The sequence below is a fragment of the Ambystoma mexicanum genome, chromosome 2p (genome assembly GCF_040938575.1).
Source record: "Ambystoma mexicanum isolate Mex_15411 chromosome 2p, UKY_AmexF1_1, whole genome shotgun sequence".
NCBI classification, from domain to species: Eukaryota; Metazoa; Chordata; class Amphibia; order Caudata; family Ambystomatidae; genus Ambystoma; species Ambystoma mexicanum.
Genome location: NC_090923.1, coordinates 1,016,465,075 through 1,017,618,507, shown reverse-complemented (window position 1 = coordinate 1,017,618,507; position 1,153,433 = coordinate 1,016,465,075). Strand labels below are relative to the sequence as shown.

At 47.1% G+C, this 1,153,433-nt stretch overlaps 1 protein-coding gene and 1 long non-coding RNA gene across 2 annotated transcripts; one reads left to right on the top strand and one right to left on the bottom strand.

The window, feature by feature from the left end:
- Positions 1 to 208,584: 208,584 nt before the first annotated feature.
- PLCB3 (phospholipase C beta 3) lies at positions 208,585 to 1,077,691 on the bottom strand. Its single transcript, XM_069644864.1, has 33 exons — positions 1,077,443 to 1,077,691; positions 769,951 to 770,028; positions 665,798 to 665,866; positions 556,347 to 556,487; positions 548,239 to 548,318; positions 546,753 to 546,806; positions 546,338 to 546,413; positions 545,307 to 545,407; positions 525,483 to 525,649; positions 524,513 to 524,659; positions 487,016 to 487,173; positions 446,028 to 446,110; positions 445,422 to 445,506; positions 405,285 to 405,480; positions 385,659 to 385,760; positions 385,304 to 385,380; positions 375,796 to 375,892; positions 338,730 to 338,814; positions 327,190 to 327,314; positions 326,878 to 327,032; positions 310,704 to 310,865; positions 310,024 to 310,123; positions 292,939 to 293,043; positions 292,763 to 292,845; positions 274,537 to 274,678; positions 274,283 to 274,318; positions 241,260 to 241,476; positions 232,139 to 232,304; positions 223,244 to 223,320; positions 222,188 to 222,277; positions 222,035 to 222,092; positions 212,100 to 212,186; positions 208,585 to 209,928 (listed from the first exon to the last, which is right to left on the bottom strand). The coding sequence occupies exons 1-33, from the start codon at positions 1,077,539 to 1,077,541 to the stop codon at positions 209,608 to 209,610; spliced, it is 3,819 nt and encodes a 1,272-aa protein (XP_069500965.1). The 5' UTR covers positions 1,077,542 to 1,077,691; the 3' UTR covers positions 208,585 to 209,607.
- LOC138567040 (uncharacterized) lies at positions 751,259 to 787,351 on the top strand. The gene is made up of 3 exons (XR_011302089.1): positions 751,259 to 751,357; positions 771,501 to 771,623; positions 787,057 to 787,351. It is a non-coding gene; the product is annotated as an uncharacterized lncRNA (long non-coding RNA).
- Positions 1,077,692 to 1,153,433: the final 75,742 nt, after the last annotated feature.

Genomic DNA, 1,153,433 nt, shown 5'->3' with positions numbered 1-1,153,433 from the left:
GAAGCAAGAAAGGGATTCTAATACTCGAATCTTCCCTTCGTCATATCGTAACACAACTGGATTCAAGTAACTTCTATTTACACATTACTTCTGTTGTGGAATGGATCCATATTTTAAAAATTCTCATTTCTCTATTCCTTCAGGATTCTGTGCAGTGTACATTTTTTGTCGTTGTTTTCCAGGTAAACATATAATTTTGATTAATTATTTATTCTTGGAATGCAACTTTTTAAATATAAAAACAAAGATGGTACTCGGATGCTTCTCGACTCAGGACAATATATAAGTCGAAAAAGCAGGATTGTGATTCACGTGTATTCTGTAAACCGAAATAAATCAAAATGATATGTTTACCTGGAAAACAACGACAAAAAATGTACACCGCCTTGCAGCTCCCAGACTGGTTATCAAGTCCCATGCAAGAGATTTATTATTATGCTGCCTCTGCCCTGGAGGACGGTATTGTTATGCTCACCTGGCTCCCACAGAGGCATCGTTCTGAACTGGGCAGCTGCAGCCTCCACCAATGTGACGCGTAGGGCCGAGATGACGGACTGGACTGGCCCACCTAGCTTCATTTGCTTGGCCCGTAGGAATATTCTTCTGCAAATGGAGAAAGGGAATTAACCACCCGTGAAGTTGAGCGTAAATCCCCTCACCCCCGCTGTTCTCCCCACTGATCACCTTTGATGTCTCCTCTTACAGTCTCACCTGATGGTTTGAAAAGATGAGCTCTCCATCCTGCATTGAGCGCAGGGGCGCGTAGATAACCAGTTGCTTCGCTGGCTCAAAGGAATTGGTGAGTTCCAGAACAATATTGACTCTGAGATTCCCGGCAAGACGCCGTAAAAATGTAGTTCGTAAGAGTTCAAATGCCTGACTTTCACTCTTGTCCGATTCCTTGCAGGTTGCAGCTTGACCCTAGTGAAGAGTTCCTCGTGGCAACCGGTAATATTCTGGTAAGGGTTTGTATTATCCAACACAGTTCGATTAAATATTGTCAATATGTAACCTGTTGCTTTCTCCATTATTCAGGCGCTGAGAGAAAGTATGAAGTCTCGGGGAATAATGCCTCCGGCAGTTAAATCAGTTAAGTCTATTATGGTGAGGAGGGTTCCCCTTGTTAGTCCCTTTGTTCCACCTCGCTGTCCTTTTGTTTCCCCTTAGGGGCCGGGGCTCGGCGAAGATACAGTGGAAGCTGCGCCGACCGGTGAAGAGGAATAGTACCCCCGGTGGTAAAATCAGGTAAGTCTATGGGGGGGTAACTAATATTACTCTGTGTATTCCCTTAGCTCACCTTGCTGTTCTTGTCTTCTCCTTAGGTGCCGGAGTGCGGCGGAAACATGCAGGAGGATACGGTGGAATGTGAAGATGCTGCGAAGGCCGGTGAGTTCAGCGCGGCGCTGCAGCAGGCGAGGTGATGCGCATAAAATAGCTTCTTTCTTCCAGCTTGGAGGCGCGATGGATCGGGAATTCAGGTAAGGATCAAAGGTATTGCTCTTGATATAACCTTTTCTCCTTCTTTCTCCATTTTTCTAGGAGCTCCAAACTCGAGGCGGGCGTGGCAGAAGACTGGATGCAGACTTGCAGGCACGGTGAGCGTTACGCTGCTGGATGCAGAATAACGCGAAGCATGTGCTGCTCTTGGGGCGTGGTTTAAATAGCCTCCAAAGTAGTCCCAGGTAAGTATTTCTCCTCAGCCCCACCCGAGTAAAGAAATAGTCCATAAGTAAAGTAGTCCCTTCCAAGCCTCTTTTGGCTTGGAGCTCTTGCAGCATGGTCTGCGTCAGGTAAGTTTGCAGCATGGTCTGCATCAGGTAAGTTTTAATCTATGAGCCTGGTGCCTATGGCGCCAGGACTGACTCTCCATATGAGCTTGGCGCCATAGGTGCCAGGACTGCATCCAAATAGCCCCTAGCAGGGGTCCTTGGGCTTGCTTGGGATAACTTGATGCCTGCTTCCGGGGTTGCTGGACTTGGTCTGGGTCCCCGGGGGTAGGCATCATGACAGCACTGCCCCCCAAGGCCCCTTCTAAAGTCATTCTTCCCTGTGGTTTCGGTTTGTCTGGGAAATTTCGGTGGAATGTTTTCACCAATCGGGGTGCATGAACATGGTCACTAGGTTCCCATGACCTTTCCTGTGGTCCGTAACCTTTCCAGTCGATTAAATAAAAAAGTTTTGACTTTATCAGCTTGGAGTCCAGGATGTTCTTAACTTCAAATTCGAGTTCTCCGCCTACAAGGATGGGGTCTGGTGGCTTGGTTAGTCTTGACCCTGGTTGCACTGGCTTCAAAAGTGACACATGAAAGACGGGGTGAATTCGCATATTAGCAGGTAAGTCAAACTTGACAGCCACCGGGTTGATAATGGCCTTAATAGAGTAAGGTCCCAAATATCTGAGGTTAAAGGTCCGTGTTCCCTTTAGAGGTATATGTTTTGTGGCTAACCATACTTGGTCCCCTATCTGGTATGGTGGAGTATCACTTCTATGTCGATCAGCATCTTTCTTGTATTTTTCTTTCTCCTGTTTTAAATGTGTAGTTGCTTCCTTAAAGGCTTGTGTAATCGTAGCGTGCAGATGGTCCAGGCGGGCATTTCTAAGTGTTGGGGTGATTCAAGGTCTGAGGTTCGAGATGGTGCCCATATAAGGAATAAAAGGGGCTTTGTCCAGTTCCAGAGTGTACTGAATTATTGTATGCATATTCGGCGATCCAAAGAATGTCTTTCCAATTACTCTCAGTCTGATGTAACATACAACGCAGGTATTGTTCGAGAGTCTGGTTGGTCCTCTCCGTTTGACCATCGGTCTGGGGGTGGTGACTGGTCGATAGCCTCACATCGATTTGCGCCAATTGACAGCATTTTTTCCAAAAATGTGAAATGAATTGACTCCCCCGGTCAGAGACCAATACGGACGGAAATCCGTGTATGTGAACAATGGTTTCAAGGAACTCCTTGGCCAGGATTGAAGCTGAAGGTAAACCCTTTAAAGGAATGAAGTGGGCCATCTTGGAAAAAAGATCCACAATAACTAGAATGGTGTTAAATCCATTGCATGGGGGTAGATCAGTAATAAAGTCTAACGATAAGGTGTGCCATGGTGTAGGCGGAATGTCTAAAGGTTGAAAGAGTCCAGCTGGTTTTTTCTTTTGACTTTTGTTTTGGGTGCAAATGCCACAAGACATCACAAATGATTTAATATCCTTTCGCCAGGTGTGAACCAGAATTGCCTTTTAATTTTAGCTTCAGTTTTTGCAATACCTGGGTGCCCCTCCATTAGGGTATCATGATAACGGGAAATGACTAGCTCTTGTAGTTCCTTGTGTGGCAGAAATAGTCGCCGTTGGTAATAAGGCAGATCATTGGTGACAGAGTAGTCCGGGCCTTTCTTTACCCAGTCCTGCAGGGCTGTAGGATCAAAGAGTTGCTGGATCTTTACCTGAATGTCCTCTAGTGTCTGTAGAGTAGTCATGCCAAGAATCCTTTGTTCGGAAAATTATAGGTACTGGTTCTGGGTTCACTTGTGCCTCTCCCATCCCTATGCGGGATAAGGCGTCTGCCTTACCATTCTTACAACCTGGTCAATAGGTTATCACGAAATCGAACTCGACAAAGAACAATGCCCATCGGAGTTGACGTGACAATTGGGCCTTGGCTGTCTTTAAATACTGTACGTTCTGGTGATCGGTGATCACAGTAATGGTATGCCTCGCACCGAGAAGATAGTGCCGCCAAGCCTTGAAGGCAGATTTAATGGCTAATAACTTCTTGTCGGTAACCGCATAGTTTAACTCGGGTGCCGAGAACTTTCTGGACCAAAATACTACTGGGTGAAGCTGGACAGTTTCAGGGTCCTTTTGAGACAGGACAGCTCGCATGGCTAGACTGGATGCATCAGTTTCCACTATGTATGGAAGTTTAGGGCACGGGTGCTTTAATACAGGTGCAGACGTGAATTTCGCTTTCAGCTCTTGAAAGGCATTTTCAGCTTCTTCAGTCCACATAAAGCGTTTATTTTTTCGCAAGAGTGTTGTGATGGGATGTACAACATGTGAAAAATCCGGGATGAATCTGCGGTAGAAATTGGCAAAGCCGAGCATGCTTTGTACTCCTTTAACTGAACTTGGTGATGGCCACTTAAGGATTGCGTCCACCTTTCATGAGTCCATTCGGACTCCCTTTGGGGTCAGGATAAACCCAAGGAATTCAACTTCTGTGGCATGAAAAATGCATTTTTCCAGCTTTGCATATAGTTTGTGTTGGCGCAATTTCTCATGGACTGCTCGGACGTGCTTCACATGGTCAGATTCTGAAGAGGAGTACACTAGAATATTATCGATATATACGACAACACAAACGTCAATGAGTTCATGAAGGACATCGTTCATGAAGTATTGGAAGGCTGCTGGTGCATTGCACAACCCGAAAGGCATCACCTGGTATTCGAATAACCCATACTTAGTGCTGAAAGCAGTCTTCCATTGGTCGCCCTCTTTTACACATACCAGATGGTATGCCGCCCAGAGATCTAATTTAGTGTATATGCAAGCGTCCTTCACTTGGTCTAGTAGTTCAAGGATCAGAGGCTATGGGTATCGGTTCTTAAAAGTTATCTGGTTCAATGCGCGGTAGTCTATGCACGTACTGAGGTCACCTTCCTTTTTGGGCACGAAGAACAAAGCTGAAGATGCAGGGGACTTGGATGGGTGAATAAAGCCATTGGCAAGGTACTGGTGTAAGTATTGTCATAGGTGAAGGTTCTCTGGTTCCGTAAGGGCATAGATCCTGCTACAAGGGGGTTGTGCACCGGGTATGAGATCGATTTGACAATCGTACCATCTGTGAGGAGATAAGGAGTTTGCCTGTTCTGTTTGGAAGACATCCTGGAATTCTTGGTATTCAGGAGGTAGTTGCATGACTGCTGTGGTTACTGTGGCCAGGCCTGCATTCAGATTTTTCTTTGGGTAACAGGTTTGTGCACAATCCGGGAAGGTTATTCTCTTCTCTCTCCAATCAATACAAGGATTATGTGTTTCCAACCAAGGTATCCCCAGTATTATTTGGAACTGTGGGGCTTTCATTAGATCATACACAATAGTCTCTCGATGCCCATCCTGACCCAATAGTGTCATCTCTGCGGTGGAATGAGTTACAGGCCCAGAGGCAATTTCAGTTCCATCGGCTGTGGTGATGACATCTGAGGTGGTTTTTCGGCAGAGAGGTAGATTCATCCTGGAAGCCAATTCGTAGTCCACATAGTTTCCTATGGCCCCACTATCAATGTATGCCCTCACTGCATGCATACGCGATGGCTGCCCTGGATCTACGAGGACCATTGGTATGATGAAATGCAAGGTCTGAGTATCCTTCTTCAAGCTCGGCAAGCGGACCTCTATGCTTGTCGGGCGTTGTCGTTTCCCGAGTCTGACTCCATATGGCTTTTATCAGCAGCTCCTACCACCTTCTTGGGTGGCTTTACAGGGCAATCCCGTAGAAAATGCCCAGAAGTTCCACAATATAGACACAATTGCATTTTCCGTCTCCTTTCTCTTTCCTTCTGGGTTAAGGGTCCTTTAACCCCTCCAATTTGCATTGCTTCTGAAGCATCTGCTCCTTTGGGGTTAGTGTGGGTTTTGACCAACACCCGATTCTCAAACTTGGCTCGATCAGCCTTTCTGTTCTGAAGTCTGTGATCTAACTGGACTGCTAAGTCTATATATTCGGCGCAGTCTTGAGGTGGGTTCACGACTTGAGCCAAGACATCCTTGAGTTCTCCTCGAAGCCCTCGATGAAATAACGTGATTCGTTTTACCTCAGGCCATCCAGTTTCCACTATCAACCTATTGAAGGTCGCGATGTAGGATAGAAGGTCCTGGTTACCCTGTCGTAGGGACAAAAGTTCGTTATCCAGGGCCTGTCCTTGGGAGTGCCGGGCAAATAGTCTTTCCATGCTCGTTTGAAAGCCCTGAAAATCCTGAAGAATTAGGTCATCCTGAGTAACAAGTGGAATTGACCAATCAGCTGCACTGCCTCTGAAATATGACAATACAAAGGCTACGAAGGCTCCAGGTCTGCATAAAAAGTGCAAACGGCATTGGATCATAAACATGGCGAACCTTTTGGGATCTCCGGCAAAGCGTTCGGGTGGAGCTAATGGAATATTTCCTGGTAGGTTTATTTGCACAGGGTTACTTGATAACACAGGAGCTGGATTTCCCCCAGAACCAGGTAGGGGTGCTTGTCCAGCCTGGCTTTGCAATAATTGCCTAGCAAGGTCATCAGTTCGCTCCTTTGACAAAATCAGTTCTCTCCTAAGAGCATTGGTTTCTTGGCAGGCGGAATGCACTTCAGCCCTCAGTTCCCCTAGTAATTGGGCCAATTGGTCAGTTTCTGAGGTTAGTCTGGCATAAAACCTTTCTTCAGTAGAGAAATCTAAATTTGCTGTAGTTGATTTGCAGTTGTAGTAATAAACCATATTTGGGTTCCTCCACACAAACTCAAGGGGAGATTTCTCGAGTCCCCTGTTTCAGAAGGTGCTGCCGTTGACCCAGTGCCTAACATCAAAAGGGGGCCTCACAAAATGTTTTGCCCCGGGCCTCACCACATCTTGTGACAGCTCTGTCTACAAGACCTGTGGTCCAGTCTCCCTCTTCCTCTCGGAGTCTTCTAACCTCACCTCTTCTCTTCTTGCCTCAACCTCCAAGCTTTGCCTCCTAAGAGACTTCAATATTCACCTTGGCTCTCCTGAATCAGCCACTGGACTTTTCCACAGCCTCTGTGACTTTATTTCCCTGACCGTTCATCCCTCTGGTACGACGCACTCAGCCAGACATACCTTGGATGCTCTCATCTCAGCAGACATGCCCATCTCCATCCCTCTCACTACACCTCTCTCCGGTTCTGACCATGATCTCCTATCCTCTCACCTGGATCTCTTGGGTCCCCCGGCAAAGCCTCTGCCTGCACTGCCAGTCTCCATCTCCGTCGTTTGACTGATGAAGCGAGTGTCAGTTGCTGCTTTTACTGCTGCCTTCATTCTCCCTCCCACTCCTGCCACAGACTCCCACACTGACTCTGCCCTTACTAATCATCTCCTCTCTATCACCAACACCCTGGATATCCTTGCCCCTGTCATGAGGATCTGTATGTAGCCTGCCTCCAAGTGCAACACCTGGTATAACTCTGACCTAACCTCTGTGAATTGCAAGTGCAGTGTGGCTGAACAAAGTGGCAGGCACCAGGCACATCCTATGACAGACTGGCCAGCCTCCTGCTCCAAAGGCAATACAGACTCTCATAGAATAGGGTCCATATCCAAGCCTGCCTCTCTGGAGCCCCTAAGAACACCGGCAAACTGTTTAAAATCTGCAAGGAACTCAACAATCCTACTGAGGTCTCCACTTCTCCCCTGCCTCTCTGTACTTCACTGGTCTCCCATTTCTTAACCAAAACTCAGGACATCCTCTCCTCACTCTCCTCTACTCCCCTCCTTCCTCCCTCCCCAGATCTCAGGCCTCCCTTGATCCCTACTACCCTTTCCTCCTACTCTCCTCTTTCTCGCCCATAGCACCGGATGAGGTCTCTAGACAAGTCCTCTCTATGAAAGTCTCCTCCAAACAGGTGCTCCCCTGCAGCTCCAGAACTATCATGGACAACGTTGCCTCCCTTGTGCCAGCCCTAGCTGATTCCTGTAATCACTCCTTTGCCACTGACTCCTTCCCGCTACCCTCAAGCACCCCCTTGTGCATCCTCTCCTCAAAAATCCCTCTGCCGACCCCTCCTGCCTGGCAAACTATTGCTCTCCATTACCCCCTTCCCAGGCAAATTCCTGGAGAAACTGGTCATCTCCCAATGTATCCAACACAATGAATCTGTTGATTGTTGTTGAGATTGTCTGTTGATTGAGGAATCCCTCAGCATCAGGGAAACACCAGATCAGCGTGGGCACAACTGTGACTACCTCCCACTTAAAATCAACCTCTCCCACAACTGCACCATAACCATGCATATTGTATAGACTCCCTGGTCCTGGTACCGACTTCCAAGACTCTCTCCTCCTCTCCTTGTTGCATAATATCAAAAAGACTTCCCAAATCATCATCTCGGGTGATGTAAACCTAGGATTGAACGACCCCAAGGATCACCATGCCAAAGCCCTCAACAAAGCTCTAACCACCCTAGGTTTCGCACCTACCTTCTCCGAACCCACCCACATTAGATTGGATCAACCAGCATAACTGCTCCATTCTAATCACCGCCAACACCCCCATACCGTGGTTCGACCACCACTACATCCAATTCAATCTAACCGCCAAGAAAAGGCAATCGCTCCCCACCACCCCGTGTCCAGCAGCACTAGCTAGGAGCTCACGCAAACTTACAGTGTAAACTCTAGCACCATTTATAATGGTGCCTGTGCTTCAGGCGCCTTCCTCCAACAACCCAGATACTCTAGCCAGCACCTACAAACACATCATCACCAAAGCAGTCAATGCCATCACCCCTCTGACGCTAAAGAAAGCCAAAAAAATCAAACACTCAAACTCTTGGCTCTCTAATGAGCTGCTTAAGCAATGCTCAGAGAAAAGGTCCGCCCTCTCTACTTGGAAAGCAAACCCATGAGAGTCAAATAGGGAGGCCTTCAAGGTCATCTCAAAGTCTTATAAAAATAATGTCATCAAAGCCAAAGCCTTTAACTCTAGGATAAATGACGCCAAATCAAGCTCCAAAGAAATTTTCTCCATCTTCAGAGAGCTGGAAAATCCTTCCACCACCCCACCCACGCTCCTCAAGGATGAAAGCTGGTGTAACAGCATTCAGGCTGCAATGTTAGACAAGCTCAATACCCTGCAGACCAAAATCATTGGCCATCAACAAGCTCTTGAAAAACGAATTGCCAGTCAGCATAGCCTAGTGCCCACCTCACCTGAACCTAAACCCTCTCCCCCATTCGACTTTAAAGATATTACAGAATCGGAGGTCATCACCCTGCTCAAATCCATCAAACCCTCCAACTGCAAGGGTGATGCCTGCCCAGCCCAACTCATCAAAGACTCCACCTCCACCCTTGCACCTTTCCTTACTGCCTTCATTAACTCATCCTTCTGGTCAGGTCTTGTTCCCATAGATCTTAAAGAAGCCTGGGTACGCCCACTCTTAAGAAAGCATTCACTTGGCCCCACCGTCCCGGGGAATTATAGGCCCATCACAAAGGTCCCATTCTTGTTAAAAATCTTGGACAAGGCCGCCTACTCACAAGTACAAAAATACCTGGAAGAGAACCGTCTCCTAGGCCTACGGCAATCTGGCTTCCGCCCGCGACATGGCACTGAAACGGCCCTCCTTGACCTAAAGAACCAAATAGATGACCTCAGAGACATAGGCAAGCCGGCACTATTCCTGCTCCTTGACTTATCTGAGGCCTTCGATTTGATTGATCACAACACCCTCTGCCGCCATCTCGCATCTGCCGCCAACTTCTCCCCCAAAGCATGTGAATGGATTACCTCCTTTCTCCAAGAAAGGGCCATGAAAGTCTTCTCTGACTCAGCCTCTGCCACCCCTAGCCTCATCAAATGTGGAGTCCCACAAGGGTTATGTATAGCGCCAACATTATACAACCTCTTCACTAGACCTCTGTTTAGCATCCTGGACTCTTTGGGCATCTCATACACCAATTACGCAGACACACAGGTGCTACTTCCACTCACAGGTGACTACAAAACAGACATGTCTAAACTCACTGCCATCTACTCGACCGTCCAATCCTGGATGGCGGACAACTGGCTGTGTCTTAATAGCAAAAAACGGAAGTCCTACTTATTGGCTCACCCTACTACCCTGGGTAACCTCAGTCAGGGCTACGCTTCCTTCATTATTGACAACACACCCATTAATGTATCCAACAATGTTAAAACACTTGGTGTATACCTATACTCGGACATCACCATGGACAGACAAGTGAATTCTATTTTCTCCTCATCAGCCTACTATGCCAAAATCATTAATGTAGCCAGACCACTCCTAACACGACACAACTGCCTCACCATTAGAAGGGCCATTATTGCCTCCAGACTTGACTATTGCAACGCCCTCCTATCTGGGACCTCCTGCAAACACCTGGCCAAACTACAACTGTCTCAAAACAATGCGCTTAGGGCAGCCACCGGGACCTCAAGGAAAGAACACATCTCCGAAATCAGAAAGCAGGTCCATTGGCTCCCTGTCAAACAGAGAATCATCTTCAAAACCCTCTCCTTGGCACACAAATGCCTCCATGAAGTTGCTCCTCCATATCTTGTTCAGAGAATTGTCAAGCACACCGCTACAAGACCTCTTAGAAAGGGGTACTCTAACCTTATGCTCGTGCCTAAGACCAACAAGGCCCATGCAGGCCCGTGCAGGGGGGATCTAGCTTTCCCACGATAGCCGCCACATAATGGAACGGCCTTCCTCCTCACCTAAGAATGATTGAATCTCACCAAGTCTTCCGCAAAGCAATCAAAACCAAACTCTTCATCTGAACACTAACCCTTTGCTTCCTTCTGCTCTGCAATCCTTTTGTATGTTTGAATTATTATGTACTTGCAACTAAGAGACCTCAAGGTCACATGTAAACATCTTGTAGCACAATGTTACTACACCTTCTTGTAACAGCTCCACAATGCCTCTGGGCTGCATGTGCGCTTTATAAATGCAAATACATAAATAAATTGTCTCCACGACCACCAGTCTGGTTTCAGAGCAGCCAGAGGCAGGGAAACTCTTCTACTGAACAGCCATGAGGACTTGCTCTCATCTCGATTCCAACTTCCTAGCCGTTCTTATCCTTCTGGATCTTTCCTCTGCCTTTGACACAGTCATTGATGCCACCCTCACAAATTGGCTGTGTGACACCCTTGGCATCAAGAGCCTGGCACTGGACTGGATGACCTAATTCCTCTCGGACTGTCCTTCGCAGGTTCAACTTGGCCATTTTCTTTCCCCTATCAGACTCTCTGCCTGCGGCGTCCCTCAAGGCTTTATCTTCTCGTCGTAGTACTTCAACATCTACCTTGCCCCTCTGGCCCAACTGATCTCCTCCTTCTTGCCTCACTTCCAGTGTTATGCAGATGACATGCAGCTCTCCTTCAAACTTCCCTCTACTGCCTCCTCTTCCTCCTCTCTCATCCCTGAATGTCTCACTGCTATTCAGTCATGGTGCACTGCCAATGATCTCTGCCTTAATGCCAGTAAGACTGAGATCATTCTCATTGGGACGCCAGCTCCCTCCTTCCCTCCTACCCTCTGGCCACCCTCGGAGGGTCCTCTCCCCTCACCGTATTGTGAGGCAAAAAACCTTGGTGTCATCTTTGACTCCTCTCTCTCCTTCTCTCTTCACATTGTGGACCTTGCCAAGAAGGCCCTCTATCAGCTGCATCCCCTCAGAGGCATGCTTCTTTTTCTCACCTTCCCCCAGAAACTCAATGTCTCCAGAGCTCTGGTCCTCTCCAGGCTGGACTACTGCAACAGCCTCTTCCTCATTCTTCCTTTATCCTCCCTTCGCCACCTTCAACTAATCCAGAATAGGACTGCAAGACTTATCCTTGGCCTCAAGCCCAGGGATCGCATCACTTCAGCCCTAAATTCTCTCCACTGGCTCCCGGTTGCCGCGAGGATCAAGTTCAAGACTCTCTACATCGTCCACAAGGCTTTCTGGGGCCTGTGAGCCACTACGTCCAACTCTCTCTCCCTAAATACCTCCCTGCTAGAGCCCTTCGATCTTCAAGCTTCAACTCTCTGCAGATCAGACGCTTCGCTAAGCAGAGAGTGGGGGGTAGATCTATTTCCCCCACAGGAGCCTCCCTCTGGAATGGCCTCCCTGCTCCTCTCATGCTTGAACCAGACCTCCTTATGTTCCGGTAGCTCATCAAGATCCTCCTTTTCTCTTCTTCCTTCCTTCTCCCCCTCGCCTGCTAACACCCCCGTCTGCCACAGTGACTGTCTGCCTGGTTCCCTCTGAGTTCTACTGAGCACCAGCCCTCCCCCACCCAGGCCACCCCCCTCCTCACACATAGCATGTTGACCCTCAACCCCTGCACCCCATGCAATCACTTGCACTTGCCCTCCTGTCTGTCCCTTACCACGCGCCCAGCCCATGTGACCCTGTCCCTCTCCCACACCCCCACTTTTCCCTTGCAGTCTCTCCTCTTTACCCTGCACTTCAAATAGGGAGACTTCATTTTTCATGCTGACTGGCACTCCCCCCCCTTGCACTTCTTGTCATTGCACTTGCACAATCCGAATGTCACAAGGCCTAGTCGACTGTTATTGTTATCTTTCTCCCTTGTCCCCCCCCCTTTCTTTTGTCTTGTGGCGCCTTAAAACACCATTTGTTCTATAGGCACCTTACAAATAACCAATAAAATACAATAAAATCACCCATGGTTATCATCCGGTGTATTTACCTACCAATAGTGCATACGTTTCCCCGGTACCTGCTGTTCAAGACAAGATCACGATCCTCCACGAGGGTGTTCAACGAGCACAACAACACCTAAACCAAGCCCAAATCATGGCTAAGAAATACGCTGACAGGAAGAGACTCCCCAGTCCACTATATCAAATAGGTGACTCGGTTTGGCTCTCCACAAAGTACCTACACATATGTCATTGTTCTCATAAACTGAAACATAGATATATAAGACCATTTGCTATAGAGAAGATTATCAGCCCAGTAGCAATTAAACTCACCCTCCCTATAACATATAAAATATGTCCTGTCTTTTATGTCTCTCACCGAAAACCTGTCACTCATTCACATAAATACCCAGATCGTCTAAAGTCCATTCCTTCCAGAGTGGGGCCTGAAGAAGAGTACGAAATCACCCGATTGTTAGACTCTAGACGTTATAAGAACAGGATAGAATGCCTAGTTGAATGGAAGGGTTATGGGCCAGAAGATCAATCCTGGGTTCCCGCCAGAGACATACATGCCCCCAGATTACTGCGTCAATTCCACACACAACACCCAGGGAAACCCGGGGAGTCCGTATGTCCGAAGGGCAGACCTAGAGGGGGACGTGCTGTTCAGGCATGCAATTAGACCAAAGGTTTGGGTGGGGAGTGCTAATGATGGAACAGGGGCTACCTTCCGAGACTTTATATAGCTGTGGCAAACTTCCTTGATGGTTGGGTGTTCCCATTCTCCCCAAAGAATGTTTCTGGGAACTTGCATCATGTTAACAGCAAGTGGTGCAGTTTAAAGCGCCTCATTCCACTCACACTGACCGTAAACATGATAGGAATTATGTCCAGCCACATTTAGACTTTATTCCATTTAAGCTGTATTGCTGCTAGTTGTCTAACATGACATAACAAAAAAGAATGAAGGAATCTGTAATTTTGCACCAATTTTCAGATGTTTATTATAATTACTTCAAGGTATACGGCCTCATTACGAGTCCGGCGGTAACCGCGGTGGTAAAACCGCCTGGTTACCGCCGGACTCGTATTACCATTCCGCCTCCGTGATTCCCGGAATTACCGGGGCATTACAACCCCGGTTTTCCGGGAATCACGGAGGCGGAATGGTGTTAATCCCCATTCCCATCGAGTCCTATGGGACTCGATGGGAATGGGGATCATGGAAACACCGGCAGCATCTCGTAATGCTGCTGGTGTTTCCTCGTCCGCCTGCAGGCGGGCGGTGTTAAACCCGCCAGGTCAGACCTGGCGGGAACATCACCTCCTGCCTGCAGGAGTCCGGTTCAGGCGGTCCGGAAACAACGGTGGCGGCGGGTTTACCACCACCGTTATTTCCAGACCGCCTGAGTTATAATGAGGCCCAATATATTTCCTTTTGTTACATTCTCTTGTGCATTAGTAATTCCTTAACACGCGTTTGCCCACCTTACAGGCCGATTCATGGAAATACAGTCAAAAGTATCGCACGCGGCTGGCGCAGAGTGTTCCCGTGCGAATGTCTGCGCCAGCCGCGTGCGATAAAATCCATTCCAGCGCACATCGTATTCATGGATTAATCCAACAAAACAAGCCGTGGCGCAGAGTATCGCAGCGACCCTGCAGCAGCGCCAGTTACGCCCCCAAGAACGCCCTCGCGCAAGGAAAAGCCATCAAGATCGCAAAACCATTGCAAAGGGCTGCGCCAACCCTGTACCAGTGCGAGAAGTAACACACGCGACCTGGGGGAGCGTGTGCGTGTAATTCAGGGGTGCGCGAGAAGTTCCACACGCGATTGGCCTGGGCGCGTGTATATCAGAGGTGCGCGAGAAGTTCCACACGCGATTGGCCTGGGCGCGTGTAATTCAGGGGCTCGCGGGTGCTTCCACACGCGATCGGGCCTGGGGGAGCATGTATGTGTAATTCAGGGGTGCGCGAGAAGTTCCACACGCGATTGGCCTGGGTGCGTGTATATCAGAGGTGCGCGAGAAGTTCCACACGCGATTGGCCTGGGCGCGTGTATGTCAGGGGCTCGCGGGTGGTTTCACACGCGATTGGGCTGCGTGCGTGTATTTCAGGGGTGCGCGAGAAGTTCCACACGCGTTGGCCTGGGCGCGTGTATTTCAGGGGCTCGCGGGTGGTTTCACACGCGATTGGGCTGCGTGTGTGTATAACTGGGTGCGCAGGAAGATCCACACGCGATTGGGCTGCGTGCGTGTATTTCAGAGGTGCGCGAGAAGTTCCACACGCGATTGGGCTGCGTGCGTGTATTTCAGGGGTGCGCGAGAAGATCCACACGCGATTGGCCTGGGCGCGTGTATTTCAGGGGCTCGCGGGTGGTTTCACACGCGATTGGGCTGCGTGCGTGTATTTCAGGGGTGCGCGAGAAGTTCCACACGCGTTGGCCTGGGCGCGTGTATTTCAGGGGCTCGCGGGTGGTTTCACACGCGATTGGGCTGCGTGCGTGTATTTCAGGGGTGCGCGGGAAGATCCACACGCGATTGGCCTGGGCGCGTGTATTTCAGGGGCTCGCGGGTGGTTTCACACGCGATTGGGCTGCGTGCGTGTATTTCAGGGGTGCGCGAGAAGTTCCACACGCGTTGGCCTGGGCGCGTGTATTTCAGGGGCTCGCGGGTGGTTTCACACGCGATTGGGCTGCGTGCGTGTATAACTGGGGTGCGCGGGAAGATCCACACGCGATTGGGCTGCGTGCGTGTATTTCAGAGGTGCGCGAGAAGTTCCACACGCGATTGGGCTGCGTGCGTGTATTTCAGGGGTGCGCGAGAAGTTCCACACGCGATTGGCCTGGGCGCGTGTATATCAGGGGCTCGCGGGTGGTTTCACACGCGATTGGGCTGCGTGCGTGTATTTCAGGGGCTCGCGGGTGGTTTCACACGCGATTGGGCTGCGTGCGTGTATTTCAGGGGTGCGCGGGAAGATCCACACGCGATTGGGCTGCGTGCGTGTATTTCAAGGGTGCGCGGGAAGTCCCACACGCTCGCCTACAACACGCATTCATGGAATCGAACGTGGCCAATCCGGAAGCACGTACGCCAGCAGGAAGCAGGCGTACGTTGACCCGCACAGCATAAAAGTGCGCGCAAACAACAAACAAGCTCAGACGCCAGGATGAATATACCGTTCCTAGCAGCAGTGGCCGTGGGATATCGCAGGAGGAGGAGGATAGTCCGTGCCAGAATTTTCACACCCAGAACCAGCCTTTTTGGGATGCCTGATGACCAGGTGTATGGGAGGTACAGGTTCCCACCTCACATTATACTCGACCTGGTCAGTGAGTGGGAGGATGACCTCACATCACCCACCCTTTGCTCCCAAGCCCTCAGCCCCCTGGAGAAGGTCCTCAATGTACTGCACTTCTTGGCCACTGGATCATTTCAGCGGACAAGTGCCATAGTGGGGGGGGTGTCACAGGCCACCCAGTCACGCTGCCTACACCAGGTCTTGGCCATCATCACTGCACGCCCATCAGTCCGCAGGCACATATACCTGCCCAGAACACCTGCAGAAAGGCAGGCTGTCGCACAGGAATACTACAGGGTGGCACAATTCCCCAAAGTGCCAGGCGCCATTGATTGCACCCATGTGGCTCTACGTCCCCCCAGGGCAACTGAGCACATCTATAGAAACCGCAAGCACTGGCATTCCATCAACGTCCAGGTAGTATGTGATGCCAAGGGAATCATCACCTCAGTATATGCAAACTATCCAGGCTCAACCCACGACAGCTTCATCTACAGAATGTCTACCCTAAACCGGGACATAGAGGCTGGGCGGCATGGCGATACATGGCTGCTCGGTGAGTATAAATGTCACTGCGCGTGCATGCATGTCAGATACTGAGTAATGTCACAACCCCACTAATGATACCCATCACCACCTCCCCAGGGGACAGTGCCTACCCTCTCAGCACCCACATGATGACGCCAATTCGGAACCCCACCACGCCACCCCAGGTAAGATACAACACAGCCCACATTGCAACCCGGGGCATAGTGGAGCGCACATTCGGAGTGCTCAAGTCACGCTTTCGCTCCCTTGACCGTTCTGGCGGGCAGCTGTTATACGCTCCCCCAGTAGTGTGCAGGATCATAGTGGCAGCATGTGTCCTGCACAACGTTGCAACACGCCGGGGCCTGGCCGTGGACATGGTGGTGCCCCCACATCCCCAACCACATGCACGCCCGCTGCGCATGGGAGGGGAAAGGGCATGGGGGGAGGCAGCCCGCACGCAGCTGGTGGCTGATTACTTCACATAAAATCACACCCCTGTGGAGTGGGCACAGCCCTGGCACATACCAGCTGACAATCAATGATGACTCATTCTGACAAAGATGATGCCTCAATGGAGAGTCACCTGTCACAACCATACCAGCCTGAGACTGTACAACTGGAAGTGTACCATTGTGTGCCACCCTACCCACACAAACACCACCAATGCTGTGTCATCAAAAGACACACTTCAATGATGCCAATATCACTACCACCATCAAAGATAGTAAATGACAACAGTGCCATGTCACCCAACACCTCCCCCCAGACCCCCATCCATGTCCCCCTGCACCCCCACCCCCCAGCAGTGAGGGGCACCTGCCAACAGGCCCACACTCATCTCCACCATGGCATGTCATGCAATGTGAGAGCAAACAAATTCATACCCCAAACATTACACAAGTGCCACAGAGTACAGTGTCCCAAATGGTAACTGCCCACACACAGTATGCCCACATACATGTATAAATGACAACAAACATGACCAAATACCAAAGGATACGTTGACCTACAACCTGATGATGCCAGCACATCGACCACCTCTTACTGTACAGTGTTGGTGCCAGCCACATCTGCAAGTGCACTGCTAACAACATGAACTCCATCTCCAAAGTAGACGGCCTTGTGAAGACATGAGGACTGACCCTGCAAATTAGGAGGGAGACATGGAAGCACAAGCACACATCAATACACCATGCAGTGTACAATACTACTACAATATGCACTAGGAATGTATACACAGTATTGACTACAGACTGGCCACATAGCTCATGGGAGTCCAACGTCACTGTGTAATTCACTGTCACTTGGGCACACCCTTTGCAAGCCCATGGAAACGGGAAGCAGGAGGGGTGTGTGTCTCACAAACCCAAGCATCTAACCCAAACTCAGGACAAGCCTGCATGTGCCCAACGGAACACAGTGGAAGCCCACGGGAGCCACACAAGGCAACACACTGCACCTCAAAAATCAAAAAGCAAAAATCAAAAATGGCCATGTGGGGGCCAGGGGGCGTGGGGGAGGCCACCCAGGAGGTCCGAGGACAGGATGCTCACCAACAGCCACCTGGGTGAATGTTGCGAAAATAAAACACCTCCATGGGCTCATGGCCTGCACGGCTACTAATTTGTGGGAGAATCACTGCTGGATTCGCTCTCCTCGACCTCTGCTGCTGCCACAGGAGGTGGTGGTGCTATGGGAGGCAGCCCACGCAAAGCCCTGGTGTGGTCCTCCATTGCAGCAAGCATGCGGGTGTTGAAGGCCTTGTTCTGGAGGGATATGGTGCGGAGATCCCCATGCAACACCCGACGTGTTGCCCGGACCTCCGCACGAGTTGCCTGCATCTCTGCCGAGAGCGTACGGTGACGCGCTCCAGCAGCTGTTCTGTCCTGGTGACAGTGGAAGCCTCAAGGTCCAGTAGAGTCTGCCTGAGGTGCTGGACCTCCCCCCTCAGGGCTTCCCTCTGTCCCTGGGCATCTAGAGAAATTGATTCCCTCAGATTGTCCAGGGCCGCCTGTCTGTCCCTGTTGGACGCCAACATGTCCTCCCTTACTGATTGGCAAATGGAGGCTGTTGCCTGCTCTAGTAGCTCCCTCTGCCTTTCTGGGGGGACAATGGAAGTGGCCACCCTGTCCATGGCTTGAGCAATCATTTCTGATGATGCTGCCTGTTGGTTGGCCATACCATATATGGATTGCTCCCATACGGTATTGCCAGGTGGCGGACGGCCACCGCGTTGGCGGGCACCACACCTGTCTGGGGCAAGGCGAACTGCGCCTCGCTGTGTCGGCACTGCCTGAGGCTGCAGGACTGCATTTCCCCTCTGATCTGCTGGCCCAGGAACAGGATCAGATGTTGCGGAGTGTGGCCCTGCATCCGTAACCACCACAGGCGCACCTACCAACACTGACATCCCCATTGTGGGCTCTACCCCTGGTGCAGGTGGGTCAGACAGAACAGTATCCCTTCCATGAACACATACCTGCGAATCCACATGGGTCTCATCCGAATCAACACCTGAAAAGGGTTCTGGGGAGGTGCACCCATATACAGCCCTGGAGAGAATGCCCTGCAGCAAGAGTGGGTTCTCACCCACCAACACACCACGTCCCCCACTCGTGCTCGGACGTGTCAGAGATCCCTCCTGGGTGAGCACCATCTCCTCACCCTCAACAGCATCAAGTGCGTCATCCTCTGAAAAAACATGAAAGACAGAAAATGGAAACAGGCATTAGCACCATGGCACACAAATAGGCCAGACAAGCTACAGGAGATGTACTTGATAGACACATGTCCCACATGACTATGTCCCTCACATGCATGCACTGTCACTGAGTTGGAAGGGGAGGTAAATGTCAGACACTGATGACACCAAGATGGAAGGGCAACACATCAGATGCATGCTGGCTAGCAGTGCCATCCCACAGTTGGCATGTACCATAGGCATGTCATATTTGTGAGAATAGGGCAGAGTGATGTGCAATAGAACTGGGGGTATTCCTACAATCAGCCAGAACGTGCACAGCGAAATACGGAACAATGTTGTTGCATGTTGCCACTTCAAGGTCAACTGGCGCAATATAGTGGCAAATGCCTGCTGTGGCCAGAAGGGACACTGCAATACCCAAATCCCGGGGGGCAAAATGCATTGGATGAAGCACATGGGTGACCCAAACCACTCAGGCACACACACCCTGACCTGGCACCCACCCTGGACCCCTCCCACATGCAACGTACACATGGATCACACACACATGCATGTGCACTCACCGGACAATGCCTCGTAATCTGGAAGTTCTCCCACACCTTGGATCTGCTCCTCTGTGACATAGGTCCCAGCGACATTCTCATGTGGAGTGAGCTCAATGTCCTATACTGGAGACCCACCTCCAGTCACCAGAGTTGCGGCATGACTTGAGGCCAGCTTACTCTTTGCCCTGCGCTTCAGGTCATTCCATCGCTTGTAGCACTCGGTAGCTGTGCGCCTCATAAACCCAAGGGAACTTATGCTGTCCGCGACGGCCTGCCAGTGTGCCTGACGGCGAGCAGGTGTGATCCTAGACCCTGGAGTGCTCAACATTTCGGCGTCATGATCGGACACGTACTGCACAAGTTGATTCAGTTCGGCATCATTGAAGCTAGGCTTCCTCGGCGTGCCGGACTGTGTAGCCGTGTCTGGGGCATCAGCCTGTAGTGCACGTGCACTCTTCCTCTTCCTCTTGTAAGGTGGTGGGGACTGTGAGTGGCATATGCCGCTCTGGCCACTCGGGGCAGGAGCACCGGTGGACTGTGTCGTAGTGTGCAATGGCACACTGACCATCTGACTTCCTGCAGGCATTAGCTCGAGTGTGATAGTGGCAGGGGGAACCTCAGACTGACGGACTGGGACCAACACTGTCCTGGCTGGGAGAGTCAGAGCTGGGGTGGACGGAGCTGCAGCTGCCCCTGCAGCCTTCCCACCCCGCATACTTGGGGCAGCAGATGACATGGCTGCCCCTGATACACGTGGCTTGGTGACACTGACTGGCACGGCCACCCGTGGCCTAGACTTGTGGACCTGGAAATCAGTCTCGGAGTCAGCCTGTGCCAGGTCAGGTGCCACAATGGACGGGTCCAACAAGGGCTGAGCATCGATGGTGTCAGCCACGTTTTCCTCAACCATGGGGGGGGGGGGCATGGGTCTCCCTGACTGGTCCTCCACACGTGGGGTGCTAGGGGTAGCCTGCAAATCCCGGCCACGTCCCCTACCGCGCCCACCACGCCCACCTCTTGAGGGTCGGCCACCTTTGCCACCCTTACCTCTTGCTCGCCTCCCAGACATGGCACTGATGTAGCTGTGCGTATGGGAGTAGCAGGGAAGTATTGTCCTGGGCAATTGGGGGTCAAAGGGGTAGGGTACTAGATGGTATTCGTACCCTAGTGCACTTGCAAGGCTGAATGGAACCCCTGGGGAAAGATGACGGGTCACGCAATGCACAGGCACCCCAATAACAGAAAATGACGTGCAAGCGACCCCTCGTAGACCACGTGCGTGTAAACAAAAACACGCACTACGCTGTGGCACCCAGAAACACAATAATGAACGTATGCGTGTCACACGCAGCCTACAATGACCTCTGAAGGGGTACGCGACACACGGGGCAAGCACTGTTGGAAAATAGGTGCGCAACTCACCGTCTGCCTGTAAAAAGTGCGTGAAGTACACGCGCGTGCGCGCGCACGCGTTGGCAACACCCCCGCCAAAAGAAGAATTGTACGCTGTCTGAGGAGACAGGACTACAGGAGAAGTGAACGCTGTCTGAGGGAACAGGTCCAGAGAAGAAGAGAACATAAAAATCGGACAGAGGTAACAGGGAGTACGAACTCGAAACGCTGTGAAGTAATTCGCGTGTGAACCGACAAGAAGTACAGATTTCACCCACTCGCTCTCCACGAAAAGCACGTACAAGGAAATGACGTCCTACACGTACCTTTTAAACCGGACCACACGTCCAACGTCACTTCCGCGTATACGTGCTAAGGACCTATTACAAGTGCTGATACTAGGACGTGCAGTTCACGTCACAGACGCGCCTGCGCTGTAAGGGCCTTTGGTCCAATGGATTTGCGTACCCAGCCAATACGCGTGTGAAAATTCTCGCGCACCCCTGGAATACACGCGGCCAGGACAATCGTGTGTGAAAACACCCGCGAGCCCCTGAAATACACGCACACGCTCCCCCAGGCCCCATTGCGTGTGAAACCACCCGCAGGCCCCTGAAATACACGCACCCCGCTCCCCCACAGGCCCGATCGCGTGTAGAAACACCCGCGAGCCCCTGGAATACACGTACCCCGCTCCCCCAGGCCCCATCGCGTGTGAAACCACCCGCAGGCCCCTGAAATACACGCACCCCGCTCCCCCAGGCCCCATCGCGTGTGAAACCACCCGCAGGCCCCTGGAATACACACACCCCGCTCCCCCAGGCCCCATCGCGTGTGAAACCACACGCAAGCCCCTGGAATACACGTACCCCGCTCCCCCAGGCCCCATCGCGTGTGAAACCACCCGCAGGCCCCTGAAATACACGCACCCCGCTCCCCCAGGCCCCATCGCGTGTGAAACCACACGCGAGCCCCTGAAATACACGCACCCGCTCCCCCAGGCCCCATCACGTGTGATACCACCCGCAGGCCCCTGGAATACACGCACCCAGCCAAAACGCGTGTGAAACTTCTTGCGCACCCCTGATGTACACGCACCCAGCCAATACGCGTGTGAAACTTCTCGCGCACCCCTGATATACACGCACCCAGCCAAAACGCGTGTGAAACTTCTCGCGCACCCCTGATATACACGCACCCAGCCAAAACGCGTGTGACATTCTTGCGCACCCAGCCAAAACGCATGTGAAACTTCTTGCGCACCCCTGGAATACACGCACCCAGCCAAAACGCGTGTAAAACTTCGCGCGCACCCCTGGAATACACGCACCCAGCCAAAACGCATGTAGAACTTCGCGCGCACCCCTGAAATACACGCGCCGAGGACAATCGCGTGTGAAAACACCCGCAAGCCCCTTAAATACACGCACACGCTCCCCCAGGCCCCATCGCGTGTGAATCTTCTCGCGCACCCCTGAAATACACGCGCCCAGGACAATCGCGTGTGAGAACACCCGCGAGCCCCTGGAATACACGCACACGCTCCCCCAGGCCCGATCGCGTGTGAATCTTCTCGCGCACCCCTGAAATACACGCGCCCAGGACAATCGCGTGTGAGAACACCCACGAGCCCCTGAAATACACGCACACGCTCCCCCAGGCCCGATCGCGTGTGAATCTTCTTGCGCACCCCTGAAATACACACGCCCAGGACAATCGCGTGTGAATACACCCGCGAGCCCCTGAGATACACGCACACGCTCCCCCAGGCCCGATCGCGTGTGGGCCTTCTCGCGCGTGTAGGACTTTGGCGCACATTTTCTTCCTGCGCAGGGACGCTACCGCCTGCTTTCGTGTGGCGGACATGTATGGGCCTGTGCGCGTCTTTGGCCGTGCGCTGTTTTTCCCTATTCGATTCCATGAATACGTGTTGTAGGCGAGCGTGTGGGCGTTCTGCGCACTTGCCTCCTGTACTTCCCCCGTAACGCCCACATTTTCACGAGTTGTTCCCCATTCTGCGTGTGACGCCCCGTGTTACGCCTACTTTTGTTCTGTGCGCCGCGCTATGTGCGAATTCGCTGTGGCCTTATCGCACGGCGTTCGATGACCTGTGCGCCAGCGTGCGCCGCGCACTTTCTCAGCGCACATCCCACATTTCGCGCGTGCCCGTGCTTCCATGAATGGATGTGCGCTGTTTTCTGTGCGATTTTCTGCGATTTTTTCTGTGCCACTGCGAATCGCACGTTTTCGCACGCGTGCGCCGGTTTTTCCGCGCACATTATTTCCATCGGCGGTTCATCAGGAGGGTAAGATAGTTTTTTCTAAATTAAAAGCAGAAAATATAATTCCATTAATCAAAACTTTTATGTTCAATTAACTAAGGTTCTTTTGAGATAGACAGATTTTAAATACAATTCTAATTCGATTGCTCTACTCACTTGCGAGTATTGTTGCAATGAATATTTATGGAGTCCAAATTAAGTGGACAAACGATGACAATTAGAAGGAAGTCTTTATACTTCTGTCCTTACTCAGTAATATGGATGGTACGTAACTATGAATCAAATGTTCACGATTCTATGAAAAATATTTGGAACATATTTTAGTGTCATGAGGTAATTCTTTAACTAGCCTTGAATCAAAGTTAGCCAAAAGTTTCCTTACCGAATTGAATTTTCGCGGGTTTCCCCTTTGTTTGTTGTCCTCACGGCTTATTGACCGCATTAGGACAAAGATGTCCGCTATTTAAAGCGAAGTGATGACGCGATCGCTTTAGCTATGCGCGATTGCGTCATCACATCAGGTGCCATCTTGCTTGGGGCTATTATTCTTATATTCCTGTTTATCTTTTTGTGGGGACAAACTTTATGCTATCAAATTTACAGCATATGTGTAACAAAGCATTGAATGTGCAGGTTTTATTTTTAGCATGGATATGAACCAATAAATGTGACCAAATGTGTTGTTTTCAAAGAGAGAATTATTGTCCCCAATTGCTATTGGGTGGTCTGCTGGGCAAGGTATAGTAACAACCACCACCGTGCCCTTCTTATTCGGCTCCCATGCTAGCCTCCTGCTCCCTCCTGATGGTCCTGAAGAGCCATGAAACCATCGAAAGGGCAGAAGTTGTGCTATACAAAACTCAATAGCATAGCATTGCATGGAGTAGCAAATAGTATCTCCTTCTCCTGTGGCTCCTGTGAGTGGCAGCATATGTGGAGGAGATGAATGTTTGTTCCACTGAAGTCAGTGCACTAAACTAGGACCTCTGGTCCACTGACTGGGTGGTGAGAATATATATCCCCCTGTCATAACAACTGATATGGGACTGAGGGAGGAACATGTACAAAAACAATTTTAGGCGATGCCCTGAGAGGCCACCAACAACAGAGCATGTTCGTCCCTATAGTCATAAAATCTGGATTTTTTTTTGAAAAGTGCAAAATGTATTATTTCTAAGGACTCCACTTTTTGCATTTCATGCACAGTGAGATTACATTAATTGCCCAGCATCACACGCTATGGTTAAGCAGTGAACTCGGGATTTAACCCATTTTGCAATTTAGACACTTGGCCATACACCTTCTGAGCTCCAGTTGCTACAAATATTTCCGTTTGGGATTTCCAGAACAATAATAACAGTCTCATAGAGTTTACTTGCAAAGTACACAAATCACCTAGTAAAGCAATCTGACCATACATACATCTATATTGAAACATGTTAAGCAAAACGTGTATCGCTGGAGAATTATATTACACATCATGCATGGAAGACTACAAGTCCCAGAATGAAAAATGCTTGTTTTGCATGTCAAAATAGTAGACATTCTGGATATAAACTAAGCTTGAAAAAGTAGCATTATTTTGAGACTCACTTTCTTTTGGCATTCTTGAGCAAATGCATTTTTAAGGTATAAAATATCTATACGCACATTGCAGTGAGACTTAGCTTCAAAATTACTATCACTCTTCCCTTCTTATAAGATTACAGAAACTTAATGACTGCTGTGAAGATGAGTTGTCACCTGCCCCATCCTGCACTCTCAATCTTACGTCTTCCCTAGTAACAATATTTTCTGGCCCTGGTCACTAAATTCCTCCCTCTTGGTATCCTGCCATACATTGCTGACATTGGATTTCTTAACCAAGATATAACTTCTTGTTAGCGTTCATATATTTTACGATTTCATTTGTTTCATTCTGAAGTCTGTGTTTGTTAAAAATGAACTACCTATGATCCCCTTATTGTCTTGAAAGCCAGAACAGAATGTGTAGGTAATTGCAGCTGTGTAGGAGCTTTCAGATGGATATATTCCGTCACAGTTTCAATTGCTTGAATATTCATGCATAATAAAAAGCTCTGCTGATAACAACGAAAGGTGTTACTGAAGTAAGTGGCAGGTCCTTGTTAAGGTGGTGGCCGGGCAGCCCCGCACACTGGGTATCATCTGCGTCCTATTCTGAAGGTGACGACAAAAAAAGCAATGGATGAGGCACCCCGATAACCCGGGCAGGGTCCGCCTCCTCCCTCCTCCCTGGGTAAGGGGGAGGGATAGCATGAAGTGTGCCAAAGTGCTTAGAAAGTCCGCAAAGGGCAACAAAGGAAAGGGGCAGGCCAAGCCACATATAAGTGGTGGGCGTCCTGCTGCAGGAAGCATCCAGCCCTCAGCAGAAGGATGCCCACCGCATCAAAAGAGGATTTTTGTTTTCTTCTCTTCGTTTACTTTGTTAGGTGCTGCCCGAGCTTGGAGCGAGCTGTGCTGGAGGTGATCCAGGTGCCGTCAGAGTGTGAGGCCAGCTTGGAGCTGTACGTAAGAGGATCGAGCTGCGGTGCTGGTGCCCGGGGCCGCTGCGTGCAATACAGGAAGAGGAGTGGCCATTGCGGAGTACGGCGCAGGATCCGGGACTTGAAGCAGGTGCAGCAGGGGCAAGGACTCGCCAAGGACAGCGAGTGATCTGGAGGCGAGCGATCGGACAACAGAGAAGGAGGAAGCAAACCATCGGAGCGGGGTGGAAAGAGCAGAGCCACTGCGGGACGCGGCCCGTACAAGTCTAGGCAGCGGCGTGCAAGACAAAGGTCAGCGGGCCACGGACTGCGGTGCGGGAGCTGGGGGAGGCAGAAGGCACCATTGTGTGGAGATTTAGAGGCATCCCGGCTGCCTGGGGGTGAAAATAATCAAAGGAACTGCAGAAGTGGTCTGTACTGGGGCACAGGCACAGACCTGGGCCGCGGCTGGTGAAAGAGTGGGGCTTGAATGTGCAGCAAGAAAATTTGAATTAACTATATGATTTAAACAAACATCCGGGCCGCAAGGGGTGAAAACATCAAAGGTTTGAATCAATTGGGCTGAAAGAAGGATTGTGGAATGAGGAGGATTATTGGGGCGATTTGGGAAGGACTGCAATTTCACAGACACAGCTTTAAAGCACTAAACAAATACTGAAAGAAGCAAGCAAGATGGCCACACATGGTCAGGGGGATGCAGGGTTTGCCTGCCCTAAGAAGGACCTGGAGGCCTTCCTATCCATGGTGCGGTTGGCAGCGACCAAGCATGTGCCTAGCTAGTTCAATTTGGTGGCCTCACATTTGGGGACTGAGGTAGCTGGCCCCAGTCAAAGGATCAATTCACCTCTGCTATTTCAGAGCGTTTCTAATGAGGAAGCCTGGCAGGAGAGTCAGGCCTTAGAAGAAGGAGAGGAGGAGGAAGACGGACAGAGCGAGGAAGAGGAGCCAGTGGCTAAGAGGAAGAGGATCATGACCGAAAAAGCCAAGGCCCGCAAACAGCAAGCGGAAGCAGCCAAGAAGCACAGATCGGCTGGTGCAAAAGGAAGGGGGAGGGCGCAAGAGCTTGTAGCCTCGACGGCGCCCGTACCTGCTGAGGCTCCAAGGAATCGTGGCAGTGCACCCAGCTCTCCTGTAGCCAACTCAGCGGTAGCAGCTGAGGGACCCACATCCTGTGAGGTGGTAAAAGGTATGTTCATGCATTGTATGCAAGCATGGGGGAATGGGGGCAATGGTCAAATGTTATGTGGCAATGTGAATGCATTAAATCAGTTGGGGAGGAATGCTGAGGCTGTTCACCATCAAGGGGTAAACATGGGGTCGAGGGGCTTGGGTTCGGGGGTAGGTCAAGCCATGGCTTTGCCCAGCGCAAGCCTGGTAGTAGGGGTTGAGCATTTGTCACAGGTTGGTTCATCACCAGCAGGCTCTCAGGGTCAAGGGCCGGCATGGTGGGGGCAAGGAGCGGCAGTTCCCGGGGTCCCATCTTTGGGTGGGGACAGCCTAAGGGCTCAGCCGGTGCCGGCTCCGAATGTCAACCAGGTGCAGGGTGGAATATTGGTCAATGTCACTGTAAAGAAAGATTTCATAATTGTATGTAATTTTCCCTCCATGTGTCAACCCCAAACTTTTTGCTGCTGTTTAGACACCATTGTCTGACTTTGCCAGAGAAGCATAGCCTTCAGCTGCACTCCTCTGGGCTTTCGTTCACTTTTTATGGGGAAACTGACATGCCCTTAAGACAGTCAGTACTGGGAGACCTTGTTTCCCTTAGTCCTTTCCTCATGTTGCAGCTTTTGTGCAACATGTAACAAGTTTGCAATGTATTTTACAATACAGCACACTTGGGTCTCTAGTCATTTCCAAATGCCCTAGAAACTCTTGCTGGACGTTTTATGAACTGTGCAGATGTGTCATGGACAGGACTGGTGGCAGCTATCTTTTCACATTATTTTTAACCCTTTCCTGCCATGTAAACCACGTTAAACGCGTTTGGCATGAATAGGTGGCCTGGCTCCAAAATGGTTATTTGCAATATATATGGGGTGTGAGCCCTCTTTTTTGATAAGGGGGGCCTATGTCATGAGGGAATGTAACAGTTTAGAAACACAGGGACACAGGCTACCCCACCTGTGTATCACTTGCCGGTAGTAGATACAGCACACGTTTAACAAATCACAGCGTATGATCTGTACATAAGAGAGCACCCAATTTGCATGTAACACATTAACACATTTTATTTTCCATGTGATTTAAAAATGGCCTAACAGGGCCATTGTCACAACCTTTTTCATGCCCATTGTCGCCGGGAGTATACACTGCTAAGGCATATTCCAAAAACTCATACAATTACTATTTGCATTTAGTTTCAGCACAGTGTGGGTTAGTACAATTAGTGACTTAGAATGTGGTTTTGATAACCAAACATCTGTCTAGTCGACAATAAATGGTGTTTCTGGCACGTAGTGAGTTGTTGGTATTCTAGTGCCGTCTTCAGGACTGTTGAAGTGGACTGAGTAGTGTCACTGATGTATCCCAAGAATGAAACATCTAAAGGTAAAAAAGTTAAAATCAGAACTTGGGTATCTCTCTACAGGAACAATGGTGCCTGAAGTGTATGCTGTAAACAATCCTACCTGAGCCATTGCTTTCCAGTGTCACATGTGTGGAGAAGATCTCTCGGGTACTTCACCTAAGGGGCCTTCTGTGCACCTTGAATTATTAGATCCTGTATGACTAGGGTCTGGTCTTCAGCTAAATAGCTGTAGAGAAAGATAATGATTATCTAGTTATGGTGTAAATAATTTCTATACACATCAATTAGACTTGTTTATTCGTGAAACGCCATTTCTGGCGGTGGTTGTGAGAGTTTATTTTTACATGTGATGTAACTCACTTATATGTACATCAAATAGACTTTTTTCCCCGTGAAAACGCCATTTCTGGCAGTGGCGGTGAAAGTTACTTTGGATCAGTGACTGGGATCAGGTTAACACCGTGCTTGTGCAGTGCTAGATAGCTACTTAACTATATTGTTGTGACGTCCTCGGTTCACATTGTGATCCCTATTGTAACGTCGTGTGGCCTATGTCATGCACAGGGGGGAACCACCCTGCTGTGGCGCTGTAGGCTTAACTGCGTCCGCTCGCTGCTGCTAATGGCCGTGTCTCTGATGGTGACTGGAGCTACGCGCATGCGTGTAGACTGCTTATGGACGCGTTGTTCGTATCTACATGACTGTAGATGTTTCATGCATACGCGAGAGATTAGTGTTGCTATCTTATACTAACCAGGTGTGGTAGTGTCTCTATCTACGCTAATCTTATGTGTTAGGATGTGTGCGTGAAGCGTATCTCATCTTCTCATGTTGAGGGGGCTGGGTGTACTGACATAAACTGACTCGTTACTTAATGCAGTTTTATGTACATGTGTTCGGCACCAGTGCATTGGTTGCAAAGGGTGCGAAAGCATGTATTTACAATCAATTTGGTAATCACATCCAATGATAATGCATGCATGACTGGCAGTTAACATTCTTTAGCCATTGTATTCATTGCTACATTATATTTGACAGATTATAGACACATCTTTCTTTGATTTTTATCACATTAGGGTCTTATTTCAGAAACACAGATAGAACTCAATTTTGATAATTATCACATTGGGCCCTTATTTCAGAAAAACAGATTCCACTCAATGGCAACATTTAAACCGTTTTTTACCGTATCTAAACGGTGTATCCATTTTTGCTCTAATTTTCTCAATTCTAAATCTCTGTCTCCCCCTCTGGCTTTAGCATTAATGGTTTGGATAACACACCATCTCAGTTCTGTGTGTTTGTGTTTCTTTTGGAGGAAGTGAGCCACCATTGGTTTATCCTCTGTTGTGTTTTTGCGGCAGGATCTGTGCTCGCAGATTCTTTGCCTAACTTCATGCTTACGTTTACCTATGTATAGTAGGTTGCACAGTCACTTAATCATGTAAATGCTCCACTTTGTCAGGCAATTTGAGAATGTTCTGTACTTCTCAATGGTGCCGTTGAGGGATACTTCTTTCTGATCTTGTGTGAGGTGGCATACTGAACACTTTCCACAGCGGTAATGTCCAACTACGGGTGGGAGATGCCAGAGTGTGGGTTGGAGTGTTGTTTTGGGTTTCTCTGTTGGGTATGTATGTACCAGACGGTCTTTCAGATTTCTACTTGTTTTGAACGTGAACCGTGGCGTTTCTGGTGAGAAGGTGTCTGTTTGTAACAAATGCCAGTTCTTCAGGATAGTCTTTCTGATCGCGTTACTGACAGGTGAGAAAATGGTGACGCGTGTCATCTTTTCTTTGTGTTCTATTCTAGCCCGTTTAGTTAGGCAGTCTGTTGTGTTTGTGTTTCTTGCCGCTTTTCGTCCTTTTCTGATGATTGCTGCTGGGTATCCTCTAGTTTTCAAGCGGTTTTCAAGGTCTTTCCCATTCCGGTCGTACTCCGGTAAAGTAGTGCAGTTCCTTCTTATTCTGAGGAACTGCCCGAATGGTACATTTTCCTTCAGAGCTTGGCCATGCCATGAGGTTATTTGTCCTGTCCTTAGGCTATCTTGCCCCTTCAGCTTCCCCAGGTCGAGTCGACCTGGGTCAGTACTTATTTGGTCATGTACTTTCACGAGAATCCCAATGCTTTTGCGGTCTTCTGCATACCTTGTGTGTCTGCCTAAAGGATGTGGGCTGGGATGTCTGATCCCAATACACATCCTGGGTGCCAGAGAGTCTGGGATGCCCTGAATGCGTGGGACCACCATGGTCCACCTATGGAGTGTGTGTTTGTGAGCAGATCCCCCATTGGGTCCTCTTCATTTTGGCGCGAAGGGAACTTTGTATAAGAGGAGGCTGAAAACACCACTACCATGTCGATCTCCTGAGTTCACACCGAACAAAAGATAGGAGCCAAGTATCCTGCAACAAGAAGCTGAGTCGGGGAACAGCTGGTGACCCGCTGGAAGGTTTGGCACCCTGAGCCCGCCGTCGTCCCATGGGACCCCTCTGCATCTCATCGTCCTGGAAGGTCTGCGAAGACGCTTCAACCCATTAGAATAGTGGGACCAACTATTCTCGGAACCTTCATCAAACCCTGCAAGTAAGCCTCTTCGGAAGTGTCCGTGGGCCAACCAGTGGGCTGACGGGCTGACCAGCTTAAGCAGGACCTTTACTCTGTCTCCGCCATCATTTTGAGGAGGCCCTCGCAACTTGGTATACTGCTAACTCTGGGTCCACGGCACCCTCACACCGAATTTGGTACACTTGGCATTCCCAGGTATAAAGTGAGACGAGTGCGCCAGGACCGGAGTAAATGCACTTACCGTGTTGCCCTGCCGTGGCAACGACCTGTGCATGTTCACTGCAATTGTGACCCTCTTGCCCCTGAAGCCTGCTGCAGTGAAACTGGGCCGATTCCTCCACCCGGATTGGAGAAATCGCCACTCTCCTGTTTGGGAATCATCGCTGTATCTGGGGAACTACAAGGTGCTGAGACATCCTTTTTGCCACATTCGAACATGCCAGCGAAGTGGACTGTACTGGCGAAGTTTGGGTCTGCCTGCGTCAGGGACCGGTGAGTAGTCCTTACCCCAACTGGTGGCCCCTAGCGCAGGAGCCCATTTTTACTCACAAGTGGCCCCTGAGGGCCCCTTTCCTTCCCACAGCAATTGCGAAATAGCGACTCCATCCTGCACTCTCAAACTGCCTCTGCCCCCAAGTGGAGGTCCTCAGTGAATAGTGGGAACTTCTTCTGCATCGTCTCATCCACCTTCCTGAGCTGCTAAAGACCCTTGAAGAGACCCTATTCTGCCCATTGGCACAAGCGCGTGCATGTACTATTGAGCACAAGGCTCCTCTCTTCGTAGGGCTTTGACTGCCTCTTAGTTAGGTGTATTATTGATGTGGAACTGGGTCTAAAGATTACCTGCACTGCCTGTTTTCCTCCCCTCTAGGTTACCAACATATTGCGTTTAACCCTTTGGACCCCATTGGTCTTGTATATATATTGTATTGAGTGAGATGTATTGGTTTACTTAGTGGTACTGTGATTCTTTGCTATGGTCTATGTTACAAAGGCCTTGTAATAAATGTGTCTATATTTTTAATATAACAGCTGTCTGGAGTAATTTGTAAGTGTCCTTGCTTTGTCTGCTCATTGAGGTCTTTCAGTCACCCTCACCCCTCCTGAGACTTAGTCTTGATCGCCTTCCATAGCTACCCTGATTGGTCTGGCTTGTCCAGAGGTTACCCTGTTCCAAGAAACTAGGCTTGCCTTCTGAACCTCTGCTCCTCCAGAACAGAGTTCAGAAATCCTTCTTAAGTAATTAGTGTACAGCGGTGCGATAGGACTGAAAGTATCCAGTGTTGCATACTAGTGTAGGCATTTCGAGTTATTCCTACCAGGACACATAGTGAATTGTTGTAGTATAACTGAAAAAGGCCATGGTCCTATCTATCAATATGGTAACAAGTACCTTGTTAACTTTAAATGCTTCTAAATCTGAAACATTCAGAAAGATGTGTGCTGAGAGAGGTGTCTCTGCGCAAGGCACACAAATGGAAATGATCCAAAGAATCATGGACTGGCAAGAAGCTCAGCTTAGTGCCATAGCTTCTGATGACAGTGCAGAAGGAGTTGGGGCTGCTCCCACTGGCAGAACTAGTAGTTCTGTCTCTGCACTGGTCTCCAGGGACCATGAGGATTTGGAAGATGTAATGTTCAATGTTTCCTCTGCCAGTGCTGAAGGTGAGGCCATGCTTGAATTCAAGAAGCAAGAGCTGCTGTTTAGGCAGAAGGAGCTTGAATTTAACATGGCCAAACTGAAGAAAGAGCAGGCAGAAAAACAGAACGACAGAGATCACCAGTTGGAACTGGCCAAGCTTCAAGTTGCCAATAGATCCAAGGATCCTGGACATGGGTCTGGGGCCTCCTCTCATCCAAGGTTTCCTAAGGATCTGCTCAGTGTGCATGAGGAAAACAATGACATTATGGACTGGCTGAATACATTTGAGTATGCATGTGAAGTTCAACAAGATGACAATGCTGATAAAATTGCCTGGTTACTTAGCAGACTGCCCCATTCTGGCTGCAGTGCCATTCTGGAAATGTCAAAAGCTGAGAGAGCAGATTTTGCAATGTTGAAGCAAACTCTCATCTTAAAGTTTGGAAAGACTCCTGCCCAATACTTTAAAAGATTCAGAGAGTACAAAAAGAAAGAAGGTGGTACTTGGGTATCTTATGTAACTAAATCCTTAAAGAACTTGACTGGCTCGGTTCAAGGTTATAAGGTCTCAACCTTCGCAGGTATGATATGTCTTATTTTGCTGGAACTTATTTTTGCATCTTCTTCCCCTGAGCTTAAGCAGCATTTGGCAGATTCAAAGGAGATAGATCCTAAGAAGCTTGCCATAGCAGCAGATTTGGGGGTGTCACATAGAGTGTCCCACAAGGACAAGACTCAGCCTGGTAAGCAGGAGGAAGGGAAAAAGTCCAAAGATAAGGAGGGTGGGAATCGGATAAATCTTCCTCCCATAAGGGCCACAAAAAGAAAAATAAGGGTAAAACACAAGAGAACTTACAGGGTAGTGGAGGTCAGCCTCCAAAACAGAACTCTGGTTATAGTAAGCCTCCCTATGTAAACAGACCCAGTGGATCTTGATTTGCTTGTGGAGCAACTGACCATGTGAAGGGGGATCCCAGATGTAAGGTCAAAACCTTGGGGGTCCACTCTGCTAATCTGGCCTTCTCCTCCTATGAGGAAGAAGAGATTAAAGGGACATCCTTCTCCTCAGACTCCTTCCCCAGTGGAATAGAAGCTGAGGTCGTTTTAGTTTCCCTAGGTTCCCGGGAGCTTAAAGTCTCAGAGGCTTATGCTAGGATTCCAGATAATACCAAGCACTACTTTAACCCTTTAAGTGCCATGGGTATTTCCCCACAGTGCCAAGGCCTTTTTTGGTAATTTCAGTACGTGGCCATTCATTGGCTTGTAACTTTTTTTGTTACATGAGATATCTCAGCCAAATTCGGCTCCTTTTGTTCCTACATGTAGGCGGTCGTAACGCTGCCCAGGAATCCTAGGTTGCTGTAGGGGAGTGAGAGAAAATAAGCAAAAAGGGTGTAACTTTTGTGTTTTTTCAAAAAATGGCAATAAAATTATGTACAAAGAAGCCTGTTGTATTTTCCTTGTTAGAGCTAGGAACAAATGGTTTGCTGTGCTGAATTCCCCAATTTCCTGGGTTTCAAGAACAGGTTGAGTGGAAACAAAAATACATTATTTTGATGTGGTTATCAACTGTTTTGTGAGAGGTAGGCGATTTTGGCAATTTTTTCCAATTGGACCTGCTGGAGGACAGAAAGGCATATATTTCTGAAAAGTAGACAAAATTCCAAGTTTAGGAAGGGGTGATTTGCGTAGGTCGGGCAACAACTAGGTTGGGGAAAATGCCATAAATTGGGGGAAAAGCGGGAAAATGGCCGAAAAAAAGGTATGATATGATATGATATGATATGGCATTTGTAACGTGCCTATACACAAGTGTTTCAAGGCGCGGACATGGTTGGCTTGGTACAGCAATGGCTTCTATGAACTTTGAGAAAATCAATGCTCCGCTACATGCCGCCGACTCTTGCAGTTAGGAAAGCATATGGTACACAGGAGTTTTATGCTTACGGCCTGAACAGACGCACTTAGCATGTGTAAATCAGGAAAACCAGTGTGGTGCGGAACGGCAAGCATACTTTTTATGAAAGAGCACAGACAGACGTTTTCAAGGGTAGGTGACTTGTGCAGGTTACAAAAGTGTATGGTGCCTAAAGCAGCGACTAAATGTAGGGCACATTTGGGAAATGAAAGGGTTGTGTGACAAAGGGTACCAGCAAATGAGTCAAAACGTTATGAAAACCACACAAACACAATGACTGTTATACCTTGCCACGTTCCCACAAGTGTCCCGATGAAAACGGTACCTCACATGTGTGGGTGCACCTAGCTGGGCGCCAAGGGAAAAGCCTAAAACACAGGTAACCCCAAGTCTGTTTTGACACTTTCTCCAGATCGGCACACCATACAGATATGGGCCTCGGGTGTCCAAGCCACCAAGGAAAACAGGGAACCCCATGCATTTCCAAAAAGAGGACACCCGTGGGAATCCGCAGAGGTATGATTTGCACAAAGCGGCCCAAATTTATTACCCAGACAACCCCGCAAAGTCTGAAATGTGGGGACAAAAACGCATTTTCCGCACATTTCACTCGGCTCACCCATCGAAACACGCCCCCAACAACACATGGCCTACCGTCCCGCGTTCCCACAGGAATCCCGATGAAAACCGTACCTCACATGTGTGGGTGCACCTACCTGGGCGCCAAGGGGAAAGCCTAAAACACAGGTAACCCCAAGTCTGTTTTGACACCTGAATTTCACACTTTCTCCAGACGGGCACACCATACAGATATGGGCCTCGGGTGTCCAAGCCACCAAGAAAAACAGGGAACCCCATGCATTTCTGAAAAGAAGACACCCGTGGGAATCCGCAGAGTTTTTGTGCAAATCGGCCCAGAATGTATTACCCAGAAACCCCCGCAATGTCCGAAATGTGGGGAAAAAACGCATTTTCTGCACATTTCACTCGGCTCACCCATCGAAACACGCGTCCAACAACACATGGCCTACTGTCCCGCATACCCACAGGTGTCCCGATAAAAACGGTACCTCACATGTGTGGGTGCACCTACCTGGGCGCCAAGGGGAAAGCCTAAAACACAGGTAACCCCAAGTCTGTTTTGACACCTGAATTTCACACTTTCTCCAGACGGGCACACCATACAAATATGGGCTTCGGGTGTCGAAGCCACAAAGGAAAACAGGGAACACCATGTATTTCCAAAAAGAGGACACCCGTGGGAATACGCAGAGGTATGATTTGCGCAAATCGGCCCAGAATGTATTACCCAGAACCCCCGGCAAAGACCCACTTGGGAGAAGGGTGCCCAAGGCTAGGGATATTACCGCTGACCTTGCTGGAGCCCTGGCTGCCCTGCGTTACAGCTTCTCCCCACCAAGGAGTCTCTGCAGTGTGCCAATCCCTCACCTAAGGGAAAAGCTGTAATGCAGCCCAGCCGCAACTCCAGGACGGTTGGAGGTGATGTCCCTGGCCTTGGATATCCATGTACCATGTGGGTTTACCGTCCCCTAAGCACAGCAGCAGATCCAGGGAGCCCCAGCAGGATCCCTATTCCTCCCCGGAGGTGACATTTGTAACGTAGCACAGCCAGAGGTGGAGCCTGGGCTTGCAGACGGACAACCCACATGGTAGGGATCCGGTCCCAGGGAAACACCAATGTTCTGGTGGCATGGGGGGCAATTTGTGACCTACCCCTGCAATTGTATCCCAGCCCACCAACATATCTGCCCAGAAGGGCCATTCCCACCCACACCACCAACAATCCAGCCCCACTCTCACCCACCCCACTGACAGTGGGCCCTAACCATAGAATAATAAAAAACAGTACTCACATAACGTTGCAGCTGCTCGCGTAGAAAAATCTGTAAACAAAGCAAAAAACATGTGTTAACTACGGTCACACCAGAAAAATGTATTCCTGCTGGGGGCAGATAAGGGGGGGGGGGCTGTCCTGCACTCCTCCCTGGGCTCAGTCGCCCCTTCCTAGGAGCAGATATCTGGTCCCAGGGAGGGCTGCATGACATGGCACCCACTCATTTGCGGATGGAGGTGGGGGGTCAATGCCCCATCCCATTATAAAATTCCCTGTCCCTTTGGGGTGCCCCACAGCCCCCCCTAAAATGCGTTCCACCATTTTCACTTTTTTCCTTTGGTAACCCAACTCCCCTTGGTGCAGATGGGCACATTGATGTGCCAATCTGGCCCTGGGATGCCCAAACCTTACTGCCCCACCCACTGGGGGACCTGTCCCACAATTTCTGGGGGCCCTCTCTCCCCTCACCCTAAATGGGTGGCGGGGCACCTCATGCAGGCCTCCCTGGGCCTCCTGCAAACGGCTGTGCGAGGTACACCCCCCTCCATTTGGGGTGGGGGGGGAGAGGGCCACCAAAAATTGTGGGACAGGCCCCCCAGTGGGTGGGGCAGTAAGGTTTGGGCACCCCGGGGCCAGAATGGCACACTAATGTGCCCCTCTGCGCCAAGGCAAGTTTACTAAACAAAGAAAATAATTCAAAATGGCAGGCTGCCCTTTAGTGGGGGCTGAGGAGTCCCCTACACCGCTGGGCAATTTTCTAATGTGAAGGGGGGTGCACCTCTCCACCCCCACCCCAATTGGAGGGGCAGTGCATCTCATGCAGCCCTCCCCGGGGGCAGATAGGGTGGGCTGTCCTGCACTCCTCCCTGGGCTCACGCATCCCTTCCTAGGAGCAGATATCTGGTCCCAGGGAGGGCTGCATGACCTGGCACCCACTCCATTGCGGGTAGGAGTTCGGGGGGGGGTCAATGCCCCATCCCATTAGAAAATTCCCCGTCCCTTGGGGGTGCCCCACAGCCCCCCCTAAAATGCGTTCCACCATTTTCACTTTTTTCCTTTGGTAACCCAACTCCCCTTGGTGCAGAGGGGCACATTGATGTGCCAATCTGGCCCCGGGGTACCCAAACCTTACTGCCCCACCCACTGAGGGACCTGTCCCACAATTTCTGGGGGCCCTCTCTCCCCTCACCCTAAATGGGTGGCGGGGGCACCTCATGCAGGCCTCCTACAAACGGCTGTGTGAGGTACACCCTCCCTCCATTTGGGGTGGGGGGGAGAGGGCCACCAAAAATTGTGGGACAGGCCCCCCAGTGGGTGGGGCAGTAAGTAGTGGAGGTCAGCCTCCAAAACAGAACTCTGGTTATAGTAAGCCTCCCTATGTAAACAGACCCAGTGGATCTTGATTTGCTTGTGGAGCAACTGACCATGTGAAGGGGGATCCCAGATGTAAGGTCAAAACCTTGGGGGTCCACTCTGCTAATCTGGCCTTCTCCTCCTATGAGGAAGAAGAGATTAAAGGGACATCCTTCTCCTCAGACTCCTTCCCCAGTGGAATAGAAGCTGAGGTCGTTTTAGTTTCCCTAGGTTCCCGGGAGCTTAAAGTCTCAGAGGCTTATGCTAGGATTCCAGATAATACCAAGCACTACTTTAACCCTTTAAGTGCCATGGGTATTTCCCCACAGTGCCAAGGCCTTTTTTGGTAATTTCAGTACGTGGCCATTCATTGGCTTGTAACTTTTTTTGTTACATGAGATATCTCAGCCAAATTCGGCTCCTTTTGTTCCTACATGTAGGCGGTCGTAACGCTGCCCAGGAATCCTAGGTTGCTGTAGGGGAGTGAGAGAAAATAAGAAAAAGGGTGTAACTTTTGTGTTTTTTCAAAAAATGGCAATAAAATTATGTACAAAGAAGCCTGTTGTATTTTCCTTGTTAGAGCTAGGAACAAATGGTTTGCTGTGCTGAAATTCCCCAATTTCCTGGGTTTCAAGAACAGGTTGAGTGGAAACAAAAATACATTATTTTGATGTGGTTATCAACTGTTTTGTGAGAGGTAGGCGATTTTGGCAATTTTTTCCAATTGGACCTGCTGGAGGACAGAAAGGCATATATTTCTGAAAAGTAGACAAAATTCCAAGTTTAGGAAGGGGTGATTTGCGTTGGTCGGGCAACAACTAGGTTGGGGAAAATGCCATAAATTGGGGGAAAAGCGGGAAAATGGCCGAAAAAAAGGTATGATATGATATGATATGGCATTTGTAACGTGCCTATACACAAGTGTTTCAAGGCGCGGACATGGTTGGCTTGGTACAGCAATGGCTTCTATGAATTTTGAGAAAAGCAATGCTCCGCTACATTCCGCCGACTCTTGCAGTTAGGAAAGCACACATTTGTTGTAGTGTTTTACAAAACAAGCAATACCACAAGCCAAACACTGAGCCATGGTACACAGGAGTTTTATGCTTACGGCCTGAACAGACGCACTTAGCATGTGTAAATCAGGAAAACCAGTGTGGTGCAGAACGGCAAGCATACTTTTTTATGAAAGAGCACAGACAGACGTTTTCAAGGGTAGGTGACTTGTGCAGGTTACAAAAGTGTATGGTGCCTAAATCAGCGACTAAATGTAGGGCACATTTGGGAAATGAAAGGGTTGTGTGACAAAGGGTACCAGCAAATGAGTCAAAACGTTATGAAAACCACACAAACACAATGAATGTTATACCTTGCCACGTTCCCACAAGTGTCCCGATGAAAACGGTACCTCACATGTGTGGGTGCACCTAGCTGGGCGCCAAGGGGAAAGCCTAAAACACAGGTAACCCCAAGTCTGTTTTGACACTTTCTCCAGATCGGCACACCATACAGATATGGGCCTCGGGTGTCCAAGCCACCAAGGAAAACAGGGAACCCCATGCATTTCCAAAAAGAGGACACCCGTGGGAATCCGCAGAGGTATGATTTGCACAAAGCGGCCCAAATTTATTACCCAGACACCCCGCAAAGTCTGAAATGTGGGGACAAAAACGCATTTTCCGCACATTTCACTCGGCTCACCCATCGAAACACGCCCCCAACAACACATGGCCTACCGTCCCGCGTTCCCACAGGAATCCCGATGAAAACCGTACCTCACATGTGTGGGTGCACCTACCTGGGCGCCAAGGGGAAAGCCTAAAACACAGGTAACCCCAAGTCTGTTTTGACACCTGAATTTCACACTTTCTCCAGACGGGCACACCATACAGATATGGGCCTCGGGTGTCCAAGCCACCAAGAAAAACAGGGAACCCCATGCATTTCTGAAAAGAAGACACCCGTGGGAATCCGCAGAGTTTTTGCGCAAATCGGCCCAGAATGTATTACCCAGAAACCCCCGCAATGTCCGAAATGTGGGGAAAAAACGCATTTTCTGCACATTTCACTCGGCTCACCCATCGAAACACGCGTCCAACAACACATGGCCTACCGTCCCGCATACCCACAGGTGTCCCGATAAAAATGGTACCTCACATGTGTGGGTGCACCTACCTGGGCGCCAAGGGGAAAGCCTAAAACACAGGTAACCCCAAGTCTGTTTTGACACCTGAATTTCACACTTTCTCCAGACGGGCACACCATACAAATATGGGCTTCGGGTGTCGAAGCCACAAAGGAAAACAGGGAACACCATGTATTTCCAAAAAGAGGACACCCGTGGGAATACGCAGAGGTATGATTTGCGCAAATCGGCCCAGAATGTATTACCCAGAACCCCCGGCAAAGACCCACTTGGGAGAAGGGTGCCCAAGGCTAGGGATATTACCGCCGACCTTGCTGGAGCCCTGGCTGCCCTGCGTTACAGCTTCTCCCCACCAAGGAGTCTCTGCAGTGTGCCAATCCCTCCCCTAAGGGAAAAGCTGTAATGCAGCCCAGCCGCAACTCCAGGACGGTTGGAGGTGATGTCCCTGGCCTTGGATATCCATGTACCATGTGGGTTTACCGTCCCCTAAGCACAACAGCAGATCCAGGGAGCCCCAGCAGGATCCCTATTCCTCCCCGGAGGTGACATCTGTAACGTAGCACAGCCAGAGGTGGAGCCTGGGCTTGCAGACGGACAACCCACATGGTAGGGATCCGGTCCCAGGGAAACACCAATGTTCTGTTGGCATGGGGGGTAATTTGTGGCCTACCCCTGCAATTGTATCCCAGCCCACCAACATATCTGCCCAGAAGGGCCATTCCCACCCACACCACCAACAATCCAGCCCCACTCTCACCCACCCCACTGACAGTGGGCCCTAACCATAGAATAATAAAAAACAGTACTCACATAACGTTGCAGCTGCTCGCGTAGAAAAATCTGTAAACAAAGCAAAAAACATGTGTTAACTACGGTCACACCAGAAAAATGTATTCCTGCTGGGGGCAGATAAGGGGGGGGGGCTGTCCTGCACTCCTCCCTGGGCTCAGTCGCCCCTTCCTAGGAGCAGATATCTGGTCCCAGGGAGGGCTGCATGACATGGCACCCACTCATTTGCGGATGGAGGTGGGGGGTCAATGCCCCATCCCATTAGAAAATTCCCTGTCCCTTTGGGGTGCCCCACAGCCCCCCCTAAAATGCGTTCCACCATTTTCACTTTTTTCCTTTGGTAACCCAACTCCCCTTGGTGCAGATGGGCACATTGATGTGCCAATCTGGCCCTGGGATGCCCAAACCTTACTGCCCCACCCACTGGGGGACCTGTCCCACAATTTCTGGGCGCCCTCTCTCCCCTCACCCTAAATGGGTGGCGGGGCACCTCATGCAGGCCTCCCTGGGCCTCCTGCAAACGGCTGTGTGAGGTACACCCCCCTCCATTTGGGGTGGGGGGGGGGAGAGGGCCACCAAAAATTGTGGGACAGGCCCCCCAGTGGGTGGGGCAGTAAGGTTTGGGCACCCCGGGGCCAGAATGGCACACTAATGTGCCCCTCTGCGCCAAGGCAAGTTTAGTAAACAAAGAAAATAATTCAAAATGGCAGGCTGCCCTTTAGTGGGGGCTGAGGAGCCCCCTACACTGCTGGGCAATTTTCTAATGTGAAGGGGGGTGCACCTCTCCACCCCCACCCCAATTGGAGGGGCAGTGCATCTCATGCAGCCCTCCCCGGGGGCAGATAGGGTGGGCTGTCCTGCACTCCTCCCTGGGCTCACGCATCCCTTCCTAGGAGCAGATATCTGGTCCCAGGGAGGGCTGCATGACCTGGCACCCACTCCATTGCGGGTAGGGGTTCGGGGGGGGGGGGGTCAATGCCCCATCCCATTAGAAAATTCCCAGTCCCTTGGGGGTGCCCCACAGCCCCCCCTAAAATGCGTTCCACCATTTTCACTTTTTTCCTTTGGTAACCCAGCTCCCCTTGGTGCAGAGGGGCACATTGATGTGCCAATCTGGCCCCGGGGTACCCAAACCTTACTGCCCCACCCACTGAGGGACCTGTCCCACAATTTCTGGGGGCCCTCTCTCCCCTCACCCTAAATGGGTAGCGGGGGCACCTCATGCAGGCCTCCCTGGGCCTCCTACAAACGGCTATGTGAGGTACACCCCCCCTCCATTTGAGGTGAGGGGGAGAGGGCCACCAAAAATTGTGGGACAGGCCCCCCAGTGGGTGGGGCAGTAAGGTTTGGGCACCCCGGGGCCAGAATGGCACACCAATGTGCCCCTCTGCGCCAAGGCAAGTTTAGTAAACAAAGAAAATAATTCAACATGGCAGCCTGCCCTTTAGGGGGGGCTGAGGGGCCCCCTACACCGCTGGGGAATTTTCTAATGTGAAGGGGGTGCACCTCTCCACCCCCACCCCAATTGGAGGGGCAGCGCATCTCATGTAGCCCTCCCCGGGGGCAGATAATGGGGGGGCTGTCCTGCACTCCTCCCTGGGCTCAGGGATCCCTTCCTAGGAGCAGATATCTGGTCCCAGGGAGGGCTGCATGACATGGCACCCACTCCATTGCGGATGGGGTATGGGGGGGTTCAACGCCCCATCCCATTAGAAAATTTCCCGTCCCTTTGGGGTTCCCCACAGCCCCCCCTAAAATGCATTCCACCATTTTCCATTTGTTTCTTTGTTTACAAAACTTGCCTTGGCACAGAGGGGCACATTGGTGTGCCAATCTGGCCCCAGGGTGCCGAACCCTTACTGCCCCACCCACTGGGGGGCCTGTCCCACAATTTTTGATGGCCCTCTCTCCCCTCACCCCAAATGGGTGGCGGGGGCACCTCATGCAGGCCTCCCTGGGCCTCCTACAAATGGCTGCGTGAGGTACACACCCCCTCCAAACAAAGAAGAAAATGGAAAATGGTACACTACACTTTAGGGCGGGCTGAGGGGCACCCTGAACCACCAGGTAATTTTCTAATGTAATGGGGGGTGACCCTCTACCCCCCACACCAAATGCAGGGGGGCATCTCATTCAGCCCTCGCTGGGGGCAGATAAGAGTGGGGCATCTCATGCAGCCCTCCCTGGGGTCAGATGCCCCTTCCTTGGAGCAGATATCTTCCCCCAGGGAGGGCTACAAGGGGTGCCCCCATTTCCCCTTGGGGTGAGGGGGAGAGGGCTACCCCCCTTTCCGTAAAATAAATCCCTGTTGGCTAGTGCCCCCCACCACTCCCATCCAAAACTCCCCTTTGTTTTGTTTTTTCTTTTGCCCCCTTTCCTGGGGGCAGAAGATCAGCCATCTGCCCACAGGGGGGGCCTAACCTGCAGGCCCCATTATTCCTGGTGCCCCCCCTCAAAATGGATGGGGGGGCCACCTCATGTACAATGCTGTCACAGGGTGTCGTTGGAAAGGGGAGAATCTTCCACTGACACCTCCCTCGATCTCCGGCTTGAAATACAGCCGGAGATTGAGGGGGAGAAAGGTGAAGACTCACCTTCTATTTTCACCGCAGCAGCCCGAAATGGCTGCTACGGTTAAAATTACTTTCACTTTCACGTTGGCGTGCTTTATGCACGCCAACGTGAAACTGAAGGTAATCCAGCCCCCTGACAGTGAGGGGGGACCTCCCCCTCACATAGCCCGGGGGTTGGATTACAGTTTTGAGCGATCCCTGCAAAACAAGGTGCCAAAAAGGACGAGCTATCTCATCCTTGGCACTACGGAGGTAATGTCAAGGACGAGATACCTCGTCCTTGGCACTTAAGGGGTTAAAGACAGTGTGTTGATCAATGGAGTAGATACTCCAGCTCTTAGGGATAGTGGGTGTAGTCGAACTGTAGTGGATTCTACCTTGGTAGACCCAGAGGAAGTTGCCAGAGCTCCTCTGCTGCCCACTAAGTTGGCTGGTGGCCCACCTCTCATGTTCCCAGTAATACCTGTTACTATCAATGGTACAGCAGTCAGAATTCCAGTGAGCATACAGAGGAGTGTCCCAGGAAAAGTCTTGTTGGAAAATGATCTCAGAGCTCTAGGGCTTGTGCGAGATACAGCTGACAGACCCTGCACAAGGTCTCAAACAAGGGCAACACTGGCCAAGACCACTGCAGTGCCCCAGCCAAAGGGGAAACCCAAGGCTAAAGGAGTAAGAAAATCTAAAAGAGGGAAAGAAAAAATTCCCCCTAACTCACCTACCACTGAGGTGGAGGTAGTTGGTCAATCACCAGGACCTGACGAGGAGGTAGTGATGCCCAAAGTATTTGACCCCAATGACCATCCTGAACTAAAAGATTTGTTAGTAGAAGATGGTCCTGACAGGGAAGAATTTAGTAAGGGCCAACATGAGTGCCCATCTCTGGAAGGCCTAAGGAGACAGGTCTGCTCCCAGCTTGAGGGTGAACCTCCTGGGAAGCACAGGATTTATTGGGAAGGTGGGCTCCTGTATAATGAGCCTACAGAGTCTACAGAAGGAGACCATAGGAGGTTGGTGGTTCCCCTTGCTGTAAGACCCTCCCTCCTGCAGCTGGCGCATGAAGTGCCCCTTGCTGGTCACCTTGGAATCAAGAGAAGCAAGCAGAGGTTATCCCTGTACTTCTACTGGCCCAAGATGGGGGTGCAAGTAGAAAGTCACTGCAGGAGTTGTGCTTCCTGCCAGTTATCTGGTAAGAGTGGCTCAACTATCCAAGCTCCATTGGTACCACTCCCAGTTGTGGGGGTAATATTTGAGAGGGTAGGGATCGACATAGTTGGTCCCCTTGACCCCCAAACATCCTCAGGCAATAGGTTTGTCCTGGTGCTGGTCGACCATGCCACCACGTATCCTGAGGCCATGCCATTGAAAATGGTGACTGCCAAGTCAGTTGCAAAAGCTTTGCTTGGCATATTTACTAGGGTTGGCTTCCCTAAAGAAGTTGTGTCTGACAGAGGCAGCAACTTTATGTTGAAGTATATGCAGGCCATGTGGAAGGAATGTGGTGTCACCTATACGTTTTCATCTGCATACCACCCACAGACCAATGGTCTGGTTGAGAAGTTTAACAGGACCTTGAAAAGCATGATTGGGGCTCTGGAAGAACCTCAAAGAAGAAAATGGGATCTTCTGCTACCATGCTTACTGTTTGCCTACAGAGAAGTATCACACGAGGGTGTTGGCTTCAGCCCCTATGAACTTCTGTTTGGTCACCCTGTAAGGGGACCCATAGCCATAGTCAAGGAGGGATGGGAAATGCCCACTTCCCCCATTACTACCAACGTAGTGGACTATGTGCTAGTGACAGAAAAAGGATGGTACTCCTGATGGGTCTGGCTAGTGAAGTTGAAGGCAGGGCAAGCTCTGGTGAAACATTGGTATGACCAGAAAGCTTCCCTCATCAATTTCACACCTGACCAGCAAGTCCTGATCATTAATCTTATAAGGCCTAGGGCTTTACAGGACAAATGGCCAGGTCCTTACACAGTGGTGTAGCCACTGGGTGAGGTCAACTATTTGGTGGACCTTGGAAGGCCTGGACAGGCTCCAAAAGTGGTCTATGTAAATAGGCTGAGGCTTACATCCCAAGAGTTGAAATCGCTGCACTGCTGCTGGCTTCAGATGTTGAGGAGGAGTCGGAACCTCTTCCTGACCTGTTCCAAAGCAGTCCTTCAGACAGCTCCATTGAGGATGTCCGAGTGGCCCCTCACCTGACTTCTGATCAACAGGCTGAGGTGAAAGGTTGGCTTAGGAAATGTTCCCCCTTGTTTTCACAGTCCCCTGGTTTGACACCTTGGTGCAAACATAACATACACAGGAGGCAGTGGACCTACCAAAAGTAGGGGATACAGAATGTCAGACAAACTAAGGTCTTACATTAAGACAGAGGTCAACAAAATGTTGGATCTTGGGGTAATTGAACCCTCTAGTAGTGCTTGGTCCAGCCCTTTGGTTTTGGTTCCAAAGGCGGGTACTTCTGAGTTGAGGTTCTGTGTGGATTACAGGGCTCTGAATGCTGTCACCAAGACAGATGCACATCCCTTGTCTAGAACAGATGAGCTGGTGGATACGTTGGGTGCCTCCAAGCTCCTCAGCACATTTGACCTCACTCCAGGCTATTGGCAAATAGCCCTTGCAGACCATGAAGAGGAGAAGACAGCTTTCTCAACTCCAGAGGGTCTTTACTAGTTCAGGGTAATGCCTGTTGGGTTAAAGAATGCACCTACCACTTTCCAGAGGCTTGTGAATCATGTGTTGAATGGGTTGGATGAATTCTGTCTTGCATATCTGGATGATATAGCAGTCTCCAGTGCCACCTGGAAAGACCATGTGAAACACCTTGGGATTGTGGTGCAGGCTCTTCAGAAGGCCCACTTGACCATAAAGGCCAGTAAGTGCCAGATTGGACAAGGATCAGTGGTCTACCTTGGACATGAAGTAGGTTGAGGGAGGATACAGCCTCTACCCAGTAAATTACAAGAGGAACAAGACTATCCTACCCCCATTACACAGACCCAAGTGAGAGCCGTTTTAGGACTCACTGGGTACTACAGAAATTTCATGGCAGACTATGGTCCCATAGCTGCCCCTCTGACTGCTCTCACTACTCCAAAGAAACCCAAGAAGGTAACTTGGACGGGGGAGTGTGAGAAGGCCTTCAATGGCTTAAAAGACTCCTTGTACTCGAACCTCAAACCTTTACCGCCGAAACGTGACAAATACAGGAATCAACAACACACCTGTTTTAAACCAAGTTGAAACCAACTTTTGCTACCAACCAACTTGGGATCACGTTGGCTAACGACCAGATATTTAACAGGAAAAGACCCTTGAAATTTGTAATTTCTCCCGCCTAGAAATACTAGATTTGAAATATTCTATACTTACCTGAATGTACATATTTTCAATTGTCTTAATGTTTAGTACATAGCTATACTTATTTGAATGTATATATTTCAATTGCCTTAATGTTTTGTACATAGGGATTGTTCTAAAACTGTATTCCCAAACTTGTCTATTGTCTTTGGATAACGATCAAATAACTATCCAGAATAGTTATATGTTACTGTGTTTTCTCTGCATTTACTTCCTCTTGATATGTACTTTACAAAACAGTGAAATACCTCTAATGTATCGTTTGTATCTTCAATTTTGTGTTTTAGAGATTGTAATAATCCATACCCACATGCAGATTTATTCTGTGATTGCCAAAGATTAGGCAACACATTCTCTGCCTTCACAACTTAAATCAAGAAGACAGGCCCAACCTTTTGTCTGGCCTGTTTCTTTCCAAATATCTAGTGGTTACTAGAACACAGTAAAGGTACACATCTTGTTTCATAGTCTTAAAAGACTCCTTGTGCCAGGCCCCTGTTCTCAGGGCCCCTGATTACCAAAGACCTTTTATTGTGCAGACAGATGCCACTGACACTGGGATAGGAGCTGTACTATCACAAGTAGATGAGAAGGGTAAAGAACACCCTATTGGCTTCATTAGTCGCCAGTTTAAGGACAGAGAGCTCAGATGGTCCACAGTAGAGAAAGACTGTTTCTCTGTTGTGTGGGCCCCAAGGAAGCTGAGGCCCTACCTCTATGGGACCCACTTCACTGTGCAAAGTGACCATAAGCCCTTAAAGTGGCTAATGAACAAGAAGGGAGAGAATCCAAAGTTGCTTCGGTGGTCCATAATTCTACAAGGCTTTGACTTCACTATTGAGCATAGGCCAGGTGTTCAACATAGCAATGCTGATGGGTTATCCAGAATGTTTAACCGACCTGAACAAGAAACTCATCCAGTGGTGGATTAGTTCTCCCTGTCCTTAGTCTGGGAGGGGTGAGTGTTAGGAAATATTTCATAATTGTATGTAATTTTCCTTACATGTGTCGACCCCCAAACCTTTTGCTGCTGTTTAGAACCATTGACTGACATTGCCAGAGAAGCACAGCCTTCAGCTGCACTCCTCTGGGCTTTCTCTCACTTTTTATGGGGAAACTGACATGCCTTTAAGACAGTCAGTACTGGTAGACCTTGTTTCCCTTAGTCCTTTCCTCATGTTGCAGCTTTTGTGCAACATGTAACAAGTGTGCAATGTATCTTACAATACAGCACACTTGGGTCTCTAGTCATTTCCAAAGGCCCTAGAAACTCTCGCTGGACTTTCTATGAACTGTGCAGATGTGTCATGGACAGGACTGGTGGCAGCTATCTTTTCGCATTATTTTGAACCCTTTACTACCATGTAAACCGTGTTAAACACGTTTGGCAGGAATAGGTGGCCTGGCTCCAAAATGACCATGCCACGAGTTTATTTGTCTTGTCCTTTGGCCATCTTGCCCCTTCACCTTCCCCAGGTCAAGTCGACCCGGGTCAGTCCTTAATTGGTCATGCACTTTCCCACGAATCCCAATGCTTTTGCGGGCTTCTGCATGCCTTGTGTGTGTGCCTCCAGGATGTGGGCTGGGATGTCTGATCCAATACACATCCTGGGTGCCAGAGAGTCTGGGATGCCCTGAATGCCTGGGACCACCGTGGTCCGTGATTGGTCCACATATGGAGTGTGTGTTTGTGAGCAGATCCCCCATTGGGTCCTCTTCATTTTGGCGCGAAGGGAACTTTGGATAAGAGGAGGGTGAAAACACCACTACCATGTCGATCTCCTGAGTTCACACCGAACAAAGGATAAGAGCCAAGGATCCTGCAACAAGAAGCTGAGTCGAGGAACCGCTGGTGACCCGCTGGACGTTTTGGCACCCTGAGCCCGCTGTCGTCCCGTAGGACCCCTCTGCATCTGATCGTCCTAGAAGGTCTGCGAAGATGCGTTGACCCATTAGAATAGTGGGACCAACTATTCTCGGCACCTTCATCAAACCCTGCAAGTAAGCCTCTTCGGAAGTGTCCCTGGGCCAACCGACGGGCTGACCAGTTTACGCAGGACCTTTGCCATGTCTCCGCCGTCGTTTTCAGGAGGCCCTCGACATTTGGTATACTGCTAACTCTGTGTCCACGGCAACCTCACACTGAATTTCGTACACTTAGCATTCACAGGTCTGAAGTGAGGCTAGTGCGCCAGGACCGAAGTAAACGCAGTTACCGTGTTGCCCTGCCGTGGCAACGACCTGTCCAAGTTCACTGCAATTGTGACCCTCTTGCCCCTGAAGCCTGCTGCAGTGAAACTGGGCCAATTCCTCCACCCGAGCAGAGAAATCGCCACTGTCCCATTTGGGAATCATCGCTGTATCTGGGGAACTACAAGGTGCCGAGATGTCCTTTTTGCCGCATTCGCACCTGCCAGCGAAGTGGACTGTACTGGCGAAGTTTGGGTCTGCCTGCGTCGGGGACCGGTGAGTAGTCCTTACCCCAACTGGTGGCCCCTAGTGCAGGAGCCTATTTTTATGCACGAGTGGCCCGTGAGGGCCCCTTTCCTTTCCACAGCTATTGCGAAATAGCAACTTCATCCCGCACTCTCAAACTGCCTCTGGCCTCAAGTGGAGGTCCTTATTGAATAGTGAAAACCTGTTCTGCATCATCTCATCCACCTTCCTGAGTTGCTAGAGACCCTTGAAGAGACACTATCCTGCCCATTGGCACAAGCGCGTGCATGTACTATTGAGCACAAGGCTCCTCTCTTCGTAGGGCTTGGGCTGCCTCTTAGTTAGGTGTATTATTGATGTGGAACTGGGTCTAAAGATTATCTGCACTGCCTGTTTTCTTCCCCTGTAGGTTGCCGACCTATTTTGTGCGTTTAACCCTTTGGACCCCATTGGTCTTGTATATATATTGTATTGAGTGTGATGTATTGGTTTACTTAGTGGTACTGTGATTCTTTGCTATGGTCTATGTTACAAAGGCCTTGTAATAAATGTGTCTATATTTTTAATATAACACCTGTCTGGAGTAATTTGTAAGTGTCCTTGCTTTGTATGCTCATTGAGGTCTTTCAGTCACCCTCGCCCCTCCTGAGACTTAGTCTTGTCCGCCTGCCATAGCTACCCTGATTGGTCTGGTTGTCCAGAGGTTACCCTGTTCCAAGAAACTAGGCTGCCCTTCTGAACCTCTGCCCCTCCAGAACAGAGTTCAGAAATCCTTCTTAACAGTCGCACAGTATGGGAGGCTGATGCCAGGCTTTGCTCCGGCAAGGGTTGCAGGAAATGTCTTGGTTTGGCACATACCAAGGGCCTATAAGGAGAGGGTATGGCAAAAATCATTTTTGGAAATACTGCATTTGGTGGAAATGGAACCTGAGGGTGAAGGGCTAAGGGAGTTATCTGAAAAAGACAGGGAAAGGAAGGACAGGGAGAGACCTAAGGTGGAGGCTACGATTCACAATTGGCTGAGGGCCTTTAGGATGTATACGTCCATCATGATTGAGAGATTCCCGCAGAACGAGTGGCAATGATTGCATATGAGCAGTACATTCATAATCTGTATTTAAATTATGGCAGCGACGCCTGGCTAAATTATGACAGTGGCTTCAGGCTTAAGATACAGGTCTGGCCCACAATGTCCTGGGACCAGGTGGATGTCAGGGGCTACATAGATAAGATGGTACCTGCCAGGGATTCGGGGGACAAGGCACAAGGGGAGAAGCCACAATACTGGAAAAGCAGAGGGTCTTACTCACACCGGGTAGGGGGTCCTTTTGCGGGCACTCCTCCTGGAACAATTGTTCCAGCTACCAGGGGGAGCAAGCGGATTGCTGGAAATTTGCAGATGGGCACTGTCCCTTCGGCAAGGTTTGTAGATCCAAGCACCCAAAGGGCAAAAGCTCAGGGGATGCAGCTCCACCTCAGGTGAAGGGAAGCAGAGAAGCAGGGCCAAACCCAAGGACAAAGCGAAGCGGGATTAAAACACATTTACCCACACCAGTTCATCTGCAGGCATTGATTCATTTTCTAAATGTGTACCACAACAGTATGGATGCAAAACTGCTCTGGGAGGGATTCAGGTGGGGGTTCAGGATTCCCTTGACGGGGAGCAAGGTGGGCAGGGAAGCGAACAATTTGAAGTCTGCATTGGGGATGCCGGGAGTGGTCACACGAAAAGTAGAAAAGGAAATAAAGCTGGGGAGGGTGGCGGGCCCTTTCACCTCCCCACCATTGGAGAATCTTGAAGTATTACCATTGGGGTTGGTCCCAAAGAAGGAGGGGGGCCAGTTCTGCTTAATTCAGCACCTCTCTTTCCCTGAGGGGGAATCCGTAAATTATGGCATAGCGGAAGAGCTGTGCAGGGTGCATTTTTCATCATTTGATGATGCAGTAGAATTGGTGTGGACCGCAAGGAAAGGCGCTCTCATGGGGAAGGCCGACAGAGTCAGCCTTCAGGTTATTACCAATCCACAAGGAGAGTTACCGTTTGCTGGGCTTCAAGGTGAAAGATGAGTACTTTTATGACAAATGTTTGCCAATGGGCTGTGCTATTTCTTGTGCATACTTTGAAAAATTCAGCACTTTTTTGGAATTTGCATTGAGTCAAAAGGTTCAGGGGGGCGGGGTCCTGCACTACCTCGATGATTTATTGTTTATCGGGAAGGAAGGGACAGGGGAGTGCCGGTCGCTCATGAGCTCATTTCAGGGATTGATGGATGAAATGGGGGTCCCACTAGCAAGGGGTAAGACAGTGGGTCCTGTCACAACACTGATATTTCTGGGGATTGAAATTGACTAAGTCATGGGGCAGTGCAGGCTGCCCAGTGATAAAGTGGTGAAATTGAAGGAAACAATCAAGGTTTTGAGGGGTAGGAGCAATGCTACCTTGAGGGAGCTTCAATCATTGGCGGGTAACCTCAATTTTGCTGGAAAGGTCAGCCCGGCTGGTAAGGTGTTCACTCTGAGTATTGAGCTAAAAACTGTGGGTTTACAGCATGCGGCACAACATGTCAGTCTAGGGTCTGAAGTAAAGGATGACCTCAGGATGTGGGACAGATTTTTGGATAACTTTAATGGTGTATTGCTATGAAGGGAGGAGTGGGCCAGCAGCAATAGGCTCAAGCTATTCACTGCGTCCTCAGGTTCCCACGGTGTCAGGGCCATCTTGGGGAGCAATTGGTGTGGTCAGGCTTGGCCAGCAGCATGGCATCATGAGGGTATTACTATTCCCCATCGTGGTGGCATTTAAATTGTGGGGAAAGCAATTGAAGAACATAAAGGTGTTGCTCTGGTCAGACAACTTGGCAGTGGTCCAGATCATTAACCAGGAGACATCTAGCAACTCGAGGGTTTTGAAGCTGCTTAGAGAGCTCACAAAGAGCTTGCTGACATTGAACACCGAAGTTAGGGCACAGCATATTCCAGGGATGAAAAACGTGGCTGCTGACTCTCTCTCTCCTTTACAGTGCGAGAGGATTCGGGGGAACTGTCCAGAAGCAAGCAAGATGATGTCCCCATTCAAGTCCTAGAGGTGGGGCATGATTGGGGGGATCTGAGTTCGTTAATCCATACCGCTCTAGCACCTGGCACAGCGAGAAGATACAAGGCATGCTGGGATCGGTTCTTGGCCTTCCAGAACAAGGTTTTAGCAGAAGGGCAGACGGATTTGCCAGTATGGGCCTTTGTCGGATGGTGTTGGCGGTATAGGAGAACCAGATGTTTGATGGCCTATCACTTGGCATCAATATCCCATTATTGCAAACTGGGGGGCAAAGTAGACCCCCCCCAAAGGAGCATTGCATTATGATGGCAATAAGAGGTTGGGCCAAGCAGGCTGAGAGGAAGCCAGATGCAAGGCGGCCCATTGATGATGTTAAATTACCCAGTCTGATTGAATGTTTGAGGGTGGTATGCCATAGCGAGTTTGAGAGGGTTTTGTCATGGCAGCCTTCAAATTAGCTTTCTATGGGGCATTCAGAGAGAGTGAACTGGTACCTGAGAATAGAGATGGCAGGGGCTCTGGGTTTTTAAGGCTGGGAGACGTTCACCTAACAGAGGGTCGGTTAAGCATTTTTCTGAGAAGATCCAAGACCGATTAGAAGGGGAAAGGGAGGACAGTTACACACCTTGGCACGCAAGGGAGCATGGAGTTCCCGGTAGCGACCTCGGCTGCTTATCTCCGGTAGAGACTGACTACGGGTGAGGGGTCCTTTACTTTTATTTTAAAAAGAAACCATTCTGGAATGGTTTCGTTTTAAAATAAAAGTGTAGGAAGAAGTTGAAGCTTGCATTTCAATGCACTGCACATTCCCATAAATAGTAGGTGTGTTTGTTTGGGGGTTTGGATTGTGTGTGGGAGGGGGCACACCAATGGGGTTTGTGAGGAGCGGAGCAGACCAGCAGGGAACATAGTGCCACTACTTCTTTTCGTACACTTCGACCACTGGGGGTCCCCCTTCTCTTGCACGGTGATGGGTCGGCCTTGAGCCGTTTCCAATTCAGGAGGGTCATGGACATGGCACTAGAGAAGATGGGGGCGACAGAGGGGGTGTTTGGGACTCATTCCTTTAGGATGGGGCAGCCACATCAGCGGCAGAAATGGGCCTGGGTTCAGAGGCAATCAAGCAGATAGGGGGATGGAAGTCTGGGTGTTTTAGGAGATACATCAGGCCTGAACAAATTTAGAGTTAACACCTTATCATCTCCTTCCTACTGAGATGGGCACAGCTGCATGGGCACATTCGCAAATTACTGGGTAGGCAGCAAAAGCCGGATGTCTTGAGCATACACCTTGGGGGCAATGATTTGAAAAGCTTGGGGAGGGGGGCCCTGATGAGGGAAATGATGTTTTCTTTACAGGAGTTGTCATCGCAGCTGGGGGAGACTGAGATTTTGTGGTCAGAAATCATTCCGAGGAAGGAATGGAGGGGCGCTGAGGGTCATTCAGTGGTGGAGAAGTCAAGAAGGAAATGTAATTGCACAATGGCAAAATTCTGCAGGGGCAGAGGTTTTCTCAAGATCAGGCATGGCTTGTCCAATTTGAAATCCCCGGAGTATTACTTGAAGGATGGAGTGCACTTGTCTGCATCTGGGATGGATCTGTTTTATTGGAATATTTGCACAAAGCTCCTGGAACTATGAAGTAGGAATGGGGGGAGCCCAGTGGGTGGTAACCCACCTTCGGCGTGGCAGTGTTTTGGCGACCAGTGACAAGAGACAGACTCCGAATGAGCCATGGGAAAGCCGGAAGGGTCTTCGCTCTTCTCGGACCAGCGCCTCTTGGGAGTTTAAGTCTGGTGGTAGCAATGAGGGCTCAGCTCCCCCCGAATAAACGGTGCTCTCCCAGACCAGGAACACCTGCAGGGGCAGGCGGGTCTCAGACACGAAGGGTTGGGGGAGTTGTGCCTACTGTGGACTTTGTTGGGAAAAGGGGGAAGCAGGTTTTGAACACGGAGCAGTCGCTGCACCTTCGGAACTATTTCCACAATTGTTTGCAGTGTTTTTTATTAAGTGTGAAAATAAATCTGCAGCCTTTTTATGCCAAAAAGAAGACATGTCTCATTCAGCACCTTACTGGTTGGGGTAAGAAAGGGGCCAAGAGGAATGAGCAAGGGTGATGTATGTTGGCATAGTAATGGACAAATGCCTAGGTTATGAAGGTGACGACAAAAAAAGCAAATGGAGGAGGCACCCTGATAACCTGGGCAGGGTCCTCCTCCTCCCTCCTCCCTGGGTAAGGGGAAGGGGTAGCACGAAGCGCGCCAAAGCGCTTGTAAATCCCACGAAGGACAACAAAGGAAAGGGGCGGGCCAAGCCCCATATAAGCGGTGGGCGTCCCGCTGCAGGAAGCATCCAGCCCTCAGCAGAAGGCAGCCCGCCGCAACAGAAGAGGATTTTCGTTTTCCACCCACCCACCTTACATAAGAGACAGCTACGGCTAGGCCTGGCCGTTGACATCGCGGGACGGCGAGGCAATGTTTTGGCGACCAGTGACAGGAGACAGACTCCGAATGAGCCATGGGAAAGTCAGAAGAGTCTTTGCTCTTCTCAGACCAGCGTCTCTAAAGAGCCTAAGTGGCGGGGGCATCTGGTGGTATCAATGAGGGCTCAGCTTCCGCCGAATAAAGGGTGCTCTCCCAGACCAGGACACCTGCAGGGGCAGGCGGGTCTCAGACACGAAGGGTTGGGGGAGTTGTGCCTACTGTGGACTTTGTTGGGAAAAGGGGGAAGCAGGTTTTGGACACAGAGCAGTCGCTGCACCTTCGGAACTATTTTCACAATTGTTTGCAGCGTTTTTTATTAAGTGTGAAAATAAATCTGCAGCCTTTTTATGCCAAAAAGAAGACATGTCTCACTCCGCACCTTACTGGTTGGGGAAAGAAAGGGGCCAAGAGGAATGAGCAAGGGTGATGTATGTTGGCATAGTAATGGACAAATGCCCAGGTTATGCTTGTGACAGGTCTGTCAGTGAGAAATGCAACCGCCCACAATTTTGGGATGGTGGGGCTAAAGCCCATATATCCTGATAGTGTTGCGCACCTGTCCTGCTTCTCCCGCACAAACATGGTGGCTGGGCTGTTTCTGATCCTATCCGTAGCATGCGTGTGTCACTGTATGTTCCAGTCATGTATGAAGGGTGGCACCTCCGTAAGGTGTGACAAGGTCAAATACTTGATCTTGTCAGGGGGAGTGGGAAAGGCTTCTCCCTGTGCAGGGGGTGATGAAGTAGAACTAGAACCAACAATGTTGTCATAAAGAATGTTAGTAAAGCAGACCCCAGTCTTTCCTTGTGCCCATATGTTAGTGCGCAGGACCAGGCCTCCAACCATACCTTGCAAATCTGATGCTGGACAGACTTTCGCTTTTTGCTGCCGATCCGCCACAAGGCCAGAGAAACAGACTGACCAAGAAGCCGCACCTGCAGCCACACCCCGAGAGAAGCTGGAGTTGTGACAAGCGACTCGCACGCTGACCCAAAACAGCACAAATCCACAAAGAGAGCAAAACCACGAAAAGCAGTCACGAGCGTGCATGGCAATCACAGAAGGGGACTGCCCTCCCGGGCGTTCTCACTCTGCTTCATTACCTCTTCCCACGTGGCCCGTGTCACGTGCATAACACACATGGCAATCACAGAGGGAGTGCAGTCCAGGTTGGGCGCACTGGCGCGGGCTCCCGCATAACTTCGCTAAAACACCAGGGACAAGACAAAGACCTGCTAACAGCATTGGGGACATGACCCCTTGCCCCGACAAAATGTTACAAGAGACTTGATACGCCGCCTTTGGACAGTGAAGGTCTGTGGAGCCAGTGGATGGGTGTAAGCCCCTTTAGAAAGATTTCACCTGCACATGTCCGGGGGGAGCGCGAATGAGATTTGTTAGGGGAAGGGAACCAATCCCAAGTGGGGTTCGTGGGGCTACTGAAGGGGAGAAAGAAAACAGGAAGTTGTGGGTGCATCAGATGATCTCAGCAGTGAAGGCGGAGGAAGGCCAAGAGACCATAAGGAGGAAGGAGGGAGCAGCGGATCATGAAAGAGATTGTTGGAAAAGCTGTGCTACTGGTTCACGAGTGTTAGTGCTTCTGGTGTGTGTGTGTGTAAGATATTTGAGTACTGGTGGGGGAGAGTAGTACTGGTTGAAGTGGAGTAGTAGTGGTTGGAGGGGATTAGTAGTGGTTGGAGGGGAGTAGTAGTAGGCGACAGTGTTAGTAGTACAGGAGGAGTGGTAGTGACAAGACGAAGGGGGGAGAGAGATAACATCAAAGGGTAAAAGCAGGAGACAGGAGGAGCAAAACATCTGAGGGAGAGGAGACCAGTGAAGAAGCAGGTAGCGTAGAAGGGAAAGGTGAGAGTGAGTACAGGTGGAACAGAGGAATCCTACAGGGAAGCTGCAAGGCTTGTATCCACTTGCATTAGAAAACGAACCCATGACGAGACTAGTGAATGTCAGGAAGTCCCTGAGGGAGTTAGTGAGCCCGCATGCTTGCACAAGGCCATGAATTTAGACTGTATGGGTTACCGTTTGATAGCACAGATCCAGAGTTCTGGACATCTGAGTTAAGTCAGGAATCCCAGCAAAGAAGAGTGAGAGCAAGATGCCCATCAGCCCCACAAATAAATCAATAAAAACCCTTTAACTGTCCTTGAGACTCGAGTGGTTTATGTGCTTTATGACAAAGACTGAATGAGCAGTTGCACATGACCTCACGCACAAACACTAATTAAATATCTAATAGTCTAGATTGAGGGTTGTTTTTGGAATGTCAACTTGAGACGGTCTTGGTCTACCTGCTCAGCTAACAGTCCATCAGCTTTTAGATGCCCAATAGTGTCGGCGCAGGTTGTTCCCATGTTCCTCACTGATGGCTTTTTGAGCAGCAGCAGAATTTAGTGACTGCGTAAAAATGTTGTCACAGCCCTGGGTGCAGCTGAGAAATCACTGGGGTCTTGGTCATCTGTCATCAGGCCTTCATCATTAAGGGGGGCCCCCAATCTCTTTTCATCCCACAATATTCCTTCCAACATTAAAAATGGGTGGTATTTCATGTGACTGGCCTGTCCAGCGCTGTCATCATGATACATTACCTTTGGACTACTTTGAGGGGTGTCACTTCAAAGGGCAAACCCCCTTATTCTATTATGCCAGTTTTTAATAAGTACAGTTCAATATTAGTCTCTCTTACTTGCCTTTTGGCACTATGTGATCTATGCGTTCACTAAGTCAGGTTTCTGATTGGTCCTTGTCAGCGTCCTTGGGTAATCATGAAAAGTTAACAGAACAAGTGGGCAGGAATGTTCACTGTAACAAGACAGCCTATTAGAAGTAAGGGAGGAGAGAAGCAAGTTGAAGTGCGGGTGTTATGATGAGCCAGGAATGAGACGAAGAACACAGAGGACTCATGGCTTTGGCTAGAAACGTTTCTTTGAAATAATAAAGGGGTTGAAAAATGCATTACTATTCCTAATCTACGAGGTAATTCCCTGCTTCAAACAAAACAAATGGGTCTGTCCGTCGTCAAGATGCCCAAAGAAAAAATATATCCTGTGTCCGAAATCCTATTCTGGCTCTTACACTCTAAAACTAACTCTAAGGTACAAATGAGATTGTTTCTGGATCTCAAGGTGCACAAATCTTTAAATTCAAAACAAATATGTAAATCCAACCAAAATGTTCCAATTGGACAAATGTTCACAGTTTCAGGGAATGGCTCCCTTACCCAGATTCCACAACAACAAAAGTTTCAGCAAAGAATAATCAAGCTCCTTCCCAGTTCTGGGGAATTACTCCCTATCCCAGGTTTCTCTTCATGTTTCAGCTAGTGTACAATTCTAAGGGCATGTGACTTCCTAGGGATTCTCTTCTTTACTGTATTACAATCTGGGTGCGGATCCCAGACTCACAGGTTGCCTGGTATACTCTCCTGCCAGACTATTTTTCACTCTTATAGCACTTAACAATCTCAAAGGCATGTGTTGACGAGGAGAGGTAATTACTGACGGGCCCATTGGTCAGCACTCGCCCTCGAAAAAACTAGTAATACAAGATAGCTGCACCGTGTGAGGCCAGGGTGCAGGACTTACATACTCCAGCACAAATCAATACTAGGGACTCAGTAAGTTGGCAAAGGGAAGTTCGTTTAATGATACATACATCAGTTTATGGAAATCAGCAGCATCGCGAACACCTATCTCGCCCGACTTCCTTGAACTTCAGTACAACAGCCTCTTTTATGGGCAAACTTCGTCATCAGTGACGTACACTTCTATAAAAAATCATCATGCAATATAATTGGTTGGGAAAGGTAACTTAAGTATAGGTGTTATATCTGTATATGAAAAATAAGGCATACAGATTGGATAACTCTTATCGGGTGGGCATCTATGCCCATCCCTCTGCACCACACATGATTGACGTCACTACAAGTACGACGTCTCATTGGTTACAATGTCTATAGGACCCTAGATTACATGGTCCCTTGTGATTGGGCGAGTTACACCCCTAAACATAAATCTCCACTTTTAATTAGCAGCATGCAGAATAGACACCCTGGTGCCTGGTGTCCCAAGATTCACCCTGCCTCCCTTCCACCAAACAGTGGTTTAGGGCTATGTGTCAATTAGTTGGCTGGGTATGGCCTCGGATCTGTAGTCTCTTATCAGGAAAAGTTATGGCACCCTCTGGTTCTGGATGACATCAGGCGGTGGTACATCATCGCGCCTGTCTGGCCACGTGTTGGTTCACCTTGAATCTGCTTCAGTTTCCAACCTTTTGTGCATTTAATTCTCTATGCGCTTGGCCACCTGCATGGGCCTCTCTTATCTTGACCTTCACAGGCGGTCTGGCATGCTCTGAAGTTGGAGCCTCGTGAGCTCATGCTCACCTCCCATTCTCTGGTTGACCTCGATTTCCCCGGCATGAACCATCCTTTGTTTGGGCCTGCTCTTTTCCTCTGCTTGGGCCTGGATATGAAACTTGGCCAGTCAGACCTTGGCCGCCTGGGAGTACTTCTGTTTATACAAAATGGAGTCGCACGTGTACATTGTGCTGTATTGAGGTAGATGTATACAGTCGGTGCTTGCCGCTCTAACTTCTACTAAGCATTGCAAGCAGACTCGATTACTTAGCATCTTGCGTTTCAAGCTTATTTACACACGTTCAATAAGGCGGCTGATTCCATCTTGTCTCATGGCACCATTCTCATACGTTTTTCACAGTGTCTTTCCCCTTCGTCCATTACAATTATCCTCGCAGTTGCCGGTACTGGCATGCATAGCTTTCAGTAGCCACTTCTGGTTGTTATTGGGGCTGGCCAGGCCCTTAGTCTATTTCCATTGGCCTTCCATTAAGGCCTTCGGGGTTTCCTCATGGACAGTCTGTAAATACTCGTTGTTGCGTACCAATGGCAGGTACGGTTGTCTGATTGGGTACCGTGCTGCCAGGGTTGCCTGGTTATGGGCATTTCAACAGGTATTGATCCTCTAATGTACACAGGGCGGAGGCCCATTGCAGCCCTTTGTTGGTTCAGCTGCTCCTCGTACGTCCCATACCTTGGGGAGTACCTTACTGGCAACTCGCAATTGGGGGCAGGGGTGCAGCGCGTATCTGGGACCTCCTCTACACATGTGACTTCTTTGAGATTCTCTTTCCTTCTGTACACACTTTACACACACTTGACTCTGCCTGGTATACTCTCCTGCCAGGACTTTCACAAAGTTACTAGTTAACACTTCTCCTCACCTGGTGCACTCTCCAGCAAGAAATTTCACACAGTTACTTTTCTCTTCGATCCATGAAACGATATTAGCCCAACGTTGTTGTATTGTTTCTTGCTTAACAATGTTTTTTTCAATAATAGTTCTCTTTTTCATACAATGGGCTTTTGCCCCTTTTCCAAGTCCGTTCACATTTATTTGACTTTCTTTCTCAATTCTGTCTCTTTCGGGATATGGGATCAGTGACCCATTCATGGCACAGTTTACAGGTGTGTAAACCTCTTCACGTTGTTCCCTTGTTGCTTCTATAAAGCGGTGTGCAGTTTTAAGCAACCCAGTAACCCTTCTGCCTTCCTTGCTTACAGTGTGCTTGTGGTGTCCCTCGCTCTTCTGCGCTTTGTTTTCCTCCATGTTGATGGCTCAACATGCACCCCATCAGCCGCTGCGCCATTGCTGTGTCCTTCACTGCTATATATGGTTCCCGCTGCCTTGTGTTCTCGGGCGGCGAGCCGACTGCATTCCAGTTTTCTCTTCTGCTGTTTGGATCAGCCTCAACACCGTTTCCCGCGCTGCCTCTTCCCCAGTGTACTGGCCAGTATCCATGCAAGTCGCTGTGCAGCCCAGTGCCTGCAGCTCTCCCTTCCTGCTGTCAGCTGCGCTGATTTTAAACTTCCCGGCATGACTGGATAATCTCCAAAGACTAGACCGCTGTGTGGGTTTACCAGTCTTAGTGATCTTCATTATTCTGTCCCGCTTCCCCGTCTCAGTGGTTACCATATAGTTTTTCATCTGATGTTCAGGAAGCTGGTGTGAGATCTTATTGGGAGTGATCATTACTGCTCCCTGCCTATTCCTCATATCAGTGATTGATATATTGGCTTTTGAGTCAGGTTGGGGAATACTAAGAGTGGTTCTGGTAAGTGATTGAGGGAGAGTGTTACAGTATGCCATTAAGACGTGAGGAATGGAGGGAACCTCTGCACAAGGGAACGTGGGGCATATGATTTCCTCCATTGATGTCATTTTATTCCCATGAAGGTTGCCTCACCCAGGTGCTCCTCCCTCATATAGCCCCAAGGGTCAAGATCAGGTGGAGTCTTCCGTCCCCTGGCCACATAGGGAGAGGCTACTTCGGAGAAATGAGTGATGACATCATCAGATTCTTCATAGTGTGCACAGGGTAGTTGTTTGATAGCTTTGCATGAACAACAGATATCCATTTTATGTTTGACATACCATTCCGTGGCTATGTGAATCACCTTGTTGAGGATGTCCATGATGTGTTCTGTGTCACAGTTTGCTTGGGGCCAACATGGCATTATTCTCACATGCCAAATTCAGCGGCACTGTGTAAGTCATGGAGGTCTCTGGCTTGAAAGGGCAGCCTATTATTAGTTTTCAAGGAATTCCAATGGTGGCAATGATCTTTTCCAGCTTTGGCATTATGGTGTCTGCGGATGTGAAGAGTCTGAACTTGATCACTGGTATCTTGAGAAGTCATCAATCAGTATCTCGCGTTAGGCAGAGAAATTAAATATGCACTCACCTTGTCCTAGAGCTTGCTGTCTTTGTCTTGAGAGCATATGGGCGGATGGCAGGTCATTAGCACCTGTCACTGGCAACATGAGCAAGTGGCAAAGGCTGTTGCTACTCAATTTTCAATGATGGGGAGCCACATTTTCTCCCTGAGCCTTGCTTTTCCTTTTACTATTGTTGCCCTTCATGGGATACCGGGATCACTCTTGCTGATAAGGTGCCAGGGACTGTGATTTTGGTGGCTCTTAGAAGTCCTCCCACAGATTTCAATAGCTCTTTGCAAGTAATTCAGGAAACAATGTGGCAAAATAGTTGTCGATTTAAATGGTATTTCATAATCAAGACCTACCAACCTTTTCCTCTCAGCTGGCCAGTAGATGGTGTGCGTCCTGGTGCATGGTTCTAGTGTTAAGTGTATGTCTCAGGAAGGTATATCACTAACCCAAATGCAGATTTTGTTGGTGCTAAATAAGTTTGTCCCATACAAGAAAAAAACATTATCTAACTCCTCCCAACATATCCTATCACATACTACTACTATCTGGCCTGGTTTCATTCTTCTGATGCTTTGCTATAATAAGGTTATATGGGTCATAGCTGTCCAGAAGTTCCATTACGTAAACAGAAATCCAGCGTTATCTCTGGGATGCTGAATGCAAATATGCTGGGCTTTCAGCCCAAAAGTCTTGATCTGCCACACATTTTAATATTATTTTTATCACCCCTACCTGCAGAGCCTTCCCTCCATCCCCAGGGGAATGTCCAAGACCTCCCCAGCAGGGGCTATGGTAAGGGTAGGGGGCAGGGAAAAGCATACACCCATCAGCATGCATCAGAAAAGAGAGAAGGCAACAACCCCTGCAGTAGGTGGCTACTCTCTTTCATCTGCCCAGGAGAGGTTTACCAATGTCACATATATTGTATTGATAGTCCACTGCTCACACCATCCAGTAACCCTTCATATGTGTATTAGAAGACATGTACCATATATAACATATCATTACACAATATATTTAAATAGATGCCCCATATTTAATGTTCTTGTTCAAATACTTCTAACAAACTTCAGTGTTGAACACTCAATGAATGCTTCTTAGACGCTCATATATAAAGTAAATAGTTGAATTATGGGAAATAAGTAATGAAGAAACATTGCTACCATTATTAGTCACTAAACATAACACACTTAATATACAAAAGGTCATAAATGAAGAGGCAGTGTGAAGGCATCATGAAGCAAGATACAGACAACAGACTTAAAGTTCAGAGTAAAATACTTTATTAAATCAAATGTCAGGATGGTAGAAGGCCTAACCTGTCCTATACTAGGTTGGGATTTCCCTACCTGAACTAAACTAAGGAAGGTCTGAGTCACAGAGTTCATCTTAAAAGAATGTCTGTGTTCAAAACCTATGCTTACCCTCACAACTAAAGCTAATCAATGTGTAGGGATATCAAAACCAACAGAAATAGTGTTCACCAACACAAAGTTCCAAGCCTCTTACAGCTCACAGCTTTCTCTCAGTTCCCCTTCCCCAAGTATAACAAAGTTCCACAAAAAGTCTCAAGATTACCTTTCTCCAGTTCCCGGAAATAAAGTTAAAAATAATTCAAAACCAATCCTCGGGGTTCCCTTCCCCAAGTTTCCAGTACCATTGTTCACAGAAAACAAAAAAGAGTGTGAGTCTTTGTTCCCAAGATCACGCTATGTAGTTTCTCAAGTCTTAGGGTTCCCTTCCCCAAGACTTTATCTCCGTTATTACAATGTCTCTGAGTTTTCAATGTGTGGGGCTCACTGGTCTAGGCGCAGTTGTCAGACTAAACGGCCCACCCATCACAGGTCATGCAACCAGGATGCCCAGGTCTCTGCCTTTTGTCTTTGTTGTGATTACTTTCAATTTTCTGGCTTGTCCTTATCAGCCTCTTGGCTCTGCCATCACTTGTTACACATCCTTTCAGACATTTAGGCCTTGCCATGCTACATTTATTCATAAAAGTTCAGTTGAGGGTGGTTTACTCACATCCACCTTCTTACGTCTCTTTGTCACCCCTGTTCCCTCTGCTGTCACTGCTTTTCTCTTGGGCATTTGTGTGATTTACTATAATTGCTTGGGTTTATTCCATTCCATTTAGTGTTCGAAAAGTTTTCATGCCGTTTAATTATTGAGTTCTCTTTTGCACGGCTTGCAATATGCAATGGTTAACTGTACTCCACAAGCATTACTTTCATTTTGGTTTTAAAGGTCAATTTAGTTCAGTATTCAATAAGCTGTGCTTTGCTTAATTTTCAAAGTTCTATTTAGTCTGAATTCAAGGAGCCATGTTTCATGTAATTCTGAAAGTTTCCATTTAGTTTGGTATTCAATAGACATGATTTTGTGTAACTTCTGAAGCTCAGTTTAGTTCAGCATTCAATAACTTTGGGGGAGTGCCCCGAATTTATGAGTCTTCTGCTGACACTCACCACTTTGTGGCTGCTCCTTCTCTCGCGCTCTGCTTGCCTGCCGTGTGTCTTTCTCTGCACGCCGGCTCCCGCAGTGGCACTTTCTGGATGCAGACAGCATCCCTCCTTCTTGGGGCTTGCCCACAGCTCATGCCGCAGAGCACTGTTCGCGGAAGCACCCAGGCTGCACACACTTACATGGCCCCCTGGGTTTGGGCTGTGCAAGCCTCCAAGGAAGGATGCCGGCGTCCTGGCATTTCTTCCAGTCCCACCACAGCTGCCTCCGCTGCAGCAGGGTCCACTGCTGATTTCTCCCACACAGGTCTCCCAGCTGCTCTCACGGGTCTCTTCATACAGCTGCAGCCCCTGACAGGCTGCAGATGTGACTTCCCAATGAGACTTGCCCGACTACAATTAAAAGGGCATGTCTGACCCCTGTAACTCTCTATAGGCATCTTCCTCCTCTAGTACTGCAGTGGTGAAAGTGTGCAGTGTTCATTATTCTCAGTCTCTTATTCTTCATCTCAGTACTGTCACATGTGGGGAAAGAGGGGAACTGGCTTATAATAGCCCATAAAGGTTGGGGGAGGGTTAAGTTGTTTGTCAATAGGGAAGGGGATATGATATGGCATTTATAATGTGCCTATACACAGGTGTTTCAAGGTGCGACGAGGCAAGGGATGGGGAACATAGGGAAGACAGACAACGATCTTACTAGGCCAGGTGTCATTCAGATTGTGCAAGTGCAAGGGAGGGGGAAAGGAAAAGTGTGGGGGGAAAGGAGGAGAGGAAAGTGCAGTACATGGGATAATAAACAAGATAAATAAAAGAATGGAAAGTCCGGAACATGGGATAATAAATAAACAAGATAAATAAAAGAGCGGCAGCAGGTGGCAAGTGCAGGGTGAGTGCTGAAGTAAGTGCTGGTGGGGGGACTGTAGGGATACAGAAAACAGTCCCCAGGTGCAGGGGGTGCCATGGAGGCAGTGCAAGCGTGCAACTGGCAGGGCTTGTACTCGAGATCAGAAGGGTCCAGGTAACCAGTGCAGTCTCAGTATCAGCCAGGAATTCAGCAGGGCAGAGGGGGAGAGAAAGCAGAAGCAAAGAGGAAGGTTTTAAGGTACTTCCGGAACTGAAGGTGGTTCTCTTCAAGTTTCAGGGAGGCAGGGAGGCTGTTCCAGAGGAAGGCTCCAGCTGAAGAGAGAGATATACCACCAACTCGTTGCTTGGAGAAGCGACTGACCCTGAGGGAGTTAGAGGTGGATGAGCAAAGAGCTCGAGAAGAAAGATAGAGTTGAAGGTATTGAGGCCCCAGGCACCAGAAGGCCTTGTGGACGATGCAGTGTTTCTTTTAACTTAATCCTCGCAGCCAATGGGAGCCAGCGCAGACACTTCAGTCCTGGAGAGATACGATCCTTGAGCTTGAGGCCAAGGACAAGTCTCGCAGTCCTGTTCTGGATGAGTTGCAGAGGGGGGAGAGTAGAAGCAGGCAGATTTAGAAAGAGGCTCTTGCAATAGTCCAGTCTAGAGAGAACCAGAGCTCTGGAGACAGTGAGCTTCTGGGGTAAGGAGAGGAAAGGAAGAATACCTCTGAGGAGGTGCAGCTGGTAGTGTGACTTAGAGACATCAGAGATGTGAGGGGAGAAAGATGGTGTGGAGTCGAAGATTACCCCAAGGCTTTTGGCCTTGCAGGTGGGAGCAAGAAGAGGGCCAAGAGAGGCTGGCCAGAGAGTTACAGGAAAGGAGGGAGTGGGTGTGCCGATAAGGAGAATCTCACTCTTACTGGCATTAAGGCAGAGGTCATTGGCGGCACACCACTCCTGGATAGCAGACAGTCAGAGATGAGGGACGGAAAAGAGGTGGCCGAAGGAAGCCTGAAAGTTTTCTGAGTGTCGTCCGCATAGCACTGAAAGTTGGGGCAGAGAGTGGCAATGCGGTGAGCAAGGAGAGCCAGGTATTGGTTGAAGAGCCACGGAGAGAGGTTAGACCCCTGGGGAACACCACAGATAGACATCCTGTCCACCCTCTCGTCCTCTCCTCCTCTTCCCCCTCCAACTTTCAGTGCCATGCAGATGGCACTCAGCTCATTTTCAGGCGTCCCACTACCACCTCTTCTCCTTCTCTCATCACTGTCTGTCTGCTATCCAGGAGTTGTGGGCCGCCAATGATCCTAGCCTTAATGCCAGTAAGACAGAGGTTCTCCTTATTGGCACACATGCACCCTCCTTTCCTGTCACACTCTGGCCGGCCTCCCTTGGCCCTCTTCCTGCTCCCACATCTGAGGCTAAAAACCTCAGGGTCATCTTCGACTCCACACTCTCCTTTTTTCCTCACATCGCTGACGTCTCTAAGAAGTCTAACTACCAACTGCACCTCCTCAGAGGTATTCTTCCTTTCCTCTCCTTCCCCCAGCAGTTCACTGTTTCTAGAGCTCTGGTTCTTTCTAGGCTGGACTACTGCAACAGCCTCGTTCTAAATCTGCCTGCTTCTACATTCTGCCCTCTGCAACTCATCCAGAACAGGACTGCAAGACTTGTCCTAGCCTCAAGCCCTGGGATCGTATCTCTCCAGACCTGAAATCTCTTCATTGGCTCCCAGTGGCTGCAAGGATTACATTTTTTGCATTGTCCATAAGGCTTTTTGTGGGGCCTGAGTCCACAATACCTTCAACTCTCCCTCCGTAAATACCTTCCTACTCGAGCGCTTTGCTCCTCTACCTCCATCTCTCTCAGGGTCAATCGCTTCTCCAAGCAACAAGTTGGGGTAGATCTCTTTCCTCAGCTGGGGCCTCCCTCTGGAACAGCCTCCCTGCCTCTGAAACTTGAGGAGAACCATCTTCAGTTCCAGAAGCACTTCAAGACCTTCCTCTTTGCTTCTGCCTTTGATCAACTCTCCCCTGCTGATCTGTTTGCTTCGGCACCGGGCATCTGGATACCCTCTGATTTTCTGGCCCAGGTCCCTGCCCACTCTACCCATACACCTGCACTGCCTCCTGGCAACCCTTGCCCTTGGGTCTGTATCTGTAACGCTACAGTCCCCTTACCTGCACTTACCAGACACCCTGTGACTGCACTTTAACCATGCACTTGCAAACTTGCTGGCTGCACTACCAGCTGTTGTTTTTTATCCCTTGCTCAGCACTTCCCACTACTGCCCACTCCCTTGCACTTTCCCCCTTCCCTACCCTCTGCACTTGCGCATTCTCAATGCAACTGGGCCTAGTAAGATCGTTGTTTTGTCCTCCCTTGTTCCCCTCCCTTGCCTCGTTGCGCTCTGAAACACTTGTGTATGAGCGCAATACAAATAAAATATCATATCATAAAGCGCCCGGTGAGCAAGCTTCGCCACTCAGGAAGAAGCCAGTGACAGGAGCAGAGCTGCTAAGCCCGGGTAAGTGTCTGGGATACTGGAATAACCAGGGCACTCCAAAGAACCGTAAATGATGTAACGGTTTGCGGAAACAGGCAATGTTGCCTTATTTTGAATACCGAACAGAAAGAAAAACGTAACATTAGCTTAATCGAATGTTGAACAGAATGAGAACATGTGACGTTACCTTTATTGAATACCGAACTGAAGGGAAAACATAACGTTGACTTTATTGAATACCAAACTGAATGAAATAGGGCAAGCTGCCTTTATTTGAATATCAAACTGAATGAAATGACACAAAGTTGCTTTTCTTGAACAACAGCATTGAATGAAGGAAACAAAGTTACATCTCTTGATTAACAAATTGAATGAGTCAAGCAAAGCAGCATTTACGGAAAAATACCAAATCGAATTAGGAAAACCTAATTACATTTATGGAATACTGAATTGAATGAAACATACAAGGCTGAACTTTTGGAGTATGGAAATTAGTGAAACAAGCAAAACCTGCATGTTGTCAATGAACTGAAGTTAATTATGCAAACCAAGTTGAATCAAAGACTCTAAGACCAAAGTGGGTGCCCAAGTTGCAAAATCACTTATATGTTAAAGTTGTGGAGCTACATTATAGAAACTACTTGCTTGGCTGAAGATTGAACTGCACAAGGAAACCTGGAAGTTCCTGGTTGCGTGACCTGTGATGGTTGGAGCGTGTGGTCTAAAACTGCACCAAGACCAGAGAACTACTATTTGTGGAATGAAAAACGGTTGAAGAGCAAATCCAAAGTTCCTGGTTGCAAGATCGGTAATGGGTGAACTGTGTGGTCTAAAACTGCACCCAGACCAGAGAACTCTTATATGATAACAAGGAAGTTTACTTTGGCAGATGAAGGAAACCAAGTAAAGGTGGGTATCAGACTTGGGGAAGGGAACCCTAAGTTGTAAAGAATTGTTGAAACATGAGACCAAAGTTCTAAGAGACTTCTTTCGTGTCATCATTAATATTGAAATTGGGGAAGGGTTTTCTGACCTTTATAAAAGTGTGGAACTTTATCACTTATTGAACATTGGGGAAGAGCATCCTGACCATTAGAAAAGTGTGGAACTTTTCTGCTTCAAGTCTGAATGAGGCAAACTGAACGTTATAAACATTGACAATTGGGGAAAAGAAGCTGAAGAATAAGATTGAGCTAGAAATAGCGCTGAACCTTTACTTTTGTTACACTGTTTAGATTATAGTCGACATCCCAACACATTGTATTGTCATAGTTGCGAGGGCAAGTATAGGATTTGGACACAGACAGACTTTTCAGTTGGACCTATTGACTGAGACTTTCCTTAGTTTCTTTAGATAGGGAAATCCCACCTTAGTATAGGGCAAGTTAGGCCTTACTCCGTCCTGACACTTTCATTAATAAAAGCTTTTGCGATACTCTGAATCTGTTGTCTGTGTCTCCTTCCATGATGTCAATCTCACACCTATCATTGTCTACCAATGAGCATTAAGCAGAAGAAGGCTGATATATTAATCTGTCATTGTCTGCCAATCACAGCATTGAAAAGCAATAAGCTGCTGTGGTCACCTGTCATTGTCATTAGAGCACTTTCACCTGGTCAGTGAATCATAGGCAGTGCAGGATTTCTGGTACTGTGTTTACTATATCGAGACATCCGGTATTCATTTCAGAAAGTCTGTAGTACATCATAGAGACATTGCTCTGACAGTCAGAGGGTTTGTTAATATTTAATCAGCCACAGTGTGCTTCACCTGGGACACTTGGTGCTCTTCCTGGAAAGTCCTAGAGAGCAGTGGATGGCTGTGTTTATGGAAAAAAGACTATAGTGTTCTGGCCTCAAGGACAATGGCGCTCGTCCCATTTACTCGCACAGAAGACTGCTTTGATATAATTTTACCTTTGCTAAGGCAGATCTGACATTCACTAAATATGAAAGCATGTGCATCGAGGCTAGATCTATGGCTCAACAATATGTCACTTAAAGCATGGCTGATATGGTTAGACACGAAATTACAAGTCAATCTCAGTAGATGATCCAGTCCTACAGGCACCCTCTTACCCAAAGTCCAGGCAGTATTTGGCTACTAGCTGCCCAGCTCCTTCAATCAGTTCATAAGCTTGAAAGGAACACTGAGAACGCTGGCCATTCTAGAACAAGGTTGTCCAACTCCAGGCCTCCAGGGCCAGAATCCTGACAGGTTTTCAGGATATCCCTCATTAGTACCCAGCGAGAGTCAACCAGAATGAAATACACATTCTGATTGGCTCTCGCCGGGTCGTTATCCAGCCGGGAATCCCTCGGCCGCAATTCCACAGTGATTGTTCCTGGCGGGGGGGTGTGGCTCAAAGTCTGAGCCTCCACACTGCTGAGAAGCTGCCATCACCCCCTGCCGGGGACTCAGGTATGTATATATTTTAAATTTTTAAACATTTTTTTTTCTAATTTCCTCCCTCCCAACCCGATTTACCTTCTGATTTCTCCTTTTTCAGGAGCGAACACGCTGGGAACACTTCTGTTTCCAGCACATCCGCTCCCGAAGGCTGCCATGGAATGGGAAAACAGACTAAATTTTCCCTTTCCCGGCAGCCATTATCTTTATCATTTTTTTTCTGTCCCAAAACGCCCCGGGCCCTTCGTGAAGGCCCACGCGTATGGGGCCAGTGCATTACCTGACTTGGTAATGCCCCCACCGCTCGGGGCATATTGCTTAATTAATATTCATGAGAATAGATTAATATATATTTAAAATCCTTGAAGGCTAATTTATCACATGAATATCAATGGGGGTATGATATGATATGATCATTTATTTATATAGCGCCTATACACAATGTGTTTCAAAGCGCTTCAAAGCAAGGGAGGGAACAAGGGAAAAAACAATGACATTCTTACAGGCCATGAACAGTAAGGATGTGAAATTAACTATCGTACTCAGCCTGACGACATTTCAGATAGTGCAAGAGCTAAGACATAGATAAGGAAGGGAGGGGGAGAGTGGGAAGGAAATGGAAACAGACAGGCGACTACCGTACTAGGCCTGACGACATTTCTGGTAGAGCCGGAGAAAATCAAAAGGTGAGGGAGAGGGGTGAGGAAAGGGAGGGGAGGAACAAATCAAGCGACTATCATACTAGGCATGACGACATTTCAGATAGTGCTGGAGGGGGAGAGGGGAGGAAAAAAACAGAAATGGGAGGGTAGAGGAAACAGATGAGGTTGCTATCATGAGAAACCACCAAGATTCTGGGCCTCGAGGCTTGGAGATGGACTACCCCATTCTAGAACAAACAGCCTTGCCACAGTTCAGAAGAAATCCAAGAGTTTTCTGTGAGCTCTGTGGGCCAGACCTAGATTTATACATCATCGCTAACCCTCCGTAACTGTTTCTTGATGAAATCTTTAACTTCCGAGCAGACAATATCACATTGCATTTGCCTGCTGTTGTGACATTCCACATCTGCATTGATAGTACTCAGTACAGAAATGACAAGGAGCTCACCAACTTTGGCATCAATGTTTGCCAGCTGTGCCCCAGCTTTGAAGCCAGTTGCCTTCTTGTAACAGCTTAACCTGTCGCTGAGTGATTGGCCCTTGTACGCATTCCAAGCTGCAATCTGAGACCTTGTTCTATTCCACATGTGATTTCCCATATCCCACTTGCTTCATGAGTTGTACAATGCCTTCTGCTGTGCTAAATATGTGGCTGCACCCTTGGGACAGTTTGGGAACTGTGAAGGCGTCATGAAGCAAGACAGAAACAACAGATTCAAAGTTCAAATAAAATGGTTTATTAACTTCAATGTCAGGATGGTTGAAGGCCTAACTTGCCCAATGCTAAGGTGGGATTTCCCTACCTAAAGAAACTAGGGATAGTCTGAGTCAGGAAGTTCAACTTAAAGGTCTGTCTGTGTCCAAAACCTATACTTCACAACTAAAGCTAAACAATGTGTAGGGACAAAAAGAATAATGTTCCAAATAAAAATAAAGTTCAGAGCTTCTTCCAGCTCTGAGCGTACTTTCCAGCTCCCCTTCCCGAAGTTCACAACAGTTCCACAAACGTCTCAAAAAGGAATCTCGGGGGGTCCCTTTCACAAGAAAACAACACATTTCCAAGAAGACAACACAGTTCCAATTCACAAATTTGAGTTGCAGGATTCTCCTCTCCGAAGACACCAGCTTGCTCAGCTTGCCAACTTGCACTAAGTCTCTCAATATTCAAAACCAGTTTCAGGTCAACTTTATACTTCTTGACAGTTCATGCAGATTACTTTCTTCTGCCTTATTTTAGCAATCTCTCTCAGGCACTTGCAATTACTTTTTTGTATATTTCTTTGGCTTTCACGGATAGGGTACACCCGGTCTAGGCGCAACGTGTTTTACTCTGCCAATCTCTGGACTTTGCCACCATGAGTTCAATTATGCAGTTCACTTTGTGGTGTTCTTTTCCCTTCCTCGTCTCAGTACTAGAATGGAGACAGGACCTCTTGGTGCGCATTACTCCTAGTCGCCTCTTCTTCGTCCCAGTTCTATAGTGACATGAATGAGAGGAATTAGGGGCAGTAGGTTTAAAATAGCCTATAAAGGCAGGGGAGGATGATGTTTGTTCTCAATTGGAAAAAGGGGGGTGTACATATGGACCAGCTGGAATGTGTGGAAATTGTGACGATTGATAATACTGATTACATGTGATTTTAACTAAATAAAAAATGAAGAATGCATTTTTGACAAATCCACCCCCTACTCCACCCCCACATATCTATTTTTTTGATTCGTTAAAATGTATTTCTTTGTTTTCAATTAATTAAAATCACTACATACTGATACCCTACAGAAATAGAGGGAGAGCGGAAGGTATTCTGAAAACCTCACAAATTTTACAAGGGGTTTTGAATGTGGGAAAATTATGTAATGAGGGATTCTTGTTGGGCTTCTCGTGTTAGTTCCTTTATACTGGGGTTTGATTTGAAAAGAAAAACTGGAAGGGGTTTGACAGTATCCTATAAATACTTCAGAGGCTGGGGGTTCCTTATGGAATGGAAATGGGGAGAACCATGTTTCACCTGATGACATTCTCCTTCTACTCCGCCAGGACCCACCATCCAGGTGATCCTTCCGCACATATCCACCCCCAGGGTTGGGATCCGAAAGTGATGGCCCTTCCCTGGCCACCAGAGAGGAAGACCCAAGGGCAGAGATGGGAGAACGCCCTCTGGTTCCTCACAGAACCGGGAAATTACATAGACGAAAACAGAGGCAATGAGAATTTGATAGTTCGTAAAGTTACATTTAAAAGTGGCCATCTGCACCCTGGTATATCTAGACTGGCTGGTACTTTGTAACTCAACCACTGACTCGCTACAGTGGTAAGATTGTGGAATTCTGTCACGTTCATAGAATTAGAGAAGGAATATTGGATAATGGTACAGGATACATAACATGCTAAATACATCTGTGTACAAAATAAACAGTGTCTGCCTGAGCATACCCTTCTCATAGTGCGATCAATCTTTTCTGATTAATGTGTCCCCGGCAACAAATAGAGACCCCTTTTCTTGAAATAATGCACACAAACTAGGGTTGCCTCCATGTCTACTGCTTTTGTGAAAGGGACTTCATGACGTCTTCTCCATAAACAGCATGATGTGGTAATTGCCTATTAGTTCCCTGAATTTTACCAAATGCCATTTTATCAGTCTTTAACACAATACCAAGCAAGATCACACATATGCGATGGCCTGGCCCACATATTTTCATCTGATTTTGTTCAATCCATTAATGTTGTGACAATAACAGAAACTGAGGGGGCAATATATGGGGTGGTCAGTGTTTAATGGTAGAAGCAGGGTTTGCCTTTTGATAGAGTTAAATCCAGTTAGGAAGGGAAATACATGGAGGGGGAACCTGCTGCACTTTACACTCAGCTACAGATGGCATAACATCAGCTACATAGTTTACACCACAATACAATGACCCTAGATATCCACATTTCCCTTCCTGTCAGGCCATTTTGTATCCTTTTGTCCACCATGGCCAACTCCTCTCTTCTGCCGTGATAATAACGTTACTCAAATTGAAAGCTCAAGATCATCTTTTCAGATCATTTTTCTGTTCCAATCCAATTTGTTTGCGGGCCCCAAGTCATTGTTCTCAATTGCTAAAAGGAGAAAGAGCACTAAAATAATTGATAGCAGTTGGTCCTTCATCTATTGGAGCTTCCCCATTTTTACAGTGGGTAGAATGTATCCAGATAGATAACTAATTTTCATTAATGTCAGTACTAGTGGTTGCAATGACATGGAAGAGTGCCGGCTGGTGAGCTTTCACTTACACGTAGTCTCTGTGCTCCACTGAGTGGATCCTTCTCCGGTTCCTTTGGTAATGTTTCTTTGATCTGTTAGTGGTTAGAGCTAACTCATTTGATGAGCTTCTTGCAATATTCCAGCATCATATGTTCAGTTAGATGAACATTCGTAAAGGATGCAGCCAATGCGGTGTTGAGCGAGGATGGATGGGATGACTCATTAAATCTTCATTTGAGCAGGTCTCATGTTTATTGTAACTCAAATGCTGACAAATACCAGTGGTAGGGTACCTGGCCATTTACGACCTTTCTCATCACAAAGCCTGGTCAGCCTGTTTTTGTTGGTCCCATTCTGTCTCTCTATTGCCCCTGCTGAGTGAAGTGATGTGAGCAGTGCAGTCTCTGCTGTAAAGTGAATGACTGTGCACGGTTGCTTTGCACCTGTGCCCCCTCGTTATTCATACTCACAGGTACTCCAAACTGAAGCACAAAATCCCTTATAAATAATTTCACTATTGTTCTGGTATCGGCCTTGAGACAATGGTAAGCATCAACCCATCCTGGAAAAACTATCCACGGAATATAACACATAATTCTACTTGCAGCACCCTTGTAGTTGTATGACGTCCGTTTGGACATTAGTGAACACACCCCCTCCAGGCTCAAGAGGGTACAACTGGGATTGCTTTTATCATTTTACCTAAATTTTGCTATTAGCATATAATTCCATGCCTACAGTATATTTGAGGTATTGAGGAAAAGAGTGGCGTGAACCATTCCTTGTTGAGAGAAGCAATCATACCCCACTTTGCCTACATGGGTGGGTCCATGATAAATGTGGCCAAGTAGGATATGTGTAACTTTGGCGGGACTAGGCAACCATTTTGATCCCACCAAAGATTATCAATGCAAATTTAGCCTGAGAGTCAGAAACGGCTGCCTCTTTAAGCAGCAGCATCTGCTGAAGCATTTTCTTTTGATATCTTGTCCCAAAGGGGTTGGTGGGTTGCACACTTAATATAGGAATTTGTTTTGTTAACATGATGGCATCTAACGAGGAAGAAATACATGTATTGTTTTTGATTGGAGGACCTGATGATGTGAGAAAATATTTTTGCTTCCAAACTTGACCAAAATAATTGGCCACCCAAAAAGCATATTGGGCATGAGATAGAGCTGAAGAAACTCGAGAGCTATTGCCAAGAAGGCCCACTATCAGCTGCCCCAGAAGCTCACTGTCTCCATAGCCATGGTTCTCTCTAAGCTGGACTACTGCAACAGCCTCTTTCTCAATCTGCCTCCCTCTACTCTCCGCCCTCTGCAACTAATCCTAAACCAGACTGCAAGACTTATCCTTGGCCTCAAGCCCTGGGACCATATATCTCTCCAACCCTGAAATCTTTTCACTGGCTCCTGGTGGCTTCAAGGATCAAGTTCAAGACCCTCTGCATCGTCCACAACGCTTTCAGGGGCCGGGGGGGTGCACTACAAACTCTCTTCCAAAATACCTTCCTTCTCGTTCCCTTCGTTCAGCTACCTCCAACTCTGAGGGTCAAAAGCTTCTCCGGGCAGAGAGTGGGGACTAGATTTCTCTCCTCTGCAGGTGCCTCCCCCTGGAATGGGCTTCCTGCCCCTCTCAAACTTAAGCCAGAACACCTGAAGTTCCAGAAGAAGCCCAATACCTTCCTTTTCTGCTCTGCTTTCTCTCTCTCTACCTCCCCTGCTGACCTTCCTGTCTGCTGCATCGACTGGTTGCTTGGCCACCCTCAGAGTCTCACTGGTTACCATGCTTCTCCATGATCAGTCTCCCCTGCACTGCCTACGGGCCTACCATGCACTTGGGGTGGTAACTGTAACCTCTACAGTCCCCTCCCCCCTTGCACTTACCCAGAGCCGCACTGCCCTGGCTGAATTCACTCAGAGCATTGCTGCCCTTATTGCACTTCTCCCTCCCCTTTCCCCTGCACTTTGCGCTGTTGCACTTGCACGATCTGAATGGCTCAAGGTCTAGTAAGATTATTTGTCTTGTCCTCCCTCTGTCTTCCCTCCCTTGTCTTGTCACGCCTAGAAACACTTGTGTACAGGTGCGTTATAAATGACGTATCATATCATATAATTGCTTAAAAGCATCTACCTGTAGAATGTCTTTCGGACGATTTAGCCTATGCTCAATTAACTCCCAAATCTTACTTCATAATTTGAAGTGTTTCTGGAACCTGGTAAACTCCAGTAATAATACTATCATGAAATTCAGGAAAGATGAGGCTTTAAGAAAGTATGGGGGGTTAGAAGCAAAGAATTAGCTCCAGGATCATGCTGGAAGGGACTAAATGGTGTAGACGGCTACAGGTCGAACCTTTAAAGACTCCAATTAAAACATTCCTGAGGATACTCAAAAAGGGCTATAGAAGATTTAGATTGGGAACACTATCATGTTAACTTGGCAGCCAAGTCCTTAAGTAGGAATTACGTCTCTCATATACCTACTCCACCTAAAGCACTGAAGTATTTATATGAATATGTTAGTAATGTTATACATAGAGAGTATATGAGAATCAAATTTAATGTAGTAGAAACCTTGGATTATTTGGGTGTAAGGGCATTGCTTAAGAGAGAGTTGAAACTCTGCAGATTGTGTGGAGCCTCAACTGTGGAAACTATTAAACATCTGTTGTTCTTGTGTGAAGACGTGGATCTACAGCGCAGAACATTTCTGACAGCTGTGGGTTATTGGGGTGGGTCTAGCCACCTGGAGAATCCTTGTGGATGGGGTACATGGAGAGAAAAGATTTTGTTTGAATTCATCATTTTACAAAAGTTAGGATCTCGGTTAGGGTCTTTTTAACTTGATTTATTTATGGTTTCTCACATGATTGTTTGTTTTGTTAGATGGTGTTTATAAGTGATATATATGTACTCAATGATGATATTTATTGCTGTATTTTTAGTATAAAAAGTAATTGTTGAGAGCCCACCTGATCTCCACTTTCTTCCCGCATTTCCATTGTTACGCAGACAACAGCCAGCTCTCTTTCAAGCTGCAATTCCTCTACCTCCTCCTCCTCCGTAATACCCGACTGCCTGACTGCTATTCAGGTATGGTGCTCTGCCAATGATCTCTGCCTTAATGCTGGAGAGACAGAAAACATTCCCATTGGGATACCTGCTCCTTGTTTCTCCCCCACTCTCTGGCCAGACTCCCTGGGTCCTATCCCCTTACCCACTTGTGAGGCAAAAAACATTGGGATCATCTTTGACTCCTTTCTCTCTTTCTCTCCACACATCATGGAACTTGCCAAAAAGTCAAATGTTCAGTTGCATCTCCTCAGGGACATTCTATCTTTCCTCACCTTCACCCAGAAGCTCAATGTCTACAGAGCCCTGTTCCCTCTAGGCTAGACTACTGCAACAGCCTCCTCCCCAACCTGCTTCTTACCTCCTTTCGCCCCTTCAACTAATCCAGAATAGGACTGCAAGACTTATCCTTGTTCTCAAGCCCAAGGACTGCATCTCTCTAGCCCTAAAATCTCTCCACTGGCTCCCGGTGACCGAAAGGATCAAATTCAAGACCCTCTGCATCATCCACAAGGCTATCTGGGGCCTGGGACCTCTTTACATTCAGTTTCCCCTCCCTAAATACCTCCGGGCCTGAGTCCTTCGGTCTTCTAGCTCCAGCTCTCTGCTGCTCAAACATTTCTCCAAGCAGAGAGTGGGAGATAGAGCGCTTTCCTCAGCTGGCTCCTCACTCTGGAATGGCCTACCCCCGCCGCCTCAGACTTGAGCCGGATCTTCTCAAGTTCCGGAAACTTCTCAAGACTTTCCTTTTCTCTCCCCTCCCGTGCTAATCTCTCCATCTGCAGCTGCGAGTGGGGCATGGTCACTTCAGAGCCATACAGGGGACAGACCACCCCCACCAGTCCCACCAGCATTCTTTGCCAGCACTTGCCCTCGGGCTCCCTTTCCTGGTCTAGCCCAACTTGGTCCTCCCTGTCCACCACACTCATCCTCCCTCCCCTGCCCTCTTCCGCTGGCACTTGCCACCTTGGCCCTCCCAGCACTTGGCCTCCCCCATCCTTGGGCATACCCCACTCATGTACTTCACCTTATACCCCTTCCCCCTCCCCCTCCCCCTTGCACTTCCCACCTTGTCATGCATTTGCATGGTAGAATCGTCACAACGACAATATAAGCGTTTTTGTTGTTCAACTTTTGAGATTCCCAGGACCCCCTCCCATCTTGTCTTGTGGCGCCTGGAAATACCTGTGTATAGGCACTATACAAATACCTAATAAAATAAAAATTGTTGACTGTGTTATGCAATGAACAAAATGAAAAGACAAAATATATTGTGAGTTTGTGTATATTGTAATACTTTGTTTATCAGCTAATATCCATGCTCTGTTCAGACAGGGCCATTTTAAGCATTTTTTGGGCCCTGGGCATGGACATCTTTGGGGCCCCCCTCCACCAAACCAAAGGAATTAAGTGATCAAGAATATCTGGTGGCACTCCCTTCCCCCCCATCGTGAGCATTGTCCATAGGTTGATGTGCCGCCTCGCAGCATTCAAAATAAGCATGTTTACTCCCTTTAAGTCCCCTTACCCTCTTTATTCTTGCTCTAATCAGAATGATAAACAAGTAGCATTTGAAGGACAACATTAGCAATCTACGAAGAGGTTACTTCTCTTCTAGTATAAAAACGGGATACTTTTTTATCAATAGCATCCAGGGAAGGTATGCAGCCTGTAGTATTAAAGCAGGATTGTATGTAAAAGGTACATGTAACCCAGAATAGGCAGGGAATTCACATTAGCTGCCTCAGAGAATGAAAAAGTGTTCAAGCATGGATGGAGCAGACCAATTGTAATGAAGGAGAAAGCTACACATAGCATAGCATGGATAGTGAATGCAGATTAGAAGCTACCAGGAAGGTTTCTCTATCCAGACAGATTGAGATTAGAAGTGGGACATGGTTTTCAAATAGTGTTGCCTTTGGAGATCAAAGGAACAAGTGTCTGTGGTGTGCAGTATATCAATGCTCACTATTATAGTGGAAGCAACCCTGTAGCCAGTGAAACAGAAGGAAATCACTCTGAAGGTCTGACAATTTTGAAAGGTTTAGGGACTGGCAATTCTGGGAGGTTAGGCAATATAATATTAAATGAGATGCCCAGGATCACACATTGCTTAAGGGGTGAAGCTGGGATGTGTGCCAACTCTGCAATTTCTGCATTTGAACACTTTCTTTTCCAGCTATTACCATGTACTAAAACAATCTCATTTTATAAAACTGACTAGCAAAGTACACAAATCACATTTCCAAGCCTGACAATTTTTAAACCAGAATATTACAGTAGGGTGTTACGCAAAATGGGAATGATTCTAGCTTTATTATCTCCATCATCAAGGGAAGTATATAAGTACTAGCATACCAATCGATGAGATTTTAAGAGATTTAATCTAAGTATGTCCTTTGTACTTTTAAGCTTTAAATGCTTCCAAAACAATGGCTTGTGAAATTGTCATTCATAAACGTGCAGAAAAACCTTTGACTTTTATACAAAAAGCAAAACGTTTTTTGTGTCAAACAAGCAGACCTTAAAATATGCTTGCCCAAGGCCTACAACATCTGGTCTGCTCTCTCCTGTCTACCACTCAAATGGCCTACATAAGAAGAAAGATCAAGTAATGAGTTAAACGATGCCACCAGCCTATAAGAAGGCAAACCTCACAGAAGACAGCACAGTAATGCAAGAGATATTATATGTTTTGACCAGGATCACTGTTTCGTCTGTTAGCAAAGCCAGGATACAAGCCTGAACACTTTGGTTACACAGTCTTTTATTCACCTCTTGGGCTAATAGTTTATGCTCATCTTTGGAGGGGATTACCTAGGTTTTAGAACGCCCCATCTGAACAAACTAATTTCTAGACCTTCACCATACGTATGACATTTTAGTTTTTATAGCAACCCCTATCTGGTGCATGAACATTACTGATAATAGCACCTCTTATGCTGCAAAACCAAGTACATATGCAGGTTGGTTTATAAACTTCAGACAGGAAAGGTTCAGCCAGCCTTGCTGGAATGTGCTCTTGTAATATTTCATATGAACACATATCTCTGCAAATTGTGCTTAACACACTGAGCTAACTTCGGAACCATTGTGGCACTCAATTTATCCATATGGATTTCAACTTTTGCTATTGCACATGATCAACTTAATTCCCACAGGAAGGAAAGAACGCTAGCACAGAACACACAAACTATGTATTTCACAGTCAACACAGAAAGCATTACATGATGAACTGATCAAGGCAGAATGTACTTGTCAAAAGAGGCAGGCAATAGGTTTAGCGCCTCAGCAGCATGCCATACACTCTCCTGGGGTGTCCTATTTAAGTCTGGTGAACAATGGAATCTTAGTTTAGATCAGGCAGCCTCCAAGGCGGTGTTCAGAGCTACTAACTCGGCAACCTGGGCAGAATACACAATGGTTATTCAGGTACTTTCAGCCACAGTCTAGAAGGAACAGACTACAAACCCAGCAACTAATTTCTATCCACCGCAGGAACATGACCCATCAATAAAATGAATCAATTGAGCATTGTTTAAAGGTACATCAAGAAGTTCTTTACTTGGTTGTTCAAGTTCAGCGATAATGGCCACACAGGGGTGTGGCTCACTGTCTGTTGGGCTAGATAGTAAAGATTAAGGATATAAAACAGTGCACTGTGTCAGAGTGATAGGAGGTGAATTCAACAATATCAGTTCATACATTGTAAGGCAGCAAAGTGAAATGTGATGTGTTTTTCTTTTTATTAGCAGTGCAGTCATAGGATGTGGTACTGCAACCTCAAGGGGAGAGCCCAATACAATACATTCACATTGCTGTACCACCAGTGCAGCTGCTGCAACAGAACTGAGATACGGTGGGATACCAGCACCCACTGGGTCTGTTGCAATGCTGTAACATGGAAGTGGATGGTGCTTTTCACTGTGTGTTTGTGTGAGCACTGCTAGTGTGAGCCCATTTCACTCGTGACAATACCAAATTAATTTCTTGTTGGAATCGGGAAACTCTGAAGCCGGCAGGTTCGAGATTGTGGGCCTCATCACGAGTTGGGCGGTAGCCCCGGCGCTATTACCATCAGCTGATTTCCCACCGGCGGTAATAGTGCCGAAAATTGGCAAATCCCCAAGCCCATGATCTGGCAGACCCTTAAATGCAGCGGTAATAGTGCGAATGCCGCATTTAAGGGTTACCGCTAGACTCCTGGTGAGGCCCTGTGTGTTTTACTGAAGTGAATGCCTGTCCTGCGTCTGTCTACCATGTCAGTGACTCTGGTGTGTTGGATTTTGTTGGTTCCTGAAAGGGTCTGACCAGTGCTGCAAAACTCAGTATCCAGTGGGGACAATATCCTGCCATATCCCAGAATGTTTGCATTTGTGTAATGGTAGTGGGTCAAGGAAACTTTAATATTGCTTCAGTATTATTGTTCAAGTCAAAAGATTTATTTTATTGCTGGGGCTTAGGGCTGGCCCAGCTCTCTCATCTTGCCCCAACCCTCATCCCGAACTCAGGGGTCCGTAACCCCTGGTTAATGCTAACAAATGTTGACCTCTACTGTCTGAGGTCTGCGTTTTCCTAACAATGGGCATCATTACAACCCTGGCGGCCGCGGTATGAACGGTGCTGGTAAGGTACCGGCACTGTTCATACCAGGCCGCCACATTACGAGTTTGCTCGTGGGTGGCGGTATGCACGCCTGGTCAGACGTGCATACCACCACCCGTGAGCAGACCAGGAGGCTAACAATGGACCCGTCATTAAAGGGTCCGTTGTTAGCATCCTCCCCATTCCCATTGAGCCCTGTGGCTCAAATGGGAAAGGGGACGTCCCGGGTCAGGGTCCCAAAAATGGGAATTACCAGGCCCGCAAAACGTCGGAATGGCCCAGTAATTCCCTTTTTTCGGGACCCGGACAGGAGTTTGGAGGTAGCCATGCCGGTAATGACGGCATTGCTACCTCCAAACTCGTAATCAGGCCCAATGCCTCTCTAAATGCAGGCTATCTAAACTCCCTCAGGGACTTCCTAACTCTCCCTACTCTGACCAAGGGGTAGTGTTCTAGTGGTAATTTGGAGTGTGCCTTGCACTTACTGCGTTAGATTTAGGCTTGTTCAATTATGCCTAAACTCACCGATCTTCTTTTACTCTTAATATCGCACCCCTCTGGCTATCTCCTACCACCAATCCTCTGTCCCTCTGATGTTGCACTCCTCCTGGTTCTCGCCTCCACCCTTTGATGTTACGTCTCCTCCCACCATACCTCACTACTCCCCCTGTCCTCTGCTATCCCCTGCTTCACCCTACTAGCTATCCCCTTCCGCTACTACTTTCCAACACTGCTACTACTCCCTTCCTTCCCCTAGTACTTTCTTCCTCCCACTGCTACTCTCTCTCCTCCCACAACTATTCTCCTCCTACCACTAGTACTCTCCCTATTATTGTTCTCCTCCCACTACTACTCTCCTTCCTCCCACCAACTACTCAAAAAACCCTTATTTCTCACTGTATCATTTATCACATTCACTCCTTACACTAACCTTTCTACTCGCCACACAAGCACTCACACTGCAGAACCACTGTCACTCCTAAACCAATACCTCACCAGCTCCACAAATCTCCTCCACAATCTACCAATCCCTCGTTCCTCCTGCTAGTCACTTGGTCATTGCCCTCCTGTGCCTTTGACCTCACCCAAAAAACCCACACTTCCTGCTTCCCATCCGCTGCTTAACTCCGTCTCTTGACTTAGATTGGGTAACACTCCCTGGCCAATATGGCCCTGTCTTCCCCACCCAGGGTTGTATGTGTGAGGGAGTCATTAAAAGGGAGCTAAGCCCCACAAACCTTCTCTGCATGGGTATGCCGAGTAGTGAATACGGAGGCATTGGAAGTGAAATGTCCAAGTTTCCATTTTCGCACACGTTCTTGTGTGGTTTGTACGTTTGGGGGAGGATAGTCCCTTTCTCCCTCTTCATCCATGGTGGTCTAAGGGATCTCTGGTTGATTGTGTTCTCTGCACCTCTTATTTCCAAGTTGGAGCATGAAGCGCTGATGTTGGCTCTTTCGTTTGGGCTTCCCTGTGGTCTTTCTGTCTCGATCTGTGTACCCTGCAAGTGAAAATAGAGACAGGCCCGTATCCAAACCAAGAGGCATGGCTGGAGATCAGGCATGTGGCACAAGACAAGCAGGGGCGATAGCTTGTCGGGTTCTATCCGCTGCCAGCATGGTTGGAACTGGCTCTGGGCTTCTCTTTACTCTTCCAACCTTTAGCTGAAAGGGACCATCGCCCCTTCTGGACAAAGCCAGGATATTGGCCTTGTCACAGTCATCTAAATACTTTTCCAATAATTGCAAAAACAGGAAGGCGTTCCCATAATCCACGGTACGAAAAAGTAAATAAATATTGGCTGTCTGGGTGCACTGGATTAGACAAGAAAGTGGGACAGAGATCGACATTGAAACGGGTAGCTGAGGGTGGAATACATGACAGTAAGTAGCCAAATTAGAGACCATAGGCAAAGATGGTAAGACAATTGAGGTAACTGCTTGGAATGACCTATCTTAAACAATAAGTGCTCTTCTGGAACTTCTTCACAGGACAGATAGAGGTGTTACAATAGCTACTCGCTGAGGCTATTATTCCTTACTATGAGAGTTACTGAATCACTGGGGCAATTCCTTCGGGAGAGGTCCTCTCGTATTTGGACGTGTTCTGCATTGTGAAAATGCCCTACTCCATTATAGTATCTGGACCGTACACAGTCGGGGACATTGGGTTGGAATTTATAAAGTTCTTCAGATAAGAGGACTTCTTTGGGTTTCTGATGGACCCTCCTGTAGAGTCGCTAATTCAGCTTTGGTGTTGTTATTGGGAAATTCAAGGAATACTCCAGTCAGGTGTGCAATATATGGCACAAACCAGTTTACACAAGAGATCCCATTCTAGCAAATTAACTGGGAATGAAGGACTGAGCACAAATGTATGCTTATCTGTGATAGGACCTGGGGATATAGATACAGGTTTAGTCAGAGGGTATGGTACGGGTGTATAGGAAATACCAGCATATTCAGGGAGCGAGGAGACCTCAAAACAACAGGGCCCACTACTGGGAGAACAAGTAACAATTCCCTGCCAAAGGACGGTTCCCTAGAGTCCGCAGAAGCAGAGGCACACGAAGAGGTCAAGGCCCCCTTACAGGTGGGAACCTTTATGTACCCACCCGTAGGGGGGAGGACACTACATTTTTGGCAGAACTGGCGCGCGCTTTCCAGTGATGCTTGGATACTGCAGACAGTTGGAGGGTTGCATTTAGATTTTGTGCAAGAGCTGAAACAAGAGCACATCCCACGTGTAATACATATGGTGCATGCAGAGAAGGAGAGCCTGCACTACGAGCGAAGGCAACTCAAATGGAAAGGAGCCTTTGAGCGATGCGTAGCAGCTTTAAGATTCATAAGCAATATGTTCCTGGTTCACAGGAATGAAAAAGTGAGGCCAGTCATAAACTTGAAAGAGTTGAACAGCTGGGTGGTTGACCACCACTTCAAGATTGAAGGTATACACCAGCTGGGAGACACAGTAAGAGAAGGAGACTGGTTGACCAGCATCACCCTAAAAGACGCGTCTCTCACTGTACTTCTCCAGACAGAGTTCCGACCCTTTCTAGCGTTCATGTGGGAAGGGCAGTTCTGGCAGTTCAAGACAATGCCCTTCGGACTAGCATCAGTACCATGGGCTTCCACCAACCTCATGAGACAAGTAGCAGCAGTGATCAGGGAGAAGGGGATCCGCATGATCATATACCTAGATGACATGCTGTTACTAGCAGACAACAGAGAAACACTGACATATCAGACGACTTGGGTGCAAGAACTCCTCACATCATTAGGATTCCTAGTGAATCAGCAGAAATCAGACATGAATCCGTCAAAAAGGCTAGACTTCCTAGGCTTTGTGCTAGACACCAAGGCAGCCACTCTAGAATTACCAGCCAGAAAGATCTGAGACATCAAGAAAGTGATCAAAGTATGACTCAGCAAGCAAGTGATTTCTTTGAGGCCCCTGGCAAGAATAGTAGGGTTATTAGCGTCATCTGTTCAAGCCATATTCCCAGGACCTTTACATTATGGGGCCCTGCAAAGACTGAAAATCAGACACCTGCAGCACCAGCTGAAACATCATCAGACAGTTCCCCTAGACCTCAAGTCCATCACCGAACTAGAGTGGTGGTCGAAGAATATGGACGCTTGGAATCGGCGAGCCATCTTCGGAGACCGCCCGACCTAGTGATAGAGTCGGACGCCAGCAGTGTGGGCTGGCGAGCACGGTGCGGCTTGTTAGAAATAGGGGGCAATTGGAGTGCAGAAGAATTGCAGCTCCACATAAATTGCTTAGAGCTACTAGTTGGATCTTTTGCGATCAAAGTATTTATGAAAGGGAACGTGAATTCAAGCATTCTGTGGAAAATGGACAACATTTCAGAAGTCAAGTACATCAACCACCTAGATGGAACGAAGTCCAGGCTCCTGGCACATCTGGCGAAGGAATTTTGGCATTACTGCCTTCAATTAGGATCCTCAGTCACGGCAGAATACCTGCTTTGCACACTCAATGTAGTGGCAGATTGGTATTCTCGGTACCTGATGGATTCCAACGACTGGAAACTGAACAAAGAGATATTTCAGCAGCTGAAACAGCAATGGGGTCAGTACACACAGATTTGTTCATGTCCCAGCAGAATGCACAGAAGAGCAGCTATTTCAACTGGAGACTAGACCCAACAACCAGAGGAGCAGGTGCATTTCTGAATGATTGGAGCAGGGAACTGCACTATTCGTTCCCGCACTTTCATGATGCTGAGCAGAGTACTAGCAAAGACCCGCTGAGAAGAGGCAACTCTGATTCTGGTGATCCCAGTGTGGAAGTCACAAATATGGTTTCTGACCCTGATGGAATTAACCACAGATTTTGCGCTGATTCTTCCATCAGGAGAACACCTGCTCACAGACCCTGCTGGGTCAGTTCATCCTCTTTCTTTGTCTGGTCTCTTGTAAACTGTAGCATCCCAACCGGTTGACGCTGTAAAGTGGTCCCTTAGCCTGACATCACGTTTCTGTTGATTTATTATCCGCCATAGAACCTGAAACACAAACCATATTTTAGACTTCTGTTCCAAGGGTGGGTAATGGACATGAGTAGAAAAAACCATTCCATTTTCGTTTTGACGACATATCATTTAAACATTATTATCATCACAGAAGACATCTCATTAACATTTCACAGACATTGATTACTGGGTGGGATAATCCTTCCCCTCTGTGTCTTTAATAGACTTATGGCTTTCTGTAACATATGTATGGAAAATCTGAATTCTATGTCAAGACACAGAGGGTCGAATTATGCTTGTTCAAAGCGTACTTACCATCAACGTTGCCACTTTTTCCCCTAGCTTAAAAAAAAATATTTTAAACGTCGATTTTTTCGACCAGTGTGCTGCCTTCATGATGTCTTCTGGTCTGGCCCCTGCTGAAATGCCTTAGAAGCGATTGCTCTTCCCACTGACTGTGCTCCATAGACATCTGTGTATACTCCCGCTTGGGCCATAGCCCATCTACTCCATCTAGCTATCGTAGCTGATGCTACTGCCCCAAAAGGTTTTCTTATGGCTATACAAAAAATGATTCACCCCCGGGGGACTCATTTCCCTGGTCATGGACTGATAGGTTGTAATGCATCTCCCTGGACATAATTTGGGTTAATCTAGGAATGATTGATACAACATTGATCTCAACCAGGTTTTGGTCCTTTTCACAATATCAAACGTTATTCCCTGTGGGGATAGGGTCTTCCTATTGATCTCTTGTTCTCTGACGTCTGATACCCTCTTGCACAACAATAAACATAAGAGCATAGCTAACTTGGCTGATAACGCCTTCTTTGTCAGCTCGTCATTATCTGCCCATGATATAAACATTCTCAGTACTTTTTGTACGTCCCATACCTGATCATATTTGTGTCTTGGTGATCTGATTATTATTCAATAGTCTGCAAACCAGAGGGTGTTCTCCCACTGTTATCCCCTATATTCTCAGATGTCCCATGGAAATAGCTGAGCGGGTTCTGTTGATCATCCTGTATGCTTTGCCCTGAGCTGCTAGCTGTGCCAGATAGTTGGCTATGTGAACTACACCTGTTCCTGTGGAATGTATGTTCCTTTCCACACACCAATTGACCCCTCCAAATTGGCGTAATCAATACCATGGAAACTCGCTGTCTCCTCACCTGTGCCAGAGTCCTCGCGATCAACGCGAATGGAGGAAAGGCATATTCTTTGCTCAGACCCCATTGGTGCAGGAATGCGTCTATCGCTTCTGATTCGGGGTCTGGTATCCAACTGAAGAAACAAGCAATCTGCCTGTTCAACCTCGATGCAAAGAGGTCTGTCCTGCACAAGCTCCATCTCTCCATCAGTGTCTGAAAGACCATTTCATCCAGCTTCCAATCGCTGGCGTCTCTGAGGAATCTGGAGTTCCAGTCTGCTGCCTCATTCTGACTGCCTGTTAAATATTCTGCCGTCACTGATATCCCTCTCTCCAGGCAAAAGAGCCAAAATTATTTCGCTAGCACTGCTAACATTCTTGACTTCGTGCCTCCTAGTCTGTTTATGAGTTGGACTGCTGACACATTGTCCATCTTGAGGAGCACACAGCATCTTGCTCTCTCTTGTGTCCAACATTTCACCGCAAAGGATCCTGCTAGGAGTTCTAGGCAGTTTATGTCAACATTCAATTCTTCTTCCAACCATGTGCCCCCTGTCAACAGATCCCAACATCTTGCTCCCCATCCCCTCCCGCTGGCATCTGATTTCATCACCAGGTCTGAGGATGAGCCAAATATTGCCGTTCCATTCCGTGCATCCATGTGGTGTAACCACCATTCCAGCTCCACCTTTGCTTCTATAGGTAGGGGTAATCTTTTATTCATAGGATGCGCCCTTCCTGAGATGTTGTATTTTTATTCTTTGAAGGGCCCTGTAATGAACTGGACCTGGGAAAATCTCCTGAATTGATGATGCAAGGTGTCCCAATAGTCTCTCAGAGATATTGTCTCTGATGCTATTCTGTTCCTTATCTCTTTCTTGATATTGTTCACTTTGCTCAGAGGGAGATTTAATGTTCCCTGTACTGTGTATAACCTGAAGCCCAGGAATTCCATGTTCTGTTCCGCTTGTAGGCTTGATTTTTCCCAGTTTATTATAAACCCTAATTGTTGAAGGAGGTCTAAAGTGACTTCCATCTGTTCTTTGATCGGTACTTTGTCCTGGCACATTATACAAATGTCGCCCAGGTAAATGATCCTTCTGATTCTCTTTTCCCGAGAAATGTCACTACCAGCTTCATCACTTTCGTGAAATGCCATGGGGCCGATGCTAGCCCGAACAGAAGGCAAGTGAACTCCCAAATCTGTCCTTGCCACCGAAATCTCAGACATTTTCGTTGTTCTACTGCCATAAGTATAGTCAGGTAAGCATCTTTAAGATCTATCCTTGCTAGCCAATGCCCTTGTTGTAATAGGTCTCTCTGAAAGTGAATGCCCTTCATCTTGAAATGTCTGTATATTATAAAGGCATTTAGTTCTCTCAGATTTATTATCAGTCTCGTTTTGTGAGGGAATCTCACTAGGAACATGTTGCTTATAAAACTGTCCCTCATATCTGAAGCTTGCCTTATAGCGTCTTTGCGTGCTAGTTCTCCTATTTCTGTGTCTAGTAACTCTCTGTCTGCTGTGCTGAACACTAATGGCTTTGGCCATTTCTCTTGTCATGGCAAACTTTGCCAATCTATTTGAAAACCCTGTATGGTGTCTAACACCCAAGCATCTGCAGAAATCATTCGCCATTTTTCTACAAATTTTGCTACTCTCCCCCTACAGTGGGAGTCTGATTCTGTGTTATCTGCACTTGCACACACATTCTCACCTGTGTTAGGTTGATGTTGGTTATCTGCGTGTCTCCAACCTCGCCCTCTTACTCTTGAAGGGAAGAACAGGTAAATTGCGTTATAAACATATCTCTTAAGAGTTTCCCTTTCGCGGACGCTGCCGCCTCTGATGTGACCAGCTCGCTGATCTTAGGATCGATCTTCACCAAGATTGATCTCCTCTTTTATGCCATGATGGCACTATTGGCATTTCCAGTAAACAGATTGCTCTCTGAGCCCAGTCAGATAGTATAGTTGGGTCTATCGCCTCATTCTTTTCTTTTGCATCATCTCCCATCTCCATTATCTTTGTAATAGGCCCAATCACGTCTAGCATTTTGTCCTGGCATGAACGCCAGGACCCAGCTAGATATTTTTTAATATCTTTGACATACCTCCCCATGAATGTGACCATGTGGTCATCAATTTCTGGGGTCTCCGCAATGCCTTCCGGCAGGTGTGGTCTTGGGCACTCTGCCTTCAGTTTATTTCTGGCTTCCTTTGCCAGTGGGGTTCTAAGCCTTTTATTTATGTATGCTGCTATCTTATCCGGCGGTCCCCACTCAGAGGAACGTGGATGAATCAAGGCATCTTCCTCATCTACTGTTTTCTTGTTCTTGGAAGCTCTATTAGCTTCCTCATCTTCCGAGGATATAATCTCGACTTCTTACTCTGATGACTGAGTGCCCCAATCATCCTCATCATAACCCTCTGAGCGATCAGAGGTTTCGTCTCGCCATTTTCTCTCTTTGGCTTTTCAGCTTGCTGCCTTTCTCTTGTCCTTTGGTTTCAGTTGCGAGCCCAGGTGGGGTCTTGGCTTCGCAGGGTCTCTTTTTCCTGCTTTCTCTATTCCTTGAGCACCTGTTCTTCTAAGCTCCTTTGACAAACTTTATCCAGTCTTCCATGATCAGCAGCTTCTGTGAGCTGTACCCCATACTGTCACCCAGGGCCTGATGTAGTATTTCCCCCATGCCCTGCTGTATTCTTTTCTGGCTCACTTGAGCTCTTCCCTCTTCACTTGAGCTGGACATTATTGTAAATTGAGAGGAGACAGGTGTGCCACTGTTATAAAACCAAGTATCTTGTGCCTGTACCCGTCTTTTGTATATTTTTAGGGCAGAAATAATTAATTTAGTGCTCTGGAGGCTTGTTTGCACCATAAAACCTCTTTTTTGGCTGCTTTGCCTTTTTTGGCTACCAGGTGGTGTTGTTCTCTGTTCAGCGTTAACTACGCTGTTCTATCCCTCACATGCTTTGTTTTGTGTTGTTAGGGAAACCTTGCATGCTCTGTGCGTTCGCTCTTAAGAACGTTGATCCCCTCAGTGATCGGATCGAAGGGGAGGTATGCTAATCCTTTATCTGACTCTGATGTCGGACGCTTCGTGTTGCGGGCAACTGAATAACATCACAGAAGTTGTAAACGGAGAGCACCGGAACTGTAATAAGTCACTGTTGTGCTCATCGCACTTCCGTGACTTTAGTGCCCCCTCTGTCCTGTCTAATGCGGTCGCCGGAACTGTTAGTCCCGTCACGCTCGCCCGGATAAAATTATAACGCCATATGATCCTTAAGCTTCTGCGGATATGCTCTGCCACAGTTACTGAACGCTATGCGTTATCGCTCGGCGCGCGTTAACGCTCGCTTTTGCCATTCACATAAAATATATACATTCTGACATTAAGCCATGAAAGTAATGCTAGGTACTTAACTGGCTGCCCGAGCAGCAAAGACAGAGGAGACATCATCACGGTGGATTGGATTTCTAGGGATGGACTGTGGACTATGATGATAGGTAGTTAATGTCACATGTTGAGAGTCCATAACAGATGAACTACAAAAAGACTTTAAACTGTTGGGACTTGTAGTTTTCGCTTTCAGTTATTGTTATAATAATGCTGCTCGAACCGTAAAGTTTTGAGAAAAGCATAATACGAGCCTCCGTGTCTTGACATAGAATTGTCTTGCTTCATGGAACAAACTCCTACTTCTCCATCTTTAGTGTCACTTACACCTGCCTCTTCACCTGGTTACATGATGTAGTACTTCTGAAAGCGTCCCTATTCTGAGGTAACCTTGAGGGCTACGTTACGCCTCCACCTGCGCATGGCATCCTGCCTTTTTCCATCTACAAATGCTAGTTTCACCTTTACTATGTTTATTGTTGACAATGTCAGGACTGCACTGCTCATCGGTGCCAATACCCTCCTAGTAAAGTCAGAAACTAATGGTGCTAGCCGCGCGGCGGTGGCCTCATAATAGAGTTTCGAGCAAGTGATAGCTTGCATGTCTATTGCTCATTGTCAATGGTTAGATGCAAAACAAGGAATATGGTTGCATATCCCCGCAATATCCCGATTACACGACCATATCCCAAGCATGAATGCCCATTAAGCTGTCAGTGAACAATGGGGGTATCTGTATGAACGTTCAGAATGCCTTGTGTTGAAGTTACATTACACAATTCGTCGTCTGGGCAAGCAATCCGTACTGCGTTTTTGTTCTGGTTTATTTTTTCCAGTGGCAAAAATGCATGCTGTGGCATTCCCGCTGAGGCCCCCTCAACCCCATACTGGGGAGTATAGCGAATGGGGGGTTATTAGAAAGACACCGAACGTGATAGCATGCCTTTTCTGCTGCCAGTACATTCACTCTGAACCAACAATTCCCCAGGCAGGCGGCAGAACACTTTTTTAACACGGGCAGGAGTGCCATTTACACCCTTAGTCCTGCCAACGTCTCTTTTCTGCCTCAGCCCAGGGCGATAAACCTGCCCCATACAGGGTGTGGGCAGAGTATGGCAGCAGAGAGGCCGACATTTTAACAGGTTAGGCGGGAACCCCCAAGGCGTCTTCTTTTCGGTCCACCTATTCCAATAATGGAAGCATCCAAAACATCTGCACCGAGGAGGGTCAGCCGTGATCAACGACTGGACATGGGATGTCAGGCCTTTACTGGAAATGGGCACACCCTGCACTTGGGTGCAAGCGTCAATGCTCGCATATGCACTGGGCAAAGAACACTGCACTCAAAGCAAAAGCATCCTGTAACGATTCTGCTACAGACTTAAATACTAGGCATTAGCTAAAAGCAGCTTATATCATGAAGGACGAAGCAGCAGGCAGCGAGATCAGCAGAATGCAGTTGATAGGGAGGGGAAAAGGCAGCTAGAAAGCCCAGCACCAAGCAGCTTATACCAAGAAAGAAAAAAGAACCAGCAGCAGATAGCATTCTCTGGAAGCAGGCTCAGAAACGGGCATCGAAAATGGCAGCAAACACACCCACAAGTCCAGTTGCAAAGCAAATCATGTTTGAAACCACCCTCCAAACATGGTGCTCAAGTCCTACCCTCCAGTCACTCCCAGTGGAGTAACTTTGCTGAAAATGTTGGGCAGGACATGCCAGCTAAAGGAAAGTGGCCCCTGCCAAATGAGGGGGACAAAATGGTGTGACACGAAAGTATGGGAGGGGGACAAACACCCTTGCCTCCCCCTAAAATTACGCCCATGGTTCACTCCGGCAAACATACACAGAGAAGCGCCACTGCCGATCCCGCAGCAAGATGAGAGCATGCTCAGAAAGGACTTGAGTGATTCAGCAACCTTGTTTTAGCCCTCTGCACGAAAAGCATTGAGGAGATTTATTTTCGAGTTTGTTACTAAAGACGTCATAAATTTGAAGAATAATTTAAAACACACATCAGATAACTTGACTGCGGAAGAAAGAATAGCTCTCTAAAATACAATGACCATTTAGTTATCAAACCTGCAGATTAGGGGGGCAATATAGTAGTCATGAACACTGCTGACTATATTGCTGCTGCCGAACAACACCTGTCAACACCAAATTGGTATTCCAAAATGGAGGACGACCCCACTCTTACAGTGAGAATGAATTTGCTCAGATTGATTGACAAGTGGTATAAACAAGGTATCTTACAGAAAGACGAGAAATAATGTCTCTTGCATACTCCGGGTCCGATCATGTCATGTATAAGCTAACCAATTATACTTGTTAGTCGCGCTCGCCCACAAATTAGCAATTCAACAGTAAATATGTATCTTGTACAAATATGATTGGATTCATTGTGGTGTGATCCTTTTTAGCAAACAGCCAATGCATGTCTCGTCAGAAGGGGCCTCATTACGGCCCAGGCGGAGGACCATGGTGCTATTAGTACCATGGTCCATGCTGGTAACTTATTGACTCCACCATGGAGAAAGGGGGAATTACCACCCCATTACAAGGTTGGCGGGGCGGTAATTTCCCCTTCCTCCATGGCCCTTCCCCATTCCCATTTTTGCCCCATAGGGCATAATGGGAATGGGGAAGGCAGTAATTACGGTACCACAAATTGCGGTACCGTAATTACCACCAAGGTCCCTCTGCGGGTCCATTCCTTAACGGCTGGTAAAACCAGCCGTTAAGGTGGGAATCCGCAAAGGGACCTCGTAATCAGGCACTAAGGGATTACCGGTACGGGTACCCTTACCGGTAATCCCTTAGCGCCAGGGTCGTAATGAGGCCCAAGGTCTTTCTCAAGGCTGTTGTGAAAACATAGTAAGAACAAGGTAGAGAAGGAGCCAAGTACCCCCACCTCAAGCATCACTCCCATGCTGCCTATATGTTGGCAACCAGACTGTGAAATACGTACAGTGCCAGTGAAAATACCAATACCAAGGAGAATCCTGGAAGCAAGGTTCCCATTGAGAAAGCCATACCTGCATTCACGATAGTATGATGGTCATTTGAATGAAATGCCAGAAGAAGTGTGAAAAATTAGCAAAAGAGCAGATTGGTGACATCACACGTAGCAAGACTGACACACCCAGGAGAGATGCAGAAACAAGAGAAAGTAGATATTCTATAAGCATCAAAGATAAGTAACATTTCGGACTCGAGATGAAAATGCTTATGCTACAGAAACGATGAAGATATCAAGTTATTTTATATGTGTACAGATGCCAAGAAATGCAAGTAGACAAAGTATTCTTGATGCTAGCTATGTAGTGAATAGATTGAGGCATGCGCCAACATATATATATATATATGTATATATATATATATAGGAGTAAGTGAACTATAGGCGATTCCACTACACATTATAGCAGAGCTCTCACCCTCCTTAAGCCTTCTGTGTGACCCTGACCCCTCCCCTCTCTACCTATATTTGAGCCTTCTCTGCCTCCTGGGCTAAGTAAGAGCAGGTCACTTGGCCTCAGCTGCTGGCTGACTTCTTTCCAGGTGTTTTCCAATTGGCTGCCACCACCTGCCTCAACCCCATCCTTCCCACTTTTTTAGTTTTCTTTCCGAACTCGCCATCTCTTTGTACACCTCCATCTCTTTCCTTTCTCGTTTTGTCTCTGTTTTCTTAGCCCCCTGTGCACCTCCACCCCCTTCAATTCCCCCACTTGTTTGCTTTTTTTGTCTCTGTCTTCTGGCCCCACCAGCCACTTGTGCACTTCCACCCCTCTCCCTTCCTGCTTTTCTTGCTTCTGTTTCATAGATACAACTTGCCACAATGAGCTCAAGCGTTATTTGTACGTTAACCCTCCTATCTCAAAATGTGTATATTTTTTAAATGCACATAGCTCCTGCACCCACCACTCTAAAAGGGCATATTGTGACATCATCTCAGATGTACATTTGACACATAGGAAATTTGTTTCCCTCGCCCACATCACTGAATCAGGAAAATTGCATAAATTAACCACAAGCACAATGCAATTTGATGTATCATTTTAGTTGGAGCAACCGCCACTTAAGCCAAAACTATTACATTAGAGTACAGCTAGGGAGAAATGGCATATGAGGACAAATGCACAGTTTATAGGCATTGTTTGGTTATTTGCCCACCCATTGACTGCCTTTGGCCACGCTAATCCCTGTGACCATTCCCACCCATTCCTGCCCCTCCCCACCTGAAACACCTCCTCATGGGAACTCTTTGAGTTAATGTCTTAACCAGGTCAGCCTTCAGCCACTTTTATAAGCACCATGTGTGTGCTTCACTGAAGTCCTGTTTAAAACAAACCGTTTTGGCCTGTGTATAAGTATTAGGCTTTTGCCAGGCACTGCTACTAGAGTCCCAGGTACTCTCACCATTTCACAACTGCTACCATCAATGGGCAGTTACAACCACTATAGCAACTGACAAGTGCCTTTCCCATGCCTACACAAAAGCCCAAACTGTTGACATTGCCAATGCTTGTTTTGACTTGCCACAAGTTTGATATACTGAGCAAGTTACTGTTTCTCATAAAAATCTGCCAATGTAACATATTAAAAGACATTTAAAGACATGGTGTTGGAGGCTTGTAGTTCCAGGGTAGGCCTTCTGATTTATGACCAAAGGTCATAGGAGATCAGATACTACCAGCAGAGGGTGGGATCCGCCTGGCGGGAGTCTTTTTGTAATGAATTTTGGAAGGAGGAGGTGGCAGGCCTGAGGGCACATTATAAATCCAGGTCTTGGCTCCAGCAGCATCACAGCATACAAAGAAAAGGTGCAGATGCTAAACAGCCTTTTCGTGTGGACTGGAGAAGTAACGTGATGCTATTAATGGCCAGTTTGCCTTGCAAGCATGATTTGTGAGACCTTCACGGCTTTGTGCAATTTACTGAAATTTGCGGATTGCATACCTGAATCGGGGGTCAGTTTGCAGCACTGCTGTTTTTGGCCTGCCCACTTCCAGTCCTATGTGTGATTGAACCCACCACATCTTTATGTGGGTCTGCGCTCCCTCCTTGGCTCATTAGCAACAGGTCACTTGACCTCTTCTACTGGGCCACTTCGCATATATTTCTGTGTTCTACCATCACCTTCTTCCAGCCCATTTTGCATCTCCATTTATCTCCCTCCTTGTATTTTTTAGTTTTCCTCTCTCTTTTCTGCTCGCAGCCACTCCAGTCCTCTGTGCATCTCCACCTGTGTAGGGTGTGCCAACCCCCCCCCCTCAAATGAGTATAGATAACATGATAGGCAGATCAAATGGTTCTATTATTGCAGAAATCAGGATTATAGTGCCTTTATTTAAGGTGAAAATTGCATATAGCACTGTGCATATTTATATTAGGATGACCCAGAAAATGAAGGCTGCTTTAAATATCACGCACATACCATAAGTGTAAACAATATATTATGAATAAGGGATACACAGTGAGAGATGTTTAAATAAATAATAGCTCCCTGAAGAATTAATACAGTATCAGACAAATGGTCTCCACTTCTAAGCCAGGTGTGAAAAACAATGACTCATGCCAAGAGTTTTCAGACAAGCAACAGAGGCTGATACATTAGAGGTAGTCTTTGGTAGCATCTCACAGTGAGATAATTGGGTTTGTTAGGTTATAAAGGGAACTTGGCAGGAAAAACAGAAAAGATGAATGATGAAGCCAGATAAAGCAAGGGAAACTTGGATACATTTATCTATGTTCTTAATGAGAAGGGCACAATGTGCTTCATGCAGACGATTTTGAGAGACCAGCTGTATTATTTGGCACCATATGAAATAGTTTATCTATTTCTCCTCAGTACAAGGCCCTAACTACCTTGGCAGGACCTCAAAAATCAGATAAAGTGTAGACATTGAGGTGATGAAGGTGTTTTTGGCAGAAGTTGAGAACTGTCATAACTGTGTCCAGCCAAGTATAAAATAAGCTTATCAGTTTTGTGCATCAGAGAAAATTGTGGATGCCAACTATGCTAATGTGGGCTTGATGTACACTAGATAAGCCATCCAATGATACTGAACAGATGTTTTTTTCTCTGACTAAGCAGAAGCATACTCTGACCAAGGTAGTCATGCATAAAGATGTTTCATCATGCAAACAGCCTATATAAGCAGGATGAAGGCAAAATGTTTTTGAGTGTGTCCACAGCGTGCATTGTAACTACAAGCTAATAAAGACTGCTGAGAAACTCCCAGGTGCCCGATTTTCTCTCGTGTCTCTCTCTCTCTGAGGAATGCTCATGGATGCCTGTTGTTTGATGGATGATGGGGACCAGAGCCCTCAGTTTACACCCCTCTCCCTTCTCCTCTCAACCATTCCTTCTTAGGGCATCTCTTGCCGGGCCTGGTTATCGAATCCAAAGAGCAGAAAAAGACATGATGACTCCTGTTTGGAACTCTGCAGCAAACACCTCTGGTAAGCAACACGCCATCTGTCTCACCGGGCCTTCTTCACAGGTCATCCCAACTGTCATAAGGCAATACAAAAGACGCTGTCAGAATCATGGACTTCACATCACAGTAACATCATCCATTTTCCCCTCAAGCCGATACACGCACCCCTTCCAGCTAACACACAGAAAGAATCTGATGCTCATCAACACCCGCCCAGCAGTCACACGTGCAACTAACATGTCAGGCACCATTAGCACCCATGACTTGACACACTCTTCATCACTGAAATCTGGCTCTCCGATTTCTTGACCCATATCCTAGAAATCTTCACCCTGGATGACTACAGCATTCAATTCAGGGGCATGCCAAACAAGGCTGGTAGAAGACTCACCATCATCCACAAATCCTCCTGGCCCTGCACCAGACTAGAAGTAGCCACTATCAGCTCCTTTGAAACACTCACCTTCCACTTCCCTCTTACATCCACTGAAACAATGAAATTCAACCTCATCTACTGGCCACACAATCCTAGTACCTCCTTCATGGATGACTCTTCTGACCTGGTCACCACCATGTCCCTCACATGCTCCAATATGATCTTCCTCTGTGATGTTAGCCTTTCAGGCAGCATGGCCACCCAGACTATGATGGAAGCACTGATCAGCCTGTGAGACACACTGAGCCTCACCCAGCAGACAATTTATCCTACCACCATCCTAGAACTCACCCTCACTATCATACTGAACCTTTATTACAATGCCTCCATACCCCTTGACCGATTACTTTGTCATTCCCTTCACTGTCAACTGCATCAGCGTAACCAACCACACACAACCTAAACCTATCAAGCAGACATTCTTCTCCTTCAAAGACTTCCCAACAGAACCACTTAATGACCTCACTAACCTCAACTCCTCTCCGTCAGGAGGGCCCCTGTACAAAGACTGGAATTAGAAGCTCTCAACCACACCTTTGAAGACCAACATCAACATGTACGCGCAAGGTAAACAATGTACCATCCGATATTAACCATCAGCTCCTTGTACACATCAGAACTCAATAGCAGCAAAAGAAGCATACGAAAACAAGAGGAAATCGCTCACAAGTCCAAGGCCTCATTTGACCTAACTGGACTAAAAGAATTCCAGACTATCCTCAGACAACTGAAATCCATTGCGAAAGCCACCTACTAGCAGAATACCATAGCTGAATCCAACAATTAAAGCAAAGTTCTCTTCCAGGCAGTACAAACAAAGCATCAGCCCTCTCCCCGACCCTTCAATCACACATTCTAAAGAGAAATTCACATCCATCAACAACATTTTCATTCACAAGATCAGCAAGATCAACCAAAACATCAAAGCTACTCAAATGACACACTGGCCCACCCACTCCAATGCATACAAACAAACGACAATTGGTACCTTCAAAACCCTATCCTTGGAGGACCTAATACCCTAGTATCCCACAAAGTGACCTCCTACTCTGATGTCATCCTGCCAGCCTCCATCCTCAAGACACTCCCCACACAAGAACTCAAGCAATTCATGGCTATTGTCAATGGATCCCCCAACCAAGGAACATTTCCCACTACACTCAACACCAGACAAAAATGCACACTCTGAGGGAGGGGGGGGGGAAATAAACTGGACCCGAATGACTTCAGCAGCTATCATCCCATCACACACCTTCCTTTCGTTGGCAAGATCCTCTAAAGAGTCATAGCCACTCAGCGTCAACCACCCACTGACACCAACATCCGCCTACAGATCTACCAATCTGGCTTGAGACCAAGATGCAACACAGAGTCTACTACAATCAAGTGGCCATCCTCAATGATGGTTACCTCTGCCTCCCGCTACTCCTTGATCTCTATGCAGGCTTCATCACAGTGGATGATCATCAGCCCTCATTAACAAACTACATAACCACATGGGAATCAGTTGCACTGTCCTTCTGTGGTTCACCGCCTACCTCGAAGAGCATTAACAGATTTTCCAGAAGGATACCTCCAGATCACAACCTTTACCTGTCACCTATGTAGTTTCGAAATAACCTGTCCTCTTAACCATGTTATTCAGTCTCGACATGGAGCTCCTGGGATCCCTCGTTTTTTGCCACAACAGCCGCATCCACCCATACATCGATGACACTCAAATTTGCTTCAATCAAAGACATCCACCTGCTCAGGGGCTGCCTCATTCTGTTAAACACATGGATGTTCAAAATCCAATCCAAACAAGAATTCCCCCTCTTCGTCAATACCACCGAACACACCTGCATCCAGACTCGGCTGTGCACCAGGAACCTAGAGGGCTTGACCCCCATCTGGGCACCATGAGCCAAAACCCTAGGATTCCATATTGGCAGACATCTCTCTTACAAAACACACATACCTAAGAAGACATCAGACAGCTTGGTTCCAACTTTCACTCAAGCCTTTCCTTCTACATTCTGATCCACAGCACAGTCGGATGGTGCCAAGACCCTACCCACTGACCTGCACAGCCCCAACCCTGCACAAGTGAGAAGCGCCCTCCATGCCACAGTCTAGCTCAAACGCCTCTACAAGTTTGTCCACATTACCCCCACACTCATCAAACTACATCCGGATTGCCTCCTACAAGCAAGCACCACCTTCAAGACCATCTGTATCATTTACAAATCCGTTACTTTGCATAATTGCATTGGCCAAGCCCATAAGGTCACCATCTCTGGCAGCCAACGCTCCTCAAGAACCCAGGACCTAGTCAGATTAGAACTGCAAAAATGATAACAGGGGTTAAGCCTTTTCGAGCTTTGCCCCAGCTGTGGAACCTCTTACCTGTCACCCTTAGACTCGCACCCACCCTGATGCAAGTCAGAAGGGAGCTCAAGCCCCTCCTCTTCAAGGAGCATCTTCATGCACCGTAGACTTTCCCACCCACTAGCCAACCCCAACAGATCCTTAATTACTACTCCTGTTGCTTAATTGTACGTTACTACTGCCCTGCTGCAACTTGCAAACCCATACCAGTGTTCCTAGTAACCCATTGTTGCAAATCGCTTTGCTGCTTCTTGAAACTAGGTCAGTGCTCAACAAATAATCAAAATGATTTTTTTTTAATACATAGCATTGAGTAATTTGTATTTCTTCGTACGCAGTATACTCTCAGAGTGTAAGCTTTGAGCTCTGTTCATGTGAGCTGGGTGCACTTCTCTTACCAGAACATTGTGGACGTTTTACAATTGCAAACCTGACGATTGATGGCTGGAAGGTTTTGAATTAATCATAGCCAGAAGCAAAGCTCTGGGCAATATTCCAGATCATGCATTTTCAGCCGCATGTTTCACCCTTCACCCTTTTGGGCATTGTCAGCGAGGTGTAGCTTGGGTCTATAAGCACAACAGGCCGGGGGCCCGCATCTGGCCTCTTCATTTCACTCTCGACATTAGCACCTTTCAACGGCTCAGAGCAGGGGCCATTTGCAGATGCACTAACATCCTACCCGCCATCTTTGTTTGGGACCCTTGTCCTTGGCGCCTGTATTCCTCTGGGCCTTTTTGGTCGCACCATATACAAATGAATTAAAGTAAAAGTAAAGTAAAGGGGTTCAGGGAAGTCGTGGGTCAGTTGCCCCCACAGGGTGAAGGCCTTTACAGTTTACCTGTGATGCTCAATTCTCAAACTCAAGTTGACCTTTAAGGGAAGTGAAACATGGTGACAGCACCAGCAGCACTTGAATGCTCGGATCTCCTTGTGGGAGTGCAGGGATCCCATCTTAGTGTACAGAGGGTAAAGAGAGGAAACGGGAGGTGGAAGAGAGACTTGCCAGCCAGCCACCCTTCCATCCTACATTGCAGCCATTCCCATAAAGCTAAGAACAGCTAGGACATGGGAGTCCACTCTAGGGGCACGGTTCGAGCAGCGTGAACAACCAGGCCCCAGGTCCCATATGAAAACAGCAAGCCAACCACATGGGTTGGCCCACCAGCCGATCCCTACAACAGATGTCTGAAAAAAGACACACCCGAGTTTTCTTAACCCAGTGAGAAAAAAGGGCCAGGGTGCGACAGGCAGGGAGAGGATCAATCCCAAGTTCTATATCTAGGCTGTAAGCCATCCCAAGGGTCAGAGACTGTCAGCCAACCCGATCCCAGCTAAAATCCCTGAATACTATTTCCGCAGGGAGAGACTGAAGTCTGGCGCACAGCACTATACAAGCACACAGTCTCGGTCTGTCAGTGTGCATGTTTGGAGTAGGAGCTGGAAACCAGCGTTTGGTGACAGAAGCATATTTGGAGAAGGCTGAAAGAGAGAGAGAGAGAAGTCTGTAGACAGGTCCACATGACTGCAAAGGTGGTCCAAGAGTTTGGACCAAAATGGAACTGGGGGCCGCCCGGAGAGACCCAGAGAATGAGACCAAGGAGCAAAGAGAGATGGTAAGGTGACAAAGGGTGAGTGAATGGTGGCCGAAGAGTGTGAGAATACTATGGAAGAGAGAGATAGAGACAGAGGGGTGAAGATCATGACCAGAGGGGCAAAGATACAGAGAGTAAAAGAGCAACGGAGGACGGTGATCCTCAGAGGAGCCAAGAAAGTAAGAACAATGACACAGATTGAAAATAGGGTAAAGAGAACGAGAGGGAGGGGGAAGAGTTGGAGAGCAAATAAGCAAAGAAGTTGAGTATAGTGACAGCAGTGTCAAAGAAGGTGAAAATGGCAAGCACAGTGACAGAAGCGCCCAAAGGGGTGAAGATGAGGACAGCGACAACAGTTTCAAAGAGGGTGCCGAAGGTGTGAATAGTGACAGCAGTGCCCAGAAGTAGGTAACAAGGTGAATTGGCACTGAGAATACTGGGAACACCAAGAAAAGAGGTGGGTTTATAAGGAGGAAGAAAGGAATGCATGTTTGATGAATTTTTGATTAATTTTATGATGATTTTTCTGATTAATTTATTGATGTAATTTTTGGATGAAATCTTGATCGAGTTTGACTTTTTCAATTTGAGTGCTGTACCATTGTTGCTCTTTTTACTTTTCCACTTTTTAAAAACTTTTTTTAGAAGAGTTGAAGACCTTTTGGTTGTACATGTATGATATTTGGTGACTACCATGAAACTGTTATTTATTAATATCGTTATGTGTTTTTTGATGTTATGATCAACCTTTTAAAATCTGTTCATCAAGTTAGTAGCTAGATCCGTCTACTAGATCAGAAGTTCTTAAGCAGGCCTCCATGCACTTGCACTTTGGATGAAACATTGACTCGCTATTGTTCACTGCTATTACAACTTGTACATATATAGAACTACACTGGTAGGGTACGTTATGTACAGTTTACAGTAAAGGTTCTGTGTTATCGATTAATAGTACCAAACTATAAGAGTATTAACGAAAAAGCACATTGTAACAAGGGAATGTTATTGTCATCATTTTCTGGTCACCATGATCGTTTATCCATTCCCAGTCCATAGCACCACTATAGTTGCGGACATTTCACCATATCATATATGGGATCCATATTAGTCCTCTACAACCATGATTGTACATTAGTGGCCAATTAGATATGGCATTTAGGTCAATTGCACTTCTGCCTTATCATTACGCACTAGCACTTCAGGTGTCTTTTTCTAATCTTTGCTATGCCGCCATGATGTTTGTCCTCGTGCTTACTACAGCAACTTTGAGGTATAGGGTTATGGAACAGACGTATTGTTTATCCAGTAACTTATTGCACACCTAAATATTGTACATTGAGGCACTTGCCCGATATTTGCACAATTGAAACATTTTTATTGGACATTGACTTTGCGTTCATTACTGTCGTTTAAGACTGCTTGAACAACATTTCCCACATCAGTTGGATGACTTGATCATTTACCATTTGGCTTAATGTGTAGTCCTATAGGCATCGACACTAGTCTAAAATGACTGACCTTAAAGACCATTGTTACTTCATTAATACACCAGTATCACATGACCTCCAAATGAACAGGAAGTCAAAATGTCCACAACTTTATTTAATTAAGCAAATAAAAACAAACACTGTATGACAGCCTGAGGAAGCTTGAGTCACGGGTGGAACGCGTGGCGATCCTTCTTGCTACCTTTGGGTACTTTGGGCACTTGCCATGATTCAAAATAACAGTCCTACCATTCTGGGACTGCCGATTTTAATGCTTGTATAAATGTTCAGCAACGTTTTGTAACCACACCTCACGTGTGCACGGGTAATTTTTTGAACTGTTCATCTGAGTTAAAACAGCCTGGGTCACCTCCTTGTGTGTATATATATATATATATATATATATATATATATATATATATATATATATATTTATATATTCAATTAAAAAAGTTAAGGGGACGTTATGGTTAAGTTGCATTAATAAAAACCTATGAAATTCAATGGAAAAACATTGCTACAGAGACGTTATGGTTATAGGCAAAACCGAAAAACCTCAGAAATTCACCAGTTATGGTAAGCTAAGCAACCATAACTCGCGCCACCACCGTGCACTGCTAAGACTTACACCCAGGACATCAAAGATGACATCACAAATGTGTCAACAGCCTCCCTTCTCTCCAACCTTTACTGGACCTTCATCCTGATAAATTAGTGGTGTTATTCTTGAGGGGCATTCTGGGCATAGGGCCTACCTTGTTTCATACCCATGTGGGCAACTTGAGGTACTCATTGTTTTCTCTCTGCACCATCGCCACTAGAACCGTCAGGAGCGCTGGTGCTTTGCATCCCTGCACCCCTTCGACCCATTCTTCTCCTGTAAACACCTATACATAGACTGGCAGTTTGTTTCTCTTCCAGCCTTTTGGCATTCCCCCTACTCCTCGTCTTCCGATCTTCAGGCATTGCAACTCCCTTTTTTGTTACTTTTCTCGCCTCTCCTTTGTTTGGGCCTTCCAGTGTATATTGTATCACGTCATCTGTGCTTCAGCAATCCTCTTTCATTGTCTGTGTTTTCATGTTACTGTCCTCATGTGGGAATATCTTCTGTGGCATTCATCGTAGTGTAGCCGCTTCCTCTAGAACCGCGACAGAAGTCCTGGAAGTGCTTATGGCATCAGAAGTGAGAGAGCGTACATGGCAGTCCTCACCTGCAGCCTCCTTCCACACACAGGTCAGGTGCTGGTACTGTACATTGTTAGTGATGTGGGCCGAATTGGTCATACAAGCACTCACGTGTTTAAAATTGTTAATGACGCTCCGTTGGAGATGCTTCATCTCTTTCAGAGTACTACCAAGGGGTCAGGTCACTACTTCAATATCTACGGGAACATATGCCATATAACATATATTTGTTCAAGTGCATAATACATTGTTGCTTCTCGTAATACTCGGACTATAAAGAAATAGAGACGGCAGAATGCAAACACAACCATAACTGCAATTGTTTCAGCAGGGTAATCCATATGTTGCAAGTGTGCATGCTCATTACCTTGCTGGTAAGTTATAACTTGATACCTTGCAATACCTACAACACTTTGTACCATCAACATAATTTCCTATGTATTTATTTATTCCCTCATAAATAGACAATGGGCGACCCCTGCCGCCACGAGCTTCGGGGTAGTCACTTAAGTGACACTCAAATGCCTTTTTTGGGGACCCAACAGCCCATTGGTAGTTATTTTTCACATGCCACCATCTTTCTCTTTTTTGGGAAAGTTGTCACCCCAAAAGCATCTTTTTTCCAAGCCCAAAGGCCCTTCTCTTGTCCCTGTCCCCTTTGTCATCTGCCTGGACACCATGCATATTTTTGAAGACATTCCTAATGTAACTTTGTGAAGACCTCTGTGTCTAAACACCTGAGGGCTGCTCCAAGTTCAGGAACCTTTCATTAGTCAAACGCTCCTTCAATGAGTCCAGAGACCTGCTTGTTTGTACAAGGGCCCTACTTGGGGGAGCTAAATGCTGGGTATTAGTATAATCAGTTCAAGGGGACAATACGATCATGGGGGACACAAGGGTGGGGGAGTACACAATCACTGGGCTTTTTCTCGTGCCCCACCTCTGTGACATCTGGTCATTAGGCCGGGTCCCACCGGCCCTCTTGGCTATAGGGCCCCCTGTCCCTGCTCGTGGGCTTCAGTGTGGGGGTCATTCGATGTGCATTCCTCCCTCTTGTATTTGTTTAAAAGTCCCCTTGTTCTTGAAACACAAAGAAAATTAGGTGAATTTCTCAAAGTGTATATACATTTATTATTATCACTCCCTATTATTGCCTTGATACTTCTTCCTTTTATTCACCTAATCCTTCCTTCTAATTCATATTAGACATGTTCACTATCCAATCTGCCTCGGCTTTCAATATCATTCTTGATTGCACTGGAGGATTAGCTGTCCCACTTTGACCACATGAAAGAGAAAGAAAGAATAACAGAAACGATAGTAACAAAATCCACTCCCTGACTTTGCCACTTCTGCTCCTTCTTTCCGGGTATGTTCATATCCTGAATTTATTTATATCCTGTAGAGATCAAATTAGGACAAAAAGTAATGATAAAATAACGGGTAGAATGTTACTCCCCTTTTCATGAGCTTGCTTTTTCCCCTTCTGCGCGTGGGGCTTTGGCCTTGCCGTTGTGCGACCCCCATGTGACGGGCTGGCAATTTCTGCGCTCTGGGCCAATGTGATGTTGATGGCTTTCATGCGAAGTCCAAGATGGTGTCTCTTTTCCTTGCAACAACACTGAAAACTTCCTTTTTATGCTAATGGGTTGGCAGGCCTGCATGAGCTGCCTTGGTGGTGTCATTCTCCTCCTGTCCAGCTTCTTTATGCTGCGTTGGGTCGCAACCCTCGCCGTTTCTTGCTGTGTGTTCCTGCAAAACATTAACTGTTGCTTTTTGTTACCTCCCTAACCTTTCCCTATGCTAGCACACCTACCCCTGATGCTGAAAGAAGCACATGTGATGTGCATGCAGGTGTGACATATGCATACACATGTTTGCCTACCATCTCTAACATATACATTTCTGTCCCTTCTCCGAAAACACTAACAATATATTTCTCATAGAATATACATTTCTTCTTGAACATAACACAAATATTGCATAACATTTCAATATGTTTACATTTCCTACATCTGATAGAGAGAATTCCTTTGTTGTCTTTAATGGCCATGTTCCAAGTACCATACTTTACATGTGCCTCTTGCACTATTCAGGAAATACTGAAACTTCAAACCCCCTCTACTCATTTTTTACTTTCTACCTGTTACTCACCTGCCCAGCTTCTCTTTCTCTTTCCATGGAGACCAATAGAAGAACTCTCACACTCCTTTCGCTTCCACCAGTACCTATCTTTCATCCCTAGTCACATTCCCTTCACATCCACAAGCACCTATCTCGTCATGTGTTGCTCCTTCCAGTTACATTAATATGCTATGCCAGTGAGGCCACGTGAAAGAATGACATCTCTTAACCTTATAATACACCCAGTGTCCATAATCATATTCATAATAGTGTGTTACTTACTCTTGTATGTTACTTCTTTGTGCTTGCAGATATGTCCCCATTCTGTGCATTGTGCTTCTCCTTACAGCCCCTCATTCCCTGCCCTTGTTTTACATTTAGTCATCATCTTTTTCCACTGTTCAATCTATTATTATACTTATGTTACAGAAATATTGTCTGGTGTTGTAGGGGGAAATCTTATATACCATGGGTGATGCCCACCTGCCCTCCACCGCCTGTGGCCAAACAAAGGAAAGAAAAACGGACAAAACCCCAATGGGATACCCCTCTGTTTCCACATATTTTGTGCACTATGCCCTCTCTTTCCACCACCTCCCACTTTATCTACTTTGACTCTGCGTTTTCTTCTCCTCCCCTTATCCCCCAGTTGTTCCATCCGCCAGTATGCCTTTTTATACTGTTCCTAACTGCCCTCGCTCACTTCAATGTGTGACCGTTGTGCATGCTACAAGCTCACAATGTGCTTAGTACTGATACCAATTCCTTCTTGTCTCCATTTTCAATTTTTAGTTTGTACACAAAACATATATTAATACCCATTCATTTGGTATGCACTTGCTTCCATGTATAAAATGAGCCAGCCTGCCTCTCATCAAGAGCTGTTCCCATTCCCCAGTTCATTCCCTCATTATTATCCCTCTGTGAAGTCACTCTGTCCTCCCTCACTATTGCAGCCTTTTATCTTACTTGTAACCACTTGTCTGTCTTTCTCCTCTATGGGTGCCTTTCATCTGAATAGAAACCCTGTTAATAATCGGGATGGTCTGCTCTTTGTAGAGAAGGAGCCAAGTACCCCCACGTCAATCGACCCGCCCCTTTTACCTGTATGCTGTAAACCAGAGTATGTGACATATACAGAACAGCTGAATCAACAAAGAGCAGAATATGGACTCAGTCCAGTGCCAGTGAAAGGGCCAGTACCTAAGAGAATCTGGGAGCCAAGGTACCCATTGAGACAACCTTTTCTGCATACAAAGAAATATGATGGCCATCTGAACGAGATCCCCGAAGAAGCAGAACCAATAATCGACAAGGGCGAATGGTAGTATTACTAGCCATTGCCAAGTATATGTTATATGGAGCTGAAGATGAAGTACATAAAAAGATGCAGTGATCAGAGAATGCGGATATTCTATAAGGCATCAAGAAAGCAATAAGGATAAGTGACATCTTGGGCTCCAGGTGAAGAATCTTATCCTACAGAAACAGATGAAGATATTAAATTATTTTACACATGTACAGAGGCAGAAGAAACGCAAGCAGCAAATTAATGCGTCAAGCGCCAATGTATACATACATAGGAATGAGAGAATTATGGATGTTTCCACTAAACGTATTAAAGCAGGTTGGACATTAGCAAAAAGGCCTCAGTTCAGTGTGTAACAGTTAAAAAAACAGACATTGAATTACAGAAGCGGAGCTCAGAAAGGCGAGGTTGGATGAGCCCCAAGAAGCAATGGTCTTATCAAACTGGAGTAAACTGACTTTGGATACAAAATCGTGTGAAAGAACAATCCTCCTGTCCAGAAGGATTGAACATAACAAGGAAGATGTCAGAGGTCTATTGGAATAAAATATTAGATACACGAAAAGGCTTGATTTTATGGCATCTAGTAACAAGGAAGCATGAGGTTGGACGAACAAAATGGTCACACCTACACATGAAGGCCGACTGTGCTGCTCACTCCCTAATTTTCTCAGAGCGAAGAACACTCTCAAGGACGAAGTTCAAAGGCCTAATTGACAGTAAACCACTGAGGTGATGATGGATTGATATGCTAATTGGTGGGAAGCTAAATTTAAGGCAACCTCACCAGCATCTAGACGGCCAGCCTGCAGGCTGCTAACGTAGGTGGAAAAGTACTTAAGATGGATAGAGTGCCAACCAATTGTAGAGGACATCCATATACAGGGGTCCTATAGTGTGTAAACCAATGGGACGTTGTGTATTTAGTGACGTTCATAGTGGTGATTTTTAGAGGAGGGCTTAGTTGCCCACCTGATGTTAAGTAACCAATCACATAGCCACACTTTTCTAGAATACTGTGGATCATATACTTAGATGTTCACTCAGAGCCAATCACCCATGCTTATAAGTTTTTGTAGTTTGCCACGTAGGATGACGTTGGTAGTGACGTAGGTCAATGTCATTGATGACACATTTTGTTTATAAAAGTGCCGTTTTTTCTTAAATGCATTGAGTTTGAAGATCAAGCGTTTGCGCTGATGTTCGTTATGCTCCCTGTTTTAGATAATGGATGTTAAAACAGTCTTCCTTTTTTGTCAACTTCCTGAGTTGGCTCTATTATTTGATGTACGAGTAAGATCGGCATTCCTATTCATCTTAAGGGTAATTGCTGCTCATCAAAGGGTCTGGACTACAAGTTCACATTCATGCTGACCATATGTGTGTTTCATGAGGGACTACTTCCAAGCCTAATGGGGCACGCTCCTTTGTCGCCTCTAACCATTGACCGCTGACATGAATGGTGTAAAAACGTCCTGATCTCCTAAAAGGGTTCCCCCCACTACTGCCAACCCCCCTATCATGTGTGTGTGTGTGTGCGTGTCCACATTTTCATTGGTGCTTGCTGCATTTGCCTGTGATGCAGGTTTAACTTGTGGTGCATGTGTCTGACACTGTGTGATCTTGGGCCTAATATTCATGCACAGTATTGTGAAACGTGTGCCATCCCCCCTCTTGGAGCCTGACAACTTTGTTATGCCCTGCTCTTACATGCTTGGGAAAGGTTTCCTTTAATTTATTTATATATTTTCTCTCTCCCCCTCACACTCACTATCTCTCTCTCTCTTTCTCTCTCTCTGTACCCCACCCTTGTCTTTCCCGTGTTGATTTATTGCACAACTAAACTATGTGCATCTACATCAGGGGCTTCTTACTCCTCATAATTATGTCTGTATGTGGCAGTGTGGCCCTGTCTTGTTACCTAATGTGTTGGCACATCCAGGGACACTTGAAGACATGCACCTGAACTCCAAAAGTGGTTTCCCTTCATTAATCAAAACATCTCTCCCTCCCTTGCTGTGTGACTGCCCTATGCACACTGTAGTGTGCCCTTCAAAGTGTCCCGCTCATTGCTGATGAAGGTACTCGCAATGGTGAAATGATATAAAGAAAATCGGGGGGCGGCGAGCTCTAATGTGTCCTAATGCAGTACTTTAAAATAAATGCTTGAAAAATGTCTAGCACAATCCAATAGCAGATCTATCGTGGGCTTTGAAAACCGAAAAGCAACTTTTGTGATTGAATGGGTTGTTGGGGCGGGGGTGTGTGTGCGCGTGCGCGTGTGTGTTTGTGTGCGCACAATGAAAGGGGATGAACCCTAGTTTGAGAAAATGCGTTAGCAATATCATAAATGTGTACATACAATTTGAACCCACATAAACATATCCAAATGTTAACTAGAAGGGGCCTGTAACCCCATAGAATCTGAAACACAAATCCATTATTCTCACATACCAATTAAAGACACCCTAATGACACCACCTTAATACACTACATAACAAAATCAACTAATATACTATCGTATCATTGTGCTTCCTTGATTGAAAAACACTCAATCTCAAATTCCTTTTACTGAGGTTGTCAATCCAACCGTCCCCAAAAGTGACCTCCATTGTCAAAAAAGACATTATCATTCATATAGTTCAAAAGGACTTTAATGAGAAAAGTCAGTTCCGTAAGTCCTGGCCCAAGGGAATTATTTAGATACTGTTGGGGCTGGGCCCCGGCCCACTTAAAGCCCTACATTAATAATACATTTTTCAAAACATTTCATCACAACCATCCTAATACTCTCACCACTAGAAATGTGAGTAAAAAAACACTTTGCTTACAAAAAAGAATATTTTGCTTCATCCTGATGAAGATAAAATTTACAAATCCTAAAAAACATGTCTGATTCAACAATCTGCACTAGTCATATACATACACACATATATACCATCTCTAGACTTACTCATTCCTATAGATTCTAGTCCAAATCTCGTGCTTTCCCGATCTATTTTTTCTGCCCGCTGACTTTTAGTTCCTCAGACAATGCCACTTAAAAGGGATTCATCCTCTTTAATTAACCTACTTCATTGCCCTCTTCCCTTCTGGTCCCAAACATCATATCTTATAAGCATGCTACACTTTATGCCTATCATGTCTAAGGTCCAAAAATACCACCTTTTCTAAGAACCCCCTTATCCCCCTGTCTGTGCCATTGGCATTTATATTTTCTTTCTTCCCCAAACCACCTTTTCCAAACTTACCATCTTACCTTCACATGTAAGTTAAGAACCAATAACTGCCAGCAAAATGCATCTTCTTTACCTTGAATTCCAACCTTAGTCAATACAGTGCCTTGGTCCCATGCGCTTTCCCTAAATACTTGCATTGCTGTCATTGTCATGTGATCAAAATCACACATTCTCAAGAAAAACTCTACTCTTCCTATATCTCTGTGTGTTTCTTCTCGAATACCTTTGCTACTCCAAAATGTGGCTCCTCAGTGGGGGTGTGGGGGGTAGAAGCGGTTGAGGGATTTGGGGGGGGCCCATATATCATACTTCAATTACCCACCAAAATGCTCAATACCTTGTCCTTATGCTACTTAATTTTGTCTTATGTTACTCCAAGACACATACTGAAAAATCAAACCGCATGTACAATACCCACTGAGCTGGGCCCAGACAGCTTGCACTAATGCCCCCCCTTCTTCCCCCTGTAGCTGCAGCAAACACAGCATTCCTTCTCTAGAAAAGCGGCCTCCTGCCAGCCATTTGCAAAAGGTTGCTTCTCCCACATGGGGGTGTCTCTACGGCAACTGAACATTTCGCTTTGAGGCACAAAGAGGACATAAATTAGACAAAATGCAAAGCCGAAGCGTGGACAATACACTGAAAAAAAGCACATACACTTAACTTAAACATTATCCGCGCATCACATTTAACGGCATATCGTCCCCACTCGCATACAAACTCCATAATCTAACCAAAGTGCACACCCACACTACACGCTCTTTGCATACCTCAGTACACTCTGTATATCTGGGTGCACCCCAAACACAACACAAAAACACCACATTAAAACCTTGCAAAGGACGCATAGCACAAGCCACCCCAACTCTGACCTCTGCCCTTAGAGGCCACTCCAGACCTCCATGTGCCACAGCCTTTTTGTTTTCCAACTTTTGCCTGGATACAAAACAAAGCCTTTTCCATTTTTCTTAACTAACAACTCTGTGCATCACTACGAGCCAACCTTACACCAATACGTTATGTCCTATTCAGAACCTCTTTGTGACATCACCAACAACTATGCATGTAAAGCAATTTGATTGCACTCTTAAACCCCACAATACATGTACTCCACAAATATGGCAGTCATCCTGCTTTTTTCTTCAAAGGGGAATCCATCCCTTAACAGTGTCCACTCAAGGGCATGGCCCTTCTTCCATATCATAGCACAGGAATACCATTTCATCTTTGTTTTTTTTCAAATAATTTTTATTTTTTCTATGAAATGCAACAAGGTACCGCCTTCTGTAAACCAAGATAACGCCTAGAACAGGGATACATCTCTTCATCCATAAACTAGGTTAGCTCCTAGAAAACAGGGATACTTCATGCGTAAACTAAGCTAGCACCTAGAAAACAGGGATTCATCTCTTCATCCGTAACCTAGCTAACGCCTGGAAACAGGGATTCTCTCAAAAATAACACAAAATGACAAACAACAAGACATAACATTCTCCCAATTCCCTCCCACCTGTATTTGCCATATTGCTGGATTCATACAATGGATCCGCCAAAGCCCTCTGACACCGTCACTTTCACAATCTGCCGCTCCACCTTCTGGTCTGCTGGCTTCTCACGGGGAACAGGCAAGAATGCAGGGAAGACGGTTTGTTGCCAGGGGCGTTGACGAACCATCCTCTCTGCTGCCACTTGGAGTTGGGGAGGGAGCTGGGAGAGCCCCCATCACAAAAGCAAGAGGTCTGGCTCAGGGGCAATCCCCAATACCAAGTAATGGGGGAGTCATTAAATGTGAAAACGGTATCCCGTCATTCCATCAAACGACAATGCATCTAACAGCAAACCATCAAATCTTTTTCAGCGAAATACCATTCCATAGATTGGCCATTTTTGTTGAATAAAATTGGATGGATCCATCGAAATGTAAAGTTTTGATTAGGGGTTAGATTAGGGTTAGGGTTGTGTTAGGGTTGGGGCTAGTGTTAGATTAGGTGTTACATTAGGGTAAGGGTTGGGGGATAGGGTTGGGGCTAGGGTTAGCTTAGGGTTACATTAGGCTTAGGGTTAGGAATTGGGGTTAGGGTTAGATTAAGGGTTACATTAGGGGTGGGGTTGGGGCTAGGGTTAGTTTAGGGTTACATTAGGGTTAGGTTTAGGAATTGGGACTAGGATTAGATTAAGGATTACATTAGGGTTAGGGTTGGGGCTAGGGTTAGCTTAAGGGTTACATTTGGGTAACGGGATAGGGTTGGGGCTAGGGTTAGCTTAGGGCTATATTAGGGTTAGGGTTGGGGCTAGGGTTAGCTTAGAGTTACATTAGGGTTAGGGTTGGGGCTAGGGTTAGATTAAGGGTTACATTAGGGTTAAGGTTGGGGCTAGGGTTAGAGTAAGGGTTACATTAGGCTACGGTTAGGTTTAGGGTTGAGGGGTGGGGGTTAATTAAAAATGTTACAAGGAACTGGCCAGTGCTGAAATTTCAGCACTGGACAGCGCCATGTAACATTTTAAAGTCACAAAAAAAAGCATGGAAATGCTACTTTTTTACATGTAAAAGTGCATTTCTATTGAAACCAGTCCATGTATATTGTCGATGAACTGGTTTGGGGGTGCCTGCTAGTGTGGACACCAGTTGCCTCCATTCAATCAAGGGTCCCACTTCTTCCTCCCCACCACTGCTGATTGTTTCATACCACACCGTCGTTTCAGCATCCGCCATTTTAGGAGGTCCATCGACACACGCCCCTATTCTGGGGCGCTGGGCGGCCTTCCAGCACATTGCAATTCTATGTTTGGCCATTATGTAGGCCAGGTCCTTCATTTTGCTAACATGCTTCAGGTTACGCGGTCTGGCGAACACCCCCAGCAAACATGCCCATGCTGATTCCACCTCCAATGTGATCCCTTTCTCCGCCAGGTGCAATTTGATCTCTGTCCAGAATCTACCCACCTCCGGGCAAGCCCAGAACATATGTACTAGCCCCGCTTCCGCCTCTCCACATCGTGGACACTTTTGCGCCACTGGGTTCCCAAACTGGGAAATCCTACCGGGGGTCATATATGCCCTATGGGTGACAGAGCTGTATCTGCTGAAACCTTGCGCTGCAAGACACCTTCTTGTGGTACCTCTCAACTCTGTCCCATTGCCCATCTAGTAGGGGTTCTCCCACCTCCTCCTCCCAATCCCCTCTCAATTTCAACACCTCCTTACCCACCCTGGACATCAGTAATTTGTATATGCGGGACGCTTCATGCCCACCCTCCGAGATATCATACATTGTCTCGATGGCCATATCTGGTTTCTCTGCTAACTCTTCCACAGACTATCTGTCCAACACCAGTTTAATAATTCTAGTATGGGTAATGTGTTGGCCTGCATGCACTCCGGTGTCTTCCATCAGCCTACTGAAATCTAGTGCCTCGCCCTCTTGCCATACATCCCCGAGGGTCACAAGTCCCGTTGATTCCCGGTATTTACGGACCGCCATTATCAATTGCGGGTCCTCTCCGCATACCGCTACCAGTGGCACCTGCGGGGAGCACGGAATCGGGATCCCCACCAGCTGCCACGTTTTGTTCCAGAATTCCCAGCCCAGTGTTAGGAGCCCTGCCCTTCCCTGCACCTTAGCTTTGGACAACCACACCACCTCCCTCAAAAAATAAGGGGCCGAGTCCTTATACAGCAGCCTGGTCTCAGCAGACACTTCCTCGGACAGCCACCTGGTCACGTACTGAAGTTGTCCTGCCAGATAATACAGCTCAAAGTTCGGTAAATTTATGCCCCCTTTGTCGCACAGGTTTTGCAACTTCCATAAAGCCACCCTCTTTCTGGTATTGTGCCAGATGAAAACTGTAGAGTTTTCGAAAAAAACGTCTGGGGAGCATACATGGAATATTCACAAAGAAGTGCCGCCCTACCCATCATAGACAAGGGGAGCCTAGACCAGAATCCCATTCTGTTCTTAATACCTGCCATAATGTTCCATCACCTCCAGGACAATTTGCAAGTTTTCCTCTGGGAAGCGCAGGCATAACAGGATGTCATCTGCATACAGCGAGGTGAGGTGCGTCCCTCCCTTTGTGGGGATGCCGATCTCCCATACGGTTGTCTGAGGCAGATTGCCAGCGCTTCAAGAGCAAGGATATACAACATGGGCGACCATGGACAACCCTGTCTCGTGCCCCTGCTGAGCTGCCATTTGTCCGAGATCATGGCGCCAGTTTTAACCTGGTGGTTGGGGAGCTATACATTATTTTGGCCCACCTCAAATACCCTGGCCCCATACCATACTCCCTCAGCGCCGCCAGCAGCCACGGCCACCTCACCGAATCAAAGGCCTTAATTGCATCCAACGAGGCTATCACCATTTCGCCCGGGTCTTTCTCAGTTTGCTCGATTATGTGGTGGAGTCTCCTATGATTGTCCGTTATATTCCTTCCTGGTACGTACCCTGTTTGGTCGGTATGGACCAGTTTTCCTATGACACGTTTAAGCCTGTTTGCCAACACGGCAGTAAGGATCTTACTATCCTGGTTAAGCATGGACAAGGGTCGGTAAGATCCGCAGTCCAAGCCTGGTTTGCCTGGTTTCAGGAGTGGGATTATTATCGCCTCCCTCAGGGACATCGGCAACTACCCTTGTTCATATGCCTCATTTAACATGGCGAGCAGCGGGGGGAGCACCTCCTGCTTGTATGTTTTATAAAATTTACTCGGGAGCCCATCTGACCCTGGGGCCTTACACGTGGGTAGGTGCTGTACCATCATCTCTAGTTCTTCAAGAGTGATTGGGGCTTCTAGGTCCTCCCACTCCTTATCACTAAGCTTGGGCAGCCCTATATCCTCCAGGGTTTCCTGGGTCTCTCTTCCCATCTCCTCCCCCATGTCCTAGTATAAACGCCTGTAGAATCAGAAAAATCCCTCATTGACTCCTTCTTGGGTATCCCAGGTCTGGCCATCTTTGTCCTTTATCTCCCTAATCACTGGGTGCGGGGTTTCGTTCTTGTAAAGCCACACTAGCAACCTGCCCAGTTTATCTCCTCCCGCATGTTGCCTCTCAATGTACTTTTTGTAATTTAACTTACAGAGCCTGTCCCAGTGCCCACTGCTAGCCTACTGAAGTAGGGCCACCCTCGCCGTGTCTTCCTGTGAGGTGCATCCCATCTGTATTATCTCTTCAAGCTCCCTCTCTGTCTCCTGTAGCTCCCGCTCTATGCCCCCTTGGAGTCCTCTAGACTTAGATATGGCCACGCCCTGCACTTCTACTTTAAACACCTCCCATAAAGGTGCCCTCCGTCTGCACACTGCCGGTGTTAATATTGAAATATTCAGTTATGGCCTCCCTTAGGTCCTCTCGAAATCCCGAATCCTGCAAGGCCTCAGCTCTGAGTTTCCACGTCGGGATTCTCGCCCTGGGGGGCCGATGCCTCCACTCCACCACTAGGGGGGAGTGGTCCGAGAGCACTCTGGCCTTGTATTCCGAACCTGACATTTCCCCGGCTATTCCTGAGGACACAAACATGTAGTCCAATCTGGTGTACAAGTCATGGGGGCCGAATAATGCGAGTACTGCCTGTCCCCCGGGTGCAGAAACCTCCAAATATCATCTAGATCAAAATCCTGCAGTAGGGCCGTTAGTGCCTTCGCCGCAGGGGTTGGTCTCTCAAATTTCTTATCGGACCTGTCCATTGTGGGGTCTATTGTACAGTTAAAGTCGCCTCCCCAGATTGTAGCGCTGCCCATTAGGGGGCTAATTTTGTCATATAGGGCCCTGTAATAGGCCGCTGTGTCCTGATTGGGGGCATATGTGTTCACGATGTTGACCTCCCTATTCTCCAACATCCCTGCACCACTAGTATTCTCCTATCCGGATCTGGCGTGGATTGGAGCAGTTGGAAAGGTACATGAGGTGCTACCCACTGGACCACCCCTCTTGCATATGCCGAGTGTGTAGCTCCTGAGGTGGTACCCCTCCTCTTTCTCTTGACCACCTCTAATTTGTCCCTAGTAAGATGGGTCTCCTGCAGTAATGCTATATCGACTTTCAGACTTCTCAGATACATCATTACTTTGTTCCTTTTCAGGTAGCTGTTGAGACCTCTTACATTCCAGGTTACAATCCAGAGGCTATCCATAGCCATGTGAAAAATGTACCACCTCCCCCTCCCCCCTGAGTCACCGTTCCAGTCCCAGCCAGCATGAAATTGGGCTTGTTCCCCACCCTCCCCCAACTTGGGCTCTCCAACTAGCCCGCTCCCCACCCCGCACTCAGCTATTCCCCACTGCACACTTCCCATTCCCTCCCGCCCCCCAACCCCACCCAAAATAATGCCCAGCTCCATCCCTGGATCTCAGGCTCCCCCGCTTTTGGTCCCACCTCGAAATGCTGAGGTCGGGAACCCGGGAGGGTGTCACCTATATTAGGTGACCTAACTAATATACTAACTATTGGGGTCAAGAGTGCTTCCCACTCGTCTCCTGACGATTACTGTGGTACATTGTGCTTCCCTCATAACGCAATAAAGTACTTCGCCCCTGAGAGTCAACAAATCGCTACACTATATTATAATCAAGTCACAGAGTCACAATATGTACAGCACCTCGGTCCTATGATCGAACCTCACTCGTCCGTGTCGTCCTTCTTGCGGCCGTCCGCGCACTATGGCCAATTCTGACCATCCAACCATTCCAACGCATCCTCAGGACTCTCGAAAAACAAAGCTTTGGTTTTGTGGAATACTTTCAGTTTAGCTGGGTACATCAACATGTATCGCAACCCAACGGCCCGTAATCTCCTTTTCACCGTCCCATAGTTCAGCCTCTGCCTCTGTACTTGAGGTGTATAGTCAGGATATGCCAAGATGGTCGCGGAGGCCCTTTGTATGGTGCCCCCCCTTCCTGAAATACTCCAGTATCTTCTCCCTGTCCCGATAGTTTAGAATCTTGGCGATGATCAGCCTCGGTGGGGTACCCAGAGGGGGCTTCCTCATAAGCGCTCTGTGTGCACGCTCCACCGCGAAGCCTTGCATGAAGATCTCAGCCCCTATCTCCTGAAGTAGCATGTTCTCAACATAGTCCATTGGGTTAGGGCCCTCTTCCCCCTCCGGAAGGCCCACTATGCGCACATTGTTCCTTCGAGCACGTCCTTCGGCCTCCTCTGCTCTATTCTCCAGGTTGGTCACCTGCTGCCTCAGGATATGGATCTCCGAGGCATGCGAGGTCCAGGTTTTCGTGTTTATTGTCACTTCTTTCTCTAGTTCATCTGTGCGTTCCACCATTTTCTGCACGTCCATCCTGAGCAAGTTGACCTCCTCGTGTACTGCGCCGATTTTGAGCTCCAGCACTGCCTTCAGCTCGGCAGTAGCTGCCTCTAGCTTGCTTTCCCACGATGCCTTAAGGTCTGAAATTGCCTCCAGGATCTGCCGGTCGACGCGTGTAGGAGTGATGTCCAGTGGTAGATTCTTGTCTTTAGGTCCCGCCCCCTCCACCTGTTGCGGGGTCTTGGTGAAATCTTCCATTGAAGGCTGCTTCGTCTTGGATTTGAGCAGTTTGGACGCCGTCCTGCCATCTGGCATTCCCCTGGTCACAAGCGAGGCCCACTGGCCCCCTGTCACGGTGCCATAGAACGAGTAGGCCCGCAGTCTCGGCGGCCGGCCAGCCGTATATTGGGGGCCTGATATTGGCGCCTACCTCACTCCAGTCCCGGGTGGATGCCACCAATGTATGTGAAACTGCTCTCAGGGCCCCTCAGGAGTATCCTATGTCGACTGCTTCAGGTCTACAGGGCGCTTATGCGTCGCCAGTTCTATGGAGCGCGCGTGCACTCCCGTTTCCAATGACCACCTGTATAGGCTGCGCAGCTTGTGCTCTTCACGATTATTCTCTAAGCCATCATCTCGGCCGACCAGGGACGCTGTCCCTCAGGATGCCCAGTGAGCCCTCCTCCTCAGTCCTTCTGTCTCTTTGTTCGGAGAGCCCGTACGGCCGCCATCTTTGATTCCGGGCACTGTCCTCCACCGCCAGCACAATTTTCTGCGGTAGCCACACTAATGCTTGATGAATTTTGAGCGGAGTGCCGTCTTTCGAAGCAGCTAGCGTTCCCACTGACTCTGGTCTGTCTTTGGTAGCGAATGTTCAGGATTACGGTGCTGATGCACCCAAGGATCATTCCGGATCAGCAGGAGACGGTCTGAAGCGCGTCTTACGCCATGGCCGCCTAGCCACGCGATATGATTGGTTAGTGAGGCAGGCTACATATATAAATTATATGGGGTTAGTGCCTCCAGTGGCTACAAGCTATCTGTTAGCTCCAACTGTGACCACCTCCTAAATTATGAAAATGCAGGCATGTCATGCTAGCACATTGGTATTGTTTTTTGCAACAAAGTGTGAATTAGCGTGGAAGATGGCGCATCACATTTAATGGCACATCGTCCCCACTCGCACACAAACTCCATAATCTAACCAAAGTGCACACCCACACTACACGCTCTTTGCATACCTCAGTACACTCTGCATACCTGGGTGCACCCAAATACACCACCAAAACACCACATTAAAACCTTGCAATGGACGCATAGCACAAGCCACCCAAACTCTGACCTCTGCCGTGAGAGGCCACTCCAGACCTCCATGTGCCACAATCTTTTTGTTTTCCAAACTTCAAAATATTTTGCCTTGCTACAAAACAAAGCCTTTTCCATTTTTCTTAACTAACAACTCTGTGCATCACTACGGGCCAACCTTCCACCAATACGCTATGTCCTATTCAGAACCTCCTTGTGACATCGCCAACCACTATGCATGTAAAGCAATTTGAGTGCACTCTTAAACCCCACAATACACAAACATACCACAATACATATACTCCACAAATACGGCCGTCATCCTGCTTTTTCATTCAAAGGGGAATCCATCTCTTAAAAGTGTCCACTCAAGGGCATGACCCTTCTTCCATATCATAGCACAGGAATACCATTTCATCTTTGTTTTTTTTTCAAATTATTTTTATTTTTTCCATGAAATGCAACAAGGTACCACCTTCCGTAAACCAAACTAATGCCTAGAAACAGCGAAACCTATCTTCATCCGTAAACTAAGCTAGTTCCTAGAAAACACGGACACTTCATCCGTAAACTAAACTAGCGCCTAGAAAACAGGGATTAATCTCTTTATCCGTAACCTAGCTAACGCCTGGAAACAGGGATTCTCTCATAAATAACACAAAATGACAAACAACAAGACATAACATTCCCCCAATTCCCTCCCACCTGTATTTGCCATATTGCTGGATTCATACAATGGATCCGCCAAAGCCCTCTGACACCGTCACTTTCACAATCTGCCGCTCCACCTTCTGGTCTGCTGACTTCTCACGGGGAACAGGCAGGAATGCAGAGAAGACGGTTTGCTGCCAGGGGTGTTGACAAACCATCCTCTCTGCTACCACTTGAAGTTGGGGAGGGAGCTGGGAGAGCCCCCATCACAAAAGCAAGAGGTCTGGCTCAGGGGAAATCCCCATGACCAAGTAATGGGGGAGTCATTAAATATGAAAACGGTATACCGTCATTCCATCAAATGACAATGCATCTAACAGCAAACCATCACATTTATTTCAGCGAAATACCATTCCATAGATTGGCCATTTTCGTTGAATAAAATTTGATGGATTTATAGAAATGTAAAGTTATGATTAGGGATTAGATTAGGGTTAGGGTTGTGTTAGGGTTGGGGCTAGGGTTAGATTAGGGGTTACATTAGGGTAAGGGTTAGGGTTGGGGCTAGGGTTAGGGTTAGCTTAGGGTTACATTTGGGTTAAGGTTGGGGGATAGGGTTGGGGCTAGGGTTAGCTTAGGGTTAGGAATTGGGGCTACGGTTCGATTAAGGGTTACATTAGGGTTAGGTTTGGGGCTAGGGTTAGCTTAGGGTTACATTAGGGTTAGGAATTGGAAATAGGGTTAGATTAGGGGTTACATTAAGGTTAAGGTTAGGGCTAGGGTTAGTTTAAAGGTTACATTAGGGTTATGGGATAGGGTTGGGGCTAGTGTTAGCTTTGGGTTACATTAGGGTTAGGTTTGGGGCTAGGGTTAGTTTAGGGTTACATAAGGGTTAGGGCTGGGGCTAGGGTTAGGCTAAGGGTTACATTAGAGTTAGGGTTAGGGCTAGGGTAGGCAGTGGGGGTTAATTAAACACTTTAAAAAGAACTGGGCAGTGCTAACATTTCAGCACTGGACAGTGCAATGTAACGTGTTAAAGTTACAAAAAAAGCATGGAAATGCTACTTTTTTACATGTAAAAGTGCATTTCCATTGAGACCAGTCCATGTATATTGTTGATGAACTGGTTTAGATGGAATTGCACTTTTACATGTAAAATATAGGTTGTCGATGCTTTGGCATACGATGGTTTGTTTTAGATGCTTTAGTATGTCAACGCTTTATTTTCGATGCTATCGCTATAAACCGTGAAAACTACTGCTTTAATAGTACAATTTCAGAAAAGCAGGGATGCACACGGACCTTCAGATTTCCAATGCTCTCAACTGGTTACTGGCTTGTCAGCTGTGACATCATAAACAAATGATACAGTTCACAAACCTAAGGTGGGGTTGGATTGGTTAGTGAGGCAGGCTACATATATAAACTGTATGGGGTTAGTGCCTCCTTTGGCTACAAGCTATCTGTTAGCTCCACCTGCGACCACCTCCTAAATGTTGAAAATACAGGCATGTCAGGCTAGCACATTGGTATTGTTTTTTGCAACAAAGTGTGAATTAGCATGGAAGGTGGGTAGGGATTGGCCAGTGTGGGCTTTCTCAGCCTGGGAAAGTTACCAGCACATGAACACACTGCAGGGTGGGGAGAAGGACCTCAGAGTGCCATCTTGTCCTAATTAGGTTATCACTCTGATTCCCTTGGCCGCAAGCAAGGACATTATAACTTTCAACTTCATACTGCATTGTATCTTTTGTCCCACTGAAATGGATTCTCAGCATATAATGCCACTGCAAGTCAAATGTGTAGGGACTGCATTTCGGATGATCCTGCTCAGTGATTTGTGGGGATTCTAGCTGGTGGGGGCTTGTTCAGGCTGTCTCCCCTTCTCTGTCTCCGGTGTACACTGATGAAACCTGACATTTCCGCAACATTTTTTTGTTTGTTTATTCAGATAGAGTTATGTCTCTTGCCTGGAATTTGCTTACTGTCTGTACTTTTCCAATGCTGGCTCAAACCTTCCTTTTCATAATGACCTTGGCACTGTGCACTTGGTGTGAGCAGTGGCTTTTTTTGCTGGCTCCGCAAGACTGGATCTTTCTCCCCGCAGATGGCTCCCATTCATCTACCATGGCCGCGTCTTCCGTCTTGCTTTACATGGCCGCTCAGGTAAGTTGTGTTCTGCATCAAGCACGCCATTATATGTATTCTTGTGCGATTGGCACTTCCGCATTAGAGAGATAGGGTGCATGTTATCTCTATCTTAGACATTGTAAGCATGTTTTTCGCGTCTAAGAGCCGTTTGGCCCAAGTGTCTGTTCAGCTTTGTGTAGGGATGCATGTGCTTCATGTCAAACGCATCCATGTGTGTTCAGCCATGTCGCCTCTTCATGATTACTTTGGTGATGTCATCCTGTTCTGGTCTGTAGAGCTGCTTCAGTGAGTTGGGTCTGTCACCTTGGTGATATATGGGGTTTCGGGAGGGAGGAAAATCACAGACTACAGCAAATAGCTTTTTCAAAGCAATTGGAGCCATGCCTGCCAGGTGTGCCCAATATCCTTACAAAAAGTACATAAAGGATGGCTACCACAGAAAATAGTAAAGGGAGTAAGTCCTGCACTATTTCCATGGCAGCCTTGAGTGGTGAGCAAGATAGTTGGTGAGGAAGCAGTGCTGGGCCTGCATAAAGATAACCGGGGCAGAGCGGGGCATTGAGTTAATCAGGGGCAGGGGTGTGGGGGCACAGGGGGACCAGTGCAGCAAAGCAAAAAAATCTCAGACCTGGGGGAGAGGCACCAGAGGCCAGTGAGAATGTGGATGGTCACTGGTACACTCCACCGATGTTTCAGGCCTCCCGATTGGTTAGGGTCTCTCCCCAGAGGGCTAATGATAGTTAATACCTGGCTGATGGATACATGGTTCGGGGGGATAGGAGGGGGCCTCCCTATTTTTCTACTGAAACAAACTTACTCAAACTCTGTGCTCCGGAGCCTTTGTATCTCCAGATGTTTTGAACTACAACTCTTGTCAGTCCTAGCCAGCATAGTGAATAGTAGTGGATCATGGGAGCCGTAGTCCAAAGCTCATGGAAGGCTGCAGATCACAAACCCCTGTTCTAACTTTACTGGAACCGAAGAATGAACCACACGGATGTGCTTTATACAAATAGCTGCTAAGTGCTTCTTCTTCAATAGGATCACTTCAGTATACAATAGGGTCTCCTCTTAGTAAAGCCCTGTTTAGCTGCCCCAGAGTTCCTAGCGAGGCATCTACCCAGGCAAGGGTAGCGTCTCCCACGTCCAAGGGATTTGCCAGCCATGTGGCCGGAGGGTGCGGTGGGCTGAAGCCCTCTGAATACGCTGAGAGGGTTGCAAGCAGGAGGTAGCACTCTGCAGCAAGCTGATCTGTGTTTATGGCTAGCAGAGAACCTGAATGGGAGACTCTTTCTGCAGTGTGGGTGTGGGGATAGGTAAAGCGCTAATTACCAATGCCACAGAAAAGGCAATTGTTAACAGCAGGGTGGAGGGCCATTTACACATCCATGTAAAATGACAACATGCTGATCACATTGTTCTGAGTGGGGCTGCTTGTAAGTGATTCAAAGTAATTATCATTGAAATATTCTATTTTTCCTTTGCTAACTCTGTATTTAGACCTCAGTTATAAAGTAAACAAGGTTCTTTAACTGAAAAGCGCCAGATGATTTCTGTACTTTTTGTAAGTTTTGGTTTTGTTCTGGGAATGCACCTGTGGGTACATCATATGAAGAATTGTATATGAAAAGACGAGTGGGAGGAGATGATATCATACATGCATAACCCGGAAGGGATATTAAAGACATTTCGAGCTGGCCCACGTCGAGGGTAAAATGCTCAACCAGTCCTGGCATGCAGGCTCCCATCACATTCCATTCTGATATTTGGGGACCTGTGTTTGCAGTGAGTACTGAACAGGAATACAGAATGCCGTGAGCTGAAAGACCAAACCTGGACAACATCCCAACCATTAAGCAGCGTACCTTGAACACTTCGGAGCTCATTTTGCGCCTAAGTGTAATTTGACGACGGGGAGCTGTTATGTTAGCGCTGCAACGTAAATGCCTTCCCGACACAAAATGGCTGCCATTTGCACAGCGGAGTGTAAATGTGCAGGGCAAAAGGTGGCGTACAGCCATGTCGGGTTATGACATCATGGTCTCTGGGAAGCCACAATTGTATTGGCCAAAAACATTTGGTGTAATTTTATTGTTAGCTTCGTTGCAAATGTCAGGGCCACCGGTGCATTCACTGTTCGGGACTGAATTTCAAACAAAACAGCCCATGTGGGTGCAGGCCAGGAAAAGCATTGATCTTTCCTGGGAAATGCTTTCACCTATAAGGAAGACGGAAACGACCCCAGGGGGGCGGGAGAGGGCCAGTGCTTCATGATAGGCTCTGCCAGGCCAAAGAAAATCACACCAGAATGGTCATTAACAGAGACTCTGATGTAGGCAGACAGTAGTAGGGGGCAGAGTAGAGAAGCTGAGCAAAGGACTTTACAGCAGGACAGGGGTTGCTAGGGTTCCCAAACGTGCTGTCCCTCCTCCCACTTCCTGCAATTAAAGCAATGGGGTTGGGGGAGGCGTTCAATGAGCAAAGAAGGTGAAACTCCTGGCCTCCCTGAAGGTCGGTACCTGTGGGGAGAACGTGCCCTGCCGACCAAAGGAAAACTGACATTGCGGAGTGGCTGCAGCTCAGAGAAGGACGCAGAGAGAAGGGGGAACCCCACGGCAGCCTGTAAGCATCCAGGGGGACCCAAGACCACCGGCAACCACGGGATAAAGTATGCGCATGGACGGGGAGGCACAGGGGCCCCTAGCGAGTGATGGAGCTAATTGTGAAGAAGCAAGTTATGGGGAGAAGCGATGGTATTGGGTCTGCGACCCTAAATTAAGGCAAGAGACATTAGTTTAGTGGAAATCCAGGAAAGACTTGGCAGGGTAGTAAACCAAATCTAGCAGTGCCAGTCTGGTACCTGCACCCATAAGTGAATAAGCATCATCCTTGTTCTTCATAGTTGCAGTAGCCGGAGGACCGGGGAACCAAGGGGACTGTGATTTTGGTGAAAACAAGAGAAAGACCCGGGGAAGGAAGCCATTCCCCCTGGTGTCGTGATCTGCCCAGGAAGTCTGGGAAGAACTGGATTGCAAGAAAGCCTGAGAAAGGCTAGGCGGAGGAGGGGAGTCATCCCCCAATTTTGAGAACTATGAGATATACGTTGTATGAAGCCAAGAGAAGGGGAGACGTCCTCTTGGTGCTTGTGAAAGAAAAGGACAAAGCCAGGGGGCCAAAAGACAGCCCCGCTGGCAGTGAGAACTTTTATATGGTAACAAGCCAAGGGAAAGAAATCATCCCACCTGGTACAACGGGAATATTGAGACCAAGAGACTTTGACTTTGTTGCACATCAGTGAAACCCCGGAGTAGGAGCAAAACCCCCAGAGACTTTTGATTTTTCCCTTTTAGAGCAGGACATTTTTGTTTCATCACTTAAGGAAGCCTGATGAACCATCTAGAAGAAGTGGGTTATTCCTCTGGACCAGGAAGATCACTATCCTACTTTAGGATAGTTTATAGTGTAAGGGCTGGAAATGGGTTTTAACCCAAGATGGGCGATGGACTCTTTATTGAAGATGGACATTCTGACAGGCCATTAGTGCTCAGTTGAGGCAGGTAAAGCCCTCTTAGACATAGTGATAGGTAGGGTTTTCTTCTTTGTGTTTACTTTAAATAAAGCTAAGTGTTTGAACTTGCCCCCACTGTATCAGCCTCCTGCTTCTGACTCCTTACACCCCTTATAAAGGCTAGAAGAGAACCAATCCACTATAAAAGATTGCCTATTTAAGCAGTCGCAGCACCTTTCTTCTTGAATCATCTTGGGACCTCTGAAAGAATAAGTCACTTACCTCTAACTCCTGTCCTCCAACATTCGTATCTTTCATAGATTCACATGCTATGAATATGAATGCTATGAAATGCAAGACTGAGATTGTTCCTATTGGGACTCCTGTTCCCTCTTTTCTCGCTTTGCTCTGGGCACCCTCAATGGGCTCTCCCCCCCTTTCCTTCCTCTGAGACCAGAAACCTGGAAGTTATCTTCAACTGGTCGCTCTCTTTCATTCCTCACATCTTGGACTTTGCCAAGAAGGACCATTTCCAACTCTACCTCCTTACAGGCTTCCTCCATTTCCTCACCTTCCCCCAGAGGCAAAAACGTCACCAGAGCTCTGGTACTCTCCAGGCTGGACTACTGCAACAGTCTCTTCCTTAATCTACTTTCTTCTATCCTCATCCTTCAGCTAATCCAGAATAGAGCTGCAAGACTTATTCTTGGCCTGAAGACCGCGGACCATATCTCTTCAGCCCTAAAATCTCTCCACTTGCTTCTGGTTGCTGCAAGGATCAAATTTAAATCCCTATGCATCATCCATAAGGCTGCCTGGGGCCAGGGCCCATGTTATCTGCAACTAGCTCTCACCAAATACTCTCCTTCCAGATCCCTCTGATCCTCTGGCTCCAACTATCTGCTTGTCAAGTGCTTCTCTAAGCAAGGAGCGGGTGACCGACCCTCTCCTCAGCTGGCTCCTGCCTCTTGAACAGCCTCAACCTTTCTCCATCTGGAGCTGAATCACCTAAAGTTCCGCAAACACCTCAAGACTTTCCTCTTTCCCTCCTCCTTCCCTCTCTCCCGCCCTCTCGTGCTAAACCCCACAGTAGCTGTTGATTAGTGACCTGGGCCCTTATGTGTCCTCCTGGGTCCTAGAATTCTGTCCGATCATCCGCAGCATACCTTCCCTGCACTTGCCTTTGCGCACCACTTGGCCTATTGCCTCACAGGTCTGCACTTGTTGATCGGCTGGTGACCCCCCTCTTCCATCTTGTGGTCCCTACCTGGCACTTACTTGTTGCCTTCGTAACTAACTCTTGCACTTATCTGTTGCCTTGCAACTATCCCCCTGACACTTCATCCCTCTGTGGATCGTCTAGCACTTATCCCCTAACCCTGTCCCTTCTCTCTCCCCGCAGCTGCACAATACAAATGTTCACAAGGCCTAGTAGAACCGCTTTCTGTATTTTGCATTTTTCCACTGTATTGCGGTTTCCCCTTTTCCCTTCCCTTTGCCCTATGGGTGCTTTGAAATACAATATTCTTGATGTATAAGCGCCTTACAAATGCCCAATAAATGAAATAAATAAACATTCCCTGTTGTGAGGCTGGGAATCATCTTTAACATAGAGCAGTATATTTTTTAAACTGAAACTTCAGTCCATTTAGTACTCTATTACAGTCATTTTTTGGTCATACTGCCCTTATCTAATAGGAGAGGCTCCCTTAGCCCCCTACCCCCACGCCCCACTGGCATAGTGCACGTAAAATGGCAGTATGCGCCAAGAAGAACCATAGGAGTAGTCAGGAGGGTCGCATTTGAATCAATGAAAGATTCCAACGCTGGGGAACAGGAGTTACAGGTAAGTAACATATTCCTTCTCCAGCATTGGATCTTTCATAGATTCACATGCTGTGAATAGATTACAAAGTAGTACCATATAAACAAACAGGGCGGAGGCAAGCTCCTTGTAGCAACACTCACCACAGGAGACACTGACGCTATGCAAACAGGTTACGTAGAACCGCATGGCAGACTCTGGATTTTTCCACAGAATTCTTGTCGACGCAGTAAAAACTGGTAAAAGTGAGGATGGAAATCCTGGTCGCAGCCCTGCAGATGTGCAGCAGGGGAACCCCTGAGAGGAATGCCGTTGTGGCGGCTACCCTGGGATGCGCCCTGGCTGTAGCTGGGAGACGCCTGCCAGCCTGTTGACAGAAAGAAATGCAGGATGAAATCCACCTGGCAATTGAACACTTGTAAAGTGCCTTCCCTACCCCAAAGGGTCCGAATGTCACAGAGTTGTGAGGTCTTTCAGGAAAGACTTTGTGTGAGTGACATAGTACTTCAAAGCATGTACGACATCCAAATAATGCAAAGATTGCTCTGCTGGAGATGCTGGGGATCCGAAGAAGACAGGTAACACCACAGGTTCATTGAGGTGGAATGCCAACGGGACCTTGGGTACAAAGGAAGGATTAGTACATAGGACCACCTTGGATATGTGGAAGGTAAGGTAGGGCGTCTTAGAAGAGAAAGCTTGGATTTCAACAACTCTTGAGCTGAAGTGATGCCGACCAGGAAGGAAGACTTCCAAGAGAGAAACTTGAGTGAATGTTAATGTTAAGGAATTTCTATAGCACGCTATCCTTCAAGGGTATCTCCTGGCACTCAAAGGAGAAAACCTTCAAATGGGTACGGATAGCCTGAAACCGATCATATAGGAAATAAGAAGGTTTTAACAATTTCCTAAAATGAGAGAAATCCTCGGTTAACCTAAGAAAAAAAGGGAGGGCATTCCGAAGACGAGGGTCAGCTACAGAAAAGGCCCGGCCACACACGGTGACCCTCCTAAATCCGGGAACCACCAATAGATCAAGTTCCGCAGAGCAATGAGCCCTAGCTGGGATATAGGCAGAGATGTTCTCCTGAAGAAAGACTGCCCCTTGCCTGCGGAATGCACGGTGTGTCAGGCACAGAGCCTTAAACTTAATTCTGCACTCAACAGGTAACCAGTGGAGCTGAGCCAGACTAGGCGAAGCATGAGAACATTTGGGAAAGCCCACAACGAGATGTGCAACTGAGTTCTCCAAGATCTGGAGCCTGCAAATGTGATGTTTGGGCTGGGCAAGGCAAATGGCATTCCAGTATTCGAGGACTCCTGAGATTGCCATAGCAATCACGAGACCCCGCAGGTGCACAGGTAGGAAGGAGGTCACCTACTTTTTTAGCTTTAAAAAAAGGATTTGCAGATGACTCTAGTCTGTAACTCAAGAGATCGATTGGAACTAATTGGAACGCCAAGGTTTTTAAAAAAGTCTATGGGCACTGGCATGTTCCCTAGGGTTGGAGGACAGAAGCTTGAGGTCCATGCCTGACTCTCAGCCAGGGGGGCAATGATTATGACCTCAGACTTCTCGTCATTAAGCTTGAGCCAGTTTGCGCTCATCCAGCTGCCAATTGATGCAAGGCACGATCTCAGGCACCTGGCAGAATCAGATGCATCCTGGTACACTCTCAAAATAAGTTGGGCGTCATCCGCATAAGAATATAAATGGCACCCATGACAGCGGATCAGTTCTGCCAGGGGCCTTACGTAATAGGAGAGGTGAGACTGCGGAGCCTGGGGGGACACCGCAAGTCAGGGGTTGGTGTGGACATATATGGGGGAAGTGAGAGAGCCAGTGAGCGATGGACGAGAAAGGAGATGAACCACTGGAAGATGGTTCCTCTAATGCCGAAATCCTTGAAGTGTCAACACAGGGCCTGTGCCTCTGTCAATGGATAGAGGGACTTGGTGCCTCCCTGCTTGTGCAAATAAAACATTGTGGTGATGTTGTCCGTAAAGATCCGAACCACCCAACCTCTGATCTGCAGGAGGAATGACTTGAGCGCCCAAAGGACAGTGCAGATCGCTAGAAGGTTGATATGGAGTGTTTTCTCTTCCTCCGTCCACAAGCCCCTGGCATGAAGGTTCCTGTATGCACGTCCCAGCCTTCCCGGGAGGCATCTGTTGAGACAGTGACTTGGTGAGGGGGCAGACGAAATGGAGTGCCCTGATCCAGGTGAGATTGGACTGACCCCCACTGCAGTGTCTTCTTGAAATGCTGTGTCAGTGAAATCTTGTCCTCCTAGGAACCTGACACTTGCCGCCAGCATGCATCAAGGAACTCCTGCAGCGGTTGCATGCAGAGCCTGCAGTCTTGCATTATAGGGATGCAGAGGACATCATTTACAGTGGGGACTTCAGGAGTCAGACATATGCGGTTGGTAAGCAGGAGAGCTGTTGTACCCTGTTGAGAAGGGCTTAAACCCTCCCTTCAGACGGGGTTGCCCTGCAAAAGTGTGTGTCTTGGCGTGCACCCAAGTAGAAAAGGGAGCCTGCTGAGATGGGGCCAGACAGGATTTTTGATAGTTCACAGAGAACCCAAGAGACTGCAGTCATTGAATGGTCTAAGCTGTTTGCTGGGCCGCCATCTCGAACACCGACGCCTGCATCAGTCAGTTATCCAGGTATGGACATGTGCACCTGCTCGCTGCAGGAGGACCGTTTCAACGATTTCTGTAAGGACGATCCAGATGGAGGCGTTGCATGAGCCTTGTTCATGATTCTTGATACCTTTTCATGTGACCTCGACCTCTTACTAGAGATGGTACGCTGTGCTGGTCTGCCCTGCCTGAGTGAAGCATGACTATGGGACAAAGCTGAGTCAGAGGCCCTGCCCAGTGCCATCGAGCCACACTACCAACCGTTGGTGGTGGTCTCAGAGACTTTCGTTTGAAAACGAAGATGTTGCACCCTCTGCATGATGTGTCTCGGATGCAGGCAGTAAACGCAGTTGTCATGGAAATCCTCCATGAACACATTCTTCAGTCTGCACAGAGCACTGGCCTTATATAGAATTTTCCTCTTGGATTTAGCCATGGTGTAGGCTTCAGTGCTGGAGAAGAGTTGACGATGAGAATCTGTTCACGGAGGAGACGGAGACCAACCAGAGAGAAAACCCCAGGTGTCGCTGGAGCAGAGGATCCTAGAACTGTTGCCGAAACTGTACATTTTTGTAGAAAAGTAACAAAGAACGTCAAATTATTGTGGAGGTGTTTTTTAGGGCTCCCAACAGGAAACGTGCAGTAAGAAATATGAAGATGGCTACCAAGGGTGGAGCTAAGTGAGCCTTTCCTATTGGATAAGGGCAGTATGACCCAATAATGACTGTAATAGATCACTAAAGTGACTGAAGTTTCAGTATAACAAACTGCTTTGTGTTACCGAGAATCCCAAGCCTGATGACGGGGAATAGTCACAGCATGTGAATCTATGAACGATCCAATGCTCAAGAAGAAAAGGGATTACACTCCAACATCCTTTTTCATAGAGGTCAAGACAAAGACTTCCAAGAAAAGGGCAAGCCTTTTTCCTCCACCATCTCAGGGGAACATATGGGGTCATCTTCAGGCTTGATAAGGCCTCCTGGAAGTGAAGAACAGTGGCAGCCAGTAACCTGCTCACTGGATGTGACAAACTCAGCATATTCTCCTTAGACATCTTCCTGGCTAGGAAGTACAGAACAAAGGACTTGCATTGTCCCTGGAAACCGTGGATGGGTCCCAGACCAATCAGAAGTCAAGAAACAGCTCTTATTCCGGTTTTCAAGTTTGATCCATTTTCAAAATGGCTCAACCCTCTTAAGATTCCTTTCAAGCCATTTCAGGCACCGGAGCTCCCTTTGACACTTGCCACTTTGGATCCATAACCACCTCTTTGAGCACATCAGAGAATATTGCGATTGGATCTGCACTGGGCTGGAGGATAGCCTCTGGTGGGGTTGTTAACGATCCTGCTCTCTCTGGGTGATCCCAAGAGCTGGTGGTAGAGGGCGGGATTGTCATGGTAATGCAGCCAACGTGAACAGCTGAGATGACAAAGCTGTAGTAATACACTTGATTGAGCCAGTCAACAGTGATTTTGAGGACGACGGGGTCATACCCTTTGTCATGGGCTTTGACGGGATTGATTTTGAGGATGACGGTGTTGTAGCGCTCAACGGTGTCATGGTCGAAAACTTTGTGTGTGTCAACGGGCCTTTATCTCTTGAAAGTGAGGGTGACGATCTGTCTGGCTACCAAGCGCGGCCTCAAGGGCACCTTTCCAATTTGAGACGACGATTTGACCCATTGCCTAACTGTTCATCACACAAAACATGCCAATCAAAGCTACAAGACAGCTACAGTTAAAAACATCTTCCATGAATTTGACGTTGCAGCTGAAATTATTGCCTGTGCACCCCTGTTTTAGGGCCCTTTCATTACAAAGTCTTCATATTCTGTTTCTTCTCTCAGAAGGGTGGATTATAGTTCTTTTGATTAGTGTGTTTGCATTTTGTGTTGCAACAAAGTATCCTTTTTCTTTATAAAACCTTGGTTGGACATGCTTTTATATTGGTACCACAGTACTATTGTTATTCTGGCTGATTTTGTGCTGTCTGTGAAGGCATCAGGAAGTAGACACAGACAACTGAGGAACTTTTTGGCTACAAACCTTTATTGAAAACACAATGAGGTTGGGATAAGGCATATCTTGCCCTATGCTAAGGTGGGATTTCCCTACCTAACTTAAACTAATGATGGTCTGGGTCAGGAGATCCAAAGTAAATGGCAGTCTGTGCCCAAAACCTATACTTGCCCTCACATCTATATGGTCAGACTTTATAGCGGTGTCAGCATCAAATGAAACAAGTGTTCAAACAAATGTTCAGAGCTTTTTCCCACTCTTGGACGGAAAAGGGTTTCTCCCATCCCCAAGATTCCAAATAGTTCACTTTCAATCACACAGGGTTCCCTTCCCCAAGCTTATTGGCTACCTTAAAAACAGCCCAAATACAGCATTGGCAGAGAAACTGTTTGAGAGGGACTGTGCAAACCTCTCTCATAAATGAGTACATGTATAGAAAAGGCAGGACCGTGCAAGCTTCCTTCACACACTGATACAGGGAACAGCATATGCAAGACCACTTCACATTTTCCTTCTGAAAGCCAGTGCAAGCTCCCCCCACAGTCACAAACGACACAGCATGGACAGTGCCAGTGTAAGCTTCATTTGCACGGAACACACACAGCGTGAGCGCTGACTGCCTACATGCAGCCTGCAAGCTCTAATGCATACAAAAAACTCTGCTTTCACATGACCGTCTCCCCAATCAGCAGCTCTTATGAGTGGCCGTGCATTGGCTGAGGAGTGTGGTGGCAGTAGGGAGTGCACTGCATAAACTTGCATGCATTCTGCACTCTGTAATTGGTCCTTTGTAATTTGCACTTATAATGCGCCACTGAGAATTAGCTGCATCAAAGCATGAAATGCTGCATGCCATTGTTACTCAAGCCCCTAAATTAGCTGAAGACTTGATAGCATTGCAAAATTGACAAAAATGATCTATCACACAGAAGTTTTGACCAAGGGAATTCCATGATCTTGAGTCTGGTATGGAGGACCTGCGGTCACCTTGGCACCTCTGTACATAAATATCTCACCGCTGGTCTGACTTCTGGCGTGGGAGTGGAAGGGCCAGGTGATGAAGATGGAGTGGTATGCACAGCCCTTGTGGGCCTACACACTCTCTCTCTTACTAGCATTAGTCTGCCCCAAAGGCACTCGTTCTTGCCACTGCAGGTCGTTTCTATACTGGGGGTTTAATTCACTAATTCTTAATTTCCCTATTCTTACAAGTTCAAAATCAAAACACATTCCCCAAACAAACATATCATTTTTTAATCATCAATATAAAAACATATGCATACGCACAATTTTAAAACTCTGTGTAATTCAATCTTTTCCAACTGCAACATATCTATCGAAATACTTCTTCACGTCTTCTAATTCCCTTCAAGAATGTTTACACCAGGCAGCAGTACACAATATATCTTTGCATTCAGCTGCACTGGTGTCTATGTGTGTTTGTTTATTGATTTGTAAGGTGCACCAAACCCATAGGTAACTGGGCACACAGTATAACAAGAATACTTAAAGCTTAGTTACAGATATAGAAGGGTACAGAGAATATAATATAAATCATTCCAAAATATTTGTCACAATATAATTGTAAATTAAACCTGGCATATAAATATGTCATATTGTAGTCAACATGTTTCTGTTAATTTACGTTTTGATTACTGAACATTCATGGGAAGAATTTTACAACGTCACCAATTGTGTTACACCAAAACAACCAAAGGGGTTCTCAGGCATGCAGAGGAAAGTGCGACTTCCCCACATCCATCTATTACCCAATGGGCATCATTATGACTCCGGCGGTAGCCTAAAAAAATTTTAGGCTGCTGCCGGAGTCGTCTTTTTCCGGCACTTGGCTTTAGGGAATCACTGGTATATTACAGCCTCGGCTGTCGCTGAAGCCAGTTGCTGGAAAATGTTACTCGCCATGCCCGTTCGAGTCCCATATGGCTCAATGAGATTGGGGAGGACAGAAGCACACGCACCGTGTGCAACAGCGCCTGTGCACCCGTCAAAGTCCATGAGCGGGTGCCGGTCTGCCAGCAAGGTCAGACCTGGCGGGTGGGATGGCAGCCGCTCACAGAACTCGGAGTTTGCTGGTCTGGTAAGATACGCTTACCAGCACCATTGTTACCGGACCGACACCCTCGTAATGAGGCCCAATGTCTAATTTATTCTTATTTTCTTTTTCAGAACAGTGTAGCACCCAGATCTTCAGAAGGGACCCGCAGACGGATATCATGGGAAAAAGATTAACATGTCAACCAATTAGAGTCACCACACCATATTATATGGTTGGGATTAAGGTTTTAAATATCTTATTTTTAAAATTCATTTAAAGTCGTCTCTGCTAAAGGATGTCATGGCCATTGCCGAACATGAAAAGGCACTATTCCCAGTATTGTTCACTAGCCAATATCAGGCTGTCCTAGAGGGGTGGTAAAAGACAGCATCTAGCAGCGGTGTTGCTAGGTCTGGAAAAGATCCTGGGCTACGCTAATGTGGGACTGTTGGGACTCAGAGCTAGCTAGTCTTTTGGTTGTAGCCCCCGAGCTTCTATCCGGGGCTACAACCAAAAGACCCAGGCTATAGCCCCCTCAGCCCCCCTCCTAGCAAAGCCTCTGTCTAGAACACTACTTTTCTCAGGAGATGGGGCTGGCTGGGTATTAGTTAGGTTGGAGAATTCCTGTTTGCCCAATGCACAAAAGGGCTTGTGTTTGCCCTGCCTTCCCCAAAGTTCATCGCAGCCATGGTTGTCCATGTTTCACACCTCCAGCTGCTGAGTCAGTCACTTTAACAAGGGTAAAGGGCGGCCAGGGGTGGACTGGGAACTAGAAGAGGCCCTGGAAATAATGTTCAAAGTGGCCCCATATGACACATTTTCACCAAGCCCAAAATTTGGAAATGCCCCACAAAAAAGGCCCAAAAAAGGCCCAGGGTGCAGAGGCCCATCGGGAAATCTCCAGAGTTCCCTATAGGCCAGTCCACCCCTGAGGGTGGCTACACAAGGACAAGAGGAACCTTATTCAGCTCCCTAGCCTGCGACACCGGTACATTTCTGCTGCTTTGCAGGTCGTGTAATCACTACACTTTGCCTCAAGAAGGTGCCCTGCAAGTGATTACGCAATAGTAACCAGTTATCTTCTGGTTTGTGCCTCAGTTTTTCTCAGGTGAGGCGGGAGCAGAGAGACAGCTGATACATACGAGTGCCACCCAGGCCAGAGCTGCCTAACTGATGCCAACCTGGACTTTTCTGAGCTAGGACACACATGTCAGTGGGGATGTGGGCAATCGGGTATTTGGTGATCACTCACGACCCCACACATGGCCCTCTTTTTTAAAACGAGCCTTCAGCTCCCCATCAGCCCCACAATAAATGCGAAGCTGGCTCCACCCCTGCTCACCAACGAGCCCCATCTCCGTGTTCAGAGTCACTAGGCGCTCCTTGTGTGGGCCTGCAGTCGGGGGCATTGCCACTTTGACTCTGTGCCCAATCTCGCCGCCAGTTAGATTAGTCACGTGGTAGTGACTGCGGCAGAAGAACTTTCTTTTGACACTAATTGTTCTGGAAACTTCTTCTGCAGTGCGGCACTGCTGGATTCGGCTACATGGCAGGAAGAGCCGAGCACACTTTAATGTGTCGTCATCGCTTCTCTGGCCCTCGACTGGTGCCCACTTCGCGCAGCACCCTCGAGCAGGGGTGGACTGGCCTATAGGGAACTCTGTAGATTTCCGGTAGGCCTCTGCACCCTGGGCCTCTTTTGTGTTGTAATCCATTTCATTTCCAAATGTTTTCATAGGAAAGGCGTTGGGCTTACTGAAAATGTGTAATAAGGGGTCACTTTGAACATTATTCCCAGGGCATCTTTTCGTTCCCAGTCCACCTCTGCCCTCCAGTGCAGCGCCCCTCTCGCCTCCAAAAGTGACTCCACACGCCCTACCCTCACAGGCCTAATCCGAGTGTCAGGACCATGCATTGAACTTGTGGTGCTATGCAGTGTACGAAAAGAAGTAGTGGAACTATGTTCCCTGCTGCCCTGCCCTCGCTCCCCACAAACCCATCGCCATGCCCTTTCTCAGGCGCAACCCAAACCCCCACCCAAACACACCTGCTGCGTAAGGGAATGTTCAGTGCAGTGCACTGAAGTTCAAGTTTCAAATTCTTCCTACACTTTTATTTTAAAACAAACACATTCCGGAACGGTTTCTTTTTCAAATAAGTATAGGAACAGTATATTTTTTTTTTAATAGAAGCACAGCTCCCAACTGCTCAACTGCTCCCACCCACTTCGACGACTGCAGGCCAGAGGAAGCACCCTGGTCCATATGGAGCCAAAGAGTTTGAGGAAGGGCTTTTGCGATAGAATGCCTAGTCAGCTGCATTCAGCATTGAACCCCAAGAAATCTTGTAGTGAACAAAGCCCTTAATTAGGAGTATGGCGGTGTGGTAAAAATGGCGGTAAATTTGTAGTAATTCCGTACTGCCACTTTACTGCGCTGCTGTACTTCGAGTTTAAGCGACAAGGTGAAGGAGGCATCTCCAGCAAGAATCTGGGGGAAAATTATCCTGCAACGGAATTACCGCTCACGTTTATTCTGAAAAGGCTTGGCTGCACTTTACAAATAAATAAATACAAATTGAGTAATACAGATAATAAAAATTGAGAGTGTAACAACCATGCCACCGCTTGTAATCCTGTGGTAAATTCATGGGACCAAGTGACTAGTGGTAAACGAGTTTGGCAGCAATTCCATAGATTTACAATCAATTTATCGCAAGACTCGTAACTAGGCCCATCGTTTTCAATTCTCAGGTATAATGTGGGAACTGTGCACAAAAGCCCTCTTCTGAATCATAGTGCTGAGTCCAAGGTGCTTTCAAATGGAATGGGGAGTTCAACCACACTCCAGGAAGCCAAAAAAGTCTGTAAAGCTCTCGTGGAGTGATGAAGGGTTGTGGTCATGGGCAGGAAAGATATGGTATGATATGGCATCTGTAACGCACCTATACACAAGTGTTTCAAGGCGTGACAAGGCAAGGAAGGGGGAACAGAGGGAGGACAGAGACAACGATCTTACTAGGCCAGGTGGCATTGAGATTGAGCAAGTGCAGGGACAGAGATAGCTCTATGAGTTAAGCACTTGCTGCAGAGATTTGTTTTCAATGTAATGAGCTTTTGGGAATGAACACAGCAAGTATGTACATGAAGGTCCGACAGCTCTGCAAATTAAGCACCGACGTTTGTGTTCAATAAAGAACTTTGGGACAGAAGGGAGTACATTTCCATGAAGGTCAGATAGCTCTGAGAGTTGAGAACTTGCGGCATAGATTTGTTTTCACCCTGCAAATCCCAGGTTCAAGTGCCAGCATGGGCAACTCAATGTTACATGCCTTTGAGGGTGCAGAATTAAGCTCCATCATATTCCCATACAACAATGTCTCTGCCCACCTCAACACAAACACATACTGGATGCCCTGCCTCCTTACTGAAATAATACAAATCCTATACCCGCTGTACCGATTTTGGAAGATATAGCATAGTCAGTTTGATTGATTTGTTCAGAGTCACACAATGTCTAGGAGTGGATTTGATCCTGGTCTGCACTTTAGACACGCGCCCAGTCTGCCCTTTCGACACGCTCTAGCTGACAAGTTGGTTAACGCACAGTTTTAAGGACCTACAACGATGCTCTGTTCTATAAGGATGACTTACAAGTACACAAATCACAATATAAACCAACCTGACAAATACATAAAATCTTATGCTATGCAAAAAGAGTGAATATAGCTTTATTTTCACCATCCTGAATGGAAATCTGCTGTACTAAAATGTAAAAGTAATGTGAGCATAAACAATTGTCTGGGTTTTTGCAACAGTTCTTTCAAGGCTTAGACATACAAAAACAAAACCGCGTGAAAGGGTTGGTTACTTGTACTTATTGTTCACAAAGACATGGAGCTAGTTATTGTGCACAACTTCCATCTCGCCTAAACATTAGGAGTGTTATCCTCAGTCCTTCAGCAGGCACAAGTGAAAGCAAAAGGGCGGCGCACACGCGTCCTGAACGGTGGGAGATTGAGGGCAGAAATTAAAGGGCTGTCTGACATGTGGAAAGCCTCGTGTCTAGGACAGCATCCCATTTGCCAAAGGTCAAGTTGACCTCCCAATGCCTCATTCACACGTTGGGTAGTACATGGAAACCCTCCCCTCCACCCCCGGCCCCTGCCTATATCCCAATGGGAAAGGAAAATAAATTGCCAGGGCAGGCCCTTTATACAGTAAAGGAAAATTCCCCAGACAAACCTGTTTGCCCACTAGTGTAATGTGTCATCGATTTAACTACTACGCTAGAAGAGAAACTAGACACATTCGTGGCAGAGCAATGCGCAAGGTATACTTCTGCCTGTGGTGTTTTGCGCCCATTATAAATAATAAATACTTTTATCACCTTAGGCACAGACACTGTCCCTTTATCCACTATATCAAAGTGTGGCTTTTTGTGTGGTGCACACTTAACAAAATCTCTTCTATGCAATCCCAATTGTGCCAGGCAAAGGAAATAGAACCCATTCAAGGAGTGATTCGCCATGGATTGCACACATTGGTCAGGCTTGAATCCAGGTATCTTGGTTGCAATTTTGCATGTTTCAACCCACACATGCTCCCATTGCATCTTTAGTTTTGGGCCAACATTCAATTCCTGGCTAAACATCAACTAAGTATCCTATGCAAGCACATGATTGCACACAGTTCATTAAACTGTCACTGGGTGACAGTGTCACTGCAATGTGCTCTGGCAATGTAGCAGAGGAAGAGACGATGCTTGGTTCAGCCCCAGCTGGGCTCTTTCTTCACAAAGGCATTTAAACCGAGCCAGAGCTAGGCATTTGGCTCTAACCAGGCTGGATCTGGCTCTGGATCCCCACTTTTAATTCTAAAGCACACTACACAGGATAAGGGCAGGAAGGAAAGGAGTATAATCAACAGAACGTACCCACTTGGCCACGTGTGGTGGCTGTACAACCAAAAGGGGTCTATCCTGCCCTCAAGTTCATTTAACCACTGGAAACCAAGAGGAAGGAGTCGATGTGCACCCTCCCCGACAGGCTCGGACTGGCTTATAGAGCAACAGGGTAATGGGTGAACCAAAAATGAAAAATGCTATTGTGGGCCAGTTTCTTTTGGTCAAAGTGGGCAACTCTTTTGGCCCACGTAGGCCAGTTTGATAAGTTACTTCACCATGTGGCTAGTGCTTTTGACCAGTGTTATTGAATTCATATTCTTTAAAATGCACAATTTGCATCACATTTGATCAAATCCCCCCTCCCCCTGGGTACTACTCAGTCTGTCCCAAAAGGAATGAATTGCCATTTGCAACTGTGGCCCCCTTTTACATTGATGCCCGAGACAATTTGATGCCCCAGTCCGACACTGCTCCCGGGAGCTGTGGAATCCCCCCCACTTTTTAATCCTGTTGTAGAACGCACAGTTGTGCCTGGCATAGATCTCCATAGATCTCACTTTCCCTTTATGAGTATAAGGATAAGATCAGGGTGGCACAAACTCCACCAGGGTATGAGCTAAAAAACGACAAGCTGGAAGATATCGCCAAAGTGTCACCATGGAAGGGCCACTTAAATCATCCAGGAAAGGGCCTATTGTAAAAGGACCTTGTGTCCTGGGTGCAATGTCCATCCCCAAGTCTACTTCACAAGCTGCTGGGAGTCCACATCCAGGAGAGCATTGCTCAGATCGCTCCCATCTCAGGGAAGAGGTTATTGCCCCGGCACATTGTTTTTATTTGGCTTTGGCAGCTTATCCTACATTGAATATTTCTTCGGGACGCTGTAGCCTTCATGGACTCCTACTGAGGGAAGGTTCTGGTGTCCCTCTTGCCTTGGGCATCTCTTGCTTCTGCAAAGGCAAGACCTGTATATTACTGTTTTGCAATATGGTTCTCTGATGCTTTAACAAGGCAAGATCTGTAGTTTCCCCTCTTACTCTAGAGGTTCTTCTTGGAATGATTTCCAAGAAGAACCCTACTCAAACTTGGTATTTGTCATGCTGCAGTAATTATAACCCACCATCAAAGGGTGTCACCAAGGAGGCCAACCTCAATAAATGGTCCTAGTGGCTTTTCAGCTACTACCAGTAGCAGGGCTAGAATCCCCAGTAGGCTACTCTTCTTCAGCTTTTCCTTCTCAAGGCCCGTCTCCAGCCATCCTCAGACCAAGGCTACTAGGAGGCTCTCTACTCTAGCCTTTCCTCAAAGCATCCCAGTCTTATAGTTGGCTCACTTGGCATACCTGCTTCTTTTTCTGCATCTCCTTCAGATGTTTCCTATTGGGCCTGGCCACCAGAGGTTCTTTATCGTCTTCTCCACCTCCTCTTGGCGCTACACCAATGACACTCTGACACACCGTCCTAACACCCTCAAAGCCCGGAGACTTCTGCAACTTTTTATAGTTAGGCTTTAGCATTATGTCTTTTAATGATTGTCCTGGTAGGTGGGTCTGTTCCCCCATTGGTGTATATAACCGTGATTGCTACTTGCCTAATTGTTCCGCCCCTTCCCCAGGTGCCTGCCCCTTAGTTTCACTTAGCAATAGGTGTAACGCATGGTCTGAAGATGGAATTCAGCCCTTGCCCCACAAGAAGCAAGGTGTCAAGTGGCCTGTCTTACATCTGGGGATCAGCCACTGGTGTCATGGAGGCAGAGCAACCCAGCATTCCAGTTGGCAGCACTCCAAGGGGGTGTTTCTTTACTCTCTGCAGCTGGACACTGAGTCTGTGCCATTTTCTCCCATACCATAGGTTTTTCATCAGGCTTTGCTCTATGGTTCAAACTGGGCTTTGTGCAAGTACGACACGCTTGGCACATCACCTTGCTGCTTGTTTGGATCTGTGGTCAGGGCCTAGAAACTGCTGTATTTTCCTATGAGTTGTGAATGCAATAATCATTTCCTGTGGCTGCTATTCTTGCCATTTTGCCCCTATTCTATTATTTCTGAAATGCAGCCACAGTAATGGGCACTCTTCCTTACTACCCATTGGACATGTTTCGCAGTTTTACAATATAGATGTTTTGCAACTTGGTTGACTGCGGGGCATGTGGCAGTACAATCAAGGGAGCCCTGAAGGTTCCCCCATACACCACGTACAGGGGTTGCATCACAAGTCTGGTGGCTTCAGCAGGTCCATAATGATTCCTCACTAGGAAAACAGCACACTCTGTGCGCAACCAGCTTCCGAAACAAAGGTTGAAATTGTCCATGTTATCGCCATTTTTCAGCGACATTAGATAAATTGGCCACATCCAGAGAGACAGGCCAGGCAGCAGTTTGTATTCGGACAGGGTGCGTCCCCACTGCTCACCTGGGATATGGGGTCTGGGCATAAAGGCCTGTGCCAATAGAAAGGATGTGGTTTTCCTTTGAACTTTTTTCCATTTTGCATGAGTAAAAAGGGTGCTTGCTTTGCTGCATTTAGACTGGCTGTGAGGTTAGCTTTGAGAGCAGGAAATAGGTGCATTTAAAATTGTCTGCCTTTAACCTAGAAGGCCTTATGCTGTTTTCATGCAAATGGAGTATATCTTATCTAATCTTTCTGCTGTCAGGGCTGACGGTTCCTTGATGGGCGTTGTAGCGGGTTGCATGATACATGAACATGCTTTGAGTAGATAATGATTACATTATATATTCAAATGTCATTTATTTATTTAACAATTCAGAACGGTCACCTGAACAAAGTGGGCTCGAGTTCACGATCATTTCCTGGCATTGGTGTTGAGTTATGCTGGAGCACATTAGGCCGTGGACAAACATGCAAAGCAGAGGCGATGACTTGCTTTAGTTATGAACAAGGACTGATGATCAAGCCATCAATCACAGCCCTAGTTCTTGCTTTTTCCTATCCAAAACTAGGATTCCTATAATGCCAAAGGGGGTTGTATATGGGTTCGTACGTATATATTGGCAGTCATTACATAAACGCCCCTCCTATAATTATGGTTGGCTGAGAGGGAAATACATAGCACTTTCTCAGACAGCCTTAACAGCTGATGAACTGGGCATTTCTTAGGGCTTGCTGAGCAGAGTGGGGAAGCAGACATTCTGTTACTGTGGGCACAAAGGCACGTGCCCATAGGTTCCCATGTATGGGAGAGCATAGAATTCACCCAGCCACACATCAAAGCCTGCATAGCCGCTGTCCCTGCAGCCACAGGGAGGCACTGTCCTGCCCCAGCAATAGTAAACCTTTGGGGTGCCACACACTCCCAGTTTGGGCTTGTGAGGTCTGTCTGCCTATGGTTGCCGATGATTCATGAGGGGCAAGATTCAGGGAGAGATGTGCACGGCAGATCTTTGCCTTATTCTTGTTTCCTCATGCCACAGCAGTGAGGTACTGCCTTGTGGTGAGGGTCTGGGATGAGGCTTGCATTTAAAAATAAATGTGTGTGTTGGTGTGTCATTGAGTTTGAGAGAGCAGGTGTTTATGAATGAGGCAGACTTCATGTTGGCACAAGAGGCTGAGGCAGCAGACATGGCATGATATAGTTCACTGAGCCCTAGGATAAATATGGGGCAATGGGGGCAACATGCTGCAGTTCCTGGGGCAGCGAGCCATGGCATTGTGCAATGGTTGAGGGGTAAAGAAAGTGACATGGGGTGATGGGATGTGGCAAGGGCAATGAGAGTGACACACGGTTGAGATGTCACATGAGGCAGTTCTTGGGGCAATGAGTGTGAGGTGGGGCATGTCTATGGGCTATGGGACGTGATATGGGAGGAGGTGGAGTGCTCCTCTTGTGTGCTTTGCATTGGCACATCAATGGAGGGGATGAACACCTGTGACCCAATGACATCTGGGGAGGGCAGGACAGTCAGATTTCTTTGGTCTTTTTAAATACAATATGCTGGTACTTAGGTTTCTGAATGTCATCTCTGCGAATCAGACTCAACTTTCATAATGTTCCATGTCAAGAAGCATTGGACACCCATGTATCTTTGTTGTCACGGTCTACTGACATCCCCAGTAGCGTCCTTGCAGGAGCAACAGGTTAGAGTCTAATGTCACATGTGCATTCCTAAACCCAGCTACAGTATCCCAAAGTTCCAGCAGACAAGAGGTGGCTGTTTACCTGTACACATCTACGGTTCACAATATCATAATCGTGCATCCCAGCAGTCTGATGGCAGTTGATGAAAACTAAATATAAGCCCTTTATGGTTTTGACATGGTGGCTACTGGGATTACACAATTATACAGCCACAAGCAATTGCTATTTTATTGTGAGCTTGCGGGGGACAGTGACAGGGATGTATTAAGCTGTCTGGGTTGGCTCTCCCACAACCACAGTCACGCCCATGAAGCCTCCTGTTTGATCCCCCTAGACCCCCCGACAAAGCATGTCACTTGTTCCAGGGAAAAGGAACATTCACTGGGGTTCAGCTAGGATCTGCTACTTTAAAGGAAATCCTGAAATTACAATGGCAACCTCTCACCAGCTGCTGATTACCAGAGTCCTTTTGACAAAGGCAAGCAGGAAAAGGGGTGGAGGTAGAGAAGCCCAGTAATGAGCTGTGGTCCACAAATGGGTCTCACCATCTTGGATTTTGCTAGCGCTACCAAACTTTCTGCCACTCCCCACTTTCTGCAGACAATATAGGCACTCTCTGGGTATGATATAAGAAGGCAAGTGATACTTGTGACAGCAGCCAGGATTGAATACTTAACAGGTTTCTTGTGAACCATCCCGCTGCAGCATTTTCCTTATATAGGGGGGACCGTCCCTTTGGTCGATTGATCTTTGAACTATTCTTGAAGAAGAATTAATTGGAACCAGATTGGGAGTAAAGTCGTCTTCAACGTCCTCCTGCAGAGAAGTGAAGAATAGGAGCACCAATGACAAGGAAAGCTCTTGTCCTTAACCATTCCAATTGCCTATTTGGGATGACCAGCTGGCTGAACAAAGCCAAGTGGAACTGAGACACTGGTATCCATGACCATATCACTTCGGGTGACAGAACCCTGCAAGTGCTCTCTACAAAACCTCCTGATTGGGACTGCAAGAATGGACTCACTTTTTCAGTGAGGCCCTGGAACGGGTCATCCTAAGACTGCAAAGCTCAGAAGCAGCCCAAAGCCTTTCTACTGCCTTGAGAAACTATTCAAGCCAGCTCGACCATGTTTGACTCACTTCGAGCCACTGCAGGAGCTGCAGTGCTACCTTTGATACTCCAGGTACTTCTCATATCTTCTCATCTGCCTTTCAAGCTGTCTCAATGCCAATTAGACCCTTTGAAGCACATCATCCAGACTCAACCCCCCCGCTTGACTGCGTGGAAGCAGTCGACTTGCTGCATCTCGACTGCCTCGACACAGACTAGTCTACACAAAAGCACATAGAAACCTGGCTCAATGCTGTGGAACCCCAAAAGACAAGAAAAGGTATTTCAAGTGGCCCTATTCACATGTTCTACTTTATAGGATGCTAGTGACTTGTAAGCCCCTGTGTCTACCTTTTGAAATACATAGACAATAACGTTGATTGATTGAAAGATATTTATTAAGCGCAGCGTTCGCCCGAAGGCATCTTGGCACTACTGGCAGAGCAGGAAGCAAAAGGACCAGGAAAGTGTTAGAAGGCAAATGTTTTCAAGGCTTTACCGAAAGCTAGGTGGTCAACTGTAGAACTTAAGGAGCGTGGAAGAGCGTTCTACAAGCCAGCAGCCACCACCAAAAAATAACACCCTCCAATGCTGCAATATTTCACTGCCGGAACAGAGAGAAGACGGGCAGCGGCAGAGCCCAGGGCCCGTCCGGGAACATAAGGCCGGAACTTAGCCTGAAAATATTCTGCTCCTTGCCAATAAAAAGTGTGATGGACCCAACACAAAGCTTTGAAACGGATGCGTGTGGCTACAGGGAGCCAATGCAGCCTCCGAAGAACAGGGGAAATATGCAAACAGCAAGGAGTGCAAGTAGCAAGTCGTGCAGCAGAATTCTGAAGAACCTGAAGACGCTGTTTCACATACGCAGGCTGAGCAAGAAAGAGGGATTTTTAGTAATCAATAGATGACACTCTTGACACTCTTCGTGCCAGGGCCAGGGTGGAAGCCAGACTGAGAAGGATCAAAGAAGTGATATATTTCCGAGAACTGACTACAAAGCGGGGAGATTAAGGACTCAGGCAGTTTCATAAAAAGGAAAGTAAGGGAATGGGGTTAAAATGAGACAACAGAGGGATCTAGTGAATTTTTCTTTAGAAAAGGAATTACCAAAGTGTGCTTAAGATCTAAAGGAATAATCCCAGTTTGGCAAGAATGATTCAATGCCTGAGCTACCCATGGCGCAATGCAGGGCATAACGTCTTTGCAGATACACAGTGGTATGGAAATGGACGGGGAAGCAGAGTTCAATCTGCCTGTAGCCAGCGTTACATCTTCTGGGGAGAAGACAGGAAAAGACAACCAGAAACTAGCCGATACTGATAAGATAGGAATAAGGGCGGGCTGATCACTTTTCAATCAGACAGAGAAATTAAATCACAAATGGACAAGATCTTAGTGTCAAAAAAGATAGAGAGTAACACAGCTCTTGGGAAGGAATAATCCGGGCCCGTTCAACGGAAGGAGAGGAAAGAGCACAAATGACCTTGAATAATTCTTTAGGCTGATTTAAAGCCAATTCATCTTTGTCGGAATAAAGGTTCTTTTTTGCTGCACTAATATATAGCACTACAGGGTTTACTGCTTAATGAGTATGACCCATTTTACAGACCCCCACCCCTCACTCATATTTTTAAAGAATGGAGAGAATGCCTATTTATTTTCTATGGTCGGGAGCTAAGCCTAAAATAAACCTCAACTCTGTATACAAAGATAAAAAGACAGAGGCCTTTGTCTACCAAAAATGAGACCCTATTATTAAGCTTCCAGGTTAGCACAACTGATCAGGGCCTTGAGTCAAAGGATGGACCAGCAACAGGATATTCTTCCTCCCTTTTCCACCATATATAGATTTTAGGATAAGGGATATTCATTGTGAGACCACAATTCCATTCTCCGGCACCCCTGGAAGATATGACTACATACACATAAAAGAGAAGGCCTGATAGCAGGCTTTGTCCTCTGAGCTCCTTTAATGCCCAATCGTGCTTTGCAGATAGGAGAGATTTCTTGTTGTGGTCTCCATGGTACAACAAACTGATCACGTCAATGGCCCAATGCTACAACCAAGATACTTTTACATTCTTTTTAGAGTTGCCCAGTGATTTTGTAATTAAATAGGTGCGAGTTCTGGAGGTATCTGCAGCTGAGACATTTCATTGATGAAAAATCAAAAGACAATTATGGTTGCCATCCCGCGGTGCTCTTCTTTTGGGATTTTTTGCGATCGGCTTGCCCCCTGCTCTTAAGACCACACAGTAAGAGGAGCTAAATAGGACATTCTCAGATGAAATATGGAGTGAAGCATTGGGGGAATGGTTCTGCAGCCCAAGGGATGCAAATACCAAATACATTTCTTATAGAATACTCTATAGCTCATAATGGTTCCCACAACGAATTCATAAATACACACATGTGCTACACAGCTGAGATGTTGGAGCAGTTGTAGGGCTGTAGGAATGTCAATACACATGATTTGTAGTTGTCCCTTGGTACAGAGGTTTTGGTCGAGGGTCTTCAAGATTATCGACAGAGCGATGAACCAGACATTGGATAAACTCCACAATGCTAGCTCATTTGGAACCACATCTCTACAACCAACAAGACACAAGGAGGGCTTTGCCTTAAGCTATGGTGAGACGAGTAAATATGATGCATTGGAAACTACATTGGGGGGCTTGTGTAAAGAATGGGCTGAAAATATCTCAGATATTGGGCTATGAACAAATTACTTTCAGAGGAACTACCCATGGCCAAAGGGAGGCCTCCATATGGAAAGCCTTTATTTCATTGTTCACTGTAAGGGATGCATGGTATCACAAGTATGACACTGACACAAGAGTTACAAGTTTCAAAACCTTTATTAAATTCATGGGGTTTGGAAAACTCCTACTTTGCCCTATAGCTATGATGGGAGTAGTCGCTACCATCAGATTTTAAAGAAAACACAGTCCTAGTCAGTCTATGCCAAATCAAAATGGCATATACTAACGAGAACTAATGCCTGCCCTATCTCTTATACAAAAAGGGTGTAAAGGGGAATATGTATGCAAAGGAAAGTCAGTGTTATAACAAAGGATCAACATGGCTGGGTCAGCTCTCCTCCCCTTGCTGGACAGCACGGAGTAAGGTGGCCCCCGTAGACAGAATGACATATTCTGGCTCAGGTTATTAAAAAAAAGCAGTTCAAAACATGGGTCGAGGCCCTCTTGGCCTTCCACGTTAAAGTCACTTGAGTTCACCATAACGTTCTTACAACAGGCCCTGCAGGTACTGCAAGCGCAACTAGAGGAGGCAGCGACTGCCAGACGGCAGGCCCAGGTACCAGCCATGGTATTACAGAAGTATATAATGGGAGAGGATCCAGCGCATTTCTTTTTGAACTTTGAGAGGGTGACCAGGAATGCGCAATGGCTGGAAGAACGATCGAGTCACTATGTGGCCCCCTTGATGACGGGAGAAATGCAGAGCACCTGCAGGCGCACAATCCCAGTGGAAATACAGCCTACATCGATATGAAGGTCATCCTGGAGAGGTTAGGCCACGACGAAGAAACCTACTGGGTGAAGTTCCGGGACACAAAGTTGTTACCACAGGAGACGCCACAACAGCAATACTATAGAGTAAAGGAGTTGGCGGGTAAATTGCTCCACCAGCCACTAATACTACCATGAAATGGTTGAGTGAATCATCCTAGAACAGTTTGTGGAAGCCTTATCTCCTCCGCTACAAGGGTGGGTGAAACAACATCACTGTCCGAGCCCGACAGAGGCCGTTAATATAGCCTCAGCAAACCAGAACTTGCAAGTCAAGGCTGTGGAGCGACCTGTGCTCCTGGAAACTCTAGTGAGGGGGGTCGGATGTGGCACAAATGCCTAAACTCATACAGAGCATCAAAGAAAATTTGGTGGCTAGCGCTCCCTTTCAGGGGAAATAAATCATGCCTCCAGTCGGACGCAAACAGAAGAGTAGGACAGGAAATGGACCCTGCAGAAAAAATGTCAGGAACAGGTTATGATGCCCATCGCTGTCAATTGGAAGATAGACTAGCAAGGCGACAGTTACCGGTTGGTGCAAGAGGTGGACCCCACGTTAAGAAATGCCGAGTCGCAGCAAGGGAAGGGAACATAGGTCAAAGGCCGCACGTTATACCAGAGAAGGGTCTATACTATCAGGTGGTAGAGCAACCCAGGGAAGAACCCCTTAAACAGCTATTGGTCTCTAGCAAGTTCTGGTCTACGGTACTGGAAGCTGCTCATGTGCCAGTGGGAGAGGGCCCCTTGGGAGTGGGGAAAAAGTTACAGAAAATCTTTGCACGGTTTGTGTGGCCCAGAGTATATGGGCAGACTCAGAGGTTCTGTCAGCAATGTGATGAGTGTCGGAAAAAGAACCGAGCTAACATCCTGAAAGCTCCAGTACAGACAATGCCCCTAATTACTGTACCCTTTCAACGGATAGAAATGGACATTGTAGGGCCACTGATCCCCCCAGTAGAGGGCATAAATATTTATTGGTAATTGTGGACTAAGCTACCAGATACCTGGAAGCATTTCCCCTATGGAGCGTTACAACACAACATTTCTGGGATGTCCGAATGCCATTTATTGCCTGGGTGGGGATCCTCAAGGTGATCATCACGGACCGAACCAGGGAACTAACTTCATGTCAGCCATACTGAAGCAGATATGTCAAACCCTCCACATAGAGCATTTAGAAACCTCTGTTACCATCCACAAACTGATGGTGTGGTAGAACGGTAGAACCAGACGAGCAAGCAAATGTTGAGGAAACCAATGACGCCCACTGATGGGGACTGGGATCGAATGGTAAGGTGGATCCTCATGACCATTTGAAATACACCACAGTCATCCATGGGGTTTTCCCCCTTTAAGCTATTGATTGTCCAACAAGTGAGGTCCCTCTTGGATATCCTGAAGGAGGAACAGCCTCAGCAAGAGGTATCCTTGACAGAATATGCAGCCAAGTTGACGGAAAGGGTATCAAAGCTGCAAGCAGTCGCCAACACACATTTGCAACAAGCAGGAGACCCAGTATAAACGAGGAGCCAGGATGCAAAGTTTTCAGATGGGCGAAAAGGCATTGGTGTAGATTCCATCCTTGGAGAACAAAATATTGGTGGCTTGGAGGGGCCCATATACAATAGAGCAAGTACTGGGCCAGTTACATACAAGGTCCAGCAAGAAGACTGGCAATCCCCGGTGCAAACCTATCATGTCAACTTACTGATGAAATGGGTGGAGCAAGTCCTGACGATCGCTCTAATCAGTACAGAACCTCAAACTAATACCGAGACGCAATTCGGATGGGAACGAATTGGGATTAGAAGCATTGCAGATTAGTCCGGACTTGAGAAAACCAGAAAGGGAACAACTTGACCAGCTCCCCCAGGAGTTCCAGGAGATGTTCTCATCCTTACTCTGAAGAACTATGAAGGCCTATCATGAGATAAATACCACCACAGGGACCACCGTCCGGTTACGACCCTATAGGATTCCGGAATCCAGGACTCAAGCTGTGAACAAGGAAATACAGTACATGTTGGCCATTGGAGTCATTGAACCCTCGCTTAGCCAATGGATTTCCCCCATAGTTTTGGTGCTTAAAGTAGATGGGAGCATATGGTTCTGTATGGATTTCCATAAACTAAACGTGGTCTCCACGTTTGATGCCTACCCGATGCCCAGGATTGACTACCTACTGGAAAGGCTCAGAAAAGCAGTGTATCTCACCACCATCGATTTATCAAAACGGTATTGGCAAATCCCGCTACAGCCAGGAGACAGAGAAAAGACATCTTTGCTACCCCCTCAGGGTTGTACCAGTTTATGGTGCTGCCGTTTGGCCTCCATGGGGCCCGCAACTTCCCTTCCTGGAGCTGCCATATGCGGGCCGTGTTTCAGGCTTTGTATGCCGCCGGTCTAATACCAAGACGACTTCGGTAGCCTTCGCCCATATTAAGTATCTAGGATACTACATTGGTCAGGGCACCAATCAGCCACAACAGGACAAGTTAGAGGCTATTGATCAGCTTCCATTGCCAGCCAATGCCAGACAAATCTGGGCTTTCTTGGGTTTCGTAGGCTACTACAGAAGGTTCATACCACACTTTTCATCAACATTGGCAGCCCTGCTGACAGATCGCCTACAGTTGACCCGGACCGCCAAGGCCAGGGATAATCAACAAGAGGCCGCACAAACAATTAGAGATCTGAAGAAGGCCTTGGCTGAGCATGCCATGTTGCATTGTCCAGATTATTCAGCGCCTTTCTTCTTGCATACGGATGCATCTGGAGAAGGAATTGTGGCGTTGCTCTTTCAGAACCAGGGTGAAGGAGAATGTCTGATTCGGTTTATCAGCAGGAAACTGTTGTCCCATGAGAGGGCCTATGCCACTATAGAGAAGGAGTGTCTGGCGGTTAAGTGGGCTTTTTAGTCGCTGAGGTATTACTTCCTGGGGCGCAAATTTACCCTGGTAACAGATCATGCGCTGTTGTTCTGGATGTCCAGGAATAAGGACTCTAACCCCAGGATCCTGAGGTGGTTCCTGGCACTGCAGCCTTTCACGTTTATGACTCTCCACTGGCTGGGTAAACTGCTGACGCAAGCGGATTTCTTGTGAAAAGCGCATATCCTGCCTGAACACAAGGGCTGTGTGGGGAGGGTATGTGTTGAGTTGATGGTGAAATCCGAGGGAACACAGTCTGCAGCACGCAGGACAGAAAGGGGGTAAATCAGGGTTTGCATGACGGTTACATGAGTGAAGGATTGTCAGGTGTGAGCAAGGGTGTGGATGCGGAGAAAGGCAGAGTGGGGTTAATGAACTGGCTCTGTCTTTTTCTTTAAAAGGAGGAAGAGGCCCACCAGGAGGGGGAGGTTGTGCCGCGAGGGATGGAGTTGACTGCAGATCACAGTGCGGAAGAGGCCTCCGTCTGGTCTTACTGAGCAGCCCAGGAAGACGGTACCAGAGGGCCGACATGAACGGATGCAGGAGCGGAGCAGAGTGCATTGCGGGCCAGGTAACGAAGCCCAGACTCACGAATAACAGCCGGAAGGGGCAACAGCAGAAGACCAGGATCTACCACACAGAACGCCACAAACTAGGGAGCAGTTGAGTCTGCCGAAGATTACAGGGGACTTTGGGGAGCCAGGGGCCAGTTCCCCGCAAGAACGTCGCCAATGAGGAAGCAGGTCACCCTGCCGAAGAGAAAAGAGGGTTGTGGACAGAGGAAAGCGGTGAACTCTTAAGCCGAACGCTGCCACCATGGGATTTGTTCATAACTCGGACAGTCTGGGACGGAACTTTCCATTATTAGACTATCCTAGGAGAACTGGGACTGGGCAGGGGGCCGAGGTAACCACTGCTTTGCTACCAGAATGTTGGACTACTTATAAGTAACCGTTAAGAAATAAGAACTGTGTACAACTTACCTTGAGTCTCAGAGTACTTTGTAACAGAACCCAAGTTGCAACAGTCTGCAGATGATATTACACCTCCAGTGCTGCATTTGAAGTTACAATGCAATTTTCATGACGACCCTCCTTACCTTAAATGGACAGGGGTCATAATGCATAAAGTAATGCCATACTGTAAAGGGGACGTCGGGGTGCAGGCAGCAGTCTTGGACGCCAGATGCAACTCGGTGCACAGTAGAACCGGGCACTTTCCATTTGTGAAGCTGGTCACTTTGAATTGAATTCTGTTTATTTATTTAATTGAATGTGTAAAGTGCACAATAACAAGTATTCCAGCTTCAAAGAACATGCATACACTAAACAAAAAATAATACAAGATCCTTTCATATATCTGGTATCTCTTTCTACATGTACCCCTTTTTGGCTTGGATGCCCTAAGTGGAGATGATGTTTTGATATTAGTTCAAGAAAAGTGTGTTTTTTAAGTTTGGATTTACTCAGTAAAAGAACAATTTGGCTTTGGGCTAATACCTGAAACACTGTCATATTCAGCTGAATATTAAAATACACAGTTCGGATCACCCCATGACAATGTCACCTTGGAGGAGTAAAAGTTGTAGGTACAGAAGTGGCGGTGGAACACCTAACCTGGAAATGCTGGCAGGTGAGCAGAGCCTCTTATAGTGCGACTCCAAGAGCCTTATATTGCTTCCTGTACAGACCAAGCAACATCAGAGGCACTACAGCTCTCTAGACAAGCACTGCCATCACAGGGTCACATGGCTATTGAGGCAGGACCATCTGATTCCAAGAAGGCCGACTGCCCCCCCCCCCTTTAGTATTTGGCCCATGGAGGTGCAGGCCACTCGAGTAGATATAACTTTATTCATAGTACACGGGGAAGCAGGACACACAACCACAAAACAATCACATGGTCTAGTTAATCACCAGGCTTGGGTACACCACTTGAACACTAAGGGCCTCATTACAAGTTTGGCGGTATTCCAAGGGTAAATCTGTCAGAATACTGCCAAAGGGAATTACCGTTCCCGCCAACTGGTCAGCAGAATTACCACCGGATTACAAGTGGTGGTTGGTGTTAGTCCCCATTACGGAATGGGATTCCATGGGGATTTCGGTGGAATTACCACCAGCGGCAATTCTACTGAGCCGATTATTGCTGTAAGGTGGCTGAATCACCTCTAGCATTTTGCTGGAGGCTTTTCTTCCACCTCACCACCAAAGTTGTAGTACGGTGGTGCGGTAATGCAGTGGTAACAGTTACCACTGCATTAACACAGTTTTGCCCCACAGAGCTGTACTTGTAATGTGGCCTCAAGTCCTACAATCAGATCGAGGGGAAGGACATGAAAGTGATCCCGATCAGGCCAGAAGTGTGGAAGGAGGTATGGACTGAAAGAGAAGGAAGACAGAGGTGGGAGAGGGCAGAGTGTTGCGATGGAGAGAATAGAGAGTAGGAATATCAAGCAAGAAAGAGGAGTGGAGGGAAAGGTCAGAGAGAAAGACCGAGCAAGAAGACCACCAAAAGGGAGGACGGGGGTTCTCTGGAGCTCGTGGATCAGGTGGCATTGAAAGGAACAGAAGCAAGTGATGTACAGAGAGTGGTGACATGTCTTTCCATCGCTGCATTTAATTCTGAATGCATTTCCATCGCTGCATTTACTTCTGCACGTCTTTCCATCACTGCATGTCTTCCATCACTGCATTTACTTCTGCACATCTTTCCGTCACTGCATTTACTTCTGCATGCACTTCCATCACTGCATTTACTTCTGCACGTCTTTCCGTCACTGCATTTACTTCTGCACGTCTTTCCGTCACTGCATTTACTTCTGAATGTCTTTCCACTGCTGCATTTACCTCTGCATGTCTTCCATCACTGAATTTACTTCTGCATGCACTTCCATCACTGCATTTACTTCTGCACGTCTTTCCGTCACTGCATTTACTTCTGCATGCACTTCCATCACTGCACTTACTTCTCATGTCTTTCCATTGCTGCATTTACTTCTGAATGTCTTTCCACTGCTGCATTTACCTCTGCATGCCTTCCATCGCTGCATTGCTCGACTACTATGGTCAGATTGGAGACAAGTTTTGCATTTGTTTTGGTCTACACTGATGCATTTCTGTTTGTCTTCTGTATAACACAATTGATTTGTTGGTTGGGGGCAACCTATTCATCCCACAGGAAACATTGATTGACTTGCCCTGTGTGGGATGGTGCCCGTCATATACATATATATGATTTTTTTGTTTATTTGCCTTTACTTATTTTCCATTTTTATATTTCTACCTTTTCGCTCTCTCCTCTTTGCCTTATTTTGGTTATGTAATTTTGTTTTTTGAATATAGATTGGGCATTGATTAGAGATTCAAGCCGTCCTCTGATGCAATATGTTTTTGAATCATCTTATGCACAGCGTGTCCATTTTACACTTTAGGACGCCTACTAAACTTATATGCACTTTAATTGGATATGTGTTTTTATGCTGTTTTTATCGTGATTTTTGTACTATGTGTAATAGAATTGAATATGTGTTTATTAAAGATTAATTGATCAATAAATGTATTTGTCTTGACCTGGTCTATTTACCCATCCAACGCCCACTTAATGAGTGTCTCGTTCGGTTGATTGATTCAATGGTTTGATTCATGTGAACCCCCTTCCCGTTCTTGTGCTTATTGTTCAGTGCTTCCCCAGGGTTCACGCTGTCGGGGACGCCTATCCTGGATTATATGCATTTACTCCTGCATGCCTTTCCATCGCTGCATTTACTTCTGCATGTCTTCCATCGCTGCATTTACTCCTTCATGCCTTTCCATCGCTGCATTTATTTCTGCATGTCTTCCATCGCTGCATTTACTTCTGCATGTCTTCCATCGCTACATTTACTTCTGCATGTCTTCCATCACTGCATTTACTCCTGCATGCCTTTCCATCGCTGCATTTACTTCTGCATGTCTTCCATCGCTGCATTTACTCCTTCATGCCTTTCCATCGCTGCATTTATTTCTGCATGTCTTCCATCGCTGCATTTACTTCTGCATGTCTTCCATCGCTACATTTACTTCTGCATGTCTTCCATCACTGCATTTACTTCTGCATGTCTTTCCATCGCTGCATTTACCTCTAAATGCCTTGCGACTGCTGCATTTACCTCAACATGCCTTTCCACCGCTGCATTTACCTCTGCATGCCTTCCATCGCTGCATTTATTTCTGCATGCCTTTCCATCGCTGCATTTACTTCTGCATGCATTTCCATCGCTGCATTTACCTCAACATGCCTTTCCACCGCTGCATTTACCTCTGCATGCCTTCCATCGCTGCATTTATTTCTGCATGCCTTTCCATCGCTGCATTTACTTCTGCATGTCTTCCATCGCTGCATTTACTTCTGCGTGCATTTCCATCACTGCATTTACTTCTGCATGGATGCCTTTCCATCGCTGCATTTACTTATGCGTGTCTTCGGTGTCTAGTCAAATGGTCGACAGACAAATGGTCGACACAATTTGGTCGACAGGACAAATGATCGAATATTTTTTTTGTTATATATATTTTTTTAGGTTTTTGTTTAGGGAAAAAAAGGGGGTTTTAGCAAAAAAAAGAGGGTTGGGGGAGACCCCCCCCCAAAAAAAAAAAAAAGTGAAAAAACAACAAAAAAAAATTCGATCATTTGCCCTGTCGACCTTTTGGTGTCGACCATTTGTCCCGTCGACCATTTAGATTCGACCATTTGACGTACAACCCGTGTCTTCCATTGCTGCATTTACTTCTGCGTGCATTTCTATCACTGCATTTACTTCTGCATGTATGCCTTTCCATCGCTGCTTTTACTTCGGCATGTCTTTCCGTCGCTGCATTTACCTCTAAATGCCTTGCGACCGCTGCATTTACCTCAACATGCCTTTCCACCTCTGCATTTACCTCTGCATGCCTTTCCATCGCTGCATTTACTTCTGCATGCCTTTCCATCGCTGCATTTACTTCTGCATTCATTTCCATCGCTGCATTTACTTCTGCATGCCTTTCCATCGCTGCATTTACTTCTGCATGTCTTCCATCGCTGCATTTACTTCTGCGTGCATTTCCATCGCTGCATTTACTTCTGCATGGATGCCTTTCCATCGCTGCATTTACTTATGCGTGTCTTCGGTGTCTAGTCAAATGGTCGACAGACAAATGGTCGACACAATTTGGTCGACAGGACAAATGATCGAATTTTTTTTTGTTATATATATTTTTTAGGTTTTTGTTTCGGGAAGAAAGGGGGGTTTTAGCAAAAAAAAAGAGGGTTGGGGGAGACCCCCCCCAAAAAAAAAAAAAAAGTGAAAAAACAACAAAAAACAAAAAAAAATTCGATCATTTGCCCTGTCGACCTTTTGGTGTCGACCATTTGTCCTGTCGACCATTTAGATTCGACCATTTGACGTACAACCCGTACAACCCGTGTCTTCCATTGCTGTATTTACTTCTGCGTGCATTTCTATCACTGCATTTACTTCTGCATGCATGCCTTTCCATCGCTGCTTTTACTTCTGCATGTCTTTCCGTCGCTGCATTTACCTCTAAATGCCTTGCGACCGCTGCATTTACCTCAACATGCCTTTCCACCTCTGCATTTACCTCTGCATGCCTTTCCATCGCTGCATTTACTTCTGCATGCCTTTCCATCGCTGCATTTACTTCTGCATTCATTTCCATCACCGCATTTACTTCTGCATGTCTTTCCATCGCTGCATTTACCTCAACATGCCTTGCGACCGCTGCATTTACCTCAACATGCCTTTCCACCGCTGCATTTACCTCTGCATGCCTTCCATCGCTGCGTTTATTTCTGCATGCCTTTCCATCGCTGCATTTACTTCTGCATGTCTTCCATCGCTGCATTTACTTCTGCGTGCATTTCCATCACTGCATGGATGCCTTTCCATCGCTGCATTTACTTATGCGTGTCTTCGGTGTCTAGTCAAATGGTCGACAAATGGTCGACACAATTTGGTCGACAGGACAAATGATCAAATTTTTGTTTTGTTATATATATTTTTTTAGGTTTTTGTTTAGGGAAAAAAGGGGGTTTTAGCAAAAAAAAGAGAGTTGGGGGGAGACCCCCCCAAAAAAAAAAAAAAGTGAAAAAACAACAAAAAAAATTCGATCATTTGCCCTGTCGACCTTTTGGTGTCGACCATTTGTCCTGTCGACCATTTAGATTCAACCATTTGACGTACAACCCGTACAACCCGTGTCTTCCATTGCTGCATTTACTTCTGCGTGCATTTCCATTGCTGCATTTACTTCTGCGTGCATTTCTATCACTGCATTTACTTCTGCATGCATGCCTTTCCATCGCTGCTTTTACTTCTGCATGTCTTTCCGTCGCTGCATTTACCACTAAATGCCTTGCGACCACTGCATTTACCTCAACATGCCTTTCCACCTCTGCATTTACCTCTGCATGCCTTTCCATCGCTGCATTTACTTCTGCATGCCTTTCCATCGCTGCATTTACTTCTGCATTCATTTCCATCACCGCATTTACTTCTGCATGTCTTTCCATCGCTGCATTTACCTCAACATGCCTTGCGACCGCTGCATTTACCTCAACATGCCTTTCCACCGCTGCATTTACCTCTGCATGCCTTCCATCGCTGCGTTTATTTCTGCATGCCTTTCCATCGCTGCATTTACTTCTGCATGTCTTCCATCGCTGCATTTACTTCTGCGTGCATTTCCATCACTGCATGGATGCCTTTCCATCGCTGCATTTACTTATGCGTGTCTTCGGTGTCTAGTCAAATGGTCGACAAATGGTCGACACAATTTGGTCGACAGGACAAATGATCAAATTTTTGTTTTGTTATATATATTTTTTTAGGTTTTTGTTTAGGGAAAAAAGGGGGTTTTAGCAAAAAAAAGAGAGTTGGGGGGAGACCCCCCCAAAAAAAAAAAAAAGTGAAAAAACAACAAAAAAAATTCGATCATTTGCCCTGTCGACCTTTTGGTGTCGACCATTTGTCCTGTCGACCATTTAGATTCAACCATTTGACGTACAACCCGTACAACCCGTGTCTTCCATTGCTGCATTTACTTCTGCGTGCATTTCTATCACTGCATTTACTTCTGCATGCATGCCTTTCCATCGCTGCTTTTACTTCTGCATGTCTTTCCGTCGCTGCATTTACCACTAAATGCCTTGCGACCACTGCATTTACCTCAACATGCCTTTCCACCTCTGCATTTACCTCTGCATGCCTTTCCATCGCTGCATTTACTTCTGCATGCCTTTCCATCGCTGCATTTACTTCTGCATGCCTTTCCATCGCTGCATTTACTTCTGCATTCATTTCCATTGCTGCATTTACTTCTGCATTCATTTCCATCGCTGCATTTACTTCTGCATTCATTTCCATCGCTGCATTTACTTCTGCATGCATGCCTTTCCATTGCTGCATTTACTTCTGCATGCCTTTCCATCGCTGCATTTACTTCTGCATGCCTTTCCATCGCTGCATTTACTTCTGCATGCATGCCTTTCCATCGCTGTATTTACTTCTGTATGCATGCCTTTCCATCGCTGCATTTACTTCTGCATGCATGCCTTTCCATCGCTGCATTTACTTCTGCATTTGCTTCTTTTTTAGGGAGCAAACGGTGTATGGGTGATAAAGGGCAACGGGGCATAGAATAAAACAGGTGGATGGGGCGGTATGGCCCTCTTATTGTAAAGAAAAAGAAAGAAGCAACGCCATTGATGTGAGCACGCTGAAAGAAGGATCTGTGTTGCGCCTTTTGTCCGGGAGCAAGCAGTATAGGAGAACAAGGGGACGCAGACAGATTTTAAAACAAAAAGGAGAGGCCGCATAGGATTTTGCCGCCATTTACAAAAACAAATTACCGAGTGCAGCGACACAAAGAGGTATAGCGGAAAATGCAGAGATGCAAAGGCATGGAAGCAAAAAAAGCAGTGGAGGGGAACGCTAAGAACGTCTAGTAGGACCAACACAACATCCTGACTAACCCCATGTCAACCAAGGAGGAACCTGGCCCAGAAAGACGTGCGAGGAACCAGGCCCAGAAAGAAGTGTGAGGAACCAGGCCCAGAAAGAAGTGTGAGGAACCAGGCCCAGAAAGAAGTGCGTAGGGGCCCATGCAATCCCAGAGATGGCGGAACTGATCTAAGAAAGGTGGGGCACTGCGCTGGGCTACAGTTCTGAAGTGAGACAAGTAGCCGTCCGTGAGCACAAGAATAAAGAAACTACAATACCCGTGTACTTGGTTTCCTGTCGTCCTTTGACCACCCGGGTCATCAGGACCCCCAATCTCGACACTTACCTGTAACTAAGCTGCGTGGAAAAAGCATAAAAAAGACGCTCTCTTTGCACCTCAGAGCCGAGTGCTGCATCTTCCATTCACAAGGAATACTCGTGGAACCGGACACCAAGATCCCGGTCTGAGACTGCCATCTAGTGGATGGATCTGGAAACAGGGGAATGGATTTATGCTTCTGTAATCATTGTCTTTCAATTTAAAACAAACAGTTTAGACGTTGCCCGCCTCCTGGCACTTTTTTTTTTTCCATTTCACATTCAGCCTGGAATGCACCTCAAGAAATATTTAAAAACAGAGTGAGCTTTCATATTATTCCTAGGCCTTACATAAGTAGTTCATGAGTTCAGTGCTTGCCTCAGGTATGGGGACAGCATGCACTATTAAAGTCAGGCCCCCATCCTTCCGAGGTGGATGAATGTATTGCCAATACATTGGCTAAAACGAGCAACCATTAATACAGCGCTTGGAAGCCGCCACGAAGACCCGCCTGAGGCTGCATGAGAAGGTCTACTTTATGAATAATGTCATGGTCCCATGCAGAGAAGAACAAGGTTTGGACATTCCATTTTTCACAGAATCAGTATCGTGTACAAAATTCCGAAAACCTCAAAATTCCCAAACGACATCGTTCGGGGCTCACGGGGAAGAGGGCATTGTTTTTTTTTTATGGCGGGTTTTCAACTCATGATCACTTCACTGGGGGCGCATGGTGGAGGGGTGGAGCGTTGCTGGGGGCGTGGCCCTGCAAAGAGGCAACAGAACGGCACACCGGGGGCTTCATCACAGTCTGAGCCTGTCCCTATAAGGGACGCAGAAAGCAATGGCGGAGGTATTTTGTGGAATTGCTTTTTTTCTGGGTAAATGAGCGAATTACGACTGGGGTAGATTGTTCACCCGGGGATGGTTAAGGTGTGCTTTTTGGATAAAGTCTTGCTTTAGCATTCCCTGTTTTTTAATTAATTGTATAGAGTCGCCGGTACATTTGCCCCCACCACCAAATCAGAGGGCGCAATCGGCCACTGCGTTCCACTCTACCACGTGGATGCACTTTAATCGCTGCGCGCCCCTCCTTTGTACTACACCAGCTCCTAGCATTCTTTAAAGTAAAAAAGAAAAAAAACGAAGTGTCTAATCGCACGGCTCGTAGTAGGTCCCCACCTTGGGTCCTGTTGGGATTACAGCTGTTCTTCTTCTATGAGGAGAGTGTTGCTTGTAGGGCATTTTTTTATTTGCTAGAGATCCTTTTGGGAAGAACTTTGCTTTTTGATTGCAAAATGGATCTTGGAGCGTGGCGCAAGCGGCGTACGTGTATTCTGAGGGGTTCAAAGGGAGTTTTACACGTGATTGGGCTGGCATGAGCGGTGTTCGCGTATTCCGAGGGGTGCGCGGGGAGTTTTACATGCGATTGGGCTGGCACGAGCGGTGTACGTGTATTCCGAGGGGTGCACAGGGAGTTTTACACGCGATTGAGCTGGCGCGAGCATGGTACAGTAGTTTACATATGATTGGGCTGGCACAAGCAGGGTACGTGTATTCCAAGGGGTGCACGTGGAGTTTTACACATGATTGGACTTGCGCGAGAGGGGTATGTGTATTCCAAAGGGTGCGCGGGGAGTTTTACACGTGATTGGCCTGGCGTGAGCTGGGTACGCGGGGAGTTTTACATGCGATTGGGCTGGCGCGAGCAGGGTACGCGTATTCGTAGGGGTGCGCAAGGAGTTTTACACATGATTGGGTTGTCGTGTGAGGACAGAGTGGCATTTTTAGTGCGATTTCGTTGTTGGGGGGCTGTATGCTGGTCCACTGGCCTTTGCGCCATATAGGGGATTTGTGCGGATGTTTTTGGCGTACGGGGTGGGGTTGGGGATGTTTAATGGCGCTGCTGCAGGGTCACTGCTCCACGACTGGTTATGGATGTTTAAATCCATGAATACGCGGTGCGTCAAAATGGGTTTTGGCGCACACGGCTGGCGCAAGCTGGAGCATGCTCGTTCTGTGCGCCAGCCGCATGCGCCACTTCGGCGCTTGATTCCAAATACCCTGCACATGCTTAATGCAAAATCAAAATGTGTCGAATGTGATTTATAATGGCCTGTTTGTTGCATGCACGACATTTCAAGTATATACCCATATTATGTTTATTCATTTGAAAATGTACTCCATTTACTGTAAGGGGTGCATTCACGAACAGGCTGCTGACATGTTCACAAAGTAAATAATTATTGAGCAACGCTTTTTATATAACATAAGGTGTTTGCAGATCAAAAGAATTCAACTGTGTCCTGATGGCCTTCAATTGTAATCGATTGATAAAATCATTGTTTATATCCCCTAAAGAATTCATGTCATTAAATAATTAAGAGAATGCATTTTAAATGCATTAGATTTCTTCATTACTTCATTCTGCAGGGTAAGTTGGTTGTTCAGACACTTTGCAAGGTCACCTGCACATAAAGACACACACTAGAACAACACTTGAACATTTGATGGTTGTCCCTTTTGCAATAACCTGCCCACGCTTTCATTTCAAAGAAAACAAAATGATCCGCTATTGAGAAACCGGCAACCGCCGGGGTGAGTTTTGTAGTGGGCGGGTTCTGCTTTGTTGTGGGAAGGGATGCAGATTCCGGGTACTGACATTATTAATATCATTATTATTAGGATATTTATTGAGCACAGACATAGGTTTGGGAAGCAAGAAAATGCTTTACAAGTCACAGGGATGAAGTACGTGGCATGCAGATTGCAAGGGATCAATACACGGGAGCAGGGAGCTAATAAGGGGGGAGGGCAGGCAATTAGGATCTACAAGCAGCCAGGGGAAGAAATGGGTGAGCAAATTGCCCAGTCTCAGGTCAGGTGGAGAATGGTGTTGAGGAGGAGCATTCCTTGAAGAGGAGGGTCTTGAGCTCCTTTCTGGAACGTAGACATGAAGGGACGATTCTGTTGTTGACGGGCATAGACAAAGAAATTGTCGGTCTTCTGGTTCTTCCCTTCCTGCACTGGAGGAGTTGAAACCTGCCCATTTCCTCGCTTCTGCTGGATCGCACACCACCAGAAATGCTTAGCTTCTCAGTGAAGTAGCGTGGGCACTTGAGGGCAATGGCCTTTCAGATGATGTATTATCCTGTCAATCAATTGCAGTCTCTTAATCCAGAAAAGATTGTTCAGCTATGGCTAGAAAATGCATGCGGCTGGCTAAAAAGGTCAGAATTAGGATTCCCCAAGCAACACTGGATTGGTTGGCAGAAAATGGGTGGGATTTAGATGAACCTGAATTCAACATTTAAAGCATGCCTCAAAGGTCATGGCTGCACACAGTTTCCTGAATTTACTGGTGACCAGATTCCATGTGGGGCAGAGTTTGCATGCAAAGCGGACTCACAAAGCTGGGTAGGACGTCTAAAAGGCTTGGGTTAACAGAAGCAGCGACTAGTCCAAAAAATTTAACAGAGCAGAATAAATGTGCTTTCTGGTGCTAAACATTGGGAACTTTGCCTATTTTTTTCAAATTCTAATGTTATGCTTGCTTCTCTATTTTGGGTGCCGAGTCCAACCTTTCAGATCTATTTTACATATAATATTCTTTTCCATGACCTTTAGAGATCAAGAGTGACCATGATGATCTATTTTTGTTAGGCTAGTTACCATATTCTGGTGTGTGGGTGGGTGAGGACCCAGCAAACCATGGTGTGTATCAAGTCTGGGCAAGGTGCATTTAAAAAACTCTGCTCACTATTGCTTGGCAGATCCATTAGACAGGGCAAGTGGGCCCACATATGCACTGGCGGATGGAAGGGAGAATACCAGCAGGTGGATTTAAATAGTTTTACCTATATTTTTAATCCATTACTAAGGTATTTATTGAGCGCAGGCCTAATTTAAGGAAGCAACGGAGCGCTTAACAATAAAAGGGGGAATAATAAGGTTAGGGAGAATACCAGCAGGTGGATTTAAATAGGAAACTACGTGCCGTAAATGTTGCATTAAGAAATCTTTAAGCATTAAGTCCTGATGGCATTTGACTTCCAGTTACTGAGCAGTGGACTATACATGGGATGCATTACGCACTGAGGAACCTCTAGAACTCAGGACAAACTCAACGAATGCCTTCACAGAAGAAGCTGACGACCATAATGATTTCTTACATACCATAGTGATAAATTGCATTCATTATTCACGCTTTCGAAGAGATTTGTATTACTCACGAGGCCACACAGGGCTGCATAATTCGACACAAGCAACGTCATAGATCCACACTACTCACAGTGTGTTCTCCTACGATCAGTTTCGGTATCAGGCCCAGCCTTGAAAAGGACCGAAGTCAGTCGAAACACGTGTCGGCTTGAATTGGGCCCGTTTTCATTTTTTTTAAACATTTATTTTATTAAGAGAGCAGGTTAGCATTTAGACCGTCCACTAAAGAAAGAATTTGACAAGGTATTGAGGCATGTACAGTATTGGCACATATATACAGAGTAGCAAGAAAAACACATCAAACATCCCACATCATGGCGAAGGGAGAGGCGTAGCATCCTCGTCCGGTATCTGGGAACACAAATAAATACGCAACAGCGACCAAATGTCTTTGGGCCGACACTGTGTCGGGACCGATAAAACAAAAAGTTCTTCATCGTCGTTTACCAAACATAAGTCTTTTAAGAAATTGGCTCTGGATGGTGCAGTTGTAGACTTCCATGATTTAAGGATACAGCGCTTGGCGACAACACATGAAATATTAAATAAACGCCTTGTAGTTTCTTTCACCTTACCAATGTCACCAAGCAAGTACTTTAAGGGGGACAGGGTCGCTGGAATCGACGTTATGTCTTCGAGGAGTTCTGCCACTTCCCGCCAGAATTCCATAATCAAAGGGTATGACCAGTACATGTGGTAGGGGCTACTGTTTGGTGCATTGCACTTGGGGCAGGCTCCCGTGCAACTCTCAACAAATTTGGCCAGTCTGGCGGGGGCATAGTGGAGCTGATTCAGAACTTTAAACTGGATCAGCCATAGCCCCGCGTTCATAGAGACGGATCTGGTGAGTTGACAGAAGCGTGACCACCGTATTTCATCAATCTGAGTGCCCGTATCCCGCTCCCAGGTCTCTCATCGTATTATGTGACGGGGAGTGGGTTTGTACTAGTGAGTATACCAACGAGACCCCTTTATTTTGACTATTAGGGGATACTATTGCCCTAATACATTCATGTACCTGGGGTTCCAACGGGAAAGATGGCCATCTAGCCGGAAAAGCAGTTTTCATACGATGATATTGAAAGTGTTTAAGTGGGCCTCCTCCCACCATCCCGATGAAGTCAGTGAGTTCACAGAATGTGCCATTTGGGAACATGTCCCTTAGTGTGAATAACTTGTTAGGATCCCAGGATTGTTGAATGGCTTTATCAAATGTTGGGGATATACTCGAGAAGTTCCACAGGGGGACCTCCGGGTCATAGGGGGTCTCAAGGCCTAATCTGTTATATATCTTGGCCCAGGCGCGTATGGTTGTATATACCGGGTCAAACGGGCATGTGTCTCCATAGACAGGGTTAAGAAGAAGTGATCTGATGTCATTCGGGCGATCAGCATGTTTCTCCATGGGGATGTGGGGAGATGTGTCATCAGGGTCAAACCAGTGTTTAACAAATTGAGCCTGTGCAGCCAGATAATATAGTTCAAAATCTGGCTCAGCAATGCCACCCCGTGAGAATGGTTCCACCATCTTATCCCACCCCAATCTGGCCGTCTTCCCATTCCAAACGAAATTAGAGGCGAGCGACTTGAGTTTCATGAAAAAGGACTTGCCGGGCCATATCGGAATGTTGTTAAAATAATATAAGAGTTTGGGTAAGACTACCATTTTGAGAATAGCCACTCTACCATACAAGGACAAGGGAAGGCTAGCCCACGTTTGGAACTTGGTCGTCAAACTCAGTAACAGTTCACCATGGTTCTGTGTATATAACAATTGTTTGTCCCTGGCCACCATAATACCCAAGTAACGTACTTGAGTCGGGGTGGGCCTAAGCCCAGCAATTGCAGCGATGTTACCCGTACAATCCGTAAGGGGAAATATTTCGGACTTGGGAACTTTGATTCTGTACCCTGAATATTCCGAGAACTCATGTATGTCCGACATTATGTGCTGTACATTCTCTACTGGGTCGCGGACATATAGCAGGGTATCGTCAGCATATAGTGAAACGATCTGGGGGGGCCGGTCATCCTAAGCCCTCTATGTGAGTGGTTCTGGCGTATATGTTCCGCCATCGGCTCGATAGTAAGTCCGAAAAGTATAGGTGAAAAGGGACAGCCCTGCCTGGTACCTCTGTAGAGCCTAAACGAGGTGGACAAAGTGGCGTTGGTCAGAACCTTAGCAGTCGGGTGAGTATATAGTAGCTGTACGCATTTGATGAAGTATCGGCCAAAGCCAAATCGTTCAAGCACCAGGAAGAGATAAGACCAGGACACGGAATCGAAGGCCTTCTCGGCATCAAGGGCCACCACGGCAGCCTTTGTTGTGGGATCAATGATCAATGTGTGCCATAACATTAAACAAGCACCTCAGGTTGAGAGCTGTAGATCTAGTTGGTATAAAGCCCGCCTGGTCTGGGTGAACAAGGATCGACATGTACGGCAGGAGCCTGGTGGCTAACACCTTGGCGAAAATTTTCGCATCGGTATTAATCAAGGAGAGCGTCTATATGAACCCATGTCATGTGCAGGTCTACGGGGTTTCAGGACAGTAGTAATAGCTGTGCGCATCGATTCTGGAAGGTTCCCTTGATCAATCGCCTCCTCCCACACCTTTAACAGTAGGGGGGCTAGTTCAGTCCTAAATTCCTTATATAGTTCCGCGCTAAGTCCATCCGAGCCGGGGGTGCGGCTCCCTGACAGAGATTTAATGGCCTCTACGATTTCTTCAATAGTGATGGGCTGATCCAGTATGTTACGGGTCTCAGTGGTCAGTGTAGGGAGGTCTAGGCTATCCAAATACCGGAACGTGTCTTCTTTACTTTTGATGTCATGATTGGAATAAAGGGAGGAAAGAAACTCAGCGAAGGTGGAATTAATGTCCTGCTCCTTATTAACCAAAGCCCCAGTGGGTGTCAAAATACCAGGGATTGGGTTCCGATGTCTATCTGTTTTAAGCATGGTGGCTAAGAAATTCCCGGCCTTATTACTCTCCCCATATCTACGGGCCTTGGCAGGCGCAGCCATTTATAAGACTTCCCTGCTGGCTAACGCGTTGAATTCCTTCAACGCGACATGCATTTGCGATAGTGTTGCCTTGTCCTGTGTGGCGCTATATTCAGTTTGTAACAGGCCTATTTTAGTTTCGACTGCGCCCAGTTCCCGTCTTACAGCTTTAAGCATACCCGTGGACTGCCCAGGATAGTACCCCGGATCCAGAGCTTGAATGCCTCCCAGAGAGTAGCATAAGTGGTTACCGATCCCTCATTTATTTCAATAAATTCCGTGATCTCAGTATGGAGGGCTTTGCAAATATTAGTGTCCCCGAGTATGGCGGGGGCATTCTCCACTGTCTAACTGGAGGAGGGGCATCACCCAGCTGAATGCCAAGTGTTACTGGTGAGTGGTCAGAGAGGGTGCGGGGGTGTATTTCACAACTGGTGGCCATTCTGGCCAGGGGTGAGCTAATGAACCAGTAATCGATATGTGAATGGGAATCATGGACAGAAGAGTAAAAGGTGAATTTCCTCTCAGTACGGTGTAGTGTGCGCCAAGCGTCTACCGCATCCATCTGTTCCATCAACTGCCGCACAACCAATGCGGCTCCGGAGGGGGCCCTAGGGGCAGTAGAGGACCGATCAAAGGACTGGTCCAAAATAGTATTGAGATCGCCGCCCCAGATTATCAGTGCCTCCCCTGACGTAGTTAGCATATCAAGTATCGTACAATAGAAATGTAGATCGTCCACATTTGGCCCATATGTATTAACAAGTATTAATTGGTATCCCGCCAACTCCCCCCAGACTAGTGCATTTCTGCCAAGCGGATCTATTTTACTGGAGTGGTATTTAAAGCACAGCTTGGGGTGTATGAGGGTTAACACTCCTCTAGACTGTGTTGAGTATTCCGTGTAGTATCTCTGGGGGCCCCATCTTGGCAGGAATGCAGAATTGACATTACCCAGTGCGTGCGTCTCTTGAATGAAAAGAATATGAGGATCGTGGCGTGTAACATATGCTGCCACCCTCCTCGCCTTCACCGGGTTGTTAAGCCTGCGAATATTCCAGGAGAGTAGCTTGACTTCTAAGCCCCTATCAGCCTGTGCCATACCCGCATGTTGTAAAAATCATCTGTCCGTAGCCTGCCCCTGTCGCATGTGATGCGGCCATTCTGCCATGCAACCGCTCTCTGATTTTAACAATCAAACTCCTTTAAACAGAAACTCCCAAAACCATCCCGATCTGACACCAGGAACCCACAACATCTGCCCCAACTTTGTCCTACCCACCGCCCACATCAACTGCGGAATATTGACCCACTCAATAACCGTGGTCGAGCTTGTTTTGGCATTGACCAAACTTCCGGCCGAAGCCAACCTTGTATTCGAATGAAACCCCTTCAGGTGGTCCAAATTTCTACACCAAGAACACCCATTTCCAACACCTCTTACCTCCCCCCACCCTCATCATCATCACCCCCAACTTGACGATGTACCCAAAAACAATCGTGGAACATTCCCGGGGTAGCCATGTTGCCTCACATGACCGTCTGATTGGCTCCAATCTCAAATAGTCACATGGAATGGAGAAGCCCTGCTTGTAGGACCCATAAGGCTGCAGTGGATACTACATAAGGATACAGACCAATCCGGTCGCCGGAGATCCCTAGTCCTCGGGTCTTGGTCTATTGTTCTGTGCCGGCCTGCCCCCCCTCGGGGGGAGAGGTATGGAAGTCTCTATATACTGTGTAGCCTCAGTCGGGGATTCAAAAAAATGCGTCCTACCCGCATGTTGGATCCTCATCTTTGCCGGGAACATCAGAGCATATGGAATCTGGCAGTCTCTAAGGAGTCTCTTGACTGGTTCATATGATCGCCTGCTCACCTGGACCCCGGCAGAAAAGTCTGGATATATATGTATTCGGCATTCCTCGTGTTGAAGCGTACCAGCCTCCCTGGCCAGCCGCAGGATTGTGTCCCTATCTCTATAGTTAAGCAGCCGTGCAATTATTGTGCGAGGGGGAGCACCTGGTTTGGGGGCCGGGGCAAGAGTACGGTGGGCTCTCTCCACCAAGAAAAGTTCAGAGAATGACTCAGGACCGAATAGTGTTTTAAGCAGTTGTTCAAGTTGTTTCTACATTTGGCCTTTCCCAAATGACTCTGCCACGCCGACCACACTGATGTTATTACGTCTTGATCTAGATTCAAGATCCTCGCATTTATGTTGCATTTTAGTCATGGCTTCCTTAAGCTGAGCGATGTCACGACCATGTTGTGAGATAGTGTCTTCGTTACTACTAATTCTATTTTCTGCATCAGTGACACGTATGCTCTCTTTTTCAACTCTTGCCTTCAGGGAGCCAATGGTAGACACTTTATCGTTCAGTTTCATGTTCACTGCTCGGAATCCATTTTCCACAAGCATGGTCAGCTTGTCCTCCCGTCCTTCAATGTCTGCAGGTGGGGTTTCATTAGCGTCAGCGTGCACCTCAGTTATGGCGTCCGGCGCCTGGCTGCCGGTAAATGCATCCATAGGACCCTTCCTCTTGTTACTGGGCGTCTTGCCTCCCTTCCCAGCCCTGTGCGGCTCGCCCATGGTGCCAGCCCCGGCCCGTTGTTTGTGGATATTCAGCGAAGCCACCTGGATCAGGACGAAAGAGTTTGCAGCTGGGGCAACAGGGGTCCTCCGCCTCAACGCCCTTGCGCCCAAGACGTCTGTAGATTTTCCGGCAGGGACCCCAGTACCAGGGCACCAAGGCCCAATGTTAGGCACCAGCGATGGATATTTTCTCCCACGTAGTTAGGCGTCAAAACTCAGGGCGCGCCACAGTTTACGCCAAAGAGGGCGTATATAGATGACTGGGTGTCCACCAGCACGTGGGATCGGCCAGGCCACCAGCACAGGGCTTCATGCGCTAGGGCGACCATGCCTGAAGTCGCCAAAGTTAGTGAAATCTCCTGCGTATGTGCACCCACGACAAAAAGATAGTTCTGGATGGGGACCGGGAGGCAAGGACTCTGCAGCAGACTACACGGATGTAGGGCGTACAATGTAATATCAGGAGCAATGTTCCCTGCTAGTAGGGTGTTTCCGTCAGTCCCCCCTCATTGGCACAGGGGCCCCTCACCTCCCGCTGCTTCACGAAGCCGTGGGCTTTGGCCTCTGTAAATTTATGTAATATCTTAGCGGGCGTGGGCCCGCACGTAACACAGAGACCGGCTTCCCGTCCACTGGGAGTGTCGGATCACTCGTGGCCAATTCCTCCGCGCCCCACGTGGTGGCTCCCTGCCACAGGCAGCCGCGTAACAGGATGTCACCGCCGTGTCTAGTGGCGTCTCTGCCGCAAATTCCAGGGTGTGGGGCCACAGAAGAGTAGCGGGTATCGTACCTGAGGGGGCATGTCTCCTCGTCTTCACGGCCGAACAGCTCTCAGTCCGCAGCTGCTCAGCGTGGGCGCGAGTCAGGCGCGGGCTGCTGACAATAGCCCCGCCCTCACTCGGCCTCCTCCTCGCCAGAGTCCACGGTTCCGCGTTGCCTCTGCCTGGAACTCCGAGCCAGGTCGCGCTCCCAACACCAGTCGGGCCAAATTCAGAGCGGCGTAACTTCGGCGCCAGAGACCGATTTCCACCAGGATTTGGAGACGTTGAGGACCAGACCTCGGCTCGTCTACACAGCCATTTGTGGGTGCTTAGGTGGCTCCAAAACTGATGTTTTCTGGACGGATCTTGTACTGGAGCAGGAGCTCAGGATTCAGACGGCCATCTTCGTCATGCGCAACAGCGCCCCCCGAGTTGGGCCCGTTTTCTGATAAACAGTCTATTCATTGTGTCCAAGGATGTGTTAAATCACATGTTAATCATATTTATTCACACTTTGACATATTTGTTGAATTTCACTTATTTGAACAGTAGGACAGCGCACATCGGGAGATACCATTTCTGTTTTACTCTTATATCGTAGGTTTGGGTAGACCCACTATCTCACAGGATTGCAGCAGTCCCCAGTTACTCTGAACTTGCCTTACTTTCGCAAGACTTTGAGTGCTCCATCACCCGGTAACTCCACCTTGTGTTCTCATGGTGTGCATCACGTCTGGGCAAAGTGCATTTAAAAAAACTCTGCTCACTATTGCTTGGCAGATCCATTAGACAGGGCAAGTGGACCCACATATGCACTGGTGGATGGAAGGGAGAATACCAGCAGGTGGATTAAAATAGTTTAACCTATATTTTTAATCCATTACTAGGGTATTTATTGAGCGCAGGCCTATCTTAAGGAAGCAATGAAGCGCTTGACAATAATAGGGGGAATAATAAAGTTAGGGAGCATAAAAACAAGGGAGTTGGGAATCTAACAGCTTACAGTGGGAGCCAGTGCAGTCCGATGGCAGGTGGGGTGATGTGGTCAAATTGCGGATTTATTCAAAGAGCCGTCCGGCAGCATGCAGAACAGTTCTCACTGGAGCCAGAGTAGTTGCCGGAAGGCCTTCCAAAAGGGCATTGCCACCATCCAGGTGGGGGAGGACGAAGGCTTTGACAGCAGATGCGAAGTTGTTTTCTGAGATGAAGGGCTTGATTTTTTGCAGGAGAGAAAGTTGTTACCAGGCCGTTTCTGTCTTCTTTGCTATGAGCTGTTTGAAGGAGAGTTCTCCGTTGATGTCAAAACTAAGGGTCTTGGCACATGTGGCCAGCTCGGGTGTGAAGCCCTCGAGGTGCATAGCAGAGAGCCAGGTCTGGATGTCACGATCTTATGTGTTGTTGGTCAGCAGCAGGAATTCAGTCTTGGAGGGGTTGATCTTCAGGTAGACACTGAACATTGTTGTATGTCAAAAGGAGGGGGACAGGCCAGTTTTTGTCATTTCAGGTTTCTTTATTCAAATAATAAAGGCCCTAGTATACGGGATTTCCTACTTAACCAAACTAACTAAGGTGCTCGTCGTCTGCTGCGAAGTCCAAAATTAAACAGTCTGTCCTCCAGAAAACAACAAAAGACCATGACTGCCTTATCCTGGATAGGCTTCTTCAGCTTTAATATGCACTCTTGAGATATTGCTTGGCTATCTCGTGACATAATTGGTTTAGTTTTCCCAGTCCTGGTTTCCCAAACTTGTTCCCTTGGCACGTCAGCTTCATTCGCTTTGGAAATCCTGGAAAAAGGTCTCTCTTCAGTGTCTCTAAAAGTCTTCTCTTCCTGGTTCCACTAGTAGTTGCTGTAGTTCTTCAGGTCTTTGTGCATAAAACAGTTGATATCATCAGTGGTATAACACAAAATGTGGGGGCCCCCCTGCAAGCCCTGCTGAGGGATTCCCCACTGCCACGGGGCCCACCACTGGGCATGGGCACCGCCGGTTTGCCATTACACCACTGTATCCTATTCCCACTCTTCTGATTTACTGTCTTTACCCTTGCTATTCTTATTGTAGACCTAATATTAATTCTCTTGTCCACTTCTTGTATCACTGAGATTAGTGGGATGGGTTCCAGAATGTTTTCTCTCTTCTAACTACTCACTGGGCCGAGTAGGCTGAGTCCCAGAGGGTTTCTTACTTTTCTTAACCTCACACCACTTACTGGGAGGAGTAGGCTGATTCCCAGAGGGTTTGTCACATTTCTTAACTGCGGGCCAATCACTGGGACGAGTAGGCAGACAGTATTCCTTATTGCCAGTTGTTGGGAAAGATTTCTCTTTACTGCACCTTACCTTCCATTTTTAATGGACATCCAAAGGTTTTGCTTTTTATTTTTTAATCTGACCTATTGTTGTGCAGTAGCTTCACTACAGTGACTTTTGCTCATCTGTCATGGGGAAACTGACATGTCTTTCAGGCTTCAGTAGTGGGAAACTGTTTCCCTTAGCCTTGATGCTCGTTACTACTTTGGCAACTTTTGTAACTTTTATCATTGCACCATGTATCTTACAATGCAGTACAATGGGGTACACTTTTCGTTTTGCCATAGACTAACACTCAGAGGATTTTTGGTTACTGTAGGTGTGCATAATTGACAAGCTGGTGGCAGCAATGACTTTTTACCATTTTTTGGTGCTTTTTGTTTTAGCCTTAACGTGTTTACCGTGTTTGGCTACTAACTGTGGCTAATGTCCAAACATGGCCATGCCATGAGGTTTTGCACTTGTTCTTTGGCCATCTTGGCTTTTAGCCTTCTTCCTGGCCTGTGAGGCCAGGAAAATCCTTACATGGACTTACAGTCCCTGGGAAAGCAGAGGCTTTTGGCGGGCTACTGGAGGGCTATGTGTGTTTGCTGGCAGTATGTGGGCTGGGACTGTCTGGTCCCAATCCACAAACTGGTTTCAGTGTGTCTGGGTGATATGCGTGAGTGTGCCTACCAGTGGTCCTGATTGGACCAGTACTTTGGTGTGTGGGGGCTAGTTCTAAAATTGGCTAGTGGGAATTTCTGCTCTTGCCTGGCGTTTGGGATAAGAAGAGGACCCCTGCACCCACTCTAGAGAGATCTTGGAGAAATATGAAGGAGCCAAGACTTCTGTCTAGCTGTGAGACACGTGAGGAGACCAGTGATCCATCTGAAGGAGGCCTGGCAACCAACTTCTGCTGCTGTCCTTAAAGAGCCCTGTCTTGCCCTGTCTTGCTCCAGCAGTCCTGCAAGGGAGCTGCGACCCTTTGAGTGGAGGGAATATGCATTCCTTTTGTCTGCTCGTACCCTGCAGAGAAGAGCCTTTGAAGTGCCCTGGGGCCGCCCTGTTGCTGACCAGCTCAGAGTTTTGGCAACCGTGCTCCCGACGCTCTGAGTTGAGGCATGGAGCTTGGGGGATCCTCGGCTTGGCCTACAAGACTCACCTCAGTGAAACTTTGGAGTCCTAGCGTCAAGGGGACCCAAGATAGGAGGGAAAGTCCGACCTCGACAAGTGAGTCCCTTTGCGTCGCAGTGCTGCAGTAACCGCTGTCCGAAACAGCTCACCTGAGTCGAGTCCAGTCCTGAGAGGGGTCCTTCATAGTTTTCCGCTGCATTCTTCCACTAAGAGTCCTTGCACCACCTGCAAATCAAGGGCTGAGGCTGATGGTGGGAAACGCGACCTCGGACCATTTTCCCTTGACCTGGCAAGTCCTGTGAAGAATCTGAGTACAGGGGTTGAGTTACAGTGGTTCTTGCCGGCCCTCTAAACTCCCTTTAGAAGTTTTACAAACTTTAATAACAGTTTGGCTTTGATAGCAATATTGTCTTGGGACAACCATCATAACATTTAGGAACCATTTCTTGTTACCCTTTTCTAAATGACTAACCGTAGATGTCATCAATAACTTTCCCAAACCGTTTTATCACTATCACTTGCAATATCATGCAATTTTATAACCTAGAAGAAGAAACACATCTGTGCGGCTCAGTAAGAGTCTACACTGAATAAGGGTATTCGTATCTATAAACAAATCTCGTCTTATTCTAAATTGGAGAAACCTTTAATACCACCTCCTACTGTAAACAGCTGCTAATCAGAAGGCAACTAAAATTTAGTAAGTAACTGCTATGGTCTTCAGCTTTACCCTATTACAGTATGGGTATTTGCATATGGATTGTGCGACTAACCGTATCCACCAGCACTTAGCATGTCAGCTTATTCCACCTGAATAGCACATGGGGGTAGCAAGCCTACTCGAAGGGTATAGTGGAAAGAACACAGTGGCACGGCACACGCATACAAGAATTTCTGCTTCACGTCTGTTTTGCCATTTTCTTCGCATTACAGTAAAGTGCTGCGATCCCCTTTATGGAAACACTTTCATTCATTGGTTTTCTGAAGAAATAATGGTCTCTGCTTCAAGCAGGTATCACTTACAATGTTGGGTGGAAGGGGCCAGGGGAGCTATGTGTGCACCAAGAGCCAAGTAAAGAAACTGATCAAACTAACTTGGCTTCGGGGTGGATTTCATCCATCATGGAGTGATGAAGGATGACGTCGAAGGCTACTGAGATTCTGAGAAGTACCATGGTGAGCGCATGGGGTTGGTTAGCTCTGACGTTGCCCTATAAAATTAAACGGGCAGCTTCAGTTCTAGGTCTATGGTGAAAACTGGAGTGATGCAGATCACAAATGGCTTTTTGAAGCTAGCATTTAGTTTGATTTGGCCACCATAGTCTTTTCCCGTGAGTTCGGGGTGTTAACAGAGGCCCGCAGGTTGGTGGGGCCAACATTAGCTTGTAGTAATCTTGCAGCGAAGACGGAGTGTGTTTCAACGAGCTTCGCGGGGTAGGAGGTCCTTGATGAATCATGTGTAGTAGATGCCAGACGGTGTGAATCTGAACTTGGGGTCCAAAAGCCATGTGGAAGTCAGTAGAGCATACTGCTTATGTTGGGTGACCTGGGCTTGGGAACGTGAGGATAGTCTTCCGGGCGAGGACAAGGATTTTGCTTTACCGCAACGTGGCACATTGAAGTGCTCTCTAGTAAACCGCAGATAAGAGTTTTGATCCAAATTGCCTCTGGCTGCCCACTTAATTGTGTTTGGGGGGGCTGGGCTAGAATTAGTTGGGGTTAGATGTTCAGGGGCTCAAAAGTGGAGCGGGCAACAGGATGGTTTGCTTTGCTAAAGCCTTACCTTAGGTGATGAGAGGTGTTGAGCTGGTGGGCCGTGGCTTTGGAGGCACCTGGGCATAGTTTGGTTGCTGATGAGCAGCAAGAGCGCAGGGTCCTTATATGGCTTTCATCCGCTGCCAGGGAGTGCTAGTGGACAACAGAATGAGCAAATGGTCAAGGTTTGTAGAGTGCTATGCAGTACAAGGCAGGTGTGCCCCGAAGAGTTTTAGGCTTAGGCAAGGTCTGTTGTAGCAGGAGCAGTGAAAAGGATGGGAAGGTTGTGTCCAACAAATACATATTAACAGAATTGAGAGTGGCTAGGAGTTTATCAGAGTTGAGGCCCCAGCCAGGTAGTGGTCAATTTGATGGCTCTCTCTAAGCCAGATGGAACCCCAGACAATTGAAAAGCACATTTTCTTTTTATTTTGTATCAACAAAACGGGTATTTGGGTTCGACTGAGACAATGGTTTGGTTGTAGGGTTAGGCTTTCTTTAAGACTGCGGTCCTCGGTCCTTTCCTCTCTCCCTAATCCAGCTCTTCCTTCTTGGTAGCAACTGTCACTCACAGTTTCTGGGATTTGAAGTGTCCCCCACCTTCCTTGTTAGTTGCTGGGTCTCTCGTGGATGTTGCTGAAGTTTGTCAGGATCATGCTTTGGTCCACCAGGACTCTCTTATTAGGCATCCCCCACCTGGAACCCTTAGGTCTGCAGCGGGGATCGGGCATCGGCGAATGAACCAATGATAAGACCCCAGGAGTTATCCTGGTGGCAATGCGAGCCTCGCAGACCGTTGATTATAATCTGCGGCCTCTCCACAACTGCTACATTTTTTTGGTTTAAAGAGTGAGCTGATGGGTTGTTTCTTACTCCCTGTCCTTTTCTTTGTTTTCTCACACCTCTTCTGTGCTCACTTCCCTGCTTCTCCCCTCCTCGTCTCCTCTATTCGGTCTCTCCCCTCTTGCTTTCACATTTTCTCTCTTCCTCCTTTCCTCTGCTCTCTTTACCTCCTCTTCTATATTCTCTATTTCTCTTGTTCCCCCTCATCTGTTTTTCTTTCACCGTCTCCAGTTTTGTCTTCCACCTCTCTGCCTCCTTGCCACTTCACCACTCTTCGTACCTCTTTCCTCCTCACATGTTCCTTCTCTTCACTACCTCACCACTCTACCACACTCGCCACCTCTCTCTCCTCTTGCCCGTTCACCAAGATCTTCTCGGCGCTTTCCATCACACCAACCGCTCCGTGCCCAAACTCCTAGTACCCACTTTACACTGAGTTGACATCTACTTAAGTATCTCCCTGGGGCGTGACTGGCCCTATCCAAAATACAAATTCCTCATGTGGTTTGTGCTGCAGACCGCCCTGAAACTCTCCCTCTTGAAGTCAAAAGATGTGTGTCTGTTGTCTTGGAAATAGTCTGACAGCGGCCCTGGCAACTCCCCACCCCCTAATCCCCCCACAAAGGCAGACAAACCGTCACTTTGAAAACTCAGCAGGTTAGACGTCCTGACTTCCTCCTGATGTCCACGTGGCATGACGAACAGTTAAGAGCGAGACACGTGGTCTTGCTGAGGGCATAATCCAGCTCATGGACTTCTGCACTAGTGGGTATGAGTGGATCGCTCCTCATTCAGAACATCTGCAGTTGCAACCTTTCATTTATGATTTCCAGGAAATAAAACAGCTCTCATGGCATGAGACTTCCTATACACACAAGGCAAAAGGTGGGATTGGGGGCTTGGAGGATCCCCCATGAACCGTCTCCCTGAGTCTGCATCACAAAATCGAGTGATGTACCCAGGGCCATCTTAAGCACTTTTGGGGCCCTGGGCACGGACATCTTTGGGGCCCCCCTCCACCAAACCAAAGGAATAAAGGGATCAAGAATACCGGTTGCGCTCCTCAACCTCACCACTCACGCTCACAACCTATAGGTTGATATGCTGTCTCGCAGCATAATAAGCACTTTCTTGCCCTCTTCATTCTTGCTCTAATCAGAATGATAAACAAGTAGCATTTGAAGACCAACATTAGCAGTCAACAAAGGGGTTACTGTTGTAGTACATACAAGATACTTTTTATCAATGACATCCAGGAGGGTAGATGTAGTATTAATGCAGGACCGTATGTAAAAGGTACATGTAACCCATAATAGACAGAGAACTCACATTAGCTGCCTCACAGAATGCAAAAGTGCTCATGCATGGATAGAGACCACCATTTGGAAGGAAGGAGAACGCTAAACATACTGTAGCATGGATAGTGGAGGCAGATCAGAAGCTACCAGGAAGGTGTCTTTATCCAGACAGACTGAGATTAGAAGTGGGATATGGTTTTCAAATAGTTTTGCCATTAGATATCAAAGGAACAAATACCTGTGGTGTGCAATAAAAATATGCTCACTATTAACACAGTGAAACCATGAATAAGGCTTTTATGAAGATCATACCATAAGAAGGAAATCACTCGTAAGGGCTGACAATTTTGAAAGTTTTAGGTACTGGCAGTGTAGAGAGGTTAGGCAATAAAAGATTAAATGAGATGCCCAGGATCACACATTGGTTAAGAGGAGAAGCTGGGATTTGTGCCAACTTTGCAATTTCTGCATTTGAAAACTTTCTTTTACAATTCTTACCATGAACTTAAACAATCTCACTTTATAAAAACGGACTTATAAAGTACACAAATCACATTACCAAGCATGATCATTTTTAAACAAAATATTACAGAAGGGTCATACTTTCTATCATACAGGGGAGTATATAAGAACCAGCATACATATCGATGTGATTTAACACATTTAATCTGGGTTTGTCTTTTGTGTTTTAAAGCTTTAAATACTTCTAAACAATGGCTTGTGACATTTTCATTTATAAACGTGCATAAAAACCTTTGGCTTTTACCAAAAAGCAAACCGTATTTTGTGTCAAACAAGCAGACCTTAAAATATGCTTGCCTGAGGCCTGCAACATATGGTCCGCTCTCTTCCGTCGTCTACCAACCCTTCCACCCAAATGGCCTACATAAGAAGAAAGATCAAGTAATGGGCTAAACGATATGAGCAGCACGCTAGAAGGCCAACCTCTCAGAAGACAGAAAAGTAATGTAAGGTATATTAGCTAATTTGACCAGGATCATTGTATCATCTGCTGGCAAATCCAGGATACAAACATGAACGCTGTAGTTCCATAGTCTTGAATTTGGATATTTATTCACCTCTTGGACTAACAGTTTATGCCATCGTTGGAGGTGATTGCCTAGGTTTTACAACACCCCATCTGAACAAACCAATTTCTAGACCTTCACCATACGAATGATATGTTAGTTTTTATAGCAACCCCTATCTGGTACAGGTGCATTGCTGATAATAGCAGATGTTGTACTGCAAAACCAAGTACATACAGGCAGGTTTATAAACTTCAGACATAGGAAAGGCTCAACCAGCCTTGCTGGAATGTGATATTCTAATTTTGCATATGAACACATCTCTGCAATATGTGCTTCGCACACTCAGCTGGCTTCTGAACCATTGCAGCACTCAATTTATCAATATGCATTTCACCATTGCCTATTGCACATGATCAACATAATTCCCAAAGGAAGGAAAAAATGCTCCAGAGTTCTGCCATAAGAAACACACAAACTATGTATACCACAGTGAACACAGAAAACAATACATGATGAATTGATAAAGTCAGAATGCACTTGCCAAAACAGAAAGGCAATGGGTTTAGAGCCTCAGCAGCCCCCGTATAAAATATCCTGACGTGTGCTATTTAAGACTGGTGAACAATGGAATCTTACTTCCTCAGATCAGCTAGCCTTGTGGGGCCCCCTCCAAGGTGGGGGCCCTGGGCAAGTGCCCCTTTTGCCTTCCCATAAAGACGTCTCTGGATGTACCACCCAGGCTCTCCAAAACACCCATCTCCTAGGTTCCCACATGTGATGGTCACATACCTTCGTCAATTTCCGTAAAGCCCCCTCACCCCCTTAGGCCTGGCCGCCTGGAAGTAACTTTGGCTGGATTTCTTTACCTGTGTTTGGGGTATGCAACAGATGCTTCACAGGGCCTGGTCTACAAAAACCTGTGTCCAATCCCAGGTATTGTGACAGGGTTCTGGATTGGACCCTGTCAGAGAAGGGGGCCCGTCCCTAAAACCCCCTCATGTGCCTTGAATGTTGATGAGGGTGCTCCTTAGCTTGCTATTTTCTGTGTGCCTCTTCCTTGTGCTTTTTCCACCCTACCTGCTTTTATTTCATTAAGCACATACCTACCTCCAAAACTGTGAATTATTCTCTGTGGCCCCCAATCTATTGCTCCTCTCCTAACTCTCGCAATTTCTCAAACCTACGCTATCACCCCGTTACTCTTAACGTTGACCCTTCTATCTAGAGCCCTTTGGAATGCACGTTCCTTACGCAATAAAGCGAATCTACAATTCCTCTGTTTAACTGAAGCCTGACTTTCTCCCTCTAATACTGCCTCTGTTGCTGCTCTGCCCACCCCTCTTTCTATATTCTCCCACTCCATTCGTCCGACTGGCCGTGGTGGTGGTACTGGAATTCTTGAACACTCTTTCTGGTTGACATTTCCTCCTGTCCCCGATTTACCATCCATTGTGTAGCTGTGAATATCACTTTAATTCCTTTAAGTTTCCTTTTTCCATGAATCGTCTTGTCATTTATCACCCCCCCCCCCAAACCCCCCTGCACCCCCCCTGGACCCATTGCATCCTTTTGTGATGACCTGGATACACTTCTTTCCTGTTTACTCCCAGCTACTACCCCCTCCATCATACTTGTCGATTTCAAACTTAATCTTACTACTACTCATAATTCATGTCTTTTCATTCCAATCATCGAATCTTACCACATACTCCAATTCCCTACTCCCCCATTTTATCAATCTGGCACCTCTTTGGACCTTATTTTTTCTTCTATTCGCACTTACTCTATTCCCACCATTCCTCTCCGTTCTTCCGACCATTTTCTTATCTTTGGCTCATTTCCCAAATCTCGACCTGCTTCTCCCTGCCCCTTCATCTTCTCTAGTCGCGATCTTTGAAATGTTAACCCATCTATGTTTGTTTCCTCCCTTAGTTCTGTTCTTCCTCTTCCATCTTCACACACTCAATGATGACCCAAAATTCTCTGATAAGCAAGACTATTACTCTAATCTTCTTACTAATCTTTCGTCCCACATGCGCGGGCTGTTTAATGAACTCAATCGCCTTCTCCCCAGCCTCTGATCTCCCCTTATCCACTTCTCTTTCTCCTGACTTCGCCTCCTACTTAACTACTAAAGTAGTCACTCTTCGATCATCCTGTTCACCGGTCCCAGAAACCCTATGCTCGTATATACTTCTCTTCCCTGGCCCCCTCCACTTCACTTTTATTCTTATTCTGCCTTCTTCCCCCCCTCCCCCAACTAATAATGATTCTTCTCTCTTGCTGCTCGTGCTAATCCAACTTCCGCTCCTAAAGACTCAATCCCATCTTCTTATTCATCAAGTTTTTCCTCTTTTTACCTCGTTATTTTTGAGTTCCCTCTACTGCCACTTTTCCTACTTCCTTTAAACACAGCAGTGTCATTCCTATGGTAAAAACACCTTCTCTTGATTCTTCGACTCCCTCTTATTTTTGCCTGATTTCTCGGTTACATTTTCTATCTAAAATTCTTGAAATAATTGTTTACTCTCAAGTCTCTTCTTTTCTAAACCAACCCTCCTTATCCCCTCCTCTGCAATCTGGCTTTCGACCTTTCCACTCAAATGAAATGGCGTTACTTTGTGTAATGGATTCTCTTTGCCCAGTATACTAAGCACTCTTCTCTTCTTGTATTACTAGATTTCTGCGCACATGTTGTCACTGTCGATCACCATATTCTTTCCACTAAGCTTCTATCACTCAGTATTTCTGGTCCTGCTCAGAACTGGTTAGGTTTCTACTTATCTTATTGCAACTACTCGGTTTCCTGGGTTGGGCAGTCATCTCTCTCTTCCTCTTTGCTTTGGGGCCCCTCGGGGGTCGGTTCTTGGCCCCTTTTCTCTCTCTACACCATTCCTCTCCGCTATTATATATTCTTATAACTTCTCCTATCATTTATATGCAGATGACAACCACAGTTTCTTCTCTTTTTCTTCTTTTCAGAGCCCATCCATACAAAACGCTCTGCTGGTCTTTCCTCTATCCAGTCTTGGATGGCTTCCCACTTGCTACATCTTAACTCATCCAAAACAGACATTCTATTAGTTCCTGTTTTCCCCAAATCCTCCTCCTAATCCCCCCTATTCACTTCCCTCCACCTCAGCTAATGGTATCCATCCCGGCTCGTAATCTTGGTATCACTTTTGATTCCTCCTTGTCTTAGGGCAAATAAACTCCTAGTCTCTAGGATTATCCCGTCATGTCTCGATTACTTTTCTGCTGTTTCTTGGTATCCCCACCTCTTCTCTAGCCCTACTTCAGTCTATCTATCACTCACCTGCATGTCTCATATGCTCCCTCAATCAGTGTAGCTCTATTTCCTATGCTCTCAACTCCCTTTACTGGCTATCCTATGAACATCTCCGCCAATACCAAGTTCTTTCTATTGTCTTGAAGTGCCTATATGGCATGGCACCTCCAAATCCTTCCTCCCTGGTACCCATCATCACACCTCTCCATTCCCAATCTTTTTTCTAATTTCATTCCCTCGTCCTCCCTGTGCCCAATCATGCTTTCACTCCTTTTTCTTATTAGCACCTAAGCTCTGGAACACTCTCCTTCCATATATTCACTCTCTTGATTCAACTCCCTTATTTTTCTCTCCGTTGAAATCCCATTGTCTTTCTTCTACTTAAAAAGGAGAACTTGCTTACCAGTAATTTTCTTTCTATGGATTCTTCTCCCGCAGATTACTCATCAGATCATCAGTGTCAACTGCTCGGAAAACATTTCAACAAGGGGCATAGTGCACCTCGACTCGGCTGTTGATCCATCTTGACTCGATGCAGTGGTCGACTCCGGACATGATGTTGGTTGTCATACATATACTACGCCACTACGCCCCGTACCTCAGTTTCCCACCCTTTTTCCCCCTAGCTACACCGGAAGAATGTGGAATTGACTGAAAATATCCACAACAATCAAAAACAAAAATGTATCTTTTTTAAAGGATGAGGAACAGAAGAGGACACACAATAGGCCTAGGAGCCCAAGAGATAGCTCATCTCTTCTTCCAAGAGAAGGTCAGTCATCATTGAATGCTGGCACTTTAATAGCGGGGCTGGATGGGAGGGTGATGAGAAATCTGTGGGAGAAGAATCCATAGAAAGAACATTAACAGTAAGTGATTTCTCCTTCAATGGATTACTTTCTCCAACAGATTCGTCATCAGATAGAATCCCAAAGCAGTATGTAGTCTGGTGGCAGGATGAAAGTCCCTAAACCAGAAAGCTCTCTAGCACCAAGCAACACGTCCAAACAGTAGTATTTGATGAGGGTTTTGTCACCGCCCAGCAGTTCTCTTTAACTGGCATACCCCTCTGGAGTGCTGAAGAAGCAGCCACACCCCTAGCGATGTGAGCTTTGATGCCCAGCGGGAGCCCTTTCCCTGCGTGTTGGTAACACTCCGCTATACAGAGAGTATTATCGTAAAGCGCTTTGGATTAAAGCGCTATATAAACTTAATAAACAAACATAATCCACCTTGATATGGTCTGCTTAGAAATAGCCATACCCTTTGTGGACAGGGAAAAAACAACAACCAGCTGGTCAGTCCTCCTGAACTCCGCAGTCCTTGCGACATAGAATCAAGGGTCCCTCTTAGGGTCAAACCTGTGCAACCTCTCCTCTTCGTTGGAAGGATGGGAGGAGGGTAGAACACAGGCAAGACCTCCTGGGGGATGTGGAACTCTGAAAAGACCCTGGGGAAGAACCCGGGCTGAACGTTGAGTGATACTTTCTCCTTAAACTAGAGAAATGGAGACTTGTGGGATGAAGCCTGCAACTCACTGACTCTTCTGGCAAAGGTGATTGCCAGTAGAAAGGCAGTCTTCAAAGTGAGCAACCAAACTGTGCTATGCATCGGCTCAAACCGAGCCACCATGAGGAAAGTGAGAAACAGGTTAAGGTCCCCGAGTAGGACACCAAAAGGAACAGGCGGAAACGCATTCACAAGGCCTTCCAGGAATTGGGCCATAACCGTGATCATAAAGAAAGACCATTGATATGGAGACATTTGAAAACAGACAAAGCTGCCAAGTATTCTTTGACTATTGCAACCTGAAGGCCTGACGAGGCCAGTGACAGAAGGAACTCCATCACTGCAGTGGTAGGGCAAGAGATGGGGTAAATCTCACATCCCCTGCACCAGGCCTCCATCTGCATGCATACAGCGATCTTGTTAATGGTCTGCGTGCAGTCAGTAGCACCTCAAGCACCTCGTCTGAGAGGTCCCAGTCATCAAATCTCATCCTCTCAATAGCCATGCATGTAGATTGAGGGACTCTGGGTTTGGGTGCAACACCCAACCCTCTGACTGGGATCGGAGGTATGGCCGATGAGGCAGCCGGAGAGTTGGACAGATGGCCAAGTCCAGGAATTCAGAGTACCACTTTCTCCATGCCCAATCTAGGGTGATCAAGATCATGGTCACCTGGAACCTCCTCAAACTCCCGAGAACCCACAGGATGACAGGATTCGGTGGGAAGGCATAGTGGAGGTTGAAGTCTCACTCCACTAGGAAGCATCCCCCAGTGCGCTTCTTGCCGGGAAGTCCCTCGAACAGAACTGTCTGCACTTCCTGTTGGATTATGTGGAAAATCGATCCACTGTTGGGGTACTCCACTGAGCAAATATCTCCTCGAGCACTTCCTGGCACGCATCCCACTCGTTTAAGGTCATGCTCAGGGCATCCACCAGCAGGTTCCCCATACCTAACAGATGGACTGTCGTTACGGAGATCTGGTTCTCTAACATCCAGAACCACAGCGGCATTGTCTCCCTACAAAGACCGTCCACCTGTTTGCTTGTTCAGGGAGTGCATGGCAACTGTATTGTCTGTCATAATCAGGGCTTGTTTCCCTGTGAGAGAGGGCGCAAAGGCTTTCAGGGCTAGCCTGATCGCTCTGTTCAGGAGGAGAGGAATTCACTGACGGGCCCATAGGTCAGCGGTCACCCTCTACAACTTGTAAGACAAGATAGCTGCACCATGTGAGGACAGGGGGTGCAGGATTCACTTACACGACTCAATAATGAGGACTCAGTAAGTTGGCAAAGGGAAGTCTGTTTAATGACAAGTACATCAAACAGAGAAACAAATGGAAATCAGCAGCATTGCGATCACCTGTCTCGCTCCAACTTCCTCGAACTTCAGTCGAACAGTCATTGTTATAGGCAAAACTCATCATCACGGATGTCTAATTCTATAAAAAATCATCATGCAATATAATTGGTTAGGAAAGGTAGCTTAAGTATAGGTGTTATATCTGTATATGATAATAGGGCATGCGTATTGGGTAACTCTTATCGGGTGGGCGTCTACGCCCATTCCTCTACATCATGCGTGATTGACATCACTACAACGTCCTATTGGTTCTACTATCTATCTATAGGACTCCAGATAACTTGGTCCATTGTGATTGGGCAGGTTACACCCCTAGACATAAATCCCGGTTTTAATTAGCAGCATGCAGAATGGACACCCATGTGCCTGGTGTCCCAAGTTTCACCCTTCCTTCCATCAATCAGTGTTTTAGGGCGATGTGTCAATTAGTTGGCTAAGGATGGCCTCGAAACTGTAGTCTCTTATCGGGAAAAGGTACGGCATCCTCGGTTCCTGGATGACATCAGGCGGTGGTACCTTTCCAGCTTTTAGTGCATTTAATTCTGTTTCAGCCTCGCTACCTGCACAGGCCCATCTTATCTTGACCTTATCTTGACCTTCATGAGGCAGGCTGGTATGCTCTGATGTTTGAGTCTTCTTAGCTGACTCTCTCCTCCCTTTCTCTGGTTGAATTCGATTTCCTAGGTATGAGCCGCTCTGTTGAGTTTCGATTCCGCTCCTTCTCTTGCCTTTGGCTGGGTTACGAAACTTGGCCCGTCAGGCCTGTGGACGCCTGGGTACATTTCTGCTTTTACAAAATGGAGTCATACTTGTACAATGTGCCTTATTGAGGTAGATATATGGTTGGCGCTTGCCGCTCTATTTTCTACTAAGCATTGCAAGAGTATCGATTTCTTAGCATCTTGCGTTTCAAGCCTATTTACACACGTTTAACAGGTCGGTTGCTTCCATCTTGTCTCGTAGCACCGTTTCCTTACGTTTTAACATTGTATCTTCTCTGTGTCCATTATATTTATTTTCGTAGTTACTCGCACTGGTGTGCTTGTCTTCGATAGCCACTTTTGTTCATTCACGAGTCTGTTCAGGCCCTCGTGTCATTTCCACTAGTCTGCCATTAAGGCTTTTGGGGTCTCTTCATGGACTGTATGTAGGTACTCCTCATTTCGTATCAGCGGCGGGTATGGTTGTCTGATAGGGTACCGTGCTGCCTAGGGTTGTCTGGTTATGGGTGCTTCAACAGGTATGCATCTTCTGATGTATACTGGGCAGAGTCCCAGTGAAGCTCTTTGTAGGTTCATTTGCTCTTCATATGTCACATACCTTGGCGAGTACGCTCCTGATACCTCGAAATGAGGTGACAGAGTGCAGGCTATGTCTGGGACCTCCTCTACACTGGTCGGTTCATCGACTACTTCTGCAACCTCCTTTGCATTTATTTCTTTTGATTCTTCAGAGTCATGTTCATGGTCCTCAGGGTTTGTACATGATGGTGTGAATGTGAGAGCCTTTGGAGTCCATATTTTTATCACTCCATTCAAACTCCCTGCTGTTTTCACATGTTCGTCTTTGTTCCATGTCATTAGTTGACATTGTCCATTTGGGCTGCAGTAGTTCCATTTTCCTTCATACCTTCTTCGTTTTTTAGGGTATGTGAACCTTGTTCCTTCTGGCGCAAATTTGCTGGTTTTCACAAAGTCTCTTATTTCTTCATCAGTCAGGTCTCTGGGCTTCCACCCTGGCTCGACATCAACCATTATTTTCATCCCTATTGCTTTCTTCGCAGTTTTCTGGCACTGTGTAATGATTATCTTGATAACACAGAATCCTAGCAGTACCATTGCTAGTAGAGCTTCCAGAAACTTGAATATATCTGCCATCCATTGTGGGACCCACGAGAATAGGTCTCCAAACTAGCTGTCTTCGTCTACTTCATCACTTTCATCGATCATCTGGTTTTTCAGGTTTGTCAACATGCTTATGGCCTCTGTTAGGGTTCCGTTTTCTTCATCGTGCAATGGTACAAATGTGCAACATGATTCTCCGATTTTTGCACAAACACCTCCATCCATTGCAGTGATCATGTCAAGCACATATCTGTTTTGGAGGGTCATTAGTCTGATTGCTGTCAGCTCTTCTTTGATCGCGTTGAATCCTTTTATAGTGGTATTGATGGTCTGCAATAACTCATCCGGTTATCTGCAACCATTTAGCATTCACTCCAACTTGGATGTGGAGCAGGAGTAGTGTTGTGAATACTGTTGCGGTGAGGCTGAACAGCCTTTGTTCGTACGGGATTGCATGGAATGCCTCTTGATTTGGGAGAAAAGTAATTTTCCCTCTTCAACCTGGATACCAGTTCCACAGATCTCCTTCTTAGATGAGCATCTGCTTTTGGGAAACTGTCCAACTTCAGGTCATTCTTAGGGATCACTAGCGCGGGAACGTGGACGTTCACTAGGGTGCATATGCCTCCCCAGTTTTTCGGCAGCCTTATGTATGCCTTGGATCCACACACCGAGTAATGGTCCATGATAACTGCGGTACCTTGTGTCATTCCTGGGGCTTCAAAGATTCTTCTGCAGTTTACATTCTCTCCCATCTTTCTTGTGCCATTACTTCTGAAGCATAGTTTCGGACTTTGCAGTGGTACTATTTGCAGGGGTCCTCCTCTATCTTCGACCCATGTTAGCAGTTTTACCAACCATGTCGACAGAGGTTTGCATAACCTCTGCAAATTCTCTATTGTTTCTTTGCAGGCTCCAACGACCATCCACGCTCGGCAGATTACTACTCGGTCCTCCCATCCATCTGGGTAGACCACTGACCCCCAGGTCTGCATTTGGCCTCTGTTCTTCCAGATTTGATCCTCTTCTGCTGTCTTTCCTTGAACGTTCAGTCTCGGGTTAACTTCCCATCTTATCCCTGATCCTTTGATGACAGGGTTCTCATACCTGATCACGTGATTCCTGGTGTTGGCCCGGTTTGTTTTAATGTCCTGGACGTAGCCATCTTCATTCGGTAATCCTTTTCGTTGGCCCATATCAACGAGGCGTCTTTTCCCATAAATTGTCCTCTGGTGTTGCACATTGCTAATTGTGACATATAGTGTGCTGTAGGAACATCAATTTCTACAGCCACGAAGATTGTGGATTTTTCCATGCTGTATGGTAGTAGAGCACAGACAAAGCATTCTCCTTCTGACTGTCTTCGTCCTACTTCCTTCATGTGCTGGTACCATATGTTGTTTCCGAGATGGGCTGTGCTGTCCAGGTAATGGTTAAGTTCATTGTTATCTTTGTGTGGGCTTCTCTTGATTCTCAGCATTCTTCTGTAGTTTGCTATGACTATGTCTCTAAATGCGTCTGTGCTGCTTTTCTTCTCTGGGTGCCTCAGTAGAGCAGGCTGCCTCGACTGCATCGCTGTGGTAGGAGAAGGTTTTGTGGTTCCTTTCCTTCCCTTTTGTATTTTGTCATAGACTTCCTCTAACCGCCATTGGTTCCCCAACCTCCCAATGCGTGGTCATGTTGTAGGCCTGCGGCTTGTTCCTTGCGTTGGAGCAGGTGTGCTTGCTGTTATAGTCTCTATAGTCCTGTCTTTCAGCTCCTCGTGCAGTTTCTTTGCTCTGACTATGAAAGGGAAAAAATAGTCCATCAGCATTTGTGCTTTCTCTGTGAATTCTTTCGTGGCCACTTCTGTTCTTTTGAGGGATTTTGTTATGCCCTCTCTCTCTAGTGTTTCACTTGGCTCCTCTTGGGTACTTCCACTGTTTTCTGGAACTGATTGTTCGGCAGGCAGTCTCCCCTTCTCTGCTGCCTTCGTTGGAGGCCCTGTAGCCACTGACACTTGCCCTTGTCTGTGTGCATCCTGTGTGTGGGCGCATGCATGCAGTGGTCAGTGCAGCATTTTCATTCATTCCATGCTGACCCTGTCTCCAGCTTTTCTCTTCATTTGTTACCTCAAATATGTCTAAATCATTGCTCATTACATTTAAATTTAGTTTGTTACTTTTATCATCAGGTTTTCTTGGGACTGGAATGATTATATAGGGTCTGGGTGCTTTCGTAGGCCCCAGATGTTCATTATCTGGTGGGTGCACTGAGATTGGGACACTTCGTGCACCAATAAACAAAGCAGTTCTGATTGTTAATGACAGAAAAACAATAATAACTATACAGATACACATAATCGTTCGGAACAACAATTTGCAGCATTTACTTCCAGGGAAGTGGGGGCGCCCTTCTGTTGGGGGTAAAACCAAGTTACTGTTCTGGGCCCCCATTTCGAATGAGTTCATAGTCAGTTATTTATTCCTTCTCTTGCTCTGGTCTCGTAGTACGAGAGTTCATTTCTATTAAAGTGACGAGTGCTTCTCCAAATGTCCCCCCTCATGTGAGTGACAAAGGTAGTCTCTGGGTACTCAGTACAGTTCCTGTGCTAGACTATGGAAAAGGGTTAGGCTAGCAACTTTGGTACATCACATTCATTATGCATATCTATACTAGTTGAGGTCCCAGTGCTCTCCTCGAATTTGCTTTGGTCCTGAGGGCATGCTAGAACTTGCTCAATGCGAAAGAATGAAAAGATGGAACTGCTAAAAATCACGCAAAAATAAAATGTTGTAAAAATAAAACAAAAATAAAAGTGAACATATGAAAAAATAGGAAAAAATGAGAAAAATAAAAAAAAAAAAAATAAGGCGGTGAAGTTCGTGTCCGCTCCTTTCGCTCGGTCTCTCGGCGACAAGTTGAAGAACAGTGTCTCTCTCCTCGATCTGCTCCATGGCAGAAGGATGACGAAAAGGATAACAAGAAAAAATAAAAATAAACTAGGAACAAGATGTCGTAATCCTCGTTTCTGCTCTTCTCGATCTGTCCTCAGCGGAAGAATGAAGAACTGTGTCTTTGTCTCCTTGATTTGTCCCAGGCGGAAAGACTCACTGGAATCTCCTTAGGAATTCTCGCTGGAAGTTGGACAGCTCCACTTGGAGCATTATACCATGGAGAAGTGTGCCCATGTGTGGGGCGTTGGCCGGATCTCGAAGGAAGGTGATGTCAACATCTGCAGGCCTTCCTACCATTTCTGGATAGTCTTTGACTAATATAAACAGGACATTCTGTGCCAGCTGGGTGACCTCGGGTGATAGGGACATTTGCCCCGCTTGGCTGTGTCCTGATCACAAGCTTTTCTTTTGATTCGCACAGTCTTTGCACCTTCCCGTTGCGTGGATTACCACCAAATGATTTAATTTAGTCCACAGCTGACTCAGTTGAGCTAGGTTTCTTGGATCTCTGATATAAGTGCGTGTATCAGTTGTTCTCCTGACAAGCCCTGGGCATTTCTCGACTATTTGGAAGAACAAATTAAACGTGAGTTCATCAATGTCTATTGGCGGTGGAAGCATTTGTGTCCTTCTCACTATACCCTGGTAACTCAGCGAAGACCTCTGCGATGACAGTCAGCAGCCGCCTGATTACTTTTTTGTTAGCTGGATCTTGAATAAAGTCTGTGACACTGGCTCCTCTCCCTATGAGTGATGGGTATGATAACACCACAAGTTGGAAATAGGTTAGCACATCCCACTTGAGACTTCTGCTGGAATGTACCATAAATTCTGTGAACAAAGTCTCAATACAGATTGCTTCAGGATACTGTGTTACACTCTCAGGCAATGTCTTATTTGCAGTCATGACATGCTTTCACAAGTTCATTTTATCAATGTTGTTGTGGCTTTGGATGTGCTTCTCTTTACCCTGCAACTGGGATGTACAAAGTGTTCGTTATGTCCTTATCCCCCTTTGCTTGGAGAGCCTGTCCAGTTTTATGCCACAACTTGCATCCGGGTTCTTTGTCTTGGTTTTCTGCTCATGCGTCCTTCCTCGCCATGGATCTTGCCTGCACATGCTGAGGTTCTTCCCCCGTTGTCTGTGGTTTCTTCACAGTTGGATGCAGCTGGAGGGCTCTCCCCTATATACGGTTTAATGTCATTTATGAAGATCCATGCTCTTCTGCCCTGGAGCTTGATGGCAGAGGGGGTGCAATCCTCTATGATGAAAGGGCCATAAAATCTTGGCTCGTCCCACCTCTTCCTGGTAAAGTTCTTCACAATCACGCTGTCACCAGGGAAGACGAGGGGCGCATGTACACCTTGCTCGGTGTCTGCTTCAGCACTTCCTGCTGTGTTTCGTGCTGTGCCGTCCCCTTTTCACGGTCGCTGCAGCTGGCCTGTAATGGCAGAGGCACTGGATGTCATACAGCTTAGGTAGTCCTGCATCTCTGTTCCCAGAACCTCCCTAGTCGGCTGGGCATCACATCTAGCTCTATCTCGGGGGGTAAGAGGAGTCCTCATCCTTCTGCCTGTAACTATCTCGTGCAGCATGAGATGATGGTCGGAGCCGGGTTGGTTCCAAAGTGCATACAATGCAAAGGGTAGACAGTGCAGCCATCCCTTCTTTAATGTGAGCTTCAACTTGGCTATCCTCTCCTTAAGCAAGCCGTTGATCCGTTCACATATCCCATTCCCGTCAGGATGATACGCCGACGAGAACTTGTGCATTATACCAAGCAACAAGCTAATCTGTTCGAAAACTGAATTTACAAAGTGAGCCCCGTTATCAGATCTCATTACTTTGCACACCCCCCATCTAGAAAAAACTTCCCTCACTAGGAACTTGGCAGCACAGGTAGCGTCTGGGTGGGTAAAGGGACCTGCTTCTATCCATCTAGAGAATGGACACACCACCACAATTAAATACCTGTACCCGTTGCACACTTGAATCATGTCGACGTAGTAGATATGCAAGTGCTGGAATGGCCCATTCGGTCTGGGGATGATCCCTCTCACTACTTTTAATGTGTGCCCAGCGGTCAATTGCTGCCAGATTATGCAGTTCACCATAAAAAATGCAACACGCTCCGCTAAATTCGGTGTGAACCAGTCTTCTGCGAGTGTTGCAGCCAGGTTTTCTTTTGACATGTGAATAGGGTAGTGCAGTTGCTCTAACACTACTGTATAGGTTCTCCTTCTGCGACTGGCTCAGCTATGAATGTAGCAGGGTTCACAGTTTTACATCAAACTATTTTGATCAATGGGTTAGAGATAATCACCTCATAAGCGGATGCTCTGTGAGATGTCAGTGTGCCCTTTGGCTTTTCTAGTATGGCGAACAGCGAATGTTCAACATACAATGTCATGGAGCACCCCATCACGATGGATGACACCTTTTCGATAGCGAATGCGGCAGCAGCTAGATTTTGTTCGCACAGGAAGTGGCCCTTCCTGACCGTGTCCAGACTCCCGGTGTAATATGCTAGGGGCTTGTACCCCAGCGAGGTTCGCTGCGCGAGCACTGCCGTGTCATAGAATTGCCATTGGTATGTGAGAACAGGTAGAATTCCTCTGCATAATTAGGAATCCCGAGAACTGGGGCCTTACAAATTGCCCCCTTGAGTTATGCAAACCCTTTCTCCATTGCCTCAGTCCATTTAATTTCTCCTTTTGTTGCCTGGGATTTCTTCAAAGCCTGAAGCAAGGCCTTGGTATAGGAGCTGTAGTCAAAGACCCATGCTCTGACATAATTGCACAGGCCTAAGCAGCTATGGATTTGCTTTATCATGCACGCCTTGGTCGTGTTCAAGATAGCATCAGCCCTTTCTGGGGTTACCTTTTTTCCCTCATGAGAGATTAGTTGCCCTATGTACAACACCTCCTGTTGACAGTACTGCAACTTTTCCTCATCAACCTTGTATCCCTTTTCAGCCAGTATAGTCAATAGCTGGACAGAGTCGCGCCTGCATTGCTCTTCAGTGGTACTGCAGATCAGAATGTCATCTACGTACTGCAAAACAACACTGTCCACCGCAACATTGCTTAGCTCCGTTTGCAGGACTCGGTTGAAAATAGACAGGGACTCGCAATACCCCTGTGGCAACCTCATGCTTTTCAGACGCATCTGTCTGAAAGTGAATGACGTCAGGTCCTGAGAGTCACGGTGCAGTGGAATTGAGAAAATATTTTGCCTCAGTGGGTATGTTACATAGTATTGTGGATGGATTAGGGACTAGAGGGAACTTGGCTTCAACTATATTGTTTAATGTTTGTAAATCTTGTATTAAACGCCAAGACCCCGCCTTTGATTTCTTGATAGGGTAAATAACCGTGTTGCAAGGTGATTCTGATGTCACTAAGATGCCCTGCTCCATCATGGCGGAGATTGTCTTCGCGATCCCTTCCTCCGCTTCTCTGGACATGGGATATTGTTGCGCTCGTGGTAAAATTGCTCCTGGTTTCAGTTTAATTTTTACTTCACCTGCCCCATTCAGGAGACCTAAGTCATAGGGCCCTGTAGTCCATACTGCAGCAGGCACTTGGGCCATGTCGTCATCAAAGCAGCATGAGCACCACACACCGTGGGTAATAATAAGCAGCGCTCAGATACCTGAGGGTTCGTAGCGCTATATAAATGCCAAATTATTATTATTATCAAAGTATTCTGGACGTCCCAGCGCCAACATCATTCTCTGTGGCACCGCTCGTTTGATCATTTTGACCCAAAATGTGAGACTTACTTCCACTCTGGTCTCCTCTAGGTCAGGGTGCTCTTCGAACAGATCATCATCAGTGACGTCAGTCACTCGATACCCTTCTTCGATGGCGATAATCGGACAAAATTGTCTGCCTTCGTCATCATATCCTTCTACCAATACCACTTTCCCTTGCACTGCGGCAGATTGTATCATTAGGGAAATACTTGTCCCTCCTCTTCGTGCATAGGTATTCTGGGTCTGAATAAAAACTCATCAGGTGTCCTCAGTCTTATCCGCGAGGCCTGGCGATCCCGCCATGAGCACCCGCACCCCATACACGAAGACTTCTGGCTCTAATGGTATAGCTCTCATGGCTATACGTCCGGAATATGCTCTGATCATTTTGCACACGTTTGAATAATGCATTCCTGGAGTGGAGCTACTATACAATTCTCGGTAAACAAGATGGTCATGTTTAATTTAGTCATCAGGTCTCGGCCCAGAATATTTACTGGGGTCTGACGTGAATATAATAGGGGTACATTCATTTTGCGCTCTCCCACTGAGACTGGGAGTGCGTCTTCAAAGGGAACTCTACTATGAGCTCCAGTGAAACTCTGCATATCCATAGCCCCGCCGGACAGGGAGAATTTGCCCTCTCGTATGCACGAGCGGGTTGCACCGTGTCAACTAAGAAGGAATATTCTTTACCCCCTATGGCGACATTCACCCTAGGTTCCCTGTTAGGGTCTGGTGTCACCGATAGGATAGAGCACATCCGAGTCCCCCGTGAGCTGTCCTATTTTATATACAGGTTCGGTCCACTGTATACGTGTGGGTTTCCCCCATTTCCAGGGCTAATTACCCCTCCAGAATTAGTGCCCTGAGCCGTTTGTGGTGGTGCCTGCTGGGATTGTCCCTGTGGCAAGTTCCCCATGTTCGGTGGTTGAACCACTTGTTGTGCACCTTGCTGCACGCCTGATGCCTGCTGCTGCACGGTGTAATTTTGTGCACTGCCCTATTGCAGGACGGCAGGCTGATTCACCATGCCTGCCCCCATCCCTCGGCTATTTTGCCACATCCCTTGGCTTCTGCACAAGCGCGCCACGTGTCCAGTCATTCCACACAGCCAACACACTGGTGGTGGTCGGACCATCTGTCCATCCGGCATAGCTGGACTACCCATCTGCGCATTTTGAAAGCCACCTCGAATATTCTGAAAACCTCTGTGGTTACCTCAAAACCCTCCTTGACTACTCTGCCATCCTCTTCCTCCAAAACCCCTTCCTCTTGGGTAAAATCCTGTGTTACCCCGATTATTCTGCGATGGGTTGGTTGCTTGTTGTGCGCTTGGTTCGGCTGGGCTGGTGAGTATGGCTACCTCGAGAGCATACTTCGAGAGCTTCTTTTACACCAGCGTTGCCTCCTCGCCCTTACAAGTTGCCTCCTTTTTCCAGTTCTTTTCTTGCAACAATCTACAGTAGTGTGCAATTGTCAACTGTATTTCGGCCCATGGTTTTGCTTCTAATCCTACCAATTTTTTGAGTTGCTTCTGCACCGGGTCAGGCAACCCCTGGCATAATATGTGGTAGAATACAGGGATAGATTTCGTCCAAGACTCATGCGTTTCGAACACCCACGCGTCTTGAAAATTCTGGATATAATTCAACAGATCCTCTGACTCTTTCATTGTTCCAGTCATTATAGCTCCCATATCAGACATGTCTGGATATAGCGTTCGTAGCGCTTTCCACACTGCTGCTCTGCAATTATTAAATGGCGCTCCGTCATGGGAGGTATCGGTTAAGGTTACCCTAGGGTAGCCTGCCCGCTTCCATACATCATCTGCTCTTTTACCAAGTATATAAATTAGGAGGCCCTTAATGTCCCCTATGGCTAAGGTGACTCCCCCCGTCATTTTCTCTAACTCGTGTATCCACTTCCCAGCTCCCAATGTCAGCATTGGAAGCTTATTTTTAAGGTTCTCTCGGTCATGTGTGGCCATGGAATATATTGTGGTCTTACTCCCCCTTTCTCTAGCAGTGGGAATTGGAATGCACAGTCCGCCTTCTCTTTCCCCATAGCTCTCCGGTCTATCGCCGGGGTGGCATTCCAGCCTTGCCTTCTACCTGGCAATGCCCTTTGTCTGCATAGGCTGGTGCTGACACCCCCTTCTGATCGTGGGGTGTTTCTTTATGTCGGCTGGACTGTCCAGCAGACTTTGGTGTCCTTGTTACGGACCCACTAGCGTCTGACCATCGTACCCCTCAGTCCCCTGGGAGCCGTTTTCCGCACCGTCTCCCTTCTTCATGTGCCACATCCTCCGTTTCCCCACCAGAGTCAGATCCTGCATACTCCCAGTTTACACAACTCCTTGCACCTTCTTCGTTCTGCCCAATCTCCAGCCTGTCGAGGCACAGTCCCCTGCTCCAAATACTTTGTGTGATATCCTCAGTTTCATATAATCAATAATTAATGGCCAAAACCATCCTCTGCTACCAAGTGTTCAGGAGGAGAGGAATTCACTGACGGGCCCATAGGTCAGCGCTCACCCTCTAGAACTTGTAAGACAAGATAGCTGCACCATGTGAGGACAGGGGGTGCAGGATTCACTTACTCCAACACGACTCAATAATGAGGACTCAGTAAGTTGGCAAAGGGAAGTCTGTCTAATGAAAAGTACATCAAACAAAGAATCAAATGGAAATCAGCAGCATTGCGATCACCTGTCTCGCTCAGACTTCCTCAAACTTCAGTCGAACAGTCATTGTTATATGCAAAATTCATCACTGACGTCTAATTCTATAAAAAATCATCATGCAATATAATTGGTTAGGAAAGGTAACTTAAGTATAGGTGTTATATCTGCATATGATAATAGGGCATGAGGATTGGGTAACTTATCGGGTGGGAGTCTACGCCCATCCCTCTACATCATGCGTGATAGACGTCACTACAACTACGACATCCTATTGGTTCTACTATCTATAGGACTCCAGATAACTTGGTCCATTGTGATTGGGCAGGTTACACCCCTAGACATAAATCCCCATTTTAATTAGCAGCATGCAGAATGGACACCCATGTGCCTGGTGTCCCAAGTTTCACCCTGCCTCCCTTCCATCAATCAGTGTTTTTGGTTGATGTGTCAATTACTTCGCTAAGGATGGCCTCAAAACTGTAGTCTCTTATCGGGAAAAGTCAAGGCATCCTCAGGTTCTGGATGACATCAGGCGGTGGTACTTCTTCGCGCCTGGCTGGTCACGTGTTAGTTCACCATGAATCTGCTTCAGTTTCCAGCTTTTAGTGCATTTAATTCTGTTTCAGCCTCACCACCTGCACAGGCCCCCCTTATCTTGACCTTCATGAGGCTGGCTGGTATACTCTGAAGTTTGAGTCTTGTTAGCTGACTCCTCCCTTTCTCTGGTTGACCTCGATTTCCTAGGCATGAGCCGCTCTTTGTTGAGTTTCGATTCCGCTCCTTCTCTTGCCTTTGGCTGGGTTACGAATCTTGGCCTGTCAGGCCTCTGGACGGCTGGGTACATTTCTGCTTTTACAAAATGGAGTTGCACTTGTATAATGTGCCTTATTGAGGTAGATATATGGTTGGCGCTTGCCGCTCTATTTTCTACTAAGCATTGCAAGCAGTATCGATTTCTTAGCATCTTGCGTTTCAAGCCTATTTACACACGTTTAAAAGGTCGGTTGCTTCCATCTTGTCTCGTAGCACTGTTTCCTTACGTTTTAACATTGTCTCTTTTCTGTGTCCATTACATTTATTTTTGTGGTTACTCGCACTGGCGTGCTTGTCTTCGATAGCCGCTTTTGTTCATTCACGAGCCTGTTCAGGCTCTCATGTCATTTCCACTTGCCTGCCATTAAGGCTTTTGGGGTCTCTTTGTGGACTGTATGTAGGTACTCCTCATTTCGTATCAGCGGCGGGTATGGCCGTCTGATAGGGTACCGTGCTGCCCAGGGTTGTTTGGTTATGGGTGCTTCAACAGGTATGGATCTTTTGATGTATACTCGGCAGAGTCCCAGTGCAGCTCTTTGTAGGTTAATTTGCTCTTAATACGTCACATACCTTGGCGAGTACGCTCCTGATACCTCAAAATGAGGGGACGGGGTGCAGGCGATATCTGGGCCCTCCTCTACAGCTCGCAGAGCTGCAGCCTGTTGATATGATGCCAGCCTCCATTGTGGGCCAAAGGCCGCTCACCTGCAGATAGAAGCAGTGAGCTTCCCAATCTTTTCAGGGACATGGCGTTGACTACCCTGATCTGAGGCCAGAAAGGCCAGAAAGGTTCCCCTGCTTTCATGTTGTCTCTGCTGGCCCACCAAGTGAGATTTTCTGACATCCCTTCTCTGCTCATACAAGGCGCACTTCAAGGTGTACCACCTGACTTTGTAACTGTATAACTCACACAGTGGTACCCGCGTTTAACTATACTGCCCATGTACACATTGTACATGTTGCAAAATGCCTAATCTATGTTCGTAGCCTTGCACCTTCAGTCTGTTACAGACCTGTAAAACTCAATTGCGAATGAACACCTCCTTGCATGTGTACCGCTGCAGCTTTCAGATTGTATATTACCATATCACTGCATCCCTCTGCACACCACAATGACTCTGTTGTGTATATAACTGTGATGAAACAGTCACGCTTTGTTTGATATGTGCTTTCTAGGCAACCCACTTAGGGTATTCTAATCATCCTACTTCGCTGCTGCAACTAGGCTCTTTAGCGTTCAGTTTGTGCCTATTGCATCTAATCTTGAACTACGTTGCCATATTCTTGATATGATATACCTATGTACTACTATGGCAATTGAACCTTCCTACTCTGATAACGTACTTAGCCCTTGCATACATTGAACTAGCCTACTTCCTCTGACACAACTAGGTCTTACAACCCCCCAGCGTGTCTGCACTTTTGCCAATTCTTAAAATATTTGCATATACTAACTAATCTAACTGCTTGACTTGAAGTGCCCATCTGCGCGTTATGTTGACCAAACGATCTAGCCCATTTGTGATATGTTTGACCTGAAGTGACCCTCTGCATGATATGTTGTTCCCAAACAATAGCCTACTATTTGAGGTGCTGATCAAACTGTAGGTAGCTCTCAAACTATATATGCAAAGTGGCCTTAGCCTATGCCTATTAAGCCATTCTTGCCTATATCTACATAGAAATTTCACCCCACTACTATGCGAATGAATACCAACTTAACCGCTATGCAAGCGTGCTCAACATACTGTTGGAAGTGCTAGTAGCCTACCACATTAGCCTATCGCGCTACCACTAGAGACTAACTGCCCGTGCCCCCATTATATTCTACCTCAGGATACCTCGGCCTAGCCTGGTCCACGAACATGAGTATAACCTTGAGACTGCAGACAACCTTACTCCCAATCGGCCTCCTTGCCATAATGTCATTTGCTCTGCTGGCAACATGCCCTCCTAAAGACTGAAATATAAGACTTAGATCTAGACTATCCTGTCTCTATGAACCTAATTTAAACTGTATTAAAAGACTGCCCACACACAACATTGCCCAAAACTCAGAGATACCTACAAGACATGCACAGCTAAACAGGTCCAACAACCTAACCTCTGCACAGGTCTCCATTAGCCAGAGTAAGTTACCCATAACTAAACCACCCCCACTACTAAAACTATAGGTACCCTAACAGTAACAGGATCTCTTACTAATGCCAGATCTCTGGTGGCCCATGCCACTGGTCTTGAAGATACCCTAACCAACGAGAATCTGTACCTTCTTGCTATAACTGAGACCTGGCTTCATGATGCAGCAGGACCTGCCCTTATGGTAGCCGTACCTGATAGGTCTATCAGCTCTGAGTATCTGGTAGCTAACACCAGAGGCGGTGGCCTAGCCATTATTTCCAAATCTAACTTATCCATTAGACTTGCCAGGTCTCCATCCTACCAATCATGCGAGACACTCACAGCTAAACCTCTCCTATCCAATAACTGTACTCACCATCCACCTGGTGTATAGACCGCCAGGCCCAATAGGAACTTTAGAGGAAGACCTTACCTGCCTCCTAACCAACAATACTAAAGACCATGCCCAAATACTGCTGCTGGGCGACTTCAATCTTGGCTTTAATGACAGCGAGGATAAACATACTCAATCTGTAGCAGCCCTTCTAAAGGACCATGGACTAACACAAAAATTTGTCACCCCTACCCACACCAAAGAAAGGACCCTTGACTGGGTTGCCGACCTGAACTGTAATATTACCATTACTAAGTGTCCCACAACCATGGACTGATCACTACCTTATCTCCTTTTCCGCCACACTAGACCTCCTCCACCCTAAAAATATTGTTATGGCACCCCCACCAGAAGCAAAAAGGATATAACAGCAGAAAAGCTACTCCCACACCTCCTCCCCACTATTAACAACATATCCAGTAATACAGACCCCACCCTACTAGTGGAAGTCTTCAACAGCGCGATGACCAAGGCACTAGATTCCATTGCACCTGTCAAACTTCGCAAAGAAAGACAGAAATCTCATCTCAATACTTGGTACAAGCCCCAACTTAAAGAATTTAGACTCCAAAGAAGAAAGCTCCAATCTACCTGGCGACACTCCCCCACTGACGAGAACAGAGCTAAATTAACAAACCTCTCCAAACTCTACAAAAAGGAAATAATCAGTACTAAAAAGAACAGACACCAGGGAACTATTCTCCATCCTCCGGGGAAATGGAATCAGCAATACCACAGGTTGACAATATTCCTAAGGATAAGCCCTGGTGTACTGACATACATAATGCCCTGACTAACAAAATTGCTTCCCTCCAACTTAAAATAGCTAATAAGAAAGCCTCCCGACTCCTCCCTGAGCAGCAACCCCCACTAGGCACACTGCCGGACAGTACCACCTCACTGTTTAGTTTCAAGAAAATTTCTATCTCTGAGACAGAAAATGTCATTCTCTCTCTTAAACCTTCAAATTGCAAAGGCGACCATTGCCCAGCACAAATTATAAAGGATGCAGATGGAGACCTAGCCCCCTTCATCTCGAAGCTTATTGATGCCTCCTTCAGTGTCCAATAATCTCAAAGAATCATGGGTGCTCCCACTGCTAAAAAAACAAACGTTAGATCCTGCCATCCCGACCAACTATAGACCCATCACCACAGTCCCCTTCTTACTTAGAATTATTGATAGAGTGGCATATCTTCAAATACAGGACTACCTGGAAGTTAACCACCTATTAGGATCACGCAAATCTGGCTTCTGCGCCCTCCACGGCACAGAAACAGCCTTAACAGACCCAAATTGACAAGTTGAAGGACAATGGGAAATCAGCTATGCTGCTACTCCTTGATTTGTCTGCAGCCTTCGACTTGGTGGATCACGCAGTGTTATGCAACCACCTCAAATCAGCTGCTCACTTCTCAAGTGATGCTATAACCTGGGTTCGGTCTTTCCTAGCTAACCGTACAATGAGTGTGTTCTCCCCCTCAGCTTCGGCTGATCCCATACAAATATCCTGCGGCGTACCACAGGGATCATGTGTCTCTCCCACCATGTATAACATCTTTACTGAGTCTCTGTTCGACAAGTTGGATAGACTGGGTGTCATTTACACTAACTATGCAGATGACACCCAGATCCTCATTCCCCTTTTGGGCAACTTCCTGGAAGACTCAGCTTTAGTAAACAGGCTATACCTCATCGTTCAGGCATGGATGGCATCCCACGGCCTCTTTCTGAACGACAACAAAACGGAGCTTCTGATGCTAGGCTCAGGGTAGCCCTTAAAAAACTCAACCCCAGCTATGCCTCATTTAATATTGACAAGAACGTCATCAAGGTGATGCCCGCAGTCAAAGCTTTGGGATTCTACCTCAACTCTGCACTTACCCTTAAGAAGCAAGTCAACTCACTTGCATCCTCTACAACCTACGCCGGCAAATTGAGCCGGGCCTTCAGACCTCATCTTTCGGAAAGCAACTGCATCACCCTGGCCAAAGCACTTATAATATCCAAATTGGACTATTTTAATGCATTATACGCGGGAGCTAATAAATACATCTCTAACAAATTACAAAGACTCCAAAATAATGCCCCTAGAGCAGCCTTGAATATCTCCCCCAGAGAACAGATCTCCTCATTCAGAAGAGATGTCCACTGGCTGAAGATTAATGATAGGATCACCCTCAAAACACTCTCTCTGACATCCAAATGTCTGAACAACATAGCGCCATCTTACCTTGCTGAAAGAATAAACAAGAGATTCACTTCCCACCCTATGAGATCCGCTAATACCTACACCCTCGAGATTCCTAGATATAAACGTACTACAGCTGGCGGTTCTAGCTTCCCAGTCATAGCTGCGCAATCCTGGAATGCACTCCCCCTAGACCTGAGAATGGATCAATCCTATTCTAGATTTAGAAGGAAAATCCTCACCTGGATATGAACAAATGACTCCTAAGTAGCCTAACCTGTATTATGGCCACACCTGTGACTGTTTCCTTGGCCACGACCTACCTTTCTTTATGTACCTGTTGCCACTGCTTCACATAACTCTATTCATGTTTTACCTAGAGTCGCTAGTCACTATGTATCCCAACGTGACAGTAATTCTGGATATCAACTGTATCTATGTAACTAAGCTCTAAGTTTACTTGTCTTTTTGTATTTATGTAACCAAGCTCTAAACCTACTTGTCTCTTGCGCCCAGCTACCTGAGGGTTTGGTGCGCACTATCAAATAAACAAACATCGACCATGACACCCTGAGAACATCCTTCAGGGTGCTGAAATACTGGGCCACCGACTCCTCAGTAGCCACTACAGAGATTGCATGCACAACCTGGCCTCTGGCACTAGAAAAATGCAGGAAGCCATGAGGTCTAAGAGGCGGAGGAAGGAGGCCGTTGGCAAGCTGGTGTGGCTCTGGAAGAGTTTGACCATCTGTCGCACACTGGTGACTCTCTCCTCAGGGGTAGGGTGGAAGCCTTCCCCTCCCGAGTGTCCAGGACTGCTCCAATGAACTGCAGCCTTTGGGCTGGGGTTGTCGTGTGCGGCTTCTGAAGGTTTAGGGAGAAGCCCAGCCGTGCAGCAGAGAAAAGGTGTCTTCAAGGTGAGATGAAACCTGCTCTGGTGACTTCCCCTGGATCAACCAGTCATCCAGGTATGGAAACACATGAACGCCGGATCTCTCTAGATGAGCTGCCACTACTGCCATAAGCTTGGTGAAAACCTGCGGATTGGAGGTCAACCCAAAGGGGAGCACCTTGAAATGGTAGTGCATGTCCCTTATGACGAATCAAAGGAATCGTCTGACTCTGATGGAAGGGCACGTGGAAATATGCATGCTGCAGATCTAATGACACCAGTCAGTCCTGCGACTGCAGAGCCTTGAGAATTCTCGTAGTGTCACCACCTTGAACTTGTTCAAGGCCCTGAGGTCCAAAATGGGACATAGGCTTCCCCCTTTCTTGGGAACCAGGAACTACTGGAAATACCAGCCTGACCCTCTCTGTTCAGGAGGCATCTCTTCCACAGTACTTTTCAACAACAGGGCCTGCAGTTCTTCCTGAAGCTCCAGTTCTGGTTGTATGGGAGCGGGGGTGGTCTGGGGGTCTTCGCAGGAAGGGTAGCCAGACAGTACCCGCATTGGATGAGCTTCAATGGCTAAGCGTCCGTGGTTATCTCCCACCATTGTCGCACTTGCTCCCCAATCCTCCCTCCAACCGGGGAAACGGGGGGGGAGGGACTCAAAGCGCCTTTGCGGCCGGTGCCATGCCAGCCCCGCCGATGCTGTCATCTGCTGGCCCCTAGAAGTCCCCTGCCCCTTCGGGAGTGCGGGCAACACCTCTGCCCTTGCCTGGGTTGTGGGGTCTGTGCCTTTCTCCCAAATGGGACAAACCGCCGAAAGCCTCTTCCCCAAGAGGAGAAACTAAAGCATGGCTTTGTCGGCTGTTGGATAGCCAGACTCAGCGACTTTGCAGCCAATTTAGAGTCCCTTAATTTTTCTAAAGACTCATCGGCCCTAGGACCGAATAGATGCTTGCTATCAAAGGCAATGGCGAGCAACCTGGATTGTGCATTGGGGGGAAACCCCAGAATTGTGCATATAGGCCTGGCTGCACAACGCAGTAGCTGACCCCATAGACCTGGCCAGACAATCTGCAAAGTCCAGGCCCGATTGCAAGCTTTGGCAGGCTACCTCCTTTCCGTCTTTCACTAAATGCTGAAAACCTTCCTGCATTTCCCCTTCCGGGATGTGTTCTGCTGCTTCCTGAATCGTCCTCCAAAGGCCGGGAGTATATTTGGCAAAGGTGCATGAACCATTCACTGCCTTGAGACCTATGTTAACAGAAGAAAATAACTTCTTGACCAAGGCATCGTATTTTTTTTACTCTGTCAGTTGGTAAGTTTGAGGTCAATGTGGATGGCCGATTATTCACTGTGGCTGCCTGAACCACTAAACCCTCAGGCGTAGGGGTGAGTCGGCAAGTATATGTATTCGCGGGTTTGTATTTTTTCATCAACTCAGTCCACCGGAGGTGTGGAACAGGGTCGCTACCAAAAGGAGGCACTGGGGTCTGAAATGTGCACATTGAAAGGCATTGCTCGCCCAGTGGGTGGATCACTTTCTAGAATATCCGTGAACTCGCAAGCGGACAGTGGTTTTGCAGAGGCACACAAGCCCAAGGCATCGACCACACTCTCCACCATCTTTTGATACTGGGCATTTGCATGGCCATAAGGTTGCGCTTGTTACGTGTCCAGCGCGGGGGAGGTGTCCAGGCCAATGGCGCCTGTGTAGGCCTTCCGCCAAGTCAATGAGGATGGCATGATCAGTGAAAAATTGCTGGCTGATCCTCTTGGCGCCAGTTGAAAAACGAGAGCCGGGTCCACATCATCTCTGAAAATGGAGGCCATTGTGTCAGGGACATGCGACTTCTGGCACCGGGGCCACCACAGACAATGGCATGGCTGACTTGACAGAAGTTGATGGTGGGGCAGGGGGCAGCAAACTCGACTTGGTCTCCTTGGTGCTGTTGCAACCGGGCGCAACTGAGACCTCCCTAGCTTTCTGCTTCGAGGGATTCCCCATACCCGCAGTAGCCTCCATCATCTGGAGCATTTGCTCCTTAAACTCTTCCCATTTGGCTCTGGACGTACCCAAGCCAGATTGGGACTTACCCAGCGACTCGGATGAGTCAGAGTAATGCCTGCGTCAATGTTGATGCTTCTTCTTGTGAGAAGACGACGAATGGCTTCTGGAGTGTGACCTTTCAACCTTCTTGCGCCGCCGGTCCTATTTCTCTGGATTTGGGTTCTCCGTCTCGTGTTCAGATGACCGAGTAGTTGACCGCGCTGGCAACTTCAACAGAGGACGCCCCACTTTTAGTTTTGCCACCTGTTCCCTCAATGACGTTTTGTTCATCTGCTGACAACCCACAATAATCGGTGTGTGATATTTGCCGAGTCACCACATGCAGATCCTGTGCGGGTCAGTCAGAGACATCTTAGAGTTGCAGTCGGTGCACCTCTTGACACCTGATGGTTTGGGAGTGGACATTTTGTCACAAAACGTTGAATTGGTAACAATTGGAGAAAAAAAAACATGGAGAATTCTTTCACGAGAGCCGTTCCTCGAGCAGCATGTTGAGCATGTGGAAAAAAGGAACTGGGGTACCAGGGGCATAGTGACGTAGTATATGTATGACGACCGACGTTGCATCCAAGACGACCGCCACACCGAGTTAAGATGGACCCGTGGCCGATTCGAGGTGCACTACACCTGTGTCTATACGTTTTCCGAGCAGCTGACGCTGTAAGGGATATCTGATGAGGAAACTGTGGGAGAAAGCAATCCATTGAAATGTAATTTCTTTTCTCATGATTTGACTATTGCTTGTTGTCTTATCATTGTTTCGCACTTTGTCGTAAAGCACAAATAAATCAAAATCAAGTACATGTTGTGGCCAGTGTTCTCTTTCTTGTGTTTCAGAATCGCAACTCCCAAAAGTCACCTGCGGGGTACTAAGAAAACCCAGACTGATACCAGGAGAAAGGAATCAAAAACGAGATTGGAATGGACTGGGATTCTACCTGCCAAACAGAGATGAGACACATGACCTACCAAGCCCAGACAGACCACTGGGGAATGGTGTAATGGTGGGGCAACAAAATCAGGAAGAGACCCGTCTATGTGAATGAGACAGCGTGGGTTCTTTGGGTGAGATCACATGGAGAGGAGACGGACCAAGAGGCCAGTGAGAAGGATGTAGCTGGTGTAGAAGGCGGTGGAAGAGGCTGTTGGGGCTCAGAGAGAGACTGAAGGGGAGATATTAGTTTTAAGATGGGTACCAGTTGTATGGAGTGTAATGTGAGGTGTGTGTGTGTGTGAGAAAAAGCGAGATAAGTGTAGGGGGGTTAGAAAGAGTGAAAATATGAGAGAGAGAGAGAGAGAGAGAGAGAGAGAGAGAGAGAGAGAGAGAGAGAGAGAGAGCGAGTGTGTGTGATGGGACGGTGTAGAGAGAGTGCAGGGTGGGATTAGAGTTGTCAGTGAAGGGAAGCATAAAGAGGGCTGAAGGTAGTGACAAGCAGAGAGTGTGGTAAGGCATAGATCGAGAAGAGAGGTGTAGTGAGGTGAGAAGAGGGTTCTAGTGGAAGGTGAGGAGAGGGTTCTAGTGGAAGGTGAGGAGAGCGGAGTAGTGAGAGGTGAGGTGAAGGGTGTAGTGAGTTTAGGAGAGGGGTGTAGTAAGAGATGAGGAGAGTGGTTCAGTGAACAGTTCGGCAAGGGGGAGGAGAAAGGTGAGGGGAGAACAAAGATTGTTCGTTAAGACCAGAGGTCAGAGGAGGAAGAAAGGGGAGGAGGGAGCGAGTGAGGGATGAGTAAGGAGCAGGGTTTCTGAGACTGGCACAATTTTAACAAAATCATTTGATATCTGGGAAAGGTGTAGGGTACCCTTCGTAAAGTCCCACAGGGAGAAAGAGAGAAGTCTCCGACCTTTAGACCCCCATCCATATACATCCTGGTTTAGATAGTATGGGCTACCGATCGCTGGTGACCATCATGGGGATTAGGGAAGCCTGGGCTAGGGTGCAGGGAGCCCACAGGAGGCAAGCGCGAGAGGGGACATTAGTTTAATTAGAAAACCCTTGAACTGTCCCTGAGACTGTGTTTCATTGAGGCCATCTGTCACAGTGTCTTACCTCCCTTCCCCATGACCTGTCAGTTGACACTTTCTTCTGTCCTGATCGAGATTTATGGTATCCAGCATATCACATGGTGAGTGATATGGACCATCTTTCCACTCCATCAGTTTCTCCATTCCCCCTAGCACAAGTCATTGACCATGCTAATCGAGACCAGCACAGGAACGTGGAGATACTTCCCTTGTGCTGTTAGTGGTCACCCTAATTCCAGAGACTTGAGGGGCTCATGGCCTGTGCAGTGTTTGACTACTTTCCTACCTGGGGTCCATGCTGGTTTCTTCAGTGGTGTTTCGAGCAAGACAGGGTAGGATTTTTACACAGATTGGTGTCTGGCAGCCATTTGAACGACTAGTTCCTACGTAGGCTGCTGCGAGTGTTCAGAGTATGGTGGTAGAGAGATGTGCAACTATTCCAGGGTAAAGGTGTCCTTTAGTTGATCCAGTATCGTGCCCTTGACCCACATATTCAAAGCTCTCTGTGCCCCATAGATCAGCTGCCATTGTGTTTCCATTGGTTGCAGCCGCCGGTCCTGTATTTGTTGGCGGCGAGACACACAATTGTGGCCTAGACTCTCCAGGATGCCATATTTTAGATCATCATACCTGGGGTTCCTGTCTGGGTTCAAGAACCAGCTACATCGCTTGCTGGCTGACTCCCAAGGAAGAAGCAATGAAGTGAGACCATTGTTCTTTCCCCACTGCAGTCTTATCTTTTTGTAAATGGTTTGTAAAAATAAACACACCCAAACATCTCCTTTGCAGATCTACTACAGAGCTGCTGGCAGAAGGTGTGGTGGCCAGTGGGACTTAGCTTATGCTGTATTTAATTGGCCATCAATGAGTTCTTTGAGGGGGCTTTCAAGGACCATCTTTGAATTGTGGGTGGATTAGGTTTCAACCTCATACTGGTCCGCCCTGTGGTGGTTGTGACTCAGTGACAATTCAGGTTGGGTCCTATGAAGCTTCAATTTCCTAAGGCAGGGCCTCTTGGCTAGGTCCTACAAGAACGGAAAGGAGACTGGACGTTCCTCTTGAAGGTAACCATGTCCTGATTCCTGTGAGATGCCTGGCACCCAAACAAGCATGTGGATTTCTGGCCCTCCTTCCCAAGTGGTTCTTTGGCCTCAAGGGACAAACTCCTTGTTATCTAGTCCTTATTTGATGGTTAGTGCAAAATCTTCCCACCTCCTATGGGGAAGTGGGGAGCATGACTAAGTCAGGGGGAGATGGGCAACCTGGTCTAGCTCAAGAGGGCCCTGGGTTGATAACTTCCTATTTCTGCATGAGCTCCTCCTTTAGCTCTTAGCAGAGAAACACAAACGAGGGGGCCAGGATTCCATGGGAAGGGTGAGTGGAGGCTTGGGCTAGACCTTATGTGGTCAAGTTCTGTGATCCCACTTCCGATACCACGTGTCGATTGGCAGATGGCCCAACATCATAAATACGTTCACTGCTTCATTTAGGGATCAGGTTTTGAGCGAGACCACAGGTTGGGTTTACACTTATAGAAACCAGCCGGGCTTTCTCCCATAGTGCAGGTCTGCCTTCTTGATGGCATACAGTCACGTACAGTCTCTGTGATTTATATTGTTTTGCACTTCCATCTTGGCTTTTGTAGTGTCTTTTTTTTAGACGCTGCTGAAGTTTGTCAGGATCATACGTTGGTCAACTGGGACTCTCCTGACAGGCATTCCCACCCCAGTCTTCAACGAGGGTTGAGGTCAGCAAATAGTAACCTTGCCTTGTGATCTTCCAGTACATGTGGTTATAATCGGAGGACACTCCACCACTGGCAGAACTTTCATAAGCAGAGGTTTAGGGATTGTCTCTCGATCCCCGTCCTTTATTCCTTCCCTTCCTCTTTCTTCACTCCCAATTCTGTCCTCCTCTGCGTTCTCTCAATTGCTTCTCTTCTCCTGGTCTCCTCCGTTCTCCCTCAGTCGTGCCCTCCCCCTCCTTCCTGCCTCCCCTTCAGTTCCTCTGCTCTCCCTCGTCTGCCTCTTTTCCTCCACTTCTCGTTCCTCATCTTCATCATTGCCTCTTACTCCCCTGCATCTGTCTCTCTTCCTGCTTACCCCGCGTCTCCCCTTCATTGCTCCGCCATGTGCTCTCTCTCCCTCCACTCTCCTTTTCCAACCTTTCTCCCTCCTCTCCATCTAGTCATTCCTCTGCCATCCTCTACTCTGCTTTTTCCCCACCACACACACTACGCCATACTCTGACTCCAAACACCCATATTACAACTCTGCTGACTTAGGCGTAAATAGCTGTGTAACTGCGTTCAGATGTGTGAGCTGTGAGTGTAACAGGGGAGTGGTTCAGACCAAAGTGAACTATTAGTTCCTCATATGGTTTGCATTATGGAGAGGACTGCTTCCTGGAGTTGCACAATGTGTATCCACCCTCTGGGAAACTGTGTGATATGAGCCCTGACTCGGACAACCCTCCCCGAAGAGCACCGGGCCTTCCCATTGAAGCTTCTGTGGGGCACAAGTCCTGACTTTCTAGAGATGAATGCAGAAGCCTGTGAATGGGTATTGGCCCGGTGCATATTCCGCGAGCATCAGTGCTTGAAAACTCCTCCCCCCTTGGAGAGCGTGGACTTGCTACGTGCATAGAGAACAGGCTAAGTGCCTATGCAAGTGGGTTGTGATTATTAACATCTGCAGTTTCAACCTGGCATTTGTGTTTTCTAGGCAATATGGTTTTCAAGGCGGGGGACAATCCAAATACACATGGCTAGGGATGGGGCATAGGGGAACCCCCGTAAGCCTGCTCTGGTGCATGCATGTTGAAGCGGGTAGCAGTCCTTAGCTCACCACACTCCCATCCTCTAAGCTCCTGCATGTGGCTTTGGAACGGCCCCCACCCCGCTCTTTCCATTGTAGATATGCACAGAGAACCTCGAGCCTCTTCACAGGACCGGTGGATTTAGACCAGTTCCCATTCTGGTCGCTCATTTCTGGATTCTCTTTCATTGCAACTCTATTCCTTATTTAGATGTGGCCTACCAGAAAAAACTCAGCACTAGAGAGTAGTATTCCAAAGTAGTACACACTATTTGAAATGTGGTCACCATATTAAAGTGTAGTTGACTGGATTATGTTGACTTTGGGAAGGTGCTGGATAAGACAAAGCAGAGAAACAAAAGAAACCTCACTGAGAGGGAAGGTAAAAGGCCTATATCAAGGGAAGGGCAACTAGAGTGGCTGTGAGAGCAGCTGAAACAATACACAAGACCCATCACCCTCATCACAGTGCTGCCACCTCCATATTTATTGCATATAGATCATTATAAAAAGATATGAATCATTTGTATAAAAATTACATACATCCAGGATTAAAGGCTGTGTTTCCCTTTCAGAATCTCTCCCCACCATTTCTCGGTCCATTATGTACATCAAATGCAAAGACCCTCAGTAGGTGGGTGGGGACGCGGGAGGGAGGGGATAGCTTTTCAGTCGTGGAAATAGCATAGATCTATGTTACAAAAGTCCCTTGGTCCTGATCGACAGGCGAGAAAGCTATTAACCCCTCCCTGCAACCCTAACATATTACATTTCTGGGGGTCCCAGAACTCTGAGGAGAACAAACAAGGAGGTTGTGGCTGTTAAAATCGGTGCATTTGTACAATAGAATAAAAGAAAAAAGGCCATTTAAATTAAGAGCTAAGAAAAATAGGGTTATTCTGTTTTTTTTTAAAAAAATCAGTGGTTTTATACTTTTAAAAAAATAAAAAAGTGGGTAAAGTTAGAACACATCGTACCAGTTGTCTGAAGGACATTCAAGCCCACGAGTACATTCGTACTCAGACACATACAAACACCCACGCACATTGCCCACCTAAACATGCACACTCGCGCGCGCGCGCGCACACACACGCACAAACACACATACATACATACATACCGCTCATGTATACAGTCCCACATGTGTGACTTAACAGGAGGACAGGGAGAGTACATGTGCATTTATCCTGTGGAAAGACGGCAATGGTATTCTTCCCATACGCTCCTCTGCAGCTCATTTCCCGCAATCTTCAAAGGCAGGACCATGCCAGTTTCATGCTAGGCGACAGGGTGAAGGGTGTCAAAGGTGGAAGGTGGTTGGGCAATGTAAGTTTCACACTATGCCCCCCACCCCCCATTCAAAGTGCTACATCAGTTCTAGCAATTTCAGTTTTTTCCTCCTTGATCCCATCATAGTCCAGGAGTGAGCTGTGCTGTAGGCTGTGTGCAACTGTGTCCAATGAGGGCAAGCCTGCACGCTGTCACAGCACCGTGGTCTCGTCGGCGTGGTTTAGTGGCCCGATGGTGTCAGTCAGTAAGGGAGTGCTTATATCAAGGCTGCGGTCGCTCCGCCAGCTGGATAGACTTCTGGCGATGGAGGATGGGGTGCTCTGGGCTGACGGGGGTCCACGTGGAAGGGGGCTGTCAGGCCCACGTGGCGGGGGCGTATGCCCATTGTTGAGGCTGTCTGCCAGGCTGGTGTTATCCAGCTTCCCATCCAGCTCATCCTGCAGGTAGCGGCAGATCTCCTGCTGTAGTTGGCTGGTCTCTGCCGCGAAGTCCCCTGCTAGTTGCTCATGCAGCTGTGGGGAGTCAAAGGGAAGGAAAAACAAGGTCAGAATGAAGCCAAATACTGTCTACTACAAAGATCACTCCAAAGTTCAGGCATAAGATATACCGTCTGTGTGAGATACCGTGTCAGATGTTTGATATACTGGCCGGGAGACCATGATGACTCTCCAGCATCAGATTAACTCTTCTGGCTGTGTGAGCGACACCGTGCCAGTGTTTCATGCGGCTCTACATTGTTTTTGCCCAAGTAAAAGACTACGTCGTACTTTACTTCGACAAAATAACCTTGTGCTTCTCTTTCGTTTTTCCGGTTTTGTTTTAAAGGGACGGCCCCCCAAACCCTCTTTTACCCTCCCACCCCAGGCCCCCACATTTCCCATCCCCCTAACCCCTTACATATGTATGCAATTACTCCCCCCACAAACATTATTTTGTCGAAGTAATGTATAACAAAGTATTTTACTTCCGCAGAATAAGGGTATATGGTTTCATATATGATTGAGAAGAGGGCCTGCTTTAGTGGCGGATCAACGGATTGTGCGAGTGAAAGCGCTGTAGTGTTTAATGTAGTGACTGTATCAATGCACGGACACTACCAGTTACAGCACAGGGATATTTGCAGTACAACTGCCATTCAATAGGGTTTCCAGTGTCTTATTAAAATATTTTGAATTGGCCTTTTCAAGTATTAGACACAAGATAATACAAACTGCCAGGATTTAGAGCAACAGAACCACAGAGAGGACCTGCCCCCACCATCCTACCCCGCCACAGTCCCCCCCCCCCCGCTGCCACCATTAAACAGAAAAGCAATGAATCCCTTTAAGTCTAGAGAATAACTCGGAACTCTGATGCTCATCACCCTTCCAGACATGGGCGAGTGTAAGGAAAAGACTCATTGTAGTAGGCCCAAGGCTCGCTCTCAATCTGGACAGGCACGCGGGCTCTATATTCGTATGTTACAAAACCTAAAGAATTTAGGGAGGTTAATCTTGAATCGAGAATGACATTTTTCTTACATCAACATTGCCTAAAATGATAAAGGGCAATCACTCATGCTAGGGATGTTGGTGCTTTCCAGCGAGGGGCTTTAGATAATCCTGCCATAAGTAAGACCTTCCCAATGAAATCAGTACTTGTGGGGGAGGGTGGTCGTTTCCTTTAACAGCTACAGGTGAACTTGTGTGCTACTGTATATGCTGTTATTACACCATATTAATACTGTGCTTAGAAAGCAATGCATTGGCAAACTAGGACCTCCTGGACTCCAGGGCGGCACTGGCATAAACGTGCTTTCTTTAAATAGTGGAAGGGTCTTTGTGATCTATATAACACTAGAAAGAGTGGCAATTCGGAGATCCTTGCAATACAGAACATTGGTGAACATGTGAAAGCCATAAGAAGAACATGTGAAAGCCTGGGGATGTCTGGGCCTCATCATGAGTGATATCTCGATAGCGATTAACACATGGTTTGTGACAGTGCATTTTGTGCGCGATATGCATGATTTTTCACCTCATTATGGATATGTAGGGTATTGCCGGATTACTACATGGGACCCCACTGCTCTGTACCCTCCTAATCCAATCATGTTTACCTTTTAATTAGGTGATTTGTCCCCCTATCTTTAAAAGGTGCAACTACAACAGGCAGATGAACACCATCTTATTACAGTGTATTTAGTTGAATTAAATGAACTAAATAGTAGGTGACAGAGCAATATAACATGCACATTTATGCATGCTTTCTATCAATCTAACTATGCATATTCTGTTTTTATTCAAACAAAATATAACATTTAAATAAAAACGATATGCTATTGGGTTAACTGTGAAAGTGAGCAAGTGTTGGACACAATACCCGTGTGTAAGTCATCCAGTGCAAAACGTCCCGCCTGTGACAGTGAAAGAAATCGCGTGTAAAACCATCTAATCCTCAGAGCAGCCGAGCTTAAAACACTCGGACGTGAATGTTAGTTTTGAATGTCCTAACTGTGTGCTAACGAGAGTGCTTGCCCGCCAATTCTGAGTGAATGACGGGGTTCTTCGGGCGTTGGACGGACCGACTTTGTACTGTGATGACGCACTACTGCTACTACTAGAGACTGTGCGACACCGTGGCCCTCGCATAACAGATACAGGGATGGCCTATGACCTTTCGCAGCCATTGCTCTGGAACTTACCCTGGCTTCTTCTTCCCTGATGCGCTGTTCAATCTCCTTTTGGCAGGCGACGAGCTTGTCCTTCCGCAGGTCTTGGGCCTCTGCCAGCTAACAAAGAAAATGAGAACATAAGCTCCTTAAGATGCGGCTTCACATCAGGCAAGGCCACGCTATTCACCCCTTTGTCCACACCAAGGTGTGCGTATTTTTGGTGTACAGCCAGGGTGTGTACCCTCAACTACTTCAGCAGAAGTAAAATGCGTGCTATTTAATCTATCAAACGATTGGTCCATTAAATGGGTTTGGACCCTGGTTTCTGATTAACTAGCTTGCTTCCATGGCAACAAAACCTCCCTAACTAAAGTATCATGGCGTAGCAGAGTTCATCTTTCAGCCTGCTCCCTCAGAAAGAGTTGTAAAGGATATGGTTTACACGGTGTTCTTATGCTGTGCAATTGTCCATGGTAGGCCCCTGTAAAAACCTGCACAGGGGCGTGACTGAATTAGGCATTGTTATGGGGAGTATAAAATGTCTGTTGGTTACGTTGCGTTGGCCATATTTTCCGTGTCCCCACTGCTCATGCTATAGGTCATAAGAATGTTTGACTGAGCAAGTCACCAGAGAAGCAGTGTGAACATTCTGGAAAGCACAGGTCGGATGGATTACACTTTTATCTGAGTAGCCACCAATTTTGAGCACGATACAAATAAAATATATGATTCCTATCCACCAATACAGACATCATTCGCAGAGGCACACCGTGACAAACTATCGGCCTTCCCATACACAACAACACTTCTACCCATCAATACCACAGGGATGCCGGCAGTATTCGCAGAGGCACACCATAATGAACGTTCGTCCTCCCGAGAAACCCAACACTCCTACCCACTGATACTTCACAAATACCGGCAGCTTTCGCAGAGGCACTCCATAACAAACTATCATCCTCCCTTCAACCCTGCGCCAGGTCCCACTGCTCAGATGTTCGTTCCCGGGAGACCACAAATGGCAAGACGAACCAACCGTATTGGACAAAGAAAAAGAAAACTGCCGTCTAATTCCATCCAAATGTACGGTACCTACACCTTACATCACGTCTGTGGACACAGGCCAGAGGCCCGGCCACCGATCACTGAAACATAGAATGCAGTTATAGCTATGCCATTCCAGTCTAGCAGCAAACATGGCCATTCACACTGAAACCCCATGTGTACCTCAACACCTCTGCCACTATTATACATCGAGAACCAACAATAAATATTCAGTCTAGCTGGGCACACATCGAATCTTGAGCAATAGCATTATCCTAAACCACCAACAGCGCCCACCCACATGCCTGACCTCCGAGCTGCTTACTGGAGCCTAGCCAGCCACCTCAGTCCTAACCTGGCAAAAGTGCACACAAGCATCTTTAATTTAAACTCTTAGAACCTCCTGCACATGGACTGTGGTCACTGAGGGTGTAGCAACCACACAGCGCATTGAGGCCGTACAAATGGGGAAAGGGCACTATATAAATAACGCATACAATACAATTTACCGACCCATTGACCGCCTGTAGCCAAAACACTATGACCTTTCCCACTATCTGCACAAAATGCACCCTGCCGGGATCTCTTTGAGCTTTGCTATCGGGGAGTAGCATCAACCTTTGTGCCGGAGAGGGACTGACAGTGTTACTTCTAAGCAGTCTTCTGAGATGTAATACCTTAATTACTACTGGGGTAACAAATCGGTCTTAACCAAAGGCACCTTTATCCACTCGATTTAATGTGTCCTCCTTGTACTGAAGTCATGTTGAAAACAAACACCGGCACAGCCAAAAATTTGCCTTATGAATAGGTATTAGATTGCCAGGCATTGACCAGATAATCATCATGTTCCACTGTTGCCAAGTATTGGCAATGTAGCACTGTAATGGCAGTGCCTATCCAGTCCCCACACAAAAGACAAAACTGTTGGATTTGCCAATGCTTTTATTTATTTCTGATTAATAGTGCACCTTGCACCAGTTCAGAGTTTATAGTTTTGGTTTTAGGCATCAGGCCAGTTAATTACAACATTCCCTGCTGGCGGAATATGTTTTTAACTCCTCACTCTGGAGCATTGGCCCTCACTGGTCCCTCTTGAGATGGACGAGACAGGATACTGTTCCCTCAGTTGTGACGGAGAGCGCAGTGCATCAGGGCTGCTTACGCCGGCCTTGTCAGGGGAGGGAGTGAGACTGCCACACAACCAGAGAATGTGCAAGCAGTCCCCCTCCCAGCATCTCCTTATCTGCTAGGACAGCACCATGGCAGGACACCATAGAGAAGGGGGCGGCCGCACGGCAAAAAGACAGAGGAAAGAAGGTACCAGAAGCCAGATCAGTGACAAAGACAGCAGACCAGCAAAGGAGAGGAGCCAGCTCACTATGAGAACCTCACTAACGCAGCAAGGCCGGATAAAAAAGGGGGCAGGGCTTAAAGCCCTCATGAAGTCTCCCAAGCCCTTCCCCGCGTTACACTCCTTGAGAGCAAGTCAAGTCATTGGTATGGTAAATTGGCCAATTCTGAGCGGGTGAGGGATATACAAGAAGAAGCTTGGGAGTTGTTTAGGGTGGGCTGCAGTAGGCTCAGGACAGGTGGCAGATGAGGACATTCGAGAGACCAGAGGAAGCAAGACTGATTGGAGTTCAGAGGCTATTGTTAAGGAGGGGGGTCGGAGAGACCTGTGGAGTGTTTGTGCGTGAGAGAGGAGAGTATGAGTAGCGGAGTGGTAGTAGTGGCAGAGGTAGTAGTAGTTGGGATTGCAGATAGTGGTAGTTGGTAGTAGCCGATGTATCCAGTCAATATATCAAAAACCTTAGTGGCACATTTCAGAGTGGACAATAACACCAAAAAACACTGCAAACATTTATTAAAAAATAAAGGGTGGTGGGGTAAAGGGGTTAAAATGGGTCGTGATGGCATAATAAGGGTAAAAAAACAGGTTTTTGGGGGGAACCCCAAAATATATAATAAACAGAATAAAAAATAAATAAGTGTTTTTTGGTATTTTGCCGCAATAAAATTGACCACTCTGTAATTGTGGTCGGTAAGATCACATAACTGTAGCGGATGGTAGTAGGTGTTATTGAGTGGTGGTTGCAGTAGCGAGCACAGCAGTAGTGTGAGAAAATAGTGGTAGTAAGGAGAGGGCGTAGCAGAGAAATATCTAAGGGTGTAGAAGAAACAGACTGACACAAAGGTGGCATGTTTGGGGCTAAAGACCTATTTAATTCAGAAAGCAAGAGAAAACTGTTGTGTAATACAAAGTGCCATATTTACATATTAGGGCCTTAGATGGCTGCATTAACAGCTAAGACTAATAGCTTATTCAAAGTATGTGCTAAATGCTGAAAGTAATGTGTTGGTAGCGCCTACATTACGCATTAGTGAGCTACAAGGAATATGCAGGCCTAGGAGGGATAGAAGGTTACATTATGCATTGTGCATAGAGAGGCCCCAGTCTAGTAGCTAATATAGACTTTTATTTGAGTGTTTGGAGCATTATAGCACCTATATAACGCTTAGATAGCCAACCTTTGAAACACTATAGACACTAGCTAGCAGAGAGCAGCCTGGTAAAGCTTGCTCACTAGGGGTTAATTGATTTCTGCTCCTCCTAGAATATTCTGTCTTTTCAACCGTGGCTCTGCCAGGCTTTGTAAACATACCTTCTTTCTCTGAGAAGGCCTGGTACGGCCTTCCCCACACTGATAAGACATTCCAGTGCTTTCGCTGACAGGGCTCCAAGGGAGGGGTAAGAGCACGGAGCATCTGAAAGAGAGTTGGGTTTTTCCATGGCCAAACATATTTTGCACGACGAAGGTTCTGGAACTGTGCGTCATGCTGATTGACGGCACAAGAGCACAAAAGGTGCAAGCACACAGAACTAGGAGGGAGATTCATCCACAGACCGAATGTGCCCGGAACATGATGAGGCTCTTTGCGGCACCTTGCAGTGCTGTTATCTGAAGGAGCGGGGCTGGCAGCAGTTAGCTGAAGATGACCAGGGTCTCCTAGCGCTGATTAATCATACCATCTCAAGGGGCGTAAGACTGTGTTTCTCTAAGTTTTGCGATTTCTCTAACTGACATTTCCATCATTGCTAAATTGCTGCTATATTTACTGTTATGTTATATTATGTATATGTCTAATAAATGCTAAATCTATACTGAAGGTGTCATTTCTCACGCATGAGTTCATTGCTCAGCACGTGCGGATTTGTAAGTGGGTAATTTATGCTAATAAGTGCTGGTACCAGGTAGCAATTACCCCTTTTCAAGACAAAAACCCATCAGTCCCTATTCCTAAGAGGGGTTTCCCTGCCTCAACTAAAGAACTAAGGTGATTGCCAGGATGCCTGTCAAAGCGAAAAAGTGCCCACCGTACTGTGTCAAGAAAAACGTACTTCTGTCCCTTAAACTAGAAACTAAAGGTGAGGGTAGTACTGTTCTGGTCCCAGGAGAATTGCTCTGTTCTCCTGGGGTATGATTAAAGTTTCACACAATGCTTCCATGGTGGGCCAGGGGAATGCCTCCCTTCACCTGACGTCCAGTCTCAGGGGGAATGACTCACTTCCCCAGGCCACAACATTCCAAACAATACTTTCTCGAAAGGCTAGGAGAATGCTTCCTTTCTCCTGGCACTCTGTCTCAGATATCGATGTACTTAATTATTGTAAAGGAGATCTGGTTGAATTATTTGCATTAATAAGGCCATGCAAAGGTCCATGCACATGAATGGAAATCATGAAGGGTGTATTATCTTCCTTACCATATTATGGAGGAAAATTGAAAAAGAAAATGGAGATTGGGACTGTGTGTACCAAATATAAGAATTGGTTACGTAGCCATAAATCCAGTCTTGAATCAGCTAACTGGAAAATGGTATATGGACTAATTCATACACACGATTCTCAGAACTTTTGTTACATCTATCAAACTTAATTGGCTACAACAGTTCTCAAGGAAATTTGTGCCACTGCGGAAGCAGATTGGAAGGTACATATAAAGGGTTTATACTGGGACCACAGTAACAAGAATATATATATATTTTTTTACACTCACGGGTGGACCGGTTTTGACTATTGAATTTAGGGATATAGTGGACCTCTTGGCAAGGCTAAAACTGCCCAGGGCCCCTGGACTAGACGGTTTGGCCAATGTTGCATTGAAGTCCAATACCCAGTTTTGGGCTAGAATATTGAACGACATGTACACAAAAATATGCACCGTTGGTATTCGTCCCCTTAGTTCGCTTAATTCAATACTGGTCCTGGTACATAAACATGGGTTGCTTACAGATCCTAATAAATACAGGTTACTAGCTATGCTAGATGCAAGGAGCAACATTTTTGCGGCAATACTATAAAAATTGCTGAATAAGTGGTCCATTGATAATCAGCTGCTTAAACCCCACCAGATAGGATTTAGGAAGGATTATTCCACGATACAGGCTATTTGGACATTGCGCCTGCTAACAGCTGATGTGTTAAATGGGTCGGACAGAGACCTTTACTTATGTTTTGTCGATTGTATAACTGCATTTGACTGTGTTGATCAGCAAATCCTATGGTCCAATCTGGAAAAATGCGACATTAACAAACATTTATTATACTTCATAAAGGCCCTTTACACTGATACAACAGTTACTGTTCGACTTTCACAAGAGGGGGACATTACTTCCCCCATGCCCACAAATAGGGTATTGAAGCAGGGCTGTGTTCTATCACCCCTGCTACTCAATCTATATGTGGCTTACATGGGGGAGAACCCTGGCAGGACACAAACCTTCCCGCCTCCGCATTGGTAGGGTCGAGGTGCCGTAGATCATATATGCAGATGACATGATTTTATTTGACCTCACAACTCTAGGCTTGCAAAGAGACATCTACAGGTTGGCTCAATTTGCGAAAGACAATTGACTAAAAATCCACTACACAAAGACCAAGGTCATGCATATTCGGGGAAAAGGACATTCTTCTTCAAGATTTAATTGGCACATTAATGGTACCAGATTAGAGTTGGTTTAAACCTACATTTATCTTGGCTAACATTTATTTAGTGCCCCTACAACCGCCAAATACTATGCACACATCAAAGCTAAAGCATTGCGCCGATGGCTGGTATTGAGGGGCTTCATAAAAAGAGTGGGCGGAAACTCAATAGAGGGCCTTATCAGAGTATATACTAAAGCTATAGCTCCATATATTTTATATGGTATGGTAACAATTCCAGAAATGTATGTGGGCTGGCTAGACCAATTGGAAGGGAAAATACTCAAGACACTTTTGGGTCTCCCAACGTCAGTTCCAGTGGCCGTCGTAAGAATGGAACTTGTTACTACATTGTTATGTACTACCAGGAAATTGACCTGTAGTAAATGATTCCTAAAAATGTCAAGAGCCAGCACCACTATGGACATACCAGACATATTCTCAATGTGTAACGCACACGCCCAATACTGGAGGGATAATGCAGCACATCTTGACCTGGCTTTCTCAGTTCAAGATCATTTGTAGAATATCAGATCACCTCTGTCAGGGGCAGTCGATATTGGCCATTACTTGCACAAATTAAAGTACAAAACACAGGAAATGGGATCGAGTAAGAAGTATTGAGACACTTGAGAAAATGCGACTCTACGAAGAGTATGTAAACGAAAGTTTTCACTAACTTAAGCCTTGCAGTTACTTGATTAAGGCCTGTACTAGTGTTCTAAGGCACTTCATTATGTATTTGCGCCTAAATATCTTGGCAGTCATGGAGTACATTGGTGCTTGGCAGAACATCCCACGTGAAAAAAGACTATGCCGCCTGTGTGTAAAATCAATAGAATCTAGTAGACCTATATTGACTGCATGTGAAAAGTTAACAAAACTTTATTCCAAAGCATATGAGCGTTTTTGCACACAGCCAGGCAGTATTGCAACAGATCAGTTTTGGTCTACGATCAAGGCCGCTAACTCTCTAGTGATTACTGCTGCAGCAATGCATATTTGAGAGACCATTCAATGCACTCTAACAACTAAGAGCACCGGAAATAGACAATTTTATAATCAGCTAAAACGTGGAATACCTTTTATTAAAAGGATAGACACAGAAGAACATAATAGACAAATACGAATATAGTGACAGGAGTTTGCATGGACATTTTTATTCATTTTTAATAATTCCAGTCAATATGTATTTTAATGACCAAATGTCGACTATCAAATGGTAGTAAATGAATTGACTGAGGACTTTAGCCATTGATGATGTAAGCCTATGTATTTTTCTAGTATTGTATAGAATGTCTCTGATTATTTTTTTTCCTCTTTTGGTCTGTTGATTTTAAATGTAAAGAACATTTTGTCGTTTTTTTTAGAATCACATGTTATTCTGTATTGTATGCAAAAGGCTAAAATTACTAGCTAAAACATTAAATAAAAAACCAACAAGTGGACTGACTAGCTCTCTCCTGGGTTACCTCGCTGCAGCCTTTCCCATTCCAAGTACATCCCTGGAACTTTGAGGACCTTCAACTCGTGTAACAAGATGTCTGCAGTTTCAGCCTTCTTGCACGAACAGAAGCTGTGTTGGGCCTTGAAGATAATCTGTCGCTGCCTGACTAGGGTGACTCCCTTTGCAACACTCTGTCGCGCCCATGAGGAGTCATGAGGCGATCTGCCCTGTAGTTCACCTTTCCAAGTTTGGATGCTCTACTGGCAGCACTCTGGAACAGATTCCTGCGTACTGTGACCGACAAACTCAATCCTGATACCGAAAGTGAACTCTGCAACCACAACCCATGTGCCTTCCGCAACCGGACCAAGCACAGAAGACTGTGTCCCTCAAGGATTCCGGAACACCAGCAGTGGTCTCTGGAGAAATTGGAGTTAGGGGGTAAGTTCACATAATTGTTTTTATCTCCCCTGTCCTCTATAGGGTTACATAGGAGTACACTCCTGTCCCTATATCACTCATTCTAGACTTTGATTGGTGGTGGCCTGGTCATGGATCTCTTCCTAGGACTATCATAAGGACTGGGATTCAGTGATCTTACCTACCTAAACATTATGTAATGTTTTGACGTTATTAATCATAACCACTGACATTGCCAGTTTTTCCATAAACCTGCCTGTGAAGTATATTCCTTGGAACTGGTGACCCCAGACCATTTTAGGATTGGACTTTATAAGAGCTGGGGAAGCTTTTCAATGCTTAGCCTGATGTGTTCTTTATATTTCTAAAGCATACAATGCTGTGTTTCACGAGTCATTGAATTAAACGCTACTCTATTTCTCCTAATGGCAAATGTATATATCTGTTTTATAAGGGGTTTGTTTGGCAATATTAGACTAAAGGTTTAACTTGCTTGGTGTGTAATTTAAAGGACTAATAAACTATTACATATTTTTATTCTTACCTGTCTAAGTGCAATTTCTGGTGGTGGTCTGTGTTGACTCTTTGTAGCCCTAGGCAACTCTCATACCTTCCTTGAGACTAAACCGTGCCACTCTGCTATCTTGCCTTGACTGGCTTTGGTTAACCACTGAGTGTTTTCAACATAATAGGCTGGCCTCCCAAACCCCACCCCCCACTGCCACCCCCCAGGGTTGTTTTGGAAATCCAGCTTAACATGCTCAGCATGTCTCAAGCAACAGAGAGGTTAAGCAAGTGCTGTGGTCTGCAGTGGTGCCAGCTTGGTGCTCTGGTTCATTCCGTCTCATTCCATCTCAAAGGGGAGGGGTGCCGGAGGTCAGCAGGGACTTGCCTACATTAATCCTACCCGTTAGATGAACTATATGAAATCACCAAAGAAATCCAGGATACACCCTCAGAATATTCAACAAGCTACAGATGCAGACTAGTCAGGAACGTGAATGCTCTAGAGTTGGGCCTGACAAAAAGGCTCCAAGAAACATTTCCTTCTAGAAGGACTGAGGAGTTGTTTAAAGAGGCAGCATTAGTGGGGAGGGTGATAGGTCCGCCACGACTATCCCCAGTGGGTAATGCTCACATTCTTTGGGAGTGCCTGCGGGGAACCAGGCCTTTGCCATGAAGGTCTTCCATTTACATAGGCTTGATGTTTTCCCCCCTCTCTGGCTGTTAGATGATGGACATGAAAAAATTCTTTACTTGCATCATACGTCATTGCTTCGCCAATATTTGCTTAGGTTTTTCATAACCACGGTAAACTCTGATGGAGAAAAGTCATTGCGCCTCATTACAGTTTTGCTGGTCCTGTAAAATTGCTGGTATAATTGCCGGTAAGTCTGCCACCGACAATTGCACCGGACCGGCAAAACACAAGTTTACCAGTGGGGGCAGTGATTTACCTCCAGCCAACAGCTGGAGGTAAATCAGGCTCCTACCGTCAAATAAATGCTGGAATTACCAGCACCAGTGCTGGTAATTCCTGTAATCCCCTCCATGGAGTCCTGCGGGACTCCACGGGATGGGGATTTATTGCCCTTTCTGCTGCCTGTAATACCCCAGTAATTCTGGGATATTACTGCTCATCTAGTGCTATATGCCCCTACACCATCTCACCACATCCTGTCACCCCATTCAAAGAACCTGGGGCGGGGAAGGGTGAGGTAGAAGTAAAAGATCATCTTGCTCGCTCCACATTACCTTTGCTCGCTCCACATTACCTTTGCTCGCTCCACATTACCTTTGCTCGCTCCTGACTCAAGTAACCTCACAGCGCTCACACTGAATACAAATATCACCCAAACTGCCTCACCAGTGTGTATGTTTGTGTAAGGACACTACTGTTTTCCACTCAACATGGTGCACACTGCTCTCTCAAAACTGTTTTCTGACAATTGGTGACCAACTAGCCATGGAGGCAACCTTGGCCTTTTTGAGACAGTGAGAGTTGATTTTAGGGTAAAGACTATCGGTGTGTCTCCATGAAACGGGCACATCTTGACTGCTCACCCGTAGGATTGAATTCACAGATTCAGTGATGTGTCGCCTGGTTATTTCATTAAGTTCCCTGGGATAGAGAAAAAAGACAAAAACAAAAGCATGAAGGTCTGGGTTAAGTCTGCGAGACAAGGAAGAGACAGAGAAAAGAGATACTGCTCTTACGCCTCCTTCTTCTGCTTCTCACGAGATTTGGCCTCTGTAATGCTGTTCTGCCGCTTGCGGTCTAGCATCTTCTGTAGCTCCTTCTTTTCTCTGCATGGGGAGGGAAAGCACTGCTCCTTTATTGGCGAACGAGTTAATAAGTGAATCTCCCCTCCCTAAAACACCACCTACCCATACGCAAGACTCCCTTGTATCCCCCGATTTGGTAGCTATTGGGAGTATACCATGGCTGAAAATAGGCCCTGCAGGACCTTGCCAAATGTGTACACGTGGTTGCAGCACACTGTCCGTGGCTGCACAATTGTGTACAGTAAACCTGGAGTACCATAAAGCTCTAACTACATCAAAGGCATGTGCAAAATTTGTTCAACTGGCTCCTGGTGACACCAGAGTTGACCTAATTGGGCATTTGAATAACTGATATGAAAAGCCACAATCACCTTAAGCAAAGATGCAACATTTGGCCACAGTGCAACATCATTCAAATGCTATGTGCAGTTCATCTACTAATAAAGGTCCGTACAGGGAAAAGAGGAATTGGTGGAGCAAAGAGGAAAATAATGTTTGTGTCCCAGATCAAATACAATACTGCCTTTGAGTCATTTGCCATATTTTTAGCCAATGTATCTTTCCATATCTCACCGTCCCCTTTGCGCAAGCACTGATCTGTGTAATTTAGTCCACTAGGCATCTTATATTGCCTGTCATAGAAGAGCCATTACTCCTCCTTTATGTCTAATCATACTTCACACTTTTGCTGCAATGCTCAAAGGGACAATATTCACTTGTAAGTAAAGTATCCATTGTGTAAACTCAGTACACTGTTCTATAAATCAATATGGCTACCATTTGAACTTAAAGGGAGATGTGCATGAAATTATGCTCTTAAAACCTGGATCTGCCACCTTTGGCTCTCCATATGTTTTTGACTGCAGTTCCCATCAGTAATAGACAACATAGTCAAAGCTGAGGGACCACGGCGGTCACAGTACAAAGTTTTGCGTAGCTGCAATTCAGCATGAGCAGCCAGTGAACTGCAGGTACCCCCTTTCTTACCTCTCGCTCACCTCCTTCAGCTTCTTAAGTTGGGCCGTGTGGGACTCAGCTGCCACTTCTCTGAGCTTCTGCACAACCTGTTCAGAAGAGGAGAGCGGAGGAAAAAATCAAGAGAAGAAAAACAAAAGGAAGTCATATCAAGCTGATTATTGTGGATAACATTAAGAACTGCTCATTGTAAATGATCATTCTTAGGGACCTTCTTCTACAGCCTTCTGGTGAGGGATGTAATGGTACGACAGGATTTCCATCCAAAATAAACCAAAATCTCTAAAAGTGGTAGCTATGGCAGAGCAGTCAGGCTCAACTCAAGGGAGAAGGTAGGCTGGCATGGAAATACAATTAGTCCCAATAGTTACATCCAGAGAGTACTACACAATGGTATAATGAAAACACATGCACCATTTTACAATCACAGAGTAGCTATATGGTCAAATGAGTACTTTGGGCTGCACATAGCAAATCACAGGACTGAAGTGTATGTATAAACAAAGTAAAGGGCCATAGATTGAACCTACACACTCTGAAGCTAAAGAATGCCCTCTACATGGTGGTAGGCACAATACATATTAAGTTACAGTGCAGAGGAAAAAAGGGAAATCTAGACAATCGTAAAAAACATTTACAGAGTCATGATTGGGACTCAAATGTCCAACACATGAATAGGCACAGTAATTCCCGAGCCTCTACGATCTAAGAACTTGGAATCACCTACGTGTTGACATACCTCAGGGAAGAAAGCATCCATGATTAAACTAATCGCGCCTTCAGTTGGTTCCACCATGTGCCCACACACCCAAACATTAAATTCTTTCATTGCGTCATTCACCCCACACACCCACTGAACATCATCCTTTGTGAGCTCCCTAACAATTCTCAGATACTAAGTGGGAGTCTTGCCAAACCTCAGTATGGCCGTCCTCTCCTATTTCACCCTGTCTCACACAACTTCAAAATAGCAGCACATGCCGATGGGACACTTTCTGCACTCCACAGCCAAAGCCAAATCAAGCTAAAATATCTGCACCCTCCACTTACATGCTGACCAGGTTTTCCAGGGAACTTAGGCGGAGTGGGAGGCCCAGACGGAACCATCTCCAGATCCTGAAGCAGAAATATCAGATTTGTTTTTCTCTAAATCGAATGCCTTAAGATCAAACTAATGGGGCATGACCTCCTGCTTAGTCAACGCCTGTTCCTGAAGGGTTAGTGGGCGAGTGCATTATTGCGCTTTTTCCTTGCCAGAAAGTTTTATTTCCATCCTCTTCTGTTGCAATTCTGGTTTTCCTAAGCTCGAAGTCTAGCTTGGCCTTTTCAAGGTGCAACTCTCAAGCTCTTAGGGACTGACATCCCCCCTCTCACTGCCTAAGAAGACGTAGGTTTCCACAGAAGGTACTACAGTAGTGGGGGGAGGAGACCTCCTCCTGCCTCAATGGGATTTTCAGTATGTTATGCCTGAAAGATTTTAAGAATCTCAGCTTTTCTATGTGTAGCAGTGTGACCTCTGGTAGCATTAGCAGCTATTAATTACTCAACATTCAACTTGTTCCAAGTCCCGCTACTAAGGACATCTATCCTCACACAAGTACAGTTCAGCTAACCGGTTGCGACAAGTGTTAGGGAGAATTCTCATTTCTGTGCTAATTCCCTTCAACCTTAGCGACCCCCAGCTCTTTTGCTGGACTTTAGGACTTCTTGATTTTAACCCTGGAGTGAGTGAGACCTTTTTCTCACACTCTCATGTGTTTTGACACGATTTGGATTATGTGTTTCCACTGTTTTTGGAGTCTGACAAACGCCATAGGCATCTGCTTTTTGTATGGCGACACACAGCACCTTCAGTGCAGTGTCACAGGGAAATCCTTTAGATTCCTCACCATGTTTAAATACCTTTTCTTGTGTGAACTACTGTTCCCAGGAATAGTAAAGTGAAATTGACTTTACTTACCTTTTCTCTTTGTAGGTCCAGCACACACCACCCTATGTGGAGTGCCTAGTAGCCTCTTATCATACATTCTCATGTAACATGTTTATGTTACCCTCACTACATTAAATGGCTGGTGGCAATGGTTTAATTGTCCTACCCTTGTGCTTTTCTACCGTAGGCTGAACCCTCAGCTGCAGTACAGCACCCATGGGTGACCATTTTGTCAAAATGCCCCCCCCCCCCCCGACTTCTTTTCTTGCCATTTTCTGTTTGTGAGGTCTTTCTTGGGTTTTACTCGGAGCCAGGCATGAGCCCTTTGTTAGTTTTGCCTTTGGTGGGCTTCAGCCCTGAAGCCCGCCTCTGGCTCCAGTGTGTCTGGGAAGGCAGGATGTGAGGGAGGTTCCCGAAGCTCCCGTTGTCCTTTGTCTCTAGGAATGCCTGAATGAAACCAGACCTGATTGGCCGGCTGGCTGTCCTTGGGACTAGAGGCAGAGTCGACCACTGGGAGAAACACCCGATGAAGAAACCGTGAACAAAGCTTGCTGCATCCTCCTAGACCTTTGAATTGCCCGGTGAAGCCCTGATGCTGAAACTCCTTTTTCAATTCAATAGAGAGCTCCAAAAGGAGCGACTTCTTCCCGTGAGTTAGTGGGACCAACTAACCCCTAGACGAACTCCACTGGACCACCTTCCCCGACTGGCTGTACTTCTTCGCTGCTGCAAGAACCGGGTGCCAGGGGTCGAGACACCCATAGTCGAGTGCAACATCTGAAATCCGGCTAGAAGTTCCAGGAGTCTCCCAAGGACCCTTCAGAAGCAAAAGGACCAGAGATCGAATCCTCACCCAACTGCAAGACCCAAGGAGTGAAGGAAGCCCAACCAGTATCCGAGAAATGCAACAGTGCTGTTTACCAAGCGCTGAAACCGTGAAGTGCTGCTGAACCGAAAAGAGCCCCTAGCTGCAGACTACCTACAAAGTGCTGCCGAAGGAGCCCTCCAGACGTCCTCCCTCTTGACCCACGAGTAAGGTTCAGGAACCCAGGGTCTGCATCGCTGCAACAGGACAGAATCCAGCTCGACCCCCTCTACTTCAAACCAGAGGTACTGTTTAGACTTGGGGTACTTTTCTCATGGTCTTTTAGCTGTGCTCTTCTCAGTTGGGAATTTTATTGGCTTACCTTTAAAGTTCATTTCAACTCTGCTTTTCACAGGCTTAACAGCTTGTTACCCTACAAGTGACTTTTCTACAAATTCTCTTTGTGCAAGACTTTAATTCTAAGAAGTGCCTCAGCTCCATAGACTGTTTCAAATTAACTTTGGCTATCCTGCCTCCATGCAGACTTTTCTGGCCCATTGACTTTGATATTGTTTGTCCCTCATAGGTGGTAACTTGTTTTAGACTGTTATTTGTATTTTATTTATTTGTATTGCGCGACAGAGCCCTGAGGCAACTGAGCGCATATCTTACATGTTATAATTTCACATTTGCATCAGAGGATATCAACAATTTACAGTATCATACAACAGGAGAGGCGATAATTACATAGTAAGCAGGTACATATATACAGGTGCAAATATAGAATTACATAATAGCAATAGGATAGCTAAATGGGGTTTTGGTTCCAGAGACCTGATTTGACCTTATTCCGAAAGATCCTGAATGAGGGCTCAGTTCTTGTGGTGAGGGGGAGTGCATTCCATTTGTTTGCAGCAAGAACAGGGAAACTAACTTTCCCGCTCCCTTTGTTGGTTGAAACGGGGTATATTTACACAGTGAGTTTGGGCTGTTCTAGTAGGTCTTACTGAAGTATGCTGTGTAAAGGTGTCACAGAGGTAGGATGGCGCTTGATTGTGTAAGGACTTGTGTTATTGATAGAACTTTGAGGTCAATTCTTTGATTGCTGTTTAGCCATTTGAGGGTTTTGTCTAGTTGTGGAAATATGCTGTTTCCTTGGGATGTTACATGCTGATCTAACTGCATTGTTCTGCATTACTTACATTTTGTTTATGTTTTGTTGTGAGGTAACCAAGTAAAGCGCATTGCAGTAGTCTAGTTTGGATAACACTAGTGCTCTTGCTACTGATATACAGTTATTTGTGGATAGGTAAGGGCGACAGGCTGCAATAAGCTTGCATGTATAAACTATGGCTGATGCAAGTGCGGTAGTTTGTTTCTTGAAGGATAGTGATGCGTCAATGTGTATACCCAGTGTTTTCACAGTGTGTGCTACATTAATGGTATTGCCATCGATGATGAAGGTTTTGAAGGCAGTATTTAGTTTGCTCAATTTGGTAGGGGATCCAAGTAGGAGAAGTTCAGTTTTGTTGTCGTTTAGACAAAACCTGGTTGGCCATCCAAATTTGTATAATGCTGTAGATATCATTCAAAGTTTTGCTGTCTGCAGTGTAGTCACCAGTGATGGGGATGAGGATCTGGGTGTCATCAGCATAGTTAGTATACGTAACACCCAGATGGTCAAGAATATCGAATAAAGGCTTAGTGAAAACATTGGGTGTTGGTGATACACAAGATCCTTGGGGGACTCCACAGGATACAGGTGATGGCAAGGCTGAGGCGGATGGAGCAAAGACGCGCATGGATCTATTATTAAGGAATGATTTAATCCACATGTTTGCTTGGTCAGAGAAGAGTGCAGCAGATGACAAGTGCTTACATAATATATCATGGTTCACTAAATCGAATGCCGCCGATAACTCTAGTAATAATAGCAAGGCAGATTTACCTTTATCTTTTAAACCCTGAATTTGGTTCTTTAGATCAACAAGTGCTGTCTCTGTCCCATGTCTGGGTCTGAATCCAGATTGTTTTAGGCCTAGTAAATTGTTAAGTTCCAGATAATACAGGATTTGGAGATAGGCTGCTCGATCCAGTATTTTCAACAGAAAAGGGACTGTGGTGATCGGCCGTTAGTTAGATGGGTTATTCGGCTCGAGCGTAGGCTCTTTTAGCAATGGGAGTACCCATGCATCTTTTAGACTGGTAGGCACAGAGCTCGTAGCAAACGAAGCATTGATAAACTTATTAATGAGAAAGGCTGCCTAGATTTCATTGGAAAATTCTAAAGTGTCCTCACGTATACTGAGAACCTGTTTAACCTTTCTCTTCCTTAAAACTTTCCATTCTGCAACCTCAGAATCAGCAAAGTATAACTAGTGTGATATATAAATGCCTTTACTGTCCTTGTGAATTAAATCACCTTGGGGTGTAGGAATTGTGTAAGAAGCATAGCCAAAGAGTATCCACTCACTTGTTTGATTCTGAAAAGTATTTTAAAGTATATTTACAGTGTAACATTAATTGCCTTTTAAAAGAACGCTTATTTAAAAACTTGATGTTAATTATATAATTAACTATTTATAACTGAAACCTTGACTGTGTTACTTGTATTTACGAATTTCATTTCTACAGCTCTGCATCTCACATTTACCCATCTTGAGATATGCCTGGCTACTCAGTCACACTGCCAACTTGTGGAGTACAGACCTATACCAAAATGTGGGTTACCTAATACCAATCCGATAAGTGTTGTGTAGTCTCACACAGTGTGACTACATCAATTCTTACCCAACAACAAGTCACACAAGGTAGGTAAAAGCAGTCTTTGCCTAGGGGTTGGCTCACTGAAAGGAATGGTAACCAACCTGACAATGTTTCTCAGTATCTATTCAAAAGCAACGTTAAGTTTCCACAACAGTCAGAAACCCTCTAAGTTTAACAACATAAACACAACCCAGTGACAAGTAAATAGAATAGTTTTTGCTCATAGTAACCCACTAAACAGTGTACTTTGTCCAGAAAGCAATTTAAACTTTGTGAAATTAAACAGTTTTTACATCTCCATATTATATATGTACAGAAGAACATTTGTTAGTTTGTTCCTTATACAATGAAATCTGCACCTTTCCACCAATCTGCACCAGATTTTGCATTGTTACCTGTTAGGACCCTCCAGACATTACTGGCTAGATGACATTTGGACACCCCAGCCCTTTCCCCATATTTCAGCCCCTTCACACATGAGACGGTTGCCTGAAATTGGAAAAACATCAATGTGGTTGTAGAAGGACTGCACAAAACTCATTGTAAGAGTTTCGATGCAAGGAACAAAACCCAACGTTCTCTATGGAACCATGTTTCAAGGCCCTAGGATACATTTCGGAGATATTTGCACCGCACCGCACTACACCGTGCACCATTCCTCCCCATCCATCCCCCCCTTTTCCCATTATAAGTGCACACAATAATATCGCCAACACTATTATCACTAATCCAGATGCCCCCTCCATTCCTATTCAGAACTCAACACTATCCTCCTTTTTGCAACAAGACAAACCATACAACTATACCTTCTACAGGACTAGACTTAGAGCCAGAACCAATTCCAACCTTCAAGCGCCCAGACCTACCGCAACCAAAAACACCGGGACCAATACAGCAACATCACCTACAAATAGACCACTCAAAGTTTCCTGCAATAAACAAACCAAACCACTCGTAGAAATCAAAAACACGACTCCGCTTCCTCAACTAGCAACTCGCATTGAGCCCACCCCCATGATCAGAGGTGCACTCATCAATGCTCGCTCCATCTGTTCAAATACCATAGAAATCTATGATCTCATCGTGGCCCAACAACTCGACATACTAGTAGTCACCGAAACCTGGCTACATCCTGCCGCAGGCTCCCTACTAGCTATCACCATCCCCCCAGGGTACAGTATCCTTAGAACAGATAGGAACAACCTCCAAGGAGGCGGAGTTGCCCTAATAGCCAGAACCACTGCTCGTCAGTCATCTCAGAATGTCCAGAAAGAATAAGTCCACCAAACAACAAAAAAGAATACTATCTGACCCCATCACTTATAGAAACAAAAATAAGGGCAGGAGAATGACTCCATTCTGCTGTGAGGTGCTTTACACTCGTCTTCTTATTTACAAAGAACTTTTTCTTGATGTAGCATTTTTCAATAGTGTTTGGCGACTCTTATCAGTTTGTGTAACTCTTTCATCCAGTTGGTATTTACTTTAAACTTTAGGAGTACCTCTACTTGACTTCGATTGATTGATCATAAAGGCTACCTTGGCCTTCAGTTTCTCAAACTCTTTCTTTCCCATCTACCACTATTCTGCTGATTTCCCCTCTTCCCAGGGTAGAGATGTCCCTGCTTTATTATTCACTCTTTTGGTTATCTCTATTATTCGCTTTCTCTCATTGCATGTATAACGCATCTGATCTCTTCTTGCTTTCATTGAGATCATTCTTGATTGATATTTCACTTTCATGCACCATCCCTCGAGGGAATGTTATTCTCTTGCTCACATTATCACAGTTCAGATTTATCAAGTTTACTTTCACGTTTCTCTCATTCGTACTGAGACGAGTTTTCATTGGTTGGCTTCCTGTGCCAGACATGTCCTGTTACCTTCCTTATTATCAGGGAAGGACTCTAGGGTTCTCATGGGCCTTGCCTCTGTTCCGTTCCTCCACTGCACTGTAGAGCCGATCTCCTCTGCATTCTTGTTATTCAGTCTTCACTCTTCCTCTTGCCTCTCTGCATTTCAAAGTTGAGCAGTGCCGCTTGCTGTGGCTTCCCTACGATGGTATCAGCACCGTTATGAGGGCAGGTTGCCCACCACGATTCTCTCAGGTTTGCGCCACACAAACTCTCAAGCCACATATGGCTCTGCTTCTGTCAGGCTCTTGGCTACGCTGGGCTCTCAGCTACGCTGGTCTCTGTGTTCCGTGTGCTGCTTCCCCACAACTTTGGATTTCACAGGCCTCAGGTCCTGCTGTGGTACTGCCTCCTCCTAGGTACATGTTCATAAGGGACCTCCCCCGCTTTGACAGACGTGCCTCACTTTCCTCTTGTCCCTCTGCTCTCTCTCTACTGGACGAGTGATCGTCTTTTAATCTACTTGTCACAGTAAATTGGCTCATTTCGTTTAAAGAGACAATTTCTCTTTCTTCTGGATAACACCATCCATTAGCTTCTTCTTCAGCCCATTATGTGATGGGTTTGACAGTCCCATATATGCCATCATGTTTATTGTTCCAGGGAGTTCCTCATAGGAGTCCTATCCCCCTAAGGGGTAGGCTCTGCCGGTTTGGTCCTACTTGCCCCGACCCCTATGGAGGGGTGTTGTGGAGTTGGCTCACTTCCCTAGCCTCCCGGGGATGGTCGATTCCCCTTAGGACAAACATACTAATTCCCTCAATTCGTCACAAGCAGCATAGATCCGGTTTCCTCTTCGGTGCAGCCAGCAGTTTAATTCCAGAGATTGTGGCAAGTTCCCTTCGCTGCATGGCCTTCTCGGAAGGGTAATCCTGTAAAATGACAAACTGAATTCTGACAAGCAAGGGTAAGAGGAGGGATGACAGACAGTGGTTTCTGGTATGCAAAGCATGACACAAACAGGAAGGGGCACGACTGGGGCCCTTCAAACTTCCTCATGTCGTCTTTGGGGCAGTACTGGCTCTGGCAAAACACCCTAGTAGGCCTCCTGCCAAAGACAGAGGGCACCTGTCATAACTGCCATTGTGCAAATTTGAAATATACTGGGATTAAAAATGCTTTACCATATAGAGGATATTCTAGTTGGACTCACTTATACAAGCATACAACAGAGAGCACTAGTTATAGCGATATTTAGTACCTTGAAGTGGCAGTGTAATGTTGGTTGCTTATTAGCGCCTTTTACGGATATCAGTTTAAACCACGGAGGGTCAAGAGAATAATGGGAGGAGTAAAGGGAGTGAGGTAGAAGCAGAATGAAACAGACTACAACGTAATGTTGGTTGCTACTATAGAGCTTGGTACCACTGTGAGGCCACCAGTCTGCACAGAGAGTGAAGAGTAGAGGGGGAAGGGAGAAGGAGTAGTGGACTGTGAAAGATCATGAACACCAGTGGCAGAACGGGAGAGAAACGGGCACAACGCCAGATTACCTGATTTAGGAACTCCAGCTTCTTCGCTTTCTCTACTTTGTGCTGCTCCTTTCGCACTTGCACCAATTCACGCATCTGACTCTCCTGCAGCTGCAACTTCTTCCGGTTTAAATCCCGCTGCAAGTCATCCAGCTCCCTCAGCATGTCCTCCGACGAGCTGTTCAGCCTAAAAGGGGGTACACGTGGAAAGAACGGAAACACATTCTTGAGTCTTGTTCTCTTCTTGCATTCTCAGTTGAATGGCTAATGGATACCCGACAAACTCAATTTAAAACCCAAGGTTGGACAGTGTCTCCACATGCCCCTTAATATAGTCTGGGACAGGAGTTCACGCTTACACATTCAGTCATAAATGCGGTCAGTGTTTTGGAATCTGTGTTTCAGTGACTTCCAATTTTTCCCCTAAAAGAAATTCTAGGCAGCTGTGTTTTTCCAGTATATACTAACGAACATTGATTTTGTTGCTGTACGTGGGATATGTTGATGCTGCAAAATCATACGTTATACAAAGTTAGTTAAAATAAAAATATTTTCAGCACAAGTAAAATATTGTTTCTGCCATAACTTTTCATGCACCCTGCAATCTGTACCCGGCTCACTGCACCCTTCATAAGGCAAAGCACAAGTCTGGGGTTACTGATGGTGATTGTTTATTTGTACAGCGCTTATACACAAGTGAAGTGCTTCAAAGTGCTTCAAGCCGGGATGGGAGCAAGGGAATACAGTAGTCATTCTTAGGCCTTGAGGTTTTCCGAATGATCTAACAAAAAAAGTAACTAGCGTACGAGGCCTGACAGCATTTCTCATAGTGCAAGTGCATGAAGTGTTTCAGGCGAAACCAGATTGGGTGGGGGGACAAAGGGGTGACGAGACAGAACTTACTAGGCCTAGTAAATTCAGGTCATGCAAGTGTACAGACAGAAGTGCAAGGGAGGGTGTTGGGAGAACAAGTGTGCCCAGTCCAGCAGGACCCTGGGTCACGTGCAGAGAGGTTACTCCTCTCATGGAACCAAAGCTGAAAGTGCAGAAGTGCTGAGCATTGTGTAAGAAAGAGAAACAAGAGGAAGGTCTTAAGGAGTTTCCGGCACTGAAGGAGCTCCTGCTCCAGATAGAGGGAGGCACCTGCGGAGGAGAAAGATCTACCCCCAAATCTTTGCTTGGAAAAACGACTCGCCCGCAGAGAGTTGGAGGAGGACGAGCAGAGGGCTCTAGAAGGAGAGTATTTAGGAAGAGAGCGTTGTAGATCGTGCGGACCCCAGCCCCAGGAAGCCTAGTGGACTATGCAGTGTCTTGACCTTAATCTTAGCAGCCACAGGGAGCCAGTAGAGGGATTTCAGCCTGGAGAGATGCAGTCCATGGGCTTGAGGCCAAGGATCGTACTCTTGTTCAGAGGAGACTTGCCTACCATTTCAGTAGTAAGCTGCCCTTGTGGATGGGACCAGACTGATATGCAATTGGTTATTTCGTCTCTGTGACGGGTGCAGTGAGCTAAAACGTGCTTGTAGACCCTCCAGAGTGAAAGAAATTCCATTGAATGGGGTATTTGACTCATGTTCATTCTCTATATGAGAAGCTCCCACACTTTCGTTTAATATGTAAAACTTGGGGTTTCACCCCAGGTCACCCACAGTAATCCAGATGTCGACCGCTTGCTCACAGTACTTTGGAGAGGCTCAGTTTCACCTCACTTAGGAGGCCCAACAAGGCCAAAACACGTGTCCTGGTTTGCTGATGGTACTCTTGTTCAGAGGAGACTTGCCTAGCATTTCGGTGCTGGGCTGCCCTTGTGGGTGGGACCACACTGACCACGTTTTAGCTCACTGAATTCTTCACAGAAAGGAAATAACCATTTGCATATGATCGTTCTCAATAGAGGAGCTCTCACACTTACAAGTAGAGGCCAGCCTTTCATTATACTTAGTGTAAAGCCATACAACGGCTTTGTGAATTTATGAAACAGTTGTGCGAGGTGTGCACTAAGAATGCCGGCTGCAGAAGATCAGCTGGGACCGTTGGGGGAGTGTGGTTGGACAATGAATATTTTCTACATCAAATGTATGGTGCGCAAACAAAAAAACATCATAGGAAGCCATTCCTGCAGATGGCCGACCTATGAGCCTAGTCCAACAAAATGTGTTTGCGGTACATACTCTATCAGGGCATGCTCCCAGAAGGCTCATTACTGCTCCTGGCATCTCCCAGTAACAATTGCAACAAAGCCTACAAAAAAATACAGTCAATAGACACGATTTTTTCCTGGTTTCCACTAAAAAGCAAACTTTGTTCTCTGGTTGGTTTCACCAGGTTTATTCGGTTTAAACCTAAATATGGAAAGCCTCTTTATAAACGCCAGAGCTGATCATTGCACCCCGTGACAAGAACAGTGCACTGGCCTCGTCAAGAGAGGAGTTGGAGAGACCGCCTCAGCTAAAGGTCAGAGGCCTAGGGAGAAGGCCAGAACCAGCGCTTACACTGGCAACAAGGGCAGGTGAGAGGGGCCTGAATTTCTGCCCCACTCCCCAGTGTCTGAATGTTGCTTGCGGGTCCTTATCTCCTGCCTTGCGCATTAGGTACTCGCAAGTGTCTTTCTGTTACCTTTAGAGTACCTGCATCAGAAGTCAAGAACATAGCCCCAACAAAAGAGAAACCAGCACCACTATCGGGACAAAATGGGTTGTAGAACAAGAGGGGGACACAGCAGAGAACTAAAGTGCAGCCACCGAAGCCGGAGGAAATGGGCCTGCACAACAGAGAGAAGCCACGGCCCTACACAATAGCACAGAACGTCTCACAAAGCTGTGAGGGAGCAGATGAGACCGCATACAAGCACAAAACCCTCTTGGACCACCGGGGTACAAAAAAAGTGGCAGAACCCACCCTCCCCAGAGAGACATACAGTCAGACCCCACCGAAAGAGGGCCTGTAACAAGAACGTGACCATTGGTTTGCCCAGAGCGCCAGGCCCAGTACATGGCGAGCCCGTGACGAGAAAGGAGGCGGGGTTTAGTCCCCCCCTTTGAAGACTCTTCCTTGCACATACACACCATGCGCAGAGATCGGCTAGGGACAGGGGCTCATTCCAAGAAGGGTGAGGAGGACAAAAAGGAGCAGACAGTAGTCGGAGGTGTGGGTTTTACATGTGAGGTCAGAAGTGGATGACGACAAAGACCAGCAGGAGGAAGGAGGGGGGGGGGGGGTGGGTGCAGCGGCTTGTGGGAGAGATTCATGCAGCAGGTGAGGTATTGGCTTGGGAGTGGAAGTGCAGTGTGGGAGTGTGTGTTTGTAGAAGAGAGATTAGTGTAAGGAGTGAATGTGAATTGAATGGTATAGGGTGAAAGGAGGGTGTTTGAGTACTGGTAGGAGGACAGTAGTAGTGTGGGGAGGAGTGTCAGTGTGAGGAGAAGAATAGTAGTGGTAAATGAATAGTAGTGCTAGGAGGAGAGTGGTAGTGGGAAGAGGAGATTAGTAGTGGGGGAGGAGAGTGGTAGTGGGAGGAGACAAGTGGTGTGGAGAAGGGCACTAGTAGTGTGTAGGAAGGTAGAAGGAATGTGGAGAACAGGAGTAGCAGCGTGGGGCGAAGTGGGAAGGAGTAGTAGTAGAGTGGAGTGGGAGGCGAGGTAACATCAAAGGGTGGATGCAAGATCAGTAGTGAAAGACTGAAGGGTCAAAGAATTCAGACGAGAGAGAAAGAGGGACGGCTCTAGGCCCCACACAAGAAATAAAACCCTTGAACTGTCTTTACAACTCAGAGTGATTTTTGTGCCATCTGTGACAGTGTCAGAAGTTCTAGACCCCAATACAGAGGTCGACCTATGCCAAAGGAACATGGAAAGAATTTTCCGTGGGAACCGGTAGTACCAAACCTTGGGACAGAGAGATCTTGGAGAAAAGAGTAGAGTTAAACTCTCTAAGCTTGAACCCGATATTGGAGGAAGCAGAGGACCAGGCTAAGACCTCAATGGCAGATAACCCACCAGGCCAAGACATCCGGTCTGTAAGAGAAACAATCTTGGTAGACGAGACCAAGGGGGGCCTCATGGAGCAGATACGAGTGGCCTGGGTAAGGTCCAGCCAGTGAGAAAGAGTCCAAGCCAGGTGAACTGGCCTACCAAATATTCCCAGAGACAGCTGCTTCAGACAGTGGAGGGACCCTACAAGCCCAGATGAGGAAGAAGTAGTACCATTTACCTCCCCACTGGTTGGGGAACCAGCGCTGCGAGGCCCAAATCTGATGATATTGGAAGACCTATTACAGGCCCTGGTAGAAGACCAGCTAGACATCAGCCGCCAACACCACAAGGCTTTGGTGGCCTTACACAGGGTGATAGCAGAAAGAATAAAAAAAAAATGGCAGTAACTTCCTCCACTCCAACTACAAAAAAGCAGCACTGGGGAAAACCCATCCACATTCTTCATCAATTTCAAGAGGGTTACCGAGACTGCAGGTTGGCACTGAAAACGTTGGACCAAGTACATCACCCTCCCCACCCTTTAACAGGAGAAGCACAACAAGCCTTCCAATCTCTAAACCCAGGTGGCCACACCCCATATGAAGATCTTAAGAGAGGCATTTTAGACCATCTAGGACAAGACAGACAGCCTTATTGCTTTTGCCTCAGACATCTTCACTCTTCGTTAGGCTTATCTATTTATTTCTCTTAACAATGCTTGCAACCTGATCATTGCTTTCACTTAAGCCACTGAACACCAACCAACTAAAAAAAGTGACATCCATTAATTGTCCAACTGAATTTGCATTAAAAGAGTCTCAACGCCCTCTCCCCTCACCCCCCCCCCCCTCCCATTTCCCCCGCCCCCTTCAAGCTGGGGAAGATTGTTGAGATTTGTGTAATGTGAAAAGTGTAAAGGGCAGGTACTCTGAAGTTCAAGGTCAAAGCACCCCTAACTTCAGCCTGCGTCAGATCTAGATATGATTGTGAATGTTAGCATGTACCACACTTAGATGGAATTCCTAACAATAGCCGGCGTTGCATCTAGATAGAAATGTGAATGTTAGCATGTGCCACAACTAGATGGAATTCTTAACTTTAGCCTGCGTTAGATCCAGACGGGATTGTGAATGTTAGCATGTGCCACACTTAGATGGAATTCTTAACTTTAGCCAGCGTCACATCTAAATAGAAATGTGAATGTTAGCATACGTCACACCTAAATGAACTGTGAATGATGACAAGTGCAACACTTGAATGAGCCTGCCTAACATCTAGACAGAATATTGAAATTTAGCAACCGCCACACTCCGATGGAACAGTGAATGATAGCAAGCATCACACCTAGACATAATTGCAAGGACAGCAATGCCAACTAACCAATCCACTAACAATTTCACCCCTCTGCATACACATCTCAAACTCTAACCAAACACAACCACAACCCTAAAACGCAGCAATCCGCACAAACTTCACTACACCGCAACAACAAAACAAACCGGACATAGACTTGCACAACAGCACACGACGACTACCGACCGTAAAACACCCCAAGCCCAGCCAACGGACCCACCGGGCTGAGGCTGCCAACAGCACATCATTGCTCTCTTGCACTGTTCCACCATATTCCCACTAACTCACCCCCTCCCTCTTTCAGAGCCGCCAGAGCGCCAGGGGACCACTCCGGTGGTGATAGTGCGCGGTACAAATATCCTTTAACATTAACATTAAGCTCCTAGACAAACAACTGGGTGCAAGACTTCTGAAATAAGTGGCTGAAGGACAAGACCTATGAAGCAATTTACAGACTTTCTTCCCTCATACTTACAAAAGGTCATCAAGCAGCTACACAAGCCCACACTTGAGGAGGCCATTCAAATGGCGGTCGCCCACGAGAGGGCCATGTATGCCCGGGACACCACTGGGGACCCAAGGAACTATGGATGTAAAACCATTGTGGTGAACAAGAGAGGAGAGCTCAACCATCAGATGACCTGGACCCACTACTCTAAACCCAGCTGAAGGTAACCGGCTCCCACTAATGGGGGAGGACTGGTCATAACATTGTATGACCACCATAAATGTTGGAGGTCCAGGCCTCCCTGGACATCCAACTTGAATGGTGGCCATACAATGTTATGCCTGTGGGAAACACCTAGTCAGATTCTGCCTGGAGAAACTGAAGGAAGAACGGATGGAAATGGGTCTGCTCCATGGTGGGAGGCCTAGGGAGAAGACCAAAATCAGTCCTCACACTGATGGTGAGGGCAGATGAGAGGGCCCCAATAAGTGCCCTCCATCCCAGTATGCTTGTTTGCAGATCTTCATTTCCAGTTTTGCCTCATGTACAAGATACTCAGCAGTGTCTTTCTGTCACGTTTAGAGTGCCTGCATCCAAAGTCAAAAATGCAGCCACAACAAAAGAAAAACTAGCACCATCACTGGGACAAAATGGGTCACGGCATGATAGAGAGCGCCACCGAAGAATGCTGGATGCACAGCACTGTGCGACAGAGAGAATATGTGGCCCTATGTGGCAGCACAGAACGTCTCGCTGAGCTGCCAGATGCAGCCGGCAAGCACACATACAAGCACAATAGCCTCCTGGACCACCAAGGAAGGAACAAAAAGTGAGCAGAACCCACACTCCCTGGAGAGATGTAGCAGAAGACACCACCGAACGGGGGCCCGGAACACAAATGTGAATATTAGTCTTCCTGGGCTGCAAGGCCCAGTACACGGAAGCCCGCGCAGGGAAAGTCAGGGTGGCTTCGTCCCCTCTTGAAGACTCTTCCTTGCACATGCACGCCATAGGAGGGAAAGACCAGACAGGATTGGCTAGGGACAGGGGCCCAATACAAGGATGGGGAGGATAGAAAAAGAGGAGCCTGTAGTGGGAAGTGTGGGTTTTATGGCTGAGGTCGGAGGTGGTTTACAACCAAAAAACCATAAGGAGAAAACAGCAGTTGTAGAAGAGATTTGTGCAGCTGGTAAGGCATTGGCTTTGGAGTGGAAGTGGTTCTACAGTGTGAGTGTGCATGTTTGTGTGACTATTAAGCAGAGACATTAGTGTAAGGAATTAATGTGAATTGAATGGTACAGAGTCAAAGAAGGGTGTTTGAGTAGTTAGTGGGAGGAGATTAGTGGTGGGAAGAGATTAGTGGTGGGAAGAGATTAGTGGTGGGAAGAGAAGATTAGTAGTGGGAGGAGAAGATTAGTACTGGGAGGGGGGGGAAGTGTGTAGGAGGGGAGAAGTGTGTAGGAGGGGAGAAGTGTGTAGGAGGGGAGAAGTGTGTAGGAGGGGAGAAGTGTGTAGGAGGGGAGAAGTGTGTAGGAGGGGAGAAGTGTGTAGGAGGGGAGAAGTGTGTAGGAGGGGAGAAGTGTGTAGGAGGGGAGAAGTGTGTAGGAGGGGAGAAGTGTGTAGGAGGGGAGAAGTGTGTAGGAGGGGAGAGGTGTGTAGGAGGGGAGAAGTGTGTAGGAGGGGAGAAGTGTGTAGGAGGGGAGAGGTGTGTAGGAGCGGAGAGGTGTGTAGGAGGGGAGAAGTGTGTAGGAGGGGAGAAGAGAGGGGAGAAGTGTGTAGGAGGGGAGAAGTGTGTACGAGGGGAGAAGTGTGTACGAGGGGAGAAGTGTGTACGAGGGGAGAAGTGTGTACGAGGGGAGAAGTGTGTACGAGGGGAGAAGTGTGTACATGGGGAGAGGTGTGTACGTGGGGAGAGGTGTGTACCAGGGGAGGAGTGTGTACGACCGCCTGGAACACCTCCTTTCTGCAAGGCAGGACCATAGTATTTTCTGACCTGGCCTCCGCCTCACCCTCCATCATGCTTTGCGGAGTACCTCAAGGATCCTGCCTCTCTCCCACTCTCTACAACATCTTTACTCACCCACTTTTCCTCATCCTTGACGCACTGGGTACCTCCTGCGCCAACTATGCGGATGATACTCAGATCCTCCTTACCCTGACCGGAAACTATGACACAGACTCCACTACTCTCAATAACATTTACACCACCATCCAGGCAAGGATGGCAGCCAGCGGACTATGCCTCAATAATTCTGAAAAGACTGAACTCCTTCTGGTAGGTTCCTCTAACACGCTAAAATACCTCGACTCACGGTTCAGCCACTTGACCTTTGACATGATCAAAATGCTAGTCCTGACTCAGTCAAAACACTCGGAGTCTATCTGGATTCTAACCTATACATGAATAGACAAGTCAATGCAATCGCCTCCTTTGCGGCCTACCATGCTAAACTCAACGCAGCTAGGCCTTTTCTCTCCAAAGAGAACTGCACCAACATAGCCAGTGCCATTACTGGCACAAGGTTAGACTGTTGTAATGTACTCTTCTTAGGGACAACCACAAAAAAAACTGGAAAGACTACAAATCAACCAGAAATATGTGCTCCGCCCAGCTCAAGACATCTCCAAAAGATAACATTACGGCTGCCAGAAAATCAGCCCACTGGCTCACAATAAAAGATGATCCTTTTCAAAACCTTGACATTGACGCACAAGTGCATCCACCTATCCGTACCCGACTACCTAACACAAAGGATCCACCCCGCAACCTCCACAAGGCCAACTAGAACTCCCTACGCCGACATGCTTTATGTACCCATGGTGAAGAGAGCCAGAGCAGGGGGCGCTCGCTTCCCCTACCTTGCCCCCTCACACTGGAATGCCCTACCTCCTATCCTTCGAGGTGAGGTATCTCTCATGTCATGCCGCAAAGCTATGAAAACTACACTCTTCGTCCGACACACCCCACAATCACCTGCATCGCTTGACAAACCTCAAAATGCATTCATAAATTGACAATGTGTCCTAATGTTTCAATGAACAACATGTAAATGCATTTCACAGCTGTAAGTACCCCACAAGTAACTGCGCCGCGATGCCTAAGGGCTGTTTATGCGCTATACAAATGTAAAAAAATAAATAAAATATGCTTTGCGTGCCCATTTTACAGGCCTTGGAGCTGGATGGTGCCCCTTCCACACTCGGATAAAGGATGCACTTGAGAAATCAGTTATGAACTCAGTGTCTGGAGGCCACCTGCTGGACTGTACACTTGCAATCGGAGTTCTGCTTTGTGGGACACACTCACTCGCACTCAGTTGCCCACCTATTCGCTGGGCAGGGCAGGCTCCCCATGGCAGGATATGCTCACCCTCGCTTGCTGCTCTTCAGCCGGGTCTCGATCTTGAAGGACCGCCGCAGGCTGTCGCTCTGGAACTCATTGATGCGGCTGTCCTGCTCCTTCTTCATGGCCGAGATCCGCTTCATGTGCTTCCGCTTGAGCTCCTTCAGCTCCTTGTACTGCTTCTTCATCAGCTTGACGTAGGCCTTGTGCTGCTTCATCTCCTCCACGGACTGCGGCCGCACCTCTGCAAAGAAGCACACACACGGCTGGTCACAGACATGCTGGTGGGGGGCCAAGGTAACGCCCAGCAGAACAAGAAGGTAGAAACAAAGGGGGGTGGGGCGACTGTGATAGGCATTAGCAGACATGACGACAGATCAGAGCGCGGGCGAGGGAAGGCACAACAACTGAGGAGATGAGAGTACAGGGAGGCCAGCGAAAGAGAGTGGGTGCCCCAAATCACTGTACAGTTGGAGGTAGTGCAGAATGTGGTGGGGCCCTAACCAGAGTTATTATGCAAGATCTGTACTATTAGAGGCTTAGTGATACCTCCAAAGAGGCACAACATAGAACATTGGGCGTCATGACAAGTATGGCGTTAAGTGGTAAAATGGGCGGCAAATCCGTTACTGCCAATTTTACCACTACGCCAAATTATGAGGTCGGGCCTGGTCTGGAGTGGAGGTAAATCCTTCCACTCACTGCAGAAAAAATGCCAGAATTACGGTGGTGGAGTAAAAGCCCCATCGAGTACAATGGACTAAAAAGAAAATGGGGATGTACACCGCCACTTGTAATCTGTCCACCAAGTGGCGGTAACAGTAATTCCGTTGGCCGGTATTCTGGCGGACTGAGCATTGGGATACCGCCCAACTCGTAATGAGGCCCATTGTATTTAACAGGATTTTATTTGGGGATTTCACAGGAATTTGGGAAAAGGAAATAAGGGGTTATAAAAGATAAATTATTACAGGCAGTTTCCTGTGAAGTTATCTAGTTTCTCTGTGGAATTCTCCTCAATTGAGTATCAGGTGGGAGAGCTTTTCTTCTTCTTGCAGGCACACCACTTCCTTTTAGGTCTTTACAGAAAGGGACTGCAGCTAATAGATGAAGGCCACCTGAGGACTCCTGGCTTGGTCTGCGGCACAGACAACCTCCATGACTTATGGTCCTGGAACACCTGCCCAATATCCTCCTCTCCTTAAGGGGACTTGCTCTATATCTCTCCCCTACTGCCCCCTTTCATCCTAGATCCCACATGCACCTCCACCCATCCTAGGTTCACACTTTGTGTTTAGGGTTGACTTCTATTCTCCGCACTGAGTATCCAGTTCCCAAATGAACCCCCTCTCCAACCTCGTTTTTCTTCTTCCTCAATTTACTCCTCTCCACACTAGATCCATCAACATCCTACTTGACTTCTTGGCTCCACACTTCCTGCGCCTCACTACTAATGGTCAGCCACTCCTCCTCTCCAGTCTTTCCCGTCTCCTTATTAAAGATTCTACTTTTCCAAACGCCACTGCCTAACCTCCTCGTGCCCTCTGTTGTTCCTTCACTCCTCAGCTTATCTCTTCCCATCTTCCTCCTCGGTACTCCTCTTTCCAACCTCCGCCTTCTCTCATACGGATCAATCTCCGGCTGGGACGCCATTCACCCATACCAATGGCCTCCCCAAGTTGGTTTCTATAGGCCCATGTTTGTTCAACCAGGACCCGGCTATCTCCATGGGCCCGAACCTGGGTTTATTAAGTGCTTCATCCTGAGAATTGGGTGTTGTCTAAATGATGTTAAACTCAGTTGTGTGTGTTCCTGATGAGTAGTTTCCTCCCGCTAGAAGGACCACACCTCTGCAAAGGCTAGTCTGCCATCTTTGCCACATCCCACGTATGTGCTGGAGCATGAGCAGCGGGCTCCATGACCAAAGACCATGCAGTGCCTTTAGCCGTGGGGTTGCAGATCCTTCACTGCACTGCTGCAGGGAGATCCGAAGTAAGTAGTCATCTGTAGTGTGCCAGCTACCACTGCAGTGGTGTCCTGGCACAGAGGCGTGCACAGAGTTCATAAGAGACCCCTGGCTGGCGGAACCAAGCCTGTGTCTGTGGGGTTGAAAAAGAAAATTGGAAGGGCATGAGATGGGAAGAGCAGGTGGGGATAGAACTGCTGGGGGCCCATTTAGGAAGCTAAGAAAGATGGGGGTGAAATGCTTGGATGTGTGGTATCTCGCAGGCTGTAATCACGCAAGAGGTATTTGTGAAGAAGTTGGACGACCACAGTGAGCTAGCAGTTGGTAGGAGCCTTTGGCAGGTCTATGTACTTCCTTGAAGTACAAATGGGGTACAAGTGGTAGCATTATGGGGTAAAAATGTGGTAGGCGGATAGTACAACACTGTTAGAGGTAGTGTCCTGCTTGAATATGTCAGAGAATGTGAAAATGTTGGCAAGTGCACAAAGACCTTTCTGTTAGAGGTAGCAAAGAGTGTGAGAGAGGTAGCATAGAGTGTGAGAGTATTGGTAAGAGCAATGGTGTGTAAGTGGAGTCATGGCCACTCTTAAAGGCTTGGGTGGGTGGGCTTCTGGCAGGTGCAGATAAAGGAATGGTAGTAGGTGGAGTAGATAATGGACGGAAGAGTAATGCTGGGTTGGAAGTGGTCAAGGCCGGAGAAGCGAATTGCATAGAGATGATGAAAGGACTTAGTTGGGAATGCCGCTAGACACGGGCTGCTGCAGTGCTAGAGGGGGTACTGGGCAAGGAAGCAGGAGGACCGCGACAAGGGTGGCGGGTGGAGAAGCGCATGCAAGTGGTGGGCGGAGAGGAGCTCAGTATCTTTTGAAGAAAGGGAATGCTGGGAGGTGTGGGGGGAATGCAGCGTTGGATGTGAGGTAGAGGGGCGAAGCAGAAGGACTGAGGAGGGAATCATGGCGGGTTTGCAGGATCTAACAGACTCCTTTTTACAGCGCTTTTGTGGTAGTACCTTGAACCGAAAGAGCTTTAGAAAGATTTTGTCACATTCCACTTGGATTGATTTAATGGTCCCAGAGGATTTTAAAAGCAGCTCTAAATCCGTTTCCATAGCATGAAAGAGAAATGCAAATGGGAAAGGACACGAGATCCCGTTAAAAAGCCAAGCTGACAATATCGATTCAGCAACAACATTGTCCCACAGTCCTGGTTACCAGGACGCAAGCGGCAAACAGCTTAGGAGGGGTGGCGTGAGCGCTTCCCATCCTCCAAGAATCCCAAAGCTGAGCTTTGAACTAATACACAACACACGCAATCTAAGCTGGAGCAGAATTCTGCAATGCTCTCACCTGCCTCCCCCCCAGCACCTGACATCCTTACTGTAATCTCTCATTTCTTTTGATTGAGAGGAACATTTCTCTGGGACAAAACAGAATAAATCCACTTTTCGTAGCTCGGCCTCTCCATGTCACATCATTCTTTGCATGCAGCTTGTGCTGCAAACACTAAGATTTCAGTGTGCGGCATAAGGAGGAGATGCAATCAGTGGAAGAGCATCCTGGCTTTCCTGGATGTTGGGAGAGGAGAATAAAAGCGCTATTTTTAATTCAGTGATGAGATGCCTGAATTCCCACGGACTAAACAAGGGCATGGCCAACCTGCCCCAATTGGGTATGATTGAGCTGGGGGCGGGCAGTCTCAGTCCCCAAGGAAAACCCGCCAACCCCAATTGCTCCGCATTCTGCTTTGACTGGTTATGGGCACACACTTGCGAATAATCAGTTTCTTTTTAGTTCTACACCACAGCCCAGGACATGTGATTCCCGTCCTCATTATAAACTCATTGGAACAGCTGTCTCGCCCCTTCACTGCCTATGTAGGGCTGCAAGGGCTGCAATCATAAATACAGGGTGACGGGCAGCGGTGCCCCGCATTCAGTTGCCCCTTCTGAAACTTCTACTATTTATGGCGCAAGTTAATAGCTAAAGCTTTCAGAATCGAGTCCTACGTAAGATTGCATATATGTTACCCAATGTTTGGAATGCGCCAATCTCCACCATAGTGGCCCGATGACGCCGGATGCCAAAATGTAAACCGCGATCCACTGCTTTGCAGACTGGTGTGTACCAGATGCAAGCACATATAGTGCACCTGCAACACCCAGACCCATCAAGTAAGCATGATAAACGGGACTATAGATGGCGCGCAAGCTGTGTAATGACGACATTGCTGCCAGTAAGCAATCCCGGAAGAGAGATGAACTACTTCATGTATAAATTAGGAACTGTCAGAGCCAAAACTCTATTTACAATAAAAGCAAACTTCCACGTGAGATACTTAAATGGTCGTCTGTCTCTTGCTCAAAGAGTAAACAAGAACCAGAGAGCGCATGCGCAGGGACCGAGGGCCCAAGAGGAAGTACGTTTAGCACGGGAACATCTTCAGATTAGTATTTCGACATCATATGGGTCACTGACATTGCAGGGAGGTGGCGAGAGAATGAAGCTCTGTGTGTGTATGGGCAGCCAACGACCCAGCACACCTCCCGCCTGAGAAAACACACCCACGAACAACACTGGGTATATGTCAGTTACATGCTACTCATCCATCATGAGTTACAGCTTTCACTCAGGGCGCGTTGGCAAACATAGGTTCAGGACAGTAGAAAGCCAGCAAAAAGCAAAAACAGAGCAAAGGGAAATACCAAAGTCAGGCTGGGCAACCCATCCATGGATTCCTGGCAGAGCACTCATGGTGCTGCAAATGGGGCAGAGCCATGTACACGTTAAGCCAATCAGAACTACAGATTTTCCTCAAGCATCTCGTAGACATGTTAGGAGTCCTTTTCCTGGAACAGAGACTCTGAGGTACATACAAATTACCTGCACTTTGACCCTGAATGAGGACAACAGGCTTAAAGCCCAGAACTGAGGACAAATTGTGCAAAGCAAAATAAATTAGATTTTGTCAAGAAATGTGAGCAATAACCTGTTCTATGGGATGGTGAAGACTTAGGAGAGTCTATCATGCCGTTTATCTTCGGTGGAAAAATACCCATTTGCATGTTATTCTGTTCCCACCAAGAAGGGCAGCCTGGCACTGAAATGCCAGGCCAGTCTCCCCTGAGCCAAGACTACCAGTTGCAACCCCAGACGTGTGTTTGCGCCTTGATGGGGGCCCTCACTGATCAGTGCTAGAATTAGGCCAGGTTTCCCTTCTTATGAAAGAATGCTATTCTTGCATATTCCCACCATAGATTTCAATGTCATCCCCAGCAGCTTTGCCTATGCCATGGACCCTGTCTGACTTTTGAGATAAGTAAAACCTTTTTAGATGTACTTACCTGTTCTACTCTCCCAGTGAATGGAGCCTGTTTTGCTCAGTCATGTTTTTTGTGTTAATTTTCTGGAGCGCACGCCACTTTACAGTGGAGCGCTGTAGGGATACTGTGTATCCCTTTTCACCTCTACGGCGATAGTGTTATGCCTTTTTGATGGGAGTAAGACAGGGCTGGGAGCAGCGAACCATGTTTTCCTTTTTGCACAATCGGTAAAGGACAAACACATTGTCGTCGCCTGCTGGTGAGCATTCAATCGAGCCGATGATCTTTTGTATGCAACATAACACAAAGCCCTTGCATTTCTCGTAATAACAGTATCTTGCATTTGGTTTTCTGACCTCTTTTAGTATTTCTATACAGCTTTCTGGAAGCTGCAAGTGTCCAAGTGCTATTAATTCAGGAGCCATTCTGCAAAGTCCGATGCGAACATGGGGGTGTGAGCTTGTCATTTTGTTGTGTTAGCAAGTTGTGGATTGCCTGGAGTTTGGAAGGTGATTGACCCGCCACCCTTAAGAGGCGTGGCTACCATGTTGGCCTTGCCTGCATTGGTACAATTAGTATCAATGTTACCTGCAAATGACTTTGTAGAGTCGGGGGCGGGCTTGGGGTCAAGGGAGTCTCTGGGAGGACGATTATGCAAATATACCTGACCAACTCATTCATAGAGCGTTCCCCAATGACCTTCTTTGTGGGTACTTCATGCAAAGCTTGGGCATTTTGTGTTCTCGTCTGTTGCAAACAGATCCACTGTTGTCTGTCCCGACATGCATGTGTGTTAATTTCCACACTGTGATTTTGATGGAATACCCTGCTTAGGCCGTCTGCCAGGTGGTTGCGATCACCTGGAACTTGTTGTGCCTGAATGAAGATTCCATTTTGGATCCACCACTGCGATATGTTCTGTGCTAGGATTTACAGTGTTACGGAGGGTGTCCTTTACGGTTTGTGCATGTATGCCACAGCTCTGGTACTGTCTGTATTGATCAATACACCACTGTTGTAGAGCCTGGTTTGGAAAGATTGGAGTGCTATCTGTATTGCTTGCAGCTTTAGCACATGCATGTGTTGTGTTGCTTTTCTTTATGTTCATGATCCCAGTGAGGCGAGTTCCTGGCAATAGGGCACCCCAACCTGGTGCTGAGGCGTGTGTTATACTGTAGCCTGCACTGTTGGGAGTTTGAATGGTGTGCCTTTTAATTGGGTTTCTTTTGACCACCAATAAAGAACACTTACCACCTCTTTGGATCCTTCCACATCGATTGTCCCATTCTCCTGACAATTGGGACCTCTGACGCGAGAGCCACTGTAGGATACTCCTCATGTTTGGTTGCGCATGAGGAACCACGTAGATGCAAGAAACAATCATACCTAGTAACTTCATTAGCCTTCTTACCGTTATCTGGGTAGCCTGCCTAGAAACGGGATTATAGCGATAGGATTGCATGGATCCTTTCATGCAATGGGTAAGCAATAGCTTATTCCATGTCTATTATAGACCTTAGGAACTTTTTTTCTCTGATGGGACAAGCATTGAAACCCAGTCTAAGTAGAAGATTTAAGGTTAACTGGGTGTTTACCAGGAAGCTTGCCTGTGACTCCCCTATTTGGAGTAAGTTATCCAGGTAAGAGTAGACAGGAATGTTGTTCCGGTACATCTGTGTTGCTATCACTGCAAGCACTTTTGTGAACACACGAGGCGCCAACGCTATTCGAAAAGGTAATATCACGAAGTGGGGTGTTTGTATTCCGAACCGTATACATCTTCGGTGGGCTGCGAACATTGAAAAATTATAGTATGCATCTTTGATGACCAAGGTGGTCATGATACCCCTTTGTTAGGAGAGGGATAGCCACCTCGATTGTGATTGTGCTCATTCTGAACTTTTGTGGTTTTCTGTATTTGTTTGCTGATCCAAGGTCCAAGACTGGCCGCCTCAATATTTTCTCTTTTTAGCGAACCAAGGAAAAAAGGGCATAAATGCCTCTCTTTACCTGGTGTGAAGGAACTTGTCCGATGGCGTTCTTGTGAAGTAGAGCCTCGATTTCTTTTTCAAATATTTCTTTATGTTCGTGCAGCAACCTGTTGGGTGGTAGTAGGTTGTGTGGTATTTCTAGCAACTCTACGGAGTAACCCTTTGCGACAAGTTTCTAGCACCCACTGGCCTTTTGTAATCCACTCTCATGCATGTGTAATAGTTATGCGTCCTACTACGGGAGTGACATGGCAGGGGGCCTGAATCTCTAAGTCAGTGCCTTGTGGAAGAGGACGCTCCAGAGGGAGGCTTGTCCTCTTATCCTGGCTCCCCTCTACAATGTTGTCTACAGTATGTCTGCTGATGTTGTGGGTCCTAATACCACCCAGTGCTTGGTGCCTGTTCGTATTGGGCTTTTGCTGGACTTTATATGTTCCCTTGAAAGGACAGTCGGTTAGACAGTGTGCTTCTCGTTTGAAAAGGTTTTAGCTGATATCTGGCCCAGGGTTTTAAGGGTGTCATGGTCTTTCTTAGCTTTTCCAGGGTATAATCTATGGCTTTGCCAAATGGAGAGACTTCCTAAATTTGCTCGTCTAATAAGGTTTTCTGTGTTTCTGCCTTAAACCCTGATCCTCTGAGCCAGATGTGGCGTTTGAGGACTGTTGTCTTTGACCCCTGATGTCCAGCGGTTTCTAATGTGTTCTTGATTATGGCATTTGCATTTATTTTTCCTCCTGAAAGATCTTTCGGAAGGCACCCTGCAACCCTGTGCGGATGTGTTTTTCTAACTCCTCCATTTAGCCCCACTGTGCCCTATTATATCTGAACATTAGGGCCGGGGCTTAAGCAATCCTGTTACTTTATTCAGCAGAGGTTGCAGCATTATGATAAAAAGAGTAAATGCTTCTACTTTCTACGTCTCGTGGATAGTCTGCAGCCTATATATGGGCATTTGCCTGTATGCATGCATAAACAAAAACACTCCTCCTCTAAGCAGAAGGGGCAACAGCTGTTCTTCCAGGTGGCTGCCCAGGCATTTAGGGGGAGTAAATTAAAACATAGCCTTGTGATGCCCCACAGTTCATACCTATGCATAAAACAGCAGCGACACGGCTAAATACTTTCGGTTGAAATGAATAGGTAGTCAACAATCTTCAGGCTCAGGGCAGGATCGAGCTCCCCAAGCCCTCTTGCAGCGACACAATTTTGAGGTCAGATGTTTGACCTCCTGTTTAAGAGTATCTAAAGTTACTGGTGTAAAGACTGTAGGGGGGTATCTGTACTCCTGCTCTCTATATGGCAGAGTAGAAGCACAGAGGACCCCAGCCAAGATTCTCTATTTGGTAAACGTGGATGAGCAACCAAGGCTTAAGCTCGCAGGAGGTGATGCGTGCTGGTTCTTAAGTACAGTGTAGTCCCCAAGCACCCACAAAGGAACGTCCACACACTATGTTAGTGATAACACAGTTCTTTATATAAATAAGGTTCAAGTTATATACACACACAATAACACACTTTGTGCTCAGGCAATTCTATAATGATAAATATATACAATATCTCTGTGGTACCACAATTCAATCAGGACTTCTTTCAAATGTATGAACTGGCGACAGTTGCGATAACATACAAGTCTAATAGTAAAGCGAACCAACACCAGACATAGGCGAGAAACAAGTAGTGAAACACTTGGCAGAATACTGGCTCCCTACAGTAGAGCCAGTTCTGTAGGAGGATCCACCACCTGGGCAACCTGTAAATAAGATGTACTGACAAGCCCAGTCCATTTATTGTTTAGCAGAATCTTGTTCCCTTCTAGAATGTTCTACTAATGTACCTGGGTTAGCAGAGTTCTTCCATGAGTCGTTCACAGACCTTTCTTGAGTGAACTCCCTTTAAAGACATGAGCCACAGATCATCGGGATTACTTGAAGAAGAGGTGAACAATGTTATTGAGGCAGCAGCTTTGGTCCTTGCGGTGCTCGTTGACGATTGGTCGAAAACGTCCTGCAATAGTGAGGCGTGCGGTGCACCTCAACGGACGCGTTTTTTGCTGCAAAGGAAAGCAAATGAACTGTATGCCCAGCAAGGGCATCGGGTCGTCGGCGAATGGGACTGACCATGCTGGCTTCCGATCTTCATTGGCGTCTTTGAGGTCTTTAGATGGCGGGAAACCCACCGGCAGATTCTCCTCTGTCGTCGGCGACTTGACTTTCTCCGGCAGGACAAAAGCAGTCGACAGTGATGAGCAAGGGAGTCCTTGATTCAAAGTGTCTTAGGCAATGGAGCTTTGCGGCTCCGGTCGACGTGGTTACAGCGTTACCTCCGAATCTCGGTCGACGGTGATGAACTTCAATGTCCGGGCACTTCACTACTGTCTCCTAGGCGGTCCCCGTCTCCGGTAGGCAGCCTTCCGAGGGTCTGACTTCCAGGGACACTTGGTGAAGATTAGCTGGTGCACGATGGTCCCTCGTAGCTCGGGAAAAGGTCTCCTAGCCAGGTCCTCTCTTGGATCAGTTCCTTGACAGTCACGCAACTTTCAGATTAGCGAAGTACAGCTGCAGCAATAATTCTTCTTCCAGCGGCCTCAAGGTTAAGCATCAAGTTTCGACTTCAGCTTCTGAACAATTTCCATCAGGGAGAGGTCCCCAGATATACTGCTGGTCTCTCATTCCCTCTGCTGGGTCACACTCAGGCAACCAATCATTCAGAAGGGCCTTCAGGCAGCCAATCAGGCTCACAGTGCATTCAGGCCATTCTTCTCCATCCAGACACTCACAACACAGTATGTGGATTACGGACAAGGACCCAGCCTTTCAGCACTCCATACTACATTCATACCAGTTTCGGGCAGGGCTGTCTCAGTCTTTGTGTCATACACCAGATACTAGACACCCATAACATGAAATGCGCATTCGTCACACTCCATTCACCCAGGTCCCACCCCACAGGCGTACCCACAACATACAGTCATTGGAAAGGCTCCCACAACACCACATATGGAAATTCCACCCAACAGCCAGTCAGGGGAAGGGATAGAGTTGAGGCTTCCCGGGACTTCTGGAAAACAAGGTAACAGGTGATAGAAAGCAAGAGGCCACAGGGGCCATCTTTTCTCCCATCAGGAATCCCCTGATTCCTATGGCAGGGCCTGGGTATCCCAAAATGGAGGATACTCAGCGCACCTGTCAAATTCAGCATGGAGCTGCCACCAGCCCATACCCTGCTCTGTGGGCCACACACTGGTGTCCAAATACATACACTATGAGTTCAGGGTTGTACTCCCACCCATGGGTGCCATAAGGGTATCCCAAGGGTCTGTTCACCAAACCAAAAAGAGGAAGAGCTGCACCGCCAGGAGTCCCACATTAACCCCTGTGCTGAAAACAAGACAGAACATACATGATAAAGGCATAAAGGACAGGGATATGGAGGTCCTGTCCCTCAAATGCATTTCTAGCACCACAACTGGCCGATAAAGAGGTGGCTTGAACAGCGACTAAAGATTAAAAACTTAATTACACCAGGGCATCTTTTTGGTTGAGGGGCGGGGGATAAGAGTCCAGAATTAAAATACAGAGTATACCGCTTTGGAATTGGAGCGTGTCGAAAGCCACATCTTAACCGGTGCTGGATACCATGATGAAAAAAATCAGTGAGATAAACAGCTCAATATACAGTTTATAACCCTACTCTTTTATAATGTCCTCAATTTCCTCTACACCCTTCCCTTCTCCCTCACTCATGCTTAGGCCTCCCTTCCCTCCTACTCTCCTCTTTCTCACCCATATCACCAGATGAGGTCTCCAGACAAGTGCTCTCTATGAAAGTCTCTTCCAAACAGGTGCTCCCCTGCTCCTCCAGAACTATCAAGGACAACATTTGCTCCAGCCTTGGCATATTTCTGCAATCACTCCTTTGCCACTGGCACCTTCCCGCTACTCCTCAAGTACCCCTTTGTGCACTCTCTCCTCAAAAAGCCTTCTTCTGACGTCTGTAACGCTCACCTGATATCCACGGGGAAGCCACTCAGCCCTGGTTGGACCACTCGCACTCTCGAACCCCTCCCTTGGAATTTGTTCGGCCAAGGATTGGGCCTGCAATACAGGGATATCGGATTTAAAATATTATTGTCTCATGTTGCTTGGCTCCCACCTCCCTTTAGGACCCAACCTTCCCCTTAAGCCTTCTCCTCACCTTGCTTTTTTGTATGATGCGCTCTCCTGTTTCTCGGTGCAGAGGCACGTAGCTGGTGTGGGCGCGTTGTGAACTAGTTGCTTCACTGGTGCGGGCCCTGTTCGAATCCAGACCTATCGTGACTCCAGTTCGTTAAGGTAAGTGTGCTTTTTTTACAGTCTTGATAATCTGTCCTTCTCTCTTTCTCTTGTCCCTTGATAATGTATCTGCTTCATTCTCTAGGTGCAGGAAGAGGTTATTGTTGTGCTGATGGGGTTGAGCACGAGGCGGTGAGTGAATGACCAATGTGCGGCGCTATTCGTCTTTTTCTTGTGCTGACCTGTGTCTCCCCTCTTTCTTGTAGGCCGCTGTAATGTCACAGAATGGAGCTGACTGAGAGAGCACTAAGCGGTGAGTGAATGCGCAATGCACGGCGCCTTCTTGTCTTTTCATGTGCTAACCTGTGTTTTCTCTCTTTTGTAGGTCGTTGTGAGGTTCCGGAACGGGTGTTGATCAAGAGTGGCTCGAATTTAGGTAAGCGTCTGATGGTTCTTGCTGCTTTTTTAATTGGAATATGGAAACGCTTACTAATGCTGTTTTTGTTCCCTTCTTTCCAGGTTGCCGCGTTCCAGAGATGGATGCAGCGCCGAGATGCTGTGTTCACTGGACCGGGTGAGCGATGGACTGCGAACAGGATACTACTCACAGGTAAGTGTCGTACTAAAGATGTTCTTCTTGTTCTTTCAGGAACGCGGCTCCAGGAAGGCTGGTAAGGAACCGAGCTGAACACGGTGAGCGTCACGCTGCTAATGGCAGAGTAACGCGAAGCGTATTCCTCTGCCTGTGCATGGCTTATATAGCCCCCAGGTATTCCAAGGCCTAACCACATCCAAAACACAAGACCGCATAGCACAGTTCTTAGAACTGAGCTATGTGGGCGCCTCCATGTTGCACAAAACCTCATTAACAAGTCCAGGTCCCATGTCATCCTCACATGGAGTATGAGCCTGGCGCCAAAGGCACCAGGACTGACTCCAGGAGAGTCTTTGATGAGATGGCAAGGCCTTTAAGGCCATAATGGAGAATTGTAGCCTGGCTCCAGTAACTTGCCTATGAGGGTTAGGGGCAGAGATCATGACAGCCCCCCCCCAGGCCCCTCTCACGGTAGTTCTTCTGCCCAGTCCTGGTTTGGTTGGGTGATTCTGATGGAACAGTCTTATCAAGCATGGGCATGGATATATTCACATGGTTCCCACGTTCTGTCCTGCAGGCCGTACCCATTCCAATCTACTAGATAGTATAGCTTAGATCTGGTGTACTTTGAATCCAAGATGTCCTTAACCTCAAATTCCGGTTCTCCGTTGATCACTACTGGTTTTGGTGGTGTTGTAACACGAGTCCCTGGTTGGAAAGGTTTCAGAAGAGATACGTGGAACACAGGATTAATCTGCATATTGGATGGTAAGGCTAGCTTAACAGCTACTGGATTTATTACAGATTTGATGGTAAAAGGACCTAGGTATCATGGGCAAAAGGTCCGGCTCCTTTTATGAGCAAATGTTTTGATGCTAACCAGACTTCGTCTCCAACCTGGTAATTGGGAGCCTTTCCACGATGCTGGTCAGCGAATTTCTTTTGTCGGTTCTTGGCTTGGAGTAAATGTTCGGCTGCCTTTTTGAAGGTTTGAGAAATGATCGTTTGTAAGGTTTTAATTGCTGGCATTTCCAGGGTAGTTGGAACATCTAGTTCGGAAGTGCGTGGATGTGTGCAATATATGGTATAGAACGGAGTCTGCCCAGTACTGGTGTGTAAAGAATGATTAAAGGCATATTCTGCTATCCTTAACAAGTCCTTCTAACTTCCTTCCACTTGATGTAGCATACAGCGTAGATATTGCTTAAGTGTTTGGTTAATTTTTTCTGTTTGGCCATCCTTTTGGGGATGGTGAGTAGTGGATAATCGTATATCGATTTGGGCCATAGAACAGCACTTCCTCCAGAAGTTGGACACAAATTGAGTACCTCGGTCTGAGATCAGCACTGAAGGAAAACCATGTAGCCGCACAATATGTTTAAGAAATACCTTTGCTAGGCTAGATGCATTTGGGAGAACTTTAAAAAGGAATGAAATGTGCCATTTTCGAAAATAAGCCCATGACCACTAGAATGGTGTTAAATGCTTGACTGGGAGGTAAGTCGGTGATGAAATTGAGAAACAATGATTGCCAGGGTACCGGTGGAATTTCCAATGGTCGAAGGAGTCCAGCTGGTTTTTGCTTCAGTGATTTCTTTTGTGCACACACTCCGCAGGATAGGACAAATTGAATAACGTCCTTGCACCAAGTGGGCCACCAGTAGCTTCGTTTTACTTTGGCTAGAGTTTCAGCAATTCCAGGATGACCCTCAATTAAAGAGTCGTGATAGCCAGAGATGATTTGTTCTTGTAATTCTTTACTTGGTAGGTATAAACAGTTCCTGAAATACGGTAGTGGTCTTTAATTGTATGGTATTCTCCTTGTGTACACCACTCTTGTAATAGCTTAGGACTCATCAAGTGTTGAATCTTCTCCTGCAGTTCGCTCTGAGTCATTGCTGATGTAAGGCCCAGGAGTTTGTCACTTGGAATGATGACCACTGGATCTGGGGTCATGTATACAGTCTCCTCAATACCCATACGGGAAAGGGCATCGGCCTTGTTGTTTCTGACTCCCGGTCAAAATGTGATCACATAATCGTATTCCGCGAAGAAGAGGGCCCAGCATAGTTAACGTGAAGATTGAGCCTTCACTGTTTTTAGGTATTGTAGGTTTAGATGGTCAGTTATTACGGTGATTGTATGCCTGGCACCTAGGAGATAATGTCGCCAGGCCTTAAAGGCTATCTTGATGGCTAGAAGTTTTGTCTGTGATAGCGTAGTTGAGTTCGGGTGGTGAGAACTTACGTGACCAGAGGCTATGGGGTGCAATTGACCAGTTTCGGGGTCCCTTTGCGAGAGAACAGTTCCCATTGCCATGCTTGAGGCATCCGTTTCCACCACGTAAGGGAGATCTGGACGAGGATGTCGTAGAATCAGGGCGGAAGTGAACCTCACCTTGAGTTCTTGGAAGGCCTTCTCTGCTTCTTCTGTCCATTGGAATTTCTTATTGGTTTTTCTTAATAATGATGCGATCGGATGCACTATCTGAGAAAACCCTGGGATGAATCGGCGGTAAAAGTTTGCAAAACCCAGCATGCTCTGTATTCCTTTGAACAAATTTGGTGATGACCAATTAAGAATGGCATCTACTTTGTGCATGTCCATTCAGATTCCTTTTGGGGTGAGGACGAAACCGAGGAACTCCACTTCAGTGACATGAAATTAGCATTTTTTCAAGTTTGGCATATAGTTGATGTCGGTAGAGTTTTGCAAGAACAGAGCCAACATGTTTGACATGGTCCTGTTTTGAAGCTGAATATGCTAGGATATCATCAATGTAGACTAGGGCACAAACGTTGATTAATTCTCTTAAGACGTTGTTCATGAAGTACTGGAATGCAGCAGGAGCATTGCAAAACCCAAAGGGCATTACCTGGTATTCGTAAAGGCCATATTTGGTACGAAAGGCGGTTTTCCCTTCGTCCCCTTTTTTTACTCGAACGAGATGGTACGCTCCTCTAAGGTTCAGTTTAGTATAGATTTGGGCGTCTGACTTGATCTAACAGTTCCGTAATAAGTGGGAGTGGGTAGCGATTCTTTACAGTGATTTGGTTTAATGCCTGGTAGTCGATGCAAGTCCTCAAATCTCCTTCCTTCTTCGGCACGAAGAATAGAGAAGAGGCTGCTGGTGACTTAGATGGGCGGATAAAACCATTTGCCAGGTATTGATCTAAATAAGACTTCAAATGCAGGTTTTCTGGTTTGGTGAGTGCATAGATTCGACCACAAGGGATTTGTGCACAGGGTACCAGGTCGATCTGACAGTCATCTGGCCTGTGCAGCGGTAAGGTATTAGCTTGTTCTTTCTGAAATACATCTTGAAAGTCCTGGTATTCACTTGGTAGGGTACCGGTTTCACCCAGAATTATTGCTGCTGTTCCATGAGCAGATGTACTTGTATCTGTTTGCTGATTTTCTCTGTGGTAACAAGTGAGAGCACAACTCTCGGAAAAGGTCAACTTCTTTGCACGCCAATCCATTAGAGGATTGTCAGCTACCAACCACGGCATCCCTAAGATTAACCTAAAGTGAGGCGCCTTGATAAGGTCAAAAGCAATAGATTCCCGGTGTCCATCCTGGCACAGAAGGGTTAAGACTGCTGTAAATTGGGATACGGGACCTAAAGCTATTTCTGTACCATCAACGGTGGTGACCGTTTCAGTGGTCGACTTTGGGCATAAGGGAAACTCCATCTTTGCTGCGAGATCTTGGTCCATATAGTTTCCAACTGCTCCACTGTCTATGTACGCTTCTAGGGCATGCATCCGAGACGGTTGCTGGTGGTTGATCAAGATCACTGGCAACGCAAATTGGGAGGTCTGTAGTTCACTTTCTTCGCGCGACAAACGGACCCCTACACTTGCCGGGCTTGGTAGTATCTTCTTTCTCTGTGGCCCCAACGGTTCTCCTTGGTGGTTTCACTGAACACACTTTAAGGAAATGGCCTTATTTTCCGCAGTATAAACATAACTGCTGTTGCCTTCTCTTGTCTCTTTCAGCCTTAGTTAAAGGGGCCCTTACCTCTCCGATCTGCATTGGTTCCACTGTACTTTCTGTTGAATGTGGGACATTGTCCTTTGATCGAACATACATAGCATGGGTGTCCAGTCTAATCCGATCTGCTCTTCCGTCTTGCAACCTATGATCCAACTGAATAACAAGATTAATAAACTCTGCACAGTCTTTTGGTGGATCAACCACTTTAACAAGAACGTATTTTAGCTCCCCCCATAGGCCCCGATTGAATAACGTGGTTCTTTTCTCTTCAGGCCACCCTGCTTCAACCACAAGCCTGTTGAAGGTTGCTATATATGTTAATAAGTCTTGGTTTCCTCGACGGAGGGACAAAAGTTCATTGTCTAATGTCTGTCCATGGGTACGACGTGCAAAGAGCTTCTCCATCTCTTGCTGGAAACCCCTGAAGTCATGTAGCAGAGGATCATCCTGTCTGACGAATGGTACAGACCAGTCTGCACCACTGCCACTCAAATAAGATAGAACGAAAGCTATCCGTGACTGGTCATTAGGGAAGGCCCCAGGCCTGCAAAGGAAATTGGTTCACAAATGTTGCATACTTCTTGGGATCTCCTGTGAATCGGTCAGGTGGGGTCAAAGGAACTGCCCCAGGAAGGGTTATCTGTACAGGATTGGCTGATGTTGGCACTGATGAAACTCTACCAGGCAGTGGTGCCTGTCCCACCTGTGATTGGAGAAGTTGCCTGCTCAATTTGTCGGTGCGTTCTTTAGCAACTATCAATTCCCTCCTCAGGGCGTTGGTCTCCTGCCTGACTGAATGTACTTCAGCACGTAACTGCCCCAGCATCTGAGTTAACTGGTTGGTTTCTGATGTTTCCATGATGTCCAGGTGGATTGTGATATGAGGCTTCGCATTCTGTAACGCTCACCTGAAATCCACTGGGACGCCACTCAGCCCTGGTTGGACCACTCGCACTCTCAAACCCCTCCCTTGGAATTTGTTTGGCCGAGGATTGGGCCTGCAATACAGGAATATCAGATTTAAAACACTATTGTCTCTTGTTGCTCGGCTCCCACCTCACTTAAGGACCAAACCTTCTCCTTAAGCCTTCTCCTCACCATGCTTTTTTGTATGATGCGCTCACCATCCTGCTTCTCGGTGCAGGGGCGCGTAGCTGGTGTGGGCGCGTCGCGACTTAGTTGCTTCACTGGTGCGGGCCCTGCTCGAGTCCAGACCTGCTGTGACTCCATTTCGTTAAGATAAGTGTGCTTTTTTTACAGTCTTGATAATCTGTCCTTCTCTCTTTCTCTTGTGCCTTGATAATGTTTCTGCTTCTTCCTCTAGGTGCAGGAAGAGGTCATTGTCGTGATGATGGGGTTGAGCACGAGGCAGTGAGTGAATGCGCGATGCCCACTCTATTCGTCTTTTCTTATGTTGACCTGTGTCTCCCCTCTTTCTTGTAAGCCGCTGTAATGTCCCAGAATGGATGCGGACTGAGAGAACCTGTGTTTCCTCTCTTTTGTAGGTGGTTGTGAGGTTGCAGGAATGGGTGTTGACCAAGAGCGGCTCAAATTCAGGTAAGCGTCTGATGGTTCGAGCTGCTTGCTGAACTGAAATATGGAAATGCTTACTAATGCTGTTTTCGTTCCCTTCTTTCTAGGTTGCGGCGTTCCAGAGATGGATGCAGCGCCAAGATGCTGTGTTCAATGGACCTGCTGAGCGATGGACTGCGAACAGGATACTACTCACAGGTAAGTGTCGTACTAAAGATGTTCTTGTTGTTCTTTCAGGTACGCGGCTCCAGGAAGGCTGGTAAGGAACCGAGCTGAACACGGTGAGCGTCACGCTGCTAACCGCAGAGTAACGCGAAGCATGTTCCTCTACCTGGGCGTGGCTTATATAGCCCCCAGATATTCTAAGGCCTGACCACACCCAAAATACAAGACCGCATAGCACAGTTCTTAGAACTGAGCTATGTGGGTGCCTCCATGTTGCACAAAAGCTCATTAACAAGTCCAGGTCCCATTTGAGTATGAGCCTGGTGCCAAAGGCACCATGACTGACTCCAGGAGTCTTTGATGAGATGGCAAGGACTGACTCCAGGAGTCTTTGATGAGATGGCAAGGCCTTTAAGGCCATAATGGAGAATCATAGCCTGGCTCCATTGACTTGCCTATGAGGGTTAGGAGCAGGGATCATGACACGTCTTCTGCCTGGCTAACTACCGCCCTATCTTCATTACCCCCTTCCTGGGAAAACTCTTGGAGAAGATGGTCATCTCCCAGCTGATCCACCATACTGAATCTTTTGGTTTTCTCCACGACCATCAGTCTGGCTGAAGATTTGCTCTCAAATCTCAATTCCAACCCTCCTTCCGTTCTCATCCTTCTTGATCTTTCCTCTGCCTTTGATATGGTCAATCATGCCACCCTCATAAATCTGCTACCCGATACCCTTGGCATCATGGACCTGGCACTGAACTGGATGACCTCCTTCCTCTCTGACCAACCATCCCAGGTTTAACTGGGCCCTTTCTCTCCTCCACCGCACTCTACACCTGTGGCGTCCCCCAGGGCTGTATCCTCTCACCGTGGCTCTTCAACATCTACCTTGCCCCTCTAGCACATTTGATCTCAGCCTTCTCTCCTCACTTCCAGTGTTATGTCTCCTTCAAGCTTCCCTCCACTGCCTCCTCTTCTTCCTCTCTCATTCCTGACTGTCTGGCAGATATTCAGGCATGGTGTGCTACTAACGATCTCTGCCTTAATGCCAGCAAGACCAAGATCCTTCTCATTGGGACCCCAGCTCCCTCCTTCCCTCCTACTCTCTGGCTGCCCTCCATGGGCCCCCTCCCCACACCCTCTTTTGATGCAAAACACCCTGGTGTCATCTTCGACGACTCTCTCTCCTTCTCTCCGCCTTCCCCCGGAAATTCAATGTCTCCAGAGCTCTGGTCCTCTCTAGGCTGGACTACTGCAACAGCCTCTTCGCCAATCTGCCTAATTCCTCCCTTAGCCCCCTTCAACTAATCCTTGACCTCAAGCTCAGGGGCTGCAGCTCTCCAGCCCTAAAATCTCAACACTGGCTGCCGGTTGCTGCGAGGGTCACGTTCAAGACCCTCTGCATCATCCACAAAGCTTTCTGGAGCATGGGGCCCCAGCTACATCCAACTCCCTTTCCCTAAATACCTCCCTGCTAGAACCCTTCGGTCTTCTAACTCCAACTCTCTGCAGATCAGACGCCTTTCCAAGCAGAGAATGGAAGGGGATGAGGTACATCTATCTCCTTCTCTTCTGCAGGAGCCTCCTTGTGGAATGGCCTCCCTGCCCCTCTCAGACTTGAGCCAGATCTCCTTAAGTTCCGGAAGCTTCTCAAGACACTCCTTTTCTCTTCTTCCTTCTCTCTCCCCCGCCCCTGCTAATGTCCCCCTCTGCCGCCAGCCCCTCCTCGCCCAGTCTACCTCAGCACCTTGTTCTCCCCTTGCTCCCCTAACCCCCTTAACCTGCACTTGTCCTACTGGGCTCCTTCCCCCTGCCTGGCTGGGCCTGAGCCCTTCGAGACCCGTCCTCGCACTTAGCATGTGGACCTTCATTCCCCTACACTCTCTGCATTCCCTTGGCACGTGCCCGCCTGGCCTCCCTCCTTAGCATTAGCGCATTCTGTTTTGACCGGCACCCTCCCTCTTCCCCACTCTCCAGCACTTCTCGTTACTGCACTTGCACGATCCGAATGACAAGGCCTAGTAGGACCATTTTGTTATTCTTCATCCCGGTTCCCTCCCCCCTCTTGTCTTGTTGCGCTTTGAAACACCTGCATAGGGCCATTATTAATACCCAATAAATAAATTAAATAAATATCCCAGAGCACAGTTTGGAAGGCTCAATAGCCTACGGAGAAAATAGTTTTCAATTGTCTGCAATTTAAAAGGGTCTTCAAAGCCCCCGAACATTTGCCTTTTTATTAGCTGTAGTGACTACTGAAGAGTCAGGTGTAAGCTGATCTGTGATGCAGATGGGATTTGGGTAGGAAGCTTTACATTTTTTTCTCCACCCTGAGGTTAACTGATTTAGTGGAAACTAGTTTAGTTCAAGAGGATGGAAACCTCCTTCAAACTGAGTTCGGTAAGGTGATGTAAAAGAGAACAACTTTCTCTTCCAGAATGTTCTTCGATAAATTTGATGTCCTTGTCTGTTTCCTCAGTGAAGTTATCAAAGCTTTCTGCTGCTCTTTTCAGTAAATCTGAGTATTTAAAGAAAAAACTTCAGTGGGGGATGTGGTGACTGGAGGGTCGACTTCATCTGGAGAAGCCATGATATAATCATCTTGATCAATGAATTCCTAATGGTCCTGGTGAGAGCCTGTGTCCCCTTTATATTCATTTCCATCATGGTCTGAAAAGGGTCTGAAAAAAATTCTACCTCGTACTGTGATTATGCCCTCTGTGTAGGAGGATCACCATATGTGGTGCTTCATTTTCTATTAGGTGGTGCTTTAGGTTTTTTCATTAAAAGCACCATTTTGGTTACGGTATCTCTGAAAAACTGCATAGACCACTCACTTTGGCGCTTATGTGTGACCTCTGATGGGGTGGAGCAATGCATAGGGGTTAGTTCCTGGTTTTCGGCTTGGACATACTGTTTGACGTCAGGTATCACCCACTTCTTTCCACTGCCCTTCGGAGTCTGAGATGTCTACTAGTGTTTCCTGTTTGAGGGCTCATGTGAATGTTGTACAACTCAGTGAATGTGCTTCTTTGCATGTGTTGGGCGTCAAAGATGCAGTGATGGGTGCTGTATGTTTTGATTCCCCCTCCCCAGTTAATTTTTGCTTCTGTGATGCTTGAGTTTTAAGTTAATCTGTACCTTTGTTGGCGGCTACTATGCTCAACGCCAGTAAGGTTAAGTCTTTCCGTCTGTGGGTCGAGCTTGGGCTTCAACGCTCTTGTTGCACCTTTCACTGTGTTGATGTTTGTGAGCTTCGGCGGCCTCACAATCCCCAGGGGATCTCTTCCTAGCTTTCCTTGGGGTCGAGCTGTTGGAGCTGGGGATCGGCAGTTAGGCTCTGATGGTAAGTGCCTCTTTAGTGGGCTATTGGGGCTCAGTTCCGACTCCTGCGTCTGAAACCCCAACCTAGAGTTCAGACCTGCAAGTGTTGTCAATTCTGCCTGCAGGGTGCATGCTGACAAGAGATTTTGAGGGCGCTCCTGAAGAGTTTTCGGTTGAAATTTGAGGCACACATGGCAGCAATCTTCGACGTGGTCCCGGGTAGGCAGCTATTGCACACTCTGTTATTGTATTTCCAGGGATACTTGGAATTGTACCTGGGACAAAAAAACTCTAGGCCTCTATGAATGAAAAAGCTATAAATTGTGCCCCTCCCCACTCTTCTTACTATACACCATGTAGCTACCGCGGTCGAGACGAGTTGTTCTCTTGTTTGTTGATGCTTGGGTGAACATATACAAAATGAAATGGACGCATGAGGGATCATGGATACCTGTACATGTAGGATAGAGATAGTGTGACAGGAACGCCCCTGTTGATGCCTTATTTACTGAAGTTTTACTTACAGCGTTAGGTCTAAACATAGCATATTTATAAACCTCAGCGTGCTGCTTCATTACTTCACTGTCTCACTGTGTTGGTAACTGTGCTTAGAAACCCGTACCTAATCTCCGGACATCTGCCTTACTGCTTGGTGTACATATAGCAAATGTCGGTAATCTTGTTCACCAAGTAGGTTGGCCTCTCGGAGCCCACACACAGGCAGGTTCTGAAAATCCCTCCCAACATTCCATTCCATTTATTTGGAAACTAGCAAAAATCATCTCCCAGGATCCTGAATATGGGGAAATAAAATTCCAGAGTTGCCACAAACTGCTTCTGCAGTGATCTTCTGTTCCCAGTACTCAGAGATGAACTCCAAGCTCAGAAGAGCTCTGCTAAGGGACTGCTTTGTTTTGCGTGATTATCTTAAATAAGGGAAGCCCAGTGTGGGCAAAAAAGAAATGGGTCACTTAACCATGTATCAAAAATGATGGGTTTGCCATTCAATGTATCCATTTAACCTAATAGTTTAATAATAAATTATACGCATTTATATAGTACATAGCAGCGCAACACTGTGCCAAATCATGTAATACCTTAACATCACATTTTGATCCAGAACGGGAACAACTCAATTTGGTCCTGAAGAGAAATGTCTATACCATCAATCTACATGTACAGACCACATCTACATAGGTTTTGTGGATTAGGATAGGGGAATTGAGATGTCCTATTTCACCATCTAGGTCACAAGCACTCTTCCTTAAACTTCACCCAGGACTGTAATTCCGTTATTCTTGATTTGTATTTCAGTCTTGATAATGTGTTTTGAAATGTGTCGATACACTTCTATTGTGCAAGATTTTTTTGGTGACCAGGTATTGAAGGAAAGGGGTCCCTGATTGAAGTTTAAACATTGACTTCAGGTAGGACTGGTCGTTCTTTTGAGTGCTCACATGTTTTATATCCCCCATCATATCCCCGCAGAGGAGATCGATAGGACCCAATCACATACTGCTGTTTCATGCCAAACATCATTTGAAGCAGCTCACAACTTGCAGAAACTAATTTTATACCTATACACCCCACCTTAGCTCTTACATCCTTGAACAGGGGTGTCTCTAACAATATTACCAGGCACTGGAAATTAAAGGAATGGTTTGGTCAACATTTTTTATTGCCCCTACGGGTCGGCCATGTGTTTTTAAACCTAAGTTGCTTGATTTTAGAAAAATTTCCTATGGACCTTACCCGGGTTTTCGTCCATTAAACGCACACAAAAACAGGCATCAGGGAGCTGCCATTTTGTGATAATCCTATCATTTCCCCCATTGCCCTGGCTGACCTGCTTTTGCAGCACTAAATCATATCCCCCGCCCCTGAGCCTGTCATCAGCAGACGTGTACCTCCCATTTCACAACGCCAAAGCACGTCTCATGTCAACATTCGCTGCGCTTCCGCTAATCACGTGTCGCCATGGAAATGGCAGGACGCCTCTTTCCTCAATAAGTATAAACAGACCATTTCACAACACACAACAGATTTTCGATTCCATTCCTCTCTCTGTGTTACTTTGAGTATTCTGTGACTCGTTTCTGTGCTCTGGTCAGCTACCTTTGTTGCTTGTAGCCCGTGTGAACAGATACCAGTACCAACGCTATCAATTATTTTAGTTTGTTTAACACACAATGGCTACAATAATGCCCTAAATGTATGAGCCCGAGTGTACCGAGAAGGAACTACTGGAAAGGGAAACGCGTGAAAACGATGGGTCTTCGGACGGCAGTTGGGAGGACGATTCAACAGCTGAAGAGCCTGGACCTAGTTGCATGGACGGTGTTTCCACCTGGTGCACATGCAATCGGTGCGAGCTAATGCCAACCGAGGACGAGAACTGCTGCTGCTGTGAAAACTTGGGATGCGTGGCCTACATTTCAGAAGGCGAGCCACGACTGCAATGCATCACCAAGCTGCCAGACTTCAGGGCAGCCTGCCTCACACGGTCCGTGTTGGGGATAATGATGGTGCTTATGCATGAACTTCGCGCAACTGTTCGTCTTCGTAATCCGAGTAACGAGTAAGTATACTCTGCTTGTCATGCCACTCCTATTTCATGGTCTTCTACTATATCCAAAATTACATATACATATCATTGTAACGCACGAAAGTCTTTCAATAGTGTGCAGTGTCTAGATAGCATTTGTCTGAGCAGAATGCCATTAGTTACAAGCATTTTCATTGACAACAAACGTTTATTAAACTTATCTTGGTCATTTAAAAACAGTTTGTTTCATTCCTTTTCACAGGTGGTACAGGTTGGTGGCCTATCGTTCCTTTACATGGTGGCTTCACGGGAGGCTTGGACACCGCGTTCGAAGAGTGATACCCGCATGTGCCGTTCGTGCCATAAGAGAAACGTTCCCGAGTGACAGCGGTCAGTACAGGGGATTTTCTCTCGCTGTGCTGCAACCTGAACTGTACAATGTGTAAAGTTTTGTATTTTTGTGTCAGCAAAATAAGATACAAAATAAAACACCACATATATTTTAACAACGGTTGTTTCGATTTTTTAAATGAATCAAGTGTGCCTCCATTGAAGGATGGACGTCAGACATCTGTACTCCGAATGGGTGAAGGTCAGGTCGCTGTGAAGCAGGGTGGTCACTATCTAAGGTAACATAATATATTATCAATAATGCATGCACTAAATAACACTTGTTCAAAGTCTTTCAGTTGGTTATGTCTCTATAAAAGTCACACATATATCTATACTATCAATTAACATTGGATTATACAGGCCTTAGGTCAGGGGTCTTGACCACTATAATACACTGTTTGAAGTGTGGGTCTGTGCTCACAAGAATCTCCGATATGTGGCATTTGTTATTGATAGGCAACGATATACTGCAGTAGGGTCTAATGTTAGTTGGGGGATCTGCTAGGTGGGCATCATGGCGTGGTCAGTGGTCTGGCACATGAAGAGAATACCTTGCAGGGACACAGGGTCAGAATGGCAGTAAGTTTCCACTGGCGAGGGTGCGTGGGGAAGGACACATTTGTGGAGATGAACTAGCCACGTGCTTGGTTCAGGCTGGTTCACATGCAGGACTGTGATCTCAGAGTGATGTGTTACTAGCTGTTGCAAATACCTCTGGAGTTTTCCAGTCAGAGTGGGAACTAGGTTGTGGGCCATGTGCTCTGCGCGCTGTACTATCGCAGTGAGGCCTGGTCACCAAGATGGAGTGGAAAGGGGGTACAAAAATGGATGCCCCGTGTCCTGCTCAGTGTTCCCATCTACGCGAATGTCATCCAAAGTTAACATCACATAAGGGCAAGGGGCGAACCCACTACTGGAGGCACTTGGTACGAGTTTCTACTGAGAAGTAAAGGATGAGAGGGGCCGGATGGCCCCTCGCTCCCACACACCAAAAGGCGGTTCGCCCCCGGGGATGAGCGCTGGCATGGGGGGCTGTCATGGGCACAAACGGCCAAGGTGCCAAACAGCATGTACACTTCAAAAGGTATCCCACGCCCAGGAGCCATCGCTCACATGGCCTCCTCAGACCCTGCGTCTCCAGGCAGGCCTCCCCCGAGGCAAGCCGCGCCCATGCAATCCACATAAGTGTGTCCCCATTCAGCAGTCTTCCTGTGCCTTATCTGCAAGCCCCAGGCCCATCCATCCCACCCCCTCGATCAAAGGCGGTTCGCACCCGGGGATGAGCGCTGGCATGGGGGGCTGTCACGGGTGCAAACGGCCAAGGTGCCAAACAGCATGTACACTTCAAAAGGTATCCCACGCCCAGGGGCCATCGCTCACATGGCCTCCTCAGACCCCCGTGTCTCCAGGCAGGCCTCCCCCGAGGCAGGCCGCCCCCCTGCAATAAACATAATACCACGACATACACATGTCATTCATTCACAAACACACCCCTGTTTCTAATACTTTATAAACCACTTGATATGTCTCATGAGAACATCTTTGTGCTTTGCAAGTCAACTCCTGAACCTTCTACCTGAGAAGCACTGAGATCTATGCTAATCTGCTCGTCGCCGTGCTAGCTGTGACCGCTTCGAGCAAACTCGTCAGTGTGCTACCTGTGGCCATCTACCTGTTCTCCTGCAACATACTGCTCGGCCTGCTGAATCCAACTGTTTGTTGGTCAAGGTAAGGCCATGTATCCTAGTCATATTTCGGTCATTTTTACATTTCAATCTATTTGCTATTACAGTACCCAATAGAGCTGTGGTCATTGGTCTCATTGCTATTGACTTGAGTTTCAATTGTTATGATATCAATAGATCCATTTATTTTCATCTGTGTCAATTGTCATCGAATGGCATCCTTCGGGGGTCCAGTCTATAATGTAAGCATGTTTCCTTTTCGTGCAAGACAGAACATCCAAGGGATGAGTCACATGTTCAGAGTTTAGTCACATAAAAATGTCTAACTTATGCAAATACTAAGCCGCACATGATGAACTGGTATGGTTCCGGCAACCAAAACAAACCTTGCATTGAGCATGTAATTTCAGAATTTTCAACAATGCCTGCCTGTTAGATTAGCGGTTGACCTTCGAAGACCCATGCTAAATCTGAAGGCACTACAATGCATGTTTTCCCGAAAACTGTTGATCGAATAAGAGAATGGGTCAGACATTGGGGATATCCACTGGATGAGCTGGAAAGTAGAGTCCAACAAGTCTTTGAGGACAAGAGGAATGATCGATACCGCATCGGCAGCCGGCACTTTCCCTCGAACATGTACACCACATCTTGGGTAACAAAGAAGAATAAACGGCGATCGACATGAAAATTGCTCGCAAACGCTATTCCCACTCTATTTGTCCACAATCCGCCACTGGCGAGTCAAGTGTTCGTTTTTAGCTTTAGGCCTTGCGGTATTGTGTAGGTAGCCGAATGGATTCATTGATATTTTTAGGTGTTGTTTCCAATTTGTAATACGTTTGACATTGATATAAGTGTATAGCTTTTTGAATAATGACATTTATCAATATATTATTTTTAGATTTCATAACGCACAAACAAAATCTATATATGGGCACGGGCAACTGTGCTATATTGCGCATTACGCAAGTATTCTGTCTCCTTACATGGCAATTTTAAATATTGGCATTTCATTATCAAACAATAATTTACCTTTACAACTTCTTGACTATCCCTTGAATCTGAAGTAAGAACATTCTACTTCCGTCACGTGCTCGCAGTTATCAACCACTTCTAGCGCGTATCAGGTAATCATACTTGGCTATTCGGCTACAGACTTGTTTTATGCATGTCAAGTAATAGATATTTTATGTATCGTTTGATTATTTTACCAATTGTGTGGTTAGTGCTTTCCAATTGATATACACCTTAGTTGCTGTCCCCTGGTGTTTGTTTTCAGTTATAATTAGTGTTATCCATACTAATGCAAGTACTGTCTTTCAGGGAGATGCTGAAGCGTCCACCACATTGACAACAGCCCTAGATGTTCTTCAACAGCACGAGGTATGGATACTGACAGCTCCATCGACCGTGATCATCAGGACTGGAACACTTGCGTTTGATTGTTCTAGACCATGTTTCATTCGTGGTTAGCCATTGATATGTACCTGTGCGGTCGACCCCAAGCGTGTGTTGTGTTTTCAATATTGTAATCCTTACTAATGCAAATACTATGTTTCAGGCAGTTGTTGAATCGTCAACCCACGCAGTTGCTGAGGAGCCTGACATTCAAGTAATTCCGGTGGAAGCGGGACCATGCGGATACGAATCGGCGCAACAGCTTTCGGAAGTGCGCACCACATTGACAACAGCCCTAGATATTCTTCAGCAGCACGAGGTATGGATACTGACAGCTCCATCGAGCGTGATCATATAACGTGATTCCATTTGCTATACTTTCTTCCCTATTAACGCAAGTACTGTGTTTCAGGGAGACGATGGAGCTTCCACTACAATCACAAGATCCCCTTTAGATGATGCAGATGTAAAGAAATCGGAGAAATAAGTCGATTAAATCTGATCATATTTAAATATTCCTTGATTCTTTTAGACCATGCAACATTTGTGGTCATCTCTTTAGATGTACCTGTGCCGTCGACCCCAAGTGTGTGTTATGTTTACAATACTGAAAACCATACTAACGCAAGTACTGTGTTTCAGGGAGTTGCTGATGCCTCCTCTTCAATACAATCATTTGTGGGAGTCCATGCAGAGCCAGAGGTATGGATACTGACAGCTCCATCGAACTAGGTCATCAGAGCTCGAATACTTGTCGTTTGATTGTTCCACACAATGTTTAAATCGTGTTTGGCTATTGAGATGTACATGTGTGTTTGTCCTCACGTGTGTTTTATGCTAACAATATTTTGATACACAGTAATGAAAATACTATGTTTCAGGGAGTCGATGGAGCCTCATTCCGTACTGTCTATGCGGATACAGAAAATATAGTCGTTGCAGCGCAAGAGGAAGGGGAGACATGCGGATACGTATCGGAGCAACAGCGTGCAGATGTTGAAGGTAGAGTCAAAAAAGTTGCAAAGAAAAGAAACAAAAATAAGTTTAGTTACAAACAGTTCATAACTTTAGAATTTTTTTTGTGCTGGGGACTATTTTATGTTTTTTTCAAGTCAATTGTACTATACTTTATCTTGTGTTTAAACTGAACATCCCTTTTCCAATCTATCCTCTAGTTACCCGTGGGTGTCCGAACTATACATACACAGACGGTGAAGCGAATGAGAGATGTTGCTTGCCAGACCATTTACACTATGGAGGAACTATTAATTCAGACGCCGCGTGTTGAGACTAGAGATGCTCATGTCCAATGGCCAGAACATGAAATGAATGTGTCCGGAGAATCCAGTAAAGTTGGAAAGAACCATTGCTACAGTACGACCGCACCACCGCAACAACATGATACTGGATGTATTGAAGATAGCTCTGAAGTAGTCGCAGATCAATTTACACCCGCCAAAAAATTGCCACCAAAAAAGCTGTTGACATTGTTGTGTTCTCCCATCAATGTTGAAGCAGCAGATGTTGAAATGACAGAATGAACCAGCAGCAGCATTCACCGACGCATCAGAACTTGATAGCAGCGATATTTCTTTCAAATGTGGTGAAATGTCCTCAACGTCACAGGCCGAAACAACTTTGACGCAGGATGACAGTCTAATGAAAGAGGGCAAATACACAGTATTCGACAGTTGTTTGATGGATATTATAGGTATGCTGAAATGTGGGCATTCCGTCAGAGGGAAAGTATGTGGGAAGCCATTGATTCATGTGACTCGCCAAAAACAAGGCAGTAACGTCACAATACATGCCGCCTGTAGATTACATCATACGTTCTCATGGTCTGCACAACCGATGCTGGGGAAACTGCCAGCAGGCAATCTACTGTGTGCAGCTGCATCACTTTTTAGTGGCTCCAGTTTTAGAAAGTTAGAGTCTTTCTTTCAGTTTGTGGGACTTCATTTCATTTCTAAAACGGAGTACTACAAATACCAACATGATTATCTGTTTCCGGCCATTAGTGATGCTTGGAAAATTGAACAATTGTCTCTAGTAAAACCATTCGAAGGCAAACAATTCAGGCTAGCCGGCGATGGACAGTGCGACAGCCCTGGATTTTCTGCCAAGTACTGCACCTACCACTTTCAGGACATGGATAGTAAGAAAATTGTGAGTTCAGTGGTCGTGCAGGTATCACAATGTACATCGTCAGTGGCCATGGAGAAACTAGGATTTATAAAATCAGTGGAATATCTGCAATCGAGGGGAATGCACATCGACCTCATAGCCATGGACAGACACGTTTCAATTGCCAAGACAATGAGAGAGCAGTTCCCACATATTAAACATCAATTTGACGTATGGCATCTTGCTAAATCAATCAATAAGAAAATCTCGGCTGCAGGGAAAAAAAAAGGTTTGGAAAGTATATTAGAGTGGTCCCAGTCTATCAGCAACCATCTTTGGTGGAGCTCCAAAACTTGTGAATTGTCAGTGGAAATACTACTTGAAAAATGGCGGTCACTGATGCACCACTGTACCAACGTGCACCGCTGGTCAGAAAACCTACATTCCCACCAATGTGAACATGGCCCTTTGTCCCCAGTGGAGGCACGGAAGAAGAAGTGGTTGAATCCATCTTCACCGACACACAAAGCCATTGAGAAGATTGTTTTCGATAAAACTATCAAGAGATTTGAGGGGACTGACAGAATTCTGTCACACAGGAGGTTTGGAGGTGTTCCACAATATGTGCCTAAAGTACAGGCCAAAGCGCTTGCATTTCAGCATACAGGGCATGAGACATAGGACTCTACTTGCCGTCTTGGCCCATAACAAGAATCTCGGCCGTGCACAATCTAGGACTACGGGTAATGTAAGGATGCCTCGCTACACTAAAGCCTTTTCAAAAAGGAGTAAGCAATGGGTGATCAAACCAGTCTATGAGGAAATGGAGTTCGACTGTCAAAAGCCTTATTGTTGCTGTATTAGAGAAGCACAGACATGGAATTTTGAACGTTTCTGTGCAAAGCACTGATCCATGGCCACCCAACAATGCCACTGTGCCATGTCCACCCAAAGGAGAGCTGGTTGTGAAGTACAAATCCCGGTTTAAATAATTGTAATACGATTGTCTTTTTGTAAATAAATGTTATTGTACAGTGTGCATACAAAGTACACTAACCCTAACCCCTACCTTCACCATACTGGGTGCCGAACAACCTGGGTGTCATCTTTGAATTCTCTCTCTATTCACCTCATATTGCTGACCTTGTCTATATGTGTATGTATATATTTTTGTTGATGTAACTAATTTTCGCAATCTCTTCTAAATGCTGGGCACTGTTAACCGAGGGGAGGCTTGCGTATTACAAATAATAAAAAAAAAAAATAAATAAATCTCACTTTCAACTCAACTCCTCGGGTACTTTATACTTTCCCTGACCTTCCCCAAAAAATAAAAGTCTCAATAGTTATAGTTCTTTGGGGCTTCAAAGCTCGCAGACAACGAGGACAAAATTGGGGGCATTAGAACGCGCTAAGCGAGCCGTTGCAGATGGGAGAGAAGCCAGTTCGCATTTGCACATTGAGGCGCACTACATAGATGGATTCGAAACTTCAAGTTCTCACAGATGGCTTTACTACGGGATGTTGCACAGAAAGAATGTATGCTCATTTCTAGTGAAGGTCAGCGGCTTTGATTTTCAGCTCGCGCCCTGAGGAGGCCCACAACTCGCACTGGCAGTATAAGGTTCTATTGTTTTTTTACCTTGAGAGACAGGGATCATGCCGAAAGAACTTCATTTTCAAGGGGGTTTGGGGGGGCAATAACGTAAGAGACGATAAGGCAGAAAATTCTTAAAGTAGACTTAGTTTCATGTTAGTTCAGTATACGAAAAATCGTTGTCAAGAGCATAGTGGGATTTACGGACTGCATTCTGCAGAAACACAATGGAAATTGCAAATATAATGTAAGTAACTCTTTAGACGCTTTTATACCGGAATGAAGAATTAATGAATGGATGCATGAATAAATTAATGAATGAAGAGCTTTGAAATCGTTTGTGGGATCGTCCTTGTAGCGGGCACATGGGCATGCAGGTCCACATTCCACACGCATGTAGATAAAAAGTTGTTTCTCATTGTGTACTAACCTCGATTTATTTCGATAGTTTTCGCATTGATTTTAGAGCCGAACAAACTCCATTGCACTATCCTTGAAAGCAAATAGTTTCAGCTCGGCCGTAATAAATAAAATGAATAATATTAATAAAGATCGGCTGGCGAGACTAATTATACATTTTATTTTTTCAAAACAGGTATATACTTCCCTTTTGCCACTGCCAACAGTTTCAGACCCCGGCAGATGGTTTATTCAACCGCCAGCTGCAGCTTAATGTAAACAACTGCACCATTCTGATGATCTTATGGGACGATCGCCAAGGGCCCATATGCCCTTACGCGGTACTAGCGGCTAGAAGCAACATATCAACCTTTACGCTGGCGTAGTGCCTACTTGATGGAACAGCCTTGCGGTTCAACGTGCGACAAAAGTGCTTCTTTGAACGGAAACCAACACCCTGTGTACCATAAAGGAGCAGCGCGTGACTCACAATAAACTTTTATGGATTTGCGGATGGAGATAAAAGAAAATAAATTAATTTTGGAGTTCATATGGCAATTGCTGAATATTCTATAAACATTTAATGTCAAATAAATGTACTTTACCAAATTTACTGTGTTGCTGTGTGATTTTAAAGTACAGTTTCATATTCCGAAATGTGGCGCGCTCTGTTGTTAGTTGATCTGTGTTGGTTTCCGGGTTCTGTGTGAAGCCGCATAGAAGACGACTGGGCGCGTTTGCCTACACAGCACAGAAACGTCACACAGAGAGGCGGGGAATATGAATGTTTTGATAATGTCAGGCTCAGGGGCGGGGGGATATGATTTAGTGCCGCAAAAGCAGGTCAGCCAGGGCGATGGGGGAAATGATAGAATTATCACAAAATGGCAGCTCACTGATGCCTGTTTTGGCTTGCGTTTAATGGACGAAAACTCGGGTAAGGTCCTTAGGAAATGTTTCTAAAATCGAGCGACTCAGGCTTAAAAACACATGGCCGACCCGTAGGGGCAGTACAAATTTTTGACCGAACCATTCCTTTAAACACTTCTAGCTAAGGTGCATACTCTAAAAAGCTGAGGTATTTTAACACCAGATTTTAATGAACATGATATTCTGCCTGAAAATTATATGATTCACTTCACATTCTACGGTTTCAGAGGATCCTCATTGTAATACCAAACGGCTGACGTTTATGGGCACAAGTTTAAAGGTACCAGGAAATCTATATGTGTTAAATTTCATAGTATTGTTCACATATCTTAGTACTTGCTAGAGAGGAAATTTGTTTGGAAAAAAACATAACAGTCGCCCCCAAATCATCTGTCAATGTCTTATGCGCTATTGGAAAAAACAAACATAGTGGGGGTTCCAAGGTACAAGGGACTGATTGAGCTTCTGAAAGCCAAACATGGACATTTACACTAAAATGAGGCAAGAATCTAAAAAAGGGAGGAGACCTTCATAGACGTGGTCCAGGATTCCTTGCCTGATGTTGGGGATATTCCAATGAAGCAGGTGGCACTGGTAAACAGCTGAGAGTATATTGGTCCATGAAAGGTGAAGGAAGCATGTGGAAATGAAACATCTGTGGTGCAGATTCAAAAATGGAAATTGTGAGGTGCGTAGGAGTGGGGGTTGCAGACAGGCAGTATTGAAGCATTTCAGATGCAGGAATTGCAAGAAGGGAAGGAGATTTAGAAGTGTGGGCCAGAGTCAACACGTTAATCCCTTTGTTACCTGTCAGAATGCTTGCAATGAGATCATCCCTCTGACCTGCAAACCAAACAAAAAAAAAAAAAAACAAAGAGTATGTAAGAGTAAGAAATATGGACATTCTGAAGGCAACACCAACAATGCCCACTTACGAGTGCACAGCCAAGATACAAGGGGCTCTTAAAGTTGTGTTGCCAAAAACAACCTTTGCAATTCTCTCTGGTCGAAGAGGTTACATGCTGGCAACCAATGTTACCTCGCTGCTTGGCAGAAGTTACCTGCATTTGCCATGCTGGGGCTGGCTCCTGATACCGGGGTTGGGTCAGGTTTTGGCAAGGGCCCAGGGGTAGGGGATGGTCTTTCTCCAGATTTCGGTAGTTGCCTGGTACTTGGTTTATCAACGCTGTCTCCTTGCTGCAACTAAAACAAGGCCAAAGAGAAAACAAAACTCCTTGAAGTCAAAACTTATTTCCTGTACTGCGAAAGAAAGTGCATTCATTTAGCAGTATTTGCAGGCCTGACTAGCAGGTGGCAATGAGAACGCAGTGGGGGCTTCCCTACCCGAGGGCTTGTTTTACATCAGCAGGACCACAGCCTGGGCTGTTGGGGCATTTTTTCTAAAGTCCATTTATGTTAGGACTTTACAAAACTATCCCCTTGGTATAGAGGCCCCAACTTCTAGTATTAGTCTGTACTACTCAAGGTTCTGCTATTATGGCACAGCAGCCAGGCTCATCTTAGGAGGGATATGTGAGCTGTAGGTAAGCACACAGAACTCAGTAAATACATAGGCCCAAAGAAACACGTACACAAGTGTAGTTATCGTGAACCAGTTTTATATTCACAAAGTTAAATTAAATCTCAGGTAAGTAAGCACTTGTTCAAACTAAGCAACACAATATAAAACCAATGCAAGACTTAGTAAACCAGAAGTTAAAACATATACAGGCAGGTAGTGAACACAGTTCAAAGCAAGTACAATCACTTGTTATTGCAACTTATTTTACTTTTCAGAGTACTTCAGGCCTTAGCAGTCCATCCCTATCTAGGTATCAGTTCCTCAAAGTCAGACTGGAGATAAAGCAGATAAATACAAATAAAATAAGGCACAGATGCAGAAAAGGCAACGTGCCAGAGGATTTTTCAATTATAAGTACAGGGCTTTTGTTGGTCAAAAAAGGTTTCAGGGAGTTTGGGAAAGGCTCCCTATTGGGGCACATGCGTTAGGCCAGGGCGAATGGTATGGGTGAACACCCAAACACCGGAATGTGCACTCCAGCAACAAAGGAGCAACAGAAAGGCTCTAGGTAATGTGAGAAACCAGAGAGCGTTCTCACGGGTAATCCTTGGGGATCCTTTGTTCGGGTGGTCAGGGAAGGGCCATCTCTCTTGGATCACAACCCTGGGGGCGGACAAGTGAGGGAGGATCATCAGGGCAGGGGATCCTTGGGGAGTGAGGGAAGAATGCCTGAGGGCGAGACATGGTATTCCCCCTTCTTATAGCCCCCTGCCCGACATACCCTCAGGCTTCATGGGTTATTACCATCAAAGTCCCATCTTACCCCGGCACTTTCCCTTAAGGAAACAGCTGCAGACCCCGACCAATCCTCAAACCCAACACACAACCATTTGAGATGTTAAGATGACAAAGTGAGGAAGAAAAGGCAAAGGAAAAACTATATATCCCAATATCATCCCTATTTTGACAAGAACATCTCATCCCCACGATGTGCAGAAAACTCTACAAGATCAAAACCCTGTCTAATACCAACTTCAGACTTTGTACTTGACACCCATGTCGTCCGCCACCCCAGTCCCCCGCCCCAAACCCCAAAACACTGGGACAAAGAAGAACAGATCACAAAACATGAGGATTACCCAGGGGAGTCAATGGGCCATTGATTCCTATGGGTGTTCTCCATTTTGTCCTCTTACAAGGACAGGCAGAGTCAGGCAATTCAGGTTGACCATTCACACATGAAACCCATTCACTGTCAGGGCAGGTATAAAAGGAGGGGTGTGAAACAAGGTGGAGAGCGAGCTGGAATGGCAGAAAGGACCTGGAGAGCTCAGAAGCAGGAAGGAGCGAAAGAACCTGATGCTGAGAGAGTCGGGAGGAGAACAGAGAGGCAGGCGCTGGCCTGGTACCTGCGAGGGGTTGCAGTATAGCTGAAAACCGTGTCCCCCAAGGCTCAGAGAAGGCAAACTGCAGCCTGCTGGCTGTGTCCTTTGAAGTGCTTGCTTCCCCTGGGCGTGTGAAGGGAGGCCCAGGTTTCAGAGGTGCAGTGAGGAAGACCCCGACCCAACGCTGAGAGCGGTGGAAACAAACAGCCCATAAGGAGACGACCAGTGAGTTTGTGAAACCCAGTGCGCGTATGAAAGGAAGCTTTAGAGGAAGCCTTTTTGTTATAAATGAAGATTGGAATGTGAGTGCCACTATTGAACTCCAGAAAGCAAGGAAAATGCTATGAGAAAGTCCTGAATATACAGTACCATAGCCTAAGAGGAGGCGGCATTATGGGAAATGTTGTTTCAAATGAAAGTCATGAACTAAGTGTTCTAAAGAGGAAAAGGGCACTAAGAGAGGCGCGAAGTAACACTTGTGATAAAGACAATTGTACAGTGATGAAAAGGCAAGAGCAAAGCCTTATGGGACGTGTAGGCTGATAGTCAGAAGAGAAAGAGTCAAGGGTTGCAAGTTTGCTAAAAAATAACACAGTGGTCCGGCGGAAACAAAGCACCTTGTGGAAAGCCTCTGAACTGTGAAATGAATCTCCCAAAGAAAGGGGGGTTTCGATTGAAGTTGTGTGAAATCCTCTTCAAAGTGAAATACATCACGAGTAGGGCTGAGCACCAGGTGAGGGAAACCTGAGGGGTCTGGTTTGAACTTGTTTTAAATTAAGATGTGTGCAAGGAAGTATTGGTGAAGAAACCCCTGAGAGTTGTTAAAGTGTTGCTAAAGCATAGGGGAAGGATACCCCGGAGAAGCCAATGGAAGTAAACTGTGGTCTAACGTGTTATGGCAAAGAGAACCATTGAGTATTAAGTGGTAATATAAAAGATTTATGAATAACAAGCTTTTGAGTAACTTGTATATGAACTGTCCCAATACAAGAGAGTGTGATAAATCCAGGTGGCTTAAACCTGGATAGGAGCCAAGGGACGGCTCCAATGGTTTTGGACGCTTTGCTGATAATCCTGACAGGAGGAGTTGTGAAACAAGCTCCAATGCTATCCCGCCTTTCTTTTGATTCACCTTTTCGTTTTTTATTGCATAACCCTTCACCCGGTAATTGTAGAAGACTTGGGGCAAGTGTAGGTTTATTAGGTAGTCCTCGTCAGTCTTTCAGTCAAAGTAAAGGACATGTTTTCTTTTTATTTGATGGTTTAGGCTACTCCCATCATAGAAATAGGGCCACATAGGTACTATCCAACCCATCTAATACACAATAAAGGTTTTACCTTACAGTAAGTATTACCCTGAGCCCCACAGTACCTTAGGACAGATGAATAAATTGCAGTTGGACTCTCTCACAATGCAGCAGCGGTGGACCCAGTCTCCTGTTCTTGGTTGTGGTGAGGAGGCCTCCAGCAAAGGATTATTTGTGCTCCAACGCAGATCTGTGCTTTTGGCGCCTTTTAAGAGACACCAATGAAAAACGGTTCTCGGTCGATTGATTCTCTGTGCTTGCTCAGTCCTGCAATCTGTTGAGGGGACTTTGAGGAGGGCGTTCTTGCCTCTGGAGGTCTGGAATGAGTCCACCAAAGTTTCGGGAGAGTTTGTTCGCGGGAAGACAATGCACTGCAGGATGGTCGCGGGTCCCAGCATATCGGCGGTTTGCAGTCCAGGAACATCTCAACACGTCCTGGCATGGCTCAAATTGCAGGTCTTCCTAAGGCCGATTATGCCCACCAGTCCAAGGGAGGAAGGCAACTTCTTCGGAACTTTTGAGTCAATTCGAAACCGGGGTCAGGACAGCAGTGATCACTTTGGCAGCTGTTTGCTGGAAGGTGCTGCAGGCATCTCAGGTCGTCGTCTTCTTTTGGTTCTAGTGGTTGACTTGTCTTTTGCCTCAGGATCCTGTCCCTTTTTTTTATAGGAACCCAGCTAATCAACAGTCAGGCATCATTCAAACTTTGGGTGGTGCCTGTCCTTCCAGGCAGGCTTGCCAGAAGACAAAGGATTGAGGAGTTTTTAACTCCTTCCTCGTTTCCCGTCTTCACAGACACTCTGGAGCCATGGCGGGCTTCCCAAAGGATTCTTGTCGAAGACAAAAGTCAAACCAGGAGTGGAGTCTTCTACTGTCTCAGTTGAATGGTTTACTAAGTAAAACTCTCCTAACAAATGCCAAAGCCTCAGTCAATTCAGTAAGGAATTTGTCAAAATCTGCTGTCGAAGGACGTCAGGTGTTGCTCGTCAAAACTATGTCTGTCGAAAAGATGCAAGAACTTTTGCAATAATGTTATCATTTAAGTTAAAGTATCAAAGATACAGGGCCTCATTACGAGTCCGGCAGTAACCGAACCGGAAAAAACAGCAGGTTACCACCGGACCCGTATTACCATTCCGCCTCCGTGATTCCCGGAGGCGGAATTGTGTAAGTCCCCATCGCCATGGAGTCCTATAGGACTCCATGGCGATGGGGACAATGGAAACACTGGTTCCGTCTATGACGGAGCCGCTGTTGCCATTTCCGCCTGCAGGTGGGTGGTGTTAAACCCGCCAGGTCAGACCTGGCAGGAGTGACACCTCCCGCCTGCAGGACTCTTGATCAGCCGGTCCAGAAAAAACAGTGGTGGTAGTTTTACCGCCACCATTCTTTCCGGACCGGCAGGGTCGTAATGAGGCCCACAGACTCTGTATTAGAAACAACCGACCACAATGGCGGAAAATCTGAGAGACCTTGATGCATGAAGGAGAATGGGTACAGTACACGTCACACTAGGGATAGTGTTACAAACACGCCCAGTCGACGTCCCTTTTTGAACTTCAAAAACAAACTATGAAATACTCTGCACCTACCACTGGATGTTGTGCTTTGCAAAGCATGCAATTCTAAGCAGATTCACAACCCTCAGAAATTATATATATGATATATTTTATTTGTATCATGCTCATACAAGTGTTTCAGAGCGCGACGTGGCAAGGGATGGGAAACAAAGGAAGACAAAACAAAAATCTTACTAGGCCCAGTGACATTGAGAACGTGCAAGTGCCGGGGAGAGGGAAATGGGAAAGTGCAGGGGGCAGGGGAGAAGTGGAAAGTGCTAAGTAAGGGATAAAAACAACAGTGGTAGTGCAGCCAGCAGGGTGGCAAGTGCAGGGTTTAACGTGCAGACAAGGGGTGTCTGATAAGTGCAGGTAAGGGGACTGTAGGGTTACATATACAGACCCAAGTGCAGGAGTTGCCAGGAGGCAGTGCGGGTGAGTGGATGGGTCGGCTGAGACTTGGGCCCGAAGTCAGAGGGTAACCAGGTGCAGGGTAACCAAGCAGACAGACCAGCAGGGAAGTGGAAGAGCAAAGGCAGAAGCAAAGAGAAAGGTCTTCAGGTGCTTCTAGAACCAGAGATGGTTCTCCTCAAATTTTAGAGTGTCAGGGAGGCTGTTCCAGAGGGAGGCCCCAGCCAACTCGTTGCTTGGAGAAGCGACGGACCCTGAGCGAGTTGGAGGAGCAAAGAGCTTGAGTGGGAAGGTATTTATGGAGGGAGAATTGAAGGTATTTTGGACCCAGGCCCCAGAAAGCCTTCTGGACAATGCAAAGGGTCTTGAATTTAATCCTTGCAGACACCGGGAGCCAATGAAGAGATTTCAGGGCTGGGGAAATACGATCCCAGGGCTTGAGGCCAAGGACAAGTCTTAAAGTCCTGTTCTGGATGAGTTGCAGAGGGCGGAGAGTAGAAGCAGGCAGATTTAGAAAGAGGCTGTTGCAACAGTCAAGCCTATAGAGAACCAGAGCTCGAGAGACAGTAAGCTTCTGGGGGAAGGAGAGGAAAGGAACAATACCTCTGAGGAGGTGCAGTTGGTAGTTTGACTTCTTGGAAACACCAGAGATGTGAAGAGAAAAGGAGAGTGAGGAGTCGAAGATGACCCTGAGGTTGTTAACCTCACAGGTGGGAGCAGGAAGAGGGCCAAGTGAGGCCAGACAGAGTGTGACAGGAAAGGAGGGTGCAGGTTTGTCGATGAGGGGAATCTCAGTCTTGCTGGCATTAAGGCAGAGATCATTGGTGGCACACCACTCCTGGATAGCAGACAGTCAGAGATGAGAGAAGGAGAAGAGGTGGCAAAGGGGAGCCTGAAGACTAGCTGAGTGTCATCCGCATAGCACTGAAAGTTGGAGTAGAGCACAGCAATGCAGTGGGTAAGGGGTGCCAGGTATTGGTTGAACAGCCATGGAGAGAGGTTAGACCTCTGGGGAACACCACAGGTAGAGTGAGATAGAGGAAATGAAGGACCCAAGTTGGACTTGGAAGGGTCGATCAGAGAGGAAAGAGGTCAGCCAGGCCAGGGCCTGATCATTGATACCCAGGTTGTCACAGATACGCTTGAGCAGGATAGCATGGTTGACCGTATCAAAGGCAGAAGAGGGATCGAGTAGGATGAGGACAGAAGGGATGTTAGTGTCAAGGTTGGAGAGCAGGACTTCACGAATGTTCAGGAGAGCAGTTTCCGTGCTTCTGACCGCTCAAAAGCCCGACTGATGGTCATGGAGACAACCAACAGACTCGGTGTGAAGATTAAACTGGGAGATGACCAGCTTTTCCAGGAGTTTGTCCAAGAAAGGAGTGATGGAGATCGGGTGATAGTTAGCCGGGCATGAAGGGTCGGCTGTAGGTTTCTTGAGAAGAGCGTGCACAAGAGTTAGCGCATGTATGTAGGTATGTATGGCATCCGCCTCAGAATAGTCCAGATGCTAAATAGCTCGGCATTGAGCCCTCTGTGTAAGGCTTATGGCGTGTAGACTGGGACGTCCCTAGGCAGACAATGTAATGAGCTTCTTAGTGCCGAGTGCTTTTGCTTGTCTTGAATTGGTGGACTTCTTGGGTATTGTATCCCAACGCACCCATCGTGGGGCAACTGTGGGAGCATTGTTGACTTTTTCAGCACTGTCTCTTACGGGTGTATTTTGCAGGCCTTGCTCAATCTGGGCACTTGATTCAATATGCGCCCCAAGCATTTAGAAACATGCATGGACGCTGTTCAAGATTATATGGTGCCATGTCGGCAAGGCGTTCGATTGTTTGGTGCCTTCTTTGGGTGTCAGCCCCAAGGACTTGACATAATGTTTTGGGGTTGGGATATTGTTTCTGAGAGAGAGCCTCTCTGCGGGTGGCTTTAAAGCCTTTCTATAGTATGGCCAGTGTGTTTGGCTGGTACCTTAAGGTGTTTTGTTTCAGAGCAGAGCCAAGGAACCATGAAAGATCTCTTGCAATAGACCTTTGGCGGACCCCACAGAGCTGGACCATCCTGCAAATGGGTGATGTGTCTCGTTCTCCTAGTCTGTCGCAATCCACCAACTCCACAGTGGCTCGGGGCTTTGGGTGGACCTTGACCTTCACCTACCTGGCTTACATAGCGTTGAGGGGTCAGAAATGAGAGAGACACAAAGTGCTAGTGTTCTTAACATCAGACATTTTTATTAAAAGAAAAGGGTTGGATAAAGGCCTCTCTGTCCCTATCCTAAAGAAAGTTTCCCTGCCTAGGAAACCAAAACTGAAGACCAGTCTGTGCCTTGTAGTCATAATTATATAAACCGTCCTTGTGTCCAAAACAATTCTGACCCTCACAATAAAAATGAACAACTATGAAGTGTAAAGAAAACGTGTTTCTGTCTTATGTTTAAACAAAATGGTCAAAGGTGAAACAAATAAAATATATCCAACAAAATGGTTTCACCAAAAGAGAAGTCCTTGGATCCAGATGGTAGTTCCGTTCCTCTGGATTATTTCCGGAAAGATGGCGAACAATGTCTTTTGCCAAATAATGTTTCCTTATGGAGGGCAAGAATGTCTCTTCCAAGTAACACTTTCTCGTCAAGTGACTCTTTTACACGATTGCTTCAAGGGTAGCAAGGTGTCTCTTTTACCCAATTGCTTCAAGGATGGCAAAGTGTCTCTTTTATTAAACTGCTTTCTAGGGGATTCCCTGGTATACTACCTTATCAGGAATTCTTCAATATTTTCCTCAGATCATATGGTATACTCTCCTGCCAAGTATCCCCTTATGGCTTCCATAGATTCCCTGTTATACTCTCCTGCCACGTATATTTCCCCCAAAAGGCTCACTGCCCGATATATCCCATCAATCAGGTCTTCCTTCAAGGTGCTCTTTATTTCCTAGTATAGCACAGTTGTATTCCTGTACTGTCTATACTTCATTGATTCTGGATTTTACTTACCCCAAGCTTCCCCATATGTGCCTCTCGCATATGAAGACTTGTTCAAGTTCTGTTTCTTTACTTCTTCACAAGTACTTATTTGCTTATGGCAATGCTTGCTCCAACTTTCCCCATATGAACTTCTCATATATGGAGACTTGCGCAAATCTTGTCATTCGGCTTCTTCATTAACATTCATCTGTTTATAATCCCATCTGCCCCAGCTTTCCCCAAATTTAAATTTCAGGTATGAGGAATTGTGCAAATGCAGTTAATTTACTTGGTCGGTATTTAAAATACTCTTTCAATTGTCTGTATACCCGTCAGTATGTCCTGGGGTTCCCACTCTCTGTGGGCCAACTCGCTGGTGTCTCATGGCGTTCCCGACCTCCTGCACACCGCTGTGGCTAAGTCACAATGCGGGAATGGTGTCCCCTGCTTGACAGACCAGCTTCCAGCTCTTCCCTCGGTCTCGTTTTCACTCAACGGTCAAGTGACTGCTTGTCTGTTCGGTCACGTCATGCACAGCTTCTCCTCTGTTGCTGGCCCCCTTGTGCTTTACCTTGGAGCCTGCCACGCTCCTGGGTCTCTCGCCACTCTGGTGCAGATTGCTGATGAGCAGCAACTTGGGAGCACATGCCCGCTTCAGCCCGGTCTGCTCCCCAGTATCTGCCTTCATCAGTGTTTCTGCCTCTCGCTTCGCCCAAGTTGCGTCGTCTCTCTCCAACTTCGGATTGCCAGTAAGAACCATCTTTAAATGTCCCACGCATCTGCTTCACCTTGCAAAAGCTAGTCTGCATGTTTTGCTTAGTGGTTCTTTCAATCCACATTAACTACTTCTCCCACTTCACAGTACCTAAGGCACTATGGGAGTTGGAGTCCATAGGATTCACAGGACTTCTAAGGAGATTTTATTTGGGCTTTTTACCTAGTGCAACATCGGAGATGGGGGATGCATTTTGTGCGTTATGTACAAATGAGGAATAAATGTCATTCAATCTAGAATGGTTGTTAGGAAAGGTTTGAGTTTTATAACTGAAGGGATTTGAATAGTGACAGCATGCCATCAGAAATTCAGGAATTTTAGGTTCCTCCTCATTTAAAAAGGAAGAATATTGCTCATCTCACGATGGAATCACCACATCTCCCGGACAGCCATCTCCTCCCATGGGATGCTCTCTCATAATACCACCCCCAGGATCAGGATCAGGTAGCGGGTGCTGTCCCCTGGCTACAAGGGAGGAGATTTTAGGCTGGGGATCAGTGATGACTCCAGAAGACTCATCACACAGCCCACTGTTTGACCATTTGAGTATCTTACCCTTAAACTTTCGGCACTCTGGTAAATTTTTATCAACATGGTCTTTCAGCAAACCGCGATTGCACACTTGGTGTTGTTTGTGTGACAGAATTTAAATAGTATATTCTCCATTTGGACAAGAAAGGCTAGGGAAGCCAGAAAACTAAAATTTAAGGGAAATAAGAGGCATTCTCAAACTAAAAGCAGTTGAGCCTTGAATTTCCGGCACATTTCTGGAAATGGAAACCTTGACATCGGTAAAGCAGTCTGGTCAGTGCTTTCAACATCTGTTTCTACCCCTCTTTTACAGAGACCACACCAATGGTGGTAAAAAAGCTGAAGACGATGTGTGAGGCTAGGAATAATGTGAAAGGAACACCCATTTTGATGCATATTACTTGGGTGTAAACAACTTGTAATACTCCCGACCAATCAGTATTAGATGGAGGGATAGGTATAGAATTTGAATCTAAACAGATTCACAAGCCTCAGGAAGATTTACAGAATATTATGTGTTTGTTTTGTTGTGTATACGGATGACTGATCTGCTTCTTTATTAATTCAGAGAAGTTTGTTCTAACTTGGTGGACACAGTTTTCCATTTAAGATACGTTTCTTGTACATGGCGCTGATAGATTTGACAGTGGTGTTCCACAAGGTAAATAGGGCCAGGTTGTGGCATAAACTGAACACCTGGGGTTGCCCTAAGCCAATTTGAAAGATTCCGATTAATCTGAATCAACAAACACTAGTTGAAATCATACTTGGTAGGGAAGGATCTTTATCAGAGCTGATTGCTACATATCGAGGTTTACGCAAGGGATGTGTGTTAGCACTGGCCTGGTTCAACTTATATACGGCCGATGTACCTGGCCACCTCAAGGCGAATAGCATTTATCGTCTTCACCTTGGCTCATTGTCGATTCAACATCTTGCTTACGCAGACAACTTTATTCTCTTGGATCAGACCCCGATGGGATTGCAACGCTCAATTGATGCCCTAGCAACGTTTGCCCAAAACATGTTTATCTAGAAATTAACCCACACAAATCAAACATCTTTATCTTTTCTTCACACAAAAAAATCCCCTAAAAAGTTAATTGAAATAGTACCTCAACAGCATGGTTCTGGAGAAGTTCTCTAACTGGAAATATCTAGGTTTTCAGATAAGCAAAGGTATAATAATAATTTAAAAGATATGACCCTATGTTTTCTAGCTTTTGCAGCTCAGATGGGAAGGGTGAATTAGAAGTATGGTACATTTTCGATAAAACCCATCAGCACATTATATTAATCTAAAATCATTCCTCCACTGTTGTATGGAGCAGAACTGAAGGATCCAGGTTTTCGGTGGTCAAAGGTGGAAGGGAAACTGTGGCATAGATTTTTCCATCTGCCGCAAGGGGCCCCTGTCGTTATAATTAGGCACAAATGAGCCCTTGTTTCTATGCAGAGGGTAGTCAAACAGAAACAGCTGTCTCTATTAAAATACTATCGCCCACTCCTGACTATTTTCAGATTTATCAAGTAGGTCCTACAAGGCTGCTGTCCAGTATTAAATAGCAGGGATTTGCATCGTGTCACCGTTTTGGAGAAATAAAATGCAATTAAAAGCAGCTATGGCTTTACATTTGGATCCAATCCTCTTAGGAGAAAAATAAATATAAAACGTTTTCTCAATTACGCCAGGACAATAAGTTATTATATCAATTGCCCAATTATCTAAATCTATTTCTGAGTGGTAACTGGATGAGCTTTTACTTGAGGTTGACATTTAACTTACTATCAACCATGGAAATACGTGGCGCCAGACATAAAAGGTTACCTTCCCAAACATTTTGTCATTTTTGTAGAAGAGTAGAGAAGTTGGAGACTATGCAACACTTATTTGTGGAATTCTCAAATGTATTATTATTGTGGGGGAAACACTTTTGCAAATTTGTACACAACACTGACATATCTTGCACACCAATAATATTTAGACTAGAATTTTAAATGGTACCCTAACCTCCTTCACTAAAGCTGCGATCACTTACATACAAATAGTATTGAGAGGTAAGGGTTAGAAATTAACTGTTCCTCTTTCTTTTATTATGAAAAGTATTGTACACTTGGTAGGTTTGTACATTTGGTAGATTTTGTTACTTGCAGTTTGATGTAATATCACTTAAGTGAGTATTGGAAATGTTAAATGAATTGTTATTAGATTTTACATTACCATGTTCTATAATAATTTTTATCTCTTTTTGTAAAGGTTCAGTTTTCTAAACGGTAAACACATTTTAAAGAAATGTCGCTCCACACTTCTCACCAGAGGGATTTGCAAATATCTCCATAGCAATGAAGCTAAGAAGGAATGGTGTATGGCAGAAAGGGTTTGGAACATATTTGAGTAAAATAGCAATCAATCTGGGGCACGCAAAGAGGAAGGAAGAGAATCATTTTCAAAGCAAGGGTCCTTGACGTATGCAATTCCTGTCGCCACTGGCAAAAGGATTGACTGTTCTGAAGGACACAGTTCTAATCCATGATGGTCTGCCAGCTTTGTTTTGCTCTTAACCATCAGCTCCAAATTTAAGTCCAACACTAATCACCACTCCATCAGCCATGAAGGCTACATGCGGGTAGCCACCAGCCAGCCAGGCCAGAGCATAGCAGAAAGATATAGCACAAAGAACTAACAGAACATTTAGTAACAGCCCTAAACATCATGGATACACTGTGCGCCTTGAATACCAAGAGACGTGTGTCTGTCCAACTGTTAGTGTTTTAGCTGAGAATACACTGCTGAGGATTGATGATCAACCCAAAGGTCTTCGAGACACCTTTACAAAATCTTTTCTTCTACTACTACTCGGTTTGATAGCAGTATTGACTTCAATAGTGTCTCAGTGTTAGGTCAGTTTTTCTGAGAACCATTCAACTGAGACAGTACAAGACTCTTACTATAAGGCTGTATCATTTGAGCATATGGTAGCGTAGACCGAGCAACCAGGCTTATATTAAGAGGCCAAGAGGGCTGTAGGAAGGTACAAAGAACTTGTAGTATACAAAGGGCTCAATAGAAACACTGACAACTAGAAGCATTATAAAAAATAAAGGTTCATCATAAAAATAAGTTAGGCCAAGATATATCCTGGGGGGGGTAAGTACTTGGCCATAGAACTTTAAACACAATATAAAAACAAAACACCATTCTTGAAGGTGCACAGGCAAAAGTATAAACCTTGTTCAGAAAACTAACAGTATTTCTAGGCAAGTCAGACCTCATCAAACACATTTAGTATAGGACACATCTATTCATGGGGAGTAAAACCATAAGTTACTTTCTGATTACCTTCGGTAATACAAGGGTAGTAGACCCTAGCAGTTGTGCAGTGAAACTCAGTTAAGGAATCATCTAGTAATGCAAGTATACTTTTCTGAATAGTGGAAGACTCATTCAAGGGACAGTAGAAATGTATAACAATACTCAGGATAACACACAGTTATACTAGGTGAGTAAAAAAGTTTGGTGCGATATACAATTACAGTTGCTTTTCACCTCAGTGATACACAGACTAAGGTAAGCAAGAAAGAACTCTTTACACTAATTTAGGATTATCATGCAGACCAAGGTCAGCTACACCTACAGGACACTTTTTAAGAATGGCACAGCTATTCTAGGCAGGTAAATCGCAACGTTGTAATATACTATTACAGTTGCTTTTCAGGTCAGTGGAACACAGAATAAGATAAGCAATGACGTTCTAACTTATTAGAACCAAGGTTAAGCAAAACCCATATACTTTTAAAAGGAGCTACCAGCAACTTAACGCTAGGTATAAACTTAAGACTTTTTAGCATCTGTATAAAACAGACCAGGAAAAGCAAAACCCAATGTTACACTTCAAGAATGACTCAATGTTATTCCAGGTAGGTACAACCTAAGGCAAACATAGTTTAGACAGGCTACACAGCAGGTCAGGGGAAACAAGGCCCAGTTGGTGAATTTACAAAGTAATATTCTGAACGAAATAGTTAAGTGAATCCAACAGCATTACTTATGGGTAAGAGGCACAACTAATTCACAGGCGAGTAGCATAGCCTTACATATACTTTTCAGACTGGCACAACACAGATTCAAGGTAAGAACGTTTGTAAGATCTCACGCTCAGAGTTACAGTTACCAACCAACTCTTTCACCAGTAAGTACACTTTTAAACACATGTTAAATTTTTCAAGGCAGACTCCTTGTCTTATCCAGTCCTTCCCTATTCTATTGCATTAGTTCTCTCAAAGGCCAAAGGCAGAAGAGGGCCCCTAGAGGTCTAGGTGCCAGCTGGAGGCAGGGTGAGATCGGGTTCAGTTGCAGGAAAAAGTCAGAGTTAATGTGGAAGACTGTTCAAACAAGTAAGTAGTTCACTTTAGAGTTAGTTGGGGTACACGGACTTCTGAGAAGACACCCTAGTATTCCCAGCATTGGTCTTGGGTGAAGTGGATGAGAGGACTGCCAATCACAGAAAACACCCCAAAAGCTTTAGAGAAATCACACAGGCTTAAGGTAAGTAAATATCCCAGCCAACACAGTACCTCAGCACAGAAAAAGAGTTGCAGCAGGAAGACTACAGGATCTGCAGCCAAAAACACTGTTGATGGATTCCTTTGTCCGGAAGACAGGACTACAGAAGGGATTTTGCAGCAAGGATCAATGGGAAAGGCTCCAGGAAAGAGTTTCTTTGTGGCTGGATGTGGCTCTGTGGTTTTGGCGCCCTTTTCAGGAGCCAGAAGAAGCCTGAAAATCACTGGTCAGATTTTCATCACTTGCAAGGTCCAGTACTCTGGTGAGGTGATTTATCAGACTCGATTCACGTCTCTGGAGGTACAGCAGTATGCCACCAAAGTTTCAGCTCAATTCGGGAGACTGTGCACAGCACAATAGCTCGAGGTCCCAGGGTACTGGGGTATTGCAGCCTGCAATGTCGCAGCACGAGGTGGGATGACTCAAAATGCAAGCTTTCTTGTGTCCAGTGGATCTCACCAGGCTCTGGGTCGTTGTTTTCAGAGTCCCCAGGATGCTTGGAACAAAGGGTAACAGCAGGCTATCTTTACAGAGCAGGTTCTGTGCTTGCAGAGAATCGTCCCAGGCACGTTTTATTAAGCTTCCTCTTCAGAGTGAGGTCCAGTGGTTGACTATCTCTTCAGCTTCCAGGATCGGACTTTTATGCAGGAACCCAACCAATCAAACAGGGGGGTTGGCAATCCTTTCAAGACAGCCAGCCTCCCAGTTTCAACTGGATTCTCGTAGGCAGGCTGGAAGACAACGTTTTGGACTCATCCCTCGCTTCCTGCCTTCACAGACACTCTGGAGCCTGCACTGGCTTCACCGAGGTCTCCCACCGAAGATAAAAATCACACAAAGGAATTTCCCACTCTGGAGGGCAGGGGAAAGACCAGGAAGGGACACACAGCATGAAAATGGCAAAAAAAAGAAGATAGGGGCAATCTTGGTAAAATGGGCACCCATAGGTGCCTTTACTGCAGCTGTAAAAACAGCCTGAGCTAAAGGTGCACCGAATTTGTAAAAAGGTTCACGGCCACCATCCATTTAAGGTAAGCTTGTCCCTGTAATAGAATTGTTACAGTGCGAGTGAGAAAGGGGATACGTTGCATCTCCCCAGCACTTCACATAAGGTGGGGTGTGCTGGTTTCACCAAACAAAATGTAGAAGGGATATAACTATCCTTTCTACCCTTGGGAACTGTAGTTCTCACAACGTCAACCAGCGAAAGTAAAAGAGGAGCCACGTAGGGAAACCCTGTAACAATAAATGGGTATATACCAAAGGGGGTCAAAGAGGATACAATTAAAAGGACACTGTGGATAGTCTGAAAAATGACACCCATAAAAAGACTAAAAGGATCTGTGAATGCGGAAAAAGGTTCCCACTCACTGAGGTGTAGGGAAAAATTATCAACCAGTCCAGCAACAAGTTCTGGGGTTCTCACAAGTGAGGTAGATTTAGCTCTAAAGGTAAAATCTTACCCAACACTCAGCGATCAGCCACCCTTGCCCACTTTCTCTGTACCGCCAACACCACATTTACAATGACTGCTACGCATACCCAGGAGGTAAGGTGGCAGATGGATCAACCCGTGGGTCAGAATTGCCCAGCGCATGGGGAAAAAAACGTCCAGGCTGTTAACAGTTCCACCGGCAACACCGGCAACAAACTCTTGCTCCCCACTTAGGTTATCATTCAGGAAAGGATTACTTTACATAACCGGTTCTTTATCAAAGTGGCTGAGTGATGGAAGGACAGAGGGAGCTGATGGATGGATAACTTTGTTCTGGATGATGCAGACAAGAGTATGGAAATGGCACGAATTGAAGATAGTCATCCCTGTGGATCCATGTGCCCGGGTTGAGGAAAGGCAGATGGATTTTTGCATCTTGCCCCTGGACCTCTTGCAAGGGGACCTTGCCTCTTGCCCCCCGCTTGGATTTCCAAGTGGCAAATTATCTAATAATCACGAACGGGTGCATTGTCAGCCTTGAGGGCAGTGAGGGGATGTGAGGGATGGGAAAAGGCAGTCATTTGTGTACAGAGCACACATTTCTTGCCAGAAGATGTGGGCTTGTGAGCCCGTTTTAAAACCAGACTGCGCCATCAATCACTTCCTTGCCATGTCCGCTATTCCTCAATTAAGAGAGAGAGAGCTAGAGTGGGGTGTGGGTGGTGTGGATGTCAATACACCTAACAGTTAAGGTGAAAGTGGTTTCAAACTGTTCAGAAAATATCATGTACCTAAGGATTTCTGTGGATTGGAAGCTGCCAATCATAGTTATGGGGATTATAAACCTATATAATACAAGGTTTGCCCAAGCTGGAACTTACCCCATGTAAAACCTGTGTTAGCATTAATGGGGAAAAGGTACACTAGAGCTCCACAGGGACTGATATTGTTTGCTGGGTGTTTAATGGCCGCTAGGCCTGTGAATCAAAGGATCAACTAGTTTTCCTGATGAATGCAGATATAGACATCCCTGCTTATGCATACATTGATTGGGTGAGCTAATGTAGCCATTGGCCCTGTAGTATGACCGCAGAGCACCAAGTAGCTGCGCAAGCTCCTACTCTCCAGCACCGTGTACCGTTCAGGGAATAGCAAATACTCTCAGTTTACCATTACAGTTTCACTATGCCATTGCATTGTTGCACAGTTTCACCATAGTACAAGGTTGCAAACTGCCACTATGCATCCAGTCTGCAAAATCCCTGTGTACTCCCAGTTTGAGAATCACAGGTTGTGCCCAGTTTACAAAAATCCCAGGATATTCTCAGTTATAAAATCTCAGCACTGCATTTGTAATTTTACTCACTCCCGTATATTTCGATTTTGACAATTTCAGCCTACTCCCATTTTCACAACCCAATGGTGCTTCCAGTTTGCAAACTCCAGTTCAGTGTATTGCATTGACAATTCACAAACCAACTCCAAATATCAGAAAGAGCAACATGTGTTTAGGAAACATTCCTCTGCAGCTAAAACTGTATAGGCAACACATAGTATAACGATATCAAGTGGTTTGTCCTCATCAAAGAAATGCGCCACAACTCAAAATCAGTTTCAAACTATATATTGTATTCAAGTTGTCTCAGGGGGTTAGGTCAGGGGCAACATGCTCGCCTTGGAAGCAAGACGACACGAGCAACACAGGTTCGATCCCCGGTCCGGCTTTGAAACCTCTGGGTATTGAGTTAGTTATAAATAACCAATCATATCAAGTGTCTCTACTCTCATAGGCGAGCCCTTCTGATGACACGTGTTTCGGCACACCCAGTACCTTTTTCAAATCGGGGCATTAATTTTAATAGTAATTTACATTTCTTTTTTCAAATACTTAAAACCATAAACAAATGTTGTTCTTGCTCATGTTGTTTACTGCGCAATTAACTGGTTAATCCCATCTTCAAAGATATGATCTCTCGTTGGCTCTCTGGATTACGATCCTTGCGTAAATGTTTGTTTGTTTATTTATTTATTTATAACGCGCGCCAGACCCGGGGGCATCCAGGCGCAAGTTCAAGAATTCTCTAAGATAAATAATGGCAAGCAGTGTAATGAGGCTCAGTGGCTCATCACACTGACACATGGCTTTCAACATACACAGGGTTCGGGATGGGAGTAGTCCCTACAGATACATAAGGTGGCAACAGCTCTGCGGTTTGGCACCTACACATGCAAATACAAGTGTTGCATTGTAACTGATTTTGTCAGATGGATGTTAAACGTTGAGAATACGGAAGAGATGAGCCCTCATCATTGAGGAACAGCATGGCTTCAATTAGGTAACTGGTTTGATGTAATAAAGACTTTTGCACGTGTCACAGTGTTAACGGATATAATGTAATGACAAAGAGCAGACCACCCAAACAAAGAGGCTACTGCAATTGTACAGACCAAACATACATCATTTATAGAAAGAGGGGAACTTCAGAGTGAAAAGGTGGGGTAGGGTATGGAGGGGAGCTTTGAACATGCATATTGTATAAGTTAACAGAAAGTAAAAAACATGTACCAAATGTCACACAAGTCTACTCGCATAATTATTTTAAAAACAATTCCAATATAGAAGAAAGATTTTCCAGGTTCAACAGTTGTCTAGGTCTTCTAAACAGGACTGACAGATTAAGAGTTGCCTTCCAGTTACGAAGGAACTGGTTGCTTTTTAAAAGCAGCAACCGCCTGTTCAACTTCAGTCAACACTCGGTGACAGTGGTGACCCAAAACGCGCCTCACTAATTGAGCAATGTGCCACTCTTACGAGCAGTCATGGACCTCTTACCTCGCTGTCTCCAATGAGCGCCGTCAGCTGCTTGGCTCGCTGGCTGACATGCTTGATGGGGTTGAAGAGAGCATCAGCGTAATCTGTGTAAGAGAGGGCGTGTTATCTTCTGCCAGATATGGGCGGCAAGATCCAGGGGTGCACTTATCCGATGCGAAGTTAGGGGAGTCTCTTACCTTGGTGGTCATCTGGGATATAGTCGTTGACCTCCGTGTACACCAGTAGGGCCGGTAGACAGAGCGGTTGATTACTCTCATTGCGAAGGCAAATGTAGTGGTAACCTGGATGAAACAGAGTATCGTCATGGAGGGAGGAATGATCCTCAATAAAGATAGTTATTTCCCAATTCAAAAGGGGTCTGCAACCTGTTGGCTCTCCAGATGCTTTGGACTACAACTCCCATCAGCCAAAAGTGAGGGATCATGGCACTCTAAATCCTAAACTTCTGGAGAGCCGTCATTTACAGACTGATGTAATACAACCAATAGCACGAGCTGACCAATAATGTGAAGATGACATCAAAGAGATCATGTGGGCATCAGGGATGCCATTGGGGTGTAACAACTGACAATCTCTCTGATGAAACTCACACAATGTTTTAACTGTTCACCGACTATCGCATATCAAGCCAGAATTATGCCACGGGTAACAACAACACGTGAAGATCCATGCTGCAAGAGGATTTTTTCAGCAAGAAGGATGACACAGCAAGGCACAGTAGGATTATCACAACCTAAGTGGCCCGAATGTAGACCCTATGCCGCTGCCAGGCAATGCAAGAGGTGCTAGACACAGACTGCTCCAAACCCAGATACTTCTCCCTACCCTGTGACACAGCGGCATGTCTTAATATCAGTAGGTTGTGTGGAAAGGGTGATGTAGTGCCCTGACTAACCTAGAGAATGGACTTCAAGGTGTAGAGTGCCACCTTAAGCCAGTCAATGATGTCCCAGGGAGAGGTATGCGGGATCCCAAACCACCATCACTAGGTCCCTGCACTATGGCAGGGGGTAGTCACAGGAGCACTAATGCCTCCTGCCCTAGTCCCAGTTATGCTAAGGGCGATAGTCACAACCCCTTTTGTACTACCCTACCTGTAGTCGTGATAGTCGGAGAGTGCTATTGTGATGAATCAACTTCTGGGGCACCAGTGGTCCTGGGATGAATATCATTTTCTAAACCATCAATCAGCCCCACACCTCTAGTACACCAGAAGGGATCCAAACAGATTGGAAACGCAAACAAATTATAAACCTCTTTGTCCAATTTTGGCAACGTGGGCGGAACTGCAGGTTTATCCCCGAAAGGTCATGGATCGTTGGTTAGTTGCAACACAGCAAAACTACAATCATCACCCAATGAAAAAAACTGTCCAGTCAAGGTTGTATAAAAATCTCCATTTTATTATTACACACCAGTCAATCTAACAACACTACGAAATACAACCCACCCTTTAAAGGAATGCAGAGGACAGACAGTTATAAGGAAAAGGGATGCACTCTGGATACTGACAGGAGGGTAGTTGCAATGGTAAATAACCACAACAGTTTAAAGTTACTTGGCTTCAGCACTAAGGGAGCAATGGGTCTTAAAATGTTTCTAGGGGCCTTTCGGGAAGGACCAGGGGGATAGAACCCCAATGTGCCTTGTGCTGTAGATGTTCTTGGTGAACAGGGTCGAGAAGGCTTCAGTGCGCTTTGCAGGATTCTGCGACAAAGTTCAAGACGAGAGTCATCTGTGGGTATCATAGAGCAGGACTGTTCGGTGAGCGAAGCTGGACGAATGGCTGCAGGCTGGTCTACACAGCGGCTCGGGTCAGGAATTGTTGACTCAGTGCTGGTCGGCGGTTCTGCGGCACAGGTCGAGACGTCTCAGATGTCAGTAAGTGACTGCGGTCAGAGTGGCAGTCTGTTGCAGCTCGAGGAACTCGACTGGCTTGAATATGTCCTTTAAGGCAGGAATTGGTAGATGCTCGTCAAGGCCCTTTTATCAATGGGCTAGTGTCGTCTTTAAGGCGGACAGCCCAAAGCTGAGGCGTATCTTGCAGGCAGCTTCCCTGTCCTTGGTTTGGTTCAGAGACTCTCTGACACTTCCCACCTAGGAAGCTTGTTGCAGAGCCTAGGAGGGCACGCTGCGTGCTGGCTGGGTACCGGTTCTGGAGCTGCTGGAGGGTCCTCTGGATTCAGTATCTCCCTCTGTTCCCTGGAAGATGTTCAGGGGAGGGATCTTGCTTCCCTCTTTGGAGGTCCTGGCCTTCCTTCAATGGCGGAAGATGTAAGGCAGACGGTGCCTGCAGCCAGGGTCCAATGAGGAGTTCTTCTTGCCACTCCTTGTGAAGTCCTCAGATCTGCAAAAAGAGGGGCTCGGCCCGCTTTTAAAGCAAAATGCACTGCAGTGATAGGTGTAGGCTAAGCCTGCCTTAACAAAACTATCCTGGGTCCCCACCAACAATCTCTGTTGTATGCATGAGGTCATAACCAGAGTGCTTTGCAACAGAAAAGTTAAAAGGGTGAAAACCTGTGATACTAAGTCGCACCCATCTTCCTGTCAGTTGTGGATCAAAGGGTCTCTGGTTAATGTAGCTCCCTGTGGTTCCTGTTTAAAGCGGCAGGTATCCCTTGAAGTTACAGCGAGACCAGACTCCCTGGCTCCTGCAAATCTCATTCTCGTACCTTACGAATGAGGTCCGCCTGCGGGATGGACTACAATAAACGCACAGTCCCAGACATGACAGTTCACTGTCAATTGATACTGAGGGCGAGAGCTGGCTTCACGTTGACACAGTGCATTGAAAGGTTGTTGGGATTTCCTCTCTCCTTTGTTAACCTATGCAGCCAGGACCCATGTGGGCCTGTTTGAAGTACACTGTATTAGTATGTTAATCACTGCCACTAGCTGCAGGGCCCAACAAAAAGACAGGGCGGATCCATTGAGCCTTTGTTAGCTAATCAGGATGGCAATGGTAGGGGGGAGGTTTGGTCTTCCCTCTTCTGGAGATGCATCGTGTACTCCTCCTGTCATATCCCAACTAAATATGACAGGGGGGTTGCGCATTTAGGCTGCATCCACCCACAGTACAGAGGTTGATCTACCATCATTCAATTTCATTTGAACATTTCAAAAAAGCACAGGCGAGCGCACACCCACCGTGCGGACGGTCGAATTCCTCACAGCTATCCCCACACAACTAGCTAAGCCTAAACACTCAGAATGGAAATCAATTACTTTCCTTGGAAGAGTCTGGATTACTGGCGAGTTTAAAGACATTTTCTTCTTCGCCAGCATTACATAGGAAATTAGTAAAATCAATGAATGAGGTCAATACATTTTGCGGGATTTGCTTGAAAACAAGCAGGCTTCCGTGGACACCCACATGCACAAGCGTGATTCACGAGACGCACGCAAACAAGTTTGTGGTTTGCCGCAGAAACAAAGTTGCACGTATCAATACATATTTAAAAATAGAAACCATACTCGTGTCTGCCGTGCAGAGAGACAACCAGCCATGGCTCTCCTGCTAGCATTGTACGGAATACAATATTGCCAGTTTCCTGTGACAAATGCTGCATAGAGACCACAGACGTCCTCTGCTTAGCAAATGTTCCCAGGGCTTCCGAGTCACATGCTGGAGAGGCGAGGGAAACAGTTCAAAGCAGGGCAGGTCAGTAAAGCTCCAAAGGGGTGGGAGAAAAACACCCACATGTTGAAGGACACTAACATCCAATATGGTGCCTGGCTTTAAGAAAACCTCTCAGACCATTGGACCCCAGGAGCACGGATCAATCACAGGCTAGCTCAGACTACACAAAACGGGTGCAATACATGACTCTAAGCAGCACCCCGGGAAGGAGAGACAAGACTTTAAAAGCCAGTTTCCTCGATCTAAGGGTGTGAGGTGTTTGAGAAGAAGTTGAAGGCGGGAGTTCGGAGGATATTGGCGAGCAATGGAGTCTCCTCTACTGAGGAATATAGAGATTGCGGGAGGTTGTAGAAAGAGGTCGTGGAGGGGGAGGAGAAGGAGGGATACTATTTGGATCGTTATTGAGGAGGAGGAGGGATACCATTTGAAGAGACCTATTGGAGGAGGCAAGGATATGATCTGGCGAGAGAGTTGTTGGAGGAGTAGGGATACAATTTGAGTTGGAGAGCCTGGTACTAGAGAAGAGGAGAATGTCTTGAGACTAGCTGGCTATAGGGGGAGAAGGTTCCACTGGGCAAGGAACGAGACAGGGGGGAGGGGTATGAGCAAAATTCCCAGGGACCAAAAACTGAGAACAGAGGAGGTCATGGACTCATCTTTGTTCAATCCTAGAGTATGACAGACTGAGCCCATCTTTGGGAGAGCAGGTCCTGAGGCCATGTCAACCCAATGGGGTCTTTGAACCTGGGGGCAGCCCGACTCCGAGTATAAAGGCCTTGCTGGACACTGGATTAGGGAACACAGAGCAAAAACCAAGAGCCTTTTGAGGAAAATGTATTTTCTTTTCAACGCTCTGCTAGAGGGCAGTTTCATTAAGAGACTTTTTGGACTGAGCCATTTTAGTACGCACTATACATTCGATTATCTGTAGCCCCTAACTCCCCCACAACCCTGCCCCCCCCCCCCCCCCCGAGACCCCTCCCAAGGTGTGTGTTAGGGTTGATTTATCCTTTTTGTGAGAAATCCTCATTCAGTGCGAGTACCCCAGCAGTTTTTGCAGGACTGCTCCATTTCCAAGCTGGCGAGACCCTGCGTTAGTGATGTCCACCGAGACCGTGATGGCATGGTCTGATGCCAATTCGCCCTCATGGAAGATCTCCATAGCTTCCCGTTTCTGGTCATCGGGCAGAAACTCCAGAATGGGACCCATCTTATTACGCGAGGATGGCCATTGCATACGCTGCCTAATGGTCGTGACTTTGGTGCTAATAATTTTCTTTCCGAAGGCATCGAGGCGCTTGCCCTCCTTGTGCGGGGGAATGGAGCAGGACGACGATGGATTAGCTGATCCTTTCCTGGCGGCAGCAGAAACAACGTAGTCTGGCATGGGTTGGGTGTGGAGGCAGGCGGGAGCACTCTCTGGGGGCCTTGTACTATTTGTTGAAGCATTCTTTCTTTGCCGAGGTTGCAGCAGGATGAGCCAAGGTGTCCTGGCTCTCCTCCCATACATCCTTAAACAGTGGGACATTCTGCGCTGCTCTCAGCGTGGATACAGTGCACTGTCTTTTTGCTGTTCCTCCGTGGTAAGGCTGAACATATTGGCCGCCCTGGCCATAATCCCATGGAAGGCCGAAACCTCATCAGGGGATGAGTCCCTGAGTGGAATATCCTCTGTTTCCCCATTGGCTGTGATGAAATCTTCAAATTCATCAGTGCGCAATGAATGTGTGGAAGCCACGTCATTCAAGTGGTCAGGATCTGTGTCCGTCCCTGTATCCGACAGTTGGTGGGGACTTGACTGGTGTTCACTTCTCCTGGGGGGTCGTGGCATGTCATTATCCTCCCTGAATGGTACCTGTGCAAGACCGTCTAGGTGGTAGCAGAGCTGGGGCCAGTACAGGTAGCCTCAGTTGCAAGGTTACCACCAGTGTGGTTAAGGTGGATAAAATGGCAAGAGACATGTCCCTTTGGGTAGGCAATGATGGAGATGGTTGCATTGGAGGCAAGTCTTCCCCTGCCGGAGACGTGTGCAAGGGTGGTAGTTCTGGCAGTCTGATTAGGATTGCCTCACCCGGCGTGAACTAGGTTGCCTTCTAGAAGGTGGTGTCCTGCGTGATGGGGAAGAAGGAGGTGACATGCAGGCCTCTTCCTCACGCTCCTCTACACCCTCAGAGGAAGAAATACTTGGCTTTATTACAATAGTACCTTCTGGTAGTACGGCCACTCCAAGGTCAGGGTACGATGCCCGTGGTCGAGCACCAGGGGAGTGAGACATTTGTCACTATGGTGGTGATGATCCTATGAGAAACTGAGGGTGTCACAGTCGACGTGGTAGCCGTCGAAGAAGCAGCACATCCGCGCGTAATGGTGGTGGTTGTCGCCGTTGATGGCTTCGTCAGTGGGGTGCTGGGGGACGGCCTTGGTGTAGACGACCTGGAATGAGGTCTGGGCGTCGACTTACCTGACGCCGATTCCAAAGACGTCACCAACGGGGTAGCTTTTTATGCTGAAGATGAAGATTGGCTGCTAGATTTAGAAGCACATCTTGCTGAAGGTATCACTTTCGTGGGGCGATGGAAAAGGCCTTGACTGACCTTTTCTGCCATGAGGTATTACCAGTGGCGGGAACAGTCCACGGACCCAGCATTCCGGCCATGGAGAAGACATCGAAAAGGATGAAATATTTAGTCAAAAAGGTTTTAAAAGACAAAATTTTGTAAAGAATACTTGAATACAGAATAAATGAGGACTCCTTACACCAACATGCGGTAAAAAATCTGAAGATGGCCGACAGAGGAGGATTTAAGGGATGTGTTCCTAGGAGAAGTATGGCCCAAAAGGACTGTACTAGAGCTCAAAACTGACCAAAAGTTTTCAGTTTAAGCTTAAACTGCTCTATGTTACAGAGGATTCAAAGCCTGAAGACGGGGAATATTCACTGCATGTGAATCTATGAAAGATGCAATGCAGGAGACACCATGCCCATCTGTGTATCCAGGATTGCCTCTAGGAATTGTTGGTTTTGATTTGCATTTAGACTGGACTTCTTTTTGTTGATGGAGAATCCTGATTTGTGTGATTTATTGTCTTCTGTGTGGGCAGAAGGTATTGTTTTGCGCTTTTCCTCTTATTAATTAGTTGTTCAGATAAGGGTTTGCTGGAATTCCTTTGCACCGCAGGTGCAGCAATACTACTGCAAGCACCTTGGTGAACACACAAGGTGCCAATGCAAAAGTACATTGAATTGAAAATACCATTCTTAAACAGTGATATTTGTGATGACCTGGGATCATTGAGTTATGAAAGTATTCATCTTTCATATGCATTGTTGCCCAATAGCCTCATTTTTTCAGTGGGGCAATGGCCTCCTGAAAGGCAGTCATTTTGAATTTCTGGGCTTCAACTTATTTGTGGGCAATAAGTCTAGCACCAGCCTCTTTGGGAACTAGCACGTGAATACATTTCTTTGCTTACCTGGTTTTGAGGCACCGTCTTGATGGCTCCCAGGAGTGATAGGGCTTGTATTTCCTCCTGGAGTGTGGTAACATAACAATAGTTTTCTGCATCTTGGAGGCAGATTGCATGGGTTGTGTGTGAACTCCACGCAAACAGCCTTCCATGACTGATGAAATCATCCACTTGTCTGATGTGATCACCTCCCATGCTTGGGTATATTGGGTATATGATGTATTTTGCCCTCCTACTGAGGGGACATTGAGGGGACCTGTACCATTAGGTCATTTTTTAGTGGTAGTGGCTTACGCCCTTTGGGTTTGTCCTTTACTGTAACCTCTGCCATGCATGTATTGATGTTGCGGTGCAGAGAAAGTTGTGTGTTTGGAATGGCTGCCCCTCTGTGTTGCTCTCACAATGGATGCTGGTTTCTTTGGCATGGAGTTCCTCTGCCATATGGAAGGAAAACATAGTATCAACAGTAAGTCAGATACAAGTGACCACAGTTCAAGGGTGTTTTTGAACTTCAACAAGGGTATGAAAAATACCTATCTATCTCTAAATCTACAGATGGGAGCAAGCTACGACCATCAAATAATAACGCAGTCCTAGTGGTGTCTTATCAAAATAAAAGCGCCTATACTAAAAAACCTATCGTCAATCCTTACCTCTAAATACAAATAGTGTGGGGGGTTGGGGGTTTTATGAAAAACAAGGGTTCACACAAATGATTTGTCCGAATGTTCAGGCCGTTGGCCCCCGATTCCACACATTTTCAGCATGGGACAAGACTTAACTCGAGCATAGCGCTCTCTCTGGCTTCTTCGGCACAAGGATACAGTTCCATAACCAGCATCAGAGCTTTCTGTGCCCAAATCTCTTTTTTTATGAAAGTCTCTTGATTCAGCAGGCCTGATGTATCAAAACGAACACAGAGTTCCTTTCCTCTTACAAGTACTTAATTCAGGTTATTCAGTCTTCACCCTGGATCCCCCTCAGCCGGGCTCAGATCCCTTATACAACAATCGCTACTTTGGATCACCCTCTTCTGGGCTCTAATCCCCTATTCCAACAATATTCTTTCTCGGGTGACTCGCGGTTTCATCCCGGATCCCCCTCAGCCGAGCTCAGATCCTTCCTTTTACACCATTAGTCTCCCTCAGCCAGTCTCAGAACAGTTTGCATTCACTATCAGAGACTTTCGAATGTGCACAGGGTTTAGCTTGAGCTGTTGCAGGACCACTTTGATTTCACAATTCCTTTTACATTTGCCACCTCTCAGATGGATACTTAACAGAGACCTTCGAATGAGCACCCACGTGGCGCCAGACCACTCTGTATACGGTATCTTGGCTTCAAAAGTTGTCTCTCCTTTAATGTTCGATTATACTCGGTTGCTCGTCCCCAAATGGGAAAGCAGATTTAGGCAGAAACACTACGCGGTTGTTTTCTGCAATGCCAAATGCTGCAGTGTTTCTGCCTAAATCTGCTTTCCCATTTGGGGCTCTAAGGCTCCCCGGTTGTGTTTGAAAACGCTGTGGTTTTTCTTTCTAAGTTTCTCAGGCTCGGAGGAGCCTGAGAAACTTAGAAAGAAAAACCGCAGCGTTTTCAAATACAATAACGTTGTATTTATGTTTGCCGTCGCTTCAAAAGCGACCGCAAACATAAATACGTTTTTAAAGCTGCGGTTTTATTTCTAAGTTTTCCAGGCTCCTCCAGCCCAGAAAACTTAGAAAAAAAAAAAGCAGCTAGTGTTTATTTTTATTAAAAAAATAGCACTTACTGAGATGCAGCTGCAGCTTTTCTGCCTGTAGTCTCCGGTCCCCGTCCTCCGCGTACAGCACCAATGAAGGAAAAGCCACCCAGTGGTAGCTTTCGTTTACTACAGCTGGCTGGCTTTTCCTTCATTAGTGCCGCAAAAACAAAAGCGAGCACAGCGACGGGCATCCATTTCACAAAATGGATGCCCCCATGTGCTTTCTTTGAGCTCGATTTGCTCAAAATTTTACATAGGGACTTGGAAAAAAAAAATTGCCAATCAATTTTTTTAATATTGCCTATCTATTTTTGAAATACAATTTTTTGGGCGAACCATCCCTTTAAGGCATGCATTTCGTGTTAGCAGTTCTGATCGCCCCCATGCACGGTACCCAGCGATCTGGCTAAATTGTGATTTATGGACTTCAATATGTCCGTTGAAATTGGGGTAATTTACTTCATGGCATGTGGTTCTACAAAGATGCAGCCACTCCGCCCACAATCCTGACAGTATGGTCCTTCCATCCGTGTATCAAGTGATGTATTTCTCCATTAAAGTTAAGCAGAATGGCCTCCAAGTGAGTCCCTGCAGCCGGGTTGAAGTCACTGCCTTTCATCGTTCAGTAACCAGATGACTCATGCACATTCAAGAAACTGCATAGCCGACATCTGGCTCGTGTTTCCTAGTGGCTGCGTTTTGCCCGCTGTCTAGCTGTGTGTTAACATGAAGGAACCAGATACTACTGTTTAGATGTTGGCACGCACCGCAGGCAAGAAAGTTTTATATCTGGTTCAAACATTACATGAACAGTAGCTCAAACTGGAAACGGAAGGCATGTTAGGCCTCCTTGCATCAAGTAGTTAGGGAATTGTGTGCCTCATAATGGTATGTTCTTCCCTCTGCTTGGGCCGGACTGGCAGTGGCAGCTCAACCTCTGGATTTTCTAAGACTGTCAGTGTCTACAGGATTATTTTAAGCCATCCCAGGCACCTTCTGTATTCCCATACACGAAGCGCTGTACATTTAATGGCCATGAGGGATCAATTCTGCCACCTGTAAATGCAGTTGTTTCAGTCGCACAGCTGGAGCAGTATGGCAGATGTGTCACTGTGTATCACCAAAGGAGATGTCTGCTTTAATGTTGACTGTGGAATAATGCTCCTACAGGTTATGTAGTTAGGCCTGGATGCGTGCCAACATGTTGTGGAAGGGGATGCTGGTTCATTCTTGTTATTTGAGATGTAATGGACAATAATATCATATATATGTTGGATATGGCAGTGTATACGTGGCGTCTTCATATATATGATATGGAAGCACAACTCTAGAGGTTGAGGCTTTACCTTGTGTTTTTAAAATGAACCCCGCATTAATGACTGGTTGGTATGTATTGTGTATTGATGATGGGTATGGAAACATTAAGACATTGGGACATTGATTCCTGTCCAGGTGATTCAGTGCGTTGAAAATGGTCTTTCTAATGACTTGCTTTCCAATTAATGGATTTCCATTACAGGACTTTGTATTCAGTAGTAACGTTTACTATGTGATGGAGTTGGGGCGGTGGTTGTTCGATTATTAGATGGGAAGCCTGGTCTTTTATTCTCAATCCCAGGATCTAAATTTGAAGATTAACGGGAAATGTTAAAAGTTAGAATGAACCCAGGTAGATCCTATACTGTTCTCGTATGTCTGGGAAATATTTTAGTTATGTTTGCCCTAGGTCTTGCATATTAGGACATAATTAGTTGTTGCATGTCCTGTTTACAGTTTTAATGTTGGATATTAACACGCTTTCTTTCCAGGTACTGACTGTTCCTGTATAATGTATATGGTGATATCATTTTGATAATTGAGGGAATTTTGAGGGGTGTTTATGGGTTACTGGTGACAAGATACATATTTGCCATATATAAGTATATTTTTATTTATCCCATTTTCTGGATACACCATACAGTTGTAGTATCCAGAGTTGAACACTCTTTCCTTACATGTGCTTTGTTTTCCATACCTATTTATTTTGATTGCTTTTGGGGTCTGATTCTGAGATTGGGCTTTGTTCTATAGTGGGGGGGTGCCCGTGCTAGGTATGGCTACGGTTTATATGTGAAGGGCAATTGCATCTATTTAGTTTCAATTGTTATTTATTTTAATCATATTGAATCTTACCTGAATATGTACAGTCCACAAGGCATCACCCATAATCCCTATGCAGATTGTTCTTGTGCTTACTCTTTGTTAGGTATGCGCTTGGGGGCCTAATGTCCTGAATGATGATTATACACTGGACATGGGGGTGGAAGATATTGAGAGATTGGAATACTATTGGGTATATTTGATGCTGACGTAATTAGTTCTATTTCCTCAAACTGATGTGTCCCTGCTTAATTATAAGTAGATTATAATTTCAATATTTAGATGATTTATGTAGTGGTGAACGATTCGTCACATCGTATGGTGGGAGAAAAGTCTTTGCATGCTTTGTAGAGGATATCGGGAATGATTGGGGGTACTTTAAGATGTTAATATACTTGCATCGGATTGTTCCATTATGTGAGACATGTATCTGACCTGAATTGCAATGTGAATCCAGTTTTCATGGATATGGTCTGCCCTATTAATAAGTTGGGGATATCCAAATACTTGGCGTTTGTGAAGGACTATATTCATTGAATATTGCATATATGTGCATATTTAAATTATATGGGTATTTGCTGTTTTGCTTACATGGGCTTGGTATAAGAAGTGACTAGAGCTGATTATCGCTGCAGTGCTTAGACAAGAATTGTCAATATTATAGGCGGTCTGCGGGGGATTGTATGATGAACGTGATTGTTGATGGAGATGAGATCATTGGTGTGAGATGAAAGATTAGTTGATGAGTGAAATGATTTTGGTGATGTGGTGACTGTAGTGTCTAGCCTGATTTACACAAATATCGAGAAGAATGTCAAGGTTGCATTTATTTTACATTAGGTGGCGTTTGACTCAGAGTATTTTGGGGGGATTATTTGTATAGGTAGTGTTCATAGGCTTGTAGGAGGGGTGTCCAGGACACTGGACTATTTAGAATGTTATATCTAGTGTATAGTATTTATCTGTTGTTGCTGACTTGCTCCTGTTTCAGAGGGGGGGGGGCTTTGTTCACGTCTTGTAATTGCCTTTTAAGAGTTTCGTGTGTGGTAGTGGTTCCTATATTTGGTAATTTTGGCTTCGATAGTGGGTCAGAGAAAATGGCTAATGATTTGCGTTTGCTTACGTGGAATGTAAATGGACTAAATAATTCAAAGAGGAGACTGGAAATCATGAATCAATTAAATGGACTAAAGAGCAACATTTGTTTTATTCAGGAGACTCATCTGCTTAAAGATGAAGTTAGCACCCTTAATAAAGGTTGGGTTGGAAGGGTCTTTGGCTCATGTTTCTCCACAAGATCAAGGGGAGTGGCAATTTTGATTAGAAGGAATACTCCATTGAAGATTGTATGGGAAATATCAGCTGATGAGTGCAGGATGGTGGCTCTGCTGGTCAATATTCAAGGTTGTTTTGTGACGTTATGTAATATTTATGCCCCATCAGTAGATGATGGGTCATTCTTTAGGAAGGTGGCTCAGATGCTTCAAGACTTGGGTACAAAAAATGTCATTCTTGGTGGAGACTTTAATACTGTTTTGAATAGAGATTTGGATAGAAGTGTAGCTGGGAACTATAAACATAGTGATCGCCACTATGTTTCTCTTAGAAAGTTGCTGGAGGAACATGCTTTGCAGGATTGTTGGAGGTTGGAACGTCGACATGCTAGAGAGTACAGTTTTTACTCAAGTGCACATTCGGTTTACTCTAGATTGGATAGGTTACTGACAGCTGGACTGATGACAAAGAATCATAAATCTAGTGAAATAGGAACAATCCTGCTGACGGACCATGCACACGTGGTGATGTGTATTAACCTGCGTGGTCCTGTTCAGAGACAATATACTTGGAGAATGGATAATACATTTTTAAAAATGGAAAAGGAGGTGGAGAAGTTGAGGGCAGAAATAGTTTTTTTTGTTTCAGTCAATCACACAGGCGATTTGAGGCCAGAGGTGATATGGGAAGCATTGAAAGGCACTATGAGGGGTTATTTGATTAACTTGACGAGTGGACTGAAAAAGAAACGCGACAGTAGGCAGAAGGAACTTGAGATAAAGATTGGTGATTTATCTAAGGTGGTCATGGCTGACCCGGTTTACAAAGATGGTCTTACTGAATTAAAAAAACTAAAAAGGGAACTTAATGGTATAATTGAGGAAAGGACGGAAAATAAATATTATAACCTAAAATGTGAGTATTTTGAGAAAGGTGAGAAGTGTGATAAATGGTTAGCATATAGGTTGAGGATGAGGGAATCTCAACGGTCAATTGCATCTATTCAGAATAAGGATGCCAAATGAGATTAACAGTGTTTTTCGAGATTATTACGTGCATTTATATAAGAGTGAATTGGATGTGTTAATCGAGAAAGTTGACTTTCTTGAAGAGCGAACCTTGCTAGAGTTCCTGAATATGACTCGCAATTACTAGAGGGAGATCTGACATTGGATGAGATTAAGGCGGCGATCCACAAATTGAATGTTGTAAAGTCGCGTGGGCCAGACGGCTTTCCGGTAGAATTCTACAAGATATTACCGGATTCGGCCCTGAATTTACTTAGGGATATATTTGTGTCCTCTTTGGCTAATGGCCTACTAGCGACTTCGACTAGACATGCTATGATTTCTGTCTTTCCAAAGAAGGGAAAGGATGAGACGCTTCCGGGGAGCTATCGACCGATTAGTCTCATTAACACGGACAACAAAATTTTGACCAATTACTTGGCCGTTAGATTGGAGGATCTTTTGCCGAAGTTGGTTAATGAAAATCAGTCGGGTTTTGTAAAAGGGAGAAAAACATCCAGTAACATCAGGCGTTTATTCCATACAATTAATAAGGCGACGGACAAGACAGAAGATGCAGCTGTTTTTTCATTGGACGCGGAGAAGGCTTTTGATCGGGTGGAATGGGATTTCTTGTTCTTAGTCCTCGAGAAATTGGGATTTGGAGTGAATTTTAGATCGTGGATTAAGCTCTTATATTCGGAACCGACAGCAGATGTTAACACCAATGGGATTCGCTCAGTTCCTTTTAGACTGGAAAGGGGGACGAGACAGGGATGCCCCCTTTCTCCTTTGTTGTTTGTTCTGGCAATTGAGCCTTTGGCGGCTGTTAGAAATGAACTGGATATATAGATTGTTTCGTGTTGGGGTTTACAACAGAAAGTATGGTTGTTTGCAGATGACGTACTTTTAGTTTTGAGAGACTTGCATCTATCTTTAACAACATTAATGGATGTCTTAACTTCATTCCATTCGATTTCTGGTTATAGAATAAATTTGATCAAATCAGAAGTGATGCCGCTGGTCCCTGGGTGTAGCAAAAAGTATGTCACTGATCTGGGTTTTCGTTGGTGTCCGGATAAGATGTTGTATTTGGGGATTTGGATCACTCCGAAAATCTGTGACCTGGTGCGAGTGAACATGAATGTGCTTACAGTGACTTTTAAAAATGATTTGGAACGTTGGAGTTTACTGAATCTTTCACTTTAGGGGAAGGTTAATGCTTTAAAGATAGTGTCCGCCCCTAAAATAATCTATGTCTTGGGTATGATCCCATTGATTATTGAAGCTTCTCATTGGAAAGAATTGGACAGGTTTATACAGGGATTTTTGTGAGACAGGAAACCGCCTAGATTGTGTTTGTGGAAGCTACAATTGCCGTTGGAGAAAGGCGCGTTAGGAGTACCAAACTTCAGGGCCTATCATCTAGCCTTTAATTGTGCTTTCATGGTTGATTTCATGGAGACAAATCCTAGTGTGTGGGCATTGGCTGAGACGAGTGCAAATGGTCCTTTATCACCTAGGGCATTGTTAACCACAGCATCGAAAGGTGTGAAAGATATATTGACTACTTCATTGAGAAACTCCTGGAAGAATTTGAATGTCTTGTTGGGTGTGAATGCATGCAGAGATCGAATGCGTCAATATGGATGAATCCCTCTATCAAACTGTATGACAAAACGTTATTCTGTTCTGAATGGTTTTTGGGTGGTGTCAGTTGGGTTGGTGACCTCTTCACTGAGGGCGAGTAGAAAAGCGCTAGAGATTTACAAAGAATTTCAAATTGAGGGTTTCATGTTTTCAGACTATAGGAAATTGAAGTTGACTGTGGGTGTGATTGATTTTCAAAATAGTCTGAATCTGGAATTTCTTACATGGAAATCTTTGGTGAATGAAGGCAGCCTAGCGAGCAGGGTGTACAGTCAGATTCTACTTGAATATAAAGGCAATGATTTGCTAAGAAATGAATGGAGTCAGAGGATTGGCATGGCCATTACTGAGGAAATTTGGACACGGATGTGTGGGAATGTCAAACTGTGTTCCTTGGGTTTGACTGAACGAAAAAAGACAAATTAAGATCCTGAATAGGGTCTATTGGACCCCGGAAAAATTATGGAGGAGAGGTTTAAAGGATGGTCCGGAATGTTGGGCATGTGTTCAGGATAATGGTACGATGGAACATATGTTGTGGGATTGTGTGAAGGTTCATGGGTTTTGGAGCGATGTCTGTGAAATTTGTGTAGAAATCCTGGATGTGACAATTGATTTTAATTTCGAGACAATAATTCTGGGGAATGATTCCATCTTGGATGACCTTTCTCAGTGCCAAAAAAATGGTTATTTAGAGGGGTTTCAGTGGGTAAGAAAATTATCCTTAGGAACTGGAAATCTGTTGCTACATTAGAAAAAGAAATGTGGCTAAGTGAAATGTGAGATTTGGCAGCTATGGAGGAACGTTTATATAGGAGACAGGGCAAGAATGGTTTGTTTGCAAAGATATGGGGGAGATTTTTGGAACTGTATTGAATTAGATTATGTAGATAATGAGATGTGAACTGCGGGTTAGGGTGGGTTTTGTTTCCATCGATACTATTGTTTTTGATGTTTGTGAATTTGTATATAATTTTTGTAAATATGTTATTGCTTTTAACATTAATGTCTTCTTTTTCTACATTGAAAATAAAGTTTCAGAGAGGGTGGCAAAGTGGCCCTCCCAGCGCACACTAGTCTACTCACCCAGCACCCCTCTACACACCTTTCTTGAGGGTATTTCCACTAAGAATGAAGTGTTGATGCACAAACGCCACGTGCAAGATTCACTGTGTGTTGTCTAGTTTTACAGATTGTGGCCTGCGTTGCTTGGGGAAAGTGTGTTCCATGCACTTGTTGTTCTATCCCGGCATGCGTCTTCATTCAGGCCACAATGGTTTTGAAAAAAAACATTAATATAAACATACCCACATCAAAAATGCTTCAACTAAAAACTGCTCTACTCTGCTTGGTGAGTTTAGTGACACAGAGCGTCATTAGAATCTGTACTACCGTTACAAGTGAGAACAGTAATTCACTGGAAACCTATCCAATATGGAAAAAAAACTCCATCAGGGATAGGCAGAATGACCAAATATGGTAATACTGCCTGGCTCGTTACTGCCGCTTTTCATGGGGGTATTACTCCATGTCAAATTAGGTATTTTGAGGCTTTATGGGTTATTAAACCTATAATCATGGGGAGTGACAAAACATGCAGTGTTCCTGGCCAATGTTTATTAATGTAATTATTATCAATCTGTCAGCCCTCCTTCCCAAACGTCCCCTCCCGCCTCCCCCTTTGCCGTTAACCTGCTAGTGCTAGTGCCTGAAGAAAGGCAAAAAAACAGAAGCTGCGCTGAGGACCAGAACAAGAGCCCCGGTCGCGGGCTGATCTGCTCTTGTAACAAGCTGGCATGATTTTAACAGGGCACGCCGAAGGGGACCCATGTCAAAAAAGCCACGCCAGAACATCCAGCATCCAAATGGTCACGTCTAAATGTCCTGCTCTACTTGCATCTGCTGAAATGCACATGCTTTACATGGGCCGACATCTAGTGGTTGGTACAGAGTATTACATGATTTATTTTCGAAAAAGGGACGTCGACGGGGCGTTTCATCAATGGTATAAAGGAAAGCACCATTGTTCCATAGTGCCCACCACCAGCAGACAGTGGTAGATAACTCAGTAGACCGACAGGGCCACAGGCCAACAACGAGAAAGACATATCTGCTTGATGGAAGCATCTCGAGGCTTTTTAAATGCTAAGGAAAAAGTAACAACTTCAATATGCCACACTGTGCCTGTTAAGAAATGTGAGATAAACTGTTCTGCCTAAGTACTTCACGGGGACTCCAAGCAACCCTCTTTCTCTTAAAAGAATACTTCTTCCTTCGCTCCCTCCCTCCATCCATCCATCCATCAACCTCCAACCTAGATGATCACAACACTTCTAGTCACCTGGTCTGATGGCTGACACAGGCATGACCCGATGTCCCACAAACTTTCCACCTTCCTCAAAGACGCCAATTCGTAGTGAAGCCAGGGTTGGAAGCACCACCTGTGGAAGGAAAACAAGAAACAAACCATGGGGCCAAGGTCACTGGGAAAACCTGAGGAGATGAATCAGGACACAAAGGCACATGGGGAAGATAGACAAGTGAAGAAGAAACAGCACAGGGTAAGCTCAGGAGACCACATATGGAAATGAGAAACATGCACAGTGCATGAAGTCAGAATCAGGTGGCACCCCCTTGAGGCCAATAAACCAGTCACAGCAGGCAAAGGAAGAGCTAGGGGACACCACCTGTGTACATAGGGAACAAGAGACAGAAAATGGGGTTAGTGACACTGCTTCAGGAGAGCAAGAACAAGAAGGAAAGGCAAAAGAAATCATAGGACAGAAGCAGAAAGGAGATGGGTAGGACGAGCTATGAAAAGGGGTTCCATAGAGGTGTAGCGAAAGAGAAGAAAAGGGTAAAGATGATGGTAACAATATGCAAAAAAAGAAAACATTAATGAAACATTAGGTGAAATGGTGGACAAAGATGTGTTGGGCGAGATTGTAGAAACACAGGGGACAAGAGCATGATAGACAGGGAGGAAACAAAAGAGGCCAGTGGTGTTGGAGGTTATCCTACCTTATGGAAAACAAAGCACTCGTCATCCCAGATAGGGTTGAAGGAGTTCCCCTGGGAGGTCTTGGTGCGGTACTTGCGCTTGGTGTCAACTGGAAGACCAAACATATCCACCTCCACGTAAATACCCACCTTCTTGTCTGAGAGGAACTGACCTGAGATAATCTAAAGAAAGCAAGAAAGGCCACAACTATGACTTTTCACAATATCAGTCATTCAGAAGTTATGCCTTTTCAGACCTTTTACTAAAAGTGTTCATCAATACATCCAACTATAAGAGTAAGGAATTCAAGAGAGGTCTTACATGAATATATCCCAAACCTCAGCAGGAGGAGTACGACAGACGCCTTACTAACAGTCCATTTCAGGACTGGCCAAACCATACATTACGAGGTGACCAGAAGCATTGACTGGAAAATAAATAGCCTGGAAGAGTGATAGATATCACATGCTGATCTAGTGCTTGGGCCTTGAAATATAACTTCTTTTGCCCTCGGTTTTTAAGCATTTTGGCCGATTATCATAGACATGCTTGTTATGAGCCTCTCCTGCAATGCCGACTACTGCTCTACAATGGCATGGCCATCGATAGGTTACTGTTTTGTGCATGAATATATTAACCAAACTCTCAATCATCACAGGGCAGGCCATATTGAACAGGACTTGAAACATGAGGAGAGACCTCGAGTATATGACTCTCATAAATTCATTTTTGGTGCTAAAAGATGCTATATGCAATCTTGCATTACAAAAAGGCAAAAACGAAACAACTGCCACTAGGCTGCTCAGCAAATTCCTGCTATAGTGACAAATGTTACTTTAACAATGGAATTACCATGCATTTCGAGCTCCCCGATTGGCTAGGACACTTTTTTTTTATTGAGGTCACACGTTTAATAACTATTTTAAGACAAATAAGCACTCTGGTGACGCATAATACACATAGGAGCTCAGTTTATTCATGGTAGAGCATGACATGCATGCATAAAATACAATATATTGTAGTCAAACAGTCCCTGGGCCTAGAAGGGCATATTGCACTCCAAGCGGGGAAATATTAACATCTCACATTGATACACTGTAAATCCTGAGGCTGGCGTGCAATAGACTGATGTAAAAAACCTTAATAAATCAAGGGTAAAAATCCAGGGCTTGTTGGAGAACTTGAGGGACCTAGGAGGGCCTTAGAAAAAAATGTCACTGTTCAGGTAAGGAACAAGTTACTTACCGGCATGGGTCTTGCATGAATTCAGGTTGTGGGGGGCTGAAAGCTGTATTTTGGGCCTACTGCACATGCCATGTCAGAGGCTAAGAAGAAGTGCCTTTTTATGGCCTGTTCAAGATGCGGCCAGAAGAATGTCTATGTGGAGTAACAGCATCAGAAGTGCATCTACTGCAACTGGACCATGATGTGGAAAGACGCCCCATTTGCCACTCTCTTTCCTCGAAGCCGAGGAAGGATCGCCATTGGTGGCGTGGCTCGAGGAAGGTAAGGCTTCTGACTCTGCATGAGTACGCAGTCATGCCTCTTCCAGAGCTAGCAGGCCAAAAGAGCGTACTCCCTTAGGCCAAAGGAGCGTACTCCCTCTGCAAAGAGGTCGAGGTCCTTTCACAGTGCTTCCAAGGGAAAGCCAAAGAATGCGAAGTAGTAACACGCTCCAACTCCATCGTCAACAAGTGCCACGGCTGCAGCGTTTCAGCTGAACTGTCAAGGCCACAAAGGGGATCCCGTCACCATCAACGCAGACCCCGCCGACAAAGCTCTCATCGTCGTCATCAAAATCCTCAACAACCCCAAGGCCGTTGTCGGAGAAGGCTCCGTCGAGGACATAGTCCGTCAGGCCGGCAGTATCAGCATCCGCCCCGTCGACGGCTACATTTACCATGTCTATCATTACTACAGCTGCGTCCAGGGTGGCATTGCCTCGAAGACCTCTGCCAGTCCTGAGTGGACCAGCAGGGAGGGCTCTATCTGCTCTAAGTGCAACTGTGATAGCCACTTTCCCTAGAGGCACCAGCATGGGCAAGGAGTTGGCACCAACACTCCCCTTTCTGCCAAAGCCCACCAGGGATCCTCTGCTGAAGACCACAACCCCTGTGGGTCCTCCCATTGGACCATCCCCCATTAGGGGGATTCAATGCTGCACCCCCTCTGAAAAGGAGAAGGAATCTTCGGAAGACCAGCTCCAGAGCCTGCACTGCCAGAGAAATCAGCTCACCATGCGAGTCCCTGGCCTCATGCCCCAATTCAGATGCCTTCAGCTCTGATGGATATCTCCTTGGACATTTTAACGACTCTCCACTCTCTGGTATCAGAGATTCAGCAACGCCTACTGTCCCCTTGGGTCCCAGTGGACCCGGCCCAGCTCCCAGACTGAGACCTCTGGCACCTCCTTGACAGGCATTACCAGTCCCGCAGCTACCCACCTATCCCACGGCCCCCTACGGAGGAGCAGGACTAAACTGGTCCTGACCCGACCCGGTTACAGCAGTACTCAGGGAACAGATGAATATCAAGACTACGTCCCAGCTGACGGTGAGCCACCTGATATTGATCCGCCATCTAACTACTCCCCTCCAAATGAGGCACCCAGCATTGATGACCCAAGCTGCGAGGATGCACACACAAACGTTAAAGTTATTTATATAGCGCACCGTCATCAACAGAGTTGGTCCCCAGGCGGATCAGGTTACTCTGGTAAAGTGGGAGTAGGAAAATGAGAGGGAAGTAGTGTGCTGTTGGTGGCTTCAGTTCGGTTTCCACCATGCGCTTAGCTTTGGTGTGAGCATCGGACAGGGGCGAGACCTTGTGTGCTGTTGGTGCTGTTTAAATGTATGTTTAATGTTGTTGCAGTGAAGGTGAAGTGCGTGCTGTATGCTGAGCGAGAGATGGTTGTGTGAATTTTTGGTTTCGGACGAAATGTCCGAATAAAAATTACCGACACCACGAAAACACCTAAAAAACACACCACGAAAAGTTCTAACTACCAAAAGTTTGAACCTTTCGTGGTATGCATTTAGGTGTTTCGGTGGTGTCAGTATGGGGCTGGTGGGGTGTCCCCCGCTACGCCCCACTCACTACAGTGAGCAGGGCTTGCGGGGGATACCCCCCTAGCTCCACCCCTAGCTCCCTGCCAGAAGAAAACAAATTAAAAAAGCCGGGGGCTGTTGGGGTGTCCCCCGCAACACCCCTGCAGCTGCCAAAAAAATAAAAAAAACAAAAAAGGACCCTGCAGCGCCGGTTCCCGATCACGGAAGTGAAACCAGACCTTGGATACCCAGCGCTGCAGGGGCGCAGGACGAAGGAAGGGTAAGTAGGGTGGTGGGGGTATGTTGTGGGTGTGGGTGGTGTTAGGAAAGATTTCCATTTCTGTGTAATTTTCCCTCCAGTTGTGTACTCCCCAACTTTTTGCTTCTGTTCAAAACCATAGTCTGACTTTGCCAGGGGAGCACAGCCTTATGCTGCACTCCTCTGGGCTTTCGCTCAATTTTTATGGGGAAACTGACATGCCCTTAAAACAGTCAGTACTGAGTGATTTAGTTTCCCTTCGTCCTTTTCCAATGTTGCAACTTTTCTGCAACATGTAACAAGTGTACAATAATTGTAACCCTTTCCAGCCAGGTAAACTGTCACAAGGTTCTTTGTCCTGTCTTTTGGCCATCTTGCCCCTTTGCCTTCCCCAGGTCGAGCCGACCCGGGTCAGTCCTTATTTGGGCATGCGTTTTCCCGCAAATCGAAGCTTTTGTGGGCTTCTGCATGCCGTGTGTGTGTGCCTCCAGGATGTGTGCTGGGAGGTCTGTCCCGAATACACATCCTGGGTGCCAGAGTCTGGAGTGTTGTGTATTGCATGGGACCACCGTGGTCTGTGATTGGTCCACGTATGGTATGCCTGAATGCCCCATTGGGTCCTCTCTGTTTTGGCGCAAAGGAGATTCTGGATAAGAGAAGCCCCCAAACAGCCATACTATGTCGATCTCTGGAGTTCTCACTGAATGAAGGATAGGATCCAAGTACCCTGAAGCTAAGAAGCTGAGTCGAGGAACCACTGGTGACCCACTGGAAGGTTTGGCACCCTGAGCCCGCTACCGTCCCGTGGGACCCCTCTGCATCTCGTCGTCCTGGAAGGTCTGCGAAGACGCTTCGACCCATTGGAATAGTGGGACCAATTATTCTCGACACCTTCACCAAAACCTGCAAGTAAGCCTTCTCGGAAGTGTCCCTGTGAGACGAGTGCACCAGAACCAAAGCATACGCGGGTACTGTGTCGCCCAGCTGTGGTGACAACCTTTGCAGGTGGGAACATTTGTGCCCCTCTTGCCCCTGAAGCTGCTGCAGTGAAACTGACCTGATCCATCCACCAGGAGCAGAGAAATCACCACTGTCCTGTTTGGGATTCATCGCTGTATCTTCATCGCTGAAAGCTGCAGAGCCGCCAAATTGCCGCACTTGAACCTGCAACCGAAGTGGACTTGACTGCTGAAGTTTGGTCCGGAGTGCGCCGGGGGTCGGTGAGTAATCGTAACCCTAGCCAGTGGCCTCTAGCGCCTCCATCCGTTTCTATGCACGAGAAGCCCCTGGGTGCTCCTCTCCTTTTCACTGCTAGTGCAAACTATTCCCAACTCTTGGAATCGGCTCTGCCCTCAATTGGAGACCCTCCTCGAATAGTGGGAACCTATTCTTCATCGCCTCACCCACTTTCCTGAGCTGCTAGAGACCCCTGAAGCGACCCCGTTTTGCCCATTGGAACTACCGCGTGCGCTTGCATTGCCTGTACTTTTGAGCGTTAGGCTGCCCCATGTTCCCTAACCATCTATTGTGACATCGGTCTGTTGGGGGTTGGTCTGATTCAGGGTCAGGGTGCTTATTGATGAGTTCTTGTCCTTCCGCCTTGGTCTGCCTAAGTATTCAGTCTTTGGTGTCACCCCATCATAGTTATCGCTCAGTTTATTAGTTTGGTATGTTGTAGAGAGTCTTCCTTAGATTCTGTTTGTAGTAGATTGCTAGGTGGGATCTGGGGTAAGTATCTTCCTTCATCATTGTTTTATCTATGTGTGCGCCCATGTGGGCGGTCTTCTAGTTACGCAATGAAGAGCCAGGATTTGAGCAGTTTCCCGAATAGAGGGTGATTTCTTATATTACGTATGTTCTTTAGTAAGTCGTTCCAAGTTATCGGTGCCTGGTGAGAGAAAGAAGATCCTCTGGGTTTTATTTTGTTGTAGGGTTTCAGGCGGATGTCATTACTTGATCTGAGCTTTCTTGTTGGTTAATGTAGGCGTAATTTGTTTCTCAGGAACTCTGCGCCTTGGTTGGGGATTGCTCTGTGCGTGATGCACATTGATTTGAATTTAATGGTTTTATTGGTAGCCAATATAGTGTTTTTAGAGCAGGTGTTATATGTTCTCTTCAGGGTAGTTTGAGGAGCAGTCTGGCCGCCGCATTTTGTATGCATTGTAGTTTATTTTAGAAGTCATTCAGGCATACCCAGGTATAGGCTATTGGCATAATCTACTCTGGACATGACGAGCTATGATGGTGAGTGTTTTGTTGGCGAATGACAGGAACAGTAGGATCCTTTTAGCCGCTCACAGGAGGAAGAAGCATTTGAGTAGAGGGTTTACTTGGTGCTTTAGGGTGAGTTTGTTGTCCATGAAGACCCCCCAGGTTTTTAACTATCGACGATGGGGCTAGGGTTGTACCGGGTTCCCTTGGCCAAAGGATGTAGTGGGTATCTTCTCAGTTTTTTGTGATGATCATTATTTCGGTTTTGCCTGGATTGATTTTGGGGGAGTTAGAGTTCATCCAGTTGAATACATCACAAAGGCAGTTCTCTAGAGTTGTGTTTTCTTCTTCATTGTCTTGTATTTTGGAAGACTATTTGTGTGTCGTCAGCGTAGTTGTAGCAAGTGCGGCTGTCTCTTTTGATGATTTTGATTAGCAAAGCTAGGTAGATGTTGAATAAGAACAGAGAGAAGGATGAACCTTGTGGTACTCCGCATGTGGAGTCGCTTTAGTTGGATTTGAAGGGTTTCATCCATATGGTTTGTTCTGTTTGTTAGGAAGGATTTGATCCACAGTAGGGCAGTGTCTGTTATTCTCAGTCCTAATTTAGTGATGAGGATGTCGTGGTTAACTGTCTCGAATGTCGCTGAGAGGTCTAGGACTATCAAGTCAGTCTGTGTTTGCTTTTAGGTCGTCCCATATTGAGAGAAGAGCTTATTCAGTTCTTCTCATTGGTCTGAAACCAACGTGTGCCTGGTCTAGTAGGCAGTGCTCTTCTATGAATTCTTGAGTTTTTATATATGTACGTTTCGAGCAGTTTGGCTGTGTACGGGATGTTGGAGATGGGCCTGTACTTGGATAGGTACTCTACGTTTCTTGCTGTATCTTTGAGTAGCGGCCTGATGAACGCTGATTTGAAGGACTGAGGCACTTTCCCTGTTGACATTGAAAGGTTGAGGACATTCCTGTGGTATTCCATGGGATTTTCTTGTTTGAGGATTGATTTGTATATGTCCGGGGGGCAGGGATCCTCAGGAGAACCTGTTTTGTTGCTTTGATTTACCAGTTTGACGAAAGTCTCCACTGATAATTTGGGGAAGCTTCATAGTTTGTCCGAATGTTCCTCGTGAGGATAGGTGGGTTCTGTGGTATGATCGCATGGTCTGCTTTGTATGGTTTGTTGGATAGTAATGATTTTGTATTTGAAGTGGTCTGCTAGGTCATTGCATAGTTTCATCGATGGTATTGGCATGTTGTTGCAGCTAGGTAGATTTTTCATTTCATTTATGATTTTGAAGAGTTTTTTTGGTGCTTTGAAGATTCGGTTGTTGTAGTATTTCCTCTTTGGTTTTTGTATTTGTTTTTTGTATGAGTTGAAGTTTCAGTTTCTTTCCAGTGTCATTTTTGTTCCTCCATTCTAGTTTTCGTTTTTTTGTTTTCATGGCGTCGAGTGGTGGGGTGAACCATTTTGCCATTGGTCTTTTACGTGAAGGAGTAAAAGTTTTTTCTTTGGCAATTTCGGCGATCGTTGTTGTGATCCAGGTGTGGAGTAGAGCTACTTTTTTGTCCAAGTCAGCTGCTTCCATAATTGTTGCTTGTGGTTTGACGAGTTCGAGAAGTTCAGTTGGAGTTTTTGATGGTTCTCCAGTTTCTTTTCATAGTGATCGGTGGTTTGCCATGTTGCTTGTTTGTTGGAGTGCTTATCATGATTACGAAGGAAATGAGAAGGTGGTCGCTCCAGAGTATTTGAATTGGATGTGCTGTGGTAATAAGTTCTTTATTTGCGAAGATTGCGTCAAGTGTGTGCCCTGGCGAGTGGGTTGCTCCTTTGACTAGTTGATGTCGATTCATTGCTGCTAGCTGGTCGGTTGGAGATTTTTGTGTAGTTGTGGTTTCTTAAATCGAACCAGATGTTGAAATCTCCAAGGATGATTAGTTGATTATGCTCGATGGCTAGGATGGCAATAGCTTCCATTAGTGCGTCTATGAAGGTTGCATCGTAGGTTGGTGGTCTGTATATCAGTATGAATTTCAGGTTTGTTTTGGAGTTTACTGATAGGCGTATAATTAAGGATTCACATTTATCAATGTCTAGTGGATCTTCCAATTTGATAGCCAGGTGTTCCTTGTGGATGATTGCCAACCCCTCAACCGCTTTTGGTTTTTCTGTTTGCTTGAACGCATTTGAAGTTTTCAGGTAGGCAATTGTTGAGGGTGATCTTGTAATTGTCATCTTACCATGTTTCACTTACAAATAGTATGTCGATACCTCCATCACATTAGAAGTTGTATATTTCGGTGCCATGTTTGGACATTGACCTTGCATTGATTAAATTGCAATGGACCTTTTTGGTGTGTTTTTTTTATTAGTTGTCCCTTGTTTTGGTTTGTAGTTGTTCATTCGAGGTGCTTTTGTATTGACGTTGATTGGATGAAGAAGGCTGCTTGTTCATTGAAGCAGTCCGGTAGATTGATAGCATGACTGTTCAATCGTGGTGCATCGCTAGTAGTGCCGATTGGTTGAAGATCAGCAAAGGCTTCTTCTTCATTGAATCGGTCTGTTAGGTTAATGGTTGGGTTGTTGGTTACTAGGGCTTTGTCGTCTTGTCAGATATGTTGTGGGTATCGATGGTGCCCTTCTGTTCTTGTGAGGTCATAAGAAGCACCAGCCATTTTGAAGGTTCGTCATCCAATTCATGATAGGCAGCCTCCTAGAAGCACATGCCTCAATACCATTCTCAATGTGATGCCAATGAAGGGTAAACATCCTCTCATACTCACTAACTGTAGATGATGGGGAGATGACAGATGAAGACTGGATACCTGAAGCAGTTTATATATTCCAAGAAAATGCCAAAAAATTGACAACAAATTGGCTTAAAGTATCAAAAACCACCTATCGGAGCACCATCAAAAAAGCATACAAAATAGAAATAAATGCTTCAAAAGTCAATTGGGATTAATGGTGCCAGTATGTATCCAATCAAGAACACAGTCTGCTCTTGGACAGTGAGCTCTTAGGGCAGAAAAGCAACAATATTCTCCATACAGCTGAATCAAAATCAAATTTCTACTCAAATGTCATTAGGCGAAGTTCTTTGGGGGCTCAAAAGGCCTGAAAACAGTCATAAATCCAGCTCAGTGGCTTTAAGATCCAACAAGGAAAAAAGGAGCGACTTGATCCCCTCTCCTTCTGGAAGGCCTTTGCTTCCTCCAGCACTTAGTCTTCTCCCCCCTTGTCTTTTTGCTACCTCTGCCGCTGAACAACTGTGTGTGGGGGCTTAAAGCTTGTCTTATTTATACTCACTGGACTCTCACTGTCCCACACCTACAACCACCAAAGTGGTCTAAACAGAGGGGAGGGGAGAGAGATTTGCTCCGTACCAGTGGTATCAGCGAACAGCATTGAGCTTGTACGAACTATCCAAAAACCAACGTAGGATGATATAAATCACTCTATGGCACAAAGAGGAAGCTTAGGAAGGGTGCTTCATCCACCAACAACTCAAAGTTGTCCAAGCAAAAGATATCAGCAAACAGCATTGATCTTGTGTATACTAAAGCAAGGTTGGCTCAGCACATGCTTATCTGCCAGTATACTAAAGCTTAAAGCTGTTCGACCACCGAAAGTTGAGAAGGAATAAGTTCTGCAGTTTTTCCACAGTGCTGTATTTCTTTTGCATTGCTGTCTTTTGTTTACTATTTTATCGGAAAACACTTGGCGTTCATCCCAGAAAAGCCTACAAAGCAGTGAATGACTGTTTATAGAAAAAGACTACAGTGTTCCAGCTTCAAGGTCACTGGCGCTCGTCTGAGTTTTTCTTGCATAAGGACACTGATGTGATTTAATTTAACTTAATATTGCTAAGGCTGATCTCACGGTTCACATTTTACTAAATATAAAAGCATTGGCTGGGTTATAGCTCAAATATGCTGTTTTAGGCATGACCTAGGCATAACTGTAACAGAGGTTACACATCACTGCAGCAGGACAACGGCAGACTTCGGAAGGACACCAAGCACCCGAAAATGCCAACTGGAGGGCACTATTCACACCAGCATGGCAAGACTGGGTCTCAAAACCGACTGCAATGGTTTTCAGCATAAAAATCGTCCAGCAGGTACACCAACCTGCTTACCTTCCAAAAACCCAGCAGAACTGTCTATATGAACAAGGTTTCCCATTAAGGTACTTTTCTCCACAGGGTCTGACTTCAGCCAGTCCTCTAATGCCATTAGGGGATTAAAGTCAAAGGCTTTGGCGGGTGGTAAACCAGGTTGACCCTCAAAACACACCAAACACACAAACACTAGCAGAGGAAGTTCAATGACCTGCCAACAGCCACAAACTGGTCTAGATCAGTTTAAACTACTGGTGTCATCTTGGGCTCACAAAGAGCCCACATATCTACCAAAGTAATTTTTGCTCTGCCTCATGGTTCCCTGAATGAATGAAGCCCCTAAACCAAAATGGCCAAAGTAGGACTTTAAAACCAATGGTTACCACAAAGACACCTGGTGCTATTGATGCAATAGATCAGCTTTCACCCATGCCATAGTGAAGCCAATCCTAAATATATGCCGTCACAAGCCTACCCGTAAAACCAACGTAGGATGATATAAATCACTCTATGGCACAAAGAGGAAGCTTAGGAAGGGTGCCCGGACCCTGGAGTCTTATGGGTGACTCGGGACCACATACTATTAAGGAGTGAAAAAAGGGATGTAGTGGTAGGGGGATCTCAGCAGACAATCTCTGTGACAACTGGAATAAATTAGAAAATCTAAAAACCAAATGGGAAAAATGGGAAAAGAATAGGGGTCTCATAAAATGAGACTGTATAATCTCACAAAATGATATTCTATCCTAACAAGAGGTAATGCAAAGATTGGCCCAGAGCCACAGTATTATCATTCGATTTTTAGATAAAGTGGTTGTGCTGGATAGAGTACACAACGCCTGGTGCATTGTGAATTCCCTCTGTTCCCCCGCCCTGCAACCCTGGTTCTTTCCATCTCTCCTATCTACTGCAATTGCTACTCTATCACCTATCCTATCTCTCTTTTGAAGCCTGGAAGGAAAAGGTTTAAGAAAGGACTCCTGGTCTCCAACCCAGGCCTGCCCATCGCTGACACCTATTTCAATGCTCTCTCCAGGCAAACTGCTACTGACATCCTCTGTCATTCCTTCTCCCGACCCATGGATTCCTCATATGGTCACTACCCTCTCCCCTTTCTCCTCAACCATTAATGGTGAAACCATAAGTAAAGTTCTCTTGGAACACTTCACACTCTCTAGGTGTATCATTAATATCTATTTAAATGGCACGGTCGTGGCACAGGGCTCTCAGGCCAACCTCTTCTAGAGGGGTGTCTACCCTCTCAATAATTCCCTACATTCTCCTGACATTCTTCCTTCTGTCACCCCCTTTGGCCCCTTCTCCACGACCGATGGGTGTACCACATCCCTCTACCCCTCCTAGGAAAACCTTCAAAGGGGGAACTTAGCTTCACTTGGCCTTCTCAATGCTGGCCCTGCCAGAAACACTCCTCTGACATCTGTTGCCTGCTTGAAGACTTTGGCCTTGCTGTTCTTGCCCTCTTGGAGACATGGTTCAATGCCAGCTCTGTCACTGCCCTTGATACTCTTCTACCTGAGGGCTACAAGATATTTTCCAAACACTAACCCAGTCGGTCTGCAGGTGGAGTAGCCTTGATCTTCCCTGAATGGGTCCCCAATTCCATCATACCCATTCAATCCTATTCCTTCTTTAAATGTCTACCCTGTAAGCTTGGTGTCTCTCCTACCTTCTCACTTACTCTTGCCTCCATTGACAGGCCCCCATGGCCCACTGCCCCTCTTCATCTCTGTATGGGCTGACCTCACCTCCTCTCTCACTACCTCTACCTCCAAGGTTCTCTTCCACTGATATTTCAACATTCATCTTGATTCCTCTGAAGCGGCCAATGTGTCCTCTGTAACTCTCGTTCCTTCACCATTCTTCCCTCTGGTCCGACCGACTCAGCCGGGCACACCTCGGATGCACACATCTCCAAAGGCATTATCGTCTCTCCATCTGCTCCAACAAGAGGGCCCATATCCAAGCCTGCATGTCTGGGGCCACCAACAACATGTCTGAATTTTTCAAAATATGTAAGGACCTCGCCAACCCTACTGCAGTCTCAACCTCTCCTCTTCCTTCCCATGCCCTCTGTTCTGCATTGGCTCACCATTTCACAACCAAAAGCCATCACATCCTGTCCCCACTTGCCTCTACCCCCCACCTATGCTCAAGCCTCCCTTGACCCCCTTACACACCCCCTATATTCTCCTCCTTCTCGCCTATAGCACCGGAAGAGGTCTCTAAAGCTGTCCGCTCCATGAAGTCTAATCCAAACAGGTGCTCCCTTGATCCTCCATAACTATTAAGGACAACATTGCCACTCTCGCTCCTTCCTTATCTGATTTATGTAACCATTCCTTTGCCACTGGCACTTTTCCAATTTCCCTCAAGCACTCCCTTGTGCACCCTCTCCTAAAAAAGCTGTCGGCTGACTCCTAGTGCCTGGCTTACTATCACCCTATTTCCACTACCCCCTTCCTGGGTAAACTCTTTGAGAAGTTGGTCATCTGCCAACTGACCCACCACACTGAATCTCCATGCCCACCAGTCTGGCTTCCGAGCATCCAGAGGCACGGAAACTGCTCTCCTGAACACTCGTGAAGTCCGGCTCTCAAACCTTGATTCTAACTCTCCCTCTGTTCTCATCCTCCTTGATCTCTCCTCTGTCAATCATGCCATCCTCTTAACGCGGCTCCATTATACCCTTGGTATCACGGACCTCTCCCTCGATTGGCTGACCCCCTTCCTTTCTAATCTACCTTCCCGGGGCAACTTGGCCCCTTCCTCTCCTCCACCTGTCACTTTACCTGCGGTAACCTCAGGGCTCTATTGTATCGCTGTGGCTCTTCAACATCTACCTTGCCCCTTTGGTCCACTTGATTACCTGCTTCTCTCCTCATTTCCAGTGTTATGCTGATGACACTCAGCTCTCATTCAAGACCCCCCCCCCCATCTACCTCCTCACTCATTCCTGACTATTTGACTGCTATTCAGGCATGGTGCTTAGCTAATGATCTTGGTCTTAATGCCAGTAAGACTGAGATACTTCTCATTGGAACAGGGTCCCCTTCCTCTTCTCCTTCTCCCCCTCCCCTCCTCCTCCTCCTCCTCCTCATGCTCCTCCTCCTCCTCCTTGGGTTCTCCTCCTTGGGTCCAGTCTGCTCACCATCTTGTGAGGCTAAAAACCTTGGTATTATCTTTTTGCACTCCACAGTCTCCTTCACCCCTCACATTACTGACCTTGCCAAGAAGGTCCACTTTCAGCTTCACCTCCTCAGTGGTATTCTCCCTTTCCTTAATTTCTCCCAAAATCTTAATGTCTCCAGAGCTCTGGTTCTCTTTAGGTTGGACTACTGCAATAGCCTCTTCCTCAACCTACCTCTTTCCACCCTTCAACCTATCCCGAATAGGACTGCAAGACGTATCCTTAGGCACAAGCCCAGGGACCGCATCTCTCCAGTCCTTATATTTCTCCACTGCTCTCAGTGGCTACAAAGATCAACTTCAAGACCCTCTGCATCATCCACAAGGCCGTCTGGGGCCTGGAAAGCCGCTACATCGAACTCTCTCTCCTTAAATACCCCTCCGCTATAGCCCTTTGGTCCTCTAGCTCCAACTCTCTGCAGATCTGATGTTTTTCCAAGCAGAGAGTGGGGGGCAGATCTCTCTCTCTTCGGCAGGCGCTTCCCTTTGGAATGGCCTCCCTGTCCCCCTCAGCCTTGAGCAAAGTCTCCTTAAGTTCTGGAAGCTTCTTAACACTCTACCCTTCTCTACCTCTTCTCCCTCCCTTGCTAAATGCCTCCTCCTACCGCTGTGACTGATGGCCCGATGCACCTATGAGTCACACAGCGTACCAGGCCCTCCCTGACCAGTCTCCACCAGCATCCTCTACCAGCACTTGACTGGCCCAGAGGCTGGGCCCATCCCTGACCCTCCATTATCTCTTTCCTTGCCCAACCTGATGGACGGTCACCCCTCCAACCCCCCGGGCCCTAACCAGCCCCCTACCCCCTCTCTCGCATTTAGACGGTGGCCCTCCCCTGTCTAAGCACTTGTCTGTCACCTGTTGTGGACCATCTCACTGAACACTTGCCTGGCCCATGAGCTGGGCCCATCCCCACCTACCCCCCGCCCTCACCTCCTTCCGTTCTGTTAGGGAGAATTCTCATTTCTGTGCTAATTCCCTTCAACCTTAAAGACCCCCCAGCTCTTTTGCTGGACTTTAGGACTTTTGAATTTTTTAACCCTGGAGTGAGTGAGACCATTTTCTCACTCTCTCATGTGTTTTCACCCAATTTGGATTATGTCTGACAAACTCCACACGCATCTACTTTTTGTATGGTGACACACAGCACCTTCAGTGCAGTGTCACAGATAACTCTAAGATTCCTCAGAATGTTTTCTTGTGTGAGCTACTGTTCCCAAGAATAGTAAAGTGAAATTGACTTTACTTACCTTCTCTCTTTGTAGGTCCAGCACACCCCATCTTATGTGGAGTGTTGGGAGGCTACCTAGTTAGGCAATAATTGGTGTAGTAACCCTGTGGGAGACTACACAACACTTGCCCTCTTGGTATTCGGTAACCCGCCTATTGGCATAGGTCTGTACTACACAAGTTGGTAGTGTGACTGAGCAGCCAGACTTATCTCAAGAGGGGTAAATGTGAGCTGTAGAGCTGTAGCAATGAAATCCACCAATACAAGTATCCAAAAAACACTTACACTAAGTGTCACACAAATCTTGCATCGTACTCTCCTCTGAAATGAGGCATTCAGGCACATTAGGAGTCCCATAGTGGAGCCCAAAAGGGTCATCCTTCTCATCCGAACACCACTCCTACTCAAAAATGGAAGTGAGGTTCCTAAAAAAATACTTTTTAGGAAGCGGGACATAGCTCTTCTCCGGAATGGAACCCACAGGCTTTGAAATCTTTGAAGGCGTCAACTTGCATTTAGCCATAGCCTTCCTAGGAGGGTCAACAGCCCTGGGGGTTGAGCTGGCAAAATTGGCCCAGGTGGCGTCGATGGTTTCGGAGTCGACAGGGGCGTCTAAAGCCTAACAGGCGAAGACCTGATGGGCACAATCGACAGAGGGCTTTGAGGTCTTTGAAGTCTTCGAAGGCTTTGAAGGTGTTGGCGACCTTGTCCTCTCTCCATGTCTTGAGTGATCCTTCGACACCTTGTCTCGAGGCCTCCCGATGTGGATCACGCTGTTGACTCGGACTCAAGGGCACAAGAGTGTACGGCCAAGACTGCTCCTTGCCGGCCTGCACAGAAGGCGCGGACGGAGCTCTTTCTTTCTCAAACATCTTAAGCATCTCCACCCAGAAAGCTTCCCATTCTGCCAGTGTCGATCTTTTAGACGGGCATGTAACCCTCTTGGGGGAACCGCCTAACGAAGACGACGAGGAAGGCGACCGGCAGTGCCTTCTCTTCGAGCACTTTGACGAGGACGAAGAGTGGCGTGAACCACTACGAGACCGTGAACGCTTGACCTTCTTCCACCGAGAAGAGTCGCCTCTCGACTCGTCAGCCAAAGGCCCAGCCGGTCGGGATATACTCGGCTTGGACACCTTGCCTACCTGAAGCGTCCCTTTCATTCCCGCAGGGCTTTCCCTGTTATGGGTTGAACCTTGGAGCACTTATCCGTCTCGTGGCCCTCGCCCAGGCACCACAGACAGACTCGATGCAGATCCGTAATGAACATCTTGGAACCACATTTCTTGAACCCGGAACGAGGGGTCTTTGGGGTAGAAGACAAAGACATTGTCGAAAAGAGAATGTACTTCAATATGAGGCACGCCGAGTTTCTCATGAAGCAAACACGTTTGCTGAAAAACAGAACTGAGGCCAACGGGCGCCGTGCGTGCTACTTATACCATCTGATAACGTCACTCTCGACGGAGGCCTTCACGGGACATCGACTGGATGCCATCAACGCAGGTCGCCCTCGGCTGAAATTGTTTTTCGAAGCTGGACAACATATGTCAAAGATGAGGAATACGTTGGAGGACACAATCCATACGAAATGAGAATTCTCCCTAACACTAGGTCCCATTCCATCTCAGGACTGGGGATATATTTTTAGATTGCTTTTCAGTGTTTTTTCTATGTTTTTCTAGCCTGATGATTTATCTGTGCTTCACTGATATTGAAAGCATTGCTGATAACTCTGCTAAACGGTTGCTTACATGTCTTTAAGGTAAAGGGTTGGGGTTCTCCCTAAAACTCCCAAGGGTGGGTGTATCTATATTTAATAGTAGTTGTGTGACAATACATCTGACAGTCTTATTGATTGATTTGCATTTTAAACGCCTAATCATATTATATTTGTATACTTCTCTAGCAGGAATTATTCGCGTGCTCTAGGGGTGTCTCACTGTAGCCCTAGACCCCACCCTCACACCCCTCAAGATTCTAAGCCTTGCTGCTCTGCTACCTACCTTGATTGGGTTTGGATAGACTTCAGTGTCTTTCCTGTTCAATGTTATAGGTTGGCCTCCCAGAATCCACCCCATGGTTGATTTTGCAAGTCCATGTTAACATCTTGTTACCTTGATTTTAACTGTATTGGCCACAATCCCATCGACAATGTTTTCAGTGAAGAGATCAAAGGGTTTGTCCATCCGCCTCATGAACTCTGGCTTCAGGAGATAGCCACAGCGTCGGTTATACTCGAATATGCCCATATTTAGCTGCATCGGGAGATCTGAAGTTGAGAACAGCAGACAGTCAGGCAACAGCACCAAATTCACATTGAAAACAAAAGCACAGATGCCACACCTTGCAAGGGAGATCCATAGACACTTAATAATAGACACTCGCAACACAGCTGCCATAGGTCAATCTGGAGAGTGGCCACTCACCAAGAGTCTGAAAGTTGAGTGCCACCATTTGGCAGCCAGCATTCCAGAAGATCTGGGGCATGTAGTTCGAGGAATCCACACGTGTTCCCTTAGGGTAGATCCGGCTAAGCTGCTTCTTGTTATATCTGAAATCCTCTGAGTCAAGGAGCCATAACAGCTGCACAGGTCAATTGGAGGATGCAAATATAGACATAGTGTGGGACAGTAGTGTTAGAGTCTTTGAGAGCATTGATTCATACAGTGCCAGAAGGTGAGTGAGAGTGCAAAAGAGAAAGAACAGAGTCAAGTCACTCGGGGAAGATTTAAATCTGCTGTATTTGTTGTGGACTTATCGTTTTGTTGTCTCCCCCTCTGAATTCAAATGGAATAAAACTCTCTCTAGCACACTTGGTTCAATTCAAGTTGAATAGAACAACTGAACACATAATCCACCCTTAGTATATTGAAGGAATGTTTGGGAATAAAATGTAAGATTATAAATAACAATTTAAAACAATATACCCTTAATTCCTGAAGAAATTAGTTACTAACATCTGCTGTAAAAACAGTTTGGATCTTCAAATCAGTTCAAGATTAACATGCTGAGCATTTTCTTGAACCTGGTGGTTAGATCCATCACTGCATTTTGACTGGAGCACTGGCTATAATGAAACTATGATGTAAACCTGAAATACGCAATGCCCACATTTCAGCTCCTTCAACTTAGTTTTACATTCTTTTTATGCTCTACTTGAAAATTAAATAACCCCTGCAATCTTTTGCAGAGGAAGAATAGGTCTTATGTAAACCACTGTGAATCGGATATCATTTGCGTCTCATTTTGAGCCACTTTTTGAAGTCTCTTCTGTTTTTGCTGGCTTTCTTATTGGTAGATTTTTTATTTCCTCATCTCTGAATGCCTCAATGGGCCAATGAATACAACACATTTTTGATTTGTGCTTCCTTTGTAGCCCATAAGGCAGGCAGGGCAGGGACACTCCAAGGGGTCCCCAGTTGACAAATGAATGTGATTTCCTACCCAGAATGTATGTCAGTGTTACAGGTTGGTGGCAGCAGTATACTTTGTATTTGGTTTCAGTACAGTGTGGTCTTTTTACTGCTAATGGTAGCCATTTGCTCCCAAAAAATCTGTGACCTGGCCATTTTTCTTTGTGGTCTTTGTTATTCCATGGAGGGAAGAACCATTTTCACTCAGAAATCACAGAGACCCCTTTGTGTGAAGAGAATCCAGTTTGCTGGATGAGGGTCTGTCAATCCATATTCCTTTGTGTGTGCCCACAAACAGGAGTGAGGCTGACCTTCCCCGATTGGGAGGCTGCAAAATGTTGCAAAGGGATTGGGGGTTGCCTCCAGATGTGTGTGTGTGTGTGTATCTCGATTTACTTACCCTGTAATCGTCTTCCTGTGGCGTGAATCAGTTTAGAATCCCATGCTTTGTATAGGCCACCATCTAGTGGTTGGCTCAGAGTATTACAGCTTGCAAACCTTCCTGATCCAGAAATAGTGCAATAGTCTTTCTGGTGCTTGTATCCGTTTCTCTTTAATCACATTCAATGTATATTCCACCAAATAGTGGCATCGACATTGGCGTTCCTCTTGCAGTATATCTACTCTCTGTTACGATTCGCTAGTTACCGTCACTTCTCCCGAGGGGGAATCTTCAGGAGCCATGCTGCCAAGTTCATTGATTGTGATTGAGGGTGCACTGTTAGCCCTCCGTGCCGAGTGAGCAGATTGTACAGGCACAGGAGCTTGATGGGATTGCACATCGCCAGTTTACGCAGATGTGGATACCAGGGTTGTTTTGACCACATAGGAGCATCTAGGATGAGCATTACCAGTTCCTTGTGGATCTTGTTTACCACCTTCCTCATTAGAGGTGTTGGGGAAAGCGTAAGCAAATTTCCCTGACCAGTTCATCCATAGGGCGTTCCCCTTGGAGCCTGGCTGGGGAAAGCTGGACACGAAGTCTGGGCATTGACTGTTTTCGCTTGTAGCAAACAAGTCTATTGTGGGAAACCCCATTGAGAAAAGAGGTGTTCTATGACCTCTGCGTGTAGTTGCCACTCGTGTTCTTCTGGTAGGGGATCTCTGCTCAATGAGTCTGCAAGAGAGTTGAGTTCCCCTGGAACATGCTGTGACGATAGGAATATTTTCAGTTTGAGTGCCCAATCCAAATTTGTTGCGCAAGCCTGGACAGATTTGGAGAACGTGTGCCACCCTGTTTGTTGATGTAAACATTGCTGTAGTGCTGTCTCCCAGGACATGGACAGATTAGTTTGCTAGGTGAAACTTGAATGCCTGAAGGGCTTTGAATACTGGCAGTAGTTCTAGCAGATAGATGCTCATCTTTCGCCATTTTGAAGGCATCTAAGCAGATTCCACAAGCCTCAGAAATATATATATATATATATAGGATGCATTTCACCGTAATCGTATTTCTGATCCTTGTATCTGCTTATATTCACATGCTATGCATAGGCTGACATCTAGTGGAAGCTGCAGAGTATTACAGTTGTTTTCGAAACTCGAAAAGGAACGTCGACAGGGCGTGCCAGTAATACTATCCCTAGTGTGACGTCCACTGTACCCATGGTCCTTCACGCGTCAAGGTCCCTCAGATTGTTTTGTTCTGACATGAGGTTGCATGAAGTGTAGTGTGAGTACAGGTGTATCCAAGCAGATAGATAACAGAAAGCTCATATAACATCTATGCATCTTCTCTCAGGGTAGGAAAGGCGGGCGCATGTGAATCTAAGCAGATACAAGCATCAGAAATACGATTATGGTGAGTAATTTATCCCTTATGATGCTTGTGGAATCTGCTTAGATCACGTGCTATGCATAGATTACGAGCATTATTAGGAGAAGGTGGTGGGTTGTGAGAAGGAGCAGCGACAAATAGATGTTTTAGAACTGCTTGTCCCACCCTTTGTATCTGCTTTGGAATGTGTGTCAATGCAGTAGTGCTGAGTGAAGGTGTGTACTGAGCTCCATGTAGCTGCTTTGCAAATGTTGTCTAAGGGGACATTTGCAATGAAAACCAGAGTAGCTCCTATGCTTTGAAAGGCAGTGTCTTATTTGATAATGAACAGCATAATTGTATACATTTGACTATCAATCTGGAGATTGCATTTATGGAAATGCGGTCTCCTTCTCTACCTGTTGCTATGGAGACAAACAGTTGATCTGTTTTCCTAAGGGCCTTGTCTTATCTACATAATAGTGGTCCACCCTCCTCACATCTAGTGTGTGGAATTTAACCTCAGCTGAGCTAGTTGGTTTCTGAAAGAAAGCTGGAAGCTCGATGGATTGGTTCATGTAGACTTTAGAAATGAATTTAGGTGAGAACCTAGGATGAGTACATAAAACCAATTTCTCTTTATGAATAATAAAGAAAGGGTCCTGCACTGAATGCTTGCAATTCACTAACTCTTCTTATGGAGGTAAGGGATTTGAGAGCATCATACTCCTCTTTGGCCGACTTCAGGGCATCTTCCACCGCTTTGCTTAACAGTACATTTGGTTCCACCGGCATGTTTAACAACGTTGTCTTTGTCTCCAGCTTAAAACCCGATTGGCAAAGCCAAGCATGGTGCTTCATAATGGTTCCTTCTGGAATTATGCATCTGGCATTGTCTGTAGCGTCGAGGTTGTTCTTTAGTAGGCTGCTGGCAGTGGCCTTGCCTTCAGCTGATATAATGGCAAGTTTAGATTTCAGAGGATCTGGAGCAGAGTCAACAAGGGCCGTAATCTCATCCCATTTAGTGCAGTCATAGCTCGCCAACAGTGTGGAATTGTTGCCGATTCTAGCTTGGAATGCTGCAGAAGTTGCAATTTTTCTACCCATGGTATATAGCTTCTTGCTCTCCTTGTCTGGGGGAGCTTCCGAAGAGGCTAAAGGTGTACCGGCCCTCTTCCCGGGTAGTTGTGACAACTAGTGAATCCGGCCTAATTTGTCCTCTGATATATAATGGATCACATGGTGCCAGGTGGAATAGTTTTGCTATTCGCGGATTGACTGCCCTTGCTTGATTGGGACTTTCAAGAGAGGGCTGGATTCTCCTTTGAACCGACTTCAGAATGGGTATAAACTGGGTGAGAGCTTTCTTGTCCCCCAGGATATCTTCAACAAATTCCTCGTCTTGCTGAGTTTCGTAAGTTTGAATCCCGAAGTGCTCAGCTGCTTTGATCATGAGATCATTAAACGAGGGCTGATTATCCATCAGGGAATCAGGTAAAGGGGAGTCTTGTGGAAATGGAGTCTATAGTGTAAACCTCTGACTCGTCATTATTATCCCCCTCATCATCCACATCATAGTATTGATTTACCTCCTGATCCCCTTCGGTGTCCATATGCATAGCATAAAGCTCAACAGAAGTGCAAGACCTCTTTGCTGGAGGCTGGGATAAAGAGAGGGGCTGAGGAGTGGCAGACAGGAGCTGAGAGCCTGAGGCCTGATCAGCGGGAGGTGTATTTTGGAAATTTTCTAAGGCATGAGTGTTCTTTTCAAAGTAATTTGCAAAGAAAGTTATTCTAGGCATCACTATATCCTCTGCTGACCATGTGGCTGAGCTGGGGATGACCCCAGGGTAAGGTACAGCATGTGTGTGGGGTTTAGGTAGGCCCTTATTATGTAGGGCCTCACTTAATGAACCCTCTCCCTCTTGTGGGGCAGTTAAAGTTTCCTTGGAAGGGGTAGACTCTTCCCTATGAGACCTGTCTTTCTGGGTCTTGTCTCTATGACTAGAGCTTTTAGAGGAAGATTTTTTTGGAATTAGAAGCCTTAACAAGGCTTTCTGGGACATGTTTTTTAATCAGGTGTGAGAACCGTGAATCCTTAGGCTTTCCTGCCCGTTTTGACGAAATGCGTCGAGTTTCGGCACTGGGAAGGACCTCCGTCACGTCTGCCGACATTCGGTTGAAGAGGTTTTATGGGTGGCGTCTTTTGTTTTATGAGGCCTGTCATGAAGCAACTGAGAGTTGTAGTGCCCAGAGGACAGGGAATCGATTGATCTGCCCCTAGACGCTGAATCTGGGCGTTTGTTCGGCAGAGCCGAAACATTACCGCAGGGTGTGTGTTTAGTGTGGGAAGATGGAGTGCTCTTGCGGCCGGGTGTAGTCCCCACAACAGAGCCGCCGGCCTGTCTTCCAAGGTTGGGGGCCAGCACTTGGGAACATGGCTGTTCCCCATCACCCTCGCCATCCGAAAAGACGGCGCTGCTGCCGTCACTGGAGGCTCCCTCCACATCCATGGATGCCTTGGCCTGCATGGCATGATGGGCCCAGCATTTTGTTCTGCGATCTTTAAGTGTCTTGGGTCAAAAAAGCGTACATGCTCGACAGTGCCCTTCGTCGTGGTTTGCGGTTTAGACACAGGTAACAAACTCTGCGTTTATCGATCCACAGAAACATTTTATTACAGTTTGGGCAGAATTTAAAGGGTGTCCTATCCATGTCTGGGGAAGACACCCGGGGGATAGGTGGGAAAATACATTGTATAATGACCGCCCCTCACTCTCAGTACTGTAAGGGGTCCATCGAAAGTAGACTTCGTCCGACGGGCTGTGTTATCCTTGCTCGATTCTCCACCCCGTCGAGGAGCGTGGCGTCGGTCGATAACGACAGAAAGAGTAACTATATTTGTAACTTTGCATAAGCAAATGGCGTCAGCCAAAATTTAACACCGCAAGAAGAGACCGCTCACAATGGCGGAAAAAAACAATCTGAGAGACCTCGACGCGTGAAGGACCATGGGTACAGTGGACGTCAAACTAGAGATACACTGGCACGCCCTGTCGACATCCCTTTTCGAGTTTTGAAAACAACAACTGTAATACTCTGCAGCTTCCACTAGATGTCAGCCTATGCATAGCATGTGAATCTATACTTTCCCTTTTGGATGGCAAAACCTGACACTGTATTTTTTATCCATGCTTCGATCTCATCCACTGTCAGACCCTTTAGGTAGCTCAGCTTAGTTTCAGTGTTTGAAGTTATATAAGTGTTGGCCATTTCGATACTCTGTCCAGGTTACCCTATTACCACCAGAGTTCACATTCAGACCTCCGATTCCTGCGTGTTCATTGGTCCTTTCCCTATTCTCTGAAGAGAGGACTAGAATCGCATGATCACTGAAATCCTTTTCTGTCATGGCTAATATTCTTATAAGTGGTATCAGTGTGCCATTTTAGTGTTGTGGCTTTAGCACCACTCCTCCAGGTTTTTTCCCCAGGTAGATCACCAGTATCCTTTCAACATATAGCAACCCCATCTGGCAAGAAAATCACATCATAATGTGCCCTTCGGGTTTTCCAAGGTTTGCTCCATTTTACACAAACTGAACACATTCACGGGTTGCGTTATTTCACTTTGACATTTACAGCGTGCATTCAAATCTCCACCTATAATCACTGCTTCTCTTTCTTCCGTTACATTAACACGGCCAATTATCTCTGATGTGGTTTCAATAATTTTCTCTGTGAATTCCCCGTGGGGGATGGGGGGGTTGGGTCATAGACGTTGATAATCATAGCTCTTGTTTCAGTATTAGGGCAGCTGATGTTTACTGCTAGGACAAATGGATCATCACTGTTAATATATATTCTTTCAATTTTTATGTTACTTCTCACTCCAATTACCAAGTCCCCAAATGGACTTCCTCTCTTCCCATTTTTGGATAGAATTTGGTATAGTTGATATCCATCCAGGTGTACCTCAGTAGTAAGCCAGGTTCACCGCAATAGGAAGATATCATTCTCCATGAACCCCCCCCGCCTACCCCAAGGATCCTTCTAAGCTCATTAAATGTGCAAAGCCCTTGACCCCTGATATTCCAGGTGCACACTACCCAGGCTCAGTTTTTTATTACTCCCTTCTGGGTGGCAGATTCAATAAGCCACTTAAATAAACCCAGAATGTTCTTCTGTAATGTGCTGGGATCTCCATTATTTCCTGTCTTGCCTCCAAGCTGCTTTACACAATCCATGAGGCTTCCCACTTCATTTGTATTAGTATTTATGGGTGCAAAGACAGTGTCTAGCTCATATCCAAGCTCCATTAATCTGTTGCGATCTGCTCGAATCATGTCCGCTGTTTCCAGTGTGCTGGAATGCACCCTGCTAAATGATTTAGGCATGTCAGTGGTTCAATGTATTCGAAATCCTTTGTGTCCAGAATACCTAATAGCAATATCAATCTCACCATCCCCAAAATGTCTGCTCTACACACACTGCATCAAACTTTTATGGAACTTTGTCCAAGTAGCTGTAGTGAAGTCAATGCAAAAGAAAGCAAAGTTGTGTTTCTCCGTCCAGAGGAATCCTGCTCAGGCTTTTCCTCCTCCCGATTCGGCAGGAAAAGCCGGACCCTACACTTTAGCAGCCTTTTGGGCTCCCATGGGACTCCCGGATCATTTGCAAATCTGGAACAGAAGAGCTTCTACCTTTCTGTTGGAACCTGGACAGTATTGTTGCTGCTGTTCATAAGCACTTGCATTATTGGGAGACACTGGACTGCTCCTCTGCAGCTGCCCTCCTTTGTGGGAATCGCCTGTATACTGCCCAGCAGTCCTTTGTATGGACCGGCTCATCCACTGACTTGTGGCAAAGGGACATTATTGGACTACCTTGGTGGTGCTGCTGTTTTTCTGTCCACAGACATGAACGATGCCTCCTGCAAGTCATCTTCACCTGAAACTAGCCTTCTGTTGCCAAAGGCTCTGTGTGGATCTAGGACCGCAACCTGAAGAAAACCCAACATCTCAACTCACCTGTGCACTTGTATCTCCTAGACCTTTTCTTCAGCTTTCAGCAGCTCTGCCACATTTCTTGTGTCTTGGGACTAACTTCATCAATGTTAGGGAGAATGTTTATTTCTGGGCCAATTCCCTTTAACCTTAGAGACCCCCAAATTCCTTTGCTGGACTCAGGGCTTTTTAATTTTAACTCCTGATTGAGTGGGACTTTTTTCTCACTCTCGCGTATATGTTTTTTCTGTCTAGGCTATTTGTGTTTCTTACTGTTTAATGTAGTCTGGTAAACTCCATAGGCATCTGCTTTTTGCATTGCGTCACACAGCATCTTTTGTGCAGTGCCACTTGGACTTCTCTTAATGTTTAACTACATTTTCTTGGGTGGACTACTGTTCCCAAGAATAGTAAGATGGCTCCAGTCTTACTTATCCTTTCTGTTGTGGGTCCAGCACACACCACCCTATGTGGAGTGCTGGCAGAGGGGGTTTACCTAGTGACTCCTTTATCCCACTTCTCATGTAACGTTCTGTTACACTAACTCAAATGGCTGGTGGTAGTGGTTTCTTTTTTACTACCTTGTGCCATGTACCAGCAAGCTGATTCCTTGAAATGGTGACCATTTTCTCAAAATGCCCGCGGTCTTCTTTTTTCCCAATTTCTTGTCAGTTAGTTCCTTCTGGGCTTTTACTCTGAATCGGGTTTGTTCGAGTCCTTTGTGCATTTTGCCTTTGGCAGGCTTCAGCCCTGAAGCCCGCTTGGCAGGAAGTGAGGAAGGGTCCCAAAACCTCCCTGTCCTTTGTCTCTAGGTGTGCCTGGTTGAAACCAGTTCTGATTGCCCAGCTGGCTGTCCAGGAGGACAGCCACCGTGCTGGGTGATTGACGGCCTAGGGCTATGAATGAATGGGAACTTGCTTAAAACGCACGTTTTTTGGGAATAAAGGCAGAGTCAACCACTGGAGGACAAAATCCAACAAAGATGTGAAGACAGGCCAGCAGCACACCCCTGGACCGCGAAGTACCCCGGTGAAGCCCTGCAGCTGTGCTGACCCATTTTCACTTCGACTGGGAAGGCCCGTACGGGACGACTTCCTCCCTTGGGCTGGTGGGACAAACTAGTCTAAAGACAAGCTTCATTTTGGCGCAATCCCCGACTTGCTGCGACTTTCCAAGGTTGCAGAATCCCAATGTTCGGGGAACCCTGACCATTATCGAGTGCATTGTCTTTGGAAGTTAGAATCGTGCCAACACTTTGTGGGCATCCAGAGAACCCTACAGAAGCAGGAAATCTTCTTCCAGAGTCCCGGAACAAGGGATCAAGTAACCTCTAACCAGAGCAGATCATTCTTATTTGGCGCTGAGAAAAAGGCGCCAAAACCACAAAAGGCCACTGAATCAAGGAGAATATATTGCTGCAGAGCCCTGCTCTCGAGTGCTGCCACATACGCCCACCAGACGTCCTCCCTTTCATCACCACAAAGGACCAGGAACAAGGGTCTGGTACACTGCAACAGGAAGGCATCCATCGGGAGCTAATTCTTCAGTTCACAGGTACTGTGGGCTTGGGGTACATTTACCTTTTGCCAATTGTCGTGCTTCCTACCTTGGGGAGTGATATTTTACCCTCTTTAGAGTTGGCCTCGACACATTTGCACCTTGTGCTTCTTCACGGGGGCTCCTCTGGAGCTGCTGTGATTTTCCATTTGAACTACCGACTCTTCTAAAACATTTTGGAAGAGAGAGCATCAGAACTTTGATTTAGCCCATTGACTTTGGCTGTCCCGGCTCCCTAAGGGCCCCCTTCTGTACCTATTGGCTTTGGCAGTGCTTGTTCCCTTACAGGTTTTAATTGTTGAACACCATCATTCCTGGGATAAACGACTGCCTGCATCCCTCTGGGAGAATCTAACTGTTTTTCAAAGTACAAAGTATGTTCTGATTTAATTATAACCTTTCCCTTCTTATAACTCGATATTGCAAAGGTGATCAGAAAATCAGTGTTATTAATGACCTCAAATGATTTCACTGACAGTGCTGGAAAATGTATAACATATGAAAAGTTACTCACCTGCTTTATTGCCTTGTTACATTTGAATCCTAACTGTTGGGATTCATGTCATTAGTAGTTGCTGCCTTTTAAAGATTGTCCAATTCCTTGTGTATATATATATATAAATATGTATACTATAACTAAGTGCGTACGTATTTACTTGTATACCTGTATGTACTGATTTCATTGTAGTGCTCTAAAGCTCACATTACCCCTCTTAGGATAAGCCTGGCTGCTCAGTCACGCTACCAACTTGTGTAGTACAGGTCTATATTAAAAGGTGCGTTACCTAATACCAAGAGACCAGTCTTGTAAAGTCCCACAACAGCTCTTACCCAACAATCACCAATTCACTTCTTCAGGGCTTGTGGGTCATCTTTGCATCCTTCCATCCAAGTGCTTTGATCATCAAACCTGCTTCTGGATGTCATCTAGTGGCATACGTCATAGTCTCCAGTCTAAAGGTTGCCTCCCCCGCAGTGGCCCCTGGACTTGGGACATACCTTCCTCTTTTGGTCTCCTAACCTGGAGCTCCGTCTTGACTTTGTCCCGTTAAAGTCTACGGACAAACTTTCTGAAGCGTCTGAAACTTGCTAAAATGATCAAAAAGCGTTGCTTACGTGTAAAGGTGGTTCAAATACTTCATTCGATAGTTGCGTCTTTTGCCAACCCTTTACCCTTTTTAAACATTCTTAATTACCTGTGATTGTATACATGTCTGGTCATCCGCTTTATATAAACAGTTTATTTCCAGCAATGTGCTGATGTGTGTGTGCGCAAGCTATACTTTCGCACAACCCCTTTCCCAACCTTAAAGTGAGGCATGGACTGCTCAGGCGCACTGCCATTGCAAGAGTCAAGACTAACTTAAGTGAAACCAAGACTGACACTACTCGTTGGTCTTTCTGAGCCATCGCCAGAGGACTTCTGGAAAATCTTCCAAACAATCTTCAAGCCACAAGACTATTTTTTCGCGCGAGTAGCGTCTTTCTTTTGCAATGTGAATCTGTTATAGCGTGGCATGCTTCCGCAGAGCTCCGAGAGTTATTCTCTTTAAAAGAGGCGAGGCTTGGGATTAAAAGTGAAAAAGTCAACATGTATTTTTCCCCCTTTGACCACCGGCCCCAACTTTATATTCTGAATTGAAATAGCAACGTTTTGCAAATGTGTGCAAGGCATCCCATTTAAGTGCCCAGTCGGAGTGCTTCCACACTCTGCATGGTTATGCATCACACCTACCACCACCACCACCACACACAAACCTGCATCATCCACCACAGCAGCGCCTTTTCAGGCATACCAATGCTAGTAGCTAATCAATTAGGTGCCCCCAGCTCTTGGTAGCCACACACCCAAGTGTAATCTCCGTGAACCATCTACTTATGTGCCATCCCACAGGGATTGGATACATAGTTTGCACCTGCCTCTCCTTTTCCTCCCACTAGCCACCCACTCCCTCCAGAACCACACAGCCAAGAGGCTGTCACAATGGCAGAATTTGCACCATGTAAAAACACTTTACATAACATTCCATGAACACATTTGTTAAACAAATTAAGAGGAAGAACAGATCTCAAAGCCCACCTCATTTCAGAGAGATGGTCGCCCACTAGACCTGGAGGATAGAAAATGAGGAAAGGGGGTAAGAGGAAGGGAGAGAGCAAGGATTATGAAGATCAGGGGTGAGGATCGGGGTAGGGGGAAACGAACTGTAAGGGGTCGCCCCTTGAGAAGGATACTCCACAAACTCCAGTGGGCACTTGGTGAGCTGCTCCAATCCCTTGGTCTCCACAAACGAGGACATCTCAAAGTACCGGTTCCTTTCTAGGGAGAGAGAAAAAACGGATCTATAAGAGACCTGCTAATATTTGAAAAGAGAGGAAAAGGAGGATGTGAGAGAAAGGAGAAGAGAAAAAATAGATGGCCAAAATAAATGGAATAAATGAAGAACAGTTGGAGAGAAAAAAAATGTATAGAACCGACGAAGTCAGCAACAGGATGACTGATGAAGTAAAACAGAAAAGTAAAATACAAATGTGTTAAATGACAAGCAAATAAAGAGTACTTGAGAAAAGAGGAAAAGATGAGAAAAACAGATCAAAGGAGAAAACAGGAAACGTACGGCAGAGAAGAGTAAGACACTGAAAGGGTAGAATAGGAGTAAATTGAAAGAAAGGAATAAAGAAGCAGGGCAACAAAGCTAAAACAAGAACTAAGAGAAAGAGCACAGTAGAAAAAGCAGATGAATCGAGTAGCAGGAGAGCGAGCGAGACAGACAACAGATTCCCAGGTTACTGTCACTGCATTAATTATGTGAATACCTTTTCTCCTGTTTCGCACTAAGGAAAAAAGCATTCAAAAAGTGTGGCGAATGCTCAATGTGGAACAAAAATGATAAGTTACTCACAGCAGTGACTAACGTACTCTTCGTCCATAGTCCCCTTTCATCCATACTGTACGGGCGTCCCTTCCAAGGGACGGTAGACGGAACCTTTTTCACCAGACAAAAACCTTCTTCCACTTTAAATTTAGAGGCGCGCGAGGGTGCGGCCCAGTGAGTATGCACTGCCCTGACTCCACCCTCCGGCACCACACCTCAGTCCCCAATGATGTGTCGACAATAGATTTAACATTGCCTAATGACACCAGTATTATTAGGGAGGAGGCTGGTTGGACATATGGAGGAAAGGGGACTATGGACTAAGTACGTTAGTCACTACGGTGAGTAACTTATAATTACTCTTATGTCCCGTCCCCTTTCCTTCATACTGTATGGGTGATTACAACTGATTGTAGCCCCAGGGTGGAGAGGAGATCCTCCTTAAGCAAATAGGTTCCTAAGAACCGCCTGTCCGAAGGCTGCATCAGATCTAGAGCCGGCATCCAAACAGTAATGCTTACAGAAAGCCGAGGGAGAGGCCCAAGTGGCTGCCCTGCTTATGACTTGCCAAGGGACATGACGCTGGAATGCGATGGCAGTTGCCTTGGCCCTGACTGCGTGGGCATTCATGCTGGCCGGAAGTGGCTTGTGCTGGCCCTTCTATGCTTCTTTAATGGCAGAGACTAACAAGCGGGATATGAAAGCTTTAGAGGCCCGATAGCCTGGTCTTGAGCCTCCGAAAGTGACAAACAGAGCGTCTGACTTGCGGAAGGCCTTGGTCCTGTCCAAGTAGAATTTTAAGGCACGCCTAACATCCAAGCAGTGCAGTACTCTGTGCTTCATCCTTGGGGGTCGGGAAAAAACGTAGGAAGGACTATTTCCTCGTTCAAGTGGAACTCCATCAGAACCTTGGCCAGAAATGCCGGATGAGTCTGCATGACTACCTTGTCCTTGTGAAAGGTGGTATATGGTTGTCATGATCTCTGCTTCCAAAAGGTCAGGGTTTTCCCAACTCCCTTGGAAGCAGATCCATAACCCAGGTTCTGAGTGCCAACCAGTCCCAATTGGGATCTTTTGGACCCAGTCCTGGCGCCAGTGGCACCAGGCTCATAAATATGCCCAGTCCCAGCGCTGGAAGCGCCGGGCTCATAATGCTTGGGTGGACTTACCTTCAGCAGACCATGCTGCTTACTTGCCTGCCAGTTGAGCCTCTGATCCTCTTCTGTTTGGAACTACTTTTCCTGTTGGGTGGGGCTGGAGCCACTCCCTAGATTCAGAACACTGGAACTCTTCTGGAAGGCAGGAACTCTTTTCTTACCAGGAACTCTTTTCTTACTTAGGCGTGGCTGTGGAAGGAGATACCTATGCACTACAGGAGGCTATTTAAACCACACCCGGTGGATGAATCTTGCTTTGCGTTATTCTGCAACCTCTGCAGCAGAACGCTCATCGTGTCTTCTGCATCCGGTCCTGGGCCTAAGGAAAAAGGCTTACCATCCTGAATCCAGTCTTCAGCAACACCTATAAAGACAAGAAAGAACAGGTTAGCATTCCGGCATCTGAAAGGCAAAGGCTTACCATCCTGAATCCAGTCTTCAGCAACACCTATAAAGACAAGAAAGAACAGGTTAGAATTCCGGCATCTGAAAGACAAAAGTTTACCAACTCTTTGCACGCTCCGGAGGCCTTCGGCGCTGCATCCCGCATCTGAAAGACAAAACAAGGTGCGTTTAAAGACATTGGGGAACTTTAATACTCATGTGCCATTACTCCTTTCCACATCTAATCCAGTGGGTATTCCGGCACCCTGCAGCCGCTCCGAACTCGTACCTGCAAAATAAAAAGACAGTTAGAGCGCATAGTGAAGCAGGCAACAAGCGCTTACTTACGTGCTTCCAGGCGCTTCTATTCATCACACGGGCTCCATCTTCAACTCACTTCAGCCCGTCATCCGCCATCGCCGGAACCCTGCAAAACAAGAGACATCATTACTAAAGACTTTAAAGACATTTGAATGACTCGAAACTTACCGTTCGTGCAGTAAACGACGGACAGCAGTCCTCTGAAGTCAAGAGGCCTGCGCTACCTATCCAGTGAAGAAACTGGTTACAGCACCCTGCCCGAGGCAGATGGAGAGCTCGGCATTCACTTACCTAAGGTGAGAGCGTTAACCTTTGGGGGTCTACAGGAGAGGAGAAGAGGAAAGAGATAGGGACACCCCAATAACCCCAGTTCATTAACCCCATATTTTCTATCTGCAGACATCTTACTCTACACGTCAGGCATACAGTGCACAGAGGTCCAGCCCAAAGAGCCAACCGGGTGCTACACATCACCTTTGAAGATACGGTAGTCGCCCAGTCAAGACCGGCGCCTCTGCGAGAATCAGGTGAGCGTTACAGAACGCAAAGCCTACCGCAAAACTCTCGCCCAGGCGCTATGGAAACCTCGGATACTGACCCCCTAGCCCGGTTACTTGGGGAACTTAGGGCAGAAGTGCATGCAGCTCATCAGGAAACGAATGCTCTAAGAAGGGAACTAATTATTTCCAAGGAGAGAACAGACAATCTTGCTAGACAAGTGCTACAGTCACAAGCCGGACAGACCCCGTTACCCGCATCAGGGGCAAATCTTCCTTCAACATCCTCTATGAATCCAGTGCAGATCAACCTACCTGGGAATGTACCTCTGGCTCCGCCCGAACGATTTTCTGGTGACCCAAAGAGGTTTGCAGTATTTATCAATCAGTGCCGGTTGCACTTCTTATGCCGGCCAGCAGCCTTTCCAACTGATCAAGCAAAAGTAGCTTTTGTACTTTCGTACCTTAGTGGCAATGCGGCAGACTGGTCGATCCCTCTAGTTAATCAAGATGATCCGGTTCTCCATGATTTTCAAGCCTTTCAGCTTAGTATGGAAAAACTGTTCGCAAGACATGCACAGGGGCAGGCCTTGGACAATGAGCTTCTTTCGTTGCGACAGGGTAATCAAGACCTTTTGGCTTATATTGCATCTTTCAATAGACTAATAGTGGAAACTCAATGGCCTGAGGACAAAAGGATTACGCTGTTTTATAGAGGTCTACGTGGAGAGCTCAAAGACGTTTTAGCCCAAGTAGTGAATCCCCCACAAGACTGTTCGGATTATATAGACTTGGTCGTTCAAATAGATCACAGGCTGCAGAACAGGAAGGCCGATCGTTCCAAGTTTGATGCTCTAGTATTTTCCAAACCACCAACTCCTTCCAAAGGAGTAGACTCCGGGGAACCCATGCAAATAGGGGGTCTGAAAGGTCCTCTAACACAAAGGGAGCGGGAAAGGAGGAAACAGTTGCAATTATGCCTATATTGCGGAAACTCAGGGCACTTTCTTCGAGACTGTCCGGTGAAACCTGCCAGGAAGGCAGTAGGAGCTGCAGTTACCAAAGTTACAAACTCTGAGCAGGGAAACGACCTCGCCCGACAAGAATAGAGGTCCTCTTGCCGAGCGTGAAAACCAGTTCCGTGACCTCGCATTTCGTGATACCTATGGTCCTCATTAGCCCTGATAATCCGGATCGATTACATGCAATTGAAGCTTACGTCGACAGCGGTGCCATCGGCAATTATGTGGATCATGAAATGGTTTTGAGGATGAATCTAACTCTTTGTCCCAAGGCTGTAAAGGACGTCATTACTACGGTGGATGGTACGGAGATAGCCTCCGGGCCAGTAACACATACCACTCAAGAGGTGACGCTAGTAAATCAAGGTGGACACCATGAGAAGATCGTGTTCGATGTGATCAAGGCCCCTCAGTTTCAGATTATTCTAGGAATACCTTGGTTAGAGAAACACAATCCTCTGATCGATTGGCGAGCAAGAACGGTCCAGTTTCCAGAATGTGTCTCTACTTGTCACCCTCCACCTGGTGTTGCACTGGCCGCAATTTCTTCAGAGACTCCCCAGTTACCTCCCGAATACCTAGAATACCAAGATGTTTTCCGGAAGGATCAGGCTAACTCTCTACCTCCTCATAGGTCTTATGACTGCCAGATAGACCTGATACCTGGATCTACTCCTCCTTGTAGTAGAATTTATGCCCTCACCGAGCCTGAGAACCTTCACCTTCGACAATACCTGGATCAATACCTGGCAAATGGGTTTATTCGTCCTTCCAAGTCCCCTGCTTCTTCAGCTTTGTTCTTCGTTCCAAAAAAGGAAGGAGACCTTAGAACTTGTATCGATTATCGCTCCCTGAACCAGATCACCGTTAAGAATAGATATCCGTTACCTTTGATCCCTGAACTCCTGGACCAAGTCAGAAAAGCATGCATATATACAAAGCTGGATCTTAGAGGAGCTTACCACTTGGTACGAGTAAAAGAGGGCGATGAATGGAAGACGGCCTTCCGCACCAAGTATGGGCTATTTGAATATCAGGTCATGCCCTTCGGACTTTGCAATGCCCCGGCCGCCTTTCAATATTTTATGAACGATGTCCTCAGAGAGCTCATAGATGTATGTGTTGTTGTTTACATTGACGACATCCTCGTTTATTCTTCATCGGAATCTGAACATCGGAAACACGTGAAAATGGTCCTCGAAAGATTGCGTCAACACAAACTTTTCGCTAAGTTGGAAAAATGTGTTTTCAACCTGACTGAAGTTGAATTCTTGGGATTCATATTATAACCTGGCGGAGTGCGTATGGATTCAAAGAAGGTCGATGCAGTTCTCAAATGGCCATCACCATCCTCCGTAAAAGGTGTGCAAAGCATGTTAGGCTTCGCTAACTTTTACCGCAGGTTTATCCCCGAATTCTCTCGAATAGTCCAGCCCATCACTGCCTTGTTAAAGAAAAACAAACGTTTTGAATGGTCTACCGAGGCGGAACAAGCTTTCCAGGATTTGAAGACTAAATTTATCTCTGCACCAATCTTAAAACACCCTCGCCCCGAACTCCCCTACATCGTGGAAACTGATGCTTCAAGCCTTGCCATGGGGGCAGTTCTATCACAAAAGGACCCGGTAACCAATCAGTTGCATCCCGTGGCATTTTGGTCCCGCAAATTCTCGCCTCCTGAAATCAATTACACGATTACTGACAAGGAACTTCTGGCTATCAAGTCTGCCTTTAAGGCTTGGCGGCATTATCTGCTGGGGGCCCGACACACCGTTACTGTGATTACGGATCACCGAAACCTGCAATATTTGAAGACCGCAAAAGCCCAATCCTCTAGACAACTCCGTTGGGCATTATTCTTTGCCGAGTTTGACTTCATAATTACCTATCGACCTGGTACAAAGAACGGTAAAGCCGATGCCCTTTCTCGGATGGGAGTGGAAAAACACTTGGTCAACCCTAAACCTGTACCAATCATTCCCGAACAAAGAATTCTGGGTGTAATCGCCACAGAATCCATAGAGGAAGTTAAGGATAAAGCCAGGCAACTTGTAACTCCAGCAGACATACAGAATTGGCATCTGCAGGGAAAGGACTTTGCAGTAAAGGACAACTTATTGTATTTCCAAGAACGATTATACCTACCCAGCACAGATTTACAGAAAAAAGTAATCTCTTGTTATCACGACTCTTTAATGGAAGGTCATCCCGGTATAGCCAAGACCTCAGAAAAGATCAAGCGCTACTTCTGGTGGCCGTCTTGGAAAAAAGATATCAGAGACTTTATAATGTCCTGTGGAGTATGCGCCCAAAACAAGAGTCAAAAGGAAAGACCAGCAGGCCTCTTACGCCCTATTGACATCCCACCTCGCCCTTGGCATACGCTTTCTATGGACTTCATCACCGATCTACCTCCATGCTCCGGATACAATACGATTCTAGTAATCGTGGACTTATTCTCCAAGATGGCGCATTTCATTCCGCTCAAAGGCTTGCCAACAGCAGCAACTCTGGCCCGAGAATTTCTCGAAAACATCGTCCGACTGCACGGTTTTCCTTCGGTTCTAATTTCGGATCGAGGTAGTCAATTTATTTCTCATTTTTGGCGAAGTTGCTGTCGGTCGGCTCAAATTGATGTGAGACTATCGACCAGTCACCACCCTCAGACCGACGGACAAACCGAGAGGACCAATCAAACTCTGGAACAGTATTTACGCTGCATGCTGCAACAAACTGAAAAGACTTGGAAAGATATCCTTTGGATAGCCGAGTATGCCTACAATAACTCTGTCCATTCGGGAACTGGGAAAACCCCGTTTTTTCTTTTGTATGGCAGTCACCCTCGAACCTCGGATTTGGATCCCCTCCAAGATCTTGAAACACCAGCAGTAGACTACCTGCATTCTACAATCACCCAAGCCTTTAAGGAAGCTGTTTCTCACCTTCAAAGGGCTAAAGAACAATACAAGAAAGGAGCAGATCAACATCAGAAGGAAGCCCCTCACTATCAAGTAGGGGATCAAGTCTGGTTATCCACCAAATATCTATCTCTAAAAGGGCCACGCACATTCAACCCAAGATACCTTGGTCCCTATTCCATCACTACCATAGTAAACCCAGTAGCGGTCAAGTTGGACTTGCCCCCGCACATGAAGATACATCCGGTCTTCCACGTCTCTCTATTAAAACCCGTGCAACCTCAAACCCGACTAACCAAATCTCCAAAACCTATCCTAGTGGATGGAGAACTCGAGTTTGAAGTCAAAAGCATTCTGGACTCCAAGATCTCCAAATCTAAACTATTCTACCTAATTGACTGGAAAGGCTACGGCCCCCAAGAGAGATCCTGGGAACCTGCTGAATATGTCCACGCTCCTCGCCTAATCAAAAGATTTCACCGAACATTTCCTGACAAGCCAAAACCCCCGGAGAAGCCCGGTTTGGGAGGGGCCTTGAGGGGGGGTACTGTCATGATCTCTGCTTCCAAAAGGTCAGGGTTTTCCCAACTCCCTTGGAAGCAGATCCATAACCCAGGTTCTGAGTGCCAACCAGTCCCAATTGGGATCTTTTGGACCCAGTCCTGGCGCCAGTGGCACCAGGCTCATAAATATGCCCAGTCCCAGCGCTGGAAGCGCCGGGCTCATAATGCTTGGGTGGACTTACCTTCAGCAGACCATGCTGCTTACTTGCCTGCCAGTTGAGCCTCTGATCCTCTTCTGTTTGGAACTACTTTTCCTGTTGGGTGGGGCTGGAGCCACTCCCTAGATTCAGAACACTGGAACTCTTCTGGAAGGCAGGAACTCTTTTCTTACCAGGAACTCTTTTCTTACTTAGGCATGGCTGTGGAAGGAGACACCTAAGCACTACAGGAGGCTATTTAAACCACACCCGGTGGATGAATCTTGCTTTGCGTTATTCTGCAACCTCTGCAGCAGAACGCTCATCGTGTCTTCTGCATCCGGTCCTGGGCCTAAGGAAAAAGGCTTACCATCCTGAATCCAGTCTTCAGCAACACCTATAAAGACAAGAAAGAACAGGTTAGCATTCCGGCATCTGAAAGGCAAAGGCTTACCATCCTGAATCCAGTCTTCAGCAACACCTATAAAGACAAGAAAGAACAGGTTAGCATTCCGGCATCTGAAAGACAAAAGTTTACCAACTCTTTGCACGCTCCGGAGGCCTTCGGCGCTGCATCCCGCATCTGAAAGACAAAACAAGGTGCGTTTAAAGACATTGGGGAACTTTAATAGTCACGTGCCATTACTCCTTTCCACATCTAATCCAGTGGGTATTCCGGCACCCTGCAGCCGCTCCGAACTCGTACCTGCAAAATAAAAAGACAGTTAGAGCGCATAGTGAAGCAGGCAACAAGCGCTTACTTACGTGCTTCCAGGCGCTTCTATTCATCACACGGGCTCCATCTTCAACTCACTTCAGCCCGTCATCCGCCATCGCCGGAACCCTGCAAAACAAGAGACATCATTACTAAAGACTTTAAAGACATTTGAATGACTCGAAACTTACCGTTCGTGCAGTAAACGACGGACAGCAGTCCTCTGAAGTCAAGAGGCCTGCGCTACCTATCCAGTGAAGAAACTGGTTACAGCACCCTGCCCGAGGCAGATGGAGAGCTCGGCATTCACTTACCTAAGGTGAGAGCGTTAACCTTTGGGGGTCTACAGGAGAGGAGAAGAGGAAAGAGATAGGGACACCCCAATAACCCCAGTTCATTAACCCCATATTTTCTATCTGCAGACATCTTACTCTACACGTCAGGCATACAGTGCACAGTGGTCCAGCCCAAAGAGCCAACCGGGTGCTACACATCACCTTTGAAGATACGGTAGTCGCCCAGTCAAGACCGGCGTCTCTGCGAGAATCAGGTGAGCGTTACAATGGTTTAGAGGCGACCAGCACCTGAATCTCGCTGACTCTGCGAGCCGAGGTAAGACCAACTAGCAAGGCCGTCTTGATGGTGACCAGCCTGATGTCCACGGATGCCATTGGCTAGAATGGTTTGTGCGCCAAGGCGTCCAAGACTATGTTAAGGTACCACACAGGGTGCAGTCTCTTGACGGGCGGGTAGAGCCCAGCGAGACTTGTTATGTTATTTTGCATTTATTTAGCGCCTTATATACCATTGGCATGGTCTGAAGGCGCTGGTAGGTTGAACGCCCTTGGGAACCGAAGTTCATATCAGTAGAAGGAGTAGAGAGGGTCAAAAGGTGCGTGTGAGCACTGGGTATGTGTGCAGCTCGTGCGGTATCCGTGTAATAGCTGCTTTCTAGCGGTAGGTGTGATGGTTGAGAGGTCAGGTGTATGTGTTCGTTCTGGCAGGATTTATCCAGATCGGATGTAGCTGCGTTAGGCCTGAGGAGAACGCCTGGCTGGGGGGTGTGTAACCAGCAGTGTTTACTTAGAATGATGTGGAGTGAGCGGTGGATGTTGATACGAGAACAGTTATACCGAATGGTGTCATAGTATCCCTGTGTTCTAGTTGAGTGGTGATGTAAAGGGGAGAGTAAGCATGATGGTGTGATATGATGGGTTATATGCTCTTTCAAACGTTATCTGCATTTCAGACCATAGTATACACGTCACGCAATTCTATGTGCTCCTGTCCGTTCCATGCACTCCCATCTACTCCATGCACCCCAGTTTGCTCTATACATTCCGGTCCGCTCCATGCACTCATGCATTCCGGCCCGCCCTGCGCGCTCGGGTCCGCCCTGCGTACTCTAGTCTGCCCCAACATTCACACATTCAAATGTTTCTTGACTATAGGATTGGAGGAGGAGAAAATGCCCTCCTCCAAGTTCCTGTAAGCCCCAATGGCTGCAAGGTATGTGCAGCAGTTGTCCACCTGCACGCCTGAATGATCGAGGTGTGCCAAAAAGGAGAGCACGTCGTCCAAAGTGCACGCCAAGGGGTCGATAGCCTTGGAATCTGCCCAGTGGCAGAATCTGGTTCATTTGCTTTTGTACTGGGCCCTGGTGGCTTTGCTCCCGACGCCCTGTATGATCTCCAGATTGGCCTGTGAGAGGCTAAGGTGCCGACGCGTTACCTGCTCATGCACCACGCTGTGAGGGCTAGTTTCCCTGGGGCAGGGTGGATGACTCTGCCCCCCTGCTGTGCCAGAAAATGTGCTGGGCCTGTCAGAAGGTGAATCGGGGGCACCTCTGAGAGGCTGAGAAGCTCAGAGAACCATGGCCTGGCTGCCACCATCGAGCTATCAGAATAATGAGGAGTCGGCGAGACTCCTTGATTTTGCAAATTACCCTGTGGATCAGGGGAGTGGGCTGAAAGGCGTAGGCCTTCATGCCTGCCACTGGAGGTGAAACGCGTCGCCCAGAGAGCCAGGGCTCTGACCTTGCCAGGATGTGAACAGGGGACACTTCATGTTGTGCCAGGTGGCAAAGAGATCCACGTGGGGGTGCCCAAATGGCGTTCAGCTCAAACCAGTTGATGTGGTATTCCTGCTCCTGTCGAGTCCAGGTGTTCCCCAGCCCTCGAGCAAGGAGTCTGTGGTGATGGTGGCCTGCGGGGAGAGCGGCCGAAAGGGCGTGCCCGTCTGTAGTTTGCAGTCCCTGGACCACCACGTTAGGTCCGTGTGGAGAGACGGAGGAATGTTGATGATCTCAGATTGAGAGCCCCTCTCCTGGTTCCATGAGGCCGCAAGTGCAGCTAAATCCTCCTCATCCTTAGTCTTGTGTGCGGAATGGCTAACAGGACCGCTGCAAGCAGACCCAGGAGATGTTGGTACCACCATGCCGAGGTCACTTCTCTGCTGAAGAAGTGGCCAGGGCCCTTTTGATGGCCGAGATTTTGTCCTCAGATGAGGCCCAGGAAGGTCAGAGTCGGAGTGGGCTGCAGCTCTGACTTCTTGAGATTGAACGAGAAGCCCATATCGTGTAGTGCGCTCATAAGGGCCTGGGAAGAGTGGTGAACCGCTCCCAGGGATGTAGCCCTGACAAGCCAGTCGTCGAGGTATGGGTAGATGTGGAGACCCTGCACTCTGAGAAGGGCCGCCACGGAATTCATGAGTCTGGTAAAGACCATGGGGGCCGAGTTGAGGCCAAAAGGCAGGACCTTGTATTGAAAATGGAAACCCACGATCCTGAACCGTCGGAAAGAACGATGGGGCTGCCAAATCAGGACGTGTAGGTAAGCATCCTTCAGATCCAGGGAGCACATCCAGTCTCCCTTGTCCAATGTCTCCACAAAAAAGCTGGTATAACCATCTTCAATTTTTGCAGGGGTAAGGAGAGATGGAGGGTGGAAAGGTCCAGCACAACTCTCAGGCCCACCTGGTTCTTCTTTTGTATGGCGAAAATCCTGGAGTAAAAGCCAAAGCCTGGCTGGGACTCCACTGCCTGGCTCTCTACGAGCGACCGGATCTCCGCCAAAAGAGTTGCTGTCCCAACCTGTGGGAGTGGAGGGGAGGAGGGAGGAGGGAGGAGAGGCTGGGATAGGAAGACAGTACAGCTACGGATAGGATCAAGTGGTCCGTGAAGTTCTGGTGCCAGAACTGTGCATGGAGAGTAAACCTGCCCCCCCATCAGAGACACGTGGACCCGAAGGGGGCGTGTCATGCCTTCTTTCCCTCGGAGGTGAACGCTGAGGAGGGGTATTGGAAAAAGCCCTTACCCCACCCTTTTTGTCGTTTGCGCTGGGTCTGAGACAGCGAGTGGTCCGCTGCCTGGATCTGCGTTCCTGGAAGCCGCGGAACCCTCCATATGTACGACCCCTTTCCGAGCGCTGCCGAGATTGAGTGTACGATTTGGGCGTGGTCTTTGTAAGGATGATAAAGACTCTGCCATTTGTGAGCTGTATTTCTTTTTGTCCAGCTCTTTGTCTGTAGAGGAGTGGAAGAGGTCCCCCCTCAAACGGTAGATCTAGAATGCACTCCTGGACATCCGGGTTGAATTTCGTTGCCTGGAGTCATGTTGTCCTTCTCATGTCCGTGGCAATACAGATCCAGATCCTCCTCCTCGTCTGTATTTTTGGGTCTGGTGGATCCTGTGGAGGAGGTGGAGTAGATTGAGCCGGAGGCTGGGGTATAGGGACCGCAGCCAGAGGCTGAGGAGGCAGCGGAGGTTGCAGAGTTGACTGCGGAGTCGGAGGAAGTGGCGCCACCGGGGGCACCGACGGAGGAGTCTGTGGTGCCGCTAGCATGGCGGGAATGACTTCCCTGATGGCGACCTTGATGATAACCCCCATCTGAGGTGACTTCATGAGGCCGAGGAACTTCTCGAAGAGCACCTCCTCACTGGCCAAAGAGTTGGCAGAGGGTGCCGATGGGGTAGCGGGGAGCTGCTGGAGCCACTGCATACCCTGTCCATATGGATGCAAAGGAAAGCTGCCCTACGCAAATGAGGGGTAGACTGTAGGCCACATACCTGGTTGAGGCCAGTCCCACCTTGACGCTCGTTCTTCACCAAATTCCTCGAATGGCGTCGGACGTGTGCCTCATTCTGGCGTGGCATCCATTTTGTCAAGCTGCCTGCCAAGTGCCTGCGACGTGGTTCTCAGCCCGCTGGGCCCGGCCTCATCCAAGACTCTTGCGTGTGGATCACGAGGCCTAACCAGCTCCTCATGCCTCGGCCCGGTAGGTGCGACACCCTCGAACTGGGGGTCAGTAGAGCTGCGTTTTGGTGCCCCCTCTGACGTTGTCGGTATTAGGGCATAGCCCCTCGGATGTATTGCTGGTAGTAAGGCATAGCCCCTCGGCCATGGTGCCGGTAAAAGGGCAGAGCCCCACGGGTGTAGATCCGGTAAAAGAACCTTCCAGTCCCTTGACACTGCGCCGGGGAGGACCCGAGGATCCCTCGACCCGAAGGCCGGTAGCTGGAGCAGCCTCGGTGCGCACGTGCCGGTAGAAGGACCTGGCCGGTCCCTCCCACGCGGGAGAGTCTGTGGGAAGGCAACTCCCTTGCGGGGTGCGCTGGAAAATATCAGCCCTACCTGGGCCTGGTTCGATGCTTCACAAAGTTCTTGAGATCCTCTGAAGGCGACCTCTGGAAGAACTCCCTCCACCTGGCTAGTCTGTTCTTCAGCGCCTTTGAGGACAGCTAGTCACAAGCCGAACATGACTGCCAACCGCGGTCTGGGCCAAGGCAACATAGGCAGAGGGTGTGGGGGTCTGAAGTTGGGAAGAGCCCGTTGCAGGATGGACACCTGCTGAACCCTGTAGAAGTCGACATGCGCTGGGGAGGAGCGCGACGCCTGAGGACCGAGTACCTGAATGATAGATAAGACAAAAAAGACAAAGAGAAAAAGTATCTGCGCATGGAATTACATGGCCGAAGCCAAACCCAGGAGCGCTGGGGAATTCTGCCTGCTCCCGTCGACGCGTAAAAGGGGACTGGAGTGTGGCGCCGGAGGGCGGAGTCAAGGCAGCGCATGCTCCCTGGGCCGCACTCCTGCACGCCTCTAGATTTAAAGGGGAAGAAGTTTTCCTGGTGAAAAAGGTTCTGTCTCCCGTCCCTTGGAAGGGATGCCTGTACAGTATGGAGGAAAGGGGATGGGACGTAAGAGTACAAAGTGAATAGACCCAAACTTGCTTTGGGTTGTAATTGAAGGGGCACGTTTGCACATTTATCCACAGCCCCCTCTGCCCACGCTCCAGGTCAGTAAACTACCCTTTGGGCTCTTACACCTTTTATGCACCACTCAGCGTTTTGCAGAACGACACAAGAAGAAGGTTTTTAAGCTTACTGTGTTTGGCAGGAGGATGGTCGAGATTAAAGCTTGCAGGAACTGTGGAGTTATCTAAAACCAAAATGATTTCCTCTGTGGAAACCTAATAACAATTCCACACTTCCTCTGTCAACAGACATCGTGCCGCTCCCCCAAGAATGGATTTCACACGTGCCTTCAGTATGCTCTACCAGGGGAAAGGAGGCTCTGAAGAAACACCCATGGAACATATGGGTTGCTTTTCTCCCACTAAATAGGGTGTTCTCCTCCCGGATGGATCGAAGAACAAAGCTGTCTGGTTTGGTCAAACAAGAGCGCGCCAGCAATCTCCTGCTGGTGTGGATACTGATCTCCCTCAGGCTTGATAATCTCGGCACAATCTCTGGGATATAAGGCCCATCCGCTTCTTTGGACAAGTCACAGGGATATAGTGCCCACCTGCTTCTTTGCCACAATTTACCTTCACATGGTTATAGCGCCCAGCTCACCATTTCTAATCTGTGCTGGGGATACAGTACCCTAGTTCACTCAAAAGGGACAACGTGCTGTTCCTGCCATCAAAGGACATAGTAGCCTTTCTAATAATAAGGGATGAGGTGCCTTTCTCACTAGGAAGCAGTCCTAGGTCCTTTCATCCTTTTCAACATCAGCAGTTTCGCCTGCCTTCCAACGTTACCCAGGACTTACAGGCCTGCTCCTCTTAGGTCAGGGGAGGCTATCCTGGGGTGACCCGGCCTCTGGCTATCTCTTCCTCTCTGCTATGCCGACTCCTGAAAGACAGCTTCTCCATCTCACTGCTCTTCTGGCTCCAGAGGGACTGCTGCTTCTGCTTTGACTCATGAGGGCCCTGGCTTCAAGGCCTTACGCTAACCACTTATCTGATTGGTTCACATCGTTCTGTAATTGTATGGGGCTCGCACATTCATTGTATAACCCAATGGCATTATTTTCCCAGATCAAGGCACACAATTTGCACAAGCCATTGGCTAGTGATAATGTGCTCTTGGCGTGTAAGAAATAGTGTGCTGTGCCTATGTGCAAAATTCAGGTGGCATGTGACTTTTTGGCTGGCTAGTAGCTTGCACATTGAATTTTGTCTTCCATCCCCAGATACTTCTGGTCTGTGGCGTCCAGTGCTTTAAGTGGGCAAGAAGTGGGGCCTTGCCGGGGGCCCCAGTCCCACCACAATTTTGATGGGACGCATTAGATGTGCCCGCCATTAAGGGAGGCGAGCTGACTCAAGTGCCTGCCAGCCACAGCATCGCTGTAGCTGGCTAGCACTTCTGTCAGTCACTAACTTCCACTGGTGAGCCCTTGTGCGAGGGGTCACCAGAGGAAGTTACTGTCCCTTTGTTTCCCCAGGTCGCCGAGTCGTCTTTAACCCTCAGCGAACCTGGGGATTCCATTAAATATTTCGAGTTTTATAATAGATTACTTGAAAAGTTCTCAATTCAAGCCATATTTTATAAAGCTTTGCCGATGGACAAAGACACCTCGTGCTTTGTCTGTCGTCAAAGCTTCATAAAAGATGGCTTGAATTGTGTACTTTTCAAGCCATCTTTTATGAACATAGAAATGTTTAAAAAAGATGGCTTGAAAAGTATGCAAACTATAAGTTACGCACACAAATATATAAATGTTATATATTTGTGTGCGTACCTTACTATGGTTTGTGTACTTTGCAAGCCATCTTTTATAAACAGATATTTATAAAAGATGGCTTGCATAGTACACAAACCATAGTAAGGTATGCATACAAATATGTAAATGCTTACATGCATTTATATATATGTTTGCATACCTTACTAGGGTTTGTGTACTTGTTTAGGCCACACCCGTCCCATAAGTCAGGCCCCCAAACGAAGGGGCGCCCCCCCCTCGATTTCTTAACCCACTTAAAGCCCTGGTGGAGTCCCATATTTATATAAACCCTGGTGGCAATTTTACCGTCAGAAGTCCTGCCTGGCTCTACTGTGGCCCTCCGCCTTGGCACACCATGGCTCCTGTTCCACTTCCACTGTGTCCCTGCCACCTGCAATGCTGTGAGTGCTTTAAGTTTCACAGCCAGTATGGACTTCTCATTTGTCCGCTGGTATCCCTTTTCGTGATGCCATATTACAGCTCACTTTGGTCTTTATCTTGGTTTCCTCATCAGCTGTTGGTCTTGCAGTGATTCGCTCTGCCATATCCATTCTTGCAGTCTGAGCGTAGCTGTTGCCATTTAGAGTGTGTTTCAGCACATTGGGCAAAATGGATGCCACTCTCTCAGGATTCACAGGGCCTGAACCAAACAATAGCCAGGAGTTGGGTCAATCTTAGAGCTCTCATAACACTTGGACGGCCTATGTTCAAAACCTTATGACACTTGGAGTCAGCTTCCATGACATGTGTGTAGGAACTGGGGACAGAGTATTGATAAAACGATAAAGGTGCAAGCACACCAGACTCTTTTAGCTCTGATGCTATATCAGTCTTACAAAGTCAAGGACAGGAACTTGAAGGGGATCGGGAGTGGGGGAGGGGTGCAGGGTCGGCAGCTCCCCCATTGTACTACCTCCAGCCTGTTCATCGGTCTGGCAATATTGTCCCAGTAGGCCGGATTTCCTGGGCTGCAGAGTCCCCTCCGCGCCGTGGGACAGAGCCAAGGATCCGAGTTGATCCCAAACTTCTCCCAGTTCACCACTCATCAGTAGCATGGATTTGGTATTACGATGCCCAGGAATACACACACATTTCTCAAATTGTAATACTACCCACATGGTCTCTCTTGGAATCTGACACCATCAGGAAACTTATGTAGAAAGGTTAAATCATGAATAATAGAACACTGCAACCATAAAAAAAGAAACAGAAATGTCACTGCACAATGGGAACTCGCTAAATGGAACCAGGCCATATGCGTTACTGGCTCCCGTGACCGCTTTGTACCAATGTTCACCAAAACTCTATGCTGGGGGCTTGACGAGATCCCAACCTTTAATAGAGCACCATTGGATTTTCCGTCCCCAACTCACAACACTGGCTTTAATGATGTGAATGATTGGCACTTCTTTGCCATAACGCAATAAAGGTTATGAAACTTTCAGCTTCATTAACCAATGGTTTCACAGACACAGTTCTAGGCATTCTATAGCGTGTCTGCAAAATGGCTGCCCACTTTCCCCTGACTTTGCTGAAAAACCTCAAACAATACATTCATGTGGCTGAGGTGTCGTCTCAAATTTGAGGCATGAATGTTATCCTTTGGGCGGGTAAATAATGGAAATGCTGCTCACCATGGGGACTACACTCTTCCAATCCATAGTTCTGTTCCTCCATTATTAAATGACTCCGGCACTCCAGGCAGACTCGTGCAATGACGACATCTAACCAGTGGACATGTATGTTCTGTACATAAGCACATGGCGCCAGTGCTGGAAATGGACAACATGTACCGGGGGAACTCCCTCCCCGTCCGCTGAGGGCGTGGCAGGGGGTAGCAGGCTTAGGGGGTGGGAGGTGCTAGGTGTCGAATAAAGTGGGTGCTCTGCATACAGGATGTTTGCACCTTTGCATAAAAACAAAGTGCATTTTGGGAACTCAAGGATGACCACTCATTTATCAAACATGTCTGTGAATCGTAATTCCAATTCTGCGCATGCAATGCACACTGGGTATGGTGCTCATTTAATCTCGAGAATAGTCACTCTGCGAGTAAAATGTGGGACAAACATGCGACATATACAGCTATGGTCCCTTTCATTATTTAATTCTGAGCTGCCCTGGAAACCAAAGGACAACTTTCAGGTGCGATTTGTAAACTCGCGGGATTTCGTTGCGGTTTTGAGACTCCAAATGCGCACCTTTCCGGAGACTCGCGGGAGCCGGGGGAGAATTTCCTCCACTTGGGGGAGCTTGGGCCTCGGGGCAGTCTACACGTGACGGCGCTCTGGCAAGACACATTATGCCAGAGCGCAGGTCCGCCATTTTCTGGCCCAATTCCACCCCGGCATAGCGACATACAGACCATTCGCCCTTCGACCAGATTAGGCTCTTCTCTCTACATGCATTTTGGGGCAATACAACATTACAGCGCTCAGTCTCATGTACTTCCATGTGTTGACATTTTCGGGACTGAAAGACAGATGTGATGCGGGCGTCTGTCTTTACTATCTAGTGCACCCAGCCTGCCGCCGATTAAAGAGAACATCTGTTTAGCAATGTAGGTTTTTTTTCTCCATTTGGCTCACCGGGATAACCAACCCGCCATGAGGATTCAAAGCATTGGGTCCGATTGGGTTGTGCAGCATGTTCCGTCTTCAGAGGGCTTATTTGCAGAACACCCCACATAAGAGCACCCCACCCGTTTACTAGGGTGACGCTGGGGGACAAGGGGATGAATTAATTGTAGCTAAGCAACGTAACGAGCAGGTCAGTATTTGGAATTACAGGGACGAACCCTTCCGTTATAAATGGGTGATAATAAAAGATAGCACTGTGGATATATGTTCCCACTGCATCTGTGTTCTCCACTGCTCTGATGCAAGCCTCCAACCTAGAAGACCGATTAAATCCCACTTCCACGAATGGTCTGACTTTAATGCAATACCCATGAGTGCATTTTCCATTTTAAAACTCACATTTAAGAAACGGGATTTAAGGTGTATTTATTTTGATCACTACTTTTCTTTCCCCATACCATTACTACACTTTTTGGTCTCCATCTCCAAGTCGACCAGAGGCATTAACATGAGAAATGTTGCTAAGCTCGTTATTGCCACTACTCGATCTCTCCTCTGCCTTCGACACAGTCAACTATATCACCCTGCTCAACCAGCTCCCTGATAACCTGGGTAGCACTGATGATCAGGCTCTGGTCTGGCTGACCTCTTTTTTATTTATTTGCATTTTTAAAGCGCTCACACAGCCTGGGGGCATCGAGGCACTGTTAGATTTTTTGTTGTTGTTGTTTTAGTAGCATATTTATAACGTGCTTAAATACCCAGAGGTTTCTAAGCGCGGACCTGGGGATCGAACCTGTGTTGCTTTGTTTCGTCTTGCTTCCAAGGCGAGCACGTTGCCCCCGAGCGATCCTCCCAGGACTATACTGACTTTCCCCTCTGATCGACCCTCTCAGGTCCAACTTGGGTCCTTCCTATCATTCATCTATTCATCTATTCATCTCTCTCTCCTCCTCCTCCTCCTCCTCCTCCTCCTCCTCCTCTCCCCCCTCCCCCTCCCCGGTGTTCCCCAGGGGTCTAACCTCTTGCCCTGGTTTTTCAACCAATACCTGGCAACTCTCACCCACTACATTGCCTTTTTCTGCTCAAATTTCCAGTGCTATGCTGGCGACCATCAACTCACCTTCAGGCTGCCCTCAGCCACCTCCTCTCCTTCCTTCATCTCGGATTGCCTTACTGCCATTCATAATTGGTGTGCCGCCAACGATCTTTGTCCAAATGCCAACAAGACCGAGATCATCCTCATCGGTACACCTTCACCATCCTTTTCCCTTACTCTCTGGTCGGACTGCCTTGGCCCTCCTCCTACCTCTACCTGCGAGGCTAAGAACCTCAGGGTCATCTTTGGCTCCCCAATTTCCTTCTCTGCCCACATCTCTGACGTCTCTAAAAAGTCAAACTTCCTACTGCACCTCCTCAGAGGTACTCTGCCCTTCCTCTCCTTCCCCCAGAAGCTCACTGTCTCCCAAACTCTGGTTCTCTCTCGATTGGACTATTGTAACAGCCTCTTTCTAAATCAATCTACCTGCCTCTACTCTCTGCCCTTTACAACTAATCTAGAACAGGACTGCAAGACTTTTCCTCGGCCTCAAGCCGTGGGATCGTATCTCTCCAGCTCTGAAATCCCTTCACTGGCTCCCAGTGGATGCAAGGATTACATTCAAAACCCTTTGTATTGTCCACAAGGCTTTCTGGGGCCTGGGTCCAAAATACCTTCAACTATCCCTTCGTAAATACTCCCCCTATCAAGCTCTTCGCTCCTCTACCTCTAACTCCCTCAGGGTCAATCATTTTTCAAAGAAACAAGCTGGGACTGGAGTTTTTCAAAGAAACCTATCTTGGGTGGGGCCTCCCTTTGGAACAGCTTCCCGGCTACTCTGAAACTTGAGGAGAACCATCTCCGGTTCGGGAAGCACCTCAAGACCTTCCTCTTGCTTTGGCCTTTTCCCCCCTTCTCCCCTGATGATCTGTTTTTCTCTCGGCACTGTGCACCTGGCCACCCTCTGTCCTCCGGGCCCAGGTACCTGCTCGCCCTGCCACCCTCCTGGACTGCATTGGGGTCTGTATATGTACCGATACAGTCCCCCAGGCCAGGTCTTTTCTTCTGCACTTATCTGACATACCCTGTCAGCTATACTCAGCACTTGCTGGCTGCACTACCACCTTTAATAGCCTTTATTATTTATTTATTTTACGCATTATTATTTATCAGTTTCTCTTCTGTTCCGCACTTTCCACTTCTCCCCCCTTCCATGCGCTTTTCCCCTTTTTCCCTTTCCCATGCGCTTGCGCTTTCTCAATGTCACTGGGCCTAGTAAGATCGTTGTTCTGTTCTCCCCTGCTCCCCTCCCTTGCCTTGTCGCATTCTGGAACACTTGTGTACGAGCGCGATATAAACAAAATATCAATATCAATAAGCTCGACAACAAATGCTAGGCATGTTGCAACTCGTTAATCAGTCAACTCAATATTCTAACACTCTTTATCAACATTTCTCATCCGTTGGAAATGGGAGGAAAATGTGTATGCTTTGCACCTCTTCCAGGTAACCAAAACTCATATGGTTGACTTTATTGGGGTCCCTGTGTGCCTCAGATTCCCTCACCCAACCCCACCATTGCAGCCTTTCCCCACGAACAATGCCCTTATCATGTGCATGTACACTCACAAATGTCTGATTTCCCTCTCACCCCCAACCACATTCACATGCCTCTCAACTATTGGAGTGGCCACTGCCGGAGAAAGAAAGAGGATCTTGTTTTTGGCGGGTGAGAGCCTATTGAAGTCTGTGGCTGGGCACGTTAACTAGTTTCATGGTGGGCGACACTTGCCAAAAGAGTGCAAGTTGAGAGGTATACGCTCAATCCTCAGCCCCTTGCTGTGCAACATGTGTGAGCTGTGAAGGGAGGGTTGCAGGCGTTGGAGACACACGTGTGCGCCCTCGCTGCTGGCTGTGACGTACTTCCACCCTCAGGACATTCATCATGTCATGCCTAGGATGGAGCATTAGGAAAGAAGCTAGCTTTACGTCATGCCAGTGGACATGTCTTGCCAAAGAACGGAGGAACATAGGCTGTCAAGCAGTGTACGAAAAGTAGTAGGGACTGGTTGAAGCTGCCATCATTGGGTTAGAATGCTGCCTTTAAAATAACAAATTGGCCATTCTGCAGTCGAAAATATAATTTCAATATAGTTTAGCTCTTGTACATTTCCTACTGTGTAAAGTGATGAATGTCTTTTCCACCTTTTTCCCTTTGCCTGTGTAGTAAATTGTTGTATTGTGACCAAGCTAGACATTCAAGTTCACTATTCCCCCTTTATTTCAGTGTGGGGCATTGCTTTAGGACGCAAATCTCTTTTTTCAGCATGGATTTTTATACTATATCATGTCCTCTATTCCCCATGCCCTTTTAATGCCCATGCTCTTTTCATTACCTCCACCTAACCCCTTGTTAACTGGCCAGCGAAGCTATGCGCTTTTATAGACCTGGACGATTTTCCAAATATTCCTCTCGCAAGGTGCTCTAGTCATCTGTTAGGTTAAAAGTTCTGAGGCGTGGCTCTGGCTTGAGCCCTTCCTCTTTTTGCTTGACCTATAATGCTTAACAAGATATGTGGTTTTACACGCGCACGGTTACCACTGGGGAGGTCTTCAGGCGCTCACGTGGCTCTGCAAGAAAGAGGGCGGGTGCGTTAGTAAGGGTAGAATGAAAGGATAGATCCAGGACCAGGAGAAACTGGCATCTGTGTGTGTTGGCGTGTAGGTGTAACGCTCACCTGGTATCCACGGGGGCGTCACTCAGCCTGTTCTGACCTCTTACAACCTCAAACCCTTCCCTGGAGGCTACTCGACTGGAGACTGGGCCTGAAACACAGGATTGGTAGAGTTTAACTCCCTATTGTCTATGTGCTTGAACCCTTTCTTCCCTGGGGTCCAACCCTTCCCTTTGATCTACAGCTCACCTTGTTTTCTTGGATAGTGTACTCTCCATCCTGCTTTCAGCGCAGGGACGCGTTGATTGATGCAGGCTCATTGCTGCCTAGTTACTTCACTGGCAAGAGTCCGACAGGTAAGTATAGTGAGTCTTTTGAACAGTTCTCTAACTTCGTTCCTTTTCTTCCTTAGATGATGGCCGGCGTCTGGGGATGGCGGCGTGCTGCTGAGATGAGTAGCGCTGAAGGTGAGTGAGTGCGATGCGCGATGCACCCCTTCCATATTTGCATTGAACCGAGTTCTTTTTCTGTGTCTTTTAGGTGCCGCAATGTTTTCAGCGTGAATGCTGGTTATGAAGAACAAATGCAGTGAGTAAGCGCGGTATGCAGTGCCTCTAGATGTTTCCACGCTAACCTGGAGTGTCTTTTCCCTCTTGCAGATGGATGAGAAGTTCCGGAGACAGAGTTCCCCCAGAGCTCCTGGGATTCAGGTAAGCGTTTGAAGCTCGTACAGTATTTAAAAATAAGCGAAGATTTGCAAATTGCTTACTAATGCCTTTTTTCTGTTCTTTTCCCTTTTCCCTGGGAAGCGGCGTGCCGGGATGGGAATGACACCATCGAAGATGCCCGCAGAACAGAAGGAGCGATGAATGATGGGCAGAAGCGCCGCAAGGTAAGGCTGTTCCTAACGGTGTTCTTGCAGGAGCTGAGCGCAGAAGAACGATGCAGGCCTACTGGAGACCGATCCAAACACTGAGTGTCACGCTCCAGGTGCAGAAAACGCAAAGCATGTTTCTCAGAAAATGTGGGGGCATCCATCTTGTCCCCATCAATGCACTATAAGTCCAATCCCCAATGTTATCCCATCGGAGTGAGTGAGTCTGGTGCCACAAGCGCCAAGTCTGACTCCAAGTGGGTCTTTGGAGGGATGGAGAGGCGCTTGAGGGCCATGTAGGTGATTGTGGCCTGGCTCCAGCCTGACATCTTGGAGGGCTGAGGACATGAGGGACAGAAATCATGACAGTAGGTAATTTGGTTGCGTGCACTTGCTTGTTGTATACCCAATGCTTCCATTGTTATACACAAATGTTATTCTCTTGGGTGTGTTTGTGTGTTTCATGTGCGGCTCTGGGTGGTAGTTTGTGCGCACTGGCTCGTTGTATCTGCAAGGGGAAGGTTCAGTGTCTTGGTTGTTTGTTGTATGCGAATGAATGTTATGTTGGGTGTGTGTTATATGTGTAGTTTGGCTAGTAGCCATGGATGCGCACACTGGCTTGTTGTTACTGTATGGGTAAAGTACAGTGTCTGGGTGGTTTGCTGTGTGCTAAGGAACAAGTTACTTACCTGTAACTGTTGTTCTCCAGCATGGGTCTGGCATGGATTCACATGCTCATGAATATTCCCCGTCGTCAGGCCGGGAATCCTCGGTATAGAAAAAAATCAGTATCAGTTTTGTTTCTGATCTGTCTTTCTTAGTAGTAACCAATCACTGGTCTCTGGGTCATACTGCCCCCTGCCAATGACTGCCCTCTGCCTAAGCCCCGCCTCCGGCAGCCATTCTCAGATTTGGTAGCACGTAAAGTGGCAGTATGACCAAGTGAAGAGCCGCAGAGGGGTAGGTGGGAGGGTTCACATGTGAATCCATGCCAGACCCATGCTGGAGAACAACAGTTACAGGTAAAAAACGTGTTCCTTCTCCAGCATGGGGTCTGGCATGGATTCACATGCTCATGAATAATAGAATACATAGCAGTACACATGCACAACCATGGGAGGTGGCAACAGGCTCAACATTAAGCAATACAACAACTCAACGTTAAGCAACTCTTACCTCCTCACCAGGCTCACCTTAGGCGAACAAGTTGCGCAGCACTGCTTGGCTGACCCTGGACTCCTCCCTGGAGTCCCGATTGACGCAGTAGAATCTTGTGAAGGTGTGCGTCGACCTCCACGTCGCAGCCCTGCAGATCTCCAGCAGGGACACACCAGACAGGAACACTGTGGTAGCAGCGATCGCTCTGGTCGAATGGGCTCTCGGACGGCCGGGCAGCTGTCGGTTTACCAACCCGTGACAGTGTATAATGCAGCCGGAGAGCCATCTGGAAATAGAAGTCTTCGAGAGAGCCTTCCCTTGATTCACAGTCCCAAAGTTCACAAACAGCTGTGACGTCTTCTGAAAACTCTTTGTGCGGTCCACGTAGAACTTCAGCGCTCTAGCTACATCCAGCGAGTGCAAAGTCCTTTCGGCCGGCGACAAAGGCGACGGGAAGAAAACTGGCAACACCAAGGGCTCGTTGAGGTGGAAATCCGACGGCACCTTGGGTATAAAGGATGGGTGTGTCCTCAGCACCACCCTCGTGTCATGAAAAGTCAAGTATGGAGGCTTGCAAGATAGGGCCTGGATCTCTCCCACTCGTCGTGCGGAGGTGATGGCCACGAGGAAAGCTGTCTTCCATGACAGGAACTTCAAAGGCGCCAAATGCATAGGCTCGAATGGGGCCCCCCATGAGCTTGGTCAGCACCACATTAAGCTCCCACGCCGGGGAAGGAGTCTTCACCGGCGGGAATGTTCGGAATAGTCCCTTCATGAATTCTTTCACCAGGCGATGAGACCACAAGGACGCCCAACCCGTCGTCCTGGTATATCGGGAGATTGCAGCCAGATGTATTTTGCTGGAGGCGTGAGCCAGTCCAGCTTTGGCCAGCGACAGTAGGTATGGCAGTACTTGAGGGGCTGTAATCCGCAGAGGGTTAATCTTCTGTGCACGGCACCAGACAGAGAACCTCTTCCATTTATGTCTGTAGCACTTGAGAGTTGAGGACGTCCTGGCCTTTGCAAGAACCTCTCTGCAGTCGGCCGGGATGTCGTACCCTCCAAACACTAGTGCTGCAGGAGCACGGCCTGCAAGTTCAGCGACTCTGGGTTGTGGTGAAGAATGGCACCTCCTTCTCTGGAGAGAAGGTCTGCGTCCGTCGGCAGCTTGACTGTTGGGGACGTTGACAAGTCCAGAAGGTCCGGGAACCAGATCTGTCTCAGCCACGCCGGTGCGACAAGGATCATCCTGCACCGGGACCTCTTGAGCTGGTTGATGAGCCGGAGCAGCAACGGCAGCGGAGGGAACGCATAAAGAAATAGGCCGTCCCAGGGGAACGAGAAAGCATCGCCCATGCTCCTCGGCTGGGGGAACCTGCTGGCAAACCTCCGGCACTTGGAATTTGTCGCCGTCACGAAGAGATCGATTTGGGGTTCGCCCCATCGTCGGAAGAGTCGATCCACTTGATCCTGGCGTAGTTCCCACTTGTGGCACGAGCGCAGCTCCCTGCTGAGTGAGTCGGCGCTCGTGTTTTTTATTCCTGCCAGATGAAGAGGCACCAGAAACATCCCTTGGGCGATGGCCCAATGCCACAGATCCTGGGCTTCCTTGGATAGGGCCGGGGACCTGGTTCCGCCCTGCTTCCGGATGTAGAACATCGTGGTGGTGTTGTCGGTGAAGATCCTCACCACCTTGCCCTTGAGGGATGGATGAAAGGACCTGAGGGCCCAGAACACCACGCGGAGCTCCAAGATGTTGATGTGGAGAGACTTCTCCTCCGGGAGCCAAAGGCCTCTCGCGTGAAGATCTCCGGAGTGTGCTCCCCAACCTTCCAGGGAGGCGTCCGTCGTCACCGTCACCTGGTGAGCTGGGGTCTGAAAGTCCGTGCCCGCCGACAGGTGGGAGCGGGTACCCCACCACCGGATCACCTGACGGAACTTCTCGTTGAGGGATCCTGTCCTTGAAGCTGCCCGTCGACTGGATCCAGCGGGCGTCGAGGAACTCCTGTAAGGGTCTCATCCGAAGCCTGCAAAGGCGCACCAGATAAATGCAGGAGGACATCATCCCGAGGAGGGATTTGATAGATCTTACCCTGGCCATGTCCGTGGCCAGCAGACGCTGCACCTTGCCCAGAATGGTCCTGGTCCTTTCCTCCGACGGCGAGGCCAGCCGCGCCACTGTGTCGAGCTTGGCTCCCAGAAACAGGGCGACTTGCGACGGAACCAGGTGGGATTTTGGAAAGTTGATGGAGAATCCCAGGTCCGTGAGCAGCTGGACGGTCTTCGCAGTGTGCTCCACGGTGAGCTCCCTTGTCCTTGCCCGGATGAGCCAGTCGTCCAGGTATGGGTAGACGTGGATCCCCTGTAGGCGCAGCCACGCCACCACCAGTGCGAGGCACTTGGTGAACACCCTGGGTGCCGACTTCAATCCGAACGAGAGGGCCTTGAACTGGTAGTGCCGCCCTTGGACCACGAACCTGAGGAACTTTCGGTATCTTTTTAGAATGGGGATGTGGAAGTACGCATCCTCCAAGTCCAACGACGACAGGAAATCACCCTCCTCCAGCTGTCCCAGCACATGCTGGAGGGTGACCATATGGAACTTCTGTGCCTTGATGTACTTGTTCAGTCGTAGGTCCAGGATGGGGCGCCATCCTCCCGTCTTCTTTTTTACGAGGAAGTACCTTGAGTAAACTCCAGAGCCCTGACGCCTCCTTGGGACGAGCTTGATGGCACCCTAGTAGTTGAGGGACATGATTTTCTTTCCTGGCCATGGGTGGAACGCGAGGGCACTTCTTCTGAAACTCGAGGGCGTGCCCTTGGGCCAGGGCATCCAGCACCCAACGGTCGGTGGAGATGGACTCCCGCACGCTGATGAACCTCGCCAGCCGGCCTCCCACCGGGGTACTTCGGCAGGGGCCCGACCCCACAGTCAGTTCAATCTTGTTTGGAGGCTGCCTTGCCTCCTTGACCTCCTTGTCGACGAGGACGGGCACCACCTGACTTGCCGCGTCCCCTGTAGGCTTCCTGGGACGAAGATCTTGCCGCTTAGCGGTAAGTGGAGGAGCCACTGCCGGATCCCTTGGAGGCACCTTGTCTGCCTCCGGAGCTCCGAAAGGACGGCCGTCGTCGTTGGAGCACTCCCAGTGCCCGGGCAGTCTCTGTGTCTGTCTTGATGGCCTGAAGCTGCAAGCAACTCTGCAATGGCAACCAAGACAAGTCTCAACTGAGAACAAGTAAGGCTACACAACAGGAGGAAAGCCCTGTTAGGTTTACAGTACCTTTGGTTAGAAGAAATGGTTCCAACTGGCTTTTGTTCCTATGTGGCTCTGCAGATCCTGTTGTTCCTGGACCTCAGTCATGGTGACAAGAGGGAGGATGTCTGGGGACTCCTGCAACACAATGGGAATGTCGGCGGCAGCAGTGGGCAAACTTCAATTCAGCGGCACTTTGCGATTTCAGCTCATCGCGTTTATAGCAAATAGCAACACCGCGCTTCTGCGATACCACTTCAGACTTTCCTCGCATCTGCGGTCCATCACTCTGTTGAGGTGGCTCAGGCTTGGTCAGTCCTGCTTCAGGGAAGTCCTGAGGGTCTACTTGGCACTCGGGTCAGACTGAAAAACGATGCAATCGATCTGGTGTTCCTCTCCCTGGCACTTTGGTTCCAGAAGCAGCAGCAGCAGAAGTACAGCCAGCTTCAAGAGGATGTCCAGGCGTGTTCACTTGGTGGTTGATTGGTCCCACCAACACAAGGGGAGAAGTCGTCCTTGCAGGGCTTCTCTAGTCGAAACGAATTCGGAGCTTCAGCACAGCAGCAGGCCTTCACCGCGCAAACCAATGGTACAGTAGTTGCAGCAGGCATCTCTTCCTAGATCATCTTCGGATTCCTTTGTCCAGTGGTCGACTCTGCCTGCCAAGTCAAAAAGCCTCGCCTTTTATGCAGGTTTCTCCTATTTATTCCAGCCTAGCTGTCAATCACACAGCGGGGTGGCTGTCCTCCAAGGTAAATCACCTTTGGATGCATTCCTGGAACCAAAGAGATTAAGCACAGGGAGTTTTGGGCACCTCCCTCACTTCCTGCCCCTGCCAGACATACTGGAGCCAGAGGTGGGCTTCACTCGTGAACCCCGCCAAAGACAAAATGAACGAAGGGACCAAACCTGCTTTGGCACCCAGAGTAAATCTCAAGAAGGACTATTCCAACAAGAAATGGCGAAAAAAAGACCGGGCCCATTTTGACAAAATGGGCACCCATGTGTGCACTGCAGCTGCGATTGCAGCCGTGGTAAAAACACACAATGTTAGTAAAAAAGTAAACCACTGCCACCAGCCATTAATTGTAGAAAGGGTGACACAAAAATGTTACATGAGAAACTAGACAAAGGGGATAATAAGTAACCCCTCCAGGCCCCTATGGTAAAATAGTGTGTGCTGGGTCTAAAAAGTTACATAATGTAAGTAAAGTCAATTTCACTTCACTGCTCTTGGAAACAGTAGTCTCACTAAGAGAAGGTATTTAAACCTTTGGGAAATCTAAGACTTCCCTGTGCCACTGCACTGAAGGTGCTGTGTGTCACAATGCAAAGAGGATGCCTATGGAGTTTGTCAGACTCCAAAGTCAAAGGAAACACAGAGTCCAAATCACAGAAAAACACGAGAGTGGGAAAAAAAGTCTCACTCTCTGCAGGTTAGAAATTAAAAGTCCTAAAGTCCAGCAAAAGAGCTGGGGGTCTCTAAGGTAGATGGGAATTAGCACATTTCTGAGAATTCTCCCTAACAGGGTGTCATTTGGGTCTTGATTTGTGGCTATCTTGACGATCAGTTGTGTGTCGTCTGCATAGTTGTAGGCGGTCAGCCTGTGGTTCTGAATGATTTTAATCAATGGGGACATGTAAAGGTTGAAAAGGAGGGAGGAGAAGCTATAGCCTTGAGGCAGTCCGCAGGAGACAATTTTGGAGGTTGATGTAAAGGGTGGTAGGTTCTTTCTGTCCGGTTTGTGTGGAAGGATTTTAGGCATTTTAAGTCAGAGTCTTTTACACCGTATTCCCCTAGCCTTTCGATTAGCGTTGTGCTCTGATTGTGTCAAACACTGCTGATATGTATAGAAGTATGAGGACAGATATGGCTTTTCACCCCCTAGTGAGTCCTTATCCAGGGCCTCACTAAGGGTGCAATGCTCTTTATTAGGCTCAAAAGGCACCCCGTGTTTCGCAGATAAATAACCTTGTGTAACTAGCTATGTGAAACCCTGACATGGTGGAACCGGATACTGTACCCAAAGTCCTGCAAGTAAATAACAAATTAAGGAAACAGTAAAGTTCCCTGGAACAGAACCTGTAGGTGGCGCTCTTGCCTTATAAATAAAAGGAGCCCCAATAGCTAGAATCCGGTACACCCCATTTCGGCGCCGCCGGTTCGGCACGGCCAGTTCGGCGACAGGATGTTTCGGCGTTGGGATGTTTTGGCGCCGCACACTAGTGCACTTCGCCTGCTGTTTAGGGAAACGTTCAGTGCAGTGCACTGAAAGTGTGAGTTTCAACCTCATCCCACACTATTTTAAAATGAAACTGTTCTAGAGCGGCTTCATTTTAAAATAGTGTGGGATGAAGTTGAAACTCGCACTTTCAGTGCACTGCACTGAATGTTTCCCTAGCAGGCGATGTGCACTGGTGTGCCGCGCACAGGGCAGATTAGATCTGCCGGGCTCAGGTGGGTGGGGGCTGTGCTGCTCAGAGCAGGCTGCTCCGAGCAGCACAGCCCCCACCTTTGCGGGTCCGGCTGTGTTTTCTGCGTGGCTGTGGTGAAGAACTCGCAGGACATTTATGTGCGGCCAGTTCGACGCAGTCGGCCGCGCCGAACTGGCTCCTGCGCCGAACCAGCCGCGCCGAACCAGCCGCGCCGAAATGTCCTGCGCCGAAATGTCCTGCGTCGCTAGAATCGACTTACGGTTGAGAGAAAGAAATTTGTTAGGAGAGATTTCCAAAACCAACACTGGTCTGAGGTTTTAAGAGGCCATACCATACTTGATCTAACTAAGCAGTCTGGGTAGCGTAGTCCGAGCATCAAGACTTACACTCTGGAGATAAGGATGTGGTTTAGAGGCACACCGAGCATATGGCGGGCTCACACATCTGAAGGATTTGATACATTAGAGAGAGACCGCAAAAAAGTTTACTTTTACAGCTGTGCGAAAAATCGAGTGAGACTATACACAAAAATACATGGCTGATTCAATAGAAAAATATCTTTTCTAAATCCTTCTGTTGGTTTGCCAAGAAATGTATGTAATTCCTGGCTTCAAATAATGGACACCAACATGTAAGATCATGCGAATTAGCTTTTTAATGATGTAGAATAGATATTTTTTTGTTGACTAAACATAATATTTTTGTGTATATTCTCACGTGATCTTTTCCACAACTGCAGAAGTAAAAGTGTATGCCGTGTCTCTCCATTGTATCAAATTGTTTTGCTAATATAGATTTTGGGAGATGAGCATATTTCTGGAGAGGTTCCATTTTTTAATATGCACATATCAGAAGGGCCAGAAAGATGAACAGAAACAGACAATTAGGAAAACACATGCATTAAAGTCGAGAGCACTGCACACTACATGACCCACTTTATCCACCTATTTACACAGTAGGCGACACCAAAAGGGGGCTACACACTCCTTTACAAATTGCACATTTCTAAACTACCAAAGAAGAATAAAAGCAACACCGTTTTATGGACGGTAGGGGAAAGAAAAGGCGTTAGATAAATAAAACCATAGACATTATAACATTCCTTCCCACACCACATAAGAACAGTACCAATGTTTTAGCGAACCAGTTCACAGATCAGTACCTGGATAGGGCCAATGAAACCAAAAGCAAGACTTGGTTAAAGCCAACAGGAACGTTTTAGATACTCAAGACCGAATAACTCTGCAAAATGGTCTCAAAAGGGATGGGGTAACTCTTGATTCCTAGACAATAATCACAGACTAAAACTCCACCGTCCAGGATCAGGTAAGGGTAGTTGCAAGGGTTGGACCATTGTATTCCCATGAAAAGAGGGGCTCACCAAAAATAACACGCAAACGCACCCCATGGCTCCTATTCCCAAAAGACCACTGCCAAGCAAGTAGAGGTCGCTCTGGCTAACTGCTCTTTTGTCTGATTGTCGAAGCTCTAGAGGTTGCGGGTACAGAGGTCCTTTTCTGAGTTAGGTTTGGGTCTAACTAGTGGCAGCTCTAACTTCTGAAGAAGGCAGCATTACAGGGATACTTCAGCTGGCTGGACGGACGGGAGAGATGAAAGGTGACCACAGCAAATCACACCATGAAGGAGGACCCCTAGGAGTGAGTTGGCTGTGCAGCCCTTGCCAGCGTCAGGCAGAGTCAGATTTTGCAGGCAGTAGAAATCAGGGCTCCAGAGAGGCTGTTGGGGCTCCAAGCGAGGTGGTGTCTGTTGCTGCAATCATGTCCCTTCATTTGATGTTCAGCCCCCGTTTTGCTCCAGGGTCACTCCTGAAGCCCACCGACGTGGGACAGAAGTGCAGGACACGAGACTGATTAGGCCCAACACTTTAGGAGAGGAAGGCACACGTTTAAAGCCTTCCCTTGTCGCAGAAGAAGGTCGATGACTTTGGCAATGTTTCTTCATCAGCAGCAGTCCCTCGGTTCTCCTTAACGTTGTAGTCAGTCTTCGGACTTCTGGATCCAGTGGGCGACATCCTGAACAGGTCCCGACTTTCTCCTCTTATCCTAAACGGGGCTGTGGGCTGCCCCAGCCCACAGATGGGTAGGATGTGCACCAGTCAAAAAGGCACAGGCTGTCCAATCTGCCAAACAGACATCCGATGGCTAGAATGTCAAGTGGGACCAGACAGTCCCATCCCCAATTCCAACCTGTTTCAGGCACACAAACCACCGATGGATTTTGTGAAAAGTTAATTACCTTCTTTGGATGTTTTCAGGTTTCAGAGGCCAAGTAGACTGCCATACGTTGAGCTGCCACAAAGGACAGATCTTGTGTCATGGGAAGCAGACATTTTGAGTATATGGTACTTGCAATGACTTTATCGTGGTTAAATGAATGGTGTCGCACTGGAATAATGTGTAAAACGTGGTTCACTGCAACCAGCATGTTCTGTACACAACATACATCTAACAAAATGTTGCTAGGTTAAAAAAAAAATAATCATAAAAAAAAGGACAAAGTTCCCCATAACACTCCAATGAGGTTGGTTTTTGTTACAATTTAACAATACAGGAAAAGTAAATGAGGGACTGGCCAGTTGTCCCAAAACATGCGAGCAGAGAAGGTGAGTGAGGCTAAAAGTACCTCACTCTCCCCAAAAGCAGCCACAGTGTTATGCTCATAACAGATCTGCTGAGGGCTCCACTGAAATCAATGGAGCGAACGTTGCAAAAAAGACATCCTACCCAACAGAACTCGATGTGGCTATGAATGGGGCTGGCTATGTTGAGACCAGGAAGCGTGGAACAAGTTAAGCTTTGGACAAGGAAAGCCAAAACCATATCCGGCGCGTATTTGAATAGGATGTTTGGATTCAAGCTTGAATCTACATCCTAGGTGTTTGCCTGGGAAGAAGACCAGGACAGTTTGAAAGTGGTGAACCCCAAGGATTGGATCCCAACCTAACGTTTTAAAATATGCAAGATGGAGACTGCACTCAGCATCGAATATTCATAGAAGGTAGGGGTATCTATGCCTAAACGTCTGTAAATTGTTGGGCTAGTCCTGAAGCACAAGAAACGACCTGAACCCGAAGATGCCCCTGGGGAAACTGCTGCTACATACACAAGCTCACGCAAAGCGCTGCTGGGATTTGCAGAGTCCAGCCTTCAAATTGACCTACGGGAACCATTGGTGCGTTCCCGCCCCTTGACCCCTAAGGAGCCGCTCAGCTGAAAGCCTTCATTGCCCCTCTGATCCCAGAAGACGTCTTGTTGGTTTCCCATGCAGCTTGGCACAAAGAGGCAGGAGAAGCAGACAGCATAGTATGAGGGACTGGCAGAGCCAACAGCCTAGGTTTACAAAGGGCTATCTACAACCAAGAAACATTCATCCAAGTCCATGGCACTCCAAGGAAGCCCAGTGCTATGCGATCTGCATCCCTGGGCCACTGTCTGCCGTGCCTGCCTACTTTTATAAGTGCAGTCCCCCGGGAGGTACTTGAGGAGGGGTTCAGAAAGTCTTAAAAGCCTTGTTGTGCCACACTAGGCCCAAGCTAGTAGGCAAAGGAAAATGAGTTTAAAAAGTAAATGCACCAATGTTACAAAAAGGTTTAGAAAAGAGATGGCAGTACATTCCCAACTCTTTCACGCTGGGGGTTACCCCGGGAGAAATCCCAGTTCAGATCTCCCTGGCCAGGTAAAGGCAGTGTTTGGAGTGTGGACTCTGTGCCCATGCAATCCTTAAGGGACGAGGGGGGCAACAAGAGTGGTGTGTACACTCAGGCCACTTGCTCCGAATTTAAAAACAACCACCCACAGGTAAGTTAGAATGGATGAGGCCACTCACCCACAACATTTGTCTGTTTGCATTCGGTCCAGTGGGTGCAGAGCCAGTAGTGGAAGCAGGTGTTGGGTTTGGGTCCAGCTAGGCGGCCGTTCCAATCTCAGAAGCAGATGCTGCTCCACACCTGACCTTGTAGGACGGCTGCCGCTTCTCCACTAATGGGGGCAGGGATCCACCCAGGACATGCCAGTCGAGGTGGCAAAGAAGCCCTGGACAGAGCTCAGTAGGTTCAGAACTTAGCAGAGGTGGCAAACCGACTTCAGAAAGGTCCCTCTTCAATGCATGGAGCAGCAGCAGCAGGCAGTGAGGTTCCTGGGCAGCAAGCTGAAGATATGTAGTACTCACTCGCTCAGACTTGGGACTGCGGTGGATGAGCAGATGGGCCTCTTCAAAAGGATGACCAGAAGGTTCCAGGGTCAAGTCCAGCAAAGGGATGACGGCACTGAAGGGCACGAGACTGGGTATGCTCACCAGTCTAGGAGAGTAAGGAACAGATACAGTTATTCCCTGGTGATGAAGCAGAGGATCCACAGTGATTGGCTTTGGCAATGCTGGATGCTACCAACGCAGCCCTCTGGGTCTTCTCAGTTCGTCTTCTCTCTTCAGATTCTTGGCTCCAATAGGTGACCTCCTGAATGGCCCCATGCCCTCTCCCAAAATCTAGGCTGGTGGTTTCCCCTCCCACCCCCGCCCCCCAGTCCTCCAATGAAAAAGATCTGCACCATTACAATGGGTAACGGCAGTGCACTCAAGGACATCTGCCCAGCAACAGACATTGACTGGGAGAAATGTGAATTGGGACCAGACAGTCCAAATCGGGTTCAACCAGTCCAAGTCATACACAACACAAAGCACTGACAAGGAGTCCAGAATTGGACTCTGTGCAAGTGAATAGCCTTATTTGAGATTTCTAGCCCAAAAGGACAGGAAGACTACCAAAATGCAAGATGGCCAAAAGACAGGTCCTAAAAAACGAGAGGCAGCCATTTTAAGTGTACGGCCACAAAATGGCATTATTGCAGTAAAATAGATGGGGCACAGTAGTGCACCAGACAAACTGTAAAACAGGGTTCAGTGCCACATCCCAAAGGCAGAAAAAACTGCCAGGGAAATAGAAAAAAGTCACAAATTCTCACTAGATCACTCCACTTAAGGCGATGGTGTGTGTTACAAAGTGAAAAGCCAGAGAAATAAAAATGATAGAAAAACTATCCCCGCACTGGCAGCCTTGGGGACTCGCCAGTGTCCCCACAAATGAGTTGATCAAGCGAGGGATGATCAATCACACGAAAAGTTGCCAGGATACAAAAACAGACAGGCATGCTAAGGGTTCCATTGAAATCAAAGGAGGGAAGTTTGCAGAAAGAAAACGTCCCTAACAGAAACAAAGAAATCCTCCTAACAGCATCACCTCCCAATTCTACTATGCGGTGTGAGGAACTTCTTGAGTGGGGATCTCATAAGGTGTACTCTCGCGACCCGTATGTTAGTGCTATTAAGGTTGGCAATGGTTTTCTTATTTTATTATTTTATTCTTGTGTCGCAAGGATGTAGGTCAACACGGAGACAGAGTCCCTCAGCTCCGTTTGTAAAGTAAGCAGTAGTCTGTTTGTGCCTACACCTCTTTGCGCCAAATTTCTGATGTAAATGAATAAAAGTACGTAGTCAAGTTTCTTCAAGTATATTTTCTTAATTTATTTGATATATGTTCTGCCCATATGGATGACACGTGTTTCGGCGTTTCATTGGCGCCTTTTTGAACAAGGATTTGCCAGAACCAAAACAGGACCCCCGATGCTTGAGGCATGAGCAAGAGAATTTTGTAGGTGGGATTTAACCCTGGAACTACCGTGATACACTTTAACTAAAAACTAATTCCCGGAAATAAGGAAAGGGAGATTCGCATCACATTCAATAAGGCCCGGATTTGAAAAAGGCGCCAATGAAATGCCGAAACACGTGTCATCCATATGGGCAGAACATATATCAAATAAATTAAGAAAATATACTTGAAGAAACTGGACTACGTACTTTTATTCATTTACATCAGAAATTTGGCGCAAAGAGGTGTAGGCACAAACAGACTACTGCCAATTCTACTATGCGACTGTAGTTTGAGGCTCGATGTGAGCCTCAAACTACACTGTTGCAGAGTAGAATTGGGAGAGATACTTGTTATAAGGATTTCTCTGAGCTCCTCTTAGGGACATTTAAAAAAAAACAGTGTTCAGCACAGGTGAAGACACCCAACCATTTTATCTGATTCTAGAAGTGTGCATAAGCTGCCCAACTCCAGGGTCCAGAGCAGGAATGGCCAGGTTCCATCTGCGGCTGAATGTCTAAAGGCAGATCCCTAAATACTTGCACCACATTATGGCAAGTGAAACAAATGACCTGTGCTACCAGGCAAAACACAATGAAATAACCAATTACACCAAAAATTCACTAGAGGCCTATAGAGTATAGCAGCATGCCAGTACCCTCCACCAGAGCACATGCCAGCATTATACAGGAAGAGAGAAAACTGACGCCACATCCTTGGGGAGATACCGGAAGGGGAGCAGAGCATGTCCAGTGTGCACCGGAAGCCGGGCCGGCCTTAGAAAAGCTGCAGCGCACGGGCAGCAAACAAAAAATGTAGTGCCCCTCCCCCCATCCCTAGTCATGCGACAGGGGGTGGGGGAGAGCGCCACATTTTTCAATAGGCACGGCAGGCGCCATATTGTTATTAAATGCACCCCACTACAGAGAGCAGACCGAATTTGAATTCAATTGGGTGCCTGCCACGCCTTCTCCCACCACACCAGCTCGCGGGAGACCTTGAAAGACTCCCCAGAGCTGGTGTGGCGGGAGGGAGGGGTTCGGGGTTGGGGGGTGCTAATGGCAGGGTGCCCCGTGCGGCCGACCAGGCCCGCTGTGCCCCAAGGCGGCTCTGACCGGAAGACAGAAAGAAAAACACAATGCTTACTGAAGGAAACAATGAAGGAAGGTGATTTAGAGGGTATTCTGAGAAAATCTCGGAAAACAAATGCCGAGTGCGCGTTCACTGCACATTCCGCGGTTACAAAAATACTGAATCCGATTTTACCAAATGTTTGGTAGATCTATTTAGAGCATTGACATTTTTATACCACTTTATTTACTCATTGAACTTAATTTGGCAATGCTTATCCAACTTACTATCTCAATACGTAATCAGTATTACAGTGTATATATACACTGTGGATATGGCAGTTGGTACACCACTAGAGTTGGCAGGGAGCATACTATTCAGACCTTGCATTGAGGATTAGCGTACAATGGGCAGACCCCAAAGAGCCAACATTAAGTATACACAGAGTTGGAAGTGAGTATACCTCCAAATCAGAGGGTATGCCCCCAAGAGTTGCCACTTCAGATCTGGCAGTAGGCACGCCCCATACAGCTGGCAGGGGTTATGCCGCACAGAGCCGTCATTGAATGCAAGTTCAGAGCTATCGGTAGGGGAAATCTTAAGAGCTGGCAGTGGGTTAAACCAAATGGTGGAAGTGGGTATACATTTCTACGCGGTAACGAGTTATTGCTTGCTAAATAGTTATTGGGTTATTCAAGGAGTCTCTCCTCTTCAACACATGGGCCATCACGTCGCCCTTGCGCCACCTGACGTTACTGGTTTGCACACACACCCTTTTCAAGGAGCAAAGAAGCCAAGGAACATGAATATTCCGGGGCAGCAAGGCAAGACTGTGCAGCATGTATACATTCACTTTTACCAGCTGATGACCATCAGGTCTGAGTCTGCCTCCCGCCCCCAACCATCCCTAGCTGCTGCTCACAAGTCTCCTTGAGCCTTCTGTTTGTACTCACTGCTTGCTGCATCGAAAGATTTGAACTTCACAGGCTCCACATAGTTCACCAAGGTGGACATCTCCTCTGTAGCGTTGACTTCACTGCTCGCTGTGCCCTGCACGAGAAAAGACATCAGTGGGTGAGGTACACAACGTTTTTTATTTTTTTTTTCTTAATATAGGTTTTATTCGTTTTTGGTACAGCAAGTAAAACATTTCACAGCACTGCTACATGCAGCGTCCACAATTGTCTCGACGTATCGGATCCAACTACACAATCCACCAACCCTCCTCTCCCCCGCACCCCCTCCCAAGTTCCCCCCCCTCCCTTTTTTTTTTAACTAGCGATACCAATGTCCTCTCACAGCCGTATCCCTTTCATGCCTGAATCCTCTCATTCACTCTATCTGGGTCTCTTCCTGCCGCCTTTATCTCGACTCCCCGTCAAACAAGGTGTGTAATAACGCCTCCCATTACATGACCCCTGTTGTGGATTCCTCCCGACTGCCTCCCACCGCCCCCTTCCATGCCGCTGTTTCAGCCAACGCTCATTTTGTCAAGTCCAACCACCACCCTTCCACAATTGGGCCCTTAGGAGACTTCATGTCATGGTAATCCTGCGTTTGGCTAGAATATATGCCAGATCCTTCAATTTACTAATATGCTTGGCTCTCTTGGGGTGCGAGAAACGACCCAACAGGCATGCCCCCAGTGAACAAGCATCCAATCGCACCCCCCTCTCCAATCTAGCCGCCACCTCTTGCCAATATTGCTCCATTACTGGGCACGTTCAAAACATATGGAATATCCCCGCATCTACCGCCCGCACCTAGGGCACACCTTCTCCCCAGCGCCAGGAAACCTAGAGATCCTCTGAGTTGTCATGTATGCTCTGTGCATAATCAACAGTTGTATAAGCTGCAGACTCGAATTCCGTGACACTTTGTGGTATCTCAGTACCACCTCCCATTGTGCTTCAGTAAAACGTGTTCCCAAGTCTCGCTCCAATTTGCTCCATATTGTCAGGAGGGATAGGGGTCGAATAGTTAATAAAAAGTCATATAATCGAGATATCATGTGCCCTCCCTCCGATACATCGTACAAAGTGTCCACTATGTAATGTTTCTCCTGTAATTCGTTATGCGCAGGCCAGCAACATAGAATCTCCTGTTTGATTATGCCATGTAATAAGTATTGGCCTGCGTGCAATCCTGTGCGTTCCGCCAACTCTGAAAAAGGTATGAAGGAGGTGTTGTGCAATAAGTCGCCTATTGTGGCAACCCTGTGTGATTCCCAGTGCGCACGTTTACCCAGCCTTGCCTGTGCTGTGGATGCTACCAGCGAGACCAGGGGGACCTGTACCGAGAACGGGTCCGTAAGCCCTACCGTTGCCAGTGCTCTCTCCCACATCTTCACCTCCAGGGACACCAAGTGCGACCATTGCCCTCCCCGGGGCTTTACGAGCCATATTAATTCCTTTAGATAGTCACGTGCCCCGATGGGTTGCAACATTTGTGTGTCTGGCGGGGGATCATCTGCTAGCCAGTCCACCGCAAATTGCAGCTGCCCCGCTATGTAATAGAGCTCAAAATTGGGGATCCTGATGCCTCCCTCCTCATATGGCCTGTGCAGTGTTGTCAACACTATCCTATTCCTCCCATTAAACCACAGAAAGCCGCTACAAATGCTGACCAGTGTGTTAAAAAAAGATTTTGGTATATAGGATGGGACATTTACTAACAAATGTAACAGTCTAGGGAGTACCACCATTTTTATCAGGACCGCCATCCCCATCATCGATAGTGGCAGGTTAGCCCATAACATAGAGCTTCTGATGCCCCCTAGGGCATTCAGCGGGTTGTGTGTGTGTTCTTTGGCTGGCACATGGTATAAATTGACCCCCAGGTACCTAAACGTAGGAGTCTTCCACTGCAGGGCCAGGACAGGCAGTGTTTCTGATCCGTCCTGTGCCACCCCCCTATTGGAAACCAGGCTGATTTGTCTCTGCTGATCGTTATCCCAGACAGATTCGCGAATAGCGCCAAAGTCTCCAGTAGTATCTCCAGGTGGTCTTCTGGATTCTTAATGTATAGTAATGTATCATCAGCGTACAGCGATATCAGATGTCTGGCCCCATCCATCTCCATACCTGCCTCTATGTATTGCGCGCTAAGAATGGGTTCCATGGCTAGGATGTACAGCTCCTGGGACAGTGGGCAGCCTGGTCTTGTTCCTTTTTCCAATTCCCATGCCAACGAGATGCACCTACCTGTCTTCACCCTTGCCATCCATCTTGTATACATCAGTTGGACCCACGTAATATACGTTTGTCCAAACTCAAAGGACCGCATAGAGCCAGTCCCATTTTACAGAGTCAAATGCCTTCACCGCGTCTAGCGTAGCAATGGCTCTGGGAGTCTCCCAAGATGATGTGCTGTCTGTCACAGAATATAACCTCCTCAGGTTCCAGGCCAGGTTGCGGCCCAGGACGTAGCCGGTTTGATCCGGGTGTATCAGGGTGTGTATCACTTGCTTCAGCTTGTTCGCTAGTATAGACCTCAATATCTTATTATACTGATGAGGTACACAAAGTTATGAGGAGAGGGGGTATACACCATTGAAGAACCCATTGCTTCCAACCAAATAAGACAATTCACTGAAAAACACCCAAACCACCAAAGAATAACACAACCAAAGACCCCCTTGCCTGAAAGAAACAGGAGACCCTCTCAACCCAAGGAGATACCCGACCCATAAGCAATCCTTCATTCATCCAGTCCATCTACAGCCACAGTTCTTTTTTTACTGGTCTGGAACGATGGTCTGGGGGGTTGCCTAGAGCAATGCCAGAGGTTAAGATTAATTCGAAACCTTCTAGTCATCACCTTTTTTTTTACTGGAACATAAAAACCTTTTAAGTCACCGGTAAAGGTGAAAAACAGAGTATTTTGGTTTGGGCCAGTGAGAGCTCATTAACATCTATGGACGGGTAAAGGGCTTGGCGGGAGAGCGAACCGACTCATGGGTGGGCGACAACCTCCAAAAGCGTCTAAGATGCAAGGTATGCTAGAAAAGAGGATCCACCTTAATTGTCCCACTGATTTTCAGGCAAAACGTATGTAGCTGTATGACCTGGTGGCAGTTTACAATAAGAGCGTGTATTCCATTAGAAGGACTGGCCAGACAGCTGCATAGATGGTAGCTCTTCACTTCAAAAAAATGTTTTAAAAAAACAACAAAAAAACTCTTGACCCTACGATAACCAACAACTAAAGGCCTATCGCAACAGTCGTCTTCCTATTAAAAATGCTCCATAGAGCAGCTTATGTTCAAATCCAACGCCATCTGGAATCAAACCACATCCTAGGAGTCCTCAGTCTGGCTTCGCCCCAGGCCATGATACTGAGTCAGCGCTGCTTGATCTTAAGAACCAGATGGATGAGATCAGGGATGAGGGAAAACTGGCCCTCTTCCTTCTACCAGACCCTTCCGCAGCCTTTGACATGGACCACAACATTCTATGCCACCACCTCACATCCACAGCTTCTTTCTCCCCACAAGCAACCTCCTGGATAGCCTCCTTCCTAAAAGAGCGTAAAGAAGGTTTTCACCGAAAACACATGTGCTGCACCCTCCCCCACTAGATGCGGTGTACTCCAAGGGCTGTGCGTCTCGCCAACACCCAAATTCTCCTCCCTCTGTCTGGCATGTACATCACAGATGCAACCTCACTGAAATCTGCCTACGCCACCATCCAACCCTGGATGGCGACCAATGGCCTATGTCTCAATGACGAAAAGACCAAACTTCTCCTCGTAAGACCCCCCTCCAAGTTAAAACAATTCAGTCCAAGAAGCCTTGCCTTTTATGCAGATTTCTCCCATGCATGCACAGCCTAGCTGTCACTAACACAGCAGGGTGGCTGTGCTGCAACGACAGCCAGCCAGCCAATCAGGAATGGGTGCATTCAGGTTACCAAGGAGATTAAGGACAGGGAAGTTTTGGGCACCTCCCTCACTTAGTGACCTGCCAGACACACTCGAGCCAGAGGTGGGTTTCAGCACTGAAGCGCGCCAAAGGCAAAGCCAATTAAAGGGTTAAATCCGGTTTGGTGCGCAGAGTAAAACCCAAGAAAGACCTCACAAACAAGAAATGGCGAAAAAAAGAAGACCGGGCCCTTTTGACATAATGGTCACCCATGGGTGCAATACTGCAGCTGAGGATTCAGCCTGCGGTAAAAAAGCACAATGATAGGAAAATTAAACCGCTGCCACCAGCCATTTAAAGTAGTGAGGTTAACATAAAAAATGTTACATGAGTAAGTAAGAAAGAGGGCTACTAAGTAACCCCCAGCACTCCACATAAAATGGTGTGTGCTGGACCTACAAAGAGAAAAGGTAAGTAAAGCCAATTTCACTTCACTATTCTTGGGAACTGTAGTTCACCCAAGAAAAGGTATTTAAACCTTAAGAGAAATCTAAAGGATTTCTCTGTGACACTGCACTGAAGGTGCTGTGTGTCACCATACAAAAAGTAGATGCCTATGGAGTTTGTCAGTCTCCAAAAATAAAGGAAACACATAATCCAAATCTGATCAAAATACATGAGTGTGTGAGAAAAAAGGCTCACTCGCTCCAGGGTGAAAATTAAAAAGTCCAGCAAGAGAGCTGGGGGTTTCTAAGGTTGAAGGGAATTCACACAGAAATGAGAATTCTTGCCAACATGGACTTATTAGGTAATAGGGGGCCCTGTCCTAGGTTGATCTGTAAGGTGTTCTAGTTCATTTACTTGCCTTTCTTACTAGTTTTGAATCTACAGTTTTTCTGATTCTCCGTTGCTTTACCAAACAGTTATTTACAGTGTTGCTTCTACCTGTACCAACTATTACATAACTGTGTCTAAGGGTAAGTGTTGGTGATCTACAAGTAGACCCCCAAATGGTAAATGTATGTATGCATGTATATCATAGTAGTTGTGTGATAATACTTAACTGAAGGTTTCACTGCTTACAGTGCATCTTAAAGGCCTGATAAATAATTGCATATTTTTGTACTTCGTCTATTGGAGTGCTCTGTGTGTGCCTCGTTGCAGCCCTAGACCACTCTCACCCCCTCCCCCCCCCCGCCCCCCCCCCCCCCCCCGAGTCTAAGCTGTACTGCTCTGCTACACTACCTTGACAGGGTTTGGCTAGACTTCAGTGCCTTTCCTGTTCCCCATAATAGGGTGGCCTCTCAGAATCCACCCGCAGGGTTGATGCTGAAACTCCATGTTAAAACCTGGTCTAGTCCATCCTCCTCCTTCCAAAGCAGAAGAAAAGCCTGAGATTTATCCAAGGCAATGAACCCCTCTTGGGGGCCTTTGTTTCACCTCCGGGCTAAGTGATAAGAAACCCATTGATGGTATTCATGCACTCTATAAAAAAGCAATACCTTTAAATAGAACAGACCTAGAAATTAATATGAGCAGTTAACTGTAGTTGAGGAAGGAGGTTGGCATGGGTGGTATGCGTAAATCATTCCCAGCTGAACCTATTATTCCAACAGCACAGACCCTATGATGCAATGATCCTCACTTTGGTCAGTGTGACTGTCTGAACCCGGCTTTGTTTTGACCTACCTGCATGCTTACGGTGGCTCAAATAACAAAACAACAAAAAGCATCTTGCAGTATATTTGGCCCCACAACTCCATGAGGGACAGCCATCTTTAACGCAGACTTGCATCTGTGCAGATTTGCCCATCAGGCAATCCCCATCTGCAAACAACTCTGCTGCAGGGTAATTTTGGGTGATTAGGAAAATGTCATCGGGCTTCTGAGCAGGGTAGCCTGCATGTACTGCCAGCTGTACTTGGCTAAATGGTTGATGGCAATATTTGAGCTTCACGTTATGTATTTTTTGAATATGTGATTTTTTAAAATGTTAAAAGCTTAAATAAAAAATAACTGGCTAAAAATATAGGGTGTAGAAACATTGCAAAATCACTGAACAAAGCAATGTTATGTCTAAAAGTAAAGATAAGGAATAGCAACACTTTAGAATGGTCTTCCACATCCACTAAGGAAGCTAGAATCGCCGACAGGCTTTAGAAAGCAACTAAAGAAAGATTTATTTGAATAATGTTATGTCAATGATGACGGTCCATCTAATTCAGATAAGATCTGTGCCTAGATGTGGCTTGCTGCTTGGTTCCCCAGGGATATGCGCAATACAAATCTAAGTCCTTCATCGACCCTCCTTCTCAAACATCACATATAAAATAAATCCCTGGAATTAACCAGGGATGTCAATATACCTTATTATCGTGTGTGATTGGTTTGTTGACCCAGAGAAAAGCAAACCCATTAAGCAGTGGAGTACAGTGCACAGTAGTCACACACCTTCAAAATGACACTAAGCAAGGGGGCGAGGGGTAAGCAGCAATGTGTTAAGTCTCTGCCTCTCCATCGAGAGCACACCTATCAGTGAATTGGGCTTACGCATTCCTTTCATCTTGGCCTATTCACGGTCACCGATGTTGCACTCATTTATTCAATAATAGATGCCAAAATTCCTTGTGATAATTCTAGATGTTGGAAAATCCAAATCCACTCGTGGAAGTGTCTCCTAATTAAAAGCTGTAACCCAATCTTGGTCTTCTTACTCTATCCCCACAAGAGAACCTAAAGTCTAATAGACCACCTTTACGGCGCACCTAAGATGTATAGCAATTTAGGTCAAACTACCTTAGTTACCCTAGCCAGAGCGCTAGAAGAGGTTTCCACCTTGTAGTGTCTTCTTCCACACGCTCGATAAGATTCTCCATAACATGAACCAGGAGGGGTTGACCTACCCCCTGTAAAGTTTCAAAATCCAAATATTTAAAATCCATACTAGACCATTTTAAATTGCATTCCTAAAAGTGCTCTCTAAAGCAATGCGCCTTTTTTAGTAAAACGAGGATCTCCGATTAATGTTGTGGCCGGACATCCCATCATATTCCTGTAACAAATTAAAAGTAGAAAGTCCCTCTCATATCAAAGCGTGTTGAACCTATCTGGACCAGAGGAAATCCCTTTAACACTAACATAGTGCCCAACTTCAAACAAGAGAGGTTCTAAAGTAATAGGCACCCCTGCTGTGTGCCTCATGCATTATAAACTTGCTAAATTGAATACCATTGGCCGAAATGACTGCCTTTGCATCACCATGGGACCATAAACCTAGGAAATTACACGTCACCATTAGGTTCTACAAATATTCTTAGCATATCAGCATCATATCAACATCAATAAAAGATAGCAGCAGAAATATCCTGCTTCAGATGCAAAGGGAAAACAGATCCATCATATGTCGAATAGGACTATTCTCATGGATTTCTTTAAAACAGCTAATTTGAGCTGGACGAATATATATAATTTTCCAGATGAAATGAAAAAAATGTGCGCGTGGATTTTGACATCTGTATGGCAAATCTGTATGGAAAATGGCCTAGATTTGCCACAGTGAGAAAAATCATTGATTGGCTTGGAATCTAGGAACTCGGGTCTGGCCTCTTTCGGGACAGAAATGACCAGTGTTCCAAGAAAATATTATAGACGCTTCAAAATAAATGCATCAAAGCTCCAGTGAATTACTTAAGAAAACTTGGGAGGAAAAGGCGAAGATGCCTTCACATCGTACACCTTTCCCAGGTCCATGTGAATCATGTTTCTAGTTCTTATACACTCCCTTTTTTAATCTAATTTCCTAGACACTTCACCTGTTCCCAGTAAAGCTACTTGAGGCAAAACAGTGTCCTTTCTCTTCATGAATCATGGAACAAGCTCAGCCTTAATGACCTGAATACAATCTCTGTCCAGCTGTGAGCCAGCAACAATTTACTTCTCTGCCACCCAAGGTTTTTTCAGATGAACTTAGATAGAGCGGTTGTGCTCCTCCCTTGCATGTAAAGCATAAGAAATTGTCACACACTGACATTCCCTTAAAGTTGATCCCCTAACACAAACACCATTGAGACAGCGTCATTCTCCATAAAGACTTGATTTCAAATCCCAATCACTCAACAAAAATCTTATCCTGCATTTGAACCGCCATTGCCTCTTTTGTCACCGTGATCTCTTCGGTGTAGCCATTATGTGATACCCTCATGATCTGATGTAGCTATTTCTCCATTTTCCAATCTGCTAACCATGATCTAATAATTTCTTGGACCTGTGGAAATAATGCGTGAGTAAGTGCAGTAGACGGGAGAGGACTGAGGGCCCTGATGACTCAGTGGTTACAGTTTACCAAGAAGAAATCAATCTGAAACAGAGTGTAGGTTTGGGACCTGTTCGAGTAAAACTTAAGTCATTCCAGGCATTCTACGACTGGTTTGGGTGCCAGAGGTAATGGGAAGGAAATCTCACCCCATTAATGGTCTCAGATGTTCGACACAATACATTCCAGCAGAATTGCGACTCAACCAGAAAACCTACCCCACCAAAGAACCCTCAAGCAACCAAACAACCCAAGCCAGCAAACAACCCAACTGGCAAAGGAATCAAAACATGCCAGAGACCCGTTCCTACAAAAGAAGTAGATAAATATCCCCACCAGAGAACCCACAAACCAAAAAACCTGCACAGCAACAGAAAACCTACACCAGGGAAGCGCCATTCCACCAAAGAAACCGCCCTTCCAATAAATAACCCCTCAACCAAAGAGGTTCACCCTACAGAATTATCCCAAAAGAAACTATTCAACCAAAGAATGTCTCAAAGAAGACACCCCAATGAATAATGTACTCCATTGAAAGACTTATCCGTCCAACGACCCAGTCAGCAACAAAACCCAGGTCAGTGAACAGCTGTCTCTACTCAATAACCCACTAAACAAGTAGTCCACCAACAAACCCACTGCACTAGATTACAGACGCCAGCAGAGACTGCCACCAGGAAACTTAGATCACTGATGAACCTACTCTACCAAACCAACGTGCCTAAGATTCAATACTGCCCAAAAGAACTGCATTGTCAAAATAACACCCCCAAAAGAAACCATGCTGCCAAAGAAACAAACCTACCAGACAAAGTATACTGCCAAAGAACCTCCTATAGCTCATCCAGTATAGGAACCAACCATGGCAAAGAACACCATCCTTATGAAGGTTACCAATCCACCACAACATACACCCCGTACCTCCTTTGGGTAACCAAGCCTTTGTAAGAAACTAGGAGATCTTGATGGAAAACAAAGGTGTCCTTTTGGCAATAGCATCATCCAAGCCCGTTCCCTCTCATCACTCCTTAGCCTCTTCTAATTCCATTCCCCTCACTCAATTCCCTGGCTCCCTTTCTCTTCACCCTACTTCTTTTTCCTTTGCCCACTCTCATCCCCTTCACAGCAGTGCTTTCGTTTGACCTCATTCACCTTTTTCTGACTCAATGTCCATTTGCCTTATTCCTTCTCCTTCATCTTACTGCCTTTCCTTTTACCTCACTATCTTCAATTTTGCCTCAATTTTCATTCGCCTCACCTCAGGCAATAATAAGCAAACAATTCTTACCTCATCTGTGGTGTGTTTCTTGAGCTCCAGCTGCTGCTGCTCCTCTTCTTCCTCTTCATCACTTTCAGCTTCCCGATCTGTACAAAGAGTGGGGTGTTGGGTGGTAAAGTTGAGGTTCATGATGTGTTAAGAATATAGTAAAAACAGAACACAAATATCACCCTGTGAAAGTCCATTAAACAACCTTGTTAGGATTTGGGACTGAAACACAACTGATCACCAAGTACAAGACTCCCCAAGAATTAACAGGAGCGGGATACCACTGTACTTACTCAACATCCACAAAATTATTATAAATGGGCATGGTCAGGCATTGTAGCTGAATGTGATCCGATAACCATATTTTTAATCTCACCAATGGACTTCCTTGGCTCCAACTTGGCTAGCTTGTCGGGCAACTTTTCTTCTCCATTTGACAGAATTTGGCTGGAGTCGGTCTGGTCGGTGAAGGATGACCCTAAACAGAAGAACAGTACATTCATGTTTTCAGCCACATGAGTCACAATGTGCATACAGCTAGTGTAAGCATATGTAACATTTTCTCTATCCATCCCTCTCCCCTATTAGCTCCTACCATAAGACAAAAATGAATAGGCCTAGAATCAATCATCACCTGGTATAGCGCTCACAGAAAGTAATTAAGGTCTACAATCTGTCATTTGCTACTCCAGAAAACGTGACAGCTCTGTGGCCAGCAGAATAGTGTAATTATCAAACCAGACAGACATTTACATTTGAAGAGGCGTTTGGTCACTTTTATAGTGAGAGAGTGGATTTCTTTTGTCACGTCTTACTGTCCCTTCCTAGGTGCTCACTTGCTAGCTGCCACTGCCTTAGTTCAAAGTTTCATGTGATCTTACAATAATTTATAAATTTGCATTTATTTAGCGCTACGAACCCTCAGGCATCTGAGCGCTGCTTATTATTTTTATTTATTTGACTTGTATTCAGGTAAAACCTGTAATTTTATCAAAAGGTGCATTCAGCTCTCTGTTCAGAAAATTCAAGAGTTTCATCTCAGGTTTCTCCGGAAAAAGGCTTCCCACAGATCAAACTGGTTGTACGCAGTGTAACAGAGAGGCCCAGAAGACATCTGTCTGTTTGGGCTACATAACTCACTGCGTTGAAGTAGCATCCGTGCGTGAGGCCTCGTGGATCTGTTTGAAAGCCAATTCGATTAGGTTAGCCATAGCCACCGTCCACCTTGTGGGTTCTCCAGAAATCAGTACATTCCACAAGTAGTCTTCATGGATCATCCATGGGTTCGTGATCAGCGGCAAAATGTAAGTAGTTCTGTTTTTTTCAGTGATGGGACAATTGAGTACCAAATGTCTGAGGGTTTCTACCCTCTCCGTATTTTTGCATAGTCGACAGGTCTGATTTTCCACCACACCTCGAATTGCGAGGATTTCTTTAGTCAGGTGTACATTTAATCTCGCTTTCATAAACAAGAATTTTTTTTTCTCTGGAAATTTGCTGACATAATTCATTGGGACTTTTGGTTTGATAAACGTGGGAGGAAGGTGGCGTAAAAGTATGTTATCTGCTGCTGTCTGTATTGTTTTAATCCAGTCCATTTCTTCGAGTTTACGTTTGATTTTATCAGCGTTTTCTTCTAAATCTGTTTCTGTGCACAGTATATCTGACAACCTTTCTTTTCTGATTTTGGCCCACTTTTTAAATGCAATGCAGTTACCGTTTTCCAATTCTTCTTTGATTAATGAATAAATGGGAAGGGAATCAGCCAAAATAATTTTTATAAATAGTATCATTGCGCTGAAGTCAATAGTCGAGGCTAGCGAGACTAGTCCTAGTTCCCTTTGGATAGCCGCCATTGAGGTCGATTTTGGGAGCCCCAGGACGGCTTTCCAGACCAAACCTTCCATTTTGACCCATATCGTCTGGGGAATACAGAGTGAGGCCTCCATTCCAAAAGCCAGCGTCGGAACAAGTTTCATTTTGTAGAAGTTAATAGCTGGGCTTAGCGAAAATTTGCCAAACTTCCTATCAAGGGTTCTCATTTGCGCTGTCAATCGTTTCGCTTTTTCCCAGAGTACTGCTTGCATTGCCTGGTCCGTTGATGAGTTGTCTAATTCAAACCCGAAGTATCTGATGTTTTTGACTTTTTCAATTTTGATGTCGTCTAAGTGCCACGACTCCATGTTTGCGGATTTTTTCGGGTTTTTCTCAAATATCAATTTTTTGTTTTGTTTATCTCCAGGTGATTTTCTTCGATGTATTTTGCCAGATTTGTTAACTTACGCTGAAGCCCCACTTTGGTTTGGTCGATCAGGACTACATCGTCTGCATATAAAAGACGAGGGATGATGGATTTTCCTATTTTTGGTGGAAACATCCTGATCTTTTCTTCCGAGTACTGCAAGTCTCCCAGGAATGCGATAGAGAGCGGGCGCAAGAGGGCAACCCTGTTTAACTCCCCTTTTCACCTGGATCTCATCTGATAGATTTCCCTGTTGATTTAGCTTCACTCTTACGGCTGTGTGTCAGTGAAGCGCTCTGAGAGGGTCAAGCACAGATTGGGGACACTCCCAGGCTTTGAGTTTTTTCCATAGCAAATTCCTGTCTATTTTGTCAAACGATTTTGACAAATCTACAAAAGACAGATCGATCTTCGGTGCCCCTTCTTTTACTTTTGCTTTAAAGATGTTAACTATCAGGATGTTAATTGCTGTGGTGCCATTTTTTTTAAAGCCAGTTTGTAGGATGTCTTTGCACTTGGCCGTTTTTTCCCATGTTCTCAGGTGGTCCAGAATGAGAGAGGAAAAAAATCTTACCTATAATGTCCAACAATGCGATTGGCCTGTAACTTACAGGGTCTTCCCGACTGCCCTTCTTGTAAATAGGGACAATGATAGCTTTCTGCCAAGTCTCTGGGATTAGATGAGTTCTTTCGCATTCCTCAAAGATCATTCCAATCAATTCTGACCATTCTTTTGGAAATTGCTTAAGAATGATGTTAGTTAAGCCGTCCGGTCCCGGGGCTCTAGATGTTTTCAGATTTCTGATTTTTACTTCAATATCTTCAGGGTTCGATATTGTCACCCAAACCGGGTTGGTGGTTCTTTCAGACACCCCTACAGATTTCTTAGGTTCTTCAAACTCCCTCGAAAAGTACTCGATCCATTTCGCTTCTGAGACTACGTTTGTTGGAGCTAAGTTTGATGTGAGATTGCTGTTTTTAATTAGTGACCAAAAGTCAGTAGATTTGTTGGTTACCAATCTTCTCATCATTTCTTCCGCATCCAGTTGGTACTGCCATGCTCTTCTTTGCTTCCGCCAACCAGCATATCTTTTCACTTCACATTGCCATGCCGACCAGTTTTGTTCCATATTGGATTTCTTTGCCATTCTTTTTAGTTGTCGCCCTAGTTTCCTTTGTTCTACCAGCTCTTTGTTATATGCATGAATGGGGTGCGTTTGAACAGTCTGTCTGCCTCCTGTTGGTTTCTGGTAGGGCAAAAGAAGCGGGAGGTAGTTCGGTCTATCTTTAGCCTTACTTAGGTGATTAGCAGTTGTTTTTTCCTCCCAAGATGATTTAATTTTCAGGAGGTTTGCTTCAGTTAGACGTAACCGAGTTTGTTGGGCATTTGTTTCAACGGTGGCCATGTAGACTGCTTTTCTTGTTCTCCATCCTTGCCACATACATGTGAGTAAGTTGTGGTCGCTGTTATCCATTTTTAACACTTTGAAACTCACTATGTTTGCTGCAAGGGCGGTTGAGATGAAAATATAGTCCAAGGTCGCTTTCGAGGCCCCCCGTTGCCAGGTTGGGATATTCAGTTGGTTAGGGAAAAGGGATGCTATATTTTGTAGATTTCTTGAACTGGTGACTTTCATCCATGCTCTTCTGCGTTCTAGATTAGAATCTGTCCACAATCCCTGGTTTTCTTTATTACAATTGGCATTTAAGTCTCCGCATACCATGATCTCAATTTCATCAAACTCTTCATAGAGCTGATCAATGGTTGCACTCATTGTTGAACAAAAAGCTTTGGAGGTCGTTCGTTGAGGGTTCCAATAGCAATTTATAATTGCCAAACAGTTTCGTCGAGCACCCTTGCTCTTCTGGATTGGTGGGGACCATGTAGTCAGGATCACCAACATTTCGTATGATTCCTTCCATTTCTTCGGTGCTTCGAGTCCCAGGCCATTTTTAATGGCTGTTAACAGTCCCGACGATGGTCTTCCTAAGGTTCCCCTGATTGCTGCTGAGATTTCCAAACAGAATCCATACAACGTGGGTTTCTCCAACAGCCACTTCTCTTGAAGACATAGTATGTCAAAAGCACCTAGGTTCACGTCTCCCAGCGTTGTTAAATGGTTATGACTTCTGGTGTTCCAGGATCCTATGATATAATGGGCCTTGTCGGGCCGTTCCTCGGTGGTCGATGCCGTTCCAACATTCTCGAGGTCCAGCCCTGTTCGCTGCTATTTAGTACTTTTCTTCGCCCAGGTGAAGGTGGACCAGTCCCACAGGCCTCTCAAATGTCTGACGTCTGCTGTCTTTGCTGAAGTCTTCAAGTCGGAAGCTTTTGAGATGGAAATGCTCCCCGATTGTAGCTTGTCATCATCTTTTCCTCTTGATCTTTTCGATCTAATTTCATGGGGACGATAGTTGTAATCCAAGTCACGTCTTAGACGTAATTTTTTGCTTGCGTGGTTCCAGGCCTCAACCCGGTCGCATATTCCATCTCTTCGGCAGTGCTGGATCACTTCTCGAGCCGCTTCTTCATCCCTCGGCTTGTTCCATCGGTTATACGAATACAGTTCTTCTGTTTTTGAGTGGTAATGTGATTCGTGGTTTCTAGATTTTGATGTTTTTGAGTCTTGCTCCTCTCGGTGTGGCTTTTTTATTTCGGTCAGGCAAAATCCCATTGATGCCAATTCCTCAAAAGCTGATTTATCCATGTGGATAATACCCGCTGCTTTTACGTGTATATACGCTTTGGCTATTTTGTCCTTGTGGTATGGTTCAACCAACTCGAGATCCTCTGTCTTTACACACCTATGCGCTTTAGATTTGTTCATAATCTGAAGGATGGTCGGCCGGTTTAGAATTATATGTTCTTTTTTGAGGTCCTTTTGCTCGAGCTTAGAGGCGGGTCCGGCCATTTCTATTCATTTCCATTTTCCTCTTTCCACTTGAGGGGGACTGGACACCCGGGCTACTTCTGCCTCTTGGGCTCGCTCTTGGGAATTATGGTTTCTTTTCTTTCTGAGGTCCCCTGTTTGTCCCGCCGACATCCCCTTTTTTTTGAGGGATTCGCCCTTCGTTTCACGGTTTCCCATTTGTCACTATCCTCGATTGAGAGCCTTGTTTCTCCTGTGTTGTTTTTTGCTTCCGTGATTGTTTTGGCGGTGGTAGCGGACATTGGGTCATATTCACTACTGTCTGGTTGGTTTGTTTCCAAGTGTTGTGATAAATTCATAAGTGGAGAGTCTGTCAGGAAATCTTCCACCGTTCTTGGAGATCTTTGGGCGATACTCTTTGGGGGAATGTGGTCATCAAGAATTTGGATCTCATCCATCTCCCCCTTTGATTTCTTTAGAGTTAACACTGGTTGCCTTGTTGTTATTGTGGTGTCCAATGACAGTTTGCGAGGTGCAGTCGCTGCTGAATCTTTATTATTTTGAGGCGGATTTGCCTGACTCTTCTCCACAGTGCCCTCCAGGGCTTTGGTCACACTAGTACGCTTTTGTGATTGCACTTCAAGGGCCTTAACCACTTTCGTGGCATGTGGTGGTAAAGTGTTTCTAGTTTGTTGCGCCATACATTCCATTTTTCTTTCAAGGGCCTCGATTTTGCAGTTTTTTTGCTGAATACTTTTCTGATCTTCTACAGCCGTTATATAACTTTCTACATGGGACATTTTTGCGATCATATTGGAGAGGATTGCTGTATTGTCCTGGATCTCTTCTTTTATTGCTTCATACAATTTACAGAAGGGCCCTAAAACAATAGACATTGCTGACATGATTGCCATCATGTCTGGCTTCTTGTTAGAGGAGTCTTTATGGATGGCAGTTGCTATGTCACTTAGCCAGCCATTTTCTGGGGAGGATTGAATTTTCTCAGCTCTTTTAGGAGTATCCGAGATTAATGAGGCCTGGCAATCCATTGAGGAGCTTAGGTCCTGTTCCATTTGTGGTCGGCCTACCAAAACTCTTCGGGGTGTGCGTTGGAATTCCCCTTTTCTTACGGATGGTAGAGGCATAGTTTGCATCCCCGTGATGAAGTCAGGCTTCGTCCATGCAAGTCGCTGTTCTTTGTCGTCTTTTGCTTCGGACGACCTTTGAATTTCCTCCAACGGCTGACTTGGAGTAAGCTGGTCTCTACAAGCCTCTGTCCCACCATCGTTTTTGGTTTCTGGAATTTTTTGCACCCTGCTGTTGGGCGCCGCACTGTCATCATCTGGTGCTGAAAGGATCAGGGTACAGGAGTGTTTTGTTTGTCGGCTCGGGGGCTGGTCGTCGCCCCTATCCTTAGTCTGGGTTCCATTTTCACTCGCATCCGTTTTTTTTGCAATTCCTGGATCATCGGACTCTTTCTCTGCTAGTATGGTTTTTAGGGTTGGGGCTTCGTCCGTTTTCCTTAATTTCAACCCTGGCAGAATTTCTTGTGCAACTTCGAGCATCTCTGCATCTGACACCTCGGAGTCCACTGTTAATTTCCGCTTGTATCGTTGGGTAAAAAAAGCTTTTAAGGGACAGGATAGTAAAGGTGAAGGTAACTGGATGGCCGTGGGTCTTTCTTTTCATCACCTTTACTTCCTCTCTGCTCCTTTGCTTCGGCTCTTTTATGCCTCTTTTGGGTGGTTGAAATGAATTTGCCTTCTGGGATTTTGTCCCTTCTTCGTTTTGACTTTTTTCTTTCTTTGTTGATTTGGTACCGGCTTTAATAGCTCACCCTCTGTTTCCTTGTTTTGAGTCCTCCTGGTCGCTCACTGTGTTCACTTCCCCCACTATTGTACTCTCTGTGAAGACATCATCAAGCTCTCTTTCTGAGTCACTAGAGCTAATCTCGACGGACAACATGTTGTCCTTTACCAGGTTTTTAACAGCGAGTGTAGTTTTTAACCTATTGGTCTTGCTTTTTCAAATCTGGGACTTGACTTTTATATGAGGAATGTATCATCGCCTTAATGTTCAAGGTTTTCTGGACGAGGTCCGTACTATTTAAGGTTCCCACAGGCAAAGATGGTGCGTTTTCTTTCATTTCTTCAGATCCTGCCCTCGGTGGCTCAGTGTCCACAAAGGATCTGGCTGAGGCGTCGCGTTGAGGGGACTATCCTCAACCCTCTGATCTTTCCGGCCAACTCCCTCGGCGTTCCGGCTCCCCCGCTTACCCCACAGCCAAGGCCCCGCGATGGTCCAGACGCCGGCTGTCCTCCGACAGCCCTAGCGTCGCTACCACTCGTCTCCAGGACGGTACGCGGAGCCCCTGCTGCGGCGCTGCAAGGCGAGACAGGAACGCGGACGTCCGTGATGATGGGCTCCTTTGGAACGGTTGCGTCTGTAAAAACCTTGCACCGGCCAGTCCCCACCTCCTCCTCCTCCGCCACTCGGTGTATTCGCCCTCCATTCACCAAAGGCGGTGCAGAGTCGGAGTTGGGCAGCGACATTCCAGGAACACTCGCCGACGCCGAAACCCAGAATGCCGGTAAGCCAGTTATTGTCGATCTTGGTTGGGGCTTTACTATCGTTTTCTCTCTGGGGGCTCTCGTTTTTTCGGTACGGGTGTCCACAAAATCCCGGAGATCTTCAGCCTCCAACATAGGGTCGGCACCCTCTTTATTAAGTGGTGCTTTCAATTTCGGCTTTGACTTCGGCCGGACCACGCCATGTTCATCTGGCAGTTCAGGCTTCAAGCTGGAACTCCTGGCGTTTCCTGTTAGCGCTAATGGAGGTCGTACTTCTGTCTCCATCACGCTCTTACTTCGCGTCTGCAGCGGACTGCAGCAGACTGGCTCTCACCTCGGCTCTCAGCTCCGCTCACCGCTCCGCGGTGTTCTTGGATCAAATAACAAACTTCCTGCCAAAATGATGTGGATAGGCTACAGGACTGCAGCAGATTGGCTCTCACCTTGGCTCTCAGCTGCTTATTATTACCCACAGTGCGTGGTGCTCATTTATCGACCTCAGAAGGATGAAAGGCTGATTTTGGCCCTGCTGTGATTCAAACCTGCGTTGGCATGCTCTGCACTGATGTCAAGCAAGTGTGCTACTCGCTGTGCTATCTGACCGGCGGATCCGACTGATCGTAGGCTGATCAGTCTTGCCCAGTTAGTTGTACTAAATCGTTGGTCCATCTCAGCAGTTCCTCTGTACTCTGTTCTGGCTCCTTGTTCATAAGGCTCCAAAGAATGGGACTCAATTACAACGGCTCAGGACATGCCAGAAACTACTACTAGGGTCAACAGTGACATTTTTTTAATTAATTAATTTGGTGTTTTGGTTTGTAGAAAACCTTGCACTAATAAAACACAAATAAAATAATCAAAAACTCAAAATTGCCAAGATAATAAAAACGTGTCAGTCACTCATAAGCCATCTCCAAAAATGTTCTGTCTTGAGCATGGGTACATTGAATTAAAAAAAACTAAAAACAACTCTAATACATAAAACCCCAAATTCAACGAAAAGGTGTCACAGAAGAAACACCTTTACAAAAATGCAAATGACGAGATATCTTGAGGTGAGCTCCTAGCACTTCAATACATATACAATTAGAACAAAATCTCAAATGTTCTGTTAGATAAGAATTGGTGTGTGACTACACAAGACTTCTCTCTTGGTATTAGGTAACCCGCCTTTTAATATAGGCCTGTACTACACAAGTTGTTAGTGTGACTGAGCAGCCAGGCCCATCTTAAGAGGGGTAATGTGAGCTTTAGAGCTGTACAATTAAATCACTAAATACAGGTATCCTGGTAAACACTTTCACACAAAGTCATATAATGAATTATTTATTTATAAACAAAGATATGTAAAGCATTATTTAAGAAGCAGTAACTAGCTGTAACATGAATCGCAAATTAGGATTTCATTCAACAAATGAACAATAAAGCAGGTGAGTATGATATGATATGGCATTTATAACGCGCCTATACACAAGTGTTTCAAGGCGCGACGAGGCAAGGGGGGGAGGGGGAACAAAGGGAGGACAGACAACGATCTTACTAGGCCAGGTGTCATTCAGATCGCCCAAGTGCATGGGAAGGGGGAAAAAAGGAAGAGTTCAAGGGGGGAGAGGGAAAGTGCAGAACATGGGAAGTGGAATAAATAAGATAAATAAATAAAACACATTAAAAAAAACAGCAACAGGCAAGTGCAAGGAAGTGCGGACAAAGTGCTGGAAAGGGGACTGAAGGGGTACAGAAAAACATTCCCCAAGTGCAGGGGTTTCCAGGGAGGCAGTGCAGGTGGGCAGTTGACAGGGCCTGGGCCAGAGATCAGAAGGGTGGCCAGGTGATCAGTGGAATTTCAGTCAGGAGTTCAGCAAGGGAGGGGAGGAGAGAAAGCAGAAGCAAAGAGGAAGGCTTTGAGGTGTTTCCGGAACTGGAGGTGGTTCTCCTCGAGTTTCAGGGAGGCAGGAAGGCTGCTCCAGAGAGAGGCCCCTGCCGAAGAGAGTGATCTGCCACCAACTCGTTGCTTGGAGAAGCGACTGACCCTGAGGGAGTTGGAGGCAGATGAGCGAAGAGCTCGAGAAGGAAGGTATTTAGGAAGAGAGAGTTGAAGGTATTTCGGCCGCAGACCCCAGAAGTAATTCATTCGTGTGTTACACATTTTCCAGCACCCAGAGGTGATGTCATCTGAGGACGGTATAACACTTATTTTGTATCACCTTTGCAGTATTGAGTTATTAAAGGAGTGAACGGTTAAGGTTAGATTAGAACAGACTTATAGTCTATCAAAACAGTTTGATTCTCCCAGCATTAAAAGGGTTCAACAATTAAAGCCTGCAAGGGAACAAACACTGCCAAAGCCAATAGGTTCAGAATGAGGCCTTTAGGGAGCCAAGACAGACAATGGGCAAAGTCAAAGTTCTGATGCTCTTCTTAGAAAAATGTTGTTAAATACTCATTGTTCTAAAAGAAATCACAGCAACTCAAGAGGAGTCACCTTCAAGAAAGCACAAGCTGAAAGGCCAGTGCAAGTGAGTTGAGGGCAACAAAGACTAGGGTTAAATAGCACTCCCAAAGGTAGGATGCACCCCAAATGGCAAAAGGATAATATACTCAAAGCCCCACAGTAGCTGTGAACTGAGGAAGTTATTCCAGTTGGAAGCAATGCAGCAGACGCTTCTTCCTGGTCCTTGGTGGTGGTGACGAAAGGAAGGACGTCTGGTGGGCTCCTGCGGCAGCACTCGAGAGAGAGGGACTCTGCAGCAATGGATTTACGTTGATTCAGCGGCTCTTAGAAGTCCCTTGATCCCTTGGTCCTGGACTCTTGTGAGGGGACTCCGGATGCACATTTCCTGCTTTTGTGGGGTCCTCTGGATGTCTACAAAGTTTTGGCCGGTTTCGCACTTTGGAAGACAATGCACTCACAAAGATGGTTGAGGTACCCAGCGTATTGGGATTCTGCAAACTTTGAAAGTCGCAGCAAGTCGCGGGTTACGCCAACATAGTTTTTGTCTTGAGGCTAGTTGGTCCCATCAGCCTAGGGGAGAAAGTTCCTGCAAATGTATGTGATACGTCTTCTGTCTTGCTGACAACTTCCCCTGTGCTGTGAGGTGCAGACAGTGTGCCCCCCCCACCATGCCAGAGATGCTTCTGTAATTGTACGTTGTGGCGGAAGAGAAATTAGTGGTCTTCCTATACTCATGTTGCTTACGGACCACCACAGAAGACATTTGTTTACAGTTTATGAGACTACCACTCGATCGTCCCATTTGACTGTCTTTAGTGACCATCTTTCTGCCAGCCACTACATTATTATTCGCATTTTGAGGCATGCATGGGGTACTGAGGAAATGCATGATGCCATTATGCCTAGAGTCCACCGTTTTCTGAGTGTTGGCATCTGACCTGCTTTGAACAGGGGAGTGAGTGATTGTATAGCATGCAGTCTTTCTGGTGTTGGATGTGCTGTTGCCTTTTGTGTGTTTAGGACTGTCCCTAGGAATACCATTTCCTGGCTTGGGGCGATGCTCGACTTCTTTACGTTGATTGAGAACCCTAGGCTGTGCTGCAGGTTCACAATGTGCGATAGACACTTTTGTGCATCCCTTCCTGTTATTAACCAATCATCTAGGTAGGGGTACACTGGGATTGCCTTGCAGCGTAGCTCTGCTGCAACCACTGCTAGCTCTTTGGTGAATACACAAGGTGCTGGGGTAATTCCAACTTTGAATTGGCAGTGTTTGTTTAATATCTTGAATCTGAGATACTTTTGATGACCTTGCAACGTTAGAATATATGAAAGTATGCATCTTTCAAATCTAACGTTATGTAAATCCCTCCTTTAGGAGCTGTATGGCCTCTAAAGGGTTGTTATTCTGAATTTATGTGGTTTTATGTATTTATTAGCGGGTCTTAAGTCTAGCACTGGCCTCGTTTAAATCTTTTTGGGGGACCAGGAAGTAAACAGAGTATATTCCCGTGTTTACCTGGTTTCCTGGCACTTCTTTTATTGCTCCATTCAGGAAGAGTGCCTGTATTTCTTCTTGTAGGACCTTTAGGTGTTCCTGCAATATAGCCCTTGTTCTGGGTTGGTTGTGCAGTTTCTTTATTAGCTTGATGCAATAACCCTTCTTTACTTTGCTTACTACCCATTGTCTGAAGTTATCACCTTCCATGTGTGGATATATGATGCTTTGCGGCCCCCCTACTGGGGGTTGCATGGGAGGGGTGCACTACTGCATAGTCACTTTTCTTTGCAGCAGGGACAGAGCCTTAGAGGCTTGTCTTCTGCCATGTCTTCGTCCTCTACGAGGATGTTGTGTGGTCAAGTATCCTCTGGTCCCTTGGGTGTAAGTATCTTGATAAACTGGGATCTTGTTGTGTACTAGGATGCACTGTTGAATGGGAGTATGAGGGCTTGAAAGGACCATTTGCCTCTGGAAAGATCTGCCTGCTATTTGCCCTAGGCTCTAAAGGCGCTCATGTTTTCTTTTTTAGCCCTTTCTAGTGCATCATCCACTGCTGGGCCGAAAAGACAGTTGTCCTCTAGAAGTTTGTCCATTCGGTTGGCTTGTGTCTCGGGCCTGAAACCCAAGCTTCTGAGCAATGCATGCCTTTTTATAATGCTAGCTCCTGCTACTATTCTTCCCCTGTCTCTGTGACGTCTATGGTGTTTTTTATGATTGCATTTATTGAATTATTCCCCTCATCTATGATCATGAGCATAGCTGTTTCTGTGGGTTCTGCTACTGCTGGTGGGCTTCTCTGTCTTATGCCATCGGTCTCTAGAATATCTTGCCATGAGTGCAGTGGCGTTCAGAGGCGTAGACAGGGTAGGGCCTGAGCGGGCAAGGCCCATCCAAAATCTGTAAATGCCCACTCAGCAGCGCCGTGTGGGCATTTACAGATGTTAATGTCACTGTGGTGGGCCTAACTACATAAGCTTCAGACCCCACTTGTTAGACAATCCTGGCTACGCCTCTGGTGGCGTTGGTGATTCTGATATCATGAGGTGCTGATGTGGCAATCCGCCTCCCAAAGGAGTACTGTAAGGAACTCATGGTGGCAACAGTAAAGACAGACCCAAGTGATCACAGATCAAGGATATTTTTTAAACGGAATAATGGGTGAGAAAAACGAAACGCCGAATATAAACCTAAATCTTGGATGGGAGCAAGTTACGAATAATAATAAGGCAGTCCTAGTGGCATGTTGTCAAATAAAAAGGGCATATACTAAAATAAAACTATTGCCAATCCTTACAACGAAGCTACAAAATAGTGTGGGGCAATGTTCTCAAGAAAAGAAAGAAGTGTCACCAAATAAGTCAGGATGGTATGGCTGGGGTCTCCCTTGCCCACGTTTTTTTAGCGCGGGACAAGGCAGGACCTTTGAGCACAAGGTTACAGTTCCTTTCAATGATACCAGGCCCTTACGGGGCCAAGTAATTTTCATGCAAAAGTCTCTTGCCTGAAAAAGCCTGCTGTACCATAAACAAGCAAACAAAAGTTAATTTGGTAATTCTTTCACGTTGGGCAATTGCTATTTGCCCCTTGGATCCCCTCTGATCCTTTTTGCAATGTTAGCCTCCCTCAATCAGGTTCACTACTGTCTTTCACTCAAAAAAGCATCATTCAACAGTCTCAATGTCTTTCTAAACAACTATATATTGCGGACATCCCTGAGCCGTGTTCAGACTTGTTATTACAATGATCACGCGTATATCACAGTTCACCCTCAATTTGCAGGCATCGCTCTGTCGGGTTCACATAGTGTTAGGCAAGACTGTGTGCAGTACCCTTTGGGAGACTACAGCAACCTTGTCCTCCTGGCAATAGGTAACCCACCCTTTGGTGTAAGTCTGTACTACACAGGTTGGTAGTGTGGCTGAGCAGCCAGGCTTATCTCAAGAGGGGTCAATGTGAGCAGTAGGGTTTTTACACCGAGATTCACAGCGACACGTATTCAAATAAACTCTTACACTCAAGGTTTCTTGATTAAACAATTATTAATTTATTTGACAGTCAGTTATATGAGCCTTCTTCAGAAGGAAGAAAGACATGTAACACTTCAAAAATATACTTCAAAACACTCTTAGTTTCTCTAATCAGAGGATACCCATTGGGGGTGGCACACAGACACTTTCCTACACCCTCAGCTGACTTAAATAGCTAGGACACTGTGGACATTGATTTATCACTGGTACATTTAGAGCAATACTGATTTTGGTGCAATGGTTTGAAAGGGGAATAAAACAAAGGTTAGCAAATAATTCATGAACTGGTAAGTACTTCTTGAACCCTCCAATGCAAAGTAAATTAACCCTTTCCTGGAGGAAAGGTAAGCACAACGTCAGAGGTAAGAAGAGTCTCTCGGGGAGCCAGGACAGCCAATGTAAGTTGCCCAAAGTCTAGGGGAGCTGAAGATCTTCTTTGCAGGCAAGTAAAAGTCTTGCACAATGTTTTTAGAAACGTTTGTTGAAATAAAATCAATTGAGGCTTGTGAGGGGCAAAGCTGCAAGCAACTCTGCAAGGGAAACCAAGTCATGTATCAAGTGAGAACCAGTATGGCTACACAACAAGAGGTAAGTCCTCTTAACTTTAGAGTACCTCTGGTAAGAAGAAATGGTTCCAGCTGGCTTCTCTTCCTGTGTAGCTCTGCAGATCCTGTTGTTCCTGGGCCTCAGTCGTGGGGACAAGAGGGAGGACGTCTGGGGACTCCTGTACCACAACTTGAAGGTCAGAGGCAGCAATGGGCAGACTTGAATTCAGTTGCACTTTGCGGTTTCAGCTCCTCACGTCTATAGCAAAGAGCACCACTGCGGTCTCTCTGATACCACTCTGGACTTTCCTCACATCTGGGCTCCAGCACTCTGTTGAGGTGGCTCAGGTTTGGTCAGTCCTGCTTCAAGGGAGTCCGGACGATCTTCTTGGAGCTCTGGTACATCTTAAAAGTGATGCACTCGGTTTGGTGTTCCTCTCCCTGGAACTTCGGTTCCTGCAGTAGCAATGGAAGTACAGCCAGCTCTGAGAGGATGTTCAAACGAGTTCACTTTGGGGTTGATTGGTCCCACCAACCCAAGGGGAGAAGTCGTCCTTGTAGGGCTTCTCTAGTCGAGGCGAATTTGGAGCTTCAGCACAGCAGCAGGACTTCACCAGGCAAACCAATGGTCCAGGAGTTGCAGCAGGCGTCTCTTCCAAGTTCTTCTTCGGATTCCTTCGTCCAGTGGTCGACTCTGCCTTCGAAGCAAAACGCTTTGTCTTTTATGAGAGTTTCTCCCATTCACTATCAGCCTAGATGTCCCTCGCACAGCAGGGTGGCTGTCCTGCAAGGACAGCCAGCCGGTCAATAACCTTTGGGTGCATTCCTGTAACAAAGGGGATTAAGCACAGGGAGTTTCAGGAACCTCCCTCGCTTCCTGTCCTGACAGACACGCTGGAGCCAGAGGCGGGCTTCATCAGTGAACCCTGCCAAAGATAAAACGAACAAAGGGGCCAAACTTAAGAAGGACCTCACAAGCAAGATATGGCGAAAAAAGAAGACCGGGCCATTTTGACAAAAAGGGCATCCATGGGTGCAATACTGCAGCTGATTATTCAGCCTGTGGTAAAAACGCACAATGGTAGGAAAATTAAAGCACTGCCACCAGCCATTCACTTTAGTGAGGGTAACAAAAAAATGTTACATGAGAAAGTAGACAAAGGGGATACTAAGTAACCCCCCCCCCCCCAGCACTCCACAATGGATAGTGTGTGCTGGGTCTACAAAGAGAAAAGGGTAAGTAAATTCAATTTCCCTTTACTACTCTTGTGAACAGTAGTTTATCCAAAAGACGTTATTTAAACCTTAAGAGAAATCCAAACGATTTCTCTGTGACACTGCACTGAGGGTGATGTGTGTTACAATACAGAAGGGGATGCCGAAGGAGTTTGTCAGACTCCAAAAACCAAACAGAAACAGAGTCCAAATCAGAAAAAAGGTCTCACTCACTCCAGGATAGAAAATCAAAAAAGTCCCAAAGTCCGGCAAAAGAGCTGGGGGTCTCTAAGGTAGAAGGGAATTAGCACAGAAATAATGAGAATTCTCCCCAAGAAGGATCCAGCTGGCTTCTGTTCTGCTTGCAGTTCCTGGGTTCCTTGGCCTCAGTCCTGGGGACAAGAGGGCGGACGTCTGGAGGACTCCTGCACTGCTGTTCGAAGGTTGGCTGTGGCTACGGGCTCTTTTCAGTTCAGCGGCACTTTGCGGTTTCAGCTATCGGCAAATAGCACCACTGCGGATCTTGGATACTGGGTGGTCTTCCTTCACTCCTTGAGTCCAGCACTCTGGTGAGTGTTTCGAGCTTGGGTGGTCCTGGTTCGGGAGGGCCCTCAGGATCTTCCTGAAGCTTCGGTCCAGCTTAAAGACATTGCACTTGACTATGGATTTTTTGACCCGTGGCACTCGGTTCCTGCAACAACAAAGAAGTACAGCTAGTTGGGGAAGGTCTTCGAGCAAAGTCCGTCTTGGGGTTAGTTGGTCTCACCAACCCAAGGAAAGAAGTCTTCCTCTCCGGAGCTTCTCTAGTCGATTCAGAAAAGCAGTTTTGGCACAGCAGCAGGGCTTCACCGGGAAGTTCAATGGTCCAGGAGGATGCGGCAAGCTTCTCTTCCCGATTCCTTAGTCAGATGTTTCGTTCAGTGGTCGACTCAGTCTTCAGTTCAAGAAGCCTTGCCTTTTATGGAGCCTTCTCCCATTCTTTCACAGCCTAGTTGTCAATCATACAGCAGGGTGGCTGTCCTGTAAGGACAGACAGCCAGCCAATCAGTACTGGGTGCATTCAGGTAACCAAGGAGACTAAGGACAGGGAGTTTCGGGCACCTCCCTTGCTTCCTGCCCTTACAGACACATTGGAGCCAAAGGCGGGCTTCAGTATTGAAGCCTGCCAAAGGCAAAACGAACAAAAGGGTTAAACCTGGTTTGGCGCACAGAGTGAAACCCAAGAAAGGCCTCACAAACAAGAAATGGTGAAAAAAGACAGGGGCCATTTTGACACAATGGTCACCCCTGGGTGGTACACTGCAGTGGAGTATTCAGCCTGCGGTAGAAAAGCACAATGGTAGGAAAATTAAACCACTGCCACCAGCCATTTAAAGTTCTGAGAGTAACATAAAACATTTGACATGAGTAAGTAGGAAAAGGGGCTACTAAGGATGGGGTCTGCTGTCTCTGCATGGGAAAAGGGTAAGTAAAGTCAATTTCACTTTACTACTCTTGGGAACAGTAGTTCACCCAAGAGAAGGTATACCTTAAGAGAAACCTGAAGGATTTCTCTGTGACACTGCACTAAAGTTGCTGTGTGTCATGATACAAAAAGTAGATGCCTATGGAGGTTGCCAGACTCCAGAAACAAAGAAAACACAGTGTCCAAATCATATCAAAATACGAGTGTGTGAAAAAGACCGGCGTCACCTGTTCCATGTATCAGGTCAGAACGACACTGGAGGCCTGAATGTCCTTGGCATTCCCTCAATTGTGCCTTGCTTCAGTTTCTTCGACCTGCGGTTCTGCGTAGTCCACACTCTAGCGGTATCAGCATAGTTCAAGTACTGCACAGTCCTCTCTCTTTGGGTCACGCCATGCTTCACCTTCCTTTTCTTGGGACCGACGTCCCCTGAACGGCCCGGAGCCTTAGTCGGTCTGTGCCTCCATCCTCTTCCAGAAGGCTGATTCTCCCCGATAGAGGGTGTTCCTCTCTCCCTCAGTTTCTCCACCTAAGCTGATTTGAAACGCCCGATGTTCCAGGGCTCTCTTCCTAGTCGTTCTTCACTTTTTATATTGTTATTTGGCTGGGTCGTCGTCAGCGGATGCTCATAGTCCTTTTTCTCCCCCTCTCTCATGAGCAATTGCTATTGCTTGGTTGTTCTTCGTCACAGTGTTTTCCACATATCGAACACTGGAGGTTATTTTAAAGTAACAAACAGTGGCTTGTTTTGTTGGAGTCACGTGAAGCCTGATGTTAAAGCTGGTCCAGGATAAAGCATTGTAGGTAGTTTCTTCACGGAACGGAGTCCCTATCCCCAGTAGGGAAGTCTCTAACTGTGAGGTCCCGCTTGCCACCACCACTAGTGGGAATGTTGCATAGTGGGCTCCTCTTCATAGCCTTACAGGGAAGGGCTCTCCTCTGGAGAGAAGTTACAAAATCCCATGATTTGTCACAATCCACAATCCGGCTACCGGTCTTTGCTTTCAGTCACCAAAAAAAGGAGCCCTAGCGCACTCAACTCTTGTATCCCCCCTGGGTGATCAGCCATAATGCCTCAGCATCTTCACTTCATTCAGCTTCTTATCTCCTCAAATTTTCATCTTCTCCTCTCACTCTCTGCGAAGAAACAGCAGTTGTGTAACACAGTGACAGTACCCTCTGAATTTTCCTTGAACAGTGGGTTCCTCTCTCTCAGCTCAGCACACCATTGTCTGACCAATGTGCAATCTTCTGGTACTTCCGCTATGATTACGTGAGGGACTTTCCAGCCCACCAGTGACCATTTTACACTGACTTCAGTGTTGCTTTTCCTGGACCTTTCCAGTGCTGAGCTGCTCCTGCGTTTACTAGCATCGGCCATACTGATGGTTCCATGCCCGATGCATGAAGACTGCTCTTGTGCTTTATTGGATGGTACTACCAAATTCTAACCTGGAAAGGTTGTATCCTTTTCCCTGCAGTGCCACTAATGCTTCACAGCCTGAAAACACTCCCATGCACATTGCCTGTACGGCATAGCATTAAGACCACCTCCCATCACAGTACCCAACTCCATTGGTCTCATGACACTTCTCAAACAGTGTTTCTGAACTCCTGCGCAATGAATGCTTTGAGTTTCTTTCAAGCCAGGCTCTGGGCAGAGTAAGTGGAAAAGGTGAGCAGAAGGTAGGGAATCGGAGAAAGTGAAAAAAACAGACTAAACGCCATACTTGCCTAACTTCTGGGTTTTCCCCCGGAGACTCTGGGTTTTTAATCATTTCTCAGGGTCTCCGGGGAAGACCCTGGAAACTCCGGGTTTTTGGTGTTGTTTCCGGGTTCCGTCAGATCCTCCACCCGATTGGCTGCCAAAGACTGCTGCCGGTAGCCAATCCGGTGGCGGTGTGGGCGAGACCCGGAAACGGGGCAAAATGTTCCTGGCCTGCACACTATATGAGGCCGCTGCTGGCGGACAGCTTTTAGTTACTTTTTTTTTCTTCATCCTTGCAGGATTGCGCAGCGCCGGCGGACTCCAGTCCCGACCCCAATGTGGCCTGAAGTAAGAGAGCCCAGTTTGCGTTGTTATTGTCGGCCAATGCAACCGCCGGTAAATACTGCTTGAAATCCTGCCATGTCATGAGACCCAATTACAAGCACTATTACCGCGTTCATTTTTCTGTAATTGTTACTTAATCCTGGGTTTCTGGGGTACAGACGTGTAGCATACTGAAACATATCTGCTGACACGGAAATATACAAGGTTGATGTAGCAGGAAAAGAAAATGCTCACCAGCGCGTGTTACGTTACGTTACACTGACATGATGTAACCATGCCATCAGCTTACCTGAGTTTCTGATCGGGTTAATGAATTATGAATTAAAGAAGACCCCAGGGGTTGCACCATAGCCATCAGGTTTGCAGGCTGGACACCTCACCACTGCATTATATAACCTCATGAAAAATAACAAACAAGGTGAAATGGCCGATTTCAGTACTGCAAGTTCCAAGGGAAAACCTTTGTATTGGTTCTTGGCGTTTGAAACATGTACACGTTAAGGTTACCTGATGGTGGTTCTTCAGTTTGATGGGTATTTTTGGTTTATGGGTTTTTGTTTATGATTGCATTTATTGCATTCCACTGCAAAGGGCAAACAGGTTTCTAATGACAGTTAAAACAACCAAGTTTACCTTTTTGACAGGTGGGCAGGGCGTGTGGTCGGTATCGTGTGCAAATGGGTGGAGTCTTGTGTGGCTGTGGGCGGGGCATACATCTAAGGGTTTTTGATTTTCAAATGTAGGCAGGTATGCTAAACGCCCAGATGCCCCCGGGTTCGGTGCGCTTAACTAATGTCAAAATAAATAAAAATAAACCACATGAACCTCCTGAGGTATTGCAGGAATTCTGGTGACCAATGCAACTGCAAATTACACACAAATTATGTAATTCCTTTATAAATCAACCCAAGCTACATGCAGCAAAATGTAGACAGAATAAATCATCCAATATATTATCCATCGAAAGATACTTCGTCAGGGAAATATCTGAAACCAATAAACAATACAAACTCTTTGTTCTAAGGACCCTTATGCAAAAATCCCAAAAAAACCTCAACGTACCAAGGTGTGGTGAAGGCAGCTCACCCACGCTAGACGAATCACTGTAGGTGCTGAGGGTGCTCGATGTTTGCTCCACGGGCCGCTTCTTTAAGCTGCCATCATATGACTTGGTGAGATGCTGCCGCCTCTTCTTATTCTTCACCAGGATTTTGCCTAACAGCTCCTGCGGACTGGGCAGGGCCACGCCCCCTTGCAGCTGCAGAAACAAGCGGCCATTTCAGAAAGGTCTTACACTCCACAAAGAGAGGGGTGGATGAATTGAGCACTAATGCAACATTTCAACAACTTGTATAAATAGCTGCCACACAAGTACTGAAACACATCCTTTGGCAACGCCCCATTTTCTTTTTTACTTTTCCTATACTTCACTGGTGGATGAAACCTGAGAACCAGTACAGAGTGCCATTGCCTCTGGATTCACCAATAACTACTCTGCGTTTAACACTGCCAAACTATAGCACAGACATGAGCACTAGTACAGACCGTCACTCTCACCACTGCCCACCCAACTGATGTCAAAGTGTTAGGAAAAAAGCTCCTTTTGCTGCTTTCCTCCTATAGACGTCTATGAACACCCTTTCTTTTTGCTTTGTTTTGACTGCTGACCTAACATTTTGGAGGTACAAAAAGCCTTCTATTTTACTTTCCTTGTATTTTTTCACATTCTTATGTGGAAACTGATCAGTCCATAAGACTATCTGTAGAGGGAGATTGTCTCCCTTAGTGGATTTCCTGTATTTGTAAGGCTGCACACATCACCTTACAGTGAAGTGTGGTTAGGATACTTTGTATCCTTATAACCTTTTCCATTGTAACGTTGTGGTTACAGATGCAATGTGTCCAGGATGGACTGCTAACAGTAGATATTTTTCTACTGTGTCTTAAACCTTTTACTCGTGCATGTTTGCCTAACCTTAAAGGGCTTCTATGAGTGGGTAGCATACTAAAATAGCTGTGCCCCCCCACAAGATTTTCACCTGTCATTTGGCCATATTATCCTTTGGCCTTCCTCCTGCACTCTTGAGTCTGGAATTGCCACCTATGAAATGCCCTTTCCGGGGGAAAGCTTCTGCTTTCCCAGGCAAAGTGCAGGCCTGTATGTGTGGCCGGATGTGGGGACTGTCTGTTCCCAGTCCACATCCAGGTCACATGGTGCCTGTTGCGGACCAAGCCATTACTGGATAGCCACTGCTAGTTTGAATGGTGCAGATCCTTGCCATCGGTGGACTGCGGTGTGCTTCGTCCAAATCTTGGATAAATGGAGGACTCTGCAGCCATTCGACAGATCATCGTTGGAGCCAACACCCCTATGAAGAAGTGCAGTCCATGGACGACCATTGAAGTCGACCAGCATCGCCTGCAGCCAAGTCACAGTGAAACCCTGATCCTCTGTGCTTTGACCTCTGGACAGGTGGGAACAATCAATATCGACCCTTTGCTTGAGAATCTGTGCCTGCTGAGCTTTCGGTGCTGGCTTTTCCATTGGATTACTCTGGCTCAGAATATTCCATCTTCATGACGGTACATTACCATCGTCCCCGTTGTGGGATATACTGACCCACTCAACGGCATTGCCCCACATCATTAAGCTGCATTTGCGCAAGAAACAGCAACCTGGCTGCCCTGGCTCCTGTGCGCACATCCTGCCTAGCACAATTCAGGCAAAATGGAACAAGGGGATACACTGAAAAAGTATGCCAGTGTGTTCTGAAACATATATGGAATCAAGTGGAAAGGCAGTACTGCTTTGCTCTAAAAGCTAAAAATCCCCTTCAAAATGAAAACTTTTCACCCTTTCAAAATTCTGCTTTGACGCTAATTCCATCTGTTCATTCTAAAACCACAGTGAATAAAAAGGCCCTGTCATGCACATGATATTTCACTGTACTTCACCAAAACCAGGCATAATTCCTGAGTGACAGGCCCAGTCAAACCAACTCTCAGAGAAAAGCAACTTAATTTTCACTTGCACAGGGACACGCGTCTTTTTTTGCCAAAATGTATCCAGGCTCAGCAGTTCAATGAGACTTTAACTCTCTGAGCCAGGTCAAGTGTAAATGTATCTATATTTTAGATAAAACTCCCGCATTCAAGGAAATGACTACAGCTGCAGAGACGGTATAGGCAGCTGGGGGAGCTGCAAAACTGAATTTAAAGAAAGAAATGCTAGCAGTTTTTTTACACATGTGGAAACATGGGCTTTGCTGACTGAAGAAAAAAATGGGCCTGTTTAAATTAAATTGTTGAATGAAAGCCTGCTTACTTAGCAATGTAAAGGGTTTATGTTAGTGGTGATAATACACACATAGGCTATTTTCTTTCACAGGTAGTTTTAATCCAGGGCCCAAAATAAAACATTAAAGAGTTTAAAACACATGGGCTGGATTTGCAAGCTCTCAGAAAAACCAGTCATCCCAGTTGCCAGCCATGAAACTTCCCCATGGAAGGGAGACACCATAAATCCAGGACACCTAGGTGAAAATTGCCAGCCTGAAAAACTTTGAATAGGCTGGGATAAAGAAAGTTCACACGCTCGTCAGACATTCGTCTGTGCTCCAGGCTGGGACAATAGAAGTCCTGGGACACTGATCTGTCAAGTGTAAGGGGCAACAAAACCGGTTATTAAGATGGGAAACCCCTTTGCCTTGAAGGAAATGACAGTTGCTTGCAGTTGGAGGAAGAAATAAAAGGGATCGAGTAACAATGGACTGCCTTTTGGCTACAAAGACTATTTTATAAAGAAACTTTCTTCTCTCTGCAGCAAGAATTAGTAAAAATTTAAAAAGTTCGCAGTTTCAAATCTAATTTTATGGGCTTTCTTTGAAAACTTGGTAAAACTCATTGCCGCATGGGGGAAAAGAAGTTACACAATATGACAGATTCCAAGAAAAGTATTAATGTTGTAAACATAACATTTTGTACGTACATTCCTGGGGATAATTCTGATCTCTGTATAAAATTGTGGAATTTTAGGCCAAATCTTTAATGTGTAAAATTACCAAAATGTATCAGGAGGGTGAAACAAGGTTGCACAGACTGGAGGATTGGACTGATCTATGCTGCACATAATATGTAACCTATGTGTATAATTTGCTATGGGATTGTAATTCTAGAAATGTATGTTTTTGGCAAAATCAGATTTTCAGTGAAGTAAATGTGGGAGTTTCTGGACATTGTGAAACTCACCTCATAAACCTGACATCATTCCCTTAGAAATCCAACCAGTTGAGAGCAAGGCGGAGACTAGCACCCCTGCCCAATCCAAGTAGTTTAGGGGCGTGCGTGGTTAACCCTGCCCATTTTATACTTTCATTATGTCATTTTGCACTATAAATAAGTGTCCCTCACAAGACCCTAGATACACACCCACTCTTCCTGACTTTCCCGCTCCGGCGTCCTGTCCCATCTTCCAGAATCCAGATCCCAACTACAAGGCCAAGCATTGCTATCCTGCTCCAGCAAGGCCTACAATATTAAAACCCCAATCATTTCCCATTAACAAGGGGAAAACTGTGGCACCTTTGGGATCTTGATCTAGTATAGCTTGCCGCCACTCACTGCATGCTGCTGCCATCCTGCTCCCCTGGTGACCTGTATTATCCAGTGAATTGCCAGTCCAGAAGTGCTACCCGGAAACCAGTCCATGCCCAGCTGATCCTGTCCCCTGATTTGGTCCAGCTGTCCTTTGTTAGACCAGATTCGTGTGGTGACCAGAACCGCTGACTGTCCAAAATCCTAACTAAAGTTGACTGAGAGTATCAATAGGAACCATAGAAAACCACAGTATACCTTGCCTTGCTTTGTTCCATCCCAATCTCCAAGTCATCCTATTCTGACCCCGACATCTTGTTAAAATTGTCAGAATTATCTGTGAAACCCTGCCTTTGATTCCTAGTATCAGCGCCGATTTTCTCTTCATTTTTTCGTTTTGCATAGAACATAAGCCATTAGCGATTTTGATTAAAATAATTAATTTTCCCTAAAGGAAACGGGGTACACCACATGAAGGGTTACAACGGCCGCGTAACTGTGGAGATTCACTGGTGGCATTCTCTTTTCCTTTGTCATTAAATCCAGTTTAAGTCAAGTATCAATCAATTTTAAAGCCGCTTTTCTGTTTTTCACCACGTTATTTTACTCAAAGCGCACCTCACTCTATCTTGCATAACTCACACAATTTCACTTCCAAATTGGACCTATGATCTATAGCTACATCCCAACACATAAACCACATTGCGAGTTACAATATTTCACCCATTTTGATTAAAAAACATTTTGGTAATTTCAGGCGGGAATTGCAAAAATGTGCTAATTTTCCGTGTCATTTGCTGCAAACATGTTTTAAAACCTGCCACTCATTTTCAAACTGTATGCTCTTGATTATACATTGCTTGTGATAGTTTCCACCTACCTTTACATTGTTGCTTTAGGGAAGAACTGCATTTGTTTCAAGATTTTTACACACATTCATTGATTTATTCATCCATTTCCGAGTGTCATTTTTAGCATTGCCAGGGTTCAAAATCTGTTTTTCTCTCTTGTCTGGGGAGTGAATGTCCGATCTCAATTCTGTTTTTCCTTTGTCATTCCTGATTACCTGCCGTTTCTGTTTATCCATTTAGAATTGATTATTTGTGGGCTGAGGGAACATTGCAGGGGGAAATTCTAACTCAAGTGCTATCTTACCTAAAATCAAAATGTGCTCCTATTCCCTGGTGTTTTGTAGATGTGTCCATAGAAGGTTAAACTAAGTCCATTGCTTATATTCCTATTGTTCTTATCACCCCATTGGTGATTGCTGCCCCATATTAAAAATTGTATGATTTCTTTTAATTTTCAAATAAATAAATATATTTTATCAACCAGCCTGGTTCATGGTCCATTGTGACCCGGGGTATTTGAAAAGGGGGTGTGATATGAGTGGTGTATCATCTCAATATTGAATCTAATCTAAAAACACATGCATTTCAGTTGTGCGCTGCATACTGGGCCGAGACTAAGGTGTGCTTCGCCCGTTTGAAATCCTTAACACTGTCCACAAAAAAGGGAGCCATACTGACCCTGGCAGCTAATGAATGCTAGCTATGCTGGATGCTCAGGTAAAGATCTTTGCCAGGTTCTTGTTGGAAGAGCTGGGAGCTTGGGCTGAGTGCAACAACATCATTCCATTTGACTAAACGGGTTTTCGGAAGGGCCTTAATGCCACCACCAACGCCATGGCCCTAGCCACTATTCTACAACAGGCTTGGCTTATCTGAAAAACCCCCGTTTATGTGGCATTTATAGAGTTTGGTGCAACCTTTGACTCTGTGGACAGGGGCAAGCTTTGAAGGAAGCTTTGCTCCTGGAGCACCCCCCACCCCGGCCTTCTAAAAATGATTATTTGCTTACATGAACAGAAGGTAGAGGTTCCCTAGATCAACATGGTCTCCTGTCTAGTCGGATCTTCACTCGAAGGGGAGTCAAGCAAGGGTGCATCCTGGCCCCTATGCTGTACAATTTGTATTTGTCAGACTTTGGGGAGGCTATTGCTAGCCCTCCAACTACTCCAGCTAAATTAGGAGACACACCCATCCAATGATTGGTTATGCAGATGATATTGTGCTCCTTAATCTGAAACCAAGCTTGCTCCAGTCCTCCTCAAGCTCCTTGAAAATATATTCAGACCTAAACTCTCTTAGCGTGAACATAGATGAGACAAAAATCATGATTCTTTTGTCCAATGAATAGGAAGGCTCAGAGAACCATGTGGAGGATGGACGGGAGTGCTGTTCAGGCCGTCCTTTGACTATAACTACCTGGCCATTAATCTAGACTCCAAATTAGGGGGAAACCTCCACTAGAAAGCACCAATACCACGCTATGCCAGACTGAGGGCCAGGGGGTTACTCCATTGGAGTTCTGCACCAACTGTACCAAGCTAAAATCCTGCCAATGGTATTGTATGGCACAGAGATTTGGGCACATGGGATCAATCCTGATCTGACAAAACTGGAGTCGGTTGTACTAAAAAAGACTATTGAGACTGCCAGCCAACTTATCTGTGGAGATGGTCTACCTTGAATTTAATAGTGTGCTGATCCTTGTTCGTTACCACATTTCTGTCCTGATTTTGTTCAGGAAGCTTGCCATTGCTCAGGAAAATACACTGAATTGGTTAATGTATGGAGTGCTGCAGACTAGAGCCAGGTATAAGTCCTTGAGTTGTCTGGGGAAAGCTAGGTCCATCATTGACAGGTGGCTTTGCTTGGCCCTAGACGACGTACTAGCAATGCCACTGACCAATTTAAAAGCTCCATGAAGGTAATCTATACTCTCAGAGTAAGTATCTGGGCACTAAAATCAATGCCTTTGAATATATGGAGTATATCCAGGCTTGTGGAGATTTCCCTAGTTACATTATTCATTTCTTGGGTAACTCCCTAATCTGGGATTATTTCAGAATCATGTTCAATGTGGTTGAGTATCTTGAGATTTTGGGAGATCGGAGTAATATTATAAGGAATGCCAGATACTGTCGGCTGTGTGGCGAGATGCGATTGGAGACTGCTAAACATCTTGTGACCAACTGCCCCTCTGCCCTTAAGCTCAGTCTCCTGGCGCTGCGATAAGCAGAAATGACGGGGAACCACATGAGTGAGGACATTTGGAATACTTTTATGAGTGGGTATCATGAAGCCTGCATTGCACATATTACTATTCTGTGAAAAAAGATGAGACAAGTTTTGACTGCCCTGGACTGGTGATTTGTGTATATGATGCTGCTGAGGGGTACATGTTGGAATGGTGGGGTTTTGCTCTTTGTTTCTTTTATTTGCGTTTGAACTTAGATTCATGATTTGTAATATGGAAATGTGTAGTAAACATTTGTTGACTATGCAGTACCGTAAATAAATAAATAAATAAATATGTTGCTGGGCCACGCGGTGGACTGACCAGCTCTCTCCTGGGGTACCACACTGCAGTTGCCACCATTCAAAGTGGATCCTAGGATCTTGGAGGATCTTCAACTTGCGCTACAAGACATCTGCTCCTGTATTTTCAGGTTCTAGTCCCAACAGAATATGTGCAGGGCCTGCTCCTTTGTTCGACAACTGAACATCAACACTTGCCGCCTGACCATGGTGACTCCTGCTGCAATCTATGTTCTTTGCTCCCAGGAGGTCTTCTGAGGTAAACCAGTGCCACAGAAGACTTCATCTCGTCACCAGCAGGACAGTCCCTGGAACCAGGTTTCAGGCACTACGTCTGACAAACTAAATCCTGCATCTGAAAGTAACCTTTTCTGTGCAGAGGGGACCTGGCCTAGCAGTTCGGGCTGGGCTGCTACCATTGGTGGCCGCAGCTGACTGATTTGCACATGGCTGGACCCCTTTTGCAATGGTGCAGACGGGCTAAAAAACGGTGGTGTGGAAGGTTGCCCAGAGCAATTGCCAGTGGTACAGATTCATTCGAAACCTTCCACCCATCACTTTTGTGGTCACAGTTTGTCTCTCCATGTGAGAGAGGATATACCCCGACGAGGGTCCCTTGCTCGCTGCGCCATAGGGAACCAGCCTGCACCTCACTGAGGAGGTCCAACAAGGCCGAAACATGTCTGGGGTTGCTTGGTTTTCTGTGCAGAGAGGACCCGGCCTAGCAGTTCGGGCTGGGCTGCTACCATTGGTGGCGGCAGCTGACTGAACCCTTATGCAATGCCGCAGACGGGCTAAAAACGGTGGTGTGGAAGGTTGCCCAGAGCAATTGCCAGTGGTACAGATTCATTAGAAACCTTCCACCCATCACTTTTGTGGTCACAGTCTGAAAGTAACCTTTGCACCCACAACCCGCGGGCCTCGCTCGGTCAGACCAATCGAAGAAGAATGTGTCCTCAATGGAATCCAGAAACAACTAACGTTGTCTCTGGAGAAATCGGAGTAAGGGGGGTAAAGTTAACATATCTGCCTCCCCCACAAGTGATAAGCACAACGTTCTGGCCCGGTCTCCCTCTCTTGCCCGGATTGGTGGTGGGCTATAGTAGGACCCCCCTTCTAAGCCTTCCTTAGTGTAGTTGGACAGAGAGCTTCTTAACTGAACATGGCCTAACTATTGGAATTCTCACTTGCAACCACGACATCTTCTAACTCCTATAGTAAACCTACCTGAAAAGTAATGTTTTGTAACCGATTACATTAAGGCACTAGGCCCCCGTCTGTCTCAGGGCTGAACTAAGTAGTAGGGACATTTCTAGTGCTCACTAGAGTGTTTTTTACTGTGTTTTTATATATCTCAGTAATTACATGTATTGCACTGGTTTTGAATCAAATGCTTTTCTAGAATTCTCACAAAGTGTGAATTTATACATATATTTTATATAGTAGTTGTGAGCCAATACTATCCTTGAAGTTTCATTGCCAAGTTCCAAGGCTCTCTTCAGAACAGCAATGGCTGCAATGAGGTAGCCCAGGAGAGAGCTGGTCTGTTCACTGGTTGGTCCAGGGACACTCCAGAAGGATCAGAAAACATGCATCCTTGATCTAGGATCGAGACTGGTTGTTCCCAGCGACCCAGGAGTCGAAGCACCAACAAAGGACTTCTTGGGATCTGGACAGAGGAGCAGGGTTTTACCGGGACAGCACTTGAGTCGATGCTTGTCAGCTTCAGGAGTCGTCTTCTGGTTGTCAGCTTTTTGCTCTTCTTGGTGGAAGCCTTGGTTCCAACGTTTATCTGATGAACCATTGCAGAAGCCCTCCTTTCATTCATGATCCAGGCTGAGAGCAAGCCCAAGAGTGGTAAGGATCGGCACCATTCAACCAGCAAGGGGCTATCCAAACGTGGATAGCCACTGGTCACCACATCTGGCCAGCAACAGACTTTTATGCCCCACGGATGTGAATTGGGACTAGACAGTCCCAGCCCACCTCTCTACCACACACAAAGAGCCCCTTAGCTCGCGAAAGCCACAGCTTTCCCCGAGAAAGGGATTTCCATTGAAAGCATTTCCTGGCCTGAGAAGGCAAAAAGGTGGCCAAAGAACAATATAGCTAAAGAACAAGTGGAAACACTTGTGGCAAGGCCATCTTAAGGTGCTAGCCACCTTCACAGCCATTGGTGGTGTTAGAAATAACCCACTCCCATCTTCTTGGCCGCATCATCGACATTGTTCGAGCTGATCGCATCCTGGAGCCTATTGTTTGAACCCTGGATGGCACCATTGGGGACAGCCGTGCAAGTTATGCTGGAATGAGCATCGCTCCAAAATCCGCACCAAAATTTTGAATTCCTTTGTAACACAGCACTGAATAGAGCAGCAACACAACATTTCTCAGATTTGGTTCCTAATTTTGGAGAAGGTTAATAAATAGGGACCTCATGACAATTGACACAGAAATTGGACCAAAGACAGACCTTCTGGATAGATTCTTTGAACTCAGTTACCCCATGTTAGGTAAGATTTTCATAAATGTGAACAATCTTCCTGACCTGTGTCCACCCCAGAACTTTTTCTTGGGTTTGGTAATTATTTTGCCTTGTCCCCAGATAAGTGGGAATCCTTTTACCCTCTCACAGAGTCTTTCACTCTTTTTATGGGTGACATTTCTATGTCCCTCCATAGTGTGTGTTTGGATTTATAGTTTCCTATAACTTTTAGGCTTAGGCTCGGTTGCCCCTTTGGACTTCCCTTTTTAATGTCTCTTATTATATCTTGGGTGAACTACTGTTCCGAAGAGGTAAAGTGGGATTTCCATCCCCTTTACATTTGATATAGTGAGCCAGCACGGCCTTATGGAGATACACTGTATCCCCTTTCTTACTTACCTGGTAACATTTATGTTACAATTGAAAGTTAACTTGAATGGCCGGTGGCAGTAAAACAGCATTTATGACTTAGTGATTATGACCCGCAGGCTGTCAAATCAGCCACGGTAATACACAGGAGCATCACTATTCTTGCTACAATGGTGGCCTCCTCCTTTTTTGCCATTTCTTGTTTGCTTGTTGTTTCTGAGGTCCTTTTCTGCCATTCTAGGGAGGAGCGTCCTTGGTATAAGTTTTATCTTCAGCAGAATACTTTGTATTCCCTGCCACGGCTCCAGAGTGTCCGAGAAGGCAGGAAGCAAGGGAGGAGTCCAAAACTCTGCAGCCCTTTGTCTTTCACCTTGCCTAAAAGGAAACAGTTCCAACTGGGGGGGTTGGCTGTCCTAATTGGACAGCCAGACCACCCCTTTCTGTAAACTGCAGGGAGAGTTTGCAGAAGTTGTGCTGTAGTTCCTGATAAATACCCCAATCCTAGAAGCTGCTGACAAGTCGACCACTGGAACCAAATCCAAAGAGGAAGATGCAACGACGGCTGTAACCATTTCCAGCGACCGGAGAGCCTGCTGTGTAACCAAAGCCTAATGTAACCCTTCTTTCCAAGCAACCTGGGGATCCCTAATGCGACAAGCCCTACCCAGAGGCTGGTGAGATCCACTAGACTTGAGAAGGCCTGCAAAACAAGCCATCCCTTGATGTGCTGTGACCTAGCTGGGCTGCAAAACACCAATAACAGGGGACCTCGAGCCATTGTGCATTGCAAGGTCTTCCGGAAGTCCGATTTCGTCCAAAACCTTGGTGGACTCCTGCTGGACCTCCAGAGAGACGATTCGAATCCCTGAAATCCCCTCACCAGAGTGCAGGACTGAGAAAGTGAATAGAACCAGACAGCAGATATTCGTTCTTCATCAGGCACCTGTAAAAGGGTGCCAAATCCACATTGAAGAAAAAAGCTGTAAAGAATCCTTTGTTGGAAGCCTCCCCCCGTCGATGTCTGCTGCCAGTTCTCCTTCAGTGTCCATTTCTTCAGTCTCCAGACCAAGAAGCCAAGGACCAGATCCTGTGCTGCTGCATCCTGACGGCATCCACTCAGAAGCTCATCTTTTCTGCTAAGGTACTGTGTTGGCTTGGGTTAATACTTAGCTTAAGTCTTGTGTGAATCCTGTGAGTGTGAGTGGGTGATTCGAGTGTTTGGGCATTTGCCCATACCATTCGCCCAGGCAGAATGCTGAAACACGTACATGGAGCCTTCTGTGAAATAACTGAACACTTAACTAACTCTGACGCTAATACTTGTTGAAGACGATATTTATGTATTGAATTTATTTATTGAACATTTGTATGGTGCCTATACAGCATGTTTCCAGGCACCACAAGACAGGGGTGGGGGGAGGGACAGGGGAGAAAAACAACAAGAACGGTCCTACTGGGACTTGTGACATTCAGATGGTGCAAGTGCAGTATCAGGAAGTGCAGGGGAAGGGGGTAGAACAGGGTGAAAGGATGGGATACGGAGTGGGTGGAGAGGGAGAAGTGCTGGAGGGAGGGGGGCCCAGGGCTGGGCAAGTGCTAAAGGGTGCCTGTGGTGTTAGGTAGGGGGCAAGTGCCAGGGGGAACCAGGGGCTAAGGGTCAAGTGCGAGGGGGGGGGGGGAGTGGACCGGCTTAGAGGCTAGTAAAAGAAGGGTACCAAACGGTAAGTGCTGGAAGGAAGGGGTGTGAGGGAAGACTGGTTGAAGGAAGGCCTGACCCAGTAAGACTGAAAAGGGTACACAGGCAACCAGTCGCAGTGGCAGGAAGAGACTAGCAGGGGAGGGGGAGAGAAGGAGGAGGAGAAAAGGAAGGTCTTGAGAAGCTTCCAGAACACTTAAGGAGATCCGGCTCAAGTCGGAGTGGGGCAGGGAGGTCATTCCAGAGGGAGGCTCCTGCTGAAAAAAGAGAGAGATCTGCCACCCTCCCACTCCCCACTCTCTGCTTGGAGAAACGTCTGATCTGCAGGAAGTTGGAGCTGTAGGACCGAAGGACTCTAGCTGAGAGGTATTTAGGGGGAGAGAGTTGGATGAAACAAAGGGCCTTGAATTTTATCCTTGCAACCACCGGGAGTCAGTGGAGAGATTTTAGGGCTGGAGAGATACGATCCCTGGGCTTGAGGTCAATGATAAGTCTTGCAGTTCTATTCTGTATTCGTTGAAGAGGGCGAAGGGAGGAGAGAGGAAGATTAAGGAAGAGGCTGTTGCAGTAATCAAGCCTTGAAAGAACCACAGCTCTGGAGACATTGAGTTTCGGGGGGGAAAGTAAGGAAAGGGAGAATGCCTCTGACACCGAAGATGACACCCATGTTTTTTGCCTCACACAAGAGTGAGGGGGAGGGATCCCAAGGAGGGCGGCCAGAGTGTAGGAGGGAAGGAGGTGATAAGAGTCCCAATAAGAAGGATCTTAGTTTTACTGGCATTAAGGCTGAGATCGTTAGCAGCACACCATGCCTGAATAGCAGTCAGACAGTCGGGAATGAGAGAGGAAGGTGACAAGGAAGAGGAGGGAAGCTTAAAGGAGAGCTCTGCGTCATCAGCATGACACTGGAAATGAGGAGAGAAGGTGGAGATCAAGTGAGCAAGAGGGGCAAGGTAATTGTTGAAGAGCCACAGCGAGAGGATAGAGCTCCGAGGGACACCGCAAGTCGAGAATGAGGTATGGTAGAGAATAGGGCCCAGTTGCACTTGGAAGGGCTGATTCGAGAGGAAAGAGGTCAACCAGTCCAGTGCCCGGTCCGTGATACCGAGGGCATCACCGAGCCGATATATGAGGATAGAATGATTGACCGTGTCAAAGGCAGAGGACAGATCAAGGATGATAAGGGTGGAAGGAGTGTTGGAGTCCAAGGTTTGAGAGCAGGTCATCACATGTGTTCAGGAGAGCAGTTTCTGCGCCTCTGGCTGCTCTGATGCCAGTCTGTTGGTGATGTAGGCAGCCAACAGATTCAGTGTTATTGGTGAATTGGGAGATTATAATTGTTCTTTTATAGTGTGCTTATACCAGCAAGTGGTTTCTAAGCGCGTGATCAGGATTCATACCTGTGTTGCTCTGCGTTGTCTCACTTCCAAGACAAACGCGTTGCCCCTGAGCTATCCTTCCTCACTCCAGATGACCAACTTCTCCAGGAATTTGCCCAAGAAGGGGGTAGTGGAGATAGGGCGGTAGTTAGCCCAGCAGGAAGGGGCTGCATATGGCTTTTTTTAGGAGAGGGTGAAAAAGGGAGTGCTTGAGGGGTGAAGGAAAGGAGCCAGAGGCAATAGAGTGGTTACAGACCTCCGACAAGGAGGGAGCAAGGGTGGCAATGTTCCCCTCTGAAACTCTGACTTTCATGTACCTGAAACCAATCCTGACCTCAACAGCTGGCTTCTAGACCACTAGGGTCCCTCTTCTGCCTCTGAGAAACCTCATGCTATAGACTAGGGAAGGACTTTGATGATACAAGTGTAAAAGTACTTACTTGTAAATTAGTGTTGCAACTATCTCTGATATAGAATAAGTTACAAAGTGTCTTCTTTGAGTTGCTCGTTACTCCTTTAAAAGGCACAGAAGTTAATTTACTAGCTTTGAGTTGTGATTTCCACTTCTAAAAAGTAATAGAGTTGGTAGTGTTTTATCATTTCTAAAGTGAATGAGTGTCAAAGCCTTCCAATGGATTTAACCACCGTGATATGCTGTGTGCTCTTCTAAATGTGTCATCAGTTTTGCTTTCCCTGATCTGCTTTAATACATTTCTAAAACAGTCTTGGAGTTAATACTTGTATTCGAGTTGCTTGTAGTCCCTCTTAAAAGTACATGAAGTTCCTTACTTACCTTGAAATAGATTGCATCATTCCTAAAGTGTATCTTTGGGTTATGCTTTCCCTGAACTACTGTACAGCATTTCTAAAATAGTAATTTAGTTCCTACTTACCTTAGAACTGTATAATACACTTCTGAAAAGTATATTGGGTTACTTACTGACCTTGAATAGCTGCTGCGCCTCTTAAATTGCAATGTTGCTGAGTTAATTTAAATAAGTATTCTTACTTGCCTGACTGAAGTCACTCCGTGTGGTGTTAGAAGAGTACATAGTAAATTACTCACCTGTTGGGTTGTGCCTTCCCTGAATCGCTACTGGGCACTTATAAAATAGTTTCACTGGGTTTTTACCTCTCCACGAGTAGCTTAAGGCCCCTCCAGAAAGTATGAAAGTTAAGTTACTCCCTCTGAACTGTGTTCTAAAAAGTAACATTGGTGTGTAACTCTGCCCATTCTTGACAGAAGAAAGTTCTACATGTTGCAAGATAGACTTGTAACAGTGTTGGCCTAATTAGTTGTGTCTATAACTGAACAACACTGTATAAAGGGACCAATAGGGCAGACCACCCTTGAATTACGTATAGTAATCTAAATTAAAGTTGGGGATCTGCTAGGTGGGCATCATGGCGTGGTCAGTGGTCTGGCACATGAAGAGAATACCTTGCAGGGACACAGGGTCAGAATGGCAGTAAGTTTCCACTGGTGAGGGTGGGTGGACAAGGACACGTTTGTGGAGATGAACAAGCTATGTGCTTAGTTCAGGCTGGTTGACATGCAGGACAGTGATCTCAGAGGAAGAGTGATGTGTTACATTTATCAGCTGTTGCAAATACCTCTGGAGTTTTCCAGTCAGAGTGGGGGCCATGTGCTCTGCGCAGTGAGGCCTGGTCACCAAGATGGAGTGGAAAGGGGGTACAAAAATGGGTGCCCCGTGTCCTGCTCAGTGGTCCCATCTACGCGAATGTCAACCATAGTTAACATCACATAAGGGCAAGGGGCGAACCCACTACTGGAGGCACTTGGTCCGAGTTTCTACTGAGAAGTAAAGGATGAGAGGGGCCTGATGGCCCCTCGCTCCCACACACTTGGATGGATGGGCCGGTGGGCATGCAGGCATCCATCCCACCCCCTCTATCAAAGGCGGTCGGTTCGCACCCGGGGATGAGCGCTGGCATGGGGGGCTGTCACGGGCGCAAACAGCCAAGGTGCCAAACAGCATGTACACTTCAAAGGGTATCCCACGCCCAGGGGCCATCGCTCACATGGCCTCCTCAGACCCTGTCTCTCCAGGCAGGCCTCCCCAGAGGCAGGCCGCCCCCCTGCAATCCACATAAGTGTGTCTCCATTCAGCAGTCTTCCTCTACCTTATCTGCATGCCCACCGGCCCATCCATCCCAACCCCTCTATCAAAGGCGGTCGGTTCACACCCGGGGATGAATGCTGGCATGGGGGGCTGTCACGGGCACAAACGGCCAAGGTGCCAAAGAGCATGTACACTTCAAAAGGTATTCCACGCCCAGGGGCCATCGCTCACATGGCCTCCTCAGACCCCGTGTCTCCAGGAAGGCCTCCCCTGAGGCAGGCCGCCCCCCTGCAAACCACATAATACCACGACATACACAAGTCATTCATTCACAAACGCACCCCTGTTTCTAATACTTTATAAACCACTTGATATGTCTCATGAGAACATCTTTGTGCTTTGCAAGTCAACTCCTATACCTTCTACCTGAGAAGCACTGAGATCTATGCTAATCTGCTCGTCGCCGTGCTATCTGTGACCGCTTCGAGCAAACTCGTCAGTGTGCTACATGTGGCCATCTACCTGTTCTCCTGCAACATACTGCTCGGCCTGCTGAATCCAACTGTTTGTTGGTCAAGGTAAGGCCATGTATCCTAGTCTTATTTCGGTCATTTTTACATTGCTATCTATTTGCGATTACAGTATCCAATAGAGCTATGGTCATTGGTCTCATTGCTATTGACATGAGTTTCAATTGTTATGCTATCAATCGATCTATTTATTTTCATCTGTGTCAATTGTCATCGAATTGCATCCTTCGGGGGTCCAGTCTATAATGTAAGCATGTTTCCTTTTTGTGCAAGACAGAACATCCAAGGGACGAGTCACATGTTCAGAGTTAGTCACATAATTTAAAAAATGTCTGTAACTTATGCAAATACTAAGGTGTCAGTTAATATTATCCCCATATATATGGTCGCCGTAAATAATATCGCCGGGAAAAGGTTGCGGCGATATTAAATGGGTGACCATATATATGGGGACAGGGTAAAAAAAAAAACGTTAAAAAAAAAAGAAGTTTGGGGGTTGCGGGGGTGTCCCCCGCATGTTCCATGCAATAATGTCGCCACAAAAAACAGCGATATTTTTGCCTGGCGAGATTTTTGTGGCAACATTATTACATGGAACCAATACAAAGCCGCACATGATGAACTGGTATAGTTCCGGCGACCAAAACAAACCTTGCATTGAGCATGGTATGGTTCATTTACTTTTTTATGACATTTTTATTCATCAAGGTTTTATAATAATCTTGATATTTACTTTTCAGAATTTTCAACAATGCCTGCCTGTTCGATTAGCTGTTGCCCTTCGAAGACCCATGCTAAATCTGAAGGCACTACTATGCATGTATTCCTGAAAACTGTTGATCAAATAAGAGAATGGGTCAGACATTGATCTAAGACACAAGTCTTAGAGGACAAGAGGGGTGATCGATACAGCATCTGCAGCCGGCACTTTTCCTCGAACATGTACGCTACATCTTGGGTAACAAAGAAGAATAAACGGCGAACGACACGAAAATTGCTCTCAAACGCTATTCCAACTCTATTCGTCCACATTCCGCCACTGGTGAGTCAAGTGTCCAGATTTAGCTTTAGGCCTTGCGGTAGTGTGTAGTTAGCCGAATGGATTGATTGATATTTTAGGTGTTGTGTCCCTTGTAATACTCCCTTGTAATACTTTCGATATTGATATGAGTGTATAGCTTTTTGAATAATGACATTTATCAATAAATTATTTTTCGATTTTATAACCCCCAAAGGAAATCTATATATGGTCACAGGTAACTGCTATATTGCGCATTTTCAATAGCATTACTCTGAAGTATTCTGTCTCCTTACATGGCAATTTTAAATATTGTCATTTCATTATCAAACAATAATGTACCTTTACAACTTCTTGACTATCCCTTGAATCTGAAGCAAGAACATTCTACTTCCGTAACGTGCTCGCAGTTATCAACCACTTCTAGAACGTATCAGGTAATCATACTTGGCTATTCCGCTACAGACTTGTTTTATGCATGTCAAGTAATAGTTTTTATGTATTGTGTGATTATTTTACCAATTGTTTGGTTAGTGCTTTCCAATTGATATACACCTTAGTTGTCGTCCCCTGGTGTTTGTTTTCAGTTATAATTAGTGTTATCCATACTAATGCAAGTACTGTCTTTCAGGAAGATGCTGAAGCGTCCACCACATTGACAACAGCCCTAGATGTTCTTCAGCAGCACGAGGTATGGATACTGACAGCTCCATCGACCGTGATCATCAGGACTGGAACACTTGTCGTTTGATTGTTCTACACCATGTTTCATTCGTGGTTAGCCATTGATATGTACCTGTGCGGTCGACCGCAAGTGTGTGTTGTGTTTTCAATATTGTAATCCTTACTAATGCAAATACTATGTTTCAGGCAGTTGTTGAAGCGTCAACCCACGCACTTGATGCGGAGCCTGACATTCAAGTAATTCCAGGGAAAGCGGGACCATGCGGATACTAATCGGAGCAACAGCTTTCGGAAGTGCGCACCACATTTACAACATCCATAGATATTCTTCAGCAGCACGAGGTATGGCTACTGACAGCTCCATCGAGCGTGATCATATAACGTGATTCCATTTGCTATACTTTCTTCCCTAATAAAGCAAGTACCGTGTTTCAGGGAGACGATGGAGCTTCCACTACAATCACAAGATCCCATTTAGATGATGCAGATGTAAAGAAATCGGAGAAATAAGTCTATTAAATCTGATCATATTTAAATATTCCTTGATTCTTTTGGACAATGCAACATTTGTGGTCATCTCTTTATATGTACCTGTGCCGTCGACCCCAAGTGTGTGTTATGTTTACAATATTGAAAACCATACTAACGCAAGTACTGTGTTTCAGGGAGTTGCTGATGCCTCCTCTTCAATACAATCATTCGTGGGAGTCCATGCAGAGCCAGAGGTATGGATACTGACAGCTCCATCGAACTAGGTCATCAGAGCTCGAATACTTGTCGTTTGATTGTTCCACACAATGTTTGGCTATTGAGATGTACATGTGTGTTCGTCCTCACGTGTGTTTTATGCTAACAATATTTTGATACACAGTAATGAAAATACTATGTTTCAGGGAGTCGATGAAGCCTCATTCCGTGCTGTCGATGCGGATACAGAAAATATAGTCGTTGCAGCGCAAGAGGAAGAGGAGACATGCGGATACGAATCGGAGCAACAGCGTGCAGATGTTGGTCGAGTCAAAAAAGTGCAAAGAAAATAAACAAAAATAAGGTTTCTCAAAGCTCTCAAACGGATAGAGTTGCCTTTGCGATAGAAGCACCACAGAGATCGTACTCTCAGGTGGTGCGTGGAGAAAAGGGTGACGGAGTGGAGCAAGTGTGGGCAGAGGACATCAATTTGGTAGAGGCCTTGAAACTGCAACATGTGCGTCTGTTGCAGATGGAGCAGCTAGTATACAAGCTAGCGGTCGTCCAGTGTCCGCCAGATCTCCAAGGTGGAGCAGGAGAGGCCATTCAGGCTGGTGAGGGGCAGGTCTCCCCGCCTGATAGCCCCTCTCTTTTGTTAGATTTTATTAATGCTCAGTCTAGGCCTCCCGACATGGTCCCCACACCGCCCTCAGATCCTGAGGACGACCCGGTTGAACATGAAGGAAGACACTTCGTTTCGCGGAAAGCCAGGAAATCTTTCCTAAGAGCCCAGAAACGACTGAAATAGACTAAAGCGAGACAAAAGAAAGTTGACATATCCACCTCCGGCCCTGAAAATGTAGTAGTGACGGAGGTGAGGCCATATCCCAATAATGGTACCTGCCACGATGATTTGGGAATGGCTTTGTATGATTTGGACGATGAAAGTAGGCGGCACTTGCAGATTGCTGCCCTGAAGAACGGAAACACTCAGATTGTCCCCCGTCCGTCAGCAAGGGCAGGTACTGACAAGCTGCAACCTAAGATGCACTGCTTCTTCCCTAAACACCGCCTCTAAAGAAGTGGCCACAGGGTCGATAGCAGGCAAGCTAGATGCGTCAATGGCGATCCCACAAAACCCCATTATAACCCAGGACGTCTCTATTGAGGTAAAGCCGGATGTTAAGGTGGACCTGGGCCCTGCTGCTGTACCGGTGGGAATCCCCGAAGAACTGCGTAGTTCGGCGGGGCCAGCTCTTACTACATCAGCTTTGATGTTTCCGGCGCATTCTCTTTGTGTTGAAGTTGAGCCCCCACTCATAGTTGCCCCAGGAGGGCCAGATCTGGAGGCGCCATCCTTTGTGCAGACGCCAAAGGACATGAAACTAATAGGTTGGACTAGCAACCCAGATATAAACGGTCCCGCTCGTATAAATAGATCCTTTCTAATGAATTCATTTTTTCAAATTCCAGCATTAAGAAATCTCTCATCTAAAGACCTGGATTGGGTCAAATTAGCGGCCCACAATAATAACAGAGTACTCTGCAGAGTTCAATCGCAAATCATTTAAAATGTTATTGGAATTTGCTGAAGACTTTCAATCCATTGGTCTTGTTCCTAGATTGTTTTCTGATATGGAAACCGCTTGGGCATTCCTTGAATGGGTTCCGCCCCCCCCTCCAGTATGTTCAAATGCTTTGGTCGGTGATCTGCCTGACCTACAAGTTAACAAATTGTCTATCCAATTGGCCTCACTTACGCAAGCCTTAAGTGGTTTGGCCTGGTTGGAACCCTTGATAAAAGTGGCAATCGCCAATACAGGGCCAACCTCGGGCTCATAACTTCCATTTTTGAATGTGGCCTCTTGGAATTGTTGTGGGCTAGGCAATCTCACAGCATGGCACAAGCAAGTTGAGCCTGACAAGAGGCCCGATATTCTGTTTCTTCAAGAAACTATGGCATTAAATGCCTTTAGCCTAGACGGTTACTCTTATTTCTCCATCGTGGCTGAGAGGATTAGTACAGGTCGTCCTTCGGGAGGTATTGCTGTTCTTATAAATAACGGCTTGAAAGCAATAGCATCTGTATTGGACTCATCGGCCTCTTGTTTGTTGGTGAAATTGTCGCTTAAAGGCTTCAAAGTATTGAATTTGCTTTTATTATCCATATATTGGAATCCCAAAGCTGTTCCTCTGGACTTGTTATTGGAGGATTTGGAACGGATTCTATTCCATGCAGCTAGTGTTTACCCCGATTATGAAATCATGATCGGAGGCGATCTGAATTGCTATCTATATGCAAAGAGCGTAATACGCTCATCCTCTTGCTGCTCAGCCTACACCCAACAGGCTAAGGATAGAGGGCAGAAATTATTATTCTTCTTCCAATCATGGGGGCTATATCTAATACAATTGGCTCCACAATCTATTCCGTTTTCTTGGCATCGAGGCCCAGCATCTTCTCTTATTGATTATTTATTCGCTTCTAAAGCGAGTTCTGGCCTGTTAGAGCCTATACTAATATTAGACTTGGGCCTGAGCGATCACCGTATGCTGTTTTCACGCCTGCAACTGGGGTGTGAACGTTATGCAGCCTCTGCCTCTGCATCTTTGATGGAGTGTGACAGAAACATTATATCTGTAAACTGGCACCCTGCCGTGTGTAGGAAATTGGCATTTCTGGTAAACAGGGATCTCCTAGTGAGCTGGAACGCCAAGAGTTCAACAGAGAATGAGATTAAAATTATTAAAATTAATGAAATTAATGCCAAAATGATCCACATGCATCTGGTAGGTGTTGCAAAAGATTCTTTGTTGAAGGCTAAAATTGGGGATGCCCAGGTTAATGCTTTCCAGATCGCGAGCGTAAAAAAGCAAAGAAATTGTGACCTTCGACTCTTAAGGAAGCGTGTCACATGCCCGCTTGGATACAATCGTCAAAAAAATCTTATTGAGTCGCGTTATAAGCAGCAAATAAAATCATTGCGCCGGGCTGCCCACATCTTAGCCAACCAACATATGATTGGCTTGTTGTGTAAAAAAAAAGTGCGTGATCTATGGGCCATTTTAAGAAATCCATCCGGTAAGGTCGATCTTCGCATGGTAGCTGTCATTTCAGGCACAGAATGGGAGAGGTTCTTTAGTTTGAAATTCACCATACCCGCTAGGTACATCAAATCAGAAAGTATTCCCATGCACTTGACCCTCCCTGTGGTCTGTCCATGGGATGTAAACGATATTATATGGGCGATTGACCAACTGAAACCATCCAAAGCAGCCGGCCCTGATGGGTTGCCCCCATGTGTGTTTAAGTTCGATCCCCATTTTTGGGCTAGATATTTGCTTCCACGCTACCAGTTGATTTATCATACCGGGAGTATTCCGGAATCATGGCCAACAGCCATCATTATTCCCATACACAAAAAGGGGGTGCTAAGTAAGCCTGCAAACTTTAGACCCATTGCCCAGTTTGACACAGCCGCTAAAATTTTTACACAACTTATTTTGGTTGATTTAGAAACCCATATAAAGGCCCTCAATATTCTGTCCAAAGCTCAAGTAGGATTTAGAAGGGCAATGGGAACTCAACTAAATGCCTCAATTTTAGCGCATTTTAGGAGATCCGTACATGTAGAGTCAAAGGGTACCATCTATATGGCAGCCTTGGATCTCTCGTGTGCGTTCGATAATGTCCTTCGAGCTCGCCTTTGGCAGAAGATGCTGGCTTATGGCATTCCTGACACCTTGGTGGCTCTAATTGCTGCATTACATATGAATACCTAATGTCAGATTCGGATAAATGCCCAAGGGCTTCTCTCCGCCAATATTACAGGGCTGTAATCTAGCCGCGGTTTTATTCAATCTTTACCTCGCAGATATTGAGAATCTCTGGAAAGATATTAACGCATTTCCGGTAATATTGGGCTCTATGCGACTGCACCGGTTGGCATTCGCTGACGACATTATTTTATTCGACAGAGTGCCATTCGGTCTTCAGAACAAACTAAACATATTCTATGAATATTGCACGCAGAATAACATGACCGTTAATCCGGTGAAATCACACATTATGATTTTCACGGCAAAAAAAAAATTGCCTAGATTTACCTTTACTATCAATCAGCAGCCTATTTATAGGAAGGACGAGATTATTTACCTGGGTTATCACCTGTCGAATAGGATTTCAATTGGTGGATGGCAGTCAGTGTTAAACGCGAAGCTTAATCCACTTATGGGCCAAATGCGAATAATTTCCGCCAAATATTGTAGATTTTCTCTTTTGCCCCTTATCCAATTCTACACTATGAAAATAGAGCCCATTTTGCTCTATACGCTCGATATATGTTTGTTGAAGCTGGGGCCTTTGTTGAATCGGATCCAAGGACAAATTTGGAAGAAAATCTTAGGGCTACCAGGCTATGTACCAAATTCCATCATTTTACATGAGTTGGGGCTGTATTCTCTAGCTGATAAATATCTTTGGAGGAAGGTAAATGCCTTCTCTAAAATCCTTCTGCCTCCCCCAAATTCACTTTATGAGGACTTTCAGTTAATGTTGGTTGAAAATTGTCCGCCTTCGGTTTTAGAAGCGAAAGAGGTCATAATGGATACATTAACATCACTCAATATGACTCTGATGGATTTGACTAATACTCCAACCAAAGTTAAAACTCGCTTCTTTCAAAACTCGTGGGCACAAAATTCCGATAAGATCGGAGGATACTCCTCCTTTTCGACCTATGCCACGTTTAGGCATGCAATTACTCCAAGGTTGCCATATATTTTATGCTTTCCTGATAAAGTGGCTAGATGGATTTATATGCGTTTCCGTTTGGATCTTATCCACACTGGAGCACGCATTCGGTCTTGGGCTGAGTATAGGGATCTGGTGAAGTGGGATGGATGTCGATTTTGCTTGAATAAGTTTGAAAACGAAACTCTTGAACATCTATTTATGCACTGTGAATTTTTTGCTAAGCAAAGGCAATGCTGTTTGGTTTCTGTATTTGTCTCCTACTCCAGCTTTGAAGCTAAATTAGTATGGTTAAGATGCATGCAGGGCTCCACGAATGTCATTATTCTAGCAACCGTTAGACTTGTTTCAATGATCGAAGATCAGTTGTTACCAATGAATGGTGCAATTTTTAATAGGACAAGTTTGGCCCATCCGCATGTGTAACAAGGGGTCAGGGTGCAACAATTAGTTCTGTACCTTTTTTCTCTTTGTTTTCTTGTCTGTTTTTGTTTCTATTTTTGCTTTTTTGTTTTTGTTTGTTTGCTTGTTCTTTCTTTTTTGATGCGTATGGTATCTTTTAGATGGTTGGTATTTGTTATGATGAATTTTAGGTGGTTGGTTATTACGAGTATAGTGTTATTTGCATATTTGAATGTTTCGACCTCAAGGTTCTCTTCAGAGGATGTGAATCTAGGTGGTGGTGATTTAAAACTATTGTATTGTTCTTATATACATAACATATTTTTAAATGTATTTTTATGATGAACAAATTTTGTAAAGGTGTAAATTAAATTTGCTACCAAAACAAATAAAATATTTAAAAAAAAATAAAAAAAATAAATAAATAAGGTTAGTTACAAACAGTTCATAACTTTAGAAATTTTGTTTGTGCTGCAGACTATTTTATGTTTTTTTCCAGTCAATTGTACTATACTTTATCTTGTGTTTAAACTGAACATCCCTTTTCAAATCTGTCCTCTAGTTACCCGTGGGTGTCCAAACTATACATACACAGACAGTGAAGCGAATGAAAGATGTTGCTTGCCAGACCATTTACACTATGGAGGAACTATTAATTCAGACGCCGCGTGTAGAGACTAGAGATGCTCATGTCCAATGGCCAGAACATGAAATGAATGTGTCCGGAGAATCCAGTAAAGTTGTAAAGGATGCTACAGTGCGACCGCACCACCACAACATGATACTGGATGCATTGAAGATGGCTCTGAAGTAGTCGCAGATCAATTCACACAATCTACACCCGCCAAAAAATTGCCACCAAAAAAGCTGTCGACATTGTTGTGTTCTCCCATCAATGTTGAGATAGCAGATATTGAAATGACAGAATGAACCAGCAGCAGCATTCACCGACGCATCAGAACTTGATAGCAGCGATATTTCTTTCAAATGTGGTGATATGTCCTCAATGTCACAGTCCGAAAAAACTGACGCAGGATGACAGTCTAATGAAAGAGGGCAAATACATAGCATTCGACAGTTGTTTGATGGATATTATAAGTATGCTGAAATGTGGGCATTCCGTCAGAGGGAAAGTATGTGGGAAACCATTGATTCATGAGACTCGTCAAAAACAAGACAGTAACGTCACAATAAATGCCGCCTGTAGATTACATCATACGTTCTCATGGTCTGCACAACCAATGCTGGAGAAACTGCCAGCAGGCAATCTACTGCATGCAGCTGCATCACTTTTTAGTTGCTCCAGTTTTAGAAAGTTAGAGTCTTTCTTTCAGTTTGTGGGACTCCATTTCATTTAAAAAACGCAGTACTACAAATACCACCATGATTATCTGTTTCCGGCCATTAGTGAAGCTTGGAAAATTGAACAATTGTCTCTAGCAAGTACATTTGAAGGCAAACTATTCAGGCTAGCCGGCGATGGACAGTGCGACAGCCCTGGATTTTCTGCCAAGCACTGCACCTACCACTTTCAGGACATGGATAGTAAGAAAATCGTGAGTCCGGTGGTCGTGCAGGTAACACACGGTACATCCTAGGTGGCCATGGAGAAACTTGGATTTAGAAAATCAGTGGAATATCTACAATCGAGGGTAATGCACATCGACCTCATAGCCACGGACAGACACGTTTCAATTGCCAAGACAATGAGAGAGCAGTTCAAACATATTAAAAATCAATTTCACGTATGGCATCTTGCTAAATCAATCAATAAGAAAATCTCGGCTGCAGGGGAAAAAAAAGGTTTGGAAAGTATTTCAGAGTGGTCCCAGTCTATCAGCAACCATCGTTGGTGGAGCTCCAAAACCTGTGAAGGGTCAGTGGAAATACTACTTGAAAAATGGTGGTCACTGATGCACCACTGTACCACTGTACCAACGTGCACCGCTGGTCAGAAAACCTACATTTCCACCAATGTGAACATGGCCGTTTGTCCCCAGTGGAGGCATGGAAGAAGAAGTGGTTGAATCCATCTTCACCGACACACAAAGCCATTGAGAAGATTGTTTTCGATAAAACTCTATTAAGAGATTTGAGGGGACTGACAGAATTCTGCAAACAGGTTTGTAGGTGTTCCACAATATGTGCCTAAAGTACAGGCCAAAGCGCTTGCATTTCAGCATACAGGGCCTGAGACATAGGACTCTACTTGCCGTCTTGGCCCATAACAAGAATCTCGGCCGTGAACAATCTAGGACTACGGGTAATGTAAGGATGCCTCGCTACACTAAGGCCTTTTCAAAAAGAAGTAAGCAACGGGTGATCAAACCAGTCTATGAGGAAATGGAATTCGACTTTGTCAAAAGCCTTATTGTTGCTGTATTAGAGAAGCACAGATATGGAATTTTGAACGTTTCTGTGAAGAGCACTGATCCATTGCCACCCAACATTGCCACTGCCATGTTCACCCAAAGGAGCACTGGTTGTGAAGTACAAATCCCGGTTTAAATAATTGTAATACGATTGTCTTTTTGTAAATAAATGTTATTGTACAGTGTGCATACAAAGTACGCTAACCCTAACCCCTACCTTCACCATCCTGGGTGGCGAACAACCTGGGTGTCATCTTTGAATTCTCTCTATTCACCTCATATTGCTGACCTTGTCTATATGTGTATGTATATATTTTTGTTGATGTAACTAATTTTCGCAATCTCATGTAAATGCTGCGCATTGTTAACCGAGGGGAGGCTTGCGTATTGCAAATAATAAAACAAACAAACAATAAATCTCACTTTCAACTCAACCCCTCGGGTACTTTATACTTTCCCTGACCTTCCCCAAAAAATTAAAAGTCTCAATAGTTATGGTTCTTTGGGGCTTCAAAGCTCGCAGACAACGAGGACAAAAATGGGGGCCTTAGAACGCGCCAAGCGAGCCGTTGCAGATGGGAGAGAAGCCAGTTCGCATTTGCACATTGAGGCGCAGTACATAGATGGATTCGAAACTTCAAGTTCTCACAGATGGCTTTACTACGGGATGTTGCACAGAAAGAATGTATGCTCATTTCTAGTGAAGGTCAGCGGCTTTGATTTTCAGCTCGTGCCCTGAAGAGGCCCACAACCCGCACTGGCAGTATAAGGTTCTATTGTTTTTTGACCTTGAGAGACAGCGACCATGCCGAAAGAACTTAATTTGAAAGGGGGGGGGCGCAATAACATAAGAGACGATAAGGCAGAAAATTCTGAAACTAGACTGAGTTTCATGTTAGTTCAGTATACGAAAAATCGTTGTCAAGAGCACAGTGGGATTTACGGACTGCATTACGCAGAGACACAATGGAAATTGCAAATATAATGTAACTCTTTAGACGCTTTTATACCGAAATGAAGAATTAATGAATGGATGCATGAATAAATGAATGAATGAAGAGCTAGGAAAACGTTTGTGGGATCGTCCTTGTAGCGGCACATGGGCATGCAGGTCCCCATTCCACACGCATGTAGACAAAAAGTAGTTTCTCATTGTGTACTAACCTCGATTTAATTTGTTACTTTTCGCATTGATTTTAGAGCCGAACATACTCCATTGCACTATCCTTGAAAGCAAATAGTTTCAGCTCGGCCGTAATAAATAAAATGAAGAATATTAATAAAGATCAGCTGGCGAGACTAATTATAAATTTTATGTTTTCAAAACCGGTATCTCCTTCCCTACTGCTACTGCCACCAGTTTCAGACACCGGCAGATGGTTTTTTCAACCACCAGCTGCAGCTTAATGTAAACAACTGCACCATTTTGATGATTTTATGGGACGATCGCCAAGGGCCCATATGCCCTTACGCGGTACTAGCAGCTAGAAGCAACATATCAACCTTTACGCTGGCCTAGTGCCTACTTGATGGAACAGCCTTGCGGTTCAACGTGCGACCAAAGTGCTTCTTTTAACGAAAACCAACACCCTGTGTACCATAAAGGAACAGCGCGTGACTCACGATAAACATTTACGGATTTGCGGCTAGAGATAAAAGAAAATAAATGGCATTCGGAGTTCATATCGCAATTGCTGAATATTCTATAAACATTTAATGTCAAATAAATGTACTTTACCAAATGTACCGTGTTGCTGTTTGATTTTAAAGTACAGTTTCATATTCCGAATTGTGGCGCGCTGTGTTGTGAGTTGATCTGTGTTTGTTTATGGGTTCTGTGTGAAGTCGCGTAGAAGACGACTGGGCGCGTTTGCCTACGCAGCACAGAAATTTCACGGAGAGAGATGGGGAATATGAATGTTTTGATAAGGTCAGGCTCAAGGGCGGGGGATATGATTTAGTGCCGCAAAAGCAGGTCAGCCACGGCGATGGGAGAAATGATAGGATTATCACAAAATGGCGGCTCCCTGATCCCGTTTTCGCATGCGTTTAATGGACGAAAACACTGGTAAGGTCCATAGGAAATGTTTCTAAAATCGAGCGACTTGCGCTTAAAAACACATGGCCGACCCGTAGGGGTAATAAACAATTTTGACCGAACCATTCCTTTAATTCCATTTTTATCCGAAATAATTTCCCATCCTATGATTGTCGTAGAGTACTTACTCGTTTCGCCCATACCATCATCTTCCCCCCTTTGATGCTGTGGAGATTGTGACTGTTGACCTTTCTTAGAGTCCTCCACTATAGGACCATGCGCCATGTTCCTTAAGCTTCACTACACTAGCTTTTGCACATCTGCTATGTGGAAACTGACATGTCCTTCAGGCCGTCAGTACCGTTTCCCTAGTCTAGTTACATTGTTACTACTTTTAGTAACTTTTTAATGCAGTACAGTGGGGTACACTTTTTGTTTTGCCCTAGACTAACACTCAGAGGATTTTTGGTTACTCTACGTGTGCTAAATGGACAAGCTGGTGGCAGCGGTGTCTTTTTACAATTTTTTGGTGCATTTCGTTTTAGCCTTACCACATTTACTGCGTTTGGCTAGTGGTCAAACATGGCCATGCCACAAAGTTGTTCGCTTGTCCTTTAGCCAGTTGTCTATTAGCCTTCTTCCTGGCCTGTGAGGCGGTCATGCGCCCGGGTCATTGGAGCTTGTGGTATCAATGGAGGTTGGGCCGCCATTGAACTGTCCTACCACGCTCTCCCCCGTGCTCGCATTACCGGTCTAGATGTTTTCCAAATGGCCGCTGCCGGGAGGTTCTTAGTCCTCACTCCCGTGGCAGCCGGTGCGTTGCAAACGCATTGTGAGTTTCCCCTTCAGTTGCGGTTCACTTCGCTAGTGTTTTCCACTTTGTGCATCACTCAGAACGCTCTTTCCTTGCTATATTTATCCCTGGCATTTTGCCCGTCTTTCTCCGCACCGCCTCCACGGTGCTTGGTTCTCTTATCCGCTCCTTGATCTCTCTCTCTCTCTCTCTCTCTCTCTCTCTCTCTCTCTCTCTCTCTCTCCTTACCCGCTCTCCGCAGCTCCTCTACCAGTGCTCTGCTCGCCCTCTCTTCTTCCCATTTTCTTTTTTGCTTTCCTCGTTTAGGCACAGCGTTCTCTCTTCTCCTCGTTCTCCCCCTCGCACAGTCTTTCCGGCTTCCCTCCTGGGCTCCCGCTCTACCGGCATTTCCTTTTTTCGGAGTTCCACCTTTCTAGTTGCATCACAGAGCCGTTGTGGATTCAACCTGCCCACGCGGAGCCCTTTCTGAAAGTATCTACTCGGCTCCGACTACAGCCTACCTTCCAGTCAAATTACTCAAGTGCTGCAACACAGCCCTCATTGGAGGCATTAAAGATCACACCACGCAGTAAGACCTCATTGATATTGGTTTTTCTTTATGCCTATGTGAAGCTTTTTCCCCACTTTTGCCGATCTCGGGAGAGAGGCCACAGGTCTGCAGCTTAAAGGCAGCCACTGTGGCTTCCTCTCAGGGTAGGCCCTACCTCCATAAAAAAAGAAGAAAGACTACCGATCCAGAAGACGCCTGGCGAGGAACAGCTTGGACACCAGTACTTCAGGTGAGGAGAAAGAGGAGGACAGTGATTCCGGCAAGGAAAGCAAGGGGAATGACAGAGGCCAGGAAAATCCTTAAATGGAATTGCAGTGCCCTGGAAAGCAGAGGTGTTTGGCGGGCTACTGAAAGGCTGTGTGTGTTTGTGCCAGGAAGTGGGCTGGGAGCATCTGGTCTCAATCCACAAACTGGTGCCAGTGTGCATGTTAAGCAAGATTGTATGCCGTACCCTTTGGGTGCACTACAATAACCTTGACCTCCTGGCAATAGGGACCCAAACTTTAGTATAAGTCTTTACTACACAGGTTGGTAGTGGGGCTGAGCAGCCAGGCTTATCTCAAGAGGGGTCAATGTGAGCAGTAATGTTGTGACACAGTTTCACAGTAGCAGTTATTCAAATAAACTCTTACGCTCAAGGTTTCTTCATAAAACAATTACTAATTTATTTCACAGTCAGTTGTATAAGCCTTCTTCAGAAGGGAGCAATATATGTAACAAAATACTCTTCAAAGTTTTTAGTTTCTCTAAATGATAGGACTGAAGGAGACTCACTCTTGGGTGTACAGGGCTCCTACTCTTAGGTTTGGTCTGAACTGCCCAAAAGACTTGGTAGCAATGGATGAGCAGCCAGGCTTAGTCTAGGAGGGAGAAGGGCTGTTAAATACAAAGACCTCAGGGGACACCTATATTCAAGATACACATATAGACAATAGTTTTATACAAAATAATGTTAATTATTATAAACACTAAGGCAACTAACAGTATTAGAATTACAGGTAAGTAACCCTATTCACATTTAAATACAGTAAGACTTTTGCCAAGCATTACTCAATTCAACAGTAAACTCTTAGGTGATATACAGGTAAGTAGTTAGAGTAGCAATCAAGATTAGCAAATCAATTCCTATAACCAACATTTAAAGAAAGCAACACAGATACTGGCAAGTACTTTAGGCAACCTATACTTTAGAAAGTCCAGCCCTATGTGGGAATGAAAGTCATAGTCAGTTGGAACACTGGATGACCAGGGCCCATGGGCAGACTAACAAAGAAAGATCGATGCTGTCAAAGTTGACAACTTTGTCAAAATACCATGTTACTTCTATTTTGCAGGTAGGTAAAATGTTTAGTTAAAGGGGGGGTAGAGGGAGGTCAGGCAGACCCCCTGGAGGACAAAAGGACCAGTGTCCTTAGGCCTGGGAGAACACAGTTGGATTTCCCACCCCAACGCGCCTCAGAAAGCTCAGGAGGAGTCCGATTTAACACAGCAAGCACCCAAGTGAGTACCTTGGAGCGGGACAGTACCTTTTCATGAAGAAAGAAGACTGTCACAGACAGGTCCACAGGTGAGGTGACAGCAACTCCTACTTGTAGTCTTGGCTCGGAGGCTGAAGAAGGAAAGTTTGGCGGGAGCAGATGGTCATCTTGTTATCATGGGACACCCAGCAGACAATCTTCATGATACTGGCTTGTATGGACTCGACACAGGCTTTGGTTCAGCGACGGTTGTCACACAGCGGAATTCTCTCTGTTTCTCTTTCCCAGACATGGAAGACAACTGAGCAGGAAAGAGTCTCTAGGTCCAGCAGGATGCCCACGAAGTTCCAACCGAAACCGCGCTTCAGGAGTCGATGCACGGCAGATTGGTCCAGTTCCCAGGGTATTGGGGAATTGCAGCCAAGGACGGTGCCAGCTCGGAACGGCTACAAATGCAGATGGTCTTGAGACTGGTTGGTCCCACCAGTTCAGGGGAAGAAGTTGTCTGGTCTGAATGTCCGCTGACGATCAAAAGAGGACGTTGGAGCAGCAGTGATAACTCAGCAGGCACTGGCGGTTGCTGGAGAGGGTTGCAGATGTCCACCTATCTCAGATTATCTGCAGGTCTGCTCCAGGACAGTTGCCTTGTTGGGATGGAAATGCGTCTATCGCACCCCCTCGGCACTTTAGAGTGAGGAAAATCCCATAAGCAGCCGTGTAGTGTGCTAGTGGGGAAAAGACCATGCTAAGAAACTTGGCATGGATATAATGTAGTGGGAATGATCAATGCATAAATCCAGTGCGCGCATAGAAAGGACCTCCATTTTGTAGTTATGGTAGACGCATAGTCTTGCATGGCCGGGGGCACAACTTTAGCTCAATGGAAGAACTCAACTAGACCCATAACATTAAGACGGGATGAGCCTTCAAGGCCAGTTCTCACAGAAGCTTCCCCTTGTAGGTTATCTGTCGCAATTACTGAGTAACATCACAAAGTTTCAAAATAGGGATTGCCTTACTGCCACAGGTTCTTCAGGCTAAATATAATGGAACAACAAAAATGAACCTGGGCGAAATGAGATCAGAACATCTGTACACATTTAAACAATGCCAGGTCTTGTCAAAATATATATATATTTATTTATAAACAATTTACACAAATATTTATTGTTCTCAACATCCCCATTTAAACACCACCATTCATTCCATCATTCATTCACACTCTCACTATACATGTCAATATTCCACACATTCCACTAGAACCAATGGTCTGAGTACCACAAGTGTGGAATATTGACATGTGTAGTGAGAGTGTGAATGAATGATGGAATGAATGGTGGTGTTTAAATGGGGATGTTGAGAACAATAAATATGTGTAAATTGTTTATAAATAAATATATATATTTTTTGACAAGACCTGGTATTGTTTAAATGTGTACAGATGTTCTGATCTCATTTCACCCAGGTTCATTTTTGTTGAGTAACATCACAGCCAAGCTATCAGAAGACCTCTAACCCCCCCACCCAGCCTACCCAGAGCAATGGGCCACACCACTGACCCGGTCCACAAACCCCTGCAATCCATGATAGTGAGTGACCCCAGCCCAAACCATAAAAGCAATGGCCATTAAGATCTGAGCATGTACAGCCGTTTCACCTCTCCACAGAAATGCACCCTATGTAGTGCAAGGTACAGGGAGGGATAAATTATAGACCAAAACGTGGGTGGAGGCCTTGGGTGCGATATCAACAAAGCACAGCATGTGTGGGTCACCGTGACTATTTCTTCCTCCCTTCCCCCAGTCCCGAGACTACCAGGTGCATAACACGGTGATATAGTAGTCGTCTTAGTGTATCATAGCAGTCTTGATACGTAATTTATGAGGAACCTGACCTTCACTCCTCAGAGAGATGAGCCCAGCTGACCCACGTGGGAACTAACCAACGGCAGAGAAGGGAACCAATCGTAGCCTGGCATCCCCTATGGAGAAGTCCTTTGTATAGGGTCTCACCAAGCAGCAACGCTAGTTTTTACTATATAGCAATGACAATGTACTGCCTTTTAAGCTTCTACTCGTACTAAGTTTATCCAGAACATTCTCGAGCAGAAGAGATACTTGCTGATGCCTTTGTATTCTGTCCAATTAAACCGTGTAATACTTACAAGCAATGTCTTGGCCTTTTTCCCCTAGAGGGTTGTATTCTTTCTGGCTTGAGCGTAAACAGGGACTTGCCTTCAGCCTTTATGCAGGAACCAAGCCAACCAGCAGTCATGCCACATTCAGACTTTGGGTGGTGGCTGTTCTAAAGGGACAGCCAGCCTCCCAGTCAGTACTGGATTGAAGCAGACACACTGGAGGACAAAGACCTGCAGCGTTTCGGTGCACTCCCAGCTTCCTGTCCTCCCAGACACGCTGGTACCCTCAGGCGGGCTCATCAATGGGCGCCTGGGAAAGACAAAAGAGTGAGCAGGACCTCCCCCACCGAGAATGGAAGAAGAATGCTTAGAAAACGACACGTCATCAAGTGTTGGCGAAATAAGAAGACAGGCACCATTTTATTACCACAGCAGCCTGCGTGTACATTTCACTAGAAATCAGTAAAAATACATCCACTGCCAACAGCCACTCAGATGAACTTGTCACTGTAACTAGAACATTTCAGGAAAAGAGGAAAAAGGGATATATTGTGTCCCCTCAGCACTCCACATAAGGTGGGGTGTGCCGATTCCACAAAATAAATGTTAGGCAGTATAGAACGTATGCCCCTATCCTTGGAAAACAGTAGTTATTTCAAGGAAAATAAAGAGCAACTCAGAAAGTGCTGTGTGCTGCAATAATACATTGCAGATGCCATAAAAGGTGCAGGAAAGCATGACACCAAAAGGATACAACCAAAAGGGTTGAAAAGGGTTCCCGGAGATAGAGTGATTGGATGAAAAAGGTCCCCACTCACTCAGGAGAACTGACCAAAAATCTAAGAGTCCAGGAGAAAGTGCTGGGGGGCTCAAAGTGGGGAGAATATCGCACAAAAATAAAAATCCTACCTTACACTTGAGTGTAACGATAAATCAGTATATATCTTGTTGAACATCATCTCTTGGCCTGTTTTACCGAATGAGCACCTTTAATATGACCATTCACTTATTATACCTTATGTGGCCCGTGTGCATGATTGAGTTTACAGATTGATTTTGATGACTTTTGGACTGAATGGGACTCTCTCTGTTTATAATATAGATGATGTAGCCTAGCCCTGACATACATTTCAAATGTACACATATTTGTTAACATTGTTTTACTAATTTCACTGTTCCTGCACAATTGCTATGCTGTCCCTTTTTCAGTCTTGGTTATCAGCATGAACTGGCGGTGAGTTGGTCAATTTACGGGCACAACCACGATGATGGCACACGTCGTGACGTCATCATGCCGGCCCCTCTGACATGCTGGCATTTTACATCGCATTTAGACCAAGCGTGACGGTAAGTCGGAGTGGCCGTTGCTGCTCGGTTACACACCCTCGTGTGTCATATGCGTGTTCTTAACTGCAAGTACCTACGTGGTTGACTCCCTGTTAAGTCATTTATTTGCAGTCTGGTTTACATTTAAGCTTACAGATTATTTTGCTTTCAGGAGCCCACACTTTCATTTGTTTAGAATGTCATACAGCGGCACACGTAAAATGACATCATAGAGTTACTATTTGATCTTTTTCTGAATTCATGTTTTATTTTAATACCCTTATTTACCATTCATTTTTTAGACAGTACAGAGTTGTGGACAGATCGTGGTTACAGGTTTTAATTGAGATTTCTACATTCAGCACAATTTCTCCTTTTTTCGATGTTTAATTCTCTTTTTTTTCATTTTTTCTTGTCATTCTAGCCAATTTCTAAATGGTTATGGTATTATTGTAATAAGGTTGCCACGATAACCGACTGTGTCCAAAATGCATCGGCAGACCTTGATGAACACACATTGTCCTCCACTATGTTTAACTGTCCACTTTCAAATGATGTGTTGTATCTTGGTTTACAGCCATTTATTTACACTAATTGTGTATATGCTTGAAAAAATTCATTAACGGTATGAGCAAGTTTGGTTGAGCATGTGGTTTCGTGGCACAGTGTATCCTAGGATTTCCTCTTGTGACTTCGGGGACAGTGCCACGCTTGTTAGGTAGAGCCACTACTTCCAGATTTTAGGATTAAGGCACGATTTTGTTAGGAAGATTTTATGCTTCATCCACTCTACAAGTGAGACCGCCACAACACTTTTTGCTGGATTTCTGGACCTTTTTCTTTAATCCTGAATGAGTGGGCTCTGTCTTTTTGAACTCTTTCCTTTGTATTTTACTGTCCCATGGAGTCCACTTTCCTCCATATCTCTTTTAAGGCATATGTATTGTTATGGGCAGTGTTGCTGGGGACCAGTTGGGTCCTCCTTTGAGATTATTTTCTATATTGTAGAGTAACTACAGTTCCTAAAACAGTCTGAGAGATCATTACACACCACCTTATGTGGAGTGCAAAAGGGATACTTAGTATCCCTCTTCTTTCTGCTCCTGTGACTTTTATGTCACATAGACAATCTCCTAGTTATGGCTGGTGGCAGTGGACGTGTTCTACCAACTATTGTGTGAATTTGATGCGGCAGGCTATATCCATAGGCCAGGTTATATACAATAGGGTCACTGAAGTATTAACTTGATTGCTCCTTTCTTTTTTCGACTTGCACGGTTGTTTTTTGTCAGCCCTTCTTTTAGTGTCCTGGGAGGGGAGGCCTGTGTGTGTGTGTGTGTGGTTTGCCTTTGGCGGGAACCCTTGGGTATCCCCACCTAGGCTCCAGTGTGTCTGGGCAGGCAGGAAGTGGGGGAGGAGTTTTTCACTCTCCTGCCCTTTGTCTGCCCGAGTGCCTGAATGGAACCAGGTCCCACAGGAGGTCTGGCTGTCCTGATTGGTCAGCCACCCGCACGTTTATGTAAATTGCTAAAGGAGATTACAGAGGAGTGTGTGCTGGAACTGTATAAAAGGTGAGGCTCCTGAGGGGAAAGGCAAGGTCACCATGGGAAAACTTAAGTAAACGAAGAAGACTACCAGAGATGCATGCAGACCCTTTGCAACACCGTGAAGCAACCAATGCTGTCCTGACCCCATTTTATGTGCGACAGAGGAACTCTGAAGAGGAGGACTCCTTCCCTTTGAGCCATCTCCCTATTTCCTGTGTGTTTCCAGAGCTGCGAAACCCCAATACCAGGAGATCTGTTGCCCATTCCGAGTGCATCGTCGTGAAAAGGCTGAGTCCTTCCAAGTATTTGCTGAGCCCTCAAGGACATTCCAGAGATCCGATCCAACTCACCCAGACCCCCTAAGCAGAGTATGGGACTGTAGGAAGCAAAGATGATTAACCAGGCGATATTCACGTTCTTTGTTGTGGCTGCAGAAAAGGTGCCAAAACCACACACTGACCAGAGAAGTTGCTGAAAGCCATGCCAGAGGTCCTCCCTTGAGACTGCTGCTGAGAGAACCCGTCCATTGTCCTGCCTTTCGTCATCAGACCAAGGAATCCAGAAGTCTGGTCCAATTGTCACATTGAGGCAAATCTAGCCACAATCTTTTCTTCTAACCTAAAGGTACTGTGGGGAGAAAGGTATTGCTTACCTTGATCCATAAAGTCGCTCCAGAGCATTGAAGTGCACATAGAGGTGTCCAGGGTACCCCCCCTCTTACCCTCCAACTCAAGCTGCTGCTTGTGTCACTTAAGTGAGTCCTTAACAGGGTTGCTGACGTTGGTTTAATCTTGCTACATCCTAAAGACTAGAGACTTGAAAGTATCCACAGGAACCTTTTGTATTCTGTTCCTTGTAAAGACTTTAAGCCTTCCCCGAACTGCCTTTAGCTAGGGTTGCGTTTTGGAAAGTAAAAGACTTGCTGTGAGAAGAAACTGCTTCTAGAATCTTAAGACTTGCTAGTATAACCCTAACCTTATTTCTGATAGGATTCGCGAGTTCGCGTTATTACCGATAATGTGATAGAACTGTATTTACTGTCAAAAGCTCTAACAAATTTAACCACGAGTAACTACAAAATAAGCAGTGGCCTTTGAAAAGTATTCTTAAGTATTCCTAAGTGTTTTGGTTTATCGTGCCAAGTATTTTAAAGGGAATCTTGCGTAAATATAATAAATCTATATTTTAATATATATTTATGTGTTTCTTTGATGTGCATTACTAACGAGGTTCAGTGTACTTAGCTACAGCTCATATCTTCCTCTTATGATAAGTCTGACTGCTCTGCCACTCTACCAAGGGCCAGCAGTAGTACAGACTGATACTAAGAGTTGGGGAACTACAATATACCAGGATAGCTTACTAAAGTCTTACCTGCAAGTGGGACTTTAGAAAAACTCCCCTAACAGCTTGGAACTGTGATTCCATGTCTGATCAACAGACGCTCACCGACCACGGAATCAGCCAGCTGTTGCCAACAATTCTGCATCCAGCGCCTAAGAAGCATATCCTTTTTCCATTACCAAGTAAGTCATTTAGTTAGGGACAACCAGGAGATAATAGAAACCCCGTAGATAACCCCCGCCCCCTCTTGTCAAACTATCGAGGCCCAAGCCTGCCTCTAGTCCCCTTGTATGAGCCGTGTTTCTTGCTCTGTTTTGCTCAACCAAGACTCCTGTATAAACCTCATACAAACCTGTGTCCCCTTTTCACTGCACCCAATACCCATGTCAATTGAACACATTCTCTGCACAGCCCTGTCCTAACTGATTAATACGAGTACTGCGCCTATCCTGGATAAAGGGAAGCCATACGTTCTCTTTTGTACTTTTAGCCCAACCAGATGCTCCTTGGGATCTTGACATACACATGGGGGACTTTTTCCCAGCTGTGGAACCGGGGAGACACTGTATGCACGATACTATCCCCTGTTGGGAGCTTGGGTATGTGACTCTGTCTTGTTTTATGACATCAACACCTTGCAGTGAACAAGAAGGTAGAGCCTACCTAAGCTACACCTACTCGGGTACGGACATGTAAACGCAGAAGTGTACGAGTAAAATAACACTAACAACAAAAAATATCACAGCTGCCACCAGCTTGTCGTAGGCACATTGTAAAAATAACCAAAAAGCCATCATATAAATAGATACAAGGATACAAAGTATCCTAACTGCACTTCATTGTAAAGTGATGTGTGCAATTGTAGCAATGCAAGTTATATAGATGGACATAGTTTCTCAGATTCCCTGTAATGAGCGAAACAGGCAAGGGAAATAAAGCAGAAGGCTTTACTTGCCTCCAAAAAGTCAGGACAGGGTTTGAAACAAGCAAGAAAAAAGGGTGTACCATACCAATCTCTGGAGGGAAAGATGCAAGAAGAAAATCTTTCCTTACGCTCCCCAAAAATGTTCCCAGTGACTAATGGGCCAGTCATTTGAGCACCAAGCCTCTACAATGATGGCAAATATTAGCATGTGGTTCCAACTATTCTACCCTGCATGTTAGAGAGAATGACCGAGTCTTTGTTGAGGGCTTGGAAAAACCAACCTGTAATGTTACGAAATGGTTCCCATTCAGTTACTCCTGACACACGCAGAGGTAGCTGTGGCTACGCATTCAGACTTAACTCTTAAAAGGGGAAAGGGGAAAAGGAGAAAGCTGAAAAAGGGAAAGGGAAAAGGGGAGAGAGAGAGAGAGAGAGAGAGAGAGAGAGAGAGAGAGAGAGAGAGAGAGAGAGAGAGAGAGAGAGAGAGAGAGAGAGAGAGAGAGAGAGAGAGAGAGAGAGAGAGAGAGAGAGAGAGAGAGAGAGAGAGAGAGAGAGAGAGAGAGAGAGAGAGAGAGAGAGAGAGAGATTCATAACATATAATTTATCAACACAGAGGGACACAGATGAGGGTCTAGACAGTATGTACCCAAAATATACTTTTTAGTTCTAGTAGAGCATCAAGAACTTTACACAGAAGCAAAGCATTTACATAGTTCTCGCAACAGCAAATTATTTGTGAAGATCGCAAACAATTTACACAAGGAATCAACACGATTCTACGTGCAAGTATAACAAATTCTTGAAGGAAAGTTAAGAGTTTGGGAAAGGTTGTGCATAGAAACATACTGGACAACTCTGTAACCAGAGTCCCAGGGGAACTGGGCAAACCACAGTCTGGTTAGGACAGGGGACCACTCCAGATGTGCTCCAGACCCAGGGTAGGTGACCAGAGGCCAATAGGATGCACAACAGGCAGTCAAGGTGGTGGTAACCAGGGAGCAGAGCAGCCCATGGATCCCTAAGTTGCTAAAGATGGCCTGTAATGGGGATAAGGCCCAAGGATGATAAAGAGGCTGCTGGAATGGTCCATGCATTAAAGCAGCGGTATTCAAAAAATGTTAAACCGTAAAAATATTGCTGATGGGCCCACCCTAGATCTAATTTCTGCTTATATTTTCTATTAAAATCAGTCACCATACTCCCTTTGGGAAGAGCCTTGTGCCCTCCCCTGGAAACCCTTGCCCCCCAGGGCCCAGGGGAACGAGCCCCACAGTTTGAAGACCACTGATTTAAAGGGTGCAGAGATGAGCTTGCTTTCTGGGTGTTCTGCATGATGCTGTTCCAGTTCCCGACTGCACACAAAGCTCTTGCAAACAGAAGAATGGTTTTGCATTGCAAGGCAGGACGGATGTCCCACAGAAGGCGGCTGTCACATTGATGGCTGACAGCACAACAGCAACAGCAAGCTCTCACAATAATGGCTCTTCAGGGCAGGATAGTGATGTGCCAGGTCAGGCAAAGGACTGTAGGAATGGACCCAAGTGAGTCCCCCAGAGGACAGATTCAGAGGTCCGTCCAAGGGGCGCCACGACTGAACAGGCACAAATGAACAGCATGAAAAATACATTCATGTTCCAGGAGAGGCAGCAGAGTTACCTACCTCTGGTCCAGTAGAAGAAAATGGGCCAGGCGCTCATTGGGGTGCACACAGGGATGCAGTGCAGGAGAAACCAGAGCTTCATTTTAGGGCAGAGCAAAGTTTCATCTTTAGGACGTTTTGAAATAAGCAGTGCAGACTCCCAGTAAGAATCTTCAGCACACCATCTTCACCCTTGCATTTCCAGATAGGTTCCAAAGCTCCACTTTTGCGGACAGACACAAATGGATCTGGATGGAGGTGTCTGGTAGACCCTGTTCCAGACTATTGCCACAGAGGCACCTCTGTGGGCTCTGGAAAGAGTCCACATAGACAACACTTTGCCAAAATGGCGGTTGCTCATCGAGAAACACACAATTAACAGCCACAAACAATAGCTAGGCCATAGGACTTGTAAAACCCCTGGTAGGCACTGTGCTGCTTTTCAGGTAGCTAGTGGCTACCAATCTAGTGAACATGCTAAACTGGACTTTATTACTCTTTCCCTGGTAGTCACTTGGGCTCCTTAGGGCAGCGCGCTAAAATACAATTGCAGCTTCCAGAGAGACCCGAGTAGAGGTTTCCTTGTCAACAAAAATAAGTCAGGATACCAAAAAGGCAGCAAAATACCAACCAGACTACAGAAGTTAGAGAAAGGAGGGACAAACTGACCCAACACTAATATTTGGATTTCTAGTTTCTCACAAACACAAAACAAGCAGAGAATTTTCCAGATCCCTCCACCAAAAAGGATCCCCATACATTCCCTCGCATGTTTCATTCTCAGCAGTGGGCATGTTGCTCATCTGTCAGCCTTAGGAGGACCAATACTTATTACTCTGGTACAGACTTGGTGACAAATATTTTCAAATAACCTTTTGCTGAATTATTTAACCGTTGCATGGACTGTATTTTCTAAGGAACATCATCCTTCTTCACACATTTAAATAAGTCATGCTGCAGCCATACCGGGTATTTCTCCAGAGGTTCGATTAACAGTGCATCTCCGAAGATCGTCCGGCAGTACTCCGCCATCTTGGCTTGCTGCTTGGCACTAGTGAATATCAGAGAAAAAAAAACAGGGAATCCGAATACTGTCAAAAATGCAAGGAATGTCACCGTGGAAGCTTACAAATGTAAAAAGGTCATAAACCCTAGCACCTGCTCCAAGTCATTTTTACAGAAAGCATATGAGATCATCCTACATTTCTAGCTTCTCCCTGCAGGAGGAGCTGTAGATAAACAGTGTGGGAAAACCAGCAGAGACCTGAACTCACAGTTTTTTTATCCTACCTCTCCCAGCGAAAAAGCTGTAGGGAATAATCCAGGAGCACTAGAAGTGCAGGAGATCCCAGTTTTCGCTGTCTCTGCTTCTCCATGCAGAAGATGATGTGGAGATTGAGGGTCGGGTGGCAGTGGGTGAGCTCATTCTTCTTCTTCTCCCTGTCCCTACCTAGATGCAGTGGTGTAGGCAATGGTGCAGAATCGCTGGCCATAAAAGGAGTTCACAGTTCCTCCAGTTTTGTGCCCCTAACATTTTGAGTTTTGAGACATGTGATTAACATGAATACTTACGAGTCAACATGATTCTCAAAGGACAGGATAAGCGGGAATGGGGAAGTCTTGAAGGCACTTTCTGCGATTGCTTCAATTACCTCCTACAGAGAGAAAAGAGGAGATTTTCAACAGCGGAAATTCCTGCAATTTTCTATCGACAAGTCTTTACATTTAGAAACGTTTACACTTCCAACATTGCAAACTTTGTGCCACCTTCTAGCACAAATCCCCTATGTGGCTGAAAAATGGAAGAACATTTGAAGAGTACAAGATTTATCCATAGCCTAAAAGCTGCTCATGCCTGTATCAACCAGGCCCTGCTAGAATAGAGTATAGAGCACATGCCCATGGCATCACCCAGGTAGCTCACCATCTCAGTTCCCACAAGGCATCAGCTGTACAGAATGATCACTCTACCAAATATGAAGGTTGGGAGAATCAGGCTTGTGACTAAAGGGAGGAAGATGGACTAATGTTGCGGCTGATTTTCTATACTCTGGCCGGGTGGACAGATGTATAGAAGGCCAATATATATTTTAACAGGGACAACTCTGGGGAGCTGTAGCCAAACCAGTTCAAGGTAGCAAGGCAAATGGTCTAAGCTAAGTCTCAATAGGTGGTGATCTTCTAAGGGGTCCACAATGAGCACACACAGCAAAGCAGTCAAGGAACACACTTAGACAAACAGGTATACAAATAATTCTTATGGAAAAATAACAGTGAAAAATTACTACTAACTGGTAATATCACAGAATACAAAACATTGGAGATAGATATATATAATTACGGGTTTAAGGCAAAATACATATACAACCCCTGAAAAAGAAAGATACAGATTAGTATTAGGACTACAGGTCCACAGAGAATCAATCCTAACTTCAGAAGTCCAACCCTAACTTGTCTGAGGCCTTGTGACCAAATGTTCATCAAGGTTTCCATAAAGTTTGTGAAGCTGGAAAAACTTAAAGGTAGGGTTCTAGGGCCCAGTGAACAGTTTTAAGTGTCAGGAGACAAATTAACCTAACTAATAAATGTGTTCCCAACTTTCGGAGTGTGTGAGTGAATAAGCAATGGCAAAGAAAAAGTGCTAGAAATAGTTACTAAACTTGTAAAGGGAGTTTTATGGGGCGGGTAAGTTTCACTCTCACCCCCTGTACTCCAATTCTTCATGAGACTTGGCAGGTCAGTTGAAGGTCCAAGGTCGCATTTCCCATTGTCAGCCTCAGCCCTTGATCCCCAGGGTTTGCAAGTTCGAGAAGATCTCCGGTTGGTGTCTGATGCTGGTGCAAGGATTCTCAGTGGAAGAATGCAGCGAAACCTGATGCAGGGCCACTCTCAGGACAGAAATGGGTGCAGGTAAGCAATTTCGGACGATGGCCACCGATGCACGGTGTTGGGGGAATTTTCCTAAAGGCCTACTGGCAGTAAGATTTTAATAACCTATCCCAGTGGTTTGTAGATCCCCAATACTTGGCATCAGTCTATACTAGCTCAGGGTCTTTGGTAGTGTGGCAGAACAGTCAGGCTTATCTTATGAGAAAGATGTGAGCTGTAGGTAAGTACACTGAATCTTAGCTAGACAGGCACAACAAAGAAGCATTTACACAGATTTTATATAAAATATATACAATTTACACCAGAATCACTTTAAATATAGACATTTACCAATGAACACTTAGGAATACTAGATAATACATTCAAATGGCACTTTCCCTTTTGTGTTTGTTCGGGGTTACATTTGTAGCAATGTTCTAAAGGAGAAAGACAATGTTATCGTATTATTGGTTAGTGCGCACTCATGCGGTTTTCAACAGGTCATAAGCTAATGCATTAACTCTGCAAACACATATAGAAAAGTCACTTAAAGGGAGGAAAATAAGTGGTTAGCGCAACATGAACTTAGTTCAAGGTTCTAGAAACCGTTTCTTCACCTTCCAAGTCTTTTAAGTCAAAAAACGCAACCCTAGCTAGAGGCAGTTTCGGCGAGGGCTTGAAGTCTTGACAAAGAATTATCAAGAGATACTACGGATTTCTTCCAGTGTCTAAAGTTATTCAAGTAGCAACTAACAAAGGAGATCTAAAAACAGGCTCGAGAAGGGGACACAAGCAGCGGCTTGGCTCAGAGGTAAGAGGTGGTTGCCCTGGACCCTCTACATGTACTCCAACACTCTGGAGTGACTTCTTGGAAGCAGGTAGGCAATACCTTTTTCCCCACAGCACCTTTGGCTTGAAGAAAGTGTTCATGTTGGTTTCTCTGCAATGTGGCAGCTCAGGACCCGACCTTCGGATTCCTTGATCTGATAACGAAAGGCAGGACAATGGATGGCATTGCTCAGCAGCAGTCTCGAGGGAGGACCTGTAGCACGACGTTCAGCAATTTCGTGGATCACGCTGCGGTTTTGGCACCTTTTTAGCAGCACCAACAAAGGACGCAGATCGCCCGGTCAAACTTCTTCTATTCCTGCAGTCCAACACTCTGGTGAGGGGGTCTGGGTGAGTTGGATCGGATCTCTGGAGCGTCCTTATGGTTTCAGCAAAGATTTGGACGGATTCAGCCTTTCCACAGCAACTCAGTCGAAATGGGCAGCAGGTCTCCTGGTATTGGGGTTCCGTAGCTCTGGAAGCTCCTAACACCTCGGGAGATGGCTTGTTTTAAAGTTTGTCTTGTGACTGCTTGTTTCCACAGGCCAAAGGGAAGGAGTCATCCTCTTTGGAGCTCCTCTGTCACATAGAAAATGGGGTCAGGACAGCAGTGGCCGCTTTACAGTCTTGCAAAGGTCTGCAGGCGTTTCTGGTCATCTGCTTCAGTTACTTCTGTTTCCTGTGGTCGACTTGCTTTACACTCTAGAAGCCTCACCTTTTATACAGTTCCAGCACACACTCCTCTGCCATCTCTCTCAGCATTTTACAAAAAGGGGTGTTTGGCTGTCCAATCATGGTGGCTGATCCCCTGTGGGAGCAGGTCCTGTTCAGGCACTCTGGAAGACAAAGGACAGGGGGGAACAAACTCCTCCCCTACGTCCTGCCTGCCCAGACACTCTAGAGTTTAGGCGTGGATACCTACTGGTTACCACCAAAGGCAAAACACACAAAAACACATACAAACCTCCCACTCCCAGAACGGTAGAGGTGCTAACAAAGAACAACCATGCAAGTAATTGCAAATTAAAAAGGGAGGCCCAAAGTTGGTACTTGGGTGCTCCTGTTGTGCACTACCGAGACTATGGACATAACCTGCTGTACAAAAAATACACAATAGTTGGTAGAACACGTCTACGGCCACCAGCCATAACTAGGTGATTGTCTAGGCCACTAAAAAGTTGCAGGAGCAGAGAGAAGGGGGATAATGGGTATGCCTTTGGCACACCACTGAGGGTGGTGTGTGCTAATCTCTCAGACTATAGAGTTTTGGGAGAGACTGTTAGGGAGAATTCTCAGAAATGTGCTAACCCCTCTCTACCTTCCCCACCTCTTTTGCTGGAATTTAGGACTTAATTTCTAACCTGGAGAGAGAGACATTTTTCCCACTCTCTCATGTATTTTTTCGGCGATTTATACTCTGGGCTTCTTTTGACTTTGGAGTCTGACAAACTCCATAGGCATCGTCTTTGCATTCTGACACACAGCACCTTCAGTGCAGTGGCGCAGGGAAGTCTCTTAGATTTTCCAAAGGTTGAAATACCTTGTCTTGGTGAAACTACTGTTTCCAAGAGCAGGGAAGTGAAATTGAGTTTACTTACATTTTGTAACTTTCTAGACCCAGCACACACTATCTTACCATAGGGTGCTGGAGGGGTTACCTAGTATCCCCTTTGTCTAGTTTCTCATGTAACATTTTTATGTTACCCTTTCTACAATTAATGGCTGGTGTCAGTGGTTTACTTTTTACTACCATGGTGTGTTTTTACCGCGGGCTGCGTTCGCAGCCACACTAAGGCACCATTGGATGCCCATTTTGCCAAAATGGCTCTGATCATCTTTTTTTGCTATTTTTTGTCAGAAAGGTCCTTCTTGGGATTTACTCTGCGTGCCAAACCTGGTTTGGTCCCTTTGTTTGCTTTGCCTTTGACGGGATTCACAAGTAAAGCCCGCCTCTGGCTCCAGTATGTCTTGGCAGGGCAGGAAGTGAGAGAGGTGCTCGAAACTGTGTGCTTAATCCCCTTGGTTACAGGAATGCACCCAAAGGTGATTGGCCGGCAGGCTGTCCAGCCAGGACAGCCAACCGCTGTGTGATTGACAGCTTAGCTGGAATGAATGGGAGAAACCTGCATAGGGTTTTGACTTGGAAGGAGAGTCGACCACTCGTCAAAGTAATCCGAAGAAGAACTTGGAAGAGACGCCTGCTGCAATGCCTGGACCGTTGGTTTGCCCAGTGAAGCCCTGCTGCTGGGCTGAAGCTCCAAATTCCTTTCGACGAGAGAAGCCCTGCAAGAACGACTTCTCCCCTTGAGCTGGTGGGACCAATCAGCTCCAAAGTGAACTCGTTTGGACATCCTTTCGGAGCTGGATGTACTTCCACTGCTGCTGGAACCAAAGTGCCAGGGACGGGAACACCAAATAGAGTGGATTGCTTTTAAGTCAGACCCGAGCACCAGGAAGATCCTCCAGACTTCCGTGAAGCAGGACTGACCAAGCCTGAGCCACCGAAACAGAGTGCTGGACTCCAGATGCGAGGAAAGTCAGAAGTGGTATCCGAGAACTCCAGTGTTGCTATTTGCTGTCAGACGCAAGGAGCGGAAACCGCAAAGTGCTGCTGAATTTAAGTCTGCCCATTGACGCTGCTGACCTTCCCATTACAGTGCAGAGGTCCCCAGACGTCGTCCCTCTTGTCACACGACTGAGGCCCAGGAACAAAAGGATCTGCAGAGCTGTAAAGAAACAGAAGCCAGCTGTAACCATTTCTTCTAACCAAATGTACTGTAACGTTAAGAGGACTTGCCTCTTGTTGTGTAGCCTTACTTGCTCTCAGTTGAGACCCGTCTTGGTTGCCCTTGCAGAGTTACTTACAGCTTTGCCCCTCACAAGCCTTGCGGCTTGTGGACCTTCAAGTGAATCTTATTTCTACAAACATTTCTAAAAACATGGTGCAAGACTTTTACTTACCTACAAAGAAGATCCTCAGCTCCCCTATACTTTGTTCAACTAACATGGACTGTCCCCCAGGAAAGGGTTAATTTACTTTGCATTGGAGGGTTTTTAAAAGTACTTACCCGTTTATGAATTATTTGTTAACCTTTGTTTTAGCCCCATATCTAACTTTTGCACCAAACTCAGATTGCTCTAAATGTATCAGTGATAAATTAATGTCCGTGTACTAGCTATTTAAGTCTCCTTAGGGTGTAGGAAGTGTCTGTGTGCCACCCCCAATGGGTATAATCTAATTTAAAGAAACTAAGAGTGTGTTTTGAAGTATATTATAATTGGTGCATGTTTTGCTCCCTTCTGAAGAAGGCTTACATAACTGTTAAATAAATTGATAATTGTTTAATCAAGAAACCTTGATTGTGTGTATTTGAAGAACTGTCATTGTGAAACTCTGTGTTATAACCCTACTACTCACATTGACCCCTCTTGAGATAAGCCTGGCTGCTCAGCCACACTACCAACCTGTGTAATACAGACTTATACCAAAGGCTGGGCCCCTATTGCCAGGTTGCTGTAGTCTACCTAAGGGTACTGCACACAATCTTGCCTAACAGAGACACCAAGTATCCCTCTATCCTTAAGCACTGTAGTTACTTAAAGATATTGAAAGATAATCGTAAAAGAGGACCCCAAGGGTCCCCAGCAACACTGCCCATAAGGAGATGTGTGCTGCAATAGAAAAACACAGATGCCTTTAAGAGTGATGGAGCAGACCAACTCCATAGTACAGGTGAATACAAAGAATAGAGTTCCAAAAGACAGAGCCCACAAAAATGAATGAGTGGAAAAGGGCTTCACTCATTCAGGATTGAACTTAAAGGGTCCAGAAGTCCAGCAAAACGTGCTGCAGGTCTCACTAGGAGAGGGGATGAAGAACAATGATATATCACCCTAACACATGGCGGCGCAAATGGATTCACTTGCTGCAGTCAGACTTTCCCTGCTATCTCGGGTCCCCTTGATACTAGGACCATGAATTTTCGCAGAGGTAAGTCTTATAGGACAAGGTGAGGATCACCCAAGTTCCAGTCCTCAACTCGGAACAGCGACGTCTTCAGCACAGTAGCACAAACTCAAAGCTGGTCAGCCACAGGGCCGTCCTGGGACACTTCCAAAGGCTCTTCTTCTTCTTAGGACTTTGAGCTGACAGATGTTCCCTCCACTTCAAGGGTTGCAGCTCCTTCGCAGGACTGCTGGAGATCTTCCACAGGATAGGGCTCGACCAGAGCAGCAGCAGGTGGTGGTCACAAAGCCTTCTACCGACAGGTCCACAGTCTCCTCGCAAGTGTAGCTGGACAGGAGTCTTGGCTCCTTCGGTCTCTTCCAGGATCTCTCGAGTGGGTGCAGGGGTACTCTTCTTATCCAAAAATCAGGTAAGAGCAGCTGCCCCCACTAGCAAATGACATATCTGGCTCACACAAACACACACATCAGCAGTGGTCCAATTAGGACCACTGGTGGCAAAATTATTAATTCCACCCTGATCCACTGGCACCAGTATGTGGATTGGGACCAGACAGTCCCAGCCCACTCCCTGGCAGAAAATACACATATCCCTCCATTAGTGCGCCAAAAGCCTCTGCTTTCCCGGGCACTGGAAGTCCTTGTAAGGATTTTCCTGACCTCACAGTCCAGGAAGAAGGCCAAAAGACAAGATGACCAAAGCCACAGATAAGTAGCCAAAAGAGGTAAATGCAGTAAGGCTAAAATGAAAAGCACCACTAAAAATACCTAGAGTAACCAAAAATCCTCTGAGTGTTAGTCTAGGGCAAAATAAAAAAAGTGTACCCCATTGTACTGCATTGTAAAATGTATTGTACAAGTGATAAGTTACTAAAAGTAGTAACAAGTAACAAGACTAAGGGAAACAATGTTTCCCAGTGCTAACAGCCTGAAGGGCATGTCAGTTTCCCCATAAGAGATTAACAAAAGCCAATGTAGTGAAGCTGAAGTTACACAAGCTGAAGGCTTCCCTGCACTGTAAAAAGAACAGGTCAGGTGCGAAAATAAAAGCAAAAGGTTTGGGGTCCATAGAAATGAAAGGAAAGGTGCAGTAAAGAGGAATCTTTCCTAACAACTAAGATTGCCACAGATATTACAGGTGAGCAACATTTTCTTACTTGAAGTCCCCCTCGCTTCCATTCCAGGCTCTTGACAACAGGTAACCAGGAGGAGGTGATAGGAAGATACTCACTAGTTGGCCTGTCTGGAGATTTGTGTAGAGGTTACAAGCCATAGCACCGGCTCCGAGTCATGTTTACAGATGGGATGTGGGGAGGTCCATATGGCTGCCCTACAGATCTCTGAAATAGCGACATGTGTGTGCAAACCCATGGAAGCAGTAATTGCCCTAATGCAATGGGTGCAGAAGGTCACTCATTTAGCACATCTGTTGTATCTCAACGCAGCAAGCATTATGCTGCAGGAAATGGGAGAAAGTGACATCTTCACTACCAGACATTTTCACCATAGGTCATGACTTAGTAACTGAGCACTGAGGTGCTGCTATTGTGCGCACATCTGTATGCGACTCCCTGCCTGATTAGGCAATGTTACCACTGGCTTGAAATCTTGGGCTCTATAAAATAGGTAGCTATCTTTCCCCGGTTTTGTGTAAAATATCAAAGGAATTTAACAGATAAAACTTGTTTGCAACAGGGCGATGAAAAAACAAGACTATTCGGAAGCAGGAAGTGCTCAGGGTTCAGTGACCGTACAACCGGAAATAATGGTTTCTGCAAAGGCTTCTGTGCAATGACCCCGAAAGAATATGCTACAGTAATAATGAATGTGTAAACTTGAAGTAGTGCAAATTAAAACATGTCAGTTAACTATAAATTAACCAGTTTGAAAAGCAACACCACAAAATGCAAAAAACCTTGTAGCAACACCAATGTGATTACAACACATTTAGTTAACTTATGACAATTATAATACAGCTGGGAGAAAAGCTGTACTTGCAGGCCTGATCTGGACAGCCACCCTACTGAACCTTCTTGAGTCAATAGTAAAAATGCTGATGAAAGCGCTGCTGTATTGTGTTTCAATGTTTGATACATCTTTCTGTTTTTAAATATCTTTGCGTAATGTACAGTTCTTACTGTACAACTGATTATTTACAGTAAATGACAACTTTGGTTTATAAACGAAAGCAATTTTTTTTAAATATGCAAAGCCTTGTAAATTATGTTTTAACACATTTTTACAAAGGCTATCATACAACCTTATTTTTACCACATTATAATTAGCATTATTTCTGTTCACTGCTATTTGTAATGTGTACACTACGTAGGCCATCTTCCAAACGAAAAGCATTAGCTATTAGTTCATAGGAAGTCAAGTGGTCGTTTTGCCAACACAGCCCGGACGGGCTCGCAAATTCTCTGTTCAAGGCTCATCCGGAGATATGGGCCAATGGATTGTTTACATTTTTCTCCCAGGTGCTAAAAAATAAGCGGATGCCACCGTTGTGGACGCTTTGAATAGCAATTCCAATTTGTAAGAAGGGATCGGACGTGTCCTGGAAATTCCCACCCAATCGCCCTTCCGGATGCGCGTTATGAAGATTTATCATTTTTATGCTCCATCCCCTCTCCTAGCAAGACCGAGCACTTTTTGCTGGACTTCGGAACCTTTTTCTTTCTATCTGAATGAGGGAAGCCTTTTTCCCCCCTCATTCTCTCTTATTTGCTCTGACTTTTGGAACTTTGTTCTCTGTGTTTTACCTTTACTATGGAGTCTGCTTTCCTCAATATCTCTTTAAAGGCATCTGTGTTTAACTTTTGCAGGACACAGCACCCCACGTGCAGTGTTGCTGGGATCCCTTTGTGTTCTCCTTTGAGATTCTTTCCTTAACCTTACTAACTATAGTTCTTAAGGCTAGAGGGATACTTTGTACTATGAGAGATTAGCACACACCACCTTATGTAGAGTGCTAAGGGGATACCTAGAATCCCCCTTCTCTCTGCTCCTGAACATTTTTAGACACAGACAACCTTATAGTTTTGGCTGCTGGCAGTGGATGTGTTCTACCAACTATTGTGCAATTTTTTTACTGCAGACTTAGTTCACAGTGTAGAGAAGGAGCTAAGTACCCCCACCTCAATCATCTCGCCCATATTGCCTATCTGCTGGAAACCAGAATATGCCACACCTACAAAGCGATTTGAACTGCAGATACCGAGGAGAATCCTGGAAGCAAGGTTACCGCTGAGAAAACCATACCCGCACATGACAGTATGACGGCTGTCTGAGTGATAGTCCGGAAGAAACAAGGACAGTTGAATAACAAAAAGAAATAACGTCACACAGACAAGCTTATGTATGAAGAGAGGAGATGCAGAGACCAGAGAATGCAGACAAATCTATAAAGGCATCAAGAAAGTACCAAGATAAATTACATCTTGGGATCAAGATGAAGAAACTTATGCTACAGAAATAACGAAGATCTCAAGCTATTTCACACGTGTAAATATGCAAAGAAATGCAAGCAGACAAAGTATTCTTGAGGCTAGCTTTATGGTAAATAGAGTGCAACATGCGCCAACATGTACAGGGGAAGACTGGAAACCAATCAGGGGCGCAACGGCACTCCGGCCATGCTCTTGATGAAAAACTGGATATCAAACAAATCCACAGGCCGTCAATAATTGCTGTGCAGCCAAAGTGTCCTTTATTAGTTAAAAATGCATGGAAAAAGAGGGCAGCAACAGTCTTGGTGCAAGAAGGAACGACCCGTTTCACCCTACTCGGGCTTCGTCTGGTATGTGACAGAGAGAGAGGACTGTTGTGTTATAGACAAAAGTGTGTAAGTCCCACTTCAGTTTTTAGCACTTTGGTGAAATAGCTAGTGACAGACAAAAACACGGCCATGTTGAATAAACACTCTGTTAGTGCCGTCATTTAAAGCATACTGTAAAAAATGCAATATTGTAATTCCCCTTGCACTTGTCCCAAATACCAATTATCCCTACCTAGTGGGTTAAAGGTGGACAATTTACACGTCCAATATATATATATATATATATATATATATATGACAATGCATTACTTACCGTAAAAGCATTTCTGATGATTGTATCTGCTTAGATTCACTGTGCATAGTCCGACATCCAGTGGTCACTGCAGAGTATTGCATTTTGTTTTTCGTAGTCGAAAAGGGGATCGACAAGGCGTTTCTGTAACACTGTCCCTATAGTGACGTGCAGTGTACCCACAATCCCTCACGCGTCGAGGTCCCTCTGTTTGTATTTTTTCTGCCCTGAGGGAGCCTTATAGACGTGAGTGAGTACAGAAAAAAGAGAGATAAAAGGATGTCTATGTTCCTTCCATCCGAACGTGGAGGAAGGGTGGGCGCATGTGAATCTAAGCAGATACAACCATCAGAAATTCTTTTACGGTAAGTAATGCATTGTCTTCTGATGTTTGTTAATCTGCTTAGAATCACATGCTGTGCATAGACTAGCGAGCAGTACCCGGAGTTGGAGGTGGGTTGTGAGAAGGAACAGTAGAGAAAAGGTGTCTTAATACTGCTTGTCCCACTTGTGAATCAGACCTGGAGTGGGCATCTAGACAGTAGTGTTGTGTAAAGGTGTGTACAGAACTCCAGGTTGCTGCCTTGCAAATGGACTCAAGAGGGACATTTGCAATGAATGCTATGGAAGCCCCAGTGCCTCGAGTAGAGTGTGCTCTTGGCTTGAAGGGTAGTTCTCTCTTAGCAAGAGAGAAACAGAGGGTGATGCATTGTACGATCCATCTAGATATAGTGGATTTAGAAACTGCATCTCCTTCTCTTCCTGCTGCCACCGAGACAAATAACTGATTAGTCTTTCTCAGTGGTCTAGTTCTTTCCATATAAAACATAACAGCCCTGCGCACATCCAGTGTATGCAGGCTTTTTTCTCCCAAGTTTGAAGGGTTTTGAAAGAACGTTGGTAGTTCTATAGATTGGTTCACATGGAACTTAGAAATTAATTCAGGTGCAAACCTAGGGTGTGTGCGTAGAACCACCTCATCTTTGTGAACTGTTACAAAGGGGTCTAGAATAGATAGCGCTTGTAGTTCACTTACTCTCCTGATGGAGGTGATAGCTATTCAGAAAGCAGTTTTAAGGGTGAGGTCCTTAAGCGTTGCTTTGTGCATGGGTTCAAAGGGTGAGCCCATGAGCCTGGTTAGTACCACATTTAGGTCCCATCCAGGAGCTGGGTTAGCTATGGGAGGGTGTATTATTTTAACTCCTTCCATGAAGGCTTTAATAACTGGGACTTTCCACCACAACACTAACAGGGTAATTCATAGAATTTCGCAGAAAAGTGTCGCAAGCGGCTGGCGCAGAGTGTCCGCGTGCGATTGTCTGCGCCAGGCACGTGCGCTAAAACCGATTTCCGCGCACAGCGTATTCATGGATTTTAGGCTCCCAAAGCAGCCGTGGCGCAGAGTATCGCAGCGACCCTGCAGCAGCGCCAGTAACGCCCCCAAGAACGCCCTCGCGCAAGGAAAAGCCATCAAAATCGCTAAATCATCGCAAAGGGCTGCGCTAACCCTGGACCAGTTTACAGGGCTTCCAAACAAGGAACGCAAAGCGGGTAACGTGCATATCAGGGGTACGCGTGAAGTTATACACGCGATTAGCCAGGGTACGTGTATTACAGGGGTACGCGGGAAGTTTAACACGCGATTGGCCAGGGTACGTGTATTACAGGGGTGCGGGAATTATCACACGCGATTTGGCTGGGTACGTGTATTACAGGGGTACACAGGAAGTTGTACACGCGATTCGGCTGGGTACGTGTATTACAGGGGTGCGGGAATTATCACACGCGATTTGGCTGGGTACGTGTATTACAGGGGTACACAGGAAGTTTTACACGCGATTCGGCTGGGTACGTGTATTACAGGGGTGCGTGGGAATTCTCACATGCGATTTGGCCAGGTACGCGTATTACAGGGGTGCGCGGGAATTATCACACGCGATTTGGCTTGTTCATGTATTACAGGGGTACGCGGGAAGTTTAACACGCGATTAGCCAGGGCACGTGTATCAAAGGGGTACGCGGGAATTATCACACGCGATTTGGCTTGGTACGTGTATTACAGGGGTGCGTGGGAAGTTACACACACGATTAGGCTGGGTGGGTCCTCACAGGTGTTCCCTGTACACCCTCCACGGCCCCTGCAGGCAGCCCACAAAACAGGGGACTACCCTGCACACCTGCTCATGTCCCCCTGCACCCCCACCCCCCAGCAGTGCAGGGGCACCCTCCACCAGGCCCCCACTCATGTCTACCACCACCCCCACCCCCCAGCCACCAGGGGCACCCTCCACCAGGCCCCCACTCATGTCTACCACCACCCCCAGCCCCCAGCAGTGCAGGGGCACCCTCCACCAGGCCCCCACTCATGTCTCCCACCACCCCCACCCCCCAGCCACCAGGGGCACCCTCCACCAGGCCCCCACTCATGTCTACCACCACCCTCACCCCCCCGCCACCAGGGGCACCCTCCACCAGGCCCCCACTCATGTCTCCCACCACCCCCACCCCCCAGCCACCAGGGGCACCCTCCACCAGGCCCCCACTCATGTCTACCACCACCCCCACCCCCTAGCCACCAGGGGCAGCCTCCACCAGGCCCCCACTCATGTCTACCACCACCCCCACCCGCCAGCCACCAGGGGCACCCTCCACCAGGCCCCCACTCATGTCTCCCACCACCCCCACCCCCTAGCCACCAGGGGCAGCCTCCACCAGGCCCCCACCCATGTCTACCACCACCCCCACCCCCCCAGCAGTGCAGGGGCACCCTCCACCAGGCCCCCACTCATGTCTCCCACCACCCCCACCCCCCAGCAGTGCAGGGGCAGCCTCCACCAGGCCCCCACTCATGTCTACCACCACCCCCACCCCCCAGCCACCAGGGGCACCCTCCACCAGGCCCCCACTCATGTCTCCCACCACCCCCACCCCCCAGCCACCAGGGGCACCCTCCACCAGGCCCCCACTCATGTCTCCCACCACCCCCACCCCCCAGCCACCAGGGGCACCCTCCACCAGGCCCCCACTCATGTCTACCACCACCCTCACCCCCCCGCCACCAGGGGCACCCTCCACCAGGCCCCCACTCATGTCTCCCACCACCCCCACCCCCCAGCCACCAGGATCACCCTCCACCAGGCCCCCACTCATGTCTACCACCACCCCCACCCTCTAGCCACCAGGGGCAGCCTCCACCAGGCCCCCACTCATGTCTACCACCACCCCCACCCGCCAGCCACCAGGGGCACCCTCCACCAGGCCCCCACTCATGTCTACCACCACCCCCACCCCCTAGCCACCAGGGGCAGCCTCCACCAGGCCCCCACCCATGTCTACCACCACCCCCACCCCCCCAGCAGTGCAGGGGCACCCTCCACCAGGCCCCCACTCATGTCTCCCACCACCCCCACCCCCCAGCAGTGCAGGGGCACCCTCCACCAGGCCCCCACTCATGTCTCCCACCACCCCCACCCCCCAGCCACCAGGGGCACCCTCCACCAGGCCCCCACTCATGTCTCCCAGCGTGCTACGTGTATTTCAGGGGTGCGCGGGAAGTCCCACTCGCGAATAGCCTGGGCGCGTGTATTTCAGGGGTGCGCAGGAAGTTCCACACGCGAATAGCCTGGGCGCATGCATTTCAGGGGTGCGCGGGAAGTTTTACACGCGACTTCAGCAGGGTACGTGTATTTCAGGTATGCGCGGGAATTCTCACACGCGATTTGGCTTGGTACGTGTATTACAGGGGTGCGTGGGAAGTTACACACGCGATTAGGCTGGGTGGGTCCTCACAGGTGTTCCCTGTACACCCTCCACGGCCCCTGCAGGCAGCCCACAAAACAGGGGACTACCCTGCACACCTGCTCATGTCACCCACCACCCTCACCCACCACCATCCAGGGGCACCCTCCACCAGGCCCCCACTCATGCCCGACTCATGTCTACCACCACCCCCACCCCCCAGCACTGTGGGGCACCTGCCAGCAGGCCCCAACCCATGTCACCCACCACCCCCACCCCCCAGCAGTGCAGGGGCAGCCTCCACCAGGCCCCCACCCATGTCTCCCACCACCCCCACCCCCCAGCAGTGCAGGGGCAGCCCCCACCAGGCCCCCACTCATGTCCCCTATCACCCCCACCCCCCAGTCACCAGGGGCAGCCCCCACCAGGCCCCCACTCATGTCCCCTATCACCCCCACCCCCCCAGTCACCAGGGGCAGCCCCCACCAGGCCCCCACTCATGTCCCCTATCACCCCCACCCCCCAGCAGTGCAGGGGCAGCAGGCAGTCAGGCAGCAGCAGGTGGGAGCGTGCTCGGGCTCTGGGGGGCAGTAGTTCGGCCTTCCGGGCAGGAGCGTGGTATTCCGTGTGCGTACGCGTGGCCAGCTTGGTATGGAGTGATTTTGCACGTGAAAATCCTGCACGTCAGCGTGAAAACTGAGGAAAGGCCCTCAGCGCGTAAGCGCGTCTGTGACGTGACCCGCACAGGTGTTTCCCACACAGCACGTGATGACAGAGCACACGTGGAAAGACTGCACGTCAGAGTGTAATCGCGTGTGATTGGTGGAAATGGCCCTACACGCAGAAGTGACAAAGCGTGTAATTGGTGGAAATGGCCCTACACGCAGAAGTGACAAAGCATGTAATAGGTGGAAATGGCCCTAGCGCGTACACGCCGCGTAAGTGACGCTGGACGTGTGGGCCTGCATAAAAGGTACGTGTAGAACACCATTTCCTTGTACGTGCTTTTCGTGGAGAGCGAGTGGGTGAATTCTGTACTTCTTGTCGTTTCACACGCGATTTACTTCACGGCGTTTCAAGTTTGTATTCCCTGTTACCTCTGACAGCTTTTTCTCTTTTACTGGTTTACCTGGGCCTGTTCCCTCAAACAGTGTTCCCTTCTACTGTTGTCCTGTCTCCTCAGACAGCGGACAAATCTTCTTTTGGCGGGGGTGTTGCCAACCAAACGTGCTCCTTTTACACGCTCGTTTACCAGGCAGACGGTGAGTCACGCACGTATCTAACATCTGTGCTTGCCCCGTGTGTAGCCTACCCCTTCAGAGGTCATTCTAGGCTGCGTGTGACACGCATACGTTTATTCTTGTGTTTCTGGGTGCCACAGCGTAGTGCAGGTTTTTCTTTCTGCACACGTGGTCTAGGAGGGGTTGCGTGCATGTCATCTCCCTTTTTTGGGCCTCCTGTGCATTGCGTGACCCGTCATCTTTCCCCAGGGGTTACATTCAGCCTTGCTAGAGCACTAGGGTACAATTACCATCTGGTACCCAACCCCTTTGACCCCCAATTGCCCAGGACAATAGTCTACATCCACTCCCATACGCACATTAACATCAGTGCCATGGCTGGGAGGCGAGGATTCCGTAAGGGTGGCAAAGGTGGAAGAGCCACAAGTGGTGGCCGTGGTGGATCCGGTAGGGACGTGGTCGTAACTTGCAGGGTGAGCCTGTCCTCCCATGTGTGGAGGACCAGTCACGGGCACCCATAATCCCCACCCCGCCCCCTCCCATTGAGGCTGATGTGGCTGACACCATCCATGCTCAGCCCTTGTTGGACCAGCCCATTGTGGCACCAGACCTGGCTGACTCCATGGCTGACTTCCAGGTCAGCAGGGCTACGACACGCCATCATGCCACGCGGATCTGGGGCAGCAAGGTCATCTGCTGCACCAAGGAGGCAGGGCGGAGAGGCTGCAGGGGCAGCTGCGGCTCCATCCACCCCAGCCCTCACACACCCAGCCAGGACAGTGTCGGTCCTAGTCCATGCTGCTGACATTCCCCCTGACACCATCACACTAGAGCCAATGCCTGCACCAACTCCCATGCTGAGTGTGCAATCCCACACTCCTGATAGAGTCCACCAGGGCTCCTGCCCCTAGTGTCCAGAGCGGCGCAGGACACTCAGGATCACCACCACCTTCCAAGCGGAAGAGGAAGAGTGCTCGTCCGGCACAGGCTGATGCCCCAGACACGGCTACACAGTCCGGCACGTCCAGGAAGCCCAGCTTCACGGATGACGAACTGAATGCACTTGTCGAGTATGTGTCCGGACATGACAACGAGATGGTCATTGTTGCAGGATCCAAGACCACACCTGCACAACGCCAGGCACACTGGCAGACCGTTGCGGACATCGTAAGTGCCCTTGGAATCGTGAGGCGCACAGCCAATGATTGCTATAAGCGCTGGAATGACCTAAAGCGCAGGGCAAAGAGTAAGCTGGCCTCAAGTCATGCCGCAACTCTAGTGACTGGAGGTGGGTCTCCAGTAGTAGACATGGAACTCACTCCACATGAGTCAGTCGCTGGGACCTACGTCACGGAGGAACAGATCCAAGGCGTGGGAGATCTGGCTGATTACGAGGCATTGTCCGGTGAGTGCACATGCATGTGTGTGTCATCCATGTGCATGGTGTGTGTGTGAGGGCTTCTGTTCGGGTGCCAGGTGAGAGTGTGTGCGCCTGAGTCGTATGGGTCAGCCATGTGCTTCATGCAATCCTTCCTGCGCAGCTGCATTTTGCCATAGCAGTATCCCTTCTGCCAACAGTAGACATCTAGCCCAACTGCACGCCAGTTGCCCTTGAAGTGTCACCTTGCCACAACATATTTGCTTCTTTTTCACTGTTCATTCAGTCAGTTTGTTTGCATTCCACCACTTTCACTAGGCATGTCGCTGTCCACTAGTCACATGTCTGACATGGGTATGGTAAAGTGGAGTGACTTTGTTACCTGGATATCATTAGTACACACATGTCCCTGTGCAATTGGACCATTTCAGACTGGCAGCTCCAGGTGAAAAATCTGACCTGTTAGAATTAGAAAAGCAATTACATGCGGGAACTGGACTGAATGAATAGGTGCTGCCCTCCTCTCCATCTTCACTCAATAGCAATGGTACATGCCATCTGTGTGATGGCATGTGTGTTTCACCTGCCAATCACAGGCCAATGTGTGATGCCACTGCCAGGCAGCATGCAGAAAATGTGTTCATCTTCCATCTTGGTGTCATCAGTGTGTGCCATTTGCCTGCACTTCATACGCAGTGAGGGTGCATGCATGGGAGGGTTTTAGTCATGTGGGACATGTGTCAATCAAGTACTGGTTCTCTTGCTTCTCAGCCCTCAATGTGTGCCATGGTGCTAATGCCTGTTTCCATTTCTTTGTTTTCATGTCTTTGCAGGGGAAGACGTACCTGATACTGCTGGGGTTGTGGAGATGGTGCAGACCCAGGAGGGGTCCGAGGGCCGACCAACCACCAGTGAGGGACGTGGTGTGGTGGTGGGGGAGAACCCACAAGTGCTGCAGGTCGTGCTCTCAAGGGGTGTCTATGGCTGCACCTCCCCCGAGCTGTACTCAGGTGTTGATTCGGATGAGACCTACGTGCCGTCGCAGGTGAGTGTTCCAGGGAGGGATTCTGTTCTGTCTCACCCACCTGCACCAGGGTCAGAACCCTCCATGGGGATGTCAGTGTTGGCAGCTACGCCTTCGGTGGTTACGGATGCAGGGTCACACTCCGCGACATCTGATCCTGTTCCTGGGCCAGCAGATCAGAGGGGGAATGCAGTCCTGCAGCCTCAGGCAGTGCCGGCACAGCAAGGCGCAGTTCGCCTTGCCCCAGACAGGTGTGGTGCCCGCCGACGTGGTGGCCGTACGCCACCCGGCAATACCGCATGGGAGCAATCCATTTACGGTATGGCAACCCAACAGGCTGCATCATCCGAGATGATGGCTCAGGCCATGGATAGGGTGGCCACTTCCATTGTCCCCCCAGAAAGGCTGATGGAGCGACTAGAGCAGGCAACCGACTCCATCTGCCAGTCACACAGGGAGGACATGTTGGGGTCCAACAGGGACAGGCGGGCGGCACTGGCGACTCTGCAGGAGGCCATCTCCATTGAGTCCCAGGGCCACAGGGAAGCCCTGAGGCAGGAGCTCCTTCACCTCAGGACGACTCTTGTTGAGCTTGAGGCTTCAACACACCAAAGGACAGAACAGCAGCTGGAGCGTCTCACCCGTACGCTCTCAGCTGAGATGCAGGCAACGAGGGCGGAGGTCCGGGCATCCCGTGAGTTGTTGCATGGGGACCTCCGCACACTCATCCTCCAGAACCAGACCTACCACACCCGCATGCTTGCAGCCATGGAGGAGCAGACTAGGGCCTTGCGTGGGCTGCCTCCCATAGTGCAACCACCTCCGGATGCAGCTGCACAGGGTGATAATAGCGACAGCAGTGATACTCCCACAATAGGGTAGCCGTGTGGGCCATGAGCCCATGGAGGTGTTTTATCTTCCAAGGATCCACGCAGGTGGGTTCTGGTGTGCATCCTGTGCTGGGACCTCCTGGGTGGCCTCCCCAACCCCCCCGGGCCCATCAATGGCCATTTTTGATTGTTTCTTATTTTTATTTTTATTTTGATTTCTTTTATTCCCAATTTTTTTGGGACGATCTGTTGGCTTCCGTGGTTCCTGTGGGCATACGCTGCATTGTGGCTGGGCACATGCAGGCTTGTAATGTATTTGGTTCAGATGCTTGGGTTTGAGTCACACACACCCCTCCTGCTTCCCGTTTCCATGGGCTTGCAAAGGGTGTGCCCAAGTGACAGTGAATTACACAGTGACGTTGGACTCCCATGAGCTGTGTGGCCAGTCTGTAGTCAATACTGTGTATACATTCCTAGTGCATATTGCTGTTGTGTTGTACACTGCATGTTGCATTGATGTGTAACTCTTCTTCTGTGTCTACCTCCCAATTTGCAGGTCCCTTCCTCATGTCCACACAAGGACCTCTAGTCTGGAGATGGGGTCCATGTTGGCAGCAGTGCACCTACAACTCTACATGGCGACAACACTGCACAGTTGGTAGTGGTGGGAGTGCAGGCATTTCCAGGTGGTGAGACTACTAATATGTAACATTTGTGATGTCATGTTAATGGTACTACGTGCTCAAGTATGTTGTTGGTCCGGCATTGCTGTGAGCATTTCAGGTGTTGCAGGTTTCTAATAGTGCCACTGTACATAGTGAGACTGATGTCATGTTGTGGGGATTACTTTGTTTACCTGCAATTAGCATGACATGGCACGGTGTGTCGTGTGGCGGTGCTGGGGTTGGGTTGGCTGACATGGCACTGTCCTCTTGTTGCATTTTGCAAGTGGGTATTCATTTTAGCTGCTTCAATGTGTAACTTCACAAAACTGCATTGGTGGTGTCTGTGTAGGTAGGGATGCACACATTGTGACACTTCCAGGTGAACAATCTCGGGCTGATATGGTATTCCCGGTTCATTCTCCAGACATTCAGGATCAGTGTCAGGTTGAGTCATCATTGATTGTCAGATGGAATGTGCCAGGGCAGTGTGCACTCCACAGGGGTTTGATTTCTATGTGAAGTAATTAGCCACTAGCTGTGTACGGGCTGCCTCCCCCCGTGCCCTTTCCCCTCCCATGCGCAGCGGCTGTGCATGTGGTTGGGGATGTGGGGCCACCACCATGTCCACGGCCAGGCCCCGGCGTGTTGCAACGTTGTGCAGGACACAAGCTGCCACTATGATCCTGCACACTACTGGGGGAGCGTATAACAGCTGCCCGCCAGAACGGTCAAGGGAGCGAAAGCGTGACTTTAGCACTCCGAATGTGCGCTCCACTATGCCCCTGGTTGTAATGTGGGCTGTGTTATATCTTACCTGGGGTGGCGTGGTGGGGTTCCGAATTGGCGTCATCATGTGTGGGCTGAGAGGGTAGGCACTGTCCCCTGTGGCGGTGGTGATTGGTATCATTGGTGGGGTTGTGACCTTGCTCAGTATCCAACATGCATGCATGTGCAGTGGCATACATACTCACCAAGCAGCCATGTATCGCCATGCCGCCCAGCTTCTAGGTCCCGGCTTAGGGTGGACATTCGGTAAATGAAGCTGTCGTGGGTGGAGCCGGGATAGTTGGCATATACTGAGGTGATGATTCCCTTGGCATTACATGCTACCTGCACGTTGATGGAATGCCAGTGCTTGCGGTTCCTATAGATGTGCTCAGATGCCCTGGGGGGACGTAGAGCCACATGGGTGCAGTCGATGGCACCTAGCACTTTGGGGAATCGTGCCACAGCGTAAAAATCCAGGGCGGCAGCATGCCTTTCTGCAGGTGTTCTGGGCAGGTATATGTGCCTGCGGACTGATGGGCGTGCAGTGATGATGTTCAAGACCTGGTGTAGGCAGCGTGACTGGGTGGCCTGTGACACCCCACCCACTATGGCACTTGTCCGCTGAAATGATCCAGTGGCTAAGAAGTGCAGTACAGTGAGGACCTTCTCCAGGGGGCTGAGTGCTTGGGAGCACAGGGTGGGTGATGTGAGGTCATCCTCCCACTCACTCACCAGGTCCAGTATAATGTGTGGTGGAAACCTGTACCTCCCATACACCTGGTCATCAGGCATCCTGAAAAGGCTGGTTCTGGGTGTGAATATTCTGGCCCTGACTATCCTCCTCCTCCTCCTTTGGTAGCCCACTGCCACTGCTGCTAGGAACGGTATGTTCATCCTGGCGTCTGAGCTTGTTATTGTTAAAGTCCGCAAATTTATGCTTTGCGCGTGTTCTAGGCGAGCGTGTGACCCGCGCACCCCTGGAATCCAGTTCCCAGTCCAATAGCGTGTGGAAATTCACACGCACCACGGGATACAGCGTGTGACCCGCGCACCCCTGGAATCCAGTTCCCAGTCCAATAGCGTGTGGAAATTCACACGCACCACGGGATACAGCGTGTGACCCGCGCACCCCTGGAATCCAGTTCCCAGTCCAATAGCGTGTGGAAATTCACACGCACCACGGGATACAGCGTGTGACCCGCGCACCCCTGGAATCCAGTTCCCAGTCCAATAGCGTGTGGAAATTCACACGCACCACGGGATACAGGTTCGCTGACGTACTTGCGTGTGTAAGTGCCCGCGCACCCATTAAATACACGTACATAGGCCAATCGCGTGTACGCGCACTTTTGTCCAATTACACGCGGTGACACTCTGACGTGCAGTATCTCCACGTGTGCCCCGTCATCACCTGCTGAGTGGGGAACACCCGTGCGGGTCACGTCAGAGACGCGCTTACGCGCTGAGGGACTCTGGTCCAATAGAATCGCGTATGCGTGCTGACGCGCTTACGCGCTAAGGGCCTTTCCTCGGATTTCACGCTGACGTGCAGGATTTTCACGTGCCAAATCACTCCGTATCAAGCTGGCCACGCGAAAACACACAGAAGACCACGCTCCTGCCCAGAAGGCCGAGTTACTGCCCCCCAGTGCCCCGAGCAGCCTCCCACATGCCATCTGCTGCTGCCTGCCTGCCTGCCTGCTGCCACCGTGCCCTGCCATTTGGTGCCTGCACATCAGCCATCTGCAGGGGTCCAGTTGCTGTGTCCACCCCTGCTGGAACTGAAGACTCCCGACTGGGATTACATCGCTCCACAGCCCAGCCCCAGGACCCAGTTGCCCACCCACACCTGCCTCTGGGGTTGCCATGTCGGGCACTTCCACATCTGGCACCAGTGGCAACCCCAGGCCAGAGGGGCAGAGGGGCACCAGCTTCACTGACACCGAAGTTGGTGTCCTGGTGGAGCATGTCCTGGGGCAGTATGATGCCCTCTTTGGATCGTCCCGCGCCAGCAAGGAAGGACGGCAGAGGATCTGGGCCGACTGTGTGGTTGCCATCAACGCGGAGGGGGTGGCAACCCGCGACGTCCTGAAGATCAAGAAGCGCTGGGAGGACTTGAGGTCCAGGACCCTTGTGAAGGCCCGGCGCCTCGTGGAGGGGGCCGGGCCGCATGAGTTCCATCCAGATGAGGGTCCTGGAACGCGTACGCCCAGCGCTCCACGCCCAGATCCTTGAGAGGGAGGCCCGTCTGGAGTTGAGCGGTAAGTGTCCATGCATTACTGTGTGAGACAGGGCATGTTGCGGTGTGCTGGTTCTATGATACTTGCCTGTATGTGTGCCATAGGCCATGTATGCATGTATGTGTGCAGGGACATCATGGTAATGCATGTGCGACCAGTGTTGTGTGATGCACATGGTTGTTGCATGTGTTGAAATGCCGCATGGGGAGCCCTATGCAGATTTTGAACATGAGAGCTTGCCACTCTCTGTACCTGGACATGGGTGGGGGTGAGGGATGGGTGCTGATGCCAGGTACATATATGGTAGCCATGTCTGTGTGCCTGACCTGCGTGTCTGTGACTTGTGCATGCCATGGATGCATGACACATGTGTGTGACAATGCACAGATTCAGTAAAGCAGCCAAATTACCCTTGTATCCGCTGTGTTTGGTGTGTTTGGGGCCAGATGGATGTGACTGAGGTGAAGTGTGTGCATGCGATAGGCATGAGCCATGATGCATGTGAGTTACATATCATTGAATGTTTCAAGAGTCCATTGGACATGCATGGAAATGTCCATGGCATGCACCATGCCTGTTACTGTGTGTGTTTTGCCTGGACTGACCCATGTGTTGTGGAGGGACATGATGGAAGTGTACTTTGACAGTGGTGCTCATCTGCTATTGCTTCCTGTCTAGGGGACCATTGTACAGTGCCCTGATGCTTGTGTTCTTTGTCTCCCTCTACGCAGCGGCTAGTGAAGAAGAGGGCGGAGACGGCGCTGTGGAGCAAGGCGGCGGGGATGCCCCCACGGCAGCAGCGGAAGGGGTGGATGAGCCCCCACAGGGGCCTGCTACGGTGGGAGACGGTGAGGAGCCATCCAGGTTGGTGGTTTGCACAGAGGAGGAGGAGGCCGCCACTGGGGCACACATGGGGCCTGGTGGGGGCATCCCTGCTGGTGCAAGTGGTGCAGTCCAGGGCCAGGGGCAGGAGGCAGCACAGGTCACCGTGGAGGGGCCTGTGCATGTCGCTGTCCCTGACCCTGTGAGTGCACCACCATGCACCAGCAGGGATGCCCCGTCCCAGGCCTGTCCACAGGTAGAGGGGATGTCCATGTCACCTGACTCCCCTCCACCTGCGGACGTGGGAACCCCTGGCCGTGCGGAGAAGGTCCTGATTGGGGTCGCGATGCGCACGGCTGTGATTCGTGATGCCGTGCGTGCTTCCCGGGAGGAGCACGCACGTCATCACGAAGTGCACCGTGCCGACGTGGCCCAATTGGGATCGGCCATGTTCGGGGGTTTCCTGCATGTGTTGGCCAATGTGGCGGCCCTCTCCTCCTCTGTGCAGGCTATCCACCAGTCGTTCTCCTTGCCGTCTTCCAGCCCAGATGCCACCAGGGCCCCCTGTGGACCTGCCCCGACCAATGCAGCCAGCTCGGTGGGGATCCCATCCCTGCCACAGTCGGGAGTCAGAGATCCAGCAGGGGTGGACACCACAGCAACTGGACCCCAGCAGATGGAGGATGTGACGGCATCATCGGGCAGGGCACGTGCACGACGGCGTCAGTGGTTTCCATCAGCCTGGATGCCGTCGTGCTGGCACAGGCAGTTGCGTCGGAGGCAGCAGCAGGCTCAACGTGGGAGGCATCATGGCTCGGGGCCATCAACATCAGGGGTGCAGGCATCGGCCGGAGGGCAGGAGAACCCTGGAATGGGAGTGGCTTCCATGTGGGAGCGGTTGTGCCAGCGGATAGGTGCGGAGCGGCAGCGGGCAGAGGAGGAACGGCTCACGATGGTCAGGGCGGAGGACTCCATGCGGAGGGCGCTGAGGCGGGCTGAGTGCCTCGAGGGTCTTCGCAGGGAGTTTGAGCTTGACACTGCGTTATCCCTGCGGGACCTCGGGGCCAGGGAACATGCCCGCCTCGAAGCCATTGACCAGGAGTTCGATGATGCCCTGGCCCATGACAACAACCAGTGAGCCGTCCGAATAGCCCACTGCCTTTGTATATAGTTGTATAGTTAGGGTTAGGTTTCCTTTGTTTTTTTGGTTGCGATTGGACAATGCACCACTTTTTTGTATATAGTTCAGTTTTTAGTTAGTAGTCATAGTTAGGTTTAATTTGGTTGGGCTCATGGACCCAGGATGATCTTCTTCATGGTTCTTCATTGGCTTATTTTAATTTTTCAGATAATTTTCTTGGACATTCATCTTGTTTTGTTTGATTTGCTTTGTGTTTTTTCTTATTTCATTTCCATTGTACTTGCTGTTCAGTACATATTTTTTTTTATTCTTCAATGTGTCGTATCATCTCATTGCTTTCAGGCATGTCATGTTGGGTGTTTTGTCATTCACTTGCAGCCATTGTGTGTGACAGACATGTGTTCAATTGCATTATTTAAATTGGGGGTGTAACATGTAATTGCCTTTGATATGTGGGTGGGTGTGATAGTTGGTTGGGCCTTTTGGCAGGGGAGGATGGGCATTACGGACATGATTGGGGAATGTTGGGACCCAGGTGCAGGGGGGCATGGATTGGACATGGGTGGGGGCCTGCTGGCAGGTGCCCCACAGTGCTGGGGGGGTGGGGGTGGTGGGAGACATGAGTGGGGGCCTGGTGGAGGGTGCCCCTGGTGGCTGGGGGGTGGGGGCGGTGGGAGACATGAGTGGGGGCCTGGTGGAGGGTGACCCTGCACTGCTGAGGGGTGGGGGTGGTGGGAGACATGAGTGGGGGCCTGGTGGAGGGTGACCCTGCACTGCTGGGGGGTGGGGGTGGTGGGAGACATGAGTGGGGGCCTGGTGGAGGGTGCCCCGGGGGGGTGGGGGGTGGGGGTGGTGGGAGACATAAGTGGGGGCCTGGTGGAGGGTGCCCCTGGTGGCTGGGGGGTGGGGGTGGTGGGAGACATGAGTGGGGGCCTGGTGGAGGGTGACCCTGCACTGCTGGGGGGTGGGGGTGGTGGGAGACATGAGTGGGGGCCTGGTGGAGGGTGACCCTGGTGGCTGGGGTGTGGGGGTGGTGGGAGACATGAGTGGGGGCCTGGTGGAGGGTGACCCTGCACTGCTGGGGTTTGGGGGTGGTGGGAGACATGAGTGGGGGCCTGGTGGAGGGTGCCCCTGGTGGCTGGGGGGTGGGGGTGGTGGGTGACATGAGTGGGGGCCTGGTGGAGGCTGCCCCTGCACCACTGGGGTTTGGGGGTGGTGGGAGACATGAGTGGGGGCCTGGTGGAGGGTGCCCCTGGTGGCTGGGGGGTGGGGGTGGTGGGTGACATGAGTGGGGGCCTGGTGGAGGCTGCCCTTGCACCGCTGGGGTTTGGGGGTGGTGGGAGACATGAGTGGGGGCCTGGTGGAGGGTGCCCCTGGTGGCTGGGGGTGGTGGGAGACATGAGTTGGGGCCTGGTGGAGGGTGCCCCTGGTGGCTGGGGGGTGGGGGTGGTGGGAGACATGAGTGGGGGCCTGGTGGAGGGTGACCCTGCACTGCTGGGGGGTGGGGGTGGTGGGAGACATGAGTGGGGGCCTGGTGGAGGGTGACCCTGGTGGCTGGGGGGTGGGAGACATGAGTGGGGGCCTGGTGGAGGGTGACCCTGCACTGCTGGGGTGTGGGGGTGGTGGGAGACATGAGTGGGGGCCTGGTGGAGGCTGCCCCTGGTGGCTGGGGGGTGGGGGTGGTGGGTGACATGAGTGGGGGCCTGGTGGAGGGTGACCCTGGTGGCTGGGGGTGGTGGGAGACATGAGTTGGACATGGGTGGGGGCCTGCTGGCAGGTGCCCCACAGTGCTGGGGGGTGGGGGTGGTGGGGGACATGAGTTGGACATGGGTGGGGGCCTGCTGGCAGGTGCCCCACAGTGCTGGGGGGTGGGGGTGCAAGGGGACATGAGTTGGTGTTCATTAGTTCAAGGAGACATGTGCCTTTGCTGGGGGGCATGCCCATGGTGGGTGGGCTGCCTGCGGGACATGACCAGGGATGCAGGGTAGTCCCCTGTGGTGTGGGCTGCCTGCAGGGGCCGTGGAGGGTGTACAGGGTACACCTGGGAGGACCCACACTGTCAAATCACATGTGGAACTTCCCGCGCACCCCTGAAATTCACGCGCCCAGGCTATTCGCGTGTGGAACTTCCCGCGCACCACTGAAATACACGCGCCCAGGCTATTCGCGTGTGGAACTTCCCGCGCACCCCTGAAATACACGCGCCCAGGCTATTCGCGTGTGGAACTTCCCGCGCACCCCTGAAATACACGCGCCCAGGCTATTCGCGTGTGGAACTTCCCGTGCACCCCTGAAATACACGCGCCCAGGCTATTCGCGTGTGGAACTTCCCGCGCACCCCTGAAATACACGCGCCCAGGCTATTCGCGTGTGGACCTTCCCGCGCACCCCTGAAATACACGCGCCCAGGCTATTCACATGTGGAACTTCCCGCGCACCCCTGAAATACACGCGCCCCCAGGCTATTCGCGTGTGGAACTTCCCGCGCACCCCTGAAATACACGCGCCCAGGCTATTCGCGTGTGGAACTTCCCGCGCACCCCTGAAATACACGCGCCCAGGCTATTCGCGTGTGGAACTTCCCGCGCACCCCTGAAATACACGCGCCCCCAGGCTATTCGCGTGTGGAACTTCCCGCGCACCCCTGAAATACACGCGCCCAGGCTATTCGCGTGTGGAACTTCCCGCGCACCCCTGAAATACACGCGCCCAGGCTATTCGCGTGAGGAACTTCCCGCGAACCCCTGTAATACACGTAGCCCGCTACCCCAGGCCCGATCGCGTGAGGAACTTCACGCGAACCCCTGTAATACACGTAGCCCGCTACCCCAGGCCCGATCGCGTGAGGAAATTCACGCGAACCCCTGTAATACACGTAGCCCGCTCCCCCAGGCCCGATCGCGTGTGAAACTTCACGCGAACCCCTGAAATACACGTAGCACGCTCCCCCAGGCCCGATCGCGTGAGGAACTTCACGCGAACCCCTGTAATACACGTTGCCCGCTCCCCCAGGCCCGATCGCGTGTGAAACTTCACGCGAACCCCTGAAATACACGTAGCACGTTCCCCCAGGCCCGATCGCGTGAGGAACTTCACGCGAACCCCTGTAATACACGTAGCCCGCTCCCCCAGACCCGATCGCGTGTGAAACTTCACGCGAACCCCTGAAATACACGTAGCCCGCTCCCCCAGGCCCGATCGCGTGAATAACTTCACGCGAACCCCTGTGATGCACGTACCCTGCTGTAATCGCGTGTTAGACTTCCCGCGCACCCCGGTATACACGCACACGTATTTTTTGTCAGCGGGTGTCCGTGTTTGTGGGTACCCCTTTGCACGTCATTTTTCCTGGAGGGCCACAGTATGGGACATTCATCATGGCAGTATATAGGTGCTATTTGTTGGCGCACCTTTTGGCGTACATTTCTTACAGCCGCAGAGACGCTACCGCCTGCTTTCTTGTGGCGGTCGTGTTTGTGCCTGTGCGCTGGTTTGAGCGTGCGCTTTTTTGCCCTATTCTATTCCATGAATACGTGTTGTAGGCGAGCGTGTGGGCGTTCCGCGCACTTGTGCCCTGTACTTCCCCCGTGACGCCCACGTTTTGGCAAGTTGTTCCCCATTCCGAGTGTTACGCCCGTGTTCCGCCTACTTTTGTTGCGTGCGCCGCGCTATGTGCGAATTTCGCTGTGGCCTGTGCGATTTTCGCTGTGACCTGGCGCACGCTGTTAGATGGCCTGTGCGCCAACGTGCGCCGCGCACTTTTTTATCGCACATCCGCTGGTTTTCTCGCGCACGGCCTTCCATGAATCGACGTGCGCTGCTTTTCGTGCGATTTTCGCAATTGCACTGCGATTTTCGCTATTCCACTGCGATTCGCACGTTTTTGCCCACTTGCGCCGCGCTAATTATTCCATGAATCGGCCTCTTAGTTGAGAAGTGGTGTATGCGGAAAGTGCAGCTAAATAAACCTTAATAGAATTAAACACTAATCCTGAGTCTAGTAGGTGAGTCAGGTAGAGAACAATTTGTGTGGGAGAGCAGTCAACCGGGTTGATGCTCTTATTTCTACACCATATGACAAATCTTTTCCACTTGCTAGATTAACAGTGACGAGTGTTAGGCTTTCTAGCTTCCTTGAGAATGTCCATGCATCTCTGCGGGAGTTGTAGATGACCAAATTCTATGATCTCAGGAGCCATGCTGCTAAGTTCATGGTCTGGGGGCATGGGTGTAGTGTCTTGCCCTTGTCCTGTGACAGCATGTTGTACGGGCAGGGTAGTTTCACTGGAGGAGACAGGGACATCTCCATCAGGTGAGCGAACCATGGTTGCCGGGCCCACATAGGGGCCACTAGTATCATGGTGACTGGTTCCTGGTGCATCTTGTGCACTATCTTGTTGAGAAGGGGAGTCGGGGGGCGGGGGGGGGGATCGTAAACAAATTTCCCTGACCATGTTATCGATCGACCGTTCCCCATGGATTGGTTCTGGGGGTACCTGGAGGCGTAATCTTGGCATTGGGAGTTCTCCAGAGTTGCATTTCTGGGAATCCCCATTGTGTGAGGATGTCGAAGACGATGTCTTCTTATAACTGCCATTCGTACTCTGCAGGCAGAGGGAAGTCTCTGCTGAGTTCGTCTGCTAGCAGATTGAGTTCCCCTGGTACATGTTGCGACAACAGGAACATGTGTTTGAGAGCCCACTTCCAGATGTTCTGGGACAGCTTGGACAGTCCTGGAGAGTGAGTGCCCCCTTGCTTGTTCAAATAGTACATGTCTGTGAGGACCATCACAGTCTTCCCTTGCAGGGGAGCCTGAAAAGCCTTGAGTGCTTTGAAGACCGCTAACAGTTCCAGCAAGTTTATGTGTTTGGACACTACGCTCGGAGTCCAAACTCTGTGTGCAGTCTGATGGGATAGGTGAGCCCCCCCATCCTGTGAGGGATGCGACTGTGGTTAGAGTGGCCTCCACTGCGGGGGTGGCGAATGGTTTCCCTATTACAAGGTTTTCTTTCGACCACCGCCGTAGCGAGAGAACCAAGGCCTGCGAGACCACCACTAGATCGTCCCATTGTCCGCTGGCCTGACACCACTGGCTGTTCAGCCACTCTTGCATACGGCGCATGCGCAGTCGCGAGTGAGGTACCAAATATATACATGATGCCATCATTCCAAGCAAGCGCATTGCTTGCGCACCGTCACCTCTCGACCGGCGACATATTGAGGGATCTGAAACAGCATATTTTGGACCCTCTCGTTGGAGGGGAAGACGAGGCCGTCCTTTGTTCGAATTAGAGCCCCATGGAATTGTTAGATCTGGCTGGGCTCTAGGCTGAACTTCTCGTTCATGGAGAAGCCCAGTTGGAACAAAAGGTCTACAGTCTTTTGGGTATTTGAGAAGCAGGTCTCGTAAGAAACCCCTGTTATGAGCCAATCGTCAAGGTAAGGGTATACTGGGATGGACAACCTGCGCAGGTGGGCTGCTGCCATTGCCAGTACTTTCGTGAATACCCTCGGCGCTGACGCTATGCCGAAGGGTAGCACTCTGAACTGGTAGTGTTTGCCCTCTATCATGAACCTCAGGTATTTTCTGTGCGCTGGCAACATTAAAATATGAAAGTATGCATCTTTCATGTTCAGTGTTGTCATGTAATCCCCTTGAGATAACAGGGGGATTACTTCCTGTAATGTCACCATACGAAATTTTTGAGGTTTTACAAATTTGTTCGCTGGGTGCAGATCTAGTACAGGGCGCATGGTTAAGTCCTTTTTGGATACAAGGAAGTAGGGCATAGCTGACTGTTCTCAGCTCTGATTGGCCATTGAGCCCCCTTCTAGAGCCTATCGACAGCCGGTAGGCGAAGCCGGCCCACTCCAATCAAGGTCCAGGACAATAAGGCCAATTCCTGTCTTTGCCTGTCCTCAGCCTTCCTCGCCGTTCGCCCAGACCCCCTGCCGGATTCCTGACCCATTACAACAGTGAACTCAGCCTCGCTGAGGGGGCCCGTGAGTAAACGAACTGCAAATGACTTTTGATAAGACTATGTCACCGTAAGTTTCATATTTCCATTATTGTGCACCCGCGCCTCACTGCACGTTGTATCTGTGCTTGATGATCCACCCTACTGTAATTGCCCGCTCCCCCTCGCTCCAATCAATACGCATCTACCAACGCCCAATTGCCCTGCACGTCTGCGCCTTCCTAGCTTCTGGGCACCCCGATACTGCTCACCGCCTGAGCGCCAACCTCTGGCCAACCTCCCGCATCAGCTCTGCCGCCGTCCCGATGATAGCAAAGACTGATAGCTCGTAATTACTTATGCGCGACAATTATATGTATCCCGCCAGACCCTGTCCTCACTACTGTCTCCATTACATGCGCACCCTCACTGCTCTTGCTGGCTGGCTGTGCACATAACTGTTGATTACATTGGCGACATAGAAGCATGTGACTGTTTGTTCTTGCGACTCCCCTGCTTGCCCAGCACTCTCGGCACTCATGCTCCACTTCATCTACTCGACCGCATTCTGTAGATTAATCCACTAAGCGCCATTAACTGCCTGAACCGTCTCCATGCGCTATGCTTAATTACTGCGATACATGGCCATCATTGCCTATATGCTCGCTGCCTGTATGCTTAGCCGCACTCGCTGTCAACTTACATCTAACATAATTCATGTGCCGTTCTATGTATTGGTCGCCAACTGTTGTCACCTGATGTTACATATTACATACGGCCACGTTTGTGTCACCCATTGTATTTAAATTATTTAAGGTTAGCCATCACACCTGCCAGTCTGCCTAACCTGAACTATGTGCTCTCAATTGAACTTATGTACTGCCTGTGCCACTAGCCTTATGGCATCACCTGATGTTATCACCTGATGCCTTAACCTGTACTACGTGCTCTTAATTGAACTCATGTACTGCCTGTGCCACTAGCCTTATGCCAGCACCTGATGCTATCCATTGCATTCAGACATAGTACTTACTACACACTCTGAGTCCTCCATCCCTGCCCACTGGCTTAGCTTACTTCCACTATGCATTGGTGTCTGACCACACTCCTCCACCTAATGTACATTTACACTAGACGTTGGACAGGCCAGCCCTACCTACATTCTAATCAACACAGACACACTAGCACACCTAAGTTAGCTATTACCCACACCTTGTGGACTACTACTATGGACACTGCCAACCCTTATTTGGATGATCCAGCACTCTGGATACGCCACTTTGCTACCAGACCAACTCCCAATCAACCTTGCGCTATTACTAATAGAAACCTCAGACTCAATTCTAGAACCATCCCACCAAAACAACGTCCATACCTGAAGTTTTATAATAGCTCATCCCTATCCTGTAACAACATCACTAACAACTACGCCCCAACCTTACCATGCTCTTACCACCCAAGCATCTCAATTAGAAACTCCAGACTAGGAGCACGATTGCGATTCAAAAACCCCCAACCACACGCCCACATGAGCAACAAACTTCGGCGCAGTAACAATACTCTAGCTAATCTGGCCACTGATTTAGACAGCAAGCTAGCCCCCATCACCATACATGGCCCATCTCTACCATTGCAAAAAACTCCTGCAAAAGACAGATTCATCAAAGCAGCCTTGGTGAATGCTAGGTCCCTATCCGCCCATGCACTGGACATCGCTGACTTCATAACTCATGAAAAGCTTGATCTCCTCGCAGTTACGGAAACCTGGCTTAATGCAGCCTCTGGGCCATCTCTGGCCCTTGCTATAGCAAATGACTATGTTATCATAAGATGCGATAGAAACACCAACCAAGTGAAGGGAGGCGGACTTGCCCTCATCTTCAGAAACACCTTTGACATTAGAGTCATTCAGGACACTCAGATTCCCTCTGCCGAATCCCTGTCCATCAAACTGCCACTATCACCTAACCACACAGCAACAGTGCACCTTATCTACCGACCACCAGGACCCATTTCCTCATTCATAGAGGATATTGTATCCCTTGTATCCACCGACACTAAACCTAATTCACAAACTATCCTACTAGGGGACTTCAACCTTGGTCTTAATGACCCCACGAATAATAATGCCTGTGATCTAGCTAACGCCCTATCAGACTTGGGTCATACCCATATTATTCATGAGCCCACACATCAAAGGAAGAACATTGGACTGGCTCACCAACCTTAACTGCTCGATCGATCTTCTATCCAATGATCCATGTATTTGGTCGGATCATCATAAAATAACTTTCTCCCTCAAAGCCAACACACAACACCCTGCTCCTATCATCGCTCCAGCCACCCGCACGAGAAATAAGAAAGACATTACACCAGATAAACTCCTACCGCTATTACTTCCCATTCTTGACAACGTGGCCACCTCCGACCCCACAGTCTTAGTAGACATTTACAATCAGGCATTACTGAAAGCCTTGAATACCATCGCCCCCCTAAAATTGTGGAAACCTAAACCACAACGTCACCTGAATACATGGTTCACGCCGCATCTTAGAGAACTACGTAAAACTAAAAGAACGGCAGAAGCACATTGGAAAAAGTGCCCTTCAGTAAATAATAAAAATGAACTCATTCTAGCAACTTCTAGCTATAAACAAGCTATTATACTTGCCAAAAAAGACCTATATAACAAAAGGATAGAACAAGCGGAATCTAACACAAAAGAACTTTAAGATTCTAAAAGAATTAGAATCCCGATTGCCCCTATTGATAAATGTGTCACAGATGCACTATGGTGCAGCAACATCCAGAAGGCACTTCTAGATAAAATAGCCCGTTTACAATCTAAAATCAATGCGAAAAAAGACCTGTTACTCGCTGACCCTGATCACAAACAACTTCCTAACAAGTCACCTACCTTTGAGCCAACATGTAAACTATTTAGTTTCTCACCCCTCTCAATTTGGGAAGTAGAAAACATCATTAGGAAACTTAAACCATCGAATTGCCAAGGCGACGCTTGTCCTGCTCCGATTATCAAAGCAGCAGCTCATGAACTGGCACCATTCATTACTAACCTTATCAACGGCTCCTTCAAAACGGGAGTAGTGCCTGATAACTTAAAAGATGCCTGGGTCATCCCACTAATCAAAAAACCGACTCTTGACCCAGCCAACCGTCTAACTATAGGCCGATAACAACTGTACCCTTCTTACTAAAGATACTAGATAGAGCAGCCTACCTGCAAATACAGGCTGATCTAGAAATAAACAATCTTCTGGGACTAAGGCAATCCGGCTTCCGACCTAGACATGGCACGGAAACTGCCCTAATAGATCTCACTACTCAGATTCAAATTTTAAAAGACAATGGCAAACTAGCACTGCTGTTATTGCTTGATCTGTCAGCAGCTTTTGACTTGGTCAACCACCAAACGCTTTGCCACCAACTGAAATCTGCAGCTCACTTTTCCGACGCAGCCACTGCCTGGATCAGCTCCTTCTTGGCTAACAGAACCATGAGGGTCTTTTCTCCTACCGACTCGGCTGAACCCTCACCAGTCCCTTGTGGTGTCCCGTAAGGCTCTTGCGTGTCCCCTACGCTCTATAATGTATTTATGAAGCCCGTTTTCGATGTCCTTGACTATCTGGGCGTCACGTATACTAATTATGTGGATGACACCCAGATACTCATTCCTATCTCTGGCGACTATGAAACTGATAGCAAAACCCTCAATGAAATATACGCAGTAATACAAGCGTGGATGGCACACCATGGACTTTGTCTCAATGACGAAAAAACTGAGTTGATTATTCTTGGTACTCACGCTAAACTAAAAAAACGAAATACTGCTTTCAAATCGTTCACTATTGATGGTAACCCCATCCCTGTCTCTAATAATATTAAAACCCTTGGCATCTACCTCGATGCCACATTATCCTTCACCAAACAAACCAATGCAGTAGCGTCTTCAGCCGCCTACACATGTAAACTTATTACCACATATAGGCCGTTTATCTCCACTCCCAACTGCATTACTCTTGCTAGAATGTTAGTCTTGTCCAAAGTAGATTATTGTAATGCCCTCTACTTAGGCACTAGCCGCAAAAATATTCACCAACTACAAGTAACTCAAAATAACGCCATTAGGGCAGCCCTCAACATCTCCAAGTCATCGCATATCTCTGAGACTAGACGTAATCTGCATTGGCTCCCAATAGAGCACAGAATATACCTCAAATTTCTTGCCCTTACCCACAAAGCCAGGGCTAACCTCGCACCATCCTACATCTCTAACCAACTTACCCCACACACATCTACAAGACCACTCAGAACAGCTCAAGTTAACACTATGTCTATACCGAGATTCAAACGCCATAACTCATGAGGAGTTAGTTTCCCTGTACAAGCCTCAAAGCTATGGAACACACTACCTGTTCCAATCAGGTCTGTAACCTCCTTCAACCTATTTAAATGCAACACCAAACGTTGGCTTCATGACCTGGACACATTGACAGCTTAACATCCTAGAGCTTAGATTTACTGCCTACCCACTGTACATATTGTAAATAATTTGGCCCACCGCCTTAATTGCAACATGTATGCTTGTACCTGTAATACCAATGTATGTATTTATTTGTAACCGCAACTATTGTAAATGTTGCCTACTGCTTGCTAATGTAACTGTACTCTTAAGTAACATGATCAAAAAATGTACGCGCCCGTATGCCCCTGGGCCTGGTTGCGCTTTATAAATAAACCAAATACAAATACACTGAATAAATACCTTCTGTTAACTGTGATAGAGGCGCAACCTCTATAGCTCCTTTTTCTAGTAGCTGGTCCACTTCTTGGAGAAGGATGTGGAGGTGCTCTGGTGACAGGCGTCGTCCCCTTGGGTGTCTGTAGGTCGGGGAGCAGTTGAATTCTATACAGTAGCCGCAGGCTATGGTTGAGAGTACCCAGCGGTCTGATGTTATTCCCTCCCATGCTGGAAGAAAGGATGTTAACCGGCCCCCGACCGGCGATGCATGGGAGGGGAACCAAATCTTCGGGTCATTTGGTGTTGGCGGCTTGGGAACCTCTAGGGGTGGGACCCCGACCTCTTTCCTTGCCACAACGCTGTCCTCTCTGGGTGTATTGCCCACTGGTTCCTTGATTCGAGGACAGTTGCCTGCAGAGTATTGCTGCTGTTGTTGATGTTGTTGCTGGCGTTGGCCTCGAAAAAAGCGTCTGTTTCCATAACCTCGCTTGTTGGGAGGCCTTGAAATTTGATCTAGGGTCTTAATGGTGTCAAAATCCGTTTTTGAAGTCTCTAGTGCTTCATCCACCGCCTTCCCAAAGAGGTTGGCATCCTCTATTGGTTTGTTAATGAGAGATGCTTGTGTTTCGGGTTTAAACCCTGAATTACATAGCCAGATATGACGTTTGAGGAGGATTCCTTGGACTAGGGAACGGCCAGCCGTTTCTGCAGCATCTAGAGTATTCTTAATGATGCTCTGGTTGACTAAGGTTCCCTCAGTAACCGTGGCCAGAAGCTGAGTTCTTAGGGGTTCAGGTACCTCCTCGATGTCTTTGCATAGTTTGCTCCATTGGGCATCTGCATAACATGCCAGTAAGGAGGAGTTGTTGGCAATCCTGGTGGAAAAGGCTGCCGAGGCTGTAATCCTTTTACCTAGGGCATACAGCTTTTTACCTTCTTTATCTGGTGGTGCCTCGCTGGTTGATAGCGGGACCCCTGCCCTCTTTCTTGCATTTGTTACTAAGGAGTCCGGTACTGATTGGCCTCTGATGTATAACGAGTCAGATGGAGAAGGACTAAATAATTTTTCTATTCTTGGGTTGATCCCTCTGACCAATGCGGGTGTAGATAGCGAAGGAATGATTCGTCTCTTTACTGAGGCAAGGAGGGGAATGGTTTGACTGACAGGGGGTTTCTCCTTGATGATCTTTTCCACAAAGTCTATGTCAGGAGAAATTTCCCCAGTCTCGATTTCGAAATGCGCTGCTGCTTTGCGTAGTAGTTCATTAAAGGTAGGTTGATCGTCTATAGGTGACGTATTGCTGATTGGTGAGTCTTTGGGGGGGGGACAGGTTTAGGGCGTCAAGGTCTGTAAACGCTGATGGGGACTGCCAGGGCTGTGAAGCATCTTCTTCTGGGTCTTCTTCAAAGCCCCCACCACCCATGTCTGGGTTATCCTCGAAACCTTCCTGGTCTAGGTTTTGTTCTTGTTCGTTAGTTAAGAACTCCTCATCTTCATGAAAGTGGGAGTCCTCTTCAGTGAGGTCATATAACTCTACATCCTCCTGGGGGTGGGGGGGTTAAACAGCCTAGGGTATTTAGCCCTAGGATCCTCCTGAGGCCCCTCTCTTGGTCTTTTAGTTGTGGGCAGGTATTGAGTACACATAAAACTCTCCATTTTGTCCATACAAAACTGGAGTCTCTCTAAGGTCCCTTGTGATAACCCAGAGTGGTCTGGGGGGAAAAGGGAAGGCTTTCAGCCTGTAAATGCTTTGACCTATCCCATAACATTGAGGATAAACTCCCATCGCCTTCTGAGAAGCCTTCTAGTAGGCTAGGAGTCCCTTTCGATGGAGGGGGCAGTTCCTGCCTTCCTTCCACCCCTTTCGGCGTTTCCCTGGCCTTGCGAGCGGTATTCGGCGTCTCTTTCACCGTCCGTCTCTGGCTATCGGTGGAAACAATACGCGCCAAGCTCTCGACGACTAAATGGTCTGTCGAGGGTTCCTCTGGCGTCGACGTTACAGGTGTCGCGTTCTCTACGCCGACGGGCGCTCGCTCACGGGGCATGTCGTCTGGCGGTTTGGTGATAGCGCCCTTATCTGGGGGTAGCCCAGTCGCTGGTCGCGTCTGCGGTTGCGAGGGGGGCTTTGGACCCTTATGGTCCGAGGAGACCGCCGGTAGGACCGGCGTCTCCGTTGGCGCTAATGCTTTCTTCGTCTTCGACGAGGAAGAGCCGTGGGTCGTGTGCTTATGTGAGTGCTTGTGTGCGTCAGTGTCGCCGAGGTGTTCATCCCCATAAGCAGGGCGTGAGCCAAGCTTGTCGGGGCCGGGGACAGACAACGAGGAGTGTGGCCACTCCCTAGAGGGGTGTACAACCTTCAAAGCGGAGGTCAGGTTATCACTTTCCTTGTCACTTTCGGCAGCGGCGGGTGAGGAATCGGACCTAGACATGGCATAGGCTGCCCACCTCTTGACCCTGCAGTCCTTTAAAGTTTTAGGCTTAAGAAGCTTACAGGCCGCACAACCGTCTTTGTGGTCGAGGTGCAAGCAACGGTTGCACCGTTTGTGCTCGTCTTTCCAGGTGAATTTGCCCTTACAGCGTGGGCAAAATCTAAAGGGTGTCCTCTCCATAGCTGAGGAAACGACCAGACGTGATAACAACCCCAAAGGAAAAGGTGGGGAAAGAGAAAGGCATTCTTAAAGATAAGCAAGAAATGTCCCACGACCCCACTCTCCCTACTGTTTGAGGCCAGCGAGGCCAGGCCACGTGTGCGGCAACGCCGAAGGATCTCCTCTGTCGAAGGCACAGCCGTCGAAGATCTTGTCGGCGCAGAACAGCTTTGTCGAAGGAGGAACCTAACGTAAGGTAAAGTTAAATAACGACCAAATGGTCGAGTGAATATTTTAATAACGACCAAATGGTGGAGTGAATATTTGCAATGTCTCTCGAGGATCTCTGCGTAAAGGCGACCAATATCTGGGTGGAAAAATACAATCTGAGGGACCTCTACGTGTGAGGGATTGTGGGTACACTGCACGTCACTATAGGGATAGTGTTACAGACACGCCTTGTTGACGTCCCCTTTTCGACTACGAAAAACAAAATGCAATACTCTGCAGTGACCACTGGATGTCGGACTATGCACAGCATGTGATTCTAAGCAGATGAACAAACATCAGAAATATATATATAGTTGAGTCAGTAAAGGACGGATGCTCCCACTACGTACGATAGCAGTACTGAGCAAAAGAAGGAAGGCTGTTTTTTTCTTTTTCCAGTGTGGTGCAGGTAGAAGACAAAGTGAATTACAGACAAAACTCAAAGACGAGGTTTGATGAGCCAAGAAGCCAAGGCCATATCAGACTGGGGGTGAGCAGACATTAAATACAAATCATGTGAAAGAATGAAGATCCTGTTCAGAGGGCATGGACAAAAACAAGACGTCGTCAAGGTCTAAATACACTGAAAGCTCAATTTCGTGGTCTTCAGTCACGTGGGGAGAAGAAGTTGCACTAGCATGATGGTCACACCTACGCACGAGGGCACAGTGTGCCTTCACTCCCCTGAATTCTTCAGTAGCTAGGAACATTTCCAAGGACGAGTTCAAAGCCCTAATTGACGGCACCACTGAGGTGATGATGGATGGTCCTGCTAATTGGTGGGAAGCACGATTAAGATGAGCTCTCCAGCACCTGGACGCTCAGCCTGCGTGCTGCGAACGTAGGTTGGGCAGGTACTGATGGAGGTTAGAAACCAACCAATGATGGAGGACCTCATGATCAAGGGTCCTATAGTTGTGTAGCCAATTAGACGTCATATTTAGTGATGTTCATAGTGACATTTTAGGCAAGAAGTAAATTTACTTCTTACCTGATGCTAAGAAGTAAATCACTTTATTCCACTGCCTAGACGAGTATCGATGGTATACCTGAATGATCTGTTTAGACCCCATCACATTCACCATTGCGATTTGAAGTTTTGCCACGTAGGATTATGTTAGTGATGTGCAGATTAACGTCATTAATGACGAATATGCACTATAAAAATGTAATTTTTTATGAAATGATTTGAGAAGTCTCGAGAGAGTCATTACGCTGAGACATCCATTGATGTCCGTTGTACTCCCCGTTTTAGATAATTGATATTAAAACAGTTATCCTTTTGCCAACTACCTGAGTTGTTTCGATTATTGATGTTTGAATACATTCTGCATCCCCATCCATCTCAAGGGTATTGCTACCTCATCTTAAAGGGCTGGGAGCTCCAGTTCAGTTGTACAGTGTGCATGGTGAAATTGATAGTGAATTATCTCCACTAGTATACATATTAATGAGAGAAAAAGGGGAATAAACTACAGAGAAGGGTTTACCAAACTGAAAGAAAGTATACCCAACGCGGAAAAAGAGGGCAAAATATGCTCAATGGACTACGAATTGGCAGCAATTAAAGCAATGAAACATATTTCCTATGAGTTCTATACAAGACTGCTATTTTCACAATAGTCAAGTCCTGTGGCGCAACCTACAAAAACATGGGCTTCAAACGAAATACAGCGAATTTCAGCATCACATCAAAAAACTATGCGCATTAGCCTTCATACCGACAGAGAATGTAGTGGAAGCATATATGACAAAAATTTAAGAACCATATTATATGAGAAATGAGAATGAAATGAAAATGAAAGGCTAATACCCATGTAAGGTGCTGTGTGGAACAGCCTTCCTGCCTCCCTGAAACTCGAGGAGAACCATCTCCGGTTCCGGAAGCACCGCAAAACCTTCCTCTTTGCCTCCGCCTTCTCTCCCCCTCTCCCCTGCTAAACCTACTGAAACTGCACTGAATCTGCAACTGGGCCACTTACCGCTCTCGGTCCTTGGCCCAGCCACTCTCCCCTGCACTGCCTCCCTGGCAACCCCCTGCACCGCGGGACTGTGTCTGTATCCCTACAGCCCCCCTTCCCAGCACTTTTCTGCACTTATCTCGCACTTGCCACTAGCTGGCCCTTATTATTTATCCTTATGCTCTTAACCCTGTACTGCACTCTCCCCTTTCCACCTCCCCTTTGCACTTTTCCCCTCCCCTCTACCCTTGCACGGACGCGATCTGAATGACACCTGGCCTAGTAGGATCGTTGTCCGTCTCCCCTTGTTCCACCCCCCGCCTCGTCGCGCCTTGAAACACTTGTGTATAGGCACGTTAGAAATGCCATATCATATCAATGACAGCATTTTTGAATTACTATGAAGAAACTTGGATTGGCGGACAAACCCGTTTTGGACGGAAACTGCCAAAGATTAAAATTGACTATTGGAATTGTTCTTCCGCAATAATAAATGGATCTTCAAAAATGAACAAACTCGAGGGGTGGCATCATGGCCTAAATGTGGCCATGAATCATGCAAAACCTACACTGTGGATGTTTTTGAACGTGTTGCAAACAGAGCAAGGGTTGCAAGAAAACTCAATTATTCAAAAAATGAGTGGTCATAATCTGCACAATAAAACAAAACCAAAAGTGTGCAAGACAAAAAAAAACTGACCGCAATAGCTGAAAAGTATGAGACATTAACCATTTCTGATTACTTATCAGGCATGGCCTTCTCAGTGAACTTCATTACAATGTAAAGAAAATAAGACTGATTTAAGAAAAAAAGCGATTTTTGAAAATATATATTTTAGAATGTTAAAAAGAAAAACCGATAAATAAAAAATATTTTGTTTCACAGACCATTCGTTTTCATTTACAAGAAGAAAAGAAAACAAGCAAAATGAGGTATAAAGCAAGGTAAGTGACAATTATGCAAAATAAATGGTCAATTTGAACCACACAAAAAGGTCAATTTTGTCATTAGGTCAAATGTTTTAGGTCAAGTAGGCTAATAGTCATGTAAGGTGCTGTGTGCTGCAAAAGGTAAACACAGGTGCCTTTAACATGGAGGAAAGCAGACTCCATAGTAAAGATAAAACAAAGTTCCAAAGGTCAGAGCAAATAAGAATGAATGAGGGGAGAAAGGCTCCCCTCACCTCATTCAGGATAGAAACAAAAAGGTCCAGAAGTCCAGCAAAAAGTGCTGGGGGTCTCACTAGGAGAGGGGATGAAGCATGAAAATGATAAATCTCCCTAACAGTAACAGTTATGAAACACAGGCTTTTAAGGAAAAGGTAGAGCAGTCACAAAGTAATTCATACTGGAACAATAAAGTGACAGAGAAAGTTCTGCACACATGCTAGATGTGTAATGTCTAATCCTCACTAAAGAGGAGCACATCCAGCCGTTACTACCTTGAAGGGAATTTCAGTGGTCATTGTGAAGCCATGGGTGATGAATGGCTCATCGTCCTGAGGCCGTCCTTTCCAGCAATCCAGCTCAATACATCGGCAGCCAGTAAGCAGCACCTGCCGGTACATTTCCACCGATGAGTTCCCAGTCAGCTGTCCAGCTGCAAGAAAAAGCACATGGTGAGGACAGGGCCAACAAATTACCAGTCATTTGGGGAGCATGTGGGGTGAAGGGTTAACCTTGTGTATCGGGTGTTTTGGTTTATGAACACAAATATTTCTATTACCATGAAGTACTAATTTCTGCACCCATGAAAGAAAAGTTACTTACCTGTAACATTTTGTGAACACCCTTGGTGCAGAGGCTATTCTGAATGGAAGTACTCTGAACTTATAACTGTGAGCAGACGCCTTCCATCAAAGGTATTTTCCATGCATGCAATGTATTGAAATGTATTTTATGTTATTTGGCATTTATATAGTGCTCTATATATCATTGGTATGACCTCAAAGCACTGGTAGGTTGAACGCCCTTGGAGACCATAGTCCAGGTCAGTTGAGAGTATAAGGTGTTGTAGGGTGCTTGGGTGCACCAGTTATGTATGCAGCTGATGTAATTGCCTGACGGTAGCTCCATCCTAGCATTGGGTGTGGTGGTATTGATGTCAGTTGAATGTGTGTAGTCTGGCGGGTGGACACCAAGACTGGGTTCTGGCTGCGTTGGGCCTGTAGGACGCTTATGTGTGCAGCTAGGACGGTTTGTCATGGGATATAGCTGCGTTTTATTAGAATGATGGGGTGTTTATGTGTTAATGTTCATATGTGAGCAGCTAGGCCAAATCTGATCGAGGGGTATAGCTGCGCTCTAATAGAGTGATAGTGTAGAGAAGAGAGTAAGCATAGTGATATGGGAAGTGAGAGTTTGGTTTGCGTTATGATCTAAAACATAGGTAAGTAACTTACAGAACTATCTCAGGCGGCATTTTCTAGTTATGAGTCGAGCAAGCGAGTGAGAGTGATTCTAATTGTACAGCGCATGCCCCTGAGTCATAGTGCTATCAGAGGGGGTACTTTCAAGATGTGAGATAAAGTAGCTTACTAGATGTGAATCAATCTTGCAAGAACAATTCCTAAAGCGTGAAATAGATCAGCATATCATCATAGCATGCAACCTCTAGGTTTGAGTCAATTGTAATAAGACCGGTTCTAGGAGAACGGTACAAGCAGGCGACACAGACTAGTAGATTCACAGTACTATCACAGTGGGTACTTTCTAGGTTTGGTTCAGTGCAATGCTGGTAATTTCTAACAATTTTCTAAGTGTGGCGTCAATGTAATGCTAATAATTTCTAGCAATTTTCTGACTGTGATGAAGACTAGTAAATTCACAGTACTATCACAGATTATGAGAATCCTGTATGGTGGGAGAGAGGTAGGAAAGAAAGTGAGTCAAAGCTACCCTAACCAAAAACGTGATATAGGGTCACCAGGTTTGCAGTGGAGCTAGATGACTGCTAGCTCAATAGACAAAAAACACTTGAGGATGCAGGAATGGCAAAAAAGGTTTTTTTTTTAAATTTACACTAACAGAGAACAAAACAATTTTACAAACTGCGCCGTGGCGCTGAAGATATGCATTATTAAGCACATTAAGGTCTGCATATTTGAGTTAGTAGTCAGGGTGACAAACAGTGTTTATTTCATGTATTGTTTTAGATGACAATACATTTAACATTGTCGACACAATTTTGTGTTTCTGGTTAGGTATAGATAGCTGGTAGCAGTGGCTTTAAAAATTGAGTCAGCGCTGCTGTGAGGTACCGAACGGTCTTCAAGACAGTTTGTTCAGGTCGGGTTGATGTTAAGAGAGGGGTGCGACCACCTAAAAATGATAGGGGACTGGGTTAGTTGAGTGAGAGTGATGTCTGGATGTTTAAAAACTGCAAACGAGAGGACCTTCCATGTACAGGTAAGTAGGCGCCTTGGTCGAGGTCTTGGTAATCCAGCGAGTGATTTTGACTGCGGGGCTGTCTGCAAACGTCAGAGGCCTGGAGCTAAGTAATCAAAAGAATGGTTTAGGAGCGTGGCTTGTGGCCACAATGTGAGAATGAAATTGCTCAATAGTGCCGTCGTGGTGGAAACTGAGCCAGAAAGTGCTGTGGTGGATATTCTGTTGCTTGAATGTAATTGTTAATGGAGTGCAGGCCAGATAGTTTTGGTGCCCGTGATACAGGAGATGCTTACAGTGGAGCCAGAGGGAATTATGGTCTAATGGCCATGGTATCCGTGTAAGCTGGAGTCAGACCCTATAAATAGAGGTAGATAGTGCAAAGAGGTTGTTTGTCAATCCCCGTAGTAATTTGGGTAAATTAGAACAGTGAGTTACCCCTAGGTTCGCAAGTGGGTGAAATTGCTGAAGTGCACTGGGCTTATCTATCGATCCCTGGCAGCAAAAAAAGCAAGATTATGACGGCAAGTGAGCCGTGCGGGTGAATGCTAAGAATTAGGCAGTTGTGCTGTAGCACAGAAAATGTTTGTGATCCCATGAGGGATGTAACTAAAAAGAATTACCTGATCTGTGGAGAACGAAGGTGGATGACGGCAACAGCTCTTCCGCAAAGTGAAAAATGAGCTGTGTCACTGTTGGAGCCTAGTGCGCATGTGTGGTGTTATACGCGCTGCCTGCAGGTCATGTGCGGATGTCAGAAAAGCGATGTAGCTGACGCGCATGTCAAAAGAGAGTAGTGTCCTGTCCCGAGAGACGAGTGATCTGGCTCTAGAGGAGTAAGTCACGTCACGTAGTGAATCCCATTGGGAACATCTAAATCTTGCTGAAAACGTTTGGTTTAAACAACAATGACGTGAACAAGTATACATTTCATACTATTTTGAAAGGCATTGAATAAGCCAATTGTACATGTCTCAGCATACTGGTGCATGTGAGTATACATAACAAATGGTAAGCATATGTGACTTGTTACGCTGTCTGTGGCAAAGTGACATAATTGTTTAAACATAATATTTTGCATAAAATAGACCATTTGCACCCGCCTATTTGGTGGTTTAGCCATGTTGGTGCATGTGGGCACATATAGTGAACACTTACATGAGACATTACTGTGTAAACATCGTATTCAGCATGACAAGAGCTAATTGCACCTTCTTGTTTGATGGTTTAGGCATGGTGGTGCATGTGAGCATACAACGTGGGCAGAAATTAAGGCAAACATTAATAGAGTAGTTGAAAAAGGCAAAAGCTTATCTCTGTGTCAAGAATGAGCTCTTTAAGAGAGAGCAGGGTTACAGATATAGGTTATACGGTGGTGGGCCCAATGTTATAACCGTAAGGCAGAATGATCTGCAAGTCTCGTCTATGTTTGATGTACAGTCTGATCTGATAGAATAGATATTACAAGAATGTTAATGAAAAAAAGATTCCATTCAATAGAAATGTTTAGACCTTGTCTGACAGAGTCTAAGCGATAGATCCATTTCTCCTCGAGCTTGCGTAAGGCTAGGTCTCTGTCGCCTCCGCGGAACAGGTTGCCCACTGTTTGTAGTATTGCCCAAAAGATGTCGTTCTGGGTGTGGTTCTTCGCTTTGAAATGTGCCACCAATGGTTTGTCTTCAACTTAGTTGCGCACACAGGACCGGTGTTCGTGTTGTCTTATTTCTCTTGTTCAGTGTTAGAACCTTTATCCATGTACATTGACCACTTCCTAAGACCCTTCATCAGCAAGATGGCATCCTACATCCAAGACACCACGGCCATGATAAAGAAGCTGGACACTATACAAGTTGAACAAAATGACCTACTAGTAACATATACGAGTATTCCCCAGATGGAGTTCCTACAAGTTCTCAAAACTTACTTGGATGAAAGAACAAACAGAACCACCCACGGCATTTCTCCTTGAATGTACTAGATTAGCCCTCATGGAAAACTACTTCATTTACAAACAGACCTTCTACCAGCAGTGTCATGGAACCAGCATGGGGGCTACTTTTGCCCCGATGTAGCCAATTTATTCATGGACGCCTTTGAAAAAGACTATTTACAACGAAGCCAACCCTTTTAAACAAGCAATTGGAAGATGGCTAAGGTATATAGATGATGTGTTCATGATTTGGAAAGGCACAGAAGATGATCTACTCTCTTTCCTACAATGGCTAAATTCACAGAATTACTGCATAAAATTCACCATTGACCACAGTAAAACCCACATACCTTTTCTAGACCTGGAAATTTACAAAAATCCGGACAACTCTTTATGTACTCCTCTCTACCGGAAACCAACATCTAAAAATACCCTCCTAGAATACTCAAGTTTTCACCCTTCAGGACTCAAAATGAATCTCCCATATTGTCAATTTTTACGAATAAGGAGAAACTGCTCCACACTATGCGAATATGCGTCATAAAGCAAAGAACTAGCCATCCGGCTGAAAGAAAGAGGCTACCCCAAACACATAATTCGTCAAGCCTGCAAGCGCGTAAAAAATACAAATCGCGAGTCCTGCTTAACGCCAAGCAAGAGAGATCAATCATCAACCAAGATGACCTGCGTGACTACCTTTACTCCACTGAGTAACTCCATCAGAAAAGTGATCCTCAAACTGATTCCTTCCGACCAGAGAAACCCAGTTTTGCGTTCAAACGCAGCCAGAACCTGAAAGATCACCTTGTGCACACCTACACAGAAGTCGACGTATCAAGCCATGAACAAACCACGCTATGGCATCTCCCCGCAGTCAAAGGACATTTTAAGTGCGGCTCCTGTTCCGTCTGTCCCTTGACAGCCAATCTCAAAACCATTGATCTAAAAGGAAATCCCTGGACTCTCAACTCTTTCACCAATTGTAGAACCAAATGGTCAGTTTACATAATCAAATGCCCCTGTGATCTCATCTACGTGGGAAAGTCCAAAAGAGAAATAAGGCAACGCATTTGTGAACACTGGTCCTGTGTGCACAACCAAGTTGAAGACAAACCATTGGTGGCACATTTCAAATCAAAGAACCACACCCAGAATGAGATCTTTTGGGCAATACTACAAACAGTGGGCAACCCGTTCCGCTGAGGTGACAGAGACCTAGCCTTACGCAAGCTTGAGCAGAAATGGATCTATCGCTTAGACTCTGTCAGACAAGGCCTAAACATTTCTATTGAATGGAAACTTTTTTTCAACAAATAACGTTCTTGTAATATCTATTCTATCAAATCAGACTGTACATCAAACTTAGACAAGACTTGTAGATCATTCTGCCTTCCGGTTATAACATTGGGCCCACCACCGTATAACCTATATCTGTCACCCCGCTCTCTCTTAAAGAGCTCATTCTTGACACAGAGATAAGCTTTTGCCTTTTTCAACTACTCTATTAATGCGTTTGCCTTAATTTCTGCCCACGTTGTATGCTCACATCCACCACCATGTCTAAACCATCAAACAAGCAGGTGCAATTCGCTCTTGTCATGCTGAATACGATGTTTAAACAGTTATGTCTCATGTAACTGTTCACTATATGTGCCCAAATGCACCAACATGGCTAAACCCCCAAACAGGCGGGTGCAAATGGTCTATTTTATGCAAAATATTATGTTTGAACAAATATATCACTTTGCCACAGACAGCGTAACAAGTCACATATGCTTTCCATTTGTTATGTATACTCACATGCACCAGTATGCTTAGACATGTACAATTGGCTTATTCAATGCCTTTCAAAATATTATGAAATTTATACTTGTTCACGTCATTGTTATTTAAACCAAACGTTTTCAGGAAGATTTAGATGTTCCCAATGGGATTCACTACGGGACGTGACTTACTCCTCTAGAGCCAGATCACTCGTCTCTCGGGACAGGACACTACTCTCTTTTGACATGCGCGTCAGCTACATCGCTTTTCTGACATCCGCACATGACCTGCAGGCAGCGCGTATAACACCACACATGCGCACTAGGCCCCAACAGTGACACAACTCATTTTTCACTTTGCGGAAGAGCTGTTGCCGTTGTCCACCTTCGTTCTCCACAGATCAGGTAATTCTTTTTAGCCACATCCCTCATGGGATCACAAACATTTTCTGTGCTACAGCACAACTGCCTAATTCTTAGCATTCACCCGCACGGCTCACCTGCCGTCATAATCTTGTTTTTTTCGCCGCCAGGGATCGATAGATAAGCTCAGTGCACTTCAGCAATTTCACCCACTTGCGAACCTAGAGGTAACTCACCGTTTTCATTTACCCAAATTACTACAGGGATTGACAAACAACCTCTTTGCACTATGTACCTCTATTTATAGGGTCTGACTCCAGCTTACACAGAAACCATGGCCATTAGACCATAATTCCAACTTGCCCCACTGTAAGCATGTCCTGTATCACAGGCACCAAAACTATCTGGCCTGCACTCCATTAACAATTACATTCAAACAGCAGAATATCCACCATAACACTTTCTGGCTCAGTTTCCACCACGACGGCACTATTAAGCAATTTCATTCTCACATTGTGGCCACCAGCCACGCTCCTAAACCATTCTTCTGATTACTTAGCATGCGGCCTCTGACGTTTGCAGACAGCCCCCCAGTCAAAATCACTCGCTGGGTTACCAAGACCTCAACCAAGGCACCTACTTACCTGTACATGGTAGGTCCTCTTGTTTGCAGTTTTTTAAACATCCAGACATCACTTTCACTCAACTAACCCAGTCCCCTATCATTTCTAGGTGGACGCACCCCTCTCTTAACATCGACCCGACCTGAACAAACTGTCCTGAAGACCGTTCGGTACCTCACAGCAGCGTTGTCTCAATTTTTACAGCCACTGCTACCAGCTATCTATACCGAACCAGAAACACAAAATTGTGTGTCGGCAATGTTAAATGTATTGTCATCTAAAACAATACATGAAATAAACACGATTTGTCACTCTGCCTACTAACTCACAAATATGCAGACCTTAATGTGCTTAATAATGCATATCTTCAGCGCCACGGCGCAGTTTGTAAAATTGTTTTGTTCTCTCTTAGTGTAAATTAAAAAAAAACTTTTTGCCATTCCTGCATCCTCAGGTGTTTTTTGTCTATTGAGCTAGCAGTCATCTAGCTCCACTGCAAACCTGGTGACCCTATGTCACGCTTTTGGTTAGGGTAGCTTTGACTCACTTTCTTTCCTACCGTACCTCCTTACCCTCTTGAGTCAAGCCCCCTTATAAAAAAAGAAGGTTCGCCCATTTATCTCTCATTATGGTGGGAGAGAGGCCCAGGTCCCACAATACACCACGCTTCACCATACAATAGACACAAATGTAGGCCGTACCTAGACTAGAGTGTCCTGCAAAGCTGTGGCGAGGCCGAAGTTTCACAATACACTACGTTTCACCATATGGCAGACAAAAATGGAGGATATACCTAGATATGAGAGTCCTGCAGAGCGGGAGAGGCCCAGGTATCCCAATACATTACGTTTCACCATACAATACACAAAGGGGAGGCTGTACCTGGATTTGAGAGTCCATGTTTGCTTAACATTCACAATCCTATCTAAGTGTGGGATCTGTCAACATTCAAAATCCTGTGTAGATGCGACACAGCCTAGTTTCCAGAGTTCTATCTGATGGTGGCATTTGGTAAGGTTCACATTTCTATCTAAGTGAGGCGCTTGCTAACATTCACAATTCTATCCAAGTGTGGCATTTACTTAACATTCACAATTCCATCTAAGTGCGGCATTGCCATGATTCACAGTTCTATCTAAGTGAGGCATTTGCTAACTATCACAATTCTATCCAAGTGTGACGTTGACTTAACATTCACAATTCCATCTAAGTGCGGCATTCTCATGGTTCACAATTCTATCAAGTGAGGCAATTGCTAACGTTCACAATTCCATATATGTGGCGCTTACCAGCATTCACAATTCCATCTATGTGTGGCATTTACTTAGCATTCATAATTCTATCCAAGTGTGGCATTTGCTAAAGTTCACAATTCTATCTAAGTGTGGCATTTACTTAGCATTCACAATCCTATCTGGATGCGGCATAGGCAAACGTCCACAGTTCTATCTAGGTGTGATACTTGCTAACAACCACAATTCTATGTAGATTAGATGCAGGCTAATGTTCACAACTCTATGTTCTATGTTATGAGGTAAGGTAATGTTCAGTGGCAGGGCTTTCTGGAGTAGAGTGATTGCTCTACACCTCACCCATGTCACGCTTACTTTGGGAGTTGCTGCTGGTTGAGGGCTGGCCACTGGCTTCCCATGCTGACACCTGCAGACACGATCTGGTGCCACCTGTGTAGGAGCCGCCCTTTGCCTCGGGGCCCTTAGCCACAGGGGCTGCCAGGCAAAGGGCTGCCCTGGGAGGGTGGGTTAAAGTACTTATGTGGCCAATCAGGGGAGGGAGGGAGGGTGAGGAGGCAGGGTGAATTCAGGAAGAGGGACACAGGCTCAGAAAGCAGGTGTGCAACACGGCCAAGCAGCCCAAATAGGACAACAAAATGGTCGGAATTAAAGGACCAGGAGGGTCCACAAACAGGATCACTCACCAATAAGGGGGTCAGGAGGCATCTCATGTCTATCGTGGTCATGGGACTCCCCTGCAACCCTAATGGGAGACTGTAATGGCTCCAAATGGGAGACTCAAACGACATTTTCTTTGGGATTCCGATTTACTGAGTCCAGAACTAACTTGTCTGTGGTTATTCATCCCCCTACTAGGGTGCTGTGGGTGTGTTAGGGAGATTTATCCGTTTTATGCTTAATCCCCTCTCCTACTGAGAGCCCCAGCACTTTTTTTGCTGCACATCTGGACCTTTTTCTTGTTCTCTTGAATGAGGGGAGCCTTTCCCCCCTCATTCATTCTTACTGCTCTATCCATGGGAACTTTGTTCTTTATGTTTTACCTTATTTTATGGAGTCTTGCTTTCCTCCATATCTCTTAAAGGCATCTGTGTTACACTTTTGCAGCACACAGCACACTCTGTGCAGTGTTGCTGGGGACCCTTTGGGTTCTCCTTTTATATGCTTTTATTTTTCCTAAGAACTACTGTTCTTAAGGAAAGAGGGATACTTTGTATCCTTCCTAAAACTTCCACTTATGAGAGATTAACACATACCACCTTATGTGGAGTGCTTAGGATATACCTAGTATCCCCACTCTCTCTGCCCCAGTGACTTTTTGGTCACAGTGACAACCCTAAAGTTGTGGCAGTGGACATGTTCTACCAACTTTGGTGCTATTTTCTACCGCAGACTGTATTCACAGCCTCGGTTATGCACCAAAGTGTCACCTATGTTCTAACATGGTGGCCCCTTTCTTTTTTTGCCGTTTCTTGTATGGTTGTCCTTTGCTGGCCCTTCTACCATTCTGGGAGGGGGAGGTCTGAATTTGAGTTTTGCTGTTAGGGAGAATTCTCTGAAATGTCCTAATTGCATTCTACCTTAGAGACAGACCACCCAGCACTTTTGCTGGACTTCAGGACTTTTAATTTTTCAACCTGGATGGACAGACATTTTGCCCACTCATGTATTTTTCTGTGATTTATTCTTTGTGTTTCTTTTGACTTTGGAGTCTGACAAACTCTATAGGCATCATCTTTTACATTGTGACACACAGCACCTTCAGTGCAGTGGCACAGGGTAGATTTCCCAAAGGTTTAAATACCTTCTCTTGGTGTAACTACAGTTACCAAGAGCAGTGAAGTGAAATTGACTTTACTTACATTTTGTAACTTTCTAGACCCAGCATACACTATCTTACCATAGGGTGCTGGAGGGGTTACTTAGTATCTCCTTTGTCTAGTTTCTCATGTAACATTTTTATGTTATCCTTTCTACAATTAATGGCTGCTGGCAGTGGTTTACTTTTTACTACCATTGTGTGTTTTTACCACGGGCTGCAATTGCAGCTTGGTAAAGCACCCATGGGTGCCCATTTCGTCAAAATGGCACTGGTCTTCTTTTTTCGCCATTTCTTGTTGTAAAGGTCCTTCTTGAGATTTACTCTGCATGCCAAACCAGGTTTGGTCCCTTTGTTCATTTTGTCTTTGGCGTGGTTGACTGCTGAAGCCCGCCTCTGACGACTGTGTGCCTGGCAGGGGCAGGAAGTGAGGGAGGAGCCCGAAACTTCCTGTGCTTAATCTCCTAGGTGACAGGAATGCACTATTTGCCGGCTGGCTGCTCTTGGAGGACAGCCACCCTGCTGTGTGATTGACAGCTAGGCTGGAATTAATGGGAGAAACCTTCATAAAAAGGTGAGTCTTTTGGCTTGGAAGGCAGAGTCAACCACTGGAACGAAGGAAATCTGAGGAAGAACTTGGATACGCCTGCTGCAACTATTGGACCGTTGGTTTGCCCGGTGAAGCCCTGCTGCTGTGCTGAAACTCAATTTTCATTTCGTCTAGAGGAGCCCTACAAAGGACGTCTTCTCCCCTTGGGTTGGTGGGACCAATCGATCCCAAGACAAGCTTATCTGGACATACTCTCGGAGCAGGCTGCACTTCTATTGCTGCTGCAGGAACCGACTGCCAGGGAGAGGAAAAACAGAATCGAGTGAGTATCTTTAAGTTGGCCAAGAGCTCCAGGAAGATCCTCTGGACTCCCAGGAAGCAGGACTGACTGAGCCTGAGCCACCTCAACAGAGTGCAGGACCCCAGAAGCAAGGAAAGTCCATCTCGACAGCCAGGAACCGCAGAGGTGCTATTCGTGAGAGACGCGAGGAGCTAAAACCGTTAAGTGCCGCTGAATTGAAGTCTGCCTATTGCTGCTGCTGACTTTCATAGTACAGGAGTCCCCAGACGTCATCCTTCTTGTCTCCACAACTGAAGCCCAGGAACAAGGTATTTGCAGACCTACACAGTTTAGTTTGTTTACTTATATAGCGCACATAACCCAGGGGTATCTGGGCGCGTTTACTTGAGTACACAGCATGTTTCCAACTTACAATACTGGTATTACAGAATTACAATATAAAGCGTGTTACAGAATTACAATATATGATATAGCAGACTTGCAAACTTACAACACAACAACAACAACAACAAGGAATCTGGGTACACGATATCATGACAAATGGTGTCAATGAAGGATTAGAGAACACTTGCCAGTAGTTGACTTGGGTTACAGAACAGAGTCACGCCTGGTAAGACAATGATAGAACAAAATAATTATATTCAGTGTGCTATGTGAGTGAAAGTGAGACCTAGGGAGACAACTGTGTTAGGATGGTTGCTGAGCGAAGAGCAAGGTTTTTACTTTGGCTCTAAAGGCCCAGAAGGAAGGTTCTGCTCTAATGGCTGGGGGGAGTGAATTCCAGCATTTGGCCGCTAACACTGGGATACTAGAACCTCCTGCAGACTTTAGTTTGTATTTTGGGATGATGAGGCGGTTGAGATAGAGGGATCTGGTGGGTCTGTCTGACTGATTCCTTGAGAATTTGTCTGTCAGGTATTTTGGAGCCGTGTTTTAAAGGAGTTTGTGCTTGATGACAACCGAACGTAAGGTGATTCGGGTCATGCACAGGTAGCTAAAGTGCGTTCCGTCTGACGGCTGAGATATGATAAGAGCGTGGGATATTCAATGCTGATCTTAGGGCATTATTCTGAAGTACTTGTAGTCTATTTAAATTCTGTGCCGAGGAGCCAAGGAATAGGGTGTTGCAATAGTCCAGTTTAGAGAGGATCAGTGTTCTGGCTAGCATAAAGCAACTATTGGTCGATAAATAGGGTTTGCAGGCGTTTATCAGTTTGTTAGTATATGCTATAGTTGAGGCTGTGGCCTTAATTTGTTTTTGAGAGATAGATTGGAATCTACGTAAACCCCTAACGTTTTAACCTCGCTAGAAACTTTGATGGTGTTCCCATCAATATTGAAGGCCTTGTAGTGTTTGTCCAAATTGTTTAGACAAGCTTTTGAACTGATGATCAGAAGTTCAGGCTTGTTGTCGTTTAAACAAAGGCTGTGGGCAGCCATCCAGGCTTGAATCTCCAGGTAGATATCATTTATCATTTTTGAGTCTTTATCATAGCAACTAGAGAGCGTGATGAGGACTTGGGTGTCATCAGCATAATTTGTGCAGGTGACACCCAGGTTATCAAGACAATCAAAAAGGAGCTTAGTAAACATATTATAGAGCTTGGGTGATACTCATGATCCCTGTGGGACTCCACGATGGATTGGTACTGGGAGAGCGGACGCTGAGGGGGCGAAAACCCTGGTTGTTCTGTTAGAGAGAAAAGAATGGATCCAGCTGGTGGCATTCGGTGAGAAGGCTGCAGCTGATTTTAGATGTTTGGTCAGGCTCTGCGTGTTCATCTATCCCTCAACCAAGTCACTCATTCCATAACTGGTGTGACTGGGAAAGAGTTAACTATACTTTGCATTGGGGGTTCATAAGTACTTACCAGTTTAAGAATATTTGTTGATTTATTAATACAAGCAATAGGGGTGCCCCTTTGTGCAAACGTGAGACGGGGCAGAGTATACTTATTAAACAGAAAACAAAATACCCACGCTTATGACAATCATCATTCTTGTCATTAATTGCAGTTATTTCTTTAAAAGTAGAGAGCAATGTGCTTCAAGAGTCACATGAAACCAAAGAGAAGTCCTCAGAGTGCAAGCTTCATTTAATACAAAGAAAGTGTTTTTATAATTAAATTCTTAAAACGTATACATCTTTTTTACATAAACTTAGTAGAAATATTGAAAAAAGAAAAAACATACGACAAAACATTCACAATATATACATGGATCACAAGAGAAAACATAAGTAATCCATCATTATGGAACAATTCAAATGGTTTTTGCCCGTTTAGTTGGATAGGCCTACAGGAGACAGATTGCTGCTGCAGAAGACACTGCCAGGGTGTATTACAAATTACGTTGGTAGGTTGGTAGATGGTGTAGACATGGTTAATTAATAAACATGAACTTAATATCTGCCCAAGGCAAAGAATATTTGTTGACCATTGTTTATTCTATAACTTCTGCCTTTTTGAAAAAACTCAGTATTACTCTATATATGCCAGTGATAAATCAATGTCCACAGTGTCCTAGTTATATAAGTCACCTGAGGATGTAGGAAGTGTGTGTGCCATCCACAATGGGTTTCATCTGATATAGAGAAGCAGAGAGTGTATTTTTTAAGTGTGTTATTTGGTTACAGAGTTAATAATTCCTTCTAAAGAAGGCTTATTCAATTGACTGTTTAATAAATGTTTCATTGTTTAATCAAGAAACCTTGAGTCTAAGAGTTTATTTGAATAACTGCTACTGTGAAACTCCATTACAACGTTACAGCTCACATTGGCCCCTCTCGAGAGGCTGCTCAGTTATGCTACCAACGTGTGTAGTACATCTGATAAAAAGGCACCAAAACCACAGACCGACGTGGGAGACTGAATAAATCCTTGTTGAGGGTCCCGTTTCCCCGACTGCTGCTGTGACATCCTATTCAGAGTGCTTCCTATTGTCACCAGACCAAGGAATCAGAATACCGGAAGACATTCCCTCAGCATTTTGCTGATGCAGTCAATTAAAATAAATTGCCAAAATTGAAAAACTAAGTTCTACAAAAAGGAAATGAACAGCAAAAACGCATGGAAGCCCCACATAAGTAGCACCCCATGACCGCTCTAGCATTTGAAACCAAAATGGACCAAACTAGCTTTGTTGGAATAAAACAAATATTCTTATTGTGCACTATGTACATGGATCCACAGTCAACATAGATTCCTTATCCCCATAGGTAATTTAAAAGAGGGGATATTTTAGTTCATAACAAGGTGGTAAGATTTTCATATTTATGATAAATCTTCCTGATCTGTGTCAACCCCAGAACCTTTTGCTTGGACTTGGTCATTATTTTACCTTGTCCCTGGGTGAGTGGTTATCTTTTTCCCCTGTGGCCTAATCCTTTACTTTTTTTATGGGTGACCTTTTTATGTCTCTCCATAGTGTATGATTGAAGTTATAGTTTCCTATAACTTTGGACTGACTAATGTACTATGGCAGCACACAACATTTTAAATGCTGTGGCTTCCTTGTTAATTCTATTATTTCTTGGGTGAACTACTGTTCCCAAGAAATAAAGTGGGATTTCCATCCCCTTTACATTTTATATAGTAAGCCACCACACGCCACCTTATGTGGAATGCTGGGGGGGGATACAATTCTTACTTACCTGGTGACATTTGTGTTACAATTGCAAGTTTATTGAATGGCTGGTGTCAGTAGTTGTACCTTAGTGACATTTTAGTCTTATTACTCGTAGGCTGTTAAATCAGCCTCAGTAATGTACAGAAAGGCCACCATTCTGCTAGAATGGTGGGCTCCTTTTTTCGCCATTTCTCGTTTGCTTATTGTTTGAGGTCTTCCACTGATTCTAGGCAGAAACGACCTCTGTGGAAGTTTTGTCTTTGGCTGGAATCCTTGGTATTCCCTGCCAATGCTCCAGAATGTCTGAGAAGGCAGATGTACAAAACTCTGCAGCCCTTTGTCTTTGACCTTGCCTGAAAGGAACCAAGCCCCAGTGCGGGATGGCTGTCCTGATTGGACAGCCAGACCACCCCTTCCTGTAAACTGCAGGGAGAGATTGCCTATGTTGTGCTGTAGTTCCTGATAAATTCTCCGAACCCGGAAGCTGCTGACAAGTCGACCACTGGAGCAGAATCCGAAGTGGAAGATTAAGAAAAGACCTCTGTGGCGATTTCCAGTGGCCAGAGAGCCTGCTGTGTAAAGGAAGCCAATGTAACCCTTCCTTCCAATTGACCTGGGGGGGATCCAGAATGCGACAACTCCTACCCAGAGCCTGGTGAGATCTACTAGTCTCAAGAAGACCTACATGTTGAGCCACCGCATGACATGCAGCGACTTTGCTGTGATGCAAACTACCAAACTCTTTTTACTGGACTTTAGGACTTTTTATCTCATGTATTTTTTTGTGATTTATACTCTGTGTTGACTTTGGAGTCTGACAAACTCCATAGGCATCATCTTTGCAGTGTGACACACAGCACCTTCAGTGCAGTGGCACAGGGAAGTCTCTTAGATTTTCCAAAGGTTTAAATACCTTCTCTTGGTGAAACTACAGTTTCCAAGAGCAGTAAAGTGAAATGGACTTTACTTACATTTTGAAACTTTCTAGACCCAGCACACACTATTTTACCGTAGGGTGCTGGAGGGGTTAGTATCTCCTTTGTCTAGTTTCTCATGTAACTGTTTTATGTTACCGTTTCTACAATTGATGGCTGGTGGCAGTGGTTTACTTTTTACTACCATTGTGTGTGTTTTTACAGCGGGCTGCGTTAGCAGCTGCAATAAGGCACCCATGGGTGCCCATTTTGTCAAAATGGCCCTGGTCTTCTCTTTTCTCCATTTCTTGAAGGAAAGGTCCTTCTTGAGATTTATCCTGCACGCCAAAACAAGTTTGGTCCCTTGGTTAGTTTTGTCTTTGGCAGGAGTCATGAGTGAAGCCCGCCTCTGGCTCCACCCCAAGGTAATTGGCCCCAAGGTAATTGGCCGGCTGGCTGTCTGGCAAGGACAGCCACCCTGCTGTATGATTGACAGCTAGGCTGTAATGAATGGGAGAAACCTGCATAAAAGGCTAGGTTTTTTGGCTTGGAAGACAGAGTCTACCACTGGATGAAGAAATCCGAAGAATTGGAAGAGACGCCTGCTGAAACTCCTTGTCCATTGGTTTGCCTGGTGAAGCCCTGCTGCTATGCTGAAGCTTCGAATTTGTTTCTACTAGAGAAGCCCTGCAAGGATGACTTCTCCCCTTGAGTTGGTGGGACCAATCAACTCCAAAGTAAACTCATTGGGACATACTCTTGAAGCAGGCTGTACTGCCACTGCTGGAAACAAAGTGCCAGTGAGAGGAACACCAAACCGAGTGGATTGCTTTTAAGTCGGACCCGAGCACCAGGAAGATCCTCCGGACTTCCCTGAAGCAGGACTGACCAAGCCTGAGCCACCTCAACAGAGTGCTGGACTCCAGATCCGAGGAAAGTCTGAAGTGGTATCTGAGAACTGCAGTGTTGCGATTTGCTGTCAGACACGAGGAGCTGAAACGCTGAAGTGCCACTGAATTGAAGTTTACCCATCGCTGCCGTTGACCTTCTCATTGTAGTGCAGGAGTCCCCAGACATCCTCCCTCTTGTCCCTACGACTGAGGCCCAGGAACACCAGGATCTGCAAAGCTGTACAGGAACAGAATCCAGCTGGAACCATTTCTTCTAACCAAAGATACTGTAAAGTCTAAGAGCACTTACCTTTTGTGGTGTAGCCTTACTTGTTCTCAGTTGAGACTTGTCTTGGTTAACCTTGCAGAGTTGCTTGTACCTTTGCCCCTCACAAGCCTCCCAGCTTGTGGCCCTTTAAGTGAATCTTATTTCTACAAATGTTTCTAAAAACATTGTGCAAGACTTTACCAAGAAGAGCTTCATCTTCCCTAGACTTTGTTCAACTAACATTGGGTGTCCTGGCTCCCTGAGAGAGACTTGTTACCTTTGACTCTCTGCCTTTACCTTTCCCGCAGGAAAGGGTTAAATGTACTTGACATTGGAAGGTTCAGAAAGTACTTACCTGTTTATGAATTATTTGTTAACCTTTGTTTTATTCCCATATCTAACCATGGTACCAAACTCAGTATTGCTCTAAAGCTATTTAAATCACCTAAGTGTGTAGGAAGTGTCTGTGTGCCATCCCCAATGGGTATCATCTGATTTAGAGAAACTAAGAGTGTATTTTGAAGTATATTATAATTGTTACATTTTTTTGCTCTCTTTTTGCTCCCTTCTGAAGAAGGTTTATATAACTGACAGTTAAATTAATAATTGTTTAATCAAGAAACCTTGAGTATAAGTGTTTATTTGAATAACTGTCACTGTGAAACTCTGCGTTACAACCCTACTGCTCACATTGACCCCTCTTGAGATAAGCTTGACTGCTCAGCCACACTACCAACCTGTATAGTACAGACTTATACCAAAGATTGGGTTCCTATCGCCAGGAGGTCAAGGTTGCTGTAGTGCACCCAAAGGGTACTGCACACAATCTAGCCTAAAACTCTGGGACCTCGAGCCTGAGTGCGGTGCATGGTATTCGGAAGTCTGAATTGGCCCCCAACTTTGCTGGACTCCTGCTGGATCTCCAGAAACACGATTTTAATCCCTGAAGTCCCCCCACCAGAGTGCAGGACCGGGACAGTGAAGGAATCCGACCAGCGATAATTGTTCTTCATCTGGCTGCTGTGAAAAGGTTCCAAGTCCACAGAGCCCGGAGAAAGTGCGAAGAGTCCTTTGATGGAAGCCTCCTCCGACGACTGCTGCTGCAAGTTCAATTCCATTGTCCAGTTCTTTCGTTTCAAGACCAAGAAACCAGGGACCAGGTCCTGTTCTGCTGTATCCTAGAGGCATCCACCCAGAAGCTCTTCTTTTCTCCTAAGGTAATGTGTGGGCTTGGGTATTAATTGCCTTAAGTTTGGTGTGCATCCTGTGAGGCTGAGTGGGTGATTCGTGTGGTTGGGAGTTTGCCCATACCACTTGCCCAGGCTTAATGCTGGAACACATATAGGGAGCCTTCTCCGAAGCCCCTGAACACTAACTCTGAAAGTGACTACTTCCTTTTTAAGCCTTTTGATCTCCTATGGAACTTTGGATTTCCTGCAACTGGACCCCATCTCAACCTGACTACATCTGGCACCTACACCACTAGGGTTCCTCTTCTGCCTCAGAGAACTCATGCAATAGATTAGGGAAGGACTGGATAAAAAAAAGGATTCTGCCTTGAAAGTATAAAAAGTGTAAAAGTACTTAGTTGCTAAAGACGTTAGTGTGGTAACTAAAGTGTCATTAGCTTTATGCTTACCTTTGAGTTGCATTCTGCCGCTCTAAAACGTGTATACACCAACTTGGAATGCCCCCCCTTCTAAAAAGTAATGTGTATCATTGCTTAACTAACTGAATGAGTGTAAATGCTTACCAATAGGGTTTGCCTGCCGTGAATAACATTGTGTTATTCTTAAAGTGCATCATTGGGTGTTGCTTTTCCTGGTCTGCTTCATTCAGATCTAAAACAGTGTTAGGGTTTATACATACTTTTAAATAGCTGGATGCTCTTTTAAAAAGAATATAGGTCTTACTCACGTTGATTAGCTGCAGCTCTTCTAACCTCGTAAACCGGGGTTGTTCTTACGTGAATTGCTTTGGTGCTATTCTAAAATATGCAAAACAAGGGGGGTTCTGGGAGTCCCTCTACCGGCACGAACACGGACCATTGACCTGTTCTTGGGTGGATGGTCCCGGGAGAATCTCAACCAAGTCTTTAGCTCACTGTCCCTTTCACAGAGGAAAGATATCCCTGCATATCAGTCTTTGTCCTGCCTAGGGGCAGTCCAGCACCAAAATGCTAGGCAATTCTCCTCTGAACAGGAGTACCAACAGCAACGCAAGACACGTGTTTCAGCCTAGATGGTCCTCATTAGTGAGGTGGAGCTGTGCCTCTCACAGAACAGTGAGCAAGAGGTCCACGCCTGGATTACCCTGGTAATTTAGGGTGAAACCCAAAGTTACTAAATATGCAAAACAAGGGGGGTTCTGGGAGTCCCACTAACAGCACAAACACGGCCCATTGACCTGTTCTTGGGTGGATGGCCCTCGGGAGAGTCTCCACCAAGTCTTTAGCTCACTATCCCTTTCACAGAGGAAAGATATCCCTGCATATCAGTCTTTGTCCTGCCCAGTGGCAGTTCAGCACCGAAATGCTAGGCAATTCTTCTCTGAACAAGAGTACCAACAGCAACCCCAGACATGTGTGTCGGCGTAGTCTGGGATCATCAGTGAGGGGGTAACAGTCATTTCAACAATAGGGTAATCGTCTAGAGCTTCCCGAGTAAGCACCCACCTGGTGCCTGACTCCTCTGTAGCTGGTTTTCCCCTCTCACATTAACAGTTCTTTGTACTTTCTGTAATTAGCCGTTTGCTACATTTGTTAAACACAGTTCGGTTTCTTATCAGCTCTTCCCTTGACTCACCGGCTGTGAGGAACCCTGTGGCTTTTCTCGTCTCGTAAGTCGAGGCCGGTACCACCGAGGCAAGCGTCTCTCCCTGGCTTGGTTATCACCGGAGGAGGGCCTTGTGTACCACTGACATCTGCTGCAACACACGCTGGCTATTGTTCCCGGTTTATGATTACCTTTGTGGAGGTTTCATGGGCCTGGGTCGGAAAGGGCAAGGTCGTGTCTATCCTGATCACCCTCTCGGTTTGCGCCGTCTTTCTCCTCCTCTTCAACTGCCGTGCTGAGTTAGCTCTCTCGTTGTGTGGTTTGCCTTGCTCGTATTGTGCTCTCGTGCTCCATCTTTTATCCCTGTGGGGAAAGGAAAGGGCCGTCAGGTGTGTGTGTGTGGATGATTCAGGTCAATTGCCTGACTTTGCCTGACCCTTGTCGTGGGACATGTCAGGTAAATGGGTCTGGTGTTTGTCCATCTTCTTTTTCGTGGTGTGCGAAAGTGTCTGGGTCGGAAAAGTGGGGGGGGGGAGTGAGTATCCTACGGGGTAGGACAGGGAAAAGGTGTTATAAGAAGGGGGATACCTCATCTCACCCATCGTATCCCACTTACACTCCTCGAGGACCCCCCCATCCAGGTGATCCTCGCTCACTGGTCCACACCCAGGAACTGGACCCAACAGCAATGGCCGTGTCCTGGCCAAATGGATGACACATCCCCGGCGACTAGTCCATGAGACAACTTCAGGTTTCTCACAGCAGTGAGACGGAGTGGACAAGATGAAAGAGTGGAGAAGGAAGAGGTGAGAGTTGGCTTCTTAGAAGTCTCAATCACACAGTGTGTTTGCTGACCCTATCTCATATTCCTTTAGATCACTAACAACTGGCTAGAGTAGGGACCGTTATGAAGTCCCATAGGGAGTTTAGACAGCCGGCATTTAGATTAGCATGTCTAGCATAAGCCAGCTTTTGGAAAGTAGGGGTCAACATTCTGTAGCACTAAACGGGGGTTAAAGTTGCCAAGGTTAGGGAGGTGGGTCATAAGAAGACAAGAGAAAGAAACAGAAGGACGGCCCTAGGTCCCAGAAAAAGCACAAAAAAAACCTTGAATCATCTGTGTGACTTGGTGATTCTTGTGCCATCTGAGACACCGTCGGAACCAGCTGTCAATATGCTTCACTGCAATGTCACATAACTTTTCAGTCAGACTCCACTCCCAGATCCTGTGATGTCATAGGGTACAGCTCTACCCGTACAGTAGAACATGCTAAATGCAATTACCTGAACTGACCAATAGACTAATCCTGGGGAGTGATATCACCGTCAGAACAGGGAAAGAGGGAAGATTAACCTTCAGCATGCCACGATAAGGTGAAAAACACAAGAATGATACCATTTATGACCACCACTTATGCTGCCCATAGCCCCAGCCTAAACAGGTGGCTAAACTACCACTATCCAAACGAATTTACAGAATACCTAAAGCATTTCTTAAAAAACCTGCGCCTGGTAACTTCTAGGTATTTGTCCTCAATACCCTCACCTGGTTGTCATGCTGCCTTTTCCTTAGATTTCACTGCTTTATTCTCCTTTTTAGATGTTTGTAAATCCTAGTGTACCTGCATACCAAACTGGTATTCCCTGTCAAAAGGCAGGTTTGTATTTGCCAGTTTCTCTGTTCTAAAGCCTCCCATTGTCGGGCAAGCAACTTTTTGCAACGTTCCCTCCATAGTTTCCTATGGAACCCTTTTTTTTTGCTCCGTTTTTGATCCTATTGCTACATTATGAAGGGGATTAAACCTTCAGGGTCACTTACCTTGCAATCACTTGTTATCGGGAAACTCATCAGTCCTTTGGACTGTCAGTAGTGGGAGACTGTTTCCCTTTTTGAATTCTTGCATTTTTATATTGCACACAGCATCTTACCATGCATTGCAGTGGGAATACTTTTGCATTAGCCTAGCTTTTTACACATAGGATGTTTGCTTACTTTTATATATCTGCCTAAAGGACAAGCTGGTGGTAACAGTTCCATTTCATCGTTTTTGCATTATTTTTGGAGTGCACATTTGTGTTTTCGCATATGGCTACTAAAAGTGGCTAGTGTCCCAAAATGGCCATGCCAAGAGAGTTTCGCGTGTTCTTTGGACATATTGCAGTTTGGTCTTCTTCCTCAGATATCAGGTAAACCAAGGCCTTATAAGGTCATGCATTTGCCTGGAAAAGTGTGTGGGTGTCTGTCTGTCTCAGGAAGGGGGCTGGGACTGTCTAGTCCCAGCCCATATCGTTGGTGCCAGAAAGTCTGCTTCTGGGGTGGATGTGAAACCAGCAGTTCTCCCCAATTGGACAACTACTGGCTGTTTGAACGGTGCAGATCCTTAGCATTGATGGGCTTGGATTTGCTGTCAGCTCATATTTTGGATAAGGGGAGGACTCCATGTCTATGTTTCAGATCTATGTTCGAGCCAAGAATCCCTCAAAGAAGGATCCCTGTTGATGACCGAAAGACTATTCCTGAAGTGGCCCAGCATCCCTTCCAGTAGCCAGCTTGGTGAAACCCTGATTTTCTACCTGATCTCATAAGTCCCTGAGCGTTGCTTCAACCCTTGGACTAGTGGGATTAACTAGTCTCAATGCCTTCTCGAGGATCCAGCCCTTCGTAGCCTTCCCAAGTGTCCCTGGATTGCCCAATGGACTGGCCAGTTCTCTTGTGGGCTACCCCACCAGAAGAGTCATCGTTCCTCGATTGAGTCCATAACTTACCTTGTTGTAGAACTTCTAGTCAGTTTGAAACTAATCCCCACCAGAGGCCCATTACATCCTTTATACAGAACTTTCATACCTGAGAGAAACACTGTACTAGACCCTGTGACATTTGGGCACAAGGCCCCATTCATTTTAGGGTTTGGACTTCTTAAGTTAGGATATTGTACTGGTGATTGGTTCCCATCAATTTACTGCATCTACAGTATTTACCTGTATTGCTTCATAAATTATTTTATGAGGTCTATTAATTGGACATAATGGTGTTTATATATGTGATACAATACTCACCGTAATCGTATTTCTGGTGCTTGTATCTGCTTAGATTCACATGCTCTGCATAGTCCAACATCTAGTGGAAGTCGCAGAGTATTACAAGATTTGTTTTTTAAATTCGAAAACTGACGTCGACAGGGTGCGATTAGTAATATTATCCCTAGTGTGACGTGTACTTTACCCATGGTCCTTCATACGTTGAGGTCCCTCAGATTATTTGTTTCCGACATGAGTTTGCATGAAGTATAGTGTGAGTACAGATGTTGTAAAGCAGAAGCAGAAAATTCAGAAAACATCTATTCCAGTAGGGGAGGAAGGGTGGGCGCATGTGAATCAAAGCAGATACAAGCACCAGAAATAAAAATTACAGCGAGTAATGTATCCCTTCTGGAGCTTGTGGATCTGCTTGGATCACATGCTCTGCATATATTAGCGAGCAGTATCTAGAGAAGGAGATGGTAAGTTAGAAGGTAGCGGCAACAATCCTCGACTTTAGAATGTGTGTCAATGCAGTGATGCTGTGTGAAGGTATGGATGAAACTCCATGTAGCAGCTTTGCAGATGGCTGTCAGGTTTCGCCAAGCTTGAACTGGAGAACACTCGACGTGTAGCCGTATAGTTCTTCCTGCCAATGTCTCCCTTTGTATTCCAAAAGAAAACTACAAAGGTAGCAATTAGCCGAAAGATGGGGTCACTGCAGCAGCCGATGAGGAAAACCCAGAGTCTGGATACTGAAGACAGGATTCAGATGGAACCTCCCAAGAACAAGATACAATAAACACAAGGACCTAATACTACAAGAACATTAATGTGGCAAAGTTTCAAGTGAAAAGAAGAACGGGTCTGGGAACTTAACAACGGAATCCAAGTTGTTGTTACTGAGGAGCTCTGCACCACCCAATCTACCCTATACCCAATGGCACCAGGACGCCTTAACGGATCTCCTAGCAGTCTCTAGTCCAATTATATCCCGTCGAAATGAGGACGCCTATCGATCTAAAGCGCCAAGTATGATAGTCTCTAGTCCGGGCGCAAGGTACTGGGTAATGCAGGCTCTCTCCAGGTAAAGGATAAGGATTGTTCCGAAGACAGCTCAGACGATGATGGAAGTCGGGATCAGCGAATGAGGCGCAGCATAGATGTTCAAGGATACAAGCAGGTGGGTGAAGTCTGAGGGCGGCAACGTGCGAGCAGATACTATATTGAATCAGGAGACAAGCATGTCAGATAGCGTTCCAAGTCGGCAATGTGCGAGCACGGAGGTAGCAAAATCAGCTGGCAAAGTAGGTCCGGTAACTTTTCCAAGTCGTAAAGGAGTGAGAAGAGCACAATGAGAATCAGGTGACAAGGCGGGTCAGATTTCCGGGCTGTGGTTGATGAAGGAGGTAAACAGGCAATGGTAATGGGAGCAAGGTGGGAACTAGAAGCAAGAGCGGGAACAGGACAAACATAAGCTAAGATTGAAACAATCAGAAGCAGCGAGTGCGGCAACCCGGAAGCGTTTTAACGGGTGGCCACAACCCAGGGTGACTCCTCCCCACTAAAGCGCGATAGCGTTGCTTGTGGAGGGGACGCCATAGTCGCCATGGTAACATGGCCGCTGGAGTTCTGCAGGGAAATTGGCTGAAAACGGGTGTGGCGCGTTGCAGAACTTTCACACTAGTACCTTTAGATTGCTTGAGAGGAGACGGGCTTTGTTTTGGGGGCATTCCTCGGGGTAATCCTGACAGGCGTTTAGAGGGACGTTTGCAGAGAAAGCTAAGGTAGCCCCTGTACCTCTGGTAGTGTGTGCCTTTGGGGTAAAAGGTAGAAACTTATTGGATAGGGACTAGCAGAGTTGTATGCCTTGGACTATCCATCTGGAGATGGCACCCTTTGATATGTGATCGTCTTCTCTACCAGGTGCTATGGAAACAAAGCGTTAGTCTGTTTTCCTTAGGGGTTTTGTCTTGTTCACATAGTACAAGACCGTCCTCCGAACATCAAGCGTATGGAGGCTTCTTCGTTTGATGTACTCTGAAAGAAGGTGGTAAATTCTATGAACTGGTTTACATGGAACTTTGAAGAAACCCTAGGATATTTTCGGAGGACAATCTTGTCCTTGTGTATGATGAAAAAGGGGTCTTGTACAAATAAAGCCTGTAGAGCACTGACTCGTTTTAGGGAGGTGATAGCTACCAGGAATGCAGTTTTATCAGTAAGATGCTTTAGGCTGGCCTTGTGCATAGGCTCGAAGGGTGGCCCCATGAGCTTGGAGAGCACAACACTTAGATACCAACCCGGGGGAGGGTTGTAAATTGGGGGGGGGTATAGCCTCTTTACCACTTCCACGAATGGCTTGATGACAGGGACTTTCCACCAGGACATCTTGTTCTGTGAAGTGGTGTTACCACAATGGCCGCCAGATGTACCTTTAAGGAATTAAATAGTAGGCCGGAGTCTAGTAAGTTTAGCATGTAGTGTAAATGTTAGCTGGAGAACATTCCAATGGGTTTAGTGCTGTGATGTACACCATATCACAAATCATTTCCACTTATTAAAATAACACTGCCTGGTGTTGGGTTTTCGTGCCTCTTTGAGGATATCCATACACCGTTGTGGAAGGTTTAAGTGGCCAAACTCTAACTTCAGGGGTCAAGCAGCTAAGTTTGTTGATTGTGGGCATGGGTGGAGGGATGCCCCCTTGTGTTGTGTCAACATGTTGTACAGGCACAGGAGCTTGAGAGGGTCGTACATCACCAGTTTGAGCAGATGTGGAAACCAAGGCTGCCTCGCCCACATAGGAGAGACCAGAATTAGGCTTACTTGTTCCTGGTGCATCTTGTGCACTATCTTGCTCAGGAGTGGTGTCGAGAGAAAAGAGTAAGCACATTTCCCTGACCAGTTCATCCACAGGACATTCCCCTTGGACTCTGGCTGTGGAAACCTGGACACGAAGTCTGGGCATTGAGCATTTAGCTTTGTGTTGAACAAGTCTTGTGGGGGGTGACCCCATAGTGAGAATATTCCATCTAGGATATCTCTGCCCAGTTGCCACTCATGTTCTCCTGGTAGAGGGTGTCAGCTTAACGTATCTGCCAGAGAATTCCCCTGGAACATGTTGGGATGTTAGAAACATGTTCTGCTTGAGTGACCACCTCGATATCTTCTGGGATAGTTTGTATAGAAAGAGTGTGTGCCTCCCTGCCTGTTCAGAGAGAACATGGCCGTGGTGCTGTCTGTGAGGACCTGCACTGTCTGACCCTGGAGATGTTGTTGAAAAGCCTGAAGAGCTTTGAGGACTGCCAAGAGCTCCAGGAAGTTGATATGTCTTTGGGGAGTAGCGAGTGTCCACGGGCTGTGTGGTGGAGATAGTGCGCCCCCCTAACCGGGGAGTGAGGCTCGCTTGGGCTGGTGGAGCGCAAAAAGGTTTTCCTTTTAACTGCTAATAATTGGACCACTAGTGAAGAGCTTAAACCAGGGTTAGCGAAACAACCACTAGATTGTCCCACTGTCCGCTTGCCTGAGAGCACTATTTCGCTAACCATTCCTGCATTGGACAGATGTGCAGGTGCGTGTGAGGAACTAAATAAAAGCGAGGCAATCATCCCTAGCAATCGCATTGCTTTGGGTACCGCTATCTGGAGACTGACCTTGTATTGGAGGTACCTGCAGAAGCATATTTCGTACTCTCTTGCTTGAGGGGAATGCCAGCTCCTCTTTTGAGTCTAAGATAGCCCCCAGAAATTGTATTTTTTGGCTGGGGAATAGACTTGATTTTTCTCATTGATGGAGAAACCCAGATTGAAAAGGTCTATAGTTTTTTGCGTATTTAACCTGCAAATTTGAGGAGATTTCCCGGTCATCAGCCAGTCGCCCAGATAAGGGTGCACCGGGATGGACTTTCTGCACAGGAGTGCTGCCACTACTGCAAGCACCTTGGTGAGCACTCTTGGTGCTGAGGTGATGCCGAATGAGAGTACTTTAAACTGATAGTGTACTCCCACCATCTTGAAACGCAATAATTTTCTGCGCGCATGGTGCATTGAAATATGAAAGTATGCATCTTTTCATGTCTAGTGTCGCCATGTAGTCTCCCTATTTCAGGTGTGGAAACACCTCCTGAAACGTGGTTATGCAAAATTTCTGTGGTTTGACATATTTGTTTGCGGGGCGCAGATCTAGTACTGGGTGCATGGCAAGGTATTTCTTTGGCACAAAGTACGTTGAATAGATACCCTTGTTTACCTGGTTTTCCGGGATGATTTCTATTGCGTCCGTTTCGAGCAGCACCTTTATTTCCTCCAGCAGTATAGCTGTTTCTTCTGCTGTTAGTTTCTTCTGTCTTGGCGGGTGGTAAAGGTGGTTTCTGAAGCAACTCAATGGACAACACCCATTTGTCTGATGTTATCCCTCTCATGCGTGGGTGAATTCAGTGATTTGGCCTCCTACTGGAGTGGAATGGGAGGGGACCTAAAACGGTGTGTCTTTGTTTGGGAGGTGCTGAGCCTCTCCCAGGTGAGGTTCTTTCTCTACCATTCCCCCTTTGAAAGCTGGACGAGGATCCTTGGCCTCAAGACTGGTTCCAGGACGAGGACTGTCCTCCCTGAGAGTAGCCCGAGGAAAATTAACTACTCTATCCCTGAAATCTCTTCCAGTTTGGGGAACCCCGTTGGGAATAAAGTCTTTGGAGCACCCTGGACGTCCTTACCGAATCGGACGTTTGGTTCTACTGGCATGTTCAGGAGGGTTGCTTGGGTCTCTAGCTTAAACCGTGATTGCCTAAACCAGGCATGCCGCTTAATGAGCGTCCCTTCGGCTATGATGTGTCCTACGTTGGCGCCACATCAAAGTCATTTTTCAGGATGCAGCCTGAGATTCGTTTGCCTTTTGAAACAGTCGTAAGTAGTTGGGCTTTTAGTGGTTCTGGAACGTCCTGTAGTTGTTGTTCCAGCTCGTCCCATTTGTGGCAGCCGTAACTAGATAACAAGGTTGTATTTTTAGCAATTCTTGTCTGGTACGCTGCAGAGGAAGCTACCTTTCTCCCAAATGTGTAAATCGTTTTACTCTCCTTGTCTGGCGGGGCTTCTGCTGACACCAGGGGAGTGCCTGCCTTCTTTCTGGTGGTGGAAACTAACAGAGAATCTGGTTTGAGCTGGCCCCTAATATAAAGGGGGTCAGTGGTTGCATGCCTGAACAGTTTTTCTATTCTTGGGCTGACCGGTCTTGTAAGATTAGTTGTTATGAAGGACGGTTGAATACATCTCTGGATTGACTGCAAGAGAGGTTTGAATTGTGTGGCTAACCTTTTGTCCCTCAGGATGTTTTCCACAAAATCCTTATCGACTTGTGCCTCCTCAGTGTAAATGTTGAAATGTTGCCCGCCTTCAGTAACAATTAGTTGTACTGTAGTTGGTTGTCAACTGGTGAGTCTACAACCGGCTGGTCCTGATGGTCTGGTAACTGTACTATATAAATGTCATAATCGTAGTGCTGGTCTTGAACCGGGCTATAGAGATCCCCCTGGGACCCTGCTTGGTCATTATAATAGGAGTCTTGCGATGGGTCTTGATACTGAGTGATGTCTTGGGGTGCTAAGGCCGGAGTGCCTAGAGCAGAGGTGCTGGCTTGTGGCTCAAGACAGGATTTTTTGGCAGGGGGTGGCTCTGCTGATGCCCCTGGTTGCGAGGCATCTCCGAGTACCGTTAATTGATCTGGGTGTCTGTCCATGAAGTCCATGAAACAGGATATTCTCCCCAAGATCTTGTTAAATTGTTCCATAGTAAAACGACATTCTGGTGGGAAGCCTGAGATGACATGGCCCTGGGAAGGGGTGACCTCTTTAGTGAGGTTGGTTCTTGTGGGAATGCTGTGTTTATGGCCTATAGGTACCCTCTCTGGGGCTAAGGGAGTAGAAGACTCTTGTCTGGGTGGCCTCAGGGGTTAATGGCATCAAATGTTTTTTCCGCGACCTTGCCTTTAGAAGAGAGAGGCTAACATGTTTATGAATTCTCACTTGTATTTTCGACGCTTTTTTAGGAGACACAGATGCCTTTCGGAGCCTGTTCTTCGGCATGCGAAAGGAGGTACTTTTTATATGCCGTGTCTGAACCAACCTTTTCTTTCGGTTTTCGGGAGCTGTCAATAGGCGAAAGCGTGCATGATGGCCCAGCGGGCAGTGAGGAACCTGAGGCTTTATCCCCGGTCACCGCATGGGCCTTGAAGCTCGATGGTGTCTTCGAGAGTCAGCCGTGGGTTATGTATTTAGCATGTTTGTGCTTGTGTGTGCGATGGCCGCGGGTGTCTTCTTCATCACAGGACAGACGGCCTACTTCTCTGAATCGAGGGCCTGCCCTTTAGGGCCGGACAAATCCTGATCGCCCTCGGCATGACTCATGACTCCGTAACTGCCTTCGCTGGAGTCTTCGGTCACGTCTATGGAAGGCTCGGTCTGAAGAGAGTGAGTGGCTCTGCGTTTCGTCCACCGATCTGTTAGGGTTTTTGGCCGGAAAAGTGGACAAGATTTACAGTGCTTTTTCGGCGTGATGCCTTGGGAGACAGTGGTTGCACACACAGTGCGTGTCTTTCCAAAGAAATGTACGACGGCAGGAGAGACAAAATTGAAATGGGGTTTTGTCCATTATGTTTAAACAGTGCAGTTGGAGGAAGAAAAAAAAAAGGGGGGCTACTGGGTTTAACATTCTCTAAAAGGAGTCAGTAAACCTCCCCCCTCCCTCCCAACTGTAATGAGCCAAAGCCCGAAGAGGCTCAAAAGGCCACGTCTGGGCGTCGATCGATCAGTCGTCAACGCTGTGGGTGTTTGTCGGGAGCAGTCGAGTGGATGAGCAGTTGTGCTGCGATGCGAACAATAAAGGAAAGGAAGAAATTCTTCCAATATAACTTTAGTAAATCAGAGGCATCAGCCTAGAAGAGAACTCAGCATTTGCGAGCGACTTCGATGGCGGAAGAAAACAATCTGTGGGTCCTCAACACTTGAAGGACCATGGGTACATACAGGTCACACTAGGTATAATATTACTAATCATGACCTGTCGACGTCTGTTTGAGTTTCAAAAACAAATCTTGTAATAGACCGCAACTTCCACTACATGTCAGACTATGCAGAGAATGTGATCGAAGCGGATACAGATGCCGCAGAAACGTGCATTATAGAGTATTGTGTGATAATTCTACCTGATCGTTTAATTTTTCAGTGTGTTCTAAAGGCCTAAATAAATAACTATTTGTAGAACAGACTATCTATATTGAATTTTTGTGTGCTATCCTGTGTAGACTCATTGAGGGACACTGACCCCACACTCTCCTGAGACTAAGGGTTGACTGTTCAACCATGTATACAGTGACAAGTGACACCAAGTGGGGGCAACTGCCGCATGTTCCCCTGAGCAATGCAGTAAATATGTTTGGCTAAGTGTGTTCCTTGACTATGTCACTGTGTGTGCTCATTGTGGACCACTTACGAGCTCACCACCTCTTGAGACGTAGCCTAGACCACTCGCCTTGCTACCTTGAACTGGTTTGGCTACAGCTCCCAGAGTTTTCCATGTCACAATACTAGGTTGGCCTTATATACATCTGTCCACCAGGCCAGAGTATAGAAAATCAGTCCTAACAGATCCTCTACTTTCTTTTAATTACATTTTACTGTTCCTATGTGTTTATCTTTAAAAGAACCTTTCCGGAATGGCTTAGTTTTAAAATACAAGTGTAGGAAGAAGTGGAAACTTGCACTTCAGTTTACTGCACTGAATGTTCCCTTAAACAGCAGGTGTGTTTGTTTTAACTGCGCGTGGGAGGGGCACAGCGATGGGGTTTGTGGGGGCTGGGGCAAGCCAACAGGGAATATCGTTCCACTACACTTCGACCACTGGTGTGGTTACTACTGCATCCAACCTTCAGCTGATCATTTTATTAGATGTAATCCGTCCTTGCAGGATGAACTGTGCAGAAGCTTCCTGTGTGAGAATCTTAACAAATGGCTCTCTTGAGGTGATCATATTGCGCCAGGAGAGCTATGGACTTTCCAAATGGTATGTTGCATGCCACTGGCTTGCCGGAGTTTCTGCTAAGAGCATGTACATGCTTGCTCTTCACGCCAGTTAAAGCCTCTAATGTGGATGCTGAGATACCATATATTTTCCTAGCCATTGTAATGGTCAGAGCCTGATTTTGGGTAGTGGTGGAATTTAGGAGAACTACTGTCATTGGCTGGGTGCAGTGTGGTCCAAAGGATAATAATTGGCTATAAAGGAGTTTTCGGTCTCAAACGTTTTTTGTTTTTTTTAACAGAGGATTCCCAGCCCGACAACTGGGAATATTCATGAACGTGTGAATCCATGCAAGACCCCATGCTGGAGAAGGTGTCGAAACAAAAGCAACAAGTTTGGGGGTCCATGCAACATGGAAGAAAAGTTGCTTCTAAGGAAACGTTCCTAACAGTTGCACGCCCCCCAGACTAGGGACAGGGAGAACTAATCCACCCCTGGATGGGTCTCCTGTTCCAGTCGGTTATCCCAGTTGGACAGCCATAGGCATTGCAATATTGAGCACCTGGCCTATGCTCAATGGTGCGGTCAAAGTCTCGAACCCCAGGCACAGCCCTCTGCTGGCTTTTTCAATGTAGACGGTCGAAAACTCCATGAGGTCCTGCGCAACTGCCTGGCCGTCCGCCAGACCAGCCTTTAAGGAGGCTTGCCTCTCCAGAGGAGCTCGCGCAGGAACTCTCCGATCTCTTGCCACAGCTTCTGGTGCGCCACGGCTAGGACGGCATCGTTGTTGGACTGCAAGAGCCAAAAACTCTAGGGCTTTGTCCTCTTTATATATTTGTACCACACCGTAGGCCCGCAGGAATCGGGCGCCAAACACAAAGACACAGACAGATAGACTTACAAGGGAACGGGACACATGGCAAAGCCATGAAAAAAGACTGCCTGACTAATTTATTAGCCTAACAACTGTTACTTAAATAGGCAGGTTTTGATTTTTTTCCTAAAAATAGTATATTGATGTTATAATCTCAATTGTAGCGGCAACTTATTCCATTGGGTTACTGCTTCTGTAGGGAACGCTTTGCCAAGGCCATTAGTTTTCCTGTGTGGGGGCACGGATATGTAACCAAGGGTTTCTGATCTCAGAACTCTTCCAGGTAAGTAGCGTGCAATCCTGCTTTTAAGGTACGCTGGTGCTTTGCCATAGAGGCATCTATGAACAATTGTCCTCTATGCAAAGACAACTGGAGGCAGCCCCTACAGAGGAGGTTAAAGACAATGGTTTAGAAAGCAAGGAGGCTGCTACCACCACCGAAGAGTTTGGCTGGGGTGGGAGGCCAGGAGGACTAGATCACCATCCAAAAGCTTGAACCGGTTGTCCAAATTTCTTGTCCACCTAGGCGTTGGTCCTGGGCTTCTCCCATACCTTTCTTGCCACCTGCAGGACATCCTTCTGGAGAGGAATGCCTGAGCGGTTTGTGGCATGCTTGGCCAAAACCTCTAATAGCACCCCCGACTCCTGGGGGGGTCTTCTCAGTCTGAGGGACCCTAAGAGCTCAGTAAGGCCCTCAAAACAGTCATGAAACACCTTTACTGCGGTTGACAGCTCTTCGTCCTGGGCGTCATCGTCACCGCCCCACACACCTTTTTTTTCCCCAGACGGAGGGGAGTCCGGGTGCTGGACTATCAGAGCAACAGGGCCCTCCCACCCCATGATCCGGACCCAAAGATAGCTGTGGATCCATTGGCGACTGCGGGGGGATGTATTCATGGTACAGGAGGAGGAGGGCTCTGACGTACTGGTAGGGCCTGGACCGGAGGAGGAACAGGCAACAGCACCGGGAGCGCCAGGAGAACCGGCAGAGGGCCCAGAAGAGGAGGCCTCAGAGGCACGACCTGTGGGAGCACCTTCTTGACTATAGCCTTGAGGAGATCTGTCATCTGTGGGGAGCGCATGAGGCAGAGGAAGCGCTTGAAGAAGGGGCCCTCGCAAGCCGATGGATCGCGAGGGGCACAGCCCTCAGAAGCATTGGCCTTCCCTTCCTAAACGAAGCGCCTGGTTACCCGTGGCATGTAGCTGTATGGTTGCGAGGGATAGATATAACCCTGCAGAGACTAAGAGCCTGTACCATAAAGTCCACCGCGCTTCCCGAGGGAAGGTGCCTGGAACCTAGTTGCATGGCCCACTCTGTGGGCGAAGGACCGGGAAAACCAGAATCCGAATCCAAGATGGGCACCGGCCTAGCAGGCTCTGCTGTGTGCTTGTCCGTCATCTTGGGACCTTGCACAACGCCCTGAGCGGGAGGGTGCGAAGGCCCCATACCACGTGCTGGCTCAGACATGGAAGCTGAATCAGAAGCGTAGACCTCAGAAATGGCTCCAGTAGGCTCAGTGCCCTCAGCCCGGTAGTCGAATCACCCTGCACAGCGACCTTAGAGGTGGCTTTGGTAGGCTGGGTGCCCTCAACTACAGAGCTGATGGTTGCATTGGATCGTGCTATGGACTGATTCTTGGAGGTAGAACATGATGGTCCCTTGCCCACTGGGGCGGAAGAGGAGGACAAACTTGATCGCCATTCTGTGGACCACCCTGAAGAGCCCCTGGGTCCTTCGACTTGAGAGCTGGTTGCCGGTCTCAGGTATGTAGACGGAATGCCCGGAAGAGCCCCTGGGCTTCCTTGGCTTGAGAGTTGGTAGCCCTAACAGCCTCGGGTCTGCCAGAACCAGTCTGTATGCTGAGGAGCCATACTAAACAAAGGGCCTACCTTGTCTTGAACGTGTGGTCTTAGAGATGAAATCTTTAAGATGACCTGGAGAAGAAGCATGGAAGATCTCCCTCCAGCGTGAAAGACGATTCTTCAATGCCCTGTGACCGAGAGCACTGCAAGCCGTGCACGCTTCCTAGCGGTGGTTGGGCCCCAGGCAAGACAGACCTTCAAGACAGAGCGCATGGGGGACTGAGACCGCGAACAAGCGATCAGAGGATGCGCATCTCATGAAGCCTCCTGCAGCCGACATGTGCCAGGGGAGGCGAGTCACCGAAGGGGGGTGAAGAAAAATATTAAAAACAAGAACGGGGAGCAAGCAGAGTTAAAAAGTCTCTGTGTCTAACTGGGAGGTCTGACACCGTATGTGCGGAAAAAGGGACGGGGCATCGGGGGGTGTTGCCACACTCTGTGCCGCGCTGCTGCGCCCTATGCTATATTTAAGGGGAGCTCAATTTTTCCCTGCCAAAGGTTCCGGGACCGTCCCCATGTTGGAAGACGCCCCACAGGGATGGAGGAAAGGGATGGGACATATGAGTATAAATTATAATTTTGAATACTGACTAAAGAAAGTAGCGATAAGGGCACAATTCCCTTTTCATGCGACACTAATTGAGGGAAATCTGTAATGCACATTGCCAAGAGGCTATAAAGAAAAAACACAGAAGCAACAAGTGTGCATTTCCCCTTTTTTTGGGACACCAACTGGGGGAAACCTGTAATGCGTATTGCCAAGAGACTACAAAAAGACGCAAACATTTTTCAGTCCTCTCACATGGGATACTGGTGGGGAAAATCCTAGAACAAATATTGTCATTAATATCAATTGTAGTTGTAGGAGTATGTATCCTGCCAGGCAAGTAAACCAGGAAAGGGATCAATAGTAGTTAGTCCTGGCAGGCGAGTGGACCAGAAAAGATGTTTTTAAACAGTGTGTTTGTGGCAAAAGGTGTGGTAGAAAGAAATTGTTACCACTTATCATTTTGACACACTGTTACTTTACAGGAAGTAGTTGCTGGGCTATCCTGACAAAAGTATTCAGTTGAAAGAATAAGTGTGATATGATTGCCTTGGTCTATGTGTTTTGTGAGAAAGGCATTGGCCTTACCAAGAAGATATCAATTGCTTTTGAATTTGAACAAGTGTGTTGTGAGAAAGACGTTTGCCTTACTCCAACAAGGATATTGTGGCAGACAAGTGCTTTGCTTTTTCTAACAAGTGTTTTATGAAAGAAACATTTACTTTATCCAGGGGAACGACGTATTGGAAGGAACAGAACTTTTGTGTTGAATAGAACTTTGCCAAGAGTATTCCTGCATTGCACCAGGGGAAGGGAACAGAACCCTATACGTTTAAACTTTCACAGTGTGGTGCTGAATTGATGACAGAAAAATATGCATTGTTTTTTTGTTATATGTATTAGTGCGAGTCTGAAAAGGAACTTTGGGTTGGTCACCCTAAGTTACCTAGGGTTATCCAGACCTGGACCCCTTGCTCACTGTGCTCAGAGAGGCACAGCTCCACCTCACTGATGAGGCCTGACTAGGACGAAACACGTGTCTCGGGTTGCTGTTGGTACTCTTGTTCAAAGGAGGATTGCCTCAGCATTTTGGTGCTGGACTGCTCAAGTGGGCAGTACAAAGACTGAAAAGCAAATGGGTACTCCTCCTTTGTGAAAGGTACAATGTGCTAAAACATGTGGCTGCAGACTCTGAGTGGGTACATTCCCACAGAACAAGCTATCATACCGTGTTCTTTCTGGCAGAGGGGCACCAGGACCTCTTTTTGTATGCATTAGTGTGAGGGTCAGGGACTTTTGACACAAGGTCATCCTTCTTTAGTTTAGTTTGCTAGGTAGGGGCATCCTCTTTGGGATAGGGAAAGATGGGCATTTATCTCACCCCTTTTCATTTAATAAATGGCAAACATTGAGAAAACTATACTTTTGTGTCTGTCTCACATTTCTGACCGTTCACAGTAAGTACCATTTTAACGTACCCTCCATACTACGATTTGTCCTAAGACTTGCCATGTCGTTGGCAGTGTCACTGAAGGACGGTTTTCCCACTGCTGGTTCGGGTCAACGAAGCACAGGAGCTGCGGGTGCAAGAGGTCTTTGGGTTGGGTACAGAAGCTGTGTGCAACCTCTTCTCATGGAACAATTCATCAATCACCGGTGCATGACTCTTCAGGATCCTAGACTAGATGCAGGAAAGCCAGTTTTAGCGACGGCCACTGTTGCACAGTTACAGCAGGTGTCACAGATGTTGTGCTACAAGAAAGAGGTCTACCTCGGGACCCTTGGATGCTGGGATGTCAAAACTTCACAGGAAGGCTACTTACAGAACAAGCTGAAGACCCCGATAGTTACCATTGAAAAAGCAGAACGGCAACGCTTTTACCACAGTAGCCTAAATTGGAGTTGGTCGGTCCACAGGATGGCCCAGGAACGCTTCCGAAGACTTCAAATTGCAAGGCACCAAAAAGGCGTTGAGAATGGTTGTTCCCACCCCTCAAAGGAGTCGAAACACTGATGAGTGTCTTCTAAGATCAGTAGCCAGACAGAGCTCCAGAATGCAGCAGATGTTGGTCGCCAGGACTTCTCAGGAGCTGTCCACGGGTCTTCCGAAGTCTTCACAAATATGCAGGATACTTGGCGCCTCTTCAGATCTCTGGGGAATGGCTGCAGGGCTACTCTTATCCAAAAACTCAGTTGAGCACAGAAATTCAGCCCAACCTATGAAGATCGGCTCCTAACACACCCCAGCAGTGGTCCAATTAGGGACAACTGTTGGTGAAACTCATGCATACACTCCAGACATACAGAAACCAGTTTGTGGACTGGGACCAGCCAGTACCAACCCACTTCCTGGCTTGCAATACACATGGCCTGCAGTAGCATGTGAAAAGCACTGCTTTCCCAGGCAAATATATAACAATAAATGGAAATTCCTGACCTGGCAACACCAACAAGCGAAACGGCCAAAAGAGCAAGTAAAGACTGTGTGTTACAGCCATGATGGGACACAAGCCACAGTTTGTAGCCAAACGAGCGTAAACGTGAGAGAGCTCAAATAAAATTCAATAAAAATATTGAAAAAGTAACTGCTGCCACCAGCTTGTCTTTAGGTACATTTAAAAGTAACCAAAACATCCTCTGAGTCTAATCTTGGGTGATACAAAAGTATCCTCACAGTACCCAAATTGTAAAAAGTCACCCAAAATTGATAACATGTAAAAAGAAAAAGGGAAACAGTTTCCCAGTACAGACAGTCTGAAGGACTAGTCAGTTTCCCCATAACAAGTGAACAAAAGGCACTTCACTGCAAAAAGTCAGACATGGTTAAAAGAAGCAAAATGGGGGTCTATAGAACAGAGAGGAAATGTTGCTCCAAGAGAAAACGTTTCTCACAGCACTGCAGTGGTCTTCAACTTTTCCTCATCTGCGTGTTGTGCTGGAAGCTTTCTGGAACAGATTCCTAAGCACTGCGACTGACCAAAACAGAATCGTGCACCAAAAAGTGAGTTCCACACAGCGCAATCCCTGGGCTTTCTTTGACCAGACCAAGCACAGAAGACTGTGTCCCCATCGGATTCCAGAAACTCAGCAGCAGTCTCTGGAGAAATGGGAGTCACTGGAACTATTGGTGGCATTCTGTGTGGACTCATGGTACCTGTAGACCACTCTCACGCCACTCCTGAGTCTAAGTCCTACTACTCTGTTGCCTTACCTTGACTGGGTTTGCTTAGACTTCAGTGTCTTTCCTGTTCACCATAATAGGTTGGCCTCTCAGAATAAACCCCATGGGTACATTCTGAAAATTCATCTCAACACCCATAACATGGTCAGTATTTCTTTTCAAATCAAAGGTGTAAGTGTTTGAAAGTAACAGGATTAAGCATGATGTGTTTCAGTTGTTCTTGAGTGCTTTGAAACTAAAACTTGTGTCATTGTACCCTTTGCCTCTACAAGGCAACGCGAGGCCACAAACACAAGCAAATATTTCTTCTCAGCACTCAAGAAAATAAGGGGCAAGATCTTCACCTTTTGGAGAAAAAAATATGAGAAATTAAAGAGTCTCTAACAAGAAATGTTCACTCGAAATGTAATTAGCTGGTGCAGAAATGAGGTACTTTTTTTTGAGCCACACAAAATACTTTATTGTTGCACACAATGTATCTTACTTGCACTCATGTAGTGTAACTTGTTGACACACACATAGGTTTCTTTTTGCTGCCCACACAAGTTAGTTGTTGACACATTTGTATGAGGTAGTAGATGAAGGACATTTGTTAATGCACACATGCCGCATACAATTGTTTGCTAATGCAGACAACCCAGGAAAGGTAGCTTGTTAATGGTGATATGTTCAGGTAAGCTGGGTTGGTAACTCACAAATGCCCATGTACGGTAGTTTGCCAACACATGCACAAGTAAGGGTGCAGTAGTTTATGTGCACATGACAATGTAAGGTAGTTTCTCACACACATGTGCACGTTTGGCAATCTTAATGCAGACATGCTCAGGTATGTTGGGTTGTCAACACAAATATGGCTATAAAAGGTAGTTTGCCAATGTGCATATGCTTAGATTATGTTGTTTGCTAAAGGAACAGTGAGAGACTTTGCTTAAACATACACAAACACACGTGATAATTGAACACATAAGGTGGTTCCTTGACGTACCTGTGAGGTAGGTATTGTGGGAAGAGTTGATAAAGTAGTTACTGAGTGGTTGTGTCATATCATCACTCAGGTCCAGCTTGTCCGGTGGCACAATACTGTTCTCCTCTCCCCCGAGGAATCGGCTGAAGCCTTCCATGGACATTTGATCTGCAGATAGACAGGCACAAAGCTTGTCGGTTTAACTGCTTATTCTATTTGAATGGCTGCTACTAGTAAAGCACAAGGATGGTTATCCAACAAAGTATCCTGCGCTGCGGTCCATGCCATTTAAGGGATTTTGCGTTGGCCTCCAGCCCAGGATCACAAATTCATTTTTCCATGCAGGGCCTGCCATTTCCTAATCTTAGTTGCCTATAAACTCAGTCCTTGTGAGACTTCATGCCTTTACCCAGGCCTCAACTTACTGCTCATTGTATACCCTCCCCTCCGACACTGCTCATACTATTGCTGGCTGGTAGTACGGCCTGGGAAACACTTGTGATTAGGACCTTGTATACTCCCCTAGGAAACTCTACTTAGGCTGCTAGGTCAATTGCCTCTGTCAGTTTTGCTGCACCTTAAGCAACTCTTACTCGCCCTTCGGGCCTCCACTCCCACTCTGCCTATCCTCTGCAGTCCCTTCTTGCCCCTCTGCTTCACTCACTCTGATCTCTACTTCCTCTAAAGCATCTAGTTTCCCCTCTATGGGGGGGGCTATATTCAGTAGCATCAGGTCTCTAGTTTACTCCATCCAATGTCAATCCTTGCTTCAGGTCCCATACACCCACATTCCTTTGCAGCCACCTAACCTGCCGCATTCCGGTTTCACAGCACCTCCCACCTGCCTCTCACTCCCTCAAACAGTCCCAGTCACCATTTGCAAACCAAATCCTTGCCACTCCCTCTTCAATCTTTAATCGCTCATTCTCTGCCCCTTTGCTCTCTCGCCCTCCCGATTTAATCTTCCACTCCTACTCGCTTACACACTCACCACGCTCAAGGAACTGCCGGTTGGACTCATACTTCTCAATGAGCTGCCGCACTTGGTCCTTTTTCAGTGGCGGATACAGGATCTCGTTAAGCCGAGGGTCTCGCTGCCGCTGGTTCAGGAAGTCCATCAGCTGGTCAAGATTCAGGTAAGGCTTTCCCTTGGCTCCCCTGCAAAAGAGCCGGGAAGCAATGAGGCCACTACAGCAATGAGGCCTGTGCCCTCCCACAGGAAAGCCTATGTGCCACCAGACACCCCCAGTTGTCCCATTTCCTACCTACTCATAACATCATACAACCATTATGGCCGCCATATTTACTCTCGTTTTCATTGTGCGGTGGCTGAATTGGGTCAATCAAGTCTGATGCATTCATATAAAACACAAACATCAATAATTGATGAAGTCACTGTGAGGGCAGCCAGAAAAATGGGGTTAGGTTTTTGGCACATGAGCCACGTTTCAGGAATTTTAGGAAACACTGTCAGTACAAACACCCACACACTTGCCTACACCAGCCACACATGCGTGTGCATGCAAACACATCTTGTAGGACCTTAACCTACACATGCGTCCACCGCCACACACCATGGCTTTCGGATAAAGTAAATTGAGTCGCGTGTGCTCACTGAGGCCACACTTGCACATTATACTGGCTGTGCAGATATGTGCAAATATTGGAAAGAGCACAAGGGAAAATGGTAACGACTAAACTATCCAAGTCCACTCACCATATAGTATAAAGTGACACGTCACAGAATAACAAAATATCACATTCAGTGCCCTACATTTTAACCAATTTATATTTTTTTAAAAATTTCAAGTTCCATTGAAGCAAATCTGTTGCTCCTCGTCAAGTGGCAAAAAGAAACATAATTTAAGCTAAGAATGTAAAATGAACTTCATTTAATGCATTCGCATCTTGGATGTACAGTGTATCTTGTGCTCATTAAAACCCCTGAAAGGACTTTGCTTCCCCAGTATAGTAAAACCTAATAGTCAAAGCAGTTTGCTTTCTTAAGAGCATCCCAAAACATTGAGAGCTAAGCACCGATCACAGATATTCTCAAACCTTTTCAGGCAGGCAGTCTTTTCCACTCATTGTGCTGGGGCTAGTAAAGGCTCTGAGGCAGCCACCACCTGATAACATACACTTGAGTAAAAACGACCAGATTGGCATCCAACCAGACCCTTCCTTGATGCCTACCTGAACCCTTTCAGCATAATGAGCAAGAACACCGTTCGCAGCGGCATGGTCCAAGGCAGGCCTTTGGTCTAATGTGCTATAAGGCCACACAGTGGCAGCTGTGTGCAAGGCAAGAGCCAGTACCATGCCTCTGCAACCAGAGAGCTTTGAATATCACACTAGATCAAGATGGTCAAACTCCACAGTGTGGAGGTGCCTCTTTCTCAGTGCATTTTACCGTCCTTTGACCCTTTTTTGAGGGGACAAATACCCATGTCCTCCCTAGCCACCGAGATCAGACAGGAGTGGTTTCATTGTTCCTTGAGATTTCTTCATTAAATCTACTAGATCCTCTGCATTCAATGATAAAGTGACACCCGGAGTCTACGACAGAAATACAGTAAGGGAGCGGTAGTCTGTTTATGAACTCTGAAAATCCACTGACCGATATTGGAAACGTGATCCCCCCCTGAAGACGGGGTGAATTGCCCCAAAATGCACGAAAAATTAGAAACCCGAACCACTTATTGTTTGATTATTAAAATGCAGGAAAAATTTGACTGCCATATATTGCATAGGCAAATGAAGTGAATACTCCGACATGCACTGTGCAAAGTGCACGGTGGATGTCTCTGTGCATAGACTGGCCCATAGTGGTGCCCTTTTGCCCTCCTTTATGTCTCAGCAGCATCATCACACATCCTGCACGGGTCTAGAGGAGAGGGTCTTGAGGTGTTTCTCATTGGTGGGATCTGGGAACTCCCAATATGTTCGCATGGGCCCTTCCAGGTTCACCCTCACTGTTGATCTCGTCTCCAGTGTGGTCTATGCCTAAATAGAACCATTAAGAGACTTGGTGGAGAGGTCGGGTCTGGCCATTCACCAGTACACCAGTGACACTCAGTTACAGTGTAAAATGTGAACACTAAAAATGTCATCCACAATCTGAAGCACTATCTGGGTGTCACAGGAACTGAACTGAACCTCCACACACTTTCTAAAGCAGAATTCCTCAAACAGAGTTTGTCTCGATTTCCTGATCATCTCTTTAATCAGGCCAAATTCAACACTGGCTATGATCTTTATTGCACCATTGAAATTCCCAATACACTGGTCTATTAGTTGGCTCCTTTTCGCTTTGTATTGAACTCGGCACTTTCTGCCACAATATTCCCATTTGAGCCCAATCGTGGTTTTTCATTTAGTCTTTATTAAAACGTGACAAATACCTTTTACCCGTTATGTCAAGGTCGGATGGCAGAGGAACACTTCTCTCTAGTCTTCCAGCCTCTTCTGTAGCTTCTCTTCTTCACACTGCAGCTTGGCTGGTGGTGGGCGCACCCTACTAGAACACATTACCCCTATTCTGTTTCACCTCCATTGTCATCCATTGCTCTTCTGGACTGAGTTCAAGCTAGGCTGCTGCATAGCTTTCAAGGAACCTTTGTTGGGTGATCCCCCTTATCTAGTTGAAAAACGATTTGTGGTTGAGGGGAGCAGAGGTACAAGGAATAAGGATAACGAAATTAGGAGACGGAATATCTTGCTGTTTAAGAATTCTCAGCTAACCAATCCAGCTTTGTTGTGTAGGGCATCCGTAGAAAGCAATAAGCAACTCAACAAGTTTCGAAATGCTGTATCCTTCAACTGTGATATCACCGCAGAGGATTATACATGTATTAAGCCACTGCTGTGGCACATGGCAGAAAAATGTGGCACTTCGATGGATCTCAATAGGCCTGATGGAGGCAAAGAAGGCCCAGTGTCCCGCCACATGAATGTGCGGCTCCCAGATGTTGTAGAAGCTGCGGCAGCTCCTCCATTAACGCACAGCGCTGCACTCTTCTTTTGACAGCACAGAAGCTGCAGCTCTTAAATTTTCTGGTTTATGGTCCTTTCCCCATCAGGGAGCCACTACAGAGGAAGGGGTGAGGAAAGTGAGGGAAATGGAGAGGATTTCCAAACCCCATCCACTGAGTGCTTTGGTTCGAGTGACGTGAAAAAGGGTGGAGAGTTGCAGGACACCTGTTTTTTTTCCAGCGTTTTGGGGTATGAGATGGCAGACACATTGGCGGTTGGAGAAGGAGACAATGTTATTAATAACTCATTCATTTAGAAAGCGATCCCAAATCTGGTTTAATTGACATTTTTGGATGGTTTGGTTTTAAATCGAAAACATTGTTTGATTTCCAGTCCATTTATTTCCTGGTTACTTGATGAAGTTTTATAGTATGCTGTCTATTTTCTTTCTCTTTTCTTCCTTTTTATTTTACATTGTTTAATTGATTGTTTTGGTAAACTTAAAATTTTTAATTTCACTGAACAGCGCTCTAGTGTCTATTGGTCAGGGTGTATAAGCAAAATAAAGGGTACCTGTAATGCTACTGGTCCTCCAGGTAAGAATCAAATATATGGGATACATTACTCACCGTAATCGTATTTCTGATGCTTGTATCTGCTTAGATTCACATGCTGTGCATAGGCCGACATCTAGTGGAAGCTACGGAGTATTACAGTTTGATTTTCGAAACTCAAAAATGGGCGTCGACACAGGGCGTACCAGTAATACTATCCCTAGTGTGACGTCCACTGTACCCATGATCCCTCACGCGTGTGTACGTGACCAAGCGCTCGTGGAAGCGCGAAACGCGTTGTTCAGGATTCCCCCTTGGCGTCCTGTTTTGTTTGTAGTGTGTGTTTGCTGTGATTTTTACCTTGAATAAACTCGCTTCTTCATCTTGATTCGAGTTTTTCTTCATCTTTGGGATTGTGCAGTGCCTCATTTTTAGGAGTACGGTTTCTTTCCTCTGCTGTTTTTCACGATATGACAATGCATTACTTACCGTTAAAGCATTTCTGATGGTTGTATCTGCTTAGATTCACATGCTGTGCATAGTCCGACATCCAGTGGTCACTGCAGAGTATTGCATTTTGTTTTTCGGAGTCGAAAAGGGGACGTCGACAAGGCGTGTCTGTAACACTATCCCTATACTGACGTGCAGTGTACCCACAACCCCTCACGCGTCGAAGTCCCTCTGTTTGTATTTTTTCTGCCCTGAGGGAGCCTTCTATACGTGAGTGAGTACAGAAAAGAGAGATGTAGAAAGATGTCTATGTTCCTTCCATCCGAGCCGGGAGGAAGGGTGGGCGCATGTGAATCTAAGCAGATACAGCCATCAGAAATACTTTTACGGTAAGTAATGCATTGTCTTCTGATGTTTGTTAATCTGCTTAGACTCACATGCTGTGCATAGACTAGAGAGCATTACCCGGAGTTGGAGGTGGGTTGTGAGAAGGAACAGTAGAGAAAAGATGTCTTAATACTGCTTGTACCACCTGGGAATCAGATCTAGAGTGAGCATATAGACAGTAGTGTTTTGTAAAGGTGTGTACAGAACTCCAGGTTGCCGCTTTGCAAATGGACTCAAGGGGAACGTTTGCAATGAATGCTATGGATGCCCCAGTGCCTCGAGTAGAGTGTGTTCTTGGCTTGAAGGGTAGTTCTCTCTTAGAAAGAGTGTAACAGAGTGATGCATTGAACAATCCATCTAGATATAGTGGACTTTGAGACAGCATCTCCTTCGCTTCCTGCTGCTACCGAGACAAAGAACTGATTAGTCTTTCTCATTGGCCTAGTTCTTTCCATATAAAACATGACAGCTCTGCACACATCGAGTGTATGCAGGCTCTTTTCTCCCAATTTGGAAGGGTTTTGAAAGAACGTTGGTAGTTCTATTGACTGGTTGACATGGAATCTCTATATGAATTTCGGTGCAAACCTTGGGTGTGTGCGTAGAACCACCTTATCTTTGTGAACTGTTACGAAGGGGTCTAGAATAGAAAGAGCCTGTGGTTCACTTACTCTCCTAATGGAGGTGATAGCTATTAGGAAAGCAGTCTTAAGAGTGAGGTCCTTAAGAGTTGCCTTGTGCATGGGTTCAAAGGGTGAGCCCATGAGCCTGGTAAGTACCACATTAAGGTCCCAGCCAGGAGCTGGGTTTGCTATCAGAGGGTGTATTCTCTTTACCCCCTCCACGAAGACTTTGATAACTTGGACTTTCCACCATGACACCTTAAATTGAGAGGTGGTGTATGCAGAAAGTGCCGCTAGATGGACTTTAATAGAATTGAACACTAGACCGGAGTCCAGTAAATGGGTCAGGTAAAGGACAATTTGTGTGGGAGAGCAGTGGACTGGGTTGATACTCTTACCTCTACACCAGATGACAAATATCTTCCACTTGCTAGAATAGCAGTGGCGAGTGTTGGGTTTTCTAGCATCTCTGAGAATGTCCATGCATCGCTGAGGGAGTTGTAAATGGCCAATTTCTATGACCTCAGGAGCGAGGCTGCCAAGTTCATGTTCTGTGGGCATGGGTGTAGTGTCTTGCCCTTGTCCTGTGACAGCAAGTTGTATGGGCAGGGCAGTTTCACTGGTGGGGACAGGGACATCTCCATCAGGTGCGCAAACCATGGTTGGCGGGCCCACATCGGGGCTATCAGTATCATGGTGACTGGTTCCTGGTGCATCTTGTGCACTATCTTGTTCAGCAGAGGAGTCGGGGGGGGGAGCGTAAACAAATTTCCCTGACCATGGTATCCAGAGACCGTTCCCCTTGGAGCGGTTCTGTGGGTAGCTGGAGGCGTAATCTAGGCATTGTGAGTTCTCCAGAGTTGCGAACAGGTCCATTTCTGGGAAGCCCCATTGTGTGAAGACGTCGAAGACGATGTCTTCGTGTAACCGCCATTCGTACTCTGAGGGCAGAGGGAAGTCTCTGCTGAGTTTGTCTGCTAGCAGATTGAGTTCCCCTGGTACATGTTGTGACAATAGGAACATGTGTCTGAGAGCCCACTTCCAGATGTTCTGGGACAGCTTGGACAGTCCTGGAGAGTGAGTGCCCCCTTGCTTGTTGAGGTAGTACATGGCTGTGGTGCTGTCTGTGAGGACCATCACTGTCTTCCCTTGTAGGTGTGTCTGGAAGGCTTTTAGTGCCTTGAACACCGCAAGTAGCTCTAATAAATGTATGTGCTTGGAAGCTACGTTCAGAGTCCAAACTCCGTGAGCAGTCTGATGGGATAGGTGAGCCCTCCCATCCTGTGAGGGATGCGTCTGTGGTTAGAGTGGCTTCCACTGCGGGAGTGGCGAATGGTTTCCCCATTACCAGGTTTTCCTTCGACCACCACCGTACCGAGAGAACCAAGGCCTGCGAGACCACCACTAGATCGTCCCATTGTCCGCTGGTCTGACACCACTGGCTGTTGAGCCACTCTTGCATTGGGCGCAGGCGCAAGTGAGGTACCAAATAAATACATGACGCCATCATTCCTAGCAAGCGCATTGCTTTGCGTACCGTCACCTCTCGGCCGGCCACATATTGAGGGATCTGAAACAGCATATTTTGGACCCTCTCGTTGGAGGGGAAGACGAGGCCGTCCTTTGTTCGAATTAGAGCCCCTAGGAATTGTTTGATTTGGCTGGGGTGTAAGCTGGACTTCTTCTAGTTGAGGGAGAATCCCAGTTGGAACAAAAAGGTCTACTGTCTTCTGGGTGTTTGAGAAGCATGTCTCGTAGGACTCCCCTGTTATGAGCCAATCGTCGAGGTAAGGGTATACCCGTATGGACAACCCGCACAGGTGGGCCGCTGCCACTGCCAGTACCTTCGTGAATACTCTTGGTGCAGACGCTATGCCGAAGGGTAGCACTCTGAATTGGTAGTGTTTGCCCTCTATCATGAACCTGAGGTATTTTCTGTGCGCTGGCAACATCAAAATATGAAAGTATGCATCTTTCATGTCTAGTGTTGTCATGTAGGCCCCCTGAGATAGCAGGGGAATTACCTCCTGTAATGTTACCATACAAAATTTTTGTGGTTTTACAAATTTGTTCGCTGGGCGCAGATCTAGTACAGGGCGCATGGTTAGGTCCTTTTTGGGTACAAGGAAGTAAACTGAATAAATACCTTCCATTACCTGAGATAGGGGCATGACCTCTATTGCTCCTTTCTGTAGCAGCTGTTCTACTTCTTGCAGGAGGATGACGAGGTGTTCTGGTGACAGGCGTCGTCCCCTTGGAGGTCTGTAGGTGGGGGACCGATTGAACTCTATACAGTACCCGTGGGCTACGGTTGACAATACCCACCGGTCTGATGTTATTCCCTCCCATGCTGATAGGAACGATGTTATCCGGCCCCCAACCGGAGACGCATAAGAGGGGACCCGAACCTTCGGGTCATTTGGTGTTACTTGCCGGGGTGCCTCTGGGGCTGGAGCCCCAGCCTCTGCCCTTGCCACAGCATTATCCTCTTTGGTTATACTGGTTACCGGTACCCTGATTAGAGGGCCAGTGCCCGCAGTGTAATGCTGTTGCTGCTGCTGCTGCTGCTGCTGCTGTTGGCCACGAAAAACGTGCTTGTTCCCAAATCCCCGCCTGTTTGGAGGCTTTGAGATTTGGTCTAAGGTCTTTATGGTGTTGAATTCTTTCTTCGCATTTTCCAGTGCGTCGTCCACTGCCCTTCCAAAGAGATTTGACTCTTCTATTGGCTTATTAATGAGTGACCCCTGCGTTTCTGCCTTGAAACCGGAATTGCGAAGCCAGACGTGACGCTTCAGCAGAATTCCCTGCACCAAAGAACGGCCAGCAGTTTCTGCCGCATCAAGAGTGTTCTTAATGATGCTCTGGTTGACCAGAGCTCCTTCTGTAACTCTAGCCAATAAGCGAGTTCTTAGAGGTTCAGGGGCTTCTTCGATGTCATGCTTGAGCCTTCCCCATTGAGCATCAGCATAGCTTGCCAACAATGTATTATTATTGGCAATCCTAATTGAAAACGCTGCTGAGGCGGAAATTCTTTTGCCCAATGCATAAAGCTTTTTCCCTTCTTTATTTGGGGGTGCCTCGCTGGTTGACAGTGGAACCCCAACCCTCTTCCTTGTGTTAGTCACCACTGAGGAATCGGGGACTGAGTGACCCCCTGATATATAATGGGTCTGACTGAGAGGGTGAGAACAATTTCTCGATTCTTGGATTGACCCCTCTTACCAGCGCGGGGGTGGACAGCGATGGGGTGAGTCTCTTAACTGAGGCGAGGATAGGAATAGTCTGACTAGTGGGAGGTTTTTCTTTAATAATCCTTTCGACGAAATCAGTATCTGGGGTGACCCCCCCAGTTTCAACTTCAAAATGCGCTGCTGCCTTCCTCAGTAGCGCATTGAAGGTGGGCTGATCGTCTACTGGAGATGGGTTCCTGACCGGTGTGGTCTGAGGAGAAGAAACGTCTATAATGTCAGGGTCTGTAGACCCGGATGGCGACTGCCAGGGCTGTGAGCCACCTTCACCTGGGTCCTCCTCATAGCCCTCCTCACCTATGTTAGTGTCATCATGAAAACCTTCTCCTCCTTGTTGGTCTTCATTATTCACAAACTCATCCTCTTCCTGGAAGTGAGAGTCCTCTTCAGCGAGGTCGTAAGAGTTCATGTCTTCCTGTAGGGGGTTAAAGAGCTTCGGGTATTTAGCCCATGGCCCCTCCTGGAGTACCTCCATTGGCCTCTTTGGTGTCCTATTTTCTGGGATGGCCATGAACCTGTCTAGCTTGTCCATACATGACTGGAACCTCTCTACAGTCCAGTAAGGTAGGCAAGAGCGGTCTGGGAGTGAAAAGGGAGCTTCCTCTCCCTGTAGTTGCTTAGTTCTGTCCCATAGCGTGGAAGATAGAGTCCCTTCGCCTTCTGAGAAACCTTCTCGCTGGCTAGGTTCTTCTGTCGATGGTGGGAGCTGTCCTAGCCTACCCTCCAGCGTCCTCTGCGTTTCTTTGGCCTTGTGAGCGGTTTTCGACGTGCCACCCGCCGTCCGTCTCTGGCCATCTTTAAAAGCTATACGTGCAAGGCTTTCGGCGATCAGCTTCTCCGTCGAGGGATCGCTCGCCGTCGCGCTAGGCAGTGCCGAGTCTTTACTGGCAACGTACGCACTCTTGCGAGGCGTGTCGCCTGAGGATTTGGGGTTAGCGCCCTTATTTACAGAAAGCCCAGTCGCCGGTCGCGGAAGCGGTGGCGGGGAGGGCTTGCGACCCTTACGGTCGGCGGAAGACGCCGGTGGACCCGACACCTCTGTTGACGCTATGGCTGCCTTCGTCTTCGACGAATGCGTGCCGTGGGGTATTTGCCTATGTGTTTTTCTGTGTTCGTCCTTGTCGCCGGGGTGTTCATCCCCATAAGCGGGGCATGAGCCGGGCTTGTCGGGGCCGGGGACGGATGACGAGGAGCGGGAAAGCTCCTTCGAGAGGTCTACAACCTCCGTTGCAGAGGCTGTGTAATCACTGTCCTCATCACATTCGGTGGCGGCGGCAGCTGGCGAGGAGTCAGACCTAGACATCGCATAGGCTGCCCACCTTTTGACCCTGCGGTCCTTTAAAGTTTTGGGTTTAAGTAACTTACAGGCCGCAGAGTTGTCTTTGTGATCGAGGGGCAAGCAACGGTTACACCGTTTATGCTTGTCCTTCCAGGTAAACTTGCCCTTGCAACGCGGGCAAAGCCTAAAGGGCATCCTCTCCATAGCTGAGGGCATGAAATGTGGTTACGACCTCGAAAGAGAGGGAGGGGAAAGAGAAAGGCATTCTCAGAGTGAAAACAAAGAAATGACCAACAACCCCACTCTCCCTACTGTGTTAGGCCGGCGGGGCCAGGCCACGTGTTCGGCAGCTCCGAAGGATCTCCTTCGCTCGTCCCTCCGTCAAAGATCTTGCTCGGCGGAGAACAGCTTGGCAGCTACGTTGAGGGAGGGATCTATATGATAGTTAATAATAATAAACAACCAAGAGTCGAGGAAATGATTTTGCAATGTCTCTCGAGGAGCTCCGCATAAAGGCGACCAATAACTGGGTGGAAAAAAACAATTTGAGGGACCTCGACGTGTGAGGGGTTGTGGGTACACTGCACGTCACTATAGGGATAGTGTTACAGACACGCCTTGTCGACGTCCCCTTTTCGACTATGAAAAACAAAATCCAATACTCCGCAGTGACCACTGGATGTCGGACTATGCACAGCATGTGATTATAAGCAGATTAACAAACATCAGATATATGAGAATGCATTACTTACCGTAAAAGCATTTCTGATGATTGTATCTGCTTAGATTCACATGCTGTGCATAGGTCCGACATCCAGTGGTCACTGCGGAGTATTGCATTTTGTTTTTCGTAGTCGAAAAGGGGACGTCGACAAGGCGTGTCTGAAACACTATCCCTATAGTGACGTGCGTTGTACCCACAATCCCTCACGCGTCGAGGTCCCTCTGTTTGTATTTTTCTGCCCTGAGGGAGCCTTCTAGACGTGAGTGAGTACAGAAAAGAGAGAGATATATAAAGGAAGTCTATGTTCCTTCCATCCGAGCGGGGAGGAAGGGCGGGCGCATGTGAATCTAAGCAGATACAATCATCAGAAATGCTTTTACGTTAAGTAATGCATTCTCTTCTGATGTTTGTTAATCTGCTTAGAATCACATGCTGTGCATAGACTAGCGAGCAGTACCCGGAGTTGGCGGTGGGTTATGAGAAGGAACAGTAGAGAAAAGGTGTCGTAATACTGCCTGTCCCACCTGGGAGTCAGATCTAGAGTGTGTATCTAGACAGTAGTGTTTTGTAAAGGTGTGCACAGAACTCCAGGTAGCCGCTTTGCAGATGGACTCAAGGGGAACATTTGCAATGAATGCTATGGATGCCCCCGTGCCTCGAGTAGAGTGTGCTCTTGGCCTAAAGGGCAGTTCTCTCTTAGCAAGAGTATAGCAGAGAGTGATGCATTGAACAATCCATCTAGAAATAGTGGATTTTGAAACTGCATCTCCTTCTCTTCCTGCTGCCACCGAGACGAAGAACTGATTAGTCTTCCTCAGTGGTATGGTTCTTTCCATGTAGAACATGACCGCTCTGCGTACATCTAGTGTGTGCAGAGTCCTTTCTCCCAAATTGGAAGGATTTTGAAAGAACGTTGGTAGTTCTATAGATTGGTTTACGTGGAATTTAGAAATAAATTTCGGAGCAAACCTAGGGTGAGTGCGTAGAACCACTTTATCTTTGTGAACTGTAACGAAGGGGTCTAGAATAGAAAGAGCCTGAAGTTCACTTACTCTCCTGATGGAGGTGATAGCTATTAAAAAAGCAGTCTTAAGCGTGAGGTGTTTAAGAGATGCTTTGTGCATGGGTTCGAATGGAGAGCCCATGAGTCTGGTAAGTACCACATTAAGGTCCCATCCGGGAGCTGGGTCAGCTATCGGGGGGTGTATTCTCTTTACTCCCTCCATGAAGGCCTTTATAACAGGGATCCTCCACCACAACACTTTGAGTTGGGAAGTGGTGTATGCAGAAAGTGCAGCTAGGTGGACTTTAATGGAGTTAAACACTAGACCTGAATCCAATAGGTGGGTCAGGTATAGGACCACATGTGTGGGAGAGCAGTCAATAGGGTTGATGCTTTTACTCCTGCACCAGATGACAAATCTTTTCCACTTGCTAGAATAGCAGTGGCGAGTGTTCGGTTTTCGGGCTTCCCTGAGGATGTCCATGCATCTTTGCGGGAGTTGTAGATGTCCGAGCTCTATGATCTCAGGAGCCAAGCTGCTAAGTTCATGTTCTGGGGGCATGGATGCAGAGTCCTGCCTTTGTCCTGAGACAGCATGTTGTACGGGCAGGGGAGTTTTTCTGGGGGGGATAGAGACATCTCCATCAAGTGAGCGAACCATGGTTGTCGTGCCCACATTGGGGCCACTAGTATCATGGTCACTTGTTCCTGGTGCATCTTGTGCACCACTTTGTTGAGAAGGGGAGTCGGGGGAAAAGCGTAAACAAATTTCCCTGACCATTGCATCGACAGACCGTTCCCCTTGGATTGGTTCTGGGGGTACCTGGAGGCGTAACTTAGGCATTGTGAGTTTTCCAGGGTTGCGAACAGGTCTATTTCTGGGAATCCCCATTGTGTGAAGACGTCGAAGACGATGTCTTCGTGCAGGCGCCATTCGTACTCTTTGGGCAGGGGGAAATCTCTGCTGAGACTGTCTGCTAGCAGATTGAGTTCCCCGGGTACATGTAGTGATAGTAGGAACATGTCCTGTTTGAGAGCCCACTTCCATATATTCTGGGCCAGCTTGGACAGGCCTGGAGAGTGGGTGCCCCCTTGCTTGTTGATGTAGTACATGGCTGTGGTGCTGTCTGTAAGGACCATTACGGTTTTGCCTTGTAGGTGTTCCTGGAAGGCTCTTAGCGCCTTGAACACAGCTAGTAGCTCCAGTAGATTTATGTGTTTGGATGCTACGTTCGGAGTCCACACTCCGTGAGCAGTCTGATGGGATAGGTGCGCCCCCCATCCTGTGAGGGATGCGTCTGTGGTTAGAGTGGCTTCCGCCGCGGGTGTGGCAAAGGGTTTACCTTTTTCCATGTTTTCCTTTGTCCACCACCGTAGCGAGAGAACTAAGGCCTGCGAGACCACAACTAGATCCTCCCATAGTCCGCTGGCCTGACACCACTGGCTGTTGAGCCACTCTTGCATTGGGCGCATGCGCAGGCGCGCGTGAGGTACTAAATAAATACACGACGCCATCATTCCTAGCAAGCGCATTGCTTTGCGTACCGTCACCTCTCGACCGGTTACATATTGAGGGATTTGAAACAGCATGTTTTGGACCCTCTCTTTGGAGGGGAAGACGAGGCCGTCCTTTGTTTGAATTAGAGCCCCTAGGAATTGCTTGATTTGACTGGAGTCTAAACTGGACTTCTTTTCGTTGATGGAGAAGCCCAACTGGAACAAAAGGTCTACTGTCTTTTGGGTATTGGAGAAGCATGTTTCGTAAGAATCCCCTGTTATGAGCCAGTCGTCGAGGTAAGGGTAAACTGGGATGGACAACCTGCGCAGGTGGGCCGCTGCCACTGCCAGCACCTTCGTGAATACCCTTGGTGCTGATGCTATGCCGAAGGGTAGCACTTTGAACTGGTAGTGTTTGCCCTCTATCATGAACCTGAGGTATTTTCTGTGCGCTGGCAACATTAAAATATGAAAGTATGCATCTTTCATGTCCAATGTTGTCATGTAATCTCCCTGAGAAAGCAGTGGGATTACTTCCTGTAAGGTTACCATACGAAACTTTTGGGGTTTGATAAACTTGTTCGCTGGGCGCAGATCTAATACAGGGCGCATGGTTAGATCCTTTTTGGGTACAAGGAAGTACACTGAATAAATACCTTCCGTTACCTGAGATAGAGGCACGACCTCTATGGCTCCTTTTTCCAGCAGTTGTTGCACTTCTTGGAGAAGGATGGCAAGATGTTCCGGTGTCATGTGACGTCCCCTCGGGGGTCTGTAGGATGGGGAACTGTTGAATTCGATACAGTATCCGTGGGCTACGGTGGACAGTACCCAACGGTCTGACGTTATCTCCTCCCATGCAGGAAGAAAGGATGTTATCCGGCCCCCGACCGGTGTTGCATGGGAGGGGACGCGAATCTTCGCGTCACTTGGAGTTGTTGGGGGCTTGGGAGCCTCTAGGGGTGGATCCCCGACCCCTCCCTTTGCCCCGGCGTTGGCCTCTTTGGCTGTACTGCCCACTATTGGTTTGGTAATTGGTGGCAGGGTATTGCTGATGTTGATGTTGTTGTTGTTGTTGGCGTTGGCCACGAAAAAAGCGTTTGTTGCCATAGCCGCGCCTGGTAGTGGGCTTAGAGATTTGGTCAAGAGTCTTGATAGTGTCGAACTCTTTTTTAGCCATCTCTAGGGCTTCATCTACCGCTTTTCCAAAGAGGTTAGCGTCCTCGACAGGTTTATTTATCAAAGACGCCTGTGTCTCTGGTTTAAAGCCTGAGTTGCGCAGCCATACATGGCGCTTTAGGAGTATTCCTTGTACCAAGGAACGTCCTGCTGTTTCTGCCGCGTCCAGAGAGTTTTTAACAATGCTCTGGTTCACTTGGGTTCCTTCGCCAATAGTTGACAGTAGGCGCGTACGTAAAGGCTCCGGTGCTTCCTCAGCGTCTTTTCGCAGTTTGGCCCACTGCGCGTCTGCGTAGCTTGCAAGCAAGGAATTGTTGTTGGCAATTCTTGCTGAGAAGGCAGCCGAGGAAGTAACTCTTTTTGCAAGGGCATATAGCCTCTTGCCCTCCTTGTCAGGGGGTGCCTCACTGGTGGAAAGTGGTACCCCTGCCCTCTTTCTAGTATTAGATACCACTAGGGAATCCGGAATGGAATGTCCCCTAATGTAGAGGGGGTCTGAGGGTGAAGGAGTGAAAAGTTTTTCAATCCGTGGATTGACCCCTCTGATCATTGCGGGAGTGGACAGCGAAGGTATGATCCTTCTCTTCACTGAAGCGAGGAGTGGAATGGTCTGGCTGACCGGGGGTTTTTCTTTAATCACTCTTTCTACAAAGTCCAATTCTGGAGAGAGTTCCCCGGTGTCGAGTTCGAAATGTGCTGCTGCTTTGCGCAACAGTGCATTGAACGTGGGCTGATCGTCAATTGGAGACGTGTTCCTAACTGGAGAATTGTCCGGAGGAGTTAGGTTTAGGACATCAGTGTCGGAATACACTGATGGTGATTGCCAGGGGTGTGAAGGTCCCTCTTCTGGGTTAACCCCGAAGCCTTCTTCTATAATGTCTGTTCTGTCTTCCAGACATTCCTCCTGGTTCTGTTCTTCATTGTCCATGAAATCATCTTCTTCCTCGAAGTCTTGTTCCTCCCCAGTGAGGTCATATACATCTTGGAAGTCTGAGGCTGTGTCCTGCTGGGGATCGACTAGCCTCGGATTTTTGGCCCTGGGGTCCTCCTGAGGCCCTTCTCTGGTCCTCTTGTGAGTTTGAGAGGCCTGGGTGCTCATGAACCTTTCCATCCTCTCCATACAGAGGTGGAGTCTTTCCATTGTTTCATGGGGTACCCCAGAGCGGTCTGGCGGGGGAAACATAGGGTTATCTAACTCGAAATGGCTCGACCTCTCCCAAAACGTCGAGGAAAGTGTCCCGTCGCCCTCCGAAAAACCTTCAGGTGTGTCGGGAGACTCCCTGACTGAAGGGGGTAGTCCCTGCTTCCCTTCGGGCTTTTTCGGCGTATCCTTTAACTTATGCGTAACGCTCGACGAAATCTTCGGCGTACGCTTTTGGGAGTCGGCTACAGCGATCCTTGCTAAGCTATCGGCGACTCGCTTGTCGGCGACTCGTTTGTCGGCGGAAGCTTGAGTTTTCGACGCTATGGGTATCGAACGCTCTACGGCGGTCTGCGCTTTCTGTTGATGCGCACCGGCCGATGGTTTGGTGGCAGCGCCCTTGTTTGCCGAAAGCCCAATCGCAGGTCGCGGCTGCGGTTGCGAGAGGGGCTTCGAACCCCAACGGTCCGAGGAGGCCGCCGGTGGAACCTGCGTCTCCTTGGGCGCCGAAGGTCTTTTCGACTTCGTCGAAGAAGAGCCGTGGGTTGTGTGTTTATGTGGATCTTTGTGTGCGTCTGTGTCGCCGGGGTGTTCATCCCCATAAGCAGGGCGTGAGCCGAGCCCGTCGGGGCCGGGGACAGACGACGAAGCGCGTAAGCGCTCCTTAGAGGGGGTTTCGACTTCCGTAGCGGAGGTCGTGTTATCGCGTTCCTCGTCACTGTCGGTGGTAGCAGCGGCGGGTGAACCTTCGGCCTTCGACATCGCGTAGGCCGCCCACCTTTTAACCCTTCGGTCTTTTAGAGTTTTAGGCTTAAGAAGCCGACAAGCCGCGCACCCTTCCTCCTTGTGATCGAGGGGCAAGCAGCGGTTACACCGTGAGTGCTTGTCCTTCCAAGTGAATTTGCCTTTACAAAGTGGGCAAAACCTAAACGGTGTCCTCTCCATAGCCGAGGCAATAAATCGCGATAAACACCCCAAGGGAAAGGAAGGGGAAAGGGAAAGGCATTCTCAGAAAAGACCCAGAGACGTCCCACGACCCCACTCTCCCTACTGTATATGGCCTGCGAGGCCAGGCCACGTGTTCGGCAGCGCCGAAGGATTTCTTCCGCTCGACCCTCCGTCGAAGATTCTTTTCGGCGGAGAACAGCTTACAACTGCGTCGAGGGAGGGATTATTAATATTAGATAAAAAACGACCAAAGGTCGAGGAGTTGCAATGTCTCTCGAGGAGCTCCGCGTGAAGGCGACCAGAAGCTGGGCGGAAAAAAACAATCTGAGGGACCTCGACGCGTGAGGGATTGTGGGTACAACGCACGTCACTATAGGGATAGTGTTTCAGAAACGCCTTGTCGACGTCCCCTTTTCGACTACGAAAAACAAAATGCAATACTCCGCAGTGACCACTGGATGTCGGACCTATGCACAGCATGTGATTCTAAGCAGATTAACAAACATCAGAAATATATATATATAAAAAATGGTGCATCACCCTTAGAAATATGGAGTAGGAGACAACATCTCCAACTTAAATCATGGGGGTAGTGCAAATGTCTGGATCCAATCCTTACTGCTCCAGTGACTCAATACATTTTCAGCAGGGCTTGTATTTGTCTGAAATGGCCGTTCATAGCCAATGTCGCCCAATGTTCTTGCTCCATTGTGCCGTGGTCATCCGGTAGTTTTCTCAACCACAGAAAGGACCTCTGTCCTCCGGGTCCCTGTTGTCGCTGCATACAGACAAGTCTGACTGCTTGCTGACCTGGGCGTACGGATGTTGTCTCCTACTCCATATGTCTAAGGGTGAGGTGCCATTTGTGCCTCACTGGAGTCCCGAAGAAGGTTGGAAAAATAGAGGGCGACACCAGCAGCCTGGAGAAATCAACTGAAATGCGTGTCAACCAGTTCAATCTCTTAGAGAATAGAGATTCACATGTGTATTAGAAAAAGGTTGCAAGAAGTAGTTAGAAAGATTTTGCTTACATGGTTAGACAGAATATGTTAGCATGAGGCAATGTAAAATGATTTATGCTGTTTATGATTGACTAAGTGTGAATGTGCGATGGAGTGAAATGAATGGAGTTGGATTTACATTTAAATTGAAATATGTAATGGAGTTTTATGTTAATACAGTATTACCAATTTGAATTTTACAATCTGAAATAAATTGATATTTTTATGTATGATTTAGGGTTTCAGTCAGGGTGTTCTTTAGAAGAATGTTAAATATGATCTATATAAAAACAATGTAAGTTGTAACATTGGCCTCCCTCAACCTGGTAGCCATTCAACCGGCAAGGTACAAATGGCTCAGCATGAAGAACTCTGAAGTCACCCCCCTTTGGTATGCTTCTCTCCACCTCAGACTTGAAAGCCATTTTCTCAGGCTCCGTTATTGGTTTTAAGGCTTTCCTATACTTAATACAGGCAACTCAGGCACAGAGCCTATCAGACTACTGCTATCACACACCCTTTGGGTTGAAACGACAGACTTACTGAACAAGCCAATACTGTTTAATAGCAATATTACCAGTAATATGTGAAAACATCTTTCGCAGTAACGTCCAACTCTATGAGGTCGGCCTAAAAATAAGTTTACAAAGGGGATATTCAGGATTCTTCAAAAATTAGGGAACGGTTAGGCGATAGAAAGCATGCAGGGATTCATGGGGGTAACCCCTATAAAGAACAAGGAGGAAACAACCAACCAACCAATAAATAATCACAATGAGAAGAATTATTTGCATTATACTTTTCAAGAAAGACCTTTTCACTCGAAACCCAACCCTGAAGTCTTTGAGATTCCCACTAATGGCACGAGTTCTGTTCAAAAACACAAATAGAGAGCAGCAAAACATTGGTTTTGCAATACAATATTCTGATTTCAATTAATTAGAAAGTAGTGTGAGTGTGGAAGGAGGATACTGACACACAGGAGGTATGCCGTTGGGCAAAGACTTATTTTACACTAAAAGAAAGAAAGAAATCTATATAACCCTAACTCTAAGAGGGGCTTCCCTGCCTCAAATAAAACTAAGGAAGTGTCAGAATGTCCGTAACTAAAAAGCCCATTGTAGTGTGTCAAAATCCTACTTCTAACCCTCACATTTATAACAAAACATAAATGGATTTGTCTCTTCAAGGTCCAGAAGAATGACTCCCTTCTTCTGGACTGTATGGTTGCTGAAGTAGGGGGAATCTCTCCCTTCCCTGGGCCTTTCTTGGTAAGTCAATGTGTTTGGGCGACTGTCTCCCTTCACCTGGCCTTTCACAAGCTCCTTTTGGCAATTCACTGTGGTTGGGTTAATGTCTCCCTTCCCCAGAACTTTCTCAGGCTTCCCTTGGAAGTTCACTGGACAGTCCTGGTGTTCTCTCCTGTCAGGGGCTATCTTTCTCAGACCCCTTCTTATACTCCTCTTTATTGTTCACTAGGCACCCATGGTGTACTCTCCTGCCATGGTCTGCCTTTCTCAAATGTGGGTCCGGGACCTCTTTGTTGCGGCTTATGTGTGGGTCCCAGACCCCTTCCTATTGGCTTCTCACGGGCGGTTCCCAGACCCCTTCATACGTGTTATTTAAATGTGGATCCCAGACCCCTTTCGTATTGGTTTCTTAAGTGTGGGTCCTAAACCTCTTTGCAATGGTTCCTCAAGTGTCCCAGAGGTCCCTGGTTAGCCCCCATACCTTTTTTGGGCTCCTGGTCTGTCGCCTCCTTCTCAGGTTTCTGTTCAACTTCTTGCAGCTCTTCTCTGCGGTTTTCTGTTCTAGTGATGGTCTACATGTGGAGCCGCGCGGCACAAACCTGAATGCCTGAATCATGCAACACTCTCCTGCATCCAGGCCTCCTATTTTGCTTGTTCTCGGCATGTCACACTTCAGCAAAGCAGGTAGGGACTCTGCAACTCTCCCTGTTTCATCCCGGTCAGCAGATGAGGCTCAGTTCTTCCTGGTGCGGGCAAGGACCTCCGCTCGCGGTGCCTCCGAGGAGTGGACCAACAACGGTGTTAGTCCCTCTCTTCCCTCCTTAAGCTACTTGTGACTGGATAACAAGACTGTTCACTCTGGTTTTCTGAGAGGTTGGTTACGGCTCTGTGCATCTTCATCACAGTACTTTGAGGGGATGACTCAGTGGAGTCAGCCCTAATCTTCCTCGTCCCAGTAGTAACACTACTGCTGTAACAGAAATACATAGAGGAACTTTTGGATGAGGGGGAAGGCAAATAATGTGAGTGAGTGAAGGTGTGTCATATTGAGTTGGCTACTGTTGTCCTCCCTGTATCCAAGAGGGTGAATCGTCCCCATGAGATCCACCTGCTGAGTACCATACCCAGGGGCACCATCAGGTAGCAGCCTCGCCTACCTGGCATCATGGAAAGGATTTCTCCCCCTTGGAGCAGGGACGACATCTTGAGATTCGTCACGGAGGCATGTACATCAAATATAATCAGTTTGTGTTGAGTGGCGTTGTTCTCACATAGTTAATGTGGCGAGTGGATTTGGATGTTCTTAAGAATGCGGACTCTGAATCAAACAAGTGAGCAATGAGTTTGTGAGAACCACAAAAACAAGAGTCCAATAACTAGGCAGATGCTTGGAGGTTCATCACAATCCTGGGTTACCCAAGGGCCATCTAGTGTTGAAACAGTCATGTCGTAAAGGCCTCCTGTGTTCCCCCATTGGCTTAAGTGACCCCTTTCTGGGATAGAGAAAATCCTCAAAATCAAAGAGCTTTGAATGTGGTGGAGTGGGGTCGTGCACTCACAGCTCCAACAGGATTTTGTCGATGTCTGGCCTCAGGCAGAGCTTGTTTAGGAACCTCTCAAACATTTCCAGAGTGAACTCATCGGGCTTGATCGACTCACTCTGAGGAGAGGAAATAATGAAGACAATTAGATAGCATTCTCCATGTTCATAACCTACCCTAAGGAGCAAACAATAGAGGCAGATCTATTCACAATCTCATACAATATTAACACAAAGTAAAAATGAGGAGATCATATTGAAATAGGATTAGGAGCAATGGAAATGGCAAGAACAAAAAAAGTAACAAAATAACTATGTGGAATTAAAAATAAAAGGAATGTCTTCAAGGTAAAAAAACAGAAATAATACTTTAAAACCCTCAATTACAAGAGATAAAAACATTATACAAATACGAACTCCCCCAGACCCCCCCGCACTCCTGCTGCCGGTTATCTGGAAATAAAAACTTGCTTCTAAAAGAAAAAGAAAACATATGCAAAAGGGGCCCTTTCCTAATAGGCAGATTAGACAGTGAAATCCTCCATTCCCCTGATCCACAACCCTTTGTTTTAAACACAAAAGTAGCAAAGTCTTTCTTACAGCCTCATTCCTCCATGCTCAATATATGCACAAAAAAACACCCAAAATATGAAAAATATTCCAATTATAATCCCTATTCTGCACTCTAGTAGCTCCTCCAACGGTATTATTCCTGACAGTGTGGCAAAGAACATCACACTTTGTTTAATTTACTAGCTAAATAATTTTTGTAATTTTAAACCAAGGTACAGCCCAAAAGTAATTTCAAATCCAGAAAAAGTGTCAGTTTACATTATTTTAAAATTTAAATTTTCTCCATATAACATCATGCAAAGTATATTTCTGGAGGTTTTCCTTTTTTTTCTTTTTTCCAATTCCTTATTTTTCAGGGTTAGATTTAGTGAATACCCCTTATACACCACAACCCCCTTGTCTGTCTCTCCAGTTTCGTGCGCACCACCTCCCTTAAAAGCAGGACGCAACTGCATCCCCAAGAAGGCCCAAACATACACGGTTGAAGTTCAGGCCACAGGACTCCAAGGCCGTCTCCACTCTCTTCTTGTCCGCAGAAAACATCTTCAAGATACTGTGGGGAAAGGAAGAGAGGGTCAGAGAGAACGTCATAAGAGAAATCCTGCGATAGAGTCAAAGTCTGAGGGAGTGGTGAAACAAAGCCGAGAAATATAGTCTCATTCAAGAAGAAAGGTGAGAAGCGGTGGGTGTTCAGACTGAGAGATAAAAGTGGGGGTAGGGCAGATGAAAGAGTGCATGCAGAAGCAATGGTTGGTGGACAGAGCCCCATGTAATAGAAAATGGGAAGGAGCTAGACTAGCAAATGGTGACAGCTGAAAGAGTAAAGTTAGGAGATTTTTTACAAGAGGATCGTCTGTGGGCAAAGGAGACTTCATTCACAGGAGACACTTACTTCTTCACAGGGATTCGGCTGTCCTGGTTCACCTGCAGCTTGAGCTTAGTGTACCTGCAAGTGCAGAAACACAAAGTCAGAGCGCCTCACCTTCAGAAGCTTACAGGCAAGATCACTACACTATCATTCATACAAGATCGGCCACAACTGGAACTGACGATACCAGGTAGGTACTTAAAGACTGGTCATTACCGAACCACCTCTGCAAGACCTACTACTATCACACGGGGTGCTATGAACTGCCACTACCAAACTAGGCACAGACCGAACTGTCACTAGTGAACCACTACTACAACCCCTGCCACTATTAGACCACCACTGCAAGATCGACCAAAAGAAGGACTGCCACCATCAGATCAGATACTGCGAGACACAACAAGACCAGAAAAACTGCTGCAAAACAGAGCCACTACAACACTGGGAAATAAAAGGCCTAACGGGAAATCGACCTAATAAAAAAATGTACAGAAACCCGGTTCTGTTTGCTCATAAAGGTGGTGTACTTTTAGAGTTAGACCAGCTGTCGGATGCCTGAAACGTACGTGAAAGTATATCTACCAACTCACGCCTCAACGCATAGGATCTGTCTGAGCAGAAAATACATCCAGTGTTCAAGGCCCAAGCTTGAAAGATACAGTACAAGCTGTGTTATCCGACACTTTATTATCAGTATTGCTCCGTTGACCAGCTCTTGGCATATAAAGCTGCAGTCCACGACTTGTCAGCCAGACTTTTCGTTCTGTTTCTGGATATGTGTCATGCGGAATACAGACATTGTTATCGAAATATTTGGCCGACACCATTAATTCCCTAACGGTGCCAGATTTAAAAAAAAAAAAAAGAGTTGACTGTATATGTAACCTCAGGAACTGAAGATATGCCAGAATCTGTAAGGTCTAGGATACCTCCGGGGATAGTTCTGTTGTCTAATGCGTAATATCTGTGCATATTGAGGGGTACATCTCTATAGTGTACTGTGTAAAGGAACTGTGCAACTTGAGGTAAATGCTGTGCCCTGTGTGACCTCAGTTTGCATCATCAGTATAAACTTAGGTGTACCACTGCAATTTGAGGCCTAAGACCCAAGTTCTATATAACTTGAGTGATCGTTCTTTTGCCTGAGCCTTGAAGATCTGCATGAATCAATGATACAGCTTTCGAGTCTCGGGCCTGAGCCTGTAGAATCTGTATAATCTGGGAGACAGCACTGACATCTAAGGCTTGAGGAAAGGTTCTCCCTCCTTAAGCTTCTGGCTTTAAGATATGTGTAACCCAAAGGAACTCTACTACCATAGGCTTGGACTTATGAAACGTGCATCAATTGAGGGATAAATCTGTTTTCCGAGAGCCAAGTCCTTAAAATGTGTGTGCCCTGAGGGGGTAGTTCTGTTGTCCCACTGCTAAACATGTAAGCCCTGTGAGAGAGGGCCACTTGCGTATGGCCCGCTATACTTAAACTTGGTTATATCGCCCAACGCTGACTTACGCTTTCTGCAGGAAGGTGTTCCGGGAAGCATTGTGCGCCAGGATGTTCGTCGCCAACTTAAACAGCTCCTCCGTCCAAATCTGAGAAGAGAATAGAAAAATACATGTAGGAGAGGGCAGAAAGGCAGTATACAGGTGAAAGGGAGATTAAGGATTATGGAAATAAAAAAAAGGTCAAGGTAAACCTAACAAAATTGTGTACGATGCCAATGTGCTAGAGTTTAGATGACTTTCCAGATAAAAGGTAGTCTTTCTCATGTGCCTATTGTTGAATACACCGATGTGCTTGGAAATTCTCACAATAAAAGATCTGCAAACGTTACTGGGCTTAAATTTCCTTTCACTTATGAGCATTTCAAGGAATTACCTGAAAACAGTGGGTCCAGACTGGTCAAATTGATTGTACTGGGAGAACAAGAAACCAAGCGTGGAATAACCTACTCTTTACATGTGAGAGAAGGTTGAGTTTTTCAAACATAGAGGCCCGAACTTGTGACAAGGCAGAGGCAGGAACTAGTGGATAATCCGAGTGGCCTGACTGGAAGTCCATGGACATAGACTGCGCTATGCAGCAATTTAGAGGTCAAGAAGCAAGGTGGGTGCCAAATAGAGGCATTCTCTTGGGATGGAAGCACCAAATGGTGAGACCCTGGTGGAAGGCGTGATGTCATGATTAAGGACATAATAACTCTTCATGGTTCACGCCCTCAGGTTTGCTTAATATACACCTGTTTAAATGTGTGCACTACCGAGGCATGGTAACAGACATTAAAACTGATTCATGTAAACCTTTGGAGGAATAATTCCATCACATCTCGAAATAAGCAATAGCGTATTTCCTTCCGAACATGCAAATTAAGAGAACGCAGACAGAAAAAATGTAGAAAGAAATTAAGCAGAAACTGGACCAATTAGGAAACAAATGAATTTACAAGATTACAATACCTTTGCGGATTTAGAACATTGAAGAGGCCCTGGGAGACGTAATCTCAGATGAGCAGTATTGGACTATTGGTCAGAGTATGTTTAGACATTTAGGGGGTCATTACAGTTTTGGTGGTATCCCGCCAGTAATTCTGGCGGGATGCCACCAAAACAGTAATACTGTTTTTGCTACATGGGATGCCGGAATTACCGGCATATTCCAAGTGGCGGGGAAGCCAGTAAATCCCCATTACACGAAGTCCCAAAGCCAGTAATTTTGGCATTTCTTTGCTGGTGGGGCTAGAGGTAAATCATTCCCCCTACAGGCAAACTTGTCTTTTGCTGGTGCAGTAAAAGTGCGGTTGCCAGAATTGCAGTTGGTTACCGCCACTTTTACAGCACCGGCAAAACTGTAATGAGGCCCTACTCTCCTGGCAACTAGAAGTGAGAAATTTCAAAATCATATATTGGACTAAGCTCCAAGAGGTTTGGAACTACTGTTAAAGGATGCCAACAGCACTGTGGGCTCTTTTCCACATGTTGGGTGTGATTAATCCTGCGGATCCATCACTAAATCCCTGCCTAAAGTCTCCTCCCAGGTGCCCAGGGAAAGGCAGACTCTTCCTAATCCTGACCTTGGGGGTTGGTGTTCTGCAGGAGGATCACCTGGGAGGAGGAGAAAAGGCCCAGGGTGGTGAAAAGATCCCGTGGGATGAGACAGTATTTGTCCTTTCAAAGGGAGAACCTTTTAAAGTTGCCAAAACCGGTAATGGCTTATTGTCATTATGATGTATCTGAACCACATAATATCTGTGGCTCTGGGCGCAAATACCATAAAACCTGAACAGGCCTTAACAGAAAGACCATGTAAGGTACTTCAGGATGAAAATCCTCCTTAGTCTCAAAGGTGTAATGGAAAGCAATCTAGAAATGTTGCATTTAAGCAAATTGTCTTCCTCTATAACACATTGAATCTTTAAGGGGTTCTAAGGGAAGTAAGTCTACCCTTAAAATCAAGAAGTTACTTCAAAGAAGTAACAACATTTTGTTGTTGAGGGCTATAAATCCCTTAAACCCATAAGTGCTGGGATGAGGAAGAGGACTGAAGAGTTATGCTGTAGTAGTAGGTAGGTAATTAAGCATAACAGCCCACACTTGAAGGAACCTGAGAGGCATGAAAGGCCCCCTCAGGTGCAGAGAATAGAAAGGAGTGACAACTGTGGCTGGAATGAATGCAGTAGTAAAAGTGGCAGAAGGAAGAAGGCACAGTGTTGGTAGTCCAAAAAGACGTGGGAGAACCAAAGAGACGCTGGGACTCCGATACAGCAGATTTCACCTGCTTGTCCTGTGAGGGTCTTGTTCTCCCAAACTCTGGTGCGTAGAGGCTGCGCAGCGGAAGGCGTGCAGGAGGGCTGGCTTACCCCATGTGAGACTTATTGTAGCCGTGGGTCTCAGGAGCAAGAAGGGCACCTTAATTGAGTAGCCGCACCCGAGATACCTTCACAGAGGAAGGGTGTGGGTCCCAAGTGAAGCCAGAAGTCTGAGAGGTTGTGCAACACGTGGAGGAAGGAAAACAGAAGAAGTTAAGTTAAACCTGGCGCTCCGATTCCTTGCGCGAGAACTGCCGGCAACAGTATCCAGCTTAATAATCACTTGTGTAAGAGTAGAAGTGAGATGAAGTTGTTTGTTCAGTATTTAACAATGGGACACTTGAAATGTAGCACTTGCATGTGATCGAGTATTTCTATTTCACTTGCGTGAAGAGCAAACACTACAAAAAGCAATAGTTAAATCTTTAAATCTTGCAAAAACTATGAAGTGGTTGTGTGTGCCTATTTATGCTTCACAAAGGAAGAGTGAACTCTGAATTAGTATTTACGCAGAAAATAATTGCTTCTAAATAAATCTCAAGTGTTTAAACATTGAGAGAGCAAGCAATGCCCAAGACAAGAGTATTCCCCTATTAAGACTAAAAGCAGTCTTTCTCAAAGCCAGAAATCAATTTAGCCAATACTGTAAGCCCAATAGAAGTTCAACAGTGCTTAAGATGCAAGTGTGCAAGCATTACCGGAAGCCGAGAGAGTGGCACCAAGATTTCTGGGTAAATATTTTGGCTAACAGTTGTCAGAGAGATAAAGGCAAAGTTGGGAGAAGGGAAACTTGATACTTCTAAATATTATTTGAAGTTGATACAACCTATATTGCCAAAGACTAAGAGAAAGAGAGAAGTGGGTCGTAAAGGGAATCTTAGGCTGCTGTTGTGGTAGACAGACAAGAGGCAAAGAGGCTGTCCCCTATGCTGGGACAGAGTGAAAGGGAGAAGTGTTAGGCGCCGAAATTATGGGTGCAGAATGGGAGGTTGGAGCTACAAGGAAGTAATAGGAGGGTGGCGTGGACAGAGAGGGAGAATGAGAAGTCTGAGAAGACTGGATGGACAGATGAGTAGAAATTATAATTATTTGCTCATCATATCTCTCCCACATCTCGCTCCTGTTGATTTTATCTCTACACTGTTGACAGAGTCCGCCCTGTTCTTACTTTTCATGCCACAAAGCTTCCTATCTCCTCGTTAAACTTCTCTCGACTATTTTATTGTCCCGTCACGTTCTTTGGTCTTTCCTGTTCGCGTCATGCTCCTCTTAATTCAATCTATCATTCTTCTATTCGATGACTCAATCTTCTTTCTTATTGCGACTCGATCTCTTCTTCTCTTGCCTCACTTGGCTGGCTGTCTTTCCATTCTCAACTTAAAATTAAACTTTCTTTGCTTAGTTTTTAAATCTCTCTACGGACTTGCCCCTCACTATCTTGCATCTTTTGTTTCATTTTATAATCCTCCTTGTTCTCTCCGTTCTTCTGGTCTTTTCAGGTTGAATGTTCCCTTTCCTCCTACAGCTTCTTGGTCCTATTCACTGGAACATGCTTCCTCTGTCTCTCCACCCCAATACTTCTTACTCTTCGTTCCGTTCTTCCTTAAAAATCACTTGCTTCAGTGCTCTGATTGATTATTACTGGCAGTACCTGAACAGTGATTTGCACTGCTGATTTTATGTACCATTGATTTTTCCTATGTAAAGCGCTTTGGACAAAGATGCTAAAGAAAGCACAATAAAAATACAAATACAAATAAAGGGTTGAGAGAATGTGAGAATTGGAGGAGGCAGGCACCATCTCAAACCTAAATGGATCGCATAGTGGGACACCAAGAGAGCAAGGTATCCTTCGAAGGTCCCAGTTGGAATGAGGTAAATAAGGCTGTGGCCGTTAAGCCCTCACCACCAGAGTAGGGTAGATTAGATAGGAGTTACCAATCTCAAACTGCATCCCGGGAAATAGGGAAGGCTGAGTTAAAGTGGTGAGAGCCCAGGGGAGTTTGAGCAACGAGTCAGGGGCCCACCTTGGCTGAACCTCCTGCAGTCTAAAAAAAGAAACCCGTGAACTGTCCTCCAGTAGTTTGGGGAATTATTTAAGAAATCTGTGACAATAGAAACCCGAGAAAAGGCCACTGCCAAAGAGACCCTCCTCAGTGGTATCGAGAGAGCGGCAGTGAGGATTGTCATTCAAGGATAGGTTGGAAGGCCCTCCTAGTAAAGGTCATTGAGGATGGTGTGAAGGGCATGGAAGACACAAAGGCTCGTGATTTGTGGGGAGCAAAGACAAAATAGTGGTAGCCACTTAATGTCAATGCCTGCTAAACGTCGCGCATTTGGGTGTGCGACTCCGCAGCAAGCTTTATAAAGATGATCGGTTGACAAATGGAACGGGCAGCAATCGTGTGGCTGGTCTCAGGCTTAGAGTTACTGGAGTCCAGGTGATGGAGAAACTAGAGGAAGTGAAGGCCTGCAAATAGGACGAGAACACTAGGATAATGTAGAGGCTTTCGCGAGTGTGGCAGGAAGTTGATATTCTTATAAGCCGGTTTCTATCTCGTGTGTTGAAAGCACGTGTAGCCAACACTGAGATATTCACGGAGGGCCCCTGACTCGTTGCTCCAACTCCCCTGGGCTCTCACCACTTTAACTCAGTCTTCCCTATTTCCCTATTTTCCACTATGGACAAAACAAAATTTCATTTGTATTAACTTCTACAAGTCTTTAAAATGAAGTGTGAATCTTAATTGAAAAGTGATCACACAAAAACTGTGAGGAGTCTACAGAGCTGAAGTGGAAAAAGGTGGAGAGAAGAAGAAGCACAGAAGGGAGAGGTAAAAGCATTACAAGAGATAGAAGGGGAAAGGGATGTGAAGGAAAGAGGAGTAGGAAGTGAGAGAAGGCGAGAAATAAAAGGGTGGACATGAGAGAGGAGAGGTAATGAAGTCAGGGAGTAAAAATGGAAGGGGGTAAAGGGAAGGGTACATGAAGTGGGGGAGAAGGGGGTAAAGGGAAGAGGAATGGTGGCAGAAGTGTGGAATGGGAAGAAAGGAAAAGAGGAAGGAAAAAAGGGTGACAGGGAAGTGAGGCCAGAAAGGAAAAGAAAACAAGGTAGAAATTGTTGGTGAAAAGGAGAGTGAGAGGTGGGGATTTATGACAGGGATACGATTATTAGTATTTGATAAACAATACAAATATTTTACAAAATGGCGCCAATCCCTCCGGAGTCAACCTGTTCAAACAGGACAACATCTCGACTTGGAGAGATCTAGGGGGGCGTCCTATAGCTTTTTGCCTCCTCCAATGCTTGGCCTGTCTGTCTGAGCCAAGACTCCCAAGAGGTGGGCTGATCCCCTTGGACGCCTGTAAAAACTCACTGTGTTTCTCAGCTGGGTACAACCGAGACCTTTGGGGTGGAAACGTATGTCCAGTAAAAATAAAATCCAGGCACTGTACTCAAAAAATAAAAATTTAAAATAGACCAATTATTTAAAATGGCAAAACTGGCAGAGACTAAGAACGGCCGATATACAAGTGTCACAACCGCAGGCTCCTGGCGTTTGTGGAAGAGGTGGAAACATGTCGGCCGTCAGACAGTGCCGCCACGTTGTGCTCCCAAACGTCGCTAGCGGTCTAGTCATTTCCATCATGGCCGCCGCTGAGTGTATTTACCAGTTTACGCTCGGAGGGTCGGCGCGTTGCAACTTTAGTATTTTCTCCTTTGTTGCGTGCGCTCCTGTTTCAGCTCACTTGGCGGTGATCCGCCTCTGTCCTCTTGTCCTCCTGTCCTCCTGTTTGCCTCGCTCTCTTCTAGTTTCTCCTCCCCTCTGCCACCGGCGTCTAGTGGTGGCTCTGTTCCCTTCTCTCCTCTTCCTTTGCTCTTCCGTTCTCCCATTTGTTTCCCTCTCGGGGTCTTCTCTCCTTGCCCCCTCCGGTTCCCGTATTTTTCCTGCATTCTATTTTTGGCTCCGTTTCGCTTACCTGCCCGAGTCTTGCCAGTCTTCTACCTACTCGGATTGGATTCCCTCTGCATTTGTTCCTACACATCAGATTCCTGCACTCTGAAGGGGTTTTTGTGGCGCAAGGCTTTTCCCCTGTCTCGCTTGTCTGTCGCGGGGGAAGGTCACCGTTGATTCTTTCACAGAGTCACGGTGGCTTCCTTCCAAGGCCGGCCCTATCTACACAAGAAAAAGGGAACTTCTACACGTCGATCCCACGGAAGGAAGTTGGATTTCTCATCATCAGGTGAGGCGGAAGGGGAGCTCGAAGACTCTCAGGGCTCGAGTGGGGTGGAAGATATAACGGATACCCCCGTTGGTACGTCCACACAGTCAGACATCCCTGATAACAAGCTGGAGCAATAAGCACTAAAATAAGCAGAATGACCGTCATATGCACTGGAACGGTGGATGGGTTGACACCAGCAGCTTGGCTGCAGGCCATTGCATGGGGAGAGTTGAGGTGGGAAGGGGCTTTTGCACACCCTTCACAGGACAGACTCAGACAGGAATAGGTGCATCCCGGTAGGAAGTCAGCGGGCCAGACTCAAGTTGGTGCTGGAAGCACCCTGCAGAGATGAAGCAAGGCGGCACAGCACTACAAGGAGGAGTAGGTCCAAGCCATCCCATCAGCCCAGTGAACTCTGACATGTTGGGCTTGAGGCCTTCCAAGCACCAGGGGGCACCCTCTCCTCTCCCGGCCCCCAACACCTCTTAAGGCCTCTGGTCACTGTCTACCCAAGAGTACACACAATAATAATTCCATAACAAATTCACACACATCCTTCTCTGTGGCAGACAGAGGTGAATGAGATGAGCCAGTTAACAGAAACCTCAGAATGTAACAAATGATACATGGAGAGAGTAAAGGCAGCATCTCCTGAGCTGTGAACCCAGCCCTTACTCGCCACATTTCCTTACTAAAATAACTGTCTGTGGCCCTGACAGGGGTGTTGCTAGGTCTGGAAAGGATCTGGGGCTACGCTAATGTTGGGACTGTCGGGAGTTGGGGCTAGCTAGTCATTTGGTTGTTGCCCGTGAGTGAACTTCTATCTGGGGCTACAACCAAATGATCCGGGGAGAAAGCCCCCACAACCCCCTCCTAGCAATGCGCCCCCTGGCCTCTGGCGGCACAGAAGAGACATTACAATCCAAGAATCTTGAGCTTTCTCCCACTCCTAAACCCACCAGGGGAGGTCTGGCTGCAGCACACACATCTAAACTTAAAACCTCATGGGGGTCTTGATCAATTCCGATGCCTGCTAAAAGACTGGGGGCCATTACTTGCCCCAGCTCCGGTATCCTGGGCAATTTGGACTGGACTGGCCTCGCTCAATCCTACGTCAAAGGTGCCCCACAAGTGGGATTCATCAGGAAAAATAATCTATGCAGCCAAAAACCAAGTTGGTGTGTCAAAAGTGTGCCACGTGTGTGCATGAAACTGTAAGCGAATGAAAGGAGAGAGTGGGGAGAAAGTGGAGAACCATCAACACATGGGAAGAACACTAGAGGGGGAATCAAGTGGGAAATGGGTAAGCGGTCTTTGGCATTTGGGGCGATCTCACCTGCCTGTGAGGCACCGCTTTATATAGCACTCCTGGAAATGCAGACCCATCACACCACCAACTAAAGGGGGCAAGAGAGCCACTGCGTGAGCTGGAGTATAGCATCCTCGGGAATCATGATCTCTGCCTGAACTCAGGGGCCTTTCATTGCAGGGAGAGCCAGCAACTATCATCCCCCCCCACCCCCACCCGGCTTGGTACGAAGCAGGCAATGCCTGGGACTCCTCGCGCGGTCATTCCATGGGGCCTCACCTTCGCCGTGTCCTCTTGCACGGCCATGAAGTTCAGATAGCTGATATTCACCATGTCTGGCCCGTACACCACCGTCACCTGCTTGTCCTCGGGTCTGGTCTCAGGGTTGGAGAAGCCCAGCACTTCCCGGATTTTAGGGTCCTGGAAAAGAGAATGAAAGAGGTTTGATTGAGTAACCCTGATCAATTAGCAACCATCTGCGCATGCACAGGGGAGGGTGTTGCCCACTGTCCTGACAACAACACAAGTAATAGAGCCATGAGGGGTCAGCGGAAGCTCCAGGTGGGGCATGCACAAGCCACAGAGGCAATGGGTGGAGAGGGGGAACTCCATGCAGAGCTCACATCCACGCAGGTCAAAAGGTCTAAGCTGAGGCTAACAGAAGTTCTAGACATACACTGTGTGAGAGAGACACAACTCTACCCCCCTCAAGCGCTCATATAAGCAGTAGTCTTACAGGCAGAGAAGGCAAAAGGGGCATCCTGATGCCGCAGGTTTGAGGGAGGTTGCCCTGGGCTTCAAGTAACACTAAGCATGCATGCACAGTGGAGGAGCAAGACACTCAAGTACAGAACCTAACAGACTTGGATTAAAACTATGGGCATGGCCAGAAAGGGGTTGACAGCAAAGGTCCAGGGTGGGGGTGAGGCTCTTTAAAAAAGGGAGGCCGGTGAGTGAAAACGGCATCAACATTTTTGAAAACTACTGCCTTAGAATAAGTCATAGAAGAAGCATGAGGGCGAGAAGAAACTGCATGCAAAGTGCACACAGGTTCAGGGCCAGAAGGTGCTCCCCTGCTCTAGAGGAATCGCATGTAGACGCTAATGCATGCCCATCGCTATTCTTCCCATCACGGCAAAACTCAAAAATGTGCGCCCGTGGATGCGTGATCGTCTACAAACATTTGCTTGCCTTAGCACCGGTCAGTCGGGTTTTGAACCGTGGTGTGGGACCAGAAACTCATTTCTGTCAGGAAGATTGCTCAGCCCTACGACACATTGAGGGCACACCCTGTTGTACCTGCATATTATGTTAGACACAGTGGACCACTGAATTGTGTTGTCTCCCCTGTCAGACATTACAGGTTGGAGGTGCACCTGTTGTCAAGATATGTTCCGGGCTTTTATTAGAGGCATTCATTAGGTGTTTATCACCAGTCTCAGATCTCCCCATTCTCCCCTCCGAGTTCAACACACAGTCCTACATGAACCACATTCAGGTTATGGTGGCCAGGGATCAAAGACTGTCTATCACAAACAGGTTTCGTACACCCATTCAGGTGGAGGCAAAGCCAGTGCCAGATAAACTGGAAATAAATCTAGGTTTTCTTCATATCTCCTAAATTTGTATTAGTCCCAAGGTGTCAGCATCTTCCCTAGCATCACAAAGAAGGCAAACTGCATATAAATTTGAGAATATTTGGAGAGCATGAGGTTTGGGTGAATACAGTACTCATGCGGTTTTGTTTCCAAATTAATCAGGTGAGGAAATTCCAATTAGATCTTCAAGTGAAAAACTAGAGTCGCGATCACTGCTTCTTCGGTCAATTTCAAAACAGACTTGTGCAAGTCGCTCTAGATAGGAATCCAATAGAAGTTAATTTGCCGGGGTTGGGGGATAACGTGCCTTCCCTTTCACTCCCAACTTTAAATTTCTTCTCCTCTGTCTAGTCTTTAAATCTCTCCATGATCTTGCTCCCCCTTATCTCTCCTCTCTTTCTACACTCCTTCCCGCTCCCTTCGTTCAGCTGACCACTTCCTTCTCGGCGTTCCCCCTCCCCCATGTGCCTCCTCCCGTTTCCACTCCTTTCAGCTCCTAGCCCCCCTGCACTGTAACTCCTTACCTCTCTCAATCCGCTCTATACCTACCCTTTCTTCCTTCCGCACTTCCCTGAAATCTCTCCTTCTCCATTCCCCGCCATGAAACCTTCCCCACCTCTCTCTCTCTCTCTCTCTCTCTCTCTCTCTCTCTCTCTCTCTCTCTCTCTCTCTCTCCCCTTCTCTGGAATCTTCCCTATGATCCTCTCTACCCTCCCCCTTACCCTTACCCTCCCTCATTCTCACCCTTATACCCCTTCTGTTTCCCTCCCACTTCCCTTCCTCACCCCTTCCCTCTTCCCTCACAGATGAATTGCTCTACTTACTGTTTTGTTGGGTTCATTCATGATTGTAAATTGCTTCTACTGTTATAATGTTGTATGTATTCCGTTGTAATGTAAAGCGCTTTGGATTAAAGCACTATATAAACACAATACAAAATACAAATACAAATCCTTGGAGTGCAGTAATAGATATCAAACTGCAAGAGGCTATGCATCCAACTATGACCTGTGATTTGACAAGAGCTTTACTTTAACTTTATCAAGCAAGTTTGATACAAAAGAGGATGCACTAGAGGGTCCCTCAGTATGTTTGGAATGAGGTCAACTTGCATCTGCACCAGACATGCCCCAGTACTTCAGGTGAGGCAAATTCCAGATCAGCCACCAAGAGATGGAGATGGTTAAGGGATCCATCCTCTGAAGTTTTGAAAAAGGTTTTGGTCTAAAATGTGTCCGCAACCAAGTCACCGACCATTTTGTAAGCGTCAGAACTATTACCTCTTTAGTGGATAGACGCGGGACCACAGAGGCCAGGTCAATGCTGGTACAGGTAATCATTTAGATATTTCCAGTTGTGCTAGGCAGTGTATATAATTATGATGCATTCATTTATCATGGTTTGTTTTGGAAGCTTGGAAGCTTATGGCCTTTTTGTTCCGCCTATCACTTCACTGTGATGATATGTCCTTTAAATGTCCTGTTGGCAAAAGAGGCCCTGGTATTAACACTCGGATGAAGTACCCGCTTTCCAAAGTAGCAGCAAAGCACAACTCCATCGCCTCGGTCTGACTTGATTTCTTTGGTTGAGCTTCTGGAGGTGTCTATCCATTTGTCAACAGTTCTGCTCGACTCATTTCTGCAATCCGTCCAGGCTAATAACGGCCCACCTCTCAGGTGCTTATTGCCATTAGCATCTTGGCAAAACATATGGAGTGCCAGTTTTGGCTAAAGAGAGTGGGGCACACAAACCACTTTGCCAAAAATAGAAGACCACCAAGAATGAAAGAAAGGTAGCTCAAGAAAGCGCCTCTATGCAGTTTTCACAGCAGTCACATAAGGTAGTTGGCAGTGAGGGACAGCCATCAGAGATTATAGAAGGCCAGAATGGTACATGACAAAACATAAAAGAGGTGAACAGGATGTGATGTGGGAGAAGCAGCAACTATAAAAATGGAATGTGGGCATAATACTGGTTAATTAAGCCAACATTCTGAGCTTTCCCATTGCAGGACATGGCCACACTGGGCACTTATATGCAACATACCACACCAATAAAGCTTGATAATGTTTGCGTCAAGTGAAACTTCATGTGTTTACTTATTTACTGTTTAATAAATTAATTTATTTAGAGTTATTCGCTGATGTGATAGTGTAAATTGATGCAAGTTTTCCTCATATGTTCTCAATGGTTGCTATGAAATCCTGCAAAGTAAAGGATTGGCAAGCGTTGCAAGAGTTATGCAAGAGTGCACGCGGTATGAAATCATTTGCAGTTAAAAATGCTCTTGAAGAAATTATTAAACTATTGTGGGGATGGGCCTTTAATTACCTTAACCCAAAACAGGCCCACCTCTGGTTCTGGAAGCAAATAAATACCTTCCTTTTCGCTTCTGCTTTCGCTCCTCCTCTCCCCTGCTGATGCACCCGACTGCTCCGTGCACTGGTCACCTGGACACCCTCTAACTCGGGCCCAGGCTGCTGCATGTCCAGTTGCCCTTGCACTGCCTCCGGGCTCCCCAGCACTGAAGGGTCTGTATCTGCAACCCTACAGTCACTTCTCTCTGCACTTATGAGCCACCGGTTGGCTGCACTTGGGAGTTAACTGCACTTGCGCCTTCCCCTCCCACCCTGGCACTCGATCTGAATGAGACAAGGCCTAGTAAGATCATTATTTGTCCTCCCTTGTTTCCCCCTCCTTGTCTTGTTGCGCTTAGAAACACTTGTATACAGGTGCGTTATAAATGCCACATCATATCTGTAAACCTTGTCCTGATCGTACGCCGACCTTCTTACTACGTAACTAATTCTTCTTTCTGTCAAGAATGTCCCTGCTACTTAAAATTCATGTGCAGAAGCTAACCACAGAGCAAACCACGGAGCAAAGCATCCCATTGTGTGGATTGTATCTGTGTTGCATTTGCAGTTTTAATACTATATCTTTCTATGTCCGTGAAGATCTAATATGTAAACATTCTAAACAATTTTAACACTAAAACAGTAACATATGCCATCCATAATTGACTCCACTCGATACATATGGATTTGCAACATTGCCCCAGTTCGCTGCCATCCCCCCAGTCATCAATATGGTGTGTGCAACATGAAACCCTCGTAATGGGGACCCTCGCTGACCACCCGATACTATCTGATAACGACTCTATGGAACACTTTCATATCAATCTTTACTGTAAAATGAAGGTAACAGATGCGAAGCTTATGCCCAATTCTTGATGTGTGTTATAGGGAGAATAGCTCAGGGGCAACGTGCTCGCCTTGGAAGCAAAACGACACGGAGCAACACAGGTTCGATCCCCGGGTCCGCGATTAAAACCTCTGGGTATTAAGCACGTTATAAATAACTTATCATATCAGATCATCGATTCACATGCTTTCTGCATTCCTGCGGTCCAGCTCGATAATCTGTAATCTTGTGTGACTGGTGATCCCCGAGTTAGGTTGAATGGAAACGTGCAATGCATATATTCACATCTTTTTGTCAAGACATGTAGTAAGGTCCTTTGTAATCAGGCTGAAAAATCAAAGTCATGGTAAATCCCTTTGACGCGGAGTACTGTCATTTGCAGCATAAATCAGGCGTAAATGCACATGCTTTGAATAAAGTCACCAGGATGCCTTTATACAACATGAGTTTCTAAGACTATTTTGGACGCCTACAATCTATGTATATGTCGTATCACTAAGTCAGTGACCGGACCGGGTCCCAAGGGCTGTGGGAGGACAATGAAGACCAATGGGGGCCAGAACGGCTGGTCCCCCAGGCCCTCGAAGGCCGTCGAGCCAGTGCTGTGAGCTACCTGGAGGTGGTCTGTTTAGGGGTAACACTGCCCCCCGCCCCACCTTAACTCCTATCCAACAGAGCTACTGACAAGAGCTCTCTCGCCTAGAGAGTGGCGTGAGTCATGTTCCTCTCCTCCCAGTACAATTCACAGGTTCACAGATCCCCACGAGAAGACCCCCTCCTTCCCCCCCAGCCAGAGATGTGTTAATAACGGTAGGAGAGATGCATTCATTGAGGTTTACCCGCGGGGATCCTGTTCTCAGAGGGACGATGCTGCAGGAGCACAATTCATCATGACTGGAGAGCAGCACTTGTACCCTCCCGCCCGCTCATCACTTCCAGTACAGAGGAAACCTCACATATAGTGATGGATAGGGATTGGTGGATCACCTCTTCAGACCTTCCAGCCATGCAATGGCCCCCTCAACAGATATGGTGATATACAGTAGCCAAGGGACACTTATCTAACTGGCCAAACATTAAGAAAAGCAGACCTACCCGCTAATTCTGTTAATTGTAAGCTGGTCCAACCCTTCAGGAAATAGTTGGGTTTCACATTGTAAGATGCCTGGTAAGAACTCAACATGATAAAGTCGCAGCTGTGGAGAACGCCTCACTCCAGAGCACTAAGAAAGAACGAATATCCGTTTTGGGGATTGGTGTGATGTCATAGAATATTTATTCCATCTTTTTCTTAACCCGCTGGGCACATTTCTGACCAACAATTAACATATTCCTGTCCCACCGAAGCATATGGAACAACAGAGGGAAAACCCCTTTCTAGCGCCTCAGAACAACCCTTTTCTCCCACCCCTTGATTATGCCGGACTTCAAAAAGAAGCTCGTCCTTCAGACGATGCCTCAAAGTGTGGATCTGTGAGCGCCAGTGTGTCAAGAGAATAACAGAGTGGAACAACCTATCCTATATATCACCCGAGTGTTGCTTCCTCATTAAAGGAACTAGCCTGTCATTGAAATTGAATACCTCGCTATCAAGTGAGCCTTAAAATATTATTTGACATACCAGCAGTTTAAGCTTGTCTCAGGCGTTGGATCACCTGACAAAGATAACGGCAAGATCAAGAGACAGCTCCTTAGCGTACAACTATACACTTTCAGTACATCATCGAGAAGGTAAGCTACAGACTAACAGATCCCCCTGTCCTCATACCAGTAGCAGAGCCACTGCACAGGAGAAAACCTGGATAAAAGAGGAAGCTTGAGTGATCTGTTCCAAGGGCTGAGGAGGACTCTGCGGACCAGGGAAGCCAGCCTACCAGAGCCTTCAGGCCAGTGCCATGAGCTACCTTAGGGTGGTTAGTGTGGGGGGATCCCTGGGCGTCCTTCTCTCAAGTCCTAACCCCCCCACCCCCCAGAGTAGGTGAAGGGAGATACCTCTCCTAGTGAGCAGAGTAAGTCTTCTTTTCCCTTCATCCCAAATATACTCTTCCCCTTGTACATGAAGTCTGTAAAAATAAAAATTTAAAAAAAAAGCTAGGCCCCCATATTAAATCCTCAAACCAGAGTTATGGCAATGTCTGGGAGAGACAGCATGTACTGAGGTTTACAAGCGCAGAGGCCAGTCTTTGCCGAATAATGCTCAAGAGCAAAATCATCATGACCAGAACACAGAGCTTGTTCCTTAGAGGCCAACTCACCAGTTCCTGTATGAACGCTGTCAAGCAATCCACAAACGGGGCAGCCCCCAGCACCCCCAAGAGCTACAGTCTGCAGGTACGAATTATACCAGACATCAAGACTGCGGCTGGGCCTTTTGAAAGCTTGGATGCAGGGGTCGAAGCGTACGAAAAGAAGTAGTGGAACTATGTTCGCTGCTGGCCTGCCCCTGCTCCCCACAAACCCCATCACCACGTCCCCTCCCACACACAATACACGCCCCCAAACACTTGCACCTGCTGTTTAAGGGAACGTCCAGTGCAGTGCACTGAAAGTGCAAGTTTCAACTTCTTCCTACACATTTATTTTAAAACGAAACCATTCCGGAACGGTTTCATTTTAAAATAAAAGTATGGGAGCTGTAAAAGGTAATTTAAAAAAGTAGAGGAGCACCGCACCCGACCGCTCCCGCTCACTTCGACCACTGGGTACATGAGCAAGACGTACCAGTGCCACAGATTAAGAATTCAAGGCAATTAACCAATCAGAAGGAGATGAAGAAAGGCTGTTTGGGCCCAGCCCAGACCTTGTTCAAAAGGCAGTTACCTGGAACCCCAAAGAAAGTTGGACGGAAACGACTCAAGCAGGAAGTTGTGGATGGGAGCAATTATCCGAAGCAGGTATGAGGGTGCTTAAGGGCCTGAGAAAGTTGAAGGACCAGCAGAGGCTGAAGGGGATGAAGGTGTTGAAGGTGCTCACAGAGCTGGAAAGATGGGGAGGCCGAGTGATCCGAGAGATCCAAGTAGCCTAGGAGACCAGCGAGACCTGTACAGTTTGGCGAGCAAGAGGCAGCAGTGCCAAGTGTTTTCTCGGTGAGACAGGCCACCTCTGGGGTGAGATCCTGCAGCTGTGTGCAAGGGTGAGCAGCAGGTTGTTCTATTCATAGGAGCATAGCGAGCTGGGCACCATATCCCTGAATCACAAATGGCATATTGTGCAGTAAATCCATGAGAGCGTATTCAGAGCAGAGATCCAGAGGGTGACTGATACCACAGGAGTCCCCAGTATCGCTATACAATGTGCAGCGAGAACACCGCTATGTATAGCTGTCGAGAAACCCCTAGCGCACAGGCGTTTGACCCATTTCCCACCCTGACCAGAATAAAGCTTGTTTGAATCGAACCTGTGTCACCAGCTGTGTGGGGTCACCACACTAGATCTGTATGGGGGGTGGGGTCAAGGTAGACATAGAATCTCTTTAGAAAAACAAGTAGCTCTGCTTCCAGTGATCGAAGTGAGCGGGAACGGCCGGGAGCCGTGTTCCACTACTTCTATTTTTTTCTGTTACCATTCCTCTACTTTTTACGACCATATTCATCATTCTATATAGGGGATTTGTCCATTCATGTCCCTGTGCAAGTGTAAAGTTGTAATAGGAGACTTAGTTACTAGTCACTTAGACTATTGAAATGCCCCGGCTGCAACACCTTGCCACATGTTGCACTAGGTTACACTTCTACCACTGTCTGCGTCCCACCTCTTACAGCCGGTTTACACCATCATCCTAGGCGATGCTGCAGAGGGCAAAGGAAGAATGGATGAAAGGCTGGTGTAGCATTCTCCAATATGTGGAATGCTATCATTGAATGTGGAATCTAAGACTGTAGGAGAAAGGATGCAGGACTGTGTGTCGGTTAGGAGAGAACTTGAGAAAAAGCGGGTGGGGTGTACATAGGATCCACAAATAAAGAAGTCTTATACCACTTATCGGTCTCTGGATAATTTCACTGGCGACGAGGATCAACGCGGCAACCCCATGAGTAGCCATTGATGTCTGATCCACGTTAAGGGCATTCTCTGCTGCCTGCCATCTATTCCTATTTTCGTTCTGTTGTGCCGAGTTCTGTCGCTCCAAGCTCCGTCTCCGCTAAACCTTGCAGCGGAATGGCGGGAAGGTGAGGTGTACATTGCGGCCACATTCCAAGTTAGAGACTGTTTGTTGCGGGGGACATAATTCAACTAGCAAAGGATTTCCCCATCCACGGCAGCATTTGAAAGCTTACTTTGAGGGTGGGCCAGAGCCGCGCATAAGACTAAAACAAGTCTAACCAGCGCAAGCCCAGCAAGGGCACAACAAGAAGGCCTGTACTATGGGAGACAGAGGTGCGAGAGAGAGACGCACAAGCCACCGGCGAAAGGACCTTGGTGCGTGTGTCTACATGCCACTATCTTGGCTAGCTTGTTAACCTTTGAATAAGACTTCCGTTTGACATTACAACGTGCAGTGAGTCACGCATAAGACAAAAACGCATATGACAAAACACTAGTACCTTTTATACAAGCTCCTGCACGACACCATTTGTTTAAATATGTTTGTTCATGTCTCTATAAAAAAATAAAGAGATTTAAGTGAATGTGCTAAACTATTCATATAACTCAGCACATATATATGCATTAAAAAAAAATCCTCACGTCTTTATGTGACTCTACTAACATCTAAGACTAAAAGAACCTTTTAATTTGGGTCGTAATCACTAGCCAACGGGAATACAGTACAAGACTTACTGTAAAACTTACACATTTCTCAATTTCTTCATAGTGATATGGCTATGCAGGGTGTACCTCCCCCTAATTACTTTGGATGTTCAAGGGGAACCCAGCATACCATGGAAAAGATGGAGAAAAAAAGGTTTGACCACTATGTGCTTGCAGTACATGGATTAAACTTCTCTAGTGAAAGAAAGAAAGAAATGTCTTCTAATGCACAGTCTTGGAAATTATGGTGAAGAGCCGTTTGAGAATTTGCCACCACTTTCTGAGGAGGAGTCTGCAATCCTCTCGGAGTATGAGAGGCGCATTACAATGGTTGATAAACATTAGAAGTGTGTGAGCCTTATCTTGGAAAGACATCACTTCGGCAAAAGGAAGCAAAGTAATGGAGAATCTGTGGGACAATATATCACGCCACGTAGAGGTTTGGCAGCGGTGTCTGAATTTGGTAGCACCTTAAATGAAAGGCTACTGGACGAGTTTATGCTTGAGTGCAGTGATGAAAAAGTGAGAGAGACGTTATGATCCAAAAGCAATCCTTCCATTGATGGCATTATCAGAGTGGCAAAGGAAGTGGGGCATACGCACAAATGCGTGAAAGAGTTAGAAAAAAGGGCTGAGTCCGACATGAAGAAAACTGAAGATGTACAAATTAGTTTTAGCAGTGCAACCAAGGTATTCTGACAAAAAGAAAAGCGTCAAGGAAGAAGGTGCGAGGAACAGATTTGGAAAGTACATGGAGAGAAAGGAAGACGACGACAGGAAAACATGTTTCCGATGTGATAGTTTGTTTCATTTTGCAAGTAGTCACAAATGCCCAGCCATCAATGCTATGTGTAAAAAAATGCAACAAATAAGGACATTTCACATCTTGCTGCAGAACCAAGAGTGAAAATGTGAACTGTATTGAGGACATGGAAGAATGTACCTATTTAATTGATCGTACACCTCATGAAAATGTCATGATTCAAGATGATGATGCCGATGCTGAGAAGCCCATGTCTTTCATGGAGATCGAAGGGGTGAATATTGGCATGGTGATTGATTCTGGAGCAAAGTATACTTTACTGCCCACATCTATATTTGATGCTAAGTTACAGAAAGGTTCATCTCTTAATGTAGTAGATATCAAACCTGTGGCATATGGAGGCAAAAGAATTTAAAAAGATGGATGGTTCTGGGCAGTTATGAAATTTAAGGATAGGTCAGCCAAGGGTAAGGTTTATGTTTCAAAGAAAGGGAGTGATCCACTTTTAAGGTGGTTACACCATGATAGGCTGAAGACAAAACTTGATCCGAATGCCAAAGAGGCAGTTTATGTCATAGAAGGTGTGAAAGATTTGTTGCAATATGAAGTATTGCGAGTAGAGTAGGGTAATTTGAAGGGATTCATGCACCAAATTAGAATAAAAGCCAATTCTGTTCCAGTTGTACAAAAACTGAGATATGTACCTCTAGCTGTTAAAGGAAGAATTGGAAATGATGGAAAGACAAGGGGGTGATAGAGAGAATTGAATCGTCTGAATGGGTTTCTGCTTTAGTAGTGGTGCATAAGCCTAATGGCAAGTTAAGACTTTGCATTGACTTGAGATCTGTGAATCGATGTGCGATACCGGACAGACACCCCTTAACGAATATAACTGAGATTCTAGGAGCCATCAAGGGTGCAAAAGTCATGAGTACTTAGACTTAGTACTTAGTCAACCTATAACCAAATTATTCTGCACCCGTCTTCCAGAAATATCACAGGGTTTATTACTTCATTACTCCAGAAGGTCTGTTTCAATGTAAGCACATGCCTTTTGGGTTTCTATCAGCTGTGGCTGTATTTCAGCGAATGATGTATCAACTTTTTCATGACATAAAAGGTTTCCTAAGTTTACAGGATGAAATCTTGGTGTATGGAGAAAGCTGTGAAGAGCATGATGCGAGATTACGGAAAGTCTTAGATATTTTCATGAATGCAGGCTTTACCTTAAGTAGAGCTAAATGTAAATTTAGAAAGACGGCTATCCAATATTTGGGACATGAACTCTCTGAACAAGGCACCCGACCAAAATCCGATTTACTAAACAATATTGTGAACTTTCCCAGTCCCACAGACAAAGAAAAGATGGTGTCATTCCTTGGCATAGCTAAATATTATTCAAAATGTGTACCAGGTCTGGCAAGTAAATCTATTCACATGAGGAATTTAGTTAACAGGGTGTGAAATGTCAATGGTGTGAACAGTGTAAAACAGAGTTTCAAGAGATTAAATTGGCCTTGACCAAGGCTCCTACGTTGAGCAATTTTGATCCAAGCAGGAAAAGGAACAAGTTACTTATCTATAACTGTTGTTCTCCAGCATGGGTCTGGCATGGATTCACATGCTCATGAATATTCCCCGTCATCAGGCTGGGAATCCTCGGTAAAGAAACAAAATCAGTTTCAGTTTCGTTTCTGAACTGTCTTTCTCCTAATAACCAATCACTGGTCTCTGGGTCATACTGTCCCCAGCCAATGATTTCCCTCTACCCAAGCCCCTCCTCTGGCAGCCATCTTCAGGTTTTGGTAGCAAGTAAAGTGGCAGTATGACCAAGTGAAGAGCCGCACAGGGGTAGGAGGGAGGGTTTGCATGTGAATCCATGCCAGACCCATGCTGGAGAACAACAGTTACAGGTAAGTAACTTGTTCCTTCTCCAGCAGGGGGTCTGGCATGGATTCACATGCTCATGAATACAAGAATACAAGCAGTACACACATGCACAACCACGGGAGGTGGCAAGGCTCAACATTAAGCATTTCATCACTCAACATTAAGCATCACCTCCTCACCAGGCCCACCTTCAGGCGAACAGGTTTCGCAGCACTGCCTGGCCGACTCTGGACTCCTCCCTAGATTCCCGGTCGACGCAGTCGAATCTCGTGAAGGTGTTTGTGTCGACCTCCACGTAGCAGCCCTGCAGATGTCCAGCAGGGGCACACCAGATAGGAACGCTGTGGTAGCAGCGATCGCTCTGGTCGAATGGGCTCTCGGACGGCCGGGCAATGGTAAGTTTGCCAACCGGTAACAGTGCATGATGCAGCCGGAGAGCCATCTGGAAATGGAAGCCTTCGAGAGGGCCTTCCCTGGGTTCACAGATCCTAAGTTGTGATGTCTTCTGCAGACTCTTCGTACGGTCCACGTAGAACTTCAGCGATCTAGCTACATCCAGCGAGTACAAAGTCCTCTCAGCCGGCGACGAAGGCGACAGGAAGAAAACAGGTAACACCAAGGGCTTGTTGAGGTGGAAGTCCTCAGCACCACCCTTGTCTCATGGAAAGTCAGGTATGGGGCTTTACAAGAGAGGGCCTGGATCTCTCCCACTTATCGTGCGGAGGTGATGGCCACAAGAAACGCATTTTTCAACAACAGGAACTTCAACGGTGCCGAATGCAGAGGCTCGAATGGCAGCCCCATGAGCCTGGTTAATACCACGTTGAGTTCCCATGCCGGAGCCTTCACCGGCGGGAAGGATCGGAACAGTCCCTTCATGAACTCCTTTACCAGGCGATGGGACCACAGGGATTTCGCCCGGAGTTCTGGTGTAGCGGGAGATCGCCGCCAGATGGATCTTGATGGAGGCATGGGCCAGCCCTGCCTTGGCCAGCGACAGTAAGTACGGCAGCACTTGAGGGACCATAATCTGCAGAGGGTTAATCTTCTGTGCACGGCACCAGACATAGAACCTCTTCCATTTGTGTCCATAGCACTTGAGAGTCGAGGACGCCCTGGCCTTTGCAAGCACCTCCTTGCTGTCCGCCGGGATAACGTACCCTCCAAACTCTAGTGCTGCAGGAGCCAGGACTGCAGGTTCATCGACCCCGGATCGTGGTGGAGGATGGCGCCTCCTTCTCTGGAGAGAAGATCCGCGTCCGTCGGCAGTTTGACTGGGGGGAACACTGACATGTCCAGAAGGTCCGGGAACCATATCTCTCTCGGCCACGGTGGTGCGACAAGGATCATCCTGCACCGGGACTGTCTGAGTTGGTTGAGGAGTCCAGCAGCAATGGCGGGAACGCATAGAGGAACAGGCCGTCCCAGGAGAATGAGAAGCCATCGCCCATGCTCCCCGGCTGGGGAAAACCGCTGGCGAACCTCCGGCACTTGGCGTTCGTCACTTTCGCAAATAAGTCGATCTGGGGATTGCCCCATCGTTGGAATAGCAGATCCACTTGATCCTGCCGTAGTTCCCACTCGTAGCACGAGCGTAGCCCCCTGCTGAGTGAGTCGGCAATGGTGTTCTTTATTCCTGCCAGGTGGAAGGGTACCAGAAACATCCCTTGGGTGACGGCCCAATACCACAGATCCTGGGCCTCCTTGGATAGGGCTGGGGATCTGGTGCCACCCTGCTTCCGGACGTATAACATCTTGGTGGTGTTGTCGGTGAAGATCCTCACCACCTTGCCTGTGAGGGGCAGAAGGAACGACCTGAGGGCCCAGAACACGGCTCGGAGCTCTTGGACGTTGATGTGTAGCGACTTCTCCTCCGGGAGCCAAAGGCCTCTTGCGTGGAGATCTCCGGTGTGCGCTCCCCATCCCTCCAGGGAGGCATCTGTCGTTTCCGTCTCCTGGTGTGCGGGGGTCTGGAAGTCCATCCCCGCCGCAAGATGCGCGTGGGTGCCCCACCACCGGATCGCTTGGTGGAAGGTCTCATTGAGCAAGATCCTGTCTTCGAAGCTGCCCGCCGCTTGCATCCAATGGGCCTCGAGGAACTCTTGCAGTGGATGCATCCGCAGCCTGCACAGGCGCACGAGGTAGATGCACGGGGAAATCATGCTGAGAAGGGACTTGATGGACCTCACCCTGGCCACGTCCATGGCCGACAGTCATTGCACCTTGCCCAGGATGGCCTTCGTCCTTTCCTCCGACGGAGAGGCCAATAGTGCCACTGTGTCGAGCTTGGCTCCCAGAAACAGTGCGACTTGTGACAGGACCAAGTGGGATTTCACGTAGTTGATGGAAAATCCCAGATCCGTAAGCAGCTGGACGGTCTTCGCTGTGTGTTCAACGGCAAGTTCTCTTATTCTTGCTCGGATGAGCCAATCGTCCAGGTAGGGGTAGACGTGGATCCCCTGCAGTGCAGCCACGTCACTACTGGTGCTAGGCACTTGGTGAATACCCTGGGTGCCGACTTCAATCCGAAGGGGAGGGCCTTGAACTGTTAGTGCCATCCTCGGACTACGAATCTGAGGAACTTTCGATGTCCTCTTAGAATGGGGATGTGGAAGTAAGCATCCTCCAAGTCCAGCGACAATAGGAAGTCACCCTCCTCCAGCTGTCCCAGCACGTGCTGGAGAGTGACCATCCGAAACTTTTGGGACTTGATGTACTTGTTTAAGGGACGAAGGTCCAGGATGGGTCACCAGCCGCCGGTCTTCATCCTTACGAGGAAGTATCGTGAGTACACTCCAGAGCCCCGGAGCCTCTTTGGGACGAGCTCTATGGCTCCTTTCTTCAGCATCGTCCTTACTTCCAGCAGCAGTTGAGGGACGTGGTATCCCTACGTGGCCACGGGAGGAATGCGGGGGCACTTTTTTAGAAACTCGAGAGTGTGCCCGCGGGCCAGGGTATCCAGCACCCATCGGTCGGTGGAGATGGACTCCCCCCCCCATGCTGACGAACTTTGCCAGCCGGCCTCCCACCGGGGTGCTCAGGTGGGGGCCCGACACTACGGCCGGTTCAGTCCTACTTGGTAGTTGCCTTGCCGCCTTGGCCTCCTTGACGACGAGATCCTCCTGACTTGGCGCATTCTATGTAGGCCTCCTGCGACGAGGAGCGGGCCGTCTGGCGGTAGGTCGAGGAGCCGCCGCCGAAACCTTTGGAGGCACCTTGCTTGCCTCCGGAGTTCCGAAAGGGCGGCCGTCGTCGTTGCAAAACTCCAAAGGCCCGCGCCATTTCCATGTCGGCCTTGATGGCCTGAAGTGACTCGTCCACTGTCTTGCCAAACAGGTGGTTTCCGTCGAAAGGCATGTCCAAAACTCTGGTTTCCACGTCCTGGTGGAAATCGGTTGCCTTGAGCGAAACCACGCCGGCGAAGGCAAACACTGTTGCCCATCTGGCAGAAGCCGGTGTCAGCAATGTCCGTGGCCACCGTTATGGTGTGGTCCGACGCCACCTCGCCTTCCTGCAGTATCTCCAGGGCCTCAGCCCTCTTGTCGTCCGGGAGGAAGTCCAGCAGAGGAGCGATCTTAAACCACAGCTCCCTGTCATAGTGGGCCACAATCGCGAGGGCGTTGGCCGCTTGAATCGTCGTTGCCGCCGCCGACAAGATGACCCGTCGTCGCATGGCATCCAATTTCTTCCCTTCGCCGTCTGGAGGGGAGGTCGAAGTTGAAGTCGTCGCCCCCGCTGCTTTCTTCTTCGCCGCCGCCGAGAGGACCGAATCCGGGTTCGGCTGCACCCTAAGGCACATGGGGGCGGAATCCAGGACCTGGTACTCCAGCCCCTCATCCCAGATGTCGTCAAGCAACGGGACCGAGAGGACCGTCTTCCTCTTGGCCTCACACCGTTGATAGAGGAAACCTTCCTTCTTCTGTTGCACCGGGCAGATCTGTAAGAGCTTGGATGCCCTGGCGATCATGGCGTGGAAGGAGCCAATTTCGTCGGGCGGGGAAACCCGGAGGGGGGGGGTGGTGGTGATGGAAGGCCCATCCCATCGTCACCACCGTCGTGATCCGTCCCCGTCATAGCCGTCTCTGTTCCCGTGTCATCCCTCGGATCTGGGGAAGGAGATGAAGGCCTTGAGGGCCGCATAGGCTGGAGGGTTGGTGGGGGATGAGTTCTCCTCCGCTTGCTTGGAGGGCTTCCTGACAGTCCAGGCTCCGCTGGGTCATCCGTTGGGGGTAAGGGCAATCTTGTCCTTATCTCTGTGCACAAGGCCTGGATAGCCATCCAGATTGCTCCTGAGCTGTCCTGTGGCCCAGGCACCAGCTGCGACGGGCGCAACGGTTGGGGAGTGGAATCCTGCGCCTCCACGGGAACCTCGTCAGCGTCACCATCGCTTTCTTCGTCCGCCTCGTCGGGATCCCTCCCGTGGCACCGGACTTCCTCGGACCTCTTGTCCTGGATCTTCACGATTTCAGCTAGCTTCTCTTCAGAGGCTGTATCCGTGTCGGTGATGGCTACCACCCCCCCCTCTTTTTCCACTGGGGTTTTCACGGGGGTCTTATCGATGGGCTGAAAAGAGGATTCCCTCTGCGATGGCAGGGAAACACTGGGCCCCGAGGTCGCCTCCACTGGGGTAGCCTCTGCAGGCTTCGCCAGGGCCGCCACGACTCCATTGATAGAGGCCTTAGCCGGGTGAATCAAAGCCTTGACAACTTTGGACTCGCTTGAGGCCTTCACCTTGGGGGGGAGGGTCGCCGCCTCGCTCCCCCTCGACTTTCTCCGTCGGGATCGACCGGGGCTTCTCCCGAAGCTTACCCGGGTTCTCCAACTTCCTTTTCCCCGAGCCAGAGCGTTGTCTCGTGGTTGATGGCGTCAGTGAAAGTGCGCCCTGCCTGGTGGCCGAGGACCCCGACCGTTCGGCACTCCCGGTGCCCGCGGACTTGCGGTGCCTTGCCTTTTGTTGGGCCCCTGTCGCCGGAGCGCCCTCAAAGGTCTTAGAAGACCGCTCGGACCTCTTCTCACCTGCTGCTGGGCTCTTCTCCTCCAGCCAGTTGGTGAAGCGGATGCGCCAATCCTTCTTGGTCAGTTCCGACATGTTCTTGCAAAACGCACTGTCCTTCTCCACGTGCTTTTTGTCTTCGTGAAGGCAGTAGAGGCATCTAGAATGCTCGTCCTCCTTGAAAACATTCTGTAATCCGCATCCAGGGCAGCTCCTGAACTGCTTGGATCCGGGTGTCGTGCTCCCTTTTTCCTGGGCCATGTCCACGCGGGGTAGGCCTCAAAGAATTTTCTGGACTCCTCCAAGAAGCGGGACTCGATGAAAACATCGCCCTTGAGGGGCGTGGAAAATTCCGAAACAGGTCCCCGTTGATCGGAAGTAGAAACGGTGGAGCTTGAGGCTCGATTGACCGAAAAAATGAGGTTTAACTCTTTGAAAAATCGCAAAACGCAGTAAAAGCTTGAGAGCTATAGAATGAGGACTCCCTACACTTGAACGTGCGGTAAAAATCTGAAGATGGCTGCCAGAGGAGGGGCTTAGGTAGAGGGCAGTCATTGGCTGTGGGCAGTACGACCCAGAGACCAGTGATTGGTTATTAGGAGAAAGACATTTCAGAAACGAAACTGAAACTGTTTTTTTCTTTACCGAGGATTCCCAGCCTGACGACGGGGAATATTCATGAGCATGTGAATCCATGCCAGACCCCATGCTGAAGAAGTGTGGTAACTGATGTAAGTAACCATGGTCTAGGTGCTGTCCTCTCTCAGAAGAGTGAAGGAGGAGAGTGGACGCAGAAAAAAACTACTCTACAATTTAAAAGGAGTTGTTAGTTATAAAATGGGCTATTGAAATGTTTCGTCCTTTCCTGTGGGGTGTGAAATTTACTGTACGGTCATGCCACAAACCTTTGAAGGAGATCCTTACTACGAAAGGGTTGAATAAAATAGGGTCTAGGATTCGGAAGTGGGTTGGAAGTTTGAAAGATTACAATCGGGAGATCAAATATCTGCCAGGCATAAAAAACAATGCTGCGGATTGTCTCTCGAGATTGACAAATGTGAGTGAAGATGAAGAGGATGAGGAGGATGAGGAGGATAAGGAAGATCAACTTTTGAATGTCAGCTAAGAGGTAGTGACAGAGAGTGAATGGCGTAAAGCTGTGCCAGCAGATGCAGTGCTAGTTGATGTCAAGGAAAGGCTTGAATGTTGAGTGAAGAGTAGCTAGATTAAAAGGGGGGTATTCCCGATGCTGTTAAACATATCTTTGATGAACTTCTCATAAAAGATGAGATGGTTTTGGGAGGAGACGAATTGTTGCCTCCCGTTGGTGTATGAGAGAAAATTGTAGAAATGGCACATGCAGGTCATCAGGGAATGACTAAAACTAAGCAATTAATAAGTCATGACTACTGGTGGCCAGGTATTGATTTGCAAGTGGAGAGGGCCATCAGAGATGTGCTTTGTGTGAGGACACCACCAAGGGTTGTGTCTTCCGAGAGTGGAATCGCGGACTTTGATGACCATTCCGTCGGTACCTTGGGAACAAGTAGGTCTAGATATTGGGGGATGAGTAAGAACTCAGGGTACATTTAAGTTTTGGATTGTTTTGGTGGATATGCTTTCAATTGGGTAGAAATGTCTTGGGTGCAGAATGTGTGCCCCAGAGATATCATTACATTTCGGGATGGAATCTTTAGATAACCCTCTACCATTATAACAGACAATGGTGTTCAACTTGTTTATGAGGAAATATAAGGATTTTTGAAAATGAATGGCATAGAAAATAAAACCAGCGAGATATATCACCCAGAAGCCAATGGTATGGTTGGAAGATTTAATAGAGTGATTAAGGATAGCGTCAGGTCTGCCATTTCGGAAGTAAGTGATTAGAGAAAGGCAGCGTAAAACACAGTGGTGGCTTATAGGTTTACCCCTCATGCTACCACTGGAGAGTCTCATTTTGAGATGTAAAGGGGGAGAAACCCCAATACCAGGGTTTGCCCGGTGTGGTTAGGCAGTGTGCCCCTGACGGACATTGACATGGATGTGGTCAAGGAGAAGATTAGCAAGAAGCAGATGTGTAATAAAGTACGTTTTGATGTTAGAAAGGCTACAAAGGAACGTGCAGTCAAAGAAGGGGATTGTTTGCAAATACAATTCCCAAAAAGCAGACTTGATGGGGGTTTGACTTGCTCAAACCCAGTAGAAGTTAGAAAAGGATTACATGGTGCTGTGAAGGTGGTGGATGGGCAAGTGTGGAATGGCAAAAGAGCATGCAGGTGTGTAGAATTGCAGGTTAGGAGAGAGATGAGTAATCAATATGTTCACAAAGAGAAACCTGCATTAGGGCAGGATTGTAGAGTTCACAAGAGAGCTCACCTCACACGTGGGTGTTGGAGACATTTGTATCTGAAAGACTGTTGAATACAATCAGCCTGTGTGTTGTTAAACGTGCTTATACAAATTGTAGGTGTTGGTATGCTAATGTATTGCCATCCTGGATGGAATTGTCCAAAATTGTATTCTCATACAGCTTTGGTACTTTTGATTTAGTTGTAGGTAGGTTGTAAACAGTTATGTTTTGTAAATAGTTTTTGTATTGTGGAAAAGGGGGATGTGTAGCATTCTCCAATATGTGGAATGCTATCATAGAATGTGGAATGTAGGAGAATGTGGAATGCCATCATAGAATGTGGCATGTAGGAGAAAGGATGCAGGACTGTGTCAGTTCAGAGAGAACTTGTGAATAATCTGGTGGGGTGTACATACGATCCATGAATTTAAAAAGTCTTAAACCACCTATTTGTCTCTGATCATTTCACTTGGTCTGCACAACCCCCTCTATCCTCACTCTCCCAGGGGTCCACTTTAAACCACAACCTTTTTTTTATATTTAGCTTTGTGCATGTCATACGAATGGAAGGGAAGATGGGAGGATGGGAGAGGCTGACCGGCCCCCACCCGGTCAATACTCTAATTTCCCCACCCCCGCATCCCCTCTCGGGAAGCTATGCACATAATCTGGCTTCGAGTATACATGGAAAGAGCTGTAAATAAGAGATTCCTTCCGCAATCCCCCTCCTTCAGCTAGCACTACCATTTGAAGGGGCGGGGAGTGGAGGAATGATCAGAGGGGCTGCCCAGTCCCCCAAATCATCCTCTAACAACATACAGGATAACAAGCTACAAATGGTAGCCTCTTTCTCCCACCTTCAGTTCATGACCCAGTTTAGAATGAATGGAGAAAACCAATGAAGAGGGTTCTGAGGCCTAGGGATGAGAGACACCTAAGAGGGGCCAAGAAATCAGTGTAACTGGAGCGAGAGAAGATTAGGGGCTCAAAGGGGGCAGACACTGGTCGAACAGGGCCAAGAGACAATTTCAAGGTGGTACACTGGGATCAGTAACAGCATGGAAAAAACTGCTCAGTAAATAATAATGAAGTATTATCAAAGCAAGCAGGACTGTGCTGCTGTAACATTTACTTGCAAGCAGTGTACCTAACTGAAGCATCCGATTTAAGCAAATTACAAGTAAAAAAAACACAGGCACTGCATTTTTTACTTAATATACTGGTCTGCCCCATCAACTGCAAAAATGCTCACCATACACAGGCAGATTACTTGACATAGGCAGCAACCTAAACAATATAGATGTTCAGCCATAAACTGCAGGTATATATTCTACTGAGGGGTAACAGGTGGCATCTGATCTACAACAGATGTGATGAGAAGCTGGAGTGGTCTATGATGTCACTCAGAACTCAGGGATGGAATGTACCCCTGGATTGAGAGCTACCCATTGAACTGTTATGTTGTGGTCACCCTCCAATGGATCCCTTTCCCACCTCTGGCCCTATCCCCATCTACCAGAATTGTAGGGGTGGATATGGGAGGCAAATGGGGGTATCTCCCTCCCCACACCAAATAAGTAATACAATGGCTGGCGACCAGCCCGCTCCCCACATCACTTCTGTACCTCTGACCCGAGCACCCTACAAGAAAAAATACCCACCAAAATACCACCCTCCCGCCTTATGTGGCCACTTGTCACTCCCCAATCCAAAAACCAATACTTATGCCTGGAGTTCGATTGTCTTCCTCTCCTCCTCCCCCAAGAAAAATAAATATTCGATTACATGGTGTCCTGCCAGCCACCATCACCACATCCCTCACCGCCCCTCTCCCTCCCTGCGTTGCTTCTACACACTACAAAGTGGTGATTCTGATAGTTTCTGAAAACCTCCTTGTAGGGATGTTGTTTTAATGTATGGGCTCGCGCTTGCCTCTCTGCCCTGCCTCGCGCCTGTGTTTACGTTCCTCTTGGAGTGGGCGCGAGGCAGGACAGACGGTTGGCGGAGTCGCAGTTTGACAGGTTCTCCATGCGGGCCTGCTGGAAATAAAGCTTATGCTTTAACTTCACCCACCTGTGTCAGCCTCATCTCTTCAATGGCGATGAGATGAAACGCAGGCCTGCAGGAGACGAAAGCACCGAGGGATCCAGTTCGCAGAGCTTAGTTTAATCTCTGTGGCCGTGTCACGGCCCTGCCTCCCCCTGCGAAGGATCGCGGGGAGGTCTCCCTCTGCTGTGGTGCTGGAGTGTTTACGGGGAGCATTGCTGCCGAGAGACTGCACACTGCCTCCCCCTGCGAAGGATCGCGGGGAGGTACTGCTGGTTCCGGTTTCTTTTTTTTTCATTTCATGAAGACAACGTCGCTGTGACCGGCCCCGCCCCCCTTTTATTGAAGAGTGCTACACAGAGATGAGGAGAAAAGGGAGGGGAGGGCTAGAGTCCTAAGAGGCCAAGAAAAAAAAAAAAGGAAGTAGACCAGCCCACACTGAAGCAAAAGGAGCCTGATTTGAAGAAGGACTATAAAGACTTGTGTAACTTTACTGTTACAATCTGGTCACAGTTCCTTTCTGTTGTTCACCAAACAATTAGAGGGCGCCTCTGTATTTTGGACACACACATAAATTGGAAGTCTAGTACACAGAAGTTCGACAAGGATCACATATCTTTGCAAGAGAAACATTTTAAAGTTTGGTGAACTGCTGTGCTTAGTTATTCAAGCTTGATTCCGGGCACAAGGGTACATCATGGCAGCAGCAAGTATGGCAGCACCTCCACCGTTTCTACCAGAGGCTGGCACACCCATTATCAGATGGGACAGGTGGAAGAAACTTTTTGATACTTACCTCTAATTGACATAGGTGGAGATAAGTTTTCATCTACAAGAAAAGAAGCCATTCCTTTGCACAATTTGGGTGCGGAAGGATGCAGCATGTACGATGGGTTACCTGAACCGCCACAAGAGGGTCAGGGAGAGGCCGACTCCTATAGCATAGCAGAGAAGAAACTGGTGATCCATTTTGAACCCAAGAAAAACATTATATTTGACAGACAAATTCTTCAGAAGGGTTCAAGAACCCCAAGAACCAGTTGAGAATTTCATAGCTGCATTAAGAACGCTCAGTCATTCATGTGACTTTGGTCCTCTTACTGTCTCATTGATGAGGGATCAATTGGTACTTTGCACAAATAGTGCAAAAATACAGGAAAGGTTGTTGTCAAGAGATCTTCCCCTGGAGGCAGCAGTGGAAATGGCACAAAGTATGGAACAAACGAGCAAGTATATGATAAATATGAAAGCGGAGAAGTCAGGAAGGGAAGTTGCTGCGATAATAAATTATAGCTCGAGAAGAACAAATGCCTCCAAGGAGATCAAGTGTTTCAAGTGTGGCAGCAACCGTCACATAGCCTCGAGTGTGTTCTGTCTGGCAAAGAATATAAACTGTTTAAAGTGCAAGAAAAGAGGACATTTCGCTAGAGTTTGTAAAGAATCAGGGCAAGTCAACAGAGTTGATGTAGGTCTTCCTGAACAGGAAGAAAGCCATGCAATTCCGTTCCAGGGAAAACATGTATTGGAGGTTGCCAAACTATATCCCGAAGGGAAAGGACCAACTGATGTCTTCTTGATCCAAGGCAGAGTTTTGACAATGAAAGTCGATAGCTGCTAACCATGGACTCTTATATCTAAGAAGACGTATGAAGGATGTGTACAGGGCAATGTAGAACATCTGAATGAACACATGATTGAACCATATGCGTACGGAAATGTGAAAATCAAGGTTCTTGGAAAATTCCAGGCGTCTATAAAATACAAAGGTTGCAGTTGTGAGGCAGATGTATATGTCACGCAAGAGGGGTCTTCCCTATTAGGGTGGGCAGAACAGAGAAAACTGGGTATAAGAATCCAGGTTAGTGCTGAATGTCCGGTGTCAGTGGCTGAGGTGAAAGGCAAATGGGAAAAAGAGTATCCCGGGTGTTTTCAGAGGATTTAGAGGTACTGAAAGATTTTGAACATGGTATTGTTCTTAGAAAAGGTGTGGTACCCAAAGTGCATCAGGTTAGACCTATTCCACATAATCTGTATGAAAAGGTAAAACAAGAAATACAATAATTGTTACAAGGAGGAATTATTGAAAGAGTAGAGGGTTCTGAATGGCTTTCACCAGTGGTTGTAGCAGCTAAGTCAAATGGTGACATCAGACTATGTGTGGATTTAAGGGACTTGAACAGAAACATTTTGGTTGAAAGGCACCCCCTTCCCAACATCGGAGAGAAACTGACAATGCTTGAGGGTGCCAGTGTGTTTTCAGTGATAGATTTGTCCCTGGCGTATCATCAGGTGCCTTTGCTAGAAGAAAGTCAAATGTTGACGCCATTTGTGACCCCGCTAGGAACATTTAAATATTGCAGAATGCCGTTTGGATTAGCGTCAGCAGCCTCTGTTTCTCAGAGAGTAATGGAAACTGTTTTGGAAGGGGTACAAAATGTAATTTTTCAAGACGATATTCTTGTTCATGCCAATTCTGAAGATGAACATGATGTAATCCTTGCGAGAGTGTTGAAGAGATTGGACAAAGCTGGGTTGACTGTAAGGATGAGTAAATGCAGAATTAAAGTGGAGAGTGTAGAATTTTTGGGGCACGTTATAGACAAAAGTGGAGTGAAACCTAAGAAGCGTTTGGTAGAATCAATCAAAAATGCACCCAAACCTGAAAGTATGGAACAAGTGAGGTCGTTCCTTGGACTTGCAGAATATTATCAAGTTTGTTGAACATTTTGTGAGTTTGTTTACACCCTTGAGGGAACTGCTTGGAAAGGGGGTGATATTTACATGGAGTGGTGAATGTGAAGAAGCATTTGAGAAGATTAGGAGGCAATAATTAGTGCGCCATCAATTGGAAGATTTAACCCATACGACAACTGTGTATTGGTTGTGGATGCCATCGGCATATGGTTGGGAGCAACTCTAGTACAGTATAACAAATATAATGAGGAAAGAGTAATTGTGTTTGCTTCGGATTCGCTTAGAGGAGCTGAAGCCAACTATTCTGTTATTAGAAAGAGAAACACTTGCTATGTTCTGGGCTATCCACCACTTTAAGTATTTCTTGTGGGGTAGAACATTTGTGATAAGATCTGACCACAAACCCATGGTTCAGTTGTTTGAGGGTGCCAGGTGGGCGAGGGGATCGCCTAGGATCAACAGGTGGGGGTTAGGATTGCAATTGTACAACTTTGAAGTGAGTGTCTTACCTGGAAAGAAGAACGTAGTGGCAGATTATTTGTCTAGACTAGCGGTGGAAGAAGAAAGTGTTTGGAAAGGAAATGAAGGAAGAGATGTTGGATGAAGCTGTTGTAGCTGAGGTGGAGCATGCAGTAACGCTGGAAGTGTGGTTACAAGAAGGGTAGAAAGATGAAAATATGAAAATGTTGAAGAGATGGACCATGGAGGGATGGCCAGAAAAGAAAGACTTAGATAAAAACTTCCAGATATGGTGGGAAGTTAAAGATGAATTGTGTTGGTTGAATGATAAGTTGTGGAGAGGAAAAGTGTGTGTACCACTGGAAGGAATTAGAAAAATGTGGATAGACTTGGCTCACCAGGGTCATCCGGGTGAAGGAGCCATGAAGAGGAAGTTGAGACAGAGCTATTGGTGGCCAGGTTTAGACAAAATGCCAGAAATGAAAGTCAAAAATTGTGTGACGTGCCAGTCTAGTGATAAGAGTAAGGTAGTTTGTGAAACCCCAATGATTCCAAATACCATTCCGAGTCAGCCTTGGGTGAAATTGGCTGTTGATATCATGGGCCCCATTGCAGGGTTGGGAGAAAGTGGTAAATACTTGTTGGTATTAGTAGATTTCCATTCTAAATGGATAGAATGGGAATCAGTGAGAGAAGTGACTGCTAATGAGTTGATTACATTCTTGGAAGGAGTTTTTATGAGAGAAGGTGTTCCATCTGAACTAGTAACGGACAATGGAGTGCAGTTTGTCTCACCGAGAATGAAAACATTGTCAAGTTATGGTATAAAACACACATAAACAGCACTATATCATCCCAGAGCAAATGGGCTAGTAGAGAGAGTGAATAGATATCTCAAAGGAGGAATCCAGATGGCATTGAACAAGGGGCAACCGTGGAAGGACGTTTTGAAACATGTGACGTGGAGCTATGCAACAACTCCACACTCTATTACTGGTGTTGCTCCGTTTGTGTCCCTTAAAGGGAGAGAACCGGGCACCAAGTTGTGTCCAGGTTGGCTTGGTTTAGCAAAGTCAGTTGTGGTGGATAGGGAAGAGATAATGAAGTTGATAAAAGAAGAAGGACAAGTGAGGAACAAAGAACATTTTGATGTCAGGAAGAAAGTGAAAGCACGTGAGTGGAGTGTAGGTGAGGAAGTATATATAAAGAATCCTAGGTATGTGGAAAAGTGCACTGAGAGCAAATTCCTTGGACCTAAGAGGATTTCTGCCATTAGGGATGGTATTGTTGTTGTAGAGGGAGGTGAGGTGTGGTCGAAAGGAAGGCTGGTGAAAGCTAATGAGGTACATCAACCTGATGATAATGATGATGGAAATTGTCAGAATAGAGTGAATGATCAATCCAGGGAAGGAAATGGCGATAATCAGGTGGTGACTCGTGTTGAAACGAAAAGAAGAGAGTAGTGTGGATAATGAGAATGAGAGTGTTACTTCAAAAGGAAGAATGATTAAGAAACCAGGTTGGCTGAGAGAATATGTTAATTGAATTATACACAAATTGTTGAATTCTTGAATTTTATTATTACTGGTTAGAGTTTTAAAGTGGAAATCTGAAAACTTCAAACATTTTGTTTTGTAAAAAAGTGAAAGTTTAATCTTCACAAATGTTTCTTTGTTGTTAAATTAAAGGGGGGGATATGTAGGTGTGTTGTTTTAATGTATGGGCTTGTGCTTGCCTCTCTGCCCTGCCTCGCGCCTGTGTTTACTTTCCTCTTGGAGCGGGCGTGAGGCAGGACAGAGAGACGGTTGGCGGAGTCGCAGTTTGACAGGTTCTGCATGCTGGCCTGCTGGAAATAAAGCTTATGCTTTAACTTCGCCCACCTGTGTCAGGCTCATCTCTTCACTCCTCTCCTTGGCTGACGAGGGCAGAGTGGCTACTGCACTGTGAGGGAGGCAGCAGCCTGGGCTGCGGCCCCCACTGCTTCCCTCGGATCTAAGGTGCTAAAGGGGCGGAGAAGAGGCTATATACTCTTGACATGGCACCAAAGCAGTAGATCATGGAATCCATAATCTTCTGTTGTGATGTCACAGTGAGGGAATACCCCATTTGGAAAAAATAACGGTTGCTAATGAAGCCATACAATACATGGTTTCCCTACTTTTTCCTAAGAGTTCTGCAAACATTTTAGAAAGAAACCAGGTTTAGTCCTACATAGCTACCCATATTCACCACACCTACTCTCTGAAGAGGTAGTGACAAGTGCAAAGAAGCCACGGAAAGTGCCATCTTTAGGGAAATTTCATGAAAAAAAACGAAAGATTTGCAAATCTGATGGCCAGCCCAAACTGGAGAAGTGAGGGTCACCATGATGTACGGAGGATAGATTCTTTAGGGCGTGCAGAGTCTGAAATTCTGGTTCAGACCTTTCCCGCATTCTGCGCTTAAAACCCGTCACACAATGGGATTTCATTTAGCCCATTTCGTCGCTGCGGCCGTTTGTCTGCGACTTTTTTGGCTGTTTTAATGAGGGGATGCATTCCCAACCCCACCGCCTATTAGCCTTGAAATAATGTATTCATTATTCCCCACCCCTCCTCTAAAAATGCCGCAAAAAACGGGGGGGGGTGGCGGCAGCAGCCATTTCACCAAATGCTGTGAAACGTCTTCGACACAATGAGGTTCGCCCCAGACAGACATTTCAGCGAGATGTTGTCCTGTCATGTGTTGCCAGAGATGCTCCTGCCTCAGCACATATCTTGCTTGTGAATTGGACTCGTTCTTTTACTTTAAATAATCAAAACAAGGCCTGCTGGACGCTGCTCTAGACTGCGCATCCAATCAGTCAGCGAGAGTAATGTAGGCCTAATCCCAACTCAGAACAGATCCACCTAGAAAGACACGTGCCCCCCCCCCACCACCTACTGAAAGTACATACAATCATAAAGGAGAAACTTAAAAAGAAGAACCAAGATCAGTGGTGAATCGTTCCTGCGGCTGCAGCCTACACCATGCCTGTTCCAAGACAAGCCAACGCCGCGCCAAGCTATGCTCCCCTTCTCACAGACCCTAGATGAGGGCCTCGGGTACTCAGCGACCCTCTCCCGGCTCCGAATGAGGAATGTGAGGTGGACCAGTTCCAATGCCATGCGCAGGGTCCTCACCCCAGCCTGGTGCACTATGCGAATGACTCATTCTTTATGCAACAGTGGCTATCTAGTGCACATCATGGGCACAATAAGAAAAGAGCCACTATGCTGTGCTGCAAAAGAGCATTGCAACTACGCACTGTGGCTCGCTTGCACTCTTCCAGCGGCTAGTATAGGCCGTCATCTGTAGCCATTCCAAATTGACTTCAGATAGCGGAATGGGGGCTGGGCTATAGGGAACTCTCGAGATTTCCCGGTCGGCATCTGCACTCTGGCCTCTTGTGTGGTAACCTATTTTATTCCCACATTTTTGCATAGGAAAATGGCTTGCTGAAAATGTGTAATATGGGGGCACTTATTCCCAGTCCACCCAAGGATAGAGGAGGCGCAGGAACAATCGGTTGTCGGTATCGAGGTAGGCTTACCTACCCCAAGTTGGCTTGTGCTCAAGATAAACCTAATGTGACGGTCAGGGTCATGATCCTGTCAAAAGCTTGGCGGAGGGTGGAGCAGGGACCTTCCCTCAACCAGGGGTATGAGGCTCACTAGGACAAAAGCCAGAGCCAACCGTGTCCCAGATATGGGGAGTGAGAGTTGGGGGTGCCCAAGTCCCTAAACCCTCCCACCATGTGCTACAAACGTTAACAATACCACTCTTTCTCTCCTAAACCGTCACAGTATGTTTTCTGGCCATGGTTCTCTTTTCTAATGCAGGACTCCATCTCCCACAATGCACTTTGAAGCAACTAGAAAAACATGGACCAGATCCAGAGAGAATGGAATCAAGAACAGCCAAGAGGTAGACTTGGAATTCCCAGCCAACCAGAAATCAGACTTCCAACACCCGACCAACAGCGAACAACTGTTCAGCAATTCAGTCACCCCTCTTGGTGTAAGGCCCAGCCTAACTTCAAAGGAAAAGTAAACAAAAGTATACACATTCCCATGGTCGGCTGCACACTGAACAGCCTAGTTATGAAAGCACAGTATTTTGGCCAGCAAAATCCTTTAAAAATCTTGTTGTTTGAAAATGAAAAAAACTAATCAAAAGTTCATCGACTACAGTCTAGAAAGAATCAGATACATCCGTTTTCAACTTCCCCTTGTCAATATTTGTTGTCCTGTTTGGAGAAATAAAAAGGAGGGTGATTTCCGGGAACTGTCGTGGGAAAACCGGGACGTCTGGTCACCCTGCCGGAACAGCACCCAATCATAAGTACAAGGCACATTGATAAAGAAGGGCCCAATGTTAAAGACAGAAGTTGGCCTTAAATCACTTGTAAGGGGTAGCCCCGGGCGAGGACAAGGAATGGTCTTTGGCAGTTACGGGGCAAGTAAAAGTGTTTGTTATGGTTAACTGATTTCACGTACCATGTGATAAAGTCACAACTAGCCTATTACACTGTAATCGTCTCGTTCTGTCCACATTGCTAGCGGATTATATATGGTAGCCCCCTACTGTATATTATAAGGATATTGCAAGTCACCAAGAAGCTCCGTGGCCAAATCGAGGAACAAGGATGCAGGCGAGTTCCTTTAAAAGATGACAAAACTCAGAGGTGATTTGCAATATCCCTTTTACGTAGGGTAGGAGTCATTATATTACTTATAAGACAGGGCCACACGCTGTCATCGACTCTACTACCTGTCCTAAAATGCATTGAAGAAACGTTTTCATTTTGTCCTCCCACCCAGGTACAGTGCTCCACTCTGGAGCCGAGTTCAAATAACCAAGCAACCATGACGTTAAATGCCATGCTCCCAAATTCAACATGCTCCGACTGAGGTCATTGATGATGCCTCCACCACATTGGTAAAGGATCATTGTCGGTCTTGCGCCGCTCATCAATCGACTCATCTGCGTCATGGTTAGCGGTATTAAAGAAGGGAACCCTGCCCTGTCTATATACAGAAAACACCCCAGCGCCCCCGCTTGTGGATACTTGCATGCGCGAGTATTGGCATTGCTGTGGTCTCTCATATTGAAAAAGTTTCCCGTGATGGATGCTCTACATTCCAGGAAAGTGGTTGAGAATTGTTCTTGCAACTCCCATTTCTGAAAGTCTTCAAAGTAGCCACTAAAGTTGTACGCCAAATCAGTTTGTTTGCAGGTGGCAACCTCCATTTTTTGCCCAACCGCGTAGAATGCACATTAGCTTTCCTCAGCTGCGGTCCGACTGGTGTTCTCCTTGTAAAAGAAGGTAATACATTGTCATAGTATTGTAGGTGTGTATCAACTTGGTCGTCTTCAACATTGATTTATCAACAGCAACTTCCTTACCTCCAGGGGTAGGTAGCAATGTTTTGTCTGATGTGCTCCACTGTCATTTCAACGGTGTGCATCCCATCCGGCAAGACCATGGAGACGGAGGTGAACGTCTCTTTCTTAAGCCTATTTTATTGATTTCTTACTGCAATCAATATTAAATCATGTAAGCAGGATGTGGAATACTGTGGAACCACCAAAGATGAGAGAGTGACCAGAGAGGTGGCCAGCTATCTTAGTGCGGCCTAGAATGAAAGGAGAAGGGGCCTTTGCTACCTAGATTTGCGATCCCTTGCTAAGATGGGGATAGGCAGGGCAATGAGAAAGGGACCTTATTTTTTTAATGGCATTGGTCATTTGGATTGATTGCATATTAGCATGCTTCTGTCTAGTGGTCTACCCATTGTTTTGAGTGTATTGTTATATGAGGATATTGTATGGTTTTATATTGTAATGGTTTTTGCTACACAATAAAGTCATAATGAGAGAAAGAAAAAGAAATCAAAAGAGAAATGGAGCGCCATGTGGAGTGGGAAAAGAAGAAAGCAGATGAAGCAATACAGGGGCAGATCGACGGAGACGTGGATGTGCTAGAGAGAGTATGACGGACAAAAAAGGACCATTACAAAGGGCAAGGACTGTGATAAAGGACCGTGACGTTGAAGATGGAATGTGATGAAGAAGATGGACTGAGGAAACTGTATTGAAGAAGGAAGGACTGTGACAAAGGGGAAGGACGATAATGAAGAAAGAAATCTTGTCGCTAAGGAGACGGACTGTGATGAAGCAGAATCACTGTGACAAAGGTGAAGGGAGGACTGCGACAAAGGGGGCGGACTGTGATGAAGGACCGACCAAGGACCAGTGTGACAAAGGAAAGGAGAATGACTAACAAATTAGGGCTGTGACGAAGAAGGAGGACTATGATGAAGAACCGTGGAATGTGCTTAAGGAGAAGGAAGGACAGGGATAAAGGAGGAGGGTCTCCGAGAAAAGAGAGAGACTGCTTCTCCATGCCCTTTCTCTTCTCTGTAGCATTGTTTGTGTATCCTTACACTTATCAAAAAGCCCATATACACAGCAATACTTTGGCAAAGCTGCCATCGCCTGACTTTCAGACAAAACTAAAAATGGAAAGGGTCAGCTAAAAGGTGAGGAGGCAAATGGGAGCAGGGGCACGGTAGAGTGAAAAAGGAGGGACAAGAGGGGTGTACCCAGTCCCCCTATGAAAGTAAAAAGGCAGAATGAAGGGGTACTTTTATTTAATTTTTTTTAAATAAATGGAGCTAAGAAGGGAAGATCAGAGGGTGGAGAGCTGGATCAAAAAGTGGAAGAAAATACAGGTGAAAAAGTTGTGAGAGTGCCAACAGCAGGAAAAGGAGAGATGGAGTAATGGGCGAACATAAAGGATTTTTTAAAAATACATTCAAAATCAATTTCACTTATAAGAACGCGAATTAAAATAGTACTCTGTGAGTGAGATCATACGCATAATGTAACATTCTTATAGGTAGGAATTCTGGCATAGGAAATATATACAAACAGATGCCTTTTTTTCAGAATATCCCCTCGCTAGTTTTGCAGAGGGAATTGTTGCACTCAAAGTGAAAAGCTCCCAAGAAATCCTATCACAGCAGCCCAGGGATCGGTGTCCAGCATACATGACTTTTGAGATGCCAAAGTCTTGTTGTGACCATGTTTGCAGTGGTTTGTGAAGGACAATTGGCTGCTGCAGTGCTCCCATTGCTTTTTGCAGTCTCAACTATAATTGTGTGGTGTGTCTCATCTGCCTTATGACAAAGCATTGATCTACCATTCAATGGCATACAAACCGTACGGGCGTGCACCTCTGTATAAACGTCGCTGTTCAGAGCGATGATGGTCTTTTTGGGGTACCTGCTATGGCAATGCCTCATGCTGCCGATTTCCCCGATGTAGCCCCTCTAGATCCTGAGCCCTTACTGTTGTTAGATTCCAGTTTGTCGTCATTGTCAAATTGACCATGACATGGGGCGCTTGTGATATTTCTCCAGGCTGAAGGCAATTAGTTGACCAATCTTTAGCCACGGACCTCCATGAATCGCGTCATTAAAGCTAAAGCATCGGCTTCCCTGAGATTAGAGATGCAGCATTAGATGTTGCTCTGCTCCCATGACTAAATAATGCTGCTCCTTGCACCGCTTGACATTCGTGGTAGAGCCCAGGTTGACAGATCATGCTCCTGTGGCAGACAGCGGAATCTGTTTCTGTATAATCCCTACTGTATATATGTGGTAGCGTGGGCCCTGCTAGGATCTTGGCACCGTTGTTCGTGCTTTGATAGGTGTCAACAAGCTATCCCCTGCCAGCTGTGTGAAGTTTTCCAGCATTGGAAGGAAGGTGTTCGCTGCTTGGGCCCGTTCCAGTGTTTCCACTAACAAAGTTCTTTATGTTGGCAGCTTTGCCAGAGTGTGTCATACTGCTGCTCTCGGAACGAGGGCATTAAGGCCCATCAAGTTGCCTGGCAGTGAGGGCCTTTTCTGAAGCATTCTTCCTCTTATGGAGGCTGCGTTCAGACTCACCCCAGACAGACTTCGACTATGCTCTGCAATCATGTGACCATGCTTTGTAATCACGTGACTATGCTCAGCGATCATACGCCATTTAGTTGTACGCACGATTCCACCCATATGCAGGCCTTCTGTACGTTTTGGGCTGTTTGCGCTTTCTTTCATTCATTCATGGTGAGCATGCTGTAGCACAGGCCAGCATTGCATCCGTTATAATGCAGGCCGCCAGCTGCCCGCTCTATCACCAGAACGTGAGTCGATTATTACAGCAAAGGGTGTCTGCCGAGAAAGTAAATACACTTTACTGCCATACATAACAGCCCCGCAGCACGTCTTCCCAAGGCCGTGTTCGCATGCACGTCGTCTACCCATGCGCCCGCAGCCTCCCTGCATTACAGCCCCCATCCTGCAGTTCCAAGGCAACGAACCAGGTACTGAGCTGCAACATGCCCAAGCATGGAGGACTAGGGGTAAGGGAATGGGATGGGTAAGAAGGTAAATCAGAAAATAAGGGGAGCAGGACAGAGGATAGGATACAACAATTATACTGGCATGGGGGACAGGTCAAAGCGCCAATCCATGGAACACTGCAGGTGACCAATGAGGCGACTTAACAGAATTCTGCAAGAAGGACCTGCAGAAAACAAGAAGCAAAATGCAGAGCCTCTAATTCAGGACAGACGTGCAGAACATGAACAGGGCCACACAAGGATTTGATAGGAACGTCTTCGAAAGGGTTAAACCACTGCCCAGCGAGAGATGACAGAATCCAAACATGGAATTGGCAGGAAGCACATTGGTGCTACGATAGGAAAAGTCCCCTAGGAACAATTCCAGGAAGCAGAATGCCCACTCGAAGGGGTTCACTTGTACAGCAGAGAAATGCAACATGGGGTACACAGGGCCAGATGCCTCCGCATTTGAGGATAGCCTACTCACTCTGCCGTAGAACTTAAGTAAAAACCGAACATTCCACAGACTGAAAAGGTGATCAATTGCTGGGCATGCACAATACAGTTGTTGCCCACTGCATATGCGTTGACCAGATCCTGCCATACCTGTCAAAGTCGGACAGAGCCAAATGTGGTCATGTAAGCAGGCCAGGGGGTCTTCACCAGTTGGCTCTTTCAATGCTTTTGACTATGTGCCCCGTGATCCATCATGGCTGCCAACGCTGGCTGGGACTGATGGTAGTTCAAAATATCTAGAGAGCCAAAGGTTGTTGACATCTGAGGCAGGGTGATGCAAGTGTGGAATGTGAAGACTGGATGAGAAGAACAAACTACTTACCCCTGGTAATTTTCTTTCTACTGGATGTTCCTCCCACAGATTCCTCGTCTTTGATATATCCATACATACCCTGCTTTGCAGAACAGCAGATGGCCCTTTGTGGCATCGAGGTGATGTCCCTTGACAGTTACCATTCCCGCATCCAATCGTGATGTTGATGAGAGTATAAATAGCATGCATTGTGCCCGTTTCCTGTTCTTAGTTATTCCCTATTTCTACACAGCCGAAGTCAGGATTATATAATCCGCATGGGCGTTGAAAGAGAGAAGTATATTAAAAAATGCACCCGCAGTCAGAGGGGTTTGTTGGGAGGGTGATGAGGAATCATTGAGAGGAACATCCAGTAGAAAGAGCATTGCCAGGGTCAAGTACTTTGTTCTTCTAATGGATTGTGTCCTCCCACGGATTCTAACATCTTTGATAGACTCCCATAACAGTTTCAGAAATGGAGGTGGGAACAGTGGATTTTGTCACTATTGATTGATGCTGTGCAGAACCACTCTTCCAAACCAAGCATCCTGAACCGACAATGCATCTAAGCAGTAATTCTTCGAGAAAGTGTGTAGCGACGACCCAGTCGCAGCATTACAAATGTCCTGCACTGGAACACATGAAATACATAGGATGATTCAACGGAATAAAGTTTGGTCATGGCTTGGCCTAACCTGTGGCCGGTTTATCTTGCCTGACATTTTCCATCCTAGACATGCAGAAGCTAAGAGCTCTTTTTGGGTCCATCCTGTGTAACCTCTATTCATCCTTCGAATGGTGAAGAGGTGGCTAAAAAGCCGGCAGTGTTGTGTTGTGTGTCAGGTGGAATTCGAACACAACCGTGGGAAGGAAGGAGGGGCAAACCCTCAAGACTACCTTCTCCTCGGAACATATTGTAAAAGGAGGTTTACATTGCATGGCTTGCGAGCAGAAGTGATGGCTACCAAAAAAAGATAGTTTTGACTGGACAAGAATGAGAGATTCAAATGGAACTCCCATTAAGAACGTTAACACCAAGATCAAATCCCAGGACGGGACCGGTGGGAAAGTATTTGTCAATCCCTTGAGGAATTGAATGACAATTGGCCTTTTAAATTAAGAGCCTTGCTCTGGCATACGTTTAAAAATGGATGAAGCCCGTGATGGGGTAGGTGCAGGAAAAAAGAAAGCACTGCAGGTGTATTGCAAGTAAAAGGATCAATATCTTTAGCTCTAAACCATCTGGAAAACTTGTTCCAATGGCAGTGGTATGACGCTTTTGTTGCTGGTCTTCTGGCCGAAAGTAACACCTCCACCACGTCTTCCAGGAAGCCCCAATCTTTGCATCTTAACCGCTCAGAAACCAGGTGTGACCGTTCCGTTTTTATGGGTGAAAAAGACGGCCGCCTTCTTGTGAGAGTAGGTCCACTCCCTGGGGAAGACGAAATGGAGGGCAGATGGACATTTCTAAAAGGTCGGGTACCATATCTTCCTGGCCCAATCCGGAGCAATCAGGATCATGGACATCACAAACTTCCTCTACCTCCTGATGACATGAGGAATGACAGGGACTGGAGCGAAAGCGTACATCAGAGGAAATTCCCAGTCCACAAGAAACGCATCCCCCAGAGCTGCTCTCTGACGAAATTCCCTGGTGCAAAACAGGCAGCATTTCCGGTTGATACTGGATAACAGCTCTACTTGAGTGGTTCCACAAAGGACAAACATCTGTAGAAGGACTTCCTGAGCTAACCCGTGGGAGGCCGTACTCTGCCTGCTCAGAGCATTCACAGTTGCATTCCCTTCTCTTTCTAGGTGAACAGCCGATAGAGAAACCCTGTTTTGTGGAGCCCAAACCTGGATCTGCACTGCCTTCCTGCAAAGTTGTAGTGACCCTACACCTACTCTCTTGTTGGTGTAAAGCATGGCCACTGTGTTGTCTGTCATTATCAGGATGTTCTACCCCTGTATGGATGGCAAAAAGGCCATCAGCGCATGTCTGCTTGCCCTCAGCTTTAAAAGGTTTATGTGTAGTCTGGATTCTGATAAGGAGCAAAGACTGCTGATTGTAAGACCGCTCATGCGAGCTGCATTGCCCGTGAGGGAAGAATCTGTGTCTACTGTTATCTCCAGCCAGGGTTGCCATAAAGGTTCCCCTATCATCACATTCTCCTCGCAGGCCCACCACAGGAGATCCTGTGCAACCTTGCCTGGGATTTGAAGGTCAGACATCCTGCCCAAGAATTGTAACCATTGGGATCTAAGGGACAATTGGAGGGACCTCATCCTTAGGCAGGCTTCTGGTGTCAGGAAAATGCAGGATGTCATGAGGCCCACCAACCTCAGAAAATTAAATGGCAGTAGAATTTATGATATGTGGCATTTATAATGCGCCTGTACACAAGTTTTGGGAGTTCTGAAATCTCATTACCATCTGCAAGATATGTTCAGACCTTAACTTGTGAGGCGAAGTCTTGCCTGAGGAAGAGTACCTGATTGCTCCAATGAACTGCAGCTTTTGGGAAGTTCTCACCTGGGAGTTCTTGAAGTTGAGGGAGAAGCCCAGCTTGTGGAGAGAGTGGCAGCTGCTGTTGAGATGTTCCAGAGCCTGTTCACGAGAACAGGGTCTGATCTGTCAATCATCTAGGCAGGGAAAGATGTGAATCCCTCCCCTCCTTAGATTCGCTGCCACTACCGCCATCAACTTGGTGAAGATCCTTTGGGCAGAGGTCAGCCCAAAAAGCAGTACTGTAAACAAAGTGAGAACTGCCAATGGCGAACCTCAGGTACTTTCTATTCTTGGGATGTATAGGCACATGAAAATAAGCATCCTGAAGATCGAGTGACACCATCCAATCCTGCAACTTAAAGGCCTGTAGGAGCTGTGAAAGAGTCACCATTTTGAATCTGTCCTTCCTGAGGAACTTGTTCAAGTATCTCAGGTCGAAGATTGGTCATATCTTTGTTGGGAACCAGAAAATAGGTGGAGTACCAACCTTGGTATTGTTCCACTACAGGTACCCTTTACACAGCACCTGTCTTCAACAGGGAAAGAATCTGTTGTAGAAAGAGCGGATATGGTTCCCAACGAGATTGCTCGGTCGGGGGACCATCTGGAGGTCTTTTTAGGAACGGAGACCGTACCCTTGGGCCACTGACTGTAGTGCCCATGCATCTGAAGTAATGCAATGCCATTCTTGCAGATGCCGGGTCAACCTGCCTCCCACCGGAGTCCAGTGAGCAAAGTGCTCAGAGACATTTTGGGGTTGTGGCAGAGGGCAAAGAGGAGGTGGCTGTCTGAGCAGATTTCTTCCACGGTCAGGCTACAGACCTCCAAAAGAGGAGTAGAGGCGAAAGGAATACCCTCTCCAAGCCTGCGTATGTGGTTGTTGTTGTGGCTGACGAATGGCTGCTCCTAATGATTTTGCAGCAGCCCTAGAAGCTTGAGGTTTTTCTAAACTGTCGTTAACGTACCGTAAAAAATGTTGGACCCATCAAAGGGCATACCCAGCAGCCTTAATTGAAGGTTTGAGGCAAATTCAGACTTGCATAACCATGCAAATCTTCCGATTACCGAACTCAAACCCATACACCGGCCAACGCAGTCTGATGCATCAAGCCCTGATTGGAGGGACTGGAAGGAAGCCTCTTTGCAATCACTGATGACATTAAAACCATCCCTCATCACCCCCTCAGGAATGTTTTCTGCTGCTTGGGAAATTAGGTTCCATAGAGTATGTGTATTTCGGCATGGCTCAAGATGCATTAATGTCCATTCGTGCCATGCTCCCTGCAGAAAATACCCTCTTGGCTAGTGCACCATATTTTTTATAGTCCCTATCTGGTGCGATGGTCGGATTACCTGCAGCTCTTTGAGCTGCAAGTAGCTGCCTGCAGTGCCAAACTCCCTGGAGGAGGGTGTCTGGAACGGAAGTCGGGGTACATTGATTAAGGTCTGAACTTCTTTACCAACTCCTTGTTCACAGCAGTGGTGTCAGGTTTTTGCCAATTTCTGTAAACATTTTTTAGAGGTGCGTGTAAAGATAGCAAAGGCTCTTTAGTCTTCCTCAAAAATGGATCTAAAGGACTTCAAAAAATCCTTTTTTGACTGCGGTTTTAAAACTTGTAACTGAATGAAAGGTCAACGTCGAAGGCCCGTTCGACAAAGTCGTCCCTGAATCTACTCAAGACGACATCCCGGAGTGCTTCTGATTCAGGCTTTTGGGCACACGGGTGGAAGCCTTTGATGATTTCCTGCTGGCCTTGAAAGACAAAGTGGGATCAGTAGACTTCTTCGGCTCTTTCAAGGTACCACGAAGGGCCACCTTCGAAAACACGTCCATTATTTTTTGATTGAGCCTTTCCCATTCAGCCACTGGGGCGGTCTTATCGAGAAACCATACCCGCCGGTTGTTAGATGAGGAACAATGGCATAATTTCATCAAATTCTGTCATGATGACGAAGACTTAAATTGATGGCAATCGCTCCTAGATCTTGACAGCTTGGCATGTTTGGAGTGTTTCTTGGGCCTTTCTGGAGCTTTTCTTGGGCCTTTGTGGAGACTTGTCTCCAGTAGAGCTCCTACCTTCAGAAGTTTTTCTCTTCGAAGGAGAAGATGGGGCTTTAGAAACAGACCATCACAGGGAGAGTTTTGACCTTCTCTCTTTTAAGGGCTTACTGGTCCGTCGACTGGCAGGAGCTGCTCTCAATGACTTTGTGCTCCCAGCTCAGGCACCAGAGACATTTTGTGCAGATCCAAGATCAGCCTCTTCCAGTCACAGTCCACACATCTCTTAAAGCCTGTTTTCGGACATTATTGAGAAATAAAAAAAATAATATGAAGAAGAATTGCTGAGGCGAACCAAACCGTTCCGTGAGCGTGCTGTGCATGCAGAAAAACAGAACCGAGGCAATGGGCGCAGTGCATGCTATTTACAATCTCATCATCATCACGTCCGGGCGTTGGAATGGTAACTGTGGAGAGTCATTGACTCGATGCTGCACAGTCTCTCTGCTGTCAAAAAATGTTCAGAGACTGCAAAGCAGTATATGGATCTATCAAAGACGAGGAATCCATGGGAGGACACAAGCCATTAGAATGGATTGTGTGGAAGGCTGGGTTAGCAAAGATTCTGTGGGTGTTGTTTGGAAGGGATTTGGAGAAAAGCACTGGCATGGTGGAGACAGGAAAGGGAGCTCTTGGAATACACTTGATGAATTAAAAAAAAAAAAGATCAATATATATATTTTTATTCAAGTGTATTCCATTCGTGAAAAGTGTAACACGTTACACTTTTCATTTTCCCTCTATGTCTGGAGGGATGCATGAGGGGGCACCAAACAGCCTGGTACCCGGACATCCACCCCCCTACAGTGACAACAAGTGATTGTGGGGCCTGGTGGGGTGGTGTGCACATCATAGGGCTTTCGCAATAAGGGGCTTGCCATTTACCTAAACGGTCAGATGGGCAGTGTGCAGCTTGTTTCCCCCCCCCCCCCAAACAGGTGGTTTCAGGCAGTGGTGGGCCTGTATGGTGTGGAACAGGGTGCTTTTGTCTGCAGTGCAGTATGAAGCAGATCGAAGCAATGACAAAGGAGAGCGAGATTGGGGATTATCACCGCAATCGGAGGAGGATCCTGAAACCGAGCGGAGTGGGCGATCAGCTGTGGGCGGGTGCAGCAGGAGGCAGAATGGAGCAACACATACAGAGGGAGAAGAAAAGGACTGGTCATGCCCACAGGAAAGCTGGCATTAGGCGAGATCCACCATAACAGGCTGCCCTTTTTCTTGGGATACCCATCATGGATCCCTAAATACTGGTAAGTGGATTTTGGGAAGGGCCAGGGAGGCCCCACTAGCATTCCAGATTATGTTAAGGAAGGAATACGGTCACAGACAGTCCCCATAGTGCACCAGGAAATTTTGCACAGAATGTAGTGGTAAATATTATCAGACACATAATGAGATTTATTTGGAGTGTAAGAAGTGAAGCAGATAGGGACCACTGGACCACTAGAAGATGTTGCCCTAAATATATAAGATGGCAGCAGGATTATACAAGTGAAAGAAAGGATCACTGAACCACCAGGAATATTTGGAGTGGGGATGGGGGGGTGAACAGTGGGCACTGGGCCACCCGGCTACTGTGGGATGACTAGATGGAAGATGACAATGTATTCTGAGTTCCTTTTACTTAATTCACAAAAATGATTTTATTTCATCATATACAATTACATATCAAAATCAATATCTATATCTATATCTAAAAAAGCTAACAACCTTTTTCCCCATCTTACACTTTCATGCATTCATACATACAATCCCGCTCGTTTGTTCAAAAACTGGTGTCATTAACACTATCATCATATCAAACAATTCAATTAATATAATGTGCTTGCACACTTTCTTATTTACAGATGTGTCTCTCTGTTCATTACAGGAGATCTACCAGTCGGCACATGTTTCGGTTGTTTTAGACCGGGCATAACATCTCTTGCCCTTCGTTTGTTCCAACCTTCGTCAGGACTGAGGCAACCTACCCACATTGTATTGCCTTGAAGATGGATGGGGAGAGCAACGTAATCTCCACTATACAACTGTTGGAGGGTGTATAGATATTCTGGGCAATCTCCCATATAACTCGGTCAGAAATGCATCAGCTTTTTCTTTTTCTTTTTGGGCCCACACTGCAACGACTGCCGGTGTTCGAAACAGAAGCTGAAATGCTGGAGCGAGGAACTACGATATGATCAACACCAAGGCGAGCATTTATAAACAAACGAACGCATGCTGTGAACTCATCCATGAGATTTTGGCCAATTAAGAAGCCTTCTAAAACAAATTAAACCGAATCTGCGACGATCAAACCAGCGCAAGGAGAACTATGAACAAGATGATGATTCTCCATCTTAAACCCACGAGATGACTAGCGGAACACCGTTATGAGAAATACTTGACATTAAAAGAAAAAAAATGAAAAGGCTGATACATTTCTGACAGTTATATGAGACATTGCCCAGAATATCTCCACTCCCTCCAACAGTGGTATAGTGGAGAGAACGTTGCTCACCGCATCCATCTGCGAGACAATACACAGTGGGAAGTTTGCCTCAGTCCTGACGAAGGTTGGAACAACCGAAGGGTAAGAGATGTTATGCCCTGTCTAAACCAACCGAAACACGTGTTGACTGTTAAATCTCCTGTAATAAACAGAGAGACACATCTGTAAATAAGAAAGTGCGCAAGCACATTATATTAATTGAATTGTGTGATATGGTGATATTGTTAATGACACCAGTTTTTGAACAAACCAGAGAGATTGTATGTATGAATGCATGCATGAAGGTGTATGAATGATGGGAAAAAGGTTATGAGATTTTTTAGGTATGGATATTGATTTTGCTATGCAATTGTATATGATGAAATAAAATCTTTTTTGTGAATTAAGTAAAAGGAACGCAGACTGCATTGTCATCTTCCATCTATCTATTGGTCCAGTTTTTGTTGTTATAACTGTATGCTTACCTGGAGGACAATAGATTTTTGCCAGGCACCCTTTATTTTTGATACTGTGGGGAAAAAAAGGGTGGGAAATAGGAGCTACACGAAGATCAAGAAGGTTTTAAGAACAAAGAATTGAGGCCCCACTAAACAGCCAGTTATATAAAGAGATTAGGGAGGAGGGGGCACTAGACCACCCGGGAGGTTGCTAGGGGTAAGGTAGAGTTTGTCAAGGCGATGGTCACCCACAACCAAAAGTGGAAACCATTTTGCATTTTATTTTTGGCTTTCATACAAAGACGTGTTATTGACTTGATGTTGGAAAATGTGTTGAGGTGTTAGTGCTTTATATCGTGTGTATGTCTGCATTTTATATATCAGGGTATAGGATTCTAAGTATGTCTTTCCTAGTAATTGTTTTTTCGGCAGTGAAATGGTTTCACTCAAGTTTATTGGCTGGCTACTGGGGCGAGTAAATGAGAGGGGTGATTCTGCTCAGCAGTGGTGCAAGTACGGCAGCTGTGGAAACTAACTGCAGGCGTGCCAGTACAGGGCAACATCAGGAGAGCGGGGGGCAGGTGGTCAGCAGACGGATGACGACAATGATGCAAGGCTTCAGTGAGATATAGCAGGAAGACTAAACGAGCAGAAGAGAGGCTGTAGAAGAGGGTAAACGAGGTAGGGAGGATGTGTCGGTGGAAGTTGAAGGAAGCAATGGCGGCAAATGCAAGTATGAGGGGTGAGCGACCATCAGGAGATAGAGCTGGAGAGCGAGTAAGACCTGCCTGGATGATGAGAGGTTCATGACAACAGGCGCAGCTAGTAGACCGGGCCCGGGATGCGCGGGGCTGAGTAGAAGATAGGAGGCAGGTTGGGCTAAAAGAAAAAGGCTACGAAGTGAGAAAGGCATCGTCCTGGAACAGGAAAGGAAGCTGGGAAGGTACAGAAAGAAGGAGTGGGAAAGATGGTGGGAGAGACAAGGGCAGAAGGAATTGAAAGATAGAGGTGGCTGTAACAGATGGCTCAAATAATACCCCAATGCTCTGAGACGGTCCAAGGGTCCCCACAGGGCGTCCCTTTCCATTTCGCCTTAGAGAGACCTGGCTCAACTCAGTCTCCTTTCTATCATGCGTGTGTACTGCTCACTTCCTGGTGTCCTCTTCTCAGAACTCTCCTCCCACCCCCCCTTAGTGCAGACGTCTTCCTCCTCTATTTCTTCGGTGTCTCCCACTCTCGCTAAGCCTTGCCTCAACCCTTTGCTGTCGCTACTACCGTCCTGGTACTCCTACCACTGCTGCACTACAACTCCAGCTTTCGCACAATTACCACTTTACCCACGTTGCTACTCAAAAACCCTCCTTTTACTCATGCAAGCACTTCGCATACACTCCCTACCATTTTCTCCTAGCCACACTCGTTACCCTCTCATGCATGTTCACAATGCAGTACCACTTGCAATCACTAGCCAATACTTCACATGCCCAGGAAATCGCACCCACACTTGGCTTTTCCTTCTTTTCTTCTGACGAGAATAAGTCCTTGTCCTAGTCAGTAAAGAGGGAGGAGCTCTCGTCATGGGCAGGAAAAGGTACATGGCGGGATCCAGAGCCAGCCATCGGGATGGAGGACGAACTCAACGAGCAGGAAACAAATATCCATCTTTCCCCACCTTGTCTTGCCAGCATTTATCTGTGCAGAACCAGGTCTCCAGCATCGCCACTAAGCACGTATATTTACCATTTTTTTCTCCATTGCAGATGATGGCTTTGACACAAGCAGAGAAAAGAACCTGGGAGACACAAGAATAGTCACAGGCGCAGCTAAAGCTCCAGAGCTGCAGAGGCACAATCACTGCTGCAAAGGAGCTGGCGATAGAGACGCCGACAGCAGCCATGCAGCAGCATTGAGCAGAAGAACAGGGAGCTGTTCCGGCAAAGCTCACTGGTAATCATGCCAAAACATATATATATTAGACCCCTACGGACTTGAAATGGGAAGGTTTCTCCGACTTGCCCAATGCTTCCTTGCCAATGGGCTCCAGAATACAAGCTCTGCTATCTCTTTCAGGGCCGCCAAATCTGCCAGGTGAAGGAAGTGGGCAGGGCTCTGCCCCATTTTTCATCTTTTTGCTGCACATAAAGTCCCGGTGAGGGAAAGGATTAAAGGACATTGGATAGGGACAACTGGCCAACCTTCACCCACCAGGGGAGGGATATATAATCAGGGGACAACTTTGTGATGTGTGTGCCCGGCAGTTTTATTTTAAAGCAGTCTTCTAGGAGTTATTGGGCCTCGTTACAATTTGGCGGTGCAGAAAAAAGCAGCAGTAATTCCATTATCGCCACTTTTGGTGGTGGTGTGGCTGGATTAACCTGAAACTCCGAGCTGCCTGTAATTCCAGCACCCCACCACCAAAAAATGCTGGCCTTACTGGCCCTGGTATTACGGTTAATACCAGCAATTCTCCCCATGAAGTCCTCTGGACTCCATGGAACGGGGAATTACATACACTTCTCTGCACTTGTAATCTGGTAATTCCGGCATATCAAGTGCTGGTAACAGTAACACCGATGGTTGGATTTATGGTGTTTGGGGGGGAGGGGAGAGAGAGAGAGGGAGAGGGAGAGGGAGAGGGAGAGGGAGAGGGAGAGGGAGAGGGAGAGGGAGAGGGAGAGGGAGAGGGAGAGGGAGAGGGAGAGGGAGAGGGAGAGGGAGAGGGAGAGGGAGGGAGAGGGAGAGGGAGGGAGAGGGAGAGAGAGAGACAGACAGACAGACAGAGATTTTGCACTGGCAATCTAGCTGATATGTGGCCTTAAAATGCTTGCAGTCTCCATTGATGGTACCAAAGGTAAGCTCCCGAAAAGTAATTTATGGAATGCCAAGCGGACTCCAGAAGGTGGCCTAATACAAGACTAGGACATGCGATTGGCAGAATGTTCTTGGTAACAAAAGTCAGTGGGGTAGGATAGACCGAATTATAAAGTAAAAGGTGAGGGTCCCTGGCCCCTAGATGTAAAGGTAAACCAGGGTTCGAAGTTGAGGGGAGCTGGGAGCCATTTAGCTCCTGCTTCTAGCCAAGAAGAGCCTAGTTAACGTGAAACAAACTAGTACCAAGAGTTCGACCTCAGACCCATCACTTCCCCCCCCGCTAAATTCCTGCGAGCACCTCACCATCAAATTACAAACTTCTCCTAAGAGTACAATTACTCTGCAACTAATATACAGGCCCCCAGGCCCCACAGGCTCCTTCGAGGAAGACATTACCACTCTCATAGCAGAGAATTCCAAACCCCACTCCCAAAATATTATTCTAGGAGACTTTAATCTAGGGTACAACGACCCTAAAGACATTCCAGCCGCCTCCTTGGCTAACGCCCTATCCGAGCACGACTTCACTCAAGTCATTACACTACCTACCCACCAGAAAGGTAGAACTATCGATTGGGTCGCAGCCCATAACTGCAATATCACCTGCAAAGCCCCACAACCTCTTGCATGGACTGCCCACTCCCTCATAACATTCGACATCAACCTAAACAATCCTAACTCCAAGCAGCGCCCCCACGCACCAGCCTGCCTGACTAGAAACAAGCGCAACATCACTGCGGAGACCCTCACACCACTGATTCTCCCCCTCCTAAACACACTCCCAGCCACCGCCGACCTTAACCTTCTAGTCAAGACCTACAATGATGTCCTAACTAGCGCCATTGATGCCGTTGCCCCACTAAAGCTACGCAAAGGTAAACCTAGAGCTCATTTGAACTCTTGGTACACACCGGAACTCAAAACTTAGAAAAAAGAAAGCCAAGATGGACACCCTATGGAAAACCAACCCCTCAGTAGAAAACAAATCCAGTCTCATGACCATCTCCTCACACTACAAGAAAGAGATAATCCGCACTAAAAAGGAAGCCTAACAATGCCCAATCCTCTGCTAAAGAACTCTTCACCATCCTGAAGGAATTAGAAAATCCTAACCCTCCGACCGATACTTGACAAGCCATGGGACACCAGCATCCAAAGTGCCCATGCCAACAAAATCACTGGTCTTCAAAACAAAATCGAGTCCAAAAGACTACAACTCTCAAACAGTAACACCTTCATACCTAGCACACCCGCCCCAACCAGCAACACTTCCGGCTTCACATTCAAAATGGTCACTATACCCGAAATCCAAAAAATTATAGCATCCCTCAAACCCTCTAATTGCAAAGGGGACAGCTGCCCCGCCCAGATCATCAAAGATGCTGCGAGAGACCTTGCCCCCTTCATCTCCAAACTAGTAAACCCATCCTTCTCGACAAATTCTGTACCTAACAATTTGAAACATTCATGGGTTCTCCCTCTTCTAAAAAAACAATCTCTCGACCCCGCCATTCCTACCAACTACAGGCCTATCACCACGGTCCCCTTCCTGCTAAAAATCCTCGACAGAGTCACCTACCTGCAAATTCAAGACTACTTAGAGTCCAATCAACTGCTAGGCCTGCGTCAATCTGGTTTTCATCCTCAACATGGAACAGAAACTGCCCTTGTTGACCTCAAAAGTCAGATTGATGACATCAAGGACAAAAATAAAGCAGCTATCCTACTCCTCCTAGACCTTTCAGCAGCCTTCGGTCTGGTTGACCACAAAATACTCTGCAACCACCTCTCATCTGCTGCCCACTTCTCCCCCTCTGCTGCCATGTGGATACAATCCTTCCTAGCCAACAGAACCATGAGGGTCTTCTCATCTGTGGCTGCAGTAGACCCCATCCCCATCACCTGCGGTGTCCCACAAGGGTCCTGTGTCTCCCCCACCCTCTATAATATCTTTACAAAGCCCCTCTTTGATAAACTGGACCATCTGGGTTGTCACCTACACCAACTACGCAGATGACACCCAGATACTCCTCACCATCACTGGCAACTACAACACAGACGCTACTAGGATTAACAAAATCTTCACCATCATTCAGGCATGGATGGCCACACATGGCCTCTGCCTGCAGGGGTGGACTGGCCTTTAGGGAACTCTGGAGATTTTCCGGTGGGCCTCTGCACCCTGGGCCTCTTTTCTGTGGTATTTCCAAATTTTCTCATAGGAAAAGCATTGGGCATGCTGAAAATGTGTCATATAGGGCCACTTTGAACTTTATTTCCAGGGCCTCTTTTGGTCCCCAGTAATTATTTCCAGGGCCTCTTTTAGTTCCCAGTCCAGCCCTGTCTGCCTGAATGATGAGAAGACCGAGCTCCTCCTAGTCAGAGCCCCCAATAACCTACAGAAACTTAGCCCAGATTACTCCAACTTCATCATAGATGGCAACATCATCCCAGTTGTGAAAAACGTGAAAACCTTAGGCTTCCACCTTGACGCCAACACCAACCTCTCCAAACAAGTTAACATGACTGCCTCAGCCACCGCCTACACTGGGAAATTAATTAGGGCCTGCAGACCTTTTCTATCTACAAACAGCTGCCTCACTCTGGCTAGGGCCATCATACAATCAAAGCTTGACTACTGCAATAGCCTCTACCTTGGTGTCAACCAAGATATAATCAAACTTCAGAACCTCCAAAACAATGCGTTGAGAGCAGCATTAAATATTCCCAGGAGAGAGCACATTTCCCACATAAGAACATTGTGCAAATGGTTATCCATTCAACAACAAAAAAAAATAGACTTAAAATCCCTCTGCCTTACCTATAAAGCCCTAAACCACCTAGCCCCCCGTATCTCACCAACAAACTCACTTTAAAACCAAGTACACGAATCACTACATCTTCCAATACTCTCTGCCTCACTGTGCCTAGATTCACTGCCAAAAGAGCTGGGGGCTCGAGTTCCACTGTCCTTGCCCCTCAACTTTGGAACACCCTGCCGCTGAACATTAAAATCGACCAAATCCTTCCAATCGTTCAGAAAATGTGTCATTAGTTGGCTTCTGGAGAAGGCAATCCTTAGATAGACCAAGCTTATTACTAACTGTATATATTGTACATACCTTGAAATGTTTAACCGTGAAATCTTACTACCCTGCTTGTATATACTGTATATTGCATACTACCGCCACAATTGTATAACTGCAAAATGTTCTATATATACTGTAATTATGTAACCTGTCCTTTAAGCACCCATTTACCCCTGGGTCTGGAGCGCTATACTAAATAAACAAACAAAGAGCTACTTTGTCCCAAATGCACGTTGGCCTAGGGAGCCAATCTATAAATACATGTTAGGCCACATCATAAAGAACAAGGGGTCATAAATAAATTGACAAAATGCTAAGTTTGCATCTTATATAGGAGGTTAGATTTGCAGAACGCCATGTACTAGATCCTAATTCCCCAGTGGTAGCTCCTGGTCATTGGTTAAAGCTAGATACCCAAGAGCTCCTTTCTGCTTCTGCTTATCCAACTTCAATTTCAATAAGATATACTCATGTGCTCCTTGTTCTTGATTGACTTATAATGCCTTCGTTTGTGAGGGCTTGGTAAGTGGTATATCTTTCTCCATGGGAAACCTGGTCACTGAGCATCGCAAACCAGTTACACCGCGTTTGTATATCCAAGAGCTAGAATATGTGCCCAGAGAAAAAGACGCAAGAGCGCATCTCAAGCAAAAAACAAAACTGCAGAATGCGAGGATGGCTGCACCTCATAAAACACAAAGCAACTACTTAGATTGCAGGGAGGGCAGTGTGCCCCCCCCCCCTCCACCTAGGACAGCTAGAAGTGACTTGGCTTTTCACTGGTTTCAACTCAAGGGTATATATGTCATTTTGTATCGTTCACAAATTAAAGCAGAAGTGGCAGGCAAAAACAGAAAAAAAAACACATAGGGAGACCGAGAACCAGAGAAGCAAGCAAACCACATAACCACAGGAGAATGTTGAAATTGCAGATGAAAAGAAATTAACAAATTCGCAGATTGTTATATAGAAAAACAGGCAGCACTACTAATGCACAACCTTTGATAGTTGGTATGAATGAATGCGACCCTTATTTGACAAACAAAAGGTTTTAACCAAATGACATTTATCCCCCCCCCACCCAGACTATCAAATTCAATTAGATGGAAGCAAAATCCCATCAGTTTCCAACTTTGTTTTACTGCAAGCCACTGTGAATTGTACAGAATCCAAAGTAATAGGAGGTCAACACACTCCACATCGTCATGGCTCTAAATCAGGACACTAAAATTGTGTCATTCTGTGTTTCAGTAACAGCCATGATTCTTCAAGCACTCATCTCTCAAGAGGCAGTCAATGCTGTAGAGAGCATACCCTAGATATGCAGTAATATTTGAATCCACTGGTGGCGGAGGGAGGAAACGACGTTGCCTCAAAGACCAGGATCCTTCCACAAACGGCCTCGAATCTTCGATTGTGAAAAGAGTGCAATCCCACTCGATAAGCACCACATAAAAATTTGATGGCTATTTTTACCTATCAAAAGAGAAATTTTTGTGGACAGTCCTTGCTTGAACGGTATAGGCATTTTCTACAAGGATTAGGGTGAGCAGAATTTCAAGACTAAAAAACGGGACAGCCAAAAACATACAAGAGGGACTACCCCAGTCCCACCTCGCCCACCTCCACCCACCCTTCAACCGACCCACTTCACCCCGCCCCCTGTAATGTCCTATATCTATGTTCATGGACGGCAAGGGAACTTGCTCGTCCTTCGTTAATGTTGGGCAACAGAGTGACGCCGAGTTACATGGGTAGGCGGGGCTAACACCAAATCTGGCAGTCTTAATGTAGAGATTAAAGGAGAAGGTTCATACATACCCCTGCCTCTGTGTTTTATTGCATGTTGTATTTCATTACATCGGGCCTGCCGAGAGAACATAACAATGGCGACAAGGATTATGTTTGGCAGAACCATAAGAACAACGCTACCACAAAGCCCTACCAAAGAAATAGCGCTGGACACAGAGGCACAAGCCTTAAACAGAGATCAATAAAGTAAAGTGGAAATTACATCATTTGCTGATACCCGGAGAAAAGCCAGAGAACCAATAGTACAAATAGGAGACCAGGTTCTAGTGCGACAACCACAAGGATCCAAAGAAACTCCTGCTTTCAACTCGGAAACCCTGACAGTGGCACACAAAGGGATCCATTGACAGAGGAACCAATTCCAAACAGTCCCTGCAAAACTGGAATGTCTGGTCACCCTAGGTCGAGGATGAAATAACGCAGCAATGTGTTTGACCTTGTGCATCGCTCCGCTGCACCGTTCTTTGAGAATTCCCTTTGAGCAGGCCTGCGTTTGACTTACAATACAGGGAAGTGAAGTTCCCTCAAGTGAGTACTCCCAGAATCACCGAACATGTATACTTTAAAATAGCGCTCCACTGGCCACCTACAAAAGAGCTAAGCTGTAAATCATTAATCTCTTCTATGAAGAAACAACGGTTGTGGTGGACGTTTTGAGCGTCAACAAAAAAACAAGCTGTACAGTAGAAATTCAAAGCAAATTCATAATTACACGATACAGCATAAACCAAGTGTAGAGACTTCACAAAAAGAAAAGGAATGTCTCTTTCTCTCTTGTGCCAAGATATCCTTGATTGACCATGAGCTGTACAAGTAACATAAAATAACAATGTATGTTAAAATATCCAAAACTGGAGGTCGACTTATGAAACCTCCGGCAAAAAACTGAGTCAGGCAATCCAGTTCCTCCAAGCAAAGAAGGGAAAGGCCACAGTGACGCTACTCCTCTGCAGCTGCTCTGCCCGGGTGTGAATATTGCAGTCCAAACGCAAGAGTTGAACAAGCCCTGGCCAAGCCAACAGTTTGGGCTTTTGTGTAGGCGTTGGATCTGCATTTTCCAAGCACTGCCATAATGGGACTATCAATCTACCCATGAGGCGGCAACAGCTGGCAAATGTTGCTGGTACCTCTGCATATTATTACAGCAGTGACTCGCAAATGCCTGATGCCTATTTTTTATGTTCATTGTTATCATCATGTACATTTATTTTCAATATAAACTTTTTTTACACAAACCATTTCATCAATCTAAATTCCATGATTCATAAAAATACTGCCATTCAGTTGATTTACACAAGTTCTCCAATTCACTTAATAGAAAAATATCATTAAAAGACATTTAGCAGATCATATTAGAAAAAATAATCCTTAATTTCCTTAATTAACATCCACAAACTATTTTAGTTTAATTAAATTGATGCGATGTGAAAAAAACTTGGCACCTCGTTTCCAGATATTACTTAGCTGCCAAACATTTAACCATTCAACATTAAGGACGAATTTGCTAAACATCTGTGCCCCAAGAGAATTCAGGGACGGACATTCAATTACAAGATGAAGCATTGACTCGTGTGTTCTGGATCTTACAATGTTTACAAGAAACTGATGTCATGAGCGCTTTATCCCGGATGGTATTAATTTCCCCAGTGGTTAGAAAAATTCATCCAGAAGCGAAGAGACTGTGTTCGCCAATAGAAATTTGGTAAGTTCATCAAATATTTTGGGGGTTCAACCAGGACTCCTAATATCCCAGAAAAGATGGTCATATAATTCATACATTAATATTACCTCTCGTGTATCCAACCAATCTTTTCTGAACAGACTTTTTTTTACATCGTGGGGGTTGATAAATATTTCCTCTGTCAAAAGCACAAGGTAGGTTAAAATGTTATTGCATTCAGTACAAATGTACCGATATGATTCTTTTCCCTCCGAGTTAAGATCTGTAAAAAAGAGTTGTTTATGGGTAGTAAAAGGTTTCTATAGAATTGCAACCTTTTCCATTGATACCATCCCTTAAGTGAAATCAGTCCCAATTTGTGTCTAATAATTGGGACGGTAGGAAGTTAGGTAGTTTTAGTACCTTTTACCATACTTTACCCTCAATTCTATTGAGGTCCAAGGTGCCCATAAGTTGGTTTAGGTAGCCCCATGCATGAATAGAACAACTTTACCCTTGTAGAAATCAATCAACGGACTCACCCGAGAACCCCCCATAGCAATGACTAATGCCTATACAAGAGCAAATACTGATGGCTTTGACAAGGCTGGTTTTAACAGGAAGTCAAGGCAAGGAACAGATGCAAGGAGACACAGCCTGCTTATAAATCAAGTGGTGGAAGGCACATTTGGTTAAGACAGTTTCATTACATCAAGGGTAGGTACAGCTTGTTTATAGCTGCAATTAAGCCATTACCTTTCTAGGAAGTTGCACAGAAATCACAGAGCTGTGCGAGATCCCAAGGAGGGGGAGGGGTTTGGGCATGGAGGGAAGGTATTGGGTGGGAATTACAGTGCATGCTGCAAGGCACCTCAGACAGGTCTGACTCGGCCTCTCTAGATTTAGGTCTGCTTTTTCCACAAATTGAATATATATTGCTACGGGGATCACCTTGCAATCTCTAGGATCGCTTGTCCTCACTAAAGGGCCCTGCAATAGCTACTGCCACCATCCACCTGACCAGGAAATGGACTAGAAGTTTGTATCAATTCAACTCATTGAGTAAAAAACTCTGCAATTTAAGATTGCCTTGATAAGGACCTAGGAGGGTAGAAGCGTGTCGGCTACAGAATAAATATTTGCTTAGAACTACTAGAGTCTGCTTGCGGTTATGAATTCAGACATCAATGTCTTAAACAAATACTTATCCAGGGCATGTCAGAAGGGCTCCCTCATGGCTCATGGGTGGAAAAATAACCAAACACCCATAGTTTGTCCATCTCTCTTCACTACTCGTTTCTCTCCCATGTTCACTTCCCATGACAATAGGAAGGTGTGGGGGTCTCAACCCTTAAAGCTATATAGGAACAGGGTGGGATACAACTTTGTGTAAACACACAGGGCTGAAACAAGCATTGCGGATTGCAGTGAGGGGGTATTCTCTGCCCTGTGAAGCTTAGGCATAGCTAGGTGAACAAAGGAAGGCACTTAGCAACCCGAATTGGGGCCCACGGCCCCAAATTACAAATCCTTTGACAAGAATACAGAATGGTGTGTGCTGAAAGCCAGGACTTGACCATCGCAGCCCTTACAAGGCCCAGCACATTTGGTTGGAAATTTGTTTCCACCAGTTCCCCCTTCTTGCTCACTTGCCTATATCTGAATATGGTCCATGCTCCCTTTTCTTTTATTCTTCCTTGGGATTATGTGGCGAGGAATTCTGCGCACTGAGATACCCCCAGGTCGCGCTGCCTAACCTACCCCTCTAATGATTGTAGGCAGGAGGAACAAATACAAAATACAACTTCAGAATGTTGTTTGTGCAGATGTTTCAAAACAATAGTGTAAATAGGCAACAGTTGGGTTATTCCTTACCCCCCATATCCATTCCTTTCCAACTATCAAACTAGGAATAGATGAAAATAAACCCCCTGGTAGTACTTCTAATTCCGCATCTTCCCTCAAGCCATCCCTGACTTGTTTGGGTCAGGTCCCTCCTTCCCAGGAACCTCAATTCCAGCTGCATCAAATCTTGCTCTCCCACCTCAATGCTCACAAGCTAGATGATGGCACCTATGCACTGTGATTTAGTGCAGGGTTGTTCAACCCCAGGCATCCAGGGCCCAAATGCTGACAGGTTTTCAGTATATCCCTCATTAATATGCAGACGATATTTGCATACATTTTAGAATCATTGTATGCACATTTATCTCATGAATATTCATGGGGTGTAGTGTGTAAATCTAACATGTTTCCGGCACTCAAGGCCTGGAGTTGGACAACCCTGGCTTTCGCGCATGACAGACAACCATGGAGAAAGCCTTGCATGTTGTTGCATGACTGACAATGCCATGGGTGGATGTGCAGCTTGAAGCCCAAAAATTGCTAACGGTGCAAAAATGAAAAGCTGTGTCCAAAGCCCAACTTCACCCCATCACCAATATGTGACCATGTGCAAATGACTACCTAATGGGCCAAATTTTCCTTGACTACCAACATTGGGATCATCTACATTGGGATCCATTAAGAGTGCTCTGCACAAAAAGCTTCACACACACACACATGGTGTAATAGACTAGAGTATGGTTCCATATTTAATGCAAATACAATTTACTTTACTTATTGCTTTATTTTGACAAAATAGTAATAAAAGCAGTTCACAAAGAACAAATAAAACCACATCAGTTACAGCATCACAATTACTTAGTTCATAAATCACTTCCACTAAAATTACACAATCATCACTTTGCCTTAAAGAACAAAATAAAAACAGAGTCAACATTATGCAAGCAATAACGCCTCCTACAAAAAAAATATTTTTACCCCATAGCACGGTTCAGCAACTTGGCCTTCCTCATACATTTTTCTAGGCCATATCAAATAATTTATAGTGGTAAGCACAACCTCTGCATCTGCGGCATCCAGACGAATTGCCATAGCAACAGCTAGGGACCTGCAACCACGGCTTAGAAACAGAGGCTTCAGAAAGCGCTTCCTCAAAGGCATGGTGGCCAGACAAGGTAACAAATGGTGTTGTAACACCCCTTCCTCCTCCCCCCCAGACGCACCACAGTGAATGCATGATGCGGGAATGACATTGTTCCATCTATGCTGAAATACAGCAGTCGGCAAAATCCCTATGCGGAACTTTAAATATAGAGCTCTTTCCCACCTGGGCGAGACATAATCCAGGTATTCTTCACAGCCCGCCCATGTCTTTATTAGAAGGTATCCGGTCAGCTGCTCAGAAGCCCTGGATCTTCCTAGGATTTCCTCCCTAGACTTTGCCCCTGCTGCCCTCTTGATCGCTTCCTTTGCAACCAATGTGATCATTGAGGGATTTGACCAATAGTCCTCCAAACCCAGCAAGCCCAGATATCTTTTCACATCTGTAACTGCCTATTTATATTTACAAAGGTGAGAATTAGACCAGAGACGAGCCCAAAAGTGAACCAGACATAATTTATAGATCATCTCAAACCCCTCTAATCCAGTTTCCAAAAGCACTCAGATATTCGGGGCAGCAGTGGGCATCCCAAGGATACTCTTCAAACATTTTGTCTCAACCAATGCGAGGGACTTGGTCTCCACATGCCCCCAAAGTTCTGCTCCATACAATGCTGGCTGGCGTGCTTGTGCTCTGTAGACCTCCAGCGAGACCCTCACTGCCCCAATTCCCATGTTCATTAGTGAATCTAGTGAGGGCCTGCCCCGCTGTATCTGACCAAGGTGAGATTGGCCTTCTCAACCTGCATTTTCCAACTGCATGAGGTCATAACTCTCATACCTAAATAACCGTAAGACTGAACCTGCTCAATTGCACCCCCCTCTACAAAGAGAGAGATAGGGGCTTCTGCTTCTTCTTAGGGTTAACCTTGAAGATCATAGCCTTGGTTTTTGTAATATTCAAAGAGCTCATTCCTCTTTGAAAAGACACAAAAATCTCCAATTGTTTGAGCACACCGGACGGTGTGAGAGGGGAGCACAGCATCGTCTGCAAACAATAATGTGGGAAATTTGTCAGCTGCTAACAAAGTAGCGTCAGTCTGAGTGGCCAAAAGCCTCTTCAGAACTTCATTAATGAAAATGCCGAACCACCTAGGCACCAACACACATCCCTGCCGCGCTCCCTTCTATATATCAATACTATGAGAAGTGTTTCCCTCTGGACTCCAGCGAACCACCACAGAGTTCTCCGTATAAAGGCTCTGGATTGCTGAAAGCAGAGCCACAGGGATGCCCAGCTCCTCCAGAACTTTCCACAAGAGTGCCCGTGGTACCATGTCAAAGACTCTGCGAAGATCCACAAACACAACACAGACGTTAACCTTTCTCAGCACAGAGTATTTTTCATAGATCAAACGCAGTTAGAGGCTTTGGTCTATAGCACACAAACCCTCACAAAACCCTGCCAGGCGCTCCAGTGCTAAGTACCCACTTGGCCAGGTGGATTAAAAGGGCCCCAGCAAACGTCTTACCCCCCAGCATCCAGCAAGGAAATGGGTCTAAAGTTAGCTGGGTCATTGCGTGAATCCCTCTTTGTTTAATGGGTCAATTTCGGCCATGGTACAAGACCCCAGGACCACGGTACTGGCCAACACAGCATTAAATAACTTGGTCAAATAGGGTACCCATATTAAAGACTGACTCTGTCTGGGCCCGACGCCTTACCCAACTTCTGGCACACCAGCGCATGCTCCACCTAGGCCTCCGTGAGCCTCAGGAGGTATAGGGGTACAACCGGAGCCACTACAAAGCAATCACCATTCGTGCACAACTCCGAAGTCCCACGGTCCTCGTGGTAAAGGGCACTGAAGTAATCTGCCCATACTGTTTCCGAAATTAAACCATGCAACTGGGTTTGGCTCCTCTGGTGTGCACCTCCCATCTTGGACCAAAATCCCCTGGGACCCCCACAGGTGATTGCTTCCAGGAGATCCCCCACATAACTCCACGTGCCAAACTCTTTTCTGCTCGACCAACATCGTACAGTAATCAGATCTTACCTGTCTTAACACAACGCATCTCAGGGGCCCTTTGCACTTAGAAGCAGCTATAAGACGCCCCTTCGCTTCCGGACACTTCCTATCATACCAGGGTTTCACTTTCTACCTAGGTTTGTGTGTGTTTGTCACGGGTTTAGAACAATACATTCCTACTGTCCCCATGATTTCCTCATGGAAATTAATCAAGGCTGCAGTATCTCTCGAATCCATCCTTACACAAGCCTTGAGGAAAGGACAGATTGCAGCATACACCTGCAGGAGAACCCCTTCCAGGTCCAAACGACCCCACCTCCCGTTCTTTCTCACCTGGTCAAGTAAATCGGGGACAAGTGTTATGTCATCTTGGACGACATTACTCCCTTCTATGTCCCCCCAGAAATCCTTGCTCACCATCATACATAGGGGGTGGTGATCCCTCTCCACCCTCCTAGTGACTTCAAATGCCCTGATTGATCTCCAGGCCTCCAGTTCATAAACACAGTCTCTTTTGGTTGACGACCGACCATTGTCAAAAGTATGGGCCACAGGGCGGTCACCCCCAAAACGGCCATTACACACCCCAAGATTAACCGAGGCTAACAAGATGGTCATCTCATCCACCGCCTCATACTGCCTCCTAGAGGGGCTGGTGAGCGGCAGGGGAAATCAGGCCGACCCCAGACGTTATCCTCCTCAGTCATGGCATCTGCCAAAGTAGACACTGGCTCAATCTGGGCATCAAGGTCCCCCATGATCAGAATTTTTGGAAATCCCGAGAAAAGCCCCCTTCCGTGCCATAACTTCATTTGTGATCTTCTCTACAAACGACACCCCACCGCCAGGCTGACCCCTGTTGTAAAAGTTAACAACAAGGACAGAAGTGTTATCCGGCAGTTCCAAATCCAGCACCAATACATCGGGAAACTGCATATCCAGCACCGTGACTGCCTTACATAGGGATTGCTTGATCCAGGTCACCAGTCCCCTGCATGGGCGTCCCCTTGGTCCTTTGAGCGCAGGTACAAAAAAAGGTTACATACCCCTCCAGATCTATTGATTTTAGGGCCCAAGATTCCTGCAGCAAAACCACCTCAAACCCCCTAATGAACAAACGCCAGTCTTCGTCAATAAGATGTTTCTCAACCACAGCTATATTCCATGATAGGACCCGCACCCCAGGTAATATGTTTGGTGGGGACTCTACCACACATTGGGTTGGATTTGCCCTGTCGTCTAATTCCCGGGTGAGAGCAGAAGGAATACAACTCCAACCTTGCTCGGGATGCCCAACACTTCAAATGCTATGACCCCACCCCTGGTTTACGCTGAGGCAAACAAGATGCTGCTGTATCCCTATATTATTCGGGCGGGCTGCGCTAGGCGGATTTCTCCAGCTATCCATTCCCCCAAAGGGACTCCCAATACAAGGCCGGATCGTAAATAACTTGCGTAACTGGTACTGGGATCCTAGCATACGATGGGGTCCATACAGGCTCTCATCATAAGGCCGGGTAGTGGGTGCCTGCCCGAAACGGGACTGTCGGCCTAACGTGCGATAAGGTCCATTCAGTCCACCTGGGTTGATAATGTATGTAGTGCACACCCCAGGCTTAATTGCCCCTGAGCTCACTTGTGGTGCTGTCGCTTGTGAGACAGTTCCCTCTTAACAGAAAAGTATGTATGTAAAGCACAGCCTTGGCTGGAAAGCAACAGCACTGTACATAAAGTATAAAGCAACACAGCACTGTGCATAAAGTATAAAGCAACACAGCACTGTGCATAAAGTATGTATGCCAACGTTTGGCGGGCAAGGAGGCCTGCCTAAGACACGGGTGAAGACAGAGGATGGCGCTTTCATTTATATAATCAGATTTCCATCTACAATCTTTATTTATTTTTTTAAGTATACTTAAGGCAGTTGTATTCAATCATGGATATAGTTGCCCCAAATGAGTAAAACCGTGTTTATTTCCAGCCTAGTGCGAACAGATGAACCCATGTAATCATGACACCAGTTTTGTAGTCCTGCACTTTAAAAAAAAAACAAATTAATGCCTTCGGGGAGTTATAGTCTTTATTTTAATCGCGCGCATTTAACTTAAGCCGTTGAGACCAAGGATTTGCAAAAGAAAAGCTCAGGAGCGAAAATGGAGTGTCCTCATACCATGCAGTCATATGCCAACCCTGGTCAGCTCCAGCCGCCCGCTGTCAACAGTGTGCAATGCCTGTGCAATACTGTGAGCGCACATGTAAAGCGAGATAAAACCTTGAAGCAGTGTCTGAGTGAGAGGCCATGAGTAACAGAAGATTACACAGGGACGTCATTTCACCAAAATGCCAGGGGTGGCGGAAGTGACATCACACGACCCTTGACCCCTGATGACATCACAGGAAGTGATGTCATTTGACCCCCCACCCCAAAGTGATATCGCGGGAAGCTATGGAACACAACCTTTCAGCCATTGACAAAATAGGAAGTGGCATCACATAGCATTGTACACTACGAAAAATATGGTTACGATATCACTATAATGTGATGTACATTTCATACAAGAATGGATTGCCATATGTATCGTTAATATCAGTGTGTATAGGCCCATATTACCAAATTACTGTGAATGCAAGCAGACGTCCATGACCAAATGATAATGTGTTACTATATAGCACTTACGCTTGAGCGCTTTATATAGAATAAATATACACCCAATATCACCCAACCTGTGTTGGTACTCAGTTATCGACCTCAGAAGGATGAAAGGCTGAGTTGAGGCGTTTAAAGACAGACTAAATCAGTGACTCACCCTCTGAAGTGTGCCTGAAATAAACCTTTAATTAGTCTAGAAATTATTGTATAGAATTCCAGAAAGACACATTATTTGGTATTCCAATTCTTTCTTATTTAGGGTCAGTGCTGAAAGTGTTAGACTTGTGGCACTCCTGTTCTTATTTTTCTTCTTTTTTTTTTTTAAGGGGCCTGAACAAGAAAGCCAGCCACTCCAGAAGTAAAGAGTCACATGGTGCTGGCCACAGCCCAGGAGTTTGCATTACAAAAATAAAAATAATAATCATTTTTGCAAGGGAGACCACAGGGGTCGCAAGGGAGACCTCGGAGGTCGAAAGCAAGACCTCGGAGGTGGCAGTTGCAACCTCTGGCGACCCCTAAATGACATCCCTGAGATGACCATCAGTGCATCACATTGTATAGTTCTGCTTTGTCTCACTATGTTAGAGAGGGTATGCCCAGATGTGGGACCCGGGCTTGGTGTCCCACAAAGAATGAAGCTGTACCTCACTGATGAGGGCCAACAAGGCCAAAAGACGCCTGGCATGGCCTCCGTTTCCGTGCAAACGGGGACGTGGGTTCGCAGTGCAAGCTGGACTGTTCCCATTGGTGACAATACCAAACTGATTTGCATGCAGTGGGCCCCTCCTGTAATGGCACAGTGACAGACAGGATAAAAACAACGGTATGGAAGGTGTCCCAGAGCACTGCCAATGGTTAAGATGGACTCCTAAGCTTTCTCGGTAACATTTTGTATACCGTTCAGTAAAGTATCGCCTAAACCCTCAGACGAAATATACATTTTAGTGCTGCACTGGTGGGGAGTGCGAGCTTTTTTCCCCCCTCAGAACAAATGCAGCACGAGATGCACAAGGGCAGGCCTTATTCCCACGGAATAAATGCAGCAAATGCAAGGTCCACTCACTCACTGTGTCCTCTTGTGATCTCTGTGAGGGGGCATTTCTTCCATGGAACTCTGACGCGAGCAAAGGTCAGAACATCTTCAAGGCCGTAGGCGGGCCTTCTGGGAGCTACACCCACGGCTCTGAAAGAAGCCAGAGCGACGTCTCCTTCCTCCTTGGTGGATCATCGCGGGTTCGTTTGCACAGGTATTCACGGCCCCGAGCCCGGCATTCCTGGAGATAGTCAAATGCAAAGTTTGAAAGCTGTTCCTTTCCTGTGTGGGGGCCGGTACAACAGGGCAGATCGGTGCAAAGTGCAGTCATGCATTCGAAGTGTTGCATGGCAAACTTGCCCCCCCCCCGCCTCCCCCATCAGGGACATTAACTTGGGTAATATGAACACGTATAGCACCGAAAAGCGTGAGGAATCCGCCACAAGGAGCTACATAAAAACGCGACAATCAATATTGTTAAACTTGTAAGAGTGTACACTATTTAGATGGGAGATTGCAATGGGTTATTTGTGCACCCGAAGGCTTACTCCACGTGTGCTGGTGCGTTCGCTGCAGAGAAACTAGTTTGGTCATCGAAAATGACCAACCTTTAAAATGATTCTGCATCGAAATGTAGTGAATTTGAATAATGGTGTGAAAAGCGTTGCTGCAGCACGCCAGAAATAAATAAAATGTTCTGAATGTCACTGCACGCAACAAAATTAAACAACGCTTTGAGGCCATGCCAATGGAATAAAGGCGCTATACAAATTACAACAAAGATAATGCTGTGCAACCATGTCAAACATGAACTAAAACTCTCTGAAGGTCCCTTCGTTCCGACCAACACAGGACAAAAAGTACCTGCCAGTTTGTCCTTCACTCGGAGTGGTGGGATATGATATGGCATTTATAACGCGCCTATGCACAAGTGTTTCAAGGCGCGACGAGGCAAAGGGGGGAGGGGGAACAGAGGGAGGACAGAGACAACGACCTTACGAGGCCAAGAGACATTGAGATCGCGCAAGTGCAGGGGAGGGAAGAAGAGGGGAAAAGTGCCAGGGGAAAGGGGAGGGGGCAGTGCTGTACATGGGATCAAAACAACAGCAAGAAGTGCGGCCAGCAGGTGGCAGGTGCAAGGGTAAGTGCAGGCAGCAGGTGTCCAAAAGTGCAGGTAGGGAGGGGGGGGACTGTAGGGTTACAGATGGATACCCAAGTGCAAGGGTTGCCAGGGGCCAGTGCGGGTGTGCAACTGGGCGAGCAGGAACCTGCGCCCGAAATCAGAGGGTAGCCAGGTGACCAGTGCAGTATAAGACAGAACAATCAGCAGGGGAGAGGAAGAGCGAAGGCAGAAGCAAAGAGGAAGGGTCTTGAGGTGCTTCCGGAACTGGAGATGGTTCTCCTCAGGTTTTAGGGAGGCGGTTCCAGAGGGAGGCCCCAGCCAAGGAAAGAGATCTACCCCCAACTCAATGCTTGGGGAAGTGACTGACCGGGAGGGAGTTGGAGGTGGAGGAGCGAAGAGCTGGAGTAGTTAGTACGAAAGAGTTGGGGGTATTGAGGACCCAGGTCCCAAATGATATTGTCCTCTGAAAACCAATGCTATGAAAATCAAAGGCCCGACAACAGCACTGGAAATTAATTTGTTTCAACTGGAGCGAAATCGCAATAGTTCAAAGGAAAGAATAAGGATTTGGGGAACGCTTCTTGGACACTAAAATCAAGCACTACACTTTTTTGTAAAGAAAGGAAAAAAAATGTACTTCACCTTAACGTATTACAGGCAACCGAGTCACAGGGGGTGAGTGGAGGACGGCGTTGGGTAAGAGGGGAGCGGGCACTCTGCAGGGCAGCCAACGGGACAGACGGAAATGAAGAGATTTCATTAACACAGACACATGTTATTGACCCCCCGAGCACCCACAGAGGGCTCGGACCAGAAGGGGTCGCCGTAACAAAGTGACGGCTGCTCTGCGGGAGTGCAGGGGTGAGTAGTTACTAAAACACCTATTCAGCCCCAGACTACTACTAAACCAGCCGGCCGCCAAATCATAAAGGTGAACAGGGCACAACCTGAACGGTATGCCACCTTAGCCTTTGGGTAGCGTAGGCAGAAGTGGATGTGAGCTGGTAACAGTGGCAATTCAAACAGCAGGAGTACAATGCATCCAAAATAAAAGAATGCCCAATCAACGTCCTACAAAATTGCACGGAACTAAAAATGCACACAAACACCTCACGCCTTTCCGAGAGAACACAGGCAATGCAGACGTTTTTTTGTGAAAGGTAACTCTGGATCTTGGAGACAGGCGATCACTTTGGCAGCAATGTCTGAATGAAGAATGTGTCTTTGGAAAAAGCTAGAGTGGGGGCCTTAACAAGACACTAGGGCCCTCAATGTCAGGCCAGGGGGACAGGACCACTGCAGATTAGCAGCGTTTCTGCAACTCACTAGCATAAAGCCAGGCTCCAAAGCTCTTTCTGAGGTGGTGATTCAGCACTGGGGGGGGGAGCGACTGGGACCAAAACATGGTGGGGTTTATAAGCAGCTAGGTCACATGGCACGACCAAGATAGTGAACCCCTTGAGTAGGCTGTACCTCTGTCCCAGGCTACTATACCTCAACCCACTTCCTCGGTCTGCTTACTTCTAAAGTACTCCTGTAGTCAGCACCATGGGGAGGCCTCCTCATTATATCCTACCTAGCATATCTTTTCTAAAGTACTCCTGTAGTCAGCACCATCGGGAGGCCTCCTCATGATATACTACCTAGCATATCTTTTCTAAAGTACTCCTGTAGTCAGCACCATGGGGAGGCCACCTCATTATATCCTACTTAGCATATCTTTTCTAAAGTACTCATGTAGTCAGCACTATGGGGAGGCCTCCTCATTATATCCTACCTAGCATATCTTTGAAAGCCTGTTTCAAGTCCACCACTCGGCCCCCATTGTGGTTTCCTGGATTGGGGAAGAGTCAACACTCATTTTCAGGAGCATCAAAGGGGAACCCTTCTTGGCCTCCACCAAGGAGGCACTCAGGTGGGACCCATGCAGGGGCAAACTAAATGCACACAGCTCTGCCATAGATGAGTCACGGGTCATCAGGTTGACAATTATATGACATCAAATTGCTTGTGGCTGTATAACTGTGTTAAGTGGGTCAAATTTGATCATGACTGCAACAACCTGGTCCACCTACGCAGGGCTCGAAATTGCTACAAGCTATTTAGCTACTGCTTTTACCCTAGAATAGCCTGCTTAGTTTGACACCATCAGCTACCTGGATCTACTCTGGCTCTCAAGGACAACTGGTGCCAACATGTGACATTAGCTCTGTGTTTTGGGGATTTTGGTTGAATGAGTATGCAAAGTAACCACTAAACACTCACACCACAAAAAAATACAACCCACTAGGGAAAAAGGGCCAGCACACAATCTCACAGAGAATACAAGTAGGCGCCAGCAAAGACCTCTGCTGCCATGGAGCGCTCGGACAAACACAACATAAGCAATAGCTTTTAAAGATACACAGCGTCACAACTGAAATACATCACGTAGGTTACAGATCCAGGTAGCTGGCTGGTGGGACCATAAGCACACATAGCCTGCTTCACACGGGATGCCAGGTAACTGGTCCCAGCACCTTCTATCCATCTTCATCCACATGGAGCGCTTCTGTTGTCATCAAGTACAGGGACAGTAATTGGTAATTTAGTTACAGAATTCCTTATTTCAAAGCTCTACAGGGCACCTGGTACCAAGGAAATATGCAATGCGGCTACCTTTGAGATTAGGATAAATTCTCAGAACTACGCAAACCCCCGCTCCTCTCCCAGACACGGCAGCACCTCCACAACCTAACCACCCGCAGCATAAGTTGCCAGGGTGGGGGGCGGAGTCCCCTGGCACCTTGCAGCATAGATCGCATGAACTAATGGTGAGGGCATCCTATCCCTGCTCTCTGATCTTCCTGATCGATTCATCACTTTATAGGTTTATGGCCAGGGTTCTTGGGCTGGTCAGTGTACTCTAGTGTTTGTGTGCGGGGTCTGGGTGTTCTCGGGCCACTGTCACTTATAGATCCGGACTGACAGAGGCCTAGAGCCCTCTCCCCCCTTCTCGTGGGATCGCACTTCTAAGATCCATTTGGGCCCTCTCTTGGCCTTACGGCGGCGCGCGTGTGTGTGTGTGTTTTCAAGTAATTAACCTTCTGCAGAGCTGCAAGCAAAGAATGCACCAAAATGGCATCCAACTTCTAAGATGGAGTCTCATTACACATGTGATGCTTACACTGAAATCCACAATATTTCGACTACAATCAACTTCCATGTTTGACACCCGCTACCCGCCATTCTCCTAGTTCCCCCACAGCATCTCCTTCTACAATTGCCTTGTCCTAAATCGCGGAGGGGCCTGGGACTTCGCCGCTGCTTCCCAACAAGCACTAGGCAACAACTATTAGAAATGTGAAGTAAAATTGGCCATATGTTATGGACAAAATGGTATAGTTGCCATCCCATATTGGAGTTAAATTTGCATCATGCAACAGCTCCTGACTTCCCAGTGGTAGCTCCTGCCTACTGGGGGATGCTCGATACCCATGCTTTTAGCTCCTGCTAATCAAATCTTTATTTCGATCCCTGCCTAGGTTATATGCAGCTCCCTTTTGGGGGAGGTCCGGGCAACAGGCCGTTTCTTCTTCACTGTACTAGATTCCCAGGTCCGGGGTACAGGAGCTAAGACTGGGTTCAGGCTTGAGAGCCGAGGCAACAACAGTGGCCAAAGTGGGTGGAGAATACAGTGTACAACTTTCCGCGATTTATCCAAAAACACAGCCATCATTCTATTACTTTTCTTTTTTAAATCTCTGGAGTACTGTCCCGAAGGACAGTTTTGTTTCTTGCTCGATCCATAATGAGAACGCGAACCCGTTTCCTGCAGGTAATGCACTGGTGTCATGGTTCACGGAGCTATCCCGTTGGCAGAGTTCGGGTTCAGTTCATTCCAGTGACCTGCTTGGGAAATGAAGTCCATTCCAGAGCTGCCATGCAACACTATCATCGGTGTTCACCTGTTCCCAGCTCTGCAGAGCTCTGCTCCGAATTATGTCTGCATTTCAGCATGATTCATGGTAAATTGCTGCAGGAGTGTGTGTGTGTGATTGGGGGTGCTATGGTCTGTAAGAGGTGTGAGGGGTGGGTTATGAGATGAACAGGAGGGGTGCACAAAGCTGCATGGTGTGGGGGATCAAGGAATACCATATACAACGCATGCTCCTTCACTGTATGTAATGTTGTAATATGCAGAGCTTTTCAGGCTCACATTACATAGGGGGGCTGTGGGGTTGTGTTGAGGGAGGAGGAGATCAGGATGCCAGGGTGGAGTTTAGGTGGAGGGTGAGGGTGAGAGGTTGTGTGGAGGGGGGAGTGGAGGAGGGGCCATAGTTCCACTACTTTTTTTGCACTTAGACCACTCGGTAACCTACAGCCTGCTGTTTCCTGTGTGTGGTTGGAAGGGAGCGCCTTAAGCAAACATGATAGCATAATCTCACACTGAGCATCTGTTTCTCATACACGGTTAGTAATAATTTACTGCTTATATTGCACAAAAAAATGGCTTAGGCAATATACACACTGTGTTTATCAGTGTTCAATTGAATGGTCTGCTTAACGCAGATAAGAGTGGATGAGCCATTCGCATTCCGGAAACATCTGCGTCTGGACCGTCCATGATTTACCAGCTAAACTACCTTAGTGTAACAGGGATGTTCTCCAAACGTGTGAGGAATCTTTTAACTTTTCACGCTAAACTCTACACCTGGAAGAGTAAGGGGATGCATGGGTAGGGCGGAGCCTGTGGGTCTGGCCTGGCCAGGAAAACAACGATGGGGGTATCGGGGGAGGCAGGAGGGCAAGAAAAGAGATTGGGGGCAGTAAAAAGGGCCAGAAAAGTGTGTGGCAGCAAAAGGGACTGGGGGGGGGGAGAAATGGAGCAAGATAAGGAGCTAAACACGACTGGGGGCAACACAATTGGCTAAAGGGGTTACAGCAAGAACAGGGGACACAGGGTGATGGGGAAAGAACAGGGGCTAGCGGCAAGAAAAGGGTCTAATCAGGACTGAGGCAACACAATTAGCTAAAGGGGTTGGAGGCCATAAAAGGGACAAAAACAGCGGCTAAAAAGGGACAAAAATGGATTGGGGCAAAAGAGGGCAATAAAGGGGTTGGACAACAAAAGGGGCTAAAGGGGACAAATCAGGGGGTTAAAACGGATTGGGCCAACAAAGGGGGCAAGAACAGGGGCAAATGGGGGATGGGACAAGAGCAGAGGCTAGGGGAAAAAGTGGCTAAAACTGATTCGGGCAACAAAGGGGCCTAAAGGAACTGGGTCAACAAAGGTGGCAAAAGGAGCTAGACAGTGACAAAATGGCAGGGGGGCAAGCACAGAACCAGTGTTTTACAAAGGGAGCGAGCACAAAGGTTGTAGCCACTGCCTACCACCTCTTTATGCTCGCTTCACTTACCTTCAAATTTGCCGCCACGCCAGCCACTGAACATGCACATAAAGTGCTCCTGTCCCAGCCAATCAATGCGTGGCTGAGGGACAGGAAGTCAGGCAGTAGCCTGGCTTCCTGTCCCACGCCAGCCACTCATTGATTGTCTGGGACAGGACAGGAGCATTCCCCCCGACCCCCAACTTTTTTATTTTTTACCGGAGTAGGGTGGGCTGGTGGGGATTGTGGGCAGGCACTAATCTGAAAAGGAGGGTGAGGCCAGAGCCACAGCTGTGACCCTGCCCAAGTCCCCTCTGCCCCCAGGCTCTCCCAAGTCTACTACAATGTACAGGCTATGGATTGCAGATGAACCTTTGGAAAAAACAAAGTTCCCAGTTGCCTGTCCCCAGCCTTGTTTAACATATACATCAGACCCCCGTCTGCGACAAACTGGCAAATACCGGAATACAGTTTACAAACTACTCTGACAATATTCAACTCCTGATGGGGTTAAGTGGTAATTACATCAGAGACTCAGATGGGTTAATTAATATATAGGACTCTTGAGAACTGGATGTAAAAAACTGGATGTGCCTAAACAGTGCTAAAACAGAACGTATGATCTTCGGATCTACGCAAGCCAGGGCAGAATTGGATCCCAAATACACAAGATTGGATATTGAAGGCAGTTGTATCCCTGCATTGGATAAGGTGAAGACCGTTGGCGTCTTCTTAGAGGCCTCCCTATGAGCTGAAGCAGCTGCACCTCCTTAGAAGTATTCTTCCTTTCCTCTCTTTCCCCCAGAAGCTCACTATCTCCGAAGCCCTGGTCCTGTCCAAGCTGGACTACTGTAACAGCCTCTATCTAAACCTGCCTGTCTCCACTCTCCACCCTCTGCAACTTATCCAGAACAGGACTGCAAGACTTGTCCTTGGCCTCAAGCCCAGGGATCGTATCTCTCCAGGACTGAAATCTTTGCACTGGCTCCCAGTGGCTACGACGATTAAGTTCAAAACCCTCTGCATTGTACACAAGGCCTTCTGGGGTCTGGGGCCGCAATACCTTCAACTCTCTCTTCCTAAATACCTTCCTTCTCGAGCTCTTCGCTCATCTACCTCCAACTCCCTTAGGGTCAGTCGCTTCTCCAAGCAACGAGTTGGTGGCAGATCACTCTTCGGCAGGGGCCTCTCTCTGGAACAGCCTTCCTGCCTCCCTGAAACTCGAGAACCATCTCCGGCTCCGGAAACACCTCAAAACCTTCCTCTTTGCTTCTGCTTTCTCTTATCCCCTCCTTTGCTGAACTCCTGACTGAAATTGCACTGGTTACCTGGCCACCCCCATCTGATCTCTGGCCCAGGCCCCGTCAATTACCCACCTGCACTGCCTCACTGGCAACCCCTGCACTTGGGGACCGTTTTTCTGTATCCCTTCAGTCCCCCTACCAGCACTTCCTTTGCACTTACCACTAGCTGGCTGTTTTATGCGTCTTATTTATTCCACTTCCCATGTACTGCACTTTCCCCTCTCCCATCCCCCTGCGCACTTTCCTTTCCCCCCTTCCCATGCACTTGCGCAATCTGAATGACACCTGGCCTAGTAGGATCGTTGTCTGTCCTCCCTTTGTTCCCCCCTTGCCTCGTCGCGCCTTGAAACACTTGTGTAAAGGCGCGTTATAAATGCCATATCATATATCATGTGGACGGGGCTGTCAAGAGATCCCAGTAGCACTTAAGAGTGCCAAGGCAAATTAAACCATGTATGACACCCACGAACTGTGAAACCCTTGTTAGGGCCATCATCACCAGACTTGATTATTGTAATGCTCTTCTAATTGGTGCCAACAAAGACTGCCTCCACAAGCTCCAGGTGATTCAAAACGAGGCAGTCAGGATCGTCTGCAATGCTCCGAGAAGAGAACACAGCTCGAGCGCTAGGAAAGAATTAAACTGGCCGTCAGTGGCTGCAAGAATACGCTTTAAACGTAATTTCCTTGACCCACAAGTGCCTCTGGAAATGCACCCTCTTACCTGCAATTCAAACATAGTCTCAAACTATATGAACCATGCAGACCCCTGTCTGCAAGTAATACCCAATGCCTAGTTAACCTGAGGACTAAAAGAGTGAGGGGAAATGGGCAGCCGTTCCCAGGTCAAGCGTCCCAAGCCTGGCACCTTGCCCATAGATCTATGATAGGAAAAACACCCGTTTCCCTTCTGAAAACGCCTAAAGACTAAAGACTCAGGCTTCTGAGAACCAATACTGTGCTACGTACGCACTGTCATCTGAAATGTCCTTGTGTTGATGTGTGCCCCGATGTCTGCGGGCTATAGCACCTGATAAAATAAATATAAACCAGTGCCACGAGGATGAAAGGAGGATCCTGTCTCACAAACCTCACAACAGTAGACACAGATACAGACTGCCTGTGGATCTTGTATTACTGGTTTGTCCTCTTCCTTGTCCCAGTCCGAACACAATATAGCATGTTGACCTGGCCTGGCTGATCTACAGAGCCTTGGGCAGGACAAGACGCAATGATAAACTGTGCCTTTGGATGCACTGTTAACATGCCAACATTTGATGGGTTAGCCCCATCCCCCATCCAAAATGTTTGTCTAGTTACACGCCCCGAGCACAGCAGCACACCACATGCTTCTCCACACTGAATTGAAGGGGATTCCAGTTGTTCCCTTTGGGTACTACACAAGCACTGTCCCCTGGAGATTACGCACACTGCACAGAGTACACAAACTGCAGCGGATCCAGCTTGGTAGGTCACAACTTGTCCATTGCTCTTGTTTGCGGTTGGTCTCATATGTGTTTTTCAAAGGCGGAAGAGCGCAGAGGATGGCATCCAGATCACAATCCAGAAAGAGGGACAATGAGCAGAGACCACAGAACAGGGTTGTCCAACTCCAGACATCGAGGCCCCAAACCCTGAAGGGTTTCAGTATATGCCTCAATATTCAGACGAAAAATGTGCATACATTTAGGGGGTAATTCATAGAAATTCGCACAAAAGTGGCGCTAAAATCGATTTCCACGCACAGCGTATTCATGGATTTTAGCCTCCAAAAGCAGCCGTGGTACAGAGTGGCGCAGTGACCCTGCAGCAGCGCCAGTTACGCCCCCAAGAACGCACTCGCGCAAGGAAAAGCCATCAAAATACCCAATCCAGCCCAAAGGGCTGCGCTAACCCTGGACCCGTTTACAGGGCTGGCAAACAGCAAACGGCAAGCAGGGTATGTGTATTATGGGTGTGCGCACACGCGATTGGCCTGGGCACGTGTATTTCAGGGGTGCGCGGGAAGATTTACACGCGATCGGGCCTGGGGGAGCGGTGTACGTGTATTACTGGGGTGCGCGGGAAGTTTTACACGCGAATGCCCTGGGTACCTGAAGTTTCACACGCGATAGGCCTTGTGCGAGTGGGGTGCGTGTATTTCAGGGGTGCGCAGGCATTTTCACACGCGAATGGGCTGGGTACGTGTATTTCAGGGGTGCGCGGGAAGTATTACACGTGAATTGGCAGTGTGGGTCCTCCCAGGTGTCCCCTCTACCCACCTCCACGTCCCCTGCAGGCAGCCCACACCACAGGGGACTACCCTGCACCCCTGGTCATGTCCCGCAGGCAGCCCATCCACCATGGGCATGCCCCCCAGCCAAGCCACATGTCACGTTGCAATATGATAACCAACTCATGTCTCCCAGCACACCCACCCCCCCATCAGTGAGGGGCACCTGCCAGCAGGCCCCCACCCATGTCCCCCTGCACCCCCAGCCCCCAGCAGTCAGGGGCACCTGCTAGCAGGCCCCCACTCATGTCCCCCAGCACCCCCACCCCCCAGCAGTCAGGGCCACCTGCCAGCAGGCCCCAACCCATGTCCCCCTGCACCCCCAGCCCCCAGCAGTCAGGGGCACCTGCCAGCAGGCCCCCACTCATGTCCCCCCAAACATGTCAACATGACCCACAATCATGGCCCTCATGTCCACCAAAATCCCTGCCCAAATAATCAACCAAGCATAACATACACCCCACATTGAAATGCCCATTACATGAAACAACCCAAATGGCATGTATGTACATCAGCACATGTCCGTCACACACACACACAATAGGTGCCAGTGAATGTGAACACCCACATCGTGACATGCATGAAACCAATGAGAGAAAACCACACATTGAAGTACGGGAACAAATGTATTGAACAAAAAATGTGGTGAAAGAAAATCAAATACCAAACAATGGACATAAGGAAAACAATGCAGAATGTCACATAATGATAAAAAAAGGAAATCAGAATCCAAAATATATGAAATCAAAAATGTCTCCAAAGTCTCCTTCCAACAAAGCAAATCCTAACGGAAATGAAAAAGTAAAATCCATTGCTCCATGGAAAAATCAAAAAAGAAAAAGCTGACAAATGCACACTCCAGCTATTTACAAGGATGAAATCCTGGGTCCATGAGCCCAACTGTCCAAAGGAAACCTACAAAAAAAGCCTACAGAATAAACAACTATATACAAAAATGTGGGGCATAGTCCATGCGCACCAAAGGAAAGAAAAAAAGAAAGGAAACTTAACACTAATGAACTATATACAATGGCGGCGGGCAAGTCCAACGGCTCACTGGTTGATGTCATGGGCCAGGGCATCATCGAACTCCTGTTCAATGGCTTGGAGGCGGGCATGTTCACTGGCCCCGAGGTCTCGCAGGGATAATGCGGTGTCCAGCTCCAATTCACTGTGAATACCCTCGAGGCACTCAGCCCGCCTCAGCGCCCTGCGCATGGAGTTCTCCGCCCTGACCATTGTGAGCCGTTCCTCCTCCGCCCGCTGCCACTCCACACCTATCTGCTGGCCCAACCGCTGCCACACGGAAGAGACTCCCATTCCAGGGTTCTCGTGCCCTCCGGCCGATGCCTGCCCCTCTGATGTAGATGGCCCCAAGCCATGATGCCTCCCACGTCGAGACTGCCGCTGCCTTAGACGTAACTGCCTCTGCCAGCACAACGGCATCCAGGCTGATGGAATCCACCAACGCCGTCGTGCACGTGCCCTGCCCGATGATGCCGGCACATCCTCCATCTGCTGGGGTCCAGTTGCTGGTGTGTCCACCCCTGCTGGACCTCCGACTCCCGACTGTGGCAGGGATGGGAGCCCCACCGAGGTGGCTGCGTTGGTCGGGGCAGGTCCACAGGGGGCCCTGGTGGAATCTGGGCCGGAAGACGGCATGGAGAACGACTGGCACATAGCCCCCACAGAGGAGGAGAGGGTCGCCAGATTGGCCGACACATGTACAAAACCCCCCGACCATGGTCGCTCCCAACTGGGCCACATTGGCATGCTGCTCTCCGTGATGACGTGCGTGCTCCACCCGGAAAGCACGCACATCATCACGAATGACACTCGTGCGCAACGCGACACCAATCAGGACCTTCTCCATACGGCCAGGGGTCCCCTCGTCCGCAGGTAGAGGAGTGTCAGATGACATGAACATCCCCCCTACCTGCGGACGGGCCTGGGATGGGGCATCCCTGCTGGTGCATGGTGGTGCAGTCACAGTGTCAGGGACAGTGACATGCACAGGCCCCTCCACGGCGACCTGTGCTGCCTCCTGCCCCTGGACTGCACCACTTGCACCAGTGGTACCACCCCCACCAGGCCCCATGCGCAGCTCAGTAGCGGCCTCCTCCTCCTCTGTGGAAACCACCAACCTGGATGGCTCCACACCATCTTCCGCCGTTCCAAACCCCTGTGGGGGCTCACCCACCTCTTCCGCTGCAGCCGTGGGGGCATCCCCGCCGCTTTGCTCCACAGCGCCATCTCCACCCTCTTCTTCACTTGCCGCTGTGTAGAGGGAGACATAGAACACAAGCATCAGGGTACTGTACAATGGTCCCCTAGACAGGCAGCAATAGCAGATGAGTGGCACTGTCAAACATCACTTCCATCATGTCCCTCCACAACACCTGGGTCAGTGCAGGCAAAAGAATGAACACAAACTGGTAAATACACTTGCACACCAAATTAATAACAATTCAAATTTGTAAAATGAGGACTGTTCCAAATAATGATTACAGAGTTCAAGGTGCAGGGGAGAAAATACACAGCCTTGGTATCTAGGCTGGAAACATATGCAAAAAATGAAAGCAATCCGTGAGGGATAGCCGCGTCCCCTGCACACTGTCTAACAGGCCGAACGGCCTAATGGAGTTGATAATCCGAAGATTATTTTGAAAGTTTATGAATTTCTTTATATTCAAAATACAGAAGATTTAGGAAAAACACATTCAATAGACAATTAGTGATCATCAACAGTAAATTCTGTTATTTATTTGTGTTTTCAAGTACCCAACGCGTTTCGAGTCGAAAAAACTCTTCATCAGGGGCGACATATTCATCAAACAATTTCTATAAAAGGAAAATTATATACAATATATTAGTGCTTTAGATAGACTTAATGGTGAACAAAATCTAACAACAAAATCACATTTGTTATGAAGACAGTAATTAGCTTAAACATTTTAGCTGTATTGGTGGGTAACACATTCTATTGAAAAAAAGCCCAACATTACCCTAGTCTTTCCACATTCACCAAGTTAGTGTGATTATGCCACATATGTGTCTATATAGAAAATAGGTAGCTGCCCCTATATTTTGCCTTTGGCGCAGTGAATTTTGGGGGGATAATTTATTACTAAGGAGTGCAAATTATTGTGCTGCATTGATGCAAAATGACCTCTTACCTTGAGTTATGCTAATAACCAGCAAGGACTCAGAGGGTAGACGATTGTGTATTGTCCACTAGGCTCACGGTAACTAGTTCTTTTAAATCTGTGACCAATGGGGACCGATGGCAGAAGCGAATCTCTCAAGCCTAGAGAGAAGGAAAGATATTTTATAACAATGTATGTGAAAAGCTTTCTAAAAGAAAAAAATAGGCTTAGAGCCAAAAGTTAAGTGCGTTTACTAAGTAGTTTTAAAGTCCGGTCTAAATACTCACTTCGATTCACACCAGCAATCTAGGAGGAGTTCAGGAGCCGTAGAAAACGGCAGTTGAATGAGCCTCTCTCACATTTTGCGTGTTTTTATATTGTTAAGTGTTATGACGTCACTCGCGCATGCGTTGGCGGCGTCACGCTTACGCATGACGTCACCCGCGCATGCGCGGAGTGATGTAAACAATCCCCCATGTTGTGTATGAATTAAAATGCAGCATTCTACCATAGGCGATCCATATGCGGAAGCAACGATATCGATTTTTAATTATATGGCGTTACTTAGTAAAAAGTGATGGCCGTAGATGTGTATTTCTAATCTAAAATTTGAAATAGCAGTAATCCGTGAACCTCGATATGGGCAAAAGTGGGTCAAACGGGCTAATGATTAGGCTTTTGTACTAGGGCAACTGAAGAGAGTAGGTTGCTCTCTGAATTGTGATGTTATGTAATTATAATTTGTGTATATATCATCAACAATACTGTTGTGGAAACTTTGTTTAACACATTTAGCATTTTTCAGACCCTTATAAACGTTTCTTAGTTAATCAGTGGAGCATAAGGAAAACACACATTTCAATCACAATGACATAGCAGAATCCAAAAAAGGATAAGGTTTTGAATGTAAAGAATTAAACCGAAAATAGCTTCTAAAAGACATGTCATTGGTTCGGAAAGTTATATCTAGTGTAAGGTTGACCTATGTGAGTGAGCCTATTTTTTTCTTTTAGAAAGCTTTTCACATACATTGTTATAAAATATCTTTCCTTCTCTCTAGGCTTGAGAGATTCGCTTCTGCCATCGGTCCCCATTGGTCACAGATTTAAAAGAACTAGTTACCGTGAGCCTAGTGGACAATACACAATCGTCTACCCTCTGAGTCCTTGCTGGTTATTAGCATAACTCAAGGTAAGAGGTCATTTTGCATCAATGCAGCACAATAATTTGCACTCCTTAGTAATAAATTATCCCCCCAAAATTCACTGCGCCAAAGGCAAAATATAGGGGCAGCTACCTATTTTCTATATAGACACATATGTGGCATAATCACACTAACTTGGTGAATGTGGAAAGACTAGGGTAATGTTGGGCTTTTTTTCAATAGAATGTGTTACCCACCAATACAGCTAAAATGTTTAAGCTAATTACTGTCTTCATAACAAATGTGATTTTGTTGTTAGATTTTGTTCACCATTAAGTCTATCTAAAGCACTAATATATTGTATATAATTTTCCTTTTATAGAAATTGTTTGATGAATATGTCGCCCCTGATGAAGAGTTTTTTCGACTCGAAACGCGTTGGGCACTTGAAAACACAAATAAATAACAGAATTTACTGTTGATGATCACTAATTGTCTATTGAATGTGTTTTTCCTAAATCTTCTGTATTTTGAATATAAAGAAATTCATAAACTTTCAAAATAATCTTCGGATTATCAACTCCATTAGGCCGTTCGGCCTGTTAGTCAGTGCAGGCAAAACACATGCAGTAACAGGCATGGCGCATGCTATGGACATTAGCATACATGTCCAAGGGACTCTTGAAACATACAATGTTGGTTTGAAACTCACATGCACCAACCATGTGGTTCACACATTACTGGTCTCACATGCATGACCATGATGTCCCTCTACACACACATACGTACATGGCCTATGTCACACATACAGGCAAGTATCAGACAACCGGCACACTGCAACATGCCCTGTCTCACACAGCAATGCTTGGCCACTTACCGCTCAACTCCAGATGGGTCTGCCTCTCAAGGATCAGGGCATGGAGCGCTGGGCGTACGCGTTCCAGGACCCTCAGCTGGATAGTACTCATGCGACCCCGGCCCCCCTCCACGAGGCGCCGGGCCTTTATGAGGGTCCTGGACCTCAAGTCCTCCCAGCGCTTGACTTGCTTGATGTTGCGGGTTGCCCCCCCCCTCCGCGTTAACGGCAACCACAAAGTCATCCCAGATCCTGTCCCGTCCTTCCTTTTTGGCGCGTGATGATCCGAAGAGGGCATCATAATGCCCCAGGACAAGCTCCACCAGGACACCAACTTCCTTCTGACTGAAGCTGGTGGCCCTCTGCCCCTCTGGCTGGGGGTCGCCAGTGGTCTCAGATGGTGTTTGCTCCGACATGGCGACCCCCGAGGCAGGCGTGGGTGGGCAACTGGGTCCTGGGGCTGGGCTGTGGAGCGATGGTATACCAGTCGGGAGTCTTCTGTTCCAGCAGGGGTGGACACAGCAACTGGACCCCTGCAGATGGCAGATGTGCAGGCACAAAATGGTAGGGCACGATGGCAGTAGCAGATGGCTCATGGGAGGCTGGTTGGGGCTCTGGGGGGCAGTAATTCGACCTTTTGGGCAGGAGCATGGTCTTCCGTGTGTTTTCACGTGGCCAGCTTGATACGGAGTGATTTTGCACGTGAAATTCTTGCACGTCTGCGTGTAATTCGAGGAAAGTCCCTCAGCGCGTAAGCACACATACGCGATTTCATCGGACCAAAGGCCCTCAGCGTGTAAGCGCGTCTGATGTATCGCGCACGGGCCTGTACGTGCTTTTCGTGGGGTGCGGTGCGTGTGTTTTCCAGGCGTTGGGGTTCACACGCTATTACTTCACAGCGGGTGGGTGTTGGTTACGCGTTCTTCTACACGCAAGGGAGACGGTAGGTGGTAGCCCGCTCGCCCAGGCCCAATCGCCTGGGCAAGAAACCTGAAATACACGTACCCAGGCCAATCGCGTGTGAAACTTCACGCGCACCTCTGAAATACACGTACCCAGGCCACAGGCCAATCGCGTGTGAAACTTCACGCGCACCACTGAAATACACATACCCAGGCCAATCGCGTGTGAAACTTCACGCGCACCCCTGAAATACACGTACCCAGGCCAATCGCGTGTGAAACTTCATGCGCACCCCTGAAATACACGTACCCAGGCCAATCGCGTGTGAAACTTCACGCGCACCCCTGAAATACACGTACCCAGGCCATTTGCGTGTGAAACTTCACGCGAACCCCTGTAATACATGTACCCCGCTCCCCCAGGGCAAATAGCGTGTAGAACTTCCCACGCACCCCCAAAATACACACACACGTTATTTTTCACACAGCGGGTGTCCGTGTTTGTCACGTACCCCTTTGCACGTCATTTGTCCTAGAGGCCCACAGTATGGGACATTCTACATAGCTGTATATACCTGATTTTTGTGGGCGCACATTTTGGCGCACATTTTTTTCATGGGCAGGGACGCAACCTCCTGCCTTCGTGTGGCGGACGTGTTTAGGCCTGTGCGCGTCTTTGCCCGTGCGCTGTTTTGCCCTATTCGATTCCATTAATACGTGTTGTAGGCGAACATGTGGGCGTTCCGCGCACTTGCCTCCTGTACTTCCCGCGTGACGCCCACATTTTCACGAGTTGTTCCCCATTCCGCGTGTCACGCCCCGTGTTCCGCCTACTTTTGTTATGTGCGCCGTGCTATGTGCGCTTTCGCTGTGGCCTTAGCGCACGCCGTTAGATGACCTGTGCGCCGGCATGCGCCGCACACTTTTTCAGCGCACATCCCAGATTTTAATCGCGCACTGACTTCCATGAATAGATGTGCGCTGGTTTCCCTGCGATATTCGCACTTGCACTGCGATTTTCGCTCTTTCACTGCGAATCGCACATTTTCGCACGCTTGCGCCGATATTTTCAGCGCACATTAATTCCATGAATCAGCATGTTAGAATCATTGTATGCAAATTTATCTCATGTATATTCATGGGGGGGTAACCTGAAAATCCAACATGTTTCCGGGCCTTGAGGCCTGGAGTTAGACAACCCTGCCACAGAAGGACAAGGAGCAGGTCCCCTTCACACAGGAGGCACCACTCCTCCCCACTCCATCACCACCCAATGTCTTTCACGCAGTCTGCGGAAGAGTTCAAAACACTAATTAGAGAGACAGGTCATAGTACCATCAATGCCAGACTTCCGTTCCAAAGCCCCACCCCCTGATCCTGTTCCAGCTTCTGATGTACAACTGCAGGCACCCGTCGATGGGATGAGTGGTGAAAGAAGAGACTAAATGGGACATGACTGACAAGTTTCTGGAAAAAGGAGATTGGGCACGAGGTCACCACACCCTTGTTGCTCCAGCTGGAGCTCAAGGACGTGGTTTCCCGCACAGACGGGGGAATTAGCACAGGATGCTTACGGCACTACTTCACCATTGCCTCTTCAGAATCTACCATTCCTACAGAACATGAGGAACAAAATTAATAGGGAGTCAGTGGAAGGAACCCGAGAAGGCAGCCCTACCAAGGAGGTGGACTAAGCTTTACCCTATCCAGAGTTTTACGGCAGAGTTTCCAGGAACCCTCAAGATAGATTCCCTCTTTCAGTGGGAACACCTCCTGGGCCACAGAGGATGCTTCTTCCTCAGCCCTTGTTGATGAGAGTATCAAGGTCCCTCAAGAGGCCCCATGGTGCTGCCAATGTTGCTCTCAGAGCCACTACACATTTCAATACACTATAGATTCTCTACGGAAGGACTTTCAGTTGCTGTTATCGCCATTACACTGAAATCCTTTGGCACCTCTCAGAGGGAGCTACAGAAACCAGTCCAGCGGGGCTTCTGCAGCAATCTTGAAGGCCTCAGAAGAGTCATTACCAAGGTAGAAGCACCTTCAAGCCCAGGGCAACCAGAACAAAGGCAGACACTGTGCCTTCACCTTCAGGACTACTGGCAGAACCCATCCTTACCTTTGCTCTGGAGGTTTACTTCTCCCTCTGCAGGGTAACCAGGAATCAGGGGACAGACACTCCGTCATCAGCCTGGCCCTGTGCCCAGCTCTAATGGCTTCCAGCCTTGCCCGCTCATCTAGAGGCATCTGCTCTGTATTGGGGGGGGGGGGGGTGAGACCGTGGATCATTCCCATTACCCCTCTGGCGGAGAAAGGCCTGTTCCCCCTGCTCCTTCAGCTCTTCTGTGCCAGTGGTGCCCTATGCTTCCTCTCCGAACCATCAAGTTTCCACATCCAACAGCCTGGCTCTTGGGAAGCTGGGGCTCGAGGAAGGGCTCCTTCTGGATTTACCAGCTGCCATCCAGGGTTCCAAGAGGCCCTCTTCTCTGCCTCCCATTCCTCGTCACTGGAGACCATTCTTCAAATGGTGTGAGCAGACTCACCTTGATCTGCTCTTCTGCGGCCTGTTAAGAGCCTTGAGTTCCTGAGACCGGCATTCTCCCATATCCTTTCTGGTTCTTCCCTCCAAGCACATCTGGTGGCCACCCAGACCTTGCAGAGCCAGTGGGCCCTGCACTACTGCACTGAGCTCTTTACAGCCTATCTGCTTAAGGGGTTTGAGATGGCCAGTCCCTGCATCAGATCCCCCTTTCCCACCTGGGATCTCCCCCTCTTTCACGTAGGGCCGTGTCCTCAGAGTACTTTGAGCCTCTAGATTGCACTTCCCTTACTCTCCTCACCAGAGGCGTAGCCAGGAATGTCTAACAAGCCGGGCCTGAAGCTAATGTAGCTGGGCCCACCACAGTGACTAACATCTGTAAATGCCCACACAGTGCTGATGAGTGCGCATTTACAGATTCTGGGAGGGCCTTACCCGCTCAGGCCGTACCCTATATATGCCTCTGCTCCTCATTTCCACATGCCTCTTTCTGGTGGCCAGAAGTCTTGGCACGAAGGGGCTCATCTGCACTTATCCCTACCTAGGATTTGTTCCTGGGGGGGTTTGATGATCCAGCTATCACCTATGATCCACGCTTAAGTCGTGTCAGAATTTTTCCTGCACATACATCTGGTCTTTCCATCCGTGGGGCCTGACTCCGATTCCGGCTCCTCCCCACATCCTTTGGATATTGGTAGAGTGATCGGGGTATATTTGGACCGGACTACTGCCTCCAGACGGGGGGGGGGGGTTCCCTCTTGGTGTCCTCTGGGCCTCGTCACACAGGGAAAAAGCGTCCACTGCTAATCCAAGGAGATAGATCAGGACCACCATTGACCCGATTTACTAGGGGGTGGATAGCTCCCTGTGGACAGAGTTCTGAGTCGTTCAATGAGGGTAGTTTCTTCATCTTGGGCTGCTTTCAAGAGGGTTCTCAACGACATGTGTAAGTCGGTAACTCGGTGGCCCCTGGGCCCGTTTATCACCCACTCCAAACAGCAGGTGGGGCCACCTCGGCCCTCCTTTGGGTCCGCTGTCCTTGCTTGGGTGGATAATTAGGCCTTATTCCACTAACAAAATCTCAATTGTGTGCCACAGCCTTGTCTGGCCTGTCCTCAGCAATGTCTGGAGCACTGCCCCGAGCACCCATAATTTTAGGACTGGGATGAGAAAGAGACCAAGTGGTAATGCCTGCATTGCTTACTGGCAATCCCATTACACACGTCCTGCTCTTCCTCGTTGCAGTCCTGCAGCCCGCTCTGCCTAGCCCAGGGTGCATTTTGTAATACATACAGCTTAGAACAGATTGACAGGTGCTGGGACCGTTGCAGCCTACCCTTACACGCCTCCCCCCTGGCGGAGGGGCCTGTATAACAGACTTTTTGGTTGACATGGGATGGTGGTCCCAACGACACAGTATATTGTCTTTAACACAGGTCACCCAGGGATGAATCGGGCGGCACAAGACGGTAAGGTAAACCAGGGACATCATTTAGGGGTCGTCAGAGGTCGCATTTGCGACCTCTGAGGTCTCCCTTGCAACCTCTAAAAAAATAAATAAAAAATAAAAAGTTTTTTTTTTTTTGTAATGCAAGCTCCTGGGCTGTGGCCAGCACCATGTGCCTCTTTACTTCTGGGGTGGCTGGCTTTCTTGTTCAGGCCCCTTAAAAAAAAGAAGAAAAATAAGAACAGGAGTGCCACAAGTCTAACACTTTTGGCACTGACCCTAAATAAGAAACAATAGGAATACCAAATAATGTGTCTTTCTGTCATTCTAAACAATAATTGCTAGACTCATTAAAGGTTTATTTCAGGCACACTTAAGGGGTGAGTCACTGATTTAGTCTGTTCTTAAATGCTTCAACTCAGCCTTTCATCCTTCTGAGGTTGATAAATGAGTACCACACTTTTTTCTATATAAAGCGCAAAAACGTAAGTGCTATATAATAACACATCATCATCATTTGGTCATGGATGTCTGCTTGCATTCACAGTAATTTGGTAATATGGGACTATACACACACTGATCTTAATGATACATATGGCATTCTTGTATGAAATGTACATCACATTATAGTGATATCGTAACCATATTTTTCATAGTGTACAATGCTATGTGATGCCACTTCCTGTTTTGTCAACGGGTGAAAGGTCGTGTTCCATCGCTTCCCGCAATATCACATGACATCACTTCCTGTGATGTCACCAGGGGGTCAAGGGTCGTGTGATGTCACTTCAGCTACCCTTGTAATTTGGGTAAAATGACATCCCCGAGGTAAACGGTGTCAGCCAAGGACGGCAAACCGAGCAAGCCAGGAAATCCCCACAAGAAAGCAGATGAGCTAATAAAAAGACAACAAAAATAAACGATATAAATGATATCTGTCCTTAGATAAATAAAAAGTCGTCACATGTTTGTAACGGATTCGCCTCTCCATTCGGTTCACCACCCCTCCCCACCACCACCACCACCACCACAAGACTGGGCGTCATGCGGTGGGGAAACCGTCTATGTAAGGGCATGAGAGGCCGTTATAGATTATATCTCCGTGCAGCCAGCAGCTCGCAGGAAGAAGGAAGGGCTTCTTCGGGTGATGAATAGTATGTTCGCCCCGATAGCCACTGGGTGGCGCCATCGCAACGCCGATAACCCCCGCATTGCATCACCGTCCATTCTAGGCCAAGTTACAACACTATGCAAGAGAAAAAAAAGCGTGGGATTTTACAGCTGGCCCTGAGAATTACACTTCCCACAAAAGCATGCAACATACAGCGACATGTGCAGCCATACATTCTTAGACGTCCGCGGGGTAAAACGTGCTACAACCGAGAAAACGGTCTCTACATGACGTGTTACGATGTCGTAAATGGTAAACCATCATTTCGCAACTCCAAAGCACCCAGAGACCAGAGCGTAGCATTTTATATACGGCCCGAAGCAGCCACAATGTTAACATCTCGTAAACAATCGCAAACATTCTCTGGTGGTAGTGTGCGCAGCGCAACTGCACCCGCATCAGCCTGGCGCAGCCGCCTTCACCTCAAGTTAAACGGAAGTACCAGTATTCGGATCACTTCACACGAGCCTTTGAAGAAGGCCGCAGAGTGGATGAGGCGAGGCCCGCTTCCTTTAAGCCTCGATGAGCGCCTTTGAGTCCACCCAAAATGATATACATACATGCACCACCAATATTTTATATACAGGTGTATTATAGTTTCGCTGCAGCAAACCTGTGCTCCTTTTTGTACTGCAAACCACGGTGCTCCATTTGTTGGTTCAAATGTATTACCATGTTAGGTTTCCAAATGTGTGGGTGCATTGCCCTCGACCCCAAAAACGTGTTATCTATGCGTGTAGATGCCCCGTACATAAGGGGCAGCTGCTCTTTAGGCCACGCCCAGCAAGCTTTTGACCACGCCCCTTGTCAGAGCCACCCTCGATTTGGCATCCGACTTAAAGCACTGCATACATCCACAATATGCTCGGACTATCCCCCACACACACACACACACACACACACAAATACAAAAATCACTGAAGAACAAAACTTAAGGGAAAGTTACTCCCTATAAATAGGTGACGTGTACAAACGTTGGGAATGACTATCCTATATAATGACCGGGAAGCGGTGCACCGCGGAGGCGCGGTTGCCCTGGTCTTCAGAGAATCCTTGAAATGTTCTTCTATATTAAGCACAGTTTGGATATGGCGTACGACCCGCCTTTTCCCCTAATGTGACCATGTATGTACTAACAGTTGACAGTCCACCTTCTTATGTTTGTTTCTTTCCCTGTACCATTTACTTACTTTGCTGCAGTATTGCAATTGCAAAACTCTCAACTGGTTATTCTAGTGGATTTTAATTTGCGGGTAGACGATTTGTCCAACACTCTCGCTGCCAATTTCCTAGCCTTAATGTCCGACATCCATTTTGAGCAACCGGTATCTAGTCCTACCCATTCTTATGGTCACACGCTGGACTTCATTTTTCAGACTCTAGAAGTATCCCAATTTATCCTGCCCTCCATGTGGAACGGTCCGACCATTTTGTTGTTCAATTTTCATTAGTCAGGAGATCGCTTCGTGATCCCAGACTCCAATGTAAGGCGGCAGAACCCCAAAGGTGTCGTGCCTATTCAGAGAAGGACACAGTAAATCTAAAAATTGCTAGACTTAAATCTCACAAAGCCATTAAAAGCATCAAAATGTTTTATTTCTCGAGCCGCATTTCCAATGCAGGGAATTGTTCAAAAAGAACTTTTTCTGTAGTTTGTGAATTTTCTACCCCTACTGCTGCTTCGGTTATACCAGCGTCGCAGACTATGACTCCTTGTCAGCTTTTTTTAAATTTATTTTTTATGACAATATAGCCACAATCCGAGTCAACATATCTGCTTCCTTCTGCTTTTCCAGGTCCCATGTTGGTTGGGGCGAGTCCTTCATTTTTGGATTTCTCCCCAGTCACTGAGGACCAGGTTTTTAAGATCCTAATGAAAATTAAATCATCCTAGCCTAGAGAGCCTGCTCCTTCAAAAATGATTAAACAGTGTGGTAGAAATCTTGTCCAGACTCTTCCTGGAGCACTGAATTCTTCTCCATCTTCTGGTATTATTTCTCCCGTGCTGAAGTGCGCCGTGGTCTCTCCTCTTTTAAATAAACCCTCCTTTGATCATGCAGTGTCTGCCAATTTCCCTCGAATCTCCCTGCTGAGCTTTACCATGAAGATGTTGGAGGCGATAGTAACCCCTCAATTGAAGGATTTCCTAGAACAGGCAACTATTCTAGACGCTTTTCAGTTTGGCTTCCGCCCTACTATGTGTAGCGAGTCAAGTCCTAATCTCCGTCATGGATGACCCGTCTCTGGTCCTTGACCAGGGCGGTCATGGTCAGGGCGCACCCGATTTATTTTGGCTCACTCACATGACCAGACTTATGGCCTTCAGACTCTGTGGCAGTTCGGCCGCCTCAGCGCCATCCTACGGTATCCGCAGCATCTCTCTGCACTCCGTCAGGTAGGATTTTCGCTTCCCCTGCCTCGGTCTATGTTGGGTACTATCCCCTGATCCCTTGTGCTCCACCACGTTACATAGCTGCTTACAGATGCACCATTCCAGCTCTCACTGGTGCTTTTTGTTTTTGTTTTTCCTTAGTGATCAGCCCTGTAGCCAGTATAACTGGAGCGGTAGGGCCTTCTAATCTACACCACAGCATCGTGACGTGGGTTTTCTTCCAGGACACTTACCGTTCGCCATCTCTCATCGAGTTTAGCCCTCAGGTAAGTTACACTGTATTGCACCCTTATTTCTCTGATGACCCCCTGGGACATACTAACACCCGAGTGCTTTGCCCACTTCCTACTGAGGGGAGTAGAGACTATGGCCCACCATTCTCTCATTGAGACGGCTGTATCATTTGGTTTAGCTCCTTTGTTTACCTCTGGTGTCCAATTTGACTCTTGTCAGCATCAACATGGAGTATCGGCTAGTTGACCCCACCTCTACAGCTAGTTGCACCTTGCAGGCTGCCAATACAGTTCACACGTATGAGTTGTTTTTTGGTCCCCCTGTACAGCAATTCCATGCTGCCTACCCTGATCTTCCGCATATGTGTGTTTTTTCTCACCTCTGGTCTCCTACAGGCGCCCATTGCGGCTTCGTTCCCCAGACGTTGCCCATCGTACGGTTACCCATACATCCGTTTTTATTATGTTTTGAACTTGTTCTAAACATTGGCCTGTCCACATTGACAGTGCTCCAACTCCCCCTTGGAGTCCTGAAGAAGGCGGCAACTATCTCTCCGCCGAAACGTCCACTTTGAACAGCCTATACGCCCCATACACCTAGGGCCTGGGCTGCTCTATTTTGGGATGTAAACCTGGGATGGGGCTATAGGCTAGACAACCACTTACCTTCTTAGGCCCGTCATGCGATGCATACACCCCCTTCTTCGTCAGATTGATCTCAATATGGGGCAGGATGTACAACTCGCTGAATTTTTCTGCCTTAGTTTAGCAGGCCAGGCAATGATTTATTGCATATATTATTCATTGTTACATGTCTTTTTTTTGTGTAAACTGTTTTGCGTTTCATATGTTTAATTCATTGTGCATTTTGTTGCATACTACAGAACACAATTGTGTATACAGTAAAATGTTGTTTTCTTAGAACAAATGTTGTGTATACTGTTCAATGCAATTCTTGCTTCTGTTTTTTCTTTGGCGGAAATTAAATGCCTAAAATTCATGTTAGACTTATTAGTCTACAAATAAAAGGTTATAATTGGTATATGCCTGTTCAGTCTATGTCCGATTGATTTGCCTTGATTTGACATAGCCCACCCATCCCATTCAATGAGTGGTTTGCAAAATCAGATTCCCAAATGGTTCACTTGGGGACTCTCTTTCTTATTTTGAGCATTGAATTGGGACAGGTCAAGTATACGGCTCTGGTGTTAGTCAGTTTTCGCTTATGGTGAGCTATCCGTAGATAAGTGTTCGTGTCAGGAAAGTGTGGGGGGTGGCGGGGAGTTGAGTTCCTAGGTGTTGCAGGGAAGAGGATACCGCATCTCACCATTTGGTGTCCCACTTCCACTCCACAAAGAGCCCTCATCCAGGTGATCCTCCCACACTAGTCCACCCCAGACACTGGATCCAACAGCGATGGCCATGTCCACATCGATGACAGATTCCCAGGGACTAGTGGGTGAGACCCCTTCTGGTTTCTCACATACCCTTCCCCTATGCGAGGTGGATATGGCTGGTCTTTGTCCAGGTTCTTCATTGTTAAGACCTGGGAAAGAACAGGATGAGATATATCCAGGGACTTCCACTGATTTCTTTTCGACTGTGCAGGTAGAGGTGGTGTGGTTTTATTGGTCTCTAGAAAAAAATAACCAATGAACTGGTCTCTCGGGGTGGACTCTGGATTTATGGGTTCTTTGTATCTTGTGGGAGGTTCATGAGATTCAGTCTTTTCCCAGTCCCATATTGGAGAGTTTTGGGAATAGTAATTAGAGTTCCAGCAGTCCTGGGGTGAAAACTCTCTATAGGGACGTAGGGGTTCCTACAAAAGAGTGGAAAATGTGGGGAAATCCCAACCCACAATGACTTCTTCGGGGAGCCCAGGAATGATGGCTGAAGATGTTAAACAGGACTCGCCCATGATGTTAATGTAAACAGGTATTTTGGGGTATACTTCATTGTCCCAGAGTACAGAGGTAACTAACTAGGGTAGCGTTCTCAAAGTCCATTGTGACCAAGTCAGCTCTTGTGGCGGGTTGCTTGCTACCCGAAGCAATAACACCTTCACTTGCTTCCCAGTTACCCAAGCCTTTTCATATGTGAAGTCAGCAGAAGACTGAGAAAAATATGCTAAAGGTCTCTAGATCTTCTTTGGGTTCTTCCCACTCTTCTCCCTTTAAACAGCCTATTCCCATTAGGTACGTCTTTAAAATTTTTCGGCCATTGCCTGGCCAAATGCCCAATTTCCCTACATGAAAAGCAGATAAGGGGAGTCAGGGGGGAGGGGCGATCTGCTTCATTTAGGTTCCTCCCTTTTACTTTCTTCTCTACTTTTACGGTCAGAACCTCTGGCTTCTATTCTTTCTTTCAGTAACCATTCCTTGATTTTATATGACCCTCCTTGTTTGTTTACTCCGAGGTTGGAGTCGGTGGGTAGGTTTGTAATCTTTCCATTCCTCACCTCGAAGTACCGAGTGGAAGTGTTTGGCTGCATAGGAGTGGTTTTGTGCAGTTTCAATGGCCATGGCTACTGTAAATTGGCTTAATTGTAATACAGCCTTTTGCAAAAAAAAGGGGGCAAGGAATTGGTGAACTGTTCTAATGTAATCAATTCTATTAATTCTTTCAGGGATTTGTTATTGATCCAAAGGGCTATGGTATTTTTGATACATTTACCCATTTCAAGGGGTGTTTCTCCAGGATTTAATCCAATGGCCCTCAATTTTTGCTGGTAGAAGTTACAAGTTTGGCCCACTCTCTTCAATAGCCCTTATTTGATAGATACAAAGGCGGCTTCCTGGGCAAGATTGAGTAGTTGATAGGCGGTGTGTAGTTCACCTTTCAACAGGAGCCCCAAATAACATCGCCTTAGGTTTTCTTCCCATCCTAACTGTTCGGCTAATCGTTTGAAATTCTGAAAAAATGTCCCTATATCTTCGCCTTCTAGGTATGGTTGAAGTATCCCCTGTGGTAGTAGGGGTCTGGCGTGCAAGTCAACCAATTTGAATACCTTCGGGCCTGCATTTGATGGGACGCCAACTGGGCTATGACAGCAGCTAGGTCGGCCATTTCGTCTGGTGGGATAAGGGTTCCTTTGGTATTTCTTTGAAATCGGAAAAAAAACAGGTTTCAGTTCCTTCGGATAAAGTTTTGAAGTCGTCTGATCCTTCAGAGTCTGACTCCGCCGAACGGAATGATTAAGGTAGGTTGGTCTCCAACACTGATGCCCCGCAACTGATGGGGCCGGGGAGGGAGATGAGTACTTGCTTCTGAACACCATTTAGTGCCACCTGTGGGAACCCTGTGCTTGACTCAAGCATAGGCATGCATTTAATATTGTTGGATATTCTAATGAGAGAGCGGGAGGGTATCTAATAGTACTTGAGTTTTAAAAAACATGTAGTTGAAAGAGCAAAACCTCTTTCAGAGTAGATACACGATCAGAGTCAAGGAGTTCAACGATTGTATTTTACCCTTCTGGTGGTACGATAATTATCAACATGGATTTTCAATTTCAATTGAAGCAGATCCCACTCCTCACACCATATGTAAGGAGAACATGGTATCAACAGTAAGAGGGACACAAGTGACCACAGTTTAAGGGTTTTTATTGAACTTCAACAAGGGTGTGATAAACGCCTGTCTAACCCTAAATCTACAGATGGGAGCAAACTATGACCATCAAATAATAATAATATAGTCCTAGTGGAGTCTCGTCAAAATAAAAGGACCTCTACTAAAAGAAAACTATTGCCAATCCTTACCGCTAAATATACATAGTGTGGGGGTAGTGTTCATGAAAAAGAAGTGTTGACAGAATGATATGTCAGGATGTTCAGGCCGTTGCCCTCCCTTCCCCACGTTTTCAGCACGGGACAAGGCGGTTCCCTCGAGCAAAGCACACACTTGGCTTCTTCGGCACAAGGATACAGTTCCATTACCAGCATCAGGGCCTTCTGTGGCGCAAGTCTCTTTACTTCTCAAAAGTCTCTTGATTCAGAGTGCCAATGAACAAAAACAAAACACAAAGTTCCTTTCCTCTTATAATTATTTCATTTGGGTGATTCACACTGGATCCCCCTCATCTAGGCTCAGATCCCTTTCATCTCACTGTTTTTGTGGATCTCCCTTTTCCAGGCTCAGATCCCCCTTTTTACAATGTTCAGAGGAAATTCTCTCTTGGGTGACTCGCGGTTCACCCCGGAACCCCCTCAGCCGGGCTCAGATCCTTCCTCCGATGCAATTAATCTCCCTCAGCCGGGCTCAGCTTCAACTACTGAAGACTTTTAAAAGTGCACAGGATTTAGCTTGACCAGTTGCAGGACCACTTTGATCTCAAAATTCCCTTTTCGCAGTTGTCTATCAGTTAAAAACCTAACGCAGACCTTCAAATGAGCACCCATGTGGCGCCGGACCACTCCATCTATGGTATCTTGCTTGGCCTCCCAAAGTTCAATCACTCCTCTGGTTTTCAATTATAGTTGCGTCGCTCGTCACATATTTTTAACAGACTGCTCTCTTCAGATTGCTTCATACAATGTTGCTGCTTGCAGTCTTGGTTCTAACACAGACTGGTTTGGTATCAGTCTCTCCGACTCACCGGCTGTGCTGTCTTTACTGGTGCTGCCTTCTTGTAGGAGCCAAGGACAGTACCACTGCGGTAACCGTTCCTCCCCACCTTCATTATCGATGTACCTCTGACACACAATGCAGATTTGTTAAGCTTTAGTTTCCGGTCTTAGGTGTCTTACTTTCCAAGGTTTGCGAAAAGTAACGATCTGAAAAGGTCAAGGGCGTTTCCCTCCTTGCAACCCTCTCTGGTCTCGCCGTCTTTCTCCTCGTATTGAACTGCCACCTGGGAACTGCTGTTTTCTCGTGTGCTTTGCCTTGCTCAGAGTGTGCTTTCGTGCTCCACGTTTTGTCTGTGTGGGGAAGTGTGATGGAAGTCAGGTGTGTTTAATGATCAGTAGTAGCCAGACGTTGCCTGACCATTGAATTGGGACATGTCAGGTATATGGCTCTGCTGTATGTCCGTTTTCGCTCATGGTGAGCTGTCTGAAAAGGTGTTTGGGAAAGGGGGCCGGGTGTTTGGGGGGGGGGGGTTACTTCCTAGGTATCCTAGGTAGGATAGGGAAAAGGTGTTACAGGGAAGTGGATACCGTGTCCCACCATCCAGTGTCCCAGTTCCACTCCCCAAAGACCCCTTTGTGTGATCCAGGTGATCCTCCCACACTAGACCCCCCCACAGGAACTGGATCCAAAAGTAGTGGCAGTCTCCTGGACACCTGGATGACAGATCCCCAGGGACTAGCGGGTGAGACACCTTCTGGTTTCTCACACAATGCATTCAGACATGCGCACATACCAACCCTTCAGTCTTCTCTCAGAGTGTGCAGGGCAGTGACAGAGCTCTGGAAAAAGTTGGGCACCCAGGTGGACTTCAGCTTGGTTGCCTAGCAACCGGTGGATAGCAGTATGCGTCACATGAATGCTGTAAGGCCGGCGCTGCATGTCACTCATGCCTGTGTGCCTTTGTATAAAAAGAGCGCTTCACTGCCAGGTAAGCGTGAGACAGGGGTGGGGGTAAACTTTGCATGGAGAAGGTACCCCAGGGGACAAACCCCTCCATGCCCTGCCAATCCTGCCCCATACTTGCTCCTCAGAAGAAAAGGGCATGATCTATGATGCGTTACTGGCCCAGGTGGACGATCGCCGAGTGGTACATCCCTTTCTGGAAGGAGTATAAAGTTCCATTGTTCATCACAATGGGCTCCGCTAGCACACCTTCTTCAAGGTGATATAACCTTAAACAAAGGGAAATGGTTTTCATCAGAGTGCCGCCTTCGGTTACGGCCATCTATGGTGTGGCAACCCCTACACAGCCACATGAAGATAACTGATGGGTCAGTCTTTTCTCCTGAAAAGAAATCTCTCTTAATACAGATTTAATTGCCCTCAAACTATAGCAAAGGGATTACCAATGCATACATTACTCCTGGTTAGAAAAGATGGCATTTCAAGACGGGGTTGTCAACAGAGAACCTTGAAAATAGTTCATCCAAAACGACAGTAATGGGAGTGCGGAGAAAGGAAGCCTTCCACTGCGAGGATAGTCACTTGTGAAAAGACCTTCCATTGCTTCCACTACAGCAAAATGAACTAAAATGACCTGTCATTTTGCCCTTACATCAGACCTCAGCGTTGCTGCGAGTAGTGCAATCAACTAGAGCTGGGGAGCCAGGGAATTCAGGGGTTAGGGCAGCGCCAGGGGGGTTTAGCCTGGCTCTAAGGGCCAATTGCAAGCCGAGCCAGGAAAATGTCCCCGTAAAACATGGAATGGAATAGTCAGTCACACAAACATTTGTACAAACCTTAGCTATTGCTGGGAAGATATGGGATAAAGTGCCTAAATCGGAGACTGGGCTTAGACTTCGTGCCCACAACTTGAACCGTTTGATCCTGGGTTAATCTCATTGTCTTATTTGACGAAATTGGGAGTCTCTAGCAGCTTGTGCCATTTTAAAAAAGCACCCCTTAAGGTACACCAGGTTGAAGTGTTGCTCCAACCATATCGCCATCTTCTGGACCTTCGCAGGGGGGGTGGGGCGAGGGTTAGAAACAAGGATGGTGCCCTCTGCTCACGGAGGTGCGGCACAGGCTGGATGTTGGAGCTGTGATGGGGCACAACATTCATAAAAACAGGTAGAGGGATGCAAGGGGGCAGTGCGGGGCTTTCTTTGGATGGCGGTGCAGGAGAGGGGAGCTGGGGGAAAGGAAAGGGGTTGCAGAACCCAATATTGGGGGCATCAGCACCCGTGTTTTTTGGATGGTGGCTCAGGGGAGAAGGGTTTGGTGAGAGAAAAGGGGAGGGTAGTACCCTTGGATGAGGGGTCAGGCAGCGCCAGAGGAATAGAAAGCAGTGGCCTTCAGGACTTACCTTTGGAAGCAAAAGGGCTCAATATCACTGCAAGTGCACTCAGTGCTCCACTCCATCAAACCAAAATAATAAAGTGGAAGACTCTCCGCCCTCTGCCAACCGTCCAATAAGTGGCCACAGGGACTAGCAGCAAGACATTCTTTTAGTGAGGGTGCCAGAACAATCTCAGTGACCTGCTTAAGAGAAGGCTGTAAAGGGTCTCAAATGTTCCTCAGAATTTCAATAACTTGAATCTAAAGTCCAAGTTCAGAATACAAGCAGAGTTTAGAGCTGCCCGCGCGGAGCATGCTCGAAGACCCCTACAAACGTTTTCAGACCCCAGCAAGAATATCTTGGCGTAGTTTGAGCAGACCCACCTCCAACCTAGGGTGATGCCAAAACAATGCCCCCATTATAAATTAATGTATATAGCAGATATACCAACAGCAATATAACCAGGGGTACCCCATATTTAATTATTATTTATGCAGAAAACATCATTTTGGAGAAGTCTCAAGTGGCTCTACAGTGGGTTTCTGGGTGTGATCCTCATACTCCAAGGTGAACAGTTTGTAAATAAAATTCCATCCAAATCTAAAATGTGTTTCTCTAATAAGGGAATAACTAAAGAGTATGCACTTTAGTGGAACAGCAGCTGGTGGTCATAGATACTTTAAACTCAGAGACTTCAATGTTGATCAAATAACTTAAAGGAAAACAGCACAAGGAGAGCAGAAGAATTAAAATCTGCCCCTGGATGTCATCTCTGGTGGGTTTATATAATCAGAACAGAGGTTATACTTTGTAGGCACTAATCACAAGATATAGACCAAGGGTACTTAATGTATCCTGTATGGTGAGGACGTGTGAATTCTACCCAGTACGCTATGGAAGAACTGAAGTCACGTGGTGGCACCTGGCCCAGGGTGAAGATGGGTGCATCGATTCAACTGCGATGAAGCGCACGTGACCTTATTTCTCTTTGCCACTCATGCAAATGCTCGTTGTGTACCTTATACTGGAAACATGTCATTTGCTCAGAGTAAATATTTGTCAAGTATCTTCGAGGATTGAAGTTTCTGGCCAATTATCCTGGTGCATTTAATAGCCATTCAGGGCAAGCCAAAACAAAAGACTTGGCCCATAGACTCTGAAAGCATTTGATTTAGACTAATGGAACCCTACAGTGCACTCATGAAACATTTGAAAAACGGAGGAAAGGCTGCTTAAACTAACCTTAATAGTCACAAAACATAGGCCACAGTGGTTCAACAACTGTCTAATAGTCCCTGTAGGTGGGAAAGTCTTCAGGCAAGTTGTTCTAGATGCAAGTGAAAAAGCCTCAAAGAAAACAGAGCAATATGACTGAGGCAAAGGTTAATCAACAAACAAACCAACCGAATGTGACCCCACTGCATAAGGCTTTTAAGCAGTAGTTTTGGTCTTTAAAGCAGTGGCGATTTGGTTTTTAGGAGTAAAAAAAGATGATACAATAGGTTTCGGATGAAAAATGTATTTCGCTATGTTGATTAACCAGTGCCTCAGTTATATTCTCTTATTCTTTGAAGCCTTTTTTGCTAACTGCCATAAGGGTGTGTTAGACTTGTGACAGGCTCAGGGAACTGACCCTGTCAAGAGGGGGTGAGAAGCCCTCTCAAACTGTGCTAGGAGGACTACCACAGGAGTCCCCAGAGCCAGTTTTACCTGTTATGAACCCTACGGATCCCTCTCCAATTCCCTGCCTAAAATCTCCTCTCAGGTGGCCAAGGAATCCGTGGGATGAGACATGGTGTTCATCTTCCTCTAGGGAAGATGGCTCCGCAATGCCAAAGTCTATAATGGCTTGTTGTAATAAACATCTGGTTGGCCCACGAGATACCCATACAAATAGGGGTGAACTCACTCAAACACTTCTAGACCTGGAGAGAAATCAAAACCTTCTAAAGTTTGGGAGGTCTGTAAAGCTAAGAACCTCCCTTAGACCCAAAGAGGCATTGAAAGGAAAGCTGTGAATAACACCAGCGTAAAAGAATTGCCTTTTTCTGTACAATCAGGGTTGATGACTAATTCTTATGATGTTCCTTTAAAAGGATGTTGTAAAGAACAAACAGAGGTTTAAAAACCAAATAGCAGAAATAAGAAAACTGGATTTTTTTCTTTAGGAACTTCAAGTCCCATAATTCCCTAGGTACTGGAACAATGAAGAGGGTTGAAGAGGCACAATGTTGTAGGAGTTGTCAGTTCATTAATGTAGATGAGGGAGGCAGAGAGTCTTAAAAGGCCCCCCTCAGGTGCAAGCCATGGAGTTGGAGCCGTTGTTGAAGAGTAGAGGAAGTCAGAGAAGCAGCGCTGTTCGTGTTGGCAGCCCAGGCAAAAGCTGGAGGAGAGAGAGGATGCCGGAACCACTATTTGGAAGATATCAGCTGCCTAGCCTGACAGGGTCTGTGTCCCTAGGAATCTGAAGTGCAGAGGTTGTGCAGCGGAAAACGTGCAGGAAGAAAGCTTTCCCCCTTGTGACCTGTCTTGCTGAGGATGCGCAGCAGGAAGCATGCAGGAGGCTGTCTCAGGTGATTGGCATGCACCCGAGGGCTTTGATGCGGTCTCCAGTGGCTGTTGGGGCACCGGGGTCCTCAGGACCAGGAGGGGCTCCTATTGGAAGTGCCATCGGTGAAGGCAGACTTACTGGAGAGGTTTGTCAGGTTGCAAGTAGCCAAAGTGGAGGAAGTCCGGTGAGCGACGCGGGGAGCATAGGCAAGCGTCTGATCCGGTGAGTTCACGGTTACCAGCGACCGCAGAGTGCTCCGTCCCCACTCGCATGTTGGAGGCAGGCTGCAGGCGAGTAGAAAGCACTAGCGTAGAAGCAGAACAGAGTTAAAGCAGCAGCAGAAGTGCTTGTGTGTGAATAAAAGGGGTTCACACTTTGTTTGAATACCAAACTGTTACAAATCAACAGCGGCAGCACTCGCGTGTAAGTGAGTTTCTCCTATTGATTTTGAACACCGAAAGAGGGAAAAGCAGCCGAACATTGATATACCAAAGCCAAAAGACTGTAATTTTGAAAGTGCAAGTATGAGAAAATCCCAACCACCCACGGGGCTAACTTTAAGAGTTAGCTGTAACAAGCATTGCTCAAGCCAAAAAAAACGAAGGCAAAACACAATTTAACAAGTGTTACCAACAGCAGAAAGGGCTTAATGCAAGATTAATAAACTCTGAAACATGTTGCTCATTTTGTATACAACATCTGATAACAGGTGAGACACACATTGCCAAAACCAGGGGAGAAGCAGGAAGAAAACCTATCCCTATCAGTCTGTGGTGGCCTGTTAAGTGGGGAAACAGTGGCAAAAAGGCTGCCCCTCGAGAAAGGTATCCAGAAGGTGAGGAGCATAATGTGCAGAAAATTATTAAACAGCATCAATGTGAATCTTGGTTTGCATGAAAAGTTGTTAAAAGTTTTGAAGCTGCAATTTGTTGAATGCTGCTAAACTGTTGTAATTTCTCATCAATTGACATTGACCACAAAAGTACTTGCAGTAGTGAAAAGCTGTTGGAGTATACCCGGATCGTTATTTGAAGATTCAAGGTCTGGCAGCGATGCAGACCAACTGGACGTTCGAGGAGTGCTACAAAGTGGTCTTGACAGAAACATGTTTGTGTTGTTGTGGAGTTGAAGGAAGTGCCGTGCAAGGCTGTTCCAGGGAAGTTGTGTTTCTTTTGAGTGGCAAATCATCCTGACTGAGACAATGTTGTGATTGAGGAACTGAGAACCTGCTTACGGAAGAAGAGACTAATCTCTTCTGTGTTGGAACTTTCTGTTAACAAGTGGAAGTTGCAGTGAACTGTACCAGAACCTTTGTTGTGAACCAGGGCTTCCTTGTGTTATTTTTTGAACTGTGAAGCTGAACTAAGTTTAAATCTGGGGAAGTGAAATTCGCCCACGTTATGAAGAAGGACTGTGGTTACACTTTGAATTGAATCATTATTGTTTTGAACTGCCATGCATTTCCTTATTTGTTATATGTACAAGTGTGAGGGACAGATATCCTTTGTTAGAGTGGAAATCCCTGTCAGGGCAGGTCTAGTGAGGCGTTCATCCAACCTTGTAAAACAATAATAGGGCATTTGTTAAGAAAACTTTACAATGTGATACGCCTCACATTTCTGAACCCTCGCATAACCCAGAAGCACAGTGTGAGAGTTGGGAGGGCTCAAGTCTCTGTCCCTTCAACCTGTGCCATATTAAATGAACAGACTGCCAGTGTCCTTCTTGTCCCATAGGACTTCATCTCCCAGGAGGCACAGAAGTAGAGGAAAGAATGAGAAATCCAACCAGACGTGAACTGGCGAGAAACCACCAGCCCGCAGAGCCATCTGCGCATCAAAGCAGTAATCAAGGCACACCATATAACACAGACATGAACTGTGCAACTAAATGTACCTTCACCTTGAACGCAGATTGGTTAACCAGATTCAGCAAAAACGAACCTTGCAATCGACTATACCTTTAATGAGCCTCCACATTCAGCCACAGGTGGACATACAAACTTCGAAACGAATTGTGCTTTGAGCGGGTTTTCATTACCAAGCACTTGCTAACCCACGTTAGAGGACAAAGAGACCAAACAGAGGAAAGACGGTGCATCGCAGCACAGAGGAGAATTGCCAAGAGCGTGTGCAAGGTGAGGTATTGATTGCTAAAAGAAAGCCGTACTTGGGTGTGAAAGTGCGTGCAAAGTGAGTGAGAGTAAGGGGGGTTTGATTAGTGTGATTGAGAAGGGTGACTGGGTGAGTGAAAGGTAGATGACTGTGGAGAAGATAGGTGGAGTATAGAGTAATGGGAGAGAAGTGCAGCAGTGTGAAGTATAGTGTAGTGGGAAAAAAGTGGAGCAGAGTGCAGTAGAGAGTGGGAGTAGAGTGTAGTTGGGAGGAGAGCAGAGTGAAGTCTAGTGGGGAGGAGAGAGCAGTAGTGGTCATGTAGAGTTCAAGTAGTGAGGCGAGTAAGGGAAGAGTGTTCTGGAGAAAGAATTGAGGGTGGCGGTAGGTGAGAGAGAGCGAGCAAGGTGCATCCGACGGACAGAAGGGAGAGAGAGAGAAAGAGTGAGAAAGAGAGAGAGAGAGGAGAGAGATGGTGGGTGGAGTAGCAGGGAAGAAAGGAGGAAGGGAGAGAGAGAGGTAGCCAAGTTCAAAGAGAGGAGTAGAATGGTGTCAGAGGAAAGAGCAAATGGAACTTGAGTATTTCTAAATCACTTTAACCCAGTTGAAAAACCATTGTGGTTTTTGTGGGACCTAGTTTAGGATTCACCTAGATTCTTCCCAGAGGGATAGAGGGAGAAACGGTGTTTGTCCTTAGGCCATTGCGATCATTCAGTCAATGAAATAGATATTTTGGGATACCAATCTCTAGTGACAATTTCAGGGTTTAGGATACCCGTGCAAGGGATGGAACCGCCCTGGGGAGATGAGTGAGAGGGGACCCTCCTCCCTCTCGCAAGCCCCCCCTCACAAAATCTTAAAAAATAAACCCTTGAATCGTCTCTGCGGGTTGGTGTGTTACTGAGACCACCTGTGAGACTGTATAGAACAACACTGTTGCACTGATAATTAAGGTAACAATCAGTGCATAGGCGAGCTGCAGATTACTCCACCAACAGGGTATTTTAAGAGAGTCGTCATAACACCAGCATGTTCTAGAGTTCTATAACACTCATGACAGGGTCACCGGACTGACCCCGTCAAGGGAGGGCTGAGGACCCCTTCAACCTGGGGAAACAGCCTACAAAGTGACACCACAGCAAGACCTACTCTAGATGTTGTGTGGGAGAGTTGAGGGGGAAGCCCCATTCCCAGAACCCCTGTATAAGTGGAGCCATGTATGTGCATTGGTGTCTCTGCCCTGATGCAAATCAGCCTCTGTCCTGGCCAGGTCGCTTTCTTTGATCATCCATGTGGTTTGCAAGTATCATGGTGTTCAAAGCAGCTCGATGAACCAACACAAGGCTCAGAAACGACAGCTACTCGCATGCACTAGACTCCTCCAAAACACGGGATGGATCCTGGGAAGCAGCACAATGTGAAGAAAAAAACAAAAGAAGGGAGACAAGTACAACAATGCATTTGGGTCCAACAGGCATGCTAGAGCCCAGAGCAGGAGGAATTAAATGGTTGGCCTGCCGAAACTTTATAGTGGCCTTACCCATTCAGAAGCCAAATGAGAAACCCAACACCCACCAGGGGGTCCCAGAATCACTACAAGTGAACAGTGGAGCAGTGGAACTGGAGCCAGTGGGGACATATACCGTAGAACGGGAGACCAGGAAGCACGTCCAAAGAACCACTTGGACAGTGACTTACTTGATCTAGGAAGGGAGCAGGGAGCAAACAATTCCAGAGACTGCATAGCAAGCTGGAAAGAAATTGAGACTGTACAGGGTGGTGGTGCTAAAGGCCCTTATGAAGCCTTCCAGGGGAAAAAATCCAGCCCACAAGGAGATGGGAGGAGTTGGTATTAGTTTAGAAATATATTGGTCCAGGTAAGCACCTGACTTGTGTATCGAATGGAAGCAGAGGGAACCTTCTAGACAGGAAGGGTAACACTATACAAAGTCAGCAGAGTGAGTTGGCAGAGAGTGGTGTCCGGGTGAAGTCAGCAAGGAGATGACGGAGGACCAAGACATCGGAGAGGAATGTGCAGCAGGTAGAGGAGGACTTGGAAGAGACTGTTTGGAGATTGGGAAGTTAAGGTGTTTGGATTTAGAGTGTGTTACCAATTATGTCTGTTAGTATGGGTGGGTAGGGGTGAGAGAGAGAGAACTTGAGTTAGGGGGTGTAGGAGGCAAGGAGGGTGGGGAAGGAGTTTAGAGTGCATGGCACTATATCCCTGAGGCCGGCATAGTGAGCAGGGCACTATATATCCCTAGCCGGTAAGTAGGGCACCATATGCCTAGAGGTGGCTGCAGGGAGTAAAGACAGGAGCAGTGACAGGATTAGTAGGGAGGCGGAGAGTAGAGAGAGGAGAACGGAGAGAAGCGATGAGGGCAGGAGTAGAAAGGTGGAGAAAGAGAGAGGGTGGAAGATTGTTATGATGGTACAGAATAGTGGAGACAGGGATAGTGACAGGAGGGAGAGGTCAAAGTCTGAAAGACAGGCCTTCAAGTGAAAAAGTACCATGCCCAAGCCACATAGGAAATCCCAGAGGGAGTCAGAGAAATAAGGCTATGGCCTTTAGGCCTTCTCTAGGGCAGAGACAGACTAGACATTAGAGGTCTCTTGGCTGTAGAGAATCCTTTTTTGTCAAGACCCTCTGGAGACCAGGGAGGCCTAGGCTATGGAGGTTGGAAACCCCTTCAAGATTTAAGGGAAGGGTACGGGTCCATCCCAAGACTGAGAACCCCAATTGTCTACTTGTTTGTAAATATTTTTAGAATGAACGTTGAAAAACATTTACATTGTCATGTGACTCAATGAAAACGTTGTCACACACTTTGACTGTCGGGAGTGTCTTTTAGCTGTCTTTCCTCCGAGTTGTAATTTCTCACAAAAGCAGTGTAGATAAACCAATTAAATTAGTGCACCGGAGATTGAATTCAGGTACTAGACAAACTTAACCTATGCTAAGTATTCGAATTTTTAAAAACATCCAAAAACGCTAAGTTTAATGGAAAAATAGCATACTTAGTCATTTGACTAAGTTGAGTGCAACAAAGAATTTGACCAGATTTTTTACAATTGCAATTAATTTGAAATCATATCTAGGTTGTCCTGTACACACAGGAGGTGGATATTCTTTATATTTCATTTAAATTGGCTTCAAACAAGAGATGTTGCGGAGCGATGGGTGCGATCATGGCGTGAGCGTGCCATGTGTCCTGGGTTGAGGGGGTGCTCGACACTATGCTGCACTTCCTGATGGTTTGCCTGGCTCAAGTTATGTGCAAGGTGCCAAATCTGTGAGGACCAAGATGTGCCCGCTGTGTACAGCAAGGCTGATGCTTCTTGGCTGGACGGCCTTGGTCAGCTGGTTCGCAATTAATGATGCCGGCAATCCTGGTCCATGCATTGGGGTCCGACTGACCAGGATTTCCTTGTAAATTACTTTAAATATCTCTATACATTTTCCACTGTGATCGGATGATCTGTTTAAATAAAAAAATATTTTGTTATTGAAATGATGGTTTTATATTTATATGAGATAGAGATATGCATTGTAGACATTTAAATTTGGTTCAAATATTTAAAAATGTATTGAGTGCCTTAAATATACTTGTGGGCACACCTTTGTCACACAATAGATCCCAATACTTTTTCTGGGGAGAGCTTTTTTTTGTCTCAAAACAAACTCTCAAGAGCATTACTGGTCACAACCAAGATATCCCAGACCATAACCATGGCAATGGAATCAAGAACTAAAACGAATTCACTTGGAATCTTTTACTAAACAGAGAAGAGACCGTCTACACTCGGCCAACCACCCACAGAAAGACCCTATGGGAATCGTCGGGCAACAAAAAAGAAAGCGTGACAAGGGACACCAGAGGGAACACTAGAGTCACAAAAACCCTTACCCTAATCAAAAAGGAAACAAACCTGTCCTGCAGAGTAAGGAAGCCACACTGAAAACGAGCAGCCACAGTACGTGGCTCCTACCCTGCAAACAGAGATTGAAAAGGGGGCGGGCTAACTGTGTAACTCGGCCTTTGGGGGAAAGAACAGATTTAGATTGGCCAACAGAGACAGGCGAGTGGTAGAACCAATAGAGGGGGGTTAGAGAGAGTCAGAAACAGGAACGAATGGAGTGCAGTGTGTGGGTTGCAGGGGTGAGGAGTGGAGGTGCACCAAGAGACCAGGCGGAGGATGGATGGTAGAACCAAGTGCTGAAGAGTTGGTGGCAGGTTTTGAGCAGAGTGCAGGTGAGGTACTGATTTTGAGTGTGTGGCACCAATTGTATGTATTGTAGTGTGAGAACGGGGGTGCAAAAGGAGAGCGAGAGAGAGAGGAAGAATTGTAGTAGTAATTAGAGGGGGAGGGTGAAAGGGTGGCCGAGCGAGCGACAGAATGATAGAAGGGTACACAGGGCATCATATCCCTGTCGGGGGAGTAGGGCACCATATCCCTAAGATGGTGAGCAGGGCACCATATGCCTGAAAGGGAAAGAGGGTGAGGAGTGAGGCCAGAAGGAAGGGTCAGAGTAGCGGGGTGAGAAGAGAGGAAAGTAGGGTTGAGTATGAAAATCGGGGGGACAGAAGAAAGGGGGAGAGTGGGAGACAAATGAATGTAGTGAGAAAGGATGAAAGAGTGTGTTGTGTGGTGTGTGTGTAATATATATATATATTTATTTATTAGGGAAAGAGAAGAGCGTTGGAGCAATTGTGGAGAAGGCTAGGCCAGAGTGTCTGAAAATGACACACCCAAACCACCAGTCACTGTTGGCATACCTGGGAAAGTGGTAGGTCACAGCCCCCTTGGAAATCTCCGAAGGGAGCAAGATCGATAAGGCTTTTGCCGTTAGACCCTCACTGACAGCTAGTATTAATCAATAGGCGATACCGATCACTAGCTGGGAACGCTGTGAGATAAGGCCGCCTGGATTAGTGTGGTGGGAAGCCCATAGAAGCAAGAAAGGGGAACCAAATAGACTACCCGGCCTGCATCCTGACCAGAGAAAAAAAACATGAACCACCTTGGTGTTCTTAAGGCCACCTGTGACATACTAAATAAAAAAAACTAAAGTGCAATGGTAGCCATCAGTTCTCTACCTCTTCCTGTGAACAGGTGCAAGCATCAGCACCTACATTTCTGCTCCCAGTGCTGCTAGAGACTTAGGGAAGGGTTCACCTAAAGCTGTGTGTTGAAGAAAACCATCTACTTGGTTTAAGAAAACCTGGGGAAAAAACCCAAAGCCATTTTACATCCCAAGCAGGAGTCCATCTTTTCGCCTGTTGCAAAGCAGCAGCGACAAAATCTTCCTTGGTGTACATTTTATAAAGAGGAAGGAGAAGAGGCTCTGGGGGAATTTAGACACAAGTCAATTTAGTGTTTTTTAAGTGTCCATATTTCTTTTGGTATTGATAAAATAGAATAATATTCATTCAAAATAATTCACAAGTTGCAGCAAAATGAAGCGATATTGAATGTCGAAAAGCTTCTTTGCCTTTAGGCTTCATCCCCTACATCCCCTACATCCGTCATCCTCACATTCAGCAGAGGAGAAGGGTACCAGCCAACACAACAGCAATTCATTTGTACAAAAAATATGCATGCGACTATGCCAATCTTGGTTTAGCTGTTCAAAATTAATATCACAGTTTCATGTAGCGCTTTATGTCGGACTGATCAAGCTTTCAAGCACTCTAATAATTGGGACTATTAGCATCCTATTAGCACTATTATTTATATTATTATTATATTAGCATACTATTAGCACTATTAGCAATGATACTTTATTTATCCAGCGCCAAAAAACCAACCGCCCTACACAAGACAAGCGTAGTAATCTCAATCACGCTCAATTCTCCTTCAGAAACATCACTGAACCTGAGGTCCTTAATCTCATCACAAACCTCAAACCATCCCTCTGCAAAGCAGACATTTGCCCTCCCAAAATCATCAAGGAATGCGCCAATGACCTAGCACCCCTGATTACTGCCTTCATTAACGCATCTTTCCAAACAGGAACTGTCCCAAACAATCTCAAGGTAGCCTGAATGCGGCTACTTCTAAAAAAGGCCACACTTGACCCCACAACTACAGACTGATAACGACAGTCCCGTTCCTCCTAAAAGTCCTGGACAAAGCAGCTCACATCCAGATCCAATCATACATAGAAGCTAACTCCATACTAGGCAAAAGACAATCTGGCTTCCGTGTCGGGCATAGAACAGAATCCGCTTTATTAGACCGAAAAAATCAAATCTCACAGATCATGGACAAAGGCAAACCTGCCTTGCTCCTCCTCCTCGATCTATCAGCTGCTTTTGACCTGGTAGATCACCAAACACTCACCACCCACCTCACCCATGCAGCCCATTTCTCTAATCAAGCAGCATCCTGATCACTTCCTTCCTTGAAGGAAGAGCCATGAAGGAAGAGCCATGAAGGTCTACTCCAGCACAGCTAACGCAGATCCTACCACTATAAACTGCGGTGTCCCCCAAGGATCTTGTACAGCCCCCACCGTCTTCGACCTACTTAACTCCATGGGTGTTACATATACAAACTATGCAGACGACACTCAAGTACTTTTACCCCTATCTGGACTCTATCACCAAGACGCCACGGCCCTTCACAACATCTATGCCACTATCCAAGCTTGGATGGCAATCAATGGCCTCTGTCTTAACGGGGAGAACACTGAAATTCTCAACCTGGGCCAGACAAACACATTATCGAAACTAAGCCCCCAATACAACAACTTCAACATAGACAACTCAACCATCTCCGTATCATCCTCTGTCAAGACTCTAGGTGTTCACATAGATTTGCATCAATCGATGAACAAACAAGTCAGTGCCATAGCCTCTGCATCAGCGTTCAGCACCAAACTCATCAATGCCATTAAACCCTACATATCCACCCCCAACCGCTTGCCCATAGCTAGAGCAACTATAGGAGCCAAACTCGATTATTTCAACACCCTTCTAGCTGGTACCTCCGCCAAAAACATTCACAGACTGCAAACCACACAAAACAATGCCCTCAGAGCCGCCATGAGCATCCCTAGAAGAGACCATATATCCCACGCCAGACGTGAAGCACGGTGGCTCCAGGTCAAAGACCGTATTACTCTGAAAATCCTCACCATCACTCACAGGTGCATCAACAAAACCGCTCCAGCATACCTATCTGAAGCAATATCAAGGACCACATCCACTCGCCCCACCAGAGCTCAGTACACCAACCAGCTACACATACCACGCATAAAGAGAGCCACAGCGGGAGGTCTAGGCTTCTCCTATATTGCACCGAAACTCTGGAACTCACTCCCTGCCACCCTTAGAGCTGAAACTTCCATCTCTATCTTCCAGAACAACCTCAAGGCCACTCTTCTCAACTAGCAAGTGAAGGACTGCCTCCTCCACTTCTGCCAGGTATATTGTAATATAACACAACTGTAATATAACTATATTGCAACCTGTATATATACTGCTAATGACTATGTAACTATTGCAACCTGTATATATATTGCTAATGACCATGTAACTAAGTAACTAAGCTTTGTAATGTAACAAGTGCCACGATGTCCTCGGGCTGTTGTGCGCTATATAAATACGAATAAAACAAAACAAACAGTGCAGAAGGATAAAAGGGCACATTCAGCGCTTCTGGGATTCAAACCTGTGTTTTGTCGGCTCAAGACACATTTTCGAGGCTAAACCTGAACTATCTACCAAATTACAGATCATGAATTTAAAAAGAAAAAAAATGTATTTGGCAAGTCAAAAATCGTGTCTAAAAACATGAAATTTAAAGAAAAATCCCCCCAAATTAAATAAAGACCCAAACAATTGAAGATCCAAATGTATTCTGTTGGCAAACCCCCTCGCCCCCAATTTATGGGCAAACTAATTTGGGATTTTTGGAGGCGTTTTGAGAGGAAGCCTAGTAGCTATTTTATACAAGGATTATGACAAGATCTGGAGTTCTTCCTGTAACATACCACGCCGGAGGCCTCGGGTAAGTTACATGTATGTGTATTCCTTCTATGTTACAAGGAACAAGACACTGGCACCTCCACAGCATCAGTTTCCACCTCTGACTCTTCTGGAACATTTGCAATCAACTCCCCCAACACTCCAAGATGGCCTCACAGCATTCTGCTAGCCTTGCCATACATGAAGAATGCAACCAACAACTACCTACAACAGATTACACGCTAGGAGAGGTCATCTGTTGAATCTCTCAAAGGCAGGCATACCGCCCTTTCATTGACCGTTTTTTTTATATATATATATATATATATATATATATATATATATATATATGGGATACATTACTCACCGTAATCGTATTTCTGATGCTTGTATCTGCTTAGATTCACATGCTGTGCATAGGCCGACATCTAGTGGAAGCTGCGGAGTATTACAGTTTGTTTTTCGAAAGTCGAAAATGGGCGTCGACACAGGCGTGCCAGTAATACTATCCCTAGTGTGACGTCCACTGTACCCAAGATCCCTCACGCGTGTAGGATCCTCAGATTGTATTTTTTCTGACATGAGGAAGCATGAGGAGTAGCGTGAGTACAGATAATCCAAGCAGATAGACAGAAAGGTAAGACTACAAGCAATCATGCGCCTTCTCTCGGAGGGGAGGAAGGGTGGGTCGCATGTGAATCTAAGCAGATACAAGCATCAGAAATACGATTACGGTGAGTAATGTATCCCTTCTGAGGCTTGTGGAATCTGCTTAGATCACATGCTGTGCATAGATTAGCGAGCAGTACCAGAAGAAGGAGGTGGGATGTGAGAAGGGTCATGAGCAAACAGGTGTCTTAGAACCGCTTGTCCCACTTGTGTATCTGTCTTGGAATGAGTGTCAATGCAGTAATGCTGAGTAAAAGTGTGAATAGAGCTCCAAGTAGCCGCTTTGCAAATGGTGTCGAGGGGAACATTTGCAATGAAAGCCAGAGTGGCACCAATGCCTCTAGTCGAGTGGGCCATTGGCGTAAAAGGCAGAGTTTTCTCAGAAAGAGAGTAACACAGCTGTATACAGTTGATAATCCACTTCGAGATAGCGCCCTTAGAGACGCGATCTCCCTCTCTGCCTGTAGCTACGGAGACAAACAGTTGATCTGTTTTCCTTAGCGGTCTGGTTTTATTTACATAGTATAGGACCGCCCTACGCACATCTAGGGTGTGTAGTTTCACCTCAGCCGAGCTTTGCGGGTTTTGGAAGAAAGCCGGAAGCTCGATGGACTGGTTTACATGGAACTTGGATATGAATTTAGGTGAGAACCTAGGGTGTGTGCGTAAAACCAGTTTGTCCTTGTGGATAGTAAAGAAAGGATCTTGCACTGACAAAGCCTGAATTTCACTGACCCTTCTTATGGAGGTAATGGCTACTAAGAAGGCCGTTTTATAAGTCAGGTGTTTGAGACTACTTTTATGCATGGGTTCGAATGGGGGTCCCATGAGCTTAGCTAGCACCACGTTGAGATCCCATCCTGGCGGTGGGTTCGAAATAGGAGGGTGAAGTCTCTTTACTCCTTCCATGAAGGCTTTAACTACTGGTACTTTCCACCACGAGACCTTGTTATGGGATGTGGTGTAAGCCGAGAGGGCTGCCAGGTGTACTTTCAGCGAGTTAAAAACCAACCCTGCATCCAGCAGGTGGAGCATGTAAGTTACAACGTTGGAAGGAGTGCAATCAACCGGGTTGATTTGTTTATTCTGGCACCAGATAACGAATCTTTTCCACTTATCAAAGTAACAGTGCCTTGTATTTGGTTTTCTGGACTCCTTTAGAATGTCCATACACCTCTGTGGTAGTTTGAGATGTCCAAACTCTATGACTTCAGGAGCCATGCTGCTAGGTTCATAGAGTTGGGTTCCTGATGCACTGTTTGACCCTGTTGCTGGGACAGTAGGTTGTACCAGGCTGGGAGTCTGATGGGCTCGCACACCGCCATCCTGCGTAGGTGTGGAAACCATGGTTGTCTCGCCCACATGGGAGCGACTAGGATGAGCGTCATCGATTCCTTGTTCATCTTGTACACCACCTTCCTGATGAGAGGAGTTGGTGGAAAAGCGTACGCAAACATCCCTGACCAGTTCATCCACAGGGCATTCCCTTGGGAGTCCGGCTGGGGGAACCTGGATGCAAATCCTGGGCATTGTTTGTTTTCGCTTGTGGCGAATAGGTCTATAGTGGGGAAACCCCACTGAGAGAAGAGATCTTCTACCACGTCTCTGTGAAGGACCCATTCGTGTTCTTCTGGGAGGGAGTCTCTGCTTAGCGCATCCGCTAGGGAGTTGAGCTCCCCTGGAACATGTTGCGATGACAGGAAGATGTTCCGTCTGAGTGCCCATATCCAGATTTTCTGGGCAAGCTTGGACAGATTTGGCGAACGAGTCCCCCCTTGTTTGTTCAGATAGAACATGGCTGTCGTGCTGTCCGTCCTGATCTGCACCGACAAGTTCAGTAGGTGGGGCTCGAACGCCTTTAGCGCTGGGAATACTGCCAGAAGCTCTAGCAGATTGATGTGGTTCTTGGCTACTGAGTGGGACCAGAGACCCTGAGCTGTGTGGTGGAGATGGTGAGCTCCCCACCCAGTCAGGCATGCATCTGTAGTCACCACGGCTTGTACCTCGGGATCGTAAAAGGGTTTCCCCTTTGCGAGGTTCTCTCTTGTCCACCAGTGTAGGCTCTGTACGAGTGTTGGCGAAACGACCACTAGATCGTCCCAATGACCACTTGCCTGAGACCACTGTTTCGCCAACCATTCCTGCATGGGACGCATGCGCAGACGCGCGTGGGGGACCAGGTAAATGCATGACGCCATCATGCCCAGTAACCGCATAGCTTTGCGTACTGTTATCTGTTGACCTGACTGATAATGCGGAATTTGCAGGAGTATATTCCGAATTCTCTCTTCCGAAGGGAAGGTCAGTCCTTCCTGAGTATCTAGGATAGCTCCTAGAAACTGTTTTGAGGTGCTTGGCACCAGACTTGACTTTTTCTCGTTGATAGAGAAGCCTAATTCGTGGAGGAGGTCGATAGTCCTCTGAATGTTTGACCTGCAAATTCCTGGGGTTTCCCCCGTTATGAGCCAGTCGTCTAGATAAGGGTACACCGGGATTGCCTCCCTGCGTAGGTGTGCAGCCGCCACCGCCAGTACCTTGGTGAATACCCTTGGTGCTGATGCTATCCCGAAGGGCAGTACCTTGAATTGGTAGTGGCGACTGTCCACCTTGAAGCGCAAGTACTTTCTGTGCGCTGGGAGCATGGAAATATGAAAATAAGCATCTTTCATATCCAAGGTTGCCATGTAATCCCCCTTTTTTAGGAGGGGGATTACCTCTTGTAGCGTGGTCATACGGAATTTTTGGGGCTTGACATACTTGTTGGCAGGCCGTAAGTCCAATACTGGGCGCATTGTTAAATCTTTCTTTGGCACAAGGAAGTAGGTTGAATAGATACCCTTGTTTACCTGGAGTCCTGGGACGAGTTCTATCGCGTCCTTTTCTAGCAGAATGGCAATCTCCTCGAGAAGGATCCTTTGATGCTCTAGGGAGTGCACTCTTTGTCTTGGAGGATGGTTCCGGGGACGCTGCAGTAGTTCTATACAATATCCTGCGGATACTGTTGACAGCACCCATCTGTCTGAGGTGATCCCTTCCCAAGCTTGGGTGAAGGTGGAAATGCGTCCCCCTACTGGGGTTGCGTGAGAAGGGACCCTGAACTGAGCGTCACTGTTTTGGTGGAGGCGTGCCACTTCCCTTGTTGGGGCTGCCTCTGCCTCTTCCACGACCTCTCTTGTTACCCCTGCCATAACTCTGGGTAGACTGCTGGTTGTTATTCCATTGTGTACCCTGTCCCTGGGCATAGTTGCCTCTTTGTGAATTTTGGCCGCGTGGGCGACGAAAATTACTGTTCCCCCTCTGGTTAGGGGGTTTGTTGGTAAGTTGGCCAAGGGATTTGAGAGTCTCATATTCATCCTTGGCATTTTTAAGTGCGTCTTCGACCGCTTTCCCAAACAATAGGTCGGGTTCCACTGGCTTGTCTATTAAAGAAGCCTGGGTTTCTGTTTTGAAACCCGACTGCCGTAACCACGCATGTCTTTTGATAACAGTACCTTCTGCTATCAATCTCCCTGCGTTGTCAGCGGCGTCGAAAGTTGCTTTTAAAATGCAACCAGACACGGCTCTCCCCTCTGCCGAGATCCGAGCCAGCTGGCCCTTTAACGGTTCTGGAGCAGAGGCAATGAGCGCCGCGACTTCTTCCCATTGATGGCAATTGTAACTAGCCAACAGGGTGGTGGAATTCGCAATCCTTGTTTGGTAGGCGGACGTTGAGGCTACCTTCCTGCCAAACCCGTAAAGTTTTTTGCTCTCCTTGTCGGGAGGAGCTTCTGATGAAGATAAGGGCGTGCCAGCCCTTTTTCTAGTGTTGGTAACCACTAGGGAATCTGGTTTAAGATGTCCCCTTATATATAGAGGGTCAGACTGGGCTGCCCGGAAAATCTTTTCAATTCTGGGGTTGACAGCTCTGGTGAGGTTCGGATTCACCAGGGAAGGATCTATTCTTCGTTGGATGGATTTGAGGATAGGGATGGTCTGAGCGACCGGTCTTCTCTCTCCTACAAACTCTTCCGCGAAGTCCCTTTCCTCCTGTACACCGTGGGTGTCGATGTGGAAGTGTTCCGCTGCTCGAGCGAGAACCTCGTTAAGGAGGGGCTGGTTATCAACTGGAGAGTCAGTAACTGGGGCTTCGCTTTGTACTGGGGAATCTACTCTGTAGATTTCCTCATCTTCTCCCTCCTCCAGGTCCTCATCCTCCGCATAGTAATCTGTCCTGGTCTGTTCTTCCATAATGTCAAACTCCTGGTCCTCTTCAGGGAAAACTTGTCCCTGGTAACTGGGGAGTGGAGTAGAATATGGAGTGGAGTAAGGTTGAACCTCGAAGGGTTCAGGTCTTTCGAACCGGGGCTTTTTACTTAGCGGGATGGGATCGGAGGAGCCTGAGGGTGTGGCCCCTTGAGGGTTATATGAAAGAAAATGTTCTGGGTTCTTATCATAAAAATCAGCTAAGGAAGACATCCTAGACATAACCCTGTCTATGTCCTCACTGGACCATTCCCTGGAACAGGGTATTATTTTAGCAGGTGATTTATGGGACTTTTCAAGGGTAGACTTGTGCTTGATTGTCTGCCTAGGGTGAGAGGATGGCTTTACAGGGGTGGAAGGCTGTGCTTTCCGCTGTTTCCCCCCCTCCCCGTGAGTGGAAAAGTGTTTTCCCTGTCCCTTGGAGGCCCCCGAGACTTTCGGCGCCTGGCGTCGAGGGTCTAGAGAGGTATCTGTGTGCTACGGGCGTGGGGCCTCACTGGTGTTAACCGCGGTCTCGGTATCTTGGAGCGCGGCCTGGGGGTGGAAGTCGTCTTCGTCTCCCGACGATCGAACTTCCGTTAATGTGTGTAGCGAGGCACTCTTGGCAAGAGTGGATGATTGCCTTGCGTCGTGAGGCGATCTCGATCGAGAGCGCCCAGAGGACGCCGAGTCGGACCGTTCTTTTTGTGCCTCTTTCCGGGAAGTCGACGTCGTCGAGGTCCGGTTGGTCTTAGTGTGTTTAGTGTGTGTTGGGTGTGTAGCGCTTGCGTCGCCGGGGGTCTTCCCCATAGCCGCCCTGCCGGACGACCTTCCGAGGTCGGGGACCTGCGCTCGTCGGGCTGTCTTTCGACGCCGTAATGCCCTCGCCGTCCGAAAGTACGGCGTCGCTGCCATCGCTGAAGGCGCCCTCCGCTGCCATGGCCTCCTGCCTGGCGTGGTGGGCCCAACGCTTTGTCGAACGGTCCTTAAGTGTCTTAGGTTTAAACCTACTACACGCTCTGCAGTTCGCTTCGAGGTGATCCCTCGGCAAGCAGAGATTGCACGTGGCGTGCCTGTCGACCCAAGGGTATTTGCGATTGCACTTGGGGCAGAATTGAAAAGGGGTACCCTCCATACGCACCTTAAGGCAGCGGGCTGCTAAGTGTAGGAATATATAAATGTAACTCTATATAAAGAGTGAAGAGTATGTACCACCCCCCACTCTCCCTACTTGTAAGGGCCGAGGCCAGCGGCCTACTAGGCCCGGGCCGAGGCCAGCGGCCTTCCAAGGCCCAGATCCGTCGTGCAGCAGTCGACGGTCGATGACTTCTCCAGCCGTCGTCGAGGTTGAGGGTCGACGTTGGGGTGGGGAAGGGAAAGAATAAGAATTATAATTATAATAACAGCAAAAGTATGGCTAAGGCCAGGGAACTCCGCAAGATGCTTCCGACCAGTATGGCGGAAAAAAACAATCTGAGGATCCTACACGCGTGAGGGATCTTGGGTACAGTGGACGTCACACTAGGGATAGTATTACTGGCACGCCTGTGTCGACGCCCATTTTCGACTTTCGAAAAACAAACTGTAATACTCCGCAGCTTCCACTAGATGTCGGCCTATGCACAGCATGTGATCTAAGCAGATTCCACAAGCCTCAGAAATATATATATATATATATATATATATATATATATATATATATATATATATATATATATATATATATATATATAAGAATTACTCTGCCAATGTCTCAAATGAACAGCGTGCGTTGAGATCGGAGACAAGAGGAGGGAGATTTGGTTTTTGGTTTGTGCTACACATGAGGTCTTACCTTGGGGATCTTGGCATATCGACCCGTCCTCGTGTCTCGTACCGAACTGATATCCACCACATCCACTTCCTGCAGGGAGGCAGAAACGAAAAAGAGAAGACCTGGGTTAGCAGATACAAGGGTATGGGCAAGTCTCTTCTCTGCGAGCTCTAAGCCTCAACAGGCCCTAGGCCTCCATGGGCCACCGTTATCCCCCTGCATCTCAACACAACCACCCTGGAACCACCTCCATGCTGTCCCATCAGAGACCCGCAGACTCAGGACATAGATGCTAAAGTGACTCCTACCGTACATCGCAGATTGTGTCAAATTATTCTTTTATAACACCAATAAGTAACATCACATGTGTGTACAAAAGTAATCCAAGCATAACATATCGACAATTTAAATATGCAAAACTGTTGAGCATGCTATCCAAGTTGGAAGTCATTGGTGGTCACAAAGTGAAAGGAAAAGAGAAAAAAGCAACACAAAAAATAACAGAATTTAAAAAAAAAGAAAAACCTTTTAACAAATTGTATCAATGTCATACTCACTATCCATCAGTCAGGATACTATTGCAGAAACAGCAACACAACCAGATCATTGACAATACATTGCAGGAAACCTTCAGAATATACACATTTCATTAAGTGATAAAATTATATATCATTTAACCATAACACTCCAGAAAAAGGCCAGACAGATCATTGAATTCATCAGATTCTCCTCTGTATTTATAAATTGCCTTCTCATGCGTGCATACAGTCAGCGCTTTCTCCATCCAATCATCAATGGGGAAGCTGTTGTGGATTTCCATGCAGACAAAATAATTTTTTTGGCAAGCATGCAGCCTCTTAACACCCACAATTACTTCAGAAATTATGGGTCACAACCCCGAGAATCAGAAGTGAAGCCTTTCTGGGTATAGAACCCTGCAACACTAGGACCATCCTCTCAAACCCCCCTCACAGAAATTTCTTGTTTTTGCATAAGACCAAAGCAGACAGTAAGAGGGCTCAGCTGCCATGATCTCTTGGTCGTCGTTCATAACAGTGCTTGGGGCTCCAGTTGAAACACGCGGTTGGATTTAAACTCAGACCACTGGTCTGTTTCAGATTCCAAAATATGACACAAATGTCTCATTGTGAATGCTAAGTGGTATTAAAAGAAAAAACGGTAAATTCATACCACACTGCTTCGATGGTACCTGCATCTTCCTCAATGCAAGTCTAGGATGTTTGCCATCCCACAGAAATGTCTGCATTAGTGCATCAAGCTCCTTAAATACTTGTTTTGATGTTTTTAGTGGGAGCATGGATAGGATATCATTTACTGTTGGTGCCATGTTCATCTTAATACAATGAACCTTGCCCCAAAGTGAAAGTTTCAGGAGTGACAATCGGACAATGTCTGCTCTTAGTTTTGATATTAAGCAATCAAAGTTAATTTTAGGCAACGTTTTCACTTCAGGGCTGATCCAAACTCCCAAGTACTTCATCCGTTCTGCGCACCAACTAAACTCCATGTTGTCAAACATATGGCAAATGCATGATCCGGTGATCGGGAGAATCTCGGACTTGCTCCAATTGACCTTGTATCCACAAAGTCCAGAGAACATGTGGATGTCTTCCATCATATAGGGCATACCCAAATCAGAATCACACACAACCACCAACAAATCATCTACATGAAGCCAGAGTTTGCCAGAACATTCAACACTACCAATTCCACTTATATTTCCGTTGGCCCTCAGCATAAATCGCCAGTGGTTCCATTGCTAAGATGAACAATAATGGAGAAAGAGGGCAACCCTACTGTGTCCCTCTTTTCAGTTGAAATGACTCAGACTAATCCATTAGTGAGGACGCTTGATGAAGATTGTGACCTGCAGGTAAGGCCGCCACCAGGCAAATCCAATAACACTTCTGCAAATCAGTGGGCCACCATACTATAAATACAGAGAAAACCGCAGATTGGGCTTACTGGTCCTGAATTGGCCATCTAATGGGTAAATACCTCCCCTTAACTTTCAGGTAAGCTTTCTAAATTCTACCCTTTAGCAATATATCGGCATCAAACAGCTGACGTGTAGCCAACGAGTCACTGAAGTCATTTCCATCTTTTCAATCAATTATAAATGAAAACCAGTGATGGAAATGGAAAAGAATTGAAGAGGGATCCCACAAGGGTCGGGGTGGGGGCAGAGTTTGGAGGAGAGGGCGGAGTTCAGAGGAGGCATAGCTGGCCGTTGAACTCCAATCAAAGGAAATGTTTGAAATAATAGTTTTAAAACTGTGCAATTTCTTTCATGGTTTGAAAAGTACACAAACTGTGAAGTTGCCACAGAGGCCATCACCGAACACTGCTGATTCAATAGGTGCACAGGGCAGTGGGAACAGACAAGAGGTTTACCTTATTTTTCACAATACCTTAGGCTGGAACAAATTTGGAGTTCTCTGAACCATCTCCGAGAGCCTGTGCGTATTGTATTTTCAGCTGGGAATGTCAAAGCAGAACTCTCAAATACCCGTGGCCATGCATGAGAAGGCCATCCTGTTTTTTTCCCTTTGAATTCTGGGACTTGTAGTTTTCCTTAATTATAGGATATACAGAACAACAAGTCCCAGAGTTCAAAGGAAAAACAGGACTTGGTGGCCTCACGCTTTCAGATGCAATTTCTTACTGGTTTCCCTGTAACGTCCAGTTAACCAGTTACTTGCAAATGGTTTAAACTGGGCCCGCCTCCAGTCAGTAGGTGTTTGGAACATTGTACTATACATTTACAAGGAATCTTCTAGTGGTATCATAAATACCAATTTAGACAGACACTGGTATTCTAAAAGAGTTGGAGACCCCCCATCCCAGTACAAGATAACTGCACCAAAGATAAAACCTGGTGTTCCAACATTCAACATGCACTAGTCAACAAAGTCTCCACCCTCCAGCACAAAAGAAAGCTTCCTTAACCTCCATGACCTCACCACCCAATAATGACAAATCGTCATCGAATAAACCTCCACTCTGCTTCAGCTTCGCCAAAATCACTACTCTTCAGGTTGAAAAGGTCATAATCTCCCTCAAACTGTCAGGGCGACCAGTGCCCAGCACAACTAATTAAGGACGCTGCAAGAGACCTGGCCCCCTTCATCTCGAAGCTCATCAACGCCTCTTTTACCGCAGGCACCATCCCAAGCAACCTTAAAGAGTCCTGGGTACTACCCCTACTTAAAATACAGACATTAGAACCTTCGATACAAACGAATTACAGGCCCATTACTACAGTACCATTGCTCCTCAAAATTTTAGAGAAGGTGTCATATCTCCAAATACAGAAATATCTGGAGCTTAACCAACTTCTAGGAGCCCGCCAATCAGGTTTCCGGCCACAACATGGTACGGAAACAGCCCTAATCAACCCTAAGGCCCAAATCGATAAACTCAGAGACAGTGGAAAATCAGCACTATCTCCTCGACCTCTCGGCCGCATTTGACCTTGTGGACGACAAGTTCTTATGTAATCACTTGGATTCAGCTGCTCATTTCTCAAAGGAAGCGATGGTCTGGATACAATCATTCCTCAGTAACAGGACCTTTAGAGTCTTCTCCCCTTCTGCAGCCGCAGATCCCATCCCTGTTACTTGTGGAATGCCTCAGGGATCATGCGTCTCACCTACTCTGTACAACATATTTACCAAGCCCCTTTTCGATGATCTGGACCATCTTGTATCACCTACACGAACTATGCAGATAATACTCGGATTCTCTTACCTCTGACTGGGCATTATGGCAAGGATTTGGCCTTGGTAAACAGAATTTACCTCATCATTCAGGCATGGATGGCTGACCACGGTCTCTGAATGATGACAAAAAACGATCTCCTCATCTTAGGCACCAGATCGAACCTTAAAAAACCCGGCCCTGAATACAACTCATTCATCATTGATGGGAGCCTCATCAAAGTTGCCACAGAGGTTAAAACCTTAGGCTTCTACCTTGATTCCTCCCTCACGTTTACCAGACAAGTTAATGCCTTGGCAGCCTCTACTGCATACACATGCCAATTAATCAGAGCCGGTAAACCATTTCTATCCACAAACAGCCGCATTACCTTGGCCACGGCTCTCATCCGGTCTAAATTGGACTACTGTAATGCTCTGTACATTGGTGCCAACAAATACATTGTCAAGCGAATACAGACACTCCAGAACAATGACCTTAGGGCCGCTCTAAGTTTATGATGGAAAGAGCATATATCTGATCAGGAGACAACACAATTGGTTATCCACCGGCGACAAAATCCAACTCAAAACAGCTTCACTCACATACAAATGCCTAAATAATGGTGCCCCACGTTACCTTACCACAAGAATTAATGGAAAATCTTCTCGCAGACCCATGAGAACGGTTAACACTAACTGTTTATCCGTGCCAAGATTCAAACTTTCCAAAGTTGGGGGCAGTAGTTTCCCAGTGAAGGCTACACAGGTTTGGAATTCTTTGCCGCCCTCTCTGCGAGCCGACTAAACACCCACCAATTCCAGAAAGAATCTCATTACCTGGCTTAAAGATAACGACTAGTAAGTCTCCTGCCCTACCCACATTGTAAATAATTCTCGACCTGCCCTTAAACGGTTTCTCGACTGTATAGCGCTTTCTTTGTACTCATGAACCTATGCACCTATGCATCCACTATATCGTGGACTCATTTGACCTGTATGTATATGCACAATTTTATCATGTTTGTATATTATGCTCATTGTATTATTTGTATATTTGTACCTTATCTTGCACCCACCTTATGATGTACCTACACAATTTGTAAGTTATCTGCTTCTTGTAACCTAAGCTGTAAGTCTCCATGTATGCTCTGCGCCCTGATACCTTTGGGTCTGGTGTGCATTATAAATAAACAAACAAACAGATGTAACCGGAAAAGGTTGGTATTGTATCCCTGAACGTTGTTCTATAAATCTCTCAAAACCCGCCAGTCAACAACTGGATCCAGTTGAAATCTACTTCAACTGGTCAGCTGGAATTTCCACCAAGGCACAGTTGCGTTGGTATAGTGAGTCTATTATTTTTATGTGTGAATGTATGGACAGCGGCTGCTCTTTTCTGTAGGGTCAAGGGCCGCCTGTGCTCAAATGGGCCAGCAGTAGCCTCGTGTATATTGTAACAGGCGTAAGTCACCATGCTGAAGCAGAGTGCAACCTGTCTGTTGCACAAGGGCGCAGAACAGTTCTGTTTTAGGGGAAGAGCTTGGGTGCTTAAGTCCATGGATATGTGAAGGAGTGCTGGTGCCCAAGGGTAGGGCACACATTGGTACTGGGCTCCCACGTTGGTACTGACCACTGCGCACATGTTATTGGCTGCCGAGATGTGCTTTGTGCAGCTTGTTCTGAATGCTTTTGGCGACACAGTTCTGGCCCACTCCTTTTACTGCTCTATGGTATCTGTGTCCTGGAGACCATCTGTGGAAGTGGTTTGAGGTAGAATCCCCAGAGAAACTGATGCGTGTATTTGGCTCCTATGGGCCTTGGTCTATGCATGGGACACTTTGTTGTTTCATACCCTCTCGAATAATAGTCCCTGCTCCAGTATTCACACAGGGTGTTCTATTTGTGCCCATGTTGTATTTCGACTGTGGCATTTAGCCTACACAGGACTGCAGCTCGGGGAGGGGCCAGTGCATGGCACACTACATTCATGGCTAAGGCCTCGCCACCCTGGCTGGTGTCTCTTCAAGCCACCGGTCCGTAGCACGGTGGAAGTCTGATAAGTGATTTTGGAACGGGGTCTGATATTTTCACATGCGTGTTAGACTATCCAAATGAACACTGCACAGAGGGAGGCCCCAAAGGGTGCCACCATCTTGCACCCCTGGTGCAAAGTGCCAAAGCGAACAAAGGTTCCCATACCTGGGTCTTAGTTGAGAGGAAATCAATGATTTACTGCCAAGGTGGTTTTAAAGGCACCCTCTCATCCATGTTTCCGATCAAGGCAGAGCCTCGCATATGTTGCAAACGTGCTATGCATGGAAGGCCCCGTAGCAAATTAAGCAAAGGTTGTGCAGGTTGGCAGAAGTAACTCTGAAAAATACAATACCACCCCCGGCGCAGCAAATAAAGGGTGCTTTGGCTACAGCTCACTGTCATGCAAACTTAAGTATTGCATGACAGTGACCTGGATGTGAAACACCCTTTATTTGCTATAGGTCAGGCGTAGCGCACCGCCGCCGACCCACCCACAATATAAGAACAGCCGGAAGCTCAGTTGCTTAGTGTGTTTCTTTGTGTCAACAGAGCCCTCTGCAGTTCTTGTATTGTGTGTGGCCCGGTGCAGCGCAATTGTTTAATAGGCTCATCAAAACTTTTCTCCCTGTCCCTCAGTTCACTGAGAAAAGTTTTTGGTGCGCCCCGCATTGAAACATCGCGCACAGGGCGTTGTGTGGGCTATTTGCCGTGGCTTAGGCAGAGGCAACCCAGATTCCGGTATCCAGCTAGAGATCTGATGCCGGATCTCAGAATCGGCGAGAGCCGGCCCATTGGCCAGCGCTGATGAAATCAATCTAGTCAAGTTAACAACGCAAACACTTTTGAACTTTATTACCAAGGCAATATTGGGTTACTATGATGGCAACTTTGAGAAACACTTGGACAGTTTTTTTCTTGATTGGTGTGTGCAGGCCAGTTTCTTGGTCGCCCGGGCATGGGCGTAATTTTAGGGGGGGGGGGGGACAGGGGTGTTTGTCCCCCCAACTTTCATGGCACACCATTTTGTCCCCATTCATTTGGCTGGGGCACCTTTTCTTCAGGTGTCATGTTACCCCCAACATTTTCAGCAAGGTTACTCCACTGCGCCCGGGCGAAGCGGACGGCTGCCTGGATGCAATTGCACGGGGGTGGGGGGGAGGGGGGCAAAATTGGCCGGGGATGAAACTTCCCTCAGGGGTAAGATTGCCCTGATAGGGGGCGCGATTGCCCTCCGGGCTGGGGCCAGTAGCGGCAGCAGGTGCTGCCTCTGCCTCACGTAACGTTACTTGAGCCAGGGAGGCTCTTAGCAGAGACTGTTTTTGCAGTTTCATGCCGCACTGAAATCCTTTGTGATGCATACTTGCCAACATTCTGTGACCAAAAAAGATGTAGGATTTTTCAAGTTTGAAAAATAATAATTCCCATAACAATGACGTCACAGGAAAATACAAAAACACACACAGCACAACATGGAAAGCTGTTGAAATGTAAAAAATGTTTAATTCTGAATGCGAACACCAAATTGTCGGCAGATGCTGTGTGATGGTGTTACACTCTGCCACTTGCTTTCACTGGTGCTTCACCTAAGGGTTGTCCCGGCAAGAGTGCAGGACAGAGCCAGGCAGCTGTAAGGTCAGTTGAGTGCAATCAAAGTTATCACCTACCAGTCCACTCTATAGACAGACTAATGTGTTGCATGCTCTGTCCTGGAGCCTGCCTTAGAATCACATAAATTACTTACTTGCCACTGTAAAAAGCAGTAGGATCTGTCGCTGAAAACTGTAGGCGGTAGCGCTGCTTCAAAAGCAGTAGCCTACTGCCTAAATCTGTAGGGTTGGCAAGTATGTGTGATGGATTCCGGAATCCGCCAAGCTGGCTGTTTCTTTCACAGTCACTTACAAGCCAAGCTCGAAAGCGAGTCTACGCAGATGGAGTGAGTAATATTTTGTATTAGTACCCGGCGAGGGACAATGAAATTGTAATATGCAATCTCATTGGCCCTCTCCAGGGCATTACCCCCTCTCCCTACAATGTTCCTTCCTTTCTATCCCCAGCAAGGGGGGAGGGGGGGCAGCCACTCAGCCAATGAAGAGTTTCGGAAAAGGGTAATGCCTGCTCCGAGCCACCACACGGCTGTGGCTGCCATCTTCGCCCGCCGCGGATCGAGTTAAGTGTTGTTCCCTTTCCCCAAGCTCCATCTTAAAAATCTCCTCCCCGCCCTCCCAACCACACTTACCTTTTTGTTTTTGTCAATTTCGGGAGCGGACGCACTGGGAACACTTCTGTCCCCAGCGTGTCCGCTCCCAACCCACCACAGGCCGTCCTGGAAAGGAAAAAGGGACTACATGTAGTTCCTTCTTAGTTTCCATGGCGGCCATTTTCTTTGTTTACATTTTTCCCTATGTTTTGAATGGTGGCCATGGAAAGGGAGAAGGGACTACCTGTAGTCCCTTCTCCCTTTCCATGGTGGTAATTTTGTTTGTTTACCTTTTTACATTCATTTTCAATGGCCGCCATGGAAAGGCAAAACAGACCTAGTTTTCCCTTCCCCAGCGGACATTTTGTGGATTTTTTTTCTGTTCCGAAACGCTGGAGCGTTTCAGAACAGAAAAGAAATGGTCTTAGGAGCCCGGTCTACGGGCCGGGGTACTAATAGCAAAAGGACCCTTGCAGGGGGGGAATTACCTGAAGTGGAAAGGCCCCCACCTACTCAGGGCCTATTGCTTAATTGATGTATGTGGGACCTGTACCAACCAATGTCATACCAAAAAGTATCAAAATGACCCGGGCGATCAAATGACCCTGATCCGTTTCACTCAGGAGTACATTAATGCAAATTCAAAAAAGCACTCATGAGTGATTCACATGCATTTATGACTTTTCCATTGTGGACTTTGTCAAATCTGATGGCATGCGTTCAATGAATCCTTAAGAAGAGCGGAATTCTTTTCCATTGGTTTACGCTTTAGTTTAAGGTATTGCACGCCCTGCAGATACGGGAATTTCCCTGGGGAATGCTGGGAAGCTCTGCATGTGCGATTAGGCTACCCGATTGGGGTGAGGTAAATGGCCACAAAAGTGCACGTTTATGGCAATTCACAAAAATTGAACGATGTCATGCATATCTTCGTAAATACACTTATAATTACACCTGAAGTGTTTAATGTGAGGTGTGAAAACAAATTATAATGTACTTAAATGTGAAGGATTTTGGATTAAAAAGGGAATAATGAGTTTTGTACAATTTTATTTTTTCCTGTATGATATGGAGTTACACCAGAGCAATGTGCTCCATGCCCGAACACCAAATTTGGGCATAAGGTTCCATCTTCAAGAATCAGGTGCGTCTTTCACAGATTTCTTTGGGAATGCCGTTTTCAAGTGTAAATTACTACTGGCAGAGATTATCCAGCCTAACAATACACACACACATGCTTGTGTGCACACACATATACACACACCTCAAATGCAAACACAAATAACTTGAGCACCATGAGACAGTCTCACACAATCCATATACAACACACACCAACACTTCATGCCTACTACACAATGAACAGACAACACCAAACACATCAAACACCACAACATTTGTACACGCCTCACACAAATACTGCACTCCCAAATGGTCACGTTCCCCCTGCTCCCCCTATACACATACCTCCAGACACACCACACACGACTCACAACTTTCCATATATAAACACCTCCCAAACAAAAACACCACAAGTCATCCACACCACGCACACACCTCCCATACACACACACACACACACACATCAAAAACCCAAATAGGACACCATCAGACGCCATCAGACACCACCCAAGTACACCACCCCCCCAAGAGTCACAGACATCCCAAAACACTCATCAGATTAACTAGCCTTTTATGCAGATACTCATTCCTATCACCAACACTCGTTGACACCCACACCTCAAAAATCTCACACACAGACACACCTCCCTATAATACCCTTCCCCACCAGCAGCATATTACCGCCAAACCATCCACACATGACCCATGCACATATACCTACAAACATATGCATCACAATGACACCCCTCTAAATCTACAATACCCTTTCTACACCACACGCACGCCTGCCATATTTGTACTGAAAATCCAAATACACACCGCAGGCAAAACAGTTAACACCAAGTCCTCACCAGCACACCTTGTCTCCACGACACCACGTACATTCCTCCCATGAACACAAACACCACTGTCACCACCAGGCCACCTGAAGATCTGCACTGTGCATATGTATGCCCCCATTCATTGAGGTAGCCTTTTACCTAATAAGGCACCTGGAGCTAGGAACAGCTTCATTAGGGAGACCCTAAACCATTCACTAGTATGAATGCGTTTAATCTCAGAGAGGACTGTGTTCCAATAATAGGAGGGTGAAGGTATGAAAGTGGGAGACAGCCCAGGATAGGTAGGGAGCAGAGAGGGTGAGGAAGGTTTGCGATCACAAGGTAGAGGGTGACAAAGAACTAGCTAGGTTGGAGGGATGCATCCCATTGGTAGATCTAAAACCAGAAAATGGAACTGAAAGGGTGAGAAGTGCAACACAGCCAGCCAATACTGGGGGCAATGGGTGTCGGTGGGGGCGGATAATGTGAGGTTGGAGAGCATGCATGTGAAATAGTTCAGTAGGGTGGAAATGGAATAGAGTGGAGGTCCTGTGAGGAGGGTGGAGCAATCATGAAGCCTGCTGAGGGCCAGACAGGAGATCCGGTTTCTAGCAGAGTATAAGGGCGGGCAGGGAAGGCTTTTCAGATGGGGAGTAGGTTAAGCAAGGCTGCTGTTGCCATGGGGAGGCTAAACTGATGGAATTTGATGCCACTACCTAAGGGAACCCTCCTGTTGCAAGTGTTAGGCAAACGGTTACAACAGAATAGGTAACAGGGGAGTGGTCAAGTCTTGAGATACTGGGAGCCCAGTGGAAGATCACTTCAGTTTTCATGAGAGCCAAAGTTACTTAAATATGCAAATTAACAAGGGGGTCCTGCGAGTCTCTCTACCAGACTTTAGTCCTGATTGCGAGAGACTTACCCAGAGTCTTTAGCTCACTATCTTGTTATTTTCATAGAACGGAGTGTAATCTAGTGATGACGAGGCAGTAAGATGTACGATTGGATAGCTCTGGGGTGAAGGGAGAGGAGGAGAAAAACATTTGGGTGTTGTCAGCAAAAGAAGGTGAAATGAGAACCCAAACACTTGCTGAGAGAAAGAGAGCGAAAGTGTAGAGAGTATCGAGGACAAGGACTGATCCTTGTGGGGACCTTCCACTGTGAGGGCACTGCAGAGGAGGGGCTGCGGTTCATATGGATGGAGGGGGGGTTAGACAGGTAGTAGGAAATCTATTCCAAGGACAGCCTCATGGAAGCCCACAAGAGGGTGGGGTGGCGATAAAGATGGTGAACGGCACTAAAAGCGTCAGAAAGCTTGAGGTGGATGAGAATTGAGGAGAGTTTAGAATGGGAAGCAGTGGTGAGGGACTTGGGTGCATGCCGTTTCAGTGGAGTATTTACTGTGAGCCCCTCACTTATACAACTCACAGGACATATATACGATGAGCCGTCCAGGACAATCGTTCGTCCTTATGTGTCCTCCGGCTGTCATATCTGCTAAATCGAACAACAAAGAATATGTTTACATCAGTTCCTCCATTTTGTGTTTGACTGGGGACTGAAATGCCCTGTTGCAAATTACAGTTGACCTGTTACAAGTGGTTTCTACCGAACCCCACCCGTCAGCATGTGAGTTTATTCAGCGTCTCCTAAACTGATCATTCCAATGAACTCTCATTGCACTGTGCAGAGAGTTAATGGAGCTCAGCGCCGTCTCACATGCGCTTATGCGGCCGGGTTACTGAAGCTCTACTTGCTGCCCAACGGGAGCTGTGCCTGGTGCTGAATGAAGGAGGGCAGGATGTTGGGAGGGGATTGCAGGGAGTAGGGAAAAGTGAGATTGCAAGGCCAGGAGGCAGGGTATGGGGAAATTGATAAGGAGCAGGGCTTGGGGGGTGGGGGGGCGGGCGCAATAAATGCTTTCGCAGCAGCAAATTCAAGGAGAGTGCCCTTAACATAGGGTACAAATGGACACAAAACTTTAAAACCAAGACTAGCATTTACTGTTGGTGTTCTCTGCTTGCTTTGTCTGAGGAATATATTGCACAGATCAGTCACGATGTAATAAAACCCCCTTTCATTTGTATAGAAGTGATTTATTGACATTGGGTAGGAGTTACTTAACCCAACGCGGGGAAGGGTGGGGGGTAGGGGGGTGCGGTGTTTAGTGATTTTGCCCGGGGAACCAAACGGAAAAGAAACTGCCCTGGGTGTGTGCAAGCTCCTGCCGGCGTTTCTCAGATAAAGGAGAACGGACGGCACCAAAATGGGCGACACAGAATCTTTCCGAGCAGCAGCCACAGTGGTGTGTGGTGTCAAAGTGAAGACTGAGGAGAAAAAGAATCATATTTCTGGCAGAATGAATACTGGAACGTGGGAGGTCTCTGCAGCCTGGGCGAGGATTCTGCCATTCCTGACGTGTTTCTGTTGCTGCTCAGAATCCTGAGCTCCGATCAGATGCCCGAGAAGCTTCCAGCAATGTGTCCCTCGCCTTCTGCAGAAAAACAGGGTCTTCTGACATCGCTGCACGGCGATTTAGGTCTTTCCGGACAGTGCCTAGACTCTTGAGCCTTTTCAAATATCGTGTCTTACTTTTTCTCCATTTTATTTGTATTCAACTTAACTCGTTTTCCCATTCCGAATGTTCCAGTTAAGGTAGATTTTAAAACGCATTACTTGACACCGATGCACAGACATACCAATAAGCTTGCATATCATTGAACAGGGGTATGTATGTTATGTTATTTTGCATTTATATAGCTCCTTAGATACCATTGGTATGGTCTGAAGGCGCTGGTAGGTTGAACGCCCTTGGGAACCAAAGTTCAGATCAGTAGAGAGAGTCAAAGGTACATGTGAGCACCGGGTATGTGTGCAGCTGGTGCGATATTCGTGTAATAGCTGCTTCTTAGCAGTAGGTGTGGTGGTTGAGAGATCAGGAGTATGTGTTCGTTCTGGCACGATTTATCCAGACCGAATGTGGCTGCGTTAGGCCTCAGGAGAACGCCTGGCTGGGGGGGGTGTAACCAGCAGTGGTTACTTAGAATGATGGGGAGTGTGCGGCAGATGTTGGTATGGGAACAGTTATACCGAATGGTGTCATATATATCTGTGTTGTAGTTGAGTGGTGGTGTAAGGAGAGAGTAAGCGTGGTAGTGTGATATGATGCGATATATGCTCTTTCAAACGTTCTCTGCATTCCAGACCATACTATATACATCAAGCAATTCTATGCACTCCAGTCCGTTCCATGTACTCTTATCCACTCCGTGCACCCCAGTCTGCTCCACACTCCGGCCCGCTCAACGCATTCATGCACTCCAGTCTGTCCCATGTGCTCCAGTCTGTCCCATGCATGCACTCATGTCAGCCCCATGCATGCACTCCTGTCCGCCACACACACTCCTGTCCGCCACACGCAGTCAAATGTGCTCTATTTACTCTGATCCGTTTCGTGTATTCTAACTTGTTTTATGCACTCCATCCATATATTTCACCCGTAACATCTTCATACTTCGTTCTTTCCATCCACCTATTTCATACGTTTCATCCACTTACGTCACCCGTTTCATCTACATACGCCACCCGATCCATCCACCTACGGCACCCAATCCGTCTGTATACGGCACTCGTTCTATTCACATGTGTCAGCTGTTCCATCAACGTACATCACCCGTTCCATCCACGTCCGGCACTCGTTCAATCCATATATGTGATCAATTCCATTCACATATATCATTTGTTCTATCCATATAGACTCCATCTACATTCTTCACTCATTCCGTCCGCTCTACGCATTCAGCAACTCTACGTACTCATCCATTCTGCGCACTCATCAGTACTGCATGCAATCTGCGCTCGTTCGTTCTACGTACTCATCCGCTCTACGCAACTCGTCCGTTCCGCTCTAGGCACTCGTTCACTCTAGGCACTCACACGGACTATGCATTCACCTGTTTTGCTCACTCATCCCCTCTATGCACTCATCCCCTCTACGCACCCCTTTTTTAAAAATGCACTCATTCGCTCGTATGCACTTGCGCGCTCTATATACTTGTCGGCTCTACCCACTAGTTTTTTTCTCTTGCAGTCCTCCACTCTACACATGCTTCCGCTCAGCTCGTCCATCCCGCTCCGCTCATCCATCCGTTCCCCGCACTCATCCGTTCTACGCACTCATCAGCTCTGCATGCATTCCGCACTCATCCGTTCTACATGCTTATCCGTTCTACGCAACTCATCTGGCTCTAGGCATTTGTCCGCTTTATCCCTCGCATGCACTACACCTTCATCTGGTCTACGCATTCACCCACCCTACGCAATCACCTACTCCCCGCACTTGGCCGCTCCCCGCACAGTCATTCGCTAATATGCAGTAATCCTGTTCTATATATTCATGCGCTCTCTACACTCATGCGCTCTCTACACATGCGCTCTCTACACTCGCCAGGTCTGTACATTTATCTGCACCAGCGATCTACACACTCTCCGCACTTCCGTACTCATCCGCTATCTACACTCCTGCGCTCTACATACTCATCTGTTCTACACACTAATCCGGTGTATGCTCATCCGTTCTGCACATTCATCTGTTCTACGCACTCCTGCGTTCTACTCGCTTCTCTGTTATTTACGCACTCATCCGCTCTATACACTTGTCCGCTCTACACACCCTACCGTTATACACACTTATCCGCTCAACATGATCATCCATTCTATACAATCATCCGATCTATGCACTCGTTCAATTTACACACTTATTCGAACTACTTAGTCATCTGTTCTTCCACTCATGCATTCTTCCACTCAGCACATTCATCTGTTCCACACGCTTTATCATTTGTAACTATTTCATCCACGCCATTCACTTTTATGTTATGTCCATTTCAGGATTTTAAATCTCTTTACTGTTTCCGTGTGATTTATTCTCATTAACCACTTGACTGCTTTGATCTACTTTACTCGTTTAATTCCGTTTGTCCTTCTAGATTATATTATGGGTTATTAGCTGTCCATTTCTCGCATCAGGTAGTTTGTTGGATTGGTGTCATTGAGATGCTGTTAGTCTTTTTGGGTTAGTTTGGTACGGGTTGGTTTTAGGGGAAGAGCCAGGTTTTCAGCAGTTTGCGGAAAGACGTTAAATCCTCAGTTAGGCGGATGTGGGGTGGGAGTGAGTTCCACAGCGTGGGGGCCAAGGCTCAGAATGACGATCCGCCTAATCTGACTAAGTTTGTTTTAGGTATGACTAGTAGACCAGCTGAGCTTGATTTTAGGGTGCGTGGAGGTGATAGGGTTTAAGCTTGTCTCGAAGATATTGAGGTCCGGTTTTATGCAGTGCTCGATGGGAGATGCATAAGGCTTTGAAAGTCACCCTACGGGCTACTGGAAGCCAGTGCAGCGTCTTAAGGGCTGGGGAGATATGGTCTCTTGGGCCGAGCGCAAGTAGCATTTTGGCTGCCGCGTTTTGAGCCCTTTGGAGTTTATTCAGTTGGTATGCTTGGACTCCGAGGTATAGGGGGTTTGCGTAGTCCAGTCTTTATATAACGATTGATTGGACCGCAGAGAGTCTGTTGGGAAAGGAGAGATATGGAAAGATGCGCCTAAGGGTTTTAAGGTGGTAGTGGCAGGACTTTGAGACGTTGTTGACTTGGCGCGAGAGTGTTAGGTAAGAGTCAAGGGTGCATCCAAGATTTTTCACTGAGTTGGAGGGGGTCGGTGAGTTGCCCATGGCGGATGGCCAGGGTAGTGGGTGCGGAAGAAGTTCGGAGTTGCCACATATCATGATTTCCGTTTTGGAGGGGTTTAGCAAGAGGTGGCTTTGGGTCATCCAGATTTCTATGTCAAGGAGGCAGGAGGCCAGGTCAGGTCGGGAGTTGGGTTTTGAGCTCAGGAGTTTTAGAATTAGTTGAGTGTCGTCGGCGTAGTTGTAACACAGGATGTTGTGTGAACAAATTATTGGTGGGAGTATGATCAAGTAGAGATTGAATAGGAGGGCGGATAGGCATGCTCCTTGTGGGACTCCCATGTCGACTGGACGGGCTTGGGAGGTATAGGTGGAGAGTATCGTTATTTGGTACCTATCTTTGAGGAATGAAGCTATCCATTTAAGAGCGGTTCCACGAATTGCTAGGGAGTGGAGGCGGTCTAGGAGGATTGAGTGATTGATAGTGTCAAAGGCGGCGGATAGGTCAAGAAGGATTAGTGCAGCGCATCCTGTGGAGTCTGCCGTCATTTTAAGGTCATCCCAGATTGAGGTTAGGGTGGTTTCAGTTCCGTGACGGGCTCTGAAACCCAATTGCGTGGGGTCTAGGAGATTGTTGGCTTCGACAAAGGCATTTAGTTGGGAGTAGGCAGTTCGGTCAATGAGTTTGGCAAGGAACCTGGTGTTTAAGATGGGGCGGTAGTTTTTTGGCTTGAGAGGGTCGAGGGAAGGTTTTTTAATTAGAGGTTTGACATGAACCGTTTTGAATGCGTCGGGAAACTTACCAGAGGAAAGTGAGGCATTTATGATGGATCTTGCGTGTTCTCCTGTGCAGGTTGAAGTGAACATTTCTTTGAGGGTTGTGGCTGGGCAAGGGTCCAGCGGAGAGCCAGATGGTTTGCGGGCAGATAGAATTTTGAGAAATTGCTCTGGTGATATTGGACTAAAGGATTCGAATGTTGGTTGCATAGTGGTTTCAGCTGGTGGGCTGGCCGGTATGGGGGGGGGGGGTTCGGGAGTATTACCTGGTGGATTTGAGAGCGCCAGTTTGGTGGCTAGAGTATTTCTTCTTTTGAGAGCCGTGGTGTAAAAGTGGAGGGAGAGAGAGTCGCACAGTGATTGTGAGGGGGTCGGGACGGTCGTGGTGCAAGCCGGTTTGGTGAATTCGAGGATGATTTTGTGGAGTTCTTTGCTTGGGTTTTTGCAGTTTAGAATTCGGGAGTTATAGTGGGCTTTTTTTGCTTTCTGGATTTCGGCCTTGTACTGATAAAGGTGTCGGGCCAAGGTGGCCCTGCTTTCCTGGGTTTTGTCTTTCTGCCATTTGCGTTCTAGGTATTTAAATAGTTGTTTAGTGGTCTTCAACTCAGGAGTGAACCATCTGCGGAAGAGGCCACGGCGGGTGGATGGTTTGCAAGGGGGTGTGAGCCGCATCAGAGATACGTTGAGCCATAAGTCAAAGGCGTCTGGGGTTAGTTGTTTAGTGGGTTGGCAGGTAGGTGGTGGAGACTGGAGGAGTGCGTTGGCTAGGTCCGGGACGATTATTCGTTTTTTCCAGCATTTGCATAGATTCAGAGGTTCAGATTAGAGGACGGGAAGGGGGTCGGGTAAGCGAATGGCAAAAGAGAGAATGAAGTGATCGGACCAGATGATCGGGGTGGGGGGGTTTAGATGAATCCGGGTGTTGGAGTTAAAGATGGCATCAAGAGTGTGTCCTAGTGAGTCGGGCCATTTATGTGGGGTTGGAGGTTAATTGCGTCTAAACCGTCAACCAGAGAGTGTGTCATAGGGTTGGTGGGGATGTCGAGCCATATGTTGAAGTCTCCAAGAAGGGTGAGGTTAGGATGGTTTAGTTGAAGGGTGGCAATAGAGTCGCAGAGGTTGTTTGCAAATTGTCTATCGTAGCCAGGGGGCCGGTAGATTATTAGGAAGCTGTGTGAGAGCGACGGGAAGAGGGATAGTTTAACAAGGAGAGATTTGCAGGAGGGAATGGAAGGTTGGTTGTTGATGATTGAGGCGTGGAAGAGCGACTTGAAGACAAATGCTTCTCCCCCTCCTCTAGAGGGACTGTTCAGTGGGATGAGAGAGTAATCCTGGGGGAAGGCTTCATTAGCGATTGTGGCGAAGTCGTCAGAGAACCAGGTCTCATCGGTACTGTGTGAGAGACTCTAGCAAGGGACCGGCAGTGTCCCATGATCGTGTCTCCAGTCTTTCTGACAGCGAGTCCCCTCCCCCAGTGGAGGGACCGCAGGGTGGCCAGGACGGGAGGCACCAGCAAGGTGGGAGAGGAGGAGCGGCTGCAGGTCTGGCCACTGTGAGTTGCCCGGGAGCGGCACAAGCCCTTGGCGGAATCAATGGGCGAGGCACAGGGCTGCCGGCAAAAGTGCTGTTATAAGGGGCAGCGAGGGGAGTGAGGCCAGCAGCTCCTCTACCTCACCTTTTTGGACCCTGCCAGACACCGCCTCGTGGATCTTGCTCTGGGGAAACCAGCTTGACGCACCTACCTCCCTCCGCCGACCAGACAGGGCTCCTCAACTCTCCGTTACAGAGTTTTCTGCTACCAGGTTTCTCAGGACTGCCGTGGGACTTGTTGCCTGGAGAGAGCCGACCTTGCGACCTGTACAGTGGGACTCCGGCGAGCTCGTCAGTCATGCTGCAGATTTTCTTCACCACCGACCCCGGGCTTGTGGGACTTGCGGCCATAAAGGCGGTTGGGGGGGGCTTTCTCCAGGTGGCGGTGCCGGGGTGTGTTTTTGTGGGGCTTTGAACTTGCTCACTGGCGTTGGGTGGGAGTGAGCTGTCTGGGACAGGGGGATTGTCGGGAAAGAGGCGGTGTGCACTAGGAGAGACTGAGGCGAGCAGGGAGAATGCGGGGCAGCGTGGAGGGCACATCACGGAAGGAAAATGATAACCAATGTCGTAGTAGAAAAAAAACAGGATTGTTTAAAAAGAAACAATTGTGTGGGCAATATCAGTTAGATCGGGCTGCCTGGGTGAAAGCAAAAGCAAAGGTTACCAGAGCGGGCTGCCTGGGGGAGAGGGGACGCAATCACGCAGGCCAAATAAACGAGGCCGACCACATAAGCAAACAGATGGGGGAAGTTCTTTCTTTTTTCACTTCTGTTAAGTTAACGGGGATGGACACGAGCAAGGTAGCAGCGCTGTTTGCCCTGCTACAGAACCAGGGTATAGACACTGATGGAAAAGCTTGCTGAGAGGGGACCTCATACGTTAGGGGGGCAGCGCAGAGTAGCAGGGGGGCACCATAGAACCAGGAAGAGCTAACTTGGGTACATGGGGAAGACCCTGCCTATAAAACAAGAGGAGAATGGACCAACAGTGGGCGTGCCAAGGGGGCCGGATGATAGTGGCAGTTGTGTGGGATGGCCCGGGGCACGTTAAGGGATATGGGGCCTGGGGGTTGGCAGCTGGGCAATGGGGGAGCCAGCAAGAACCATTATAGGCCCCTGGAACACTCATGGGCCTGGGTCAGGGCGCACCCATACCAGGGGATTATGTAACATGGGGCCCCATTGGCACGGGGCCAGGGCAGAGCACGCCAGCACCAAGGGGATATGCGACGGGAGGTGGTGCAAGTATAGGGCAGTCAGGTAGCCAGGGAACAAGCCAACAGGAACCAGCAACGGCCATGGGTGTGGCCATGGGCCCGGTACAGAGTACGCCGGCTCTAGGGGTCCAGGGCCGCAATGGGGGCTCTGCAGCCAGTGACGAGTAACGTTGGAGGGGTGGCACAGGTCAGAGGGGTGCCAATTTAACAAGGGGTGACAGGTGGGTCAGCAGCCACATCTGGGGGAGATGCGAGGGCACCAGCAGCCCCAGTCAGTAACCTCCCTGGTTTGGCGCCAACGGCACCCTCCAGAACCCTACAGGTATGCACACTTGGCACATTTCAATGGAAATCGAGGAAAGAATTTGGGCAGATACATTTGTAGACATAGCCTCTCTATTGAACTATAATATTTCGGAGGGGCTGAGGGAGGCTAGAGGGGAAGGGAAGAACAAAAAAGTCCAGGCGGAACGGTCAATTGTGAACAGGACGACAGGGTTCTCAATATTTGCAGCAATAACGGACGAGAGGCATCCCGAACTGAATCAGAAATTAATGACATACTTGCACTGCATACCATCAATGTACAGGGAGTGCACCTTTGGGGCGTGGCTAAATTATGAGAGATTCAGATCTTCCAAAGCGGGGAATGGGCAATTGGACTGGGGGACTCGGTGATGGACCCATGGGCCAGATGCACCATAATACGAGAACAGGGGCTTGGACACTGTGACAGGGACAGCCCTTTTGGAACATACCCCTACAAGGTGGAGACAAACAAGGGACATGCTGGGAATTTAACACTAACACATGCACCAAAACAGTGTGCAGGTTCAAACGCTCCGGCTGCGGGTTGCCGGGGCACCAGAACACAGGTGCAACAAGCAGGGGAAAGACAGGGAATACAAAAAAAGCGAATAGGGTGACGGGATCGCAGCCCCCTCGGCCCACTACTGTCAGGGTGGACATCCTGTGTCTATGGGTCAACAGCTACCCCAAAAACTATACAAGATGGGGAGAGAGTACACACATGTAGCATTTGTCATACCGGCTAAGGGTAAACAGCAATGGAGGGGAAAAGATCCAGAGTTAACAGATTCGCAAAGGGTTGATAAAAGGGTGGGCAAAGGTTGAGAGCATGTCGGAAGAAAAGAAATATGCTCTAGATTTGGATGACCTGGCAGAGAGTCCTTGGGGCACTCTCAGAGGTAATAGATTACTTCCTCCAGTAAGCATGAGGAGTCACTTGGTTGAAGTTGCCCATAACGGGCAGCTGGGAAGGACACTTACAAAAAAAAGGCTAAGCGAATCGTATTGGTGACCATCTATGGACAGTGATGAGAAGAGCGTAGTTGGAGACTGTGTACTTTGTCCCATCAGTCACAAGAACAGCAGCAGTGTGGACCACTGCTGTTCATTGTTCGTACCACCTTGTGTCAAGGTTGGTGCATGTCCCTTGCACCCCATAGCCTTTCAGAAATTGGAATATATATATACTATAATTCAAAGGTGTGCTCCTAGACATCAACTGGATAGGCCATCAGTCACAAGAGCCAAATAGTCAAAGCGCAGACGGTACGTCCGGTTTTAATTCCAGATAGAGTTTAGAGAAAATTGGCTTTGGACATTATGGGTCCTTTTGGGATTTTGGCCAAGAGTGCCAGATATCTTTTGGTGTTGGTGGACTATACCTCAAGACTGACTGATAGAAGTGGCTCCAGTAAGTTTGGTAACCACAGGAACACTGATGGATCTTCTGGAAAGTGTTTTCGATAGGGAGTATATATATGGACAATGGTTTCCAATGCGTATCGCATTAAATATGTTGCTGTTTTTGAAAGAAACTAACTGTAATCGAGCATCATAAGACTGCTTTGTATAATCCCAGTGCAAATGGTTTGGCGGAGCGTCTACATAAGCTCATCAAGGAAATTACACACCTGGCACTGGTGAGTGGGTTGGAGTGGAGGTTAGTATTGGCAGCGGCCATAAAAAGGCAAAGACATAACCCCGCATGGCCCTACTGGTCGTACACCTTTTGTATTTGAAAGGCAGGAAGCAAATTGAGGCCGGTTTGGCTAGAGGTGGTGTGCAATCAGAAGTAGATTTAAAGGAGGGGGTACAGAAAGTTAGGGAAAAGCAGAGAGAAAAAGCTGAAATATATAACAGTAAATATAACAGAGTGTTAAGTTTAGATTGGGGCTATTGCGAGAGTAAGGAACTCGAGATTTGTGAGGAAAGGTGTACCCGTGTTCCTTCCGCCTTTGACGGTGGTTGGCGTGGGAGCCGGATATGTGAAAGTGAGCGATGGTACTACATGGAGCAAGTGGTGGATTTCTGTCGAAGATTCTTTAGGGGCATGGTGAATGGAGAGTGAAGGGGGCAATGCGCGCCCGGAGAGGGGTAGGGGAAGTGGAGGGGATGGATCACCTGGGCTTTCAGGAAATGCCAGCATTGGTGCAGGGACAGCAACCACAGATAACACATCAGCTGAGGAAGTACACATGGTGTTGGGAAGGAAGCGAAAAGTGGTCCGAGTAACACTTCGGCCACAACAAAGGCAGGTGGGGTGAGCAGAGCCATATTTTCAAGCAGAGACAGACATTTAAAAGCATAGATTATGTAGGTTCTGTTTATTTTTGTGTGTTTTTCGTATGTTCCGTTTGGTACATTAATGAAACGGAGGAGGGAGTATGTGCTAGTGTCATTACATGTCATTGTGTCTTTACATAATCTATGTGCATTTCTTTCTCGTATTGTTCATACCCCAAGAAAGAATGCCTACCTTGCTGTTGGTTGACTGGGAGCGTTCTGCAGCTCGGTTCCAAGGCTGATGGTTAAAGTCAGTACTGAGGAGGCGGCCGTTGGTTGACTCCATCCATGAGAGTCTGCCCGATTCCTGGAGGGCCCCACTACACAGCTAAAAGTGTCTGGAACTTGCTAAACCAAATTCCTGGGCGGCTGGGGACTGACAGGAGGATGCAGCTGCTGTAGAGGTCCATGCTGCTGTAACTGGCATAACTGGTGCAGGAGACACTGTTGAAGGCAGGGGCAGTGTTCATTTGTGTCCTGTGAAGGTGGGTCTTACTGCCAACTCACCTGGGGATGGACTAACTGGGGATCCCAGATCCTCTCCCTGTGGATCTTGACACGCTGAAGGCATTAAGGAGACTCTTGTGCAAGGGCTCCATGGACAAGCTTGACCACACCTTGTGTGCCTTTTTTTTTAATCTGCCATTTTGTGCTGAAGTAACCATACTCTAGTGATGGAGCGAGGAGGGCCTTTACTTACAGCATGGATCCCCAGGGACAGACACCAGTAACTCCTGCCACACCTGAACTCTGTCCGGTGCTAGGCCCGATGGAGCCCTCGGCTAGTGGGCAGGTAGAGGAATTCACAACTTCTGGGCCACTCGATCTGACGGATCATTCCAGCAATACGTTGTCCCAGGGACAGAGTCGCCTCACGGGGCCGCGCCAGCAAAGAATTCCACTTACCTGCATCACGTGCAAAGATCGCCACTGATGTGGCCGAACAAACTTCACGCAACGAGTAGAGTCACCGAACAGGTGCTTCCACCAATTTGGCCTATGTCAAAAAGAGCGGGGAATCCTGAACAGGACACAGGTATCCCATTCATGATCCGTGCCCAGGCACTGCAGGCAGTGAAGGTGCCTGTGCGACGCTGGAAGCTCATGATGCAGGAAGCACTGGGACAAAATCCAGTTATCACCAGAAAACTATTGCATGGCGGTGCGGGAAAGGGGAATAGGCGCTAATCTCAATTAAAGAGACATTTTTAGGGAAGCTGCTGGTGACAAAAAAAAAAAAAAGCTGCATTGTATGGCAAGGTAACCAGTCCTGCCGAGAAGTTTGGGAGGAGTCAGCACAGGTGGAAACGCCCAGGCACGCCCTTGCATATTTCAAATTTAAAGGGGGGCGTTAGTTTCGCAGTGCAAAAAGGCTCTGATCCTGTCCCTGTGGCACGGACTCCCATCAGTATGCAATTGGTTATTTATAAAGCGCTTAATACCCATAGGTTTCTCAGAGCAGATCCGGGGGTTGAACCTGTGTTGCTCCCCATCGTCTTGCTTCCAAGACGAGCGCGTTGCACCTGAGCTATCCTCCCGAGACCTATGGAGAAAAGGGGTTGGGATGTTGGACTAAGGCAGTATAAACATGGGAAGTGTGTTTCAAGGAGCTTCAGCTGGGGAAGTTGTGTCCCCGGTGCACGTAAATGATCATACGATCAATGCATTAGAAGGAAAAGGAAGAGAGAATGCATTGCAACATAGGTACTGGGCGGAGCTTCATGGAAGCAGCTGTCTAGTGCATAGATCATAATGGAGAATAGGTTGCACTGCAGATTGTGTGATCATTGAGGGTGATTGACATGAGCCATCCCTTAATCTACCAGCACAGGCATTGCCCCACGTCCAAGAGAAAAGCAAGGTGAAATGTGTCTGATAAGTGCACACCTTTCGGATAAGGTCAGTCTTCGACTGGGAAGTAAAGTGACAGCCTTAAGCTTCCTTGGGTAATGTGTGTATACCACCAGTCGGAGCCTTCATTTTGCTTCTGTGGGAAAAGCCCAGCTACAGGGGCTTGTGGGGAAGATGTTCATGGGGCGTGTTTATGATCCACTGCAAAGCAGAACTGAGAAAGGCAACCACAAAGCTAAATCCTACATGAATACTTCAGAAAAAATATTAAGCTTTCCTTTTCAGATAGATGGGGGCGCTAAAATGCGGGGCCATTTTCAGTTGAAAAGGTGAAATACGCGGATTCTGTCCCAAGAGGCAGTGCCCTGGAAGGAAGGCGCGGGCAGCCCTAGCTAGGAGGCACTCGCTGCCCGCGGTCGGGCCACAGGGCCTGGAGTGCTTAACAATGCAACCCACGCTTGACCGAGACCGGTCCTCGATGCAAATCGGGAGCCGCAACCTCGGCGCTCGCTCCGTTATCAGAAACCACAAGCAAATACAGGGCAAGTGACGGCAAACAGCTGCACGGGGCGACGGTAACACGCAAACGGCGCCAGCGCGAGAGAACTTTGGCCTCTCTTGCGCAGGAGAGGGCGAGGCCTATCAAGTGACTTCGTGGAGGCATTGAACTGTGAACCTGGGAGCACAGGGCAGCTGCAGAGCCCTGGCACACTAAGGAAGATGGGCCCAGCAAGGGTATCCCACAAGGGGCATGCTGGGGGCGGAGTTTGGAGGAAGGGCAGAGTTCCGAGGCGGTGGAGTTGGTATTTTTACTCCACTGAAAGGAAATGTCCAAAATAATGGTTTTAAAATGGGGCAATTTCTTTCATCCTGCTTCTTTCCAAACTCCACACTGTACATCACTTCCATGGCAGTGGTGCCCCCAAAATGCAGTGATTTTTAGTACAGTAAGGGATCTATAGACATTACAGTAGAAGGTTACCAGGGTAGCTCAGTAGGGAGAGACCGTTGCTGAGATGTTACATATTAAAAGCTGCTTGTTAATCGTATGGCTTTTTGCAATTACTTATAAAAAAACAAGTGCTATAAAATGTGTTTGGCAAGAGCATGGTTTGGGCTCGTCGCTTGCTTATATTCAAGCGGAGGTGGGGGTATTTCTGACCCTGTAGTGAAAATCAAAACTTGGCCCCCATGAACCCACCGTTTAATTTCCTAATCACTGCTGTGAGCACAACAGAAGCATATCTTTCCGATTAAGCAGTTTGACAAGCATATAACATCACCGGAAGGGGCACAGAAATCATAGGATATGTGTGTAGTAGCCTGACAAAAAAAAAGAAATACATTTCAAAGAAAACTATTGAATGCAAGTTTGAGCAGCATTTTTTAGTTTGAAAAACACTTTTTTCTATGGAAGTCTAAGGTGCAAATTTGGAAAACAATAGTGCCCAGCAAGTAGAAAGCCTGCTTTTAACACTGCTGGCCCCCACCCTAGTCAAAGACGTCATTTATGGGTTGCAACTGCGATCCCTGAGGTCTCCCTTGTTACCCCTGTGGTGTGGTCTCCCTTGCTACCCCTAAAAAATATATATGGGATACATTACTTACCGTAATCGTATTTCTGATGCTTGTATCTGCTTAGATTCACATGCTGTGCATAGGCCGACATCTAGTGGAAGCTGCAGAGTATTAGTTTGTTTTTCGAAACTCGAAAATGGGCGTCGACACAGGGCCTGCCAGTAATACTATCCCTAGTGCAACGTCCACTGTACCCATGATCCTTCACGCGTGTAGGACCCTCCGATAGTATTTTTTCTGACATGAGGTAGCATGAGTACAGATTATCCAAGCAGATAGAAAGATAAGACTACAAGCATCCATGCACCTTCTCTCAGAGGGGAGGAAGGGCGGGTCGCATGTGAATCTAAGCAGATACAAGCATCAGAAATACGATTACGGTGAGTAATGTATCCCTTCTGAGGCTTGTGGAATCTGCTTGGATCACATGCTGTGCATAGATTAGCGAGCAGTGTTAGATGAAGGAGGTTGGATGTGAGAAGGGTCATGAGCAAATAGATGTCTTAGAACCGCTTGTCCCACTTGAGTATCTGTCTTGGAATGAGTGTCAATTCAGTAGTGCTGAGTAAAAGTGTGAATAGAGCTCCATGTAGCTGCTTTGCAAATGGTGTCAAGGGGTACATTTGCAATGAAAGCCAGAGTGGCCCCAATGCCTCTTGTAGAGTGGGCTCTTACCGTAAAAGGCAGAGTCTTTTCAGAAAGGGAGTAACATAGTTGGATACAATTGACTATCCATTTGGAGATGGCACCTTTAGAGACGCGATCTCCTTCTCTGCCTGTAGCTATGGAGACAAACAGTTGGTCTGTTTTCCTTAGCGGTCTGGTCTTGTCTACATAGTAGAGGACCGCTCTTCGCACATCTAGAGTGTGTAGTTTCACCTCAGCAGATTTTTTGGGTTCTTGGAAGAAGGCCGGAAGCTCAATGGACTGGTTAACATGGAATTTAGAAAAAAACTTGGTGAGAACCTGGGTTGTGTTCGTAGAACCAGTTTATCCTTATGAACAGTAAAGAAAGGATCCTGCATTGACAGAGCCTGAATTTCACTGACCCTTCTTATGGATGTAATGGCTACTAAGAAGGCAGTTTTATAGGTCAGGTGTTTGAGACTGGCTTTAAGCATGGGTTCAAAGGGTGGGCCCATGAGCTTAGCAAGCACCACATTAAGGTCCCAACCAGGAGGTGGGTTTGAAATTGGAGGGTGGAGTCTCTCTACCCCTTCTATGAAGGCTTTAAACACTGTTACTTTTCACCACAAAACCATGCTGTGGGAAGTGGTGTAGGCTGACAGCGCTGCCAGGTGTACCTTCAGTGAGTTAAATACCAGCCCTGCATCCAGCAGGTGGAGCATGTAAGTGACAATATTGAAAGGAGTGCAATCAACCAGGTTTATTTGCTTATTCTGGCACCAGATAACACATTTTTTCCATTTATCAAAGTAACAGTGCCTCGTTTTAGGCTTCCTAGATTCTTTTAGGATGTCATTACATCTCTGTGGTAAGTTGAGATGTCCAAACTATGACTCCAGGAGCCATGCTGCCAGGTTCATTGAGTTGGGTTGAGGATGCACTGTTTGACCCTGGTGCTGGGACAGTAAGTTGTACCAACACAGGAGTCTGATGGGTTTGCACACCGCTAGTCTGCTTAGGTGAGATCCCCTGGAACATGTTGAGATGACAGGTAAATGTTCCGTCTGAGTGCCCATATTCAAATTTTCTGGGCAAGCTTGGACAGATTTGGCGAACAAGTCCCTCCCTGTTTGTTTAGGTAAAACATCGCTGTTGTGCTGTCCATCAGGATCTGCACTGACAGGTCCAACAGGTGGGGTTCGAAAGCTTGAAGCGCTCTGAATACTGCCAGAAGCTCTAGCAGATTTATATGATTCTTGGCTACTTTGTGAGACCAGAGACCCTGAGCTGTGTGGTGAAGGAGGTGTGCTCCCCACCCTGACAGGGATGCATCTGTAGTGACTACAGCCTGTACTTCTGGATCGTAGAAGTGTTTCCCCTTTGACAGATTCTCTCTTGTCCACCAGTGAAGACTTTGAACAAGTGTTGGTGAAACGACCACTAGATCGTCCCACTGACCATTTGCCTGAGACCACTGTTTCACCAACCATTCTTGCATGGGTCGCATGCACAGGCGCGCGTGGGGGACCAGGTAAATACATGACGCCATCATGCCTAGCAAACGCATCGCTTTGCGCACCCTTATGTGGCGACCGGGCTGATAAAAAGGAATTTGCAGTAGTATATTCCGAATTCTTTCCTCTGATGGGAAGGCCAACCCCTCTTGAGTGTCTAGGACAGCTCCTAAGAACTGTTTGGAGGTGCTCGGCACCAGTCTTGATTTTTTCTCGTTTATGGAGAAACCCAATTCGAAGAGGAGGTCGATCGTTCTTTCAATGTTTGACCTGCAAATTACTGGGGTCTTCCCCGTGATGAGCCAGTCGCCCAGGTAAGGGTACACCAGGATTGCCTCCCTGCGCAGGTGTGCCGCCACCCTTGGAGCCAAGGCTATACCGAAGGGCAGCACCTTGAACTGGTAGTGCTGACTGTCCACCTTGAAGCGCAAGAATCTTCTGTGCGCTGGGACCATGCAAATATGAAAATGGGCATCTTTCATGTCCAATGTTGACATGTAATCCTCCTTTTTTAGGAGGGGCATTAACTCTTGGAGAGTAGTCATGCAAAACTTTTGGGGCTTGACATACTTGTTTGCAGGGTGTAAGTCTAATACTGGGCGCATTGTCAAATCTTTTTTTGGCACAAGGAAGTATGTTGAATAAATACCCTTGTTTACTTGGTTGACCGGGACGAGTTCTATCGCGTCCTTTGCTAGAAGATTGACGATCTCCTCGACGAGGATCTTTTGGTGGTCCAAGGAATGCATCTTGACGTGGAGGGTGGTTTCGGGGACGCTCGAGCAGTTCTATGCAGTATCCTGCGGACACTGGACAGCACCCTTCTGTCTGATGTGATCCCTTCCCAAGCTTGGGTGAAATTGGAAATGCGTCCCCCTACTGGGGATGCGTGAGAAGGGACCCTGAGCACGGCGTCCCTGTTTTGCGGGAGGCGTGCCGCCTCTGCTGGGGATGCCTCTACCCTTTCCACGGCCCCTCTTGTTTCCTCTGCTGTAACTTTGAGTAGACTGCTGGTTGTTACCCCATGATGTACCCTGCCCCTGTGAATAATTGGAGCCTCTTTGTGAATTTTGGCCGCGTGGGCAACAAAATTACTATTGCCTCTTTGATTAGGGGGCTTGTTGGTCAACTGTCCCTGGGATTTCAGAGTATCATACTTGTCTTTGGCAGTCTTTAATGCGTCCTCTACTGCTTTGCCAAAGACTAGATTAGGTTCCACCGGCATTTTGATTAAGTATGCTTGTGTCTCGGGTTTAAACCCTGACTGTCTTGACCAAGCATGCCTCTTAATGACAGTGCTCCCTGCTATTAGCCTGCTTGCGTTATCCGCGGCATCAAAGGTTGCCTTAAGGATGCAACCGGACATGGCTCTCCCCTCCGACGCAACCTGGGCCAACTGGCCCTTTAAAGGTTCCTGTGTGGAGTCGATGAGGGCAGCTACTTGCTCCCACTGGTGGCAGTTGTAACTAGCCAGCAGAGTGGTGGAGTTGGCAATCCTTGTCTGGTAAGCAGAAGTGGAGGCTACCTTCCTTCCCAACCCGTAGATTTTCTTGGTCTCCTTATTGGGGGGAGCCTCAGATGATGATAGAAGTGTTCCCGCCCTCTTCCGGGTATTAGTAACTTCCAGGGAGTCAGGCTTCAGTTGACCCCTTATGTGAAGCGGGTCCGATTGGGCTGCCCTGAACAATTTCTCGATTCTGGGGTTTACTGCCCTTGTGAGGTTAGGATTGAGAAGGGAAGGAACAATTCTCCGTTGGATGGACTTGAGAATTAGAATGACTTGGGCAATGGGTTTCTCTTCTCCCACTAGTTCCTCAGCAAAATCCCTCTCCTCCTGTGCTCCCCGAGTGTCTATGCGGAAGTGTTCTGCCGCTTTAGTTAAGACCTCATTTAGGAGGGGCTGGTTGTCGACTGGAGAGTCGGTAACTTGAGGTTCTTTGCCTACAAGGGAGTCTATTCTGTAGACTTCTGGGTCGTCTTCCTCCTCCTCCTCTTGGTCCTCGTCATCCCCATAATAGTCCACCCCAGTTTGGTCGTCCAACGTTACCAAGTTCGGATCCTCATCCTGTAGTGGATCCTCACTATACTGGGTGTAAGGTTGGATGTAAAAAGGGTCTGAAGACAGACCTTGCATTGGGGTCTCAAACCAAGGTTTCTTACCAGGGGGCTGCGGGTCCCTAGATCCTGAGGGAGTAGCCCCGTCAGGGGTATAGGTGAGGAAGTGTTCTGGGTTCTTGGAGTAGAAGTCTGCAAGGGAGGACATTCTAGTCATTACCCTGTCTATATCCTCACTGGTCAATTTCTTGGAACTGGGAATGACCCTTTCTTGAGAGAGTTCCCCTTCTATGACTTGACTGGACCTATGGGCCTGTGCAGGTGTCTTGGCTAGATGCTTATCAGAAGACTTAGAGCTGTCTTTATGTAACTGTGGTGCAGAAGAAGGGTGCAATGGTTTCTTCTGCTGTTTCCCCCCTTCCCCAAGAGTGTTTCCCTGGTGTTTTCACCCTCACAGTGCTTTTCGACGCCTGGCGTCGAGATTCAGTGGTAGTGTCCCTTTCCTTAGAGTGAGGATGTCGGGATTCGGAAGCAGCCGCCGAAAGGTCTGCTGTAGCCGACTCCTGGTGAGCGGCCTGGGGCTGGCGGTCAGCTTAGTATTCTGACGAGCTTACCTCCATGACTTTGGTGAGTGAGGCACTTTTGCCAACTGTCGATGGTTGCCTGGTGTCGTGAGGCGATCTTGACCGAGAACGCCCAGAGGACACTGATTCTGTCGACCGCTCTTTGTGTGCCTCTTTCCGAGAACTCGACATGTGCGTCGAGTCTCGGTAGTCTCGGTTGGACTTCGAGTGTTTAGGTGTGGAAGTGGTGTGAGAAGCGCTTGTGTCGCCGGGTGTGTTCCCCATAACTGCCCTGCCGGACAGTCTTCCGAGGTCGGGGACTTGCGCTTGGGCGTCTTTCGACGCCTCGTTGCCCTCGCCGTCCGAAAGTCGGCGTCACCGCCGGCACTGAAGGTGCCTTCCGCTTCCATGGCCTCGCATTGTCTGGCGTGGGGGGCCCAACGTTTGGTCGAGCAGTCCTTTAGTGTCTTAGCCTTGAACCGGCTACACGCTCTACAGTTTGCCTCAGGGTGGTCCCTCGGCAAGCAGAGGTTACCGTGGCGTGTTTGTCAACCCAAGGATCCTTGCGGTTGCACTTGGGGCAGAATTTGAAAGGGGTACCCTCCATACGCACCTTGTGGAAGCAGGCTACTGTGTGTAGGAAAAGATATATGAGTGTAGAGTATGTTTCCACCCCCCACTCTCCCTACTTGCAGGGCCGAGGTCAGAGGCCTTCCGAGGCCCAAAGTCCGTCATGCAGCTCTCGACGGTTGTTTCTTCTCGGGGCCGGCGTCGAACCTCGAACTTCGATAACTTGACGTGGGAGTGCAAGAAACGGGGAAATATGATATTTAGCAAAATATGGCTGAAAGCCAGGGAACTCTGTCGAATGCTTCCATCAAGTATGGCGGAAAAAAACAATCTGAGGGTCCTACATGCGTGAGGGATCATGGGTACAGTGGACGTCACACTAGGGATAGTATTACTGGCACGCCCTGTGTCGACGCCCATTTTCGAGTTTCAAAAAACAAACTAATACTCTGCAGCTTCCACTAGATGTCGGCCTATGCACAGCATGTGATCTAAGCAGATTCCATTAGCCTCAGAAATATATATATATATATACACACATATCTTTTGGGCCTGGACCATGTGGCTCTGTTTCTGGAGTGGCTGACTTTCTCATTCAAGCCTCTTAAAACAGGGGGTTCCACAAGTGTACCACTTTGAGCAATGACCCTAAATAAGAAAGAATAGGAATAACAAATAATGTGTCTTTTTTGGGAATTCTATACAATAATTACCAGAATCATTAAAGGATTATTTCAGAACACTTCAGGGGTGAGTCACTGCTTTAGTCTGTTCTTAAACACCTCAAATTCACAATGCAGACACAAACTTCCAAAAGGCATTTACAGTAGAATAAGCATCCATTTCGGACTATGTATTTTGCTTTTTGCAAGTTGCAGTTATAGCATGTTTTTTTCTGTCGTCTCTGTTATGATAATCACAAGACATTCCATCTTGGTGCCCTCGCTCACTTAACTAAATCCTTGTGTACAGTGTAGAAATATTTGACCATAGCACATAAAGTGGCTCTTGATTTCATTGCGACACAATGAATGCTTTGTTGCGATGTGTCTATCTTTCCTACATGGTGTTCAGGATGTTTGTTTGCATGGATGAGGTAACCAGTGCCCAGAGTACGGGATGCTGTGTGAGGTCAACATGTGAAGTCTGAAAAGTAGATCCATGCAGACTTGACATGTGACAACTTTGCACAAGACCTAAAAATGAACTAGCCTGCTGTTAAATCTGTAACCAGTTTAATTGTATCCACTACAGAGTGTAATTTGCTTTCTGACTGCGAAAATTCAGACATGTAGTTGCTCATTTTACTAAAGCCCGTAAACTAGCTCTAGCTGGTAAGAAAACTCATTGGGTTGAGCGCTTGCTACAGCGATGTGTGTGTGTGTGATCTGAAGGTTTCAGGTTCAAATCCCGGCAAGGCCAACTCAGCCTTTCATCCTTCTGAGGTTGATAAACGAGTACCAAAACAGGTTGGGTGGTATTGTATGTATATTTGTTCTATATAAAGCACATAAGTGCCACACAATAACACATTATTATTTGGCCTTGGACGGCTGCTTGCATTGACAGTAATTTGGTAATATGGGCCCTTACAAACCGATATTAACGATACATATGGATCCCTTCTTGTATGAAATGTATATCACATTACAGTGAGCATATTTTTCATAGTGTACTTACGAACAATGCTATGTGATGCCACTTTTTGTCAAGGGGTGAAATGTTGTGTTCCATTGCTTTCTGTGATGTCACTTCAGGGTGGGGCAAATGACATCACTTCCTGTGATGTCATCAGAGGTCAAGAGTCATGTGATTTCACTTCCGATATCCCTGGCATTTCAGTGAAATGCCGTCCTTGACCCTAGTGATAGTCATGGCCCATTAATTCCCATGATGTCCCTTTCAGGCCAGAAGATAGGAAACAGGCAGGGCAAATAGAGCCTGAGAACGAGCTAGTTATGGCTGGGGAAAGGAAGCCAGGGCAGATTAGATCACTGGGCTCAGGGCTGAGGCAGACCGGGCTGGCCAGACATCTGATGGCGGATCTCGGACCCAGCAAGAGCCTTCCATTGACCAGCGCTGGGTAGGGCGGAACAATGTCTCGCAAACTACTGCTGCCACTACGTTCCCCCTGGCAAGCGGTACCCCATTTGTAGTCTCTTGATGGGAAAGAGGCAGGGGACAGTACAGGACAATTTACGATAGCAATGGCATTTAGGGATCAGTGACCTAACCTGGCCATTACCTGCATGGACAGTTTAAATGTATGCAAACATGCCTCTGGGAGGGGTACGTAGTTGCGGGAGTATGACATGCACCAGCGAAAAGTAGTGAGGAGAGCAGGACATCAGCAGCGAAACCTAGTGGCTAACCAGATGATGGCGCATGTTCCAATAAAACCGACTCCGCATTGGAGAAAACCGGTAGCCACACGAAGTTTCACAGCATGTGCAGTACAGCAGTGGCATTCCGGAGCAGGACATTTTGGCGCGGCCGGTTCGGCGCGGGACGATTTGGCGCGGCGGGTTCCGCGCAGGAGCCGGTTCCGCGCAGCAGCCCGCGCCGAACTGGCCGCACATAAATGTCCTGCGAATTCTTCATGCAGGCACCACAGCCACACAGACTACATAGCCGGGCCCGCGAAGGTGTGGGCTGTGCTGCTCGGAGCAATGTGCTCCGAGCAGCACAGCCCCCACCCTCGTCAGCCCGGCAGATCTAATCTGCCCTGTGCGCCGCACACCAGTGCACATCGCCTGCTGTTTAGGGAAACGTTCAGTGCGGTGCACTGAAAGTGCGAGTTTCTACTTCATCCCACACTATTTTAAAATGAAACCGCTCTAGAACAGTTTCATTTTAAAATAGTGTGGGATGAGATTGAAACTCGCACTTTCAGTGCACTGCACTGAACGTTTCCCTAAACAGCAGGCGATGTGCACTGGTGTGTGGCGCGCCAAAACATCCCAGCGCCGAAACATCCTGTCGCCGAACTGGCCACGGCAAATCGGCCCGCGCCGAACCGGCAGTACCGAAACAGGGTGTACCGTTGGCATTCAATTGCTAGGGCGTGGAGCGTACAGCAGCGACCCCTAATGACCAGTCGGTGAACACCACATGCAGACGGGCCACCTATTCAGTAAGGAAGAAAACAATATTGGCCCATGTCCGAAAGATAAGTTCTCCTTTAAATCTCCAGGATCAGGTGTGCTGTGGTTTATGTGGACTGGAACACATGCAACCCCCAAAATATAGCAAATGCTGGTTAATTAAGCGCTAACACTAAGTAGCACCGTGTGTTTCCTTGAATGATATTACTACAGTGCTGCTTTGACACAGAGGTGATAGTGCCCCTTTTACAAAGAACGTCTAGGAAATTAAAAAAGCGTAGTATGAGCGGTGGATTGTCTGGGTAAATGTTACAGACATCTAACATGTTCAGCAGAGGGCTTGGGTGACGGTGCACATTTCACAAGATGAGGGAAGAGAACAGAGGCAGGCCCGGCTGGCCCGCCAGAAGGAGGAGAGGGGATGAGACTCCACCAGGGAGGGAGGGGGGACGGAAGCAAGGGCGGGGAAACGAGGCGGCAACACGCGAGAGGAGGGAAAGGCAGGAGGAGTCATCCGAAGGGAGGGGAGAAACAGAGAAGCATAAAGGAGACGGGGGCGGGGCAAGGCACCAGTGATGGGCGGTCACCCCAGGTGGGAGGGACGGGCAAGCGAAAGGGAAGTGGAACTCGTAGAAGCGCGAGGAGAGGAGACGAGAAGGGGGATCGGGGAAGGAAGAGGTGCCACTGCTTATCTAAGTATCTCCTCGCGTTATTAACCCCCTCCCTGTCGCTGACGTCCACCTCCTCTCCCCAACACGTCATCTTTTCTGACTCATCCTGTCAGCTCGCACCATATCACCTCAGCTATCACACTTAAGCTAGCAGGGGATTTAAGTTCGCTAGCTAACGCATTCTGGTTGTTGTAGTGTTCGTTAAAGTCAATTGGAGTCAATTCATGCAATGCCAATAGTAAGACAAGGCCATGACTGAAGAATTGGGGTTTCCTTCACACCGAGTCATTTGGACACCCCAGTCGTATCAGGTTGCTTGCATCTGTTATTATAAGTGCAGGACGAACAAACCAGAAGCCAAGAAATACAACCCAAAGAGGATCTCAAAATATGCATGCGACGGATTGGATATCAGTCCAGACATAATGTCGCCTTCCCTGCATCAACCCTGAATCCCCCAAGCCTCCTCCCCCGTCCCTTAAGCCTCCTACAATACACTCCAATCACCCAAATCACATCTAACTTACCACTCGACGGCCAACACACTCCTCTACCATACCAATAGCTAGCATTCTTTAAGCACTCCAAAACGCACCTGTCCACCCACTTCAAGACACAGAAATCACCCAGTTCCCTAAATCACCCATACAGGAATCCCCAAAGAGCGTGAACCCCAGAAAAAAAGCCAAAGAACTCCATTAAAACACATGGGATCCACCAAAGTGACCAAACCCTCCCCTAAAAGGCACTTCAAGCACACCCCCTCCTCCTCCAACTCCCAGAGTTAACACTTCCACTACACCTCACCTGCTCAGGCACTAACTATCCCAAACCCCAAAACAGACTCGAGTGTTCAGGACACCGCCCACTGGAAACAGTCCCAGAGGCCATTAACTTCCAGTGCTTGGGTGGGGTGAAAGGAGTGATATGCAGCAGGAATGCCCCCAGTGAACCCAGATGCACCTCAAATGTAAGGCCCAACTCGGGCAAAAACAGATCCAGGGTGTTTTGTGCTCGCAGGCACAGGGGGTGTGGCCTAAACGTTTGGGCGGGACTACTGGGAATTGGCTCAATTCCGATTTTCATATGGATGCGCCTCGTCCATAAAGACTAATATAATAGCACGGGATGCTACCAACAACAGTTCTGGGTGGAGAAGCGTTGGCTGGGGCATATTATTCTAGGACAGATGTATGCAACCTTTCGCTCTACAGAGGTTTTGGACTACAAATCCCATCAGCCCTATCAAGCATAATCAATGGTGAGGGATCATGAGAGTTATACTTCAGGAAAATCAAGGCATGTGTTGTGTGCATGCCTGTAACAGCATGCTGGCTATTGGTGGAATGGTAAAACCATACACTTCAACTATTGTCAAAAGACCCCGTTGCGGTCAGTGTCACCATTTCTTCCAAGCATTTCTGGGATAACAAAAAAAAAAAAGTTCAGTGTCTTTAAAGGCCCAGGTTGCACCAAAACCACTGGATCCCCATAGAGCTGGCACCCAACAGGCTGACAGTAAGATCACGGCCTGTGGTGGACATCACCAGGCGGGTGTGGGCATTCTAGTGGCTGGTCAACGTTCAAACAGGGAGGCATACGTGCCCACCTCAACGGGGAACTAGTGAACGATCCGCCTGCAGAGAAATGCGGGTAAAATAACTGAAAATATCGCACTTTATCCAATTCTTCTTGTGCACTTTGGTGATAACAATGGTAGGTTTCACTGGCAGGTCTGGATGAGACCAGAAGCCATATTCCAACACTTCAGAGGCCAGCTCAGCCCAGAGCATTGCTATGGAAATTGTATGTGCCCCCATCAGAAAACCGCACACCGGACAGAAACGAGGATGCATAGTAGAAACATCTTTTTGCCGCAGAACTGAGGCAGTTTGAGATAAAGTGTGCCACTTCCACACTGAGAAAATGGCAGTCGTATAGGGGACTACGCCTCAATCGTAATAATCACAACATTTTTCGTCAGTTTATTCAATGCATTTGAAATTGTTTTAATTTCATTGTAAAGAGCTCACTTTTTTTGTGCTGCAATCCTTCACTTTCAAAGTCAAAGTTTTGAGCAAACAACATCAATGCCAATAGCTTGTGTCTAAATAACTTTCCAGGATAAACCATTTTTGTGATAGACTGTAAAGATTTAAATGCAAAAGATTTTAAAAAAAACATTTATACACATAATTAGTTAGTAGTCAACAGAGCTAAGAATAAACACTGAACAAAAGTAAGATCATCAAAGAAATGCAGTGCATTTTGGGTTTCGCTCACACAAGCACAAAATGGCATGTAGCCTAGCGCGTACCCATGCGACAACAACAATATCCAGGATTCTGGTAAATGGCGATCAATAACTCTCTCCATGCTGCATTCAAAATTGCACAAAAGAATGACTCACAGCCCCTTCCTCCCACAGTGTCTGCTCTAAGATGGACAAAAGATGCAATTGCTTCCTAGGCACCACTTGAAATCGCATTCAGACCAAAACGTTACAATATAAATCTTGTTACTGCAGTTTTGGAAAAGATGGATTACATGCATGTCCCACCGCAGCCAATATGTTCAATCTCTTAAAAAATGCTCTTCTAAGCATGCACCAATTATTGTCATTTTACACATTTAAATCCTTCAATCCTATCTACATCTTTTCACAAATCCATTGCAGTTTCTTATGGAATGATCATCTTTTTAGTTTATTGTACATGTTGATCTCTTCAGTTACTGTTCTGAACAATAATGCTCGATTTACTCTGTAAAGTGTGTGCTATAAAGGATCCAGCTGTTCATTCAAGCCCCTGGTGCCCAAGCTTGACAGTGTATTAATATGGCTGTGTGAGCGCCATCCCAGGGATGTTTCCAAATGTGTTGCAACACATCAAATGTGCTTGGGTCTACATTTTCTTAAATGCCAGGCTGTAGGTGACTGACGTTTGAATGGCAGGCTATAGGTGACATTTCATTAGTTCTTAAACTATCCGATTTATGCCCAACACAGTTGCAGATGGGTTTTACTTTAAACCCAATCTCGTACTAAATGCTCAAACTCTTGATATTTCACCAATCCAATCGTAAATACTTCTTAAGCAATGTCCTTTTTCTTGTAAACTCTACACTTCCTCTTTCTCTATAGACAACATTTTGTGCCTTTCTCTATGGAGGGCTTCACACTGATATGTGGTTAGGCACCTTGATTTTCAAGAAGTGTCTCTGAGTGGGGGACGGGGCGGCGGGGGGCTTACCTCTTATCCCCAAAGCACTTCAAGTCGTATTATCGGATACTAACGTGTCTACCTTATTAGAAGTAGCTACTAGCCCTTGTTCTGGAAGACCTCTCTATAGTGTATTGTCTCTAGAATTTCCCACAACCGCGGATGCTATTGTCTCGGGATGTTCCTTTTTGGTTTAGGCTATCTCCCCTTTTTATCACACTTTCAATAGTTCTGATCGCATTCTGAACACCAAACGTGTTCTTTTCTCTCCCTCTCGCCGCTTAGAAATCATAGGATTCCATAATTCCCAACATCAGGGCTTGGCGTGACTTTTCCCTATTAGCAGGGCCTAGACTTGCGAGCCAAGAGGCAGCATGGTTTCCCCGCAATAAGGTCAGTGGAGATTTACCAGGTCAGCATCACTTTGTGGCAGAGTTTCTCTACGGCCTTGTTTTTTTGTTCATGCTAAAATATCACAAATGGTCGGTGGCTGGTGTAAGGAAAACACTAAATATCCCCAAAAACACGTCACAAATAATCAAATTCGTACTTCCTGCATTTTCCCCGAAGTATAATTTTCCTCGTGGACATTTAGTAGCACCTGTATTTTAAAATCTGAGAAAGACAGCACAAATCTCTCTTAACACCCCAGTCGGCACTTTGACAAAGTGCTCCCATTTCATGAATTGGGACATCCGGAGGCCACACAGACGCCCGACAGAAGCACCCGGGAGCCACCAAGTGATGTTGGAGGGCATACAAATGTATAGGACAGGAGATAGCGGAACGTGAGAGGCACGGAATCCGCGAGGAGAAGCCAGAGTATGGGACAAGTGGAAGCCACCAAGACATGTCAGTTGGAGGGGGGGGAACAGGCAGTACATAAGCAAAGGCGCCGGAGAGAAGGACACGTGGGAGGAGTGGAGAGATACCACAGGGAAAACAATACGATGGATTGCCATTTTCTAAGATCGACAACACAGACCAATGGACTAACACCAATTACCAACTACTGGAGTTGGAGCAAAAAGCGAAAACGTCAAAGAACAAATATGGTGCCATCCATACGGGAGCACTCATCTCCAACTGCCCTTCAAATTCAAATGATAGGGAGAGAGGTGAGAAGGCAGCAAATAAGGAGGGAGGGAAAGCAAGGAACTAGGGAGAGAGGAGAAGCAAACACAGCTTCAAGAAGTTCACAATACAGGGTCCAGGCCTGTAAGACTGTTCGCAGGCTAGAGCTGGTGAGTATATATGTGTCCCCATGCTTTTCCCCACTCATGGTCCAGGAGTCCCTGTCCTCCCTCCCCTCATTCTCCATGCTATCTCCCCTCATCCAAATGGCACAGCTGTGACAAATCAACCTCAGGGCACCAGCGGTCCACGGATGAATATCGGTTTTTAAACCATTAATCAACCCCACATCTCTAGTCAGGGATCCGAACAGATTGGGAACACAAGCAAATTATAAGCCTTGTCCAATTTGGGTAACGTGGATGGAACAGCAGCCTTTTCTCTGAAAAGTCGTGGATCGTTGGTTAGTTGCAACACAGCAAAAATACAATTACCCAATGATAAAAGTGACTGTCCTGTCAAGGTTGTATATAAATATCTACTTTATTATTATCAAAACAGACCGTTCTAACACACTACAAAATACAACCCACCCTGTTAAGGAATGCAGAGGACAGACAGTTTCAAAGAATTAAAAGGGATGCACTCTGGATACTGACAGGAGGGTAGTCGGTATAGTAATGAATCGCAATAGTTCAAGGATACTTGGTTTCAACAAAAAGGGAGCAATGGGTCATAACATGTCACTGGGGCTTTGAGAGAAGGACCAGGGGGACAGAACCACAATGAACCTTGTGCTGTAGGAGTTCTATGTGCTCGACAGGGTCGAGTCGGTTTCAGGGCACTTTGCAGCATCTGCAACAGAGTTCAAGACGGGAGACAGCTGCGGGTATAAGGCGGCAGGCAGTGCTGCAGGCTGGCCTACACAGCGGCTCGGGGTCAGGAATCGTTGTCTCAGTGCTGGTTGGCGGCTCTGAAGCACTGGTCGAGGCGTCTTGGATGTTTTTAGCGACTGCGGCGTAACAGTCAGCGGTGCAGTCGGTTGTAGCTCAATGGGCTCGACTGGCTTGAAAATGTCCATTAAGGCGGACGTTGGTAGATGCTTGTCGATGCACTCCTCCTAGCTTCTTCAATGGGCTCATCCTTTAAGGTGGACGGGCCAAAGCTGAGGAGAGTGTTGCAGGCAGCTGCCTCGACCTTGTCTTAATCCAGAGACTCTCTGACACTTCCCACCTAGGAAGTTTGCTGCAGAGGCATGCTGTGTGCTAGCTGGGGTCCAGTTCTGGAGCTGCTGGAGGGTCCTCTGGATTCGGTATCTCCCTCTGTTCACTGGGAGATGTTTAGGGGAGGGATCTTGCTTCCCTCTTGGAGGTGGTCCTGGCCTTCCTTCACTGGCAGAAGATGTAAGGCAGACTGGGTCCAATGCCAAATGGACCACAGTGATTGGTGTAGGCTAAGCCTACCTTAAAGACCCAATCCTGGGTCCCCACCAACAATCTCCTGTATGCGTGAAGTCATAACTAGATTGCTTTGCAACAGAAAAGGTAAAGGGGTGAAAGCATGTACTAAGTCCCGCCCATCTTTGTTGTGGATCAAAGGATCCCTCTGGTTAATGGAGCTCTATGTGGTTCCTGATTAAAGAGACAGGTCTCCCTTGAAGCTGCAGCGAGAACAGACTTTCTAGCTCCGCCAAACCACATTCTCATACTTTCTGAATGGGGTCCCCCTGCAGGGATGACTACTGTAAACACGCATTCCCAAACATGACATTTCACTGTCAATCGATACTAAGGGCAGGAGCTGGCTTCAGGTTGACACAGTGCATCTAAAAGGGTGTTGGGGTTTTCCGTCTCCTTATTTAGTCTCTGCAGCCAGGCCCCATATGGACTTGTTTGAATTAAACTCCGATTAGTATGTGAATGCTACCACCAGCTACATGGCTCAACAAAAGGACAAGGTGGATCCATGCAGCCGTTAGTTAATTAGGCTGTCCATGGCAGGGGGAAGTTTGGCCTGCCCCTTTTTGGAGATGCATTGTGTACTCCACCTGTCAGATCCCAACTAAATATGACGGGGGGGCTACACCTGTAGGCTGTGTCCACCCAGAGTACATGGGTCTATGTCTATGCCTATGTCACATGGTGAGCATAGGAAAATGTGTGCGGATTATCACTACACATTTTCCGGAGGTTGATCTACCATCATTCAATTTTATTTAAAAAATTTTAAAAAGTCCAGACGCGTGCAAACCTACTGCGCTGATGGTTGAATTCCTCACAACCACATTGGCAAAACATTGTGTTTACATAGTTTTTGGAATCCGCTTCAAAACTACAAAACGCAATTTGATACTCATCCTATAAATCACACCAAAATCATGTAAAAGTACAGACATTAGATACAAATCGACAGGATGCCATCATATTCCAAAAGGAAGCCCTTTTCCTCTCTCCGTTTTATATGATATGGATTCTTCTTGACTCCAGGTCATCCCCAGTGGGGACAGTCCACAACTTGTTCAGATGATAACCCCTGACAGCCCCACCGTATCTCTTTGTAGTTTGGCTCCTGTGCCCACCCCGATCCCTACCCCAGCCACACCATGCACTAAAATTAGATAAATACTCAATGCTTGCTTGAGAATGCAATTTCTTTTTTGAGAACTGGGGAACCCTAGGCTGAGGGACGATGCACCCTGCTCTGTGAAACACATACTGCAAGTATGTATCTGTCTGTACTGGAGGTGGGCAGCTTGCACAGTCCTTGCATGTAGGGAAACCAATCTTTTTTCCTGTTTCCGATGGAACAGTCCGTGCCATAGTCTTGTGCATTGTTTGATTCCTTACCTTGAGACAATGAGAAAACTACCTACTAAGGGGTCAGAGGCATCGCACGTTTGGGATATGTATGTATTCCACCCCCTAAACCCAGTCCAGCTACCCTTTGTTTCACAGTCGGCGTGCTTCTCTTTACCTTTGTGCATCCTGGCACTGCTTTCGGGCCAAAGGATGGTGTACCTTGCTTCATGCAGCAATTCAAAGAATCCACACTTATATTTTTTATCTATTGGATATTTGTAAGGCGCCTATACAACAAGTGGTGTATCAAGGCGCCGCGAGACAAAAAGGGGGTGGGGGAAGACAAGGGAGAAAGATACAATAACGGTCCTACTAGGCCTTGTGACATTTGGATTGTGCAAGTGCAGAACAACAAGTGCGGGTCTGCGCAAAAAGAAGTGCTAAGGTGGGAAGGATAAAGGGGCAAAGAGCAAGTGCTAAGGGGAGGCCAGAGGGCAAGTGCCAGGTAATGCAGGTAAGTGAAGGGAAAGGCAGGCCTGGGGTTCTGTAGTACTCAGAGGGAACCAGGCAGCCAGTCAATGAGGCAGAAGATCGTGTTAGCAGGGGAAGGCGAGAGTGAAGGAGGAGGAGAAAAGGAGGGTCTTGAGGAGCTTCCAGAATTCAAGGAGATCTGGCTCAAGCCTGAGGTGCAAGGAGATTCTTCCAGAGAGCGGCTCCTGTGGAGGACAGACATCTACCCCCACTCTTTGCTTAGAGCAGCGTCTGATTCACAGAGAGTTGGAGCTAGCAGACCAAAGTGCTCTAGCTGGGTAATGTAGCGGGGTCCCAGGCCCCAGAGAGCCTTGTGGATGATGCAGAGGGTCTTGAATTTGATCCTAGCAGCAACCGGGAGTCAGGGGAGAGAAATTAGCGCTGGAGTGATACAATCCCTGGGCTTGAAGCCTAGAATAAGTCTTGAAGTCCTATTCTAGATTAGATGAAGGGGAAGAAGGGAGGATGAAGGAAGATTGAGGAAGAGGCTGTTGCAGTAGTCCAGCCTAGAGAGGACCAGAGCTCTGGAGACATTGAGTTTCTGGGGAAGGTGAGGAAAGGGAGAATACCTCTGAGGAGGTGCAGGTGATAGTGGGCCTTCTTGGCAAGGTCCGCAATGTGAGGAGAGAGGTAGAGAGAGGAATCTAAGATGACACCAAGGTTTTTTGCCTCTCAAAAGGGTCACGGCAGGGGTCCCATAGAGGGCACCCAGAGGGAGGACAAGTGGGAGCTGAGGTCCCAATGAAAAGGATCTCATTCTTACTGGCATTAAGGCAGAGATCATTGACAGCACACCATGACTCAATGATATGATATGGCCTTTATAACTTGCCTGTACACAAGTGTTTCAAGGCGTGTTTTCATGGCTGTCAGATAGTCGGGGATGAAAGAGGAGGAAGGGGAGGGAAGCTTGAAGGAGAGGTGTGTGTCGTCTGCATAGCATTGGAAGTGAGGAGAGAAGGAAGAGATCAAGCATGTCAAGGGGCCAAGGTAGATGTTGAAAAGCCATGGCGAGAGGATAGAGCCTTGAGGGACGCTGCAGAAGGTGTGAGAGATAGGGGAGAGAAGAGGGCCCAGTTGAGCCTTGGAAGGTCGGTTGGAGAGGAAGCAGGTCAACCAGTCCAGTGCCAGGCCTGTAATGCCAAGGGTGTCACAGAGCAGATTTATCAGGGTGGCATGATTGACCGTGTCAAATGCAGAGGAAAGATCCAGGAGGATAAGAACGGAAAGAGAGTTAGAGTGAAGATTAGAGAGCAAGTCGTCACGGGTGTTAAGTAGAGCAATTTCCGTGCCTCTGGCAGCTCTGAAGCCAGACTGGTGGTCATGGAGACAGCCAACAGATCGGTATGTTGGGTCAGTTGGGAGATGGCAAGCTTTGCCAGAGGGGGGGGCAGGAGGGGTCAGAAGAGGGCTTTTTAAGGAGGGGATGCACAAAGGAGTGCTTGCGGGGTTGAGGGAAGGAGCCGCTGGCAAATGAGTGATTACAGAAATCAGTCCGGGAAGGCGCAAGGGAGGCAATGTTGTCCTTGATAGTTCTAGAGTAGCAGGGGAGAACCTGTTTGGAGGAGACTTTCATAGAGAGGACTAGTCTAGAGAGAAGGAGGCGAGAAGTAGGGGAGAGGGGAGTCAACGGAGGCATGACAGCTGGGGAGGGTGGAGAGCATAGATGAGAGTGAGGACAAAATGTCCTGGGTTTTGGAAAGGAAGCGGGAGGCCAGAGAGGTACAAAGGGTTAGGGATGGCAGGGGAGATGTGGAGACTGCAGAAGGACTGGTGAGTTCCTTGCAGATTTTAAACAATTTGCCACAGTGGTTAGTGGCCCCGGAAATACGGGCTTAGATGTGAGCCCTCTTCTTCAAGCAAATGGAGAGTCTGTATATAGCCTTGGGAGCAGGTGACAGGCCAGGTTGTCAGAGGATGGGTCTGATGCCTGCCACTTCCGCTCAGCCACTGTGCACTTGCAGTTCAGAGAGGCTAGGTCGGAATCATAAAAAAAAGGGTGTGGGAGCCCCTCTACTGAAAATGAACATGGTTCAATACCCTGTTCTTTGGAATTTCTCCCACTCAGGAGGGTCTACGGCCATGTTTTAGCTCACTGCACCCTTCACAAAAGGTGAAATACCCATTTGGATATCAGTCTGGTCCACCCGCAAGGGCAGTCCAGAACCAAAATGCTAGGAAATTCTCTGAACTAGAGTACCATCACACCATCAGCAAGCCCAGACACGTTTTCCGGCCTAGTCGGGCCTCATCAGTGAAGTGAAGCTTAGCCTCTCTAAGGCACAGTGAGCAAGGAGTCCATGTCTGGATTACTCTGGGTTACTTAAGGTGAAACCCGAGGTTTTACAAATAGAGTGCAGGAGCCCCTCTACTGAGAATGAACATGGGTCGAATACCCTGGTCTTTGGAATTTCTCCCACTCAAGCGGGTCTGTAACCACGTTTGAGGTCGGAATCATACCAGGTGTTACGCTTGGAAACAGGGTTCATTCAGATCCTCATGACAGGAGCAAGGATATCCATGGTGTTGGTGATAGAAAGGTGAAGATTCCCAAGGGCAAAGTCAGTGTGGGCGTCCGTGGCAGAGGTTGTAGGGGTTATGAAAGTGGCAGCAAAGGCAGCAACTGACACTCGCTTCATCACTTACCTTTATATCCTTCAAGCTTTTTTATCTCATTGACCCTTGGCATGAAGGACGCTCTGCAGGGCGTCTGCATCATTCCGATAACAAAGTTATGAAGTGCCCCAACACCAGGTGGCGTGTAGCTGTGTGAGCGTGGTTTTAAGGTCCATTGGATACACCGGGGTAGACTTCTAGGAGAAGAAAAGTCAGGATTCTGCCATCTGCCCCAGTGGCCTGGCAAACGCTGTTCTTTGCCAGACGGTTGTTGCCCTCACATGCAAAAGGTCTAGCAGTCCCCACTGAGCACAGCACCCGAGCAAGTTAGAGAGGAGGTTTTAGACAGCTCTTAGTCTGCCAACTAACATACTTAGGAAGATGCAATGGGCATGTGGGCTTCTCATATCTCGGGCAGTTATTTTTCTAAACCAAAGCATTCCCACCTCCTGTAGATCTTAGCACGTTGCTTAGGGTAATGAGTGGAGTCCCAGTCAGCCTCCCCTGCCCATCCCAATCCTGGATGCGCACACCGTGCAACAAGTTACTTCCGCAAGAGAGCGCCCTAGTTTGACAGAAGCCAAGTGAGAAAGTGAAATGGGAGCTTGCTGCAGGGGTCTTTAATAGAAGTGCCTAGGTGGGCGCTTCCACGCTTTGCTATGACTTAATGCATCGCTGTGCCTTCCAATGCCTTTTTGGTGCAGTGCTGTGCCATGTTATGTTGTGTTATATGTGACTTCTTGTGCCTTTGCTTCCCTCATTCCCCTGGCCACCATTCAACTTTCTACCTTATTCTCTACTCGTCCTACTGCGATTCTGCTCCTAGGTGTCCCAGAGATTTTGCACCCGCAGGCGGCACTTTACTTTTGTGCATCCCACTGCGTTTCCAGGGTGCCTAGGACTCACAAATATCCTCTTCAAGGTTGTTGGCACGGCCCATCAAATTCTCCCTCGATTGCTCCATGCATCAACACTCTCGTATTTTACAATCCAATATGCAAACCACATAAACCACCCACACATGGCCGCTGAACACCCGTCCCACCAGATATCAAAATGCTACACCTCTCTAACCAGCTTATACACAACAGGAAAGACCAATGCAGCCATCCATTTCACCTCTAGACACAGATTCCGCAAGTGCTCTTGAAATGAATTTTGGAGAAAGAGATCCACACAGTGCCTGGGTACTTTCAAACTGCACGCATCAACACATCAGCAAAGATATCTTCCCTCCATCCCCACTAACCAAACCCAGCGCACTCTTCCAGATCCGCCAGAGCGCCCAAAACCATGCAAATGAAAGCATGGCTCAACATACAATACAGTAACATATTACACTATATCTCTGTTTCAAAAAAAGTAGCAGGCACGCCTCTCCAGAAAGAACATTGCATGATAACCTGTTCTGAGATGAGAGTTTGCAGCACACGCTTTTTGCTCACTGTACCTTTCACAGATGGGAAATAGCCGTCGTTTGCATATCAGTCTTTGTCCCGCCCACATAGGCAGTCCAGCACCGAAATGCTATGGCAATTCCTCTCTGAACAAGAGTACCAACAACAACCCTAGACACGTGTTTCAGCCTTGTTGGGCCTCATCAGTGAGGTGAAGCTGTGCCTCTCCGAGCACAGTGAGCAAGAAGTCCACGTCTGGTGGTCCCCAGGTAACTCAGGGTGACCAACCCCAAATTCCTTGCAAATATTTCAAAAAAGGTAGCAGGCGCTCCTCTCCAGAAAGAGCATGGCATGATAACCTGTTCTGAGATGAGAGTTTGCAGCACACGCTTATATCTCTGTGAACTAAGTGTAGGACTACAGGTAAGCACTGTGAACTCTGCGCTGGCCTGGAAACCTGATCGCCCCAGGCATCCGAAAACCACAGGGCGAATCTGGGAAGTGTCGCCTCGCGAGGCGACACTACAATCTCCATTGCGGCAGCGAGTCCTTGAATTGTCGAATACATTAAAAGCTCTAATCCCGAAAACATTATAAAGGGACACAGAGAGCTGGCAATGTATCCTGCCGCAGGGGGCCTTGTAACAAGCAGAGCCGTACACGAGTGGCAGACAGCTGGAAAAATCACTTGGCGTGCAGACTCTTCTAAAAAAAAAAAAAAAAAAAAAAAAAAAACAGAAAACATTATATGTGAGGGACTGTGAGAGAATGACTCTGAACTTTAATGTTATGCCGCTGGATTTATTAGAGGGAACACAGACTCGTGACGTGCTAGGGAAGCGTGAAGCATGTTGTCATCCTACGAACTAAATCTTTTTAGGACAAGCTCTACAAGCGAGGGACTTGCATGGTACTTTTGAATGTTTGGAAGTTGGAATTTTAACAGGCAACAGGAGACTTGCAGAACACTGGAATCCTGCAAATTGAATCCGTGGGGGCAGAGGCTGTAGGTCAGAAATGTGAATTTCTCTTTTTGACGACCACCTGAAAGATGAGCTACATTTTCAATCTTGTGCACACGTTTTCTGTTTTATCTGTATGTGGATTTCCATCCCACATGCGCCCTCAGCTCTTACCCCTTTGCCCCCTCCTCTTCATTTACCATCCGGACGGACGGATGGATGGATGGAAATTCTTCAGGAAGGAGTCAGAACATGAGGGTTCTCGTATTTTTCCTTCAAATGTAGGATTGCCATCACTGGGAAGCGCTATTACTGGACCTGGAGCACTCTGAGAAACCAAACCCTCCGAAACCGTACGAAGATATAAAGCGTTTTGATACCTTATGAACCAAAAAGAAGTATTACGTGATGCTATAAGGAGACATTTTTGTGCATATTTTTAGAGCCAATAAAACCTCGGACTGAAAGTAATCGAGCCCAAGGGCTTTGTGGGACTATTAAGTTTAGGGCCTGTCAAGCAGACATTCATGAGATGTGACGATAAATAACCCTGCACGAGACTCGTGTTCAACCAAGTAACCTAAAGGGAGTGTCAAAGTCTGAAAAGAGAAGAAGGACACAAAGACAAGCTGCAGATTGTTGTTGATGCTGGTGATGGAAAGAACCAATTTTCCTGACTTTTTCACTTGCTTGCATGGGCGACTCCATACCACATTCTAAAGCTTTCAATATTGTCCTTAGAAAATGGCCATACCAGTTTCACACTACCCCAAGAAATAACTCTGTTGCTTTTAACTCTGCCGATAGTTTCTAATTTGCCCCAGAAAAAAATGCTTATTCCGTTTCACATTGCCCCCAGAAATTCAATTTATGGGGGAGGACCAAGCCAAGGGACATACCGTGGCCTTAGGAACCGATCGAGAGCCGTGACTGCATATGATTCCTTTATTAGTGATCAGTGGTTGACAATGTCAAAAACCGCAGAACTATTTAACACTAGAAGGGCGATGCAGGCATCTCCATTGATTTTGACACCGCCCCAAATCCACATCAGAGCAGATTCTGTTCCTCTTAATGGTCTTAATTGTACTTGTACATGACTCCCAAATTCTCCAGGATTCGGCTGTCTGGTATACATTACTTACCATAATTGTATTTCTGATGCTTGTATCTGCTTAGATTCACATGCTTTGCACGGGCCAGCATCTAGTGGTAGGTGCAAAGTATTGCATAGTTTGTTTTCGAAGTTCACAAAGGGACATCGACTAGCTGCGTTTGTAATACTATCCCTAGTGTGACATGTACTGTACCCATGGTCCTTCACGCGTTGAGGTCCCTCAAATTGTTTTGTTTCTAATATGGGGGAGCATGAAGTGTATGCTTGAGTACAGGAAGTAAATAAGCGTGTTAGGTGTCTATGTACCTTCAACTCCAAGAGGGGAGGAAGGGTGGACATAAGTAAATATAAGCAGGTACAAGTATCCAAAATACGATTAGGGTTAAGTAATGTATTCCTTCTGGGGCTTGTGGATATGCTTAGAATCAAATGCTTTGCATCGACTAGCAAGTAGTACCTGGAGAAGGTGGTGGGTAGTTAGAAGGTAAATCGGCAAAAAGATGTTTTAACAACGCCTGACCCACCTGTGTGTCATCTTGTAAATGTGTATCTAAGCAGTCATTCTGTGTGATGGTATGAATAGAACGCCAAGTAGCAGCTTTGCAGGTGGCATCTAAAGGTACATTTGTAATAAACGCTAGAGGAGCACCTTTACCTCGAGTTGAGTGTGCTCTGGGTGGGAAAGGTAGGGAAAGGTAAGGCTCTCTTGGCTAATGAATAGCACAATTGGATGCATCTGACAATCCATTTTGAGATAGCCGACTTAGAGACAGGGTCCCACTTCTCTTCCTGCATCTACAGACACAAAGAAACCTTCCGTTTTCCTTATTGGCTTTGTTTTCTGCATGTAAAACATGACAGCCCTCCTGACATCCAGTGAATGGAGGCTCTTTTCTGCTGAATTCCTTCGGCTTTGAAAGAAAGCAGGAAGTTCTATGGACTAGTTAACATGGAACTTTGACATACATTTAGGAGAAAAAGGTGGATGTGTACGTAATACCACTTTGTTCTTGTGAACTATTACAAAAGGCCCTTGAACTGAGAGAGCTTGTAGTTCACTCACCCTCCTTATAGAAGCAATGGCGACAAGAAAAGCAGTTACATAAGTGACTTGTTTGAGAGTGGCTTCATGCATTGGCTTGAAGGGGGCACCCATGAGTTTGGTAAGAACAACATTCAAGTCCCATCTGGGAGTTGGGTTCGAAATTGGTGGGTATAATCTTTTGACCCCTTCCAATAAAAGCTTTAACTACGGGCACTTTCCACCACAATATTTTAATTTGGGAAGTGGCGCAAGCTGGAAGTGCTGCTTGGTGTACTTATTTTGAATTTAAGACTAACCTGGAGTCTAAAACATATAGTAAATAGTGTACTATATGAGAAGGTAAACAGTCTATAGGGTTGATATCCGTTTTGCAGCACAAGACAAAGTGTTTCCATTTGTTGAAATTGGAGTGCCTTGCGTTAGGTTTCTGTTTTTCCTTTAAGATGTCCATACATCTCTGGTCTAGATTTAAGTGACCAAATTCTATGGCATCAGGAGCCAGCCTGCCAAGTTCAGTGTGTGAGGGCACAGATGGAGTGTTGTACCCCGATTCTGTGACAACACGTTGAAAGGCCACAGTAGCTTGATTGGAGGACAGACAGATTTTCAACAAGTGTGAAAACCATGTTTGACATGCACACATAGCAGTTTGTGGACTATTCTGTTGAGAAGAGGAGTTGGGGGGTGGAGTGAGGGAGCGTACACACATTTCCCTGACCAGTTAATCAACAGTGCATTCCCCTTGGATTCTGTGTGTGGTACCTGAATGCGTAGTCTTGGCATTGGGCGTTTTCTTTGGTTGTAAAGAGATCCATGTCTGGAAAACCTCAGTTCGGGAAGAGGCTGTGTAGGACGTCTGTATGCAAGTGTGTTCCAATGTTATCTGGTTCTGCTTAGCATGTCTGCCAAAGAACTGTGTTCCCCTGGAACATGTTGAAATAGGAGAAACATGTATTTGACAGGCCATAACCAAATGTTCTGGGCTTGTCTGGACAGCCCTGGAGTGTGTCTCTCTCCCCGCTTGTTCATTTAGAGCACGGCTGTGGCGATGTCGGTATGAGAACTGTTTTCCCCAGTAGCAGATTTTTGAAAGCTTGAAGAGCTTTGAACATCACTAACAGCTCTAAAAGATTGATATGTTTCTTTGCTAGTGCTTGTGTACACACCCATTGTGCAGTTTGTAGGAGAACATGTAATCCCGGCCCAGATAGCAATGCGTCTGTTGCAACACTGACTTTGATTGCAGAGGTGGTAAATGGCTTGCCCTCCAAAAGGTTCTCTTTTTACCACCACTACAGTGATCTAACAAGAGTATGCAAATCTACCACTAGATCGTCCCATAGACTGCTTGCCTGCGACCATTCTTTTGTCAACCACTCTAGCATGGGTGTGCGGCACAAGGTAAATGCAGAAAAGCAACATTCCCAGAAGACGCGTTGGTGTTCACACGGTTACCCAACGACTGGCTACCTACCGTGGGATTTGAAATAGCAGGTTTTGGACCCACTTGTTTGAGGGGCAGACTAGGGTGTCTTGTGTTTGAATCAGAACCACTAGAAATTGTTTTTACTTGACTGGGCACAAGACATTATATTTTCTCATTGATTGAGAAGCCTAATTAAAACAATAGATTGACTGTCTGCCGAGTGTTTTGTAGGCACTTTTGAGGAGTGTCCACTGTTATTAGCTAGTCATCTAGGTAAGGGTACAATGGAACGGACTGCAGGTGTGCTGCTACTACCTAAAGTACTTTTGTAAACACTCTTGGCGCTGAGGCTATGCCGAAGGGCAACACCTTGAATTGGTAGTGTGATGTTCCCACCTTGAACCTTAGTTATTTTCTATGTGCTGGCAACATTGAAATATGAAAGTATGCATCTTTCATGTCCAATATTGCCATGTAAGCCCCTTGCTTTAAACAAGAGATTACTTCCTGCAGCGTTGCCGTCCTTATTTTGTGTAGCTTAGCATATGTGTTTGCAAGATGCAGGTCTAAGACAGGGCTCATGGTTAGATCCTTCCTGTAAAATTTCATGATCACCATTTCAAAACCCCTCTTCGCTTTTTCTGGGAAGATTGCAAAATTAATACCTTCGATTTTAAATCATTTAGAGCCAATCCATTTGTTTTTACATACTTCGGAAGCATGTCACGCTGGTGCTGCAGGCAGATAGGAGTCTGGTTCAGAAGGACCAGATCCTCGGCGTACAGCATCCAGCTATATGCTCTCCCATTTATCTGTGGTGGAAGACATCTAGCCTTCCACAAGGTATACCCCCAAATCCAATATAAATAAATTCAAGAGACCCGGATTGAAAGGGCATCATTGCTTCAAACCCTTATATGTTTTGATTTCCTTTGACAATTTCCCCACTATATTCAATCTGACTAAGCATAGTCGAGGTATACAACGCTTTAATACTCTCCAACAGACCTCTTAGGCACACCCATCGCAACATCGTTGCCTATAAAAGAGCCCTATGAACACCATCGAAAGCTTGGGTACAAGTCAATGAATGCATCATAGATTTTAGTCCGATTCATAAACATTCTACTTTTTAAGATATTGAGAATAAACACATTCAAGATGGTGCCCACCCCCCTTTGTAAATTCTGTCTGGAAGATATCTTTACGGTTTGTCTCTTCTATCCAATTTGACAAAAGCTTGAGGACCAAAGCCACAAAGCTCTTCCCTGTGACTTCCAAAAGGTTGATAGGGCGATAATTCTTAGGGTTTGCCCCCTCTCCCTTTTTGAATATTGGTGCTATAATTCTGAGTTTTCAAGAAGGGGGACCGCTCTTTTTTCCACTTGGTCAAATAAGAGCCACAAAAAAGATGCCCATAACTACGGTTGCTCTTTTAAAATGGCATTGGTCAGTGAACCTGGGCTGGTGGGTGGGGGGGGGCCGGGTGGGGCTCTCAAACTACTTGCCTTTTTAATAAATGAGACTATATTCTCCCTCTTGTGCAAAATTGCCAATTCATTGCCTGTTTTTTCCTCTTCCAAATTCCACTCATTCCTGTGTCGAGCAAAGATGGTCTAAAAAATGCTCTATCCAAGCATCTTCAGAAACTGCATTTATCTTCGAAGTTAATTGAGAAGTGCCTATCGCGTTTAGAAGCCGCCATATATCCCTGTACACTTTTTGCAGACTGCTCTTAGCATATTTTCAGCATTGTGCGGCATCGTCAAAGCTTTACGAGAGCGCAACCAATTCTTATACTCCTGCCTCCTTTTCTTTAATCGCCCAGCAACATCTTCATTCGGTTGAGCCATTATCCGTTTAATGTCAGCCGCTCAGGACCTTTTTCTTCTGGGCAACTTCTGCATGGAACGCATGTCTGTGGTGATAGTGTGGCTTTCCCTTACTAGATTTTATCTCTACAAAATTAAAATCAGGATTTAGTCAAGTGCTCTCTGTGAGTGTCTTCCAGTTCTACTCTGTACACAATCTCTAACAATATATGAAATGTCCCTACCATACAAGGTCTGATTGCGAACCAATTTCTCCCTTGCCAGATTTCCACCTTCCGATCTTGTATATGATTTTCGGTTCTAACCATGCAAGGCATAGACTCAGTCCTCAGTACAAGTCTTTTACCATCAAGGACTCGGCCATCCCAGTTAGAGATTAAGAGAAAACATTAGGCATGACCCTGGAAAAATCACTGGGTGCTGGGGCTCAAGTAAAGTACTTACAAAAAAACTGCCAATATTACACACACTTACTCCGGGTTATTAGACCATACTTAAGTGAAGAGAATACAGCAACCATTGCTAGAGCCATTAGCCTATCATGGTTGGATTATGGAAACGCCTTATTGCAAGTAAGAGCTGCTGGCCAAGTGCCAAAAGATCCTAAACATCTCGGTTAGAATAGTAACAAAGAGGCCATGGAGAGAGCACATGACTAAACACCAAATGGATCTCCTCTGGCTAGCAGTGGAAGAAAGAATCATTTTCAAGAGCATGACTCTGGGTCACAGGTGTCTATTTGGACAGGCTCCAAGATACCTCAAATAAAGGATCAGCTTGTACAAACCCACAAGATTCCTAAGACCAGAAGGCATGAACCAGATAAAATGCACCCTGTTCAAATGCTCACAGGGCATGGGGAGAACGTTCCTTTTAAGAATAGCCCTAATATGGAACATTTGGGGTTTGTTCAGGGTACAACTTCTTCTGATTGCGACCAGGTTCAACCTCCGATGAGACAAAGGGTTGCGTCGGTGTGGCACTTGTTTAGGAGGAACCAAAACCCCAACCTCCTTGGTTAGTATAAGCAACTTTGGAATGTACCACACAATGAGCGCGCCCCAAAAGGTTCAACGGTTAACAAACAATTAAAGGGCACAATAAGCTAACTGCTGTTTTGCTGAAATCTTATTTACAAAATTTCTCAATAACAACAAAGAAACACAAATAATCGTTGAATCTTTTGGGGCACGCTCATTGTGTGGTACATTCCAAAGTAGGTATCATAAGACCGGGAGCTACAACTGACGTGTGGTGTAACAGAGGCCAACGGTGCACAGGACCCTCCTGCACTGATAAACCAGGCGGGAGGCGCCCTTGCAAATGTGGTACCATCCTTGACTCCAGAGACAAGAAACGTCAAGGAGGTCAGCACAGCCGGTGAGTCAGAGGCAGAACAGATAGTAAACCGAACAGTGTTGAGTGAAGGTTGCAAACAGCTACATGTTATGAATAAAGGACTTGTGTACTAGTGAACTTGTAAAGTCCAGGGAAAGACCAGCTGCAGAGTGGTCCAGCGCCACGTGGGCATCCATATGAAAGACTCTGGCTGGTCCCTTTTTCTTGTGAACGTTATAGTAATAAGAGGTTGGCACACAGAGTTAAGGTGGTCATACAAAGGTTGAGTCAAAATCCCTTGTACACTCGAAAGTCCTTAAACCATTAACAAAGTGTGTAAAAAAGGCGTGTGCACCCGGCTGAAGGAAAATGCTGTATGAACGATAAATGTGGAAAGCCTGACTGGGGGCTTGAAGAAAGCCTGACTGGGGGCTAGAAAACAGAAGGGAGGTGAATCCTGCAAGGTATTAACAATAAATGAACTGTGTGAACTGGCAAATGTGAACCCGACTGAGGGAAAACAAGTTTACAAAAATGATGGGAGCACGTTTCAGGGGGATCCACGGGTGAATGAAAATCACCCAGCGGAATGATTACTCATAGGAACTTTTTGTTTGTTGTGAATATACATCAGGCCCTCTGAGGCAAGAGACCTGGTGTAAAAGAGACTTGGCCACAGAAAGCCCTGACAATTTGGAAACAAACTGTAACCTATACTGAAGAAGCCCAGTAGTGTGCTGTGCTCGAGAGTCCCAACTTGTCCCATGCTAAAAACGTGGTGAAGACAGACCCCCAGTTATACCATCCTGACTTATTTTGTAAGCACTCATTTCTGATAAACATTATCCCACACTATTTTGTAACTTAGTGGCAAGGATTGGCAATAGTTTTTGTTTTTTTTAGTATAGACCCTTTTTATTTGACAAGACACCACTAGGACTGCCCCATTATTATTTGGTCGTAGCTTGCTCCCATCTTCGGTTTAGCACTTGTGTCCGTCTTTACTGTTGCCACCATGAGTTCCTTACAGTCACTATGTCAGTTGATCTGATGGTTGTTTGTATAAACGGGCATTCTTTCTGTTAATGCTGTGCGAATGGGCAATAGTTTGCATTCTCCTCTAGAAACTGTGGGCATTCCGGGAATAGTGCTTTCCTGCATCGATCGCAATCTGGTTTGCGTGTGGACCTTTCTTAGCCACACCCATGTCTGTTCACGTTGTCTGTTTCCTGCCTGATCTCGCCTGGCCTTTTTTGCACTGATAGGTTGGGAGGTAGCGCAACAGCCTTTAGGTTTCTCTTTGTTGTGTCTCTTGGGGGAAATTGCTCTGTGTAGTGTAGGAAAGAGGATCTGTGTGTCATCTGATGTTACTTTTTTATTTGGATGCAATGGCGATTTGCTAAATCTCATCTCGTCTGGCTGCTTTTCCTTGGATGGACCTTTTGATATTAATCACCTATGGTGAATGGACTGCACAAGTAGAGCAGATGCATTTTCCAGCTGTTTGTTGTGTACTGCACCTGTGTATAGTTTACTGTTGGGAAATCACAGCTGGGCAATAGTGTTAGGTTAGATTATGTGGTGGTTTTATCAAGTACACAATCACGTTGCAGAATCTCAGTGCTATTTTAGCCTTGAACCAAGACTAAACCAATGAAGTTGCTGTGTTCAGGTGAAAACGTATTAGTGATTGAAGAGATAAGCCTTCAGTTTATTCCGGAAAGGTAAAAGATTGGCCCTATGCGTAGCTCAGCGAGTAACATTCCATTGTCTAATTGCAGAGACCAAAATGGTGTACCTGTCCAATCTATCCTGCCTGTATACAGGTAAAGTTCATCTTCGGTCACCTCTTTATCTGGAGGATTGTGTTGATAAACAAGCACTGATTTTCAGGTAATGGCCCAAAATGTCACTCTCACAATTACAATGGCCGAAAATTGTGACTTTAAGAACCCCCTTACACCATATATATATGTGGGGAGGGTCAGAGGAGGGTATGTAAATAATGGTAGTGTGTGAGGGTGTGGGGGTTCTCCCCCTCATATGTTAAGGGGGCGGTTTAAAACTTTTTTTTTAAAGTCGCCATTTTCAGCCGTCGTAATAATAGTGGTCGCAATAATCACATAGATTATATTTTCATAGAAAAAGGGGTCAATGACAGATGTTTGAGGCATTTAAAACGATGCACATGTTCTTAAAGGGAACGAGACTGGTAACCAGTGCGGGAGTAATGTGTTCGAATCGCTTACATGTCAGTACAAATCTAGCAGCAGAGTTCTGTACTCTCTGCAATCTCTTTATAATGTAGCTTGGTAGGCCCAAGTAGACAACATTACTAAAATGAAAGCCGGAGATAACCCAAGGAGTTCGTGACCAGAACTTGGTGTGGTAGGAACAAGTAGGGAAGGTGTTTCTTTATTCTCCTTAGGAGTCCATGTGTTCATTTTTTCATTAATGACCAGTATTTTGCTTTTGTCTGGATTGATTTTTTAAATGTTGCTTTTATTAATTCAGACCTTCACTGTCAAGAGCCGCAACAAATTAACAGGGGTCCAAAGTGGTGAATTCAACGAATAAGCCCACTGGGTCGAGTACATGGTGCAATTCCAAGATTTTGACCCAATATTAAGAGAGGTCCCTGTTGGCGAATTGAGGGATGATGCTAACAGGAAAACACTTGTTTGGGGTCATCAGACTTCCTTCAGGGGAGAACTAGTTTTTCTTGCTGTGTTCTTACATTCCACTTCATGCCAGCCTCCTGCAGCTTCTAAACACTATAATAACAAGTGTTATCAGATTGTGAATACTATTTGATTTATCGATCTTGGAAGGATAAGATGCTAAATCTGCACTGCCGTGGGATTCAAACATGTGAAGTGCAGGCTGCTCTCATGTCAGAGACCAGCGCGTCACAGGTGTATCTATCCACCCTTCTGTTCTAAACCAATGTGTACGAGTGTTTTTCCATTAGCTATATATTTGAGCGGGTGGGTTGGGCACTGACCCTCTCCAGCTCACTCATCTCTGGTTGGTGTACATGCTGCCTCCAGTCTGCTCTGCCTTGTGGAGGGCTCAGTTTTCTGCTCTTGTGTTTCTGGGGAGGAGGTGAACTTGTGATATTTTGACAAAGGTGAGCCTACATAGAACCGCCCGCTTCTGTGTTCTTCAGAGGGCACACGCACCCCGCCCTGGTTTCCATAGGCACTGTGTCAAACAGTGTCTCGACCGCCTATTTGTTCATTGTGTGTCTCCTGCGGTTCACTCGGAAGAGGCAGAAACACGGAGAATGCATGGCAGAGAAGGTCTCCCGGGCAAGTGGTGTCAACTTGCTCACTTGCATGCCGTAACATGAAAACTCTCGACGCCCTGCCCTGTGCTGGCTCTCGCGCTACAATCCCTTGCTGAAGAATGTCCAAGGAAATGTTTGGGGGGGACGTGGGTGGGCGAATGCAATCAATCTCCACCCTTTCTACGAGGAAAGTACTTAAGTCACCAAATTCCTGCTCCTCTAAAGCCAAATCTCTAATGGCAGGCAGCTCCTGCAACCCTCTAGTGTATTTACACCCTTATGTACTTAAAATGTCCTGGACACATCCTCAGCACAGCACATGCAGGTCTTGCGGCATAGTTTTGCTTCAGTATCGCTCGTCTAGAGGGCATCTCTAATCTTCCCTTCAGTCTCTGAGGATGCAGCCTCCAGGACTCGACATGCATAGGAGATCTACCTGCAATAAGAAGACCCCACCTTTCCTGGTGCTTGGCAACGCTCTTTTTTGGCACCCAGGCCCTTATTTGTTCTGCGTGGACTGAAAACCTCACATCGAAGGGTCTTCCCTTGCTATCATCATCAAGGCATTCTGAAGTCCAGGAAAAGCTACACGGTACCGCCAAAGTGACCACATGGACAAGGCACTGCCCAACAAGGCGCGTGAGGTCAACATGTCCATCTGTGGAACTGAGCGGGCCTCTACTACTGTGCGCTCCCAGCACCATGAGTGACACGGCTGGCATCAATCCAAACTGGTGCCCAGCTGGGAAATGGTGGTCGCCAGGTCCTTAAGCTGCAACCACGTGATGCTTTGCTTTTGTATGTGGACGACAGTATCCACATGAGGGTCTAGCTGTATCTAGTTAATTAAAATCAACGTGCAGCACCTGTCTCAATTTTGAAGACACCATTTTATAGACGCACAACGTTTCTGGGATCGACCCCCCGGAGTTCAGTGAATGCAGCATAGTTATTACAAGTATAACTGGTGATTAACATAACGCAAGGGTGGTGATGTGGACATTGCAACCCCATGAATTATATAAATAAGGCTGGAACCCGTCTTTCTCAATGCTAATGGTTTCACCTTTGTTTGGGAGTTGTTTGCAAAATGTATGAAAAGGCAAGACATCCTTGCCTAGTCAGATTCAGGGGTTTAAAGGGATTCCTGCTCCAGACTGGGTTTATGCAATGTGAGTGAATGGAAGGACACGTAGAGCAGGGGATTCCCTGTCAGGTGGCAGCGGGCGCCATTTCTTCTCATGTGCTGCAGAAAGAGTTCCACAGACACCTCGGCCTTGGGCCAACCCAAGTACCAAGATGCCATGTAGATTGGGGCGAGTGCTCAGAAACGAATATGCAGACGCTTGAACGTAGCTATATTTGCGGCAATACCGTTCTGCCAGCTGGACGTGAGCAGCACTATGTGATTTTGTCTTCTAGTTATCCTTGGCCCAGCCTTTAGTCCATGACCCATCCGTCTTGCCCGAAAGCACAAACCTGCCATCAAACATGTCCGGGTTCCTGCACCCCTCTTTTTGCCTTTACTACACTAAAGCCCTAGATGCGGCCAAGATCTGTGTTCATGGCACAATAGCACTGAACAGGGCGCAGCATCACTTCCATGGTGCACCCCAGATCTCTGTAAATTCAATGACAATCAAACATGTCTGGAGAGTCCAATTTCTGTAAGACCATCTTTTATGATACAATTATGGCTCAATGCCTTTCGGGGGAGAATTTCCCTTCACCGGGAGCTGTAGTTAATCCAAATAGTGAAAAGCAAAAAAGATTATGAGAAAAGGTTTCATCTGAATCGAGCATTTCAGTGTGGAAATCTAATGAAAAATGGAAAAAGAGGAATAGATTGTGAGGTCAGAGAAGTATCCTTGGGGGAAAGATGGAGAGGAGCGGTACGAGTTCATTGGAAAATGTTAACTGAGAAGGATAAAGTGCTGCACCGAAAGTGTTTGGAAATGAGCAAACGATCGAAACTGGTAAATATTTTCTAGAAAGGAATATTAAAAATGGGGCCAGTAATGGGTACGGTCAATAGACTGATGAAATGATAAGTGATGATAAAAATTAAGATAAAAATGACTGAACTGGATAAGGGTGTGAAATCATGCTAAGAGGGCGAGCAAATGAATAAAAATGCCCATAGAGTAAAGTAGGAAAGAAAAAAAGAAAATATGCAAAATGTTTGCTGAAAGGTCAGGCGATCATGATGTCATAACAGCCTCTTAAGAAAAAACGGAGATGTTCGTAAGTAGATTAAGGAAAAAAAACACTAATGTAAATATTAGGAAAAAAGGGAGAATAATACAGAATAGGAATAATGGTAAACAAAAAAATGCATAAAGGACAGCCAGACGTCATTGCGCCATGATGCCATCCCAGAAGTAAAGTGGCGACGTCTTGATGGTTTCCCGTGGGACTGGAAAAGCAAGAGCAGAAATAGGACAATACAAAAGATACTAACAGTACAGGAGATACCAACAGTTAAGAAAATAAATATGTCATGTGAAGAATAAAAAATAAGTAAGTATTCCCTCTATAATACGAGAGTTTAATGTAGAACAAGAAATTTAACTGAAACGTGTATGATCAACATTCATAGTCTAAAACAGTGTAAATCTATTAGTTAAGGAGTCGCATATAGGTAAAGTAACTGTGATTAAGATTGAAATAATCACAATGCAAGTGTCCAGATAAAGTCTTCTCTAGAGTACTATCCATCTCAAAAAAGGGACAGTATCTTAAACTGGGCAGGTAAAGAAAATATCCACCGAGTCTCGTAAAAACATCCGTCTGCGTACAGACTCTAAATTTCAGAAAATGTATGAGAAAAGTAATAATGTAGTGTGAGGTTCTCTTTCCGAATCCAATAATTACCATGGAATAGAAACATCAAGGAAATGATGGACAGACGTAGACTTCAGAGAAGACAGTCTTCATCTAAAAGCTTCAATACATGTTCACCGGTCCATCAGCAATATACGGGTGTGTGTACATGTGATATTCACTACATACAAATCGAAAGAAGCCGGCCTCCAAGAGAGCCGCCAACATATATTCACCAACAGATCAACCATATTCAATTTCGTATCTAATTTATCAACAATGTAACATTTACACATGTGTCATATGGCCAAGGAGCACCTTCTTCACGGGCAGCAACACCTCTGATTGTGCCCCGCAGACGACCCCACCTCATCCCTTGTTACTGCTCCTGTTGGTTTAATGTAATGTAACATTGTCCTCTTGTATTGTGCACCCGAACAAGTAATCCTACAGGCCGTGATAACAGGGCTCTGCTGAGTCTTGAACCTAGATCCACACTAAACCAAAATTAAGTAAACAATAATACAGTGAAGGAGACTAGTACATGGTTCACCAAAGACGTTGCGTCTCTCAAGAGAAAGGGCAACAAAGTGTCATGTAAAATCCACACTATGGGTTACAGACATATTTTGCTTAATAATGGGCATGCCATCGGAGGTTCTCAAAATCTTCAACAAAACGCTGAAACTCACCCAAACACAAATGATAGTGACCGACACTGAAGCTTCCACAAGACACTTCTGCCTTCTCCTCAAGTAAAATGAAAAACAGAGTCAACTTGAAAAATTGCCACTGCCCAAACCATTTACCACCCAAGGCTCTAAAATGTCTGCCTTTTACACACCATTAAACTCATCTCCACTGAATCCATCATTAAAGTGGTTACGACACTGAAGTGATCGACACCACACAGTGCTCCATTCCCTGTAACGTTCTTCAAAGACACAAACAAATAGCTCTGTCTCTGTCCACCCTCCGCAACCCTGCCTTCCCTATGGGGCAAGTTTCCAAACCACTAAAGAACACTAAAAGAACACCTCTGCACAAAAAACCCAATGTAGCATGCACCAACTTAGCTTTTATTCAATCATCAACCTAGCGTTATGATACACAAATAACTGCCACAGTTCGTTATAAATAAAAGTGAATCAATCTCCGTTTTTCACGGCCACCAATCAGGTTTCAGGCCAGCCAAATGGACTAAAACAACTTGGCTAAACATTAGAGAGGAGATTGCTAAACCTTAGATAACAGCCAGCAAGCACTCGTTCTATCAGCAGTGTATAACACAGTGGCCAACATTGCACATCGGCATCAGGTAACAATGTCCCCATACAGAATGTTGCCGGGGAAAAGTCATTGGCGACATTATATATGATGACATTATGTATGGGGATGGGTTGCTGTGATGTCCCCCTGCTCCCTTTGTAAAAAAATAAAATAATTTGTGGGTTGCGGGGTGTGTCCCCCACATATTCAATGTAATAATGTCCCCATACATAATGTTGCTAGGAAAAGCCATTGACGACATATATGACAATATGTATGGGGACTGTATGGTTGCGGGGATGTCTCCTGCTCCATTTGTAAAGATTATTAAAAAAAAGAATTTGGGGTTGCAGGGTGTCCCCCACATGTTCAATGTAATAATGTCTCCACAAAAAAGGTGACATTTTTGTCAGAAGATATGTTTGCGGGGACACCATTACATGGAACGCACACATCACTGGCTTGAACATACCATTGGAAGTCCAGTGGTGGCCCTTTGTTGACTGACATCCTTCCTCATTGACTGATGGGAGTCAAGCATCGAGAGGTCAAAACAGCTCAGAGCCTCATCACTTCACCCGAGGAGCCCCTCAAGAGTCCAAGCTATCCCAGCGGTGATTTAACATTTATACGACTCCTGGATTAACCATTATGAAGTTCTTCTCTACCCCATTTAGAAATGGAAGACTCACAGTTCATAATCTACCTACACGATAATGGAGGACACACCCAGAACATCACAGGCTACCTGTGAAAAATTTAAGATTTCATGATTCAGCTTCCCTCAGCAGTAGCAATTCTATTAACATGTGGCCCACCAATAGAATTAGTGAGGAACCCACGGGTCACATTTGAGTGGAACCAGCAAACACCAAATGCACACTGGGGTCATAGTTTGCCAATTCCAACTGCACCTTAAGTGGTCCTGGGCCTAAAGAGAAAGGACCTCTTTTCACCTAGTCAGAACATTTTCCATTGGCTCCCTATGGAGTAACCACCTAGCCATCACAGTTTAAAATGGTACAGGACAGGGAACTTCAGATTGGCATACTAATCCAGAAAAAACACAAAAGAGGGGAAAAGGCTGGAGGCACTGGGCCCCAAACACTAGAATGGGTACCCTAACACCTCAGACTTCAGGAGAACCCTCACCCCTCTAAGCAATTAAAACAAACATGGCCCAGAGACAGTCTGCCCAGCTTGACTTACCTCCCTTGCATGACAAGAGCAGTCTCACCTGAGACGCCAGCCGTCGATTTAAGAGGAATCTGACTTTAGGACTTCCAAGAAGGCTTCTCACATTCCTTGAAAACAGTACCCCAACACTGCTGCGAGAGCTGCTTGGTCATTTTATGTGGCCCCTACATGGCACAGAGTCATCTTGAATGCAGTTGCTTGGCTTACCACCTCCCAAAACAACCCATTCTAATTTTTCCTCCAACAGAGCCTAGGTCTCAGCCCGTGACCCCCTACCTGCTTGCCCCTAGGACAGTGTGAAGCAGTTTAATCTGCATACGGTGCTGCATAAAACACTAAAATAAATAAATGAGTACAAATGGTATCCAAGAACAGAGAATTTATATCCCACTACCTTATGGGAACCTCCATCTTTCTTACTCCCCCGACCCAAACTCCAGGCAGTTCACAGAAATAACGGGCGTTAAGCACCCGTTGCAGGGCTGGAACGAGTCTTAAAGAGGGACCCGAGACAGGAACACCCCTTTCAGCCCCTGGAATGGATGTTTAACGCCATTAGCACCCCGGTAGTAGTAATCCGGGGTGCTAAAAAGAAAAGAAAAAATTGATTTCAAGGCGTCCCGTTCAATGAATGAAATCCTTTTCCAAGATGGTCACCATGGAAAGGGGCGGGGCACTTCCGAGCCCCTCTTTCCTTTCTATGGCAGCCAGAGAAGCGGGGAAGCAGCTGCAGCTGAACAAACAGGTAGGTGAGGGTGGGAAAAAGGGCAAAACGTTTTCAAGAATAGGGAACGGAGGGTGGGGGGAGATGGTGGCGGGGGGAGCTGGCGGTCGGGCAGCATGGAATGCGAGCTTTCATAGACGGTTCAAGCCCGCCTTCCTAGTGGCTGGCTCCCCCCGCCAGGGTGCTAATAGACATTAAACTCCCTGCTTTATTTCAAGGTGAATACTAAACAAGTTTTTCAAGCTCATCTGCGTCACAGACATACTTTGCAAGGCGAGCTGACATATTATGCAAGGCGGTTCACAAGAGGACAACTTGCTCATCACCAGCACTCTTGCAGGGACTGCTGTGAAGGACAACTGACTGTTGTTCGAACATAAACCCTTTCCAGCCTTTACCAGCCATGTATTTCCACCCAGCCATTAACACAAAATAAGAATTGCGAGAGCAGAAGGTGTTCAAACAGAACATTTACCAATCTTGCATTCCCCGTTCGGACACCATCAAAACGGTCCGAATGAATGCAAAATGCAGAAAACAATCTTTCCAGGGTTCACCCAACTCACATTCACTTTCCACGCAGCTGTGCATGAAGTTAGAGTTTCAGGGGATGAACACACGCCAGAGCACAGTGTCACCGAGCCTACAAGCCAGCAGTGCAAAACAGGCGTCACTCTGATGCAAGGGATCACCACTACAACCTATCGTGCCGTTTTCCTCATTGTGTTTTTTTTTTTTCAGAACACGTTGGATTTGTATTACTTAAATGTACTATGCCTCCCTCCTTACACTTTTTTCGATAAGGTCAATACGTGTTGCTCCATTTGTATATGCACTCTCTTTCCGATCATGCGTTTTCTCTTTGCCTACCTTGCCGTTGTGCTGGGGGAGTTGAGCTTTGTAAGTGCCCTGCAATTTCTAAAGATAAATACTCACAAGCCATGGGGTGCCCAGTGTACTCCCTACATTTCCGACAAGAGGGGCAGCATCAGAAGACCACCCTTCAATCCACTCAAAAATAGCGTAATTCACATCCATTTATTGGCCGCTTTCTTTTGACATGGGTGCACAAACATTCCACCAACTCAAATGCCAAAATGTTTCATACCTACAAAATGAAATGTTGGCATGCTGGAGCAAAACAAAACAAGAGTCAACATGTGTGTGTGCCATCTCCAGATTTTCGCATTGCGGACAGAATGGAAGGGGTCCACAAATCCGCTGGTGAAAAACATCCACTTCTTCAGCGCGGTTTCACTCCTTGCCCAATTGGCCTGGGAAGGCCCACAGTTAAGGGCATGACACGGGTAGTATAGCTCAGTGGCAACGCGCTCGTCTTAGAAGCAAGACAGGTTCGAATCCCGGGTCCGCACTCGGTATTTCGCGAGTTATAAAAAAACAATGCAAATACTAACTTGAATGCTCATTTCGCTATGGGGGGGGTGGCAGATTCTTAATGTTCACATTAGAGGGGTGGCTCCAGTTGTGCCCTTAACACATGTACAAAGGGGCCCATTATTCACTGTTGGAGCAGGGGGGCAGCTGAACCCCCCCTGACCCTTTGGGAACATCCTCAGTGCGACTGCCCCAACTCCCATGGGCTGGTGCGGCCATACACTTAAATAACAAAAAATAAAGCGGCCTAGGTGTGCACCATGTCTATGGCGTGACGGGTTGCTGAGCAACCAACAATCGGGGCACCCAACTTGTTTGCCAGTGAAGACGGAAGACTGCAGGGAAAATGGAGGAGCCACCCCGATAACTTGTGCGGTGTCCTCCTCCTCCTCTCCTCCTCCGCCTTTCCCCCTGGTTACGGGGGAGGGGGTCACCCGAAGCACATGTTGGGAAAGATTTCTTAATTGTAGGTAATTTTCCTTCCATGTGGCAACCCCTAAACTTTTTGCTGTTGTTTTCACCTTGATCTAGACTTTGCCAGAGAAGCGCAGCCTTCTGCCGCACTCCTCTGGGCTTTCGCTCCATTCTTACGGGGAAACTGACATGCCCTTAAGACAGTCAGTACCGAGAAATGTTGTTTTCCGTAATTCTTTCATCATGTTGCAGCTTTCGCGCAACATGACACAAGAGGGCACTGTAAGATAAGTTACTGCTCTCTTGGGTCTCTAGTCACTCTACAGGCCCTAGACACTCTCTTTGGATTGTTAACGAACGGTGCAAGTGAATCACGGACGGGACTGGTGGCAGCGATCGTTTCTTTGTGTTCTGAGCTCCTTTTGGCGGTTTACACGCGTTTCTCGCACTTAGCCCAAAATGGTGGCCTGGCGCCCAAAATGGTGGCCTGGCTCCCAAAATGGCCAGACCACGAGGCTCTTTGTCGTGCCCGCTGACCGTCTTGCCCCCTTCACCTTCCCCAGGTCGAGCCGACCCGGGGCCTTCCTTATTTGGGCATGTACTTTCCCGCGAAACACAGATGCTTTCGCGGGCTTCTACAGGCCTTGTGTGTGCCTCCAGGATGTGGGCTGGGATGTCTGGTCCCAATACACATCCTGGGTGCCAGTGAGTCTAGTGTGTCTTGAATGCCTGGGACCACAGTGATCCGTGATAGGTCCACGTATGGTGTGAATGTTTTGTGAGCAGATCTCCCATTGGGACCCCTCCATTTTGGCGCGAAGGGAACTCTGGATAAGAGGAGGCTGGAAACACCACTACCATGTCGATCTCCTGAGTTCTCACGAACAACGGATACAGGAGCCAAGTATCCTGCAACCAAGAGGCTGAACCGAGGAATCGCTGGTGACCCGCTGAAGGACTGCTCCTCTTCACTGCTGTCGCTCTGTGAAACCATTCTGCCTCTGATCGAACGAGAAGGCCTGTACTGGTACTTCGACCCTTTGGAATAGTGGGAACAACTATTCTCGGCATCTTCATCATCTCCTGCACGTAAGCCTTCAGAAGCGTCTCTGGGCCATCCAGTGGACTGACCAGCTTACCCGGGAGTCTTGCTCTGTAACCGCCGTCAGGTTGCTGCTGTATTCCGAGTCCTTGACACACTCACACGATTCGTACACTTGGCATTCCCAGGTCTGAAGTGAGAAGTGTACATTGGGCTGAAATACAGACGGCCGCTTCGTTGCCCTGCTGTAGTAACAATCTGTGCGGGTTCACTGCGTTTGGGACACCCTCAACTCTAACTTCTGCTGCCACGGAATCTACACGACGCCGAGACGTCCCCTGCTCGTATCTGAACCTGCCAGCACTGAAACTGACACGGAGAAGTCTGGGTCTGCCTGCATCGGGGATCGGTGAGTAGCAACGCTAGGAACTGGTCGCCCTCCTGCAGTAGCCCATAGCTTTTCCTCGCTGTGTTAAACAGCACACCTTTTTCACACTCGCGCTCTGCTTCTGCCCGCAAGTGGAGGCCGCGCTTGAGTAGCGGAGATCTGTTTGCCCTCCGTTGTTCATCACTCTGAACTGCCCGACTTCCTTGAAGAGACTCCCCTTGGCCCATCGGCACCAGCATGTGCAGGTACTTTTGAACACAAGGCTCCACTCTTCGTAGGGCTCGGACTTCCCTCTAGTTAGGTGGCCTCTGAAGGCGAACTGGGTCTAAACGATTACTTGCACTGCCTGTTTTCCTCCCCATCTAGGTGGTCTGCATATTTCGTGCTTCTAACTTTTTAGACCCTTCGGTAATTGTATATATATTGTATTTGGTTGTGATGTGTTGGTTTACTTGAGTTTTATAGTGATTCTTTGCTATGGTCAATATTACAAAGGCCTTGTAATAAATGTGTGTATATTTTTAATATAACACCTGCTTGGAGTAATTTGTAAGTTTCCTTGCTCTGTGTGCTCATTGCAGGCTTTCAGTCACCCTCCCCCCTCTTGAGACCTGGTCTTGACCACCGCGATCGCTACCTTGATTGGTCTGGCTTGTCCAGAGGTTACCCTGTTCCAAGAAACTAGGCTGGCCTTCTGAACCTCTGCCCCTCCAGGACAGAGTTCAGAAATCCATCTTAACAGCGCAGCAAAGTTGGGGAAAGCCTGCGAAGGGCCAACAAGGAAAGGGGCAGGGACGCCCCTTTTATAAACGGGCGGGCTCCTTGCAGCAGGAAACATCAGCTGCTCCTTCAGGACACCCGCCGCCGGAGGATAGGAAGGATTTTGGTCTCCACACACCCACCCACCCACCCACCCTACAAACAGGACAGAATTGGGACAGGGCCTGGTCGTTGACGTAGCAGGACGGCGAGGGGATGAGGCGGCGGTGTTTGGGCGACTAAGCAAAAGAGACAGACTCCGAATGAGCCAGGAGAAAGCTGTAAGGGTCTTCGCTCTTCTCAGACTAGTGCCTCTTGGGAGCCTAAGCGGCAGGGGCATCTGGTGGTAACAATAAGGGCTCAGCTTCCCCCAAAGTAACAGCACTCACTCCGCCCAGGAACACCTGCAAGGGCAGGCCAGGCTTTGACACAGAGGGTTGGGAGATTTGGGCCTCCTGTGGACTTTGTGGAAAGAAAGAGGAAAGCAGGTTGTTGGACACGGAGCAGTCTCCGCATCTTCAGAACTATTTTCACTAATGTGTGCAGTGTGGTTTTATGATATTGTGAAAATAAATGTGCGGCCTTTTTATGCCAAAAAACAAGACAAGGCTCTTTCTGCACTTTATTGGGGGAGCGGAAGAATGAGCATGCATAATGTTATGGGTCCAAATGGACAGATGCACGGGTTATGCAATCTTCCAGAGAGTGCCAGCACTGCTAGAATTTGTTTCTACCCACCATCTGCCCCATCAGTAAGGGTGATCATAAAATAAGGTTTTTTTCTTTGTAATTTCTTTTTTTTAAGTGTTTGGAGGTTTTTATTGCATGCATACTTGCGTGTTTGAATGTAATGCATGCAATCTGTATGTGCGCACGCAAGGGTTTTGAGTGAATCTGTGATGACTGTATGTGTGTGGGCACCTGCGGGTATCTGAATGTCTGGGTAGGAGTGTGGTAGTAAATGCAATGTGTGAAAGTGTATGTGTGGTGGAGGCGAGGGTAGCATTGCCAATGCATAGGTTTACTGTGGCCACAGCTTCATGCAGATAATTTACAGTGACAATTTCTGGCACAGACTGGCCACAGCGTAATGCAAATGATTTACAATGACCATTACTGGCATAGATTGACCACAGCCCCATGCATGCGATTACGCTGACCACCATTACTGGCATTGTGACTGCAGCCTCAGCCTTTTTACAGAGGTCATTGCTGTCATAGATTGTGGCCACAGCGTTTTACAAATGTTGTAAAAAGCACCCATGTACAGTTACTAACATGGGATTTATTTGCCTTTCATGTCTAATCCTAGAGAACCAAACTTAAAATGTATGGCTTTCAATCCCATTTTCGTCAAAAACGTTGCTATAAAATGCACCATTTCAACACAATATTTTAAACACTTTCCTGGGAGGGTAGCTTGCCCCCCGCTCCCACTGAACCTCCCTCCAATTTAATAAATAGATTGTAGTTGGGCCTCATGGAAGTGATTTACAGTGATCATGGATGGCATAGATAGACTGGGGCTGCAGATTCATGCAAGTAATTAACAGATTGTATATCACTTTCATAAAACTGCAGCCACAAATTACTTTGTATCTATGGCAGTAATATTCTGTTATATGGCATTTGTATTGCACCTACTGCCACAGGTTGAACGCCATTCAGAAGTCCGTAGTCAGATGTAAGAAGTGAAGAAAGGATTTCTAAAATGCATGTGTGTATTTTTAGTCTTCACAGAGGTGGGTAGGGAGTGGCTAGGTCCCTAGCAGCAAACCATAGTTATCGCGTGTGAGAAAGGGTGCTGTGACAAAACATCAGGTGAAAGGGTCAGTCAGCGGGGTCAGATTATGTGAACGGCTGGTCCGAATTTTGCGTGGGCCTCAGCTGTATTCTATTGGAGGAGATGAGTGTTATGGATGTGTAATTGAGTGGTGTTTATTGACTGGTTAACATGTGAGTGGGCCGTGCCCGTGCAGGATATGCCATGTTTTGTTGTGGTGGCACGCTTGACGTTCCACTGAGGAGAGACTGACACCTGGTTGGAGAGGATCTTGCATAGCTCATCATAAAGGCTTTACTAGGATAGAATCAAGGTGGGTGGCAAAGTCGCCTATCTTGTCAACTCCCCAGGTGCCCCAGCATTCCTGTCAGGTTAAGTAATTTATCCAGGAGAATGGGCTGAGTTTGTCAAGCTGTCGATGGGAAGAGCCAAGTTTTGAGCGCCTTCCTGAAGGCGAGGTGATCTTCAATGCAACAAATGGTTAAAGGGATTGAGTTCCAGATGGTGGGTGCTAGGACTGAAAATGAGGAGCCCCATATTCTTCTGAAATGATGGGGAGAAGTGCTGCGCCTGATCTGAGGTTTTTGTTAGGCCTGTATCCTGTGCGTTTCTGCTGAAGGTATTTGTTCTGTGCAGTGGAGTGCTTGGTGGGTGATGCACATTGCCTTGAAGGTGGATCATCTCCTGCTTGGAAGCCAGTGATGGACACACGAGGGCAGGTGAGAAGTGTTCTCTAGAGCTTAAGGCTAGGAGGAGCTATGCGGCTGTGTTTTGTACTCCTGGGTGTTTTCTTAGGTGTGATGCGGTGGCTCTCAGGTATAGAGTGTTAGCATAGTCTAAGCATGAAAGGTGATAAGCATCTTTTCAGAGACTCCGAGGAAGGTCAGGTAGGGAAAGAGGCGGCAGAGAACGCAAATGTGCAGCTTTCTGTGGTGGATTTGATGTGAAACGGTCAGGTCCGCGTCCAAGATGCATCTAAGGTTTTTTTACTGTGTTAGAGGGCAGAGGACCTAAAGAGCAGGGCCACAGGTTGGGATGGGGCAAGAGGGAGGTCTTCATGTAAACCATGATCTCAGTTTTGCCTGGGTTTAGTATGAGGTGGTTGAGGGTCATTCAGTGCTCGATTAATGAGAGGCATTTTGCAAGATCAGGGACAATGGCAGAGGGGTACCTTTGAGATTTTGAAAATGATCTGGGTGTTGTCTGCATAATTGTAGCAGGTCTAAGAGTGTCGAAGAAGGAAGCCAACACAAAGGTGGCATGGTTTTGGTTAGAAACTTTTATTTCTCAAATAAAAGAACTCACTGTTCCCATCTCTAAGAGGGTTGTCCCTGCCTCAAACTAAAACTAAAGGAATTGTCAGAATGTCCATTAAATCAAAGTTCCACCATCCTGTGTCAAATCCTTCTCGAACCCTCAAACTAAAACTAAATAATAAACAGAAAGTTCCTTCTTCAGGGGAATGCCTCCCTGCTCCCGTTTCTTGATCCGTGTCCAACAGTTCTCCCTTCCCCTGTCTTACGGGCTTCCCCAGTCTTTATCCAATGTCCAAGGAGAATGGCACCCTTATCCTGGTGCACACCTATGTAGATCGCAATAGAACCAGGAGGAATGTCTCCCTACCCCTGGTGTCTACAGTACAAGTCTCTGTCCACTCAGTTCACCACAAGGCCAGGGGGAATGGCACCCTTTTCCTGGCACCTTTAACACACGTTCTGGGCCTGCGCCAGGAGAATGCCTTCCTCCTCCTGGTGTTGCTTGGTCAATTCACAATATTGCCTGGGGAAATTACTCCCTTCCCCTGGCATCTTGATCACAGTTCTTTGTCCAATACCAGGATAACGACTCCCATCTCCTGGTATTACTTGATACAGTTCTTTATCACTATTGGGGTTACTGCCCCTTCTCTGGAGGCAAGTAATTTCCTCACTACCACTGCACCGAGGTACATTTCCTCTGATGCTTTTCTTTTTACTGTTGGAGTCCCAGACACTTCTCTGGTGGCCAGCGGTTTCCTCAATACCACTGCGCCGCGGAAGATTCCCTCTGATGCTTTCCTGCTTACTGGTGGGGTCCCAGACCTTCCTCTCCTTATGCCTATTAACTTCCTTGCCAAAACTGGGCCGGGGAAAAGCCATTTTAGCCTCCGTGTTAAACCCCGGTTTTCATGTACCTTACCTCTTGCGGGGCTTTGGGATGCCTAGGACCGGGGAGCAATTCTCCAGCTCTGTGAGCTTCTCTGGTCTGCACTCCTGGCTTTGCGGCATCTTTCTGGCCTTGGGATGTGGTTCGCCTTCACTCGGCGAGTGGAGAACATCCTTGGCATCCTCTTGCCGCATTTCAACTTTGCCATAGCTGTCGATCTGCATTGAAATCTCCCGCGCTGGAGACTCTGTATAAAGCTGCTTTCCCCAGCAGGACTCGATACCACTTCTCATGCCACCACTGTGCTTTTCGTTATTGCTTCGTTCGGCTCTGCGGCCGGGCTTCTTCCTTCCAACAGCCCTTTGTTCATTTGTATGCTTTGTATCCAGTTCCTCGCAAATAGGATTGCACAAGTCCTTCTTTGTTTCTTTGGGACTGATCCTCATTCCTCCTTGGGGCCACCGCGTACCACTGCTGTCACAGTTCATGGCCTTAATGTCTGCTATGTTCCTCCTCATCCTAGTACTTTTGGTTTTAGGCCCTGTGAGGAATGTGAGGGCGTCCTCCCTTCTTTCCCCAATATATCCCTGTCCCAGGCAGCCAGGAAAGGTCATCGCTATTGGATCCTGAGGGTGGACATGTTATGTTAATGTTAAAGGATATTTGTACTGCGCACTATCACCAACGGAGTGGCCCCTGGTGCTCTGGCAGCTCTGAAAAAGGGAGGTGAGTTAGTGGGAACAAGCTGGAAAAGTGCAAGAGAGCAGTGATGTGCGGTTGGTAGTCGTCGTGTACTGTTGTGCAAACCTATGTGTGGTTTGTTTTGTTGTTGCAGTGCAGTGACGTTTGTGTGGATTTTTGTGTTGTAGGCTTGTGGTTGTGTTTGGTTAGAGTTTGAGAGGTGTATGCAGAGGGGTGAAATTGTTAGTGGAATATGTGAGAGAGGATCACCTCGATGGAGGAGACTTGGGGAGTGGAGATGAGGCACCTTTTGGTGAGACACAGTATTGCCCATTGCCCTTTTATAAAGTGTCTGGCATCCCCAAGGCCTTTGTAGGCTATTACTAGTCCCTTCCCAATTTTCCCAGTAAATCATCTCCCAGTAAACACCAGTCAAGTACTGGCACGGGGAAGAGACAAACTAGAGCGATACATCCTTTCTTTATTTACTCACACACACAGACACTAGTTATACACTAGGACAAGGAGGAGGCAAGCTAGATCAATGGAGAACGTCCAGGTTGGCAGTGAGCGGTCTAATCCTTTTAGGACCAATCAACCGGCGGGAAGTTTAAAGGCAGCACAGCGGTGAGAATGGAGTCAGCCGGGGCAACCGTGTCAGCTGTGTCAGCAGGGTCAAATGTGGAAACAGGCCTACGGGCTGCTGGACGAAAGCAGACCTCTCCAGAAAGACTGCGTTGTAGACTAAGTGCTTGAGGAACCCGGAGCGAAGCAAAGTATATGCAACGGGAAGCGAGGCTAAAGGAAGCTGGATGTCTCTTGCAGAACATGGCAAAGGAACCAGAGTGACCAGGCGAAGCTGCCAAGTGAGGTCCGAGCAGCAAGAGGGGCATCAGTGGCAGGAGCAAAGCCACGGAGAGACGCTGATGAGACCGAGCAAAGCACTGCATGACAGAAGGAGCTTGTGGCAGCCGGAAACCTCGCTGGAACGTCATAAACTGACCTGTGAGTCAGCCTAGGAAGAGAGACACCTTGACGGCAGGCAGGCATGTAATATTTATAAGAAAGTTAATGAATGCCGATCTAAATGAAAGCAAGCATTTTGAATACCGAACTAAATGAAAGCAAGTACGGTTGAATACTGGTATGAATGAAAGTACTTTTGTGGAATTACATGATATGAAGAAACTGTGCAACTTGGGAGAACAAGAGAGTGAAAGTGCAACAAGTGAATGGTGGCAAAACAAGCAATCATAAAGCCTCATGAGGATATGAAGAGACAATAAACCAAGCACCACTGTAGGAATGACAGTGGTAACGTGCAAATGAAGAAGCAGCAAATAAGGTGTGTGTTACGTGACCTGTAATAGGTGGACCGTGTGGTCCAACAACTGCGCCGGGACCGAGTACAGTCATTTATAGAAAAGTCACTTAAAGCACCACAAGGAAGCTTGTAATTGATTCTAAAGGAAATCTTGTGTGGTTTGAAATTAAACAATTGAATTCTATGAAATTGCAGAAAGGTAACAAGGACAGAAGAGCTGGAAAGTATTCCAGGGTATTGTGTTGTATTGAAAGACTTGAAAGCTTGGGGAAAGGAAAACCTTTTTGTATTGTGAACTATTCGAACCTTGGCAAAGGGAAATCCTTTGAAAAACAAGAACTGTACGAAGCTCTGAACTTTTATTTGAACACTTATCATTTTGAGACTTATCATTTTGAACACTATAGTGTGTAGTGAGGTTGCCCAAAACAATGTAGGGGGATCAAGGGATGGCCCCCCCCAAGATAATTGTTCAAAACAATGTGTTGAAATGGTGCATTTTACAGCACAATTTTTGAAATAAAATTGGATAAAAACTCCTACAATTTACAATTGGTTCTCTGTGGTCAACACATTAAATCAATTCCAATAAATGCCATGTCACCAGCAGTGCACAAGAGCATTTTACAAAGTTTTCATTAAGACCGGGCCACAGTCTATCTGTGCAAGAAATGGTCATTGTAAATCACTTGCACAAAGCTGCACCCACAATCTGTCTGTCGGTCATGAAAGTGATTGACAGTGATCAACAGATCCCAAATAGTACACTTGCATCCTTTCTCCTCCACCCCTGCACAGAGAGCCGTAGGGTGCCGCCCTCTCCCCCGTTCTTTAACCTCTACCTGAGCCCCCTTCCTGTAGTCATTCAATCCCATGACCTAACCTGGGTGACAATTCACAAGGTATTGTCACTTCTTCCCAGGGGGGGGAGACCTTTTCCATGAAGCTAGAGGTGCGTCCGTTACCCAATAGTCCCCCCTAGGGGTGTTATAACGCTGGAGGAACTCATGGGGAGGGACTCCCCCTCTGGGCATAAGGACTATCACCTGGGGTACAATCCGATGAACGTTGCCACTCCCCATCATTCCTTAGCCCTCCCTAATTTCCAGAGTCACTACATGGAAATTAAGCCTGTGTATTATTGTAACATAGGGCTGTGAAGGCATCATAAAGTAGACACAGACAACACAATTAAAGTTTGGGATACAAACATTTATTCAAAAGAAAAGAAGATTGGAAAAAGGCCTAATTAGCCCTATGCTAAGGTTGGAATTCCCTATCTAAATAAAGCTAAGGATGGTCTGTGTCCGGAAGTTCAAATCAAATATCTCTGTGTCCAAAACCTATACTTGCCATCACATCTATTTGTATACCATGTGTAGGGATGTTGCTTCAAAGTTTCAAAACCCTGCCCTGTCCGATGTATGAGGCCCTACCCTCGAAAGAAGAGAAATCTAAAAGATGCTTACAAAGTAAACTATGTCCGTCGTCCAGAAAACCTATTCCAGTATGGATTCTGTCCCTACCACTTTAAAAATAAGGGAAGTACAACAAAGACAAGAAATTTACTTCACCAACCAAGGAATGGAGGCTAGCTTACGACCCCCTCATGATCTTTCATAATCAAAGGTAGCGCATGCTGGGGCCCTTTGCAGAGTCCCACTAACTAATAGAAAGTACCTTGTTTCTGTCTCTCCCTCTTCAGATTGCATCACTGTATCATAGTCACCGATTAGTCTCTTCAGTATTACAGTTTTTCAGAAAGCTTGTGTCCGTCTCTGGCTGACAATCCAGTCTGTATTGTTGACCCGACCACTACTCTGTGCCAAGTATTTTCCCTGCGATCCCCAGCAAGGAGTCTTGCTACACTCTCTCCAGTGTGGGTTGCCCTTCACGGGGTGGTCAGGTTTCTTGCGCCAGATTGAATCCTGTCTTGGGGTTGGGTTCTCTCCCTCTTGCCGTTTGGTTTCTAGTACCCTGCTCTGGGTTTTGCTTTTGTTTACCCGCCTTGGGTTTGCCGCGTTGCCCCTCCCTGGGGTTGGGTATCTGATAACCTGTGTTATGACCTGATTTCTGGTAAACAAACTTGAGTTATAGCTTCTCATGCCCCACCTTGGGGTATACTCTCTCACCGCACCTTGGAGAATGTTGTCTGGCGTCCAGCTTTGGGGTGTGGTTTCGTGTAGCCCGCCTTGAGCTATGGCTTACCCCTCTTTTTTTGCAGTATACTCTTCCTGCCCCACCCGTCATGGCCACAGTCTGCTTCGGGGCTATTCTCTCATGGTCCCCTCATTGTTCGGTAGTTCCGCTTCTGCCCACCGCTGGTCTCTTTGGTTGAGACCCTGCGGGTGTGTCTCCGGCGTAATCCTCGATGGCGTCTTGGCGTTCCAAAGGCCTCTCCACTCCCGTGAACATCACAGCAAGCATTGGTTCGTCGCCTCGGAACATGCCTCCCAAGAGGAGGACTCTCCGTCTGTGCAGCTCTGCAGGCAACTTGCTCCCGTCTTCGCTTTAGTGTCAGTCACATCTTTTTGTTTCAAACCACAAAGGGGCAGGTTTGTTCCCTACACTTTCCCTTCAGGCACAGATGCGTCTGAAAGGGGTCAGAAGGCCAGTCAATCATTCTTGCATGCAATTAACAGTCAGTACACCATTCAATTACCACATAGCCCACAAAAGCATCATCTTCTTGGGATAATGGAGGATAACAAATATCCCTGTCTTGAGATGACCTGTCCACTAAGGGAGTGGGGGATTACCCCAGTGAGATCCCACTTGCCCTGTCCCCTAGGAGGTGTGAAGCTTAGCGGGCTCACCTCCCTACTCCCAAAGGGGGTGGCTCCCCCTTGTGGAGAGGGGATGGAATTCCCAGATTCAGCACAGTGGGTGAATTCTTTTAACCCATTCCATGAAGACTTTACCCACTGAAACTCTTTGCCAGGACACTTTATGCTGAGATGTAGTGTAAGCTTCTAAAGCTGCCATGTGTACTTTGAGGGAGGTATAGACTACTGCCGGGTTTAAGAGATAAAGGATGTAGGTAATAATGTGCGTTGGTAAGCATAAAATGGGGTCTATGTTCTTTTGAGTGCACCAAATAACAAATCGCCTCCACTTGTTATAATAACAATGTCTTGTGTTAGGTTTTCTGGCCTGCTTCAATAGCTCAATGCAACCTGTCAGTAGTTGTAAGTGTCAGAATTCTAAGACTTCAGGAACCATGCTGCTAAATGAATAGCTTGCGGACATGAAAGTGTGAGTTTGCCATGTTGCTGTGTTAGTAGGTTGTGGACTGGCTGGACTTCAAATGTTGGTTGGACCACCATCCTTGAAGAGGATACCATGTTTGTCTTGCCCACATTGGTGCAGTTAGAACTGGAGTTAGGCTCTCGTGTAGTAACTTGTGCATTACCTTGCAGAGTAGAGGTGTTGAGGGACGGCAAGGAAGCGCAAGTAAATATCCCTGACAGGCTCATCCATAGAGCGTTCCCTAGTGACCAATTTTGTGGGTGACTTGATGCAGTGTTGGGAGGTTTTGTTTTGGGCTGTTGAAAACAGATCCACTGTTGGCTGTCCCCACATGTGTTGATTTCCTATTTGTGGTTTTGCTGACAAACCCTGCTTAAGCTGTCTAGGTGAATGTGATTGCCAAGGACAGGCTGTGATTGAATGTAAATTCCTTTCTTGATGCACCACCGCCATATAGCCTGTGCTACAATTGACTGTTTTCTGGAGGGTGGTCCTCCCCATTTATGCATACCATAGCCGTGGCATCGTTTGTATTGATCAATGTGCATTTGTTCGATGTTTTTGTTTGGAATGATAAAAGTGCCATATTTATTGCCTGTAGCTCTAGCGCATATATGTGTTGTGTTGATTTGTGTCCATGTTCCTTGTGAAGTGAGCTCTTGGCAATGGCCCAGAGAAACCTTTTTTGGCTTGATTTTGCCTCGCTTTAGGTGAAACCCAACATGAAAAGGAGGTCTGCTCTCTTAACTGTTGTACAATGTATTTGCCTGGGACTCCGCTGTTATGAGCTAGTCATCCAGGCATGGTTAAACAGAAATGTGTTCCTTGTGTAGAAGCACTGCGATCACTGCAAGCACTTTTGTGAATAGACAAGGTGACAACGCTATTCCAAAAGGTAATACATTGAATTGGTAATGACGTTTCCAGATCTTGATCTTAGAAATTTTCTGTGAATGGGGAACATTGAACCATGAAAGTATGCATCTTTCTTGTCTAGAGTGGTCAAGAATATTCCCCTTATAAGGAGAGGAATTACCTCCTGGAGTGTGGTCATTCGGAATGTTTGGGGGCTTCCGTATTTGTTTGCTGCTTGGAGTTCTAATACTGAACTTATTGTTTGTCTTTTTTAGGTACCAAGAAATAAAGTGAGTACATGCCCCTGGTTTACCCGACTTGGAGGAACTTGCTCGAAGGCGCTCTGTGGAGCAGGGCCTCGATTTCTTTTTCTAAGAGCTCCTGTTGATTCCGTGGTAACCGTCTGTTGCACGGTGGTAGATTGCGCAGTGTTTCTAGAAACTGTGTGCCGTATCCGCTCACGTCTGTTTCTAGCATGCAGTGATCTGATATTATCCCCTTACATGGGTGGGTAATTCATCCTTCATAAGGGAGGCACATGTGACGGGACCTGAATCGGAGTCATCCCCTGTGTTTCCCTCTACGATGTTGCCTAGAGGGGGACAAATGTGTAATGCTGTAGCATACCCGAATAGTAGCTAGTACCTTGAATTTGCATGAACTGCGTTGCTGGTTAGGAGCATGTGTTGCTCCGAAAGAAGCGGCTGTTAGCCTGGGTAGCTCTTGGCTGGACAGATCTGCCTGTTATCTAACCAAGGGTTTTAAGGAAGTCATGATCTTTTTTAGCCAGCTCTAGTGTTTCGTCGAATGCCTTGCCAAATACTGTGGCCGCCTCAATGTGTTTGTGTAATAGGGCTGACTGAGTTTCAGTTTTGAAACCTGATCCTCTTAGCTAGGCGTGACGTTTTAGAACAGCCGCCCCGCAGCCCCCTCCCACTCCCCAAAGACCAGACAACCTGCTGTTTCTGCAGCTTCTTGTGTGTTCCGGAAGATGGTATTTGCTGTCTTTATCCCCATTTTAAATGATTTTAGGGTAAATCCCTGCAACTCTGTGTGGATGTATTTTTCTAACTTCTCCTTATCGTCCCACTGTGCCCAATCATCAGTGCCATGGCATTAGCAATCCTGTCACTATATGCCACACAGGTTGCTGCTTTGCGTCCAGAAGGATATATATGCCTGCTCTCCTTATCTGTAGGATATTCTGTGGCTGACATTGGTGTGTTTGTCCTTTTCTATCTGTAGTCACAACTAGCAAGTCAGGGACAAGTTGACCTCGGATGTACAGAAGATCTGAGTAAGACTGTTTATATTTCTTCTGCACCCTGGGGTTTACAGTTTAGTGGAAAACGGATTGGCTAAAGATGGCATTAGCCATCTGCGTGCTTTTAATGGAAGAGCGCAGTGGGATTCAATGTGAAATGTGAGAAACCAGAGGTTGTCTCACCCGCTAATCCTCAGGGGATCTGTCATCCAAGTGACCAGGATACATTCATCGCTTTTGGATCCTGTTCCTGGGGGTGGACCAGTGTGGGAAGATCACCTGGGTGAGGGGCCTTCGGGGAGTGAAACACCTGATGGCGAGATGAAGTATCCCCCTCCCTGTAACACATTTACCCCATCCTACCCGGTAGGATATTTAGGAACTCTACCCCCCCCCCTTTCCCTTCACGAACACTTTCACACAGACAGCCCGCTCTGGGAGAAACCAGACTCACACCAGAGCATTATACTTGACTTGTCCCACTACTATGGTGAGGCAAGGTCAGGCAATTACTGGCATCACTCACACATGCAGCTTTTTAACATGACCCAGGTGTATAAAGATAGGGGGCTTTAAAGGAGGAGGAAGGCATTGTACAAGCATGGCAAAGCACACAAAGGGACAGTATTTTTCCGACAGCAGCTGAAGGAGGGAAGAAAGACGCAAACCAGGAAGGGTGTGGAAGGAGGGAGATACCCTTGACCTTTCCGGCAAGAAACAGTTGCTTTCCAAAACCCTTCAGAATAGAAAGTGCAAGGCCAGGAAACTAGACTGAAGCATCCTGTATTGTGTGTCAGATAACCGGGGCCACACTGCACAGCTGGCCAAGTCAGGGAGGAACAGCAGCCACCGTGATACCGTCCTTAGCTCCAAGATCCAAGCAGTGCCAGAGAGATCAACAAAGCCGGTGAGTTGGGGAGAACGATGCAAGACCGGTCTGTGTTGAAGTCAAGGTTGCATGCGGCAATATTGTATAAAGAGCGCAAGATTGAATATTGTTAATGCGTGTGATGAGACTCGAGGAAAGCTTAATTGCTGCCGATGTTTGAACATTTACGGAGAAAGATACAATACCAGTGACAGAGTGGTCCGGCACCACGAGGGTGCTTAATCAAAGGTCTCTGTAAGGTATCCAGCCAAGAAATAGCAGAAAGGAAAGTGGAAGATTTGTAAGAACATTGTGTGAAGTGAATCGAAGTGGTCCTGCGATGGTTTAAGCAAAACCCATCACACATTAAGTCTTCCGATTTTTGATGTAAAGAGGAAAACGGAGAAAGTGGGAATACATGGTCCAAGCCTGATCGAGGGAGACCAATTGTGAACATTGTGCTGAAGGGGTCTGAGCCTAAAGGAGGGAGACCCATGATGAACAATGGAAGCGAGAACTTGTGAATGTGAAAATCCTGATAAGAAAGTAACTTGGGTGCTTGTTTGTTACGGCAGCCCATCTACAGTAAAAGACTGTTATTGGGAAAAAGGCTTTGGCGGAAGGCCCTGTTATCTATGCTTTGACCTGTATCCTTGTGGCAGAGAAGCCAGAGTGTGTACGAAGCTAGAGCGTGCTGCCTTAGCCAGTGCTAAAAACGTGGGGAAGGGATGCCAACTGCTCAACTATCCTGACATATTATTTTGTGAACACTTTTCTTTTTGTATACACTATTGACCCGCACCATTTGTATTTAGAAGTAAGGATTGGCAATAGATTTGTAAAGACCCTTTTATTTTGACAAAGACTTGACTAGGACTGCATTATTTGATGGTGGTAGCTTGCTCCCATCCTTAGATGTAGGTTTAAATATGTGTTCAACCAACCCATTGAAGTTCAATAAACACCCTTGAACTGTGATCATTTGGGTCTGTCTTCACCGTTTGATATCATGCCTCCCTTACAGAAACCAACTCGCTCTTTTTTAGGATGTCCTCTACACAATCCAAATCCTCTTCTGGTTTCTGTAAGGATACCAAAACGTTCAGCTGCTCTCTTCAGTAAATGCGAATATTGAAAATGATCCTCAGTTGTAGATGAGGAGACTGGGTGTTGGGCAACAACCTCTTCAGGCAATGGCATTATATAAACATCAGTATCAATGTAGTCCCGATACTCCTGGTGTGAGTGTGTCCCCTGCATCTTGAAATTGTTTGTGCTCTAAAAGGGGTTTGGAGTGCGATTTGTGGTTATTTCCCAGGAAAATCACCATCTGTAATACTTTTTATTTTGGCTGTTTCCTGTTTCTCCATGCAAGACACCATATTGGACATGTTTTTTTAAAGTCTTTTATCAACCATTCTCTTTGGCGTCAACGATTGACTTCTGGTGCAGTTTCTCAGGTGTTTTGGCCTGGTCTTACTGTTCAACGTCAATATCACCCCCTACCTCCCACTCTTATTTTGAGTCTGAGATGTCTACTAGTGTTTTCCACTTGATTGCTGAAGTGAGTGTTGTGTCTTTAAGAGCTATTAACATTGAGACAGCGGTCGTGGAAGATGGTGTGGTGGGTGTCGTATTCTTTGATTGCCCATCCCATGTCCATTTTTGTTGAGCCCCTCTTTGGCCATACCTTTATCAGTGGAAAATCCAATCGATGCAGTTTGTGGTTCAAGGTCGAACCCTCAACACTCTTTTCTCGGCTACACCTGTGTTGGTGCCTGTGCTTGGGAAACTTTGCGGCCTCACAATGACCAGGGTACTTCTCCCTCACTTGCCCATAGGTGAAGCGGTCGGAGCAGGGGGTCTGCCACAAGGTTTTACAGCAAGCTGCCTCTTTACTAGGCTTTTCAGGGTCATTTCGACTCCTGCGTTGGATAACCAGACCTCAAGTTCAGCCGCTCAAATGTCCAACTCTGCCGCTACCGATTCCGCCTGCATTGCATACTGTGACGATCCTTCAGATGGCGTCACTACTCCCGAGGGGATAACCCCTCTCCATGTGGCTAGAGAGGTGAGGCCGCCAACTGATAGTCCCTCTAGGTGTGCTAACATGCAGGTGGATCTCATGGAGAGAGACTCCTCTCCTAGGGATAAAGACGTGATTGGGAGAACCAGCCCCTTTAAACCCCAACCCGCTAGGCTGACAGTGGGACCTGAAATGTATGGGTCTAAACTCCCGTCTCCAACTATTTGTTCCTGTGAAACATCGAACTACCCTGATGGTTTAGGTACTGAGACGAAGAAGCTCCTGAAAACGCTACAAGTGAGCAGGAAAAACACCAGAACAGCTGTATCAATAGAATGGATGCTACATCAAGGCAGACCATAGTATGTGGATCTTCTATTCCACCTGATCAACGAGAACTTCACTTGCTTCCGGTCCAAGAGTATACTCTTTACAATTCTATGCTGGGTTTTCAAATGCAAGATTGCCCTGGCCCCCTGCCTTTTCTAACTAATTTCGTTGCTGAAATGGTATCAACCTACAAGGGGTCTAAGGTCAGCGCACAGTTACCTCTTGGTAATGCCCCACACATGCTGCTCCAGGCGCAGGGTTCGAAATTGAGGGGAGCTGGAAGTTATTCAGCTACTGCTTGTTACCTAGAAGAGTCTTTTTAGCTTGGTACCAACATCTACGAGGAGCTACTTTTGGCTTTCCAGGCTAACTGGTGCAGAACAAACGCACCTATGTGAAATGTACTGTCCGTTTGCAGCAATCTATACAACATTGAAATCATAAGGGGTTATAAATAATGAGCAAAACAATAGGTTTACATCTCACGTGGAAGTTAGCTCTTTGTTCCCCAGAAATAGCCCCCACTCTTAATTTCGATCCCCTGAAGGGTGACAGACGCTTTACGGTAATTGGCCCTACACTGTGCATCAAATTTCCCTTGGAACTACGCAAGGCTACACACTCCTTGCATTCAGGGAAAACCTTCCAACCCTCTTCTCTTGCCGATTCACACTATATTTATTTTGCTTGGTCAGCGTATTGGACATCTGAGCCCAGATACAGGTTTCATGTGCGGTTCAGTAGGGATTAGCACATTATAAATTAAAATTCAGTAGGCCCTGCTTTCATCGCTGAATCCCCTCTCTGGGTCCACCTACTCCGCCTTTCCTCATCCACAGTGACTCCATTGTGGCTCAGCTCCATCCGTGGCCGGGCCCCCAGGGACGTCATTTAGGGGTCGCCAGGGGGTGCAGTTGCGACCCTTGAGGTCTCCCTTGCTACCCCTAAAAAAAAGAATTTAAAAAAAACCTTTTTTTTTAATCCAAGGTCATGGCCTGTGGCCAGTGCCATGTGGCTCTTTGTTTCTGGAGTGGCTGGTTTTCTTGCTCAGGCCTTTAAAAAAGCACAGCACAGAAGTGACCCTGATTAAGAACGAATGGGACTACCAAATAATTTGTCTTTCTGGACTTCTATACAATAATTGCTGGACTCTTTAAAGGTTTATTTCAGGCACACTTCAGGGGCTGAGCCACTGATTTAGACTGTTTTAAACACCTTAACTCGGCCTTTCATCCTTCTGAGGATGATAAATGAGTACCATCACAGGTTGGGTGATATTGTATATTTGTTCTATATAAAGCGCATAAGCGTAAGTGCTATTTAATAGCACATCATTATCATTTGGTCATGGGCATCTGCTTGCATTTACAGTAATTTGGTAATATGGCCTATACACACTGATCTTAATGATACATAAGATGATCTATTATTGTACGAAATGTATATATCACATTATAGTGATATTGTAACCATATTTTTCGTAGTGCGCTTAGGAACAATGCTATGTGATGCCACTTCCTGTTTTGTCAAGGGGTGAAAGGTCGTGTTCCATCGCTTCCCGTGATATCGCTTTGGGGTGGGGTCAAATGACATCACTTCCTGTGATGTCATCAGTGGTCAAGGGTCGTGTGATGTTACTTCCGCTACCCCTGGCATTTTTGTGAAGTGACGTTCCTGCGGACCCCTGGAGACAGAAGTCGGCTTGGGCACCAAAGAAAGAGTGGCGCAAAGTCATAAATGGCAATTCGTTACCTTTTGTGATAGACTGTTTTAGTGGTACCCAAAGGGGTGGTTGTAAAATGTGTTGCAAATTGTCATCTGTGTGCAATAACACTTCTTAGACACAGTGAAAACACCCAGGCCTGGCGTCATCCCTCCTCGCCCACCTATCTGGCCTAGCCAGCTTGCCTCACTCCCTGCCTCTTCACAGTCTATTGCGCCCTCTTTCCCCGTCTCTTCTCCATTTCCTCTTTCCCTTGCTACTAAAAGGGAGGAACAAGAAGCGGCAGGCTGTCAACGCCTCTTCGTGTGCAAATGATGCCTTTTCTTTGGGCTTCGGGAAGAGGCGCCCTGTGTTTCTTGAATCTCCACTCCCATTGCCCATGGGTAGAGTGGGCTCTGGTCTCCGTCTGGGGAGGGGCGAGGGTTGAGGGTGCGTGGGGAGTATGCGAGAAGCCATGGGAAAGTGCAGTTCAGAGACGGAGGTCCGGCAGCCGATTTCCAGATGGCCTGAAATATAGATGTTTGCAAACAGCACCTACTGGGATATAAACAGGGAAAGGGGCCAGGGACATCGGCACGCCCCGAGCAGAGAGGAGGAGGGGGCCAGGCGGGAGGGCCTCTCTCCCAAACACAGGAAAAGGCCAGGACGTCGTGTTGGGGCTCCCCTCCTGCACCCTCAATAAAAAGGACCGAATGCTGTTGCAGAAACCAGGCAACAGGGGCACTTCCCCAGAAAAAGGGGCAGGATCGGCAATTCTGCCTCTACACACCCCAAATGAACTCTTAAACAAAATAGAAAAAGGGGCAGTGATTGGGGATTCCTAAACACAAGAAAGAGGGCTAGGGAGACAACTAAAGGCCCTCTAGCTAAAGTCACCCTTTCACCCCCCCTTCTGTTCTCTTTCTCGCAAGTTCTCCATCTACTGGTCCCTCCTTTTCTACCCCTCCCTTTTGAACCCATGTTTTCATGCGCTCGCCCTCCGCCTGCCCCAGCACTCTATGTTGCTTCACTTCACCCCTGCCGCTCTGCTCACCACCCTCCCCAATGCCCCCTTTTCGCCCCTCTCTCTCCACGTCCATCTCTCATGTTCTCTCCCTGCTGTTTATTCTCCGCTTCCAGCGTCCTGAATCTTCCTCGTGCAGCTGCGTGTTCTACCTGCGCTGCTCCTTCTCCCCCCTTCACTCCCTGCTCTCATTCTTTCCCACCCTCTTTCTTGGTCCTCATCAATGTGCCACTTTCCCATTCTTGCTTCGCATCTCTACTCTCCACTGGCTCTCACATTCATCCTTCCCTCCCTGTGCTCGTCCTCTTTGTTTTGTTCTTCCTCCCCACTTCCGGATTTCCTCTTTCTTGCACTCCTTCCCCTTTCTCTCTTCCTACCGTTCCTCAGCCCCATCTTTGGCCCTCGATTCTTTCTTCTCCGCTCCCCCCCTTTATTATTGCCCCTTTTCTCCTCGTCCCATTCCTTTGCATCCTTCACATTTGATCCCTCTTCATCTCCGTCACCGCATTTCTTCTGGGCTCCCCTCCTCTGGCTCCTTTTGCGTGTTCGTCCTCTCTCCCTGTCTCCCACGCCTTCCTGCCCGCACTTCTTGCCTCCTCTCGCTCGCCGTCACGCAGCTGGACGCCAGGGGCCAGCGCGTGCTTCCCGGGGCGTTTATCATTCGAAGTTGTTATGTTTGTATGCTTGAAGGATGGCAGTGCTCGCTCTGGAGCTTGTGTTCGCTCTGCCACTAGAGTGGGGGATGGGATAAAGCGTAAGGGCGAGCATGCGGATGTGGCCACAGTGAGGGGGTGTACGGTGGGCGTGGTTAAGCATTGCACGTACTTGTTTTAGGGATGTCCTGCTAGAGAAGCACACCTATCAAGTACATAATAACAATGTATAGCGCTTCATACCGGATTCTGTGCATTTCGAAGCACTGTAATAAATAATTTTATTTTAATTGTATTTATTTACAGAATTACACATTTAATAAAAGCACACTTTTAATACTAAATACTTCCTTATTACATATCTACAGTTCTTAACAAAGGACAGTACCCTAACAAACTGACATAGGTCACTTCATAAGCACACGTGACCAACCCAAAACAGTCTAAGCCTGTCGGATCTTTTTCCACAAGATGGTGAAATGAGCAATGCAACCCTCGTGGCAGCCACTCTCGTGAGGATTATCCCATATGTCCTTGCTCGCGTTATTCCCCTCCATTGCTGCTGACCGCAGGGCCAAACGACGAAGCTTCAGAAGTGACGCGCTGTCGCTCAGAAGATGCTTAACTGTCTCCAGCTGCGACTCACCACTCAGGCGACAAAACCTAGAGTTCCCGGGTGTTTGTCTCCAGCTGCAAGTACCTCAAAAGACTCAACTACGTCGAGTTTAATTCTGAGGTAATCCAAACCAGAGTATTACCCAAGAAATTATGAATATAGCTTGGCAACTCTCCACGTGCCTGAATGCACTCAATGTATTCCGCACTGTTGCTTTTAGTGGCCTTACTCTGCGTTTGAAGGACTTTCTTCATGATTTTCTTATATGGACTAAGTGGCATTGCCAGCACATTTTCTGAACCCCAACTAAGCCAGCTCTCCGCCATGAGCCCAACTTTCCCCAGGCAACTATCAGCAACACATCATACATTAGCTTGTTCAGTGAAGCTTCTTACGCATTCACAAGCTTCCAGTATAGAGTTAGAATGCGAACAAAAATGGCCACTATGTTCAGTTCCAAATAGATCATTTCCACAAAGGAGTAGCGAGGCAGTCTAAAGAGTCTCTTTAATATCTCAGACTTCCAATTTTATCAGTTCAATAATAAACCCATAAACCCAAATGTTTGCACCATACAGAGCGATGGCAATAGTCTAGCTCGGTACAGTGTATACAATGCTCCTATGGAATATCCCCACCCGTATGAGCAAAGGAACCAATTGTACCTGCTATCTGGCAGAGCTTAGCGTTGGTGCGTTCTAGAGGTGTGGCGCAACTAAATTTGGAATCCAGGAAGATACCCAAATATTTATAGTCAGAGACAACCTCAATTGAGCTCCGATCCATATGCCAATTTGTTGAGCCTTCTGGTTTGTCGGAATAGAAATCATTATTTTTGTTTTAGAAATATTTGCTCTGAGCGAATTAGCCTCAGAATATATTTTCAGCCAGCTCAATGAACATTGCAACCCACCAGGAGCAAGGTCGAGCAGCACAAGGTCATCTTCATGACCCACCCATTGAATGGAGGCATCTCCTAATTTGAGTGGAATGATGGAAGGGTTAATGAGGGCCTCTCCAAGATCTGACAAATAAAGATTAAACAACACCCTTCCAGGTGGAGAGCCAACTAGTCTGTGCGCCTTATTGGTCTTGACGAACCTTAACCCTAGTCCGTTCATGGAGACAGATATTAATCTTTAGCAGGCCAAGAGGGATGTTTGAGCGCAGCTTCCTCTGTGGCCTGCCCCCGACCACAGTATGAAAAGCTGCGCTGAAGTCGATGAAAGCCACATTAACGGGTGTTTTACAGACTAGCCAAGCCTAATGGACGATAGTCGCTAAAGGCAGGCCATTGGTGGTGGTGGTGGCGTTGAGGCCCTTCCGAAACCCTGTTTGATTCTAGGGGATAATGTTGTTACTCTCAGCCCAAGCTGCTAGTTCTTCTAATGGGACCCTGGCAAAAATCTTGGTCCCAGGGCATCCATCATGGCCAACAGCCGATAACTGCCAGGGTCCATATGGCTCCCTTTTTTGTGAACAGGAACAATAATGCTGTACCGCCATGAAGATGGAATGACCTGGGTTGCTCTAATCCAATCAAAGAGCCAGTTTAGTGCAGTTGCCCAGATTTCCGGGTCAGTTCTTAAGTAACTGATATAGATGCTATCAGGGCTGGGGGCGTAGATGATTTACTAGCCATGATAAGCTTGTAAATATTTATGCTTTTTGAAAATCGCCAATCAACAAAAGTGGTGTCAACTGCTGTCTGAAGTGTTTCACCCCCAAGGTTGTTACAACATAACTATTCCAGACCAGTTATGAGACCCCGTTAATATCACGCACCAAAGGTTTGTTACCGTTGATGCTTTTCCAATACAAAGTTGTGATGTTGGTATAAAATACATGAATGTCCCACCATTGAGCGCACTGTACTTGAAACTTATGCTATCTGTAGTAACTACTTTTTAGGGCCTTCGCTTTCGTAGCATATTTTTTACTAATGTAGTTCAACATGTGCCAATCCGCTTAATTCCTTGCGCACAACCCTTTTCTATGCCCAAATATCTTTATCAAAGGTCTGTCGATGTAATTTCTTAGGGCCAATATCTATACGTGAACAAATCACATGTTTAGCTGACGTTTTTACCATGATGTCTTGAATGCATCTTTCATAGCTAGAAAGAACGGAAGAATCTGTCTCAAGGGAAGGTTGTGGTTCAAGAAGCGAACAAGCCGAGATAAAACCCTTAAGAATAGACCTAGCACAAGGAAGGGCCACCCCAATGTTGCCATCAATCCAAGTCCACCGGTTCAGCTGCGAGTTAACCTGCAATGTTCCGGTAGAGGCAGGGCTAAAAAACAGGAACAGATTAGCAATAACTGGAAGGTGATCACTTTCCTGTCTTTGAAAGACACACGTCTGTGATCATTTGAGAATGATTGGCACAAAAGATATCATCATTTATGCTGCAACAGTTAGTATCCTGGGGGAGAGAATCAGAGGGAAAGGCTCCATCAGCCATACTAAACTCAGCCAGATAAAGCAAGTTAGCCCATTGCGATCCCCGTTTACAGACTTGATCCGCTCTATCCCAAAAAGGGGGGTAAGGTGAACAATCCAATAGCTCTTTCCTCCAACGGGCATCACGCGGGGCCCTAGAGTTAAGGTCCCCACAGATAATGACAGCAGACGTACCCACCAATTTGGAAATTCTTTTTTCCACTTCTTTAATGGTGGCCTCATGACATCCTACATGGGGGGGGGGGGATCATAGATGTTAATGACGATTTCTCTGGGGTTATTAGAATTCTGGGGAACTGACACTCTGCCAATGAGCACATTCAAAGATGCACTAGTGATAGCAACCAAACCCAGGGGATTCCTAACTCCCAGAGCCAGACCACCTCTAGGACGGCCCCTATGCCCCTGGGTAGCCTGTGAGGATAAGATGTTCCAACCTTCAACAATTAAAGGGTAAGTAAGCCAAGTGTCCTGCAGGGCTAGGATGTTAAAATTGTCAACATGGTCCAAAAGTTAGGTTCGAATAAGTGCAGATGGCCTCGAGTGTTCCAGCTAAGGAGGAAAAAGGGAGACCTAGGAATACTGAGTCCTCTTTTGCTTAACCAAATTTGCCAACCAATCCCAGTGGCCTTCTTCATCCATGTCCCCATTCCAAACAGCCAACCCTCCCAAATAATGAGGTTCTCTGTGGTTAGGGTTAGTAGTTTCTTTTGTATGGATTCCAGATAGGCAGGTAGTGTGATCACTAGAGATGTTAATACGTTTGTTCACCTTTCCCTCAATAACTGTATTAAAGCTATCGGCGCATTGAACAGACAATTGCATTAGCAGGTTTTCCAAAACATCAAACAGTTGAAGAGCAACTGGCATCCCCACTATTCAGTGCGCCATTAAAATCAGTGGCCAGATCGGCCAATAAGAACTGGGGGCGGAGGGGGGTGTAGCAGGCTGAGGTGCGTCACGAACAGGAGACATTACCGGCAGACTGGGTTTGTGGATGGTTAAAATTATTAGGCGTATGCATGAGGATAAAATGGGTTCCTTCGTGCAACTGATCATGCAAAGACCGATAACGCCACTTCAGGGACCACGCTGGTATCATCTGTAGCTTGATGGTCAGACCCTGCTGGTCTGGAGCAAAAATGGTCTGCACAGGAGCTAAACACCAGCTGACCATCAGGTGCCAAGAGATGAACCAATGGAGGCACAGAGATCGGCTGCTTCGAGCAGCCCGGGGCTAGAGCAGGGAAGCGAAGCCGTAAGTTCCTCTGTCAGCTCAGAGCAGAGCTGAGTAGGATTTACATGAGTCGAAGCCGCTACAACTAGCGGAACAGTAACCTGTGTAGTATAAAAAGCAGTAATTGTATGATCAGTCAAAGGCTCGCAGCAACCTCATTGAGAAGAAATGTTTTTTGCGGACAGCTTCTAGATCATCGACACAATTCCACATTTTTGTCGAGGCCAAATGGAAGCGAGGGCTCCAAAACCTTGGTTGACAAAGCCATGCCCTTGTTAACAGACCTCTCTTACAGACCGTCATCCAAAGTAACCAAGTCTGCATCATTAGATGGAACAGTACAAATTACAGGCTCCTTGGCGCTTTGTTTTGCAAGAGCTAGTCTTTTAGAGGCTCGGGCTGCCACGCCTCCCGTCGCTCATCACTTCGGCCTTTTGGCAAGGTAGCTAAAAACCACAAGCTAATGAGATGATGATAGGAGACTTCCTGGATTTGCTACGGTGGTCAGGGAATAGGGCATACCTTGATTAGGAAGAATTGCCAAATGAGCTCTCCTCCACTCTGCGGCACCCCACACCTGTCCTGGACTCCTCCTTGCTCGTGGTGAAGCGCGCCGGATGAAACGTAATGCCGTGGGTCTCAGACGGTAGTCTTCACAAGCTACCTCAACGCTCCAACAAGGATGTTGAAGAAAAGCACCAGTATGCGTCAAGCAGCACTGCCTTCCTCGGTCTCCCAATTGCACAATCTCATGGCTGCCGCTTCAAACGTCAATATCGCATTTAATTCACCAGTCAACGTATCGATCTTGGGAGGACAAAGGAGCGAGTTTGGGAGAATCGGGACACAACCCATGTTGCACAGTAACATCCTGTTGCCAAAGTGAGTCATTTCCTCTTGAGCTATCCGCCCGGATAATTTAATCATTTATGGAGTACACATTTTTAAAATGTTCACCAACATTTGCAGTTACAACAGTTTCAGCAGGGCAGTTTCTAGACAATGTTGCACCCAGGGCGAAACAGAATTACCCCCCCAGACTCCTCCAATTTGCTCTTCTACTGTTACCCCCACACTGCAGTACCTCACCAACATCATTAAATCATTGCATCTTACATAAAGTTTAATTGATTTATACTTAACATTTATAAGTAAACAAAAGGGTATGCACCAACATTATAAACAGCAAATCAGGACCATTAGCCCATGTGAAGCTCTCTTCAGTTGATGAAAACTATCTGGAGAGGCTGCTCCAAGGCAATACGGGACGTGGGTGTGCAGGAAAGGGAAAGGGGGTTGGGCTTAAGATCATGTTAAGTATTGTGCCTTGAAGCTAATTCAAAGCACTATCGGGGAAGACGAGAGAGGTAGGTAGGCTATGAGGTGAAGCAAGTACACAAATGATGATACCTGGCAAATGATCCGATTGCATGAGCATTTAATTTTTTAAAAATTTTTGGCAAAATCTGCTCGCTTAATCGGAGTGTCTGAGTGTAGGTTGGCAATTTCTAAAAAAATGCACTAATCCGAGGCATTAGATGACAATAGATGCCTAATGGTGCGGGTACCTAGGCAGGTAATGCTACCTTCTGGCAAATTGTTGCATGCCGCATGGATAGCCCATGCGCAGCATCCTTGTTTCAGGAAAGGGTTCATACCATGCAACAAGTTCAAAACCCTTCATCCTTCTGAGAGCGATAAATCGAGTACGATCAGTGGGTAATATTGATTATAGAGCTTGGAAACACTCCATCTACAGGAAGCACTATACAAATCACCAAATTATTATTATTATATAATTCAAATATAAGGCCAATCTATTGAAATACTGAGTGAAAGGTGCGAGTTGCTGCTGTTTCATGATGAAAGCTGCCAGTTTGTGCAGTACCTTAATATATGATGGCAATACCCGCTATATGCTGTATGTGAACATACCCTGGCAAAACCTAGCAAATGATGATAACTTTGACATGCAATTGGAACGGAAACACGTGAGACTACATGGCCACGTAATCTCGCTGCCTACAGTAGAAACAAAGTCAGGAACAAACATAATGGATACCGATATTGTTTTTTCCCCCCCATACGCAAACATATATTTTGCATCCTGGTATACAGCACAGTTTGGCAAGGTGTCTCCATGGCACCTGATCACATGTTCTCCAGTCCCAGACTTTCATGTAACCAATCAATGCATTCTGGGAGTTGTATTTTTTTTAAATTTCAAATGGATTAACATACCAAAAAATAATGATTTTCAAAAGAAACCCCAGTGATAGTCAAGAGTCAACATTAATAATAAAAAAAAACGCACATACTAGAAATTGATCGTATTCACGTGCTTCAAGACCATATACTCAGGCCAATCCCCCTTGCTCATATTATGCCTTCCTTCGGTCATTTACTTCCGTCTCTCGCCCCTTTGTCCACAACCTCCTACTCCTGAAGGCAGTCTCTGACCCAGTCCTACAGATAAAGAGGGTACTTTTACTACCTCCCAAAAATAGGGAGTAAAAATACTCCCAACAAAAAATAGGAAACAGACCTTTGCAAGGACCATTGCCTGTGCTTTCACCCACACGGCTCCATGGATATGTGTGGGCCAGTAGTGCATGTGGTGCTACAGGAAGAAACTACTCTTATAACTGGCCGATCAGAAGATGTAAAAATGTATCTTTTAATGTGTATGAATAACTAGGTGCAAAGAAATGCATTTTACCTGCAACTTTAAAAAATAAGGAGTAAAATATTCCCACTTCCAAATCTTATCTGGAGCACTGCTCTGACCAACAAAAGATATTTTTAGTCCTCCCTGAAACCTCCCTATATAGGCAGTGCCACCATGTAGCAGTTATCACAAGGTTGTTGGGCAGTTTAAGGATGTTTAGTGTCACAAAGAGCTGCTAATGTTTGGGAGGCGTGAGTCTTCTTAAAAAAACTTTGAGCAAAGAATTAAGCTTTTGTCTGTTTCACTGGTGGTAGGTATATTGATATGGGCAGGGAATGCTTCTCTCCTTTGTCTCTGTCACTGTGTTGCTGTTGCCTGTTAATGCTACCTGTTGACTGTCAACGTGCAAAGGGTACCTGCTCTTCCAGGTAATACATCTGAACAGTTTCCCTGCAGCGCCCCTTCCCCAAACTGTGCCCTAGGCCACTGCCCAGTTTTCCCTCCCCTAGAAATGGGCCTGCATTTCAGTATTGGCTTTAGATCCGTTTGCACACATTGTACATGTTATTTAACAGCAGGAGACTCCCCGAGGTGCAGGAACATTATAACAATTGTTATGCAGGAGAAGGTTGGGGCGGGGGGCGATGCAGGGCCGCTACAGCGTTGGACAGAACACTATCAGGATTTTTTCATTTGAAGATGAAATCCAGTTAAACCAGCCCGCTCGAGTGGTCAAGGAGAAGAGGGGATACCCATGTGGCATAGGGTGTGATGAAGTGAAAGGAGAAAGAGGGAGGAGAGATGGGGAATGGGAGAAATGTGGGAGAGAATGGGCACGGACAGCGGGGTCGAAAAGGGTCTGCCAAACTAATTGTGTTAAAATAGAGATGTAGAGTTGTATTTATTGGTTTATTTGTTATAGCTGCAAAGTAAATCGCCACACCAGCGTACAGGAAGGCCGAACCCAGCGTGGCATTGGATTGGAATAAGCTGCTGCGTCAGCAACCAGAGGAATACAGGGAAAGTACTGTTAATAGGGCAGCCCACAAGACTTGACAGTTCTATAGAAGTTATAGACTGAGGGAGGGGTCATTATCATGTGGTGAGCCACCACCAAGTGAGCCATAGGGATTGTAAGAGGCATTATACAAAACAATAATGACCCCTTGCACGGTTCATAAGGCAATTAGCACATGGTGGTTGTAGCAACACATGTTTCAGAGTTTTGGTAGTGAAGTAAAAAAAAGGCTATAGACTGAATTAGTACATTTAATTTTGTTTTTTGTGTAGTTTTTAAATACATGATATTTTTCATAAGTTAAACATTTTAATTACAACATGGTTGAACTGGCATAGGTTTAAACAAGCATGCATATATTTCTCTTAGTTTAAGCTTCCCTTGCTGTGTTCCCCACCAGTGCTGCCAATTTAAGACCCTCTTGATCTTTGGCCCAAATGTCGAGGTTGTCAGGCATAGTGTTGGGGCCTTTCAACACTTAGTTTAAATGGGCCTCCAGCATCAAGGAGGCCCCGAGCTGCTGTCCCCGTGTTGGCAGTCTTATCACAAAGCAAAGTGCTTCTTTAATTCAGTACATTACATATGCATGTTACTGGCGGCCATTGAAGCAGTCACCTCTGTCTGATCTTGCTGTACCCAGCAGCGTTCTGCTCACCTTGTTGCCTTTTTACTCCCGTTTTGACTAAATTAGCACATTATTGACTAAGAAACCCCAATAACATTTCTGTGTGCATTAATTGGTTCAGCTCTCTCCCCACATCCCACCCGATGGCTGCCTTTCTTCGTTCTGTCCAGAGAATAATGAAACTGTCCTGTGATAATTTTCAGCTACTCACCCCATCCTCCATTCCTTCATCTCTACATTATAATTATGCACCCAAAGGGCGCCCGAGTCTGCTTTTCCCAGCTGTTGGCAAGGGTGCCCCAAAACATTTTGAAACGGGCTCCCACCAGCCCAAAAACATCTTCAGCCGCCCCTGCAGGTGCTATTTATTGTCTGTGATGGAGCAAGCTTGAGATACCTGTTAGGGTACTGGGAAGAGAATATTGGAAACAGAAAAGTGATTTCTTTTAGCGAGGTCTGACAGCGGGAATAGAACACAAGACTTCAGGGGACAAAAGAAAAAAAAAGTCAACACTACTGCACTGGCTTCTGTCCCTCTGGAGTAGTAGTAGTTTGTAATGTATAAAGCGCGTGTTCATCAGGCCAAAATAAGGAGTTGGTGGGGTGGCCGTGCCCCCGTAAGCTACCCATGATGTTCGGTTTGTGGATAGGTGCTGGGAGGTGGCCAGGAGAGTGCCAGAGACTCGTTATTTGTACAGCTAGAACGAATTCTTATCGTAGGTGATAGCTGCATTCTGATGGCACAGGCATTGTATCATGTCTGGTGTATGGAAGCAAATAAGTGCGAGAGGGAGGCCGTGCCTGCGGCTGGTGTCCACCAAAGTGGTGCTGGACTATGCTCCTTTTGGCTCAGTACAAACTTTGCCTTTGGTGTGGCTAAGTGATCCGAGTCATCCAGTCTGATCCGAGAATTGTACTTTACATGGCTCTGTAGAATATACTATAGAGGCACATACTGTGAAAAGGCCTTGATGGCGGGAGGTAAGTGTGAGAAAGGGAAGATATTCAAGTTGCTGGAGGGAATAACCAGGTTATGAGGGCCTTTCTGAAGGTGATGTACTCCTCATTGAGGTGGGTGTTCCAGAGGGTGAGAGCTTGGACGGAGAAGGAGGATCCTCCAACTCTGGTGGAGTTGAATGGAGGGGGGGGGGGAAATCACAAGGAGTACAGAGCCAGATCGAAGGTTTCTGGTGGGTTGGTAGTGTGTAAGCATGTCTTGGAGGAATTCTGGGCCTGTCTTGTGGAGGGTGCGGTGTGTGTGTGATGCACATGGTTTTAAAAGTCCCTTGTCGGCTGATAGGAAGCCAGTGTAGTACTCTAAGTGCAGGAGTAATGTGTTCTCTGGGGAAGAGGGCAAGGAGGAGTCTAGCTGCAGAATTTTGGATTTGCTGGAGTTTTCAGAGCCGACCCGCGGGAGAGGCCGGATAGAGGGAGTTCGTGTAGTCTAAGCGGAAAGATGATAGCGAGGATTGATGCGACTATGGGATCGTTGGAGGGATAAGGAAAGATTTGCCTGAGGATGCGTAGGTGGAAATGACAAGTTCTGGACAGTGCTGAAGTGATGAGAGAGTGATGGGTCAGAGTCCTAGGTACATCCCAGGTTTCAGAGACGGACACTGCGGGCAGGGCTACTCGGTAGGGTGGCCAGGGGGTGAGTTGGGGGAAGTGGTCTGACAGGGTATCGCAGAGTGTTTGGAAGTGTGGGATTGAGTATCTTGAATTCTGCGATGATCCTGTGGAGTTCCCTGCTAGGTTTACGGGAGTTGAATATACGGGTTCCATAGAAGGACCTTTTGGCTTTCCTAATTCGAATCCTATAGGCTCTGGTTTGTCTGGCATAAGTGGTTCTGTTTTGAGGAGAGGGGTTGGCCCTCCAAGAGCGCTCCAGGTGATGCTCCACTGTTTTCAGATGTTGGGATTATGGCCTGATACCTGGGAGGCGGACCTAGTCAGTGTAAGAGGGACGAGGGCATTGGAGAGCCAATGGTAGAAAAGGCAAAAGAGGGAGGTCCTTCATGGAGTGTGAGGGAGCTGTGACAAATCCCAGGATATCGTTCCTGCTTCATTAGGGGGAGCCACTTCCCATGAGGTCAGAGAGGTGAGGCTGCTATCCGATAGTCCCCTGTGGGTGGTACTCAGCAGATGGATCTCATGGGAGGGAAAACCCTGTGGGACTGAGGACGATTATCGGGGAAGAACGGGGCATACCCCAAATACACCACAATCTACCTCATCTTCCTACCCTATACAGGGTAACATGATTCCACACTCTTCCATGTACCTATGTAAGGTACAGCATCCAAACATCTTTCAAAGTACTGAGATGAGGAAGAGTAGGCACTTGCTGGATGAATCCTGCAAAAGTACTGAGACGAAGATGATTCCAAGCAACCCAGTTGAGAAGAATAACACTGGTACTGGGAAGAAGAAAAGGCGCAGAGTAACGGAGAGCGTTCCGCGGAACCAACTCCAGCAGTCTAGTCAATATGGACAATCAGTAAGCTGCCGGTAGATAAAGAGGGAAGAAGGACTGAAGAGTGTTCAGCCCTCCCCGGAGGAGCCACAAGCAGGTAGGCAGAGCGGAGAAGCACACCCAGAGGCCCCGAGACGCGAAGCGAGAACCTGAAGCATTCAAAGAGGGCAGAAGGAAGACGGACCCTTCGCCCTGCTGGAAGCAGACCACAGAGGTCTGCCTGAGAAGGGGCCACGCCACACACAGTGGCAAAGCACAGTAGCAGAGCTACGGAGACAGCGTGGCTGGAGCAAATGACACAGAGAGCACATGGTGGACGAGACCCAACTCCTGGAGCCGGCCAGAGCACGAATGGAAGCTCCCTGAAGGGTAGGGGCTTGCCAGAGCTAGCTGGTGGGAACGTAGGACAGGTCTGGGAACCCCTTAATAAGTGTAAAAGCACCCTGGAGTTCAGGTCTGGGAGGAAAGGCTGTGAGAGAGACTTCAAAAGGAGCAACTACATATGAAGTAGGGGTCTGGGACCCTACATACAAGAAAGAGTATGAAGAAATAATTACAGATGGAACAAGTGTCTGGGAACCCTAAATACAGAGAGGTTATTACAACCACTATATAAGCCATAGCCGTGCCAGGCAGGATAGTGAACCAGGTCTGCTATAATAACTGAAGAAGCCCTAATATGAACAATCCTAGTACCTGGAAGGATAGTGAACCAAGTCTACTTTACAAATAGCAGAGAAGCTGGAAGCCAACCAGGGGAAGGGAGTCATTCACCCTGGGGACACGAGAAGCTGCAAAGGAGCCAGCGGTAAGGAAGTAATTTCCTCTGGCATCCTAAGAAGGTCTGACAAAGGTCAGGGGAAGGGAGATATTGCCCCATCCCTTGTTGAGTTGTCACTGAGTCCAAGAAGACGGGAGGGAGCCACCCCACCTGCCCCGGTATTGTGAACAGAATAACTAATTTCAAGAGACTTTCACTTCTGTGCCTGCCATGGACAGAGAAATCCTCCAAGAGAACTGTTAGACCAGATTGTTGTATGCAATCTGGAGCACATATCTCAACACCAGGAGGTGAACACAAAGCCTCAGTCCAGAAGAAGGGAGTCACTCTTCTGGACTAAGATCATACTCATTTTTCCTTAGTTACTTAGGAGTGTAAGTGACGGAAATAGGTTTAGACACAGAACGGTGGACTATTTGTTTTAGTCGGACATTCTGACCACGTCATTTGCATTTAGTCAAGGCAGGGAAACTCCTCTTAGTGTAGGGGACAGTTAGGGTTTTTCCTCTTTTATTTTAACCCAAATAAAAGTCTATAACCACAACAATGCCAGCTGTTTGTCGATCTCCTTCCACACCCTTACAGAGCATAGAAGGGAATCAGCCAGGTCGGGATTTATAATGACCTTATTCCAGAGAGGCACTTGGGAGGGAGAGGTGGGGCTGGTGAGACCAGGGGGGGGGGAGTCAGTCAAGAGAAGAAGATGCCGCAGTGATCAGTCTAAATTAGAGGTCACAGAAGTAGGGTGGAGATCAAATCGATAGAGCTGAATAAAGCGTCAAGGGTGTGTCCTGCAATGTGCCTGGTGTGTGACATCATTTTGGGTCATGTAATCGATGAGTGGACGGGCCATGGGGTTGGAGGAAACATCAAACCAGATGTTGAAGTCTCCTAATATGGCGAGGGACAGGTGGGGTATCAGAATGGTTGATGAGTAGACGTTAAGGGAGTCTGGAACGTTTCTATGGTAGCCAGGTCGCTAAAGGAGTAACAAACTGTGGGTGAACGAGGGAGAGTTGTATTTTTACTAGCAGTGACGTGTTGCAGGGTTGAATGCTTTTTCGGGCACTCAAGCTCAATATGCTTGTGCAAACATAAATGGGCACAGAAAGACACCCTGTGCCCTAGTAGTCCCACATGCATAATAAAGGATGCTACTTGTGTTGACAGGCACACCGTTCTTTTGGCCATGCCCCAAATATATATTTTTGTGGCATTAGTGCAGTGTTGGAAGTGAAAAATAAATAGCGGTACTCTGGCTGCATCCAAAAAGGAGAACGTGGGATGGGCGAGGGATGGAAGAAGGTTAAGGCAGGTAGGAATGTAGAGGGGGTTAAGGCAGGACGGGGCGGGGCGGGGCTTGCAATCTTTATTGGCACTTGTTGCATTGGAGCTTGACTAGATAATGCCCGGAAGAATAAAGCAATAGCACTAGATCCATCGGGGGCAGAAATATCCAAATAATACATTAATACATTTAAATCTGGACTCCAAACGAGCATGCAATCCAAACGAGATGCTATTTGACACACACCTCTCGAGAACATGCTTTTTGGTGTTATCTTGGCGTCATCATTTACACTAAAACACACAATTTCAAACATGCTTAAAATCTGAACTGCACAGGGCACTTGCGATGGGATGGCATCTGCAAGGGTGATATAGCATTCGTTTTTTTAAATTTATTTTAATAGTAAAATAAATTGATGCTGGTAATTCTGTTTCTGAAAGTACGGATCTGCTAATGAAATCCCACTTTCATAATGCTCTATGCCCAAAAACAGAATGCACACGTGTACCTTGCATCGACCATCTTCCGACATCCCCAACAGCTGCACTGCAGTAGCAGCAGGGCAGGGTCAAAGGTCAGACATGCTTTCATGACCACAGGGGCTGGACCCCAACGTTACAGCCAACAGGCATGTCTTTAACTGTATGCACACCTCCGATTCGAAACATGATAATTGTTTACTACCGAAGTCTGATGGCAGCAGTTAAAAATAAGCCACGTCTAGTTTTGACACGTTGGCTATTAAGATCACAGAGTTATGCAGCCACAAGCATTTGATGGTACCTTATTTTCAGCTTGTTGTATAATCACTCGATCAGAACAGGGCCTGGTGGGCAGTGTCTGGGCTGGGTGTACCCAAAACAACCCCGTTTTGGGCCCACCCCCCCTTAAGGTTTGTCACCTTCTCCCAATGAACAGGAATTCTCCCCTATGGGGTCACCTGGGAACCAGTACTTCAGAGACAGCCTTGTAACTTCAACAGCCACCTTACAGCAGAGTGCCTACATCAAAAGGACTCCAGTTTATCAGCAGACAGGGGAAGTGTGCAGAGTAAGAATAACCCAGTCCATAGCGAGGTTCTCACAATCTATGATTTTGCTAGGGCTCCTAAAATGCCTGTGTCCCCCTCCCCCATTTAATGGGGACAAGGCACTCCGAGTATGACATCAGGGGTTCAACCCTGGCTGATTTTACAGGCTTGTTGTGGAGTACTCCATTGTCCAAAGTTGCTTTTATAAGGGGCCTCCATCTAGGTGATAAATCTTGGGACACTCTTGAAGACAGACTCACCTGAGCTCTATTGGCGGAGCAGCCCGCTCTAAGGTCCTCTGCCAAAGAAGTGAAGACAGATATCCAAGGAAGAGGCAAGGTCTGCTCCCTGAACATCCCAAGTGCCTGTTTGGGGTGACCAGCTGGCTGGACAAGGTCCACTGCAATTGAGACATGGGTACCAAAGACCCTACTCACTAGCGGCGAGAGAAACTTGCACATTCTCTTTACAAACTTTCCTGGTTGATAAGGGCAGAAGTCTGGGTCTGGCATCAACCACAGCAGCAAGGAAGTGACCCATGGCTCTCCCTGCATCTCAGAAGTGCCTCATTGCCATCCAGACTGCTGCAAGGTAACCGCCAGAGTCATCTCAACCTCAATGCTCAACTGCCTCCTCACCTCCAGGTTTTGCTCGACGTCAAAGCGCTGCAGTCTCCACATCAGAGACCCACTGCGTCAGCTAGAGTCTCCAACCCAATAGTAATGCCTGGTTACCAGCTTCTTTGAACTCCAAGCCTTCGCCATTGCAGTATCACAATGTTGTGTTGCCAGTTGAGCTCACTCGCCGCCAAAAGCCAAGTCTCTGGTTCTCCATGCTGAGACTGCATAGTGTTCCAGCACTGATGACCCAACATCACCGCCATTTCCCCAGTGTCTTCAACCTGCAAGCCATCACCGCTGCTGAACTGCACCGAGTCTTTGGATCTCACCAAACCACCACTATGCGACTCTACCCCAGCTCTGCACCGAAAGACCAGCATGGAGCCCAAAAAAACTGAAAGACAAGAACTGAAAGGTATTTCAAGTGGCTCTGTCCACTGGTTCCACCTTAAATGACCCCAGTGACTTAAGTCCCCTTCTTTAACGTTTAAAAGACATTCATTAAATTACATTTTCATACTAAATTCTTTGCCCGAGTACTGCTGTCTATAAACCACAGCAATTCACTTTTTATTTTAAAGTCTGCTTTCTCTACATTTAGCCTTAATGGCGGACCAGTAGGTGTTTTTAATAGTTTGTTTTAAATTAAAAATTCTATTTTTACAGAAACTTGATTAGACATCCTTTAATTTTGCCACCACAATAATATTATTGTTTAGATTGGTTCTGTAGCGGCTCACACATGACATGATGGGTTCTTTATAACCCGCTTACTACACAGAGGTTTCTAAGCGCGGACCCGGGGATCGAACCTGTGTTGCTCCGTGTCGCCTTGCTTCCAACGCGAACACGTTCCCCCCGATTTATCCTCCCGAGACATCTCTTGAAAAGTATAGCCTGTTCTCGGGACGCGTTGCCAAAGGAGGTATACCCGTCAAACTGTGCCCATGTCTCCTTTATGATTGGGATCTCTGCTGATTTAGTAGTAGATTCGGCTGGGTAGACAGTTTAGCCATCTCTTCCCCCTGTACTCTTGCAGAGCAATAGTCATTTCGTCATGGCTCTAGATCGTGTCAGTAGGTCAAAATGACATTTTCTTCTATGCATAGCACAGGAAGTCGATCCAGCAATCAGAGGCGAAGCTATAATTATTGCATATTAAAACTGCATTCTTTTCTCTCAAATATATAATTCTATGTATAAATAACACTAAAAACAGAAATACAATACTTTGTCCAAGCCCACGCCCGTATTTTAAATTCAATACACTTTGTAGTTGCTAGTAAACATTTGGCTGCAGTTAGATTGAATAAAATCGAATGAAATTAAACAAAAAAGGTAAAAATCAAAGCCCAGGAGTGGAGTAGAGTTTTCGTCGAATCATCCAACACACCTGGTCCACTGTGAGATGCTCCTTTGGTCCGTAACACTTTTGGTCCTTGGCTCACTGGTGAGTCGGCGGCGAAAACAGAAGCAAAATGCTTCCTTTTTATGTGTGCTGCCGAGACCTAAAGTGCACTTTGAAAGCCCCAAATTCCCACGCTTGCATGGTGTGCATATACATTCGACACTAATTGCAGTATGGTAACAATACCCACTTCAAATTAGTACCCAGCGAGGGAAAATCAGATTGTTAAAAACAATCTGATTGGCCATTGCCGGATCGTTATCAGGCCGGGAATAACTCACCTGCAGCACTCCGTTCGGAGCACTGAGTCCAGGAGTTATTTTCCCTTTCTGGCCGTCGTGGAAAGGGAGAAGGGACTACATGTCCCTGGCAGCCATTTACTTAGCTTTTTTTTCTTTATTTGAGAAACGTTCTCAATGCCGTTTCTCAGCTCGAGAAAAAATGCTATTAGTACCCCAGTATGACATGGCAGGGTACTAATAGCAAAATAACCCTCAGAGGGGGCAGAGGGGGCATTACAGTCTAGTAATGCCCCTGGGGCTACGTTAAAGCCCTTGCTTATCTCTGGATTGTAATTATCACCCTGGGGTTGTTTCCAGATTGATGATGCCCCCCCCTCGTGTTGCATTGGTTCAGTCATTCTACTTTCCACCCTAACCGACAGCACATCTCAACAAACAACTCCACCGAAACAACACCAGTTACTCAAGGGAACGTACACCACCCAGAGGCTTGGGTCTGCACTGAATTTCGTTACATCAGGGCTCAAAATCTGCACTTGCTGCTAGCCATTGGCTAGGTATATTTGAGTCTTGGCGAATAAGAAATTATATTCTGTGTGTATGTATAGAACAGAGAAGGCAAGTGACTTTTTATGGCTGGCTAGTAGTTTTCTACTTGAAGGTTTGCCCCCTGCGCTACACTAATCCACCACAGATACACCAATGCAACTTTCCACACTTCGTAAACACCACTCTGGCAGACACCATAGACAACCGCTCAAACAATTTATGTCAACAACCTGGAGGGCCCTCAGACATCTCACACAATATCTAAAACTTCACATTGCAAAGAGCTGTCTTTTCCAACCTGCACACATCCTAGCAAACCAACCTAGCCCTGCTCCCCCGGCTTCTACATTAGTCCACTGTGCCACCTTTTGCAGACCCTGAAGCTTCAAGAAACTTTCAAAATTGCAGAAGTTGTGCTATACAAGACTAATTACCCCATTATATAGGGGTCTTTTTCTTGGAGTGTGAGCTTAGTAGCTTCCAAGGACTCCACCTTTTGTGGATGAACCGTAGTGGAATTAAATTATTTGCCCAGTATCACACACTTTGGTGTAACCATGAAGCAGGGATTTGAACCAACTTGGTACATACCTGCCAAGCTTTGGTACAACGATTTATGTTTTGGATATCAAGGCCAATTTACTGTCCTATAGCATTTATTTGCAAAATATACAGATTGCATAGTAAAGCAACCCACTATATAAATCCTTACATAAACATGTTAAGCCAAAAGAATATCATGGTTTTCCACATCCTGAATGGAAATTTCCAGAATGTAAAACAATGTAAGCCTGCCAACTCTTGTTTCACACCACTAAACTTCCAGCAATGTAAGACATGCACTAAAAGAAGTTGTATAATAGGGTCATTTGGGCATAGAGATTCTTTGTCACCAAATTCAAACTATTTGCTATGCATAATTCTAAGAATATTTGTCTATCGACACAAAAGCAAGTGTTTGCCGCTGCTGATAAAAGGATAACAAAAGAAATGGGTTTCAATAGTCATTGGGTGGTTAAGGTGCTGGGCGCGCAGCCCGATACACTGTGTGTGCGTCAGCCTGGCTCGGATATGCTTAATGAGCATTAGGACCCGGGCGGGGAGGCAGCCAATCAGATGGCTAGGAACGCAAGCTTGTACTGCTGGTACAAGCCCACGTTCCAAGCCGCCTGGTGGCCGATGCCCCCCGCCATCTTCCCACCACCCTATGTAACTATTCCTCCCTCCAACCTCCTACTTACCTTTTTTTTAGCGGCACCCGCCACTGCATCCGCGCTCCTTGCCCTCACCTCCCGCTGGCCGCCATGGAAAGGGAAGAAGAGCTCCTTACAGAGCCCCGCCTTCCCATTGCATGGCAGCCATCTTGGAAAAGGATTTTTCTTCCTACAACGGGAATGCCACACGGCGTCCCATTGTAGAAAGGAAAAACTTTTTTTTAAGCTCCCAATTGTTTTTCTTTTTGGTCTGGATGCTTTGTATCTAAATGTGTATATCTTTTCATTGTACATTGTTTTGGCAATGGTCCGGATCCCTCATTATCGACCTGAGCGAGCCGTTATCCCCCGTTCCAGCCCCTGGAATGGGGGATGAACGCCAAGCCACATTGAGTAACTGTGACAAAGTTCAATCATATGGACACATTTGGACTAATAGACAGCGAATCACTGTACTGTCTTATCAGCCGAGTAATGCCAGATTCGGGTGGGGAAATGAAATGGCAGTAAAGTGTACCAATGATTTATATTACAATTCAACCGTAGGCAGCCCCAACCCCTAGATTTCTCATCCCACTCAAGGCAGTGCCGCTGGCTAAATATCCCTCTCTAATCAACTCCATTCAGTCCCCTCATTTAATAGCTGTGTTTATGCTATTGAAATCGCTATACATACACCGAGAGAGGTAACATGGTCTATCTCTTTTCAAACCCCCGACCGAGTGCTAGAGGTGGCAGCTTTTGTACCTTCTATACCACCCCACATATCGCCATGATCTCACCCATTCTCTGTATCCGCGTCCAAAAAAATGTATAAACTGGAATACTCTGTAAAGCCACAGTATTATCAGAAAACTAGCACTCCTTTGTATATATTGTATGTAATATTATGTATTTTATTGTTCTGTCACATTGTTCCTCCCCGTTACCAGATATTTAAGCCTGCTGTAACCTACGCCGTGATACCTCCGGGTTTGGGCGTATAATAAATGTCATAAATAAATAAATAGTTCACTTAGTCCTAAAGGCAACATGCTCTAATCACTGTGCAGATCAATTTCTGGGAAATGTAGGTGTAACTAGCACATCTTACCATATTCGGCCCAGTCCAGTACATGAAGAATCCTTGCGGATCCACCTTCAGGGTGACCAGGTTGCGGCTGCTGGGTTCCTGGAACAAAGAGAGAAGCCATGTTACGGGAAAGTATCCGGCTCAAAGGCGCTTAAGTGGCAAACAATGGGCTCAAAGGCAGATCGGATGCTCACAGGCAGGGCACCAGCTCAAACATGTTACAGTCTTTTAGGAATTTCTTAGGTAGCCCAAAGGATTGCAGTCAGGCTACAGTCAGCACAGGTGTTCACAGCAAGGCCAGAAGTTCATGGGCGCGCTAGAGGTTCGGGCGTGCAAGAGTCACTCCCCGACAGATCACACATCAGAAATTCACCAGGTGAGAAACGAAACGAGTAACAGCCGAGATAGAGTCAGAAGCAAAGGACAGGTTCAGTAACAAGTTCACAGAGAGTTCACTGGCAAGGCCCAGACATAGAGGCAGCTTCAGGATAGCGCATAAGGGGGACAGATCGATATATGGCAGCCATTTCACACACCTGTTTTATAGTGAGATAAAAATCACACGCAGGTAATGTTCACATGTCAACGGAAGTTTAATGGAGTCTGTGGCTCAGTGGTTGCTCAGAAGCAGACGGGCATCTATATATGGCAAGCAGTACAGAGCCGCAGAGAGGTCAGAGGCTGATCAATATTCCACTGGCAAAAGGGCAGGATAAAAACATACCACATACAGTGGAGGCCTGGTCTGCGAACTCTGGAGATTTCCCAGTGGGCCTCTCCCCCATATGCCTAGTTTGTGTGGTAACGTACTGTTCTGCTCCTCTTACCCTCTCTCCCAGTCACGCATCGCTCGCACAGTGTAATACAGGGCCACCTTTGCAAAAAATGTCTACTCCCTCTTTTGGTTCCCAGTCCTCCCCTGACCACAAGGCGGCCGCAGGCAGGACAAAGATCCGCGTGAAGACCACAGACTTGCCCACGAGTTACAAACGTATGGGCAAGGGATAGCCTCACTGCCAGGTCGTAGGTAGATCATCGGCCTGCATGCAGGTCACAGGCTCACAATTAAGGGAGAAATACAAATGAAAGATGACTAGCTTTTAAAATATTGTGATGTTGTTGGGTGCCATTTTGATTCACCTAGCATCTGCTCTGTGTTGGCATCCATTTGATGTGAAGAATCAGGTGATGTACTGTTTGTGGGTTGGGGACAGGAACACAAGGTCTGGGCCTCGTCAACACAGCCGTATTTGTGTAAAGTAACTAATTCATGGAGGGTCCTTCCTGACGAGGCCAAGCAAACTGAGAAGTTGACCAACGATCGTTCTGGTAATCCTGAGCTATTATAAACTATTGTAAACCATTTCTGCGTATGTGCGCCTACCTGTAGAAGATCTGCTGACCAGCCTGCGAATGTGTATAAATTAACTGCTAAAACCTATGTTCCTTAAGTCATTTGTGTTAACCACACGGTTAGGCAAATCCGCCCGCCCGAAATGCGGGACCAACTTAACTTCCTTTGAAGCACGGGACTCTGTTTCATATTGTTGTGTTTTTCTTTAATATTCCAGGACATATTTGGCGAGCCAGTTAGGAGGCTTGGAGTCCTGCATCTCCCTGTGGCAACCTTTGCTTCTGGGATACCCTCCCACTGGTGTTCTGTCCTCAGAGTTCTGGTGCGCATGAAATTAAAGGTAAGCCAGACACTAAGCTTTTGCTAAAGGTCTGGGAATTGTGAGTGGTGGGAGACCGGGGGTCAAAAAGGGGGTGTGTGGAGCAGGGGAGGAGGTGGGAACCTGGGTTTCGATATAATCAGAGAGACAGAGAACGTGTTTCGAAGGGATCCACTCTGCAAGTATTGCGTGGGTGATAACATTGTGAAATACGGGACCCACCAAGCACACCTGTGCTTAGGTGAAATTAAGGAGCCCGACAAGCACCTTTTGCTTAGGCGAAGAATAAGGGAGCTGCAGGAACATTTTCTCCTGCAAAGTATGGGCCCAGGAATTCAAAATGGTACAATTAGAAATCACGTTTTAAATTCATGTGACAAAAGTAAAATATAAAAATATTGCGCAGAATAGGCACAAGTGACTGAAAACGACAATGTCTTGGCCAAAAGGGAGGTGGGGAGGTCTTTTTGTCCCAGAGTTCTAGAGCAAATGTACACTACATTGCAGGCTACCATGGAAAAAAAGAAAAGGGAAAAACGGTTGCGCATTTTACATTTATGGAAAAAACATGGCAATAAGCGACAATGTCAGCCGCAAGAATCTGAAATGCATATTATTTTGGAGTCTACATCTCTGCCTCCATATGAAATTGGGTAAGATAGAGCTTTAGGCTATGTGTACCCTCTGACAAGGTAGCTATAGGATATACGCTACCACCATGTAGGGAACATAAGGGAAATCTCGAGGCATTGATATTGTATCTGACGATTATTGGTGTAGGTACATCTACAGATCCAGAGAGAGAGGGAGGGAAAGCGAAAGAAGGCCAAAGTTAAGTCTAGAACGAAGGCTAAAAAAAGGAGGATGGATAAAGAATATGATTTATCATTGATAGATTGGGGGAAATAAAAAAGGGACTGCTGCTTTAGATTCCCTATGCAGAGCAGACGGGGAGTTTTATAGAATGAAACAAAGGATGATCAGCTTAAAGGAGGACTCTGGAAGAAAACAAACGAAGGGGTCACGATTGGGGGATTGGGGGAGTGTAGTGTCTGGGTTCATCTGACGAAGGCAGGAAGGACTCAAGGATCACCAGGACCACCTAAATACAAACGGAATATGTACTTTATTAGGTTACTGGAATCAGGCTAGTATGCAAGAGAAGAACAAGTTACTTCCTTACCTTTCGATGGGATGTTCCTTCGACGTATTCCACATCTTTGACATCGATTACCGTGGTAATCAATGTCAAAGATGTGGAATACGTCGGAGGACACAATCCCCTCGAAAGAACAGGTAGCAAGCATCCTTCCAGCTTAGCTCCCCTAACCTGGATAACCAACCCGTCACTCATGGAACCCTCCGGGCACTCCAGATTCCTGGCATTCCACATTCCAACCCAGGTAGCTGGTGCAAGAACCATACTACATATCCCCCTTTCTTATAAAGTACCAGGAAGGGGAACCACACATTCAACATCACCACACGGGACTTACTGCACTCAGGACCTAAGACAAGCTCACCACCAACACATCCACAATCAAAACATATCCACATCAAAACATATCCACATCAAAAAGGGTAACCGGAGTAACCAGATTAAAGAACTTTCCACACATCAGCAACCAAAATGGCGTATTCTCCTTTCACCCCAGCCTGCCATACCGGGGTCATGAGTCTGCCACATCCAGCACACACGCATCGCAACACATTCGGCAAACATCAATTCACATCACCCAACCATTGAGGCCGGTTCATTCACGCAACCAACAGAACCATCTACCACATCACCAAAACACTTTGATCCAAACCCATCATCAGCACTCTCCCTAGAAGACAATTACAGCAGGAAAGAAAAGAAAAGCCACAAACGCAACAAAGAGCACAAAAAAACATAAGCGCACCGCAAAAACAGTGAATCTAAAGATACACACGCATATATGGGCTAATTACTCCCACACGTGCAATATAACTAGATGGTAAAAGCAATAATAGCATGCTAATTGTAGGGCAAACTTTGAACATGCACCAAAAACCTTAAAAATATCCTCACATAAATAAAGTGCATTGTGTTTGGATGCCCCAAGACACCCATTGCATTACATTGTATCCTAACTGTATAATGCTCGGGTGCTCTACGACATCCATTCATACTGCATCGCATGTGGCAGCCAACTCACAAATGGGCACCTTCCTAAAGCATACTTTTTAAAAAGGTACAAACATCTGATAAACTTCCCCCAACGCAATACTAATGTGTATATATATATATATAGATCTCATGCAGAGAAAGGACGTTAATGCCGTCAGCCGCTCATAATACCTTTTAGTGCTCATTATTCACACCCACAACCCACCCCACTTAATTTCTATTTGCATGGACATTCAATGGTAATAATCCAAATGTACATTTCTAAAACTTCAAACTCGTGCACTGCCTGTGAACGTCCATCAGTATTTGCATTTTTTTTTTTAAACATCTGGGTGGTGCTGCGCCACATTGCATGGACGCTCTAAAATATTTAAACACGCTGTAACTAATATATATATATGTACGTACGTGTGTACACACACACACACACACACGACTGCATTATTCAAATACAGCCACATAACTTTACAGCATTGACGTTCTGCGTTCTGCCATCTTCCAAATATACCTTCCTGGAGTATTTACATTAAACCAAAGCGCAAAACCATTTTACTGAAATGTTGCTCCCAAAAATATCACATTTCAAATGTCCCATCTCAAAGGTAAACCGCATTAGTATCTTTATTTTAACCATTACCACACGTGCGTTTCAAGTAACATATTGCATTAATCATTCAAATGTAACTGGGCGTTAAAATAATAACTGCTCCAATAAACCCCTTAATTTCTTCTGTGAAAACTGTGATTCCCCGGAGGTGACGACCTCCCATGGCCGCTACATGAGGGAGGATCACATGGGAGGAGACAACTAACTGGGGGACGTCATGACTTCACTGGACGAGACACGGCATCTCCCCCTTTCCAATGAGGAAGACCCTCTAATACCCAAGATCTTCTTCAATGAGGAAGACCTCTAATGCCCAAAGCCTTAATGGGCTTTAATGGCATATTGTCAGGTATTGGTTCCCCGTTGTAGAGGGAGCAAAGAAACCTCTTCTTCATATCCCTTAGGTCAAAAAAACATTTTTTGACCTAGACACACAATTTTCCAACACAACCATTTTTACTTCTAATATACCTTTATGTAAAGATGTCCTCTCACGTAAAGCCAATAAGAAAAACAACCTAAATGCTATGTGTCTGATGACATCTATGGACTCCAACTCCCATAATCCCTGAAGTACTGAGACGAGGAGGATGAAGGAGTTTGTACAAAGTATTAAGATCTCGACGCACAACATGCAGTTTAGTTTTTTTTTTACAAATTACCTGTGCGCGTGACATTTTAAGATGGAAACCGCACTACTAAGTGTGGCAATGCCGGAGAAGACGGCTCCCATGAGAAGGCTTTCGAGTGTGGGAGACACATACTGATGTGGCGGAGCAGAGGCGTTCACAGAATGAGAAATACAGAGCGAGAGCACGAAGTGCCGTGGAGACCCAGGGAGCCGCAAGACAATTCCTATGCACTCAGCAGCTCAACGAAGCAGCATTCTCCAGACCGGGACTTGAAGGGAATCAGGACTGTGACCGCAGAGCCGTGAAGGAAGCCGGAAAGAAGTCTGTAGCATTTCGCGTGGAAAGCGAGGGGTAGAGCCATGCCGCAGAAGTGCAGGCAGGACCGGAGACACTGGAGAGAACCAGTGAGTCGATGCGAAGCAAATGGGGACCCCAGGGCGTTCCGGCAACCGCGCCAACAACAATTTGAATGTTTTGAGATTACTGATACAGAAACAATAATTTGCTTGAATAAGAAAAGGCAAAGTACAGAGTCAACCTCAACCAAATATAAATGCCAGAGATGCAAGTAGGAGGCAAAGCTTGAACAGATATCACTGCAGACAGATATACTGCGTACACCACAGTATATGCAGTTTTGGTGATACAGAGGAACTTTAAAACAGATATGAAGCCCTTGCAAGAGAAGGATACCAGGCAATTGAAACGCATTAGAAGTCCCGGCAGCGGAGTATACCATGCAAGTGAAACCACAAGTGAAGTCCTGGAAGGAGAGTACAACAGGCACTTGCAATTGCATAAAGAGTCCTGGCAGGGGAATATACCAAGCGAGTTGCATGATTTAAGTTCAATTGTTGAAGCTATATAGTTTGTTTTTACGCCCCGAGGACGACCTTGGTAGGTTGAAACACGTGTTACAGTGTATTCTTTACATATTAACACGGTTGTGCTCAAATATGTATAAATCCAATACCACTGTGATCAAAATTACCCTGATGCTATATGTTTGACCTATTCATGGCCCCAGAATTAAATGTGTAATTTAAATATGTTTGAATGACAATACAGGAGTATATCCATTTACGTTGACTCACGATACTCATTTACTATTTTGGGGTTGTCAAATGACAGAATTAAACCACAAACCACGAGTGTGGTGAAATAAATGACTCAAATAGGTTGTTAGAGCGCAGTCTGTGAGGTCAGTACCCTCAAGTTTATGTTTACAATATAGGTGATAGTGGAAGATCACCTAATTTACCTCACGGCTGCAGCTATTTTCCAATCACTGTGTATATTAGACCCAACATTTCTCTAGGCGTGCGCGTTCCTGGTTTGGGGTTTTTGTTTCCACAAAGCCATACGTTTCCCCTGCAGAAGGGACACAGAGCTGCTCTTCCCCTTGCAGGAAGGAAGTCCCTGGGGCCTGTGAAGCCCAGACACTGGGGTGTACATGTCCCAGTGTGCAGCACTCTTGCTGCCATAATGGCTGTGCACCAACAGTGCACCGGGGCCACATCAAATTGGAATTACAGGCCCCTGACCTGTCAAGTGTGTCTGGACTGAACTACATGTTCCAGCAAGCGCCATGAGCCGGCGCAGACAGGACCACTGGAAGTGTAATGCAGGGCAAGGTGCATGCCAGGATCTGTTGATAGTAAATTACTGTTTGATGGAAAGCTTGCTCTGTTACAGTTACCACTCATGTCAGTACTGAAAATATAGTCGTTTAAATGCACAACCGTCATACTAATGAGTGTTGCACTTTACCATTGAAATAGGAGCCACCCTGCTGATAAGTGCACACATTACAGTGGTAGGCAGCCCTAGTAAAAGGCATTGTTTTATTAAATGTCCACTAGCTCTACTGGTACTATTAGGTAAATAAAACTATAGTAGTGTTGATGAGTCCTGCTACTGTCTTCACAGTGTTACAGCTTTGAGTAGTGCAAGGCATCAGTATGCAAAGAAGTGCACTCGGGCACAAGAAAGGTGTTGTAGGGGAGACCGTTGGAGTCAAGATTATTGGGTGTATAGCCATGTCTCACCAGTGTTTCCGATTTGTAGGAAAGGTTAGGTGAGAGTTTATATATTTGTATAGCAATGAATTCCTGAGGTACGCTCCCACCATTAAGACAGTCCGGTTAACTTTCCTAAAACTACCACATAGAAGTAGTATATTGGCGAGTTATACTCAGGAGTTAAGGGCTGCACAGTGTGAAGCTATGTTGCCTGGTGACCCAAGTATGCCTCTGTGTGGCACATTTGATATTTTAAATTATAGAAAATATTCTGTTTTAATAGAGGGAGGTTTCCCCGGTTTAGGAGTCATGTTATACTTACATTTCAATTGATATCAAAAAATGTGTTGTCTCTGAGAAGAGGCTTGTGTGATTTATATTTATATGTCCTGGTCGTCATAGTGTTTCTAGGAGCCCTGGTATTTTACAGATGCATATGGAAATCTTCTTGTGCATTTTCTCCTCTGCATTCTGTTCCCCAGTTTAAGAATTTTGAGGGTGTCTTTCCATTCAATGCAATGACATATATTATTATTTCCTACATGTTGAACTGGTTTGTGCTCAAGATAGGTTGTCGCAGTTTGTTTCGAGTGCTGATTGAAGTTACTGTTGAGCATAACTCTACGAGAAATGGAATTAAAACTTAAATCTGCACCTTGCATCTCTGTAAGGGTCCTGCTGTATTCTCCAAAATGACCCAATGCAAGGTGTGGCCTATGTATTCGGGTTGGAGTCTGGGACTTGTAGTTCTGCTTTGTTACGGGTATGGGGCTAGGATGTAAAATCTTGACTGAGTACGTTGCGGTCACGTGTGGCAGTGACCGGCCACAGATCTTAGCTAGTTAATATCATTTGGAAAGTTCATAAGTCACAACTGCCAATATTTAGTATGTGACACAGTCCCCTATTTAGAAGCATTTATCACCTTTTAAACATTTTCTGTAAAGGCCACAGGGGTTTGCGTGACTATTTACTGACCCAAATACCCGAGTTAATATTTACAAGAATGGTCGATACTTACTGTAAAGTCCAATGTATTTGTACTATTTTTATTTTAAGAAAACTATCAATACTGGTTACAGATGGGAAGTCTGTGGAATCAATGACCCATTGGTAAAGGATAACAGTATAGAAGCTGTGTGTTACAAAAAGGAAATAGTGATTTTAGAAAAAGGCCATATCCAGCATTTACTTTTGAAAGGGCTTTCTGTGCGTTAGAAACATAAACATCGCCGTTTATTCTGCATGCTGTGATTTTGTGAAGTTACCTAGACATTATACGGTGCCAGAGAGCAGAGACAGCAGAGCGCCTGCAGGAGTGCTGCGCTATAGCGAGGAGTGCAATAGTTTAAGGGGGCTTTTACAGCTATCAACATATCAATGGTCCAGTTGGCCATTGTGTGCAGGCTCCCTCATTTGGAGAACAGCCCCAGCCATTCACTTACGTTTGGTGAAAAGAAGCCACAGCTCAAATTCCTCCAATGGGAGGTTGGATCAGGATTTTGATGTGTACCTATTCTCGTTATTGATTATTTTAAGGGTTGAGGACATTAGTACATTGCGCACTGCAATGTGAATTGTCAGTTGCAGCAGAGAAGGTTTGATCACATATAGGCTACAATACATCTGGGCAATACAGAGCTAGTAAAACACACGCCGAAAGTGTTGGCTTCATTTGGGAGGCAGGTTTGGCTTCTTGGACATTTTCTGTGACTCCATATGCTTACAAAATATGTGGGTGTGTCTAGCTGCTCCTCCCCGACATTCCCAAAGCAGAGCAAATAACCAATGGGTATGTTGATATAATGGGGTCAGTCGGATTGAGGAGTCAAGGGTTACTCCTGCTTTTAAGCGAACCAGACTTTGGGCTATTGCAGAAGCCAAATAGCCATCATAATTTTCGATCTGGCTGCTTGTTATTTTAAACCAATTGAAGTGCCTGCAGGGGGTTACACAGAAGCAGGGGAGTTGCTAGGTCTGGAAAAGACCCGGGGCTAAGCTGATGTCGGAACTGTTGGGACTGGGGGCTAGCTAGCCTTTTGGCTGTAGCTCCTGAGATTCTATCCGGGGCTACAAACAAAAGATCAGGGGCTATAGCCCCCTTAGCATACCCCTAGCAACGCCCCTGCACAGAAGTCCCAGAAAAGGTCAGTCTGACTCACTCCTACGCAGTTCCTGCCCAAAATGGATTCAATGCCTGCATTCGCTCCTCTAACGCGCCATGTGGCGGTGCTGCTGTAGAGTTCATTGCATTTTCAAATAGATCACTGAATACACATCTCACAAATGCACTTATGCTGGCTTTCATATACAGCGGAAAACAATTATTTCTCCTATCGCTACATAAATGGTGGTCAATTTAATGCCTGCAATTCTGAAAACGTTTGTTGGGACAAAGTATAGTATACTTTAGATAAAAACCCTCACATGGGCGACAAAGTGTCATTTAAGTTTCCTTGCGGCGGCAGACAAGGGCAATGTAATGCATTTGGGCAGCAGGTTACTTACCTGTTCCGACTCTGCTTGTGTTGTGTTCGAAGTATATTCAGGTATTCAAAGATGGGAAAGGCAAACTTCTAAAAGGATCTGATGGCTCTCTGGTCATGTATGCTAAATTACTTCTTATTTAAACACTGACGTTACCCGTTGAGGTATTGGTATTGAATGTGCAGCTCGCACACATGGAAAGGACCTTGTTTATGCATTAGCAGATCAGTTAGCCAAAAGTGTGGGGCCATGAATTCAGCGATACCACCACTATTGCAGAAGGAGTTACTGATTTTGATGTTGATATTCCGTATACGCCTTTAGCAGCTCGAATGGAGATTCGAGGTCGGGGTCCAGGACAGGAAAAGAGGCTGACCGGCCCCCACAGGGGGCGCTAGAGGGACGGCCTACATAGCGGGCTGTCCCCTCTGGCCACCCCCTTCCGGTTGCTGGTCATGCCTCTCCTCTTCCCACCCCCCTCAGCGAGGCGGAAGAGGCGTCCCTGGGACCTGGCTTCCGGTCGGGTCTCCCTGGGGACATTTATAAGGGCGGGAGCTGCGGGCCATCAGTCTCATTGCCCAGCAGCTCCCGCCTTGTGTGAATCTTCAATAGTGTCTGGCAGTTTCGCAGCGCGCGTCGAATTTCAGGAGGAGTGGTAAGTATGTGGGGGGTAACAGGGGTCTGCTCGCAGGCATACTTGTCAGCTTGAGCGGACCCGACTCGTGCAGGGGATCTATCCCGATATCTTGGTTTCTCCATTTTTCTCTTTGGCCGCCGCGAGGGCCAGGTACGATACGTAACGGGCAAGGGGGATTGCATCGGAGTAATGGTTGCGCTTCCATCTACAGTATGGGAGCCTGCGGGTTCAAGGTAGCTACCAGAGACAATGATTGATTTCAAACGTCGCAATATGCCTGCCCCCCCCGTTTTTTGTCAGATGTTGAAATATGCCTGCCCTTTATTCTGTCCATGATTCCCATGAGCGCAAACACTATGAATGTATATGTGTGGTTTGTATTCATGTCCGCCGTGCATGCGCTTGTTGTTATTATGAGGCAGTCCCGTGGGAAAGCTTTTGTAGCCGTTTATGGGCATCATTTGGTTGTTAGGTTGCTGAGGCCCGAGAGCTAAGGCGTAGGGAATTTTGGCTCTAGTCCAGGCCGGTCATGTGGCGCAGTAGGTAGAGCGCTTGCAGTTACAGTCAAGCAGAGCCTGCTAACGCAGGTTCGAGTCACGGCCGGACCTTAAATATGTCTTTTGAATTTCGAGGCGTTTATCAAATATACATTGTGGGCGGAAATTACAGGGGCTCGATCTCCGTGTATGTTTTGTCGATGGAGAGGTAATAATGGCCGCCGCGCCATGCGTTTGTTCTGTTTAAAAATGCAAGGTTCGTCCAAAGCGTCTCGCGCCCATGTAGGGCTTGTATCTTTCGGTAGTGTTTGTTGTGGCCCGAGAGCTTAGGCCTTTAAAGGTTGGCTCCAGCCGAGCCAGTCTGGTGGCACAGCGAATAGAGCGCTCGCATTTACATGCTGAGCCTGCTAGTGCAGGTAGGGTATTAATAATAAGGTTTTCTTCTCCGGAGCTCCGGTTCGAGTCCCCGATTTAATCGAAATATTTTCCCCCCAGCGCTAACATCGTTTAGTTAAATTTGATGTGTCGTCTTGGCCTCCGCGCCATGTTTTTGCGTTTGTTGGTTTGTTCTCCCGAGCGCGTACACCGCCGCCACGCCATGCGTTTGTTTTGTTGCTGCTATTACGCTTAAAGTGGCGTACGGCTGTGTAAGGGCTCAAGTGGCACAGCTAGTTGAGCGCTGGCACGAGCATTTATACAGAGCCTGCTAACGCAGGTTCGAATCCCGGCAGGGTTGAATTAGGCCTTTCATCCCCGAAATCGATAATTGTGCACTGGTGAGGGGGGGGCGTGGGTTCGGATTTCACAGCAGCCAATGTTTTTGAATTATGGCTGGGGTTTAGCAAGCGCCCGATCTCACACGCCTCTACATATACACCACCACCCTCCGCCCACCCCCAGGTCTGCATGGCCAGCAGTGGCTGTAGTAGCGAGGGCTGGGCCTTGGATTGCTGGAGACCCGAGTGCTAATGCAATGTCCGGAACGCAATGGGCATGTTCTTTATCATTGATTCATTGTGTCTGCCTGTGCGGCGGTTGGGTTTTTGCCGATTTGAATTATGGGGAGGAAATAAAAAAAAAAAAAAAAGTTTAACTGTTTCATCTTTGAATACAGGTCAGGCAAAGGAACAGCGTTAAGAGGAATTCTAAAGTTTTTTATCGGAAAAGAAAGGAAGTGTGGTAAGGTAAAGGCCAGGAATATTGTCTTGGGGACGGTTGAGTAAGAGGGGTAAAGCAATAGTTTTATAGTGCACTTTATTCGGTAGAGCAATGTGTAATGCATGAATGCCGGTGGATAACGTGCAGATTTTCCATCTTCAGCGCAGGATGTTGCCGGTGGAGGACTCACAGGATCTATTCCACTGCATTGAGGAAGTTCCCAACACCCCGGGTTCAAGTGAGGAGGAAGACGAAGGGGCCATCTGGGCGTTATTCCAGGAAAGGATGCAAAGTGAGGGGAAGGGTTGGGCTAAGAAAGTGCTAGCCAAAAAGCAGGCACCGCAATCGCAGCCATTGGTGGTGGAGGCCCAGATCTGTCCTCCCCTGTGGTGGATACCCCCCCCAGAGTGCAGTCACGCTGGCCGCCGTGCCGGCGGGAACGGCCATGATTTGCTACTTAAGATTTTCTAAATCTGCTCCGGTTTTCTTTCTTCGCCGTCCTCGGCTACTCCATGCAAGTAATTTTGTTATTACGGGCTTGCATTTTTGAACAGTGGCGTGGATTGTAACGCCGCGAGAGAATAAGTGTTGTTGACAAGTTCTCCAAGGGGTTGATCGTTCTGTTTTAATACGGATAGCTTCTATGGTTGCTGTCTATAGCATTTATAGTTTAGCATGGGCGTCGCACCACTGTACAGCAGCTCCCGCCTTGTGTGAATCCCCCGCCGTTCTTGATCCAATGGGCCTCCGCCGGCACCCGCATATTATGATGTTACTTCAGTGCAAGAGTTATCCATTTTGCTAAGCAGGATGCTATGTCTGTCTTGTTTGCGACCACATGGAGAGGCTGCTATTACGTGCAGTGGGTATTTCAAGTTGCTGCATTTGGTATTCGCTGGCCACCGCGCCAATTGTATTGTCAGTTAAACTGTGGCCTGGCACGGATGGCCTTCGGAGACGAGGGCGCCATGTGGGGCAAACGGCTGCCGCATAATGACAAGCCTTGTAGGTATCATTCTTCCGGAATTCCATGTCACTTCCTTGTACTGTTTCGCAATGGGGCACCACACGTTTTGTGATGTGTGGCTTGATGCAGACAATGTTTATGCAATCTTTCCCTCCCAGTTCGTGAGTAATTTTGCCCTGGTGTTTCCCTGTCTTCCTTGTAAGGCCGCATTAGTCAGTGTGGCCCTAAAGGGTAGTACAATAAGTTGGCAACTTAAAGTGGGGGGACCCAAACTCAGCCGGTGGTGATTGAAGCCGACTATTAGGATGTGCCACAAGGCGGTGCAGTCAGGTCCAGCATTTCACTTGCTGGCATCCCAGGGGTTCCCTTCACCCTCATTTGAGCGGCTTGAGGGGCCCCAGCGTTTGTTTGGACCAATGTAAAGGGAATTCTGAGGGCATATGTATAGTTCCAGGGTATGGTAACGTTGCCTTTCGCAATTGATACCTCAGGTGTGTCATGCCTCCAAACAGGCAGTAGCTTGCTGTTGCCACATAGGAAACGAATTAGTGTATTTTTAGTGAGAGGAAGCTTGTTACTTGGGGCTCGACAGGTTTTTGTCTTAGAACTGCTCCGGGGCTACCAGGATATAGTGCAGCAAGGGGGAAGGCTGGTGTCATGCTCTTAGCTTTTGCCTGGTTTGCATGGAGAATACTTCCAGGGTCACCCGAGCCCACATAGAGGAGGATGGGCATTATTTATCAACAGCCAGCAATGGCCCAAGTGGTAAGTGCCAAGTGGCACAGTGAGTAGAGCGCTCTGCATACCAGGTTCGAACCCCGGCAAGGCTAAACTCAGCCTTTCATCCTTCCGAGGTGGATAAATGTGCACCACACACCGTGGGTAATAATAAACAGTGCTAAGATACCTGAGGGTTCGTAGAGCGATATAAATGTCAAATTATTGCACCACCCGGGAAAAAATGCAGCAACTTGTAGGGAAGCTGAAGGTCACGGCCATAGTAATCACAGCAGGCAGGGTCTTTGCACGAAGGCTGGCCAGGGCAACAGCTGGCGTGGTTCAGAAACATCACATTAGATTAAGCACTGCCCGCAAAGAAGACTTAAAGATGTGGTACAGATTCCTAGACAACTTCAATGGGGTGCAGATCTGGAGAACCGTGGGAAACCAGCGCTGAGCTACAGATGTTTTCAGTTGCGGGAGGAAGCAAAGGTTTCGGTGTGATCATAGGGCCGGAGTGGTGTGCTCAGAAGTGGCCACAACAGGGGCACAAGAAGGGCAGAACAAAAAACATAATGGTCTTAGAGATGTTCCCCATTGTTGTCGCATTGTTGTTATGGCCTACGGTTCTGGCCAACAAGAGGGTACGTTTGTGGACTGACAACAATGCGGTAGTACAAGCCATTAACTTAGTCTGCATCCTGCCCAGCAATTTTGAGCTCGCTCAGAAAATTAGTGGAATTATGTCTGTATCACAACATTGAATTTAGAGCTCGACATGTGCCGGGCACTGCAAATATTACTGCTGATGCCCTTTCTCGCTTTCTGTGGTCCAAGTTCCGGAAGGCCCACCCGGAGGGCAAACTGGAGGGAGGGCCGTTCAAAAAGGAGTGGTGGCACCTGGTGGTTGGACAGGGCGCTCGCCGAATAGAGTGAGCGCTCACTCACGCCTGGAATAAGATGTAGATACCAGCAAGGTTATGGTAAGTTCAAGAGCGTGATCTCTTATCTGCAGGGCGGAAAACAGACTGCTGAGGAACAGGTACGCACTTTTTGTGGTTTGGGCACACACATAAGGCATGTCAAAGAATTGGGCAGCATCGCATTTGGCTGCGGTTGCCTCCCACTCCAAAATTGGAGGAAAAGAAAAATGATGATTGCACAAAAGGGTTTTTTGGTGCGCTCTGCATTTGAAAGGCTGGGCCCGTTCGGAGCCAAGGGCTAATGATGTGCGAAAACCAATTGACTTTGGGTTATTGGTAAAATTGTTGGCCACGTTACCTAGCATATGCTTCAGTGAATACGAAATGGCGCTATTCAAGTTGGCATTCGCATGGGTCTTTTTTGAGGCATTTAGGATTAGTGAGCTAGTTTCTGCATCCAAGAAGGACATATCTGGGCGGGCCATTGCTTTGGGGGATGTATCTCTGTGTTCACAAAACTCAGGTGAAGGGGTCAGTATATTGTTAAGGAAAAACAAAGCGGACCAGCAAGGAAAAGGTTATAACATAGCTTACATGGGGCCCCCCTTGCGGAATGTTGCCCGGTACACCTTTTTAAGATCTTTATACAATTGAGAGCTACGAGTGCTGGCCCCCAGCTAACTCAAGCCGACACTTCCCCCATTTCTGTATTTCAATTCCGCAAAGTGCGGACTATGGCTTTGAGGGCCTCGGGCATCCAGGGTGAAGGATGGTCCACGCATAGTTTTAGGATAAGGCAGCTACCACAGCCTTTCAGCAGGGCATGTCTCCCTGGGCGATCATGAAAGTGGGGAGGTGGGAGTCGGGCAGTTATCGACTGTATGTCCGCCCCAAGCACAGTGCATTCTCATAAGAATACTAGATACCGAGAGCACTCAAGGGCCGGGGCTGGGTAGTTGGGCGGTTGGATCCTGGGGGAGCAAAAAACTTATGGTGAGGTATGTTTTTTCCCCACAGACGATGCAGCGTGGTTGATCGGCCACTCATTTGTGACACGTGCGGAAAAAAGGGCTAGGCAATGGATGACCGGCCACAACCTGGGATTCAAGGGTACCGAGTGTGTGTGGCTGTGCACTCCGGAATGAGGTGGCATTCCTTGCTGCCTGCCATTCACTGGCGACTCCAGTGGAGACGGGCACCAAGGCGGTTATTGATTCATTTGAGGGGCAACAATCTGGCCAAGTTAGGTTGCGGACGCTTGCTTGCCCAAATACAGGTGACTTTGCGCATAGTGGCGCACGAGTTACCAGGCACTGAAATATTCTGGTCAGAAATGGTGCAAGGGCAGGTTTTTGGAGTGACGCCATTTCTGTGGCCGGCATGGAAAAATCCAGGAAGCGCCTCAACAGAAGTGTTGCGAAATTCACCAAGGCAGAGGGCCTGGGGTATGTAGGGTATTGCTGATTAAGCTCCTTGCCTTCCCATTTTGATGCAGACGTGGTCCACCTATCTGACAAAGGCAACAATGTTTTCCTGACGGCTACACTTGGTGAGCTAAGGAGGGCTGGTTGCAAATAAACCAATGGTGAGTATGGTAACAATGTCAATGCTAAATGAAAGTTTTTAAAGAGAAGTAAGGTCTGAAGGTTTGGGGGCATTGATGGCAGCGTGAGCCACCATCAAAGCGTGGCGGAGTATCGGGGCGGTCCTAGCCAATGAGGAACTTCACGCTGCAGCGGCTCGGGATTGGCCGGGCTCAAGCCGATCCCTCGACAGGCACCGACTCCCGTCCTTAGGGCTCTAGGCCAACAATCTTCCTGGTCAGTGCCCCCGAGTGTCCCATTGGTTGTACCAGTGTAGCTGGGTATTAACCAGCAGTTTTGTCAGTTTGGCCAGTGGCTAAAGAGGTGACATGGTTCACCCGTATCTGACTGTTTGGCCAGTGGCTAAAGAGGTGACATGGTTCACCCGTATCTGACTGTTTGGCCAGTGGCTAAAGAGGTGACCTGGTTCACCCGTATCTGACTGTTTTTGTGATGTGGCTGGGACCGTCCCAAGTTGTCTTGCTCCTAATAAACTGTGACCTTGTGTTTTCCAAAGAACTTTAAAAAAGTTGTCTGTGTATTCATTTCAGTGTGTTATTGTACTGACCAAAGGAGGTGGGGGTGTCCAATGGGGATCTCCCCGCTAAGAGGCTAACCGGCCCCCGCAGGGGGCGCTATAGGGACGGCCTACATGGCGGGCTGTCCCCTCTGGCCACCCCCTTCCGGTTGCTGGTCATGCCTCTCCTCTCTCCCCCCCCCATCAGCGAGGCGGAAGAGGCATCCCCGGGGACCTGGCTTCCGGTCGGGTCTCCCTGGGGACATTTATAAGGGCGGGAGCTGCGGGCCATCAGTCTCATTGCCCAGCAGCTCCCGCCTTGTGTGAATCCCCACCCACCCACGCCTGATAAGTAAAGTAATGGGGCGAACAAGTTGAAGGTCGGTAAGATTCTGAGTTGGAGTTAATACGTGCAGACCGGTAGTAAGAGTAGGATCAAGGTGAGGCTTTCGCATCATCAATATAAGTAGTAAGGTGCACATAGTAGAAGTATTGATAAAATAAGTTTAGTGTGTTGTATGATTTGTTCCTAATTTCTCTTCTCTTGTTACAGGCGGAGTATCGGGGCGGTCCTAGCCAATGAGGAACTTCACGCTGCAGCGGCTCGGGATTGGCCGGGCTCGAGCCGATCCCTCGACGGGCACTGACTCCCTTCCTTAGGGCTCTAGGCCAACAATCTTCCTGGTCAGTGCCCCTGAGTGTCCCGCTGGTTGTACCAGTGTAGCTGGGTATTAACCAGCAGTTTTGTCAGTTTGGCCAGTGGCTAAAGAGGTGACATGGTTCACCCGTATCTGACTGTTTTTGTGATGTGGCTGGGACCGTCCCAAGTTGTCTTGCTCCTAATAAACTGTGACCTTGTGTTTTCCAAAGAACTTTCAAAAAGTTGTCTGTGTATTCATTTCAGTGTGTTATTGTACTGACCAAAGGAGGTGGGGGTGTCCAATGGGGATCTCCCCGCTAAGGACGCGTGGCTATGGCGAGGGTGCAGTGTGGGTGAAATATGAAGACATAAGGTTACAAGTAAAGTAGGGATGCTATAAAGTTTGCTTTTGATTGCTTTTACATAATTACATTTTCCAACCCATGAAGCTAAAGAAAGTATGAGGTCTGTATTGTAAAAGAATTAGGTTGTCTCAGACATGTCAGCGCCCACTGCATTGTTTTGATTCAGAGAAAAAAAAAAAAGTAAAACAAAAAAGGATCAAGCCACCATCTCACCCCCCATGAAATAGTCACTGGAAGGCCCTGGGCCCTGGCCATTATGTGCCATATTTATATTGGGGGAGATGAGTGGATATTTTAGGGATTCAGTGCAGTGATGTTTTCTCTGCAAACAGGTTCTTCCCTTCGTCTCCAAGGACAGAGGCGACCAACAAGAAATTCTGCAAATGATTCCAAGGGATAGCATTAATAGTAAAATATTTGTGAGGAAATGAAAGCAAGCCAGATCAGAGTGCCTTCCAAGTACGTCTACTGCAGTGAATATAAGCGAGAAGAAGCCCCAATACCATTTGTCAGATGCAGGATAGCAAAGTCCAAAAAGGCACTGGCTGCTTTAGCCACCAAGGAGAAAGACATTATTCCCCAACAAACAAGTCATGTTTTACTGTATTGGTTCTCATGTTTCCTATTCGGTGTGATTCTGTTGTGGTGTTTCTATGGTGGTGTTCCTTGGACTGGATGCTGCGTCGTTCTTATTGTAAGGTCAGCAGTATTTCCACATTGAACGACAAATGAAATGTAATATGATGATTCCAAATGTCTTATACTTTTAGCACAATGTTGTTTAGGGGGGGGGGATTTACAACTTTCTGGTTTCCAAGTATTACGTTTTTTAGTTAATGTCACTCGATGGAATTTAGGAGGAATAAAAAGCACCACTCTCATTCGGTTCCATGTCATTTCATCGCAGGATGTTTTTTCGCGGGATTTTTTAACGAAAAAACATCACATTTTAAAAAAATTATTTTTGGAGGGGGTCCCCCCCCCAAACCCGCCATTCGCTGTAATTTATTTTGTATTCCTAAACACCCACACCCCTTAGATATATTTTTCTAACCCCCCCCTAAAAAATGAGATGAGTTTTTTCATTAAAAGATTTGCATGAAAAAAACCTGCGAAAAAACATCCCAGCGATTAAAGGACATCGTACCTCTCATTCATGGTATAAAAAGGTCCCAATTTGAAATATTATAATGCATCTCTTCCATGCTGTCAATGTTGACCTCTTTTTTAGTTGCCAGTGCGAGTTTATGGTGGGGGACCAGGAGCTTGGGTGAAGGTAACGTTCCCACTATTTGAGGAGGAATGCATTTGTGTGACAATGGTGTCGACGTCTCTTGCACTGTTTTTGAAACCTGTGCTACTGTATGTACTAAATGCACTTCTTCACTTACTTGGATGGCTCCTACGGCACCAACTGCACTCACTCTGAAACTTCTCATGCCCCAGTTGTGTTACCAGGGTAATGGAACATTGGCCATAGGAACAAATCTGGGATGTGCAACTATCCTGGACGTTGCAGACTTGCAGTTAAGCAGCGCAGTTCTCATGGATGTCTTCTGGCCCTGCAGAGGATTGGCATATAATCAGCTGCCTCCTTCCTGGTCGGGGCTATGTTCTTTAGTTACTTTGGACACTCCTGTTGTCATTGTTCCAAGTCAAGTTCTTCATCGTTTCTTTGAAAAAAGTAGCTCTGTTTCGTTATTGCATCGGCACAAGAGAAGCAATTATTTTGCATCTTCCGCAAGACTGAATCCTTTCTATTCTGCATCTATTCTAGCCTCAAAGAGGTCAGAGTGCAGCTTATGCAAAATGGCTGCAGAAGAGACATTTTGCATTGATGCAGTTTATCAATGCTAAAGAATATGGTTGCAATGCCACAAAAGAGGAGCTCAGGGGCCTTAGTCTTACAGGTCTTCACAATGAGTGTACCTTAAACATTTTGACAGCATCATCAGGAGGAGTTAGTCAATTAATATGTACTTCCATTGCTTAAATGATGCATGAAAATTGCTCCCTGACCCAAGCTATCACAGTTTTCTTAATCTACAGAAGTGTTTATCTGCAGAAGCAGGTCATCACTGGGGACCGGTCAACTGGTTGGTCATTGAACTTGCCCAGATGGGCTTTCTCACGTCTGAAGATACTATTGCCTGTTTTATTTCTGCTCCTTTATATTCTGGAACAGGTTTGACGACATGTATTAAAGAGATACTCCTCTGCATGTCCCATGCTTCCTACTCTACACCTTCAGCTTCTTTTCTACCTCCACTCTCGCCCTCCACCTTCATGTCCTTGTTCTCATACGGTGCATGGTCATTAGGGCGTGGCGATAGCCATCACCAAAAGGGGGGAATGAAGGGAGAAATCCAAAATAAAGATGACTAGCTTTGAAATATTGCGATGCAGTTGGGTGTCATTTTGATTTACCTAGAGTCTGCTCTGTATTGGCATCCATTTTATGTGAAGAGTCCGGTGATGTAATGTTTGTGGATTGGGGACAGCAATGCAAGGTCTGGGCCTCATCTAACCAGCTGTATTTGTGTAAAGTAACTCATTCATGGAGGGTCCTTCCTGACAAGGCCAAGCAAACGGAGTAGTTGACCAATGATTGTTCTGCTAATCCTGAGCTGGTTGTAAACTGTTGTAAACCAAATCCTGCTTACGTGTAAAAGATGTATACATTAACTGCTAAAAGGCATGTTCATTGAGTCATTTGTGTTAACCACATGGTTAAGCAATTCCTCCCGGCCGAAATGCAATAAATGGGCACTTGCTTTGAAGCCTGGGCCTCTGTTTGGCATTAGTGTGTTTTTCTCTAAATTCTAGTACAACAGACAGATAATAGACTAATCCTGATATAACATGAAAGTCTGTATAACCGGCAAGGCACAAGCTCACCGGAAGTTTGCAGGTTAACAATCAGGATAAAGGCAGGTTGCAAGATTGACACAGGCTGTGAAGCAAGCATCTATGAGAAAACTATGCTTTACGAAGGCACCCATCGCCTCCCGTTTTCTTTCAAGGAAGGGGAAAACAAATTTAAAAAAAAAATATATCACTTTTTGGTAACATTGAAATCTATATTTTCTAAACACCTTTTACGGATCTATTTGCTACTTTAAGAACAATAAATGTATTCTGTATTACTTGGTTTGCTCCTAATAATGTTGAACACAGTTATCATATTTAAAAGTATATTTTATTCAGAAAATGTTATAAACGTCGTAATTGAATGTAATGTTATTGGAACGTGTGTTACAATTGGAGCAACATGCAGCTGAACTCTAACCCCCCACCACCCAAACACAATACACCATGAAACCCACACAGGCAGGGCAGCTTTATGGCCATTATTACCACCTACGCCACATTAACTCGGAGGAGCCTGAGAAACTCGGAAAGAAAAACCGCAGCGTTTTCAAACACAACCGCGTTGTGTTTCTGCCTGCTGTGGCTATCACTTTGGGTCTCCGGTACTACCCCAGGGGAGCACGGGGGGCCCGACAGCCCCAAATGGGAAAGCAGATTTAGGCAGAAACGCTGCAGTATTTAGCATTTCCCATTTGGGGCTCTCAGGCCCCCCGTGGGGAGCCCGAGAGCCCCAAATGGGAAATCAGCTGTAGGCAGAAACACTGCGGCATGTAAACACAACCGTGTTGTGTTTCTGCCTGCCTTGGCTTTCACTTTGGGTCTCCGGTGCTCCCCTGGGGGAGCACCGGAGACCCAAAGTGATAGCCACAGCAGGCAGAAACACAACGCGGTTGTGTGTGAAAACGCTGCGGTTTCTCTTTCCGAGTTTCTCAGGCTCCTCCGAGCCGGAGGAGCCTGAGAAACTTGGAAAGAAAAACCGCAGCGTTTTCAAACACAACGTTGTATTTATGTTTGCGGTCGCTTCAAAAGCGACCGCAAACATAAATACAACGTTTTTAAAGCTGCGGTTTTATTTCTAAGTTTTCCGGGCTCCTCCAGCCCGGAAAACTTAGAAAAAAACGCAGCTAGTGCTTATTTTTTTTACAAAATAAATAGCACTTACCGAGATTCAGCTGCAGCTTTCCTGCTCTGGTCTCCGGTCCCCATCCTGCGCGTACAGCACCAATGAAGGAAAAGCCACCCAGCGGTAGCTTTTGTTTACTACAGCTGGCTGGCTTTTCCTTCATTAGTGCCGCAAAAGCAAAAGCCAGCACAGGCGGCCATCCATTTCAGAAAATGGATGCACCCATGTGCTTGCTTTTGCCAATTTTGAGCTTGAATAGCTCAAAATTTTACATAGGAAGTTTTTAGTGCTAGTATTTATTTTTAATGTTGCCCATCTATTTTTTAAATAAAATGTTTTACTGGACTATCCCTTTAAGGTCATGGTCCTCTTGATGATTCAAATGGTCAAAACGACTAGCCGCATGGTGAAGTAACTCATCAGACTGGCCCACATTGGCCAAAATAGTGGTTCACTTTGACCCAAAAAACTGTCACACGCCAGCACTTTGCATTTTCGGCTCGGGCAGTGTCCTATTGCCCTATTGGCCAGTCCGAGCCTGCTTCAGGCCTACACTAATCAGCACTACAGGTGTGACACCTTCCTCTACCCCACTAAAGAACCCTCTCTTTTGATGAGCCATGCACCACACCAAAGGGTCACTGCAATGGCAGAAGTGTACAAAACAATGACTTTAGATTAAATTACAACTACAGCTGCAAGCGGCTTGGTTTTTGCCCGCTTATGAGAAGCTTGCGAACATGACCAGGGAGAGAGGGCGCAGCCAATATTGCACACACCCTATTGGTGAATGGGGCACCACCACTGTCCATGATTAAAATGTGGACTTTGGTGCTAAACATGTTATTCATCATTTTAAAAGAAAACACTATGTACGTGTTTTAAACCATTCTTAAAATGTTACATTTTCCAGAAACAAAATTGTATTTTGAAGTTTCTGGTCCTTCATATCGCTAGGCATGCCACAGGTGATCCACGAGTGCACAGGCAGGTCCCAGGCAGCCTCAGAGTCACAGGCAGGCTACAGGTTCAAATGCAAGCCCCATGCTCACGTGCATACGACAGGAAGCTAAGGAGCAAGAAATAGGCAGCCCGACACACAGGCAATAACCATAAACTCAGGTAGGTCGCATGAAGAGACCACGTCACATGCAGGCAACAGCCTCACTGTGAGCACACGCGTCCTCCAGACACGGGAGAAGTCTACACCAGGACGATGAGGTTAATCGCAGACTAGACACCAGCTCACACGCATTTCAGAGGAAGAGAAAAGAAAAAGACAATCTCTGGCTCAGAGGTAGGTCAAAAGCAGGTTAGAATCCAAGACAAAGGCTCATAGCCAGTGCACCACATGAAGGCCCACAGGCAGGGCACAGACGGCACACAGGTCCAGAGGCGGGCACACCCTATTCAGCACGCAAGATTAACAGCATATTACCCTAATGTGAGTATATATCACACCAGATGAACAAGTTACTTTCTTACCTGGTAACGTTCTTTCGATGGGATGATCCGACGACGTATTCCATATCTATGACATGTAATCACCACAGCTGTGCTGCTTCGGAAACTTTTTCGGCGTCTGCGTCCTGCGTCGATGACGTCGATGCGCCGTCGTCGAGGACCTCCTCCGATGTCATCCGATGTGATAAGTAGGACGCACGACGCCCATAGCCTCAGTTGTAGTTTTTTCCCCCAGAACGTGTGACATAAGACAACTGCCAGTCAGACACAAAGCCTTGCGGAACGTAAGCTGCAATCGCAAAAGAAATTCTGTAGCGGGGAAGGCAGGGCGGGAGCGATATGGAATACGTCGTCGGACCATCCCATCGAAAGAACGTTACCAGGTAAGAAAGTAACTTGTTCTTCGAGGGGATTGGGTCCTCCGACGTATTCCATATCTATGACAGACTCCCAAAGCAGTACCAAAACAAGGAGGAGGGAAAGAATTTAGAATCAAAATGTAGAATAGCCAAACAAATAGCAGATCAAAGGACCGCCTTGCCAAAGGCCAGATCCTGCGCTCGGATGGAATCAAGGGAATAGTGACGTACAAATGTATGTACAGAAGCCCAGGTGGCTGCATCACAGATGTTGCGAATAGGAACACCCCTCTGCAGGGCAGTAGACGCAGCCATACCCCTGGTAGAATGGGCCCGCAAGCCAGCCGGTGGGTCCTTACCCGCCAAACAGTAGCACTCCGAGATGGCCAAAGTAATCCAGCGAGACAAAGTCTGTTTCGTCACAGCTTGCCCCAAACGCTTTCCAGCGTAACCAATAAAGAGTTGATCATCCACTCTGACCCGGGACATGCGTGAAACATAAAAGCTTAAAGCTCTCCTAGGATCAAGCCTATGGAGCCTCTCCTCTTCCTTACCAGGATGCGGAGGAGGATAGAATGCCGGAAGAACAACCTTCAGGGCCAAATGAAATTCCGTCACTACCTTCGGAAGAAAAGAAGGACGAACTCTAAGGACAACCCTGTCCTGGTGAAATACAGTGAAGGGAGGCTTAACTGAAAGTGCCTGTAACTCACTCACTCTGCGAGCGGAAGTAACCGCAACTAAAAACACAGTTTTCAGAGTTAACAGCCTCAAAGGGCAAGAATGTAAAGGCTCAAACGGAGCACCCATAAGAAACTTAAGAACCAGGTTGAAATCCCAACCGGGCACCAGGAAAGGTGACGGAGGGAACACATTAGTGAGCCCTTTCAGGAACTGTGAAATCAAAGGGATTTTAAAGTAAGAACACTCTTCAGACGAGCGCTTAAAGATGGACAGCGCTGCCAGGGAACCCTTAACGGTACCCACTTGCAAGCCCCTGTGGGCCAAAGAAAGTAAAAAGGACAGAACCATGGGGATGTCACATGCAAAAGGATCCACATTCTGAACCCTGCACCAGTCGCAGAACTTACGCCAACGGCAACGGTACAGAGACTTTGTTGCCGGTCTTCGGGCCTAAAGCAACACCTCCATCACGTCCTCAGGGAAGTCCCAATCCTTATACCTCAACCTTTCAGAAGCCAAACGTGAAGGTTGAGGGATCTGACCTCTGGATGGAGAACCTGACCCCCCTCCCGTGAGAGCAGATCGTCTCGGTAGGGAAGACGACGTGGAGGGCAGATGGATAAGTCGAGAAGGTCCGGGTACCACGTCCTCCGAGCCCACGCCGGGGCAATGAGGATCATCCGGGAACCGAACTTCCGTAACCTCCGCAGCACTTGCGGGATGACGGGGACTGGAGGAAACGCGTACAGCAGCGGGAATGACCACTCCACCACAAACGCGTCTCCTAAGGCTCCTTCTGGAGGAAATTCCCGCGAGCAAAACCTTTCGCACTTCCGGTTGACACTGGAGGCGAAGAGATCCACTTGAGGGGTCCCCCAAAGGGCGAAGATCTCCAGGAGAATCTCCTGAGCCAACTCCCACTCGTGAGAGATCGCGCTCTGCCTGCTCAGAGCGTCCGCCGTCACGTTTTCGGCTCCGGCCAGATGAACTGCCGAGATCGAAACTTCCTGCTGGATGGCCCAGAACTCGAGCTGCATCGCCTCTCTGCACAGAGGAAGTGACCCGCCCCCCACTTTTTGTTGAGGTAGTGCATGGCCACTGTGTTGTCCGTCAGGATCAGGACATTCTTCCCTCGCACAGACGGCAGAAAAGCCTTCAGGGCTAGCCTGACGGCCCTCAGCTCCAACAGATTGATATGGAGTCTGGACTCCGACGGAGACCAACGACCGCTGACTGTCAGCCCGTTGGCATGAGCTCCCCATCCCGTGAGGGATGCATCCGTCACGATCGTCACCTCCGGCCAGGGAAGCCAAAATGGAGCCCCCTTCATCAAGTTACCTTCGACGGCCCACCACAGAAGGTCCCGGGCGACCGAGGACGGCACCTGAATCGAGTCCGACATCCTGCCGGAGGACTGCGACCATTGCGTCTTGAGTGCCCACTGCAAAGATCTCATCCGCAGGCGAGCCTCTGGCACCAGAAGAATGCAGGATGCCATGAGGCCGAGCAACCTCAAGAACTCGAACGCTGGGAGCGTCTGGGCATGCTGAAACTTGTGCACCATCTGCTGAATGTGAAGAGCCCTCACCTGGGGAGGAAAACACTGCCCCAGGGAAGTGTCGAGCACTGCTCCGATGTACTGGAGCCGCTGTGTTGGCGTCAAATGGGACTTCTTTAAATTGAGGGAGAAGCCCAGCCTGTGAAGGGAGCGACAGGTGATCGATAGATGATCCAGGACTTGCTCGGGAGAGCTCCCCCTGATCAACCAATCGTCCAGGTAGGGGTAGACGTGAATCCCCCCTTGCCTGAGATGCGCTGCCACCACCACCATGAGCTTGGTGAAAACCCTCGGGGCGGAGGTCAATCCGAACGGCAGGACCCGAAACTGAAAGTGCGAGTCGCCAACCGCGAACCTCAGGTACTTCTTGTGCTTGGGATGGATCGGCACATGGAAGTAAGCATCCTTGGGGTCGAGTGACACCAACCAGTCCTGAAGCTGAAGGGCCTGGAGGACTTGAGAGAGAGTAACCATCTTGAACTTGTCCTTCCTGAGGAGTTTGTTCAAACCGCGCAAGTCCATGATGGGTCTCAATCCCCCGTCTTTCTTCGAAACCAAAAAATAAGGGGAATACCATCCCTTGTTCCTCTCCGCTACAGGCACCAGTTCTATGGCGCCTTTCTCCAGGAGGGCTAGAATTTCCTGCGCAAGGAGCGGATCCGGACTCTGCAAAGAGGTTCCCCGGTGGATTGTCGAGAGGCCTGTGCCGAAAAGGAAGACAGTAGCCGTGGGTTATGATCTCCAGAACCCACACATCTGAAGTAATGGCTTGTCACTCTACAAGATGCTGGGCCAGCCTTCCCCCAACCGGCGAACCATGGGACATGGCCTCACGACTGAGTGGGAGCGGCTGCGGCGTTACCTGAGGGCAAAGAGGCAACTGCCCGAGCGGCCTTGGCACCACGGGTACCCTGTCGTCCACCTCTGGTACCCCTGCGATGGCCTCTTTGACTGCCAGCTCCTCTCGCTTTACTGAAGGAGGAGTAATAACGAAAGGAACCCCCCTCCACTGCTGTCCCCTAGGACGAAAAGGCGGAGGTTGGCGAACTGCAGCGCCCAACGACTTTGCTGCAGCTTTTGAGGTCTGCACCCTCTCAAGGCTCTCGTCAGCCTTGCTGCCAAAAAGGTGTTCACCATCAAAGGGCATGTTGAGGAGCCGGGACTGCACATCAGGCGCAAACCCCGACTTCCGCAACCACGCAAACCTGCATATCACGGTGCTCGCCGCCATGGACCTACTGACGCATTCAGCTAAGTCCAAACCCGACTGAACGGACTCACACATGGCATCCTTACCATCCTGGACCATAGCAAGGAAACCATCCCGTTCATCCCCTTCGGGAACATGTTCAGCCGCTAACGCAACACAGTTCCACAGAGTGTGCGTGAAACGTGACAAGGCACAAATGGAGTTGGCCGCCTGAAGCGCCATACTACCAGAAGAAAACACTTTCTTCGCCCAGCCATCAAAAGGTTTGTCGTCCCTATCAGGAGGGATGGTAGGGTACGACGCCTGCTTCGCCGGGGCCGTGGCCGCCTGCACCACCAAACTCTCCGGATTGGGGTGCCTGGTCAAGTAGCAGGGGTCGCCACTGGCTGGACGGTATTTTCGCGACAAGGATCTGCCCACCGCCGGGAGACTCTCCGGAGCAGTCCAAGCCGCCGCCACCCTTCTTCTGTAAAGCCATATGGAACGGCAGAACCGGGTCAGTTGGGGGACCAACATCAAGGATGTCTGTCAGATCATCCTGCACAAACTCCCCTGGGGGAGCAGACCATCCCAAGTACTCAGAAACCCTAGCCATAAGGCGCCGGTACGAGGAATCAGCATGAGAGCCAGGCTCAGGCCTACAAAACTCCACCTCCGGAGAGGTGTCCAATCCACTGGCATCATGCAGTGACTGTCTCAACTCGGCAAACTGACTATGGGCCGAGACAATTTCATCCGGAACCTGACTAGGAACCAGGCCATCAGAATCCTCATCCGCCTCTGAAATATAGTCCAGGTGGCGAAAAGAAGGCACTCGAGAGTGCTTGCTCTTAACCAGAGCCTTCCTAGGGGGTCCACCCGTGCCCTGGGGTACCTCCGACACGAAAGGCGTTGAGCGAATTGGCGCCAGCGTCGAGAGAACCGGCACCGGCGCCGAGAGGATCGGCGTCGACGTCGAGGAAATCGGCGTCGACATCGAGGAAATCGGCGTCGACGTCAGATGCAGCGCCTCCAGAATCGGCGGCGTCGACACAGCCCTCGAGGCTGGAGCCCCGAGCGTGTCCCTCAACGACCTGAGCGTCGACGGCATCGACGACTTCCCCGGAGCCAGAGCCTCGAGAAAGCCCGTCGACGCCCTCGACGCCACAGACGTCGATGCCTTCTTTGAAGACCTCACAGGTGCACACGGTCTCGAACGCCTCGAGGACCGGGACCTGGATCGGGTACGTCGAGAACGAGTCCCCTTGTCCGAACGGGACCTCTCCCGTGACTCGTGCCGACCACTCTTGCGAGCGGTGTCTCTCGACCTCACACGACCGACCCCACTCGGGGGCGCGGACGGCTGAGTACCCTGCGACTCAAGAATCGCCAACATCTTCTTCCCGAAGAAAGCCCATTCCTCCGGCGTCGCACGGCTGGAGGGGTAAGCGACGTGCCGGGCAGAGCCCTCCGAAGAGGACCTGGAAGACGACCGGTGTCGGCGCTTCCGAGAATGCCTCGAAGAGGCTGAGGAGTGGCGAGACCGACTCCTAGAAGGAGACCCACGAGACTTCCGACGATGACACGGAGAGTCACCCCTCGAATCATCCGTCGAAAGCCCCGCAGACTTCGACTTCCGGGGCCTGGACACCCGACCTACCGACAACTTCTTCTTACGTTCGCGTAAGGCTTTGGACGTGAGCGACTGGCAGTCGATAGTCATCCGTGTCGTGGGCCTCCCCGAGGCACCAGAGGCAGGCGTCGTGCGAGTCCGTCACCGACATCTTGGACCCACACTCCCCGCACTTCTTGAAACCCGGACGCGGGGTCGAAGATGAAGTAGACATCTTCAGAAGGATTTTCACAAACGAACAGGTTCGAAGAACCGAGAAGAACAGAACTCCAAAGAGTCGAGGCGTTTAAACCGCGAAACACGAAGCAACACGTTCGCGGAAAAAACGGAACTGAGGGTATGGGCGTCGTGCGTCCTACTTATCACATCGGATGACGTCGGACGTCGGAGGAGGTCCTCGACGACGGCGCATCAACGTCATCGACGCAGGACGCAGACGCCGAAAAAGTTTCCGAAGCAGCACAGCTGTGGTGATTACATGTCATAGATATGGAATACGTCGGAGGACCCAATCCCCTCGAAATTACCATTTGGACATGATATAAGGAGGTACACACTATAGTGCCCAAACATGTACCGAAAGCGTCAAGCCCAGAAGCAGCAACTTGGACTAAGGACCTGTAGCATTAGCACATACTACAAGTGCAAAATTAAAGTCTTCATTGCTGGGCCATGCATAGCAGAACACTGAGCCGCATGCAGTGACAGGACACCAGCAGTGGAATGTGGTAGCACGTGTACAAAGAGCGCACATTTAACCGAACCTGTTGCAGAAGAGAAGGTGCAGTGAGAGGGCACCTGAGGCAGAGCACTGTGGGAATGAGTGCAACAGTAGCTCAAGGCTTAACGAATTCCCAGGTCAATCCTGCCCCACCACTCCGAAGCCTTTCAGCAGGTTGACTTTCACTCCATCATCAACTACCTTGAGGACCACGAATTGTGTGACCCCTCCAATCAGGATTCTGCAGCAGAGACTTCACTGGAAAAGCACTTGCCCACATCTCAAATTTCCTAATCACTGTTCATTGCTCCAAACTCCGCTCCATTCAAATCCTTCCCAATCTCTCTGTAACCTTTATCATCATGGATCACCTCTACCTCCTCCAAACCCTCTCCGCCCCCGAGTTCCACCTTTCCTGTTGGTTTCCCCAAGGATCTGTCCTAGGCCCACGCCTCTTCACATTCTGCACAACCTCCCTAGACACAGTCACCTCCTCCTCTGGCTTCCAATGCTGCCTCTTTGCCCATCTTCTTTTTACTGCGTCAACCCTGAAATCTCCCAATGCATCACCAGTTGCCTCAGCCATTCGTCACTGGATGGCTCTATGCTGCCCGATGCTCAACTCTTCCAAAATTGAGATCATATTCCCAAGTGTCTAATGCCAATCCCTATCAACGTACCCCCAGATATCCTCTCTTCTTCGCCCGAGGCTCCCAACCTTGGAGTCTTCTTCGACAGAGAACTGGAACTGAAACTGCTGCAGTTCATCAAGTCTACGGCCAGGGCTCCTAGAGCCAACTGCTGCAATATCAAAGAAAATATGCCTGCACATCACCCACCACATTGCCAAAATGCTTGCGATCGGCAAACTTGGTTACTGCTCAGGCTAACTGCTTGGTATCCACTCTATTTCTGCTCTTCTCTCAAAAAAAGCCCTAAACTTTGCTCTATATATTACTTTCATCCTTCCCCCACCTCTAACCGCCAACACCGCACGCGTTGGCTCGCTTTGGAAAACTACCTCTTTAAATTCCCATTTACAAAGTAAATCAAAGCCTTGCCCCACCCCCTACCTTTGAAACTGCATCTCCCTGTCGTACTCCGAGTTGCTCCCCTCTCCCCCAACCTCTCCATTATTCGTCCCCTAGTGCTTGCTCCAACTTCTGCTCCTTTACCCCATTTGCCCCCTTCCAATGGAAAGCGTCCCACCAGACATCAAAGCCATCCCCTCAATCGACCAATGCAAATCCAAGATCAAGCTCTACCTTGTGGCCACCGAAGAAGCCTCGCTTCCCACCCACTAAAATTGATCCCCGTCCACACCTTCCCTTTTCACTCAAATCCTTTGTTCAAGCTGTAAATGTGTTATCTGCCAATGTTATTATTAGTGGCCATGGCCCTAGGCTAACATTAAACAGAACTCATGCCTGTTCTCCATTTCAGGTCCCAGGTTTATGTCCCGTCAAAATACCTCCTCAACAATTGGTCACTCAATATTGGATTACTTGTTTGTGCTGTACAGGAATCTTACCCCAGGGATTGTCTTCGTTTACTGTGTTACTTCTGCTCAAAATGGCAACCAGCCGAAAAAGTTTTCGAAGTGCACAGCTGTGGACATTACATGTCAAAGATGTGGAATAAGTTGGAGGAACATCCAGTCGAAAGAACGTTACCAGTTGGTACATAACTTGTTCTTAGAATGGATTGTGTCCTCCAAAGTATTCCACATCTTTGACAGACTCCCAAAGCAGTACCAGAAAATGGAGGAGGGAACAAGAATTTAGAGTACCCAATCAGATGGCGGAATAAAGAACCGCCTTACTAAAGGCCATATCCTGACCCTGGACCGTATCCAGGGAGTAATGTTTAACAAAGGTGTGGAGCGAAGCCCATGTAGCGGCATCACAATTATTCCTAATAGAAACACCCCTCTGGAGGGCGGTGGAAGTAGCCACGCCCCTAGTGGAATGCGCGCGAAACCCTTCAGGAGGGTCCTTACCCGCCAATCGCTAACACTCTGTAATGGTGAGGATAATCCACCTGGACAAGTTCTGTTTGATAACGGCCTGGCCCAATCGGTGTCCAGCATATCCTACAAAGAGTTGATCGTCCACTCTGACCCCGGACATCCTAGAAATGTAAAAGCTCAGAGCTCTCCTAGGATCCAACCTATGGAGTCGCTCCTCTTCTTTACCAGGATGAGGAGGATAGAAAGATGGGAGAACCACCTTCTGACTCAAATGAAATTCCGATACTACCTTAGGCAGAAAGGAAGGACGTACCCGCAGTACAACCCTGTCTTTGTGGAACACAGTAAAAGGCGACTTAAAGGAAAGTGCCTGCAATTCACTCACTCTGCGAGTGGAAGTAACCGCAACCAAAAACACAGTCTTGAAGGACAATAATCTCAAAGGACAAGAGTGCAAAGGTTCAAACGGAGCACCCATGAGAAATTTAAAAAACAAATTTAAATCCCAAACCGGCACCTGGAAAGGGAACGGTGGGAACACATTAGTCAGTCCTTCAAGAAATTGAGAAATTAAAGGAATCTTGAAATAAGAACATTCTTCAGACGAGTGCTTAAAGATAGACAGCGCTGCCAGGTAACCATTGGTACCCACTTGAAGGCCCCTGTGGGCTAAAGAAAGTAAGGCAAAACCATAGGAATGGAGCACTGAAAAGGAACAACACTTTGTCCTCTGCACCAGTCACAGAACTTACGCCAACGGTATAGGGATTTAGTTGCTGGCTGCCTGGCTGAAAGCAACACCTCCATCACGTCTTCCCAGAGGTCCCAATCCTTATATCTCAACCTTTCAGATACCAAGCGTGAAGGTTGATAGTCTTGATCTCTGGCTGGAGACCCTGACCTCCCTCGCGCAAGAGCAAATCTTCTCGGTAGGGAAGACGGCTTGGAGGGCAGATGGACATTTCCAAAAGGTCCGGGTACCACGCTCTCCTGGCCCAATCCGGAGCAATGAGGAGCAATGAGGATCATGTGCGAACCGAACCTCCGTAACACCTGAGGAATAACGGGGACTGGAGGAAACGTGTACAGCAGTGGGAATGACCAATCCACTACAAACTCATCTCAGAGGAAATTTCCTTGAGCAGAATCTCTCGCACTTCCGGTTGGCACTGGTGGCGAAGTAATCCACTTGCGGTGTTCCCCAAAGGGCGAAGATCTCCTGAAGGACTTCCTGAGCCAACTCCCACTCGAGAGATTGTGCTCTGCCTGTTCAGAGCATCTGCCACCGCATTTTCATCTCCGGCCAGATGAACTGCCAAGATCGAAATTCTCTGCTGGATGGCCCAGAACCAGAGCTGCATTGCCTCTCTGCACAATGGGAGTGACCCTCCCCCACCCCTTTTGTGTTGAGGTAATGCATGGCCACTGTGTTGTCCGTCATGATCAGGACACTCTTCCCCCGCACATCCAGCAGAAAAGCCTTCAGGACTAGCCTGATGGCCCTCAGCTCTAACAGGTTGATGTGGAGTTTGGACTCTGACGGAGACCAACGACCGCTGGCGGTCAAGTCGTTGGCATGTGTGCCCCATCCTGTGAGGGAAGCAGTCACCTCCGGCCATGGTTGCCAAAACAGCTCCCCCTTCATCAGACTCCCTTCGTTGGCCCACCACAGAAGATCCTGTGAGACAGAGAGTGGAATCTGAACGGGATCCGACATCTTGCCCAAGAACTGCGACCACTGCATCTTGAGGACCCATTGCAGGTATCTCATCCTCAGCCTGGCCTCTGGCACCAGATAAATGCAGGATGCCATGAGGCCGAGCAACCTTAAGAATTCGAAAGCCGGGAGACTCTGGGCATGTTTAAACTTGTCCACCATATGCACAATGTGATTAGCCCTCACCTTGGGAGGCGAGCACTTCCTCAAGGATGTGTCTAACACAGCCCCGATGTACTGGAGCTGTTGGGAAGGTGGCAGATGCGACTTCTTGAAATTGATGGAGAAGCCCAGCCTGTGGAGGGTGCAGCAGGTGAGACCGAGGTGATCCAATGCTTGCTCGGGAGAGCACGCCCAGATCAGCCAGTCATTCAGGTAGGGGTAGACGAGAATCCCCCCCTCGCCTGAGGTACGCTGCCACCACCACCATTAGCTTGGTGAAGACACACGGGGCGGAGGTCAATCCGAACGGCAGGACCCGAAACTGAAAGTGCAAGTGCAAGTCTCCAGCCGCAAACCTCAGGTACTTTCTGTGCTTGGGATGAATCGGCACATGAAAGTAAGCATCCCGTGGGTCCAGAGACACCAACCAATCCTGATGTTTAAGGGCTTGGAGGACTTTAGAAAGAGTAACCATCTTGAACTTGTCCTTCCTGAGAAGTTTGTTCAACCAACACAAGTCCAGGACGGGTCTCAATCCCCAGTCTTTCTTTGGGATCAAAAAATAAGGTGAATACCATCCCTTGTTCCTCTCCGCTACAGGCACCAGTTCTATAGCACCTTTCTCCAGCAGGGTTAAGATTTCCTGCACAAGGAGCGGATCTGGAAGCTTCAAAGAGTTTTGCCGGTGGATTGTCGTGAGGCCGCTTTAGGAAGGGAAGGCAGTAGCCGTGGGCTATCGTATCCAGAACCCACACATCCAAAGTAATGGCTCACTAATCTTCGAGATGCCGAGATAGCCTGCCCCCAACCGGCGAACCATAGGACATGGCCTCAGGACTGTTTTGGAGCGGCTGTGGCAGCACCTGAAGGCAAAGAGGTAGCTGCCTGAGCGTCTTTGGCACCTCTATTTCCCCGACCACCACAGGTACTTTTTCGCTGGCCCCTCTGACTGGCGGCCCCTCTCGTTCTACCAAATGAGGAGTAGTAACGAAAAGAACCTCCCCATCACTGCTGTCCCGTAGGACGAAAAGGCAGAGGTTGACGCACAGCTGTACTTAAAGATTTTTGCTGCAGCTTTCGAGGTCTGCAACCTCTCAAGGCTCTAGTCAGCCTTGTTGCCAAACAAATGTGCGCCATCAAAGGGCATGCTCAGAAGACGGGCTTGCACATCCGGAGCAAACCGCGACTTCTGCAACCACGCAAATCTGTGTATAACGGTTCCCACAGCCATGGATCGGCTAGCACTGTCGGCCGTATCCAAACAAGAACGAAGGGATTCGCACATGGCATCCTTGCCGTCCTGCACGAGAGCAAGGAAGCCATCCCTTTCTTCCCCCTCGGGAATATGCTCAGCCGCTAAAGACTCACAGTTCCAGAGAGTGTGTGAAAACCTTGCCATGGCACAAATGGAGTTGGCCGATTTCAATGCCATGCTCCCCGCAGAAGATACCTTCCGAGCCCAACCGTCGAAGCGTTTGTCGTCCCCATCAGGAGGGATTGTAAGGTACGCCGCCTGCCTCGAGGTGGCCATAGCCGCCTGAACCACCAAACTCTCGGGAGTGGGGCGAGTGGGTAAATAGCTGGGATCGCTAACGCAAGGGCAGTACTTTTTTGTCAATGACCTATTAACAGCCGGAACAGATTCCGGTGACTGCCAAGCAGCTGCCACCCTTTTCTGTAAAGTGAGATGAAAAGGTAACACAGGGTCAGAGGATGGACCTTGATCTAAAATGTCCGTTGGATCATCCTGCACAAAGTCTTCAGGAGGACTGGACCAGCCCAGATACTCCGAGACCCTAGCCATGAGCCACATGTACGAAGACTCAGCATGTGCCCCAGGCTCAGGATTGCCAAATTCCACTTCCGGAGAAGTATCCAACCCACTGGCATCATGAAGGGTTTGCCTCAACTCCTCCAATTGGCTGTCTACGGAAAATACTGGAGCCACATCCTGCATTTCGGAGTCTATCCTTCTTCAGAGCCAGGGTATTACTATACTGTTTGCCGTAGTTTTCATAGAACACGGTGGAATTCCGTGTTCCTTTGTTCAATAAGCACTGGGAGGTGCAGAATGCCATGTCCTGCTGTCTTTCACACGGACAGCGTTACACAATAACTGCATTAGCCATATGGGTTTTCATTTGCCTCAGCTCCTAGCAATAGCTTTATTGGTGAAGTTGAACCAATAAAGCTCGATATTTTTGAAATTAAGGAATCACAATTTTTGTTAACATTAAAAACATTCTATTTTTGGGAAATGACCGAAGTTGTATTTGAGTTTATACAGAAGCATTAAGAAATTGCTGAACCCTAAGTGGGTATCTGGGGTGTGCGGCCCACACCGAAGGCATATACGCCTAGGTCTTTTTTCTCTTTAAGTTTACTTTCTGTGCCCTACACGGTGGCACATGATAGTGGGCTGCACCCTACTAATGAACACTTAATCGACACGACAAACAATTACCACAACAAAGTAAAACATCATAAAGTAAGCTGTGCACTCTCGCCTCTCCTCTATTAACATACAGATCAGCCCATTCATCAGTAAAGCAGCCATCAGGGAAGCATGCAGGCATATGGTCATCTCAAATAATCCATTACCGATACCTATCTGGGACATATTCGGAGAAGGCAGGCGGAGGTGGCCAACCACTGAAGAGGGGAATGATGGCATCCTCCTCCGGCTTTCCCACCTTGCTCCTGGGACTCTTGTGGAGGCCACTGAACAAGTAATGTAGTCTAGTGCACCTTCTTCTGGCATTACGCACTGCTTTTATTGCAGGGTTTCCTTTTCACTAAGAGAATAACTCTGCCATACTTCAGTCAGACCTAAAGAAAAAAGAAAAAAACACTAGCAAATACAAGAGTTTGGGCTTTTGTGCAGCCATGGGATAGTCATTTTCCAGGCTAGAATGGTAGCAAAGTGGTTATAAGATGGCAACAGCTGGAATATGGTGCTGCACCCGGGCACGTTATGGTAGTGCTGGAAAATACCTAGCCAATGATTAAGAGCCAAAAATGTGGGCTTTGCCAATGCTAATTTTTAACAGAAATTCAGTGCAAGTAACAGACACAAGGGCACACTTATTATTGCTTATAAATCAAGTGACTGAATGCACACTTGGTTCACTTGCTTAAGACATTGCACAAGGAGCTGCTTTACAGCTTTACAACTGCAACTAAGAACACCAAGAGACCACACCGGTGGCAACAATGCACGGTAGAAGAACCTTTAACATAACATAACCCTTTAGAAGGCTGGAAGAAGGTTTCCGCAGATGCACCAGCCCACGCAGGGGGTGCTAGATGGGCAGCTGGTATAGCGGGCCACCACTCTGGCAGCCCCCTTCCATTGGACTCGCCTCCCCTCGCTGAGAGGATGGAAGTGTGTGCCCCCCTTGTGTCCGGCCAGAAACACCAGGGTGTAGGGAGGCACTTAAATAGCCTGGGCTGAGAGGGCCCGGCCTCTTTTCCAGCCCAGGCACCAGCAGCAATACTGGAATGATAAGTATGGGAGTAGCGTGGCCTCCCGCATGGAAGCCGGGCCCCATCAGCGGCCGCTGGCAGCTTTCTGTCCGTGTGTTGGGCAGGTTGGGCTACGAGTTTGGGGTGGTCGCTGAGCCCACAGTTTGCAGGTAGCCAGCAATGCCGAGGGTTTGGCGCTTTGATTGTCTGCAAGGGCTGAATTTAGAGATGTGGGGGCATGGTTGGCTGCCGAGCCCAGGGCGGTGGCCAGGGAACTGGGGAATGTGGTGGTCGCCTTGCCAAGAGGGTTTGATGTGGTTGATTTTGTTCTCTGTGCCAGGAGCGGTTTCTCCCACAGGGGCCCTTTTTATGTGGAGTGCACTGTAGGATGTTTAAAGGGAACGTATTGGACCCGAATGTCTCGGGTAGGTTGTCGTGCCGTGGGGTGGCTTGTTGGTAGATGCATTTTTTTTTGTGTTTGTGCGGTCACCATGCCGTTTGTGGGGGACCGAATTCCAACTGTGTTTGGCTCGCAGCCTGTGAGTTGGGTTGCCAGGTGTTCTTTTGTATTTTGGTTTGGAAGCACACACAATCTCGATGAGCAATGTGTCACGTTGACAAGTGTGTTCTGGGGTCGAGGGGCGGGATGGGGCGAGTGGGCCAGGAGAAGGGGGTCATGGGGAGAGAAAGAATAAAGACGCCTGTAGAGCATGTAGAGCATGTAGAGCATGTAGAGCTCAGTCTTTTCCTTTACTGCGCAGCATGGCGCGCGACCCATGCCAGGCTATCCCTCACTCGGAACGCCCCTTACACTGGCGACAAAGGATGCTCAGGGAGCGCGAACGGACCCAGGCGGCACAGGTGTACAGTGATACTGCAAGGGTCGGCGGGCAGAGAATTCGCCCGGCCCGCGGCGGTGAAGGGGGTGCCCCGTCCTCATGAGAAAGGAAAATGGATGTCGAAATGAACCCGAGGCTGCGGCGGCGATACTCCCACGTGCAACGGTGAGTGGTAGAAAGGGGTGAAGAGTAAGACGGTGCTCGTGCTTCGTGGCAGCCGTCTCTTGCAACATCTCTTCCTCGTCAGCTTCCACATAATTTCACGGTGCTCGTGCCTCTGCAGGCAGCCGTGTTGGGGATTCAGCAGAGCTCCACAGAATTTAAAGGGACAGTGCCAAATAAAAGAGTTAGCAATGTCTGTTCAAGTCATCGCCCAGGCAGTCAATCAGGGCATTCAAGCCCGTTCAGCTACCGGGAGCTTTTGATGTGTCAAACACTAGCAATATGAGGCAGAGATGGGCGAAATGGACCAGGGACTTTGATGTGTACATGGGGGCCACAGGCCCCATGGATGAAGAAAGACAAATGGCTACTCAAATTGGCAGTGGGTCCTGCAAGAAGAGATATTATCGATGAAATGCCAGGGACATCCATTGACTCAATTCAGGACCTGAAGGGTGCATGGTCTGCCTACTTCACACTGTATACCAATGTGTCTTATGAACATAATCTATTTCATAGAACGAAGCTAGCAAAAGGTGAAACAATGGACGCCTATGTCATGCACCTACGAGTCAAAATGAAGCACTGTGATGTTGCCAATTATTCGAACACAGAGGCCCTGCATTCCCAAATCACTGCAGGCTGCGAATCAGACATTCAGGCGCATATTACTCCGGAAAGCCCGGACACTCAATGACTTTTTAATATTCGCAAGGGGAGAACTGGTGATGGACACACAGGTTGAGAACTTCAACACAGCCCCATCTGCAGAGTCCATACACTGGCTATAAAATTACCATAGACAGGAAGAACCCTTTTGCTGTTGATGTGGGTTAGATGTGGGTTTGAGTTTCCGCACAAGGGAACCTGTCCAGCAATAGGACAGAGGTGCTCTGCATGTGGCGAGGAAGGACACTTCAAGTCGGTATGTCGCCTAGCAAGAGAAAGAAGGTGAGACAGAGGGAGGGAGTCCTCAGCACGTTGCAGATGAAGCTCCCTCCTCACAGTGACACAAGCGTCTCAGGCAGCTGCCCCGTCTCAATCCAGACCAAAGGACACAGAACCAAAGGAGCCGGAATCGGGGGACGACAAGTACAGGAAAGACAGGAAGGAGAGAAGGAGATATGTCACACACACAACCAGACAGAAGATCGAGAGGTCACATGTGATATCTGGTAGAACAGACACCGACATCAGTTCATGTGCTATACAAAGTAATGGTGCACAAATACACCGACCCTGTAAACATGATCAAGGAACTGCATATGACCCTATTCAAAAGAATCGGAAAACTATACAACAAATTAAACTGCACATAGATTAGGACATCCAACCAGTAGCCCAACACTACAGAGGCATACCCGTCAATATTCAACGGAAGGTAGAGGAGAAACTGTACAAACTACTTGAACAGGACATAATTGAACCAACCACAGGGCCCACAAGGTGGATAGCGCCCATCGTCCACGCCCCAACGAAGGGCTCAGGCCCCATCCACCTGTGCATGGGTATGAGAAGACCCAACCAGGCCATTAAAAGAGAGGCACATGGCACCGCGTACCACAGACATGATATATCTGCTAAGTGGCGCCATGGTCTTCTCTAAACTAGACCTACAGAGGTGGTATCACCAGTTAGTATTGAGTGCAGAAAGCAGAAACGTAACCTTGTTACGTATCTCAGGCTCCACAGATGCAAAAGATTGAATGTCCTCGTGTGCAGAAATTATTCAGGCAGAAATTCACAATGTAATTAAACACATACCTAACTGTATAAATTACAGTGACAACACTCTGGTTTTTGGAATCAATGTAGGGAAACATGACGAGACCATGTCCAGGGTGTGCATGTCATTGGAAGCGGCCAACCTCATCCTCAATCCTGAGAAATGTGAATTCAGAAAGAGCACGTTGACATTTTTCTGATGTTTATTCTCAGAGAAAGGCATGACTCCAGACCCAGACAAGGTTACGGCAATCAATGAGACACCACCACTGACAAATGTTTCCAAATTAAGATCCTTCCTGGACCTTGCCAGTTACTGTACGCGGTACATCAAGGACTTTGCCACGGTCAGCGAACCACTTTGAGCGTTGACCAAACAAAACGGCGTGTTCAGCTGGTCTGAAGAGCGTCAACAAGCTTTCACAACCATCTGCGACAGGGTGGTACGTGCCGAAAACATGGCCTATTTTGATGCCAGCCGCAAGTCGGAATTGACAGAAGATGCAAGCCCAGTCGGGCTAGTGGCAATCCTAGCCCAAATTGACCCAGATGATCCAAGTCACACCCATATTGTTGCCACGCCCAGCCGCAGCATCTCGACATCCGAGCAAGCACACTCTCAAGCGGAGAAGGAAAGTCTCGCCATAGTGTGGCCGTGCAAACACTTTCATCTTTTTCTTTATGGAAAACCTTTTAAATTAGTGATAGACCATCAGGCTCTACTGTTCCTTTACGGCAACCCCCAGGCCAAGATGACACCACAGATAGCCAGGTGGGGACTCAGATTACAAGACTGAACTGGGGTGTCCGACACAGCCCTTTAAGACGAGGTAGCAATACTTTGAGATAGATGGAGATGCAGAATATACTCAAACATCAATAATCAAACTGACTCAGGAAGTTGGCAACTGTTTTAATGTCAATTATCTATAACAGGGAGTTATCAACCAATTCGCTCGATCTTCACACTCAGTGCATTTCATGAAAAAAAGCAACTTTTATACTAAAAACCCGTCATTGACATCAACCTACCTTGCAAACTACAAAAACCTACTTGGGAAAGTGAGAGGATTACAGGGAACATCTAGGTATATGTTCCATACCTGTTGGGAAGGTCATTGGGTCTCTAGCATCAGGTGGGGCAACTAAGCCCTCCCTTAATGCAGGTCACTACAAACATCATCAAACACATGACGCCCTATTGGTAATACAAACCATAGAGCTCTTTATTACGTGGCCCTCTATGATTGGTTGGCACCCTTCTACCACTCTGAATTATTCCACCTAGGCAAGCAGCACGCAGGCTAACATCGATGTGCTGGTGGACTGGTCATAAGGCTGGTCATAACCATAGCTTCCCACCAATCAGCTATCATCACCCTTGCAGTCTGCCAATCAATTAACCTTTGAACTTAGCCTTGAAAATGTTCTCTGAGCTAGAGAATATGAGGGAGTATAGGCATGCTCTGTCGTCTTGGTTTCGATACAGTGTCTATTGTCTTCCAACCACGTGACTGCAGACCATGTTGGTGAGTCTTCTTTCTGTAATTAAAATACTATTAAATGATGAACCTCTGGCTTCTTCAATGTTCTCACTCCTCACCTAAGACGGGCGTTTTGTTCTTTCACACGTTCTGTAACTACTGTGCAGACATTCAGGCTCAAGGTGGCCTTCACTTCTTGGTGTTGAGCCAGCCAAGCCCTTCCTTGGTTCACCTCCATGGTTAAGTTTATGATTTCTAACTGCGACATACTGAAAACCTTCCTTTTCACTGGATCTAGCTTCCTTTTCACTGGATCTAGCTCTGCTAAAGTGCGTTGTGGAATCATCCATAGTTCATAAGTTTCCCATGCATATACGTTGGCGCATCGCCGCAATCTAGTCAATATATAGCTAGCCTTTAAGAATACTTTGTCTACTTACGTTACTGCTTCTGTACAATTGTAAAACAACTTGATATCTTCATCATTGTTTCTGTTAGCATGAGCATCTTCATCTCGAGCCCGAAATATTTCTCATCTTTGACATTTCCTCTTCAGACTGTCTATAGAATGTTTATGTTCTCGTCTCTGCATCTCTTCTGGGTGCGTCAGCTCTGTTCTTTATGATGTCATCAATCTTCTCTTTTGCTCAGTTTGCTCAGTTTGCACACCTCTTCCGGGATTTTATTCAATGGCCATCACATTGTCATGTATGCATGTATGGCTTTCTCAATGGGAATCTTACTTCCAGGATTCTCTTTGGTACGCTCACTGGTATTGCACATGTCTCAGACTCTGGCTCCCAACATATAGACAACATGGGGGAGGAGATTTGGAGGGGTACTTGGCTCAACCTCTACAAGACTACTCATTTGAGATAGTTCACCGGGCTGGTAAAGAGCAAAATAAGGCTGACCTTTGTCCCGTCATCCGAGGAGTGGAAGTGCCCCTGAGCCATCGGTAGCGGATCTCCATCTCCGGTATCTTATCCAGCAAGCGATACCCAATGGTATCGACCCAGCTCACCTCTCCCAAGAGATAAAGGTGGACGTAGCATGTCAAAGTGTGTGAGGGACTCAAGGTCTGGGCAGTGGAGAAGAGACAAAGAGAGGGGTTGCCTCGAGTCAGATGACGTCAGGAGGGAGGTGGACAGACTCATACAGGTGAAGGAAGAACAAGCCCTCTCCAAAGACAACATACTGCTAAAAGGACACAAGGTGGTCATCCCGGCCTCTCTAAAAAGGAAGATGGTGGAACTTGCCCATGAAGGGCACCGAGCATTGTCTCCACAAAGCGCATGTTGTGACAAAAGGTGTGGTTCCCGCTACTGGACTCACTACTGGAGGATATCCTGAGAGAGTGTCCGATATGTTGTCTCATCACACTGAATCAACATCCTGAAACGCTGCGCATGTCCGAGCTACCGGAAGAAGTGTGGGAAGCAGTAGCGGCTGACTTCTCTCGACCCATCGAAGGGGGAAAATATCTGCTAGCCATAATGGATGAATACTCCCACTAGCCGGAAGCCCAACTTGTGTCTTCGACAGCAGCCCACGATGTCATCCCAGTGATGCACTGCATTTTCACTGCTTATGGCATCCCCCGAAGGGTAAAAACAGACAATGGGCCCCCTTTCACGGGCCAGGACTTTGCACGGTTCATTGAGTACATGGGATTTCATCATCAGAAAATCACACCACTCTGGCCACAGGCGAATGGCATGATCAAACGCTTCATGGCAAACCTCAAACGAGCACTGCAAGTGGCCTGACTCACAGGTCATCCTATGAACAGGTTCTACACCAATTGTTAAGGGATTATAGGAGCATACCACATGGCTCCACTGGGAAAAGTCCAGCAGACGTAATGTTCGGGAGGGACATGCATACCAGGCTACCTCAGCAGGGACCCAAAGACGATGAACGGCCAGTTGATGCCGAACTGAGAGACCAAGACAGATCTGCAAAGCAAAGAATGAAGGAGTACGAAGAAAAGCTAGAGATTCTAAGCTGGAGGTAGGGGATGTGGTAACGGTGAAACAACCACAGACACACAAACACACCTCAGTATTCAAGAATGAACAGTTGATCGTTATGGCAAAAAAGGGCTTGAAGATAACGTCCCAAGGCGACCATGGACCCACTACCTGAAACTCCTCACATTTCAAGAAGTTCCCCTTAACCAGCCCCGGGAGGTTAAGTGGAAGAGAAGATGTGACGCAAAATATCTCACAGACGAGCCCTATCAAGGAGATCAAGACGACTCCGACGCCTCTGGTGTCGAGGACATACACGGGTCAGACGAAAGATGTTCGATTGGGACAGCGAACTCGAGACCTCAAAGGGCGAGGAATAAGCCTTGACGACTCATTGAAGAAAAGGGCTGACCCCCCCCGTTGGGGTAACTGTTTAATTTGGGGGGACGTCACGTTGACAAGTGTGTTCCGGTTTCGAGGGGCGGGACGGAACAGGAGGCGGGGAGTGAAGCGACAGGTGGGGCGGTAGAAGAGGGTCAGTACGTGTTGGGGAGAGAAAGAATAAAGACGTCTGTAGAGCACTCCTGGCTCCGTCTTTTTCTTTACTGAGCAGAGTGCTGCACGACCCATGGCAGGCCGTCCCTCACTCGATACGCTCATTGCACAATGGCAGAGCGCCGATTTGTTTTGTGGGTGTATTGGAAGGGCAAACAGTTGAGAGCAATGATTGGGTGCTAGGAATCCCAGGGGGACGGGACAGAATTCAAATGCAAATATTAGTTATAGCACCCTGCTCTCCAATCTTCAAAAACAAGTTGTTGGCGTGCATTGGCATAATCAAATATGTAGGCGCTGCACGATTTGCATGTTGGGCGGCCATGGTTGCATGGTAGCTGTGGCGACAAGATACATGCAGGAGTGGAGTACATTAAGAATTGCGATGATTGAGGGATGTACGGTTTGGCTGTCGGTTGAGATAAACTAGCAACCCAATGCAGATTGCGGCGAAAGATTGGATGCACTGCTTTTGGGGCTGGTTTATATAGGCCACTAGCCTGTAAGTGGCACCGAGGGGTATTTTATATGGGAAAGTGTAAACTATACATGAACAAGGTGGAGCAGCACATCATCGCATGGCTGAGCCCCATGTTTTGGGGGGCAGACGTCAAGGAGTGCCATGACAGAAAGCTTAGGACGCAGACATGTATTTGAATACTATAGTCATTAAGGATTCATTGGGTAGTAAAATGCACCTATACACAAGCTTTAAGGACAATGAGGGCTGCTTTCCAATCTTCAAACACAAGTGGTTGTCTGTAAGGGACATAGCCTTTCAAAATGGTGCGAAATGGCCAACAAATGCGAGTCTGACAGCCAGAGGCTGACAACAAGAAGCCTGCGTGGTGCCCACGCCAATTAACTACTGAGGTGCAACCAGTCCCGCTTTGATCAGGGGGAAGGGTTTCCAGTTAATTTCATATTTTTTTATTGCGTCACAGCGACTGGGGTTTATACTACCGGTTCCTTCCATGAGAAATTGGCTGCACCAGCCCCACTTGCCTCTAAAAATGCCCGTGCTTTGCCACTCAACCAATGTTGGTGGTGAGGGGCAGGGCGGCTCCCTGCGCTGCCCGTGTTTTCTGTTCCTCTCTCGCGCTTCAGCTTCCCTTCATTGTGAGCGGGAGGTTAACAATGGAAGGCCGCATGCTGGCGGTTGATTGGCGGGCTGCTGCACACGTTTTTAGTGTAGGGGGTGTTACACTGTCTCTTTAAGAGACAGAAGTCGAGTCACGTGGGCCGGCCACGTGAAGCGGGACGTTGCGTGGGAGGATCGCCCCAAGGCAGTTAGAAGTTGTATTTAAATAAAGCAAGACGTGTTTCCTAACCTCGGTGTGCCTGTCCTTATTGCAGAGGCCTCCAGGGCCTAACAACTGGCGACGAGGCGTTTTCCAGGGCCGCCGAGTCCTCCTCCTCCTCCTCCTCCTCCTCGCCGCCCACGGCGCCATCCGAGCTCCGCAGTGCGCGTCGGGTGCCGACAAGCCCAGCCTGCGAGCGCCCGCCTCCCCCTCCACTCCGGATCTCACGAGACGCCGATCCCGGCTCACCAGCAACCCACCCCGAGGTGCCCACGACACACAGGAAGGGCGCGGGTGCGGTCCACACAAAAAAAAAAAAAAAAAAAAAAAAAAAATTTTTTTTTTGTGTGTTGTAAATTCAAAACGAACTCTCCACGTGCGCCACAGAGACAAGCCTGACCCCAGGCCCAACTCCACGGGGGCTCCAGCGGCTAACCTGATCCCAGGCCCAGCCCAGCAGCAGACCCAGGCCCAGGCACCCACCAGCACGCCTAACCCAGGCCCGGCCCCCACAGCCGGAGACTGACGTCGAGGATACGTCCACCTGCCCGCCAAGCCAGACAGACTCCGGAGACCGCCGCCAGGACCCCGGTGAAAGGTGGGTGTCACCCTGCGCTGCTCGCCAGCCCTCAGCACCTGCCACCAGGGCAACAGTCCCCCTCAGGGACAGACACACACAAGTGAACGGCACTGCTCGCTGCTACTATGAGCGCCCCCCAAGATCAGCAGGCCCCGGGCCCCCCCGCCCCAGCGGGGAACACAGCAACCACAGCATGGCGCATGCCACCCCCCTTCTCCATGATGCCACAGGCGGACAAAGGCCCAAGGTGGGTCGAGTGGCTGGAAGATTTCAACACTTTCATTGACGCCGCGGGCGAAGAGAAATCCCCGAGACTACGCAGCATGTTTCTGAACCTCGCAGGGAATGACATTAAAATACTTCTGAAAACCATCCCGCAGGCAGAGCAAGCTGACTTCCCAGCCCTCATTGCAGCTCTGAACAAAAGACTGGTGATCGAACCCAACAGGGACTATGAAAGATACATTTTCAATCAGTGCAAACAGAGGGCAGATGAAACGGTCGACGAGTTCATCACCCGCCTACGGATAAAAGGTGCGAACTGCCAGTTCCACGCATTCTCCCTAGATGAGGCCATTAGATTGCGAGTGATTGAAGGGTGCGTATCCCAAACGCTAAAGAAGCAACTCTTAAAAGCCCCCGTCACGATTGACGAAGTCAGCCACATGGCAAGGATCCTCGAGAGAGTCGAAAAGCAAGTGACGCAAATAACTGGCACCGCCCCCTCCAAGCATGATAACAACGAGGTGATCGCGGCCATGCAGGCCAATAATGCCAGGACAACAGAGAGAGGACCCAACCTCACCTACTCAACTGTTCCGAGAATGCAACGCCAGTGCTACCGTTGTGGAATGCCGTATCCCCATGCAGGGACATGCCCCGCATTGTCCCAGAAATGCGGCAACTGCGGGAGAGAGGGACACTTCCAATCGGTCTGCAGAGAGGGCAAACCGTTCCCAACCCAAAGACCACCGGTCGCCCCACAGTTCAAAATACCTTACAGGAATCCACAAAGCCAAGGCTATTCGTCGCGTCCGTTCCAACAAAGCCCAAGAAGGTATGTCAGGGTAGTTGAAGACGTCTACCCCTCGGAAGAACCCCAAGGCGGCGGACAGTATGAACAAATATCCCACATTAGAGATGAATACGACGGGCCCCCAGCGCCCGTATCTCATTATGAGGTGGACCAACACCTACAGCACCCTGAAGTGGAAGAGTATCAGTTTGATCACTATCGACAAGATGAATATGTCAACCTCATCATGGACGAAGGACAAGCACGCGAGGCACCCAAGATACCAATGGAAATAGGAGGCCACCAATTCTGCTTCCTGATCGACTCAGGAGCAACGGTCAACATAATGGGAGAAAAGGAGTTTCACCAGATTCCCAAGAAACCTCCCTTAGTACCATCTGAGTCCAAGATATATCAATGGGGCGCCGACACTCCACTACAATCAATTGGCTTCTTCACCCGCCACCTCATTCACGGCAACCATGCCACGATGACAAGCATACACGTAATTCGCAGCCCAACTAAAGGAAGGTGCCTCCTCAGCTACAGGACGGCCTCCTCCCTGGGACTCATAGACATACACGTCCAAGACGGGGACATGATCCACTCATCAGAACCAACTCAAGTAACGACAGAAAGCGTGTCAAACGTCCAAGCGGAAACCAGAGAGATGGACGTGATATCAAAAGACGCCATCGTGAAGGAATTCCCCCTCATATGCAAAGGCCTAGGAAAACTGAAAGGACCCTCAATTAAACTGCACATTGATCCCGCAGTCCGCCCAGTTCCCCAACACCCGAGGAGAGTCGGGTTCCACCTCCAAGCCGCCGTGTCAGCTGAGCTCCAACAGCTCCTAGAAAATGACATTATTGAACCAGCAGTGGGCCCGACCCCGTGGGTCTCCCCACTAGTCATAGTGCCAAAAGAAGGGGGACAGCTCAGACTCTGCGTCGACATGCGCGTCGCCAACACCGCAATCCAGCGAGAGCGACACCCCGGCCCCCGCATCGAGGACATGATCGTCCAGATAAACAAGTCCACCCTCTTCTCGAAACTGGACCTTAACCAGGGTTACCACCAACTGGTACTTCATCCAGAATCCAGAGGCATAACAACATTCGCCACGCACGACGGCTTATTCCGGTACAAGCGCCTCAACTTCGGCATTTCATCTGCCGCAGAGATCTTCCACGAAACCATCAGGCAAATCATTCGCCCAATCAAAGGAGCACTTAACTACAGCAATGACATCCTAGTATTTGGCAAGTCGAAGGAGGAACACGATGTAGCTCTCCGCGCCACCTGCAGAGCCATTCAAGACGCTGGACTCACACTCAACGTCGACAAATGTCGATTCAGCAAATCCAAGCTGAAGTTCTTTGGCCACATATTCTCCGCAGATGGAATGACACCGGACCCCGACAAAGTGGCGACGATCTTCGGCCTACAGGAACCAAGGCAAATAGCGGACGTGCGATCATTTCTGGGGATGGCAGGTTACTGCGCGAGATACATACCCCATTATGCCACAATCACGGAACCACTCAGGAAACTCCTTCAAAAAGAGATGCTCTTCGCCTGGACGGCCGATTGCCAAGATGCGTTCGACTCAATCAAGCAACACCTAGCAGAAGCCAGAAAACTTGCCTACTTCGACCCCACCTGGCACACGGAAATCGTGGTCGATGCAAGTCCAGTCGGTCTGGGTGCCATCCTCGCTCAAACAAACGGGACAGACACCTACCCGAGACATGTGGTGGCCTACGCCAGCAGAGCCCTCTCGAAACCCGAGTCCGCATATTCGCAGGCAGAAAAGGAAAGCCTGGCGGCAGTCTGGGCATGCGAACATTTCCACAACTTTGTCATAGGAAAAAAGTTTACCCTAATAACGGACCATCAAGCCCTCCTATCACTGTTCGGCAACCCTCGAACGAAGATGCCGCCACGTATTGAACGGTGGGGTATCCGCCTGCAAGAATATGACTATCACATCATTCATCGTCCGGGTGGGGAACACAACCCAGCAGACTACTTGTCGAGACACCCCACAGGAAAAGCCACACAGCGAAAGGGAGATGTAGAATACATCAGCTACGTCACCACAAACGCTCTTCCCCCGGCAATTTCACTCGAGACAGTTGCCGAGGCGTCAGCTGCTGACCCATCCATAGCACTGGCTATCAAACTCACAGAACACAACAGATGGAAATCATACAAGAAACTCCTAACGGAACACCCGGAAGCGAATCGAGATGAACTGGAAAGGTTGGCAAAAGTTCATACCGAACTAGCCGTCAAGGACAAGTCCATACTCCTTCGAGGGTGCAGAATAATAATCCCAGCGGCCCTACGATCGGACATCATAAAGACAGCCCATGAAGGCCATCGCGGGGCAGACAATACCAAACGGCAACTGCGGTGCCATGTATGGTTCCCATTTCTTGACGCTCTAGTAGATCGATGGGTACGAAACTGCATGGCATGTCAATGCACAGCCAGGGCCGAAGCCCCCGCACCACTACAGTCACTGCAGATCCCCGATCACCCATGGGAAAGAGTGGCAATAGACTTCTATGGGCCCCTTGAGTCTGGCGAATACCTACTACTGTTCATTGATGAGCACTCTCGCTTCCCAATAGTGAAAAAGTCACCGTCTACAGCCTTCGCCCACATAGCAGCCGTCTTCGACGAGGTCGTGAGCGAGTGGGGCATACCAGAAGTCATCAAGTCGGATAACGGCCCGCCGTTCTGCGGTCACGACTTCGCAACCTTCGCCAAGCATCTAGGCTTCAGACACCAGAAAATAACACCAAGGTGGCCACAAGCCAACGGGATGGCCGAAAGATTCATGTCGTCGATCAAGAAGACCCTACAAAGAGCCAGGCTAGAAAATGTTGACCCTCACCAGGCTCTGTGCAGAATGCTTCGGGACTATCGAAACACACCGCACGAGGCCACAAACAGGACGCCGGCCGAGATGATGGTAAAATACCAAGTTCGCACTCGCATCATAAGACACCCCAACAACAAGCCGGAAGCAGATCCGGAAGTTCTAACGCGAGATGCGGAACGGAAGGAACGGGCCCGCATTCGAACCGATGAAAAAAGAGGCGCTCGCCCGAAAGAGATCCAAGTGGGAGACGAAGTACTGGTCCAACAGACGATGGTCAGAAAGACCGACCCAAGGTTCTCCCCACAGCCGCTTCTCGTGACGGCTACCAAAGGAACCATGGTAACAGCTGAAAATGAAGAACGAGAAATAACTCGGAACTGCTCGCAGTTCAAACTCACCGCCGGTCAGGGCCTGCAGGAGCGAGATCCCCCAGATCCGGAACCATTACCAACGGACCCGAGAGACTCGCTGTGGTCACCCCCGAGATTCCTGGCTCGCCCAGGAGGGAGGATAGTGCAAGAGCTGGAAGATGATCCAGGAGAAGCCGCAAACGGTCGACCCCATCGGGTCGTGAAGAAACCGATGCGCCTAGTTGAAGAATGTTAATGTTGTTGTTGTTGTAAGGACATTTGTCCGGGGGTGTTGTTACACTGTCTCTTTAAGAGACAGAAGTCGAGTCACGTGGGCCGGCCACGTGAAGCGGGACGTTGCGTGGGAGGATCGCCCCACGGCAGTTAGAAGTTGTATTTAAATAAAGCAAGACGTGTTTCCTAACCTCGGTGTGCCTGTCCTTATTGCAGAGGCCTCCAGGGCCTAACAGGGGGGCGCAGTTTTACTGTGGACCGTGTGTAAACTGGGTGATTGCACGATCATCGAGTCTGAGCCTCCCCTGAGCTTTGTGTCAGCAGGGGCGAGGAACAGGGTGTCTGACGTGGGTTTTACGATTTTAGCGATATGACGACATGAATAATTGAATATGAAAAGGAGGGGTACGTGTTCGTGCTCGATTGGGGTCTTAAGTTTTGAGCTGCAGGACATCAAGAGTATGGAATTAACGGTAGTTCTATCTTGCTTGTGGGGTAGGTTTTTGGCGAAGGGATCAAGAGCTTGAAGGACGCAGGAGCATTTTGAAGGGTTAGGAATTAAAGAGTGATTTGGCTGTGCAGATGGACTAGTTGGCCTACATTACAGCAGGGGTGTTGCAACTCACGGAGATGAGAGAGATTGGGGGGCAAAAAAGTGGAAGTAGCAGTGGTTTCTACGAGGGCCGCACCATCAACTCCTAAACGCCCTCAAAAAATAGGCGCGCTTTTCCGCCTGCCGTTGAGCATTTAGAGTTCAAGATTAGTTTGGAAAATACAAAGAGATGAGGAGGAATGAAGTGAAAGAGGGAGAGCATTCCAGCGTTTAGGAGATAAAAAAAGAAAAAGAGCAGAAACGAGATGAGGCAGAAGGAGGCTTAGGAACGGTCAAAGGAAATAGATTCTGATATCGCAGGGTCGTGAGGGGACATAGAACAAAAGCAGAGATGAGAGATAAGGAGGGGCCAAGCCATGGGTACATTTAAAAACAATCGAAAAATAGTGATACAAAAGACAGGATCCAAAAGGAAGTAGTGAAATTGAAAGTAAAGAAGATGTAATAGGGGAACGAGGGGTTTGAGAAAAAAAGTTACAGGATCTACGCGATTTTTCCACGGTTGATTTTCCCGCAACGGAAATGTATGCATTACAAAATGTTCGTACATTTCCCATGCTAACATTTCCATTATGAATCACACATTTTCTCACACCTTTGCTCACACCCCCACCACACCCCTACCCCCTACTTACCTTTCCTTTCCTTTAGACTCACTGTGTCCCTGCAGCGCCGGTTCCCTTTCACTTCCATGATCGGGAACCGGTGCTGCAGGTTTTTTTTTGTTTTTTTTGTGAAATAGTAGACCCGATGGGTGTGGTAGCCTTGTTTTCAGCACAGACTAGTAAGAACCCAGGAACTCAACGAAGATTGGATTACAGGAGAGAAAAAACAAATAATTGAGAGTCCGCAGTTACCCCACTTACGGGCTGAGAAGGCATGGACTGGGGAGGACGGAGCCGATCTGAATATTATATGGGAAAACCCAGGGACTCTCTTCCACACACGTCGCGACATATGTACAAATGGGCTGAGAAGGCATGGTTTGGGGGAGGGGGGATGCGGATGCAATCTGAATATTATATGGGAAAACTCATGGACTCTACCTTCGTAACATGTTGTGACATATTGTACAGATATGGAAAGAGGTACACAAACACATTGGTTGGAGGAATAAACTCACGCTAGCACAGACTTTATGTAATAATGCAGATGTCAAAAGTGAAGATCGGCAGATTTGCGATATGGTAGACCGCTAATGTCACAACACTAGGCAGTGTGATAAAGGAGGGAGCAGTTGTTCCCTTCGAAGAGCTACAACTCTGACATGGATTGCCAGGCACAAAACACTACCATTACATACAATTGTCACATGCCCTAAGCACGCAAATAGGAGACCTCCAAGAGATCCCACAATGCTCCGCACAGGAGAGAAATGTCCTGCCAGAGCGCATTCCAAAGCGGGACACTTCCACACTACACCAGGCCATAACCTCCTAAGCTACCCACAAGCTTTCGAGACTCAAAAACTCATGGGCGTCAGATGTGGGTGCAATTGAGTCTGAAGATTGGGTGGCGGCACTAATGTTCCCCAGGGAAAGTGCCATCTCAGCAAAACATTTTCTTATGCAACTAGAAATACTACATAGGGTGTACTACCCTGTACATTCCTCTTTCGATGAGGATGGATTGATAACCAAATTGTCTGAGGTGTGGATGAAGTGGGGGCGCCTTCTTTCATGTTATTTGGGAATGTACGCAGATTTGTCATTTCTGAACTACACGCCTAGACAAATTAACCACAACTGTGGGCACAGAAATTCCATAGGAACCAAAAAAACAACTGCTACTTGGGATCTGGGACGAAACTGCGTATACTCGCTATGAGAAGCTATTCTTATCCACAGCGATAACTCATAAAACATAACAGCCGGAAAATGGGGGGCACCAGGAAGCCCCAAGTACAGCGACTGGGTGCTGGATATGGACTTTTGCATGTCACTGGAAAGGAGAATTTATGACGCACAGGGCTGCTCAACAAGGGCTTGGAAAATATGGGGGAAACGGGAGGAGGGTGGATGTGTCCTATTGATGTGTATTTGGGATGTGGTGGAAAGATTCACCCAGTGTTTATTGATTCTAACTTATTGAATGTGATGTGACCAATCGTGTTATTGCTTAGAAAACTCAATAAAATGTTCTGAAAGAAAGAAAATGCTATGCCACAATGGGAAACATGACCCAATTGGATGCAGAGTGTGGGCCAGTCTAAGCACATTATACCTTGTTTGTTTTACCCTTAATTATTTAATATTTTATAACACACTTAATACCAGAGACTAGTCTCCAAGCACGGGACCAGGATTCAAACATGTGTTGCTCTGCGTGGTCTTGCTTTCAAGACAAACGTGTTGCTCCTGAGCTATCCTCCCGGCCCTTGATGCTCAGTAAAAAAATGCCATGTCACAGTAAGAAATAGTTAGACTGGCTGCACCAAAATGCCAGTCTACCCACATAATAACAATTGCTTTTTCATGGATGCCTGCTCCCATGCCCCCCCCCCAATCATCCCCTCTCTCCTTCCCACCCCTCCTCCTCCCAGGACTAAAAATTGAGATTGGCTAAGCAGGCGCTAAAACCAGCTCCTGGGTATCCGGCATTAACCATTGATCAGGCGCTACCACTGAGGAACCAGGAGCTAGTACATAGTGGTCCACAAGTCTAACTTCTGGAAACATATCATTTTTGATCATTATTTATGGCCCCTTATGCTTTAAATGTCCTATAGAGGAACTATACTGTTGTACCTGAGACAATGTGTAAATAGAGTTAAATGTACACATGTATGTTAATTTGGCATCAGTTGGCTTGGGGAGCCAAAAGTTGCGCCTGGTAGCTGTTGGTGTCAAGCTAACTAGGCTCTTCTAAACTGCAAGCAGGAGCTACATAGCTTCCAGCTTCCCTCAATGTCGAATCCTGTCTCTGCAGTTGTTTCACTGCACCTCTTATATTCTGGCTATATCGGGGTGTGGTATACAAGGACGAGACCAAATGGGCAGAGGGACACTGGGGGGGGGGGGGGGGGTGACCGATCTAGCATTATAAGAAAGATGACAATTATATGGCAACAGTGAAATTGCCACGACCAAATGGTCTACTATATACACACATTACAGCGAAAAGCCCACAGGCCCCTTAAAACCACTGAACTGGCTCAAAATGATACCATGGGAGGTGTTTTTGGGTGGGGAGAGGCAGGTAGTTGGTGGGAATTACCTTAGAGGCCAGCGTGGTAATGAGTGGGTAACGAGCTAAACACCCAGAGGCGTTGTATCCCTCCTCACATCTATATTCACTACAGATGCTAATTTTGGGTTATAGGAAGCGCTTAAAGCACCAATGGCCAAAATAAAAAAGGCAATATATTGCAATTACATGGATGGATAATATGTTTTTCTGATGCTAGGTCCTCGTCAAAAGTAACATAAAATGTAGAAGTTATGTCTATATAGAAACTCGAATATTTAGAAACTAAAAATGTAAAAAGGAAGAATCTGTCGAGTTTCTACCCAAGAGGACCAGTACAGAATAGCTCATTTACCAGTTTTAGTTTTCATTAGCAAATGAAAACCTATCCTATTGCAATGGACAAATTACCAAATTCCCCCAGTGTTCGAAATTGCCAGATGCTGGGAGCCATTTAACTCCCGCTTGCAGCCAACGAGAGCCTGGTTACCTTGAACCCAAGAGCTACCAGGAGCTACCTCTGACTCCCCAGACAGGTTGTGCCATACACACACAGCCATGTAATGTTACCTCTGTAGGTTTCAGGATGTGTATAAAAGATAAAGTACACACTGAAGAGATATTTAAAGCATACTGGAGAACAAATATAAATGGACAAAAAGTTAGTTTGCATCTTACGTAAAAATTACATGTGCTGTGCACAATGTACTAGCTCCGGATTCCCCTGGCGTAGCTCCTGCCTAACAGCTGATGCCCGATACCCAGGAGCTGCATTCTGCTCTTGGACAACAAATCCCAATTACGACCCCTGTTCCCCAATGGTATTAGACATGCCCGGGGACCTGGAATGTGTGACGCTCCATTCATGCGTACATATATCGTTTTGGTCCTTAGGATATACTCGCAGGCGGTTGCTTTGGTTTCCAAAAAATATCTGCAGAGAGCCAGCAGTTACCTTCCCCCTTTGTTCGTATCTAGGCGGAATGATAAGCGGGGTGGGAGTATGGATAGAGGTTTAATGCTCTAGCTCTTACCTCACCAGAGATGCTGGCAGGTGCAGAAATCAACAGGCAAATAGCGGGGTTGGTGTTCGCGGCGGCTGGCCACATGCGTCAGCCATAAGCTTGCAAGAGGCTGTCGATCTACACTCAACATGGAAAACGAATGATGTGTAGCCATGGCAGCAAGCCAAACAAATTGCAGCCGCCAGTAGCCATTGGCAATTTATCATTCACTCCTGAGGAGCAAGACAATGTGTGCTGTGGGGATGTAGGCATCTGGCTTTTATGCCACGGGGCGAGTGGCTTGTGCCTGGCTAGGAGCTTGCGACTTGACGTTGTTCACCTCCATGACAGTCAGCATGGATGAATCACCCTGTTTGACTCCCTCTGCTTGGGTGTGGGGCATTCATGTATGTAGCGACAAAATACCCACATGTCGAAATAATGCACGGAAAACACTGGAAAGTCATTTATGAGAATGACATTGCTGCCACCCCAGCACCAGCCATTCACCTGCCACTGTCGTCACATGTCGAGATTGGGCCGTGCATCTGGCTGGTTCTGAGAAAGCAGCGGCGGATCCACCAGAATGACGGAGAAGGACCGAGGAGAAGGCGATGAGATGAGGCTTGCAATGAGGAGCCGAGACGAGGGGCTGATCAGTGGGTCCCAAAGTACTCGGAGCGTTGTTTTATCCAAGGGTGTTGCTATGTCTGGAATAGGTCCGGGGCTACGCTAATGTTGAGACTGTCGGGACTCGGGGTTAGCTAGTCTTTTGGATATAGATCCTGGGATTCTGTTCAGGGCTACAACCAAAAGACCCGGGGATATACCCTCCCCCCCAGCAATGCCTCTGCGTTATACCCAACCCACAAACAGGAGACTCTACAGCTACTCCCATGCATGGCGTGAGATTTTGGGGTGCCCGATGCTGCAGGTACTCTTAGAGTGGATTCCGAGTGAGTCTCAGATGGACTCATGGGATGAACCTGATCGCGACTGGGAGCATTAGCAAATGTCTAGCTTCCCCATCACTGCCCCCTTTCTCTTGAACTCTCTGCCCCCCTCTATACAAGAACAACCCTCCTACCCCACATTCCTGAAGAAGCAGAAAAGGGCCTTATTCAACAAATACGCATAAGCGGATACCCTGTACTCTCAAAAGACGTCTATATCTGACTATACCAATGTTTCCTAACAACGTACTGTAATCTGTAACAAGGTACTGTACTTCTTCTAGCGCCGCGATACCTCAGAATCCTGGGCACTACCAACAAATGCAATAAATAAAATAAATATAATGCCATGTAGGCAAGAGGAAGTGCAGCAGATACTGTCAAACCGAGAGGTGTGCTGGAGGCGAACCCAAGCCAACTGCCCAAAACGTTAGTGCTGCAAAAAGAAACTTAAGTGTGTGCTGGAGTGCACGGACAGACAACCAGCCAGGCAAGTTAGATGGGTACCAGGTACAGGTGCAAGGTTGGTTCTGGACTGTGTCTCCCTCAGCAGGCACAAACCCAGGCCAAGAGCAGTGTTCTTAATTGGGTGCCTACACCCGGGCAAGTCCAGCATAGAAGAGAAGCAGACCACACTTTAACCTGGAAACCACAGCAACCGCTATGGAGCCAGGGCAGGCTATGCCTCCGCTTCAACCCTATCCCTGTGCACGCCTTGACATCAGCCTCTTTACATCAAACTCACTTAAGTTGCAAACCTCCCAGACAGGATGTGTATACAATAACCAACTGGATAAATGATTTGGAAAGATCTGTAAAAAAATAAAAATAACAAACTTTGAAACAAGTCTAACCTAAAACACAAGGACCCAGAGAACCCTGAGCTACGGTTGAAATACCTCTACAAGTGCATGGAATGCAAATCCAGTATAAGGAAAAAGAAATGGAATACATGACAAGCAAACTGGCTCATCGACAGCAACTCCTTCCAAGCACTATGGGCAAAGCTCAACGCAAATAAACCCGAAATAGCTATTTAGAAGGTCAGATATCAACAGGCTACTTTAGAAAGGTATACAAAAACATCCCCACTGAAACCCTCGCAAAGTGCCGGAAACATGTCCTGACAAAATCTCTGGAAGGGAATCCCTGAAGACCAACAAAAACCCATGGACAAACCTGAAACAGTCAATGACTAAAAGGAAAGAAGTCTCACTGCTCAGATACATTTCTAAATACAATAGCATAGCTCATACCAAACTCAAAAGGCTCCAGTGAAACGATGGTCATTTCCTAGACCCTCAGCCCACCACCCAGATACCGACACCCTGGACCCAAACAACTACAGGAGAATCTCCGTTAACAGTAACCTCAGCACTTCTGCACCGTATGAACCAATAAACACTAAACTACCTAATCAACACTAACATTTTACATTAGAGTCAGATAGGGTTACTACTCAAACCCTGATCCACAAACTATGGGTCTCAAAAGTTCACAGGTGCCGGAAAGAAAAGTGGTGGTAATTCCGCTAATGCCACTTTTTGGAGTGGTAGTGGAATTACCACTGTTTTCCCCACACCACTGAATTATTACTTTGGAGGTGAAGTGGAGGATTTACCCTCCAGCAAAAATATGGAGGGGAATCGGCCATGTTACTGCCAAAAACCAGCAGATTTACAATGCGGTAATTCCACTAACGGTAAAACTGCCCAAAATCCTCAGAGTCCTATGGATTCTAAAAATGGGGAATTACAACCGCTTGCAATCCTGTGGTAACTCCACAGGACAAAGTAACAGTAATTGAGTTTGGTGGGAATTTGGCAGATGTACGGCAATTTACCACCACACTTGAACGAGGCCCTATATCTTCACCTTGCAGGTTATGATCAGCAAATATGTAAAGCATAACAGAATGAAGTATTTGCTTGCTATAGAGATTTTCGAAAATAATCTGATTTGACACCAAGCACTAGACCTTAAACTACTGTAGGCTGCAATAGTGTGGAAGACGTATGAAATCAGAAAATCCGAACGAGGAGTGAGGCGAGGGTGCAACCTCAGCCCAACCACGTTCAGTCTCTATATCAAAGACCTCCCTATGTTGCTTGAGGAATCCTAGACCCCAGGTATGATATTGAACAGCTACAACATAAAATACCTACTACATGCAGATGACCCGTTCAAACCTCACTGCCAGGGTGCAAAAATGTTCACTAGTGATAATTGACTTTTGGCAAGTGAGAAATGGTGTGCTGTCTGTATGTATATAAATGAGGAGGCAAGTGACAATGCTGGCTAGTAGCTTGCAACTTTGGCAGCCCGTTCAACGCAATCTTAAAGCCCTTGAAGTACATTGCAAGACCTGAGTCCTGGAGGTGAACCTAAAAAAAAAAATCCATGGCATTCCAGAATAAGCAAGAAACAAGAGCAACAAATTCAATCCATTTTTCAATGGCACAGAAGTTAAGAACACTACAGAATGAGTTCATCTGGAGGGTTTAAACTGGCAATAAAAGTGCTTAGAGAGGCAGCCCTCTCTACATTCCATCAAGAAGCAATTACTATACTTCAGGACACCAGTAACAAGTTGATGAGGGCCGGCAGGTAGCATTGAAAGAAAAAGATTGGGTTGAGGACCCTGGGCCATGACACTGCCATTGTGATGGACGTTAATTATACACCTAGAGGGTGAGAAGAGCCCCAAGAGTACTTCCCATCTAGTGCCGCCATTAATTGGTGAAGTGGAAAAAGGGGAGAGGGATGACATCAGATGGGAGGTACATAGGTGTGGAAAGGGGACAGAGAAGGAGAAATCAGGGATAGTATGTCTGGAGGTAGCTCTAACAGGATTAGAGGTCAAGAGATCTTTTAAAAACTCTTTTTCTTCCAGACTTTGCGAGCGAGAAGGGATAGGTGATGGAGTAACAGTTACAATAGATGGGAGAGATAGAGAGTGCCATTGAGGTGGAGGAAAAGATATAGTTGGAGAGGCTGCACAATGCACAGGCAAACTCACCAGGCAGCCTAGCAGTCGAGGGAGGCAGGGGGATGCACAGTTGTTAGGCACACCTTAGAGATAGATTATACAGCAAATCAGCAATGCGATGAAAGGAGAAAGGCATCGACATTTGAGTAACAGGCCCTCATGTGGGAGGCATGCAAGGTGGCTCATAGACAGCAGATAGAGCATGCATGAAAAGTTGCATAGGTAAAGGATTATGCAGGAAAGTTTGAGGAGAGCATGGCTTTTGTGCGTTTTGAAGTGGATAGCATGGCCGAAGCGGTCACCATAAAGTAAGGCAGTCAGTCAGGGCTTGCATGGATGTTTGGCACGTGGTGCTGGGCCACAATGGAAGCGCACATTTGAGAGGGGGTGCTGCACACAAGTCAAAGCAGGGTTTAGGGCAAAGTATATGGCCAATGGTCTTTTTCTGGCAGGCCGGTTGCCTCCAAATAGGGGTCTTGACAGGTAGCGGGCAGCCAGAGCAATGGTCGATAGTCACAATGTGGTGTGCTTACCAGTGGTTTCTGCTCGGAAACGTAATGTGGTGTCCTTATGGTCTATACCTTACGGGTAGGGATGGACTGGGAAAAGAAATAGGCCCGGTCATCCAAAAAAAAGTGGCCCACTCCTCGTCCCAAAAAAGTGGCCCATACCTCGCCTCACGACCGTTGACCTCTGATGACATCACCAGAAGTGATGTCATTTGACCCCACCCCAAAGTGACATCCCGGGAAACGATGAAACACGACCTTTCACCCCTTGACAAAATAGGAAGGGATTTCAAATAGCATTGCTCCCAAGTACACTAAATGACTGAATCCAAGCAGACGTCCACAACCAAATCATATGTTATTGCATTGCACTTACTCTTAAGCTCTTTTTTATAGAACAAATATGCATGCAATACCAGCGAACCTGTGTTGGTACTCATTTATCGACCTAAGAAGGATGAAAGGCTTTTTGGAAAAAAATAAAATGTTGTAAAAATTTAATTTTTTTTTTCCAATTTGTTTTTCTTCCAGACCGGCCCGGGCATGGTCCGAAACCGGCGCCCACTCCCCAGGGACGATTTTGGCCCGGCCACGGGCCGAAAGGCCGAGTGGCCAATCCGCCCCTGCCTATGGGGCCAGACAGATAGGGACTTGGCCCCTAGAAGGAGGCCCACTGAGGGGGCCAGTGTTCGCCTGCCGGTTCCAGGGGTTGCTCCAGGGAAAAACAAACAATACGCCAGCCAATCAGGCAGGGCTGATCAGCTGATTCTATCCGCCTCGGGTGGCGGACATGCTGGAAGGCCCACGCAGTTGCCAGTACAATGCAGACTGCTGCCTCCTGGTCTTGTAGAGCGGCAGAAAGATGATGCTGCCTGGATGTTTAGTAAAGCAAACATTCTGTGTAGAGGCGTAAAGCAGAACTGGGGAGATTACCCCTCCTGCTCAACAACAAAAAGCGTCCTTTTAAATTCTGGTGCTGGGGGGGGGGGGGTGTGGCAAATGGCCACCGAAAATGGCTGCCTAACTGAGCTTATCCAGCACCATCAGATGAACAACAAGTGACATGCCGAAGCTTGTGACCACCATACCTGCCTAACCTCCGGAATTTTCCGGCGACTCCGGAATTTTAATCATTTCTCCAGGTCTCTGGAAAAGTTCCTTGAATCTCAGGAATTTTGAGATTCTTTCCGGGTCCCGTCATATTCTCCACCTGATTGGCTGCTGCTGCGCTAGCCAATCAGGTGGAGAATACGACGGACCGGCGCGAAATGTTCTTGCCCACTGCCTGCACCACTATAATAATAGTGCTTTCAATCCATATGATTGGATTGAAAGCACCATTATTACGGCGGTGGTGCCACGTTCATTTTGCTTACCATAGCGCTGAAAATCATTCATTCAATGCTATCGTAAGCAAGATGAAGTCGGAGCAGCAGCCGAAATAACGCTGCTTTCAATCCATGTCATTGGATTGAAACAGCATTATTTCTGCTGCGGCGGCGCCGCCTTCATTTTGCTTACTACAGCATTGAATGAATGATTTTCAGTGCTATTTTAATCAATATGAAGGCGGCGGCGGCGCTGCCGAAATAATGCTGCGGTCAATGCAATGACATGGATGGAAAGCACTATTATTTCGGCGGCGGCGGCGGCGCCTTCATTTTGCTTAAAATAGCACTGAAAATCATTTATTCAATGCTATAGTAAGCACACTGAGGGCGCCGCCGCAGCAATAATAGTGCTTTAATCCAAGGACATTTTGCCTACTATAGCATTGAATGAATTATTTTCAATACTATAGTAAGCAAACTGAAGGCTACAACAACCAAGTTTACCTTTTTGACAGGTGGGCGGGGCGTGTGGGCGGAGCCGTGTGCAAATGGGCGGAGTCTTAAATCTCAGGAATTTTGATTTTCAAATGTAGGCAGGTATGGTGACCACTGAACCCCAAGCAAAGTGAGCTCAGGACACTGTATCCTTCTGAGCACCAGTGGGGCAAGTTTGAAGGCATGAACTACAGAAACCACAAGATATGAACCTGGGCTATGCAAACGGAGTGAGGCCAAAAGGAGGCCCCGAGACGTGCAGTGCTGCAGGGGGAGGGATGCCCTCCCATCATGTTTGGCGGCCCGAAAGAGAGGCACAGCCATGGGAGTAGTGACCCACACCGGAGCAATAGAACAGACGCAACGCAGAGGAAGCGGTGAGGCCAGCTCCACAGCCAGCGCCGGAGCTCTTCCCGCCCAAGGTCCTGGAGAGCACAGCCTGGCCAGGGCAGTCTCCCAACCTCCATAAACACAGAGGATCTTCCTGGCAAAGGCGTTGAAGGAGCTGTGAAAGGAAGAGGATCAGTGAGCCCACAGGAGATGGTGCTATGGGGGAGCGAGAGCCCAGCAGCGCACACAGCAGTTTATGAGGGGAGCCGCGCAGGAGGAGGAGGGACCGTGGTGGGAGTCCCCGCCGAGAAGGGGAGAACCAGGACCAGCAGACAGTGAGTACCTGGGGGCAGCGAGTGGCCAGAGGAATCACAAAGGCCCTCCATTGTCTCTGCAAAACCAATCTTTATAGAACCAAAGCCATGCCCAGCAGTTTCCCAGCATAGAAAAACAAACAGAGATGGGTAACTTGGCTAGGAACATCTAACAGTCCCAAAAGAAACAATCCACTTCAAAGCAAAACAAGCTAGAACGCTACAGATCACTGGAGCAAAACTTTAAACTTGCAGAATATCTTACAATTGTTAAAAAAAACAAAAGTAAAATAAAAAAATAAAAACATAGCCTAGCCGACAGCTCAAACAAGAAGCTCGGGCAGGACAGAACGTCTACAAGGTGACTCGGGAGAAGTAGAGGCAGAGAGGCTCCTACATACAATGAGTTCAGGAGACATAGTTGCCCATATTTTGTGAGAATAAAGATGTCTTTGCAAGTAAAACAGGACAACAGCAGCTCTGGATCCTCCTCTGACAACCACCAGATTTAGCAGAGAGAGAACAGCAAAATAGGTCACCAGAGAAGATAAAGGGCATTAAGCAATAACAACGTTTAAAAAATAAAAGCTGATGAACAGAAGTACCAGTATTGAAGTGTGTGTGCCATTTTATCCTATGCATTTTCTTTGGCAATATTAGTCTAAAATGTCATACCAATTAGGTACCTGTACTGATTTTTACATATAAAGACAAACGGAAATCACTCTGTTTTCTTTCAGTATTTATTTGTAAAAAGTGGGGAAAAAAGTGGAAACTCATGAGTTTGGTTTAAGCATTCGAAGTGTCAATTATGCCTTGCCGGCCAATGGCTGTGCAAAGTAACATATCGTAGAGGCTAAAAAGGGACGTCTTTCTCTTGGAAGTTGTTTAAAGTCCTACATTAATGGTTAACATGTCCGTTGAAGGAGCAGCTGTTTATTTTTAAGTTCAGCTTCCCATTAAAGATACCAAAGTGCTACATGTTTAATGTTACTAACTGCGGAAAAGCACTAGTTGCAATGCATTTTTTTTACCGAGCAAATATAAATATGGATAAAGACATAAAATGGAAAAAATAAAATATGGATAAATACAGACGGAAAGGTTGAAAAAACCGTGAGCCTTAATTATATTGAAGTGTTGAATGCAGGCAGGAGAGAGGGGGACATTGAACTCTACACCCAGCCAGTGACTCAATCGACAACTTAAACAAGAGTGAGTTAGAGGCTGTATTAGATTATGCAGCTTTACTACACCTGCCTGTTCCCCTTTTCTGCTTCCACTCCTCTCCCTAATTCTCTCACCATGAGCTGCAAATTAAGAGACTTCCTGGGAGTCTCCCTACGGGGTACCCTCCAATTCATCAGGGGGGAGAGAGGAGGGGGGGGTCAGATGTAGCTAGATGGATGATGCAGAAGGGGTTTGGGGGATATCACAATTCAGAGAACTGGTTTTCTGTAAGCCGCTACACCCCAATGTGCAGGCCAGGGAGCTGCTACGCAGCAGAGTTGTCACTGGTATTGCTAGTAGGCAGGCTCTTAAGTCTCACAATAGTGTCTCCATTTTGTAACACTTTCCCGACTTCCCACGGACAGGCTCTCCCCCACTTACCTGTAAGACTCCTCTACTGCACGCCAGACTGATGACTACTCCTGGCTAAGTGGCCATCGATGGAGGTGTCCCTGGCTCTCCTCCTCTTTACTTTTTCTCAGTCCACTAATCCTCGTAGCTGGCCACTTCTGGCATAAGCAGCAGTCAAATCTGGAAGCATGCATGTTCTGCCATAGAGCTTTCCTCGTCAACGGCTACTTCTGACATACACAGCTGCCACTCTACCCTCTCTTCTTATACCCTTTCCACTCGAAAAAATACTGGGTATGCATGAAATTATGAATGTTTGTTAATGTCTGGCCACGCCTTCTGTAAAGATTTAACCCACGTGTAAGAGTCCTTGGGTGGGTGCCACCTACTTGCCCTTTGAAGTGATTTTGTTGCCCAACTGAGCATGCCATATGTGTGAGAACCTGTGTGTTTACTTAAACAGTTTCAATATAGACCTACTCCATCTTTGGTTACTCAAGTATTCCCAGAATGCCTTTCCCTTCTCACTATGCACGAGAGGGTCTTTGGCGTCTGTTGACTTATTCCTCTCTACCTCCATCTACAGCTCTACTGCTCTTCTGGATTTTTTTGCCCCAATCGTGAGAATACGTCAGTCGCACATCCAGTAGTGGTGTGGCCTGTCACAACTGCTCATCTTGGTAAGGGTTCCCTTGCTGAGTGGATTGGGGAGTGGGTTTTTCACACTACAGACCGCATTCTTAATGGCCTTCCCTTGTTTCCTCAGCCCCACTACTCCCCGACAGTCCTGCCTCTTTTCAAAGCATCTTCACCGTTAAGAGCAATGCAATTCCCTTTCCAAGGAGGTAGCCGTCAACGGTTTCGGCATGCTTGTAGGCTATACCTCTATTTTTTGAGTTGTGGTCCTACTTGTGGGTCTGAATTGTCTTGGCATTGTTCCGTGTGCGACATCCAGTGAGTCTTTCATAACAAGTTTCTATAAAAGAGTTTTACAGATCAGAGTAGTTACAACGGCTGGAAAATGGGCAACAAGCACCCACCTGTGGCAAAGCCATATTGCCAATTCCCACTCTCGCCCTGTTGAAGGTTCCACAACAATACTGCCATCCCTAATCTTGAAAGAAGTAGGTGGTCTACACCAAAGGGGTGATGGTGCAGAGGTGGATGAGCTAGGGACCTCTACGGAATGCCATGCAGCATTATCTTAATAGGGTCTGTTGCACTGAGGACCAATCTACATCACAGCACCCATGAGAATCCCAGAAAAGAATTCAGTAGACCTGGAAAGGGGACAGAATAAATACATTTGAAGCTTCAGCAAATATTTTTCAGCCAAGATTTTAAAGTAAAATAAAAACAGATTTTCTCTATACCACAGACCACACCCTGGTTCTCCCCATGCAGGGGAAGATGACGTCACTATATGGACAAGCCTAGTTGTTGTAAGACCACAATGGTGGTGATTGGGACATTATAAAAGCTTCTTAACATGAAACACACAAGAGTTAAAGGGGACATCAGTTATAGGAACCTTTGGAGTAAAAGAAGTGCCTAAATATATAATCAGATCTATAGTTGCGAACCAAAAAAGAGGCCCGCTATAATACAGTGTAGGAAGGTCACACAATGGCAATACAGTGCGAGTATCTAAGTTGTCGTTTTTTTTAATACGTTTTAGGGGTTCAAGGTTTGAGTTGGTGAAACGCCGACATGAGTTAATCTAGAACCAGGGATGAATCTGTAACCCAGTTCCAAGTATGGGATAACACAAAGTGAGGGTCTTCTGGTGCTCCCAACACCTTGGGAGGCACATTCCAATAAACAAACCTTCGCAAAACCTAGTCATAGCCAGTCTTTGTCCATCCCGGTTCTAAAAATGCATTTCAAAGGTGGTAGCTAACAAAATAGTCTAAACCTATGCTTAGCAAGTCCTTTAGACACTAGGCTAACTCTATGCTTCCAAACAAATGGTTCCAATCTTGGCCAATAATTCCAGAAACCTACTCTCAGTATGTCCGGCCATAATCTAGAAGCAAATCCACAAAGTTTCCTTGGGCAATCCTTCCTAGGAGTACTTGCAGTTTCAGAGCTTGTCGCAGTCTTCGGCTTTTGTACACATCTCTTTCACAGTCTCACTGATTCTCCTCTGGATCTGTCCACGGTGTCACAGCTTCCCACCATTGATGTCTCCAAGGTTTCTCAGTTCTTCAAGCTTTTCACAGACCTGGGACGGGTGCTCCTCGTCTTCTGCCACTCCCCCTTGTTTTCTGCATATGAGAACCTCCCCCCTTAATAGGGGTCCTTGTCGGAGAGCAGTTGTGTACACTTCCTGCCAGAGATCTCTTCTTTCTCCCGCTTTCCTTTCATTCAGGACTTTTTCGTAGGATCACAGTTTTCAGGCCTTCCTTCTTTCTCCAGGTGCAGGCGATCGTGCTTTGCTAAGGGCTTCACTCTTCCGTACACTATAGGGTGTAATGGTGTGGGCTACGCCAAGGATCCAACAGGGCTTCTGCGGAATGCTTGTGTCAACAGGGGAGCTGCCTTGCTCCAGGTGGTGACCTCCCTTTTCTCTGAGTAAGCGTTGAGTAGCATATCTGCTTACTTCGGTCTTGTTCCCATTTCCAACCTTCACCAACTCTTTACACACCTGGTTTGGTTGGGTTATTTGGAAGTGGACCCAGGATTGGTCTATCTTTTGGGCAACCAGCCTCAGGTCTTCTGAATGCTATCTTTTCCATTGCATCTCCATCTGGGCCTTTAAGTAATTATTTCTACCATTTCATATTAGTTAATTGGTGAAGGGTCTCCATTCATCTTCTGCTCTGTTATATAAGCATCATACCCTCAGCACCATCTTGGAAATCATTGTAGGTGCGATTGCAGACCCACTGCGTCCCTGCGGCTGCCTGTGTTCCCTGCATGCTCCGACTCATGTGGGATTCTAATTGAACAGAGGGAAATTCATACAATTCACACATCCCATAGCAAAGCCGCTGATGGCACAGGATGCAGAGAGTTTAAGGGAGAAGCGGGCATAACTCTAGAGAAATGTATCAACAAAACTAAGACTGCCTTCAGCCTGATATGCTATTCAGTACATGAGCAAACACAGAAAATACATCTTCTGACACAGTTTTAGTTGGCAAAAGGTTGGTTTTGTGACCTCTAAAACTAGCTATAGATGAATAATGCCCATGGTGTCACCCTATGGTGCGTGGCGTATAGTACCGATGGCATGATTAGGATAGCCGCCAACGAAGTACATAAAATCTTCAATATCTGTTACATATGGACAGATTTTAATTTCGAACATATAATTTGAAAGATATTTTCAGACTTAAAAAGGAGTATTTACAACATTTACTCTGAAGTCAATTATGTCTAAAAAAATGTCAATAATTTTAGGACCAACACTCCACATTCCACTAACAATTTCACCCCTCTGCATACACCTCTCACACTCTAACCAAACACAACCACAAGCCTACAACACATCAATCTGCACAAACTTCACCACACTGCAACAACAAACCAAACCACACAGACTCGCACAACAGCACACGACTACCGACCGTAAAACACCCCAAGCCCAGCCAACGGACCCACCGGGCTGAGGCTGCCAACAGCACATCACTGCTCTCTTGCACTTTTCCAGCTTATTCCCACTAACTTATCCCCCCAGTCCCTTTTTCAGAGCCGCCAGAGCGCCAGGGGACCACTCCGGTGGCGATATTGCGCGGTACAAATAGCCTTTAACATTAACATAACAAATGTAAAATTACAGCAGTAGCGTTGTACCTTTAGTTCATTTTGTTTCAATTATTCAGTTGTCGCAGGTACAACTCCTTGAGTGAAGTCATGGAAGCTGTAATGCAGATGGATCATTCTTGTTCAAACGCAAGCAATCCCGTGGTATAGACTTTATGTGTAAACTTGTGTCAATGCCGCCAACAAAAGGATGATTTAGCTCAAAACTCAGACTGAAAAAACTACAGGTTGTTGAGAAAAGTTGAAACAAGTGCCAAAACAGTGTTAATGCACACTGAGAAACCCGCCCAAAATACAATTGCAAAATAAATAAACTAATGTAATTCAAGGTGGCATCTGTCCTCTCACAAGCAGTGCACACACAAAGGTAATCTCGAAAGACAACAGGCAAGACACAAAAAGCAACTGAAGATGCTAACGAGCTTCCCTGTACAAGATCTCAAATGACTGGTATGCAGTTACAAAAGAAATGCCTGCTTCTACTGTGACAGACCTGAAGCTAGGAGGCATCCATCGCACACTGTTTGTTTATGCGGAAGATGCCGGTCAGAAGATGGTGGATGTTATTCAACGGAGGGACAATAGCCAATGGATAGTGATGTTGAGTGGGTGCATCAATCCAAAGGATTCTCACACATGATATGCAAAAGAATCTACAGTGACCTGAGAAGTGCAGAAAAACCCCAGAACGTGCAGGCCTGGTAGAATTCCTCGACTGATGATTAAAGACTTCTGTAGAAGGCATGGTTGTCACAGTGGCAGATAAGAAGCGCCACTGAAAGGACATCTGTAGAAAGATTTTACAGAGGAAGATACAAATTGAGAAAACATCTGGAACCGCTTATTGAAAATAAAGAACTAATCACGCGTATTTCTTTGAAATTAGTAAAAGATGCTGTGCTTTCACATCCTTGAAATCAGTAAAAGATGCTGTGCTTTCACATCCTTGCAATCGGTAAAAGATGCTGTGCTTTCACATGCAGAAGCAAGTTCTCGCATCATTTAAAACATGAAGAATCCTTATTAGGCTGCTAAATTACCACAGAAAACCATCGTGCCAGACAAGTGGTAGTGTCCAGTTCCCATCATGCATGACAATGGTACAAAAGCAATACCACAAGAAGTGTTAACCATTTTCCAATGGTCCAATGGTGCATCCGTGAGACAAGAGTGTTTGAGAACATGCACATTTAAAAAACACATTTGAACCAGAAGGTTTCTAGTTAATCTAAACTATTGGCATGGGTGTAGCAGAGAGGCAGGCCTTTTATGGTACCTTAACTTCAATAAAGTTAAGGTGCACAATTGAATTCCCACTTCAGGTTGCTGTTGCCCTAACTCCATTCCAGAACCCGCAGCAAATCCATGATATGGCTTATGCATGGCCTGGATTCCAAGACCGCTTTAGCTAATAAAAGCGGAACGCCACATGGAGGAGTAAATGGACAATTGCTCCTTGTGATAGGACGGTTTAGTAGTGTGCTGCAGATAATCTGGAATTCCTTAATGGCAGTCCTGATGGAAAGGAAACCCTTCATACAACTGTGATGACTAGTTATCAAGAAAGCCATGGCAAAGATGAATCGCAGTCCATAGCACTGTACATTACAACCATGCAGAATCGTTCACTACGGGAACGACCCTGCTACATGACCGATGTCACCACTTACTCCCCCCAAAATCAAAGAATGCAGTTTTTAAAGAATGTGATGCCAACAGAAACTTTGAAATTCTTTTGAGTAGACTTGGCATGGTGTCTATGCAAAACAGATGCAAATTCGACTATAAAGGGTAAGGGCATAGAATCTGCAGGCAGGACGGATGATAGAAATTGTTACAGACTCCTAAATAAACCAGGTTCCTAATCCTGAGTGTGTTCTAACCTGTACTGTTTCCATTGAAACATTAGGTTGCATATGGGTTCTGTCACTCGCACCAGCTACCCAAACAGAACGTTTAATTCAATTGACTTTGACACATCTGGGAAATTTAACAAATCACATTTGTAAAACATATTCAAAACGTGTTGTCTCATAAGAGTCGAGTCTCTACCATTGTGCAACTACTACTAATGTCTAAATAGTGTCTTTGTGATTGATTTGTCTTGCGGCCTGGTAAACTGCACATACGCAAGGCATTATTGTATGCCATTGACGGATTCAATATTTCTATAATGCAGTATGCCTGGCAACGTGAGAGCTTTGTACAACAAATCATCACAAACAAACATTTGACGTGCCGGAGAGAAACACAAAGGCACACTATATATATGCACTGTATACCTGATAACTGGAAGTGGTGTTCAAGAAGCAGCCATTGGGGAAAGTGTTAAAGTAGAATTGCAAACCAAATTCATAAGTGATGTGATATTCAAGACCTGCTAGCAACCAAAGAGAAATGTAATATGCCAGAAAAAATAAAGGCGTTTGTCCAGGTTCTAAACAATCATTTAAGATGATTTCGGAATTGGGCCGGGATGATAGCTCAGGGGCAATCCATGTATTTGTCTTGAAAGCAACATAATGCAGAGAAACACAAGTTTGAATCCTGGCCCGCGCTTAGGAACTTGTTTCCAGTAATAAGCGCCTTATAAAAGATTAATTACATGACAATGGTCGAATCTTTGTTGCAAGTACTAGCTTTTAGATGTGGGACTAGAATCCACACATTTCGGAAGTGGAAGCAATCACTGGCTATTGCTTTGCATTAAAATGCCCTAATTACTCTGGGATGATGGTGTATTATCTCGCAGAAATACGTGTTTTGAATGGGAAGATTCTGAAAAAGGAACCTGAACTGTGAAGAAAACGAATATTCCATTCTGTACTCTTGGAGCCGATAAAGGGCTAAAACATAAAAACAGATCTTTGAAGGTTACTGAGCATTAGTAGGGAATACACACCACTTTAGGGCACTTGCACGCAGGCCTGGGCGATACATCGAGTTTTGGAGATATATCAATATATTTTCAAAATTAATATAGGATGAGACAAGATCGTTAAAATCGAATATATAAACTAGAATTTTTTATTTGCATACTGATATTTTCACAGCTGTGGGTATTCTCAAACAAGAAGAAGAACAACCCTGTATTTCCTCTTTATTTTGGTCAATGTCTTATAAATGAAGGTGTTTGTGACATCTCACATGTAGTTGGCGGCTTAAAACTGAGCATTTAACCCACAAACAATATTGAGATATATATTGTATATCGCCATTCAGCCCAAAAATATCGGGATATGACTTTTGATCCATATCGCCCAGCCCTACTTGCATGCCATTTCTTTTTTTTTAAAATTATTTTTAACAGCGCCAGTACTGTGCCATTTTACCTCAACAGATATCGAGCATGGCAAGGATACCGCAGCAAAAAGTATCACACAAACTTTACGGCTCTAAAGAAGCAGAAATCAGTGAGGATATTACAATAAACATTGTTTGGAAATCTACTTTCATATGATGCATCTGAACTTCAACATTGCAACCAATGCAGTTTTTAGCGAGACGGCTACATAAAATGTTGGTCAGCCCATGCTCTCGCTATTGGATTGTATTAAGAGTTCAAAACACAGGCTCCTCTCTGAAACTAGCACCATAAATGCATGGGATCCCTTCAAGAGGACCAAACTATATCTCTGTTGAAGTACCAAGAAGAGGGAAATAAAAGTAATTGGTGCGGTTACTGAGTTAAGAGCAGACCGTTCACTATTGGCCAGACTACTTTTTGTAAGGAAATCATAGTGTCAAGTCAATAAGACATTAGAGCCCTATGAACTCTCTGCTGTACCACTGTGTTAATGATGATGGAACTATGCATCTTTGCGGGCAAAAAAGCAAACAGGTCGACATCTTGAAGTTGATCCCCTCCATCAGTGCAGAGCAGCAGCACAAGCAGCAGCAATTACCAATATGCCACATTGAAGGATGTTATCTGTTGCAATTGTTGATGACTTGGCAGAGGTACAAGCTTCAGATAAGCCAGAAACGCATTGAGGCATGCAAAGATCTGGTTACAGCATTCACCAAAAGAAGTCCTAGGAGTACACCGAAATACCCTTCATGTTTGAAAAATAAAACAAAGCTCAATAACGAGATTGCCAAGGCCAAGGAAGCTCCAGGAAACCGTGCCAACCCACTACACAAGCAGGGACAGCACAAACAATGTCACTACGAAGAGGCTACCTTCCCACATTGACACCAACAGATGGATTAACTGTTCAGCTAACTCAAAAAATGCTTCAGGATGCACAAATGACCTAAACACTTTGCAGTGGTGGATCACCTCACATTGTTCTTAGTAATTCACAAGAAGAGGAAGACACAAAAAATTCTTCATGCCATCAATAACACAGAAAGAGGATCTACAAAACACTATTTGCACAGCACACTATCATTTTGCTATGAGAAGGTATCCAAAGCTCTCCTGGTCTCTTACATTGTACATGCATCAGAACACACTATTTCAACGTCCAGGGTATTCCTTTCACAAGGCTCTTTAAGGGCTTCTGTTTTTCCTGCATTTCGTGCCATGTCCGGATCTCATTGCACAGGTACTTTGTCAAGTAAAGGTACATTTTCATAGACTGAAGGCACCCTATAAGCACTTTATTCCGTTGGAACACAAACGACATTATGACCAAGCACTGGAAGCATTCATTTGTCATGTTTAGTTTAGTTTGTTTATTTGCATAGCGCAGCCAAACCCTGGGGTAACTGGGTACATTAGACTTATAGAACAACATAGGTTACAGAGGGTTGCACATGCAATAAAGAGCAGATGACAGTAATAAATACAATAAATAGTATGAGGGACCAGGTTACAGAATGGTCCGAATCAATGGATAGCGCCAGAGTTATACGATGGACCAGGTTATAGAATGGTCCGAGTCTATGTATAGCACAGGCGTTACAGTATGAAGGAATTTACTGAGGTCAGATAAACTATTGCTGAGTCGTGAGCAGAGCCTTCACCTTGGTTCTGAACGACCAAAACGAGGAATCGCCTCCAATTTCCGTGGGAAGTGCGTTCCAGCATTTCGCAGCTAACACAGGGAAGCTTGCTCCCCCTGCTGTTTTCAGGTTGAATTTAAGAATGTTTAGTTGGTGCAGATATGGGGATTTGGTGGGTCTGGATGGGCTTTGTCTGGTGAATTTATCTGATAAATAACGTGGGGCTGTCGGGGAGAGGCATTTATGTGCAATGACGGGGGAGAGGCATTTATGTGCAATGACGAGTGAGCGTAATTTGATTCTGTCACGACTAAGGAGCCAATGAACTTCCTTTCTGAAGGTGGAGATGTGGGCCTTGCGTGGAAGATTAAGGGCACATCTAAGGGTGTTATTCTGGAGAACCTGTAATCTATTCAGATTGTGATTAGTGGAGCCAAGAAAGAGCGTGCTGCAATAATCCAATCTGGACAGAATCAGAGCTCTAGCCAGTGTAAGGCAACTGTTGGTGGATATAAATGGTTTACAGGCATTGATACGTTTATTAGTGTAGCCAGTGGATGAGATGGTGGCTTTTATTTGTTTTTTTAAAGGAGCGTGTGGAGTTGAGATAGACACCCAGCATTTTGACTTCTTTTGAGACTATTCTAATATTTCCATCGATGGTGAAAGACTGGTACCGGAGGTCGAGCTTGAGACGGGCCTGGGAGCCCATGATCAGCAGTTCCGTCTTGTTGTCATTTAAACAATTGATGGCATTCTGGGAGAATGTGGCAGCCGAGGAGAGGTGTTTGGTCAGAATTTGATGGTCGACCAGGTCGAAGGCTGCGGACAGATCCAACAAGAGCAGGATGGCCAATTTGCCCTTGTTTTTTGCCTCATCCATTTGGATTTTTAGGTCCAGGAGGGCGTTTCAGTCCCGTGCTTGGGTCTAAAGCCAGATTGCTGCAGACCTAGGAGGTTATCTTCCAAATGTTGTATTTGGAGGTATGCCACTCTGTCTAGTATTTTCAGGAGAAAAGGGACAGTCGTGATGAGTCTGTAGTTGGTCGGTATATTGGGGTCTAGGTTGGGTTTTTTGAGTAGTAGTAGGACCCACAGCTCTTTAAGGTTGTTAGGGACAGACGAGTTCTTAAATGATGAATTGATCAGGGTGGTGATGAATGGAGCTACATCTTTAGCCCCCTCCTTATTAATTGGGCAGGGCACAGGTCCCCTTGACAATTAGAAGGTTTTAGGCTAGCAATTATGTTAACTACTTCATCCTCTGTGACTGGGGAGAAGTGGAAGGGGGGACAGTCTGGTTGGGTGGAGCTAGGTTCAGTGCGAGTGGTCATTGGAGGCAAGGTTAGCTTTTTTAGATTCTATCTTGGCTTGTAGGAAAGCTATTTTGTTTGATAGAGCTTGTTGGATGTTGTCACACCAGGCTTTGTCCTTGATGCAATCGTCAGTGGGGGGCACTGGCGATTCCAATTCTCTTAGGATAGACAATAGCTCTTTAGTGCCAGATTTGCCATTGTGAATTCTTGTGTTAAAAACCTCTTTTTTAGCGTTTGTAATTGCAGTTTTATGGGTGGCTGCTGCAGTGGAGAACCTTCCTTTAGTGGAGAGAGAAGGCGCTTTTCTCGAGCTGGCTTCAGATGTTCTTTTGATGTCCATGTCCATCAGCACAGCACCAGTATAGCTAAACATGCAGAGTTGTACTGGACTGTGTTTTCTAATAAGCAGACAAGCTGGGGAAAATGATCATCCCCTGTAAAAAGTGCTATCATACCGTCAATGAAGGGAGTCAACCGACAGTCACGAAATGCTACCAAGATGACCAATCATGGCCAACAATTCCATCTTGCTTTGGACATGGATGGTACATTGAAAACTGCGAAAGGTTCTCCCGTTCTCTGGGAAATGCATTCTGCTCCAGACTCCATTTTTGCAGTTGATCAGATGTTTGTGTATGATGCAGTCCGCTGTGGAAATATTTAGCTAACATACAAATGTGTCAGTGTGGAGGAAATGATGAACTATGTGAATTTCAAACTGTATCGAACGGAGACTGACTATGAAGGACCTCTGTCCTACCACTAGAAAGAAAAGGAAGTCTAAGTTTTAACCTAGACTAGCTTTATTTCCCCCCCCTTTTAGTAACTGAATGCTGAATGGAGGCCGTCTTTCTGACCCCCTCCAAAGAGTTCTCAGATTCTCCTCCAATCTGATAAGGATTGTCCTATACGAAAAATGTCTTTGTCTTCCTTTTGCAGATTACCATATAATCCTGGTCAAGTCTTTGAATACAAAACAGCCAGCAGAAATTCGTGTTCACAGAAGCAACAAGAATCACAGTTATTACTGGTCTAATGGTTCAAATGCAAAGATTCCTCAACACCGGGTGGGTTACGGGTCTACTCCACCGAGCTTATTACCCTGTTTTCTTTAACACTTCCTGGGGTTCTCGTGCGTTCAGCCCTACATAGGTTTTGGACTGTTTAGGCCGGTTTGTGGTCTTGCTTTTCTCAATCCCTCCTGTGGTACTTGTGTACTCAGCTAGCTTGGGGCTATGTTAGTCTGGTTTGTACTTTTGGTTTCCCTCAACCCCCCCCCCCCCCGGGGTCTTTGTGTGCCCAGTCAGACAGGGGCTAGCAGCCTGGTTGAATCCATTAGGCTTTGACGATTTTGTTTCACTATTTGTACCTTTTTTTTTTTTAAACCATAGAAAGTGGGGGGAGACCCCCGCAATCAGCCCTTCCAGCCCCAGACCCTCTTGCCATGGACACGCATAAAACATTTCCGACCGCGGCACCCCGCCATGAGTTTTCCTGACTATCGTTTACCTTGACACACGATATAGCTGATCTAACGTGTTGATCTCCTGAACATCCTCACTCAACATTTCCTTTTTGAAGAGCCGCGAAGCGCCCAAAGGCAAACGATTCGGCACTACAGGGGCCTTTTAGGACTCTTCGGTCACAAACGCCCGCAAGCACGTATACTAAGAGCGAGAGGCAAGAAATTCCATAACACCGCACCACTGTGCACACAGCAACAAGCCACAAAAAGGCACTATTGTGGTCACACATCAGGAGTACAGTTCCTTGAAAGCAACAAGAATCATTGATTCTCAATGAAAACCTAAATCATCAGGGAATTCTTTATTGCTCCCATAGAGACCAGAGATTGCCCTGATGAAGGACCGAGGTCTAAAATGCATCAGGGACGTCGGCCTCTGCACAACGATTTCATCAAATAAATAATAGAAAAAAAAAGAAGAATTCCACACATGTTCTTTGAACATCATTGTTTTACACACAACATTAATGGAATTTGACATGATTTTGAATTACTTATAGTAGTATTCACTACCACCATTGGCATCAACAGTTTCTGGTTTTTTTGCATGTCACTGTCGCCCAGATGCCCTATTTGGCGAAAGTGTGAAACAGGGCAGATCAATATCTTGGCTCCCCTATCTGTCAACACAGAAGGGGCACTTTAGCAGGCTACCAGTTGTCATCAAGGGTTATCAAAAATTCCAAGCCAGCTGAGCCTTACCTTGGGAAGACCCAGACTTATTGTTCATTTCCCTTCCCTGGATGGGGTCTAGTGGTTAAGATGTCATATTTTCCACTTGACCAAATTGTGTGATCTTTGTCAAATCATTATCTTCAGTTCACCATTTCAGTTTTCCCCATTTACCTAAATTATCTTGGGGGGGGGGGCTTGTGTTGAAAGCGCCTAGAGACTAGCTAATTACTGGTAAGCAAAATGCAACCAAGGGAACTTTGCAAGGCAGACCAAGTGCACTAACCCAAAACCAAATACATGATACACTTTTAAGAAGTATATGACCTATTTTTCCAAACACCAAAAAGGCATAGCTACGAGTTTGGCAGACTTAAACCATGGCAAAGGCAGTAGGTTGGGCTTTTATATCAGCAAAGTAACATTGTAATGCAATATCAAGTGGTCCTACACAGTAAAAAAGAACTAGAGCAGGTGGCTCCAGCTTCCCCTACCTTGCACCCTCACATTGGAATGCCCTAACTCCTACCCTCTGAGGCGAGGCATCTCACATGGCATTTCAAAAAGCCATGAAAACTGTGCTCTTCACATGAAGTACGCTACGCTCTCCAGCTAAACCTGTTAAAACTGCAGAAATGTACCATGCTTATATGTATATTTATATGCATCCTAATGTATATTTGTTCAACGTATAACTATTGTTCCCCATTGCCCTCACCCTGTAACTAAGCTCCTTGCAAGTAACAGCACCTCGATGCCCAAGGGCTGCTGTGCGCTATATACATGTAATAAATAAATAAATACATAAAGGGCATTTTGAATACACTCTTATTCCTTGACAATGATTGTGCGTGGATCCTTATTGATTTCTGGCGCTGCATTTTATGTGGCTCGAGGTGGTCTCTTTTTGAGCCTTGTGCATGCTTTACTTTCTACCGGAGTAGGGGGACTCACTCCAGTACTCCACTAGACAGCTGCCACTGACCCCCTAGCGCGGGACACTGAAGGTTGATATTCCAAGACCCCTTCTTTTTTCACACTAAATAAATACACAGCCCAACATCCACAACGTTTTTGGGCTGCCTCTTAGGACAAGGTCCTGTAAGAGAAGAGCAAAGGGGCGGGGGGGCTAATTGAATAAGTGGCAGAGGCAACATGCCGAACCTGAAATACTGAAGAATGCAGATCAGAAGAACCGGGTTCCCGGGCTCTGCTAGGTTTCTAGGTCAGTCATAGTGGGGTGGGGGATGTGGGACCCCAGGTGCAGACTGCTGCTCAGTCTGCTACTGGCGGGGAGGCCTGCCATTACAGCGAGGACTCCATGGACGACAGGAGCAGTGCCTTTAAAACTAAGACTGTTACGCGCTAGCCGGGTTGTAAGCAGTGAATAAATGCTGTCCCTTTGGAAGGGATGAAATTGCCGGGTTATTTTGGCCAAGTTGGCATCACTTGCCACGGACAACGGGTTGCAAATTCAAAGACTGCAGAGCAACGCGTCCAAGTGCTGAAACAGTGGCCGCGCCAGCATTGAACACGCGGAAGCTGCCAGTTTCGCTGCCCTCTTATTGCCTGGCACGAATTCACAGGGAGCCGTAAAAAGTCAAATAAAAAATGCAAGAAAGCCTCATGAAAATCCTATAAAATGAATTCGAATAAACACCGGGGAGAGAGCGAGGGAGACCCGCGCACAGCGCCAAATTAGGCATTCGAGCGCACTGTTGGGATCTCCAGTCAGACGGCCTTTCCCTTTGCACCCCAACCCTGACCTGCAGCACCCACTCACCCACATCATACGTGCCCACATTTGACTTTACTTGAGAGCATGAGATAGATAAGGAGCATGCAATTTGCCCACTGACTTGCATTGAGGCCAGGCACATTTTAGAAGGGACTAGGGAAACAACTATTCTAAAATGTCTGGGTTCCCCCTCCTAAATAGGGAGGGGCTGGCATTTTATGTGACATGCCTGTACTGGCGCTTTAACAGCTCACGCAACGCATCGCAATCCTGCAATGCACCCCAACCCAGCCCCCCTCACCGATGAGCCTTTACCAGGGATCCAATCAGCAGTTGCTAAAAGCAGCTCCTGGATATTACGCATCACCCGGCAAGTAGGAGATACCTTTGGGGAATAAGGAGCCATCAGTGAGCCACAAATCCAACTGCCACATTGAATGTAAACTACAACTTTTTGTAGTTCTATATGACCAAATGTGTTTTAAATGTTATCTAGATGTGTTCTAATACTCCTTAGCACCCTGGCGGGGGTGCCAGCCAATCAAGTGGCAAGGAACTCAGGCTTGAACCGCCAGTGGAAGCCTGCATTCCATGATGCCTGGCAGCCCGCTCCCCCCGCTGCCATGTTCCCCCCACCCTCCAACCGCTACATAACTTATTTTGGTGGTGGCTGGTGCTGCAGCCGCATCTGCTCCTTCCCCTGCCTCCCGCAGGCCACCATGGAAAGGGAAGAGGGTCTCTGTACGGAGCCCCGCCTTCCCTTTCCATGGCTGTCATCTTTGTGAAGGATTTTCCTTCGTACAACGGGACACCGTGCGCATCCCGTTGAACGAAGGAAACATTCTTTTTTTTAGCACTCCGGGTCACCACTTTGATAGTCCGGGTGCTGATGCCCTTAAGCCCCCGTTCCCAGGGCTGGAACGAGGTGTAACGGCCCGGAGCCCTCGATAATGGTCCGAGCGGCCGGCCCGTTACGCCCCCACCCCCCGTTCCACCTCTTGGAACGGGAGCTTAATGCCACATTAATACACATTCCAAAACACAGCGAGATAATAAATACTATACTATGCTACATCGCTATATTTGAATGGCACCACTTGGGTTGGGGAGTCAAAACTAGCTCCCGGCAGCTGTTGGTGTCATGCTCTTCTAGACTAGAAGCAGCAGCCAATTAGCTCCAAGCTCCCCTCGAATCCTGCTTTAGTAAATCTGATACACCACTCCTCCAATGCAACCCAAATCTTGAGCAACTGCACTGCCTGATATACTGGTGCTCAGAGCCCGTATAGGCCTCGGATTCCTCCACAATACGGATCTGTGGGAGATCCTGCCATTCCAGTGTCTGGGGTGTACGCCCACAGCCTGCACTGCCATTGATTCATTGCATTCAAACCCTAACCCGTAGAACTCCGTCTCCCAGAATTCACTCACAGTCCATGAAATGCACTCTAACTGCTCTGGTACTGAGATCCAACCAATGATCGTTCAGACAATGCTCCCCCTTCCTAACCTGAGACGGTATCAGGGCCCTTCAACCCTTTCAAATGAATGGGGCCTCGAGCCTCACAGCCCCCCCCCCCTTCATCTGCCGCATGTTGCCCGTCAGCAGTCTTGCACCAGCAAAATATTCATTTTTCTATTCTCGTTCTGGGCCTTAAAATGTGCGCTTTGCACCACTCACGTTACAAGCTGCATTTTCTCTTCCCATGGAATATCCAGAAGTGTTACCTCATTGCCTTTCTAACACTGGTTCCTCAACATCAGCTCCTTGCTGACAAAGAAGGGTTTAGAGCTCTTCAGTGACCATTTAGTGTTTTAAGCACCCTGCTGGCTGGCCGTCTCGGGTAAATCGGCGGCTATTAACCTCACCTTTATAGCCATTTTAATGTATGCACCCCACGGGTGCCTCAGTCTCGTTTCGCGCTCAGCAGGGGGCCCTGGCCATCATGTTGAAATGGGCCCACACACATCTTCAGCCGGGCCCCTTCCTAACCCGCAAACATGGGTGGTCTGGCATTTTACCCCCACGACAAGCAGCCCGGACACTAGATGACGGCCGCCCAGTTTCGGCACTGTTACAAGACTCCCTCCATACACACTACTGCAAACAACGCCCCTGCCTGCATTCTGGAGCACAGCCACAGAAAAAGCAGGCTTCTAACGCAACTGATAAAGTCGCCGTGCCACCAGTTAACGGATTAATGCTCTTCATCAAACACTTTGCCCTAAATCAGATAATACAACAAGGCACAGCGCGTGGGCAACGATAGATAGAAATGCAAAGCAAAGGATAACAAGTCTGTTGTTCAGGAGCTCGTGCTGTCCTTCACTGGACTGGTGCCAATATCAGCCATTTCATGTCTACACCATTTGTACTGTGTACTGGGATTTCATCGACATATATGACTATGTGGTTATTCACTATGCGGCAAATTACTGGTTAAAAAAAAAGGTACATGTAGAGGTTATAGAAGGGTACGGTGGTTAGGGAGCTGGAAGGACTACGTGGGGAAACGCAGCATTAAAAGAAAAAAACAAAGGCAATTTCCATAAAGCAAATGATCATTTAGTAATTTACTGCAATGAAACCACAGGGAACCATGGATCGCTCCAATCTGAATTGCCCCCAGATCTTAGCAACAAGCGCCAAACTGAAGGAGCTTTCAACCATGAAAACGGATAGCAAGCAGGCTTGGCTGATGGGGCAATCAGAGGCAGCCCAAGACTCTAGTACTGGCCATCCTCTTTACAGAATGGACACCTTTTGGGGACACCTGGGCAAATGTCAAGTTACTACACTGGGTTTAACCAATGTAACCAAGCACACATGTTCAAATGCATTATGTATTGCAACATTTCGCCCAAAACGCCCCCTTGGATGGCACTCAAACAGGAAAGGAAGGAACTGGCATGTGTGACTGAGGCTATTTTTTTATTGGTGCTTGGGCCGATGTTATGCCCCAGTGCGCCCCGGATGAACGGGAGCAGTGTAGACGCGCATTCCGGGTAATTTGTCATCGGTTTGCAATGAGGACTGTAGGATGGAGCTGCTGCTTAACCTAAATCGCAGTCACCGCCGTATTCCCGTTATGCTACTAATGCAAGGGTGTATGGTTTTGTCTCTTTATAAGGGAGGACTTAGCTGGGTGGGGATAGGAAGCGGGCAGGGCGGACTGCGCCATAAAATTGTCTCGGGCACCAATGAAAAAGTGGCCCACAGTTGCAAATGGCTTTTCAGTCCTTTTGTGACACTGTTTGAATAGTACCCAAGGGGGAGTTTTTTTGATTAGTTGTGATGCAGATTGTGCATTTTAAAGAATATTTATTCAGCAACACTGGTCAAAATTAGAGTGCATTAACTCATTAAAATGGCCCAAATTGGCCCAAAAAGTCGCTCAATTTGAGCTAAAAAAAAAAAAAGAAAACGGCCAACACCAGCATTTTGTGTTTTTGCTTTGGCCATGGGCCTATTGCCCTATAGGCCAGTCCGAGCCTGGAAGCGGGGTAGTGATAACACGGAGCAAGGAAGCCTTAAACTTGTAGCATGCCAACGCCCAGCAGTTTAATGGCCCATCCGCTCTGCCACGCGACACCCCTCCTGCTATACCGGAAGTGAGTTAATAGGCGCCTACAGAGGACAGACTGTCCAGAAGGCTGGCACTGCAGAGGATAGTTCAGGAACACCAGGCATTTTAGGTCAATGTACTTTAGATTGTTTTTTGGGATGGCGGCGCAATGGGTGACATTTCAGAAGGGTCGTGATACCACCTTTAAAAGACACATACAGGTACAGCTTAGGAAGAATCAAGCAGCTGAGTTTCATGTACATCAAGACCGCAAGGTCCACGCGCTGCCATTCCAGCTCTCGTATTGCTCCTTAGTTAGACCAAAACTTTTATCCGAGGAGAGGTGGGTTTTAGGGTTTTTTTTTTTTTTTTAGAGTGGGGGTGCTGTGCATTGTCCCAGAACTACAATCCAGACCCGCATCTGATGCCGGGGCAGGGTGGCGAGTGGCTACTGAGGGGGCAAAGGCATTTTAAATGATTCGAGGTCAGTGGTGGCTGGTGGCGAAGTGGAGGCGTAGTCACATTTCCCTTGAACTGGTGCGTTTGGCAGAATGTCATGAGGGAGTCCTAAGTAAGGTAGGGAAGTTGGGGGCGGGGTTTATCCCCCAAATGTCCTTTTAAATAATGGGTCGAAAAGGTGGATTAGCAGCACAGTTTGAGAAAATGGGGTAAAAAGATACACTTTACAGTGTCTTAAGGCGTGAGAAAAAACAATAGTTGCTAGGTCACCAACACACATGGGAGCTTTTTACAACATTTTCATGATGCCCATTTCCTCAAATATATACCAGCATTGCCACTGTAAATCACTTTGTTTTGCCCACATTATATGCCATCCCTGGAAATCTCTCACTACAACGCACCTCACAAAATATGACCGCATTCACACTATGTATCAATTTGACAAGGATGTGCTCACAAAATGCTCCAGTGTTCCCATTCAAACCATTCATGTTGTGCATAAACATATGCTGCCACTGCAGGGATATACCACTATACCACTCTGAGGATGGCAGTGCCGCCCCCTTCCCAGCCTCAAACGAACACATGCATGCGTGATTCCTGCGTGCGTTTCCTTGCTCTCCCCCTCTCTCCCCCTCCCCTCACCCAGTAGCATGCACACTGACGCTTGCATCAATGCACACATCCAACACATGACACTGGAAACTCGCCCGCACACACTCCTACACTTTTGTTGTTAAGCATCTCTCCCGTTCGGGGCCTGGCGAGACGTCAGGACTTTTGCTGCAGTCAGGCAAGCACGCACAGGCTGAGGTAGGGATCTCAGTTTGCTCGCCAAAGAACCCTTGCCCGGGCTGCAGTGTGGCACCTCTGTAAGCCGCACTGTGCTCAGTCCTTGCCTGCTCACTTCTGTTTATTGAAGAAATCTCAGGGGCGTGCACAAGACAGCAGGAGATGCCCGTGTCCCTTGGGGAGAGGGGCAACTGTCCCCCCACCCCTCTCTGGCTCTGCCACTGCTAACCTGTCAACAGTGCTAACTTGAGTGTTATTTGGCTAAACCACTGGGGCCAAGCCCTTATTACAATTGGTCTCACCAACTCGCTGCATTCACGAAACCATTTGAAGGAATGGTATGGTTACAGTACAAGAACTAAATACCTCTGAAAAATGTCAGTTATGGTTATGACGTCATCCATAACTTCTCCCACAATTCGCTCCTCATGACATCACAATGCACATCAGTGCTAACATCACATATGACACTACCACTAACATCAAACCCGCCATCAGCATGGTTCTGCTCTACTCGCCCTTCAACCGGGGCACATGCCCCATTCCCATATCCAGAGTACTTCCCACAGGGCATGCTGCGGCAAGGGGACAAGGCCCACTCACACTCCCCATATAAAGTACTCATTCCCACCCCAAACACAATACTGCAATCCTCGTTTCCCTGCGGGCATGGGCAAATTGGTACGGTCATGTGTTTGGTCAGTGAGGTCATATGTCAGAACACGCAATGTCATGTTGGGGAGGGGGGTTATGGTTGCACTAATAAATAGAACAGAACATTGTGGTGTTTTTTTTTTAGGTTTTGTTCGATAACCAATACACCCCTTCAGCTGAAGTTTTGTTCAGGAAATCCGTTTGTGTTTTAGGTTTAGGTTATTAGGGGAAGGGGTTTGGGGGTTAGAGGTGGGCGAGGAGTGGGTGGAGGTAATAAAACTGGTTTCGAGTTGGTATTCGAAGGATGTGTAGAAAGTGTTGAATTGTAATGAAAAAGCTCATTGCATGTTAAGTGAACACTGGCCAGGATGCAAAATATGAATACAAACAATTTATAAAAGTACAAAATATTTACCAAAGAAGGCCAACTTTAAAGACTGTTTTCAGTGCATGTATTTTTAATAACATTTTAACCAAGCTAACCTAGCCATAGCGCCCAACGTGAATGACCCGCAGCCAAGTTCTGTGGATGCTGTACCCAGACAATAGCGCACCCGGCAAAGTGAACTGTACAGACCACAGGGCATGCCTGTTCAAATGGCCAACCTTGTGCCCAGGGTATGGCATTTGGCCTTGCCCTGAGCATAGTGATCCTCGATGCAGTGTTGGGCAATGCCATCCAGGAGGCAGTTGTGGCCAGGCCACGTCCTTTGACCATTTCCTGGGCACAGTGACCAAACCGGTATCATCCACACATGGAACCTGCCTGCAGGGCATGGCTTGCCTAGGGCACACTGTGGGTACTTAAGCCAGTGAATGGCCTACAGCAATGGCACATGTACAGTAACCCTTCCTGGAGTCATGACATGGGCAGTGGCGCTATTTAGCACACCACTTTGGCATACCTTTTGGCCCCTCCTAGCACATCCTGAAACACTTGTGTATGGGCGAAATACAAATAAAATATCATAGCCGGTCAAGTGGCACAGCGAGTAGAGCGCTCGCTTTGACATCCGTGCAGAGCCTGCTGGCGCAGGTTCGAATCCCGGCGGGGCCAAACTCAGCCTTTCATCCTTCCGAGGTCGATAAATGAGCACCACACACCGTGGGTAATAATAAGCAGCGCTCAGATACCTGAGGGTTTGTAGCGCTATATAAATGCCAAATTAATTATTATATCATATCCTGGCTTTCTGCAGTGGACGTGGAGCTGGCATGAAACTCACACGGGCATAAGATCCCTGCCTATACGCAACGCGTTCAGGCCACAATGACTCTTCCTGTACACCCCACAGTTAGGGCCCCAACGCCTGAGCCCCTCTGACTAGTAGGTCCTCACTATGAACTCCACTCCGATCAGTACGTTCTATCAACTGGAGTCCCGCAACCAGCGAGCGCATCTGAGCGAACGCGCTTCAGACTAGAAGAGTCTCATAGAAATAACCTTTTAGAGTACAATGCTCTAACCATCACACTACAATCAGACCAAGTACCAGTGCTCTCAGACTAGGAGGATCGCAAATTCAGTATCACTTCAGACAGAGATCGGAGCGGATTACATTGACGGTCTCCAAGTAAAGCCCCATCGGACTAGAAGGGGATAAATCAGATTTTCTGACAAGGAGGATCTCGGAGGATCCTGGTCTGCTTAGCTTTGACACAGAGCCACAAATCCTCAGATTAGCATCGTCGTCTCTTAGAGGTTCTCAGACTAGCGCAAACGATGAAAATTTGGCAGCGGGGAGCCACCTACGTGTACGTCAACACACAACAGATCCTCCACCATCAAATTACGCATTTCAGGAACATGAGCTCCCCAACCTCAATGTCGGATCCCCCCAATCTATGAAATACTTGGAATTAGAGCCAGTGCTCCCCAGACTGGGAGGCTTTACGAGTCCAAAGTACTCCTACTGGGCGAGTGTCAGAGTTCGTCAAGCTATCACAAGATCATATCACTCGTATTAAGAGGGCATCAGAGCTGCACCAAAAAAGCGGTATGCGATTTGGGGGAGGGGAAGGAAAGTCATGGGCACAGAGAAACAGGCACCAGGGAGCGACAGGAAGGGTGTGGGCATGAGAGGTGGCAAGCTCAGTGGGAAGGGTCGAGATACAGACAAGAATGTGGCGGGGTCAGAGAAGCTTCATGGAGTTGGGGTAGGAGCAGGGCACGGTGACATGGGAATGAGAGAGGTGAGTGATGGTGGCCCCAATAAAATATCATGTGTTTCCCATGCCACATTCCTCTAGCTTTGAAGTGTTGAAATAACAGATGTGAATATCTCAATTAGATGGTACTCAATTTATCGAATGCTCCCTCCGGGACTTCCTAACTGTCCCTACGCTAAACAAGTATTAGTGTTCCAATAGGAAGTTGGGGATAGTGCCTTTCAAATACTCAGGTGGACTCGGCTAAGTTCACTCAAGACACAACTACCCTCCTATACTTTTTACCTAGCCCTCCTCTTATTCCTCTCCCCAATCCCCTGTCCCTCTGATGTTTCACTCCGCCTACCTCTCGCCTCCACCATTTGATGTCACTTCTCCTCAGACGCCACTTCACTATTCCTATGCTACTCTCCTCCTCCCACTGCTACTTAAACACCCTCCTTTCACCCAGTACCATTCACTTCACATCTACTCCTTGCACTACCTTCTACTCATTAACCACACAAGTGCGCACATTCAAACTGCAGAACCACTTTCACTCCTAAGACAATTCCTCCCCTTTGCAAACAGTGCCCGCCACAAGCAGTCACCACTTTCTCCATTCTGCTGGTCTCCTGTGCTGCTTACCTCACCAGAATAAACCACACCTCTTACGTCCAGTTCCTGGCTTACATTCAACTCCCTCTGGGGTGATTATCCATCTTTCCCTGCCAATCTACACCAGTCTGCCCCACAGCGTGTATGTGCAGGCAAAAGTGTCCAAAAGGGGGATAAGCCCCACCCACTTTCATTGCCCGGGTTGGCCACATATTGAGGATGGCAACATTAAAAGTTCACTGCTCCCATTTGTGATTTGGGGCTTGGCTTCCTGGAGCCCAACAGTAAGTTGTTTGAGGAAAGGTGGTTCCTGGTTTTCTCTAGGTCCCTGGTGGGCTAGTGGCATAGCCAGCGCTGGCCAATGGATCTCGGGACCTGGCCTGCATGATAATCATGCCCGCAGCCCCTCCCTAGGTCACGGAGGGTCTTTGGCCCTCAGCGAACCTGGGGGCTCAGTGATCTAATCTGCACTGAGCACCCAGCTTTGCGCGTAGTTCACCTCCCCACCCACCCACCACGGTGGGCGTGCGGGATAACAGCAAGGCATACATGAGGAACAGTAGACCGTAGGCTACAAAGGGCTATTACTTCTTTAATTAAGGAAGTAAGAAATACAGCAGTGAGCAGTGGGGAGGGGCACAGAGTGCAAGCAGGTAAAGCCACACCCACAAGAACTGGGGGCTACATCAGCTGTGCGAGGCCCCCTCAAGTTAGTAAAGAGCATTGTCTTTTGTGCCCTCGTCGATGGTGAGGGCAACAGTGTGTCTATTTGTGACAAATCAACTTCCAGGGCACCAGTGGTCCAGGGATGAATATTTCTAAAGTATCAATCAGCCTCTAGTACACCAGAAGCGATCTGAACAGATTGGAAACACAAGTCAATTATAAGCCTCTGGTAACATGGACGGAACAGCAGTCTCATCTCCGAAAGGTCTTGGATCGTTGTTAGTTGCAACACAGCGAAAATACAATTATTACCCAATGTCAAAACGGACTGTCCAGTCAAGGTTTTACAAACATATCTACTTTATTATCATCACAACAGACAGTTCTAGCACACAACAAAACACAACCCACCCTATAAAGGAAGACAGTTTCAAGAAGGAAAAGGGATGCTCTCTGGATACTGACCGGACGGTAGTCAAAGTAATTAATCGCAATCGTTCAGGGATACTTGGTTTCAAGACAAAGGGAGCAATGGGTCGTAAACTGTCAATAGGGGCTTTTGGAGAAGGACCAGGGGGACAGAACCAAACCACAATGTACCTTGTGCTTGTACAAGTTCTTGGTCGACAGGGCCAAATTGTTCTCAGGGCACTTTGCAGAGCAGCTTCTGTGACAGAGTTCAAGACGGGAGACAGCTGTGGATCTGAGGCGGCAGACAGTTCGGCCAGCGAGGCTGGATAGACGGCTGTAAGCTGGCCTACACATCGGCTCGGGGTCAGGAATCGTCTCTGTGCTGATCGGAAGCACTGGTGACTGCGGAATAACAGGCAGTGGAGCAGTCAATTGCAGCTCGAGAGGCTGGACTGGCTTGAAAATGTCCTTTAAGGCGTGCGTCGGTGGATGCTTGTCGATGCACTCATGCTAGCATTTTCACTGGGCTTGTGTCGTACTTTAAGCCGGATGGCCCAAAGCTGAGAAGAGTGTTGCAGGCAACTGCCTTGTCCTTGGTTTGGTTCAAAGACTCTATGGCACTTCCCACCTAAGAAGCTTGCTGCAGAGCCTAGCAGGGCACGCTCTGTGCCGACTGCGTACCGGTTCTGGACATGCTGGAGGGTCCTATGTATTCCATATCTCCCACTGTTCCCTGGGAGATGTTTAAGGGAGGGATCTTGCTTCCCTCTTTGGAAATCCCGGCCTTCCTTTACCGTCGGAAGCTGTAAGGCAGACTGTAACTTCAGCCAGAGTCCTATGCAGAATTCTTCTCGTTAGTCCTTGCAAAGTCTTTAGATCATCTACCCAAAAGAGGGGCTCCGCCCTCTTTTAAAACCAAATGGGCCACAGTGATTGGTGTAGGCTAAGCTTACCTTAAACCAGTCCTGGGTCCCCACCAACAATCTCCTGTATGCCTGGGGTCATAACCAGAGTGCTTTGCAACAGAAAAGGTAAAGGGCTGAACACATAAGTCCCACCTATATTACTGTCTGTTGTTCATCCAAGGTGGTCTCTGGTTAATTGAGCTCTCTGAGGTTCCTGATTAAAGTAACACGTCTCCCTTGAAGGTTCGGCGAGAACAGACTGTCTCCTGCACACCACATTCTCGTACCTTCTGAATGGGGTCCCCCTGAGGGGGTTATCAACTGTAAACACCTAGTCCCAGACATGACAGCTCACTGTCATTGATACTTTAGGACGGGAGCTGGCTTCAGGTTGACACAGTGCATATGAAAGGGGTGTTGGGTTTTCCGGTCTCCTTTGCCAAGCCTCTGCAGCCAGGCCCCATGTGGGCCTGATTGAATTAAACTTTAATTAGTATGCAAAGCTGCCACCAGCAGCAGAGCTTAAACAAAGGGGAGGGGCTGATCCATGGAACCTTTGTTAGTTAATTAGGCTGGTCATGGCAGGAGGAAGGTTTTGCACTCCCCCCCCCCCTTCGGAGATGCCTCAATGTACTCTTGGCTGTCAAATCCCAACTGAAAATTACAGGGGGGACAACACCTGTAGGCTGTGTTCACCCAGTGTGCAAAGGTCTATGAGTAGGTCGTGCAGAGAGCATAGGAAAATGTGTGCGGATTAGCCCCCCCACACATTTATCCAGAGGATCATCTACCATCATTCAATTTCTTTTAAAATTTCAAAAAGCCCAGGTGAGCGAACACCCACGGTGCGGATGGTCCAATTCCTCACACTATGGCTAACAGCATCTCGGGCTGCAGATTGTTCAATTGAACATCCACCGCGGCCAGCCAGCAGTGATTGGTAAGCGCAGTGAGAAGCGCACGCAATGAATCCATTATGTGCCGTGGTGAGAAACCTGTTGTAGGCAACCCATATAGACCGGTGTACAGGTGGGTGGAATGGGTGTGGCAGGGTTAACCGCGAGTCTAATGTGAGGAGAAAGGCAGCAGTATACTGGCTTACCTTCCTTGTTTAGGGATTTCGGAATTGAAAGGCAATTCTGTCAGTCGGAGCCTCCCTCGCCGAGCGGACGTTGGGGGGGGGATAATAGAGTACACAGTGAACAATAATGCAGCAGAGGTAATAATGCATCAGGGCAAGGGCCGGGCACCAGCCGCGCCCCGGACAGGCCCAGACTAGGGTCTTGGGCCATGGAAGGGGGCCGGCTTCACCTGCTGACTCCCTGGGGATGGCTCATGACTCAGGATGTCGCAGTGGCCAATCTGCAGCTCAGGGCCTCCATGTGGGTATATTCGATGCAAGGTGCATACAATCTATCAGCAACCGGCAGGAGCGCAGACTGGAGTTGTACACAGACAGGCGCCTTAAAAGCGGGCCTTGTAAGGGGGCCAGCTTTGCCCGCCGGCTCCCTAGGGATGGCGCTTCAGGATGTTGCAGCGGCTAATCCGCAGCCTGCAGAGGCGGTAGGGGGGCGGATTGAAGCCCATGTGCAAAAGCAGTGGGTACGGGCGCCATTTGTAAACGGAGCTGATGCTCCGGTTCAAGTAACGGGAAGCCGCCGGTGCTCACCTTGAGCTTATTTTATGATTTTATTCAGTGTCCTAAGCATGTTTAATATTAGTGGTCATATCTGCGCCGGCATAGTGGACTGGTAGCCAGCCTCCAGAATACAGGTAGGTTGCTCTGTTCTGTGACAAGTCTAAACATCTGTGCAATTATTTTGAACATTTTCTGTGAGCAGAGTTCAACTGCCAGCTCAGCCCCCCTCTGAAATCGACCTCCTCGGAACTCTACCCCATCCTCCAAACCTGGCCCCCACCCGGACCCTTGTGGGAGACCCTTCACATTTTTTCCATTTGCACCACTAGGCATAGGCAGTGCCGGCCCCAGGTCTGCCAGTGGCCCTGTGCGAGATTTTGCCCTCTCCACAAATGCAGAACAGCTGTTGTTGCCCCTGCGAGCCCGACTCCTTTTCTCGGTCTTGCTCGGCATAGCCATCCACTCGGGCAGCAAGCTGCATTAGCGGTTTCTCTTTCTTACTGGTACGGCGTCCGCTGTTTGCTTGAACGCTATACTGCGCGGAAGCGGCTTCCCTTCCTCGGCTCACTGGCATGCTGTGTTGGATCACCGCCCCGGAACTCTGTGTAGAGGTTGCATCTTCCTCGCTTTCCCACGCCAGTGCGTAGTGGCAGACCAGTCTTCCAGTGGCTTCTTTTTGATGTTTCTCTGTACGGATGGGGTGCAGTGCCACCAATTCTCTTGCTGGATCAGGGTTGGCGACCTTTTTTCATCAGCTAGTATTTTCTGAAGTTGCAAAAGCACACTGGCCAGTCTCTGGGTTCTGCGGAAAGGTTGGAAACAAGGGTTTGCACAAGCACACACACACTGGCACAAGAGTTGGGAACAGGACTTGGGTCCCTCTTCTGTGCCCCGCCTCCCTCATGGGTAGGACTGGTGCTGGATTACCCTAATGACAGGGCCAGTGAACTGGCAGTGTCACCTTCTGCAGTCCTTTGGGAGGTGCTGGTACCTTTAGAAGATGCATCACAAGGTAATGCAATGGTAAACAAACAGTCTGCTATTGAACGTTTTTAACTCATCATTTTGTGCCATCATTTCACTACTATGATGTAAATTGTACATACTTAAAAAGAGTATTTAATATATTTATGCAAAAACAAAGCAGTGATGGTGAAGTATCTGATGTATCCTGCCTCCTGCAGGATCTACCCTGAGCCAGTAATAACAAGGAGCAGGAACCAGGCTGACTCAGGTATGTAGAAAATAGGAAACACGCTTTATTCTCTTGGTTACAGGTTCAGTATAGAATATAGGAGAGAGAGATCATCAGTAGCTTCTTCCCTGGTTCCCTGCCCAGCTCCAAGTCCCTAACCGTCTCCCTTGGAATCTCCAAGAGCCTGAACACTCCAAGCTCCCCTAACATTCCACTCACCTCTTACACTGACTCAGACCTCATTCATACACATGCAGGATACCACATATCCCCCCCTTTTACAATCAAAAGAAAACACACAAACACACAACCATGCTAGGACTAACACCCACAATATTTTACTAGTGCTCCTTCCACCCTGGCCTGCCACACCAGGGTCTTGGTGCCGCCACCACCAAGCACAACCTTGCCACATGGGCAAACAAAACAAAACAAAACTACAGCCATCGACCCTCTTAAACTAAACACCTTCCACCAAGACTGCCACTCTTGGCCTCAAGTCTGCCACACTTGAGCACAACCCAAAACGCCCCAAAAATAGGCTAACTACCTTGCCAAAACTGTGTAGCCACGAATCTTGCAAACTTACACAGGGCCATCACAATAGTCCTAAACATGCCATCAAGGATCCCATGCACTCTATCAACTATCCCAACAACCATGCCTCATCCTCCTCTCCTAAGGAAAACATGAAAAGGAATGAAAAACCTAGGAAAGAGACATACAACACAAAGATCACGGAAAACACAACCACAAAAGGAAGAATTTGTGGCTTAAAAATTGCATAGCACAAGCTATGAAAATTGTTAACCTGCAATTACTACCAGATGACAAAATTAGTAATGCGTTGCACATTCACGTTTGCAAAAACCAAAAATTCAGATGTAAACATTTTGACACTACCAGATGAAAAGAAACCAGTAGTGTAGTGCAATTTCAAAATTTTGCAAAACCCAAAAGCTCCGACACACCACTGGGATGAAAAATGTTTTGATCCCAGTGGTGCTCCTCGTTATTACTGGCTCAGGGTAGATCCTGCAGGAGGCAGGATACATCATTTGGCGACGAGGATCAAAGTGAACCTTGAGAGACAGCTGAGAGATCGAAGGCTCTAAGAAGAGAAATGCCCATTTACCAGCGCCAAACAGCTCTGAAGTCAGTGAGCTGTTGGAATTAAATGTGGAGTTGGCGCCATCGAAGGAGGTGACTGACTGTAGCATTGGAAGCACCAGTCAGGCTAAGGCAAAAGCCTGTGGTCAGTCATAAGCTGCAGGAGGAGTATTGGGCCTTTCCTGGATGGAGGACGTGTGGCATGGAAAAGGTGCCACCAGTAAACAGCTGTCACGTTTTGGAGTCTGAACGCCGTTGCGCTTTTGCTGGAGAAGGTGCCACCAATAAGCAGCTGTTATGTTTTGGAGTCTGAGTGCTACGCTTTTGCTGGAGAAAGGGCTTGAGTTTCTGCTAAAAAAAAAAAATGTTGTGGTGTACAATTTCGGAAGTCCTGGAGGGTCGTATGGGGTCCTGGGTGGCGCGCGCCCAGTCGAACCCCTGCGTTCCAGCTCTGCCGTTGAGCTGGAACGCATGCAGGCAGCCCCTCGCCATTATTTCCTCAGAGCTCCGGAGCCTGCAGAGGAAAATAGAGGAAAGGACGTCTGTGCGTGTTCAAACGTGACGACGTTTGCGGAAATTCAAGAGCATCTATTTCAAAATGGAACTATGGAACGTTGGAGTGAATAAATTACACCGGCAGCTGCAGATTAATCTTTCACTGAAAGGAGGTGAAATGTACACGAACGTGAAGCTATGAAGTATTGGTCGTAAATGGATCTTGGAACGTGGAGATAAGTTAATTAAATACAGGGCTGAACGGAACAATTTCGATACGACATTGGGAATACACTGGCATTTTAAGAACATCTCCGGTTTGAGAGTTTAGAAATCCGGCCCTGCGTTTTTTCGTTGAAGTTTTATGTGGACAGTCCCTGAAGAGATGGCATATTGGTTTATGGAGCACAGTGCCGTCATGCAGGTTTAATTTTCTTGACAGCCGTAATGTAATACAACTTTGTAGACTCGAAAATGGATTTAACTTGAAGTAGTAGCATATGCGGTACACACGGTGACAAGATGTAATTTACAAGTTTATTTTACATGATGACTGATTTATATATATATATGAAGGAGTAATTATGAAAAAGTTATGCTTATGGTTTCAAGACTGGTTTTACATACATATGTGCAGGCAGGAGTTGCATGAGTGCAGAGTGACATGGTGAGCGTTGTTATAGGAGATGATTTTAATTTCCTCTGAATTGCACATTAATTCTGGAGAAACTTTTTACAATTTTAAAATTGCAATATTTTACTGAATAATGGAGGACTTAAAGAAACACATGGGGATTATTTAAACATATTATCTTGCACATGCAAATGTAGCTAAAGTATAACAGGAAGAGTTTTGAAGAATTATGCAGAAACGCAGTAGAAATTGCACATTATATGGTTTTTTCTTGGGGAATCATTGATCTCTTTTGTATGCATAATGTAATGTGCATTTTGGGGGAAATGCACATTTTGGAAAAAGCACAATTTTTGGTGAAATGCAGATTGGAAATTCAAATGCAATGTGTGTTTGCATGTATTGAAGTTTCTGCGTGATTGTTGGATTAAGTTTGCGTTTGTGGGCGCAAGTGAAGTTTAGTAAGTGACGCAAGGGTGCGCACAGGAGGCAGCTGGTTCTGCAGCAGTGTATTTGTGTATGGTAATCGCGTATGTGTAGTAGGTGTGCGTGCTTGGAGTTGCACGTACTTAGAGTTGCACATTGTTTCGAGTTGTTTTGTTGACGTGTGTGGGTATGCACGTTCGTAGTGGAGTAATTGCGAAATATGACGGAGTATTTAGTTGCATGCATGCAAAAAGGGGTTAGGCTTATACACTTTGGCCAGGTGTATGTGGCAGTTGTACTAAAACCTTCAGGAGTAACCCCAAGGAGTTTGGACACAGTAGAGTGTTCCATTATTGGATACCTAAGGGCACGGGGCCCGTTTTCTTTTCTTTAGGTTGTTGTAGAGTTCAACGCAGTTGTGCGTAAAAGGAAGGGAAAGGAGAATTTTTTTTTTCTCTAGTAGTGTATGTTTACATATTCGGGGCTACACTAGTTTGTCTGCGTTGTAGGTAACCGCACGGCAAGATGCTTCCTTTTGTTGAGTTTAGGGTTTTCCCTAGTTAGTTCTGTGATGCCAGGCGGTGCATGTGGGAGGAGGATATTTGTTGTTTTTTGCACGCCAGTTTGCAAGTGGTATTTAATAGTAGTGGAGGGCACACAGTGTTTAGCCAGTATTTATGTAGTATTGAAGTTGTGGACTGTACACTGGCATGGGTTACTGAATTTAATTTCAGTTTGAATTACATTTTTTTCAAGCCTCCTGCAGGATCTACCCTGAGCCAGTAATAACAAGGAGCAGGAACCAGGCTGACTCAGGTATGTAGAAAATAGGAAACACGCTTTATTCTCTTGGTTACAGGTTCAGTATAGAATATAGGAGAGAGAGATCATCAGTAGCTTCTTCCCTGGTTCCCTGCCCAGCTCCAAGTCCCTAACCGTCTCCCTTGGAATCTCCAAGAGCCTGAACACTCCAAGCTCCCCTAACATTCCACTCACCTCTTACACTGACTCAGACCTCATTCATACACATGCAGGATACCACAGTATCCTGCCTCCTGCAGGATCTGCCCTGGGCTAGTAACAAGGAGCAAGAACCAGGCTGACCAAGGTAAGTAAAAATGGAAACAGGCTTTATTCACTTCTTAAGTTCCATAGAATAGGTGGTAAGTAGGAGAGATGGTAATAGGCCTCCACCCTGGTTCCCTGCCCAGCTCCAAGTCCTCAACTGTCTCCCTTAGAATCCCCAAGAGCCTGAACACTCCAAGCTCCCCTAACATTCCACTCAGCTCTTTCACTGATTCAGACCTCATTCATACACGTGCAGGATACAACAGATGGCTGGAAGGTTTAGAATGAGTCTTAACCTCTGGCATGTCTGGGGTTGCTTGCGTTTCCGTGCAGAGGAGACCTGGCATAGCAGTTCGGGCTGGGCTGCTCCCATTGGTGGCAGTACCCGACTGATTTGCATATGGCTGAACCAGTTTTGCAAAGGTGCAGATCGGCTAAAAACGGTGATGTGGAAGGTTGCCCAGAGCAATGCCAGTGGTTTAGATTAATTTGAACCCTTCGACCCATCACTTTTTTTGGTTTTAATATGTTTACGTCCAGTAAATGTTCAAGGAAAAAGCACTTCTACATTTATTGTGGTCTATTAAAAGCTGACAGATTTACGTATTTGTGTATGACAAAACCAAACGACTAACCTTAAACATGTGGGTTTGTGGAATAACCCAGCAGCTGGACCTAATGCCTATAACCATTGCCCAAGTCAAGAGGGACTAAAATCAAGGCAATTAAAATCCAACAGATACCCTCAACAGCAAAAGGGGGTTAATGAAAGGTCCATAAGGTATGAAACGTGTTGACCATACTTTGTACAACATATGGTAAAAGCTGGGATAAACTCACATTGCTAAAGCCAAGGGAGGAACAGACTAAGAGCCTATCCTTGTCATTATGTGGTTACTTGTGCGGTGGGGAAAGAAGAGTGGTGAAAAGGCTGCCCTTCTGGAGAAGGTTATTCAGAAGGACAGGAGCATTATTTCTAGAGGAGCATTAAAGAGCACCAACGTGAATCTCGTTTTCCCTGAAGAGTTGTTAAAAGTTTGAAGCTGCCAAATGATGAATATTGTGAAGCTGTTGTGAAACTTTTGTCAGTTGATCTTAACCACAAAAGGCGCTTGTTGTGAAACACTGTTCCGGCAGGGACGTTCACCCGGATGGCAACTCTTTGGAGGAGTAGACCTGGCATGGGAGTAAACCAGGTAGAAGTGGGTGAAGTGCTATAAAGTGATCCTGACAAAGACCATGTATGTTGCCATTGATGAACTGAGAAAATATCCTTTATCTGAAGAGGATGCATCTTACACTTGTTCAAGGAAGAGGAAGAGCCTTTTCATTTCCTTTGTTGAATCATTGGTGTATTGGAACTTTCTTTTGGACAAGTTGAAGTTGCAAAGAACTGTATTGGAACTTTGTTGCACATTAGGACTTCCTGATCTCTTTTGGAACTGCGGAGAAAATCCTGCTGAACGCTGGGGAAGGGGAATTCCCCCAGGTTAGAAGGAGAGACTGACTGTTGTTGAAATACAAACACAATTGCTATGCTAGCTTTTGCTGTCTTTGAACTGCCATGCATTTCCTCATTTATGTATTGCATGTATAAGTGTGAGGGACTGATATCCTTTGTTAGAGAGTTTCCTTGGTTTATTTTAGGCAGGGAAATCCCCATCAGGGCAGGGATAGTGAAGCGGTTATCCAACCTTCTAATGTAATAAAATGGCATTTGTTGAACAACCTTCACAAAGTTGTCTGAGACACATTTCTGGCCCCTCACACATAGCATAGAAAAAACACAGTTTAGTACGCCAAACCTATGAGAGAATAGCATTTCAAAACAAGCCAGAACATTGTGAAAATAGCAAAGGGTAGTCACATCGCAAAAACTTGCCATACCATACCAAACTAATAGTTAATTAACCCAGCATAGCAGCACAGCAAAGTTAGCTTGTCCCAAATGCAAGTTGCTCTCTCCTCTTACTTAAGGGCTATATTTAGAGGTACTACAAGCTAAAATATCTGAGCCCTTTTTTTGCAAATGCCTAATCATTTGAAAGAACTGGTGGCTCGCATAATATGGTGGGTATTCTTTTTTTACCTATGTACAATGGCGCTATCCGTTACTTACAGATGGAGCGTGCGGCCGTTTAGAGTCACCAGATTAAAGTGTAGAGTGGACACACGCAGACATAAAAAAAAAAACATGAAAGATCGAGTATTGGGGAAGAACAATTATTTATTTTTTTTATTGGTTTTTACAAACCTTTAAAAAAACCAGAATGTACACATACACATCCACATATTACCATATGTTCTATCACTGGTTCCCACAAGCAAAGTCCCAGTAGGCCAAACATAGCAATGTCTCATACGTCTCACATCTGCCTATATTATTTCGTCCCATTTTTCTGTGTTGGAGAAAAGGACCTTTCCTTTGGTGTCAACTGTGTTTCTATTATTTTCAACAGCCGCGTTAGCGGGAGTATTAATTTCACATCTGCTCCTTGAAACATTAGCCTCCACCAATCGTCTGCACAAAGGACTGGATGATTCAAGCTCCAGGAACCCAGATGAGTAGTTCTCTCAGTTCTTAACTTGGGACAAAACAACACTAAGTGTTTAAGTGATTCCTTTGCGCTGTGGCACAGCCTACATTCTGGCGACAAGTACTCATAACCTTTCCGCAGACAAAGCCGATCCGCAGTTTTAAACATATTCAATCTAAACAACATAAAGAGGCGACACATCGGAGGATCCGGAAATAATGCAACATAGTTCTGAAAAGTATTAAATGCACATACTTCGAACGGTGCATCAGTCATTCGGCTTGCCGCCATTCTTTCCGCACAAGTTTCATCCCAGTCTATGCGCCATATTTTAAGCTTTGCTGCTTCCGGGTTCTCCTGGAGCATGTCAGCTTTAATGTCGTATTTTTTTAACATTGCCTCGCATCTGTTTAACCACATATTGATGATTCTAGAATTTGCCGGTAAGACACCATGAAAGATCTCAAATTGTGGGATCTGCGCACCAATACAGGTTTTTCTGTAAAGATTCAACAGACTCCAACATATTCTAGCCTGAATCGATATTAATGCAAGCTCATACCTAATACTTGCTGTCTTCACACCACTAGGAAGGCTGAGAACTTTAGGCCCAAAAACTGTTTTCTAGGGAAGCCCAGGTCTCGTGTGGGCAACCAAGGGCATTTTCTGCCCCCTAAATCACAACTGGGATGACCTGTTTATAAAAAGACAAGACGGGTCGCAAAGAAAATTTACCAAACTTATTGTGAATTATCAATGCCTGGCTTGCAAGTTGACTGCATTTCCGTTTGGTCTCGGCTAGCCAGGGCCCGTCATTTATCGTAGAACTCATTGTTATCCCAAGATATTTAACAGTTTGAGAAATTTGGAGCGTTTCTTGACCCAAGGACTGGCTTACATTTTTTCTGTTTGCTACGCCACCACTGTTGAGATTCTGTAAAACCAGTATTTCGCATTTTTGCGTATTGATTGTTAACTTATTGGATGTGACGTAGCGTTGCACCGCATTTAATTTTCTTTGCAACCCGATTGGAGTCACATCCATAACAATCAAGTCATCTACATAAAGCAGCCAACTTAGGTGTGTGTTTGCAACCCTTGGCGGGAAGGACTTAACCTCATTAATTACATCACCTATGTCAGAGATGAAGACTGAATATTAAAGCAGCCAAGGGACAGCCCTGCTTTACTCCCTTGAATGTGTTAATCGAGGCAGATAACAAGCCAGATTTATCCAGGCAGACTCTAATCTAGGTGTTTGTGTGCAGTTCTCCGATTGCCGCAGCTGAATCCCATGGACATCCCCATTTCCTCAATTTCTCCCACAAGAGCATTCTGTTGATAGTATCAAATGCATACGAAAAGTCTATAAATGCTAAATAAACCTTTGTGTTCGATTTAATGGCCTCCATTTTGATTACATTTAGCAGTAGTACATTCAAGGAGCATCCCACCTGCTTTACAAAACCGGACTGACGTATGTCAACGTGTGATGATGTTATTGACCATGCTAGTAGTTTTTTCTGTAACATTGTGGCGTAGATTTTACCTAACACATCCAACAATGCAACAGGCCGGTAGTTTTTAGGGCTCGATCTATCGCCCTTTTTAAAGATAGGCACAATGATCGCACATTTCCACGATTTAGGCGTTTTACAGTTTTGAGCTATCCTTTTAAAAAAGAGACTCACAAAACTCAGCCCATACCTCTGGGAACTGTTTGATTGTAAAGTTTGTGAGACCATCAGGGCCAGGGGCACGTGAATTTTTTGCTTTTTTGATGACGTCCACTATATCTTCTTTCAGAAATTCCAAGTCCCATGGTTTAAGAATTTGATTCAATATGGGTTTACGTGGACTCAGATGACTGATACAACGTTTCAAAATGCGCTATCCAGTCAGCTTCTGACACCATGCAGGCTTGGATCGCATTTTGAGGAGCATGCAAGTTTCTAATAAGGCGCCAAAAGTCTTTTGTATTTTTGTTTTGCAAGATCGTCAGCATGTGTTCCGCATCATTTTGCAACATAATAGCCTTATGTGACTTTACCCAGTTTTTGTACCTACACTTTGCTTTCTTGACTACATGTAGGCGGGTATGCTCTTCCAGAACCTTAGCATGTCTAATTTCATGACGGAAGAACAATTAGCCAATGTTAATGGTTAATCTGTGCATCGAAAATAATCCTCAACTAGTTACGAGATATTCCTCCAACATAGCCCAACTCAAGCAACATTGGCAGAGAGCCTCAGAATCATGAGCCAGATTACTACATAATGGAACAAGTACGCTTTGATAAAATGATGGATTATGTGAATAATCACACAGCCCTGCAGTAGGTTCCGATTGCACAATATATCTTTGTATGTCTCCTCTACAGCAATGACTTCGTATTGATTACTTTTAAAAGAGCAACACACCTTAGCTACAAGGAGAATGACGAATATCTGTTCTCAATGCAATTTGTAAATCTGGTCCTGATGAATGTGACTGGCAATCATACGTCGCAGAAACCAGTCGACCACAATGTAGTCGATCACTAGCAAGAGTGATAGCCTCATTGCCTTTTTTCAGGAAGACTACTGAGCTTCCCGTTTTAAATAGGGGTTTGCATCCCACACAAGGAATTGCAAGTGAGGGTGTGTAAAAGACAGATGCCTCACTGTAAACTCCTATGTTATAAGATTCCTCTTGCACCAAACCGTCTATTGCACTTATTAATGTAAGATACTCCCTTTCCCCTCCAGTATGATTTTTTTACTATTGATTTTTCACTCTTGTTCTAAGACGCGCCCCATCATTTTACACCAATGTAAATCCGAGTATGAGGAGCGTGACATTCGAATGTAAAGAACAAAAGAAAAGGTTTTCCTATCGTGCTTTCCTTTTTTTTTTCTATCCACTGTCTTGGATATTGGCCACATCACCTCTTTCTAGGAACAGACTATTTTATTTTAATGTGTTTCTATAGCGCCGCAGGCCACGGGAATCAGGGCGCATTACAGATCGACAAGGACAGGGCATAAGCAGACAGGACATCATGGTATTATCTTGAGGGATAGTTAGTTCTCTCTATTCCCTTGCTTGAGAGTGAGCTTATGTGTATCAGAACGCTTTTTAGGTATAAGGAATTCCGTGTGTTGCCTGTCCATTTTGTGTAAAATATTTAGAGGTACTACAGCAAAACACATTTGAGCCCTTTTTTGCAAATGTCTAATCATGTGAAAGAACGGGTGGCTCGCATAATACAGTGGGTACTGGTTTTGGATTTTATATAGTGCCAACATGCTGCCTTACTTTAGCTTCTTGATGCGTTTGAGAAACCGCTGTGCGTTACAAAGAGTAGGAAGAAAAATAAAATAATGAAACTAAAAAGCGCCCGGTGCAAAAAGCTGGAATCAAACAAACGAGCCGTTTGTGCACCTCTGGGACTGTGCCCTGCGCTTCAGGCCCAAAGAAACTCTCGTGTTGTGGAAGGTTTTAATTGGGCGACGTCAAGTTTGGAGGAATTTCTGTCCATCCCAAACCAGGCGCCCACAATTGTACGCTTTTTAACAAAGTTATTTTTATGAACCTGGGATAAGGCAGTTTAACAGTGCCGTTTCCCTACAATGGTGTTTCTCTTGCATTAATGTGTACTAATCACACATTTGTCATTTTTCAATAAGAACCCTTTTTATTTCTGGCTATTCGGTGTAGCTTACGACACCTGTGAGCCGAAACTATTTCAGTAGAGTAGACAGGGAGGTATGGCACGAAAGGAAAGGAACATAGCCGGTAGGTATTGTTTGGTTATTTTCCCACCCATTGACTATCCATAGCCATGTTTATCCCTATGGTTATCCCCACCAATGTTCCTGTCCCTGCCGACCCCAAAACACCTCCTTATGGGAACTCTTTGAGCTTGCTCGAATCGAACTTAACCATCAAACGTTGTCAGTGTTTTTCTCACAACAGTCTTCCGAGTTTATGACTTATTTGGAGATGTAAACCCACTACTGGTGAAATAAAATGTCTTAACCAAGTTTGCCTTCAGTCACTCGATTTAGAAGCACTCTGCGTGTCCTGCACTGAAGTCATGTTAAAAATAAGCATTGGCAAAGGCAACAGTTTTTAATATAATATATAAATATATAATGTATAAATATTAGGCAGTTGCCAGGCACTGCTGTTAGATGCCCACTAACTTGCACCATATTGCACCTGATGCCATCATTGACCAGTTAATACCACTATGGTTGTGCCCAACAAGTGCCTTTCCCATCCATGGCTACACAAAAGCCCAAACTGTTGGCACTGCCAATGCTTGTTCTGAAGGGGTTCTGAGACAGTAACATGACTCTGCTTGGTGATATAACCAGGGAAAGACTTGCATTGCTATTCTAGGCATGTACAAAGTGAGATACAATGCAGATCCCAATCTGTACTTGCCCATTGCACAGAAAAAGAGTGCGATATCCCAGTATACGTACCATTTGGATCTATTTGATCAAATCAAAAATGTCCAGAAGCATTTAAACTTCTGAAATATTTATTCATTTCCCAGGATATACAATCAGTTGACGTGCTCCGCCCTTGCCCCTCAGTACTTTCACAAATAAGGGCAGGGTTTTAATCTACTCCCCTTCACAGTATAGCCAATCCCCGCCAAACCCCATTAGTATTATATTTCCCCATGGTATTATACTTTCCCAGGAATTCCTTTTGGCTGTCTCACAAACAGGTGGGTACCCTCTCAAGGCAAGGCACAGAATTAGTTTAAAAAAGAGGATTACAAGTGTTTGCCCATTAAACTGTTCTTGATTAACAAACTTATTTAATTAGCAATTTGTACTGTTTGCAATGTCACCAGAAGCTATAAACAGCATTTTTGTGTAACTATGAATTAAAGGATTAGTGAGGTGAGCATCTGTGAAATGTTAAGTTTAGCTGCACGAACAGACACAAATAAATATGATAAACGTTCTGAAAACCAGCTTCAGTGTAAGGCTTTGTACAGCTGGGTGCACAGAGCAGTGTCCTGTATACGGTATGCTTGCCCCATCATTTGTGGCATGAGAAGTTCAGAGGTTTCCTAAACCAAAAAGTTCACACTGTTAAAGGAAAGTCATAGCTGGAGACTTAAGTACGTAGAATGTGGTTGCTACATACAGGGCAATTGTCAACTTCAGGTGAAGAAGATAGCCCTTCAGGGATGTCAATTGTGGGTTGCCAGAGGTCACATCTGGGACCCCTGGCAACTCCTGTGCGATCCTTGGCTCTGCCTCTTCGTCCCGTGTGGGTTGCAGAGGCAGAGAGAAACCAAATGTAAAGAGAGCTCTCGGATGAGAGCCCCCTTTATATTAATTTCCTTTTGAAGTTAGAATGACTTAAAAAAAAATCCCCCCTACCTCCCCACCAACCACAGGACATGGAACACTCTGGTTCCCCTGTTCTGTGCATGACAGGCCTGCACAAAGAATGGGGGAAAAGAGGCCAGCCTGCAGTCAGAGAGTTTCTCGGGGCAGCATTGGATTTTGAGAAATCTGCGTGCGTGCGCGCATGAAAGGGTGTGTATGTTTATGTATATTAGGTAAAGTGAGTGCATGATGTATGGGTGACCCGGGTGTGTGAGTGAATCGTGGATGGGTGCAGTGTAAATGAGTTTCCAAATGGTGTGCTTGTGTTCAATACATAGACAATTTACCAGTAAGCTTCATTACTCCTAGCTCTACTCTTACTCGTTCCAGTACTTGCCCATGAAGCACATTGCCTCATATGTAGGTACTGGGATGAGGAAAAGGAACGTGGAGGTAATACTGGACAAAGGAGCTGAGGGGGTTGGAGGAGGAGAGTGGGAGGGAGAGCGGACTTGTCAGGAGTGTGGGGCAAGAGAGGGGGTGTTCCATCATGTATTGGGCATCCATGATAAAGCAGGCATGTTGTGCGATTAGTGGCTAGACTCACATTTTGTTAGAGTGAGTCTAGTCATTTCTTACTGTGGCATGACATTTTTACAGGGCATCTATAATAAAGTAAGCATGATAAGTGTTATTACCTGTGTAGACTGGCATGTGTGTGCAGCCAGTAAAGTAATATCTTACCGTGGCATGGCATTTTGTACTGGGCATCTCTGATAAAGCAATCCTAAGTGTAATTACCTGCTAGACTGGCATTTGAGTGCAGGCAGACCCTACTGTGGCATTGTATATTTTTCTGGGAGTCTATGGATAAAGCATGATAAGTGTTATCACGTGGTTAAATTGGCATTTTAGTGCTGCCAGCCCAGTTATGCCTTAGTGTGGCAAGGCATTTTTTATTGTGCATCAGGCTAGGAAGGATAGCTCAGGGGCAACACGTTTGTCTTGGAAGCAAGACAACGCGGTGCAACACAGGTTGGAATCCCGATCCCGCGCTTAGAAACCCCTTGCTGGTATTAAGCGTGTTGTAAATGAACAGGAACGTTTTTTTTTTATTTAAAAAAAATCAAGGCTACAGCAAACAAGATAACTGTTACTGCGTGTCTGGTCTACATTGTGCAGCCATTTGTTACATGTTTTCTTATGGTGTTATTGCATTTTTAATAGCAAATCGGTAAGATAGCTCAACAGTTTGAGGGCTCTCTACTGCGATTTGAGTGGGATCTGCAGGTCGCAGGTTCAAGCCAACTCACACTTTCATTCTTCTGAGGTTGATAAATCAGTATAAAATTTGGTTGGGGTTACAATTTCATTTAAATGCGTCATGTACGGGCGCTTTGGAAATAGTGCTATATGAACAAAGCATGATCATTAATTAATACATTAATCCTCCTGTGCACTGAAAGTGATTTGGATTTTTGGACACTTTATTTTATATCTACTTTTTATATAATGATAATACCTGACATGCAGCTATAAAAGTGGCCATGCAATGCTGAAGTGGCATATCCATGGCAGTGCTTCAGCGTATATTTTGTGTGCATTTATAGTTTATTAAAGACTTTATACTTCACCACTCTTAGTTCATTACAAATGGCAATACATTACTTCAGACACAACATTCTAAAACAAACATTACAGTCAGTCATTCAACAGAATACAATAGAATAACATGCTATATGCCTTATCAGGGCCTCCCTTTCTAACCCCCAAGATTACATTTTCCACCTATCCAACAAATCACTCCCTTCTCTACTTCATTATGGTGGACTAATCGAGGAAAACATTTTCCCCCCAATGTTTTGTGTATCACTATTAAAATATTCACTAAAGCAATGATCATTGAGATATAGTATCCATACAAGAGCCAGCCCACTTGACCTCACTGTTTAAATCCACTAATCTCCTTATGAACTTTCCCAACCACATTTTTCTTTGACCTAGTGTTGCACTACAGCCAATCAGCCAATGTTTTAGCACTTCTGCCTTCCTGGCTTTTAACAGAGCTGAACATGTTTTTCTTGCCAAGGGATTCCTCATATAGGGCCTCACCTTTGTAGGAAGCCTAGTAAGTTGAGAAGAAAGCGCAAATAAATATAACGATGTTTCAGCCCTTGGAATCTCCTCACAGAGGACTGTATCTCCTTATATTTCCTCAGGTGTGGGGTTAGCTCCCTTTGTAGTTTATACAATGACACTCTCTGTATAGCTTTCATCAACATGTTAATTTTGTTGTTCATCTTCACTGAGCTTTCCATCAATGTAAGTTTGAGTCCATTTCAGCAAGAATCGGGTCACAGCACTCCACAAAAGCTTAATGCTTAGTTATAATTATTGCTTAAAGATATATTAAAATCTTCAAATAGAGGACCCGATGGTGGAACCAATATTTCTCCGGCCTATGTTGTACTATTGGGTCTAACCCTATCATTCCATGACCCCTTCCAGGGCATATGAAGGCACAACCCTTGTTAAAATGTAGTTGGTATCTAAAAATATTCTGGTCTGCTTCAGTATGTATTTAGTGTTTTAAAATGTTCACGTTTATGTACTTTTGTTTTACGCCTGAAAGCCACTTTGGGTAATGTCACCAGGGTCAAAGAGTAACTGAAGGTCAAGTGACATCACTGGTTGTGATTTCATCAGGTCTGTGATATCACTTTCGCTACCCATGGCATTTTGGTGAATCGATGTCTCTGTGGCCCTTGCAAGTCATTGAGATCAATTGTTGACAATAGAGCATTAAATATCACTTTTCAGAGGGGGGGGGGGGGTCAGTAACAGCCTGCAAGCCTGAGCCAAGCAGGCCCAAGCATAGCATTCCAACCATGCACACCCACACAGCAGTATTTATTGCTATTAGCATCCCCAGCTGCCATCAGGGGTGCCAATACTTTGATATTAAGGGAACCAGGCTTTTCGTAATTCATGCTACCCTTAAAAAGAACGTACACCAATGTACGCTATTGAAAATAACCATTTCCAGGTTCCAGAGGCGGACCAGGAGGTGCAAGTGTGGAGGGGGATTGTCGAGAGGGCTCTGGTGAGGCCCTCCACTGGAGATTCACCCTCAGGCACCATCTCCAAGTACAAGGTGAAAGCTAGGCACAGGCTCAGTGGGCTGGCATGAAATGCGGGCAGATACTTGCAAATTCCAAATGGTTCTCGGCCCTCCTGACATCTGGGGCTTAACCGGAGTATGATATTGCAGTAGATGTCTGTAGATGTACAGACCGGATGAACTATTGATTGCTACTTTGCATTAACAACTAATTAGCTTTGTGTATTCATTATGTAGGAGGAACGTGAGAGACTATGCAGAGTGGATGGCGTAACAGGCAATGAACTGGGCAAATAAGGATGAATATTGTAGTATGCAGGCATCTCACTTTCAGAGTGGCTGATATAAAGCAACAGGGTGATCAGCTACAATGTCAAGGAGTTTAGGATCAGCACCTGGATTGAGATCCAGTTGGACACCGGTATGCAACCAGCAGATCACAGAACTAGGTTTGCCATCAAAGGCATCTGGCCTTGTGATCATTGAACATTTTCAAAAGCCTTCTCTCATTCGTATGATGCACATTCCCCTACAAAATGAAATATAGGCGACACTATGAGATTGATGCACTAAACTGAACTTTGCTGAAACTCATTGAGACATGTAGTGTTGTACAGTACAAATACTGTAATTAGTCAGTATTTAACAACTTCAATTTTAAGGAATATGATATGACATGGCATTTATAACGTGCCTATACACAAGTGTTTCAAGGGGCGATGAGGCAAGGGAGGGGAAACAGAGGGAAGATAGAGATAGAAATCCTACTAGGCCAGGTGACATTGAGATTGTGCAAGTGCAGAGGAGAGGGGAAGGGGAAAAGTGCAGGGGGGAGGGGGCAGTGCAGTACATAGGATAACAGTAAATAAAGACAATAAATAATAGATAAAAGTGCAGCCAGCTGGTGGCAAGTGCAGGGACAATGTAGGAGTGTCTTTCAAAAAATGAAGTTGCCAAACAGAATATAGTTGACTTATCCAGTTTACTTCTGGTTTGCAATTATTTGAAAAATAACACACTTTTCCTGTATAGCACTCCCACACAGGACTTTGCAACTTTTAAGAGTGAAGGAGATGCTTATAGCTGAACTCTATTTCGACTATCCCCTTTGAACGTGCAGCTAACAGAGAAAGGAGGGTAGGGAGAGCCCTGGGGGGGGGGGGGAAGAGAGAAATGCAGGTTGAGCTGCGTTTTCATTGAACAGGGTCAAGTTAAATCACCACCTGTGCTACACAAGTGTCAATTTAATTAGAAAACCTATAATTCCATAGCAAATTGCTATGCAACACTGTTTACTTTATGCCTTGCAAGAGCTGGTTCCATTTCCCCCACCTCTAGTAAAATGTGGGCCATCAGTCAGCATGATGGGTCAGCTTCCCTTCCCCGCCTGGCCTCTCTCTTTCTGATATGGGGCTGTCTGCTTTCTTATACACAGAGGAAAGCCTGGGGTTAAATTCCATATAGCCACAATGGTAGCAATCTGAAATGTGTCCAAAGGAAAGCAAGCTATTTTATTCTCCTTCCTGTTGTCAGTTTTTCTTTCTATCTCCTTCCAATTAGTCAGTACACCAGTCCATCTATCTGTTCCCCAAAATGTATGGGTGTGGACTTGTATAGATTAAAAACCACTACCTTTAGTGTAGTGTTCCATTTCTGTATTTTAATTTATCAGTCTATGTGATCGGACAGTGTGGTAAAAGTGACATCACACTGAACTATCCCCCTTCTACTCATTGGGCATATGAATGAAAAGTGGAGTGCATTAGGAATAACATTCCAACCCAGTTTCCCACCCATTTCATGTGATGTCATCTTGGAGATGTTATATTAAACAAGTGTGATTGTCTAAAACATTCGCTCCACACATGTGATTAAGTTAATTAGTTTGCCAGATTGCTCTCACGCAGGTTAATCAAATGATGCTAGTCTCATCTCGGCATGACATGCAATGTGAATGCAACACTGATTTTTAATTTTAATTCTCAATACTTTCACAGAAATATTCTATTCCATCTCATAATATGAGCTTAGCCAGCACAAATACAAGGCTATATGAATCACTGGTGTGTGTGGTTTCTATACAAAAACATCAGCATTAATTTAAATATGCCTAGTTAGAAGAATATCGCAAAGATATCATTTTACATTCAGCTGAAAGAGTTTTTCACTCAGAACAATTTAAAAAGAAAATGCTATGACATCCCTATCAAAAGATATTCAAGAAGATAGGATTGCATATCTAAATTCAAAAGATGCAATTTTTTTCTTCCTATTTCATGGGTTTAACAAATTAGTAAATTACATTTCCATTTCCTGGCCCGGCTAGAGGTCATATGGGTCAGTTCCTTTGCGGTTTCAGAGCTTGTCCTTTTATAACCCCCAAAGAGGGCTGGCTATCATGGCACCATTGTCCGTTGGTTCTTTGAAGTTCAGTTGCTGAGGGAACAATTGGCCCAATCCAGGCAGTGTCAGTAGGTTTATAGCCCAGCATCAATGGCCTGATTTCATTTCCTTTGAACAAACATCTCCTCATTACTGTTGCTATAGTCAAAGAAAATCCAATTTTGCTTTCTAGAGCAAAGTTGCTGGTTTCGTTCACAAACATAGCATTTAAAGTCACTTTCTTTTTCCCATTCAAGCGTTTCATGCTGTGCTTTAACCTGGGGGTATTACAACATTTTTGCAAGCAGGTGCCTGTAGATCTAAATCTACACTTCAAGTCTCTGTAGGCTTCAATTTATAATGCTGATCTCAGACATGCGAAGAACGTAGCAGAAATCTAGGCTTCAATTCGATTTCGACTTTTCTGTAACATGCTGGGCTTTTCCATCCCAGTCTGATTGTTCTCCATTTAATGCAGACTGCTGTATTCTTCCATCATGTCACTGAACAGATTAATTTTGGTCCTCGTCATTTACTGTGAACAAATACACTTTTCTGGTCTGCTGACATTACAAACTTTCCTTGCATAATTTTCTTTCAGATGCTTTGTGCATAATGCATTTCATAATTGTATTGTGATGTTATGCAACCTGTTCTTTTGTATAGATTTCCTTACAGTGTCCTTAAAAACCCTCTGAGCTGAACGGCTAACTGGATTGCAACGAGGACACTCAAGAAACAGAATGGAATGGAATGGAATGCAAGACAATATGGTGTGATATGTAAATTAGACATCTTTTATACTGTGCCAAATGGTAGTTTGGTAGTTATGCTATTAAGTTTTACATAAAGGAAGAAAAAAGAAAATTGCATTGCGGCTTAGGCTGATTGGCCGGTAAAATAGGTCCAGTGTAGATCGCACCTGTGCAGTTAGAACAAAACAGGTTCTCTACACTAGTTGACTGAGATCTCACTGCAAAAAGAAAATTCAGATTCAGTGAAAATAACTTATTTTGATAATTCGGAGCAATAACACACACGCCTTCTGGGGGCCAGTGAATCCCTCATGAGTTTTCCCTTGTGCTGGGTCACATGTGCGTCTAGAGAAGCCCGAGTCAATAATGTGGGTGAAACGATCGGCAGATTGTCAAATGTCCAATGTTCCCTGAAACTTTACTTTGCCCGCTGATAGATGGATTTATACACTAAAAAGTAGAAGAACTTTACTGACCCAGAAAAGTACAGGATACTAGCCATGCTCGAGGTTTCTGCAAAAATATTTTACAGATTTTATTTACAGGAGCTGTCCAAATGGGCAACAGAGCATAAAATAATACCCATGAACCAGACAGGCTTTAAAAAGGGGAACAAGACATATGTGAACACGTTAGCTTTAGTGTCCACTATAGGATACTCATGGAGTGTATTAAATCAGACCCTATATCTTGCGTTTGTGGACTACAGTTCAGCAATCGACATGGTGATTTGCGAAATGCTATGGAACAAGTTAACCTCATTGGACATACCGAGAGGATTGCTTAGAATGATAATCACACTCTACTCAGAGACCAGCATTAGGGTCAGGCTGTCCCATACAGGTGACCCAACTGATCGAATGGCTACCCACATTGGCCTAAAGCAGGATTCCACACTGTCCCCTGCGCTTTTAATCTGTACCTTTCATATCCTGCTGGTTCATTAGCATCTAAAAAGGATAACCGCCCCCAGGTTTGGCAAGCACTGTATTCGATGGTTACGGTACGCAGATGACTTGGCCTGCTAGAATGCACTCTTGCCAGCCTCCAAGAACAGCCCGATAATCTGCTCTCGTATTCCAACAAAAATGAAATGGTCTAATTAAGCAATATGGCCCGAGCGGCGGGGCATTACCGACTCAGGTAATGCCCTGGGGCCCATATTTATAGCGAAGCGAGGGCCTTAACGAAGGCCCCGGGGCATTACCTGAGTCGGTAATGCCCCGCTGCGAGGGTCATATTGCTATTAGCATCCCGGCCCGCAATATTTGCGTGACCGGGGTACTAAAAGCAAATTTTTTCTGTCCCAAACGCTGCAGCGTTTCGGGACAGAAAAAAAGAAACAGCCAAGAAAATGGCCGCCGCCATGGAAAGGGAAAACGGCGTCCGTTTTCCCTTTCCATGGCGGTCATCGGGAGCGGACGCGCTGGGAACACATGTGTTCCCAGCGCGTCCGCTCCCAAAAAAGGATCAAGAAAAAGGTAAGTGGGGTTGGTAGGCTGAGGGGTTGCCAAGCCCCTCGCCGGGGGAAAAAGGCCGTGGAATCCAGACGGAGGGATTCCCGGCCGGGTATGGACCTGGCGAGAGCCAATCAGAATGCTTGTTTCATTCTGATTGTCTCTCGCCGGGGTACTAATCACTAATAGGACTAAAAGAAAAATAATAACTTTTCCATTTGGAGGTAAATCGAAGGAAAATAAATATTGCTGGTACATAGGCAAACAGTCTTTGGAAACAGTATCACAATACGACTATCGTGGAATGACAATAGACAACAAACTTTCTTGGAAACCACAAATGGAAAAGGTTAAAATCAAGGTCTGCCAACAGGTTGGAGGACTCCTAGCTTTTGCTAAAAAAAAAACACTATGGCTATTACTGGAGGACTGGTGAGGTATACAAGACCAAAATTCCTCTGGCTATTCTACATGGTGCGGAAATATGGGGACACAAACATCATTACAGCATAGAGAAGCTTGGAGCGTCTGGTCGAAGCAGCATTATGGTTTGTTGTACCAATGCCCCCTATAGAATATCTCAATCCCAAATCCTGCATAACCAGTCGCGCTTCACTCTACACTGGAAACGAACTCGTGCAGCTCCATGTTCCCGATTACATTCTATAGCGCTGTCCAACGTGGATTCTCCAGGGAGCTTAGGAATTCTCAACAAAAAAATAAGCACCTAGAATCAATATAGCGACGTTAACATTAGGCACATCTCGGGATTTAAATCTGTCCATAAAAGGAAAATTCACGGGTTTGATCATGATCAAATAAGAACTAACTCGGCAAGCAAATCCACGAGTACTGAATACATGCACCACTACCCCATTGTACATTAAGGAATTCCCAGTGAATTATACTCTTACTATATTAATACTTATGGAAGTCAGGGGAGCAAGGGAAGGAATTCCACGGAATAGGTATTGCAGACTTTGTGGAAGCTTGGTATTGGAGACCGCCAAACATTTGCTGACACGCAAATGTCTACATAAGATACAGAACTCGGCTGCACTTTCATGCGGCATTGCTTCAACTGGGCATGAGCTTAGAGAAGCAGTGTGTGACAGACACTTACAGGGCAATGATCTTCTTAAGATATTTTAGATAATGTTTTTTACTGACCCGACTTAATTTCATCTTGCTTATTTAATTGCGTGTTAATTAGATTGTAACCTTGTAGTAGGGAAAGCTGATAATCAGCATTGCGTTTAACTACAGTACATCTATTTGATCATTTTGTATGTGGTCTTTATATACATTTTAAAGTACAAAAGCCGTAATGGCTACATATACTAAATAAATAACGTTTTTATACTGTGCTAAACCTCCAGTGTAGTAGTTTTAGAGCCCCTAGGCGTGTGCCTGGAGTGGCCTACTGTGCTGGCACCAGGAGTAGCCATGCTTGAGTTTGCTGAAGGGAAAAAAATAGCAAGCAAGAGGTGAGGATGGTTAAGGATGGTAAAGTGACAGATGTCCCGGTTTGGGGGGGTGGGTTTTGGGGAGGGGCTGTTGCGGTTTTTGTCACCATGCCCCTTGTCCCAACAACATTCTTTTTAGATTAGGGCTTGAACTAGGATTCTTATCAGAGCACTTCGCTGATTTGGGGTAAATGCAGTTTCTGGTGACGTCTGCAGGGGGAGCCTGGTGTGAGCGGGAGTCAGTGTAATCAGAAGCATTCTCTACTGCTGCCAGATCCAATAGCTTGGGAAATGGAGACGGTGGCACACATGAGAGGGATGTGGAGACAGGGTGGGATGAAATGGAAGTAAGGAAACTGCATTTGATTGAGAAGGCAACAGAAGGGTTAAAGTAAGGGTGCTAAGAAGTAGAAAGTGTGTGATGTGCCACAGAGCCTCAGCATCGTTCCAAGTTTGCTACTACCGGAATTCCCAAATACTCGCCAGAAGAAAAAAAAATCCCCAGAAATGTTTTAACTTTATAATAAAATGAGTCCAGTAATTGTTAAAATAACCCTTGAAAAGGATTGAACATGTGACAAAATGCCCCAAATTTACGTGAATTATAAAACGCTATTATTTTAGTCCACGGGCTTAAAAATTCTGGTCTGCAATCTCCATTTTAGGGTGCTCGGGCTTTACCGTTTCTTTTCTAGGTCTGCTGTATTGACGTCCCTAAATTATCCACGTTTTCAGTTCAGAAAATCTGGTCAACCTGCAGGGTTGTTCAACTCCAGGCTTCGAGAACCGGATCCATGCCAGGATACATTTGCATACAATGATTTCAAATGTATGCACTTTCTTCCTCATGAACATTGAGGCCCGGAGTTGGACCACGTTCCTAAAGGGGAGGGAGGGATGCAGCGAGTCAGTAACGTTCAGACTTGTGGCGTCCAAGAGAACCTCAGCGATACACCGGACATAGTGCTTTGGGCGGGAGGTGCGACATCACTTCGATTTAGAGACACAGTAAATCAGAGAGATTTCAAGTTACAGCCACTCGGACTGAGTAGGGCTCTTGATCAGAACATCTCAGAGTAGGGGGGGGCGTGACATCCCTGTGGGGGAGTAAGCAGTAGAGCTCTTCAGAGAAAGGAATGCATCAGAGACCCTGCAGAGAGACCCCCTTAGGGTCCCAGGGGAGCGTGTCATCCTAGTGCCTGTGAAAGGGATCAGATTTTTGTAATTGGTTATTTATAACGCGTTTAATACCCAGAGGTTTCTAAGCGCGGACCCGTGGATCGAACCTGTGTAGCTCCACGTTGTCTTGTTTCTAAGGCGAGCATGTTGCCCCTGAGCTATCCTCCCAAGATAAACTGATTTACTACCATTTTGGATTGGGGCCTGCTGTTCAGCTAAGGCTGATGCTCAAAAATGCAGAAAAACAATGCATGAAATGTATGTATGGGAAATGTGTAAAAAACAAAACATCATTCCTGGGTCAGACCTGAATGCTGGCAGGGAGGGGTATCTCCAAATGCCTAGTGTAGCGCCCAGGACAAGTCTATCAGGTGAGGTACGCAGAGAGACCTTAAGGTAGAGTGACTAGATGAAAAATTAAAAAACGGAGAGCCGATCGAAATAGAAGTAGGACTAAAGTAAATACACATACAACTTTAGTCCTACTTCCAAGTCGCTGGCCTGTTGCGGGGGAGGGGGGCACGGAGGGGGTGTGCTAACATGCACACTCCTCTCATTGGAGAAGAGCTCTGGGGAGGGGAAGGAAATGGGGGCGTGAAAAGCATTTCACACCCCTATTCATGCAAAAAGATTTGCGCCGGGACCCGATTTCGGGATTTCGAAATCTGGTCACGGCAAAAAAAAAAAAGGGACCATAGCCGAAACCCCGGACGGGGTTTATAGAATATAAAAACTCCCTGGACGTCGGGTGATTTCCTCAGACTGTCCCGGCAAAACCCGGATGTCTGGTCACCCTACCTTGAGGGGATGCTATACAGCCCCGTTTCTGCGGGCGGGCCGGGTGGACGGCTGCCCGAGGCGCAGAGGGAGGGGCACAATAAAGCAGGTGTGAACGTGCCTAGGCGTGAGCGAGAAGCGCGCCCTAAAAGCACATGCGCCTTTGATGTCCAGTGGTTATAAAAGTAGAGCAGCATGCCACTGAAATGTCTGGTTAAGCATAATGGATGTATTCGCTCAGAATCACGGAAGCCTGGATGCACGGACTGAGTTGAGTGTGTGCAGAGTGCTAATGTATACAAAAAAGAAAGCAAACACAGGAGTGAGGCTAAAGTTCAGCCCCTCACAGGAAGATATTATCTTCACTTTAGTGCCAATCAGCAGCAGCTGATGATTTATGGCACATTAACTCTAGACGGAGGTCTTCAGGGTTTGGAAGTTATAGCGAAACATGGTTTCTTTCTCATGCTCCTATTTTTATTAATTTGCATTTTTAAAGCGCTCACACAGCCCGTGGGCATCAAGGCACTGTTACAGGTATATGTCTTAGTTGCGTATTTATAACACGCTTAATACCCAGAGGTTTCTAAGCGCGGACCCAGGGATCGAACCTGTGTTGCTTTGCGTCGTCTTGTTTCCAAGGCGGGTCCGTTGCCGCTGAGCAACAAAAAACAAGGCTTACTTCTGGTGCGGTCTTCAAAGCCTCTTCAGTAAGTAGCTCATGCACAGGCGTGCAAAAAAGCAGGATCAAAAATACATACTAGACCATCCACAAGATTCCCCTGGCCACGCGTGAGATAGCCATGCAGTCCCATTTCCTTTGTATTGTGGGACTTCTAGTTTTCCTTAATTTCTAATGGAAAAAAACAACAAGTCCCAGAATTCAAAGCAAAAACAGGACTGGCCATCCTTCTCGTGCGTGTTCATGGGAAACTTGAGAGCTCTGCACTTTTGAGGGGTGGCGGGGTTTGAGAATCATGCGAAAATATGGTTTATGACTGCGTGGAAGGGATGAGTGCGTGGAGGGTATTCGGGCGTAGAGGGTATTCGGGCGTAGAGGGTATTCGGGCGTAGAGGGTATTCGGGCGTAGAGGGTATTCGGGCGTAGAGGGTATTCGGGCAGAGGGGGTATTCGGGCAGAGGGGGTATTCGGGCAGAGGGGGTGAGCGGGCAGAGGGGGTGAGCGGGCAGAGGGGGTGAGCGGGCAGAGGGGGTGAGCGGGCAGAGGGGGTGAGCGGGCAGAGGGGGTGAGCGGGCAGAGGGGGTGAGCGGGCAGAGGGGGTGAGCGGGCAGAGGGGGTGAGCGGGCAGAGGGGGTGAGCGGGCAGAGGGGGTGAATGCATAGTGCGTGTGAGGACATAAAACGGACGAGTGCGTAGAGTGGGTGAGTGAGCAAAACAGATGAATGCGTGAGACGTGACGTACATAGTATGGTTTGGAATGCAGGGAACGTTTGAAAGAGCCTATAACCCATCACACTATGAATGCATAGTGCGTGTGAGGACATAAAACGGACGAGTGCATAGAGCGGGTGAGTGAGCAAGACAGATGAATGCATGATGCGGGACATACATAGTATGGTTTGGAATGCAGGGAACGTTTGAAAGAGCATATAACCCATCTTATCTCACCACCACGCTTACTCTCTTCTCTACACCACCACTCAACTAGAACACAGAGATACTATGACACCATTCGGTATAACTGTTCTCATACCAACATCCGCCGCTCACTCCACATCATTCTAAGTAAACACTGCTGGTTACACACCCCCCAGCCAGGCGTTCTCCTCAGGCCTGACGCAGCCACATTCGGTCTGGATAAATCCTGCCAGAACGAACACATACTACTGATATCTCAACCACCACACCTACTGCTAAAAAGCAGCTATTACATGAATACTGCACCAGCTGCACACATACCCGGTGCTCACAGGCACCTTGACTCTTTCTACTCTCTCTACTGACCTTAACTTCGGTTCCCAAGGGCGTTCAACCTACCAGCGCCTTCAGACCATACCAATGGTATATAAGGCGCTATATAAATGCAAAATAACATAACATAACATTGACATGATAACGGGGTGACTATTGTGCTTGGCCGGCGCTTTCAGTAAACATTTGTAATACAACTAAGTGATTTTACACTTTGCTTGTAAACTTGGGGGAAACGTCAAAGATGCCCTTACTCTGTCCCTTGCCAAAACCTATACAAAAAAAGAATCCATGCAATGATCCATTGCCTCAACATTTACCTTTTCCTCGTCCCAGTCCTTAACTCTATGTAGGAGTCAGCCTTCACATCAGTCCCTTATTGCCCCTACCCCGCGGTATACATAGAAGGCAGTACCTCAGGTTTGGTCGGCTGTACTGCAGCCTCTGATGGTGTTTTAAGGGACCTGCGCAGCTGCGTCTCTTCGCTCCGTGGGAACGCCACGTGCTGGCACAGCGGCAGAGCAGGTAAGCAGGCATAAGACGAAGCAAAGGTTACCTATTCCTGAGGTGTGTGGTAGTTGCTGAATGCATCATCCTGCACCAGTGCTGGAAAAGGAAGAAATGTACTCAAGAGAGGGGGTGAGGGGGCGGTACCCGCACGCCGCGTCATGCAATACAGTATCTCCTTATAGCAACCAATCCTAATGATTTGTAAAAAAGCAAAGGGCATTATGAAAATAGAAGAATGTCCACAATTTTAAATTTTAAACATGTCATGTAGTGATTCAGTAAGAAACACTTGAGTTAATAATGGGAGTTGGGCTCTGCAGTTTTGATTGGTCACACTACTCACTCTAAGAAGAAAAAAGGCTATACATTGCAGGACATATATACCAGATTGAAAGGCTGCAACAAGTATGTGAGGCTTTGGCTCTTTCTGTACTCAGGTTTCCCGTGCTGATTCCAGGGACGTCATTTAGGGGTCGCCAGAGGTCGCAACTGCGACCTCCGAGGTCTCCCTTGCGACCTCTAAAAAAAAAAGAAAGAAAATGCAAGCTCCTGGGCTGTGGTCAGCACCATGTGGCTCTTTATTTCTGGAGTGGCTGGCTTTCTTGTTCAGGCCCGTTAAAAAAAAGAAAAAAAGAAAAATAAGAACAGGAGTGTCACAAGTCTAACACTTTCAGCACTGACCATAAATAAGAAAGAATTGGAATACCAAATAATGTGTCTTTCTGGAATTCTATACAATAATTGCTAGACTCATTAAAGGTTTATTTCAGGCACACTTCAGGGGGTGAGTCACTGATTTAGTCTGTTCTTAAATGCCTCAACTCAGCCTTTCATCCTTCTGAGGTCGATAAATGAGTACCAACACAGAATGGGTGATATTGGGTGTATATTTTTTCTATATAAAGGGCTTAAGCGTAAGTGCTATATAATAACACATCTTTATCATTTGGTCATGGACGTCTGCTTGTATTCACAGTCATTTGGTAATATGAGCCTATACACACCGATCTAAACGATACATATGGCGATCCATTCTTGTATGAAATGTACATCACATTATAGTGAAATTGTAACCATATTTTTCATAGTGTACAATGTTATGTGATGCCCCTGTTTTGTCAATGGGTGAAAGGTCGTGTTCCATCGCTTCCCGCGATATCACTTCAGGGTGGGGTTAAATGACATCACTTCCTGTGATGTCATCAGGGGTCAAGGGTTGTGAGATGTCACTTCCGCTACCCCTGGCATTTTGGTGAAATGACGTCCCTGACCGAGTCTACAGAAAATGTCTGCTTATTGAAATGGGGGTTGCTCGTGCATGTGAATACTCTGCTTTAGGACAGATCTTGCTGGGAGTATCCTATTCTAAAGGCAAGTTATCACACAGACGTTCAACCTGCACTTCAACAAGTATACCGCTTCCAGAAAACTCGGCAGTGCTGCAGGGCAGGGCAAGGCAGCCCCTCTCCCCCCGAATATTTTGTAAAGTGGCCGTACCCTTCACGGCAGCAGGTCACCAGCCAGCGCAAGGAGCATAAGTATTGAGAGTGAGAGGGCCCAACTCTTAACAGCCAGTGCTGGTCACTGGGCCGGCTCTCGCTGGATCCGAGATACGGCACCCGATGTGTAGCCGGATCTCGGGTTCCGGCCAGAGTCAGCCGGTGCAAATCCCAAAGCCATGCTCTGTGCTGGGTTACATCGAGAAAAAAAAATGGAAAGAAAAAAAACACCCACAATGGCACAGAGTAGGGGGGGCAGAGCAGCTCATTGCCGTCATGAGCGCTCTGCTGCCCACCTACATGTACACAGCAGGACTTTGATACAGGTCACAGCTGCAGGACACGCAAACAAACTTCCTCTGGTGACCCCATTTAAGGGGTCACCAGAGGAAGTTACAGTCTTCGGCCACGACACCGTTTATTTATTTATGCAATGTTTGTCGGATACCTGTATATTTATTTATTTATGCAAGGTTTGTCGGATACATGGACCCGGATTATTTATTGATGCAATGTTTGTCGGATATTTGTATCCAACAAACATTGCATAAATAAATATACAGGTATCCGACAAACATTGCATGAATAAATATTCCTATTGACATTGAAACTATCCCACACGATGCAGCCACCCAACTGCTTTCAGCGCGGAGCTGCAGGCGCTGTGCCGGGTGTGCTTCAAGTAAAAGAAAACGTTACTTATGGCGAACAGAAATCACCTTGTTTCAATAGTACCCATGGGGGAGTTTTTTTATAAAATGGGATGCAGATTGTGTATTTTAAATAATATTTACTCAGCAACACTGGTCAAAACAATTATCGGCATATAGTGAAGTAACTACTCACCATTGCCATGGAAGTAGTTTAAAGTTGAATTTATATATTTTGGAAAAGAAGCAGCATGAAAGAAATTGGGCAGTTTTAAACTATTCTTGGACATTTCCTTTGATCGGAGGTCAACTGCCAGCTGCGCCCCCCCCAAACCCTGCCTCCTCGGATACCCAGAATACAGTAAAGCGATGGAGTCACCGCAGGAGAAGAGATGATGGAGGAATCAGAAGTAACAGAGAAGAAGACGGCAAGGAGGAAGAGCATCGACACAGTTGTGGACTGCACCAGAGGATTTTAAGAGGAATTTTGAGGATTTCCTGCGCTCCTACAAAACGGGCAGGGGCAAAAGGGTGAATAGGAAATTACGGAATACAAAATTGAGGAGAAAGAAAGAGACTGAGGAAGAAAGTTCTTCTTCTGAGGCTGAAGATGAGGATTATAGACATGATGTGACCAGCAGTAGTGAAGAAGAGGATGTAAGGGCATGGGCTAAGAAGAAAGTTACATTAAAGAACAAATCAGGTAAAACTAAGAGCAAGGGAAGGCAATGAAGGTTGAAGACAAAATACAGAAGGGACTCAGTTGGTACAGATGCACACAGAAAAATTAAGAAAACGCTAGCATGGCACATAGAGAAGGAAGTGAAAAGGAAGATCTGGAGAAAATGGTTTATTGAGATGTTTTATCTGTTAGAATATGAGAAAAGAATAGGCCCAGTAAAGCATCAATCAAGCAGCGTTTTCTGAACTGGTTGGCAGCTTTTCATATTCTGGCGACAATTTTAGAAAAATTCCCAGAGGAAGGCTCAGCATTAATAGTGTACAAGCACAGGATGCTCGAGGTGTACGGAGCTTTTGGGGGTGAAGCATGGCTTTAACATGATAGAGATTTTAGGATGTGAATGGATAATTACCCTGACTTAGGATGGCAAGAGGAGGACGCAAACCTGTACATATTCAACGTGTTAAAAGGGAAGACAGCGCAGGGCACTATGCCACTCAGCCAGCATAGCACAACAAGTAATTATGGCAGACACAGCCGCTATAATCCACGCAAAGGCAATGATAATAGTCAACAACCAAACAGAAGAAGCAATTTTAGGGGCAGAAAAACGGGCCAGGGAGCCATACACAAGCAGACACCACTCATCCAGGGGCGAGGGAGTATAGCAGCAGCAGAACCATATGCTGGAAACTTGATAAGGGGTTCTGCAAACGGGGCAGCGAATGTAGATTCAGGCACCAATGTGGAAAATGTGGCGCCAGTCATAGCAGCGTGAAATGCACAAAGAGCACACCTCGCCGAGGTACTCTGAGCAGCAGAGACAACAAGCCCTTGAAGGGGAATTTAGTCTGGGGAAGTCTCCCATAAACTTACAACCCAAGAATTCCCCGATAAAGCAGGTGGCAGATTTATTGAAGAAGGTTTCACCCACGATTGCGTCATCCCTTGCCAAGGCCCCAATTCACGCGAGATCCCCATCAATTTAAAATCAGTGCTAAGAAAAAAGCTCCAAAAGGAAAGCAGCGAGATTAGCAGAGTGGGATCCAGCCGAATTTGGGACACACTCATTCTGCATCGGGGCAGCCACATCAGCATGGCGAGGGGGGCTGGGGATCAAAAGGGCGAAAGATTGGGCATGGAAATCGGAGAGCTACAAGAAATACGTAAGGGAAGAATTGATTTAATACGGTCTATTTTCTCCACTAGGTCACGGCCCTTGCAGTTCGGGGTGGATAGTAGGGCACTCATTCGGCAGATGGGTAGAGGAGAATCAACAGGGCCTGTATTTTCGCAAACCCATAACCGCACGGTGGGGAGTGCCAGGCTTGCAGTGGGAGGATATACATGATAAGCTGTCCGACCTCATTGGTTCTAAAACACACAGGAATACTTGGTGATACATTTAGGAGGGAACGACTTGGCACGGGTAGGTCGGAGAGAGCTGTTACGCACCATGTGTGTATCACTAGGAAGCGCAGCACACTGCTGGAGGGGCACTGAGATATTCCTCTCAGAATGGATTCCCAGATGGCATTCGCAGGGAGCAATACCCGAAAAGGCTGTAGAACTATCAAGAAGGAAACAAACGCAACATTGGCTAAATGTTGCAAAGGGGTAGGTTTGAATTTCATCAGGCATGGGGAAATTGCACTGAGCTACCCGGATCCCTTTCATCAGGACGGGGGACATCTGTCCACAGCGGCACAAATCCAGCAACATGTTCAAGGCCCGAGCAGAAAAAGGTTCTGTTTGAAGGTGCTTTTTGGGGTGAACCTGAGTGCCGTGGAACCACACAGGTGTGGTGGTATGGGTCAAAGCAGAGTAAGCCCACGCGGGGAAAAAAATGAGTCGCCAGCCAGAAAAGTAAGACGAATGGAAGGCCAGGTTGTCCCGCTTGCTGTACGCCAGGGCCTGTGGAACAGAGCACCAATTTAGGAATCACCAGTTAAAGGTGGGTGAGTTTATGTAAGTTATTGAGATGGGCTGGCGAAAAGTGGGACTACTCTTCCTGATCACGTGATGTCCAAAAGCACAGTACAGCAGTACAAGGGGATTATTATGTTATCGGATAATAAGATCCCTATATATATGGTCGCCGTATATAATGTCGCCGGGGGAAAAGTAGTGGCGACATTATATAGGTGACCATATATATAGGGGCAGGCGGAGCGGGGGTGTCCCCCACTCCCCTGGGAGAAAAAAGGGGTGTCCCCCACATGTAATAATGTCCCCGCAAAAAACCAATTTATTCAGCGATTTTTAGCATGGCGATATTTTTGAGGGGACATTATTACATGGAATCGTTTATCATATGATAGTGTTGCAAATTATAAAGCCTGCGCCCGTACTATGTTCCACTACCATATAGTGTATGTGTCTTTATTGTAGCCGCATTATGCCTCTACTCTGCTTAAGGGGGGAAACGGAGAGCAGGACCACCAGAGGGGAGGCTGACAAAGAGCCCGAGGAAGGCGAGCAGGAAGTGCCCAGAAGAGCGGGGTCAAGGCAAAGCTGCCACAGAAAGTAGTTAACGATTTGGTGAAATAATTACCAGGTGCGGGGCAGCATGAATCCTACCCAGAGGAGGAAATAAACAAGAGGTGTAATGACAAAAAATGACCTTTAATCACTTTCAGGCACAGAGGGTCGGTACTTCATTAGCACAAACAACGCATGCAAGCCAGGTCAGGCCCTGGCAGAGGCTCACTTGTGCAGCGAAAGGTCACGCACCACGAGGGGTGACTGGGGCCAGAAGCAAACCTGCTATGCGCAGGCAAAGGTCAGGCTAGGCCTAGCCTCCAAGGAAGGAGGCCGGCGGCTAATGGCCGCCAGAAAAGGCCGCACACACGCCATTCCAGGGACCTGCTATTTGCGGACAAAACATGCTAGCGAGTACCCCAGCCCCCTCCTGCCCAGCAGCTTCTTAACATGCCCTCTCGTTGTATTCGCTGGCAGACTCTAGATGCCGCTACCTTGTGTACTCGGTGCCTTTGTGCATTGGAAGGCCCGCACACATACCACCGCCCCCCTCTCCTCCGGGTTTTAACGTTTGGCTCCTGGGCTCGTCATGGGACGCAGTTTTACAACATGCGCCGTTTGGGCCAGCCATCTCGACTGTCCCCAATCAGTCTATACTCGAGTGAGACCCCCTCCCGAACTGAACACTAGGCGAGGCCCCCAGAACTGGATGCCATACTTCGTGGCAGAGATATGCGGGGCGGAGGGAGCACTTAACGCCCCCTCCCCACTTGCTTTCAACTGGGAAAACCGGTCTGGATAGGTTCAATACAAGCAAGCATTGATCTGGTGTGCTTTAAGGTTTTAAATGGCAAACGGACAGTGGAAAAAGGGCAGATATGTGTTTTGAACACGAGCAGTTTCACTGGGTGCCTTTTAATATCGCAGGGGCACATTACCAATGCATATCGGAATGGGATGAATTAATTTAATGCCATCAAAGATAGCGTAATGCATACATTAAAATCAGTATGGGTTTCCTAACGCACATCCCATAGGGGAGACGTCTCTGTGTATCAGCGGAGTTCCATGGCATGCGTCCCATCTCATTCGCTGCCTCCCACCAAAGAGCTGCAGCAAGGAGGGTACAACATGTCCGCTTGCTCAACGCCTTCTGGCGAGACCTGTCTTTGACCAGTACATACACATTTAAAGGGACGAAGCTTTTCTTTTGACACAGATGCTTTCTTAAAGAATGCACCGATACCAACCACCTCAGCTTGGGGCTCCATTCCGATGCAAAATCTTACATAAGCAATGACAGGTGTGGTCGAGTGGCTGCAGGTGATCACAGTATAGGTGTATTGGCCCATGCACGGCAGAACAGAGAAAGGCAGCCAGCGGGGGAGCCGACACCCTAAATGATCACTTAAACCAAGCTGATAAGCTTTTCTCGTGATTCCCAGGGGGCCCCACAATGTAGGGGGCCCCATTCCAATTGTAAAGGTTCAAAGGTGTCAGCGCAGGGCATGCAGTGGCAGGTTTAAAGCAAAGGGCCCCATAGGAAGAATGAAAAATGGATCCGGAAGGGGTGTGTAGAGAGTCAGATATACACAGCATTCATCCAGCCCACTCCCTCACTTCCGTCATATTGGAAGAACCGCAACAGAACACCGAGAATGACACCTGGTACCATACCAATACCACATCGAAGGTAGGAGACGTTATGCACCGAGACAGCTGTATCGAATGAACCCGCAAACTGATGCAGTAGACACAAGTCTGCAGACACCACTGGAGATAGAAGAATGTTATTATGTGTCTCTGAGGTGAGGTGGTGACACCACTGTAACTTGGAATGTGGTGATGTCAGCATGAGTGGAGTGTTGGGGTGTTATTCTCTGAAGCTGGGTTCCATGCTGGACAGTTAGAGATATGCTGGCTTGAGGGGACATGCCAATGTTGTTCCTGGCAACTATACCACAATAAACCTACTTGTAAACTTACCTGCTGGTCCGGGTGTTGCTTCAGGTACCTAGTTACTACAAAGAACTATATGTAAAGTCTGACAGGTGTGAAGTGACATCATGAAGAAGAAAATATACGTGAGTGCACTAAACCAGATGCAAGTATATCTGGAGAATGAAGATGTGACTAAAGTGACGAAGTAAACAGATATGCAAATTCATTTATTTTAATTTGTGTAAAGCGCCACACACCCATGGGCCTCAGAGAGCACATAAAGCATGATGCCAGATGAAACCTATATACACTTAGAAGATAAGTAACAAGAGATGCAGTATATGTAAATACACAGAAACGCAAGGTAGATAAGAATGTAGAAGCTTGCTAAGGCGGGAAATAGAACGCGAGTAAAAGCAGTCATGTGGTGAAAATGGAAGTCAGCATTGTATAATAGTAAGCAAGAAGCCTCGAGGAGAAAGACCAAGGCTGCAGAGTGGACATCCTGCTTTTCTCAGGACACGAGTTGAGAGCCACAACGCAACGGGGAGAGCGCAACTATTCGCCCTTAGGACTTTTCCAACTTCTAAGAATAGGTCCTGCTGATTCAACAGTATCTAGATTTGCCTTTGGTGTTGTTTACCGCCATTGAGTGACGGGTGGGTGTTTAAGTGTCTTGTCCTAACCCAGTCAAATTCTGGGTGTATCCTTTCTTTCAACTGACAGATTAAACACTGTACAGTTCTTCCTATTTGGAGGGGAGCGGTTTTTGCTGGCCTGCCTGTATTTAACAATGAGATGCACTTTGGGATGAGCCCAATTGAGAGCTAAACCAATCCAAGGAGGTGGCAAGCATCTCCCTTCGGCCGGTTCAGAAATCGAGGAGTTGGTGATAAGAGCAATTAGACTGCATCTACCACCCGAATTCGTCTATGAACCGTGGCAGCACAACAACAGTGCATACCGGCGGCTAGTCCTGGACGAGGCCAGGAGGTTCAGCTTAGCCTATTTTTATAAACAAAACGGCCTTTGAGCCGTTTCGCTTTAGCCTTCAAAGTTACACAAACTATTGTTTTTTTGCGAATGGTGTCTGTCCTTGAATATGAGCCCCTGATGAATTTCCCTTGACTGTGGTTGATGAATGTGTATGAGGAATGAAACATGTTGGGTTGACTGGGTATGATGCAGTGTGAGTACCTTGGTGCAATTTAGTGTGGAGCACAGTGTGGGCGAATCAGTTGACCCTAGGTTGCTCTGTCTATATAACAAAATATTTCTTTGTGACTATAGATTCCTTTCTGTAATCTGTAGGGTGGAACCCAATTAACGATGGTTCCCTTTTATGCCACTGTAACTCATACAGTATCTGTTTGAGGTTGTCTTGTGCACTGTTTATATTTTTCCATTGTATTGTGTTTATGAAATATGAATTGCTCCTCTGAAGAATTCTCTGTTTTTAATTATTGTTAATCTATTGAATAAAAATTTTTATATTGTGATTAAATTTCTTTTTTTGAAAGTGCAATGAGTAGCACTAACCAGGTTATGTGTTCCTATACTCCACTGTGGAGAATAATATGCTCTTTATGTGTAGTGTAGAAAACCTGATCTGGCCTTAGGCAGATGCATCACCTGTACAATACACTGTTCACCAAACCTTTTGTATTTTTGTAAAGGGCTGTTTCCCTAGTTTGGAGGGTTGTTTGGTGAAGCAGTATAAATACCCTCCCCCCTCTTCTTGTGTCAGTTGTGCAGAGTGGACAGGTGCTGGAAAAACAGATTTGTGCAAGAACAAAGGATATTTGCTTGGCTCTGAATCAAGGATAGTCGAAGAGGATAAGCCATGTGCGTAAAACATATTTCTCTTTGATTAAGTAAAGGAGTGAATAATTGTGAGTGCCAAGTGTCGAACAATCAAAGATGTAGAAAGCACATGCAAGATGGAGCAACCAAGTCTCCAGAGGCTGAGGAGATTAACATCAGCCAACATAATTGAATCAAATAGCACTAAATAAAAGGACAGAATGGACACAATCGTGGTATCCTTAACCATGGTACAAGACCAGAAGACGAGGCCTATTCATAAAGCTGTAGATGAAGATAGCAATGTACCTTTTGACGTTCCCCTGCACCTAGGTTTCGTTGCTTACATGCTGCTAACGAGCCAAATATCCAAGGTTGGAGGAGAATGCCAACCAATCATGAGGGCCTATGTAGTGGCAGACCATACATTGTTACAGAAGCCTATCCACTGCTGTTATGCTATTATCAGTATTTTACGGATTTAGAGGTTGTTCAAAGCGTGCCTATCAGATAAGGGGCAGCCAATGATGATACCAACACTCATTAACTATTGGTATATATGTTCCCTTAACGTATCTTTCTGCCCGATAGGTTTTTACTGTTTGCCATGTAGGATGATGTCATAGCTGACGTATATTGGCATATAAAGCCTTCTGTGTAACTGAAATGCGTTTTGAGTGTGTGAGCTGCAATCTGTTTGTTCGCCAGGATTCCCTTCTTCATTGAACTGATAATAAAGTAGTATTTTGCCATATTCTTTGAGTCTGTCCGGTTATTTATATACTTCTTCAAATACAATGACCAGTGCATGGGAACTGCGTTTGCACCGCGCCTAGCCTAGCCATACTATTTATAGCAGCCTTTGAGGAACATTTTGTGCAATCACAAGAACCCATTTCTAGGAAATATTTCCTGGTGTCGCCGATATATTGATGACATAATTTTTATCTGGACAGGGCCGGGAGATGCCCTCAATGATTTCCTAGCCCGGATCAATCAATGCAATACGAATATCCAGTTTACGATGCATACTAGTAATGCGGAAATTAACTTCTAGGACCTCATCATAACATCAGGAGACGTTGGTCTGTTCATTATATAAAAAAAAGAAAGACAGGAATACTTTATTGCATTTTTCCAGTTTTGACCGGAGAAATCAGAAGGAAAATATACCTTATGGCCACTTTCTAAGATTGCGGAGAAACTGTACCGAGACCTCTGATTACCAGTCACATGCTAATGACCTCGGAGAGATTACGGGCAAGGGGATACACGAAAAAACGTTTCTCACATTCATTGAGATGTGCCAGGTTTACGCCTAAGGAATCAATTTTCCAACTGAAGAGAAAGAACCAGGACAAATTGGCGTGCATCCTAAACATATGGTACACATGCCTTTTGTGTCAAAAACCTTACAATGAAATGTTGGCCACTGGTCCAACTCAATATCTCAAATGAGCCATCACCTCTCTTTGCTTTCAAACGACCAATGAATCTAAGAGATTACCCGTGTGGTAACTGCTCAGTCTGTGACTGCCCAGTCTGTAAATATAGCAAAAAACTAATCATTTGAGATCAATGGGGTTTAATGGAACCTTAGGAACCATGCACATTGCAAGACCTCCAATACGATTTATTGCATACAATGCCCCTGTGGCCTTACATATGTTGGTCAAACAGGGAGACCAGTTCATATCCGCATCATGGAACATCTATCACGGATAAGCTGCAGGAATAACACAGCCCCCCTAGTTGCCCACTACATCGAGCAGAGGCATACCGTGGAGGATATATGTTGGTGGATCCTGGACAAAGCAAAAAATGAAAATGCACCCATTGTGGCACACATTTCCCTCAACGAAGCAAGATGGATACACTGTTTCGACACACTGGAGCAGGGTCTGAACGAGACATTACCAACATATTGGTAGATCATGCACACTGTGATGTGGGCAGGTGGTATCTTTACCCCACTGCATTTTGTGATTCACAGGATAGGAGGCACTATCTGTCTGAGGCTGCACCAGGCTTCTCCTCAGTTGGCCAATAATTCTTTGCAACAGTATCGCACTCTTGGCATCTTCCCAGCATATGGAAAAAAGATACAATAGAATAGGTCGGGGTATTTGCTCGAGCACTCTCCTTTGCCCTGTCACCCTATGTGTTTGCGTAAGGAAAAAAACAATCTTTCATACGCAGTTATGGAAAATGCTTGATTTTATAAAGGTTGCATGAATCAACATAAAACGAGGTACGAAAAATATATCATCAATCGGTAATCAGCCTGTCATACAAGGAAAAAACAACACAAAGGTATACAAGTTGGAGAATACAATTGTTTGTGTGAAGAGAAAGGTTTGAGTCCTTTGCTGTCAATACCTAAAAAGAAAGTATTGTGTGGGAAAAACAAGTGAACATTTGTGACAAAGAACAATACAATAAGTAACAAAATTGCTTCTTTCGGGGGCAGCGATAATACACAGTGGTTTCAAAAAATGCGTCTACACCGGGGTGTTTCAGACGTCTATGTGGGCTTGTTATGCCTCATCTTTGCACAGCCTTCTTCAGGACGAGGTGCTGTATGACAAAGATGTTCGTGCTGTAGGGTGGAAGGGAGCGTATAATCAGGGGAGTGCTAGAGTTAGCATTGCTTCATGCTGAATTAATCATGAGCTGCCTCATGTTAGTTATACAAAACACAGTTTACCTATGGTTGATTATGGCCCCAGGCACTCTGTTAGGGGTCCAATCTCATCTGTGGAGGTCCCCCTGGGATTCTGTTATTAAAATAAACATGGGAGGAGTGACATTTTAATTAATTATGTCTCCTTATACTGAATCGTTTCAGTAGGCACCAGCCCAGAGCTGTGTACAAGTTTTGGTACGTGAAAAAACAATGGAGAATATCTTATCTCTAAATAGAGGCTTCAGTCTCTCTAGTGTGAGAAAAAGTTCACCTTGCCTGGCCCGAAGGAAGTTTCCTAGAGGGAAGGCATATTCAAGATGATTTGTCCGTGTCCGTGTCTCGCACGATATGTGGAGTGTCAGGTCAATGCATACCTGGCGGGTTCAGACGCTCGCACACAGCGTTGCTAACGCGGTTGCTAGGGCTCCGTGTCTTTTTATACAGGCGGCCATTTTAGAGTGGGTATAGATGCCGCGTATGAGTGCTAAAGGGGCCAGTGGCCTCTACAGTGTCCCAATGACTGGTGAAAATAATTTAGGACAATGTCCTCATGCATTACAGAATTGTAATGTATATTAGGTACTTAAGTGTATATTCTGTTGTCATGGCAACTTTGCAGCAAACATTCAAGCTTGGTTATACAAATACGTTATCTACAGAAACAACCACATGGGTAGTTGCTCATACATGCTATAAACACAGGTGTGCTGGACATTTCATTTGTACAGACTTGTTTGTGTACAGCCATGCTGATGATTATTCATGCGTGTTGATGTTGTATCAGATATTTTATAAGTGACATGCATTAGTTGACGACAAAGTGCATGATTAGCGATACAAAACAACGGAATTATTGGTGGAACTAAGAGCGTTTCATCCTCATTCATGTATCAGCGTGGAGAGGATTGGCTTTTTTGCAAACTAGAAGTACTCATACTAGGTCTACTTCAATCCTCTCCACGTTGATACATGAATGAGGATGAAACGCTCTTAGTTCCACCAATACATGTTTAGTTTTATATTTGCCACCGATTTATCCACCATGCTACGCAGGATCTGCCAAACAAATCGCTCAGTTGTTTTGTATCGCTAATCATGCTTTTTGTCATCAACTAATGCAATGGAGATGTTTTTTGAAATATGTTTTTGCTTTGACAATGAACGACACACTTAAATGCGTAATAGGCACTACAATACTAATCCTGATATGCCTTGGATGATTTATGTCACTTATAAAATATCTGATACAACATCCACACGCATGAATAATCATCAGCATGGCTGTGCAAGAACAAGTCTGTACAAATTAAATGTCCAGCACACCTGTGTTTATAACATGTATGAGCAACTACCCATGTGGTGGTTTCTGTAGATAACGTATTTGTATAACCAAGCTTGAATGTTTGCTGCACAGTTGCCATGACAACAGAATATACACTTAAGTACCTAATATACGTTACAATTCTGTAATGCATGAGGACATTGTCCTACATTATTTTCACCAGTCATTGGGACACTGTAGAGGCCACTAGCCCCTTTGGCACTCATATGCGGCATCTATACCCATTCTAAAATGGCCGCCCGTACACAAAGACACAGACCTCTAGCAACAGCGTTCGCAATGCTGTGCGCCTAGGTCTCCGCACCCACAGAGTGACTCAGCATTCCTTGTGGAGCTTTCGCTTGGACTGTACGCTACTCGCGAGCGTCTCAACCCACCAGGTATGCATTGACCTGACACTCCACATATCGTGCGAGACACGGACACAGATAACAAACCAGCTTGAATAATTATATGCCTTCCCTCTAGGAAACTTCCTTCGGGCCAGGCAAGGTGAACTTTTTCTCACACTAGAGAGACCGAAGCCTCTATTTAGAGGTAAGATATTCTCCATTGTTTTTTCACGTACCAAAACTTGCACACAGCTCTGGGCTGGTGCCTACTGAAACGATTCAGTATAAGGAGACATAATTAATTAAAATGTCACTCCTCCCATGTTTATTTTAATAACCGAATCCCAGGGGGACCTCCACAGATGAGACTGGACCCCTACCAGAGTGCCTGGGGCCATAATCAACCATAGGTAAACTGTGTTTTGTATAACTAACATGAGGCAGCTCATGATTAATTCAGCATGAAGCAATGCTAACTCTAGCACTCCCCTGATGATACGCTCCCTTCCACCCTACAGCACGAACATCTTTGTCATACAGCACCTCGTCCTGAAGAAGGCTGTGCAAAGATGAGGCATAACAAGCCCACATAGACGTCTGAAACACCCCGGTGTAGACGCATTTTTTGAAACCACAGTGTATTATCGCTGCCCCCGAAAGAAGCAATTTTGTTACTTATTGTATTGTTCTTTGTCACAAATGTTCACTTGTTTTTCCCCGCACAATACTGTCTTTTTAGGTATTGACAGCAAAGGACTCAAACCTTTCTCTTCACACAAACAATTGTATTCTCCAACTTGTATACCTTTGTATTTTTTCCTTCTATGACCGGCTGATTACCGATTGATTATATATTTTTCGTACCTCATTTTATGTTGATTCATGCAACCTTAATAAAATCAAGAGTTTTCCATAACTGGGTATGAAAGATTGTTTTTTTCCTTACGCAAACACATAGGGTGACAGGGCAAAGGAGAGTGCTCGAGCAAATACCCCGACCTATTCTATTGTATCTTTTTTCCTTATAGTAGCCCTCCTTCCAAACCAGGAGCCCATTTGTTAAATCTTCCCAGCATAACACATTTCTGGCCACCTGTGCTTTTCACTTGTGCAGACATGGATGGCCTCTGCTTTTGTTGGTTCCATATATATATATATATATATATATATATATATATATATATATATATATATGTTTCTGATCCCGTCTTGCTAGGTGGTTGCTTTTAGGTTCACATTGTGCTTTCCCTTTTATTTTGGGAGACAGTTTTACTATAAGTTTTTTAGGTTTCTTCGAGTTTGCCTTGAGGCAGCAGGCTGCCGGTCACTCTCCCAGAACATGGAGTCACGTTACGGTCGATTTCTTAGACGTCACTTAGCGTACCAGCCTTCTGCCGACCCGGCATGGGGGAGGTCTGTCATCCAAATATAAATATATCCCATGTGACTTTTTGCGTGGCAGTGTTGTGCATGGACATCCAGCCTGCAAACCGACATCGGTTCTTCGGACCAGACTTGTTCGAGTAATGGGTGTTGGGTCCATTCTTGGACCTATTTATGTATTCATTTCTATGTCTAGGGCTTTTTTGCATAGCTGGTAGAAACAAAGACTTGCCTTTATGATTTATTCCTTAGGTTATTTGAGGATTCGCCCTTCTAATGCCCCCCCACCCTTTATCCTAGATTTCCTGCAGCCCTTTAATGCTAAGGTCCCTGGATGCTGAGCCCCTCTTTTTGGGTATTTCTTCAGCAATGAGCCCCCGCCGCTATCCGCGGGAGCTGATATTCACTCTAGGGGAGGGTCCCCGCTGCGGACCTGACATACGCAGTCTCACTGTCCGGTTCTCTTTTTTAGATTTGACTTTAGCCTCAGTGACTTGACTGACAGCCTTTCTTTGGCAAGCGCCAGATCTGTAATTTTCTATCTGAGAGCCTGGGGGCTAACTCGCCAAAGGTATTATTTTTTTTTTTTTTAACCTGCCCCTGCCCCCCAGGGTTTGTCTCTTTGGTTCCTATGTGTGCATTGTATGTTCCTTTTGTCAACACACTCACGGCTATTATCTCCTCCGTTTTAGGAGTCCATTAGCTGCTAGTGACAAGCTCACCTTGTGTGTATAATGGCAATTGCACTTCCTTGATTGTTGAGTAGAGAGCCTATTCATTGGCCTCCATTTATAGAACCTGTGCCCTGGACGATATGTGGTTCAGGTAGGTATTTCTGAACTGCATCCTTTTACATGGAACTGATGGGTGTTAATTTCATTCTTTTGGGTCCCTGGGCTATAGGTCCTTTTTTCTTTCCATTCTTTGGTGATAAGCATGTTTTTTTTCATTTCACTATTGGATTGGGAGTGTCAACTTGTTTTTAAATGATATTCCGGTGTCCATAATAGCTGTGGTTGCGGCTTTTTAGTTACATGTATTTTACAACTACATATTTTTGCTCACAGGGTCCTGAAGAAGGCAAAGATTTAACAGATCGACAAAACATGTGGGATGCGCCCCTTGCATGTCATATTGCCAGGACTGAAGTGGTGGTTTTGGTCTAGCCCTGTACAAAGCCCTCTTATGCTATTTTACGTAGACCTGTGATGTACTAGCGATATTGATTGTTTTCAGACCAGACTCATTCTAGTGTGTGTATAGATATCCAATCCAGGGTCTCTGGGGTCCAGAGCACTTAGTTGTGATGGTCTACCTTATATTAAGTGCTGTAATATTGTTTTCTCTTCACTATGTTGGTTATATTTTTTGTGTATTCATGTAATATTTGTGCCATTTGACGATTGTCTGATTTTTTTCTGTTGCACTTAAAACTATGATGAAATAAAAACATTGTACTTTTTACCAATTATATTGTTGCATTAATTGCTTAGTTTTGGTTATGTTTATGTAAGATTTATTTGTGATTTCTTACAGTCGCTTATACACCCCTGTGAGAGGTGAGGCTACTGTATTCATTTTTTAAGACCTTGTTTTTACAAATAAAATATGTAATTTGGGGGCCGCATCATTTGGCTTTTGACCCCTCTTTTCACCCATTTCTTTTTCTTAATTCAGAGTAATATGTGGCTGGCTCTTTAATGCAGCACATGACTATATCATGTCAAGATTTACTATTTATCTCACGGAAAAATGTTGCATGCTAGCCAATGACTTCTGAATACTACAAACAATTAACTATGAATGACATAGACCAGTGATTTAAAAAATAACCAACAATGCTATTGGTGGAAACATTTGTGTTTCCATTTTCTGGCACACAGGTTTCATAGTTTGCCATTTTGTCAGGTCAGTTAACCACCTACCTGCTTGTCTGAAGCTTCATACCAAAATACAATGGTTTGTACTCACTTTATTGAACCTTGACAACTAATTTATCAATTAAAGGTCATTTGTTAAGCATGCAAATCACATGAGAAAACCATCTCTCAATACATAGGAAAGTGTTACAAAATGTATGCAAAAAACAAGCAGAAATCACATTCAAAGGTAGCTAGAGAACAAAACAGAATGAATATGTGCAAAATAATTAAAGGACATTTTGAAAACCCCATAGGTTAAAATGCAGTGAAGGAAAGACACTATGTTAAAATCAGTGTGGTCCACTAATTCAATATGAAGGCCTTGATTAGGAGTTGGTACATTTTGTCAAATAACTCGTATATTTTAATCTCAATAGAGGTAAATGTAAAAAAAAAAAAAGCTTGCCATTAGATTAAATGTGAATTATCTGTGAAGTTCAACTGGCTCACCCAGTCGAAATTCACCTGACCGTTATTTATTTATTGGGCATGTATAAGGCGCTTATGCATCAACTGAATTGTGTTTCAGAGAGCGCCCACGGGTCACAGGTCAAAGGGAGGGGAACAAAGGAAACAGCAAGACAATGGTAAATGCAAAATACAGAAAAAGAAAAGCGAGCCTGCTAGGCCTTGGGAACATCTGGATCGTGCAAGGGCAGAGAGAGAGCGGGGAGGAGGGCAAGTGCTGGGGATTCACAGAGGGGTGAAGTGCTAGGGAAGCCATACCAAAGCAACCGGTAAGTGCAGAAGTCGGTTGCGAGGCAGGCCAGTAAGTGCCAGTTATGTCATTCGCAGCTTTGTAACATCAGCCAAAAGGGTGTGGATGTATTGGCAATAATGTTTCACGTCTTTATTTTATATATTTATGGGGACCTATACACAGTGTGTTTCGGGGCGTGACAAGAGGTGGGGGAACAGGGAGGACAAAACAAAAATCGGATCGTGCAAGTGCAGTAATGAGAAGTGCAGGGGAGAAGGACGTGTGAGGAAAAAGCGGGTGCCAAGAGAGGCCAGGTGGACAGAGCCAGGGGAAAGCACAGAGTGCAAGGGAAGGAAGGTCAATGAGCTAAGTGCAAAGTCAGGGGCTGGAAGGGATACAGAGTTCAAGCCAGGCTAGTGTGGGCGAGGGTCCCAGAAATGCAGGTTTGGGGGACTTGGGGAAGAGACCAAGTGCAGTGGTGGACTGGACTAGGGGGGGGCCTGATGCCCTGAATTCTCCACTTAACCAAACTGGGTGCTCCTTGACAAATCACTTGACCTCCATTCCCAATTGTCCTTAGCCCGCTAGTGGCTTCCTGTCTAGGGGTCCTTTGTCCTCAATCTGAAACTGATGGGGGCATGGCAAACAGGGGCAGGATGAGCCTGGTGCCACAAAGCTGTAGCTGGCAAAATGAGGCCTGCGATGGCAGGTCCCAGTCATGTAAAGGGACACCTTACATATGAGGACTATATCTAAAGTTTGAGGATTATGCGTTGCATAAAACGGCAGCACTTCGGCAACTGAGGCTGCACTTGGTATAGGATGGCAGCACATAGACATGTGCAGCTGTATCTTTCATTTGATGAGCATGCCCGCCTTATGAGGACCAAACTTGGCATCAGATGGCATTGCATGTCTACGCATCTAAGGCTCTATTTAGTATATCATTACAATACTTGGCATGCGAGGCTATAAATGTTATAAAATGACAGTAAGTGCCAATATGTTATATGTTAAGAGCCTTTTATACCGAGTGCCTCAACACTTGGAACTGGCATTTGAATGATGTGCCTTTGGATGGCATTGCCGGTTGTGCCAGGACATATTGCATCTTAAGACAACACCCTAGTTAACATTCTGTAATTGGTCATTTATAACGCTCTTAAAACCCAGAGGTTTCCAAGCGCGGACCCGGGGATCGAACCTGTGTTGCTCCACGTCGTCCTGCTTCCAAGGCGAGCACGTTGCCCATGAGCTATCCTCCCGAGATATGGCTGGCAACTAGAATATTGCATTTGCTACAGTATTGTTTATAACTGCATTAATCTTGCACGTGTGATTTCTACTCCTGTGGTGTCATCAGGACCAAAGGTCATTTGATATCCATTTTCATTAATTGATGGCTCTCTTGTGTGGAGTTCTGGGGAAGGGCCTCCAGTCAGGAGGTCCCCTCTGGGTGAGCAACACAATCTAGACGAGGCGCCAGGAAATGGAGAGCAGAAACCAAAGGAGACCTCCAGAACTGGACACAGCACCCCTGATGAGACCCCCCATAATTGGACGGCAAACATAAAACACTATATGTGGCCCCTCTGCGTAGGTAAAAATACTACAGGCAACGCATCGTCGCTCTTGGTTCCCCTGGACCCGTGTCTGGTCCACACTCGGCTGTCAGTCATTTAAGGAGTGCGAAGAGGGGGCGGTCGGAGGGACAGAGGAGAGGTGGAACGAGGAAAACTCATGGGAGGGAGTGGGTGACTCGTAGAAAGGGAGAGCGGAGATGAGGGCCAGAAGTAGAGAGAAGGAGTAGTGGACAGAGGGGAGGGGGAGTAGAAGGGGAGTCCAGCTGAGCCTCTCCTTTCATCTAATATTCCCTTTGCTTGTCACTGGGAAGAGCAGAAGGTCAGCCAGCCTTCAGAATAACTCGCACAATCGCGGGCAATCGTGTCCTTCTGTCGGTCCCCACCCCCCTCTCCCACCCTTCAGGTATTTAGGGGCGGCCTCAAGCAGTGGCTTCATAGAGAATAACCCCCTGCCTAGACAGCGCCTTCACCTGCTTTGCCGCGAGCACTTTCAATATATCATACTCCAGTGCCGCCAAAACAAAGTCCTTCCCTCTGAAAGCCCAAGAAGATGGCGACCAGCGGCCCTTCTTTCCCTGTATCCAAACAGCCCTTTATTAATGGTAGCCCCCGATCCCTCGAAGAGCTGTATTGGATTTACCTGAAGGCACGCTTTTGTTTCGCGCCTCACTGTGCAGTTGGGGTTGGGGTTGGGGTTGGGGGGGGGACACACATCTACTTACCAGCATGCATATATAAACACACATTAATAATCCTGTAGTGGGGAAGCATGGCTGCCGGATACAATGTTCCTTCCTGGTCTGCTAAAATGGATGGGGGAGCCCGAATTGCAGGTGCAGCCATCACATTGGAGCCAGTGGAGTCCCTAAGGGGAGGGCTGGGGGGTCCCGGGGCCCTCCTCTGAAATCCTGATCCCCTTGTACTCCCCCCTACCTCAGCTGGACTACTTTCCCTGCAGTGCTGTGTCCACCAGCACAGGGCGGCAATCAATGCTGCCGCACAACAATGAAGAGCTGTTAAGTTCCCCCTGTAGCCAAGAGCAGCCCCTCCAATCAGAATGTAGCAAACAAAACCACCAATGATGATCATCCGTGATTTAATGGTTTAGTGCCTACATTCTAATGGGAGTGGAGGTGCTGTGGGGTGTGGCAGTTGGTATGCACAAAAGATTATATGCAGGAGTGCTTCTGACGTCACACATTGCCCTTATTTAAGCCCCCCTACTTTGGTCTGTTGCGCCCTCTGTGCCCCTCCTAAATTTGATTCCTGGCGACGCCACCGATTGGAGCCCATTTTTCTCCATACCATGAAATGCCTACATTTGCACTTACGTGCAAGCAGGTCCACTTCATGCAATTTTCCCCATTTGCACCTCAGAGTGAAAGCGAGAAGTGTAAAGCCTGTCTGATAGCACAGCGAGTAGAGCGCTCGCTTTGACATCTGTGCACAACTTGCTGACATAGGTTCGAATCCTGGCAGGGCCAAACTGAGCTTTTCATCCTTCCGAGGTCAATAAATGAGCACCACACACTGTGGTTAACAATAAGCAGCGCTCAGATGCCCGAGGGTTCATAGCGCTATATAAATGCTAAATGATTATTATTAAAGAGACAGCAGAAGCCTCTTTAAACCTTTCTTTTTCAGTCTGCAGTGCAAATAGAGTAAACAACGCCTGCCATATCCGCGCATGGCAGGCTGCATTTATAATGGCTTTCTATGAAATCATTGGTTTTTCGCCAGCATGAAAATCTCGTGCTGGCATAACTTTTAAAGGCGGAGGGCAAACGGGAGGAGGAAACGTAACTCCGGTTCCGCTCCCCACAATCTGCACAATGGAAACCCGCCAGAGCGTGAATGGAAGTGTTACGCCAGTCTTCAGCTCTTCCATTTGTGCTCCAGCGACAAAGGAGTCCCATTTTTTTCTGGGCTCCAATGTCTGTATTCTCTTTCAGAAATGGGAAAGGTTCAGGTTCAGGCCCCGTTCCCTGCCAAAAACACGGCCATTGATTTCAGGCTGCTTAAGACTGAAAATGTGTACAACCTCGTTACAATAAAAAATCGAGAATATGGGGGAAAACAATGACCTCCTTTTAGACCTGCTTCACGTGAATTACTACAAGCCAGTGCGATGCAGAAACTAGTGCTGGCGGCTGTATTAGATGCTGCCACGCGACAGACTGGAAATCAGCGGCATTGTTTGAGGTAATAACTAGTGTGGTCAGGTCCGTGCCTCACGCTGCAATTATGCAACGCCTCCTCGAAAGTGGCCAAGGCTGGTAACTTCCAGGGTAGGGTGGCCAACTGTCCCGTATTTTGCTGGATTGTCCCGGAATTGGGGACTCTGTCCCACAGTTTCCAGAGTGGCTGTGCGGGACGCAGCTTGTCCCGACTAGCTTTGTTCCCTGGAGTGCGATTCTCGGGAGACAGCAGGTCGGGACAACCTGCGTCCAGCACAGCCACTCTGCAAACTGAAGTGGCCACCTACACACCACGGCGCTGCCACCTGCTGCTTTCTTTCTCTGGCGGCTCCACGGCCCTGGCTACTTTTGAGCCTGCAGGTCGAGCTGCTAACGCTCTGACACCCGTCTTCATTCGAATGCTAATGCTTTGTTCCTGGGGTCGTGATGGTCATGTTTGCAGTTAGAAAACATGACCATCACCTCACAACGACAAACCATTTGCATTGCAATTAAGCCAGGTGTTAAGAGCCATTAACACATTTAAATTACAAATGGGGCGGGCCAAACGTGAATGATGCTGTGACATCATCATCGCCTTGTGGGCAAGTGTCCCGCACAATTGAATTGAATTGATTGTTTATTTGTATGGCGCCTATACACAATGTGTTTCAAAGCGCTTCAAGGAGGGAGGGAACATGGGAGAAAACAAATTACATTCTTACAAGTCCTTGTTACAATTCAGAATGTGAAATAACTATCATAATAAGCCTGGCGACATTTCTGATAGTTCAAGTGCTGAAACAATTAAGGAGGGGGGGGGGGAGGGAAAAGAAAATGGGAACAAACAAGCAGTAACATTACTATGTCTGACGACATTTGATGTAGTGCATGAGTAGAACAAGAGGAAGGGGAGATTGAGGGGAAAGGTGAGGGACCAACAAATGACTATCCTGTATGGTCCGGTGACGAGCATAGATCAAGGAGGGGAAAAGGGGGAGAAGACGAGGGCAGGGGGGGATAGCCAAGCTGCAAGTGGCAAGTCACTGCAAGGTCAAGAGGCAAGTGATAGGAGTAAGTGCCAAATGACTAAAAGGACAGAGGGAGGGGGGAAAAGAGAGGGGAAGTGAGAGGGAGGGTGACTGCGAAAGACAGGCAGTTACGATTACTATGCCTGACAGAAATTGGGGTAGTGTCGGAAAAGGCAGGAGGGGAAGGGGGAAGGTAGGATACAGAGGGGAAGGAGAAGACCAAGAAGAGGGGGTGGGACAAGGATATAAAGCCATCAAACATGTCAATGCAAACGAACATAAGAGGTAGCAGGGTACAGAGAGGGAGTGGGAGGGGGGAGGGAGAGAACAATACAAAGGAGAAAGAGGAAGAGGGCAGGGGGAGCAAAGGTACAAATAACAGTGGAGGGCATGGGGTAGGGAGCGGTAAGGAGGTACAAGGGGAGCAACACAGGGCATCGGAGGGGGTGGGGGAAAAGGGAGCAACATGGGGCAACAGAGGGTGGTGGGGAGGACAAAGGGAGCAAAACGGGGCATCGGAGGGGTGTGGGAGGGACAGCGGGAACACAGGTCATCTGAGGGGAGTGGAGGGGACAGCGGGAGCAACACGGGGCATCGAGGGGGTGGGAGGGACAGCGGGAACAACACAGGGCATCGGAGGGGGTGGGAGGGACAGCGGGAACACAGGGCATCGGAGGTGGGTGGGGGACAGCGGGAACAACACAGAGCATTGGAGGGGGGGTGGATATCAAAAAGGATATAAAAAGGTTGGCCATCCTATAAGAGGTCCACAAGGTTCATGCCGTCGATGACCCTGTCCACCCCGAACGCAACACCACAGGGCTGCCTCCAGGTGTGCAAGTAGTCTCCAGTCTTTTGTTACTTTCTTAAAGGGGAATCAGGTAACGCACTTTGCGATAAAAATTGAAGAGAGTCCCTTTTCTGTTTTCTGCGCGTGTGGCTAGTGATAAGATCCGGAGAAGGAGGTGCCTGGCGGCAGGTAATAAGGGCGTATTCAGAGAATGAGGGAGCCGAAGGTGAGGATGGGGGAAGAGGGTCGGCTGCCCAAGGAGGAACGCAGGTGGATGCCTTGGAGGGAGTGGGATAAGCAAGTGTTGTGAGCACAAGGGTTTCCTCAATTTTTTAAGGGGTCTGTGGTATGTGAAGAGAGATACAGCAGAAAAAAAAATGTACGTTTTTTCTGTTGGAGGGAGTGGGGTAGTCCTCCTTTTGTGTTGTTGGTCGTCTTTTTTTGTTGTTGTCTTGGACATCTGGTCACCCTACTCCTAAAAGTAACACTTTCTTGCTCACTTGGCTTCCCTGGAGTCTCACCTCCTTCCATACTACGTAGGCTGAACCCGATGCTCACACTCCTCTCTCCTCCTCTTCTAGACCATATAGTGCCCAGGGCGATAACTAGGCACCATAGTGCCCACAAGCCCAGCACTGCAACCCACCCCAGGATTATAAAATCATTGCAATAAAAACAAAAGCTGGTTCTATTAACTTGTAATGAAAGCCCTTAAGAAGATCTAATGATACACAAAGTAGAAAATAACTAAAAACTATTAATTTTCAGTCTCGTGTATTGTTCATTATCTAAAAAAAAAGCGAATTTCGTCTTGATTTTGCTGCCGCAACTGCGTTTATTGTTGTTGCATAATCTGTGTTTACCCGTTAAAGGCCCTACATATGCATCAGCAACGGCGTCTTGAAACGTAACAAATATCCTCAGGGTGAACGACGCTATTGGAAACAACAAACGTCTCTTTGTATGGCGCAGCGGAGAACACATTTTTTCCCACGCCACAAGCCATGATTGTTGGCATTGACCCCTCCCCCCCCCCCCCATCTACTTAGTAAACCATGAATTCGTTTTGTGTTAACCTTTGCCTATAAGGTGGTGGTGTTTGGGAAGAGAAGACGGGGGAGAGAAAGGATGTGAGGGGGGACACAACCAGTGCGTTTGGATTTGTACGGAGCCGTTGACTTCCCATGGGCATGATAGTCCCTATGGACACTCCCACCCACTCGCCACCTTCCACTCCCGTAAAAAGAAAACACATACCTTGCCACTCACTTTTGTATCTGAAGCTATCTGCCATCAATTGCTTCCACTTTTAAATGCGATGTTGATTACACAGAGATGTATTACAAAGATGTCTGACAGACATGTCAGTGAGGCACTCTCCCTTTTGAAAAACAAAAACGAACAAAATGTACGAGCAGAGGTCTTCCAGACTGAACTCCAAAGTTAGTCTTTGAGTGGTGGGAAGGCTAGGAACAGCTGATAACGTGCAATGATCAAGTACCTGCTCCATTGGCAGTCCCCCCACCCCCAAGCAACTATCCTGCTCCTCCTCACTCTCAGCCAGTGACTTTCTTAGTTCTCTATCAAAATCTCTAAAATAAAATAGAGTCTGACCGCCCGCTAACCCACCCCCTTTTCCTCCCCACCAACCCTTGCCTACACCCCTTCTCCTCCCTCTATTATTATTCTCTCCCACTTGGGAGTGGTGGGGGTTGTCATCTGCAAGAGTGTGAAGACTCTAGCCTTTTTGACTTTGAATGATGCAGGTAATACGGTTTCTGAAAGGGAGGTCTGCTAAACAGACCCCTTTGCATAAACATTCCATGCCAAAACTATTGTGCACACACGTGCCCTGGCTGTAGCTAGTCTCAAGATATCTACAGCCACAACTATGCAGTGCTGCAGTACAGGTTCAAAAGGTCACATGTGTATTTGTGACTGCTGAATGAAGGCAAAGTTCCTGCAAGTAGAGGTGGCCTTTTCATTTCCTGCACCACCGATGTAAAATATAATTACATGCTTTAATCAGTTTGGTGGCAGAACAATCTTTAAATATAAGCCATGCCTGGTTGTGGCATGATGATTGCTCAGAGCACATCATTATACAGCCAAAGCAATTTAATATCACACTAGTGTCTGGTTTGTGAGCAGGGCAAACCATGGCAGGACTGATTTACCAGTGTGCAGTCTTTCTATTTCCACTACAGCCATGTGGAACACAAGCCAATATGCTGCTCCGTTGATCACCCATCTTGTAGGAGAACACCTTCCTATTTGCAATATAGGGAAGGTAGGAAAAAGGGAATGTCAACAGTTACTACTTCTCTTAGTGATTAATTCGCATTTTGGAAAAATATATAAACTTTAATAGAAGTAATTTTTAAGATAGACATAATACATATATTAATACACATAAAATTCATTTTCAGACACTCTAAAATGCATACACAATCGAGACATTGACAAAAACTATTTCAGACATGATAGTTCTAAAAAATTAGGAGCGTATGTTAATATAGCCGTTTGCATTTAACCTTTGCTGTGAGTCCTTAGTTTACGTGTGGTATTCAATCTTTCTAGATCTCTAAATATTTCAATGCAATCTACTTAGACTTTTAGATTGCCAACTCAACATGTTTCAGTCCTCTATAACAAGTGCTGGGACTTTCTTCAGGAGTAGTCATAGACATCAAAATAGAGTGGTCAAGCAAATGGTCTGCGATCTTCCTTAGGTGAAGAGTCTTTGGTTAAAAAGAGAGGTGTTTGTTGTGGTAACTGTTGACAAAACCGAAAACCAGAATCAGTATTATATAGTATTCTGGTAACACAATTTAAGGTGTTGAGGAATGGGACAAGATAGATAAATTACCTTTCCGTTCTAGTGTAGTGTGGCAACAAGCTACACTAGAAACAGTAAGCAAAATCCTACTCAATAGACTAGATAACGATCCGGTACCTAGTTCATTTATCCTTTGGTGCATAGAACTAGCACTCACACGAAACTATTTTGAATTTCAAGAAATCTTTTTTCAACAGATCGAAGGTACAGCAATGGGAGCCACTATGGCTCCCAGCCTAGCAAATCTGTTCGTTGAATTCTTTGAAAAACAATTTATTTATATGACAAACCCTTTTGAAGACAATATTCAATCATGGGCAAGGTATATTGATGATATACTTATGGTATGGACAGGAACAGCAGAAAAAGCCGAAGAATTCTTAAACTGGCTAAATAGCTGCAATCGCCATCTGCAGTTCACCATAAATATTCAAAAACACTCGATCAATTTCCTAGACCTCACTATCTTTCATGAAGAAGGCCGCTTACTTGTAAAACCTTTTCACAAATCCACAGAGAAAAATTCCCTTTTACACTACGAGAGTCACCACGTTAAACACCTAAGAGACAATTTACCATACGGCCAATTTCTACGCCTTAAAAGGAACAGCAGTCAAAAACCAGCTTTCGAAAAGGAAGCTGAAAACCTAACTGCCAAACTGAGACAAAGAGGATACCCTAAAAAACTAGTGAGAAAATCCGCAAAGAGGGCATCTAATAATAATCGTGATGCCCTGCTGGAAGATAAGTTTAAACAACCTGCTAATGATCGCCTTGTATGTGTGAATACATTCACGAATCTGAGTCTCAAGATCAATCAAATAGTCAAGAAACAATGGAAAATTTTCGAAAAGGGAAATTCATCTATACCAACACCAATGTTTGCATATAAAAAATCAGCCACGATAGGTAACAGAGTTAGCAACAGCAAACTAAAGATCAACAGAACCAAAACGCTAAGCCTCACACAAATCTGGGGCCTTAACCCAATTGTGGGCCATTATCCATGTGGTAATTGCATGATGTGTAAACAAACACAAAAAACCAAAGAAGTAGATATTGGACTACTTGAAATGTGGCAACAGAAACAGTTTACGAATTGCAATTCGGAATATGTCCTCTATATGATTACTTGCCCCTGTAATAAACATTATATAGGAAAAACAAACAGAAAAGTAAAAGTCAGAATGCAGGAACATAAAAGCTGCCTTAAGAACAAAACACTAAACGCCCCTTTAGTAAAACACTTTTCAGAAGCCAAACACGGACACGAAGATTTCAAATGGACTATACTGCTAATGGTAAAAGCGAACGACCATTTCACTAAAAGTAGAATTCTCCTCAAAAAAGAACAAAGGTTAATTTTTCTAACACAAAGTGACAAGAAAGGGCTGAACGAGTCCATTGAATGGCTAAAAATTTTAAAATTTTAAACTCGAAGAATCCGTGAAAAAACTGCACTACGAAGAATGCAATGAAAAATTGAATCTCTTCAGGGCAGTAAATGCTTTTCACAATAGTGAATTTCAATGTCAGTAGAATACTATAGGATAAAAGCCTTTCATTCTAATTGTAAACAACTCAATCCTCCAAGAATGTTTTGACATCATAAAAGAAGGACAACACAGAAAATCAGGCATCTCCTAATTTATACACCCAATATGGCAGCCAACACAGGCGTTCTTCCGGCATCAATAGGCGTCTTTCGGCTCCACTAACACGACCCTACAGAAGGACTCTAACCTTGTGTTAAGAATAAGGAATCCGCCAAGAAAGGACACATACGCGTCCACCTGCCTCGCTGAAAAGGTAAATAGTCCTATATTTACAACATACTCCCGGATCCCGACACAATGGCATAACTAATGTGGATTTCCCACCCTCTAGATGCCGCACATAACATATACCGGCACGAATTTTGAAAAATAGAAGGTTCGTTTCCCAGCAACGAGGTATCACCCGACTGGCAAAGATCAGAACGTAGTACCCTACCTACCTCCTTAAAGGTAGGCGTTACACATCATTTTTTTAATAAAAGGCATAACACTCAAGTTCTAACAAGCTTCTAAAACAACATGAAGCTTTATGTATAAGGCTTTGTTTAGCCCCGACTAAAGGAGGAAAAACAGATCTAACTACTCCCTCACTCTACCCATTGCAGGTACCTAAGGAAGAATATATATTTCCCAAAAGAGAACTTGCCCAACTAATGTGGATTTTTCTCTACCTGCAAAGGGAGTTTCTACACTAGAACGGAAAGGTAATTTATCTATCTTGTCCCGTTCCTCAACACCTTAAATTGTGTTACCAGAATACTATATAATACTGATTCTGGTTTTCGGTTTTGTCAACAGTTACCACAACAAACACCTCTCTTTTTAACCAAAGACTCTTCACCTAAGGAAGATCGCAGACCATTTGCTTGACCAATCTATTTTGATGTCTATGACTACTCCTGAAGAAAGTCCCAGCACTTGTTATAGAGGACTGAAACATGTTGAGTTGGCAATCTAAAAGTCTAAGTAGATTGCATTGAAATATTTAGAGATCTAGAAAGATTGAATACCACACGTAAACTAAGGACTCACAGCAAAGGTTAAATGCAAACGGCTATATTAACATACGCTCCTAATTTTTTAGAACTATCATGTCCAAAATAGTTTTTGTCAATGTCTCGATTGTGTATGCATTTAAGAGTGTCTGAAAATGAATTTTATGTGTATTAATATATGTATTATGTCTATCTTAAAAGTTACTTCTATTAAAGTTTATATATTTTTCCAAAATGCGAATTAATCACTAAGAGAAGTAGTAACTGTTGACATTCCCTTTTTCCTACCTTCCCTATATTGCAAATTCTTAGTTTTTCCTAAATTAAAGGTAGGAATCCACGCAAGTGGACTTTTGCGATCTCCCCCTTGTTTCCTCACTCAGGAGAACACCTTCCCACAGTCCATCTAACTTCTCACAGGAGGTCTCCTGTTAACCAGTGCTACAAATGCCGCATTGATATAAGAAAGCCATCCTCACAACGGTGTGATGATCACGTGAGCCCCTTTGAAGTCGGCGGGCATGGAAAGGAGGCAGAATTAAAGTATCCAGAGAGGGAAGGTAGGCCAGGAGAAGGGTTCCATTACATCTTGATTTCTGTTTGGACACTCACTTTTCCTGTCCCCTCCATTTCCTGGGGACAAGGCCCTCTGGGTGTTACGTCATAAGGCAAAGGGCACTTATTATAACAACCTGGATTGGACGCATTGCAGCGGCTTTGCTGTGGACCAGTTGCCTGTGAAATGTAGGCTTTAAAAGAAAGGAAAGGAAGGGGCACCCCTTTCTCCTTGTGGATGTCCAGAGCTAAATCAAAGAGTAAGCAGAATTCATCTGGACCTCAGTTGGGGATACAAACTATCTCAAAGCCCTCTGCCAAGATCGTCAATTATTCCAAGGTTTCCTTATTCTGTTGGCTGCCTTTGACAGTCGGTCACCATATTCGCCTCTCCCAACATTTCAATCTGGGACTCTGCCCACCACCTGATTGTATCCTAGCTACACGGCCAGACAATCCCCATCTCTTGTAACACTGGCACCAACACCCCCTCCCAGAAAGGGTTTCCTAGAGGCTTGTTCTAGGCCCACTTCTCTTCACACGCAACACCTTCGCTCTTGGTAAACTAATCTCGTATTCGTCTTTGAGCCAGTCCTACTACTTGTCCACCAATGAAACACAAGCTTTACCCTTCCTGGGTCTCTCGCACGGAGCATCCACCCATATATTTGTCTCATAGCCATCCTTGTCCCTGGGTGGACTCTCCTTGCTCAACTCTTCACCAGAGTCCCCCAGATCGCAGCACACTACCCCGTAAGCCCTCCCAGTAGTCCATTTGCCGGACCTCCTCACCTGCCCACTGAGGCAATCTAAAACGTCAACAATTCATTACCACGGCAACCAGGAATAACTTACTGAATATACACTTGCTCCATCCCCACCTCTCACAGCACTCTACTAAAGCCTCGATTTACACTACTGTCATCAGCCACACCCTACTAGCCTCTTTCTGCCCCCTACACTTTTGGGCCCTTCCACTTAACTTTGCAGCCATACTCGCTCCAGCCTCCCACACTGCTCTCCTGCCCCGGCCCATCGCCTTCATGCAGGATGCCACTCTCTGCGAGACTAGTCCCTTTTCAAATTCCTCCTCTTTGGGCTGCACCCTCCTTGACCAACTCGGTCTCCCCTTTCCTGCCCCACCTTGCAACCTGGAATCCTAAGCTCTGCTAAATGTCAGTTTCCTGCCTCCCCACCCCCCCTGGGCAGTTTCTCACTTCCACTCATCCAACATCCTTGCTCCCCACCACTGGAAATCCCTATCCAGGCATCAGGCGCATGACCACCACAAATGCCGGTCTTTAAGACTGTGCAGCATCAACCCATAAATAAATAAATAAACAAATAAATAAATAAATAATCGCCCTTCTCGGAACATACATGCAGGTATGGCATAAACTGTACTGGCACTCTATGCCTGAAGTTGGATATTTCTATTTGCATCTTCCCTCACCACTACCCGGAGAACATTTTGCTCACTAATCACTGTCGATTATTGTAAATCACCCAGCGCCAAGGGATTGCTTTGCTCACTGCCGTTCTGCTTATGTACAGCATTTCTGAGCAGAGTGCTTGCCTTTCGCTTCCATAAATGCTAGAACTGTGTTCTGCCAAGTCATCCGCAATGAGAGACTGCACATTGGGATGGCAGCAACGGCGTAGCATGCACCAAAGTACTGCAGGGGTTCCACCATTAGTCGTGGGCCTCCTCCTGGGCAGGGCGTTCACATTTTTCTGGTTGCCAGGATTCTTAGGAACCCCTCGCCGCACTTTGAAGCTCCCACAAGTGGGGTATACGTGTGTGTGAATGCGTCAAATGCAGATTGTGGGGCGATACGAGGAATGTAAAAGTGCAGGGTGTTAAGTTAATGGTTTTATACCGCGTTCTGTTGACCTCTGTCCTGGTCTAATGGTGCTATGGGCAGTGCTCCAGATGAGATTTGGAAGTGGGAGTATTTTACTTCCTATTTTTTAAAGTTGGGAGCAAAATTAGTTTTTTGGGAGTAAAAACGTAAGTCCAATTCCCAAGGGGAGTATTTTATAAGCGAGTAAAATGATGATTTCTTTTGTAATAATTATTTCTTTGCACTTAGTTATTCGTGCATATTAAAAGATGCATGTTTACTTCTTACAAATCGGGTACTAATCATAGTTTCGTCCGGTGGTACTGTGTGCACTGCTGGTCCAAACATATCTGTGGTGCTGGATGAGAGCAGGAGCACAAGGTTCTACGTGTAAGTTTCCTATTTGTTGTTGTATTTTTACTCCATATTTAACATTTTTCAGAGTATTTGCCTATCTTAAGGGAGTAAAAGTAGCCAATCCACCCCTTATCTGTAGGTCTGGCAATGGGATGTGAAAAAGAAGAGGTCTGGGTTCGGTTAAAATAGCAGAGGTAAAACACAAGGTAGCTTTGCAGTTTTGACAATGAATGCAGGTGGAAAGTACCCATGTTCTGCATGCAGGTATGTTTCTCAGTTGTATTGAGAGCACTTCCTGGGATGATAGCTCAGGGGCAGAAAACTCACCTTGGGAGCTGGACGATTCCATGCTACATAGGTTGGATCCCAGTTTGGGAGCTTAGAAGCTGAAGGAGTCCAGCATAAAGTGCTACAGGGATCACCAATAATATATATGAGTCCAGAGGGGAGCCTTCTGTGCGCTTTGAAGGCATCATGAAGCAAGACACAGACAAAAGATTCTGAATTCAAAAAAACTATTTTATTTCATTTAGATGTCAGGATGGTTGAAGACCTAACTTGCACTATGCTAAGGTGGGATTTCCCTACCTAGATAAAACTAAGGAAAGTCTGAGTCAAAACAGTTCAACTGAAATCTGTGTGTCCAAAACCTATGCTTGCCCTCACAGATGATCTATACAAAGTGTAGGGATGTCAGCAACCAAAAGAAACAAAGGTCCAAGCCTCTTGCAGCTCATAGCTTCCTTTCTGCTCCCTTCCCCAAGTATAAAACAGCTCCAGCAAAAAGTCTCAAATGTACCTCTCTCTCTCTCTCGAGTTCAGGATGATAACGTTTTAAATCAATACTCGGGGCTCCTTTCCTCAAGTTCCAAGTAACACAATTCTAAGCACCAAAGACCATTGCGACTCCAGTTGCAAGTCAATAAATGTCTCAAGTGTCAGGGTTCCCTCCCCCAGGACTGAATTTCAGCAGCACTAAAATATCCTTTGTCTTTTCCAAGTTCTTTGACATTTTTGTGCCCTCTTTTTATGGTGGACTTTCCATGAGTAAATTGTGACTGTATTGGAATAATCGTCAAAGCTTTAGTTCTGCTCTCAATGTAATTTTTTGTTATATGCAGTTTTCCCGTAGTCCGGCCTTAAATATGCTTTTCTTTGTTTCAATATTTAAAGTTCCATTCACTTTAGAAAATGGCACATATTGGTTTCACTTGGGTGTAAAGTGTCACTCATTTTGTATGCAGCATCTAATAGTTTTCCTCGAATTTGAGGCTCCGTTTTACTTCTAAACTTAATATGTAACAGTTCTGCTCTTGTGTGAGAGGTTTACTCAGTTTGGTATTCAAGAAACATGGAAGGTACTCATTTTGGTATTCAATAGGCACTGGTTGCACTTATTAAGGTTTTCATTCAACCCGCAGTGTAATATTTGCTTAATTCACTTCAAGCAGAATGTACATCTTTTGGAGACCTTTGAAAACGTGTTTCCTCACACATGCAACTACTCCTATACAAAGTATTCCTCAAACACCTACGTTTAAACGCTTGTGCATCGGTTTCGCAATGGTTTGAAATTCACTGGTCGCATTCAAGATCTTCACGGCAGCATGGATTGTACGCCATTCTGCTTCTCACATCTGGGGTCCCACTCCTGCCCCTCAGGCACCCCTTTGTAGATGGTCCAAATGCAGGGGAATGAACATCTTGAACAGACACAAAAGAGACAGCCACTCCACAGGGCTCCCTTAATGTCCCGTTTACTCCACGGTGCCCCTGCTCCCATGCCACGTTTGCACCAGTCTTTCTGCTGCTGCTCCTGTCGTTGCTCCACGCACAGGTCTCCCCGCTGCCTCCCCCGTCACTCTTTCCTGCTGGGCAGGTCTCCTTTTATACATCTGCAGCCCCTTGACAGGCTGCAGGTGTGGCTGTCTAATCAGACCTGCCTGACCACAATCAACGAGACATACATGACCCTTACAGCTCTCGGCAGACATCTTCCTCTTCCCAGTAGTAGTGAAAGAGTCCCAGTATTGTCAAGTGCCAAATGAGGGGAACTGGCTTATAACAGCCTAGGAAGATTGGGGGGCGAGGAGGAGGGTTTGGGTTGGTCACTAATAGGGAAAAAGGGGATACCATGTCTCACCCAAGGGCACCCCCTTTCCAGTTCCAAAGGACCCTCTACCCAGGTGATCCTGCCTCGCTTCTCCACCGCCAGGATCAAGATCAGGATCAAAGAGGGATGGCCTTTCCCTGGATCTCTGCGCGGCTGACCAAGGGGTCTAGGAGCGAGTATACACTCAAGTTTCTTGTTTTTGTCTCCTGCACTCCAGCTTTCCCAACCGCTCCACTCTGCGCTTTTGTCGCTTGCCACGCTCTGCAAGGGTTTGCCGATGGGAGGTTTCAGGTCTCCCGCCTCTACGGGTGTCAGCGTCATTGGACGGGTCCCAGGCCCACCACAGTGCTTCCGTGGTTTCGTCAACTTGCCGGACTGTCCTCCACATTCATGCAGCAGCTCCTCTGGTCAGGTTGCCGGGGCTCCAGCATCTTGGTCTGGCATTCTCTGCTTTTCGGATTGCCGCGGGCAGCGCGGCTATCAGTCTGCTCCACCCCTCAGAGGCATAGCTACATTAGAGGGATTGCCCTGCTAATGTGCCCTGCTAATGGCTGTCTCTCCCATCTTGTGCTCCAATCATCCTTGTTACATACAAGTTTGTTCCTAAAGGGATATTCCCTTTTTCTTCAGGCGTCATATTTGATCCAGCATTGCCTGGAGCCAAACAAAAGGAGGGTATGTTTTCCATTACTGAAGGCAGTCCCATATGTGCAGATAAGGCGGCTGGCATAGGGAGTTCCCTGTGGGAATGAGTCTCCTTGCCCCCTAAGGGGGAGTCACTCCCAGTGAGGACCAACTGGCCTAGACCCCTAGGAAGGGTCTTGTGGAGCTGGCTCACCTCCCTAGCCTCAAACAGGTTGGCTCCCCCTTATGGAGGAGGGACAAATACTCTTGATAAGTCACAACACTGAGGAGCAAAATCACAGTGTAGCACAGTAGCAGTGGGGAACCCCTCTCAGGAAATAGACACCAATAGTGGATACACGCAGTAGTACAGTCATGATGGCGTGAAAAATCCCAGAGCAAACAATCAGGCACCTAGGAGGGAGCTAAGTCACAGTGGGGCAACATAGGAGCCAACAGTGGCGGGGCACCTTGGGGCACAAGTATAGATTGAGCACCTTTGTGAAAGTTTCAGGGAGACATCTGGGAGCAAATCCGAGTGGGTGATACCTGGGCGCAAATCAGTGCAACAACTCAGGCAGATGTAAGTGGGGGAATATGTATGTATAGGCGAGCGAGTGTATATACAATCCAATGCTCTGAGACCTATGTGTGGGTAGCGCTATATAAGAAATACATAATTATTATGCAGGGGAAGAGTGAATTTTGTGAATACCTTGCTCTGGGAACACAAGTAATAGTAGGTCTTGGTGCCGCGGGCCCCGCTGAAGCAGATTCTTCATGGTGTGCATATCACTGCACAGGCTTCTTAATGAGCACCTGCAGTTGGTCCTGTCCTTCTGTCTGGATTAACCTCTTTCAGCAACTCTGAAAAAGACCCCATTCCCTTACAGTCTACCCCACAGTCTAGGCGCTATGGCTGGCGTTTGTGAGTGCTGCAAGGATGACAGTGCCTTAAACTTTCAGTCCAGGTGTGGAAATGCCGCTCAGAGTGTAGCCCATTGTTGGCTCTTCAATCAGGCTACCCACAAGTGATCGGCCACAGGGCCTCGAGCTGCCCTGTGTGGAGGTGGTGCGGCATGAAATTTAAGTCTGTGGGCAGCGCTGGTCAATGGGCCGGCTCCTGCCGGGTCTGAGATCCGGCCTCAGATGTCTGGCTGGATCTCGGGACCTAGCCTGGCTCAGCCCGGACCAGGCTTTTACCGAGCCCCCAGCTTCGCTGAGGGAAGCTGGGGCCGAAGGTGATCTGATCTGTGCTGTCCTCCTTTCGCTGGCCTGCACTCACGTGTTTCCTGGCCAGATTTGCTCAGCCCATTCTCTTTCTTCAATGGGCCATGAATATATCACTGGGCCGGGGACCATCACTGTTGAATGCAGGCATTCCTCATGCTGGGCATACTATTGTTTTCCAAATGTGCATTTTACACTTTCATAGAAAACAAGTCCTTTGCAAACTCAAAAATGCTGCTTGCATTCACTAGATCTCTTTGAAATGTTTTTTTTGTTTTGTTGTCAGACTACCACACCAATACTATAATGGCTTGTGTTTTTATCACAGGTTATATTTATAAAGATGGTATAGGTTTGTCAAACTGGTTAATCACAAATAAATTCTTCTGTTGTGCTGACAGTTATTCGGAAATTGAACTGCGGGTTCATGGATGCCAACTTTTGATTTTCACTTAAGGGGCAGAAATACCCCCCACCTCTGCACTAAATAGAAGCAACCCATCCCCAGTCCGACGCAACCCATCCCCTGGCCAAACACACTTTATAAGTGATAGCACTTTTAATAAGGAATTGCAAAAAGTCACACATTCCCAAGTTTTGAATATAACAAATAGCAGCAACGGTCAATCAACCTGCTGAGCTACCCTCGTAGCCTTGTACTGTAGAGTGGGTCTATGGATCCCTCAATGTACTAAAAATCACTGCATTATCAACATTACTTTGGGTGCAGCACTGCCATCGAAGTGAATTAAAGTGGAATAGGTGCACAGTGTGGAGTTTGGAAAGAAGCAGCATGAAAGAAATGGCATCATTTTTTTTTAAAAAACATCTTTTTATTGGCATTTGTTAGACAGAATAACAATCGATTGAAATCAAATTACTGGCGCATGCATGGTTATTATTAAACTATTATTTTGAACATTTCCTTTGAGCAGCGTCGAACTGCCAGCTCTGCCTCCTCAAAACTCCGCCCCCAGCCCCGCCTGCCTTGTGGGATCCCCCTTTAAATTCTTTCCATTTGCACCACTGCCTGTGGGCAAACATTTCGTGTATTCTCTCTGGACGACCTGCCCAGAGTTCTTGCTTGGAACCCTCCTGGTCTTTAGTGTTTTCTAGAACGTTAGGTGACCCAGGATTGTGTAGATTCCCAATGGGTGAGAGTCCATCGTATTGGCAGTGCCACCATGCTTTTTTTCTGCTGTACAGTGAAATTGTTTGTATTCTGCTCTTACAAGCCTCTTTGGGCTATGGTATACATTTCCCTCAGTCAAAGGTGGCTCTGAACCCTCAATGGCAGAAGCACATAATTACGTGTACGTAGTGTGTGTTTATAGAATGAGGGTCACAAGCGAATTGTAGGTACATGGTTGTGTAGCTCTCCAAGCAGATTGTGGGTGCTTGGTACAAGCGAACACGAGAGTGTCCTGATGGGATTTCGATTGAGTTATACGATGTGAATATAGATTAGGATGGATGAGCGGGGCTTTGAGGCAGTTAGTCTGCTAGTTATGGTCAGAGGAGCTCCTATTATCATACACGCATTCTAAAACTGCACCTTATATTTCAGCCATTTCTGTTTAAGTGACAGGTGGCAAAATGTGGGTGCAAGGGCAGAACTGAGAAGATAACAGACCTTTGGAAAGAACTAACAGCACAAATGACTGACGCTTTCTGTGAGCGATTGAATTAAAGGCTGCGTAATTCAAGGCAGCTTCCGGCATCCCGTTCCCATCCGCCAGCTGGAAAGACCTTGTGGGTGTACACCACGTGTCAGCCAACAGCCAGTTAGCTGGCGCGAGGCGTGTCCCGTCCTTCCATCCTCCCATGGGCCCCTGAGGCAAGAAGTGGGTGTCTCGCCCACCAACTGAGCCAGCATTGGAACGTTGACAGCATTTTCTTCCACATGACGGGTGCTGTGCTGTTCTGGGTGTGGCTTTCTTTGGTGAACCCCTGCAGCCCTGAGACATGGCAACTAACAAAGTAGGACTAGCTCTTGAAAGTGGCTGTCAAGGAACTACACTTCAGTAGAGGTTGGAGAAGGAGGTTTAAGTGTTACTGGTGGAATAAACACATATTATAATTAATCACAAACTACTACTATCTTAATTCGTAGAACGCAGCATTTCTTCTGTGCGAGATTGTGTATTCCTGCCTGCCAGCTATGGAAACCTACTATAAAAAACCGGGACCAAGGCAGTTTCCAATGGGAACGTAATCTTGAGAAAGGGGGACAGAGCACCAAATCCCAGGACAGTCCTGGCAAAACCGGGTTGCCTGGTCACCCTAGGATAGGCACGGACCTGCCTATCGGGCAAATCCCAAAGTGCACACCCAACATGCATGTGATTTTGGTGAAAGAGTTCCAGTTTCATGGCCAAAACGAACCAGTGGAGTTATTTCACCGTGCAGCATTTAGGATTGACGTGTTACTGAACTTTTTTTTTTTTAATGCAACAAATTATTTTAAAAACACTCCCACTTGGATACTGCTCTTTTATGTTTTGAGTAATCCCCACATTGAGACTTTTGGCTTAGGCGCTAATGAAAAAATGTGGCCCAGCGTTTACAATTCGAGATGAGTCCGACTACCGCATCTTCAGGAGTCCCGGTTGTTCTCCACAGAATGACTCTTTCCTGGTGGTACAAGATTTGCCTTTAACTGCCTTGATGCCTTTGTTGAGGCAATTTGTTGCGCTTTACAAGATGTGCACCTACCCATGCCCAGCCCAACTCGGCTTCAGGCCTGTGTATTTTCCGTTTAGCGGTGGTGCACCTCAGTCCTTCAGCAACCAACTTTGTCTCCCTAGGAAAGCGAGGCGCTCAGGTATTTGTGTTCAGGAATACGTTTTCTGTTTCTTGTTCATTGTGACTGTTGGCAGAGTTGCAGGGCAATCCCGAGCAATAAGCAGCCGCCTAGCATTTTCCCACGAATCTCCTGTGTCTTTATTGAATTAGTGGGCGGGCGGGCGAGCAGGCGGTGTGGAAGAGTACATATGAGCTTAAGCTGGCACTCCGAAGGGGACGTCCAGAGGCATCGCTATGGGGGTCCTTGGAGACTATAGCCCTGGGTCTTTTGGTTGTAGCACTGGATAGCAGCACAGGGGCTGCAACCAAATGGATGGCTAGCCCAGAGACCCGACATTAGCACAGCCCTGGATCTTTTCCAGACCTAGAAACGCCCCTGGGAAAGTCACATTTAGCAAGACACCCCTTATGGTCCCCATGGACAAAAGGGGAGTTGCAGAAAAGCCCCGGTCCCAAAAGCAGGCCCGTTACCCTATATGGGTGGGATGCTTGACAAACCTCTTCCAAGTGAAAACGCTCCTGAACTGCTCCATAGACGGAGCTTGCAGTGAACCCCAGGGCCAATGTTCCCAACCTCTGCGGGGTGGCCAGGAGAATCAAGGCTCCTCCCAAGGCCACTTTCACAGGATCTTAAAGTGGCGCGCGCTGTTGCTGTGCTAGCACAAACCTATTGCTTCATTCTGAATCCATACCCAGTTTTCCAGATGCAAGGCATGCCCATGCACACTATACAATACTTAAGAGTCGCTGGGGGTGGGGGGTGGATAATTCATGGCTAGAGATGAGCCAGACGCCAGCCGAGCTGGCAAAGGAAGGCCATGGAAATCACATCCGTCTATGTAGTCACTCCAAGGGGAACACAGATTGTTTTGAATGACCGCGCTTAGATGGCCTGGCCGTAAGCGCTATATAAATACCAATACCATTATCAATAGCAATAACAATCACATCAGGCTAGAGGTCGGGAGTGGGAAAGAAGACACCGTGTGAAGTTTGGGGGTTGGTTGGGGAGCCAGTTACAGGTAGAAAACTTGAAAAAAGGAAGGGGGACACATTTTGAGTGCCTGTGAGGACATGGAAAACTTTAACTGAGCAGTTCTTCCTATTATTGCCGGAATCGGCGAACTGCCCCTCTACCGCAGGAATTTCTGTTTTTGGAAATTATTACTGTGAAATTATCACAGGAATAAGGAGTTAGACAAAAAAGTTTAACATCTACAGTGCCTACATCCTATGGGCAGGTTCAATGGGTGTAACAGGTTGTGTGTAGCAAACTAATGGCGCAACATGGCTAGTAGCCCCCAAAAGAAAGATTGGTGCAACATGTACAGACGCCACGGCTGAAGGCCAGAACTAGTGAGACCTCAAGAAACTAGGCCACATGTTCGGCCATGGCGAGTGGGTCCAAAAAAAAAAGCTATTGGTACAACATGTACAGTGCCCACAGCAGAAGGCCATGGCTAGTGGGCCCCGATGACACTAAGGTATAGCAAAACCCTTGAAATTCAGTGAAAAACCATTAGTTAAGAGAGAGTTAATGTGATCAGATTTAATGCAACAAACCCCTGAAATTCAGCACTCGCATTTTAATTAAGTCCACCTCAGAGGAAAAAAATGCGTCACACGAACCAAACAGTGATAGGGGATGATGGCCAGAAGACGGCCAAAGAGGAAAAAGCAATTGAGGGGCATCGGGGGACCATGGAAAGAGGAGGCGGCACTTGGTGAGTGCCTGCGAGGATAGGGAAGAATTTAAAATGTTTCTACATTATCGGGGGAATACCAGGGGAATCCCACGGGCATGGGTTATTCAATGCCACTCTCTGCATAGTTTGTTGCCATTATGGAGGGACTATCAGGGGAATCCAACGGAAATGGGAAGAGAGGGAAATAAAAAAAAAGTAATTTTACACCTGCAGTGTTCACATCTCCTAGGCGGGGGTCAATGGATCTGTGCCAAAGGTCATGGCTAGTGGGCACCATATTAGTGCAACATGTACTTGTCCACGGCTGAAGGCCATGGCTAGTGGGCTCCCAAAACACCCATTGGTACAACATGTACAGTGGCCGTGGACAAAGGCCATGGCAAGTGGGCCTGAAAAAAACCTATTGGTGAAACAGAGTGGCCACGGCTCAAAGCGATGGCTAGTGGGCCCCAAAGAACCGTAGTATAACAAAAGCCCAGAGTTAATGTGATCAGATTAAAACGCAACAAAACCCATGAAATTCAGCAATCTCAACTCAAGCAAGTCCACCTGAACTATGCGCCCCTTGTTGCACAGCATATTACCTCAATGATGGCATCACTGGTGACATCAACAATTACATCATCACTGATCGAGTCACTATTTACATCATGCATGACATCACTTATGTCACTGGTTTGATTAATTACATTTTGAAATTGGACAACTTTTTTAACCTAACATTGATATAAATATTTCATATCTATACAGTGCAATGTATTCTACCCTGGTTTCTTTAAATGTACCCCACAGTATACAATTATGTGGCATAAGTAACTGATTTTTTCATACTAACAAAATTTAGAATTATTAGATTATATATCACAATGCCCACGGGCACGTACTTTCTTTTGTACGTGATTCTTTTTTTATAAAATGTGTCACTTAGAAAAGAATGGGTTCATGTAATGTTATTACAGCCAGGAGAATTTTAAATTTAAATGTGAAGATTTACTGTTTTCATAACAACACTTACTATTAAACAGGTCTCTACTTCTAGCTACTCTTATTTTTACTACACACACACACACACACACCTTTTCTTTTATGTTTGAAATACCTGAAATAGATTTACCAGAAGAATCAGGTACTTTCCCAGCAATTAAATATTGTTATATTTTGGTCTAAAACATGAAATTCAAACCATTTGTATAACGTTACATATTTTTAGTTTAAAGTTTATACATTCATAAGTATTACAAATGAATGCGCCAGACGTAATCATGTCATACTTCTGTATCAGTGTAGTGTTCCATGTCACATTATTAAGTGTAATAAAATATGTATCAAGAGGTCAACAAAAATACGATCACTTTTTTACATAATCAGTAATGTCACATTTGACGTAATTATTGATCTCATCGCTGATGTCATGTATGATGTAATAAGTAATGTCATCAGTGATGTCATCATTGTGGTGATACGACAATGCACAACGGGGGACGCATAGTTGGACTGGCTCGAAATGTAAAGGGTTTTGTTGCATTAAATCTGTGCAACTTAACTACACCTTAAAGATTTTTTCAGTAAATTTCAAGGTTTTTGTTATACCATCTCTTTATTTTTTTTACAGGCCACTAGCCATGGCCTTCAGCCATGTTTGTGGCCGCGTTCTTTGGCCAGGTCTACTTTGCATGTTCCCCGAATATAGTTATTTTGGACCCACTAGGTGGCCAAAACCAAACGGCCTGTGCCCACTGTATCTTGTAAAACACTACTATGCCGCTAGCCCTTGGACGTGTCAATTATACCTGTTCCCCCAATAATTTTCTTTTAGACCCACTAGCTGACCACGGCCAGCCCTGGCCAGTGAGCACAACCTTTGGCCGTGCCCCCTGTATATTTTGAAACACAACCTTTCTTTCTTACTCACTAGGCATGGCCTTCGCCTATGACCACGGCCTTTGGCCGTGGCCCCTTTACATGTTATCCCATACATCTCCTAAACAGGCCCACTAGCCATGGCCTTCGGCTACGGCCAGTGACTGCGGCCTGGGGCCATGGCCACATCACTAGGTTTCTTTTGGGCACACAAGCCATGGCCTTCAGAGGCTATGTCCACTTTCCATATTGCACCCCATGACATGTTGCCCCAATAGGCTTTGTTGGGGCCCATGCTGCTTTGCAGCAAAGAGCCTATGCAGAAGGAACAAGTTACTTACCTGTAACTGTTGTTCTCCAGCATGGGTCTGGCATGGCTTCACATACTCATGAATATTCCCAGTCAGGCTGGGAATCCTAGGTAAAGAAAAAAAACAGTTTCAGTTTAGTTTCTGAACTGTCTTTCTCCTAATAACCGATCACTTGTCTCTGGGTCATACTGCCCCCAGCCAATGACTGCCCTCTACCTAAGCCCCTCCTCTCGCAGCCATCTTTAGATTTGGTAGCACGTAAAGTGGTAGTAGGACCAAGAGAAGAGCCGCAAAGGGGTAGGAGGGAGGGTTTGCATGCGAATCCATGCCAGACCCATGCTGGAGAACAACAGTTAAAGGTAAATAACTTGTTCCTTCTCCAGCATGGGGTCTGGCATGGATTCACATGCTCATGAATACAAAACTACATAGCAGTACACACATGCACAACCACGGGAGGTGGCAAGGCTCAACATTAAGCATTTATATCAACTGAACATTAAGCATCACTTACCCCCTCACCAGGCCCACCTTCAGGCGAACAGGTTGCACAGCATTGCCTGGCCGACTCTGGACTCCTCCCTGGAATCCCGGTCGACGCAGCAGAATCTTGTGAAGGTGTGCGTCGATCTCCACGTAGCAGCCCAGCAGATGTCCAGCAAGAGCACACCAGACAGTAAGGCCGTGGTAGCAGCAATCGCTCTGGTTGAATGGGCTCTCGGACAGCCGGGCAGCGGTCGGTTTGCCAACCGGTGACAGTGCATGATGCAGCCGGAGAGCCATCTGGAAATGGAAGCCTTCGAGAGGGCCTTCCCTTGGTGCACAGGTCCAAAGTTCACAAACAGCTGTGATATCTTCCGAAGGCTCTTTGTGCGGTCCACGTAGAACTTCAGCGCTCTAGCCACATCCAGCGAGTGCAAAGTCCTCTCGGCCGGCGACGAAGGTGACGGAAAGAAAACAGGTAGCACCAAGGGCACATTGAGATGGAAGTCAGACGGTACCTTGGGCATGAAGGAGGGGTGCGTCCTCAGCACCACACTCGTTTCGTGGAATGTCAGCTAGGGTGGTTTACAGGAGAGGGCCTGGATCTGTCCCACTCGTCGTGCGGAGGTGATGGCCACAAGAAACGCTGTCTTCCACGAAAGGAACTTCAACGGTGCTGAATGCAGAGGCTCGAATGGTGGCCCCATGAGACTGCTCAGCACCACGTTGAGCTCCCATGCCGTGGCCGGAGCCTTCACCGGAGGGAATGATCGGAACAGTCCTTTCATAAACTCCTTCACCAGGCGATGAGACCACAGAGATGATCGCCCCGGAGTTCTGGTGTAGCAGGAAATCGCCGCTAGATGTATTTTGATGGAGGCATGAGCTTGGCCAGTGACAGTAGGTACAGCAGCACTTAAGGGGCCATAATCCGCAGAGGGTTAATCTTCTGTGCACGGCATCAGACAGATAACCTCTTCCACTCGTGTCCATAGCACCTGAGAGTGGAGGACGCCCTGGCCTTTGCAAGCACCTCCTTACAGTCCGCCGGGATATCGTACCCTCCAAACTCTAGTGCTGCAGGAGCCAGGCCTGCAAGTTCAGCGACCCAGGGTCGTGGTGGAGGATGGCGCCTCCTTCTCTGGCGAGAAGATCCATGTCCGTCGGCAGTTTGACTGGGGAGGACGCTGACATGTCCAGAAGGTCCAGAAGGTCCGGGAACCAGATCTGCTGCAGCCACTCCGGTGCGACAAGGACCCTCCTGCACCGGGATCGTCTGAGTTGATCGATGAGTCACAGCAGCAACGGCGGGAACGCATACAGGAACAGGCCGTCCCAAGGGAATGAGAAGGCATCACCCATGCTCCCCGGCTGGGGAAACCTGCTGCCGAACCTACGGCACCTGGTGTTCGTCGCTACCGCGAATAGGTCGATCTGGGGATTGCCCCATCGTAGGAACAGTAGATCCACTTGATCCTGCTGCAGTTCCCACTTGTGGCACGAGCGGAGCTCCCTGCTGAGTGAGTCGGCAATGGTGTTTTTTATTCCTGCCAGATGGAAGGGTACCAGAAGCATCCCTTGGGCGACGGCCAAGTGCCACAGATCCTGAGCTTCCTTGGATAGGGCTGGGGATCTGGTGCCTCCCTGCTTCCGGATGTAGAACATCATGGTGATGTTGTCGGTGAAGATCCTTACCACCTTGCCCTTGAGGGACGGAACGAACGACCTGAGGGCCCAGAACACGGCTCAGAGCTCCAGGACATTGATGTGCAGTGACCTCTCCTCCAGGAGCCAAAGGCCTCTTGCGTGGAGATCTCCGGTGTGCGCTCCCCATCCCTCCAGGGAGGCATCCGTCGTCACCGTCTCCTGATGTGCCGGGGTCTGGAAGTCCATAACCGCCACCAGAGGCGTGCGGGTGCCCCACCACCGGATCGCTTGGTGGAAGGTCTCGATGAGCGAGATCCTGTCTTCGAAGCTGGCCGCCGCTTGCATCCAACGGGTGTCGAGGCACTTTTGCAGTGGACGCATCCGCAGCCTGCACAGGCGCATGAGGTAGATGCACGAGGACATCATGCCAAGCAGGGACTTGATTGCACCTCACCGTGGCCACGTCCATGGCCGAAAGCCATTGCACCTTGCCCAGGATGGCCTTCGTCCTTTCCTCCGACGGAGAAGCCAATCGCGCCGCTGCGTCGGCCTGGCTCCCAGGAACAGGGTGACTTGCGACGGTACCAAGTGGGATTTTGCGAAGTTGATCGAGGATCCCAGATCCGCGAGCAGTTGGACGGTCTTCGCTGTGTGCACGACGGCGAGTTCTCTCGTCTTCGCTCGGATGAGCCAATCATCCAGGTAGGGGTAGACGTGGATCCCCTGCAGGCGCAGCCACGCCACCACTGGTACCAGGCACTTGGTGAACACCCTGGGCGCCGACTTCAATCCGAAGGGAAGGGCCTTGAACTGATGGTGTCGCCCTTGGACCACGAATCGCAGGAACATTCGATGTCCCTTTAGAATTGGGATGTGAAAGTAAGCATCCTCCAAGTCCAGCGACGATAGGAAGTCGCCTTCCTCCAGCTGTCCCAGTATGTGCTGGAGGGTGACCATCCGGAACTTCTGGGACGTGATGAACTTGTTCAGAGGACGAAAGTCCAGGATGGGTCGCCAGCCGCCGGTCTTCTTTCTTACAAGGAAGTATCGCGAGTACACTCCGGAGCCTCTTTGGGACAAGCTCAATGGCTCCTTTCTTCATCATCGCCCTTACTTCCAGCAGCAGTTGAGGGACGTGGTTTTCCTTCCTGGCCATGGGTGGAATGCGGGGACACTTCCTTAAAAACGAGAGTGTGCCCGCGGACCAGGGCATCCAGCACCCAACGGTCAGTGGAGATGGACTCCCACACGCTGATCAACTTCGCCAGCTGGCCTCCCAACGGTGTGCTCAGGTGGGGGCCCGACACTACGGCCGGTTCAGTCCTGCTTGGCAGTGGCCTTGGCCTCCTTGGCGACGACGATGAGATCCTCCTGTCTTGCCACGTCCTCTGTAGGCCTCCTGCGACGAGGAGCGGGCTGCCTGGTGGTACGTTGAGGGACCGCCGCCAAATCCTTTGGAGGCACCGTGCTTGCCTCCGGAGTTCCGAAAGGGCGGCCGTTGTTGTTGAACACCCAAGGCCCGAGCCGTCTCCGTTTCAGCTTTGATCTCCTGCAGTGACTCGTCCACTGTCTTGCCAAACAGGTTATTCCCGTCGAAAGGCATGTCCAGAACCCTGGTCTGCACGTATTGGCGGAAATTGGTTGCCTTGAGCCAACCACGTGGGCGAAGGCAAATGCTGTTGCCCATCTGGCGAAAACCGGTGTCAGCAATGTCCGTGGCCACCGTTATGGCATGGTCAGACGTCACCTCGCCTTCCTGTAGGATCTCCAGGGCCTCAGCCCTCTTGTCGTCCCTGAGGAAGTCCAGCAGGGGAGCGATCTTAAACCACAGCTCCCTGTCGTAGCGTGCCACAATCACAAGGGCGTAGGCTGCTTTAATCGTCGCTGTCGCCGCCATGATCCACCATCCCATGGCGTCCAGTTTCTTCCCCTCGCCGTCCGGCGGGGATGTTGAAGTTGAAGCCGTCACCCCCGCCACCGCCTTCTTGGCCGCCGCGGAGACGACCGAATCCAGGGATGGCTGCGCCCTAAGGCACATGGGGCGGAGTCCAGGACACAGTACTTCTTCTCATACCAGTCCCCCTTAGCAGGAGCCGTGGACTGGTTCTTAACGAGCGTCAGCCCCTCGTCCCAGATGTCGTCCAGCAAAGGAACTGAGAGGACCGTCTTCCTCTTGGCCTCACGCCGTTGGTAGAGGAACCCTTCATTCTTCTGTCCTTTGGGACAGAGCTGGAAAAGCTCGGATGCCTTGGCGATCATGGCGTGGAAAGAGCCAATTTCGTCGGGCGGGGCGGCCCGAGCGGGTGGTGATGGAGGGTCCGTTCCGTCGTCACCACCATCGTCATCTGTTCCCGTCGTAACCGTCTCTGCTCCCCTATCATCCCTCGGTCCTGGGGAGGGGGGATGACGGCTGTGAAGGCTGGAAGGGAGGGGGTGGATGAATTCTTCTGCGTTTGTTTGGAGGGCTTTCCGACGGTCCGGGCTCTGCCGGGTTGTCCGCTGGGGGTAAGGACAACCTTGTCCTTATCTCCGTACACAAGGCCTGAATGGCCATCAAAATTGCTCCCGAGTTGTCTTGTGCCATAGGCACTGGCTGCGACGGGAGCAATGGTTGGGGAGTAGAATCCTCGGTCCCCTCCACGGCTCGCGGCTCCTCGTCGGCACCGCAGTCGCTTTCTTCGTCTGCCTCGTCGGGATCCCTCCCGTGCGACCGGACCTCCTCGAACTTCTCATTCAGGATCTTTGCGACGCCAGCCAGCTCCTCTTCAGAGGTATCTGTGTCCGTAATGGCCACAGCCCCCGCCACCTCTTTTTCCACCCGAGGTTTCTCGGGGGTCTTATCGATGGGCTGAAAAGAGGATTCCCTCCACGGTGGCAGGGAAACTAGGCCCCGAGGCCGCCTCCACTGGGGTAGCCTCTGCAAGCTTTGCCAGGGCTGCCACAATTTCCTCGACCGAGGCCTTAGCCAGGTGAATCAGGGCCTTCACGACCTTGGGCACGCCTGAGGCCTTCACCTTGGGGGGAGGGGCACTGCCTCGCTCCACCTCGGCTGTCTCCGTCGGGATCGACCGGGACTTCTCCAGAGGTTTACCCGGGTTCTCAGATTTCCTCTGCCCCGAGCCAGAGCCAGTGCGCCCTGCCTGGCAGCCGACCAATGGGCGCTCCCGGTGCCCGCGGTGCTTTGTCTTTTTGTTGGGCCCCCGTTGCCAAAGCTCCCTCAAAGGTCTTAGAAGACCGCTCGGACTTCTTCTCACCTGCTGGGCTCTTTCCTTCCAGCCAGTTGGTGAGTCGGAACATGTTCTTGCAAAACGCACTGTCCTTCTCCACGTGCGTTTTGTCTTTGTGAAGGCAGTAGAGGCATCGGGAATGCTCATCTTCGTTGAAATCATTCTGTAGTCCGCATCCAGGGCAGTTCCTGAACAGCTTGGATCCGGGCGTCGAGTTTCCTTTGTCCTGGGCCATGTCCATGCGGGGTAGGCCTCAAAGATTTTCCAGAATCCTCCAAGAAGCGAAACATCGCCCTCAAGGGGCGTAGGAAATTCCGAAACGGGTCCCCGTTGATCAGAAGTAGAAACGGTGGAGCGTGAGGCATCGACTGACTGAAAAAAAAAGAGGTTAAACTCTATGAAAAAAAAAAAATGAAAAAAAAAAAATCACAAAACTCAGTAAAAGCTCGAGAGCTATAGCACGAAGAACTCCCAACACTTGAACATGCGGTAAAAAATCTGAAGATGGCTGTCAGAGGAGGGGCTTAGGTAGAGGGCAGTCATTGGCTGGGGGGCAGTATGACCCCAGAGACCAGTGATTGATAATTAGGAGAAAGACAGTTCAGAAACGAAACTGAAACTGATTTTTTTCTTTACCGAGGATTCCCAGCCGGACGACGGGGAATATTCATGAGCATGTGAATCCATGCCAGACCCCATGCTGGAGAAATGAAAAGCCACCATTTTTGTTTTTGGTCGATTGGAGCAATCCAAACGGCAAGTGGTCAATAAACTATTTGGAGGAGGAAAATGGATGCAATTGCATCAGGTTAGATGTGGGAAGGTGGAAAGAGGGCACCATGTGAAGTTGGGGGTAGTCAGGGGAGCCAGTTACATTTCTAACATTTTCAGCTTTTCAGGGGGAATACCGGGTGAATCTTGTGAGATTGCCGCAGGAATAATGCAGACACTCTCGAAATACCAACTACATCACACAAACCAAAGAGTGATAGGGGGTAATGGGAGATGGCCAGGGAGGGAAAAGGCAACCGAGAGGAGTGGAGAGAGTAAGGAAAGAGGAATGGGAAACATAGTGAGTGCCTGCGAGTACGGTGAAGAGATTTTGATTTGAGCATTTTTCTGCTTCCTGGGGTGTACCAGGGGATTACCACAGCAATTTCCGTTTCTTTTGAACCCCTTATCGGGAAATCGGCACTACCACGGGAATAAGGAAGGAAAGAAAAAAATATAGGCTGGGGCAATGGGCCTTTGGGAAGAAAGTACTGGTGGAACATGTGCAGTGGCCGAATGCCATGGCTAGTGGGCCCCAAAGAAACCCCTAAGCATCACCTCGTTCTCTAGGTGACTTTAACCTTCTTTCTCCAACCACTTCTCAGAAATCTGAACTTAAGTCTTTTCTTAGTGACAACGTTCTCCACTATCCATAACTTACATACCCACAGAGGGGTTAGTCTTTGGATCCCTTATTCATCTCCACCCTCTGTCTCAGTCACTAAAACTACTGTCACACTTCTATATCTGATCACTCAATTGTTTGCACCACCATCTCATTTCCACCCTCTTACCTTTTCTCACAACTTGCTTCACCCATTACTAAAAGGACATTGAAACCTTCTGCCATTCCAACCTTTCTCTCTGACCTACATCTCGCTTTCTCTCCCTGCTCACCCGATGCCTCTTCCACCAACACTGCCTTCTCCAGCTTCCAATCTCTACCATACGACTCATTCTCCTCTCACTTCCCACTGCTTACTTTCACCCCTAAGTCTCAGCATCCTCAACCATGGGTCGCCCCATTCATTTGCTCTCACCGCACAGACATACGTCGGCTGCTGCGCAAATGGAGGTGTGCCCACTTTCATGAGGACAGGCAATTCTACCTCTCTGCCCTGATCTCTCTCTCTCAAGTCAACTCTTGATAGAGCGAAAATCGAACTCTACCTAACCCTCATTGACTCATTAATACCGAGGAAGTGCTATCTCTCTTGTGTCCCATCAGACCTTCTTGCTGCTCAGCTAGTCAAGCCTATTGCCCCTTTAGTGACCACTGACCTCAATGAACCCTTCAACCTATGCTTCGACTTAGCTTGCTTTCCCTCTATTTTCAAAACACCCACAGTCATCTATCTCCTAAAAAAGCAAGGGGCTGACCCAAACCTACAGGCTAACTTTCGTCCTGTGTCTCCTTCTGCACTACTCTAAAGTGCTTGAAAGGGTTGTGTTCAACCGTTTTACCAATTCTTTTTTAGACATTAGACATCCACAACCTTCAAGACCCCCATACAAGCAGGTCTACGCTCCTGGCACACAAACGGAAACTGCTTTCATGAATGTGTCCAACTTCCTCACCCCTGCTAAGCAGTCCAGCCTATCTTCCATCCTAATTCTCCTTGACTGGTCTGCTGCCCTTGACGCCATTGATCACTCTGATCTCCTTAATACACTTTCTTCTTGGGATTTGCGATCAAGCCCTTGCCTGGATTGAATCCTGCCTCGCACCTCGACAATTTTCTGTCTACTGGTGCAACAACACCTCTAAACTCACTCCTCGAACTGTTTCACAAGGCTTTGTCTTGGGTCCACTCCTCTTTACGCTCTGCACCTCTCCTACTCTTCTTCTTCTTCTTCTTCTAGAAATCTCGTTGTCATCTATGACCCTTCTCACACCTTCTGTGCTTTCATCTCCAAAACTGGAACAGCAGCTCGCCATAACCTCCCAAATATTAGGAAAATCAGCCACCTCCTTTCTTTCAACACCCCCAAGCATCTCTTAACCAGTCTTGTCTTCTCTAAACTGGACTACTGTGCCAGCATCCTCTTTGGTCTCCCCAACTATGCTTTCTGGCCTCTTGACCAATTATTAACTTCGCTATCAGGACTCTTTGATCTCCCTCACTTCACACCTTCTTCCTCGTACCGTCCACAGGCTGGATCGCTGACTATGCAAAACAGGGCCCTATTTAAATGTATTCTCCTGGTTCACTAATCTATCCACGTTAAGCAACCACTTTATCTATCCTCCTCTACCCAACTCTACAAGCCTCCTCGTAATCTCTGCTCTGCCTCCTCAACTGCTTCCTCTCGCTTCCATTCTTTCACTCTTCTTGCTTCACTTGCATGGGATTCTCTTGCCCTGGACATCCGAGAAAAAGTCCACATTGATTTGTTCTAAAACAAACTAAAAGGCTACTTCCTCTGCTCAGAGTTACCTTCTTAATCTACCTCTCATCTGCATGCTAGCTAACATTTTTCAATCGCCTCTAACCTGCCTCTGTCTTCTGCCTCCACTCTAGCACTTCACCCTTCATGGTCACACCCCAAACACAGCTGGCCGTACCCCGCCTACCTGTATTTAAAAATGGCCAATGTTGATAGTCCTTAATATGCATGTCCACTTATGTATTGTCGCAGGTGACTGTTCCATTTACTCCCCTAGACAACCTAGTCAGAATGTCTCTCAAACTCACCCCATTGTACGAAGCTCACTGCTTCCCATCAAATCTGATTTCTTATCTATTGTACGCTCTTTTGTGATCAGTGGCCAAAGGCCATGGCAACTGGGCTCCAAAGAGACCTACTGGTGCAACATGTACAGTGGCCACGGCCGAAGGCCATGGCTAGTGGGCCCCAAAGAAACATATTGGTGCATCATGCACAGTGGCCAAGACTGAAGGTCATGATTAGCACGCCCCAAAGAAACCTATATGTTTAGCATGTAAAGTGGCCATGGCTAAAGGCCATGGTGGCTAGTGGGCCCAAAGAAACCTATTGGTGCGCCATGGACAGTGGCCACAACCGAAGACCATGGCCAGTGGGCTCCAAAGAAACCTATTGGTGTAACATGTACAGTGGCCATGGCTAGTGAGCCCTAAAGAAACTATAGTATGACAAAACCCTTGATATTCAGTGAAAAATCTTTAGTTAAGAGAATTAAGGTCAGATTTACCGCTGTAATTCAGCACTTGTATTTCAAGCAAGTCCACCTCATCTGTGCAGCCTGTTTTGCTGCATATGACCGCAATGATGACATCACTGATGGTGTCACTAATGACAAATTACATCACTGATGCAATCAATAATTACATCATATATGACATTAGTGAATATATAAGTTAGAATATTATTGTTGACCACTTTTGATACATATTTTGTTTTAATACACTTAATTACAACATGACATGGAACAATACGCTGACACAGAAGTAGGATACGATTATGTGTGTAGCATTAATTTGTAGTACTAACCAACTTCTATAACAAAAATATGTAACGTAATACAAATGGTTTGATTTTCAGGTATTAAGCAATTTCAATACTTCAGTGAAGGGAAAGCACACCAAGCAGGCAAATCTATTTCAGGGGTTCAAAATATAATGTAAGTATATGTAGTCGTACATAAAAATAAGAACAGGAAGAAGTAGGAGCATGTTTAATATTAAGTGACATGAAAATAGCCAATGTTCACATTTAAATTGACAATTGTCCTTACTGTAATAACATTACATAAACACATTTTCTAAATGTCAAGTTTAAAAAAATATATATATTTGCATATAACCGAAGGTCTGTCTCTGTGTGAATCATGATAGTATTGCATCTAAGAATTCAAATAGTGGTTAATATACCCAGAAATCCAGGTACTTATACTGCAGAATCACATTTATATAAAAGAAATGAAGATTAGAATGTAAATATTTAATTATAAACATGGGAATTGTATTACTAATTGGTTTAGACTTTTCTTTTTAAATGAAATTATGATCTGTATTCAAATAGACCAGATTTCTGGCCAAAGTAGATAAATGCTTATATAGTAATCTTCTTTGTAATAATGTTGGTAATCTCTTACAATTGTGTACAGTACACTACATTTAAAGAAACAAGAGCAGAATATGTGTACGTATTTCATTTGTATAGCGCCTTTCACCATCGGTATGGTCCCCAAGCGAAGTATGTTGAACGTCCACGGTATGGGAAATCTGAGGAGGTGCTGGTATGTGTGTGTGCATTATAGCCAATATGAGGATAAGAGGGGCTGGCCAAGTCCCTGCTAGCTACCCATGTCTAATTGGCATGTGGATGGATGAAGAGGTAGACTACAGAGGAAGTCTGGAGTGGGTATGCAGAAGGATAGTCATTATGTGTGTAGCTACAGTTTTCATTTTTTTATGAAAGATAGCTGCATACCTATGGAAGAGGTTGTTCAATGTGTCTTTCGGGTTGTGCGTGAAAGCAAATGTGTGCAGGATGGTGTCTGTACCATCGGCTTCAGTTCCATGAGCATGGAGTGCGATAGGTTTAAGTACACATTCGGCATATTCTGAGAGCTCTGGAGTTAATGTTAGTATAGCGGTTTCAATCTACATGCAATCACCTATACCATAGCAGCTAGGTTTAAGAGCACATGTTGAACTTAGACCTAGCTAATTCTGATTCTGCCAGTTCTACATTTCTTGAAATGGCCAGGTTCTACAATCACCTAGATTCGATGCATTGGCTACAACAGGCGTTCACCTAGATTCGGTGCATAGCTTATAATTCGTCTTTGACTGGATAGAGTGCGAGGCAACATTCTACATTCTGCTGGGTTAAGTGCAATAGCTACCTTCTCTATATGCCCTCCGGAATGGTGAGATGTCTAATTCTAAAGTGACAAAGGTTAAATGCAGCTACTCTCCAAGTTACTATGAACAATGCATTGGCCACCCTTACAATAGTTCTGATTTCTCATACATGGCCACCCTACACAACTCCTTCAAGTGCCATACATAGGCTACTCTTGAAACATTCACAACAGCAATAACGGGCTATCTTCATTATATGTGTAAGTGCAGTGTATATGCTACCCTCATGAAAATGTTGTATGTGAAGTATGGGCTAGCATCATAGTCTGTCTACATGTAGCGCGTGGCTACACTTAAATCTTCTAATTGCAATGCTTTGGCTCTCTACACACTTCCTCCAAGTGCAATAGATGGGCTAGCCCACATAATTTGTCAGAGTGCAAGACTGTGGCTAACCTATACAATTCTTCCAAGTGAGATATATGGACCAGCAAACGCAATTCTTCCAGGAGCAATAAAAGGCCACCCTATGCAGATCCTTTAAGTGAAATATATGGGCTGCCCCGTAAAAAGGCCAAGCTACATAAATCATCTAAGTGCAATACATGGGCTAACCTACACCATTCTTCCAAGAGACATATAGGACTGGCCTACGCCTTCCCCTCCCCCACCCCCCAAAGTGCAGTACCTGGGCTAATCCACACTGTACTTCCTGAGTAATGTGATGGCTAACCTACACACATTATTCCGGGTGCAATACAAGGGCTAACCTAGGCATTTCCTCCACGTGCTATACAATGGCTAACCTACAAAATACTTCCAGGCGCCGTACATTGGCTAACCTACATGATTCCTCCAAGTGTAATATGTTGGCCAACGTGCGCAAATCTTCCAAGACCAATACATGGGACATCCCACACGACTCTTCCCAGAGCAGCACCTGGGCTAGCCCACACAATTCCTACAAGTACAATATATTGGTGATACATCGGCAAATACTTACATATTTGTTATGAAACAAGAGTTGGTATTTTTCAAAATTTAACTAATCAAACGAGTGATATCAGTGCTGTCATGTATGATGTCATTAGTGACGCAATCAGTGATGTCATCACTGTGATCATCTTTGTGGTCATACGCTGAGCAACAGGGGGCGCATAGTTACAGTGGACTTGCTTGAAATGCAAGTGCTACATTTCTGGGGTTTTGTCGCATTAAATCTGATCACTTTAACTCTCGTTTAAACACTGAATTTCATGTAATATATAGAGAGAGAGCTTATTTAGCATAGAATAGTAAACACATTTCCAAAATAGGTACAGTAATGAAAACGGCTTTTCCTGAAAACTAATGAAACTACCAACCTGTAGCACTGATCTTGCCGATTTTACACGCATTCATATCACGTGTGAACCTAGCACCAATTTTATGAATAAATAACGCACATACAACAACAAAAACACCGGCAACAAAAAAAGAGCACACAATCCTAGATAAGGATTTGAATATCCTAAAGAGTCCACTTTTTTTTCAAAGAGCAAATACTCAAATTTGCATGTGGTGAAGCCTTGCTCTAATCCGCTAATCCGAGACCGCAGAAAAATGATCTGATAGTTAAAGTGCACAGTGAAGCGAGTGAAAACAGTGCTGAGCATGGGCGTAATTTTAGGGGGGGACGGGGGTGTTTGTCACCCCCAACTTTCATGGCGCACGATTTTGCCCCCATTCATTTGAATGGGGCATTTTCTTTTCAGATGACATGTCCCCCCCAACATTTTCAGCAACGTTACTCCACTGGCGCTGAGTAATTTTATTAATGCCGCCCCTTGACTCTATGGGACCCTGGAGTAGGCAAGTCAGCAGGGACACTACAAAGGACAGAAAGTATGTTGCACTATGTTATACAGTAGGGACAGTGGAGTAGGCAAGTCAGCAGGGACACCACAAAGGAGAGAAAGTATATTGCACCATGTTATATAGTAAGGCGAAATTGGGTGCCCCGACCGGAAATCACAGTAAAGTGAACAGATCTACACTACTTATGCATTACACCAGCAAGAAGCAGTCTTGTTTTGCCCCGAGGAAGACTGGGCCGTAAGGGATAGGCTTAAATGGACAAAACTTAAATTGGCCCAAAAACAAAAACTGTATAAATAGAGGACTGTAATTTTACAGCAAATAGCAGCTTAGACACGGCAAATTAAAGTATTTTTACCTCGAAAAAAGTGCACTCTTTAGAATATGCAAATCCCGATTAGTTGAAGGATTTTTTGCATTCATGTTTTTTCTGCAGTTGCTTATGTTTGCGTTTATTGTGTGTGTGCTTGACTAATACATAAAGTCAGTGCTTTGTTCACACATGGAGCGTTGTGAAGGTGCTTGAGATCCTCAATGTCAGTGCTACAGGTTGGAAGTTCATTAGACATTTTCCATTACAGTACAGGTTTTAGAAATGCATTAGTGTTCTATGCTAGATAAACTATACTTGCTTTCCCTCCTTCGATGCTAGATTATTCATTTTGTTTTTTACTAGTATTGGGTTATGTTGTTACCGTTAAAGGATATTTGTACCGCACACTATCACCACCGGAGTGGTCCCCTTGCGCTCTGGAGGATCTGAAAAGGAAAAGTGGGTGGGGGGGGGTTAGTGGGAACGAGTGAGAAGTGCAAGAGAGCAGTGATGTGCTGTTGGCAGCTTCAGTTCGGTTAACACCGCTCGCGGTGTTTGTTGCGCTTTAGGTTTGTGGTTGGTTAGAGTTTGAGAGGTGTGTGCAGAGGGGTGAGATTGTTAGTGGGCTGGTTATTGGCCTTACTATCTAGAGGCGATATGTGCTAAATTTTCACGTTCTTTCTAGGTGTGGCTCATGAACATCTCTGCATTTCTATCTAGATCCGGCACTGGCTAAAGGTCACAATCCTGTCTATATATGACGCATGCAAATATTCACTATTATATTCAGACGTGGTACTCACCTAGCTTCAAAACCTGTCTAGATGCGAATCAATTTAGCATTCACAATTTTATCTAAATATGGCATTGTTAATATTCCCAATGGAGTCTAGATTTGGCAATGGCTGATATTCTCTATTCTATCTGGATCTTGCCCTGGTCTAGAGGTGACACAGGATAATGTTCACAATTCTATCTCAGTGTGGCACTTGCTAAGCTTCACAATCAAATCTAGATGCGACGCAGGCTACTGTTCACAATTATAACTAAATGTGGTACATGCTAACATTCACAAATCTATCTAAGTGCGGCACTTTGCTAATGTTCATGGAGTGGGTAAGGTTGTTGGATAGTGTTGGGCATGTATGCTAATTTTTGCACTCATTGGGTTGTCGGTTGTGCTCTATTCCACCCAGCGTTGTTTCTCTTGTTGTAGGAGTTTCCCTTAGTCGGTTCTGGGTGTTGCCTGTGCCATCATATATTCTGTCAATCTGTTCTTTGTGTTTCCTGTTTGATTGTTTAGTTATTTCATTTTGGTTCCGAGGTGTTGAAGAGCCAGGTTTTTAGAAGTTTTCTAAATTTTAGGTGATCTTTGGTGTTTCTCATTTCTTTCGGGATGTTGTTCCAGGTTTTTGCACCAGGTGGGAGAAAGAGGACCCCTCTAGTTCTTCTTGACGTATGGTTTTGGTTCCAGGCGGATTTCACTGCTTGATCTAAGGAGTCTCGTTGGCTTGTAGATTATTTTCTTTTGTAAGAATTCAGCTGCCTGTCTGCTGATTGCCCTGTGTGTTATGCACATTGTTTTGAACGTGATCAGATGCTTGATTGGGAGCCAATGTAGTATTTTTAGTGCTGGAGTGATGTGGTCTCTTCTGGATAGTTTGAAGAGGAGTCTGGCTGCTGCATTTTGGATGCGTTGTAATTTCTTCAGGAGGTATTCTTGCATCCCGAGGTAGAGGCTGTTTGCGTAGTCTATTCTTGACATGATGAGGGCAACGATTGTCAGTGTTTTGTGGGTGAAGGAGAGGAAAAGTAACATCACGTGGTAACATGCAGCTATTAACCCGCTTGCTGCATTCCTTTAATCTAAACACTGCATGGGTGCCTCAGACCTTTTGCTTGCTGTAGGGAAAGGCCCTCCCACCCCAAAAAAATCATGTTGAAATGGCCTCCTGCGTGCCCTGACATATCCTGAGCCGGCCCTGGGCCAAGGACCGCCCCAGAGCAAAGAGGCAGGTGAAAGGCATAAACTGCAAGTATTCCCAAAGAGGCCTGAAAAGTTAAACTGAGCGTGTGCATCCCCACAGAAAACTATGCGTGCTCCCTTGTTGGCTTACGATATTCTTTTTTCCTTGTTGCCTCAGTCTTTGTGAAATGTGAAAAATGTGAAATGTGAGAATAATCAAAAAGTTTGCCAAGTTAGAAGAAAGCGCAAGCAAGCACTCCATTAGCCTCCAACAAAGAATGCATAACGCATTTGTTATACGTGGTACCTCATGCCACAGGGATTGCATTAAATATTTAGGGGAGTATCCTCAGACTTTTGGAGGGAAGGTTAAGAATGTGGGTCCTATGTATGTGGGAGTGTAATGAAGTGCTTTTGGCGAGAGGTTTTACTGGAAATAAAATTAAAACTATTACGAGGCAGGATTTACCAGCTGGTACTTTAGTGTTCTTACGGTGGGTATGAGACAACTCCTTACAACACCCGGAAGACTAGAGGCAATATTTCTCTAGACCACGTGTGAACAGCCCTCTACAATTTGTTACGATACAATATATTCACAGGGTCACCCATTTCCCCTATACCACGTTTGTATGTGTTTTAGTGTCCATTAAATCATCACATACAAATTAGTTAAGTATCAAAAATATCAAATTTATTATTTTTTCTATAAAACATAGAATCATAAAAAGGTGTACACACTTCTATTTTAGTATCAAACGTGTATACCACATTCTAAAACAGACAATCAATTCAACATATTAACACTGTAGCATTCACAATATTATGTGGTCTCTTAATTCATCAATGTTTTCATTATCACGTTAAATAAATGTACAACATGGATCTGTGGTCAGAAACCCTCTCCAAATGAGACGGCACACCCTAGTCCATACCACTTCTACCTATCAGTGTTCACTCACTCCTTCCAATCTTTCATACTACATTCACAGCCACTCAACATGTTTCTTTCCTTAAACCTTTGTGATTATTCTTTGGAAATTCATCAGGGGAATAATACATTCAATTGTAATGTACAATATTATGTTGTCTTCTTGGGACCAATAGGGGATCCACACCTAGCCCCTTCCTTTGTTCCTCTCTTCAAGCTAAGACACAGAATGGATATCCAAGTATCTGATTTCAGTCTCTCAGTTTTGGCCTTGATATTTTCCCAGACTATTAATTCTGGGATCTTCCAGTCGTCTTCGGGTTACTTCAAATGTCTTAATCTTCATTGAGCGTTTATGGCACAATTCCGTTTTCAGGTATGCTTTCATACGTCTAGCAGGGCTTTGTTTTTGTTCCTACTTTGTGTAGAAGGTCGCATGTCTCAAAAGCTGGCTGTTTAACCAATAGTATTTGGCCGTTAAGCTGTGTATTCCTGCAACATCCCTTATGCGCCTTCCTTGGCTTGGTGTGGTGATCGGTATGAGACAACTGTCGGGAACTTTGGAGCAAAGGATGACAGCCTAAAATAATAAACTGATAACAGAAATACTCTACAAAAAGCAAGAGGCATTTTAAAAATAGCTTGTTGCTGGATTGCACATTTTGATTACTGCCAGAGGATGCCCTTTCAACATGTAAATAAATGTGCCCACATCCTATAACTTTGTAAATATTGAGAAAGTGACTTTTGGATTGTAATAATTTCTGAGGCCTGATTTTACCTTTAAAGGCAATGTGCTAGTTTACATATTTTCTTTCAGCCACTGTTTGACAGTTCAGAAGGACAAGCCGAGGAACCAAACAAGAATTATGACCAATCTAAAAGAAAGACCCAAAACCTTTGAGTGCGTTTATTGCCAAGGAATGCTATAGGCCACAGAATGTTTATTGAAATCCTATGAGGGTTATGTTTTAAGGCCCAAGCACCCGGAATATATCATTCGCATGAAACCAGCCTGAGTCCCAAAAACACTCATCGCAACTCCGAAGCTTAAAGAGAACTGGATTTCTTAACATGTCCTTTAATTTGGATACCTGGTGTAGACTAAACATATTTGCAGCTTAAATGCGATTTGTGCTCAAGGACTATCTTTCCTATGTATTTTGAGTACACAATTATGTAAAATACAAGGCCTATTGCAACCTTATGCAAAGCACCAATATAATATTTCAGTGATGAGATTTGCATAGGTTTCATTTTATCCAAAATAAGCTGAAATGTAAAGTCATATAGGAAATAGCAAATAAAGTTCTATTTTAGTCTGCGATAACTAATTCATTTTAAACTACACTGAACAAATGCACTGTGAAGTAAGGCTCAGACATTTATATTGCTAAACAGGAATTAAAACCCTTTGCAGATTCAACTTCTCAGGCCGAACCCAGCTCAAGAATTCACAATAACAAAGCATGAAGAGCACACACAAAGGCCTTTGGGGAATATAAGCCGGGAGTGAAGGCCAGCTAGGGAAAAATAACCGATGTCTGGTTTTAGACTCTCTGCTTCAAAGGGCTTGTCATAATTCATCATATTCCAGGCCATCCATAAAAATACTCCTTTAACTCAGGCCAGCGGAAAGTTTACTGAAATCTATACACAGCAAGAAGACATTTGATACACATAGATAACATGCAAAAGGAGTATGTAGGGGATGCAACGCCAGTGCCATGAGGAAAGTCTTAATCAAACATTAAATAATCAACGTGTTGCGATGCGAGTTCGGATCGACAACATTTTTACATTTTATAGCTAGCAGCAATATCTATCAAATGATGTAAAAAAATATATATACCGTTCCATATTAAGAATAGGTGAAAAAGGCAAATAACATGCAGCTTCCCCAGGGGAGCTGGGAGTTATTTAGCTCCTGCTTGAATCCTATAAGAGCTCGGTTAGCTTGGCACTAACAGCACTAACAGCTACCAGGAGCTACATTTGTCTCCCCCAGGCCACCTGATACTGAACAAACACACCTATGGGAATGTAACTGTGTTCGTGGTACACTCTATAAATAAACATTAGTACACATTTATAATATATATATATATATATATATATATATATAGCTATATATAGCATAAGGGGTCATAAATAATGGGCACAATAATACGTTTGCATGTTATAAGGAAGCATGGTTTGCAGAATGCTATGTATTATGTGAGGAGTTAGTAATGCAGGGTGGACAACTGCTGATTAAACCTTTTATTAGTAAATGTTTGCTAAATAAGCCTTGCTTGGCCTACTTTTTCAGGGAATTCCCGACCTAATCTGAAGGCTACAAGAACAACTGCTTCACCTTTCCTGGAAGAATCCCTTCGCCAGGGTTTTCCAAATTCAACTTGCCAAATGTTCAAAGGAAAAGAAAAGTCTTGAACCAGTTCTTTAAGTTCCAAGTCGAAAAAAAAAGTTCAAAAACTAAAATCAAATAGTAACAATTCTCTGGTTTAGGTTGAGAAGATCCCCCCCCATTCCAATTCCAGCCAAGAAAATCGCACCAATGGTAATCCTGGATATCTTCTTTCCAAATTATTCGCCACAGTTCAAAGAATAAACAACTTCTTCTACAACTTTACAATTGGTGAGGACCTCTGCAGTATATTTGGTTTAATTGTCAGGATGCTTCTCTTTGGGTTGCTGCTTTCCTCTCAACACCACCCTTCTACTGTTACTATGAGAACAGCTACCTTTATCCCACAGTATACAACTACTCCAAACCACTTCAATGTAACATCCACTGACAGTTTTATACACCACCACAGTTCAGGTACCTCTGGTTCAGTTTTACATTTTAAAATAGTTAGGCATTTGAAGACACTTCAACCTCTACAGGTAGGCAAAGCACTCTTCTTTCCTATGCTCCGAGAAAAGGTAAGCCTCTTCTGTCTGCCTTACTACCACAAGTATAACCTGCCTCTGCCCCAAGACTGACTTTCTCTCAGCTTCAACAGTCTTCAACATTACAGGTTATTTTCTTAATCTTCTTTCACAAGCACCAAGCACCCTTCCCCAGCTTTATTCACACCTTCTTGGTTCCAGTAATTACCCAGAAGTTGTATAGCCACTCTACCAGCTTCAGGTAACAATGCCTCATGTGTACCAGAGGACAATGGACCTTTAACAAGCTCACAGATCAGGTGGATGGATCTGAATAGGACTCCTTTCACTATGGAAAGGGTTTGCCTCTTTGCTTGGGTAATGCTTGTTCTATGCATCAGTAAAAACCTCTGGAATTAAAGAACAATGCTTAGAGTACTACAAGATTCAGTCTTCAAATGAAAAACATATTCAGGCATACACAATCATTCTTTAGGATAGATTTGTAACCTTAAAGGATTGTAAGTGATTGTATTCCTGTATAATATAACTTAGGTGATTTTAGACTCCTGTCGGGAAACAAAATTGGCTCCATGTGACCTTCCTTTGATGCTGTATTCACTCAACTCTTGTGAAAGTCAACACTCAATTTGGAATGGTTTTATCAAGCGTTTCTTGTTCAATTGTTCAACACGCGACCACTCCGTCAACTATAATATGTTCAACAATGGATGCAATGTGCTTTTACTTTCTACGCGAACACTACGGATTTCCCTATCAGTGCGTTCGCTACATTGTCATTCTGAATATATTTCTAACAATGGAAAACAGTTTATACTCGATTTTAAGAATATGCAAGTTACTTTAGAGCTGGTTACAGTTACAGGCAATGCTTGCTGAGTGAACCTGAATGCCGAGGTTCACTCACCGGCTCCAGGAACACTGCAGTTGCGGGCCGCTTCACTTTCCCGACTTCCTCGTCTTCTACTACTGCTTTGGGCACACTTGGCACCCACACCCTTCTGCAGCACGGGGGTCTCTGGTCCGGCCACGTTAATTGTGAGCCTCCTTCATGTCCCAGTCTCTCGGTTTGTCTTCTGCTACATGCCTCGGGTTTCAGCACAGACACGGCTCTGCAATCACAGCAACTCAGCACACATGGGGGAAAACTCCTCAAAACCTGCATTGCTGTGTCTGCACAGAGGAAGATGTGCCACGAGTGAACACAGGACCCTCTCAGAACTTGCAGGTCAAATCTGCTGTCTCCAGGTTCCAATGTCCCTTCCGTGCTCACACTTCCTTGTGAGTTGCCAGCCTTGCGCTCTTCTACTACTGCCAGCCTTCCACCTCCTGCTCCAGCTCCTCCCTTCGCTCTTCTCCTGCCTTTTATGCCTCACAGGTTGGGCAATTGGCTTCCGGTATGAGCTATTAGTTTCAATGGCCTAACCCTTGCAATGGCAGTTAGGCCTGATTGCATGACTACTACACCTACATGCCACTTTGTCCCTCTTCCTCATCACAGTCCCTGTAGGATTCTGGGATAAGTAGCTTGCTTCCTTAAAATTAGGTTTTTCTACTTCTTGATGATTTTTAAGGGTAGATTTAATTCCCTTAGTAATTTTAGTAGAGGGTTTGGGGTTTTTAACTTGTCTAGAGGAAGATGGTTTGGAGAATACAACATTTCTGAAATCCTTTTTAGGGTACCCTTGGAAGTTAGAAGGGCTTTTGATGTTATATACCAAAAATAGTCTTTCATTTGGCCCAGTACTCTTTGTTGTTACAACTTTAGGGTTCACCAACTTAGGTTTAATAGGAGGTCGAGAGACATTGAAATGGCAATAAGCCATAACCTCTTTTGGCACAGTTTCTCCTTATACATACTGTGTCTCATCCTACAGAATCTTCTCACTACCCTGGACCCTGTCTCCACCCAGGGGATCCTCTTGCAGTACACCACCCCCAGGCTTGGGCTCAGGAAGCCACTGCCTTTCCCTGGCCACCTGGGAGGAAACTTTAGACAGGAGTTCAGTGAAGGGTCCGCAGGATTCTTCACAATGGACTCCTTGTTCCCCAATGCTAGCTCTTGGTCACTGGTTAATGCTAGATACCCAGGAGCTACTTTTAGCTCATCTTACCCAATCTTAATTTCGATCCCTGTAGGGTCGTGACGAATCCCTAGATGTCATAACTTTTCCCCAAGGAGGAATCCCTTCCCATGAGTCAGGGAAGGAAGACCCCTCCCCAATAGTCCCCCTGGGAGTGGCAAACAGCGCCAGGATCTCATGGGGAGAGGGCCCCCCCCCCTCTGGGGTCGGGGGCAGACATCTAGGGAGAACGTGGTGTGAACCACTCCCAATCACCCCTCCTAACCGTACACCTGTGGTACACCCCAGTATTATACCCAACCACCCCATGCACCTGTGCAGCACCAGTGACATAAAATCCACTTGGACAAGAAGAGCACAAGAAGATTAAAGATCACTGTACTGGGATGAAGAAGAGGCACGGAAGCATTGTGAAGGCTTTATGGAATCAAGAGCCACACCCTAGTGTTCTGCGATGGCATGGACCTTACTATGAAATAAAAGCCAAGAAGATCTGTTTTCTGGGTCAAGCCATCCCCTCAAGGAGCCACGAGCAGGTGAGCCATTCGGCGTGGAAGACCAAAGAGGCTGGTGGCTTGGAGCGCTGGCGAGAAGGTAGATGTATCCCTACCTGGTCCGCCATGGACGGAGCAAATGGAAAGCTGGCGAATCAGAGGGCGTGGCGTGCAAGGAAGCTGGACAGAGTGGTTGGGTGAAGCCTCGCATCCTGCGAGGAACTACAGGCTGCGGAGACACAGCAGTACGCCGAAAAGCGAAGCAGGAGAGAACACCCGAAACCGCCCAGAAGTCGCTGGTGAGAACCCAAAAAGTATCTGGGATGCCAGGACGGTTGGTAGGGGCCTAAGAGAGTCGGCGAAGACTCAGAAGAAGAGAGCAGACAAGAGCACACAGAGCAAGAAGGGAACTCCGGGGACAAACGTGAACCCTGAGAAAGACTGGTCTGGGACTTCCACCCATGAGAGAGAAGTAGTACAAATCATATTCTTCGTGACAGTACTTGGTAGGAGAGTAAACCGATCTGCCAAACCAGAAAAGAATAGAGACATGGTTCTGGGACCCCCCACCCACAAAAGAAGAGTCCTACAAATCATCTTCTTTGTGACAGTAATTGGCAGGTTAGTGAACCAAGTCTGTCCAGCAAGCTGAATAGAGAAATAAGGTTCTGTGACCCACGTTCTGAAAAGGCAAGAGAGTGACCCTCTCCCTCGTGGCTGAACTTGGCAAGGCAGAAGACCAAGTGAGCTTGCCAAGGGGGGTTTCGACATCTTTTACTGGAGAAGGTTACAAAAGCCCAAAAACACATGCAGGCTTAAAACTACCTCCAAACCCGCTAATTGTGGTGCATGCATCCATAGATTGACAGTTGCACACGCAAATAGATTGCACAGAGTACACACGTAAAGCTACATATATAGCTGTATTCAATGTCTCACTCTCTCTCACACATTTACAAACACACACAGGCATAGACTGAAAGTAACACTTGTGTTCTGAGAAGATTGCACATATATGTTTTCAGAAACTAGTATCCCCGAGAGCATTAATTCAAATTGAAACCTGCACGAGATTATTGTGGTGTTAACACCCCATCCGCCGGGCTGGATCGAGTGTTAAGGCCATTATCACCCCGGGTTAGCAAAGCAGCAAACCAGGGTGCTAAAAAAGGGTTTTCCTTCCTACAACGGGACACGCGCAACGTCCCGTTGTAGGAAGGAAAAACCATTACCCACATGGCTCCCATGGAAAGGCAAGGCGAGTCCCTCATCCCTTTCCATGGCGGATGGGATGTTCTGCGCACATAGGCAGGTGCGGCTGCGAGTGCCGCCACAGTCGCAATAAGCTAAGTTTGTGGGTGTGGGGAGTTAAAAATAAAAAAAAGGGTATGGGAGTTTGGGGGGTGGGGGGCATAGCGTCGGTGGGAGGCAGCCATCAGGCGGCTTGGAACGCTGCTTACACCAACCTCTCGAGCCTGCATTCCTAGCCACCTGATTGGCTGGCTCCCCCCTGCCGGGTGCTAATGCAAGTTAGACCATTGTCTGCATTTAAATGATTTACACATAGCCTACACATTCACTTCCTCACACCTGCATAGGGTTGTCAAATTGAATGTCCATGTCCTTTAAATATTATTTGTTCAAGTAACTTTCTCCGATACCATACTTACCTTGACACTGAAGAAAACGAGTATTCTGAGAAGTGGCTTGAAATGTTTCCACGTGAATATACATACATTGGCAGAGAAGCTGCACTCTTAGCATTGAAGTAAAATTGTGTTTGGGATTAAATAATTTATAAGAGTATTTATAATACGTACAATATCTCTATAGAAAGAAACGAATGCTTGTGTGGACCGATAGTAGTGAGATTCATACAGGCAGGTAAGTTCATTTTGTTGACTATTTGGTGTTGTAAAGCTGAATGCCACCTTAGTTGAAGTTACTTTATTCTTTTAAATAGAAAACCACACTATTCTTTGCCCACAAATGTGGGGTTGGGGCGGGATTGTATAAAAGTGCATGTGAGACTGGTATGCACGCCTACGTGATCTTCGTATAAAAACACAAATATTCCTACACAACCAAGGGGCGTATGCAACACATTTTTATGGAATCCCTATTCTAATCTCTCCCTGGCAATTATTCGTACCCATAGTCTACTCAGTACCCACTGCTGCATGCTCCCTACGTTCTCACCCGCTTCCCACCCAGTGCAGTACCCTATTTCTATCTACCACGCCCATCCCCCCCCAACCAGTTTTTTATGAAGCCGTTTCTCACCATCGTCAGCTCACTGGCACCAATACTGAAGGAAGCCAGTCCTAAACAGTGCGTGCTACCGGAAGACAGCAGGTGCCATGGGTGAGGTGTGCTCTGATCGGGACACTCAGAGCATTTCACTGCATGACATGTGTGCTGTACTTACAGGAGGGAGCCTGGCTGTCACGCTTGAGAGCATGTGTTGAGTTACTTTCCATGCTTCATTGAGAACTGGGAAGCTTTAACTAAAAGTTACCAAGGCTGTTGCCAGACAGACAATGCATTACTGCTTCTCTTTCAAAAGGTGACAGGACCGACCATAGCATGACGCACTGCTGTAATGTAACATGACCACCCTGTGTGTGTGAAGCAGCAAACTTGTGCAGTTGCTGCAGTCAGAACTGTGTAAGGCTAACCTATGGCTTTAAACACAGCGCAGCGAGTTAAGCAATCAGAGCGGTGACAGGGGCAGCTTTTAGCGCCAAAGGGGTCGGATAGCTCGGGACAGGGGTGTTGCTAGGTCTGGAAAAGATCCAGGCCTACACTAATGTAGGGACTGTCGAGACTCTGGGCTAGCTAGCCCTTCAGTTGTAGCTCCCAAGCTTGTATCCGGGGCTACAACCAAAAGACCAGGGGCTATACCCCCCTCAACTCCCCTTCCCCCCAGCAACGCGTCTGACTCCGGAAGGGGCACCAAGATTCTAAACGACTCATCGGGTGAGGAACGTTTAAGTGAAAGATCCTAAATGCTTGCTCAAATTAGCGCGAGCAACCAAGCGTAGTGATGGAGTCCAAAAGAATTAAGGGGAATTTTTCGGGAGGGGTTCTCCCTCCCCGTCCCCCAAAAAAAGTTTTAAATAATACACTGAAATTATACATTTTGCAGCACTTTTTGTTTTACAAAAATGAGGTAAAAAGTCATAAAAATTACAATTGGTTCTTTAGGGTAACTGAAAAATCCAGTGCAGGCCATGCCACCAACAGTACATTACATAGAAGCCCTTTATACCATTTTCATGAGGCTGCAGCCACAAACTATCCCTGCCAGTAACTGTCACTTTAAATTAACATGCATGAGGCGCTTTAGCCTTCATACATGAGATTTAAAGTAGCCATTAGAGGCATAGAAGAGTTGTAGCAGAAGCTTCGTGGATGTGTGTTTAATGGTCCCTTTAAAACACGAAGCACCACTGAGTTGCCACGTGTTGAGCTAGACAAGACCTCAAAACCATTTTCACGCACAAATAGGCAGGACCCTGTGAACGATTACAATATACATACGCAGACGTAAAAAAAGAATTAAAAACTATAGAGCCAGAGAGAGACTAGATACCCCTGCCTCAGTGGCGTCGCTAGGAGGGGGCTGTGGGGGGGGGGGCTAGCGGGGCTGTGGGGGGGGCGGGCCCCCCTTGGGCCCCCCTGCCCAAGACGAGCAGTGACCATGTTCTCCCCTTACATTTGTCTTTGCCCCCCCTACTTTTGTCTTTGGCCCCCTCTGTGCCCCTCCTAAATTTGATTCCTGGCGACGCCACTGCCCTGCCTACGGGAAAGCCACTATCCTTAGTGCGTGCCGATGAGCGTCGGTATAGGAGTGGATAGAAAAAGAAGTCGTCAAAATGTTTTTTTTCCAAATCACATTGCTCACCTATAAAGGTGTAAGTTTGATGACCAAAAATCCGCCCTGCTTATCACCGACACCCATAAGGCATGTACCACTCTGTGCACACAGAACACGCAATCTCACAAGCACAATGGACACAACTAACGAAAAAACAGAAAACAATCAGACCAACTACTCAAAACACAGTTTAAATTACCTGGGCACTGTCTGGGGGACTACTTTATCACCCCAGAAATCTAATTCCCTGTAGATAAATCTAGTAAAAGAATTTGATGAAGATGCGAATGATCATGAGAATTTTTCAGATTATCAAAAACACATTCAGGGTGCCAAAGAGACTTTGTGCACCCCTGGCAAACTCAACTTACGGTCACCGTCTTCAGGACCGTCTTCTATAACTCATGTGTACCGTAGGACATACTTGGTGCCATGCTGCTATAGCCAAAGTATAATTCAAAGTTCAAGTGGCTAACTGGATGAATTATTGAACCATAAATTCAGATATACAGAGGACACTTCTTAGGGAGTGCGGAGCTGAACACCAGTGTCAGCCAACTCAATGCTTTACAACGCAACTCGGGTGCCACTGGTTTTAGCCTTTTCTGTCGGTTTTAAGCATCCGCGAGAAGATCGCCACTTCCTGCATGTACCTCCTGGTCTTGCAGCTGGTCAATTCCTTTGAATGTGTTTTTAACCGTTTCAATAATTCTCATGATCATTAGCGTCTTCATCTAATTTGTTTTTACATTTCTCTACAGGGCATTCGATTTCTGGGATAATAAAGATAGAGCCCCAAAACAGTGCACAGGTAATTTAAACTGTGCTTTGAGTAGTTTTAAAAGAAATAAAGTCATTAAAGATCAAGAACAAAGAAGGTACAGCAGACACAAACATAAGGAAACAAAGAGAAAGAAGAGGGAGCACAAACACGCATAGTTAAAAAGAAGAAAGATGGCAGGCGGAAAAAGAGGATGGCAAAGGAGAAGAGCGGCAACAAAAACCCAAAGAACATGAAGATAAAGGTTTTTTTTTCGAAGAGGGGACTTTACAGAATCAAATTAAGGGACAAGGACAAGTGTTTTAGATGTGGAGGACTAGGCCACTATGCGAATTTCAGATGTTGTCTGGCAATAGAGAAAATGTGTGCCTCATGCAAAATGAGAGGCCTGTTGCAGTAGTTTGCAGGAACAAGAAGTTTCCATGGTGCAAGAGGATTCTAATTGAGGACGAGAGAATTGTGATGGTTTGAGAAAATATGAAGAATGACAATCGGGCGTTAAAAGTGCCTGAGTTTTCAAAATGGTGGATAGCTGTTCACCTTACACGATCATCAAGAATAAGAATTGGGAGGATTTGAAAAGCAAGAGCCTGAAAGCAAAGTTGGGTGCCACAGATATAAAGAACCTAGGAGGGTTTAAGGGGTCGAAAATCCACATTGTTGGATGGATGAAAAGTGTGGTACAATTTAAGAATAAAATGGCAGAGGTAAAGATTTATATTGCTAAGAAAGTAGTGAAGGTATTTGGTTGGAAAGACTAAGCAGCATTGGAATAAAGGTTAGACCCTTGTGAGGCAGAACCAGTCCCATCTGTGGAGTGCATGAAAGGAGACCATGATCTGAGTGCCACATGTGGGGGCGCAGAGTTAGCAGATGTGTTCCAGACGAAATTGGGCCTGCTTAAGGGATATGCACACAAAATCATATTGAGGCCAGATGCCGTTCCGGATGTCCATGAGAAAGCAAGATTCATCCTGTTTGCATTAATAGATAAGGTTAAGGAAGAATTGGACAGGCTGGAGAGATAAGTCGTCATTGAGAAGGTTGAGTCATCCCAGTGGGTGAGTCCCATACTGGTGGTGTTGAAGAAGAATGGCAAATTGAGTAATTGTGTGGACCTGAGGGACTTAGAACATACAGGACAGGTGGACATATTTCCATTGTCCAACATTGCTGAAATGTTGAACTGTATACAAGTGGCAGATGTCTTCACAACGTTGGATTTGTAAAGTGCGTACCATCAGATAAAATGTACAGATGATTGCAGAGATTTGACTATGTTTGTAACACAGTTTAGAATGTACTGATATAGAATAAAGCCTTTTGGACAGGCATCAATTGCAGCTGTATTCCAGAGGGCCATGAGACGTTCTGAAGGGATTGAAGGAGACATAAGTCCATCAGGATGGTAGGATGGTGTTGAACAAATTAAAAGAGAAGGGTTGAAAAGCTAATGCAGATTCAGAGAGCATGAAATGGGGTATTGGGGATATTTGATCAGCGGATAAGGGTACAGATCCATGTGCCATAAGGGATGCTTCAGGTGCCACGAATAAGGTCGAAGGGAGGTATTTCTTGGGTTTGGCCGAATATTATAGTAAATATGGAACAAGTTACTTACCTGTAACTGTTGTTCTCCAGCATGGGTCTGGCATGGATTCACATGCTCATGAATATTCCCTGTCGTCAGGCCGGGAATCCTTGGTATAGAAAAAAAATCAGTATCAGTTTTGTTTCTGATCTGCCTTTCTTAGTAGTAACCAATCACTGGTCTCTGGGTCATACTGCCCCCAGCCAATGACTGCCCTCTCCCTAAGCCCCGCCTCTGGCAGCCATCCTCAGATTTGGTAGCACGTAAAGTGGCACTATGACCAAGTGAAGAGCCGCAGAGGGGTAGGCGGGAGGGTTCGCATGTGAATCCATGCCAGACCCATGCCGGAGAACAACGGTTACAGGTAAGTAACTTGTTCCTTCTCCAGCATGGGGTCTGGCATGGATTCACATGCTCATGAATAAGAGAATACATAGCAGTACACACATGCACAACCACGGGAGGTGGCAACAGGCTCAACATTAAGCAATACAACAACTCAACATTAAGCAACTCTTACCTCCTCACCAGGCTCACCTTAGGCGAACAGGTTGCGCAGCACTGCTTGGCCGACCATGGACTCCTCCGTGGAGTCCCGATCGACGCAGTAGAATCTTGTGAAGGTGTGCGTCGACCTCCACGTCGCAGCCCTGCAGATGTCCAGCAGGGGCACACCAGACAGGAACGCCGTGGTAGCAGCGATCGCTCTGGTCGAATGGGCTCTCCGACGGCCAGGCAGCGGTCGGTTTGCCAACCGTTGACAGTGCATGATGCAGCCGGAGAGCCATCTGGTAATGGAAGTCTTCGAGAGAGCCTTCCCTTGATTCACAGTCCCAAAGTTCACAAACAGCTGTGACATCTTCCGAAAACTCTTTGTGCGGTCCACGTAGAACTTCAGCACTCTAGCTACATCCAGCGAGTGCAAAGTCCTCTCGGCCAGCGACGAAGGCGACGGGAAGAAAACTGGCAACACCAAGGGCTCGTTGAGGTGGAAGTCCGACGGCACCTTGGGCATAAAGGAGGGGTGTGTCCTCAGCACCACCCTCGTGTCATGAAAAGTCAAGTATGGAGGCTTGCAAGATAGGGCCTGGATCTCTCCCACTCGTGCGGAGGTGATGGCCACGAGGAAAGCGGTCTTCCATAACAGGAACTTCAAAGGCGCCAAATGCATAGGCTCGAATTGGGCCCCCATGAGCCTGGTTAGCACCACATTAAGCTCCCACGCCAGGGCAGGAGCCTTCACCGGCAGGAATGATCGGAATAGTCCCTTCATGAATTCTTTCACCAGGCTATGAGACCACAAGGACGCCCGTCCTGTAGTCCTGGTATATCGGGAGATTGCAGCCAGATGTATTTTGATGGAGGCGTGAGCCAGTCCAGCTTTGGCCAGCGGCAGTAGGTACGGCAGTACTTGAGGGGCCGTAATCCGCAGAGGGTTAATCTTCTGTGCACGGCGCCAGACAGAGAACCTCTTCCATTTATGTCCGTAGCACTTGAGAGTTAAGGACGCCCTGGCCTTTGCAAGAACCTCTCCGCAGTCTGCCGGGATGTCGTACCCTCCAAACTCTAGTGCTGCAGGAGCCAGGCCTGCAAGTTCAGCGACTCCGGGTTGTGGTGAAGAATGGCGCCTCCTTCTCTGGAGAGAAGGTCTGTGTCCGTCGGTAGCTTGACTGGTGGGGACGTTGACAAGTCCAGAAGGTCCGGGAACCAGATCTGTCTCGGCCACGCCGGTGCGACGAGGATCATCCTGCACCGGGACCTCTTGAGCTGGTTGATGAGCAGGAGCAGCAACGGCAGCGGAGGGAATGCATAATGAAATAGGAACGAGAAAGCATCGCCCATGCTCCTCGGCTGGGGGGAACCTGCTGGCGAACCTCCGGCACTTGGAATTCGTCGCCGTCACAAAGAGATTGATTTGGGGTTCGCCCCATCGTCGGAAGAGTCAATCCACTTGATCCTGGCGTAGTTCCCACTCGTGGCACGAGCGCAGCTCCCTGCTGAGTGAGTCGGCGATCGTGTTTTTTATTCCTGCCAGATGAAGAGGCACCAGAAACATTCGTTGGGCGACGGCCCAATGCCACAGATCCTGGGCTTCCTTGGATAGGGCCGGGGACCTGGTTCCGCCCTGCTTCCGGATGTAGAACATCGTGGTGGTGTTGTCGGTGAAGATCCTCACCACCTTGCCCTTGAGCGACGCGAGAAAGGACCCGAGGGCCCAAAACACTGCGCGGAGCTCCAAAATGTTGATGTGGAGTGACTTCTCCTCCGGGATCCAAAGGCCTCTCGCGTGAAGATCTCCGGAGTGCGCTCCCAAACCTTCCAGGTAGGCGTCCGTCACCCTCACCTGGTGAGCTGGGATCTGAAAGTCCGTGCCCACCGACAGATGGAGCAGGTACCCCACCACCGGATCGTCTGACGGAACGTCTCGTTGAGAGGGATCCTGTCCTCGAAGCTGCCAGTCGACTGGACCCAGCGGGCGTCGAGGAACTCTTGTAAGGGGTGCATCCGAAGCTTGCAAAGGTGCACCAGATAAATGCAGGAGGACATCATCCCGAGGAGGGACTTGATAGATCTTACCCTGGCCATGTCCGTGGCCAGCAGACGCTGCACCTTGCCCAGAATGGTCCTGGTCATCCCCCCCCCCCCCCCGACGGCGAGGCCAGCCGCGCCACTGTATCGAGCTTGGCTCCCAGAAACAGGGCGACTTGCGATGGAACCAGGTGGGATTTTGGAAAGTTGATGGAGATTCCCAGGTTCGTGAGCAGCTGGACGGTCTTCGCAGTGTGCTCCACGTCGAGCTCCCTCGTCCTTGCCCGGATGAGCCAGTCGTCCAGGTAGGGGGTAGACGTGGATCCCCTGTAGGCGCAGCCGCGCCGCCACCGGTGCGAGGCACTTGGTGAACACCCTGGGTGCCGACTTCAATCCGAACAGGAGGGCCTTGAACTGGTAGTGCCGCCCTTGGACCACAAACCTGAGGAACTTTCGCTGTCTTTTTAGAATGGGGATGTGGAAGTATGCATCCTCCAAGTCCAACAACGACAGGAAATCGCCCTCCTCCAGCTGTCCCAGCACGTGCTGCAAGGTGACCATACGGAACTTCTCCGCCTTGATGTACTTGTTCAGTCGTCGTAGGTCCAGGATGGGGCGCCATCCACCTGTCTTTTTTACGAGGAAGTACCTTGAGTAAACTCCGGAGCCCCGAAGCCTCTTTGGGACGAGCTCGATGGCACCCTTCTTGAGCATCGCCCTTACTTCCAACAGTAGTTGAGGGACGTGATTTTCCTTCCTGGCCACAGGTGGAACGCGAGGGCACTTCTTCTGAAACTCGAGGGCGTGCCCTTGGGCCAGGGCGTCCAGCACCCAATGGTCGGTGGAGATGGACTCCCACACGCTGATGAACCTCGCCAGCCGGCCTCCCACCGGGGTGCTTCGGCGGGGGCCCGACCCCACAGTCGGTTCAATCTTGTTTGGAGGCCGCCTTGCCACCTAGACCTCCCGGTCGACGACAACGGGCACGACCTGACTTGCCGCGTTCCCTGTAGGCTTCCTGGGACGAAGATCTTGCCGCTTGGCGGTACGTGGAGGAGCCACTGCCGGATCCCTTGGAGGCACCTTGTCTGCCTCCGGAGCTCCGAAAGGACGGCCGTCATTGTTGGAGCACTCCCAGTGCCCGGGCAGTCTCTGTGTCTGTCTTGATGGCCTGAAGGGACTCATCAACCACCTTCCCAAACAGGTTGTTCCCGTCGAAGGGCATGTCCAGAACCTTGGTTTGTACGTCCTGGCGGAAATCCGTGGCCTAGAGCCATCCTCGTCGTCTCAGGCAAACGCCGTTGCCCAACTGACGGAAACCGGTGTCGGCGATGTCCGTTGCCACCGTGATGGCGTGGTCCGAAGCAATCTCACCCTCCTGTAGGATTTCAAGGGCCTCAGCCCTTTCGGCGTCCGGAAGGAAGTCTAACAGAGGGGCGATTTTGAACCACAACTCCCTGTCGTAGCGGGCTACGATAGCCAGGGCGTTGGCCGCCTCGATAGTCGTCGCTGCGGATGAGATGATCCGTCGTCCCATCGTGTCCAACTTCCTGCCCTCGCCGTCCGCCGGGGAAGTTGATGTCGAGGCCGATGCCCCCCCAGCTTTCTTCTTTGCCGCCGCCGAGACGACCGAATCCGGGGTAGGTTATGCCCGAAGGCACAAAGGGGCAGCGTCGGGGACCCAGTACTTCTTCTCGTACCGGTCCCTCTTTGCCGGCATTGTGGCAGGGTTCTTGAGGAGGGCGAGCCCTTCATCCCAGATGTCATCAAGAAGCGGTACGGCGAGGACCGTCTTCCTTTTAGCCTCGCGCCGTTGGTAAAGGAACCCTTCTTTCTTCTTCTCTTTTGGGCAGAGCTGGAAAAGCTTGGATGCCCTGGAAATCATGGCATGAAAGGATCAAATCTCGTCGGGCGGGGATGCCCGAGCAGGGGGCGACGGGGACACATCCCGTCGTCGCCTCCGTCGTCATCTGTACCTGTCGTAGCCGTGTCCGTGCCTGTATCATCCCCGTGGGTAGTAGACCGGGGGGAAGACAGAGCAGGCCGCAGAGGTGGGAGAGGTGGCGTAGGATGCGTCCTCCTCCTCTTATGCGGTGGACTTTCCGCCGTCAGGTCTTGCTCAGGTACCTCCGTCGGGGGAAGGGGCAACCTTATCCTTATTTCCAAGCATAAGGACTGAATTGCTGACAAAATGGCCGCCGAAGTGTCCTGTGGCGCCGGAAACAATGGGCACGAGGGCTCTTGAGGAGCCTTGTCGGTGACACCGTCGCTCTCGTCGTCGCCCTCATCGGGATCCCTCCCGATGGGCTGGGCCTCTTCCACGACTTCGATGAGCTCTTCTTCAGAGGTTGTGTCCGTATCCACGATGGCCACCAGTCCCTCCCCCACCTTTTCCAACGAGGACTTTGTGGGGGTCTTCTCAATGGGCCTGAAAGACGACTCCCTCCGCGGTGGCAGGGAAACTCTGGGTCCTGAGGGCGCCTCCACTGGTGTAGCCTCCACAGGCTGAGCCAGGGCGGCGGCGACATCCTCAATCGAGGTCTTAGCAGGGTGAATTAAGGCCATCGTCACCTTCTGGACGCCTGGGGCCTTCACCTTGGGGGGGGGGAGGGTCCGAGCCTCGCTCCAACTCTGCCGGAATCTTCGAGATCGACCAGGGCCTCTCCAGAAGCTTCGCCGGGTTCTCGGACTTCCTCTTACCCGAGCCAGAGCGTTGGCTCGTAGTTGATGGAGCCAGGGAGGATGCGCCCTGCCTGGCAGCCAAGGAGCCCGACCGTTCGGCGATCCCGGTGCCCGCGGACTCGCAGTGCTTAGCCTTTTGTTGGGCCCCCGTCGCCGGGGCGCCCTCACAGGACTTAGAAGACTGCTCGGACTTCTTTTTCTTCTTCTCGCCCGACGGGCTCTTCCCTTCCAGCCAGTTGGCGAGACGGAGGTGGCGATCCTTCATGGTCCGCTCCGACATGTTCCCACAAAACGCACAGTCCTTCTCCGTGTGCGTCTTGTCCTCATGGAGACAGTAGAGGCATAACGAATGCTCGTCCTTCTTGAAAACATTCTGAAGCTGGCATCCAGGGCAGGTCCTGAACAGCTTACCAGGCGTCGAGCTTCCTTTCTCCTGGGCCATGTCCGGGGTAGGCCTCGGAACTTCTGGAATCCTCCAAAAGCGTAACTCGACGAAAACTTCACCCTTGAGGGGCGTAGAAAACTCTGAAACGGATCCCCGTTGATCGGATGTAGAAACGGTGGAGCTTGAGGCTCTATTTAACCGAAAAATGAGAAAAATCTCCTGAAAAAGAGCGAAAACGCAGCAAAAGCTCGAGAGCTACAGCACGAGGAATCCCAACACTTGAACGTGCGGTAAAAATCTGAGGATGGCTGCCAGAGGCGGGGCCTAGGGAGAGGGCAGTCATTGGCTGGGGGCAGTATGACCCAGAGACTAGTGATTGGTTCCTACTAAGAAAGACAGATCAGAAACGAAACTGATACTGATTTTTTTCTATACCGAGGATTCCCAGCCTGACGACTGGGAATATTCATGAGCATGTGAATCCATGCCAGACCCCATGCTGGAGAAATGGCACTTTTGCCATCCTTTCAAAAACCATTGTGGGAAAAGACAATCTTTCATTATTCTTAAGAGAGCGTTGTGTAAAGAGACATTTCTACTATTCTTAAGGAATCTTTATTTGGAAAATGCATTTCTCTCATCATCCTCAAGTGCCAAAACGCATCATTTAAGCTGCTGTGTAGAAAAGACATGTTTGCCATACTTTCCAATACCATTGCTTGGAAAAGACACGTTTCATCATCTTTAAGTAAGTGTTATATAAAAGACATTATCACTAATCTTAAAGGAACATTGTTGGAACTGAACACTTTTCAAATTCTACATGACAGTTCAGGGGAAGGGAATCAACCCCTGCATACAAGGATTATTTTGTTGGATTTACATATCTGGTTCTTGCACACTTTTTGCTGAGTTTAAAGCAGAGACATTTACCTCGCACCTTATGATTGTGTGTTTTAGAGTGAGGGTCAGATACATTTTGGACACATGTCAGCTTGCTTTAGTTTGAGTTCTCTAGACAGGGAAACTCTTTAGGCTAGGGTCAGATAGGCCTTTATCCAAACCCTTTTTATTTTAACAAAATGGCATATGTTGAAAACATGACAACTTTGTGTTTGCCTCTCATTTCTGACCCCTCACAATCCACAAGCACTAAACAAAATCTCTGAGTGAAGTATTGGTGGCCAGGAACGGACACAAGAGTGGAAAGGTTTGAGAGAAATTGTTGGCGATGTCAAAATTCTGACAAGAGTTGCAAAGTGGAAAAGTCAGATTTGGTTATCGAGAAACGACCTTAAGCAGCTTGTGAGCAGTTAGGGAAAGATAAAGTTGGTCCGTATAATAGGTTGAGAGCTGAGGGAAGATGTCTCATAGTGATGGGGGATTATTGTTCCAAATGGTTCAAAGTTTGTGCGAAATGTAGGTACTGGTGACGTCATTATGTTTTTGGAACAAGCTATAAAGCGGGAGGGATACCCCAAGAAAATAATCAGTGACAATGGTGTGCAGGTTAGGAGTGAGGAGATGAAGAAATATGGGCACAGAGTGGAGGTTTTATGCACATCATCACCCCCAGACCGACGGGCTGGTAGCAAGGTACAATAGGATTTTGGTTGAAACGGTGGAGCAAACCATCAGAAATAATTTGCCCATTGATGTGGTGATAGTAGAAAGGTTATGGAGCATGAGAACGTCAGGAGAGATATGGAAACGTCGACGTTCGTGGCTATTAGAGGGGCAGAGCCTAACAGGGCATTGAATCCGGAATGGGTGAATAACTGGAAAGAGGTGAAGTTTGTGGATCCCCAAGGTCAGGGAGAAGAGCGTTGGGAGTGGTAAGAACAAGCAGTTTAGGCCAGGAGATTTGGTGAGGATCAAGAAGGGAGTGTTGCCTTGTAATGGACCAGGTTTATCGGTTTTCGGACCAAGTGAGGATAAGCAAGGTGTTTTTGCTAATATTGTGAGGATTAAGGACGGATCAATCTGGAATATGGATAGATTCAGCAATTGGAATTGGAATAAAGCGAGTGTGGGGAGTGATGTGAGAGAGGAGGAGAACAGACATCATTGTTGGTTGGATGACGATGGAGAATTGGTGAGCTTGGGGGCAGAGTCTCCGATGAATGTTGGGCAAGATGACGGGAGTGGCGTTTTGTGAAGGTTGGATGGAGCAAGAGGAACAGTCAGGAATCCCCCTGTGTGATGGGTTGAATTATTGTAGAGGTTTAGATATCTTGTTTTGTAAGTAACTTGGGGTCATTTTCTTTAGCGAAGTTCGATAGTTTTGTCAAAATGGAAAATAGTAAGGAAGATCTTTTATTTCTTGTTTATGATTTGTTGTTCCAAGTTCTGTTGGGTGGGGGGTGTAGTGGCGTCTGTGTGTTGGATCATGAGGGCTGGAATGTTAGGAAGGAATGGTGGGAGCGTGAGAGGACGGTTGTCACAGAGAGCTTGAGTAGTGTCTTCACGTGCTTACCTCAAAGGAGTCCTGGTCCCTTATTTGGAACAAGACCTATCAATATCAATCTATGCAGCCCTACAGCATACCACCACTGTTACTCCTTAAAAACAGGGACATACTCCCAAAGTCAAAAACAGGGAGTAAAATGCTTCCACTTCAGGAGCCCACTGAAGATATGTATATATCAGAATACAATCGAACCTGGAAAAGCAAGTTATTTTACAGACTTTTTCCCAAGACCCCTTAGCTATGTGCATGTTAGCCATTTGTAAAACACGCCCGCAGAAAGGACACAGCTTCTCTCCCAACAGGAGACCGATGCAGCTTTCTGTGTGACTCAGGCTAATAGTTGCCTAATCGAGTCAGTTGGCACACACCCACCGGGGGGCGGAAGTGAGAGTGATCCCATCAAGAGGAAGTTCTGAAAATGGAACTGAGGCTTCTGGGAAGGAGCCTCCACAGAACCAGCATCGTTAGACAGTAATGATACAAGAGTATTAGTGTTACAAGTCAACTGGCCCGAGAGTCCCCAAATCCCACTCGGCACCTAGAGATGGGGGGGGGGGGGGCACTAGGTGCAAGAACATTTCACACTTGGGGGTCATAAGTGAACTCCTCCAGGAGGATACCGAATCCCTGTCTGCACCTAAAGATGGATGGGCGGTAGGTGAAATGGCCTTGCCCACTGGTCAGCAAGCCATGCTGGAGACTGCCAGTCACAATACCGACTTCCCCCATAGCATTCCATTGTGCTTGCCACCACTTTGAACCACCTCGGATGACATCCTGGAAGCAGCCTGCCAAGCTAAAAGACATCTCGATTTCTATTCCAGTGCTTAGGAAAGTCATCCTCCTGAACGTCAAAGGGATCATTTGTTACTGGTGAAATCCCAGAGTCTGCCTTGCAGTTGTGCGAGTAAGTTCCTGGAAGCCCGGCGACCAGACCTTTAAACTAAAACTATGGTGTGGCACTAGATGGCATTAAAATTTGGTGCTGTGCCTTCGAAGTAATATGCCCAAAACACAACAGGAGATGGACCTCAACACTACAGAGGTTGGAGTTAGAGAAGATCTGCATCTGGTAGCGTAACCGGTTGCAACTCTTACACTTGGTGCACAGACTCCAACATCTGGAACAGCCTGAGCTCTGGAGCAAGACAATCCCACTGAAAGACCCTTGTGTGCCATTTCAGGTCTTCAAAAGCAGACCAGGCACCCCTCTACATTAGTAGCAGGCTCCTCAGCTCTGCAAGTGCCCGCTCACACTCAAAGCTTTTCACTCTGGCTCAGTCTCTCCTTCTCAAGGTCACCGTCAACTAGTGAAGGGTTGTGGAGGGCTGTTCCTGTGATCTGCAGCCGCTGAGGAGTTCTGGTATTCAACAATCCCCCACCCCACCCAACTGGTACCGACCAAGAGAACTTCACATGGTAGATTCAGTACTAGCCTGACGTGCAGGCCTCTACCCAGACCCACCCTGGACTGTGGAGCATGAGTCGGACATTACCAACAATATGCTCCAGCTGATGTCATTTGAATTTCAGGCGAGTTTGTCCACTCAGCCAAGGGTGAAGACGGGCCTATCCACTCACTGTCCTATTGCCTCCGGCCCTGCCTGAAAGACACTTGCCAGGTTTTTACCCTGCTCCCGTAGACTTACATGGGCTCTCTTGAGACACCCATTATATTGCAGACACTGCATAACTCACATTTTCAACTGAAAAGAGTTGGGATTATTTCCAGTGTACTCTGCAGTTTTAAACTTTAACCTTTTTGTGCTTCCTAGTTAATACGTTTGCACTTGTTTGGGCTGTTAGAGCTTTGGTTTTGGGAACGCGATTTGGGCAACATACAACACCTCTGGTGGATTGAAGATGCAAGCTCGGCTTGTGCTACCTACAGGTGAGGCAGAGGTAGTTCAAGGAAGCTTTTAGCCTGATCCTGTTTGCAACAGATGGATTACTGTGTTACGGGAGCTCAGTTGGAGTACATTAAACCTCCAGCTACAGTCCCACTTCTAGTCCACCAGTTAATTCGTTACAGCAGCTCCAACTGTTCCTCACAGTATTCCTAAACAGCTCATCACACAAGCCTCAATAGAACCTCGTACATCTTCAACATATCCTCGCATAACCCCAACTAGACACTCACTTTGTCTTTAAACTCTTTGAATTCTTAACTTAAGCGCGCATCACATCTAGATAAGATTATGAATGTTAGCATATGACACACTTAGATGGAATTCTTAACTTTAGCCTGCATCAAATCTAGATAGAAATGTGAATGTTAAAAAGCGCCATACTTGGATGGAATCGTGATCACTGGCCTGCCACACATCTAGATAGGATATTGAAGATTAGCAAGTGCTACACTCAGATGGAACAGTGAATGATGGCAAACATCACACTTAGACATAATCGCAAGGACAGCAATGCCAATTAACCAATCCACTAACAATTTCACCCCTCTGCAATCACCTCTCAAACTCTGATCAAACGCAACCACAAGCCTACAACACACCAATCCGCACAAACTTCACTGCAACAACAATACAAACCACACAGACTTGCCAACAACACACAACAACTACCCGACCGTAAAACACCCCAAGCCCAGCCAATGGACCCACTGGGCTGAGGCTGCCAACACAAGGCTTTCTTGCACTTTTCCAGCTTGTTCCCACTAAATTAACCCCCTTCCCTTTTTTTCAGAGCCACCAGAGCGCCAGGGGACCACTCCGGTGGTGATAGTGCGCGGTACAAACATCTTTTAACATTAACATTAAGAGGCCTTTGCATTGTGCCAAAACGCTGACCCACAAAAGACCCCACCCGAGCAGAAACTCGCCTAACACTAAACATACCCTCAACAAAACCCATAACAGACCCTGGCATACCCTCGAAGAAGACAATGAAAGGAACGAGCATTGGCAAAGCCAACAGATCGCTACTTGTTTTTATAGTGGCAAGGTTTTGCTGTGATCATTTTTATAAGTTTTGGTCAGACGTTGGACTGGAACTTCTTGGGAGCATCCGCAGAGATGTTAAGGACTGACTGGGCAAAAAAATCTAAAATGCCACTCTATGCTGTCAGGTAGGTAGAATGCACTTTGGGGAGAAGTGTGATAAGCTGCCAGCTCAGCACCTCTGTGATACTTTCAACGGGACAGTACAATCCCTTCTCAGCAGGGTGCTCATGTTTCATTTGGACACCACCACAACCGCTTAGCAGGTACCTGCGTTTCTTGGAAAGGGAATGGCTGTTCTTGTTTTAAAGTATCAGTATGGGAATTACTCGGCCGAAATGTTCTATTTTAACAGACCCGTACATTCCCTTTTCAGCAGGGTCCTCCTTTTATGAGACTAAAAAACATAACAGTTCAGCAGGACTACTATACTTTCAATGTGGCTGGGATGGCCGTTTTACTGGGCCAGCAGCTGAACAATGGAGCAGGACGGACAAACTATGGGACAGGCAGACACGTACAGTACTGCCCCCTATTGGCAGTCTCAGAAAAGACGCCGATAATTTGGGGCCAATAAGACGACACCTCCGCCATCACCAGTGAGCAGGTGCAATGTAGACTGTAAACCCAGAAACGGGAGGTGTTGCAAAATTGACAAATTCGGATTTCTGTCATACAACACCTGGCAAATGATGTTGGGGTGCTAGGGAAGTACGCAGAAGAGCTGTCTCGCCTGTGGTTTCTTGGGCATGGCTGCAAAATGCACCAGCTCACCAGGCAGTGAGACACATCCCTGGCGCAGAGAACACCTCCTCTCCAGCTCGCTCTCCTCTTGGTTGCTGCGCCCCACAGAATACAGTTGAGTCCCACGATGAATGTGGTCCAATTGTACACGTAGCTCCTCCCACTTTTTCCTTCTCATGCCTTCCTGAGCACATTATCTATCACTCGCCCTCATCCCAACTATCTAGCCCACTTTGCCACTACTGAACGTTCCATCATACTACTCCTTTGCCTCCCCGACCCGCAAAAGTACTTTCGACACCATGAACTATGGCAGTAGGCACTATACAAATGCAAGATAGCACAACATACAACCCCCATCAGGTGAACATGCGACCGGCGCTACATTTGCAGGCTGATGAGCCTTTTCAGAAATATCATTTATGCAAGGGGCCTAGCTATACAGAGCAATTTCATGTCTCTAGCTAAACACTTCATCTTTCAGATGAATTAATGCATTAAAATACATTAAAAAATAAAAAAATAATAATCACTAGAACTTTACATCTGTTTCCTTCAGGATATTTGTAATCAACTTGGGAAACAACATGAATCCACATTTGAGCAGCACACTCAGTGGAAAGGGCACTGTAAAGGTGCCCCCATACAGAGCAGGTACCGTATGGGCCCCAGCAGTGAACGCTTCCCTCGCTTTTTGGACACGGTGTGGGCACAGCCATGCCAGCTTATGCCGCACGCACCAAGTACAGCAAAGGGAGCACCAGAGCAAGCTTCCCTCATACACATAACAGGCCCAACACTGGCAACGGCAATCAAGGCTTCTCCCACACACACACAGCAGGTACAGCATATGCATGGAAGCAGTGCTTGCCCCCATCACACAGTGCCCTTGTACTCAAACACAACAGGTACAGTATGGGCACAGCACATACAGGCACTGTGACAGGTCAGAAACAGGAGATGGACAAGGTGGCAAGGACAATATCCAAAAAGGATGCTGGTCAGGATGTCTGTCCTAAAATCAATGAAGACCTCTGACCAGAAACATGTACTAACCCAATCTCTGTCCCTACTACTATTAACAAAACGAAGAATGCAAGGTAAGATACACTTGGGCCCTTGACCCTTGCAATGGAATGGTGGCTGGTTTCGGACCCCACCCTGTTATGTTGTTCTCAATAGTGCACATTGATCCAGTCACGCAGTCTAAGGCTGATTGTCTTTTCAGTCTGTTTGTCCTTTTCCCAGTTCCAAAAAGTCCACAAAAAGGGTCTCTCTATCTTTCCTCCCTTCTGGAGACCGTCCTTTTCCCCCTGTAATGGGGTCTTTTCTACCAAGAAGACGCTTGAGGCAGCTCCTAGATTGCATGCCACCTTGGGGTATGTGCTTGCTCACACTGCCCTTGGGGTATTGTCTCTAACCCCATCCTGGGGTTTGGTTTCTCATGCCTAGCTTTGGGGTCCTGCTTCTCTTGCCCCTCGCATTAGGGTAGATTGCTCTCAACCAGCTCTGGGGTATGCATTCATTTACACCCACCTTGGGTTCTCTCAGCTCACCTTGGATTCTTTCTTCCTCCTCCCCACGTTGGAGTTTGGTTGCTCCCCGCCTTGGGGTATGGTTTCTCGCAGCCCGCCTTGGGCTCTTGGATCTCTCACCCCAACCTGGGGTATGATTGGAACTTGCCTCCCTGGGTACCCAGAGCCCCTGCTTACTTTTCGATTTGCTGTGATGCCCCTCGCGAGGCCGGGGAGTTTTGGCACAGGCATCGCGGGTTCCTCCAAGTGTTCTGGGTTCTCTGCTTCGGGTGGAGCATTCACCTCTCTCCTGCGGGCTTCCGCTGGCTCCCATTCCGCAGTCCCACCTCTCGTTACAGAGCTTGGTCTCCGCACTGGTGCTCTTGAACGGGCGTTCACAGTTTCTTCTCTAGCAGGGTTGTCAGCTTTCCGCGGGCTTCATCGGTTCCGCCGCAATTGGCAGGCACTCTCCTCTTCTTGCCACACCTCTCAGGGAGGGCTTAGCGTGTATGCAGCTCCGGGATGCCGCTCTCTTGGTTCGAATTGCGATTGGCTCTTAATCCCTCCACTATTGGACGGGACTTCCCACAGCTTGATCAAACCCAGGTGATCCTGTGCAACAAAGGGTCAGAAACCACACTAACCACCAGTACAGAAGTTTCCAGTTATCAGAAATGTTAACTCCCATGTAACCAACAAAGGCAGTACTGCAATCTTGGGGGTAGGGGAGAATAAGTAATGTCGCTTTCTGGGGGCTGTCTGTCCTCTAAAGGGATGGGGTTACCCCCAGTGGGATCCTGCTTGCCCTTTTCCCTGCAAGTTGTTAAGTTGAGCTCCCTTGGGGAGAAGGGACGAACTCCCTGGATTCCAAGCACACGAAGCAGATACGGGACACACATCAGCAGTGCAATCTTCCCCAACACACTGAGAACTGGCACAACATAGGCAGCAGCAGTGCAACCTTCTCCCTCTCTGAAACTGAAACACACACACACACGCACATGTTATGTTAGGACTGCAACATTGCACACTTCTCTTAAACATCAAGGCAAGTCTCTAACGTACAGCACAGGAAGCAGAGGTCGAAGTGGGCGGGAGCGGTCGGGAGCGCTGCTCCTATACTTTTTATTTTTCAGTTTCGCTGTTCCTATACTTTTATTTTAAAAAGAAACCGTTCCGGAACGGTTCAGTTTTAAAAGAAAAGTGTAGGAATAAGTTGAAGCTTGCACTTCAGTGCACTGCACTGCACATTCCCTTAAATAATAGGTCTGTTTGTTTGGGGGTTTGGACTGTGTGTGGGAGGGGGCGTAGCAATGGGGTTTGTGGAGAGTGGGGCAGACTGTCAGGGAACATAGCTCCACTACTTCTTTTCGTACACTGACAGGCCGCCGGCAACACAGGCAACGTCAGTACAAGATTCCTGCTCATAAACAAGCAGTGCACGCTTTTATCAGAGAGGCCAGTGCGGCACTAATGTAGCTGCCCACCACAGAAGACCTCGGCAATGACGCAGCAAACGAGCAAGGAATGCAGCATGCGTAAGATTAGGGTGGCCCTCCAAACGAGAGACAGGAAGGGGTTAGGTCGGCCGGTGCAGACGCTGTCACTGTGCGACTGTGGGAGGAAGGGCCACACCGCAAGGCTGGCAGAGGTCTGCTAACGGCCGAGCCCTGCAAGACGTTGACTCGCACTGGGAGGAGGCCGTCGAGCAGTGACGAGTGTGAAAAAAAGGCCACCAAATCACTATACAGTTTTGTTTTATATGTTGAGCTGTGGCCGAATAGGTTCAAAAATGGAAATAAAAGAGCGCCTGCCTGCGCTCTCTACACAAATGCAAAGATGTCCTACTTCCAAGATCTCTAGCTGTGCACTTAGGGAAGTGGTAGAAGTGTGCCAAAACAAGTACTGGAACTGTTACTCACCGCGAGGAGAAGGAGGGTGGGGGGTGAGGGGGGGTGGAAGGGAGCCAGGTGCAACACACATGCTTCAAGGGGTTGTGGATGGGCTAGGTTGACAGCCAAATGGGTAGAACAGGCAAAAGAAGTTCTATGTATTGTTTTTTATGAATTTCTCTCAGCTGGTCAGTCAGTTCGAACATTTATATATGGCCCTATAAAATCAATCACCTATACCTCACTGATCCCAACTCTGCAGGAATCCATAGGCAACTGCTGCTTCAATATGGGCCTGCCACTAGACATGTGTGCAGTCATCAATAGAATTTGGAAATTCATTGCCAAGTCTGGATCCCAAGGCTAGACATTGTACCTGCTCTTGTCTGAAAGAGTCTGAGGGATGAATGGTTTGTGGTCCTGAAGCCTCCCACAGAGGTGCAATACAGTAGTCCAAGTGACTAGTCACTAGGTGTCCTACCAGACCTGTACAGTGGCATGAAGGAACAAATCCCATGTTGCCACCCAATGTTAAAATAAAATCCCATGGAAACTGCCAGGATCTTTATCACCTGTAACACCTAAGCATCTAAGCTGAGATAACAACTTGACAAGTTTTCCAAAAATCAGGGGGAATGGGATGTTGCAAGAGAGAATTTCTTAGAGTTAGCAGTCAGTACCTCTGCCAACTTTCCAGAGTCCATCCGGGCTGAGATGTCATTCAAGCTTTGTGAATGTACCTTGAAACAGAGTATAGTTTGGCTGTAACTGCTGTAGGGAGGCGAAACTAAGAGGTATGCTTTAACTTCCGAAACAACCTTTCTGGAATGGTGAAAATGATTGTTAATAGTAGTGGAACTTAATACAAAATTACGTACTGCTACTGCGCTCCAGATAGCTCCCGCACACTTCGACCACCGACTTAGTCTCTTGATATAGAGCATAACCGAGTCCCAATCAGAGGCAGGCTTATGGGGCGGGTGTTCCCCACCCTCCTCCCAATTGGTGCTCTTACCCCACTCTGGCACAGGACACTTGCTACTGTTGGGCAGTCTTAATGGCGCTCCTCTGACCACCCAGCAACCACGTTTTTACTTTTATTTGATTAGTCTGTCCTTTCTTCTGACCTCAGATTTTTCTGCCGGCCATTTTGCCAATGTTGAACACAAGTTACCAGTTTAGAGTGTACGTCTACTTAATACTAACCTTGTATTATCTTAAATCTACTCTAAACTTTCGTAAACATCACGTATATTTATAAATACAAACAGCCTGGGAACATATAGGTTTACTTGAACCAGTTTGGCCTGTTGACCCTTATTTGTTTGCGTTTCCACGGGACCCCTAGTTTGTCCCCCTCCTAATATGGCGGCCTAGAGACAGCACTGGTCCTAATCCAGTGAATCCATTAGTTATTACAAAGTCTAAGCATTGAGCAGGTTTCACAAATACAGACATTCCAAATCGTTTGAACAACAGGCAATTCACCAGCACATGTTTCGCACTTGCCTCAGCTTTATCTAGACTCAAACGAAGACTATACATCGGGCACAGTTGAAAACTATATCTGAAGCATACCTTGCTATTGACCACGGTTGGTCAGAGAAGAACAAGTTACTTTCTTACCTGGTTACGTTCTTTCGATAGGATGGTCCTCCGACGTATTCCATATCTATGACGGGTAATGTCTGCAGCATAGCTGCGGACATTACCCGTCATAGATATGGAATACGTCGGAGGACCCAATCCCCTCGAAATAACAAAATGTCCTATGTAGATAGTGTTCTATAAAACACCTAGAAAATATATTCTACGGTAAGTTCAAATAAGACAGTCAGTTTTGTGGATATAAACACCAAAATAAAATAAGATACAAATATTATGGTATGAAAAAGTTGTAGCTAATCTACAAGCAAGTCTCTTGTTGGGCACAACCAAAAATGCTTATTGTGAGAAACAAATTCATATTTAAACCTGAAAAGAAACTCACTAAAGTAGGATATGATATATGCTAGGTTATTGATAACCAGAGGTTTCCAAGCACAGACCGGGGATCGAACCTGTGTTTCTCCGTGTTGTCTTGCTTCCAAGGTGAGCATGTTGCCACTGAGCTATCCTCCCGAGACAGGAGTTAAAATGAGAGCCAAGAAAAAACAATGTAAGCTCTGAATGTGCTGGTTTTCCACTGGTGTTTACAGATAATGACAGAAATTCTAAATATCGTGGGGAGAGAATGCCGAACATGGCCTTTTAAGAACTATGGACTGACAAATACATACAATATATATTCACGGAGAAATTCAGGCCTTTAAGCAACAACCACACAAAGAATAGCAAGGCACCAAGGACGACATAAGGGACGAGACTACAAAACACTTGGTCCACATTCTTTGCAATAACGAATAAACATATGCAGCATAAGTGTCAACTAGACAGAGTACCTAGCCTTGATGAAGACAGAGGAACTCGAAACACGTGTCGGCTCAGGCCAGTCTTTACTGGCTGAAATATCAAATAAAACTGGAGACATCACAACAAAATATACTCTGTCCAGAATATCATTTAGGTGAGGACTCAAAAATATAATTGGCAGGGAGGTTGTGCACGTGTACTCAACCTTTGATCAAAACAAATAAAATAAACAGTGACTCAGGGCATAGGCACATTGGTTATGATCACGCAGCAGTCCCTCATACCATCTACAACAGGCAAACTAATGATAGTACTTAGCACAGTTCCCAGGGTGTACACGTGCCCACTCGTTTATAGTGAAATGACAGCAATCACTCCGTCTCCCTTCAGAATGTATTTGTAAAAAAAATGGGAAAAAAAAACAGAAAAGCAGAAATTGTGCTGGGCAGAACGACAACATGGAAATACGGAGAGCAGCACATTGTATATAAATGGTTGCTTTGTTTTGTTTTGTTTTTTCCCCTCTGCTCCTTCTGTGACCAACAGTTGCAAATAATGATGCTTGCTTGATAAATTATTTCAACTGTCGCATAGATCATTTGTGTTATGTGTTTCAAAGCGCTTTGAAACACATTGTGTATAGGCACTATATATAAACAAACGTTCATATCATATCATTTTCACCCTTGATTTAGTGCAGGGAAGAGTGAAAACGGGTGTTGTCCCACTACATTTACAAGTTTATGTTGTTGGAACGATTTTGACTGGTTTGCATTATTCAAACACTTGTTCAACACTAAGACTTTGTAGGTCATAACTAAGTATAAACCGATTACTGGTACTAGCTTGTACCCTACATATAGATCATAATCGCATGATGGAACTATTGGAACTCATCGATCTAAGAGAGAGTTAGCTCTGGGCTCGTCAGACTTGGGATGTTGCGACTTGTTCACTTCACTCTCGTTCCCACCACTTAGGCCTGATTTGGGGACCCTTCCTCTATTAGACTTTCCTCCGAACCTTACGACACAGTTTCTGTGATGGTTTGGGAGCTCTAAAACCACATTTTCCATTTCACTTCTCTTCCGGATCCATTCCAGGCTTTTGTCAGCCAGTATGCTTCTTGATTCAAAAGACTATGCTTCCTACAATGCCTGGCCCACCGATTCACCTCCACCCGGGCAGCAAAGGGTTAGGTGGAGGATAAGGAACACCTGTGGCTGGCAGGTGCAAGCACCGGACACGTGTGATGGATATCCAGCTTCAAAACCGTCAATTGGCTTCAGATCAGCGGTGATCATTGTTGCATTGTTCCAGTTTGTGGCCGGTCCCTTATTTTTTTTTTTCTTAGTGTTTCGTCACAAGTCCCTGGTTTCTTGTTCCCGGATTTCAAATGTAGTGTACTTACTAGTGTACTTCCTGTTTGATCTTTCTGGATTCCTCTATTGTGTAGTCTTTTTATCTTTGTCCTTTCTCTCTCCTGCAGTGTGAACTTGATCCGTTAAATGAGAATTCCTGTTTTTGTATCCCTTTCTCTCACTGGGCGGAGTGGAGGGGCAGAGGTTTTGGGGTTGTTACTTTGTTTTCCCTGCTCCGGTTCCTTGACTTTCTCTTGGAGTCTGACCCTTGTTTCCCCATACACTTCTCTCTTGGTTCCCTATTGAATGTTAGGTGGCATGTGCTGATGTGTCCAGCTCCTGTGTGAATGCCTACGTTTTCCTCAATATCCTGTAAGCACTATTCCTACGTTCCCTTGTCGGGCGGCTTCTGCATGAAGTTATCCTCCCTTTGCTGTTATAGCCTTTCCAGGCTCCTGTTTGGTCAGCAGGGTTTGTGGGCTTTGCTGACATGTGAACTGGTGTTTCCGGCCTGCTTGAGTATTGTCATCATAATACAACAATGGTGGGAGTTCACAGACCCAGTCATTGCTTGCTTTATAGGTGGGCTATGCACCGACCGTACCTGTGACAGAAATTGTGGGTGAGGAACTTGCAGACTTTCCTTGTACCACATCGCTTTACATATATTTGCATCATGTTTCACTTGGGCATCCTTAGTTTTAGAGTGCATGTATCTTGATTCCTGAGTGCATGTTGTTTGAAACATATTTACTCACTGTGTGATCTTGTGCACATTTCCCTAGCCATATCTTCTCATGACAGGGTAAAGCATACAAACCTCTGGCCCCTGCAATCACGGCAAGAGCATGTATTTACTTTAGGAAGAACAGAGCATAAGGTCTACATTTACTTAAGACCCCAGCAGAAGAACCCCCCACAGGGCTCATCCTCTCAAGCGAACAGTCAAGCCTCAAATCCATAAAAAAGCACCGTCTAAATGAGTATGTGTGACCTGTGGCTTCCAGACATTTAACTGTAGAGTAGGAGTTCTGACAAAACAAATAAGCAACAAGAAACGTTTGCATTACTTGCTCGGAAGGGTTTCAAGCTTGAAACAATTACTTTCACAGACATATTTCAAATAAAAAAATGAGCTCTTTGTTTTTATACAAATCGCCAAAACTCAATACCTCGTGCAGGTGCCCCACAGCTGCACTTGGTGCGATTCCTTGAGGTGCTCTTTTTCCAGCACTGCTCACCTCTGCCATGCAATTCACCCATCAGTCTCCCTCAACTCTCACCATTTGCTTACACACTCAGCCCTCAACCTACCCTTCACATGGGCATTTCCTGCTCATCCCATCATAACATCCCCCTCCACACCTCCAATTCCCATCCTTGTACTAATCAATGATATGATAGGTTATTTATAACGCGCTTAATACCCAGAGGGTTCTAAGCGTGGACCCAGGGATCGAACCATAACGCGCTTAATACCCAGAGGATTCTAAGTGCTGACCCGGGGATCAAACCCGTGTTGTCTTGGTTTCAAGGCGAGCACGTGGACGCTGAGCTATCCACCCGAGACTATTTCCACAACAGCCACCCTGAGTATCCCTCTCATTTGCCTTGATTAGAGGTAAAACTCCATTACTTTTTTTTCTCACACACTCACGTACGTACACTCACGTACACACACACCACCCCCCTCCCCCCCTAACAGTTATCTAAAAGGAAAGTCAAACTGGATGCATTTTCTGCTTACTTAGCCGTGGCCAGTCCTACCTCGCATCACTCTTTCCACACATGCCTCCACCAAATAAGACTTCCTCCACTCCGAATTAGCCCTGCCTTTGAGTGCCACAACTGGACTTGCACCTTTACTCCAGCTTCTGCACCCCTCTCCCTCACCTTTTGTTTTTCTCTGGCTCTACCAGAAATGTCGTCAGGCCTAGTACGGTAGTCGCCTGTCTGTTTCCATTTCCTTCCCAGTCTCCCCCTCCCTTCCTTATCTATGTCTTAGCTCTTGCACTATCTGAAATGTCATCAGGCCGAGTACGATAGTTAATTTCACATCCTTACTGTCCATGGCCTGTAAGAATGTCATTGTATTTTCCCTTGTTCCCTCCCTTGCTTTGAAGCACACTGTGTATAGGCGCTATATAAACTATTGTATCATATTGTATCAGCTTGCCCTAGGCACCAGTCTTGGATCTCCCTAGAGATTCAGTGCCTCAAACCCAAAACGCTACTCCATCCAAGACATTGGCAGAGTGACTATTCCCATTTACTCCCGGCCTCCGACACGATCACCCTATCACTTTGCTCAAGTCTATCACTTTGGACAAATCCGAGTCCAGCTACTTCACGAACCTTACCATGATCGCTCAGATCTCGGACCATGCTCACTAAAGCTCCTCCTGCCAACTAACACCTTTTCTGTCCACTTCTCATCCAGGATTGGAGACACCCAAACTACCTTCCCCTAGCCTCCTTCGTCAATCAGGCGCTGGCACCTTGCTCCCTTATCTAATACCTCGCCTGCCAAAATGGTGCCCGTTCTCCAGAAATCCAATCCATCCTGATCCTTTTGCTGCTCAAGCAATCAAGACCATGTCCCCCGCCTACCAGCTTCTACCTCTCCCCATCTTTGACCTCCCCCTCAAAACTGGTGTCTTGCCAGCAATCTTTGACATGTCCAAACCCCACCTGTTGAACTTAACCAATGCAACTATCATTATGGCTCTCTTTTCCCCTCCAGCACTCCAATGTCCTTGAACGGATGGCCTTTAACCAGACTACCGCTTAGTTTGAAGTTGACGACAACTGTTAACTGCTCCGATATGGGTTAACACTCCTTGCCTCAAATGTAATATTAACATTATTATCTATGCATCTGTATAAGCTATGTTGCCAATTTGTGCTGTTCCACGCTCTATGCTGCCACCAATATCTTCCAACTCAACACCTGGACCCTTATCTGCTCACATGTCACTTTGACCTCCATGGACAGGTTTACTTTTCATGCACAGCCTTTCAAATCAACGCACTCACTTAGTTTTTTAATAAATAAAATATCACGTTTGTATACCCCATTTCATGCCGCAACCCTCCCACTTCTAAGCACTGTAAGATACAGTTCTTAATCTTAAAACGTGTCGGGCCTGCCAGAGTTGAGAATTGGGAAGCCAAGGCTGGCCCAATATCCAAGGCTAATGCCTAATTCACCAAGCTATCAAAACAGACAAGGATCAGGTGCTTTGAAACTACTACGGTGGCGATTGGCACAGTAAAAGCAGCATAGTAACATAGCATAACGTAAGCGGTCATTCAAACTCCTCCAGGGCAGCTGGCTTTGGTCACCAGGGCCTACTTGCTCAGGCCATAGACGCATCATGAACCGAGTGCAGCATCATGCCTGCAGCCTTGGCATCCTTAGGCCTTGGGCACTCCTCAGAACGCCTGGGTGAAAGAATTCCAGGGAAGCCAATTGGTCATCGGGCAAGTACGAGGAGGCAGCATGGGCGTAATTTTAGGGGGGGGCAGGGGTGTTTGCCCATCCCCAACTTCATGGCACACCATTGTGATAGTGATAGTGCGCGGTACAAATGACCTTTAACATTAACATTAACATTAACATTAACATTTTGTCCCCATTCATTTGGCTGGGGCACCTTTTCTTCAGATGTCATGCCCCCCCCCCAACATTTTCAGCAAAGTTACTCCACTGGGAGGCAGAAGCAGATGCATGCAGGGGGAATGAAAACTTCCCACCGGTTGTTCATCTCCACCCTCGTGGATCCTTCGCAAAGGTAGGGAGGCAGGAATGTGTAGGAGTACCAGCGGTGGGAGTGGTTTGTCTGCGGGGTGAGGCATGGACGCACAGGGCTATTTTGGTAATCCTTTTATTTTTTTAGTAAATGTGCCTCCTTCTTGCTAATCCCTCAAAATATTAAAGACCCTAAAAGCTCACCGGTGAATCGATTTGCACCAAATTAAAATAACATCATGAATCCCTTATAAATACCGGATGCAAATACAAGTTAAAAACTGGTACTTGTGGCAAAAGAAAGCACAAGACCTCGTCTGAGGGGGAACACGTGGCTAGGTTTCACCGCCACTACTCCAGGAACCTCGGAAACCTGGAAAGCTAGCCACAATGGTACAGTAAATCCCGCCTACTAAGTTAGGATGCAATACCCGTTCCCTCCGTTGCCTCGCAGGAAGGGCGGTTCGCCCCACTTCAAAGGACATGCATTTTGGTCTCGCGAGAGAGGAGGGTTCTTTACACAGCGATGCCGAACTAAACAGCCTCCATCCCTGCACTTGAAAGTTAAGTATAGCTCTCCAATGATCAGGCCATCCCTCCAGATAAGGGGTGTATCAACAAAGTGTACTCACTAAAAGTAGTTCAATACTCCCAAATAAGAAGCAAAGGGTTCTAAAAACACTTCCATCAAAAAATAGGAAACAGACACCTAGGAGCCTGTCCCTCCGCCCCTGCTTTCTCCTACACAGCCCCATGGGTATGTTATGACCGGTAGTAACCATAGTACCACATCCAGAAAAGCACCATTAGTCAGTGGTCGAAGTGCATGAAAAGAAGTAGTGGAACTATGTTCCCTGCTGGCCTGCACCCACTCCCCACAAACCCTATAGCTACACACCCTCCCACGCACAATACAAACCCCCAAACGCATGCGCCTGCTGTTTAAGCGATGTGCATTGCACTGAAAGGACAAGTTTCAACTGCTTCCTACACTTATATTTTAAAACGAAACGATTCCGGAATGGTTTCTTTTTAAAATCAAAGTTTAGGAACTGTGAAACTTAATTTTAAGTAGAAGAGCACCGCTCCCAACCGCTCCCACCCACTTCGACCACTGCTATTACTGCCTGATCAGTAGAGGTAAAGGTGCAACGTTCAAAGTGCATGAATAACTAGACGCAAAGTAATATTCTTTTTTAATTAAAAAAAAATGTTGTATTGGTTTCATAGTCAAAAACAAATACACTGTTAATCAGACATAAGAAAAAAAACCTTTAACATTAACTCATTAACTCCATCCTCCAATCACTCATTCTTAAAAAGGCCACAGTTAAATAGAAGAAAAAAAAACAATGTCCTAACTTTTTAGCACAGCTTCCAACATTTTCAGAGCCGCAATTCTTTGTTTTACATTGTCTTACAGTTACATTACTCGCTTGTAAAATACTCCCGTTGGCAATGGGAGTTACTTTTTTACTCCCTCGTTTAAAAAAACTAGGGAGTAAATTACTCCAAGTTCCAAATATTATCTGGAGCACTGGATCAGGCCATGTGTGAGACATGAATTGGACATTTTCTTCAGCATCCCCTTCTAGCTGGAGGAAGAGCAGCCGATGGTCTAGTCCTCCCCGAATGGACCACTGCCTCTTTTAAGGAAGAAGCCATCTGTGGCATGGTGCCATGCTTCCATATTAGAGAATGGGGCTCCGACAGCACAGTGTGCACATGAGTGGAATGCAGGCCTGTCAGAATAGAACGTGCATCAATTTACTACCTGCCTGCTGGAACACCATAAAGTCGGGTTGCTAACCAACCTGGGAGTCAAAGCATCCTTCCAAGAAGCGGACCATCTTTGGGGCTGCACCATTTTAGTAAATCATTTAATAGAGGATAAAAAATAAGGGGAACATGGAATCCGTTTTTAAAAGCCATATATGCAGATAACGTGGTTATAAATGGAACGTTATTGCAGGAGCTCTTAAAAACATACAAGGACTGCAAGAGCCACACACCAACAGCCTGTCAGCTGCAGTTGTAACCCCCGAACCCATGCCAGAACGCTGGTGTAACATCATGGCCAAAGAACACAGAATTAAGACTTAGCAACTCGCGTACTGTCCACGACTACACTTAATCCCCTGTACGTTTGTAAAGGGAAGCAAGAAATCTGTACATTACCATGAAAAAGAACAAACATTGTATCTGCATTGAAAATGTAATCCGTCACTTCAGCTGGTCTGTGATGCACTCACCTAGAACATCTCAAACCGTATCAACTGAATACACATCAATAAGTGACTTTGTACTACCATCACCCCTGTCACCCCCGTCAGAACACAAATCCATGTCATTCTAGTCCATCTTGACCAAACCTCTAGCAGCACCTCATTCTTTCCAGCCTTCGTAACCTTTCACCTTCAATAGCCCCATAAAAACAGATCCATCCTTTGGAACATATCTGGGATTTCCAAAACAAACCACTTGCCCAGATTTCATCGCAGTAGTCTTAACACATCTCCTCTCATGACCTGTTTTGTATATGCACTGTCTCTTCACCCTTTCCATATTCCCAGTAATATGCATGTTGCATTCCAAACACACCGGGACCAACTTGGACCCCCGCTTCTCTGCAGGAATTTTGCAGGACAAATGTAAAAGAATAGGAGGGGTGTGGGGGGGTAGAGGGGGCAGTAGAGGGTGGCTGCCCCGAACCTCTAACCAGTTTATCATTGGAAATTACCAACTGATACGGTCCTTCAATTAATGATTTACCCTTTCTACTAATCCATTTAACTGTGGATTGTACCTCTGATCTCCCATGAAAGAAACTTAACATCATTATCTGCATCCGTTTCCTGGCACACCGTCACACCCCAAAACATATTCTGAAAATATAGGGAGTTTGCAGTAGAGACCTCATTAACACATGAGACTTCCACTCATTTGGTCCACAAGGATAAACAAAAATATCTTTATCAGTTCAAACATCCTAAATGGCCCCATGATATCCAGTTACACCTTATCCCAAACCCTTGATGCAATCACCACGGGGACCGATGGTTTTATTTTCGTTAACTGTGTCATCACAGTTATCGAAACCACATGATACACAATCCATCATGACTCTCTGGCCATCATATTTCTTGTGAGGGCATACAAATTGCTCACATACCCTCCCCCTGGTCATGCTCCTTCCAAGATGACCTACATTGGCCAAATGCACCAGCTGAAGTCTTAAGGCAACAGGGAAAACAAACCCTTTCACACCTCAATATTCTCCAATGACGCACTGATAATTCATCCAAAACCATTTTGAAAGCTTCCCCTTTTTTAGACAGACCTTCTAGTAATCCTTTCCTCAATTTGTTGGCTTGCTCATCAAAATGGTTTGCCATCATTAGCTCACACCCATATCTCAACCATAAAATATTCTAGAACTACTGCCACAAACTGTCTCCTCCCCCTCACAATCCATTGAAACCTCATTTACTAGTTCGACACGGTGATGAACAATCCACCAGATCTCTTTTTAATAGGCATGTTATGTTATAATGCTCTTCCACTACATCACATCCCTACTAAGTCTCAGAACACATAGCTTGGCTGTAGAGTGACAAACTGCACGCCCTTGAGGGTTATCCAGAGCTTAGTGTATGCAAAGAAAAATGAGCAAGGGGAGATAAGAGGATGGGAGAGAAGGAAATGGGTGGCAGGGACACAGGGGAGGGAGGGATGCAACGGGAGGACGGAAAGTATTGTGATAGCATGGGTGCATGTCGGCCCAGTTAGGTGGAGCATAGTTCTATAAAACAGAAAGAAGCACGTTTTGTTTGTGATAGTTGAATTGGGTTTCCAGGCAGATGTGGAGAACATGAAATTAGTGCAGTGTTTCGCTGCATCAGCATGTCGAGAATGTACTTCGGTAAGAAACGCATGCTCTACATTGAAGCTGCATCGACTTCGCATTCTAGGCGATACACAGTCCAAAACTTTGGTCAAGAAACGAATGAGGGGTATGTGGTCAGGCCTAATTATGTGGAAAACCACCCAAGAATGGGCAATTATTGCAAGGACAAAATTGCGAATTTCAGCGCTCCTCAACACTCTTTATTTGAACGCAATGGGCAAAAGAACCTACGCTGGACCAGGGACAAAAACGACCCCAGCACTCCCTCACTGGCATCACCCCTCAAATAGACTTTACACTGCAGGCCCACCATGCGCCCTGCCGTTGCCTTGTTGAGGGTACCTCTCAAATCCTCCAACTCACTCAGACAGTTCTCCGACCATTTAAACCCGACTCTCTTCCTCATCAAAACAAGCACGTTCGCAGTTCAGCCTTAATGTCGAGGCGTACATTTGGCATAAAACTCAGCTAAACCCAACACAGATACCAAATGTTCTTTGGTGATGGGTGCAGGGCTATCGAGTACTGCAGCCACCAATCTTTGCCTTGGCCTCTCACCACTCACTTCAAATGTGTGGCCCACCTAAATACTTCACAAATGCCAATTTCTGCTGTCAACTATTGCAGTGAACTGCTCACTACTGCATTTACTGTATTCATACATACTTCCAGTGCAATGCTGCGACATTGTATGCATAATGTACTGCTCTTCATTTGTGATGCTGCCACCAAAGCTCCTTCCTTCTGATGCCGTTACTAACTGGCGATCACCGTAGCGTCCACAGCTCGTGCGCGACTGTCTCCATACGTCACATTGCAGCAACATGTGTCCTTGCTGCCTCACTTACGTTATTCATCCACCTTACCGTTGTAATGTCGTTCACAAACTGCCTCCATGTAACATGTTTAGCACGCCATTGGCTCATACAATCTTAAAGCTTGTTTATACTCTGAATGGGATCCATTGCCTCCTCTACTCCTCTACTTCACCTTTACAAGCTTTATTACTTCTACAGTTATCTCATGTTAAACGCCTCTATCGTACCCCTGGTAACTACTGTATATCCATTAGCATATATATATGAGGGTCGCAGGCATATGCATTGGAAAGCTCGCCTCCTATAAAGGGGAGCTGCATCAGGTGTACAAGTCATAGTCAAAGTAGCGGACATATGCAGGGTCGCCTCTAGGAAAGAAACATTAAAAAAGAAACGGGGAGGATGAAGCGAGAGGAGGGTACCCTAGAAACAGAGTATATGAAAGGCTATATATAGCTCTGTTTCTAGGGTAGCCTCCTCTCGCTTCATCCTCCCCGTTTCTTTTTTAATATTTATTTACTAGAGGCGACCGTGCATATGTCTGCTACTTTGACTATGACTTGTTGTACACCTGATGCAGCTCCCCTTTATAGGAGGCGAGCTTTCCAATGCATATGCCTGCGACCCTCAGTCCTACATATGTATCTGTTGTAGCTGCACTATAAGACCTTAGCTCTCCATTGCATTTGCCGATGAGCCCCCAGTAACACCATATGCGGCTGGTAATGTGTTGCACCCACCTGATTGTCTGTAATATGTTGCTTCCACTGATTTTACCTGCATCCTTTGCTTTGAGCCCCCCATAACAGGTGCGGCTTGTAATGTGTTGGCCCCACCTGATTTACTTGACTTAAGCTTGTACATTACCCTATGCACTTATGTATTCAAGTACGCCTTCTGTAACAGCGCCTCGATGCCTCAGGGACGTTCAGTGTTTTATAAATGTAAATAAATAAAAATAAATAAACCTTTGTGTCATAATATTTCTATCACTTTATGTACCTTCATATAATGTTCCCGCTCGAAGTTTCCCACGCGAGGGTACTGGTCTGGAAGCAGCCAACACACTGTGTAACACTAGACCATTCTTGCATAAGATGTTGGAACACTGCAGAAGCAGATGCCAATACGAATAGCTCAGTGATGAAAGGAACTGCCTAGTATGGTGTTGCAAAATACACCGCGCTGCAGGAATCCTTACGCAAGTTCAATTGATGATAGGTTAATGACCTGTAGACTGTTGAGAAGCAAGTGGTTGGCCCCAACCGGTCTAGCATCGCTGAGATGTTATACAGTAGGCGCTGCTCTGCATAGATATTAGCATTTAATTCACACAAGTCGACAAGCAATCTCAGAGACCGGGCTAGTCATGGGCCAATACCACTGGAGGCAGCCACTCCAAAAGCTCAATAGGCACAGGGACCCCAGCCACAGGAAGTTTGTAGTCCCTCCTGCGCATCCACAGGTGCATTCCTCACTTTTTGACTCTTAGGCACAGCACTTGTTTTTTAATGTTTAACAATATTGTAGTTGAATCCTTTGTACAAAACCTATTTGTCAGAGAATACATCTGGGTATTTCTGGTCCTAGGACTCCATGCGCACCGCTCCAGAGTCCCAGAAGCAACCAACACGTGCACAGCCTCGCCCCGGAGCTCAATCTACAGTAATCCCTGGCACCCTCCCCACCACCACCACCACACCACACACCCTTCTCTGCCACACACAGGTTATTCCTTCTGAACCTGTTCTTAAACTGAGAACTGGGGTCCCTGTGCCTATTGAGCTTTTGGAGTGGCTGCCTCCAGTGGTATTGGCCCATGACTAGCCCGGTCTCTGAGATTGCTTGTCGACTTGTGTGAATTAAATGCTAATATCTATGCAGAGCAGTGCCTACTGTATAACATGAGAATACATCCTTCAAAAGAAGTGAATCCCGAGGAGTGTGGACTATCACAAGGTTGAGGCTTCGGTATTCCCTTAAACACCAGTTCACACACCCTCCAAGAAACTATGATGCATGGAGATTCCGAAGCAAACAGCACTTCCAATTTGAAACCATCCACATGCAGAAACTCAAGAAATTCTCAAGGCCCACTCTCGATTTTACCCGCGACACGTATGGTCACCTCCCCGCCCTGTTCATCTTGCACCACAGACCTACCACCACTGTGTGCACCTTGCCTTCTGCACATGCCTGCAAACTGCCCCTCCTGCACGATTGCATTATTTTGTCCTCCCTCATTTCCCCCGCCCCTTGTCTTGTTGCGCCTAGAAACACTTGTGTACAGGCGCGTTATGAACGCCACTTCATATCATATCATCGGCCAGGCATTCCCGGGCTGTGGTGGCTTGCCCGAACCACTCGCACTGGCTGCCCATCATTCTGCCTACCTCTGAACACCATCCCTCACAAGTCCCTGGCTTTGACATCCTTCACCTTCACCCGTATGAAGCCTCTATTACTTGCACCCCCCCCTTACAGTTTTGCTCAGATGACCGTCCCACCCCCGTTCTATTCATCTTGCTCTCCTGCATAACGTCAAGTGGCAATCAGCACGTGGATGTCAGCCACGCAATTATCCACAGTGTCGCCTGGCACTTGTTCCTGTTAAACGCACTGGTAATGTTCCATCACACATTAGTTTTCATGTCAAAATGTTTTGTTTCTTTGCCAAAGGAGTTCCATACTTTCCCAGAGCACCACCATCAGCCTCCAGTGATCCTTTCCTGGCAGATGCACACAAAACCTTAACCCTTCAGCTCCCACACCGTGCAAAATAGCTGAGCCGCTTCCTTGCGATCATCTGTACACTCCAATGCACTTCAAATTAACCGAACTGTCCGCGGGCTAAATCGCTCCCAAGGATCAGGTGGGAAAAAAAGACGGTTGTAGTATTTGGTTTTGCATGGCTGGGGCAACAGTGCTAAAAGATGGGACCCTGCAAACAAGAGAGATCATTGTGTTAGTGGATTACTGTACAAGGCCGGCATGGAAGATTTTCACTTGCCAGGGCAACCAAGATAGAAGTGCTAGCAATGCATCGAAGCGCACTGGCTCCGATGAATATTGGTGGTCCATCAATGACCAACATATGATGCATTTTAAAATGCGTAAAGCACCACACTTGTGTCCACGGAACTGTCAGTCACCAGCACTCCGCCACAGGCACCAGCGACTTCATCTGGCCAGTGCATCTGGGCCTACCCGACTGCCCTCTTGGCTCCGTTGGCTGCATGCGGCTGTCCTGGGTCGGGAGTTTTCCCCTCGCTGGCCATGTCACCACCACGGCCAATGTTACCTGGCCCCACCGCCTAGAGGTGCTACGGCGTTCACGTGATCATTACGTGACCACATTTCAGGAAGTGTGTCATAATCTTAGCTTGCAGCTTAAATATGTGGCTCAGTGGTTGCGACACAAGAATGGCATCTGGGTGTTCTTACATGACCTTACCTGGGCCGTGAGGTCATGTGGAACCTTCTAGCCTCATGGAAGGTTGGCAGGGTCTGGGGTTCTGGGATTCTGGGAGTGGCCGTTGGCTGTTGCTCTGGATGAGTGTGGATGTCCCGGTATCCTTTCCTCTATAACTTCAATACTTTAATAAACCCACTATATAACTCACCTGACATGGTTATTTCAAAGTGCTTGTTTGAACTGGGCGCTCCCAGAGGCACCAGTGACTTCATCTGGCCAGTGCATCTCGTCCTACCCGATTGCCCTCTTGGCTCCATCTGCTGCCCGTCACCATCCTGGGACAGGAGTTTTCCCCTCCCTGACTGTGTCACAGCCGCGGACAACATTACTTGCGCCCGTCCCCCTCAGCATGCTATAGCAGTCACGGGATCATCACGTGACTGCATTTCAGAAGTGCTTCTGGTGTCCTTATCCCCCGTGAGTCCCTTTCCAAGGGCAATCCTCTATGGGTATTGTCTTTCCCCGTTTGCCCCTGTTCAGGCGCGATCATGCGCCACTCTACCATCCATTGTCTTCTATACCTCGTCTCCTTTCTCTTCTCTATTCAGCTAGCCCTATCCCATCTAGGGTTTCCCACCGTACCTTTCTCCAGCCATCATTTACCTGCACTCGGAACCTCTCTAATCTCTGCCTTCCTTCTATCTCTTCCGACTCCCTCCTCTCCATCAATCTTGGTCCTAACCCCCATTCTGTTTGTGTCAGAACACCAATTCCTACTACACGTTCCCGCTTATCTGACAGGCTTACGGTAGTCAATATAGCTAGGGACAGCAATAAGCGCTTCTATTCCTCTAAAGGCTTGTTTCGAAGGCATTGGGGGTTGCCATGGCGACGATGGCCACTACTACGTCTGCAGTCACGTGTTGCTCCGGTTTCCCGGTCACGTGACTCCCGCGTTGTGGTCACGCAATCTTAAGTCCGGCCAGTCTGCTGTTTCGGTGCTTCTGATTGTTTTCTTTGGAATATTACAGTGGCGCTTGCTATTTGGATCTTGTCTCTTCTTGACCTCTGGCCTGTCTTTTGGATTTTGCTCTTGTCTTGCCCTCGGTACTTTTGCTTCGAACTTCAGCTACGAACCCCTGCTACGACCCGGATTTCCTTTTGGCTTCGATTCTTGTCTCATGCTTTGTTTTGTCTGAGTACCTGATTCTGACCCGGAACTTTTGGATCCTTCATCCTAGGCGTACGCGTGCCGGCGGGAATAGGTTACGCGTGCTGGACTAGAGACTGCCTGTAGCACGTCTGGGACTATTCACTCTAGGCGTACGCGTGCCGGCGGGAATAGGAGACGAGTGCTGGACTAGAGACTGCCTGTAGCACTTCTGGGATTATTCACTCTAGGCGTACGCGTGCCGGCGGGAATAGGTCTTGCACCGGACTGAGGATTCCTTCAACTCCGTGAGACTGGGCTCACTCTTCCTGGATCCTGGGAGATCGTTATCATCCTACCTTCATCGTTGCTTCCCGTCTCACGGATATACAAGTAAGAGTCCTTATTTCCTGTTCATTTTCCGTTATTGGTTCTTTGCCTTTCCTTGTCTTATAATAGTTCCTTTCTCTATTAGTACCGTACCTCACCCTACTGACAATCACTGAGTGTTCAGTCTATCTTGTGAAATTCCCAGTCATCGGGAAGGAACTTGCAGTCATCAGGAGTTCCAGAGGGTCCTGTTCATTCTTCAAACATCTTTCAACCAATTGACCGCTCAGACTGTTTTTATATACAACTGAGTGTTACATTGGTGGGAAGAATATACCACTGCACTACGGGTTCAACAGCTTCTCTTCGATCACCAGGCGCTTCACCCTGTTTAGGCTCAGATCTCTGACAGAATCAGAAGCCTTAAAATGGACACAGCCAATGATCCTTTGGCTACCTTGGTTCAATTAGTGGCTGATTTACGTGCTGACATGCAAACTGCCCATGATGTTACTCATCGCCGTATTGATGATATTCAAGCGGGATTAAGGGCTAGCGCCATTGAACCACCATCAGTTGCAGTGGCTTCCGGGTCTGGTACGGCCAGTGTTCAGGCCAGGGCAGACCCGGTTCCGGTAGTTATGACACAATTCCCGTTGGCTCCTCCTGAACGTTTCTTGGGCGATCCAAAAACCTTCAGAACGTTCATCAATCAATGCAGACTGCATTTTCTTTGTAGACCGACGTCATTTCCCGATGCAACTACTAAGGCCGCTTTTATATTATCTAACCTAGGGGGTACTGCTGCCGTCTGGGCGAATCCTCTCTTGGAGCAAGGTAGTCATATGTTATTTGACTGTGACGCTCTCATAGAGGCGCTTACCAGAGTTTTTGACACCCGATACAAATCTCAGGCAACTGATTTGGAGTTATTGAATCTACAGCAGGGCGATTCTACTCTGTTGACTTATCTGGCTAAGTTTAACCAATTGGTTGCTGAAACCAACTGGCCAGACGAGAAGAAGGCAGCCTTATTTTATAAGGGTTTGTCGGATTCCCTCAAGGATGTCATTGCTACGGTACCTGTGGTCCCCGTCTCCTTTCCTGACTTTTTGGATCTAGTTCTTCAGATCGATGCCCGTAAAGCGGAAAGGAAGGGGGAAAAGAGGATTTTGCCTCCGGTCCCTGTTAGTCTGACGAGTTCGGCTTCAGGCAATGGGGAACCCATGCAAATAGGGGCGATAAGAGGACCATTATCTAGCGAAGAAAGAGAGAAGCGTAAAAGGAACAAGTTATGTTTTTATTGTGGTTCTTCTGGTCATTTTTTGAATCAATGTCCCAAGAAACCTGCGAAGTCGGGAAACTCCAAAGCCCGACAATAGAGGGAGCCCCTATGTCGAGCATTGATCTTCCGGGCTCCAAATTCTCGGTTCCTTTCACTATTAAGGTAGTTGTTGCTTCTCCGGACGGCGAAACCTGGTCCTCTGAAGCGGTTTTGGATTCTGGGGCTACTGGAAATTATGTTGATCTCCAGTATGTGAAAGACTGGAACATTCCCCTGGTACCAAAGGAACAACCCGAGGTGGTCAACGCAGTTGATGGTACCACACTACTCTCAGGGTTGGTAACGGAGTCGACAGTCCCCCTGGACTTACTCATAGATGGTTGTCATAGCGAAGTCATTTCATTCGATGTCATTACTGCACCTCAATTTCGACTAATTCTGGGTCTACCTTGGCTTCGGCTCCATAATCCCTTGGTAGATTGGGTTGCTGGGTCTGTCTCGTTTTCCTCAACGTATTGTTCAGGACATTGTGGCCCAACGAATCAAGAGAAGAACAACCCCTGTCAATCCTTATTGGAATCTGTTTCAATGATAGGTGGCATTGTCAATACTGTTTTACCCCCGGAATACAAGTCTTTCGCAGATGTCTTTGACAAAGGTGAGGCAGAAAAATTACCGCCTCATCGCATTTATGACTGTCCCATAGACCTTAAGGAGGGAGCTAGGATCCCCTCTGGGAGGATCTACTCTCTTACTTTAAAGGAAGATGCAGTTTTAAAGGAGTATCTGGACAAGGCTTTGGCTTCTGGTTTTATTCGCCCCTCCCGTTCTCCTGCTGCATCTCCCCTGTTCTTTGTCCCGAAAAAAGAGGGGGACCTGAGACCATGTATAGATTATCGGGACCTGAATGCAGTCACAATACGGAATCAATATCCCATACCACTGATTTCAGTACTTTTGGATCAGCTAGGCTCTTCAGAGATATACACCAAATTGGACCTCAGGGGTGCCTATAATCTAGTTAGGATAAGAGAGGGGGACGAATGGAAGACGGCATTCAAAACCAGACACGGCCTCTTTGAATATTTGGTCATGCCGTTTGGGCTATGTAATGCCCCTGCCACATTTCAACATTTCATCAATGATGTTTTTCAGGACATGATTGATCGGTTTGTGATCGTCTATTTAGACGATATCTTGATTTATTCCCCTTCTCTTGAACTACACCTTCAACATGTTACTGAAGTACTACAACGTCTGCGTAAGAATAAACTATACGCAAAACTAGAGAAGTGCATTTTTCATACTACTTCAGTTGAATTCCTGGGCTATGACATTACTAACCTGGGTGTTCAGATGAGCCAAACCAAGGTCATGGCGGTATTGGAATGGCCCGTCGCAGGTACACTAAAAGCTTTGCAGTCTTTTTTGGGGTTCGCAAACTTTTATCGGCGGTTCATCAGGCACTTCTCTAGCATTGTGGCTCCACTTACTGCTTTAACAAGCAATAAGCATCCGTTTCAGTGGAATCCCGAAGCACAGAATGCGTTTGAGACTCTCAAGGAAGCCTTTACTTCAGCTCCGGTGCTTCAACATCCCAATGTCAAACAACCGTTTGTTGTAGAGGCCGATGCTTCTGACGTGGCAGTAGGGGCAGTTCTCTCCCAGTTTTGTCCTGACACAGGGATCCTCCATCCTGTCGCGTATCATTCACGCAAGCTTACTCCGTATGAGGTAAACTACACCATCACCGAACGTGAGCTGCTATCTGTCCGGGAGGCTTTTTGCAGTTTGGAGACATCATCTCTTGGGAGCAGAGACTCCGATTCAAGTGTTCACTGATCACAGAAACCTACTGGCCCTTCAATCATTGAAATGCACGACAGCGCGTCATGCACGTTGGCAGGAGTTCTTCTCAATGTACAACTTTGTATTGACCTACCGTCCGGGGACGTTGCACTCCAAGGCAGATGCCCTGTCAAGACTATTTGAAGACCCAGTGCATCAGCCACAGGAGGGTCGACTACTCTTGCCCAACCAGGTCGTGTGTGGCTGCACTTTGCAACCATCCCTGAAGACAGCCATTCAACATTGGGTCTCAGAAAAACATCCTGAATTGGAGGATCTTAATCTGGATATTATTCAGTCCTTGCCATACGTCCAAGGCAAAATCTATATACCTGACTCGCATACCCGCAGGATTGCCATGTCTTGGTGTCATGACTCCATGTTGGCCGCACACCCTGGTCATCGTAAGACATTGGAATTACTCAAGCGCTGGTGGCCTTTCATGTCAAAAGACATTGTGCTGTACATCGCTAATTGCGCGGTTTGCGCTCAATGTAAAACCGTTCCGGCCAAACCAATGGGTCTTCTACAACCCCTGCCAGTACCTGCTAAACCCTGGGCCATGCTTTCCATGGACTTTGTAGTGGAACTACCCTTGATTGGTGGATTTGATACTATTTGGGTGGTAGTCGACAGTTTTACTAAGTTGGCCCTTTTTGTGCCTTGTCGGGGTCTTCCGTCCGCTGCTACTCTGGCGGATCTGTTTTTACGCAATGTCTTCCGCTTCTTTGGTCTTCCTGAGATCATAATAACTGACAGGGGTTCTCAGTTTACCTCTCGTTTTTGGAAACATCTTACACAGTCCATGGGTATTGACGAGAGGTATTCTACGGCCTACCATCCACAAACTGATGGCCAAACCGAGCGACTCAATGCCACCATGGAACAATACTTGAGATGTCTTATCCTACAACACCAAGAAACCTGGCTCTCCGTTTTGTCTATGGCAGAGTTCGCTTATAATAATTCTGCGCATTCTTCTACGGGGGTTTCTCCTTTCTATGCCATGTATGGACAACACCCACGCTCTCTACCCTTGGATTTTTGTATATCCTCGGATTGTCCAGCTGCCCAATCCTGCCTTAGAGATCTGACATCGTTGCGTAAGAACGTTATGGAACACTTAATACATGCGCAGGAACAGGCTAAAAAGTATGCCGATCGCCATCGCCAGCCAGCACCGCAGTATACCACAGGTATGCGTGTTTGGCTTTCTACCAAGAATCTCAGTATTCCAGGTCGTAAAACCCCGTTACCTCGCTTTGTGGGTCCTTATGTTGTTAAGGAGGTGATTAATCCCCTTGTGGTCAAGTTGGAATTGCCTCCTACTTGGAAAATACATCCCGTTTTCCACGTGTCTTTGGTCAAACCATGTTCTGAGCAGGTGAGGTTACCTATCCGTCCCCCCCCCTGTTGGTACAAGGGGTGGAGGAGTATGAGGTTAATGCTATTTTGGATACTAAACTATCACGTGGTGTGCGTTTGTTTTTGGTAGACTGGAAGGGTTACGGTCCGGAGGATCGCACTTGGGAACCTGAGTCCAACATCCGTGCACCCGTGCTGTTGTCCCAGTTTCTCGCATCTCAAGGTCTCGGGGGACCTTTGGGGGAGGATACTGTCAGAACACCAATTCCTACTACACTATCTGACAGGCTTACGGTAGTCAATATAGCTAGGGACAGCAATAAGCGCTTCTATTCCTCTAAAGGCTTGTTTCGAAGGCATTGGGGGTTGCCATGGCGACGATGGCCACTACTACCTCTGCAGTCACGTGTTGCTCCGGTTTCCCGGTCACGTGACTCCTGCGTTGTGGTCACGCAATCTTAAGTCCGGCCAGTCTGCTGTTTCGGTGCTTCTGATTGTTTTCTTTGGAATATTACAGTGGCGCTTGCTATTTGGATCTTGTCTCTTCTTGACCTCTGGCCTGTCTTTTGGATTTTGCTCTTGTCTTGCCCTCGGTACTTTTGCTTCGAACTTCAGCTACGAACCCCTGCTACGACCCGGATTTCCTTTTGGCTTCGATTCTTGTCTCATGCTTTGTTTTGTCTGAGTACCTGATTCTGACCGGGAACTTTTGGATCCTTCATCCTAGGCGTACGCGTGCCGGCGGGAATAGGTTACGCGTGCTGGACTAGAGACTGCCTATAGCACGTCTGGGACTATTCACTCTAGGCGTACGCGTGCCGGCGGGAATAGGTCTTGCACCGGACTGAGGATTCCTTCAACTCCGTGAGACTGGGCTCACTCTTCCTGCATCCTGGGAGATCGTTATCATCCTACCTTCATCGTTGCTTCCCGTCTCACGGATATACAAGTAAGAGTCCTTATTTCCTGTTCATTTTCCGTTATTGGTTCTTTGCCTTTCCTTGTCTTATAATAGTTCCTTTCTCTATTAGTACCGTACCTCACCCTACTGACAATCACTGAGTGTTCAGTCTATCTTGTGAAATTCCCAGTCATCGGGAAGGAACTTGCAGTCATCAGGAGTTCCAGAGGGTCCTGTTCATTCTTCAAACATCTTTCAACCAATTGACCGCTCAGACTGTTTTTATATACAACTGAGTGTTACATTGGTGGGAAGAATATACCACTGCACTACGGGTTCAACAGCTTCTCTTCGATCACCAGGCGCTTCACCCTGTTTAGGCTCAGATCTCTGACAGTTTGTAATAAGTCCCACTCCATTCTTGATCTCTTCCTGCGATTCAACCTACATCTCCTCTGTCTTACCAAGACCTCCTACTTCCACCCGCGCCTCTCTTCACACTTCTACTAACTTTTCCCATGCCCCCCCCCTTTCCACCTTTCTAGGCACTGTGCTGGTACAGGGATGCTCCATCTCTTTTTGATCACTATTCTCTCCCTCTTACCATTTTTCCTCTTTCTTAAACCCTTTTCAGGTTCCATTTCTTACTATTTACCGACCTCCAGATCCATCTACTGATTTCCCTGACCATCTTGATTCTCTAGAGGTTCTTCTTCCCTCCCCCCTCTCCCCTTTTTCTTCTTTCTTTTTGGCGAGTTTAATCCCCCTTTTCTTACCACTATTCTCTTCTGTCACTCATTGACTCATATCACTTAAACCTCCTCCCCACAACCCGTTCCCATCACTCCAGCTCCTGCCTCAACCTCCTCTTTTCTTCACTCTCTACCCCTGGCTGTCTCTCTGCTCACCCCTCTAGACCTGGGATCATCATCTACTCTCCCTTTCTCACTCTTTCTCTTCCCTCTCTACCCTGGGACCCTCGCAACTCCTACCTTCACTCGTCGTAAACTCTGCTTTTTCACCGCTACCTCATTTCTTTATTTGCTCTTCTCTTCCCTCCATTTCCTCCCATTCACCTGACCATACTGCAAGTACCCTTCACGCCAACCCATTGTCTGCTCTTGACTCTACCCATCCTGCCCGTCCCTTCTCACCTCCTCCTCCACCTCCTCGTCTCTTCCAGCTTTTTCATAAAATTATTTCCATTAAATAGCCTGATGCTTCCCTCTTTTCATCTCTCTAATCTTCGGACTTTGCAAACTTCTTTGGATCTAAATTAACTACTCCTCACTCCTCTTTCTATCCCCACCCCATTTTGTCTACCTCCTATAGTACCACGACTTTACTCAGTACCCTTCTTGTCTCCTCTTTCTGACATTGACAATTCTGCCCTTCTCACTCGTGCCCATCCTACTGCTGAACCTTCCGACAATCTTCCTTCTTCCCTTATTCCCCCCACGCCCCCCCCCATCGGCTGCACATGGAAAAAACACAACACCATGGGGATTCACTTACACTGAAGGCTGTCAAATTTCCTTTCAACACTTCTCCTTGTTTTGTTTCAGCAGACCATTTCACTGGGAAGCAATTTTAAATGGCTGCAGAAACAGCGGTGAGTAATTGGAAGTGGCTATGGTGTATGGCCCGTCCCATCAGAGGTGCAAATGCTCGGCGATTTGAAATGTGAGGGGCACATACAGTTGTACTGTCTGTACACCAATGACTACAAGCAGGTGATCTTATTGTGCATTTTGCTTCACTGTGTTTTTCAAGTCTTGATAGATTATTTTGTAGGTTCAAATTACTTTTCATGTGGATACTTGTTCACATCTACAATGACATCACTAACTCAAAGGGCCTCAAATCTAACTCAAAGCTCACACAGGAATTTACAGATAGCCTTTCAGTGTTTTTTGTGAACAAAATCCTGACCATTGAACATGCTCTACTTGGATCCTCTACCCTAAAGCTCTTCTGCGAGCACCACTACTACCTTCAATACATTTCAGCCCACCCAGAATACCAGTGTTCTCAATACTGTGGCACAAATGAAAGCTCCTAGCACTCAATGCAACTTCTGCCCATCTTTCTTCATCAAACAGCAATTAACTTTCTGTCCAGCAGTAACTACTCTCTGCAGTGTCTCCCTTATGGCCGGGATTTTCCCCGCCACCAATGAAAAAGCCTGCATCTCAGCCATCGCCCGCAAAATTAACACAGACCCGCCATATTAGCCAACTGAAAAATTCAGTGCCAATTTGAGATACACGTGGTTCTGTCACAAATCCAAACATTCACAGAAGATGCTCACATTCTCCACGACTAACCGCCAGGCTTCAGACCATCTAGAGACACCAAGATGAGCCTCACTGGCATTAGTGGAAATGTACTCCACATCCTAGAAAACAACCAGCCAGCTGCACTCATTCTGTTTGACCTCTCCATAGCCTACCACATGGTAGGCTATGGAGAGGTCTCCACCGTTTCCAACACAGCATGAAGATTGGTGGTAGCTGCCCCAACTGGTTTGAATCCTTCTTGAAAGAAAGAATTTACCAGGTCAAACATGACCAGTGTGATGATCACCTGTTAGCACTGCAGATAATGGAAACAGCAGCAGCGCACAAGAAAATCCCAGTAACAGAACGCTCTGAAGGGTGCCCCAAGGCTCAGCCATCTCGCCTTCGCTTTTTAGGACATACTTACAGCTACTCACCAGCTTCCTTGACACTTCTCACCTGCACTTTCAATGCTATGCAGGCTACCTCCAAATCCTAATCCAACATATCCTAAGAAAATCCAGTCCATTCCTTCATGCCCCCCCACCCCCCCAAACCCCCTCAGACTGCCTTGCCCGGATTGATGATTGAAAGTTGCCTAACTCTTAATAGGAAAAAACAGATCCATGTTCTCCCAATCTCAAAGCCCCCACATAGATCTTTTTGACGTATGACTCTGACCCTTCACAGAACCTACTAAGGAGGGCAGGAATCTGAGGCATATTCGATCCCAGCCTTCCTCCTGAACCCCAAGTCAATGCATCTGCAAAGCTTTCAATTGCCAACTAAACTTGCTTAAAAACATCATGCCTCTCCCTGACGACCCCACAAGGACAGGCATGATGAGAATGGTGGTTCTCCCACCCCTGGATTATAGCAATACCCTGCCGGCAGTAACCCGAAGGAACTAATCAAATACCTCCAAAGTCTAACAGTACCATGCGGCCAGAATTAACACACAACACTAAAGGCCACTGGTTTCCAGTACAAAAGAGGATCCCATTTCAAATCCTCTGCCTCACAGCTCGAAGACTAACATGTCTCCTCTCTTCAAGTATAATAAACCTTTTCAATTCCTTCCCCGACTACACCAACAAGAAATCTCAGAACAGCACAGCTAAAATACATAGTATGTGCTCCCAAAGTTTTAAGAAACCTAGAACACTGCAGACAAAAATAGAAGACTTTACATCCTTGTTCCTTATCCATGGACTGTTTTACCAAGCCATATCAGACACTGACAAAATCATTGACAAAATCACAGAACCTACCATAAGAACTTTCAAACTCATTCACTGAGCCAAGCATGCTTACCACGAAGAGACTTACTGGGTAGAAAGGCTTTCCCTCCGTTTTCAGCTTAGAATTAGCAAGAGAGAGAGAGGGGCCCCTTCCCTCTACAACCCGCCCCCTTGTTCCTTTAGCACGAACTCAACTTAAGGTCTGAATATTTTTTTGCCTCTTGTATACATGGCATCCCAAAAATGGCTACCTCGGTGTGTCATGATTAGTTTTGTAATATCTATTGTCCATTCCCCTTAATTGTTTTGACCACATAACCCGCAAGACCAATTGTGTGCGAGTCATAATCGGTTTCAGGCAAACTTGATGTCCAACCCATCATGCCCCTTGGGTTCTTTAAAGCAATTTTTCGCAATATACCGAACTACAAGAATACATTAAAATTAAATGTAAAAAAGGGAAAATAAAGCTGTATACTGTGAGGAGTCAGAAATGAACGCCGGACACAAGTTGCCCATGGTTTTGGTTATAGACTATTGAAAATAAAAGGGGGTTGGGAAAATGCCTTTCTGACTCTGTCCTGCGAGGAATTTCCCTACCTAAACAAACATTAGATCTGTCTGCGTCAGAATGTCCAAATCAAATCCAAAGTTCTATTCTGACCCCTACACCATAAACTTAACACCAAGGTGAAGGGGAAAGGTCTTTAACCATGGATGGTTGGAAAAAGGGTTAATAAAGAAAGAAAACATATCTCCAACACAAATGTTCTTCAAGAACAACAGTCCTTGTTCCATTGGGTGGTTCCCTTCGGCTGGATTCTTCTTTGTTATGGACTATTCTACAAATAACAGTTCTCTGGGCCTTTCTTGCCCAACAGTCACTTTTATAAAAAAGAACTTTTCTGACTTTACAACCTTGTTTCTTTCAGGATTCCTGGTATACTTTCTATCAGGACGTTTCCTTTTCTCTTGCTCAGCACAATCCTTTATCTAGTCCCAATAGGACTTCTTTGGATCTTATATACTTTTGGTTATGGCCTCGTATGCTCTCCCGCCACAGCTTCTTGCTTTCACACACTTGGAATGGTCTGGTATACTCTCCTGCCAGGGCTTCTGTTCTCATACACATTTAATTGTGGGCTTTTGCCCTCTTCCAGAATTGCTTATGAACTGCTTTGGATAATATATCGTCTTGATATTATCTTACTCAGATTTTCAATTTGTTTGCATTGCATGCATTCATATATTGGTAAAGGTTTTGTTTGTGGTTTCTTTCCTTTTGAATAATATGTCCTTTCGCTCTCTTTCTACTGCCCAATTATATTGCACACAATTAACTGTCTTGAACGTGGTTGCCAATATATGCCCCGGGATCCCCACTATCTTCGGGCAGACTCACTGGTTCTGAATGGCGTTCCTGTTCTCTCTCGGGGTCAGTTGGTAAAGGATTTCTGCTTGTTTGCTTGTTGCGACTGCTTCTTTCTTCCATCTCCTGCGGTGTACATGGATCTGGTTTACTTCCTTCTCAGCTCCGGTACGTAAAACACTGCCGCTGTTCATCTGCAAATGCTCAGAAGTCCCTCGCTGGCTTTTTGCATTCTTGTAGCGTGTCCCGGTGTAGCAGCTTCTTCTCGTTTTATCGGCGAGCCTCCTTGCTCCACCACGCCGGTTCCAGCCTTTCTCGATCTTCGCAGAGAGGTTGTGCTCTCTCCCGCCAGCTACAGCAGACCTTGCAAACTCTCTGCTCCTGCCTTTTGAATTTACCAGGTCCAGGTGCATGCAAGTGAACACTAGAGCATTTGCTGCACTTACGGCCCGCCTCAATCTGCATTCTTTGATTGATCATCTTCGGCCCAGTATTTTGAGAATTCTGGGACATTAAGTTCATGGTTGGAAATTGATTTTTCCATCGTGAATAAGTATTTTCAAGGGTTTCACAAGGTAGATCAAAGGTGGAGAATTGGTCTATAGGCTTGGGCGAAGGGGTTTGCTTATTCTCTAGAGTGGAATGAGTAGATATATGATAGTAAGCCACGAGGGTACTCAATATTGGAAGGTTATTCTCAAGGGACAATGGGGATGCCATGTCTCACCCGATGAAGCAATGACATCTCCCCAGAGGTTGTCGCCTCCCATGTGATCCTCCCTCATATAGCTACCCCTAGGGTCAGGATCAAGTAGCTGCTGCCGCCGCCCCCTGGCCACATGGGAGGGGGTTGCTTCTGGGATCTCAGTGATGACGCCATCAGGTTCATCACAATACTATTTTTGCTCAACGGGTTAGTATTAAATATGGGTCAAACATGCCATGGTGTCACCAGTTTTCTAGAGCTAAAGGGTTGCATTTTGCATACCCAAAATGCTTTGCTCATGTTGCTATGAACTGGAGGTACACTTCCAGTGACTGCTAATGGGCGACGCTGCAGCATGTGTAACTTGGCTCAAATAGATTATTTTTCCTTTTACAGTGGATATTCTTTCAAAGCCTTTTTAAACTCACCACAACTTTGCTGGCGTTTGCAACAGACTCCCCGATGCTCCAACCACAAGGATGTCAGACTATGCACGGATGATCCCTAATAAAGATGGAACTGGTATGCAGCTGTCTGCAGCCTTGAGAACTGTCTGCCTAGAGCTAAATAAATTATATATAAAATAACACTGCCCTGTAGGATAAAGAATTGTAGAGGTAAATGCTTGTTTGGGATAATTTGCAAACCCACAATGCTTTGCTCATGTTGCTCTGAGCGAGAGGTGCACTTCCAGTGACAGTTACCGAGTTGGACAGTGGCATGTACGACTCGGCTCATATGGCGTAGTCTTCTTTCACATTTCAGGTTGGAGGGGCTTTAAACCCACTGTAACTTTGCTGTTTTATGTATGTATATTCTCAGTGAAAAAAACTGCAATTAGGATTCTGGTAAGGGGAAGAGGTTCTATGCAACAAACCCCTTGAAATTCATTGAAAAGCTTTTGTGATGTTAACGTAGCAGTTTATCGCAACAGAATCCCTGACTTTCAGAAGGCGTTGGAAGCTATGCCACCTTAATTACAAGTAAGGCTCAGAGTTTTCTGTTTTTACTGATTTTTACAGATAAATACAAACGGAAATCACTTCTTCCTTTCAGTATTTATTTACAAAGAATGGATAAAACAGAAATGCGTGTCTCTTTATTGGGTCTTTAATTTGTCAAACATGCATGGCAGGTCAGTGGTTGTGCAAAGTAACTTAACAAAAAGGTTGGAAAAGGAATGCATTTCTTTTTTAAGTTAATGGCTACACATATGCAGCGTGTCAGGAAACAAGGACCTGCCTGGTCCAGAGGGCACAGATGGAAGAGAAGTCTGGTTCCCTATATAAGCTCCACTCTAACATGGTGTCCATCTATGGCTCAGAGTCTCACTAGACAACGGTCTATTTAATTTCTAAGATGTTGTCACGCTCGGCGTGCATCGGACCCAGCCTGAAGGATTGGATTCAGGAGGCATAACTGGTGATTTTAGCGCGTTGCTTCAACCTTGAACACTGATGCTACTGTTTACATGTTTTTTCTTGCAAGAAACAAAGATTAGGTGAAAACCCAATCAGACAGCCGCTCTCTAGAATCCCATACTGGGTTTGTTATTAGTTGTAATTTCACTATGTATAGTTCCTTCGATCCAATTCTTGAAAAAATACAAAAGTCAAATATATAGTGATTTTTCAATGTTGAAAATTATTTTATAGAAAGAAGTGACTAGTAGCCACCAAAATTGTTCTTCGTGAGGAAGAGATTGCCATAAATCACTCTATCTGAAGACTTATTTTTGTGCCAATGCATTTCGGAATATAACAAATTCCTTAATCAGGGCAAGTCTAAAACAATAAACACATAACATTCACATATAATTGTGCCAACCATCCCAAGATTAATATCCAATATAGAATAATTCCCACATTAGAAACAACGTAAGTATATAAATATCAGTATGAACAATCATCATCCAAATAGTTGAAAAAATATGAAGGTAAACACATACCCGACAATGTAATGAGCCGGATCAGAAGGCAGGTCAAAAGATATAAAATAAGAAACAAATCAGTACAAAGGCAAGTAAAGTTATCACTATAACAAAATGGAGGGAATCGGGTCCATTACCTGATGTAGGTGAGTAATGGCGAAATCTATGTTTCAAAGGTCAGGCTGCTCCACCGTGTACGGCGAGTAGGTGCTGTGAATGGTAAAGTGAATATATATAAAGGACCTATTCAAAGTGTAGCTAAACGCTAAATAGAAATAAACAGGCGTGAATTGAAACTCACCATATGTAAAGAACGAAGCGGAGAAGTTCTCTCAGCGTCTGCTCAAAGCAGACTGTCTTTGTTGCATCGGCGCGTTGCCGAGCAACCTGGTTTAATAAGACACGTGATTGAAGGCAGAATGTCCTCCTTGCATCGGTGCGCAGCCAAGCAACTCAGTTGTGTACGACACGTGATCACGGCTCTATGAACACGAGCCGTGACCCGTGTCCGAGAACTGATCCATAAACTCAATATGATCAAAATATCTAATTACTGGACCTCCTGGGGCAGTAATGATAAAAGTCATCGCCTAAGAATCAAAAAAGAAATAAGTAATCTGTCATCCATGGACATAGAAAAAATACTAAGATTGAATGAACCCATTTGGATAAAAGTAATGGCTGTTATATGAGCACCTCAGATGAGGCTATACTAATTATGAACGTACCTAAGTAGGATGGATGGAGCCTAGGGAGCAACCCTAGGATTAATAGTATGTGCCTTAATGCCGCTAGTGGTGTCGTCTAGACAGACGGCACCTCGGGTCCTGGGGGAACTCCAGGATGCGCAGCATGCAGGACATCTTTTAAACATGGGAAATATCTCTTGTTCATATACATTCAAGTGACCCTCAACATTCAGGTCATATACGTACTGGTGTCAATCTAAACCAAATGATGCTAAATGCAATGTAAGAAAACAATTAGAAAAAACAATTAGAGAAAACAGTGAAAGTTGATCTCCTCATTTAACCCATTGGGTGCCAGACTGCCAAGTTTGTCAATCCAATATGTCTCTCTGCGACTCAAACGTTGGCATAAATCCTCATGAGGGCTGTTCTTGGTTAAAGCTTCCAAAATTACAAATTTTATTTGGGACACGTTATGTCCATTGGCCATCCAATGTCGTGCCACAGCTGAATTAATGTTTGCATTACGAATACAAGATCGGTGTTCACCCCACCTCAATTTAGCTGTTCGGGTTGACTGTCCCACATAAAATTTCCCACACGGGCATTTAATGCCGTAGATGATATTACTACTGTCACATGTAGCAAAAGTCTTAAGCATAATCTTCTGCCCCGTCCTTGGATGGTTAATGGAGTTTCCTTTAATAACAAAATTACAGTTGACACACTGTAAACAAGGATATGTCCCAGTTCGCTGTGTCATAGGTTCCCCTGACTGTAGGTTTCGTCTGCACCAATTCATCCCTTAGGTTCCTACTGCGTTGGTATGCAAAGATTGGTCTTTCACTAAAAATATCTTGAACTCGAATATCATTCTTGAAAATCTCCCAATGCTTCATAATAGTTTTCTTGATTTTGTTACTTTGCGTAGAGAACTTGGATACAAATACTGGGGACTTCAATTCTCTCTTACTTTTGGGATTCTGTTCTGATAATAGAGTCTCTCGTGATATGGCATCAACTCTGTCAGATGCCAGATCGAGTTCACCCTGCTTATATCCCCGGGCCAGAAATTTTTCTTTCATTTCCATCTGTTGCATTCTGTAGTCTTCAGGATCACTCACTATTTTCTTGACCCTAAGTAATTGGCTGTACGGTAGATTCTTCAGTAGGCTCGGCTGATGGAAGCTGAGTCGGTGCAGGAGATTATTCCGATCAGTCTCTTTCCGAAACAGTGAAGTGCTATAGATAGTGAGTTGTTTTCTGACTTGTACATCAAGGAATGTTATGATTTCATCTGAGATCTCTCTAGTGAACTGTACCCTTTGATCGATGCTGTTTAGATACACAAAAAATGTTTCAAAAGACTCTCTGGTTCCTTTCCAAATTCCAAAGATGTCGTCTATGTATCTCGTCCAGATGCGGATGTTCTTGTTCCATTCCTGTTTATTCAATACATGGTCTGTTTCAAATTTATACATGAAACTGTTGGCATATGAGGGTGCCATGGTAGCTCCCATTGAAGTCCCTGCAGTTTGTAGAAAAAATTGGTTGCCATATTGAAAATAGGAGTTCTCAGCAATGAATTGTATAATTGTAATAATGCTAGTATGAATTCCTTCTGGGCCCGTATCTCGGGTGCTTTCAGTAACAGCCAAGAATTGAAGTCACCAGTATTTGTATCCAAGTTCTCTACGCAAAGTAACAAAATCAAGAAAACTATTATGAAGCATTGGGAGATTTTCAAGAATGATATTCGAGTTCAAGATATTTTTAGTGAAAGACCAATCTTTGCATACCAACGCAGTAGGAACCTAAGGGATGAATTGGTGCAGACGAAACCTACAGTCAGGGAACCTATGACACAGCGAACTGGGACATATCCTTGTTTACAGTGTGTCAACTGTAATTTTGTTATTAAAGGAAACTCCATTAACCATCCAAGGACGGGGCAGAAGATTATGCTTAAGACTTTTGCTACATGTGACAGTAGTAATATCATCTACGGCATTAAATGCCCGTGTGGGAAATTTTATGTGGGACAGTCAACCCGAACAGCTAAATTGAGGTGGGGTGAACACCGATCTTGTATTCGTAATGCAAACATTAATTCAGCTGTGGCACGACATTGGATGGCCAATGGACATAACGTGTCCCAAATAAAATTTGTAATTTTGGAAGCTTTAACCAAGAACAGCCCTCATGAGGATTTATGCCAACGTTTGAGTCGCAGAGAGACATATTGGATTGACAAACTTGGCGGTCTGGCACCCAATGGGTTAAATGAGGAGATCAACTTTCACTGTTTTCTCTAATTGTTTTTTCTAATTGTTTTCTTACATTGCATTTAGCATCATTTGGTTTAGATTGACACCAGTACGTATATGACCTGAATGTTGAGGGTCACTTGAATGTATATGAACAAGAGATATTTCCCATGTTTAAAAGATGTCCTGCATGCTGCGCATCCTGGAGTTCCCCCAGGACCCGAGGTGCCGTCTGTCTAGACGACACCACTAGCGGCATTAAGGCACATACTATTAATCCTAGGGTTGCTCCCTAGGCTCCATCCATCCTACTTAGGTACGTTCATAATTAGTATAGCCTCATCTGAGGTGCTCATATAACAGCCATTACTTTTATCCAAATGGGTTCATTCAATCTTAGTATTTTTTCTATGTCCATGGATGACAGATTACTTATTTCTTTTTTGATTCTTAGGCGATGACTTTTATCATTACTGCCCCAGGAGGTCCAGTAATTAGATATTTTGATCATATTGAGTTTATGGATCAGTTCTCGGACACGGGTCACGGCTCGTGTTCATAGAGCCGTGATCACGTGTCTTACACAACTGAGTTGCTTGGCTGCGCACCGATGCAAGGAGGACATTCTGCCTTCAATCACGTGTCTTATTAAACCAGGTTGCTCGGCAACGCGCCGATGCAACAAAGACAGTCTGCTTTGAGCAGACGCTGAGAGAACTTCTCCGCTTCGTTCTTTACATATGGTGAGTTACAATTCACGCCTGTTTATTTCTATTTAGCGTTTAGCTACACTTTGAATAGGTCCTTTATATATATTCACTTTACCATTCACAGCACCTACTCGCCGTACACGGTGGAGCAGCCTGACCTTTGAAACATAGATTTCGCCATTACTCACCTACATCAGGTAATGGACCCGATTCCCTCCATTTTGTTATAGTGATAACTTTACTTGCCTTTGTACTGATTTGTTTCTTATTTTATATCTTTTGACCTGCCTTCTGATCCGGCTCATTACATTGTCGGGTATGTGTTTACCTTCATATTTTTTCAACTATTTGGATGATGATTGTTCATACTGATATTTATATACTTACGTTGTTTCTAATGTGGGAATTATTCTATATTGGATATTAATCTTGGGATGGTTGGCACAATTATATGTGAATGTTATGTGTTTATTGTTTTAGACTTGCCCTGATGAAGGAATTTGTTATATTCCGAAATGCATTGGCACAAAAATAAGTCTTCAGATAGAGTGATTTATGGCAATCTCTTCCTCACGAAGAACAATTTTGGTGGCTACTAGTCACTTCTTTCTATAAAATAATTTTCAACATTGAAAAATCACTATATATTTGACTTTTGTATTTTTTCAAGAATTGGATCGAAGGAACTATACATAGTGAAATTACAACTAATAACAAACCCAGTATGGGATTCTAGAGAGCGGCTGTATGATTGGGTTTTCACCTAATCTTTGTTTCTTGCTGTATTTTTTGGGTTTGGGTGTCTCCAGGCCTTTTTCAGCCAGCTCCTGCATAGAGGATCTAACTTCCTAACAAAGACTTATCACACTAGAAACTTTTGATAACGCCAGAAGGATTCGATACTCCTGTGGTGCCCACTCAAATTTGCTTCCTACATGTTTTTTCTTGCCTTTTCCTTGCTTCGCCCCAATTCCTGCTCCCACTTCAACACCTATTCTTGCTCCTTCGCTTCCAGCATGCCATTCTCCTACCTACTGCTAACTTGCCGCTCCTTTCATTCGCGGCTTCTGCAATCTGCCGGGATTACTTATTGTTGCCGAGCCATTGGATTTCCGCATTGACACACGGTCCTACTTCGCTCCATTCAGAGCTTTCTGGAATTCATCTATGAGCATCCATCAGACCGCTGTGCCACTCAAAAGCTGTTTGTTTGGGTTTTTTCCCCCCAGTGGATTTCCCATGGGGTACACAACCTCCTGTTGCCAATCAGGGGTCGGATATTCGCAGGGATCCTTTCCTTTTCTCAGCCTCAACTACAGCATCAAACCTTGAAGCAGGTCAGTGCTCGCTTTCATTCTTAACAGTAAGCGACGCCCACCTATTAAAGCCATGGATCAATTGGTTGCTGCTTTACAGAATCTCACTATGGAAGTCCAGTCTCTTAAAAATGAACATACCGCACAGACAGCTGGTGACCCATGCCCATACCCATGGAAATAACTCCTGGACCCCTTCCTGATGGCAAAGATCTTTAGATGCTTGTACCGTTCAATTTTCATTCAAACAAGCCTTCTTCCTGACGGTCCGAGCCAAGTTTGGCTACATGATTTCTAATTTAGCGGATACTGCCCTCACTTGGGCAACCCCTTTGGGTCACTTCAAACAATCCAGTGTTGGATTCTTATCCAGCCTTCATTACCAGTCTTCGAGCTACGTTTTGCAGACAGGAACGCAATATATCTGCTCAAGGACGCCTGCTGGATTATAAACAAGACCCATTAGACACGTTGTGATATATTACTCCATTCAAACAAATGGCTTCAGGTACTGTCTGGCCAGATGAGGCCTTGATGACCGTTTAGACGAGGTCTTTCAGAAGAATTAAAGGATGGAAGGGTCCCTAGACTAGCTAATCTAGCTGAAATTATAGCCTTGGTGATGCAGCTGGTCTACCGCTTACAAGAGATACTTTGAAAGAAAAAAAGAATCGTAATCCCAGAGGACCTTTCGCAACTCAAAAGATGGCCCTTAACAGCTCATACTGAGGAGGAACCCATGCAGGTGGGAACCACCAGAGGATCATTATCGTCTGAAGAAAGAAATAGAAGACAAACCCTTGGTTTGTGTATGTACTGCGCATCTAAAGAACATATGGTCCGTGAGTGTCCCATAGCTCCTCCTAGGCGTTCGGGAACTGCCCCTTCCCGATCACAGAGGGAAGGATTAGGGGAAAACCAGCTTGTTCCCAGGAACTAAAGGGCCATATCCCTTAACAGCTAATGATGGTCCTGAAAGTTTCTTTGCAAATCCAAGATATCTGCTATCAGGAGATCCTGGCATTAGTGGATTGTGGCACAGCAGGGATATTCCTGGATGAGCAATGGTCGTATACCAAAGGCATCCCTCTGATTCCCAAGACTGTGCAGATTCCAGTTCATGGTACCCTCCATCCTCAGGACCCATCGAAGAATAAACCAGGATTTTTACTTTATCCATTTGCTCTCATTCTGAGGAGTTGAGTTTTGATTTAATTAGGACAGCCCACTACCCCATCCTTTTGAGCCTACCTTGGTTGCGACTTCAGAATCCATATATCAACTAGACTGCAGGTGCTCTTTTTTTTCTTGTACCAGAATATTGTGTGGATCACTGTCTTGTGGAAAAGATCAATGGGCGTGCAATGACCCACTTCTGCTTCACTGAGGAACACTTCCTCCACCCAATTAGTCTTGTCTGCACTCTACCTGACAGATATCAATCATTTTCTGATCTGATTTCAGAATTCGAATTGAAAGAATTACCTTCTCACCGAAGGGATGACTGCGCCATTGAACTGGTACCAGACAGACTGGTTAAATTTGGTAAAATGTACATCCTGTCTAATCCTGAGATGAAAGCCCTCAAGGAATATTTATTTACATACCAATTTACAGAATGGAAACAAAATTGTTCCGAACTTCGACCTTGCATCGATTACCATGGGCTTAATAAGATCACGATACCCGATAAATATCCAATGCCATCGATTTCTGATATACTGGAAGCCATGAGAGGGTATTCCATCTTTACTAAGTTGGATTTAAGGGACACATATCCCTTTATGCGTATTCGTAGTGGCGACGAGTGAAAGACTGCCTTCTGCATCGCCTTCAGACACTACAAATACTGAGTTATGCCACTTGGTCTATCAAATGCACCAGCAGTATTTCAACGTTTTGTTGACCATGTGTTCGCTGACCTTTTGTTACCTTTCATAATCATTTATTTAGAAAATATTTTGATCTTTTCAAAAGACATACAAGAACACAAAGATCATGTGTTGTCAGTCCTTCAACGTCTACAGGATAACCATCTCTTCGCCAAGTTGGACAAGTGTTCATTTCATCCCACCAAATTGTTGTATCTGGGTTACTTTTTGTCAGCTAAGGGTACTGAGATGGATCCTGACAAGGTATCGGCTAGAATAGAATGGCCTTCCCCGATTTCAGTCTGTGATATACAGAGATTCTTGGGATTCCCACATTTTTGTAGAAAATGTGTTCCCAACTTTTCACGTCCCATCCCGACACTCACTGCTCTCCTGAAGAAAGGGAAACGATTCTTGTGGGATATGGAAACACAGGAGACATTTACCAGTTTGCAGGTAGCCTTTACCACTGCTCCCATGTTGCGGCTTCCAGCTAAAACCAAGTGCATCATAGTAGAAACAGATACCTCCAACAGGGCAATCGGAGCAGTCTTAAAGCAAAAAGGAGGAACAGGTACAGAGTTTCCTATAGCATATCTATCCAAAACATTATTACCCCCCAGAAATGAACTACACCATTTTAGAAAAGGAATTATTGGCCACCAAAATAGCATTCCAAGAATGGAGACATCTGCTTTTGGGGTCCAGGTTTCCCAGTGAAGTAATAACAGATCATCACAATCTCAGGGTCTTAAAACAGTCTGAGACCCAGAACAGTCACAAAGCCAGGTGTGCCGATTTCTTTTCTCCCTATGATATACAGTTCACTTTCATTCCAGGCACCACCAATATCATGGAAGATGCCCTATCTCGTAAAAGGAAGGCAAGATGTCCTCCTTTCAAAAGTGAAACATGTTTCCGCAAGAGCAACCTTCCTTTTTTGTGGCCGATTTTTGACAGTAAAAAAAGGAACACAAAGGAACTTTGCAACATTTCTGGATGTAATTTCCAGGTATCAGCTTCAACAAGGAGAACTAGTATTTCATGATCAACGTTTATATGTTCCCACCTTTCTTCTATGGAAAGAAGTTCTCTGCACGTGTTGCAACAGTTCTCGCGGGTCATAGGGAGTACGCACCACCCTGGACCTCATCAGCCGGCACTTTCGGTGGACTGTGTTTTCTCAAGGATTATGTCGCCGCCTGTACAGTAGGTCTACAAACGAAGATCCAACAACAACATCCCTATGGACACATGGTCTAACCAGCCTTACCCACTCAACCCTGGCAGCAAATCTTGACAGATGATCTTCCTCCTTCATCAGGACAAACCACCATCATGGCAACAGTGGACTCATTGACCAAACTGGCCCACTTTTGTCTATGCCTCAACTCCCTTCTGCTGCTCAAATGGCTACACATTTTCTGCATACCATTTTTTGTTGTTACGGACTACTCACTACCATTATTTCAGACCACGGTCCACAATACACCTCCAAATACTGGTCTGTGTATGTAAAACACTGGGCATTCAGCAAGCAATTATTTCAGGTTTTCATCCTCAGACTAACGGACAAACTGAGTGCCTCGACCAGTCCTTGGAGCAATACCTCCGCTGCTTTGTTCCAGCATCCCAAGAGAACTGGAGAGGTTTACTCCCCCTAGAGGAGTTTGCATATACACGCCATACCGTAAACCCATTACACTGTATGCATTGGTTCCATCCCTCTAGTCTACCCTCTTTCACTCCCTCTTCTTGCAAGCCACCTTCGGCAGAAACCTTAATTATGGATATCAAAGCAGGACATAAAAGGGCCTTGGCAGCTCTCACTTCACCTCATTCCAAAACCAAGAAATATGCAAACTTAAAACGCTCCAAGGAACCAGTATTTCCGCCAGGAGACCTGGTTTGTTTGGCTTCATGATTATTACCCAAATGGCTGGTACCGTGTAAATTATCTCCTCACTTTTTTGGACCCTTTAAGAACCTTTCTCCTGTGGGACCGGTAGCTGATCGCCTTCACTTATCTGTGTCATGGTCTATAACACACCCAGTTTTTGGCGTTTCTCAGTTAAAACCTCATGTTCCAGATCTCTTGCTACGCAATACTAGCAGTAGACCTACTCCAGTGGACACATCAGGCCCAGAATATGAGGTTGCTGGACTTTGTGATTCTAGGTACCACCGTGGTCGACTACAGTACTTGATCTACTGGAAAAGGTTTTGGGCCTTCCGGCCGCACCTGGTAACCCGCTATTTCAGTACATGCTCCAAGTCTAGTCAGCCGGTTTCATAGAACTCATCCCTGGAAACCAGGTATGTTGGCCTCATGGGGGGGGGCATACTGTCAGGAAACAAGGACCTGCCTGGTCCATATGGCACAGATGGAAGAGAAGTCTGGTTCGCCATATAACCTCCACTCTAACTTGGCGTTTGTCTATGGCTCAGATTCTCACTAAACAGTTCAGTTAATTTCCAAGATGGGAGCCATAGATTCTCACTAAACACAACAGTTGAGTTAATTTCCAAGATGGCTTCACGCTCAGCGTGCATCGGACCCAGCCTGAAGGATCGTATTTCGGAGACAGAATGGGTGAGCCTAGTGCATCGCTTCACACTTAAACACCGACACTACTGTTTGCATGTTTGTTCTGTGTTTTCTTGCCCTTTCCTTGCTTCGCCCAGATTCCTGCTCCCGCTTCGCCACCTATTCTTGCTCTCCCGTTCCTCCGCTTCCAGTCTGCCTTTCTCCCATCTCCTGCCACCTTGCTGCTGCTGCTGCCGCCGCTCCTTTCTTTCGAGGCTTCTGCGCTCTGCCAGGATTACTTATTGTTGCCGAGCCACTGGATTTCCACGTCCTGCTGTGCCACTCAGAAGCTGTTCGTTTGGGTTTTTCCCCTGGAGGACTTCCAAAGGGGTGCACACCCTCCTGTTGCCGATCAGGGGTCGGATTCTCACAGGGATCCTTTCCTTTTCTCATCCTCAACTACAGCCGCAAAACCCTGCAGCAGGTCAGTGCTCGCTTTCATTCTTAACAGCGCTTGAGTTGTTGTGCAAGAACGCAGCTCTAGGAATTTCCTCATTATAGGAATCCAAGTACTAATGTGTTTTCTTCATGTAAATAAATGTGGAAAAATGCCATTTACAACTTATTTTTCTACATAGCAAATGAATATGGATAATTACTGAAAAAAATGACTGGACAATAAATATGGATAAATACAGACATGGTGCAAAATTAAATAGCATAACAACGGGAGCCTTAATTAGAAGCCCCCTGTTGCACAACCCAAAGACAAACAGATAATGACATCCTGAATGTGGGACCTTGCGGTTGCTTTGGCCAGATTACACAAGGTCCATCATCTCAGCTGGTTCGCCCCAGCTCTGCAAAAAATGAAAAAATGACAGACTGAATGACAAATTTCAGCGCATGCCCACGTTTACTGTCGCCAGGGCCGACCTCCAAGAGGTTGGAGACCTTTTCTGGCTTGTCCTGGTTCTCCGCGACTAGAAAAAAAATGGAAACCAAAAAAAAAAACACTTCAGATTTTCATTTCTGAACATTCTTAGGCCCCAAAAACCAGTGCATCATGAATGGTATGGAAAAGTGTCTTCATCAAATTTAAACCAAATATTTTAAAACAAAACTGGTGAAAATCTGACCATCAGTTTAAGATATGAAAATTACACATTTTCCCTATGGGAAGAAGAATGCAAAAAAGGTAAAAAAAAAAAAAAGATGTTTTAGAAAACGTTTCTTTCTCTCACCATTTCTAGTTTTTGAACCATTGGAGGGATTTGTAACAAGCTATCCATTTTTAGGGGGCCTGGCCAAGCATGTAACTTGGAAAATCTCAAGAAAATGCGTGCAATGGGTCATTGAGATCCGAGGCGCAAGGCAGGATTAAGAGTGCTTCCCCACAGCCGGGCAACAGGCTCGGGCATGGCCTTCCCTGTTTTGGCAGCAAAGGTTTGGAACAGCCTACCCCTAATTCTCCAACTTGAACCAAGCTACCGGGCCTTTGGAAAGAGACTCAAAACACACCTTTTCAATTAGAGGACACTAGCACACAGATATGTAGACAGTGTAGGTCAAAGTCCTGTATGTAATCTATATGTTCTATGTCACACGCCTTGATGCCTGCAGGCTTTCGGCGCTCTACAAGCACATAAATGAAAGTTATTAGTCAGAGAATTTAGCAAATCCAATAGCTCATAGGTTTCATCTGAACTATAGGGTGACAACCATTGCCATATTATATAGTGCGTCAGCTCGGTGTTTTGTGCACTCTTCAAGTCATCGCTATAAAACGGTTTTAACCATGCCGTTTTTTTTTGTTTTGGTTTTTTTTTTTTTTTACACACTTTCTACAGGCTTAACACTTGCCTGCCATGTCCCCGACCCTAGCTTCACCCCATCCTCCCAAACCCCACACCGATAGGAGGCAGGTTCCCAAGGTAACTTTCCATTCTTCCATTCCCAGCACTGCCCGCATCAGAGTGCCACATACAGCAAACTCATCTACCGAACATGGGTGGGAGTTCAATGGCCGAGGGTGGGCAGTTGGGAAAGAAAATGGCAGTGGGGTTCACTTCAGAATTTCCCATGGCACCAGCATGGGGCAGGCAGCCTTGGAAAGGTTGCCCGTGTTGGTGTCACAGCCGCTCTCTGTTGAAGTGATTAACTCCACACTGCTGCCTGCATGGGAGCAGGGAGTTAAGCACTTAATTAGAGCCCCACTGCTGGTTTTGCGGCAACACTATTTAGCAGAGCAACTAAAAATGTGGTACACCATACCCCCAGGGGCCACATTTTTGTTGATTTAGGCCGGGCACTGGCAAAAAGTAAGACCGCCCCGCTTCTTACTGTACCTGGGGGCGCTCAGGAAAAGGGGCGTGGGCGGCACATTAGCGCTATATAAAACACCCAAAAAAAAACACGCACATACACAAGCAAACATCCCGATTGCCTCGTTTACGCGCAAATCAAAATATAGGTCTTGGGAACCCAGACCAAATCCGGAACGGGAGCTTGTCAAAAGTCTTAAAGAAAAGAAGGAAAATGCCCAAATCTGACAGAAGAAGCACGTGCATAATTTCGGTTCCCATGGGAAAAGATGGAATGCGTTTTCCCGGCATGTCTTGTGATGCGGCCGTGCGGGAAGGCGGGAATACGGCGGCTCGCGCTCGCGCCAGAGATCTCAGGCCTGGCTGCCAGGGAGGCGACGCTCCCAGAAACTGCCCGAGGAGGCATCGCGCGCCTTCATTTCTTGCATTGCTGACATTTCAGAGGCGGTTAGGCACGGGTCACCTGAAACAGCTTCTTTGGCAGGACCTGACACTCCGGTTCTGCCGCTCCATCTGCTGAAGCGAGCTCAGCGGTGCGTCCGCCTCCCCAATACCCGGGCACGGGCCACACCTCGAGGACCGGGACCACCATTTGAAGGGCTGGACTCTGGGTGTGTCGCACACTGCATTCTGCGCGTGGCAGACCGCCATTGCCTCTTAAGACTGTATTCTGATTCTGAGTATACTTCAAGCGCCTTTCCCCAACTTTCCTCTGAGGTTTGCAGCCCACAAGGGTCGAGGTCATGTGAAGACGGATGCCCGGCGCCAATGAAGCCTGGAAGGCACATGGAAGGCCCATCCGAATCAGTGACACAGCTGAACAAATTGAAAACCCACAAAAGGCACACGTTAGCATCCCCTCCGAGACTGGGGAGACCCCAAAGGCCAGAGGCTGTATTGCGATTTGGTAGATCCAACCAAGCCCCATAGCTGGCGCCACTCGAGACCAAGCTGTGGAAGGCAGCGGGCCACCTAGAGATAGAGATTAGGTTTTCGAGGTCCAGGGGAGCCACCCAGACACCAGGCCGACAAGGCCCAGGAGATAACCCCGACCAGGCTAGCAAGGGCCTTGAGCCACAGCTTGACAGAGTGCCAGGGGGCACCTCGTGACCAGGCTGAATCTTGGAACCACCCATGACTAGAATCAAAGTCACCACAATGTCAGGCCAATAAGGGCCGGACCCTCATCCCCAAGACCAGGCTGACGAAAGCCGGAGTTACCTAGAGAACAGGCTGGCCAAGGCTGAAGCCACCAGGAAACCAGACTTACAAGGCTGAAGCCACACAGACCAGGCTGAAGGGGGCCAGTGCCACGCTGAGACCAGGCTGAAAAGAGACAGGGCCACACGCAGACCAGGCTGAAAAGGGACAGAGCCACACGCAGACCAAGCTGAAAAGAGACAGAGCCACACGCAGACCAAGCTGAAAAGAGACAGAGCCACACGCAGACCAAGCTGAAAAGAGACAGAGCCACACGCAGACCAAGCTGAAAAGAGACAGAGCCACACGCAGACCAGGCTGAAAAGGGCCGAAGCCACTCACAGACCAGGCTGAAGGGGGCCAGTACCACCTTGAGACCAGGATGACGAAAGTCGGGGTCCACGCTGACACCTCAACACCAGACCGATGAGGGTTGAGGGACACTCCGACACCAGGCTAATGAGTGCAGGGGGGCAACCCGAGACGAGGCTGACAAGGGCCCGTGAAACTTTGAAAGTAGCCAGTCACTTTGGGGATTTGCATTATCCCATGTAAAGGTGCAGATCAGCCTGGAAAGGCAACTTGGGGCAGAAAAGCGATCTCAAGGCAGCAATAACAATGAAAAACATGCACCGATAACAGTTGTCACTGCAGATTACTGCTACCTTCATCCAGTAATACCACCGCCCCCCATAAAACATATTTGATATCTCATGCTAGAAATCTTTCATAATGCAGCGAATCAGCACCTTGGTGGGTTCAAAGCACGGAGGCTTGTCTGGAAACTGGCTACTGTGCCTCCAACCAGAGGAATCCAGACCACAGTCTGAGGAAGAAAAGTAAAGGGGCGACGCGTGAACACAAAACCATAACCACCCGATGCTACTGTAGGTGGGGGAGGGGGAATATTTATTTAATTATTTTTACATTTGTGTAGCCCACCGGATTCAGAGGCATCCGGGCGCTGGCTTGCGGAAGTAGGGAATACATACATAAAGTTTAATGGTTTGAAAACTTTGCATAAGATGGTGATACAAACATACATGCATAATAAACATAGCTATTGTGGGATCCTGGTTGTTCATAGCAGAAGCGGCTGTGGTAACAGAGCTAGTTTTGCAGGTCTTGCGTAAAATAACCAGGTTTTCAGGCCTTTGCGGAAACACCAGAATGAGGCTTCTGATCTCCGTGAGAGCGGAAGGGCGTTCCATTATTTAGCAGCTACCACTGGGAAGCTGCGACCCCCTGCTTTCTGGTGCTTACATCTGGGGATAGTGAGTAGGTGTAAGTAGGCAGTGCGTCTGGGCCTGTTCGATTGTGTTTTAGAGAATTTATTTGCCAAGTATCCGGGGGCAGTGTTAGCCAAGCACTTGTGATTCAGGAATAGCGTTTTGAATACAATGCGATCCTGGACCGGGAGCCAGTGGACATTCCGTCTGGCAGCGAAGATGTGATTTATTTTTTATTTTTAGGGATGTTAAATGCACCTCTTATCACTTTATTTTGGATGATCTGTCGTTTTTTGATGTGAATATTTGAACCTGCAAAGAGCATTACAGTAGTCTATCGTGGAAAGAATAAGAGCTTGGGCAATCCTGATGCAGCTGTCGGAACTCAGGAATGCTCTGCAGGCATTGATGAGTTTAAAGATGTATGCTGCTGGGAGATAGGGAGGAGGATTTGGGTATCATCCCCATTGTGGGTGTAGGTGATACCCAAATCGTCTGGGAGATCAAAGAGGGGCTTAGTAAAAATGTTGTATAGTGTCGGGGAGACACAGGAGCCTTGGGAATCTCTGAAAGTTACTGGGGCTGGAGGGGCCGCTGCTGTAGGAGAAAAGACTTGCATGGTGCTAATGGATAGGGAGGATTCTATCCAGGTTATAGCTTTGGTAGAGAAGTTGGCCGAGGAGAGGTGTTGGCAGCAGGGGAGCCGATTTATGAATTTCCTCGGGGGCGGGGGGTGCACAAATATAGGAAGTGATATCACCAGCAGTTATTAGATTGCATTTGCACGTAGTCGCCTTCCAGTAGGCCAACACTGTCTCTACTTCACCCCTCTATAATGATCCAGGTTGTAGTAGCCCTCAAAAGGCAGAGCAACACAACTAGGATGGGAGAACAAAATGCAATCTCATCCTGTGAGTGTGTCAAACCTCAGAGCAAAGACTGTGCATGTGCCTCCTACCTTGGAGCACAATCTCACCAATTTGGTGCAAATCCCGCAAGTGGGTGCATGGGAATCCCCTGCATGTGTGTGGGCTGCAGACCCCGGATCACATGCTCACTTCTTCAGCTCTTTGGGCAAGCATTCAGGATGGGTCTCACACCTTTAAACAGTGCGATATATTGAGTGGGCGCCTCACTCCTTGGAGCATAGTATACCCGTTGCTGGTAATCTCACAACTGAACGTACAGTTTCACTTTTGGTCATCTCAGTGACCCCATGTAGGTTAATGGAGTCAGTCTCCCATCTGGGAAGACAATTATATTTCTGTTAAAACACTCTGAATTCTCACTCCAGTTTTCTCGATCTATAGATCCATATCATATTCATTGATTGTGTGTGCAGGGGTGATAACTTGTGTCTGAGACAACTCATTCTTTCATTCAGGAGACTTAAAGGGGTAACAACCCTCTGTATGTGGGATCAGGCTCATTTTGCCCCATGGCCCTCACTCCCGAACGAGTGAGCAGGTTTTAAGACCCTGCTGATTCTGCTATCCTACAGGCTCGAGCCTTTTATCCCCTGCCCCATCACGGCTTCCAACATTCTGAGTGGCAGTTTATGTACAGCAGGCAGCTCGGGACATGCCTGTTGCCAATTGAATGTAGCCAGATCTACTATTTGGATACTGGGAGAATGCCATGAACCCACATTGGTGGTGACAAAGCACTCAACATACAGAACACAATGGTATAGTGTTGCAGTCCTGCAGAGAAATGATAATTTGGTCTGTTTAGATGTAAAGCAGAGTGGCTGAGAAGTACACACACTGTGCCATTAAAAATAAAGCAGCTGTGGTGGGTAGAAGTGGTGCTTCGGTGGCATCAAGAGTATGCAATTCCCTGCAGGGTAGTGTTGGTCATTTCCTATTGAGGTATAGCAGTCCTATTGAGAAGAGCCATTAAAAGTGAAGCTGTCCAGTAGGCTGGATCAGTGCTGCCCCATAAAAGGTGTAGAAGCCTCTGTGAGAAGTGGCAGTACTGTCCCAATGGTGAGAAGTGTAGTATTTTCACATTAACTATGCCTAAGCACTTTGGGTTATTGAATAGTGCTGCTACATTCTGAGTAATTCCATCCCTTTAAATATATTAGCTCTTGTATAACCGGAACAGTGTTGAGTTATTCTGATGATGATGATGATGATGTTAGACTTGCTCAATAGTTCTGGTTCTGTATTATTAAATGTACTTCAGATCTTCAGAGTCTCGGGAGGTTAGCTCAGGGGCAACATGCTCGCCTTGGAAGCAAGACGACATGGAGCAACACAGGTTCGACCCCTCGGTCTGCACAACACAGGTTCGACCCCTCGGTCCGCGCAACACAGGTTCGACCCCTCGGTCCGCGCAACACAGGTTCGACCCCTCGGTCTGCACTTAGAATCCTCTGAGTATTACGCACATTATAAATAACCAATTAAAATTAAATAAATCTAGGATGTGAAGGGAGAGATGGGGAAGAGGTTTCCAGATGTGGGACAAATGGGCGAGGGAGTATGGATGTGTGGACTGAGAGACGAAATAGCAAGGAAATACAAAAGGACGCAATGGAGAAGCTTTATGGGACTACTCATTGCGGCATGGACAACGATTGCCCAAAATTGGAAAAAGGAAGACACCCCGTTGACATTTACGTGGCTTCAAAAGGTATGGGCCCAAATGGCGATGGAAAAAGTCACCATCCAAGGTAAGAGGGACATGTTTACAAAGGAATGGAGAGGGGTTCAAGAATACCTTCAATCAGACTTCAGGGAACAGTGGTGCCCCCATAACATTAAGGTAGCGGATATATTCAGAGCATAATGAGATCCCCGAAAATGTGACAATCATGCCCCCAAGAGGAGGGAGGGGGAAGTTGGGGGGGGGGGGGCAAACGTTTGTTGTAATGCTGACATGTGAAATCAATAAAGACAAGTTTTAAAAAATAAATAAATAAATCTGCTGAGAAGTGCTGGGGCCTTGTCAATAAGAGTGTAGCAGCTCAAATGAGAAGTGCTGATGTTGTCCCATCAAAAGTATAGCAGCCCCACTAGGATGAACTAGCATTGCCTCAACAAAAGCATAGTATTACAATTATAAAAGCCCTGTTTAGCGAGCTAACTGAGGAGTACCAGCATTGCCCCATTTCAAATATGGCAGCTCTAGTAGAAAATAGATTACACAGCCCTGCTGAGAAGTGCCATTACTGTGTCTTTAAAAATATAGAAGCTCTGCACCATTAGGCCCTGCAAGTTCTGTCCCATTGAATGCCATTACACTGAACAAGGTCAACAGTATGGCAAGGTCCACACTGGGTTCTATGTGATAATTAATTAATACAAAAAAGATTGATTTATTTTGGCCGATTTGGGAGGTCTTCAAAATGCCGAATTATCACATTCTACTCCCCCCCCCACCCCCAAGAAGGTGATCCCACCTTGCCCCACACTCCCACCCTCTCCCACACTGTTACCTTCCTTAGAATTCAGGGGAGTTCCCCCCCTCAATGCCTCCGTTCCCCGCCCATAGCATAACATTCACCCTCACCACGTACACAATCAGAGACATGCAAACAGTCTCATTTGTCCTCTCCCTGCCACCTCCCTCCACAGATGCAATGCAAGAGGGGTGCACAGATGTACAAATGCATCCAACTTGCTTTGCATCTGTGCCTCCATTTCTAAAAATCGTTTTGGGTTGGGTGCACCTCTACATCTGTGAACCCCTCTTTCCAAGAGGGGTTCACGGATGTACAAGTGGACACAACCCAAAACGATTTTTAGAACTTGAGTGACAGATTTGCTTTGCATCAGAGGCTGACCGGCCCCCGCAGGGGGCGCTAGAGGGACAGCCTACATAGCGGGCTGTCTCTTCTGGCCACCCCCTTCCGGTCGTGGTCAAGCCTCTCTCTTCCTCTCCTCCCTGTGGGGGAGGGGGCGTCCCCAGGTGGACCTGGCTTCCGGTCAGGTCCCCCTGCGGACGCTTATAAGGGCGGGAGCTGCTGGCCATCAGTCTATTTGCCCAGCAGCTCCCGCCCAGTGAGGATTAATAAACACCAGCAGCTCCCGCCCAGTGAGGAGTACAGTGGATTTGGTAAGTATCGGGGGGTGGGGAGAGGGGTCTGCTCGCTGGCCGCCGCGCCAGCTGGAGCGGACCCGAGGAATACAGTATTTTACTTGCTCAATTTCCTTTTCGTTTTAAATTGTGGATTGCGTGGTGGGGATGAGCCGAACTGGGGAGGTCTGCCGTGTTGCTTGTGTGCTTCTGGGCCGCCGAGTGCTGCGGAGCCGATCGCGGTGGCGCGGGCTGCAATTCTTCTGGCTTGTATCGGGGGTCGTGGGTTCGCGTCTGCCCCCTGACTTTGAGGTTGATTGGTACCGGGGCCGCCGTGCCTCGTGTGTCCACAAAGGAATTTTAAACACAAAGGAATTTGTGGCGTTTTCGTTTTTGATGGGGCCGCCGTTACTATCAGGGCCTCCGTGCCTCGTGTGTCCGCAAATGTATTTTTACCACGAAGGCGTTTGTGTGGCGGGATCTGTTTACATTAGGGCCATCATCCAGGTTCTGTTTGTCGTGTACCAAAAACTGCTTTATATGATCCGAAATGTATGTTTGTTTAGCGCAGCCGCCAGTGGCGCAAGCGGTAAGGGCTTGGACTTGTAATGCGGGAGACCTGGGTTCGAATGCAAGGTGCGGAGTCTCGTGGGCATGTTCTTTTTATTATGGCGCGCTGCAGTTTTTGTTTATATGATGGCCGCAGTGAATATTAGCACCACAGGCATGTATCAGGGCCGCTGTGCCTCGTGTGCCACAAAGGAATGTTTTATCATAAAGGGGAGTTTTAGGGCATGTTCTGTCTATATTGGCCGCCGTGCCACAATTATGTGCCCCATGTGTTTTTCCGCCGTGCATCAGGGTAATGAGGATGCCTTACATGGCCGGCTCTGTGTATTTTAAGGCGCCGTGCCGCGTTTATTTTCAGGAGCCACACGGTATCGGGTCGGTTTAAGTGGCTGCATTGGTCCTTATGTTGAAAAGCTGGTGTATATAGGAGCCGGTTGAGTGGCACCACGAGTAGAGCACTCGCTCTTGAGATCTGTGTAGAGCCTGCGGACGCAGGTACAAATCCGGGGGGGGGTGAGCACCGCGCACCATAAGCAGCGTTCAGATACCTGAGGGTTCGTAGCGCTATTTAAATGCCAAATTATCCGCAGATACCCGTTGGCACCGAGAGTTGGGCACTGCTTAAACCTGTCTCCATGGCACAGTCAGTAAGTGTTGTGACTTGTACCTGAGAGGTTGGGGGTTCGAGTCAAACCTCCAACTTAAAAATTCTGAAAGTGTTGTGAACAATAATTATATCCGTGCCAGAGTCGATTAACGCAGTTTCTAATCCCGGCGGGGCAGGACTCAGTCATTCATCCGTCCGAGGTCGATGGATGAGCGCCACACACCATGGGTAGTGGTGGGCAGCGCACACATATCTGAGGGCTCATAGTGTTATAGGAGTGCTGAATTATTGGTTACAAGACAATAATGGGTAAATTAGGTCCTGCCGTAGTATGGGTTCTAGAAACCCCCCCCCTTTTTCAGGGCCCCGCGCCTCGGGTACCAAAGATGTTGGGTCCCCCTTTCCCCTTACCCATAATTGTTGTGTAAGGCAATCCCTGTGGCGCGGCAGTAAGCCTGCTTATTGTATGCAATTTTTGCCAGGGCAACAAATGTTTCTGTCCCGGAACGTGGGGCGCCGCGCAGGCGGCAGAAGACTCGGGGGTGGAACGAAAAGCCCTCGCTAAACCAGGAAGGCTGGGGGGGCACAGAGGAGGCACCTTGTGCAGAATGCGATTACGCTGACACAGCTGCTCCTCCAATAAAGGGAAGCAAGGTTGTTTTCTGGGGTAATTTTTGGCAGGTTTATTCAGTTTTGCTAAATATGTTGAACTTCATGCTTTATTTTGGATACAGGTCAGGCAAAGAAGCTGCTTAAGAGGGATCTAACCCCCCACCCCCCTTGTTTCAAAAAACAAAGAAGAGTGGTAAGGTATAGGGCATGTAACACTGTTAACACTGTTTTTCATCAAATTACCGACAGGGGGCTAGTAAGGCACTCCTGGGGCCCGGGACCGTTAATTCTCTGAAGAGGGTATTGATTGTACTATTTATCATTCCCAGTATAGGATGTCGTCTGTGGAGGATTCCCAGGACCTGTTCCACTCAATCGAGGAAGTACCCAACACCCCGGGTTCTAGTGAGGAGGAGGACGAAGGTGCCATATGGGCGTTATTCCGAGAAAGGATGCGCAGTGAGGGGAAGGGCTGGGCTAAGGAAGTGTTAGCTAGGAAGCAACCGCTGCCCCCCCAACAAGTGGTGGTAGAGGCGCAAATCTGTCCAACCCCTGTGGTTGACACCCCCCCACCCAGCGAAATCACACCAAAGCCCTTACCGGCAAAGAGAAAACGCCAGCAGAAGGGTAAGAAAACGGAGGTGTTGCAAGTGTCACCTGCAGTCCAAATTACTAGTGAAATTGGTCAAGGGGGGATGGCTGGGCCAGGGATTGTGAGTACAAATCAGGCGCAAGTGACCATCGCGCCACCCCTCTTACAGGTGCCAGCGGCTAACTCAGAGGTGACACCAGCAATTGTGGGCACTACCAGCGGGGCTGTGGGGAATGAAAGGTTTGGGATGATTTTGGAGGAACTATTGTTAGTTAGGGGCGGTGGGGCGCCGGCTGTGGTGGCAGCGGACAAATTACCAGTTGCTAGGAGTGTGTGGGAAGGTACTAATGTGGGCACTACTAATTATAATCCACCCACAGTTTCCACACCCGCTGCCCCGGCAACAGCCCCGGGGCCAGGCATGGACACGGTCACCCCCACTCCCCCCCCCCCCCCCAACTACCGGACCTTTGGGTACTGTGCAGCCCGTGACAGTCGCACCCTTGTTGTCAGGCAGGTCATCCTTGGCATGGCATATACCACAGGAAATTAAGGAACAGATATGGGCTAGGAAGAATATCGACATATTCAGTCTGTTGGCTATTGAAGATGCCGGGCCCAATGTCACCTTAAGTGCAGAGGAAAATAATAAGAGGCACCGTAAGTATCACCCAGAGGAGAACATCGCTAACTGGGAGAAAGCGTTCGCTATACTGTCAGTAATAGTGATGGAAAGGAATCCGGAGCAGGGACCAGGTTTGGTCATATATAGGGAATCCATTTTAGAGGAAGCAAAGGAGTACGGTTCCACCGGGTGGATTGATTATGACAGGAAATTTAGATTTATGAGGGAGCAATGCCCAGAGATGACTGGGGACCAAAAGATGATGGATGGTTGGATATCTTTCATGGGTGGTAAGCAAAGGAAGAGCATTGGATGGGCCGATGTTCAAAAAAGCGGTAAGAGTAATTGGTATGGTAAGCAAAATAGTGGGGGCAAGGGGCAACCCTTTCACAATGCCCCCCAGGGACGGGGGGGGGGGTCAGGAGCAGCAGGATCTGGTGTTGCAAAGGGAATCAAAGAAGAAAAGAAAACAGGTAACAGAACATGCCGTTATTTTAACAAAGGCAGCTGCAACTGGGGTCCGAAGTGTAGGTACAGCCACGAATGTGGGAAATGTGGCGGGAACCACCCCCTGGTCAAGTGTTTTAAGCGGGAAGGTTTCTCCGCTGGCAGGGGTCAGCGGAAAGGCCAATAAGTCCTTTCACATTCCCCCCCCCCCGGCAATCAGTGCAGCAACACAGAAATTGGATTTGTCCACCAAGGGCCCCTCTCCAGTTAACTTAGAGGTGTTAGGTCAACACCTAAACCACTACCCCAAACAGCGCGAAAGGGATTTGCTATTTCGGGGGTTCACGGAAGGGTTTGTTATCCCATATGAGGGACCACACACCTGCCGCTTTGCCAAGAACCTACCTTCAGCAAGGGACCTGCCGGAGGAAGTTGATAGAAAAGTGAGCAAAGAACTGGAACTAGGCAGAATTGCGGGGCCATTTGATGCCCCACCCCTCCCTAATTTTATCGTGTCACCACTGGGCATAGTTCCCAAAAAGGAGAAAGGTAAGTACAGGCTCATCCACCACCTTTCATACCCTAAGGGAGAGTCGGTCAACGACTGGTTGAGCCCTGAGACATGCTCTGTCCATTATGCTTCTTTTGACCAGGCTATGCTGGTTGTGGCCAACATGGGGAAAGGGGCTTGGATGGCTAAGGTGGATATAGAATCTGCATTTCGCTTATTGCCTGTAAATCCAGCCAGTTTCCATTTGTTGGGGTTCCATTGGAAGGAGGGTTTCTTTGTGGATAAGTGCATGCCCATGGGGTGCTCAGTGTCTTGTGCCTTTTTCGAAACATTCAGCACATTCCTTGAATGGGCGGCGCGCAGAAGAGAGCAGCGGGGGGCAATGGTCCATTACCTGGACGATTTTCTATTTACTGGCAAGGAGGGGTCCGATGACTGTTCAAGTGCAATGTCTGCCTTTCAGCAATTGATGGGAGAGATGGGGGTTCCTTTAGCACCTGGGAAAACAGAGGGTCCATGTAAGGTTTTAACATTTCTTGGCATTGAGATTGACACTGTTAAAGGGACCTGCAGGTTACCAGAGGACAAGGTCGTGGGCCTACATGCTGAGATTAGGAATAATTTGTCAAAAGACAGGACCACCCTGGAGAAGATGCAGCAACTCCTGGGGAAGCTGAATTTTGCAGCAAAAGTCATCCCAGCAGGGAGGGTTTTTGCACGGAGGCTAGCCAGGGCAACAGCTGGTGTGGCTCAGAAGCAACACCACATTAGATTAAGCGCTACCCTCAAAGAGGACTTGAAGATGTGGTGCAGATTCTTAGATAACTTCAATGGGGTTCAGTTATGGCGGACCCCGTGGGAAACCAGAGCTGAGCTACAGATGTTTTCGGATGCTGCGGGAAGCGAAGGGTTCGGTGTGATTCTAGGGCCTGAGTGGTGTGCTCAGAAGTGGCTGCAGCAGTGGCACAAGAAAGGCAGAACAAAAAACATAATGGTCCTAGAGATGTTCCCCATTGTAGTCGCATTGTTGTTGTGGCCTATGACTCTGGCCAACAAGAGGGTTCGTTTTTGGTCCGACAACAATGCGGTAGTCCAAGCCATTAACTTACAGTCTGCTTCTTGCCCGGCAATGTTGAGCTTGCTCAGAAAACTAGTGGAAGTATGTTTACATCATAACATTGAATTTAGGGCTCGTCATGTGCCCGGCACTGCAAATATTGCTGCTGACGCTCTTTCTCGCTTTCAGTGGTCCAAGTTCCGGAAGGCCCACCCGGAGGGCAAGCTGGAGGGAGCACAGTTCAAAAAGGAATGGTGGCAGTTGGTAGTGTGGACAGGGCACTCGCAGAGTTGAGTGAGCGCTCACTCACGCCCGGAGTAAGATCCAGATACCAGCAAGGTTATGGTAAGTTCAAGAACGTGATCTCTTATCTACAGTGTGAAAAACAGACCGCGGAGGAACAGGTACGTTCTTTTGTGGTTTGGGCGCACTCAGAAGGATTGTCAAAAAGTTGGGCGGCGTCGCACCTGGCGGTGGTTGCCTTCCACTCCAAGTTGGAGGGGAGGTGTGATCCCACAAAGGGTTTCTTGGTGCGCTCAGCATTGAAAGGCTGGGCCCGTTCGGAGCCTAGGTCTGGGGACGTGCGCAAACCAATTGACTTTGGGTTATTGGTAAAGTTGTTGGCCATGTTACCTAGCATATGCTTCGGGGAATACGAGACGGCACTATTCAGGTTGGCGTTCGCATGGGCCTTTTTTGGGGCCTTCAGGATTAGTGAGCTAGTTTCTGCATCCAAAAAGGACACATCGGGGAGGGCTATTGCTTTGGGTGATGTATCCCTGTTCCACAAAGACTCAGGTGAAGGGGTCAGTATATGGTTGAGGAAAAGCAAGACGGATCAGCAGGGAAAAGGTTTTCGCATATGCCTACATGGGGCCCCCCTGGCAGAGTGCTGCCCAGTGCACCTTTTTAAGCTGTTTTTACAAATAAGAGCGACATGCGCTGGCCCCCTGCTAATCCACGCCGACACTTCTCCCCTCTCTGTTTTTCAATTTCGCAAGGTGCTGTCAATGGCCTTGAAGGGCTTGGGAATTCAGGGTGAGGGTTGGTCTACCCATAGTTTCAGGATAGGCGCAGCTACCACTGCCTTTCAGCAGGGCATGTCTCCACGGGCAATCATGAAGGTGGGGAGGTGGGAGTCTGGCCGTTATCGACTGTATGTCCGCCCCCAGCTTATTGCATCGCCCGAAGAATACTAGATACAGAGGGAAAACAAGGTCGGGCGGGGTAATGTTTGTAGGTCTCGGGCTGATCACAGGATTGATGGTATGGTATGTTTTTTCCCCTTAGATGATGCAGTATGGCTGATCGGCCACTCATTTGTGACACGTGCTGAAAAAAGGGCCAAGCAATGGACGATCGGCCACAACCTGGGTTTCAAGGCTACCGAATGCGTGTGGCTGGGCACTCCGGGCATGAGGTGGCATTCCTTGCTGCCGGCAATTCACTGGCGACTCCAGTGGCGGCGGGCACCAAGGTGGTTAGTTATTCATTTGGGGGGCAACGATCTGGCCAAGCTGGGTCGCGGACGCTTGCTCGCACAAATTCAGGTTACGTTGCGGATAATTGCACATGAGTTGCCGGCCACAGAAATATTCTGGTCAGAAGTTGTGCAAAGGCAAGTATGGAGAGACGCCATTTCTGTGGCCGGCATGGAGAAGTCTAGAAAGCGCCTCAACAGAAGTGTTGCAAAATTCACCAAGGCAGAGGGCCTGGGGTATGTGGGGCACTGCTGTTTGAGCTCCTTGCCTTCCCAATTTGAAGCAGACGGGGTCCACCTATCTGATAAAGGCAACGATGTTTTCCTAACGGCTTTATTGTGCGAGCTAAAGAGGGCAGGTTGCAGATGAATTCAAAGGTGAGTAAAGCATGTTGTAATTGTCTATTAAACTTGAAAGAGAAGCAAGGTCCTAAGGTTTGGGGGCATTGATGGCAGCGTCAGCCACCATCAAAGCGTGGCGGAGTATCGGGGCGGTCCTAGCCAATGAGGTACTTCACGCTGCAGCTGCAGCGGCTCGGGATTGGCCGGGCTCGAGCCGATCCCTCGACGGGCACTGACTCCTTCCTTAGGGCTTTAGGCCAACAATCATCCTGGTCAGTGCCCCTGGTTCCTGCTGGCGGTGCCAGTGTAGCTGGAAAAACCAGCAGTTTGTCAGTTTGGCCAGTGGCTAAAGTGGTGACATGGTTCACCCGTATCTGACTGTTTGTAATGTGACTGGGACCGTCCCAAGTTGTCTTGCTCCAAAAATAAACTGTGACCTTGTGTTTTTTCCAAAGAACTTAATACAGTTGTCTGTGTATTCATTTATTCATATTCATCGTGTTGTGATGAGGGCATAAGGAGGTGGGGGTGTCCAGTGGGGATCTCCCCGCTATGTGTCTCCATTTCTAAAAATCGTTTTGGGTTGGGTGTACCTCTACATCCGTGCACCCGGGTGCACAGATGTAGAAGTATGCCCAAACCAAAACGATTTCCAGTGCCTAGAAGACCTGCGTCACTTGAAAGATACATATGCAGTGTCAGGACTTGGCCTGTGAGTGCAGACTCAGGGGTCGCATCATCCATCCACTCTCTGCCCAGGCAGAAGCCGAGCTCTTGGACCCCCGTCTCTATCACAGTAGAGCAGTACTACTGTATGCGCGCCATCTCTGCTGCTTTAATGCCCAAGCCTTCATTTTGGGTGTAATCCGCGGGACGATGCGGTCATATAATGCCGAATGCCGTAATATCAGTGTAAACCGATTTAGCCCTGTAGTTAGAATCCCGCTCCTATAAATGGGACTGCTCCAGCGCCTCAGTCGTGATCATGCACGACATCTCCGGGACAGCTCTGGCGTCTGAAGATGTTGTAAGACAGACCCATGCGTGCTAACTGCTGGCTGAACCCCAGGCCCCTAAGAACTGCGGAACCAGAAGAAGAAGAGCTCTGCTGTCCGAGGGCTGAACCTCTAAAGGAAGTGCAACCCGAGCCGTAGCCACCACCCACTTCCGCTCCGCCCGTGCTTGCACACGGATAGCCTCTCTGTCCCCCACATTCAGAGGTTTCTCTCGGGTATCTCGCTGGCATGCGGATATAAAGAGCCATGCCGCGGGGAGGAAACGTCAGGCAGGCGTGCGTGCTGGCAAAGGTTTGGGGAGCCTAAAAGTGGGCGCTTACATTTCATCTTCATTAATCCACGCCCTCGCTGACCTCTTCAGAATATACATGCCCACTAAGGGGCGGGGAACACTAGGCGCCTGCAGCGCTGCGGGTTGGCAGGGAGGCACCAAGTGGTAGCACTGGCATTCCACAGCTGGCTGAGAACTTGTTCAGACAGCTGGCAGCGGCACTTGGCACTCATCAGCTAACCTGTACCACAGCCTTCAGCAAACATTGCACCCAGAGGGATGGGGAGTGAAAGACAGAGTGCGTTAGAGGACGCACAGTGAACGAGAAGGCGAAAGAGAGGGAGAGAGAGAGTGCAGTGGAGAAGGCAAAAGAGGGGGAGAGAGAGAGAGAGTGCAGTGTAGAATGCAAAAGAGGGGGAGAGAGAGTGCACTGGAGAAGGCGAAAGAGGGGGAGAGAGAGAGTGCCCTGGAGAAGGCGAAAGAGAGGGAGAGAGTGCAGTGGAGAAGGCGAAAGAGGGAGAGAGTGTAGTGGAGAAGGCGAAAGAGAGAGAGAGAGTGTAGTGGAGAATGCGAAAGAGAGAGAGAGAGTGTAGTGGAGAAGGCGAAAGAGGGAGAGAGAGTGCAGGGAGAGAGAGTGCAGTGGAGAAGGCGAAAGAGAGGGAGAGAAAGATGGAGGAGTCGGAAAAAGCGACAGTGAAGAAAAGGACCCTCGAGGTAGACGCAAATACTGATGTAAATGAATAAGATAGAGTAAACAAAATGTGGAAAATGGAATTAGAACAAGCATTGGCAAAGCCAACAGGTTTGGCTTGTGAACAGTTATGAGTAGGCATTTGCCAGGCAATGCCACTTTAAACCCAGATACATCATTTTCTAGTTTTTACAACCCCATGGCCAGTGAGTACCAATATTACAGTGCCTGGCAAATGCCTATCCTGTGCCTACACAAAAGCCACAACCGTTTGATTTGCCAATGATGGTTTTCAACAGAATGTCAGAGCAAGGATATATGTACTGCATTGAAATCAAGTAGCTCAAGGCATACTTGGTGAATATAGTTTTAATACATCAGGTGCTGGTTTACAGCAAAAAGACTTTAGGCCTCATTACGAGTTTGCTGGTCTGGAAAAAATGCTGGTAATTCCGGTACCAGCATTTTTTCCGGACTAGCAAAACACAAGTTGGCTGGTGGGGGCCACAGATCTCCCGGCAGGCCTGACCTGCCGATAGATCAGGTCCCTACCACAAATGCCTGAATCACCAGCACCATTGATACCAGTGCCAGTGATGCAGGCAATCCCATCCCATGGAGCCTATTGGACTCCTAATATGGGAAATTACTGTAGTCTCCGCCGCCCGTAATGCCGGGATATCGGGCGGCGGAGACGGTAAGGCAGTTCACAGTTATCCCACTGGTATAACGGCAAAACTGTAATAAGGGCCTTAATCTCAGTTACTTTCACTTATGTCTGCGGTATCCCATGTTTCGGCATAGCCCCCCCACCCTTTTTGGCGTGCCCTGTTGGCCGCAGCCAGCAGGGCACGCCAAAGGGGGACCAAATACCAGCACCATTTCTTCACTATATTGACATCCAAAATACTAATAAACGCATTGTTCTCGATGTCAGTATATTCAAGGAACGCACGGCCCGCTGAGCAAGTGAGGCTGATGGCACAGCTTCACTCATGGAGTGGGACGTTCATTCGTTGAATATACAGACATCCAAAATACTATGTTTTGGATGTCAGTATATCAAAGAAATGCACGACCCACTCAGCAAGTAAAGCTATGGAACAAAGCTGAGGCGTGGTTAAGAGCCGGAGGAGCAAGACGTAAGTTCTCGGAGCTCCGCTCACAGGCCTGCCAAAAACCATGTAAAATCCTTCCCGCCCATTCAGACCACGCTGGGAACTGCAGCATTGGTGAGCAACTCATACCGAGAGAAAAACAGAGTGCTTGCCACAATCGAATAGGTGGCGGGTGGCCAGCGAAATCACAGGCAAGCGGCCCACAGCGCAATTTTGGAAGGTGGCACGATATATACATCGACCCGCTTCAACCGACTCAAATCTCCATAGGCGAAAGTGGACGGGAGTGAGGAGCGCAACTGTTGCCGGCGGCCACTCTGCAGATTCTTGCTGGCCAAGTACAGCGCCAATGAGTGTGACGCCACAGATGCCCGAGGAGCCCTCCCGGCTGAGTGGAGTGCCCTTACCCCTTCAACTCCCCCCCAGGCCTCTCCACCTCCCCCCAGACATGCTTTGGCCTGCTCTGCAGGAGGAGCAGCTGCCCCTCCTACTCACTTCTGAGTCAGTACGTTCCTGATTCGCTAGTCCCCGCCTAGCGTACACGGCCACCCGGGGGAAGCTGGAAATCACCGAGGCGGTTCTGCAGGGCTTTTGCAGACTGTTTGACTGCAGACACAGTGAAGTGCTCTTGATGGGGCACACCAATTCTGAAGGCCTGGGAGGGCCTGCTACCCCAAGTATCTAATAAGTGGAGACCCTCCAAGCATCAAGCTACCCATCAGCACATCGCAAATATCCCTAACAATCGTCAAGTGCCCTTAGCGCTATCAGAGACAGTACTCCTACTGGTGCGAGGGCACAGTGCCAGTTGCCTGGGGCTGGAACGTGTGGTCTTTACCTGGTTGGCCTTGCTGGGTGTTGGTTGGAGAAGTGGGCCCTGAGTGGTGGCAGTTGGTGTGGATGTCCGACCGGCACCCAGGGTCTACTTGGCCCAGCATTGGCGGTACAAGGGGCAAGCCACAAACACACACATACTGAAAAAGCAATGGAAGACGGGTGAAGCGGTTGGGGGGGGGGTGCTCCTCTGCACTGCGTTGCCACCATTTTAAAGGGCAGCAACAACAACAACAGAAGCTAGAGCAATGCATGGGCAGGAAAGGTGGATGTTCCAAGCAACGCCCGCCCCAGATGACCGGGGGAGCCACAGGGCCGGATGTCACCATCACAATGGTGAAGCTCATGGAGGAGATTCAAGACTCGCAAGTGCAAACAGTCGGGATTGAGGGGTCGCTGATCAATGCGGACCTCAAGAAAGTGAGCGAGAGAGTGACACAGATCGAAAATAGGCTGAGTGAGATGATCGCGGTATTGCATGCCAGAATTAATCGCCCTCACATCAGCTACAACATACAACATACTTAGAAGGAAGAGCAGAGAACTCAGAGGGCCTCTCCCATAGGAACAACGCCCGAATTCTCAGCGTAGCAGAAGGTGTTGAAGGTCCAAGCATACAATTGTTCTTGGAGGCGCTCTTTGTGAATACTCTGAACAAACGGGGGCCTATCAAAATGGTTTTCGGTTGAAAGGACGCACAAGGTGCCTGGCAAGAAACCTGCAGTAGCCGAACCAGCGTGGCCGATCATGGCCAAATTCCTTCACTTTCGTGACAGAGATGCTATGCAGCAAGATGCCAGGAGGAATGCAACATACAGAGTGGGCAATGCCAAAAGTATGATCTTCCCTGACTTTACCCAGGAGGTACAGAAACAGCGCAGAACTTACGATGCTGTACGAAGGAAGCTAAGAGAAAAGGTTTATAAATGCATGATGTTACTCTGCCAAACTCAAGGTGCTGGTTGATGGAGGGGCTGACCAGAGAGAGGGGCGTGAACTCAATGAGTCGTCAACACCATAAGTTGAGATCACGGCGGGATTTGAGGGAAGGGGAACAGTAAGGTTCCTCATGCAGGTCGACGAACGAGTTACTCTGGGGACCTCTATGGGGGCTTGTCTCGCTCTCCTCTATACAGTCATCACCAGTTTACAGTTGATGTTGGGCGATGGATATGCCAGTTTCACAGGTTGTATGGGGTGGAGAGGCTATTTTTGGGGTGGTTATCGTTGTTCCATTTCATGTTTAATCACATCACGGATGTCTATTGGTCAAGGATTGGGCTCTATATTGGGCCAAACCCGAAGTCGCTCAGCATATTTGATGGTTTTTATGCTCTCCTGAACAAGTAGAATGTATGATGCCCAAGCTCAGAATATAGTTTTTATGTCATAGAACGTTAATGGTCTTTGCGACAAAATCAAGAGGGCGGACGGTGTTACGAACGCTGAACAGGTGTAAGCCCTGCTTTGCATTCCTTCAGGAAACACACCTCACGAGTACAGATGTGCTTTTTTGTGTCTGTTATTTGTTAAAGGCTCCAACTACCCAGTTCGGGCACATCTAGGATTCACGGGGAGTTCTAGAGGGGTCATGGTGCTCATCCGGAAACATTCTCCTTTAAGGATCTCGATTATCCGAGACACTGGGGAGCGGTACATCCTGCTGATGGGGACATTGGGGGAAGACGACTCTGAGGCTCCTCAATGTGTAGGCCCCACCACCACTAAAGGTGGAGCTGCTACATGAGCTACAGGAACTATTTGTGAAACAAAGTAGATTGTTGGCTTGCGGGGGGCGACTTTAATGAAGTGAAGTGAAGGATGATTGGGACAGGGTCCAGAACACTGGGGGCGGGGGTGGTCGGATACGTTCAAAGCTCCACAAATGTGCGCTTGCTTTGAGCCTGGCAGATGTGTGGCACGTTGCGCATCTGCAGAAAGGAGGCTACTCCTTTCATTCGGTAGCTCACCTCTCCCTCTCAAGGATTGACTACTTCTTTGTCCTCCACTCAGAGGTGCATCAATGTAGTGACATTGAACTGCTGCAGAGAAGCATCTCCGATCACTCCTCGCTGTTGGCATCTATGGATTCGGAGAATAAAACGGGTTGTCCCTCATGGAGACTGAATGCATATTTTCTGGGCTTCCCCGAGGTGGTTAGTGTGCTACACAACAAAACATTGAAATATTTTGACCTAAACGCAGACACTGTGAGGAGTCCCGGGACGCTGTGGGATGGTTATAAGGCACATTCGGGGGAAGGTCATTTTTGGGCTTGCTGCGAGGGGAAAAAGAGAGTATGGTTAAGGTGACTGAGGTGGAGTTACAGACATTGCAATTGGAACAGCAATTCCTGGCAGACGGGTCCAGACCAAGCAGCGGGAGCTACTTCAGAACAGAGATTTATATTGCACCCTTGCAACAGATACCGCAAGACAAGCTCATCTAGCGTCCCGAGCCAGGGTGTACGAGACGGGAGACGGGGTGGAGAAACTGCTGGCATGGCTGGAGTGGCATGACTTGCCAACTAGACATGTATGTAAAATCACAAAATCAGATAGTGAGGTTGACAAAAGTTGTGAGGACCTATGCGATGCATTTGCTAACTACTATAGGTGCTTATACGCGATCCCCGAGACATGGTCCCCTTTAATATTAGGATATGTTGGAGGACATTCCTTTCCCCCACATCAAAGAAGTGCAGAAGGAGGCTTTGGATGCAGAGATTTCAAAGGCGGAAGTGGTGGCCGCGATATGTGGAAAAGGCTGTGTGCTGAAATTTAGGGGCAGATGCTAGCTATGCTCGGTAGATCCATAGTATTTCCATGATCCGTGGGAGCGACCACCGGGGTTCCCCCATGTACAACAGCAGTTCGTCTGCATTTAATGATAAACAATCTTCTATCCCGGATGGCTGTATGTTTAGGGTTGCAGTCAGTTCATTTAAATATCTGGGCATACCTAGTTGCTGTGACCCATTCATCCTTCTCGCATGTGATTTGGCACCCATATCTGACAGATTTACTGCTGACGTTAAATTCTGGTCGGTCCTCCCCCTGTCACTACTAAGCAGAGCAGCAATGCTCAAAATTAGGACACTGCCTAGATACTTCTATGTTCTCTACAATACCCAGTCAAGATTCCAGATAGTGAGTTCCGAACTATTGTAAGAGCTTTGAGGAAGCGGTTATGGCGGGATTACAAACCAAGGATTGCCCTGCGGCTCCTGTACAATTTGGTGTGGGAGGGCGGGATTGGTCTTCTGAACATCCTGAAATGGGCCACCTAGGTTGTGGTCACGAACGAGTGGCTGCAGGGGAACTCGTCCTACCCGCACATCCGACTAGGACAGGCTGGCATGGTATTGGCAGACCGTCTGCAGACACTTCATGGTGGGCCACAGTGGCCAGTTTTCCCTTGATTTCTCAATAAGTGATAGGAGCTGGGGAAAGAACGAGGAGAGAAACCGGCTGGGCCGGAGTAGTGACTCTGTAAGCCCCGTTATGGAATAATAAGGATCTGACGGAACTGGGTAAGTTGGGTTTTGCGCCCCTTTGGTTTAGGAAAAGTATACGGGTGCTGGTAGATGTGCTTCTATAGGGGCCCCTACAGCCCTTTTCGGAGTTGCAACAAGTTGCAGATCCGAAAAATCCAGATGCCTATCGCTATACTCAATTCAGACATGCTATGTGGTCACAGTTCCACAGGAAGTAGGACTGCCCTGAGCAGCCCCTAATGTAGGCCAATGTATATACTGAACTGTTGGCCAAGAAGGCGATCTCCACTTTATACCAGAGTCTCTGTAATTTCACCACGCACTCCTTGTCCAAACTCATGGAAAAAAATGGGAGGATGACATAGGTACTATTGTGGAGGACGACTGGCAAGTGGCCAAAATGGCTCCCAGGGAGATGGTGATCCCATCCCGATTTAGACTCATCGAACTTAAAATTGTATATAGAATATACTAAGCCTGTGAAATGTTTTGATGGAACTATGCCACGGGTCCCAGTTGTCTGCAGTGATACGTTGGTCAAGGAATATTTTACCACACCATCCGGGCGTGTTCGAACATTCACAAATTTTGGAGCAGGGTTTGCCAATGAAATCTCCAGCGGTGTTGGTGCTGGATATATGAAATACTTGAAACACTTGTGTATAGGCGCGTTATAAATACCATATCATATATGAGGTTTAAGGGGCAGGGGCACAGCTTATTCTCGATACAAGAAGCTATTGAATGCAAATGCACACTGCCATGAACTGGGTGGCGAAGAAGTTCCCGAATTTTTTGAAATAGTTGATGGAGATGGACAATTGCAGAGCAATTGAAGAACGTGTATACAGGTCTCGGGGTTGTCCTTCTAAGTTTGGAAAGATATGGGATAGGTGGGGGAACAGAGACTGATGCCGATAGGTGTCTATACATTTGTTTTAACCCATTTGAATGCAGTCTCACATTTTGGGAATTTTGATAGAGTGTCTTTCCCATGAGCCGGGGCATGGGGGCTTTAATATATTGTATTTTCTGTATGTATCGTGGCCTTCAGGCCTTATGCCTACGTGTTATGTATGCTGTGCTGTGATTTTTGTTTTTTTTTCCTTTGATGTTTTGTTTTGTTGTCACTGTAAAATGTCATTTTAAAAAAATGAATACAGTGCTGGATCGCATTGCGGCACGCCCTGCTGGCCATGGCCAACAGGGCATGCTGAAGGGGGACCTGCAAACGCACAGCGGGCAAACGCTGGCACCGAACTGTCCTACTTCGACTCTCTGAGCTCCTTAACCTACCTCCAGCTCTGCTGGACTCTTCCCTGCCACCTTCAAACCTGTAACAGTCTTACCCCTTTTGAGGAGACCTTATGTTGACTCAAGTCCCAGCAAACTATCGCACAGTGTCTCTCATTCCCCATTATTCAAAAGTCCTTGAGTGGGTGGTTTTTGACCGGATCACTAAGTACTTGAGGATAATGGTCTTGGAGAACCATTTCAATCTGGCTTCCCTAGTAAGCACTCCACTGAAACTGCACTTGTGCATGTCTCCTACCTACTCTCTAACGCTCACCACTCCAAACTCTCTGCTATTTTCATCCTTTTTTTTACCTTTCTGCCACTTTTGACACTACGGACCACTCCTCTCTCCTCCTCACTCTCCAGGACTTTGGGTTTCACAAATCTGCTCTTGACTGGATCGCCTCCTACCTACGAGGTCAACCCTATCAAATCTGACCTCACTGGTTTTCCTGTCAGTATCCTCAAAGTATCAGTCCTTGGTACATCTGCTCTTCACCCTCTATACCTTTGCCCTAGGAAGACTTCTCTCATTCTTTGGGTTTCATGATCACCTTTTTTGCTGATCACACTGAAATATTTTCCTCATTTCCCTCCTTCACTCCAGCCATCTAGAAACAGATTAAGAACTCTCAGTGCAAATCATCACTGTATGGCTTTCTGGGGCCTCATCCTGAACAAAGCTTCCAATGCCATCCCTACCCTCCCCACTCCCATCTCCTATCTGCCTGACCTTCGTCCTCCCTCAACCAAGACTTGCAATCTTGGGGTCCTTTTTGGTAGCTACCTACAACTGCAACAATGTATCTCTACCACTGCCGCTTCCTCAACATTCTGACAAATTCCTTCCACTCTAAACGGTTCAAAACTCCACTCTTGTGCGCAGCAAACCGGACTACTGCTCAAGCCTTCTCCTTGGCTTTCCACTACACTCCTTTCTCCCTCCAGACAAAATCCTCAGCTTTGCTACCCCTACTCTAGAACCAGCCCAGATCCTCCCCAACATCTACCCTCCAGCAACGTGCTGGTTGGCTCTCCATCTACAACCGCTCCCTTTTCAACTTCCTTCTCCTAGTCTACAAAGCCATCAATGTCCCTCAGTTCCTGTCTGTCTATCTCAATTTGCTCACCATCTTGTTCTCCCCGACCCTCCTCTGCACTCAACCTCACATCCCACACCCTCCATGTGCCTCCTCCTGCTTCCACTCTTTCTCACTACTCATCCTGTCCACTGGAACTCACTGCCCAGATCAATCAAAGCCAACCAAACGGTGGATCTCTTCAAAGCTTGGCTTAAACTTCACTTACTAGCTAAAGATGGAGCGCCCCCCACTGCCCTCTGCCCATCCTCCCTGCCTGACCCCACAACTGGCTCCAGTGATGCTTAATAATGTTATTTTGTATATTTAATAAGTAGTCATCTTTAGTTTGAAGCACTTTTCCCCTTAAGTTAATGTCACCTTTGTAATTCACCTGTTTTCTCATATACACTTTGTCTCCGTTCGTTTTGTCCCTGGCATTTGTCCCAATTGTTTATGCCCTCATAAACTGGCTCACTGCTGGTTCTCAGCTTTGTGCTATGGTACAGGCACCCTTCGTGGGAATGCTTCCGCCATTTGTAAATGTTATTGTAAATCGGTTCTGATCAAAATTGATTTCCCATTTGTTCAAATAAATACAAATGAAGCTGAAGTGAAGCCATTACCGGTCAGAAGGCTGCTGGAAAGCAGAGCTAGACTCGGACATCCCACAGAGATGCGTTTTGGGCCAGGAGCGGATAGTGGGCGTGAATGGCCACAGAGACTATATGTCCATGCGCAGTCAATACGTGGGTAAATAACCAAACCCCACCTCCTCCCCCTCGTATCTCAACTCTCTCGTAAATTTGCTTCCCATGGTAACAGTATAGGATTATAGGCAAGCACCTTCAGTGCAACCTAATAGTCACAATTAAAAATGAAAAGCAAGGGGAAGTAATTAATCAGCCAGTCGCAAAAAAGGGTAAAACAAGGAATAGAGGTAATAAATCGAAAGAGAGGAAAAGAAATAAGCCTGGGACTGCAGTGAGAGTAAGCAGGGGAGAAAGAGACATTGAAGGAGGGAGCAGTCATGGGAAAGATGTAGACAAGAGAATGTAGGTATGGCAGGGATCATGGTAGAAAGGAAGGAGAGATGCAAGGAGGAGGGGGGCATTAACTCAGTCCAACTCAATGCAACCTTCACAGAAGCAGAGCCATGCGCAGGCCCAACAACAAGGCCAGCGCAGATAAATCTAAATAACCAGCAGTGACGAAATTACTACACACCTCTGCAAGAGTACAGGGAGGAGTAGTGGCTCAAACCGCCTACTCAGACCCACACTACTACTAAACCAGCAGTAATCCTAGTCATGAAGATGAAATGTGCACACCCTAACAGATAGACATCTTTCGCCTCTTTGGTAGCGCAGGCCATTGTACGAAGGTACAATGGCCCAAAACAAAAATGTCCAATCAAGGTTCAATAGATTTTTAATCAAACGAAATGCAATGAAACTAATTTGAAAACAATAGAGAACATCCCACACCTCTAAAAGAATTAAAGAATGCAGACTTTTGTGAAGGCACATTCTAGGTATAAGAGCAGTGTTCGGGCAAAAGATTAGCAACAATGTCACTGTTAAAAAAAAAAAGGTAGAGAAAGCAAGCTCAAAAGTCACTATTGTCCCAAAGAGTGGACCAGTGGGATATGGCCTCTTCACAGTACATTAGAATTCCAGTAATGAGCCAGGGTTTTCGGTGTCGAACCTGGAGTCTGATCGCCTTCGGCACCAGGCCGTTGAGCAGTAGTGGCAGGTCCCAACTATGCAGTGCTGCTCAGCAGCTGCGTTGGCTTGGGGTTCGAAGGGGCTTGGAGACTAAGCGACTGTGGGGATGGAGAAGCAGGGACTTGCTTTCAGCAGCGGGCGCTCTTGGCTGGCTCAAAAAGGCTTTGGGGCATGGCAGAGGCTTGGAGCTCGAGGAGCTGGTGACCAGACAGGGTGCCGAGTTGGGGGCACTGGAAGATTCGGCGGGTCTCAGATGCAGAGACAACAGAGCTTCGATGTCTTGCGAACTCAGAGATGCAGAGGCAGAGTGTTGAGGTCAGAGAGGACTCTAGCAGCTCCCTTGAATAATGTCAAAGGTGCCCAAACCGGTGTACAGTAGGTTTGGAGATGCAGAGAGCCAGGGGTCACTTAATTGGTTGTATAGTTGCTGGACGACCGAGTCCAGCGAGTTTTGCTTTCACCAACAAGAGGTCTTTCATCTCCAGCGCACAAAGTCCTGTTTCCAGTTTAGCCATTAGAGAGGTCTTGGCCAGCAGCAGTTTACCCCCACTGTTCCCTGGGAATGGTTTGGGGACAGAGCTCTCCTCTGCCATTGATGTCTTCTGTCTTCACCTATAGGGCAGAGGACTTTGGGGCAGCCTGTACTCCCAAAAGAGGTCCAGTGAATTCTTCTTGTCCAAAGACGAAACAAAGGGGAGGATCCCCTTTCCTTATAAAGTTTTTAAAAACTCAGATTGGTCCAAAGCAAGGTGCTGTAACAATTGCCCTTTGCCTTCTGACATGACACCCAGCGAGCCTTGCCTGCAGGAAAGAGGAGAGTGGGGCGGACATAAAGAAGTAGCAAGCCCTACTAGAAACCAAGATGGTGGAACCCTTCTTTCAGCACACACTTCTCCCTTCTTGCTACTCTAACTGCACCCCCTTCCCATGTCGGACTTCAGAGGGACTCCTGGTGTCAGAGTCGCCTTGTTATGCCAGTACTGATTTAGATTTAGAAGTTACCTGGAGATCTCCTGTGGAGTATTTGTGTCCTGGGGGAAGGTGGCACCCTCCCTGCAGGCGAAACAAAGAAACAGCATGCTGGCCATAGTTGCACATCACGATAGTGAATGCAGCCAGATCAGGTACTAATAAACATCAGTCTTGCCATATATGGACCCTTCTCACAGAGCTGACACTAACGTGATACCAAATTGATCCGGCTGTATAATTGTGTGTTCTTAGTAGTTACCATGCCACATCCAAGCATGGCTCATATTTAAAGATTTACACGCAACCAACCTGACTATCGAATACAACGATTAAGTTTGGAAACAGAGGTGCAGAAGATTAAAAAGCCACCTTTGCCTGCAGAAACGTTGGGTTCCAGCAGCAGCCAGAAAAGCACATGTGACCTTTGAACCTGTCCTGTGCAACTAAAGGTCTGGTGCTTTGGGCACGAGGAGGCTCTCTCAGCCAAGGTTGGCATGGAGCATTTATGAAAGGGGTGTCCAATTAGCAGACCTCCCTTTCTGAAACAATTACCTGCAGAATTCTAGCAGGTCAGAATTACCAGTGACTTGTGTGCTGGATTGAAAACTATATTCTAGGGGTGGCATGGGTATATGCTGTAGCGGGTTAGCCAAACGGGCAGTGCCCTGGTTGTGGAAGTGGTGAGGAGTGTTGTGGGGCTGTTGATAGAAGAGGGTAGGAGTATGTTATGTTGTGTTATTTTGCATTTATATAGCGCCCTATATACCATTGGTATGGTCTGTATGTATGTATGAACAGACAATAAAACAACTCAACACCAAAAGATCACCAGAAACCAACTAGCAACCCCTCTTCTCTTTTCCACATCCTCACACCTCCCACTTACCACACATGCCGAGAGGGCTATTGAAACAACCCACCAAGACATGCAATCACCCCCCCCCTCTAATCATGCTACAAACCCCATGCCTGCAGACAACAAACAACTCAAGTCACTGGGTGCCACTCTTCCGGACACAACAATCCTAGTGCGCATAACAAAGCGCACCTAAGAAGCCCACTCGCACAGACATCAGTTTCTCCTGGTTCTGCATGCATCAACAGAAGAGGACAACCTCAATCCTACCCCGCTCTCCCTCATTAGCCAACCCTACCCACTTTTCTTACAGCGCCACGGGAGCACCTGGAGACCATGCAAATGGCAGCGGTGCGCGGCATAAATGAACATAACATTAACAGTAAAAAATATCAGGCTTTTACACCCCGACAGTTAGCACAATACGTCACACCAGCTCAACGCAGTGCAAAACACCGCAGAACCTGGAGCAAGACCAGGATCAACTTTCAGCCCAGCCAATTCTAAAGGCAGGTCAAACTCAATACAACCCCCAGACAATAGAACCAGGAGCAATATTAACTGTAGTTCTGGCAAGGCTTCAAACAGGGAACAACACATAAAAACAGCCCATAACCAGACGCAGAGCATCCAGCCCAACTGAAATAAGGCTGGATACAGGTCAACACCAAGGCCATCTCCGCAATGGCTTTCAGGGAGGTAGTGCTCGGTGCAACTACCCTTTTAAACGCACCCACTATGCAGGTGAACAGTGCCCAGGACCAACAGGTCCAACCAGCAACATACATCTAGCCTTAGGGTCAGGTGCATTCTACATAATTATATATACGATGTGTGAATGTTTTGGGGTCTGCAGATGTTTGTGTGTTTCAGAGTATATTTTTAATTTCACTGAATAGTTTTGCACCTCTTACCCTACTGAGCATGTAGAGATTATATACATGTCCTCCTTTAAAAATAAAAAAAAAAATCTTTCATTTTGGTTGCTCCCATTTTGGACATTTTTTCGGCATGCACAACTTCAGCCGAAGCACTATACGTGCATCAAAATAAATCAAGATTTTCCCCAGATATGTGGTTGGAAAGCAACATTTTTTCATGCTCTGGAAATCACATTTTAAAAATAATGGGGTTTTTTTTTCCTAGAAATTATTTTTAGCATTAAAAAAGGTTAATGAAACTTCACCACATTTGGCACAAGTATTCACATCTGCCCAATTTTGGTGAACATTCAAGGGGAAATCTTTTTTGGATTTTCCTACATGAAGTGGGATGTTATCTGAATTAAAGAGTTGCAGCCACATCATATGAATATATTTTATAAGATAATATTCACTCCACCTCATCCTCTTTGTATCGTCCCAATTTGTTAGTTCTCTGCATCCCTTTCCTAGTCCAGCTTCTCCTCGCCCCCTCACTTTTTGCCCAGTTTCCCTTTCTTCTTCTTTCACAGACACGACATTCTGGTTACCCCAAATTGGCACAATACACCAATTTCTCAGACATGATACCAGCACCGATGGAATCACTACAATGGGGATTGGCACAGTATAAAAGATTTAAAAAAATAACATCTACAGATATATAAAAAAAATGTATTAGCACAAGTTAACACGTCATCTAAGTTTAACAAATCATTTCCCTGCAAATGTATGAACAAACATATGCAATGTTCAGTTTAACAGTTGCTGCCTGATTCATGGAATTATTTGCGTGAAAAACGCAGATTTACGCGCCTTTCTGCCCGAAAATCCCTGTTTTAAGTATGGGGATTTTTGGGCAGAAAGGCGCGCAAATCTGCGTTTTTCACGCAAATAATTCCATGAATCAGGCAGTTAATGTTTACCAAATGTATTGTAAGGTGCGATCTCAAACATAATGATGTAATCGCAAAGCCCACAACAGCAATCACTTGCTCTAGGGGCAGATGGCCTCACTGATATACACTACTCCATCCAACTTTTAGTGCCGCGAACTTCATATTGGCTGCCTTCGTCCCACGCCAAAAATCGGTTCTCATGCCAGCAATCACTTGTTCACTGACATAACTGATGACATAGGACCCTGTGCCCAACACATACAAAAATGCCACAGTGCTAGTCATCTCTGCCAAAGAAATTGTGATTGTCCATAAGTGATAAAGGATAGTGTCAGGTAATGTCCTTGTACTGCAATGCAATGCAATGTGTATGTTCAGAACGCCCAGACAACCCAAGGCCCTGCTGAGCTTGAATCAAGTCTATGCAAAAGGACGAGCATACTCGTCCTTAGCACTTCAGGAGTTAAGGCCATGAGAATGGCATGCAGGTGCTAAACTACTGTCACAGAAGAAAACAAATGGCATGAAAATTGAGCGACTGTAGCAACACATTCTCACTCCAAAGAGCATTTGGACGGGGAATGCACACTGCATTCCCATCCAGCCATGGGGCCAGCAATGCTTGCCCGATCAGAAATCCCTCTCAACAGAGCAAGCGGCAGAATATTACAGAGTGTGGGCGCTAATCCCTTGTAAAGACCAGAGAAATGTGCGCACTCAGGTTCGCCAGTGCCAGGATACACATGGAGTGTAGTTTGCTGTCCGTAATTGTTATTAATCCCTTTAAGACCTTCTTGCACTCCTTCAAGTTTGGGAGGAGGCCGGGGGAAGACAAGGTTAATTCGCTTAACATCGATTTTTATGTAATCGGCTCTCCGTCAGAGCCGCTTAGGGATCTGTGTATATCTGCTGGGTCGCTCCCAAGCCCAGCTCAGAGTAGCCTACTCTCAATTGTGAGCTTTCAAAACCCCACGTTCTCTAGATAGTTTGCGCTTACGGCCATTTGCCCACAAATCCGATGTTACAAACCACAAATGCAAAGGTCTTCAAGAATGTTATACAGTGTAGACCTTTAACTGTGGCTCCAATCTAGGTGATAACCCTGTAATGATTGGGAATTCGACTGTGCCTGCCAACCTCTACGAGTGGCACTCGGCAGGTGAGCCGAAGGGTGGTTCCCCTTCTAATGGGGCCCTGTATTCCCTCCAGAATAATGTGCTATAGGCTTGGTGGACTCAACACACAATGGGTCTTCTCATATAGGTGCATGAGCGAGAGCAGGTGTTTTCAGAGAAAAAGACATACCCATTTCCCTGTCATTATGAAGAAAAAGTTGTCCTAGTAGGGAGAGGTCCCGTTTTCTGTAAACTTAACCCCAGCCGGTATCCCAACACTGAATATTTAAAATACATTACCAAGTAAGGCAAGGGTGTAAAATACACACATTACCCAACTCCTCATCTGAGGGGTAGCACCAGCCCTGGGCTCGAAGCAAGCCCCATATCATCCAGAGGCTTCAATGTGCTCTGTCGCACCAAAAAACATTGGATTGTTGCCACTTTGCAGACTTAGCGGGATGTAGGGCATGTGTGCATAGGCGGTTGTAGGGCATGTGTGCATAGGCGGTTGTAGGGCATGTGTGCATAGTCAAACAATGGTGAAAGCCTTAGATTTTGGTAGCTCCAGTTATCCCTTCAGTCATGTAAAAACAAAAAGAAACAAAAATAAACACTAGGTATGAGCCCGTAGTACAACCCTGGAAACATGAGCCATGATATGCAGGAAATCCATACATGTGTGTGGTAAATGTCAGGAAAAGCCAGCACTTTGATCCATCGCGCATGCGCTCGCTCGCTATAGAGACCACGTCGTTCATCTTTCCCGCCTGACTGGGCAGAGTGAGGCTTTTCAACCTGCTAGGCAGAGGTGGAAGTGGGTGGAAACGAAAGAGTACCATGTTCCTCTACATCCGGTAGAATCAGTCATCCTTCCCTTAATTTAGTTAGTGGAGAACCAGACTGGCAGGTGGGCACCTTTCTATTTTGCTGTCCCCTTACTGGGGATACGAACTGTGTCCCTGCTGGATTTGCTCTAAAGCAAGAGGCAGGGTCGGATTGGCCCCTCAGCCTTTCGGCCCGTGGCCGGGCTGAAATCGTCCCTGGGGACTAGGGGCCAATTTGGATAAGAAAAATAAGCATAAGTGCTATACAGTAACATCATTTGGCCTTGGACGTCTGCTTGGATTCACAGTAATTTAGTGTACTTAGGAACAATGCTATTTGATGCCACTTCCTGTTTTGTCAAGGGGTGAAAGGTCGTGTTTCATCGCTTCCCGGGATGTCCCTTTGGGGTGGGGTCAAATGACATTACTTCCGGTGAGGTCATCAGAGGTCAAGCGTTGTGAGGCGAGGGGTGGGACGCTTTTTTGAGGGGAGGGGTGGGCCCTTTTTTTCGAGGTGAACGGGCCCATTTCTTGTCCCAGCCCGACCCGGGCAAGAGGGATGTGTGCGCGTGTCCCATAAGAGATGTGTGTGTGTGTGTGACCCTTAAGAGGTGTGTGTCCGTGTGTGTGTGTCCATATGTGTGTGTCCATATGTGTGTGTCCATATGTGTGTGTCCATATGTGTGTGTCCATATGTGTGTGTCCATATGTGTGTGTCCATATGTGTGTGCGCGTCCGTGCGCGCGCGTGTGTCCATGTGCGTGTGTCCGTGCGCGCGTGTGTGTGTCCATGTGCGTGTGTCCGTGCGCGCGTGTGTGTGTCCGTGTGTGTGTGTCCGTGTGTGTGTGTGTCCCCGTCCATGGGTGTGTGTGTCCGTGTGTCCGTCCATGGGTGTGTGTGTGTGTGTGTGGGGGTGGGTCCATGGGTGTGTGTGTGGGGGTGGGTCCATGGGTGTGTGTGTGTGTGTGGGGTGTGTGTGTGTGTGTGTGTGTGTGTGTGTGTGTGTGTGTGTGTGTGTGTGTGTGTGTGTGTGTGTGTGTGTGTGTGTGTGTGTGTGTGTGTGTGTGTGTGTGTGTGTGTGTGTGTGTGTGTCCATGGGTGTGTGTGTGAGTCCATGGGTGTGTGTGTGAGGGTCCATGGGTGTGTGTGTGAGGGTCCGTGTGTGTGTGTGGGTGGGTCCGTGTGCGTGTGCGTGCATCTGTCCGTCTGTGTGCATGCGTCCGGGTGTGTGTGTGTGTGTGTGTGCGCCCTTGCGTGTGTGTGCGTGCGTGCCTGTGTGTGTCTGTGCGGCTGTGTGCCCATGCGTCTGTGTGTCCGCGCATGTGCGTATCCATGTGTGCGTGTTCCGGTGCGTGCATGTGTGTGTGTTCCGGTGCGTGCATGTGTGCGTGTGCGCCCGTGGCTGTGCGTGCCCTGCGTGCGTGCCCGTGTGTGTGCCCATGTGCGTGTGTGCCCGTGCGTGTGTGTGCCCTTGTGTGAAACTGCATTAGTATCATCCACTCCGGTCTGCGGCAGTAAGCGCATGTGCCATACCAGTGTTTGCCAGTTCGCACTTTCCAGGGACCAATACACACAAGTCTAAGATGGGAAACGTTAGTGTTGGTCTCACTGTGGCTGCAGTGAGAACCCAACAACCGTCCCGCAAACATAAGTAAACCACAAACGTTAACAGCCGACCAGCGCGAGAAAATATCAAAACATCACAAGTTCACATCTCCATATAGAGAACAAGAAGCACCGGCCATCAATCCCTTTAACTTTCTATCAGTGTGACTGTGAAGTGCCATCACTAGTTATGCCTGTTAACTGGTAAAACATTCTAACATTACACATTACGATTCAATATCACGTACTTCGCAGGTTGCCGCGTAGCACTCAAAACACCAGCCGCCAATGGCAAGATGGCCCAAATGAGTCAATTTACCAAATGAACTGCAGTGCACAGACGCCTGTGCCACCGCTCTTGCAGACATTATTCATGATAGAGCCAGTCACCGTTCTAATGGAAAACGGGTGCCAGGGAGCCCAGTCTGAAAGCACACTGTGCTCAGGGTGGGTTGGGCACAATGGAGGGCAGATTGAGTAGCTGAGGGCGACCATCATACGGAGGCCAAAGGTTGAGGGAGCCTGGCGGTAGCTTCCCGGGTACCATAATAGACTAGCATGCGCGTCAATGGCCAGAGAGCCACAGAAGGGACTACAGTTTTTAGGCTTTAGGCAGAGGCCTCGGCATGGCCTGGGATGGAGCAGACCATGCGGCAGGATGGAGAGCTCTATGGCCAGGAGATGCCGCTGCCCAACTTCCGGGAAGCGCATGGCTCCAATATAAAGAAGGGATCGGGACGGAGGCTTGTTATACGTAGAATATTCAGCAGTGTACCTCAAAGCTGGACATGACATTGTGGGATGAAATGTTAAAAGTTCTCCTAACCCAAATCAGAGCAGTGGGCTCTAGGGTGGCAGGCAGAGCTGCAAAGGGAGAATGAGCGTATCATGAAAGGACAAAAAAAAAATAAAATATATGAGTTTTGGCATCCATTTGAGAATTACAGAACATTAGACGAGAGCAACCAAAAAAGCAGTGTTTTAAGCTTTTCTTGTAGCACAATTATAGAGGAGATCCTCAACCTATCTACAGGGCCGTCTTTAGGCCAGAGCGACGCGAGCAGTCGCCAGCGGGAAACCACATTAGCCCCCCACCACGGCAGATCGGGGGAATCTCTGAAGGGCTTCCTCGACCTGGCATGGTGGGTCACGGCACCTTTCGAAAAGAAATGCGCCCCGCTCTCGCCCGCACAAGAGCGGGGCGCATTTCCGCTCTCGCCCGCACAGGAGCGAGACGTTAATCACTTCACTAGAGCGCCAGTGCTAGGCACCCTCCCCGCCCCCTGCCGTGACTGCGGGCGCCATCTTTTTTCCCTTCCCCAGGCGCTGCCAGAGCTTTGGTCAGCCCTGTGTATATACAAGAGTCCGAGGCCAGTCCTCGGCATGGAGTCTGCACTATAGTGCTTAGCTGTCAAAAACATGACACCCTCACTTAAATGGGGGTAGCAGACCAACACTACTCTTCATAAGCAAAGAGAAATCTACCCAATTCACATGCTGCACACGGCAAGAGTGGCAAATAGAAATTGAGGGACATGCCTGAATTAAGTGGCTACCGGGGACCGAGTTCCGGAGACCTCTATGCAGCACACCTCTGTGGTACCTCTCAGGAAAGTTTCCGCAAGCACTCGTCCCTCCAAAAATGAGAACAAACCTTTTCCATATAGAACAGTAGCTTCCCTGTCGAACACTGCTAATCTCTACACCCACGGAAGAGCCAACATCAGAAGACAACCTTTGGCAAGACGCTCATTTTATGGCTGTCTTTTGGAACGTTTGAAAAACGTAATCAGTCACAGCGAAAGACCCAAACTCCACTTGGACGTTTACGCATGGGATTGTCACGGCTTCAACCGACTGTTGCTTAATATACGGGTTGTTGTGCCCCACAAAAGTTGGCTTCTCAAAGCCAGAGGGTTTCTTATAATACAAATGCAAGGTTGATATGATAACTTGCATTCAATTGTACAGTTGGGCCAATGCTCAAGTGGTCAGGGCAAACCCAAGGTCTCAGATCACCCCTTGGTCCAGGTTTCCAAAAGCCTCGAGATAAATAAATTACCTTTCATATAGTACGGCCAGGAAAGAGGGGAACACACGGCCATTTCCTAGAGGCAAAGGAACATGTGCCGACAAAGCCAACGCTTTACCTTTGGAATTAAATCATTCTTTTGTGCCAACACAAAAGGGGAACTTTTTGTTTTAAAAAAGGTGCAACATCATGTGTACGTTACACCTGCCCCAGTAACTGGACATGTTAACTATTCCTCGATACCCTGAAGGTATTACGGTAAAATACACGCCATTTTGGAATGGCTGTTTAGCCCTGAAGCCACTGACTGAATGCCTGTAGCAACCGTTTAACAGTATTATTTCCAGAAGCTAGGGTTCTGCTCAATAAATAGCTAAAATAAAATAAACATGCCATATAATGCCAGTCAATACCGTGCATGTCTGCTGGGGTCCCCAAATGTAAGATACAATGTCCTCCCCAGGCCACACACCCGTCCCCATATGCAAGTTAGGGACTCGCATGTGCACGCGCTTTCCAGCAGCCGTGCCTCCCGCCCACCCTGCTCCTGCCTCCAGCAGAGTGCTGTCCCTCGGGTCACAGCGTCAGCCGCTCGTGGGACTTCTTCTCTTTCTATATGCGCTACGGCAGCCCCGCCCCGCCCCGCCGACATGGAGCATAGAAAGAGGAATGCCCACCGCTCCTTCTCACCTGGCACTCCAGCAGCCAAGTGCTGCTGCTAAGGGGCCATGGAGCTCAGAGGCCAAGACGTGGGTGAGGGCCCAACTCCCCAGCATGCATAGTGACACTGGCATGGCCAAAGCTGAAGTCAACATTATGGCACACCCAAACTCACGGCCTACAGCTAAGAAATATATATACATGGGTGGTACAAGGTTGCCCTAGACCACGGGAAATAGAGAGAGATCGAAGGCATACTAGGCGTTTTTCGTAATATCTGCAAAACTTCCATCAAGGCCCAGGCCCTGCAAGACCCCAAGTGCACCCCCTCAAACAATCACTGCCAGTGCACGGTACACCAGAGGTGGGATCAAAAGGACGCCATACTCCAAATAAACCACTTCCAACCAGCCCATCCCAGACAAGCACACACCACAGATCTGCACAGGAGATTCCAAACGAGGCCGCCAGAAGACAAAACCTGTGGGCAATTGGGATGTAAAAAATAAATAAAGGTGTGGCAACATTACATAAAAAGCCAATGCGCAAAATGGGAGCACCCCCAGAACTGGACATTGCTGTAGCTTAGCCACAATTTGCCTTTTTTATCCAGGTGTACCCCAGGAGTCACCTGGCTGCCATGCTGCTTGGAAAACATCACCCCAAGAGCCTGCTCCTGGGCAAGAACTTCAGAAACCCGCTCCTCCACTGTAGATTTCAGGATTTTGTCTGCAGTGATTAGCAGGGGCGCCATTCGATCAGAAAGGGCGTGCATAGGATGACTCCATTAGTCCTCGTGTAGGGGGCCAGGACAGCGGACATGGGAATGAATGTCTGAATAAGAAGGTAGCATGGAGGGAACATGCACTAGGAACAAATGGCATAAACATTGCAAGTTCCAAGCTACCAACCAGACGTTCAGAAAGTCACTCTTCCCTAGAATAATCGCCTCCGTTCCTCACACATGCACAGCACACCATTATCACTCGCGGAGGACTCGTACCAAGTCCACATATTAAGGGTGGACCTAGTGCCTGCTACCCAGAGTTCCCAAGTGCATGTGTACTGTATTGGCAATGATGAATTTTAGCGTCCACCTCACCAGCTTCTGGAAATCCTCATTTTTTCACTTTTTTTTCTCAGGTCTCTTCTTGTGTTTGGAAGAGGCGCCGCGGGCAGCTTCCCTTCTAATCTGCCTGCAATGTCACAGATAAAGGTATTGGGAAAGATAGGGCCAAAGTCCTCTAACTGAACCACCGTCATTAACTCTCAGAAGGGGGGAGCGTTAGGGCACTTCTGCGCTCCCTCACCGAGCGTAAGTCCAATATCTTGCGGCACAGGCCTTCTCCTGAGCCGTCTCACTGACCATCTTCGATTTAATGGGGTCTCGCGTGTGGGAATCGTCTTCCTAGTAGAGCATTCACCTTTGATCAAAATCCCATAATGCTCCCCTTTCAGAGCTCGACATCTTACCCACTATGACCCACTGAGCCACAAAGGTCGTCTTTCATGCTACGGCGACCGGCTTTTCTCCCTAGCCGCTTCAGTCGAGCCGGGGAAATAGGAGTCTGGACGTGCAGAAAAATTCCTTGGCTAGAAGGCAAAGGGGCATGGCTTCAGTCTCCTCAAACCCCTTGCCTACCTGTAGACTCTCTTGATGACATAGTCCCTGATCTATACCCCAGTGATGCCCATTTCCGTGCACTTTCGAGTGCCATGGCCTAGGTCTCTCGGTGGGGCCTAGTCTCTGTACACTGTCCAGTGAGAAGGCATAATAGCTGGGTTACATGTCTCTATAACTAATTATTTTATAACGAATGCACATAACGAACATTTTATACGACAAAACATAACATTTGTATTTTTCTTTTTTGGATGGGTTCCTCCCAAACCCCAGTTTCCCATCCCTAAAAACCCACCCCAACCGTTTTCCCACAAGATTTAACCCTTTACCCCCACCCCACATACATTTTCGTTGTATGTGCATTCTACATAACATTTGCGTTATAAAGACTATTTCTAATAGCTGCTGCACTCGCCATCTCTTCGGTGGTCCTGTCCCTGCAATGAATGTCACCTTGGGTTGCCTCGTATTGTGTGCACGGTCTGTTGGTGAGATGTGCCATGTCCTCCCTCTTCTGATGGAGAGACGCCTAAAGATACCGTTGAAGGCTCCAGGGAGGCTGGGCCCTACTGCCTCGCTTTCAAACAAGAGCACATGGGATCTAGTGAGTGTGATAACTGGCGGCCGGGAAGCCGCTTTCCCCTTTTATTAGAGTCCGCGTGACCCAACAAAGGACAGCATGTGCAACCTCGGGTGACGCGCTGCCGTCACAACATCCCATGCCAAGGCTAACAAAACATGAACATAACACAACTTTTCATAATGCAACAAAACATAACCAGGAAGTGCGTATTCTCCACCAGACTTGCCCACTAGCGTTCTTGTGCCGTCGGGCACTGGCTTTTCTCGCTTTCTTACTCAGCCTTCTTCTTGACGCAGCCCCTGCGCTGATCACCAGCGGGCCTTGTACCTCCTCCGTCAGAAAGAAAACATTGTCGCTCTCATACTCTTATAGAGGGCCACAACGTCGGCATTGTTACTGTACTCCCTTACTCCAGCCTCTTCTGGCCAGGCGACGTCTACCGCGATAGCTGCTAGATGGGCAGCAACTTCTTTGTGCCTATCTTTCCATGGCTCGGGTATTTTGGCAGCAGCAGATATTAACAGCCAGGGAGACTTGCAGAAATGAGCATAATGTCCTGACGTGTGCCATCTTCCACATAGCCGTCCCACCAGTGGGAACAGCCCTGCATGCGGCATATAGCTTCCACAGAACTCAAGTTCTTCGGGGTGCTTCCTCTTCCCCCCCCCGCCCCTTCTGGGTGGCGCCACTTTCTGCCATCTTACCCTGACCGATACCCTTGCTCTGCAACCAGAGTGCATAGGCTTCCCCCACTTCCATCCCCTTCATGGCTTCCTCCATGTGGGCGGACTGCGCCTCTCCAAGCTCGTGAGCTCTCCCTAGTTCCAAGATCCTCCCAAGTGGAATTCCTGGCTCTTTCAGGATGTAGGTCAGCAGTTTGCTGGATCAGCACTTTTGATTTTTGATTTCATTTCATCAATGAATGCACACGTCGCTGCCAACTAGCGAAGCCTGGTACAGGCCCTTTAGCTACCAGAGTTGGAATCGTTCGTAGTCAATGTTTACCATTGGTGCTAAATAGTTAGTCAGGGCCCTTCCTGCATCCAGGTATGATCCATTTCCTGGGGGCAGCACCCTGTACAACTTATGAACGTCACTCCTGGCCTAGAGTAACAGGAGCGTTTTCTTCTTTGCATCATCCTCTAGTTTGGCGGCTTCACGTCCAGCCTTTCCAGCCAATGCCCACAATTTGGGCCCAGGGTCGCAGGATTCTTGTTTATGCCGAATTCGGGCTCCAGGTGGCTATGGAAATGGAACTATGTACCCAGGGCCTGGGCTGGACATCTGAAAGTTATGCGGCCCTGGAGCGGTGAATGCAGACCCTCTGACGATTGTACCCCCCCCCACCTCCCACGCCACGAATCTGCTGAACCTGGGGTCCCGATATATGATGTTTTGCGGCTTGTAGCACCTTTTCCCTCGGACGTTAGTAAGCCCCTGGGATCCCTGTGGCCCTAGCTGCACGAGCACCTTCGTGACTGAGGGACGCGGCAGATGGGGCCAATGTACCCAGGGCAGTTGTGCATGTGGGCCGTACTTGCCGGTGGTGCAGTCATCTCACCCCTCGACTTCACTTCCTTTTCTTCTTTTTTTGGCAGCTCAAAGCCCGCCATGTAGATGCTCCTCCAGGCGGGAGTCGATGCAACAATAGCGGGAGCCGTTCAGAGCACCGGTTCCTCCATGCGGGTAATATCCTCAACATACATTATTTTTTTCTTTCTTCTGTGCTCCAGCGCAGCCTTCAGCAGGGACAACACAACCCGGAGATGATGGGATCTCCACCCGGCGTGTGTGCTGCCAACGGTTAGGAGATCTCCACTGCCTGCAATACTCAAGCCGCACCAGCCAGGACCCAGCACCACTGTGCGACATGGAGGCCAGCAGCGCTCCAGGAACGTGCCTGTCTTTGGAGTGCCGGGGTGGGAACCAGACAATGCGTGCACCGGGGATGCAAATATGCACACAGGGCTACCAATGACCTTTGTCGCCAGTTGTTGAGGGCTCTGGGAAGGCCGCGCCCTACTCCCTCGCATTCAAACAACAACATACAGGGGTTAGCGAGTGTGATAACTGGCAGGCGGGAAGCTGCTCGCCCCTTTGATTAGGATTACCGGCATGACCCAGCACATGACAGCATGCGCACCATTGGATAACGCGCTTCCGTCACAAACGATAGTGATACAGATTTCTGTTTCCTTTGATTTAGATTTGTATCTTCTATCGCAGATGTACAGACACTGCCATACACACTTGGGAAAGGATGTGAATTGAAGCATTGATTCAGCATGTCCAATGGAAAGAGGGGGTAGTTCAAAGTTTTTGCAATTATTAATTCTTTCTTCCGTGTTTTGGGACTATGGGAACGTGGTGGCTCGGTTGAGCACTGGGCAAATGTAATGCCTCGAAGTTAGGACAATGGCTTGCATCTATTCAGTGCTCTGCAAGTCGAGATACCTTTTGTGGTTACAATAATTAGTAATGATTTGTTGATGTGAGACCATAAGAAAATGGTTGTTGTTCTTCCCTGTTCCAAGGAAGACATTTTGAAAATAAGGACAAACATTCCTTATTTGAACTGCATATTACATCTTTGCAGATTGATCTGCAGTCCTCACCGTGTAGAAATAGATGCGGCCAAGAAATTGATATTCATTGATCGGGAAGATTTCTACATCGAAACCTTATTGCTTTTGGACCTAGATATCAGTGAATTGGAACAGATGGGACCATTTCCAACGACAGCTAAAAGTCCAAGAATTAGGTATGATGGCATGTTTGGCTATTAGGCGTATGGGGCACACTGTGAGGGGACAAACATTTTACATTTTTCGCACAACTGGTACGGTGCAGATGGGGTTCCCCACACAATCAATCAAATGTATGTGCCCATTGAAGAATAGAATTTGTCGGGAGGGATCAAGCCTGGAGAGTAGAGGCTTAATATGGAGTTGGTACTAGATGGAACCTGACTGATATAGAATCTTTATCGAGTGTATCAAATACTCGTTGACTATGTAAAGTTTTGTGGATCCAACCGCAGAAGAGTTCCGTCAGGTTGATGGTATCTGCGAGAGACTAAAGGGTTCGGTTTGGGGCAACTGCAACCCTTTGCATGTTTTTAGATAAATGATGATGTGCAACACTGCATGAGTTAGTAATGGTATACTGTGACCGGTTATTGATATTGGTTAGAAAAATAAATGTGCAGGGTATAAATTGCAAGGAACAGGACGAAATTACCAAAAAGTATTTACCGACCTTACAAAAAGACCTAAAACACATACCACGAAAAGTTCTAACTACCTAAAGTTTGAACTTTTTGTGGTATGTGTTTAGGTCTTTTGGTGGGGTCGGTCTAAAAAATATTTTAAAAAAGGCTGCGGGGATGTCCCCCTCAATCCCCACTCACTATACTATACAGTATAGTATAGAGAGCTGGTGTTGCAGGGGACACCCCTGCAGCTTACCGACCAAAAGTTACAACAAAATACATTTTTAAAAAAGAAAAAAGGACCCTGCGGCGCCAGTACCCGATCACAGAAGTGAAAGGGAATCAGCGTCGCAGGGACACAGCGCATCGGTAAGAAAGGTAAGTAGGGGGGTGTGGGTGTGTTGGGGAGGTGTGTTTGTATGGATGTGTTTTTTTTTTTAAATGGATGTCCGCATGGGAACTGTCCAAACATTTTTGTATTGCGTACATTTCCCATGCAGACCTTTTGCATGCGGTCATTTCAGTCCCGATAAAATCACACAGATCCAATTGCAATGATGTCTGCAATCAAATTTTCATGAAAAAAAAGGGTCTTTTCCTTGTTCCTTCGATTTTTGCTGCTCATCTTTTTCTGGGATGTTTTCTCTTTTTCTTATCTGTGTGGGTAATGCTGGAAACACAGGCAATGCAGACAGGCTCCGCTTAAACTGTCAACACACACAAATGTGATCACAAATGATTCTAAAGTCCTGAGGATGACAGCAGTATGAAAATCACGCTGATGTACATAGCCGAAACTCGAGTCAACACTTTACTGTTTTAAGCTCCATTAGGATAACAATTTGGACAGCTTGTACGACGTTTGTGGAGAATCACTGTATCGGAACAACAGCGATAGATGCCACGATTGCATAGTTTTGGTGTATTTAATGTTAGAAAATAGCACTTTACACTGGAGGTCGAATTGTGTGACTCATGTAATCATTCTGCGCTTTTTGCACAGTGTGAATGGTTCGCGGGAGTGAATGTGTTTGGTTTGAATGAGTTAGAGTGTTTGATCACAGTAGGTTGTGTGTCTTGGTATGATTAAAATATATTGTATTACTGATTCAGTGATGTATTTTTAATGACATGAAATCTTGTTTATATTGTCTTTGTAGGCCTTCTATAAAATAAAAAATAATTGTGATAATCAACTAAGTTTGATCTTCAGGCAAAGAGATTGCTTTGGTACAGTAAAATAGTTGATCGCAATGAGAGTCTAGTATATATCTTCGGGTTGTGAAAGCGATACCTGCCTGTGCCAGAGGTAAATGCAGCGTGAGCTAGTGACAGGGGTCAAAGTGCATGCTCGGGTGGCAAACCCAAAAGGGTAGTCAACGAACTCGACAACTCTGCTCACCGATTTAAAAAAATAAAAGGGAATTCATTTCAATGCTCTCAGTGTTTACACCCCGGGCACGACGAGCCTTATTCTCTGCACTGCTTGGACGAGGTGGGGGCCGTTCTCAGCTTTGCTCGTCCCCTTCCACCCTTACAGAGGCCTCGTCTCTTCGGTCCGTCAGGGAGGGCCCCCCAGCGGAGACTTTTGGAGAGGCCTTGCATAACACTGACTGCCCCCAGCTGCGACCGAGCCCGGTGCATTGTGTTTTGGCGAGTTCCTGTCCTGTGCACTGTACATTGCCGAGGCCTGCACACTTTCCCGGTGTTCTTTGGAGAGGTTTAATGCGGTGCACACCCAAGCGGTATAAACAGGGCTGGGCCCTTCCGGCGCCAGCATTTATTGACTTCAATTCTCTTCCAACAACTTCCGCAGCAGTCACAATACCCTTAATGTATCCCAAGAGGAATCTGGCATCAGATGGAACTTCCTGCCTGGGCAGGCACCCGCCTTTTTCCCGTTCCCTCGGACTCTACTTTCTCCGTGGCTTAGTTCTCTCCCCCGAGTCCGTTTCCTCTTCGAGAGGGCCCCACTTTCCTTTCTGGTTTTCCCCATCTCGCTAGCTCCTTTTTTCCCGCCCTCTGTCTCAGGCTCTCCACTCTTCCTGTCGCCACTGTGTGTGACCTCCGCTGTCACCGTCCATCCTTGTGTCTTTGCCTCCCTCGTCCACATAATGCCTCTCCACATGTCTGCCACTTCTGCGGCGATCACACTGCCAAGCCCCCCGCGTCCTTCCCCGCCCCTCATGTCCCCAATTCTGTGTGTGCTTCTCCCTGCATCTCCCCTCGAGTTTCGCTCTTGCCTTCCCTATATCGCCACCTCACAGCCCCTCTCCCCTCCCAATGCCTGGTCATTTCTCTGCCACACACAATTGTGTTTCCTTTCAATGTCTCCCACGGCCTCTACCTCTCATTCCTCCCTTTGTCGGAGTATTTATCTCCCACCGCCCTATATCTTTCTCGTGCTCTTCCCTTTCCCCTTGTCTCCGTTTCACTGTTTCCCGTCCAACACTGAACTTCTGCACTTCCTTATTTGGCTAACTTTTTTTTCTTCAAAAGAAATGGAGAAAAAAAAAAACCCTTTCTGAACATTTTGCTTGGCTTGCAAAGTTTTTTTCCTCTGTAATCCAGAGCAAGGCCTAAGACCAATCACACACACACACAGTGAACAAGAGACAGGGCAGGGCAGGACACGCAGAAGGACCATGAAATATGTAGACAGTCAGAGGAGAGAGTGACAGAGGAAAGATATAGATGCAGAGAGTGAGGGGGAGGGGAAATGAAAGGAGAGAAAAAAGGAAACGGGAGTGACAAAACCAGAGTAGAGGTAGAGAAGTGACATAAGAGGTAGCTGGACAGAAAGGCCGTATAAGGTCAGCTACGCTACGGGGCAGGGCCTTATAGGGGCACCAGTTTCCTGATCATCCCTGGTGACCGATGTGTGTCCTCCCTCCTGCCACAGCCTGCTTTCACTTGCCATCCTGAGGGATGCATGGGGCTTTCACTGGGAATGCCCAAGCAGGGGCCCAATACTGTTGCACACAAATCCCACGCTACATTCCTGCCAATTGTGCATTTGCGCAATACTTCGGTTCAAATTTCTTTTTACAGTAGATCCTTAAAAGACACTAAAAAAAAGTACCAATCAAACTCTGGAGATGCGGCCGCCACCAGGTGTCTCGAATGGTACTTCAAGGGCCATAAAGATGCCCCCCAAAAGACCTTGGCTGTATGGCACACCAGCACTACCCACAGAACTCTCCACTACGCTACACTAGCAATTACTTATCTGCCATCACCCACAACCCTGTGCTGTCTGCTCAGAGAGATTCACCAGCTCCTTTCCTGCAGCTAGGTTGGAGCTTTCTTTGGCAATTTAAAAAAAAAAAATGTTTTTAAACAACTCATGATTGCACTTTAAAATCTTTCACTTCCCTTGTGCCTCATTTGGCAAGCTTTGCCCAACAGATCACTGAACATTGCTCCTTGATGAAAGCGGATGGGCGTACCACCCTGCATCAGGACCTTGAACGGATCCTGATGCATACCGAGAACTTCGCCATACCCTCTTGACGACCCCCAGTCGCACATGACAGCTACATGTGGCATTCACAGGCACCTTGCTGCTCCCCTTGGGTGGGGAGGATGGAATCGACACCTGATTGGGGATCAACCACCCACAACTCTTCTCAGCCTATCGGCCTTGGCCAATGCTGGGGCGTTTCTTACAGAAGTTCCCAACGTGCCATAAACCTTGACCCAATCACAGAGTCCAATTGAACTGATGCAGTAGGAACTTAAGCAACCACAAGAAAGACACTGGTAGGACTTGCCTCCAGCTGCCAGATTCAGAAAGTAGCCAATACAAGCAACATGTCCCCTTATTCAACCACAAATTGTGGTCAACTCTGGACGCAAGCGTGAGGCCTCTTCCCAAAATACTATGGAAATTCTTCTGGTTTAAAAAAGGAGAATCCCAAATTGCAGGCAAGCCATATTACTCTAAGAAATGCCCCCGCCATGGGCCAAAATGCTGGGAACACTGTGGGGCGCACCTCCCAAGTTTAGCGCCATAGTGTGCCTCCATGCCGCATGAAGATGTGATGTGCGGCTGAGGATAGTGAAGAGGGTACTTCTATGGCGATGTGTTCGGCATGTGGCAGAAACCATTGAAGGAATTGTAAACTAAGGGGATACCAGGTCAAGAAATTGAGAAATTGGAGCAAAACTGATTCAGTACAATCAAAAACTACAAAATAGAGCTCCCCGTCTCTTTAGGTTTGGTATTCACATTGCACAGACTCTGGGGAATATATCACGTCCTCATCACATGGAGCCACCAAATCTCGGACAACATAAAGTGCATGGAATAGTCAACTAGTCTTTGTAAACATGGCTCTAACACAGGATATCTTTAATACATAAAACATACAGGTTAAAAACAGTATAATAAAATCCATCACAAAAAGTAGCAAGTGCTTATTAAAGTGTCCTGTGCCCATCACCACATTGGTGCTTATAGGTGCAAATACAGTACAGAACCTTTCTGCACTCTGCACAGAGCAAAATATGCATTCGTTATAAAAAACATTTTTTAAAATATATATTCAAGAGCATACATTTGGTACAAAAAACACATATTGACGCAATACAGAATCTGGGAGCCTAGACCAAACCATAGTTCAGTGTCGATAATGCGTCCAGAATGACTGCAAAATTCTCAGTGTAGCAGTCGTAATATCCTTAGAGTGCATGTTAGTGTCTTCAATAATTTCAGGCACTCAAGGGCAATGTATCCTACATACACAAGGTTGATGGAAAAGACGTCAAACAGAAGTAAAACGTCAGTCTAAACGAGATGCTAGTGGTCACAATGACCAGAGCGTAACCATATGCTAAACTGGTCGATTAAAGGTCCTGGTGCTTGGTGATGCGGGCATCCGCCCTCAAGGAGCAATTTGGAGTGGTCTGGTGGGGAAAGCATGCCTGATGAAGCCCAAGGGATTACAGTGCCCACAGGCTGTGTGTCTCAGGGGTCCCCTTCATCCAACTGTGGTTTCTAAGCAAGCAGACCTTTGCATGCAGAATCTTATAGACCCATGCTTATAGGGCAAAATGAGAAACTGCAAGTCCTCGTATGCAAAGCGCGGTTAGGTGAAAAGCCAGAACTTGAAGAATGTGTCCCTCATCACCTGGAGCCAATGTGCAGCTGTGAATACGTGGCCTCAGGCTACAGATCCCGAAGCTTTGCACCTCCTCCACCAAGGTAACAACCACTGCAAAGGCCAATCATTTTCTCATTTGCAGTTGCTGACTGTATTCCATCTTTGTAGCATGGGATTATGTCAACCCTATTATACTATGTAAACTGATCAAACTCTGATCAAATACGTCTAACGTTATACATTGGCAGCCGAGGCACAAAACCTGCACCTTACACACCCTGATCTCTGTACCATGGTTAAGTCTTTAGAACGAATTATTTTATAATTAATGACTATATAAAGAAAATTACATAAGGAAAAAACAAACCCCCGTTTCCCAGCTCAAAAAGCCACCCCACCCGTATCTCCACAATATTTAACCCTTTACCTCGCCCCCACATACATTTTGGTTATTATTTGTGTTATAAAGACTGCATACACTGTACCATTCGGCACTGCGTCATTAATAATTAATTGCTCAATTCGACAATTGTCATAGAAGCAGAACAAATTCATTCTATACAATTGCAACAAAAATAACTTGTATTACACACTTCCAGTAATACACAATTGCCATACTTCGAAGTTTTAAAAATTATTACATTTATACAAGTGACTTTCCACAGATGCGCATCTCTCAGCCTCAGCCAATTCCCAGTGAGACCCGATTTCACGCGGTTCCAATAATCACAAACGCAAAACAAGTGTTAAGGCACATTTTAAATCTCTTTCACCTCACAACACAACCGTATAAAAAAAAAAAAAAAAAAAAAAAAAAAAAAAAGTGCTACAGTGAATTCTTAAAATATAAAAAAAGCACATCAATATAAATGATTCACAAAGACAACTATGTTAAAACTCACCTTTAGGCCCCTCTTACCCGCAGCTGCGAAAAATGAGCAAACAGAACAGTGCATTGTAACCCATAGCAATCCGTTTACCACAAGGCCCCAAACTGTCTGTACCACACCAAAGTAGATGCATAATATACAAGGCCATCCATATATCAGAGAGCTTGATAAGGACCATTTGCAGCAAGATGATACCCAGCACCCCAGTTTACCAGCTATGCCCCATGACAACCGAGATGAGCGAGACCCGATTACGTGAAGGCGACAACCCGCTTCGGACTGAACAATTGGATTACAATTCATGCCTTACCACTGACCCCCAGGACAACAGAAGCAGCTGCTCGACTCAGTGCTGCATGAGCAAGCTTAAGTTCCCCCTCACCTCAAAACCTCCAAGTAAGCAAGGACCCAATCGCATAGGCAGATCCCTATGCAGGCTACGGTGGTGGTTGCTTCAGCATAACAGCGCGACATTCTCATAGATTAGATCACATCTTATGCTTTCAGCATCCAGCCATCTTGCAAACTCTCCATGCATCCTTTCAATCTTTCTTCATTACTGTTGCACCACTTTCACCTCACTTGGCACTGCACGCCTCAGTCAGAGGGACAGAACACTGCCAAGAGAGAGACGTAGAGGGATATCGTGAGGGGAAAAAGAAAAGTCAAAGGGGCGAGGAGAAGGCTTTGACAGATTTACACGGACCAGGACTAGGACCAGAGACAAGGACAGGAGACTATTTTTAAAGGACTGTGACTAGTACGAGCTACTTAAGTGTATGGCTAGTACTATGGCTAGGGTAAGAGACTAGAACTACAATCTGTGATACAGCCAATGGAATGGCTAGTTGCCATGACAAACGCCCTGCTTCTCAACACCCTTTCCCTACTCTCTCCCCTGTGGGGCATTGCTTTGGCCAAAAAGTGGCACTAAAGCACAGCGAAAACGCGCCTAAACCGAAGAGCTATTTGGTTTACACTTATGTAGATGTATTTTTGCGATGCATGCCTTTTGCCTCCACTTGCGTAAATAACCAGTGCACGTCCGCAAACAGACCTAAGTTTATAATGAAGCCAGGAAGGACCTCCCCTCCATTGAGGTATTATACCTGGGCACATTTTTAAAATCTTTTGTTCCCCTTGCCACCCATCTGGCACTTATCCTCTCCCAGCATTGCTCCGGAACCCTGATCACGCGGATTGGCCTTCAACAGGCCAGAGGAACCAGGTCTCGGTACACAACCAGACAGCCCTCCCAGGTAGCCTCATACAAGGCAGCTGGTGGAGGGCAAAGGTGGAAGCTGGTTTGGCTGCTCATTGTGTCTCACCCAAACATTGCTACGCACCCTAGTGCAGACCACGCCACGACCAGGTAAGAGCAGGCCCCCACTGTGATTTAACCTTCTGGTGTCCTGTGATTTGATCTCCAGTGTCGTACTGCAAGTCATGCCTTACTCCTATTGCACTTCCCGGTGTCCCACTTTAATAGTTGCCCCACTGTGATTTTGCTCCCCGGTGTCCTACTGCAATTCATTCTATACTTGTTTTTTATGTCCTGGTGCACCACATTAATTCTGCCCACTGTAATGTATGCCCCACCGTAAGTCCTGGTCTACTGTCATTTGTCCCCCTGGTGTCCCACAGTACTTCTCACCGATGCCCCAACGTAATTTGTGTCGTACTGCGATTTTGCTCCCGGGGGTCCAAATGGAATTAGAGCTGAAATGTGATTTTTCTCTGTGACCCACAGCAATTCTGCCCCTGGTGTCCGTCTGCCATTTCTGCTACACTGTTTCTTCACACTTGGGACCCCACCCTTAATTCGTGCCAAACTGTGATTTTGCTCCTTGGTGTTACAGCATTTCTGCACCTGGTGGCACACCCTTATCGGTGCAGTGAATTTGGTATATGCAGTGTCCCACTGTAATTCTTCCCCTAGATGCCCCTATATGATTTTCTCAGTACTGTCCAACCATATTTTGTGCTACACTACGGTTTTCCCCCATTCTAGAATCCCTACTCTAAATTCTCCCCAGTAATTATGGTCACCCACTGTCTACTCGGTATCTACTGCTGTGTGTCCCCTCTTCCCCATGTTCACCCCCTCTCATCCATGAACAGACACCACATACTGCCAGAGATACCAGCCCACACAATGACGCCTCATGGAGTTTCCTCCCAAGTGCCCTACCGAAAGAGTGCGAATAACGAGTCCTCATACAAAGGGCCACCCCACCATGACAGTGCCACAGACAATATGAATGGATGCTCCAAGTTGCCCACTTGACCGTCAACCAACCTTTCAGCAGTAACATTCTCAACGTCTACACTCAAACACACCATGTGGAGGAAAACTAAGCCACTGACACACAGCAATGTAATCGCCCTTCCCAGGAGCAATAAACACAAGCACACTATACCATTACAACTAATGTATACACCAGGCGCCGGCCCAAGGCATCCTAACCATACAGGCACCCATGGTTCCTCTATGTACACAAACACGACCATGCTCTCGACACGGCACACCTAGAACTCTAATCTCAAGGTATTTCCGGTCTGAAGGCATCCACACAACCACCTAGTGTCAGGATTGGTCAATCTCCCTTGCACCCTGATACCTAGTTTAGAGTTGAATAAATGTTAAAAAAAATATAGGTGTGCTCCTAGTTTTGCTGGAGATAGCGCTGCTGTTGTGTGGATGCAACAAAACCTACTCCTCACCTTCAGATTCGCCAGAGAGCCTAGAGACCATGCAAATGGCAGAGGAGCACAGGAGCACAGTGCCAAGTGCGGTAACAGAACAAGGCAGGTGGAGTTTTGAAGCTGGTGGAACCTTAATGTTTCCATGCTTCGCTGGTGTATTCAATCCTGATTCGGCTATTATAAGAGCAATAACCTGTCATTTTTGAAAGGCCAAAAGGCCTACAAAAACAAGCATTTGGCAATGGCAACAGTTTGGGCTTTTTTTGCACGCACAGGAAAGGCACTTGCCAGACACAGCTGTAGTGGCATAACTGGCCATTGACTGTAGCTGATGCAAAATGTTGCGAGTGCTTGGGCCTCTAATAGCATTGCCTGGGAATGTAATAGCAGTGCCGGGCAAATGCCTAATACTTACGGACAAGCCAAAACTGTTGGCTTTGCCAGTGCTTGCTTTTTACAGGACTTCAGTCAAGGACACGCAAAGTGCTTATAAATCGAGTGGCTCAAGGCAGACCTTGTAAGACATTTTTAGCGGGTTCACAACGCCAATATAGTCATTAACTCTCAGAAGATTGCTTTGAAAAAAAACACTGGCAGACACTTGAGTGCAAAGTTTGATGGGAATGCTTGATAAAAGCGAGTTCAAAAAGTTCACACGAGAAGATGTTTTGGGTGGGAATGGCCATACGGATTATCATGGCCATGGGCAGTGAGTGGGTGGACAAATAACCAAACAACATCTACAAGCTTTGTGTCCTTTCTCATTTGCCATTTCTACCTATTCATATTCTAATGCAATAGTGTTATGTTTACAGGTGTCGCTTGCAACACCTAATAGCCCAACTAAAAGGAAGTGAGATACATAACCTGGAGCCAAAAAAAATAAAAAAATAGGCCCCAAACATGTCCAGCATTCATGAATTACAGTTGCTGTAGTCCATTTTTAAGAAAAAGGAGCGATACTTGTGCTTTGAAAAAGGTTTATTAAGCCAGTAACATTGATTAAAACTACCAGATGTAGAGTCTATGAAGTGGCCCATAGTGACCCACAAAAGTACCCAAAACTGGCCCGCCAGGCTGGCAGTTCCAGCATTGTCCTATGGGCCAGTCTGAGCCTGAAGCAAGCAACATCTTTTACAAGCAGAGTTCAGCCGGTATCAAGCATAACAAACATCCACCTTTGTGAACAGCAGGCAGGCAGGAAAACGAATGAAGGTAGGCTATCACCCTGGAGCTCACAGATGTGCAATGAGTGGCAAGTCTTCCAAAGTAGTGCATCCGTTTTAGGACCTCCTGACTCCCCCGGTAACTCCCCCTCAGTCCTACTGCGAGTTATTCGACCATCCGCAGTCACATGTACTCTGGGTGGACACTGCCTACAGGTGCCGTCCTCCTGTCATGTTCAGCTGGAATGTGGTCGCTATGGGTACTTCAAAGCATCTCAAAAAGGGGAAGGCAAAACCTTCGTCCTGCCATGGCAAGCCTCATTAACTGACAATGGCTCCATGGATCCACCCTGCCCTTAGTCTGCCCTGCAGGTGGCAGCGCATACTGATCTGAGTTAATTGAAGCAGGCCTGGTCTCAGAGCTGACAAAGGGGACAGGAAACCCAATACCTTTTTGAAATGCATCTGTGTCAACATGAACCCAGGTCCTGCCCCTTAGTATCAAGGGCAGTGAACGGTCATGTCGGGGACAACTGTCTACAGTAGGCAACCACTGCACGGGACCCCCTTTCAGAGGGTAGAAGTATGTGATTTGATGGAGACAGAACGTCTGTTCTCGCCACAACTTCTAGGGAGACCTGCGCTTTGATCAGTAACAACACAGAGCTCAATTAACTTGAGAGAAAAGAGAGAACCTTTGATCCACAACAGACAGGAAGATGGGTGGGACTTAGTAGGACATGTTACCCTTATCTTTCCTGTTGCAAAGCACTCTGGTTATGAACTCACGCATAACAGAAGATTGTTGGTGGGGACCCAGGATTGGTTCATTTAGGCAGGCCTAGCCTGCACTAATCACTGGGGCCCATTTGGCTTTAAAAGAGAGCTGAGTCCCTCTCTTAACAGATCATCTGAAGACTTTGCAAGGAGTAACACGGACTCATTTTGGATCCTGGCTGAAGGTACAGTCTGCCTTAGAGCTTCCACCAGAGAAGAAGGCCAGAATATACAAGAGGGAGGCAAGATCCCTCCCCTAAACATCTACCAGGGAATAGAGGGAGAAACGGAATCCAGAGGACCCTCTAGCAGCTCCAGAACCAGTACCAATCCAGCACACAGCGTGCCCTGCTATGTTCTGCAAGCAAGCTTCCTAGGAGGGAAGTGCCAGAGAGTCTCTGAACCGAAAGAAGGACAAGGTTGCAACAACCTCCTCAGCTTTGGGCCATCCACCTTAAAGGACGACACAAGCCCAGTGAAGAAGCTAGGAGGAGTGCACAGTCAGGCAACAACCAGCGTCCGCCTGAATGACATTTTCGAGACAATCGTGCCCATCGAGCTGCAAGCATCTGCACCCCTGACTGTTGTCACAGTGCAGTCGCTCACGCAGCCCAAAACGCCTCGATCAGTGCTTCAGACCCGCCAACCAGCACTGAGACGATTCCTGACCCCGAGCCGCCATGTAGGCCAGCCTGCCACTGTCTGTCCAGCCTCACTCGCCAAACTGCCTGTCCCGGGTACCCGCACCGGTCTCCAGTCTTGAACTCTGTTGCAGAAGCAAAAATGAGCCCTGAAACTGACTCAACCCTGGCAAGCACCAAGAACTTCTACAAGCACAAGGTACATTGTCGTTCTGTTGGGAGTATGTGCACAGTACTTGTATAAATACCAGTCATGGAAGGTGTAGTATACATTACTCCGATTCAGACTGGACATCCTGCCAACTAAGGTAAACAATGCTAGATGGGAAAAAGAAGAGGGACTGTCCGATAGGTGTAGACACTGCAACATAGCTAGGGAAACCACTCCGTCTATAATGCAAAGCACCGATTAAACAACGAGTGACTGATTTAAAAACATTTTTGAAAGTCTATGGAGACACAGCAGGAATGGTTATTTGGAACCTCTGTTGGTCCAAGCTCCTGTATCACCTGAGTAAACCTTTGTACCAATTTGTTGTACTGATAAACTCAGTGGAGTAAGAGCACAATTGAAACAGAATGAAGGAGTTTTGTTAGGTTTTAAATGCTTCGATTTCAATTGGTGTTTTAAAAATGCTTTTAAATGTTTAACTCTGATGCTTGATGTAATCCTTTTGCTTGGTATATGAAATATGGTATTAGAAGTAATTCTGTAAGGGTTTAACTTGTTTTAAAACTGTATGCACTGAATAAAGATTGGATTCCGATTGTGATACTGTCCCCAGGGTCCTTCTCCGAAAGGCTTCTAGTGACATTTTAAGGCTCATTGCTCACTGTGTGCTAAAACCAAGTATCCTTGAACATTGTGAATACTTACTTTACCAACTATCCTCCTGTCGGTATCCAGAGTGCATCCCCTTTCCTTCGTGAAACGCTCTGTCCTCTGCATTCCTTTACAGAATTGGTTGTATTTTGTAGTGTGCTAGAACTGTCTCTTGTGATAATAATAAATTAGATATTTTTATACATCCTTGACTGGACAGGCCCTTTGATCATTGGGTAATAATTGTATTTTTGCTGTGTTGCATCTAACCAACGATCCACGACCTTGCAGAGATAATCCTGCCGTTCCGTACACGTTACAAAAATTGGACAAGGAGGTTAATAATTGACCTGTGTTTCCAATCTGTTCAGATCCCTTCTGGTATAGTAGAGGTGTGGGGCTGAATGATGGTTTAGAAACCAATATTCATCCCCAGACCACTGGTGCCTCTGAAGTTGATTCATCACACCTACCTCGTACATCTAACAAGTATTCATCCTTACATCTTATTTCTCCTCCTCCCTCATTGAACACTGCACATTTTTTATCCTCAACTCTCACTCTTGGTTCTTCCTTCCTCCTCTTCAATCATCAGTTGTCATCCTCACACCTTACGGCTCCTCTTCAGAACTCATGTATCAGTCGTCACTACTCGCCTTTAGTTATCGTTCTTCCTCCTCAGTCATCAATTGTCGCCCTCTTCACAACAAAGTAAGGCTTCCTGGGATGTATGACACGAACCACACGTCAATCCCTGAAAGTATTTAGTATAATAAACAGTATTTAGTACAACACACCGTGCGCCATGTTCCACCGACCCTGGAACCACAGTTCAACCTGCAAAGCTTCACACAAATATCTGCAGAGAGATTCATCAAGTTGGTGAAACTTAGCAATAAAGCTGGCTCCACAATGGACCCATGCCCACTGAACATCTATAAATCAATCCTTACACAAGGCATGCCATTGGAATGCCACAGAAACCTCTTCAACCAAGCGCTCTCAACTGGGAGAGTACCACAGTTTTTCAAATCTGTGTACATCAAACCACTCAAGGATACTATGGGTGATGTGGAAGACCTCTTTAACTACAGACCAATATCAAACATTCCCTATCTGGCAAAACTGCTAGAAACCTATGTCTACGAACAAACACCGGAAGAAGTAGAAACACACCAACTATTGGACCAGGCACAAGTCAGCTTCAGACCTATGAGAGAGACAGAGACGGCACTTCTCTCTATGTGGGATGACCTAAAGACCAACGCAGATTCCAACAATAACCCGGCACTGATGCTACTTGACCTCTCTGCAGCTTTCAATACAGTCAGCCACAACATCCTCATCAAGAGACTGGAAGAAATAGTCATCACTGACATGGCGCTGTTCTGGATTAAATCATTCCCATCTGAAAGAACAAAAACAGTGTGGATAAAACCATTCAAATCCGCACAGCAGGAGACCTGCTGTGGGGTACCACAAGGATCCTCCCTATCCCCACTCCTATGCAACATCTACTTGACTCCACTAATCAACCTCATCAAAAAGGCACAGTCTCACCTGCTACAACTATGCAGATGACACCCAAATCATCTACAAAATCGAAGATGTACAAGAGGAGAACACAACGTTGCTAGTCTGTCTGAAAGAACTCTACGAATGGATGAACACAAACAGCCTCAACGCGGGCAAGATAGAAATCATGATTATATCCAAAAACCAGGAAAGCAACAATACATCCCATGGCCCACAAAACTAGGAAAAGCACTCATGCCATAAAAAAATAGTCAAAACGGACTCCTAGTGGACAACGCTAGAACCGCAAGTAAACGCAATAATCATGAACAATGCTTGTTACACCTATATACGATCAAAAAGATCCTACCATCCCTCTCCTTTATGCACAAAACACTAGCCATCATCTCCCTCATCATGTCCAGAATAGACTATGCCAACAGCCTATACCTCGGAATGCCGGATTATCTACTGAAGAAACTGCAACGTATACAGAACGGTGCAGCCACACTTCTCCTCAAACTCTCAAGAAGGAACCACATCACTACTGTGCTAAAGATGCTACATTGGCTGCCAGTCAAAAAACGAATCACATTCAAAGCAATATGTATAACGCACAGAGCAATACACAGCCATGGAGCAGAATTCCCACCAAAGAAAATCACCATTTACCAGCCGACCGGAAGACTCAGATCCAGCAACGACATCCAACTAGAACCTAAAACGAACACAAGGAAAAAACCTGGTGGATCAGCATTCTCTTTCCTAGCCACAAAAATTGGGAACTCGCTCCAGAGAGAAATGCAAAAGATGAATGACCATCTAAAATTCTGAAAACTCCTAAAAACCTGGCTCTTCATCTCAGAACCGGAAGAAAGCGAATGAACAACCACCACACCCCTCGGAATGAACACAAATATCGCAAGATGGAGGACTAGACCGTTCAACGACAAGTGCAGGGAGGTGGAGAGACTTCCGAGTGGGAGGGAGACCTGGGTGCCCCCATTCCTGTGGAGGGCCCTATCGGAGGCTAACGAGAGAGAAGGGAGCATCCTAGGTTGAACCACAGACATTGGGAAAAGGTTTGAGTGGCAACCGAACAGATAAACCACGGGCCCAGGTAGCTCAAGGACAAAGGGAATAGGCGTACCCATCCGCCATCAAGGGGACCCAGGGAGACGATGGCAGCTGCACACAAGGATATGCCAGGGGTCAAAATGATGTAAACGTCCATTACTCTGAACAAGGGAGGCGGGGTGTGGAGGAGTCATCACGGCTAAATAGCCCTGCAGACAACCCACAACCCAGCACAGAATATAGGAGGGAGACCCCCCCACACAATATGCAAAACTGGCAGGAACACTTACCACAGGTAGCCAAAGCATAGGAGGGATGAGGGAGTGCCACCATTTACCAACCCACTCAAAAACGAATTCCCCTGCTTACACCACTCACTTTAAAACAGAACCATACCTATATTGCAAAAAGAAACGGCACACATTTCAGTACACCACAAAAATGAAACAAACCACACATAGCCTCGCACATCAGCACACGACAACTACCGATTGAAAATGTAAACCACGGGTGCACAACATAAGGCCTGCGTGCCAAGTACAGCCAGGCATGCCGTTTCATTCGGCCAGCCAGGGCTAAAGACTTTCCTAATGGAGGGCAGCCGCAAGCAGCAACGGCCGACCTCCATTAGGAAAGTCTTTGTTTGCCTTTTCAGGCCGGAGAAAACACTCATTGGCTCCATGCACACGCACTACGTAGCTCTTATGAGCCACGTAGTGCGTGTGTGCTGCACCAATGGAAGGCCAGCACTGCAGATACGTGGCCAATAAGACGATGCCGGAAAGGCATTCCAGCTCTGCTACGCCAGCCGCAGTAGAAGAGTTCTACTCGCCGCCTCGAGACCTCGTCAGCATACCAGCATTCCAGTCACCTCGCCAGGACTCCAGCTAGCCTGCCTACCTTGCAGCTCGTCCACGGTCCTCTCTGGTAAGTACATTCTTGGGTCGGGGATATGTAGGTTTTCCCATACATGTATGCTTGTGTGCAGAGATGCGAGAATGGGGGTGGGGGTCTGTAGGCTTGCAGCCTTGTGTGTGCAGCGAGATGCCTAGCCACTCTGCGACTCCTGTCCCTTGGTTATGGGCCCATCTGTGACATCTGTTACTAGTTCTTGGTGAATCAGGTTCGGTAGCTCAGGTACTGGTCCTGGAGAGGGGCCGCTCTATCAGTGCCTCGTTGCTTTGAGTCCTCATGCGCTCTGGCTTAGACTCCATTTGGTTGTCCCTGGTGGGCAGCTGCCTGTAAAATCCTCCTTACTGCCCCTCTGCCCCTTAGTACATTCCTGCAATGCCACATGCACTGGCTGTTTTCCTAATGCAGCTATTAGTGTTCTGATGCCCTGTGTGTCCCAGCACCCACCTGGTATGTATGTTGCTAAGATGGGCGTGCATCTAACAGGCACATTTAAAAGGTTCCTGGAGATAAAAGACCATTGTGATTTTAAGTTCTATACAGACAATCCACATCCGATATTGACTTTGTTCATAGTTCAGTGATGAATTGATAAAATGTGACCAAAAGATCTGGCCCACACTGGCATTCTGTGTTTTTGGTTCAGGGATTGCCCTATAGGCCAGTCTCGAGCAGCAGGAGACACAATGGCTGATACAGGACTGGGGTACTACTGGTTCCATCATCCCTCGCACACAAGTGCAACATGGGGGCTATTTACTAATGTGCCATAATAGGCCCCTCCTTCCATTCGACTCAGAAGCACATGAAGACAGTACAGTGGGAGACAGCTGACCATTGGTTGATTTCATTTTCCAGGAGGGGTCTGTATGTTTTCAGCCTCTGTATGTTTGCAATCCCCTTGTGTGCCGAGATGCGAGAATGGGGCTGGAGGTGGGGTATGTATGTTTGCATCCCTGTGTGTGCCGAGATAGCAAGTTTTGTAATATTCAGACATGGCCTCCAGGAGTTTGCACGTGATGAAAAGTAAGCTGCAGTTTTTAAGTAGTAACATTCACTTTTTAAAAGTATGGCATTACTGTCCATTAGACTGGTGCTGTATACATAAGATTGCTATCCTAAGAAGCACCAGAGAGTCTGATGGCAGGCATGACCCAGGGAGCAGACCAATATTTCCCGAAAACCATGGCTCCAGATGCAGTTAGAATTATTGATCGAACTATTTCTTTCTTGGTAAAATAAAACTAAGTTTATTGCGCGAAGGTTTTACGTGACTGCGAATCTTAGATGGATGGATCTGTTCCTGAGCCCCTGTGCATCCCTGGACGTGGGAGCTTGGAAATGAGTTTGTGTATTCGAAGATATAAACTGCTCGCTGCGCTGTTCTTAATTATAGCAAGCCCTGCCTTGGCTCCGATGTGGCTCTTTATGCACTGGAAGCACATTTGGCAAATGATCCTTCATTTTCTGTCCATTGCCCACCTCTTAGTCACCATTATTGATTGGCATGGAGCCTGTCAGCACGCACCCGTCAGGATGATCCTTCCTCTTTAACCACAGGCAGTGAGTGGGTCCAAAGAGGGGTAGTCACCCACACTGTAAAGAACACCACTTGAGGATTCCTTCATGGCTGCTCACACGTACCTATTGTTAAACGCCTACACTGGGCCACTGTTACGAAGATCGCACAAAGCAACGCGCGTTTGTGACATTTGAAAGTAGAGGCTTCAAACAGTGCACTTGTGCCGCTTCTACATTGTGTGCTTTGGGTCAATGTTCATTTCAAAGTTGGGATTTGTACGGCGCAGCCCTGTCACTTAGAAAATGTAAATGGCTACTCTAGTAGGGCCAGGCAATCCTTGCATTCACAACCTTACACTGTTACATAGACATTTGATATGCTATACAGCCAGCTATTTTTTAAGCCAGTATCCATCAAGAAGTGCATAAGAAAGTAGGATATGATAAGTCATTTATAACGCACCTGTATAAAACTGTTTCTAAGTGAGATAAGACAAGAAAGGAAGACAAGACAAACGATCTTACTAGGCCTCGTGTCATTCAGATAGTGCAAGTGCGACAGCCACCGATGTGGCCCCAGCCATGGTCGGAGAGCAACATTATTTTATTGGCTGCTTGAAATAACACTTGGGTGAGAAGGCCGTCCATTTAAAAATATCATAGCATCATACATCAGGAGACATTACGTGCAAAACATTTCCAATTCACAGAAGTCCTGGACTTCATTGTGAAAACAGTTCATTTTATCCGTGCACGCTCTTTAAACCACAGATTGTTTCAGGTGTTTTTAGATGAGGCAAAGGGAGATTACTGTGATGTCCTATACCACACTGATGTTTCTTTGGCTTAGTGTTGGCAATGTTCTTAAGCGATTCTTTGCTTGATGTCCGGAAATAAAAGCATTCCTTGATGAAAAAGGAATGGACACTTCTGTCATGCAAGCTATTGACTGGGTAGCTGACTTTGCTTTTCCGACTGACCCGACGGTCCATTTGAATAACTTAAAATTCTAATCTCTGATCTGTTTGAGGCAGTTTGTGCTTTGGAAAAAGGTAAGACTGACAACTCATCTGGAAAAAGGGATGTGGGTACACTTCCCTGCATGTGCATCGGCTTTCCCCCAGGAGAAGTATGTAGGATAGCATTGGCATGTGAAGGCCCTGAATGAATTGCAAGGTATTTTTGGGAACCTTTTCACACAATTTAAATCACAGCGAGCCTCTTTTAAACTTTTTGCAGACCTTTCCTCTGCTGATGTTGAAAATGTGGCACCTGAGCTTCGAAGGGATTGAACTTCAGTGCTGTAGTGCCCACAAAACTAAACACAGATGACTTTATTAGCCTTTTACCAGTCTCTGAACACTGCTCAATTTCCCAATCTGTCCCGGGAAGCATTGAAGATGGTGTCATGTTTGGCAGTACATACATTTATAAGCAGGTTTTCTAGCAGCTGAAGTTACATGAATCCAGTCTGAGAACAAGATTCACTGACCACCATCTCGATGCTATTTGAGAGTAGGCACAACAACACTGGAGCCAGAGAGCCAGAAACTGACAGCTGAGAAACGCTGCAATGTTTCTCACTGATCAAGTATGTCTGGTTCACTGTTCGTCTCGCTCTTAAAAAAAGAAACAGCATTTCCCAATACTTATGGTTCATTGCTCACTCACAGCCATGCCAAATGCTTTGCAAAATGGCAGAGTTTGTGTCGCGCAAATCTAAAGCAACATAATGTGTGAAACGTTTGAGCACAGTGTTTCACTCCTGTAGGACTTGCCTATTTCTTTCTACTATTGGCAATAAGTCTTTTGGAAAGAAAGAAATGATAAAACGTGGAATGGAAAATGTGTAGTACAAAATGTAAGTTTGAAATACAAATAAAGACTGGTGCACCTCTAAAAAGTATTCTTTTTCCACATGGGTTGAAAAAGCCTCCTGCCACGTCCTGTCCCCGCCTACTGCCCTGCCTACCGTCCCTCCCACATTTACTTTTCGGGCCACTATACGCAGCACGTAAGGTACATTCAGCCCTCTGGCAAAATCAGTTCTGCGCTGTAAACTGAACTGAAGCTGCCAACAGCACATCACAGCTCTCTTGCGCTTTTTCCTGCTCAGTCCTACTAATTTACCCTACACTCTTGCTTTTCAGACCCACCAGAGCGCCGGGGGACCACTTCGGTGGTGATAGTGTACGGTATAAATATCCTTTAACCGAACATTATAAAGAAGCCCGACAAGTTAGGATTACGACTAAGCAGGTATGGGAAGGTGAAAGGTTTTCCGAAAACAGACATTGATTTATATATTTTAGCACATTCTCATGTCTCCTCTTCACACCTCTTTCTCAGTCAGAGGTCTGCAACCATTTGGTTCTCCAAATGTGTTGGACTGCAACTCCCATCAGCGCTAGCCAGAAAGGGTCAGTGCTGGGGGATCACGGGAGTTGTAGCCCAAAAGACTTGGAGAGCAATAGATTGCAGACTCTTTTTGTCACACATCAGCCGTTCTCCTCTCTCATCATACTCCAGCCTTTCCCTAGCACCTCATTCGGCTTTACTCATCGGAAGCAGTAATGGACACTAATGAACGAGGATGACTGAGGAGAAGGAACAATGAGGATGTCCTAGACTGGGCACTCCTCACACCTCCTAAGTCACCCCCCTCACCAGACTTCTTTTTAATGAGTGTCACATTAATGAACTGTATTTATGCAACTGTCTGTAGTATTTAGATTCATAAAATTCAAACACACTGATGGTATTCCGTTGACTTTGTGTTTATTGTTCACAACACTGTCAGATATTGACTTGTCTTTTGTACTTTGTAGCATGGAAGCCTTGAAGAAGTTGTGAAGAGGAGCATTTAGGTAAGGGGTGCGAGGACAAGGAATCTGGAACCAAGGATGACATGCGAGGAGCACAAATGATAATGTCCTGAAATATATATAGTGTGTGGTAAGTGAGGAAGAAAGGAGTTAAGAGAAGTCTGGCGAGTGGGAAGGACAAAAGGAGTAAGGAGTAGGAGTGAGGGGGAGAAGTGAGGTCCTAAAACGGATGTTGCACCAGGGAGGGAGGGAACCGAGACACAACAGCAGAATCCTGCACGGCAGCACTGTAGCCTGCTGTTGGTGACAGCCACGTAGAATCTTGCAGTGGCCACCAAAGAGTAAAACTGGGTAAGCAGGGCATATGCTGGAAGTGCTGTCCTTTTCTTTGAGTTGGTGGACTCTGGGTTGGCTGAGATACCATGCAAAGTCCTTGGCCAGGGGACCTGTTGGAGAACGAGATTGGAACTACTTAATCCCTGGCAACAGAAAACGTCCAGGTCCTAGAGAAGTGAAGAAGAAGAGATTCCCGGGTGATGAACGAAACTGGGGATGGACAATGGAAGCAGTCCTCCTGGCTCATCTAGCACCTTATCCAATGTGAACCGAGACCCCATGCACTAGACCCTCCTGAGCAACCTGTCTGGGAGTGGTGACAGCCAGGGCTCAAAATGTGCACTCGCAAATAGCCATCAGCTACTGATAATTGACTCTTGGTGAGTGGTGGGCGGTGTGCATGTGTAGAATTGAGGTGGCAAGTGACTTTGTTTACAGCTGGCTAGTAGCTTGCACCTTGAAATGTTTGACCCTGGTGTCAGCCCAAGGAAAGACCCATGGACTCTTCAGCATCTGGGTTTTGGGTCTAACCGCGTGTGTAGGCTCCCAAAATGGCAGCCGTGGGCGTTTCGTATTGAAGATGGACAGCACAAGCTCCCATTCATCCAGCTGCAAGAAAAAATGAACGGGTGACCGGTTCCCTCCAAACACTTGGCATCCACACTTGGGTACCAATTCTTGAGCCACCTGGAATGAGGCCCAAATGGGCACCTACCAGTGGAGGAGTCAGCAGTCCCATCAGGTCCCTTTGCAACCTTCAGTGGGGCTCTGAAGTCCTGCAAGGAGTCGTGTCTGGCTCTCTGCTACTGCGGCAGGACTTTTTTCCCCACGCAATGTTCCACTTGAAATTGTGTGGCATTATGAAGGAGGGGCAGGAACAGTATACTTGAAGACATTAACCATCTGCTAAAAAAGGATTTTTGATATGGGTTAAAAGGATTTGAACGTTATTAGGATCTGAAACAGCCGCCTATTTTTTGGGAAGGTTTTTAGTCTGTGCCTGCTCCCACTCAGCAGAGAAAGACGGATGAAGGTTTGTTTACAGGTTCAGAAGCAGCAAAAGCATTGGGCTGCTTGGAGCAGACGAGCTCCCTGCTGTACAGTATAGGAGCGTTCAGGGACAGAGGGTGAGAATTCAGGCTCGCAGGAGGGAGATCCTAGCTCTTCAGCTAACTTCAAGGACTGAAGGAACCCTTAGGTCACCCGGGGAACCTCAATGTCACTGGGAGGACTGGCGACAGGGAAGGATGTGCCACAAGGGCAACCCCTAGCCGTCTCATTGTTTGATACTGCACAATCGGACAGACCCATAGCAAATACCCTACAGGAGCCGCAGATTGGGTGGGTGGAAAGAGGGAACTATTCCGCAAGACTGGAGTTATAGAGCTGCATAATGCAGATCAGCCCCACATTAACTGGCGCCAAGCCAACAAAGCCATGTCATCTGCGAGGGACACGAGGGCTGGTATGCCAACTCCCCGGGTTGAACGATAATGGGAGTGCAGGGGAGCATAGGCAGCAGATTTGAAAAGGGTGGTCCCTTTCTTTAGTGGGTCAGTATGTGGCGGTGGTGTGCGATATCTAGATAAGGGGCCTGGGGTACGTACCCACTGCCAGGGAGACGTGTCAATATCAGCATTGGTGGTGTGGTCATGAGGGCACCCACTCGCTCCATTACTCACTGTTCCCGCTGGAGAAAGCCACAGGACGACAGTGTGTGGCCGGGAACATTTGACCTGGTCATCTCTGGGTGATGTTTCCCCTTGTGAAGAGAGCACTTGGTCTAACCCAGAAAAGGCTGCATGTCCAAGAGTCGTACAGGGCGCACATCACTCGCCAGGATGAAGGTGAACTTTTCAAGCAGAATTAGTCTGCGCAGACAGCACATCAAGAGGCATTATGGGGGGGGGACAGGGTGTACTACTTAGGGACCCTATATGTGGAAATATGGACGTGTGATAACAGGTTGCTGATGGACAGAGATGCCTCCAGAGGCCTGGGATACATACCTGTGCAGCCCAGTTTAGAACCTCTAAAATGTTTGATGCCTCCTTAAATCAGCAGAGGATCAGCCCTCAGGGCTTTTGTAGCAATTTGACTGGCCGGGTTTTCTCCTATCCCCCACAGACTCCAAACAGGCACGCACAGATGCAGCACCACTGGGCACGACACATTGCTTCCTGTCACGCATGGCCCTCACTTCTATGCCAGGACACAGATTGTACCCTACTCTTTCACCCAGATAAAGGCACAGCGGATCCAGGGCTGTGCGCTAGCACACTCCAAGACAAGACTACAGCACTACGAGGCTATATCAACGACAGATGGGTGCTACACAACTACCAACAACATAAACACAACATCTGGGAAGGAAAACACCAGTGAGAAGCGGATTCTGGACTTGTCCATTACGCGAGCTGTCCAACGGTCCTTGGTCCAGCCTCTGTGTGCTTGGTTCTGAAATGGTAGGGGCTGTGTGTGCTTGGTTCTGAAATGATAGGGGCTGGATCTGGACAGTTGATCGCATCTCAGTGATGTATCCTTACCCGTATGGATTATGCTGCTCGGTAACCAGTGGCCAGGATCGTGGCGATCTTCTTCGCTACGGGACATAGGTCAGTAGATGTTATATCAGCTCTGTTTGGAAGAGAGCACAACCCTGAAAATACCATTCAAGGCCAAAGGAAGTGATTAGTCTACGCCCTGCTAGTTTTCAGCAGCAGAGCAACGCCATGTGGAGTCAATCACCTCGATTTTAAAGATCATACCTGCCTGCTCCCCGTGGGCTCAGAGACACCCACAGACAATGCAGAGATGATCAGCTCCTTTGAATTCCTGTACCAGTTAGCGCGTGTATTTGGTTATATCTTTAATAGGCACTCCCCTGTATAAAATGTGTTTCGATACATTCAAGTAATAATCAGTAGCACCTGGGAGAACAGCAGCAGACTTGCAAAGTGATCTTAATTAGCCCAGAAACTGAGTCTGCTAAGAGGCTCCTGTGAGGATGCATTTCACGGTTAATCTTTCCACCTCCATGTTTTGTTGGAGCAGCGTGACTCCTGTCAGAGAACAGCAATAACAGACCTGCCCGAGTGCGTGAAACACATACGTCAACTTTGAACTCAGCACAACCGAGGAGGACCCAGTTTACATATGCTACTTTGCAATGATATTTTGACTTTCCTCCCATCTTGTTATCTGGACCAACCAGCTTCAACCTTTGTCTTTCAGTCCCGAAAAAGGAGTCCCTTTCACTGAATATCTGCGCAGACCCCGATTATCCAACAGAGAAACAGGATGCCCAGTGAAATGCATTTTCTCCAGAGGAGAAGGATGGAAATCCGAAGCCTAAAACGAATCCAGGACAATACAAGGAGCCTGATGGGAAAATCACAAACCAAATAGCAACCAGGAAGGGGCAGACAACTTTTGATGCGCCTTATTCCTGTCACAGGCCACTTATGTACTTTACACTGGTCATGTGACAGGAAGAGGTTGTACAGAAGAAACCTGCCATGTTAGAATGGGAGAGGCCGAGTCAATAAAACAAATCCGCCCACACAAAACGTTATCAGCAGGCTGAAATGGATAGAAAGGTAGTCCAAGGAGGGAAGAACAGATATCCTTCTAGGTCAACAACTATGTGCAAACCGTCTTCCAGTCCAGGTACCCCACAGTGCGACCTTGTGGTAATGCCCAAACTGCCCCCCCCCCCAAGCCACTCCAGACAAATACACGTGAGACCATCAACCTTCACTTCATGTATCCACAGAGCGCTCAAGTTTCCTCTGGCCATGCACGAGAAGGCTATCCAGTCCAATTTTTCCCTCTGAATTCTGGGATTTACAGTTTCTTTTAACCCATTTGAAATGTAGTCAAACTAGAAATCCCAGAATTCGCAGCAAAACAGGACTGGATGGCCTTCTCTCACATAGCCAGGGGCAGGGGTGTTACTGGGTCTGGAAAGGACCTGTGGCTACGCTAAATGTCGAGACTGTCGGAACTGGGGGCTAGCTAGCCTTTTGGTTGTAGCTCCTGAGATTCTATCCGGGGCTACACCGAAAAGACCAGGGGCTATAACCCACTTAGCCCCCCCCCACCCATAGCAACGCCTCTGGCCAGGGGAAACTTGAGAGCTCTGTGCCCTTCCTACAGCTATGCTCATGCCTCGCTTAAGGCCAAGAGTCAATGAGCGCCCCCTAAAACTCAGCTTCAGTGTTCACCTCTGCTTTCCACCTAGTTAAGATTCAATATTTCCATATGAACACCACATGTAACCAAGGCCCAGTATTCACATCTAGACCCTGGTCACAGCCTAGCTTCAATGTTCAACTCTGTACCCTGATGTTGAGCTTCAGTACTCCTCCCCTATATCCAGCATTCAGCCAAACTTAGAGGTTCAACACAGTATCTTACCTAAAGCCCAGTTTCAATGTACACTCCTATACAACAACCACACTGCAAGGCCCACTCTACATCCTGAAGCCAAGCTTGTCTATTTATCTACATACAATAAGGATGCACTGATCATCTCTACATGGTACAATCGCTTTCAATGTTTAACTGTATATGCAAACTGGCTTCAATGTCCATCTCCATGCTACACCTACAAACCATGTTTATTTGTCCACCTACTCACAATACTTTCAGGCAAGGTTCAATGTGGACTGGGCCAGAGACCCTGAAGGGGGAACCGTTAGAGTAGGCAGCCCATCTTGCCTTTCCCCGCACCATTGGCAAGGCCTGCTCCAACCAAACCTGGGCTACCGCCGAGGCCCTGTTGTCACGCAATGCAAGATAGTGAGGGCAGATCAAGCAGCAGGCTGGACGTCATTGTCGATTAAACTTTCCCCAACTTGAGAAACCGCCCTCCCCAAACACAGTTACCCATACTAGTCTCCACACCTGTCTGTTACCCCTTAGCCCTCACCAGTCTTCCTATTATCTGCTTCTGTCATCCTATCTGACCTATTAGGCAAGCTGTCTGTCACCCATAATTGCCCCTGTCAAGCCTGTTGTTTGCCCTGTCAACAACTTACCTGCCCTTTGCCAACTGCCCCTGCTCCAATCGCCTAACCATCCCATAGCTTCCCATCTCACACCATCCTTAAATGTCCTCGTCAACTCCTGATTGACCTTCACTCCCCTAGATTTATACATGTGACATGTTAACCCCGGGTTGCCCCTGTTACCCTACGTTGACTGGCTGCCACCTCCTAGTTGCCCCTGCGACTACCCAGTTCCCTTCTCGCTACCCGCTCAGCCACTAGTAGCCCTCCCTGCAGAATGAACCCCACAGCTTACAACTGTCACAAACTAGATTACCATAAACCGCGAGTGCGCTCATCCTCGTCTAGCTGTCCCTCTCCCCCCCCCCCCCAGTTGTCTTAGTTATCCCATTGTCGCCACCGATACACAACTTGCTAGTTACACTTTGATAGAGTTTGTAGTCGCCGCCTCTAGTTAGCCCTCTCACCCTCGTCACTCCCCAAGTTGCCTCTTAACTCACCTCGTCCCATTTGATGAACTTGCTGCCCTTTCTGAGTGTCTCGTGCACGGAGATGGGCTTGAGCTGCACGGCGTGCACCCCCGGGCGGGCTCCGGCCATTGCTCCGGGGTGGTTGGGGCCCTACGGGTCCTGGGCGTTCAGGGACACAGATAGCCCCAGAGGGAACCAGGCAAACAAACTCGGCGGCTTCTGCCTGGGTGAGGAGCCCAAGCAGCGGTGGAAGGAACCGTGGGAGGGACAGAGGAGGAGCGGCAGGGAGGGGAGAAGGAGGCGTGATAGAGCGAGGGAAACGAGAGGAGGCGCCAGGGGAGGAGGAACTAAGGGGAGTGTCAGTGGGAAGGAGGGCGGGCACAGAAGGTGGGATAGTGCGGGGGCGAGGGGAGGGGGGAATGAGGGATGGTTGAGGGAGGAGACCATAGAGGAGTTAGGAGGAACTTAAGAGTGAAAGATCAGAGGGGAGACATATGGGATGCACTGGGCGGAAGGACATAGAACGAGGTTCACAACGACGCCGTTTCCCCACAACGGCCAGCCTAGAGTTTGTCACCAGGATGTTGTTCGAGAACTAGGAACTATAGAAACCAATAACTCCCCCCAAACAGTGAATAAGATTCACTCGGCCTTGGAAGGCCAACAAAAAAAGTCAAGCGGGCTTTATCAATTTATACAACCCACACTGCAATATGAAACCGCCTGTAACACTTTGGTCAACACTCTTTCACTGTGTCATTAAGTGCGGTTTGTTTATTTAAAAACGCAAACAAGCAGTAAAGCTGCCAGGGTGATCCCTTTATTTGGCTGAGGCATGTTTTATTTTGAAAGCTTCCAGGAAACCATAGGCAGTTTTCATGATGCAACGGAGGCGGACAGTCCCACCATCTGTAAGATTTTTTATGTTTATTACATTTTACCATTTTTCGAAAGGAGGTTTATTAAGCAGCTCGACCGGTTCAATACTTAACCCAGACCTGTGTTCAGCCTGTAAAACAGGCTCCACCCCTCCGCTCTTCACCCTTCCAGTTTGATAAATGGAATGCTAGTGCAGTATGCCCAGTGACATCACATAGAAGCAGGAAAAATTCAGCATAAATCACATATATAGATTTGTAACACAAACTATCAATGACTTGTACGTTTGATTAGAACCTGGAAGGTGGAAGGATGTTAATTATGGCCGGAAACTGCATTGTGTTCTCACTGTGCACATCTTCCTAATAGAGCCACAACCTACCTGTTTTGTGTTGGAGCTGCCCCAGGAAGCAGAAAGTTTCAAAAGCAAAATAATTCATTACTTGCTGCTTTATTATTTTAAGTTACACAATACTACTCCAACTTCTTTTGTAATTCAACTAATTTGGCTGTATTGTAGTGTAGTCTGAGTACCTGTCCAGACCTTGCATCGAATGGGGCATGGCCTGACATAAAATGTGTGTGTAGTTTGACTGCTCTACCACATGAATGGTCCTGTGCATGCAGTACTCGTGTGGCACACAGGACCTACGCAGCGATACTCGCTTAACACAATCCTCTGTATGATATGGAATGCCCCTATACACAAGTGTTTCAAGGCATGACAAGGCAAGCAAGGGGAAACAGAGAAGGGACAAAAACAACAATCTTATTAGGCCTAGTGTTACACTTCAGGCTTCCCTGCGGTCTTCCCTGCAGAATACAACTTCTTTTCAAGCTCCTCTGTGGACCAGATACAGGTTGCCATGGCGCCTGTACAAACTACGACAGACTCCGTGTCAGCTGAGACGTCCTGTACGTGGAAGACGTACGGCAAGACACGCCCCATACGGCTTTAAAACCACCGTCTTTCAAGGGGCTTGTTGCTGCTAATTAGCGTTACAAGCTACAGCGGTTATGTCCGTTTCTACTTCGTGTCTCCTCCACACGAATTCCTTATCTGCTTTCCTGGTTTTGACCCTTGCCTGACTTCTGGATTGGTTTGCCTCCTCCTTTATTCCTGTCGTGCTCGTCTGGCTTTTGACTCGGAACGTTATTGGATTCGGCTTCCTGCTGTCTCTTGCGGTACTACATTCCAGTTAGCCGCTTCTGAGCGCAGAACCACAAAGCCTTCCTTGCAGAGGACTTGTTGTCAGCAATTCGGAACTTTCTACGCTTACTTTGGATGCGTGTGTGCTCAGGTACATACTTATCATTGACAAATCCCGTCTCTGCTATTATTTCTCTCCACGACCTTCTTTGGATACTTTTTCTTTTGTTGGATTCTGGGACATTGAGTGACTATATTGTGAACTTGTCTTCAAGTGCATATAAACGCTCTGCTGAAACTGCACCAACCCGGCACTAGTGTGACCCTCATGCCGTTCGGGGCTACTTCCCTATACTAACATTCCTGTTTGTTATTTTCTCCTTTCGTTGCCTTCTGTTTCATGGACTACTTTCTTCAAGATCTCCTTATTCAGATCCACCCCGGGGAAGCTCCACTCCAATACTTACCTAGCATTGGTATTGGCGGTGTTTGTTCTCCCCGCTCTTTTATTCAATTGACACCTCTGTCTGTCCCAACTGAAACAGTAGAGAGGTACATTGTAGAAAAGAGCCCCTCTTTGAGGAAGCCCGAGTCTTGTACTCAGGGGAGCTGGGATGGAAGGCTGAATATCGATTCTTGTACCACCATTATCTCCAAGGGCACTCCTCCACATCTTGGGTCTATTTCGGAGTAGTGAGTAACAGAATTAGCAGCCACGAACAATGTCCACGGAGGCCAGTGATGCTTTGACTCAAATCCTGCAAAGGGCCACGGATCTACGAACCGACTTGACCAATGCACAAGAGGCACTGTGCCAACGTATGGATGCCATTCAGGCCTTGGTTACCACGCCAGCGACACAGATGGCTGGTGCTGGTGCTACAGCGTCAGGATCAGGGTTTCCACCTCCGCAGCAGGAATCAAACCCTATCATGCTTACAACCCAGTTCCCTCTAGCTCCTCCTGAACGCTTCCTAGGCGATCCTAAACAATACCAAACCTTCATCAACCAATGCAAACTGCATTTTTTGTGCCGTCCCGCCTCATTTCCAACTTCTACTACTAAAGCGGCTTTTGTTTTGTCACATTTAGGAGGCACTGCAGCCGCATGGGCTAACCCATTGTTAGAATCCAACAGTCATGTTCTCTACAATTGGGATGCCCTTCTTGCTATGATGAGTAAAGTATTTCATACACGTTATACTACTCAAGCTACTGACCTGGAACTCTAAAAGCATCGACAAGGGAACAACTCCCTATTGGTCTATTTGGCCCGGTTCAATCAGTTGGTAGCAGAAACTGACTGGCCCGAAGAAAAGAAAACTGCAGTCTTCTATCAAGGCCTTTCAGATGAGTTAAAGGACATCCTCTCCACTGTTCCTGTAGTCCCCACGGCCTTTGGGGAACTGCTAGATTTAGTTCTTCAGATTGATGCCCGTAAATCTGAAAGATGTGGCGTAAAGAAACCTGCTTTGTTCAGCACAGTTCCAGCAGAGGCCTCGTCCTCTTCACTTCCTGCGCCAGAACCTATGCAGATTGGTGTGGTTAGGGGACCACTCACCCCTGCTCAACGAGAATATCGTAGATCACACAATCTCTGCATGTACTGTGGGGCCTCTGACCATTTATTGCCTGAATGTCCCAAAAAACCCAAAAGAAAGGCGGGAAACGCCAAATCCCGACAGTAGACGGGGTCCCTACGTCGGGAAGTTCGCCTTTGGACTCTACATTACAGAACCCGAGGCATCTAGTTCGCCTACCTGTTAGATTTTCCCTGAATCATGGTGTTTCATTCCAGACAACAGCCGTGATTGATTCAGGAGCAACGGGTAACTATGTTGATCAATGCTTTGCCTCTATGTCAGGAATACCACTGGTTCGCAAAGCTATACCTGAAACAGTGAATGCAGTGGACGGTTCAATCCCTGTATCTGGAATGGTAACTCACCAGATGGTTCCATTACAGATGAGTACCGATGAAGGCCATACTGAAGAGATATCATTCGATATCATCAAAGCGCCGGCCTGCAGAGTCATTCTGGGTATTCCATGGCTGAAGCTTCATAACCCTGCCATCGATTGGTCGACATCTCAGATTCAGTTCCCTTCCAATATATGCAATACCCGATGCACTACACTACTTGGAATTACCCAGGATAGTCCGGCCAGGGCACTGGTTTCTCCTACTATGCATATTGGAGCCGTTTCTAACAACGTAGTTTCAATGGTACCTTCTCAATATGCAGACTATGCAGATGTTTTCGACAAAGGGATGGCGGAGACACTACCTCCACATAGAGTCTATGTTTGCCCAATAGACCTAATACCGGGAGTAAAAATACCATCCGGCATGGTGTATTCACTCACTCTCAAAGAAGATGAAGTACTTAAAGATTACATAGACAAGGCCTTGGCCATGGGATTCATTCGTCCATCTAAATCAACAATTGCATCACCACTTTTCTTTGTTCATAAGAAGGAAGGGGATTTACGTCCCTGTATTGATTATCGTGCTTTGAATGCAGCTACCATAAAAAAACAGTACCCTCTTCCTCTGATCTCTGTCCTCCTTGATCAGTTAGGATCTTCCAAGGTATTTACTAAGCTCAATCTCAGAGGAGCTTATAATTTGGTCCGGATGAGAGAGGGGGACGAATGGAAGACCGCTTTTAAAACACGTTACGGTCTATTTAAATACCTTGTCATGCCCTTTGGGCTATGTAATGCCCCGGCCACCTTTCAGGCATTCATGAACGATTTGTTTTATGACATCCTTGACCAGTTTGTTGTTGTCTACCTGGATGACATTTTGATCTATTCACGAAACCAGGAAGACCACGAAATACATGTCAAAACAGTGCTCTATCGTCTGAGAGATCACAAATTGTTTGTAAAAGCTGAAAAGTGCATATTTCACGCCGCAGAGGTGGAATTATTGGGGTATGACCTCACTAATACCGGGGTGGGCATGAGTCAGTCCAAAATTAGAGCTATCCTGGAATGTCCTGCGCCCAATTCAGTCAAATCTTTACAATCATTCCTGGTATTTGCCAATTTCTATAGACGCTTCATCAATGGCTTTTTTGAAATCCCTGCACCTCTTACCTCTCTGACAAGTACCAAGGTACCATTTGTATGGTCTTCAGAAGCTCAGAAGGCTTTTGATCAATTAAAGATTGCCTTCACTTCCGCCCCTGTCCTCAAACATCCCGATCCTGATCTTCCTTTTTTTGTTGAGGCTGACGCTTCGGGTTATGCTCTTGGGGCGGTGTTGTCACAAACCTGTCCTCATTCGGGCGAGATTCATCCTGTTGCCTACTTCTCTCGTAAATTGACATCTTACGAAAGGAACTATTCCATCAGGGAACGCGAACTTTTAGCCATCAGAGACGCATTCTTGGAATGGAGACATCACCTTCTGGGGGCCAAACACCTTGTAATGGTATACTCGGATCACCGCAGTCTGTTAGCCTTCAAATCTATGAAATGCCTTACAGCTAGACAAGCGCGGTGGCATTTATTCTTTTCACAGTATCAATTTGTTATCACATACCATCCTGCTAAAGCTCAAGTTTCGGCTGATACTCTCTCTCGCCTACATGCGGGTGGCCAGTCCCAACAGGTCGAAGCACTTCCTCTCCTACCGAACAAAGTTGTTTGTGGGTGTTCGGTTCAGCCCTCTTTGCATTCAATCATCCTTGATTGGGTTTCAACCCATCCAAAAGAAATCACTGACTTCAACCTAGAAGTAATTCAGGGTATGCCATTTATCCAAGGGCGCGTATATATACCATCAGGTCAAGCTAGAGCCTTAGCTCTCCAGTGGTCCCACGATTCTTTGATTGCAGCACATCCAGGACGTCAAAAAACTCTTGAAGCCTTACGGCGTTGGGCGTGGTGGCCTTCCATGGCTCGTGATGTAAAGGACTACATTTTGACTTGTTCCATATGCACTCAATGTAAAACCTCTAGAGCCAAACCAGTAGGCTTATTACAACCTCTTCCTGTTCCATACAAACCTTGGCAGATGGTGTCAATGGATTTCATTGTGGAACTCCCTGAAGTTCAGGGTCATGACACCATTTGGGTGATTGTTGATTACTTCACAAAATATGCACTGTTTATACCTTGTTCCAGCTTGCCTTCGGTTCCGGAATTGGCGAGACTGTTCATGACGAATGTGTCTCGTTTCTTTGGCTTACCCTCGGTTATTGTTTCCGACCGTGGTACACAATTTACTTTGCGATTTCTGGAAGGCTCTTACAGCTTCTCTGGGGATCGAGGACAGGTGCTCCTCGGCATACCATCCTCAGATGGATGGGCAGACTGAGAGAACTAACGCTACTATCGAACAGTATCTACGCTGTTTATGCCTTCAGTTCCAACAGTCTTGGTTTACTTCTTTGCCTTACGCGTAGTTTGCATATAACAACTCTATACATACATCAATAGGGGTTTCTCCCTTTTATCCAGCTGCAAGAGACTGTGGGAGAGATCTCGATAAGATTCATCGGGATGTATGCTGTCATTTGCTCCGAGCTCAAGACCGTGCCAAGAAATATGCCGATGTGCATCGATCCCCTGCACCAGTCTATCGAAGCGGCATGAAGGTGTGGTTGTCGTCCCGTAATTTACGAATGGCGGGCAAACGCTCGCTTTTGCCTAAATACGTGGGACCCTATGCCATTACTGATGTATAAATCCTGTGGCGGTCAAGCTCTCCCTGCCGCGCACATTGCGGATTCATCCAGTATTTCTCGTCTCCCTGATCAAGCCTTTTATCCAGGGGACTCGTCTGCCTACACGTCCCTCGCCGATCTTGGTGGATGGAGAGGAGGAGTATGAGGTTTCGTGCATCCTGGACTGCAGGCTGTCTAGGGGTACGTTGTTCTACCTTGTGGATTGGAAAGGTTATGGGCCTGAGGACCGTACCTGGGAGCCTCTGTCCAACTTACATTGTCCGGAGCTTCTGAGGAGTTTCCATTTCGCCAGGGGGTTGCCAGAGTCTTTGGGGGAGGATGCTGTTACACTTCGGGCTTCCCTGCGGTCTTCCCTGCAGAATATGACTTCTTTTCAAGCTCCTCTGTGGACCAGATACAGGTTGCCATGGTGCCTGTACAAACTATGACGGACTCCGTGTCAGCTGACACGTCCTGTACGGTGAAGACTTACGGCAAGACACGCCCCCATACGGCTTTAAAACCACCGTCTTTCAAGGGGCCTGTTGCTGCTAATTAGCGTTACAAGCTACAGCGGTTACGTCCGTTTCTACTTCGTGTCTCCTCCACACGAATTCCTTATCTGCTTTCCTGGTTTTGACCCTTGCCTGACTTCTGGATTGGTTTGCCTCCTACTTTATTCCTGTCGTGCTCGTCTGGCTTTTGACTCGGAACGTTATTGGATTCGGCTTCCTGCTGTCTCTTGCGGTACTACATTCCAGTTAGCCGCTTCTGAGCGTGGAACCACAAAGCCTTCCTCGCAGAGGACTTGTTGTCAGCAATTTGGAACTTTCTACACTTACTTTGGATGCCTGTGTGCTCAGGTACATACTTATCATTGACAAATTCCGTCTCTGCTATTATTTCTCTCCACGACCTTCTTTGGATATTTTTTCTTTTGTTGGATTCTGGGACATTGAGTCACTATATTGCGGACTTGTCTTCAAGTGCATATAAACGCTCTGCTGAAACTGCACCAACACGGCACTAGTGCAACCCTCGTGCCGTTCGGGGCTACTTCACTATACTAACATTCCTGTTTGTTATTTTCTCCTTTCGTTGCCTTCTGTTTCATGGACTACTTTCCTCAAGCTCTCTTCATTCAGATCCACCCCGGGGAAGCTCCACTCCAATACTTACCTAGCATTGGTATTGGCGGTGTGTGTTCTCGCCGCTCTTTTATTCAATTGACACCTCTGTCTGTCCCAACTGAAACAGCAGAGAGGTACATTGTAGAAAAGCGCCCCTCTTTGAGGAAGCCTGAGTCTTGTACTCAGGGGAGCTGGGATGGAAGGCTGAATATCGATTCTTGTACCACCATCATCTCCAAGGGCACTCCTCCACATCTTGGGTCTATTTCGGAGTGGTGAGTAACACCTAGAGACATTCAGTTCGCGCAAGAGCGGGGAGGGGAGAAGTGCTGGGGGTGGAGGAGGCTGGACAATGTACTAATGCAGAACAAGGAATCAGGAAATAAGTAGTGCAGCCAATGGGTGGCAAGTGCGAGTGTTAGAAGTGCAGACAAGTGTCTAATAAGTGCAAGAGAGGGGACTGTAGGATTACAGATACAGACCACAAGTGCAGGGGATGCCAAGAGGCAGTGCGGGTTTGCAGATGGACAGGCAGAGACCTGGACCCAAATTCAGAGATCAGCAGGGGAGAGGAAGAGAGAAGGCAGAAGCAAAGAGGAAGGTCTTGAGGTGGTTCCGGAACTGGAGATGGTTCTGTTCAAGTTTCAGAGAGGCAGGGAGGCTGTTTCAAAGGGTAGCACCAGCTGAAGAAAGAGATCTGCCCCCAACTCGTTGCTTGGAGAAGCGACTGACCCTCAAGTAGTTGGAGGAGAAGGCGCGAAGAGCTCGAGTAGGAAGATATTTCAGTAGAGAGAGTTGGAGGTATTGCAGTCTCAGGCCCCATAAAACCTTGTGGACAATGCAGAGCGTCTTGAACTTGATCCTTGCCGCCACTGGGAGTCAATGAAGAGATTTCGGTGCTGAAGAAATACAATCCCCGGGGTTGATGCCAAGGACAAGTCCCGCAGTCCTGTTCTGGATGAGTTGTAGAGGATGGAGAGTAGAGGCAGGTAGTTTTAGAAAGAGGCTGTTGCAATAGTCCAGCCTAGAGAGAACCAGAGCTCTGGAGAAAATCAGCTTCTGGGGGTAAGTAAGGAAAGGAAGAATACCTCTTAGGAGGTGCAGCTGGTAGTTTGACTTCTTAAAGACATCAGAGATGTGAGGAGAGAAGGAGAGTGTGGAGTCAAAGATGACCCAGAGGCTCTTACCCTAACAGGTATGAGCAGGAAGAGGGCCCAGAGTGGGCGGCCAGAGAGTGACAGGAAAGGAAGGTGCTGATGAGCCGATGAGGAAGATCTCACATTTTACTGGCTTTAAGACAGAGATCATTGGCGACACACCACTCCATGACTGCAGACAGACAAACCGGGATGAGAGAGGGAGAAGAGGCGGCTGATGAGAGTCTGATAGCGAGCTGAGTGTCGACCGCATAGCACTGAAAGTTGGAGCAGGGAGCAGCTATGCGGTGGGTGAGAGGTGCCAGGTATTGGTTGAACAGCCAAGGAGAAAGATTAGACCCCTGGGGAAAACCACATGTAGAGAGAAAGATAGAAGAGAGGAAGGACCCAAGCTGGACCTGGGAGGGTCGGTCAGAGAGAAAGGAGGTCAGCCAGGCAAGGGCCTGATCAGTGATACCCAAGTTATCACAGAGCCGGTTGACCAGGATGGCATGGTCATCAAAGCAGTATCAAAAGCAGAAGAGAGATCAAGGTGGATGAGGACAGAAGGATGGTTAGTGTCAGGGTTTGAGAGCAGGTCTTCTCGGATGTTTAGGAGAGCAGTTCCATTCTTCTCGCCACTCTGAAGCCAGACTGATGGTCATAGAGATAACCAACAGATTCAGTGTGAAGCTTAAGCTGGGAGATGGCCAGCTTTTCAAGAGTTTGTCCAAAAAAGGAGTAATGGAGATCTGGCGATAGTTAGCCAGACAGGAGGGTTCGGCTGAGGGTTTCTTAAGAAGAGGCTGCATAAGGGAGTGCTTGAGGGGGGTAAGGGAAGGTTCCACTGGCGAAAGTGTGGTTGCAAAAGTCGTCCAAGGCTGGAGTAAGGGTGTCAGTATGGTTTTTGATGGTTTTGGATGAACAGGAAAGTACCTGTTTTGACGAGACTTTCATAGATCGGACTTGTCTAGAAACATCGTCATGGGTGAACAATGGAAAGGAAGGGAGGAGGAGATGTGGCCACAGGAAGGCCAGAAGTAGAGGAAGAAGGAGGAGAGGAAGAGAGGGTGCACAGGATGTCCTGGCTTTTAAAGATGAAATGTGAAGCCAAGGCTGTGTAGAGGGCCTGGGAAGGGACCGGAGCGATAGAGACTGCAGCAGGATTGGCCAGCTCCTTGCAGATTTTAAAGAGTTTGGCAGAGTTGTTAGATGCCGCAGAGACGCAGGCTTGGATGTGAGCTCTCTTCTTAGTGTGGACAGCGAGTCGGTACTGCCTCTGTAGCAGGCGGCAGGCTCCAACTCTGCCGAGGGGGCCTTTTAAGCCTCTCTGCCTCCCTCAGGTGTGGGTCATTAACACTAACATGCTGACCACTCCTGCAGCATTGCTCTTGGTCCCTCTTCCTCGTCCCAGTACGTATGGAATGATGGGAGTTGAATTCCCTAACAACAGAACAAGGTTGGCTTCTCCGCTTTCGACTTTGAAACTCATATTCACTTCTTCCAAGTGTGTTTAAGGAATCATTACAAATATTTATTAGAAAATGAGAAGGCAGTTCTTTTAAGCCATCATTAATAGATTTCCTTTCTCTGTACCTCTGGGAGTTAAGATGGGTTTGACTTTATAAGTTTCAGACAGGCTTTCCTTACATAAGTTGTTTAAAGATGCTATCTTAATTTTACCCACATTAGACGTTCAATTGGGGGTTTAGACAAATCATAACCACAATAAGCCATTACATGCCTTGATACTTGTAAATGGTTCTCCCCTTTAAAAAACAAGTACTGTGTCTTAACCCACAGGATCTCCTCACCACCCTGAGCCTTGTCTCCTCTGAGGTGATCCTCCCATAGAGCACCACCCACAAGGCCAGGAGCAGGATGTGACTGCCTTCCCCTGGCCACCTGAGTGGAGACTTTAGGCAGGGTTTTAGTGAGTGATCCGTAGAATTCATCACACACCCTTCCCCCTAAAAAAGCTGACCTCCCGGTCCAGGTTCCTTTTTTTTTCTTGATTAGACTCCCTCGCATTCATAGTAGATTCACAGGTTTTCAAGTCCTGAACTGGATCATCTGTGAGAAATTCTTCTTGAGTCCATGAATTGAGAGGGGAATATAAAGGATATTTCTTCCTTACTTGACTATTGAAAGATTTCATAGATTTCAATTTTTTCTGTGACTATCAAAAAACCCATTAATCAAAATAGGGAACCTCAGTACCCAAGAATATAGAGGTACGAAGATCAGGCATTACTGCCACTAATACCCATAATTGCTTCCCTATAATGGTAACATCAAGTGTGGTCAAGGGATGTCCTTCTCTTTGACCATGTACACAATTACTTTTCCCCAATACAAAACATCACTTCTGGTTGTCCTTCTAGCCTGTTTTCGAATGGTGGGAGGATAATACACTTCCCTCAGATACTTCTTGTTTGTCCTCCTCCAACTCATTGCTTATTATACCAGGGGAAAGTTGTGCTAAGTATATAGATGCAACAATACTGGATGTTCACAACTCCTACACCATAAGGAACATCATTCTCTGAATATTCTGGATCCTTAAAACATTATGTATTTCTCTGGTGAGTCTCTAAAATAGACTTCTGAGATGTATTTGAACCTGGAGAGGATAATTTATAATAATCCTTAGATGAAAATAAATCCTGTCAAAGGAGCGAGATTCCAGATCCTTACTTATGTCACCTGATTGTTTAGTTCTCAGATTAGGTTTAAGATCCTTGTCCTCCTCTGAATTCCATGAAGTATCTAGATGTTCCTTGACAAGGTGTTCTAGGGTGGGACTGTCTTCAGATAGCACACCTTCCTCACCTGATTCTTCCTCTGAGGAAAGCACCACCTCTTTGTCGGTTAGTACTGTGGATCTCTTCTTCCTAGATGGTTTTCTTTCCTTGTAGAGACATGGCCGACCCCGGGAGGTAGCCACTATGCCCGCTGGAAGCACAGCCTAGGCAGGAGGCTGACCGCCCAGAAGCTTCCAAAGGTGAAGGGATAAAGCCTGAGGCCACAAAAAACCCTTCTTCTGTGAAGTAGGAGGAGTAGGCTTCCAAAATTCCAGTAGGCAGTAGTTTCGAAGGAAGGTGGTGTAGATGCCGGGAAGAAAAATACTACCGGTTCTGTGTACAGGAGAAGCCAATACTTGTGGACGAGTTGAAAGAGTGCTCTGTACAAGGACACCGAAAATGAAGAGTGAGAGAATGAGAGTCAGCTGGGTTAGAGAGTGTTCGCTCGTGTCGGAGCTGCTGTGCAGTGATGGAAAGCCCAGCACTACAGTGCCGTGGGAACCAGAGAGAGGGGGACTGCAGAGTAATGCACGTGGAGGAGCCGCAATGAAGTGAGAGAAAGCCTAGCACGGAAGGGCTGCTGGAGCCGGAGGGAGAGAGAAGCAGCAGTGTAGAGCATGGAGGAGCCGCAATGAAGAGGGGGAGAGCTGAGCACAGGAGAGCAGTGAGAAACCAGCGGGAAAAGGAGGAGGGAACCGCGTGCCCACGCAGGGTGAGCTGCAGGCAAGGAGAAGCAATCCAGGAGGGATGTAATAAACGAGCAATAGCGGGACAGAGAGAAAAACACAGCTTGCAAATCTGGAGGGAAAACAAACACTAGCGGTTGCAATGCCGCAAGGAGGGGGCAGAGCCACCTCTTAACCAAGCGGAGAACAGTAAGCTGGAACGAGAACTCACGTTGCAATGGAAACGCAGTGGCAAGTTCAATGGAGGATCTTCCATCTTACCCATATGCTCCAAGGGCATCGCCCGGTGACAGTATGCCCCCTTCTGTACCTGGTGGGCCCTGGTTTTCCCAGATGGGTCAGTTGGAATTGCTTGAGTAGGTAGGGAGCTTTAATGAAGGAAACGGGTTCCCAAATATTCTCAGAAAGGGGATAACCATTCCATTGTACTAAGTGTTGGAGCCTTCACTTGCGGTACCTGGAATCTCAAATCTTCGAGACCTCGTATTCCCCAGTCTCCTGGGATGCTGACGTCCAGAAAGGTCTTTTCTTGTGACAAAAACGACGCTGAACGCAAGTCCACAAAAGAGAGGAGTGAAAAACAGGATGCAATCTGTTGAGAGAAGGCGGCAGCTTAAGTCTGTAAGCCACAAGATTGTTCTTGGCTAGGATTTTGAAGAGTCTGATGAACCGGGGGGAGAGCTTTGAAGGCCACACCTATCTGGGCAGATGTGTGGTGGATAGCCAAACTGACAAACCCACATCCCATTCTGGTAATCTTCTTCTGTGTTGATCAGCTTGCTTCTTGTATTCCTGTCTGGGCTCTTTTAATGTTTCCAATGCTTCCTTGTCTGCTTGGGTTATGTCTTTAAGGAGGGTATCGATGGAAGGAACAGTGGAAGCAGGGAAGGCAGAACCAGGTAGGAACCGAGGATGGATACCGTAGGTGCAATAAAACAGACTCATACACATAGTCGTGTGGACAGTGTAAACAAACTCAGCCGTGGGATCAATTCAACCCAGTTGTCTTGACTGGAGTTTATGAAGCATCTGAGATACTGCTTCATGGTGTGGTTGAGCCGTTCATTCGGTCTGTCCGTTAGACTGTGGGTGGTAACCAGAAGAGAGTGCTCTATCAATTCCCAACAAGTCACACAAGGTCTTCCAAAATCTAGAGGTAAATTGCGTACCTCGGTCCGAGACAATAGACTCCGGCATTCCATGAAATCTGAAGATTTCATTAAGAAAAGCAATGGCAGTGCTAGAGGCCGATGGAAGTCCATAGAGGGGAACAAAATGAGCTAATTTACTGTACGAATCCACCACCACCAAAATGGCAGCACAACCCCTGGAGAGGGCTAAATCCACTACAGAATTGGTGGAAATATGGCTCCAGGGTCTGACAGGATTAGGACCTTGTTCCAGTAACCCAATGGGTTTACCTGTGTTGCACTTACATTGGGCACATGTAGGGCAAGAACGGTCAAAGGCCTTGACATCAGTGTACAAAGTTGGCCACCAGAAGGATCGTTGTATAAGTTCCTGGGTAGCGTCGATCCCCGTATGGCCTGCAGTCTTTCCTTCATGGCACCAGGAGATCATTTTTTGTTGCAAGGTAAGTGTGGGCACCACTAATAGATCTTGATGGAAGAGGAGATCACTGATCTTCCAATAAGCAGGATCTGACTGATCATATGGGAAACCGACTATGGCTTCCTGAACTTCCTGAAGGAAGTGTGAAATCTCTCCAAGAAAACAGTTCCTTCTCAAAAGGGGTTCATCACTATGGCCATTGATATCAGGAGAGGCCCATCTAGGGGATGGACCATCAGCCAAGGAATTGTCAGATCCCACAATGTAGGTAATGACAAAATCATACTGAGCAAAGAAAAAGGCCCATCTGGCTTGGCAACCGTTGGAGCAACCCACCTGTTGAAGTACCTTGAGGTTGCAGTGATCTGTCCTGATCTCGAAAGGATGCACTGAACCTTGTAATAGATGTCTCCACTCAGTACAGGCGTGTTTCATGGCCAGGAGTTCTTTTTCTATAACCAAATAGTGAAGTTCAGAGGAATTGAGGGTTTTTGACAAGTAAGCAATGCGATGCTCAATGTCTCTGAAGCATTGTTTGAGGACTGCTCCAATGACACTAGCAGAAGCATCAGTCTCTACAATGAAAGGAATGGCTTGATCCGGTTGTTTGAGTGCTAGAGCAGAGCAAAAAGTGTCCTTGATTAACTGGAAGGTGGAATTGTCTTCTTGGCTCCAGAAAAAGGATACCTTCTTCTTCAGTAAAGTCATAATGGGCAAAAAATCTGTGAGAAGTTGGGAATAAATTTGCAATAAAAATGTGCTAGTCCCAAAAATCTTTGTATGTCCTTGACATTGGGCGGAGTGGGTCATTGGCGGACCGCTGTAACCTTGCGTTGGTCCATCTCGATACCCTTGTCCGAAAGAATGAAACCTAAATATGGAACCGTGGACACCTCGAAAGTACACATTTACGGTTTGAGGAGGAGATGATTCTTCTGTAATTGGGCCAGGACCTCGGATACATGTACTTGGTGTGATTCCACGGTATCAGAGAATACCAACATGTCATCCACGTAGATAACTGTCCGATACAAAAGGTCCGAGAACATGCAGTCCATGAAATGCTGGAAGACTGCAGCAGCATTGACTAGACCAAAGGGCATGACTCGATATTCAAAATGGCCATAAGGTGGTCTGAATGTGGTCTTCCATTCATCACCCTGTTTGATCCGCAACAAATGATATTCCCCACAGAGATCCAATTTGGTGAGTCTTGGAGCCCTGTACAGATCCTAAGATGTCCCTTATGAGGGGTATAGGATACCGGTCTCTTATCATTACTCGATTGAGGCAGCGATAGTCAATAAAGGGGCGCAATTCTTTGGAGTCTTTCTTGGAGACGAAGAACAGAGAAGCCCCCGCTGGGGACGGTGATGGTTGTATGAGCCCATTTTGTAGATTGTCATCTAAGTATTCCTTGAGGGCTTGTTTTTTGCGGATGGCAAGAGAAAATATGCATCCAAAAGGTACTAACGCATCAGTTTTCAGATCTATCGCGCAGTCCTCTGGACGCTGTGGGGGCAACTGCTTGGGTATCTGGTAAAAAAACGTCCTTAAAGTGATCAAAACAAGCTGGAATACAATGGATACCCAACACTGTACTCTCTACCTTGGAGCACTCTGCCAAAGACGCCTGCAGGCTGAGAATGTGGAAGCAATGAGAGGAACAGTAGTCAGAAGGAAAGAGAATTGTGTTCTTACTGTAATCAATGTATGGGTTATGCAGTCTCAACCAGGGGATCCCAAGATTATGGGGAAATGTGCAGCTCAGATGAGATCAAAGCAGATTGTTTCCTGATGATCACAGATGACAGAAGTGAAAGGGGTAGAAGCATGGGTAATGGGACCCGAAGTAAGGGGTCTACCATCGACTACTTCTACAGCCTGGTCTCTTTTCTTTCCTCGTGGGGAATACCCTCCTTATGGTGGGGAATACCCTCCTTATGGGCCCAAACTTCATCCAGGAAATTTCCTGCTGCTCCGCTGTCAATGAGTGCTAGAGCTTCGATCTTCTTTTGAGGAAGAATGAGACAGAGGCGGACTGCCAACAGGTGGAAGTCGACATTCTTCTCACCATTGTGATTAACCTGTAAGGAGCCCTTCATGTTTCCCCGGTCATGGGTTCCTCCTAGGACCGGGGTCTTTTGTTTCCCGGACGCCTAGGTGGCACTTCAGGACAGTCCCTGAGCAAATGGTTGTCGGCACCACAGTACATGCAAAGACCCTGTTCGTGCCTTCTCCTCCTTCCAGAAGAGGACAAAGGTACTCGGGCTGAGCCGATTTGCATGGGTTCTTCTCTTGTAGAGTTCCCAGAAGATGAAGGTGGTAGGACTGGTACTGAACTTGTCTAAGGCTTGTTAGAGAGTTTCCTGTGCTCTGCCTTTCTTTCTTTAAGGCGGTAGTCAATCTGTAATGTAGAGACGATCAAATCGGAGAACGTAGTTGGGAGGCTATTCTAGCCAGCTCGTCTTTCAGCCTTTCCTGTAAACCTCTTCTGAAGATGACATACTGGGTCTCCTCCGGCCTGAGCAGCAATGCGTTTAAAGTCACTGATGTAAGTCATTAAGTCAGTCGATCCCTGATGGAGGTCCAACAGGGATTCACATGCGGAATATCTGACTTCCGACCTCCCGAAGATCCTTCACAAAAGAGCCAGAAAGGCTTGAAAGTCCTGTAAGGCAGGGTCAGCTGAAGTGACTAGGGGTGTGACGCTGGCCAAGGCATTGCCCACCATATTGGAGACCATGAAGCCTACTCGAGACTGGTCCTTAGCAGAGGTAGTGGTTCTAAACGTGAAATCAACAATGCAGGCATCGATAAACTCCCTGAGTTTCTTTGGTCAGCCATCGTACTTGCCCATGGCAAAAGCCATTGGAGGAAGATCAGCAGATCGGTCCCTTGCGGTAACCAGGTGTTTGAGCACATCTTTTTCCGCCTTCATGGTTTGGAGTTCAGCCGAGAGCTTTTCAGTTCAGCCGAACCTTTTCGGCGGTAGCCATGGCAGTGAAAATTCTTTGCCGTTGCAAACTGTCTTCAGATAGCACACCTTCCTCACCTGATTCTTCGTCAGAGGAAAGCACCACCTCTTCGTCGGATGGTACCGTGGATCCCTTCTTCCGAGATGTCTTTCTTTCCTTTTAGAGACATGGCAATCCCGGGAGGTAGCCTCTATGCCGGCTGGAAGCACAGACTAGGCAGGAGGCTGACTGCCCAGAAGCTGCCAAAGGTGAAGGGAAAAAGCCTGAGGGGACAAAAAAACCTTCTTCTGTGAAGTAGGAGGAGTAGGCTTACAAAATTCCAGTAGGCAGTTTCGAATGTAGATGGCGTAGATGCCGGGAAGAAAAATAATGCCAGTTCTGTGTACAGGAGAAGGGAATACTTGTGGATGAGTTGAAAGAGCGCCATGCACAAGGACAAATAAAATGAAGAGAGGGAGAACGGGAGTCTGGGGAACAGGCAGCTGAGTTAGAGAGTGTTCGCTCATGGAGGAGCTCCTGTGCAGTGAGGGAAAGCCCAGCACGACAGTGCCACGGGAACCAGAGGGAAAGGGACTGCAGAGTAATGCACGCAGAGGAGCCATGATGAAGTGAGGGAAAGCCCAGCACCGAAGTGCTGTGGGAGCCGGAGGGAGAGAGAAGCAGCAGTGTATAGCGCGGAGGAGCCGCAATGAAGAGGGGGAGAGCTGAGCACAGGAGAGCCGTGGGAAACCAGCGGGAAAAACAGGAGGGCCCAGGTGCCCGCAGAGGGAAAGCTGCGGGCAAGGAGAAGTAATCCAAGAGGGATGTAACAAACAAAGAGTAGGGGGACAGAGAGAAAAACACAGCCTGCGAACCTGGAGGGAAAACAAACACTAGCGGTTGCAATGCCGCAAGCAGGGGGCGGAGCCACCTCTTAACCATGCGTAGAACAGTAAGCTGGATGTGAACTCACGTTGGAAAGGAAACGTGGCGGAAAGTTCAATGGAGGATCTTCCCTCTTCCCCATACGCTCAGAAGTGCTGCCCGGTGACAGGGACAAGAATCTTTCTTTTCAAAGCAATATAGCATGTTTTCCTAGCTCCCTTCCTCCTTAATCAATTTACAAGGAGTATCAATGAGTTCACAGGCAGATTTTCATTTCTGTACTCAATTAGAGGATTTGGGGATTTAACTTTCTCCAAATTCCAAGATTCCCAAACAATATCATAAATTAACCTCCACACTCTATCTCCTCTATGGATTTCATGTGGAGTGGTTGAGAGATTGAGAGTCATACATTTCAATTCCTTGCCACTAGAGATAAGGGGATATACTTTAAATGTTGGTCCCTGATCTGGCATAATCTAGCGGGTTTAGACAAATCACAATGACAATAAGCCATTACATGCTTTGATACTTGTAAAAGGTTCTCCCCTTTAAAAGACAAGTACTGTGTCTCATCCCACAGGCTCTCCTCACCACCCTGAGCCTTGTCTCCTCCCAGGTGATCGTCCCGAAGAGCACCACCCCAGAGGTCAGGATAAGGAAGCATCTGCTTCCCTGGCCACCTGGGAGGAGAGTTTAGGCAGGGCTTTAGTGAGGGATCCTTAGGATTCACCACAGCTGCCACCCAGCGGGACACAAGCCTGTCAAAGAAAATCCTCCCATCCCCAGGCCCACCAGCTCCCCCTGATCAGCCCTCTCAGAAAAAGCAGGGTACCACTCAATGGTCGAAAGTCGCACACTGCACAACCCTGGTGCATCACAGATGAATTATGGGGTGTGCCTAATGGTAGAGGTGGATTTAGCAGGTGGCCCAGTAGCAAATGCTGATTGGGGTCCCTGCCTCTTTCTAAATCAGATCATTGCAAGCCCTGAATCTTTGAAGGCCAACCCCCTGCCCTTTAGTTTTGCATTTAAAGCATAAAAGACAAAACAACCAAGACTGCACATGGCCTCTCCATGCAGTCTCAATTATCTTTTTAATATCTCTTTCAGCAGATCATTTAAAACATGAAGCGATTAGTGGTGGGAACAGGTAACCAGGGCTGAAAATTGGTTGTGGCACTTGAATTGAGAATCTTGGGTGATTAGAAATTATGGCGGTTCAAAACAAGTTGCAAATAGTGTGAAGTAAATTGTCCTGTTATGCATTGTATTCACTTTGTGTCTGTGGGAGGTTTTTTGTAGGGTCACATTAATTTGTGTTTTGGAACCTGTAGACTTCCATTCAGGAAGGAAGGGTAAAATAAAGCTACAATTGTTCAACTATTGCTCAACACGTTTATGCAAAATGTATATATTCACAGGTAACTTTATTTCGTAACTTTTGTGCTTTTACATTGAGCTCAGAAAACTGAGATGGTTGTTAGGTCTTCAAACCCAAATATTAACAAATATTTTACCAACTTGAGTTGGAAAAAAAAGTATGGTTCAGTGCGTACATTTCAGACAAGGCTCAAATCACAGATTCACCAAAGTTGGTGATCTGGACTAATCATTCATCGAACTGTGACTTACCTGCCAAAATACCTGGTCCCTAGAAATGATTCAGCTCTTCCAAAAAAGGATTAGTAGTGTTGCTCCATTTTCAACAACAATGTCCATTCATATTCAACAGACTATGGGGCCGATTCATGTAACAAACGTGCGCCGAAAATCTTCGCGCAAGCAGGCGCAAGCAGGCGCAAGCGGAAAAAAAAGGCGCACGTGCACGCGTGCGATTCATGGAAGTCCCTGTGCGTGTTCACCTCGGGATGTGCGCCAAACCCGTGCATGGCGCACAAGTCACTGCAACATCCCGAAAGGCGTGTGCGACGCGCACAGTGAAAGCGCACAACCTCGGCGCATACACCAGAAAGTGGGCGGGACACGGGGCGTAACGCGCGGAATGGGGAACAACGCGCGAAAATAAGGGCGTAACTGGGGATGTACTGCAGGGAAGCAGACGGAACGCCCACACGCACTCAAACCACACGTATTCATGGAATCGAATAGGGCAAAGCCACGCACAGCCAAAGACACGCACAAGCGGAAACACGTCCGCCACACGAAGGCAGGCGGTAGAGTCCCAGCGCATCACAAAAGTGGCAACATACAGCAATTGGGCCTGTGCGAGCGGGGCACGTGTATTGCGGGGGGGGCGCGGGAAGCAACACGCGATCGAGCGGGGTACGTGTATTTCGGGGGCGCGCGGGAAGTGACACACGCGATTGAGCGGGGTACGTGTATTTCGGGGGTGCGCGGGAAGTTACACACGCGATTGAGCGGGGTACGTGCGTATCGGGGGTGCGCGGGTAGTTACACACGCGATTGAGCGGGGTACGTGTATTTTGGGGGTGCGCGGGAAGTTACACACGCGATTGAGCGGGGTACGTGTATATCGGGGGTGCGCGGGTAGTTACACACGCGATTGAGCGGGGTACGTGTATTTCGGGGGTGCGCGGGAAGTTACACACGCGATTGAGCGGGGTACGTGTATTTCTGGGGTGCGCGGGAAGTCACACACGCGATCTCATCAGGGTACGTGTATTTCAGGGTGCGGGGGAAGTATCCCACGCAACATCAGCGGGGTACGTGTATTCCAGGGGTGCGCGGGAAGTTCCACACGCAATTCCATCAGGGTACGTGTATTACAGGGGTGCGCGGGAAGTTCCACACGCGATATCATCAGGGTACGTGTATTACAGGGGTGCGTGGGGAGCAGCACACGTGAATTGCACGTTTGGGTCCTCCCAGGTGTTCCCTCTACACCCTCCACGGCCCCTGCAGGTGGCTCACACCACAGGGGCCTACCCAGCACATGTCATGCAGGCACCCCATCCACCATGGTCATGCCCACCAGCCAACCCACATGTCAACTTGCACTACTGCCCACCAACGCATGTCCCCCTGCACCCCCAGCCCCCAGGGGCACCCTCCACCAGGCCCCCACCCATGTCTCCCATCACCCCCACCCCCCAGCCACCAGGGGCAGCCTCCACCAGGTCCCCACTCATGTCTCCCATCACCCCCACCCTCCAGCAGTGCAGGGGCAGCCTCCACCAGGCCCCACCCATGTCTACCACCACCCCCACACCCCAGCAGTGCAGGGGCAGCCTCCACCAGTCCCCCACTCATATCTCCCACCACCCCCACCCCCCAGCCACCAGGGGCAGCCTCCACCAGGCCCCCACCCATGTCTCCCACCACCCCCACCCCCTAGCACTGTGGGTCACCTGCCAGCAGGCCCCCACCCATGTCCAACCATGTTCCCCACCACCCCCACCCCCCAGCACTGTGGGGCACCTGCCAGCAGGCCCCACCCATGTCTCCCACCACCCCCACCCCCCAGCCACCAGGGGCAGCCTCCACCAGGCCCCCACCCATGTCTCCCACCACCCCCACCCCCCAGCCACCAGGGGCAGCCTCCACCAGGCCCCCACTCATGTCTCCCTGCACCCCCACCCCCCAGCAGTGCAGGGGCAGCCTCCACCAGGCCCCCACTCATGTCCAACTCATGTCTCCCATCACCCCCACCCCCAGCAGTGCAGGGGCAGCCTCCACCAGGCCCCCACCCATGTGCAACTCATGTTCCCCAGCCAACATGTCATCACAATCTAGATCCCTGGTCCCTATGGTCAGCCTCCAAATGCAAAACACCCACCCGAGTATTGCATCCACCCACTCATAATTTGCAATTACATCACAGAACACCAATTGCAAGTTCCGAAACAAACACATTTCCCTCACATACACCCAATGGGTGTCAGTGAATCTCAAAACACATATCATGAAATGCATGAAACCAATGAGATACCACACATTGAAGTTCACCAAAAATAATATGCATTAAAGGAAACATCAATAGAATAAAAAATGAAGAAACAGAAACGTGAATGTACAAAAATGAAAAGAAGCATGTTCGTCAAAAAAAGCAAAACCAAAAATAAAAATCCAAAGTAATGTCCAAAGTCAATGTCCACAAAACAAAATCCAATGGGAAATAAAAAAGAAAGCCATTGCTCCATGGTCAAAAATAGAAAAAAAAATACAATCCAACTGTCAACTATGTACATGGGAACAATCCAGGGTCCATTATCCCAACAAAATAAAGGAAACCCATCTAACTACACTAACTAATAAAATAAACTATATACAAAAATGTGGCCAATGTCTGAAAGGTCCAAATAAAATAAAAACAAAAATGAAACCTAACACTACCTAGAAACTATGTACAAGGGCAGCGGGCTAGTTTCACGGCTCACTTGTGGATGTTCCGGGCCAGGGCATCATCGAACTCCTCCTCAATGTCCCGGAGGCGGTCCTCCTCCATGGCCCCGAGGGTCCGCAGGGCCGCCGACGTCTCCACCTCCAAACCCCTGCGGATTGCCTCGAGGCACTCGGCCCGCCTCAGGGCCCTCCGCATGGAGTTCTCCGCCCTGACCATTGTGAGCCGTGCCTCTTCCGCCCGCTGCCGCTCCGCATCTATGGCGTGGCCCAACCGCTGCCACACGGAAGACACTCTCTGTCCTGGGTCCTCCTGCCCTCCGGCCGATGCCTGCCCCTCCGATGTCGAAGGCCCCGAGCCTTCATGGCTCCCACCACGTTGCTGCTGCTGCTGTGCCTCTGCCCGTGCACTGCCTCCTGCTGCCTGCACATCCTCCGCCGGCTGGGGTGCAGTTGTTGATGTGGCCACCCCTGCTGGACGTCCGACTCCCGACTGTGGCAGGGATGCCTCCTCCACCAGCCTGGCCGCACCGTCAGAGGCAGCTCCACAGGGCACCCAGGTGACTGATGGGTGGGAAGATGGCACAGAGGACGACTGGCGCGTAGGGGGTCCAGTTGAGGAGGGGGTCGGAGCAAGCCCCATCAGACGGAGGAATCCGGCCTGGGTGACCTGTCCCAGCAGGCTGACGTGGTCAACGAGCCAATCGAGATGACTCGCAGTCTCTTCATGAAAAGACTGCAGGTCACCTCGCATGGCCCGTTGACGCAACGCCACACCAGCCAGGACAGGCTCAACCCGGACCTGGATAGCCACGTCCGCAGGCAGAGGAAGGCCAGTTGACGTGAGCTCATCCCCTGCCTGAAAACGGGTCTGGACGTAGGCATCCCTGCTGGTGCAAGATGATGCAGGGACAGGATCGGCGACAGGATTGCACACAGGCACCTCCGCGGCGGCCTGTGCTGCCTCCTGTCCCTGGTCCTGCACTGCACCACTAGCACCAGTGGGATCCCCACCTCCAGACCCCGTCTCTGGTGCTTGCACGGCCTCCTCCTCCACCAAACCCCCCACCAACCTGGATGACTCTGTGCCATCTTCCCCTGTTGGGCCCTGTGGGGTCCCAGCTGCCCCTTCTGCTGCCGAGGAGTCCAACTCCAACCTCCGCCTCTTGGACCTCCCCCCGGCAGCTGCGGCCTGGGACGCGGCACCGGACTCCTCACTCCCCGACGAGATGACAACCTGGGAGGGGAGCCGGGCCTTGCGTCTCTGGCTGGCGGTCGGATCCCCGCCGCTGTGCTCCACAGCACCTTCTCCGCCCTCTTCATCAGTTGACGCTGCAGACAGGGAGAAACAAAACACAGGCATCAGGGCACTGTACAATGGACACATACACACATGACAGTTGTACATGAGTGGCATTGGCAAACCTCAGACATGTCATCACAATCCCCAACACACATGTCATTACAACTCGCACACATGAGCCATACCACAGCCATATCGCAACTGCCACCACCATCCATACACATACAACAGCATGAGCAGCCAAAGGTGAGCCAGACATCACATGCAACACAGGAAGTGCACCACACATGTACACACACCACCACACTTGCATGCATGTGTACACCTCTGCCAAGTGTTGCACTATTCAGACGGGCATCCATGTCACATCTGCCAATAACGCTTCCACATACCGCTGTCACATGCATCCATGTTGCATCACTGTTGCACCCTTGTCAAATACACACACATGCACATGTACACAGTGCTGATACATGCAGCCGAAAACAACATACATGCATGACATCACGGACATGTCTACTTACATACACATTCATCCAAACATGTGTGCCCACACAACTGCATTTGGCATGCAAGCCTACACACACAAGCACCATCCATGTCTCACACATTACAGCCCTCGCATGTGTCAGCCCCAAGGCCCTGTACACCCCCACCCATACTCGACCCCATACAAACAGATGTGCAACCTGCACACTACTGAATAATCACCACACGCACTGCTCACAATCAGGATGCATGTACACTCACCGCTCGACTCCAGACGGGTCTGCTTCTCAAGGACCTGGACGTGGAGCGCTGGGGATATGCGTTCCAGGACCCTCATCTGTTCTTCCGACAAGTGGCCCCGGCGCCCCTTGGCATCTGCTGCCTTCAATAGGCGCCGGGCCTTGTTCAGGGTCCTGGACCTGAAGTCCTCCCAGCGCTTCCTGACATGTTGTAATTCGCGGACTGCCACCCCCTCCGCGTTGATGGCAGTCACGATGTCAGTCCAGATCCGAGTCCGTCCTTCCTTGTCGGCGCGGGAACTTCCGAAGAGGGCATCATACTGCCCCAGGACTTGCTCCACCAGGACACCAACTTCGGTGGCACTGAAGCTGGTGCCCCTCTGCCTCTCTGGCTGGGGGTTGTCAGTGGTCACAGATGGTGTTTGCCCCGACATGACAACCCCAGAGGCAGGAGTGGGTGGGCAACTGGGTCCTGGGGCTGGGCTGTGGAGCAATGGAATCCCAGTCGGGAGTCTTCGGTTCCAGCAGGGGTGGTCACAGCAACACCACCCCTGGCTGATGTGCAGGCAGCAAATGGCAGGGCACGTGGGCAGCAGGCAGTCAGGCAGCAGCAGATGGCAGGTGGGAGCGTGCTCGGGGCTCTGGGGGGCAGTAGTTCGGCCTTCTGGGCAGGAGTGTGGTCTTCCGTGTGCTTACGCGTGGCCAGCTTGATACGGAGTGATTTGGCACGTGAAAAATCTGCACGTCAGCGTGTAATTCGAGGAAAGGCCCTTAGCGCGTAAGCGCATCTGCACGCATATGCATTTTCATTAGACAGAAGGCCGCGCAAGCGCCCCTGTGACGTGACGCGTACAGACGTGCATGCGCATTTCAGCGCGCGTGAAAAACTGCACGTCCGCGTGTAATACGAGGAAAGGGCCCATGCGCGTAAGCGCACGTGGAAACTGCACGTCCGCGTGTAATACGAGGAAAGGGCCATGCGCGTAAGCGCGCGTGGAAACTGCACATCCGCGTGTAATACGAGGAAAGGGCCCATGCGCGTAAGTGACGTGACGCGCGTGTGCATTTCCCTCAGCACGGGTTAAAGGTGAGCGGGCCCAGCAGTTCGCTGTACGTGCCTTTTGTGGAGACCGACGTGTGTTGCTGCTTCCTGTTGTTTCACGCGCCATCACAACTTCACAGCTATCAAGGACGTATCTCTTCTTTTGGCGGGGGTATTGGCTACGCGTGTTTTTCTGCATCGCGCTAGTCAGATGGTGAGTCGCACACGCTCTTTTTCCCACTGCGGGTGCCCCTGTGTATCGCACCCATTTTTGATGTCATAGTAGCCTGCGTGTCCCACGCGTACGCGTTATTCGTGTTACTGGGTGCCACCGCGTACTGCGGGAGGTTGAATCGACACACGTAGGCTGCAGGGTTGCGTGCACGTTTTTACTGCAGTTTTGGGGTGCCTGAGCGTTGCGTGACCCGTCACCACATCACCGGGGTCACATACAGCCTTGCAGGTGCAGGGGGGCTGTTAACATCTTGCTTCCCACCCCCTTCACCCCAATTGCCCAGGTCAATTGTGGTGTACACCTCCCATTGGCACCACTCCATCTGTGCCAGCACTACTACATCTGTGCCATGGTTGGGAGGCCACCAAAGGTGAGGGGGCCTCAGCTGGGCGTACTCCTCGTGGCGGGCGTGGTCGGGGACGTGGCCGTGGTGACCAGGGAGTAGGGGGACTCCAGGGTGTCCAGGGCAGCCACAGAGGGGGAAGAGGCAGGGGTGCGCCACTTGAGCACAATGTTGTGCCATGTGTCGGTGCAGCCATGCCACCACCCCCTGTGGTTCCGGGGGATGCAGCTCCTGCATCTGGCACTGGCACCCATATGACCCGGCAGTCCGTTCCATCGACTGCCACGGGCCCAAGGGTAGTGGTAGCTGCAGGTGCAGCTGTGGACACCGCCACCCAGGCTCAGGGTCTGCCAGCGCAGGCTGCGTTGGCACTTGAAGAGCCCTTGGTAGATCTCCAACAGGCCAGGGGGGAAACCATAGGGGCAGGCCGGGCTGCTCAGACCAAGACACGTGTCCCTGGGGCAGTCATGTCATCTGCTGCCCCGAACAGCCGGGTGTTGGCAAGTGCAGGGGCAGATGCACCCAACAGCACCCCGGTTGTCAGTCTGCCAACCAGGACCGTTGCGGCCAACGACCCTGCCACAGCTGATGTTGCTGCGCAGGGTCCATTAGTGGGCACCCAGCTGCCACTGACACAAGTCAGGCCTTTGGTCATCCTTCCACCTGCCACTCCCTTGGCTCAATCCACCGAACCCACTGGCCATACTGGTCAGGGCGGCATTAGCCAGCCAGGGTCTGCGCCACAGTCCAAGAGGAGGAAGGTTGCACCTGCAGCACAGGCTGGGACCCCACACACAGCCATGACCTCCTGCACGTCGAGGAAGAAGCCTTTCTGTAAGCAGGAACTGGACTTCCTCGTGGACTACGTGCGGGGCCACAGCCGTGACATGCTAGTGGGTGCCAATAGTCAGACCACGGCTGCCCAACGTGACACCCACTGGAAGCATGTTGCGGAACATGTCAGTTCATTCGGCCATGAGGTGCGCACGGCGCAGGAGTGCAAAAAGCGTTGGAATGACATCAAGCGCAGCACTAAGGCCAAGCGTGCCTCAAATTACAACTTGACTCTGGTGACTGGCGGTGGGCCTGCACCAGAGGAGGAAGAACTCACTCCGCATGAGGCTCTCGTTGCGGAGTTCATACCACCAGAATTGGTCAAAGGAGTGGGAGAGAAGCTGGACTTTGATGCCCAGTCCAGTGAGTGTTGATGCGTGTTTGTTGAGGACGTGTGTGTTTCACTTGTGGGATGTGTTGTGCATGATTGCTGCTACATGTGACGTGTACATGGTTCTGATGTGTAAGTAATGCAATGCTACCGTCATGCATGTCTCCTCTGCCTGCATGCGGGACTCCATGTAGGCATGCTCCCTTGCCCTTCCTCCGCCACTCTGCACCCCAGTTCCACCTTTGCAGTGGTCTGCTTCAATCTTGCCAATGTGTACTTTCTTGTTCATGTGTCCTGTGTAGATGCAAACTTCCAGCGTAGAATCTGCCAGACATATGCCGTGTGGTACAGCCTTAGTACTCGATGCAGGGTATCTCACTTGTACTGTGCATGGGTCAGATGTCCCGCAGGGACATGAGTGCCCATTCATGCTCCATGTGCATTGCACGCATTACCCTATGTGTCCTTGACTGGATGATCACTGTAATATAAGTCCTTGGTTACATACATTGCCTGCCATCTCATCAGCCTTCCCATGTCAACTGTGGCTCAGTCCTGCGTTGCACACATGTTTAGGCTCCAGTTAAACCTCCTGTTTCTGTAATTTTTTGTCGTTAGCGCTCCGTGCGCGTCTGTGGTGCCCCCTGCCCCCTCCCTCCTCCTCACTTCCTGGTCCTCCTTCCCCTCTCCCTTCCCGCCTCCCTTCCCGCCCACCCCCCCTCTGATTGGCTGTCCTTGCAGCCGCTCTGGGACTACGGTACGACCGCTCACCACGCTCGCTTCTTTGTTGAGCCAGAGCGGGTTCGAGCGGTCGCCGTAGCCCCGTGTGGCCTGCTGCTGAGGCTGCCTCCCTAGCCCCGTTGGGCTCCAGTTAAGCCTCCTGTTTCTGTAATTTTTTGTCGTTAGCGCTCCGTGCGCGTCTGTGGTGCCCCCTGCCCCCTCCCTCCTCCTCACTTCCTGGTCCTCCTTCCCCTCTCCCTTCCCGCCTCCCTTCCCGCCCACCCCCCCTCTGATTGGCTGTCCTTGCAGCCGCTCTGGGACTACGGTACGACCGCTCACCACGCTCGCTTCTTTGTTGAGCCAGAGCGGGTTCGAGCGGTCGCCGTAGCCCCGTGTGGCCTGCTGCTGAGGCTGCCTCCCTAGCCCCGTTGGGCTCCAGTTAAGCCTCCTGTTTCTGTAATTTTTTGTCGTTAGCGCTCCGTGCGCGTCTGTGGTGCCCCCTGCCCCCTCCCTCCTCCTCACTTCCTGGTCCTCCTTCCCCTCTCCCTTCCCGCCTCCCTTCCCGCCCACCCCCCTCCCCTTCCTCCTCTCCCCCTGCTTTATATCCCACTCCCTCTGGGCAGCCCCCCTGCCCGGCAGCCCCCTAGGCCAAGGGCCCCTTAGGCAAAGGGCGGCTCCTTCGACTGCGGCTCCCTGTGTGTCTGCAGGTGTCCGCAGGGGACGCCAGGCGCCAGCTCCTCCGCTCTCCGGCCCACCCCTCCTCACCTTGCTCACCTCATCCGCATGATGCCTCGCCCCCCTATTCCAATTTATTGGTAAACTAGGGTGTTTTTCTCCCCTCGCAGGATTCTCAAACTTAGGTGGCCCTGACCTACTACGCATTACTGTTTGCTCTGCATTGTGTTAAACTAGGGTGCTTTTTCTCCCCTCGCAGGATTCTCAAACTTAGGTGGCCCTGACCTACTACGCATTACTGTTTGCTCTGCATTGTGTTAAACTAGGGTGCTTTTTCTCCCCTCGCAGGATTCTCAAACTTAGGTGGCCCTGACCTACTACGCATTACTGTTTGCTCTGCATTGTGTTAAACTAGGGTGCTTTTTCTCCCCTCGCAGGATTCTCAAACTTAGGTGGCCCTGACCTACTACGCATTACTGTTTGCTCTGCATTGTGGTAAACTAGGGTGCTTTTTCTCCCCCCGCAGGATTCTCAAACTTAGGTGGCCCTGACCTACTACGCATTACTGTTTGCTCTGCATTGTGGTAAACTAGTGCCCTCCACTCACTTCCTGTCTGCATACTCGTGTCGTCCGCCTCCCCCCCTACTCCATGGTGCTCTCTATCTCGCCTATCTACTCTAACTGCTTCTCTATTGACTATCCTGCTCTCCTCACTAAATCCGGTAGGAAAAAGTTTAAAAAGGACATCCTGGTCTCCAACCCACTACTCCATGGTGCTCTCTATCTCGCCTATCTACTCTAACTGCTTCTCTATTGACTATCCTGCGCTCCTCACTAAATCCGGTAGGAAAAAGTTTAAAAAGGACATCCTGGTCTCCAACCCAGGCCTCCCTATCGCTGACACCTACACGAGCGCCTGCTCCAAGGAAACTCTCACTGACATTCTCTTTTTCGTGCCTTCACCTGACCTATGGACCCTTCACATGGTCGCTGTGCTCTCTCCTTTCTCCTCCTCTCCCATTAATGGTGGCACCCGTTGGGATGTCCTCTTGGCCCCTTTCCACTCCTCTAAGGCCATCATTAATGTCTATGCTAACGGGACCGTCTTGGTCCAAGGCCCTCAGGCCAACCTTCACCTCTTTGATAGACGCTTCCCACGCCTCATCAACTTCCTCTCCGCTCCCGCTGTCCCCCCTCCTCTGTCCTCGGCTACCTTGCCTCTCCCCTCCCTCCCTGCCCCTTCTCTTGCTCCCTCTTCAACTCCTTCTCTAACACCTCCGCAGGGCGTACCTCTGATCTGTACCCCTCCCCGGAAGTTTTTCAAGGGTGGCAACCTTCTCCACATTGCCACTCTGAATTCTCGCTCTGCCATCAAGCACTCCTCTGATATCTGTCGCCTTCTTGAGGAACTGGACCTCGACGTCCTCGGTCTCACTGAGACATGGTTCACTGCTAGCTCTGCCACCAGCTTCGACACACTCCTACCTGACGGCTACAAGATCCTCTCCGTGCCCAGGCCCAACCGATCAGGGGGTGGTGTTGCCCTTATCTTCCCTGAGTGGATTCCTGCCACTGTCACTCCTACGCAGACCTACTCCTCTTTTGAATGTCTTGTCTGCCGACTCTCTCTCTCTCCTAGCCATTCCCTTACCGTGGCTACTATCTATCGGCCACCTGGTCTAATTTCCTCCTTCCTCTCTGAGTGGGCTGACCTCTCCTCCTCACTCCTGTCCTCAACCACCCAACTCCTCTTTCTCGGTGACTTCAACATCCACCTCGATGCCTCCTGTCCCCCCACTGGTCTCTTTCGCGAACTCTGCAACTCTCTCTCACTCTCTATTCTCCCGTCTGGGCCTACTCACTCTGCAGGGCACACTCTTGATGCTCTGATCTCTTCTGACCTTCCCCTCTCCCTCCCTCTCTCCACTCCTCTCTCCTGGAGCGATCACTTTCTCCTATCCTCCCACCTCTCCCTCCCCACCCCACAGGCAAAGCCACCCTCTCCACTGCCACCCACCTTCTCGGTCATCCGACCCATGAAGCGCGTGTCAGTTGAGGCTTTCGCTGCTACCTTCTCGCCCCCTCCTCCCCCCTCGGCTGACTCCCACCCTGACACAGCCCTCTCCATGCTCTATTCCTCTATATCTGATACTCTCGATATCCTTGCCCCCGTCATGAGAATCCGCCTGAAGCCCAAAGCCAAATGTAACTCCTGGTATGACTCTGATCTCGTCACCCTAAAACGCAAGTGCAGGGTGGCAGAGAGGAAATGGCGTGCTTCATGTTCATCCTCTGACAAACTGGCCTGCCGCCTGCTCCAAAGGCAATACCGGCTCTCCGTCCTCACCAAGAAGAGAGCCCTTATCCAAGCCCGCATCTCTGAGGCTTCTAACAACACGGCCGAACTCTTTAAAATCTGCAAGGAGCTGGCCAACCCTGCTGCAGTCTCTACCTCTCCTGTCCCCTCCCAGGCCCTCTGCACTGCACTGGCCTCGCACTTCATCTCAAAAACTCAGGACATCCTGTCCTCGCTCTCCTCCTCTCTCCTCCCTCCCTCTCTTCCCGGCTCTTCCTCTTGCTCTCTTGCAGCCGCCCCTCCGCCCTCCTTCTCTGCTTTTCGACCTTTTTCTGCTGATGAGGTTTCCAGACAAGTCCGATCTATGAAAGCCTCGTCTAAACAGGTTCACCCCTGTTCCTCCAAAACCATCAAGGACCACATCGACTCCCTGGCTCCTGCCCTGGCTGACTTTTGCAACCACTCATTCGCCTCTGGAGTCTTCCCATCCCCCCTCAAGCACTCCCTTGTGCACCCCCTCCTCAAGAAACCCTCTTCCGACCCCTCCTGCCCGGCCAACTATCGCCCAATCTCCATTACTCCCTTCCTGGGCAAGCTCCTGGAGAAACTGGCCATCTCCCAGCTTAACCTCCATGCTGAATCTGTTGGTAATCTTCATGACCATCAATCCGGCTTCAGAGCGGCCAGAAGCACGGAAACTGCTCTCCTGAACATCCGTGAGGACCTGCTCCTGAACCTCGATTACAACACTCCCTGTGTTCTCATTCTGCTCGATCTCTCCTCTGCCTTTGACACTGTCAACCATGCCATCCTGCTCAACCGTCTCCGTGATAACCTGGGTATCACTGGTCAGGCTCTGGCATGGCTGACCTCTTTCCTTTCCGGTCGACCCTCCCAGGTCCAAATGGGCTCCTTCCTCTCTGACATCTTTTTCTCCACCTGTGGTGTCCCCCAGGGATCCAACCTCTCTCCCTGGCTTTTCAACCAGTATCTGGCACTCCTTGCCCACCGCATCGCCACTCTCTGCCCCTACTTCCAGTGCTATGCGGACGATACCCAGCTCATTTTCAGGCTACCCTCGGCCTCCTCCTCTCCTTCCCTCATCTCCGACTGTCTGTCTGCTATCCAGGAATGGTGTGCCGCCAACGACCTCTGCCTTAACGCCAGTAAGACTGAGATTCTACTCATCGGCACACCCACTCCCTCCTTCCCTGCAGCTCTCTGGCCGGCCTCCCTTGGCCCCCTTCCTGCCCCTACCTGCAAGGCTAAAAACCTCGGGGTCATCTTCGACTCCACACTCTCCTTCTCTCCTCATATATCTGACGTCTCTAAGAAGTCACACTACCAGCTGCACCTCCTCAGAGGTATTCTTCCCTTCCTCTCCTTCCCCCAGAAGCTCACTGTCTCCCGAGCCCTGGTTCTCTCAAGGCTGGACTACTGTAACAGCCTCTATCTTAATCTGCCTGCCTCCACTCTCCGCCCTCTGCAACTTATCCAGAACAGAACTGCGAGACTTGTCCTTGGCCTCAAGCCCAGGGACCGTATCTCTCCAGGACTGAAATCTCTTCACTGGCTCCCAGTGGCTGCGAGGATTAAGTTCAAAACCCTCTGCATTGTCCACAAAGCCTTCTGGGGCCTGGGGCCTAAATACCTTCAACTCTCTCTTCCTAAATATCTTCCTTCACGAGCCCTTCGCTCATCCGTCTCCAACTCCCTCATGGTCAGCCGCTTCTCGAAGCAACGAGCTGGGGGCAGATCTCTCTCCGCAGCAGGGGCCTCCCTCTGGAACAGCCTTCCTGCCTCCCTGAAACTTGAGGAGAACCATCTCCGGTTCCGGAAGCACCTCAAAACCTTCCTCTTCGCTTCTGCCTTCTCTCTCCCTCTCCCCTGCTAAACCTGCTTAACTCCCCATTGAATTCTGCACTATACCTGCATCTGGGCCACTCTCAGCGACCTCGGTCCAGGGCCCAGCCACTCTCCACTTGCACTGCCTCCCTGGCTCCCCCTGCACTGCGGGACTGTCACTGTATCCCTACAGCCCCCTTCCCAGCTCTGCACTTACCTCGCACTTGCCACCAGCTGGCCCTTTTTATTTATTATTTATTATTTATTATTTATTTACGCTACTTACCTTGTACTGCACTTTCCCCCCCACCTCCTCCCCCTGCACTTTCTCCTTTTCCCCTTCCTCTGCACTTGCGCGATCTGAATGACACCTGGCCTAGTAGGATCGTTTGTCTGTCTTCCCCTTGTTTCCCTCCCTCCCTGCCTCGTCGCGCCTTGAAACACTTGTGTATAGGCGCGTTACAAATACCTTATCATATCATATCATATCATAATGCATAATGTGCATGTAGACAGGCATTTATTGTGATGTTACGTCTACGACTGTTGTAATGCATTTGGAAATGACTTATTTTGGGTGGGAGGTTGTTGGTCTGTCATTTCATCTGATTCTGGGTCAGGCAGCAGTGTCCGATGCCACTGTGCATTTAGGACATGGCAATGTGTACCTTATCGTTACTGCATTGGTGTATGGGTATTGCGTGCCATGTCATGTTGATGTTTGGGAGGGTTTGAGTGACATGACAGTGATGGCCATGGCCTGTTTTGCAGGTGTGTGTGATGCACACCTTGCATGTCCGTGTCATCCGCTTCTCAGAGCAACTAGCCGGGGGTAGATTTCTCTCCGCAGCAGGGCCCTCCCCCTGGAACAGACTTCCGTCCTGACTTGAACTTGAGGGGAATCATCTCCAGTTCTGGAAGCACCTCAAGACCTTCCTCTTTGCTTCTGCTTACTGTCTGCCTCTCCCTTGCAGAATTCTCCACTGGAACTGCACAGGAGCTGCAACTGGCCCACTCTCACCGACCTCGGTCCCTGGCCCAGCCACTCTCCACTTGCACTGCCTCCCTGGCAACCCCTGCACTGCAGTACTGTCTCTCTATCCCTACAGCCCTCCCTTCCCAGCACTTGTCTGCACTTACCTTTGTAGTTGACACCAGGCGACCTATGTATTATTTTTTTGGGCTACTTCCCCTGTACTGGACTCCCCCCCCCACCCTTCCCCTTGCACTTTTCCCATTCCCCCTACCCCTGCACTTGCACGTTCCCAATGACACCTGGCCTAGTAGTACCGTTCCCTGTGTTCCCTTGTTCCCCCCTCCCTGCCTCATTGCACCTTGGAATACTTGTGTATGGCCCATATCATGTCATATGTCATATGTGTGCCTTTTGGTCACACAGGATAGCTTGTGTTTAAGTAGCTAGGGATGCAGACGATGTGGCACTTCCATGGCAACTTTCTCAGGGTGGTAGGGTTGTGACAGTTAACTGTCTCTTTGTCATCATCGATTGTCACCTGGTATGTGCCAGGCCTGTGTGCACTCCGCAGGGGTGGGAGTTTAGGTGAAAAATGTGGCCACAAGCTGGGTCCGGGCTTCCTCGCCACGTGCCCTGTCCCCTCCCATGGCCAGCGCCTGTGCCTGTGGTTGGGGATGTGGGGGCACCACCATGTCCACCGGGACGCCCTGCCGTGTTGCAACATTGTGCAGGACACATGCTGCCACAATGATCCTGCACACTACTGGTGGTGCATAGAGTAGTTGGCCACCAGAGCGGTCAAGGGAGCGGAAACGTGACTTGAGCACTCCGAATGTGCGCTCCACTATGCCCCTGGTTGCAATATGGGCGGCGTAGTATCTTACCTGGGGTGGTGTGGTGGGGTTCCGGATTGGCGTCATCATGTGGTTGCTCAGAGGGTAGGCACTGTCCCCTGGGAAGGTGATAATAGTTGAGATTATTAGGGTTTGGATATTTGTCTGTGTGTGACTTGCATGCATGTGCAAGGGCATTTGTACTGACCTAGGAGCCATGTGTCGCCATGCTGCCCAGCTTCCAGGGCCCGGCTCAGGGTGGACATTCTGTATATGAAACTGTCATGGGTGGAGCCAGGGTAGTTTGCATAGACAGAGGTGATGATTCCCTTTGCATCACATACCACCTGTACATTGATGGAATGCCAGTGCTTGCGGTTTCGGTAGATGTGCTCAATGGCCCTAGGTGGACGTAGGGCCACATGGGTGCAATCTATGGCACGGAGCACTTTGGGGAAGTGTGCCACCCTGAAAAAATCCAGGACAACTGTCTGCCTTTCTGCGGGTGCCCATTGGCATGTATATGTGCCTGCGGACTGAGGGGCGCGCTGTCATGATTGCCAGTACCTGGTGTAGGCAGCGTGACTGCGTGGCCTGTGAGACCCCCCCCCACTATGGCAGTGGTCCGCTGAAATGACCAAGTGGCCAAAAAATGCAGGACATTGAGCAGCTTTTCCAAGGGGTTCAATGCTTGGGAGCAAAGGGTGGGGGATGTGAGGTCATCTTCCCACTCCCTGACCAGGTCTAGGATGATATGGGGTGGAAACCTATACCTGCCATAGACCTGGTCGTCAGGCATCCCAAAAAGGCTTGTCCGTGGTGCGAAAATGCGTGCCCTGGCTATTCTCCTCCTCCTGCGGTGTCCCACGATCAGTGCAGCGACAAATGGGGCATTCATCGTAGCTGTATATGCGCGTTTGTTGTTTGCGCGCACTTTTATGCTGTGCGCGGGGACGCTTCCGCCTGCCTTCGTGTGGCAGACGCGTTGACGCCTGTGCACGTCTTTTGCCGTGCGCGGGTTTCCCGTATTCGGATACGGTCCGAGTGTCATCGCGTGTGATCGGAGGGGAGTGAGCATACACGCAACTGGCCTGGGTACGTGTGTTTCGGGGTGCGCAGGAAGTTCCACACGCGATTAGCCTGGGTACGTGTGTTCCAGGCTGCTGGGAACTTTCACACGCGATTGGTGGAAATCCACGTGTGTTCTGTCATCACATGCAATGAGGGAAACACCTGCGCGCGTCACGTCACAGACGTGCTCACGCGCTAAGGGCCTTTGGTCCAATGAAATCGCATATGTGTGCTGCCGTGCATACACGCATGGGTCCTTTCCTCGTATTACACGCGGACGTGCAGTTTTTCACGCGCGCTGAAATGCGCATGCACGTCTGTACGCGTCACGTCACAGGGGCGCTTGCGCTTGAGGGGCCTTCTGTCTAATGAAAATGCGTATGCGTGCAGACGCGCTTACGCGCTAAGGGCCTTTCCTCGAATTACACGCTGACGTGCAGATTTTTCACGTGCCAAATCACTCCGTATCAAGCTGGCCACGCGTAAGCACACGGAAGACCACGCTCCTGCCCAGAAGGCCGAACTACTGCCCCCCAGAGCCCCGAGCACGCTCCCACCTGCCATCTGCTGCTGCCTGACTGCCTGCTGCCCACGTGCCCTGCCATTTGCTGCCTGCACATCAGCCAGGGGTGCTGTTGCTGTGACCACCCCTGCTGGAACCGAAGACCCCCGACTGGGATTCCATCGCTCCACAGCCCAGCCCCAGGACCCAGTTGCCCACCCACTCCTGCCTCTGGGGTTGTCATGTGGGGGCAAACACCATCTGTGACCACTGACAACCCCCGGCCAGAGAGGCAGAGGGGCACCAGCTTCAGTGCCACCGAAGTTGGTGTCCTGGTGGAGCAAGTCCTGGGGCAGTATGATGCCCTCTTCGGAAGTTCCCGCGCCGACAAGGAAGGACGGACTCGGATCTGGACTGACATCGTGACTGCCATCAACGCGGAGGGGGTGGCAGTCCGCGACTTACAACATGTCAGGAAGCGCTGGGAGGACTTCAGGTCCAGGACGCTGAACAAGGCCCGGCGCCTCTTGAAGGCAGCGGATGCCAAGGGGCGCCGGGGCCACTTGTCGGAAGAACAGATGAGGGTCCTGGAACGCATATCCCCAGCGCTCCACGTCCAGGTCCTTGAGAAGCAGACCCGTCTGGAGTCGAGCGGTGAGTGTACATGCATCCTGATTGTGAGCAGTGCGTGTGGTGATTATTCAGTAGTATGCAGGTAGCACATCTGTTTGTATGGGGTCGAGTATGGGTGGGGGTGTACAGGGCCTTGGGGCTGACACATGCGAGGGCTGTAATGTGTGAGACATGGATGGTGCTTGTGTGTGTAGGCTTGCATGCCAAATGCAGTTGTGTGGGCACACATGTTTGGATGAATGTGTATGTAAGTAGACATGTCCGTGATGTCACGCATGTATGTTGTTTTCGGCTGCATGTATCAGCACTGTGTACATGTGCATGTGTGTGTATTTGACAAGGGTGCAACAGTGATGCAACATGGATGCATGTGACAGCGGAATGTGGAAGCCTGATTGGCAGATGTGACATGGACGCCCGTCTGAACAGTGCGACACTTGGCAGAGGTGTACACATGCATGCAAGTGTGGTGGTGTGTGTGCATGTGTGGTGCACTTCCTGTGTTGCATGTGATGTCTGACTCACCTTTGGCTGCTCATGCTGTTGTATGTGTATGGATGGTGGTGGCAGTTGCGATATGGCTGTGGTATGGCTCATGTGTGCGAGTTGTAATGACATGTGTGTTGGGGATTGTGATGACATGTCTGAGGTTTGCCAATGCCACTCATGTACAACTGTCATGTGTGTATGTGTCCATTGTACAGTGCCCTGATGCCTGTGTTTTGTTTCTCCATGTCTGCAGCGTCAACTGATGAAGAGGGCGGAGAAGGTGCTGTGGAGCACAGCGGCGGGGATCCGACCGCCAGCCGGAGACGCAAGGCCCGGCTCCCCTCCCAGGTTGTCATCTCGTCGGGGAGTGAGGAGTCCGGTGCCGCATCCCAGGCCGCAGCTTCCGGGGGGAGGTCCAAGAGGCGGAGGTTGGAGTTGGACTCCTCGGCAGCAGAAGGGGCAGCTGGGACCCCACAGGGCCCAACAGGGGAAGATGGCACAGAGTCATCCAGGTTGGTGGGGGGTTTGGTGGAGGAGGAGGCCGTGCAAGCACCAGAGACGGGGACACCATTTATTTTGATTGTGCTGTGTGTTTTTTGATTTTTTTCATGGACATTCATCTTCTTTTGGTTGTTTTGCTTTGTGGTTTTTCTCATTTCATTTCCATTCAAGTTGATTTTAAATACATTTATATTTTCATCCTTCAATTTGTCGTATCATCTCATTGCTTTCATGCATGTCATGTTGGGTGTTTTAACATTCACTTGCAGCCATTGTGTGTGACAGACATGTGTTCATTTGCATTATTTACATTGGGTGTGTAACATGTAATTGCCTTTGATATGTGGGTGGATGTGATAGTTGGTTGGGCCTTTTGGCAGGGGAGGATGGCCATTACGGACATGATTGGGGATTGGTGGGACCCAGGTGCAGGGGGGCATGGATGGGACATGGGCGAGGGCCTGGTGGAGGGTGCCCCTGCACTGCTGGGGGGTGGGGGTGGTGGGAGACATGGGTGGGGGCCTGCTGGCAGGTGCCCCACAGTGCTGGGGGGTGGGGTGCAGGGGTACATGAGTTGGACAGGAGTGGGGGCCTGGTGGAGGCTGCCCCTGGTGGCTGGGGGATGGGGGTGGTGGGGAACATGAGTTGGACATGAGTGGGGGCCTGCTGGCAGGTGCCCCACAGTGCTGGGGGGTGGGGGTGGTGGGGAACATGAGTTGGACATGGGTGGGGGCCTGCTGGCAGGTGCCCCACAGTGCTGGGGGGTGGGGGTGCAGGGGTACTTGAGTTGCACATGGGTGGGGGCCTGCTGGCAGGTGCCCCACAGTGCTGGGGGGTGGGGGTGCTGGGAGACATGGGTGGGGGCCTGGTGGAGGCTGCCCCTCGTGGCTGGGGGGTGGGGGTGGTGGGAGACATGGGTGGGGGCCTGGTGGTGGGTGCCCCTGCACTGCTGGGGGGTGGGGGTGGTGGGAGACATGGGTGGGGGCCTGGTGGAGGCTGCCCCTGGTGGCTGGGGGGTGGGGGTGGTGGGAGACATGGGTGGGGGCTTGGTGGAGGCTGCCCCTGGTGGCTGGGGGGTGGGGGTGGTGGGAGACATGGGTGGGGGCCTGGTGGAGGCTGCCCCTGGTGGCTGGGGGGTGGGGGTGGTGGGAGACATGGGTGGGGGCCTGGTGGAGGCTGCCCCTGGTGGCTGGGGGGTGCGGGTGGTGGGAGACATGGGTGGGGGCCTGGTGGAGGCTGCCCCTGGTGGCTGGGGGGTGGGGGTGGTGGGAGACATGGGTGGGGGCCTGGTGGAGGCTGCCCCTGGTGGCTGGGGGGTGGGGGTGGTGGGAGACATGGGTGGGGGCCTGGTGGAGGCTGCCCCTGCACTGCTGGGAGGTGGTGGGAGACATGGGTGGGGGCCTGTGGAGGGTGCCCCTGGTGGCTGGGGGATGGGGTGGTGGGGAACATGAGTTGGACATGGGTGGGGGCCTGCTGGCAGGTGCCCCACAGTGCTGGGGGGTGGGGGTGGTGGGGAACATGAGTTGGGCATGGGTGTGGGCCTGCTGGCAGGTGCCCCACAGTGCTGGGGGGTGGGGGTGGTGGGGAACATGAGTTGGACATGGGTGGGGGCCTGCTGGCAGGTGCCCCACAGTGCTGGGGGGTGGGGGTGGTGGGGAACATGAGTTGGACATGGGTGGGGGCCTGCTGGCAGGTGCCCCACAGTGCTGGGGGGTGGGGTGCAGGGGTACATGAGTTGCACATGGGTGGGGGCCTGCTGGCAGGTGCCCCACAGTGCTGGGGAGTGGGGGTGCTGGGAGACATGGGTGGGGGCCTGGTGGAGGCTGCCCCTGGTGGCTGGGGGGTGGGGGTGGTGGGAGACATGGGTGGGGGCCTGGTGGTGGGTGCCCCTGCACTGCTGGGGGGTGGGGGTGGTGGGAGACATGGGTGGGGGGCTGGTGGAGGCTGCCCCTGGTGGCTGGGGGGTGGGGGTGGTGGGAGACATGGGTGGGGGCCTGGTGGAGGCTGCCCCTGGTGGCTGGGGGGTGGGGGTAGTGGGAGACATGGGTGGGGGCCTGGTGGAGGCTGCCCCTGGTGGCTGGGGGGTGGGGGTGCTGGGAGACATGGGTGGGGGCCTGGTGGAGGCTGCCCCTGGTGGCTGGGGGGTGGGGGTGGTGGGAGACATGGGTGGGGGCCTGGTGGAGGCTGCCCCTGGTGGCTGGGGGGTGGGGGTGGTGGGAGACATGGGTGGGGGCCTGGTGGAGGCTGCCCCTGGTGGCTGGGGGGTGGGGGTGGTGGGAGACATGGGTGGGGGCCTGGTGGAGGGTGCCCCTGCACTGCTGGGGGGTGGTGGGAGACATGGGTGGGGGCCTGTGGAGGGTGCCCCTGGTGGCTGGGGGATGGGGGTGGTGGGGAACATAAGTTGGACATGGGTGGGGGCCTGCTGGCAGGTGCCCCACAGTGCTGGGGGGTGGGGGTGCAGGGGTACATGAGTTGGACATGAGTGTGGGCCTGCTGGCAGGTGCCCCACAGTGCTGGGGGGTGGGGGTGGTGGGGAACATGAGTTGGACATGGGTGGGGGCCTGCTGGCAGGTGCCCCACAGTGCTGGGGGGTGGGGGTGCAGGGGTACATGAGTTGGACATGAGTGTGGGCCTGCTGGCAGGTGCCCCACAGTGCTGGGGGGTGGCGGTGGTGGGGAACATGAGTTGGACATGGGTGGGGGCCTGCTGGCAGGTGCCCCACAGTGCTGGGGGGTGGGGGTGCTGGGAGACATGGGTGGGGGCCTGGTGGAGGCTGCCCCTGGTGGCTGGGGGGTGGGGGTGGTGGGAGACATGGGTGGGGGCCTGGTGGAGGCTGCCCCTGGTGGCTGGGGGGTGGGGGTGGTGGGAGACATGGGTGGGGGCCTGCTGGCAGGTGCCCCACAGTGCTGGGGGGTGGGGGTGGTGGGGAACATGAGTTGGACATGGGTGGGGGCCTGCTGGCAGGTGCCCCACAGTGCTGGGGGGTGGGGGTGCAGGGGTACATGAGTTGCACATGGGTGGGGGCCTGCTGGCAGGTGCCCCACAGTGCTGGGGGGTGGGGGTGGTGGGAGACATGGGTGGGGGCCTGGTGGAGGCTGCCCCTGGTGGCTGGGGGATGGGGGTGCTGGGAGACATGAGTGGCCTGGTGGAGGCTGCCCCTGGTGGCTGGGGGGTGGGGGTGCTGGGAGACATGGGTGGGGGCCTGGTGGAGGCTCCCCCTGGTGGCTGGGGGGTGGGGGTGCTGGGAGACATGGGTGGGGGCCTGGTGGAGGCTGCCCCTGGTGGCTGGGGGGTGGGGGTGGTGGGAGACATGGGTGGGGGCCTGGTGGAGGGTGCCCCGGGTGGCTGGGGGTGCAGGGGGACATGCGTTGGTGGGCAGTAGTGCAAGTTGATATGTGGGTTGGCTGGGGGGCATGGCCATGGTGGATGGGGTGCCTGCAGGACATGTGCAGGGTAGGCCCCTGTGGTGTGAGCCACCTGCAGGGGCCGTGGAGGGTGTAGAGGGAACACCTGGGAGGGCCCACACGTGCAATTCACGTGTGGTGCTCCCCGCGCACCCCTGTAATACACGTACCCTGATGGAATCACGTGTCGAACTTCCCCCGCACCCCGAAATACAGGTACCCTGATGGAATCGCGTGTGGAACTTCCCGTGCACCCCTGGAATACACGTACCCTGCTGATATCGCGTGTGGAACTTCACGCGCACCCCTGAAAATCACGTACCCTGCGGAAGTCACGTGTGTAACTTCCCCTGCACCCTGAAATACAAGTACCCTGCTGATGTCGCGTGTGGAACTTCACGCGCACCCCGAAATACACGTACCCTGATGAGATCGCGTGTGTGACTTCCCGCGCACCCCTGAAATACACGTACCCTGCTGAAATCACGTGTGTAACTTCCCCTGCACCCTGAAATACACGTACCCTGAAGGAATCGCGTGTGGAACTTCCCGCGCACCCCTGGAATACACGTACCCTGCTGATTTTGCATGTGTAACTTCCCCTGCACCCTGAAATACACGTACCCTGATGGAATCGCGTGTGGAACTTCCCGCGCACCCCTGAAATACACGTACCCTGCTGATTTCGCGTGTGAAACTTCCCCCGCATCCCGTAATACACGCACCCTGATGGAATCGCGTGTGGAACTTCCCGCGCACCCCTGAGATACGCGTACCCTGCTCGCACGGGCCCAATCGCGTGTGGAAATTCCCGCGCACCCCTGAAATACACGTACCCTGCTGGAATCGCGTGTGTAACTTCCCCTGCACCCTGAAATACACGTACCCTGCTGATATCGCGTGTGGAACTTCACGTGCACCCCTGAAATACACATACCCTGCGGAAATCGCGTGTGTAACTTCCCCTGCACCCTGAAATACACGTACCCTGCTGATATCGCGTGTGGAACTTCACGTGCACCCCGAAATACACGTACCCTGATGGAATCGCGTGTGGAACTTCCCGCGCACCCCTGAGATACGCGTACCCTGCTCGCACGGGCCCAATCGCGTGTGGAAATTCCTGTGCACCCCTGAAATACACGTACCCTGCTGGAATCGCGTGTGTAACTTCCCCTGCACCCTGAAATACACGTACCCTGCTGATATCGCGTGTGGAACTTCAGGTGCACCCCTGAAATACACGTACCCTGCGGAAATCGCGTGTGTAACTTCCCCTCAACCCTGAAATACACGTACCCTGCTGATATCGCGTGTGGAACTTCACGCGCACCCTGAAATACACGTACCCTGATGGAATCGCGTGTGGAACTTCCCGCGCACCCCTGAAATACGCGTACCCTGCTCGCACTGGGGCAATCGCGTGAGGTACTTCCCGCGCACCCCAGTGATACACGTAGCCCGCTTGCTGTGCTGGTACAGGGTTAGCGCAGCCCTTTGCGCTGGATTGGGTATGTTGATGGCTTTTCCCTGCGCGAGAGGCGTTCTTGGGGGCGTAACTGGCGCTGCTGCAGGGTCGCTGCGCCACTGTGCGCCACGGCTGGTTTTGGTGGCTGGAATCCATGAATACGCTGTGCGCGGAAATGTATTTTGGCGCACGCGGCTGGCGCAGGGATTCGCACGCGCACACTGTGCGCCAGCCGCCTGCGCCACTTGTGCGCTGAATTCTATGAATTACCCCCAAAGAATCAACTCAATGAAAAATGTTTTGCCTGCAAAACGTCCTTTTTTATACCGCAAAATGCCCAATTCCATGCTGTACTATTTTGGGGGCGTGGGGGACCTGTTTTTCACAACAAGATTCTGGACCTCCATGACCCATCTCCCATGGAACTAGTCGGTGTTCAGGTAAGCACTGTTGGTGCACGCTGAAGCTGAGATGGAAGGGACTGTTACCACACTACCCTTACCCACTGAATGGTAGTAAGTGGTAAGTGGTAGTGAATGGAACCTCGTACTGGTGGGTGGTGAAGGAAGAGTACAGGAGGGGAGCATATGAGAAGGGAAGATTGGTAGATTTATGTCCCTACACTATTTTACTTGCTTATCTGTATCCCTCCCTCTTTTCCTCTGGGTTTGAACAATTTCTGCTCAATTAATGCATACATGTTGAATGTAAGGTACATGACTTTTATTCTTGTGGTATGAGGTTCATCTTTCAGGCCCTCTTTCCAGACTCTGCAGAGTACGCTATTCAATATTCAAGTTGTAGCAATGGCATTTTGTATAGACGGTGAAGAACATGGCGGGTGGAAGGTGAGAGGGGGTTTTGGAAGGTGAAGAGGAAAGGGGAGAAGAAGATTTTGGAAGAGGAAAAGGTGGAATAGGAAGGGTGAACAGATGGGTAGGGAGAGCGGATTTCCTTTATGAGCAAACTGGATCCTGATCAAATTACTTTGTCACAAAAAGCAGATGGGGGGTACGGGGGCTCACGCTGTTTCCAGCCAGTGTGAGACCGCTAAACACACAACTCCAACAGCAAAAAAGAGCTCATCGTTGTCACATCAGCCATGAACTTTGCCTGCCTTAAGCTCTATTTCCACGAGCCATGCACCCTGAGGCATCTATTAATTGTTCCCAAGGGGCCCTTTGCTTTAAGTCTGCAACTGCCAAAGGGGCCTCTTATTACCATAACCCTTCATTGTCATATGATGCGACACAGAGAAACACTCGCCCTCAAGACCCGGGGATGTTGGGACGCAGAACCAGGAAGCTGCAATTCGGCACCAGCCGTGCATTTGAGCAGCAACTCCCTGCTCCAAGGATAAGCCCATTGGGCATTCATAACCAGGAGATAGGAGGCAGAGGTATATTGAACCGCTGTGGCACAAAAACCCTCTTAACATGGGCCCCGCAAATGCTTAACGACCACTTGCACTGACACATCTGCCCAAGAAAATGCCCTCAACGAGGATAACCCACAACCGTGCTTGGGCTGAGGAACCTTGACAGGACCGGTATTCCTCAAACATCAAAGCATTGGGTCCTGTGGACAGGCCCACCATCTAAAAGGAAAATGGTGACGCAAACCCCATATACAACCCAGCAAATGCACAAACCCTCTACAGGAAACCTGAGCCTTTTATCTCAGTTTTTCCTTAAATTAAATTCTGCCCACCACCATGAACAACCCCTGCAGAGTCACCAATCGGAAGCCAAGCTGTCTCGGGAGGATAGCTCAGGGGCAATGTGCTCGCCTTGGAAGCAAGACGACACAGAGCAACACAGGTTTGATCACCGGGTCTGCGCTTATAAACCTCTGGGTATTAAGCATGCTATAAATAACCTATCATAACAGCTTTTGTCAACATTGATATTCAACTTAAATTGCAAATTGCATTTGAAACCAACATGGATATTACTACGGGCACTTAAGACCTGCCAGGGCTATCTAAACTGTCCATGTTCCTGACTGCAGCGACAGCATTGGCTCTCTTTGCCTGTCTTTGAATTTCACTATGATCCTTACCTAGACATTTGTATGTTCTTTTACTGACGTTGCCCTTGCTATACCTTAGCATTCTCAGAGGAGGCTCTGCTGGCATACTTGCACACATTTTACAACTGCTCAAAATAATTGGCTGATTCCGATTCTATGAACATAGTTCTCTTTTCCCTACTTTGTTTACTGAGTTTACATTTCTTCATATGCATTTACCTTGAGCTGCTGTAAAGGGTATCTGTACTCCTGCTCTCTATATGGCAGAGTAGAGGCACAGAGCACCCCGGCCAAGATTCTCTATTTGGTAACGTTGGACGAGCAATCAAGGCTTAACCTCTCTGGAGGTGCTGCGGGCTGATTCCTAAGTACAGTGTAGTTCCCAAGCACCCACAAAGGAATGTCCACACACAATGTTAGTGAAAACACAGTCTTCATATAAATAAGGTTCACGTTATATACACAATCACAATAACACACTTTGGGCCTCATTACATGGTAGGCGGAGAACCATGGCGCTATTAGCGCCATGGTTCATGCCGGTAAAATACCGGCACCGCCTTGGTGGAAAGGGGAATTACTGCCCCATTCCAAGGTTGGCGGGCGGTAATTCCCCCTTCCACCATTGCCCTTCCCCATTCCCATTTTTGCCCCATAGGGCTCTATGGGAATGGGGAAGGCGCTAATTACGGTACCGCAAATTGCTAGCTCCACTGGTCCCTTTGCGGGTTGGTTTTTAACGACTGCAAAAAGCAGGCGTTAAATTCCCCAACCCGCAAAGGGACCTCGTAGTAAGGAGGTAAGGATTTACCGGTAATGGTAAAATACCGGTACCGGTAAACCCTTACCGCCTACCGTGTAATGAGGCCCTTTGTGCTCAAGATAATCTAAAATGGAAAATATATTCAGTTTCTATGTGGTACCACAATTACTTCTTGGATGCCATTAAAATGCATCAACTGTAGACAGTTCAAATAGCATACAAATCAATTAATAATGTGAACCAGCAATAGACGTAGGAGGATAACAAGTTGGTTAAACAACTAGCAGAATACTGGGACCTTACCACTAGGCTCAGTTCTGTATTGGGATTCCCCCACCTGGGCTACCTGTAAATAAAGATATAACACAAGCCCAGTCCATATATTGGGTCTGATCACGACCTCGGCGGTAACGCTAACGCTATTAGCGCGGGGGCTATTAGCGCGACCGCCATAGCCCCCGGCGCTAATAGCGCGGGATCACGAGTTGGGCGGACTTGGAAGTCCCCATTCCCCATTGAGCCCATTCGGGAATGCCCCATTCCCCATTGGGCTCAATGGGGAAAATTTGCGCTCTTACCGCCGGCAGATTTCCCGTCGGCGGTAATAGCGCGAATTTTCGGCAGATTTCCCCCCAGCCAAGAGCTGGGGCGAAATCCGCCAAAGCCCTGATTCGGCGGACCCTTAAATCCGGTGGTAATAGCGGTAGCGCCGGATTTAAGGGTTACCGCCGAGGTCGTGATCAGGCCCATTGTCTTTTATAGTCTTATTTCCCCCTAGAAAGGTTCTACCACCCCAATGTACCTGAAATAGCAGAGTTCGACGTCAGGTTGTCGAAGGATCCTTCTTGAGCAGCTCCCTTTAAGACAGGAGCCACGGATCATCAAGATCCCATGAGGAAATGTTGAACAAAGGCGTCGAGGCAGCAGCTTCAGTCCTGGCGGTGCTTGTCGACGATCGGTCGTGTATGTCCTACGAAGATGAGGCATGCGGGGCACCTCGACGACGATAGTTAGTTGCCGCAAAGAGTTACTGAAGAACTTTGGCCCAGCAAGGGCATTGGGTTGTCGGCGTCTCTGTGGTCTTTGGGTGGCGGGAAATCCACCGGCGGATTCTCCTCGGCACGTCAGCGGCCTTGACTTTCTCCGGCGGACAAATCGGTTGTCAGTGATGAGCAAGGGAGTCCTTCGTTCAAAGTGTCCTTAATCAATGGAGAGTTGCGGCTCCAGTCGACGATGATCGTCGTCGAAGGAGATGGACTTTGTGATTCTGCGGTGGTCCCCGTCTCCGGTCGCCAGCCTTTCAAGGACTGACTTCCAGGGTGCTTCGGCGAAGGTTAGCTGGTGTACGATTGTCCCTCGTAGCTCGGGGATAGGTCTCTTAGCCAGGTCCTCGCTTGGATCAGTTCCTTGAAGGCACAGCAACTTTCAGATTGGTGAAGGACAGCAGCAGCAATTCATCTTCTTCATGTGGGCTTCAAGGTTAAACATCAGTTTTGACTTCAGCTTCTGAACGATTTCCATCAGTGAGAGGCCCCCAGAAATACTGTTGATCTCCCATTCAGTCTGCTGGGTCACACTCGGGCAACCAATCATTCAGAAGGGCATTCAGGCAGCCAATCAGGCTCACAGTGCATTCAGGCCATTCTTCTCCATCCAGTCACTCACAACACAGAATGTGGATTCAGACAAGCACTCTGCCATTCAGCACTCCTCACTGCATTCATACCAGTTTCGGGCAGGGCTATCTCAGTCATTGTCAAACACCAGATACTAAACACCCATAACATGAAATGTGTATTCGTCACACACTCCATTCACCCAAGTCCCACCCCACGGGCGTACCCACAACATACAGTAATTGGGAAGGCTCCAGCCGGTCTGGCCTGGACCTCCCCACAACACCATATCTGGAACTTCCACCCAACAATCAGTCAGGGGGAAGGGACAAAGTCAAGGCTTCCCGGGACTTCGGAATTACAAGGTAACAGGCAATAGAAAGCAAGAGGCCACCAGGGCCATCTTGTTTCCTATCAGGAATAAACTGATTCCAATGGCAGGGCCTGGGTATCCCAAAATCTAGGATTCTCGGAGCACCTGTCAAATTCAGCATGGAGCTGCCACCAGCCCACACCCGGCTCTGTGGGCCACACACAGGTGCCCAAAAACATACACTAGGAGTACAAGGTCGTACTCCCACCCATGGGTGCCATAAGAGTGTCCCAACGGTTCACCAAACCAAAAAGAGGAAGAACTCCACCGCCAGGAGTCCCACATGAACTCCTGCATGGATAACAAGAAAGAACATACATGATAAAGCAATAAAGGACAAGGATATGGAGGCCCTGTCCCTCCACTGCATTTCCGGCATCACAGCTGCCTCTCGAAATTACAAATGATGGACTTCTGCAGTAGAATCACAAAGTCTGAGACATACATTACCAGGACATTGTGCAATTGACAGGGCTCTGAGGTAGAAACAAAATGTAGGATCCAAGAATTATCAGTACATTATTCAATTGGCTACGTTCCTGGGTAACATCATAGGATTGAAGCCAAACGTTATTAGGGCATTTTTTCAATTGACTGGATTCTGGGGTAAAAACCTAGTATGGGAGGCAAGCATTAGCAGCGCATTGTTAAATTGATAGGCTTCCTTGATAACCATAGTGAAGGTGATGAGCATTATGAGTGCATCATTTAATCAATTGTTTTTAATGGTAAAACCATAGTGTAGAACCAAATCTCATTAGTGGGGCATCTAAGAATCAACTCTAGTCTTTTCCTGGTGAGTACCCGAAAAAGAGCTACTCGCAGGTCTGTGGAAAGCAGGGACTTCTACATTGCCACCAGGTGCAGCATTCTTTTCTGTGATAAAAGATAGGTGATCTGCAACAGTGTATTGGCAACATTTCTCCCTGAAATGGATGTATATTGTGTATTTAACGTCCTCAGAATTTGTGTTGGGAATTTTCGAATGATTAATTTCAGGATTAGGCTCGGTCATTTTGGGGGTCATTACAACTCTGCCGATCTGGAAATAATGTGCCAGTAATTCCGTTTACCGGCACGGTTTGGGACTGGCAGAGTAAAAGTTTGCCAGTGAGGTAGCCTGATTTACCTCCAGCCAAGAGCTGGATGTAAATCAGGCACCCCACTGGCAAACAACAGCCCTAATTACCGGTGCCAGTTATACCGGAAAGACCCCCATGAAGGCCTGTGGACTCCATAGAATGGGGATTTATCTTCCGTTGCTGGCAAATGTAATATGCCAGAATTACCGTCATATTAGGTGCCGGTGACGGTGGATGTGTTCGCCGGTATCCCGCCGGAATTACCCTGTATCTCAAGTAAAACATTTTGGAAAATTAATAGCTCCTGGTCCCTTTCGTCCCGTCATAGATGACACATTCAGTTATATTGTCAATATTTAATTAAACTGGATAGCATTTTTATTTTCTCAAAACATACGGATGAGCATTAACAGAACGTTAAGTAATTCTGGGATGTCTGTTTGAAAACTGTTAAGATGAAACGTTGAAGAAGTATACATTTCACCAAGAGACAGTATAGATTTTGAGGGGTTCAGTTTCACCTGGGGGCATATCTTGGAATTGAACTTGTTCAGATTTCTTACATCAAATAGATCCAATTAAATACTAGTACTTGAGTAGGGTCAGTGCACTTCACTTAGCTGGGAACTTACAAATTGAAAGCCACTCTCACTTGAGAAAGTCAACCAGACCAACCTGTTATCCTGCTCATAGGTAGAAGAGAGAAAGCGCCACTGGTCATACCACTTGCGTATATGTATCCTTCAATCATTGCCAGTCTCAAGGCCCAGGCCTTCATATATCTTGCATACCTTGTATTCTTTTAATATCAGTAGCTAGTGCCACCGCTGTGAGGAATTCGACCATCCGCACGGGGAGTGTGCGCTAGCCTGGGTTTTTTTGATTTTTTGATAATGAAAATTAATGATGGGAGAAAAATGTCCGAAAATGTGTGAGGCCATTCCGCACACATTTTCTCTGCTCACCGCACGAAATGCATAGTCACGTGTACTCCGGGAGGACACAGCCAGCCTACAGGCACGGTCCTCCAAGGTCATGTTCAAATGGAAATTTGACAACGACGGGTACATCAAAGCATCTCAAGAAGGGGGAAGGCACACCTTCCTCTATGCATGGGCAGCCTAATTAAAATAGCAAAGGCTCCATGGATCTGATTTCCTATTGTTTAGTTTGGCTGGTGGCAGTGAATACTAATGAGAGATCATTGAGGCAAGCCGGTGAAAGGGGGGTGGCTGCCGGACAGCCAAAAAGAAAGCGGGGCTAACACCCCTTTGGTATGCAATGTGTCAACTTGGAGCTAGTTCCCACACCTGAATGAAAGGCAGTGAATGGCATGTCTCGGTCCATTTGTTACCATACGTACCCCTGCAGAGCAGACCCCTTTCAGAGGGGAGAAGTATCTGATTTGAGCGGGACAGGAAGTCTGCCCTTGTCACAAACTTCAAGGCAAACCTGTGCTTTGATCAAGAGCCACAGAGGACTGGGTTAACCAGAGAGACACTATGATCTACAACAGACAGGAAGATGGGTGGGACTTAGGTATATGTTGTCACCCCTTACCTTTCCTGTTGCAGAGCACTCTGGTTCTGACCTCACGCATAAAAGAAGATTGTTGGTGGGGACCCAGGATTGGTTTGTTAACGTAGGCTTTGCCTGCACCAATCAGAGGGGCCCATTTGGCTTTAAATGAGGGCTGAACCCCTAATTTAGCAGATCATTCGATGACTTTAAAAGGAGTAAGAAGGACTCATTTGGACCCTGGCTGAAGGTACAGTCTACCTTACATCTTCTGCCAGTGAAAGAAGGCCAGGATTTCCAAGAGAGAAGCAAGATCCCTCACATAAACATCTCCCAGGGAACAGAGGGAGATAGCGGACTCAGAGGACCCATCCAGCAGCTCCAGAACCGGCACCCAGCCAGCACGCAGCGTGTCCTGCTAGGTTCTGCCAGCAAGCTTTCTAAGTGGGAAGTGCCAGGAGTATTTGAACTAAGGACAAGGCTGTTGCCTGCAAACACTCTCCTAAACTTTGGGCCATCCGACCTTGAAAGGACGACACAAGCCATGCAAAGAAGCTAAAAGTGCCACACAATCAACAACCAGCGTCCATCCTCGAACTGCAACCAGCTGCACCACTGACTGTAGTCACACTGCAGTCGTCAGAGCCGTCCAAGAGGCCTCCACCGGTGCTCCAGATCTGGCAACCAACACAGAGACAACAATTCTTGGCCCGAGCCGCCATGTAGGCCAGCCTGCAGCTATCTGTCCAGCCTCGCTTGCTGAACTGCCTGCCGCCTGATACCTGCAGCAGTCTCCAGTCTCGAACTCTGTCTTAGGAGCTGCCAAGCAACCTGGAACCGCCTCAATGCTGTTGAGCATCAAAAACCTCTTAAGCACCAGGTACATTGTGGTTCTGTCCCGAGTCCTTCTCTGAAGGCCCCTAGATACAGGTACAACCCTTTGCCCCTTGGTGCTGAAACCAAATAACCTTGAACAGTAAGACTGATTACTTTACCAACTACCCTCCTGTCAGTACCCAGAGTGCTTCCCTTTCCTTTGTGAAACTGTCTGTCCTCTGTGCTCCTTTAAAGTGTGGGTTGTATTTTGTAGTGTGCTAGAACTGCCTATTTTACTAATATTAAAGTAGATATTTGTATACAACCTTGACTGGACAGTCCCTTTTATCATTGGGTAATATAATATTTGTATTTTTGCTGTGTTGCAACTAACCAACGATCCCCGATCTTGCGGAGATAAACCTGCCGTTCCGTCCACGTTACCAAAAATTGGACAAGGAGGTTAATAATTGACTTGTATTTCAATCTGTTCGGATCCCTTCTGGTGTACTAGAGGTGTGGGGCTGATTGATGGTGTAAAAACCAACATTTATCGCTGGACCACCGGTGACCCGGAAATTGATTCATCACAACCACCAATGCGCAAACACCAAAAGTGATCAAACCAAGGGTTCAAAGACTTCTGCAACACAACCCAGGCATTCCTTTTTAGTGCATGTTGTATGTTGTATGTGGACTGCATGAGACTGGCAGACCTGCAATCTCCGGTTCCATGCATTAATTTGAAGCACAATGATAATGACAGTGGGGCCAATTCTTAAAAAATGGGACATTTAAAAATAGCACAGCACAGAGGATGCACTGTTTTCAGATGCTCCAGTTTTAAAAATGCACATGTAACCTTATTCTCAAAGGTGACTTGTGCATTTCGAGGGGACTGAGCTGCCGTGCAAATGGTGCACTGTCCAGGCAACTTGAAACGCTCCCGACACAAATGTTTGGGTGCTTGGAGCACCTTTCACTATGTCTTACTGGGAAATGTTAAAAACATATATAACCAATTTCTATCGCTGTTTGAGGGATAAAAATGTAAGTGGAAGAGCAGCTATTCCTACTACTGTGGTCACAAGGAAAGACCCGGTCATGGGATGTGCACTCCCGTGCACCTGTTCCAAGCATGCACTGGGGAGTGTTTTTAGTTTTCTTCGCATTTTAAAGCAAAGCCTATTTGTGAATTCAGGATGCTCTTTAACGTGCGCAGAAATGCCACTTGATTTGCACAGATGCGCAAAGCAGTGAAAAAGGGCGTCAGAATGTACGCGTCTCATATATGTACATTCTGGTGCTTTGGGTGGGTTTGAATCCATCTTTTTTGCCACAAGGGATGACATCACTTGGGCAAAAATAAATTGTAAACCTGCCACCCAAGGTTCACGTGGAATGTTTATCCTTCCTATATAATCTGGCCTCTCTATCCGGAAAGACCTAAAGGCCACAGAATTGTCTATCAGAATCCCCTCTGGGAATTCCTAATGGTACACTACTCTACTCTGACAATGTTGCTATCAAAGATGTATAAGGTGATGCCCAATGTGCCTCAGTCACTCTCCTTTCTCTCTCGCGCGCCAGTCAGTGTACCATAATATCCCAATGTTTTCCATCTGCTTCAACTAACATTTTAAGAATGGTTTTCAAAGTTTCATTGAAACGTTCCACTAGCCCATCGGTCTGTCGATGGTAGACTGAAATTCGAGAGTCTTGATTTGCAAACTATGTTTTACTTGGCTCATAAGGTGGCTCATGAAAGTGGTTCCCTGATCAGTTAGGATTTCTGTAGGAAAACCTACTCGAAGCAAGAAGAGAAGGAGATGTTTGAGGATTTGCTGGGTAGTGTTAGATCTCATAGGGAAAGCCTATGTATATCTGGTGGCATAATCTTCTATTACTAAAATATACCGATTCCGTAACTTAGAAGGTTCTAAGGGTCCAATGATGTCCATCCCTATCCTCGAAAAATGAACAGTAATAATGGGAAGTGGTTGCAAAGGGACTGGTGGAGGGTTGTGTGAGTGCTAGTTTTCTGACATAATGAACAAATAAGAATAACTACTACTAAGACGAAGTCTACATTAACGATGTTTGTAAAATTTCAAATTTGAAATATATACAATAAAAAAAAAAAAAAAAAAAAATAAGAATAACGTTTTTGACCTCTGCATATACCCCTGGCCAATAGGAGTGTTTTACTATTTGGGCCTGAGTCTTGGTTGTTCCTAAATGTCCAGTAGTAAGGTGAGCATGGGCAATTTCCAGGACCATTCTTCTATGGCTACATGGTACCATGATCTGGGAACAGGATCTTCCATTTGCTAGGAAATTACCCCTATGAAGAAACCTATTTCTAAGGATAGAAATGGTCCTCCCCTTGTTCTTCTTCTTCCTCAGGAATAACTTTGAGGAAAGCTTCCGCTAGTACTGGATCGTTATGCTGAGCGAAAGCTAGATCAGGAATTATTTCAGTATCAGATTCACCGGGGGGGATATTTTCTACCTCAGGGTCAACTAGTAGTTCCATGTCTGTTTCTCCAAAGTCTTCAGTTCCTCTCTCCGTTTCCCTTTGTTTAGTTTTCTCTACTCTTCAGGGAAACAGTGTTCTTTCCAAAATACATTGAGCTACCTATTCCTCAGTGTTAACCTGATATGTGTGATTGCCATTGCTTTGTAGCAATATTTTGACATCCCCTCTAAATGATGGATCTATTACCCCCGCCATCACATCTGCGCCAAATTTCCATGCTAAGCCTGACTTCAAGGTCAATCTGATGTAAGTCCCATGGGGGGGGACACGAAATTTGTTGGTATTAATTGTCTTTCATCTGGTTCTAGGGTGCTTCCCTACTGCTGGAGGGATCCAATCCTATGGATTCCTTGGTTGCAGTTGTGGGAATACAGGCAGGCTCACTAAGTTTGGTAATAGTGAGGGTCCCCAGTTTGTATAAACTAGGTCAGATCCCACTCTGACACCATATGTAAGGGGTCAGAAACAAGACTCAGACACAAAGGTGGCATGATTTGGAGTAGAGACTTTTATTAAATAATAAAAGAGTTGAGAAAAGCCTCTCTGTCCCTATATAAATGAGGGTTTCCATACTTCAAAAGAAACCAGTGAAATTATCAGGCAGTCTGAAACTATAGTTACTGTTGTGTCCGAAAACCCTACTTCTGGCCCTACAACTAATACGTTTAGATAAATGTGCAAGGACGTCTTTTCTCCAAATCTAAAGCATTCGTAGTATTTAAGGAGCCATCCTATCCCAGGAATATGAGGGAATAGAGCACCCAATACTATGCGTTAGTCGGGAGCTCTTCCCTAGGGAAAAGAGTTACGCGACAATAGTACTTGAGGCTTTAGCCATTAAGTGGGCAGCAGGGTATATAACATATTATCTCACTGGTAGAAAATTCCATTAGTAACTGATCACTCACCCATCATTTGGATGACCCCCCATAAAGACACACCCCCCAGGAGAATGCACTGGCTTCTTGATCTCCAACTGTACTGTTTCTGTGTAGAACACCAGAAAGGGAAGAAACAAGCTAATTTTGACTTTCTGTCTCGATTCCCGCTTGGAGATGAAGAATCCAGTGGCATACGGGGAAAGGTATGTGACGAATCTGAGGATGTCATCCCTTACTCCCTAGGGGGAGGCCTCTCACATAAGGCCAGGCCAGTACATACACAGTATAAGGACTCCCCTGCAGGTGGTACACAGGGAGAGGATTATGTGAGGAAGAGGTCCCTGTGTGGTTTAGAGACAAACAACATCAGAAAACACAGGGGCTATCCGATGTAATACATCCCGCGCATTTCTCATCTGTAAATCCTTCTTATACATGTTCAGATAGAAATGACATGTTTTATTGCCCATGTACTCCATCTGGCTTAACAGACATGTATGATAATCCAGAGACTTCCAAATATCAGATTCATAGCTTTATGGCTAGTAGTGGGACGATGGGGAGGACCGCGAGTACAATGATTATGTTTAAGAAGCAGATGGAGCGGTCTAGTCTTCTAAGACCGATGATTTTCCCAAAGCAGCATAATTATCCTTTGTGGGAGTTTCGAAGGTGTTCAGGCTCAGCTGTAGCGGCAAGCTGGGGAGCGGAGAGTGACACGAAGGCTAGCACCTGGGAAGCTGAGCACGCAGGAGAAGAACATGAGAGAGGTCCCCGACGCCAGGACTCCTCACGTGAGTCCCATGGGAAACCTCCAGGCTTCCATTGCACCGGCGAGCAATCTTTGGGAAAGGACACCCGGCCAGGAAGGACCAGACTCCAAATGAACCGCTGCCAGCCACAACGCAGTTCTGAATGTGACTAGAGCCTCCAGAGAAGCAGAAGAAGCTCAGAGAACAACCGTACCAACTTGGAGAGAGGAAACAAATACGAGGGGTGTCCAGGAGCCATATGAGAGCAGGGGAGGCACAGAACTGAGCAAGTGAACCTCAAAGAGAAGGTCTGGGACCCTGAAGAAAGCCCAAGACAGTTGTCTACTTGGCAGGAGAGTGAACCAAAGGGAGACAACACCATTGTGCGAGTCGAGGACCCACACCTCAAATAGGGGGTCTGGGATGCTTAAGTAACACAGAGACAATTGCATATTTGGCAGGGATGTCAAATGAGAAGAACCAAGCCAACCTTTTGTGAGTCTGGGTTTTGCCTATACGATAGACCAGAAACCAGGAAGTCTATCATTGTGAGACTGATAAAGAGATCCTTCCACTTTTAGAAAAAGATCTTCAGGTGGCAGGATGCAAAGAGGGACCTTCAGTGACAATCCTTCATATACTATATAGTACTAAAGGAGAATAAGAAGTCTAGGGGAATGAGCGGCACTCTGGCTTTGGAATTTTGTATTTTGGAACATTACTTTCTTTATTACTCAAATACCATTGAAGCTGAGAACGTTTCTGTTTAGTGAAAATACTACGAACACCTTAGCTTTGAAGAAAAGATGTTCCTTGCACATTTATCTAAGAGTATTTCTTGTGGGGACAGAAACAGAAGTAGAGTTTTCGGACACAACAGTGTGTAACTCTATAGTTTCGGACTGCCTAACAATTTCACTAGTTTCTTTTGACATATGGAAAACCCTAGACATAGGGACAGAGCGGCTTCTCTCAACCCTTTGATCTATATTTATAAAAGTGATCATTTGTGGGTTTTTGGCTTGGTTTGTGGCTTGGCGAAGCCTTGTTACTTATACAATTCTACACTGTTTCACCAATCTACGCCGAATGTTGCATAGTTACCTGTTAGGATGCTCCAGAGATTAATGGCTACATAACATTTGGACACCCCACTCCTTTCCCTGGATTTTGACTTGGTTTGTGGCTTGGCGAAGCCTTGTTACTTATACAATTGTACACTGTTTCACCAATCTGCGCCGAATGTTGCATAGTTACCTGTCAGGACCCTGCATAGATTAATGGCTACATAACATTTGGACACCCCACTCCTTTCCCTGGATTTCGGCACCTCCACACATGAGACGGTTGCCTGAAATCGGTGAAACATCAATGTAGTCGTAGAAGGACCGGTCCTCAACCCTAGAATGCACGGTTTCTGGGACAATTGCACTGCAGCAAACTGCACCACGCCAGGGTGAGGTAATAGGTAGGGAGAGAGAGCACAGTAGGTCCCATTATGCAGCAGCACACCACTCTCCCCTGCCCCCAAAGCCTGCTCCGTCAGCCAGCCACACACGCCCATTTTCAGTGCAGTTTACTTCAGAGTGCAAAGCACATCAAGCAATAAGCAAATCGGAATAGGGACCTACAGGATCATTGATTTTCAACAACTGATGATAGGGTTGTCATTTCTGTCCAAAGAACCCGTTCAGAGAACGGATACTTTTTGCTATTTATTTAATAAAAATTCTTTACCCAAAAGCATGCCACCTTAGTGGCTGCGTCTTGCTTCTGACCCCTTACAGTATTCAAACGGCAGGAGTTTGAGGTTTTATAAGAATATAACACTGCAACCAACATTATTTTGTCTTGTGAGATATGATAGAGATGTGTCCTTTAAGTACAGTGTAGCAAAGTTCACATTTTAGACTTTTCGAATGGAGAATAACGTGTTTTGATTTGCCCAGGTTTAATGGCTATCAATATTCATTGGCCCCATAATATGACCCCCAATGTGATTGCATGTTTAAGTATCGTGTGGACATCAGGGCCGCTGCCTACGATTTGCAGGGGCCCTTTCATTTGGTGTTGAGCCACTGGCGGGGGCTTTCTTTGCCTGTCCGCTTGCTCAATAGGACATATTGTAAAACCTCTTTCTATATCAGCCTTCTTTTGAAATCGATTGCGCAATATGGCGATGCTCCTAGTGGATTAGATCTGTGTCTAATTTATAAACGCAGACAGGTGACATAGACCCTACATGGCCTGAGCGGACTCTCCACCAACTCTGTGTGATGATACCTGATATGATAGATTATTTATACCGTGCTTAATACCCAGAGGTTTCTAAGCGCGGACCCGGGGACCGAACCTGTGTTGCTCCGTGCCGTCTTGCTTCCAAGGCGAGCACGTTGCCACAAAGCTATCCTCCTGACAGGAGGATAGCCCAGAGTCCATCCCTAGCAGGGTTGGACTCTGGCAATAAATAGGCTTTGGCGCCACAAAAGATGCCCCACATTCGCCATTTCAATCTGGTTTTTGCAACAAAATGAGTAGACTCTAGGGTGCTTTTGGGTGACATGTGTGGCAAATTGTGCAAACTGGTATATTAGACTAGTAATATTGGCTACATTACATTTACCAGCTGCATAGTCCTCTAAGTCATCAAACTGTCCAGCATTGGGCCACAAATATGTCCCACAATGACCTGTTGGACGGTACTTCAGCATTGCCCTAGTGCCCAGCCAGAGGTGGATACCACCCTAATGAGTAGTAAAACTATATAAGATCCACTAAATAAATAAGTTTTTTATCCAGATCTCCTCATTGTTTGCGAAGAGGTTCTGATGCATTTGAAGTGGCACCTATCCAATATATACATATGTATGTCTGTTTGCTTGCACGGTGTTAGACAAGGGTAGAATAATGTGTTGTACCCAAATAAAACAACAAAGCCTAATTCTGGTTAATTAGGCTAACCAAGTCATTTATTTGCAAGCTTTCATGGTCTTCACCATTTCCTTAGGCAGGGATTACATGAAACCTTTAAAAAACTTTGCAACGTTAGAGCTTAAATAGCCCCTCCTGCGATTTATTTTTTCCTTATCCGTGCCTGTCTGTGTACCTGATTTTCAGTTTGCTCAGAGAGGCATGCATTAGATGTTCAGCCCCCTCCCACAACCACATTGCGGCCTTCAAGGATTCAATGGGTCGCTGTGTTAAGTGGGGCGGGGTTAGTGGAACTAAAGAGAAGGCAATGAATGAACACAATTTGGAAAAACCCACACAGCCCACCCATGCAGCCCAGTTGAAGCTCGGTATGTCAGGCCGGTCCCTTTGCAAGATGAGTGGTGACATATCAGACATGTGCCTGTAGAAGGTCGATAAGGAGGATGCACATGAAGCCATGTTTTACGCCTTTGACTCATAGAGCCCAGTGTGGTAAGTATGTGTCAGATACCATATCAGGCTTGTGTTTCATCACAGTCATGGGGAAAGGGAGGGCTCTGTCTTGAGACGGCGGCCCACAGCGGTCTCTGAGACGCTTTGTGGCTGGTGCTTTCTGAGCGCTGATGTGCCGGGCTGGAGTGATTCTGACAATGAGCCATTGCCTTCGAGAGGCAAATCGGGCTGGTGCAGCATTGGTCAGATGCATGTGAACGACCTTGGTAAATTTGATAGAAAGCGTGAAGCCTGAATGTTGCAATCCAAGCATCTCTATGGGTGGAAAGAGGAAGAGTCTGTCAGTTTGGCTAGTAAATTATGAAACCACAATGTTTGTTCAAGCCCCCTGTTAGTGTATTGCAATGTTGCATGCATTTGAATTTATAGGTCTTCCAATGAATATCCAAATTATGTATATACATCCGAGTAAATATATATCTCAAGGTGGAAGTTCCATCAGGCTGGGATATCTATCTTATGCTTTTAGGTGGGAGAAGACAAGAGGATTTTAAGGGCGTTACCTCTTCTGTTCAGTGGAACAGAAATAAAGATTGCCCTTTTGAATGTGTCATACAAACCAATACAAATTAAGAGGGGCAGGCTGGTGGGACTCTTGGTGCACGAAACCCCATGGGAATCTTTGTCCCAGTCAGACATTAGGCGGGGAGATGAAGAGAACCTGGGAAAGCAATTGGGTGGCAAGTGGAGCCCAGCATTCTTTTTACCTGACTCAAAGTGGGAGGCAGGGAAAAACTGACTCTAGTTACAAACAGACTGAGTCAACCCCAGTACGGGAAGAGAACAAAGTTCCAGAGGTCCCCATAATACAGGAGATTCCTCTTCTCAAGAGAACAGGGAATTGTGATACACTTAATACTACGGGTGCTCCAGTTGATGCTTCATAAAATGATAGAACATATGAAAAGTTAATGGAAGTCTCTTCAGCAGAGATACCTGTTAAGGGAAATAACAACTTTTATGATTTCCCACTACCTAGAAATGTTCTTCTACTGCAGAGACAAAGAATTGTGAAGTTTGCTGGTCCAAAAATGTTCTGGCCTCCCCGTTGGGTGATATTACCACCCCGTCTGACCTATCAAGATCATCAACTTCATCTGACAACGAGGAGACCCTTGAAGTAAAATTAGAGGAGGTAGAGACTCCCTTGATAGACAAATGTGAGGATGAATATTCATGGCAGGAATTTGGATTCCCTGTCGGGTACCAACGAGAATAGGAGTGTTTTGTTTGTGGGAAATTGTGTCATTCCACAAAGCCTTGTCCATCTAATGGACTGGGAAGTTCTAATTTTCCCTCAATAAAGAAATTAGAAGAAATTAGAAGAGAAAGGAAAATTAAATGCCACATTTTCTTATGCAAACATTATGCATACTGATCCTAGTGAAAGTACCATCTCTAAAAAAACTATCGCTGTTGAGAAATGTTATGCTATGTTGATTTATACCACGCACCACTACCACGCAGGGGCAGTCTCAAGGCGCTCACGTGGCTCTGCAGGAGAGGGGGTTTCGGGAGGTTAGTGGGCATAGGTTGAGAGGAGAGGTACACAACCAGGAGGAACTGGCATCTGCAAGTGTTGTTTTGCATGTGGTAGTTTGTACGAGAGGCCTCATGCATTGTAACCATATGGGTAAGATTCACTGCTTCGGGTGTGTGGTAGCGTTTGTGATAGTGTGGGTTATGGTGGGTTTGGTGGTGCGTGCTGTTTAGATATTGTCCATAAGGGATCCAGAGTCACGGGTGGCCGTATCTGTAAAATAATCCAGTATCTTGGTGTAGTTGCATTGTTGATGGTTTTATGGACTATATGGCTGGTCCACTCGAGGTGTTCTTCAGCATCAAGAGATGCTGGGTCTGAATGTAGTATTGATTCTCTGTTTATGTGTAGTGTGGTGTCATGATCTCTGCTTCCAAAAGGTCAGGGTTTTCCCAACTCCCTAGGAAGCAGATCCATAACCCAGGTTCCGAGTGCCAACCAGTCCCAATTGGGACCTTTTGGACCCAGTCCTGGCGCCAGTGGCACCAGGCTCATAAATATGCCCAGTCCCAGCGCTGGAAGCGCCGGGCTCATAATGCTTGGGTGGACTTACCTGCAGCAGACCATGCTGCTTACTTGCCTGCCAGTTGAGCCTCTGATCCTCTTCTGTTTGGAACTACTTTTCCTGTTGGGTGGGGCTGGAGCCACTCCCTAGATTTAGAACACTGGAACTCTTCTGGAAGGCAGGAACTCTTTTCTTACCAGGAACTCTTTTCTTACTTAGGCGTGGCTGTGGAAGGAGACACCTAAGCACTACAGGAGGCTATTTAAACCACACCCGGTGGATGAATCTTGCTTTGCGTTATTCTGCACCCTCTGCAGCAGGACGCTCATCGTGTCTTCTGCATCCAGTCCTGGGCCTAAGGAAAAAGGCTTACCATCCTGAATCCAGTCTTCAGCAACACCTATAAAGACAAGAAAGAACAGGTTAGCATTCCGGCATCTGAAAGGCAAAGGCTTACCATCCTGAATCCAGTCTTCAGCAACAATTGAATTTAGAAAGGTTCCTAATAGCCTCGCTGGAAAACTGAATTTGGAAGTATCCCCAATAGCCTCGCTGGAAAATGAAGTTAATAGTGCGCCCAGTAGCCTCTCTGTGGAAGCTGCATTTAGAAGTGCTACCAATAGCATCCGTGAAAGTTGATTATAGAAGTGTATCCAATAGACACCCTGGAAAGTCTCAAGTAGAAGATTGCCCAATAACCTCTCTGGAAAATTGAACTTAGAAATGTAGCCCAGTAGACGCTCCGTGAAAATTTGCATTTAGAAGTGTACCCAATAGCCTCCGCGAGTGTTACACTTAGAAGTGTGCCTAGTAGCCTCGCTGTTAAACTGAATTTAGAAACGTTCCCAATAGCCTCTGTATGGAAAATTATACTTAGAAGATCGCCCGGTAGCCTCTCTGTGAAAGTGATTTTAGAAGTTTGCACATTGAAAGAGCATATAACCACTCTTACCACACCCCACGCTTACTCTCTCCTTTACATCACCACTCAACTAGAACACAGAGATACTATGACACCATTCGGTATATCTGTTCCCATACGAACATCCACCGCTTACTCCACATCATTCTATGTAAACACTGCTGGTCTCACACCCCCAGCCAGGCGTTCTCCTCAGGCCTAACGCAGCCACATCCGTTCCGGATAAATCCTGCCAGAACGAACACATTCTCCTGATCTCTCAACCACCACACCTACCAATAAGAATCAGCTATTACTTTGTGTACCGCACGAGCTGCACACATATCCGGTGCACACACGCACCTTTTGACTCTCCCTACTCTCTCTACTGATCTGAACTTCGGTTCCCAAGGGCGTTCAACCTACCAGCGCCTTCAGACCATACCAATGGTATATAAGGCGCTATATAAGTGCAAAATAACAATAACAATAACAATAACAACACCTATAAAGACAAGAAAGAACAGGTTAGCATTCCGGCATCGGAAAGGCAAAGGCTTACCTACTCTTCGTGCGCTCCGGAGGTCTTCATACTGCATTCCGGCATCTGAAAGACAAAAGCTTACCAACTCTTCGCACGCTCCAGAGGCCTTCGGCGCTGCATCCGCATCTGAAAGACAAAACAAGGTGCGTTTAAAGACATTGGGGAACTTTAATACTCACGTGCCATTACTCCTTTCCACATCTAATCCAGTGGGTATTCCGGCACCCTGCAGCCGCTCCGAACTCGTACCTGCAAAATAAAAAGACTGTTAGAGCGCATCGTGAAGCAGGCAACAAGCGCTTACTCACATGCTTCCAGGCGCTTGTATTCATCACACGGGCTCCATCTTCAACTCACTTCAGCCCGTCATCCGCCATCGCCGGAACCCTGCAAAACAAGAGACATCATTACTAAAGACTTTAAAAAGACATTTGAATGACTCGAAACTTACCGTTCGTGCAGTAAACGACGGACAGCAGTCCTCTGAAGTCAAGAGGCCTGCGCTACCTATCCAGTGAAGAAACTGGCTACAGCACCCTGCCCCGAGGCAGATGGAGAGCTCGGCATTCACTTACCTAAGACATCTTACTCTACACGTCAGGCATACAGTGCACAGAGGTCCAGCCCAAAGAGCCAACCGGGTGCTACACATCACCTTTGAAGATACGGTAGTCGCCCAGTCAAGACCGGCGCCTCTGCGAGAATCAGGTGAGCGTTACAGAACGCAAAGCCTACCGCAAAACTCTCGCCCAGGCGCTATGGAAACCTCGGATACTGACCCCCTAGCCCGGTTACTTGGGGAACTAAGGGCAGAAGTGCATGCAACTCGTCAGGAAACGAATGCTCTAAGAAGGGAACTAATTATTTCCAAGGAGAGAACAGACAATCTTGCTAGACAAGTGCTACAGTCACAAGCCGGACAGACCCCGTTACCCGCATCAGGGGCAAATCTTCCTTCAACATCCTCTATGAATCCAGTGCAGATCAACCTACCTGGGAATGTACCTCTGGCTCCGCCCGAGCGATTTTCTGGTGACCCAAAGAGGTTTGCAGTATTTATCAATCAGTGCCGGTTGCACTTCTTATGCCGACCAGCAGCCTTTCCAACTGATCAAGCTAAAGTAGCTTTTGTACTTTCGTACCTTAGTGGCAATGCGGCAGACTGGTCGATCCCTCTAGTTCATCAAGATGATCCGGTTCTCCATGATTTTCAAGCCTTTCAGCTTAGTATGGAAAAACTGTTCGCAAGACATTCACAGGGACAGGCCTTGGACAATGAGCTTCTTTCGTTGCGACAGGGTAATCAAGACCTTTTGGCTTATATTGCATCTTTCAATAGACTAATAGTGGAAACTCAATGGCCTGAGGACAAAAGGATTACGCTGTTTTATAGAGGTCTACGTGGAGAGCTCAAAGACGTTTTAGCCCAAGTAGTGAATCCCCCACAAGACTGTTCGGATTACATAGACTTGGTCGTTCAAATAGATCACAGGCTGCAGAACAGGAAGGCCGATCGTTCCAAGTTTGATGCTCGAGTATTTTCCAAACCGCCAACTCCTTCCAAAGGAGTAGACTCCGGGGAATCCATGCAAATAGGGGGTCTGAAAGGTCCTCTAACACAACGGGAGCGGGAAAGGAGGAAACAGTTGCAATTATGCCTATATTGCGGAAACTCAGGGCACTTTCTTCGAGACTGTCCGGTGAAACCTGCCAAGAAGGCAGTAGGAGCTGCAGTTACCAAAGTTACAAACTCTGAGCAGGGAAACGACCTCGCCCGACAAGAATAGAGGTCCTCTTGCCGAGCGTAAAAACCAGTTCCGTGACCTCGCATTTCGTGATACCTATGGTCCTCATTAGCCCTGATAATCTGGATCGATTACATGCAATTGAAGCTTACGTCGACAGCGGTGCCATCGGCAATTATGTGGATCATGAAATGGTTTTGAGGATGAATCTAACTCTTTGTCCCAAGGCTGTAAAGGACGTCATTACTACGGTGGATGGTACGGAGATAGCCTCCGGGCCAGTAACGCATACCACTCAAGAAGTGACGCTAGTAAGTCAAGATGGACACCATGAGAAGATCGTGTTCGATGTGATCAAGGCCCCTCAGTTTCAGATTATTCTAGGAATACCTTGGTTAGAGAAACACAATCCTCTGATCGATTGGCGAGCAAGAACGGTCCAGTTTCCAGAATGTGTCTCTACTTGTCACCCTCCACCTGGTGTTGCACTGGCCGCAATTTCTTCAGAGACTCCCCAGTTACCTCCCGAATACCTAGAATACCAAGATGTTTTCCGGAAGAATCAGGCTAACTCTCTACCTCCTCATAGGTCTTATGACTGCCAGATAGACCTGATACCTGGATCTACTCCTCCTTGTAGTAGAATTTATGCCCTCACCGAGCCTGAGAACCTTCACCTTCGACAATACCTGGATCAATACCTGGCAAATGGGTTTATTCGTCCTTCCAAGTCCCCTGCTTCTTCAGCTTTGTTCTTCGTTCCAAAAAAGGAAGGAGACCTTAGAACTTGTATCGATTATCGCTCCCTGAACCAGATCACCGTTAAGAATAGATATCCGTTACCTTTGATCCCTGAACTCCTGGACCAAGTCAGAAAAGCATGCATATATACTAAGCTGGATCTTAGAGGAGCTTACCACTTGGTACGAGTAAAAGAGGGCGATGAATGGAAGACGGCCTTCCGCACCAAGTATGGGCTATTTGAATATCAGGTCATGCCCTTCGGACTTTGCAATGCCCCGGCCGCCTTTCAATATTTTATGAACGATGTCCTCAGAGAGCTCATAGATGTATGTGTTGTTGTTTACATTGACGACATCCTCGTTTATTCTTCATCGGAATCTGTACATCGGAAACACGTGAAAATGGTCCTCGAAAGATTGCGTCAACACAAACTTTTCGCTAAGTTGGAAAAATGTGTTTTCAACGTGACTGAAGTTGAATTCTTGGGATTCATATTATCACCTGGCGGGGTGCGTATGGATTCAAAGAAGGTCGATGCAGTTCTCAAATGGCCATCACCATCCTCCGTAAAAGGTGTGCAAAGCATGTTAGGCTTCGCTAACTTTTACCGCAGGTTTATCCCCGAGTTCTCTCGAATAGTCCAGCCCATCACTGCCTTGTTAAAGAAAAACAAACGTTTTGAATGGTCTACCGAGGCGGAACAAGCTTTCCAGGATTTGAAGACTAAATTTATCTCTGCACCAATCTTAAAACACCCTCGCCCCGAACTCCCCTACATCGTGGAAAGTGATGCTTCAAGCCTTGCCATGGGGGCAGTTCTATCACAAAAGGACCCGGTAACCAATCAGTTGCATCCCGTGGCATTTTGGTCCCGCAAATTCTCGCCTCCTGAAGTCAATTACACGATTACTGACAAGGAACTTCTGGCTATCAAGTCTGCCTTTAAGGCTTGGTGGCATTATCTGCTGGGGGCCCGACACACCGTTACTGTGATTACGGATCACCGAAACCTGCAATATTTGAAAACCGCAAAAGCCCAATCCTCTAGACAACTCCGTTGGGCATTATTCTTTGCCGAGTTTGACTTCATAATTACCTATCGACCAGGTACAAAGAACGGTAAAGCCGATGCCCTTTCTCGGATGGGAGTGGAAGAACACTTGATCAACCCTAAACCTGTACCAATCATTCCCGAACAAAGAATTCTGGGTGTAATCGCCACAGAATCCATAGAGGAAGTTAAGGATAAAGCCAGGCAACTTGTAACTCCAGCAGATATACAGAATTGGCATCTGCAGGGAAAGGACTTTGCAGTAAAGGACAACTTATTGTATTTCCAAGAACGATTATACCTACCCAGCACAGATTTACAGAAAAAAGTAATCTCTTGTTATCACGACTCTTTAATGGAAGGTCATCCCGGTATAGCCAAGACCTCAGAAAAGATCAAGCGCTACTTCTGGTGGCCGTCTTGGAAAAAAGATATCAGAGACTTTATAATGTCCTGTGGAGTATGCGCCCAAAACAAGAGTCAAAAGGAAAGACCAGCAGGCCTCTTACGCCCTATTGACATCCCACCTCGCCCTTGGCATACGCTTTCTATGGACTTCATCACCGATCTACCTCCATGCTCCGGATACAATACGATTCTAGTAATCGTGGACTTATTCTCCAAGATGGCGCATTTCATTCCGCTCAAAGGCTTGCCAACAGCAGCAACTCTGGCCCGAGAATTTCTCGAAAACATCGTCCGACTGCACGGTTTTCCTTCGGTTCTAATTTCGGATCGAGGTAGTCAATTTATTTCTCATTTTTGGCGAAGTTGCTGTCGGTCGGCTCAAATTGATGTGAGACTATCGACCAGTCACCACCCTCAGACCGACGGACAAACCGAGAGGACCAATCAAACTCTGGAACAGTATTTACGCTGCATGCTGCAACAAACTGAAAAAACTTGGAAAGATATCCTTTGGATAGCCGAGTATGCCTACAATAACTCTGTCCACTCGGGAACTGGGAAAACCCCGTTTTTTCTTTTGTACGGCAGTCACCCTCGAACCTCGGAGTTGGATCCCCTCCAAGATCTTGAAACACCAGCAGTAGACTACCTGCATTCTACAATCACCCAAGCCTTTAAGGAAGCTGTTTCTCACCTTCAAAGGGCTAAAGAACAATACAAGAAAGGAGCAGATCAACATCGGAAGGAAGCCCCTCACTATCAAGTAGGGGATCAAGTCTGGTTATCCACCAAATATCTATCTCTAAAAGGGCCACGCACATTCAACCCAAGATACCTTGGTCCCTATTCCATCACTATCATAGTAAACCCAGTAGCGGTCAAGTTGGACTTGCCCCCGCACATGAAGATACATCCGGTCTTCCACGTCTCTCTATTAAAACCCGTGCAACCTCAAACCCGACTAACCAATTCTCCAAAACCTATCCTAGTGGATGGAGAACTCGAGTTTGAAGTCAAAAGCATTCTGGACTCCAAGATCTCCAAATCTAAACTATTCTACCTAATTGACTGGAAAGGCTACGGCCCCCAAGAGAGATCCTGGGAACCTGCTGAATATGTCCACGCTCCTCGCCTAATCAAAAGATTTCACCGAACATTTCCTGACAAGCCAAAACCCCCGGAGAAGCCCGGTTTGGGAGGGGCCTTGAGGGGGGGTGCTGTCATGATCTCTGCTTCCAAAAGGTCAGGGTTTTCCCAACTCCCTAGGAAGCAGATCCATAACCCAGGTTCCGAGTGCCAACCAGTCCCAATTGGGACCTTTTGGACCCAGTCCTGGTGCCAGTGGCACCAGGCTCATAAATATGCCCAGTCCCAGCGCTGGAAGCGCCGGGCTCATAATGCTTGGGTGGACTTACCTGCAGCAGACCATGCTGCTTACTTGCCTGCCAGTTGAGCCTCTGATCCTCTTCTGTTTGGAACTACTTTTCCTGTTGGGTGGGGCTGGAGCCACTCCCTAGATTTAGAACACTGGAACTCTTCTGGAAGGCAGGAACTCTTTTCTTACCAGGAACTCTTTTCTTACTTAGGCGTGGCTGTGGAAGGAGACACCTAAGCACTACAGGAGGCTATTTAAACCACACCCGGTGGATGAATCTTGCTTTGCGTTATTCTGCACCCTCTGCAGCAGGACGCTCATCGTGTCTTCTGCATCCAGTCCTGGGCCTAAGGAAAAAGGCTTACCATCCTGAATCCAGTCTTCAGCAACACCTATAAAGACAAGAAAGAACAGGTTAGCATTCCGGCATCTGAAAGGCAAAGGCTTACCATCCTGAATCCAGTCTTCAGCAACACCTATAAAGACAAGAAAGAACAGGTTAGCATTCCGTCATCGGAAAGGCAAAGGCTTACCTACTCTTCGTGCGCTCCGGAGGTCTTCATACTGCATTCCGGCATCTGAAAGACAAAAGCTTACCAACTCTTCGCACGCTCCGGAGGCCTTCGGCGCTGCATCCGCATCTGAAAGACAAAACAAGGTGCGTTTAAAGACATTGGGGAACTTTAATACTCACGTGCCATTACTCCTTTCCACATCTAATCCAGTGGGTATTCCGGCACCCTGCAGCCGCTCCGAACTCGTACCTGCAAAATAAAAAGACTGTTAGAGCGCATCGTGAAGCAGGCAACAAGCGCTTACTCACATGCTTCCAGGCGCTTCTATTCATCACACGGGCTCCATCTTCAACTCACTTCAGCCCGTCATCCGCCATCGCCGGAACCCTGCAAAACAAGAGACATCATTACTAAAGACTTTAAAAAGACATTTGAATGACTCGAAACTTACCGTTCGTGCAGTAAACGACGGACAGCAGTCCTCTGAAGTCAAGAGGCCTGCGCTACCTATCCAGTGAAGAAACTGGCTACAGCACCCTGCCCCGAGGCAGATGGAGAGCTCGGCATTCACTTACCTAAGACATCTTACTCTTCACATACAGTGCACAGAGGTCCAGCCCAAAGAGCCAACCGGGTGCTACACATCACCTTTGAAGATACGGTAGTCGCCCAGTCAAGACCGGCGCCTCTGCGAGAATCAGGTGAGCGTTACATGTGGCTAGTCCATGGTCTTGTGTAGCGGTGCCAGTTATGTTGTAGGAGCAGGAAGGGGAAATGTGTTAGTAAGTCAGTCAGTTTATTGCTGGCGCAGCTCTTTGGTTGCTGCTTCACATAACTTTCATCAACTGCTCCAATCCACATTCATCACCTATTGTAAAAGGCACCCTACCAAGGTGATGAATGTTTGTATCACTTACAATGCATGCCACTTCTGTTTAAAGGCAATTCCAAACATTCTAAAACAAACATTCATGCCATTCTATCCACACTACAGATCTAAAACATTTTGCAGCAATAGGAAACCTACTAGATTTTTTAGGCCCATACCCGATTGCTGTGCACCGTTTTTGTGTTGAGTCTCATGTTATACTTTGTGCTGGAGAAAAGTGACCCCGGAGTGCTCCATTCCCCACTTGTGTGGCTCAGGCAGGCATTGGGCAAATGGCAGACAGTCGTGTACGAGTGAAAGAAGTCCAAAGCTTAATTTTAAATACTGAAATATTGAACAGCAGCAGACACAACACTCGCATAGGAGAGAAAGTGATTCACAAAGTGATTTTGAATCGCTAACTAGTGAAAGGCAAGACATTGTAACCAAGGTGAATGACTGTAATGTTAAAAGTGTGAGTTGGTGGGAAGCCCAGGAAATCAAGGCCGTCAAATTAATAAAAACTAAGACCAACAAGCCATGCCCAAGCCAAGAGAGACTATTTGTAAAAACTAAGAGCAACAAACCTTACCCAAGCCAAGAGAGGCTATTGGTAAAAGTCAAGACCGACAAGCATTGAGCAAGCCAAGAGAGGCGAAGACTTAGACAAGCACCATTGAAGCACCATTTAGTTGATATTGCCAACAGCAGAAGAGGGCTAATGAAAGGTCCACAGGCTGGGAGACTTGTTGCCCACACTTTGTCAAACATATGGTGAAAGCAGATAACCACTCACATTGCCAAAGCCAACGGAGAAGCAGAAAGAAACCCTATCCTTGGCAGTCATTGGTTACTGGTGTAGTGGGGAAACAAGAGTGTCAAAAGGGCTGCCCTTCTGGGGAATGGATATCCAGAAGAGGAGGAGCATCATTTGTAGAAGAATAGTAAAGAGCACCAATGTGAATCTTGTTTCCACTGAAGAGTTGTTGTCAATACCGAAGCTACAATTTGTTGAAAACTGTGAAGTTGTTGTTAATCTCTTGACAGTTGATCTGAACCACAAAGGCACTGTGGATGTGAAATGTTGTTCGGCCAGGGGCGCATACCCGGATAGCAAACCTTTGGAGAATCTGACCTGGCATGGCAGTCGTGAGACAGACATGGTATCAAGAGATGGCACAGGCAACAGATGTAACAGTTATGAAAACCTTTATTAAAATATCAGGATGCGTGTCATGCTTAATGTGCCCTACTGCTGTGGTGGGAATAGCCCTACCTTAAGAAACCAAGGAAAAGTATAAGTCCGTAAGTTCAACTCAAACGTCTGTCTGTGTCAAAACCTATGCTTGCCCTCACGTCTAATATGGAAATGTAATGTGGGATGTTCTAATTTAAATAGTGTTCAACATAAGGTTGAACAGTCACTAGCCCCCTTCACAAGTTCGGGGTACAGTTCCAACCACAAAGTTCAAAAAGGTGCTTAGGGTTCCCTTCCCCAAGCTTAAACAATGTTTTACCAAAACAACTATGTTCCAAAGGCGCTCAGGGGTTCCCTTCTCCAAGCTTCAAATGCTGATTCTCCAAACACTAATGTTCAGCTTTATCGTATTTCAAAGTTGCTTTCCCGCTTCTCCTTGTTGGGGTATTCTGTTCTAGGCGCAGTTAACAGGCCGCATGTTGCACCCATTACAGGTCACGCAACCAGTTGCCATTACCCAGCTTTCTACCACTTGGGCGTATTAGAGTTTCACCAGTTCTTAGATTCAGGGTTTCTCTTTCTTGACACTTTGTTAGTTTTCCTTTCTATGATGTACTTTCTTGACTTTCCTTTACAGCTTTGTTTTGCCTGATCAATATTTTGCTCACTTTACTTTGCAATACTTGTAAAGCACAAGCCATGGACCGGTAGGCATTAGGGCGTTGACGAGTACATAATAATAATTTAATAATAATAATTTAGCATTTATATAGTGCTACGAACCCTCAGGTATCTGAGCACTGCTTATTATTACCCACGGTGTGTGTTGCTCATTTTTCGACCTCGGAAGGATGAAAGGCTGAGATTGGCCCTGCCGGGATTCAAACCTGCGTTAGCAGGATCTGCACAGATGTCAAAGCGAGCGCTCTACTCTCTGTGATATCGGTCCAGCTAAGAGTAAGAATGATCACTAGGGGGAGCCTGGGAGAAGGAGATCACCATCAGGGGATGAAACAATTTAAGTGAACAGCCACGTTTTCAGATTCCATTGAACGGATTCTAGATTAGGCTGGTCTTTGAGAGCTGCGGGGAGATTGTTCCAGGCCGTGGGTGCTGAGAGGTAGAAGGCTCCTTTTTCAGCCCTTCTGGTGTGCATAAGGAGTTTCTGGTTGCTAGATCTTAATGACCGACTTTGGGTTTTATACACAATTCATAGTTTCAGATAGCTGGGCATAGTGCCTTGAATACACTTAAAAGTGATCACCAAGAGTCGAAAGCGCACTCATGCCTCCACCAGAAGCCAATGCAACCCACTTCTTGCGACCGAGACATGGTCGCAGCATTTGAGCCCCATCACGATTCTGACAGCAACATTCTGTATGACCTGAAGTCTATTCCATTCGGTTTTACTCAGGCCCGCCAATAGACTACAATTGTAGTCAATTTTGGCTCTGATAATAGCTTGGGCGATGGTTTCAGCATTAGCCGGGTTAATAAAGGGCCTGAGGTGGGCTAGTAATTTTATGTCAAATGCTGCGGCAGAGACGAGACTTCCCACATGGGCTTTCATCAAGAACTGCTGGTCCAAGATAACCCCCAAGGTTTTAACCTTCCTCAAGGGGGCTATCTTGACCTTGCCAATTTGGAAACTCTGGTAGGATGACCCCAGCTTTGACGGCATAGATTACGAGCCCACAATCACCAGCTCCGTCTTGATCCTATTGAGTGCTAGATTATTCCTCAGCATCCAGTCCTCTATAGAGGAGTACACTTTATTCAATTATGCCTCATCCCTTGTATGAGTACCAACCACAGGGACCAACACTGTGTATTGTCCGCATAGTTGGTAAACATGATCCCCTCTTGATCCAACAGGGCAAAGAAGGGGACCATGAATATATTGTATAGACAAGGGCATATGCAAGCGCCCTGTGGAACGCTGAATTCAATGGGGAGCCTCCACTTCCTCGGAGAAGACTCTGCTTTCACGGTTGTTCAAGAAAGATGTGATACATTGCGCTACTACCGGGCAGAAGTTAGATCCTGCCTCCAACCTGTCGACTAAGATGGAGTGGTCGACCAGGTCGGAGGCAGCAGACAAGTCAAGAAGCATTAGCACGGAGGCAAGGCCCTTGTCCATCTGCTCAAATAACCTGGATTTAATTCCAGTAATGCTGTTCCTATGCCGAAACCAACTCTGAATCCTGACTGACGGGGGTTAAGCACAGGGAAGTTGTTAAGGTGTTGTGCAAGCTGTTCATAGGCGACCCTGTCCGAGGTTTGTTTTAAAGAAAAGGCATGTTTGTGATAGGCCTATAATTGAGGGGATCCTTAAGACAGAGGCCGGGTTTTTTAATGATGGGAGTAACCCATGCTTGTTTAAGGTTCATAGGCACAAAACCTTCTGTCAAAAAAGCATTGACAAACTTACAAAAAGCGGTCAGTAGAGCAGGCGGACAAGTTTTAATGATTAAGGCAGAACAAAGATCACCTTTACAAGAGGTGACTTTAAGATGTTTCACAATGCCTGATAACTCCTCCTCGGAGATGGGGAAAAAATTGAATTGAGGAATAGAAGAGCTTCTTAAAAAGGAATCTGTCCCCGTCTTGTTGGAGAATGTCGGTCGCTCTTTTTTTCCTCCGAGCCAAGTCCGCTCTGATGCCTTTCAATTTGTTCGACATGGGCTCCTGGATGTCTAGGCACCACGCTGCATCCTTAAAGACTTGGCCCGAATCAGGGGGACTCAAGGTCTCCTGCTCTTTAAGTATTTTAAAGAGCTCTTTAACCTCTGATTGGGCATTAGAAACCTTGTATTGAGGACATTTTTCTTTGCTTCCAAGTTGTACATTTTAAAGCTTTGGCTGCGTTTTGATAGTTGGCCAGAGCATTGGGCAATGGGCTTGATTTCCAAATATAAAAGAGTTTTATAGTGGAAGATTTAAGCTTTCTTAATTCGGACGAGAGCCAAGATTTATTTCTCGCTCCCTTCCTGGTTCTTCTACTTTTAAGGGGGGGGCCAAAGATTTAGTAATACCCTCGAAATTAGATAAGAGAAGGTTGGACATATCTGTAGAGGAGTCCTCGGGAGTAAAATTAATAGAGGAATTCAGCAAGGGTTCCACTCTTTCTCGAGTAAGCAGTTTAAAGTTTCTACTAAGAGAACTCTGAAGCCTTTTAGCTTTTAAGTTTCTTAGGGAAATCTGCCTGAATGGAAAAATGCACAAAAGAATGGTCTGACCAAGTGCAAGATGAAACATACGGATCCTTGGTCTTGACATTAATGGATGAGATCCAGTCAAGAGTATGTCCTAAATTGTGTGTGGGAGAGTTGATCAGCTGCTCAAAACCAAGATTAGATAGGGCAATTTCAAATCCCCTGGCCATCTGGTCCTCCTTATCCCCCAACCAGTGATTAAAATCCCCCATTATGAGATAGCTGGAACTAGGTTTAAAACGAAACAGCAAATAATTAGACAGTGCTAAGGTAAAATCCTTCGTAAGCGACGGTGGTCTATAAATGAGGATAAGGTTGGAAGTGGATGCAGCATTGAATCCAATTTCAACATGAAGGGATTCAATGCCATTCATAATGAATCCTTTTGTTTCCCAGATGGTAAGGGAAGATTTAAAAATTAGTGCACCCCCCCCCACATTCTTCTCTATCCTGTCATATCATCTTATACCCATCAGGGACGGCCAAATTCAAAGAGCGGCCAGCGGCCCTATGGCCCCACGTTTCTGTTAGGGCATGGATATCAATATTCATATCCTCTTTGTAGGTCACAACTTTGACATTGTGTTTAACCAGTGATCCGGTGTCCAGGAGCATACAAACTAGGTCTTGGACAGGCGGAACAGTGTCGCCATTTCGCAGGTGCTCAGATACAGGACATGGAATATTCAGAGGGGGCATGCTGGGCTGGACAACTGAACCAAGACTAACATCAGGGCAAAGTACGTCCCCCTGCGCTGTCACTTGGGACATGACGGGAATCGGGATGTCTGATGCTCGAGGGAAAACATGAGGCAGGAAGATTGAGGCACTACTGTGAGAGTGTTACCCGTGGGGGGAACCGAGGGTGCAGTTTGTGTAAAAGCACTTATATCTAACGGCAAGGAACGAGCAGGGCTCACCGTGACTTTGAGCAGCAAAACAGACTCCGATAGAGTGAAGATATTCCTAGCTGCCGCGACTGCAGTTAGGACCTCCAGCCACATGAAGGAGAGAGGATTGAAGTTTGAGCTTCCTCCCTTCCTGTACTGCACGGACCGGCACAGACCCGCGGACTCCTTCGCGCTGGGGCGTTCACACCAGGTTTGTAACTTTGAATGTGCACTGAACTACAGATGCCGATGGGACCTGTAGTTCAGAGTAATCACGTGCGTGCAGAGTCTAGTACTCTACTTTAAATCGCACAGGGTCAGGCGGAAGTGTCTTGTGTCAAATAGAATACCAAAATATACGGTATGACACAGAAAATAGCAAATTAGACCAGAGTGACACAATACACAGACTAAAAGCACTAAAAACGATGTGTATTCACTAAAAGCAATATGTAATCAATAAAAGCAAATTAAAATATGAAAGTCTGTGAGCAACGAACAATAATAGCAAAAGTACAATATTTCGCTCATACTTCACTGGCTCCCCTCAGGTTACTCGTTCATCGCTGTCAGTCTCTTATTCATAGTATTTATATTTCGTGATACTTCACAATGTCCTTCATTGGTCGGAGACATTTGAACACGTATCGCTTAACCGTGAGCACTCTGACACAACGTTTCTGCAAAATCCAATTCAAGTATTGTATTTGTCTTAATTTGTTCTTTTACTTCACTCAGACTTTCGATAACGTGTCAACCACACGGGACCACTGTGCTCCAATGTAATTTCTTCACTTTCATATGTGCACCGGGTTTCCTTGCATTCTCTTGAAACTCACCGGCTGCAACATACTTTTCTTCGGTTTCCTTTGTAAGATGCTCTCTGGGATTTGAGATCAGGGTCTCACCGCCTGCCCCTCCGACACCCCTGGATGGTTACTGCAATTCAGGGGAATGAGCAGTTCTTGGGCGCAGCAAAGATACTGGTACCTTCCACATTACCCTTCTCCCGCCTTCTCTGGTTCCTTGGAGACACTGTTCCCTCACCACGCAATGACAGCTTATCTAACTCTGCTGTCCCGCAGGATCTCGGCGCCCCATTTTCCTCCGGATTACCGCAGGCTGTGGTGGCGCTCCTGCTGCCCTCTCCTCGGACACACTTTGTGCTTTCTCCTCGCACAGACTTCTCCTTCTCCCTGGTGTTTTTGAACTCCACCTTTTATACACCACTGGGCCCCTAACAGGCTGCAGGTGTACAGTCGCAGGCTCAAGTGCCTTGCCGCAATCAATACAATTAACAGGACATGCCTGACCTTCAGCCCTGTAGTCTTCAAAACCCCTCTTCTTTTGTTCCAGTACCATAGTGGTGTTTCCTATCGGAGGTCTGTATTGTTCTTTGGGACATCTTTTTCTTCGCAGTACTTTGGATAACTTCAGGGGGGACTTTCGGATATGAGCAACAATATCCTACAAAGATTGAGGGAGGTTTGGATATGTTAACGTCAGGAAAGGGGGGGATACAGTGTCCCGCCTTTAGATACCCTCTCTCCAATCCCCAAGGAATCTCCACCCAGGTGATCCCCCTTGATAGTCCACACACAGGGTTGGGATCTGGCAGCCTTGTCTTTCTCCTGGTTATCTGAGGGTGGGGGTCCTTTGAGGGGTCAATGTGAGAACGACCTCGGATTTCTCAGAGTATACCATGTGGGCATTGGAGAAGCGCTACAGAGTGGTTCTGGCAGAGACCATTTATGTTGTTTGTGGTGCTAAGAGAAAAGCTGTGTAAAGCTGTTGCAAAAGAACTATATTTCTTTGGAATTTGTTATGGTAAAAATTATCCTGACCAAGACAATCATTGCTGCTATTTATGAACTGAGAACTTGTTTAAGAAGAAATAGAAGCTTTACACTTTGTGTGCTGGGACTTTCTGCTTACAAGTGAAAGCCGCATAAGACTGTGTTGGAACTTTTTTTGAAACCCAGGATTTCCTTGGATTCTTTTCGTGAACTGTGGCACATAATCAAGTGAAATCTGGTGAAGGGGAATTCGACCAGGCTGTGAATAGAGCCTGTGGTTAGATTGTGGATTCAATTATTTGTTATTTTGAACCACCATGCATTTTCTTATTCATGCATTATATGTATAAGTGTGAGTGGCAGATATCATTTGTTAGAGTGTTTTCATTAGCTTATTTTAGGGAGGGAAATCCTTGCAAACTTAGGGATAGTGAGGCGTTCATCCAACCTTTAATATAATAAAATGGCATTTGTTGAGAA

Coding starts and splice junctions, on each gene's coding strand:
- PLCB3 (XM_069644864.1), bottom strand. CDS start 1,077,541: ATGGCCGGAGCCCGCCCGGGGGTGCACGCCGTGCAGCTCAAGCCCATC. Junction 405,481..445,421: donor AACCTCTGGAGAAATACCCG/GTATGGCTGCAG, acceptor TTGTTTCTGCAG/CTGCAAGGGGGCGTGGCCCT. Junction 375,893..385,303: donor AGAAACACACCACAGATGAG/GTAAGAATTGTT, acceptor TTTCTCGTGCAG/GGCACAGCGAGCAGTGAAGT.